Source organism: Giraffa tippelskirchi, chromosome 10, assembly GCF_054371585.1.
Source record: "Giraffa tippelskirchi isolate mGirTip1 chromosome 10, T2T-mGirTip1v1.2.pri, whole genome shotgun sequence".
Taxonomy (NCBI): Eukaryota; Metazoa; Chordata; class Mammalia; order Artiodactyla; family Giraffidae; genus Giraffa; species Giraffa tippelskirchi.
This window is the reverse complement of record NC_137284.1, coordinates 158,151,740-159,305,172: the sequence shown is the minus strand read 5'-3', so window position 1 is coordinate 159,305,172 and position 1,153,433 is coordinate 158,151,740. Positions and strand designations below refer to the sequence as shown.

Below are 1,153,433 nucleotides of genomic sequence, written 5' to 3'. Positions count from 1 at the left end.
GGCATTTCCTTCTCCAAGGGATCTTCCCCACCCAGGGATGGAACCCGTGTCTCTTGTGTGTCCTGCATTGGCAGGCAGATTATTTACCACTGTGCCACCTGGGAAGCCCAGCTCCTGGTGAAAGTGGCTGGTGTGCGCCGAAGTGGCTCTCCATGAGTTATGAGAGAATTTAAAAACATGTAATAAACATAGGAGCAAAACCAGAATCTCACTGTTTGGAAGGTCTGAGAGTTCCTTTAGTCCAATTTCCTACTGGAAGGGGGGGGGAAAGCAAAAAAAACCAAAACCTTATGCCACTGTAGGCCTAGTGTCTGCTCGCACACCTCTGAGGATGAGGAGCTCATTACCTTACAAAACCATACATTGCCCCTTAACAGCGCTATGATTTGCCAACGGGATGAAAGACAAAAGCTAAAAATGATTGCTGAATGTTGCTATGTGATCTTTTTATTAAAAGGAAGGAGAGGCCAATCAGGTAATACAAGTTGGGCTAGTGTGGTTTTGTTTTGTCTTTAGGAACCCCTAGATCTGTGCAGGGCCAGGGTGGTGGCTAAGAAAGACGTAATCCCACTCCATTAATGCTCCTGGGACCAGGCAATGGGACCAGGCTCAGGAGTCTCTGCAGCGAGACCCCAGAACATGTCTTTGCAAAACCCGGAAGCAGCTCAGCTCCTGCCCTGAGGCCCAGCGTACTTCCCTTTGGGAAGCCAGTGAGGAACGGAAATGCCTAAAAGGTCGCCTTGGGAACAGACAATCCTCTCTAGTCTCCGAGCTTCTTTTCCTGGGAGAAGAAAACTGTAACCAAGAGGGTTTGGAAATAGAGCAGTTGGGTTCACAGGGCCACGTCAGCTGTCCTCTGAGGCCAGGTGAGTTGAGGTCCCGAGGTCAAAAATCCCATCCACTTCCAGTCCTTTCCCTGCCTCTGCCTTGGGATGCCGTCCGTCCGTCCATCCGTCCATGTCCTCTGCTCTGGGGAAAAGACAACAACCCAACATAAAAGAGAGGAGCCTCTTTGTCTCAGGTCAAGGGACAGCTCCTCTCCCCAGGGGCTGAGTGCCTCTGTCCAGCTCGGGAGCACGGAGACCTGTTGCGTTCTGCAGGATTTTAAATACTTATTCAAAGAAAAAGCACCGAACTTTGGAACACTTCCTTCTGGTAAAGAAATGTGTACTTAAATTCCTTTGGTTGTTCTGTACTCATACAGGAAACATCCAAAGTGTCTTCATTATTTAAAAAAAAATGATGCCTCTGGCTACAAAGGTAGGCATGTGCACGCCGGCCTTGGAGGGAAAGACCTGAGCACCTGAGTGCCGAGGCCGGCCGCGGCAGCTCAGCCGAGCTCAGAAACACACTTAAAAAAAACCTACTCGTTCCACCTTGGACAACTGATATTTTACAATAAAGTGGTTTTTTTTTTATTTAATGTAACTTTCAAGAATTTCAACACACAAAAATGCAGGGGGAATGTTCACAATTTTGATAACCACAGTCGTAAATAGAAACATTCATTTCTTATAAGATTATAAATATTTGCTACTGGAACTGTAAAATGCACATGTGTAATAAACTAAAAAATAAAAATAAAAAAATAAAAACCCCAAAACTTTGCTTCCTGCTAAAAAGGCATATCATTTCATTGAGTTTCCTAAGCAGCAGATGGTTATTCACAGAATTTTAAATTACAACTTTTGCTTTTATAGTTTTTTTTCTTAAAAAAAAAAAGGTTTACGCTAATATGTACAAAGTGAAACTATTATCGCAGTGAAATAAAGAGGTTTAAGGCAAAGAGAGAAGTTCACCCTCAGTCCTCGGGGCAGGGCCCGGGGCACAGACGGACATTTGGACACAATTCTTTTTCCATACAATAAACAGAAGACAGTGCGGAGCTACAGATATAGATAATGTGTTTGTTTATATATATGTACTTGGTGGGGATATATTGAATATATTTCATTTACACTGTACCACACTTCAAAAAATAAAATGTATATTTAAAAAAAAAACAAGAAAAGACAAAAAGTGATAAGAAACGATTATTTACACATTTTCTTCTTTCCTCTAGATCCTGGAGAATTCTGAGTTCCTTTAAAAGTCAAGGTAGCCACATGTTCTAGAACTGTGGACTCTTACAAGTCTGCGTTTGTGTGTTTATATGAGCACACACGTAGATATATGTACACATGCACACACATATTTACCATGAAAGAATGCTCTCTATAGCAGAAGCGGCCACTTTAGAAAAAAGAAAATAAAGTGAAGAAAAAGAAAAAGGAAAGACGGGAACTGCCAGCTCCTTCTCCAGGTCTCTGCAGCCCCCGAGGCATACACAGCGGACCTCAGCTGCGTTTCTGGGGGCCCCCGGGCACCGCCTGGGCAGCTGATGGAGCCGCAGGGGAGCTTCTGGGCCCAGGTCTGGGGGGACAGGGCGGCCCCAAAGCCTGTGGGCCTCCAGCCACTGGCGCCCAGAGCCCCGGAGCAGTGCCGGAGGTGGGACACTCCGGCGCTGGAGGCAGGCGGCTGGACAGGGGACAACAACGCAGATGCAGACAGAAGGATGCAGGGAGGCACGGGCCAGGCCTTGGAGAGGAGGAGACAGGGAGGGAAGGCAGGAAGAGGGGAGGAGGGGGCTGGCGTGGGCCTGGCCGGAGCAGCCCTGGGGTGCAGGGCACCAGACGGAGGCCCAGCCACGGCCACCCACCGGGGCCCTTTCCCTGCGATGGCGGTGGCAGGCCTGGGCACGCGGACCCTCCTGCTGGCCTCACCAAGCCCACACAAACAAAGTGGCAGAAGTCATAGACCAAGTAGGAGCTATTTATTCGGTTCACAGTCGTGTGAAATGCAGCAATAAAAATCTTTGGACTTCAGCAAGTTGTTTTAATTTTTTCATCTTTTGAAATTAAAAAAAAAAGTGTCCGATGTCCCATAATGGAACTTAGGGGATTAAAAAAGATGAAACCCTAAGTAGCCCCCTTTGCAAAAAACAAAAAAAAAATTACCAACATAAAATTAGCATAATCTCATAAACATAAAAAAATCAAAAAATATTTTATAGTCAGATATTTTGGATTTTACACCTCCTGTAAATTATATATACATAGAATATTGCAGAACCATAGCTAATACACGATATCTTCACTATTAATGCTGGTATAATCTTTACGCACTGGCCCTTGATTTCTGATTTTAAATTATTGCATCGTTTAGCCTGGGCGGGCCGGGACGTGGCGCCCGCCCACCCTACTCGCTGTCCGACTTGCCCTCCTTGGCGGTGGTGGAGTGGTTGTACAGGCCCTGCGCCATGAGGTGCACGGCCAGCGTGTTCTTGCTGCCCGTGGCCTTCTTGATCTTGGCACGCTTGTTCTGGAACCAGATCTTGATCTGCGACTCGTTGAGGCTGAGCTCCTGCGCCAGGCTCTGGCGCCGCTGCTCCGTCAGGTACCTGTTGGTCTGGAACTCGGCCTTGAGCCGCTGCAGCTGCTCCGCCGTGAAGGCCGTGCGGGGCCTCTTGTCCTCCTTGTTGGGGTTCTTCTTCTTTGGTTTGCGAGACCTGGGACCTGGGCAGGCGCGGTGGACACAGAGAGCGCGGTTAGGAGGGCTTCCGGGCGGCCTGCTCGCTGGGGGGCGGGGGTCACCACCCCGCACGGGAGGCTGCCCTGGCCCGGTGGCGGACCCAGAGGAAAGCAGGGCTGCGTTTGAGGTGGGACTGGGCAGAGCTCTCATGGAGGGGGTGGGCGGGGAGGGGGCCGGGAAGTCTGCCGGAGCAGTGAGCTTGGGGGTAAAGGGCAGGCTTAGCGGAAAGATCAGGACAGCAAAACCCCAAACTCTGAGGCCAGGCCTTTTTGAGTCCTTTCTGAGGTTCTGTCCATGAATGGGGACAGGATGGGGTGGCTGTGGGGAGACAGATGAGAGGGACAGACTGGAGGAGGGGGTGGGGCAGTCAGAGTAGCAGGGAGAGACCCCCGGTGCAGGGGGGACTCCCCACAGGTCCGGGGGCTGTGGGAGCCAGCGTCAGGTGGGCGCTGAGAACAGGAGGGGTCTGCCTCCCCCAGCCGGCCCTGTGGGCGCACCGTCACCCTTTCCTTTAAGGGGAAGGAGCAGGAGCTTCCCACCCTTCACCCCACCAGGTGTCCCGCGGTCCCCTGTTCGGCAGAGGGGACACGCTGCCAGCCCAGGAGCTGAGGAGGCCTCAGGGGACCCCGCTGACCTTGGGCAGAAGGTTCACACGTCTCACCCCCACGCTCTCCCCGGATGGACCGCCCCACAGGACGTGAGGTTGGTGCGGCACACTGGCACTGCGGGGTCCTAGGACCCCCGCGTCGGAAAGGGCCTGAGAAAGTGTCTTTTTCCGGGTTTCCGAAGGTCAGAGGGGGCGAGGGGTTCAGGGAGGGAAGAGGCCTTTGCAGGAAGGGGTGGTGGCTGCAGGTCTGGGGGTCTTAATCTGTGAAGTGTGTGAAGTCATGCTGGGGGCTGGCTCCTGCTTCTTCCGAGGAGCCCTGACTGAGAGACTGGAGAAGGCTAGACCTCGGGCAGCCGGAGCACCCAGGTCCCCGCCCCTCGCCCAACCGGACTCTGCCGGGTGAGGCCCCGGGGGGCACTCGGACCAGGAAGGTGGATCATCACCTGGGCCTTCCCTAGCTAGGGATCTGGGGCCCTCCGAAGATCCAGGAGGCCCCAGGAACCCCCTCCTCCGCCCACGGGGAAACGAGGGCCGGGCCGATGGAGAGGAGGCACCAGACTGTTGGGCTCAAGCCCCGGGCCTTCAAGATTGGAAGCACACTCACGCGCACACCCACCCAGGCTCACTGCGCCCCCCGCCCCCACCGCACACACACTCGCTCACACGCCGAGGTCGCCGGCTCCTCGGCTGCCCAGCCTGGCTTTTTCCCGGAGGGTGCGGATTCGGGGCGGCTGCCCACGGCCCGGGAGTGCCGCGCGAGGCGGGCAGGGGGCGGCCCTGCGAGGCCTCGACAGGCCCGGCGGAGGCCCCCACCGCGGCCTCGCCTGGTGCCGCCGGCCCGCCGTCCCCACCCTCAAACTCCCCCGGTCCCGGGGCGCTCGCACACGCCAATCAGCCCACAAAAGCCCCGGGCCACTTTATGGAAAGGAAATCTCCCTAAAATCAGAGATTTCACTTCCTTTTCCTTCTTGACTTTCGTTCAAAATGCAAATACTTAAGGAGTCTCAGAAAGACCAAACCTCCGCAAAAAAACAAAACAAAACAAACTCTGCGTCGCTGGTTTCTTAAACGTCCGGAAACACACATCTTATCTTACGAGGATTTTTTTTTTTTTTTTTTAATCCAGGAAGACCAGCCACTGAGCCAGGCCCGACTTCGGGCTTCCTCTGGCCTCTGGGGCCTGGCGCGGCCGCGACTCCCGCGCCGCACAAAGCCGGGCAGGCTCCTCGCCGGCCGCATTGTGAGCCTATATGTTAATTAAATATTAACAAAGGAGAGAGGCGAGAACAATGGAGCAAATTTCAGATCTAGCTGGAGAAATTGGGGTTTCATCAGAGATACACACAGATCGTTTCTGCGGGCAGGCAACGAGGGGGTGACTTAGTTGCGCTGTGAACTGTGTAAACGACCCCCGCAAAAACAGTTGAGGGTTCGGGGGACAGGGGAGTCCGGTCTGCGCGGCCAGCTCGGGGACAAACGGAGTCTGCGCCTAATGGCGGTTCGCAGCCGCAGACCCGCATTTACTGCAGCTCATGCTTCTCTGGGGACGGGGACTCAGCTTTTAAAAATCCCGGGTCTATGAAAAAGACGCCCAGAAGCTCTGCACACCCTCGCCGGCTCCCCCGCGCACTTCCTCTGAAATCTGCTCCTTTCCTACCCAGGAAAGCTCGGTAAAAGTCCAGTCTATCTGGGGACAGCAGGCCTCCCTCCTCCAAGCTGTGTGCGCACCTCTTGGCAAATAAAACGAGGCACAGGGCGAAGGGCCCCTCCACCTCCTATCCTTCCCTCTGCGGATCCCTCCACCGGCCCCTGGTCAACCCCAGCTGAGGACGAGCAGCGAGCCTCGCTTTCTTCCCCGGACACCTCTGGGAAACTGGGGCGGAAGCATGAGTCTAGGTCTCCGGGCGGGCTGGGTGTGGGTCCGGGTCTGGACCGAGTTGGAAGAACAAGCGAGGGTGTGCGCTTCCTGGCCTGTTTTCCAGCTATCCCCGTTCCCACCAAATAAACTCCGGCCAGGGCAGGGATGGGCTAGGGGCTAGGAGAGGCCCCCAAAGGCAAGGGAGAACGGAGGTCCTGGTACTTTTCGCCGTTCTAGAAAGTCTGTAGCCCCGAGTGAATCAACCCTGCCCATCTCCGCCCGGCCGCGGCCCAGGTCAGCGTCGGCCGCACACAATGTCGCTGTGTGCGCGTCTTTGTGTTGGGAGCGAGGGATGCTCGTGTCTTTTTCCTCCCGGTAAGTTCCCGCCCCAGCGCTGCCCCCGCAACCCCGCGGGCCTCCCCACAGCGGGCCGGGGCACGGGTCCCAGGTCCCCAGGGCTCACCTGAAGAAGGTCGGTCCGAGTAGCGCGTGCAGTAGACCCAAGCCGGCCAGAGCATGGGCTGGGCGCCCAGATTGGCGCTGGCCTGTGAACTGTCCGAGTCTGAGCTCACCGACAGGTCGCCGCCGCCCAAGCCGCGGGCCTTGAGCGCCCCGTCCAGGGGAACCCCGGGGTCTCCGCCTTTCTTGGCGCCGCTGTGCAGTGAGAGCGCCTTGGAGCCGCCTTCGCCGTCACCCGGAGAGTCGCTACCGCCACCGCCGGGCAGCGGCCCGCCCGACCCGGGCGCCCCGGGCGCGTTCTGCCGGGGCTCCCGGCCCGACCCCAGGAGCTGCTCCGCGCCGCCGCCTCCCTCCACGCCGCCTTCGCCGCCTGCCCCAGCGCCTCTGCCTCCTCCGGCGCCGGGACAGCAAGTCCCCGCGTCCTTTCTCCGGCCAAACTCGGGCCGCAGGATGTTGTCGATGAAGAAGTTGGTGATGCGGTGTGGGTGCTGGTGGTTTCCCGGCGCCTGCAGGACCGCAGGCAGCATCAGAGCCCGCCGGCGGCCAGTGTCCGCGTCGCCCGTGCTGCCGGCGCCGCCGCTGGGGCTGCATTCCGGCGGCCGCTGCCCCTCCGCCGCCGCCGCCGCCGCCGCTTCGCTAGGCTTGGGGTCATTCTCCTCCATGCTGCTCGCAACAAATCCCGAGTCGGCTCTCCGGGGAGAACCTCCAGTCAGCCTTCCGCTCCTCCGCTCCGCACGCGGAGACTCCCGCAGCCAGCCGGTGTCCCTTCCCCGCCGACTCTCCCGAGGGCAAGCGCGGCGGTCGCAGCCAGGGCTGGGGTCCTACACGTCGCCAGCCGCGCTCAGAGCCGAAGCCACGTTCTGATCCACGAGTTGAGTTAGAAAATACCAAGAGTCGCCCCGCGCCCAGACGCCGGGAGATTCAACACAGTCTGGTCCGAGTCTTCGCAGCGCACCCAGGCGCTAGACGGTCACAAGGGTCCGGCGCGGACCCGGGGCGCCTCGGGGCTCCGCGCGCCTCTCCACGTCCGGCTGCCTCCGGCTGCCTCCGGCTCCGGCGCCGTCGCCGCCCGGCCGCCCGGGGCTGGAGCTCCGCGCATGCAGGCAGCGCGCTCGCCCGCGCTCACGCCCGCCGGGGCCCGCTCGGGCCAACGCCGCCGCCGCCGCCGCCGCCCGGCCGCCCCCGCCCGCGCGCCCCAGCCGGCCCTCTAGGGTGCGGGGCGCGAGCGGTCAGCGCGCCCGCCGCCGCCAGCACGCACATGGAAGCCCGCGGGCCCGCGCTGCTCTCGGCCGGCCTCCGGGCCCCTGCGCGCGGCCGCCGCCCCGCAGCGGGCCGGGGCGCCCCCGCCGAGCCCCGCCGAGCCCCGCGGCCCGAGTCGCATGGGTGAGCGGCGGGCCGGGCCGGGCCGGGCCGGACCGGGCTGGGCCGCCCGCGTTTCCTCGCCGTCCGCGCGCCCTCGCGCCTCGGCTCCGCGCGGCCAGGAAATTTCCAGGCCACTCGGCGCAACCCGAGACACTCGGACTCTGGATTTTTGTTCTTATTTTTAACCGAGACCCCTCGAGTGACGTCGCGGGCCGGTCTCCTGGACACGTGCCTCGAGCCAATGGTCGCGGCACCGCGCGCCCACGTGACCGGTTCAGTGACAGCGGCCGCCCGCCGCCCCGCCCCCCCGTTAAAGGGGCCGCGTCCCTGCGCTCCGGGAGCGGAGCCCGGACCCGCGAGACCGCCGCCGCGTCCTCTGCGCGCGCGCGCGCGCGCGCTCGCGTTTTCCCCGCCGCTTCTCGGCGATCTGAGAAACGCCCGTGATAGTCCCGCCGGGTTGCCCACATGCGAACGGGGACAAGCGCTGGAAGGGTGCTTTTTTTTTTTTTTTTTAACATTTCCATATTGTTTACCGTGGGGGGAAAATCCCACAATTCCTTGCACAAAATGCATAAATAACATTAAATGAGCTGCCGAGATACAAAGGGACTTCTGGAAGTCCACCTTGCTGGAGAGGGGAATTGTCACTTACATTTGACTTTGGTAAACCGGGCAGCTTCCCGTCTTTAACGCAGAGCTGACGCGCAGGCCCCTCTTCCTGCAGACGCTCACTGTAAGTCTGCGCGCGAGTGTGCGCGCGAGTGCAGGGAGCCGCGTGCATGCAGTCGGATCCCACCCTGGCCACCAGTCCTCCTGAAACGTGCATGCAGACCCGGAAGAGCTCAGGAACGCGAGGTGGAACTCCGTGTTGGGGAAAGAGAATAAAGGAGCACTGCGCATTATAACCGAATCTTCTTTCTGGAAGGAGAAGGGAATCGGATGGTTCAGCCAAGCCTTCAAAACCACGTGGAACAAACTACTCCCCAGAGGCTGCCTCCTCCCAAGTCCCCACTCTCATCTCCCACCCCCAGTTTTTACCCCACCGAAGGTCCGAGGGACTATAGGACATCCACCTCTTTTTCTTGTCTTAAAATTTTTCAAATTAGTTTTTTCTGGAGGGCCCATATGAAAGGGAAATTATAAATCAAATGGTGGGGTGGGGGCCCCAACTTGTTTCCCCTCTCCCCTCCCCTCCTTCCAAGATCCCTTTCTAAGCTTCCTTTCCAGAGGCTGTCAGAAAGTCCAACTGGAATTTCTGTTTCCTCTTCTCCCGCCTCCTACTGTGGCTCCTTCCTGGTCACTCTTCTGTCCTTGCCCCCAGCTGCAGACACCCCCCCAAACACCATTGTGACCCGAGGCACACCTGTCCATCATTTAAAAGGTACTTTCATGGATATTTTTGAAGTTCGAGAAACATCCAAAAGGGCAACTCACCGCAGGGTGCTGGAGCATTGGCACGATAAAAGTACACCGGAGGGGGTATGGGAAAGATGGGGAGAAAGGGAGAGCCCACGTGGCTTCAGGGTGCCCAGCAACAGAGGCCTGTTTTCGGTGACCCTGGGCCTGGGCAGCCAGCAGGAGGCTGTCAGGCTGGGAGGATGGAGCAGGTATGGCCCAGCAGCCCTCCTGGCAATGTGACCGCCAGGCCACCTTGAGGCTTGAAGGCTTGACTTGCTTAACTTTTCCTTTGGTCCGCACCCGGGTCCCATCGTCTCTCCACCCCAGACCGGTCCACCCACTGCGGGCTCCAGGGTGAGTCCTGGGTTGAACTAGAAGCAACAGTTACAAGGTGCTTCTGGGGGAATTTAACCCACGGAAGAGAGGCATGAAGTGGGTAGAAGAAAGTACTGGGCTGGGTCACCTGGCTGTTAAATGCAGGTAGTGGCTGGGTGTGGGCAGGCTCTGGAGGCAGGTGGGGAGGTTCATTGGTCCTCGGTGAGACTCTGTCAGGATGGGGAAACCCTTTTCACTGGGGTGACTCACATCTCTCTCCCCTTCCCCCTCCAGTGGAGGGATCTTCACCAAATTACCTGGCTAGGCACATTCCTGCCAGCAGCTCTCCCTGGGTCTCAAAAAATGAAACCCATAGTCTGCCTGCTCCTGGAAAAAACGAGACTGAGGAGGTTATGGCAACACTCTATTTACACACGTTTAGGGGTGCAGGGGAGTTTTCCTGCAACTCTGGGGATGCTTAATCATCAGGGAATGTCCAATTATTTGGGGTCTCCTGATCACAGAATGGGTAGGGAGAGGGCCCAGGGCTCGCTGGTTCCTGCAAAGCCACCCCAGGTTAATTTCTCCACCTGTCCCCTGAGAAGCACTGAGGCTGGCTCCTGAGAAATACTCCCTAATGCCATGGGCACTTTTGCCTCTGATTGCCGTGGCATTAACTGAGCTGTGGTCCAGATCCAAACTTCTGGCTGCAGCATGAACTCTGCAAACGCAGCACGGTCACCTCCAGGTCGACTCTGCTTATTGGGGGCGGGGAGAGGGGGGCAGCAACCTGCGGACACTGGTCTCCAGGCCGCAGGTGAGGCTGGTCTGAGGAAGCAGGACAGTTCCTGAGTGATGGCCTGCTGCTCGCCTCCAGTGATTAGAGGGGAGGCCTGCAGGAGAAGGAAAGAGGAGGGGAGGAAGAAATTTTTAGAGGGTATCGGGCCACACAAGCCAACCCAAACCACACCATAATTCTGCAAAAGAGCTCCCCTGGAGCGTGGGCACCATCCAAAGGTACAGCATGGAAGATGGGAGATTCTGGGTGGAAGCTGCAGAAAGTTAATTTGCTCCCGGCGGAGGAAATCCTAAATCTTATAAAAATCTCACAAGCCGTTTCTGAAAGCTCTAAAACATGCTTTAGGCCCGACAGGCCCTGCCGGATGTGGGACCCCTCCTGGCTGTGCTTTCTGTTGGGGGGGGGCGCTGAGGCGGGGCGGAGGGGGAAGGCACATTTCCAAGTGTCTGCTCTGGAGGTGCGGGCCCGCGCCCAGCCCGCCACGCCACTGGGCTTCTCCACCCACACGGCGGCCGCCCCGCAGTGGGAAGCTTCTCCGTGTGACCAGGCGACCCGGCGCTGGACATCTGCTTCTTCCCAACCTGGTGAGGCCGCGATCGCCCGGGATCCCCAATCCTATCTCCTCCCACCAGGCCAAGAAGACTGTCGGCAGCCCCCCCCCCTCCCGCTTCCGGAGACCCGTCCCCCTGCCCTCCCCAGGCGGGCTGCACAAAGGCGGACCTCCAAGCACAACAAGGGGAGACGCGGCTCCCGGACCTGTGTGTCCCCAGCTCCGACGCGAGTCCGACGAAATCTGCGGCTGCAGCAGGTCCTGGGGACGCTGGCTGAGGATCCGAGCCTCCCGGTTTTTTCTCAAAGCGAGGCCAGAAGAGGCTGACTTTTCCGGCCGCTGTCCTGTGCCCTCACTCCCACACTTCTCTGGGTGGGCGTGGGGACACTGGAAAAAAATAACCAATGTAATATGAGCGGTGTTGGTTCTCAGGGTCCCTGTCACTCGGTTGGTAGAGGTGCCCAACAATTCCGGAGAGTGAAATCTCACCCCCGCCCCCCGCAGAATCAGGCCGGGGAGCCGCGCGCCCGTGGCTGAGAGCCAGCTTCGCGCGGCCGGTCCTGGGTGCCTGGCCGGGAATTGGGGCCGATCCAGGAGAAAGGGCTCGACCTGGCGGAGAGCCCCCCTCGGCCCTCAGCTCCCGGAGCTGCAGCCGAGACCCCGGCCTGCAGACAAAGGCCTAAATGATGGGGCAGGCGGAGGAAGGGGCTGGTCAGGCGGGGCCGGGGGAGGGGAGGCGCAGAGGAAGGGCGGGTGTCTTACCTCCCAGCCACGCGCTGGCCTGCAGACGCACTGGGCGAACTTGGGGGCCTGGGTCAGGGACCTCGCTGAGTAGCCCTGGAAAGGGTTAAGCATAGCAGTCGGAGGGCCTGGAAGGGGCCTGCAGAGTGGTGAGGGATGGGACGCACCCACCCTTGCGCTCCGGGCCCCGCGTCTCTCCCTGCCTGGGGTGGCAAGGCACCCGGGAGAGCCTGGTGGCTGGGTCGGTGCCCGTGGAGGCTTGGCTCAGGAAGGGGGTGGGCAGCAAGCCGCACTGCTTGTCTGGACCCTGCCGCCAGAGCTGGAGAAGAAGCGGCTTGTGCTCAGCTAAAGCCCCCTGGGAGCTGGGGGCGAGAAGTGGGTGCCCTCCTGTCCAGGCCATGGGGAGAGGGCCTACTTCCGATGCTTAGCCTCAGTGCCAGCCTGCGAGAGCTGAGGGGACAGGCAGAGGGCTGGGGTGAGGGGCAGAGGGCTGGAGTGATGCGTGGAGGGCTGGGGAGATGGGTGGAGGGCTGGGGAGAGGGGCAGAGGGCTGGGGTGATGGGCAGAGGGCTGGGGTGGTGCGTGAAGGGCTGGGGCGATGGGCGGAGGGCTGGGGAGACAGGCGGAGGGTTGGGGAGATGCCTGGAGGGCTGGGAAGAAGGGCGGAGGGCTGGGGAGAGGGGCAGAGGGCTGGGGAGAGGGGTGGAGGGCTGGGGTGATGCGTGGAGGGCTGAGGAGATGCCTGGAGGCCTGGGGAAATGGGCAGAGGGCTGGGAGACAGGAGGAGGGTAGGCAGTTCTGAGCTGGAGACTAAGGTGCAGAAATCTTCCCTAACCTGACTTCTCAGGAATAAAAGAGGCTTCTAAAGGGAAATCGTAGGATCGCCCCACTTGTGCTAGGAAACCCTCACCCCGACTCATTCCTCTGCCTTGGCACACCCTCCACTGGCTTTCTCCAGGGCCAGGCGACTCTCTTCTCAAACGACCTGCCCTAGGATTGCTTGGGAATCACCGTGCACCCTGGGGGCCCCTTTCACTGCTGTTCTATATCCCAGTAAAACACAGATGCCTCTGGAAGCTGGGCCCACTTCCACTCACTGTCCTCACCAAGCTGACGGAGGCGTCTGTGCAGGGTCATGGCTGGGAGTCACACAGACTGCTCCTTGACCTCACGCCTCCATGGTAAAGAAATGTCCCCTCGGAATTGCGGCAACCCAGAAGAAAGTGACACAGTCCAAATAATCCAGAGGTGAATAAGTGGACTTGGTTGGGATTTGAAGAGCAGGGTAAGCACACAAAAGAGAGAAGAAAAGATACGTAAACGGATAATGAGTTGTGAAGATAATCAGCCACCCTCTCCAACCTTACAATTATGTACAAACTGTGGAAGAAATTATAGTATCTACCCACTGTCTTCCTTTTGATCTTTGCAAGGAAAATGAGACCTTCAGAAGGAACTCTGGGAGTAGCTGCCTCCTTCACAGAGCGAAAGAGGTTTCTTTTCTTCTTGTTCTTGCCCTAAAAGCCACAGAAAGTCACAGAGAGGGTAAACTCACATATGCTGACTTCACACTATTTTTGGAAGCAAGATTTGAGTGGCTAGAGAGTTCCAGAATTTTACACAAATTTAGATTTAACTTAAATGACCTGGATCTAGTCCAGCCAACCTACTAATAGCTAGGGAGACAAATAACTCATGAGTCCAGGTTTTATATCAGCAAGAAAATATCTAAACCATCATCCCCAAATGTCAGCAACTGAATAGAGCTTCGGGGGGAACCCTCCACACGGAGAGTTATATACATGTTGGTTAAGTTGGGGAGAGAGGTCTTTTTAAACCTATGTTCAAGTTAGTCATGAAATTAATTTTTTCCTTTATCAAACAGAAATACTAAAATTTATAATTTCATGTAAAAGAGTGAAACTAAAGTGTGAACGAGCTGAAAACATTCCCTACATTGGATTCAATTACTGATCAATTCCACTGAGTTGAGCAAAGCTGGTCCTTTCTCCTCACGGGGCCTGGGTCTTTCAAGGCTCTGCATTTGGGGGCCTCAGTCATGAAGTGAAGGCTTTCACTTCAGCAGAAATTGCGTCTAGTATGGAGGGTGTGTCCCCTTTACATTCCAGGACAGGAGAACACTCTTGGGGGATTGGTGGCCTTTGAGGAGCTCGAGGGCGTGGTCACCACCTGGTGGGTGCTTGCTCTTGGTGGCTGGTACTCGCCGGCTCCCTCCCGGGCAGCTCCAACTGTTCCGGTCAGGACCCAGGGCCAGGGAATTGCCCTCAGCGGTACCCTCAGCCTTTGTTTCTGCTTCTGTGCCTCATTCCAGCCCACCTCACCCACTCAAGGAAAAGCCCACCAAAGCAGCATTTCAAAGTCAAGACACAGTAAGGAAGCGCTCTTTCTCCTCCCCCGCAAAACTCTTCTCTCCTCAATCCCTCTTTAAAAATCTCCTAGTTTTCTGCAGGCAGTTCTTCGTTGCATCTTCTGTTACGGAGTTTCAGGGTTTTGTGTATCTCCTATCAGTTAATCCCCTAAGACACAAGCAGCCTCTGTGAAGGCGGCAAAGTTCAGGAACTCGGTCCCAGCTGGAGCATAAACACAGGCTGGTCGGAGAGGCGGACATGCAGGCGAATTTCCCATGTGTGTAGCTAATGCCCCTACATTCCTGGGGATTTTCACCTCCCCAGCTGCTGGGAGCCAGAGAGGCGAGCTGTCCTAATTAACTACCCGGCTCAGCTCTCGCTTAGCAGGGCCAAGGCTAACTTTGGCGGCCAGGGGCAGCCTCTGGGTTTCAGATGTTGGGGGCCCCGGGGGCGAGGATCTGAGGCGCCAGTGGGGATTGAAGGTTTGGTGGCAAGGTGGGTCAAGCGCGGACTCCCCCGAACAAACGACACCTTCAGGGCGACGCTTTTCTCTTTTTTCCAGATGCAAGTTCGGCTGCAGCTCGTGCAAAGCAGCCGGGCAAAGCTCAGCCTTGAAGGTAGAATGTGAAAGCAAGACTCGACTGCCAGGAAGCCTCGATTCGGGGACATTCGCCGAAGTCGGAGGCCAGAATGGATTTCGGATGGAGAAGCAACCCAGAGGCCAGGCTCCATGAGACTAGGCCGAACGCCGGCTAGAGCCTTTCCGCTCGGGCGGAAATCTATCCTCGGGGCAAACCAACTCCTAGAAAGCACGAAATCGAGCCAAGAGAAAGCGGCACGCCCGTCACAGCCCGGGCGCGAGCAGAGCCGCCTCCCCGGGAGCCCAGGCGCCGCGCGCATCCGGGCCGGCGGGCGGCGTGGGGCCCCGCCACCTGGCTGGGCTTCCGGGTGGCGGGGCAGGAGCGCCCTAGCACCCGCTGCGGTCCTCGCTGCTCCCCACAGCGGGCCGGGGGAGAGGCTCCGCGCTCCCCGCCCCACCCGGAATCGCCTAGATGGGTCTCGGCCAGCACCCAGCTTCTCCGCCCAGGGGGCCGTGGTTCCCCTCGCAAGCAGGGACGGGGCGCCCCACGCCGGACTTTTCCCTTCGTGCGCGCACGCGGGGCGGTAGTTGACTGTGCGGGTCGGGGCGCGGGTGTGGCCTTTGCTCGCTCGGGGGTGACCCGGTCTCCGGCTTCCAGAACTGGCAGCCTCTGCTGGGGGCTTGGTTCCACTCGCTTCCAACTCGCTTCCCTGTCTCACTGCGCCTTCTGGTTGGGTGAGGGGATTCCTCGCTGGAGTTTGAAGTGAGAGAGCCCCCGGGGGGGGGGCCCTAGGGCGGTTTCCTCAGAGGGTCTCCCTCCCCCTGTACATCTGAGTAAGCTGCGAATCCGATGAGTTTTAGGAGGGATTCCTAGAGACCAGCCGGGTGCCCCGCTGCACCTCGAGAGGGAGGGAGGCGGCGCTGTGGCTCCGGCGCCAGGCCTGCCCGGGAACCTGGAAGGCTCTACACGCGCCCCTCGGGCTCCGAGCGGGCCCCTGGGGATGATGGATGCCCCCGAGCCAGGATCCAGCCTTCTGGCCAGGAGGGGACCCCGGCCCAGTCGGGACTCGAGGCTCCACCACCCAGCATCGAGGTCCCAGGGGTCCGAGCCCGGGCCCACGAAGAGGAATCCTAGGCCACGAACTTTCCACCGAGGTGACAGCTTGTGCCTCCAGACCCCCAATTCCGAGCCTTGCGAGACCGAGCGCCCGCGAGGAGGCGAAGGGCGCGCGGCTGGAGCGCGGCACCCTCCGCGGCGCCCCGCTCGCCCGGAGCTCCGGGCCCCGGATTGGGGCACCGCGAGGGCCGGCCCAGCGCGGATTTGTGAATGAACCGCAGAGCGCTTCGCAGCTCACAGATCAGAGGGCTGCGGTCGCCCCACCGACGTGGTCCAGTGAGCCGCTGCAATAGCGCTTAGCGACAAAGCCAGCACGGCCCGGACTAGGCGGTCCCGCGCGACGCCCGGCGGGGACGCGGGAGGGGCGAGCCAGGCAGCGACTTCAAAGCCGCTCTTCCGGACTGAGTGAAAGGGTGGCGCTCCAGGGTGGCAGGGTCTGAAACTGCGTTCCCCCCACCCCGCCCACAGGCAGCTCTGACCCGGGTGACCCGAGCTTCCGGCCGTCTCCAGCCCTCCCCGCGCGTGCCCTTGCCGGGGCCCCTGGGCGTCGTCTCGTCCCCGTACGGCCTCGCAGGTCTCGCCGCACCCGCTTCCCTAAGCAGCTGTGTGGTTCGGAAGGTTTCCTCACTGCCTTCTCCCACCCAAAGTCTTTGGATGCCTCCCTCCGGTTTCAGCTGTTGGGGGGCGGGGCAACACCCGCGCGCGCGCCGGTGCCCTTCGGAGAGGCCGGACCTCTCCGCTCGCGGGTGGAGGCTCCAGGAGGGCCACCCGGAGAGGAAGCGGAGGGTAAAGCCGCTCGCCCCGCGCGCCCTTTCCCAGCTGGCGGGCCCGGCTGCTCCAGGTGCGCGCGCCTTAAAGACGCGCGATCTCCGCGTGCGCTGCCGGCCTCGAGGGTCCCAAATGTGCGCGCTCTTTTTTTCTGGAGAGCAGTGGAGAAGGGGGAAGGGAGGCTGGGGCACGGGTGGGGGTGGGGATGGCAGGGAAGTTTGCTTAAAGGGAGGGAGAGGTCAGAGGTTAGGAGGGATTAAGGCTGGCGGCCCCTCTCACCCAGAGAGGGACTGGCGGAAGCAGGGAGTCCAGATATCTAAGAAAACGGGATCGGGGAGGAGGGCGTGGTAGCAATGAAGACCGAAAGGTCCGAAAAGGAAGCGCGCAGAGGAGCCGGGATGTCGGGCTGCACAGCCCAGGAGGAAGAGAACCGGGAGACGAGAGGGCTGGGCTCACTCTCAGGACTGCGCCCCCCACCCCCACCCTGACAAGGCCCCCTGGGGAGTCTCTGCACCTTGTCCACCCTGTCGGCTTCCACCTGGGGAATGCGCACTCCTCTTGTCAGGCCTGCCCCCGCCTGGCCCCTCTCCATTATCTGCTTGGGAGGACCTCCAGAAGGCCCCCGTCTGCTTCTACCCGCCTCCCCAGATTCTCCAGAATAAATTCGCCCTGGGGTGAACTGCCCCCAGCCACCAAAGGGCCTTGACATTTGGGAACTTCCCAAAGCTACCGGAGCCAAGTGTAAAGGGATATTTCCTTCCCCACTTAACCCTCTTCCAACCCCACACCAGCCCTCTTCCCACCAGCCCAGCCGGGGAGGGACCGGGCCTGAGCTGTGTAGCATCACTGCCTGAGGACACTGGAGATTCCTCTCCAGCTCTGAGCAGGAGACCCAGGCACCTGACTGCCCCTGGCCACCTCCACCCCAGGTCTAATGGGCATTTCGGACTCAACCGTCCTCCCTGGTCCTCAGTTTGCTCCTTCCCAATTTTCCCATCCCCCGACCGCTCTGGCCAAGACCCTGGAAGGTGGTCCAGGTTCCTGGTCCCTCACAGGCCACACCCTGGTCTTCAGCTGGGCTGCGGGCTCTGCCCACGCGTCCACCCCACAATTACCCGCCTCCACCTCTCTCTCTCCCTTGGCGGCCATTTCCTCCCCACCTGGAGGGCTGGTTGGTCTTCCAACTTCCCTTGGCCCCTCAGTCTCTTCTCTCTTCACACTTCATCCACACCAGTGGTTTCCAAGAATGCTGAGAATTAGACAGGATCCTGAACCACACCCCGGGGCCCCGTGTGACCTGCCCTGGCCTCCTCCCTCGCCTGAGGTGAGAAGGCTGGCCTCACTCAGCAAGCTCAGGCACCCTGACTCTGCCGCCAAGCCCTTCCTGCCTCAGGGGGTCCCTGCCCCACCCCCCCATCCTTGCTCTCCCCTCTGTGGAATTCCTTCCCAGACCCCTGGATACAGATGTCCTCAGCCTGAAACCACGTCTCTACAGCAGCTCCTGCCGCAGGTGTATTTTCCACAGCACTCATGGCTACTTCGGGCTGTGAGACCTTAGGAGCTGTATGTATTTGGGATATGCCTGTTGGTGATTGATTCATGGATAATGACAATAAAAACCCACTTTATGTATACTTAAATCATATATTTTAATGCTGCTTACTATATGTCCCCAATGACTCCCCTATATCTCAGACGGTAAAGAATCTGCCTGCAATGCAGGAGACAGGGTTTGAACCCTGGGTCGGGAAGATTCTCTGCAGAAGGGCATGGCAACCCACTCCAGTATTCTTGCCTGGAGAATCCCATGGACAGAGGAGCCTGGCGGGCTATGCGAAGAGTTGCGCATGTTGCGAAGAGTCGGATATAACTGAGTGACTAACAATACAGTACAATCTATTTCCCCAAACAAAGCAAAATTAATCAGGAGAGTCGTGTTTCACGTTTTTACACACTTCTTTAACCTCTGGCTTAAAGGTTAAAGGTGGCTGGACCCTCATTTCTTCCATGTAATCCATTATTTTGGTTCAAGTATATGAAGAAATTCTCTAAGCCAGGCTTCAACAATACGTGAACCATGAACTTCCAGATGTTCAAGCTGGTTTTAGAAAAGGCAGAGGAACCAGAGATCAAATTGCCAACATCCGGTGGATCATCGAAAAAACAAGAGAGTTCCAGAAAAACATCTATTTCTGCTTTATTGACTATGCCAAAGCCTCTGACTGTGTGGATCACAATAAACTGTGGAAAATTCTAAAAGACATGGGCATACCAGACCACCTGACCTGTCTCTTGAGAAACCTGTATGCAGGTCAGGAAGCAACAGTTAGAACTGGACATGGAACAACAGACTGGTTCCAAATAGGAAAAGGAGTACGTCAAGGCTGTATATTGTCACCCTGCTTATTTAACTTATATGCAGAGTACATCATGAGAAACGCTGGGCTGGAAGAAACACAAGCTGGAATCAAGATTGCCAGGAGAAATATCAATAACCTCAGATATGCAGATGACACCACCCTCATGGCAGAAAGTGAAGAAGAACTCAAGAGCCTCTTGATGAAAGTGAAAGAGGAGAGTGAAAATGTTGGCTTAAAGCTCAACATTGAGAAAACTAAGATCATGGCATCTGGTCCCATCACTTCATGGAGAATAGATGGGGAAACAGTGGAAACAGTGTCAGACTTTATTTTTGGGGGCTCCAAAATCACTGCAGATGGTGATTGCAGCCATGAAATTAAAAGACGCTTACTCCTTGGAAACAAGGTTATGACCAACCTAGATAGCATATTGAAAAGCAGAGACGTTATTCTGCCAACAAAGGTCCGTCTAGTCGAGGCTATGGTTTTTCCAGTGTTCATGTATGGATGTGAGAGTTGGACGGTGAAGAAAGCTGAGCACCGCAGAATTGATGCTTTTGAACTGTGGTGTGGGAGAAGACTCTTGAGAGTCCCTTGGACTGCAAGGAGATCCAACCAGTCCATCCTAAAGGAGATCGGTCCTGGGTGTTCATTGGAAGGACTGATGTTGAAGCTGAAACTCCAATACTTTGGCCACCTGATGCGACGAGCTGACTCATTGGAAAAGACCCTAATGCTGGGAAGGATTGGGGGCAGGAGGAGAAGGAGACGACAGAGGATGAGATGGCTGGATGGCATCACCGACTCGATGGACATGGGTTTGGGTAGACTCCGGGAGTTGGTGATGGACAGGGAGGCCTGGCGTGCTGCGATTCATGGGGTCGCAAAGAGTCAGACATGACTGAGCGACTGAACTGAACTGATATGAAGAAAATGCCTCTCACAGATATGTAGTTGGGAATGGAGGAATGTTTTATTACCCTTGTCATATGGCTGTGGATCTTCTTTCTGAATATTAGACAAAATTCAACAGGTAGAAGTTTCTGGAAGATTAGTTTCAATATGGAAGCTGAAACCGTATCAACAATTGCTTCATACTCTGTTCCGTTACAATCCATTGAGCTATCTTACATGTTGAATGGATCTCTTACCCACGTCATTCGTTGGTCATTTGGAAAATAGTGCTTCTTGGGGTTGTGCCATTCTCCCAAGAGTTGACAGATTTTCTTAAACAATATCACAAAATCACATTTGTTAATGTCACCTCCGAGTTCATCAGAAAGGTCTTTAAATTCTGGGAAGTTGTCTGGCTTACAGTATTAGACACACGTTTTCCAGAATTTTACTTTTCACTTGAAAACTCAAATTTTATCACTGGCCACAACTACTCTTTTACTTGACGTGACAGGCTCATTTCATTTACTTTCGAGAAAACGTCTGAACAGCTATGGCATGTCTGCCAGGCGTGTTTTGTGTAGGATGGAATTCCACGGCAGAGGGCTGGTTGGTCATAGCTCACCCACAGGAGCTCCCCTTAGCTCCCACCCTTGCGAAGGCAGCGCTGTGAACACGAGCCCCCGCTTCCTTCCCCGGAACAGTCAAAGGATAGGTACTCAGGGGCCGAGCTTTAACAACACTCATACCCTCTACTGCTTTTTCGGGGACATTGTTCATTGAAACTGGCCTCTTTTAAGCAAAGCTCTGGGTCCATGGCTGCTGGGGCTGTGGCCTCCATCGGGGTCGAGGGGCCTCAGCCTTCTGCGCGCCTGTGTCTCTGTACCTTGCACCAATGTCCAGGCGGTGATGAAGATAAGCGATGACTCAGCACAGCTGTACCATGGCTGTGTGTGGACCCTCTGCCCGGGTCATGAGGATCCGCAGACCACACTCTGAGAACTGCTGTGTGCCCAGGGGGTTTAGTGAACGAGTGCTTTCGACTGGGGCTTCCAGAGCTGGATATACGGTCCTGACCCAGAACTCCATTGACTTTGGAAGGTGACAGGGTGTGCGCAGCGTGTGTGACCTAGGCCCGTGGGTCCGACTCCCATACTCGGACACATGACTGTCTTCGCAGTGAGAGCGTCTCAGGAGTCATGGCCGTGGGAAAGCAGCCGTGGGAAAGCAGCCGTGAGAAACCGCACGTCCGTTCAGATTGCGTTTTGCTACCAAATAAGTTGCACAAGTGACTTTCAGCTCTGGTTTTGGAGTTGGTGACCTCTGTCACTCTCTGCACTCACAGAGGGGCAGCCGGCGCACAGAGGCTGGCCTGAGGTCCAGCCTGGGGTCCGGTCCCCTGGGACGGAGGTGCAGCCCCCACGCAGGGCTCATCACGGACATCCAGGCCGGGGGGCACTCCAGCCCCCTCTCCGCCCGGCCCTGGGCCTCTCCCACCCGCTCAGGCGTGTGTCCTGCACGTGCTGCTCTGTAGCCGCTCAAGGCTGTCGGATTCCTGAACACCCCAGCCCCCTCCAGCCTCTAGACTTGTCTTCTTGCAGCCTCACCCTTGAGAATCCAAGTTCCTCTAGGTCCTCAGCGGTGGACGGGGAGGTCAAGGTGACGAGAGGGGTGGCGGGGGTGGGAGGCAGGGGGCTGGAGGCTGTCCCCACCCTCTCCTCGGGGTCTGTTCGCCCTGTGCTCCAGCCCCCTGGGACCTCCGACTTCTCACCCACGCTCACGGTCACTCACCTTTAGAGACACCCCCTTGGTGTCTGCGTTGGGCCCACAGACCTCGCTGTGGTTGCAAGAGTGTGGACCATCTCGGGGAGACGTCCCCAAGGACAGAGACCTTGGCGGCTTGTCCCCAGCACATGGCAGCGGTGACAGATCATGACTGTGGAGTGATTGCTGTGTCCTTGGGACTGTTTTAGAACCTTCCTGTGGAACGATCTGTTGAAATGCCCAGTAGCCCCTGGGCTTCTGTACCCGTCAGCCCTCTCCAAAGAGAACTCACTAAGAGACTGGTTTGCAGACTGAGGCTGCCTCGTCCAGAATCCTGGGGGCCGCTGCAGGCTGGACGCTCCGGCGGGACCAGAGGCCGTGGTCTCCAGGTAGCTTCCTTCTCCTCTGGGAGACCTCGGCCTTTGCTCTCAAGGCCTTGAGCTGGCCAGGTGAGGCCCACCTGCGTTATGGAGGGTCATCTTCTTCACTTAAAGTCACCTGATTGTAGGTGGTGATCACCTTTACAAAATGCCCCACCCTGGCCTCCTAGGGGCTGGTGTTTCCAGACCGGGTCCTGGAGCCTCATGAAGTGACCCTGAAAATCCAGCATTCAGGCTCAGGGTGGTGTGATCAGATCTGCAGGAAGGGAATTGAAATGCAGGCTCCTGGACCCCAGCCTGGGCCCGATTTTCTGGGTGAGAGACCTGGAAACCTTTGTTTTTTTTAAAAAATAATATTTATTTACTTTTGGCCATGTTGGGTTTCCATTGCTGTGAGGGCTTTTCCTCTAGTTGTGGCGAGCGGGGACTGCTCTCTAGCTGCCGCGTGCAGGCTTCTTGCAGTGGCTCCTCTCGTTGGGGGGCTCCCAGGCTCTAGAGCATGCAGGCTTCATGGTTGGGGCTCCCAGGTTCTAGAGCACACAGGCTTCATGGTTGGGGCTCCCAGGCTCTAGAGCACGCAGGCTCCATGGTTGGGGCTCCCAGGTTCTAGAGCGCGCGGGCTTCACGGTTGGAGCTCCCAGGCTCTAGAGCGCGCAGGCTTCACGGTTGGGGCTCCCAGGCTCTAGAGCATGCAGGCTCCATGGTTGGGGCTCCCAGGTTCTAGAGTGCGCGGGCTTCATGGTTGGGTCCTCCAGGCTCTAGAGAGCGCAGGCTTCATGGTTGGGTCTTCCAGGCTCTAGAGCGCGCAGGCTTCACGGTTGGGGCTCCCAGGCTCTAGAGCACGCAGGCTCCATGGTTGGGGCTCCCAGGCTCTAGAGCGCGCAGGCTTCACGGTTGGGGCTCCCAGGCTCTAGAGCGTGCAGGCTTCATGGTTGGGTCTTCCAGGCTCTAGAGCGCGCAGGCTTCACGGTTGGGGCTCCCAGGCTCTAGAGAGCGCAGGCTTCACGGTTGGGGCTCCCAGGCTCTAGAGCGCTGGCGCAGTAGTTCTGGCGCATGGCCTCAGTTGCTCCATGCCGTGTGGGATCTTCCTGGAACAGCAACTCATAGTCCCCTGCCCTGGCAGGCGGATTCTTTACCCCTGAGCCTCCAGGAAAGGCTGGAAACCTTCATTTCAACCAAGGTGCCCGATGACAGAGGCCCCCCGGGGTTCGGCTCCCCTGGCAGGGGTGAAGCTTCGGAAGGGTGGGCTGGGCGGTCTCTCCCTTGCAGTGTGCCACATCGTCCGCCGCGGGCCCTCTGGTGCGTGACATGGACCGTGGCCCCGCACTGGGCAGAATGAGTGAACGAGAACCAGCCGGCGAGTCCTCCGGGGCGACCCCGTGGGTGTGTGACGAAGAAAACAGAAGCATACCCTGTGCGGCCCGCAGGGTCCCAGACGGGATGACCCAGTCTACCCACTGGGGTGCTGGCCCGCCTGCCCGAGACGAAACCGAGTGTCGGTGTTCACGCTGGGGGTGCACAGCCTTCCCCTCCCAGTGCCCCTGCCCTTGGGACTCCGGGTCCCGTGGGCACCTCCCTGCCCCTCTCATCCTGGGCTAAGATGGTCTCCGCTTGGTCAGTGCCTGCCTGCTCCCCCCATCCCATGGCCTCACGATTTCACAGGGGAAGAGCTAACAGCTCCACGCAAAGGGCTGACTCACAGACACAAGGGTCCTAGGAAGAGGACAGACCGGGGCTTGTGAATCTGGGGACCTTGGACGGGTCCTCCAGCTCTGTCCCCATCTGCCTGAAGCCTGCTGCTCGGCCCTAAGGGGACAGGGGGCTGACCGCCTAGGAGGTCGGGTCAGTGAACTGTCCTAAGTCCAATTTGGCTGCTGTAATAAAACACCAAACACAGAGCAGCTGAACCACTGTTTATCCTTCAGTCTGGAGGCTGGGAGTGTGAGATCCAGGGCCCGGCAGATTTCGGGTCTGGTGGGAATCTGCTTTCGGGCTCACAGACGGCCGCTTCTCACCATGTCCTCACTTGGGGAAGTGGCAGGGAGTTTCTGGGCTCTCCTATGAGGGCGCTGATCCCGACATGAAGGCCCCACCTCCTGACACCAGCACATTGGCGGTTAGATTCCAACATGTGAATCTGGGGGCTGGAGGGACAAACGTTCAGTCTGTGACTGTAACACGTTCTCAGCTCCTGGGGATTGGGGGTGGACATCTCTGGGGGCTGTGCTGTCTAACACAGCCAGTCTGAGGGGTCCAGCAGGGGTGTTCCAAGAACCACACGTCCTACCACGCGTCAGAGTGACGGGCTAGTATCTCGGAGCCACGCTGGCGTCTCTGGATATTAGACTGGATTCTCTCTGGACTGGGGGGTTCCTGCAATGCGAGATCGCCTGGGAGGTTGTCCACTGAGCAGAGCCTTGGTCTCATCGAGTCCTCCTGAGTCAGGAGCAGCTCTCTGCAGCCCAGGCTGTGACTCTGGAAGCTGCATTTGCAACCAGCAGGGCGGCTCCCCCACACTCACTAGGATTTGACTCTGTCCAGACCAAATGAGGCGTGGACCAGTCAACCAGGGAGCAGCGATGCCCAGGCCTCCCCTCCCCTCTGCATTCACCTCAGGGGCATCAGTGGGCACCCTGTTTCCCTGGCCCCACGCCCCGTGTGTGTTTGCCTGCCCAACTGGACCGTGGGTTTCAGGAGGGCAGAGTCCGTCCACAGTGCCCACTGCCACAGTGCCTGCAGATACCCGGTGGAGGAGCCCAAGCCCCTGGCTGCCCTCTGCAATGTTGATCAGCCAGGGGGCATCCTCAATGCCCACAGCCCAGTCACCCGAGGGATTCAGAAAACAAAAACTGATCGTGATGCGTATTCAGAACCTCCTGAAGATCGGAGTGCAAAGTAGAAGTCATTTTTCTCAAGTGGCACTTACTAATCGTACATACTCCGCGTGTAAGCTCTTGGTCTCTGTGCCTCCCAGGGACTAGGGCCTGGCCGGGCACTAGAAGGGCTGCCATTCTGACCGCCAGTCAGTGACTGCGCAGTCTGGGCGAATCCCCACGCCCCTGTGTGCCCCCGAGACAAAGTTTGGGAAGAGTCCCTCTGCGACCGTGGTTCTGCCTGAGACAGCTCCCGTCCACAGGTGGCTGGGCAGAAGGGATATTTTCTAGGCTAATTGAGCATTGCCCCCAATTCCACTCTCTCCAAGAAAAAGCCTCTTGATTATTCACGTATGAGAACGTGGCTTTAAATAGCACCTCAATTTGCTTCCTCACCCATCCAGGGGTCTCTGTGGAGAGTGGGTGCCCAGGGGAACAGGTCTGCCTCCTAGAAGATCTGGGGGGGGGGCGCCGTCTCCCCCACCAGGGAGGGGACCTGCTCCCATCTCATTTCCATGGGGTAGAGCTTCTCCTGCTATGACAATTAAAAAGATGGAGAAACCATTTGCATTTTTCCTGGGTGTTAATGACCTTCCAAACCAGCGTTCAATTGTCTAGTTTAAAACAGCATGGCTCACGTTGCATGAATAATTCAACTGCTGCTGCGTTCTCCCATGCACAGGGCAAAACCCTCATTTTTGACCTAGTTCCTAAAGTTGAATCCATTCACGTAATCTTTCACACATACTTGGTTTCCTTTTTTTTTTTTTAAGGTATATGTTATTTTACTCACATCCGAAGTAAACTTAGTGCCAAGTTTTGGGGGCTTACACTGACGAAGTGGAGACCTAATTTGTTTTATATCACCTGAAGCCTTGAATTTAATTAATTTTCAGTCTTAGGCACAGAGGCACCCACCGCCTCGCTGTGATCTGACTCAAGTAGGTGCTGTAGGGATGGAGACAGAAGGAGGCATAGGAAAACTTGGCGTTCAGAGAGGCCTCGAGGTGGTCAAAGGTACTCGGGCCGAGGGCTGGGGTCCAGGCTGGGGGGTCAGGGAGATTGAGACCAGGGTGAGGCCGCAGCTCACTCTGGGGCACTGCCTCCCTCCCCAGGAGCCTTCCATCGCAGAGGGTCGTCTTACTGAGCACACGGCCTGCCAGAGTGCTTCCCCCCAAAGCGGAACTCCGCTGCAGAATCGTGAAAACATAGGGTCCTGGCCTCACCCCAAAGCTGGGAAAGCCGCATTTCTGGGCTGCGCCTTGGGCTTCAAAGTTGCTCCCTGGCTGTTCTTAATAGTGTCCTGGGACACAGGGCCACAGCTTGTGGCTGTTGTTCTGTAGCTCAGTCGTGCCCAGTTCTCCGTGACCCCGTGGACTGTAGCTCGCCAGGCTCCCCTGTCCTCCACCACCTCCCAGAGCTTGCTCAAACTCAGGTCCATTGAGTCGGTGATGCCATCCAGCCATCTCATCCTCTGTCGTCCCCTTCTCCTCCTGCCTTCAGTCCTTCCCAGCATCAGGGTCTTTTCCAATGAGTCGGTTCTTCGCACCAGGTGGCCAAAGTATTAGAGCTTCAGCTTCAGCATCAGTCCTTCCAATGAATATTCAGGACTGATTTCCTTTAGGATGCACTGGTTTGATCATCAGACTCTGTAGCTTAGAACAACAGAAATGCACTGTCTGACGGTTCTGAGGGCCACAGTTCTGAGTTCCACAATAATGGAACGGTCATAATGGCTGTTCTAACCATGCTCATTGAGCATTTAGTTGTGCTAGACAACAGCATCATCTTATGTAAAATGTTTAAGCCTTATGGCCACTCTGCAGACGGGGAAATGTAAATGACTCAACTACCGTTACACAACCAGGGTGGTGCTTAGCCGGTCAGTCGTGTCTGACTCTGTGCGACTCCCTGGACCGTAGCCCGCCAGGGTCTGCCGTCCATGGGATTTTCCAGGCAAGAGTACTGAAGTGGTAGCCATTCCCTTCACCAGGGGATCTTCCCAACCCAGGGATCAAACCCAGGTCTCCTGCATTGATTGCAGATTCTTTACCACCTGAGCCACCAGGGAACCGGGGAGTAGAAGTCAACATAGGTCCTTCTCGCTCCGGAGCTCTGGGTCCCCATCCGTCCGTCTCCTCAAAGCCCCCTGAACCCTGAGTGCAGCACAGATCCCCCTGCATCAGGAGAAGCACACCCGCTTCAGTCTTCATCCTCCGCTTTACAGTCTGACGCCTCCCTGGGTCCTGAAGTGACCTGAGATGCTAGGGGCGCGTGGTGGGCGGTGGGTTGGAGAAGGTCTGGCTGAGAAATGTTAGGACAAACCCCACAGGCCGGGTGGCTTCCACACAACACAGGTTTCTCTCTCACGGTTCTGGAGGCTGGAGGCGTGAGATCGGGGTGTCACATGGCAGGGTCTGGGGAGGACCCTCTTCCGGGCTTCTCACCGTGTCCTCTCCTGGCGGGAGGGGTGAAGGATCGGGGTCCGTTTTACGGAAACAGGTTCAGTTCCTGTGGGCTCCATCCTCACAGCCTGGTCACCTCCCTAGGGCCCTCCCGGCCTAGCGCCGTCATCCTGGGGGTCAGGCTTCCCAGCTAGAGTACTGGTTTGGAACACAGTCAGTACTGTGTTACACAGTATGCAGCATCCACATACACAGATGTAGCATCTCAGACCAGAGCTGATGGGCTCGGGGATCCGCGGAGAGGAGGCATGGAGAATGCCGTGGTTTCTAGGGTGGGCGAAGTCCTGGGCAGAATGGGGATGAGGACCTGGGGCAGAGACACGGCGCGGTGGCCCCTGGCCAGCTGAGGGGCTGCAGGAGGACGGGGGAGGGAGGCCCCATGTCAGGGACCTGAGCTGAGCCCGCGCCCCTTGCTGTGCCCAACGTGAGACGCGCCCTGAGAGCGCGCCAGAGAGGCCCACACGGGCGGCTGTGTGTGACCACAGACGTCCCTGTCCTTAGTGAGGATGCCGGCAGCGGGCGTCCCTGTGATCAGGGGTCCGCTCCTCCTCCCCTGGGAAGCCCATGGCCTCCTGCACCTTCTCTATAACTGGAGGCACCCTCCATCCAGGATGCTTTGCTTCTAAACCCCTCCGTGGCCTGTCTTCCCATGGCTAATCCTCCCAAGCCTCTCCCGGCTTCTTGGAGCTCCCGTCTGCCCCCGGGAGCCCCAGAGCCCGGCGGCGATGACTCCATCCATCAAGCTCTCACAGCCGGGATTTCGGCCCCTTCTCAGAGGAAGAGCAAGTCTGTCACAAAGCCCTCTGCTCTGAGCCTGCTGCGTTTAAGGTAAGCCCTGGATATGTATCAAACTGGAGGCCTTATAGAAAAAAAATATCTTTTAAAAAAATCCAGTAGCATTCGCTGTGAAACATCCCCTGTCCTGGTTTGCTGAGCTCCTAGAGACCCCACTCAGGCGGCTGAGGCCATCAATCCGTCTTGGCTTTCAGACTCCCTGCCGACCCCGGGCGTGAACCTTGGTCTCTCTAGAAAGCTCGCGTGTTGAGTTGCTTTGCTTGTTTGGGTCTTGAGGATCTGGGCGTGTGTGTGCCCGTGGGTGTGTATGTGTGTGCATGTGGGTGAGCATATACCCACAGGCACAGGAGCAAGGGCCCCTCGTGAGCCCCCTCACGATGGTGGGGGCGGGGACCGGCTCCTGCAGGTCTATCAACCCCAACGGGTTTGGGAGACGCGTCTCCTGGGGAACCACGAGGGCACAGACTGACCGCCCCCCCCACCGCTCACGGAGCCGAGGCTGGCCTTTCACCAGGACGGGCCTGCAGGCAGCGTCCGAGCAGGGACTGTCCTGGAGCCCAAGCTCACGAGGCCCCCGGGAGGGCCTGGGGTGCTGGTAGAGGGGTGGCCACTTCAGATGGCCCCGGGGGTCTTACCCACGTCCTCCCAGGTACAGAACACCTGGGACGGTCCCGAGGTGATTCGGGCTTAGGCAGATAAGCCTGTCCTCCTCCCCAGCAGGCCAGATGGCAGTGACCCTTGAGGACCACTGAGCAGACCCTGCCTGTTCAGAGGAGGAAACACCCAAACCCTGACAGGTCAGAGGACTGGCCCCGCGGCTCATGGGCAGAGCTTGGAGAACAAAGCCTCGTGCCGTTAGGTACTGGTTTTTAACATAGACCACGTTCAACCTAAAATTCAGAGAAGTGAAAGGGAAGTCGCTCAGTCGTGTCCGACTCTTTGCGACCCCATGGACTGTAGCCCACCAGGCTCCTCCCTCCGTGGAATTTTCCAGGCAAGAGTACTGGAGTGGGTTGCCATTTCCTTCTCCAGGGGATCTTCCCAACCCAGGGATGGAACCCACGTCTCCCGCATCGTAGGCAGACGCCTTACCGTCTGAGCCACCAAGGAAGCTCAATTCAGAGCGGGTTGCAAATCCTGGTGAAGACTAGGTGCTTACTACACATCTTCCAGGGCGGGGTGGGAGAAGGCGGCCTGCAGGCCTCAAAGGGGCCCTTGGGCGCCCACTGACTCACCTCCTCTGGGGTCAGCCTCACTGCACGCCCTTCCCAAGGGGGCTGCTTGTGGCACCAAAGCCCACTTGTGCACCTCTCACAGGCCACACAGTCCCAGAGTCCCCTGTGGGACGGCCAGGCTCGGTCAGGCTGTGTCCAAGCTCTGCCTCTTTGTCCACCCCCTTCCCTGGGCTGGACGCTAAGAGGTGTCCAGCACTGCAAGCTTCATCTCCACACAGCCAGGGGCCAGGGCTGGGGCCGTAAGGATGAGGTCAGAACACAGGGGCAAGGACTGGGGGCTGAGTGCAAAGGCAGAGGGGAACACGCCCAGGGGTGGGGGAAAGGGGGGAGTTCTTGGGAGCAGCGGGGGGTTGGGTGGGTAGGTCAGGCATGGGGGCCTAGGCAGATGGAGGCGCTGATTTCTAAGCAGAATAATGACAAGCAGGGGCTGGGATAGGGGTTAAGGGAGGCTCCCTGGTGGCTCAGATGGTCAAGAACCTGCCTGCAATGCAGGAGACCTGAGTTTGATCCCTGGGTGGGGAAGATCCCCTGGAGAAGGGGATGGCTACACTCTGGTATTCTTGCCTGGAGAATCCCATGGACAGAGGAGCCTGGCGGGCTACAGTCCACAGGGTTGCAAAGAGTTGGACATGACTGAGCAGTAACACTTAAGCTTTCCAGAGGCAGTGGGAGCAATTCTAACGGTGATCCCCAGGCAGCAGAGAGGGGACCTGGTGCTGGGCACCCGTCAGCCTCCCCAGAGGACTTTCTGACTCTGAGAAAAGTAATGAGACGCGGTTTTTGGCCCAGCAGACTGACTGGCATCAGCTGAGAAGAGCCATTCTACACTCGCTGGTAGGAAGGAACTCACTTTAGTTCGTTAGAGGTGATGACGAGATAGTCGTTATGTTGCTGAGCTGTCTTTGCCCATTAGACATTCATATGGATGTATCTGGGTACGATGCCTTGATGACTGAAATTTGTCCTAACTGTATTCCAACCACAAACATGGGAGGGAAATGGACAGAATACAACCAGTGAAGACTGGAGGGTTGCTCAAGTTTTGTTGTTTTTCAGTTGTTAAGTCATATCCAACTCTTTGCAACCCCATGGACTGCAGCACACCAGGCTCCCTGTCCTTCACCATCTCCTAGAGTTTGCCCAAGTTCATGTCCATTGAATCGGCGATGCCATCCAACCATCTCATCCTCCTATGGCGTGGCTCAGAGCTTCATACGCAAGCCCCTTTGACATGACAAAGCAGTGATCCATGAAGGGGTCGTTAAAGCTGGGGGTGGGGTGAGCATATTTTGATTCATTGTTCTATTCTCTGGACTTTGCCATGTGTTTGAGATTTTCCTTAATGAGAATTTAAAAAGGGTAGGGCAGAACCTCAAGCATGTCTGGTGAGAATGTGGGGACCGGGTTCTCTCGTACAATCTAGGGCAGGTGACTCGAGGTTTGGGGCAAGCGATCTGGCACCTTTAACAAGAGAAGTGAAAACAGGCGTACCTGTGGAGGCAGGTCACTTCTGCGTGAACAGGCGCCTGAGGGCTCGCACACAAGGAGGTGGGCCGGGTGCTGCGGCCACGCGGCCCGTCCCGGGGTGGACACGGGTGAACTGGTGGGAGGTGTGGGCTGGGGTCCGGTCGGAGGGCCAGCTGCTGTGGCCCCAAGCCAGACGTCTGACCCCCAGAACCTCAGAACGTGACCGTGCTTGGAAGGAAGGCCTTTAAAGGCATAACTAAGTTACAGTGAGGTCTTTAGGATAGGCCCAAATCCACGATGACTGGGGTCTTTGTGCCAAGAGATCAGGACACAGGCACGCACGGAGGGACGGTGTGAGGACGTGGGGAGGACCACGTCCCCGGGCCAAGGACAGAGGCCTCAGGAGGACACAGCCCTGCTGACACTGAGCTCTTGGACTTCCAGCTCCCGAGACTGGGAGATGGCCCAGTACCTCGCCAGCCCTAGCAAACTGATCCACTAACCCCATTTGTATAAAAATACATAACAGCAGAAGCCCTGCTACATGTCTGTGCTAGTGGAGAGTGGGTCGCAGGCCACAAGCCAGGCTCCTAAAGCCGATATCCTGGGTGTGTGGGGGTCAGGGAAAGTCAGCTTACTTTTGCATTTTCTGCATTTCCTCACATCAACCACACATTACCTTTGCCATTGAAAAAACAATGTATCTTCTGTATTGTCAGAGAATTAAAAAAAAGAGAGAGAGAGCCATACAGAAAAAAGTTTCTGAACCATGTATCAGGAGACTGGATTCAATTGAGATTGTGAATTTCCAGAAATTCTGCATAAAACTGAATTTTAAAAAAGCCAGTTTAGTTGGGTATGGGAAGTAGAAATTTGGAGAAAAAGGTCAGACGTCCCATTTCTTTTGTTGATGCTTCTTTCAGACCGAGTAAATCTGTGCTCGTCGCGCTAGGATGGTGACACTGTGTATTTATAAGGTGGTCATAAAATTAACATATTTTGTCTTTCAGTAAAAGGACACTTCCCGGCAGATCCTCCGAGAATCTCAAGGTCGCAGGCTTGAGAGGAAGGCCGTTCTTGCCCCAAACCCTGGGACTGTTCTCATCCCCTTGGCCTTGACGCCCCGTGGACGTCTGGCTTCCTCTCCCACTGGAGTGACCCTAGCGCCCCTGCCTGGCCTGTCCAGAGGCAGCCCCCAGGCAGGGCGTGGCGGGCACCTCCCTCACGTGGAGGAGTGGCAGTGCCCAGGGCAGACACGCCGGCTGGCCGGACGCCTGCCCCTCCTTCCTTCTTTGCTCACATACTGTAATAGCACATGGACTCTTCATTACAAAGAGCATAATTTTGGAGATCACCTTAAGGCAGTTAAAGGCCCAGACACAGGGTTTCCTTGGTGGGCTCAGTGGTAAAAAATCCACCTGCCCATGCAGGAGACATGGGTTCGATCCCTGAGTCAGGAAGATCCCACACGCCGTGGAACAACTGGGCCCGTGCGCCACAATCACCGAGTCTGTGCCCCAGAGCCTGGAAACCACGACTGCTGAAACCCACGTGCCCTAGCGCCGGTGGTCCACAAGCGAGGCCACCGCAGTGAGAAACCCGCGCATCGCAGCTAGGGAGTAGCCCCCGCCTGCAGTAACGAAAGTAAGTGAAATGTTTCCATGTCTTCAGAAACACAAAGATTTTAGGTGGGAGAGGGGTAAGGAGGGGGAGAGAGGCTACATTTTTGTTTATTTCTAAGTGTTCATCCCGGAGAAGGCAATGGCACCCCACTCCAGTACTCTTGCCTGGAGAATCCCAGGGACGGGGGAGCCTGGTGGGCTGCTGTCTATGGGGTCGCACAGAGTCGGACACGACTAAAGCGACTTAGCAGCAGCAGCAAGTGTTCATCCCCAGTTTTGGACTCAGCCTCACCTGTGGTTGGTTGTACCCTCCAGAACTAATCAGGCAGTTAAGTTGGTCCCGGGTTTTTCATGTCCCCCTCAGGCACCGATGAACCGTGGCTGGGGTGGAAAGGCCTCTGCAGAATGAATGAACCTCGTAAGTTAAAGCCACAATCCCCAAGCTCAGCCGGCTCCTACCCGGGGGACGTCCCCTGCGTCCTGAGAAAGACACAGAGGTCCGAGGTGCCCAGGTCACTCCTGGGGCTTCCTTCACAGCCTTGCCTGCAGGTGAGGCTGCTCTGGAAGGTGGACCAGCTCCGGAGCACCCGCAGCCACACCTGCTGTGACTTCTCCTGGGAATCACCCTCCATCCCAAAGTCCTGCCTCACCTTCTCCGACTCCCTTCCCCTCCGGGCACTTCCTGTGCCTGCAAACAGCTCATCAGGACCTTCCATCCCCGGACAGGCGTCTGCTGGGAGCTTCTCCAGCCCGAGGACCGTGCCTGGGGCAATCAGGTCCAATCTGGGTGCAGGCGCCTCCTCCTGAGCCGGCCCTCCTGGGAGCCGGGTGTCTTCCAGGGTGACCCAGTGATGCGAGGCTCCTGCCCTGCGTGCAGCCCCCTGCGGAAGTACCCACCCTGCCCACATGTCCCCAGTCTCCGGCAGCTGCGATGGGTGATTCTAGGTGTCCAAGGAAGGGAGCTTCCAGCTGGGGAGGACCTGAGAGGGGTTCTGTTGGCCTTGGCTCAGAGGCCCGCCCTGTCCCGGGCTGTTCACAGGGCTCACAGCTTTTCAAATCTTGTCTGGCCCGGCATGGCTGGTTCTCCCCCTCCTGTGACACAGGCGGGCACTGTCACCCCGCGTGGCGGGTGCAGAGTACACAGAGGGACAAGTAACTTGGTCAAGCCCCATCCAGACCCATCTAGACCCCAGGTCCCTGCCAGGGCAGAGCCTCGCGTGCTACAGACAGAGGGAGATGTGACCTTGGAGGAAGGTCACAGCGAGCCAGCGCTGCTGGCTTTGAAGACAGAGGAAGGGTCATGGTGCTGCAGGGCGTGGGGCCCTGTGGTTGTTCAGTAGCTCAGTCGTGTCCGACTCCCTGCGACCCCACAGACCGCAGCACAGCAGGCCTCCCTGTCCGTCACCAACTCCCGGAGCTTGCTCAAACTCATGTCTGTTGACTCAGTGATGCCATCCAACCATCTCGTCCTCTGTCAACCCCTTCTCCTCCTGCCTTCAGTCTTTCCCAGCATCAGGGTCATTTCCAGTGAGTTGGCTCTTCACATCAAGTGGCCAGCGTAGTGGAGCTTCAGCTTCAACATCAGTCCTGTAAAAGGCAGGACTCGGCTTCTCCCCAGAGCCTTCAGGAAGAACGAGATGGGTCCCACTGACCATCCCAGTGAGACCCAGAGTTGAACGTGACCTGCAGAACTGTAAGATGAGCAATCTGTTGCTTCAGGCCATGAAGTCTGTGGTAAGTCGTTTGTTAGAGCAGGAACGAATACAACGCAGAACCAGGCATAAAGCCTGGAATTGCCTCCTTCCTTCCTCCTGGTGGCCGAGGCCTGGAGGAGGAGGGGCTGCGTCACTGTTGATGGCAGTCGGGATAGGATGCAGATCAGGTGAGAAATTTCACCTCTCTCCAGCCAATGCAGCTTAGTGAGTGACGAGCCCCCGTCCAGAACACGGCACCAGTGGGTGGGCTGCCCAGGCCAGTGGCTCCAACCTCAGTTCCAGGCACAGGTTAGAGGGGAGGTGCTGGTGCTGGCTGAGCAATCTCCTCTGCACTCGCCCTGCTGGCACTCCTTGGGCAGGTGACGGGGCAGGGAAGGGTAGGAGCTCGGGGCCTTCCGGCAGTTCTCCCTGGGCCCCTGGAATGGGAAGCAGCATCCCGAGTTCACGGGGCTGTAAGGAGGCCCCAGTGTGGCCGAGGGCAGCTGCTGGGCCTGGGAGCTCCGCAGGGCGTGTGGGGTGGAGCTCGGACGGCGGAGCCTTTCGTCTCCAAGGGCACCCGTGTGCAGTCACGGCTGAACAGACGCAGGTGAGGGGTGACTGAAAGTGCGGCAAATCAAACGGGCCTCATCCAGGCCGAGATTTAGAGAGATCCGGGGTCCTGGAGACCAGCCGAGCAGAGCAAATCTCAGTGGCCAATTTCTCAGAAAGACCAGCTCTGCAGACCATCGGGCTTATGAGATTCACCTGGGGGATAGGAAATCCTTGTTAGAGGAGGCTGGTCTGCGAGGCAAGGACTCACCCACATGCAGACAGGCTCACGAGTGCTCCCATGCACCCTGAAACCATCTAGAACTGCCAAGCTGCTGGGACCCACGCTCAAGAGCTGTGACCCAAAGGCTGCAAACGGCAGAGCCAGCCTGGGTTTCTTTCTTGATCTTTTCAAATCCAGCATCTGCACTGTTAGGACTCTGATTTCCCTGAGGCTCCTGGCACCCTGGGTCAGGTGTGAGCACACCCACCTGGGGCAGAGTCCAGGGCGAGGCTGGTGGGGGAGGAGGGACGGGACGCAACAGCCCGCACAAACCCAAGTGCACAACCGCAGGACTCTGCATTTGTTGCTGTTCAGTAGTCAAGGCATGTTTGACTTTGTGACCTCGTGGACTGCAGCACACCAGGCTTCCCTGTCCTTCCCTATTTCCCCGAGTTTGCTCAAACTCATGTCCACTGAGTGGGTGATGTCATCCAACCACCTCATCCTCTGTCGCCCCTTCTCCTCCTGCCCTCAGTCTTTCCCAATATCAGGGGCTTTTCCGATGAGTTGGTGCTTTGCATCAGGGACTTTGCACACGAGCGCATTCAGATACCGTGGGCAAGGTGCGGTTTCCTCCAGCAGGACACAGGCCCCGCGGTCTTCATGGTCGTGCTGACCCAATGTACCCAGGCCATTTGGGGCTTGGCTGTCCTCAGATGCAGCCAGGAGCAGCCTGCTCGGGCTCCGAGGGTGGAGAAGTGGGAAAGTCCTTCTCCTGCGCCACTGCCTCTCCTGGTGCCCCAGGGCCTGGAGTTTTGTGGCTGGAGGCTCAGTCCTTCAGGACGGACATTCCTCTACCCCCAGGAGCTGCAGCTGATCCACAGCACCTCTGCTGAGGGCTGAGGGCTTTGGGACCCTGAGGAGAGCTGTGTCCAGGCTGCGGGGGGGTGAGAGGAGACGGGAAGCCCAAAGTCAACAGTCCAGCTCCAGACCGCCCCCACCCCGCCCCCGCCATGGAGCGGACCTTGAGTCGTTCGCCTCAGGCTGGTGGGAGCTCTCCTCAAAAGCAAAACACAGGCCCTGTGGTAACGCGTTCCTGTACAGGTATTTACAACTGTGCATTAGTCGCTCAGTCGTGTCCAACTCTGTACGACCCCATGGACTGTAGCCTGCCAGGCTCCTTTGTCCACAGAATTCTCCAGGCAAGAATACTGGAGTGGGTAGCCTTTCCCTTCTCCAGGGGATCCTCCCAACTCAGGGATCGAGCCCAGGCCTCCTGCATTGTGGGCAGATTCTTTACCCTCTGAGCCACCAGGGAAGCACAGTTAAAAATGTTTTTAAAAATGAAGAATTATTTCTGTAGCAAAGAACGTCAAGCTAAAGTGAGAGATTCTGTATCCAGACTGCTTGGATTTTAATCCACCTCCACCGGCTATCAGCTATGGGACCTCAAGAGTCTTCACCTCTCTGTGCCTCACTTTCAAATGGGGATGGTAGTAGTATGTGACTCTCAGGGTTATTGGGAGGAGTCAATAAAATGAGTTAGTATTTGTAAATCACCTAGCATAGCGCCTGGCACATGGTAAATGCTACATACATATTTGTTAAACAAGATACGCCAGTATCTGGACATACTCAACCTGATGCATCCCGCTCCGATCTTTGTTTTCTGGTCCTGAGTGAGACGGGGTGGGAACGCCAGGCCGGAGCCCAGTACCTGCTGAGGACAAAGCTGGGGAGGGGAGGGGACAGAGGTAGACTAGGGGTGTGCACGCTGGTAGGCGGTGTGAACACCCGCAAATCGCACAGAAGAGCCCTGGCAGGACGCGGCTGTCGAGGCGCTGGGGGACACACACCTGACCCAGCCCCCCGCCTTCAGTCCTGCGTTTACCCTGACGGGCGGCCCCTGGCCCAGCTCCCAGGCCAGCGGTCCCCGCTCCCAGGGTGGGCGGGCACATAGCCACGTTCCGGGTCCGGGCCCTCCCCGGGGGAGTTCTGGGCCTGTCTTCTCAGCTGCCCTCTCCCTAGTGCTGGGGGGACCCTGGAGGAGCAGGACGCGCTGACAGGTGATGCTGCTGCAGTGTCTCAGCCGACGCTGGGCGCCCCGGGGAGGGACGTGCCAGGTGACCCCCCAGCTGTCACGCCTGCCGTCCTATACGGGGCCCAGGCGCCCCCACCCCTCCGTCCTCCCCTTCCTCCCCCCTCCCCTCCTCCCCTTCCTCCCCCCTCCCTTCCTCCCCTTCCTCCTCCCCACCCTTCCGTTCCCCTTCTCCCTCCCCTCCTCCCCTCCCCACCCCTCTCCCTCCTCCCCTCCTTCCTCCCCTTCCATCCTCCCACCCCACCTCCCCATCCCTCCTCCCCTCCCCTCCCTCCTGCCCTCCCTCCTGCCTTCCTCCCCTCCCCCTCCCTCCTCCTCTCCCTCCTCCCCTCCCCCTCCCTCCCCATCCCTCTTCCCCTCCCTCCAAGCTGCCCTGCCTCCCCTCCCTCCTCCCCTCCCCTCCCTCCTCCCCTCTCTCCTCTCCTCCCTCCTCCCCTCCCCTCCCTCCTCCCTTCCCTCCTCTCATCCCTCTTCCCCTCCCCCTCCCTCCCCCTCCCCTCCCCCTCCCCTCCCCCTCCCTCCCCATCCCTCTTCCCCTCCCTCCAAGCTGCCCTGCCTCCCCTCCCTCCTCCCCTCCCCTCCCTCCCCTCCCTCCTCCCTTCCCTCCTCTAGTCCCTCTTCCCCTCCCTCTAAGCCGCCCTGCCTCCCTGTCCTCCTCTGCTGTGGGCCCTGTGCCTCGGTCTCAGGAACTGTATGAAGTTATGTGCTTGAGGAGCTGACAGCAGCCTCCGGGCTCAACTTTTGATCCACCGGGATGCTGACATCTTCAAAACGGAGCAGGCTTCTGGCTTCCTGTTCCCTTAGTTGGTGGTGGCAGCTGTCCTGCAGGGGTGTGGCCGGGCGCGTCAAGGCCGGGTGTGAGTGCACGAGGAACCAGGACGGGCTGTCCCAGGGCAGGGAGGTTCAGGGGCCTCCGAAGGTGGAGACAGGCCCCCGCCCCTCCTCTGAGCTGCTCTTCCCCAGGCCCCTGCCTTTCCGGGTGCCAGAGTCTTGGCCTCAGGACGGGGGTGCCTGTGGGCACGAGGGATGCTCGGGGCTCCTGAGGGACCCGCGTGTCTGGAGAGGGCCAGGCCCGTCACTCTGGGCAGGGGTCAGGGTGTACCACTGTCAGGGCCCTCTCCCGCGTCCCTGACAGTCCAGAGGAGGATGAGGACGGCCTCCCACAGGGAAGGCCCGCGGGGACAGACGTCAAGGTCCAGGCGTGGGCAGGACCGGGTCCTCCTGAGGCCTCTCTCCTCCCCATGTAGATGCTGCCTCCTCCCCGTGTCCTCACGTGGCCGTCCCTCTGTGTGTCTCTGTCCTGACCTCCTTTTCCTATAAGGACACCAGTCACATTGGATCAAGGCCGACCTTAATGACCTCAGTTTACCTTAATCACCTCTTTAAAGGTCCACTCCAAACACAGCCACAGCCTGAGGTGCTGGGACTGTGGGTTTAGCATAGGAATTGGGGGACACAACTTAACCCCTAACACATCTGTCTTATGTGCTTTGTCCCACCTGTAAGGGGCTTCCCAGGGGAATCAGTGGTAAAGAATTCACCTGCCCATGCAGGAGATGCGGGTTTGATCCCTGGGTCAGGAAGAGCCTCTGGAGGAGGAAATGGCAGCCCGCTCCCGTATTGTTGCCTAGAGAATCCCATGGACAGAGGGGCCTGATGGGCCACAGTCCATGGGGTCGCAAAGAGTTGCACACGACTGAGGGACTAAACAACGACAACCCACCTGTAAAGACGATTGGGTCACGTCCACGCACAAGTCAGAGGAGACACAGAGGCGACCAACACGTGATCTTTCTCCTTCAGGGACTTACAGTCTATTAGACAATAACACATTCCCAGGAGACGGACAGGAAGCCCCAGGAGAGGTAAAAGCAGGCTGTCTTTGGCTGTGCCCGGGGGAAGGGGGCAGCAAACTGGGTTTTGTGGCTGTGGGAGCAGGAGGGCTTCTCGGAAGCGGGGGCACTGGTTCTGGACCCTGAAGGCAGCAGGGTTGTGCAGGTGGGGGCTCAGCAGGGATGGGAGAGGATGTTGTGGCTAAAGGGCATCGCTTGTGTGAGGGCGCAAGGTTTGCGTACCCTCAGGTTGAGGGCAGGGAGCTGAGGGCAAGGAGAGCTGGGTGGGGGTGGGGGTCTTAGAGGACTCTGGGTGCCAGAGCAGAACTGTATTTTTAGGCCGTGGGGGCCCACTCAGAGAAACTCAGGATTTAGCCACTTGCCATGTTGGGGCCTTAACAGCAGATCTGGGTCTCTTAGAGAACGTGTCTGCTAAGTCGCTTCAGTCGTGTCCAACTCTTTGTGACCCCATGGACTGTAGCCCGCCAGGCTCCTCTGTCCATGGGATTCTCCAGGCAAGAATACTGGAGTGGGGTGCCATTCCTTCTCTGGGGGATCTTCCTGACCCAAGGATTGAACCCGGGTCTCCCGTCTTGCAGGCAGACTCTTTACCAGCTGAGCCACCAGGGAAGCCCCAGTGATCAATTGTCCTTCAAGGAACCTGGCCAGGCCCGGGCAGCAGGCTGGTGTCCCTGCCAACGGATGGGCCCCAGCTGAGGCCCCAGTGGCTGGCCAGGGGGTGGAAATGGCACAGAAGCAGGCTGGGATGGCCATAGCCATCACCGTCAGTTTTAAAAGTGTTTTGTATTTGAGGAAGAAAAGAAGGACGGATCAAGTCAAGGTGTCTGGACTCGATTCTGCCTGCAAAGAGGAAGAGCCGGACTCTTCTGAGCAGGAGGATGTATCACGAGATTGTAGGGGAACCCCTCTGCAGGCCTGCAGGCTGGACAGGGTATGGGGGGCAGGGGGCTGGGGAGGCCGGGGCAGGGAGCAAACGGAGGCAGAAACCCTGGTCGCAGATTTTATTTCTCTTAAATTCAGTTGCATCCCATTTCTCCAAAGAATTTCCCTCTTTGGTTTCAATACTGTGCTTAAATACCAAGTTGAATAATCCTCCTGCCCTGCAAAGCTGTCATTTTCATCCAGGAGGGGCTGGGGTCCTGGGGAAGGCTGCAGAACCTCCCCCGCCCCCCACCCCGTCTTGGGGTGCCTTGATCTGGCTCCCAGAGTGGGGCTGGCTTTTGTCATCCCCGCCTCCTCTCCCTCCGGGGAAAGCAAGGCTGGGTTTAGACTTCTGGAGTCAGGCAAAGAATTTCTGAGTGTGGGAGGCTACTCCAGGCTGGATTAAAAACCCACTTTCATGCCAGCTAGATTTCTGACAGAAATGCCACAAGCTGGCACCTGGCAGCATAGCCAAGCTGGCAGAGTCGGGGAACTTTGATTTCTTGCAGCGCGCTCAGCGCCTTCAGCATCTCACCGGCCCTCCCGTGACCTGCATTTCTGAGCGGGGCTGCTGTGGAAGCCGGGCTCTGGGGATGAAGAACCGACCGGGCGAAGTGCATTTCCAGGGACGTTTGGAGTGCCCATCACTGCTCCTTCTAAAGGTCTCAGCTCAAGTCCGGTCGAATCAGGCTGGTTTTCTGTAAATCGGTGAGTTGTGGTTATGTTGATTCTTACGTACAAAGCAGAGTCGAGGGAGGCGGGAGCCAGGGAACTGGCTTGGGGCCTGGGTTCAAACCCTGACTCTGAGGGATGCAAATTGTGTGACTGTGAACGAACACCACTCCACTGCAAGACTCACCAGGAAAATGGGAGGCGCTCAGCCTCCCTGGCGTCTGTGAGCCAGACGAGACGTGACGGCCATGCATCCGCTGATGAGATGGATCTAAACGGGAAATGGGAAGTCCTCAGGGTGTGGGCTCGACTTCCCTGGTGGCTCAGACGGTAAAGCGTCTGCCTACAATGTGGGAGACCTGGGTTCAATCCCTGGGTTAGGAAGATCCCCTGGAGAAGGAAATGGCAGCCCACTCCCGTACTCTTGCCTGGAAAATCCCACGGACGGAGGAGCCTGGTAGGCTACAGTCCATGGGGTTGCAAAGAGTTGGACACAACTGAGGGACTTCCCTTTCTTTTCTTTCTTTCAGGGTGGGGGGCACACCGAACCCCACCCCACCCATTCCCCTCAGTCCTGCATTACCCCCAACCCGAAGCTCACTTGCTTTCCAAATGACTTTCCCACGCTGGACACCCTGGGGCCAAGTCCCCGGACCGTGCTCCAGTGCTCAGTCTCCGTTTCCTCCTTTTGGTATCAGAAGCTCGCCAGCGAGTGTCTGCTGGACACCCGGCGAGAGAGAGGCCGTGGCCAGGTGGCCCAGGAAGGGGCACCGGGCCGCGGGAAGGGCAGGCGCCGTCACCTCCAGAGCTTGTCCGCACAGAGACTGCACCTAGACCAGGACCGTCCTGTCCCCGTCCCCCTCCTGGAGGACATGTGCCACCAGGTGCGGACGAGACGCCAGCACATGGCACTCGCAGCCTCAGGGCAGACGGGCCTGGACCCTGCTCAGCCCGCGGGGTGGACGCAGCTGCTGCTCCCGAGGACCCCCTTCCCCGGGTGGGGGCATTTGGGGGGGGAGTGGGCAGGCCTCGCCGGGGTGCCCAGCCCTGGACGAGCCTGCGTCCTCCGGGAGCCCCACTTGTCCTGCATTCCCCTGCCCCATGAACGCGTGGTGCCCTGGCGCTTCCAGCCTCCTAGGCCCTTTGCAAACGTTAACCCTCTCCCGTCACAGCAGCTGTTTGAAGCCAGTACTATCGCCGCCCCTTATGCACGAGGCAACGGAGGCGCACGTGGGGGACACAGTGAAGGTCGCAGCAGGCACGTGGCAGAACAGACGGGAGCCCTGAGCATGAGGCTGATCTTCATGAAGCTTCCATGTGGGCTCAGGCTCCGTGTGAGACGAAAAGCTATGACCAACCTAGACAGCATGTTAAAAAGCAGAGACATTACTTTACTAACAAAGGTCCGTCTAGTCAAGGCTATGGTTTTTCCAGTGGTCATGTATGGACTATAAAGAAAGCTGAGTGCAGAAGAATTGATGCTTTTGAACTGTGGTGTTGGAGAAGACTCTTGAGAGTCCCTTGGATTGCAAGGAGATCCAACCAGTCCATCATAAAGGGGACCAGTTCTGGGTGTTCATTGGAAGGACTGATTTCGAAGCTGAAACTCCAATACTTTGGCCACCTCATGTGAAGAGCTGACTCATTTGAAAAGACCCTGATGCTGGGAAGGATTGAGGGCAGGAGGAGAAAGGGATGACAGAGGTGAGGTGGTTGGATGGCATCACCGACTCAACGGACATGAGTTTGGGTCGGCTCCGGGAGTTAGTGAAGAACAGGGAGGCCTGGCGTGCTGCAGTCCATAGGGTCGCAGAGAGTCGGACACGACTGAACTGACTGACTGACTGCAGCCCCCCGTTCCAAGCTGCCCAGCCGCTGGGTGTGGCCAGTGTCAGACCTGGGGGAACGTGCCCAGGGTGGGGGTGGGGTGGGAATCTCCGAGGGAGAGGAAGGTGCTTGCCAGGGGTGTGGGTGCCCCTCTGGGTCTTCGACCGTAGGGTGTGTCTCAGCCCTCAGTCTGCCCCACCTGAGCCTTCTCGGGTGGCCGCCTGGACTCTCCTGAGTCAAAGGGAGAGTGTCGGATGTCAGGAGGCAGGTAAAATCCAGTCTTCTTCCCGGTGGACAGAGAACAGAGAACGGACTGGAGAGAGTTGTGGGGAGGAAGATGGTCACAGAGTGGAGAAAGCATCCTGTTTATTTCTTCTTGGAGAACCCTAGAGCCTTCAGACCCACCTGCAGGGGGGCGGAGGGCTCAGGGGTGCTGGGCCTGCAGAGTGGGGGATGGGGAGGGAGGAACAGATGGCATCCGGCAGGCTTCTCCAGGCTGGAGGCGCTTGGCTTCCTCGGCTCGTAGATGCACCGATCCAGTCTCTGCCGTCATCATCACACAGCCTTCTCCCTGGGCATCTGGGTCCAAATTTCCCTCTTTTGAAAAGCACAGCCGCCATTTTGGATTAAGAGTCCAGCACCGCCAGGATGGCCCGGTCTCAATCTCACCCACAGTGACCGTTTCTACACAAGGTTGCATTCTTGGGTGCTGGTGGTTAGGACGGCAGTGTATCTTTGGAGACACAATTCAGCTCGTAAGACTCAGTGTCCTCAAATCTACGGTGAGAAAAATACTACCGACCTCATAGGGTTTTGAAGCGGATGAAATAGTTAGGGGACGTGCAGTCTTCTGGCACAGGGCTTGTGTTGGGTGTAAATAAACACCACCTATTGGTGCATGCCAAGTCACTTCAGTCACGTCCGACTCTCTGCGACCCCACAGACTGCAGCCCAGCAGGCTCCTCTGTCCGTGGGATTCTTCAGGCAAAAACCCTGGAGCAGGTTGCCATTTCCTCCTCCAGAAATCTCCGCAACCCAGGGATCGAACCTGCGTCTCCTGCTCTGGCAGGTGGATTCTTTACTGCTGAGCCACTGGGGAAGCCCCGATGTGTGTATATATATATATGTATAACTGAGTCACTTTGCTGCATACCTGAAACACGACATTGTAAATCAACTACACTCTGGGATGAACTAAAAAATTTTTAATAAAAATAAGTAAGTTAAAAAAGACGGAAGACCGAACAAGGAGCGACAGAGAGATGCAGAGAAGAAAGCATCACCTCTGGGGTACCTCCCCGCGCCTACGCCCGCCTGGCTCCTGGCCCCGCAGCAGAGGGCACCACAGCGTCTGTGTCCAGCCCCTCCCTGTCTGGGGCGTCCGCCGGAGGCTGAGGGTGTGGGTGGAAAGAACTGCCCCGGTGATTCTGAGGCAGCTCCGCCCTCCCTCCCCAGGTGAGACCTCCTCAGCGTGGACCACGGCTCTGAGGCACAGGACCCGGGGCTGTGGGGACAGAGAAGACAGCATCCAGGGCTCCGTCCCGCTCAGGGGACCAGCCCCCGGCAGGTACGGCAGGTGGTCACGGGGAGTCAAGTGAGAAGAGCTGAGAAGGGGCAGCCGGTCCAGCTCCGGAGCCACGGCCGAGAGTCTCCATCCTCTCATCATCCCACCCCCTTTAAAAACACCTCCCCAGCAGTTCCCAGACTGCGTTCACTAAGTATAGAAACAGCTTCTCCCAGCTTCCTTGAGAGCCTCTGAGCAACACCGGGATGACCCGCATCCCTCTCACGAGTGGACGTTCCTTTCACCAACAGCCAGGGTGCCGGCTGCTTGCGGGCCAAGCAAGCCTGTGGGGACCCTGGACGGGGGGCCCCAGCGGAGGGGCTCTGTGTGTGCAGGGTAGAGCCAGCCCCACGGCAGTCCTGATGGAGGCCCCACCGTGTCTCCGAGGGACAGAGGAACAGGTCCCAGAGGGAGTGGGTCAAGACACACCCCTTACACCACTGTTTTCAAATCCTTGGAAGCAAACCTGGAGGACTCTGCACAGTACCAGGCTGGGAGCAGGAAGCTGCCTTCTGCCTTCTGCCCTTCTTCACGACAGGCTCCTAGACAGAGGGCTACGTTTGTCCAAGCCTCCGCAGTCACATCTCTAAAATGGGTATAAAACACCCAACACCCAGCCAATCCCACAGGGCTGCTCAGATGAGACCAGGCGAAGTCCTTGGGACACACCTGACCCTAACAGAAGTAGAAGCACTGCCTTGGCCCACGGTGCCCGCCCACGGTGCCCGCCCCCGGAGCCCCCGCAGCTGGGCCAGGCGCCAGCATCCCCTCTCCCACGCCCTCCCCCCCAGCCCCCAGGTCTGCCCTTCCTCCGGATCCTTCCCACCCTCTGGGTGATTTGGTCTCCACCTCCGTCCACGCAGACACTCCTGGCAGAATTACCGTCCTCAGACAAAATGCTGACACTATCACTTCCCTGATGGGAAGCCTGTCTGGTGTCCTGCTGCTCACAGAGATCCGGCCATGGTCCCCCATCCCATCTCCCCCTCAAGCCCTGCCCACCCTCTGACCTCCCAGCTATTCCTTCTGACCAAGCGCCCCGCCTCACCGCATCCACACCACCAAGCTTGGCTCACTCCTGAACATGCAGCTGGAAGGTCAGCTCCTCTCCAGCGCTCCCTCCTGCCTCACCGTCCCCTCGGGCATCACTGGCTAAGCCAGCACTTGTCACCCTGCCTTGTCACCTGTCTGTCCTGACATCCCTCTCGGCTCTGTGAGCTCCTCCAGGGAGGAGTTCTCCGCGCACGGCCACCAGCACCTAGCAGGTGCTCAGTAAAGATGCAGAAAGATGCTGAAACTTGCTCTAGGAATGATCAGAGGGGCAGCAGGTAAAACCACATGTGCTGAGCGTGACTGTGAACTTGAGGGAGAGCCAGCGTCTCGTCTAATCGTTACCGCCGACTCTTGGGTTTAACCTGATGGCACAGATAAGGACGGGGGAGCTCGGAAAGATTTAAGTTGCTGTGTCACAGCCAGTAAGCAGAGGACCCAGACGCAGTCTGGCTGATGCGAAGCCCATACATATTCATCTGCCCTGGGCTGGTTTCACCTTGCCCGTGGCTCTCCTAGACACTGCTGGGTCCCACCACAGAGCAGCCTCCCTAGCTCAAAGAAAGCCCAAGCATGAAGCATCACGGCCGACGTCGCTGTCCCCAGTATCAAGACTGCCTTGAAATATAAATGGTGAGGACAATGGTAGGGGTGTGTGTCGGAAGAGCAGCCTAAGGGGTCCATTTCTCCCCTGCTCCTGCACTGGAGTAGTGTTGCTAAGAGACTCACGGAGGCCCTTGCTTGGGGAAGGTGTGTGGTGATAACCACCCCCCACCCCGGCCCTTTGGCAGCTGGATGGCCTGCAGCTGTGGATGAAGCCGAGGAAGCCGTCGGGGTGTACCCCCAGCACTCGTCTCCGTGTTAAGACATATATTAAAAGCATAACCGTGTTAAGACGGATATTAAAAGCACAGCCGAGCGGGACTCCCTTCCAGGAGGGTTTTCGTCAAGCGCGTGGGCCCCCAGGACCGCGGGGACCCTGAGCCGCTGCCCCAGGCCCTCCACCCGGCCGCAGTCACCCCGGTCCCCTTGCTGCTCAATTACTGCCATTGAGAGGCGCTCCTCAAGCAGGGGTCATTTCTCCCGTCAAGCTAAAATCAAACATCGTAGGTTCGAAACAGCAGTCAGAGAAGCAAAGCATTCAGAGAGGTGGCCGTGAGGTGTCTGAGGGGAAAGGAGAGACCAGGTGAGCAGCTACGTCCTCGGAGGGGCTACGGGACCATCCCTGGGGTCCACACGGGCGGACAAGCGCTCCTCGGGGCTGGCTTGCGGGGGTGGGAGCAGCAAGCCCTCATGGCCCGATTCGCTGGAGCAAAATACTTGCGATAGAAAAGAACGTTTGCTGGGGGCGACGCCCGCTCCAGAACCCACCCATCTCCCCAGGCCTCCATCCCTGTCCACCGTGCCCGGAAGATGACTTGAGAAGGAACAGCAGTGTGAGGACCGCGAGGATGGGCTTCCAGGCTTTGGGGAGACACAGGGCCCACCGGTCCGGACTCCCTGGGCCTCGGTGGCCGCTGACCAGTCTCCATCACTGGGGCAGGGAGAGCCAGGCAGCCCCCTCCGGTCCTGCCGGGGAGTCCAGCACAGAAAGAGCCACCTGGGGTCCCTTTAGGGCCGCAGTCTCGGGTCAGCCTGAGAACTTCTGGAGGTGAATCCGGGTCTTTCCAAAAGCAAGCCTGGAGCATGCATTTCAAACCCAGTCTGCACAAAATCGCGGGTCCCCCCCTTGTCCCAGGTACACGGCGGGCTGGCTGCCCCCAGCGGTCGCTGGTATACGTGGAGAAGGCAGCCCTGAACTCTCCAAGGGTGATTCCTGACTTCTGAGTAAAGCGGTTACCTTGACATGGAAAGAAAACACGCTCTCTCGCAGCTAGAGCAATGGGCTCAGAATGGAGATTCTACAGACAGCATCACTCGTTTAAAATCTAATTTTCATTTTTTTTTTTTTTTACATCTTTCAAAGTCCAGCCTAATTCCTGAAGCTCAGTTCCTGAAGCCCAACCAAACAAAACCAAAAAACCCAAAGCTGGTTTTTTGTTTTCCTACTTTCTACAGAAAACAAATGCGTCTACTCTAAGTAGTGGGGGATCACTCTTTTTTTTTTTTAAACATTTGTTGATTTTTTTTGCATATTTCTATATTTTTACAACTTCTTTTCAACATTTAGGATACAAATGCCCAAAACCTCGACAAACTCCGCAGCGCTCCTATTTCCTGTTTCCGAAGCCTGCGACGCACCAGCATTCTGCTCTGAGGTTCTCTTCGCCCTCAGGACCCGTCCCCTCCGTCCCCTGGAGGACCCCGCCCTCTGTCCCCTGTCTTCACCTGCACCACCCGGGCGCACGCCAACGACCACACGGAGAAAGCACCCCCCTCCCCAGGGGATGGGGTCCCAGTGGGACCAACTCAGCCACGATGGGGAAGGGTTTGGAGACAGGCCCCGGGGACTCCTAGACCTCCCAGACATTTCAGTCCCGCAGCCGTCCGCCCCCAGGCCTGATGCGGAGATGGAGGCGCAGACACCCGGGTTCCTGGGAGACTCACAGATCCCCGTCCCGTCTGGTCTGTAAACGCCGACCCCAGGCTGCGGGCAGGCTGCTTCCTCGGGCCTCACCGGCTGCTTTTCTCTGAATACCGCGGGCAGCTTTGGAACCTGTGGCCGTGAGGCCGTGCATTATTAATCCCGCAGCATCCGTCTCGGGCCCTGCGTACTGAAAGTGGTTGACTGACATCCTAAAGGCTCCGGCGGCCGTGGGTCCTCCCCGCTGGGGACGGGGAGCTCACAAGCCCGGCCAGCCCGCAGGTCGGCCCTCTGCCCCACATTCAGGGGCTGTCACAGCTGCTTTTTTTTTTTTTTTAATAAAACTGCAAAATACCTGCTTTCCTCTTTTCAATTCCGCCATGTTTTCCAAGAGCCACCATCCCGTGAGTTTGTATGGCTAAGGCTTTTCCCAACTCACACAGGCACAATTTGGGAAGAGACTCTCCCTGTTCGCAAGAAACGTTGGGTGTGTTTTGGTTCGGAGTTCACTCCCGTGGAGAGGGATCCCTGGCCCCACCGGCTCGGTGCTGGGTCCCAGAGTGGACTCCTGACCCGAGGGAGGCGGCCTGGCGTCTGTCCATCCATCCGTCCATCCATCGTCCTCGGCCTCTCTGTCCACATCACAGAACCGGTAAACGCCGAGCGCCATGGGCTCCAGGACCAGATTCCTGAGCGTAAGCCAAGCATGTCTGTAAGACTCCCCTTCTCATTCTGCAGGAGAAACACACAGAAGGAGCTTCCCAGGCAGGATTGGAGTCCGGGTCTCCCTCACTTGGCTCAGAGCATCAGGTCCCTTTGCAGGCTGATGGTGGGGCAGGGGGGTGATGACTTCAGTGTGACGACCCTGGGACACGCGTGCTCCCTCCACTGAACACGGGGAGTCCGCACCCCAAGTGCCGAGCAAGACGCTGAGCACGCCTCTGAGCTTCCCCATGCTGGGGGCAGGGACCCGCTAGCCTGCCTGTCCACCAGCACCAGGGGTGACGGGGGGAGGAGCACGGTACCACGTATAGGGGAGGGAGGGGGAACGTGGTGGACGAGCGCCCCTGCAGGGGGCCCGGCTCTGGACTGTTAATCTTCGCATGAGTCACTGAAGGACTGGTTTGGCAGAACGGTCACTCCCAGAGCCAGTGAGTAAGTGACCCAGGGCTTTTCTCCCTTCCCCATCACGGGGGCAGGGGTCAGGGGCTGAGCATCGCGGCTCACCCTGCCCTGAGCCCTCCTCCACCTGCTCTCAGCCCAGGATGGACATTCTGGGCAACCAGTGAGCTCCTTGCCCTGGGCTCCAGGCGGGCTCGGGCAGCTGGAGGAGAGTGAGGAGGTGTCTGCAGGGCCACCGCCTGCTCCCCCGCCCCTCCCTCGAGGTTCGGGCTGCTGGTGGTGACGGCTCCCTGTCACACCGTCTACACTGTCACCTGGGCTCCCCACACCGAACCCACGTCTCAACATGTCTCTGTTTTCCCCCGTAGGAACCGGCTGGCACTTCCTGCCATCTGATGATAAAGTCAAAGTCGTTCACAGACAACGTGTTATCTTTAGGGTGAAGCCCACCCTTTCACAGCTTCCCAGGTGGTGTAGTGGTCAAGAACCTGCCTGCCAATGCAGGAGACATAAGAGACGTGGGTTCAATCCCTGGGTCGGGAAGATCCCCTGGAGGAGGTCATGGCAATCCACTCCAGTATTCTGGCCTGGAGAATCCCACGGACAGACAGGCCTGGCGGGCTACAGTCCATGGGGTCACAGAGAGTAGGACACGACTGAGCGACTTGGCGCTCACGTGCATCCCCCTTTCACAGGCCCTCTCCACGGGTGCCTCCCAAGCCACCAGTCCACGCTGACCTCAGCCAGGGTGCACCTCCTCCACAAGCGCCCACAGGCCACATCCACCTCCTCTCGGCCTCCCTGACGCTGCTCCTTGGCCAGAACTGGCCCGTCTTGGCCTGGTCACCCCGGTAGCACCTTTAATGACCCGGCACCTGGTTCTCATGTCCCTTCTTGCCAGAATCCTTCCCTGATCTCAGACCAGGTACTAAGGCAAGCGTCACGTTCACATTCCTGGAAGCAGCCCCCTTCCCAGCCCCCCGAGCACAGACAGCTCAAGGTCCCCCTGCTGGGTGGGGGGACAGCGCTGACTGGCCTCTGGACCCTCCTGCGTATGAGGGCTGGCTCCTTCTATTCAGGAGAAGGGCATCACCACAAGCCTCCTATGCCGGGGGCTGCAACTGGATCGAAGGTCGAGTCAGCAGAATCACGGAGCGTTCACAGACTTTGGCCTCAAAAAATCAGGTTGAAATTCTGCCTCCACACCTTGCTGGCTGGGCATCTCGACCTGGACCTGACCTTCGGGTCTGGGATTCCTCGCATTGCCTTGGAGGGTTGTAAGGGCGACCCCCACCCCACTCTCACCTGACCCAGGGAGGAGGTGGCCTGGCTTGAGGCCCTTGCACTGGCCCTGTGACCTGGGCGGCCTCTGGGGCTCCAGCCTCAGTAAGAACTGCGGAACTTCCTGCCCCGTGGAAGGAGCGGCAGCACCTGCTAGACCACTGCCCACCCCCCGCCGCCCCCAACAAGAGCACACACCTCAGTTCACAGCTCTGCATCAGCCCTGCCCCCGCCCTCCTTGTTTCCTGTGGGTTGGCTTTATTTTCCTAACAAGACTATCAAATGTGTGAGCTGGGCACATGGCACAAACACGACGGGATGGTGGCATCCGTAAGAGTGAAAAAGACGCTGAAAGGAATAGTCTGAGGTATCATGGGACCACTCAGAACTTCGGTTTCTTCTTTGAGAAACCATGGCATTGGAGGAGTGTCTGACCTTTTATCAGAGGGGGCACCCCCCGGGGCTGGACCTTATGTTTCCCTCCGATCTGAATTTCTCCCTCCTAGAGCTAATCGTCCTTTTCATCTTGTTCTGGCTCACAGTTCAGATTGCCTCCTCCCAACACTCCTTCATCCAACGGTCCTGTGGCCCCAGGAATCTTAGGCCAAAGGCTTTTTCCATGACCACGACTGCATCCCCAGGAAGAATGCATCGCCAGGACTTCCCTGCTGGCCAGTGGTTAAGACCACATGCTTCCAATGCAGGGGCGAGGGTTTGATTCCTGGTCAGGGAACTCAGATCCCTCATGCTTTGCAGCAAAAAAAGAAAAGAAAAGAATGTATTGCTTTTTAGACACAGGGGAACTGAAGGAAAGAGAACAGATGAAATGGAGTTTAATTGACCACTTTTAGCACAACAGCCCCAAGGCACTCAAGCTCTGATGAGGGTATATCCACAGCCCCATCTCCAAATTAAAAATGCCAAACAGTTTTCCTACAAGAGACCTTGTGCTGTGCACTAAGTCACTTCAGTTGTGTGACCCCATGTATGACTCTGTGATCCCATGGAGTATAGCCCGCCAGGCTCCCCTGTCCATGGGATTCTCCAGGCAAGAATACTGGAGTGGGTTACCGTGTCCTCCTCCAGGGGATCTTCCCCACCCGGGGAGCAAACCCAAGTCTCTTATGTCTTCTGCACTGGCAGGCGGGTTCTTTACCACTAGTGCCACCTGGGAAGCCCAAAAGAACCCTTAAAGTAAGCTAACTTAAAACGCCCATGGACAGGCCAGAAAACTCAAAAGGCTTCGACAGGCTGAAACCCCGTGGTGTGACCCACAGACCAGCTCTGTCTTCCCCGCGCCGGGGTGGAAGGCCAAGAGCTCTGGTCCAAGAAACCAGAACCCCAACCCCAGGTCATCCGCTCTCTCATGAGGACGCCTCCGTGATGACACGCAGTAACGATGGCAAACAGCTGCCTTTGGACACCGCTGAACACCCTTCAAAGTCCCTTCCATTTTCCTGCTGAGGCATCTCACAACCCAGGGAGCTGGCTTTCGTAGCCTTGTTCTGCGATGACAGAACAGCCTGCCTGAGAGGCCACGTGAAGAGAGGAAATGCCCCTTCCATACCTGGATGCAGGCAGAGCAGCCCAGCCCTGGCCCCTTCTGGCATATTTCCCGAGCTCTGCAGAACGCCCTGTGCTGGCCGGGTGGATCCGCCCTGACCCACACACTCTGTGCAGACACTCCCCCAGAGGAACGCCAGTGTCCAGTCTCAGAGACCCGAGGAGGGGGCCGGGGTGGCCCCTGAGTCCGGCTGAGAGGTCTGCCCAGGCATCAAAGCCTTAGCAGTGGCTTGTGAGAACCCTACACTCCCATCAGCAGAGCTGACGCTCCTGTAGGAGCTGGCCTGGTGGCGTTTAACCCCCACACACCTGCCTCCTGCTCTAGAAAGCGGGGAGTGATGAAAACGCCACCGTCACAGACTTGCCACGAGGACCGTGTGAGCTGATCCACGAAGTGTGCGTGGGACACCGCTGGTCCCCGGTACCTGCTGCCTGAGTGTCTGAATGATGGTGGCAGCGTCTCAGCTCCGGACAAGCACGCACTCAGAATTCTGCTGTGCGTGCACAAGCCTTGCTGTCCCTACAATTCCACCCGTGCGCGAGGTTGGGGAATTGATGAGCTGTCAGGGAAGAGCAGGCTCTTTGGGAGGTGAAGATGCTCCATCTGAGATCAGAACACTTCCTCCGCCTGAGGCATCAACCCGTAGTTGGGGGCCAAGTCTCACATTCACTCCAGCCACTGATCTCATGTGTTGTTTACCAGGGGTGCAGAAATCCTGGCTACAGAGCCACCACAGCCATCTGGTCTACCTGCTTGCCATCGGCAACACCACCCTGCTCAGGCAGGATATGAACTCCAGCACACGCAGGCTGGAATCCTGAATTTTCTGGGTTGGGGACCTCTTGTCCAGGTTTTAATCCGCGTCCTCTCCTTCCATATGGGAACAAGACTTAATTTTCCCTGTATACCAGAGCTTAGGGTAGAAAAAGAGATGTTTGAATTGATGCTACCATAAGTCCTGTCTTCTTGGGACACAATTTCCAGGCAAAGGGGCTTACATCAATAAAAGGCCCCTTCTATCCCCATGGAGAAAGAGGTAGTAGAGATGCTTGCCAAAGTGAAAAAGTTGCTCAGTCGTGTCCGACTCTTTGCGACCCCATGGACTATACAGTCCGTGGAATTCTCCAGGCCAGAATACTGGAGTGGGTAGCCTTTCCCTTCTCCAGGGGATCTTCCCAACCCAGGGATCGAACCCAGGTCTCGGGCACTGCAGGCAGATTCTCTACCAGCTGAGCCACCAGGGAAGCCCAGAGATGCTTGTACCTGCATTCATTAGACAGCTACGCATGCATGCCTATGAAAGGCCCTGTCAACCTGGGGATACAGGAGCGAGGGTCGGTGTCAGGACAGGCCGGGAACCACAGTGCCACGGCACCCTGGTGTGCCCGCCATGACAGACCGTGGTCCTGGTGCTATGGAAGCCCACCCAGGGGCGGGGCCCGTCCCAGCCTGGATGGGAAGCGGGTTGGGGAACAGTACCAGGAGGAGGCCTTCTTGGGGAGGCATCTAGCTTTGGTTTATGACACAGATTCCCAGAATCTGAACTGAACGGGACCTTTGTGCTCAGGACGTTTGGATAGTTAAGAAAAACAAAAACTGACTCTAGAAGAAGTGAGAGGCGTGGCTCACAGGTGGCTCCCCCCTCCTGGGCCCACCAGGCGTACTCACGCTCCCAGGGCTTTGAGGGAAGGTGGCTACCCAGGTCCTCCTGCCAGGGACTAGCTAGCAGGGGCAGGCTTAGGGGGCAGAGACCCCAAAGGTAAGCCAGAGGGTCTCCACCTTGGTGCTGCTTAGAATCACCGGAAGGGCTTTAACATGCTCCCTGGGGGCTCCATGTGCAGCCAGAAGGTGCTGGAACCCAGAGGCCCTGAGCCTGGTGCACAAAACCAGATATCCCGTGTCCGGGTTTATTTTCAGTTTTAACATTTTTTTTTATTGAAGTCTAGTTGATTTACGATGCTGTGTTAATTTCCCCTGTACAGCCGTGATTCAGTTATGGGAATATATACATTCACTTGTTTTATATTCTTTCCCACCATGCTTTATCACAGGATATTGAACATAGTCGCCTGTGCTCTACAGGAAGACCTTGTTGCTCACTCCCGTGTCTTGTTTGGTGTGTGCAGCCTGCTGGGTGTTTGGGACAGAGGATGGCTTTCCTGTTTCAGAGAGGAGGCCGATTCCCGGAGGCCAAGTGGCCTGTCAAGCATCACAGATATGACGAGAGGCGTGGAGTAGAGTCCACGAGCCCAGTGCCTGCCCACCCCCGCCGGCCGGAGGTCCTGGCTGAGTCTCCGGACTCAGTGGAGCCGCTGTCGAGGGCACTGTCGTGAGTTCCCAGGGAGCCCCTGCGTCCGAGGGGCCCACAGGGCCCGCGCCTCCCTGGGATGAGCTGTTGCGTCACAGACACCTCGTGGGAGCCGCAAGCCTGGCCTGCCATGCTTAGTCTTGGCCTCCCCCAAACTCCAGCTCTCAAGGGGCGAGGGGCTGGGGTGATGGCACCAAGGGCAAAGCCGGCGGGAGCATCCTGGGTCTCCTGGAGGAAAGGGGGCCGCTAGGACTCACGGTCGTCTCTCAGGGGCCCCCAGGGCCACCCTCAGGCCCGAGAGGACCAGAGCACAGATGGGAAATGATTCTCAGAGGCTCCCTGGGAGAAGGCGGTTGGTCTGGAGGTGCTGTGCTCACAGGCCGAGCAGCGCTGGGGCCAGCGGCCACCCCCAGGCCCTGGAAGAGGCTCTCAGACGCCCAGCTCCAGAACTTCTTGTCTGTGGTCTCAAGTCATCCGGTTTGCGGGGCTTTGTCACGGTCGCCCCAGGAAGCTAACAGACATGGGTAAAGTGCCGCTGGATGGAACCGTGAGGAGGCCAGGGAAGACTGTCCAGGCCACCTCCAGCAACCCCAACACTTGTGGGGAGGCTGTGCAGGGAGACGGACGGAGGCGGGGGACCCTTTAGAGGTGCCCAAGCCCATAACCCCGTGTGACTGCCGGGCACAGCTCAGCAAGGGCACCAGGGTAGAGAGGGCTGAGGCCAGAGCCCCCACCTGGGGGTCCCTCCTGGGAAGCAGGGCAGGTGTGAGCCCCCGGAAGATGACCCTTGCACTCTTGGCCTCCCTAGCCCCCAGTGGGTGTCTGGACGACAAAAGAGGATCAGAGCAAGTCGAAGCCCGTTTGTGGCCCCTGGACTGGCCGGCACCCACGTGACCCCCAGCCCCTTCCCATCCCACCCTGGAAACCCTGAAGCCTGCGAGATTTGAGAACAGCGCCAGGGTACTCCCTCCCGAAATGAAACCAGCCGCTCAGCCAGACAGTGAGAGGGGCTCAGCCTCTGGGGTGGGACAGGAGGAGCTTGAGACAAAGTATATCTTTATTTCCATGCGGCCTTACGACTTGCCTGCCCAGTCCGGCCCAGCCAGGACCACTCCATGGAGGGGATGGCCCCGGACCCCCCTGGCCCTCTCGCCTCCCCTCCAGCCTGTGCACCACTCTCCCTGATTTGTTTTGCTTGGAGAAACACTTTTGTTTTGATTTAGCTTCACTCCGTCATCTCTTACACGAGCCCCTCCCCCACCCCAGGTCACGCTAGGTGGTCCATCCCCCACGTGGGTATCTAAGGCCTCTGGGAACATTCCGGGACCACACCCCCCACCCCCCCACCCCCGCGCAATGGGGTTTAAGCAAAATGTTTGCACTAATCTTTCCTGGCGGGTTGACTTTGCACAGAAAACAAAATGTTCCCACCAAAAGCAACTTGAGAAATGGCCAGGCACTCAGGGTTTTTCCGGATGAGACCGGCTCAAGGTCACACCAAGAGTCACAGGTCACCCTCAGGGTCACCAGGTGGTTGGTGACAGCCAGGCGCCCCCAGGAGCGGGTCCCTCCCGCCTGCTCATCCTCCCCTTTCTCTCTCCAGCTCCTTCACGGCCACCCCGCCCCCTCCCACCAGGTCTCCAGCCCATCCTCCCACCCGCCCCCACCTCCGGCCTGGGCCCCTCCACCTGCCAGCGCCGCCGCTCCTCGGCGCGGCCTCCAGGAAGCCCGCCCGCCTCTCTCTCCCAGACCTACTGACGCGGCTTTGGGACGTGAGCCTGAATCCAAGTAGGGCTGCAGGTGGGGGCGGATGGTCTTAGCTCACGCCTCTCGCTCCGCTCCCTGCATCCCGCCCCCGGCCCATCACACAAACTCAAGGCCCGGGTGGAGGAGGGGGGAAGACGGCCAGGCCCTGCCTCCTTACCGCCCGGGACACGGACTGACCAGCCCTGAGCCTCCCGCCCGCCGCCTGCGCTTCCCGCCGGCTCACCCGCGCTCAAAGGCGCCGGAGTGGTGGGCTGCGGGCTCCCGGGGCGCGCCCCAGTCGCGACCCTAGCTCGGGTCGGTCCCGTACACTCGCCTCGGCGGCCTTGGACATCCGACCTCGAGCCGGGACCAAGCAGTGTCCGGCGGGTGGTCCCTGGGCGCGCTCGGGGCTGGGGCAGGGTGTCGGCCCCCACCCACCGCCCGCCCGGGACCCGCCAGCAGGGGCGGCCACGGGCCTGGGCCGGAAAAGGAGGGTCGCCCCCACACTCACCGCAGGCGCTCCTTCTGGAACCGGGGGCTTCCTTCCCCTCTGAGAGCTGGTGTCTGAGTCAGCCTTCCGCCCGGCTCGCCACCCGCCCCTCGCACACACGCACACGTGCACACACACGCGCGCAGACACACAGGCACACTGGCCCACTTGCATACACGCCCCGCGCATCACGCTGGCTCCTAGAGGCTGGGTTCAGGGTGGGGGGGACCGCAGGCACTGCCCTTGGAGTGCGGAGGGTCCACGGGCCTCCCTGCGCAGGGCTCCAGGAAGGGAGGGGACTCCGAGGCCGGAGGGGCCGCGGCCACAGAGAGCTCAGCCGGTCCACCTCCAATCACACGAGCGGGCGGAAGGCAGGCACCGGAGTTGGGACCCCGGAGCCTCGGGCAGGGGACGCAGAAAGTCGGCGCTCGAGGAGCCGAGGGGTGGTAGGACTGACGGAGTCTGGCCTCCGCCCGCGGGCGCAGGGCGGGGGTGGGGGCGCTGGGGCCTGAGCGCCGACGCCCCCTCCCTGCCTTGCCCCGGGCAACACAGTCCTGTCCGCCTGGCTTTGCCCAGATCCCCTGGAGGCGGAAGATGGAAGCTGGCTTTTGTCTGACCTGGTCAGACAGCCGTTTTGTGGGATAAAGGCTTAACGCTCGGTGAACACGCAGAAAAAGCTCAGCGCTGGCCCTCTGACAATCCCATTGTCTGGGGCCTGAGCGCAGCGGTTTGGTCTGAAAGCGCCAAGTTCATGACATTTCAAAGAGAAACGATATTGGGAGTGGGGGGTGGGCAGGAGGAGGGCGGGGTTGGCAGGAGAAACAAAATCCTAAAAGGAGATAACAAAATTTGCCTCCTGGACCGGGTCCTCCTCCGCCCTCCGCGGCCCCCTTCAGAGCCCTGCAGACCAAGTCCCTTTCTCAAGACACAACTGCGCTGGGAGCCGGGCTGATGGAGTCGGAGTCGCCAGGGGCTGCCATTTGCAAGGTGAAGGTGTGAAAAGATGCTCAAATAAGCACCGTGGAAGTTTCCAGGACTATTAGCAAAGCCCCGCAGCCATTAGCACAAGCTCCCATTGTCTGCACTGCCCAGCAAGACAAGATTTTTGTCAAGGTCTAGGTGACATTTGTTACTTTAGGTGACAAAATGAGTTTATTTTAAAGTGCTAGAGTGCTATTGTTTTCCTCTCATTTTTATTATTATTATTACTATATCCTTTTAAAAACACACACACTTTTCTGAGCCAGGGAGCAAAGGAGCTTCCATTTTTAGTGTTTAATTTGTTTAATGTGCCTCTGCAAAAGCAAATAATTCGGGAGAGAAAGCGGAGGAGTCAGGAAATTGAATGTGTTTTGTCTCCAGTCAAGTTGCCCTTGAGTGATTTCGTTTGCTTTCTGTCTCGCCGAGCAGGCTCCGCTTTTGGACATCCAGCGGGCTGGGCCTCCGCGCGGCCCTCCGCCCTCTGTCCGGGGAAGCTGTCCTCTGGAAGAACAAAACAGGCCTTCCAGAATCATGCTAACGTGAGGAGAAAATAGGATTAGGCAAAAGTATCAGCAAGGTAAGTCGGATTAACAGCAAGGTTCAATACATTTTGGCGGTCCTGTGCAGGTTTTAATTCTACAAAGGTATATGTTTCCCTTCCCCGGTTTTATTTAAAGAGGCTGTTTGTTTGTGCCCAAGAGGTGGACGATGAGCGATAAGGCTCTGTGTGGAACTGGAAACGTATAACCTTGCAAAATGACATTTCGCCCTGTAGAGTGTGACACGCTCGGGCAGATAAAGGCAGAGTGCCGACGACCGCTCTTTGTTAACGCCTCTTGCCCCCTGGCGTCGCTTTGATGGAAGGACACCCCCTCGCGCTGCAGCAGAGCGTCTGCCTGCCGGCTCCGTTCCCGTCCCCGCAGGCAACCGGGGAGATGCCTGCTGGCCCAGCCGTTTTTTAAATACCCCAAGTTGGGTGTTTAAACACTTATGAACAGGGGCTGGCGATCGCGAAGCCAGGGGAGCAAAGAGTTTGGTGGCAAAGACTGGTTGTTTGTACTACTGGAAAGGCAGAGCTCTGCCCTGCATTGATGCAGATTTAGTCTTAATTTGTTAATCAGGGTCCTCCTTCTGTCATAAATTAATGCAATTCTTTGGGGCTAGGCAAGGGGGCATTTATCACTGTTTCAGTTTACAGATCGTTTAGCAATAAACTTGGCAGGGGGCTTCAGTTCCCTGGGTAGTCCCCCCAAGGAAGTCGCTGCCTCTGCCACTGTCTGGGGCATTTCTGAAGGTCCTTTCCAAGACAACCGCAGACAGAAAGCCAAAGGGGAAAGAGTCCACCCCAAAGGCTTTCGAGGTTCTGGCTGAGAGGGAAACGTGTTTGAGAAAGCTCAAGGCCAAAGGAAAAGAAAGTTCTGCTTGATGAGCGTTTCCCCTTTGGAGGAGGCCAGGATAGTCACAGGATTTCTGCCTCCATTTCAGACTTGTCATAGGCGGTAGGGCATGGTTTGGAAACATGAATCTCCAGAGACAGAGCAGGGTCCCCAGGAGAACTGGGCAGGGCCAGAACTCTGGGCTCCCATCAGCTCTGCAGAAGCGACAGAGAAGTTTGTTCCGTCTGAGCGCTGGCTCTGACCTGCCTTGTTACCTGCGGGCCTCCCGCAGTGAAGCTGGAGAATTCCTGATTGTGTGTTTCTATAGTGTTCTCTGGGTGATGCGTTTAGTAAACCCAACAAGTCTACAATTCCATTTTGATTAGTGAAAAGAGAGTCCGGGTTTGTTTTGTTCAGTTTTTTTTTTTTTAAATTTCTGCCTCTTTTTCGGGTTGAATGCAGATATGTGTGTGTATGAGAAGGAATGAACTTTTGTAAGGCCAGATCTCGCTGATTCCTTGTTTTAGTGGCTCGGTCTGCGGATTCATTCACGAATGCCTCTTTTACAACTGATCAATAATTAGCTCATTGCGGAGGCCGCAGAGCTCCAGGACCTGTAATTTTCTCTTAGGTGGGAATAAGACTCACCACCTTTTGAGTCCAAACTCCGCTCTGGTTACCCAGTACCTACACTTTTAAAGTTATGTATTTCCGTTCGATGGCAGACGGTTCTAAAGGCCTGGAGAGTCTGGACCTTTTTGCCTCCTCCTCTCTCTCTCATTATCTTTAGGCTGTAACATCTTTCAAGGGTTTTCCTTTCCCAGAGTCCATACCTGTAAGTGAGGTTTCCGTTTTCCCAGATGTCAGTTCCAGTACCCCAGCCCAGATGCAGCGGGAGGAGGCGTGGTCCACTCCCCTCCTCCCCACCCTCCTCCTCTGCCTCGTGGTGCTGGAGCCTTGAGCTTATGGTCCCCAGACTGGAGCACGTTGCACACATGTCCCCGTAGAAGAGGACTGAAGGAGAGTTCTAGAGCCGCTGTGTGCTGACGGATATGCAGGAAGTATCAACGCGCACACTCGGTCGCACACCCAGCTTTGAGCTTGGGATTCAGACCCCTCTGCTGGTTTTCGGTTCCCCGAGCTGGTTTGTAACCAGCGGATGTACTTATTAGGGGGATATTGTCCTCCTTCCTACTAGCAGCATTGTTCCTTTACCTAGAAATTAAAAGGAAAGATGGAGCATCCTCCAGGGAGAAAGAGGACAGCCCAAACTCCCTGAACGGAAACCGCCGGCCCCCACTCGCTCCTGGGAGTGGTGTGTCTTGTAGAAAATCCTGGGCCAGGACGAGCAGCAGGCCTTTCCCTTCAGGACCTTCGGTCTGCACCCCCTGCCTCTCCATCTCCAGCCCACAGATACTGCAGATAGTAACACCCCTCCCACCAGCACTGGAGAGGTGGGCAGGCCCTTGGCTACTGCCTGTGTGCCTTTGTTGGCACTGCTTCCGGGCTCTGGGCGCTTGCTGTTGACTGCAGGGCTGGGGGTGCTAGGTGTCACAGCAGCTCTCCTTGGCAAAGGCCCTCGAGGAGCATGGCTTCCCCAAACCATGGTTCAGGCCTGAGCCTGAGCTCCGAGGGGTTTTGTTTTTGTTCAGAGAGGGGTTTTGGAGACATGACATGCTTGCAAAGCCTAGGAGAATGCTGGCAAGAATCCAGCCCCAGCGCCAAGGAGGTCAGCGAAGCCAGGCTTTAGGAAGCCCCGGTTAGGTTTGTGGGTGCTAGAGAGACACCACATTGGGCCTGCAGGATTGACACTTTGGGGTGGACCCCCACATCAGGAACCCCCTTCCTCTGCAAGCCTGGAGGATGGGCACTGAGCACAGAGAGGCTCAGGCAGTCCAGCGAGCCCTGCTTCCCGCTGCAGGTCCGCTTAGAGGAAATGAGATCAAGGCCCTGCACAACTACAGACCCCTGTATCAGGTGGGGAACCCCAATCTGAAAGGGAGAGATGGGGAGCTTTGGAAACCTGCCACTCCAGTGATGAAGGATGGGGAAGGCAAATTCATTTCCACTGGACTGCTGTAAAGTAGGTTTGAAGAGAACAAAGCAAAAACTATTAATGTGTGTAAGTATATATACTTACTTCATATTAGTCTTCTCTAAATATAGCTCCATTGGGTGTCTTAACCCCCTGAATTGAGCAGAGTCCAAAAGCTGTCTCTTGGCCAAGTTCACACACATCAGCTTTCTCCCCGGGTGTCTCCATGCATTTTATTTACCCTTCAGTTTATTCAAACTTATTTTTGAAGGCAGTTTTATTCGGCTTGTAAAGACTTTAACTCATCAGGTATGCACTGTAAAAGTTTCACAGCCAAATGCCAGCCCAAATTCCAAATTGAGAAGTTAAATATTTGTTTTTAATTTTCTGGCTCAAACATGTTAACTAACAGAAATGATTCTTTCTGCTCTAATGTGCATGCAAAAATGGACTTCTTATTAGAACCTTCCCTTAAAACAGCATTTGCTTCCTGCCCTGACACATTGTGCTTGAAAACTCCATTCTTAGAAGAAATTTTAATATGTACAAATAAAGAGCAAGTGCTTGACCTCAGGGTACTTTGGTCCAGGAGGCAGGACACAGAGAACACAGCATTCATATTATTATTTGAGGAGCTTGATTATCGAGCAGTTTAAATAAAAGAATGTATTTTGTGGGAAATTGTAAAAGGGCTTACTTCACAGAAAATATTGGCACCAAAGTCCTCTTAACAGTTGTCCTTTTCAATATTATAAGAGAAGATTGGATAATTAAATTTGGCATTTTGTAAAGAATTTCAGGGTTTAATTTGCCAAACATTTTAGCTGTGTTGCATTTTTTTCATTTACCTATTTATACACGTCACCTTCTTGAATTAGCAAATCGCTCTTCACTGAGGGTAACTGAGTAACAGAGAAAATGAATAGGTTTGGAAATAACCTCACACCTGACCTAGACATCGTTGGGAATGGAACCACGGAGAACTGTCTTCTCTGCGGAGGGGTGTTTCCAGGCTAATCAAATTGCAAACAGTTTAAAAATCCTGCTCAAACTAACATCCGCGTCTGATGGAAGAGGTGCCGTCTGACCATAAACCAAGGCAGGATCCATCATAAAGAATCAGTGTTCCCACATCTTCATATCTGATTTTTTTTAAAGGGCCCTTTTGGGAAACAGATGCATCTAATGCTTGGGGAGATGTTGTGTTAGGCACACAACAGTCATGTAATAACAGTCTTAACTGGCGAGCTATTTACTTGGTCTCTGCTTTATCCTCCAATTCTTAAGGAAACAAAGATGCCGCCTGCCTGCCTCTTCAAGGGGAAGCTCGTTTCCCTTTCTTGTGGAACGCACACTAAGGATGCTCTCTTCCCCTAGACCAGGTGTTAACTGTCCTGATTAACGCCCCCTGCACCTCCTAGAGTGACCTGAACTGCCTACCTCTCTTTTCGGTCAAGCAGGGTTCACGTGGAGTCTGCCCTTTATGGCATCCACGTGTCCCCTGCATGACGCACAGGTGGAGAAGGTGGCCATGTATAACCAGAGCTACGTAGCTTCTAGCGGGTCGAATACAACCATCTGTGGTCCCCCCCGGCAGCTTGAGTCCACGAAGCCCTCTCCACCCCAGGGCGGAAAGGAAAGGGAGACACAGCTTTCAGGTTTCCGAGGTGCGCAGGGATGGCAGGGCTTCTAGGGGTCATTTCTTTTCACCAAACTCTGGGATTTAGCAAGTCATCAGGTAATTCGTTCAACAACGTACTCTGTAGCCAACACCATTTTAAATGTACCAAGAGAAGCTTCCCTCTCTCTCTGAGATCTAGGACGGCCTTGGGGAAGCCCTCGCTGGCACACAGCAAAGTAGGCAGACTTCCCTTTCCGGCACCATTGTGAATCTCCTCCCCGTGATTTTACTGGAGACTCATCAAGTCCTGTGCGCTCCCACTCCTGGCTCGCTCCTGTCCTGGTGGGGCTGGTGATGGAAAGGGGTGGGAAAGGAAGGGACAAGGGGGTACCTCCCTTTCACTTTTGCTTGATGCTGCCTGTTAAAGACCGCAGGGCGGGGGGTAGACAGAGAGCTCCCCTATTAGCGTTCCATCCCCGCTGCCTTTGCCTCAGCTAAGAGCTGCCCCGTACTGTAAAAAGCGACCCCGTTCCCTCCACTGCTTGAAAGGCGTCTGTGAGATTAGGCTGAATCGAGCTGCACTGGCTGCCAGCACGTGGGTCCGGGCGTGGGCGCGTTGTGCGTGCACGGGGACGCGTGTGCACGGGGACGCGTGTGCACGGGCACCGTGCGAGGCGTCCGCGGTCCAGACTGGCTCCTCCAGGCGCAGCAGCCGGGGGCTGCGTTTGAAAGGCAGGCGAGGGTGCAAGAGGTCGAAGGGGCAGCGGGTCCAGGGGAAAGAAGAGAGACAATTAGGACCTGTCGGGGTGCCTGCACTTTCCCGCCTTCCCTAAGTGACCTTTACGCCCGTGGCGGCGAGGAAGTAAACAATATTGATCAGGTTCTTCCTTGGGTTCCACGGGGCCGCGCTCCGCTGTGCAAAATGAACCATTAGCGGACGCTATTGACCGAGCGCGCTGGCGGCCTCTCCCCCATTCACCCGTCCTCGCGTAATGAATTCGTCCATTTAGAAACATTACAAGGAATATTGGAGATTGACTGCCAGAGGAAGTGACACTTGACCCTTGCATCCTGCGCCCTGGAGGGGACAGCAGCCAGGTTTCAAAATAGCAGTCCCCGAGCAGCGCGGCGCGGGGGCGACCGGCCGCCGCCCTCCGGGGCCGCTCGGGCCCCTCGCCCGCCCCTCCCGCCGGCAACCCGCGTTCCCCGCTCGACGAACCTTCTCGCAGCCGCGTTTCAATCAAACTCACTGGGATGGCACCGAGCAGGCGCCAGGGACAAGAAACACGGCGCGGGCGACAACGCGCGAACATGCCGAGCCGCGCGCTCCAGCGCCCTCGACCACGCGCGCTCTGCTCGCCGGGACCCCACCTGGCCCGCGCCGATCGCCGAAAGAGCTGGGGCCCGCGGGGTCGCCCCCGGACGCACGGATGGCCCCTGAGTCCCGCCCCGCGCTCCCGCGCCCTTCGCTTCAGTCTCCGTAGCAAACCCGGCGGGCGCTTGTCCTTGGCGAGTCCGGAGCTGGAGTGCCGGGGAGGTGGGGGAAAGGACGTCGCCCCCCAACAGCCGCGCTCCCAGTTCGCTTCCTGTGGGGACCCAAGCGAAGAACAGACCAAGACGCAGAGGGAAAGGGAAAGAGAGAGGCGACGAGGGAGGGGAGAGGGGCCTTGGCGTGCGTCCCGCCCTTGGGCCTCCGCACCCCAAAAGCCCCGCGCTTAGTGCGAGGCTGGGGACGCTCTGAGACCGCGGGGTCGCGGATTTGAGACGCGTAGGCTATTCACAAACACAGTCGGGTGCCGAATTTGGCTTCTTCATTTCGAACGCGGGGAGGACCGGTGTGCCTGGGAGCGCGCGAGCCCCGCGCCCCGAGCGCTCCGCTCTGTCTGCCGCAGGCCGCGCGGATCCGCCGAGGTTGCTCCGCCCGAAAGTCCGGCCGCGCCTTTTGTTCTGGCCGGTGGCCGTAATTTAACATAAAATGCCTATCAGAATTACTGCTGCTGCTACACGACTTCCCCCTTGTTTTGCCACCAACTAACAGGATTAGCCAACAAGAGCGAGATTTCAAATTAACCATAAAAATTACAAATTGCAATTCATTTAGCTGCCCATTTACTACATTAAAAAACATAAATAAATGAATCTGTGTTCAGAGGGTTGAAAAGGCTGCAAGGAAGCCCGAGCAGCTGGACTCGGGCCTCGAGTCAGGTCTCCGCGCGGGGAGGCCGGCGGAGGCGCGATTTTCAGCGACCTCCGAGACCAGACAGAGGCCATGTGCGCCCCAGGGGTCTTCCAGGGGACTTAGGACCCGGAAGGAGGCCCCTGAATGCAAGCATTCCAAGCAGATTATTCCCTGGGAAGGGGCTGGGAGGGCGGGGGTGTGGGCACAGAGGAGAGGTCTCCGGGACAGACTCTCCAGAAGAAACACCAGGGAATGCAGCAAACATGATTTGCAAAACTCCGCGTGGTGGCGATTCTCCTTTGGTGCCTAGAGTGTAAGGAGTGAGATGATGGTGAAATCTTTGCTGCCTTGGGCTGTGGACGGGTCCCAGCCAAGTTACAGATTCTGGTCGGTTTGCTTGAGCAGCCTGGCCCTTTTTAGGGGGCAGGCCAGTGGTGTGGCCGATGTTTGGAGGCGAGGTGGCCTTTGAAACCCAGTTTCTGCTTTCTAATTTATTGAAATTTCACACTTCACAGATGCCCCGAGTCCTAAAGTTTTGTCTGAGCGGTAGACTCAGTGGGAGGCCCGATTAATGGGGGACGCCGATGGGTGGGGTAGACAGGCAAAGGAGGATTCCAGCTCTGCTGGGGGAGGTGGGCTGGGCAGGAGTTCTGTCCCCCACCCCACCCCCGCCCTGGCCACACATTTTCCCCGTGGCCGATGGACACAAGGGGAAACACTGAGTGTGCTTCCCTCCCTCCTGGTTGGTTTTTTGTTTTTCTTAGTTTGGGAGATTTTGTTCCAAAACCAAATAAATAGTCTTTGGTAACGGAAGTGCTTTCCTCCTCTCTGCAGCTGGAACCAGGCCTCCCCAGGGCAGGTGGCGATGCCCCCACTGTGTGCCATCGGCCTCCAGCCCCGCTGGCCACCCTTGGGGTAGGGAGCCTCCAGCTTCTCTCCAGCAAGTTGGCCCAGTCTGGGCAGGCGGGGTGGGGGTGGGGGTGGGGCGCGTGCTTCTACTGAACCGCAAGGGCATCTGTCCTGTGGGGTCACTTCCTGTAGATTTGGGGGAGGGAGTGCTTGCCCCAGTGGGGAAAGTAGGCTGGCTGGAGTAGTGGGCAGGACCAGGGAGTTGGCACCGAGCTGGTGATGCATGAAGGGCAGCCCGGCTCCGTTGCCCTGCTGTCCCAGGATGGGAAGAAAAGGTGCTAGGTCTAGGGCTCCACCAGGACACGCACCCTGGATCTTTCCAGACTCACATTCTGTGGCACTCACGCATCCCTACCGCCATTCCTTACTAAACTCTTGGGCCAAATCTAGAGGAGGATCTGCCGCCTCTCTAGAGAATAAATCCCAATCGAACAGCTAGTCCGATTCCCCTCGAGCTGGAGGAAGGAAGGCGGGGGGGGGGCACCCAGAGGCTCCTCCGTGGCCTGGTGCCGCTGTCCCACCGAGCTTGACCTTTCTTGTCCTCCTGAACCTGCTCAAACGTTGGGCGGGCCCCACAGAGAGGGCGCCTCCAGCTTGGGGAGGCTGGAAAGCAGGGGTGCAGATTTTCCAGAACCTCTAGGGGAACCACGGAGCCTTTGGCATCGTGCTGGAAGAGGCCTTGGCGCCTTTGATGGCTCCCCAAAAAGGGTGGACTGGGTGCCCAGGTGGTGCTCCCTGCACTTGGGGCGTGACACGCCCCGACCCAGGGCCCTGGCTGCTGTGACACCCTTAGCCCCACCTCGGTGCCCCAGGGGCACGGAGCACACGCAGCGCCTTCTGAGAAAAAGGGGCGAGGGGACGGGGTGGGGGGGGTGGTTTTCCTGTTCTCCCGTCTGGCTCTATCATCTACGATCACGGAGCCAGAAGACGCCAAGGGGAGTTTGTTCAACTCTCGGACAACAACCGCAGCTCGGGTTACGATTCATTTACTCCTCGAAACTCCACATTCCCGGGCGCACAAAGCGGAGAAGCCTTTGTTCGGCTGACAAAGACCTGGACGCTCACCCGCCAGGAGCGTCCGGGTCGGGTGGGGTCCTCGCGCCCCTCTGCAGGTTTCAGGGCTGCTGGGTTAGGGGCACCTCTGCGGATCCTGACCATGTTCGTTTGGGGCCCCAAACTGTTCCCTTGAGCCTGCCAGAGCTTTTGCAGAACCCTGGCAAAAAGTACCTAGCCCACCCAAAACAGAGCCATCCGCGGGGCTGGCGGTGTGTGCGTCCTTCCGGGACTGTGGGGAAAGGGGAGCCGATTTATTTTATTAAACTTTTCCAGACACTCACTGAGGTGGGTACGTGACTGTCTCTCCTGCACCTCTGAGGAACCCGGGCCGCACAGCTAGGCATGGCTGAATTTGAGCAAGACTTGGCCTCTGAACTGCTCCTCCCCTGACGCCCTCAGGGACCCTTCACAATGGGGCCTGCTCCGGCCCGGGGTCTCAGGCTGCCGGCCTGGGACATGACGATGACCCGTCCACCCTGCTGACTTCATCGTGGAGTGAAGCCCAGACTCTGCGGAAGTAGAACTGTCTTAGCCTATGAGGTTCGCCCCGGGGTGGGTCAGACAGGATGTGGGTGAGTGTGGTGGTCCTGACCGGCCCCCTTGGAGCAGTGGGGGCCCCACCCTGCAGACAGCACTTTGCACCTTGATAGCTTTCAATTATTGACGTCATCAGAGAATCTCAGCTGGGGAGTCTCACAGCTGGGATGGCTAGAGGGAGGGTGAGCTGGGGTCTTGTGGGCGACGCCATCTCGACCCCCAGGTTTTTGGTGTCTGCGACCAACAGGTTTTATTAAGTTCCCTTGGGTCCGATTCTGCACTTGGCACACTGCGGGGGGGGGCGGTACAGGGTGGTGGTGGGGTGCAGGGTGATGGGGGCAGCCCCCATGCTTGTTCCAGCCTCTGTGTTCCCAGAAGAGGTGCCTTCCCGCCCCACCAGCCTCCTAGTCACAGCTGGACACGAATTGCCCCCACCGCCCATCCGGAACCTCCCTAACAGGCCTGCCTGCGTTTCACATCAGCGGCTTCTTCTCCCACCTTCGCGGCTGGTCCAGAGAAGGGGCAGCTGTCTGGCTGCAGTATTTCCTGTGTGTACTGTGAGTGAAGGACGAGTGAGGGGCCGGTCTTTCTGGGAGATGTGTAAGCTGTGTGCACAAAGCAATCACTCTGCCATCTTCCCGGGAGCACAGAGCCTCTCCATCCCCACGGGGTCTGAGCGCAGCACTGCCTGGAGCATCTCCCTAGGGACTGAGTCCCGCCTCTCTAGGTAGAGGGCCCCAGGGCAGACTTACCTTCCGCCTCCCCCACCCAGCCCGCGTGTAAGTCCTGACCCCGGGGACCGCGTCCCTGGACCTGCAGAGGCTGTGTCCGGCCTGGGAGACAAGCGTGTCCCCACGACACCACTCCAGGTACGCAGGCTCACCCTCTGTGGACGGAGAACACTGGCAGGGCGGACGCTGGGGAGAAGCCCGGAGATGGCCGTGGAGAATGGGGCAGCGGAGCGGAGGTGGAGGCCCGGCGCTGCCAGGGCTTTGCCTTGGGCAGAAGCGGTCTGTCCACCCATCTCCGTCTTACAGAGGGAGAGACGGGGTCCTGGAAAGAGGAAGCAAGTGACTCTTAGGAGGCCAGCAAGGGCCTGGAGGGGTGGAGCCCAGCCGTAACGCTGACTTGTGGCAGGATGGCTCCCTTACACACCTCACCCTCTTTGCATTTATGGGTGCAGCCCCCAGCGAGCCCGGGAGACTGTGCCTGTGCTCATTCTTCCCATTTTACAAGCAAGGAAACCAAGGCACTACAAGGTCTGGTGACTTGCCCAAGAGCCCACCAAGAGCCTGGTAAGTGGTGGAGCCTTGGTTTGTGCCCAGCTTGGCCCTGTGTGGCGCCCCCGTTGGCAAGGCCACCCCTGTCCCCAGGAGGAGCCCCACCACCGGGGAGTCCATCGGGGAGTGGGGGCAGGAGAAGTGGGCAGAAGTCCACCCACCCACCTGGCCGCCGGGAGCCGGCCTGTTGTCCTCAGAGCCTCCCAATCCTGTCCAGGAGGGTGGATGCCTCGAATCTTCCCAGACAAAGGGACACAGCTGGCCCCACATGCCTGGTCCCCCCTGCTGGGAGGGGTTCCACACGCTGACCCCGGCTCCCTCTTTGATCTGATGAGTCTTAATCCCCGCTGATGACCCGGCCTCTGTCCATCTGTTTCCGTCCACTCTCCAGGCAGCAGCGCTGGCCTCTTTGGGATTCTCTGGCCCGAACACCTGTTCCCACCGGCAACTCTTGTTCCCCAAACCTCCCGCCTTCCCCCAGGGTGGCCCAGACCCTGCCTCCCCAAGTAAATGTCCCTTAAACAGTCAAGAAAAAATCAAGCATATTTAATACACAGCAGAGAGGAGCCAGGCGGTGTGTTTAATAACAGATTAGATCATTTCCTCCGAAGTGGGTAAAATAGCATTAAAAGTTAGGCACTTTCTTATGAGACTCTTGGAGAAGGAAATGGCAACCCACTCCAGTATCCTTGCCTGGCAAATCCCGTGGACGGAGGAACCTGGCAGGCTACAGTCCATAGGGTCGCAAAGAGTCGGACACGCCTGAGTGACTTCAGTCACTCACTCACTCTAGAAAACTTAGGTCCCCGCGAAAACAAAGCGTTTTGCTCTAGTTCATTTCAAGGCTTTCAACCCCAAAGTTGAAAATACCAGTGAAGACTTAGGAGGCTTCCGGGACAGTGGCTCCCTGCATGGCTCTGGGGCCCAGCTGATGTGCTTTAGAGACCCGCCCTGCTCCTCACTCGCTGTGTGGCCTTGCCTGAGTCTCCCACCCTCTCTGAGTCTCGTCTCCTGCAGTGAAATGGGGCAGGAGCAGTAATCGGGTTGCTGTGAAATGCTTGGGGCTCGATACCTGTCGTCACCACTCTCCTCTTGGCCACTCTGTTTTTAAAAAAACGTTATTTTTACTTATTTGGCTGCACCAGGTCTTAGTTGCGGCACGTGGGATCTAGTTCCCTGAGCAGGGATCAAACCTGGGACCCCGCTGTGGGAGCACAGAGTCTCAGCCACTGGACCACCAGGGAAGTCCTCTGCCAGCCCTCATGCTCCAGCAGGACCTGGGCCCAGCAGGCCCGGATGCCAGGGCCAGGCGCAGGCAGGGGAGGAGAGGTTGGAGAGAGAGGTGGGCCTGGGAGGAGCAGGGGCAGGCAGAGGACGCAGGAGGGTCCCCCTTACCTGCTGGCTGGACAGCTGCACCCTAGTTGCCTGGAAAACAAAACCGCGCTTCTGTTCAGATTCCAGGTTTCAAAGTCAGAGGCCGCCTGAGATGGAAAGAACCTTGGTGAGTCTTGGGGAGAGGACCTATTTCTAGCGAGTTCTCCTTCAGCCCGGTCCACGAAGGTGGACGAGCCTTCCTGTGTCTGAAAACGCAGGAGGGATGTGGCCAGGCCGGAATCCGGACCTCTGATTGGAGGGGAATCTGGCCGGCTCGGATTTCCCCTTCGTGGCCTTTTTCTGGAAGCCCAAGAGGAGGCGCTGGTGAGCAGCACAGCGTGTGGGGTGCAGGCCAGGCTGGGGGCCCCCAAGGAACAGCTTCCACGCCCCTGCTCCCGCCTCTGGAGCCTGTGTCGTCTCACTTTGGTGTAAAAGAAACGGAAATCCTCGGTCTTGTTCACCCAGCCTCCAACGACCACCCAGCCTCCCACGACCTTTCCTGGAAACGGAAAACCCTGCCGACAGCAACTGCACCCAGATGGGAAATTACAGTTAAATTAAAAGGGGCCCGGCTCTCGCTGTGCCGGGGAGGCTGTGCGGGGCTGGGGGCTGGGACAGGGTGCGGGGGGAGCCTTTGAAGTTGGGGGCTGAGCACTCGTGCACCTTGCAGGTGGACAAATGGATTTTCATTCAGACAAAATCAGATCCCTCGAGAGGGTGCCCAGATGAGAAGCTGGGCACACGCTGACGTCTGGCTGTCGGGGGGCAGAGGGACTGCTTCCGGGGGGCAGTGTTGCCCTGCCCCATGCCCCCAGCCTGAGCCCCGAAGTGCCCTGCCTCTCCGCCCTCTTCCCAGAGACGTCCCCGGAGCAGGAGCCCCGGGGTGGGGGGGGCGGGAACTTGACGGCCCCACCTCTGCTTCAGCATCCCACGAGGGTGTTGAAACCCAAACACGGTCTATTCATGCAGAGTCTCTCCTGAGGTCTCAGAGGTGCCCCTGGGGGTCCCCACGGCACCTGGGGAGCTCCAATACGTAGCCGCTACACTTCCAACGACTCCTGGGAAATTGTGCTTCCTGAGGGCAGGGTCCCCCTCAGTCTCGTCCGACAACGGGCCGAAGAGGCGTGAAGCTCCCACATCCCTGGAGAAGCTCCGGTGACCTGTCACTCCCTGTGCCGTCCGCACGGGGAGCGCTTGGCTGTAACCAGTGGCGACAGCTCGCCTAGATCGAACCCATTCCCAGGCGCTTGGAGTAAACAGACCATGAGGATGAACCGAAAAGGCCAAAGAGAGACGGGCGGCGGAGAAATGGGCGGTGTGCTGGCCTCCCTGGTTCCGGAAGCCGGTGGCCTCTTTCTCCTGCGACGATGCTCTGGGCATCGGGGTGGGTGCTGCAGGCTGTGGGGTAATTCCGTCCTGTCGGGAGACCAGTGAGTGGATGCCAGGCAGCTTTGCCTCGGTGTCCGTGGACAGTTGTGACCCAGTGGGGCCCTGGCCCCTGGAGGTTGGGAGGTGCCGGGGGAGGACCACCAGCCTCCCTGCAGTGGCCGCTTCACTCCTCTCCCGCTGTGTCTTCATTCTGCAAACACCCACTGGCAGGAGCTGAACTGCCGGCCACACCCAGAGACTAGAAATGCATCCGAGGTGGAGGATCACAGAGGAGGGGTGAGCACTGGGAGGGGAAAGGCTCGGGGGTGCTGGGGACAGGCTCGGGGTGCTGGGGACAGACTCAGGGGTGCTGGGGACGGGCTCAGGGGTGCTGGGGACAGGCTCGGGGTGCTGGGGACGGGCCTGGGGTGCTGGGGACGGTCTTAGGGGTGCTGGGGACGGGCTCGGGGGTGCTGGGGACGGGCTCAGGGTGCTGGGGACGGGCTCGGGGGTGCTGGGGACGGGCTCGGGGTGCTGGGGACGGGCTCGGGGTGCTGGGGACGGGCTCGGGGGTGCTGGGGACAGATGCGGGGGTGCTGGGGACAGGCCTGGGGTGCTGGACATAGGCCCAGGGTGCTGGGGACAGGCTCGGGGGTGCTGGGGACGGGCTCGGGGTGCTGGGGACGGGCTCGGGGGTGCTGGGGACGGGCTCGGGGTGCTGGGGCCGGGCTCGGGGTGCTGGGGACGGGCTCGGGGGTGCTGGGGACGGGCTCGGGGTGCTGGGGACGGGCTCGGGGTGCTGGGGATGGGCTTGGGGGTGCTGGGGACAGATGCGGGGGTGCTGGGGACAGGCCTGGGGTGCTGGACAGAGGCCCAGGGTGCTGGGGACAGGCTCGGGGTGCCAGGAGGGGAGGCGGCCCACGCCATGAGCCTACACTGGCCCAGGGCCATGCCCTGTCACGGCCGACCATGTGACCTCGGGCAGGCCGGTCGCATCCGTGGCCCGGCCGCCCACCTCCCTCAGGGGGTGCAGTGGGAGCCTGGGGCCTGGGGGAGTGCAGAGACTCTCTCTCCCTGCAGCTGTTCGTTTTCCAGAGGCCCGAGGGCGGAGCCGGCCCTGCTCTGGCCCCACTTTGTGCTTTTAACCGTCCCTCCGGTGGAGGAGCCGCCAAGGACTCCTGGAGGGGTGGGGGCTTGACATGAACGTGCCCTTCCTGGGGCGAGTGGTATCCCCCCCCCAAGTCACGTCCTGCCCCGAACCTCAGAGGTGACCTCGCTTGGAACTAGGGCATTTGCAGATGCCACTAGGTAGGTGGGCCCTAAATACACTGACTGGTGTCCTTACAAGAAGGACAGAGGACGCAAGGAGACCCCCAGAGGACGCAGCCTGTGGGCACTGTGGGGGCAGAGACTGGGATGGCTCATCCAAGCTAAGGAATCTGACGACGTGACACCCCCAGGAGCTGAAGCGGGCCTGACAGCTTTCAGGGGCACGTGGCCCTCCCACACCTTGACCCTGGACTTCTAGCCTGCAGCCGTGGAGAGCACATTATTGCTGTTTCAGGCGCCCGGCCGGTGGGGCTTTGCTACAGGAAACCCCGTGCGAGGCTGAAATGCCCTGCAGGAGAGCACGAGGCATGTGGCTGGCAGGTGGCCGCGAGGCCAGGGGCTCAGGCACTGTGGTCTGGTGCCCACTGATGCCCTGTGCACCCGTGACGGGTGAGCTGGATGTGCTCTGAGCACCCTGAAAGCCTTCTGCCTTTTCCTTTCGGCCACCCCCGTCCCCACCTAAAGCTCCTGCCCGGCCTACCTTGGTGTCCCCAGCGGTGGCGTGGCGTGGCGGAGCCCACAGGAGGAGTGTGAGGACGTGACATTGCTGCCCATCTGCCCGCTGCTCACCACCCCCTCAGCATTCTGTGGGCTTTTGCTTAGAGCAGGCAGGAGCTGGGGCCATGTGACCCTGAAAGGGGGACACAGCTTTGGAACATGCCAGGCGCCCTTCTCGGGGGCAGACAGGGTCTGGCTGCAAGTCTGTTAGGAAATATGTGGACGAGACAAGGTGCCGTCTGGGCAGGGAAGAGGGCGCGGTCCCCCCCACTGCTGTGATGCGGGGGGCCGGGACCGAGGGCCGGGGACGGGTGGGCCCGTGTGCATGCCCAGGACGCGTCCAGGATGGCCCACGGCTCCGGCCGCGCCCCTCAGCCCCCTTCCTTGCTCCCCCGCGTCACGACTCGCTGCCGGCTTCGTTTGGTTTTTCAAAGCTTGCATGTCTCTGTCTGCCGTGGGGCTCCGGCCTGCAGTGTCTCCATCAGAATGACTGAAACTGTCACTGAGCTGATGTTCACTTAGGCCTCCCTGCGCCCAATTACCCTCACGGAGAGGCGCCTCCTCGGGATCCCTGGGAACTTCCTGCAGAGAACGAACCTCTGTGTCAGTGTTTCCCAAACAGCGTCCCTCGGAACCCCAGTTTCTCTAGGTGTTGATGTTGTTTGTCCTGCAGAAGGGAGGGGGGAGGTTTCTGAGGAAGACGCGGTCAGGGTCTCCTCCTGTACGCACAGTAAAGGCTCTGAGAAGGCTGGAGGTGAACACGCCCGTGTGGTTTTATGTAAACAGACAGGCATCTTCCCTGGGACCTTTCCCCAGGGAGCAATACTGAAACCTCCGCGTCTGGAACTGTCTGGGAGAATCCTGTTTGGCAACGTGGATGGGAAATGGTCTGAGAGCAAATCAGACGGGCATATCATCTCTGTTTTGTGACCTTGTAGCCGAGCAGCTCTGGCCACCGAGAGATTTGGAGGGCTGTCGTCTGGGCCGATCCCAGGGGAAGTAATGGAGTAGAGTCAGTCTGTCCCCACTGCCTATGGGCTTCCCTCTTTGTCCACTTCTTCCCTGTCGGTGTCCCGTCTCCTCGACCTGCTCATCGCCCCCGTGCTGTGATTCTGCCCGTCCTTCTGCTCCCTGAAATCACCTTTCATGACCACAATGGAAAGCTTGCTTATACTAGTGTGTAAATGACTAGCCCACTGATAGTGCTTAAATTTGGTGTGGGCAGGAGGCTTTCTGCACACCACCCAGAGGCCCTGGGTTGTTTGCTTTGCAACAGAGGACCACCTGCTATTTTCCGCTTCCCTGCCCCCCTGTGCCTTGGGGCCACCGAAGGTTGTCTGGCCCAGCCCAGCAGTACAATCTGGGTCTCAGCCACGTGCCACAGCCGTCAGAGGAGGGGTGAGGGGGTGGAGCTCCAGTGTGTCCACCTACAAGCTTCCCTCCCTCTCCCCAGCTGCCCTTGGGGTCTCCAAGGCAGCTCCCCGAACCCACCATCTGGTGTTTGGGAGCAGGAGGGCTTTTCCTTTCTGAGTCACAAGTTCAAGTACAGATGGGCCTTCGTCTTTCTTTTCTCCACTGTGTCCGTGGTGTGGCGATCACCCAGAGGCCCGTGCACGTTCTTACTCAGTGTGGCAGAGACAGGGACTGTCTCCGTGGACACAGCGTCTCTCCCTGGACGGTGGACTCCCTCTTGTTTGTCGGGGGCTCAGCTGTTCACAGGGGCCTGGTTCTGATCCCCTCTCAGCTGGATGAGCCTAGGAGGCCGTGTGGCAGGTGGGCAGCAGGTGTGCCCTACCCTCTTTCCACCCTCCTGGCTGGCGTGTGCCACATGCACTGGGGGTGGCGGTGACCCTAGGACCCAGTAGGGCGGCCCCTGCAGTAGGCACCTCAAGGGGCAGAACCACCAGCGCCCCCTTACCCCTGCATCCCACCACCACACTTGGGAGACAAACAGTCTCCAACTAATCCCTCAGGAGAGCATCCAGGGAATGCTCCCCTGAATCAGTATGGCCGACATCCTGGGTATCTGTCCTGGGTGTCTGTCACACTTTGGTGGGGGTTCAGGGTTGCCAGCTGGGGGAAAAATGAGGTCTGAACAGTGGTGTTTGCAGGGGGAGGGCAATGGTGCAGGAAGAGCCCGTCAGGAAAGGTGGGGACAGGAGGGGTGCCCACCACAGATGTCCCCAAATTCCAGTGGCGTGTCTGCGTCTGTGCCTCTGTGGCCAAGGATGGTGGATAAAGGGGGTGTCAGAGGCCTGCCTGCCCAGTGGGAGAGGAAGCTGGAGCGGGGGGCCCTGGGTTCCAGCCTGGACACCCAGACAGGAGCAAGTGACCCTTTGTGGTTCCTGCCCTTCTGTCCTGCTCTTGTTACCGACCCTCCCGAGCTGGTCCCCAGCCCAGGGTCTCCCACCTGGTGTCCTTAGAGGCGGTAGAACGAGACAGAGCTCAGTCAGCAGCAGAGGAGAGCTCCGTCCTCCGATGGAAGGGCAGGAGGTGCCAGTCAGGCACCAGGGCCCTTGCTCTCCCGCCAGGCGGCGGCCAGGTGGCCTTATTGGGTCTGCTGAGGGCTTCCCTGGGGGCTCAGACGGTAAAGAATCTCCTTGTAATGCAGGAGACCTGAGTTCGATCGCTGAGTCAGGAAGATCCCATGGAAAAGGAAGTGGCAACCCACTCCAGCTTTCTTGCCTGAAGAATCCCGGGGACAGAGGGGCCTGGTGGGCTACAGTCCAGGGGGTCACAGAGTCGGATAGAACTGAGCGACTAACACTTTCACTTTCAGGAGCAGGGGGCGGGGCTCTCGGGGGGCGGGGCTCCTACTCCAGATGGCATTGCCGTGCCCAGCGCCTCTGCACACGGCCCTCCGCCGCTGCCATCTTGAACCGTGGTGCCGTGCGCCGTGTGTCTGCACACGGCCCTGAGTGAGGTGCCCCACGCGGCCATTTCTGAGCAGGAACTCTGAAGGGTGGGGCGAGGCCTGAGCACGCGGCCGGCTGTGAGCAGGTGGAATCACAGGAAACACCAGGAAGAAAATTGTGTTTCTGTATAAACACGCATATATGTAAAAAAAAGATTTCTTTTTATTACCCAGATTCTGTGTTTATCTCTCAGGCATTGATAATGGGCTCTGCTGGTGACGAAGCTTCACGGGTGCAAGACGAAGCCTGTGAGGGGAGGCTGTGTGTGCAGGCCCGTGAGTGTTCACGTGCACGTGTTCATGTGGGCACACGCGTGTGTGTGGGTACACGTGCATGTGTTCTGATTGGGCCTTCCTGTGTCAGCAGAGAGAATCTTTAGTTCCCCGAGAGAAGCCGTGGGTTTGGCGGGGCTGCAAAGAGGCCCTCTTACAGTCTGGGTTGGTTTGTGGATGTTGGCAGAGCTGGGTGGGCGGATGGACGGGGCGGAGGGACGGGAGTAATTGGCCACGTGAAAGACGCTAGTCATTGACTCTCCCTGTGCGGAGCAGCCGCGAACGCCCCGTGGATTATTATATGGAGGGAATGAATTTTAAAAATTTATGCTTCCCGTGTTCTTCTCTTCATCACGTAGTCCTTTAAAAATATCCTCAGCAGGCAATCTGAAATATTTAAGAGGATCGTTCTTGATTAAAATCTAATAAAAGGTGGGGGTCGCCTTCCACATACAACAGGCACTGCAGCACCCGAGGAGTGGGGGCTCCCACGTGGGCCTCCCTTCTGCTCTTCTCCTGGGAGCAGCCCACCCCCCAGGTCCATCCCTTGAGTCAGGGCGCCCGGCACATCCCTTCATTGCGAGGTCTGTACTGGGTCCCAGGATGGGGCCCCGTTTTCGGGGTCCCCCTCTGTCTGTCCTGTGAGCAGCTGGCGAGATCTGGCTAGCAGACGGTTTGGGTGGTGGTCTCTGGGGTCCACTGTGCCCCGCCCAGCTGCGGTCTACTGCCTGGACCCAATGCAGAGGCAGAGCCTTTCCGAAGGTCAGCACTCAGACCTGCTCCTGGACGTCTAGCATCTGTAGGCGAGACTGCCTGTGCGCCGGGGAAAATTGTTTTTGTCGCTTCCTTTGAGACGGGACCTGCGTTTGTGTCTACATGAAGCGCTCTTTTAAGTAACATCCTGTACTGTCTTGTCCAGCGGCTTCACGTGCTGATGTCTTGGTGGTGGGAGGCTCTGTTATTTCGCTGCTTTGAAATTGTGAAAAGCACTTGAACTGACTGGTACCTCCCAGGGCCCAGGAGAGCCCTTGCAGCCTGAAAAATGGAATAGAGACAAATTAAATGATAATATCGCACCTGCTCCTATCTGTAATTTAGACTCTTAATGAGAAAACAGTGAATGGCTTCGCCTTTCTGCTGTGTTGGAAGTTCTCATCACAGTTGTTCAGGTTAGAGAGAAAACCCCTCTCCTTCCCCAGCCTTTGCAGTGTGGGCCCCGTGTAGATGGTTCCCCCGAGCCCACGGTCAGGGTGCTGACACCCTGCTCCCCAGGTCTGGAGGGGTGTCTGAGTCCCTGCAGAAGATAGCAGAGGAGCCTCCTCCTGGAAATCCTGGCCCAGAAGCTCGATGTCCACCCGCTAGCCCCGGGGAGCTCTCAGCATGTGCTTGGCTGCAGGCGGGGTGGAGAGTGAGGCTGTTTGCGGTGTGCCCCAGGGGCGGCCCATGTTCTAGAAGGTTCTAAGAGGAGAAAAGTTCTCTAGGGATGAGGACTGATCTCTGCCACAGCCCCTAAGGAGCCTCTCCTGTCCAACAGCCGCTCCTGAGGGGACATTCCCCCTGCTCAGTCACACCCCAACACCAGGATTCGCTGAGCTTCCCTCGGACCAGGGTCCCATCGGAAAGGGCTGGAGGGAGCTCATCCCTGCCCACGGGCAGCTGACCCTTTGCCGGCAGGAGGAGAGGCACCCAGCATAGGCTCCTGGGACCTGTAGACAGCATCTGGGGACCCTGTGCCTTTTGCCAGAGAGGTCTCTCTGTGTTCTCAGGCTTCCGTGGACCCTGGTGACTGAGAGCCACCGTTACCCGTCAGGCTTGGCCAGGTTTCGTCATCCGCCTGGTCCGGGTCTGTCCTTGGCTGCAGAGGGCAAAGCTGTGCAGTGACATGGCCGCGACGTGAGCAGAAAGCCAAGCTGGAGTCTGGGGGGCCGGGCAGGAGTCACAACCCCCTCCCCTCCGGCACTGCGGGACCCCCTCCCTGGTCGGTGGTGTGTGGGAAGAATTCCCAGCCTTTTCTCTGTGTTTTCCCCTTACTAATATGCTCTCCGGCTGTTTGCCTCCATGAATGAAAAACAAGTCCATTTTCCTTCATTAATGTGCCTGCTTCCAGAGCGACTCATTTAGGATTCATTCTGGCAGAGGCTGCAGCATCTGTTGCCGCTTCTACCTGGGCCCCACGGGCAAAGGTTCTTACCTTGCCGGCTTCAGAGGGTCGTGCACAAGCGTCTACTCTCCCTTCCCGGGTGTCGACAGCAGGCAGGAGCCGCTGGGAAGTCACGGAGGCCCCCTTCCCCCGCCAGGTCAAACAGCCGGATTTGGCAGCCAGGGACACCTGGAGGCAGGTGTGCACGCCTGGCGGGGGCCCAGGGACACCTGGGCAGGTGTGCACGCCTGGCGGGGGCCCAGGGACACCTGGGCAGGTGTGCACGCCTGGCGGGGGCCCAGGGACACCTGGGCAGGTGTGCACGCCTGGCGGAGGCCCAGGGACACCTGGGCAGGTGTGCACGCCTGGCGGGGGCCCTGGTGCCCCTTCCCTTTGTTCGTTACTGATTCCTCCTGATTGAGTCCTCAACGTGGGGCTTAGGTGAGAATCCACTTTCCTCCTGGGACCCTGCGGTGCCCGGGGGCTCCCTGCGGGGATCCTGCAGACCCTGGTAACCCGCTGAAGGGAGTCAGTCTGCAGCGTGGTGCGGCAGCTGCTTAAAACCCGGCAGACTGTGAGGTGGCGGGATTGTGGTCTGGGTGGATCCGGTAGTTCTTTCCGCTGCATTAAGAACTTGGCTTTCTGCGGGTTTACGTTTTGGCCGCTGACATGTCATCCCTTTGTCAAACTTTCATTTTCAACAATCTGGCAAGCCAAGCCCCAAGCCCCAGCCCCAGCCCCAGCCCTTGTAACCTCAGTGAATAAATTGCCAAAAGCTCCATCCAATTTGCGTGCAGCTTAAGAAATAGAATAGGATATATACCACATTTTTTTTTTCAGCATCAAATTCCCATTGAGATTTGCCTTTAAAAAAGTACCTCTAAGCCTCCAGTTGGTTTTTGATGAGGAGTGGGCTGGGTGGAGGGTGTGGGGGAGGACGCAGGTGCCGCAGTGGCCACTAGGGGGCCCCACCGCCGTCAGCGGGAATCTCGGCGTTATCCGTTATCCGGGATGAGCCCCGCGCGTCCACCTGGGGGCCTTCCCGCCGGCGCCCCGGGGTCAGCCGGGATCCTGGGGGCTGTGTCTGTGGGGGCGGCCGGGTTCCAGGGGGGGTGAAGGGGTGTGAGTGATGGAGGCGGTCTTGGACAGGAACCCCTTTCCCCTCAAATGCGGCCGCCCGGGTGTCCAGGAGAGCCCAAGCTGCACGGAGAGCGCTGACCGCGGACGAAGCGGGGACACTCCTGGGGGCAGCCACGGGCAGGTCTGAGAAGCAGAGGCAGGCCTGGCCCGGACGGGCCCGCAGTAGCGGGAAGTAGTTTCCGGGGAGGTGGGTCCCGGGTCATCAGAAATCCACGTGGGCTTGGTAGGAGAGGGGGGGAAGGGGGGGTCTTTCTGGAGCAAGGTCCCCTTCGGTTCCGCAGGTGTGTACAGGGGGGCGGGGAGGGGAGGCCTAGGGTTCGGGCGCTGGTGTGGGGTCGGCCCTGCCAGGCACACAGGTGGCAGATCTGTGCTTCCGTCCCTGAGACTGTACCCCCAGGGACATTGGGCACATCTGGGGACATTCTTCATTGGAAAGGGGGAGCTGGGCAGAGGCCTGAGATGCCTGTCAATAACCGGCAGGGCCCAGGGCAGCCCACGGCTAACGGGTCCCCGGTCCACGTGTCCAGCGCTGAGGCCGGGGAGCCCCGATCTAGGGCGGGTGTCCTGACGTTGGGTCCCCAGGGCTGGGCAGGCACCGGGGCTGCGTTCCAGGCACCCCTTGTCTGGGCAGGGGGCACAGCGCCCTCACCCCTCGGCTCTGGGCACTGGATTTGCCCCTTTCTAGCACCACCTGGACTCTTCCCACCTTCGCTCCTGTGGGCACCTGCTCTGTGCCAGGCTGGGCGAGAGGAGTGCCCACTGGGTCCCTGTCAGGAAACGAGGCATTCTGCACAGTTGGGCTTTTGGACGCAGACCTCTGGAGGGAAGGTCCCTCCATCTCGGAGACTCTCTGGTTCTGTGCTCCCAGGCTCTATGCAGGACCCGGGACGAAGCTGGTCAAACAGATCAGCTGCAGGCCCCTCTGGGTGGCCGCTGGGCTGGGGGAGCTGGCCTGAGGTGCCCTGGGCTGGCGTCTCTGCCTTGGCGCTCTCCAGGAAGTGGACCAGGTTCCAAGTTGGAGCCCAAGGAGTAGGTTTGAGACAGGGTCTGGCTGAGCATCTGTCCCCACGGCCTGGAAACCGGGGTCAGAACCTCGTGGTCACCGTGCCTGTCTCTCCACTTCCCCCGCTCACTAGGCCCTGTCTTGCCCTCACCTGCAGCAGAAAGGGCTACAGGCGGTCCCCTGTCTGGGGAGGAGCACTCCCAGCAGACTCCACGTCTTTGGGACAGCCCCTCTCTGGCCCACCATGTGGCCCCTGAACTGGTTGAAGTCATTGGGCCTAAAGCAAAGAACTAAAGAGCCTCTTGATGAAAGTGAGTGAGGAGAGTGAAAAAGCTGGCTTAAAACTCAACATTCAGAAAACTGAGATCATGGCACCCGGTTCCATCACTTTATGGGAAATAGATGGGGAAACTGTGGAAACACTGACAGACTTTATTTTGGGGGGCTCTCAAATCACTGCAGATGGTGACTGCAGCCATGAAATTAAAAGACACTTGCTTCTTGGAATAAAAGCTATGACCAACCTAAACAGCACATTAAAAAGCAGAGACGTTATTTTACCAACAAAGGTCCGTCTAGTCAAAGCTATGGTTTTTCCAGTAGTCATGTATGGATGCGGAGAAGGTGATGGCACCCCACTCCAGTACTCTTGCCTGGAAAATCCCATGGACGGAGGAGCCTGGTGGGCTGCAGTCCATGGGGTCGCTAAGAGTTGGACACGACTGAGCGACTTCACTTTCACTTTTCACTTTCATGCACTGGAGAAGGAAATGGCAACCCACTCCAGTGTTCTTGCCTGGAGAATCCCAGGGACAGCGGAGCCTGGTGGGCTGCCGTTTGTGGGGTCACACAGAGTCGGACACAACTGAAGCGACTTAGCAGCAGCAGCAGCAGCATGTATGGATGTGAGAGTTGAACTATAAAGAAAACTGAGCACTGAAGAATTGATGCTTTTGAACCACGGTGGAAAAGACTCTTGAGAGTTCCTTGGACAGGAAGGAGATCCAACCAGTCCATCCTAAAGGAAATCAGTCCTGAATGTTCATTGGAAGAACTGATGCTGAAGCTGAAATTCCAATACTTTGACCACCTGATGCGAAGAACTGACTCATTGGAAAAGACCCTGATGCTGGGAAAGACTGAAGGCAGGAGGAGAAGGGGACGACAGAGGATGAGATGGTTGGATGGCATCACTGATGCGATGGACATGAGTTTGAGTAAACTCCAGGAGTTGGTGATGGACAGGGAGGCCTGGTGTGCTGCAGTCCATGGGGTCGCAAAGAGTCAGACATGACTGAACAATTGAATTGAACCGCTGGTGCAGTGACCAGGACTGGGAGGTCTGCGTGTGAGCTTTAGGGCAGTGTTGGGAGCCTGGTTGTATGGGGTCTCAGCTGTAGGTCCTGAATGGCGGGTGGGGCTCTCTCGATCACCCAGGCTGGCCGGCCCCACTGCCAGCCCTGCTCTGTGGGATGGAGCCGGGCCAGCGGCAGTGGGGGCTGGAGAGGGCCTCCTGGGTCAGTGGGCAAAGGGGGTCTCGCTCTAGAGCTCCCGCTCTGGAAGAAGCCCCCCTTTTTTGGCCTGAAGCCCGTTGAAACCCACACATGTCCGCTGCTTCAGGAGAGAGCAGTCCTCTCCCCTCCCAAAGAGCTCGGCCCCTCCTCCCCTGCACTGGGGAGGCTGGGGCTCTCTCTAGAGGGCATCTCCATAAAGCACGGTCCACTCAGGGGAGGACACAGAACTGGCTTCCAGGTCTACCTCTATCACAATTTGTTTCAAAACCATAGTGAAAATCGCATGCCGAAATATGATCAAAGTGACTTTTTTCATTTAACTTATGTGGAGCCCAAACCTCAGAGCGATTAACAACCAGGCTGATGCAAGTGATTTTCAGCGCTTGATCTGGATAGTTTTGAGTATGTCGGCTATCTCCTGCGTGGCATAACGTTGATTGTTCTCAGTCAGTGTCTTGATTTGATTGCTATCACTTCAGCTGGTTTACCCGATCCTGGAGCAGTGGCCAACGAGAAGTCTCCAGCACAAAGCTTTGCAAACTGCCGTTGACGTGTTCCACCAGTCACAAACACTGCACAGAGCTTCCTTTTCTGCATTTCAGTTGTGTTTTTACCTTTAGTGAAATAATAAAGCATAATATGCTGAAAATGTTGCTTTCTTCCTTCCATCTTTAATTAAAATGGCCACACAAAAATTCACCACTTCTGATATGTTTTTTTAAGTGCGGATACAACAGCTGTCACAATACAATCTAACAAAACTGTTCCGGACGAAGTTAAAGATAACTAAGTGCTACCTTAGGGAAAAAACCAAATGAACTTTTGGCCAAACCCCAGCACCTTAGAAAACACAGCAAAAAAGACCCCAAACCGCTCCTGGATATAATCCTGAATGAACCAAGGATTACGTGGTTGACTTCAGGTCACTGACTGTGGTCCACTGGAGAAGGGCATAGCACACCACTTCAGTATTCTTGCCTTGAGAACCCCATGAACAGTATGAAAAGGCAAAAAGATAGGACACTGAAAGATGAACTCCCCAGGTTGGTAGGTGCCCAATATGCTAATGGAGATCAGTGGAAAAATAACTCCAGAAAGAATGATGGGATGGAGCCAAAGCAAAAACAATACCCAGCTGTGGATGTGACTGGTGATAGAAGCAAAGTCCGATGCTGTAAAGAGCAATATTGCGTAGGAACCTGGAATGTTAGGTCCCTGAATCAAGGCAAATTGGAAGTGGTCAAACAGGAGATGGCAAGAGTGAACGTCAACATTATAGGAATCAGCTAACTAAGGTGGACTGGAATGGGTGAATTTAACTCAGATGACCATTATGTGTACTACTGTGGGCAAGAATCCCTTAGAAGAAATGGAGTAGCCATCATGGTCAACAAAAGAGTCTGAAAGGCAGTACTTGGATGCAATCTCAAAAACAACAGAATGATCTCTGTTCGTTTCCAAGGCAAACCATTCAATATCACGGTAATCCAAGTCTATGCCCCGACCAGTAACACCGAAGAAGCTGAAGTTGAACAGTACTATGAAGACCTACAAGACCTTTTAGAACTAACACCCAAAAAAGATGTCCTTTATATTATAGGGGACTGGAATGCAAAAGTAGGAAATCAAGAAACACGTGGCGTAACAGGCAAGTTTGGCCTTGGAGTACAGAATGAAGCAGGGCAAAGGCTAATAGAGTTTTGCCACGAGAACGCACTGGTCATAGCAAACACCCTCTTCCAACAACACAAGAGAAGACTCTACTCGTGGACATCACCAGATGGTCAACACCAAAATCAGACTGATTATATTCTTTGTGGCCAAAGATGGAGAAGCTCTATAAAGTCAGCAAAAACAAGACCGGGAGCAGACTGTGGCTCAGATCATGAACTGTTTATTGCCAAATTCAGACTTAAATTGAAGAAAGTAGGGAAAACCACTAGTCCATTCAGGTATGACCTAGATCAAATCCCCAATGAGTATACAGTAGAAGTGACAAATAGATTTAAGGGACTAGATCTGATAGACAGAGTGCCTGATGAACTATGGACAGAGGTTCATGACATTGTACAGGAGACAGGGATCAAGACAATCCCCATGGAAAAGAAATGCAAAAAAACAAAATGGCTGTCTGAGGAGGGCTTACAGATAGCTGGGAAGAGAAGAGAAGCGAAAAGCAAAGGAGAAAAGGAAAGACATTCCTATCTGAATGCAGAGTTCCAAAGAATAGCAAGGAGAGATAAGAAAGCCTTCCTCAGCGATCAGTGCAAAGAAATAGAGGAAAACAACAGATTGGGAAAGACTAGAGATCTCGTCAAGAAAATTAGAGATACCAAAGGAACATTTCATGCAAAGATAGGCTCGATAAAGGACAGAAATGGTATGGACCTAACAGAAGCAGAAGATATTAAGAAAAGGTGGCAAGAATACACAGAAGAACTGTACAAAAAAGATCTTCATGATCCACATAATCATGATGGTGTGATCACTCACCTAGAGCCAGACATCCTGGAATGTGAAGTCAAGTGGGCCTTAGAAAGCATCACTACGAACAAAGCTAGCGGAGGTGATGGAATTCCAGTTGAGCTATTTCAAATCCTGAAAGATGATGCTGTGAAAGTGCTGCACTCGATATGCCAGCAAATTTGGAAAACTCAGCAGTGGCCACAGGACTGGAAGAGGTCAGTTTTCGTTCCAATCCCAAAGAAAGGCAATGCCAAAGAATGCTCAAACTACTGCACAATTGCACTCATCTCACATGCTAGTAAAGTAATGCTCAAAATTCTCCAAGCCAGGCTTCAGCAATACGTGAACCGTGAACTTCCAGATGTTCAAGCTGGTTTTAGAAAAGGCAGAGGAACCGGAGATCAAATTGCCAATATCCGCTGGATCATCGAAAAACAAGAGAGTTCCAGAAAAACATCTATTTCTGCTTTATTGACTATGCCAAAGCCTTTGACTGTGTGGATCACAATAAACTGTGGAAAATTCTGAAAGAGATGGAAATACCGGACCATCTGACCTGTCTCTTGAGAAACCTGCATGCAGTTCAGGAAGCAACAGTTAGAACTGGACATGGAACAACAGACTGGTTCCAAATAGGAAAAGGAGTACGTCAAGGCTGTATATTGTCACCCTGCTTATTTAAGTTATATGCAGAGTACATCATGAGAAACACTGGGCTGGAAGAAACACAAGCTGGAATCAAGATTGCTGGGAGAAATATCAATAACCTCAGATATGCAGATGACACCACCCTTATGGCAGAAAGTGAAGAAGAACTAAAGAGCCTCTTGATGAAAGTGAAAGAGGAGAGTGAAAAAGTTGGCTTAAAGCTCAACGTTCAGAAAACTAAGATCATGGCATCTGGTCCCATCACTTCATGGGAAATAGATGGGGAAACAGTGGAAACAGTGTCAGACTTTATTTTTTTGGGCTCCAAAATCACTGCTGATGGTGATTGCAGCCATGAAATTAAAAGACGCTTACTCCTTGGAAGGAAGATTATGGCCAACCTAGATAGCATATTTAAAAGCAGAGACATTACTTTGCCAACAAAAGTCCTTCTAGTCAAGGCTATGGTTTTTCCAGTGGTCATGTATGGATGTGAGAGTTGGACGGTGAAGAAAGCTGAGTGCCGAAGAATTGATGCTTTTGAACTGTGGTGTTGGAGAAGACTCTTGAGAGTCCCTTGGACTGCAAGGAGATCCAATCAATCCATCCTAAAGGAGATAAATCCTGGGTGTTCATTGGAAGGACTGATGTTGAAGCTGAAACTCCAACACTTTGGCCACCTGATGCAAAGAGCTGACTCATTGGAAAAGACCCCAATGCTGGGTAGGATTGGGGGCAGGAGGAGAAGGGGACGACAGAGGATGAGATGGTTGTATGGCATCACTGACTCGATGGACATGGGTTTGGGTGGACTCCGGGAGTTGGTGATGGACTGAGAGGCCTGGCGTGCTGCGGTTCATGGGGTCAGAAAGAGTCGGACACGACTGAGCGACTGAACTGACCCCGGACGGCCAGAGGGCACGCCTTGAGCAGCTGACGAGCGTTTGTTCTTGAGTCTTACGCACTTTTTCTCCCTTAATGTAAGTGGTTAAGTTGGCCAGGCATTCGATCTTGATTACTGGTGCCTGAGCTCTAGGGCTTAAGGATTCCTTGACTTATGTTGGCCTGGGTTCTGCAGGCTGTTTTTAAAGTTAATATGACTTAGAAGACGCCATCTGAAGAGCCATTTCCATGAAACTGGGCCATGAGTCAGTCCTTTGTGAAGCTTTTAGTGCAGGCACTCACTTGTCTTCTTTGTTCTGCTTTTGCCCAGGTTTTCATCTACGCTCACAATCTGTTTAAGCGCTCTAACTACCCTTCTCTGGACCTGTGCTTACGACTTAGACTGTCTGGATTCTAACCCCGGCCCTGACGGTTGCTGCGTTTCCTTAGGCAAGTTACGTGACCGCCCTGTGCCCTGTTTCCTGATCTTGAAATGGGACCAGGCTCCACTTGATAGGGTGCTGTTGTTGTTCAGTCGCTCAGGCGTGTCCGACTCTCTGCGACCCCGTGGACTGCACACGCCAGGCCTCCCTGTCCATCACCAACTCCCGGACCTTACTCAAACTCATGTCCATCGAGTCAGTGATGCCATCCAGCCATCTCATCCTCTGTCGTCCCCTTCTCCTCCTGCCCCCAATCCTTCCCAGCATCAGGGTCTTTTCCAATGAGTCAGCTCTTCGCATCATGTGGCCAAAGTGTTGGAGTCTCAGCTTCAGCATCAATCCTTCCAATGTATATTCAGGACTGATCTCCTTTAGGATGGACTGGTTTGACCTCCTTGCAGCCCAACGGTCTCTCTAGAGTCTTCTTCAGCACCATAATTGAGAAGCATCAGGTTATTGGGAGGGTTAAACGAGATGATACGGACCAGGTGCTAACAGTCGCCAGCACACATCTAGGTCCCAGTAGATCCTCCGTGAGCGTGCTGGTCAATATCACCTCTGTGCTGGCCACTCCATGGTCACTTGGAGTGACCCATGGCTTTAGGTAAGGCCTTCATCACCAGCCTGTTCAGCATGCATATCTGTCAGGCTCCAGAGCAAATGCCACTGTGTCCCTGGGCACTCGGTGATGAGGAGGCCCTGACTCCCCACCCATCAAGCTTTTCATGCACTTCATGGCTTCTCCGCTTTCTCTGAGATTGTTGATTGCATAACACAGTGTATGGCTGGCAGCACGGTCCCGGGCAGGCTCTGTTCTTCAGAACACTTAGGAGGAGGGGAGGTTAGAGGTGCTTCCTTCTGCTTAGTCTGGAGCCCTTGGTTTAGATCTGATTTTAATTTGGTCTGTTCCCACTGTTTCACCTTCAGCTAAAGACGTAATAGAAACACCCTAATTCTCGATTCCTCCATCTATTTGGTCATTGATTCTACAGACGTAGACTGATTATCTGTGCTAAGTACTGTAATAGTGTATTGTGTTTATATCACTGAAGGGTCTGTCCTGGTGATTTTTCTTAAAACTAAGAGCTGCTCCAAAGAAGAACTGAAATGTTTACCTCCAGCGACAGAGAGCTTCATCAGTTTATAGACAATCTACTGTGTATTAATACTCGGCCTTTGTAAATAAGACTCGGGAACCCAGAGAGAGACATACAGAACAAGGGTGCTAGGTTAGATATTGTTTCTCCCTTCAACTCAGACGCTTCAGGGCATGAAGGGAGAGATACTAGCAATTATGCTAAGAAAACAGGCAGGAGCTGGGACTGTCCCAGGAAGCAGAACATACAGTCCCCTGAACAGAAAGACAGAGTGAGCATCTTAATACACAAGCAGGCCCTACGAGTGAGAAATAGTAACATTTAAAGAACAAACGAAGATCCCCTGGAGGAGGGCATGGCAACCCACTCTAGTAGTCTTGCCTGGAGAATCCCCGTGGACAGAGGAGCCTGGTGGGCTACAGTCCATGGGGTCGCAAAGCGTCGACGTGACTGAGCGACTGAGCACGAAGACCAAACAACCGGGGAAAGCGCTGGTGGCACGGTGGTAAAGAACCCGCCTGCCAGCGCGGGAGACCCAGGAGACTCGGGTTCAGTCCCTGGGTTGAGAAGGTCCCAGGGACCTTGGCTAGACAGGCTCGGCTCGCCCAGTCTCCTGTTGGGCGGTCAGCTCCTCGGCTGTGATGTGGAAGTGGGGATGGGGAGGGTGTGGACGGTTCCTGAGATAGTCCCCTCTACCGTGATCATGTACCCAATAATAAAGGAGCATTCCAGCCCTGTGTCGCCACGGTCGGGCGGCACGTCTGTGAGCCCCTGGGCAGCTGCAGGGCAGGAGGAGAGGGATTGGCTGCCAGGTCTGGACTGAGCCTGGGGTGAGGGCCCCAAGGGGAGGTCAACCTGGCCCCTGTTTTCCCCGTTTTACTTTTTCAAGTCAGCTGCCCTAAGGGCCAATTGCACAGAGGAGATTAACTGAGCTTCTCGGCAGGGGAATCTGGCCCTGGGTGTTGAAATCCTACCTGGTTAGTGCTGGCTTTAGTTTAAACCAATTATGTTTTCAGAGACCAGCAAACTCTTCCTTGTTGACTAAGTAGAGCCTCTTAGTTCCACTTGATTTACTGGGCAGCCTTCTCCCACCTGTCTCTCTTCCCTCCCTGAGAAATAAAGTGGGCCCACACAAGAGAGACTTCCAAAAAGGAAATCTGGCACAGTCAATTCTGTGGCAGACACTTCTGTCGTTTTCAGCCATCTGTAGTGCAGCCTGGATAGCCCACCTTAGGACCCTGTGGATAATTCAGATCAGATTTCAACATGGTAGGGGTTGGTGGTTTAGTCGCTCAGTCGTGTCCGACTCTTTGTGACCTAAGGACCGTCGCCTGCCAGGCTCCTCTGTCCATGGGATTCTCCAGGCAAGGATACTGGAGTGGGTTGCCTTTTCCTTCTCCAGGGGATCTTCCTGACCCAGGACTGAACCTGTGTCTCCTGTATTGCAGGCAGATTCTTCACCACTGAGCCACAAGAGACTCCCAGATTTCAACATACTGTACAGAAAAAGAAGCTCTCCAAGTTCAGATGAAATGATTGAACACATAGAACATCCATTTATGCTCCTGGAGAAGGAAGAGCTGCAGGAAATAAGAGAAAACGGCAGGGATTTGTTGTTTCTGGTTCTGGAGGCCAGAAATCTCAAGTCCAGGTGTAGGACCACCTTCCCACCCTCCCTCCGAAGGCCCCAGGCTCCTGTGCTCGGGATAGCCTCCGGCGTTCCTTGGGGCCAATCCACTGTCCTCAGCGGAGTCCTCCCTGCCGCCCCCACTTGGTCTGTGTCCACCGTCCCCAACCAGGGCTTGGACCTGGGGCCCCAGCCGTGAGAGCATTCAGTCCCAGCCACTGAACCAGCAGGGAACTCCCCCACGGCTCCCCTTTTGACTAGAGCCCTCCTCCCGCTGGGTCAGCTTAAATCCTCAAAGGCTCTTCCCAAGTAAGGTCCCATCCGAGGTTGGGGGTAGGCCTTCCACATAGCTTCTCTTGGGGGACACAATGCTGTCAATGCCGTCCACGACACACAGGGTGAAGGATGGCGAGATCCCTGGGGTCTGTGAGGAGATAGCCTTTGGGTTGAAAACAGGAGGCAACACTGTTTCAAAAAAGAAAGCTTTTGCTGACTTTTCTTCTTGCTCAGCAGAGAGCCAAGGTCCTCCAGTGCCTTTATCCAACAGCTAAGAGCTAGGTCCAGGTGCTGGATTTAAAACTTTAGGCTATTTTAACTTAAAAGTTGGTTTCATGATGACCGGCAGCTGAGTGTTTGACACCCTATCTACCTACCCATCTTCCTCCTTCTTAGATTCCTTTTGAAAACCTGTTACTGAGAAGGATTAGGGTTGCTAAGCAGAAACAGGGTCCCCAAAGAGCTTTGTGTCTCTGGAAGCGTAAACGGAACCTCCTGGGTGAACAGGTGGACCCCGACATCAGGGCAGGAATCTGATCTGCCCCCGGCGCACACGCTGTATTTGCTGGTACACATTGACTGAGTGTTTGGGAACATTTTTCTGTTTCTCGACAACCATTTAAACCAGTGCAAAGAGCTGTCTGTGGATGTCGGGAAACAAGGGTTTCCTTTATGAGAAGCCCCCGGACAGGGCTTCCCCATGTCCCCAGGTTTCCGAGAGGACCCGAGGGCTCTTTCTGATCCCGTGAGGGGAGTGAAGTGCAGACTCCCGCCTCGGACCTGGGGAGCTTGGGATGATCTTTCCGGGCATCTGTTGGCATGTTGACCTTTCGTCGGCGGGCTCCCCCGGAACCGGCTGACAGTCGGTCACGTGGCGGGCTGGAGGTCTGCCCGCACACGCTGGGGCCACAGAGCAGATCGTTAGGGGTAGACTGGAGGGGCTCCTGTCAAGCCGCCCCCTCATCTTAGACTCCCTCAGAGCTTCTCTGCTCGCGCCCACCACCCCCCCACCGCCCCCCGACCTAGTTGGGTCCTTTTGCAACTAACAAGATTGAGTTAGGGGAAAGGGTGATACCATGGTCCCCACTGGCACGGTCACAGGGCCCCTGGGCGGGAAGGCAGGTCACGATGGGCCTGGGAGCCATCGGACGGCAAAAGACGCGGTCTGGAGGGCGGCAGGACGCCAGCCACGGGTCCCAGCACGCGCAGAGGACAGCAAGCAGCCGGGGGCGCCCCGGGCCCAGGGACAGTGTCCACACACCCTTCACGGCCCAGGCAGCGTCACGACGATTCCTAAAGCAAACATGGAGATTGAACCTCTTGACTGGCATGATTTCGTGGGGTTTTCTGGGTCGAGTGAATAGCAAACCGTTTTTAGAGGCCTCGAAATTAAAAAACGCTTGCTCCTTGGAAGAAAAGTTATGACCAACCTAGACAGCATATTAAAAAGCAGAGAGATTACTTTGCCAAGATCCATCTAGTCAAGGCTATGGTTTTTCCAGTGGTCATGTATGGATGTGAGAGTTGGACTCTAAAGAAAGCTGAGAGCCGAAGAATTAATGCTTTTGAACTGTGGTGTTGGAGAAGACTCTTGAGAGTCCCTTGGACTGCAAGGAGATCCAACCAGCCCATCCTAAAGATCAGTCCTGGGTGTTCATTGGAAGGACTGATGTTGAAGCTGAAACTCCAATACTTTGGCCACCTGATGCGAAGAACTCATTTGAAAAGACCCTGATGCTGGAAAGATTGAAGGTGGGAGGAGAAGGGGACGACAGAGGATGAGATGGTTGGATGGCATCACCGACTCAGTGGACATGAGTTTGAGTAAGTTCCAGGAGTTGGTGATGGTCAAGGAGGCCTGGCGTGCTGCCGTCCATGGGGTCGAAAAGAGTTGGACACGACTGAGTGACTGAACTGAACTGAACTGAACTGAGGCCACTTTCCACCAAAGCTAAACTCTAAAATTTTCAATAGAGAACCTACCTGAAAGAAGACAGAAAAAACACAAGGGGCCAGATTCTTATGAGAAAATGAGTGAACTTTCAACTCATTGTCCTTGCCTGTCTACACCCTGAACTGGGGGAGGCATATCACAGGGGACAACATGGTCTCTCTTACATAGAGAACTCGTAAGACTGAGCCGAAGCACTGGAAAAACGGTGGCTGATGAATGAAAATGTGGTAACTGCTTTTCACATGCCACCGTCTTTAAGTCACAGACTAGGCAAGAACCCCCACACCCAAGACACCGTCTCAGCAGCTCTGTTCTTCCCAGAGCCAGCAGCCTTGAGCCAGACACTCGCTGTTAACAATAGTTCAGGACGAGATTCTTCACACTTGCGTCTCTGAAGATTGATACAGAAAACCCACAGAGGACCAAGTGGGTACTAGGACTTGGAGGCACATCTCACATCTCTTTCTTTGCATAGTTGGGCTGTGTTCTGGGATCAAATTCCCCCTGTGGCTAGTTTATTGTTGGTTCGTCTGCTGCCTCTTCAGGAGCAAGTGTGATGGTAGGTAACTGGGTAGTTGGCCAGCTTCTGTGTGAGATATGATGTGTTAGAGCTGAGTTTGAATATCTTTATTAATACTTTATGATATTGGCCACATGGTACAAAGAGCCAGCCCATTGGAAAAGACCGTGATGCTGGGAAAGATTGAGGGCAGGAGGAGAAGTGGGCGACAGAGGATGAAACGGTTGGATGGCATCACTGACTCAATGGACATGTATTTGAGCAAACTCTGGAGATAGTGAAGGACAGGGAAGGCTGGTGTGCTACAGTCTGGGTCACAAAGAGTTGGACATGACTTAGTGACTGAACAACAATATTAATACTTTTCAAAGGTATATTCCAACTCTAAGACTTTATCTGCTAGTTATAGTATTACAAAGAGATCATCTGAAACTCTCAGAAGGTGAACCTTCTTAGCAAAAGGTCTATTTTAAAACATGAAGTAGAAAAGGCAAGCTTAGATTTAAATTGGCGTTCGCACCAGGCGGCATGTGTGCACACAGCGGGTCCGCGACACCTTTGTCACCTGGGGTGACCCTGTCCAGCAGGCGCCAGGGACAGTGGACCTCTGCCACATGGGCCCTCACTCGGGGCCCCTGGACGCACTGGCTGTTAACGGCCTGGGCGCTCCCTCTGCCCTTTTCCTGGGTGCCCAGACACCCCGTGTCCTAGCACGGGGAGAAGGACCCTCTCACTTCAAGATGAGGACAGCATTCCTGGGGGAGGGCAGGCCAGAGAAGACGTCCCACTCCCCAGCATCAGTGGGCGGGGCGGGAGGTTAAACACCCCCATTTCCACCACGAGGAAAAAATATTTTTCCCAAGAGATGTGTTGAAAATTAGTAAATTTTGGAAAGCTATAAAATATTCTTCCATTCCAAATCTGATATCCTACAGAGGGAATTCCCCTCCTCCCTTTAAAAGAAAAACCCATAAATGCAATGGTTGGTTTTGAACCTTTAATAAAAATAAAAAAATGAATGCAAAAGAACACAATGCTGAAAACTTAGTATGAATGTGAATCTCACTAGATGTTCCAATCTGGTATAGTGCAAATTCTGCTCATACTATTTAACATTTTCACAAACTCAAATGACTTTGGTTCATATACTTGCTATAAAATATTGGCAATGAAATCCTTCAGATTCACATCTTTTGGCTACACTGCTTCTAACGGACATAGATTTATTTCCAGTTTAAGAGAAAAATCCTCATTGTACATCAAGTATATCAGAAAGATTCAACGACAGCTTTCATCTAATAACTTCTGATTTTTTCACAAAAACGCTGACATCCTCACTGAAAAATCTTCTCACATAGCTGATGGTTTTCGTTTTCAGAAGATGTCGTAAAGGGGGTCATTGCAAAGTTCAGAGTGGTCCTATTTTCTTTTAAACGAAATTCCTCTAAAACAAAGTCGCTACAGTAACCTAAAATTTACTCCAGGATATTCTCCTTAAAACAAAAGCAAACTGAAACGGGGACCATCGGGTGAGAGGAGCCGGGAACGCGCAGTCCACGGCTGCCGGCAGGGGCTCCCATGTCCCCAGGCCCCGGACTGCTGGCTGCCAGAGGAATCTTATCATCAAGCCATATTCACAGGATTCAAAACAACCAAAATGTTTTAAATTGCAAAATACAAAAAGGGTGAATTTGTAAGTAAAAATGACAAGTTTACTAAACCCACAAAACTGGGAGTATTTCAAAGGACTGGGGCTCAGCGAGAGGGCACGACAACAAAGTAACTTCATAACTGGAAAGAAATTATTGCTGAATTTTGCCTCCATGCAGCACTGAAATGGAGAACCCTCTTTAACATCTCATATGTTTAAAAAAAATAATAAATATTTAAAGAGAATACAAGGCTCAGATTGGTTTTCCTATACATTGCACTTGAAGTTGAAGACCCAGGACTTGCAAACTGGGTCCAACGTGGTCTATGCCATTAAATGAATACATTGTGCTCACCACGTCTTTTGAGTATTTAGAAACACCGAATGTTTAATGCAGTGACGTACGCACTCTTCTTTTTACAAGGCAATCACAGATTGCAAATCCCATAGGGCTGTGGGGAAAAAGCTGTCTCTTCTTGCCGAGTATCAAAGAAAACACAAGGTTTGGGCCAAGACAGAGACGTGTGGCCGGCAGCTGCCCCCTTCGAGATGACGCGGATTCCAGGCAAACTGTGAATACCGGGATGGAAATTCCAACCCATCGCAGCACAGAGCCTCCACCTCCCACTCACTGCCTCCTCTCTGCAAGACTGTCTGCGTGGCAACCCACGTGGGCGCCGAGGGCATGCCGGGACCGCCTGCCCGGCACGGCCACCCTGCGCTTGCTGCCACCACTGCCTTCTCTTCTTTCACACACAGCCCTATTTTTAAAATCTTTTGGATGAGTAATATTCCTATTTTACCACACTTCATCTTTGTAAGCACCATCGAGCCATCCCTGGGGCGCTGATACGAAACCAGAGCTGGTAGTTAGGCTTTAGTTCGAGGCTAGGAAATATGGCAACTTGGCATTTAATAACACGGGAAACTGAGTCCTCGGGACCCTGTGCCCGGCCAGCCTGCTTGTGGTGCCTCCGGGCGGACGCGGGCCCGGACACCATCCCCCAAGGTGCCGTCTCAACACCAGCGGCCATCCACCCGCGCTGAAACAGGGGAAGTGTTTTCCAGGAGTCCCTGGTACAGTCAGCCCCATCTGAAAAGATTACTGAGCAAAAGAGATAGTCTTCGTCACTATCCAGTATCACGGATTTTCTTCCCAAACCTCGCCACTCTTCAGGATCCATGGGTCTGAAGATTCAGTCGCTGTGCGGCTTTTCGGGGACACCCTATGTGGAGAAAGAGAAAAAGGCAAGGACGTGAGCGCTGGACGTGTGCATGTTTTAATCAGCAATTTAAGCGGACCCTACAAACTGAGAGATGAAGAATTCCTCTGCGCCGGAGGCGAGGATGGGGACCAGAACCGCGGAGTGGCAGGCGGGCTCCCCCGGCCCCACGGCGACGCCCTCGGAGCCCTGAGCTGGGAGCCGCCGGCTCAGCAGACACGGTCAGTCCCGCTCAGGCAGGGCGGGGGTGTAGCAGGCAAGAGGGGAGGTGGCATTGCCACCCAGAAGCCGTGTCTACACACGCCTCCTCACCGACCGGCGCGGATACTCAGGGAGGGCACCCGCACCGGCGGCCGCCATCTGCACCTGGCCTGGTGGGCTCTCACCCGAGGACGGACACCCCACTGGAGGAGCAGGGCCGAGACCAGAGGGTGACCTTCCTGAGGTCACGGGGCTGTGTGAGGAGAGCCCCCTGCCTCCTGCCAGAGCCGGGGCTCCAGCGTGTCCACCCTGACCCCTGCTGAGAGGCCGAGCGAGCCACACGGGGCAGCCCTGCTCTGCACCACGATGCCAGGCGCTCAGCCTCCTGGGCTCCGACCCCCGTCTCCAAAGCGGGCTTATGACAGTCCTGCCCCCACACCACCGCTACAGGACGCGGCCAAGTGCCAATGGACGTCAGCCCCTGACAACACCACCGTCATGACGGCCAGGAGCTGCCGCATCGCAGACGGGAGAGGCACACTGCGCCCCACTGGCCGGGGAAGTGCACTGGAGACCCGGCGTCTGGGGCCTAGGCTCTGGGAACAGGGCCGTGCTTCTCACGCGGCAGTGGGAAGCCTTACTTTTTCTGAGAAGAGACTTTCATCTGCAAACAGGTACGAACTCAATAAAATGGTGCTACAGACTTCCATTTAAACATACAGGCGGACAACAAATATCACACAGAAAAAGCAATGTGAACCACTGAACACTCGAGCAAAGCCAGCCTGTAGCTCTGGGGCACGCCTGCCCCTGCCAGGGAGCACGTTTAAGGGCAGAACTGCGCGGATGGGAGGGGGCGGGCTGCAGGCACGTCACACTGGCCTCGGGCACCCTGGCCCCGTGCTGACCGGCGCCCACCTCGGGCCGACGCCTTCAGCTCTTTGTCTTCTGCACGCACATCAGGTTCCACTACAAAGCCTCACTTGGGAGAAGATGAAGCCAAACTTCACCCTGACGCGCTGCTGCAGGAATATGCCTCAGAAGCGCCCTCTGTCCGGGGGCTGCAGGGAAGCTGCTCTGAATGCAAGGACGGTGGCCACAGACGCGCGAACAGGACCTTCACTGAGGTGCCGACCCACCCCATTTCTAAGGCACCGCGTCATTTTCTGGGTTGGAAGTGAGTTTTCAAATTCTAAACGAAGAGTAAGCTCACTTTCACATAGCACGTGTTAGTTTTTTCCCCTTTCTTTGAAGAAAGAAAATAAAAACCTGGCTAAAGTATTCGAACTCTTTCTTTAAAAAAAAGTTTAACGTGCTCTTTTTAAAGACTTGGGCAAGAAAGAGTCTAGTGAGGTGCCGCTCTGTCCAGGCTAAGCTCTGAGACTCCAGAGACACAAACCCAAGCTGTGCAGGGCACAGACCCCAGGGCGCTGGGGGCACAAGCCTCCGTGTGCAGCCCTGGGCACTTCTCCGGAGGACCCGCACTGGGCAGTGGGTGGTCAGGCAGGGGCAGAGGGCAGAGGCCATGCCCCTGGTCCAGCCCATCACAGCCGTTGTCACGGGCAGTCATAGATTTCTAAGACAAACCTTGTTATAAATATATTTTTCGTTCTTCAGCCCTGATGCAATTTGAAGCAAATATAATTTCCTACACTTTCAATTCTAGTCTCATGAAAAATACAATTTTGGTTCCACACACTTATCTTTTTGCTCCTGCAACAGGACATTGCAGAAAGGCAGTCTGCCATCCCACAGAGATGGCAGGAAAGGCTGAAATGGATGGAGGGTTTGTGAAGAGGAGGGGTCGGTGTCAGGTTCAAATAGGCTGTGAAGGCTGTGTAATTCCTGCCGGACAAAGCGGGGCTTTTTAAGATTCCCTACTGCTTTCAGGGGAGATTCATTTACAGAGGGCTTCCCTGATAGCTCGGTTGGTAAAAAATCGGCCTGCTATGCAGGAGACCCTGGTTCAATTCCTGGGTCAGGAAGATCCGCTGGAGAAGGGATAGGCTACCCACTCCAGTCTTCTTGGGCTCAGCTGGTAAAGAATCCACCTGAGATGCGGGAGACCTGGGCTCAATCCCTGAGTTGGGAAGATCCCCTGGAGAAGGAAAAGGCTACCCACTCCAGTATTCTGGCCTGGAGAATTCCATGGACTGTATAGTCCATGGAGTCACAAAGAGTCGGACACGACTGAGCGACTTTCACTTCACTTCACTTCATTTATGACGCCTTGAAGGATGGAAGAGACAAACAGAAAGAAGGGGACCAGGCTGGACAGACTGGGGGAGGGGAGGCCAGGGTGCAGATGAGGGTCTGGGGGCTCTGCAAGGGGTAGGGGGACCGATTCTCTGCCTTCCTGTCACCCACAACCCAGGACCAAGGATCTGCTCCCAAAGGCAGAGGGCCACAGTCCTGCGGTGACCGCCCCGTGGACAACCTCCACAGGACACAGCCGACCGGCCTGCCCCGCTCCTGACACAGGTCTGCCCGCTGCAGAGACCACGGCCAGTGCTGTGGTTGCCAAGGACAGCTGGCCCTCGAACAGTGAGGATTTGAGAGCAAGGCTTTACTTAGGCGCATCTTTTTAACACAGTCCCTGGTTGGCTGTATCCGTCAATATAGGATTCATCCAGTACACCCAGGTTTTCAGCTTCTCGGAGGGTTGGTGCCCCTAACTCACCTGTTCTTCAAGGGTCAACTGCAGAACAATGGTAAACTTTAAAGTTGCAAAAGAGAAGAGAACAACCCCAACCACCTGCTTGTCAGAAGTGGCCACTTCGTTCCTGCAGAGCGCTCCCCCCACCCGCCCCCACCAACCCAGCTCCTCACTACTGCCCGCCCCTGCCAGTCCGACCAGCCGACCCTTTAAAACCATCTGAACCCCGAGCCTCACTCTTGGGCCCCGAGTAGCTGTAACAGAAGTAACCCTTCCTCATCCTCTCCCCGACTCTACCAGAAACATGGCTGCGACCCGAGCCGTGACCACCTGGGCTGTGATCGTGCAGACTGTGTCCCCTGCTGGGCTCTGGGGACTCGGGGAAAGGGGCTTCGCTCTTGCCCTCCCTGAAGCGACTGGCAGCGGAGGGGGCATCTATAAAACCAGCTGTGACTGCCCCTCCGGCTTCACATGCCTGACGTGTCTACCAGTCTCCCCGTCGGCAGCTCGCCCTGCTGGGGCCGGGGTCCAGGCCATGTTGGGGACTAACATACAACAAGCCGTGAGGTGCGGCCAAGTAGACTTATAAATAAATGTGCACGGATGGAAAGACAGCAGAGCTGGACTCAGAGACCGTGGGGGCGGGGGCTCTTTCCCTTTGATGACTGTGATGCTCACCAGCCTCTTCCAATTTCAAAACACAACAGTAACATCCAAAGATAAGACTGTCCCCAATTTTGAAGAGTAAAAAAGAAACACCTTAAGAAAGAGGAGTTACCATTATGCCAGTTATCTTAAGTTCTGTTTAAAGCTTTCACTCATCTTTTAAAAAAAAAAGAAAATCTCTACGACAAACCAGTCCATCCTAAAGGAAATCAACCCTGGATATTCATTAGAAGCATTGATGCTGAAGCTCCAATACTCTGGCCACATGATGCAAAGAGCCAACTCAGTGGAGAAGACCCTGATGCTGGGAAAGACTGAGGGCAGGAGGAGAAGGGGACGACAGAGGATGAGACGGTTGGATGGCATCAGCGACTCAATGGACGTGAGTTTGAGCAAGCTCTGGGAGTTGGTGATGGACAGGGAGGCATGGCGTGCTGCGGTTCATGGGGTCACAAAGAGTCGGACACGCCTGAGCGAGCGAACCAAGCAGCAAGACGAGGATGGCCGGCCGGCCGGTAAAACCTCCTTCACCAAGTGCTGTCGCCAAGGGTGGCAGTGCCCCTCTTGTGAGTCTCCTCCGACCATCTCTGCTGTTCCGAACCTGAGCGTGGTGTGCAGGGTCTACCTCTATCGAAAGGACGCTTGTTTACAAAATTTGTTCAAAAACCCTTCATCATAAACACATGACAGCATCCGCGCCTCCTCCTGAAGTAATACCCAGTTGGCTGAATGTTGTCAATTTTAACTCCATGAAGAGTCACAGGAGCTGAAGACAACCTCATCTCAAAAGCCTTATCAAGAATCCTAACTAAACAGCACTGAAGTGAACATCTCAAGGCAGACGGTGAGCACGCAGCTGCCTCCCTCTCCCCGGAGCCACCAGGGGCCGCGGGGATCAGCACGGGGGTGTCGCGAGGCTGTGGTTGCAGGGCAGGGCCACGCGCGCTCACAGGGGGCCGGAGACAACCCTTCGTCAGTGTTTGTCCGGACCACCACAAGGGCGGCTGCGGGGGGAAGGACGGACGGACTCAGGAGCCAGGGGGGCACATCCCAAATTCTCGTTTTTAAGGTACTTCCATTCTTCTCAAACAGCCCAGCAGGCGGCTCCCAAGCCAGGCTCAGTGGGCACAAATAAACGTCCTCTTTTTAAGAAAAACAAGCGTCAGGGACCAAGACAAGCTTCTAAGGAAGTCCCGGAGCGTGTCTCTGAGACAAATGGCCCTTACGAGACTCTGGTTTCCTTTTCTTTTTAAAATTCATTTTATTTAAGCCTTCGAGTTGAAGTCCATTCAAAACAGTTGAATGTCCATGTTTTATGCTCCTTCATCAAACTGCTCAAGGGTCGCGATCTTTCGCTCCCAAACAGAACTGCCAAGTTACCCTGACTGTGTGTGCCCTTCTGGCTTTTGGGAAATGGCTCCATTCGGGACTCAGTGTCTCTCCCGTTAGTCCTTAGACAGGGTCCAGGCCGGAGTCCACCTACCCAACCACCCACCCCGTCCATGCTCTCATGGGCCTGGCGTTGCGCCCTTTCCCTAGCACGGCGTCATCTGTACCTGTGCCGTGAACCAAATTCATCATAAATCATTCAGCCATTTCTGTAACTCGTCTATGCCAGTTATTACAGGAGCGGCAGTTCAGAAAAGCCGCTGAAAGCATCTGTCATGTGAGGGGAACTCTGGTTCCTCTGCAGCTCTCACTGTGAGCTTACAAATCCCTGAACCTTTACAATTTAGCAAAGAATGACCTGGGGATGTGCCTTTTTTTAAACTGTATGCTTACCTGAATAACTGTTGTTCCTGAGTAGACATTTATTGACACAAATCATAACGTCTTATGTAAACCAAGCTGATCAGGCTGAAAGCTACCGTCGGGTGCAAATGTGACAACTTTACGTACCATGGCCAGCTGTCGCCCTATGTTTCCCACGGTCACGCCTCCCGAAAAGAATATGCAGGGGAGCCAGGAGCGGATGTAGAGAAAGTCTGGGGACGTGTACCTGGAGGGAAAGAAAGACATGAGCCCTGGGCAGTGGCTCCCCTGGCGCGGTGGGCAGGCACACAGCACACCAGCCACGTTAACATGTGACACCTACGCTCACCACCCACTGTGGCCACCTGATGCCAAGAGCCAACTCCTTGGAAAAGACCCTGATGCTGGGAAAGACTGAGGGCAGGAGGAGAAGGGGGCAGCAGAGGATGAGATGGTTGGATGGCATCACCGACTCGATGGACACGGGTTTGAGGAAGCTCTGGGAGATGGTGAAGGACAAGGAAGCCTGGTGTGCTACAGTCCAGCATGGGTCACAAAGACTTGGACACAGCTGAAGAGACTGAAGAACAATGCAATGCTCTCCACCATGGCCTGGTTTTCCTTAAATTACAGACTGTGTATTTTTATGGGAATCAACACTAAGCAGCACTTTTCAAGATTTCACGTCTAAGCTCATGCGTGTAATTACAAACAGAACACGGCATCTCAGCTCCGTGGGTGTTCTGAGTAAAAGTGTAGTGACAGCTTCCAACAGAGGGGACACTCGAGAGGGCGTGCTTACTGATAGACTCCGTTGTACACCAACAGCTGCGTGATCAGGGTGGCCAGGAAGGCGATGGTGATGCCCAGCCCCAGGCCACTTCTTGAACGGTCAAATGTCCACCAGAGGCCCAGCGACAGGGCTGCTAACGTCAAGGAGAGCTGAACGTTATTGGCAAAATCCAGTTTCTGGCAATGCAAAGTTAAGGAAAAATGTAACAATTTTTAATACGGTCAAAAACACACAAGCCAACCCTGGGGCCTACACGTGTGCACCACCTAATTCTCCACCCACAGAAGCTGCAGGGTGAGCTGCAGAGAGCATGTGCTGGATACAAGGTTACTTGCTTGATCAGGATGACCTGGGGCGTCTCTGGGATCCTTGCATCAAAAACTTGACTTTACCAGTCAGTGTCCTAAAAACTATGCATAAAACCCTGCTTGGGTTTATTTCAACCACAAAACAACTATATTCTAGTAAGTCATCCACAGTCCCACTTTTACTTCTTGTTCTTGTTAGCAGTTTGAACTGAGCAGGCACAGTCTTTCCTCCGTGTCTGCAAGGAGACATCTCATCGGAATGGCATTCAACGTGACCCGGTTACAGCTGATGGAGACACAGCTGGCCTCCTTCACAACACTGCTGAATCAACTGGGGACAAAACAAATTCGTCCGAGCCAGGCTCTCTTGTAATACCTTTTCCTGACATTCTTATCATTAAAATCAGGGTAGAGAAGATTTAAGCAGCAAAAACTCTAGAAACAGCTTTCTCTAGAATTTAAAAATATAATCTCGCTGTGATAAAGAAACCATAAATCTCTTGAGACCTGGTAAACCATGGCCCATCTTCCTGAAAACTGCACTGTTTTGCCAAGCAGCCCACTGGTGGATGCCAGAACCTGACCTTGAAGTTAACCTCCACTGGGAACTCTATTCCTGAGGCCACCTCCTCTGATCAGCCCTGGGCCTTCCCTGGTCATGACCGGGGAGGGTGGAGAAGCAGATGGGCTTCTGCTCTGCCTTCTGGAAGAGTCAGCCATGAACAGTGAAGCTCTCGCCACTTCTCACTGCACCACAGGAACCAGGTCTGCACCGTGGAAGGATGGGAGGCAGAAACGTACAGGGAATTTACCAAACGACCTCCGAGGATCCAACAGGTAGTGACCGAGAAAGGGACAGAATATAAAGACATCCATTCTGTTCCCAGGGTCCTTTTAACTGTTTCCTGAAATGAACTGAAAGGACTTCTCCGCACTATTTTGAAAGGTCTGCCGAGAGGAAACTGAACAATGTGGTTTGAAATCATACTTGTAAGAGGACAGTCAGCTGACCCAGGACGTGATAGACACCCATTAACAGTAACGTGAGCAGCTGCTCTGGAAGGATACAGCACTAGCATGGTTGATGCCAACGAAGACGGCCACGCAGCGCATCACGCTGGCCCACTCTCGCTTGAACTTGTGTGGCTCTCCCAGGTGACTGTCGATGCAGGGGTACAGCAGGCCGACCACCGCTGCGGAGAAGACAAGACGGCCGCACCTGAGCAGAGTCCACGCGACTGCTAGTGGCGATCATTAATGCACTATTCAAACCATTCCCTTTCCTGGATTTACCAGCCATCACATATTTAAACTAACTTTACATCTTTTGTATTTAAACTAATATTACATCTTTGTTCTCCTTGAATACAAACCAAAAAAATCCACATCATTTTGTACAATTTTAAATAAAATTGAGGTTGTCTGGCTTGCCCTATAGAAGGAATGGAGCCGGGGGGTTTAATTATCCACATGGGAAGCACCCTCACACCTCTGGGGGGGGCGCCTCCCTGGGGGCCTCAGTGCTCCTTCCCGGCCCAGTGAGAGGGGAGCACCCACAGGGCCAGAAGGCCATGGCACCAGTCCTGACACCACCCAGGCCCGGCACCCTCGTGTTGACCCGACTGTGCCGTCTGGGTCACGCAGGCCACGCTCCCAGAGGGCGGCCCTGCCCCTGATGGTTAAGGGGCTGCAGCGTTTTCTGTAGGAGACCCGTGCAGGCACCGTGCGCCCTCGCTGTGGGTCAGTGCACAAGACAACCTCGCCCCACCGTCCCTGCATCCAGGCCCTGAACCAGGGGCAGAGCACAGGAAACATGGCCTCAGCCCCCGCTCGCCTTGCTGGAACCTGGCGCTCGTATTTGTCCCCTCATGTGTAAAACGATGAGGATTATGTAACCAGAGGGCGCAGGAGGAAGGGCTTACTGTGGTCTGGAACCGTTTTCACAGATACAGGACTTTAAAGCCTGAGAGTTCCCAGAGAATTTAGATGGGGGAAGGCTCGGTGTTCCCGAGCAAAGTAAGGTGGAAAAAGCCAAAGCAAGAGGGACCAGGGGGCATGGTGACTGGCCGGGAGGCAGGCCAGGTGAAGCCAGCCAGGTACTGAGGCTTGAGAGACAGGCACGGTACACCTGTGTCCCAGTTCAGGTCCCGAACAGAGAAACAAGGAACACAGCTTCAGCCCAAGAGTCAATGAAACAGTTTCAATTCCATACTACATTTTATCAAGTTCTGATTTTGGACTGTTTGGGGGTAGAGGGGGTGGGGACCCACATGGCATACATAACTTGTGGGATCTTAGTTCCCCGACCAGGGACTGAACCTGGGCCACCGTGAAAGCACCGAGTGCTAACCACCAGACCGCCAGGGAATCCCCATAATTCTGGAGTCTTGAAAGACAGAACCCAAACAGTTCTATCACTTAAGTCACTATACCTTCATCTTAGCTTTTCAGACTCAAGTAAGTGAAAATGTACTATGGAATTTTCCCTTTATGCTCTTGACTGATGGCTTGAAAAAAGGAGCTGGGGTACCAGACATTGTGTATCAGATATCCCTGGAATTCCTTGAAGCTTCTGTTACAAATAAAGCCTAAACCAAATGGTTCAGTGGTTTTGAGATCAACTGCTTTGAGTCAAAGAAACTACTGTATCACATGAGAATGAAAAAATGGAAGTGCGCACCCAGATCTAGTGCCCAAAAAGGAGTCTTAATAGTAAAAAGGCACACTGACGGGGCTCAGAAAGCAGGGCAGGAGCCTGGCTTCCCGAGAATGACGGGAACCTTCTCCCCACAGCACCCCTCCCCTGAGGGTCCCCGCTGCGCTAAGGGAGGCTGCTGACAAGGCGCCGCGTCCTCAGAGCAGGGGACACACCCTGCTGCGGGGCAGCAGGCCCAGCTCTGGACGGTGGGCCCGCCACTCGGTGTGTCCCCTTGGGTTTCCACGTCTGTGAAACGGAGCTGCAGCAGAGTCTTGTAAAGACCAAGGGAAGCAAAGCATATAAAACAGTCCATAATGCCGGCCACGGAGCAGACAGGAGCCGGCCTGGACACCCAGGTTCACACCTGTCCTGCCCACCAGCCCAGGATGCCCGCCAGGGGCAGGCTGCTCACTCTGGACTTCAACCACCGGCAGACCTGAGGCCACAGCGAATGCTGGGTGACCAGAGAAGTCCTAAGTGCCCTACTGGGCTGAAATCAATTTAGCGTTTTTTCATAAAACCAGCCAGACGACCAAGAAATTTTACTCAAAGATACAGTCCATCTGTCTAGTCTGTAAAGACTGCAGACTCTGGGCAGGTTTTGTGGTTGGCCAGGTACACTAAAATCTAAACTCTGAACAAAACATTTGTTTCCCTTCATCCAGGGACCCCGGCGGCTTTTTTTTTTTTTTGCGGGAGGGGGAGGGGAGGCCTGGCATTGGCACGTTCACGGGGCCATCCTGAAAAAGGAAGTGCGGGAGGCCACTGGGGCAGCTCTGCCCACTCGCCCACGTGACGGTTTGTTTTCGGTTGCCCGGCGGGTAGCGTGTTCCCAGGGCCAGCCAATCGCGCGGCAGCTCCTCGGCTCACCAGTTTCGCCGCTGGCCAATGGCGCGGCTCGCTCGGGGTGACAGCTGCGGGCCCCTCAACACTGTCCTCAGGGCCAGGTCAGAGAGAGGGAAGGACCTCGGTCAGCCTGGCATGGGCGAACAGCAGCCAGTCACCGCCCACCTCGTCCCCATCACCGGCGTCCTCCGGCGTCCAGAGTCCTGGCATTTGGGCTCCTTCCTCTCGCCCCTTCTCCCCTAGATACGCTCACTGGAGATGCACACCGCCCCTCTGTGGATGGTTCCATTCTCAAATAAACAGTTCTCAGAGGCTGAACACACTTGCTAACCCGACAGACATCTCCGGTGTCTACTCACCCGCTGCCGTCCCGCAGCACGGAGGAACCCACCAAGCGGAGGAGAAGATGGTGGCGATGACCTCATCCGGGAACAGGGTGACGTTCCTCTGGACCTGCAGGAGGTTGAGCACCAAGGCCAGGACCACCCCCACCGAGAACAGCACCAGGCTCCTCTGTACCAAGTGGTGATGCCAGCTGTTGACGTGGCCGCGGCTGCCCTGGCCCCCCACACCAGTGCTCGGAGGCCTGTGAGCGGGGTCAGTGCCCCAGGTGCCGTGGGCCACCAGCAGAGAAGGGCCTGACCCCGAGGAGTTGATCATCTCTCCCGCTTTGGCCACCAGCCTTCTGGCACTGGCCCTCGAGTGGCTTCTGTGCTTTGTGCCCTTGGCACAGGAACCTCTCCAGAGGTGGTCGTCCAGCCTGGGCATGAGCTACCCGTCTGCAGGCTTTCCTAGAACGAAAAGGGGGCGTGGACGTGGAACCCTGATCAAGTTCACTTCCTAAGGACCTCTGGTCCAGGGAGGCCCACTCAAGGAGGGCTTTGCTCTGGTTCACCACCAGCAGGTCCAGGAAAACCCTCAAGGCCCTCCGGGAGTTAGTCACACCAGGCAGGTGCCCCCGGGTGGGGAGCGGCTGCAAGGACCCTGCCCACAGCCCCGGCCAGGCAGATGCACCCACTGCTTTCCGCGGCAGGTAGGGAGGTTGGGTGCACCTGAGCGTTGCGCTCCCGCCACAACGCCCCTCCACAGAAGCCCTGAAGTTCTGGCCCTTCCAGTCCAGAAGTTTTCCAGCCCCGTCCGTCTGCAGGAGGCGGGCTCAGCCAGGCAGGACCTGGGGCACGTTGCCCCAGGACAAGTTGCTGGGGTCCTCCCTGTCCGGGAGGCGCACCGGCAGAGCGCACCTGGGGGTCGGGAGTGCTGGCCCCCCGCGCAGGGACCGGGGCTGGGGTCAGGGCTGGCGCCCAGGCCAGAGGGACCCCCAAAGGAAGGCGGCCGAGAGGGGCGGCTGCCGGGAGCGGAGGGGTCGGCACTCGGACACCCCAGCCCGGCCCGCCCCGGAGCCCCCACCCCGCCGCCCTCGCCGCGCCCCGCGTACCTGGCCGAGGGGCGCCCGCCCGCGGGCTAGCTGAGGGAGGAGGGACGCAGAGGAGGGTACCAGCCCAGACCGCCTGGAGTCGGGCCCGCGGCGGTCCGCGCGCCGCGCCACTTATAAGGCGAGCGGCGGGGCCCCGGGTCACGTGTCCGCACCCGGCCCGCCGCCCGGCCCGCCGCTCGGGGGCGTGGCTTCCGCGCGCCCCGCCCCGCCCGCGCGCCCGTCCGCTCGGGGTCTGGTGAGGCGGCCGCGGCCAATCGCGGGCGGGCGGCCCATATGACGTCATCACACGCCACCGCCGCCCCGCGCCCGGCGCGCTGGCTCGGGAGCGCGGACGGACGGACGGCGGGTTGAGCGCGCCCGGGGGCCGGACGCTAGCTGCGGGTAGGGGGCGGGGGTGACGGGGGACGGCCTGACCGACGGGCTCGCGGGGAGGGGACGGGTTGCCGACGGACAGAGCTGCGAGAGGACGGCAGACGGGGGGACCGACGGACTGACCAGAGGATGGAGCGGGGGAGGGGAACTGGGTAACGGACGGACCGCTGGACGGACCGAGGGAGGGAGGACTGACTGACTGACCGATGGGCCGGCCGAGGGGGGGAGCACTGGCGGACGGACGGACGGACGGGGTTGGCCTAGAGCGCCCGGGGCCTCGGGTGGACGCCGGCCGCGGGAGGGCTGTTTCCCAGCAATTGGCAGCCGCGGGCCTGGCGTCCGGTGGTGGAAGACCTTAGTCTCCGGACCCTGTCCCAGGCATGACCCGTTCAAAAGCCCCCCCTCCAGATGGTCACTCTCTGCCCCGGCGTGTCACATGATGATGCTCTGACCTCCCTTCCATGCCCTGCTGTCGGAGTCTCCTGACCGGTCACCACACCTGCTGATATATAAAGTGGGTGAGTGCCTGCAGTGACTAGAAGCTGCTGGCACGTCTAAGGGCTCATCCGTGTTTCCCAGCCACCAGAGTGGTTCCGAAACCCTTTCTGACAGGAGCCCCTTTACGAAAACGTAAATGATGAAATCTTCACTCATAAAATAGTTTCTTCTAGTTTCCAACTGTCTCTCAGTGGACAACAAGCCATCAGAACCACTCGGGATAAAAATAAGATATTATTTTATCTTGTTGATGTCATGTATTTATATCCTATTTGCCACAGAAGTCTGGCCGTCTAAATAGGAGGGCAGGCCCCATGCCAACTGAAAACCCACATCTTGTTGAGCAAGATTGTATTATTTAAGATGTCCTTGAACAACAGTAGAAAAACCCTAGTCTTTTCCCACTGTCTGCGGGTGAGCAGAAATTGAGAGGAAGTTTGTGCTCTAAATAGCAAATCCGCTCTCAGCCAAGAGACCCTACAGGCTTAGACAGTGTGAAATGCCATATTGTGTGATCTCTTCAACACTGGGGTTTCTGACTTAATGCCAGAAGATTAAAAAAGCCTTCCTGAGGTACCAACATTTCTCAAACTTCGTTTTGGGGGTGGAGGTGAGGATGGGATTCACATGAATTGAATGATAATCCAGAGACTTCAAGGAAAAGGAATGCTTTCAGGGGGTGTGTTTACTCTCCTGGACCATAAGGATGTTTCACTAGGTAACTTGAGAAGTGCTGAGGAGACATTTCCTGTTACTCCAGGGTCAGAACTGGTTTCGCTAAATCTCCTCCGCCTGACTGGCTAGACACAGCCTGGTTGTGTGGATGTCATACACCCCCACCTCTCCCCTTACCCCCTCCCCCACCCAAGTCGAAGGTGCCAACCTGGCATGAACTTCACCTAATCTACTTCTATAAATGCGTAAAAGACTGTTGACACTGGATCATAACCAAAGTTTCTTTTGAATGGTTGTGTTCAATCAGGACAGCATTTGCAAATAATGTGACTTATTTTCATCTCTTGAGCCTGACCCAGCCAAAGCGGGAGTGTGTGCAGAGGGGTCTTCAGTCTTCTGCTCTGCCTGTGGGTGGGCAGGACAGCTTTCCCATCTCTGCCCTGGTCACCACTATGTACTTTGTTCCCAAAAGTTCAAAGCTCTTTTGACTTAAGGGAATTGGGATCCTGGCCATTCTTTCCATTTCCTGCCTAAGTCCATGGAGATACAGTTTTCTCTGTAGGTATATATACATATGTTAATACATGTTTTATATATATATATATATATATATACATATATACACACTCGGTCAATTCAGTCATGTCTGACTCTTTGCGACCCCGTGGACTGTAATGCGTCAGGCCCCTCATTCATGGGATTCTTCAGGCAAGAATACTGGAGTGGGTTGCCATGCCCTCCTCCAGGGGGTCGTCCCAACCGAGGCGTTGAACTTGTGTCTCTTGCATTGAAGGAGGATTTTTTACTGCTGAGCCTGTATACACATGTAATATATTATCATATGACAGATAGATGGGGGAAAAAGTGGAAACAGTGACAGATTTTATTTTCTTGGGCTCCAAAATCACTGTGGACAGTGACTGCAGGCACGAAATTAGAAGATGCGCCTTGGAAGGAAAGCTATGACAAATGTAGACAGCATGTTAAAAGGCAGAGACGTCACTTTGCCAACAAAGGGATGTATAGTCAAAGCTATGGTTTTTCCAGTAGTTGTGTATGGGTATGAGAATTGGACTGTAGAGAAGGCTGAGCATCAAAGAACTGATGCTTTTGAAGTGTGGTGTTGGAGAAGATTCTTGAGAGTCTCTTGGACAGCAAGGAGGTCAAACCAGTCAATCCTAAAGGAAATCAACCCTGAATATTCATTGGAAGGACTGATGCTGAAGCTCCAATACTTTAGCCACCTGATGCAAAGAGCTGACTCATTGGAAAAGACCCTGATGCTGGGAAAGATTGAAGGCAGGAGGAGGATGAGGTGAAAGAGGATGCGGTGGTTGGCTGGCATCATCGACTCAATGGACATGAGTTTGAGCAAGCTCTAGGAGATAGTGAAGGACAGGGAAGCTTGGCATGCTACAGTCCATGTGGTTGCAAAGAGTCAGACACAGCTTAGTGACTGGACAACAACAACAACAAGGATGTCTGTGGGCTTCCCAGGTGGCTCAGTGGTCAAGAATCCTCCTGCTAATGCAGGAGACTCGAGTTTGATCCCTGGGTCAGGAAGATCCCCTGGAAAATGCAACAGCCACCCACTGCAGTATTCTTGCCTGGGAAATCCCATGGGCAGAGGATCCTGGTGGGCTACAGTCCATGGGGTCGCAAAGAGTACATGTATATATACATACATGTGCACGTATATATACATACATACCATCGCAGTATCATTGGGACCCACAAAGTTCCAAAAAGCTGGCCCAGTTATCAACCGACAGGAAACTGGCTCGATAAATGATGGCACACTGATATGCTGGGGTGCTGTGTGACTGAGTCATTCCATTCAACCCTCAGAAGCCTATGCTGGGTCTGCCCTGCTCCATCCTCAGGCTCAGCCCCATGCACATGGGTTAGGAAGCACTGAGAGATCAAGCTCTTAACCTTAGGGAGATGAATGTGCTTCACGGCCATGACTCTGAAATGTAGGCGTGCCATGGATTCAACTGGAAAACACCAGAAAATGCAGAAAGCTTCTCTTTCACACATCTGCTTTCAAAACCTGGTATTTTCAGATGTCTGAGGTTTAAGACAACGAGGTGACAGGTCAGTGTTTACTTACCAAGTTGCTGTTCACAGGAATTCCCGGCAGCGTAGACTGCAGTGTACCTGTCTTGTGGGATCTGAGATTGTTTTCTTTATCTTTTTTTCCTCGGCCATTCTGCCTGGCTATCCAGACTATCCCAATATCTTTGTTTAATACCAAGTACGTAACTTATAAAAATGGTATGGGCTCCTGCGTTGTCTCTGCTGTTTGGGAAAGTGCTATCAATTCTGCTAGCTAATTGGTGTATCAAGGTCTGTTCACTCAGTTACCTTCCTCTCTCCACCCAAGCCGAGGTTAATACAGCCCTGCCTCTGCCTCTCCATCCCCTCTCTTGTGTGGTACTCTGAACCAGGGGCCTCTTGGAGTCACACAGAGACCCCGCGGGTCCGGGGGAAGGCAGGAGGGATGCCCGTGGGCTGCATTCTGCCAGATCCTACTAGGGTTGTCAGTGTGGCCTTGCCTTCACCTGGCATTCATCACTGCACCCCCAGGTGTGTGGTTTGCCTAAATGCCTGTGGAGTCTGGGCCCATGAATGAAGTCAGTCCAGGGAAATGGCAATGGATAGAGCTGAGTTTACTGCCTTGGAGACCATAGCCTCGCTACCAGAAACCATATCTAGGCATTTCAGTGGTTTGAAATGCCATCATCTACAGTGAGGCTGTTATTGATGGAGCCTCTCTGTTGAGTGTAATGGGATCTGTTCTCTCCAGCCCCAGTCAGTGACTCGGAGTTGAGTATCTGAGGAAATGTGCTCATGAGGGTAGCACTTATTACAGTTCTCAATTATAGATGTGCTGTTACGCAAGGGGAGTTTACCGTCTTTATGAACTGAGCCCAGTGCTGTGCTGTCTCCCCAGACCAGTCACTGACGGCACAATGCTGAGTAGGTCTTCTGGACGCAGACAAATGTGGGATCATGGGTGTGGGGGGGGGCGGGTAGTGGGACATGTTCTAAGGACTTTGAGATGTGTATGTAGTGAGCAATCTATGGACTTTAGTCTGTATTCCTGATATACTTTTAATAATATCATTAATAGCCATTTAAAAAGTAACCTATTTAAATAATCTATTTTTAAAAATAGGGTAGATGATTAAGTGTATTTTTTTTAATAGAGATTATGTGCTTATTGTAAAACATACAGAAAGTATGTGAAAATATATATTTAAATCCATAATGCCATCACCTGGCGATACTCACTGTAACTTCTTGGGGTATTTCCAGATATTTTTCCTATGCATGTATGTGTGTTTCAAACAAAACACAAGTAGGATCATACTTCATATACAGTGGAATTAGTCCTTTGGACCTTGTGAGTATCTTTCAGTATGCATAGACTACATCATCACTCTTTAACAGCTTTATTGAAATAAAATTCACAAGTCATGCAATTCACCCATTTAAAGTGTACAATTCTGTAGCTTTTAGTACATCCACAGAATTGTGAAACCATCACCACAGTCAGTTTGAGAAGAAAGTGAAAGTCATTCAGTTGTGTCCAACTTTTTGTGACCCCATAAACTGTAGCCCACAAGACTCCTCTGTCCTTGGAATTCTCCAGGCAAGAATACTGGAGTGGGTAGCCATTCCCTTCTCCAGGGGATCTTCCTGACCCAGGGATCAAACCTAGGTCTCTTGCACTGCAGGCAGATTCTTTACCATCTGAGCCACCAGGGAAGCCCCAGTCGATTTGAGAACATTTCATCAACCTGAAAAGAAACTACCTAGACATCATTCCCTTTATCCTTCACCCCACCCTCCCAGCCTTCAGTCAGTCAGCTCAGTCGCTCAGTCATGTCCGACTCTTTGCGACCCCATGGACCGCAGCACGCCAGGCTTCCCTGTCCATCACCAACTCCCGGAGCTTGCTCAAACTCATGTCCATCGAGTCGATGATGCCATCCAACCATCTCATCCTCTGTCGTCCCCTTCTCCTCCTGCCTTCAGTCTTTCCCAGCATCAGGGTCTTTTCCAATGAGTCAGTTCTTCGCATCAGGTGGCCAAAGTATTGGAGCTTCAGCTTCAGCATCAGTCCTTCCAATGAACATTCAGGACTGATTTCCTTTAGGACGGACTGGTTGGATCTTGCAGTCCAAGGGCCTCTCAAGAGTCTTCTCCAACACCACAGTTTAAATCAGTTCTTCAGTGCTCAGCTTTCTTTATAATCCGACTCTCATATCCATACTTTACTACTGGAAAAGCCATAGCTTTGACTAGACAGACCTTCATCGGTAAAGTGATGTCTCTGCTTGTTAATGTGCTGTCTAGGTTTGTTACGGCTTCTCTTCCAAGGAGCAAGCATCTTTTATTTTCATGGCTGCAGTCACCATCTGCAGTGATTTTTCGAGCCCTAGAAAAGCCCAGCCCTGGGCAACTGCTAACCTCTTTTCTGTCTCTACAGATTTTCCTGTTCTGGAGTTTCATATGAGTAGAATTATATAATATGCGGCCTTTGGTCTTTTTGTGTTTAGCTTCCGCCACTTTAGCACAATGTTTTCAAGGTTCATCCTCATTGTACAGATACCCGTACCTCCTTCCTTTTTATGGCTGAGTAGTATCCCATTTTATGGAAGCACCACATTTTGTATATTCACCAGTGTCGGATTGTGTCGGATTTTTTCCCAGGTGGTGCTAGTGGTAAAAAACCAGCCTGCCAGTGGATGGACACTGTTTGGCTCCGATGAATAATGCTGCTGCAAACATTTGTGTGTGAGTTTCCGTGTGGACATCTTTTTCCTTCTCTTGAGTAGACCTGCTGGCATCTGGCAACTGTCTTTAACTGTGGAACTGTGGACTCTCTTCCAAAGCAGCCATACCATTTACATCCCCACCAGCTGCGTGGGAAGGTTCTGGTTTCTCCACATCCTCACCAGTTCTGGTCATTAGCTGACTCTTTGATTCTAGCTGTCCCCATGGGTGTGAAGTGCATGCATTGTTTCGATAGCAGGGTGGTATTCTGGGGTGTTGGGGAGCGTCTCAGCTTGCTCGCTGAGACTTTCCTGTCAGTGTCACCCCGGGAGAGTGAGGGAATGAGGTGAGTGAGCCGGCGAGGGGGGAGACGCAGGGCCGAGCCTTACCAACATGGCTGCCGCCGTCGAGGAAACCCAACCCCTGGGCTGGTCACGCCAACGAAGTCGCCCATATGGGTTATGGAGAAACATGTTTTGTAAAAAAGGAACATGTTTTTGGAGAAAAGAAAGAGTATCTTTTAGCCTTCTGACTCCCTCCTCTGGCTGGTCACATCTTCCTCGCAGTCACTGTGTCCTCTGCTGTCCTGACTGGTACTCAGCTCCTCTGTGTATCCACTGGGCAGCCAGGGTCCATGCCGACAGTGAGCGCAGCTCAGATTCTGCAGTGGTGGGAGGTGGCCAGGGCTGCTGCTGTAGGTCCAGGTGGGTCAGAGTCACTCAGAAAGGGAACAGAAGAACCTAGAGAGAATCCCTTTACCTCAGACTGGGCCTTGACTGGGCCTTGACTGGGCCAAGACTGGGCCTTGAACCCATGAGCATGTGTGCTGAGTCGCGCAGTCGTGTCCAACTCTGCAATCCTACGGACCACAGCCCCCCAGGCTCCTCTGTCCATGGGATTCTCCAGGCAAGAATACTGGAGGGGGTTGCCATGTCCTTCTCCAGGGGATCTTCCCAACCCAGGGATCAAACCTGAATCTCTTAGTCTCCTTCACTGACAGGCTGTTCTTTACCACTAGTCCACCTGGGAAACCCTGAACCCATGTTCTGGGACTCAAGCTGGGCCAAAACCATGGTCTTCTGCCTGAGATCACAGCCGTGGTTCAGGTTTTGGATGTCTCATTGCAGAGAGAATTCAGTGAGAGACACAGTGAGAGGTAAGAAGTGGGTTTATTCGGAGAGAAACACACTCCACACACATAGTGTGGGCCATCGCAGAGGGCGAGGGCTTCTCAAAATGTAGTATAGTTAGTTTTTATGGGTTGGGTGATTTCATAGGCTAATGAGTGGGAGGATTATTCCAACTATTAATAATTTGGGCATGGGGTCACAAAGAGTTAGATGTGACTTGGCAACTGAACAACAGCAACAATATTTTGGGAAAGGGGTGGAGATTTCCAGGAATTGGGCCACCGCCCCCCTTTCGATCGTAGATGGTTGACCTTGGAACTGTCATGGCGTTCCAACGACTGGGTATGTCGTTTAGCTTGCTGATGTGTTCAGTTCAGTTCAGTCACTCAGTCGTGTCCGACTCTTTGAGACCCCATGATTCGCAGCACGCCAGGCCTCCCTGTCCATCACCAACTACCGGAGTTTACCCAAACTCATGTCCATCGAGTCGGTGATGCCATCCAGCCATCTCATCCTCTGTCGTCCTCTTCTCCTCCTGCCCCCAATCCTTCCCAGCATCAGGGTCTTTTCAGATGAGTCAGCTCTTCGCATGAGGGGGCCAAACTGTAGTTTCAGCTTCAACATCAGTCCTTCCAATGAACACCCAGGACTGATCTTACACTGAGGATCAAGGTCCAGTCGACTTGCCTGCCATCTTGGACCAACACAACAGTTTCTGTTGTGTCCTCGGGCCGTGTCGTTCCTTCAAAAGTTGTGCCCTGCCCCCTTCCCCCCTGTTTCAAATGCTTTGAGGTGGAAGCTGTTGGTGAGTCTCACTGAGACCACTGCCTACGGTGACCGCAGCCACTGGGAAGGCCGGGCCAAGGCAGAGTGTGTGGGACGCAGGATGAAGACACGACGGCCTGGGGGTGGAGAGGAGGCCGAGAGGCGGCAGAGGGCACTGGGGTGGAAGGTCCCACAGCAGGAAGAAAGGTTGGTTGAGAAAGCCAGGGAGGCGCTCCCTTGGCAGCATGCACACTAACCTGGGAGGATGCAGAGATCAGCGTGGTCCCTGAGCAAGGGTTACACACAAACTTGTAGACATCTGTTCCATGTTACAAAAAGAAGAAGAAATCCAGGGAGGTGTGTTCCAGGAAGGGGGGTTGGCAGAGACAAAGGCCTGCTCCTGGAGGAAGGGCGCAGTGTTGTGGGCTGGGGGGACGGCGAAGAGTCATGCTGGTGCTTCATGAGGAGGCAGGCGTGGACGAGGAGGGGAGAAGAGGCTGGAGCAGAGCGTGGTGTGGAGAGAGACACGCTTTTCAGCGCTGATGGAAGATTCCAGGAGACTAAGAGAAAGTGTGGGCAATTCCCCCAAGGAGCCTGCTGTTGGGTGACATGTTTGCTGTGCCCAGGAGGGTGCCCTCAGGGAGTCCTGGGGCCAGGCAATGGGCCTGGTGGGTAGGCCTGCCCTCAAGGGTTTCAGGCAGGTGAGAGGTGTTGGGGGAGGAGGGAGGAGCTGCCCGACTGAGAGCAGTCTGTGTTTCAGCCTGGGGGCCTCCTCGGCCTTTTGAGATGTGATTGCACAAGGTCTGCAGGGTGGCAAGGTGAGTCCTTTATGCCACTATCCCTGGCATGAGAAGCTGGGCTTTTCCGGGTGGAACCAAGGAAGAACCCCAGGGCTGGAAGGGTCATATTGAGGAGTGGTTTGTGGCGGTCTCAGAGTCCAAACAGGGCCAGGAGGAAGCCGAGAGTGGGCTTGGGAAGGGACAGTGACACCCCCTGCCCTCCCAGGACGGGGTGTCAGGCAGAGAACTCGGTGCTCCCTTCTCCGTGCGGGCATCTGTGCTCTGTCCACTGGCGTGACCCGGCACCTACACACACGTTACTGCATACAGTCTGGAGGAGGAGAGTCTCCAGCCAGACAGGAGGATTCAGACGGACAGCAGCTGCAGATGGTAACAAGTCATGGAGTGGCCCTGGGGCTGGGCAGCAGCCGTGGTGCAGAGGATTCACAAGGTCAGGGGTCAGAGAGGCGGAGGCCAGGCGGGTCGGCTCCTCTGAGATGGAGTTGCTTAGGCCAGAGGGACTGTGCAGGAGGCCTGGGTCCGCCCTCAAGGCCCCGTGGCTCGGCTCGGCGTTGGGGTGGGCTTGGAGCTGAGAGGGTGCCCCGGGCCAGAGTGTTCTGCCATGTTCATGTCCTTCCTGGGACTTCAGAAGACAAATACAGGATTTGTTTGGAAATTGGGTCACTGCAGCTGTGATTAGTCATGATGAGGTCATCCCAGAGCAGGGCTGGCCCTTAACCCAGCATGATGGTGTCCTCACAAGAAGAGGGGAAGAGCCACAGAGACAGGAGACGCCCGCGAAGGCCAGGCCGTGATGGAAGAGAGCCGAGGGAGGGTGTGGCTGTGAGCCCAGGAAGCCGAGGGCGGCCCCGGGCCCCTGCCGCTGGAAGGTGCAGGAGGGACCCTCCCCTAGGGCCTCCAGAGGGAGCACGGACCGGTGTACCTCAAGTTCAGACTTCTGGCCTCCAGAACTGTGAGAGGATAGGTGTCTGTTGCTCAGTCGCTCAGTCGTGTCCGACTCTCTGCGACTCCCGTGGACTGCAGCATGCCAGGCCTCCCTGCCCTTCACTATCTCCTGGAGTTTCCTCAAACTCATGTCCATCGAGTCAGTGATGCCATCCAACCACCTCATCTTCTGTCGTCCCCTTCTCCTCCTGCCCTCAGTCTTTCCCAGCATCAGGGTCTTTTCCAATGAGTTGGCATTTTGCATCAGGTGGCCAAAGTATTGGAATTTCAGCTTCAGCATCAATCCTTCCAATGAATATTCAGGACCAATCTCCTTTAGGATGGACTGGTTGGATCTCCTTGCAGTCCAAGGGACTCTCAAGAGTCTTCTCCAGCACCACGGTTCAAAAGAATCAATCCTTTGGCTTTCTTTATGGTCCAACTCACATCTATACGTGACTACTGGAAAGAACATAGCTTTGACTATACGGACCTTTGTCAGCAAAGTGATGTCTCTAGTTTTTAATATGCTGTCTAGGTTTGTCTTTGTTCCAGAGGCCCCAGGAAACCAACAGCACACAGGCACACCTCTAAGCAGGGCCTGTGGTGCTCTGGACTGGATACACACTGGTGATGCTACTGTCACGCTCCTCACGGTGGTGTGACCACATGTGCCTGGACACGTCACATCAGATGTGGCCTGCACCTGATGGTCTGGCTGAGCGGAGGTGCCCCTGTCAACCTGTTTGTAAATGTTAGCAGAACTGAATTTCTGTTTGGAAACACTTGGTGCAGCCCTAGGGTGCCTGCTGCTCCAGATGTGGGGTGTCCCATGATCTCGGGGCCATGGGGGGGGTCACACTCACACTGTTTGCTCCAGGAGACGATCAGACTGGAGACCTGGATGGGCCCAGACCAGGTGCAGCAGTAGCTGTGTGGGGAGAACGGCACGGCAACAAAATCTTTAAACAAAAAAAAGGGGGCATCCATATGCGCCCTTGTTCAAGATGAACAAGAAAGAGAAAAAGTAAAAAAGTTACATCGTGTTTTCCAGCCAGGCTTGGGGTGAGCTGGGAGGACAGGAGACATGGGCCTCAGGGGACAAAGTGGGTGATGGTAGGAACACAGGGAGGACAGAGGCTGCCCGGGTGCCTAACGGGAAAGGTTCCTGGAATTTCCTGGGGAGGCAGAGGAAGGGGTGAGGCTCCCCGTGGGCCCAGGTGGCGGCGCCTCCACCCGGCTCGTGCCCCTGGGTCCTGGAGAAGAAGGAGCTCGGGCTGTGGGGTCGGGGGTGGGGAGAGGAGTGGGTTTACTGTAAACATGAACGTCTAGCGGGCCATGGGCAGCAAGTGGCTGATGGTGGGAAGGCAGTTGGATACGTAGGGGTCTGGACCCAAGCAGATTTCAACAGGAATGTGTATACAAGATGGAGGAAGCAAAGGAGACATACCATTGGCCAACGAGCACACGAACACAGGCTCAACATCACTAATCACCAGGGAAACGCAAATCAACCCCATCATGACATGCCACCTCACACCCATGAGGTTGGTTATCATTAAAAACAACAACAGAGGTCCGGTGTGGGCGAGGATGTCAGTCAGTCATTTCAGTCGCTCAGTCGTGTCCGACTCCACGACCCCATGAACCGCAGCACGCCAGGCCTCCCTGTCCATCACCAACTCCCTGAGTCCACCCAAACCCATGGCCATCGAGTCGATGATGCCATCCAGCCATCTCATCCTCTGTCGCCCCCTTCTCCTCCTGCCCTCAATCTTTCCCAGCATCAAGGTCTTTTCCAGTGAGTTAGCTCTTCACATGAGGTGGCCAAAGTATTGGAATTTCAGCTTCAACATCAGTCCTTCCAATCAACACCCAGGACTGATCTCCTTTAGGATGGACTGGTTGGATCTCCTTGCAGTCCAAGGGACTCTCAAGAGTCTTCTCCAGCACCACAGTTCAAAAGCATCAATTCTTCGGAGCTCAGCTTTCTTCACCGTCCAACTCTCACATCCATACATGACCACTGGAAAAACCACAGTCTTGACTAGACGGACCTTTGTTGGCAAAGTGATGTCTCTAGTTTTTAATATGCTGTCTAGGTTGGTCACAACTTTCCTTCCAAGGAATAAGCATCTTTTAATTTCATGGCTGCAATCACCATCTGCAGTGATTTTGGAGACTCTGAACCCTGCACCTTGGTGGTGGTAATGTACAGTGGTACCATTGTCATGGAAAACCTAAGAGCGACTTGTCAAAAAGTTAAACACGAAATTACCATACAATTCAGCAATTCCACTTCCAGATTTTATATGAAAAAAAGGGAAAGCAGGAATTGGAACAGGTATCTGCTAACTGTGTTCATGACAGTGCTCTTCGCAATAGCAAGAGGTGGAAGCAACATACACGCCCACTGATGGATGCTGGATAAACAAACGGTGGTCCTCAAAGGGAGCTGCGAGGATATTATGTCACCTGCTCCATCAGGGATGGACCTGGAGGACATTATGCTGATATGAAAGCCACAAGAACAGTAAGACTCTGAGATTCACTTACATGAGGCCCCAAGAGGAGGCACATTTGTGGAAAGTAGGTAGTGGTTGGGCTTCCCAGGGGGCTCAGTGGTAAAGAATCTGTCTCCCAATGCAGGAGACATGCCTGAGTCGGCAAGATCCCCTGGAGAAGGACATGGCAACCCACTCCGGTATTCTTGCCTGGGCAATCCCGTGGACAGAGGAGCCTGGCGGGATACAGCCCATGGGGTGACAAAGAGTCAGACACGACTGAGCGACTGAGCACACTTAAGATGGTGGTTACCGGGGGCTGGTGTTTAATGGGGACAGAGGTACGGTTAGGAAGGTTCTGGAGATGGATGGTGGTGATGGGTACAGAACAACACAAATGTACTTAAAACCGCTGAACAGTTCACTTAAAAGTGGTTAAAATGGTAAATTTTATGCATATTTGACCACAATCGTTTAAATGTGCAAAAAAAGAAGAAGAAGGCACACCTGCCCATGGCCTGGTTTTTCGTTCTGCGTCTGGTGACACCGGAGTCTGCCTTCCAGGGCCCCTGGGTGCACTGACGAGAGAGAGGGACCGACCGAGGGGCCCTCACCCCGGCTGCCCGGCTGCCGCGTGCTCAGCACTGCCCGTGGGGGCTGCAAGGCCCTTGCTACCAGTCACCTGCCCTTCAAGCTCCTTTTTCTGTTTTTTGTCCTTGTCGCCCTCTCCTTGCTCTCCCGGTGCCTGACTTCTGAACGTCAATGGTCTCTGCACACCGAACGCCAGCATTTGCTGAAAGGCCAGCTGGGGTGCCCTGTTCCTGCTCCCTTCTTGCTCGTGACCATGCGGGCCCCCCGGGGGCCCCTCCAGCTCCACCGGCTCTGGGGTGGGAACGGCCACCCTCAACTGCTGGTCTGTGGACCCCCACCCTCCCTCGTTTGTTCTCTTCACCCTGGCCTCCTCTCTAGGGAGTATTTTCAGCAAAGCTTCTTTCTTTAAATGACCCAGGAGACATGAGTCCTACTGGGGCTCTGTGGGACCACCAGCGCCTCTCCTCCCAGCAAGAGGCTTCCAGAAGTCTCTGCAAGACCGCTAGCCCTCACTTCAGGTTACCAGCAGCGACGCTTATGAAAACCATCCTCAAGTCTCCACCAGGGCTGCTATGGGGGTGCCGGTTTCCCAGGAGACATGAGGGACACGGCCATTTCTCCCCAGTGCCTAGTGGACTGGTCACTGAGTTCCTGAGTTAGGGGGCTTAGGATCAGAGGAGGAGAGCTATCCCATAATACCAGGAAAGCCCCAAGCAGGGTCAAATTTTTGCTTGTCTTTTTCCCAGGCTTGGTTACTAGGTCCAATAGGGTTAAGAGAGTAGGTTATATTCCTGTAGAAAACTCAGAAGTAAAAACCGGAACACAGAAGTCACCCATAATCCCCAGACCCAGGAATGTGTTATGGATAGCATCTTATATGCACAAGTACACCTGTAAGTTTACGGACAAGATCTTATTATTATGGTACTTCCTGGTGGTCCAGTGGTTAAGACTCTGCGCTCCTAACGGAGGGGGCCCCGATTTGATCCTGGATCAGGGAACTAGATCCCACATGCCGAACAGCACGGCCTAAAAGAAAAAGATTTTACTATGAGAACGCTACAGGATGTGATATTCTGTCTTGTTTCTCAACTTACCCCCACCTCCAACAATCCAGGGTAAACATCATTCAGGGTAAGAAATACACATTTTTCAGCAATAAGTTTCCTGCTGCAGAGATGTGTGTGTGTGTGAGCGTGAGTATGTGTGAGTGTGTATGTTTGTGTGTGTGATTTCTTAGCATGTCTTATCACTGGACATTTATAGAGAGCCTCATATATTTTAGTATCATAAACAAAGCTTCAACGGTATCTTCATGGCGGTGGTGGTTTAGTCTCTAAGTCGTGTCCGACTCTTGCGACCCCATGGACTGTAGCCCGTCAGGCTCCTCCACCCATGGCATTTCCCCAGACAAGAATACCAGACTGGGTTGCCATTTCTTTCTCCAGGGGATCTTCCTGAGCCAGGGGTTCAACCTGAGTCCCCTGCATCGCAGGTGGGTTCTTTACTGACTGAGCCTCCAGGGAAGCCCGGTATCTTCATAGCTAAATACCTAGGTGCATCGTTACCTTTGTTTCCTCGGGATGCGTTCCAACACTCACCCATAAAATAATTGGACCACACATCCCGCCGGATGTGTGCCGCTCCTGATGGCGTGTTCCCAGCCCGTCTGATTTCCGACCGTGGGATTACTGCTCCTCTCCGCTCTCCTCTCTGCTGAGGGCCTGCTCCGGCCCCTCAGATGTGAGCAAGGAGTATGAGTGATAATCTCACCGCTCCTCTTCACCTTCCATCAGTCCCTCCCGGGACAGATGGTTCTTGTTCTGCTTTTCATTTGCAATGACTTCCTGGTTCCCTATTTTTTTATTTTTTTTTAATCAGAGCTGACCTGTGGTTTAATAGGAACTTCTTCCACTGCTTATACTTTTAGACATTGGGTTGCTGTTTTAAAATGAGTGTATAAAACTTGTGGCTATCCATGAACAGGGCAGGCACACTTCATTGGGGCCAGATTTAGTTTGTTCTCCTTACATATTTAATTTTGCTGGAAAGCAATTTAATCTGCTAGTGGACCTCTTCCCTTTGCAATAAGTAAACTTTGAGTGAATGAGTGAAAGTCGCTCAGTTGTGTCCAACTCTTTGTGACCCCATGGACTATACAGTCTGTGGAATTCTCTAGGCCAGAATACTGGAGTGGGTTGCTGTTCCCTTCTCTAGGGGATCTTCCCATCCCAGGGATCGAACCCAGGTCTCCTGAACTGCAGGTGGATTCTTTACTAGCTGAGCCACAAGGGAAGCCCAAGAATAGTGGAGTGTGTAGCCTATCCCTTCTCCAGGAGATCTTCCCGACCCAGAAATCAAACCGGGGTCTCCCGCATTGCAGGCAGATTCTTTCCTAGCTGAGCTACCAGGGAATCCCAGGTAAAGTTTGGGGAGTTGTAATTCAGTGATTATCACTGAGTATTGGACTCGTTTCCTGGGTGTAAACTTTCTCTGTATTAAGAGCTGAGAAAAGAGGTGAGTCCCTGCCTTCCCACACTCAGGGTCATTGCTATGCTCTAATCAGAGGGTCGCCCCAAGGGGGACCAGCCACAAGGAGTCTGGGTGTGCGGACGCCCTGTGACCTCACCTAGGGAGCAGATGACTTCCACCTCTGAGGGAGATGGGACCACCTCCAGAGCGAACCCCTGACACGCCCAGTGTCGGTGTCAGCTTACCTAGCAACCCATCAGCAGCTGAAAACAACACGCCTCTTGCAGCCAAACTCACCACCAAGAACCCCCCTGCAAGCGGTGAGGAGCAGGGGACTTCCCCAGCTGGCCGCGTTCACCTGATCGCATTGGGAGCTCTCGTCTCCAGAGGGGAAGGGTTTTTCTCCTGAGCTGTAGGCGGTCTGTGCAGAATGCGCCCGGGGCGGCTGTCCTGGGGCCCTGTGTCTGTGCTGACCAGCAGTACGCAGGCTCCCTGGGCCTCTGTCCACCTCTCCCTTCCTTCTGTCCAGTCTTGCCGCACGTAGCTTGAAGCTCTGTCATGAAGCGCATACACCTTTGTGTCTGTTAGGACTTTGTGACAAATTGACCCTTTTGTTATCGTGAGATGCCCCTCTTTATCCCTAGGGACACTCTGTCTTCGAGTGTCTCTGATCTGATGTTGACATAGTAACTGACGGTACGCGCCTTTCCCACCCTGAACTTTCAGCTTATCTGTGTATTAAAAAGTGCGTCTCCTGTAGACAGCGTATCAACTGGGTCTCACTTCTTAAAATGCACTCTGAATATCTCTGTCTTTTCTTTGCAGAGTCTGATCCTCTCCGTTTATTGTAATTATTGATGTGATATGAAGTCCGTCATTTTGCTATTTGTAGCCTGATAGTCCTTGTTTAAAAGTTGGTTGATTTTTAGAATTTCCTTTAAATGTATCCTTTGGCGCTGTATCTTTTTTGCATTTTCTTAGTGGTTGCTCAGCTGATAGCTCAGTGTTAAAAGAATCCACCTGCCAATGCAGGAGACCTGGGTTCGATCCCTGATCCAGGAGGATCTCCTGGAGAAGGAAATAGCAACCCACTCCAGTATTCTTGCCTGGAGAATCCCATGGACAGAAGAGCCTGGCGGGCTACAGTTCATGGGGTCAAAGAGTCACAAAGCAACTGAACAAGGGGTTACAATGTACATTCCCGGTGGTCTCTGTCTCTTTAGAGTTATTTCACATAAATAACACGTATTATTATATATATTATATGAATTATACATATTATTATATGTATTACATGAAATAACATGTATTATTTCACATAAATGTAAAGATTTGCAACTGTAAGCAAAGCCTGTTTACCCCACCCTACTTATACTACAGTTGTACGTGTTACGTATGCACTGGTATAAACCCCACAGCGCTGAGGTTGTTTATTTGCACACATGATAAAGAGGAAGTGCCAGGATCTGGGAGCCGCACAAAGCCCTTTTCTGGGTCGTGTCGGCTCCTGGTGCCCTGGTCTGCCCCTCACATATTTACTCGGTTACAGGGGGCACAGTGGTAAAGAATCCTCCAGCCAGTGCAGGAGACGCAAGACACTTGGGTTTGATCCCTGGATCAAGAGATCCCCTGGAGGAGGACATGGCAACCCACTCCAGTATTCTTGTCTGGGAAATCCCATGTGCAGAGGAGCCTGGTGGGCTACAGTCCGTGGGGTCTCATAGAGTCGGACACAACTGGGCAGGCACGCAGAGTCTTTGTAATGGGCACCCTGCAAGTGTAGGCAGGGCTGGGGGGTTCTCTTACAGACCTGTGATGACCACATGGCTGAGCACGATCCAGAGCAGAGGGGGTCTGGTGAAACTTGTCTCCACAAGTCATGTGGTTGATCCAAACTGGTTCTGAAGGGTGTGTGGTAAGAAAGGCATTTGAGATGGAGCCTTGTATATAAGGATTTTATTATATTCCTGCAGTCAGTACATGTTATCCTTAAACCAGGGCTACTCACACCTTTGATGGACCAGCAACATGCTGAGGGTGCAGCACACGTGTCCCAGGACTTCTGCCAGAAAACAAAACCCAGCAAGCTGCAAGCAAATGAAAAGATGAAACTATTAAAGGCATCCAAATAGTAGGCCAGGCCCGGGGAAGGCCATCAATAATGCAGCAGATGGCGAGGGCATTTTTCTCACTAAAGAGAATATCATAGCTGCGTTTACTCTGAGCAGGGAGCAACCCTCCCAGCAAAGGGGGACCCCCGGGTCGCTCAGCAGGGCTGCTTTGAGGCCCTGCTGCATAAAACATGGGTTTTCATCGCGGGGCAAAGCTGCCTGCTCTCCCGGCTCTCATCTCCGGGAGGCAGAGCAGTGCTGGGAGAAGCTTGCCCCACGGAGGGGCTCCCCGCTTCCCTCAGCCCCACTGCTGGGCCGTGCTCCCGCCCACACCCTCCACCCCCAGCCTGGTACAGTCTGAAATTAACCGCGATGGCAGCCGCGTCCGGTTTCCTGGGCAGACGATCTCAGCCTCGACTTGATCTCACGGAGGCCGCCTGACGCCCAGGCTGGCCTGTTTTCTTACTTCCCTACTCAGCTCTGTCCACAGCCCTGCTCTGCGCTCAGAGGCCCCCAGTCACCCCTCTCTCCCGGCTGCTTTCTAAATTTCAGTTTTCCCTTAAATAAATTTGGTGTAGGCTTCTGTCTTCAAAACAGATGGCAACCCGCTCCAGTATTCTTGCCTGGAAAATCCCATGGACAGAGGAGCCTTGCAGGCTACAGTCCATGGGGTCGCAGAGTCGGACACGGCTGAGCGACCTCACTTTCACTTCACTTTTCTGTCTTCAAGGGGTTCCCTGGTGGCTCAGACAGTAAAGAATCTGCCTGCAAATCTGGGAGACCAGGGTTCAATCCCTGGGTCAGGAAGATCCCCTGGAGAAGGAAATGGCAACCCACTCCAGCATTCTTGCCTGGAGAATCCCATGGACAGAGGAGCCTGGTGGGCTACAGTCCACGGGGTCGCAAAGAGTCGAATACGAGTGAGTGACTCGTCTTCTGTCTTCAAGAGACTTTTCAAAATTTCTTTCCCATGATGTGACAAAGTGGCCAGGTGTCATTTTAATTTAAATCAGTCTATTTAGAAAGGGTAAATCAAGTTCCTCTTTTGTTTTCAAATGCCTACTACAGTGTCATACTGACAGAAAGCATTTAAGAATTGTGCACTATTGCTGCTGTGGATAATAGTATACCTCTTTTGACAGCAGTTGGTTTTTCATTGCAGAAGGAGGTGCAAGACTAGGAAATCCAGCCTGTCACCACTTCTCATCGAACGTGTTGTTCTCAGTCTAATGTGAATGCAAATTCACCAGGGAGATCCTGTTAAAATGCAGATTCTGGTGCCGGGGTGGGGTGGGGGCCTGAGACTCTGCATTCCTTGCAGACCCCAGGACATGTGGACGCGGGAGTACCTTGCTGCAACCTGGGGGCAGGCATCCAGTTACTGGAGCATTAAACCACTCCCTGTCTGCTTGGGAACACAGAATTTTCCAAGTGTTGTTTTTTTTAGGATTTATGTATTTCTTTCTGGCCGTGCTGGGTCTCCGTTGCTTTGTGTGGCTCGCTCTAGTTGTGGTGAGCAGGGCCACTCTTCACTGCAGTGTGCAGGCTTCTCGTTGCGGTGACTTCTCTTGGTGTAGAGCACGGGCTTTAGGCGTTCGGGCTTCAGAAGCTGCGGCTCGCTGGCTTAGCGACTCCGAGGCACGGAGGATCTTCCCAGACTAGGGATCGAACCCATGTACCCTGACTGGCAGGCAGATGCTTAACCACTAGGCCACCAGGGAAGCCCCAGTGGTTTTTGTTATGGTTTTTTTTTTTTATTTGAGTCTTAATTTTCAGCTCTTGATATGGAGTGAGGCAACAGTTCATGACTGTTTTTGTTGTTTATTTGTTTTTCAATACATAATACTGATGCTAGTGGAGCATGTTAGCAGAAAATTATTTCTGGCTGATGCCGTTATTAACAATTCAATCACTGACCCGGGTAACAAAAATCTTAACCAGAGAGAAGCCTGTGGTATTTGTGGGAGTAAAAATAGTTGATTATAAGCGCCAATGAAGGACACCATCAGACCACAGGGAACATAAATAGGTGTCTGGTAGGAGCTACGCTTATCTCAGACCTATCTTACACAGAAACCTCATTTGTATCAGGCCAGAGGTTCTCAAAGCCTGTATGGGAACACTGATCGAGGAAGTGGGGGACTTGTGAAAATGCAGGTATCTGGGTCCCTCTCACCTTCAACCAGCCCCGTGGTAGGGTGGGGCCCTGGCACTTGCATTTCTGAAAATCCCCAGAAGAAGCTGACATGCTCGCCTGGGACCTGGGACCTCACTCTGAGAACCATTCATTCAGGATGTTATTTGCACAGCGCTTGGCACGAGTCTTCTGTCATCTCCCACCCTAGGCTATGTTTTCAACAGTAAACATTGTTTTCCGGTTTTTATTGCTAGTTTATTTAAAATATTCCTATTTCCAAAACATTTCTTGGAGAACTCTAAATATTTTTGTTAATGGGCTTCAGACATCAGATTCTTGCCGAGGAAATAGAATAATGTTTAATTTAGACTACCTCCCCTTCCCCCTTTACCAGAGAAGGACAGAGGAAGAGCAGCACTCCTCCCTGCTCAGCGCTTCCTGCGAACGTGTCCAGGGGTCATTGCTAGGGTGTCGCTTTATTACTAGAACTCTCTGTAGGTCCATAACAACAGATGTGTGTGTGTGGTGTGATGTGTGGTGTGTGTGTGTGAGTGTGTGTGTATGTGTGATGTATGTGTGTGTGGTGTGTGTATGTGTGTATGTGGTGTGTGTATGTGTGTGTGTGGTGTGTGTGTGTAGTGTATGTGTGTATGTGATGTATGTGTGTGTGTGGTGTGTGTATATGTGTGTGTGTGCGGTGTATGTGAGTGTGTGTGTGGTGTGTGTATATGTGTGTGTGTGTGGTGTGTGTGTGTGTGTGGTGTGTGTGTGTAGTGTATGTGAGTGTGTGATGTATGTGTGTGTGTGGTATGTGTATGTGTGTGGTGTATGTGTGTGTGTGGTGTGGTGTGGGGTGTGTGTGTGGGTGTGTGTGTGTTCTATGTGTGGTATGTGTGTGTGTAGTGTATGTGAGTGTGTGATGTATGTGTGTGTGGTGTGTGTGTGTGTGGGGTGTGTGTGTGGGGTGTGTGTGTGTGTTCTATGTGTGGTGTATGTGTGTGTGGTGTGTGGTGTGTGTGGTGTGTGTATGGTGTGGGGTGTGTGTGTGGGGTGTGTGTGTGTGTGTTCTATGTGTGGTGTGTGTGTGTGTGTGTGGTGTGTGTGTGGTGTGCACAGTGTGTGGTGTCTGTGTGTGTGTTCTATGTGTGGTGTGTGTGTGTGTGTGGTGTGTGTGTGTGGGTGTGTGTGTGTAGTGTATGTGAGTGTGTGATGTATGTGTGTGTGGGGTGTGTGTGTGGGGTGTGTGTGTGTGTTCTATGTGTGGTGTATGTGTGTGTGGTGTGTGGTGTGTGTGGTGTGTGTATGGTGTGGGGTGTGTGTGTGGGGTGTGTGTGTGTGTGTTCTATGTGTGGTGTGTGTGTGTGTGTGTGTGGTGTGTGTGTGGTGTGCACAGTGTGTGGTGTCTGTGTGTGTGTTCTATGTGTGGTGTGTGTGTGTGTGTGGCGTGTGTGTGTAGTGTATGTGAGTGTGTGATGTATGTGTGTGTGGTATGTGTATCTGTGTGGTGTATGTGTGTGTGTGGTGTGGTGTGGGGTGTGTGTGTGGGGGTGTGTGTGTGTGTTCTATGTGTGGTGTGTGTGTGTGTGTGGTGTGTGTGTGTGTGTGTGGTGTGTGTGTGGTGTGCACAGTGTGTGGTGTATGTGTGTGTGTTCTATGTGTGGTGTGTGTGTGTAGTGTATGTGAGTGTGTGATGTATGTGTGTGTGTGGTATGTGTATGTGTGTGGTGTATGTGTGTGTGTGGTGTTTGGTGTGTGTGGTGTGTGTATGGTGTGGGGGGTGTGTGTGGGGGGTGTGTGTGTGTTTTCTATGTGTGGTGTGTGTGTGTGTGTGTGGTGTGTGTGTGGTGTGCACAGTGTGTGGTGTATGTGTGTGTGTTCTATGTGTGGTGTGTGTGTGTGGTGTGCGCAGTGTGTGGTGTGTCTTTAATCTGAAAGGCCGTGGGTGTGGGGGAAGCCCAGCCTGTGAATCAGAGGTCCTGAGTTCTGGCTGTGACTCAGCCACACACCATGTGATGACCTGGAATAAGTTACAGGCTTCTTTGAACTTCAGTTTCCTCAAACATCAGGAGACGACCCAGAAATCACCAGATGAGACTGCAGCCATTTCCAGCTCTAAGAGTCTGATCATTCTCCCCTCTCGGTTTTGGAGATTTTAGGCCTTTTTTTCTTTTTAAATAAACTCCCAGAAAGAAGAGAGAAGAATACGTGTGTCTGTGTTTATAATTAAAACACTGAAAAATTCTCAGTCGGGTTAGAAGGGCTCTTCTCCTGCGCCCCGGGCCCCTCAGCCCCTCCCCGCCCGCACGCCTTTCACCCCGTGATACAGACGCACCTGCGCCGCCCGGCTCCCACGCTCTCCAGCGTGTACCGTCTGGCGGCCTCGGGCTTCTTGTGAGAGTCCGTCCCTAACGGTCCTGTGCCCACGGAGGGTGTTCAGAATGTGCATTTGCTTGGGGGGGTTGCTGGTAACAGCTCAGGACACCCCCCAAGCCCCTGCGGGCCTGCTGCAGCCCCCACCCCGACTCAGAGTAAAAACATGGCTGCAAAAACCAAACCTCCTCTAAAGCAACGAAGCAGATGCACTATATGAAACGCAACTGCTCTGGGGCACTCGACGGTTGGAGCGAAACTGGAGGATGGGCGTCCCCTGGAGCGTGTCTGGCAGGCGGTTTGCTTCCTGCCCTCCCCTGTGATGACCTCCGGGGCTTGTGTCAGAGCGTTTGTTTGGCTCAGCGTTATTGACTGAACCTGTGGTGGCCCTTCCTCAAGCTGGGAGGTGTCAACACAGCAAATTCAAGGGAGGGTGCCTTCCAGGACGTGGCCAGGAGGTCCCCTTCCTGGTGAGGCCAGCGTGCTGCTGGGGGTGAATGAAGAGGGGCCACGCAGGTGTCTGCACTTGTCCCAGCTGCTGCTTTTTTAAAACAGTGCTGTCCTGACTTCGGGGTTCTTTCACATCCCCCGGGCACCTTGTCAGCCTGCAAGTGGGCACTGTTCAGGGCTGGGCGGGCTCAGATTCTCCATCCTAAGCCAGTCCCAGGCGGCACTGCTGGTGCTGGTCCGTGGACTGCACTTTGAGGAGCAAGGCTTCAGCAGAAACCTCGTGATAATCCATTGTGATTTCTTTTGAATTGTCTTCTGGTGTGTGAACTTGAGCACTCTCGGTAAGCATACATTCCTGAATAAAAATATTCATCCAAAAATACGCGTTATGCTGTTTTCCCTCAGCCTTATCTTTTCCTGGATTTTTTCCCCTTCAGATCCTAGCAAACCAAGTTGGGAGAGAATTAAAAAAAAAAATCCTCCTCTCTCATGTATTTCCTTGTGAATTAGGAAGTCAAGATTGCCCATGAGTTTATATATTGCATGTAACGCTTACATAGTGAATGTCATCGGATAATCAATCAACAGATTATTGGGGACCCCTCCTGGCTACATTCTGTGCTAGGTGTTCAGGCCCCACCCTTAATGGGCTACCTTGGTGGGATCACGGTAGGAAACAGATAGTTCTCACTAGGTGTTAAATAATTAGGACAGACATATACGCCCAGTTTGCTCCATGCTATAACATCTTACAAGGCAAACATGAAGATTTAATTTGTAATTATTGACATTGTGCTCCCAGAACTGGCAGAATGTTTCAAGGCTCTGCTCGGCTTCCCGCCGGGACCCCCTCTGGAGGAGAGGACACCCCTCCTCGCTGTCTGAGCACACTTGTCTGACTCTGAAGCACTCACTAATCAGCGCTGGTGGCATGTGGGTGCTTCTGTTAAACCATAAACCCTGTGAACCTGAGGTTTGTGTCTGAGCCTCTGTGGTTCCCCGCAGTACTTGTCACAAAGAGATGCTCAGAAAGCCCTGTTGGATGGTGCCCACTGCGCCCTGCAGCTTGGCGTTTCCCTGCTCTGGACCAGAGTTAGAGGGGACCAGCTGGACAACAGGAAAGGGGAGAAGGGTTCCCCCCTTCCCTTGCCCTGTGGTCTCAGACCCAGGGTTGTGCGACTAGAAAGACGCCTCCCAACTAAACGCCTCCTGGTGGAGAGGTTTGTGGCTTAGGGGGTGTGGCAGACCGGGAAGTGTTGGCCGATTCTCAGGGTGGAAGCACGTAGGGGCTGCTGGGTGATGTTTGATGTCAATGACTGAGCTGCCACACGGATGTTATTGACATCTGAAAGACGTACACTGTGTTCCTAAACTTAATTGAGAAAAACAAAATATCGATTGCTTTCCGGAAGCTTTGGCTGTTTCACCACATGCTTATTGGCATGGGGTCAGCTGCTGTAGTCCTGATTCTGCACGAACATCCACACATTTAAAAGCCTGTTTTCTCTTAGAAGAGAGGAGAGAAAACCAGAGGGGAAACACCCACTGTTAAACTTGAATGAAGCCCTTTCGGGAGGGAAATTTTTAAAAGTGCTCTCAAACTTCACAGTGCTTTTATTTCTTCCTCTCCCAGTTGACTTAAGGTTCTTCCCAGGGCTGAATCCACTCATTGCCTTGGAGAAATACCTTAACCAAGGGTTTTGACTTTTGTAAAAGTACATTTTGGAAACCTTCTTTTCAGTGACATACTACACCATGCCCATGATCCAAGGAACCCAAATATCCACAGCTTCTCCAGCCTGTGGCATCAATTTCCTTACTTGGCAAAATGACATAGTAAATGCAGAGCCTTTACGACAGCAGCGGTAAAGCATCCGCCTGCCAACGCAGGAGACGCAGAAGACGTGGGTTCCATCCCTGGATTGGGAAGATCCTTTGGAAAAGAAAATGGCAGCCCACTCCAGTATTCTTTTTTTTTTTTTATTTTATCTGTTTCTGAGTGTGCTGGGTCCTTGTTGCTGGGCAGGCTTTTCTCCCAGTTACGGTGAGTGGGGGCTACTCTCTAGTTACGGTGCACGTCGGTGTCTCACTGCAGTGCTGTTTCTTCGTGCGGACCGCAGGCTCTAGGGTGCACGGGCTTCAGGAGTCATGCGTCTGAACTCAGTAGTTGCGGCTCCCCGGCTCCAGAGCACGTGCTCGATAGCTGTGGCACACGGGCTTTGTTGCTCCAGGGCAGGTAGGATCCTGCTGGACCAGGGATCAAACCGATGTCCCCTGCATTGGCAGGCAGATTCTTTACCACTGAGCCACCAGGGAAGCCCCCCACTCCATCTCCTTGCCTGAAGAATCCCATGGACAGAGGAGCCTGCTGGGCTACAGTCCGTGCGATTGCAGAGAGTCAGTGTGTGTGTGGGTGTGTGTGGGTGTGTGGAGAGCTGCACAACTGCTGGCACCATGTGACCCCTTGGGCAACAGCAGCAGGACATCTGTCCCCAACTGTCCCCATCCGTCCCTCTGTCTCCAGCACAGATGTGAAGCTGCTCTGCATTGACGTAGGAAAGGAAAATCAAACGGCGGCCTGGAAAATAGAAGCTTGCAATAGTTTCCTTATTGTAATTATGCATGCACGTGTGCTACGTTGCTTCAGGCCTGTCTGACTCTTTGCAACCCCAAGGACTGTAGCCCACCAGGCTCCTCTGTCCTTGGGATTCTCCAGGCAAGAATGCTGGTTCTCCAGGGGATCTTCCCGACCCAAGTATTGAACCCAGATCTCCTGCATTGCAAGCGATTCTTTACCGCCGAACCCCGGGGGGGCTCTATTGCAATTATACATTATATACATTACATAACTGTATATTCCTCTGTCTCTGTGTGATCTATAAATGTGTGTGTGCATATGTGTGTATGCACACAGCTATGCAGGCAAAGAGCTAGAAGGATACTGATGTAAACTTAGGCTGTATTTCTTGAAGGTGATTTTTTTTCTTGGTTGTGCCACTCGGTATGTGGGATCTTAGAACAACAGCCCCTGCATTGGAAGCTCAGAGTCTTAACCACTGGACCACCAAGGAGGTCCCTCTTAGAGGTGAATTTAAACACTTCCAGAAAAAAGGTTTTGAACAATGCTATTGCATTACTTTTGTAATCAGTAAAAAGTAATTATGATACAAACAGTTTAAGGGGAAATATTCCATGAAAGTGACATGAACATTTCTCAACATGAATTATCCAAAGTCTTTACTCAACTGTACTCTAGGCAGGGCCAGTCTTAAACTGTGGCTTACAAGAACCCAAGGAGCCTCCTCATTCTCAGAGAGCCTCTTCCGCTGGGCCTGTTACATGTCTGAAACGCACAGCATTAGGGACCACCCTCTGGATTAAAGAGTAGCGTCTCTGAAAGATCCCCATGAGAAAGCGCGACTCCTGTCTCCCAGGAAGGACGGCTCCTGAGGGAGTATTTAGGTACAAGGCAGAGGGATGAGGTTGGACCCTGGGGCAGGTGGAGTGGGAGGAAAGGCCTGGGGAGAGCCCGGAAGCCCCGAAAGGCCATGAGTCCTCAGACGGAGAGAGGCCGCCTCCGAAGGAGACTTAGGAAGAAGGGGAGCGGGGTAGCTGGACACGCTCCCTGCGCTACGGGGATCGGCCGGTCCCAGGGCCCTGAGCAAGCGTCGGGTCACGGAGCTGGACCTCTGGGCCGAGTCTATGCAGTTGGCTGGATCGCTGCTGGATGGACCTTTGGGGGCAGGCGGTCCATCCTGACCTGCTTTTCTTGAACGGCACTGTTCCATGACCATGCGGCCTCCAGAGACCTGGACTTTCTCCTCTAGCCTCACCCTGACCCTGTGGCCAGATTATTTTTCTGTGGTTTAGCCTCTTGGCAGCTGTTCCTGACTGGCTCTCAGATCAACAGGGCTGTCCCTTGCTTCACAGTTGGCTATTTCTCCAGGAGACCTTTCCCACAGTTCGTAATGTTTTTTTCTCTCCTAAACTTACTCTTGTCTACTCTGTTCAGAGAGGCTTATGCGCGCTCCCCCCAAAGACTCAGAGTCGGTTTAAGTCTTATCAGGGTGTTAGGGGTGAGCCCGGTTGCACGTTTCACTCCGATGCTATTGCCAAGTTCACCATCTCCCGTGCCAGCTGTGAGTGTTAGATATTTCAGATTGTGCTCGGACTAATCCCAGTGTCCTTTTTACCTAAGGACTTTTCCTGGTACCTTGACCTTGCCAGGCATTTCTAATCCTTTTGGCTAATCATTTTCTAATGTTTTTATGGCTCTGAAGCATGGGAGTCCCTTGATGTGCCTTAACTTGACCCATAGGAACCACCTGTGTGATGGCTGATAACTTGAGGCAATTTTTTTTCTTTTCTTCCTTTAATTCTATAGATTTCCCCTTGTACTCTCAAAATCCTGACCCTGTGGAAATTTCGAACTTTTCTGTCACTTAGGTTTGTTAAATTGTTGTTCAGTCGCTCAGTTGTGTCCGACTCTTTGCGACCCCATGGACTGCAGCACTCCAGGCCTCCCTGTCCTTCACCATCTGCCTGAGTTTACTCAAACTCATGTCCATCGCGTCAGTGATGCCATCCAACCATCTCACCCTCTGTCGTCCCCTTCTCCTCCTGCCTTCAATCTTTCCCAGCATCAGGGTCTTTTCCAGAGAGTTTGCTCTTCACATCAGGTGGCCACTGTATTGGAGTTTCAGCTTCAGCGTCAGTCCTTCCAACAAATATTCAGGGTTGCTTTCCTTTAGGATGGACTGGTTAGATCTCTTAGATCTCTGGTCACTGAGGTTAGAACTGAGCAATTAGTTTTAAACACGATTCCAAGACCTTGCACCTTTATTTTTTTTCTTTATTCTTTTATGTTTTACCAGTAGGAAAAGGTAGTATATGGAAACACATGGAACAAACCAATATGGGGACCTAGGCACAACTTGAAACAGCTGGGGGAGGAGAAGTCCCCCTAGTACAGCCTCAGACACCAGGACAATCTTCACCTTGGCTGTGGTTCTTGTTTGTGTCAGCTGATGATCTTTCAACAGCAAAACCATCTACCAGTGGGCAGCGGTGGGCACGGCAGAACTGGGAAGGGCAGGTGGGGTGCTGTGGACCTGCTGCTGCAGCTCCGAAACAAACGTAGTCCTTTTAGGCACAGAACTCTCTGTCAGTGAATGGAAGCTTCCTGTATACACAGTACGGCGGAAATGCAGGAAGGAGGTGGAGGTCAAAGTGACAAGTGTGACCAGTCCTGGGTTTGTGCTCATGCTGTGGACTGCCAGACTCTCGTCCAGCTGTCTCTGAGCCTTCGCTGTGGCCACCTTGTACACACAGGCTGCAGAAAATTCCACCAGGGTCTGGAGCCTGGGGCCCAGGGGAAGGGTCTGGAAGTGAAACTGTCTGTTGAATCAGTTTTGTTACCTTTGTGTCAGAGGGAAGGCAGACAGTTCCAGAGCTCCTTGCTCCGCCCAGCTCCTCCCCCTCCTCTTCCTCCTCCTCCCCTGCCTCCTCCTAGATGAAAGGTGAGGGTGAAGTCGCTCAGTCCTGTCCGACTCTTTGCGACCCCATGGACTGTAGCCCAACAGGCTCCTCCATCCACGGGATTTTCCAGGCAAGAGCATTTCCTTCTCCGGGGGCTCTTTCTGAACCAAGGATCCAACCCGAGTCTCCCACACTGCAGGCAGACGCTTTACCATCTGAGCCACCAGGGAGAAGTTCAGGAAGGTGAGAAAAGGAATGAAAGGTGGTTAGGCAGAGCGAATTCCAAATAGAAATGAGATGGTATGGAAAACACTCTTACAATTCTTATTCCATCTGAGCACCCACATAAGCTCAGATTCAGTTTAATAAATGAGGCGGAGATAAAAACCGTTTGAGGCATTATTTCTCACGGATTGAACACAACAACTCACAAAACAAAACACATCCTCGGCCAGAGTTCTTCATCCCCTGCCTTTGGAGTGGAAGAGGAGCCCACAGGGCTGAGGACCTGCCGGGTGCGGCCAGCGCAGGGAGCTCGGGGCCAGGGCACAGACCGGGGGATGGTCGCTGTCCTTAGGTCAGGAGGAGGAACGCAGAGTGGGAGGAATCCGCAGCCTCCTAAGGCCCTGCTGGGGGAGGGCAAGATTCCTCCCAGCTCTGCCTCCTGTCCAGACCTCCGTCTTGCCTGTCAGCTGCCTGGGAGCTGCTGTTTTGCTCTTGCCATAGGTTGCAACATAATTGCAAATAAACAGAAACGGAGGGGTAAATAAGCCAAGCACAAGCTGCAGGCTGCTCCCCACCCGGGAGGCCGAGACAGACTCCAACTCCATGTGGGTCTGCAGCTAGGACTGGGTGGGGAGGTGAGGGGCCTCGGGATGGGGCAGGAAAGGAGGTGCAGGCAGGAAGCAGCAGGCATGACCAGAGTCATGTGGTGGCTGCAGGGGCCGTGGCCGTGCAATCAGGGCAGCTTGCAAGCACCTGGAGGCGGTGTGTAGGAGGCAGTGGGGAGCCCGCGACGGCCTAGGGGATGGTGGTGAATACGAACGGAGCAGGCAGGTTGGGGATTAAGTCAGGACGCAGTGTGTGGACCCCAAGGATCAGCTGACCCGACCCCCACAAGCCTCCAGCAGAGAAACCCAGAGGTGAAATGGTCGCTCGAGGTCACACGGCCAGGAAGGGCCGAGGGCTCCAAGCTGCCTCGTTGCTAGAGAAGGAGCATCTTTTCCGGCCCGTCGGGTGCAGCAGCCACTGCTGCTGCTGCTAAGTCGCTTCAGTCGTGTCTGACTCTGTGCGACCCCATAGACGGCAGCCCGCCAGGCTCCTTCATCTCTGGATTCTCCAGGCAAGAATATTGGAGTGGGTTGCCATTTCCTTCTCCAGTGCAGAAAGTGAAAAGTGAAAGTGAAGTCGCTCAGTCGTGTCTGACTCTTCGAGACCCCATGGGCTGCAGCCCACCAGGCCCCTCCGTCCATGGGGTTTCCCAGGCAAGAGGACTGGAGTGGGCTGCCATGTTAACTAAATGAACTGAAACGGATGATCCAGCTCCCGAGTCACCCCGGCCAAACTTCAGGTGCTCGAGCTGCATGTGGCCGGGGGCTTCCGTGCTGGGCCTTGAAGATCTAGAACATTCCCCATCATTTCCAGAAGTTCCATTGGATGGGCCCCCCTCCCCCGTGGCTCCCTCCACTTCACCGTCTGCACCCAGGACCCAGCACTGGGCTCCTGGCCCCGTGTCCAGCTTGGGGGCCACGTCCAGTGAAGGGTCTGGCCAGTCATCGTGGACAGAGGCCCTTCTAGGTCCAAGGCCATTTCAGGTTCTCCTTGACTCCCTTCCTGTCTGCTGCCTGAGGTCTCCTGTGCCCTTAGCAACTGCCCCGCCCCCAGTTCTGGGCGTAAATCATGGAGGCTGGCGGCTGGAGGAGGACTCAGATCTGAGCTGATGGTGGCACCACTTGGCCTGGAATGTTCCTCCCGGTGCGGGCAGGGCAAGGCACAGACAGAGCTCGGAGCAGGCAGGAGTGGCCTTGTCCACAATGACTGAAGTTGTCTCGCGGTGACTCGCCGGAGGCTCGTCCCTTCAAGCAAGGGTCTGGGATGCTTGTCTCTGGCTCCCTCCCCCATTGTCCCAACAAGGGTGATGTTGCGTTTCGGATGCTGTTGGGAGGAGAGGCCATGCCTCCTGCTCACTTGGCTGTGTCGCGTCCCTTATTTGTCTGATTCTTTTTGCTCAGCGGGTGGCATTTTCATTCAGCTGTTTTGTCGTCGCCTGCGTTTATTAACGATGACATATTAATCATGCAAATTAGAATATTATTAATGAAGAGCAGTTCATGCCGTTCCTGTGTCTGGGTCTGCTGCAGCAGCTTAGCTAGCTCCCTGTAGCCTCTGCAGAGTGAAGGACTGCATTCCGGGTGGAGGCTGGGGACACGGCTGGGGGCCCTTCCACTGTGGGGTTGGTGTGGAAAGAGTGTGTTTATGTGAAAGTGCATGTTTTTAGGAGTTTCAGACCCCTGGCACCCCCCGCCCCATGTTAACATGTGTCATGGGTTGGGGGGGGGATCGGCTGTCTCTCGCCGTCTCTCACGGAATTCGAGCAGCGAATTCCAGCCCACAGACTGTCTAGGGTCCCTGAGTCGCAGCGTCTTGATTTCCGGACGCTACTTGCAGACCTGGCGTGGTGACCCCTTCACTCCCTGCAAGCGCTCTTCGGCCTCAGCACGCTTGACCCCGCGGGGCAGGGCCAGGTTTCCGGCCGAGAGCGTTTGCCCTCGTGATGCTGGAGCCCTCAGGGAAGCCGGGGTGCCTGATGCCCGTTTCCCCTGCCCCCTGGTGTCCGCCCTGGTTTCCCGCAGTGGCCTGGGTCCCAGGAGCCATTGGCATGCCCCTCTCCTCCCAGTTGTGCAACCTTCCCTGGCCCAACTGATCCAAGTGTGGAAACTGTTCTCGGAAACTTGCCATCGCCCAGCGTGGCGGGGGTGGTGGTGCCAGTCTGGAACACTTACCAAGTCACGCCACCTTGGGTCATGAGACGTGGTCGGCTGGGGGCTGGAGGTGGTTGGCTCTGCCCTCTCCCCACCCTGCCCCACGATCCTGATTCCACTGTGAGCCCAGAACCCAGAACCGGAGTGGGCGTGGCAGGGGAGGTGCCTTCTCGGAGCCCAGGTGTCAGCTGGCAGGGGCTGGCTGCCAGCTGGCGCACAAGATTACTGTGCAGGCTTCTCTGCACCACCCCCGGGGCGCAGTCCCGGTGGCTCTGCCTCGAGGCCCCGCAAGGCAGGGGTCCTAGATCTGCACCTGCTCTGACAGCTCCTCTGCTGGCCGCGACCCCGCCCTCTCCCCCCTCCTGCATGGCTCATCGCCGCTATTGCCGTCCTTCCCCCCAGGGTGTCCAGAGCCCTGGTCTTCACCTGGTGACATCCCACCTGCGCAGATTCTCACGATCCTTTCTGCCCCACCCGCCCAGCCTTCAAACCTGGACCCCAGTGGGGAGGGTGGTGGGGAGCGAGATTTCTCCAGCCTCTTTGATCTTGTCACAAATGAGACCCCTGACCCCAGGCCTGGGAAGCTTGCCATGGGAGCTGGAAGAGGTGCTAGGGCCACCGAGACACGAAGCACCGTGAAGGCGCGGCTTAAACCCCGCCGACGCTCGTCTCCCGGCCCTGGGGCTAGGGGTGTCGGTGGGGACTCCTTCTGAGTCTGAGTGGGGGAACCTCTCCCAGGCCTCCCTCCTGGCTCCTGGCTCCTGGGACATCATGGGGGTCCCTTGGCTGGTGGACGGCCCGTTCCCCGCGTCCTCACACTGTCTTCCCTCGTGTGCACCTCCCTCTTCACAGGATACAGGCTTTCTATAAGCGATAACCACAGTGGGCTAGGAGCCACCCTCCTCCAGTATAACCCTGTCTTGACTAATCACATCTTCAATGACTCTATTTCTGAGGTTCTGGGAGTTTGGACTTCACCATATGAATGTTGTGGGGGTGGGGTGGGGGGAGGCAGGGACAGAATTCAACCCATAACTTGAGCAAAAACCACACTTGAGTGAGAGAAGCCTGCTGCTGGGAGCTCAGAGTCTAACCATGACTGCCCACGACCTAGCCCATAGCAGACAGCCTGGAAACTGTGTAACAGCTTAGCTCAAAAGAACTTGAAGACCCTTAGTCCACCTCTGGCCACGGCTGGTTGGCTAAGTTCCAGACGGCCAGTTGGGAGAACCTCATGTCAAGTCTAACCCCAACCCCTGGATATGGGTCGTGTGCCCGGATCCCACACTTCTCAAGACAACCCTGTTCCTGCTGGAGAACCTCATGGTCATCAGGGTCCTGGGAGACCTTGGAGGCCTCTGCCCTTCTGCACCTTGGCTGAGCTGTGCCAGGGGTGGCCCTAGGGCTTCCCTGCCCAGGAGGACTTTGAGGAACGCCAGAGACCCCGAAGGATGCGGTGAGCTATCACATCATGATGAAAAGTCGTGCCACAGTCATTTTACTTACGACTGGACCTGGGAGCCCTCCTTTGGCGTGAATAAAAGAAAAGTCAACTCAAATAATGTTGATAGGAGGGGAAATTCCGTGCAACAGTCGTGTGATACCAGGAGACGCAGGGGGACGACCGTCTTCTGGGGCCACAAGAGCTCCCCTCGCCTGCATCTCTGCCTCTGTCTATGTGTTGCCCTGTCTGGGCCGGGTCTCCCACCTGCCTTCTCTACAGGGAGGAGTCAGGGCCACTTACCGTCCTTGCGTCGCCATGACAGAGGGGCCTGGACTGGCTCTCAGAGTTCTGAGACTTGAGGGGAGGCTCTCTTTGGTCCAGCTGTGTCCCACCAACCCTGGACCAGTGCCCGGTTCCCAGGGGGGTGAGGTTCTACAGCTGGCTGACTGGGCCTGAGATGACGCCCAGCCTGGGCCAAGCAGCACGGCCAGAGGTGGACTGGTGGTCCTTGAGGTCTTTTGAGCCAAAAGCAGAGGCTGTGCTTCGGGAGAGGGGCTGGCACCTGCCGCTGTGCATCCTTCCTCCCCCCAGACGCAAGCCCCAGGTGCTGTTTCAGCACCATCTCCGCGCCCGGTACCCCTCCTGCCTCTGGACCGGTTTCTTCCCATCCCGCCATCCTCGCTCAGAGGATGCTCATCCTTCCTCTGAGAGGCTCCTCCCCCATCTCTACTCACTCACCTGGCTTTATTTTTTTTAATGTTGATGTGTGTTTCTTTATTTATTTGGCTGTGCCCAGTCTTAGTTGCGGCATTTAGTTGCAGGATTTTTAGTTGCAGCATGCAAACTCTTAGTTGTGGCATTTATTTTTTTTTTTTTCTAACAAGATCTTTACAGTCCACTTTTATACTGTTCATTAGTAATAATTAACAATCTTTAATGTTCATAATTATCTTTTCCCCTTGAGGAACAACACAAAACTGTTTGAGAGTATCTGTTTTCAAAATAAGAATCGGCACACTTAACATGGATTGAATCAAGAACACAGTAGAAATTTTGTTAGTTTTGTTTTCACAGTTATCTGTAAAATGGTGAGTTTAGACACTTGAGAAAAACAGATCTAAAGTAAAAATAATGTTTTTAAGTAAGTTGGGCTTCCCTAGTAGCTCACGTGGTAAAGAATCTACCTGCAATGTGGGAGACCTGGGTTTGATCCTTGGGTCGGGAAGATCCCATGGAGAAGGGAACAGCTACCCACTCCAGTATTGTGGCCTGGAGAATTCCATGGACTGTGTAGTCCATGGGGTTGCAAAGAGCTGGACATGACTGAGTGACTTTCACTTTTAAATACGTTAGTATTTTTATATCAAATTAGAAATAAATTCTGTGATGACCTGTTATCTGAAAACAATCGGTTCACCATCAGTATAGAATAAATTTCAGATTATGTATATACTGGATATGATACAGTTTACAAGCCAAGGGCTTGTTGTTTTTACTATCAAGATGTATTTTAGAATGTTGCTGTTTAGTCATTAAGTCGTGTCTGACTGTTTTGTGACACCATGGGCTTTAGCCCACCAGCCTCCTCTGTCCATGGGATTCTCCAGGCAAGAATACTGGAGTGGGTTGCCATTTCCTCCTCCAGGGGATCTTCCCGACCCAGAGATTGAACCTGGGTCTCCCTCAGCTCCTCCACTGCAGGCAGATTCTCCACCACTGCACCACCCGGGAAGCCCAGGCTGGCTTTTACTGTGGATTCCAAATGAAAAGCTCTTCTCTTCCAGCAGTTCCCAAATGCCTAAAATTGCCCCAAGTGGGTTGCCTCTCACCCCGACAGATTGCTACATATTTTACACGTGTCCTCAGGAAGACGCCTTCTCAGTGTTCTGAATGTTCCATAAATGTTCCCTGTCAGGTAACACAGGAAGGGCACAATGTACTGGACACTTGGGAGGAGCCTCTCAAAGCTGGCAGAGCTCCACCAGACCAGACACCTGAGCGGCACCACAGCCCCTCCCAGGTCTCCCTGAAGCCTTTGGGACTCTCCCTCCCTCGGTCTCCCTCCAGCCTCACACCCCCTTCTCCCCCTGTTCCTCAGTCCAGACTACTCCTTCCCCTGCCTCCAGTTGGTCCTCCTCCCTGCAGCCAGAGGGGGCTTCCTGGAATGTGAAGGTCCCTGGAACACCATCCAGCATGAATGCTTAGGGCTCCCAGTCGTGTTAGCACACAAGGTTACCCTGAGCCTGGCGGGTAAGCCCTTGGTGATTTAACCCCGCGATGCTCAGCTCTGGGTGTGTGCTGAGCACCTGGGGCTACACTGAGGTGCAGGGCAGGCTCTGGGCATCAGGTGACTCTAACATGGAGCCAGGGCAGAGGAGCCCCTCACTCCAGCCCCCTGCTTCCGTGCTCCAGGTATAACCCTCCAGACCTCAGGATCCAGGAGAGCACAGGTCCTTGGGTGTGGAGCTGTGTACAGGTCTCTGCTAGCCAGGCACACTCCGCTCCCTCCCTGCTAATCTCTCTGAACATGTGAACAGGTGGACATGCGCACAGGCTCGCCTTCCTCTTTGGAAAAGGCCAAGTCTTTCAGATGCCCAAGCCCCAGACTGTTTCACAGAATGTACCAGCTGTGCTAACACAGTGCTGGACAGGGGGCCATTTCCTTTACAAACTTCTTGGGCACATTCAATGCCTCTGAAGTGAGATTTCATTATAACAGTTAATTTAAGTTGAACCAGATGTAACCTTCAGATATTTTTGACATATAAAAACTGCAATTTCATGTGGCTCGACCCAACGCATTGCAAAAGATGACAGAAGACACTCAAGAAAATTAAAAAAACAAAAACAAAGCAACACAAACTTGGAGCAGATTTAATTTCCCTGAGGTCATATTATAAACAAACAGCATCCATCAAGCTGGTGGTGGTTTTCAAACTTTACTGTGCAAACAAAGCAGCTGGGTGTCTTATGTAAATGACTCCCACAGGTGTGGGGTGGGCCAATGTCTGCATGTCCGAGGAGCTCCAGGGACGGGATGTGGCTTGTCCCCGGCCCACACTTCGAGTAGCAACATGTTAGACTATCTAATATAAAGATCTGAAAAAAATCACGCGAACAAAACACTAAAATTTGTAGTAGTAGAGAATAACAGAAGTGTGTCTCTGCTCTCCACACTGAGATCAATTTTTAGGGTTCTCAGTATTTCTATGTCTCTAGTTCATTATAAAACCTCATTAAGTTTACAGGCTTTTATTTAACTTCAAAAATAAAGTGCTGCAGTTTAAAAAAATAGACACACGGCTAGATTTAAGAGCTTCTCAGAAACCTATTTCAGAAAGTGAAGAAAAGACAATCTTTAGAGAAATTCTTTTGAAATTCTCCTTCATTGCATAAACCCTTGACTATATATTGTTCCTTTAAGTCTAATCTCTGTGAACACTTGGTACATTCACTCAGAGTGAGGCCATTTTAAGTCACAGTTTGGTTTCCTCAAAAGCACCGGTACAAAAGTTCACACTTAATAAGAAGCTAACATTTTTCTTGTAGCTAAACAGGAACAAGGACAATCTTCAAATTTGCAGTTGATTCTTCATTATAAATATTTGAGCTTACCCAACACATAACGTCTACAGCTGCAGAACAATTCTTCCTGCTTTGCCAATAGCAAGTATTAAAGTTATAACAAATTAGTGTATTAAAGCATCATTTATAATTACACATATCAAGTAGAAGATTGGATACAATCCTAGCAGACTGATTTAAAGGACCGAAAGGAATGTGAGCTCTGGGGGTCTGTGTGGAGAGAGGGGGCCCTTAAACCATTTGTACCAGTAACTGACATCACCTTGGAGAGTCAGCGAGTGCTTGCACAGTCTCCTGGGCATCTGTGCTCACCCTGCTCGGGGCCCCTGGAGGCACCCAGAACATTTCCCTGTAGGTCAACACAGTGCTTCTGTGCCCGGGTGTGATGTCAACATGAAAGTGAGGAATGATTTTCAACAAAGATACTGCAGCACCCGTGACAGGGCCTGATGCCAGCCTCTCTCTTATCCTGAAGAAGACGTTCATCTGAAAAGCATTCAAGTGGTTTGGTTTCTCCACCGGGTTCTTTCCCCTCTTCCAGGAGTTTCAGCACCATCTCCGCGCCCGATACCCCTCCCGCCTCTGGACCAGTTTCTTCCCATCCCGCCATCCTCGCTCAGAGGATGCTCATCCTTCCTCCGAGAGGCTCCTCCCCCATCTCTACTCACTCGCCTGGCTTTATTTTTTTTAATGTTGATGTGTGTTTCTTTATTTATTTGGCTGTGCCCAGTCTTAGTTGCGGCATTTAGTTGCAGGATTTTTAGTTGCAGCATGCAAACTCTTAGTTGTGGCATTTAGAATCTAGCTCCCTGACCAGGGCTGGAACCCGGCCCCCCTGCATTGGGAACACAGTGTCTTAACCACTGGAGCACCAGGGAAGCCCCCTCACCTGGCTTTATCTTCCTTTCACGTCCCTGGCTACCACCTGCAACTGTCCTGTGTGATTTAACTACCCTCGAGCTAATTGTCTCCCTGCCTCCGTGGACGCAAACTCTGGGAAGACAAGGCCACTGTCTCCACCGCCGCGGTTCCTACAAGGATGCTTGGGACATGGATGCACGCGGCAGACCCTTCAGGAGAAACGAGGGCCGTCTCCCTTCACAGAGGCACCCCCAACCCCACAAGTCGGGAGGCTGCCCTCTGCGCTCTCAGCCCCTGCACGGACTGAGGGCTCAACAAGTGCTTGTTCCATGCAGTGAACACGTCAATGACGTCTTTCACGTTTAAAGTTTCTCAGAAGAGCGCTGCCCAGAGATCTTCTCAGTTAGATTCTTCTGTCCAAGCTACCACCTTTGGCTTTGTAAATTAATGTGCTTTCTTAACACTCATGATCAGGGTTGCTTTTAAGTTTTAAGAGCACATTGGGTCTCTGAAGCTAATGAATTTCTTTGGAGCCATCTGAGAAAGATCCATACTTCTGAGAAAGTGCCCACGTGGCTCCCCTCGGCCCCGAGGTTTGCCGTGCTGGTCTGGAACTCACCCGGCAGGAGGACAGGAAGGCTGGAGAGTGGCCGTCAGAATTCCTCCAACACCTCAGAGCTTTAACCGGTGGGTGTTGGGGCCACTGCGTCCTTTCCAGGTGCTAAGGGGACCGAGGAAGCTGGGGCCTGGGCCAGGCTGGCTTACTCACCTCGGGGAGGATGGCGGGGCACTCTGGGGGTGCTTTGGGGACTGATGCTGAGCAGGTGCTGGACGCGGGAGTGGGGGCAGCAAGGTGCCCTGGGGGTGCAGACAGTGGCGAGTGGGCAGGCAGGCTGGAAGCAGGAAATCACAGACGACTGTGCGGCTAATGGACCCAGGGCAGCCGATGGGGCTCCAGAGAGCGGCTTGGAGGCTCCAAGTGGCCTGGGCGAGGGGAGATGCAGACCGCGTCACGGGCGGAGGGTGCGGCCCCCGGGGACCTGCTGGGTGTGCGTGAGGCTTGCATCCCCGACCCCTGGCTGGAGCAAGCAGGAGCACAGTGGTGCCATCCAGTGGGTCAGAAATGTAGGCGGGGAGCAAGGCTGGGGGAAGAGATGAGCTTAGGGTTTTGTTTCCAGTGGTGATAGGACACACACACCATGTGGCACCTGCCAGCCCAGCCACTGTCCGGTGCAGGGCTCTGTGGCTGGACCTGCAGATTCTCACCACCGCCCGTCTCCAGACTTGGTCAGTTTCCTCACCTGAAGCTGTCCCCGTCCAACTCTAGCTCCCCCTCCCCCAGGCCGTGGCTCCACCGTCTGTTTTCTGTCTCCGTGAATCTGACGGCACTGCGGACCTCATATACCTGGGACCACACGGTGTCAGTCCTCCTACGACTGGCTTGTTTCACTCAACATCCTGTCCTCTAGTCCATCCATACTGTGTGTGCATGTGCGTGCTAAGTCACTTCAGTCGTGTCTGGCTTTGCAATCCCATGGACGGTAGCCCGCCGGGCTCCTCTCTCCACGGGATTCTCCAGGCAAGAATAGTGGAGTGGGTTGCCATGCCCTCCTCCAGGGGACCTTTTCGACCCAGGGATCGAACCCAGGTCTCTTACATTTTCCTTCACTGGTAGGCGGTAGCAGGTGTCAGAATGTCCTTCCTTTTACAGACTGCATAAGCATTCCACTGTCTGGATGGGCCACATCTCACCTACCCATTCATTCATCTGTGGACACTGGTTGTTTCTCTCTCTTGGCTGTTGTGAATAAAGAAAATGGCTCACAGATATCTCCTTGAGACCCTGCTTTCAGCTCCTTTAGGCGTAAACCCACACATGGGATGCTGGACCATTATTTGTTGAGAAACGCTATGGAGTGAGATGTCGGGGTGGAGGCACTAAGCTGGGAGGTGGGATGGAGGCTGCAGGACTGCTGGGACCCTGTAAACAGAGAGGTTGCTCTGTGGAGGTGGAAGTCAGAATTGATGGCTTCAGGGATGGGGCAGTTCGTGGAGATGACAGGCCTGGGTGGACCACAGAAGCCAGGCCTGTCACAGACCCGGCCATAGTCTTGCATCTCTGGAGGGGGTAGAAGTAGATGCTGGAGATTGTTCGCTTTGCTAGTGAGGCCTCTCGTGCTCCCCACAATGGCGGGGTGATGCAGAAGGTGCGGGAGCCCCGCGAGGAGCACAGGCCGCTTTCTGGGCTCTGGTTTCCTTACCCATTGTGGGTTCAAAGCAACAGCCGCGTCCCCTGCACAGACCCACTGGCAGAATCAAATGAGACACCTTTGTAAAAGCTTTCTGTTCGTTAAGTGCTTTTATCTCAAGTTATCACACTTACATTAAAGACACCTAGTAAGTGTTCAATCGAGTCAAAAGGAAATAAAGAAGGGGTTCTAAGGGATGCCACCTGCAGATCGTCCCCCCTCACCACCCCTGTGTGTCCGGGTACCCTCAGCATTAGAGAACCTCAATTTTCAAGAATCTGCCTGCAATTCAGGGGCCTCAGGAGACGTGGGTTCAATTCCTGGGTCAGAAAGATCCCCTGGAGGAGGGAATAGCAACCCACTCCTGTATTCTTGCCTGGGGAATCCCATGGACAGAGGAGCCTGGCGGGCTACAGTCCATGGGGTCACAAAGACTGAAGCGACTTAGTACACCCCAACATTGATTGAGACAGGAGGAAAAGGGCAAAATTCTAAATCTGTTAGAATTAGCTATGCAGTTGGAGAAGGCAATGGCACCCCACTCCAGTACTCTTGCCTGGAAAATCCCATGGGTGGAGGAGCCTGGTAGGCTATAGTCCATGGGGTCGCTACGAGTCTGACACGACTGAGCGACTTCACTTTCACTTTTTACTTTCATGCATTGGAGAAAAAAATGGCAACCCACTCCAGTGTTCTTGCCTGGAGAATCCCAGGGACGGGGGAGCCTGGTGGGCTTGCGTCTATGGGGTCGCACAGAGTCGGACACGACTAAAGTGACTTAGCAGCAGCAGCAAGTAAAGGAGAACTCTAACTAATAACAGCATGAAAAAGATAGAAGATTCTCTCATAGTCAAGAAGCCTGGAAACACAGGGTCCACGGCTAGAAGAGTGCCTCTCGGTTTAGGGAACGCCATTCCTTCTAACCCTACTAGTCCAGTCCCAAGTTTATTTGATGGCCCGGTAGAGCTGCCAGAGCACCAGCTATTAGGTTTATGTTCCAGCCAGAAGGAAGAGAGGGCGAGGAAGATGTTACCTATAAGTACATTTCCTGGAAGATCTGCAGGGCAAGTCTATCTTCATCTCACTGACCTGACCTTGGACACGAACACAATTCATGCTTGAGAACCTGAGAGATGGACTCTTTCTTCTGCTGCTGCTACTGCTGCTAAGTCGCTTCAGTCGTGTCCAACTCTGTGCGACCCCATAAATGGTAGCCCACCAGGCTCCCCCGTCCCTGGGATTCTCCAGGCAAGAACACTGGAGTGGGTTGCCATTTCCTTCTCCAGTGCATGAAAGTGAAACGTGAAAGTGAAGTCGCTCAGTCATGTCCGACCCTTAGCGACCCCATGGACTGCAGCCCACCAGGCTCCTATGTCCATGGGAGTTTCCAGGCAAGAGGACTGGAGTGGGGTGCCACTGCCTTCTCCGCTCTTTCTTCTAGGTGGCCCCAGATAGGGCCAAGAATCGAGTGTTCCCTTACGGAGGCAGACAGACAATGCATACTGTGGCCCAACAGAGACTGGAAGAATGGTGTCTTAGAATGATAAGAGATGATTAAAATTTGCTGTTGCTTCAGATGCTTTTTGGAAACAGAGTGGGTGATAATTATAATAATAAAAAAAGATGCTGATGAACCTTGACCCTTGAAAGAATGAGTCTATCTGAGCCAGCCGATGTACTAGAAAATAATTCCCAGGCATGGGATAGAAGGACGGCACTCTGATGTCCGGTCTCTGTTTCTATCCACGGCGGACCATGAACCCTTCTGATGTTTATAATGGGCATGAGTCAGAATCCAGTTGGGGCAGCCAGTGCCGTCTCTCCAGTGATGCTCCAGAGGACTCGTCCCTGAGTGTGGGCCACCTCCGTGTGACCTCACAGCCCGCTGGCTAACCCCATAAGCTGCTCTCCCAGCGTGGTTACTAAGCACATCACTTTTGCTCTCCAGAGAGTGCTGGTGTGGACAGTGACCATCTGGGAGTCTTACAGGAAATGAAGGTTTCTGGGTTCCAGCTCAGATCCGGGCTTCCCCTGGTTCAGATAGTAAAGAATCTGCCTGCAATGCAGGCAGGGGGGCTTCCCTGGTGGCTCAGCTGGTAAAGAATCCACCCGTAATGCGGGAGACCTGGGTTCAATCCCTGGGTTGGGAAGATCCCCCGGAGAAGCGAAAGGCTACTCGCTCCAGTATTCTTGCCTGGAGAACTGCATGGACTGAGGAGTCTGGTGGGCTACAGTCCACGGGGTCACAAAGAGCCGGACACGACTGACTGTCACTTCACTGCAGTACAGGAGACAGGGGTTCAATCCCTGGGTCAGGAAGATCCCCTGGAGGAGGGCATGGCAACCCGCTCCAGTGTTCTTGCCTGGAGAATCCCACAGACAGAGGAGCCTGGTGGGCTATAGTCCGTGGGGTTTCAAAGAATGGGACACAACTTAGCAACTACACAACAAAACTGGCGATGACGACCGCTCAGATCCAGCCAGCAGAACCTCTGGGTGCAGGGTCTGGAATGTCATATTTTAAACAAGCAGGCAGTAAAGTCTGAGAAAGTACTGTGTCCCACAGCCACATCTGCTGTAGACAGGGATCTGATGACCAGAAGTGGAGTCCAGAGGTTGAGACCGAACTGATGCTTCCTGCTGGTTTCTCGAGGTTTCCTCCTTACACTTACGTGGCTGGGAAGGTGCAGGGTTGAGCCCACATCCCTGGCCCACAGGTGCCCTCAGGTGGAGCACGGGGTGTCCATGCTACAGCGACCTCAGGGGTCACCGCAGAAGTCAGACGAAGCGCCGGTTGCCCAAGTCCACACTTTGCTCAGACGCAGTGCAGGCGAGGGCTCATTTTCCATGATTATCGTTTCAGTGTTTTTGAGTGTGGCTATGCTTGCTCGTGTCTGCATTTTCTTGGATGATCTAGTTTTCGACAAGGAGGTAACGAGGTGCCCCGGTAGGAGCGTGGAGGCGCTGCATTGGGCTGAAGGTGCAATTCTCTGATGAGTAAGAGGTTGAGCACCTGACCCAGGTTGAGGCCTGTCACTCCAAGTAAACAACAGGCAGAGAAGTCACGGAGGCCGAGAAACCAGTTCCCCAACACCTTGCCTTTGGCCTCATTCCTGGGTGGGTAGTGCCCACCAACTCCCTCTGACCCAGCACCGCCCACATTCCTCGAGGAAGCCCATCCCACATGACAGGGCCTGTTGTTTGGTAAACTTGATCTGGGGTTCTGCCTGTAGGCCCTGCCTTCCTTGCCTGACCCAAGACCCTGGCTGACATCTCTATTTTCTTGGTCCTTGGTAAGAGCATAAATACCATCGGTGGGTAAGTCACTGAAAGGCAGTACCAGTCACCGGCCCAGAGACTGAAGCAACAGAAGCCAGCAAGCTCGGGTCTGACCAGTGTCAAGTCCACAGTTACCTGAAGAAAGCTTTGTGTATTTTTGCGTTTGTGAACTATCAGACAAGTATTCGCTTAACAGGCTAAAACATTCTAGTAGGAGGGAACTTGCCTTAGATTGCTGCAAAGTCCTTCTGGCCAGAACATCCCAGACAAGTCTTCCAGAAACACAGCTGGAATGATTTTTATTACACTGGGCCAGGTTCAGAATTTATGATAATTCAGTTACCAATACCTCTGGCTTCCCAGGTGGCACTAGCGGTAAAGAACCTACCTGCCAAGCAGGAGACACTGGAGACATGGGTTCAACTCCTGGGTTGGGAAGATTTCCCTGGAGAAGGAAATAGCAACCCACTCCAGTGTTCTTGCCTGGAAAATTCCATGGACCGAAGAGCCTGGGGACTACTGTCCATGGGGTCGAAAAGAGTCAGACAGGACGGAAGTGACATAGGATGAAATACCAGTTGGTCTGAATTGACTTCATCACTGTCGATGGTATAAGATTTGCCAGCAAATATCTAAATTATTCGGCAATGTGTTTTCAAGTCCTTTATAAGCAATCTTTGAATGTCTGACCTGAAATGCTAGTTGATTAGAGGTGCAAGGGCGCAGCTAAGGCACAACCGAGTGTGGTAATTGAGTCCGGGAGCTGTCTCCTGCTGACCCTCTGGCCTTGATTCCTCGGAGCTGTTTACTCACCTGTCACATGGGAGGGTAGTCACTTCAAAGGCGCTATCAGCCCTGAACAGCATAAAGGCTCCGTAATAAACTTTTCAAGCTACCGCCTCTGCTTTGATTCCACCACCCAGAGCTCTGTCTGTCTGCTTTGGGGAAACATGCAAAGGGCATTGCCAATTTCTGCTGTCAGTGATATTAATGGTGTTATTGCGCTGTGTTGATATAAAACCAGCAAGAAACAAATAAATGGCCAAGCATAGGGATGAACAGAAAACAGCCCAACATGAGGCAGGAAAGTGGGACGGACCCACCGGGTACAGCCTCCTGTCCCTGCCAGCACTCCTCTGAACCTCAGTAACACACTCCTGGGGCGGGCAAGGGGGGTCTGGGGGTTTTGCTGCCTTAACAAATTATCACAGATCTCCGGCTTCAAACAACGTAAACGAATTATCTCACAGTTCTGTCGTTCACAAGTCCAGTGAGGTCCCCGTTGGGCTGAAAGGAAGGCATCGGAGAGCTGGCTGCTGGTGGAAACTTTGGTGGAGAACTGCCTCCTGGCCTTCTCCAGCCTCTAGCGGCCACCCACATTCCTTGGCTCGTGGTCCCCTCCATCTTCAGAGCAGCAGCAGCTGCTGCCCCGGCTCCTGCCACAGGGTGTCTCTCTGACTTCCCTTCTGCTTCCCTTTTCCCCTCCTCAGGGCCCTGGAGACTCTCCCTACTTAAGATCATCTGACTGGCACCCTGAATTAAACTGCATCGTTAGTTTTCTTTTCCCATGCAACCTCAGATACAGGTTCTGGGGAGCAGGACGTGGACCCTTTGAGGGTCGTTATTCAGCCAACCACTGGACCAGACTCGGGTGGCGCCATTTCACTTTCTGCTGGTTAAGATGGAAAGACCACGTGGCTTTGCCAAAGCAGCTGCGGTGGCCAGCCAGGAATGACCATGTCTGTCCCTCACTTCGGGGCTCTGGTCAAGCAGTTAATTCCTCGCTCTGGACTTGTCCCCATGACTTACTGTGTGTTGTGTTGGGCTCAGTCACTCAGAGATGTCTGACTCTTTGTGACCGCATGGACTGTAGCCTGCCAGGCTCCTCTGTCCGTGGAATTTTCCAGGCAAGAATATTGGAGTTGGTTGTCGTTTTCTACTCCAGAGGAATCTTCCCAACCCAGGGATCAAACCTGAGTCTCCTGCATCTCCTGTACTGACAGGCGGATTCTTTACCACTGCGCCGCCTGGTAAGCGCTGTCCCCATGGCTTGCTTCTTGTTAAATCTTGAGGAATCCTGTGCTTTGCAGTGGCTGAGGCCCGTTCATCTTTGCTCTGGCCCTCACTGGAGCCAATACCCTCAGTCTCCGTGGTGGAGACCCAGAGCCAGGGTGTTATTCCTCCAGAAGACAGACTCCGGTTGCTGAAACACACGCAGACGGAGTGGCATCCAGACTGCAGTCTGGGGCATCCTGTTACATCTTCTGCAGTGCCCTGGGGTGTGCACACGCCCCAGTGTCTGAATCCCCAGGGTGCTGGGTTAACAGGCAGAGCCCTGCCCACTAACCCCACCCCAGCCCTGCAGAGTCAAGGTCTCTGCTCCATGGGGCTGGGAAGACTCAGTCTGCCACCATTCTGTGTGATTCTTATGCACAAGGGAGTTTAGGAGCCTTAGCATATGGACAGAGCCCCCAGGCAAGTTAGCCAGGGGCCTGGCACAGTCGAACATGAGCAGAGGAAGCCCAGGGGGCTGTACTGGGCCATGTCCTCCAAAAGAGATGTTCAACGTGCTATTTCATCCATTTCTGCTAGCATAACAGGGATCAAGGGGAGGGTTTTTGTCATGCAGTTGCTAAGTCGTGTCTGACTCTGCGACCCCACAGACTGCAGCACACCAGGCCTCCCTGTCCTTCACCATCTCTTGGAATTTGCTCAAACTCATGTCCATTGAGTTGGTGATGCCAGCCAATCATCTCATGCTCTGCCATCTCCTTCTCCTGCCCTCAATCTTTCCCAGCACCAGGGTCTTTTCCAATGAGTCAGCTTTTCACATCGGGTGGCCAAAGGGTTGGAGCTTTGGCTTCAGCATCCGTCATTCCAATGAATATTCAGTGTGGATTTCCTTTGGAATTGACAGGTTTGATCTCCTTGCTGTCCAGGGGACTCTCAAGAGTCTTCTCTAGCACCACAGATTGAAAGCATCAATTCTTCAGCGCTCAGCCTTCTTTATGGTCCAACTCTCACATCCATACTTGACCACTGGGAAAACCATAGCTTTGACTAGATGGACCTTTATCAGAAAAGGGTGAGGGTGACACCTCACAAATTCCTGAACCTTGGATTGAGGTTAATCTGGAGCCAGTTTAAAAGCAAGGGTGTGTGGTGATCCATGGTGTGTTGCAGAAAATGGACCGTCCATGTGGCTTTATCATGAGGGTTTGGGGTGGAATTAGTCATTTTTGGAGTCATGAAGAAATTGGCCACAAGCAAGAACTTCCTCCTTCCTAAATATTTTTGTGGTGTCAATGTGTTTCTTTCTTTTGTTTGTAGAGACAATCTTTTCTAATCTTTTTCACATTAAGATTCATGGGCATTGCCTGTGCCAACCCGTCCTGAACATAATTCATAAGGACTGCAGACTATGCCGTTGTATGAGTGAGTCATCATTGACCTAAACATCCCTTTTGTTGGGTCTTTAGTTGAGTGACATATTCTTCTTGACCAAGGCTTTGTTGACGCACGTGGACATGACAGTCTGTGGTAGATCTTGCTCGGTTACCTAACAGGGAATTCGTTCCCTTTTGTCTAGACCGATGTTGTTTAGGGTGTGTCATGTAGAATTGCCAAGCTAACCAGAATTTAGACGTTTTCATGAACATCAATCACGTTGACCCTACAAAGGATGCCTCTGTGGGTACAGGATCAGGCAGCTCATGGGCCAGACAGCCCCCACCTCACTCCAGCCCATCACCACGCGGTGAGCTGGGGAAGTTGGTGAGTGGACAGACGGAGCATTGGTCCTGGGGAGATGGCATTCCGGATCTGACAGTCGCACAACAGGAGGCGGGGCGGGGGCACCAGACGGCCAGTATTTTAGGCTTTTCTCTGCTTTTTCGTCCAGCCGGGATCAGAGCTCAGGGCCAGCTGGCACCTTGAGGTTCAGCCCGGCTTCACTTCCCCAGGAGATCAGTGTTTGAGTGTGTGATGCTCACTATTCCTCTTCTTCTTCTTCAAATTTTAAAAATTTAAATTGAGATACAGTTGACATACGATGTCGCGTCCGTCTCCGGTGTACAGGGTGAGTTGAGATTTGTCTGTTTTGTGAAATGATCACCAGGATAAGTCAAGTTGACACCATCTCCTCACCCAGATACCGACTGTTTCCCTGGTGATGAGGCCTTTAAGACCTACTCTCTTAGCAGCTTTTGAATATGCAGCTCCGTGTCTGAACTGCTGTCGCCACGCTGTACACACATCTCAGGACGTGTCCACCTTAAAACCGGCCCCTAGACACCCTCCCCAGCTATGTCCCTGCTGTCTCGGATGAGGCGCGCCTGGCGCTGGGCCAGAGGCTCCTGGGGCCGAGGTGAGAGACGCACACCCTGGCTCCCACTCGAGTGCCTCCCCTTCCCTGGGTCTTATCCACCACGCCCCCACCCCCACACACAGAGTGCCCACCTGCCTGTACCCAGAACGGGCTCCCTTCGTTTCAACGCGAACAGTTTCTGCAGTTTGACCTTTCACCTTGAACCAGGACCTGTGGCTAAAATGAAACCAGCCCCTTCCCGAGAGCTTGGGCGACTCTGTGCCAGGGAAAGGGCCTCAGGGATGGGGGCGGTAGGCACCGCCGTGCCCGGGGGCCTGGGAACCACAGAAGCCAGAGCAGCCCCCATGCCCCGCCTCCCCCCAGTTCCCACCCCTCCCCTCCTCCTCTCCCTGCCTCAGGCGCTCCTTGTCTCTCTCTCTCTCTGTCTCTGTCTCTCCCGGTCTCTCTGTCTCTGCTTCCCTCGGCTTCTCTGACTCCTTTGGCTCTCTGCACGCCTGCTTCCTCTGGTCAGCGGCCCCCTGTCCCCTGGGGATTGCCCCATGGGGTCTTCACAGCCTGAACCTGCCGTGACCTCCCTGCCCCATACCCCAGGATGGTCTCCAGGAGGTGCCTGGCCCGCCCAGGTGTCTGCCCCGGGCCGCTCAGTGGCCTGGCTGGTGTGGCTCCTGGACCCACTCAGCAGAGGCTGAGGTCATCTTCTGCGGCCCTTGGTGATGGTCCGAGCCCTCCCCTGCTTCTGTGTGCCTGCACCTTCCTCTTCCTCCCCTGGTCTGGCCACTCGCAGGGCCTTAGTGCCTCGTGCATTAAAAGGTGTGGAGATTCTCCAACCGTGTTCGCTCACCCAGCGCTCACGCTCTCCTGTGCAGGACAGGACTGGGGGGTCTTTGTAGCCCGCCAGCCTCCCCTGTCCGTGGAATTTTCCAGGCATGAATATTGGAGTGGGTTGCCATTTCCTACTCCAGATTTTTCTGACCCAGGAATCAAACCTGAGTCTCTTATGTCCCTGGCATTAGCAGGCAGATTCTTTACCGCCACCTGGGAAGCCCCTTATGTATATAAAACCCCAACTAAACACAGGGTGGGCCCCAGAGGCCCCTCTGCTGGTGCGTTCAGTTTATTGCTGCAGGAAAGCAGACAGTAGCGCCTCTCACTGGATTTGGACAGCAGACCAGGTGTGTCCCGAGCTTTCAAGGGTTCACTTCTCCCAGGTATCATGTGCCCCACGACTTGAGCAAGGCACAGGCAAGCGAGGAGGGGCTTCTGCCTTCCCTCCCGGCCGGCCCTCCCCTCCCCCGAGACACTTCTGCTTCTGCCTTCCGGAGTTCTTCCAGAGGCGGGATGAGGGCGTCCTAACTCTCCAGTGATGGTTATTCATGGCACGATTGATTCCCCCCGCCCCCCTACCCCCACCCCCTGGGCTCATCTCTGCAAACCTTTCCAGGGTTGTTACGGAGCATCTCAAAGGCTGCGGCCCTCAGCTTTGATCTGCCTGCTTGATTGCCTTTACTAATCACACCGACATCAGGTTGATAAAAATAGCCTCCAGGGTCAGGGGTGAGTCCTCCTCATGTGGGGTTGGGGGGCGGCCAGGCTGAGATCTCACGTTCTCCTGGTGGCCAGCCGCCTGAAATCATGGCTCTGATTAAGTAAGCCATCCATGACCACTAGAGCTGTACTAACATCCTGACCTCGGGTTTTGGAGTATTTACTTACGGAGAAGCAGAGTGAAAGTGGGGAGGTGTTTCCTGGAAAAGATTTCTAGATTATTTTCCTGGGCTCCAAAATCACTGCCGATGATGACTGCAGCCATGAAATTAAAAGATGCTTGCTCCGTGGAAGAAAGTTGTGACCAACCTAGACAGCATATTAAAAAGCAGAGACATCACTTTGCCAACAAAGGTCTGTCTAATCAAAGCTATGGTTTTTCCAGTGGTCATGTACAGATGTGAGAGTTGGACTATAAAGAAAGCTGAGCGCCAAAGAATTGATACTTTTTGAACTGTGGTGTTGGAGAAGACTCTTGAGAGCCCCTTGGACTGCAAGGAGATCCGACCAGTCCATCCTAAAGGAGATCAGTCCTGCATATTCATTGGAAGGACTGATGCTGAAGCTGAAACTCCAATACTTTGGCCACCTGATGCGAAGAACTGACTCATTTGAAAAGACCCTGATGCTGGGAAAGATTGAGGGCGGGAGGAGAAGGGGACGACAGAGGAGAGATGGTTAGATGGCATCACGGACTCAATGAACATGAGTCTGAGTAATCTCTGGGAGTTGGTGACGGACAGGGAAGCCTGACGTGCTGCAGTCCTTAGGGTGTCAGAGAGTCGGACACGACTGAGCGACTGAGCTGAGCTGAACTTACGGAGAAGCAGAGTGAAAGCGGCGAGCTGCTTCCTGGGAGAGATTTCTAGCCGTTTTCCTACGTGCTCCCCTCCCAGAGTGGGAAGGCCCGCGGGCCCCGCCCCCGCCGCTCCCATCTCTGTCTTGTCTCTCCCCCCGCACCTCCCCCTCCTAGGATGTCTCAGGGTTTCCTGGTAAAGCGAAACTTCTGAATCACAGGCGTCCGGTTCTGAGACCGGCCAGTGCTTTTGCTCGCCTGGGGGTGTTCATCCCCACCGCCTCATCTGAGCAGCGGCCCCTGCCTGTGGCTCTAACCAGCTAACCCAGAAAGTCTGCTGGCCACTCACACAGATGACCCTGCAGAGGGAAAGATGCTGGACCAAGAAAGAGAGGCAAGTGCCTGGAGACCGGCTGCGTCTGTTTCCCCAGGAGGCAAAAAAGGGCTCAGCACCACCACCCCCCACCGCCAGGACAAGCATCAGACAACCATCTGAGGTTTTGAAAGTCAAGTATCAAGTGCCTCGGGATGTGGCTTCAAGAGGTGATCAAGGTAAATGTGGTCTTATGGGTGGGCCCCAATCAGAAGAGTCACACAGAGGGACGGCCACGTGAGGACTCGGAGGAGACGGCGTCTACACAGCAAGGAGGGACGCCTTGGGAGGAATCAGCTCTGCCCACACCTTGTTCTTGGACTTCTCACCTCTAGAAATGTGAGAAAACACGTTTCTGTGAGTAAGCCACTCAGTCATGGTGTGTTACAGCAGCCTAGCAAACTCACACACACACACGCACGTACACACACATACACACTCACATACACACACTCACATTCACACATACGCACTCACTCACGTACACACATTCACACACACGCATACACACTTACGTACACGCACGCTCACTCACACACACATACACACGCATGTACACACACATACGCACTCACTCACATACACAGTCACATACACACATACGCAGTCACTCACATACACACCCTCACATACACACATACGTACTCACTCACATACACACACTCATACACACACATATGCACTCACATACACACACTCACACATACATACACACACACAACCCCCCCACACTCACACACATACACACTCACATACACACACGCTCACTCATATACACAACTCACATACACACACATACACACATACGCACTCACTCACATACACTCACACACACATACACACACTCACTTATACACACAAACACACTCACATACACTCACACACACACATACACACTCACTCATATACACATACACACTCACACACACATACACACAACCCCCCCCACACACTCACATACACACACACTCACTCACACACACACTCACTCACACACACACACATGCCAGGCATCTTTAAGCCACGGGAGACAGTAACATCTGTGACTGGAAACCCCTGGGCCAGGACATCACAGACTATTCTTAAACGACAAGTGTGGTTCAGAGCAGATGTGGGTCCGGGAGGTCGTAGCAGTCACTCTGGCACTTTTGTTGTGTGAGCAGCACAGCCCATAGGCTGAGCCTGGACTCTGCAGCCAGCCTGCCTGGACTGGACCCTCACTCTGTCCCTTGCCTGCTGCGTGTCCAGCAGCAAGTGTCCTGAACTCCTCTGTAAGCAGGGTTGATAATAACGCTTGCCTCTTGGCATTATAAAAAGTCAGTTAATATTTGCAAAGGACTTAGAAGAGCGCTTGGAGAATGGGAAGCGGGCTATGTTTACTGTCCTCACCTCACCTGAGGGGCTCAGTGACAAGGAGCACAGGACGCTGGTTTGCTGGCGGGGCGGGGGGGGGTGCGTGCAGAACAGGGTTCCTCAGCTCGGTCCTCAAGTGCTTGGTCTCGGGACCTCTTCACACTCAGAAGTGCCCGAGGGCCCCAGAGGACATCTGTGTATGTGAGTGGTATCCCGTGATATTTATCATATTAGAAACTACCAATCAGAGTTTTACCATATTACAAAATTAAACAGAGCATTTTAAAACTCTTATTCATTTATTTAAAAATAACAATCATAAACCCTTTATATTTTAACATAAATATTTTATGACAAACAGCAATAGTTGCAATTTTGTAAGTCTCTTTCCTGTTGGCTTAACAAAAGATACTGGGTTTTTTCCTGTCTGCTCTGCAGTCCATCCACCTTGACACGTTGCTTTGGTTGGAGAAGGTGCAGATCTTGAGGGCTGCAGACATCCTGCGGGGCTGGGAAGGGCTGCGGGCCCCCTGGAGGCTGCCGGGCCCCAGGGTCGAGGTTCCAAGGTGCCCCGCAGAGCCTGAGGGGGTGAGGTGGCGGGTGGGGGGGGCTCCCCGCCCTTCAGTCAGAACAGCTCTGTTGCCGACAAGCTCCCCCCTTAGTCTCCTGAGTCATCTGATCTGGAGCCTGGGGCTGTTTGGGGAGGTTCCACCAGGGAACCACTGGGGCCCCGGGAGGGGAGGGCTAGAGGCCTCCAGGTGCTCCCAGGAGAGGGAGGTGGGGCAGCTGTGTGTGTTGGCAGAGCCCCGCGCCGCCTGGGGCGCCTCCGTCCGGCCATGGGCAGCATTGCAGAGGACAGTGGGGCAAAGGTGGTGGCTGCGGGCTCACACAGGGCCACAGCGCGCCTGCTCCAGGGTGGCCCAGGAACCCTCAGCACACCCTCCCCTGGGCCTCAACACCACCCAGAGCTCACCCTCCCTGAGCCCCCGTGTCCCCAGAGCTCACCCTCCCTGTAGCTGGCCCCACACCCACCGTCTCAGCTGTCCAGAGTGAACACCGATTCAATCTCTATGACCTGACTCCACACCTGGCTCCCCGCCGGGGACCTGCCCCCTTAGGCAGGTCCCTTAGTGCCCCCAGCAGCGGCAGCTTGCTGAGACCCCACTGACATGTGTGAGCGGGTCCTGGGCTGGGATGGCCTTGCAGGCCGCTTCCAGGCCCGGGGGCTCAGTCCATGCTGAGGCTGAGACCCGCTGTGTCAAGCCTGCTGTCCATACTGGCTTCCTGGAGGCGGCCAGTGTCCCAGGGCCCTGGGCTCATGCTGACCGGTCCCTTCGGTGACCAGGAGGTCATTGTCGCATCCTTGCTGAGCGGGGTCAGGAGGCCGTGGAAGCTGCGGGCTTCATAGCAGAGCCCAGCAGGGAGCTGGATTCTCCCGAGAGGACCAGTAGCAGAGATCACCGCGCAAGTTCATGCCTTCGTAGTAAGGAACTGGCTCTCGTGACTGTGGGGGCTGTCGGCTCCCCCGATCGGCCACCTGCAAGGGCCATGCGGGTGTGAGACGCAGTCTGGGTGCAGAGTGGAACCCAGGTTCCCGCTGCAAATAGAGGCAGGGAGGGGGGCCCCCCTCACCCTGCTTTTGTTCTGTCCCGGCCTCCAGCAGGTTGGACGAGGTCCCCCCACGTGGGGAGGACTGTCTGCTGTAGTCAGGTACAGATTCAGTGTTCACCCGGGAACACCCTCCCCGACACACCGAGCATACCCTCTAAGTGTCTGGGCACCCGCGGTCCAGCCCAGCTCAAGTGTGGGATCGACCACCTCTTGCGGTGGAGGCGGTCCCAGGCTCAGTGAGCGGCGGGGCCTGGGCCGGTCCACCTGCCTGCCCCCTTCCTGACCCGCGAGCAGGATGGCGCCGCCCTGACCACCAGTTCCTTCCAGCCGAGAGGCAGGCCCTCGCACCCCGTTGGTACCGCCCGCGGCAGCCAGAATCCTTCCATCCTCGGTCCCAGTTCCCAGGCATCTGCTTGTTCTGGTAACCTTCCCCAGAAATTTGCTTCCAAGAAGCCCCAGCTGAAATCAGTGCAGACATCTGTTTAGTCCATCCAAACGGAGAACTGGGCTTCCGTTCCCAGGCTTTGCCACTCACAGGCCTCGGGAAACAGCCTACTAACTCCAGCGAGGCACCTAAGTGCCAGGGGAAGGGCACCCCCAGCCGCCAGGGGACGGGGCCCGGAGAAGTGAAGGCAGAGGCCTGGGTCCTTCCGTCCAAGCCGCCCCCCTCTCCCCTGGCTGTTCGATAAAAGGTCGGGAAGCAGAACAAACTCTCAGCAGATATCAACGTCAATTGAGATAAACATCAAGTTTATTGACCTAAGAGGTAAATATCGACAGCGCTTAAATACCACATCAATCTTCCCCTCTAGGGACGACCCAGGCTGAAAGTGCACTTGCGATTCATGTGCTTAAACCCAGCCACAAATTCCCCATGTCCACAGGTAGGGTGCGGGCCATTCCAGCAGCCCTGGAAAACCCGAAGATGCGGTGCTGGTCCATTTCTGCAGGCAGCAGACCCTAGTGCCAGCGGGAGCCCTAAGTTGCGAGGGAGCACTGACCGCTGATTCCACGGGGCTGGGGTCTGAGGGGGCACACCCGGAGCAAAGCAGAGACCAACCGGCACGTTTTGGGGGGGATTCACCCGAGAGGAGATGACGCTTCCCACCAGAAACGCACCAAGGACCCGCCCGCCAGCCTGGCCTTGTCGCCGGCAGCCGCTTGGCATGTCATCGCTGGGCGTCCCCCTGTCTCCAGGCTTCTCCGCTCCGGGGGACAGTCTCTGCCGTGGCGTGGACTGTTGGCTTTGAAAGAAAAGCCACGGCAGGTGCAGACGAGGAAGGAAAGATTATCCGGGGAAAGAGGCCAAGCGTTCAGGTTGGGTGACTCTACCTGTTAATGACCCCTGCCCCCAGCTGTGGTTTGGGGGAAAGGTTGACATTGGTCCATTCTGAAGGGCGGTGGTCCTGAGCCCGCCTGTCCACGCCGCCCGTCCTGGAAGTGTGTCTGCCCACCCTGCTCCATCTCCCCACCCTTCACCAGACAGACAACCATCCAGAGAGCCAGAAGTTCCCTGTCCTCAAGGTCACAGTTTCCTGCTCCAAGTCCAGCAGGTTCTCACCCAGGGCCGCCACCCCTAGGCTACACGTCAGCTGCTGACCGCTTGCCACCAAGGCCCTTGTCCCAGGAGGGGCCCTGCCCCCCGAGATCATGCCCCTCCTGAGGGCAGCCTGGTGCTGCTTGTCCACTGGAGCCCCTGGCTGGGCCCTTGTCCTCCCCGGGGCGCCCCCAGCGTCTGTCTGAGCCCAGGCTTCCTCCTCGGTGAGAGAGTTCTGCACAGTCTGCCTTCAGGAGTTCATTATATACAGGCAGAAAGTGAAAGTGAAGTCCCTCAGTCATGTCCCAGTCTGTGCGACCCCATGGACTGTAGCCCACCAGGTTCCTCCATCCACGGGATTCTCCAGGCAAGAGTACAGGAGTGGGGTGCCATGCCCTCCTCCAGGGGATCTTCCCGGCCCAGGGTTGGAAACCGGGTCTCCCGCGTTGCAGGCAGACGCTTTTACCATCTGAGCCACCAGGGAAGTCAAAAGAGGCAGAAGACACTGTATCAATAACCGAGGCACGAGGCTTGTTCAGAGCGGCTGCCCCGTAGACGGATGGTGGAAGGACGCGGTCGCTATGGCCATCCCGGCACATCGCCGGCGTCCCCCAGGACTGGCTCGCGCCCCCAGACTCCAGCCGGGCCCGGGGCTCGGGCGTGACCGCACAGCGAAGGCCCCTGGAGCTGCCGCGTCCAGACGCCTGCCCCCTGCCCACCCTGCCCGCTTCTCAAGCTGCAGCTCGGCTTCTGAGCTACCCATGAGCGTCGACTGTCAGGCCCCCAGGTGGGAGGCCTCCCGAGCTCCTGGTGGCCGACCCCACAGCCCCAGACTCCCTTCTGTCTGTATGGCCTCCCGCATCCCTGTGAGGCTCCTTCTGCTCACCAGCCCAGCCTCTCCAGGCTGCTTCTTCCCTCCATTCTCTAATCTAAAAAGTGTGTGTAGTAAATGAACAAACATCACTGTACAGAAATGCATAAAATACATGTAAGAAAAAGTAAAAGCCCTTCTTCCATGCCTTCCATCTGCTCTCCTCCCCAACGTGGCCAGCATGAAGTATGACCAGTTTTCCCACCACACATTTTGCTGTGAAGATACCTGCATGTATCATTACAGCTAAACAAACCACGACGATGGTTTTTCTGACTTTATATAACTGATGTCAGGCCATAGACAGAGGGGTCTATAGTTCAGTTCAGTTCAGTTGCTCAGTCGTGTCTGACTCTTTGCGACCCCATGGACTGCAGCACGCCAGGCCTCCCTGTCCGTCACCAACTCCTGGAGTTTACCCAAACTCATGTCCATCGAGTCGATGATACCATCCAACCATCTCATCCTCTGTCGTCCCCTTCTCCTCCTGCCCCCAATCCTACCCAGCATCAGGGTCTTTTCCAATGAGTCAACTCTTCACATGACATGGCCAAAGTATTGGAGTTTCAGCTTCAACATCAGTCCTTCCAATGAACACCCAGGACTGATCTCCTTTAGGATGGACTGGTTTGATCTCCTTGCAGTCCAAGGGCCTCTCAAGAGTCTTCTCCAACACCACAGTTCAAAAGCATCAATTCTTCGGCGCTCAGCTTTCTTCACCGTCCAACTCTCACATCCATACATGACCACTGGAAAAACCATAGCCTTGACCAGGGGTCTGTAATCTCATCTCGTGTAACGAGATGACACGAGAGCTTTCAGATTAATGAAGCAGAGCAATCTACCCAATCCCGCCGTTGCTACAGAAGATTCCACGGCAGCACTTCTCAAACTTTTCGTGTCGGGACCTTGGCTCACTCTTAAACACCACTGGGGACCCAGAAAGACATTGTTGACATGGATGACACCTACTGCTATTTATCATAATGGAAGATAAAGCTGGGAAACCAAAATATATTCATCCATTTAAAAATAAAAACAGACACATGACCCATTCATGTAAATAACACATTTGTAGGAAAATGAACTGTATTCCAAAACAAACTCAGCAAGGCGAGTGGTATTGTCTCATATTGTTGCAAATCACCTTCGTGTCTGCGTTCTCCCATCTGCCCTGTGTCCATCTGCAGGGACTTCGCAGACCGTGGAGGTGCTGGGAAGCTCCGCTGACACTCAAGAGCAAAGGAGGATGGAGAGGACATGTAACATCTTTGTCTCACGACAGTGGCTTTGACCTCACGGGTTCCGAGGAGACCTGGAAGCCCCTGGGTCCCAACCGCACAGTAAGGATGTCACAGGCATTGAGTGAGAATTCTCTGTGTCAGTTCCGTGTCGTTTGGCTCTTAAGGAACCTACCTGACCTGCAATTTTGAGCTCCGGCTTCGTCCCTGGCATCAGGGCCCAGGGCTGACGGCAGTGTGCACCCAGCGCTTGCCTCTGGGAGCGGGTGACGACGCGGACCTGCAGTGTGACTTCAGGAGCTGACAGAGCCGGTAGAGAACAACACAGGGCAGCAGGAGAAAGACTTCAGGTTCAGTGGTGAAGAGGGGCTGTGTGCGGGGACGGTGGGAGGCCAGACGCGGGGAGAGGCTGCGGGCAGAGGGCGGAGCAGGGGGCAGGAATGAGCTTGCTGGCGTGAGGACCACAAGGACCATCCTGGAATACAGGATGGGAGCTGGGGAGGCAACTGCGGAACAGCCTGTGGATCCTCTCCAGGCGAGATGGACGCTGTCTCAGCTCTGGCCATGGAGCAAAATATCCTAGACCGGTGGTTTGAGGGCTTCCCCAGTGGTTCAGTGGATGAGGAATCCGTCTGCAGTGCAGGAGATCCAGGTTCGATCCCTGGGTCGGGAAGATCCCCCGGAGGAGGCCATGACTACCCACTCCAGGATTCTCGCCTGGAGAATCTCATGGACAGAGGAGGAGCCTGGCGGGCTACAGTCCATGGGGTCGCAAAGAGTCAGACGCAACTGAAGCGACTGAGCAAGCCTGCATGGGCCATTTGAACAACAGAAGTTCATCTTCCTCCAGTCCTGCAGTCTGGAGTTCAAGATTGGGGTCCTGACTGGTTCGGTTTCTGGTGAGGACCCTCCCCCTGGCTTGCAGATTGGCACCTTCTCACGACTTCCCATCTAAGGGTTCTGAAAGGTGGTCTGGAGTCTCTGCTTTGGAGTAATGCACCCACCGGGCTGGTTACCCTAAGTTCAGAAGGAGTGACTGAACAGCATCACCAACAATGGTGCTGGTTACCAGCGGTGCAGCCTCCTGGACCATAACTCATGTCTGCAGCCTGCGATTCACTGGCCTGCTGGGATCCCCCAGGGCAGCCAGAGAGCTGAGCAGGGGAGGTTATGCCTAAATGCTTGAGCTGTTTCCTCCTGTTGCATTTTCGGGTCTTTGGGGATGGTGTGAGCTGAGCTGTGTGAATAGCTGAGGCTCACACACCTGGATGCCAGTCTGGAAGCATAAGGACCATGGAGCCAGCCAGGAGGACAGAAAGCCTCCCTGAGCAGTACAGACAGAGGTGATCATTGGTTGCCAGAGCTCTGCGTAATCACCCCTGACGGTGGGGAAGATCCGGAGGCCGCTCTTGGGGACCATCCCAGATCCAGAAATGCAGGTCTCTCCAGGCTGCAGGGAGACCCGGGGCAAGGCGCCCTGGAGGTCCTTGGCTCAGAGCGGGTTTCTGCAACCTCAGCCCTCACAACAGGGCTGCGGGGTCAGGGTTCTCATCTCACCCTGTTGCAGACACCAGTACTCGAGAAACCCAGCACCACAGTCGGAGAGTCAGAGAGCTCAGGTCTGTTACGCCGGCTGGTCCGGAGGGGTTAACACACCAAGCTCTGAGCTCTGAATAAAGGGGTGACAGGGTGTTTATTACACGGACAGTCATGATGAAGCGGGTTTGTGGGTTTGCAGGGGCTGGGCGATTGCAAGGAGCAGGACAAGGGTGACTGAGGTAAGCTCCAGTTCCTAGTATTGTGAGTCCCCGCTTTCTGAGACCTGTGTGATGCAGACTTGGCAAGGAGCAAGCTGAGTTACAGAGGCTGGAGGAGCAGGAGGTGATGTGAAATTTTAGCTTTTCCTCTTCAATACTTGGTGGATGGGAAAACCGACATGGCTCTTCCCTTGAAAGTGTGTTTATCCGTGTGAGTCTCCCCGGAGCCCGAGAATCTGAGCTTGTGGGCCTGGCAGGTGGACGCGTGGCCCCAACCTCAGCACTGTTGGAAGTCCGCACCGGGCGGTTCTGTCCTGGGCCGGCCTGTGCACAGCTGGACGCGAGCAGCTGGCCTCTGCCCAGGTAGCAAACTGCCCTGCAGCAGTCACAAAGAAATACCTCCCCAGGATTGTGGAATGTCCCCGGGGGCATGTTCACCCCGGGTCAAGAAGTCTCCTCCTGGGACCGGACCAAGGCGTAAGGGTCAGGCAGCCCCCTGTAACTCCCCCGCCCCACACTGTCCTACCTGGAGGCCCAGCCACAGCCGGGCTGAGGTCAAAGCCATTCCCGGTCCCGTAACAGCTTTTGGGGGAGGCGGAGGGGGGGTGGTGGGGAATTTCAAGGGCTCCCCGGGCCCTCGCTGGAAAGGACTTGGGCAGGGGCGGGCTTTGGGAAGAGAAGTGACTTCAGCTCACTTCCACGGTCCACTGCCCTGCTCTGAGCACAGCTGGAGCGCAACCAGCTTCCCGCACTCATGAGAGGAGATAAACAGGTAACTGGCATGTTCGGGGCAGCCTTATCTGACAAAAAAGTTACCGGGTTCAGCCTGGAAAGACAACCTGGAAATAGCGATTTGAAGGAAAACTATGGAGCAGAGAACCACTGCCCAGCCACCCGCGGTCTGCGCATCCTTGTGGGAGTGAAGGGCCTCTATGTCCTCTTCTGCGAAGTGGGGGGGTTGATGGAGGCCTGCCCCTCCGTGTCTGTTGTCTTCCTGATGCCTTCCCCTGGGAGGGGTGTGGGCCTGGAGCCTCAAGCGGCTCTGAGTCAGGATCACCATTGGCATTGAGGGGACTCGAAGGGGCAGGAAGGGCTGTCAGTCAGGCTGACGCCCTGCCACAGTCTCCTCGGGTGACTGGCAACAAAGATCAAAGGGCATTCGTGTATTCATGTTTTTTTCTAACCCACAGTTTCCTGTTCTCTAGCTCAGTCCAGTAAGAGAAACATGGAATATTGGGTATCATGTCCTCCTTTTCAGCTTCCTTCTTGCAAACCACTTTCCTGCCTAAGAAAGAGGCAGGTGTTTGGGACCTTGAAAGATCAGTACCTGTCTTCCTCCTGATGCAGTGAGCACTCTCAGGTCAAAGTGGTCCAGTCCCAAAGAGGGAGTTGCCGCGGTGACCTCAAGGAGAGGCGGGCCGATGCCGGAATTGTCCGAATCTGCTCCTATGCCCAACCCATCAGCATCATCAGGACCAGAGGCCAGCATCCCGGCGCCAGTGGGGGCGGGGTTCCGGCCCCACCCAGTGAGTCACAGGGCCTCGTAGGGCCTCAGGGTCTCACCGGTAAATGGGGAGAAATATAATAATAGTGATGCTAACAGCTGCTATGATGGGGCTGTTGTTAGAGTCAGCTCAGCAGCCTGTGGCGAGCACTTAGCTCAGTGCCTGGGGGTCACCCGACCTGTGTTGCTCCTCCCTTTGTGGTTCTACATTTTCTCCTTTTTTCTTGGATTAGGAAGTAACCAGCTTTTCACATTGATTCATAAATTCATCTGTTATTCTATCTATAACTCATTTTTTTCTGTTGTCCTTACTGAGTCTTTTTCTGCTTTGCTTCAGTTTATTTTATTCTTCTTCCAACTTTCTAAGTGAGATGATGGATTTACTCAGAAAGAAGGAGTACTTTCTTTTTACCGATGTAAATATTCAAGTCGATGGATGTGCTCTATTTACGGTCCATACACTCCGTCTAGTATTATCTTTGTTGTCCCAGAAGTTCTGCATGTGCTCTATTTACGGTCCATACACTCCGTCTAGTTTTATCTTTGTTGTCCCCAGAAGTTCTGCATTTTCGCTTTGTATTTCCCTCTGACTCAAACATTGATTAATAGAGATTTTTAAAATTTCTGGGTGAAGGCCTGTTTCGGTTTTGTGATTTTTGTCAGCCTCTAGTTTTATTTCACTAAACTTCAAAACATTTTCTGCATTATTTCTCCCTTTTGAAATTAATTAAAATTATATTGTGGTTTATAACTTTCCCAATTCTTGTGAATAATAAAACCTGGGACACTATGATAGGCCCTTTCCCTCCTCTTAAATTCTTTAAAATGTGTGTGACTGTTGAAGGCAAGATTATGACATCTTCCGGGTTTATTAACTCTGGAGACGGGATACACATGGCACCTGAAATGTAGCGGGGGAGGGGAAGGAAACAGTCTGGTCGGGAGGCTTCTGCGGTTAGCTGGAGGTGACAGCCAGTACCTGAAAGCAGGCGTGAGATGTTAGGTAAGCGTATTGTAATCCCCGGAGCAACTGCTGATAGAATAACACAAAAAGAGGCGAGAAGACGTTAGAGCACTTGAAACACTAAAAAAACTTTCAGAGAACTCAGAGGAGGCAGGAAAAGGGGAGCACGGCCAGGAGAAACAAGCAGCAGCTTCTACAAATCCTGTGTTTCTGCCTATTTTCCTTGCGTCTTCGGCAACGGCTGCTCTTGGAAAGCTTTACAGTATTTAGGGTAAGAATATTCACAACCGCTACATCTTTACTATAAATTATGATGCTCACAAGCTCAAAGTGCCTTTGCTTGACCTCACTGCACGTGTTTTGGCTGAAAAACTACCTTGTCCCGTATTGAGACTGAGACTGCAGCCCTTTGGGTGGAGGTGGGGTATGCCTTTGCCTAAAGACCTGGGTGAACTTTGGGTGAATCTCTCGATGGCAACTGCAGAGGCGGACCCGCTTCCTGACCCACCTGCAAGGCCAGCCTCCGCCAGGGCTCCCGGGCCCCTCCCCCGGCGGTCTTGCTCCCTTGGGGGATCTCCTCCAGCACCGGCAGGAGCTGCCCTGTGACCAGCAGATGGTGGTGGGGGCCGTGGCGCGTGTGCAAAGCGGGGACATGCACTGAAGTGAGGAAGCCTGGCTTTCCTTCGCTTGCCTTCTGTCTGGATGTCTACAGCACTTTCCCTTGGCGTGAAATTCCACAGGGCAAATTATCCACGCGGGGGCCAGCCTGGCCGTGGGGCAGCTCCTTCTAACCCCCAGCCGGGCGTGTCCTGTCCCTCCTGGGACTCCAGCCAAAGCGAGAGGAATTCGGGATTTGGGGGGAAAACACCTGGGTTCCCACCCCAGGTCTGCTAGTACTGGGCAGTCAGGTGGGCTCTCTGAGCTGCATCTGTAGAGTGAGTTCAATAACCTCTCTGTCCGCCTCGTCCTGGTTTTAGGCTTGATCAGACCGGCTGGTGCAGGTGACACGTGGGGTAAAGTCCACGCCATGTCAGAGAGCGCGGGTGTGTGAGACAGCCCCGCCTGCACCCCGGCTTGGCTTTCTGCTAAATAGGCCAGTTTATAGGTGAGAGGTCAGGAAAGTGATCCCAGGAGCTTTGTTGAGGCAAGTCTGGAGGGGTTCTGCACCCACGCAGAGAACTCGCCTTTGTCCCTGCACATCTCCACCTTCGGGGTCTCCAACTAGTTGAGGCTTCTCTCCAAGCTTTGTTCAACTTGACAGTTTCATTAACTTTGCTACCGAATCTTTGTCCAGCTTACCAATGAGATTCTGGCCACGTCAGGGCCCAGGACATAGTCCCGAGTGACAGGGCCTTCCATCTGGGCTGACAGCCGTCGCTTTCCTGAGCTAGTTATTCTTCCCCTCCTGGGCTGCAAGGACCCAACCCATTGCGAGGAGCCTGGTTGACCCTGGTGCTGTCTGCGCCGGCCTGCTGGCCCGTCTTCCCAGTTCACTTCCATTAATGAGACGCTAAGTGTGCGGCCCAGAGGTTAATTAAGGTCTGACTGTGGTGTCTGCTCCCAGGGGCGTGTGTGTGATCAACTATGTTAATAGCAGGTGAGCACCTGCCGCCGGCTTTCTCAGAGGACGTGCCTCCCACCTTGTCTTGTCGCTGAGCCCAGATCCTCAGTCATCCGGGGCTGCACCCGCATCTGCCTTGCTCTGACTACGGCTTGGGGCCTCAGACTCTGTGACATTACTTGTTAAGTTGTGGATTTTTTAAATCAGTAGAGAGGCAAATGATATCTAGCTACCTACCTGTCTCTCCAGAGAGAAAGAGATGGAGAAAGAGAGACAGTCAACCAGAAGGTGCTCACCCGCAGCCTGAGGCGATGAGTGTTGGCTCTTGATTTCCTGGATGTCAGGGTGATTTGATGGTGAATTCCATGTGTCAGCTTGGCTCAGCCACTGTGCCAGATAATTGGTTAAACACCAGTTCAGATGTTGCTGTGAAAGTGTACTTTGGATGTGGTCGTTGTTCAGTCTCTGAGTCGTGTCTGACTCTTTTGTGATCCCGTGGAGTGTAGCCCACCAGGCTCCTGTCTGCATGGGGTTCTCCAGGCAAGAATACTGGAGTCAGTTGCCATTTTCTTCTCCAGGGGATCTTCCCAACCCAGGGATCAAATCCACCCCTTCTGCACTGGCAGGTGGATTCTTTACCACTGAACCACCTGGGAAGCCCATTTTAGATGAGGTTAACATTTAAATCAATAGATTTTTGAGTAAAGCAGGTTGCCCTCCATAATGTGGATGGGCTTCATCCAATCAGCTCAAGGTCTTAAAAGGAAAAGGGTGAGGTTCCCTAAGAGGGGGAAGTTCTGCCTCCAGACAGCCTTCAGACTCAAGCTGCAGTATCAGCTCTTTCCTGGATTTCCAGCCTCCAGATTTCAGAATTGCCAACTCCACAATCGTGTGAGCCAATTCCTTAAGATAAATCTCTCTGCCTCTCTCTCTTTCCATCTGTGTGTGTGTGTATATATATATATATACATACATACATATATACATATATATATACATATATACGTATGTATATACATATATATGTGTGTGTATATATAATCTATAGATATTTAGAGACAGGGTTGGGCAAAAAGTTCATCTGGGTTTTTCTATAACATCCTACAGAATATATGATTTCCCAGACAGGGCATATCACCCCAAGTTTAGTCTCCACCTGGGGATCGGGCCTTTGCTGCTACCCACAGCCCGCTCCCCAGGGTCCCGGGCAGCCCCAGGTCTGGCTCCTACAGAAACGCGCTGTGGGCTGCACGTGTAATTTGAACGAGCTGGTAACCGTACGGAAGGAATCACAAGAAACGGGAAATAACCAGCATCTTGTGTAATCCAGGTCTTCCCTGGCGGTTCAGTGGGTGAAGAATCTGCCTGCAATGCAGGACATCTGGGTTCAATCCCTGGACCGGGAAGATCCCCTGGAGGAAGAAATGGCAACCCACTCCAACATTCTTGCTTAGAGGATTCTATGGCCAGAGGAGACTGGCACGCTCCTCTGTTCATAGGGTCGTGAAGAGTCGTACATGACCGAGCAACTAACACTTTCACTTTCTCTCGCTGTGTAATCCAGTGTAACCAATCATCCTTTAGTCAGTATAAAGATAAACCAACGCTAGTTCACATATTTTGGGTGTTAAGTCTTCGAACCGGGTATGTGTTTTACAACTACAGTGCATCTCAGTTCAGATACTAAATTTTCAACCATTAAAGAGAAATGCAGTTCTACCAGAATAATAGAGGTGCATTAAATAAAAAATAACTCGCGCCGTTTCCATCTTTCAGGCTGAACTGATGGAAAGGAAGAACTGGCTTCCGCCTTGCTGGCCTCGGTCCAGGCTGACTCTCGAGAGCCGCGAACCGCGTGTGGGGTGCCCCCTAGTGGCCACGCCTGGGATTGGACGCCAGCCTGAGAGCCGGCTGTGACTGTGCGCCTGAATTTCTACACACACTTCTGAGAGTGGGAGGAGGGTGTGTGGAGAAGTTTGAGGAAAAGTAGTGATGTGTGTCCACGGGACTTTCGAGGCAACAGTGCTGGAGTGGGTCGCCATTTCCTCCTCCAGGGCATCTTCCTGGATCACTTCTGATTCCCAGATCACCGTGGTGACTGCAGGCCACGTGTGCAGTCACATCTGGGTCCTTAAGCACCTGCTGTGCTGACTGTGATGAGCTGAGCTCCTAGAAGGCGGTGAAGCCGTCCAAGCTGGACAGCAGGACTGCAGAGTCCGTGGCTTCTCAGTCAGCTCAGGAGGCCAGCACAAAGGACCTTGGACCAGGCTGCGCACAGCTCTGAGGCTGGCAGCTCAAGATGCTGTCAGGGTGGGTCCAGGTGAACCCTGTCCTTCTGTCTTGCACAGAGTGTTTCCTCATGGTCTGTGCCCACGGCCTTTCCTCCGTGTGCATTCAGAGAATGTTGCCTTCGTTTAGTCGCTATGCCATGTCCAACTCTTTGTGACTGTGTGGACTGTAGCCCGCCAGGCTCCTCTGTCCATGGGATTTTCTAGGCAAGAATATTGGAGTGGGTTGCCATTTCTTCCTCTAGGGGATCTTCCCAACCCAGAGATCAAACCAGGGTCTCCTGCATTGCTGGCAGATTCTTTACTGTCTGAACTACCAGGGAAGTCCTTAAGTTGCCTAAACATTATTAATTCTATCTGAGGCTCAGTCACATATTTGGTAATGCAAGAAATGTAAAACAGACTTCAAATAATACAGCTAGTAACACTAATAAGGTGATGTATAGCATTTATGCTGAAAACCTCCATGAGGTGTGGCCCAGAGTCTCCCCAGGTCACCTGACCAGTCTGTTCTCTTTCAGGGAAGCGATGTATTGACTTTGCACATAAACTTCACCAAAGCTGTCTGTGTGTTCAAGGTGAGCGGTGGGTCATTATGACCCCTTACAGGACTGAGAAAGGAATGTTACCTTCTGGTGCCAGAAGAAGATAAATTGGTCTTTATGGTTAGGCAGGTATTTCTGGTTAAAGTGTAAGGTAGATGCTCAGTGCATCGTGGGGGAATGGAGGTAGGGAAAGGAGGCACAGGCAAGCAGAAAAAAAATTTGCATTTAAATTTTCCTTGTCTTGTCCTAATATATGAATTTTTATTTCATCACCCCCACACCTGTTTCTCCAAATCAGTACCCCCCCTCTCCTTTCAAGCTTGGGTTTCTTGTCCCTCAGATTAGGGAGCAGAACATCAAGTTCAATATTGACTTTTTTTTAACCGGTATGCTATTTTATTAACATTTAAATTTCACCGAGAGTGCAAGTATATGCTAGCCTCATATTTTTTTTTCTTTGTGTTTTTGATTTTTGAAATGAAGATGAAATAGACAAACAGCTTTAAGGGTTCAGTGTGTGTAACGCTGCACACTATATTCACCAGCTGGACTATCTAGGGGGTGGGGTAACTGTACACTTTGGAGCACAAGTATGGGGCCAAGCTCTGGAACTGGGAGGAAAATCTGCCATTCAGGACTGGGCAGAGGTCATTGGTTGCTGACTTGACTTCAGGATTGAGATGAACCGAGGGAGTCTGTCAGTGTACCAGAAACCCACTGAATTCAGGACAAACAGTAACAGGATAGATTGGCCCACGTCAGTTCGGACTGTGGGGCCCAGACAGAAGAGAACAGGGTTGGTGGGAGGCTGGAACTGTTACAGCGGAAATCGCGGAATCTGTAGACGAGAACAGCCATCTTCTGAAAATTCACTGACTTCCAAAAAAAGTCCCTAAGATGCTTTTCCCAAACAGGGCATTCATGACTTTTATTAGTCCTGCCTTTTACAAACCCAGTTTGTGTCCACAGTTAGATTACACAGGAAGGCAACAGTAAGTGGCTTACATACCACTTATAATTACCTGCCTTGAAGGAGTCCTAGAAGAGTCAGAGCAAAACTCATTCAAAATGCAAATATTCAGACTCCACCCACCCTGGAACTGCCGAGTCAGAACCCCGAGGCAGGGCAGCAATCATATCTGAACAAGCCCGGCCAGGGACCGACCCTGGGGAACACTCAAGTTTGCAACCTGGCTCCCCAGAGGTCAGACCCATCCTTGAGGCTGAACTTCCCTGCGGTCTTTACCTTCAGTGGGGCCTCTGGTGGGGAGGGTTAGCTGGATACTCACACATAGGTGAGGAAAGTCCTGTGGCTCCTGTTTCAGGCTGCAGGGCTGCAAAGTCAGGACAGCGTGGAACCAGTGGGGGTCCTCCTGGCAAGCCCTTGACTCCTTGGGAAACTGGGCAGACCCGGAGCCTGGCATGTCCAGAAACACGGGTAGTGGGGCTCCGTCCCTAGGACACAACTCACATTAGCCAAACATCAGAGACTGATGTATAAAACCAAATGCCAGTGGTTGTATTACGTTAAAGTGAGAAGCAAGTCTCTATAAAAACCAGCCCGCCCTCAAAGCAGGCCCAAATTATCAAAGTTGTCGAGGGCAGTTGGAGTCAGAACTTGGGAATTCTGAGACCCGACAATCTAGTGGCATCAAGCATTCATGCTCAGGGTGGGGGCCCCCTCCCGGCAGGTGGAGGCTGGTGAGCAGAGACTTACCTGGCACAGAGAGGGAGTGTCTCGCTCAGGGTCACACACAGCAGGGGGCAGGTCCAGGTCAGACCCTGGCTGTGCCCCCCAGAACTTGGGTTGTCAGCCACCATCCTGAACCCTGAGCTCAGGTCACACGGAGCCCTGCTGTGACACACCTCTGTACTTCTCTGCTTCCCGTGTGTGTGTGTGCCTTTGCACCTGCTTGTGTATTCATGAGCCTCCCTGTCCCGCCGGCCTGGACTTCAGCCCTCCTAACGAGTGTTTCCAGCCTCTGAGCCCCTCCCCATCCCCCGCCCCATCCCCCAAAGCAGAGACAGGGCCTTCTTTACCTTCCAAGCCCAGGCCTCTCCTCAGTGCCCGCTGCAAAGGAGGGAGAAGGAGGAAACCACCCCAGACCTGCAGGAAGCAGTCGCTTATGCTGTTTAATTGCTTAATGTTCGGTACCACACAGAGCACTTCCTAATAAACCTGCTAGAACAATCTGGTACCTTGCTGCTCATCCATGAACACTCATCCCACCCCCCTGGAGCACATGACTGTCGTTCTCATCTATCTGATTAAAAATCTACAAGCCCTGGAAGTGCTAAGACTTTACAGGCCTGTGGGGTTAGGTTAACCTGCATGCACTGGTGAGTCGCTATTTCCTAGCTCTGGACAGAAGGCCACCACAGAGCATCCTTAGGCCCTGCAGGACGTTACCCGGTCAGACCCTCTGGAGCTTCTCTCCAGGCATCCCTTTCTGGGATGACTGTGAATCTCTGGTCCTTAAGTACCACCTGGACCAGCTCTTCTGCCTTCCTGCTTGTTCTCTCTTGACAGTGGGAAACTTTTTTTTTTTGACTCATGCTAACAAAACTTATTTGAGAATTTTGAATTAACTGTTGTTCAGTCACTAAGTCATCTGACTCTTTGCCACCTGACCCTTTGCAACCCCACAGACTGCAGCATGCCAGGCCTCCCTGTCCTTCACTATCTCCCAGAGCTTGCTCAAACTCGTGCCCATTGAGTCGGTGACACCATCCAATCATCTCGTCCTCTGTTGTCCCCTTCTCCTCCTGCCCTCAATCTTTCCCAGCATCAGGGTCTTTTCCAATGAGTCAGCTTCTTCGCATCAGGTAGCCAAAGGATTGGAGCTTCACAGCAATTCTCTAGTTCATGTTTGTTAGATGTATCACTGAAACGAGAATGAACATGCTCTTTTTGGGCGGCTTGGTTATCACTAGCCTCCAGGAAAACCTAAAATAGTGACGAGGCTGCAGCGTCTAGAACATCACTAGGCTGAGTCACTCTGTGATGTCCAAGGGGACCTCTCTGCATTGCAGAAAACCATGACAGCCAGTTTCCTTCCTAAATCCCGGACAGAAGATGCAGCTGCTGAAAACAGGGGTGACTGTCACGAGATGCCATGAGCCTAGGCTTTCCAAGGGGACCCCTGCCTCCCTCAGCCTTGCCTGCCACAGTGCTGGGGGGCGTGGGGCTTTGAGTGTGTCGGGGCACAGGTAGGACCTCATCCCATTTTCACATCAGCATCCTTGGCAGACATTGGACAGTCAGGCCCTCTGCCTTCACCAGGGAGGCTAGCCTTGCATCAGGACCCCACATCCATAACCCCCGACTTGCTTCTTAGTCCCCAGCTTCCAGACTGACCCATCCTGGGGTTCCTCTCCCTAAGAGGGAAGAGAAGTCTTACTGACACACCTTCCCACCAGGTCCCCCCTCCTGCCTGGCTCCTGGGGGATCACTAACTGAATAAACACACACGTCTCCCAAGAGCAAAGCATAAATTTCAGGGACAAGGTGCTATAAATGCAGTTTTTTTTTTAATAAAGAAACATTTTCCAGAAGGAAAGAAGCATTTTCCCAAATGAAACGGTCTTCAGAGATGTGAATAGGCCCATAGCACAGACCTGAATAGTTACAGAGCCATTTGGCAATTCCTTCATAGGACCTTTATTTCTGGAAGGGAAAAAAAGGATCAGTAAAGTTGTTTTCCCAAATGAGAAGTCTAGACACAAAGAGAAATTAAAGAATCCATGTCTGGATTGGAAAAAACAGTACTTGTCCCTATGTAACATGGCGATATTCAACCAGCTCACCTGCCGTTCACTGTCAAGATACTCACAGCAGTTCTGGTTGGACCGGCCTCAGTCAGCCCACGACCTGCCATAGCTTTAATGAATATAATCAGTATGTCTCCACCCATGTTTGAGTGCTGAAAAGCCACAGCCCTTTCCTTGGCAGAGCAAATACAAAACACAATAATTAAAGTAAGGGAGGGCCCAGCCTAGGACGAGCTGGGTTCTCACAGCAGCAGGTGAAGCAGAGATTACATGCATGTTAAAAAATTAAGAAAAGAAAAGAAATAGAATCTATAACTCACTAAATGGTTAAAGGAAACAGAGGAAATAAGGAAAACATGGTTCTCCCCTTCCCCCCCCTCAAAAAAAGGGAAGGAAAAGAAAAATGGAAATATCAGCCCTGCCAAGGGGATGTCTGTGCCTCCCCAGAATCCATGTGCTGAAACGTTATGGCCAGTGTGACAGGGCTAGGAGGCGGGGCCTGTGGAAGGTGATGGGTCACAGGGGTGGAGCCCCCTGAGCAGAAGGGTGTTGCATGAAAGAACCCCCAGACAGCTCCCGGGCCCCTTCTGTCTTGTGTTTTTGTTGCTGCTGTTGTTGTTCAGTCACTCAGTCTTGTCCGACTCTTTGCGACCCCATGGACTTCAGCACGCCAGGCTTCCCTGTCCATCACCATCTCCCGGAGCTTGCTCAAACTCATGTCCATTGAGTCGGTGATGCCACCCAACCATCTCATCCTCTATCGTCCCCTTCTCCTCCCGCCCTCAATCTTTCCCAGCATCAGGGTCTTTTCCAATGAGTCGGCTCTTCACATCAGGTGGCCAAAGTATTGGAGCTTCAGCGTCAGCATCAGTCCTTCCAATGAATAGTCAGGGTTGATTTTCTCTAGGGTTGACTAGTTTGATCTCCTTGCAGCCCAAGGGACTCTCACTCTGTCCTATGAAGCAAAAGACAGCCATCTGGGAAGTGAGCTCTCATCACACACGGAATCTGCCAGCACCATCATCTTGGACATCCCAACCTCCAGAAGAGTGAGAAAGAAATTTCTGTTCTTTATAGCCCACCAAGTCTCTGGTACTTCATGATAGCAGCCTGGACAGACTACAACCCCCTAGAAAACTTGTCCTAATTTGTCCAAGAAGTGGAGTGTCTCCTTTAGGTCCACCCAAGCTGTGTTTATTGCCCTGCCGTGACCACGTGGTATTTAAACAGCCCCTGCTGATGACCATGAATGTTGTTTTTTTCTCAGAATTTAGCCAAGGTTTCCCTTAGAATGGGCATGAACAGAAGACTTTTCGTGTGTTCTCCAGCGATTCCTACTAGAAAGCCAGTGTCACATATGGAGAAGAGACTCGGGTTAGCAGAGCGTTCATTCACTGATTTGCACAGATGGCAATTCCCTGTGAGTCAGTTTAAATGGATCTGCTACAGGCCGGGACTCGAACACGCATTTTTAGCTCATCTACAGCATCATTCTTCAGCTCCGAGGGCCCTGGTGGCCCGTGTGACAGGGGGCCCGCCTTGTGTGACAATGGCGCTTTAGCAGCATCTTACTGGCTCCCCAGGTGACAGCTGGCACGTGTCCCCCGGGGCTGAGGCCTCTGAACCCGCGGCCATGTGCGCATCTCCGAGCCCATCCCCGGGTCTGGGGGCCAGCACCCTCCCCCAGGACTGGATCGGGGAGTGGCACCCCTCTGACACTCCGACCCACTCCCATCCTTCGTCCATCCCTGACACCACCCTGGCACCTCACCCGCCATGCGGCTGGGCCCCGAGGGGCAACAGAGAACCTCGTTGAGTGTATCCGGAGAAGGAGAGGATCCAGCATCTGTGCCAGCTGAGGGTGGTGGCACCGGAGGGCATCTGGTGGTCCTTCCCGGGGCCAGCGGTCCCTGAAGTCCCCTGACAGTGCAACCTGCAGCTGCTCTGACAAAGGACCACGAACGGGGCGGGGGGGCTTCAAGCACAACACTTATTCTCCCTCACTTCCAGGTCCAGAAGTTCAGGGTCAAGGTGTTGGCAGGGCCAGCTCCTCCGGAGGCTGGAGTGGCGGCAGGGAGTCTGTCCAGGCCCCGCTCCTGCTTTCTGGTGGAGCTGGCAGGCTTGGCACTCGCTGGCCTGGAGACGCGCTGCCCTGGGCCCTGCCTCCACAGTCACAAGATCGTCTTTACCGAGCATGTGTGCCCTCTTCTCTCCTCGGTCAGGACACCCCCTCCCCTCCACGCCAGGATGATCTCATCTCCAGAGCCTTAACTGAATGACATCGGCCAAGACCTTTCTTCCGATTAGGGCCCCGTTTGCAGATTCCCAGCAGACGTACATTCTGGGAGGCCCCTCTCCACCCACAGCACTCGGTCAGCCCAAGCGATGGGGCGGTGAACCCCCTGCCTGGGGCTCCAGTGTCCTTAAACACCGTGCTGCAACGACAGAGCTTCATTTCTCCTGCTTCCAGGCCTGAAGTTGCTGTGGCAGGACTGGCCCCGCAACCCCTCCGGGCTGTGGGTTGGGCTCAGGTCTGCCCCACGTGTCTCTGTCCTCCCCTTGGACCAGGGTCCACCCAGGGCAGGCTCTTCTGATGGTGGACGGTTGGAGCTCAAGAGGTGAAGACAAAAGACTCAGGCACATTTGAGGTCTCTGCTGTCATCCTGTCCCTCAAAGCCGTCACCTGGACAAGCCAGTATGGATGGAGCGGGGTATGCACGCCTCCGCTCTGGCGGGGAGTGCCGAGGTGACAGGCTGTGGAGACACAATCCCACTGAAGGGGGAGGAATGGGACCGGGCCCCCCGCTTTCCAGAGGGTACACTCAGGAGTGTCACGGCTGGGTCACAGGGTGTGCAGACCCCGCTTGACCAAGCAATGCCAGGTGACCCCCAGCCCCGCGGCCACCAGTGCTGCGGGGGGCCCTACAGTGCCATGGGCTGGGCGATGCTTGGCACCTCCAAGTCTCCAGCTTGTGCCAGTCAAATGGGTATGAGATGGTATCACTATGTTTTAATCTGTGTCTATCTGATAAGTTGTGGCAAGAACGTTTCTTTATTTGCTTAACGTCTCTTTGGATTTCCTTTCTGTAAATTAGCCTAAGACTCTTTCCCCATCTTTCTGTTGTCATCCTTTTCTAGTTGGTGCAAGAATGCTTTTTAATTGTTTGTCACTTTTGGACATTACACTGTCTTCCTCCATCCCTGCTGTCTATTCCTCACAGTTTTTTTCTTTTTTTTCCGCATTTTATTTTTAATTTATATGTAATTTCCTTTTATCGTGCCTCATAGATTTTTATTTAGAAGTTTCATTTAAAAAGTCCTTCCCTACTTTCAAGGTCACAGAGACATTCATCTAAATTTTCTACCATGAACATTATAGTTTCATGTCTCACATTGAGGTTTTTCTTTTACCTAAGTCCATCTTCTCGTGTAGGGTCTGGTAGGGTCCGATCCAGTTTTAATTTTCTTTTCTTCAGGAGAATCAATTTTAATTCATGAAGTTACTTACACTGTAATTTCTCAATTTATTCCTAAGGAAAGTCTTTTTTTTTTTTTCCCCCTTCTAATAGATGCAGTTATCATTTTTCTCCTGGAAAAAGATTGGTACAATTTGTACAGAAAATCAGAGCTCTCATAGCTGGTAGCTGCAATTTCTTGTGAAAATACTGATTGTCTACTGGTGACCTAGCTGTGGGCACCATAAATGAGTTTTAAAAATTGATTTCTAGCTTAGCAGTTGGAGGAATCATTAAACTTGACATTTTGTTTGAAGTTGGAGCCCTTATAAGAACTAAAAATAATTCCAATGTATCCTGTGTCCTGGAAGGGTGATTTCATGGCCTATATAAGAAACATAATGAGAGTGAGACATTTCCAACTCTAATTGCGAAAGCTTAATTTCGTCACAATGGTGACTGGGGATGCAGTCACTATTTTCCTTTTATGTCTTGGTTTTGCTGCTTTCAGTAAAAATGCTGATTTCTCATTTTTTCTCCTTTCTCTGTTTTCTTTTGGATTCACACACCAACTTCCTCCTTTTCTCTCTTCGAATTTGTAGTTTATTGTGAAAATGAAGAAATGTGAGTAAGCAAATATCTGAGTAAATTCAACTTTCTCCTTTTTCTTTACTGACTTTAGTTGAAATATAACACATATACAGAAAAATGCATGAGCCATAAGTGTACAGTACCATGAATTTCACAAAGTGCACACATTACATAACCACCTCCTGGATCAAGAAACAAAAATTACTGCTCAAGACCTGTTTTGGTCCCTTTCAGTAGTTACCTGTCCCCGCCAGGGGTGGCGCTGTTCTGACTTGTGTGTGTGTGTGTGTGTGTGTGTGTGTGTGTGTGTGTGTGTGCACGCGCGCACACTCAGTCGTTTCTGACTCTTTGCAAACCCAAAGACTGTAGCCCACCAGGCTCCTCTATCCATGCAGATTCTCCAGGCAAGAATACTGGAGTGGGTAGCCATGCCCTCCTCCAGGGCATCTTCCCAATCCAGGGATTGAACCCAGGTCTCCTGCACGGCAGGTAGGTTCTTTCCCACCATGCCAACTTCAGCAGAAAGGTTTTGTGAAATTCACCCACACTGTGTTGCATGTCAGGCCTTCACCCATTTGCATTCCTGTGTGGTAGTCCATCGCACAGATGTACCACAATTTATTTATCTATGTAATGCCTGTGATGTCTGCTACTGTTACAGACATTCATTTATTTATGCTTGGGCTTATGGGGGATGCTGCTGCTGTGACATTTTTGTGTCTTTTGGTGCATAAGAGTGAACTTCCCTGTTGGGTATACACTTGGGAGTAAAACTTGTGGGAGAGAGGATATGTGTGTATATCCTGCCAGACAATTTTCTGAAGTGATCGTACCAGTTCACACCCACTAATGTGCGTGCGTGCCTGCTAAGTCGCTTCAGTCATGTACGACTCTTTGCGACCCTATGGACTGTAGCCCTCGGGGCTCCTCTGTCCATGGACTTCTCCAGGCAAAAATACTGCAGTGGGTTGCCATGCGTGCATATTCCAAAGTCTTCACATTGGTGCTAATGCTTGTGCTGTCTGTTTTCATTCTGTCACCCTTTTGGGCGGAAATTTAATTGTTGTGGTTTTCATTTGTTCCTCTTTGATGACTAACAAAGTTGAGCACTTTTTCATGTGTGTTGGCCATCCACCCTCTTCTGTAAAGTTTCTATTTTTCTATTAGTTATTGGTTTGGCTGTCATTTCTTTATTGATTTACAAATTGCTAAAAAATGTATTTTCAATATCAGTTCTTTACGCATTACAAATATCTGCCTCACTTTGTGGCTTTCCTTTTTCTTCTCTCTTAATAGTACCTTTTTATGACTATTACAGAAGTTCCTAGTTTTAATATAGTTCCATTTACCATCTTTCTTCTTTATGATTAGTACTTTGTGGGTCTTGTTTAAGAAAAATGTGCCTGTTTCAAAAGCTTGAAGGTATCCTCCTAGGTTTTCTTCTGAAAACCTTACTTTTTTTCATATTTAGATCCACAGCAGTCCTAGAATTGATTTCTCTGAGTCTTTTGTAACATAGGTATCAAGATGCATTTTGTTTTGTATTTGGATATTTGTCAATATTTAACTAGCATCATTTATTTAAAAGACTATCCTTTTGGTTAGATAGCATCACTGACTCAATGGATGTGAATTTGAGCAAACTCCAGGAGACAGTGGAGAACAGAGGAGCCTGGCGTGCTGCCGTCGATGGGGTCACAAAGCGCTGGACATGACGTAACGACTGAGCAACAACAACAATCCTCTCACCGCTGTGTCGTGGGGTCGCTTTGGCTCAAAGAGGTGACCACTTATACACGTGTCAGCGGCAGACACTTCATCCAGCAAGGAGTGGAGGCTATGGCCCTGTTTCCCTCCCTTGACTCCGAGCAGGCCTTGTGACCCATCTTGACCAGAGAATATGGTGGGCCCAGCTGTGCCAGTTGCGGGCTCAGCCCCGAGACACCTGGCACATCTACCCTCATGCCAGGGGAGGCCAGCTGCTGTGTAAAGAGTCTGAGTGCTGAGACACCATGCTGGAAGAGCTCTCAAGTGAGCCACTCGGAGACGGCAGTGGGGAATGGATGCCACAGCCAAGGGCAAGAGCTCAGGCCTGGGTAGATGGCCGGAGCCAGCTGTTCCAGCCAGTTCCACGGAGTCTGGGTCACTCCAGCTGAGGCCCAGTTGTTGTGGGGCAAAGTGAGCTGCCCACTGTGCTCTGGCTGAAATTCCTGACCAATGACCACTGGGGAAATTTGTCACTCAGTGACGGACCACTGAAATAGCTCTGTGTCCTGGTCTGTGGGCCTAGTTTCCATCCTTGTGTCAGCACCACAGCATCTTAATTACTGCCGTTGTACATCAGGTCCTAGAATCTGGTTACATAAGTCCTCCAGCGTTCTTCTTCAGGATTGCCTCGGCCATTTCTGGTCTTCTACATTCTACAATATATTTTAGAATTAGTTTGTCAACTTTATGAAACCCACTGCTAGGGTTTTATTGACACTTCATTGAATTTAAATCCATATTGGGAGCTATTTGTAATATTGAATCTTCCATTCTATGAACATGGAGTATGTCTCTAGTCATTAGGTCTTATTTCACTTCAGTGATGTCGGACAGTTTTCAGAGCAGATAGTTAGATTTATTCACAGGTATTTGAAGTTTTTGATGCATGTGTGTGTGTGTTTTACATTTATTCACTACTTTTTGCTGTATATAAAAATACAATTAATTTTAGTACATTAGCCTTGTATTTAGTGACCTTGAAAAATTTTATTGTTGATTCTAATAGATGAGATTCTTTTGAATCCTCTGCATATAAAATCATGTTATTTGTGAATAATAATATTGTATTTCTTGTGTTCCATTTGTGTGATTTTTATTACCTCTTCTTGCCTTATTGTGCTGGTAAGAACCTCTAGCACAACGTTAATAGGAATGGTGATGGTGAGCTGTGAATATCTTTATCTAGTCTCTGATTTCTGAAGGAAAGCTCTCATACTTTTTCATAAGTATTTTGTAGCTATTCTTTATCAGATTAAAGACATTCTGTTTTTTTTTAATTATAAGAGGTTTTATTTTTAATCATGAAAGGATATTGAATTGGACATTTTGCCATGTTCAAACAGCTTTTGATTAGGGTAAGGCTATATGAGAGAGATATAAGCCAGTAATTATCATTAAAAGTAGGTTTTGGGGACCAACAGAAAAGTTGGGGATCAGGAAAGCCCAACAGGCTGGGACTAACAGGATGTCCCATGATTTCAACAAGTGTGTGTCATTTACTCATCCACTCAAAAAGTGTGATTGAAGGTCTACTGGCTGCTAGTTACTGGGATGGGCTTCCCTGGTGGCTCGATGGTAAAGAACCCGCCTGCCAATGCAGGAGACACAGGAGACATGGGTTCGATCCCTGGGTCAGGCAGATCCCCTAGAAGAGGGCATGGCAACCCACTCCAGTATTCTTGCCTAGAGAATCGCATGGACAGAGGAGCCTGGTGAACTATAGTTTATGGGGTCACAAAAGATTCAGACATGACTTAGAGACTAAACAACAACAAACCAAGTTACTGGGATACAATAGTGCGTGGTAAGGAGTTGACACTCGCCGGAAAAGAGGTCCCTGGGTTCCCTGGCGGTTCAGTCAGGTCATTGCTCTGGGCTCCTGGGGTGCAGTCTCAGAGCCCTTAGAGTGTCCTGCCTGATAGGAGTGCCTGTTGGCCTGGGACCTTGGTCACACTGGACAGTCTGACAACGTCCTCGGAATGGGGGTTTGGCCGAGGAGTGGCAGCAGATCCCCAGGGAGACTGGTGACCGAAACCAGCCATGTGGCCAATGAAGTGATGCACGCGGTTCAGCCAGCAAAGAACCCGCCTGCCAGTGCAGGAGGGGCAGCTCCCACCCCTGGGTCGGGAATGGCAACCCACTCCAGTATTCTTGTCTGGAAAATTCTGTGGACAGAGGAGACCCTGCCAGGCTACAGTCTGTGGGGTCATAAGGGCCGGACACCACGCGACGGAGCCCCGTGAAAGCTCTGAAGGCTGGGCGCGCCTGTGTTCCCTGAGCCATGCTGCCCGCTGATGCTGTGAGGGCCGCCCTGTCCTGACTGCATCAGGACAGGACGGCGGATGCTCCGTGTTGGGGCCCCTCCCGGACTTTTCCTTGGTTGATTTTATCTGCAGCTTCTCCCTGTAACACATGGTATCTGTGGGTGTAACAGATTTTATGAGTTCTCTGAGTCCTTCTAGTGAGTTATTACATTTGTGGGTGATTTGGGGAACCTCAAAATTTACAGCTGACATCAGCAGTGAGGCGTCCTCTGTGGACTGTTCTCTCTAACTGATCAGCTGGCTGACTCTTCACCGACTGTGAGAGTATGAGAGTCTGCCCTCAGCAGCAGATGGTCCAGGGGGACGCTTACCCTTCAGGGCCACACTCCCCAAACAGCGTCCAGACGAGGGCCGACAAAACAAGATCCGAAGGTCAGGTAAACTGCCACATCCCTTGTCTTCCACTTGGAGAATCACACCAGTGGTTTCAAACCAAAGCCCCTGAAAAATAGGTGTTAGAGAAGCTGGTTGATATTTTCAGCTAGCTTTCCCAAACGTGTCTTTATTTCACAACATTCTTTCTTTATCTTTCTTGATCTGATACCTGGTAATTTATTGGGGAACAATGTGCTTTGGAAAACGCTGTCCCAGGAGATGATGACAGGTAGTGACTATTGGAAGCTTCCCAGGTGGCTCAGTGGTAAAGCATCTGCCTGCAAATGTGGGAGACCCAGTTCCATCCCTGGGTTGGGAAGACTCCTGGAGGAGGGTATGGCAACCCACTCCAGTATCCTTGCCTGGAGAATCCCATGGACAGAGGAGCCTGGTGGGCTACACTCTGTGGGGTCGCACAGAGTCGGACGCGACCGAAGCGGGTAAGCAGCAGCTGCAGCGATGTGTATCGGAGCTCTTCCCATGTGCTGGGTGCCTTGCAGAATGACCTCATTTAATCTTTACTACGGCCCTGAAAGCGAGTTGCATCCCTGTTTGACAAATAAGGAAGCCAAGCTGCAGCAAGAGTAAGTATTTCCTACAGAACGGCAGTTTGAAAGGTGGGGCTCAGGTCGGCCTGCCCCTGGAGCCCTCTCTTCCACACAGAAGGACGGCGGCTCTCCAGGTGTCCTCAGGGGTGGAGAGGAGGGGAGTTTGTAGGTGGAGGGTCCACGGCTTTGTGCAGACATCCTAAATCTTCCTTCCCAAGAATCTTGTAGGATGGAAAGCTACAGCCATCAGGGTGTGAGGTGCCCTTCTGCAAACATGAAAAGCTAACCTGACATTTTAGGATTGGGGGCAGTACTTTTCCCACTGATAGGATGCTTCCTTTTCAGGGACACTTCTAAAGAGGAGCCATAAGTTTTACTCCCTTCCTTCCCCCCGAGCACAGAGCAAACGGTCAGCCTGTACGTCGTCCAGGGCTGAGCAGTGTGGACCCGGTCCTGGGCGTGGGAGGATGAGGAGGTCAGGGTTTGGGGTGGACAGTCCCCAAGGACTGTCCTTGTCAGCAAGGGCTCGAGAGGGAGCTTGGAGAGCAGTGCAGGGGCGTGTGCACGGGCGGATGCAGGGCAAGAGGCCTTGCGGGGGATTTTCCGTGTGTCTGCTTCACGCACAGCTTTTGGAGATTCAGTCCTTTGTCCCCACTGGAGCCCACTCCAAGGGAGGATCCCTGAGCCCTGCAGCGAGCGTGGCTGCTCTGGTACCCACACCTTAAGCTCTTCTCTCATTTATCCTCTCAACCGCCTTCTGAAGAAAAAACTGCTGTTGCTAATATTTTACAGGTGAAGACCCAGCCTCGGAGGGGACAAGCAGCTTGCTCAAGGTCACCCAGACGGTGAGGGGACGTCCACGATTGGAAGCAGGCTGCCTCCGGTCTGCTGATGAATGAGCCAGAGGCCCCAGGGCCCCTGGAGGGTCGCGTCATTCTCTGGAATCCCTGGAGTCAGGTTCTATTTTCCCTTTTTCCATCTGTTGGCTCCAGCAGCTTTGGCCATATGGTGACGTCAACTCCCGGGCAGGTTCATTTTCTTCTCAGGAAGGGGTGCTAAGATGCCGGGTGTTGCAAACCGCAGAGGCAAAGGGGAGGGAGCCACCTGAGGCGATGCTGCGTGGACACGGAAGCTCAGAGGAGGGGCATGCTGGGGATCTTGGCGGGCACGTGCGTGCCAAAAAGAAGGGACATCCAAGCACTTCCCTCGTGGTCCAGTGGCTAAGACTCTGCGCGTCCACTGCAGGGGCAGGGGTTCGATCCTGCATGCCGTGTGGCATGACCAAAAAAAATAAAACCCTGTTGATTCAGAGACATCTAGGATGGGGTGGTGAAGCAGGACTCTGATGGAAGTAAGGTCTGAGGCTCACGAATCTTTATCCAGAGCTCTTTTCACTAGGCACTGGTGCAGTCTGCAGGACCAGGACTCAGAGAAGCCCAAGTACCCGTGTAGAGTGAGCACCCCTTGCCTGCAAAGGAGCAGTACGCTGGTCAGCCATGCTCTTGATCGAATAGGAAGCCGGGGCCCTTCTAGCTGCCCAGCGCTGGCAGCCCCAGGGGTGCCATCAGCCCGAGTACATTTTTCATACCTTTGAATCCACCTTCCAGGACTCTGGAAGCTGGGAATCCAAAGGTCCGGGATGTCCTTACTTGGAAAATTGCCGTTTTTCATGATTTGTTTAAAACTTATGAAATGGCCATTTTGTAGGTCAAACGGCCGCATATCAGAAACTTCACTTGGGTCCAGTGAATAATGAGAGCGTGAATGGTGGAAGGGCGTCTGTGACGTGCGAGAGGGCTGATGGAGAGTGCACGAGCAGGGGGATGGACGGGCAGTTGGTCCCCGCAGGCTGGGGGCTGCTGGAGAGGGTGCACCCAGGCAGGGAGGCAGGAAGGATGAAGGCAGGGCTCAGAGCAGAGGAGCTGCCGCTGGGGCTTCAGAGAGCGGGCGCCGGGCACGGAGGACGGGGGCCTGGCCGAGTGGGGAGGAGCTGGGACGGCAGAGGTGGGTCAGAGCACGTGTGGTCCTTGCCCTCAGGGCTGGGGCTCTGGCGGTTCTTAAACGGGCACGAGGCGGATGCCATTAGCACTCTCGTGTTCCTGAGGCCAGAAGCGTTTACGGATGTTTAAGGCACTTGTGTATGTGGACAAGTGTGTGTGTGTGTATGCTAAGTTGCTTCAGTCGTTTCCGACTCTTTGTGATCCTATGAGCTGTGAGCCTCCAGGCCCCCTCTGTCCATGGGATTCTCCAGGCAAGAATACTGGAGTGGGTTGCCTTTTCCTTCTCCAGGGGATTTTCTGGACCCAGGGATCGAACATGCATATCTTTTGTCTCCTGCATAGGTAGGCAGGTTCTTTACCACTAGAACCACCTGGGAAGCCCCAAGTAGACAAGTCCAGATGTTCAATCAGGCCCATTGGTCTCAAAAGTCGATGCTTTCCCCACTGTGTTCTATTGTGAGGAGAGCTTGAAGAGTTCATACAAGGATGTGTGCGTGCCTGCTAAGTCGCTTCAGTCGTGTCTGACTCTTTTTGACCCTATGTGCTGTAGCCCGCCAGGCTCCTCTGTTCATGGGATTCTCCAGGCAATAATACTGGAATGGATTGCCATTTCTTTCTCCAGGGGACCTTCCCGATCTAGGCATTGAACCCACGTCCTTACATCTCCTGCACTGGCATGTGGATTCTTTACCACTAGCGCCACCTGGGAAGTTCCCATACAAGCATACGTGCTCAGTCCCTTCAGTCGTGTCCGACTCTTTGCGACCCCATGGACTGTAGTCCACCAGGCTCTTCTGTCCATGGGATTCTCCAGGCAAAATTACTCGAGTGGGTTGCCATGTCCTCCTCCAGGGGATCTTCCCAACCCAGGGATTGAACCCGTATTTCTTATGTCTCCTGCATTGGCAGGTGGGTTCTTTACCACTAGTGCCACCTGGGAAGCCCTCATACAAGCATGCTGCTGCTGCTGCTGCTAAGTCACTTCAGTTGTGTCCGACTCTGTGCGACCCCATAGACAGCAGCCCACCAGGCTCCCCCATCCCTGGGATTCTCCAGGTAAGAACACTGGAGTAGGTTGCCATTTCCTTCTCCAATGCATGAAAGTGAAAAGTGAAAGTGAAGTCGCTCAGTCGTGTCCGACTCTTCTCAACCCCACGGACTTCAGCCTACCAGGCTCCTCCGTCCATGGGATTTTCCAGGCAAGAGTACTGGAGTGGGGTGCCATTGCCTTCTCCACATACAAACATGAGCTAATGTTATTTTAAAACTGCTGTCAGCAAGTCATTTCTACCTTTCCACATTCTATGTTTCCTTCACATTCTGACTCTTTCAACAAGACTCGCCCCCTGAGAGTGCTCTGGCACTGACCCTTCCTTGACTCGAACTGTAAACATGAGGCAAATAGAGAACTTTCTATTGTCTGCTTCAGCCTCTCTCTAGGGTCGCTGAAGACGCTGGCTTGTTCTCATCTCCTCATTTCCCACCATAGTCAGGGCAGGACCGAGCTCCCGCTAAGTGCAGCGTTAAACTAGGACATCACTGGCACTGAGAACATGAGGCCAACTTGACCCAGAGGAACGAGCCAGATTCAGGTCAGAGTGGGGTCTGCCCAGACCTTGGGGGTCCTGAGTAAAGACAGGAAGGAGCTAGGAGCATCCCAGCACGGAGGAAGTGATGCTGGAGGTCTCCTTAGACGAGGGGAGACCTGCGTGCGATGGGGCGCTGGTCCCCGCTGCGTGAACCCAAGAGAACCTCCGTGTCTCTACTGGGCAGGGACGGGGCAGGGCGGGGGCCGGGGGTTGGGGTACGGACTTGAAAAGAGACATCTTCATCGTCACCAACGGCCGCCTCCAGGTCGGCCGGCACGTCCCCTCCTGAGTCTCTGGTACATGCTGACCCTTTCAGGAGCCTTGGTTCTGAGGGACCTCAGCATCCCGTGGGTATCAGGATCTTTGGGGGGCAAGCGTGTGCGTCTCATGATATTTTTACTTCAAGCTGCAGGTCAGGGAGCAGACAGGATGAGTTTAGGGAAAATGAAGCGTGGGAAGGTGGCAGCGTAAACTTGACTCCACTCCGGGAAAGGGGTCCTCGCAGGGACCCCCTCCTCGGTTTCCATGGCTACGCGGCATCCTGAAGGAGGCCCTTTCTCTGTAAAGAACTCTTGTTCAACAGTGCCATTTTGTGTAAAAACGTCCCAGAATGCCAGTTTGAAAGTCAGCTGCTAGAATCACACAGTCTGGGATCCCAACTAGTTTCCCTGACCTGCCCGTCGCCCCTCCCAGGGACCCTCTGCCCCTGTGACATATTGAGATGCTATCCACACTGGTCCCACTCCACCGTCCTTCCCGCCTCCTCCCAGCGAACCCTGAACCGACCCCGGGTGTAAGCTCAGCTCTGCATCACCTGGCTTCCCTGCAGAGGCCGCCACTCCTCCCAAAGTAAGGTTTGGCAAACTTGTATTTTACAGAATGATGGATCTGGATCTCAAATTCTTCCTTTCTGTAACATAAAACATCATGTTGTTATACTTTGAGGATAAATGTTATGTTTATTCAACTGTTTGAAAAGATATGTATGTATATGTGTGTGCGTGGGTGCTAAGTTGCCTCAGTCGTATCCAACTCTCTGCAACCCCATGGACTGTAGCCCACCAGGCTCCTCTGTCCATGGAATTCTCCAGGCAAAAATACTGGAGTGGGTTGCCATGCCCTCCTCCAGAGGGTCTTCCCGACCCAGGGATCAAATGCGTGCCTCTTCCATCTCCTGCCTTGGCAGGCTGGTTCTTTATCATTAGTGCCACCTGGGAAACCCATGCATGTATATACTAAATATCAATGTAAGTTGCCATTAAAGTATAAAAATCAATGATTTATCAGTTACTCATTATATTTTGTAAAGAGAACATATTTAGAATCTTTAATAGAACTTTGTTAATTTCCATCTTCAAAATACCCATACAGTTTTCACAGTTTTAAAAATAAAATGGTACCCGAATTTACATAGAGGCTACAGTCCACTCCCCTCCCCTCTCCGCCTCCCCACCTCCCAGCCAGTGCCAGTCCACTGATTTTTCCCTTCTGGTTTTCTTCATGAGTCTCCTTGGTGCGGACCTTCTGGTCTTTGTTAATAAAGTTTTATTGGAACACAGGCGGCCCACCTGTTCACATTTGTCCTGCAGTCCACAGAATTCCAGCCTCGGCCACCGGCCGGCTGGCTGACTTCTCGCCTGTATTAGTTTTGCTGGTGATACTTTAGGTCTTTTGAAGCTGCTCTTGTTCATCTTTGTTTTATTCAACATTTTATTTATTTATTTTTGAGATTTTGTGGTTTTCTCAAGAATGTATTTTTAAACTTTTTCTTTTTTTTTTAATGACTGGTGTGATTTGACCTCTGCTCTGCATTCTGCTATATGAGCCGTTTAGGGGAAAGCATCTATCTGACTAAGGCAAGCAGGGATTGAGGGTTCCGCCTTGTGTGACGTGAGGTCCGCCCACCTTTCTGGCTAACTGGCCGTCTGCACCACCTTCTCTTACTTGGTCCTTCTATGTGACAGCTGGTGTTGATTTGCCCTCCCCCTGGCTACTTCTCACCTTTTCTGGGGGTGACTCACAGTTTCTTGGGTGTATTTCCTGCTTAAACAGATGGAAACAAGTAGACATTCATGCTTCATAAGCTGACAGATAATATTAATAGAAGAGACAAAACATTGGAACGAGCAAATGTGTTCCGCTCACTAGTATCAATAAAGACTTGCGACCTACGCCCCAAGGCAGCTCCGCTTCCGTAGCTCTGCACCACTTCATGGGGTGCGTCTCTAAGTCACTATGACCAACCGACGTTTCTGTCTGTCCTCTCATTTGCCGTGTGCTTTCCCTGAGCTAGATGGCAGCTCGCCCCTGTCTCCCGAGGGCCAGGGGCGGTAAGCGGCACAGCACTAGGGTCTGTAAGTATTTCTTGCACGAGTCAGTGAAGGGGAGAGTCTCGGTGGGCCCCTGGGGAGGTCTGACTGTGTTCTAGGGAGCGTGTGGGCGGAGGGGCTGAGCCTGGAGGTGCATGAACTTGGGAGCCCGCGGGGATGGCTCTCTAGGTTCGCAGGTTAACCGTGTGCCTTGGGACCTTCAGGAGACCCTTGCCTAGGCAGGGCCCCAGATACAGAGCAAGGGGAGAGTGGGCGGGACAAGGGAAGGCATACGGGGGTGGGGGGTAAGTCTCAGGCCGGGGAGGTGGCTCTCCCGCCACGTGGAAATTCTGAGTCCCTGAAAATGAGGGAAATGTGCACGATCCGCTCCCCCAAAGGGTGTTCAGGTTAAGGTCTACTGTGGCCCTGGCAAGCCAGGCGGGCTCTTCCTGACCTCTGCCCTCCCTCTTTCTGGGCTGAAGCCAGCCCAAGCCCTGCTGGGCCCCATGGGCCCGGCTTTGCCCTCAGCCTTGTCTGTTTCACCTGGGCCTGCCTGGGACTCTGGGACCGCTGCCCAGGAGCCAGACCTCTGCTGTCTCCTCCGTGACATGCCTCTAGGGGAGTCCAGTGGGCACCTATGCTTATAATCACCTGCCTTAACTACGGAGGGCCTCTACCTGCACCAGCGGCTGCCGCCTGCACGAAGCAACAGAGTTGAAAGCACAGGGTAAGGAGAGGTCTTACGGGTGGGAGGGGGAGTCCAGACGGGGCTGCAAGCGTCCGTCACCCGCCCGTCGTCCACCCTCTGCGGCCGCCTGGAAGTGGGTGTAATTATTGTGCATCAGATTATAACCTGCAGGGATTTGTGGGCAGTTCAGAGAGAAGCACCCCAAATGACACCCCGTCTAATCAATTCTTTGAGTTTTTGTTATTTCAAATTGGGTTCTGGTTCCAAATCTTGATATGACCCACGGGCAGGAATTACAACTCCGCACCCCTTCACGGCGGCCAAGCCCGATGTCAACACATAATTGCCTGCCTTTGGCCCATTATTTCCAACAGTCAGTCGAGGGCCTGTGGCTCTCCAGCCTGGACATGTTTTGATGATGTCAGGGCTGCCTGGGAGTTGATGACTTAATTTTCTCTGAAACTGCGACATCATCTGTCACTGCCCAAGACAATGAACATCACAGCAGCAGCGCAGTCACTTCTGATTTGGGGAAGGCGGGTGAGGATGGACACGTCCAGCTCAGCTCGGTCTGGATCAGCGGGAGGGGAGGGGAGAGAGGCGAGACAGCTCCCGGGCCAGGAGCTGTTTAACATCCTGGTGAAAATTCTCCTGGTTGGAACGTGGCAAAAAAAAAACAAACAAACCCACAGTAGCTGCCCCAGGAGGAGTAAGAGCCCTTCTGACCTCTGCTTTAGGAAGACAATGCAGATCCTGTCCCGTCTATTTCTCTCCCTGCAACACGCACCCTGGAGAGCTGGGTCACAAAGGCTTGGGACCAGGGAGGACGAATCCTCGCAGGACTGTGCTGCAGCTGCTGAATCAGGAGGGAGAAATCCCAGGGGACCGCAAGGCCTCGACCAGGAGAGCCGCAAGCTCGGCTCCAGGCGGCCGTGACGGGGGGCTGGCGTTCGGCAGGTGTGGGGACACATGCTTACACGATGTCACAGACGCTTCTCGTCGTCTCTGGGCCCTCCTCGTCACAGCTTCACTCTCAGGCGGACTTGCTCCACAGGGTGGAGAAGCAGACCACTGGCAGAGCCAGTGGACTCCCACCAGGAGACACTTCGGAATCCCACCAGGAGACAGTCCCTCTTCCTACGAGAAGCATGCCCAGACTGCAGGCAAGACTCTGCTGGCCCTGGTGGGGTCGCTTGCCACCCCAGAGCCAGTCACACGCTGGGGTGTGGGGGCGCTGGGCTGGGTCGCATGGGTGGAGGGCACCATGATGGTGTTCTCCCAGGACCGACTTGGGTGGAAAAGCAGTGACACGCGTGTCCCTGAGGTCGCAGTTAGAGCAACAGCACAGAAGAAAACGTGACGCATGCACTCCACAAAAATGAGAGCCAAAGGGGAGGGTGAAATTCCCCCAGGATGGACAACAGCAGGAAGCGGTTCCACCTGCAGGCCTCCAAGGGGATGGAGTGGCGTCCGAACCCCCCAGGATCGAGGCCAGCCCGGCCCAGCCCAGGTGCCGACAGCACTGCCCGCTGACGGCAGCCCACAGCGATGCACAGGGGAAGCAGCCAGATTACCAGCCACTCCCCCGCCGTGGGGTACGGTCAGCCTGTGTGGTGTGGGGAGCAGAGGGCGGAGGATGGACTGGGGTAGGTGGAGACGAGTCCACAGAGCACCCCAAGAGGGGCGGTGCTGGGAGGACGAGCTCTGCCCCACGGCTGCAGAGAGGCCGTCTGCAAGGCTGCGGTCATCTCATCACACCGAGCTCCTCACTTGATCATCATCCCTATCTGATCTAACTGACAGAACGTGGATTGTGCCAAGATAACCAGGCGAGTATGAAAGACCCATGAAGACTGGGGAATGGCAAGACAAGAGACTACAGGGGCACCCTTGCCCTGCAGCCCAGGGCAGCCCCAGTGGACAGAGAGTGGGAAATCCCGCACGGAGTCCAGGCATTGGGGGTTCCCGCAGTGTCAGCTGTCTGAACACAGTTGCAGCTGTGTTCAATCCCCCCCGCCGGCTGCCCCCGCAGCCAGCACAGCATCGCCGCAGCCTCTCATCACTGGTGACTTTAGGTGCTGTGTGCTCCTCGGTGGACGCTGCGTGCCCCGGCCTCGGCCTGACCCTGTGTGCCCTTCCATCCTGCACTAACTGATTAGCAGGACTGAGCAGACTTAAGAGCTGAACGGCAATCACATAAGAGCTTCCTGGAGGCGAGCAGGGGGCAGGAGGTTCCCAGTCCCTGGAGTAAAGCCTCCCCTCAGTTCCCCGCACCCATCCCTCCCTCCTCGGGGCACGCAGGGCCTTACTGCCTTAGCTGAGACAGACCTCTGTACAAGGATGAACACTGCATGGGCCAAGCCTTTTACCTGTTTCCAGTTAACTTTCAACTTATCTGCTCCTTTCCTCTGACATTAGACCCTAAGAGAGGGCATGCTTCTGAGATGGCCCTGCACCCAGCCATTGTGCAGTCAGAGATTTTTTAATTAACATTGATTGAGTCCTTCGTATCAGGCTGTGGGCTAGGCACCCAGCATGAAGATGAATGAAACGCTGCTATGCCTCCGGGTGGGGACCCGGACGGACAAAGAGCAACTGCAACATTAGGGCACAGCTCTGTGCAGGGGAACTGCGCACGTGTGAAGGTGTACAGATATGTCAACAGGTGCAAGCATGTGCACATTGGTGAGCATGTGTGAGTGCGTGCATGTGTGTGAACAGGTGTGACTGTGTCTATGTGTGTGAATAGGTGTGAGTGTGTACACGTGTGAAGAGGTGTGAGCGTGTGCATGTTTGTGAGCGTGTGTGAGTGCACATGTGTGAGCAGGTGTGAGTGTGTGCATGTATGAACAGGTACAAGCGTGCACACGTGTGAACAGGTGTGTGCACACACGAACAGGTGTGTGCCTATGTGAATAGATGTAAGCATGCACGTCTGAACAGGTGTGAGCCTGTACACGTTTGTGAGCATGCGTGAGCACGTGCACATGTGTGAACAGGTTTGTGTGCACACATGTGAACAGGTGTGAGCGTGTGCACTGTGTGAAGAGGTGTGAGCGTGTAAACGTGTGTGAGTGTGTACGTGTGAACAGATGTGAGCGTATACACTTGTGTGAAGAGGCACGAGCCTATACACGTTTGTGAACGAGTGCACATGTGTGTGAGCCAGGAGCCCACCCGAGGGCATTACGTCTGCGCTGAGCTCTCAAGGAGAACTAAGGCTTACAAGCACAGGAAGGGGTATTACAGGGACGTGCAGCAGGGCTGTGAAGGCCTGACGAGCGAAAGGAAACGGCGCTGTGGTGGGAGTCACCCTGAGCCCCGCAAATCTGGAGATTTGCCTTGACACGGAGGGCAGCCCACTTACCCTGTGGACCTGGGACTTGCTTCATCAATACTGAGCTGTAACCCGCCTTCACCCACCAAGCTCGCTTTAATTATCTTTACAAACACGTGCCTGCCCTCGAAGCCTTAAGAAGTCCAGACAGACGCATGTCTGTCCTGCCATTTCTCAGCACCTTAGGATCAGCTGAGTGCACCAGGAGGTCTGACTTGTTGAGACAGGTTGGGACCCCCACCCTCCCCCGACCCTCTCACTGGGCATGCGCGGCCCTGCTCCCTGCCGTCACGGCCGGAAGTTCCCCCGGAAGGCCAGGGCACCGCCATTTCCGAAGACGCCTGCTAAGGACCTGGAGCTCAGGGGCGCCAGCGGAGAACGACGATTCCCTGGGCTCGTTTCTCTTTCCGGTAACGTTTCGCGGCTCCCCAGCCTCCCGCCACCCTGCTGTGTCCCTCCCGAAAACATCCCGGCCCCTGGCCTTCCCCAGGCGGCCTATTCTCCCGGCTTCCTTCCTCGGGCAAACCTGGGTCTCAAAAGGGGGCTCACCGCGTGTGGGGCAGAAGGGTCGGTCACATCTGTGCTGTGCCGCCGGGGGACGCACAGGCCCCACCAGGTAGGGGGCAGGCCCGCCGCGCATGGATGGAGCTGCGAGTCCAGAGAGACGGAAGCTGAGGCCCTGGTGAGGCAGTGTTGTGGGGGAGAGCGATGCGCTGGGGTCTGGAGAGGAGGCGCGGGAGCCAGTGTGTGTGCGTGTGTGTGTGTGTGGGGGGGGGTGGGGGTTGGTGGGGACGCTCGCCTGGACTCTCACGGGGGTGTGTGTTTGATGGGGACGCTCGCCTGGACTCTCACGGGGGTGTGTGTTTGATGGGGACGCTCGCCTGGACTCTCACGGGGGTGTGTGTTTGTGTGGTGGGGACGCTCGCCTGGACTCTCACGGGGGTGTGTGTTTGATGGGGACGCTCACCTGGACTCTCACGGGGGTGTGTGTGGTGGGGCGCCTGGACACTCACGGGGGTGTGTGTGGTGGGGACGCTCGCCTGGACTCTCACGGGGGTGTGTGTGGTGGGGACGTTCGCCTGGACACTCACGGGGGTGTGTGTGGTGGGGACGCTCGCCTGGACTCTCACGGGGGTGTGTGTGTGTGTGGTGGGGATGCTTGCATGCTGGCCTGGACGTGGTGCGGTGGGAGGAGGAAAGGCCCAGGGGGAGTGAACCTCAGGGAAGCAGGAGGAGGGGTGGCCGTAAGGAGAGGGCGAAGGTGGGAGAGGGATCTGGAGCCGCTCCCGCGGGAACCCAGGACGGATTCCGCGCTTGGGGAGGCCCTCTGTGCACCTGTCCCCACCATCCACCGGGCCCTCAGCTTCCTCTCGCGTTCACTGGCATCTCTGTTCTCTGCAGCTTCCCCTGCACTTGCTAGAGGGAGGCTGGCTTCCTACCACCCATTGATGCGGAGCTCCTAAAGCACAGAATGCTTTAGGCTTTTTTTTTTTTTTTTTTCCGCTTAGCAGGACTTTTCTGTTGAAACGAGGTGTTCCTTTGTTTGTTCTCTCTTTGGCTGCGATCAGGCAGGGCTACTGTCAAAATCCTTTTAACCAGTGGCGGGCATGTGGCCCAAGTAGGCCAACAGGATGCTTGTCCTGCAGTTTGCAGCGGGAGCACAATGAGAACAGAGTGACCAAAACACAGTTGGTGTTGATGTGTACCCTGCAGCATGGAGGCCCTAGGAAAGCTTCTATTCACCCACTGCGCCCGGGGGGCTTTCCTCCTCCCCACCTGTTTCTCTGGAATTGCTCTCAATTCCACACCTTCTCTAGGCCCCTCTCCAGGCCCCTCTCCAGGCCCCTCTTCAGGCCCCTCTTCAGGCCCCTCTCCAGGCCCCTGCCATAAGTGTCTTCCTGCCTGATGTGCCCGGTTTCACTGTTTTATTTTGTTGGCTTCGCTGTGAGGCTTGCAGGATTTTCGTTCCCTGACCAGGCCTTGAACCCAGGCCACATCTGTGAAGCCAGAATCCTAACCACTAGACCTCTGGGGAACTCCCAGGGACCCACTGTTCATTGCTGAAGGGGCAACAGGAACCCCGACTGAGTCCTGACCAGTTCTGGAACACCGTCCCACCCCTTCCATCTCTTTCTCTTTGCTCCCCTTCACCTTCTCTCTTGCATTTCTGACTGTAAACTTGTTCTGAAATGAAGAGAGTCCTTTGAGAGCAGGCCCAAGAGTTTGTTCTGGGTCATGTGGGGACCCCTCTCCAAAGTGGGGACTTGTCTCACTCCCCCAGCAGGAAGAGCTGCACGGGGTCAGACACTGGGCCACGCTCCAGGCCTGGGCGTGCAACTGTCATGGACCCTGAGCCCAGGCCTTGGGGTGCCGCAAGCCTCTACCTCTAGGGCAGGCACCTCCAGCCCCTGCTGCCTGGCATCTTGATGTGCTTCCCGTGGACAGAGCTGCCTTCTCATGCTTGCCCCGCACAGAGGTCACCAGCAGGAGCGGTGCTCCTCTTCTGCCACCGGCACCTGACTTGGGGCCCGGCAGAACCCCACCCAGCACACCGTTCTTGGGGAGCACAGGGAAGGAGGAGGCCGTTGCCGACAGTCTTTGGTTTTCGCTTTCCCGGTGAAGATTAATTCCTCACGCTATTCTGTAAGACACACTGGAGTTCACTCTGAAGACCGAGGCTTCACCACCCTTGTTTTCAGATGCTGTTCCAGCATTGTTCTTGCTGTTCTTTGTCTTAAAAGTGTCTTGGTTTGGACAGTAAATTACAGTCACTCCACTCAGACAGGGCACAACACAGATGAGACAGAATGCCCTGCTGGAATTCCCTCATGGTTCCCAGTGCAAACGTGCTGTCTTAAAGCTCATCTGTGTGCGTGAGTCCAGTGCTAACTTAACAGTTACCTCTAAAAATTTAGCAGTGATAGCAGTTTTGTTGAGTTAGACATGTGAGAACGTCAGTTCTAAAAAAAGGTGCTGCCTGCCATCTGGACTTGAGCGTTCACAGAAGTGAAATCACCCTGCAGCATTTGTGTCATGGTAGAAGGCTGTGATTGTGATCGGGTGCCCCAACCTTGTATGTTGAGGGTGGCAGCTTATCTCACTTCTCCCCACACCTACAAGCAGGGTAGGAAGGGGGTGAATATTGTACTTGCTTTTAAAGGGAACTAGGGAAACACTGAAGACTGTCCTCCACCGAAGGGCGAAGGGAATAGTCAACAGAGTGAAAATACAGCCTGCTGAGTGGGAGAAAATATCTGTGCATCATATGTCTGTTAAGGGGTCACTTTCCAAAACACAAAAGGAACTCCTACAGCTCAACACTAGAGAAACTGACAGCCTGATTTTAAAAAGGAGAAGATTTGAGGAGACATTTCTCCAAAGAAGACATGAAAAAGGCCAACTGGTAATATGGAAAAGGGCAGGATGTCACTAGGCATCAGAGAAGTGCAAATCAAAGCCATAATGAGATACCACCTCGTACCTGTCAGGATACCTGTTATCAAAAAAGTAAAAGACAAGTGTCAGCAAGGATGTGGAGAAATTGAAACCGTTAGACACTGTTGGTGGGAATGTAAAATGGTGTCACTACTATGAAAAACAGTATGGAGATTCCACAAGAAGTTAAAAATGAAACTGCCATATGATACAGCAATTCCACTTCTGGGTATTCATTCAAAAGAATCAAAACCAGGATATCAACGAGACACTTGTACATTCATGTTCGTGGAGGCACCATTCCCAATAGCGCCAAAGTGGAAGCACCCAAATGTCATGGGGAATTTCTGCATCAGTGCAAACCAGTGAGTGAACACAGTGCTGACCCAGCGGAATTCCCCCATAGCACAAACCAGTGAGTGAACACGTTGCTGACCCAGGGCTCTTCTCCAGAGGGCACGCTGAACCCACTGACTTTCTAGGTAGATATCACTTGATAACAAAGATTTCTGTTCATGCCCGTCCTAAGGGAAACATTGGCTAAACTCTGTGGATAAAAAACACCGTTTATGTTCATCAGTAGGTGCTGTTCAAATACCGTGTGGTCACAGCAGGTCTGTAAAAGCTGCAGCCTTGGAACTTCTACAGTGTTAGTGATCACCTTTTGCTTCCTAGTGGAAGCACTTCATACTTTGAAAGTATATTCTGGCCTTTCTCACTAATCAAGGAGTGAAGAAAGGATCAATGATGGTTGGCTGGGTTGGTGGACATCCCCAGCATCTGCACCTTTTTCACACAGTTGGGGCCTGTCTCTGAACAAGGAGTTACTTGCCACCTCCACAGAGATGGCTGAAGCCACGTCTCCTTCCCTTCACCAGGAAGGCCCTGTGCCACAGTGGCAGAACCAGAATGAGAACCTAGTTGTCAGGTCCCATTTATCTCCTACATTGTATTGTTTTGAGATGATCGCTGGTGCAGTTAATCAGAAGAAGTCCTGAATTAAAAATCAGTTATGATTATCTTTGAGAAGTTTTAGGGTAAGGCTGGAAAAGCAGTCAAACACAGTTCTGGATATATTTTCTAAGAAGTTATCAAGGGATTTTTTCTTTAACCTATTTTTTTTAACAAAAATAGGTGCATCTCAACCCCAGAACCAGTATAAAATTGGTTAATATTTTAGGTTATGTACCTGAAAAATCCAAGACAACAATCCAAGCCCAAAAGCAAACAATAAGAGAAGTTAGTAAGGCATAAGGGTACAAAACTATAATGCAACAATCAATAGCTTTCACATTTCAAAGATAATAAATGATTGGAAGAAATGATCCTATTTACATTGACAGCACAAAACCGTGAGAAATAAGCTTAAAGAATTGACAAAATCCTGCAAGGGGTGTTTTTAAATACTCCCGAGGGATACAAAAGACACTTCAGCGAACTGAAAGTTGTGCCGTGGTCCTGGGTAGGAAGACCCAGTGTCTGGTGCATCCAGCCTAGATCTCCCTCTCAGGACTAAGGCACTTACTTCCTGAGCTACTAGGAGTGTTGTCCTCAGAAGCTGCCCTTGGCCTCACCCGAGAGTAGCTCTCTCCACGAGGACAGCTCTCCTCACCAGTGAGTGGCTGATCTCGGGTATAAGGGCCGAGCCCCGCTTGCCTCATTCGAGCGTGTCTCTGAAGGGCTATCCCAGCTTCAGAGCTCGCCGTGGGATGGCTGAGCTCTCTGCCGCAGTCAGCTCCCTTTGTCCAGTCTGTTCTGTCCGTTGATCTGAGAGGAGTCCATCACTCTCTCAAAGATGCTGATCCCGAGAGCACACCCTGAAGTTTTTTCGGGATTCAGATCTTCATCTCAGAATGTTCCCGGGGGAAACTGGATTACACAGTGTCATCAGATTTTATGTAATTCCTCCCTAACAATTTATAAAGTTAAAGTAATTACAATAATCATAATTTTGAGATTAATGAAAGTTGGTTGGCAAGAATTGTCCTATACCAAACTTAAAGCCTTTTATGGTTAAATTAGACCAATGGAATAGATCAATAGAACATAAGGGAAAATCCAGACTAGACCCACGTTCATTCATATAGAAACTTAGTGTAAAAAAAGTGCCATCTCAAATTAGCAGGGAGAGTAGATTGTTCAATAAATGGCGTGTTGTGTGTGTTAGCTCTCTGTTGCTGCAGAGCAGCTCATCCCCCAAGTTTGTGTCTTAAAATGCCACAGTACATGGGCAGTGCGCATCTCGCATGGTTTGTAGCGGGTCAAGAATTTACTGGTGACCCAGCTGAGCGGTTCTGGCTTAATGTCTCCTCTGAGGCTCAGTGCAGCTCTTGGCTGGGGCTTCAGCTGAAGGCTGGGGCTGGGGCACTTCTTTCCATGGTGCTTGTCCACATGTGTGTGTTGATTGCTGGCCATTGACTGGAGACCTCAGTTCCTCCCCGTGTGACTTCTTCTTGGGGCTGCTTGAGTGTCCTCACAGCGTGGCAGCTGGTGCCCGCAGAGCAATGACCCAAGAGAGAGCTATACAGAAGCTGCAGTCTCCTCCATGACCTGGTCTCAGAGGCTATAAACTTTCACTTCTGCCATGTTCTCTTACTTAAAAGTGAGTCTCTTTTAAGTTTGACCTTCACTCAAGGTGAAAGAAATTAGCCTCACCCTTTGAAGGGAGGAGGGTCAAAGAATTTAAAACAACCACAGTGGGAAAACGGTTCAACAGCTGTCGAGCAATTGACACCAGGATGAATTCCAAACGGGTTAGAAACCTAGAGGCAAAAACGATAGAACCTGAAGGACCGGGAGAGTCAATGGAGAGCTCTTCCCTGGTCTGAAGCTGCAGGGCCTAAGACCATAAAACCCAGAAGCCATGAAATTAATCTGACTGCTCATGGTGCTTTTGCCATACAGAAATTTGCATCTTTGTATACAGTCAAAAGATCAAGTGGGAAGAACACTTGGCTAATAACATCCTAGAAAGGGGGTTGATTTTTGTAGTATATGAAGAGTGTCCACAAGTTGCTATAAAGACTCATGTCTCAACAGGAAAGTGAGAAAATGAGGAAATGAAGGCTCATAAACTTGGAAAACATGCTCAACTTTAGACAACAAATGCAAATAGAACTATTTTCCAATTCCATTTTTTACCCTCTGATACTAGCACAGATTTGAATGCTTGATAACGTTGGCTAAAGTAGGGAAAGAGGTGCCTGCCTGCAGTCTGTAAATAGATGCAGCTGTGGAAGTCAAGGTAGTAATGCTTACTAAAACTCTACTCATACTCCTTGACCAAATAATTCCTCTCCTAGGAATTGTAGATGACTTATTGTATAAATGGGCTTTCCTGGTGGCACAGGCGGTAAAGAATCTGCCTGCAATGTGAGAGACTTGGGTTCGATCCCTGGGTTGGGAAGAGCCTCTGGAGAAGGGAATGGCAATCCACTCCAGTATTCTTGCCTGGAGAATTCCATGAACTATACAGTCCATGGGGTCACAAAGAGTTGGACATGACTGAGCGACTTGCACTATTGTATAATTATCCACCAGTAGAATGAATGACGTGCAGTACAGAGCCCCTGCCTCCCCCCCCCAGTGCGCGCGCGCGCGCACACACACACACACACACACACACACACACAAAGATGGAATTCCTCATATGCTGATGTGGAAAGAACACCACAGTATATTAAGAAAAAAGGGGGGGGGTACATGTCAGTATAAATTGACCTTTTTTGTTGTGTATATGTAAAGGTTATTTATACCTGCTGATGATGGTATATGATGCTGAGTGTGAAACCCTAGGTATATGTTCATTTACAAAGTCAGCTTGATTATATTGAGATGTATCCCTGTCCACTTCTCGTGTGTAAATCACCATTCATGTTCTATGTCACCTCTATTTCTGGACAAGAAGATTGTCATAAGAATTGTTTTAAGAGGCATTACCCCTCCCTCTTGAGGCCCACAAAACTCACTTCAGGACAAAGGGTTAATTAAGAAATGTGTTTATATCTGTATCTCTAATGTTCAGACGTTGCTACAATGCCAGATGCAGCAGTGGGCTCCATAGAAGCCAGCTAGATGCTATTTTCAGAGAGCAGATGCTCCTGAACAGAGGAAAGGGCAAAAAATGAAAAAAACAGTGATGCAGAGAAACAGGTGGCTCCTGAATTGTGCTTGGGGAGTTTGCATCAGCCATCGGACAAAAACAAACAAAAGCCCCAGCAGGTGCTGCTGTCTGCACGAGCCTGGGCTCCTGGAACCTGGACAGATGTGTGCAAACCGCACAGATGCTGGAACAGGAGCCATGCTCTCCCCCTCGTTTTCCTGGCAAGGCTAAGATTCAGCCTTACGTCGTCATTGGACCCAGATAAAACATCTCTCCTCTGAACCCTGAGAACGGGGGCCCAGGTTCAGAACTGTCCTGAAAGGTGGGAAGAGGCATTTGCTCTGGAGCCTGCCATTGGAGACTGATGTTGGTTAGTCCTGAAAAGCTGGCCTGGGGCTTTCTCTCCCCTGTGCTCTGATGGAGCACAGGTTGATTCAGAGAAAGGCCTGAGACTCAGTAGAGGACAGCAGAGGACGAGGGGAGTCCCTGGTGCCGCAGCTGGAGTTCTCTGGGGACAGACTCTGTGATGGAGGTGAGTGTGCAGGGCAGTCCCTGGGATGTGCCCTTGGGTGCATCCTTGCAGGTGAGCAAGGGAAGCAGTGTTGGGCAGAGGGACAAGGGGACTTAAAGGCAGTCCCCACAGAGGTTCAGCAAAAAAAAAAAAAAAGGCCTTGCCCTGGAGTTGGTAGCTTTTCCACAGAGTGCACACTCACAAAGTTGGAGAATTGTCAGTGAAGTCTGTTGAATTGAGTCACCGGAGCAGGTCCCGAGGCATGTACGTCCTCCTTGCCCTCACTGTGATGGAGGATGGCACCATTTCTTAAGAGAACGGGAGCCAACCTGTGTCAGTTTTGCCAGCATCAGGAGGATGCCCCTCTGGAATTTTAATTGCTCCCTCAAGAGTGAGCAGCAGCTCCCAGAAATGTCACTGAGTCCTGAATGGCCACAGGAATAACTGATATTGTCAGTTCCCCTTCCAGTGATGAGAGGAGCCCTTTATTTTTTAGGAGAAAGCAAAAATAGACTGGTTTCACAGAGTAAGTGGGCCCAGAGAGAAGGCAGACCGAAGACTGAATCAATGCAGTCGACAGTCCCTCACTAAACGTGGCACTGGATTAAGAATTTGTACCATGAATCCAGAACTCTGGTTACTGTGTAGTATAAATGCCAGCAGACTGATCTGGGTGATGCTTGCATTTAATTGGGCATCAGGTCATGCATGATTAGAGGACGAGGTGGTCAGTGACGGAATCTCACAGCTACAAACAAGCAGAGCCTTCTAGATTGAGTCTCTGTATGCACGCAGAAATAAGGTGGTCACTCCATGAACAGGTCACAGTCAAAGATAACCTGAGGTACCAGGCGCTGCCCACCTGTCCCCTCTCCCACCCTGGTTTTGCAGGGCGCAGATTCCTGGGTGTGGAGATGTGCTCCCACTCTTTCAGCCTGATGTCCAGATGCTCACCTTCCTCCACACCTAGCTGCTGCTTAGATCAGTGGGTCCTCTGGCTCCAACGCTATTTCCCAGCTTCCTCTGTGTCCCCACGGTCACAGAGCAGGAGGAGCCCAGCTCAGATCTCCCGTGCCCACCGCCCCGTTTCCCTTCTGCAGGGTGGAGCCAGCACTTGCCATGCCTGCCTCATAATTCTGAAATGAGAGCGTGCAGGAGGACTGTAATGTATTTTGGAACTGTAAAACAATGTTAATGTCATGTCATTGTCTTATCGGAGAAGGCAATGGCACCCCACTCCAGTACTCTTGCCTGGAAAATCCCATGGATGGAGGAGCCGGGTAGGCTACAGTCCGTGGGGTCGCTAAGAGTCGGACATGACTGAGCAACTTCACTTTCACTTTGCCCTTTCATGCACTGGAGAAGGAAATGGCAACCCACTCCAGTATTCTTGCCTGGAGAATCCCAGGGACAGCGGAGCCTGATGGGCTGCCGTCTGTGGGGTCTCACAGAGTCGGACACGACTGAAGCGACTTAGCAGCAGCAGCAGCAGCATTGTCTTATAAATCAGTTCTTCGCAAATTCAGGCTGGGGACTTGGAGCCTGGGCAGCGAACTTGTTTGTAGGGAATTGGAAGAAACCCATCTGGATGGCCCCAACTCACATACTGTGACCAGAGAACATAGTGAGTGATGCTAGACGGTGGCCCAGGTCAGTAGCCATGCCCTCGGGTCTAATGAAGAGGTTCAGTGAATGACAACCTCAGAACCTGCAGGAGCCCGAGCTAAACCCATGCTCACTGCCTCAAGGGAAGAACGAGTTTGTACTTGCTGAAGGCAGACAGCACTCCTGAGCCTCCGTGCGCGACTCCAAAGGCTCGGCTCCACAGGCGCTGGGTGTGGACAGGTTGTCTCTGCCAGAACCTTAGCACGAAACTGTCCCACCCCGAGACTAGAAAAATTTTTCCATGATGGGGATGGGGTGGGGGGAGACTACGAATGTATGGGGTAGAAATGGAAGGAATTTACCTGTCAGGTTCCTGCTAAACCCTATGAGTGGGGACACGCAGCAGACCTGTTAGTGGTCAGCGATGCGTTGTCTGGCTGCATGTAAGAACTTCCTGGGAGGAGCTTTAGAAGAATGAGTATACAAGCTGTTGGGACGATGGCATGTCCATATGCAAAAATAAGCTCAATGGTACCTCATATGATATAAAAAAAACTTAACTAAAAATGGATCAAAAACCTAAATATAAGAGCTGAAATTATGAAAAACAGAATAAAACACTGGGTTATATCTTTATGTCCTTAAATTTCTCAATGGATTCTTAGATGTGACGCAGAAGAACAAATGATGGAAGCAGAAGTAGATAAATCGGACTTCATTAACATCAGAAACGTTTGTGTAGCAAAGGCCGTTATCAAGGAAGTGAAAGACAACCAGCAGACTGGGAGGAAATATTTGCAGATCATGTGTCTGAAAAGGGTCAAGTGTATAGAATTTATAAACAACTCTTACATCTCACAATAAAAAGACAACCCTATCTGAAGTTGGCAAAGGACTTGAACAGACATTTCTCCAAAGAAGATGTGCAGGTGGCCAATAAGCATGTGAAAGGACGCTCCATGTCCCAAGGCATTAGAGAAACGTCAGTCAAAACCACAGTGGGGTGTGAGGTACCACTTTGCACCTTCTGGGTTGGCGAGAATAAAATAACAAGAAACAGAACAGAAAGCAAGTACTGGTAAGGATGTGGAGAAACAGGAACCCTTACACGTGGCTACCGAGACTGTAAACTAGTCCATCCTTATAGAAACGGTTTAGCTGTTTCTCAGAAAGTTAAACAAGATTATCGTATGGTTCAGCGGTTCCACTGCCATGTATATACCCCAAAGAACTGGAAATGGGGACTCCGAGAAATACTTGTTATTGAATGTTCAAAGCAACACTATTCACAATGGCCAAAAGATGGAAACAACCCAAATGGCCGTTAGCAGACAAATGGATGAACAAATTGTGTCTACAGATGTTGGAATATTATTCAGCCATATGAAGAATGACGTATGGATACGTGGTCCAACGGGGATGAACCTCAAAAACCTTATGCTGAAAGTGAAAGAAGCTAGGCAGAAGAGTCAAAGTCACATATTGTATAATTCCGCTTATAAGGAATGTCAGTTCCGTTCAGTCGCTTAGTCGTGTCTGACTCTTTGCGACCCCATGAATTGCAGCACACCAGGCCTCTCTGTCTATCAGTAACTCCCGGAGTCTACCCAAACCCATGTCCATCGAGTCGGTGATGCCATCCAACCGTCTCATCCTCTGTCGTCCCCTTCTCCTCCCGCCCCCAATCCTACCCAGCATTAGGGTCTTTTCCAGTGAGTCAGCTCTTTGCATCAGGTGGCCAAAGTATTGGAGTTTCAGCTTCAACATCAGTCCTTCCGATGAACACCCAGGATTGATCTCCTTTAGGATGGATTGATTGGATCTCCTTGCAGTCCAAGGGACTCTCAAGAGTCTTCTCCAACACCACAGTTCAAAAGCATCAATTCTTTGGCACTCAGCTTTCTTCACCGTCCAACTCTCACATCCATACATGACCACTGGAAAAACCATAGCCTTGACTAGACGGACTTTTGTTGGCAAAGTAATGTCTCTGCTTTTAAATATGCTATCTAGGTTGGCCATAACCTTCCTTCCAAGGAGTAAGCGTCTTTTAATTTCATGGCTGCAGTCACCATCAGCAGTGATTTTGGAGCCCAAAAAATAAAGTCTGACACTGTTTCCACTGTTTCCTCATCTGTTTCCCATAAGGAATGTGCAGAACAGGTAAATCTATAGAAGCAGAAAGCAGGTTGGTTGCTGTGGGGAGGGAAATGGCAGTTCATCACTTCATGGGTACGGGGTTTTATTTTGGGGAGATGAAAATGTTTTGAAATTCTATGAGGGTGATCTTACACCGGATGTTGCTGAGTTGTTTGCTTTAGCTAATTTTGTGTTATGTGAATTTCACCTCAATAAAAACAAGTTCACCCTCAAGACCAGTTGAACTCAGAGGAACGGGGTCAGGCATCAGTATTTTTTTCTTTAAGTCCTCCATGCTATAAGAACTTGAAGTTGTGGCTGAGACCTGCAGATCAAATGGAAAGAAATGTGGCTGTCCGTGTTCAGGCATGTCACCGGAGGGGGAAGGGCTGCCGCACCCCCAGGGCACGATGTCTCACTGATCACCATGGGGACCCTGGCTGCGGCCACCCTGGCAGGCTCTTTCCCCTTCTTTTCGTGCTGGCTAAGATGCTAGAGTCGCACTGAAGCTTGGCAGTCGAAGGGAGCCACCCACCTAGAGGAAAGAGGGTTTGAACTGTAATAAAAGTGATAATTTGAGCAAGCTCAAGTTTGTGGGTTGACCTTAAGTGCTGTATGTCCTTGTATGTTTTATTTCTACACGTGATTCCTTACACTATAAGTTCTGCAGGGTGTTGCTGAGAGGAATCGAACTCCGGCTGCCATTCAGTTAACACGTGTATTGAGCATCTACTGAATGCTGGACAGACACTGTTCCAAGCACTGGAGTTAAAACAGCTCGCAGATGATCGCCTTTTTACACTCTAGTGGGCACACGCCTGGAACCCTTGTCCGTATTCTGATTGCCTGCCGCCCACGTGGCCACTGTGTCTGTGTTTAGTTGAAGGAGTCTCTGTCCTACCTTTGGTTTCCCTCTGGTAGATGAGACAACCCCAAGGTTACGGTTTAATTGCCCTGTCAGCCTTTAACCAGCTTGTGACACTTCTGTGTAATAATCTCTAAAACAGCCCTCCTGAGTAAGGTTGGCAAACTTTTTCTAAAGGGCCAGATAGTAAATATTAAAGCCTTCATGGATAAAGAGGCAAAACTGAGGCTATTGGGCTGGTACTTACAGAATCCTGTAAGATGTGAGCATTTCCAAATGTAAAAGTCGTTGGCTCATAGCCCTGTGACAAGCAGTGGGCTTTGGAGGGTCCCCGTGCCAGAAAGTGGATGTGGCAGCTTAAATAACGGCCTCCAGTCCTTCTCTAACCTTTTGTCATAGAACACACTGGGCTCCTTGTAGCGGGCCTGGCTGCCGCAGGAGAGCAGTTAACAATAATTCCTTGTTGGGGCGGGGTAGGGGGGCAGTCCTGCACATTGAGGGGTGTTAGCCTCCCTGGGCTCCACCCACTAGATGTCAGTAGAGCGCCCCTTCCCCCCATCAGCCCCCATTTTTAACAACAACAGAAACCTATCTCCTGGCACCACACAGATTCCCTAGGGCAGAAGTCCCTGATGGAATCTTAAGAGATTCAGAGTGAAGGCTTCTGTAGGTTTTTTCCAGAAACTGAAAAATACTATTTTACTCAATATTTCTTAAAACTTATTTGGCTGTAGATACAGAACACATATGTTCACATAGTAGCTATTAACATTCCTTGGAATTAGGGTTTTATGAAACACCTTGAAAAGGGCTTCTTGGGCTTCCCTGATGGTGCAGTTGGTAAAGAGTCTTTCTGAAATGCAGGAGACCTGGGTTCAGTCCCTGGGTTGGGAAGATCCTCTGGAGAAGGAAATGGCAACCCACTCCAGTATTCTTGCCTGGAAAATCCTATGGACAGGAGCTTGGTGGGCTACAGCCCATGGGGTCGCAAGAGTCGGACACGACTGAGCAACTAAACCTACCTACCTATCCCCATCCATAAAGATTATGGTGGAGGGTCGTATGGCTGGGGCACAATACTGCCAAGTGTTACTTGGAGGGTGGGCAACCGAGGACTTTGTTGAAGCAGATGTAGTAAGGGGAATGGCTCATCTCCCCAGGCTTGCTTTCCTTCAGACCTGGGAACCCCCTACTCCTGGGGGTGAGTGTGAAAGAGTAGGTGTGCCCAGAGACTGGGCACATTGATGTTGGGACAATTTTCATTCTCTTCCCAAGGTGGAAGACTGTAGGAGGAAGTCATCCTGTCTGTGTCCTCCTGGGACCTCCATCCCCCACGCAGCACCCAGATGCTCTCCTCTAACTGCAACCCCCTTGGGGACACTTTTCTTCTCCTTTTTCTACTTCTGAGGCTTCAACTGGTGTCTTAGAGGCCATATTTTACTGTAGAAAAATGTGGGGTGGTTCCCCTTACCATTCAAAACGCCAAGAACAGCCTCGAATCTGCTAAGGGGAACACGGCTGAAGGTGTGTGTTAGCAGCATCTTATCCGGGTGAAAGCCTGCACATGGACTCACATGCCCACATGTCTCAGCTATGGATTTCATGTGAGGTGTCAGAAGCTGCTTTTCTGCTGTAGATCTTGGGCCCAGGCAGGAAGAGTTTTGGGGTTGACAAGTTGTTTTACTCCGTACAAATGTACTGTTTCTGCCCTACACAGGGCATCAGAGAAACCAGATGTATCCCCTTGAATATTTATGGTCGCACAGCTTCTTCCATGAATAATTCATCCTGCACAGCACTGTCTACCCATCAGCAAGGCTGCCCAGGCGAGGAGCAGGAACAGAAAGGCTTGTTCCTCCCCTCCCTGGAAGTCCCAGCGCCCGAAGCAGACAGATGGGGAGCCACACGCCTTGCTTGGATCACCCTGTGACAGATAATAAAACACACTTTGTTGGAATTTTCTACAACAAGCCTTTATTACTTTAATAAGTCACGGGGTGTGATCATCAGGAAAAGAGCTGTGCTTTTCCAGCCAGACTTCTAAGAGGAACATTTGGCTGCTTTTGTTACTATTGGGCCAAATGCTGTTGCTAAATTACTATTTTTGAATACTAAGGAAGCTTTCTCCCTTCTAGAAGTGAGCTCTGTCTCTAGCTGAAAAGCTCTCAAAATTACACCTTTGTTTTTGATTGTGAATATAATCACTGCCAGAGTGTTAGAAGCTATTTTAAAAATTAAGAAAAAGTCACTGGTAATCCTAACACGTGGAGGAAAATGTCCTTTATGTCTTGCTCTGTTACTTTCTAGGATGTACAGCCTTACATATATAAATGTGTATTTAAAAACAAAAAATAGTGTTAATATTATACTCTTGGTTCTTATAAATATCATTCAGTAGAAATACATTGTCCTCACTTCCTATAATTTACACAGACACAGTATAGTGACTCCATGGGCTTCCATTGTATATATTTTTCTGTGAGGTTTTGTCAGATTCCCTGCTGATTAATAGTCATGTTGCACCTCCGTTTTCCTACTGTTAAAATGTTGCCATGTCTTGTGAGGACTTCCTTTTGTCCCTGTACCCCATCGTGATAGGGGAATGTCTGTGTCCACAGATGTAACCTTGTCCCGCTTCACTCCAGTGAATGTGGACCAGCAGGTTATGGTGCTTTGATCACTATACCTAAACTTTATAGTTTTCCTCCCACTGTGAGACCCAGAAGCAGTAAGAAGGGACTGCAGGATAACCATGCCCAGGCCAACTCCCTGTGGCTTTGGTGTCCTGCTCAAAGAAGTGGTTGGGAAATTAGTCACATGATCACTCTGGGGAGCTCAGCCTTTGTGATGGGATTTTCTTGAATTGAGGATGTGAGCACTTTGGATCCTAACCCACGAACACTGGATTTTGATGCTGTAATACATTTTTCTGGTGTTGATGGCTATCCAGATTGTCTTCTCAGTGACTTACAACAAAGAGTGTCAGAGCTTTCAGTAACAGACGTGAACAGAACAGGGTCACCCAGGCCAGGAAAGGCCTCTGACCGTGGGCTCCGCTGGCAGTCCTGCTGCCCTGCACTGCTGCTTCCTGCTGCTGCTGCTGCTGCTCTGTGTCCACCTGCTGTCCCCCAGCAAAGCTGTAATTTTTCCTGGTGCAGACAAACCCCGACTCATTTTCACACTTCGGGGGCTTGATCTTCATAAAATAGGCCTCTCAGCAAGTCTTGTCCACTCCTTCCATTCTTTCCCAAAGACTCAACCAAAGACTCGTTCCAAAGAAAAGATCCCCTCTCCCGAAGAAGAATTCATTTTCATCTTCCAGCAATACTGCAGGCAATGAACAGGGAAACCAAGAAATAAGTTCCTGACGATGTCAGTACTTCTGGGTCAGATTCGCGGCTGGACTTAAGAGCAAGGTACTCAAGCACAAGCACCACCTTCTCAGAAATGTCTTCTTCTCTGAACAGAAAGCTTTTCATAGCTTCCTGGGGACTCATCTTCAGTGTGGCAGTGCGAAGAACAAGTAGAATATACACATTTTCAAACATTTGTTAAATAGAATATTCAAGCTTTTGTTAAATAAAACCAAACGGACCTTCAAAAATACTGAGGCAATTTTTCACCCTCACCAACTGGGAATGAGGGTGCTCGTAACCATCCTAGCACTGGCCATGGCTCATTTATGCCAAGGTGTTACAATTTTTTCAACTTTCTGATTCTTTTACTGGAGTTTCCCTGGTGGCTCAGATGGTAAAGAATCTGCCTGCAATTCAAGAGATCCAGGTTCAATCCCTGGGTCAGGAAGATCCCCTGGAGGAAGGCATGGCTACCCATTCCAGTATTCTTGCCTGAATAATTCCATGGACAGAGAAGTTTAGCATATTGAATAGTATTTTACAATATATTATATTTAATATATAACAGTATTGGTGATACGTATCTTTTTTGAGTTGCCTCCTGATATTCTCAGTTTTCTATTCAGATGTTTTTCTGGTATAAGACACTTAGCTAATGGAAAACAATGACAATCTAATGTCATTATATATAATGTAATTATATATAATTAAGTGAGAAAATAAGGTCACCATGAGTCAAAAACTCAAACTCAACAAAAACAAAATAGTAGGGCATGAAGTGAGCACTGATCAAATGCAAAAAAGCTACAGAAGAAAAAGACAAAGTTAATTCAAAAGTGAATACTAAACTACAGAAATGAACAATGGAAATGATATATAACCAAAAGCACAATAAGAAACATAATGGAGAAACGTAAGAAATGCCAAGGAGAAAAAAATGATCAGAGAGTTCATGGTACAGAATACTAGCAAAAAGCATCCAACATACAAATAAGTTGAGTCCCTTAGAAAAATAAAACAATGGAAAACATTATTTAGAATTTAATTCAAAGAAGTTCTTCTGAAAAAAAAAAGATGAACTGAATATACACATTGAAAGGTCCTACTACTGTATAGCTGGGAAAATTGAAATATAACCTAGTAAAACAAATGTTGAAGATGAAAAGATCCCTAGGCCTCCTGGCCAAAAGGAGAATAAGGAAAATTAGTTTGGCATCAGACTCCCAACAGCAGCATACATAGAAAGGAAGAGTAGTGTAACATTTCATGAAAGTTAAGGACAAAATGCAAGCTTTTATTAAAAGGTTACAATGAAACAGGTGAGATGATTATTCTTCAGGAAGCAAGACATTTAAAGACTTTAAAGATTAATAGTTTAGAAAGTTAATCTGTGGGCCAAATTTTCCACCTACTCTTGTGTGATATACTGGTTAACTGTTCTTTTTTTTTTTTAGCATGGTTGGAAAAATATGAAAATAATACTTTATGACACGTGAGAACTATATGAAATCCAGAGTTTAATGTCTAAGTAAAGTTTTGTTAGAACACAGCCGCTCTTACCGACCTCCGTGTTGAGTATGCCTGCCCTGGTGCCACAGTGGCAGAGTTAATAGTTACGGCAGGACTGTATGATCTGCAGAGCCTGAAACGTGTACTCTCTGGCTCTTTATAGAGAAAGTTTACCAGCACTTGATTTAGAATGAGGATGGTTTAGTCTAAGTCCAGTGTTGTTCTGAGATTATTCGCTGTACCACCTTTCAGAAGGTCTGCAGAAGCTGAGAGTCATGGACAGAAAGCTTGGAGTCACTGTTTGGAACCATTGTTGGGACTGTTTGGACTTAGAGGAATAGGGAGGAGCAACATGCCTCATGGATTGGGGAGCCATCTAGTCCTTGGCATGTTTTGAAGTGTGCAGTCCGCTTAAACTTAACGTGTCTTCCGCAGTATATTGAGTACTTGTTTGGGTGACTCAACCTCTTGAGATACATGCCCATGGTCTCAACATGTGTTCCTCTCACTCCCTACTCCCCCTGAAAGAAGGCATTCCTGGTGAGGGATGAGCTCACAGTCTAGGATGTATCCTCTGGATCCACAGTTGTCTTGGTTCTGAAATAGCTAGTCAGGCTTTCTTCCTGGATCATTGACCTCTGACTTGAGATGGTCCCTTCTTTCCTTCGAGATTATGTGCTGAAACCTGGTGCTAACCCCTTGGGCCTGCCATCTCAGCTGCTTACGTTTTAGTTTACAATCCCCACCTCTGGCCTCTGTCAGTTCATCATCTTTCTGGACAGCTGTGTGTTGTCTCAAAACAGCGCAAAAGGCTGTCCCACCCATCCAGCCACAACTCTGTCACCCATCACTAGTGTCACTGTGGAAGAGAATTCATCATACGCATCTGTTCTCTGTGGGCACCAAGTCTCTGTCACTGTGGCTCCATGTGGGACCTAAGGCTGAGCTCATACCTGATGCTCCAGTGCAAAGATACCAAGGACATTGCTTCCTCAGTCTCCCACATGTTAGCTGAATCTTCCTAAAGCATCTCAGAAAGGGCTGAGAACCGAGGGCTGTGGTGCTTCACCTCACTGCATTACGTCCAAGTCCACTTTTCATAATTCCTCCAGTGGGGAAGGCAGGGTTTATACTTCCTGCTTTCATTCAAAAAACATTTGAGAGCTCACTGTTGTTCCAGCACTGATACATCATTAATATTGTTATGGAAGAGAATCCGTAATAATGCATTTCTCCTCTGTGGGCACCAAGTCTCATAGCTTAGCAGCTGTAGACAGGAGAGTTATCCTCTGGGCTCATGAATTTTATGCACCATCTGGTCCCTGATATTTGGCTAAACATTCTAGGGGTTTCTGAAGTTTCTTTTAAAAATTAAATTTTTTAAAATTAATTTTTATTTGAGTATAGTTGATTTGCAATGTTGTATCAGTTTCTGCTGTACAGCAAACAGAATCAACTATACATATACCACTATTTTTTAGATTATTTTCCCATGTAGATTATTACAGAGTATTGAATAGAGTCCCCTGTGTTATAAGTAGGTTATTATCTGTTTTATATACAGTAGTGTGTTTTTGTCAGTCCCAATCTCCTAACTTATCCCTTCCACCTCCCCTGCTTGGTAGCCGTAAGTTTGTTTTCTACATCTGTGACTCTGTTTCTGTGTTGTATATAAGTTCATTTCTACCATTTTTTTCAGGTTCTACATATATGCACTATCATATGATATTTGTCTTTCTCTGTCTGACTGACTTCCCTCAGTATGACAGTTTGGGTCCATCTGTGTCACTCCAAATGGCAGTATTGCCTTCTTTTTTATGGCCAAGTAATATTCCACTATATGTATGTACCACACCTTCTTTATGCATTCATCTGTCGACGGACATTTAGTTTGTTTTCATGTCCTGGCTATTGTGAAGGTATTTTTTAGATGAGAGTAACATTTGAATCAGTAGACTTGGCATAAAGCAGATTACCCTCCATAATATCGGTAGGCTTCATGCAGTCAGTTTAGGGGCTTGGGATGGAAAGACTGAGATCCCATGAAGTCAGAAGGTCCTTGAATCCCAGCTGCAACATCAGCTGTTTCCTGGGTCTCCAGTCTGCCAGTCGATGCTGCGGACACCTCCTAGCCTCCACAGTCACCTGAGCAACTCCTTCAACACCCTTTCCCTCTCTACCTCCCCCTCTTCCTCCCTCTTCCTCTCTGTTCCTACACATGTATACACTCTTCTGTGGATTTCATTTCTCTGGGGAACTCTAACTGACATAAACTCTCTACACAAACCTAATTCTAATACCTAGAAAATAAGTGCCTCTCAGCGTTTTCAAGGCTGATGTCATCTTCTCAGAATGCCTATACAAAGCTGGATGGATCTTCCCAGTCTTCTGTAACAGCTTTAACTTGCAGTCCTGGTGGATTGGATACAAATCTGTTTGCCTAGAAATGTATGAGAACAAGGCATATGAATACTTCCTTTAAAAAGCATACCAGTTCCTCCTGACTCTTCATTTTAAGCAAGTGACACACTCGTTGAATTAGCTTGGCTACCATAGCAAATACCATAGACTGAGTGGCTCATACAGCAGAAATGTGTTTTCTCACAGTCCTGGAGGCTGGTGGAGGGGGTGGGGGCGAAGTCCAAGGTCAGGGTTCCAGCCGGTTGGGTGTCTGGTAAGAGCTGTCTTCCTGGCTTGCAGATGGTCGCCTTCCCACTGTGTTCACATGGTCTCTTCTTTGTGTGCGTGGCGAGCGAGGGCCAGCTGTCCGCCGTGTCTTCTGATGAGGGCACAAATCCCTTCGTGGGCCCTACCCTCATGACCTCATCTAAACCTAATCGCCTCCTGTCTCCCAGAACTATCTGGGGTCAGAGCTTCACTGTTTGAATTTATGTGTGTTTGGGGGACATTCAGTCCATAATGGGTTTACGCCTTAGGAGAAAAGTTTGAAAACAAACTTTGCATAGAATAGAAGTTATAAATAATAGATGAAATCGAGGGAAAGGTTTAGTTGGGTGAAGTTGGATTTTGTCTTTCCTTGGAACCAGCTCCAGTGACCACTATAGAAACTGGTTTTCAATTTGTTGTTGAAATATCAGAGATTGGTTTTTTTCCTTCAGTTTTTAAAAAGGCATTTTACCTTGTTTCAAAGACCCATGTGCAAATGTGACTAGTTGAAAACAACAAACCCATCATTTCTAAAGCAAAGATTCTGTGTGGCTGAGTCCCATTATTTCTGCAAGCTCTGTGAATAGGGCCATTGGTAAGCTGTTTGTTCAAACCATAGATCTGTAAACTGAATTCTCTCATTAGGGCCTCAGCTAGCAAGGGCACCTTCCATTTTTGGAGACACTTGTCTAAGTCTGTGCTTTGGGCATAAACATGACTTCCTGTCCATTGACCGTTGCCCACGTCGCTGCAGGAGGACCCTCAGAACGCAGGAGAGCGCTGGCTCTGGCGGCTTCCGAGGAGGAGGAGGTTAGCTCGTTTATCTGCCCCAGGGCTAGGGACGCCATTATCTGCCCCAGGGCTAGAGACTGGCGTCCGTAGTCACAAGGAATATAGAGTCAGAGTTCGTTAGGACCAAAATTGATGCCTCAGAGGCGTTCACACCAGCGTGGGCTCAGCCTGGGTGCCAACATGTCCGTGTTATTAACAATGTAAAGGGCAGCACCCACAAAACAACGAGGTCAGAGGGCTTTGGGCTGTGTATGGGGTTTGCTTTATGCCCCTGACTTTATTCTCTTTGTGCTTGGTGGGCTGGGGGTGAGTTATCAGGCTTCTTGGAATTTATGGAGAGAAGTAATTGAAGGTGAACTCTATACTTCCAGAAAACCAGTTTTTCCCCATTGGCATTCTGCTAAGTCTTCTGAAGAGCTTACAGATTTTATTAGGACAATTACTTTATTGTCTGGTTTTCTTATAAGCTGCCTCAGAATGTTCCAGGGACCAAGGAGGGAAATGGTGATTTTTTTTTTTTTGGTAACTTAACACTTCAATTAAAGCACAGAAGCATAGCTAGGAAGTGGTGAATGAAATATGTGTATTATTTACGTTGTTGGTTTTCACCAGGGAGAAGATACCAATTCAGGCTAGTTCTTCTCTTCCCAAGGTGTTCATATCCGAAACCTACTCTATTTTGTATCTAGAGAGAGGAAATATGTGATTTTTAGAATCCTGTCGCCTCAGAGAAGTCTCCGTTGGGATTTCAGCCACACAGACCAGGGAACAAGTGCATTGTTAGTGAGGCAGTAACTGGACCAGCCTGCTGTGCGGCTCCTTGCCATCCAGTGGAGGGAGAAAGAACAAACCTGGCTGAACCACACAGCGTCTGGTTTCTTCTGTGAGGGGGTCTCCCAGAGAATGCGTGCACTTGATGAAGGGGTCCTGTTGCTAAATCAGCTTGAAAGCCGGCCGCTTGAGCATCTCTGCTCCGCAGCATCACAAAGAGTCATCCGGGAAATAGAAGCCACCTGCCCTGGGAGGGGAGCCCCCTGCCCCCTGATCCTCCCCTCCACGTCTCACCCAGCCTGGGCTTTAAGGAAAAACGGGGATGGAGCGCTGTGGTCAGACAGAACTTAATTATAATCATCACTTCTTGCTCCTTTCTGACCATAGGGTACAACTGTAGAGGGTCTTCTTTTAAATGGCTTTTCCTTTCCATGTATGTAAACAGGCACCGCTCCGCTCCCGTTCCCAGCCTGAGCCTCCCTGCGCGTCAGGGCTCATGTATCTTCTGAGGCCAGGCTCCAGATGCTCCCCGCTGATCCCGCGAGAGTGAAGTCTCGACACCCCTTGCTTCTCCTCCCCCGCCAGGGACCTCAGGCCCAGCGTCCCAGGCATGGTCCCTGTAGAGTGGCCCTGATCGGTGGGGGCGGGGCGTGCACAGGGTGGTGCTGTGGGTATCGTCACCCATGCGGTGGGAGATGCAGTGCCCAGATCTCCCTACAGGAAGTGCCCTCATGATTTCTAAATAAATTTAGTCCTACTGTCTACTGCTTCCGTGGAACTTAGTGCTGACTGAGGTGTCAGAGCCATCTTTGCAGGGAATGCAAGACCGAACTTCAGACCAAGACCACCAGTGAACATCAGTTCAGTCGCTCAGTCGTGTCCGACTCTTTGTGACCGCATGGACTGCAGCATGCCAGGCCTCCCTACCCTTCACCATCTCCTGGAGCCTACTCAAACTCATGTTCATCATGTTGGTGATGCCATCCAACCGTCTCATCCTCTGTCATCCCCTTCTCCTTCCACCTTCAATCTTTCCCAGCATCAGGGTCTTTTCTAGTGAGTCAGTTCTTCGCATCAGGTGGCCAAAGTATTGGAGTTTCAGCTTCAGCATCAGTCCTTCCAGTGAATATTCAGGACTGATTTCCTTTAGGATTGACTGGTTGGATCTCCTTGCAGTCCAAGGGCCTCTAAAGAGTCTTCTCCAGTACCACAGTTCAAAGCATCAATACTTTGGCACTCAGCTTTCTTTATAGTCCAACTCTCACATCCATACATGACCACTGGAAAAACCATAGCTTTGACTAGACGGACCTTTGTTGGCAAAGTAATGTCTCTGCTTTTTAATATGGTGTCTAGATTGGTCATAGCTTTCCTTCCAAGGAGCAAGCATTTAAACAAATGGACATAGATTTCCTATTTTTAATATGTTAATTAATATAATTTAGTATGTACAAAATAAAACATATAACATATCTGTATTGTAATAATTCAAAGACATAATATATAATGTTTAAATTCATGCATTCAGAGAATCAGGGATATATTAAACCACAGGCAGTTTTATTGTCCAGGACCTTTTTAAAGTTTTTTATGATCACATAAACACTACATCATCACTTAATTGTCTTGCCTCACCAGTTACACTAAGTACTCATTCAAGTGTTGCCACTTTGCTGCTCTCATCATTGCCAGCATCGGTCTCACAGCGGGCATTTATATACTAGAGAACAGCAGCAGCGAGCAGATCAATCAGCCATCACCTTCAAGTGCCCCTGTTTGGTGAATAAGCCTTCAGAGCCCTTAGTGATGAAAGTATATTTAAGAAGTCAACAACTTTATGACAGTTGTGTTATTCTAATCTCATGATCTGAGGCTTTGTTTGGCAACGTTTGAATAAATTCTATACAAATGGAACCCATAGCAAATAAGCAAGTTTGACAGATTCTGTGGAGCCAGTAGATATCTCAGTGTTGTGGACAGTTGCTTCAAAATAGAAGGCGGTATTTGATTTGAGTTTTAGTTCCAGTTCCAAGCTCTTGGGTTGCATTTTAGAATAAACTGGCCAATGGGAACATTTGCCGCCTCCATAGGTTCAGTGTGCACGTGTGTGGGGCCATACTGACTGGTCTTGCAGATGTGTCTGTGTACTTTGATATGTTCAGAGAGAATGTTTCGTGGGCAAATATTGGGACATAGTCAGTACTAGGGTGAACTTTCTGGAACCATGGAATGGAGCCCTGGAAGTGGGGACTATTCCAGGAAACTTGCAGTTATGGTTTCCTTCCCCCTAGATGTCCCCGTTGTGACTCCTTACTCATCGCTTCCTGTCTGTTCTCATCCTGCCTGGACTGATCTGTTTCCTCCCTCCCCTCTGGCTGGTTTGACTTTTCTGGCCTGAGGACGATAAATCATGCTGCGGTGGACTTTGGAGAGGAAAGGGCACTTGGTGGGCCAAGTCCGTGGCTGTTCAGTGCAGAGTGAGGAGGAGCAGATAAATGGGAGAAAATGAGGTCCCTGGACCTGCCTGTGGAGACGCACGTTCCTGCCGGGTGTGTGGCAGTGACCTAGTCGGCTCTGGGGGCCACCTTGGGGACCTCGAAGGCCTGTCTCTGGCAGGCGGTTGCCGGATGGGGATGGGGAGATGGGCGAGTACCCCCTGCCTTGCCAGCCTCGTGCTCAACGGTGCCTCGAGAAGAAGTTCTTGAAGGCGCTGTTGTAGTTCTTGTTGAAGGCCGTGTAGATGAGGGGGTTGAAGAAGGAGTTGGAGTAGCCAAGCCACAGGAAGACGCTCTTCCAGGTGGTGGGGACGTCGCAGGCGCACAGGGGGCTGAGGAGTTCCGTGGTGAAGAATGGGATCCAGCAGAGCACGAACACCCCAATGAGGATGCCCACCATGAGGGCGGCACGCTGCTCCTTCTGCTCGCGCCACGCGTCCCCATCGGCCTGGAAGGTGACCGTGGCGCGGCGCACGCTGAGGACCATCTCAGGCTGCTGAGCCGCGCCCTTCACCTGGAGAAGGCAAACAGAAGCGTCAGGAGGAGCTGCCCCCTCCTCACGCCCGCCGGGTCTAGGTGGGCTGACCCGAGACACGGGTGGGCCTGGTTTCCCGCACGTGCACTTCAAGAGAAAGTTCTTAATTGTCTGAAGCAGGGACCCTATGGGGTCCCCACCGGGCCAACAGAGCTGGGTGTTTGCTCACATTCTGGCATCTTACATCTTGTTGATCTCCTTCTAGTTTACCCCCTGCCCCGACTTTTATAGAAAACAAGAGATGCTAAACTCAGATTCCCTCCACCTAGGTTCTCCCAAGTTCCTTGGAAGGCAGGTTCCCACTGAACCAGGTTCTCCAGCTTCACGGCCCTTCTCTAAGGAGGTGGAATTCCTGGGAAAGGAGGCTCTTGCCTCCATTCCAGCTTTTTAATTTTTTTTCTCCAGATCTTTGGGGAACTGCAATAAGGTGTGTCTGATGACGAGGCCCCTGAAACAGGAGGAAATAACAGTGGGCTGATGTGCTAAATGAGCAAATTAGTTGACCCAGTCACAATGTGGGGCAGTTTCTGGGTCGATCCATCATTCACTAGTGGAGAGACTACCCTGACATCAAACTCGGTTCTCTGCAACTCCAGCTTTCTATGACCCCAGTACACTTGACTAGGAGAGGTGCCCCTCACGCCCTAGTAGCGCACAACCTTCTAGGCAGGGGGCTAGGTCACAAGGTCTGTCTCTCTAACCCACGAAACCAGTTCATGGCTGCATCTACAAATTGCAGTCAAGAGGAACATTCATAACTTATCATATAGAATAATGGAGCTGAAAATAGGAACGCTGTAGTTAAGGGAATGTTAGTTCATGTGTGAATTACTATTTATATGATAACCTTCCTGTCATCTATTTGAAAGATAGCGAAACCCCAAACATTATACAGTTAAACAGAAGATTCATAAATATTGAAACAAGTAGTTCATTATTCTTCAGCAGGTGAAATTGACACTTTCACTTGTCTCTTTCCAAAGCCTCACCCCTGGGTGGAACCACAGTTAACTTTCGTAGTGTCTATCTTGGAATGCATTTCAGGGAGTTAATTTATAGAAATGCAAGCACAGTATTTAGTTTCATTTTTCAGCATAAAGAAAAGAGGAAAACCCACTAATTCCCTTAGTAAAACTCAACCTCAGAATGTCATCAAGGAAGCCACTTTCCCCCATTTCCCGAAGGTGGCAATGGAAGAGTAATTGCAGTCCAGACTCTTAAGTCCTTGAGAAGTTCTCTTTCCTTTCAGACTTTTTCATGGGCAACGCTGGCCGCTCAGGGTTTTGAGGCCATCGTGACCACCCCTTAATTCTCTGTGGCACACTAGGTGTAGAGGTGGAGCATGTAAACCAGACTCCAGGCTCTGTGGTAATGACAGAAATGAATGCAGCAACACACGGCTAGATACTGTGGCTTCTGAACCATGGCCCGCTCTAGGGAGCCTCTCCACCCCCACCCCATCCCCACCCACTGCCTGCCCGCCCCGTGGTGGTCAGTGCCACTTCAGGTCACCTCCAGAAGACCGCCTTAGCCCTTCAGATACTCAGAGTCCAGTTGAGAGACGCTGTGAGCCCCACAGTGAGACTGCCTCTGTGAGGGATGAGATACACCCCCAGTGCTGTGCTTTCTGTCTGAAGTTTCCTACTGCATAATGGGAAGGTTACAAGGTTTCCATTCTGAGGGGCCACCTTCTCTCCTCCTATTGACTGAGACTGCTGGGATATTCAGACCCAGTCCTGACCTGTATCCAAAGGGACAGCACAGTACCTCATTGTTCGTCTGAGAGACGAGGGATCACAGAGCTATTTGTTATCCAGGTGTGTGCCGTACATTCAAGTGTAGGATATGAGTATTCCTATAAAGGTGAGCATTAGGGAAGGAAGCCCAAGTGTCATAAGACAGTTTTATGGAAACCTGTCCCTTCAGGTCATGGTCCTCGTAGAGAAATATTAAATGCCCTACACATGGGCCTGTTTGTGTAGGTGTTTGGCAGTTGCACTACGAAATCCCGAATGCTTTTTCCACCTGATACAAAGAGCCGACTCGTTACAAAAGACCCTGATGCTGGGAAAGATTGGAAGCAGGAGGAGAAGGGGGTGACAGAGGATGAGATGGTTGGATGGCATCACCGACTTAATGGACATGAGTTTGAGCAAGGTCTGGGAGTTGGTGATGGACAGGGAAGCCTGGCGTGCTGCAGTCCATGGGGTTGCAAAGAGACACTACTGAGGAACTGAACAACAAGTGTGAAGTCCTAGATTCTTCCAGTATGTGTACCTGGGTTCTTTTGAATTTGAACTGTCCCCATGCACAGCATGTGTTCATTGTATTTGTGAGAACTCCCCACTGTATGAGAGTTGACGTGTAAGTCTTCTCTTAAAGGTTTCCCAGTTTTTCATTCCTAAGCTTGTCTTCAGGGACCCACAGGGGGTCTATCCATGATCACCTTCTCTGAGTTCTTAGCACAGCAGGCGGGCAGCACATTCATGGGGCCCCTGTGCAGCAGAGAACCTACATTCATTTTCAACAATTCTTTCCATATTCCATGGGGTCGTCTCCCACTTCTTAGAATTCTAGTTTGAATTCAAGTTAAACTTTTTTCCTAAATACATTGTTTTTATGGTTTGCTTTGAGTCAGGAATTTTTATAGGTTAGAGAACTCCTTGTTTCTCAGAAAAGCACACTCTCTACGACTTTGATGAGAGATGTTGACCATTTTGGGAGTCATCCAACACCAGCTCATCTGGTGAGAGTGTCATTGGTCTAGAGGGGCTCTGCTGGGAGGAGGGGCTTTGCTGTGGAGGAGTTTCAGCTCCCGACGTTAGCAGATGGTTGGCTTTGTGGCTTACCCTGTGGCTTTCTGACTAAAGGACTCCTTAGTTCTGCTTGTCAACGATCGCAATAAAGTCCTTAATCAGGTCTGGTGTGTAGACTCGATTGATTACTCTGTCAGTTACTCAGCATGGTTGTTAGTAGATTCACAGAGAGGTAATGGGGTAAAAATAAGTGAAAGCATTCAAGCCAAGGTTCACTTTTCCCTTTATCTTTGTAGTGTTGTATCATTTCTAAAGCACAAGCCTCACAATTTAAGACTCCCATGGAAAAAATTTTCTAAGTGAACAGTTGGCCTTGTATCTCCAAACAAATGAATTATTTGGGGGATGTGTGCCTATGAGTTAGACTTCCCATTCTTCCAGAATGGTTATGTGTTCAATAGCGACCTACTGTATAGCGCATGGAACTCTGCTCAATGTTATGTCGCAGCCTGGATGTGTGTGTGCAGGGGAGAGTTTGGGGGAGAATGGATACATGTACATATGTATGACTAAGTCCCTCATTGTTCACCTGAACTATCACAACATCACTAATCGACTATACCCCAATACAAAATTAAAAGTTTTTTAAAAAGTGAAACTTTAAAAAAAAACTGAAGATGGTTATATGTTAGATAACTTGTTGCTATCTAAACCAGTCAATCCTAAAGGAAATCAGTCCTGAATATTCATTGGAAGGATTGATGCTGAAGCTGAAACTCGAATACTTTGGCCACCTGATACGAAGAACCGACTCGTTGGAAAAGACACTGATGCTGGGAAAGGTTGAATGCAGGAAGAGAAGGGGACGACAGAGGATGAGATGGTTGGATGGCTTCAGTGACTCGATGGACATGAGTTTGAGCAAGCTCCAGGAGTTGGTGATGGACAGGGAAGCCTGGCGTGCTGCAGTCCATGGGGTTGCAAAGAGTCGGACACGGCAGAGCGACTGGCTGAATTGAACTTGTTGTTTAGGCACTAAGTTGTGTCCAACTCTATTGCAACCCCATGGACTGTAGCCCACCAGGCTGCTCTGTCCATGGGGTTTCCCAGGCTCAAATAATAGAGTAGGTTGTCATTTCCTTCTCCAGGGGATCTTTCTGACCCAGGGATCAAACCCACATCTCCTGCATTGCAGGTGGATTCTTTACCACTGAGCCACCTGGGAAGCCTAGTTAAATAACTATTCACTAGTTAATCAGAAATCTAGCATGTTCTTTTATTTCCTCAAACTATTGTTTCACCTCCCTATTAATATCACAGATAATCAATAGACTATAATCAATAGTGGATATTGAAATTAAGGGTGAAGGGTCTCACCTGGAAAGTGTGGCTTCAGGTGATTGCAGGTGAGACCAGACCATTGTCACATACAGTATGTACCAATGAGTCAGGATGTTTAATCTGGGAATGATCCTACCCACTTAGGGAGGGCTTTACAAGGGGGCAGAATAACATTTCCACAAGCTTAGGAAAAGACCATCTGTCCTGTAGTTGTGGTAACACAGAGCCTTGCTGCTTGTTTAAACTCCTCCGGTGAATCCAGGACAGTCCAGCTCTGTGGATATGCACCTGCAGACCACCAGTCGGTGTCAGCCCTCCCTTCTGAAAGTCAGCCAGTTAGGGCAAGGTGTGCCCCAGTGCACGCGCCCCTGAGCAGCAGTGAGCCAACAGTCGTCTCACTGAGTCACCCCTGTGTGGGGATGCCTGCTCAGTGCTCCTCTCAACGCCCTCCCGTCCCCAAGCTCAGCGCTGTCCCCATAGGTGACGGGTGTGCTGCTCTGCTCTGGGAGATGGTGCCAGACAGGTGTAGCTTTCTCTCAATCTGTAGCAAGCCGTGTTTTTATTTCAGGTGCTATGTGGTGGTTGTGTCATCCTCGGCAGTTCTAGAGGGCCCATGGAGGTCATTTTGAGGACCCTCGATAGAATACTTGGACCACAGGTGCATTCACTGAGCCCCAGAGCCCAGCAGCCTTTGGACCTGCAGACACACATCGGTCTCGGTGAGCTAAGTGCAGCTCGCTCCACCGGGCTCTTCTCACTCTCTGGGTTTCATTATCCAAGGATTTGCAACCAAGTGTGTCTTTGAATGGGCTTCCCTGATGGCTGAGAGGGTAAAGCATCTGCCTGCGATGCAGGAGACACAGGTGATGCGGGTTCGATTCTTGGGTCGGGAAGATCCCCTGGAGAAGGGAATGGCAACCCACTCCAGTATTCTTTCTGAAAAATCCCACGGACAGAGGAGCCTGGCAGGCTACAGTCCATGGGGTCACAAAGAGTCAGACATGACCAAGTGACTAAGCATGCACACACACATGTGTCTTTGAATAAGATCATTCAGCTTAGCTGTTCGTATCAAATAACTGGACCTTTGTTAGAAAGGTGCACTGTTTGGAAGTTGACTTACATCTTATAAAGCTACTAGGTCTCTTGCTGGAGGTATACCATTTAGCAAAAATGTTATGCCATAACCTACTTATTATATTGCTGTTTTCTTTGTTCTGGCTGTTGTTTGTCTAAATATGCAAACTCTTATTTTCATAGATTTTTTTTTGGCTTATTTTTTGTCCTGGATTTATTTTTCTGTTGAATATAAAAAGGATTGTTCTATAAGGTGCTGGCTTTATAAGCTTCTAATCTTTTCCAAGCCAGACCTGAAGGCTAATGATTTGCAGACTGTTAGACTTAATAACCAATTTGTCAAAAAGCAATTGCTCAAACTTTGCTTCTACTTTTTCACAAAACTTAAGTGCAAGCATTCCTTATCTTGTTCGTTTATGGAATAAATGTCACCTTGTCTAGTTGGCATCCCAGCTCATTGATTATTGGTTTGGTCATCATATGGCCCCTTCTTGGCCTCTTGTCAAGGATCTGAGAAACCATTCACTAGCACAGACTGTTGGCCAACCCTGGTGGCATTTTTCTTGTGTGTCGTGGTTTGCCTTAAGTCAATGTCTCAACCTTCTTCTTTGTGAACTTCTATTTTAAATTGCACTATAATCCTAACTCTCACACTTTTCTTGTTAAATGTGAAAAAATTTTTTACTTAATAATCTCTGAAAGTCAAAATCAGTAAACTAACATATATAAGATCAGCTTTAGAAAAATTAGAAGACAAACACTGAAAGGCTGAGAGTCAGCTTTTTTAGTTGTTCTGCTAAGGCCTTAAAGTCTAACTCTTGCTGCTGCTGCTGCTGCTAAGTTGCTTCAGTCGTGTCTGACTCTGTGCGACCCCACAGACGGCAGCCCACCAGGCTCCACCATCCCTGGGATTCTCTAGGCAAGAACACTGGAGTGGGGTGCCATTGCCTTCTCCGCTAACTCTTGAGTGGTCTCAAAGATTTTGTAACTTTCCAAAACCTCCCCTTGATGGGAGAATGTTGGATCCCACCAAAAAAAGATACTCCACATCCAAGGGCAAAGGAGAAGCCTGAGCAAGATAGATAGGAGGGGGGAGATCGCATTTAGAATCAAACCCCATACCTACCAGAGATACTTGAAGGGCTCAAACAAAACCTTGTGTACACCAGGACCCAGGGACCCCACAGAGACTGAGCCAGACCTGCCTTTGAGTGTTTGAGTGTCTCCTGCAGAGGCACGGGTCAGCAGTGGCCTGCCGTGGGGACAGGGGCTCTGGCTGCAGCAGACCTGGGGAGGCATAGCGTGTGGCATAGTCCTCCTGGAGGAGGTCGCCATTAGCCCCACCATAGAGCCACCAAGGGGACAACCCACAAACAGGAGAACAATTACACCAAAGAAATTCTTGCACTGTTGCAAAAATTCTAGGGTCCGCAACAGATTTCCCAACCTGGGAATCTGGCAAAGGGACTGAGAACCCAGGGAATTTGACTTTGAAGTCCAGTGGGATTTGCACAGAACTTCCACAGGGAACAGGCACTTGGAGGGCACAAACAAATCCTTGTGCGCACCAGGACCCAGGAGAGAGGGCAGTGACCCCACAAGAGACTGAGCCAGACTTGCCAGTGAGCGTTTGGGAGTCTCTGGTGGAGGCGTGGGCCGACAGTGGCCTGCCACAGGGTCAGGGGCACTGAAGACAGCAGTCCTGGCACAAGTCCTTTTGAGGGAGATGCCATTACCCCCACCATAGTTTGGCCTCAGGCCAAACTACAGAGAGGGAACACAGCCCCACCCAAAAACAGAAAATTGGATGAAAGATTTACTGAGTATGGCCCCACCCATCAGAGCAAGGCCCAGATTCCCCCACAGCCAGTTCCTCTGATAGGACGCTTCCACAAGCCTCTTATCCTTATCCATCAGAGGACAGACAGAATGAAAACCACAATTGCAGAGAACTAACAAAACTGATCACATGGATCACAACCTTGTCCAACTCAGTGAAACTCTGAGTCATGCTGTGTAGAGCCACACAAGACAAAGGGGTCATGGTGGAGAGTTCTGACAAAATGTGGTCCACTAGAGAAGGGAACAGCAAACCACTTCAGTATTCTTGCCTTGAGAACCCCTTGAACAGTCAGTTCAGTCACTCAGTCGTGTCCGACTCTTTGTACAGGAGGCAGTGATCAAAACCATCCCCAAGAAGAAGAAATGCAAAAAGGCAAAATGGTTGTCTGAGGAGGCCTTACAGATAGCTGAGAAAAAAAGAGAAGCTAAAGGCAAAGGAGAAAAGGAAAGATATAGCCATCTGAACGCAGAGTTCCAAAGAAAAGCAAGGAGAGATAAAGCCTTCCTAAGTGATCAGTGCAAAGAAATAGAGGAAAACAGTAGAATGGGAAAGACTAGAGATCTCTTCAAGAAAATTAGAGATACCAAGAGGACATTTCATGCAAAGATGAGCACAGTAAAGGTCAGAAATGGTATGGACCTAACAGAAGCAGAAGATATTAAGAAGAGGTGGCAAGAATACACAGGCGAACTATACAAAAGAGATTTTAATGACCCAGATAACCACGATGGTGTGATCACTCACCTAGAGCCAGACATCCTGGGGTGGGCCTTAGGAAGCATCACTACGAACAAAGCTATTGGAGGTGATGGAATTCCAGCTGAGCTATTTCAAATCCTGAAGGATGATGCTGTGAAAGTGCTGAACTCAATATGCCAGCAAATTTGGAAAATTCAGCAGTGGCCACAGAACTGGAAAAGGTCAGTTTTAATTCCAATCCCAAAGAAAGGCAATGCCAAAGAATGTTCCAATTACTGCACAATTGCACTCATCCCACACGCTAGCAAAGTAATGCTCAAAATTCTCCAAGCCAGGCTTCAAGAGCATGTGAACCGAGAACTTCCAGATGTGCAAGCTGGATTTAGAAAAGGCAGAGGAACCAGAGATCAAATTGCCAACATCCATTGGATCATAGAAAAAGCAAGAGAATTCCAGGCAAACATCTGCTTTATTGACTATGCCAAAGCCTTTGACTGTGTGGATCAAAATTCAGTTTAGTTCAGTTCAGTCGCTCAGTTGTGTCTGACTCTTTGCAACCCCATGAACTGCAGCATGCCAGCCTCCCTGTCCATCACCAAAATAAACAGTGGAAAATTCTTAAAGATATGGGAATACCAGACCACCTTACCTGCCTCCTGAGAAATCTGTATGAAGGGCAAGAAACAACAGTTAGAACCGGACATGGAACAATGGACTGGTTCCAAATTGAGAAAGGAGTATGTCAAGGCTGTATATTGTCACCCTGCTTATTTAACTTCTCTGCAGAATACATCCTGCGAAATGTCAGGCTGGATGAAGCACAAGCTGGAATCAAGATTGCCAGGAGAAATATCACAACCTCAGATATTCAGATGACACCACCCTTATGGCAGAAAACGAAGAGGAACTAAAGAGCCTCTTGATGAAGGTGAAAGAGGAAAGGGAAAAAGCTGTCTTAAAACTCAGCATTCAAAACATGAAGACCATGGCACCTGGTCCCATCACTTCATGGCAAATAGATGAGGAAACAATGGAAACAGTGACAGACTTTATTTTCTTGGGTTTCAAAATCACTGCAGATGGTGACTGCAGCCATGAAATTAAAAGACGCTTGCTCCTTGGAATAAATGCTATGAACAACCCAGACAGCGTATTAAAAAGCAGAGAGATTACTTTGCTGACAAATGTCCATCTAGTCAAAGCTATGGTTTTTCCAGTAGTCATGTATGGATGTGAGAGCTGGACTACAAAGACAGCTGAGCGCCAAAGTACTGATGCTTTTGAACTGTGGTGTTGGATAAGACTCTTGAGAGTCCCTTGGACTGCAAGAAGATCAAACCAGTCAATCCTAAAGGAAATCAACCCTGAATATCCATTGGAAGGACTGATGCTGAAGCTGAAACTCCAATACTTTGGCCACTTGATGCAAAGAACTGACTCATTTGAAAAGACCCTGATGCTGGGAAAGATTGAGGGCAGGAGAAGAAGGGGACGACAGAGGATGAGATGGTTGGGTGGCATCACCAACTGAACGGACATGAGTTTGAGCAAGCTCTGGGAGTTGCTGATGGAATGAAAAGCCTGGTGTGCTGCAGTCCATGGGGTCACAAAGAGTTGGACACGACTGAGCAACTGACCTGAACTGAACTGAAAACCTCCCCACCTTACATATCTACACCCCCCATATTTCTACTCAGCTTTACCTAACCTCCTAAATGAACTATCTTTTCCTTAGGACTTTGCTTGGTAAAACAAAATCACATTGTAAAATTGCCAGGCAAGAAAGTCAGTTAAAACCTTGATCGAGAGCTGAGATACACGCTATAAGTAAGAATTTTTCTAAAGTGAAAGCCAGTCAGTCTTGTCTGACTCTTTGTGATCCCATGGACTGTAGCCTAGCAGGCCCCTCTGTCCATGCAGTTCTGTAGGCAAGAATACTGGCGTGGGTAGCCGTTCTCTTTTCCAAGGGACCTTCCCAACCCAGGGATCGAATCCAGGTCTCGCACGTTGCCTGTGGTTTCTTTACCATCTGAGCCACCAGGGAAGCCCCTAAACTTCAGGGAGAAGGGCAAAAAACTGTTGTAGAATTTAGAATTTTTAAAGAGTACTGAACAAAATCCTTATTGTCCTAGACTGCAGATCAGCAGCACCTAGTGAAATTAGTTAAAATTTCCCTTAGATGAGGAAAAATATTTAAAACTAGAAGGATAGAAGAGAGAAGAGCTATATAACCTGGCTATGAAAATTTAAAATGTAAACTAAAGCAATTTCAGAAGCCATTTTTTTTTAGAGAAGATTGAATGAAGATTCAAAATTGTAAACTATATAGAAAATTCAAAAGCAGTATTCTGATATAAACCCAACAACTGACATGTGGTCTTGTCCTAAATGGGCTCAAACCCGAATTGGGGACCTTAATAAGAAAAAAATAAAGTTAAATGTGAAATTGCCAATTTAGAAAATATCCAGTATGGGGCTAGACATTTGCTGATACCCTTGGAAAGTATGTAATCAGGGGTAGGAGGGAGTGGGAGGTAGGAGAGGGGTTCAGGATGGGGTGGACGTGTGTAAACCTATGGCTGATTCATGTTGATGCAGGTAGAAACCAAGCAAACATTGTAAAACAATTGTCCTCAGTTAAAAATCAGTTAAAAAAGAAAGCAGATAATCAATACAAGATATGGCTCTCTAGATAAAACATCGAGAAGCACCTGTTTTCAAAGATTTGGGTGCCTAGATAAGGCCTGCAGTAAATGTAGACAGCAGAAGTAACCTTGAAAGCAGAAATATCCCCTTTTGGCTAAAAATCAAAATGACAACCATCTAAAATTTGCCCAGTGAAGTCACCCCAAGGGAGATATTATCACCCAACAGCTTCCTGTCCTTCCAAATGTCTAGGGGAATTGCCTTTAATTATGGATGTACAGAAGTACAGCTTTCTTGTTTATGGTGTGGCTATTGAAAAGGCTCGAGGGAAAAAACCTAAGTTAATGGAAGAATTCAGTGAGAATCTTGAATAATCCTGTGTGCCAACTTGTAGCTGGTATTTCAGGATCCTTATGAGAATCCTCTCATTTCAGTAACAAGCACACATTTAGTGAGTGGAATCTGCTTCCAGATAAAACGTACTGCCGTCCTTCAACATTATCAGATTATAACTGGTCTGTTTGTGAGAGTATCTGCGCTGCGTGTAATTCAGGATATCACTGGAGAAAGCAGTGATCCTAGAGTCCCTGTGGACAAGAGACAGCACAGACGGACGGATGAGAGCGGAGCGTGTGAGAGTCCGACGGACTCGCCCTCGTCTGTCATGGATTTGCCATTTTGTCCTGATGTGAACGTGCTGGGGCGCACTCCAGGTGGGTTAATCCAACCACATGACACCTAAGGACTATTGCCTGTTGAAGCCCACCCCTCGATTCAGTGATCAAGGCTTTGCCTCCATGCCTCAGAGACATTACTCGCATCAATTAAACTAGTCAACACATCTTCAGAAGCTGCTTTTTTACATTAAGCCTTTAAACCTTATGTTACCACACACAGTAAATCCCCATTGCTAACTGAAACCACCCAGCGTTTTTCTATGAGTTGGTTAATCATGGTTTAGTGTCCGTTATCCAGAGCTTTGAATGCTTCTACCCAGCACTGTCCTGACAAGTGACTGAGCATGTTGATCGATGTGCGTCTGAACATCAGCTCTCCAAGGATGAAATTTGAAGGAGAACTGGCACAGAGGTGAGGATCTGAACAGTCTTGACGGTCTCTCCGGAGTGAGGACCAAGAGACGGGGAATGAGAACCACATGTTCCTCAAACTTAGGGCGAGTCTGCCTGTTCCGCAGCCCGGAACCAGCCCTAGATTCCTGTCAGTCAAGGACAGTTCGCTTCCATGGGCTCCATGGGGCTCAGTTTTACAAGCCCCCCGTGCCGTGTCAGCCCCTCACTTCTGGAAGTTAGGCAGCCAGGCCTGGATTCACTCCAGTAACGCCCAACCAAGAGAGCTGCTCACACAACTGATGTCAACCCGCTCAGAACCTGGAAAGTCCCCCAGGCCCTTACACTAGCAGGCGGTAAATTCAGCTTTGTCTTCACGTCAGATCTTCAGTAGTTGTTTCATCAGACTGTGTCAAGGGCAGGGCCTCTCGTGTGTTTCCTGCTCTCAGCTCCGTGCCTGACAGAGGTTAAGCTTTCAGTGTGTATCTGAGTAAAACTCAGAAGGTAAAGAAGCAGAGAAGAAATGTTGTGTTTCCCTAGGCAACAGGGCCCGTTGGTGGTAGAACCGTATTTAGAAACTTTGGCACCTTCTACCACCAAGAAATCAGGAAGCCTGGCTTTTAATCCACCCTCCCCAGTAACGTGAGAACAAGGGCAGCTCCACGTTTTAGGTGGGGCCCTGGATCGCTTAGAAGCCTTGCAAAGCCTTGGGACCCATTTTTGAAAGTTACCTGGCAGAGAAAGAGCATGAAGCAGTGCTTTACTTCTGCTGTCTCCAGACCTGAGCAGTGAAAGCCCCTTTTCCTTCTGTACTAAGCCCTCCAGGACACAAGGATAGTTGCCTTTCCTTTTTAAAGCTGTTTGGTGTCGATCACAAATTGTGTTTGCCTGGGTGAGCATCCTGGCAGAAGAGGATCCATATAAGGAGGACTGTGGTGGGCCGTCTGCCAGCACCCTTGTTCCTGACCTGGAACTGCGGGGGTGCACACACATGGACACTCCAGGCAGTTTGGAGGCACTCCCACTTGTCAGCACTCCTTGTCTAGTTTAGAAATCTCAAGGGTCAGAGTTTCTCAAACTTGTCACTGTTGACATTAACTTGTCCCTAATTCTTTGCTGTTCAGATTGTCCTCCGTGCCGTACCGCACTTAGCAGCATCCCAGTCTCTACATGCCGGGTGCAATAGCACCCTGTCCCACGTGTTGATAATCAGAAACATTATCAGATAACCACACATTCTGAATATTTCCTGGGGTAGGGGAGGGTCATTTGGGTGAGACTGTTGTTGTAGATAAAAGGACAGATAGCCTCTCACCCCCTTTTCCTTCTTTCTTCTAGAATGATGCCCTTCCCCTTCTCCCCTGCCTTCACCTCTGGTTCCTCTAAGCTTGATTGACTGGTTGTGCTTGGAATTAGCTGCCGACTCTCGAAAAACACAATCATATCACAGTGCTCACAACACACGCCTCTCTCCCTGTGTCGGACTCTTCATAGGCAAAGATGATGTCTTTATCATCCTCTTAGCCCTAGCAGCCAGCCGGTGGTACTCACTCAGTGTGCTCATTGAATTGACTTCGTTGTCCCAGAGCCAGTAACAGAGATGGGTGCTGCGTGGATTTCTGATCTAACTTACACATGTGAATTAGGTTCAAGGGGTCACCCTTGGCAATGAGTGGGAGGAGTTGAACTTCCGTGGTTCCTGAATCTTGCATCATAGGGTCAGGTTACTAAGAGCTAACAAAAAGGAAAGTGCGGTTGGAGAGAAGATAGGGACTGAGCTCTCATGGGTGCTGGAGCAGTTGCTGGACTTTAAATGCTCCCTGCACAGAGCTGAGGGCTTGTCTGCCTTAGGTTTTAATTTCCTCCTTCAGCTTTCCCCTGTGCCAGGAGGCAAGCCAGTGGTCCTCAGCATGTGCGGTCTGACAGGGTGGGGCTGGGACAGGGATAGCCCCAGAAAGAACCACGGCCCGCGGGAGCAGATCACAGATGCAGGCCCCGAGACGGGTGTGTGAGCACCATCTCTGATCTTGCATCAGGAGAGGAGGACACTGAGAATGACGGTAATCCACAAGATACCACATTTTTGCAAAATTAATTGCTATAATTTGCAAAGAAAAAAATAGATGGGGTTGAAACAGTAACGTGCTTTGCCTGGTATATTCCTGAGAAGTCTTCCTGCTAAGTCAGATCACCGCCCCCCTTCCCACCCCCTCAAACATCCTTTCTTAAGCACAGGAGTCTGCACGTTTATCTGGTGTAGCCCTGGACACCAGCTTCTTCAGACGTTCTAAAGGCAGTTATAGATCCACAGAATTTTCAAGCCTAGTGGAACCCGTAGAATTCTATAGTTCAGACCCTCATACATATGAGGAAATTAATAATGCATGAGCGATGGCATGCTCTGTGAGCAGAGCAAATCAGAGCAGAGTGGGTGATGCTTTCTCTCTCCCACTTGACCCCCTTCCCTTCCTCCTCTCCCTTGCCCCAAAATACTAAAAATTTCCACTTCCCACAAATGTGGGGGAAGGTGTGCCAGAGAAGAGGCCTGTGCAAATGCAAGCAAAGTGTTTTTTAAGGCTCCCTTTAACACCCACCTGCACGGTTTCAGATATGGGTGAGACGCTGTTGGTCTTCCGGGGGCCCACGCGGAACTTGGCGGCCTTGTAGATCTTCCAGTACACGAATAGCACCACGCAGAGCGGCAGGTAGAAGGCGCCCACGGTGGAGAACACGGTGTAGGAGGGCTCGCGGCTCACCTGGCACTCCTCGCTGCCCTCCGAGTAGGTCTCCCCCCAGCCGAAGAGCAGCGGGGCCAAGGAGATGACTGCGGAGAGCGCCCAGGTGAGCGCGATCATGACGTTGGAGACGCGCCTGCGGGCGCGGAGCGTGTATTCCAGGTGACGGGTGATGGACCAGTAGCGGTCCAGCGCGATGGCCGTCACGTTCCAGATGCTGGCCGTGCAGCAGAGCACGTCGCACGCGATCCACAGCTGGCACAGCCGCCGGCCCAGCTGCCAGCGGCGCCCGGACAGCTCGTGCACTAGGCTCAGCGGCATGACTAGAGCAGCCACCAGCACGTCTGAGACGGCCATGGACGCCACCAGGTTGTGCGGAACGCGGTGGAACGTGCGCACGCGGAGAATGGTCGCCAGCACCAGCAGGTTCCAGGCGAACGTGGCCGCCACCAGGAAGCCCAGCAAGGTCAGGACAAGCACCCCGAAGACGGAGAGCAGGGGCAGGCTGGGGCGCGAGTCTGCTGCGTCGAAGCTGCTGCGGTTGGTTTCCCCAGGGGCGGGGGTGGAGAGGGTGAAGTAGGTGAGGTTCGCAGGCGGGTCCATCTCTGGGTCAGGAGGCCGGCTCCGTGGCGTGTAGGAAAGGGGCGCTCAGGAGGACGCACGGTGGCCACTGTATCGGAAGCCACTCCGGAGGCTTGTCCCCTCTGGCCAGCGGCAGTGTTTCTGGGGAGCGCCTATGAAACGGGCCGATCTCCTGCATCCGTGGGAGACGATGTGGCGGAGGGGTGGGCGCTGGGCTGCAAGCCGGCGGCAGATCTGAAGTCCTCGGAGACTGGGGGCTGCGTCTCTCAGCCAGGGCCCGCCTAAGGGTCGCACGCCCAGGGCGCTCGCCTCGGCGGAGACACAGCAGTCTGTTTGCCTAGGGTCGAGCGTCCCCCAAATGTCGGGGACAAGCTGCGCGGCCCCGGGGCGTGTGGCCGCCGAGAGGGCTGGTGCGTCAGCGCAGTAGTTCTCGCCGCGTGGCCTCCCCGCCCGCCCCTCTCTCCCCGCAGCGGCCGCGGGCTGCAGCCGCAACTCAGTGCTGAGGGAAGCCCGGCAGGGACCTGCCTCCTGCTCGGCCCCGGCCCCTTCCCACCCCGTGTGGGGCCGCAGCCCGAGTGCTGGCGCGCCCACCCGGACCCGCCTCATCAAACTGGGGAGCCAGCCTACGTAAAGCATCAGCTGATGAGGGCGCATCTCGGCCCAGAGCGTGCCGCGCTGGCGCTGTCCCGGGTGCTGCCGGCTGTCCCCGCCCGGCCCGCGCCGCGCTGGCGCTGTCCCGGGTGCTGCCGGCTGTCCCCGCCTGGCCCGCGCCGCGCTGGTGCTGTCCCGGGTGCTGCCCGCTGTTCCCTTCCGACCCGCGCCGCGCTGGCGCTGTACTGGGTGCTGCCGGCTGTGTCCCGCCCCCCAACCCCGGCCCGCGCGCGGGGCGTGTTGCTGTCCATGGTTCTGCCGGCTTCCCTCCGAAACGAGCGCCCCTCGTGGAACGAGCTTACCCAAGAACTTTCCTTGAAACATTCCCCTAAGCACTCCACACTCATGGCCTTTCTAGGGGTGGTCTTGATACCTTGAGAGGGTTCTTCCCTTTCCACGGGTCTTACGTTTAATACCTGTCTTCCGAGTTAAGCTTCGGAATAAAAAGCTTCCCTGGCGGCTCGGATGGTAAAGCGTCTACTTGCAATGAGGGAGACCCGGGTTCAATCCCTGGGTCGGGAAGATCCGCTGGAGAAGGAAATGGCAACCCACTCCAGTACTCTTGGAAAATTTCATGGGCGGGGGAACCTGGCGGGCTGGAGTCCATGGGGTTGCAAGGAGTCCGACACGACTGAGCGACTTCACTTTCCGAGTTAAGGGTCTGATATGATTTCACTGGCTTTTCGGCTCTGAAAGATTTCAGTACTTGAGGGCACGTTTCTTACACAACACCTGGCGCTTCCCTTAGAGGGTTGTTTTCCTTTAAGGAGGAAGGGCAGGATAGCAGTTGGCTGCTGTCCTAGAGGTGCTGAGGTATTGGAGCTAGAATGTTTAGGCCATTTTCTCCAAGTCATAGAGAAGTTGCACAGTCTCCAGTGAGCTCTACCACATTTGCTTCTTGTGAAGGGAAAAAATGGATGCAAGTTGTTATAAAAGCTCCATCTCACTCACAAAAAGGAGGAGGGCACATTTAACTCTTTCCCCCCAACGCACTCACATAGCCACACACACAAACCCACAGTAACTGAGAAAACATTGAAGTTCCTACACGGAAGTCATGATTTAAAGCATTCACAAATTGACACATGATATAGCAAGATAAAATAACTTAAAATCAGGAAAGTGAGATGACAGAAAAGTAAGATGGTATTAAGCTTTCTTTTTTTAAAGTGCATACCATGGACATCATGGAATCCTATTCATTCACAAGTGGTTGTCCACAAATTTGGTTGGAAACTTTTTAGCTATTTGAAAATGAGAAAAACATGGGCTTCCCAGGTGGCACTACTGGTAAAGAACTTGCCGGCTAATGCAGGAGACATGAGAGATGCAGTTTTGATCCCTGGGTAGGGAAGATTCCCCTGGAGGAGGACATGGGACTGCACTCCAGTATTCTTGCCTGGAGAATCCCATGGACAGAGGAGCCTGGTGGGCTCTAGTCCATAGGGTCGCAGAGAGTCAGACACGACTGAAGTGACTGAGCACACACACACCAGATTCTGCTTCTAAAGGAGTGAAACAAGCCCCAGAAGACTGCTCTGACAAGAGAGAAGTCCCCCCCCCCCCCCCGAGCTCAGAGGAGAGGACACAGCTAGGGAATGTTGATGAGAACGTTGCTCATTAAATAAAGGTTATTTGCAGAGCTGCTTTCCCAAATGTCTCCTAAAAACAGCTGATGGTGCCTGCCTTGTGCACTGCTACTCCGTGTGGCTCTAGTCAAGGGGCAGACATGGTTGTTTAGAGAACGTCACCTTTTTGGAGTCACAGAGCTAATTAGAATGAGATGTAGACAGTCTCTTTGGGGAAAAAAAGTGCTCTGAACAGTTCTGCCTTCTGTTTCGGGGGTCCATGGCTGGGTGGAATGGCTGAGCTGTACTTACGGTAAGGAAGGCCTGGATAATGACATCTGTCAGAACAGATGTGGAAGACACCGTGTGTGCTCAGCCACTGCAGTCCTGTCCAGCTCTTTGTGACCCTGTAGCCCACCAGGCTCCTCTGTCCATGGGATTCTCCAGGTAAGAATACTGGAGTGGGTTGCCATGCCCTCCTCCAGGGCATCTTCCCAAGCCATATCTCCTGCATTTACAGGCAGGTTCTTTAGCGTTAGTGCTACCTGGGAAGCCCTTGGAAGACATCATGGGCTTGAAATGATATCCCACCCCCCACCCCCCAGCACTGCCTGGCACAGCTGTCTGTACGGACCATTAAGTGAGCAGCTGTCCAATAAGGGACCAAGCCAGGGATAACTGAGGATGTTTTGTGTAAACAGGAGCATCATGAACTTGTGAATTGATGGGAATGCTCCAACAAAGAGGGGAGCCAATGGAATGTTTCCAGAAGAGCCAATTTCTGTTGAGAAATCCTGTTTTATTTTCTTACACAGACACAAAGGAAAGATCAGAACATTTCAGCTTTTTAATCTTAAAGCATGGCCACAGGCTTAGCTTGAAAAAATGCAAACAGGTGTAAAGCTCCCATCAGCCATAAAGCACTTCAGAAATGCCAGTTTTGAGGAATAGGATTTTCTTGTTTACTGCCTGTAGTCTGTATTCCCTCTCTTCTAAACCCTTGTTTTGAAGTTCTGATCTCTAGTACCTCAGAATGTGACTGTATTTGGAAATACAGTCTTGAGTCTTGAGAGATAAGATTAAGTTAGAATGAGGCTATTAGAGTGGGCCCTCATTGAATCTGACTGGTGTTCTTATAGGAAGAGGAAGCTGGACACATAGCAACACCAGTGATGTCGGTGCACCAAGGAAAGACAGCAAAGACAGAGCAAAGAGGTGGCCATCAAAGGCCAGGGAGAGGCCTCAGGAGAAGCCACACCCAGTGACGCCTTGCTCTGGGGCTTCCAGCCTGCAGAACTGTAAAACATAAAGTAAATTTCTGTATTTTGATACGGCCCTTTGGCAAGTGAATAGAGCATCAACAAAAGCTACTTGCTAAAAAGATGCAGCCAGACAACTAACTAGGGTGATAGGCTGTGTGGTGATTTTATAGACACATTAACAAATTGTAGGGCAGCTACCAAAACATGTCTTTATAAAATGTAATTTGTGGCCATTCTAGCAATAATTAGATTGCAGGCTCAGTTGTCTATTGAAGTTACTTATCGTTTGTGATTAAGCCAAAGAAGCATATAGAAGACTGCTCATTTTACATTTTCTTATTTTCTTAGTGGGAAAGTATGCATCTCTTTCATTCACATAGGAGCTGATTCTTAACTGAAAGTTTGAAAGTAAGAAAAAAAATTAGAAACGCAGAATAGAACCTAATTCTGCTCCACTTGGAAGGATCTGATGGGTAAGATTTTTTGCTACCCACCCTAACCGCCACAATTTTATGAAATCAACGATTCATTAACAGATAATCCTTCTTACAGAAAATCTGTATTATATACCAGATATTAAATGATATCCCTGTGTGATCGTACCTGAGAAATTTCTATCAGGAATTCCCTCAATGGTTATTTTTCCAGTTCCCAAGTTCATGATCGGAATACACTTAATGGCAGCGGGCAGACCCCCACACCGGTTCCTTGACCTGGGCGGGTAGAAGCTGTTGTAATCAGGAAGGCCAAGAGAAAGTCTCCAAAACATCTCCTCCGACCTGGCAGGCAAGACAGCAGACAGCAGAAAGAGCAGCACAGGGCTGAGGGGAGTCCACGTGTGCTTCAGTCCTTGGTCCTGGCAGCCCCAGTTGGGTCCTGGCGGGGGTGGGGTGGTGGTGGTGGGTGGGGGGACAGGGATCACACCCGAGCTTGGTTGTGCAGGACTGCTGGATCGCGTCTTGGCCAGCGTGGGTGAGCACAGCCTTCAGTACCTGGCGGGCAGCCACTGATCCGGCTCCATTCCTATCACTCTGGAGAATCAGAGCAGCTCCGACTCCCTTGGAACAGCCAATGGCAACCAGGACGAGGTTCCTGCACCAGGGCGAGGTTAGCTTTCCCTCCCTCTGCCTTCAACTGGTCTGAAGGGCCCTGGGTCGTCTAGATCAGTGGTTTTCAAAGTGTGGCTCCTCATCCCTTTCAGCGGGTCTGCAAGGTCCAAACTGTTTTCACAATAACCGGAAGATATCGCTGGCTTTTCTCCCGGTGATGACGTTTCATTGAGGGTGCGGGTGGATGGGGAGGAGACCTGCCCAGCGCATGCGCAGAGCGGCCGTGTGATACCGCAGCAGTGGTCACGGGCCTTTCTCACTGCTGTGCGCTCACAGGAAGAGGGGGCTCCACAGGGCTCACTGACAGCGACCTAGGGAAGCGGAGACATCACTTTACCAACGCAGGTCCGTCTAGTCAAAGCTGTGGCTTTTCCAGTAGTCATGTATGGATGTGAGAGTTGGACCATAAAGAAGGCTGAGCACCGAAGAACTGATATGCTTTTGAACTGTGGTGCTGGAGAAGACTCTTGAGAGTCCCTTGGACTGCGAGGAGCTCCAACCAGGCCATCCTAAAGGAGACCAGTCCTGAATAATCATTGGAAGGACCGATGCTGAAGCTAAAACTCCAATACTTTGGCCACTTGATGTGAAGAGCTGACTCATTTGAAAAGACCCTGATGCTGGGAAGGATTGGGGGCAGGAGGAGAAGGGGACGACAGAGGATGAGATGGTTAGATGCCATCACCGACTCGATGGACATGAATTTGGGTAAGCTCTGGGAGTTGGTGAAGGACAGGGAAGCTGACGTGCTGCCATCCATGGGGTCACAAAGAGTTGGACACAACTGAGCAACTGAACAGCAACAACAACGCTGTTAACCACTATCAGAGGGCTTGGTGAGTGCAAATGCTTAGGGGAGCAGAAGCCCCAGAGAGCCAGTTTTCCGAAGAAGAAAAATCTTGGTACTTACTATTTTTTATTCTGCTGGCTGAAGTTACTCACTAGCCTGAAACTAATGAACTACTGACGGTGAGACACTTTTGAACTAGTGTATGCCAGAAGAAGAGGACAATTCTTACGTGTTTCAGCCTTGAAATTTCTTATGTTCTGACTGGACTGTTCATGAGTGCTCAAATTACCATTACATCGTTAAAGTTAAATTACCACCTTGGGAAGTCTCTAATGGGATGAGTAACTTCATCTCCTGTAAATGAGCAAGTATGTTTTACTCCTGGAACAGGTGCAGAGAACATAGATATTCCTAGGTTGCCTCCCCCAGCCCCCTGTTTTTTCCCTCAAGTGTCTGAATGAAAGCGAAAGAAAACAGTACCACTCGGGGAGAGGGAGGAACAGGCGGCGTCCTGCTCCCCTGGCTGACCAGGCATATTTGAGGAAGCTGGCATTTTCTCTGCCTGGCAGTGGGGCAAGCAGCAGTGACCATGGCATTTGGTGAGGTCAAGTCTGTTTTCAGTTACTGGAGCCGTCTGGCTTTTTGAAGAATGGCTGAGTGCACTGTTGGGGGAAATCTATGCCTCCTTTGCACATAAAAGGTTGTTGGGGGCTTCCCTGGTGGTCCAGTGGTTAAGACTCTGCACTTCCAATGCAAGGAGTGTGGCTTCAATCCCTGAGCGGGGAACTAAGATCACAGGTGGTGAAGAACGCGGCCAAAAAAGAGAGAAGAAAAGGACATGGGTTCTTGAGAATCCCTGAAGCCCTGAGCTCACAGACGGGCCCTTCTCAAGCCAGTCTCTGAATTGTCCGCACCCCCCTCCCTGACGTGGGCGGCGGGGGGGGGGGGCAGTTGCACAGACCTTGGCTTTTCTCTTGCTTCTCATCCTGATTTTACTTCCTGGGTCAGGGAGTCAATGTGGATATTCTGCAGCCTGTAGGTTTTCCGTTCTGACTGAGCACTCAGGAACTGTCTGCATGCTCACTGGACACCCCAGCCCCCATGCACTGGGGCTCAGTTCTCTCATCTGGCCTCTGTAACCCTCTGGCTGGGGGACCACGATGGAACGCGGACACCCGAGAGATTCACATCAACGAGGATACAGTTTCTTATCCAAGTCGCTCCCCATCAAGGCTGAGATGGAGACCTGGGTACAAGTAATTTTGGGGGAGTCGATCTCAGAGAGCAGGAGTGGAGGAGCAGGAAGAGGGGACAGTAAGCCAGAGAGAGTGGTCCAGAGCTCGTTACAGAGTTGACGGCCCAGACATCCACCTTCCACTCACCTGGAGATGAGGAGTGCCCTTCAAGGTGGACTCACCTTAGGACCGGAGTCAAACATTCATCCACCGACTCTCTCAGTGCATTGGTGGAATTGCCCTGGGGCTGTCAGCTTCACCACCTTCCTCATTCTTTCGCATGCAGGCCAGCTCAGTCCCCCTAGCAGTAAAAAAAGCCCCAGAACAGTATTGTCCGGCACACAGAGCTCCATTCAAGAGTGGCAGCCTGGATGGGAGGGGGGTTTGAGGGAGCATGGGTACCTGTATATGTGTGGCTGAGTCCATTTGATGTTGCACCTAAAAGCTACCACAACATTGTTCTTTGGCTATACCCCAATACAAAATAAAAAAGTTAAAGTTGAAAAAAAAAAAAGCCCCCCAGAGAGGAGAGTGGGGAGCCCAAAGTACCGTGCCATCAGTGGTCCTTGTGTGCAGGCTTTGTCCACCTGTCCACAGCTGAGATCAGAGCTGGAGCCAGCCAGGACCAGCACTTCCTGTAAAGTCACAGGTCCTTCTGAAGAGGCCTGAAGATTGTTTATAGAATACATGCGTGGCCACGCTGCAGAGATTCCCCAAAGGGGCCCAGCCTGCTCCGTGGTCAGGAGGCACTGGTCTGTGATCAGACCTAGGTCTGGGAACTGGCTCAGGGAGTCTGCAGCATCACCACGGCAGCTGGAGCTGGATCTCTGCCTACCAGACCTGGACTTTTGTCTGATGAAAGTAGCTTCTTATTGGGTTGCCCTTGTGGTTATTCCTAGGGACCTTACGCTTGGTTAGCTACCACATGGGATCCCGTGGGTCAGGAAACTTTGATGAGCTTTCTGTCCTCAAGGTCTGTTAGACAAATGTCAACCGTGTCTCTGACAAGTGTTTCCATTCTGGGATCCCAATTTTTCAGTTCGAAGCAGGGAGCTTATTTCAATATCCCGTTTTCCTTTCGTCCTCTCTCTCTCAGAACTTCTCAAGGATGTCTGTGTTTCCTTTGACAGTGTACTTCTGAGAAGTTATTCTATTATGGAAAATTTCAAGCATACATAAAGCAGGCTGAAGCGCTTAGAATAACGACCTCCCACATCCCCTCAGCCTACTTCAGCACACAGTTCGTGGCCAGTCCTGCTGTAACCTGGGTGCTTTCTCTCCTGAGTTGTTTTGAAGCAAACCTCATCATATTATTACATCTGTAATTATGTGAGCATATATCTCTATGACAAAGACTGTGTTAAACAACATAATCATGTGCATTATCACACATAAAAAGATTAACACCAGTTCCTTAGTATAAAATCTCCAGGTGGTGTTCAAATTTGGAAGCTTTTTAAAGTTGTTGAAATCAGGATCCAAACAGGGTCCACACTTTATATTTGGGGTATATGTCTGAAATCTTTTAAACCTATATCTCTTTAAACCTATCACCTTTTTAAAATTCTTACAATACATTTATTGAAAAGGCTTGATCATTTGTTCTATACATCGGTGCATCTCAAAATTTAAAGTTTAAGCAAATCACCTAGGGATCTTTTGAAAACACAGTTTCTGGGTTTACTTGGTGGCTCAGTGATAAAGAATCTGCCTGCCAGTGCAGGAGATGCGGGTTCAATGCCTGATCCAGAAGATTCCATGTGCCACAGAGCAGCTAAGCATGTGTGCTGTACCAGAACTATTGAGCCTGTGCTCTAGAGCCTGGGAGCCACAGCTGATGTGCCCTCACGCTGCACCTACCAACGCCCACACTCCCTAGAGCCTGAGCTCCCCAGCAGGAGACACCTCCGCAAGCAGCAGCCCACACACTGCAACCAGAGAAAAGCCCGCACAGCAACGGAGACCCAGCACAGCCAAAAGGAAATCAACATAATTTGAAAAGTGCAGTTTCTGATGGAGTAGGTCTGGGGGTGGACCTAAACACTAGCATTTCTGGCAAGCTCCCTTGGGATGTCCCAGCTACTAGTCCACTGGTCAAACTTTCCTACTCTTTTTTCCTCCAGCTTCACTGACATGTAGTTAACAGGTTTAAAATGTACAGCATAATGATTTGACTTAACATATGTCATAGAATGGTGTCCTCAATAAGTTTAGCGAGCATCCATCATCTCATATAGGTACCAAAGAGAAGAAAAAGGAAAAACTTCTTTCCTGGTGATGAGAACTCTTAGGATTTACGCCCTGAAGGACTTTGAAATGTAACACACGGCAGTGTTAGTTGGCTTTATCTCATTGTACATTATATTCCTAGTATGCATGTACTTTGTAATGGAAGTTTATACCTTTTGATCTCTTTCGTCCAGCTCCCTTCCCCCTATGCCCACCTCTCATAACCGCAAATATGATCTCCTTTTCTTTCTTTCTCCCCCCCCCCCCTTTTTTTTTGCTGCACCATGAGGTGTGTGAAATCTTAGTTCCCCAGCCAGGGATTGAACCCCAAGCCCACAGCAGTGAATGTGTCTAGTTCTAACCGTTGGACTGCGAGAGAATTCCCTAATCTCTTTTTCTATGAGTTTGTTATTGAAGTATTATTGACCTACATCACTATGTTAGTTCCTGGTGTACAACATAGAGACTCGGGTTTTTCATACATTTCAAAGTGATCACCACAGTAAGTAAAGTTACCATCTATCACCATGTAAATATGTATATTTATACAGCACACCAGTATCCACTTATCTATCAACGGGCACTCCCACATCCTGGCTACTGTAAGCAATGCTGCAGTGAGCGTCGGAGTGCGTATACCTTTTTAATTAGTACTTTCAGTTTCTTCGAATAAATGCCCAGGAGTGGCGTCGCTGGGCCGTATGGTAGTTCTCCTGTTAACTCTTTAAGGCTCCTCCACACTGTTTTCCACAGTGGCTGCACTGATTTACCTTCCCATCAGCATGAGGGTTCTCTTTTCTCCACATCCTCAGTAACATTTGTTATTTGTTGGCTTTTTGATAATACCTATTCTGGCATGTGTGAGGCATTATCATGCTGTGGTTTTGGATTGCCTTTCTCTGATGGTGAGTGATGTTTATCTTTTCATGTGCTTGTTGGCAGTCTGTATGTCTTCTTTGAAAAACATTTATTCAGGCGTTCTGCCAAGTTTTTAAAAATTGTGTTGTTTGTTCTTTGATGTTGAGTTGTATGAGTATGATATATACAAGTATATTCTTTGTGTATTAACCTGGATTGGATATATTATTTACAAATACCTTCCCCCATTCAGTAGGCAGCCTTTTTATTTTGTCGGTAGTTTCCTTCATTGTGCAAAAGCTTTTTAGTTTGATGTAGAACTATTTGTTATTTTTGCTCTTATTTTCCTTGCCTGATGAGACATATCCAAAAAATTTACTAAGGTCAATGTCAAAGGGCATACTGCCTGGGACTTCCCTAGTGGTCCAGTGGCTAAGAGTCCGAACTCCCAATGCAGGCAGCCCGGGTTCAATTGTTGGCCAGGGAACTAGATCCCACAAGCCACAACTAAACAGTCTGCATGCTGCAATGAAGATCAAACATCTTGCGTGCCACAACTAAGAGCCTGCACAGCCAAATAAATTAAAAAAGAGAACATACTGCCTATGTTTTCTTCTAGAAGTTTTATGAGACTTGCATTTCAGTCTTTTATCCATTTTGAATTCATTTTTGTTCATGGTGTGAGAAAGTAGTCCGGTTTGATTCTTTTGCATGTTGCTGTCCAGCTTCCCCACCACCATTTATTGAAGAGACTGTCTTTTCCTCCTTGTATATTCTTGCCTCTTTTGTCGTAGGTTAATTGCCCAGGTAAATGTAGGTTCATTTTTGGGCTCTCTACTCTGTTCATTGGTCTATGATCCTGTTTTTGAGTCAGTACCATACTGTTTTGATTACTGTAGATTTGAAGTCAGAGAACATGATACCTCCAGCATTTTTCTTCTTTCTTAAGGTTGTTTTGGCTATTCAGCATCTTTTGTGCTTTCTTACAAACTTTAGAATTATTTGTTCTAGTTTTTTGAAAACTCTCATGATCTTTTGATAGAGATTGTACAGAACCTGTAGATTGTCTTAGGTGGTATGATCATTTTAATAATATTAATTCTTCCAATCCATGAACTAGCTATATCGTTTCCTCTGTGTCATCTTCCGTTTCTTTCATCAGAGTCTGCTATTTTACTGAGTGCAGGCCTTTTATGTTCTTAGTTAGATTTATTCCTAGGCATTTTGTTCTTTCTGATGCAATCATAAATGGAGTTGTTTTCTTAATTTTTCTTTCTGATAGTTCATTGTTGTATATAGAAATGCAACAGATTTCTGCCTATTAATTTTGTATTCTGAACTTTACTGAATTCACTGATGAGCTCTAGTTTTTTGGTGGCATATTGAGGGTTTTTTATGCATCATGTCATCTACAAATAGTGACAGTTTTACTTCTTTCTTTCCAGTTTGAGCTCCTTTTACTTCTTTTTCTTGTCTGATTGCTGTGACTAGGACTGCCAATACTATGTTGAATAAAAGTGGCAAGAGTGGGCATTCACTTGTTCCTAATCTTAGAGGAAATGCTTTCATCTTTTCACTATTGAGAATGATCTTAGCTGTGGGCTGGTTGTATATCACCTTTATTATGTTGAGGTATATTCCCTCTGTACCCACTTTGTTAAGAATTTTTCATAAATGGATGTTAAGTTTTGTCACAAGCTTTCTCTGCATGTATTGAGATGAGCATAGGCTCTTTACTCTTAGATTTGTTAATGTGGTGTATCACATTCATTGATTTGTTGATACTGAGCCATCCTTGCATCCCTGGGATAAATCCCATTTGATCACTCTCTTTTTTTCTTGATGAGGCTGGCTCAGGGTTTATCAATTTATCTCCTTTCGAAAAACCAGCTCTTGGTTTCATTCATCTCTTCTGTTGTTTTTTAAGCCTCTATTTATTTCTGCTCTGACCTTTATTGTTTCCTTTTACTATTAATAATTTGGGGTTTCGCTTGTTCTTTTTCTACTTCCTTTAGGTGTAAGGTTAGGTTGCTTGTGTGAGATTCTTCTCGTTTCCAGAGGTAGGCTTGTATTGCTATAAAATTCCCTCTTGGGACTATTTTTGCTGCGTCCCATAGATTTTGGATCGTTGTGTTTTTATCTTACCTCCAGATATTTTTTTAAATTTATTCTTTGATATCTTCAGTGATTCATTGGTTGTTTAGTAGCATATTGTTTAGCCTACGTGTATATGTGGGGTTTGGTGAGAGTACTTTCTGGATTGTGTTATAAGAGACACATAATAAACTGTGATAAGATTAATCAGGGTTCAGGTGACGTCAAGCAGATCAATCCATTATAATTGTCCCCTTCGGCTTTTCACTTATCAGTTTTTTCCATTTATCTCACTTTAGGTTGCAACGTGGTGATATTCTATAATTTCTTCTTCAATTAGTAGCTGGAATATTTGTACAAAAAATGTTTATGAACAGTTAGTTTATTGAATACCCTGAAGTACAGTTGGCATAGGTAGAATAAGTGATCCATTCTTCCTCTCTATTTCTGGCTTTTGAACACTTGAAGTGTGGCTAGCCCTAATCAGGATGTGCTACCAAGTGTAAAGTGCACACCAGATTTCAGACTTACTGTGAAAAAAGAATTCAGAATATCCCATTATCTTTTATGCTGACTAGAAGTTGAAGTAATAGTATTTTGGATATATTAGTTTAATTTTACCTCTTTCTTTGTACTTTTCTAAAAAATGTAGCTACTAGAAAAAAATTTTAATTCCATAGTGGCTTACATTGGTGTTCACATACTATTTCAGTTGAACATCTCAGTGCCAGGGTAAGACAGGGAATGTCCAGTATCTCCACCTCACTGACGCTGGCTGAGGGATCCAGGACCAGGAGCCATTCCCTGTGGCTCTGTGAGTCCTGAGTCCCGGGAGAGGATGCTTGCATCAACGAAGTCACCCCAACCCAATCATGTATTTTATCTTTCTTGGTCTGGCACCTGGAGTGCATTTCCACAAAGCTTGTCTTGAAAAGTGAAAGTTAAAGTCACTTAGTCATGTCCGCCTTTTTGCGACCCCATGTACTGTAGCCTGTCAGGCTCCTCTGTCTGTGGAATTCTCCAGGCCATAGTACTGGAGTGGGTAGCCTTTCTCTTCTCTAGGGGATCTTCCCAAGCCAGGGATCGAGCCCAGGTTTCTGCATTGCAAGTGGATTCTTTACCGTCTGAGCCACCATGGAAGCCCAAGAACACTGGAGTGGGTAGTCTATCCCTTCTCCAGGGGATTTTCCCAACCCAGGAATCGAATCAGGGTCTCCTGCATTGCAGGTGGATTCTTTACCAGGTGAGCTACCAGGGAATCCCAAATCTTGTCTTGGTTTCCACCAATTCAAATTATTTAGATCTTGAAATTCTTCCCCATAAGAGTGTTTTCTCCAAGAGCCAAATTGGAGTTCTATATAAGACCTTGTTTTAAAAATAATTGAACCTCAGGGGATTTCCCTGGCAGTTCAGTGGTTAAGACTCTGAGCTTCCACTGAAGTGGCATGGGGTTGATTCCTGGTCTGGAAACTAAGATCCCTGATGCCACATGGTGTGGCCAAAAAAAAAAAAGTATTAAAAAAAAACTATAAAAAAAATTGAACACCATTTTCTTTGATAATCTCTTGGGTCCCTCCCTGACTCCCAAGTCCTCCAGTTCTCTTAAGTTCACCTCATTAGTGCCAACCATTCCACACCATGCTTGCTGGCAGGGACCACAGTTGGTTGAGGGCTGACAAGCTCGGGAAGATGGTTCTGCGACACGGAAGACCAAGCCACAGCCATGGGCACAGTTTCCTCCGCAGAAATAAGCATTTGCTGCACATGCCAAATACAGGTGCTACTAGTACCTGCTCTTTTGAATTGGTTGGAAAATCTAATTAAAACCAGAAAGAAAATAAACACAGTCAGTGTCACGGCCGCCCCAGGCAGTGTCTGAAATGTTCGCCCCTCCAGGACTTGGCCCACACGCGGGCAGGAGGGTCGCTGGACCTTGTCTAGTGGAGGGTTTCTTGACAGGTGACCCGTACCCTTGTCTGCTGAAAAGCCTCATGTCCGTGTCTCTCATCCTCACCTGCGCCCAGGCGCCTGCCGCCTTCCTCAGTAAATGGACGGTGCGGGAGCTCCTGGCTCCCTCTGGGTCTGTGTTGAGTGACCGGGTGTTAATTTCGTCTCTTTCAATCTTGCGCCGTCTTCTCCCTGCCCCATGGAGGCTCCCACCCTCTGATTCAGAACAAGAGCTGCACACACTCCTAATGCTGCCTTGTTTTCAGCCCCGAAAGGTCCCCTTTCCTTCCAGCTCTTGCAGGAGGAAGAGAGCTCTGAGTACATTCTTTGAGGGGCTGATGCTCATCTGAGTAGAAAATGAAGTGAAACTGTGAAAATGGGTCAAGATCTTACATGCTATGCATGCGCCTTACTAGAATGCCCCCAAGGTTAAGCTCAGCCATTCCAAGAAAGGATCTATTGGTACAGCTAAGTAAATGGTGTGTATGTGTTGAATATATCCATATATATACATAGCATCTGTAAATATGCATAAAATATTTAAGAAATTACACTTTGAAGTGTTTGAGTTCAGGTTCCCCAAAGCCGACAAAACCAATGTATGTCTCGCTGACATTAGTATTCCAAAAATCACTTTTCGCAGAGAAAACATTTGAGGTTTCCATAGTTCAGAATTTCATGTATTCAGTACTTCACTTGGAAAAAGAAATCTGTATAAATCAAAGAGATGGTTCTAACCATTTAGAACATGATGTCTCAATGTTTTCAATTCCAAATGCTGTATGTTTTCCTTACCAGTTTTATACTGCATTTAAGTGTAAAAGGGGGAAATACTTTGCATACAAAATATAAATTTTCAGCAAAACACTTTTATTTGATCAGAAATCAGTAAAGAGAAATCTGAAACTAACTTTTAACAACTTTAACCAAAATTATGTGTTGGGGATAATAGTTCTGAAACAACTACTGGTATATTTGCCTTCTATGTAATTGAGGCTAAGCATCCCCGAGTCCCAGAGGAGACGGGAGCATTCGGAGAGAACCTGTCGGCTGTGGTAAGGATTCCGCAGAAGCTGGGGAGCCTGGGACTGCGGCGGCCATGGACGGGACTCGCAGGGACGTGGCAGGTTGGAAGCAAGAGAGGACGGGGCTCATCCCTGTGCTCGGAAGCTATAGGAGGAGGAGTTTTAAACATGAGTCAAAATACAGCAGACATTGAATGGACCTCACTGATGGTCCAGGGGTGGGTAAGATTCCACGCTACGAACGCAGGAGCTATGGAAACTAAGATCCTACATGCCCTGTGGTGAGGGCAAAAGGCTAAAAACAAACAAACAAACCAGATACTTCATATGTGAAAATAGCCAAATGCCAGTAAGTATTAAACAAAGTCCTCAACCTCATTAATCAAAGAAATGAAAATCATATTGCACCACCACCACTCACCCAGCAGGACGGCCAGAATGAAAAAGCCACGCCACCTCTGGCGGGGATGAAACGGTGCGGCCACTGGGGAAAACCGTTCGGCAGCATCTGTTAAACTGAACACGTGCCTTTCCTCCAACCCAGCCATTCCATGGCCAGACCACGTGTATCCAACATAACACGTGCATCTATCCACCAAATGGCATGTATGGAAATGCTCGTTCCAGTAACGAAAACTGAAAACTGCCCGGATCCCACAGATCATTGTGTGGATGGAGAGCCTGTAGTGATGCAGGAATATGAATGGCTGTCGCAGACTACAATTTTGAGCCAAAGACAAGACGCAAAATATGTGAATCCATTTATACAAACTTAATAACAGGAAAATGGCTCTAGGGTATCAGAAGTCAGGACAGGGAGCTGTGGTTTGTGGTGGAGTGTAATACAGGCCGTACCGTGTCTCTGGCTGGTTACACAGGTGTATCCACCTCCTCAGGGTCTTTGAGCTCTCCGAGCAGGGCTTGTGCACATTACTGTATGCACAGTAATGTAATATGTATAATGTAATGTTATATATATATAATGTAATATTATATATGTATAATGCTCTATATTATGCTTTAATAAAAAAACTTCAACAGTAGGAGCAGCTCATATCTTCCAGTTTAAAATGATCTTTTTCAGGTGAATTACCTGCCTCCACCTGAAGCAGGATGGAGCCCCCATGACTGTTATGAACTGATTTACTTTAAAATATTAAGAATGTTACACATTGCCCTCCTCATAGCAATATTGTTTTATCCTACTTCACTAGTCTTAATAGCCAAATTTTAAAGTCATAATGCCGTGTGCCTACCACAACCACCTGCTGCTTTATATTACTTTGCAGTCATTTCTTAGAGCCGCTGTAAATAACCAAGAGTGCCATTGGAGGTTAGACAGAGCCAAGGACAGAAGGATGGAGGAAGGGAGAAAAGGGGAACCTTCACTGGCTTCCCTGGTGGCTCAGACCGTGAGGAATCCGCCTGCAATGTGGGGGACCCGGGTTTAATCCCTGGGTCAGGAAGATCCCCTGGAGAAAGGCATGGCAGCCCACTCCAGCGTTCTTGCCTGGAGAATCCTATGGACAGAGGGGCCTGGAGGGCTACAGCCCATGGGGCCGCTAAGAGTCAGACGTAACTGAGTGACTAACACAGCGAAAGCATCCATGAAGCTTCTTTCTCGGACGCTAGTGAGCGTGTTGTAGACAAGCGGGATAAAATGCATCAAGCACAAAGGCCAAAACAAAATGGAGAGCTTCCACTTATGATCATACTATACACATACTCTCCAATATATTGAAATTTTTCTATAGGAGTGGAACATGGGACTCAACTCTGTCTGCAAAGCCCTCTGCTTTTTTAAAAAATATACTTTTATGAAAGTTCTCAGAGCTGCCAGACATAGGCAAATAGATTGAATAAATCCTCCCACTTAGAAACCTATTAGAATTATCCAGGACTCGTATGAAATCGTTTAATCCTTGAAATGGCTGGCCGGGCAAAGGGTTGTAAATATAAATGGCTTCTGTACTCAGTGAGGTGGTTCTTTCCTCTCCATAGTCTGATTTTTCTTTCTCTGCACAGGTTTGGAGCAGATTCTTTGTTCTACATGAGCAGGTGAGTAACAGAAGCAGAAGGATCACCAATATCCCTGACGTCCACCTGTTGGATTTTTCTTACACGACACCTGAAATGGCAGACACTCTGGCATCAGTGAGAGCACTCTGGGGCTTTCTCTCCTCTGCTTTTCTGTTCAACTCATCCTGTGGCCGCCTGTCCCTGACCATTAACACCCTAAGCCTTGTCTTCGTCTTTCTACGGAATAGTGTGTTTTAAGTGAGAAAAATGACTTGTTTACAAAACGAAGGAATTACTTTGAGCCCAAGTCAGGAAATAGAGTGCGATATTAGAATTGCTGTGTAGCTAGGTTTTAATATCTCTAAAAATTATCTTCAGACTTGGCTGGGAATCGAACGTTAATAAACAAAGAATGACACTTTTAATTCACAGCCTTAAATTATATCAGCAACCTCAGATACGCAGATGACACCACACTCTTAATGGCAGAAAGTGAAGAGGAACTAAAGGGCCTCTTGATGAAAGCGAAAGAGGAGAGTGAAAAAGCTGGCTTGAAACTCAACGTTCAGAAAACTAAGAGCATGGCATCCGGTCCCATCACTTCATGACAAATAGAAGGGGAAAAAGTGGAAGCAGTGACAGATTTTATTTTCTTGGGCTCCAAAATCATTGCGGATGGTGACTGTAGCCATGAAATTCAAAGACGCTTGCTCCTTGGAAGGAAAGCTATGAGTAACCTAGGCAGTGTATTAAAAAGTGAAGACATTACTTTGCCGACAAAGGTCCGTATAGTCAAAGCTATGGTTTTTCCAGTAGTTACGTAGAGATGTGAGAATTAGACCATAAAGAAGGCTGAGTGCCGAAGAATTGATGCCTTTGTATTGTGCTGAAGAAGGCTCTTGAGAGTCCCTTGGACTGCGAGGGGATCAAACCAGTCAATCTTAAAAGAAACCAACCCTGAATATTCATTGAGAGGGCTGATGGTGAAGCTGAAGCTCCAATACTTTGGCCACCTGATGAGAAGAGCTGACTCATTGGAAAAGACCCCGATGCTGGGAAAGATTGAAGGCTGGAGGAGAAGGGGACAACAGAGGAGGAGATGGCTGGATGGCATCACTAATTCAGTGGACATAAATTTGAGAAAACTCCAGGAGATAGTGAAGGACAGGGAAGCCTGGCTTTCTGTAGTCCATGGGGTTGGACACGACTTAGTGACTGAACAACAAAAATGTGTTACAAGCTTAAAGTTGAGGATTCTTGGTCATGTTATTTTGTGATTATTTTCTTTTTGTGAATAAATGTTCATAAGAATGGTTGTCTCATGTTGAAATGTCTGCCTTTATTACAGTAAAATGATTATTATCATCTTTGGACGATGTTCCTAAAATCCCTGAATTTATCTTGATAGACACTGCAGTATCTTAATTTTAGATTCATATTATTTCTTTTCCCCATGAACGTCACTACACAATAGGCATCTACACTGGGTACATTCTGAATAAATTTCACTGTCTTTATTCATTTTCACCTGTGCTGTGCTAGTAAGTCTCAAATTAAACAGCTCCATCAAGTCTCAGCAGCTGGCACTGTGCCCCGCTGTGGATCGCAAACTGAGAAAGGACTATTTGGGGAGGCTTCATAATTATCCTAAGATGAAAATGTTGGCAGCCAGGAGATACAGATTTTTCAAGATTTGAGAGAAAATTTAATGAAAGTGCCACACGTATATATATTACTTAGGATGATCATTTGCAGTTAATATGAGGCCCTTTCCTCTCTGGACTTCAAAGTCTGGACTAATTAATTAGCCCTAATTCCCCTGTCTTCCTGATGGTCAAGCACTCAGACAGACCCCGGAGACCACAGACCTGGCACAGCCAAGTGGAGGAAGTGCCGGCTGGGGCTCCAGGGACCCGTGAGTTAGTTCACACCTGTTGAGTGCTGGTCTTTGGGATGGAGTCTGTGAGCCTGTGACCTTGGATGCCCCTGAGTCGGTGAGCTGGGGCCCACGGGCTCATTCTGGCCGGCTGTCCGCCTTCGAGGAAGGGGTGCCTTGAGCCAGCCCCGCCCATCGGTCCCCGTGTTCCTCTACAGCTGCTGTCACGCTGCAGAGGCGGGGTTAAGAAGTCAGAACGGGTGTCCTGGACCACAATGCCTGCAGTGTCTTCTATCTCGTCCATCACAGGACAAGCTGGCTGACCCCTGACCTAATCTCTCTGGACTTGTCTCTCCATCTGTAAAGCAAAGTGCGGTCGTCAGTCACAGTGGAGCGACGTCCAGTCGAAGAGGGAAGTTTCAGTTTTGCACAGCTGTGACTGTGTTTGGTGGTGCCTTAAAGCCAAGGTGGAAGATCCCTAGCGGTGATGTTAGCTCGTTCGAAACGCACCCACCTACTCTTTCAGTATGTATCCATCATCCACTTGGCATCAGGCACCATCCTGAGCAGCTGGGGATATACTTCTTCAGAGCAGTAAGACCTATTTCAGTTAGCAGTGGCGGGATTATGTGGGAGTTGGGTGGGGGTACTGTGTGAGATGGGCAAGTATTTTAAAATCAAGTCTTTTGGAATTTTAAATAGAAGCATTGGGAGGAAGGCAAGCGCCCACACTTTAGGTCCCCTGTCTTGAAAACAGATGCATCGAGCAGCCATGCCACAGAGCGGAGATGAACTGTCTCACAACTTGGTTGGCTTTAGTCAGCCTCGGTCTGTCCAGAGAACCCCCACTCTATGACTTCTTTACCATCACCAAGAGAAGGGACCTTGAGACAGTTCTGTTGCAAGGCATCAGAGACGTTTCACGAAAGGGGACATTTGTGCCTGGACACAGGAAAGGTGTGGTCAGCTCAGGTGTGCACATGGAGGGCCGTTTCAGGCAGGGGGGAGCAGAGTCTGTATGAAGCGGGGGGGTGGTGCGTGGTGGATGTGTTTGAGGGGGTTCGGGCAGCTGGTTGGTGGGAAGAGGTATGTATGCAGCGGGGTGGAGGAGACAGGCTAGGGTGCTGGGTTCTGGAGTGTGTAGCAGGCGTATGGAGGAGGTCACAGGAGGTCATGGGGGCACGGACGGCAGGCTGGTGGGGTTGGACCTCCTCCGCCAGCCGTGGGAGCTGCTGGAGAGTTGGGGCAAGGGCAGGAAGTGCTGTCTGGCTGGTGCTGTTCTGAGTGCTGCCCTGCTCCACACTGAACACGAGCAGGTATTTTCCAAACGGGAACGAACGAGAGACGCTTCCTCTGCCTCCATTTCAGCCTCTCCATCTTCGGATGAGGGTTTGTGATCGATTCTACACTGTGAGCCATGTGGGCGGTATTGTGTCCTCCTGCGGTTTCTTCCTGAAGGTCTTCAGCCTGCTTCTTTGTAGTGGCTCCCCGGTGACGTCCTCTGCTCCGAGGTCTGGCCTGGTCCTGCCGCTCCACCTTCCCTCCAGGCCCAGGCCTCTGCTCAGGCTGCTTCTCCAAGTGGCCGATGATCCCCTCCTTCCATTCCCTCCTCCTGTCATCCTTCAGAGCCCTCTCAAGACTCACCTCCTCCGAGAAGCCCTCTGTGTTCCTCCCAGTCCCCATGGTAGCTCCCTGCTTTGACTTCACCTTACTATTCATGTTGGCACGGAACACGCTGCTTCTAGACCGGAGCTCGGTCCTCCCATGGGTGCATGTTGCTGGGCCTTGCTTCATAAGCCCATCTGCAAGGCTCCTAAGTGCCCTGTGCTTGTTCAGCTGAAGTGAGCGTCCGAGAACCAGACCGCTTCACTTTACTACTACGTTAGGTCTGGGTTCGCCCCCGCCCAAGCCTTCTCATGGGGTTCTCAGCGGAGCTGGGGAACGGCGGTGTTGCAGACCTGCGGGGGGACGTGGCTTGGTGCAGAGCCCGTGTGCCCAGCGGCTCAGACCCTGGGAGGTGCTTCTTGGTGGGAAAAAGAACAACTCAGACGTATTGTGGATACAGCCTCATTTTCTCTAAAAAGCAGTTATTTCATCTTTTTGGGGTATCACTGCATTAAAACATAGTTATCCACAAATTGTTTATATTTATGCATCTATAAACATGAAAGAACAAGGCCTATTTGATTTCCATAAGTCATGCAGATGTTAGGCTTAAGATTTTACTGTGACTTACCAAAATGTTTTCCATTTAGCCCCCTGACAAGTCTGAGGAAAAATGATCTTTTAATATGCTGCTAGACCGGGTGGTGATTTCAGACTCTCCTTTTCATCAGCATTACTTAGCAGTATTCGGTGATTCATGGCTGTCTTACGTCTATAACTAACATCACGTGGTTGGGCTATTTCTCATCGAATCCTATGTTCTAGGATATTTTAACCTTACAGAGAGGATATATCCGTTGAGTTCTAATTTGGCAGAAATTATTGAATCCCAGCTCATGTTTTTACCTGTACCATGTTTCAGAACAAGTGAGAAGTAGTAGCCTTTGCAAGTATCTGGTATCTCACCTAAAATTCCCTCCAATCTGGCCTGTCTTGCCACTGATCGTAAAGCAATAAGTATAGAACTTGGCAGTATTCCCTCTTGACATAGCTTTCCAATTATTGAAAATGAAGTAACTCCCTATAGAGGAGAAATCATTAAATATATAGTAAATAATGAGGTTAATTAATTTAACCCCTTCTAATTAGGAAACTAATTAAATCAGAAAATTAAAACTGACACAAGACATTAAAAGAGGGAAATTCTGAACTTAGAGCTAACAATCATCTCTTCATTTTCCATCAATTCCAAGAGAGGATTGAATATGTATTGCTGCTGCTGCGTCGCTTCAGTCGTGTCCGACTCTGTGCGACCCCATAGACGGAAGCCCACCAGGCTCCGCTGTCCCTGGGATTCTCGAGGCAAGAACACTGGAGTGGGTTGCCATTTCCTTCTCCAGTGCATGAAAGTGAAAAGTGAAAGTGAAGTCGCTCAGTCGTGTCTGACTCTTCGCGACCCCATGGACTGCAGCCTACCAGGCTCTTCTGTCCATGGGATTTTCCAGGCAAGAGTACTGGAGTGGGGTGCCATTGCCTTCTCCCTATCACATGAGAAATGGGTAAATAAAATGTGGTAGAGTCACATAATGGCAATCTACCTAACAATTACAAAGGATGAACTGCTTCTACATTTAGCAACATGCATAGATCTCAAAAATATAGCTAAGCAAAGAAAGAAAACCGCAGAATGAGTCAATATATCATCTGCATAAAACACAATATATTCAATGAATTCACATGTAAAAGTCTTAAAGTTAAGATGGATGTACAACAGACATTACAGCAATTAAGATGGGACGGGGGAATGGTAGTTGAATGACTACCATTATTTGCAACAATCTAATTTCTTAAAAAGAAAATTCACTCGTTACTTGGGTAATTACAATTGATTAAACTTTTAAAAAACAAAAATGTAGTATATAGGTAAGGACAAGGTGATGGTCTGATGGTATATGTGAAGAAACAAAGACTGATCTCATGGCAGCACACTGAGCTGCCTCTGCAACTAACATGTATTAGCTGCAAAAATATAAGTCAATGGACTATTTTCAACTTCTATCAAGTTATATCTTCCATACCACTTAGTTTTCTTCTACTTCTATTATATGTGAAATTAAATCTTGTTTCTGTTTTTTAAAAGAATGAATTCTAGTAAATATAGAAAGATGGATTTAGCCTCAAATCTGCTAGCAATTCTCATCATCAACAAGTCAATTAAACTCTCTGGGCCTGTTTTCTCATCCTCGGTGTATTTACTAAAAAGTGAGACTGACTCACAACATCTTGCAGATGGAAGCACATCTAAGACGGAAATACATCTAAATAGGAGGAATGGGTTCAGAAGCTTGAGTCAGAGAAGACTGTCAAAATCTTTGTCAGTGTTTTATAATACAGAACCAGGTCCTAGACTAGGATCTTCATTAATCAGTTGGTGAACAATCTGAGATGAAACTAAGGATACATTTTTCAAAGAAGCTCGCTCTCCATGGCAGGAGACCGTCACGCCCCTCAGCGTTACCTTTGGGAATAGTTTCTAACGGCCAGGAAACGCCTCAGAGCCACCACAGAACTAGATTAAGGTCGTGCTCAGGGCCACTGGCAGCGGTGTTTCTCGGGTGAAGGGTATCTGAGCGGGTTCCCTGCTGGACGCCTTTGGACTCCCCGCCCTTTTTACGTTGCTCTCACTCCACACGCAGCTGACAAGGACAGGGAACACTGTGGTCCAGGGCCTTTCTGGGGCTCCACTCTGGGGGCGGTGAGTCCGCGTGGATGCCCCAAAGCTGTAACGAACGTGTTCTGATTCCTTGGCATGTCAGTGCTACTGGGTGTTTCCCATCAGATGGCCGGTACATTATTTTCATAATGAAATTTGTCTTTATACACTTTAAAGGCTGTAAATGAAGCAAGACTTGATTCTATAGCCAGCCTGCCACGAAGTAGTTCACCTTCAATAGCTAGTAAGCTGTTCTCTTTTTCTCCTGTTAACACAGCTACAGGTTTATACTACACCTCAAACTCAACAGCCTGCTCTGGTGGGACTTAAGGACCTTCATATACTTGGCATTTATTTCGTATTATTTCCTATTTACGCCTTATATCAAATAACCAATTACTTAATATCTAAAACGTGCACCTTTTCATTCAGCGATACGAGCATTCTGCCCTCATCCCCCTTATCCGTGGCTTCCGCTTCTTACCCACTCCACCCGAGGTTTGTCCCATCGATCCTGGCCCACGGAAGGGAGCGCTTCTTGAAAGCTCTGCTGCGTTCGTTAATTCCACCACTGTCAGGCTTGTGTACCCAAGTATTTGCTAGCTTTTCGAGGGCAGGCATAACATTTATTTGCAAGAAAAGACTTCTCAATGTTCCATCAGGTCTCCATGTCCGTTATGTAACTAGGGTCACGGCTGAAGCAGCCTACTCACATTAGCATCACCCGAGAAAGCTGATTTATGAAGGGATGGCTACAAAGGTGTAGGCTGACGTGTAGGTGGTGGGGGAACCAAGGCCCAAAGGAATGAGAGGAAGGAAAGGTGACCGGGGCCTCGGAGGAGGCAGCTGTATAGGTCAGGTGACCTTGCCAGCTCCAGGAAGCCTGCCCAGAGGTCCAAGAAATAAACACAGCAGTCCCTCCCTGCTGCCCTCTCAGCTGTGCTGGGTTCCTTGTTCAGCAGATTCAACTGGGGGCCTGTTATCGTCACTTGGTGAGGTCGGCATCCTGGGCAGGGAACATGGCCGAGGACGGGATGCAGGCCTGAGGGAGAAGGGGGCTGGAGGCCGCTGCAGGCCTCCGACCCAGGCCTCCAACCAACGCCTGAGGCTAAGAGGACATCCATTGCTCACCCTTTCCACACAGAGCCACTGACTTCCCAACTCATGTCTACCAAGTGGCTAGGTGCAAGCCTGGTTTTTTAAAATTATCTTTAACAAATTTTTTAAATGTTTTATTGTAGTCTATTAGTATGATCTTAGTTTGTTAGAATTGTTTTGAAACTAAAGACGGCAGAAATTGGCGGAGTGCCATCAATCCCATCTCCTTTTCCTGGACACCAGGAAGACCACGTTTCCCAGCCTCCCCTGCAGGGTAGGCTGGGGCTACAAGACCCGGTTCTGGCCAGTGGAAGTGGGTGGACTGGGCGGTCGGCGGCTCTCTGCAGGCCTGGCGGCCGGGGAGCCTCCCAAGCGATGTTCTGCTTGACTCCTCCCCTCTGGAGAGCAGGCAGGAAATGGCTCCCAGACAGCAACACCGCAGCCCCCAGGAACGCCAACTGAGCAAGCCCCGAAGCCGCTCAGAAGCGCCCTGCACGCGCTGCCTGTCCTCCAGCCACGCCCCCCCAGCGGCACGCTGGGCCCTGTGCACGGGGCGGTGGCCGTGCGGGCTGCCCTGGGCTTCCTCGGTGCTGGGCAGCTTCCCGGCCTCTGCCCCTGGAGGCCGGTTGTTTCCCTAACCCTCCAGTCAAGATGCCTCCGGGGGGCGCCACCGCCAGAGCCGGAACCAGCGACAGAGTCCTGGTGATGAACACTCTGTGCTCCGCACGCGGCCCACGGGGGGGAGAGGGGTGTTGCTAGGCCGTGACGTCAGAGCACGGAAGGAAGAGTGTAAGATCACACGCGTGGGCTAACTGTATGATGGCTTTACAGCCCTGAAACTGCCCAACTGAAAACAACGAAAGCATGATACAGAGTTGGTTATGTAAGTTAAGGTACATTTAAAAACGGGGCATTATGTATCCATTAAATGATGTAGATCTTTTATCTATCGACCTGGAAGGACCTTTTTGTTTTTGTTTTTAGGCCAGCAACAGAACAGTAGCATTTTTTTTCAAGGAAAAATGTATTTGTGTGAGACAGTGTCAGGAAGGATTCATAAACGCTGCTTCCAGGATAAGATTTGAGATAATTTATTTTTTTCCCTTACTCGTGTTCCCTAGTTTCTCTACAATGAATGCGTGACTTTTGGTGGCAACTGTGCCCTGTGGGTCGACTGACTGACCACTCCCATAAAGAAGCACATGTTTTTTGGCTCCCAGGTTCTCCTGCAAGTAAATGCTGGCTTTCTGATGCCTCTAACTTAAGTACTCCCTTGCAAAAAAAGGTCAAATGTTGTAGTCTATAAACCCCAACTAAAGGTTTACTAAACATTGATAGTACCTAACTTTAAGGGGTATGTGACTAGCTGAACTGAACATGAGAACAAGACTGAGACTGTTGCAGAGAACAGAAAGACATGCATTAAAAAAAATTTGTAAATACTAATAATGGCCTCAAGTTCCTGCCAGTAAGTACAATTTGAATTGTTCTCAACTTTCCTTTTCCATTTTCTAATTTCACACTTTTTCCCTCTAGCACAAGATACCTAATTTTGCAAAATAAAAAATGAGAAGTGTGTTACCCTATTTATCAAATTAGTATGAAACAGGCTGTTTGTTCTCTGAAGGTTGATTACCAACAAAATGACCATGCTTTGAACTTAGTTGGGAGAAGCTGTAAATATATTAATCCTCAATGTCGCGTTTGGGGTCATACATGTACCGAAGTTAAAGAAGTACAAAGCTTTCGTTAAATGAACTGATACTTCCTCAGAACATGCCTTACCCAGGTGAAGTTAGATTTCATCTAAAGAAGTTTCTTTTATTACTGGCAAAGCAGCAATGTGTTAGATACACTCTACTGAATGTTTTCTGTGTGGGCCACTGAGCGAGACCCTCCTGATGTTGGTGAGATAAGGCCCACACACGTGTACAACACTGACCTTGCACAGTTTAATGTTTAACTATCTCAACAGGTCGATGAGATTTTAAATAACAGATTTCTTAGTTCCATAATTTGCCTTCTTGACTATCAGAAATCACAGTAAAGCTGCCCTGCTGTTACAAGTTCTTTTTTTAACTTACAAAATAAAATACCTGGTTGAGATATGCTTTAAGTCTTTTATTATAAAAGTACACACTTAGTTCCTATTTAACCAAGCAAGAAAAAAGCTAGTAAGTTCTCTCACACAGGTCAATAAAAGGGGATGCTAATTTTGATTTGATATTTAGAAGGAATTTATCACTCCTACATTTTCTTCACATAGAAGGTAAAATGTTACAATGACCAATACCCAACTTATGCTTGGGTAGTCAGAGGAGGACAGTATATTCTATTCATTCAGCCAAGTACCCAATGTTTTTATTATTTGTAAAAAAAAAAAAATTGTTAGCATTAGAACAGGGTTGTTTCAGACTATTCAAAAGACAAATGAAAAAAGAGAAAACATCAGAATGATTAAACATAAGGATATTTAAAAGACTAAATAGGTGCTTGGACTTCCCAGGTGGTGCAGTGGGGAAGAATCCGCCTGCCTATGCACGAGATGCAGATTCCATCCCTGGGTCGGGAAGATCCTCTGAAGGAGGCAATGGCAACCCACTCCAGTTTCCTTGTCTGGAGAATTCCATGGACAGAGGAGCCTGGCGGGCTACAGTCCATGGGGTGGCAAAGTCGGACACGACTGAGCCACTAACACACAATGTGCTCACTTTCTGCCCATACAAAAACCACTTATTACACAGATAACGAGTGCACAGACAATCTGTTCGCTGATTCAACACAGCCAGTGTCCCCGGTACTGCGCCCTGGTCGATGAACCAACCACAACTCACTTTCAGAACTTAAGTATGATCGCAGACTAAAAAGTGCCACGGCAAAGGCCTCAGAAATGAGTGAAGGTTACAGGAGGCTGCCACAGTCATTCTTAAAGGTTTTTTTCCCCCCGACCACTTCCATTAACATTTACTTCACGACAGAGCATGAGATGGTTGGATGGCATCACCCCCTCGACGAACATGAGTTTGAGCAAGCTCCGGGAGGTGGTGATGGACAGGGAAGCCTGGCGTGCTGCGGTCCATGGGGTCGCGGAGTCGGACACGACCAAGCGACTGAACCGAACGGCTTTCCGCTTAGCAAGGAGCAGCAGCGGGCCTCCCTCACGTGCCTTTCCATCCCCAGGCCCCGGCCGCGGCGTGAGGCCCGGGGGACGCGGGGGTCCCGCCGGCTGCTCGGCTCCGCTCCCCACCAGCGCAGGTGAGCGCCCAGCGCGGCTCTCCGGGCGCCGCCCGATTACGTCACAGCGCGGGCGCGCGTCGCGGCCAGGTGTCGTCAGCGGCGCCCCGAGTGAGGAGACCGAGGCTACTTCCGACGGCTCGGGGTCCCCGGGCAGGAGCCGGCTCGGGCGATGGGGAGAAGCCCAGTGGCCGCGCCCCCGGGGCCGGAGCGCCTCCAGGAGCCCGCGGCGCTCGGCCTCGGCCCTCCAGTCCGGGCCTCCCGCTCCCACACCCTCACCCTACTCCTGACCGTCTCCTCAGGTTCCCTCTGGGCGGTCCCCAGCGGCGCTCTGCTCGCCTGGGCCCCGCCCCCCGGCGTGCGCATGCGCAGCGCGTGCTGCCGCGCGGGCCGACGGGAGGGCCCGCCGCGAGGCCGTCCTCCCCGGGGCCGGCCCACTGCAGCCCCGCAGGGGGGGCGCGTCTCCCCGAGACCCCCGCGCTCCCCCGGGGGCGGCGGCTGCCCCGCGCCCCGCGCTCCGCGGCGGGCGGCCCGCTGTGCTGAGCGCCCCCCGACCCCGGGGCGGCGGCGGAGGGCTCCGGGCGGCGCCGGCCGGGCGGCCCCCGGCCCTCGGCTCCCCCTCGGCGGCCGGCGCGATGGTGCGGCCCGCGGGACGCGCGCGGCTCCCGCGCTCCAGCGGCGCCGAGGGCGGGGGCGCCGAGGGTCCTACTCGCAGCGCCGGAGCCGGGGCCGCGCGCCGGCCGCGGCGTTGGGGAGCGGGCCCCGCGGGGCCGGGCGGGAGCCGCCGCTGCGGAGCCTCGGGGTCGCCGCGACCATGTCGGGCCAGGCGCCCCGCGTCCCCGAGGAGATGTTCAAGGAGGTCAAGTACTACGCGGTGGGCGACCTCGACCCGCAGGTACCCCGCCTCCACCCCGCCGCGTCCCCGCGGCCCCGGCCCGCGCCCCCCGCGCGCGCGTCCGGGTCCCGGGGAGCCCGCGAGTCCGGCTGCGCGGAGGCCCGGCCGCCCGGCGCCGAGCAAGGCCGGAGGGGACGGAGCGGGCACCAGGGTCTGCAGCCCCCGCGGGAGCGCACCCCGGGGCTGGGGGGGACCCTAAGAGGGGACCTGGGGCGCATCTACGGGGTCCGCGGCGGGTGCTGTGCCCAGACTCGGGGGAAGGCGGGCACGTGGAGGGGGTCTGCGCGGAGAGCCCAGCGCCGGGTGTCCCCGTCCCTACCCCGTGGGGGGACCCGCCTGCGGGTGGCGCGGCGCCTCGCCGGCTTCCCTCCACCCGACCCCCTCTCTCCGTTCCTTCGTGGGCGGAGTCCGGACGGGGACACCCTCCCGCGGCAGCCCCGGCGGTCCGGGGGCCCCCGGGCGACGGGTGGGTCCGGGGTGGAAGCTTCGGCAGGGTGGAGCCAGTAGGGACGCGGGCCCTGGGTTGCTCAGGGGACAGTTAGCGGCCCCCGGGGTGGCAGCCCCCCTCCCCGGACCCAGCTCGCAGGTCTGCAGCTCGATCCTCTCCTGTGCGCGCCCCCCACCCCGGGAACGCTCGGTTTGTTGCCAGCAGATTGGTGGTCTTTTATTTTCCAAGTTGGGTGAATTATGCAAGAAGTGTGGAAGAAGACGCTGGTAAAACAGTCACCGTACACATTTGAATTTTTGTCGTTTGGGCTCATGCTAAAAGATATCCTGGTTTTTCCTAAGCTTTTTGAAGTAGTGCATCTGTTTGAACGTCAGAATTTGATGCTTCCATTGTGGGAATGACCTGGGTTGGGTTTCCAGGTGTTCTCCTCCGTAAAGTTTATCTGACAGTTACAGCGCCTGGGTGTCCCCTTGGCTGTGAGTGCTGAGCTTGGAGAACTGAGGCCTGGGCCTCCCGAGTAGAGGTGGGGACTTAATAGATAAACTTGGAGACAGAAGAGCTGCGGCAGGCTGGTGGGTCTTGGCCTTCTAGAGGCTTGTGTGCTGGTGTCCTAGTAACTAAACGCTTGGCAGCCCCCAAGTAGTAGAGGCTTTGACTTGAAGCATAAACAGGTGGTGAACTCAGGTGAAAGTGCGCGCCTGTAGCAGCGTGGGTTCCCTTTCTTCACTGCCCGCTGTTCCTCTGCCCTCTGCTTCCTACCCTCTGGCTCATTTTAAGACTTTGGCTCTAAACAGAGAACTGAGGCAAATGTTACTTAAAACCTGGAGGAAGCTGGAGCTGGAGCCATGTTTACTCAATGGTGAATCAAGTCTAAGGGCTTAAAAATGTCCTTGCAAACCACTTAGGTCTGAAACTATATTTTCTGAAAGATAGTTGACTCTCTGAATCTTAAAATGTGGATTCCAGGAGTTCACGTGTGTCGGATGGACTTCTCGTTCACCTCCACACGTGGACGCTCTCGCGGCCTGAGCTTGCGATGTGTTCCCCAGACCCAGCCCGAGGCCTCCAGCGCCCTCCGTTTCCGCCCTCCTGTGCTCTGGGGCCTCGTTCGCTCAGAGCTTTGCCCCATCTCTGTCATGCACTCATGGCTCTGCTCGGGGGGGACCCAGGTCTCCTCCTCAATGCGCCGCGTGTCCTCCTAGGTCGTACAGTGGCACCAGAGAAAGCCATGCCCTAAACTAAAACTTTCTTTCCCTGTCGGCTCTTGGTGGTGCTTGGGAGCCGTGCTGTGGGTCACAGTTTCTGTCACACGCCCCCCTCCGTCACCAGGTCTTGCTGAGTCCCTTGCCTCATCTTCTTGTCCAGCTCAGTGACCTGCTTCTTTCACCTGAGTCATCGCAGGTGTTTCTTAACGCCTGTCCTGCCTCCGCTCCCGCCGCGTAAACCTGTCCTTCTTCCACTGGCGGTGATCTTCCTGTCGTGTCTGATCATGGTCTTCCCTGCTGACTGCCTGGCCCTCAGCCTCTCTTTCAGAAGACACTCTGTATTTTATTTTGGGGTAAAATACAAAGCATAGCGTCTATGCAACACTGCCGATGGTCTGATCTGTGTTCTGCCCAGCGTGTCAGATGCTGCCCTCTCTGCACAATGACTGTGTTTCTGCGTGGCTGACGCCTTTGCGTTCCTCGGGATTCGGCTCCTGGAGCATCTCTTGCAGAACTTCTCCGTGTACCAGAAGTGCCTGTCCCCGTGCCTTTCTGTTGAGACACTGTGTGTCCAGTGCTCGCCTTGACTGTCAGTCCTTCTGTCTTCAAGAGGGACACTGTCCAGTACCTCGGTCACAGGAGCTCGGTGCTTCCCTGTCGGTGAATCAAGACTTGCTGCATTTTGTTGTCCCCATAGGTTTCCTTGCAAATGACTCGGTGGCAGGTTATTAATCCTGTGTGGGGAACGTGGTGGATGTTTATTACAATTTTCACGTTTGGTAAGCACTTGTATGCATTGAAATGTAGCGTGTTCTGTTGTAACTTGTATGCTTTTTTGTAGGTTATTCAGCTTCTGAAAGCTGGGAAAGCGAAGGAAGTGTCGTACAACGCGCTCGCCTCGCACATCATCTCGGAAGATGGGGACAATCCGGAGGTGGGAGAGGCCCGCGAAGTCTTTGATTTGCCTGTCGTCAAGGTTGGTGGTACATCTACCCAGTTTTACACCCTTGGTCGTGTTTCTTGAAAGGGGTGTGTTTGAAGTTTCTGTGCGGCTCTTCTCAGGCTGTTGGCTCGGGTCTCGGTGGGAAGCACTTTTAGCACTTTGACACTTCCGAGACCAGCCAGCAGAAGCCTGGTCCTGCACGTTACAGCTTACGCACCTGCTACCGTGACCCCGTTTGCCACGGGCTGTGACCCCGTTTGCCACGGGCTGGAAGTTCTCTAAGCCAGGAAAACATGTCGCAGGCAGTGGATGTGCTATCTTGATGGAGACGACGCTGGTGAATTCTGCTCGGAAACTGGATTGACTCCCCGAGATGCTCCAGCAGGGCTCCCTCGCACCCGTGCTGGCCAGGGGCCCTGATTTCCAGGCAGGCAGGTCAGGTGGAGCCCCGTGCCGTCTGGCTGCTCACTGCCCTCCAACAAGGGTCCCAGTGACCGCTGGTCTCGCTGTCCCCATGGTAGCTCTCGCCTCCACTGTCCCGACTGAGAGCTGTGGGTCGTTCATTCTGGAGAGGGGAGTGCCTGCTGGTGGCCGATTGCTGGTCTGGGTCCTGTTGCTGCCCTGTTGCTGCTGAGGGTCGAACTGACTGCTGTTAAATGTGGGCTTTTGAATTTAGGTTTGTAATTTGGATCTTTCAGTTTCATATTATGCATTTGTTTTAAAATGGTTTTATTCCAGTTTTTTTCCTTCTTTTTCTCTTTTTCATGCTGTTCCATGTATTACCTTAAAAAAAATCAGTATGAAAGTTACCCTGGCTTAATAATGAGAGCCTGGCAGTTAGGGGCGAAGGCTGCAGCAGGCAGCCTGCAGGCTGGCTTGCTGCTGTGGTTGTCCGCCTCACTGGCGTGCAGGCTCTGAAACGCTGCCTTGCAGGCGCAGAAGCCCGGCTGGTGAGGGAGCCTGCGGGCAGGTCTGTCTCGCAGGAAGGTCCTCGCCCGTCAGGCCCTCCCGCAGCCGCTGTGCGTCAGAACCACGCGCGGTTGCTTTGCAGAGTTGAAGCGCAGTGGTCGCGGTTCTGGCTGGCCGCTTCTTTCTGCCTGGCCAGCGGGCTTACTCCACCTGGTCCTTCGTGAAGCCTGATGTCAGCAGGTGTCTTGCCTGCCTCCCCTGTGCCACCTTGGAAGAGAGTGGACCTGCCTCAGGCACCAGGCTCCTTGGGGCCCTGGTTGGCTTCCATCCTTCGTGGCTGTGGGGACCAAACCTCATCTCTCCCCCACATGGTATCCTGCAGCCTGTGGTCACAGTGACTCCAGGCAGACCGTGTGGACTCTTCATGAGCCATCAAAGGGCGACCCCTTGGTAACAAATTTGGGGTGCCAGGGTCCTTGACCCCCGCCCAGTTACAGCAGTGCTGCTTAAGTCTGGCCCCTCCTCACGCCCCTTTTTGTAGCAAATGTTTTGTAGTACCCCCTTTATTACCCTGAAATGAAATTGTTATGTAAGATAACATCATATATCATAAATACGTATTAGTATTTATGTACAAATTGCCCAAACTGGAATGCAAAAAAAGAGAAGGGAGGCAGATGGCAGAAGTCGGCATTTCAGTGGAGATACCCTAGGGGTGGGGGTGGGTCCCGGGGGACCTGGTCCTCTGTCCTGCCCCCCAGCACCAGCTCTGAGGGGAGTGCAGGCTGGTGACTGGGCGCTGCTGAAGTTCCGAGCCCATCAGCACATCCCTCCCAGAGGCAGCATTCCCAGGAAGGCCGTCCACCACGCAGCTGCCCAGAAGTAGCCATCAGCCAGTGGGCTGACCACGGCCCCGACTCGTCTCCCACTGCTCCTGGGCACGCTGCTCACTCTCCCTCTCAGCGCGAGGCCTGCGCCCTGTGCTGTCCAGGGCCGCGGTGTGGGGACGGGATGGAGCAGTCTCCAGAGCAGTGCAGCAGTCTGCGCTCACTGCGGGACAGCGCGAGAGACTCAGGCCTCGTCTGGCACGCTTGGTGTGCGCTCAGCTGAAGGCGGGGCCTGGCGCTCTCGGGGCCCGGGGCTCTAGAGCAGAGGCTCAGGAGCTGGAGTGGAGAGGCTTAGTTGCTCTGCAACATGCGGGATTGTCCTGGACCAGCAATCGAACCTGTGTCTCCTGTGTTGACTGGCAGATTTTTCACCACTGAGCCACCAGGGAAGCCTGGCACCAAGACTTTTTAATTGTTTTTTTTGGTACAAACGCTTTCCCCAGTGGCCTTGGAGGCCTCGTTAGAAGTGTTAATTATGCTGACTTGCAGTGGCTTTATTTTATGTATTGTTACTTGCTTTGGGGATAAATGGCTCCCTATTACTGTGCTTTTCTGGTTCTCCATTTCTGCGTTATTACGAGCGTTGTTCTTCTTAGCTGCAGTATCTTATCTAGACTTACCTGGGTGAGGGGCTCAGGGCGAGTCTGTTTATGATTTGGCGACTTTGCAGCGGCCAGCCCAGCACTCTCTTCAGTGCGCCCATACTCACCCCTCCTGCAGCCCCCAGGGGCAGCTTTCGGGGAGACTGCTGCAGGCAGAGGGGTAAGGGTGCCTGTCCACGATGTCAGCTCCTCTGGTCCAGCCCACCCATCTGAGTCCGTTTCAGGGTGTTGACCTGGCTTTCTGCCATATCCTCCTGACGCGGACCAAGGGTGGCTGGGGAACTGGTCTCAGGAAAGCCACGTGGTGCTCCACACACGGTGGGCCCTGAGGGCTTTGGTGTTGCGGCTGAGAGGGTGTCCGAGTGGAGTGGGAGGCAGAGCCCGTGGGAGGCTCCTGGGGGGCCAGTTCCCTCCCCTGTCACTGGAGTCTTCCCAGGACAGAGTCATGGACGACGTTACAGACTCCTTCCTGCTTAGTGGCTGAGCCACAAAGCTACAGCTTTGATAAAATAGTGAAATCAGTGTGAAGTAACTCTTCACAGATGTCATATGTATATAGACTTATGCTGAGGAATTGTTGATGTTACCTGGCATATAAGGAGAGGACACTTTGATTTCTGAGGTTCTTTCAAGGTGTACGTGATATATTAGAAGTGAGTGTCATACAAGCAGCTGAGGTTTCTGAAGTCAGCTGCCTACTGTGTGGTCTTACACAGTAATTCGGTAAAGCAGACCTACCAGGATAATGGTTAATGTGATTTTCAAAATTAAATGTCAAAGTAAGATGATTTTTCAAAAATATAATTTACCCAAAAAGGTAGTAAATAATGTGTTTTGCAGTTCATAAAAGGATCACCAGAGAGAAAGGCGTCATGTGATTTACAAACGTTTTATGTACTTGGCCTCCTGAAGAAAAACCCCAAAACTCCCACCTTTAGACCAGCCAGGACTCAGGACTCCAGAGGAGAGTTGGAGGGGTTTGTGTGTACCTGGGACGTGGGTAGGGAAAGCCTCCGGTTGTGAAGACAGCTTCTAGCTGGACTAGAGGCTTACGCAGTAGCCCAGAGACTGGGACACAACTGGAGCAGCTGAGCAAGTGTGGAAACCTAGAATTTAAGTTTCTATATATAATAAGCCTTCAAAGAGCTGGTAGTGTTTCACTCCACAGTTGGGCTTTCCCCTTGGGGACTAATAGCTAACACTTGACGCTAATGCTTGAAGACTGGTGACTAATCTGGATGCTGTATCATTGGTTGTGACAGAGCCTTTCATTTCCAGGAGCAGCACTGGTCACCTGGTGCCGTTTTGAGTGTGAACTGGAGCTGTGTTTTGATCTGCGCTTCTGTTTTCTCTTCCAGCCTTCCTGGGTGATCCTGTCCGTCCAGTGTGGAGCTCTCCTCCCGTATCCTTTCTGGGGAAGGAGGGAGGGAGAGGGTGACTCTGGGTCTAAGACTCAAGTGAGCCTCACTTCCTGCGCTTACGCGTGAGTCGGGAGGTGGTGTGTGTCCTGCTCTGGCCCTCCGGGACCCAGTCGTTGGTCCCTGATCCTTGGCGGTCCCCCTGGGGGCGGGGGCCAGCTGGGTGGAAGCAGCTGTACCCTGGGCCCGAGGCCGGAGTTCTCGTTCCACAGATTGGCTTTGGGACCCAGGCAGTCTGGACCTCAGTTCTGTTGTTTTTGGAACAGATGGCTTCTGTGGTGTCTGGTTGGATGGACTGATTCTAAAATTCTCAGGCTATGAACCCAGTCACGAAGTATTTGAAGGATAGATTGGGGAAGAGGACATTTTTAGTTTGATGTCATGCACTGTTACTCTTTTCATTAGGTTGGATGGAAGTGTATTAATCTGTTTCTGCACTGATTCCACCCTTAATGTGGAGCGCCTGCTTGGGGCCTAATTCTGCAGACAGGGTCACCAGGATTGCCTTCCTGCCCCGGGGAGCTGCCCCGCACCGCGTGTTGGTTCATTTGACGTTTCCCGAGGGTGACTGTGGAACACACACCCCGTCCCCCACTCACGCACAGCAGCAGTGGGTCACCAGGACCACATTTCTGCCCCCAGGAAGCTGCCCCTGCATGGTGTGTTGGCTCAGCGTGCAGAAGTAACGCTGTAACCGATTCGAGGTCCAGACACTCCAGATTCCTTAAAAAGTCACGCTTGCTGTGAACAGACTGAAGTTCAGGCCCCCGGAGGTCACGTGTGCTGACAGAGAACCCTATGCCCGGGCTGCATGCTGTGAGTGCTCAAAGAAGATGTTGATTGAGTTTTAAGAGCCAGAGCTTCAGAACTGGGGCAGACCTTGGGAATTACATACATATTCTAACCCTTGTTTTAATGAAGGGAAAGCTGAAGCTCAGAGTTGTCTCGCCCAAATTCACATAGTATGATGGGGCTAAAACTAGAGCTTGGGTTCTTTTATGAAAAATTCCTCTAGGCAACAGAAGTAATCATGCTAAAGTAAACTCCAGACTTCCAGTGTTTTAGGATAATGCGGGCCGTGTGTGGCTGTGTGTGTGTGTGTGTCCATACGTGTGTGCAGTTAGCCGTGTGTGGCTGTGTGTATGTGTGTGCAGTTAGCCATGTGTGGCTGTGTGTGTGTGTCCATATGTGTGTGCAGTTAGCCGTGTGTGGCTGTGTGTGTGTTCATGTGTGTGTGCAGTTAGCCGTGTGTGGCTGTGTGTGTGTGTCCATATGTGTGTGCAGTTAGCCGTGTGTGGCTGGGTGTATGTGTGTGCAGTTAGCCGTGTGTGGCTGTGTGTGTGTTCATGTGTGTGTGCAGTTAGCCGTGTGTGGCTGTGTGTATGTGTGTGCAGTTAGCCGTGTGTGGCTGGGTGTATGTGTGTGCAGTTAGCCATGTGTGGCTGTGTGTGTGTCCATACGTGTGTGCAGTTAGCCGTGTGTGGCTGTGTGTGTGTGTGTCCATATGTGTGTGCAGTTAGCCGTGTGTGGCTGTGTGTGTGTGTTCGTGTGTGCAGTTAGCTGTGTGTGGCTGTGTGTGTGTTCATGTGTGTGTGCAGTTAGCCGTGTGTGGCTCTGTGTGTGTGTCCATACGTGTGTGCAGTTAGCCGTGTGTGGCTGTGTATACATGTGTGTGCTCATGTGTGTGTGCAGTTGGGTGCTTTTCCCACGTGCGTGTGACGCCCATCTTGTGGATCCCAGTGGAGAGATTGGCTTTGAGAGTGTGCTCTCCCGAGCCCCTCGGTTCTTTCTGCGCTGTCAGTGTCTCTCTTTCCCACCTGCCTGCACGCTTCTCTGGTCAGCGGAAGTCTGCCTGTTCGCCGAGTGGATTGAGCGGGAAGCAGAGGGGGTGTCTGCACGGGCAGGTCGGGGCTGCCTCCCGGTGGAGGAGGGGCTGCACTGCTCTCGTTTCATTGGACTCTTAATACGTGCACAACAGAGTGACCGGCTTCTCCCCAGAGGCGGGCCAGATTTTTTTTGGAATCACAGCCTGCCTCTCTCAGGTAAGGGTGCGCGGTTCCTCTCGTCTTATTTAGGTAACAGTGCTGAGTTTTTATATGGTTGGACATATGCTGTGTGTGTAAACCAGTGTTGCTTAACTAAACTGCATATTCAGTGTGACCTTACAACAATTATTTAAATATTCATACCCAGTCTTAAGATTCAAAGCCTTAATGGGAAAAAATGGTCTTTCTAATCTAAAGAATTACCGAGATTTAAAACTTGAATATGAAAACACGTTAAAAATGAAATTAAAAGATGACAAAGAAACTTCTTTCCGAAGTAAAAGCAGAGAATTTTTTGTAGTAAATAGGAGGCTCATGCAGATCAGTAAAAATTTTTTATGAAGAGGAGTTTCACGTAAGAGTAGCAAAGCATTTGATACCCTTTGTGTGCCTGTGAATAGCGCTGAGATGAGATTGCTTCTCAAAGGTGTGACAGTGGATTCAGGGCTGGCTGAGCTGTAGACGGGCTTCCCCGCGCCCACAGGAGTGCAGATCGGTGAGCAGTTTTCCAGAAAAGTTAAGCCATGTCAGAGCTGTAGAAGACTCAGTTGATTTCCTTGCAGGTCTCGTGGGTTTAGACGTTTATCCCAAATTGATAGAAATAATGGCAGATTGATGCATAAAGGCAGCATTATTTATGAGAGGGTAAAATTGGAAACAATCAGATATCCACAATTTGGAAATGTTTAAGGAACTATCCTGGTCTATTATTAATACACAGTAACCTAGCTACTAGCCAATTTTGAATTTTGTTTTATAAACGTATGTACAGACATGGGTAATTTTTTAAATGGGGGACAAAGCAGGATATAACAGTTACGTACAGTATTATTACATCAACCAAATAAAATATGTGAGAAATATCCGGGAAGAAAAGAAACATCTGAAAGAGGGACCAAGACCTTAGCAGTGATAGGTTTTGGGAGCAGCGCATGTTCAGTGTTGTTCTGTCCTAGTCTCTCAGTCCCCAGCTGGAAAACCCTCAGGCTGTGAACAGCTTTTGTGAAAAATCAGGCTGATGGTGGTCGAGCTCACTCTCAGCTTACTCGGAGTCAGGCGTAGCCACTGGGCAGAAGGAGGCTCAGTTAGCCCGATCTGGTTTCTGTAGCCCGGGGACCTCGTTCCGTCTGAGGCTCTTATGATGACACTCTGGGTCTCCCCGTCACTGCGGAGGCCTTCAGGAACGGGGTGTCCAGGATGTTAGGTGAGATGAGAAGGGATTCGATTAGAATCCTGCCGCCTTCTTACACCTCTGTGACAGGATTATGGATCCAGGTAATGTTAGTTTAATACTGTTGGATTATCAGCCAGACTGAGTGTTTTGTACAAATAGCGTCACCATGACCCCTTCTCTGCCCAGACAGTACGTTGAGTGATTTTGTGTTTCTTGTAAATTCTGGAATTTCTTTAAAATTATAAAATCCTCTCTTTTTTGTTTTTGCTACATCGATTTAATAGAGATCCTTGAAAAGTTGGCTTTTTTCCCTTAAGAATAGGGATTTTGTTGATAGCTGTATTTTTCAGTGTTTTTCACACCTTTGTTATAAATGTATATTTATATGATGATGGTTTTTAAAATTGGCTAAAATGAAAACCTTTTATTATGAGTACTGTGGTTACATGTAATTTTTATTGTTTTCTTTATACTTCTCTGTATGTTCCAAATTTATAAGCAGCATTGGAAAAATTTTTTAAATGAAAACATTTTATTACTATAATTCCTTATGCATAAACACAATATACTGTGGCTAAAATGTAAAATTTGCGTTTAATTATATTTGTACTGATTGGGATCTCTGGGTTCATGATTCAGAGCCAGACAAGAGAGGAAGAGGCCAAGGCGGGGAGTCCTATGGCTGCTTTCAAGGATCAGGGTCATAGTGACATGGTATTTAGCAGACCTGACTTGGAAAAATAAACAAGATTATTCATTGATTAGAGTATGTAAATATGAGGCGATTACAGGGTTTTAAATTAGGGATCTGAGTTTGGTACTGGAGAGCCTTCTAGTCTTGGAGAAACAGAACTGCAGTTACATTTGACAAAGGTTTTGGCGTATGTAGCGGGTTATACGTAGTCAGTACCCTTGGTGTGTGAGGGTAAGTGCGCGTGGTTGAGCCGCAAATGGTCACCTGTGAGCTTGGAGAAGGCGGGCCGGGTAGACGGCAGGGTCCGGACGGCCTTGGTGCAGGTGGGGAGATCTGAGAGGAGCGGGAGGAGCTGGAGGGGAGAGGACGCGGAGGGGAGGGGAGGGCGCAGAGCGCTGTGAGGGCCCCGGGCTCCGAGCAGGGCTGCCTGCTTGCATGGAGAGGAGGAGAGCTGGGAGACACAGGAGGCCCGAAGCCTGGGCACAGGAGTGAGCTCGACGGGGTAGCCGGCCGCTCTCCTTCGCCTCTTACATACTTAGTCTTGATTGCAGATGTTTACGTCAGGGCATTTGGAAAACACAGGAAAAAAGCAAACAAGTTAAAATCACTTGCATTCCTGTAGGTGAAACTGATCTGAGAGCCCTGAGCAGGAATAGCAGGTGGGGTAGGAATGAGGGTGCGGGCTTGAGACGGGGGCTTGGACCCAGGTTAGCACTGTGTCCGTGAAGACAACGCAGACCTGAGGAGCAGGCGGACGGGAGTCGGAGGGTCTGGGTGACGCGGGGGTGCAAAGGAAGAGGAGCCGACACTCACCGTGGGCCTCTGGTGGGTGCTCCACAGAAGGGCATGGCCAGGTGATTTCCAAATTAGGAGCATCGCTGGATGTGGGCCGCAGAGGGGAAGAGACGAAGTCAGACTGAAGCCCAGTACTGTCCAAGCTCAGGGACCTGGGACACGCGTGACGGGCTGAGAAGCGCGTCCTTGCAGAGGAGGGTGGAGGGAGGCACAGGGTCAGGAAGAGAGCCTTGAGTGGGAAGACAGGAGGCTTCAGAGTGAGCAGAGATGATAGCGGAGGCGGGCGGGGGCAGCTCTAGGAGCCAGGGGGGTCAGATGCCGCGTGGCTTCCTCGCCAGGGCCAGCAGAGGGACACGTGGGGTGTCAGCTTGAGCCCCTCTGTCCGGCTCAGTGCTGCGGGCAGGGTGCTGGCTCTGCGGCCGCACTCGGGCTTGGGGGTCTGCGTGGACCTCTGGCTCTGGGTTGAGAAAGCTACAGGTGAGGTCAGCAGAGGGGAGAGCGGGGACCCCGGGAAAGACCTGAGAGGCAGCTGGGGTCGATGTGCGGGTGTCTGGGAGGTGGCCTGGCCGGGGGCTTGTCCAGGTGCGCACTTCACGGCTGGGGTGGCTGGGGCCGTGGTGGACAAAATGGTGGATTTAGCGAGATCTTGGATAGTTTTATGTCCCTGACGCAGATTCATTAGGAATACCGTTCAGACCCCAGAACATCCGTGCGGTCTTCACTGAGGTGGAAGTACGCTTTTTCTGGGCCCATCGCTCACTGCACTTACTGTCACTGTTCGGCACTCGTGGTGAAGGAAGCTCTGCTTCATCGGAGTCGATGGCTCAGCTGAGAGCGAGGAAGGCTCAGAGCACGCTGGGGACACTAACGCTCTGTGGCTGCGAAAACTTGCTCTTTCAGTTGTGAGATATATTAACAAGCGTCCGTCCAGCGTGCAGCTGAAGGACCCGTCCACCGCGCCTGTGGTGGTGCTTTGTGAAGCGGGAGACAGTTGCCCTCAGGGGGGGCGCAGGGTGTGGGCAGCACTGGGGTGGGGGGTCCGCACGGGTAACCTGCCCCAAGCAGCCTCTGGACCACGGGCACACGCGCACGCGTGCACCCGGCAGGCAGGCAGGCAGGCAGGCGGGGCTCCACCGCCGTGGAGGGACTGTTGTTGGCGGTTCTCAGTGACCTTCTGTCTTTTCCCGTCAGGGTGTTGAGACGCTGGAGCTCTTGTTGGAGTCTTCCAGAGCGCTCCAGGGAGAGGTAGGGAAGGGCGCTTGTGCCGGCAGAAGTTGGGAAGCACAGCCGTCACCCGCCTTCTCCCGAGCCGGTGTTGACGCAGGCTGAGGCTGCGCTTGTCATGTGCTGGGTAGGTGGTGGGGAGGTCCCCGGTGTGTGAGAGCCTGCCAGGGGCCTGACTGCGCTCTGGGAGGCCCTTTCCATCTATCTCAATCAACAAAGAATTTCTTGACTGCCTACCCTGTGCCTCGCACTGTACTAGGTCCCAGCTGAGGCTCCGAGGTCAGGACAGGACTCGCACCCCAGGCGCTCCTCCCTGGTCGGCAGGCTGAGAGCTCATGCGCAGGAGGGACAAGGAGGGGCTCACGGAGCTGCACCCCAGGAGTGCTGGGCGGGCGACCTGGAGAGGGGGCCGTCCTGGTGCAGAGCGAGGTCCTTCCCCGCCTCTGCTCGGTGCCCCTCGGGGGCAGCTTGCTGTGGGAGTGCAGGGTCATGGGCACCGAGCTGAGGCGGGCGGGGGCGCAGCGAGGGGGCAGCTGCGCACAGGTCGGGGGCGCCCGAGACCCTCCGGAAGCGCTCAGGTCTGAGCCCTACGGGTCGAGGAGGGTCCAGGCTTGTTTAGCTGAGCTGATAGATTAGCTTAGGAAGATTGCTTTTTTAAAAAAAGAACAGCATTTTTTCCCAGTTATAAAATTAATGCTTTTGAAAATTTGGAAAATACAGAAAAGTATAAAAATGAAAATTAAAATGTCCCCATAACCCTGTCCTCACTAGGTAGCTGTTGTTAACAGTTTGGTGTGGAAAGAGCATTCTCCATCACACTGTTAGAGATTCATTGGATGAGCTGGTGCAGATATGTTCACGGCACTTAATGCAAACGCAGGTCGATGAAGACTGATTCCAGGAAGTTTTCCAAGTTGATACAAGCTAGAGTGTGGGGGCTCTGTCCCTGCCAGGGCCTCGCCTCCCCCGTACGACGTTCTTTCCACAGCAGCTTGCTGTGCTCTGCTGAAACCCAGCCAGGGTCCAGGCCCTAGGGCGGAGGACTAGTCAGTGAAATAAAAATAATAAAGCCATGTCTAGATTGTGGGTTTTATTTCATTTGGAATAAAGATTATATAATGATTTATTGGAGTCATTTATATTATCATGTAATTAAATCTCACCACCAAATGCTGCAGGGTATGTTTTTGTGGAAGTCACTATTAAAAATAACACCTTCTGATCAAGTCTCCTGAGATGTGTCACTGACTAAATTAAAGAGATACAAAAGAATGATTTTAAGGTGACTTTGTAAAATTAATGTGTTCTTGTTAGTATTCACAGAGTAGTGTGGAATGCAAAATAATTTGTAAAATGGAGAGTAGATACAGGATGTTAGATTTTCGGCAATCTGAATAATGACAGTTAAAAAGAAAAAATTTTGTCAAACTTAAAAAAAATTAGCTTGAGACAAAGTTCAGAATTCTTAACCGTAACTCACAATTTATAGTATGTTATCTAGCAAAAAATTGACTTCAATGATTATCTTAGAATTAACACCTTTGTTTTCCTTATGTTTCTTTTGACTTTCAGATGATCAAGTTTTATTTTTTAGAAATTGTTTTTAGTAGGACCTGCCCTTAGCAAAGCAGTCTAGAGCAGTGAGAAGCACAGTTTGGAGTTAGGCCTGGGCTTAGGCAGACGTAGGTTTTACGATGATCAGCTCTGACTTTTGTGAGTTCGTGCGTCCCCCACCGGGTCGCAGGGACGAGGAGCCCTTGGCACAGTTCCTGGCACATAGTAGGCAGGCAATAAATGGAGCTGTTGGTTCTGTAGTGAAAGCCTCTGTCACAGCATAAGCCATCACGTCTGAGTCTCAACTTCATCACTTGCGCAAGCATAGGAATTACGCCTTTCATGCTTGCCTCATTTTCATGTGCTTGGTAATGACGTTTTCCCCTGAGCTTATACACCACTGTATTTTTGTCTTTTATTTTTTAATCATTTCATAATAAGCATTTATTTGCTATCCATTAATTCTTAAGGAATCCCTTGAATATGATTGTTATACTACTGTCTTTAAACATTTAAAAAATGACAGAGTTGGAAGACGGAGTGTGGTGTACCTGTTCTTTTTTTCCCTGTCATTTTGTTATGTAATGAAGTAATCCTCCACTCAGCCCCTAGCGTGTGGACATAAGTATTTTTTAATTTATTTGGTGACAAGGCAAAAAAAGATGTTTACAAAACTTACGATAGGAGTAGAAGTTACTATAACAAGCACATAGCTGAAAGCTCATCTATTTTTCCCACTAATACGCTTAGGTTAATGTCATTTAAGAAGGAAGAAAGTGGATAAGCAAAGTGGTTACGATGTCACATAAAGTGGGCAAGCAAGTAGGTGAGTGTGATGGAAGCTTGATTTCTGGTTCCTGCCAGGTGTCACCTGAGGACAGAAGCGCCCTGTGGGCGATGCTTACCTTCCACGGGGGCGGCTGCCAGCTGAACCTCAACAAGAAGTGCACACACCTGGTTGTTCCTGAGCCAAAGGGGGTAAGCGACCCATGTACGTTCTCTTTTTAAATGTCTTCTAAGCATTTCCAGTAATCGCATGTCTTCTTTGAACTTCTTTTAAATTAACTGGATTCTGTTTGCAAAAGTTGATGATGTGAGTTTATGTTAATTATAAAACAGCTTCATTCCACAAAGGATGGGAGATGACGAATTTTACTTTGAACCGGATGTGACTTTTAAATACAAAGAAATTTGGGTTTATTTCCTGTTGAAGATTGGACAGATTTTTGAATTTTTAGGTTTCCTTTCACATCGACTAAAACGTCAATTTTGTGAAAATTGTATTAGTGCTCTTTGCAGTTTTTATAGAGGCTCGTATTGAGTATAATTATAACCACGCACTTGGAGCAGTGGGCAGTGTACTGTCCTTCCTGATGATCTGGAGGATTTCAGCGGTGTTTGTCTGCTGAAGCCCAGGGCTCGTCTCTAAGCACGGGGGGGGCCGTGGGGATTGGGGTCCCCGAGTGGGGTGCGGGTCAGCAGCGCAGCCCCCCAGGACGTGTTAGGGCCGCAGGCTGGCCGCCCGCCTGCCCAGACCGAGGGAAACGGGACCCGCTGGGGTGGGGAGCCCGGGGCTTCTGCTGCGCCCCCACACGAAGTACGAGAACTGCTGTCGTGTGGAGGCCAAGCTTTTTTCCTCCCGTGGACAGTTATTCAGAGCTTTGAGAGTTAAGTGCAGTGTATTTACAGTAGGAAGGTCTTCTGACAAGGTTCCCGTCGGTCGTTCCCTCCGTGTTTTTGTTGCCTGCAGTCTGGATCAGCACTACGCATGTCTCGCCTCGGTGCACTGCCCCGCTGAGTGGGGGGGCGTGCGGCCAGGTCTGGGTGAAGGGGGTGCGGGAGCTGACAGGTCCGCCCGCCGTGGGGTCCCTTCCCGTGGGGCCCTGGACGCAGGGGCAGCCCGTGGGGTCCCTTCCCGTGGGGCCCTGGACGCAGGGGCAGCCCGTGGGGGTCCCTTCCCGTGGGGCCCTGGACGCAGGGGCAGCCCGTGGGGGTCCCTTCCCGTGGGGCCCTGGACGCAGGGGCAGCCCGTGGGGTCCCTTCCCGTGGGGCCCTGGACGCAGGGGCAGCCCGTGGGGTCCCTTCCCGTGGGGCCCTGGACGCAGGGGCAGCCCGTGGGGTCCCTTCCCGTGGGGCCCTGGACGCAGGGGCAGCCCGTGGGGGTCCCTTCCCGTGGGGCCCTGGACGCAGGGGCAGCCCGTGGGGGGCCCTGGACGCAGGGGCAGCCCGTGGGGGGCCCTGGACGCAGGGGCAGCCCGTGGGGGGCCCTGGACGCAGGGGCAGCCCGTGGGGGGCCCTTCCCGTGGGGCCCTGGACGCAGGGGCAGCCCGTGGATGCTGCCGTCCATAGTCCTCGTTCTCTGACAAGAAAGTGAGCGTGGGCTGGTGAGTGTGCTTGTAACTTAGTAAGCCACACAATCCGAGGAGAAACTGAAAATGTGGGGCGAATCTGAAAGTCTACTTAAGTAAAAAGTTGTATCTTAAGTGACATTTTGAGAGATAAGTAGTATGCTATGGTTAAAGAATGTCGGGGTTTTTTTTTTTCTTTTTATCAACATTGGTTTATGGCTGAAAATAAATCCTTTGATTTTTGGTAGCTAGTTTAAGGGGAATGAAATGTTTATAAGTTTTAAAACTATGAGAGAATACTTCTAAAGGGTCAAATTACAGTTGGAGGCAGTATATGAATCAAGTGGATTTGGCAGACTAGCTGAAAGTGAAAGTCGCTCAGTCGTGTCCGACTCTTTGTGGCGCCATGGACTGTACAATCCATGGAATTCTCCAGGCCAGAATACTGGAGTGGGTAGCCTTTCGCTTCTCCAGGGGATCTTCTCAACTCAGGGACCAAACCCAGGTCTCCCGTGTTGCAGGCGGATTCTTTACCAGCTGAGCCACAAGGGAAGCCCAAGAATACTGGAGTGGGTAGCCTATCCCTTCCCCAGGGGATCTTCCTGACCCAGGAATTGAACCTGGGTCTCCTGCATTGCAGGCGGATTCTTTACCAACTGAGCTAGCTGACTATATACACAAAAATAAATGGCACTTTATAAAGTAATTTTTTTCATTTTTGATAAATTTATGGAGAAAATATATAAATGGCATGATGAAACTGTCTTTTTTGATTGTTGAATTTTTAAAATGTTTTAAATTGAGAAGAATGGAGGAATTTAATAACAGCCAAAAAACAGGGTCTGTTGCTTAGTATTTGGAGGAGGGAGCTGGTTTCTGGGTGTTAGTGCTTGCACCTCCACTGGAGGCTGAAGGCAGAGCTGGGGCGGGTCCTTGGGTCCTCCAGCCCGCCCCTGGCCCTGGCCCGCAGCAGGAAGGGGGTGTAGGTTAGGGCCCAAAGTCTGTGTTTTCCGGAGAATGGCTGTTAGCCGAGGTCAGACTCGGTCGGTTAACCGAGCCATGTTTATGCACGGGTCTCCGTAAAGCTGCTTTATCACACTGCACTCACGTAGGGTTTCCTTCATCTCTCTCCCCTCGGGCGTGCCTTCCGGTCCGCCCTGTCCCCTAGGAGCGTCCGCCTGTCCGCCTGCCGGGCGCCCCCGCCCACTGCCCACAGACCCTGCCCGGGCCCACGCGGCTTAGCGCTGGCCTCCGCCGTCGTCCGGTCGCCTGTCTGACCTCTGTGCAGAGCTCCGTCGGAGGCCGCGTGGGGTCAGAGTCACTGAGCCTTTGGTCTTCAGTAGAGCGGGCTTGGTGCCTGTCGGCTGCCTGACGGAGCACGGTCCTCATGCCCCTCCGACTGCCTGTGGGCCTGGGGGCTCCGTCCACCGCAACACAGCTCTGAGCGGTGGTCAGCGCTCACCACGCTGGACGGCAGATACGCCTTTCGCTCCTGAGAGTCTCATAGGAGCCCTAGCTTTGTGTGTTGTGTTTGTAGTTGCGTTTGTAAACGAGAGTTGAAGCACAGTCCTTTCAGACTGCTGTCGGCACATGCGAGGCGTCCTGTGACCCCTGATGGGCGGTTCTTGTCCGCTGTCTGAAGGGGTTGGAGTGGTCCCTGTGGGAGAAGTGGCCACAGCAGGAGCTGACACACCTCTTACTAAAGTTCTCGCTTCGAGCGCGCAGTTCTAGGAAATCGGGTAAAGCCTGTAGCTTTGTTTCTGTTTGTGTCTGTGCTCCACCCACAGGAAAAGTACGAGTGTGCTCTGAAGAGAGCCAGCATTAAGATCGTGACCCCCGACTGGGTCCTGGACTGCATCTCCGAGAAGACCAGAAAGGACGAAGCCCTTTACCATCCCCGCCTCATCGTCTACGAGGAGGAAGAGGAGGAGGAGGAGGAGGGGGCGGGCAACGAGGAGCCGGGCTCCCCGAACGAGGGCAGCACGGACGAGAAGTCCAGCCCGGCCAGCTCTCAGGAGGGCTCCCCCTCCGGCGAGCCGCCGTTATCACCCAGATCGAGCGCCGAGAAGTCCAGAGGGGAGCTGATGTTCGACGATTCCTCAGACTCCTCACCCGAGAAGCAAGAGAGGAACTTAAACTGGACCCCCGCGGAGGTCCCCCAGCTGGCAGTGGCGAAGCGCCGGCTGCCCCCTGGCAAGGAGCCCGGGCTGATTAACCTGTGTGCCAATGTGCCGCCCGTCCCCGGGGGCATCCTGCCCCCCGAGGTCCGCGGGAGCTTACTGGTGCCAGGACAGAGCCTGCAGGGCTCCGAGAGGCCCGAGGTGATGGCCGCGTGGAGTCCGGCCGTGCGGACGCTGAGGAACATTACGAACAATGCCGACATCCAGCAGATCAGCCGCCCCTCCAACGTGGCACATGTAAGTCACTCTTGTAGAGACAGAAATGTAAATGTCTGATTTCAGTCTTTTTTAAATATTCGATTATTTTCTGCTGTTTCAGAACAGTTAACTTAACGAGCAGTGTTGCTTTGCGCGAGGGCGTGTTCTGCAGTCTCCGTCTTCGTGTGCACACACGCGTGTGTTCAGTGTCGCTGACTCCAGACTAGAGCGGTAACAGGCCCTGACCCTGCTGAGCGGCACACGCCCCGTGGCCAGGCTGCCCGGACAGTGGCGGCAGAGGGAACCCCGAGGCTGCCAGCTGTGCCTTGGTGTTTACGATGAGCTGTGGGTCGATAAAGGGCATGTTCGTTCATTGAAGAAGCCTCAGTTTTAATTTACGGTTTTGTGATGGGAGCTTGCTGTACAGAATGGGCCTTAAACTCTTCAGTAGCTGTTTTTCCACTCAGGACAAAAAGAAGGCAGTTGAGGGGTGTGTGTGTGTCCCTGTGTGTGTGTGTCCCCGTGTGTGTGTGTGTCCCTATGTGTGTGTGTCCTTGTGTGTGTGTGTATCCCCGTGTGTGTGTGTATGTGTCCCCGTGTGTGTGTGTGGGTCCCCGTGTGTGTGTGTGTCCCTATGTGTGTGTGTCCTTGTGTGTGTGTGTATCCCCGTGTGTGTGTGTATGTGTCCCCGTGTGTGTGTGTGGGTCCCCGTGTGTGTGTGTCCCTATGTGTGTGTGTCCTTGTGTGTGTGTGTGTGTATCCCCGTGTGTGTGTGTGTGTCCCCGTGTGTGTGTGTGGGTCCCCGTGTGTGTGTGGGTCCCCGTGTGTGTCCCTGTGTGTGTGGGTCCTTGTGTGTGTGTGTGTGTCCCCGTGTGTGTGTGTCCCCGTGTGTGTGCGTCCCCGTGTATGTGTGTGCGTCCCCGTGTGTGTGTGCGTCCCCGTGTGTGTGTGTGCGTCCCCGTGTGTGTGTGTGCGTCCCCGTGTGTGTGTGTCCCCGTGTGTGTGCGTCCCCGTGTGTGTGCGTCCCCGTGTGTGTGTCCCCGTGTGTGTGTGTGTCCCCGTGTGTGTGTGTGTCCCCGTGTGTGTGCGTCCCCGTGTGTGTGTGTGTGTGTCCCCGTGTGTGTGTGTGTCCCCGTGTGTGTGTGTGTCCCCGTGTGTGTGTGTCCCCGTGTGTGTGCGTCCCCGTGTGTGTGTGTGTGTGTCCCCGTGTGTATGTGTGTCCCCGTGTGTGCGTCCCCGTGTGTGCGCGTCCCCGTGTGTGTGTGTGTCCCCGTGTGTGTGTATGTGTGTCCCCGTGTGTGTGTCCCCGTGTGTGTGTGTGTCCCTGTGTGTGTGTGTGTCCCCGTGTGTGTGCGTCCCCGTGTGTGTATGTGTGTCCCCGTGTGTGTGTCCGCGTGTGTGTGTGTGTGTGTCCCCGTGTGTGTGTCCGCGTGTGTGTGTGTGTGTCCCCGTGTGTGTCCCCATGTGTGTGTGTCCCCGTGTGTGTGTGTCCCCGTGTGTGTGTATGTGTGTCCCCGTGTGTGTGTGTCCCCATGTGTGTGTCCCCGTGTGTGTGTGTCCCCGTGTGTGTGTGGGTCCCCGTGTGTGTGTCCCCGTGTGTGTGTGTGTCCCCGTGTGTGTGTGTCCCCGTGTGTGTGTGTCCCCGTGTGTGTGTGTGTCCCCGTGTGTGTGTGTCCCCGTGTGTGTGTCCCCGTGTGTGTGTGTGTCCCCGTGTGTGTGTGTCCCCGTGTGTGTGTCCGCGTGTGTGTGTGTGTGTCCCCGTGTGTGTGTGTCCCCGTGTGTGTGTGTCCCCGTGTGTGTATGTGTGTCCCCGTGTGTGTGTGTGTCCCCGTGTGTGTGTGTGGGTCCCCGTGTGTGTGTGGGTCCCCGTGTGTGTGTCCCCGTGTGTGTGTGTCCCCGTGTGTGTGTGTCCCCGTATGTGTATGTGTGTCCCCGTGTGTGTGTGTGTCCCCGTGTGTGTGTCCCCGTGTGTGTGTGTCCCCGTGTGTGTGTGTCCCCGTGTGTGTGTGTGTCCCCGTGTGTGTGTGTCCCCGTGTGTGTGTGTCCCCGTGTGTGTGTCCCCGTGTGTGTGTCCCCGTGTGTGTGTGTCCCCGTGTGTGTGTGTGTCCCCGTGTGTGTGCGTCCCCGTGTGTGTGCGTCCCCGTGTGTGTGCGTCCCCGTGTGTGTGTGTGTCCCCGTGTGTGTGTGTGTGTCCCCGTGTGTGTGCGTCCCCGTGTGTGTGCGTCCCCGTGTGTGTGCGTCCCCGTGTGTGTGTGTGTCCCCGTGTGTGTGTGTGTCCCCGTGTGTGTCCCCGTGTGTGTATGTGTGTCCCCGTGTGTGTGTGTGTCCCCGTGTGTGTGCGTCCCCGTGTGTGTGCGTCCCCGTGTGTGTGGGTCCCCGTGTGTGTGTGTGTCCCCGTGTGTGTGTGTGTGTCCCCGTGTGTGTGTGTGTCCCCGTGTGTGTGTCCCCGTGTGTGTGTGTCCCCGTGTGTGTGTGTCCCCGTGTGTGTGTCCCCGTGTGTGAGTCCCCGTGTGTGTGTGTCCCCGTGTGTGTCCCCGTGTGTGTGTCCCCGTGTGTGTGTGTCCCCGTGTGTGTGTGTGTCCCCGTGTGTGTGTGTCCCCGTGTGTGTCCCCGTGTGTGTGTGTCCCCGTGTGTGTGTGTCCCCGTGTGTGTGTGTGTCCCCGTGTGTGTGCGTCCCCGTGTGTGTGCGTCCCCGTGTGTGTGTGTCCCCGTGTGTGTGTGTGTGTCCCCGTGTGTGTGTGTGTCCCCGTGTGTGTGTCCCCGTGTGCGTGTGTCCCCGTGTGTGTGTGTCCCCGTGTGTGTGTGTCCCCGTGTGTGTGTCCCCGTGTGTGTGTCCCCGTGTGTGTGTGTCCCCGTGTGTGTGTGTGTGTCCCTGTGTGTGTGTGTGTGTGTCCCCGTGTGTGTGTGTGTGTCCCTGTGTGTGTGTGTGTGTGTCCCCGTGTGCGTGTGTCCCCGTGTGCGTGTGTCCCCGTGTGTGTGTCCCCGTGTGTGTGTCCCCGTGTGTGTGTGTGTGTCCCCGTGTGTGTGTGTGTGTCCCCGTGTGTGTGTGTGTGTGTGTGTGTGGGTCCGGCTCTGTGTGGGGGCCCTGGAGACAAGGTGCTGAGTGAGGAAGAGGAGCCGGGCCCGTCTCAGGTGCAGAAGCTGGGCAGGGAGCGGACAGACGTGAGCAGAAGGGCTCCTCGCGGCGTGGGTGTCCGGATGGCGATGACCGGTCATGTAACCGCCGCCGGGGGAGGAGGCTGCTTAGTTGGGGACTTAACTCCAGGCGGCCCTGGCAGAGCTGAAGGCGAGTTCCGGGTGGGGGGCAGCACTCAGACCCCGAGCAGGCTGACTCGGCTGTGTCCTGAGGACTGAAGGGGCCTGGCAGGCCGGGCCTCGGCTTCCATGGTAGGGAGACTGCGGGGGGCCCTCGTCCAGGTGACCAACAGCAGCTACTTTTCACGAATCAGTCACGCGGGGATAGTTTAAGAGAGTCCCGATTGGTTAAAAGTATGTAAGAAGTGTCCCTTCCTGCCTCCCTGCCTCGGGGTAAACAGTGATCAGTTGATAGTACTTGGTCCTTGGGACGCTGGAGGGGCGGCACCTGGGACCTGGGGGGCGAGTGTCCCGACGTGGACGCAAGGTTCTGGATGTGTGCTGGAGCGGGTGCGGAGGCGGGGTGAGTGGGCACCCCTGCCTTGGGGTGTTGGCAGAGGGAGTGCAGTGGGGTCTGCCCGTAGGGGGAGGGCTGGGGGCTGGGGCTGGCACCTGCAGCCTGCAGGGGAAGCCCGAGTGGGCAGAGCCAGCGTGTTCGGACAGGCGATTTCGGGAGCGTGGCTGCCTCGGAGGGGGCAGGTGGGGGCGAGGTCAGCACCGCAGCTGCTGAGGCGTCTGGTTTGCTCAGAGGACCTGCATTTCGTGTGCGGGCCTGGCTGTGAGCGGGGCGTGGCGGGGGGAGCAAGGAGGCAGCCAGAGAACGGCAGGGCCAGGCCTGGCCAGGTGGTGTCCCTGAGACTCAGGGAGAAGCTGGAGCCCAGAAGGGCGGGCGCCCCTGTGGGCGGCGGGTCCCCGGGTCAGCACCCAACCCCGCCTCGGCCACGGGGAGGGCGGGGTGCGGATGCCGGGCCAGAGGCAGAGACGGGGAGGAAGTCAGAAATCGGGGTGGGGGAGGCTGGGGGGACCTGCCCTGCGGGCCGGCGGACACCTCCGAGGGCTCTGTTCCTGGGACTGCCTGGGGGGGTGATGCCAGCCTCCTCCTCCTCAGCCATGGACACAGGACAGGCGTGCTCGGTGCCCACTCGCCAGCAGGGCAGAGGGCCCTGCTCATCAGTGACAGGGCATTTCCAGTGGGTTCTGTGTCTTGAGTACAGTGGAGGGTGATTTAAATCCCAGGTTCCCTGTATGTTGGAATCTGTCTCACTGGACCTGGAAACGCGCAGTCCGTGGCGGGGCGCGCGCCTGCCTTCCCGTCTGTCGTTCGGCAGGTATGACTCCAGGGAAGACAGCCTCGCTCTGCCTGCGGTGTGGGTGGCGTGGGGTCCGTCCTCGCCAGGCCGGGGTTGCGATACTGACGGGAAGCCTGCGAAGCAGGAGACCCTCGGGAACTCCTCGGCAGTGTCGGCACACGGGGCCGCCTCGCTGCTAGATTGGGGGGTCTGAGCGTTAGAAGTGGACCCTCGGGAGCCCCTCGGCAGTGTCGGCACACGGGGCCGCCTCGCTGCTAGATGGGGGGGTCTGAGCGTTAGAAGTGGAACCTCGGGAGCCCCTCGGCAGTGTCGGCACACGGGGCCGCCTCGCTGCTAGATGGGGGTGTCTGAGCGTTAGAAGTGGACCCTCGGGAGCCCCTCGGCAGTGTCGGCACACGGGGCCGCCTCGCTGCTAGATGGGGGGGTCTGAGCGTTAGAAGTGGACCCTCGGGAGCCCCTCGGCAGTGTCGGCACACGGGGCCGCCTCGCTGCTAGATGGGGGGGTCTGAGCGTTAGAAGTGGACCCTCGGGAGCCCCTCGGCAGTGTCGGCACACGGGGCCGCCTCGCTGCTAGATGGGGGGGTCTGAGCGTTAGAAGTGGACCCTCGGGAGCCCCTCGGCAGTGTCGGCACACGGGGCCGCCTCGCTGCTAGATGGGGGGGTCTGAGCGTTAGAAGTGGACCCTCGGGAGCCCCTCGGCAGTGTCAGCACACGGGGCCGCCTCGCTGCTAGATGGGGGGCTCTGAGCGTTAGAAGTGGACCCTCGGGAGCCCCTCGGCAGTGTCGGAACACGGGGCCGCCTCGCTGCTAGATGGGGGGTCTGAGCGTTAGAAGTGGACCCTCGGGAGCTCTTCAGCAGTGTCGGCACATGGGGCCGCTTCACTGCTAGATGGGGGGGTCTGAGCGTTAGAAGTGGACCCTCGGGAGCCCCTCGGCAGTGTCGGCACACGGGGCCGCTTCACTGCTAGATGGGGGTGTCTGAGCGTTAGAAGTGGACCCTCGGGAACTCCTCGGCAGTGTCGGCACACGGGGCCGCTTCACTGCTAGATGGGGGTGTCTGAGCGTTAGAAGTGGACCCTCGGGAGCCCCTCGGCAGTGTCGGCACACGGGGCCGCCTCGCTGCTAGATGGGGGGTCTGAGCGTTAGAAGTGGACCCTCGGGAGCTCTTCAGCAGTGTCGGCACATGGGGCCGCTTCACTGCTAGATGGGGGGGTCTGAGCGTTAGAAGTGGACCCTCGGGAGCCCCTCGGCAGTGTCGGCACACGGGGCCGCCTCGCTGCTAGATGGGGGTGTCTGAGCGTTAGAAGTGGACCCTCGGGAGCCCCTCGGCAGTGTCGGCACACGGGGCCGCCTCGCTGCTAGATGGGGGGGTCTGAGCGTTAGAAGTGGACCCTCGGGAGCCCCTCGGCAGTGTCGGCACACGGGGCCGCCTCGCTGCTAGATGGGGGGGTCTGAGCGTTAGAAGTGGACCCTCGGGAGCCCCTCGGCAGTGTCGGCACACGGGGCCGCCTCGCTGCTAGATGGGGGGGTCTGAGCGTTAGAAGTGGACCCTCGGGAGCCCCTCGGCAGTGTCGGCACACGGGGCCGCCTCGCTGCTAGATGGGGGGGTCTGAGCGTTAGAAGTGGACCCTCGGGAGCCCCTCGGCAGTGTCGGCACACGGGGCCGCCTCGCTGCTAGATGGGGGGTCTGAGCGTTAGAAGTGGACCCTCGGGAGCTCTTCAGCAGTGTCGGCACATGGGGCCGCTTCACTGCTAGATGGGGGGGTCTGAGCGTTAGAAGTGGACCCTCGGGAGCCCCTCGGCAGTGTCGGCACACGGGGCCGCCTCGCTGCTAGATGGGGGTGTCTGAGCGTTAGAAGTGGACCCTCGGGAGCCCCTCGGCAGTGTCGGCACACGGGGCCGCCTCGCTGCTAGATGGGGGGGTCTGAGCGTTAGAAGTGGACCCTCGGGAGCCCCTCGGCAGTGTCGGCACACGGGGCCGCCTCGCTGCTAGATGGGGGGGTCTGAGCGTTAGAAGTGGACCCTCGGGAGCCCCTCGGCAGTGTCGGCACACGGGGCCGCCTCGCTGCTAGATGGGGGGGTCTGAGCGTTAGAAGTGGACCCTCGGGAGCCCCTCGGCAGTGTCGGAACACGGGGCCGTTTCACTGCTAGATGGGGAGAAGAGGAATCTTTGAACGTTAGAAGTGGAAGGGTTAGTTTGAAATTGGATCAGGAGGTTGGGGAAACAGCATCCGTCAGACTCCTGTTGAAGTTGCATGTTCCTGGCGGTCAGGAGCTGTGCGGGTGTGTGTCAGATGCGGCGCTCAGCATCGAGGGACTTAAATAAGGACTGTGGCTGCGCGGAGAGGCAAACTTGACGGCCCCTGAAAACTGTAGTTTGCAGTGTGCACGTCACAGCTCGTGCAGGTAGGAACGGTTGGTTCTTCAGGACTCACGCGGGTTTCCAGCCAGAGGCAGAGGAGGAAGCTGGACCTGGCGTCTGATGGCCGTGGAGGGTGCTCTCGGGGCCTCGCGGTGGCTGGCAGGCAGGTGCAGGCCCTCCAGGCGGACGCCCACCTCCAGCCCGGCTGGGCCCTAGTCTTGCCTCTCCGCCCGCCCAGGTGCCCCGTGTGCCGGCCGGGCCTCCTCCAGCCCTGTCAGGGGTGGGCGGTCAGCCGTCCAAGGCCCGTGTAGCTGCCCCCCTGCCACCCTCGGGAGCCCCCTGGGTTCACCTGGTTGCTGATGGCACACAGGCAGGCTCTGTCAGGTTTACACGGGCTGGTACTTCTGAGGGGGAAAAAGTAACTCGTATACACAGTTTTACATTCTAATGGTGGTGGTGGTTTAGTCGCTAAGTCGTGTCCAACTCTTGCGGCCCCATGAACAGAAGAGCGTGGCAGGCTACAGTCCATGGGCTTCTTCAGGCAAGAACACTGGAGTGGGTAGCCTATCCCTTCTCCAGGGGATCTTCCTGACCAAGGAATCCAGCCTGGGTCTCCTGCATTGCAGGCGGATTCTTTACCAACTGAGCTACAAGGGAAGTGCATTCTAATGGTCCCCAAGGCTATAAAGTGGTAATAACCTCCCTGACACCCCCCCCCAGCTCCGGAACCAGCGTGTGTCCTCTGCGCGGGCTCCTGGCCCCCCCATTCCTGCCTGCCTCTCTGTGGAGGGTCAGCATCCCAAGTACTGTTCTCTGCTCGGCTGGGTCTGTGGTGGGCTCCATTTCTCCTCCACTTGACTGGGTATTTTTTAATACTTGCATAGAGAAAAGAGAGTTATCCTCTTACTTGCAAATGTATTTAAAGCTGCTTTTTTGTTCAGAGCTCAACTGTGAAGTTTTCAGAGTACCCAGAGAATCTCCTCTTACCTGTAGGGTGTTTGCTAAGACGGATGGACTCAAACTCTTGAGTTTAACTTATTTCAGTTTTAGTTTGTTTCATCACTGAATGCAAGGCCTGTTACTCTTGCAAATTATATATATAATGTTTATGTTTTGGAGTCTATTTAAGTGAAAAATGTATGTTGAAAAACATATTTGAGATTTTTGTATAGCTTTGGTTTATGTGAAAGTTGAATTTCCAGAGTTTCATTCAAATGACAGGGATACAAAAATAGCGATTAGTTGTATTGGTTGACTTTTCAGTTCAGTTCAGTTGCTCAATCATGTCCGACTTTTTGAGACCCTGTGGTCTGCAGCACGCCAGGCTTCCCTGTCCATCACCTACTCCTGGAGCTTGCTCAAATTCATGTCCACTGAGTTAGTAAAGCTACCTAACCATCTCATCCTCTGTTGGCCCCTTCTCCTCTCGCCTTCAATCTTTTCCAGCATCAGGGTCTTTTCCAATGAGTCAGTTCTTCAATCAGGTGGCCAAAGTATTGGAGCTTCAGCTTCAGCATCAGTCCCTCCAATGAACACCCAGAACTGATCTCCTTTAGGATGGACTGGTTGGATCTCCTTGCAGTCCAAAGGACTCTCGAGAGTCTTTTCCAACACCACAGTTCGAAAGCATCAATTCTTAGGCACTCAGCTTTCTTTATAGTCCAACTCTCACATCCATACATGACTATTGGAAAAACCATAGCTTTGACTATACGGACCTTTGTTGGTAAAATAGTTTTTCTGCTTTTTAATATGCTGTCTAGGTTTGTTGTAGCTTTTCTTCCAAGGAGCAAGCGTCTTTTAAATTCATGGCTGCAGTCACCATCTGCAGTGATTTTGGAGCCCAAGAAAACAGTCTGTCAATGTTTCCACTGTTTCCCCATCTATTTGCCATGAAGTGAAGGGACCGGATGCCATGATCTTAGTTTTCTGAACGTTGAGCTTTAAACCAGCTTTTTCACTCTCCTCTTTCACTTGCATCAAGAGGCTCTTTAGTTCTTCTTTGCTTTCTGCCATAAGGGTGGTGTTATCTGCATATCTCCTGGCAGTCTTGATTCCAGCTTGTGCTTCATCCAGCCCAGCATTTCGCATGATATACTTGGTAAATAAGTTAAATAAGCAGGGTGACAATATACAGCCTTGACGTACTCCTTTCCCAATTTGGAACCAGTCTGTTGTTCCATGTCCAGTTGTAACTGTTGCTTTCTGACCTGCATACAGGTTTCTCAGGAGGCAGGTCAGGTGGTCTGGTATTCCCATCTCCTTAAGAATTTTCCAGTTTGTTGCGATCCACACAGAGGTTTTGGCGTAGTCAATAAAGCAGAAGTAGATGTTTTTCTGGAATTCTCTTGCTTTTTCTATGATCCAGCGGATGTTGGCAATTTGATGTCTGGTTCCTCTGCCTTCAGCTTGAACATCTGGAAGTTCACGGTTCATGTACTGTTGAAGCCTGGCTTGGAGAATTTTGAGCACTACTTTGCTAGCATGTGAGATGCGTGCAAGTGTGTAGTAGTTGGAACATTCTTTGGCATTGCCTTTTAGTAAAATCTGTTTGTTACTGTTTTCCTTGATCATAGGAAGTTGGCTTCCAATTTTGGGGGCATGTTGGGAACATTCATCGTAAGATGGGTTTCTTTTGTTGCATCCACCGCTGTGCAGGGCAGTAAAGTCACATGGGGTGCGACGCTCTGCGAGGTGATGCCCTTGGCTCCTGAAGCTTGTCGGGCACTTGGCTGACGCCTGTCCCGAGGCAGGGTGAGCTCGGGGGACGCCGTGGCCGGCGGGGACTCCAGCCTGAGGCCTTCTGTCCAGGGTGTGCAGGGCCCTGCGTCACCCTGAGGACGGGGAATGGACAGCTGTGCCCGGCCGCCGGGCTTGGGGGGGGGGCCGCCCGCACGCACACGGCTGGGGCTGGGGCTCTCCTGTCTCTTGTACGTGGCGGAGCTGGGCGGCTGCAGACCGGAAGGGCTGGCGGCTGCCGGCTGGGACCGCGCTGTCCGTGCCTTCATGCGGTGGGGTCTTGGCGGCCTCTGGACCCTTTGTTTGTTGGGAACTGGCAGCTGTGGAGGGAGGCTTGGTCAGGCTCTATGGCCCGGGAGAGGTGGGGGGTGGCGGGGCGTTGTGCTTGCAGCAGGACTGTGGGGTCAGCGGGGCAGAGCAGCCCCCACCCCCAGTCCTTCTGCTCTGGAGCGGGTCAGTGTATCTGCCCACGTCTGTTCATTAGCTTCTTCCATTTTACTTACTCCCTTTCACGTTTTGGTGAAGAGGTCTCAAGTACGCGTATGTCCATCTCACTGAGCTGGCAGTGCGTATGCACGGGGGAGAGCGCAGGTGTGTTTGAAGCCTCCCGCTGGTGAGGGTTAGCCCGCGGCGTGTAGGGCGTGCAGCTCCGCTCTCTGAGGGGCCTGTAGGGGCCTGTGAGTTGAGGGCAGCAGCGGTTGACGTGCCCTTGCCTGATCTCTGCTTCCAGATCCTGCAGTCCCTCTCGGCGCCAACAAAGACGCTGGAGCAGCAGGTGAACCACAGCCAGCAGGGCCCCGCGAGCGCGGTGCTGCTCGGCCAGGTGAAGGTGGCCCCGGAGCCGGCCCCGGCCCCGCACCCCGTCCTGCACCTGCAGCCTCAGCAGCTCCTGCAGCTCCAGCAGCAGCACCTGGCACAGCAGCCCTACCCCCCGCCCCCGCCGCACCCATTCCCACCGCCGCAGGCCCACCCGCACCAGTTCCCCCAGCAGCCCCTGCAGCGGCCCCAGCTGCCCCTGCAGCAGCAGCAGCTTGCCCACCTGCAGCAGCAGCACCTCCAGCACCTCCAGCGCCTGCAGCAGATGCAGCAGGTGCAGCCGACGCCAACAGTGCAGCCGCCCGGCCCGACAGCCCAGGCCCTGCAGCCCCCGCCGCCCCAGGCACAGGCGCAGCCCCAGCTGTTTGGACACGACCCGGCGGTGGAGAGTTAGTAATGTGCATCCTTCCTTCCCTCTCCCGAAACCCTTACACCTGCTCTGAGAGCGTTTGAGGGCAGGCTGAGGATTCGCCTCAGAGAAACACTTAGACCTTGGGGACCACAGTTAGGAATCGTTAGGTTTCTCCGGTGGTTTGGGCCTCTGTCCCTACCCTGAGGTGAACACCGCTGTCCTTGGAATGGTGGGCTGCTTCAAGGACCACTCGAAGCGCTCGCCGCCCAGACATAAGCCACAGTGGTTCCCTGTTTTGAATCACGTAATACCGGTGATCGAGTAGCTCCCTTTGTAGCAGCTGTTTTTGTAGGACCTTTTGCAGAGGTCCTCAGATTACTGGTGGAGACATCATGGGCAAGCGTGACTAACTTCATAAATTCACATTGAACTCTGCAAAACAAGCTTTTTCATGTTTTGTGCACACGTTCATAGAGTGCGGGTTCTAATTCATTTTCCTTATATAATTCTATTCTAGTCCCAGAAGAAGGCTTCTTACTGGGATGTGTGTTTGCAATCGCGGATTATCCAGAGCAGATGTCTGACAAGCAGCTGCTGGCCACTTGGAAAAGGGTGAGGTCACTGAGATACACATACCTGCACACACACATAGATGTGTACCTACACCTATACACACACTGGGTTGGCCAAGAAGCTTGTTTGTTTTTTCCATAAGACGGCTCTGATAGTGCTTAATTGACTTTAACTTCATGCAAAACAGTTTTGTTAGATTGTTCTGTGACATCTGTCTTATCAGCGTGCATTTTTTTAAAAAGTTATCAAAATTGGTGAATTTCTGTGTAGCCATTTTAATATTGAAGATGAGAGAAACAAAGGAATATTTTTGGCATATTATGCTTAATTATTTCAAGAAAGGTAAAAACACAACTGAAAAGAAAAAAGAGAGCTTTGTACAGTGTGTGGAGAAGGTGCTGTGACTGATCAAACGTGCCAGAAGTGGTTTGCAAAGTTCCCTGCCGGAGGTTTCTGCTGGACGGTACCCCATGGCTGGGTAGACCAGTTGAAGTTGATAGCGATCAAATCGAGACGTTAGCTGAGCACATTCAACATTATACCGCGTGTGAGGTAGCGGACATACTCAGAACGTCCAGATCCAGCACTGGGAATGAGTTGTACCAGCTTGGCTATGTTCGTTACTTTGATGTTTGGGTTCCACACAAGTGAAGCAAAAAAAGCCTTCTTGACCTTTTTTCCACATGCAGTTCTCTACTGAAACATAACAAAAAGCGTTTTGTTTTTAAAACAAATTGTGACCAGCGATGAAAAGATAACTGTACGATAATGAACAGAAGAGATTTGGGGGCAAGTGAAATGAACTACTTACCACCAACCACATCAAAGAAGGTGATGTTGTGTGTATGGAGGGGGTGGAAGGGAGTCCTCTGTTGTGAGCTCCATCTGAAAGACCAAACGGTTAATTCTAACAGGTCCTCTTCCCGATTAGACCATCTGAAAGCAGCACGTTATGAAGAGCACCCGGAATTAAATCAACAGAAAACTCACACTCTCTCATCCAGATAACTCACAACTGCATGCTTCTGTGATGTTTGATGACCAGGCAAAAGCTGTTAGAGCTTGTCTGGGAAGTTCTGATTCATCCACCGTGTTCACCAAACATTGCAGCTTCGAATTTCCATTTATTTCGGTCTTTACAAAATTCTCGTATTGGAAAAAAATTTTAATTGCCTAGAAGACTGTAAAAGGCACCTGGAACAGTTCTTTGCTCAAAATGATAAAAAGTCTTGGGAAAATGGAATTATGAAGTTGCCTGAAAAATGGCAGAAGGTAGTGGAACAAAACGGTGAACACATTGTTCAGTAAAGTTCTTGGGGCACAATAAAAATATGTCTTTTAGTTAAAAAATCAAAGGAGCTTTTTGGCCAGCCCAGGAAAGTTCCCGCCCTTTTGGTAATGGCGCCCCCCTCAGTGCCACACGACCGTGTAACCGCTGCGGCTGGGATACAGGACGGTGTGAAAACATTCAGGATTCAGAAACTGAATTGAACTTCATCTTGCTTTGCTTTCTTTTTTTCTCTTCAGAATAAAGTTTCTTAAAGGCAGCGCTTCTGGCCCCAGGGACCAGTTGGCGATGTCTGAAACCTTTCTCCCTGTCCCAGCGGGGGAAGTGCACTTGGCATCTGGGTTGGGGGTCGCGGTGCAGCCGGCCCCGTGAGACGTGGGACGCCCCACAGCGCAGAACAGCTGGTTTATCTGAAACGTCCGTAGCACCCTGTCTTAGAAAGAGAGCATCCCACTCTTCCTCCGAAAGTTCAGATGAAATGGGGCTTAGAGTTCATTTTTGCTGTGTAGTGCTGGGTGGGAAAGCCCGTGAATATAACTGGTGGTTCGTTCACGCTTTGGGAGATACTGTGAACATACGTGGTGGGTCTCGTGAACTGCTGCCCCATTGGAGATCACAAGGCCCTCTTCCCCGGGCGCGGGACCTGACTGACCCTGGGCCTCGTGTGTGCACAGATCATCCAGGCGCATGGAGGAGCCGTGGACCCCACATTCTCGAGCCGCTGCACCCACCTGCTCTGCGAGAGTCAGGTCAGCGGGCTGTTCGCACAGGTGAGCGCTGGGCTCTGCTGGGACCGCGGTGGGGGGTTCTGAGCGACGCAGCGATAGTCGTGCTTGGAAAGGACTCTCTCCCACCTCTGAAGACAGAAACCCGCTTCTCGCTGATTTCCACCCGCCTTTGGTGTGTGGACACCTCTGTGGCCCGCGGCTTCTCTGTCCGTGAGGAGGGGAGGAAGGGCATGTTCCCAGTGAGGGGGAGGTGGACACTGTCCGCCCCAGCAGGGCCGTCCGAGCGCGGGGCGGCGGGAGCAGGGCCGCCGGAGCTGCCTGCGCTCGTCCCCTCCGGGCTCGTTGCTTCTCTGAGAGGTTCTTGTTTGTAGACTGCGTGCTGTTAGGGGTGTGTGTCCTTGGCCTCCGGGAAACGCCTGGTGCGGAGCACGTAGGGGCCGCCCTGCAGTTCAGCTTCAGGGGCAGTTAAGCGCTTTCGTAACGTGCTGCGTTCTCACGGGGCAGTTCTAATTCTGATGATCGGGAGTGTCATCTCCTTCCGTGACCGCAGTCATCTCCTGGGCTGTCAGCTTTCCTCCCCGCGGTCGGCTCTTGTTCCTGTGTGAACAGTAACAGTTTCAGGTTGTGTTCAAGTTGACCAGTGACACTGCTGTGGTTGATTAGTTTAGTCAACTGAGTGCTAAGCTCCTGAAATTCCTGTATTTATAGGACTTCCAATAACAGTGACCTTGTGGTTACACAGCCTTAGTTCTGTGTGTCCTTGCAGTACAGCCCCCAGCGAGCGGCCCGTGCTCTTGTGTTCACAGGCGATAAAGGAGAGGAAGAGGTGCATCACGGCTCACTGGCTGAACACGGTCCTGAAGAAGAAGCAGCTGGTGCCGCCCCACCGGGCCCTGCACTTCCCCGTGGCCTTCCCCCCGGGGGGCAAGCCGTGCTCCCAGCACGTAAGGCTCCCCCCGCCTCCCTGAACGGAATAAGCATCTTGTTTCCTTCTCTGTCCCCCTGTAACAGTCACACCTTCCTGACATTTAACGGGTTCTCCCAAGTCTTTGACGCTGTTTAATAAATGCCTGCTCCCTGGTGGCTCAGATGGCAAAGCGTCTGCCTACAGTGCGGGAGACCCGGGTTCCATCCCTGGGTTGGGAAGATCCCCTGGAGAAGGAAATGGCAAGCCGCTCCAGTACTCTTTTCTGGAAGATCCCATGGACAGAGGAGCCTGGAGGGCTACAGTCCACGGGGCCGCAAAGAGTCAGACACGGCTGAGCGACTTCACTGTCACTTGACAGTTAACCGTGTGACACCAGCAGTGGCCGCAGCTGGCCAGACGTCATCTCCCGTCGGTTCTCTTGGTCAGATGAGTCCAAAACTGGGATCAGTAAGAACTGACCAATATTCACATGCTTAATAACGTGACTTCGTCACCGTGATCGGAACAGTGTCGAGCTGACACAGGAAGGCGCTTTCCCTCCCCCCTGCTGGCTCACGTGCAGCACTGTAGCCAGTAACTGTTCTCACAGGTGACGTCGCCAAGTGCCCCTCAACGCCAGAGGGAGAACGGAAGCATGTGTGTCTGTAGCACAACTAACGGAGAAGAGTCATGTTAACCGGGTTAAACCGTCGTTACATCTTGATCTCACTGGGCCTTTTCTCCCCCAGATCATCTCTGTGACTGGCTTCATCGACAACGACAGGGATGACCTGAAGCTGATGGCGTACCTGGCAGGCGCCAAGTACACGGGTTACCTGTGCCGCAGCAACACCGTCCTCATCTGCAGAGAGTAAGCGTGGCCGCCGCCCCGGCTCCCTCGGTCAGCAGGGGTTCCGTCTGGGCCCACACGGGGCTGCCCCGGGTCAGTCAGCCGGGGTTCCGTCTGGGCCCACGCGGGGCCGCCCCGGGTCCCTCGGTCAGCCGGGGTTCCGTCTGGGCCCGCGCGGGGCCGCCCCGGGTCCCTCGGTCAGCCGGGGTTCCGTCTGGGCCCGCGCGGGGCCGCCCCGGGTCCCTCGGTCAGCCGGGGTTCCGTCTGGGCCCGCGCGGGGCCGCCCCGGGTCCCTCGGTCAGCCGGGGTTCCGTCTGGGCCCACACGGGGCTGCCCCGGGTCCCTGGGTCAGCCGGGGTTCCGTCTGGGCCCACACGGGGCTGCCCCGGATCTCTTAGCTGTCAGAGTTCTGTGGTGGACGTCAGAGTCTGTTGGAAGAATGGCAGAGATGTCCGCAGTAACGCTAGCAGAAGAATGAAGTGGGATGATTAAGGAGGCTGCAGACAAATTAGGTGGCAGTGGTGAGGTGAAAGCAGGCCGGGTGATGACCTCACAGTCGAGAGGACACCTCCTTACAGCCCGGTCAGCTCTGCAGAACCGTCCCTGCCACGTCCAGTGTGGGCCGGTTTGTGTTAACAGAAGTGCAGATTTGAACACCAGTAGCTCTAATGAATGTGTTTTCTCTCCTCTTCCCCCCCCGCCCCCCACACCAAAAAAGACCGACCGGTTTAAAGTACGAGAAGGCCAAAGAGTGGCGGATCCCGTGTGTGAACGCCCAGTGGCTGGGGGACATCCTGCTGGGGAACTTCGAGGCCCTGCGGCAGACGCAGTACAGCCGCTACACCGCCTTCGGCCTGCAGGACCCCTTCGCCCCGACCCCGCACCTGGTGTTGAACCTTCTGGGTAAGCCTGCGGCTCCCGCGGCCGCGGGCTGGTGCTCCAGGCGCTGCTCTCTCGTTTCCTGCTTCCTCTCCATGCTGTCTCCCTCTGCGCTGGGCTCAGGAGTTTTGTTGGCTTGTATTTTTGGTTACTTTTTTTAATGGACTCTCAGAGGTGGAAGGAACACTCGAAAGCCTTTTGATCTTGTCTCTTGAGCCAGCTCTCCTTTAACTTGCTCTCTGAGACGGGGCACCTCCCCCTGCTTTCTACTGCACAAAACCCGAGGAAGGCCCACCGCCCCGACTGGACTCCAGATGGCGCTTAACCCCGTTTACCCACCTGAGCGTCGCTCCAGGCGGTGGTCATTCGGACGCTGCTTTAACACGCGCTCTCTTGGAGGAGCCCGTCCGGTTCTGGTCCTAATGGCCTCAGTCGCAAGAAAGCCCTCCCTGGTCTTGATCCTCTCTGCCTGCTTCCCTGGGGTAGACCGGCCGTGATGTCGCTCTGAAGCCGTGGTACAGGCTCCAGGCCCTTCCTCGGTGGACGCGTGTCCTCGAGGGCCCAGCCGGGATGCCAGCCCGCGGGGCTCCCAGAACTGTCTGGGGTTCAGCGCTGCCTGCCCTGGGCCACGGGCGGGTGGTTTGCTCGGCTCTGTCTCACACGGAACGCTAGGCCCCTGCCAGGCTTCCCTGTGACTCAGGAAGAGTCCTCACGGCCCCCTTACTGGAGGCCGTCACCCGAGCCACTGCGTGTCCGGGGTGACCCACACCTGGAGAGGCCTCTCATTTCTGTTGTCACTGATACACCTCCATTTTGATTGTTTTTCTATTGGACTACGGTTGATTTAGTGTTGTGCTAGTTTCAGCTGTGCAGAGTGAATCAGTCATACTTGTGCATATATCTTTTTTTTTTTAGATTCTTTTCCTATATAGCTATTACAGAGTATAGAGTCGAGTTCCCTGTGCTATATAGCAGGTCCTTATTGTTAACCTGTTTTATATGTAATAGTGTGTACATGTCCTGAAAAGGCTTTTTATATTGATTATGGGTCCTTTATTTACATAGTGTTTCGGAAAAGTAACCTGTTTTCTCTCTTCAGATGCTTGGCGAGTTCCGTTGAAAGTGTCAGCAGAGTTGCTGATGGTATGTCAAGTTAGTCACCTTCCTTTGGCATTACTGTGGTGTGAAGCAGTAGGGGTAGGCTTGTGTCTGTGACTGATTCTGTCAGTAATTGGCCGTCATGACCAGCGAGGGCTGAACCTTCTCACCGGTCATAAGCTGTTCCGTGCACCCTTGTTCCTCTTCGTTGATGGTATCGGGAGTTCGTCATTCACACGACACACGTCAGCCCCATGACTTGTTCAGAGAGCTGCGTGACTGCTTCCAGAGGCGCAGAGCAGCACGGGGGGGCCGTGTGTTTCCGTGGGGTTCGGGAGGCGGGAACTGGGGCGCCAGAGTGTCAGCCCTGACCACAGCTCCTCGCTAGTCGGGTGGGCTTCCAGCCCGCTGGCTGGGGTCTCTGATGGGCTGCCTTCGGGGGGGCCATTCTGCACTGGAGTGCCAGGGGTTGGTTGGTACCAAACGAGTAAGGGCTGCCTTTCACTTGGGGCAGCGGGGTCATCTCCATCTCAGATGGAGAGGTGGTTGCTTCCGATAGTAGAACATAAATGAGTGTGCCTGTGGAAGAGGGTCTGTGTTAGAGGCCGGGACGGGGTGAGGGGGCAGCAGGCGCAGTGCGAGGCTGGCTGAGGGGCCTCAGGCACCGGCTCCCCACCGGGCCCGGCGTCTCCGCAGGTCAGGGCCTCCAGCTGGTGGTAGGAGCCTGGGCGAAGTTCAAGGTTGAGGATTACATCTGTCACCAGAGCTGAGGGGTGAAGACATCTTAAAGCACTGTTGGCTCAGGTGGATAGAGGGTGGCCGGCGCCAGGGCCTCCCTGGACAGCTCGCGGGCGCTGTGGTCTCTGCTGGTTGTGCAGTGGGGAGCGTTTCTAGTGTGAGTCGAGGTGGGTGGAAGGTGCTCGGAAGCGGACGTGTTACTGGGGAGGCTGACTGAGCTAAATCATCCTTTAATTACAGGGTGTGAGACTCCCTCCCAAACCGAAGCAGAGTGAAGTAACTGGCATCCAGCCTTCTTCCAAAAGAGCCAGGTAGGAGGGGTCGCCTTGCTCTCTGTGGTCGGCGATCTTTACCCTGTGCTCTGGGAATGGTGGCAGCTGGGGAGGTTTCTCAGATCCCCACTGGAAGGGCTTCCCCAGTGACGCTGGTGGCAAGGAAGCCGCCTGCTTACGGAGGCGACAGCAGTCCAGAACCCCCGCTGTGTGGAAGGAGCTGCTTGGGGGGGCGGGGGCAGGGGCGCCGGAGCCCAGCGCCAGGCGGCATCAGTGTGGGCCCGGGAGCCCGCGTCCGACCCCTGGCCCGGGTCGGGAGGGGGTGGAGCCCCTCTGCGGGGCCGGCGCGGGTGAGCTCCGACGTGTCCTGGTCTCACCTGGTGACGTAAGCCGGCGGTTTATCTAGAACCGGGAGACCCTCTGGGCTGCGTTGAGCAAGGTCTTCTCTTCCCTGCTCTTCAGTCCCCTCCTTCCGGTCCCCACAGCCACCCAGTCTGGAGGTTGTTGAATTCTTTAGTAAAAGCCTTATTATGTGACTATATACGTCATTAAAATGCTACGGGTTTTTTTATTTAATAGACTGTCTCAAATATAAGCTAAAAATAGGATTTGAAAAAAGGAAAGGGAAAAAAGAAGTTTAATATAAAGTGTGTGCTTGAGTCAGCCAGCTTTGTCCTGCATCAGAGCTTCTGGGGTGAGATGGGGGCTGTGGGAGACGGTGGGGGGCCGGGACCACAGGGGGCCCTGGAGCCGCCCCTGCCTCCCTCAGAGACCCCCAGGGCCAGCGCAGGGTGGGGGTGGGGCCTGATTGGCCCCCTCCCCTGGGGGTGCCAGGCGAGAGTCCTTTGGGGTGACTGTGTAAATGGTGGGAAAGAAAGGGCAGGTGAGTCACTGCACTTACCTTTAAGGAAAGAAAACCACACACAGGGAAAGCTCTCAGAGCTGTTAAAGCTGCTAAAGTCCCTTGTTTGGTAAAGAACATACTAGGGAAGTAATAACCGTTCTCTTCCATGTGTGTTTGATAGAATCGAAGATATTCCACCTCCCACCAAGAAGCTGACCCCAGAGCTGACCCCTTTTGTGCTTTTCACTGGATTTGAGCCTGTTCAAGTTCAGCAGTACATAAAGGTGAAATTTCCTTCTGTTCTGCATAAGGACTTTTAGGAATGTTCCCTTTGTTTATATTTGCCTTAGGCTAGCTGTTTTATTAAGTTGATATGTAATCAGGAATATTGTGTGTTCCTCTGTGTGTGTTTATAAACTGCCTCATCCTTACCTTGCCTTCCCGCCTCGTCTTGCTGCTGCTTCCTCCTCAGACGCTTGCTTTCTTGTTAGGACGACTCAGGTGAGGAGACCAGGGCAGCCTTGTAGTCACACGTTAGCAAAGCCGCGCAAATACCATTTTCATAAGGACATTAGCTTACGAACGTAGCTGTGCCCCTTACGGTTTCCGGAATGAACCCGTCTTCTCAACACTTGTTCTGCCTGGTGGGGCAGGCCCAGGGCTCAGTGATGTATTTATATTTATTTCGGTTCAGTCGCTCAGTCGTGTCCGACTCTTTGCGACTCCATGAACTGCAGCACGCCAGGCCTCCCTGTCCATCACCAACTCCTGGAGTCTACCGAAATCCATGTCCATTGAGTCGGTGATGCCATCCAGCCATCTCATCCTGTCGTCCCCTTCTCCTCCTGCCCCCAATCCTAACCAGCATTAGGGTCTTTTCCAATGAGTCAGCTCTTCACATGAGGTGGCCAAAGTATTGGAGTTTCAGCTTCAACATCAGTCCTTCCAATGAACACCCAGGATTGATCTCCTTTAGGATGGATTGATTGGATCTCCTTGCAGTCCAAGGGACTCTCAAGAGTCTTCTCCAACACCACAGTTCAAAAGCATCAATTCTGCAGCGCTCAGCTTTCTTCACTGTCCAACAACTCTCACATCCATACATGACCACTGGAAAAACCATAGCCTTGACTAGATGGACTTTTGTTGGCAAAGTAATGTCTCTGCTTTTAAACATGCTATCTAGGTTGGTCATAACCTTCCTTCCAAGGAGTAAGCGTCTTTTAATTTCATGGCTGCAATCACCATCAGCAGTGATTCTGGAGCCCAAAAAAATAAAGTCTGACACTGTTTCCACTGTTTCCCCATCTATTTCCCATGGAGTGATGGGACCAGATGCCATGATCTTAGTTTTCTGAACGTTGAGCTTTAAGCCAACTTTTTCACTTTCCTCTTTCACTTTCATCAAGAGGCTCTTCTTTAGTTGTTCTTCACTTTCTGCCATAAGGGTGGTGTCATCTGCATATCTGAGGTTACTGATATTTCTCCCGGCAACCTTGATTCCAGCTTGTGTTTCTTCCAGCCCAGCGTTTCTCATGATGTACTCTGCATATAAGTTAAATAAGCAGGGTGACAGTATACAGCCTTGACGGACTCCTTTTCCTATTTGGAACCAGTCTGTTGTTCTATGTCCAGTTCTAACTGTTGCTTCCTGACCTGCATACAGGTTTCTCAAGAGACAGGTCAGATGGTCTGGTATTCCCATCTCTTTCAGAATTTTCCAGTTTATTGTGATCCACACAGTCAAAGCCTTTGGCATAGTCAATAAAGCAGAAATAGATGTTTTTCTGGAACTCTCTTGCTTTTTCGATGATCCAGCGGATATTGGCAATTTGATCTCTGGTTCCTCTGCCTTTTCTAAAACCAGCTTGAACATCTGGAAGTTCACGATTCACGTATTGCTGAAGCCTGGCTTGGAGAATTTTGAGCATTACTTTACTAGCGTGTGAGACGAGTGCAATTGTGCGGTAGTTTGAGCATTCTTTGGCATTGCCTTTCTTTGGGATTGGAACGAAAACTGACCTTTCCAGTCCTGTGGCCACTGCTGAGTTTCCCAAATTTGCTGGCATATCGAGTGCAGCACTTTCACAGCATCATCTTTCAGGATTTGAAATAGCTCAGCTGGAATTCCATCACCTCCGCTAGCTTTGTTCATAGTGATGCTTTCTAAGGCCCACTTGACTTCACATTCCAGGATGTCTGGCTCTAGGTGAGTGATCACACCATCATGATTATCTGGGTCATGAAGATCTTTTTTGTACAGTTCTTCTGTGTATTCTTGCCACCTCTTCTTAATATCTTCTGCTTCTGTTAGGTCCATACCATTTCTGTCCTTTATCGAGCCTATCTTTGCGTGAAATTTTCCTTTGGTATCTCTAATTTTCTTGACAAGATCTCTAGTCTTTCCCAATGTGTTGTTTTCCTCTATTTCTTTGCATTGATCGCTTAGGAAGGCTTTCTTATCTCTCCTTGCTATTCTTTGGAACTCTGCATTCAGATGGGAATATCTTTCCTTTTCTCCTTTGCTTTTCGCTTCTCTTCTCTTCCCAGCAATCTGTAAGGCCTCCTCAGACAGCCATTTTGCTTTTTTGCATTTCTTTTCCATGGGGATTTTCTTGATCCCTGTCTCCTGTACAATGTCACGAACCTCTGTCCATAGTTCATCAGGCACTCTGTCTATCAGATCTAGTCCCTTAAGTCTATTTATCACTTCTACTGTATACTCATAAGGGATTTGATCTAGGTCATACCTGAATGGACTAGTGGTTTTCCCTACTTTCTTCAAGTTAAGTCTGAATTTGGCAATAAGCAGTTCATGATCTGAGCCATAGTCTGCTCCCGGTCTTGTTTTTGCTGACTGTATAGAGCTTCTCCATCTTTGGCTGCAAAGAATATAATCATTCTGATTTCGGTGTTGACCATCTGGTGATGTCCATGTGTAGAGTCTTCTCTTGTGTGGTTGGAAGAGGGTGTTTGCTATGACCAGTGCGTTCTCTTGGCAAAACTCTGTTAGCCTTTGCCCTGCTTCATTCTGTACTCCAAGGCCAAATTTGCCTGTTACGCCAGGTGTTTCTTGACTTCCTACTTTTGCATTCCAGTCCTCTATAATGAAAAGGACATCTTTTTTGGGTGTTAGTTCTAGAAGGTCTTGCATTGTTTTTGAGATTGCATCCAAGTACTGCCTTTCAGACTCTTTTGTTGACCATGATGGCTACTCCATTTCTTCTAAGGGATTCTTGCCCACAGTAGTAGATATAATGGTCATCTGAGTTAAATTCACCCATTCCAGTCCATCTTAGTTCGCTGATTCCTAGAATGGTGATGTTCACTCTTGCCATCTCCTGTTTGAACACTTCCAATTTGCCTTGATTCAAGGACCTAACATTCCAGGTTCCTATGCAGTATTGCTCTTTACAGCATCAGACTTTGCTTCTATCACCAGTCACATCCACAGCTGGGTATTGTTTTTGCTTTGGCTCCATCCCATCATTCTTTGTGGAGTTATTTCTCCACTGATCTCCAGTAGCATATTGGGCACTTACTGACCTGGGGAGTTCATCTTTCAGTGTCCAATCTTTTTGCCTTTTCATACTGTTCATGGGGTTCTCAAGGCAAGAATACTGAAGTGGTTTGCCATGCCCTTCTCCAGTGGACCACATTGTGTCAGACCTCTCCACCATGACCCATCCGTCTTGGGTCATGTATTTATTTACATAAATGTAAATTGTGGATTGTGGGCTTGTGTCTGGGGAGGGGATGGTTAAAGCATAGTTGACCTGTATCACAGGGATTCAAACATTTCCCTTTATTTTTTTATGGAAGAGAAATAATTATAAATGCTACTATAAAATTTTTTTACTTTTAAAATTGGGTATAAAGAGATCATCTTTTACATGTCTATCTCTTAAATCGATTTTTATGTCATCATTTCTTAGAAACTGTCTTAACGTGCCTTATCAACGCTCACTTCGGCGTAGACAGGCTGGGAGGTTCGCTCCTTAGGTAGCGAGCTGCCGTGTTCTCAGAGCTTTCTGCTTCTTCAGAGGGGTGTCCTCTGGGTGTCCAGGGGAAGTCCTGCGTTACTCTTGACTCGGGTGGCATGGATTAGGGAAATGTACGTCGTCACTTGCAGTTTCCACTTTGCTCGCACGGTGGCGTAGGTCTGCTGTCACCACTTTCAGCATTTTGTGTGGCTGAGAGCCCCCTTCATGGTGTAGACAAGTCCCAGGCCGCGGGCAGGCGGCTCTGCAGACAAGATGGCCTCACTTCTGCTCTGTGTTCCCGGCCCCCAGAAGCTCTACATCCTGGGCGGCGAGGTCGCCGAGTCTGCACCGAAGTGCACCCACCTCATCGCCAGCAAGGTGACGCGGACGGTCAAGTTCCTGACGGCCATCTCCGTGGTGAAGCACATCGTCACCCCCGAGTGGCTGGAGGAGTGCTTCAAGTGCCAGAAGTTCGTCGGTAAGTGGCCCGGCCGCACCCTGGGGACTGGCTGCCCAGGTAGGAGCGGTTTGCCTTGAAATTTGTCTCCGTTTTCATCCTAGCAAACACCGAGTTCATTTTTTAAGTCTGTGAATTTAAATGGATAAATAACAGGTTATTTCATGTCCCAGTGAGTTATTTGATACCTTTGCATTTTGCTGTGAAATAGGAAGGTTGTGGTGATTGGGGAAGTCCTGGGGAAGAGCTCTGTGGCCCTGCCTTGCCGTTTCCTGGTGATTTGTCCTGTCACACTGGCTGTCGAACGGGGTTCCAGGCGTGGGACGGTGGACGGCGCAGGGCCAGGGAGCCCAGGAGTGTCCTGGGAACACGGGGCGGGCGGCCTGGGGGTCAGTGTGGGACACCCACCCCAGGACAGGCAGGGCATCTGTGGGGGGACCTCACTCTGCTGCTGTGTCCCCCCCGCACGCCTCCTGCCGGGGGCTGCGCGGGGCGGACCTGGGCTTGGGTGGTGTGCACCCCGGCCCCCTCTCCGCCCCGCCTGCTCTCATCTGCGGGAAGCACCCTGAAGTCTGTAGTTATCCCTTGGCCGACTCTCGTTTCTCCCGCTTCCTCACACGTCTCCTCTGTCTCGTCAACGTCCCCACGTTGCCCCGCTGTGACCAGTGACCGCCGGCCATGCTGGCTTCCATGTCCCCTCCGCTCTTCCTGTCCGTCGTGACCACCTGGTAGCTTTTGGCAAAACAAGAGCGTCCTGGGCTCGTCTTAGTCGTTTCTGCCCTGACCCCGGCACCAGCACGTCCCAGGGACCCCCACCACCCCCGGATCCTCAGGGCAGACCCGGGGAGCTGATGGCACTCAGGCCCGTGGGCTCTGGCTACGCCAGGCCGACTCCCACGGTGCATCTCGTGTCCGTCTGTCCGGCTCCAGTCCCATAGCACAGGGCTCACGCTCGTCTCTCCCTTCCCGCGTCTGTACTCCAGCAGCGAGACGCCTGCTCCCGATGTCGTAAATGCACTAGCTTCCTGGATGAGTCCCCTGTGTGTAGGCAGCCCCCGTCGGCCACCCCTGCGACCCCCAGCCCTGCAGCGCGGCCCCCGCCTGGGCTCTGACAGCTTTAAGACTGGGCGCTTCCAGTCATGGGGGAGGAGGGGCATTGTGACCTTTTGTATTTGTATTTACATAGTTTGAGACACCAATTGTATAGGTTCTTTCTTTCTGTAATACACATGCCCTTTGCACTGCTGTGGGAAGTTTGATTTTTAAGTTGACTCTTGCCACAACTCCAAGTTAATGCAACTCGGCTGCTCCTCCTGGAAGCCCAGGGTGGTTGGACCTCCTGCGTTCCTTTCAGGGCCCTCTCTCCGCTTACACGCGGACGGCTGCCCCTCCGTCACAGCTCTGCGGCAGGCCAGCAACCTTCATTCTGCTGTAGACACTAGCATGTCAGATATACCACTTCATGCATGACAGTACTTCTTTGTTCATTTTTAACTTCATTTTTTAGACATTCTTCTCTTCTTTCACCGAGTGTAGTGCCTTTTTTTCCTGCTGGTGGCTGATGGACTTGCATTTCTAGCTGTTGTTAAATCTCAGTGTCTCCTGAGTGACGTGGAGTCAGTGACTGGGGTCCCTGAGAACGGTTTTCTCGTTTTTAAGGCGTTGTTTTAAAAAGAGAAGGGCGAGTGACAGACCCAGCGTGTGGCCGTCAGCCTTACAGCCTGTCGTCCAACTCAGCCCGACCCTGGACTGCTAGTTTGGTTACGACGGTGAAAGGAAACGCTTTTCTGAATGAGATGTATTCATAAGACAATTAAAACATTTTGTGATCTTTACTTTTTGCCAAATTAGGTATTTAAAAATTCTTAGATTCTCAAAATCTGGTAAAACCATTCTTTCTAAATCGCTGTACGTGTTCGTGTGTAAAAGGAACTTGTTTTTGGTGCATCTGTAAACTGCGGCTGATCGACTCTCAGCCGGAGTCCAGTGGCTCTGAAGTCACTGGTCCCTGCGAGCACACGCTGGCTGTGAAGCTGGTTCCTGGGCTGTCCCTCCGCACAGGCGCTCTTCACGTGGGTCTGGGTTGGGGCGCTGTGGCCCCCCAACACTGTGAAGTTACAGCTGAGGGGGACGGGGGGCCGCCCAGGGGTGAGAGGAGGGTCCACGGCTTTCAGGACATTTGTTCCCAAAAGCTGAGAAACCCTGATCCCCAGGAGGAAGAGTGTCTTTGGCCTGGCTGTTTTCGGGAGGAAAGTAACTGAAATACAGTCGAGGAGGCTTACTCGTTCACAGGTGGATGCCTGCACCCGGCTCCCGGGGGCGCCTGGGCCCGGTCGCCCACGGAGCACCCCAGTGCCGGGCACGTTCTGAGGCTGTGCTGTCTTCCTTCCCAGACGAGCAGAGCTACCTTCTCCGAGACGCGGAGGCCGAGGTGCTTTTCTCCTTCAGCCTGGAGGAGTCCTTGAGGAGGGCCCACGCCTCTCCGCTCTTCAAGGTACGCCTGGACGGGAGCTCCGGTCAGCTGCTGCAGCTGGGCGGGCGTTATGGAGCGGGCGGCTCGCACCCCGAGAACCGGGCGCACCCCACTCCCCCTGCACAGTCGGGCCTCCTCCAGGGTGTGTTCTGGGTCTAAGAGACTCAATACGGAGAGAGATGCAGTACGAGTAACCCGGGTGCAAAGAGTATGTTATGAATAATTTGTAAGAGATTTAATTTTTTTTTTTTGCTTTTAACAACTCTATTCTCATAAAACGTATATTCAGCTGGAAAATGGAGACCATTCTTGAGAACATGTTAACTGAATATGTGTCTAATAATTCTAGACTACAGTGTTTAAATGTTTCTAAGATAGAACAGTTTAGAAAAATTTTTTGTATCAAACTGTGGCTTAGTAGATTAATAGAGGTAATCACTTTTTTTTTACTCTTAAGGAGCCAACTTAGGAATCAAAAGAGATTTGCAGTACTGAGTTAAGAGTACATTACCTAAAATAGTCTGTGTTTTTCTAAATATTTGAGGAGTTTAAAACAAAATGGTATTTTTGGTACATTTAAGAGTAAGGGTGTTAGGAAATTTTAACCATCAAAATCATTTTGTACTCCATCTGAGCTTTAGAAATTGTGAAAAATATTCTTATTCTTGCTCTTATCACAGAATACTTCATGTCTTACAGGAATTAAAGTTGTAGTCGCTTTTTAATAATTATAGGTCACACCGAGCATATGAGGGTGCTTATTTCTGAAATTCCATGTCTGGGCTCTGCCAGGCCCACTTCATGTGGGGGACTGGGGGGTCTAGCACCGTGTAGCTCCATGAAATTAGGCATTTAGTCAAAATTCTTGGATAGAATGAGAAGTTACACACGCTGAAAATTCAGTTTGAAACCAGTACACGTATTTTCATTTTTAGGCGAAATACTTTTACATCACTCCTGGGATCTGCCCAAGTCTGTCAACCATGAAAGCGATTGTGGAATGTGCAGGAGGCAAAGTGTTGTCTAAACAGCCGTCTTTCCGGAAACTCATGGAACATAAGCAGAATAAGGTGCACAGACGTGAAACACTGTTGAATGCTTCACTGTCGTGTATGAGGCTCAGTAACCAAGAAGCTGCTTTTCTTTTCCTTAGAGTTTGTCAGAAATCATTTTAATATCCTGTGAAAATGACCTTCACTTGTGTCGAGAATACTTTGCCCGAGGAATTGGTACGTTCACTGCCCTGCGTGCCGGTGTGCGTGGGTGCACGCAGGCGCGTGTTTGACGGGGTCTGTCTCTGTTCCTTGCAGATGTTCACAATGCGGAGTTTGTTCTCACTGGGGTGCTCACTCAGACACTGGACTACGAGTCATATCCTTTGGGACGGCAGTGAGTGGGCCCCTCTCTGCGCTCCGGGAGCCCCCAGGCTAGGGCGCCACTGCCAGGGCTGGTGGTAGAGCCGCCGAGAGGCCTGCTGAGTCTCGCAGGCCGTTCCTCCAGAGGAGGTGCTCTCCGCTCTCCAGGCTCTCTCCTGCTCTCCATGTTTAGAGCCGAAAGCCCGGTCTGCGCCGCCTTTCCTTGTGGAAGGAAGACGTGGCGTAAAGCTCCCCCGAGCCGTCAGCGGGTGACCCCTCGGGCCTCTCCTCGCGTCTGCAGCCTGAAGGCAGGCGGAGGCCTGGGCTGCAGGGCCTGGCGCGTGCCCTGCAGGGGGAGGGAGGGGCTTCGAGCTGGGCTGGGTGTCGGCACTGCTGTGGGGAGTTGTTTTCCTCAACACGCCTACATATAAATTCAACTGACAGCCCCTGCGCTGGTGCCAGGAGCCGCGCAGCCTGCCCTCGGCCCCGCGCCCACAGACGCCCTTGTTTTCCAGCTGCTTTCTCCGGGACAAGCATTTTTAAAGCAGGAAGACAAATATATTAAATATGTTGCATCTTATTAAGATGTGTAATTTTATTCTGAGGAAACATAAATTATGTTTTGTATTATACGACTTTTAAGAGCCCACATTAGGTTTTATGATTCATTTGCGGGTTTTTAAATGTTTTCACAACACTGTTAATGGAACTCTAGCTGCAAATAGAAATGATGTAAATAAAGACCTTGCTATCTCTAAATTATGGATGTTAAAGATTTCAAATGTTTTGTACTTTTATTTTTATTTCTTATACTCTTTTTCTTTTATATTGAAATCTTGCCCACATTTTAAATAAATGTACTTTTGAACTTAGAATTGAGTGATCCTTTCTTATGACACTTTTTTTTGTATAGTTTATAGGATTTGCATGAAGCTGGATCACATTTTAAGTAATTTCAAGGCAAAATATTTTCTGGTAGAATTTTCTCTCGTGGAAGTAATTTTCTATCGAGGTGAGACATAAACTCCTGAACAGACATACGTTCAGAACATTAGCAGTTACTACAGCACACGCACCAACCGGCCAGACTCGTTAATACCACAGGAACCCGCATCTCCTTCTGTTCCAGATACGGTTCTAACACACTTCCTGTCGGGTTGTAGGTACAAAAATGTAAGCGGAGACCATCCTCTCACCAGTGACCACTGACGTATGCGCGTGTCTAACATACCACAGGTATCAGTATGCCCCAGACCAGTGCTTCCACAGAGGTTCAGCCCTGCCCCGACCTCACCGCCCACCAGCGCGCTCCTCAGACACTGAACTTGCCTCCACAGCAGTTGCTGAGGTGTCTTCCTAGAAGGAGCTGGAATTGGCTCCAGTCTGTTCTCCAGTTGTGTGATGCCTACAGTTTAATTCCTGAACACAGTTTAGGTGGAGCACGTGCATTAAACACCTTAGGACTTCCACGGCACAGGAGCTGTCAGCCCTGCCGTGAGGCTCGGGCGTCGCTTAGCTCCGTGGGATGTCCCCCCGGCTCTGACGTGGAGCCACGTGGTCAGTCCTGCAGGTCACCACTCGGTGTCACAGTTGTGAAGTGAGGCTCTGCACCTGCGACCTCACCTGTGCCCTAGGCCCTGACCTGTGGCAACCTCCCCGTGACCCGTCTCTTAGCACTCAGGGATGACACGCTGATGGTCTCCTGGAAACATGAATCTGTCAGGCTCTTTAAAACACACCCTGTTGGCACTTACTTGCATCTTTAACAGACTGTCTCACAATGTGTGTCCATTTTAGTTCCTACTTGTGTACCTAAGCAAACAAACTTACCTATAGAACTGACTCTTCTCATCAACCACAGGTGGAATGAATGTTGATGTGAAAGAATTGAGAATCTGTAAGGTCCTGGAAGTACACAGGAGTTTCATGAGTTGGCACGAAATGTTGATTGCTCAGTATTCAGAGTGTGGGCCTGCTGCTTATACCCTTGAAGAAAAGTGAACCTGATGATGGCATGGAAGCCTCTGGGTAGAGTCTATGCATCTGTTCAGTCTTCAGTGAAGACGGGGGTTTGTTTAAGCAACATGCAAGTCTGACTGATTTGATTAACCTTTCAATGAGTGTTTTCTCAAAAGCTGCCAAGAAATACTCCGTACAAGCTCCGGGAGCTGTCTACAGCCAACTGGCCTGCAGAGCTGCTGCGCACTGACTTGGAGGCTCAGAGGAAATCACATATGAAGAGTTAAGAAAAAGATAAATCAACATGTTGGGCTGATTAGGTTATAAAATTATTTCTCATAAGAAAGGAAGTCTTTCAGTTGGTCCTGTTGTTTGGTCTGACTCAAGATTTAGTAGAAGTATAATGCAGACCATGTATGTAATTTTAAAGTTTCTAGTAGCCACAGTGAAAAAGCTCTTAGATTTTAGTTTCTACAGTTTAATAGATCCGAAGTGTTATTTCATTTATAAGTAATATTTTTTAGATTTTTAAAAATACTTTAGATTTCACACCACTTAACAGTTCATGAAGTAGATTTACATATCCAAGTAATTCTAAGTGTAGGTTTTTTAAAGTTAGCATTGAGATTGTCAGCTGAGCCCTCCTCTCCCGCCAGGCCTATGTCCCGCACATGGTGAGCTGGTGTGGCTGGTCTCCACTGTCTCCCTTTGCAAACTGGGGTGGGAGACACGTGGATGCCCCTGAGGACGGCACACTCAGTATCCGAACAAGTCCAGGATCACATCATACCTCTGCGCAGACAAGTACGAGACTGTGAATCCAGATAGCAGAACAGGACGTGGAACTCACCTCCTCCCACAAATATGTCTACACACGGAACAGTTCTCACAATACCCCCTGGTGGGAAAGCTCAGGCACCAAGGAGCACAAGAAAGATCTCCCCGTAACCCAGGACGATAAAGGGAAAAAAATGGAAGAAGGACTGGCCCTGCGCCCTGGGAGGAAGCTCTGATAGCGGACAGGTTCTGGCCCCCTGGAAAGGCCCTCACCCACGGAAGGACCAGCTGGGACAGACGGGGGGTCTTCAGAGACTCGGAGGAGCATGCAGCAGGCAGAGCGGCTCTGCACTACCTGCACGCGGTCTCCAGCCTGAGATACGTGCCGGCTGGTGCGTGCAGGACAGGCCCCGGGAGAGGACCGTGGCTGGCTGCGTGAACAGCCTGATGGGCTGGAGTGTGGCGTGGCCGCAGCTGGGGTGGCGTGGAAGACGCCTTGGCTGTCGTAGAAGCAAAGCACTGATGTTCAGGGGCGTGCGAAGGGCAGAGGGGGCCCCCAGCGCAGCCCCACCCCCCTGAGCTCCGGGAGTGCTGGGACAGGGCCCTCACCCGCGGAGGCGGGGCTGGAGTCAGCTTCCCCGCGGCTGAGCCACCGGCTGGTCTCTGGCTCCGTCCACTCGGTGCCTGCAGGACATGCTTGTGGACAGCGGTGGCTCCCTGGCTGGGACAGGTCGGGCCCGGGCAGCCGTGGGCTTTGTGGGTGCACCTGGGGGCCGGGCCGGGCCTGAGCTGCTCCCCAGCTCCCACGGCAGGTCTGGGTGCACAGCTACTGATTTCCGAGGATCTGCACTGGTGGCTGTGTGAACACAGCACCCGAGGGCCGCCTGCCTGCACCCCACAGAGGGTGGGGTCCCAACAGACCCACACCAAGACAGAGGGGACAAAAATGTCAAACGTGAAAGAGGTATCTAAAGCATTCATTACAAGAGAGCCCCCACAAGGCTGCTGGCAGGCTCCTCTCCAGAAACACTGCAGGTTAGAAGGGAGCGGCCAGATAAATTCAGAGTCCTGAACGGGAGCACCCTGCAGCCCAGGACACTCTACCCAGGATGACTGTCAGAATGGAAGGAGAGGAAACGTCTCAAGACCTGATGCCACGAGATGAGCCCCCCAGGTCTGAAGGTGTCCAGTACTCCACTGGGGAAGAGCAGAGGGCAATTACTAATAACGCCAGAGAAATGCAGCGACTGGGCCCAAGCGGAAACGACGCTCCAGTGACGGTGTGTCCGGTGGTGACAGTGAAGTCCGACGCTGCAGAGAACAACAGAGCACAGAGCCTGGACTGTCGGGTCCCTGACCCGAGGGGGGCTGGGTGGTCAAGAAGGAGACGGCAAGAGTGAACACTGACATCTTAGGAATCAGTGAACTAAAATGGACGGGAATGGGTGAAATTTAACTCAGATGACCATCATATCTACTACTGTGGGCAAGAATCCCTTAGAAGAAATGGAGTAGCCATCATGGTCAACAAAAGAGTCCAAAATGCAGCACTTGGACGCAATCTCAAAAATAACAGAATGATCTCTGTTTCCAAAGCACACCATTCAATATCACAGTAATCCAAGTCTATGACCCGACCACTAATGCCGAAGAAGCTGAAGTTGAATGGTTTTATGAAGACCTACAGACCTTCTAGAAGTAACACCCCAAAAAGATGTCATTTTCATCATAGGGGACTGGAATGCAAAAGTAGGAAGTCGAGATACCTGGAGTAACAGGCAAACTTGGCCTTGGAGTACAAATGAAGCAGGTCAAAGGCTAACAGAGTTTTCCCAAAAGAACACACTTGTGATAGCAAACACCCTCTTCCAACGATACAGAGATGACTCTACACATGGGCATCACCAGATGGTCAACACCGAAATCAGATTGATTATATTCTTTGCAGCCAAAGATGGAGAAGCTCTATACAGTCAGTAAAAACAACTGTAGCTCATTTCATGAACTCCTTATTGCCGAATTCAGACATCAGTTGAAGAAAGTAGGGAAAAATGACTAGACCATTCAGTTCAGTTCAGTTCAGTCGCTCAGTCGTGTCCGACTCTCTGCGACCCCATGAATTGCAGCACGCCAGGCCTCCCTGTCCATCACCAACTCCCGGAGTCCACCCAAACCCATGTTCATCGAGTCGGTGATGCCATCCAACCATCTCATCCTCTGTCGTCCCCTTCTCCTCCCGCCCCCAATCCTACCCAGCATTAGGGTCTTTTCCAATGAGTCAACTCTTCGCATGAGGTGGCCAAAGTATTGGAGTTTCAGCTTCAACATCAGACCTTCCAATGAACACCCAGGATTGATCTCTTTTAGGATGGATTGATTGGATGTCCTTGCAGTCCAAGGGACTCTCAAGAGTCTTCTCCAACACCACAGTTCAAAAGCATCAATTCTGCGGCGCTCAGCTTTCTTCACCGTCCAACTCTCACATCCATACATGACCACTGGAAAAACCATAGCCTTGACTAGATGGACTTTTGTTGGCAAAGTAATGTCTTTGCTTTTAAATATGCTATCTAGGTTGGCCATAACCTTCCTTCCTAGGAGTAAGCGTCATTTAATTTCATGGCTGCAGTCACCATCAGCAGTGATTCTGGAGCCCAAAAAAATAAAGTCTGACACTGTTTCCACTGTTTCCCCATCTATTTCCCATGGAGTGATGGGACCAGATGCCATGATCTTAGTTTTCTGAACGTTGAGCTTTAAGCCAACTTTTTCACTTTCCTCTTTTTCACTTTCATCAAGAGGCTCTTCTTTAGTTCTTCTTCACTTTCTACCATAAGGGTGGTGTCATCTGCATATCTGAGGTTATTGATATTTCTCCCGGCAATCTTGAGTCCAGCTTGTGTTTCTTCCAGCCCAGTGTTTCTCATGATGTACTCTGCATATAAGTTAAATAAGCAGGGTGACAATATACAGCCTCGACATACTCCCTTTCCTATTTGGAACCAGTCTGTTGTTCCATGTCCAGTTCTAACTGTTGCTTCCTGACCTGCATACAGGTTTCTCAAGAGACAGGTCAGATGGTCTGGTATTCCCATCTCTTTCAGAATTTTCCACAGTTTATTGTGATCCACACAGTCAAAGCCTTTGGCATAGTCAATAAAGCAGAAATAGATGTTTTTCTGGAACTCTCTTGCTTTTTCGATGATCCAGCGGATATTGGCAATTTGATCTCTGGTTCCTCTGCCTTTTCTAAAACCAGCTTGAACATCTGGAAGTTCACGGTTCACGTATTGCTGAAGCCTGGCTTGGAGAATTTTGAGCATTACTTTACTAGCATGTGAGATGAGTGCAATTGTGCGGTAGTTTGAGCATTCTTTGGCATTGCCTTTCTTTGGGATTGGAACGAAGACTGACCTCTTCCAGTCCTGTGGCCACTGCTGAGTTTTCCAAATTTGCTATGACCTAAATCAAATCCTTTACCATTATACGGTAGAAGTAACAAATAGATTCAAGGGATTAGATCTGATAGACAGAGTGCCTGAAGAACTGTGGACAGAGGTTCATGACATTGTACAGGAGGTGGTGATCAAGACGATCCCCTAGAAAAATGCAAAAAAGCAAAATGGTTGTCTGAGGAAGCCTTACAAATAGCTGAGAAAAGAGAAGTGAAAGGCAAAGGAGAACAGGAAAGCTATGCCCATCTGAATGCAGAGTTCCAAGGAAAAGCAAGGAGAAATAAGAAAGCCTTCCTCAGCGATCAATGCAAAGAAATAGAGGAAAACAATAGAATGGGAGAGACTAGAGATCTCTTCAAGAAAACCAGAGATACCAAGGGAACATTTCATGCTAAGATGGGCTCAATAAAGGACAGAAATGGTATGGACCTAACAGAAGCAGAAGATATTAGGAAGAGGGGGCAAAAATACACAGAAGAACTATACAGAAAAGATCTTCACGACCCAGATAATCACGATGGTGTGATCACTCACCTAGAGCCAGACATCCTGGAATGTGAAGTCAAGTGGGCCTTAGGAAGCATCACTATGAACAAAGCTAGTGGAGGTGATGGAATTCCAGCTGAGCTATTTCAAATCCTGAAAGATGACGCTGTGAAAGTGCTGCACTCAATATGCCAACAAATTTGGAAAACTCAGCAGTGGCCACAAGACTGGAAAAGGTCAGTTTTCATTCCAATCCCAAAGAAAGGCATTGCCAAAGAATGCTCAAACTACCGCCCAATTGCACTCATCTCACATGCTAGCAAAGTAATGCTCAAAATTCTCCAAGCCAGGCTTCAACAGTATGTGAACCGAGAACTTCCAGATGTTCAATCTGGACTTAGAAAAGGCAGAGGAACCAGAGATCAAATTGCCAACATCCACTGGATCATAGAAAAACCAAGAGAGTTTCAGAAAAACATCTGCTTCTGCTTCATTGACTACGCCAAAGCTTTTGACTGTGTGGATCACAACAAACTGTGGAAAATTCTGAAAGAGATGGGAATACCAGACCACCTTACCTGCCTCCTGAGAAATCTGTGTGAAGGTCAAGAAGCAACAGTTAGAACCAGACATGGAACAATGGACTGGTTCCAAATTGGAAAGGAGCACATCAAGGCTGTCTATTGTCACCCTGCTTATTTAACTTATATGCAGAGTACATCATGAGAAACTCTGGGCTGGAAGAAAAACAAGCTGGAATCAAGACTGCCAGGAGAAATGTCAATAACCTCAGATATGCAGATGACATCACCTTTATGGCAGAAAGTGAAAAGGAACTAAAGAGCCTCTCTCTTGATAAAAGTGAAAGAAGGAGAGTGAAAAAGCTGTCTTAAAACTCAACATTAAAAAAACTAAGATCATGGCAGCTAGTCCCATCATTTCATGGCAAATAGATGGGGAAACAATGGAAACAATGAGAGACTTCATTTTTTTAGGCTCCAAGATCACTGCAGATGGTGACTGCAGCCATGAAATTAAAAGACGCTTGCTCCTTGGAAGAAAAGCTATGAGCAACCTAGATGGCATATTAAAAAGCAGAGAGATTACTTTACCAACAAAGGTCCGTCTAGTCAAAGCTATGGTTTTTCCAGTAGTTATGTATGAATGTGACAGTTGGACCATAAAGAAAGCTGAGCACCGAAGAATTGATGCTTTTGAACTGTGGTGTTGGAGAAGACTCTTTAGAGGCCCTTGGACTGCAAGGAGATCCAACCAGTCCATCCTAAAGGAGACCAGTCCTGCATATTCACTGGAAGGACTGATGCTGAAGCTGAAACTCCAGTACTTTGGCCACCTGATGTGAAGAACTGACTCACTGCAAAAAACCCTGATGCTGAGAAAGATAAAAGGCAGGAGGAGAAGGGAATGACAGAGAATGAGATGGTTGGATGGCATCACCAACTTGATGGACATGAGTTTGAGCAACCTCTGGGAGCTGGTGATGGACAACGAAGTCCATGTGGTTGCAAAGAGTAGGACACGACTGAGCAACTGAACTGATCTGACAAGTGAAGTGCGTGTGTGCGCTCAGTCATGTCTATGACTCTCTGCAACCACACGGACTGTAGCCCACCAGGCTCCTCTGTTCATGGGATTTCCCAGGCAAGAATACTGGATTGGGGTGCCATTTCCTATTCCAGGGCATCTTCCTGACCCAGGGATCATACCCACATCTCGTCTCTTTTGCATTGGCACGTGGATTCTTTACCACTGAACCACCAGGGAAGCCCAGAAGTGAAATAGAATCTGCAAATTAAAAAACAAAAGACTCCCTGCAAACTGAAGTCCAGGACCTGATGGCTTCACATGGAAATTCTAACAAACATGCAAAGAACGTATACCAATTCTACTCAAACTCTTCCAAAAGACTGAAGTGGAGGGAACACTCCTAAAGACACTCTGTGAAGCCACTGTGACCCTGATAGCAAAATCAAAGACACGACAGAGGAAATCGTAGGCCAGTATCTTTGGTGAATACGTTGTTGTTGTTTGAGTCATCTTTGACGAATATAGATGCAAACATTCTCAACAAATTATCAAGCCAAATCCAACAAGACATAAAAAGGATCATACACAATGACCAAGTCATATAAACCCCAGTATTGCAAGGATGATTCAACATACACAAAGTTAATGTCATACACCACATCAACAAAAGACAAGACAAAAACCAAGATCACATGATTCTCTCAGTAGATTCAAAAACTGCCTTTGCAAAAATTCAGCATCCATTCATGATTTTAACAAAACTTACAAAAGTGGGTATAGAGGGACTGCATTTCAACATAATAAAAAACTATTTATGGCAAATGCACAGACAGTATAATACTCAACAGTGAAAAGCTGAAAGTCTTCCCCCTAAAAATTTATAACAAAGATAGAACTCACCGCTTCTATTCAACACAGTATTGCAAGTCCTAGCCACAAAAGACAAGAAATAAGGGGATCTCAATTGGAGGGAAGCGGTGAAATTGTCATGATGTGCAGAGGACATGATACTATATATAGAAAACCCTAAAGACTCCACACAAAAACTACTAGAATTGAGAAGTGAATTCAGTGAGGTAGCAGGATATAAGATTAACCTACAGAAATTGGTTGCATTTCTTTACACTAAAAATGAAATATCAAAAAGGGAATGTTAAAAATAAAACACTCCCTTTTTAAATTGCATCCCCTACCCCAAATAAAATACTTAGGAATAAACCTGATCAAGGAGGTGAAAGAATTATACACTGAGAATATCAAATATTAATAAAGGATCCCTTTGTTGTTCACCTCAAACTATCATCAATGTTGTTAATTGGCCATATCCAAATATAAACTAGAAGGTTTAAAACAATAAAAGGACTAAAAAATATTAATAAAGAAAACTGAAGATGGCTGAAAGAAAGTGGGAAGATAGCCCACGCTCTTGGATTGAAAGAGCGAATGTTGTTAAAATAGCCATACCACTCAAAGCAACCTATAGATTTAACGTAATCAGTAGCAAATTATGCATGACATTTTTCACAGCTAGAATAATCCTAAAATCTATATAGAAACATAAAGACCCAGAACTGCCAAACAATCTTGAAGAAAAAGATCAAAGCAGGAGACCTAACCCTCCCAGATGTCGGATAATACTACAAAGCTACAGCAATCAAAACAGCTTGGTATTGGCAGAAAAACAGACATATGGATCAATGGAACAGAGCAGAGAGCCCAGAAGTAAACCCACACACCTACAATCTACAAAAAAATACAATGAGAAGAAAACAGTTTCTTCAGCAAGTGGTGTTGGGAAAGCTGGACAGCTGCATGTAAATCAATGAAGTTAAAACATACCCTCTCACCGTACACCACACAAAGCCAGTCTCCAAATGCCTTAAGGACTTAAAACACATGACCCCATAAAACTCTGGGAAGAAAACACTGGCAAACAGTCTCTGACATCAGTCATACCAAGGTTTTCAGACAGTAGAAATAAAAACAAAAATAAACAAATGGGACCCGTTCAAACCTGTGCGTTGTTGGTGGAAACGTAAGGAAGGTTCAAGAGGGAGGGGACTTATGTATAGCTATGGCTGATTCGTGTCGATGTGTGGCAGAAACCAACACAGTATTGTAAAGTAATTATTCTCCAATTTAGAAAATAAAAGAAAAAATGGTACAACCACTGTAGAAAATATTATAGTACTTCCTCAAAAAATTTTTAACTAGCATTACCATATGATCCAGCAATTCTACTGGATATATACCCCAAAGACCTGGAAGCAAGGTCTCTGTGAGACATGTATGCACCCCTGTTCATAGAGGCATTATTCACAATAAATAAAAATTGGAAGCAAAGCAAGTGTACACCCACTGACAGGCAAACAGATGTAGTCCATACACACACCAGAATATGGTTCAGCCTTAAAAAGGAAGGAAATTCTGACACCTGCTACACTGTGGGCGAACCTCCAGAATGTAAGGCTAAGTGAAATACGCCGGTCACAGGAGGGCAAAGGCTGGAAGACTCTGCTCACGTGAGGGGCCTGGAGTGGTCAGTTCCGCAGAGGCAGGAAGTGCGCGGTGAGGCCAGGGGCTGGGGAGGACGAAGGGGAACCAGTGTTGAATGGTGGCAGAGTTTGGACGATGGAAAGTTCTGGAGATGGGGGTGGGGAAGACCACCGGACAACCCGGATGGGCCTGATGCAGCTTAAGCACACACTTCCAAGAGGTTAATGTGGGCCACTGTATGTGTGTTTCACGACTTTTGAAAAAGAGATAAAGGAGACCACACTAGTTAAGCCAGCAAGCGGGGAAGAGGAGATCGGGAAGGAAGATTCTATCGTGAGTTCCTTCTTCTTCCTCAAGAGGGTCACTGAATGCTCTGAAACCAAGTTTTCAAAACCTCAAATTCACACACAGAATTAAATTATAACCAAGTCTGTCTAGTCAAAGTTACGGTTTTCCCAGTAGTCGTGTATGGATGTGAGAGTTGGACTATAAAGAAAGCTGAGAACCGAAGAATTGATGCTTTTGAACTGTGGTGTTGGAGAAGGCTCTTGCGAGTCCCTTGGACTGCAAGGAGATCCAACCAGTCCATCCTAAAGGAAATCAGCCCTGAATATTCACTGGAAGGACTGATGCTGAAGCTGAAACTCCAATATTTTGGCCACCTGATGCAAAGAACTGACTCACTAGAAAAGACCCTGATGCTGGCAAAGAGTGAGGGTGGGAGGAGAAGGGGACGACAGAGGACGAGATGGTTGGATGGTATCACTGACTCAATGGACATGAGTTTGAGTAGGCTCTGGGAGTCAGCGATGGACAGGGAGGCCTGGCGTGATGCAGTCCATGGGGTCACAGAGTTGGACATGACTGAGCGACTGAACTGACTACTATTTCAATTTATGATTTTCAGATTTTTTTCCTAATACAGAAATGACATATGATGGTTGTCATCACTACCACCTGGTATCATTAGACAATAAAACGAAGATGACCCAAGCCTTGGATTGTGGGCAGTAATATTTATCTTTCTTAGAATAGTGTCCTTTCCTAAGGAAAGTTTTCTATAAAGGGTAGTTTGTTGTTGTTTAGTTGCTAAGTCGTGTCTGACTCCTCGAAACCCTATGGACTGTAGCCCATCAGGCTCCTCTGTCCATGGAATTCTCCAGGCATGTGGAGCGAGTCGCCATTTCCTTCTCCAGGGGACCTTCCTGACCCAGGGATGGAACCCGTGTCTCCGGCTTGGCAGGCGGATTCTTGATCACCGAGCCATCGGGGAAGGCTTACTCTTTAAACGCCTCTGTGGCAGGGTGCTGGCACTGCACGCTGGAGCCTGGGAGGCCGGGTAAGTGCCTCTGAGACAAAACCTGTGTGATGCTTCTCCTCTCCAATCAACTGCTGCGGTTTCTCAAGGGACAGCGTCCCATGGTAGCTGCTTATGAAAACCGAATGAGGGTGTGTTCATCCTTTTCAGATGGGGCAGCTCGGATAAATGTTTATTTTACTTCAGGAAAATATTTATTAGAACCCACGTCAAAGAACCTTTTATCGTCCACTGTGAAAGAAGTCCAAGCTAATCACCCTGTCACCTTTACACACTCACACACAATTTGTCCAGAAAAAGGCTTGAACTTTTGAAAGCCTGTGTATAATAAGAAACAAGCTTACTAAGTTTGGATACAGGAGTATCAAGAGTTTAAGAACTGGTGAGGAAAGGGTACAATTTCCAACCAAACTGTAAAACGCTCATTTTAAAAGCCCAGGAAAACCAGCAACAGAGCGGCTCTGGGGTCAGTGAAGCACGGGAAACAAAAGCAGCCTCTGAGATGATACCCTCAGACGCGCTGAGGAGAGGGCCCGCCGCTCACCCGGAAGACAATTACAGCAGCAAGTCTCAGCGCAGACTGACAAGTTCACAGCCCGGTCAGCTGCTCCGGCGGCCCAGGTGGCACAGCGGTAAAGAATCCGCCTGCTAATGCAGGAGACGTGGGAGATGCGGGTTCCATCCCTGGGTGGGAAAGATCCCCTGGAGAAGGAAATGGCCACCCACGGCAGTATTCTTGCCTGGGGAATCCCATGGGCAGAGAGGAGCCTGGTGGGCTACAGTCCACGGGGTCACAGAGAGTCCGACACGACTCAATCGACCAAACAACAAGAGTCCACCGCTCAGTCTCCCTAAGAAGCGCCTGTAAGAACACAACCCGTCCAGAAAGAAGAACCAGACACACGGCAGCAACCAGGTGTGCCAAGGGCCGGCCGGAGCAGCAGCGAGGCCTGGGGGAGGACACAGCCCTCAGGAAGGGCTGCAGGGGCCCCCCGGACACCCCCAAGGCCTGGGAATGCAGGTGGCACTCGCCGAGAGGCCCAAACGAGTCAAGTCTGCCCGGAGCCGACCTTACCTGATGTCTCCAAAATGGCAAGCCTGGGGAGACAGCGGGAGTCAGTGGGCCTGAGCACCGGGCCCCGGCCGGTTCCTCCTGGCGGACGCTCAGCCAAACGCAGAGACGCCGGGCTTGCTCACAAGGCTGCTGAGCAGGAGACGGGGAACAAATCAAGTCTGCCTCCCAGAAGGCCTGGGGCTGGGGCATTTACAAGATAAGGAATTAGGAAGCCGAGCACGCGGGGAGCGCGGGAGAGGTGATTGGGAAAAGGTGCGGATGGGTCCTTCTGCGCAGGCTCAAGGGGCTTCAGGCTGCCCCAGGCGCCGAAGGCCCGGGCGCTCGTGCAGGCCCAGCTGGAACGGCCCTGGTCCCATCCGGCCGCAACCAGCTCAGCGCCAACTGGGCACAGCTGACCATTTCCCCCAGTTCCTAGGAAACAGCTGGGCAAAGGCAAACGCCTTCCTGTGGAGGCGCCAAGCTGCCTGCCGGACACATGGGTCCTCACCGCCCTGAGGGGTGCGGTTTCAGAGTTGGGTGGCTGAGCCGCAGGGTCCTGGTGGCAGCCGTGCGGCCTTGGGGGGCCTGGGGGCGGCAGGTGGGTGTTCCCTGGGCAGTGGGGGGGCGGCTCTGACTCAGGCCTGGTGGGGGGCCCTCCCCCGGGGCGCAGGATCTGTGCGCCACTCACCCGGCATCTGGAAGGCCCGGGGCAGCCCCTCTGTGACCCCGGCCCTCAGTCCCCCGCGGAGTCCCGCCTCCCTGCCCAGCTTCTCAGACTGTACCCCGGGGACCCTTGGGCCACCCAGCACTTCCCCATGGGCTGGAGCCCGCCCACCTCCTGCGCCCAGAAACCTGTTTCCCAGAGGTTCTTTGGGTTGCAGTTTAAGAAACTCAGAATGCAAACTGTCAGGCACCCTTCCAGCTCTTTGGGTGAGACGAAGATCCCAGGCATCCTGAATCACATGCTGCCCACATCCTCATTCCCTCTGAGCTGGCCTCTGCCTCCTGAGGGGGGATGGGGGCCCAGAGAGGCCAGGACACCTGCCCAGGACAAACAGCAGCTGGCAGGCAGGCGGACGGTGGCCCTCTGACTGCAGAGCCTGTGGTTGGCAGCCTCCACCCGGCCCGTCTGCCCTCACAGCCTCTCAGGGAGGCCAGGGGACCGGACACTGCTCAGGGGCCAGCCCATTCTTGCTGCATGGGTTTATACCCTGCTGCTCGCTGACCATCAGAAGGGCCTCTGTCCACTCCATCCTGGGAGGTGGGACAGGGTGTCCAGTGAGTGACGGGTCCCCATGAGCAGCGAGCTCGCCCCTCTCCCTGGTATCTGCCTAGGAAATCTCCCCCTGCGCCCGGCGGGGTATTCTGGTAGAAATCACAATGTCAGGGGCAAAGATGGATCCCTCAGGACAAACTGCCATGGGACCCAGGTTCCCAGGCCACGCCTGACGTCCAGTGAGGCTGGACAGAACCTGGAGCAGAGAGAGGTTTCCAGCCCGGGCCAGGAAGGAGGGTGGGTGGGCAGTCCCGCTCAGGAAGCCCGAAGCCCTGGTGGGAAGGCGTCTATAGGCAAAACTGGCGGCGGGGGGCGGCTACACCTCCCGAGGGTCAGTAAGCTGCTTTTTGTTATTTCTAGAATTAAAAGAAAGGACTTCGGTTGCCCGTGGGAAGCCCTGAAAGACTCAGGAGCACCTGCCTGGGGTTGGAGGCAGGCAGGCCCCTCAGCCCCGCTCCTGCGGGCCTTCCCGCTCGGGTGTGGGCCGCGGGCCCCACAGCCTTTCCCTGAGCGGCGAGCCGCTGGCAGGGCCGCGGATGCTTCCCGGCTCCACCGAGGTGCACACTGGGAGAATCCCGACGGGAGCCCGGAGGGAGTGGGGAGCCTGCAGGGTCCGGGGGGCTATGGCCGCCCCTTCCCAGAGCGCATAGATCCCTCCAGGGGCAGCCTGGGTGCTGGAGCGGCCTCTCCCTGCCCGGGTCCGGGTGGGAGGACAGGCCGGCTCACGGACCGCCAGGCCTGCCGCCCCCTCGGCCCCGGTCACCCCTTCCTCCCCCACACCCAAGCTGTCCTTGGCAGGAAACCCCGCGTTAGGGGCTCAGTTGCGTCGCTGCCCCCGCCAACCCCCACCCTAACTCCCCCGCAGGGCCTCCGAATGGGACCTTCTCCGGAGGTCTTTGCTCCACCATCACAGGTGATCAAGCGTAGATGCGGCCGGCAGGGGGGCCCCTGACCAGGGGGGAGGCGTCCTCACGGAAGGGGGAAACGTGGACGCGGACAGACAGGCCAGGCGAGGCCGTCGGAAGGTCGGAGGTCTTCCAGCCCAACAGGGGGGCCCCCCTCCCCGCCCCAACACCTCTGTTAGGGGAAGCAGGCTGACTGAAACCGCCCACCCGGGCCAGGCACCACGGTAACCGTTTGCATGAGTTGTTTTACGACAGGAGGTCCTGGTAAGGAACACGGAACTAATAAGCCACCCCCCACCGGAAGAGCGCGGGAAAGGTCAAAAGGAGACACCACAGGTCCGACCGCCTCCCAGAATCCCCCCTCTGGCATCCATCTTGGCTGAATAAGGCGTGCACCACCAGGAAGGACTCTGAGTCAGAATGATAGACTAAAGACAACCCGGAAACTAACCCCCTCATCATAAAACTCAGACTGCGAGCCATGAGGCAGAGCTGTTCTCCTGGGTTCCCTTACCCTCCTGCTCTCCGCCCGGGCGCCCCTTCCCAATAAACTCGCTTGCTTTGTCAGACATGTGTCTCCTCGGGCAATTCATTTCCGAGTGTTGGACAAGAGAGCCCAGTTTCCGGCCCTGGAAGGGGTCCCCCTTCCTGCAACACCTCCATCCTAGACTTTGACCTCGAGAGTCCCGAGAGCGAGTATTTCTGCCACTTAAGCTGCCCGGTTTGGGGCGCTTTGTTAGGGCAGCCCTGGGCAGCTAGGACCCCTGCCAGATTCATCTTGATGAATGATGGACCCGAGTGCAGGAAGACCAGTCAAGCTCCTGGTCCCGCCGCCAGGGCACAGGGGAGGCAAGCTGACCCCGGCCCAGAAAGGCCGCCCACGGAGCCCGCCCGCTCCCCTGTGCCCGCCCACCCCCGTTCCAGCCGGGCTGTGGATGAAGCAGGGCCGTTCTGGGGGGAGGGTAAACCGGGGAGAGAGGGGCAGAGAGAGGCTGTCACTTCTCCAGGGGCAGGAGCTCAGCCCAGAAACTCCCCTGCAACTGACGCGTGTCACACCAGCTCTGAAGCCGCTGCTTGGTCCCCAAGCCTGGTGCTTGAATCATTGAAGAGGGACTTGCGGTTTGCACTGAAGTGCCCAGGGCCGTGTGTTGTGATGTTGATGAGGCCTGATGAGTTATGCAGGAGTGCGAGCCGCGGGGGTCTGGGGGCTGTTACCCACCCACCGCTCCCGGCCTGTGACTGGCAGGAGGCTCCCCAGGCGCTCAATACAGCTCTGTCCCCGCATACTGCAGCGGGTTCCCCCTGTGGGTTGGGATTCCCCAGGGAACAGGCCAAGTGGGGGGTCCCACCTCCTGGAGCAACGCCCCCACCAGCTCTTCCCATGGGAAGTGGAGAAGCCCAAGGAGAGCGGGACCGGGCCAGGGTGGGGGGGTGCCGGGGCTGGGGTGCATCCACACTCCCGGACCCCAGGCGTGTTCCTCCGTCTGCCTCTCCCAGCGTGAAGCTCCCGCCTCGTGACCGGAGGGTCTGCTTGAGCTCCAGGGGCCAGAGAGGAGGAAGGAGAAGGCAGATGGGGCCTCTTGAGGGTGTCGCGGGTGCTGGCTGCCCTGTGGCAGCTCCACATATCTTCCAGCGGTGGAGTCCGGCCCGCGGCGCTGGCTCCTGGGGGCTGTTCCTGTGATCACAGATGGTCATCCAGCATGTTGAATATTTGGGGCCAAAGCCTACGCCTTGGGGACACCTGCTCAGGTCCTGTGGGGCCATATCATTCAGTGCAGTGCTTCTCAAACGTGTGTGTTTGCCTGTGTCCCACTGTATATCACCATCCTGGGGCTGGGGGGTCTACGTTACAGAGAGCCACAATGGAGGCTGACGTGTGACCCACTTAGGGTGCTCTGCTTCCAAACGTTACTCCCAAACTCTCAGGGGCTTCAGATCCTTGTTTGGGACACAGATACAGTGTATACCACTTCCTAGGCTGATCCACTGAGATCCCAGGAAAGAGGGCTGAACAGAAGGGGACTGGAGGCATCCACACGGATTGGTTGCTCAGAACCGAGATCATGACACCCATTTCCAGAAAACCTGGCTCCCGACTGGGGGCTGGGCTTGTCGCCCCCCACCGGACTCCTCCCCCCTGCCACACCCAGAGAATTGTGCTAGACCCTGGAGGGAGGCCTGGGGGTCACTCCTCAAGAAAGAAACGGTGAATGCGCTGCCTTAGGGCTGCGGCTGCCTTGCTGTGTGACTTTGGGCAACTCCCTTGCCTTCTCTGGTCTTCTGAGCCCCTACCTATGTAGTGAGTCACGGGATTCAGATGGTGGTTGGCTTCTTTGAGCCTGTGGTTTGCAGAAGGGAGCCCAGGCATCTCAGGGCCAGCACCCGGTGGCCCGCCCATCCTGACCCTCTGAGAAGCTCCCTCCGGGAGGCCGTGTCCCCGAGGCTGGCTCCTCCTCCAGCCTCAGCGTCCCTGCTTCTGCTCAGCAGCTCTGCTGAAACCTTTCAGGGATGCCAGGTAAAGATGAGAACTCAGGCTTTGGATGGAACGTGTGTGTCTCCCTCCCGCCCCACGTTCACCTGTTGAAGCCCTAATGCTAACAGGATGGTTCTTGGAGACGGGCCTTCGGGAGGTGGCTGGGTTTGGATGAGGCCCCATGATGGGACTGGTGGTGGTGGTTTAGTCTCTCAGTCGTGTCCGACTCTTGGGACCCCATGGACTGTGGCCTGCCAGGCTCCTCTGTCCATGGGGATTCTTCAGGCAAGAACACTGGAGCGGGTGCCACTTCCTCCTCCAGTATGATGGGGTTAGGGGCTTTATCAGATGAGGAAGTCCCGAGCTCTCCCTGTCTCTCTCGGCACAGACACAGCCAGAGGATTCATCTATGAACCGGGGAGAGGGTTCTCCCCAGGAACCTGACTTGCCAGCACCCTGATTGTCAGCTTCCAGCCTCCAGAGCTCTGAGAACTGGATTTCTGTTGTCCAAATCGCTAGCGGACTGATACCCACCCACATCAGATCCAGCAGAGGCAGCTTCCTCAGGGCTCCCGGAGCTGGGGGTCGGCTGCCCTAGCGTTTGCTCGGTGGATGCTGGAGGCGGGTGGGGAGCAGATAGCTCCGTCGTGGGAGGGGGGCTTAGGGGTGCCGCGGCGGGGGCTGGGGCAAGGCTGCGGTTGGGGCTCCCACGTGACCGCCGAGGGGAACGTGTTAGGCTCTCCCCAGCCGGTCCTACGTTGGAAGTGGGGGCAGAATTTGGTCTATACACACGGTCTGGACGTTCTCAGCGTCCACACCGGGTGCTAACAGGCTTCCTGCTCTTTCCCCCCGTGACTGGCCCGAGAGCACACAGCCATGTGCTGCTGGAGGAGGACCGAGGGCCTCTCTGGGATGCCCCTCCAGCCTCTCCTGGGACCCTGAGGTTCCCAACGGCTTTGGGGGAGGTGACCGATCCTCCGTGAGCTCATTTTTCTGGGACTGCCAGGTCAGGCAAGAGAGGAAGGGGATAAGGGGCCTGCTTCCAGGCCAGGGGTACACATGGCCCCCTGCCCACCTCCATGGCACCTCTTTGGATGGGGCGGCCTTGTCCCAGGAGACGCCGTGGAGGAGAAATGACCCGGGTCAGGGCTGTGCTCCCTGCACTGGGGGCTGGGGGGCCGCAGCTTTGTGGTCTTTATTACAACATTTTAAAGCTAATTTACACCTGACGTGGGCTTCCCTGGTGGCTCAGATGGTAAAGCGTCTGCCTACAATGCGGGAGACCCGGGTTCCATCCCTGGGTCGGGAAGATCTCCTGGAGAGAGAAACGGCAACCCACTCCAGCATTCTTGCCTGGAAAATCCCATGGACAGAGGAGCCTGGTAGGTTACAGTCCATGGGGTCGCTAGGGGTCGGACACGACTGAGCGACTTCACTTGCTGCTGCTGCTGCTGCTGCTAAGTCGCGTCAGTCATGTCCGACTCTGTGCGACCCCATAGACGGCAGCCCACCAGGCTCCCCCGTCCCTGGGATTCTCCAGGCAAGAACACTGGAGTGGGTTGCCATTTCCTTCTCCAATGCACGAAAGTGAAAAGTGAAAGTGAAGTCGCTCAGTCGTGTCTGACTCTTTGCGACTCCATAGACTACAGCCTACCAGGCTTCTCTGTCCATGGGATTTTCCAGGCAAGAGTACTGGAGTGGGTTGCCATTGCCTTCTCCGGAGCGACTTCACTTACTAAACCTGAAATAAGCTGCCACACTCAGGTGCGTCGCACATGCCATCTCAAACACACAGGGCAGGCGCCGGGTCCAGGCCTCCCCCGAGGCCTTCTCCTCCATCCTTGGGGGGGAAAAGGGCAGCTGAGTGGAACCGGGGTGGTCCCACCCAGGGGTCAAGGCCAGTGTCTGCTTTCAGGGCCCGTCTTATCACCTTACACCCAGTGTTTCCAAAAGTGGGGAGCATGCGATCTTGTGCAAAACCATCAACTCCCGCCTGACAAGGCGGTGGTGTCCTTTCTGGGAAGGGGGCAGAGGAGGGGCTGCAAGCGTGACTGTGGGCGCCAGGGTGAGCATGCCCGGCTGGGGTGCGCCCAGCTGCGTCCTGCCTCTTGATCGGGCAGGGTGCCGGCATTCAGCTGGGGTGACCAGACTGATGGCCGGTTTCTCTGAGCAGCTGCTCGATGGTTTGGAAGGTTTATTTAATCGAGCTCTCTGCTTCCAGGCTGGGCTTCATCAGACTTACTGACTCAACAACAAAGCGAATGACTTTCTAGCAGATGCAGGTTTCCTAACGCCTTCGAGCGAGCAATGCAGTGGCCTCAACGGAGAGCTGGTTTACTCCTAGTGCTGAGGAGTGCCTCTACGGCTTCACTTTGAAACTTCAGGCATGAAACTCAAATTCACTTCTCTGGTTGATCTGGCACTTTGATGGACTTACCCGGTCCCGCCCTTTCTACCATTGGTGCCAATGCTACCGTGGATGCAGGTTTTAGGAGCTGCAAACGAACCCTTGAGGATACTTCAGACCTGGTCAGGGCCCAGTGAGGACCTCGAAGACTCCTTAAGCATCGGAACGCTTTCTGAGGTGAAGCGGGGTGGAGGCTAAGCAAGAAAAGAGCTCTCGAGTGGTAAAATAATGTTTTATTCCATGGATGAACAAACACTACCATGCCACACCTCACTCCCTCCTGCCAGACCTCGTGGCCAGAGCCGGCCTCCCCTTTCAGACTGAGCTGGCTGTGCAGTCGGTCAGGCCCACTGACAAGACAAAAAGCATGGCCAGGTAGCACTCGGAGCAGTCCTGCGGGCGGCACCTTCATCCTTTTCCCAAATGGCGATGCATCGCCTGAAACAAAATGTCCCGTGACGGAGATCTTCAAGTCGAACCAAGTGCAACTGACATTCAAAGCTCGTGGAGATGAAACTCAAACCCCTGAACACCAAAGAGCGACACGGACCTGTCTTCTCTGCAGACGAGGATGTCAGGGGCCCCCCGCTCCCCAGCAGGAGCGGGACTGGGAGACATCGGAACTCACGTTCAGGCTGTCAACAAGCTCCAGAGGCGATGACGGTCTTCGGTGCATTTCCAACTGCACTTGTAGAGACAGCAGCTTGGCCAGGCTGTGGGCATGCAGGCGAAACACGACGCGGACTCGGCGGAGGGCAGGGGGCAGCGGCGAGATGACTGACCGCAGTCCTGTCTCTATATACAACGAAGTGAAATACACATGGATGCTGGCTGCGCCGCTGAGCAGAGGACGCCTCACAAGGCCGGGCTGGAACGTCGCCGAGGCTGCTTGCGTGCAGGAGGTGGGGGGGACATGGCCACCCCCCGAGGCGGGGGGAGCGATGCTGGCGCGGGCCCCCGCTTTCCTCCAGGGTTCTTGTCACCCGAGCACACGTGACGGGCCTGGAGGTGGAGTCAATGCTTGGTCTTTTCATGTTTTTTAACCAAATGTCATCTGAAAAGACAACCCATCCAGGAGGAGAAGGATGGACTTCAGAACACATGGAAATGAACGCTGTGAATCTGAGCCAGATCCTAACGCACTTGGTGGGAGACGGGTTTTTATTTACGACCTTTTAGTGAACAGTGCCGGATGTCATTTGCAGTATTTTGAAAGGTCCCCACAAAGTCTAGACACGACCTTGAGGGGAGAGACGTTACTTCTGATCTGTTTTTTTTTTTCATCCAAACAAGTGCAAAGCCTACATACTGACTGAACAAAACCAAGCAAAACAAAGCAAAAGCAAAAAAAAAAAGCGCACAGCAAAACAATCCTGTGACCAGAGACAGTGCCAGGTAAAAACCATAGAAAAATACAAATTAATTCCAGAAGGTTAACCATTAGCATTAGCTACAGTGACACTTTGTACAGCCCCTTAAAATGCAGAATCTCCTAATTACAGAAGAAGGGAGTGGGCCAATCTAGGGACAGGTACTGTGAAAATAATTGTGCTCTGGTTGGTCCATGGCGCGTGACGTCACGGGGGGGTGATGCTCCCGAGTGGGTGCGGGACTCGGGGGGAGGCCGGGTCTCACGCTGCCGCTCGCCAGCTCCAGTTCCAGGGCCAGCTTCTGCACTGCCGTCCAGGCTCCGCTTCGTTCCTTGGGGAGGGTCGTGGGGCGGCCCCGGTCACGCTGGAGTGGGGGGAGGAGGCGGTGGTTCCAGGCTCCGAGGAAGCCCCTCGTGGGCGGTGACGCACCTCCACCCTGGCAAGGAGCTTGTTTCTGGAGCAGAAATGCCTTCGGACCCGAGACACGCATGCGATGAAGGTGGCGCCCCGGCCTCCGCGGGACAGGCCGCAGGGTGCCCGGGGCCGCGCGCCGGGTCCCAGGATGGGCCGGGCGGTGCGTCGGGGCTCAGTCCTCCTCCTCCTCCTCTCTCGCTGTGGCTGCGGGGAGCTTGTCCTGGATCCTGAAGCACTCTACGAAGAAGCCGAGGAGGGAGCGGTACAGGTGCTGCTGGAGGGCGGCGCTGCGGAAGTAGTGGCCCTCGTCCGGGTAGATCTGCAAGGGGGCAGAGGACTTACCCACGGGGCCACCGCCGCGCGTGTGGGCCGGGCGCCCGGGAGACGCGGGGCCCCCACCGCCCGCGTGGCCAGACTCTTCGCTCCGACGGCAGAGGGTGTCCTCAGAGCACCAGGGAAGAAATCGGGCGACACTCTGTTTAGTCGACTGGGCGCATCTGGCTCTGCTCGTTTGAATTCGCAACGCGGATCCAGGCTCGGGGGCCACAGAGGCAGCAGCCAGGCCTGCAGGGGTCAGGGCTCCCAGAGGACTGGGAAGAGCCGTGCCTCGGTGACCCCAGTGTGTGCAGAAAGCTCCCGGCTCGCCATGTGCTGAGCACAGGGGCTTTCCCGGACCTCAGTGTCCAGAGATGTCCAATGGAGACGATCATCATCGTCAAATCTAGCTCATTAAGCTTTGTGAGGATTAAACGGCATAAAGGTCCCCTGAAAGGCTCCGAACAAGGCCTGGATCACAAAACGTTGTGCTCAGTCGCGTCCAACGCTTTGTGACCGCGTGGACCGTAGCCCACCAGGCTGCTCCGTCCATGGGATTCCCCAGACAAGAGTACTGGAGTGGGTTGACATTTCCTTCTCCAGAGGGCCTTCCCGACCCAGGGATGGACCCCGGGTCCATCCAGGCATGGCAGGTGGATTCTTTACTGCTGCACCATCAGGGAAGCCCTGGGACACCACGGGGCTGAAAAGATGGCAGCTGATCATTCCCCAAGTGCGATGACACCGGGCACCCTGGACACCGCCCCACTTCCACACGAAGGGCCGGTCCCAGCAGAGATGCAAAGCCAAGTCTCACTGGCCCCAAAGTCTGTGATCTTGCCAGGGTACCAGGCTGCCTCCTGCATGTGAACCCTGTCCTTCTCACGGAGGGTGACACCCACCTTGGTCTCAGTATTTAGGAAGGTGGTCCTTGAGCGAGTGCCTGTGCCTTAAACCTCAAACAGCTTAGAGGGGTACAGAGCAGGAAGCATGTCTCCTCCTCGCCGGGACCTGGGCCCTGGAGTCCTCAGCTGGCCTTGTCACTGTTACAGGCTTGAGCATCTCAGCCGCTCTGTGCCTGCAGCGGTATCCCGGGGGCCTGGGCTGGGCCCCACCTGTATGTGGGGCGTGGCCCACTCCGGCACTCAGAGCTCTGCCGCTGGACCTAGTGGGGCTGCGACGTGTCATACGATACACTCAGCCTTGTAGTGTGAGCTGAGCTCTCTCAGCGGAGCTCAGATGACGCGGGAGCTCTGTGACTCTGTCCTGTGGGGCAGCGCCCCCCCGGGGGCGGGGGGCAGGGCGGGGGCAGTGCTGTTCTAAAGGGCATGAAAGCGGCCCCAGAGCAGAACCGCGCTGCCATTTGTTGTGCTCAGCCGCTCGGTCGTGTCCAGCTCCGCGAGCCCACGGGCTGCAGCACGCCGGGTTTCCCTGCCCTGCACTATCTTCGGAGTTTGCGCAAATTAACACCCACTGAGTCAGCGATGCCATCCAACCATCTCGTCCCCCGTCGTCCCCTCAAGTCCAGCTCATCCCACCCGACGTGTCCCCGACCGCCTCCCAGGACCAGGCCCAGCAGCGAGGCCCTGCGGAGTGGGAGGACCGGGCGCTGTGGCTTCCTCCCTCGGGGGTGGGGAGGGGCTGTGTCTCGGGCCAGCCCTTTACCTGTAAGCTGTAATTAGCCTTTCCCTTAATGAGCTGTGTGATGAGTTCTGCCGTGTGCTGGAAATGGATTTTTTCTGTTAAAAGAAAGAGAACAGGGTCTGTCAGAGCCCGTGACAGCACGGAGGGCGCTGTTCCCCGCGGACCCCGGTCAGGCGCTCACCGTCCGCGGTTGCGTGGATGACCAGGAACTGCTGCCCTTCCAGCGCGGACACCCGGTGTGCCACTTTGGCCATCTGTACGCGGGGAGGGGGGTCAGCACGGGGCCTGGCCGGGTGCTGCAGCGGGCGCTCTCTCCCTGGCCTCCCGGCCTCACCCATTCAGGAAGAGGACGGGGCAGGAGATGACGGGAGGGAGGGATATGGGGGGGGCAGGGAGACAGGGTCCCCTCCCACCCTGGCCGGACCGATGTCCGTGTGCGGCTTTCAGCCCTGAAGCCTCAGCGGCCTCCGGGGCCCCAGGTGAGGAGAGGCCTGGGTGACCTCTGCTCTGAGCCGCTGCGCGGGGACTGGGGGTCAGAGGAGCATCCTGCCCGCCCCCTCCCATCCAGGGCCCTCCCGCTCCCGCAGCAGAAGCGGCCTTGGGGGGCGGAGCCCGTGCATACGCCAGCCTATGGACTCCAGGACAGACTCCACCACCCAAGCCTTCCCTGCTTCCTCCTCTGCCCTCCGGCTCCAGATGGACAGACGTACCTGGGAGAGGGCTCGGTCACCCCGGTTCTCAGGGGTAGGCCCAGGGGCTTTCTCAGAGGGAGCTCTGCTGGGACGTGGGCGGGCAGGGGGCTGAGAGGGGCCGGGGGGAGAAGAGGCTGCCGTCCCAAGCGGCGGCCGTGCCCAGACGTACCTCGTATGCTCGGTTGTCAAGCCCGTGGAGGCCCAGGTACCTCTCAGAAAACGCGGACGCTGCACGGAAGCAGAGGGGAGCGTTAGCCCTTGGCCTCGGCCCCTCGGACTGTGAAATAGCTGGATTAAAGCCCCCAGAAAGCCTTGCTGAATTTGAAAAACACAGAGTATGTCACATGTATTTCACGGGGCGATCATTCTAGGTTATTAAAATCTGGAATTGGGCGAGTTCCTGTATGGTTTTCAGCTGAAATGTGTATTAATTACTTCCCAAAGATGAACGCATCTGCCATGAGCCTCCGGGCGCCAGCCCCTGCTGCTGTGTCCCTGGGCCATCCCCTGAGGTCTGTGGGTGCTGAGCCGGGGCGGGGGAGGCTGCAGCCGTGGGAGCGACGCTGGTCCCTCTGCCCTGAATGGACCTCAGGCCCCAGCAGGGCTCCGCAGACCAGCGAGCAGAGGACCCGGGCCCCCGTCAGCCTGGCTCAGCGCTGGGCAGTTGGGGCTGACAGCTGACCTCCCTGCGGCCCTGACCCGAGTGCCGGCTCTCCGAGCCCACAGAGAAGGCCTGTCCCACACTCAACCCAGCGGTGATGTCACAGAACCACTTGCGTTCGGGAAAAGAGGGTGGCTGACCAAAGGGTGGGGGCGCCGGGAGCCTCGGGCAGGATCAGTGACCACAGAGCCAGGTCCGTGCAGGCAGGGGGCCGGCTCCCACACCTGGGGTCGGATGGTGTAGGGGGGCCCAGGTGTGGGGAGGAGAGAGGGGCGAACACCCCCCGGCTGAGAGAGACACGGCATGGGGCCCCCGCCAGCTGACCCTGGGGCGCAAGCAGAAGGCTGGCGCTGGGGGTGGCATGCAGGGAGCCCCCTTCCGTCCGCTCCCATGACGCCCACGCTGCAGGCAGAACTGCTGGTGGGGTTTCAGCTCCTGGTCTCATGTCGGGGAGGACGGTTCAGGGACAGGGGTGGGTCAACCACTGTCAGAATGAGCGGCTTGGAAACCCCCCGTCCTCCCCTCCAGACCCAGGCTCTGTCTGCCAAGCATCACTGCTGCCCACACCTCCCCAAGGGGTATCAGACCGAGTGCCAGGTGAGGGGGCCCTGCGAAGCGCGTGGGGAGGGCGTGTGCCTGCCTCGTCAGGACCCTCACCGTAGAGCTTGAAATCCGTGATGGGGGAGAGTGCGGAGCCGCAGCTGAAGACTGGAGCCTGGCCGTCGCCCTTGGCCGGGAGGATGTAGGTGCTCAGGTACCCGCCGTAGTCCTGTGGGGGGGGGGGAGACAGACGGGGCGGGGGCGGGGGTCAGCGAGCGAGCCGGAAGACAACGGGGGCTCAGCAGTGCTGCCACGGGGCCCTTTCTTTAAAAAGGTCGACATTAAACATCTCCAAGGGGCGTAAAAAGAGGGAAAGCAAACGCTCCCCAACTAACCACGACATGAGGCGAGTACCCTTCCGGGGCCTCGCGTTCACGAGCCATGAAGGCGGAATATGATGGTCACGGTGGAGTGTGTCCATGGACTAGAGAACCCTGTGTGAGTGTGGGCGACTGTCAAGTCCTTTCAGTCCAGCGTCTCCAGCATACCACTGTTTCCTGCCGTCCCTGTCTACAGACGGGGTCAACCCATTTTCTTTGACTTTTTTTGGCTGTACCAGGTCTTAGCTGTGACCTGTGGGATCTAGCGCCCCGACAAAGGATCAAGCCCAGGCCCCCTGCATTGGGAGTGCGGAGTCTTAGCCACTGGACCGCCAGGGAGATCCCCGCTTTCTGCGATTCTGAGGGAGGGCCCATGAGGAGTCAGCATCAAAGGGCTCGGGCAGAGCTGCCACGATGCCCTGCTCCGGGGCATGCATGGGACAGATGTCCACACGTGTCCTGTACATGGTCAGTCCTTCATTTCCTGTGTCGCCCTTGTTCTGGGGTTGAGACAAAAGACCGCAGCGTGAGCCTCCTGGAGAGAGCAAGCGTGACAGCAGGCCTGCCGTGGGTGCTGGTTGGCCCAGATGTCTTCCTGTTTCTCGAAAGACCCAGAGGGAAGGGGGCACAGATGGGATGCTTGGATGAGCAAAGGTGGGCAGGTGTTAAAGGTGTGGATGTGTGTGCAGGGGTGTGTGTGCTGGGGCGGGAGGGTGGCCTGATATCTATGCCAAACTCACTGTAGAATTAATGGTTTTTGATCAATAACTTTAAGTGTGTTATAACAATGCTCCTTCAGTAAAACAGGACTATCTTTCTGTTAATGATATGAGTCTTCCTGGTTTCTTGCAAATACTATTCATGGTCAATGAAATCGCCAAGCCTTACAGGTCATTTTGCAGCTTGTTTTTTTTTTACCGTTGACTGCCAACAGCAGATGCGGGTGAGCACGTGTTGCATAGGAACGCTGGTGGGAACGCCAAGTGTTACAAACACTGTGGAAGGCAGCTTCGTGGATTCCTTCAAAACCGAACACTCCCTTTTCATACGGTCATACACTCCTTGGTATTTAAGAAGCTGAAAACTTAGATGTCCACAAAAACATGCACATGGATGGTTACAGCCGTTTTATTCGTCTCTGCCACAGAGACTCAGAAGCCACCAAGATGCCCTTCAGTAGGTGAGTGGATAAAGTATGGTGCATTCAGACAGTGATTGTTTGGTACTAGAAAGAAATGAGCTGTGAAGCTACAAAGAGACATGGAGGAACCCTGAATGCACATCGCCAAGTGAGAGAAGCCAATCTGACAAGGGCCCACTCTGTGCGGTCCCAGCGCTGTGACGCGCTGGAGAAAGTGAGCTGCTGTTCAGTCGCTCTGTCGTGTCTGACTCTCTGTGACCCCATGGACTGCACCACGCCAGGCCTCCCTGTCCATCACCAACTCCCGGAGTTCACCCAAACTCATGTCCATCGAGTCGGTGATGCCATCCAGCCATCTCATCCTCTCTCGTCCCTTTCTCCTCCCACCTTCAATCTTTCCCAGAATCAGGGTCTTTTCCATTGAGTCAGCTCTTCCCATCTGGTGGCCAAAGTACTGGTTTCAGCTTCAACATCAGTCCTTCCAATGAATACTCAGAACTGATTTTCTTTCGGATGGACTGACTGGATCTCCTTGCAGTCCACGGGACTCTCAAGAGTCTTCTCCAACACCACAGTTCAAAAGCATCAATGCTTCTGCGCTCAGCCTTCTTTATAGTCCAACTCTCACATCCATACATGACAACTGGAAAAACCATAACTTTGACTACACGGACCTTTGCTGGCAAAATGATGTCTGCTTTTTAATATGCTAGAGAAGGAAATGGCAACCCACTCCAGTATTCTTGCCTGGGAAATCCCATGGACAGAGGAGCCTGGTGGGCTGCAGTCCATGGGGCTGCCAAGCGTCGGACACGACTGAGTGACAGTCCCCAGTACAGCTTTGTCACAGCTTCTCTCCCGAGGAGCAGGCGTCAGGGAAGGGGAGAGGCATGAGCAGCTGGAGCACAGGGACCCTCGGGGCAGTGAGGCTGCCTCGGGCAGCCCTGCAGTCATGGACACATGTCATCGTATTATGTCTGAACCTGCAGAAGGTGCAGCCCCGGGAGTGAGCCCTGGTGTGAACGACGGGTTCTGGGTGATCGTGGCCCGTCAGTGCAGGTTCACCGAGTGTAAAAAGAAAGGGACCACATGGTGGTGATGGCGATGGTGGAGGAGGCTGTGACGCTTGGGAGGAAACCTCTCCAATTTGCTGTGGACCTAAGACCGTGTTAAACAAAGTCTTCTGGAAAAAAAAAAGCGTGGAACACATTTTTCCCGGAGGCCCTCAGGGCCTTCTAGGATCTCAGCGAGCACGTTCTGGGCCCCGGCCCTGTGCTGTCTTTCGGGGTGAGGAGCAGTCCACAGGCAGAGCTGCAGGACACAGCCAGTCTAGGACACCTGCGGCTCCGCTGGGCCCTCCCCGGCTTCATGATGAGCGGGACATGGAGCCTGGGTGAGGCCCAGACTCACTTAGGTGGGCCCGAGAAGGGAATCAGGGGATTTCCCTGGTGCGCCAGCAGTTAAGAAATTGCCTTGCAAATGCAGGGGTGGAGGGTTCCAGCCCTAGTTGGGAGACTAAGATCCCACCTGCCTTGGAGCAACTAAAGCCCAAACTGCAAGTCCCAAGCCTTAGAGCCGTAACTAGAGTCCATGGGCCACGACACAAGATCCCACACACTGTAACTAAGACCTGATGCAGCCAAATTAAAACATACATAAAAAAGGGAGCAAGAGGATAGCATGCCCACCAGCCACAAGGATCAACGGTTTGCTCCTCTGAAGAGACGCGGCCACTGAGTCCATGAGCCTCTATTTGAGGCACTATCCAGAGAGGCCAGGGACCCACTGGGCAGAGTGGCCGAGGAAGGTGACCGGGGGTGGCCTGGAGGGCCAGTGGTCAGCACGCAGTGCGCTCACTGCTGAGGGCACGGGTTCAATCCCTGGTCGGGGAACTAACGTCCCACAAGCCTGCGCAGCGCAGCCATCAATCAACCGAGGAGGGTCCTCGCCCATCTCAGGGTTAGGGTAAGAGCTGCATCCTGAGGGGTGTGCGGGCTCCTGATCGCACAGGCAGGGTCTGCACACAGCCGGCGGGGTCGCCCGCGTGTCCAGGAAGCCTCTCCATGGCTCTGCGACCCTCCACCCGTGCCCGGAGTGGACTCGGGAAGGGGCAGGTGCCCGCCATGGGAAGGGGCCAGCGGGCGGAGGCCAGGCTCCCAGCAGCAGGGGGCACGCTGGAGGGAAATTCCCAGACTGGACAGAGGCTGAGCCGCGCCCAGAGCCTGGTCTTGAGCCATGGTTAGTCTGCTGGGCAGGAACATCTCTGTGGGGTGGGTGGTAGGGCCATCACGGCGAGGTCTGCTGTGGGTCATCCAGCCTCCTCGGAGCCCAGGCTCGGGTGTGGCCCCGGGGCGGGCCCTTTACCACTGCCCCTCCTGGGGTGGGGGGTGCGGCGCTAGGACAGACTGACCTGGGGACTCTGTCCAGGCTCGGGTCCAGCCCCGGGGCGGGCCCTTCACCACTGCCCCTCCTGGGGTGGGGGGTGCGGCGCTAGGACAGACTGACCTGGGGACTCTGTCCAGGCTCGGGTGCGGCCCCGGGGCAGGCCCTTCACCACTGCCCCTCCTGGGGTGGGGGGTGCGGCGCTAGGACAGACTGACCTGGGGACTCTGTCCAGGCTTGGGTCCAGCCCCGGGGCGGGCCCTTCACCACTGCCCCTCCTGGGGTGGGGGGCGCAGGATACATGGCATGCATTCTGGGACCCTCCACGGGGCGGTGTTGCATCTCAGATGCGTGCGGCTCCCGGGCAGCGCTGGGCTCAGAGGTGATGACCCAAGAAGTAGCCCTCTGGTTGGTTACCTGTTCAAACCCCCACCTGCCGTGAGGCCACCCCCAGGCCCCTCTGCAGGGGCTGTTCTCTCAGAGGGAGGACAGTTCTGTGTCTGTCCCTCTGTGCTCTTGCAGTGAGACCAAGAGCCCATGGTCCACGCAGCCTAACCATGGTGGGAAGGGGGCCACGGCAATAGGAGGTGGTCCTCCGGGGACCTGAGGCCCAGTCATGGGCCCCACACCCGGTTCCGGCCCGCAGATGTGGGCCACCCGGGAAGCTTCTCTGGTTTGACAGCTCAGGGTGTGAGTCGCCCCACCCCCTCCCTTCCATGTAAGGGAACCTAGTAAATGAACATGAAAGAAGAAAAGTGAAAATGAAGTCGCTCAGTTGTGTCTGACTCTTTGCAACTTCATGGACGGTAGCCCGCCAGGCTCCTCCATTCATGAAATCTTCCAGGCAAGGATACTGGAGTGGGTTGCCATTTCCTTCTCCAGGGGATGTTCCAGACCCAGGGATCAAACCCGGGTCTCCCGCATTGCAGGTAGACTCTTTATCGTGTGAGCCACCAGGGAAGCCCTTTCAAAATGAGCATGACCCCTGCACATAATGACTTCCCAGGGGGCGGTAGTGGTGAAGAATCTGCCTGCTAATGCAGGAGACAAAAGAGACTGGGTTTGGTCCCTGGGTTGAGAAGATCCCCTGGAGGAGGGCATGTCTACCCACTCCAGTACTCTTGCCTGGAGAATCCCATGGAGAGAGGAGCCTGGGGGGGCTACAGTCCATGGGGTCGCAAAGAATCGGACACGACTGAGCATGCACGCAGATTCAGTACTGCACGTTGCAGGTGGAATCTTTACCAGCCGAGCCATCAGGGAAGCCAGTACTGCTCATGAAGACACAGAAATAGAGACCCCTGCCTCCCCTTGGTTCCTGGCACCACCCTGAGAACCCAGCAGGCTGGTCCTGAAAGCAGTCAGGAGCCTCACGGAGCATGCCCAAGGGATCTGCTTCTTACTGCCTTTCCTTCCAGATGATGTGAGAAGCTCCCGAGGCTGCTCAGATGAAGACCCCCCACACCCCCACACCCCCTGCGCCGGGATGAACATCCAAACTCTCTTTAAACAAGAACCGCTCGCCCGCGGCGGGACCAGAGATGCTCCCTACACATCAGGGTTTGGCCGGGTGATGCAGGCAGGGGCCTGAGCAGGGGTTGCAGACACGAGCCGGCAGCTCACCTTCCCAAACACAGCCACGCGCGTCTTGTCGATGTACGGCTCCTTCAGCATCACCCTGCAAGGCCAGGCAGAGAGGGAGGGGTCAGTGCGGCCTGGACCCCAACCCTGGGGGCTGGAGCCGGGCTTTCCCGCCCTTTTCAAAGATGAAAGCCCCCTCTTAGAGGAAGTACTGAGACTCTAGCGGTTGGCCACGCCTATGCAGTGCATCAGACGCCCACGTGAAGAACTCGAGGCTCCTGTGCGTCGCCGTGGGGCGGCTGGGCGTGTAGGTTGAGAACCAGGAACTCGCAGCAGCGCAGACCATGCTGGAGACTCGTGGGCCCGGCTGGGTCCCGTCTCCGCCACAGTCACCCCTCGCTTGGACCACGTGAGCCTTAGGCTCAGGGAGGAGCTCTGAGGTCCGTGGGGAAGGGCTCTCCGGGGTGACTTGGCTTGAGTCGGGGCACTGGGCCCTCCACCTGGGCGCCCTCGTCCCCAGATCCTGGGAGGGTCCTTGTCATGGGCCTGTCAGGGGCAGCATTTTCCCACCTTGAGCCTCCTGGCAGGGCTCTGCCTTGGACGTGCCCAGCTTGGTGCCTGGGGGTGCTGCCCGGATCCTGCCTCGTCCCTACCCGCATCTCTCTGCTGTCCCCCAGGGCCCCTCATTTCCCCCACGAAGTGGCTGGAATCGTCCTGGTTTCTGGACCCTCATTCAGCAGCAGGAGTCCTTCCAGGAGTCTATCTGCTGCTTCTGTCCACTTGTTGCCACTGTGAAGCCTCCCTCCCCTGCTTCCCATCACCCCTTTCCAGGGATTGCCCGTGGCTATTTTCTTGTGTCTGCTTGCTGGAGCCGCCCCGTCACTTCTGACTGCCCTTCTCAGTCTGGGGGTCTCTAAAGCTCCCGAGCCTGGGCCCCAAGAGTGCACGGTCCTTCTCCAGTTGACTCTCCAAGGGCCCCCACGCCCTGGACCCGGCCAGCCCTTCATGGTTAGAGCAGCGCTTCTACGGTGATGTGGGAAGCCCACGGACCCCCGTTCCTGGGGTGGGCGGGAGAGTCCAGAGAGCAGCAGCAGCTGCTCTGACTTGTTGCCGTGATACGGATTCGGGTGACTTCTGTGCCCTCGGTACAGTCAGCCTTCTGCAGTCACGGGCTTCACATGCACAGATTCAACCAAATGCTTGTTGAAAATATTAAGGAAGAAACCCAGGGAGTTCCAAAAAGCAAAACTTGGATTTGCCACACTCTGACAACTATCTATACAGCATTTACATTGTATTGACAACCCCTCCCCCCAAAAAAGATACCCAGAAAAATTCAGGAATCCAGAAGGAACAGAGATAAGACAGTAAACAGAAGAAAACCATCACTAACATATCTAGAAAGAGAAGAAATACTGAACCAATAAGACAAGAAGACTTTGCTCCTGGGTGAAGAGAGAAGGTTATGGAGTTTGAAGTGTCATGCCTGACAATAAACATTAAGGGAAAGGCTGGAAAATAGGAGATAAAGGGATGTTGAGAATAAACCCAGAAGCACCAAAACCAGCACAATAAAAGCTCCAGAAAGAAACAGCAGAGAAAGGAGAAGTCAGCGGCTCACTACAGGGAAAACTGTCCGCGGACAAAGAACAATTAGTCTCCGGGCTGAAAAGTCCCACACCGAGAGCTGACGTCTCAGCATGCCAGGAGTGAAGAGGCCCTTCTCCTGGAAGGGAGCAATAGGCCGTCTCTGAGGGTCAGCAAACAGGAAGATCAGCAAACGTTTCTCACTAGCAATACTGGATGGTGGACGATTCCAGGGCCTTCTAGATAGAGGTTAGTTTCTATGTAGATTTGACATCTAGATAAACAATAACCTCAAATGTGGGAATAGAATAAAGACATTTTGTGATGTTTTCTAGATTCACGAAGGATAAAGTAAATAAAAAGGGGGGTATATATCTGTCGTTCTTTGGCACGAGACCTGGGGTGCGTGCAAAGCACCCAACAAAGGGAAATTGTTACAGGGCAACAAGGGTAACCCTGCAGACACTTGGTCCAGATGGAGCAGGAGAAAGGGGGCTGCACCTTGAGAAAAGAGCGTTGGAATCGACGGGTTATTAGCAGGTGGGATGAACTGATGCTCTCAAACTGTGGTCCCAGCGAAGACTCTAGAGGGTCCCTTGGACGTCAAGGAGATCCAACCAGTCCATCCTAAAGGAAACCAACCCTGAATATTCACTGGAGGGACCGATGCTGAAGCTCCAATACTCTGGCCATCTGATGCCAAGAACTGACTCATTGGAAAAGACGCTGATGCTGGGAAAGACTGAGGGCGGGAGAAGGGGACGACAGAGGGTGAGATGGTTGGATGGCATCTCCGACTCAATGGACATGAGTTTGAGCAAGCTCCAGGAGACGGTGAAGGTATCCAAGTGAAAGACAAAGCTACACTCCAGGAAAAACTAAATGATGTGACAGAAAGCAGGGTATGAGACCCCACGGGGTCTGCAGTCAGCACCATTGACACAGTGATCCTGCACCTCTGATGGCTCTGACTCACATCTGTACACGACTGCTGGAAAGACCATTTGACCTTTGTCGGCAACATGATGTCTTTGCTTTTTAATACACCGTCTGGGTTTGTCATAGCTTTCTGTTATTCCTCTCTCCTTAAATCACCCTGTTTGAATGTCTCCTGCCAGGACTCTCACCTGCAAAACTCGCTACACCGCTACCAGGATCTCGGTTCTGAAGATGAACGTGACTTTGCCGTCTCCTGGCTGAAAACCCTCTGTGGGGACGCTGCTGCTTGGAGAGCAGGTGGCAGCTCGGAGGACGGGAGGGGAGGCGCCCAGTCCAGCCGCTCACCTCTCCCCGCACCCCCGGCCTACACGCCACGTGGTGCTCACGGGCGCTGAGCGGGCTGCACCCCTGCGTCACCTCGACCTTCGCTCACAGTGTTTTTCGTGTGGAACGTGCACCTCTCATTTCCTGCGGACACGTCCTTATTTATTAATCCTCTGAGGTGAGGTCCTGGCCGGAAGCCATCTCCTTGCAGGAGCGCCCCCGGGCAAGGCTGTGCTCCCACTGGTGCCCGGAGCACCCGTTCACATGCCCAGCTCCTCCTCCGTGGAAGGGGAGACCCGCTGGGCTCCAGGACAGATGCAGGGGTGGAGGAGGTCGGGAGAGCCCCCAGGGATGGGATCCCTGGGAAGTCAGTGTCAGGGACTGGCCTTATGGTTCCTTAAACTGAGAAAACTGGGCTATGTCTTTCTAATGAGAATACAGACCCAGATCCTAAGAGAGCTGAGTAAGTTTCCCACGGCTCCAGGCACATGGGGAGCAGCCTCCCGAGGTCCATTTGGCTGGTGTGGTTTGTACTCCTGACCCCCGAAGCCTCAGTGGCTTAAGAATTGGCCATTTTTTTTCTATTTTACTATTATTTTCCTGGAACCGGTTCTGCCTTGTTTTTGAACAGATGGCCAATCAGTCCCTTATTTTTGGAAACACCGTGGGTGTGAAACAGCCGTGCGCCCTCTGTCTCTGCTCAGAGGGGGGCGGCCAGGCTAGCCAAGCCAGCCGGCGGGGTGCCTGAAGGACGCTGCGTCCTCCGCCGAGGCCTCTGGGCTTTGGGGGGGGTCAGACCAGGGGAGGTGAGGACAGGAGGCAGGTGGGGAAGGACAGGAAGAGGGGGCTCAGGGGAAGAGGGCTCCGCCGTCGCCCTGTCACAGCCGTCCTCCCCCGGAGCCCAGCCCGGGCCCTCACACTTCTCCCCTGGAGACACTGCGGCACCAGTGCCGACCGGGCGCCAACTGCTCCTCCTCCTCCCAGGCTGGCTGAGCTGTCACTCGCCTTTCCTTCCTCTGCCCAGCTCTCTGGGTCTCGGGAGTCGGGGGTGCTGCCCTACTGCTCTGGTGGGTGATGGTTCTGGGCTCCTGGGGAGGCTTCTCCCTTCCCTTCTGAAAGTTTCTGTAGGTGGATCAATGTACTGAAGGCAGGTGCTCTGGCAGCCATCCTGTGAGCATGAGGAGCAGAGTTTCAGCAGTGCTCAGTGCTTGGCTGAGATGAGAACTGGAGTGAGCCAGGCCTGAGGCAGACCCTCATCACCGGGTCTCCAACCAATGGACTTGATGCCTGATGTCCATCTGGACTCCAGAGCCAATACAGTGCTGTGTCAGTAAAGCACGTTTGATGCTGTGTGTATTTGATGATGTGTGTGTTTGTGTGTGCTGTTGATTTTCAGGCAAAAGTATGGTGATGGATGCACCTTCCCAGACTCTTGGGTCCTCAGCCATCTCTCCTGCCCCTATTTTCTGCCTGTAGCATGTGTAGGTCTGGCTGCATGGCCTGTCTCTCTTCACCAGCTCACAACTCCCTTGAGGAGAGGATGCCATTCACCCACTCACTCATGGTTTCATCCACTTAATACTTACTTACTGACTACATATCACATGTACATACACATCATACGTATGCACACATCACATGCCATCAATCTTTCTAAAAACAAGAGAGAAAATGTTCTGAAAAGTGAGGAGAGTGAAATCCTTTAAACCTTCAAAGTGCAGTCGTGATGACAGATGGGCTGGGATGTCATGCTGTCTTACAGCCCTTCAGTCAGCAAACACTGATCCACCTGGGCGCTATGTCACACTCTCCGAGGCCCAGGGTCCAACACTGCACACCTGGATCTCAAGGAGGATGACCGCCGTGCCCACGCCCTTCCTGTCCCTGCAGCACCTGAGTCTGTGCATCTAACGCCTCTCCCAGGTGAAGTCTGCCGCGTGTGCGGTAAACTGGGAAAACCCCACCTTGACCGACGTGCCCGCAGGCCAGTGAGCGGCACAGGTCCCTGACGGCTCTCACTCCGGGCCGACAATAACATCCAGTCAACACCTTTGAGCCTCAGCCCCTCTGTCCCCAGATACTCTACCAGCCCTGCCTCTGCGAGCAGGACGTGGCAGAGCCAAGGGACAAAACGTGCGGAGCGGGGCTGCCAACCTGCCTGCTGCAGTCAGAGAGGTCCCTTCTCAGGAAGGAGGTGACTGACTACATGGCTCACCTTCTCTCTCCCCCTCCCTGCCCTTCCCCCATGACCAGTAGCCAAGGTCTGTGACCACAGCACTGGGAACCCACAAAGACCCACATCACGGTCTCTGCACCTTGCTGCAATCTGCAAAGCGGACAGGCCACCAGCCATGCAATGACTAGGATCCTGGCCTTTGGGAGCATACTGCTAGCAGGAATTCACTGGGGAATCACCAGAGACTTCTGGGGGTACCAGCAAAGCGCAGGCAGAACGTGTGCACCCACAGGAAACAGGACCACGACGCATCCCAGGAAGAGATGCGATGCTCCCCCGCCCCGTTCCAACGGCGCCGCCGGGGTGCTCACCGCACGGCCTCCATCTGGTCCTTCTCCTCCAGGGAGCCCAGCCTCCGCCTCACCTCGTGCAGCAGCCTGGTGCCCTGGAAGCCGCTGCCGCGGCCGTCGCACTTCACCACCACGGCCCCATGGCTGCTCACCATCACCGTCTCCCAGCTCACCGCAAACTTCTCGGCCACGCTCTGGCTCCCCGGGGTGCCGTCCCTGGAAGAGACAGGCCATGCCTGGGCACGCGGCCGGGGGGCGGGGGTGCGGCGACAGGTCCTGCAGACTCGGGAGCCCGGGGATGCTCTCCTGGAGCGGGGCTTGCCCCCACGCCTGGCTCCACACGTCTGCACCCCCCAGCATGAGGGTGCTGAAGGGCCCGTTCTTGAGGCGAGACCCTGAACATCCCTCCCCTTCCCCTCCTGCTTGGGCCCCCACTACGGCCTGCCTCTCCCGTCCTTTCTGGGCGGGTTCCCACGCTGCCCGCTTGGCCCCCATCACGTGAGTGACCACGCTGTGGTGCTCCTTCTGGTGGCCCCTGGTTTGAGGGAATTAGGGGGCCAACTTGGTGGCTCAGACAGTAAAGAACCTGCCTACAATGCAGGAGATCCAGGTTCCATTCCTGCGTCGGGAAGATCCCCTAGAGAAGAAAATGGCAACCCACTCCAGGATTTTTGCCTGGAGAATTCCATGTGTGTGCATGTGCTGTGTGTGTGTGTGCTATGTGTACTGGCGTGTGTATGTGAACATGTGGGTGTGTATGTGCTGTTGTGTGTTATGTCCATTTGTGTGGTGTGTATGTGTATCTGTGTGTATGTGTATGTGTGTATGTCCGTATGTATGTGTATGTGTGTGTCTGTGTACACGTGCATGTGTGTATGTCTGTGTCTCTGTGTATGTGTGTCTGTATATACGTGTATGAGTGTATGTCTGTATATATGTGTCTCTGTGTCTGTGTATATGTGTATGTCTGTATATATATGTGTATGTGTGTGTCTGTATACATGTGTATGTTTGTATATATGTGTTGTGTCTGTGTATATGTGTATGTATGTCTGTATATATGTGTTGTGTCTGTGTATATGTGTATGTATGTCTGTATATATGTGTTGTGTCTGTGTATATGTGTGTGTATGTATGTTTGTATATATGTGTCTATGTGTTGTTGTGTCTGTGTATATGTGTATGTATGTCTGTGTGTGTGTGTGTGTGTCCATATATATGTGTATGTGTGTCTGCTTGCTGGTGAAGTGTCCAGACAGTGAGGAGCATGTGTTAGTGACAAGCTGGGCAGGACCGTGTGTCTAGCTGGGCGTCTTCGGGTGCAGCCTTGTCACTGAGGGCCTGGCTGGATGCCAGGGGTGATGCACAGGGCTGGCAGGCTCTGGGCGCCTTCCTGGGTGGTGACGTCACTGAGGTTCCTGGCGAAGCCCCAGTGCAGGCCCTCCCCTGGCCCTTTCTTCCCAGAGCCTCCCTCGCCCCACGGCCCCGTGCACACCGGAGCCCGTGTCAAGACGCACACCGTCAGAGGGGCTTGCAAGGCTCTGGAAAGGGGTTCTCGAAATCTGAACCAGAGGCTTGCCAGTTAGCAGGGGGCAGATCTGAAATCGTCCTGTGGGTGAACACTTGGTGTTCAAGGCTCCTGGGGCAGGAGGGGCTACTGGCCCCTGCGAGCCCCTGCCAGGCCCACCTCGTTTCCTGGGGGCCCCGGGCCCTGCCCTGTGAGGTCAGACTCCCAGTCAGCTTTCCCGCCGTCCCTGGGCCGCTGAGCCGCCACGGCACCTCAGCCGTGGGACGTGACTCAGCACCGTGTTCAGTATCGTGAGCCCCCCGAGGCTGACGGGGCCCTGCTTTCCTTTAACAGCCAGGGTCACCGGTAGTGACAGACAGGGGGCTCAAATTGCTACTGAGTTGAGTTTGCAGCGGGACCGGGCCCCCCTTCCCACCTTCTTGAGAGTTTGGCCCTCTCCCCGGGATACTTACAGCACCAGGAGCAAGGGGTAGTGGGTGGTGTCGGTGAAGGTCGCCGGCTTGAGGATCTGAACGGGCAGCTCTAGGCAGAAACAGAACGCAGGGCCGCACCTTAGGGGCCAGGAAGTGTGGCCGGGAAGGGAGGGGCGGGATGGGCCCCCAAGGGCCTGGGAGACAGGCCCTCGGAGGGGCAAGGCCGGTCCTCCACAGACAGGGCGACTCCAGCTCCCTCTGGACTTGGACAAAGCACCCAGTCAGTCTCCTTGAGGCGGAGTTTCTTCTACTGAGGGCTTCCCTGTGGCTCAGACGGTAAAAAATCTGCTTGCAATGCAGGAGATCTGGGTTTGATCCCTGGGTGGGGAAGATCCCCTGGAGAAGAGAATGGCAACCCACTCCAGTCTTTTTGCCCTGAGAATCCCATGGACAGAGGAGCCTGGCCGGCTACAGTCTATGGGGTTGCCAAGAGTTGGACATGACTGAGCGATGTACACTTTTCTCCACCTGAGGCTTAATGGAAATCTTGTGCAGAGGAACATGTGGACAGACAGAAATGCCTGGACCACCGTGAGCTGAGTGCTTGCTAACAGCAGAATTCCAGCCCCAGGGGGAGCTTGCGCTCTCTGTCACGAGGGACTGTGGCAACAAACAGGGAAGTGGGGAAGGACGCTGGGGAGTGGTGGTGGGGATGCCGGGAGGCAGAGACTCGGTGGGGAGCGGGTGGTGAGGCGGGGCAGAGCCCAGAGGGAGAGCTGGAGGTGGGGGGGCCCTCAGTGTTCACGGGCTGGAGCTGGGCGGGCCCGGGTACCCGTGGAGCCAGCAGGAGGGAGCCGGTGTGGCCGTGGGTCCTGTGGCCAAAGCCCTTCGGACGTCGCCCCTGGCCACCAGGATGCGGTCAGGGAGGGAGACGGGCGTGTCCCTCACTGCTGTCTGTGTCTTTCCCAGAAACGAACCTTCCTGCCCCAGTTAGAAGTTGTTCATTGACATTAACTACAGCCCAGATCACAACTAAACTGGAATGGGTGTCTTTCCCCGCGCACAGTCATTATACCAATAGATACATCCTAGGCTGGAGGGTTGGCTTAGCAGCAGGCTCTGACCCGGGTCTCATTACTGATTCCGGCTGAATGTTAATGGCTTGCAAATTAGATCAATGGCCCAGGGACCTGGGGACTTTATCACTGAAATATCCATAAAACATGGTCTGGGCTGCTTTCTGCCGCTGATAAGGCCACGGGCAGGCTTTGGCCACCAGGGGCCGGAATTCATTCGGAGAGCGTTCCCAGAGGTGGGCGGCTTCCCCAAGGACGGCCTTAGCCTCCAGTAGCATTCAACGACAGACAAAATAAAAACAGGCAGCAGGGCGACCGCGTTCGGGTTTGCTAGGACCCCCAAGGGGTGCTGTGTGGAGCCGGCCCGCACACGCTGTGCCCTGTCTCCCTGAGCAGCTGCAAGGAAAGACCTCACCCTGAGGAAACCTCGGGCGCTGGCGGAGGAGGCAGGGGTCGGCTCTTTGATTCTCAAGCCCCTTCTCTGCGTTTTTTGGAGGAGGGGATGGCAAGCACCACTCTGGGCTCTGGGGTGTGGGAACCGTTCCTGTGAGAGCCCGTGAGCCCGCACGGATGGAGGAGCAGGAGGAGGGCCTGGGCTAGGAGATGAGGGGGGTCTAGACAAGAAGGGGATCTGGCCTCCAGGTAACCAACTTGGAGAAAACTGGCTGAGAGGAGGGGCGGGCGGGGCAGGAGGCTGAGGTCTGAGCAGGGAGGCTGGCCGGCCTCAGAGGGCGCGGCCTGTGCTGTCCTGGGGCCCCTGAGAGGCCCCAGATGGACTGGAAGGCCTGCCATCACCCTAAGCCTCCCATTTTCATTCTGCTCGGGCCCTGCACATGACGGGGCCTGCCTGAGGTCTGCGTGGAGAGAGAGAGGCAGCGGGGAGGGGCAGACCTGTGGAGGTCGCCTGCTCGCTTATCCATCCACCCTTCCATCCCTCCATCAATCTAAGGTCATCTTGTGTGTTTGCCTTGGTTCTTCCTTACAAAAGGAAAGCAGGAAGATGAATACCCAGTTAATGAGAGGGTGCTTGTGAACATAGCTCTGTCCTGAGTGACAGACGCTGCATGACAGTTTGGGCCGGTCACGGCCGCCCTCCCTGGGGGCAGCCTAGACTTCCCTTCCCCCCTTCCTGGAGATATGGAGGCTCCACCCTGAGCTGTCAGACTCAGGCAGGGCAGGGGTGGGACCCGAGGCAGATAGGACCTGCGTACAGGCTTCAGGGCAATGGGGGCAGGTTTCAGGCCCGTCCCACGTAGGGGTGCCTGCCCCGTCCCTGTGAACCGCACACAGACCCTGCAGGGGGCTGCCTGCGTCTCTTCTCCTTCTGTTAAGAGCCTCGACTCCTGGGGTCTCAGGAGCCTCATTTTTGGCCCGGACTCCCGCCCTTCCTGCCACTTGCTTTCTGTTCTGTGGTTCCCCACACCCTGATGACAGCATCTGTGGGCTGCCCTGCTCTCCCGTCCCCTTTCTGACTGATGGCCTCTCTCCCGCTTGGGATTGGATGTGTCCCCTGGACACACAAGGCTGCCTGCGCTTCCAGGGCCGAGCGTGTCCTGCCGGGATCCGCAAACATTTCAGAGACGTTGAGGGAAATCCAGATGCAGAGAGACAGTGGCGTGGCCCTGGCCCCGTGGGCAGAGATGTCCCTGCCGGGCGTGACCACAGCTTCCACTCACATTCCTCCTGGGTTGGTTTCTTTTCCATCAGCCCCTGACAGAGTGAGCACTCACGGGGCCAGAGCAACCGAGCTGCCCATGGGCCTGGGGAGAGGTCACTGCCGCCGCTCAGTCTCTCCCCCTGCACACTTCTCCTCCCTGCACCCCTCCCCCCTGCACCTCTCCCCCCCGTATCTCTCCCCCCTGTACCTCTCCCCCGTATCTCTCCCCCCTGTACCTCTCCCCCGTATCTCTCCCCCCTGCACCTCTCCCCCCTGCACCTCTCCCCCCGTGCCTCTCCCCCATATCTCTCCCCCCTGCACCTCTCCCCCCCGTATCTCTCCCCCCTGCACCTCTCCCCCTGCACCTCTCCCCCCGTATCTCTCCCCCCTGCACCTCTCCCCCTGCACCTCTCCCCCCGTATCTCTTCCCCCTGCACCTCTCCCCCTGCACCTCTCCCCCCGTATCTCTCCCCCCTGCACCTCTCCCCCCCGTGCCTCTCCCCCATATCTCTCCTCCCTGCACCTCTCCCCCATCTCTCCCCCCTGCACCTCTCCCCCCCGCACCTCTCCCCCCTGCACCTCTCCCCCCGTATCTCTCCCCCCTGCATCTCCTCCCATATCTCTCCCCCTGCACCTCCCCCCCATATCTCTCCCCCTTGCACCTCTCCCCCATGTCTCTCCCCCCTGCACCTTTCTCCCCCTTGCACCTCTCCCCCATGTCTCTCCCCCCTGCACCTTTCTCCCCCTTGCACCTCTCCCCCATGTCTCTCCCCCCTGCACCTCCCCCCCATCTCTCCCCCCTGCACCTCTCCCCCCTGCACCTCTCCCCCCTGTATCTCTCCCCCCTGCACCTCTCCCCCCGTATCTCTCCCCCCTGCACCTCTCCCCCCCTGTGCCTCTCCCCCATATCTCTCCTCCCTGCACCTCTCCCCCATCTCTCCCCCCTGCACCTCTCCCCCCCGCACCTCTCCCCCCTGCACCTCTCCCCCCTGCATCTCCTCCCATATCTCTCCCCCTGCACCTCCCCCCCATATCTCTCCCCCTTGCACCTCTCCCCCATGTCTCTCCCCCCTGCACCTTTCTCCCCCTTGCACCTCTCCCCCATGTCTCTCCCCCCTGCACCTTTCTCCCCCTTGCACCTCTCCCCCATGTCTCTCCCCCCTGCACCTCCCCCCCATCTCTCCCCCCTGCACCTCTCCCCCCTGCACCTCTCCCCCCCGTATCTCTCCCCCCTGCATCTCCTCCCATATCTCTCCCCCTGCACCTCCCCCCATATCTCTCCCCCCTGCACCTCTCCCCCCCGTATCTCTCCCCCCTGCACCTCTCCCCCCTGCATCTCCTCCCATATCTCTCCCCCTGCACCTCCCCCCATATCTCTCCCCCCTGCACCTCTCCCCCCCGTATCTCTCCCCCCTGCACCTCTCCCCCCTGCATCTCCTCCCATATCTCTCCCCCTGCACCTCCCCCCATATCTCTCCCCCCTGCACCTCTCCCCCCCGTATCTCTCCCCCCTGCACCTCTCCCCCATGTCTCTCCCCCCTGCACCTCTCCCCCCTGCACCTCTCCCCCATCTCTCCCCCCTGCACCTCCCCCCCCGCACCTCTCCCCCCTGCACCTCTCCCCCCCGTATCTCTCCCCCCGCACCTCTCCCCCCTGCACCTCTCCCCCCCATATCTCTCCCCCTGCACCTCTCCCCCCTGCACCTCCCCCCCATATCTCTCCCCCCTGCACCTCTCCCCCTGCACCTCTCCCCCCTGCACCTCCCCCCCATATCTCTCCCCCCTGCACCTCCCCCCATATCTCTCCCCCTTGCACCTCTCCCCCCATATCTCTCCCCCTGCACCTCCCCCCATATCTCTCCCCCTGCACCTCTCCCCCCGTATCTCTCTCCCCTGCACCTCCCCCCCCATATCTCTCCCCCCTGCACCTCCCCCCCCCCGCACCTCTAGCAGTGATTAGGAAGCTTCCAGTACCATGTGACTCGGTGCGCCCAACAACAGGACGCGGGTGAAGGAGATGACGGGTGAGGTCCCCACGTGGGGACAGCCCTGAGGCTGGAACCACCGGTCAGCCTCCTCACTCTGCCACACCCTGGATGGACGCCCCCTCTGTCTCTGCCCACCGAAAGCGACGCCAGGAGCCCCTTCACAGCCCGCCTTCCTGAGATGTTCCACGGGACCCCAGTCCCCTTCCCGGCTCTCCCTGGAGCCCCTGGGCCCTGCCTTCCTGCTCTGAAGGACTTGGCTTCATGGGATGTGCAGTCTGGGCGGGAGATGGATTGTGCTCCGTGGGCAAAGCCTTGGTTCCTGCCCTCAGGGGCTCACAGGCCGGCAGGCGGCCAGGTCCCACCTGACAGATGCTTAACAAGACTCCAGGGCTCACGGGCCCCAGTGACGAGCCACTGCCCCACTGAAGGGAAAGGGCAGATGACAAGGAGCTCCCAGACGCCATCTGGGTAGACAGACACAGGCTCCGGCTACCCAGCCTCCACCACTCCAGGGCCTGCATTCAGGCATCACTCCCTCCATCCATCCCTGGCGACCTTCGGAGATGAAGTCTGTTCCCTGACCACAGAGACGATGGGCAGATGGTACCCCGATGGGTGACTCAAAGATGACTTCGAGCTTTGGGGTCTAAATGACCTGAAACCAGTCCACACACTAAGGATGTCATCCCCAACGCAGGACAGCATGGAGGGACACAGTGCTGAGGGGAGTGGAGGTTCCCCAGGGCGGATGCCCAGCGGGCGGTGGGGCCCGGGGCCGGGTGAGCGGGGGACCGTGTGCAGAGGTGATGAAGCTGCTAGGACCCCGCTTCCCACCTGTAGCTTGGGTCCCATCCAGCTGGGGCCCCGGGGCTCTCGGGGGTGCCCGCCGCAGAACAGGCTCTCACAGAAGCCCACTGAAGGACTGAATGGAAAGTTCAGAGGGAGGAGGACACGGGCCAAGGAAGGGCGCTGATGGTCTCCGGCCGCCCCGGACACCAACCCCTCGCTGTGGGTCTCCAGCTGCGAGGATGCCCCTCAGCCCGTGAACGACTCGGAGAGGTGAGATGACAAAGCAGTAAGGGCAGCGATGGCACAGAAAGGCAACGTCCAGGGGGAGCCTCTGCCCTGGGTGGTGTCCAGGCCTGCTCTCCGCCAGGGAGAGAGTTTCCATCCGGGACCACGTCTAAACTGTCGGCCTCCGGGGGACAGAAATCAGCACTCCTGTTTATTTCTGTCTGGCCCAGAGCGAGCGGCTTGGCTGGGCCCCCCGGCTGGTGAAGGGCAGCCTCTCCCCTTCCCCCACCCCCCCAGCGGCACAGCAATCGCGGGGGAGCAGAGGCTGGTCCTCCCGAAGCACTCACTGTAGTCATCGGTCTCGATTTCCCTGTACTCCACCTTCGGCATCTGCCGCTCGCTTACGGCTTTCTGTACATGCTCGTTTCTCTCTAGATCAAACATTTCTGAAACAGAGAGAAAGATGACGCGTTCAGATTCAGTCCCCGCTCACGGACGCCCTGGGTTTCACATGCCTCCTGACTCCTGTGTTGGAGGGCAGGATCATGCTTCCATGGTGGGAGCCAAGAGCCGCAGATGTTAGATCCCAAGCTCAGGTCACAGGACAGGGGCGAGTCCAGGTCAGCCCGGGGTCTCCGGGCGGGTGGCGGGTTCCTCCACCGTGCCCGGCGCCCCTGCCCGCGACACTCACGCTCCACGGTATTTCTCACATACAGGGATCATTTCGGGGGTGTGGCTGGTCTCAGGACTGCTGGTTTTGGGGGGAATTGACATCATGTCTGTCAAGGCAAGTGGTTTCCAAACAGAGTGGCCACAATGACACACTGGAACAGAGGACAGGAGCTGGAGGTGACTTTTGCCACTTAGTCCAGGAAAGGAGGATGGACTGGGCTTTCTTGCCTTAGCTGTAGGTGGCCTGGCTCTGGAGACCTTCATTCGAGGTGGCTGCGTGGCCGTGTGAGTCCCGGTGCAGGGGGACCGGCCTGTCTCCCTCCAGGTCAGAGAGGTGCCCACACCCTTACCTGCACCTCAGGGGCTGCTCTGAGACCCTTACATTGCACCAGCTCACGAAGGCCTTGGCAGTGACCCCTGTCCCTGCAAAAGCCCCCTTCTTCCATCCCCTGCAGAACTGGCCCTCCCCTCGACTTCTCCATCTGACACGTGACTTCTTTCCTCCCCCTCCCCACAACCCTACCTGGGGACAACTTGTGGTTCATTCGAGAGGAAGTTTTATCTCCAAGGGGCTTGATCTTTGGGTAGACAAGTCACTTGGAAATGGGTGTGAACCTTTTAAAGAAGAACCTAATCTCACAAGCGTGCTGATAACTGCTTTTAAGAACAGGCCAGGCAGGTGAGCCAGCACTTGGGACCCCCAGCACTCAGTGTTCTGTCTGTGGGGCCACGGGGACCACTCTGAGCAGGACCTCCACACTTCCTTGGGGGCAGAGGCGACCGAAGGTTCCCAGGGCTGGTGACAAGCCAAGAAACAAGACAGAAGGTGCTTCACGAGTTTGCCGAGCACATATTTGGATATTTAGCTTTGGTGACAAGGTGAGGGGAGAAATGGTGAGACTACCTCTCAAATACATGGAGCTTTAAAAACTGTGAAGTTGGACCCCACCACCCGGCAGGCAAGAAGTCCGGTCCTCTGTAGAAAGTGAGAGAGGAAAGGTGTGTCCACAAGGGCTGTGTTGACACACGGAGGTCCAAACAGTGCGTGTGTGCATGCTTAGTCGCTCAGTCGCATCCAACTCTTTGTGACCCTATGGACTGTAGCCCGCCAGGCTCCTCTGTCCATGGGATTCTCCAGGCAAGAATAGTGGAGTGGGTTGCCATTTCCTCCTCCAGATGATCTTCCTGACCCAGGGGTCAAACCCACATCTCTGAGGTCTCCTGCACTGGCAGGTGGGTTCTTTACCACTAGCACCGCCTGTGAAGCCTGGAAGTCCTGGCAGACCTGACCTCAGCTCGGAGACCTGGAGACCCAGCCCGGAGGGGGCACCCTCCCGACCTTGCAGTCTTGCAGACACACGAGGGATGGGACGCCTGACCCCAGTGTGGCGTGATCGCCCCACGGTCCGCTCGTGCTCCTAACAGAGCAGAGAGCAGTTGTTTTCCCTGAGTCCGCACAGCCCTGGCCCTTTAACACAGCGTCCCAGGCACACAGGGGAGCCCGTTTATGAGCTATTAACTACTTCCTCTCCACGCTCTCCCCACACTCTCAGGGCAGGAAGAGCGGGCGGGAGCCCCACCAGACGACGGAACTATTATTTCCCACATTCTCTGCTGCCTCTGAGCCTTTGCACTTGCTGTTCTGTGTTCTGGCTCCTCCCCACCATCAGGTCAAAGGTCACCTCCTCCAAAAGAAGCCCTCACCATCAATCTCAGGTCCCCCTCCAGGTCCACGCTACACCAGCTCTCAGAGACTCGGTCACTGGCCTGGCTGCCCCATCCCATGCTGGGCATCGGGGCTCAGTCCCATCCCGGGGACAAAACATACCAGTTTCCAGTAACAAGAGTCGACCTGCCTGTGGAAATATGACTCACGCCCGGGACATGATGCATCTTCACAGTAGCCGAGCCTGGGTTTTTGCCCAAGTCTTTCTTTCTTCTCCCACATGGAAAGGACTGAGTGGTCCCCCTGGGGGTTTCCGAAACCCCATGGGGCTCTGAGGATCCTGGTGTTCAGACCTCTTGCTGGTAAGAGTCGAAGCAATCAAGGCTTATTAACCCCTGCTTCTCACACCAAGCAAAACAAAACAAAAGCACATTTTAATCCAACTGATTTAAAAGTTGACAGTGCTTGAAGGGCTAATGAACACCCAAGTTACTATTTAATTTTGGGAATTGAGGAAATTCACTGTTGTTGTTCAGTCACTCTGTTGTGTCGGACTCTTTGCAACCCCATGGATTACAGCATGTCAGGCTTCTCTGTCCATCACTATCTCCCAGAGTTTGCTCAAACTCATGTCCATGGAGTCGGTGATGCCATCCAACCATCTCATCCTCTGTCGTCCCCTTCCCCTCCTGCCTTCAATCTTTCCCAGCATCAGGGTCAGCTCTTCACATCAGGTGGCCAAAGTATTGGAGCTTCAGCGTCAGTCCTTCTAGTGAATATTCAGGGTTGATTTCATTTAAAATTGACTGGTTTGATCTTCTTGCTGTCCATGGAACTCCAAGAGTCTTCTCCAGCACCACAGTTTGAAAGCATCAGTTCTTTGGCACTCAGCCTTCTTTGCGGTCCCACTCTCCCATCCATACGTGACTAGTGGAAAAACCATAGCTTTGACGATACGGACCTTTGTTGGCAAAGTGATGTCTCTGCTTTTTAATATGCTATCTAGGTTTGTCACAGCTTTTTTCCCAAGGAACAAGCGTCTTCTAATTTCACTGATGCTACCCAAACCCAAGCTTATGGTAGGAGCCAGAGCACAGACCTCACAGGGTCTTCTAGAAGCCTCAGCCCTCCAGCCTGTGATCTGGACCTCTGTGTCTGCTCAAGAGAAGCCCGGGGGGAGGCAGCTAAGGGGTTCAGTGGGGTGGGACCATGGGTCAGACCAGAGAAGCCCGGGGGGAGGCAGCTAAGGGGTTCAGTGGGGGTGGGACCGTGGGTCAGACCGGAGGGATGGAGACGCACGAGGGTGGGGGCTCAGCGGGAACACAGAAGGAGTGTCCTTGGGGACGGGTTCTTTGCCGTCAGAGAAACAGCTCCGAGCTCCCACTTCCTGGGGCTGGATGGAGCTCCGGGGGGTGGGGTGGGGCAACCTGGATGGGCAAACAGCGCCAGGCAGGAGACCTGGAGCAGCCGCTCAAGGCTGGCTGTCACCTTCTCTCCACGCGTCTGCATGGGGATTCGACACTGCAGACACCAGCTAAGCTTGAAGGAGCTTTGTGCTCAGGCTGACGTGCAGCCTACAAGCGAGGCTCGTGTGGAGCTGAGGAGCACGCAGACTTGCCACCAAAACACAGAGCTTCTGGTTGGTTCCAGGACCTGGGAGCCGTGGCTTCGCGAGGGGGAGCCCTGGGTGCTCTAACTGCACACAGCGTTCTGCCGGCACACGGCCTCGGCAGACCGCGTGTGAATAGCTAGTCCCTCTGTACAAAATCCCACCCTTCACAGAAAGGCACCACGGCAACAGACTATTAAATTTAGTTAAATATTAGATTTCTCATTTAATGATTACCCACACAACTGGTTTTATCAGCAGAGAGCTGGCTGTCCCACCAGGGAGCTGAGTTAAGCCATTTTATTTGTTCCCATAATTGCATTCAAAGAGGGCAGGGGCTTGGTGGAGGAAATAAGAAAAGATGGGCTTGTTCCCCAAGGAGTCTCTTTTGACGTGGGGGCCGTGGGGAACTGCCGTCAGGAGCAGACAAATGGCCGCGCCTTAATTAAATGTGAGCCCCTCTAATATTTGACGGAATTAGCTATTATCAGATCTGGACACGGTGAGCCTGCAGGAAGCCGGATGGCTCACGAGGGCTGCCTCCCAGCTGGGCCCCTGTGTGCAGGCGCTGTGTGGCCGTGGCTGTTCCGAGACCCAGGTGGCTCAGGTCTGTGGTGGAACTGCCCCTTAGCTGCATTTGGGGGCCTGAGCGTCAAATGGAAGCCAGTGAGCTGCTGGGCTGGTGGAGAGAAGCACCGCCCACCCTGTCTTGGGGTTGCTGCTGGCATGGAGGGCACTTGGTCTGGGCAGCGCCACCCCGTCACCGGGGTCTGGGCACCTGCCTGGATTCCAGGCCCCCTGCAGCCCGGGCCTTCCCTGGTGTGTGTCAGGCCGCTGTCCCCATAGCGTCAGTGAGCACGGCATCGCAGAAGCGGCCTGCCCCCCGGGGATGTGCGGCTCAAGCCCAGTGCGGTACGGACGCCATCCTAAAGGTGGTCACACGGTTTGGGGGTCACTGTTCTGTTTGCCATGTCTGTTTCTCTCCAGTCGGATTATAAGCAACCTGGAGGCATGATGATGGAGTGTGTTTACAGTACTGGCACCAGTGAGGGGCCACGTGTGGCCCCCACCCAGGCAACTCCATTCTCGCTCAGGAAGCGGTAGCGGTGGACACGGAGCCTCCAACCCACCGCCCTCCAGAGTCCTGCGGACGACCTTGGGCTTGACGGGGCCAGGCGTACTCGTGCTGACCCCTCCTTCATCTCCCGGCCGGTCGTCCTGGCTCCTGATATGCCTGATGGCACAGCTGCCGCCCCTGCGTGCTCACTCGGAGGAAGGTGGGGAGGGCGGGCCGGTCACCAGGCAGAGGACCAAGAGAGTAAGTGGACTGGCACCAGACAGCCGCTGGCTGGGACAGTCTCAAACGAGAGCTGCTGTGACCCCACCCGCCATGCGAGCTGGTTTTGCTTCTTTGTAAAGAGCCGACTGAAGGGAGCGGAGGGAGAGACGCTGGCCAGGATCTTGGGGAGGAGCGGCGCCGGGCAGCCCAGGAACGCGAGTCCGGGAGCAGCGGTCACGACGCCATGGGCGCCGTTGGGGGCAGACCACGGTGGACCCGCCTGCAGGCGCTCTGGACCCAGGCTGGGCTGTGTTGGGGGGACCAGGGAGCTGGTGGTCCTCTGCACCTGGATCACACCCCCTCCCCGAGCTCACACCCCTCACGCTCCCCTCAAAGCGTCTATTTACACGGCTGTGTCGCCTCCGCCACCCTAGTGCCTGAGCGGCCCGAACACCCAGCACCTAACGAGTACACCTCGGCCCCGACCACAATTACGCTCTTCAGGAAACAGCTTCTAAATAATTCAGTCATATCTGTGACGCCGCATGCTCTGTTTGTAAAGAAGATTTTCTAGAGGGAGAGAAATCAGATAGTCCCAGGGTGGCCCTGGGGTCAAGGGGCAGAGGAGGGGGAAGGCGAAGAATTCCGAACAGTAATTTCAAGTTCCAGAGCGCGGCAGGAATCCGGGAAATGGCTGCTGCCTTCAGAGACGGATGGGACCTTCCAGGGCCCTGCCTGACATGGCCCCTCTGCCTGGGGCTGTCGCATAGTGCAGGCCACAGGCTGGTTGTCCAGGCTCCCCACAGCGTCTCCAAAGGCCAATCCCCAGGGCCTGCTCGCCCTTGGGCTGCTGGGCTGCAGGCAGGTGGCCCCCACGCCCCGTCTCCCATCTGCACGCCAGTCGGAACTGCCTTCTAGACGAGTGGGGTGGCCCTGGCTCTGCTTGGGGCTCAAACACCAGCAGGGACTCAATGCTGCGTCAGGTTAACCGGGGCGGTTTCTGGAGGGACCGCTGGGGAGGCTGTGGTTGTGAGCAGGTCACTCAGGTGACAGCAGAACAAAGGCCTCAGCCCCTGGCAACCGAAGCAAGCCCCAAGGTCACGACCTTGTGCTTGGGCTCACATGAACCAAGGTCTGGCCCGGCCAGGCTGTGTGACCTCGGGTAAGCTGCTGCGAGGCGGGTGCCCAGGACTGTCCTGGAAGCCGTAGGCAGGCCAGCCCTTGATATTAGCTGGTCACTCGATCATGTAAAAAATGGTGAGCGTGGTGCCAACGGGGATTAGGCATTTGGGGTACAGTTCAAGGGCTCAGTCCTGCTGACTGCAGAACCCTCCCCCAGAATCTCCCCCCTTCTCAGAGCTCCCTCCCCAGCTGCACACCGAGGCTGAGCGGGGTTCACTGCAGGGCAGGGATCTCTGGAGCAGGGAGAGGACGAGGCTGTGGTCACCCAGCCAGCTTGGAGGCCGGGGTGTGCGGGGGGGCGGCCTGCCTGCCCTGGCCTGTCTCGGGGCGGATGCAGGACAGAGCCACTGGGCCTGAGTAGCCCCCCAGCCATGCTGGCCACAAGGCTGTGGTGGTCAGTGCTGTGCTTCGAGGTGGGGGCCGGGCTGTGCCCCTGCTGCCTGCTGGAGGTGGGACCAGCGCTCTCCGGCTGGGCGCACGTCAGGTGTGCCCCTCTGCCTCGGGTTTCCTTATCGATTCTGGGGTAACGGGAGCGCCTGCCTCCCGGGTGGCTGGGGGAGAGGATGGGATAAAACACAGAGAATCTGCAGCAGTGGCTCCGGCTTGCGGCTGGCTCTGTGACACCGGCCCAGGTCACTGTCACCATCACCTAAACTCCTAAGGTCTCTGGGCCCCAGACCCGCCCTGGTTCTGGAAGATGGTTACAGTGCAGCCTTGGGCAGGGCAGGCATATTGTGTGGGCTTCGGTAGAGGCGCCAGGAGGCTTTGATGGGCCCCCCAAGCACCTCGCCTGAGTCTCCGGCCGGGAGTGACTCGGGAAGCAGGGCATCAGCCCTACCCCTGCCTGGGGGCAGCCCACCCAGTTCAACAGACAGACCCAAACCCGGGGGCACTGTGTTCTGTGCCGACGCAGCGAGGGACAAGACTGGTCGGGAGGCTCTGGAGCCGACCTGAGACCCGTCAGGAGTTAGTTCAGTTCAGTTCAGATGCTCAGTCATGTCCGACTGTTTGCGACCCCATGGACTGCAGCACGCCAGGCTTCCCTGTCCATCACCAGCTCCTGGAGCCTGCTCAAATTCATGTCCATTGAGTCAGTGATGCCATCCAACCATCTCGTCCTCTGTTGTCCCCTTCTCCTGCCCTCAATCCTTCCCAGCATCAGGGTCTTTTCAAATGAGTCAGGAGTTAAACACCCAGGAAAACCCACGCCCCAGACTCCCCACCGCGGTGCCTGGAGGCTGGACTCCACGCTCCAGCTCTGATGCGCTATTGGGAGCCTCTGCCTCTGGGTCTTATCTTCCAGACCGGCCCCCAGCTCTTCCTGTGGTGTCAGCGTCTGGCGCGGAGCACGCTAACGAATATATATAAGGAATGGACTCTGTATCCATCCCCTCTCACATCCGCTTTCTGGCTTTTTTTCTTTGCATTTAAATGACTTAATTATATGCTTTTGATTTCATTATTGATCTTTGATTCTGGATTTCTGTCTAAATGTGCTGCTGGCCATCTCCTTTTCGAAACTTTCCCCCTAACCAGCTCTCCCTGGTGCCTGAAACCCTGCCATCGAGAGAGCAGCAGTCCCTTGCCGAGAGAATTAAAGGAACTGCCGTGAGTTGGCGCTGTATGAGGGAGGGTGCTGAGCAGGGTCCCACCAGGGCTGCTGCAACAGGGGTGCTGGCACCCAGGAAGGGGGGCAGATCGGGGAGAATGGAGGCTCAGACTCCTGAGGGATTAGGGCAGAGGAAGGCCGAGACAGGGAGCAACCAAGACATCGAGGGCTCCTTACTTCTGAGCTCTCCCGCCTGTCTGCCTGCACCCACTGTTTCCACCTTTTCGTGTGAACATACATGTGCACATGTCACCCCAAGCTGTGTGGGTCCTTGAGAGTCTCTGGAAAGCTCCACCCCTGCAGTGGCCTGGACGTGAAGACCCCTGTGGCAGGGAGGTGCTCTCAGACCCACAGAGGCAGATGGGCTGGAGGCGTCCATGGAGCCTTGGCCTGTGGTGGGGGGCTCTCAGAGCCAGGAGGGCTCGGCAGGCCCGGTTGGAGAGCCCGGCACTGGAGGTGCATGTCCATGCAGCCCAGGGCTCCACCTCGGGCGGGGCTCTGCCTAGGGGGTCACAGATAAGGCTGGCTCACCCCAGGCGGCCTCCAGGCCTCAGACCTGTGGGCCTGCGGGCCCTCACTGGCTGGGAGATCTTCACGTCCATCACATCTAACCAGTACTGGGGACGCGGGTTCATCTGGAGCTGCTAGGACATGACCATCACGGTCTCCAAACAGAAACTGCGCCTGGATCATCTCTTAAAGCCTTTCCGCTTCCCCCTCACACATCGCAGGGAGATTTAAGACAAGACCAAAGAGCACTTACTTTTCTTATCGGTCGTGTTGTGCACGGTCACCGTGGGGACCCCAGGACCTGCAGTGGGGAGAGAGACAAGGAGGCCGTGAGTTTAGCTGAGAACGAAAGAGAACCAAGCCTTGGTTACCACGCGCTCGTCGGGGCTCTGGGCGCCTGGCTCCATGGAGGGGTCATCAGTGTGGACGGCAGAGGCCAGGTCCCTGGGGGTTAAGGGCACATCTTCCTAAGTTTGTGTCTGTGTCAGTTACAAGGAACCCAAGTAGAAGTGCATGATTTTAGGTGGTCATAACGACATAAATCATCGACGCTCTTAGAACCTCACTGTGACCCTCTAGGCCGTCCTACGGGGTCTTCCCTGAGTTCTGGTCGATCTGCAGCCTCTGTCCTGAGTCCCCCGTCGAGGCCACCGTGCTGGCTCCTCCCGGGGAGGCCCTCCCCTCGCCGTCCCCTGTAGTGCCTGGTAACACTTCTAGGGTGATACAATCACTGTGCAGGTGTTCAGCCCTGTTTCCGTGCTCCCTGAGGCAGCTTCCAGCTCTTAGATTGTCCCACAGCTGCAGGCCTGGAGCGAGGAGGGGGCCTGGCCAGCTGTGGGTCGTCTGTAGGCCAACTGTGTTACCCTCTTTAGCAAAAGGAGAGTCCGGTAAGAGAAAACAGCTTCCAAACTTTCTTTTTAGATATTCTGAAGGCATACTGAGAGGCAGGCGTGGATTTTTCCAGCCTCATCTCTGCACCTTCTCTGCACTCCTGTTTCACTGCGGGGTAGTGTGGTGGTGGGGGGCCTTCCCGCGGGATGTGAAGGATGCCAGGCTTGTTCCCCAGCCCCACCCCAGCCTACTGTCCTCTCTGCCTGAAGTCTCTCCTCCCAGACACAGGCTCTGTCTTCATGAAGTCTCTGCTCACACACCTCCTCCAACCCTCCCCACCAATGCAAGAGAAACTCCCATCCCCCACCCGGCCCTCCGCCCGGCCCCCCTTCCCGTCTTCTTTACAGAGCGCTGCCTCCTGCCATGACATCAGGACCCCAGAGTATGAATTTTCAGCATATGTGTCCACTGTCCATTTCAATTGCACTAGAACAGAAGCCCTAGAATTTATATGAAATTCTGAAACTTGGTCTTATTTACTGCCATTATCTCCACCATCTAGAATGGTGTTTGGAACATAGTCGGGGCTTGATCACATATCCGTGGATTGAACGCTGAGCAAAGGACCCCAGACCACACAGGAAGGAGCCGGGGAGGCTGCCCCTCGGCCCTGGTGGTCTGGGGAGATGGCAGGGAGAGAGGGCGTGAAGGCAGGTGGGAGGCAGTGGGCAGAGAGGGATGGCTGTGTCCTGGGGGCTGGCGGGTGGGGGCTGGCGTTCCTCTGCCTCAGTCAGGGGACTCAGGGATGCTCGGAGCTCATGGGGAGGCCGCATCTAAGCTGGGAGTTCACATTATTTGGGCAGCTTCCCCGGGATCACCGTCAGAACTCCCTGCCCACTTCCAAGGGGCCTGGTGACAAGGGGCTGAGTCCCCAGCCTGGGACTGGACCCAGACACTGTCCAAAGCCCAGGAGGTCCGGGGCCTCGTCTGGCCCACCGGGTGCCCCTCCCCCATTTCCCCATAGGTAGGACTGCGCAGATATAAATGCAGGTTATCCAGTTAGACTTGAATTCCAGATAAACAATATGTATTTTCAGTATAAATATGTCCCAGGCAGTATTAGGATTTATGACTAAAAATGCATTTGTTGTTTACCTGAAATCAAGTGGTACTGGGTGTCCTGCCTTTTTATCTGCTGAACCAGGCACCTTTGACCCAGGGTGGGGAGGGAGCAGCAGGGTTGTGAGACTGCATTTAGCCTAAAGGGACGGCGCTCACTGAAGGGGGGCTAAGCGCTGGCGGTGGGTTTAAATTATTGAGTCAAACTAAGTTTTCTGGCTGGAAGATCCGTTTCCCCACAAGGCGCGCGTGTGGAAGAACAGAGCAGTTCCTGGGAGACAAGCTGCGTGTCCTTCCTCCGCACATTGTGGGGCGAGTAAACTTGCAAACAGAGCACATCCTCCATTCATATTAATAATGTAAACAGTGATCATTTATTTAGTGCCTACCATGTCAAAGGCACGCTGCTAGGTGTTCGTATGAATAATTCCTAGTCCTCCCAGCGGCTCTACAAAGCAGGGGCTTCCAACCGTATTTTAAAGATGAGAAAACACAGGCTTGGAGAGCTTTAAGTCTTCTGTCCCAGCAGTGCAGAGGGAAGGTTGCTGAGCCTGGATGGGGCCCTTCTTATTCTCAAATGCATGAACTTGATGCGTGCGTGCGTGCTAAGTTCCTTCAGGCATGTCTGACTCTGTGCGACCCCGTGGACTGTAGGCCGCCAGACTCCTCTGTCCCTGGGATTCCCCAGGCAAGAATACTGGAGTGCGTTGCCATGCCCTCCTCCAGGGGATCTTCCCGACCTGGGGATCGAGCCCGAGTCTCTATGTCTCCTGCACTGGCAGGCGGGCTCTTTACCGCTGACCCCCGGGGAAGCCCAGTAACCTGGGTACACATTTCAAAAAAAATCCAAACACCAAGGAAAGGATAAAGTGACAGGTGAAACGTCCTCACCCCACCTTCCAGAAGCAACCTAAATGATTCTCAAAGGTCCTAAAATGTTTTCTGCATGTTGGGCTTCCCTGGTGGCTCAGCTGGTGAAGAATCTGCCTGCAATGCGGGAGACCTGGGTTCAATCCCTGTGATGGGAAGATCTCCTGGAGAAGGGAAAGGCCACCCACTCCAGTATTCTCTGTGTGTAGGTGGTCAAATTCACAAATAAGCAATTATTTCAAACATAAAAATAAAAAAACCATAAAAACCTTTCATGTAAATATGCAGCTTTACCAAGTCTTTAAGTTATGCCACATTGCCTCACTTTTTATTGCCTCACTTTTTATTGCCTCACTTTTTAAAGATAAAACTTAACACACAGATTTGAGGTCACCTGTGTCCCCTAATCTCAGTCTGCTCCCTTCTAAGAGGTTGACTTACCTTGGAGTTAGCGTTTATCATTTCCATGCATATTTAAAAGATATTATTGCCACATGACAGGTGTTAATAAAACAATACATATCATGTGGCAAAAATATGGTTTTTCTAGTAGTCACACATGGATGTGAGAGCTGGACCATAATGAAGGCTGAGAGCCAAAGAACTGATGATCTCAAACTGTGGTGTTAGAGAAGACTCTTGAGAGTCCCCTGGACTGCAAGAAGATCCAACCAGTCCATCCTAAAGGAAATCAGTCCTGAATATTCATTGGAAGGACTGATGCTGAAGCTGAAGCTCCAATACTTTGGCCACATGATGCGAAGAAATGACTCATTGGAAAAGACCCTGATGCTGGGAAAGATTGAAGGCGGGAGGAGAAGGGGACGACAGAGGATGAGATGGTTGGACGGCATCACCGACTCAACAGACATGGGTCTGAGCAAACTCCAGGAGTTGGTGATGGACAGGGAAGCCTAGCATGCTGCAGTCCATGGGGTCACAAAGAGTCGGACATGACTGAGCGACTGAACAACAAAACTGTGTTAATAATAATACATATGCCACACGGGGTGTAACACAGCACACCTCAGTGGTTCGAACTGCCTTGATATCTAGCTTGACAACAGCAGGACGACGAAGCCCGACGCCCAGCAGGTGAGTGGGCACAGCCACCTGGGAGGACAACTCAGCCACAGTGTGCAACCTGACGACGCCCGACCCGCGACCAGAGGGTCCCACCAGTGCGCCCCGTCTCAGAGCGGGCCCTGCGCACGGACCCACGGAGGCATGGAGACGGCCCTTAACCGCCACTGCATCTGAGCAACAGCTGCTGGGCTAGCCGTGGGCAGGGGAGGGGACGGTGTGACCGCAGTCTGTCCACCCAGTGGAGGCCGCAGCGTGCAGGAGATGAGCAGAGGACACCTGTGCACACGGGCGAGTCTGGAAAATGCTTCCCCTACATTCGAACGAGTTACACCCCGAGGGCACGTCCGTAAGTCTAGTTTGTTTGTAAGTCCAACAAAGTTAGCCGGCACAATTGGCTACATAATTCTGCACTGCAACAGGTTTATAATTCTTTTCACACAAATAATACATAAACACACACACACAAAATAAAGAAAACACTTTAAATCTCACAGGACAGTACCTTGAAAAGCACAGCAGTCCAGCACAACAGCCGGCACTCAGGGGCTGGCATCCGCGAACAGGCAGGAAGAGTGACTGACTGGGGGGTGGGGGTGGGAGACGGTGGAGCCGAAGGATGGTCAGCGACGGGAGACGGAGGGCCAGCTGCAGGGTCTCTCACGCCCGAGGCTGATGGATGCACGTTCGCATCTTTGAAAGTTCGCAGCTTGAAGGTTCGTATGTAGGGGACTTACTGCACCATGTTACATGAAAACATCAGGCTGCAGAATGGTAGATGCTGCAATACCACGATGACAGAAATGATTTCCACAAGAGGTAAGCCTTCATTTTAAACAGGTCTACAGGATTCTGTTATGTGGACACATCATATTTCTTTGGTCTACTCCCTACTGATGGATATTCACACTGTTTCTTTGGTTTTTTTTTTGTTTTTTTGTTGTTGTTGCTAAAAACGCTGTCACAGAAATCCTCTAACATGTGTCTTCACACACAGGTAAGACTGGGCTGGTTAAGCTCATTAATGGCATTGCAACTGCTGTGTTAAAAAGGCCGTACAGTCAGTTTTCACTAAATAGGCTCGTGGTTTCAAACACAAACCCTCAAATCTCGGTGCTTTAATACAGGAGGAGTTCAAGCCTGACGGCTGTGATGCCCTGGGGAACTGGTCAGCTGCGGCCGTGCTGGCCCCCCTCCGGGATCCAGGCTGAGAGGGCAGCTTTCATCTGGAAGCTACGAACACACGGCCACAGGAAACCAGAGGGAGCTGCAGAAAAAGGCCCGGGGCCTAGTTCACGCGCACTCTGGTGCCCTCGACGATGGAGCTGGAAAACCTCTCCAGAGGAGGGGCCGTGAGTCACACGTGATGGGAGGGTGAACAGCAGGGCGTTACCACACTGAGCAGAGACCAGGAAGCCAGCCCACATGGTCTCGTCAGCCTGTGGCTAAAGGCGGACGGAGGTCTACGCTATAAGTTAAAAAAGGTACGTGTGGGTTTTTTTGTTTTGTTTGCTTTTACCATCCTTACAGGCACGTATTTATCTTGGTGTTGCTTTGATCTACCTTCTTCAAATCTTGAGTGGGTTGATGCCGGACAACTGCCTGTGCAATTCATGTGTGTGGACTGCAAACTGCCTGTCTCATGCGTGGCCCACTTCAATCACATTGCTGTTGCGTTCATGTTATTTAGTAATTAGGCGTTTTCTAGGAATATTCATAGCAGCTTTATTTGTTACAGATAGATACTATAAACAATACAGACATCTACCAGCAAGGTGAATGAACTGGGACAATGTTACAGGGCAGTTACACCAGATGCAAACAAACGAGCTCGCTGATTTCCACTTTTAAAAACCATAACTGCGCCTATCAAGTTCCCACTACTACACACACACACACACACAACACAACTGCTCCTACCAAGTTCCCACTACTCCCCAGACACACACACACGAATCTTCAGGCCAGGGATCTGAGTCATCCCAGAGCCTGTTCTGAACCTGGGAGTCAATGTCGTGAACAAAACATTTGCTGAGTGCATTAGCAGCTCATGAAGGACGACTTCCTAAGCATATACTTGGCTGTCGTGTATCAGCAAATTTAAACGCAGCCAAAGAAGGACCCCTAAGACCGCCTTCCGGGTCCTGTGTTTCATTCTGGTCATGGTTTCCTTCCTGATACTCAGCAAACCCTCTGCCCTCAACCCTTTTCTCTAAGCACCAAGGGTAGCTATCTCTACTTACAGGATCTGAGAGCCCCATCACAACCAAGTCATCTTTCCTGTTATTTTAATATAGAATATTTTTTAGAATGGGCTTCCCAGGTAGCGCAGTAGTAAAGAATCTGCCTGCCAATGCAGGAGATGCAAGAGACCTGGGTTTGACCCCTGGATTGGAAGATCCCCTGGAGGAGGAAATGGCAACCCACTCCAGTATTCTTGCCTGGAGAACCCTATGGACAGGGGAGCCTGCTACAGTCCATGGCGTCACAGAGAGCTGGACATGACTGAGTATACATGTCAGGTCACGTTCTTCAGAATAGCCAAACAGGACAATACAAATAAAAACTACATCTAAAGTGAAAGTCGCTCAGTCATGTCCGACTCTTTCTGACCCCATGGACTATACAATCCATGGAAATCTCCAGGCCAGAATACTGGAGTGGGTAGCCTTTCCCTTCTTCAGGGGATCTTCCCAACCCAAGGATCAAACCCAGGTCTCCAGCATTGCAGGCGGATTCCTTACCAGCTGAGCCACAAGGGAAGCCCAAGGATATTGGAGTGGGTAGCCTATCCCTTCTCCAGCAGATCTTCCCCATCCAGGAATCAAACCGGGGTCTCCTGCATTGTGGGCGGACACCAAAGTTAAAAAGCAGCCTGTACGTATAACTTAAACAGATTAATTATAACCCAATCCCGTCCAACTCCCCAGACCTCCTTGGGCGGCCCCGCCCCCCGGGTCCATGGGCGTCGTGGTCGAGGTGCTGGGTCCTCCTCCTCTCGTGCCATCCCGCACGCTCCTCTGGCCCAGGTGGCCTCAACCCACTGCTCTGTGTGAATTTTAAGATCACCCATCGTTTTGAGATTTCTATGATGCTTGGGCTCCTGAAAATTGGCAGATAATTTAGGAAAACACTTAAACTCACAAGAAATGGAGAAAAAAACAGGAGATTCCCAATTTGGAGTGAGATATTTGGGCTTTGTGATCCTTTGACCAGACCTGGGTTAGTGTTGCCGAGGATTTCTGTAAGAAGAGAAGCAACATGCTAAACCCAGAAGGCCCCCACACATGAGCTCGCGGAGCTTGCAACACTTCAAGGGCAGCCTGCTAAACTCATTTTAAACAGTTAAGGACACGCTTACTAAACAGCCTTCGGAGGGGCTTCACCACCGAAGCTTTGAGTCGGTTTTCCTTACTGTTCTTCCTCTTCTTCCAAGCGATCTCACTCGCATCCAACCAACAGCCAACATTTACCTGATTAAATGTGTTGTTTTGAACAGCAGGAAGCTTTCACGTGTTCGTCACTGCTGCCTGCAATCCCTCCCTTCCGCCTGTCTCTGCACAGACTACTGTGGCCCAAATCTCTCTAGATGGTCAGAATCCGACAGCACTCTGTTTAACTGCCATCCTTCCAACACCTCCTATTTGCAGTTTCTTCTTTCTTTGCATGTGATTCAACCCAACAAACGTATACTGAGACTCTACCACGTTCAGGGAGCAGGGCCAGGTACCGGGGATAGGGGCAGAAGAAGACAGAAGTATTTGCCACCAGGAGCTCAGAGGCTAGCGGAGGAAGGCAGCCAGGCACAGAAGCAGTCCCCGTTCCGAGGTCTGCACACGGCCCCAGAAGTCAGGACGTGTTCCCCAGTCCTGTCTGGTTCAGCTCGGCCACCAGCTACTTGTGGTTCCAGCCAAGCGGTGTTTCTCACCTGGGTCCCAACTGTGGAATACGGGCTGGCTAAGGTCTATTCTTAATAAGAGGAACAGCAAAAACGATGACACCACCACTCGGGTGCCTGTCAGGTGCGGGGCTGGGTGCTGCCTCACCTCACTGGCTCCGGGAGGCCGGGGCAGCCTGTCTGCACAGACGTTAGGATGCTGTGATCGACTGTGGCCTCCCCATGAGATACAAACACGGACCCTGGGGAGGGGAGATGCTCCACACCTGTGCCCGGAAGGAGGCGCTGTTCTCAGCCTGACGCGGAGGGCGGGGAGGGGCGGGGGGGGACAGTGGAGAAGCAGGACCACCGTCTGCTCCCTCTTAGCGTCCCTTCCGTGTCACCCCTTTCGGCTAGGCCTAGGACACGGGACACGCTTTGAAATGAGAGCAGATAATCGTGTCCCACTGTAAATGCCTCTGTCAATCAGGTCATTTACTAAACACCTGATTCCCCATGTGTTCACCTATGGACACACTCACGCACACACACTGAGACTCACGTGAGCAGGCACCTGTGAACACACATGTGCAGTCACAAAAATATTTATTAATATTATGAGTCTGTTTGCCCCTTCCTGAGATTTCTTACGTCCTTGGTAGGTTAAGTGTGTCTCAGCTGCTGCCGCTTTGCTCAAACTGAAATTACACAAAAACAGTTCTGTTTGCTCAGCCTTTGCTTACAAAGACACAACTGCCATAAGAACAACATTTGGTCTTTTAAAAACTCTGGGTAGCGACAGAGACCATTTTGGCTCAAGTTAAAAAAAATCTCAGTTCCAAGTTTATATTGTTTCTGAGTGGGAAAATAACCACACTGAAGCAAGAAAATTCACAACCAGCCCATAAGGTAGTTCTGGTCAATAAAGATCCTGCTGCCAGACGGGGAGAAATTCAAATTATAAACGGAAAAGCTTTGAAGTACATCACAGACTTGCAAACAGACAATACTTATTTTTTTCTCAGTTTCCAGTCCCATTCATTTCAGAACATGAGTTTATACCTGCTTGACTGGATGGAGACATGCAACAATTACAGATGAGAATAAAGTAATGAAAAATGATACAGGCCGGAAAAGAATAAAATCGTCAGACTAAAAGGAAACCACAGAGACAGTGCTTGTCCTCATTGCTCTCATCTGTGCCTCAGAGGAATTTGTGTGATGGATAATTCCCACCAGAAGCTAAACTCATGGTATATGAACAACAGAGACTCAGGCAGACTGGTGATCACCACCTGAATATCTCTTGAGCACGGATGAATGGTTCAAAGGCCAGCGGCCAGCCGGGTGAGTGCAGGAAGGCTCCGGCCAGCACAGAAGATGGGCCCTGCTGGGCGCAGCATCCGGATCTCTTTATTTGCCAGTTCATGAATTATGTATGCTTGAAGCACAAGGTTTATACGTTGAGATGATATTATCAGACTAATAAGCAGGGGGCTAGCCAAGCTTCACAGAACTACTGCAGAGAATGAAAATGTTTGTTTCCAAAGACGTGACTTCCTCACCCACACTGCAGATGGATACTGTTGTGTTTGACTTCGATACCTTGTTACAGCTGACATTGAGCATGGGATTTGGGGATTCCCCTGCCATGCCTCACAGCACTGAGTTTTGCTGCAATCCAGGCTCATGGGGCCACTTGAAAGTGACCATACATCCCATGCAGCAGGGTAAGGAGCATCCCTCAGAGGGCTTCACGGAAACCAGGGGTGGTTTCACCTGCTCACAAATAGTGGTGAAAAGTGTCACATTAGCTTTTCACAGTCACATGTGACCTCTTGCTCGAGAAATTACATGTCACATTTCAGGCACATGACAGGCATGTTTAGTAGGAGAAACCATCCCAGTAATAAAATGGGAGGGGCCTCTGTATGCTCCCCAAAGTCAGCCAGTATCTTTGGGAAATCGATCCACAGAAGTGTGAGGTTTTAGGAACTATCTGCCTTTTGTTGTCGTTCAGTTGCTCAGTCATGTCCAACTCTTTGCAGCCCCATGGACTGCAGCACTCCAGCCTTCCCTGTACTTCACCATCTTCTGGAGTTTGCTCAAACTCATTCATGTCCACTGAGTCGGTAATGCCATCCAACCATCTCATCCTCTGTCGTCCCCTTCTCCTCCCGCCCTTAATCTTTCCCAGCATCAGGGTCTTTTCCAATGAGTCAGCTCTTCACATCAGGCGGCCAAAGTATTGGAGATTCAGCTTCAGCATCAGTCCTTCCAATGAATATTCAGGGCTGATTCCCTTCAGGATGGACTGGTCAGATCTCCTTGCAGTCCAAGGGACTCTCAAGAGTCTTCTCCAGCACCACAGTTCAAAACCATCAATTCTTCGGTGCTCAGCTTTCTTTATAGTCCAACTCTCACATCCATACATGACTACTGGAAAAACCATAGCTTTGACTATATGTACCTTTGTTGGCAAAGTAATGTCTTTGCTTTTTAACAGGCTGTCTAGGTTTGTCATAGCTTTTCTTCCAAGGAGCAAGCATCTTTTAATTTCTTGGCTGCAGTCACCATCTGCAATGATTTTGGAGCCCAAGAAAATAAAATCTTTCACTGTTTCCATTGTTTCCCCATCTATATGCCATGTAGTGATGGGACTGGATGTCATGATCTTAGTTTTTTTGAATGTTGAGTTTTAAGCCAACTTTTTCACTCTCCTTTTTCACTTTCATCAAGAGGCTCTTTAGTTCCTCTTCGCTTTCTGCCATAAGGGTGGTGTCATCTGCATATCTGAGGGTATTGATATTTCTCCCAGCAATCTTGATTCCAGCTTGTGCTTCACCCAGCCTGGTATTTTGCATGATGTACTCTGCATATAAGTTAAATAAGCACGGTGACAATATACAGCCTTGATGTACTCCTTTTCCAATTTGGAACCAGTCTGTTGTTCCATGTTCAGTTCTAATTGTTGCTTCTTGACCTGCATACAGATTTTTCAGGAGGCAGGTCAGGTGGTCTGGTATTCTCATCTCTTTAAGAATTTCCCACAGTTAGTTGTGATCCACACAAAGGTTTTATTGTAGTCAATGAAGCAGATGTTTTTATGGAATTTTCTTGCTTTTTCTATGAAAAATTTTCCAACGGATGTTGGCAAATTGATCTCTGGTTCCTCTGCCTTTTCTAAATCCAGCTTGAACATCTGAAAGTTCTTGGTTCATGTACTGTTGAAGCCTTGCTTGTATAATTTTGAGCATGACCTTGCTAGCATGTGAAATGAGTACAATCGTGCAGTAGTTTGAACATTCTTTGGCATTGCCTTGGGATTGAAATGAAAACTGACCTTTTCCAGTCCTGTGGCCACTGCTGAGTTTTCCAAATTTGCTGGCATATTGAATACAGCATTTTAACAGCATCATCTTTTAGGATTTGAAATAGCTCAACTGAAATTCCATCACCTCCACTAGCTTTGTTTGTAGTGATGTTTTCTAAGGCCTGTTTGACTTAGCACTCCAGGATGTCTGGCTTTAGCTGAGTGATCACACCATCGTGGTTATCTGGGTCGTTAAGATCTTTTTTGTATAGTTATTCTGTGTATTCTTGCCACCTCTTCTTAATATCTTCTGCTTCTGTTATGCCTAAACCATTTCTGTCCTTTATTGTACCCATCTTTGCATGAAATGTTCCCTTGATATCTCTAATTTTCTTGAAAAAATCTCTAGTCTTTCCCATTCTATTGTTTTCCTCTATTTCTTTGCATTGTTCTCCTAGGAAGGCTTTCTCATCTCTCCTTGCTATTCTTTGGAACTCTGCACTCAGATGGGTACATCTTTCCTTTTTGCCTTTGCCTTTCACTTCTCTTCTGCCTGTGAGCTATAGCAGAACTTTTATGCCCCATATGCATCACCCTGGGTGAAGTTTTTAGATGTTTAGCATAATTCACAGAATACAAAGTATGAATGTGAAGGAAGGAGCTTAGTTTGATCAGTTTTGTGAAGTTAGGCAAACTACAAGAGAAATAGTGAAACTGGCTGTTGCATTCATCCCTGTGCGTGTTCGAGCTGGATCTGGACCAGGGCGGGGTCAAGGCTCTTATGAGCACACTTCCCACAGCTCCTGCATTGTCCTGTCTCTCACACTTGTGATAATACTTCTTATTTTCTGCTGGTATTGTGATCTGATAGTTCTGGGATGAATTTCAACCAATGTGATTAAGTTCTGATTGGAGCTCTAATGATACGTTCATGTCTTATCTTTCCAACTATTTGTGGAGCTTAGGAACCCATTTTATACAACTCTGTATCCCACAAAGGAAAATGTATAGTGTCTTATTCAGAGTAAGTGGTCAATGGGTATTTGCTGAATAAATGAAGGACAAAGTATTCATGGACAGGATGTATGCCTTGGGAAACTGTGAGGTCCAGAGGCTGTGGCCTGTTCTCTTGAACAACCTCAAAGTTGCCAATTACCTTTTTTAGGTGTTAGCTCTGGTTTTTAAAAAGTGCAAAAGATCACCTAGAGCTAAATTATGTAAGAAAGGTATTTTAAGTTTGATGATTACAATAACTGTCAACAATCAAGTCTATTATTAAGGGAAGAACTACAGACCCCTTGGGAGTCTGGTCCAAGAAGGTCGTACTGCAAGGAACACCCTAAACCCTTCTGAGCAGTACCCTCTTGTCAGAAGAAGTTGTGCAGCCTCCTGAGAAGGACGATCTTTGTTTGGCTGCGCACGTCCCAGAACGCAAAGAAAGGAGACTTCTATCATAATCCCAGCGAGGACAGGCTACGCTTTAAGTCTTCTTGTTTTTTGAACTCGATCAAGTCTTGACTCAGACTGGAGGACTCTGGCTGGTGGGACTCTTGACGCATCCCTCGGTGTGCCTGCTTCTGCCCCCCGCTGGCCCCCGGCCTGTGTCGCCTCCCCTCGCCCCCATGGTCAGTGCCCTGAACGTGAGCAGGAGTGACTCGCCAAACGCGGCGTGTGCATCCCGGGGGCAGGGGCCTCAGTTCTTGGTGCAGGATCTGTGAGGTGGGGGTGCCACCTGACTGTGGGGTATCGGGGCCCCTGACACTTGGCGGATACAGAGCTGCCTGCTCTTCCTTTTGGACTCAAGATGGAGAATAAGCAGATCGGTTCTTTCAAAGGGAAGTAAACCCACACTCGCCTCACACTGATTCCTCAGCAGGTCTCCTCAACCGCACCCGCTTAAGCATCTCCCACCACCTCCCATTGCCATGGTAACACTTTCAGCGCTGCCCTCCTCACCTCCGCCCAAGGATTCCCACACAGTTTTGACCTTGGCACTCTTCTGATTAATACCCTCGAGTCGCTCTCCAATCCCCACGTGACAAAGTTGAAACCCTTGGCACGAAATCAAAGACCTGTTCAGACAATCTCTTATCACCCAACACACACCTCCCAACGCCTTGTCCTTTAGAAGAGAAGCTGTGTTGTTTCACATCTCTGTGCCTGCTCACCCCCCTCCCCCGATGCCCTGCCCACCTCGTCTCCTCTAATCTCCGCATTGCCTGCAAGGCTCAGTTCCAGCGTCTTCTCTGTGATGCTTCCTCTGACTATTCTGGCTTTGGAGGTATTAGTGTGATAACAATAATAAGAATAGCAACAATGTCATAATTACACCATGATCACCACATCAGGCATTGTTCTAAGTGTTTTACATGCAGTGACTCCTTTAGTCTTTAAAATAATCCTGTGAAGTAGGCACTATATTCCCATTTCACAGACGAGTAACTGAGGTACAGAATTGCCTGTGGTATTGCCAGGACCGACAGCAGGCACAGTCCATCCATGTGGCTGCTCATGTATATATATTTCTTAGTTATAAAGGGCAGTGAACCTCAGCGTTCATCTTAGCAGCAACACTGGCTAGCTGAGTGGAGTTATGCAGGTTACCTTTATTAGCTGGCCCTTGGCATCTTCCTCTTAAAGAGTTGTTCTGGAACCAAACGGTGATACAAACAAAAAGCCTAAAATATGTTACGTGCCTCATATATAGGGGATTCCCAAGTGGCGCTAATGGTAAAGAGTCTGCCTGCAATGCAGGAGAGTTAAGAGACATGGGTTCGATCCCTGGGTTGGGAAGATCCCCTGGAGGAGGGCATGGCAACGCACTCCAGTATTCTTGCCTGGAGAATTCCGTGGACAGAGGAGCCTGGTGGGCTACAGTCCATGGGGTCGCAGAGTCGGACAGGACTGAGCAACTGACACTTGACTTCATCCAGGTTCCAGGCTCCACAAATGATGACCCTTTCTCCTATTAACAGATCAGATTTTACCTCTTAGCCCTGGACATCACCATCCCATGTTTGCAGCATAGACAGGGGTTAGTTAAGAGCGGAGACTCAAGTCTTGTTGGAGCTCTCCCACCTACAGACAGGCAAACATAGCTTCTGAAGGTCCAGACCCCAGCCCAGACCATCCACACCCACTTCAGCCAGTCCTGAAGGCCACCTGGACTGTTATTGCACCCATAAAGTCAAGTCCTTTTTCCACAGGTATGTTCAGTGATAACCTTTGGTCATTTGAGCCTATTTTTTGCTCAGTTTGGAAACTTCACAGCCGTCATTCACTGACCACAACACACACTGCTGCTGCCCGTCATCAGAAGCCCGAGTGCAGGCAGCCCACCCCCAGCGGAGGTGCTTGACAAGCCGGTTCCCCTCCATGTTCCTTTGCCCCCTTGGCCAGCTGGTAATTTTGCAGACACTGGGCTACTTGAGGGCAGCCTTTGCCTTGCTCACGTCTGCATGCCCAGCAATCAGCCCAAGTCTGGCACTTCAGTTCAGTTCAGTCGCTCAGTCGTGTCCGACTCTCTGCGACCCCATGAATTGCAGCACGCCAGGCCTCCCTGTCCATCACCAACTCCCGGAGTCCACCCAAACCCATGTTCATCGAGTCGGTGATGCCATCCAACCATCTCATCCTCTGTCGTCCCCTTCTCCTCCCGCCCCCAATCCTACCCAGCATTAGGGTCTTTTCCAATGAGTCAACTCTTCGCATGAGGTGGCCAAAGTATTGGAGCTTCAGCTTCAACATCAGACCTTCCAATGAACACCCAGGATTGATCTCTTTTAGGATGGATTGATTGGATCTCCTGGCAGTCCAAGGGACTCTCAAGAGTCTTCTCCAACACCACAGTTCAAAAGCATCAATTCTGCGGCGCTCAGCTTTCTTCACCGTCCAACTCTCACATCCATACATGACCACTGGAAAAACCATAGCCTTGACTAGACGGACTTTTGTTGGCAAAGTAATGTCTCTGCTTTTAAACATGCTATCTAGGTTGGCCATAACCTTCCTTCCAAGGAGTAAGTGTCTTTTAATTTCATGGCTGCAGTCACCATCAGCAGTGATTCTGGAGCCCAAAAAAGTAAAGTCTGACACTGTTTCCACTGTTTCCCCATCTATTTCCCATGGAGTGATGGGACCAGATGCCATGATCTTAGTTTTCTGAACGTTGAGCTTTAAGCCAACTTTTTCACTCTCCTCCTTCACCTTCATCAAGAGGCTCTTTAGTTCTTCTTCACTTTCTGCCATGAGGGTGGTGTCATCCGCATATCTGAGGTTATTGATTCTCCCGGCAATCTTGATTCCAGCCTGTGTTTCTTCCAGCCCAGCGTTTCTCATGATGTACTCTGCATATAAGTTAAATAAGCAGGGTGACAATATACAGCCTTGACATACTCCTTTTCCTATTTGGAACCAGTCTGTTGTTCCATGTCCAGTTCTAACTGTTGCTTCCTGACCTGCATACAGGTTTCTCAAGAGACAGGTCAGATGGTCTGGTATTCCCATCTCTTTCAGAATTTTCCACAGTTTATTGTGATCCACACAGTCAAAGGCTTTGGCATAGTCAATAAAGCAGAAATAGATGTTTTTCTGGAACTCTCTTGCTTTTTCGATGATCCAGCGGATATTGGCAATTTCATCTCTGGTTCCTCTGCCTTTTCTAAAACCAGCTTGAACATCTGGAAGTTCCTGGTTCACGTATTGCTGAAGCCTGGCTTGGAGAATTTTGAGCATTACTTTACTAGCATGTGAGATGAGTGCAATTGTGCGATAGTTTGAGCATTCTTTGGCATTGCCTTTCTTTGGGATTGGAACGAAAACTGACCTTTTCCAGTCCTGTGGCCACTGCTGAGTTTTCCAAATTTGCTGGCATATCGAGTGCAGCACTTTCACAGCATCACCTTTGAGGATTTGAAATAGCTCAACTGGAATTCCATCACCTCCACTAGCTTTGTTCGTAGTGATGCTTTCTAAGGCTCACTTGACTTCACATTCCAGGATGTCTGGCTCTAGGTGAGTGATCACCTAGATCACTCTTTTGGAATGCAAAAGTAGGAAGTCAAGAAACACCTGGCGTAACAGGCAAGTTTGGCCTTGGAGTACAGAATGAAGCAGGGCAAAGGCTAATAGAGTTTTGCCACGAGAACGCACTGGTAATAGCAAACACCCTATTCCAACAACACAAGAGAAGACTCTACACGTGGACATCACCAGATGGTCAACACCGAAATCAGATTGATTATATTCTTTGCAGCCAAAGATGGAGAAGCTCTATACAGTCAGCAAAAACAAGACCAGGAGCAGACTGTGGCTCAGATCATGAACTGCTTATTGCCAAATTCAGACTTAACTTGAAGAAAGTAGGGAAAACCACTAGACCATTCAGGTATGACCTAGATCAAATCCCTTATGAGTATACAGTGGAAGTGACAAATAGATTTAAGGGACTAGACCTGATGGACAGAGTGCCTGATGAACTATGGACAGAGGTTCGTGACATTGTACAGGAGACAGGGATCAAGACAATCCCCATGGAAAAGAAATGCAAAAAAGCAAAATGGCTGTCTGAGGAGGCCTTACAGATAGCTGGGAAGAGAAGAGAAGCGAAAAGCAAAGGAGAAAAGGAAAGATATTCTCATCTGAATGCAGAGTTCCAAAGAATAGCAAGGAGAGATAGGAAAGCCTTCCTCAGCGATCAGTGCAAACAAATAGAGGAAAACAACAGATTGGGAAAGACTAGAGACCTCTTCAAGAAAATTAGAGATACCAAAGGAACATTTCATGCAAAGATAGGCTCGATAAAGGACAGAAATGGTATGGACCTAACAGAAGCAGAAGATATTAAGAAGAGGTGGCAAGAATACACAGAAGAACTGTACAAAAAACAAAAGTCTGGCACTTAGCAGGCATCAAAGAAAGACTTTCTGTCCGCAGTGGACGGGTCGGTCCCCTGTGGCCCACTCGGTGGTCTGACATATTCAGACGAGGCAGTTTGGACACTGGTTTCAGCGGAGACACGAGGCTGCGCCCGGTGAATCACCAGAAACCTGACCCCGCAGCGGTTCTAGGAAGAGGCGCTAAAGCGCGGGGCTGCAGTGCCCTCTTGTGTCTGGGGCTTCACCGGGGCTCAGTGCACTCAGGTCTGCAGAGGAGCTTCTCGTGGAAAGCGATCAGCAATGAGATCAGGGTTCCGCAGCACACGAGATGGGCACCTGGACTTCGCGGGCATGGATGAAAGGCAGACTCTGCTCCTGGCTCTGCCCTACGGGCCACACGCCTGTGGGGGAGGGACTGGGTGTCTGGGTGTCCTCGGCTGTCACACGGGCGGTGGCTCTGCTGGTGGGAAGGGACAGGGTGAACAACTGACTTTTAGAGTAGCATCCGGGTTCTGAATCCAGGCACTTTGGTCAGGGGGAGCCTCCAGAGTCTGTAGCTGCCCCGAGGTCAGTAGCAGCGTCTCATTCCAGTGTTGGTTCCAGCAACGTCCCAGGCACAGAGTTGGGGAATCCCTCCAGCTTCTCCCGGCCCTGCGCACAGAGTGGTACAGCTCTGACTCTGGGAGGGACCTTTCCATTCAGGTGTCTTCCTGCAAACACGAGTCCTGCAGGCGGGGACCCTCTTGTGCTCTTAGCGTTCCCTGTAGCTGCTCATAACTGAGCTGCGTGGACCCATGAGGAGAAGGTCAGAAAGCATCTGGGGGGGGCTCAGGGTGGGGCGTGAGGGTGCCGTGACTCTCCTGGGAGGGAGACCAGCCAGGTTTGGCTTTTCCAGTCAGACGGTTTGCATTCTACTTTGCAAGGACTCCTAATCAATTATTCCACATGAGTTTCATTTGTGATAAAGGACAGACAAACTGCGTTATTTTTTGTAAAGAAACGCCAAAACCTCCTGCCAGTAGCTTATGCTGCACAGCTAAGGCTCTGGAGCTGGAAGGCAGGGGTCAGCCCCCTGAAGGCAGCCGCAGAGGGGAGGGGACCCGGCTGTGGGTTCGAACCTGCAAGGAAATGAGCTGCAGTGACAAGAGGCTCCCAGTCTCTGCGAGCTTCCTTGTCGTGAAAAGGAAAACTGATAAAATGCGCCCAGTCGCACCAAGTGGGAAAGTCTCAACTGAACCTGTGAGAAGCCTCATTTCAAGAGACTGTTTAGAAAGAGCATGTTTTGCAACTTTCTAAGTGATCACTACCTGCTGAAATGAGGATATAAATTCAACAGAGATCAGCACCGAAATGCAGAGAGGACACTCAGAAGGCGTTTTCTTAAACAGAACCAACAACAACCCTTCAGCAGGCTTTTCTTGTTGCTTTGTTCCTTCAAGAGATTTTTTTTCCCTTTTACAACGTCTACTGGGCTCTGCCCGTGTTCTCAGTAACTAAATCAGGGGCGTCTGGATTTCAGAGGCTTTATTCCAGAGCATAGAGGCCTGTATGTCAACCAGTGATTGAAGGAAGCTTCAAAGTTGTCCACGGAGAGCACTCTGAGTCTCAGGACCCGCTCTGGGCTGTGATGTGACGGCGTGTGATCCAGAACCTTCAGGAACATTCTCTTCAGTGGACGGCACAGCCTTCTCTCGTTCTCAGCGTGTCCTTTTCTTTCTGGATGGACAGTCCCGGGGTCCCTGCTGTACGCTGAGAGCCACGGGCCGGCAGCAAGGACGCTGCAGGAGCTACAGGAGGCCCCAGCGGGTCGGGCGGGAGCCGCGGAGGGAAGGTCCTCCCGCCACGCACCCTCCTACAGAGCCCGGAGCAAGCGCCCGGTCCCCGGCCCAGGGGCAGCGAGGCTGCTCACAAACGCGGGGCCTCCGCCCGAGCCGGGAAGCGGGCGCCGGCCTCCCGGGTTCCACGGCGGCGGTGCCGCGTGGTGTGCACATGCCTCTGAAATGTGCATGGATGCATCCTGCGGACTCACGAGGGCAGAGGCCTCGCCCGGGCACCGAGGAGAACTCAACGTGATGACGTGTGGGCGCACAACCCCGTGACCCAGAGCTGGCGAAGAGGTGGGGTGAGGGGCGGGGCGAGGGCGGGGCGAGGGGGCGGGGCGAGGGCCTCCAGCCCTGGGGGCGGAACGGAAGCTGGTGCAGCCCCCGTGCAGGAGTCCGGAGGCTCCTCAGAACACTGAAAAGAGAGTTTCCACGTGGATCCCGCAGCCGCACTCCTGGCGTATACCCAGAAAAAACTTTACTTTGAAAAGACACGCCCCTGTGTTCACAGCAGCACCATTTACAACAGCCAAGACATGGAAACAACTTAAGTGTCCATCCACAAATGAATGATAAGATGTTTTATATATATATATATATATACATACAATGAAATATGATTCATCCATAAAGATAATGAAATAATGCCATTTGCAGCAACATGGATGGACCTAGGGATTATCCTACTAAGTGAAGTAAGTCAGAAAGATACACATCATATGATATCACATATGTGGAAACTAAAATACCGCACAAATGAACCTATCTACAAAACAGAAACAAGACTCCGGGAACAGACTTGCAGTTGCTGAAGGAGAGAAGGTGGGGGAGGGAAGGATTGGGAGGTTGGGATGAGCAGATGGATGCAAACTATTATATACAGAATGGATAAACAACAAGGTCCTACTGTTATAGCACAGGGAACTATATGCAACATTCTGCAATAAACCATAAAGAATATGAAAAATAATTATATGAGTGTAACTGAATCACTGCTCACTGAATAGCAGAAAGTAACACAACACTGTAAATCAACTAGATTTCAATTTAAAAAATCACATGACTGGCTTTCTAAACTGGCACAGAGAATTCTGGAGTTGATGAGAAATGAGAACCAATCTAGGTCAAGAATTTCTCTGTCTCTCTATTTTTGTCTGAGAAATGACCTGCTTGAGGTAAAACAAAAGATTACTTTTAACTTATTGGAGCACCTCAAAGTTTCTGCTGGGACTGTGAAGCTGGATGTTGGCTTAACTAACTGGCTAGACAAGCATGAAGGTGCTCCCTGCGGACTTTGGACATTGGCGTGGCTGTGGTCACTTGTCCAAGAACTAATGGGGGCGAAGCTGCACTTCATAGGCTCCGGGAGATGCTACTTAAATGGAAACACAACCCATAAAACAAGCCATTTCACAGATGTGGAGACCGAGGCTCACAAAGGCTGGATGCCTGGGCTGGGGGGCGTGGCGCTGGAGCTGCCCTCACGCATGTGATCCTGTCCTTAGGCTGTGACAACAAGAACAACCAGGGGAGGGGGGCACGTCCAGGCCCACCCTCGCACGCTCACATCCGGCTGTCCTTTCCCTGACTCACACACCTGCTGAAGCCACCTCATAACTGGCTCCCTGTTATACCAACAGCGGACTTTCAATGTCTCAGCAGCGGAACCCTGTTTAAAACAGAAGGTAACGCTGAACTCCATGCGTTAAATCGCCAACAGCTGTATTTTGTTAGAATAAACTCTTTCTAAATTTACAGTGTAGTTTATAACTTCCCAATATACAGTCTATAAAAAAAACTAGACTATAAATGAATGAGAGAGTAGAGTTAAAGAAGTTTTATTTCAGTCTCAACACCATTTCTCTATTTTCATTTGCACAGCTGGAGACTCTGTAAACACCGCCCGCAGTCACATTGTTGCAGCTGAATCAAGGATTCTCGAGGTGGCCTGGCCACCTCAGACCTGCCTCCGTTCACATGAGGCTTTCTCACTAGATACACGTGGTTAAACACCAGAAACCTGCTTGGTATCTATCTTAAAATGTTTATGACACCATTACACATTGGTGTAATGCATTATACATTGCATGCATGCTAACTCACTTCAGTTGTGTCCAACACTTTATGACCCTATGGACTGTAGCCCGCCAGGTTCCTCTGTCCATGGATTTCCCAGGTAAGAATACTGGAATGGATTGCCATTTCATCCTCCAGGGGATCTTCCTGACCCAGGGATCAAACCCAGGTCTCCTTCAGCTCCTGCGTGCAGGCGATTTTTTTACTGCTGAGCCACCAGGGAAGCCCATTAAGTGACTTATATGAGAAATGAAGGTCAGTGCAAACATTAACCTACAGGCTGAAGTCTAAATTCCTGAGCAGGGCGTGCGAGGTTCCAGAAACCCGGCCCCTCCGTGTCCTGCCTGGGGGCAACCCCACCTTATATGCCGTTTCCCCACCTTGTATTTCCACGAACCTGTGAGTCTCTTTCATGCTTCCAAATCTTGGTTAGACTCTTCCCTTTGTTCGGAATGCTCTCCTTTTTCTCATGGCAAACTTCTTCTTCCTCAAGAAGCCAGCCTGCTGGTGAAGCGCTCCCACTAGACACTCTTCCAGGTGTGTGCTCGTGAAATCATGTGACGTTATTCAGGGTTACCTTACGCTGCAGTGTTTACAGGGATCCATGGATCCGTTCCCCTCAATCTGTCTTTCCAAAAAGTTTCCACTATTCTCCTCATTAGACCGAAGTGAACTCCTCCCCCCCTGTATTCCCACCCTGCCCTGCCCTGCTCACCCCTCTTCTCTGAGTTAGAGGCTTTCACCTCTGGGAGGAGGACACCCGAGTGACAGTGTCACGGGTGAGCTCGCAGGGGAGGACGCAGGACGGGGCACCGAGCGGGAGTCAGAGGCAAGAAGCGCTCGGTGTCGATTTCCAAGATGGAAAAGAGAAAGAAGAGGGGGTTTCAAGGCACAGCGGGAAGAGGTTTTTAAAAGAATTGTCAAGAATCTTAACAACTGCTCAGGAAACTTCCACCGGCCTGCTGGTGTGAATCAGAGCCTCCTTCAGGGAGGGGACAGCTGTGGCAGCTTCAAAGATTGGGAAGGACCGTCAGGTGGCAAAGATGGGAGCAAGAATAGAACACAGATGAGGGAAGGGTCCAGGCAGCTTTAAAACTTGGATTGGGACGTGCTCTGGGGTCTTTATAGAGAGTCGTGGGCGATGCTCCTGGAAGGTGAGTCCAGATGCCACCTCAGGAGCAGAGACAGCATCAGCAGGGCGGGGGAGGGTCATGGGCAGGATGGAGCAAGCCTCTTGCCCCCTCAAGTGCCGTGTGTGGCTCCTGCTAGAATCGCAGGCAAATACAGCTCGGAGTTTCACCCGCTGCTGCTGCTGCTGCTCTCAGTGCGACGTCAGCCTGGCTCAGGACCGCGAGAGTGGCCGGGGTTGCTGTCATGGCCTCCGAGCCCGTACTGCTCATGGCCCAGCTCCCAACGTGCTCAGCACCCAGTCGCCTTCCTGCCAATATCTCCCACTGCTTTTCCTACCACAGAGCTTGTGGCAAATATTAATATACTGGGTTGATCCATAAAGAAGGCTGAGAGCTAAAGAACTGATGCTTTCAAACTGCAGTGCTGGAGAAGACTCTTGAGAGTCCCTTGGACAGTGAGGAGATCAAACCAGTCCATCCTAAAGGAAATCAGTCCTGAATATTCATTGGAAGGACTGATGCTGAAGTTGAAGCTCCAATACTTTGGCCATCTGATGCAAAGAACTGACTCACTGGAAAAGACCCTGATGCTGGAAAAGATTGAGGGCAGGAGGAGAAGGGGATGACAGAGGAGGAGAAGGGGATGACAGAGGATGAGATGGTTGGATGGCATCACCAACTCGATGGACATGAGTTTGAGTAAGCTCCTGGAGTTGGTGGTGGACAGGAAGGCCTGGTGTGCTGCAGTCCACGGGGTTGCAAAGAGTTAGACATGACTTAGCAACTAAATAACACATCTAAATCTAGAGGCAGACATCCTGGAATGTGAAGTCAAGTGGGCCTTAGAAAGCATCACTACGAACAAAGCTAGTGGAGGTGATGGAATTCCAGTTGAGCTATTTCAAATCCTCAAAGATGATGCTGTGAAAGGGCTGTACTCGATATGCCAGCAAATCTGGAGGACTCAGCAGTGGCCACAGGACTGGAAAAGGTCAGTTTTCGTTCCAATCCCAAAGAAAGGCAATGCCAAAGAATGTTCAAACTACTGCACAATTGTACTCATCTCACACGCTAGTAAAGTAATGCTCAAAATTCTCCAAGCCAGGCTTCAGCAATACGTGAACCAGGAACTTCCAGATGTTCAAGCTGGTTTTAGAAAAGGCAGAGGAACCAGAGATGAAATTGCCAACATCTGCTGGATCGTCGAAAAAGCAAGAGAGTTCTAGAAAAACATCTATTTCTGCTTTATTGACTATGCCAAAGCCCTTGACAGTGTGGACCACAATAAACTGTGGAAAATTCTGAAAGAGATGGGAATACCAGACCATCTGACCTGTCTCTTGAGAAACCTGCATGCAGGTCAGGAAGCAACAGTTAGAACTGGACATGGAACAACAGACTGGTTCCAAATAGGAAAAAGAGTCCGTCAAGGCTGTATATTGTCACCCTGCTTATTTACCTTATATGCAGAGTACATCATGAGAAACGCTGGGCTGGAGGAAGCACAAGCTGGAATCAAGATTGCCAGAAGAAATATCAATAACCTTAGATATGCAGATAACACCACCCTTATGGCAGAAAGTAAAGAAGAACTAAAGAGCCTCTTGATGAAAGTGAAAAAGGAGAGTGAAAAAGTTGGCTTATAGCTCAACACTCAGAATACTAAGATCATGTCATCCAGTCCCATCACTTCATGGCAGATAGATGGGGAAACAGTGGCTGACTTTATTTTTCTGGGCTCCAAAATCACTGCAGATGGTGACTGCAGCCATGAAATTAAAAGACACTTACTCCTTGGAAGGAAAGTTATGACCAACCTAGATAGCATATTAAAAAGCAGAGACATTACTTTGCCAACAAAGGTCCGTCTAGTCAAGGCTATGGTTTTTCCGGTGGTCATGTATGGATGTGAGAGTTGGACTATAAAGAAAGCTGAGCGCCTAAGAATTGATGCTTTTGAACTGTGGTGTTGGAGAAGACTCTTGAGAGTCCTTTAGACTGCAAGGAGATCCAACCAGTCCATCCTAAAGGAAATCAGTCCTGGGTGTTCATTGGAAGGACTGATGTTGAAGCTGAAACTCCAATACTTTGGCCGCCTTATGTGAAGAGCTGACTCACTGGAAAAGACTCTGATGCTGGGAAGGATTGGGGGCAGGAGGAGAAGGGGACGACAGAGGATGAGATGGTTGGATGCCATCACCGACTCAACGGACATGGGTTTGGGTGGACTCTGGGAGTTGGTGATGGACAGGGAGGCCTGGCATGCTGTGGTTCATGAGGTCGCAAAGAGTCAGACACGACTGAGCGACTGAACTGAACTGAAGAGATCTGGAAAGGAACCTAATCCCTACATTAAATATGCAAGTGAGTTTCCACAAAGTTCTACTGAACTCGGTTGACACATGTACCTCATGGAAGTATTCCATGATGGCCTCAAACCCTTGCCGTTTAGATATAAATACTTACACTGATAGATGGGATCCAGCCATATAACGGGTGGATAAATGCATTACAAACATTCCCAAGTCTTTACTTACTTATATTCTATTTTAGCCTATGTTTAATCTAACAGTGTGCAAAGGTATAAAAATAATGTACATATTTTAAAGTGGTCACATTATAAAAATTAAAAATTTAAAAATTATAAAGAAATATAAAAGTGGCAATCTTTGAGAAACCACAGAGGAAATGTTAATGAAAAATTAGAGGAGAAAGTACATGATGCTAAGACGAGATGAAACTCTACAATGAGGAAGATGGAAAAAATCTACTATAGCAGCAAGGAGATCCAACCAGTCCATCCTAAAGGAAATCAACCCTGAATATTCACTGGAAGGACTGATGCTGAAGCTGGAGCTCCAATACTTTGGCCACCTGATGTGAAGAACTGACTCCTTGGAAAAGACCCTGATGCTGGGAAAGATTGAGGGCAGGAGGGGAAGGGGGAGGCAGAGGATGAGATGGTTGGATGGCATCACCAGTGCAATGGACGTGAGTGTGAGTAAATTCCGGGAGACTGTGGAGGACAGAGGATTCTGGCGTGCTGCAGTCCACGGGGTCACAAAAAGTCGGCCATGACTCAGCAGCTGAACAACAACAACAAGGAGAAGAACTATATGCCAGAGGGCTGATGAAGCAGAAGTTCTGACTGCAAGCTACTGATGAGCTACTGATGACTGATGAGCTGTGATCAGTCATCATGGGCTCACACCGCTGGGCACTGCAGTGTAAGCAAAGGTGACAGACCCATAGCAGGTCAGCTTACCAGAAACCATCATAATGGAAGAAACCATCATAATGGAAAAAACCATCATAATGGAAACCACAAAAAGGAAGAAGGACAGGTTTACATGGGGCTCACACCGTTTCACAGTGGCTATCACACCCAGCCCTTACGTACGGATGTGCGGTGAGCTTGCATCTGCTCCGACTGGGCCTCTATTTCAGTGGCTAGGGCCCACCTTGAACTAGTGAGTAAATCCTCTGACCACAATCTCTGACCAAGACAAACATCCATGGTTCCTGACACGATGGGCTGGACACTTCTGAGCCTGGGAGCATCCACAGACTTTCCTTTCCCAATTCACCTACGAGAATCGTCCAGCTGCCCTTACATTTCCCCTCAGCCTTAAAAGGAGAGATTTTAGTTGCAGTTCTGCTTGCATCTGAGAAGCTAAGTTTACCTACATAGTAGAGTCCTGCAGGGCGGGAGGAGCAGTAAAATGCTGCTCGGAGGTTTACAAAAGTGGTCCAGCGGTTAAAAGTCTGCCATGCAGTGCAGGGGACATAGGTTAGATGCCCGGTTGGGGAACTAAGATCCCACATGCCATGCGGAGCAACAGAGCCAGCATGCCACAACTAGCGTCTGTGCACCACAACCGAAGATCCTGCAGGACACGACGGAGATCCCAGGTGTCTCAACCGAGACCCGACGCAGCCAGAGAAATAAATAAAAAGTCTATCAGAGTGGCTTTGGAGTGTGGAAGAAGCAAACAGGAGAGGGCATGGGGTTTAATAAACGCTGTTGTGGGCTACACATTGGGGTCTACTTTTATATCTACTGGGCTTCCCTGGTGGCTCAGATGGTAAGGAATCTGCCTGCAGTGCAGGAGGCCTGGGTTCAGTCTCTGGGTTGGGAAGATCCCCTGGAGAAGGGAATGGCAACTCACTCCAGTACTCTTGCCTGGAGAATTCCATGGACAGAGGAGACTGGCGGGCTAAAATCCATGGGGGTCGCAAAGCATCAGACACGACTGAGCAACTAACACTACTTTTCCATGATTCAAAGAATCCTGAGATGACAACTCCACGATCAGTTAAGAGTTAAGTTTCTTAATAAGACACAGCAGGGGGTGGAGACCAGGTCAGATGGTCTCTGAGGTCTCCTGTCTTCAAACTCTACAAATCAGTTCTGTCACTAGTGGGTCCAGGCATGTGTGTTGGGAGGGACGCCTGTCCTTCTGAAGCTGAGATCACGGGGCGGTCAGGGGCCGAGTCGTGTCTGTGACCTGGGACAGCCCTATTGGCTCTCCGCTTCTGTTTTCCTTCACAGTGACCACTGAGGAGCCATCTCCTCACCCAGAATACGCACAGACCACCATATAGGCAGCTTTATAAAGAAAAGAAGTCCCCGGGCTGGCTGCAGCGTAAACATAAAAAGAAACGTTATTCCCCACTCAGGACGGATGCCAGCAGAAGGACAGGAAATCTGCACACAAGTGACCATCCAGTGACCTCCACGCTCTGTCCAAGGGGCCTCCCAACGCGGGCACCATTTTTACACCCACCACCTGCACACAGGAGCTTCCGTGCCCAAACCCAGGGCCACAGACATCCTGGGAGAGCTGTTCAGTTTCAACCCTGGGTGGGAGTCCGCGAGAGGCTGCCATCCTCACACGAGACCCTTCCCACTGAGCTCTGGTGCGAGAAGACCCCACGGAACCGAGCAGGAGCAAACGTTGGTGAACATTCAGTTCAGTCACTCAGCCGTGTCCGACTCTCTGCGACCCTATGGACTGCAGCACACCGGGCCTCCCTGTCCATCACCAACTCCTGGAGCTTGCTCAAACTCCTGTCCATTGAGTCGGTGATGCCATCCAACCACCTCATCCTCTGGGGAACGTTAGCAAGAACCCAAGAACGAGACCCAAACCATGACCACCTCGGCCAGTGACAACACAGAGCCTGAAGCCCCCGGCTCACTGTCTGCCTTGAATTTAAACCTATTTCTGGAAAACGACATCTGCCTTCTTTTCTAGACCTTCCTTGAGGGAGGCTCTGTCACATTTCCCATCCAGCCATTATTTCTGGGACTTCCTCTTTAGGTTGACTTCCATTTCCCTTCTGTATTTCATCACGACCTTCCACACTGTAAGGCCACATCCTCCCCTAGAGGTAAGGAGTCAGATCTCTGGTCCTGCAGCTCTGGTCCTTGTCTTCCGCTCCTGGTGGGTCTGCTGACCACACACCCCAGTCTCTGTGCACCTCTGCATGTTCCCAACACGTAATTTCACAAAGGTCCTGCCCTGGGGCGACAGGTCTTGATGGGAAAAGAGGAGTCTGGTAGGATGCTTCAAGGGGATTGGGGCCTAGAGTTGCATTTCAGATTCCCTACCACCACCAAAATGCCATTTTCTCCCATCACATTATCCAAGGACAGTGTCTGGGACTGAGCTTGGGTGGTGAAGGGGCTGAGATTTCAGATGATGACGCTGATAAAGAGAGGATGAGGTCTCAAGGTACTGAGTGGCCATCAAGGCTATCACAGCCTGAAGAAGGCTCTTCAGGCCTCACCTGAGACCCTGGGATCGAATTGCTCCTGGAGTCAGTCTGTTCCTGCCCCCAGTGTAGCTTCCTCCCATGAGGTGATCTCAGTAGATCAAGCTCTTCCTTGAGACGTAGTTTGTTACAACTGTATTTATTATCTCTCACCTTTCTATGGGTTCCTATCTTATCTTTCCAAGACATGAGGACAAGATGCCAAGATATTTCTTTTTGTCCATGATGGGACTTGCCTGCTGTTTTGTATATGCTGACTGCTGTGATCAAGAACTTTTTGAAGTGTGGGGTAAATTATCCATGCACTGGGTCCTAGGAAAATAAGTTTTTTTTCCAGGCTCTTTTATATCTCAATCTTTACATATACTTAATAATTTTTTGAAACTGTTTTACCACCTTTTTAGATGACCTGCCTCCATCCATGTGTAAGATAAATATTTTTTTTTAAAGGAAAATGTTGGTGAATTTTAGGATTAACCGGCATAGCATGTAGAGAAGATTCTGATAAGCTGTGACCCTCTATAAGATGTAAAACATCAGGAATGCTCCAGACAGAGGTGATCCAGGAACACTGCTCTGCGAGCCGACGTCCTCAGCAGGCAGCCCTTCCTGTCCCGGGGGTCCCGGAGCTCCTTGGGGGGAGGTACCTGCTAGGTCCCCGAAGGCTAAGAACGACGCACGCCCCGGTGGCTGGGACTCACCTTCGCACTTGAGCAGGAAGAAGTCGGCACCGGGGCTGAAGGAGGCGCTGAAGTAGGTGCAGTTGTCCACCAGGTCACAGGACAGGCACTGCCGGTTAAAGCTGCCCACTGTGCTGGCACTGTGGGGAGGGGAAGGTGTGAGCGGTCACCGCAGGCAAGACCCTCACTCCCAGCCCTGCGAGTGGCCCGCCGGCTTCTCCTACAGGGGAGGTCTGGGGCGCTGTTCCCCTGCCCGTCTCCCTGCTGGGACCCCCTGGGTGCCGGGCTCGGCTGTCACGAGCCCCCCCAGCACAGCTGCTTCTGGGGGTCACCCTGGTGGGGTGAGTCCTGGTGGGAGAGTGTGGGGTGTTGTCTCCAGCGCTGTGTCCCTCTGAGCAGACGACCAGCGCTCTGGGAGCAGGATCTATGCGCTGTGGGGTCTTGCAGCCCCCTCGGAGAGCCTGCCACCGGGGCAGGGCAAGACAGGGGCTCCCGAAGCTGCAGGGCTTGGTCTCTGGGCTCCTCCACGACCAGCGAGTGGGCGGGAGGGGGCTGCTCGCTCAGTGGCCGAGAACAGGAGGGGGCGACCCACAGCTGTCACTCGGGGCCTCGCTGATCAAGCACGATTTCACGCCCTGAAGGCTTAGCCAACAGGTGTTCTCAGAGGCTACAGACACCGAGGTGCCTTCCAGAAGCCTGGACGAAGTCCCGGTCTGAGTTGCTGGCACAGGAAGGGTCTGGACGTGAAAATCGTCCACCGGACGGAAGACCTTTTGGTGGGAAGGGGACAGCGTCCTGACGGGACAAGTCAGAGGCAGGTGGGCAGCCAGCCTCCATCATGCTTTGCGAATTTGGGGGCAGGATGGATGGGATTATCCGGGTGGACAAGCAGAGGTGACCCGTCCACGGAGAAAAGCGGCCTGTGACCGCAGGGATGTGCCCAAGTTTTCTCTGCCTCTGAAAGGACCCCCCTGTGCAGTCCTTACTCTGCAGCTGTGGGGGGCGGCCATCACCTGACGGGGCCGGGGGGCAGGCACCACCCAGGCCACGGGGGCCTCACACCCCGGAGTCCCCTTAGGTGGCCCTGAGCCTGCAGCAGGAACCAGCCGCCGCCTCCTTCCCATCTGGAAAGCGTGGCGGGGGGTGGTAACAGTGCCCCACGGTTGGGGGAGAGGGTGGGCGGGTGGGCGGGTTTGGGGGAGAGGGTGGGCGGGTGGCCGGGGTTGGGGGTCGGGGTGCGGCATGGGGAATGGGGTGGGGACGCACCTGTAGAGCTGGCGCCGCCTTGGCAGGTCCTCCGTGCTGAGGAAGTAGCTGTGAAGACCGGTGGGGGCATGGCGGTTAGCTGGCTTTGGGGCAGGTTTGTACTTGGCATGCCAGGCCCGGCCTCTGCAGACCCGCCCCCACCCGGCCCCGGGGATCGTGCACTGTTCAGGGCCCACAGTTGGCAAGTTCCTGCCCGGGGCCAGCTCCCCGTGGGCGGGAGGGGACGGCTACACTCCCACGGGCTGAAGGCGCTGTGCCCGGGAAGACCTCCGCTGGCCCGGGTGTGCCCGCACCGCCCAGGGCTCGGCCGCAGGGCGCACAGCTGGGTCCGGATGTGGGAATCCCTTCACAGGACTAACCCTCTGGAGGGCCAGGGCCAGGAGTCCAGACACGCAGCCCGACTCCATGACTCCTCGGCCGATGCCCGCCCGGGGCCCCACGCGGGAACCCAGGCTCTGGTCCAGGAGCAGGCAGGGTGATGGCGTCCCGCCTGGCCCCCCTGACGGCCTGAGTGGAGCCCTAGCTCCTGATGTTACCGGCCCGACAGTCCCATAACCTCTTTCTGTCTCGGCCCGTCTCTCTCAGAAGCGGGGGAAGCAGTGAGCCTGCACTGGGGAGGCACTTGGCCCCCGACCCCCAGCTCCGGGAGCCAGCAGAGGCTCAGCGACCCCACACGGCTGCAGGCCCGGCATCGTCTGTCACTAGGACCTGGCGACTCAGAACGTGGCGTGGTGGGAACGGGGGCCTTGAGACGCCGTCCAGGCGGGACGGGGCCAAGGGCCGTGCAAGCAGAGAAGGACGCAGGGCGGCCGGGTGGATGCTCACTCACATCTTACTCCGCTTCTCGTCGTAGGACAGGATCTTGGTCACGTCCCAGTCCCCGGAGGTGATGGACTGGATGTTGTCGTTGCTGCTGTTGGGCTGCAACACAGGCGGGGGCAGGGTGGGGGGTGTGGGTTGGGGAGGGGGCTGGATCGCAGCCTCCCTTCTCAGCCCTGGGGCCTTAGACAGGAGGTGGTGAGCAGGGCCTCCCTGGGGTGACCCCTCGTCTGCCCCCACCCTGCCATCCCCGATTCTCTGAGTGCTGCTGTGACGGGCAGGACCCATGGCATGGTGCTGGCCAACCAGGGACTACATGGCCAGCGACTCCAGTCGCGAGCTCTGCGTCTTAACCGCCAGTGTCTCATAGGCTGGGGACAGTGTGCCTTCACAGCTTAATCTAGTTAGTGGGTCATCACTACAGGGGGACGAGGAGAGAGGAGAGAGCGATGCAGGGAAGTGGACAGGACAGGGCGGGGAAAGAGAGAAAGAACAAAGCCAGGAAGGCAGGGGGCGGGAGGCCGGGAAGGGCGCCCTGGCCCTTGGTCCTCATCACTGTTCGTCACAGGGACAGTCTGAAGGCGTTTTCCTGCGTGTTGCACATTTGCACACACTGTCTGTCCCCAAGGGCCTCCCAGAGCAGAACGACTGTGACAGTTTAAACCATAACACGTGGAGAAAGACGTGGCCGTCCCCACAGGGCCGGGGTGCGAGATGTGAGGCATGAGCCGCGGGTGCCCCAGGAGCGGGGACCCCAGGGGTGGTCTCGGGACCAGGGACCGCCAGTGGGGGCAGGGCCCGTCGGGAGAAGCGGGGGGTCAGGGGACCCACAGGGCAGTGGGGACCGAGGGCCCCGGGGAGGAGCCCTCCTGGGGGGACATGCTTCCTGCTGGGTGACCAGCGGGCACCCAGCCCTGGAGCCTGTCCCATCAAGGCTACTCCATCTAGGACATTCTTAGTTTTCCTTGGAGGTTACCTTTAGGGTCATACCATGAATAGGAAACTACTTTACACTCATGGGATGTTTTTGATAACTTTTTAAAAAACAATTTCATTCACATGTCCTGATCCTGAACAGCTCTGGACCTGGTTCAATGCAGACCCACCTGCCGAGGGTGGTGCAGGTGGGAGGCCAGTGCCACCTCCTAAGAGCGGGGCCTTCCTCCTAAGAGCGGGGCCCCTGAAGGGCAGCCCTGAGGAGCACCCTGCGGGGAGGGGGCAGGCCTCCGGGTGCCCCCCCCTGCAGGGGGCAGACTCGCTGGCGGCCTGCTCTGTCTAAACGCACTGTATTCAGCTCCCACGTTCAATGATCGGTGACCGTCTGCCCTTTGCCCGCAGCTCCAGTGCAGGCTACAGCAGTGCCTCTGGCTGACCGTGGAGGTGGGACGCCCTGGGGGCCGCGACGGCATGGGGCCAGCCCCCAAGACCCAGAGGAGGGAGGCCAGGCTGACCAGGCAGACTAGCAAACACAGCGGTCTACGTGTCCTGGGCTCAGACCCAGCAAAGTGCCTGGGGTCTCCCCTGACATCCCCAGAAGCATCACTCGTGTTGTGTTCCTGAGCAGCAACAGGAGGGGGAACACCACCTCCACCCGCTCAGAACGGCTGGCTCATCAGGGCCCTCTTTGGCCCCACGGGGGAGCCACCTGCCAGTTTGGGGGCCCTGCTCCCCTGTGCAGACCTTGAAGGTGACATGTGCACTCAGCCCTGGCCCCTGGGGGCCAATTCCACTCGCTGAGCAAAAACTAGGGAGGCTCACCTGGGGGTGTCTCACCAGGGAGGGGGGCTCGCCTGACCGGGGGGCTCACCTGCGAGGAGGAGACGGTGATGTGGTAGAACTTCCCCTGCCCACCCTGCGGGATCGCTCGGACAAAGAAGAACTTCCGGCCGTCCTTGGAGAACACCGGCTCTTCATTCTGCCGACAGAAGCCATTGATTAAGTCTATAAACTGCTTCATTTGGTTTCAAAAGGTTGAACTAGGATAAAGCACATCTTGAAATACACTTCCTGTGTCATTTCCAACGAGAGATACAGTGGAAGGGATAAAGTCTGTGTGGGGCCTTCTCTTTCCTTGGGAATCACGCGTCAACCCTCCAGCTTCCTAAAAGGAAGTGAGGATTTCAGAGACGATAGCTCAGCAGTCGGGAAGCGCAGGCTCGGGCTCCCCACTTACCTGGGGCCACGAGATCCAGGGTGCCCTGAAAAATTCTCCAGGGGCGTTTGCTAAACCATTTAAAAAACTGAAGTATAGTTTTACAATGTGTTGATTTACAATATTGTGTTAGCTTCAGGGGTATGCAAAGTGATTCAGTTATGTATGTGTGTGTATCTGTACATATATATATATATATATTTCAGATTCTTTTCTGTTATAGGTTATTATAAGACACTGAACACAGTTCCCTCTGCTGTACAGGTCAGTTCAGTTCAGTTGCTCAGTCGTGTCCGCTCTTTGCGACCCCATGGACTGCAGCACGCCAGGCCTCCCTGTCCATTGCCAACTCCCGGAGTTTACTCAAGCTCATGCCCATTGAGTCAGTGATGACATCCAACCATCTCATCCTCTGTCATCCCCTTCTCCTCCGGCCTTCAATCTTTCCCAGCACCAGGGTCTTTTCAAATGAGTCAATTCTTTGCATCAGGTGGCCAACTTATCAGAGGTCCTTGTTATTTTATATACAGAAGGATGTATGTGTGATTAACATATATCCCAAACTCCTAACTTATCCCCACCCCTTCGGTAAACATAAGTTTGTTTTCTATGCCTGTGAGTCTATTTCTATTTTCTAAAGAAGTTTGTCTCTATCATCCAGGGAGTTAACTATCATAATTCTGAAGAAGCACAAACCTGATCTTGCCTAAAAATGGATTCTATTCTTTCCATCCTTTGACCTTTTATTCAATAAAGTCCACCTCATACTGAATAGCCCACCACGGAGACAACAAAAAAGAAAGGGAAAAAGCCCAGCAAACAAGGACAGACTCTGTGTGTGGTACGACGTGGGTGGGAGCACAGTGTTCTCTGGGCCTCACTGTGCTTCTCAGCCGCTGTCTGAGGAGCGGGGCGTCCCCCACGCCCATTCGATAGGTGGCACGCGTTCGCCTGGATCCTCTGTCACTGTTGGCTTCCCAGGGAGCTCAGAGGTATAGAATCCGCCTGCTAATTCAGAAGGTTCGGGTTCCAGCCCTGGGTCGGGAAGATCCTGGGAAATCCCACGGACAGAGGAGCCTGGAGAGCCATAGTCCACAGGGTTGCAAACACTCAGACACAACTATGCACGCACACACGGTCTCTTTCCCCTGGAGACAAACCCAGCATCCCCAGTTTTCCCTGGGGGAGAGAATTCCAGGCTGGACTCGAAGCCGGCGCCTGGGCCGTGTGCCTGCATCTTGGTTTGCCCCCCCCAAAGCTGAGGAGTTCCTGCTCGGTGCCCAGCCACTGCCCCTCAGGTTGGCGGTCGCCTGGATGGGCAGAAAGGGATTTCGCTTTGGGGGGCGACACCCCAGCCTCTGCGAAGCCGCAGATTGAAAGTGTCCAATTAGTTGGCCACAACATACATTTTCTGATTCGAGGAGCTCCACGCTAAGGCGGAGGGGAACAAATGGTAAATAAACCCCAGCTGGCAGGAGGAGAACTCATTTCCCCGCGGTGAGTGAACACATGCAAATGTGATATGCCCAGAGAAATAAACCAACATGTGATTAAAGTGACATTTAATCTTCATGAATATTTGCAGTAAAATGAAACCTCTAATCTGCAAATATTTATTTTTCTATTTAGAGTTGGAAGCATGGTATTTAAAAATAGAGGCGATGGAAAAACCCAGCAGTAAATCTGGCTTTTTACAGGCACTTTTATTTGCCAACTGCAGGATGGATACCACAATACTGCATCTGTTTTCTGGGGGGAAATGTCTGCACTTTGGGCAGAGAAAAAATACTATGAGTAAATGTAATAAATAATTAGTCCTGGCCCGAAGCCTTGCTTTTACACTGAGAAGGCCCCACACATCGCCATGTCATCATTACATCCATCCTGGGAACGGTTCTCGGCGGGAAGGGGGCAGACCAGCCTTTGAACCTCGCTGAGACCTCACGGAGCAGATGGATCTTTAGTGGAAAAGTGCAATGACTTTTGACGAGGAGTGTGTGTGTGTGCTCAGTTGCTTCAGTCCGACTCTGGGACTCCACGGACTACGGATCTTCCCGACCCGGGGATGGAACTGGGAAGGCAGGGGCGAGGAGGGGACCCTCTGACCCCGGCTTCCCTACAGCGCTCTGCCCATGAGGAGACAAACTGCACCCCGCTTCAGTTAAGTCCATCCCCCCTCCTCTGGCTCAGACACGAATTGCCCGTGGTGGGAGGCCTGGCCCCCCACAACCCTGCTCCCCGCCTGTGATGGCCGAGCCCTTTCACGCCCCAGGCACAGAGTCTAAGACTCCACCACGTTCCCCGCTTTGGGACCCAGGCACCCTCTCCCTGTCTTCACTGAGACATCCAGGAGACTGCTGCTCCAGCAGATTCATTTCTTACAAAGTCGAGGACGACACAAACGAAAACACGTTCATAAAAGCGACCGCCCCTCCCCGCGGCTTCAGGCACGTTCGTGGTGTGGCACACCCCTCAGCTGGTTTAGATCTCCCGGGGGAGCCCAGAATCCACTACCTGCCCCCCCCGCCTCCAGCTTGCCAACCGCTGCAGCCCCCACGCTGCCTCTGCTTCTTGACTCTGTTATCCCTGGCATCTCAGGGATGTGGAGTCGCACGGCGGGCGGCCCCGGTCACTCGGCGCTGTGCCCTTGGCAGCGTGACCCCCACCAGCCGCAGGGCAGGAACAGCCCAGACGCTGTCACCAAAGAGCAAACTGCGCTATGTCCACCCGGGGCACGTTGTTCAGCCGCGAAGCAAGTGGACGTGGTGGACGTGAATTCTTGAGATCCACAAAGCATGCCGTCTGGCATGATCTCATTAGTTGAACAAATGACTTTACGCAGACAGTGAATTTTTCCAGACTCTTTCACTTCAACCACTTGGGCATTTTGTGTGATTTCAAGATGCACGTCATAACATTATGTCTGGTGCTTGTGCTCGTATCATTGGTCCAGGTGGTACTCAAGAACTCCCCAGCTCCCCAGCAAATACCTGATGATGCCCAAGCACAGTCTCATGATGGGTATTTCCTAGCAGGGACTTGGCATTCAAAGTTGGACACAGGAAAAAAGCGGCCACATGAGTGTTCCTCTTCTGCATCAGGCGGGCCCAGGGCAGGACACGGATGTATCTAAAGCATCGCTCCTTTGATGAGGCTGCCGTCCTCCCGAGATGACTGACGGAAGGCGAGGCCAGACCGCTGACTCCGCAGGTAACATGGGTGCGCACGGAGCTTCTAGGATGTCCTTGAGGAGCCACTGTGGACAGTCCAGCTTCAGGGATTCTCCATGAATGGACTCTATCCTGTCAATAAAGAAGAGTGCCTCTGCCATCCCCACCATCATTCTGAGACTCACATCCAGTTTGATTTTTCCCACAGGATTTTCAGACGATTTTCGTCCCATTCGGTAGGATGAGAAGTGAGCTTCCAAAACCTTCCCCTTGTGTTTTCTAAGTCAGGCTGTGCGATGAGAAAAAAGTAACCGAAGAAAGAAAGTAGCAGTGCTGAGGGCTTTATTTCTTGTGGGAGTTGAACTTTTTTGTCGGGGTGATTGACTGCAGGACTCATCCGATCGCTTCCAGTTCCTCAAGCCTGGTTCAGGTGCATCTCTTAGCCGAGTCGGGGACGGAAATCCAGGGAAGACTCAGTGGACCCGTCTGGAGTCCCCCCTCGAAGGAGGCTTCCTTTAACCAGGCTGAGAAAGTTAGGAACACCAGCCACGCGTCGCCTTCTTTCGCCAAACTGGGCCTCCCAGGTTGTGCTAGTGGTAAAGGACCCGCCTGCCAGTGCAGGAGACGCAGGTTCGATCCCTGGGTCGGGAAGATCCCCTGAAGGAGGGGATGACATCCCACTGCAGGATGCTTGCCCGGAGAATCCCAGGGACAGAGGAGCCTGGCGGGCTACAGTGAATGGGGCCGCAGAGAGTTGGACATGACCGAGCGACCGAGCACAGGTTAAATCCAGGCGACTTGCGGGAGCCCACAGCTCTCTGGCCCTGCAGGGCCCCGGGGCACGGCTCCTGCAGCCCCTTCCACGGAGCCCACGGCCCTCCGGCCCTGCAGGGCCCCGGGGCACGGCTCCTGCAGCCCCTTCCACGGAGCTCACGGCCCTCCGGCCCTGCAGGGCCCCGGGGCACGGCTCCTGCAGCCCCTTCCACGGAGCCGGCCCTGCTGGGCCTCGTGGGGCAGGGGACGAGAGGGTGCTGAGCGGCCCTACCGCCCCATGGAACCTTGCACGTGTGTGTGTGTGTGTGCACGTGCATGGACGCGCGTTCCTGGAGCTTCCTGTAGGATTTAACGTGAGAAGCCATGTTGTAAAACCTGGGGAAGGAGGACCTGGTGACTGTGGAGACAGTGACCGTGGGATTTACACACGGAATAGTTACCTGTCTGTGCAGCCAGGCTTCACTTTCATCCTCGTGTTTCTGAAACGAAATAAAGAGTGTTAGAGGAAGGCGTCTGTGCACGTCTTGGGTCTGTGATCCGTGGGGCAGAAGCAGTCTGGCTCCCTCTGTGGGGGCCGCATGGGCTCCGGGAGGAGGCTGCCTGCTCTCTGCCTCATCTGGCGCTGCGGCTCAGAGCTGAGCACATGGCCTCGAGCAGGAAAGACGCCCCTCTCCCGGCCACGAGGACAAACACCTGGGGTGAGACTCCTCTGCCAGACTGCCCTTCGGCGGCCACCCCTGAGCAGGCACAGGCCCATTTAAAGGCAAATCTCCTGATGCGTTGTGTGTGTGTGTGTGTGGACATGTGTCAAATTTCCAGTTCACAACTCTGAGTAACCCTCCTGGCAGAGCAAAACGTTAAAGGGACTTAGAACACAGGTGAAAAGCCAATCTGAGAACTGTGTGGAAAAACATATAAAGGGAGACGAACACATCAGCTGCACCAGGAACAGCTGCGTAGCGGCACGTGCCGTGGCCTGTCTGCTCTTCATCCGTGGACTCTGACCACGGGCAGGAGGACTGTCACCGTGGACCCCACAAGGCCAGGGCACAGACCCCAGGACCCCGGGGCATGAGCCGCTCCAGCCTCCCAGCTGCGCTGCACCCCCTCCTCCCTTCCTTCCCCTCAGGACAACCCGGAACCTGCTCCAGACTGTATCACAGACAAAGTAAATCAGCAGCCTGTGGAGGACGCCAGTCCCAGCCGCAGCTCCCTGGGACGTTCTTGCGCTGCGGGATCAGACTGTTTTGGGGGGGCATCTCCCAAGTCACAACACAGCTGCTTTGCAAGCCTGTAGCCTCCCCAGTGAGGAAATAAAAATTTAGGGCCCCCCAAAATAAAAATAAAAGTTTAGGACCAAAAAAGGGTTTCCAAGAGACGAGCCTGGGTTGAGTGGACGTTTCTCGGGGCTCCAGAGCGTGGAGGACGTGGCCCAGGGGCAGGGGAAGTCTGGCTGCCGGTCACTCCCTCCATCTGCAGGGGAGCCAGGCCTCCTTATTTACATTTTCATTGCTCCTTGGGTCCCTTCCTTCGCCTCCTCCAATCTCCCACTGAGCCAGCTTTGGGCCACAGGAACACAGAGGTGACTTGCAGACAGCAGGCTGACTGCCCAGGGGACCGGCTGGCTCTGGCTGGGCTGGGGGCGCTGACTCTGAAATGACCAGGCCTGGCTGCGGTGCTGGGCCCTGGGAACGCAGGTCGGGCCACTCCCCCCTCCAGCGCCAAGTGGAGGACGGGGACCAGCGCCTGTGTGGAGTGGCCGGGGCGAGGGGAAGGGAAGGGACACTTCTGGGACCTGGCGGCTGCGCCGATGAACCCTGAGTCTGTAGCAGTTCTCAAGCCAGCCACCAGCCGGCGCTCAGCGTGCGTGTGTGTGTGTGTGTGTGTGTGTGTGTGTGTGTGTGTGTGTGTGTGTGTGTGTGTGTGTGTGTGTGTGTGTGTGTGTGTGTGTGTGTGTGTGTGTGTGTGTGTGTCCCTCTGTGTGTGTGTCTGTGTGTCTCTCCCTCTCTCACGTCACCCAGACCCCCTGGGACGTGCCCGCCCCCTGGGACGCCCCCGCCCCCTACCTTGGTGCAGAGCCCCGTGGTGGCGTCGCAGAGGGTGAGGATGGACACGTTCTGGGCCCGGCTCAGCCAGTTCACGGCGACCTTGGTGCTGGTGGCCCACTTGACCATGGTGACGTAGTGCTCCCTGCAACAGAGGGCGCGGCGAGGGCACGGTGAGGGCCCTGGGGTGAGGGTGCGGTGAGGGCACGGCAAGGGCCCCGGGGTGAGGCCCCCGCAGTGAGGGCGTGGTGAGGGCCCCGGGCGGCGCTGGGCGGCGCTGGGCGGCGCGGTGCTGGGATGGAGAGAGCCCCAGAGGCGGCCCAGCCAGACCCCCAGGGGGACCCAGCAGCAAGGGACGGGTGCATTTCTCTCCGAGCTGCCCCGAGAGCTGTGCACTGCTGCGCTGGCACCTCCCAGCTGCCCACCCACCCAGGTTCTGTAAGTGGGCGGGTGGTGCTGCCTGCTGCCCAGGCTTTCCTGCCGTGGGGACAGCAGCCAGGACGTCTCCTGAGCCGGGAAGGGCTCCGGGGGGGGGACACCTGCCCCCCTCCCCTCCCCCTGGACCCTGAGGGAGGGAGCCGTGGGGCTCCAGTCCCAAATCCCCAGGGCCATTCTCGCGCTAACTGGGGAAACGGGTGCACGGCTCTGGGCACGTGGTGGACTTGATCTGACATCTGAGCTGTCACGCACCTGCTTTTACCCAAACCTGAAAACCCCAGAGTCTTCTGGGCCACTCTGTACTCAGCCCCTGGGTACTGGGGCTTCCGGTATTTAATTCAATTACCCAGAGCACCCCCCCACCCCCAAACAGGACTTTTAGGAAAAAAATGTACATTGATGAGTTAGAAGCACGTGAAAAAAAAACAACAAACAAGCAACTTCACAAAAACACGTCCCTCTGCCCGCCCGAATATCTGTAGTGAGATCTCGTGTTCAGAGTGATGACTTCACGTCTGACAAGATCCCTTATCGCTAAGATGCTGTGCATTTGCTGGACGATGCGGGGCGAGCAGAGGGAGACCGGTATGTTCAGTAATTACTGTCAGCAGAAGGATCTAAACAGCCCGGCACACTGAAACAGGCTTCAGCTAATCAGGGGATTAAATCACTGTGTCCCCCATTTCTCACGGCCGTTAATCACAGTTGTTAATTCAACCAAAGCCGCGAGCACACGACTACCACGGCAGGGTGGCCCCTGAGCCAGGCCACCAGCTCCCGCGGGGCTGGAGCTGGAACGGGCCCTGAAGCCCCCGACACAGTCCCCGGAGGTTCGCTGAGGACACGGAGGAGAGTTGTTCAGCACAGCCCAGCCCATGCTTTTCCACTGCCTCGGTTTCTGCGATTTTCTGAAATATGGCTGTTCCTGTTCTCACCACCCACTCCGCAAGCCCTCGGGCTCCGGGGACCTGGGCTTGCGTGTTTGTTTACGGGACCCACTTTCCCACCCTGCCCTCTGGTGGTTCCAGCTCTGAGAGGCACTGTCCTTCTGGCAGCTTCTATGGCTGCCGCTTTGCTGTCATGTCACCGCTGCGAGGCTGGGAGCTGCGTTTGTAACGATAGCTGGTGACCGTCTGCCTGGGTGTTTGCAGCCAGGAAACGTGTACTCAGCTTTGCTCTTTAAAAAGCCATGTAGGTCTGTGTGTGTCTGCAGCCCATGCTGCACACAGAACACAATGAATTTCCAGTTACACCATAAATGAGCTCTGGTCCCTGTTGGACAGCCATTGTGGCGAGCCGTGCAGCTGAAGGGCTTCATCTTTGGACCTGTTTGATGCAGGTGTTCCGGTCAAGGTGTGATGGAAGGTCACAGAGACAGGCTGCAGAGGTTTGTTATTTAGAAGTGCAACGAAAGAGGTAAGATGAGGAGACTGTAAAGAAACTGGAATTGAAAATGAGAGAAATTTGATCCAGACAAATGGAAGAAAACTTGGGAAGCTCCCCCAGAAGGCAGAGGAAGGGGTCCTGGCGGGGGAGAGATGGAAGACAGCAGATGGTCCTCACATTTGAGAATCTAAGTGCTTCTCATGGAGGAACTGGAGTGATGGGAAGAGATGCAATTGCTAAAGGCACCACAAGACGCCTACATAGTACAGAAGTGAACATACGGATTAAAGGGTTTTACAATTCCAGGGAAATTAACAAAACGCCTAAAAATATTCTTACAGAATCTTAGAAGTCTATAGGAAAAGAAATGCCACAACAATCCAGTAACAAGGAAATAAGTTTTGAGAAAAGATACAGATTTATGCTGATCTCAGATTTCTCAGCTGTTTTAAGTCTATTGTTGTTCAGTCGCTCAGCCGTGTCTGACTCTTTGTGACCCCATGGACTGCAGCACGCCAGGCTTCCCTGTCCATCACCAACTCCCGGAGCTTACCCAAACTCATGTCCATCGAGTCGGTAATGCCATCCAGCCATCTCATCCTCTAACATCCCCTTCTCCTCCCACCTTCAATCTTTCCCACCATCAGGGTCTTTTCTAATGAGTCAGTTCTTCCCATCAGGTGGCCAAAGTATTGGAGCTTCAGCTTCAGCATCAGTCCTTCCAACGAACACCCAGGACTCATTTCCTTTAGGATGGACTGGTTGGATTTCCTTGCAGTCCAAGGGACTCTCAAGAGTCTTCTCCAACACCACAGTTCAAAAGCATCAATTCTTCGGCGCTCAGCTTTCTTCACTGTCCAACTCTCACATCCATATGTGATTACTGGAAAAACCATAGCTTTGACTAGATGGACCTTTGTTGGCAAAGTAATGTCTCTGCTTTTTAATATGCTGTCTAGGTTGCTCATAGCTTTTCTTCCAAGGGCCAAGCATCTTTTAATTTCACGGCCGCAGTCACTGTCTGTATCTTTGACTGTGCATCTTTGACTGCATCTTTGACTGTGTGGATCACAACAAATTGTGCAAAATTCTTCAAAAGATGGGAATACCAGACCATCTGACCTGCCTCCTGAGAAAGCTGTATGCAGGTCAAGAAGCAACTATTAGAATTGGACACAGAACAACAGACTGGTTCCAAATTGGGAAAGGAATATGTCAATATTGTCACTCTGCTTATTTAACTTGTATGCAGAGTACATCATGTGAAACGCTGGGCTGGATGACGCACAAGCTGGAATCAAGATTGCCAGGAGAAATATCAACAACCTCAGATATGCAGGTGATACCACCCTTCTGGCAGAAAGTGAAGAGGAATTAAAGAGGCTTTTGATGAAAGTGAAAGAGGAGAGTGAAAAAGCTGGCTTGAAACTCAACATTCAAAAAATGAAGATCATGGCATCTGGTCCCATCACTTCATGGCAAAGAGATGGGGAAACAATGGAAACAGTGACAGACTTTATTTTCTTGGGCTCCAAAATCACTGCAGATGGTGACTGCAGCCATGGATGTGAGAGTTGGACCATAAAGAAGGCTGAGCACCAAATAATTGATGCTTTTGAACTGTGGTGTTGGAGAAGACTCTTGAGAGTCCCTTGGACTGCAAGGAGATCAAAACAGTCGATCCTAAAGGAAGTCAGTTCTGAATATTCATAGGAAGGACTGACGCTGAAGCTGAAACTCCAATACTTTGGCCACCTGATGCGAAGAACTGACTCATTGGAAAAGACCCTGATGCTGGGAAAGATTGAAGGCAGGAGAAGGGGATGACAGAGGATGAGGCAGTTGGATGGCATCACCGACTCGATGGACATGGGTTTGCATAAGCTCTGGGGTTGGTGAGGGACAAGGAAGCCTGGCGTGCTGCAGTCCATGGGGTCGCAAAGACTTGGACACACCTGAGTGACTGAACTGAACTGAACTCTCACATCCATACGTGACTACTGAAAAAACTATAGCTTTGACTAGATGGACCTTTGTTGGCAAAGGTGTTTTAAGTCTAATGGTATTTAATATCTCAATGAGCTTTTAATAACCAGTATCTTCTTGTTTAAAGCATGTCTTCTACTTGAATATACCCTTTATTAAAAGCAATTCAAAATTAAAGGCTTAAAATGAAAAGCTTCACATGTAAGAAAATGACCTCTGAAACCAATCCATTCATAGCCAGTCCTCAACTACTATCAATCTGATTATAAATTTGAATCCAAATATCAAAAGTAATTATCAAGTGATAAAATGATATAAAATAAAATAAACACTGGGTGGCTATTTCATAGCATTATAAACATTTAGTAAATCTTTTAAACAAAGATTAAAAACAAAGGTAGCAGCCATCACAGATGATGAATCTTATATTGAAGACACAAACATGCTACATCCCTGGAATAGGAAACTAAACATGAGAAACTTTCAAAACAATTATCAGTCTGGAGACACTTGAACTGATAGTATTCAAGCTCCATGAGGGCAGTGCTTCACCTATGGTCAATACTTAATATTTTTTAAAGAAATGAATTTATTTCTAACAGAAAGACCAATGAGTTTCTTTTCTGGGGGGGGCAGCTAATAAAATAATACTAAAGTTCACATATAAGAAGAAATGGATGAAAATGACAAGATAGTTTAAAGAGGAAGATTGATGAGAAGGGATTTATTGCTAATGATACAGAGCAGCTATAGACTTTGTAATTCACATAACACTCAGTAGATCCATCAGTGATGGGGAGCCTTAAGTCACAAGAGTTTATATTAGAACAGAATAGTTTATCTAAGAATTTAATATTTAATAATATTAAAGTGTCATCCCAAATCACCGGGGAAAGGAAGACTGATACAATAAATAGTGCTGGGAAAATGATTATTTAAAAAAAAGAGCAAATAAAGAACAAGTGTGCATTTCTAGATAAAAATATCAGGAAAATTTATCAAAATACTCAGAACAGTTACCTGTGGGTAGTGGAATGGCAAGTGATTATTATTCTCTATAATGCAGAGATGATTTTTTAAATAAGAAAAAGGTTATTAACGATAACTGGAAGTTTCCAATTTAAGTGGTGGATCTATCACATTTATTTCTGTCTTCTCTCCCCATAAATGCAATCATGATGATAATGAAGGAATAAAGCAGGTATATACCCACATAAAGATTACAGGAATGGTTTCACCACATTTCAGATGTAAGAGTCTTGAGGGATGAGGCTGGTTGAAAAAGCAGCAGATTAAAACACCTGCAGAGTTAACCCCAGAGGGAATTTTGGGGACCTGGAGGTTGAGGTGCAGTCAGTATGGGGTTGGGAGATGTGGTTGAACAGGAGTGCCATCTGAGAGTGTCTGGATGAGACAGATGGTGCAAGGAAAAACAGACAAACCCGACCCACATTTAGACACGTTAGTTCATCCAAATATCTTTCAGGGAAAAAAAAAGATATAATTCACAGAGGAATGAGTGTCAGACTGACTTCAGGTTTGTCATCAGCAACACTGGACACGAGATGGAATTATATTCCCAAATTTGAGGGACAGTGGTTTTCAAACTGCAATTCTACATACAACTAAGATTTTCAACAGATGTGAGAGAGACATTTTTAAATATTCAAGAACTCAGAAAGTTTACCTCCCATAGTTCTTTCTTAGGAAAGCATCTGGAGGGTGTACTCCAGACGAAAGTGGAAGCAAATCAAGAAAGAAGACAATGTGAGATCTGAGGAACATTGGCTCCAATGTGGAGAGCAGGAAGGGGGTCTCCCCAAGTGGCACCGTGCCAAGGTTAAAAAGAATAACCAGTCCAGACTAGAGCTGGGGTAGTGGAGCGGTCTTACAGAGACGCAAGTGGGGAAGGAGGCAAAGCAACAGGGTACCTGATAGAGCCTGGGGGAAAATGGTGAGGCTGTGATAAAATAAAATAAAATAGCTCAAATAAAAATAAAGGCAACTTAAAACTTGGGGAAAAACAAAAAGCTGAACAAAAAAGAGACAGAGTCATAGGATGCTACTTAGCACTACGAAGACAGACAGTTACTTATGATAAAGTTATGCTATCTATTGATTGCAGTCTTTCAGAACCAACCTATAGATAAATAAGGAAAGTTTAGTTATGGGTTCGGGGAAGAACGCAAATGGCATCAACTTCAGGGATATAAAAATATTAAAAAGACAGAATTTTCTAGGTGGGAGCAGCAGAGAATGGACCTGTAGGAAAGGGCAGGACTTTCAGATCCATTTTATCAAATGGGTTGTTAAAAATTCTTGCCTGTAGTTAATGTGATACAAGAGAAGGTTGTATGAGTATTGTTTCAGTTTATAAAGGTAACCAGTAGAGAAAATAAAATGCATATATACATGTATATAGGGCTTCCCTGATAGCTCAGTTGGTAAAGAATCCACCTGCAATGCAGGAGACCCTGGTTTGATTCCTGGGTCGGGAAGATCCACTGGAGAAGGGAAAGGCTACCCACTCCAGGATTCTTGGGCTTCCCTTGTGGCTCAGCTGGTAAAGAATTCGCCTGCAATGCAGGAGACCTGGGTTCGATCCCTGGGTTGGGAAGATCCCCTGGAGAAGGGAAAGGCTACCCACTCCAGTCTTCTGGCCTGGAGAATTCCATGGACTGTATAGTCCACGGGGTCACAACGAGTTGGACACGACTGAGTGACTTTCACTTTTACACATACATATTCACACACACACACACACACACATACAGATTAGTTTCCAGGTGGTAAAGAATTTGCCTGCCAATGCAGGAGATGCAAGAGTTGCAGGTCTGACCCCCTGGGTCGGGAAGGTCCCCTGGAGGAGGAAATGGCACCCCACTGCAGTATTCTTGCCTGGAGAATCCCACGGACAGAGGAGCCTGGCTGGATACAGTCCATGGGGTTGCAAAGAGTTGAGACACGACTGAGCATGCACATGCACACACACACTGCCAGCTGCGAGAAGCGTGGGTCGGGGTGGAGAGGAGGCAGCCATCTCCCGGGCCCCGAGGGTGGCCTGGGCACACCTGGGCAGCAGGCACCCCTGCTGTCACCCGCACTCGGGGAGGCGGGGTCTTCCCAGAGAGCGATGACCAGAGCGGAAGTGCTGACCCCGGGCCCTGGAAGAGAAACCTTCTCGGCCCCCCACGTTCAATGACCAGAGTCAGGGGTCCTCAGGTGGGCGCCCCCGACCAGCAGCACCTGGGAAGTGTTGGAAACACAAACTGAATCTGAGACTCTGGGTGAGCGAGGCACCTAACTGGGCTCACTGGTGCCCCAGTTTGAGAACCACCAGACTGAGTGAGCCGAGCGACTCTGGTGGGCGGACCAGGCGGTGACACATCCGTGCCCCGTGTGGTCATGTCTGCCTCCGTCCCCCTCTCCCTAGATCCGTGCCCCGTGTGACCGTGTCTGCCTCCATCCCCCTCTCCCTAGAGGCTCTCTGAGTTAGTAAGCGAACGGGTAGGCAGACAAAGCTCTAAAGAATAAAGAGAAACCTGGTCACTGGTAAAGGAGAGGAGAAAACAGGATTTGAACTGTGGAAAATTCTGAAAGAGATGGGAATACCAGACCACCTGACCTGCCTCCTGAGAAACCTGTAGGCAGGTCAGGAAGCAATAGTTAGAAATGGACATGGAACAACTGACTGCTTCCAAATCGGGAAAGGAGTACATCAAGGCTGCATATTGTCACCCTGCTTATTTAACTTATATGCAGAGTACATCATGTGAAACGCTGGGCTGGAGGAAGCACAAGCTGGAATCAAGATTGCGGGGAGAAGTGTCAATAACCTCAGATATGCAGATGACACCACCCTTATGGCAGAAAGTGAAGAATTAAAGAGCCTCTTGATGAAAGTGAAAGAGGAGAGTGAAAAAGTTGGCTTAAAGCTCAACATTCAGAAAACTAAGATCTGCTCCCATCACTTCATGGCAAATAGATGGGGAAACAATGGAAACAGTGACAGACTTTATTCTTTTGGGCTCCAAAATCACTGCAGATGGTGATTGCAGCCATGAAATTAAAAGACACTTACTCCTTGGAAGGAAAGTTATGACCAACCTAGACAGCATATTAAAAAGCAGAGACATTACTTTGCCAACAAAGGTCCATCTAGTCAAAGCTATGGTTTTTCCAGTGGTCACGTATGGATGTGAGAGTTGGACTATAAAGAAAGCTGAGCACCAAAGAATCGATGCTTTTGAACTGTGGTGCTGGAGAAGACTCTTGAGAGTCCCTTGGACTGCAAGGATATCCAACCAGTCCATCCTAAAGGAGATCAGTCCTGAATATTCACTGGAAGGCATGATGCTGAAGCTGAAACTCCAATACTTTGGCCACCTGATGTGAAGAACTGACTTAATGGAAAAGATCTTGATGTTGGGAAAGATTGAAGGCAGGAGGAGAAGGGGATTACAGAGAATGACTTGGTTGGATGGCATCACTGACTCAGTGGACATGAATCTGAGTACTCTCCGGGAGTTGGTGATGGACAGGGAAACCTGGAGTGCTGCAATCCGTAAAGAGTCAGACACGAGTGAGTGACTGAACTGAACTGAATCTAAGAACACGAGGAGCTGGGCTGTGAGAGACACCAGAGTTGATCCAATGTCGAGATGCACTAAGACACAGAAGCATTTTGATAATCACAGAAAATAGAAAATCATGCTTCGAGGGCTGGACAAATTGTGTTTTACAAAAAACGTGAAACCAAATGATTAACAGGATTCAAAGGTTCTTGGAAGAAATGCCACCTATTTTCTTTATCCTAAAGCGCTTTATCTGCCTAAAATACTTCCATTTATTCAAAGAACATTTACTTAGTCAGGGCTCAGCGTGGACATGGTTCCAGGTTCTGGCATGCAGAGGCCCAAACTCTGGTTGTAGGGGAGCTCCCGGTTTGTGGGGAGACAGAGAATCCCCAAATTTCAGTACAGGGTGAGGACTGCCCTGATAGGAGGAGCCATGTGGGAGCTGCAGTTGCTGAAACAGCACAGCTTGGCTGAGAAAATACCACAGCCTCCTCACGAATCTCCAGCCAAACGGGCCTTCAAGTCAAAACACAGCGACTCCTCCTGACGAGCAGCGTATGAATTTTTTATTTGTCCATTTGTTTCCCGTGAAATATTAATAGAGCAGAGTCTCCTGCGCAGGGATTAATGCGCCGTGTCACTTCTCGGCTTTCCAAGTTCTGGCAGAGGTTCTGACAGTCATGCAGCCGTGAAGGGCAGGGGAGCAAAAGGCCTGATGATCCAGCGCAACCAAGGGCCTACGACTGATGCTGGTGTTTCCAGTTAGGTTCAGCCTCTGCGTGGAGCTGGAGCGAAAAATACTTTGAGAGGACAATTTTAAAACAAGGATGATGGTAACAGAAAGCATCACTGAAGTGAAACGACATCAAATGGCAAATGCTGCTGTGATCAAGTGTATGGCTCCACACCTGAGCCCTGGGAGCAGCCACTTAATTGTACAAAAATATCTGCAGGCAGATTGCACTTTGCAAAATATAAGGACGATGTGACTGTAAGACAAGTTACTATCTGATGAAGAGTTCCATAATTTCACTTTCTTTTTTTAGAAACAGGTTTTTGTATGATTTTTGTCTGTGCTGAGTCTCTGTTATGCATGGTTTTCTTCAGCTGTCGCGCGTGGGGGCTCCTCTCTAGTTGTGATCCACGGCCTTCTCACTGCGGCGTCTTCTCTTGTTGCAGAGCACGGGCTCAGGGCCTTGGACTCCAGAGCCCAGGCTCCAGGAGCTGCAGCTCACACACTCATAGTTGTGACTCACAGGCTCTCGAGCACAGGCTCCACACCTGTGGCTCTGATGCTCCCCGGCATGTGGGATCTTCCCGGACCAGGCATCGAACCCGTGTCCCCAGCACTGGCAGGCGGATTCTCTACCACAAAGCCACCAGGGATGCCCCAGAATCTCACTTTCAACATAGGAAGAGATCACATGACCTTTCCTTTCCAGCTGAGGGGCTGGCTGCACTGCAGGGCTGGCTGCTGAGATGAGGAGGAGAGCACAGGTTATTCTGCTCCGCGTAAGTCTGCCAAATATGACTCAGTCCCTGCATATCTAGGGACGCGGTCTTCAGAATGATCTCGCTTCCCTTTAAACACAAACCACAACCATGGAGAACACGTGTTCTTCACCAGAAGTTTATCTTTCTGGACATCCACGACCAGATTCCCAGGATTCTAAAGCATGAGACATTTTGACGGATGAGAACATGGAAACCTGTGATCAACAGTAATGTTGAGAACCCCCTTTCCGAAGCATCAGTGGAATAAAGAAGCAGCACTTCTCCAGACTGGACCTTCCATATTTCTGCAGTCACTATGAAGAGCTTCTTGCCCTCGTGGATAACAAAAAGCACACGCCAATCTGATACCACAAACACAACAGCTGTCCGGCTGAGCCAAGCCCCTTGAACGGCTCCCTGAGATGAAGTCATGTGAATGCTTTGGTGCCAGGTCACTACTTAATATATGAGGTGGAAACGGAGTGAGTTCTAACTCTGTGGGCATTAGAGAGCATTATGCATTTCTAATCAATCTCCCAAACGCCTTCAAATAAATTTGGAAATAAAATTCAGAAGAAACACGTATCTTCCCACAGTCATTCGTATAAAGACAAAAGATTAGAAATGTTAGTAGGATGGCAGGTTCAGGGATGGAGGTGGGGGGCAGCATCTTTGATTTGAAAATGACACGGGGCTTTCCTGGCAGCTCAGCGGTAAAGAATCCACTTGCCAATGCAGGGGACGCGGGTTCGACCCCAGGTCCGGGAAGATCCCCCGTGCCTCGGAGCAACTAAGCCCGGGCACTTTGATTCCTGAGCCTGTGCTCCAGAGCCTGGGAATCGCAACTCCTGAGCTGACATGCTGCAGCTCCCGAAGCCCCTTTGCCTGGAGCCCGTGCTCTGTAACAAGAGAAGCGCCCGCAATGAGAAGCCCACACTCTGCAGCTAGAGAGTAGCCTCCCCTCGCGACAGCTAGAGAAAGCCTGTGCGGCAATGAAGACCCAGCACGGCCAAAATAAAGAGAGAAATGAAGTTATTAAAAAAAATAGAAAATGACACGGACCTTCCATTCCAGGTGAAAAACTACCGCTCCCAAGAAGGGCCTTGCTGCCTTGCTCACACTTCCGAATCACCTGAGGAGCTTCAAAAACCCCCAAACGCAGGCCACACCCCCCGTGGAGTGGGGAGAAAACCAGGAAGGGGAGAGTTACAGAAACGGTCCTCTGTGTGCCGCCTGAGAGGTCAGCACCACGTGAAACACGGCAGATGTGAGAGCTCTGGGACAAGGACACGCGCGCTGGGTCAGGTGTCAGGAATCTTGTGTTCCAGCCTCGGTTCTACCCCTAATTAAAAGCAACAACTGGCACGTCAGTGGTGGTGATGATGGTGGTAGAGGTGGTGGTTGGTGTTGATGGCAAAAGTGGAGGTGTTGGTGGAGGAGATGGAGGTGATGATGGTGACGACAGAGGTGGAGGTACTGGTGGGGGTGTTGGTGGTGGGGGTGGGGGTGGTTGTGAAAATGGAAAGAAAGTGAAAGTCGCTCAGTCATGTCCGACTCTTTGTGACCCCATGGACTATACAGTCCAGGGAATTCTCCAGGCCAGAATACTGGAGTGGGTAGCTGTTCCCTTCTCCAGGGGATCTCCCCAACCCAGGGATCTAACCCAGGTCTCCCGCATTGCGGGTGGATTCTTTACCAGCCGAGCCCCCAGGGAGGAGGTGGTGGTTAATTGTTGATTGGGGTGGTGCTCGGGTCCTCAGGAACAAAGGCCCTGTTTTTCCGTGATGTTTCCATTGCTCTGATGACCTCTGATCCTGAATAAAGGCTTGCTCCGGATCCACTGTGCCGGTCTCCCAGGCAGCCCACACTTCCTACTGACCGGGCAGATGAAGCGGCAATTCCTCTCGAGATTGGAAGGGGGCGCATCACGGGTGGAGAGGGTGCAGCAGGAGCCTGGAGGCAGCGGGTGAGGGTGAGGGGGGGTGCCCTGAGAGTGCCAGCCTCCGGGAAAGTGCACAGCTGGAAGCAGTGAGGCGCACACACACCCGTGTGCTAGGTCTTTACAGAGGCCCCAGCAGAGAAAGAGGCAGGCCCCCACACGTGTGCACGTGCGCGTCTGTATCTACATCCCAGCGTGTGTGTGAGGCAAGCACACACCCCGCCGTTTGCTTTACCAGCACTGACGGGGAGAGGCTGCTCAAAGCACATTTTCGGCATTTTAAAGGCCTAAGGGGTGGGGGCTGGGCAGGGGGCAGAGAGTGAGCCGGACAAGGACAAATAAACGAGAGCTCCTGCCCTTGACCGAGGATGGTTAGCCCCCCGCCAGGCAGATCTAGGTCTCGGTGCTGGACCGTAAGGTGAACAAACGGACGAGAAACAGAACAGAAGTGAGAGGTGGGGGGGTGGGGAGAGCCCGCCTGGCCCAGGAGCGTGGGCACGGGGCACCAGCCTTCCTTCTCAGCCTCTGTGATCAGCCCCGCGACAGCCAGATGCCGACGGGAGCCCTGGCCAGCGGCTGGCCGGGATCTGACCGAGTGTTTGCAGGAGGACACACACACACATAGACACACAGACACACAGACAGACACAGACACAGACACAGACGCATACACACAGACGCACACACACAGACACACACACACACAGAACACACACACACACAGACAGACACAGACACACACACACAGACACACACATAGACACACAGACACACACACACACACATCAGCACACTTCGCCGCCAGTTCAGAATGACCCTGTCAGGGCTCTGCTACGTCTCCATTCAACACCCAGCTCGACAGACCCGCAAAGGAAACCAGCAAAAGGCAACCGCGCTTGTTTCATCAGTGCAGCCGGGCTTCCCCGTGAAGCTGCAGAAACCACAGGCCCTGCCGCAGGCGCTCTTGCTGGAGAGGCGGGGATTGCTGCGCCCGGAGTAACAGCACGCGCCCCATCCCTGGGCGCAGTGCCCCCCACTCTCAGTTCTCTGTGGGGCACCCTTTCCCACGGAGGCCCCGGCTCTGCTCCGGCTCTGCGAGCGCGGGGCTGCCTCGCCCTCCCCAGCACTCACCACCTGTGCCCCCTGCCACCCTGCACGTGGCCACAGGTCCAGAGCTGCCACGGCGCCTGGACCCCGGTCACCTGCTGGAGGGGCCGTCACGGGCCCCCCAGAGCCCCTGGCACATGCAGAAGGCAGTAGGTGCCTGCCAGGGCAAGGGCTGGGGAGCCCGGATGTCAGCCGCCCCCCGAGAACCCTGCAGGGGAGTCGGGCTGGCTGAGGAGCCACAGCAGAGGGTGGGGAGTGCGCGGGGTGAAGGGGAGATGGCTGACACAGTAAACGTTTGCTTTCTCCTCTCGAAGGGCCCTGACCTGTCTGCAGCAAGTGGCCCCTGGCCTTTTGGGACTTGCTGCATCTCCCTGTGGAGAGACGCATGGCCCTGCCCGGCTTGAGTCCCAGGGCACCTTTCAGGCTCTGCGTGGATTCAGCTGTGTGCTGTCATGTCCGACTCTTTGCGACCCCATGGGCTGCAGCCCGCCAGGCTCCTCTGTCCACGGGATTCTCCAGGCAAGAATCCTGCATTGGGTGCCAGTCCCTTCTCCAGGGGACCTCCCCGACCCAGGGATGGAACCCGCGTCTCCTGCATTGGTAGGCAGATTCTTTATCACAGCGCCACCAGGGAAGCTGCAGACCCTGCCCTTAACCTCTGGGTTCTGGGCCCTGCCTCTGTGGAACAGCACAGGGGGGCTCACGGCGGGGCTGTGTGAGGCCCCAGGGGTACAGCCGCGTCTGTGAGACACATACCCTGGCTCCTGAGAGAAGGGCAGAGGGAAGGACAAGCGTGAAAACAACACACAACCAGACCGGGCCCACACTGATCCAGGAGCCACCCTGCACGCTCCTCCTGGATCCGGAATAGCTCTGTGTCCCAAAGCGGCCAAATCTCGCCTGCTTATGCCCCTCTTCCTACCTGGATTTCTCGGTCTTTCAGCAAAATTCTGAACAGAACTGATGCCTATCTTGCGGTGCTTAGCGTTTGACTATTACATATTTCCTTGTCAGTCAATCCTTGCCTAGATTGTTGAGGGCATTTCGTAGGTTCCCGTCCTTTTTTCATCCCTCCACAAAGTAAGTGTCTTCCTTTTACGTTTTCTAGATTTACTTCCTCTAGTGTTGAAGGAAACCAGACTAGGTCGCCCCATAATATGCCTTTTTGACAAGACAATTATTTTGAGCTGAAGGCAATTAGGAAGGAGCAAACCCAGCAAAGCTCCCGTTTCTGCCTCAAGGCAGGAAATAGTATCCTCTTCCTGGAGACAGACTCTCATTGGCCCAGAGATGCACCAGGGAACCTGTAGGCCCATCGTCCCCACTGGGCCCTCTGGTTTATGTACCACCAGCAGCTGCCACCCTGGGAACCCTAAACCTGCTTCCTCATCTCTACGAGTTTATTGCTCCTGGTAGATGATGCTGCAAAAGCTGCACTTGTAAATCGATGCTTTGAGCTGCTTTGGGTTGAGATGTTTTCCCACGCTATGTGCACGGCACGTGTGAATAAACTGTGCTTCCCTCTTGTTAATGTGTCTTGCTGTGAGGGTCCCAGCTGCAAGCCCAGGACGGGTAAAGGGTGGTCTCCTCTACAGCATCCTATACTGAGACGGCAGAACGTCAGCAAGGGCCAAGTATCTGTCAAGTTTGCTTCCAGGACAACCAAAGAAATCCATATCTACAAGGATCCTATTGAAACAGGACTTTATCGGTTAATTTTAAACTTAATTTGCCCATTCAGCAAACCCAGCTCATACCACGTGCCTGGCCCAGCTCAGAACTGGAGCTTGAGCTTCACATGTGCATGCACGCTCAGTCACTTCAGTTGTGTCTGACTCTCTGCAACCCCCTGGACTGTACCCCACCAGGCTCCTCTGTCCATGGGATTCTCCAGGCAAGAATACTGGAGTGGGTTGCCATGCCCTCCTCCAGGGGATCTTCGTAACCCAGGGATCGAACCTGTATCTCCTGCATTGGCAGGTAGATTCTTCACTTCTGGGCCACCGGGAAAGCCCAGTTTAGGGTATCACTAGAGACAGTTAGAGGATTTATATGAAACCTGCAAAGAGCAAGCAAGGTCACCGAGTATCTTCCTGTGCAACGCCCGGCTTGCCTTGCGATGGCCTGGGCAGCCCTGCTGGGGTGGACATCTCACATGGATTTTTGTCCAGTGGGTCGGATAGCCCCAAGGTTACAGTCAGGGCCCTGGGGGATCTATAACCTTCAAGCTTGTCCTTATATTTCTTGTCAGACTGTCCACACACACCGAGCTTCTCAACTTTCCTTGGGCTGGTTCTAATGCCCCACTGGTTAATTAGTCAGTTAAATAAAATCTCTGACACCTGCTCATTTACCTTCTCTGAGAATCACAACCTGACCAGTTGAAGGGGAGCTGTTGGACCGGCAGTTAGAAATGGACCTGAAATTCTGCGGGCAGGGCTGAGTGCCAACGGCCGGCAGGCAGGCTTCCCGGGCACGAGAAGGGAGGACCAGCCTGTGCTGTGTGCACTGTCTAATCTTCACGACACCTACAGGATGAACCTTGATTGCTAACATGCATCCCCGTCTTGCAGATGAGGAATCGGAACGAGGCAGGAGAAGGGGAACTTGCCCCAGAGCATGGAACTGGGATCTGGACCCAGGCAGCGGCTTGCGAACCTTTACTCGTAACCAGTGGTTCTCAGTCTGGTTCTGGGGCGTCTTCGATGGTCACGCTGGCATCCAGTGGGGAGGGGTGGGGATGTGCCTGAAGTCTCTGCGATGCAGAATGCAGCCCCCACCGCAAAGGGTCCCCAGGCCCTGAATGCCGGGGAGAGAAAGCCTCAGACTTGGTGGGGGGCAGGGGGCTCCTCATCCAGGCCCTGCTCTCAGCACAGACCCTCTCACGCCTGCAGCCCTCCACGTGCTTGTAATGCTTCCTTCAAGGCCAATCCCTCCTCTACATAATAACCTCCATATTTCATTCACACTAAATTCTCAGCCTAATGGACGCAAATAATAAACGCTTGCTAAACAGCTGCTCACGTTTACTGCGTGATTTCTGACAGATCTGCGCCCACTTGAAAAATCCGAAGACTGTGACGGGGAAGGAGACGAGAAAGTGTGCCATTAACACACCTCAGGTTACAGGGCGCCGGAAAAGCATCGCCGTGTTGAGCTCGGGAAACTGCAGAGCAGAGGGCCCGAGGCCTGAATCCCGGCAGCCCTGACAGAGGCTAATTTTTCACTGTCCTTGAAGCTAATCAAGCCTGCGGAAACAGCATCACCAAATGGACTAAACGAGATTTTCAATTAACTCAAACAGACGGCTTAAATTTTCCAGGTGACTTTCCATATTAATTCAGAGAGAGTGCTGGGCCAGGCCCCAGGCAGCCTGACGGATGGCGCTGGAGGAAGACGGCAAAATGCCCGGATCTTCAGGAGAGAAGATGAAGCAATGATCGCAGAGTTTCTTCTATCCCAGCAAGAATGCGTGCATGAGTGCTAAGCCGCTTCAGTCGTGTCCGACTCTCTGTGACCCCACGGACTGTAGCCCGCCAGGCTCCTCTGTCCAGAGGCTTCTCCAGGCAAGAATACCGGAGTGGGTCCTGGCAAGAAGAGCATCGCCCAAGTTGATTCCACTGGGACACACCCAGGGCCCGATCACCCAGGAGGGGCCATCCGAGAGGGAGGCCTTGGGATCCGCTGCACGAGTGGGGCGGCCACTCCAGGGCCAGGACGGACAGACAGCTGGGAGGGACAGGCAGCAGGGAGCCCTGGGCTGGGTCTGTCCTCTTGAGAACCAGTGATTTTACACACCTCTGGAGACAGGAGAGCTGAAAGAACCTCAGCGTGTCTTGCAGAGGCCACGGGCAGATGGGTTCTACCAGGGACAGCAATGAAGCCCCCACAGGAGAAGCCCACGTCGTTACAGACCAGCGGCTCCTAGCGTCCGTGTGTCCAGCCCTGAGCCAGGCCTTTGGAGAAGCCAGAGTGGTTGAGGCCACTGCACCTGCCCTTCTGGAAGTTGCCAGAAGCTACTAGTAATGCAGAACTCCGTAAGTGAACATTGAAGACCCAAGCTACCGTTACAGCAAAATGTGGGCTGGGTATTTGCTGAGCCTCCGGATGGATCATTCTCGGCTTAACTGGGCTCGTGCACAGGCTTGCAGAATCGATGAGTGAGTGGAAGCTGGGCCCAGCCCAGTCCCCTTCCCTTTTTGCGTCTCCCAGCAATACTCTCAACAGAGTGGGGTTTAATGTTGCTATGAGTAAACTCAGGAAGTATAACCAGTCCCCAGGCCGCTTGGACTCTGAATGAAAATGAAACTGAAATCCAGACCCCTTCATTTAGATTCCACTCAGCTTTCTTGATTGGAAAATGAAATCCACCTGAACCAGTCATTACCAACAACAGGACGGTTGCCTTTGTCTATATGTTCCACCAACTATGTGGTTGTTACGCCAACTGGGAGATTTGGCTGAACGGGGACAGGACTTAGCACTTGGTCCCTAGACCTGGCAAAGGACAGTAATGCTCTAATGCAGCGCCCCCCAACCTTTCTTGGCACCAGGGGCCAGTTTCGCGGTAGACAGTATTTCCACGGACGGAGTGGGGGGATGGTTTTGGAATGATTCGAGTGCATTTACTGAGTTCATTGGGGAGGCAGAGCTCAGGTGGTCATGCGAGTGATGGAGAGCGGGTATAAATGTAGACAGAGGTTCTCTCGACCGCCTGCCACTCACCTCCCGCTGTGCAGCCCAGTTCCTAACTGGAGCCTTATGGCTCTGTGGCCTGGGGGTTGGGGACCCCTGCTCTAAAGTGAGGCTCTGAAAATGGGGTCCTGTGCACAGTAGGTCCGATTACCTGGACTTTCTTGGAAAGGTGCATCTGTTCATCTGATGGGTGCCCCCCAAAGTCCTCCACGTGCAGGCCAGGTGCCCCCACTGGACACGTGTGGTTGACCATCCCTTCTGCCCCCCTGAAGCCCAGCCTCTGGGGAGCAGGACTTGAGTATGACATAAGGCAAGACATCGTACTCCTTTCCCAGAATACCAAGTCATAAAGCAGTCAGGAAAACGTTACAAAATGTGCCTTTTCCTTGGATGTTTAAATTGGCAGTCTGAGCCCACAGAGACCACATAAGTGGACATGGATCTCACGGTTATTGTGGTTGCATAACTGAAGGAAGGATGCAAACCTCATCCTTGGGTCATCGGGCGGCGTCATCTCCAGGTCATGCGTGGGTCCGTTCAGGCCAATGACGTGCAGGGAGATGCTGGGGTTTTCACAGCCGGCCTGGGAGGAAAGGGGACAAGGGTGTGAGAGCCGCCTCCTGCCTGGACCGGTCTGGGTGCTGAGTCTGCCAGGAGACCTGAGAGGCTCAGCATAGGAAGGATGAAGCCCTTCAAGGGGAGTGTCAGTAGACGGCGGGGAGATGCCACTCTCCTCTGTCCCCTCTGTGGACAAGCGCTGGCCGGCAGGGCAGAAGACTAGGCTGCTGGTGTGACTCCTGGCTCCTCTGCCCCTGCAGATGGCATGTCAGTGTGAGGAGGGAAGCAGACCCACACAGGGCAGGGCTCAGACAGGTCACCAGCTCTTGTCTCCAATCTGGAAATGGGCATCTGAATTCTGTTGGTCAGAACATGCTGACTTTCTACTACAACAGGAACCCCCCGTCCTGAGCCATCTGGGATGTCATAATTCCAATTACACAGACCTGTCCCAGAGTTCACGGTAAAATCAGGGCGCTGCACTTTTCTAGGTTTCAGGTCATCTCGTCACTCCTAGGTTGTGGAGACCCTCGTGAAAGGGTTCACCAGGGAAACTGTTCCGTTTCTAGGCAATCTCTGGCTCCCAGCCCCCTGAACCATGAGAAACAAATGTCCACTGTTTAAGCGGCACAGTCTATGGTGCTTGTTACGGAGCCCAAGCTGACTGATACACCTGGCGCTTCCTTCCTCTGGCTTGGGACCCTGGGAACCTTGCTTGGGCACCACTGCCCCCTGTGGGCTGTGCGTCCTGTATCTCTGGATGACGGCAGGAGGCGTGAGCTCCCATAGCCCTCCGGTGGCTGGGGATCCAGGCCCAGGGCGGGTCAGCAGAGGCTGGACGGGCCTTCTGGGGAAGCCCCGGAGGGACACGGGGACCCTGTCACCAGGCAGGGCCCCGGCCTCTGTCCAGCTGAGTGAGTGGCAGGCCCTCCCCCCACACTGGCAGGATGCGGTTTGCTACACAGCCATGTGTGGCCGTCTGTGCCGCCCGTCCTCACCCCCTGCTGCCCACCTGCAGCCTTGCTGTTCTGCTGGCTTTTTGTGCCAACACACTGGTCTGGGGAGCAATTAGAAACAGGACGGGTCAGCACACAGCCAGGCACAGAACAGCCCGGAGCCACAGGGCTGGGGGCAGACAGGGGGACCCTCGGACCTTCCAGAACCTGAAAACAGAGTGCTCCAGGGTGGGCAGTGTGTGTTTTTTTCACCCTGGAATCACAAGGGAGGTGATGTATTTTGGTTGCAACTGAAGCTTAGACAAATGGCTAACGGTAGGTCCATAATTTAAAAGAAAGTAAACCTGCCGACAAATCCAACTCCGCAAAGATGGAATTTAATGCAGTTTAATGGGACGTAATTAATCCTGCCTCTGTTTACTGCCTTGCTCACAGCACAGGGGAGAGCCACAGCTCCACGAGGGGGTGGGGAGCCGAGGAATACATGCGCGGCTTCCTGCCTACCTTGGGGTAGTGGTAGGGCTTCGTGGTGGGGTAGACAGAGCCGGTGTAGGTGGGCAGCTCCATGACCGGCACGCGCGAGTCGTTGATGGTGGCGTAGGCGAGCCGCGTGCCGTCCGGAGACCACCAGTGGGCGATGTGGGTCTTTAGGATCTCCTCTAAGGGAACAGACAAAGCAGAGACGCGTGAAGGCACAGGTGGGGGCGCCCGGGAGCCCCCCGGGGACATCGCCCTCCTCACAGCCTCTGAGGAAGCCTCCCCGCACCCGGGTGCACCTTTATTCCGGACGTGCCCGGGCTGACCACTGAACCCCAGTGCAGCAAACCCAATCAGTCCACCCCAGGCTATCAAGGACTGACCAAACAGAGGCGAACCATCTAAAAACCACTCCCTTGTTTTGCACAAATTTGACCACGATGAGCCCATGAGGTCCTTTCTGAGCTGCCTTCCTATTGTTCTGTTGTGGGTTATTGCTTTAAAGGGATCAGAAAACCACAACTAGAGGCGATCCATTCGTCTGAAGCAGGGAGCACCCGGCAGCACCCAGTGAGGACATAACTGGAGCTTGAATCCCAGGAAATCAGTGAGCAGGAGACGCCGAGGGCTCAGGCCTGCACACAGGCCCCCGGCGCACTGCCGTGTGGGGGGCGATGCTCAGAGCCCGGCGGGCCCCTCACTCTGACGGAAGGAGGGGATCGCATTCCCTGTGGCAGAAACTCAGAACGGCCCCTCCTTCAGGGAGACCGAGGTGGAAACAGTGCTCCCACCGCTCCTCCCCGTCACGGCGTCTTGGTTAACTAGAGCTCTGACTGGGGATGAGTCCTGTAGGATCTGATGTCCATTCCGGAAAGAATGATCCCACCCGGCCTTCTGAACAAGCCGAGAGAGGGCACCTCCCTGGTGCCACTCATCAGAACGCTGGGGTTGGAGAAGCACCTCAGGGCCGAACAGCTCTGAGGTTGGGGTCCTCCTTGGACACTGTGTATGTGTTTTATTAACGAATTCCCCTGGATTTGTTTTTAAAATGACGGTCAGCACAGCTCTACAACCACACAATGCAAGTCCCATTCACCGGTCATTATTTGGGGTAGACCATAAACCAGCTCTGAGAGCTCGCAGCGACAGAAAGGCAGTAGGAACACCTGAAATCACATGGAGGAAACAAAATTGAGGGCATTAGACCCACAGGAGACGGGAGACGGCGAGAATGAGAATAAGGGCGAGGGAGGTGGCGCTGGAGGCGGGGTCACAGAGGAGCCAGGCGGCAAGGCGGGGGCCTGGGCCAGCCGAGCGGCCCGACCCAGGGGTGGGGGACCCGCCGACTGCAGGATGGATATGGAGTGGGGGGTGCTGGGGGGTTAAGTCTTCCGGTGCCCCCGGCCCCCCACCCCGGGGGCTTCCCCCTTGGTCTCCAGCAGCCTGCTGAGACCCCAACCCCTGTGACCCAGGAGCAGTGCCAGACAGCAGAGTTTCGTCCCCCAGGAAGCGCCCAGCACATCTGACTCCCATCACGAGACGCACCCCAGGCCTGGGGCGCGGTGGGTCCGTGAAGGATGCCGAAGGGGCCCCGGTCCTGGGCTCTGCCCCCGTCCTGCCACCTACCGGGGGCCCCCCTGAATGAGCCCCCCACTGTCACCCGAGGGGCACAGCACTGCCTCTAACACCCCCACCCTGCCAGCCCTCTGTGACCTCAAGGCACCCCAGGAAACGACTCAGAAGTGTTGGCAGAGCCGATAAAAAACCCAAAGGTCTGCTGAGGCAAAAGAAAAAGCAAGCCAGCCAGCTCTCCAGGGGTTGTAATTTTCCAGTGTCTTTGGCAGCCGGCAAAGTGACTTTCAGGTGTGGGTTTGGGAAGAGGTGACGCAGAGATGACTCTCTGCAGAACCACCTGACTTGTCTGGCTGGCGTGTGGGGACAGGGAGTGATGGACTCAGCAGACGGGCTGCTGGAGAAAACGGGCTCCACTTGCAGTGCAGTTTGTGGGAGACCCTGCTCCACGGCGCCTGTGCTGGGGGCTGGGGGCATGGGCACGTTGTGGGGGGCGGGGAGTGGGGGGAGGTCACCAGGAACAAGCGGAACACATGGGCCAGGGCGAGGACACGCGTGCAGCGTCCACCTGAAATCAGGGGCCTGAGCCTGACCGCGGTGCTCACAGCCTGTTCCTTCAGGGCAGAAAATCCCAGCAGAACAGCGGTGGGTGCAACTAAGGCGCCTAGACAGAAGCGTCACCCAGGAGCAGACCAACAGCACAGCCCTGCAGACATGCAACTCGTCCGCGGCTTCTCTGACCCCAAGCGATCCCCTGAGAGGGAAGGGACAGAATCAGCAGCCTGCGGGGCCCGCCCCCCACCACCTTCACCCCCAGACGGGTCCGGGGCTTGGTGAGGGGCACCGAGCGTGGGAGGGCACACTGCAAGCTTCTCATCCGTCCGTCATGCGTCCACCCCGTTTCCAGAACTTGTCTTCGGATGCAAAGGAAACACTGCTGCTGCGGTCTGGCCAGCATGGGGCAGGGGGTCCCATGTGTGGGGATGCGAGCCGGATCGGGGAGAAAGGAGCCCCCAGGTTGGGCTGAGAAGCACTATTTCTGCCCCGTCCGTTAGCAGACACTGAGTCCGTGGCTGAGCTCAATGCACTGCTCGGAGGGCATGGATGCAGAGGACTGCAGGCTTCAGAAGAGAGACGTGCTGGCCAGAGGGCAACTCGGGAACCAGAGCGCCCCGGGGTGACAAGGGTCTGGTGTCTGTTGGCAAATACTCAATGTCCCACAGCGAGACGATCGCTAACGAGAGAGAAATGCCTCCATGCCAAAGGCAGGCCATACACAAAGGTGGCTTCGGTTTATTCTCTCCAAGTGCTCTTAAACACATTGTTCCTCAGCGTTTTTATTTTCCTGTGAGTGAGTTACTCATTAAAGAGATAATTAAGTATAAGGAACTACAGGGAAAAGGACCAGGCAGATGAAACCGTGACATTTCCCCGTTCATTATGAACATCCCCATTCCGCAAACGTTTTCTTCAGGCTTCTAGCTTAATGATGCAGTTGGTTTAAATGCTGTGAACCAAATGTAGTTTATGGGCAGAGTTTTGCAGGGGCAAAAAAAACCTCAGTTCATCAACTAAATTAGTTGCATGAGCCCCTGCCTTGGAACAACAGGAGAAACTTGCCTTCTGAACAAAGACAGACCACTCGCGAGAACGAGAGGGTACAGTTTTCCTTCACCTTCCCTGACCCGTCCCGGGACCTTCTCGGAATCAAGCAAGAAGGACACCTCTTGGGACATTCACTTGAACAGGAAGAAATTTCCATCCATGCAGCTTCAGCTCACAGCAGGATCCGGGCCCACTTCCCTAGGTCTTGTCACCACATCTTAAAGAAGCGGGCATTGTCACTCAGGTCGCATATATATGGGCAGGTCCAAGAGGACAAAGCCTTTGACTGTGTGGATCACAATAAACTGTGGAAAATTCTGAAAGAGATGGGCATACCAGACCATCTGACCTGTCTCTTGAGAAACCTGTATGCAGGTCAGGAAGCAACAGTAAGAACTGGACATGGAGCAACAGACTGGTTCCAAATAGGAAAAGGAGTACGTCAAGGCTGTATATTGTCACCCTGCTTATTTAACTTATGTGCAGAGTACATCATGAGAAACGCTGGGCTGGAGGAAGCACAAGCTGGAATCAAGATTGCCGGGAGAAATATCAATAACCTCAGATATGCAGATGACACCACCCTTATGGCAGAAAGTGAAGAAGAACTAAAGAGCCTCTTGATGAAAGTGAAAGAGGAGAGTGAAAAAGTTGGCTTAAAGCTCAACATTCAGAAAACTAAGATCAGGGCATCCGGTCCCATCACTTCATGGCAGATGGATGGGGAAACAATGGAAACAGTGGCTGACTTTATTTTTCTGGGCTCCAAAATCACTGCAGATGGTGACTGCAGCCATGAAATTAAAAGACGCTTACTCCTTGGAAGGAAAGTTATGACCAACCTAGACAGCATATTAAAAAGCAGAGACATTACTTTGCCAACAAAGGTCCGTCTAGTCAAGGCTATGGTTTTTCCAGTGGTCATGTATGGATGTGAGAGTTGGACTATAAAGAAAGCTGAGCACTGAAGAACTGATGCTTTTGAACTGTGGTGTTGGAGAAGACTCTTGAGAGTCCCTTGGACTGCAAGGAGATCCAACCAGTCCATCCTAAAGGAGATCAGTCCTGGGTGTTCATTGGAAGGACTGATGTTGAAGCTGAAACTCCAATACTTTGGCCACCTGATGTGAAGAGCTGACTCACTGGAAAAGACTCGGATGCTGGGAAAGATGGAGGGAAGGAGGTTGAAGGAAAAAGGAGGAGGGGGTGACAGAGGATGAGATGGTTGGACGGCATCACCGATTCAATGCACATGAGTTTGAGCAAGTTCCGGGAGTTGGAGATGGACAGGGAGGCCTGGCGTGCTGCAGTCCATCGGGTCGCAAATAGTCGGACACAACTGAGCGACTGAACAGCAACAACGATCCCTTAGGGAGGTTCTCAGGGAAGCACGTGGGAACGGCGTGTGCTTTTGTTACAGACACCCGGGTCCCACTCTAGGCAGAACGGTCGGTGTTTAGTGGGTGGGGGAAGGGCACAAACTCCTTTCCTGCACAAGCTCGCAGGCTGGTTGATACGTGACATCTGATCAAACAGGCCCTGCATTCTGGAGATGCATGTCTATGGTCTGTGGCAAAAAATGTCGCCCCCCCATGGCAGTAAACAGAGGATGTGGCAGCTGTGAGGCCAGAAGCAGGGCAGCTGGCCTGATGGTGCCGCCCGAGGGGATTCAGGGTGGAGGAGGACAGGACGCTGCCCCTAGATAGTGAGGACACCTATCTGAGAATGGCTTCAGCGAGTCCAGACTCCTGCCTCGTCTGCACAGAGAGACGCACTATGATCACTGTCTCAAGAGGTCTGGTCTTTGCGATGAGCGTTATTCTTCTGACACTTGATTACATTATTTTCCAGCAAAAACTCCTACATATCCTGGCTCCTTCCTTCCCTCCTTGGAACAGTCCCTCAGAGCCACTGAGAGGCTGTCTCCCAGGCTATTGTCCTCAGTAAGGTCCCTGAATAAGACACAACTGGTGGTGCAGCGGTAAAGACCCTGCCTGCCAATGCAGCAGATGCAGGTTTGATCCCTGGTTTGGGAAGATCCCCTGGAGGAGGAAACTCACTCCAGTATTCTTGCTGGGGAAATGCCATGGACAGAGGAGCCTGGCGGGCTACAGTTCATGGAGTGGCAGAGAGTCAGCCACGACTCAGGACTGAGTACCACCCAGGCGCCTTTCAGGCTGTGCTCTCTTTTAGCTGACGGGTCCATCAGTACATAAGAAACAGGCTTCCAGATTTTTGGGGGAGCATACCATCTTGAACAGAAGAACAGTAGGTTCCACTTAAAGGTGTGTCGTGGGTGAAACTGTGCCCCCAAAAGGTTTGACATCCTGACCCCTGGTACCTGTCAAGGTGACCTTGTTCAGAAAGGGGTCACTGCAGATGTAAGTAAGGTGTGTATCAAGACGGGGTCGCACTGGAGGAGGGTGGGGGCCCCAATCCAACGTGACTGGCACTTCCTAAGGAGAAGGAAAGAGACACAAAGCAGGACAGTGCCCTCTGGGGGCAAAGGCAGAGCCTGGAGCGACGCGTCTTCAAGCTGAGGAACAGCAAGGATGCCCCACCAGAAGCTGGAAGAGACACCTCAGCCTCAGACCTTCAGCTCCTGGAGCTGGAACAATAAATCCCTGCAGTTTAAAACCATGCGGTTTGTGGTCTTCTGTTACAGCAGCTGCAGGAACCCGCACAAGGTCATGCCCTCCAGGGAGCCAGCTCCTCACCAGGAAGATGATGTAGGAGAGAGTCAGCCGAATTCAGCCCTGAAACTCAACGGGGTGACCTTCCACACCAGACCGGACCAGGATGGGGGTGCACTCTGGCCTCAGCCCTAAACACAAGTTGGGCTCGACCCAGCATCCCCCTCCCTGGTGCTCACACATGCACACAGGTGCTCACATGCATGCACACACACACACGATGCTGAGTCTGCTGGGCAGCGTCCCCAGGCCCTGACCTGCAACGTTCCAGCCTCCAGGTTGATCAGGTTGGCTGCCTCAGCTTCCACCCAACATGCCGGGGACCCACTCTGGCTGGGACCCTTGCTGAACCCCGATCAGATTCAGGTACATCTTTTGGTCGAACAAACATTTAATGTGCACCAGACACTGTTCTGCGCACATTTCAGGTAACAGCTCATTTACTCCTCCTGACGGCCCTCACGGCACCAGATAAATTGCTCCCCTTCAGATTTAACCACCTGCAATGACAGGCTGAGGAGGTCCACCCATCCTCTGGGGCTGGCGTGTCACTGCCGAGCTCGCCCCGGCGGTCTTCGACCAGGAGAGTCCCAGGCAATCAGGGCAGGGAACCAACACGCTGAGGCGGCCTCGATCCATGGACGGCCGTCCTCCTGGCCCAGGGTCCTCTCTCACCCTGTGGTCCTGAGGCCCCGCGGGCCTCACGTGGGTCTGCTCACGATTTGGCACGGGAACCTCCACCAGCCCTTCCTGGGCCTGGAGATCAACCAGTGAGTGTGTGCTTACTGCTGTCATCTCTAATCCTACAGCACTCAGCCTCACCACGTACTTCACTTGTCTTTCCTTTTTTTAGATACTCATGAGAACCCTGGATTAAGACTCGGGTTACAGCCGAGAAACTGAAGGCTGAGAGACATTAATTTGACTGAATGAAGACCGAGGACTCAATACGTCCTAAACCCGATGCCAGAGCACAGTAGAGACGGGCTCAGACATCTGAAATGTGGTAAATGAAATACGACCGCCACCCTCACCCCTCGTGCAGGTGAGCAGAGGCCTCAGGACTGGAGGGGCTGGAGACACAGAAGGTCTTCTCTGGGGGGAAATTAGAGAAGGCGCTTGGGGAGGTGGCATGCTAGCTGTTCTCCAGGATCCCATCCCTTCTTTTAGGAAAAGAAGCGATGCATCAAGGCTGGGCACACGGCCTTCAAGAAGACAGACCCTTCTCAGCGTCCCATGAACTCAGGGGTGGTGGGAGAACTCTTGTCCGTAGGCCAAGACAGATCTCAATGACTCTATGCATGGTAAGTTGCTTCAGCCGTGTCCGACTCTTTGCAACCCTCTGGGCCATAGCCCACCAGGCTCCTCTGTCCATGGGATTTCCCAGGCAAGAATACTGTTGTGGGATGCCTAGCCCTCCTTCAGGAGATCTTTCTGACCCAGGGATTGAAATCATGTCTCTGCACTGGCAGGTGAGTTCTTTACCACTGATGGCACCTGGTGTGGCCACCTCCTTCCTGTCCCGCTGCCTGGAGACACAAGCTGACACCATGGACCAGGCAGATGACGAACAGCAGGGTGGACCCAGGAGGTCCAGATAAGCCACAAAGTTCTTGAGGACAACGTCAGACAAGCTCACTGGGTCTGAGCTGTAGGTCAACATCAGCCATAAGAAAAAGACAGAGCGCCAGCCACTTTATGGGTCTGCAAAGGACCCGCACCCAGAAAAGGACTCCCCCCATCTGTCTTCTGACAGCGCTTTAAGAGGGAAGAGAGATGTTTATTTCTACACATGAGCGGAGGCCAGACCTGCCATCCCCAGGGAGTGGGCTCTGCACCAGGTGTCCACGCTGGTGGCAAGGATCCACAGAGGTGATGGAGGGTCGTGTGGATGTGGATGGGTGTGGGCAGAGGGCAGTGGGGAGGGTCCCCGGAGGCTAGGAACTGAGGCTGTCCTGCCGCCTCCCTGATGTTGCAGCCAGTCTTCCCCAGGCCAGCAGGCCACGGGGCACTGAGTCTGGCTGAAAAGAAACCACGAGGCAGACATGAGACATGACCTGAGGGGCCTGAAGACACGAAGCAGAAGGGAAATGAGAGCCTCAGCGTGCTCGGCGAACCTGTTGCCATGTCCTCCCAGGACTCCTCCACGCATGGGCTCCTGTAGCCTCACCCTCTGGGTGGGGGGCGAGACTCACTCTTATTAGTATCGGGGCATGGGGCAAAAGTGAGAGCGAAAGTTGCTCAGTCGTGTCCAGCTCCTTCCAGCTCCTCCTATATAGTCCATGGAATTCTCCAGGCCAGAAGACTGGAGTGAGTAGCCTTTCCCTTCTCCAGGGGATCTTCCCAACCCAGGGGTCGAACCCAGGTCTCCCACATTGCAGGCGGATTCTTTAGCAGCTGAGTCACTAGGGAAGCCCAAGAATACTGGAGTGTGTAGCCTATCCCTTCTGCAGCGGATCTTCCTGACCCAGGGATCGAACCGGGGTCTCCTGCATTGCAGGTGGATTCTTTATCAACTGAGCTGTCAGGGAAGCCTTGCCTCTAAACCCGACCAGGCACACACATCTAGGAGCTGTGCAGCTCACCTCATCTCTGCATTTCTGAATGGCCAGGGGTCACAGACAGCCCGACGCCAGCCCAGCAAGACTAAAAATCCTCGTCCTCCCGCTTTCAGCCCAGCCATCTGTCGTTTCTACAGGGCACTGACTTCTCTGTGTCTGAGGCTGCAGCTCAGCGCCGGGGGTGAGTCACACCGTGGACTCCCCGTGAACGTGGTATTTTGGGAGCAGCTGTGTTTCCTTAGAGACACAATGTGATGTCATAGACGGCTTCCAAAGGCAGAAGATGAGATATTCCTGAGAGCAGAACTGCCGCAGAAGCTGTTCGACCCTCACTTAAAGCAGGAGGTTCAGAGGACTGTGAGTCCCAAAGCTCCAGGCTCACGGTCCTATGATGGCTCGAGAACAGGAGCTGCCCTTGCTGACACAGACCCCTGGGGAAGCGCTTTAGAACAGCGCTGACAGTCCGGATCCAAGTTCACTTTTGAAGTAGGGGGTCCCCGGCCAAGACTCAAACGAGTGAGGAAGGCAGGAGATGCTGCTAAGAGCTGGACTTCCAGAGGTCTGGGGGAGGTGGTGGGCAGGGCCAGGCGCTCTCTGGTCTCTGCGCTGTCCTGTGTCCAGCCCTGGGGTCAGAGCTGTGTCTCCCGTGGCCTCCTGTCCCCACGTGCTGGGCAAGAAGGCAGCCACCCCTGGACAGAGGTCCCATGCCCTCGAGCCATGGGCCTCATTTGTAAGAAAAAACCCTCCCTGATTCCCGCTCCTCATCCCTCCCTTGGTCTCCATCCCCGTTGATGAAACTGAAAGACACAAGCAGGTTCTCGTCAGGAAGATCATTGAGTGATGATGAAACACACACCAGGACAAGGGAGCCCTGAGCTGGAGGCTGGCTTTCTGGGGGGAGGAGGCCGCGGCTGGAGAACTCGCGGGAAGACGAGCCGGGGGGATGCAGGCCAGAGGAGGAGCGGACCCCAGGACCCCTCCTCAGGCCCAGTCTTACGTTCAGTATCAGAGTCTTTATTTCCAAAGGGGGTCCCCCAGAGCATGTAAGTGTTGGGCCCCACAAAGCCCCACAAAGTTAAGACATGTCCTAGTAGAAAGAAAAGTGACTTGGGGAGAAAAACCTACACAAAAATAGCATCGCCCAGAAAAACTGTTTCCACCTGCTACTCCACAGGCCAGAAGTTACTCGGGGAGACCTTGACCCACCTCTGGTACCCCCACCCCCATCGGGGCCTCTCCTCCTCACCTGTGAAACCGGGGGTGCTAACGTCACTTTTTCTCAACCTTTTTTTACATAAGCACCCCTTCTTAAAGGAAAACACTGCGGACACCACATTTTAGTTCAGCTGGAAATAGTCCACGGGTCTTGGCACAGACAGTAAAGAATCTGCCTGCAATGCGAGAGACCAGGGTTCGATCCCGGGGTTGAGAAGATCCACTGGGGGAGGCAACGGCAACCCACTCCACTACTCTTGCCTAGAGAATCCCAAGGACAGAGGAGCCTGGTGGGCTACAGTCCATGAGGCTGCAGTCGGACACGACTGAGCTGCTAATACAACTTCTAAAATAATTTTTGTTGTGTTCATCACGACAGCATCTGCACAGACTGCACCAACGTTTAAGTGTACATCGACACATAGTTCATTTGGTCCCATGTATGACGAGTCGTGGGCATGGGTCCTCAGATGCCCTGACCTTGTGCCACGGCCTGTTCTCACTCCCTGGCTTAGATATGGACCAGCTACCTTTGAGCAGGTTCTAGGACGTACACCACCAGAGCCAATAACATCCTGTTTCCTGAGTTCCTGGCAAAGTACCCGCCGGCCACGAGCAGAGGGTTGCCAAGGCCGTGTCCACTGGAAAATGGTGAGCTTGGACCAGCCTGGCCGCAGCGGGCACAGTCGGGAGGTGGCAGGAGGCACAGAGCACAGCAGGTGCCTGGGGAGGACATGCGTTCAGGCCTTTCCTCCCGGGCTCGCGGCCTCTCTGAGCATCTCCTGACCTTCCCCCTGACCCGCCCTCGAAGACCTGGAGGACCTGGAGGCGGCCTTCAAACGACCCATGGCCTCCGGTGAGCTCTGCAGCTCCCAGCGTGCTGGCATCAGCGAGTGGGGTCACGGGCCCATGTTCAAGGTCGATGTTCCCGTGTGTGTGCCCAGGACCTTCCCCCGGAGACCACCCTGAGCACCAGCTACTCAGGCACTGGGGTGCAAGCTCTGGGGGCAGAAGAAGCTTGGGAAGTTGGCTTCTGCCTTGAGGATCTCACACAAGAGGGGAAACCATACAAGGGACCAGGAAAAATGCGCCCTGAACACAAGCGTCTGCTCTCCCTCAGCCTCGGGGCAGGTGGCCAAGGGAAGGGGGGCTCTTGCTGCAGGATCTTGGCCTGCATTTAAAAATTGTTCAAGGGACTTCCCTGGTGGTCCAGTGGTTAAGAATCTGCATGCCAACGCGGGGGACGTGGGTTTGACCCCTGGTCCGGGAAGATCCCACATTCCAACAGAGTGGCTGAGTCATGCTCCAAAACCGCTGAGCCCACACTCTGGAGCCTGTGAGCTGCAACTGTTGAAGCCCACGTGCCCTGGAGCCCGCGGTCCGCAACTCGAGAAGCCGGAGCACTGCAACTGGAGAGGAGCCCGCGCAGCAGCAATGAGGACTCTGTGCTACAGAAAAGTCACGCAAGACCCCAAGCCCGTCAGTCCAGTGCCAGCTGTGCACTGTCTTTGGGTGTGGAGGGCGGGGGTGTGGGAGAGAAGGGGGAGCCCGTGGGAACCGAGCAGGGCTTTCTGCTGCCACCAGCGGCTTCCCAGCAGGGCAGTCCCCTTCCCAGTCGTGGGGGGTTGGGGAGGGGGAGAGGCTGTCTCCGATCCTTGAAGGGACCACAGGTTGGGTAGGGAGGACGGGGCTGCCCGAGGTGCCAGACCTCGTTCTCCTCTGCTCTGATGTTCTCAGCGCAGCAGGCGTGCGGAGTCAGCTATCACATAGGGCTGACACCCGGGCGGAGGTGGGGACGGGAGAGCCACCCTGGCCACCCTAGAAGACATCCTGGAGAGGGACCTGGAGGGAGCCGTGTGCACGGCATGCACCCGCCCTACAGACGTGTGACGCTCAGGAGGAGGGACCCCCGAGCCAGCCTCTCCAGGGTCACTCGCCGACTGTGTGACCTTGGGGAAGTCCCTGCCTCAGTTTTCTCATCTGCAAAATCCATCTCTACCTCGTGGGTGGTTGTGAGAGTGATGTTAGTTCTTATACATAAATGCACTAGCAAGTCTGCCACAACATCTATTATGATCATGGAACGCGTGTCAGCCTGGGGTGCTGGAGTCAGGGACCCACTGAGGAAACAGAACAAGCTGGAAGATGAGCTTGGACTGGACTGATGTGGCCGCCAACCGTGGGCCACTGCGGCATGGCCTCACGCCTGGCAAGCCCGGGCACCTGGGGACAGAACCACTAAGCCATCAGGGAACCCTCACTGTTGAACCCTTGCTCTGGCTCCTACCAGGAGGCTCCTACCAGGAGGAGAGAAAGAGCACACGGCTCAGGCTTCCTGGAGGCCCTGGCGGGTTGTCTCTGCCCCGCTGGGAACAGCAAGGGCAGTGGACACACCGGACGCTCAGGGCAGGGAGGGTGGCTGCTTTTCCAGTGCTCATTTTGTAAAGCGCCCGTGGAGCTGACCCTGCCTGCCACAGGACAACCCTCAGACCACCCCCCATGCAAGTCCCCCCACTTCTCTATTTTATAATTAACAGGACCTAGGAAAGCGGGGCTGATCCAGGCAAAATGGAGAAGAAAGCGGAGGTTACCTCGTCTGGCAGCCCCAACGCAGAAAGCACTTCACTGTGACCCTTAACCCCCAGCCTGGCAGCCTGGGTCAATCGTCCTTCTTTCCTTCTTCCCATCAAAACGTATAGGCCAGATGTTCATGCGTGTGTGCATTTGCACATATGCATGTGTGTGTGTGCATGCGTATCTGTGCATATGTAGGTGCACGTGTGGGTGCATGTATGCATGTGCACATGTGAGCACATGCATGTGTGTATGCGTGTATGTGTGTGTGTGTGCATGTGTGTGCTTCAGTGTTCATTTACTCCTTCAAACAACCACTTTGAGCAGGTGTTACTATCTTTACCTTTCTCTTAAGGAAATTAAAGGGATAAAAGTGTAAATAACTGGCCCACATCACAGAGCGAGGCCTTGAGAAAAGCCTGTCTGTGGGCAGCGCTGAGAGAGACGACCTGACATCGTCTCTGGCATCTTCCCATCTCCTTCTGCTCCGTCTCTCCCTCACCTGTGGTTTTGGATGGGGTCTGAGCTCCTGATCGGGCTCCCCAGGTGGCGCCAGTGGTAGAGAACCTGCCTGCCGATGCCAGAGATGCAAGAGACACGAGTTCGATCCCTGGATTGGCAAGATCCCCTGGAGAAGGAAATGGCAACCCACTCCAGTATTCTTGCCCAGAAAATCCTGTAGACAGAGGAGCCTGGTGGGCTACAGTCTATGGGGTCGCAAAGGGTCGGAGATTTCAGACACTGTCTGAGCCACTGAAGGTGAAATGAATGAGCTGGGCCAGTGGGGGCTTCAGGCAGATCTCAGACCTTCCCCACCCTGTGCCATTCCACCTGCCAGGCGGGCAGGCAGCCCTGCAGACAGCCTGCCACCTGTGCCCGGGTGCTGACCAAAAATGGTTTTAAATTCAGCTCCTAAAACTGTTCCATTTAAAAGAGAATGCTCCGCCATAATACTCTTTGATATTAACTTAATAATCTATAATAGTGATTGGTTGAGGTAGAATGTTATCACCCAACTCTACGATGATTTTTAATTCTCTTAGACAGTTTTATTTTTCTTCCTGATATTTTGCTGAAGCTGATCATCTTGTTAATAATATTCACAAGGAAGTTAAAAATGATTGAGATTCTGAAATTGGAATTTTAATGAGACAGTGACTTAACTACCAACCGTTAAACCAAAACTGTTTGTATTTATGAAGGGTTTCTTAAAAGTGCTGACTTGATTGTGTCCTCTTCTGAAAGTTAGAATTTTTCATCACAAAGCAAAATTATTGCCTTAAAATTATATGTAACATTTCTTCTATACACTGGCTTCAGCTTTAAAATTAGATGACAGGAATGTTTTCTTGTAGGATGCACTGCACAAAAGCTCATTATAATACATATTTTCAAAGAAAATTCTAACAGAGCAACAGTCACCTTAATCAGTCTGAGAGTCTGCATAATTATTCCTTAATATCAGTGGAACATATTTTAAAAATAATGGATATCAAAAACAATGTGTATCAAGAAATTAGGTCTCAAGTTTTTGTACTTATTTTTGAAGAGGAAGGTTAATTAACTGTGAATTATAAACAGCACTCAGAACAGTTTCTATACCCAAATGCATTGAATTATTAAATATTCTTGGTTCTACTGTTCAAAGAACAAGAGTCTGCCTTTTGACTTGTACAAATAGATCCTGACTCTGGAGACATAGCTCAGGGGTTCAGTGTGATTGAGGGGAGGGAAATCCTGGTCACCACGGGTACACACATTCCAGGTAGGGTCACCACGAGTACACACATCCCAGGTAGAGTCACCACGGGTACAGACATCACAAGTACGGTCACCACGGGTACAGACATCTCAGGTACGGTCACCACGGGTACACACATCACAGGTAGGGTCACCACGGGTACCGACATCACAGGTACGGTCACCATGGGTATAGACATCACAGGTATGGTCACCATGGGTACAGACATCACAGGTACGGTCACCATGGGTATAGACATCACAGGTATGGTCACCATGGATAGAGTCATCACAGGTATGGTCACCACAGGTACTGACATCACAGGTAGGGTCACCACGGGTCCAGTCATCACAGGTAGGGTCACCACGGGTACAGAAATCACAGGTAGGGTCACTACGGGCACAGTCATCACAGGTACCGTCACCACGGGTCCAGTCGCAGGTGCCGTGGTGATGCCATCAGGATGGACAGGAGATGGCAGAGCCACAGCCCCCAGCCCGCCCTGGTCCCCACCCGATCTCACCCCCAGGATGTCCCAGGGCTGCGTGTGGCCTCGACCTGAAGCTGCTCACAGCCATCCTGAGGCTGGGAGTCATGGAAACGGGTCCGTCCATGCAGGGCGCCGGCCAGCTGGCCTTGACCAAGCCCTTCCGGTCCTGCTCCCCACTCCTCACCTGGGAGAAGGGAGAGCTCAGCACGGCCCCACTGTGAGCCACGCGAGGAGGGAGAGTGTCCCCCCAGCCTGGGGCCCCTCCCCGCCCCCAGGCACAGTGGCTCCAGGGGGTGCTCACTGCTGAGAATGTCAGGGACATTCAGGCCCCTTCACGTTCTGGCCACAAGGAGCATGGTGTGGGCAGGACAGGCGGGAACACTGAGGAGGCGAGGACGGGGCTCTGGGCTGCGCCTGCCCTGGGGGACCCCAACCTGCCTGTGCTTCACGTGAGTCACGGGCTCCCCCCCAACCCACTTCCACGGCTTTCCACACCTGCCCACACCTCCAGAAAGTGGCAGGGGGAGGCTTTGGGTTCCAGGCGCCTCCCCTTCACAGAAGACCCCTTAGGCCAGCAAACGACTGCTGACTGAGGGCCCCCTGCGTGCTCACACTCATCGCGGCACTGGATCGATGACGGGGGTGTTGGGCAGCACCGACCGGACTAGAGCGGCAGCATTGGCACTGCCTGCAGCCATGAGGTCTCCCCACAGGGTGTGACAGCTGCCCCCTGCCCCCGCCACCCCCACCCCTCGGGCCTTGAGCACCCTGGTCCCTTCCGTGGTGGCCGTGCTAACAGGCCTGCTTCCGGGAGGGTCTCGGACACCCGGTGTCAGACAGGTGAAATGGAAACCCTTCTCTTTGTTACAGCTATGGTGTTTTCCGGGAGCCAGGGGATGAGTACTAACAGCCGTAACTCAGCCAGAGCCTGACCCGTGCCTGGGAGCTGGCGCTGCGCGCTCGCTCTGCTCTTGGCCGCAGTTACCTCCCAGAGGAGGCGGCTGAGGCTCCTGCACGGGGTTAATTCGCGCCAGCTCGGGCAGCGGCTAACCGGGGAAGGCAGTCTTCCCACGACACCCGTCTCACTGGATAGTCGGCTCCACCTTGACAACTGCAGGTCCGCAGCCTTCGGAGAGCCTGTGATCTGAGGGCCAAGTGATGGAGTGAAATGCAAATATCCATGGAAGGCAGACAGCCCCTGAAGGCAAATGCAGATGAAGTGACTCGAGGCCAGTTAAAGAGCAGCTCTTCCGCAGGCTGAGGTTGGCATCTGCCTCCCCCGGGCCCCTGGGCCAGGCGGGTGATGTGGACAGGTGAGGTGGCGATGGCTCTGGGGTACCCTGCCTGCTGCCTTCTTCCAGCGCGCTCGTCCCCGGCCAACCTCCTGCACGGCTCTAAACGCAGCAGGAAGCGTGAGGTCCTGTGGGCCCTGGGAATAATCGGGGCCAGGAGACAGAACTCCAGTGACGAGGCACTTCCCCCGAGTCAGAGAAGTGCTCCCAAGGGACACCCCATCCTCCAACGGAGTGCGCTTCTGAGATACGGTATATTTTAGTGCTCTTTTGTGGGGTCAGCGGTTCTTCAAATGAATCTTCTCAAACTTGCTCAGTAGCTGGCAAAAAATGCCAATTTCTCTTTAGAGTGAAAAGCAAGTCATCATGAGTTAATTCTCCCATTGCCAAAATCCAAAGAGCATCCGGAGTCAAAAATCAAGTGAGTTCTGCCTTGTTTTCTCTAGCCCTCTTTGGCCAAGAGTGGTTCAAAGCGAGGGACTGCCAGAGTCTCTCTGGGAATACAATGACCATGGGGAGAAGTTTCCAGAAGCCTGAGATGAGTGTGCTAGTACTTCTGGGGTTGGGAGGATCTACACAGGAGAGGTTTTGTCAACAGGCCCCCACTGGACGGGGCGTCAAATGATGTGAAGAGAAGGCAGAATCCACTGGGGCTGCATCCTCACTGCAGCAAGGGGCTCCTCTTTCTCCCAGGGGCCGGGGGGGGGGCGGCTTCTCTCCTGATCGAGGGACAGGGCATCGGGCGTCCCAACCCTACAGAGCGGATCGCCATCCTCCAGGTGCCTTTCCCACGCGGTGCCCTTGGAGCCTGGAGGGGAGGTGCCTCCCCGTGAAGAGAGGTCCCAGCTCCGCACGTCGCCCTGGTCCTCCTCAGGGTCCGACCCGCCTTAGGTTCCCTGTGTCTCACGGCCACGCTTATATGGGTCTGAGCTCACCTTCTCCCAGTCGGGCTGCAGCTCCTCGCCTTGAGGAATGCTGCAGGAAGGACTACATTCACAACCAGCCAGCACCCAGGCTCTGGGACCAACGGGCCTGCGTGTGCTGAGCCGTGCGTGACCTGGTGGGATGCACAGGGCAGGTATGTCATCTGTCCCACTAGGAACCCAATGCTCACCATGACCACCCTACTGCCAAGCTTGCAACCATGCTTCTGTGACTCCACATCATGGAGGAGAAAGCTGAGACCCACAGGCAGAGGCGGCTCACCCAAAGGGCCTGCCAGAGCCTTGAGTGGATTCTGGTCTTGGGGTGTGTGGAGTGGGCAGTACCATGAGAAGGAGGTGAGGCTGTTTAGCAGGCTCACAGAAGGGCAGAGGGTGGGGCTGGCTCTGGTCCTGACTCCTGGTCCACAGCTCATCCCAACGCTGCCGGCGCCCTGCCAACCAGGCGCTATGCTTCCGGCCCGTCTCCCCTGCCCACGCTGCGCTGTCCGGCAGCTCAAGCTGTCTCTGCCTTGAAGGCTCCATCTGCCTGAGTCACGTCAGCATTACGACTGTCACCTCTGGATGGGATGACAAGCAGCAGATCAAAACAGTGCGGGCAGTTGAGACAGGGTTTGGGATCACTCCTAAAACACAGGCCTGTGTGTTCTCACTGTTAATAAGTGCCTGCCGCCTGCACCCCCACTGCTGTGCCGACTGGGAAAAAATCAAAGCGTCTGGAGAAATCTGGGTCCTGGAAAATTGCAAAAGACATAAATACCATGCCTGATAGATCTGCACTCGGAAATAAATGGCCTCGTTCTAAATACAAGCCATCTTATTTATTCCCGCCTGCATCTGCAGCCTTTTTCCTGCCACTAAATATTTTATCTGAGGTGCCGAGAGCGGAATTAAATGGGGGGTTAAAGAAGAAATTGGCAAACGTCAAGCCAGGAGGCGGAAGGAGCTTTTCCCTTGCCGCCCACAGCCTCCCTGGCTAATCAGCGCCGTGTGACTTGCATATTACTCACTGCACACACCTCATCACCATCCCGGTGGTCTGACAACCCCCACAATTCAGCACCCGAGCCCGGGGACAGTGGACCCACCATGCCTGTGCTGACCACCAGGGGGAAGCATCCACCCCTCCACGTCCTCACGTCTGAGACAGGCAGGAGTCTGGGCTTGATTTTTATTCCACGGCCGCGATCGCTCAGATGTTCATTATAACCTTGCTGGCTGCTAATCTGCAGCTTCTCCAAACACTGATAGATTGCCTCAGTTCTCCCGTCCTCCTTTTTCTCATTCCAGGGGAAAAAGACAACAAATGCATTTCCAGGGGCTGGGGACTTTTGAGGAGGAAACTGTCAAGAAGCTGCTCCCGTGGGGTGGAGGCCCAAGGCCCCTGATGGGCCCTGTGATGACCACCTGCAAACCGGTCTGTCGCATAAAAGCATCCCAGCAGCTCCTCTTGTCACTGTCCCGCATGAAGGGCAGTGTTTCGGGACTCCAGCCGTGCCGAAAGGAGACAGACGTGCCGAGGGCAAGGAAAGTCCTCCAACTTTTGTTAAATCTTTTTTCTTTTGGTAAAGTCTCTCTTTCTCATGAGTTTGAGCAAGCTCTGGGAGTCAGTGATGGACAGGGAGCCTGGCGTGCTGCAGTCCACGGGGTCGCAGAGTCGGACGCGACTGAGTGACTGAACTGAACTGGAAGTCTCTGTCTCTGCTTTACTCTGTCTCTCTCCTCTCTCACACACACTCTGCATCTCTGGCTGAGCCTCATCTGTTTTAGCATCCTCTGCTTTGGGAGATCGCAGTGTGGGAGAAACGAGTTCCATTTCCCTGTTCCTACATCGTCAGGGTCAATAAAGGCCCATTACCCCAGAAGGCCATCTCCCTGGCAGCCTGAAAGGTCTCTTTTACACAGTTTTCCATTCCTCCTTCAGCTTTATGTCCCCTTAACGATGACTTTCCAGACTCAGTTAAATGTTGCAATGAAACAAAATTATTTTTACAAAGCTCGAGCGCATAGGGACTTGCATGGCTCAGCCGGAGTAGAGAGCAGCTGGACATCACGGCAGGTGGCAAGCCCCTCTGCCCCACCTGGTCTTCCGCAAACCTCAGCTGTGACCACTCAGGACTGGTTTTCATTTCGGGCTTTCATCCTCTCAACCTGCATGGCCACCAAGGCATGCTGTTCTGTGCTTTATGAAGAGTCCTGTGAACCTTCCTTTGGCCCAGGAACACGGGGGGCCGTCTGGGGGCTTCCGGAAGAGTCCCCAGGCATTGAGGTCTGTGCCTCTGTCCTTCAGTTCTGGGGCTTTGACCGCAACACCTGTAGGGCCCAGAGCCTCCTCCATGCGAGGCAGGTGGAGAGGCCAGAGGCCAGAAGCGCTGAATGTCCAAGTGGAAGTGGCCACGGTTCCTGGATGGGAGGGCACTGCCTGCCCCGCCCGCCATCCATGCCTGGCTCACGGGAGTGAGCACTTCCCTCGCCAGAGCTGGGAGGAAGGGCCCAGAACACCCCCCGACTTTACCAGCTGGTGTCACGATGCGGAGGGGTGGCCGTGGATTTTCTACCCATCAGCGTTCCCCAGCTATTTCAAAAATCTCCCCTTTAGGGCAAGCTTACGTGGGCTCACATCTTGCAGGATCTCAAGTCAGCAGTAGATCACAAAAGACAGAAACTGGAAAAGGGATTGGGGGCGAGGCACTGATAATGTCCTGAGAGAAGGAAACGGGACAAATGTTTAAGGAATCAGCTCTGGGTTCCGTAAGTCACCTAAGGGCTTAGCGATTGCTTGGTGTTCTGCTTTTCATGGGCCTGCGGTCTTCAACCAGAACGAGTCACTCTGCCAGTGTCTGAATGGCGCTGGAGATGAGCACCCCGTGGCGAGGGTGTGATTCAGCTCCGTCCTGAAGCCAAGTCTGGGGCACAATGCAGCCTCGTGCCACGGGGGCCTGTGGAGCCTGGTGCAGAATGAACGGGTGTGTCCCTGGAGCCCGCTTCCAATGGTGCGTCCTGGCTTCCCGGTGGGGTTGCTCCGTGCTGGCTCCCGAGGGAGGCCCACGTCCACCCCGTCACACTGCGGGTCACCAGCCCGGGTTCTCTGGAGACTGATGGGTTCTGGGTCCACGGGACAGGTGGGGCTTATCGTTCTAGAACCAGTGGGCTGGGTAGGCCGGGCTAGGTGTCCACGCAGCCTCCTTGTGGAATGGACTTCGTTACCTGTGGATTCTTCATATGCCTCACACTCAGGTAGGCACACGGGCACAGGGACTGGCGGAGATTCAACCCTCAATAGAAGCTGTGCGACGGGGAACGGTCATTTGGATGCTTAGAAGAACCAAAAACATACGGTGTCGTGCGGATCTAGAACCTTGTGGCCCGGTGGTTTGGTCCTGAGGGCTGGGCAGACGTGACCCAGTGACCTCCTAGAAGGCTGGGCTCCTTCCCGGGAACATCTATTTAAAATCCCAACACTTTCTGGGCTCGTGTTCCCACAGCTGTTGGTTTTGCTATTAATAAAGCAAGTGCCATATGCACGAACTCCTGCGGCAACAACAAGGTGCTGGACGGGAGTTCTCCATCAGGACCTGCAAGGTCATCTGCTCTCTGGGGATGGCTGGCACCTGGGGGCTCCCAGGCCTGGTGCCCATCTTCAGTGAATGGACAAGTCATGGCCTTGGGAGGAAGGCGCTGTGTCCCGGGGAGGGGCCCACCGAGGGGCCCACCCATCCGCAGGAGCCAGGGTGGAGGGGGGCAGACGCTGGGGACACCGGGCCCTGGGCTCCGGGACCTGCTCACGGGCTCGGAGCCATAGTGTGTGCGGTAGAGACACGGGCCTGCGTGTCTGCCCTCTGCCCAGTGCAGGAGTCACTTTGGGGCACCCTGACCCCACGAAGGTGACCTCCCTAGGATGGTCTCTCCTTTTGCTGGGAGACTGAGCAGGAAGGTGCGACTCACCTGAGACCTACGCCCTGGATCTCTTTCCAGGCACCAGTCCTCATTCATAGGATCTGTAACAAGGAAATGGCAACCCACTGCAGTATTCTTGCCTGGAGAATCCCATGAACAGAGGAGCCTGGTGGGCTACAGTCCATGGGGTTGCAAAGAGTTGGACACGACTGAGCGACTTAACAGTAACAAGGGCGCATCTCCACGTCCAGGGGGCTCTGACGTGGAGAAGCTGAGCTGCCATCTCACCCCCATCCTGCCCCCCAAAGCTTCCCCAAGGCAGCCCTGAGCAAAGAGAAAGTGACACTGAAAACGCAAGTCGCACAGCAAGAACGGAAAAGGGGGTCCCAGGAAGGGGGGCAGGCCCCTCCCCAGGGGCCGGGAGAAGGCAGGTGAGCACCCGATGGACTTCCCAGCGCACGCGTGTCCGGGGGGGGGGCAGAATGGGGCAGACGACGGGGGCGCCCTGTGCTGCTCGTCCCCCGTCTATAATCGGGGCGTTTTCTTCCTGACGCCCACCCGGGAAAGCCGAGGACAGGTAGAGAGCGCACCACAAAGTCACCTCGTGCGCATACAAACTTCACGCCGTCATACTGAGCGTTCCCCCCTGACATTCAAGTATGAAAACACCGCTGAGGGAGGCGGGCCGCGTTACCCGGTCGGTCCGTGATGTTTGCAGAGCTGAGAGACAGAAAGGAAGCGCAGAGCGGTGAGGACGCGTCCGGGGGGGAAGGGGCGGGGGCGGGACCCCGGCCTCTGGGGCCCAGGCCAGCAGGGGGCCTGACACGTTTTCCTTCGAGCATCTGCTGTCTGCCTTCGGTGGGACGCGAACATTAACAAAACTCTCGACACTGGGGCAAAGGGTCTCAAGTCCTTACGAGATTTTAGGAAACAGAAAAGACTAAAAGGAACTGGGGTGTCCAGGAGCGTCAAGATTTCAGCCAGCGATACCCGAGTTTCATTAAAACTCCACAACCAAAAGATGGAGATGTGTCAGTCATAATCTCACCATCGATGCATAATTAAAGAGCTTTAAAAGCATAACCACTGAGCATTGTATGTTATTTATCAGAGTCTCTCAGGATTAGGTAATTAATTGTGAGAAACATTTCTCAAGACCAGTGGGAATTTTTCCCACACGTGGAGAGAACGTTTTCCGTTCTCCTTTTCCTGATGTTTGCTTCGCGCTGAATTAGAACCATTGGGGACCAACAAGGCCCGCGCGGGGCTATCAAGGGCAGACTCGGCTTCTGACTCTGTGAGCCCAGGGCTTGCAGCAAACCCGACGGCGTCACACGATGGCCAGCTCCAGCGGTCTCTCCCCTGCTGTCGGGGGCTGTTCAGTGGGAACCACAGCTGTTCATTTAAGGACTCCAAGGAGACACGAGAAGAGTGCTGATCACAAGGCACGTGGGTCACTGATCAACCTTTCACGGGAGAGGGAGACCTACCAGCTAGTGATTCCGACGACGCCCCTCAGCTATCAGCCGTTAAGTGTGAAATAAGGTGAGTTTGCTTCCCAGGTGGCACTAGTGGTAAAGAACCCGCCTGCCGAGGCAGGAGATGCAGGAGATGCCGGTTCGATCCCCGGGTCAGGAAGATCCCCTGGAGGAGGAAATGGCCGCCCACTCCGGTATTTTTGCCTGGAGAATCCCATGGACAGAGGAGCCTACAGTTCATAGGGTCACAAAGGGTCAGACACAACTGAACCGAGTGACCACGCATTCTAGGTGAGTTTGCAACGACAAAAAGTTACACCCGTAGCTGTCTCTTGAGTGGTCCAATGGGGGGACACAGCATTGCTACCTGCAGCGACTCCTTAATGTCTTCGTGAGTGCTCTGGGCAGGCCGAGCCGCCCTCACCCAGAGTCCGCCCCCCCCAACCCCCCCACGCCTGGCATCTGGGGGGATGGCTGCTGCAGCAGTCTTGCAACCACTACCCGCACCCGCTGGGTGCCGCTAAACCTGTTGCTCGGTCTTCTCACTGACCCTCAGGCCCCCCCCAGCCCTGCGAGAGTTCCTCTCCTGCTGATTCCAGATCTGAGGCCTCTCCGGCGTCTGGCCGGCTGCTGGCATTGCATCCTGGGCCCTGTTCCTCGCTACAGCAGGGCCGCCTAGCAGACTCACTTCCGTTCTGAGCACCGCGCTGGGCTGGGCGGGGCCTGCTGCCAGAGGGCGGGGCCCGCAGCCTGCGCCCCTGGGTGAGCTCGGGGGAGTAGACCCGCCCACCTCTGCCCAGATGCTGGGCAAGAGCGATTTTCCTGCTGTGAGTCCCGGAGGTGGTGTCTGGTTTGCTTTGCTGGCTTGTTTTCTGTTTTTTTAAATTAATTCTTTATTTGTTTGCTCAGAGGGTGGGGGATCCAAGGAGCAAGACGAGGCAGATGATGGGCAAGGACGCCTCTGCGGGCTTCTCTCGGGAGAAATCCAGACCACTTTCCAGACCCTTCCCCTGCACTCGCTGTGCGCTCTGGGGGTGCTGCGCTCTGGGGGCTCCGGGTCTGACCTTCGCCTTACAAACACCTCTGCCGCTCTGTGGAAGACACTCGTCCGACCCTGGACACACGGCCATCTGAGACCCTGCCATGTCCGCCAGCAGCCGGGAGGGAGGTGGATTCTCACGGGACATTTCACAGTCCCGTGATGACACCGGATGACATGTCCCGCCACGCCCACGTGGTTCTGCCTCGCTGGCACGGATATGCTGTCATCCAGCCTCACACTTTGGGGAAAGTATCTGATGATGATGATGATGAACCTGAAGGTCAGACGAGGTACGTGACTTCCTCAAGGTCACCGGTGGCTGTGTGGCAGCTCAGGGATGCACCCGCCGGCCCCTGGGCCCTCACGCCCATGCTGAGAAGCACCTGGCACAGAGCTGGGGGTGTTGGAGGTGCGAGTGGACCTTGCTGAGGTGATGGGTGGTCCGCTCATCCCTCGGGCATCAATCAGGCCTATTTTTATCTGCAGGAAGTTCATGCAGCTTTTTACACCTGATGGGCGTGTGGTGAGGAGGCCAAGTTGAACCATTTACTGGCCGTGTGGCTGCAGAGAAGTCACGCAACGCTTCTGAGCCCAAGTTTCCGTGGCTGCGGCAGGAATTTCGTTGCTGTTTAGTCGTGTCGGGCAAGCCATGGAAGAGACAGTGGGTGAGAGTGAGACACAACCGCAGCGGGCCGGCCCCGACCGGCGGTGTTATCAGCAGGCGGTCTGGAGTGATGCTCCCTCATCGCCCTCGGTCCTGAGTAAGGGGATTGTCTGCATTCCCAACACCTCTCCTGCCTCCTTTGGGGATAAAAAATAGTGAAGCTCATAGTTACAGTGAGATTAACCGTTCCTGGGGCTCTTCAGTGATCAGCCTGCTATTTTTGCTGAAGGAAGTGTGTGGAGGTTCTGATGGCAGTGGGAAAAGGAGGCCAGCTGAGTTTCCTGGGGGGCGTCTGGGATCCTGCACCTGAACCCTGGAGCCCAGGCCGCACGGCGAGGAGGGGGCAGCACGGTCATGTGTCGGGACCATCCCGGTGGGAGGCGTGCGGGCAGGGGTGGGTGTGACGGGACTCGAAGGCGGAGAAGGAAGCGAGGATCCAGATGAGGCTGGACCTGCCTGCAGGGCGAGGGGACCCTTGGGGGCCAGCTGGATGCGGCCTGGCCGGCGGCTTCTCCCCACAGGCCTGACAGTTTCACTCCCTGCCTTGGACCACTGTCCTTGGGCTGACGTGCAGAGGCCTAGGAACAGGAGGGTGTCTCGCTGGGGGTCAGAGAGAGCATAGAAGGAGTGAACCAACACCGACGCATCTCGTCCAGCCCCGTGTCAGACCTGAGAGGGTCGCCACTCAACAGCCGTGGCCTCTCCTGTGTCTTTCTACAAGGTAAGACCCCCTGCTGCCCAAGCCAAGGTTGCTGCTACTTCATGGAGCGGGAGAAGGGGCTACCCAGGAAGAACGTTCATTTCACTTCAAATCCTCAAAGTGCTGCCTTACTGGACTAGAGGGTCTACTGCCTGCCACCGGGTGCCGCCGCTGGTCCAGGCAGTACCTCCCGGGTCGAGGGCTTTCCCAGAGGCTGATTAAACTCTGGTATTCTCATCATCACTTTCATGTCCGTCCCCTCTTTAGAAGCCACAGGCGAATTGGAATATGAATTTTTAAGTATGTAATGTCTACAAGCCACCCTGAAGCACACTCTTTACCGAGTGACACGACCGTGGTGCTCACGGGTGAACGGCTGTCAGGCTTCCAGCTCAGGGACGCTGAGGTAGAGAGAAGGTTCCAGGGTGACGTTCGTATCTGCACAGACATCCTCACCAGGGGGAGCAGGAAGCCTGCGCTTCCTGCACAGACATATGGAGATGGTAACTCACGAGTGAATAGTTCAGTAGTTCTCAACACTGATGCTGGAGGAGAATGGACCACACATTCGCGCTTCTGGTTGCTGTCAATGCCAGACGAGAAAGAGAGGGGTGTGCCTGCTATGTGACTAGTTTTTGAAAAGTGAAAGTGTCAGACACTCAGTCGTGTCCGACTCTTTGTGACCCCATGGGCTGTAGCCCGCCAGGCTCCTCTGTCCAAGGGATTCTCCAGGCCAGAATACTAGAGGGGTTTGCTGAGCCCCCTCCAGGGGATCTTTCCGACCCGGGGATCGAACCTGGGTCTCCTGCATTGCAGGCGGATTCTTTACCATCTAAGCCAGCAGGGAAGCCACTGGTTTTTTAACATGACAAGATAAAGAATAACAGTAGTTTCAACAGCAACAGCTGCGGTTCACTAGTCCCAGGCGCTGTTCTACGAATTGTAAGTGTATCAGTCCATTTAATTTCCAAGATGACCTGAGGAAACTTAGATGGTCTTCATGCTTGTCTTGCAGATAAGAAAACAGACTCAAAGAGTTCAAATCTCATTCTGGTTCACAGTGCTTTTACGTGGTGAAGCTATGATTCAAAGGCAGGCACGGCGGCTGCAAAGACCCTGCCCTTCCCCCACAGCTCTGCCGCCCGCACATGAAAGGGCTTTGTGAAGCCCACCACAAGCTGCGGGCAATTTTCTGGGAGATCTCCTGGTCTGACCAAGATTTCCCATCAGGTAAATCGGAGAAGGAACCAACAACCACATCCAAAGAACTACAAATCCGAGGTCTGAATAAGAGCATACAGAAGCGAACATGCCTCTAAGTCCACCGAACTCCAGGCCATGCAACTGTCTCTAAAACCATCAGTCCAGCCAGAGTGAGGTTCCACGGGCGTGTCTACCACCGGGATGCAGGATCCAGGTACTTCAGAGACATCAGCATTTGAAGAACTCAATCAAGAATGCACACTCAGAGTGGCTCCATGAACTTTGCAAAATAGCAGGATGAAAATGTGTATGTGGAGGGGGGAGTTTTAATAACAGTGCGAGAGGCATCAGAGATATTTTCTTGCTGATAAACACCCGGCGTGCAGTATGTCCTCGACCTGCACCGACAGCCCCGGGCGAGGGCTGTGCCCTGGAAGCTGTGGCCATGGTGGACCCCTCAGGCTTAGATCCACTGACGGCAAGGGCAGAGCTCGGGCAGGGGACATGGGAGCTCAGGTATGCAGGTCAGCACACACACACTGCCCACCAAGCATGGAAGAAACCACGAGTTTAGTCAAAGACAAAGGCATGTCCCATGGAATCTATGACTTAGAATTTCATTTTAGGGAATCTGGAAAGACTGGGGTGACCAGATGATCTGGAAAGAATTCTTCTTTATGGGAACACATTTCCCATTGGAAAATAGACATATTCAAAACCACCCCATGGAGCTCTACAATTTGGTCATGACAATATTTCTTCCCATGTGAGCCAATTCCCCAGTCAACCCCCTGTCTCCTTGAGAATCCACTTGCCAATGCAGGAGATGCAGGAGGCATGGGTTGGACCCCTGGGTTGGGAAGGTCCCCTGGAGGAGGGCACGGCAAGCCACTCTGGTATTCTGGTCTGGGAAATCCCGTGGACAGAGAGGCCTGGTGGGCTCTAGTCCTTGGGGTCACAAAGAGACACGACCGGGCGACTAAACGACACACACACATGCATCTGACTGCCTTGGCAACAGAGGTACGGATGTCTCATGAGATGGCAAAACAGGTAGTTTCATTACTGAAAAATTATTGGCCAAAAAAGTCTGTGCTGTACCACTATAGTAGTAGTAGTGTTAGTCGCTCAGTCGTGTCTGACTCTTTGTGACCCCCTGGACTGTAGCCCACCAGGCTCCTCTGTCCACGGGATTCTCCAGGCAAGAATACTGCAGTGGTTGCCATTTCCTCCTCCAGGGGATCTTCCCAACCCAGGTATCTTACATCTTCTCTTACACATCTCTTACATCTTCTGCATTGGCAGACAACTTCTTTACCACTAGTGCCACCTGGGAAGCCCACTATACCTCGTGTATATGATGGCAATGATCAAAATGGAAATAATATAAACAGTAGCAACTGGAAAATACAACCATCTCTGTAACACTGGTAACCATGAACCTTTCACAAAAATTTGGACAATCCAGCCCTTTGCTCATAAGCTTACATATTAGGAGTTTTGAAAAATCACTAAGATGTGCATGAAAGTACAAATTCTTAACAAAATCTCCCTTTCTCAGTTCCCAAAAAACAAATACACCTTTAGTTTACGGGTAACCAACTTTGAAGTGAAAGTGTTAGTCATTCAGTAATGTCCAACTCTTTGCCAACTCGTGGACTGTAGGCTGCCAGGCTCCTCTGTCCATGGGATTCTCCAGGCAAGAACACTGGAGTGGGTTGCCATTCTCCTCTCCAGGGGATCTTCTGTCGACCCAGGGATCAAACCCAGGTCACCCCCATTGCAGGCAGATTCTTTACCATCTGAATCACCAGGGAAGCCCAACTTGACCTTAGTAAACCTTAAAAGAGTTGTGGGACACTTTTAAGTCATCTTTAACCTCATATTAAAATAAAGTACATATACACAATGGAATATTACTCAGCCATTAAAAAAATACATTTGAATCGGTTCTACTGAGATGGATGAAACTGGAGCCCATTATACAGAGTGAAGTAAGCCAGAAAGAAAAACAACAATACAGTATACTAATGCATATATATGGAATTTGAAAGATGGTAACGATAACCCTATATGCGAGACAGAATAAGAGACACAGATGCATAGAACAGTCTTATGGACTCTGAGGGAGAAGGTGAGGGTGGTACGTTCTGGGAGAATAGCATTGAAACATGTATATTATCATATGTGAAACAGAACACCATTCCATGTTCGATGCATGAGACAAAGGCTCAGGGCCGGGGCAATGGGATGACCCAGAGGGATGGGATGGGGAGGGAGGTGGGTGGGGGGTCCAGGAAGGGGAACACATGTAAACTCATGGCTGATTCATGTCAATGTATGGCAAAAACTATTACAATATTGTAAAGTAATTAGCCCCCAACTTAAATAAATAAATTTATTAAAAAATAAAATAAAATAAACTACACCATTAAGAAAAAAATAAAAAAATAAAATAAAATAAAATAAAAATGCTATGTAACTGCATGACATTTGCCCAGAAGAATATGCACTTCGCTCATTCGCTCATCAAGATAAGTGCGTGGCTGCTGTGAGGGCAGGAGTCTGCAGTCAGTGAGGCTCGTGGTCTGAAGTCGCAGCTGGCCTTGAGGGCACATTTCCCGGTGTGGGGGCTGCTTCACTAAATTAGGGGGTTCCTACAGAGTGAGTATAAACCTCGGCTCAAGGGTTGGGGGCTCCCGGCAGCCCCCATGTCTCCTTCTCTTCCTCAGCCCTTGATATTCTGAAATGTTCAATATGTTCAGAAGATCCTTTCTGGGAAACAAAGCACATCCGTGTGGCATCTGACTGCCAGCAAACACATCAGTGTGGCATCTGACTGCCAGCAGGCCTATGGGCTGTGGGGTGGCTTAGAATTCATGTAAGCTTTGCTTCTTCCCAGAACTAACGTCTCCGAGTGAGTCAGGCACCCTGCAAACGCTTTCAGGGTATTTTTTCCTCCTAATCTTGCCCCCTACCAGTTTTTAAAAGGAGCACTTGGAGGTGAAGCAGTTAAGTCACAGATTAGAAAAAGGTAGCCTTCAGAGTTTACCTTCCCATTGTTAACAAGGAGCCGAGATTCCTCGCGGGTTCCAGGAGTCTAAGCATCAGCGTATATAACCTTCCAGGGAACAGCACTCAGCAGACGGAGCTGTACATCAACCATGATCGATTTAGAATATTGGGGCCCTGTTATCACACCAACACAATTCCCTGTAAATGCCCTAAAGAAACATTCTTTTCAACCAGTTTGCTCAAGCAAAAGCTTACCTTGAATTGCAAGGCAATGAGTTTTTTTTTTTTTTATTAGGAAGATACTAAAAAAGATATTCTCAATCTCCTGGTGATGGATTTTTAAAAAAGATTATTCCTAGAGCGGGTCGAGGCTCTTCCTGCTGGGACCTCAGTCCCCCCCCCTCTGGGGGCCGTGGGGTTATTGCCCTGACCCCTCTGCCACTCACAGGGCTGTCTGCCGCAGGACAGCAGAAGCATGGTGGACACTGCTGTTTCGTCCAGTGACACCCTCGTGTGAGCCCAGTGAAACCTCAAGGTCGATTCTCCCAGGGGCCCGGAATGCAGCTCAGAACCACACTCGTGGGTGCTCTGAGCAGTGGTGGCCATGATGGAATAAGCATGGGGCTTCTGGGGAGACCACACGGACACGGACGGTCATGATGGGCGTTCCAGCATTCAGCCAGGAAGTCAGCTGCACAGGATCAGGGCCGTGGTGGCCTCTGGGAAGGGGCTTGGCGGAGGGAGGACCTTCTGAGATGAGGGAATGTTTTGTGTCTTTTAAAGGATTTCCTTTCAGAAATTATTTTATTATTCTTACCATTTATTTTTATTTTTTGGCCATGCCACGTGGCACGCGGGATCTCAGTTCTCCAGCCAGGGACAGAACGTGCACCCCGCAGGGCAGTGTGGGTCCTTAACCACTGGAGCCCAGGGGAGTCCCACGCTCTGCGTCTTGATGGGGGTGCACAGTGCACGGGAGTAAGCCCATCAGACCGCGGCCTTGCAACTGTGCATTTAACTGTCGGTGACTTCCGTCTCGATTAAAACAAAGAAAGGAAACCAAGTCACAGAACCTTGAGCCTCAGTGGCTTCAGTGAGATCACAGCAGGAAGTGGAGCTGAGCATACGTGTCTCTGTGCTTTATCCTTCAGGATATAAAAGCCCCTGCAACGCAGAGCCCAGATTAAGGAACGCACCGCCCCAACAAAATGACATCTTCTGGGCTTGGTCACGCCCCGGTATCCCAGAACCCCCGGTCCAGCCCAGCACGGCGGACTCCTGCTGTGATCATGGGTTCTCAGGCGGGAAGGATGAGACGGTGGAAGAAGCGCGTCCACACCTGCATTTCCAGGGAGGGCAGTCCTGTAGCTGAACAGTGACATCCCCCAGGGCATCTCCCCTGACCTCGTGCCAACTCGGACAGCTGACCTACCCTCACCACCGCCTCCGCGGTGAAACGTCTGCGACATGCTCATCTTAGAATGCATTTGCGAGGGCGCCCTGGACGGGATGTCCGTGACCTCACAAAATTCACATGGAACCTCAATCCCCGCGGTACCGGTGTCTGCGGGCAGGGCCTTCGGAGCCTCTGTGATGGGATGGTGCTCCACCAGCAGGATGAAGGGGCCAGAGCTTGCTCCCTCCTTCTCCCCCCGCACCCCCATCCCGTGAGGACACAGGGAGAAGGCGGCCGTCTGCAAGCCAGGAAGAGAGCCCTCACCAGACATCAGCACCGCCGGAGCCCTCATTTGGACATCTAGCCTCCAAAACCAAGTGAAATAGATAGAAGGTGCTCAAGCCACCCAGACTTGGTGTGCTACTGGTATCACAGCAGCCTGGACTATTGCAGCGGACATGAGGTGCTAGGAGGCACCAAAGCACTTTGCGTAGAGGTCGATCAGGCCGCCCAGACTGTGGTGTTCTACTAGTATCACAGTAGCCTGGACTACGGCAGCGGACATGAGGTGCTGACTGCACTTAGCATGGCTCCTGGCAGCAAGCAGCAATCGGTACATGACCGTTACCGTCCTAGCAAAGTTCTCATTAGCATGGAGATGGATGACAAGTGCTTCAGAAGAGAGCAGCTCACTCAGATTTCAGAGATTCAGTAATGCCCACCGCCGGAGTCCTCTGGCACCCAGTGGCAGGAAACGTCCAGGGAGGTGGACGGATGCACGCAGGCCAGCACGTCACCCTGACCCGGGGGGTCACCCTCTGACGTCTTCCCCAGGCAGAAGCAGGCGCTCCGCCTCTCGGAAAGGGAGCGGGGGACCTGGGAGTCTGGACCCTGCCTGTTCCGGAGTGACCCCCTGCACAGCACAGGCTGGCGGGGGCCCAGCACACCTGGCCATCAGGTGAGAGGCCGACACTGCAGGCTCCCGCCAGCTGCCTGCTGCTGCCTGGGGCCCCATAGTCCCTCTGGAATTTAGCCGAAGCTCTAGAAACTGGAGCTTAATTGACACAGAGTCCACATCACCACCACGAACCACCATGAAGCAGCGGCAGCGCGACCACAGGAACCATGCCCCCGCCCCCCGCGTACCTTCGTACAGCCAGTCGCTGAGGCCGTTGTAAATCACACCTTCCTTCCCAGTGGAGACCACGCGGATGGCCTGCTTCCCGACGTGCGCACAGTAGTAGATATTGTTTTCAAAGATAAATATCTAATTGGAAAGAGAAAAAAACACAGCATTAATCAAGGAAGCGGTTACAAACAGGCTGTTCTTAAAACCTCAAACCAGCCATTTGGTCTGCATTTTCCTGGTGCCTTTATTTGACAGAACAAGAGTCTCAAGATCCCTTGGGGTTCACCCACCTCCAGCACCATCTACACTGAGGGTCAGTCAGAGCCTCAAACTACACACAGTTCACCCAATGCTGTCATTTACCACAACTGGACAATTGGTCGGATACCCTTGGGGGTGTTAACATCAAGTTGCATTGACTGTCTTAGCAATTGCATTTTCCCAGCAGTTATGAATGGGGGGGGGCTGGGAAACTGGAAACCTGAGACTTAGTCACTCAACGTTTACTAAAAACTACTTAATGGGCTTCCCTGGAAGCTCAGTCGATAAAGAATCTGCCTGCAGTGCAGGAGACCCAGGGTCCATCCCTGGGTCGGGAAGATCCCCTGGAGAAGGGAACGGCAACCCACTCCAGTACTCTTGCCTGGAGAATCCCATGGACAGAGGAGCCTGGGGGGCTGCAGTCCATGGGGTCGTGAAGAGTAGGGCATGACTGAGCGACTGACAGTGGGAGAAGCGGGCAGCAGAGGATGAGATGTTTAGCGAGCATCACTGACTCAATGGGCAGGAATCTGAGCAAACTCTGGGAGACAGTGAAGGACAGGGGAGCCTGATGTGCTGCAGTCCATAGGGTTGCGAAGAGTCGGACACGACTTAGTGACCGAACAAGACCACCACCACTTAGTGGGCACCTACTCTGTGCCAATCCTGGGACAGCGCATTGATGAATGAGGTGGGACGCAGCATGTGCTTTTACTCTACTTACAGCCTGGCAAAGAAGACAAACTTTAACAGGAGAATGCTCTGACGGGGACAAGTGGAGACGCGGGGACATGTGACGGTACCACTAGCTTAGGCCAAAGGACAGGCCTGAGAAAGCGACTGAAAAATATCAATTTTTTAATTGTGGTAAAACACACTTGACATGAAATCTGCCACCTTGGCTACTTTTAAGTGCATAGTTTGATGGCGTTAAATGCACTCACACTGTCGTGCAACTGTCAGCACCATCATCTCCTGGACTCTTTGTCATCCTGCAAAATTAAAGCCCTGCCCCCATAAAACACTAACTGCACTCCCTGCCCCCAGCATCCACCATTCTACTGTCTGCGTCTTACGCACCTGACGACTCCAGGGACCTCGTAGAATAGAAAAGTGCAGTGTGTGTGCTTCTGTGTCTGGCTTATTTTACAGAGCACGATGTCCTCAAGGTTCACCTGGGTTGGAGTAGGAGTTAATATTCTGAGAAAGTGGGTTTTAGGCTGTGATCTGAACAGGGAGCAGGATGAGGAAAGGGGGCTGAGAAATGAGATGACACGGAGCAAACAGCTTGCGAGAAACCAGAGGCAGGCGTGGGCTTGGGGGACTGGGGGAACAGGGCGCGAGCTCCCAGTGACCAGAATCCTGCCAGGCACAGGACCCCAGGGGCAGCGGGAAGTCTTGGCTGAGGCTTGAGGAGGGAGCACCAGGGCTAGAGGTGAGTCTTCTGCAGGTGAGCCCCAGGCCGTGAGGATGCAGAGAGGATGGGCAGGCGTCAGCCTGTCACTGCGGGAGTGAGGATGGAGGTGGACAGAGGCGGACCGGCAGGGACAGCGGGGAGGACACCCTGAGTGTGGCCAGTGCAGTCGTGGAGGAGGTAGAGAGGTCCTCCGGCTGCTGGCTGGGTGACCCGTGTGCAGCACTGGGGTGCCCTGGAGGATGTTACAGCTCTGACCTTGGGTCAGCCCCAAATTCTCTGGGCGGTCTAGGTCAGTGGCTCTAAAACTCGGCTCTGTATTAGAGTGATCTGAGGGGCTCTGAAAACCCTACTGCCAGGTCCAGGAGCCCAGCCCAAGGATCAGAATCTAGGGGTGGGACCCTGGCATCAGTTTTTTAAAGAAACACTCCAGGTGATTCCAAAGTGCAGCCAAATCTATGAAACAGCGGCCCAGGAAAAAACCCAGCGTCTCCCGGAGCCCTTCAAGCACGAATCAGCCTGTTCTCAAGGCCCTGGTCAGTTCTGCCTGTGCTTCTGGGTCTGAATGCTCTGCCTCCCACCCCCACGGGGAAGCAAATCTCCAACGTCTATAGAAGCGGAGCTACGTGGACCAAGAACAGGACTCAATCTTTTTAAAAGAAATTCTAAAAAATATATTGTCAGTGTCATTGACGAGACCAGTGAGAGGGTATTTTGCAAGCATGGGAAACAGTGCAAATATTGACATTTTAAACAGAATTATGCCAAAAGGGCATTTCCCACAGACGGTTCTCACGGAAGGATGGAGCTGAAAACTCGTCAAGTATCAGCTTCCTGCTCAGGCCTCCTGCCTCTTAAACATTCACTTCAACCAGAAATGAGCTGGAGAACTTCCAGACACAAGTACACATCCTCGTTTAATTTCTGCAGCTGTTCTTACGAGTTTGCCGAAGGGTAAAGATGTATTATGAAATTTTAACTTCTTTTTATGAGTTCTAAGCCTAACAATGCAGTTTTGAATCAAGTCAGACCATAGCCAATTAATATTCTGAATAAGTAAAATCTGCTATGATAGACATTAAATCCATTTTCACGTTGGCTGCATTTTTAATGGAAGGAAAACAAAAGGGAACAAGTTGTAGGGAACGTGTTTTGCTTTGAAGATGTTCACGTTTACAATGCGAGTCTGGTTTCTACACGGCTCAGTCCTCTCCAGGCCCTGCAAGAGTGTCTGCACCCTGTGCTCCGGGAGCACCACAGACCTGCTGCAGGACTGGGCCAGGGCTGGACTCCCAGGGGTCCCTTTATCCGTCACTGGAGATAAAGGCATGGGCTTCCCAGGTGGCTCAGTGGTAAGGAATCCACCTGCCAATGCAGGAGACACAGGTTCAATCCCTGGGTCGGGACGATGCCCTGGAGGAGGACATGGCAACCCACTCCAGTCTTCTTGCCTGGGAAATTCTGTGGACGGAGGAGCCTGGCAGGCTACTGTCCATGGGGTTACAAAGAGTTGGACACGACTGAAGCGACTAAACAATAACGGGATAAATGCAGAGCCCAGTCTTAGGGTGGGCGTGAGGCTGAGTGAGCTGACAACTGCAAAGCACTGAGGACAGTGCCTGGCACAAAGGAAGGGCTCAGTAACACACCTGCTAGTCTTGTTGTGGTTACTCTCATCAGACAAAGTTTTATTCTGCCTGGAGGGATTAGGAGAGGATTCCTGGAGGAAGTGACCAGGAAGAACAGCCACGTGTTCGCAGGGTGGTTACCAGAAAGCCCAGAAACACATGGAGCCAAAAGGGGAGCTTGTCACCTCAGGACACCGGGGCTGGGATAGTCACCGTGACTGGGTACAGCTTAGCCATCGGTTCTGGAAAATCAAGGCCCAAAGGGAGCCGTACTGCACAGCTCAGGGCTTGACTAAAAGGCAGCGGCACAGCTCCAGTGGAATGATAAAACAGAAGGGACGCTGCACTTGAAATAGAAGCTTAAATTCTAGTTGAGACTACCGGACATCCAGTTCTGGGTCTGTTACTTAACCTTGTCTTTATAACTTAACCTCATGTCCTTCACTACAAAACACAAGGTTGACTGGATGATCCTAAGATTTCCTCCATATTTAACCCCACTGAGTCCAAAGGTATCTGACATCTGGAGAAGACATTCAGCAAACTAATTAGTGATGCCACTACCAAACTCATAATTGAAAGGAGACTATTTATCTTGAAGGGGAAATTCAACATTAACGGTGAACCCAACACGTTACTATTAAGGGGAAGACAGAGTCTCTGGATTCCAGCTGAAGCCCCCAAATATCACTCATCCTGGGTTCCTTTAATTGACACGGCACAGCAGCTGCCCCTCTCGAGACACATTCCCGGGAGTGGTCACGACCTACTGATCGCTTTTCCCCTTCTTTCCTGCTTCTTCTCTTGAGTTCCCCCACTTTCTGACCGAGCACAATTTTACTAACATTTCCACAATAAAGGAGGATGAAAGATCCTGTTACATAGGACGTTAGGTTTACTTTACAGGTTGAGATGGAATAGTTTGGCTGGTCATGGGGTGCCCACTGGTTCAGCAGTGACGATACACTGCATTCCTACAGCAAACGGGATCGTCCCTGTTGTGTTCACTCTGTTCCCGCTGGAAACTCTACACAGTTGACCCACATCACTGGAACACTGCACATGGACAAAACAAGACACCAGAACATGGAAATTCTGCCTCTTGAAACCTGGTCAACACATCCCTCAGCAGACTGTGGAGGAGAAGCAAATGGCTGACGGAGGCCGGCTGACCTGGGGAGGCTGGCGCCCATCAGGTTCCTGTGTCCACCTGGCTTTAGTTTCTGGGTGTATTACAGATGTCACCTCTGGTCCCCTGAAGGGCTTTGTCCACGGGCCACAGAACAGCAAGTCAGAAGCACCAACCGTGACTAAGGGACTGGACAGCCCTCCTGTTTTCAGAGCTGAATGGCGTCTGCACAGAACTTGGCTTTCTGGCAACTTTCTGTTTGTTGCCCTGGACACTGGTCAGGGTGGGTGCAGGCTGGAAGGGGGGCAGACCGCTGCTGACACGCTGCAGCTGGCCGAGGAGGACGGCACACACCGGGAGGAAGCTGTCGCCGTGGCCTGTCCGAGTACACGATTCCGGTCACCAGGCACATCCCTCCGGGCACCCAGGGGCTCGGGAGAGGAGTCAGGAGGGATTCCACAGCCCCCCACGGGGGTCCTGAGTGCTGTGCTGCCACCTGGCAGTGGGTACGCAGAGGAGAAGCCCCAGGGCTGCTGGAGTCCCGTGGGGGGGCTACACCCAGGAGCGCCTGCTGACAAACGGCCGCTGTCCACACCCTGCTGAGCCGAGCAGGTGCCAGGCGTGAGTCGACCCGTCTGCTTGGCGGATGCAAGAGTCCCTGTGGGTGTTTCCGAGCCGCCATCAGGCTCCTGGGACAGCCCATGTTCCCTGGGTTCAGGTCAGCAGACACCGGGATGGTGGGGCTCCTGGGTCTCCACTGGAGCGATGTTATTACGCAACAGTGACAAGAGGGATGTCCACCAACACCCACGGGAAGGCGAATGAAACACTGCTGGGACTTGTTTTTGAAAAGCAGACTGGCTGGTGGGAAATCACACATCAGCCTGGCCGACCATGAGGTGGGAACTGGGACGATGCACAGTCACCATTGTCACGGTGTGTGCGGGACAAGTTAAGAGTCACAGCCCTGCAAGACACGCAGATAGACGGTACACGACTATCTTCAGTAAAACAGACTGTCTGCTATTTTATTCCCGTCTAGATGAGAGAGAACGTGAGAGGGTTGGTGGGTGGGTATAAAATTTAGTTTTAATAAAACTAAGGTTACATAACATATGGTTTTGCACAATGTTTGAGAATCTATATCAGAAGTGCTTTTCCGTGTCATTAAGCATGCTCTGAGATGTGCCTTTTAGGAGATACACCGTAGCTTATTTAATTATGCCCCTGCTGTTTGACATCTATTCTGGTTTTTATCACAATAAAAATGCTCTTGTGTGCGTCTTAGGACTTGGTGGGATCTCTGCCATTTCCCAAGGATAAATTCCTATGAGTAGAAACTATGAATCATGCTCCTTGCGCAAAAAAAAAAAAGGGTGGAGGAGAGGAACAGGTGGGTCAGAGAACCACACAAAGACTAACCATACAGAAGTGTTTATACCAAGAACAGCAAGAAATCTTATATCAATGAGAATATTTTGTTTATCAGATTTTCAGACTGAACAGCGATACCCAAGTTACTCAGGAGGCCCTGTGCTCTCCTGGCGGGGGCAGAGGGTGGCTGCACACGCAGTCAGAAAACCACGTTGAAAAGGACTTTTCTTGGGTAGATTACGTGAGAAAGATGCTGGACAGAACACATGGCCTTCTCAAACCGCGTCTACAGAACCTGACGGCAGTGGGAAGCTGTAGCCTCTGACCTAAAGGGGAACAACAGACGTATTTGTGTGTAGACGCGCACCGTCTCCCAGGTCAACAAGTGAAGGTGCTGAGAATCGCTGATTACTCAAGCTCATTTCGGGAGCTGAGCAATTCTTTCCTTACTCTGTTTTGCTCTCCGAGCCCCTGCTTTGGCCATTCTACTGCTCAGCTGGGCAGGGAAGTGACTGTCTGTTCCTCTAGTTGGTGTCTGAGTCTGCAAATGCACTGATGGTGGGGGTGGGGGTGGGGTGGTTGGTGGTGGCAACACTGTTGAATAAGCTAGGGTTTTCCAGACTCTCAGTGGCTCCTGTACAATTCGGGAGCATCCATCAACCCCACAGACGCACGTGTGGGCGCCTCCAAAGAGCCGGCAGGGCACTGGGCACTGGCTCTGCAAGCTCTCGTCTGAGTGGTGCTGGGGCCACAACTGTGCTGTGTGAACGGCTCACGTTCCAGTCTGCCCATCGCCCCAGATTCAGCACACTTGGCTCTCACATTGGTTCCTGCCCAGGCAGCGGTGGGACCTGGCAAAATTCACACAATTGTCCTGCCTTTAGGCTTTCACACCCGTGAAATACAGATAATCACACATGCCGTGTCTACCTTATGATGCTATCGGGAGGATAAAAGGAGAGACAATTGTGCTGCAGAAAAACTTGAGGGTCGCGTCACATTTCACTGCAGCAAAATAACACGGGATTTAATGCCAAAGAGCAGAGTTCAGTGCCAAGAAGGAGAAACTCTTGCACACCATCTAAAACCATCCTTCTTACTAGAAAGTACTCACATTGCTCATCCTTTCAAATATCAACCACAATCTAGGAGAAGCATCTGAAACATCACCACACAGACCCTTTCCTTGGCGCAAACGGAGGAAAAGCGTCCTTTTCAGAGTCGGGCCCCCGGGAAGAGCCCTCAGGATCTCTTCCACTGCTGAACTGGAACTGTAACCTGCAGAGCTCAGAGGCGCTGCTTTTCCAAAGCTGAGGGAAAAGCCTCAGAATGAAATTATGCTCCTGTCCACCTGGTGGCCACGTTCAGTCCCCGGGAGCATGGGAGCTGAGCAAATTCACAGCGGCCACGGGGATGAGCCCCGACCGCACCCAGGACCTCGGGCGGGTCTGCCCAGCGGAGCGTGGGGCTGGGGCGGGGGGAACATGCCAAGCTCCCTCCCCTCCCCGTGGGCCTCCAAGTCTCGGGGCTGCCTATGGATGGGCTGGTCGGCCTCCCCAAACGCCAGGCTGGGGAGTGCTGGGAGGAAGTGAGCGAAGGGCTGCGAGGCCAGGGACAGGGCGCCTGGGCGCAGGGTCATGCAGGGCTTCCGAGCTGGGACGTGGAGGGAGGGCGGGTGGGCAGCGGCTCGTCAACCTCGAGTGCGCCAAGCCCACCGTGGGATCCGCCTCCGCAGGCCTCCTACCCTCTGCTGCCTGTGGCCCGCAGCTTGGCCTCTGCCGGAGAGCCGGTGCTGCCCATGGCCGCACCTGGACAGGGCCACCCTGTCCCTGGGGCACCCCAGTTCCCAGGGGCGGGAACTCTCGGTACCCCCAGGAAAAGCCCCCAGAATCACTCACCGTCTGGGGTCAGCATCTACCACTGAGCAAGTCACCTTTCTTTAGAGGATTTGGGTGGGAGGGACCTTCAAAGCCACACGAGGGCCTCTCTCAGGGGCTTCAGGGCTGCTGGCAGCTCCTGGAGGGGCCCCCAATCTCCCTGGGGGGACCGCCTCTTGGGCCGAGCTGCATGGCCCTCAGTGGCGCTGTGGTCATGGTCATGAGTGCGGCTGCCCCGCAGCGACGGTGCTCACCCTTCCAACAAAAGGAGGATTTCCCGGGTCACCAGTCTTGGGAGCACATTTGCTTTTTTTTATAGAGGAAGAACAGTATTTGTCAGTCCTTTGTGGTGGGGACACATATAAAGATGGGCTTTTAACTTTTCAAAATCTAATATGCACAAATTATTCACATTTCAATCTCACCAAAATTCAAATGTTTTAAAACTGATGGTGTGTCAACGTTAAAATCGTAGTGTATTATGCTTTCTTGGAGGTAAGTGAAAAAGTGTTGATTTTACGGTAGATATTCATTTATATTTGATGAATTTGGGGGAGCAGCATTTGATATGTCATCCTACGCACTGTTCAAAGTGCTTTATATATATTAACTTTTTTGAGGGAATTCTTTTGGTGGTAACCCCTCTGATTCCTGGGTCAGGAAGATCCGCTGGAGAAGGGAAAGGCTACCCACTCCAGTATTCTGGCCTGGAGAATTCCACGGACTCTATAGTCCATGGGGTCGCAAAGAGTCGGACACAAATGAGCAACTTTCACTTTACACCTCTCCTTCCAGCATTTCTTTTTTAAGTTTTTAATTGGAGGGAATACTTGCTTCTGTCTTACTCCAGGATGTTCTTGCTGGGCACTTAGCAGAGATCTCTGTGCTCCGTTGGCCCAGTTCGAAGCTCTCCCTTCCCCATGATCTGTGGCTCTGGCCTGCCTCTGAGCACCACCTTTGCCCTGGATGCCAGCTCGGACATGCAGTGCAGGCCTGTGCACCCCGAGAGCCTCCCCCTCCCGCCCCACCCTGGCCTTGGCGATCCTCAGTGTGGGTTCAGTCCAGGTCATCCCTCAGCGTCTCCCTGATACAGTTATGAAGTTAATGGTTTCCTGCCCCTGGGTTCTGGTGCTGGAAGGCCCAGGGATTACTGATCTACCTGGTCCCATAGAATATGTCTTTTCACGGTGAGAGAGTGAAACAAATACCCAGAGAGAAGTGGAGCTAAAGAGAAGTGAAGGCAAAGGCAACGCAGAAAAGGCAGGTAGAGGGAAAACATGCGTGCTCTGAGGATTTACTCTGGCACCTGGATACAGCTGTGCCTGATGCCAAACCTGCGTCTGCCCATCCTGTGCAAGTAAGAGAGTCTCTCTTTTGTTTATTCCATTTCAAGTGGGAATTCTGTCCCTTGTGACTGAAAAACCCTAGTGAACGTACACTCTTGTTTCACTAGTTACCGCATTTCTGTGGTCTGCCTTCTCCCTCCGTCTGAACCCTCTCCTGTGTCAGGTGTTATGAATAATGATGAGGTCTTTGCCCTCAAGGAGCTCCAGGTTCAGGCACATCCGTATCTACGCCTAAAGAGATGCACAAAATTACAGCAGATAATGAACACTAGTTCCTGTGCCGCACCCAGTGATCAGCCCTTTGTTTTCTGGAGGAGATCTCATCCTTACACTTTCTAAGTGATAGCTCTGAGAGAGTAACTTTTTCTGGCTCACTCAAGGAGACCGCTGATGCAATCCAGAGATCCACAGACCTCTCAGAGGCTGGCAGGCATAGGGGTGAGGATAAATCAACAGAAGCAAAGAGGAGAGGGCGGGTGGTCTGGGGGGGATAGAGCAGTGATGTGGTCATCAGAGGTCACCCCGGACACTCCCCACACAGCCAGCCCCAGGCTGGAGTCCAGACGGGTCACACCCTCCCGGGTGAGTGATGAAGTGCGTGCTGCTCTCAAATTCCCAAAATGCCCACTGAAGAAACAGCAAGTTCCACAATCAAGGCACACGGGAAACTCAAGGGGAACCAGACTGGGTAGCACTAGACGGTGCCCAGGGAAAGGCCGGGGTTCCAAGCTGACCAGAGCACTAGACTCAGCCTCTGGTTAGCAGCACTGGGGCCGCTCCGCTGGTGGGAGGCAGGAAGGCAGAGATTGGAAGCCCACCCTGGGGACAAACCTGCAAAGTCAGACAGGAAGAAGACACTGGGAGGTGACCTTCAGCGCAAGTGAATTCACCCAGCCCCACAGCCGCTTAGAGGATCAGAGACGACTGTGCTGAGGAGGAAAGAGCCAGGACCTCTGGGTCATGTGGGGGAGGGGGAGGCAAACGCACAGGGCTGGGAAGGTTTCCGAGGACAGGTGATGCTGAGCGGCTGGGGGCGGGGGTAAATGGTCAAGGATGCATCTGAGCTCCTGGGTAGGGGCTGGAGCTGCTCCCCCAGTGGGGGGCCCCTGAGCTCCTGTTCACCTGGAGAACCCGAGGGGGCCGAGGGGACGTGAAGACGTGGTGGGGTGCCCTCCTGCCCCAACGAAGTGGCCTCGCTCACCCTGCTCGAGGGCAGCGTGTCTACATATCAAGGCAGAACCATCCCCTTGATGTTTCACTTCGAGAACTGAACTGTGCTTTGGAACTGGACTTTGAACAAGCCTGCATCAGCCCAAGCCATCCACACACGACCACAAGGATCTCCCAAAGCACCATGCTTTCTCTCCCTGTCGGCCTCAAGAATGCTTGGCTCAGTCTGAGTCTCAGACCCTGACACCCTCTCTGGTCACTCTGCTGCATGTGGCGTTTTCCTTCAGAAAGACCTCGCTGGCCCATCGCTCTCTGAGCTGTGTGTGGAGCGTTTATTAGAACTGCCTGTCACTAAATTCAGTGTATGCTGTCTCCCCACACAATCATAATCTCCAAGAAGAGGGAGACTGAGCTTGTGCTTGGTTTTATGTCCACATCAACGCCTGCAGAGAGCTGATACTAAATATTTGCTGATTAATGGGCTTCCCTGTCTCTGCTGGTAAAGGATCTGCCCTCAATGTGGGAGACCTGGGTTTGATTCTTGGATTGGGAATATCCCCTGGAGAAGGGAAAGGCTACCCACTCCAGTATACTGGCCTGGAGAACTCCATGGACTGTATAGACCATAGGGTCGCAAAGAGTCAGACACAACGGAGTGACTTTCACTTTCACTAGCTGAGGGCTCTTTGTGTGCTTGGCACTGACAGATGCTCACCCACATTTGGTTTATTTCATTCTTGCCAACAAAGGGCTTCCCTTGTAGCTCAGTCAGTAAAGAATCTGCCTGCAGTGCAGGAGATCCGGGTTCAATCCCTGGCTCGGGAAGATCCCCTTGAGAAAGAAATGGCAACCCACTCCAGTATCCTTGCCTGGAAAATCTCATGGACAGAAGAGCCTGGGGGGCTGCAGTCCATGGGGTCGCAAAGAGTCGGGCACGACTGGGCGACTAACACTAACAAAGGTCTGTACAGTCAAAGTTTTGGTTTTTCCAGCAGTCATGTATGGATGTTGGACCATAAGGAAGGCTGAGCACTGAAGAATTGATGCTTTGAACTGTGGTGCTGGACAAGACTCTTGAGAGTCCCGTGGACTGCAAGGAGATCAAACCAGTGAATCCTAAAGGAAATCAACCTTAAATATTCATTGGAAAGATTGATGCTGAAGCTGAAGCTCCAATACTTTGGCCACCTGATGCAAAGAACTGACTTAGAACTGGAAAAGACCCTGATGCTGGGAAAGATTGAAGGCAAAAGGAGAAGATGGCGGCAGAGGATGAGATGGTTGGATGGCATCACCGACTCAATGGACACGAACCCTTGGGCAAGCTCCAGGAGATGGTGAAGGACAGGGAAGGCTGGTGTGCTGCCGTCCATGGGGTCACAGAGTCGGACACGACTGAAGGACTGAAGACCAACACAGAGCCCATGATCTGTGGCCTCTCATTGTCCAGACACCTTGGCAAGGACAATGTTATTCCAGATTGTTAGAAATGAGATGCAGGCTCAGAGAGGTTACTCTTTGACCTGAGGTCATGGTGCTCATGACAGAGTTAGAAACGGACTGCTTAACCCACATGCCTGTGACTCTGGGGCCAGCGGTGCCAGCAGCCTGCAGAACCAGCTGGAACCGCGAATTCAGGCCAGCTGGGTTTCAGCGGGCTCTCCGGTTGGTGACCTATATCAATGAAAAATAACAAATGATTTCCAGCAGCTCTGCTGGTGAGGACGGTCTGCTGGTGAGGATGGCTGCACCCCTTCATGGGAGGGGTCTGAACAAAAACACAAAGATTGCGAACTGAAAACTCTCTAAAAGCACCGAGACAGGGGACAAGTGTACTGACTGGTAGAAAACAGGCAGCCTCTCAATCTCTTTCTGTGCAGTTACATTCAAGCCTCGTCAGTTGCCAGACACAGGCTTCTGACTCTGAAGAAGTGGAAGGATTCTGCAGTACTTTCCTAAGGGGATGGCAAAGGACACTTTTTTTTCTTGGTAACTTTCCGGGCCTTTCTGTGTACAGTCCAAACATGAGGCCGGCAATGCTGCCCCTGAAACGTCATTCAGACCTTGCTAGTGGGATCACCGGGTGGTGCCAGCTGTGTGAGGTGTGCAGGGTCTGCTCTGAGGGGACACTGAGGCCTCTAACACCTTCCCAGACCCGCCAGCTCACTCCCATCAGACATGTCCCCTCTGATTCCCGGGGTGACGGGTCTTAGAACTTTCTTCTTCTCCAAGGCAATGAAATAAACAGCCAGCCTTCTCTTCAGCCACTAGGGGCTCATTATCTGGTCTGTAGATTGCTGGAGGTCTTTGAAGCTCTTCTTTTCTCTGGCTGTTCACCTCCTAGCCTGTTACTGCTCATCAGCATCGTGGGGGTCAGGGCCCGGCTCAGAAGCCCACCATCCTTGGCACTGATGCTAGAGACGTCGGCCGCGGTTCTGCTGGGACCAGCTTGGGCTGTCCTGTCGGGTGCTGAAGGCCGACTTCTGCGACCTGTGGAGCTCTCATCAGTGACCTTTTCTATTATTCACACACCAAGACAATAAAAGATCAACGGCCCCAGAGTCAAACCAGAAAATTCACAAGAAAGATGCCATGGGTGTTAATTTATGGAAAATAATCAATCAACTAGTAAATACATACTAATTTATCAACTATGGTATGTAAATACATACATGCTGATTTAAGTAGGTATGCAATTGAATTATATTAGCAAAGATTTTTGAAAATTCATAGACTCAACAATGTTTTTAATGATAAAGCCTGCTGCTTTATGCAGTAAATATATGACTGATTAAGCACATAGTAAACAATTTGTAGATATGTATCAAGAGCCTTAAAAAAGTGTGTAATACTTCAGTTAAAAAAATCAATTGGCAAAAAAACCACACAAAACGCTCATTGTTTCGACTCAGTAATTCCTCGTTAGGAATATTCTAGGCCTAAAGATACTCCACGGTATCAACTGTAATACTATGTGCTGTGCTGTGTTTAGTCACTCAGTCGTGTCTGACTCTGTGACCCCATGGACTGTAGCCCACCAGGCTCCTCTGTCCATGGGATTCTCCAGGCAAGAAAACTGGAGTGGGTAGCCTATCCCTTCTTCAGGGGATCTTCCCGACCCTGGGACTGAACCAGGGTCTCCTGCATTGCAGGCGGATTCTTTACCAGCTGAGCTACCAGGGAAGCCCCGGTGTAATATTATATACATCGTAAATAGTCTAGATGTCCACAGGGAAATGATTTAATTTTTGTAAATCCATTCTATGAACTGTTATGTAACTATTAAAAATTATGTTTAGGACAAGTATTTAATTGTAGAAAATGCTAACTGAATCATAGTAGGCACAAGTTGAGATATATACAACTAATTATTATAACTATAAAATACTAATAATTATTATAACTATATTATTATTACAACTAAAAGGTTTCTACTCTGGGAAACAAGATTAAGAGAACACACTAAAATATTAACAGTAACTATCTATGAACACTGGATCTACTGGTCCTTTTATAAGACTTTTCCCCCTGCTTTCCACATTTTTTTACTTTCTATATTTTGTACTATTTTTACAGTCGGGAAATAAATAATAAAAATCAACCAACTACCTAAAATGGCCCGGGCACCAGCCCTGGGAAGCGGGGCTAAAACACGGGACATGAAGCATCCTGACGGCCACGGGGTGTCAGGCGGCGGTTGCTCAGTCGCTCAGTCGTGTCTGACTCTGCGACCCCAAGGGCTGCAGCACCCCAGGCTTTCCTGTCCTTCCCCATCTCCCGGAGCTTGCTCAAACTCACGTCCATCGAGTTGGTGATGCTATCTAACAGTCTCATCCTCTGCATCATGCGTGATGGGAAAGGATCTGGAAACAAGCATTCAGCACACGAGGTGGGTACCGGCAGATTCGGGGGGGGGTAGGGGGAGCCAGCGGGGCATGGAATCCTAGCCTGGGGTGCAAGGACCCCAGAGAGGACCCCTGCTCACCTCAACGCTCCCTGTCTTTCACGGCTGCCTGTCTGAAAAGAGCCCCTGTGTCCATGGACAACTCGCTCTAGAGTCAGCAAGCATTCCAGAGACGGAGGACGCAGTGAGCCCTCCAGTCCTGGGCGTGGGCTTTGCCTTCCAGGCCCAGAGCGAAGCTGGTATCTGTGTCACTGCTGCCAGAGAGACCTGTGTCTTCCCACCCCCACGGCAGGCTGGGTCATTGTGTCTGCAGGCTCTGTCCTGCGACGACCCCAGCTGAGGCTGGAGCAGCCAGACGGGGCGGCTCCGAGTCTGTGCTGGGCAGTCCGGCCCGCCCTTCATGGTGGGCGCAGCTCCGGTGCACACTCTGACCACCGGAGGCCACGAGCATCTCTGCAGGCACCTGGCTGGGGGGAGGCTGAGCCAGGGCCATGGGGGGTGGCAAGCTTCCGGGGGGCATGTGTAGGTGTTTGGGGCAGGGGGCAAGGGGGTAGTTACGGCTCTCAAGGAGGGCAGCCTGGACGCAGAGCTGCTCCGCCACCCGCCTGGAACTCAGCCTCGGGTGACCCGCCAGACGTCCCCAGACTAACTTTCTTGCCTGTCAGATGACCTTGGGTGCCTGGCAGGGTCCTCGGCTCATGGTGGACAGCCGTGTTCACGTCCCCTCTGGTTCTTGAATACTGGGCTGGAAGCCCTCGGTGGGGCTGCTCATTCCAGCACCACGTGAGGCCCAGCGACCAGAGCAGGACTCGGGGACCTTCTGGAAGCCAGCACCATGTCCCCTGCCCTCTCCCCATCAGGGCAGGGCTCTGCCGTCCTGATGGAGCCCTCAGGCCTGCCTCAGTCCGTCGCCCGCCCCTGGCTCCCCACAGCTCTTCCAGGAAACAAATATCACTGTGGAGGCACAGAGACTTTCAGGTACATCCTCCTGTAAGCTGTGGGGAGGCGTGGCTTTGATCCCCAGCTGGAGGAAGATGAGATGCAGGGAGGTGAAGCAATCGGCCCGACGTGGCAGGCGGGGGTGGCCAAGCTGAGGTCCGGCCCAGGCTGTGGCTCCATGATCCGCCTCTGTGCCCTCTCTGCACCGGGCCACCCACTCCGACACTCACGGGGCAATCCTCCGTAATTGGTGTTAAAGACGTGTGTGCAGGCGCCCATCCACCAAGGCCACACGTCCCAGGGTCAGTGGCGTAGAGCCAGGCTGACAACCTCGTGCCTGGAGACGCCCCATCCCCTTAGCGCCCCGCTGATAACACCTTGTGTCACGCCGCTCCAGCTTCCTCCTCACTAAGGCCTGTCTCAGTGGCTCGGGCTGCCATAACAGAATAGCACAGATGGGGCCACTTAAACAGCAAGCGTGTATAGCTCACAGTTCTGGACGCTGGAAGTCCAAGATCAGGCTGCCGTCAGGGTCGGGTTCTAATGACAACCTTCCTCTAGGTTCCCAGACGGTGCTCAGGCTGTGTCCTCACATTAATGAAAACCTTCCTCTAGGTTCCCAGACGGTGCTTGGGCGGTGTCCTCACGTGGCAGAGAGAGACCATCTCTCATGTCTCTTCTTATAAAGGCACTAATCCCATTTGTGGGGGCTCCACCCTCATGACCTAATCACCCCAATGCCTGCTCACCTTCCTGACACCATCCCACTGGAGATAAGGGTTTCCATGCATGAATTTGGGGGACACAAACCTTCAGTCCCATAGCAGTGCCTTCCAACCCTGCTCTGCAAAGCCCGAGTCTGTTCTGCCTCTTTCAGGAAGCCTTCCATGACTACCTCCATCTCCCTCCCTCTAATGCATGAGCACCAATCACTATTATGTGATAAAGGGCATCATTTAATCTCTGAACTGCAGCGATCACCCAGCACAGTTCCCTGTCTTGAAAAAACCGGGGAGTTAAGACTCTTTAGCTTCTCAAAGTCTGTAATAACTTTCCTAGATTATGTCGTGTGTGTGCGTCTTGTCCAAATATTAATCTCCTTCAGGCCACGCTTTTTCCTTTATCTCGTATAAACACTGGCACAGCTCTGGGCAAACACAGGGCTTATGCTCTGAATCTGAGCTGTCAGAGTTCTCTGCTCTTGGCCTGGGGTCCCAGCAGCCCCCTCAGCTCCTGGAGAACCAGCAGCAGGCTCTGCACCAGGGTTGAGCCTCACACAGCCTCAATTAATCCCCTAATGGGACACCAGCATCTCAGGACCACGGCGCCACATCTCTTGTCACTCGCCAGCCATAGATTCAGGGCACATTTTAATGACAAAACAGAAAATGTCTTTTGAAATGTTGTCTCAGGAGGCAAATCTCACTTTTCCAGGCATGCTGGGAACAGGTAGGGAACAGGCAAATTAGTACTAACTGACCTGATTGGTGAGGTGAGGTCACTGGGCAGGATCTTGTGCAGGCAGGTGCGTGGGGAAAGGGAGGAGGAGATGAGCTGGGGGTTGAGGATGAGAGGGTGGGCTACGAACGCCCCCCGGGGGTCGTGAGCAGGTGGGCTGGCTGCCTGTGCATCTGAGACTGTCCTGTGTTAACACTGAACACTCAGAAAAACTTGGGTGGCCTGTCCCCCCAGTTCAGGTGACTTGTAGATGGTGGGGAGGGCTTAGCTGGTCTTTATTATCTGTATCATGGGTTGAAAATTCCCTGGATGATCAATGAGAAAAATTATGAAAATAAAACCCCAACTCCCACGTCTTCCTATATGGTTACACACATCCACACACGAGCCTTCACACATGTCTGTGTCCAGTTAATACAATGACACCAGGAAGGATGCTTTAGGGCATCTCTAAGAGACAAGGGTTTGATCCCTGCATCAGGAAGATCCCCTGGAGGAGGGCGTGGCAGCCCACTTCAGTATCCTTGCCTGGAGAATCCCATGGACAGAGGAGGCTGGCAGGCTACGTACAGTCCACAGGGTCACAAGGAGTCAGACACGACTGAATTGACTTCACACACATGCTCTGTTTCTGCTCAGACTCAGCCAGAACCTTCCAGGCCTCCTAGACCCACCAGGAGCTGCAGGACCATGGCATGCCGCCTGTTGGGAGCTGGGCCTGCAGCTGAGGGCGGGGAAGGGCAGCAGAGAGGCTGCGGCTCTCTGAGGTCACAAGGCAGGTTTGGCACCCAAGGACACACGTGGCTTAAAGACAGATGTGGTGGTCACGGCCTTGGGAGCCCAGCCTAAGGCACTCCGTGCTCTGCCTGGCTCCGAAGGGGCTGCACCAGCCAGGGCCTCCTACCCGTCCGGGAGGCTGGCTCTGCTGAACTGGGACACGGCTGAGCCCAGTGGGGAGGGTGTGGTGGGACAGTTTAATATGCAGCCAGTCTTCTGTGCTGAGCTTGGTAATTAGCACTTCTGGAAAATCAGTGCACTGTACAATGTTAGCAAAATGAAACTGCTAATTAATAAAGCAAAATTTCAAGCTCCTTAGAATTTCAGGAGACATTTAAGCTGCCAACTCTCACTTGGAATTATGGAGATGTGACTTGGAGAAGACTTAAGGGAACCATTGTCAGGAGGCTCCTCCTTGAGGGTGCTCCGCGCTTGCTTTCCCTTGATGGGAACCAGTGCGCCGTCGTAACTGCAAGGGGACTGCGGTGCAGATGGCCCCTGACTCACGATGCTGTGACTGCAGTAGAAGCTGCCCGTGGAAGCTGAAATCTGCTCTTTTCTGGGCAGTGCTGTGTGGTCCGATCCTCTCTCGTGATGCTGGGCAGGGCAGCGCCTGGTCAGCCTCATGACCCCAGGGGAAGCGACAATACCCAGACGGCCATTCTGCGTTTCACCTTCACTACAGTGTCCAGTAAATTTCACGAGATAGCCAGCACTTGATTATAAAACAGGCTTGGCGCTAGAGGAGTTTGCCCAAAGCACCAAAGGCGGTTCCAAACGAGGAAGGGAAGCAGTGGTCATCCCCTAGGCTGGACCACAACAGGAGCCGTCACTTAGTGCCTGCTGCACACCCCGTGTGGTCACTACTATGTGATTTGAACATCTAGAGTACCCGGGTTCTAATAAACATGCAAATTAGGCATCTTAATCACCCCTACTTTATGGATGAGGAAACTGACTCAGAAGTTTCAAGGTCGAGAAAGCTAACAGGGTCGCCTGGCTCCAGAGTCTACATTTTTCCATTTTCTAATTTTCTCTTCATTTGGGCAAAAATCATGTCTTTGGCTCAGATTCAAGATACTGTTAGGTTTCTCCTCCCACTCAGTGGCCAACAAAGGGAACTAACAGTGACCATATCAAAGAAGGCTGCTCGTGAGTAGTTCCAGTAACCTCCACGGCATGCCTGGAGGTCTTTCTACCCTGTTTACAGATGAGGAAACTGAGGCTCTGAGGGGTCTCTAAATTCATACAGTCCTGTGAGTGGCAGGGCTGGGTTTCAGTCCAGCTCAGCTGTTGTTGTTATTAAGTTGCTAAGTTGTGTCTGACTATTTTTGCGACCCCCATGGACTGCAGCATGCCAGGCCTCCCTGTCCTTCACTGTCTCCTGGAGTTTGCCCAAGTTCATGTCAATCCAGTTCCGGCTGCTTCTAACATCTATTCTTTCCCCCGGGGGAGTGCTTCTCAAAGTCTGGTTCACCACCAACCACCTCCATGGTTTTTGGATTTTGATTTGAGTAGCACTTAGTACTATTATTTGGGGCTTCCCAGGTGGCTTAGTGGTAAAGAATCCACCTGCCAACCAGGAGATGTGGGTTTGATCCCTGCATCAGGAAGATTCCCCTGGAGGAGGAAATGGCAACCCACTCCAGTATTCTTGCCTGGAGAATTCCTTGGACAGAGAAGCCTGGTGGGCTACAGTCCATGGGGTCACAAAGAGTCAGACATGACTGAGCAACTCAGCACAGTACTATTATTTACTAGTTATTTTTTAATCATTTCCCTTTTAAGTTTCATTTAAAAGGGATATTTTGCCTCACTACTGTGAAGGGAACACCAGTATTCTCAGGAGTGAAGAGGTGGTAGGCAAAAACAAACAGCAACAAAACCAAACATGAATTCTAATTCTGTCCAGGTCTACCTAAAGACCTGTTTAAGATCTACTTAAAGGTCTCTTTGTTAAAAAGCAGTGTTAGCAGGCATCAGGGCCTGCCAAAGACTTTCTCCTCATCTATATGCCGAAGTCTGGAAGAGAACTGTAATAATGGAATAACATGTAACATGGAATAATTTGCCACGTTGCCACCTTCCCCACCTCTCCACATCGTACCTAGAGTCGAGCCCCAGACCATCCAGCACACACTTGCCACTTTGTTCCATAACATTAAGGACCGCCACCTGGGAGTGTGGGGGAAAACAGCCTTCGGAAAACGTCTGGTTGCATCAAAACCCTTTAAAGCTGCTTCTCACGGGTTGTTTCCGCCTAAGATGGTGTATTAGGAAGCAGAACTCTGGAAGATGCTCCCGGCTTTACCAGCCTTGTGTAAATAAATACCGGCCTATTTGTTGGGTACGAGGAACACACAGCAGCTGGTGGTCCTCAAGGCTATGGGATTCCTGGCAAACAGAAGGTGCTCAAACACTGCTGAATGAACAGGACTTACAGCCACTGTCACGAGAGGAGAGGGACCAGAGCAAAGGAAACCAGGTCTGTTTTTTCCATGTCCTCGACATTCCCACTTACTGCAGATCAGGCTAACGTGAGAACACGGGCAGCTGTGAGGGGGAGTCACAGTGGCATGTGTGTAAGGGACGAGCTGGAGCTGGTGGGGAGGAACCAGCCCCTTCTGGTGCCTTGGGATGGGGGCCTGGCGGAAGTAACTGGTCCCGGAAGGCTGGACCATTTCTCCTCTTCCCTTAGGCTGAGACGGCTGCGTGTGGGAAGAGCATGGCGGGTCCGCGGACACAGCTCACTTTCCTTTGCCGTTCACGAAGGAGAAGCTACTGAAAGTCGGCATGAAAGCTGTGGGGTCTACATGTCAGGTCTTGGAGGAGGCCCCACCCCACCCTCCCCAGGGTACGAGGATTCATCTACAGCCCTGCTCACGGTTCAGGGAGGTTCCATCGCCGTGTTGACCTGCGCTGTTTCCAGCTGAACGCAATCTAGGGATGGTGATTCCTTCTGGATGGAGTGGCAATAACCTAGGAATCTGAGCTCACAGATGCTGTTAAAAGACTTCTCAGCCTCACATGTTCATTTTGGGCATCCCAGGTGGTGCAGTGGTAAAGAATCCGCCTGCCAGTGTAGGAGGTGCGAGAGATGTGGGTTCGATCCCTGGGTGGGGAAGAGTCCCTGGAGCAGGATGTGGAAACCCACTCCAGTATTCCTGTCTGGAAAATTCCATGGACAGCAGAGCCTGGTGGGTTACAGTCCATGGGGTCGCAAAGAGCTGGACACAACCAAGCGCACAAACACATGACATGTTCATTTTGACGAGAATCTCAATCGAATGAACCTGACGTGTTCTAGACCTCCAAGATGACTATCTAGTAACCAAGCCCCACCACGTAATTTTAGTTCCTGACTTAATATTCACAAGCACAAAAGTGCCCGTGACACTACTGGAGTTGTTGTGAGCCAATGAGAAAAGAATTCAAGTGAATTTGACGGGTAAATAATACATCTCCGATGGGAAAAGCAGAAATAATATCATGCTCTGTTGCTCCAAAGAAGGTTTCTTGGCAGGTCAAATAAAGAAAGTGAAAGCGTTACCAGTCGCTCGGCCGTGCCTGACTCTGGGCGACCCCGCGCCCTGTGGGCCGCCAGGCTCCTCTGTCCATGGGGTTCTCCAGGGAAGAACACTGGAGTGGGTGGCCTATCCCTGCTGCAGGGGATCTGCCCCACCCAGGGACTGAACCTGCGTCTCCCACACTGCAGGCAGAGTCTTTACCATCTGAGCCACCAGGGAAGCCAGAGAAAGAAAAGTCATGGGAAACTGAGCTACAACATGGCTAACACAGGCGTGAGGGCGACACGGGCATGAAAAAGGAGAGGCAGGAGCAGTCAGCGCTATGATTACCAGGCGCTGCTGTTTTTAAATCTGTTGACTTTGTAGATTTGCTGAGGCTCATTGGTAAATTTTACTTGGCTTTATAAGTTGTGTAAGTATATACCAAGCTTTGTGTTTGTACCCAAGTACCATTTTAATAAAGTGATTTAAGTCTAATTCAATAATATATTTACCACATTAGCAGACAATGTTACTCATGAACATAGATGCAAAAACCATAGAGAAACTACTAGTTTAAAAAACCAGCAAAATATGTATGCATATAAGAAAAAGCTAGATTTATCTAATTGGATTTATCCTAGTCACTACTAGTTCATTCTGATTAAAATCTTCAGTAAGGTTGGTTTTCTATTGATCAGTACAATATTACACTGACAAATTAAGGGAGAAATGCCACATGGATCATCTTAGTAGATGCAGAAAACACATTCCAAAACTTCAAAACACAATTTAAGACAATGAATCATAGAACACAAACCACAAGAGCAACAACAAAAATAAAACAAAGAAATAAATAAAACCACAGAGCAAACCGGAAATGGAAATGACCCTCCTTAACCTGGTCGAGGGCATGTACCTAATAAGCCTGCAGCAACTTCACACTGAAAGGTGAGAACTTGAAAGCAGCTCCTTTATGATCAGATACAAGACAAGGATTGAATCCCCACAATCATCCCTCTGTCCCATGTGGTAGTGGTGGGACGGCACAGCAAGACAGAAAAAGGAAGAACTAAATTCACCATTTGGAGAGGCCAGGATTGCCTAAATCCCTAATCCAAACAAAGCACAGATAAAGTATCGGAATTAAGTGAGTTTAGCAAGGCTGAGGGATATGAAATCAACATAAAAAGTCAACTGCAGTTCTATTCACCAGCATATATAAATTAGGAAAATTATATTTAAAAAATTAAATATATGCAATAGTTCCAAAAATATTCTAATACCTAGGAATAATTTTAAGTCAAATATTTGCGAGAAATTTACGGAGAAAATACTTTAGTGGAAGACATTTTTTTGAAAAGTAAATAAACTGGCAACTATGCCATGTATTAGGAAGTTCAATGTGCTTGCGTGCTCAGTTGCTTCAGTCCAACTCTTTGTGACCCTGTGGACTGTAGCCCACCAGGCTCCTCTGTCCATGGGATTCTCCAAGCAAGTATACTGGAGTGGACTGCCATGCCCTCCTCCAGGGGATCTTCCCAACCCAGGGATCGAACCCATGTCTTCTGCATTGCAGGCAGGTTTTTTTTTATCGCTAGTGTCACTGGGAAAGTTCAATAGCTGAAGTTATAAATTCTCTCATAATGGTATGTAAATTCAGTGCAACTCCCATTAATCTCCCAAAAGTGTTTTTAAAAGCACACACAAACACAGTACCCACGGCAGCCAAGAACAACATGGCCATCTAGTAAAACATGTAAAACAGTACCTACTGATAACGGTTATGCCGCCATACCGCTTGTAAAGCTATGGTAGTTAAGAACGTGTGTGGTTCCGTCACACTGACAGACGAAAGACCAGTGGGACGTAGCAGGGAGTCGGAAACCACACCTACACATACACAAAGGTTGATGATGGTAGAGGAAGCCATAAAGGTCAGTGAGGGAGGGAGGCTGCTTTGTTTCAACAAATAACCTGGTACAATGGTTATTCCTCTGGAAAATAACTGTAAGGCTTCTTCACTTCTACACTCAAATCAATTTTAAGTTGATTAAAGACCTGTTTTGAAAGATGAAATTAGAAAAACTGTTACAAGATATAAGATAGGAGGGTATGATCTCAGGGTAGGAAACATTTCTTTAAAAAGACATAAAAAATGCAAACTGTAAATGAATAAATAAATTTGATTTCACTGAAGTTAATATCTTTTCCTATTAAAAATATCAAAATGAAAGTGAAAAGAAAAGCTATAAAATGCAAGGAAATATTGACAATAATAAAATGGACAAATAATTACGATTTGGCATATATAAGGACAAGGATGCACAGGGAACTATACTCGATATCCTGTGATAAACCAAAATGTAAAATAATCTGAAATATATATATATATATGTATAACCGAATCACTTGCTGTACAGAAGAAATTAACACAACATTGTAAATCAACCATACTTCAATAAAAAAGAAATGCACCAGATTTCTGTACATTAGTTTTGTTTAAAAGAGACTGTACAAAGAAATTGTACATAATAATGTCAATAAAAAGGGACACACTACCCAAAAGAAAAAAAAGGCATGAATAAGCATTTTTACAGAAGATGTAAATATGAATAATTAGGCCTGTGAAAAAGTTCAACCTCATTAGTAATCAATTATATGCAAATTAAAACCCACTGAAACTTTGACACATTTGTACCAGGAAATGAGTGACATACATGTACTTAACACTGAAAATATTTTAAACTAACTAGAAAAGGACCTGCATATTGATGGACTGGAGACTGAATAAACTCCTTGGGACCTATTTGTACAACAGATGACAACACAGCATTGAAAAATGTTCAATTAAAGCTACACGTATCACAAATATCCACAAATATCACAAACAGTGTTGAGTGCAGAAAGTGAGGAACAAGAGTACCTACAAGATTTCAGTAACAGTTAAGGGCTTCCCTGGTGGCTCAGTCAGTAAAAGAATCTGTCTGCCAATGCAGGAGACACTGGTTTGACCCTTGGGTCAGGAATATACCCTGGAGAAGGGAATGGCAACCCACTCCAGTATTCTTGCATGAGAAATGCCACGGATAGAGGAGCCTGGCAGGCCACAGTCCATGGGGTCACGAAGAGTCGGACATGACTGAGCACACAGGTACACTTCATATATATTCTTTCGCTTTTACAGCATATTTCATAAGATATAAAAATGCATCTGAAACACAAAATAGTTAAAGGTAGAAAACTAAAAAAAAAAGTGTTACCCCTACTCCCTGCCACCGGGAAGGGAACATTCAGGGTTGTCTTTGTTTAACCCTCTACAAAGGCTTTCTGAGAGGACGTCATACTAGGCTGACGATCCTTTCTTACGGGAGGGACATTGTACTCCAGGTGGGGCTCACTGCTTGCTCTGGGGCCCTGGCAGCTCATTTATGGAAGCTGCAGAGATTTCAGATGAAAATATCACAGTTAGGTCAATGTTTCCTTTCCTTTAAGGAGCGAGGCAGGAGAAAGATAAGGGTGTTAGATTAATTACGCCAGAGGCTGTATCAGGAGACAGACAGCTTCTTGATACTGCATAAATGGTTCACATGGGTGGCCTTGAATACAAATGCCATCACTCACGGCAATAATAACACTTTGTACTTTCAGGGCATTTAGGAGATTTTCAAAGACTTTTCACAGAGGCAAACTCATTTGTTCTCAAGATAAGTCCTTCTGGTTTTTCAGCTGAGACGCTGAGTCCAGACATATAATTTGGTGCATAGGAGGAAGCAGCCCCCGGGCTTCCGTTCTGATACCATCATGAATACATGGTCTTGGACAAATACCTTACATTTTCTGAACTTCAACTTTCTCATTGCTAAATGGAGATACAGTGAACAAAAAAGGCCGTCTATGTGGAATGCCTGTCTTGCAGATTGGTGCCTTGGCAGCCCTAAATAGATGGAATACTGGAGTGGGCAGCCATTCCCTTCTCCAGGAGATGACCCAGGGATCGAACCTGGATCCCCTGCATTGCAGGCGGTTCTTCACCGTCTGAGCCAACAGGGAAGCCTCTGCTTTATATTATCAGCTATTATGTCCCAAACTGAGCAGCCATGTGGTTACAACTCGCTGTCTGCATGGCTGTCTTTTTGGTAGACTTGTTTTGCTTATAGATCTGATTGGAGAAAATCACAAAAAAAATTAACACTGCATAAAACATCTAGCAATGTGGGCAATGATTCCTCACTCAGGGTTAGAAGAAAAAGACAACACAATACTTTTGAAACATCCTGATCTTAACTTTGAATTGAACTGACTGATCAAGGTAATCTGCAGCGCAGGCAGCATCTGCCTGGATGCCCACGTGCCCATGGGCCTGACCAGGGCCACTGCCTTTGGGAAGTGACGGTTGCTTTGACCAGGAATGTTCTGGCTGGCGATTTTATATGCAACATACTCCTTTGCTACCGGCCTGATGATTAAAAACATAATCTCACAGATTCTTTGCTTCTTCATGAAGTGAGAATGGTGATCATGAGGCTTCAGAGTTTATTACAGAGGCCACGCAGTCCCCACCCTGCCTGCTGGCATCTGAACCCGCGATGATCAAATTTGGCTGCGAGCGAGAAGCTCCTGGGAGCTTTAACATAGTGCTTAGTGGCGCCCGAGCTGTGTCTGGTCCAAACACACCAGAATCCCTGGGCATGGAGCCCAGGCGCTGGTCTTTATAAACGTCAACGCGTAGTTCAGAACCACTAGCTCAAGCAAACACCGACCGCCATATCCTTTGTTTTCACTACATGTGTACTAGGCTGTTGAACTCTTGGCCACTAAAATTTGAGGGTTGTTGGAAGGAAGTATGTACAGACTCTGCATGGGGAAATCACTAAAACACTGACACATTTCCTCACAACGCAGGAGGCGAAAGGCAGGCCCACCAGCTGCCCGACAGGCTGCTTTGTTACGGCACTGATTTACTGCTCGGATGCGAGTCAACAGGGACGCAGGGAGATGGCTGAGGTGCAGAACAGCGAGATATGCTGTGGCGACGTTCTGTTACGTTTCATCAGCCAGACACGAGAGTTTACTTTTCCACTGACTGATGAATTTATGCTTTTATTATTCTGTGCCTTTTGATAGGAAGGTTGTGGAGTCAGTTAATCTTGTAAGGCAGTAACACAGGAAATTTAAAAGACAGAATTCATTAAGCAAGTCCACCGTGAACCTTGTCCTGGGGTGATCAGAGCCATAGGAAATATTTAATAGAGAGCAGTGATTTCAGAGCACATTTCAATGACTCAGATTCCATTAAACATTCTCAAATTCGATTAAATGTTCACATTTTCAGCGAACTTAAAAAAAATGTGAGCTTGTATGGCCACGGATAAAATTAGTTTAATTAAATAAATATGTGTATATGTAATTAAAATTCTTTTTAATCTGGAAACTTGCTGGAATTTCACTGAGTCCAGGCTTCAACTTCATGTCGGGGTAATTATAACTCATCTGGAGGCTGACAAGGTTAAGATTTAAGGGAGGTGTGTCACAAGTGATGGCCTAAGACGGAAGGCCTGCTGCAGTAGATGAAAATAAAGGAAAAATAAGAAAAATGCACCTCGGGTTTATGCTTATATCAGAAAAGGCTGTGTCCGATTTTTTGCAACCCCATGAACTGGGAAGCCCCTGGTGGGTTCCCTGGTGGCTCAGATGGTAAAGAGTCTGCCGGCAGTGTGGGAGATCTGGGTTCAATCCCTGGGTCCGGAAGATCCCCTGGAGAAGGAAATGGCAACCCACTCCAATATTCTTGCCTGGAAAATCCCATGGATGGAGGAGCCTGGCGGGCTACTTGGGGTAGGCAGGCAGTTCACGGAGTTGCAAAGAATTGGACACGACTGGCTTCATTCTCTTACTCTCAGAAAAGGTAGTTGACTTTCACCTTGGGTAAACAATATGCCTTAATTAGCAAAAATGAACAAATAAGACCTAATCAAGGGAAACCATAAACAAAAACCAAAAGACAACCCACAGACTGGGGAGAAAATATTTGCAAATGATGCAACCAATAAGGACTTAATTTCCAAATACACAAATAGCTCATACAACCCAATAACAAAAAACCAAACAATCCAATCAAGAAATGGGCAGAAGACCTATAGACATTTCTCCAAAGAAGACATACAGATGGCTGAGAGGCACATGGAAAGATGCTCAACATTGCTAATGATTAGAGAAATGCAAATCAAAATTTCAATGAGATGCCATCTCGCATCAGTCAGAATGGCCATCATCAAAAAGTCTACAAATGATAAATGCTAGAGAAGGCGTAGAGAAAAGGAAACCCTCCTACCCGGTTGGTGGGACTGTAAATTGGGGAAGCCATTGTGGAAAACATATGGAGGTTTCCTAAGAAACTAAAAATAGAGTTACCGTGTGAGCCAGCAATCCTACTCCTGGGCATATACCCAGAAAAGGTGAAAACTATAATACACGCACCCCTATTTTCACAGCAGCGCTACTCACAACAGCCAAGACCTGGAAGCGACCTAAATGTCCATCGATAGATGAATGGATAAAGATGTGGTACCTATATACAATGGAATATTACTCAGCTATAAAAGAGAATGAAATAACGCCATTTGCAGCAACATGGATGCAACAAGAGATTATCATACTAAGTGACGTAAATCAGAAAGACCATTTGATATCACTTATATGTGGAACCTAAAATATGACACAAATTAACTTATTTATGAAATAGACTCAGACACAGAAAACAAACTTATGGTTCCCAAAGGGGAAAAGGGTGAGGGAGAGAGAAATTAGCACTTTGGGATTAACATATACACACTACCATATATTAAACAGGTAAACAAGGACCCACTGTATAACACAGGGAACTATATTCAGTGAAAGAAAGAAAAGTGAAGTGAAGCTGCTCAGTCGTGTCCGACTCTTTGCAACCCCATGGACTGTAGCCCACCAGGCTTCTCCATCCATGGAATTTTCCAGGCAAGAATACTGGAGTGGATTGCCATTTCCTTCTCCAGAGTATCTTCCTGACCCAGGGATCGAACCCGGGTCTCCCAAACTGCAGGCAGACGCTTTACCATCTGAGCCACTAGGGAAGCCCTATCCTAGGATAAACCATCATGGAGAAGAATATGAAAGTGTGGCTTCCCAGGTGACACAAATGGAAAAGAACCTGCCTGCTAATGCAAGAGACCTAAGAGACGCTGGTTTGATCCGTAGCTCAGAAAGATCCCCTGGAATAGGAAATGGCAATCCAAACCTGTATTATTGCCTGGGGAATCTCATGGACAGAGGAGCCTGGTGGGCAGGCTACAGTCCATGGGGTCGCAAAGAGTCAGGCATGACTGAGTGCATGCACACACACACACACACACAGACACACACACGTGTTACATACCATACATACACTATACAGAAGACTCTAACACACTGGTGTAAATCAACTATACTTTAATTAAAAAAAATGCTTTAATGGATCACGTCCTTCATTTAGCCTTTGAATACTCATTGCGTGTTTATGAACTGTCAAGTCTGTATTTCAGGGCTGAGCACACATTAGGGAAAAGGAGAAGGTACTCCCTCTTAAGGAGCTTACAGTGGCCTGGAACCTGACACACGGGCTGCTGAGTGTGGGAGGCAGGGGTGCAGGGGGACGGAGAAGGAGCCGAGGGGCTCCAGTCCAGTCGTGTTTGTGGCTACGGATCTGGGAAGGTTTCCTGAGGGCAGAAGGTGGCTTTAACAGGGCACCCGAGGTGGGGTGGGGCCTGTGTCCTGGACCAGGGGGACTCAGGTGCAGAGGGGAGAGGCTCTGGGATAGCCGGGCAGTTGTAGAGCCTTCATCAGGGCGGACGCTCAGCCTGGGGGTGGGGAGACCAGCGTCGGGGGCAGCAGGGTTACGGGGTCAGGGTTGGGCTTCCCCTACAGGTGATGCAGCCGGGGGGAGGATCTACACGGGAGGCGACACAGCCCCTCCGTTCCAGAAGGTTCTGGAGCAGGGCAGACTCGGGCTGGGAGGCCACGCCAGCGGCTCTCAAAGGGCCCAGTGGGCAGTGATGGTGGGAACGCGGAGGATGGGATGGGGTCCAACCATACCAGGAAAGCAGGAGGCGCAGGACCTGTTGCCGGATGGGTCAGGGCAGGGATGAGGAGGAGAGCGGAGTCTGGGACGCCAGGTTTCTGACCTGGGCAGCGGAAGAGATGCGGTCCCTTCACTGAGGGGCGGTTACTGCAGGAGGAGCACAGAGGTCTGGGGGAAACCACAGTGGGTCCAAGTTCTGAGTCTGGGTCAGTTCACGGCAGGCACGGCTCACGTGGGCAAGGACCACAGTGAGACCGGGGCCAGGGAGACGGCAAATTAAAGTATCTCCTGGATTTGGCTTACCAACATGAGTGACCTACACTCATTAAATCAGGCCCACCTGAGGACGTGAAAACATAATTCCAGCTGTTACTGGCCGTCAGAACCATTATGGTAAAAACAAACCATTCAGACAAATGATTAGGTTTCCAAATTGAAGAACAAACAGAAAAATCGATCACAAATTTGCTAATTGTCCTTTACAAGTGGAAAGGGCTGAACTGAAATGGATTTTAGCCATGATATACATAAAATAAACACAGTGTAAAGTACATAAAACTGAGTGTTTTTTTTTTAAACTGACTCATGGATTAATTATGCTTACTCACATCTTTGTTCTGTCTTAAGGAGATGCCTGCATCCGCTAGGTGTCAGATGAGTAAAATAAAACCTCATGGACTGTGGGAATAACTATGTCATAGGGCAGAAAGAAGACAGTGGTATTAAGAAAAGTTCTTTAGAAAAGTGAAGCACTGTCCCTTTTCAGAATTTATAATTGATTTCAATAATCAATAAGGGCTGACATGATGTTACAAAGGAGGAGTCCTGGGAAGTCTGTTTTGAAGACAAGGCAGGAAGAATCAATTATTTGCACATAATTGACAGAGATATTGCTAAATTGCCTCCAAACATTCTTAGAAGCATCTTGTTTCACGTGAGCTAACTGTTTCCTGTCTGGTGCGCTGCCTTCTCCGTGTTGTTCACCGACCCAGACGCAGTACCCAGAGGACCAGTGAGGACACACAGCAGTGAGTCTGGCCGTCCCCTCTGACACCCACGCCTGGTGGGACAAGAAGGGGGTGCTTCTGTAGTCTGACGCGCCTGGGGAAAACCACGGGGTTCCAACCCTTTGGTCAGGACACTCAGGCCAGCCTGTCCTTCCTGACCTTGTTTTTAATAGTGAAGTTCACTGCTTTGTATTGAGATCTTTTGTAGCATAACAACCTATTAGGAGTTTCCCAGGTGCCTCCACAGTAAAGAATCTGCCTGCCAATGCAGGAGACGTGGGTTCGATCCCTGGGTCAGGAAGACGCCCTGGAGAAGGAAGTAACAACCCACTCCAGTATTCTTGCCCAGAAAATTCCATGGACAGACGAGCCTGGCGGGCTACAGTCCATGGGGTCACAAAGAGTCGGACATGATTTATCGACTAAAAAACAACAACAACATAGCATAACAACCATTTTAAGAAAAAAAATGTGACTCAAAACTCCAGAATTCCTTCCAAGTGTTGCTCACGGTCTGAGCTACTCAGTTAATGAAGCAACAAACTCGTTAAATCTTAAATTTCTTTAGTTTGTAACATAAAGTTTCTCTAATTTCCATGAATTTTGGACCATGCGTCCGTACATCTGACATCTAGCTTCACTTTCCCTTCTGGATCCCATTCATTTACCAGGTATTTGGTGACAACCTGATTCTGCTTGGTGGAGCCGTGGGCCGGGGAAGATCAAAGTGAGATGAAAAACACTCTGTCCTTGAACAGCTTATGTTTGGTCTGGGAAATAAAGTTACTCAAAAGTGAAACAGATGAACAATAAAAGGAGGAGGCTGATTAACTGCCACACTAAGTGGGGCTGACAATATCACAGCAGTTTAGAGAAAGAAAAAGTCATGGTTATTCCATGGAGACGGGGAGAGGAACCATTACCTTGATATTTTCCAATTGTGAAACATTTTAGGAATTATGATAAAGAGGTGTTCCCTCCACCCAAGTGGGAGAAGTCCACAAAGTAGCCTATAAAAGCCCATTACGGACACTAAAGAGAATTCTTAGCAGCACAAATACTGTAGATCACTCCCAAGGCCACTGAAAAAGAAATCTCCAAATGTCCACAGCCAGATCTGCACATAATGGGGACTGATGGGTTTGCCCATGGCTGCAACTGCAACCATACCTTCCAGCCCCACATCCTCATATCTAAAAAGGTTATTTTAATTTATAACCGCCTAGTTATATTATCTGAGGAATCTATCACTAAATGCACTCTTTCTTAATGCAGAACTCTGGTCCTGCTTCTAAATTCTATTTGATAGATCATCCTGAACTTCTCTAACCTAATATTTCCAAGGCTGATGTGGGCACCCTTCGAAATTAGATTCTTCATAAAAAATAATACACTGCTTCCATCACAATTGCATTAGGGAAGCTGTGATGAGGAAGAGAACATGGTTTATCTCCACAGACCTAAGTGCACAACTAGGTCAGGCCGGTTTTCAACCCCATATCCACCTTCTTCTTAATTGCTTTGGCTTACAAGTAAATTCTGGGAAATCTCTCCTGAGGGTTTGCAGCCGAGTCCAGGAGAAAAGGCATGTGCACAGTGCTCGGAAACCAGCGGGACAGGGGCAACGTCGTCCTGAGGGCCAGCTTATTCTCATGTGTGCCCCGCAAAGAGCACCCCTTGGCTGGAACACATGTCTACTGAATGGAATTCCTAAGCCTTGCATTTGACAATCATTTTCTTTTCAATTTTTAACGAATATGTAATGAGGCTTATCCAACAAACTTTTAGAAGTGGGTAAGATGCCCATTGCCTGGCCAGATTCAAACACGTATCCTTCCCCATATACATGTCCAACAGCACATTTTTAGTTGTTATCTTATTTAATAGACGGTGTATTTCCCATGTTCCTGTACGGTCTACCTACTATTTTTGATGGCTGTATAATTGCTCCTCCTGTCAATGGACCATACCTCACCAAATTGCTCTTCTATTGACACTGATTTTCCAGTCTTTAAAGCTGTCATTATAGATAACAGCATTATGAATGTCTGTTTGTAATGCAGCTTTTGGCTTCTCTTTAAAAGGGTTTTGTGGCTTAGCTGGTAAAGAATCCGCCTGCGATGTGGGAGACCCAGGTTCAATCCCTGGGTTGGGAAGATCCCCTGGAGAAGGGAAAGGCTACCCACTCCAGTATTCTGGCCTGGAGAATTCCATGGACTGTATCGTCCATGGGGTCGCAAAGAGTGGGACACGACTGAGCACCTTTCACTTTCTGTGCTAAAGGGCAGGAATGTCTTTATGACTGTTACTACATATTCTCATATTGTTTGGGAATGAATTTTCTCTTCGGCTCCCCCCCACCCCGAATTCATACAGCATGACATAAGTTAAAAATCTGCACCAATCATAACTTACTAATGTGAAACGGAGTATTTCCTGCCTTATCAGTAAACAAGGATGTCACAAAACCATCAGTGATTTCCGGCTGCCAAATGTAAACTTCTGAGCCTGGAGGGCGCCCAACAGGGAGAAGAACAAAGCCTGGGATTCGTAGGTGTCAGCTGTCACCATTCCCTAAGGATGCAATAAAATCAAGAAGCAGGATGCTGGCCCCAGACAGGTGAGGTGAAATGAAAGAAATGATTTCGGTGAACCCAGACTCTTGCAACTTTCCACATTTAGAAGAGCACTACATTCCTTAATTTGAGATATCTGGTTTTCCTTAATTAACAATAATCTTTGACATCCTGACTGCCTCTCCCCTCTTTATTACAGAGTTCTATATAATCTGCCTCCCATGCCCCCTCCTCGGAGGAGTTCTCTCAGGGCTACTGGAGACGCAGCCTCCCAGGCCTGAAGTCCTAAGAATACCTACCGAACAAGCAGAACTCTCAACTTTGAGGTTGCATGTATTTTTTTTCAGTCAATACTAATTACACTGCTCTCTCCACTTTGTCTATAATCCTATGGTGATAAAGTTGCCTTTATGTTTTCTTTTTTTAAATATTTTTTTAATTGGAGGATAATTGCTTTAAATATTGTGTTGCTTTCTGCCATAGATCAAGACGAAGCAGCCACAGTACACACACGTCCCCTCCCTCTTGAACCCAGCTCCTACCCTAACCCACCCCTCTGGGTTGTCACAGAGCACTGGTTTGAGCTCCCCGCATCCATATAGCAAACTCCCACTTCTATCTTTTTTACATATGGTCGTGTATATGTTTCCATGCTACTTTCTCAGTTTTTCCCACCCTCTCCCTCCCACGCTGTGTCCACAAGTCTATTCTCTACGTTGCCTGCAGATAGGTTCATCAGTACCATCTTGATTCAAACACTATGGAGAACAGTATGCTACTGCTAAGTCACCTCAGTCGTGTCCGACTCTGTGCGACCCCATAGGCAGCAGCCCAGCAGGCTCTGCCGTCCCTGGGATTCTCCAGGCAAGAACACTGGAGTGGGTTGCCATTTCCTTCTCCAATGCATGAAAGTGAAAAGTGAAAGTGAAGTCGCTCAGTCGTGTCCGAGTCTTAGCAACCCCATGGACTGCAGCCTATCAGGCTCCTCCGTCCATGGGATTTTCCAGGCAAGAGTATTGGAGTGGGGTGCCATTGCCTTCTCCGATGGAGAACAGTATGGAGAGTCCTTGAAAAACTAGGAATAGAACTGCCATATGACCCAGAAATCCCACTACTGGGATATAGCATACACCACGCCTTTGTGTTCTGAAATCCCGTGGGTTCAGGGACCCTGCGGGTCAAAGGGAAAGGCCGTGGAACCACTTCCTAACCATCTCCTTTCACCGACGGTGACCTCTGGGGAGCTCTGCTTACCACGCCATCCATTCGGGTTAATTGCCGGAAACAGCTTATTTACTTGAGTGCAAGTGAATATTAAAGTGACGGAGTCCCTCAGAGCCGTGAAGTGATAACTGCTGCTGCTGCTGCTGCTAAGTCGCTTCAGTCCTGTTCGACTCTGTGCGACCCTATAGACGGCAGCCCACCAGGCTCCGCCGTCCCTAGGATTCTCCAGGCAAGAATACTGGAATGGGTTGCCATTTCCTTCTCCTGTGTATGAAAGGGAAAAGTGAAAGTGAAGTCGCTCAGTCGTGTCCGACTCTTAGCGATCCCATGGACTGCAGCCCACCAGGCTCCTCCGTCCATGGGATTTTCCAGGCAAGAGTACTGGAGTGGGGTGCCATTGCCTTCTCCGAAGTGATAACATATTGCGTTAAATCTGAAGGGTACCCTTGGTGGAGCTGGTAAATCACTCACTAAACCGGCTCCATCCATTATTTGAGGACACGTCAGGCAATTTCCATCCCTGTGAATTAATTTCTTGGCTACTGTCATGGGCTTCAGTGGCCATGATGAATGTTTTTACAATGAATACCAAATTAACCCAAACTGATTAGAGGCTTTTATAAGTTATTAATGGGATGTCACTCCAGCCTGGTCCTCTCCACGTCTACGACGGTTTCATTAAATAATCTCCGCTTGCTGGAAAGATCCATCTTCTCCCCTCGTGCGACTTGTCAGCATCGACAGACGCTCCCTGCCACCTGGGTTCCCAGAGCCGGGGGAGCAGTGATGCCCTTGGGGGGCTGTGACCTGGGGGAGGGAGCTGTCCTGTTTCTGCTCAGTTTCTGGGCATGGTTAGGGTAGAGAACCGTCAGCCAGCTGGAGGTCCCAGGGCGGGGGCTCTGGTTTCCCAAAGGGAGAGGAGGCAGGAAGTCTCACGCACTTTTTAGTTTTCAAGTTTTTTTTAGTTTTTGATTCCCTGCTCTGCCCCCGCCCCCCCCCGCCACTTCACTGACACATGAATTGTGCAAGTTTAAGGTGTGCAGTGTGTGGACCTGACACGCCTCTCTACTGCAGAACGACCACCACCGTGGCGTGGTGGACGCCTCCACGCCCATCCAGTCACTTAGCTTTTCCCAAGTCAGACAGACAAATACCGTGTGACCTCACTTACTCGTGGGGTCTGAAAAATCTGAACTTGCGGAAACGGAAAGCAGAAAGGTGGCCACCAGGGGCCGGGCCGGGGGGGGGTGGGAGCTGACGGTCACAGGGAACAAGCTTCCAGGTGAACACTGTGTCCAGATGAACACACTGGGGAACCACTGCCCGGGCTTCCTGTAAGGAACGTATTCTCTCTGTCTCTCCAGGGATCATCCTGGCGGGGCGTCAGGGCAGGGGAACTGTCCCTGGGAATAGGCTTCTCTAAAGACACAGACATCTGGAAACATAGGTGGAGCCACAAGTCTAGTGAGGTGATGGTGTGTCTTGTGAACAGCAGCCCTTCCCCGAGAAGAGCTGGCGGAGTGTCGGGGAGGAGACAGCCTTAGACGCCCACCTGGACTCTTGGTTGTAGCCGGCATCTCTCTGTTCTATCAAACGCAGACTCACTCACCTTCCTACACAGACCAGAGCCTCAGCTGATAATATTCTTATTTATTTTCTCATTCTTTACATTTGGTTAAGCCAAGTAATAATTCTAATAACTACAGCAACAAGAAAGCCATCATTCAAAGAGCACTTTCTTCATACGAGGTTCCATAACACGTACTTTAAACAGATTAACTTAGCCCACACGGTGACCCCTACAAGATACACATTGTTGTCCCCACTTTACAGATAAGGAAAACTGAGGCTTTGAGAGGTTAAGCATTTTAATCTAGATCGTGGCTTTAAAGTGTCAGAAGCAACATCTGAACGTGACCCTGTGACACCAATGTTTTTGTTATGACTGGTCCTTGATAACCAGACAGACTGAAGAAAACTCCCTTATCCTTCTGCGGCCTCAGATGAGGAACTTCAGGTTCTGAGATGGATGAGGTGGTTGTGACGGTAGATCGGGGCTTCTAGGTTCCAATCGGAGTTGGTTCCTGGGGTCCTGGTGGGGTGACGGGTGTCCTGACCGCACCGCTCACGATCTGAGCTCACGGCTGCAGGGCGAGCCCCACCCACCGGCCCTTCTATGTGAACTTGGCCGCCACCCCGAGAGCTGAGGGTCCCCCTGAGGCTGCCAAGCTCTCTGCAGGCGCCCGCCCCTGCGATTCCTCAGTCTGCCCTTCATTCATCTCCATTCATCTCTCTGCCCTTCATTCCATGCAACCACGTGCTTTCCAGAACAATCTCTTCATCGAGCCTCTCATGTTGAATTACTGATATTTTGGTAGCATGAATTTTTACAAGGTTAACGAGTTGTTTTAAAAAAATTCACTTTCTTTCAACTGAAGACCCGAATGACCCAGCGTGAGTGCAAATGCCTTCAGCTTGGATCTTCCTGAATCCTTCACTAACTCACAGAAACGAGTCAAGATGCCATCCCGGGGGGAGGAGGCATGAGCCAGCGCCAATGAATGGGCGAAGTAAGACCCTTGCTTTTCCTGTCTTTTTTTTTATTGTTGACATTTTAGAAAGAAAAATAACCTCTGTTGATAAAGCAGTACTGTTAAGTAGGTGGGAAAATAGCAGTGAGACAAAAGGGCTCCTAAGAAGTCGATTTTTTTAAGGCTTAGTTTCGTTGGAAAGGACTTCAGAGTTGCAGCTGCTACACTCCGGACAGGCATAGTCATGGCTGAGGTAGAGGGCGGCCCAGGTCCCTGCAAAGGGGTCCCCACGAGGCACCTAGGAGAACAGGGATGCACCCGGGCGTGCCGTCAGCTGTAAGTGCAGAGCAGGCCCCTGAGGCTGCCCTTGGCGTCTGTGTTTTTGTTAGACGTTTCTAGCAGAGATGACATACGAGGAAATCAAAGGATAATTTAATCATATTCTAGATCAGCAGAGACAAAGCCTCACATAAACAGATGAACGTGCAGGGAGGGGTGGGCAGGACGTCATGAAATGATCACAGAAAACGGAAATCCTCCACTAGGCAGACCTTCCTCTGCTAGAGGATAAATGGAGAAAGATACAGTTTGGAGAGAAATTTTGATACGGTTTATATTTCAGTGTAAATCACTACGTATACTGACTGAAAAAGAGGGAGCAGGGACTTCCCTGGTGGTCCAGTGGTTAAGAATCTGCCTTGCAACGCAGGGGACTCAGGTTCGATCTCTGGTCAGGGAACCAAGATCCCACATGCCATAGAGCAACTAAGCTTGCACGCCACCGCTCCTGGGCTTCCGCCACAACTAGAGAATCGTGAGCTGCACCAAAAGATCCCTCGTGCTGCAACTAAGACTTGACACAGCCAGATAAATAAGGGAATAAATATATATTTAACAAATGGATTTATTTTTTAATTGAAGGATAATTGCTTTACAGGATCTTGTTGTTTTCTGTCAAACCTCAACAAATACTTAAAAAAGAAGAAGAATGGGAGGAAGAGGAAGCTGGGGAGGCAGCTGTTCAGTGTGGAGCGTCTTTTCTCACTTAATCCCGCGTAATCCAGCCAAATCCATTTTCCCATCTGAGGCTTTCGGTAGATAATGCCGGGTTCTGGGAACCACCTGGTTATCCCTCAGGAAGAACAAAGACCACAGGCCAGCACCACTTCAGCAGCGACTTTCTGGCAGAATGGACGCCTCCCCGCGGTCAAGGTTCTCCCTGTCCCCTCTCTAGCAGGGGCCGGTCAGGCCATGCTTACCACCTATGATGCGATCTGAAGGTCAAATGAAATTTACCCTAAAAGGCAAGAACCACTAATCGAAGGCCACGTGGAGGCGTGGGAGAAAATGCCTTGCAGCCCCTCCTGGTGGCCCGGGTAGCCTTCCTGTGGTTCAGGGGGTCCCCAGCCCAGAGGCATCGCTGGGATCTCGCCACAAGGGGAGGAGGCGGTGCCCGGAAAGGCCTTGGTGGACTTTAACTGCAGCTGTGTTCTCTGCTCCCAGAGGAGAAGTACTCATTTCATTCTGACTCATTATAATTAGAGTCGATTTCCTTTGAGGAGCAATATTTACTTTTAAAAATAAAACAGCAATGAGAGATCTGTTAGTGTTTGCAAGGCCTGCTTGTGGCTTTTGAACTCTCTCTGCCAAGAGCGCCCACTGGGAGCACCTGGCCCGGGGGTCAGGCTTTCCCACGTGAGCACAGCCAAGAGGGCATGTGGTCCCCTAAACATTCATGCACTGTTGCCTTCTGGGGAAAGGCTGATGACTCCTGCTCCAACATACAGGATGTTTTCTCAGCGCTGAGAGGTATTGCCTTCTAGACTCAGTACAAGAAAAACAGCAAAGTTAAAAAAGTTTAAAGTCTCAGATTTCAGGAGCACATGAATACTCCTGGTACTAAGGCCAAGTATCAGCAATTGTACTTGACTGAACCTTCATTTCCGCGAAGCAGAAAGGATGCTGAACTTCCTTCACTGTCAGTCACATCCTAAATATACACGAAGATGTAGATGCATAGCGCTTCCCTGGTGGCTCAGTGGTAAAGAATCTGCTTGCAATGCAGGAGACCCGGGTTCAAGCCCTGGGTTGGGAAGATCCCCTAGAGGAAGAAATGGCAACCCACTCCACTATTCTTGCCCGGAGAATCTCATGGACAGAGAAGCCTGGCGGGCTACAGTCCATGGGGTCGAGAAGAGTCGGACGTGATGGAGTGACTACACTTTATTTTCTTGCACACACAGATGCTAGCTATTTGCCTCCGTCTAATTATTTTATATTTAAGTGGCTGAGAACCACAAGAATGTCAGCTGATTATTCATCTGTCCACACTCACGCATTCACTTTTGACCTCAGCAGTTATTTCCCGAGTGCCAGGCGTGGAGCTAGATGCTCAGAATTCACAGATGGAAAACACTCGGGGCTTACACCAAGGACCCCCCACCGGGGAGAGACGTATGGGCAGGAACTCGTGTGTGAAAGGAGTTTGTGTGCTGACACTGGGGTTCCCAGAGAGGGGGCCTGGCCACGTGGGCAGAGGGGCCAGGGGAGCTTTCTCAGAGAAGCTGACGCCTAGTTCTGCTGCTGGTTATTCTTTAGGAAATGAAGGTAATAACTTCCACAATCACCTAACCCAGCCCTGACCACTGTGCAACCTGGCATGAGTCTTAAGCACTTCATCCTTCTACAATCTCCTGTGGAATTGTGATATTTTTCCTTGCACAAGCATCAGCGGCTTTGAGCAAAGATGACTCTTCTCTTCTGGCTGTGACTGACTGATGGACAGGTGTCACTCTGCGAGTCAGCTCGTGGCACCCTCCTGCCCTCTCGTCACTGGTTTAGATCCATTAAATGTGCCTTTGGAAACCTCCGCTCAGTAAGTGTGCAGCACAAGGAACACCTGGGTGACAGCAAACACAGCCGGGTGGCCTACACCCTCCTGCTTCTTCAAACCAATTCGAGGCAATGGAATTAACACGCAACCGAGAAAAAATAATTGTACTATTGGGGAAAGGAAGAAAATTTTCATTCCTAAGACAGTAAGCAGCCTATTCAACAGAATCTCACCCCAAGGTTTTTAAAACGATCATTTTCTGTGCTATTTTAGGAAGAGTTTTTAAAAATGCAGCTTTATTAATTGGCTCAAAGATGTAGAAGAAAATGGTCAGCCACCATGCCACCTGATCTTCAAGCTGCAGGCTCTTTCAGGAAAGGGTGATGCAACCTTTTTAATGGGACTGACGAGTATCACCCGGTTTTAGACAGAAGTAATGCTAGCATTGGGATGAACCCGAGTGGTCACCTCACCCAGATCTTTCATGCAGGAGCTGTGCTAGCCGACAGCAGCGTGGCATCTAGTTCGTGAACTTCCAGGATTAGAACCCACGTCTTTTAACCACTTGTTCAGACCCCTTTTTGCTACACTGTCTTGGCCATTGGGTTTCTCAAAACGTCTTAGTTTTGCCAATTTGAGTGGGAATCCATGGAGCTTTCTGGCATAAAGCAGAGATGGCCCCACCAGTTCTGGGCATTCTGCAGACACTTCACGCTGGGAGCCCAGGTCCATAGCAACTGCAAATTAACTTTTCTCTTGAAACCCTCCCGAGGAAAGAACCAGAGTTCCACGAGCAGAACCAAAGAGCATTTCATGACTCCACTGTTCTGACCATTCCCATCTGCTGTCCTCTGATGAGGTCCATCTCAGATTCACGTTAAGTCTACAGTCAACACACACGGCCCAGTCAGGGACTGCTTTAAGGATAGCAGGGACCAGAACCAAGGCATACGCTCTTCCAATTTCAGCAGAGTTCTCTAGCAAAAGGGACGGCCATTTACATATGCAGATGTCCTGGGGTACTTTTCCAAAATGTAATTCACACAAACATAGATTCTGAGTCTAGTGAGATACATTCAGTTTGTAAAACATAAACTTCATCAACGTGGAAACTTGGTCACTGAGCGTGACGTGCTTACCAGCTGCTGACCCTTGGGACCCCATCCTGCATACTGAAGTTTTGCGTTGCTGACTTCCGGTGGATCCAGGCTCTGAGGGTCCCTGAAAGAAAAAAGCAAAGAAAAAGGTGGGAAATAAGTTACGATGATGTAATATTATCTTCCACCTGTAGCTCACTCGTTTTTCTTCCACAAAATCATTTTCAGGAGCTTGTGTTATTCAATTAAAACATCTCATTCAGCCTCCACTAGATTTTTTCAGATATATATATAATTTACATGAAACTGAAATAGGCTGGTCATTGCTTAACTTCCATAGTAAATATTCATCAAGAGAGAACATGCAGAGAGGTGTGGAGACCAAGTTCTAAAATATCTCTAGCAGTCAAAAATGGAAATGCGCAGCTCTGCAGGGATAAATCCCCTTAACTTCCATCTCCATCTTTGGCTTTCCTGGCAGACAGGTTTCCCCCTGAGCACAATGCTGGGTCATTCTGACCTTCCCAAACAGCAGCCTCCGGACAGAGTCCACCCTTTAGTTTGTGCTGATACAGAAGAAGGGTGGGGTGGGGGAAGAAGGAAGTGGTGAAGGAGGGAATGAGGAAGAGAGAGACAGAGACCTGAGGAGAGAAGGGGGGAAAGCACAGGAGGAGGATTTTTTTTTCTTTTAAGCATCACATTTTTCATTTTTAATTTATTGATATGCAAAATGCCACACTAAACAAATCCTGTCTACGTATTTAAATAAAGGTCCTAGTAAATAAGTCACAGTAATAAAAGGAAAAAACCTAACACTTTTATAAATGATAACTATTTCGGTATATTTTGTAGCTACCACCGTGTACCCATGTGGGAAAGACTGAAGTCTGAGTTTCTTTCAGACATATCTGTTGAACAGGCCAGGCTCTGCAGAGGAGCACCTGTCACTCAAATATAACGTTTCTTGTGCAGAAGACACAGCTGTGAAGGTGCACATTCGTCTAGAGAGACCAGAGTTGAGTGGTCTTAGGAAAAGACAGATGCTGAATTTTAGGAGCTGCCGGAACCAAGATGAAGCAAGAAGGGAAGGGAGGTGAATGAAATGGGTAAGAATGTGGTGATTCAGAGCTTCAATCGGTAGAAAATTCTAAAGTATTAATAAATGCTTAATAAAACTATAAGGGCAGAGCAGAGTACATTGCAGACTAAAAAGTGTTAAGGGAGACAGGATAGTCTGCAAAGCGCCCAGGGGTTTTAGGTATTGTGGAGCCAGGCCTGGAGAAACCAGGGACGTCTGAAGGTGGGTGATAAGGAGCCAAGTAGGAGTGACAACGAGAACAGTGATCGGCCGAGAGGCGACACCCAGGCAGGTGGGAGGGTCTTAACATTCTGGCTTCCAGGTGACTGTTAACCAACCCTACCTCTGTATGCTTTTAATATTTCAAAGTATTTTCATAGACATAAGTGTTTTCCTCTCTAACATGCTGTAGGGAAAGGCTTTCTAAGGTTGACTGAAAACCCAGAAGTGATAAAAGTGAGGTAAATTTACATAACAGTACATTTTTTTGCATGACAAAAACCACAAACAAAAGATAATTGGCAAACTGGGAGACAATATTCATAACAAATGAATGGCTAATATCACTATTGTATAAAGAACTCTAAACTATCAAGGTTGTAAAAGAACAAACAAAAAGAACATGAGAAAAAGACATGAAAAGATAATTCACAAAAATACAGAAAAATGTATTAAAAAAGGACTCAAATGCATTTGAAATTAGAGAAATATAAACTGAAACTACACTGACACCATTTCTCACCTACACACACACACTCACACATATTCAAATAGATCCAAAATCCAGATATGTGTGTATCTACAGGTTAGTACACATACCTACATGCCCTTGCTCTGTTCATGGAGAAGCCTAGACCCAGTGACACCCAGGAGCAAATGAACCCACCCAGTACCCTCATCTTGGTCTCTGAGCACCATCTTCCCATTAAAAAAGAATAGGGCTCCCAGGAGAAGAAACTATAAGCAGGCTAGAACAGCAAAAATACAGGATGAGTATGGAACATCTTATGGACCAGAAAGTAGGGAAAGACTTAAAAAAGATAGCACTTGTTAACAGAAGGCAGAAGCTAAAGCTTGCATGGCCAAAGTTGGAATAATCTGAGCAACAAAATCATTAACAATAACATTGACTTGACCCACAGAATAAATATTCATGATACTTACTAATATAAAGAATGAAATACATAACTAAGTGGGGGGGGGGAGAGCAGCTCTTCCTCATAACAGAATTCCAATCAATAAATGCAGAAGAAGGAAAGAGCATCACCCTTGGGGGAACAGCAGAGCGATGACTGCTGCAGACAAGATCCATGATGGATGCTAAAATTAGCAGTGAAAGTATGAAGAGAAACGATTTGCATAGTCTCAAAGTACCCCCTGCAAGATACTTATCACCACAAAGGAGAAGATAGCAGCTTTACAAAGAGAAACCTGGCAGACAGCAACTTAACCAAGAGATCAAGGTCAGCATCACCAGAAGTAAAACATGTCAACATCAGGACCATCCGGCAAGATGCACTGAGAAAACCAAACGTCATATATATGGTATCGTCAACTGGCAAAAGTCGCTCCGTTGTGTCTGACTCTTACTGGAATGGGTAGCCTTCCCCTTCTCCAGGGGATCTTCCCAACCCAGGGATCGAACCCAGGTCTCCCGCATTGCAGGCGGATTCTTTACTAGCTGAGCCACCAGGGAAGCCCAAGAATACTGGAGTGGGTAGCCTATCCCCTCGCCAGCGGATCTTCCCGACCCAGGAATCGAACCGGGGCCTCCTGCCTTGCAGGCGGATTCTTTACCAGCTGAGCTATCAGGGAAGCTCACCACTGGCAAAGCCCATTATCACTTCCCAGGGAATAAACATAGAATCTGGGTAATAAAAGAAACCTAATCTTTTTTTCCCCTTGTGCTGCATGTAATTCCACTTGCTCACAGGGCACCAGATGTACAGGCCTCGCCCCTGGCCCTTCAGACCACCAGTTTCTGGTGTGAAATCGCTGCTCCACCACCTCGCCTCAGGGGCGTGTGCAGAGATGCTGCACACATCTCTGTGATTCAAGATGGTGGCACCTGCAGGCCGTGTGCAAAAGCGCTGAGTCAGGCACTGCGATCTGGAGCGAGAGCCCGGCCCCCGAGAGCCCCGCCCCGAGCCTCGCCCCCGAGAGCCCGGCCCCCGAGAGCCCCGCCCCCTGCCCCAACCACACTTGATAAAGCAGCCCTGTCCCGACCGGCAGAGCCCGTGTTCTGAAGGCCGACCTCCCACCTCAGCGTCCTTCCAGTCCTTACATGGAGGACAAAGCGCCCCTTCGCTGCTGAGCTCAGACCCTTCTCGTTCTATAGGCTCCACACGGCATGAGGACCGCTGTTGGGAACCAACTGCGGTGGGTCGGTAACAGCACCTCTGCTAAGAATGCATCGCCTCACTCCAGTCATGAAAAAACTTCAGACAAATCCAAATGGAGGCGCTCAGCCAAACAGCTGACCAGTGATCTTCAAAAGTGACCTTTCTTTCCACAAAAGAGAAGGGAAGTCAGAGGACATGTCACAGCCTGGAGGGGACTGAGGGGAATTACTACCTGCAAGAACGTGGGATTCTGATACAGAGAAAAAGCATTGATGGAAAAGCTGGTCAAGTGCAAATGAGGTCAGCCGTTGAGGGCATAAATTGTACCAGTGTTAATCTTCTGTTCCTGATAATAACACCATGGGTATGAAACACTGATCCATTAACAGCAGGGGAAGCGGAGTGGGGCATAGAAGAGAACTCTGTACTATTTTTGCAACTTTTGTTCATCTAAAATTACGTCCAAATAGAAAGCTAAGACTATTCTGAAGAATTTTAGTAGCTTATAGCTCACTGGTTATGAAAATTATTACAGTACGTAATGAAAAGTTAGAGAATTTCCCCAACCCTGACATACTGTGATACTGATACTGAATTGAAAAACCATGACTTCTGTATCTAACACAGCATCAGCACTCAATACACGCATGTGAATAAACAAACAAGATGGATGGACTACAGATGGATGGATGGCACTAAGGAAAATAACTTTAGCAGGTTTAAAGGTCTAATGAATTCACCTGTCCTGGGTTTATTTAGAATTTTCGAAGCACAGACGACAGGGTAGGAGATCAGAAAGAAGTAGCCTTACTTATTACTGAAAATTAGTTTGTTCGATTATGATTTCTAGCAGGTGTCTAGGATACTCACAATAGCTGATTATCTTCTGATCTAACAACTGTAAATTCCTGTAAAAATTTCCATAAATGCTGCCCAGAAATCATATCTCCAGTAGATAAAATGTCTCAGAAGGCTGGGTGAGCACCAGGCCACTGCACCCTCCCACACCCACGTGTCCAGCTTCATCACCTCCGCTCCCCTGTGCTCAGGAGACCGTTCCTCCCTCTAGAGACAACAGACAAGTGTCCACAGCCTGGAGGCAACAAAGGTATAGGAAGAACCTCAGGCTAACGAGCAGAAGTCTAGCGCCCAGGTTCCAGCTTCCTGATGCACAGATCATGCGTCCGGGCTGATCACACGTGACCACAGATCACGTGTTTCAACAGGATAGGATATTGTATATACTGACAGCAGGCAACACAGCACTTGAAAGTGAAAGTGTTACTCGCTCGGTTGTGTCTGACTCTCTGTGACCCCATGGACTGTAGCCTGCCAGGCTCCTCTGTCCGTGGAATCCTCCAGGCAAGAATACTGGAGTGAGTTGCTATTCCCTTCTTCAGGGGATCTTCCCAACCCAGGGATTAAACCTGCATCTGCTGCATTGCAGGCAGATCTCTACCACTGAGCCACCAGGGAAACCCATTATCTAGTACATACTTGATAAATGCCCATTTACTCACTGGCATGACCTAGATCAGATCCCTTATGATTATAAAGTAGAAGTGACAAATAGATTTAAGGGAATAGATCTGATAGAGTGCCTGATGAACTATGGACAGAGGTTCGTGACATTGTACAGAAGACAGGGATCAAGACCATCCCCGTGGAAAAGAAATGCAAAAAAGCAAAATGGCTGTCTGAGGAGGCCTTACAGATGGCTGGGAAGAGAAGAGAAGTGAAAAGCAAAGGAGAAAGGGAAAGATATTCCCATCTGAATGCAGAGTTCCAAAGAATAGCAAGGAGAGATAAGAAAGCCTTCTTCAGTGATCAATGCAAAGAAATAGAGGAAAACAACAGATTGGGAAAGACTAGAGATCTCTTCAAGAAAATTAGAGATACCAAGGAAATATTTCATGCAAAGATGGGCTCGATAAAGGACAGAAATGGTATGGACCTAACAGAAGCAAAAGATATTAAGAAGAGGTGGCAAGAATACACAGAAGAACTGTACAAAAAAGATCTTCGTGACCCAGATTATCACGATGGTGTGATCACTCACCTAGAGCCAGACATCCTGGAATGTGAAGTCAAGTGGGCCTTAGAAAGCATCACTACGAACAAGGCTAGTGGAGGTGATGGAATTCCAGTTGAGCTATTTCAAATCCTCAAAGATGATGCTGTGAAAGGGCTGTACTCGATATGCCAGCAAATCTGGAAAACTCAGCAGTGGCCACAGGACTGGAAAAGGTCAGTTTTCATTCCAATCCCAAAGAAAGGCAATGCCAAAGAATGTTCAAACTACCACACAATTGCACTCATCTCACATGCTAGTAAAGTAATGCTCAAAATTCTCCAAGCCAGGCTTCAGCAATATGTGAACCGTGAACTTCCAGACGTTCAAGCTGGTTTTAGAAAAGGCAGAGGAACCAGAGATCAAATTGCCAACCTCTGCTGGATCATCGAAAAAGCAAGAGAGTTCCAGAAAAACATCTATTTCTGCTTTATTGACTATGCCAAAGCCCTTGACTGTGTGGATCATAATAAACTGTGGAAAATTCTGAAGGAGATGGGCATACCAGACCACCTGACCTGTCTCTTGAGAAACCTGTATGCAGGTCAGGAAGCAACAGTTAGAACTGGACATGGAACAACAGACTGGTTCCAAATAGGAAAAGGAGTATGTCAAGGCTGTATATTGTCACCCTGCTTATTTAACTTATATGCAGAGTACATCATGAGAAACGCTGGGCTGGAAGAAATATAAGCTGGAATCAAGATTGCCGGGAGAAATATCAATAACCTCAGATATGCAGATGACACCACCCTTATGGCAGAAAGTGAAGAAGAACTAAAGAGCCTCTTGATGAAGGTGAAAGAGGAGAGTGAAAAAGTTGGCTTAAAGCTCAACGTTCAGAAAACTAAGATCATGGCATCTGGTTCCATCACTTCATGGCAAATAGATGGGGAAACAGTGGAAACAGTGTCAGACTTTAATATTTTGGGCTCCAAAATCACTGCTGATGGTGATTGCAGCCATGAAATTAAAAGACGCTTACTCCTTGGAACGTTGAACGTTGAGCTTTAAGCAAACTTTTTCACTCTCCTCTTTCACTTTCATCAAGAGGCTCTTTAGTTCTTCTTCACTTTCTGCCATAAAAGACGCTTACTCCTTGGAAGGAAGGTTATGGCCAACCTAGACAGCATATTTAAAAGCAGAGACATTACTTTGCCAACAAAAGTACGTCTAGTCAAGGCTATGGTTTTTCCAGTGGTCATGTATGGATGTGAGAGTTGGACGGTGAAGAAAGCTGAGCGCCGCAGAATTGATGCTTTTGAACTGTGGTGTTGGAGAAGACTCTTGAGAGTCCCTTGGACTGCAAGGAGATCCAATCAATCCATCCTAAAAGAGATCAATCCTGGGTGTTCATTGGAAGGACTGATGTTGAAGCTGAAACTCCAATACTTGGGCCACCTCATGCGAAGAGTTGACTCATTGGAAAAGACCCTAATCCTGGGAAGGATTGGGGGCAGGAGGAGAAGAGGACGACAGAGGATGAGACGGTTGGATGGCATCACTGACTCGATGGACATGGGTTTGGGTGGACTCTGGGAGTTGGTGATGGACAGAGAGGCCTGGCGTGCTGCGGTTCATGGGGTCGCAAAGAGTCGGACACGACTGAGCACACATACACACACACACACACAGTTGAGTTACAATGCTGTGTTAATTTCTCCTGTACAGCAAGGATTAAGTTACACACATAAATACATTTTTTCATATTCTTTCCCATTATGGTTTATTATAGGATATTGAATATAGTTCCCTGGGCTATACAGGAAGACCTTGTTTACTCATTCTTTATGTGATAGTTTGCGTCTGTTATTTCCAAACTCCCAATCCACATCCCCCAGCCCCTTCCCCTCTGGCAATCACAGGTCTGTTCTCTATGTCTCTGAATCTGTTTCTGTTTGGTAGATAAGTCCATTTGTGTCATATTTTAGATTTCACATATAAGAGACATATATGGTATTACTCTTTTTCTGTCTGAGCTACTTCACTTAGTATGATATTATAATCTCTAGGTCCATCTATGTTGCTGCAAAAGGCATTATTTCAGTCCTTTTATGGCTGAGTGACATTCCATTATATGTATATACACCACACACATTGTCTTTATTCCTTCATCTGCTGATGCACATTTAGCTTATTGCCATGTCGCAGCTATTGTATACGTAGTGCTGCTATGAACATAGAGGTGAATGTATCTTTTTGAATTATAACTTTTGTCCAGATATATGCCCAGGAGTGGGACTGCTGGCTTAAATGACAGCTCTATCTTTAGCTTTTTGCAGAACCTCCATACTGTTCTCCATAGTGGCTGCAGCAACTTACCCCCCACCAACAATGCAGGAGGGCTCCCTTCTCGGTGGGGTCACCCTCGTGGGGTCCCAGCTTCCCGAGGACTGGCTCCACCTGCTCTTTCTACCTCTGTCCTCTCTCTTCATTGTTACTTCTTTCCAATGCAGGAGGGCTCCCTTCTTGGTGGGGTCACCCTTGTGGGGCCCCAGCTTCCTGAGGACTGGCTCCACCTGCTCTTTCTACGTCTGTCCTCTCTCTTCATTGTTACTTCCTTCCAAGGGGCTACTTTCCCATCTATGTACAAGACAAGCCTCACAAAGGAGCAAACAAAACACCATCTCATCCATTTACGATTCACCCCCTTGTCTTTTCTCCGGAACCTCACGAAGTAGATCACATGTAGGGGTCATTTTCTGACCTTCCACCCTGTTCTCAACCTAGTGGAGTGTGGCTTCCATTCACTGTGAAGCTGGGCTGCTCCTAAGGTCCCCATCACCACCAAGTTGCCAAACTCACCTTCTGCGGGCTCTTCTGCCTCCTCCTGAGAACTGAGTGTCCTGGACTCCACTGGCCGCACCTGCTCCTCCCATTGCACTCCCACCCTGGTGATCTCCTCATGGTCATTTTTGTTGTTGTTCAGTTGTTCAGTCACGCCCGATTTTTTGCGACCCCACAGACTTCAGCATGCTAGGCTTCCCTGTCCATCACCATCTCCTGGAGCTTGCTCAAACTCATGTCCGTTGAGTCAGTGATGCCATCCAACCATCTCATCCTCTGTCATCCCCTTCTCCTCCTGCCCTCAATCTTTCCCAGCATTGGTGTCTTTTCTAATGAGTTGGCACTTTGCATCAGGTGGCCAAAGTATTGGAGCTTCAGCATTTGCCCTTCCAATAAATATTCAGGGTTGATTTTGTTTAGGATTGACTGGTTTGATCTCCTTGCTGTCAGAGGGACTCTCAAGAGCCTTCTCCAATACCACAGTTCAAAAACATCAATTCTTTGGCGCTTAGCTCTTTTTATGGTCCAACTCTCACATCTGTAAATGACTACTGGAAAAACCACTGCTTTGACTATATGGACCTTTGTTGGCAAAGTAATGTCTCTGCTTTTTAATATGCTAGGTTTTAATATCTAGGTTTGTCATAGCTTTTCTTCCAAGGAGTAAGTGTCTTTTAATTTCATGGCTGCAGTCACCATCTGCAGTGATTTCGGAGCCCAAGAAAATGGTCTCTCACTGTTTCCATTGTTTCCCCATCTATTTGCCATGATCTTTGATTTTTGAATGTTGAGTTTTAAGCCAGCCTTTTCACTCTCCTCTTTCACTTTCATCAAGAGGCTCTTTAGTTCCTCTTCGCTTTCTGCCATAAGGGTAGTGTCATTTGCATATCTGAGGTTATTGATACTTCTCCCACCAATCTTGGTTCTAGCTTGTGCTTCATCCAGCCCGATGTTTTGCATAATGTACTCCGCATAGAAGTTAAATAAGCAGGGTGACAAAACACAGCCTTGATGTACTTCTTTCCCAATATGGAACCAGTCCATTGTTTCACGTCCGGTTCTAACTGTTGCTTCTTGACCTGCATACAGGTTTCTCAGTAGGCAGGTAAGGTGGTCTGGTATTTCCATCCCTTGAAGAATTTCCCAGTTTGTTGTGGTCCACAGAGTCAAAGGCTTTAGTGTAGTCAATGAAGCAGAAATAGATGTTTTTCTGGAATTCTCTCACTTTTTCTGTGATCCAACGGATGCTGGCAATTTGATCTCCGGTTCCTCTGCTTTTTCTAAATCCAGCTTGAACATCTGGAAGTTCTCGGGTCACATACTTCTGAAACCTAACTTGGAGGATTTTCAGCATGACCTTGCTAGCATGTGAAATGAGTGCAATTGTGCCGTAGTTTGAACATTCACAGTCATGGTCAATCTCAATTCCTACTCTGAGGAGCACCAAGATCACATCCCAGCCCAGGTCTCCCCCATACCTCAGATGGCATACAGGGCATCTCCACTGGGCCATCCCCCTAGCCCTCAGCATTGACACGAGTGGACTGAGCCCTCTCTGCCTCACTTCTTAGGTGGCAGTACCACAGTCTGCCTGGTCATGCAGGCTGGAACCTGCTGAGGGCATCTTAGAGGTCAAGCAGCCAAAGCTATGCGTTGTGGGTCAAATTCTGTTCCCCCAGAGGAGATGCTGAGTCCTGACCTTATTTTTAAATAGGCTCCTGGCTGACATCATCACATTAAAATACGGTCATTCTGGAAAAGGAGAGAGGCTGATTGAACTCGGGTAGCTGGAGTCTTCATAAGATGATGAGACGCACAGAACAGACACAGAGGGAGAAGGGCACGTGATGACGGAAGCAGAGATCGGAGTGATGCGCCCGCAAGCCAAGGAGCACCAGAGACCGAGTGCACCCTCCCGAGGCCCGAGGAGGCGAGAAAGGGTCCCTCCGAGAAGTGTCAGAGGGAGCACGATCTCACTGACACCCCGATTTCGGACCACTGACTTTCAGAACTGGGAGAGAATAAATTTCCATTGTCTTGAGCCACCCGGTTAGTGGTAACTTGTTACTGCAGCCCCAAGAAACTTCATTTCTCAGAGCAACTGAAGCCCTGAGTAGTAAGTGATTTGCTCAAGGACACATAGCTGATTAACTTTTGTTTGAAGATTAATCTCCTGCTTTGGTCAAAGGGAAAAAAACAGTCTCCAACTGACTGAGGAACAACGCAGGAAGACGCTCAGAGAGGAGACCAAGGAAGCTTTGTCTGCTGAGTTCTCACTGTGCTTTCATATGGCTTCCCGTGGAGGCGGCTCCTCCATCACAGAGGCCAGGATGCCAGCTCCACACAGCTCCTCCAGCTGCGAGGACCACTGGCAGATCTCTCTGCCTTGAGCCCAAGACCTGGTTCACTGTCATCAAATGATTTTCCATCATAGACTGGGTTATTCTGAAGGATGAGTGTGTGTGTGTGTGTGTGCATGTGTGTGTGTGTGTGAGAGAGATATACAGAGAGAGAATAAGAAAGAAAATGCATGAAGCTATGGATTTATTTGGGGATTGGTTGGTGCCTTCTACCCTTTTTCTGCCTTCCTTTCTATTTACTATTTATTTTAAAGAATCCATGGTAAGCTTTGTGATGAATCATCTCCAGGATAGAGATGAACTGGTTAAAAAATGATTAAGGAAGAATAAAGTTATCTGGACTTCCTGTATCTCAAAATAATCATGCCATCCACTCTGATTTTGCTTATTTGAGCAATAAACAAAATAGGGGATAAATCATGTTGAATTTTGAAAAGTAAATTAATGTAGCCAAGTTTACTCATTTATCTTCCAAGGCGAGTTCAGGGGATTGAAAAGCTTCCCAACAAAAAGAGCATTTGGCAAAGAAAATAAAAAAATTGCTTATTTGGTTCCTAAACTTTTACGGCGAAAGACATCAAAAAATAGCATTATCAGTGTGGAATGAAGTATGTACTTTGCATGGCGGGTAATATAAAAATAAAAGATACACTCCCAGTCCTAGAATAGGGTCTGACACATTGTAGATGTCTATGTATACTCACTGAATAATGAACAAACGGATGGGTGGATGGATGAAAAATAGGGTCTAGTCTAATTACCACTGTTGATTGGTTAGGGTTTGTGATATCTTAAACTGATTCAGAACTTAAAGATTTGTGTTATCATTTTTATGTATATCTTAAATTACACAATTTAATCCTTTAGGGCAGGCATCCTTCTAGGCACAAACCCTTTCTGAATGGCCAGCACTTGAGTACATGTCTTACCATTCATTTTAAGATGCTTCTGTATCTATGCTCTATGGGAAGTTCCTTTCCTTGTGAAAGATCTGGACATAGAAGTTTCCAGGCGGAGCAGCTCTACTCACTGAGAGAGTGCCTAGGGGAGGCTTGTTCTGAAATATTTGTGACATTTCCACCCGCCCCACCTCCAGGGACGCTCTAACGTGTAAGTGTGAGCTCAGTCCCTCAGTCGTGTCTGACCCTCTGCGACCCCGTGGACTGTAACCCGCCAGGCTCCTCTGCCCACGGGGGTTCTCCAGGCAGGAATACTGGAGTGGGTAGCCGTTCCCTTCTTCAGGGGATCTTCCCAGCCCAGGGGTCGAACCCGAGTCTCTACGTCTCCTGTATCGGCAGGCGGGTTCTTTACCACTGAGACACCTCGGAAGCCCCATACTCTAATACACATGATGACAAACATAAGCATTAAATAAAACCACACAGGAAGATTAGTTTTAAATACAAGGAGAGGAGAGGAAGGAGGAAGAGGGGGAGAGGAGGAGGGGTGGAGGAGCCCTCACTGCGGCTGCTCCAGGCATCAAGCCTCACGGGCAGAGCCTAGGGCAGTGGCCTCTGTTTGGCTCATGACCTGGTGCCAAGCCTTCACGCTCTTAATACTTCCCCAGGATGCACTCCCTGAATCAGAATTGCCGTGCTTCCCCCTGGAAAGGGTGGACAGTCTCAAAGGAGATGACAGCAAACCCGAGCTCCCCGCTGCCCCCCTGGAGGGAGGGGGCGGCATCTGCACAAGGAGGGAGCCCCACCCCCGTCCTTTTCCCACCACACCCAGGGGTCAGTGTGGGCTGTGCGAGCCAACCTAAAAGGGCCCGCCTGGTCAGGGCCTGGCCCCCACGCCCTCCAGAAGGTCTGATGCTCAGAGAGGGCTCCACGAACACCCCACGGTGCCACGCGGGGCTGCTCGCTCTGCAGGGCTGGTGGGACCTGGCCTTTCCACACTCTTCTCCCCTCGTCACCACCGGCCTCCCCTTGGCCCCGCTCCTCCAGGCCCTGGTCTCTAGGAGCAGACACCCAGGCAGTGTGACAACACACTGTGCCAAGCCACGCTCTCCGGGGTGAAGTTACAGCAGGTCTGCGGAAGCAACGCCCTAACTCAGTGCCCTTCTGAGTGGGAGGGAACGTGCCTTCGGATCAGACACGGATGAAATGCCAAGAGCCCCATGCCCAGGCTGTACCGCCTTCAGGTGAGTTTCTCAGCCTTTCTGAGCTCTTCCCCTTTCTTCTCTGTGGGATGGGGTCATTCCTCAGGGGGCTACGGTGAGGTGAGCAGACCCAGCAATGGCCCTGGAAACCACGGCAGAGCTGTTACTGCTGTGATGTTTCTGCTGATGACAGTGCAGGAGCTGGGGGACAGGGACGGGGCACGGTTCACTCGTTCAGGGCTTTTCCAAAGTAAGACGGTCCCTGTGGCCCGAGGCTCTCAGACTCTCAGGCACCTTCGGGTCAGGCGATTTTCAGCAGGTGGGGTGGCGGCGTGGACGCCCTCTGTGTTCACAGCGAGTGTGCCAGCCTGGGCGTCTGAGTGAACTCCTCCTTTAGAATAAACACATTTGTTTACCTTCTCAGAGGTTCCACCTTACACCTTGCAGCAGTAAAAACAAGTTTTTGACAGCATGGTATTGGCACGAAAACAGACATATGGATAAACGGAACAAAATAGAGAGTCCAGAAATAAACCGACACACCTATGGTCAATTAACTTTCGACAAAGGAGGGAAGAATATATAGTGGGCAAAAGACAGTCTCTTTAGCAAGTAGGGTGAAGCTGGACAGCCACATGTAAATCAATGAAGTTGGAACATCACACAAAAATAAATTCAAAATGGCCTTAGGACTTAAACAGAAGACACGGTACCATAAAATCCTCAGAAGAGAACAAAGGGAAAACTGTATCTGACAGAAATCGTACCAGCGTTTCTGTAGGTCAGTAAACAGGCTTCCCTGGGGGCTCAGCCGGTAAAGAATCCGCCTGCAATGCAGGAGACCTGGGTTCAATCCCTGGGTTGGGAAGACCCCTTGGAGAAGGGAATGGAACCCACTCCAGTACTCTGGCCTGGAGAATTCCATGGACTGTATAGTCCATGGGGTCGCAGAGAGTTGGACACAACTGAGCGACTTTCACTTTCATTTTCTCCCAAGACAAGAGAAATAAAAGCAAAAATAAATAAATGGAAACTAATTAAACTTACAAACTTTTACACAGCAAAGGAAACCATTAACAAAACAAAAAGACAACACACAGACTGGGAGAAAATATTTGCAAATGATGTGACCAACAAGAGCTTAGAATGCAAAACATACAAACAGTTCATGCAACCCAACAACAGGAAAACCACCCAATCAAAAAATGGGCAGAAGACTAAATAGACAGTTCTCCAAAGAAGACCTACAGACGGCAAAAAGGCATATGACAACATGCTCATCATTGCTATTTATTAGAGAGATGCAAATCAAAGCTACAATGAGGTGCCACCTCATGCCTGTCCACATGACCATCATTAAAAAGTCTACAAATTATAAATGTTGGTGAGGATATGGAGAAAAGGGAACCTTCTTGCACTGTTGGTGGGAATGTAAATTGGTGCAGCCATTATAGAAAACAGTATGGTGATTCCTTCAGAAAATAAAAATAGAATTGCCATATGATCCAGAGAAAAACTCTAACTTGAAAAGATACACATACACTTATGTTAATAGCAGCACAATTCACAGCAGCCAAGACATGCTGCTGCTGCTGCTACGTCGCTCAGTCGTGTCTGACTCGGTGCGACCCCACAGACGGCAGCCCACCAGGCTCCGCCATCCATGGGATTTTCCAGGCAAGAGTACTGGAGTGGGTCGCCGTTGCCTTCTCTGGCCAAGACATGGAAACAACCTAAACGTCCATCAACAGATGAATGGATAAAGATGTGGTACATACACACAGTGGAATAATACTCAGCCATAAGAAGAATGAAATAATGTCATTTGCACTTATGTGGATGGACCTGGGGATTATCATCCTAAGCGAAGGAAGTCAGTAAAAGCCAAATATCACATGACAGCACTTATATGTGAAATCTAACATATGACATAAATGAACTCACCTACCACATAGAAACAGACTCACAGACATAAACAGACTAGTGGTTGCTGGGGGTGGGGTGGGGTGGAGGTAGGGAAGCACTGGAAGTTTGGGATTAGCAGATGGAAACTATTACACATAGAGTGGACAAACAACAAAGTCTTACTGTAGAGCGCAGGGAACTATATTCAGTGTCATGCAATAAACCGTAATGGAAAAGAACATGAAAAATAACATATATGTATAACTGAATCACTTTGCTGTACAGCAGAAATTAACACAGCACTGCAAATCAGCTACACTTCAATAAAATTAAAGCAAAAAAAAGTGTTTGATCATTTCAAGGGCTCTTTCGTTCCTGTTTCTAGTAAAATTCCATGACAGAACAAAGGAACTGAAGAAGGATGCCATAGAACCCATGCTTAAAGGAAGCCGGTGATTCCTCCTCGGCCTGCGTCAGGAGTGAACTGAGCTCCCCGCCGTGGGGAATGGGGAGAATGGGAGTTTTGAGGAGACAAGCCCTGTAAGGAAGTGCATGGAGTGAGCAGCCAGCTCAGAAGGGTGCTCTGTCCGTCTTCCCCATCAGAGGGCTTGCACTTCCTCCCCGTCCCTTCCTGCAGCTTCTCACCCTCTGCCTGCTCACAGGCATCAGTTCTGAGTCTGGGGAAATGCGCGATTATTGGCCCAGAGACACATTGCTCAAAACCCTTTTATCTCAGATGTGGTTTCAGTGAACCTAAATGGTGCAAAAGACAGGTGATCCAAACCTGGAAAACTCCAGAGCTATTTGCGAGTTTTCTTCGTGATTTAGAAGCAAGGTTGGCACTGGTATGAACAGCTGATGAACGAACATTGGTCACACGCAGGGCAGCAAGGCAGCGAGTGATGGCCACACTGGGGGAACTGCTCACCACTGGGTCAGCGTCTCTGGGTGGGTAAGGGAGCAGGGTGGTCCGCATCCCTTTATCAGCTCGCAGTATTTGAGGATGAAACACACGTCATGAGCAGAATTTCTCTCAAGAGCATGCAGTACTGGCGTAAGATGGTGTTCATTAATAACAAGATCCGTTCAAGTTTCTGGTATTGAGCAATTGCCAAAACATTAGCTAGACTGAAAAACTGTCAACGTGTCAATATAATAAACAATCGGATGAGCAGATTAGAGTGTTAAAAGTTGGGGACTCTGGAAGTTACTGCTTCATTATGAATTTTCACGAATCCACAGGGTCCCAAACACTCTTGTTATCAATAGCAAGTATCATCACAGATATGGCGGGAAGGTCACCTTTTCCTGTTCGTACACTTAAGACATTTGCTTCTACTATTTCTCAAAAGCTTTCAAAAAAATTTACATTTTTCTAGTCAAGCATCTCTTCCAAGAAGGGATAGGATATTCAGTAGAAATGTTAGACAGTTTGGAGATCTGCTGTGAGAAGTCATACTATTTAAATGTGGACTGGATGTACATATCTGGATGGGAGGCTATGCATCTTACCTATTAAGGAACTCACAGTACTTCTTACATCTAAGCCTGCAGAAAGCTGGGATTAGGAGGGCTACCTTTCACACAATGAGAGCAGGGCTCTGTTACATAATACACTCTGCCCACAGTCTTCAAGTAAGTCCAGATCTGAATTTTAGGACAGAGTGTGTGGATGTAGTTTAAAAATGCATATCTGATATATACTTACATATTTAAAATACAAACCATAGAAAGAAAACCCAGCAAATCTTTTCAGCCTGAGTGGCAAATGAGGTTTCCCCAACATGGCCACAACAGTATTCCTGGTCCCAAACACTTTTTCAGAAATCTAGGTGTTTTCCATCCAAAGATGGAGTTTATATCCTTGAAGCTGGGCAGGGCTTTCAACTGCATCAGAGTCAAATGCAGCAGAAGTGAGGCTCCTCGGGCTGAGTCACCGGGAATGAACACCCTGGATGGCCGGGTGGCCACGGCATCTCCATGGAGCCCTGAGGACCTGCCCACACACATGTCCTACAAGCGTGCAGGGGCACGGCTCCCCGGCTTCATGTGCGTGGTCATCAATGAACCAGACTCCTTCTGAACAAGAGCTGGGTATGTGAACCTAAGACACTGATGACGCCCTTCACAGAATTATTTTAAGCCAGTTTAACTATGTATATTTGGGCTTCCCTGGTGGCTCAGCTGGTAAAGAATCTGCCTGCAATGCGGGAGGCCTGGGTTCGATCTCTGGGTTGGGAAGATCCCCTGGAGAAGGGAAAGGCTACCCACTACAGTATTCTGGCCTGGAGAATTCCATGGACTCTATAGCCCATGGGGTCGCAAAGAGTCAGACACGAGTGAGCGACTTTTACTTTTACTTTCAAATATGTACAGGCTTCCCAGGTGGCACTAGTGGTAAAGAATCCACCTGCCAGTGCAGGAGACATAAGAGACCTGGGTTCAATCCCCAGGTTGGGAAGATCCCTGGCAGGAGGGCATGGCTACCCACTCCAGTATTCTTGCCTGGAGAATCCCACGGTCAGAGGAGCCTGGCGGGCTACAGTCTACAGGGTCTCAAAGAGTCGGACACGACTGAAGTGACTGAGCACACACACAACTGTGTATGCTGATAATAAAAACGCACAACCCGCAGAAGCTAGAGAGCAGTAAATCTCCAACAGCTCAGGTGGGCAATGAGAACCAGTAAGTTAGAAAGCAGAACACCACCAAACACTACAGAGGAAAAAAATCTTTGGAACAGAAATGACTCAGATTCTCTAGCTAATTAAGGGCCCAGGAAGACGACAAGTGCCCGTGACCCTGCGTCTCTCTCTCCCCAGCATCCCCAAGCTCAACAGAATCAATAGCACACGTGTTTGAAGCCTGCAGAGAAATCTCTTCTTGTTCTCTGAGATATCACTGCTGATCTGAGGATTCATCTCCTCTTCTGCTGATCACAGATTCACCCCTCAATCTTCTCTGCCATCCCCCTCATGTTGGAAGGCATAACTCAGACATCTTAATTAATCTGGGGGCTTCTTTTTAGAACCAGGCCTGAAATAATCTTATTATTCCAAGGCTGGTCTTGCATGAGGGGGGCTCTGGGCGGAGGTTTCAACTCTCAGATAGTCGTCCAGCCCTCGTGGGGCTTCAGGGCAGAACACAGTCAGAGGAAGCCTTCATGGGCGATCCTGGTCCAAGAGCATGGCCCACGGTCTGGGCCGGGCCAGCCCCTCTGTCCTTCACAGTGCCCTTGGGCTGCTATCCGTAGGCTGTGAAGGCCGAGCCCAGAGGCGTGCTGAGGGCGATCCCTGTTGCTGAGCTTTTTGGAGAGAAGACCCAGTCCTCCTAGAAACGGATCCAGCAGCCTGTCCACAGACAGCCCACCTGGGCAGCACCCCATCCAATGAGGACCCGGCGCCGCAGCCTGGGTTTTTCCTACTCACAAGGCTCTGGCTTGGGATCCGTGATCTGTGGTTAACAGCCAGCAGGGCTCTGGGATGCGTTTAGCCCATGGCAGGGAGAATTCCACGGACAGAGGCTACAGTCCATGGGGTCGCAAAGAGTCGGACAGGACTGAGCGGCTAACACACACAGGGTGAGATGAGACATGCTATGTGGACAGAGAGTGAGCTTCAACGGGGGGAAAGCGGGCGAGATTCTCACGTGCAGTGGATACAGGAGCTCAAAGACTGTGTTTATTTTTAAAATTTCACTGAAGTATAACTGATTCACAATGTGTGTTAGTTTCAGGTGTATAGCAAAGTGATTCAGTTGTACATACACACATATATATTCTTCTTTAGGTTATCTCCCATTACAGGTTATTACAAGGTACTGAGTGGAGTTTCCTGTGCTATGTAGTAGGACCTTGGTGTTTATCTATTTTATATACATCAGTGTGCATCTGTTAATCCCAAACTCCTGATTTATCCCTCCTCCGTTTTTTTTTAATCACTCCCCTTTGGTAATTATGTTTGTTTTCTATGTCTGTGGGTCTGTTTCTGTTTTGTAAGTAATCTCATTTGTATCATTAAAAATTATATTTAGCTAACTCCTACATGCGCTTGTAAATTTCCCAGCTGGGACTCTAAATCTTCATGTCTTCACTCTGTATGTCATCATTCCTTCCCCCTTTTCGTATCTCTTTGTCTCTGCCTTCAGGAAATGTCTTCACCTTTGTCTTTAAACCTTTCTACTGAGTTTTCATTTCTATCATATTTTTCATTTCTAAGAGTGTGGTTCTTTGAAATTCAAAAACGGTATGCGTTGTTCTGTTTTGTCTCGTGGGGTAACAAGTCATCTGAGGAATTAGGAAGAGGCTTTGGTCCAAACACTGGCTTCTCCTCTTGTGATCGCTGTTTTCTCCACAATGCCACTGCTTTTTGCTTTGGTTTCTGTCTCTCAAGACGAGAAGACGTCTGCAGTCAGATGGTGGTTCTCCCTCGGGCCCCCACATTGAGGAAGCTGGGACTGAGGAGCTGATGGGGAGTCCTGCAGAGCCTGGGAGGGCCTGCCTGGTCCCCCTGGGCCCTCCTGTCGGCTTCTTCTGGACCTGGCTCTGCCAGCGTCTTTTGGGAAGGAGCCCTTGGTGCCCACCCTGGGGGTGAGGCGTGGCTGCCACGTGTCAGGGATGATGAAAGAGCAGGAAGTCTCTCCATACCCTGCAAACGTCCCTTTATCCCTGTTCAGATGGCACACTGACCTGATGTTCCTCCATCCGAGGGCCTCTGCTCACCCTTGCCAGGAAACACACCTCCGGACTTCAGGGGAGTCAGTGAGGGGAAGCTGGGGTTCTGATGGCTTCTTAGTTTTCAAATCATCCTGTTTTTCCTCCCACAGCCCCTCCCATCAACCTTCCAAAAGCATCCTGAGGGCCCAGGCCTAAGCCTTCTTCTCATCAGAGGTGATATTCTAAAGGGCTGACCCAGCAGATTGCAGACCACAGCCAATCAGGAGCCGCCCCACGTGGTCTAGTCTGAGCGCTGTCCACGCCTGGGGTGCTGAGGACCACCCTAGGGGTGGGGAGGGGCGGGGGAAACCAGCTCGGTTCCTGGGGTGCGATTCAGCTGTCTTAGGCTTGGGCTTCATGATTTTCCCGTCTTCCTTTGCTTTACAACTTCCCCAGTTTTGCTGTTTCTGTTTCCTCTCTTCCCTCCTGTGGGTGATGTGCTCAACTGTATTTTCTGTTGTATCGCTGGGGCTTGAGAACATCTGAACATGGAGAAAGCTGGGGCGAACAGAGAGGTCAAGATGCAGACAGGAGGCACCGGGAGAGGCAGGAACCGGCTGCGTTCTGCCCTGCCAGGGACTAGCTGTGCCAGCGCACCCTCCACGCCTGGGTCTGATCTCATAGAAGCGGCTAATAGTAACCTCTACATCACAGGTATTCTGTGAGCACTCAATGAGCGGTACGCGTCAAGCACTAGGAAGACGATCTGACCTAGAAACGACTATATCAGGGCGAGCCTTTCGCTGCTGTCGTTACAACTGAATAGAATATCTGGGGTCAAGAAATAACTGTTTGAAAACACGGCTCTTTAAATAAAGTTCAACGCGTTGGTAGAAAAGAAGAGAAACATATTGAGGATGACCTGGATGAGGCTTCACAGCAGGGTTCCCAACCATCTCCCCTGTGCAGCCTGCGGGCCACTTCTGAGGACCTGTAGGAAGCGGGCTGAGTTCATGGGTTTCCCGAGCAGGTCCTGTGGGGATAATACTCTCTGCAGACCTATTTCCACATCTCTGGCTGATTTCATCTAGTGAGGAATCCTTGAAATTGCTCGGAAAAGAATCTTTTGCCGTTTCTTTATGGAAATATTTCACCTAGCGTGCTGCTGTTAGAGATGACTACATCAGGAGTAATGGCTTCTATTTTCAAAGAAATCTTTCCCTAGATCTGGGTCTCAGGACAAATTGCATAATTTAAAATTATTTTCAGATTGATTGTGCGTGCGCGCTAAGTCGCTTCAGTCGTGTCTGACTTTTTATGACCCTGTGGACGTTAGCCCACCAGGCTCCTGTCCGTGGAATTCTCCAGGCAAGAATACTGGAGTGGGCTGCCATTTCTTCCTCCAGGGGATCTTCCGGACCCCAGGGATGAAACCCACGCCTCCTGCATCTCCTGCATTGGGAGGTGGGCTCTTTACCATTAGTGCCACTTTGCTGCTAAGTCGCTTCAGTCGTGTCCGACTCTGTGCGACCCCATAGACGGCAGCCCACCAGGCTCCTGCGTCCCTGGGATTCTCCAGGCAAGAACACTGGAGTGGGTTGCCATTTCCTTCTCCAAGTGCCACTTTACTTGGGGGTAAAAGAAAGCAATGGACTTAAATCAGTAATTTTTTTTTAAAGAAGCATTTTCCCTCTCTTCCTCCTCCACACACACACACACACACACACACACACACACACACACACACAGATCATTTTTCTTCATGGACTTGGAAACATTCTTTATCCAAGACTGAATTCTCTGCTTTGTGGCAAAAAAATATTTCTTCTATTCTAATGCCACTTAGTGTTTGGGATTAATTTGGTAACAAATAAGCAACAGACAATTTGACATAACTAAAGTCAGGGTTTTGATCCATGTCAAGATAATAAGGGCTCTTGGGAACACAAGATAATAAGATCTCTTTCACCAGAGGACCTTCCTCTCCATGAGTTTAAAACTCACGCCCCCAGGAGCAGCAGATGACAAAAGGCCAAGTGGCTGGGCTGATGCTGCGATGTTGACAGCATGTGCGCCTCGCCTGCAAAGAGCTGAAAGCAGCAGAGGGCACCCCGTCTCTGAAAATAAACACTCCCACGACTGGAGCTACATCGTTAGGGATCTGAAGGTGAAAGTCAGACCTAAGACCAACCACAACCACCATCACCAACAGTAAGACCTGTTCTTAGCCATTGCCACCGAAGGGTAAGAACCAATTTTCTTAAAGGGTGTATTTCATTTTTAACTGACTTTGATTATATGAATTTTTACAGCCACATTTTTACACATATTTCAAAATCCTAAGAATCTGTACATAACCGAGAAAAGTGGTCTATTTTTTTAATGAGAAATCCAACAGGTCTGCTGGCTAGGCTCATGTGAGTGAATCACTAAGCTCAGCTGACATCAGAGGTGCCTGGGGAGCCAGACAGACTGAAGGATGAGACTTGGGGTTCAGGTGGGGACATGGCCTCTGCAGGCTGAGGACAGCGGTCGTCTGCCAGTGTGGAGACGCTGCCCGTTTCTTCCTCTCCAGGCTTCGCTCATCTGCCTGCTGACCTTCATGCCCACGTGGTCTTTCTTCAAAAGGGTTCCACACAACAGGTGGGATTTCTACTCCCTACAAAGCAAGCGTGCTTGAGCTCCCTCCCCGGACTGAGTGCTTGGAAAGGCCAGCAGGTGGTCCCGCCACGTGATTTCAGACGAATCCCTGGACTGTGCTCGCCAGGACCTTGGCAGTCAGCACTGCCAGATTTCCTCAACTCTCAAAAGACGAGCTTCCCCCTTTTCTTGGGGTCTCTGGAGGAGTTGGGGGACGGGGCTGGCACTTTGAAGTTCATGTTTGCTTAACGCAAGGAAGAAGGGGTTTTATTTTTTTAAACTTTAATTGGAGGCTAATTACTTTACAATATTGTGGTGGCTTTTGGCATACATTCACATGAATCAGCCATGGGTGTACATGTGTTTCCCCATCCTGACCCTCCCTCCCGGAAGAAGGGATTTTAATGCCAAACCAAGAAAATACAGTGACGTCTTTCCAAAGCCGTAGTAGGCTCTGACCCAGCCTTTGGAACATCTTGAGCAGTTGCCTTTAGTTCCATTTTAGGAACAAGGAGACAAAGGGCTGAGGTTACACAGGAGAAGCCCAGCTCCATGACCTTCAGTCCAGGTGCGCAAGGTCACTTCCACTGAGGTACACGCTTGCCACTTTTTGGCAGGAAACTCTCAGGGGTGTCTTTCCACCCAGAAGAAGACGACTTCACTGCTTCCAAGCCCCGGAGCCTCTCCTCCAGGTGGCACTGCTGTCCTGGTAGCCCACAGATGGGACCGTGCACAAGGGCCTGGGGCGGGCTCGCCGGCAGCCCTGCTCCCTGGCAGGCGGCCCGAGATCGCTACACACAGGGCTCGGGGGGTATCCTTCCGTCTGGCCTCTTAGCAATTCTGTACCTAATACATGATGCTGCGTAATTTTGTTTGGGTAGGGATGCCTTATTTGCTTCAGATGTCTGTTTGTCAAATCAAAACAGAAGAACAGCATCAGTGTTACCGTTACTCTCTGATATCAAACAGAATGTAGACTGTAGCTCGAGGCTGTATAGGCACCCAGGCAGAGTAGATGTACCAAGTAAATCTACCTCCGCCGACCAATAACGCCGGTCACCGTGTCATCCGCCAACCTCTCACCTGATCAATACCACCCCTACTATGCGCTTCAGAGGGCCCTCAGCCTGAGGAGGACGAGTTACTTCTGTAAGATGAAGGGTGTGGCACTCAGCTCAGAGGTTGCCTAGCAGCTCTTGTTGGACTGAAGTGCAGAGCAAGGTGATGTCACAAAGAGGAGGCTGTGCTTGGAGCCAGAGGTGCCGACAGGAATCCTGGCCGACCGCCAGCTGCACCGGGAGCAGCTCACTCCATCTGTGAGTCTCAGGGTGCTCATCCCTGAAGTGGGCTGTGACTTACACCCCATCATTCCTATGACTACAAAATATGTTGTGATACGTTCAAGTCCCAATATCAGACACATAATGTTACTCACTAAATGCCTATTCAGTTCAGTTCAGTTCAGTTGCTCAGTCGTGTCCGACTCTTTGCGAACCCATGAATCGCAGCACGCCAGGCCTCCCTGTCCATTACCAACTCCTGGAGTCCACCCAAAGCCATGTCTATCGAGTCGATGATGCCATCCAACCATCTCCTCCTCTGTCATCCCCTTCTCCTCCTGCCCTCAATCTTTCCCAGCATCAGGGTCTTTTCCAATGAGTCAGTTCTTCGCATCAGGTGGCCAAAGTATTGGAGTTTCAGCTTCAGCATCAGTCCTTCCAACGAACACCCAGAACTGATCTCCTTTAGGATGGACTGGTTGGATCTCCTTGCAGTCCAAGGGACTCTCAAGAGTCTTCTCCAACACCATTGTTCAAAAGCATCAATTCTTCGGCGCTCAGCTTTCTTTATAGTCTAACTCTTACATCCATACATGACCAGTGGAAAAACCATAGCCTTGACTAGATGGACCTTTGTTGGCAAAGTAATGTTTCTGCTTTTTAATATGCCGTCTAGGTTGGTCATAACTTTCCTTCCAAGGAGTAAGCGTCTTTTAATTCCATGGCTGCAATCACCATCTGCAGTGATTTTGGAGCCCAGAAAAATAAAGTCAGCCACTGTTTCCACTGTTTCCCCATCTATCTGCCATGAAGTGATGGGACCGGATGCCATTATCTTAGTTTTCTGAATGTTGAGCTTTAAGCCAACTTGTTCACTCTCCACTTTCACTTTCATCAAGAGGCTCTTTAAATGCGGTTAAATGTTCACTCATTCATTTATAAATGAAATAAAGAGCCATGGGAGCAGAAAGGAATATGGTAGAAACTGCACAGTAGGGTTTTAAAGACACACATAAACCATGCTTATGTGGGATCTTTCCTCGTGGCTCAGACGGTAAAGCGTCTGCCTATAATGTGGGTAGACCCAGGTTCAATACCTGGGTTGGGAAGATTCCCTGGAGAAGGAAATAGCAACCCACTCCAGTACTCTTGCCTGGAAAACTCCATGGATGGAGGAGCCTGTTAGGCCACAGTCCATGCGGTCTCAAAAAGTCAGACACAACTGAGTGACTTCAGTTAACCTTATAAACTGTGGTGCTGGATAAGACTCTTGAGAGTCCCTTGGACTGCAAGGAGCTCCAACCAGTCCATCGTAAAGGAGATCAGTCCTGGGTGTTCATTGGAAGGACTGATGCTGAAGCTGAAACTCCAATACTTCGGCCACCTGATGCGAAGAACTGACTCACTGGAAAAGACCCTGATGCTGGGAAAGACTGAGGGCAGGAGAAGGGGATGACAGAGGATGAGATGGTTGGATGGCATCATGGACCCAATGGACATGAGTTTGAGCAAACTCTGGGAGATAGTGAAGAACAGAGAAGCCTAACGTGCTAAAATCCATGGGGTCGAAAAGAATCAGAGACAACTTAGTGACTTAACGACAAAAACAAAATAGAGGAACAAGGAAAGAATTTCATTTCAGGGACCAAGGGAACAAAACTAAAGTGGCATGAGGGTGACTCCTGCGTGGGGCGAGAGAGAGCCTGGTAAGGGGCCTTTGGATGAGACGGTGAGCAGCTGAGTGGACAGAGCCCGGGAGCCGGATGGCGTTCAGACGTCCTGAGGTAAGCCGGAGGGAACTGCAGGGAGAGCAGCAGAGAAAAGACCCTGAGGGCTAACCTGTGGACATAAGGAGGGGACAGGCCCGGGGCCAGCAGCGCCCTCAGGGGCCACGCTCTCAGGTCTCAGCAGGAGGCCTGCCCTGAGCTTCAGTCCTGGCTCAGGAATTCTAGCTCTGATACCACCGATGATTACATGCGAGTCTCAGGTCAGCCCTGGGTTTGGATCTTGCTCTCTCCTTATCCTTGACGTTGGGCTGGTTGTGAAGGGGGCTGCAGAGGAAGCCGTGCTTGTTAGCGCTGCCCTGGAAGCCCCTCCAAATGCTTGGAAGGTGGATAGAAATGTATACGAGGGCGTTACGCGATGAATTAAAGATATGCAGAGAGATGGCAAAACCCCGACTTTCTGTTCATACTTGGGCGCCGGCTGCCCACAGGTCTGTGTTCACAGAGCAGGCTAACGCGACATGTCCTGGGCTCCGGTGCTCACTCCAAAGTGTGGGAACGTCCATTGTCTTGCTGGATGGAGGAGACAGAGCTACAGGGGATGCTGTTAACTTCCAGTCCAGACAGGCAGAAGCGTGAGTGGCTTCTTCATCTGGGCGCCTCAGCCCTGGCAGAGCGTCGACCTCGCCCCTGAGTGTCCAGCAGCCTGGCAGGCCATGCAGCGGGCCAAGCTGAGTCCTGGGAGCCCAAAGCCTCATGTGAGAAAAGAGTTGTGTCATCTCCACCGAAGGCTGTGCTATTCAGGCCTGGGAACCAGAGCTTCTCAATGACGAAATGCCACAGCTTTTGCTCTTTTGTCCATCGCCAGCAGCTCCAGAAATACATATTGGTCCATACACAGTCTGGCTGAGCCAGACAGTGCAAAGTCATCGCCCGCCGGGAGGGCTAACGCTGCCTGCTGTCTCCTTCACACTGCTGCAGTCAAGGTACAGCAAGAGAACAGACAGGAATGCCTGAGAAGGCCCATGATGCCCTTTGCCAGCCCAGCCGGGAACCCCAAGGTCAGAGGCATCCGGCTAGAAGGATGCTGGATGCTAGGCGTGCAGCCCCGCTCCTCCTCTCAGCCAGGAAGCAGCAGGTCGCCCCAGGGCAGGGCCATGCTCCTGGACCTGGGCCTTCCTCCAGGACTGGCGATTCTTGAAAAGAAACCCCTCCTCCTAGATCTGTTTAGAAGCGAGCGATGATGCTCGGGGCGGAGCCCTCTTAACTGCTTGCGAGGCATGTGCCGGGGCGCCCGTGAACAGCCTCTTCAGGAAGTTTCCACCCTCCCTGCCACGGACTCCCTCGAGGGCTTGTCATTACAGAGCACTGCAGAGGGGACGGCTGCGGGGAGCAGCCTGTGAGGCCCCTGAGTGCCTGCGTTCGGGGAGGAGAGGAGGCCTGACACTCTATCCTGGGCGGGAACCTGCGCAGACAAGTCAGCTGGCCTCTCTCGGGGACCAGGTAGAGGGTAGGGGGATTGAAACCCCCAGCCTGGTGGGGGGGGGTCTAAACAGTACAGCCACCTTGGATAACCATCTGGCAGTTTGTCGCCAACTGAAACATACATTCACTGTACGACCCAGTGATTCTACCTCTAGCTATTTACCCAAGAAAAATGGAAACATGTGCCTATAAGAAATTCTGTATGCAAACACTCACAGTTTTATTCATAACAGCCTCAAGCTGGAAACCACTCAAATGTCACATGGCAAAGGCATAAACAAATGACTGTCTCCACTCACTGGGCCGCTTCTCAGCAATAAAAAGAATGACCTACATGCATCGGCAACAACGTGGGTGAAACCAAAAGCAATTATGCTAACGAAGAATCCCGTCACCCAGGATTGTGTAAGTATGACTCCATCCACAAGGCAGTCTAGAAAAGGCAAAGCTAGAGGGGTGAGCGCCAGGGTAACCGGGGGGGTGGGTGGAGGACAGGCGCATGGGCTATTTTGGGGAGACAGAAATCTTCCCTGTCTTGGTCGGGGAGGTGCTTCTATGATTGGAACCATCCGTCAAAACTTAATGAAAATTTCTCACTGAAAACATAGGGGTTTTACTATGAGTAAGTTATGTTGCAGTGACAGGTATCTGCTTATCTCTCCAGGGTCTGGATGACCACCTGTCCCGCTGTCCTTGAGGCCTGCTTTTCTGGACGAGGCTACTACCCTTGATGTTTAATCTGTGCCATTGTCGCCAGCGTAAATAAGGGAACAGCCCGGAGTGAGCGCAGAGGAGGTGCTGTGAAGACAAAGCAGAAGAGACGACGTAGCCGGTGACTCACGTGGTCTGCCCGCTCTCCACCCCGGGCTAGCACAGACTGGCTCCTGGGGTGCAGCAGAGTGGAGAGGGCGCTCTGCTGCAAACACCGCGGAGCTCGGCCTCCAGGGGACTCTTTGGGAAGAGGCCTGTGGGCGGGAGCGTTGCTGACCTTAGAGATGTGGACAGAGCCTTCTCAGGTGACTGGCTCTCAGGCCCAGCTGAAAGGGTTCCACATGCTTGCCTCTCACTCTGCGTGACTGACAACGCGGCCTGTGATACTTCAGAAGAGACAGAGCAACACAGCTCCGGTCAGTCCGTTCAGTTGCTCAGTCGCTCAGTCCTGTCTGACTCTTTGCGACCCCATGGACCACAGCACGCCAGGCCTCCCTGTCCATCACCAACTCCCAGAGCTTACTCAAACTCATGTCCATTGAGTCGGTGATGCCATCCAACCATCTCATCCTCTGTCGTCCCCTTCTCCTCCTGCCCTCCATCTTTCCCAGCATCAGGGTCTTTTCCAGCGAATCAGTTCTTCGCACCAGGTGGCCAAAGTATTGCAGTTTCAGCTTCAACATCAGGCCTTCCAGTGAACATTCAGGACTGATCTCCTTTAGGATGGATTGGTTGGATCTCCTTGCAGTCCAAGGGACTTCAAGAGTCTTCTCCAGCACCACAGCTCAAAAGCACCAGTTCTTCGGCTCCAGAATGCACCAATGGGAACAGGCAACTCCAAGCTGAGACACCAGGTGGCGCTCACGTCAAGCTCCAGCCCAGACACAGGATCGATCTCATCTCCGTGGTGCGGATGCCCGTGCTCTAGAGCCTTTACTGCATATCATTAAGTAAATCTCCAAGGACACTGTCAACCGGAGACCTGCCTGCATCTCTCTGCTGAGAGGACGAGGAAATTCACGTTCGTCGCATCTTTGCAGAAACAGAAACAGAAGTTTCTCAGCTTCAAAGAGAATCCTGGGGTCACTTGGTGCTGACAGCTAGTGAAGAAGGTGGCAGGACCAGCTGACACCAGATACTGGAACTAGAAATCCAGTCACTTAAAAATGCTCTCTTGAGGTCTCATCCTCTGAGACTGTGGTCTGAGCGATTTGGGGGTGGGGCCCAGGCCTGCTTCTCCTTATACTTGACAATCTCATTTAATTCATTAATTCCCTCCACCAATCAACATCAATGCACCTCCCCCACCCCCCACCCCCGCGTTGGGAAGAGTTCAAGGACGTGAAGGTGCAAGTTTAGGTTCCACAAGGCGCCTGATGAAATGACGCATCCCCCATCTTTTCACCTCATTTCCAAATGAGGTTTGCTTGTTTGAAAATCTTTAGACATGGAGGGCGGTTTTTTAAGAGCAGAAAAGGACTCAAAGGGACAGAATGGTTGAAACAGGCCCCCTTTGCCTGTGGCTGATGGCTTTTCTCCCAACAGCTCAGCCCAGCAGGTGCAGCCTCTCCGGCAGGTATTCTTGGGCATCCCTGTTCTCACCCCAGGCAGCAGACACCTGGGACATGGACACAGCCCAAGCCCCTCCTAGCAAACCCCACTCTCTGACACCTAAGAATTCAAGAGAGAAATGGGTCAGGCAGTAACTGCATATTAAAACATTTCTAAACACATTGTTCAGAAAAAATTACATGTTGACAACAAAGGAGCAATTTAAAGCAAGGATAGATTTCAGTGTGAAATGGGAGTCAGTCCTACTCCAGGAGCGCGGGGAGGCTGGAGGGGGTTTTAGAGGAGAGGGTTTTGATGTCAGGGCTTGAAGGATCAGAAGGATTTGGACACAAGACACACGGTGAGCGGCACCTACGTTTCTGGCGTCCGAGTTGTGGGGGTGGATAAAGGATAGAGCGAGCGAAGATGAGACCACCTTCTGTCTGCACGCAGTGATAGCGCATCACTGAAGTGGTCCTTCAGGGCAGACTGCCTCCTGGCACCTGGAAGCCATCATGTGCATCCTTCTCCCTCCACCCCCAGCACTGCGGGCGAGACTCATGGATCACAGTGTCCTTCCCCACAGAGCACAGGCGCTGCTTTAAACTCAGAGCTCCAGGAAGCCATTAGAATTGATCAGAGCTGGCACCGAGTATGAAATTTACTTTCTGTCCAGAGGTAGGGGAATTGTGGGGAGAGTGATTAATTAGATTTGGCTGCATAATAGAAGGCCTTGGTTCCCCCACAAAGAAACCCTGTAGTACTTTCTGCACACCAAAACAGGCACTTACACGCACCGTTTCAATATCCTACAGAACTTCATAACCTTTCCATGAACCCCATGAGTCAGGCATTTTATTTCCATTATATAGATGGAGTAATAGTGCCCAGAGAAGCAAAGTAACTCTTCTATGATTACACAGGTAAAGAGGCTGACTGGGGATTTATTCCCACATCGATTTGATTCTAAAGCTCATTCTTTTGATAGTGCTTGCTAACTGCTTGTAATGCAGGGGGAGAAGGGGGAGAAGGGGGGGGGGCCTTGGGGGAAGGGAGCAGGAGAAGCAGCTTAACTAAGATCCAGCCCCACAGGTCTTGGAGCTGTCCACGGTGCTGAAATGCTGGTACTGCCAGTAAAGGTAGGATCCTGCCCATTCCGTGTGTTTAGTCTCTCAGTCATGTCTGACTCTTCGAGACCCCATGGACTGTAGTCCACCAGGCTCCTTTGTCCATGGGATTTCCCAGGCAAGAACACTGGCGTGGGTAGCCATTTCTTTCTCCAGGGGATCTTCCTAACCCAGGGATCGAACTTGCATCTCCTGTATTGGCAGGCAGATTCTTCACTATGGAGCCGCCTGGGAAGTCTTGCAGGCCTTGCTAGAGGCACGTAGAATGCCACTCTAAAGACTCTCTTTCTGTTATATTTTGGCCTCACGTTGGCCCTTCCTAAAGATATACAGACAATCCTGTTTACGCAACTCCTGGCAGCTCTGCAGAGTGAGTGAGTCCAGTGGCAGCATCCTGGAGAAGGAAGTGTTGGGCCACTCACACTGCTGGGGATTCTCACCGCCACCCTCACGAACTCACTACCTTGAATCTCCTCACGCATCAGGCTCAACTCACAACAGGCACAGGCTGCTGAAGATTTAATTAGAGGAGCATGGAATATTAACCCTTGGAACCCGTCTTCACTTTCTGAGCGAACACCAGACACCCACCATCACAGTCAGGTGGTTTCTGCGCTGAACCCTCCCGCATCACACGCCTGATCTGCTCCCCACCAGGCCTCCTAACTGACTCCAAGCCCTAATCACCCCTTTCCTTCCCTCTGCTCTACACACACGCACAGAACTAATCTAAGCCTGCTGTCAGCACCACGTCTCTCTTAGGCTCAGTGTTCAGCGTGTTCTTCCTGTAAAGACCCATTGCACTCACCCCAGACCCACCCAATCCCGTCTTCCCCCAGGCAGAGTCCCAGGAGAACAGCCCTGCTTGGGCCTGGTCTGGCACCCCAGTAATTCCAGGAAGAGGCTGGCTCACTGAAAAGGTCAAGCTCGTTTAATGATTCTCCCAGCCTGGAAAATCTCCTCTTAGTCTCCATCTATTAAACCAAACAAAATAAAACTTACTCGACTATAAGGCTCCCCTCAAGCCAGACTTCCTTTTTGAGATTCTTTATGGCATTTCTTCTTTTGTGTTCAGTGCTTAAAATACCCATTTGAGGCATTTAATTTTATATTGTTATATAAGCAAGGAGATCCAACCAGTCCATCCTAAAGGAAATCAGTCCTGAATATTCATCGGAAGGACTAATGCTGAAGCTGAAACTCCAATACTTTGGCCACCTGATGCGAAGAACTGACTCATTGGAAAAGACCCTGATGCTGGGAAAGATTGAAGGTGGGAAGAGAAGGGGAGGACAGCGGATGAGATGGTTGGATGGCATCACCAACTCAATGGACATGAGTTTGTGTAAACTCGGGGAGTTGGTGATAGACAGGGAGGCCTGGCATGCTGCGGTCTATCGGGTCACAAAGAGTCGGACATGACTGAGCAACTGAACTGAACTGAACTGATATGTCTATGTCCTTCCTTTTCAACAAGACTTTGAGCTCCTTAAGGATAGAGACCATGCTTTGTTGCTCAATACAGTGTTTCAGTGTTGACTTATCCTTTCTGCTTCCACTGGAAGCAAAACAAGAAAGCCTTGGAAATTAATTGCAGCAAGTCAGGTTGAGATGAGATTAAAAAAAGAACTTATTGAGCACTGAGAATTGTAGATCGTTGAGGCTATAGACATCACTTTTAAGAGAGAAATTAAAATCGCGTGGGCATTATAATCACCTGAGTGTCATGGAATGGGTCTTAGCTTTGAAAAATTTTTAAAGGGAATTTTATTATTGTAGGGGTTATATCATTCCTCTCCTTGTAACAGAAAGGATTTGAACTGGCTAGGAAGTAAAGTCTGATAAAATTTAATTATGAGACTACAAATACATATTGGGGACATATTACAATATGAAGAAATAACATTCCCAGGCAGTCACTTGGAGCAAAATTCTCTGCTGTGCACCGCACATGTATCATTCTCTTTAATTCTTACAGGGTGCCTATGAAGTGGGCACTGTTGTTAACATCTTTATAAAAACGTGAACACGAAGCTCCGTAGAAGTACAGCGGCTCTCAAGGTCACAGAGCCAGGAGTCAGCTGCCAACTGGGACTCATGTTCAGGTCTATGTGACCCCAGGGCTTCAGTCTGTAACTCCCGCATCAACCTAGGTATCTATTTTCTAAATAAATGGAATGCTCTTCTATGTCCCAGCCTATAAAGTTAGAGAGTAACCCTGGGCAGAAGGAATCGATGTCTCAGTTCATTACTTTCACAGATGTGACTTCATAAGTCAACCAGAATCCCAAAGGAATACCATTTTGTACCGTTTCGTAAAGGTGAACAAGCAAGGTTAGGGCAGCACCACCCACAGAAGACGACCTGACGTGTTCACAGAGGTCCCGTCACACACTTCTCAGTTTCTGGTCTACGTTTCTCTGTTTGCCAAACCCCCAAATGCCAACGCTACCTAATTAAGGGGCATACCAAATTTTTCTTAAAATTGATGTCTGTTACGGAAGGACTGAGTTTCTCCAGCCCATATGATTTCCAGAATGATCCTAATAGATATGAAAAATTGCAAATTACATAGAAATATAATTTTTTAAAGAAAAACACTCAAGTTGAAGGGAAAACTAACCCAAGAAAAAAACTCATGTCAGGAAAACTCCAAGAAACAGCAAATCTACCAAAAACTGCTATGAAAACATATGATGGACCCTTAACAGAGAACATCCAACTGGTTACCATTTCTATCAATCTCTATCATGAAGTGTTGCTTTATTTTGCTGCCGTTCCTATATAAATACTTAGTAAAACACTCTGTTAAAAATTAACTAGCTTTAATTCTGGCTTATTACACAAATCTGTGTAAAAGATGCATGCCCTTTGAGAACACAATTTCTGAAAATTCAGTATGTGAAAGTCAAACACTCCCACCATGAGGCTCTAGACCCTTGAACAGATGAACATTCAGCTGGCTCGGGGTTCTCGTATGACTCGAGCCATTGTATGTGCCCTGGGGTCTACCCCAGGCTCCAGCTGCGGAGGTCAGAGCTGGGGATGGAGGGAGTTAAACATGGGTCAGGGAGGCCTCCTGCTCGCTTGTGAGAGACAGAAGAGAGGGAACACCCACCCCAGAATCATCTGTCACTGGCAAAAAGGAAGGAAGCCAGAGTTTAGAGGGCGCTGAAAAATTAATTCGGTTCACCTCTGTGATTGTTTGGAAAGCCTGAAGCTAAGGGAGAAAATCTAAGTTATAAATGCCAAGTAATCCCATCCTGCAGACGGAACGGCCTTGGGCTGGAAGTGAGGGACTGCAGGGAGAGAGGGATGAGAGGAGAGGTGAGAAAAAGGGAGAAAAATACACACCTGTGTCTCCAGAAATATCAAGAGAAGCTCTCACATGTTTGGTGCTATGAGTAAATGTTAATTTAATATTTTCATAGAGATGTTTCTATTCAAAAAGACAACTGTGCCTTCCTCACCACCCCAAGCCCACCTACAGGGGTATGCTTTTGCCTGGCCATCAGGCAGGGCCCTGGCACAACTGACTGAGCTCAGCAAGTCTCTTTCAGACACTGAAGCTGCAAAAGCTCAAGGTCTAAAGGCTCACCCAGTTTGGAAACCCACCATCTCATTAATACAAAGAAGACTTTGATGATATTCAAAATTCATTCATTTATGGTTCATAAATGATCAGTCAATCATAAAGGAAATCAACCCTGAATATTCACTGGAAGGACTGACGCTGAAGCTGAAGCGCCAATATTTTGTCCACCTGATGCAAAGAACTGACTGATTGGAAAAGACCCTGACGCTGGGAAAGACTGAAGGCAGGAAGAGAAGGGGACGACGGCAGGTGAGATGTTGGATGGCATCACTGACTCGATGGACATGAGTTTGAGCAAGCTCCGGCAGATGGTGGAGGACAGGGAAGCCTGGCGTGCTGCAGTTCATGGGGTCACAAAGAGGCAAAGAGTGGGACACGACTGAGTGACTGACCACCACCAACAAATGATCTTATGATAAAGAGGAGGACTTGGGGGTGAAACAATGGATGCCATTTTTGGAGATGCTTCAGTTTACGTGATGAGACGAGCCATAGACATCCTCACCCACCAGAGCTGTTTCCCGTAAGTGCAGCAAGTATTCAGTTACATCTTTCAATCCTATGAAAGTCTTAATGCACCTGAGCAGGACCCTATGGGGCCTTCCTGGAAGAGACCCCTCCCCAACCCATGTTCTCCACCTGCCTCTTGTCTGTAGAAAAACTGTAGCCTACTTAGGTTTTCCTCAAGTTCCCAAGAGTAAATTTAATCTGAGACGTGAGAAGATGCAGAAAGAAAGGAAAAAATCCAAACAAGGCAACATAATAACAGTTGAGCCATTAACCAAACTCAAGGGCCTTTAGCTCCTCCTCAAGGGCTCCGGATCATATTCTGAGCCACACCCTCGAGCTGTCTTGCAGATACTGATGCTTCCACCAGGTGGGAGACGTTAACCATAAGCTGCACACAAGCAGGGAGACCCCAGAGCAGCTGGAACCAAAAGGATACATGGACGCTTACTTACCTCACCACCGTCAGTCAGAAGACTGTCCATGAGCTGGTCACATAACCCACAATCCCCCTCCCTCACCCTGTCTTTAAGAACCTTTTCCTGAAGCCTTTAGGGAGTTTGGGCCTTTGAAGCACCAGCTCTCTGCACTCCTTGCTTGGGGCCTGCAATCAGTGTGCACTTTCCTTCACCACAACCTGGTGTCAATAGACTGGCTTTACTGCGCTTGGGCAAGCAAATCCACATTTGGTTCGGTAACATTTAGGAAAGCAATAAATTAGCACCATTAAAAAGCCTGATATTTACAGCTCCAGTGTAACACTCCAGGGGGTTGTTTGCGGTGGACAGTGAGCCCAGGCTGTGTTGGAGTCCAGCTCTCCTGGACACCAGCCATGAGAAGACAGGACAGGGGAGGACGACGATTTCCTTGCAAGACTGACGTGCTAGGGTGAACACAGAGACTCAACCTATCCGCGAAGGCCGTGCTGATTACCGTGATTGTTTAAAAACACAGAAAGCAGCTCACTCTTTGCTGACATCCTCTATGGGGGGATTATCACCCTCATCGTGAGCCCTGAAACCAAGCCTTCAGCACAGACCACCTTGTCCTCAGGTTTGCAGTCCGCCTGGCAAACTCTCATGCCAGGAGAACATATTTCTCCTACATGTTAACTGATGCAATAAAGTATTTACACTATGTGTCAAGCACAAAATGCTTTTCGAGTTTTGAGTTTTACAAATTTATTCTTCATCTAGGATAAACTCTATTGCTCCCAGAAGGGGTAGATAAATCTCAAGGCATAATTATACCCCTGCTGGCTGTGACCTTTGAAGGTGCATTATCTGCTTGAAAAATAATAGAATACTCCCTCCTCTGTGAAAGACATTTGAGTTTCTATCTGAACTGTGCTTTGAATAAAACACGCCCATGGATACTTTATTTTCACGACAGGGGGTCATCTTTAGTTTCTTGGGGCTTGATTTTTCTAATAGTCTAACAGAAGCGATTAATCACATTTTGCCGCATATTTACACGCATCCTTTATTTATCTGAAGTCCAAAATGAAGTTATTTTCTCCATGCTTGTTTTCCAAAGATATGCCCATATTCTACCCAACATAGTTGTGAAACATCCATTCTGTGATCAATGCTCTCCTTCAGAACATTATTTTTTTTTTTATCAACTCCTGCTGTTTGTTTGCATTTGCTTAGCAAAATTAGGATGCCTCCCCCTAAGCAGTCATGGGAAACCACACAATATTGCCAGCAGCACAACCCAATGTCTTACAACGTTTCCTGAGCACATCACCTTGTCAAAAGAAAAGTGAGAGAAACCATGGAAGGTAAAGATGAGGACAAAAGAGGGGCGGGGTAGGGGTGTGGGGGAGGGAGGAGGGGGAAGAAAGAAAAAACAGAAATGGAAGCAAGGAAACACCATCCTTGCCTCCCTCTCCTTGTTCTGCAACTGGTTTCCCACGTGCCAACTCAACAAATGGCTTCATCCAACTTTAACCTCGAATCAACACCTCTGGATTCCAAAGATGAGCCCTTGATAACACACCCCACTGTGTATACCCAGAGCTGAAAACTCTGCAAAGTCACGCACTCATGTCTTTTCCTTTGCACTCACACTTCTGAGTCCCAAATCTTCCCATTTTGAGAAAAAAGATGAGCTTAGGGTGCTGCCCTTTCTATTGTGTATATAAACTGGGAACCCTCCTGGGAGTCAGAAGGTGAACCACCATGCCCTAGGGGGGCTGCAGGTGATTACAAAGCGTAGGGGTGGGGGGTTGGTGATGGGGGCGGGGCAGCATCTTACCCTGCAGGACCTGGAACCTGGGGACCAGAGCAGGAGGTGGCAGAGCTGCTCTGGGAAGGAAGCTTCACTAATGGGCGAGGAGCTGGACTCAGTGACACCCCCACCCCCACCCCGGGGCCTGGGGGCACCCCAGAGGTTCCCACAGCATCAGGACACTACACTGTCAAAAGCTAAGGTGCCATATTTCCTGCCCTAGGAATTAAGCAACTAGTCAGCGCTCCACTCTGTTCTGCAGATTTCTCGTTAGAAGAAAATGAAAGAGCCATCTTACCCATGAGGGATTTTGCTCAGGACATAATATCCAGTATAGGAGTGTTGATATATCTGAAACAGACACACAAAAAACAAGAAACAAAAAAAACAAGCATTGAGATCATGGTTGTGATTATATTTTTCAAATCACTGTGAATCCTAATAAACAAGCCTGGACCAAATGCATGTAGTCAGGAGACCAGGCATCCAAGTCTTTTATTTACTCAGGAAGTAAATTTGCATATCATGTCAGTCTTATTCCCACCATTTGCATGTGGTTTACTGGGTAGCCAGAGGCTTGGTGTCATTTCCACGACTACCTGGTTTGTGATTAAATCGGGGCAGAAATTTCCAGCTCAACTAATGTAGCTCAGAACTGACATGGACGCTGCTCATCGGAGGCTTCCTGACAGCCAGCTGGACCAGAGATGGGGAGACCCAGGCCCGGCGGGAGGTCGCTGAAATCTCCGGCAGAGTCCACTCTGAACCCTCGGTGAGCTGTAATACCGGGGCCAAGATAGGCTTACCTGGGCAAACTTGTCCCCTGGACAATTTGATGTGCGTGTTTTAGTTTCAGAGTGGCCCGTAAATTAAGAACTCATTGCAAGGGGAACGTGGCTTTCAAAACTAAGGCAGTATCAACAACAGTATAGCATTTCCAAACTCCTGTAATCCTCAGGTCTCAGATGTCCCTCTTCAACTCTTGAGCCAGGAGATTACTCCCCAACCCATAAATGCAGTGACTAGAATGCAAGGGTCGCCCCCAAAGAAGGGAGAACGTGGCCTCCGTCCTCTCCAGCTTTCTGGAGAGAGATCCTCTGGGGGTGTGGAATGTGATGGGTTGGTTACCCTGCAAGGATGAAGTGAGAACCGTATTTCACTTCCCTTTCTCTGGAAACTTCTGAGGGTTGGCACCCTGTGTGGGTGAGTGCTCGCTGACTAGCATTTTAAAACCAGCTTTCTAAAGATAATGGGCGAGGGACACGCAGGCCGAGGAAGACAGAGCTACCGCAGGGTGTGAGCAATATGGACACACCTGGTGCTGATGACGGACGTGAGCCTAGAAAGGAGAACGGGGGAGGGTCTGCTGACACTCCCGACTCCACGCCTGGTCTGGGCCCCCGGGTTAACCTCGAGGAGGTCACAGTTATTTGGTGAAAAAGGACCCAGATATAACAATAAAAAACAGCACTTAATTGCCAAAGAAGTTTCATTTCCAGTGACCCCAGGACTCCTGGACTAGATCCCCGGGACCTGGGATGGTGTACTCAAGGGCAGGGGACGGCCATCCAGCTGGGGGTCTAGTTGAAACTCTGGTCCAGGTGTGAAGAAACAGCTTCCGAGGAGCAAAATCGTGAAGAAGAATAGCATGTGGTCCTGGAGCAATTTGCGCAGGACCCCCCCCCCCAGGACCGAGCTGCTGTTCTGAAGTGCTGCAGCGCCGCTCCCCCAGGAGAAGAAGGAGGGGCTGGAGTCCCAGCCCCTGTGTCCTGAGCAGACTGAGGCTCAGAGAGCCCCTCGGAGGTCCGGGAGCTTTGACAGAGAGGTGCCTCTGTGAACAGGCCCCGGAGCAGAAGCTGGGTGGACCTGTTCCATTTCTCTACAGTTACGGCGTCTGTGCTGGGCTGTTCAGGCTCTCCAGCAGTGCCCTTTCTTACTACAAGTCTCACTTCATTTTCACAGTGACCCCAGGCAGGCAGAAGGTCGCCTCTGTTTGCTGAGATGGGAGAGTGAGGCTCAGGGAGGGAGAGGAGGATGGAGCCGTGATGGAGGCACAAGGAGAGGAGGAAGGCTGGGTCCTGACTGCACAACCCTGAGTGTGGGTGGACTCAGTGACCCCAGCAGTGTCTGAGCACAGGCTGTAAACGGTACTGAGGCCTCCCAGCTCCCTCTCGGGTCGTTTGCTCTGCGGGAGGATGGCTGTCAGATCGGGAAGACACTCGAGTAACTGTACGGGCTAGGGCCGAGGTTCTTCCTCATGAGATCACCACGAGCCAGCAACGCACTGGGAAGCTTGGAATTGATTCTTCACCCCCTAGTCAGGCCTGCAGACGACACAGCCCTGACTAACAGTCTCACAAGAGAACGTGAGCTGGGGCCACTCAGATCTGAGATGGTCCTGAATTACTGGCCCACAGCAACCGTGAGACAGAAGCCGCTAGGTTTCAGATAGCTTCTCACACAGCAGTCAGTAAATAATACATCTAGTTTAAATCCAGATGATCAAGATTAACTATTAAATCAGAAGTGGACAGACTTGAGTTTCTGGATTCCTTCCCTATAAACTTTCAGCAACTTCTAAAACACATAGACAAATTATTATCAAAGAGTGTCCATATAGAAGAGGTGAGGGGTGGGGGGCGTTATGGACCAAAGCACTTGGAAAAAGCCTCTGAGGTTACCATAGAGAACAGTCCAAAGCACGGGAGATGAGGTGGTCGTGACACTGACGGCAGAGTATTTTTGGAACACATTCTATGCACTAGGCAGAACGCCAGCTCCTTGGCATACGTGAATGCGTTCAATCTGTATGAGCTAGGTATTATTATCCTACATTTTAGATAGGAAAACTGAATCAAACCCAAGTAATACTTGAGATCCGTTTCTCTCTAAGCACATACTGGAAATTGCCTGAACAGAGGGTACAGCTCTTAATTCTCAAGTTACAGGTCCAAGTTGGTTGTTGTCAACTGAAAAATCCAGGATACCAACAGCTATAATACACATGCAAAGTAAGGACACGTGCTGTCTTGCTTGGTCGATGGCCTATTTATTTGACCCATCTGGAAGTAGTGATTTCAGTTCATTCTCTGGTTATGACATTCCCAAACCCCTAGACTTACATCTTCATACTTATTTAAATATCATGCAAATGACCCTGAAATTCAACTCTGTGGGTATATTCTGAGTGAAACCCAAGTGGAACCCAATAACCTAATAAGGACAATAGAATAAAAATGATGAGAGAGCTATCCATTTACAATTCTGCGTCTGTTCTGTCAGGCAGAAAGAAAAAAAAAAAACAAGCCTATATGGGTGGGAAATGTAACAGAATATCTAGAAAACGAAGCCACTAATTAGAAAGATTCAAACAAGATGAAAGAGAGTCAAGAAGTAGAGACAGATAAAACCTGAGATGCTGGGGTACCTCCTATGTGCCAAGTATGTATGTGAAAGAAGCATTCCAGGGTAAACCGTGCATGCAAATGAAAAGCCTTAAACATGCAAGTGCAATTATGTGACTCAAGGGCTACTCTTAAAAAACGGGGAAGTGGGAGGAAGATGAAGTGATTTTCTCAATGCTCCAAGATGAAACAATCAAATACCATTCTCCTCTGCAAAATATTCCCTCAACCTGGAGCCAAAAGAACCACAGTCACAAAGAAAACTTTGAAAGAGGACAAATTTCAAGTGTTTTCATTTGCACAATGCCTTATCTTGAAAGACATTTTTTTAAAAAGTTACATCTCACTGAAAGAATTCGAGATAAAAGCCTTCTGTGTGTGTGTGTGTGTGTGTGTGTGGACTCTATCTCTTGTATTTATGCATCTTTCTTTAAAACAGACTCGAAATACTTCTGACCATGGAAAAAAGTGCAAAGAGCTGGAAGTTAGTAAGATTGCATTGTTATTTTTGTGTGGGTGACCTTTTAGAAGTTCATGAATATCAGGTTTCTTCCCACACCATCAAATTTCTCTTGGAAAATAAATGCATGAAAATCTGTTACCTAAAACACCATTCACAAGATGGAAAAACAATTTCATCATATTCTTTTTTTTTTTTTTAATATATCATACGATATAGTTGACATCGGCATTCAATAATTTGGAAAAATAACCCAATTTTTGTCTTGGGCTAAGTTCATATTTGGTCTGCATCTAATATATCTGAGGGCTTCCCTGGTGGCTCAGCTGGTAAAGAATCCGTCTGCAATGTGGGAGACCTGGATTCGATCCCTGGGTCGGGGATCCCCTGGAGAAAGGAACGGCTACCCACTCCGGTATTCTGGCCTGGAGGATTCCATGGACTGTATAGTCCATAGGGTTGCAAAGAGCCGGACACGACTGAGCGACGTTCACTGTCGCTAATCTCTCTGAAACATCACTCTGGCCACAACTTGCTTTCTTGTCCTCCCCCACATCACTCTCTGAGAGACGCAGACTTCGATCTCCCTCTGGTCTTTCCTGCCACAGCCTCACCAGGCACGCTGACATGGCCTCACTCTGTGCCCTCTCCCGCTATGAAATCTCCCACTCTCGTCGTCTTAAACCATCATTACCTGAATATTAATTTCACGGACCTGTTTCCTCAACGGTAGGCCCCCACTGACATCTCCATCTTATGTTCACAGGCATGCCAGACTCAATATTCTCAGAAAGAAACTCTTCAACAACCCTTAAAACCTGGTTTTCCTTTCGTATTTCCTATCCTGGTTGGTGGCTCCCTCATCCCCCCAGTAAACTGAACTGAAAACCTAGTTTTTCCTAACTCCGTTCTTTGCCTCCTTCCTCCGCTGGCTCAATTCCGTATATCCCCAAATTGTGCTGAAATAATTTCTCAAGTCCTTCTCAAATCTATCACCCACCCCTCATCCCTAAGGCAAGTCCCCTGCTTCAGACCCCTGTCCATCCTGCCTCTCCTACAGAAAGAAGCTACCGTGTTCTTCTCTAAGACTAACTTCTGAGGCCTTGACTCCATTCGCTTCTGCTTCCTGTTGAACTTTATCAACTCTTCTACCAGAAATGACTCCGCCTTATATTTTTCATCAGGCTTCCCAGATGGCGCTAGTGGTAAAGAACCCGTCTGCCAAGGCAGGGTTCGATCCCTGGGTTGGGGAAGATTCCCTGAAGGAGGGTATGGCAACCCGCTCCAGTATTCTTGCCTGGAGAATCCCAAGGACAGAGGAGCCTGGCAGGTACAGTCACAGAGAGTGACTGGTTGGGGAGCATGGGGTCACAGAGAGTCGGTCATGACGGAGCGCGCGTGCGCGCACACACACACACACACACACGCACACACGCACACATATTTTTCATCACTCCCTCTGCATGGCTCTGTCTCTCAGATCTGTTGAATTAAAATCTCCCATATGAAAAAAAATCCTTGGTCGTCTCCCTGCTCCCCCACATCCCTTCTCTCTAGCTAGCAGGGCACTTTATAAGGGAAGTCTGTACTGTATCACTTTCCATCGCCTCAAGCCCACTGCATCCTCCTCCCGACGTCTCAAAGAGCCACCTCTGCGTGTCTGTCCCACTGCCGCGTACGACAGCGTCTTCCTATTCCCCAGCCCGCTGGCTCACCCTGCAGTGCGTGACAAAGGCCGCAGGAGTCCTCCCCTCTTCATTCCCAGGCAGGTCAGTGGCCTCGGTCTCCTCCCTGCCTTTCCTTTCTGCTGTGCAGACCCCTTGAGCGGATGCAGACACCAACCTGCCACCCACGCAAGTTCCCCTCGTTGGTCTGCATGCTTGGTCTGGAAGGACACTGCTTCCTTACGTGACTTCTTCCTGAGTCCATATTTTCATGCTTGATCTATCTGCTGACTTCTAAGTTCATATTTTTGGCTTGTGTTGGGCCTTTCAGCATGTTTTTGCTTCAAACTTTCATACCACGTTTGATATTTTAAAAACCAAATAAATTCTTCTCCTCCTAAAAAGTGTCCCTTTTTTTTTTTTTTGCTGCACTGTGCAGCATGTGGCTCTTAGTTTCCCCTCCAGGGATCAAACCTGCGCCTCCTGCACTGGAAGTGTGGAGTCTTAGCCACCAGACTGCCAAGGAAGTCCCCTAAAGAATTCCCTTTTATGTTCTTTCATGTATCTGGTCTCTCACTAGAAGCATCTTAGAATCAGCTCCAACCATTTCTATTCCTTCCTCCTTTCCTACTGTCCAGGTACAACTGGTTTCCAAATTTCACTGGACTTTGTGACTTTGGAATGAACCTTAAATTTACGGCACAATTTCCACCCTCAGTAACACTGCCCTAGTTTGATGCCTGAGTGATCACAATGACCTTCCAGATGACCCGCCAGCCTCTGGCCAGTACTCCACCCCTCCTCCCCAAGGCCTGGAGAAGTCCTTTTTCACAGCACAGGAGTCGGGAGCAGTGGGTGGCTGTGGTGGTTTGGAATAGTTTTGGAGTAGGATGCAGCCACTCCTGTGTATCCACTATAATTACAACACAGTTTTATACTAAGACATATGTTCAATTCTCAGCTTGCTCATCATTTGATGGGCGAACTCAGACAAGTTACTTAACCTCTGAGCCTGAGAAGTAAGAGCTGTGGGTATTTGCTTAGGAAATCTAAGCCATGAGAAAGGAATCAAGAATGCTTGTGTTTAAATTTTAAGAACTATATAGTCTAGCTACTAGCACTGTACTGAATCCATGAAATTCTTTTTTTGCCCACTCTTTTGGGCTGTAAGAAAACAGGAATTCCACAGAGAATGGCAAGGTTGGAACTGACCTCTTCCAAGGGGTGGGAGACAGGAAAACAACTGAGATTGTTGCCCTCTGGACTGGCTGCTGGTCAGCACCACCTCTCCACTCAGACTGAGGGCAGGAGGAAAAGGGGACAACAGAGGATGAGATGGCTGGATGGCATCACTGACTCAGTGGACATGAATTTCCTAAGCAAATACCCACATGAGCAAACTCCGGGAGACAGTGAAGGACAGGGAAGCCTGGTGTGCTGCAGTCCATGGGGTTGCAGAGTCAGACGTGACTTAGTGACTGAACAAGCATTTCAATAATGAGGTGGATGGTCCCCTGAAGGGGTGAGCCCCCCAGCACTGGTGGATTCAGGCAGAGGCTGGAGAGCCACTGTGAGCGATGCCCTGGAATGGGTGTGCGCATCCTTAGGCAGATGGCTCCAGTGGACATGACTCCTCTTTCTTGTCTGATCCTACATTCTATTTATTTATGGACTTCGCTAGTAGCTCAGCTGGTAAAGAATCCGCCTGCAATGGAGGAAACTCAGGTTAGATCCCTGGGTTGGGAAGATCCCCTGGAGGAGGAAATGGCCACCCACTCCAGTATTCTTGCCTGGAGAATCCCATAGACAGAGGAGCCTGGAGGGCTACAGTCCACAGGGTTAAAAAGAGTCGGACACGACTGAGCGACTAACACTTTCACTTTTCCTTCTATTTATCAAGGAAATTAAACATATCAGAGGGTACAGAGAGCTTGGAGTAAGAGTCTCCCAAGCTCGAACCAAGGACACCATGGATGGGATAATACATGGTTAAACAAATAAGATTCAGGACTGCGAAGTGAATAGAAGCTAAAGGTACCAGGAGAGATTAACACAGGAAAAAGTCAGGCCAGGCAGGGAAAGAACGTGAGATTTGGAAACCAGATGGTAAAAAAAGAAGAAGAAGGAAAATTATCCATACAAGATGCATGCTGATGAGTGAAAAAAGTAGAAATCTGAAGGGAAAAGATAAAAACTCTAAAAAAAGTAGCTGGAAAAGGTAAGATTTCTTGGTTTTAAAATTGGAGAAAATAAAGCATTTACCCAGAGGGTCTTTCTGCTCACAGTTTTGAAGGTTCTGTTACTGAAAGAGAAGGAATTCCATTAGGTTCCAGCCGGCCATACCAGTTCCACTGAGAATTAACACACAGGCAGCCCCAGGAGAAAGCAAGCAACCTTCCTCCCAAACCTAAGCCAACATTCCCTGGACCATGACGGATCCTCGTGCACTGTTCATGACCCTTTTGTGACATTCTGTATATGTCAAAACCTTTTTGAAAACAGCTTTATGGAGGAATAATTGACACATCAAATACTGCACGCAGGTGACTTCCCTGGTGGTCCAGTGGTTAAGAATCTGCCTTGGAGTGCAGGGGACTGGGGTTTGATACCTGGTTGGGGAACTAAGATCACACACACCTTCCAGCAACTAAGCCCAAGCACCACAACTACTGAGCCCAAGCACCGCAACTACTGAGCTCATGCCACGACGAGGGAGTCTGTTCACTGCAATGAAAAGATCCCACATGATGCAGCTGAGACCTGACAAAGCCAAATGAATAAATTAATTTTAAAAGTTACAAAAAAGGCACTGCATGTATGTGATTTGAGCTGATGAGTCTGGACACTGTGACACTGTTGTGGCATCGTCAGGACCAAGGCACCAGACACACTCAGCACCTTCCACGGCTGCCTTGTGTTCCCAACAACCTCTCAGGAAAGCAGCAAAGATCAGGTAATTAAGCCTGAAGCCCTCGTGCCCCCTCAGTCAGTGGGGAGAAGTGAGGCAAGGAAACCTACCCTCTGCTTTTTCAAAAGCACGTCACGAGTCTCCACACTCACCCGGTGTGTTTCTGAGACTCAGTCCGGACACATTCTTCTGAACAACCTGCCCTCCTGGCTCCGTCTACGGTCAGACCAGGGTCAGGATCAACCCTCATGGAGCAGCTGCCGTTCCTCCGAGAAGCCCTCGAAGACTCGCTCTGCAGAACGGCTGGTGATCCAGAGGGGGCTTCAGGGTCTGCCAAAGGCTCCCCAAATATTCCATCCAGGTCCTTCTCTGAGTAATGAAAATAAGCGAGCACATCTCTGATATCTGATGAGACAAGAGCTAACCAGTTCGTAGTATCTTGCTGGGAACAAATGATGAATATCCTGCCCGGAAACACTTTCACTTAATATTTGGAGAAACGGGCCCAGCTGAGCATGTCAGTCTTTTGAGGAGTGAGATCCACGGCCGAAATACTCTAGAGAAGATGCCCAGGTGAGCGGGAGTCTGGACAGAAAGCCAGGTGAGGGACACCCGGGGCAGGTGGTCTGCCCAGAAGAGACAAGACCGAGGGGAGCTGGAGGGCTGACTCATGGTTTCAAACAGCTCCAGGAGTACGTGCCAACAGGCCTCTTCTCATTTACTCCATGGGGAGGATGGTGTTGACAGGGGCACGTGACGAGGAACTCCACCTCAGCCCAACGATGCTGACGGCTGGTGATGAAAGCTTGACTGACAAGGCTTCCAGGCCCCTGTTAGTAACAGTGTGGAAGCAGAGTTTGCAGGGGCGTCCGGGAGAAGGCCGTGGTGACACTGAGCCTGGGGACTCGACATCTCCCCCCGTTCATAGAGCCCCTCGGGTCCCAGTGAGGACTGCAGCCCCTGCCCTCCCCACCTGTGTCCTGGCTGGTGCATATGTTTAACCGTGCAGGCCTGAGGCTGGGATCTGGGCTCAAGGCTCAGGGCATCACGTCTGACAAGCCCCTGCCTGTGACACAGTTGGTGATGCCCCCCGGCACGCAGAGTCCACACTGCTTCCTCTCCTAGATTCTGGAGAAATCCCAACTCGCGCCAGAGTCGGTCTCTGCTCGACTCTTAATCGCCTGTTTCGTTCACGTCTTTTATTGGGCTCCACCCCCAGTGACTCGGCATCGGGCCAGAACACCTGACCTCCTGCCTGGTCGCTGTGAATCTCAAGTCCTGATGTAGAGGCTGATGACGATGGAAAAGTTCCTGAAGACCCCAGTCCCCCCAGAGAGGCTGCTCCTTCCGCCAAGCACAAGGTCACGGTCGCCTCTGGGGTCTAGCGACTGCACTTGGTATACATCTCCTCACACTCGGCCGACTTGTTTGATATCATCTCATGAAGAACTGATGCTTCTGAACTGTGGTGCTGGAGAAGACTCCTGAGAGTCCCTTGGACTGCAAGGAGATCCAACCAGTCCATCCTAAAGGAGATCAGTCCTGGGTGTTCATTGGAAGGACTGATGCTGAAGCTGAAGCTCCAATACTTTGGCCACCTGATGTGAAGAACTGACTCCTTTGAAAAGACCCTGATGCTGGGAAAGATTGAAGGCGGGAGGAGAAGGGGACGACAGAGGATGAGATGGTTGGATGGCATCACCAACTCGATGGACATGAGTTTGAGTAAACTCTGGGAGGTGGGGATGGACAGGGAGGCCTGGCGTGCTTCAGTCCATGGGGTCGCAAAGAGTCAGATACGACTGAACAACTGAACTGATCCACTGACTGATTATGAAGTCAAACTTCATGCTGTATTGATTTAAAAGGAAACATTTTCTAGAAGGCCCCCACTAACTAGAAATAGATTGAAATATTTAGTGAAAGAAAGAAAAAGATGCTTAGGTCCTCTGATGTAAGATAAATGTTAGGAAATGACTCCGCATAAACAAAATGTCCCTTGTCCTCCCGGTTGCATATGCTATTCTTCTGTAACCATCCGGCAAGAGTAACACAGAGCAGACAGCTGCGACTACAAAAGCAATGAAAAGACCTCAGTATTCAGTACCTGTATCTCAGCTGTTTTCCTCCTGGAATCACTGTTTTTCTACCAGACTTTCTAAATGTAAGAGAGTATGCTCAGTCATACAGGCATGTCCAAACCTTTTGCAATCCTATGGACTATAGCCCACCAGGTTCCTCTGTCCATTGGATTCTTGAGGCAAGAATACTGGAGTGGGTTGCCATTTCCTTCTCCAGGGGATGTTTCCAATCCAGGGATCAAACCTGGGTCTCCTGCATTGCAGGCTCATTCTTTCCCTCTGAACCATCAGGAAGTCCATAAAATTTAAGAGAGTGGACTTTCCCTCGAACCTGTAGTCTCTGCAAACGTCTAGTACTGCTCTTGGTGTCACATCCAGCCCCAGGAAACTCTAATGCATTGTGTTTTGACCAACCCCATTCATCAAACTTCTTAATAGAGGATGTCTCATCCTCTGGGTCCTTCACTCACAAAGCTCTCCAGCGATCAGTGACTCTGAGAACATCTGAGCCTGAAAACAACAGGATTAAAACTGAGGATGCCTCTACATCAAGATCCTAAGTTTCAGAGATGAACAGCACAACTTCCAGCTGTGTGATTCCGGTCACGTTCCCAAATACCCATATCAGGAACACCTCTGACATCCAGCAATAGCTGAGTAATTTCCTTTAATCATTCCCTACATCTCCACTTGGACACTGCAATTCAAGGAGCGTGTCCATGTGCCTTAGGCTCATCTTCTGGAGACAAATGATATCAGTCGTAGGGTGCTGGGAAGACATTCGACAGAAGTGGTTCACAAGGCTTTCCTTCCTAGCTGATTTTCAAGGACACACGCCCACGTGCCCTGACTTCTCCCGGGCTCCGTCACTCCCTGTCCTCAGTGTGGCGGCCACTGAGAGACGACGCCCGACTTCCCCACTCTTCCTGGCTGCCGACTTCTCCTTCTCTGCCCTCTCTGTGCTGCCGACTCATTCCTGATCTTGCTTGAGAACACAGTGTTTTCTTTTTTCTTGCTCGCCTTTCTGTCTCTGCTCACCTGCATATACTGCCTGTAGGATCAGCCTCGTGGAGATGCAAGATAAGAATAAATAAAACCTCCTGACATTGTGGACGTCTTTAGAATTTACAAACCATTTTCTGTATCCTTTAACGTGACCCTCACAACACCTGTTTCCATGACTGGGCTAAGTTTCTCTTTGATTCTTCTTTTAAATTAAGAAAGGGAGGCTCAGAGACACAAACTGGTCGGCTCAAGGTCATGTAATGTCAAAGACACAGACGTGGGAAGTCAGGGTCTTTTTTACCACACGGCTTCACATTGCCACTGTAACATGCTGGTCAGAAAGCTTCTCCCACCCTAAGCCGCCTCCTCTTTAGTAGCCAGAAAGGATACGGACAGATCCACACTCAAGAAAGCAATATTAAGAAGAAAAGAATTGAGAAGGTCTACGCCAGAGCCGCAACTAGCTCCCCCGCTGCCCAAGGCCGGCTGTGAGCCGATGACGCCAAGGCCTCGGGGAACCGCCCAGAACCCCAGTGGTCCCGGGGGACAGAGTGAGATGTGGAGAGGAAGGAGGTCACAGAGGGGTCACTGGGGGAGGGTCGCTCCCTTTCAGCTACTCAGGCTGAGCTTCTTCTGCACCACTTCCGTGCACGGCAGCTCACCAGCTTCTCTGCCGCCTCTGAGTGTATCTCAGCACCCTGACTCCTGGTCCCTCGTGGCAGCGAACAGTGAGTGCACGGGACTCACTTCAAGGACAGAGCAGGGAGATGGAGCGCAAATGTCTGGTTCTCTCCTCTGGGAAAGGACGCTGACGGATGGAGGCCTCACTTGGCGCTTTATCAGCACAACATAAAGACCAGCAGCGGCCCGTACCCACTTTCTAAGAGGGTGCACCCAGGGCCCAGCTGTGTCCACTCCAGGCCTCCACTGAGGGGCAGGGCTGAGAAGTCCAGGCGGCCCCCCCTCTCCCTTCGCTGCTTTACTCCGTAGCATGTGCGTGTGTCACGTGATGCTAAATGGATGATTGATTTTCGGCGGGTCCGCCTCCCCCACCCACGCTCACGTCATATTTCCAGTCCTCCGTTTTCCGTCACCTGCTCACCATCATCCCACGGCTACCTTGCCCTGCTGACCCGACTCTCAGGTGACCACTCATTGCCTGTCGTCCCACCGCCTCCTGACTCTCTCGCTGCCCTGCAGCAGGAACCCTCGGTGTTCTCACGCAGGGGGGAGGTTTGGACCCGGGGCCGCCGTCTCCTCAGCTGGTCTCACTCCCTTCCTCCTGGTCCCTCTGAACCCGACCCAGACCCTCCCTCCCGCCCGCCCCTACTCGGTCAGGAACTGTCTAACACGGTGCCATCTGCCCAGCGCATCCTGACACATCCCTTCCCTCACCTCCGCTTCCACTCCAGTGGTCCCGCTCACCTCTTGCTCAGACTCTCTGAGGAGGCATCAAAACTGCCACTCCCCATGCTCAGCCGTCGGCATCAGGCCAGATGAGAAGTGAGGGCTGTGGCTTCCCGGTAGATGGCCACAGAGCCACAGCTCCTGGAAGACAGGGCCAGGGCACAGCGGTCCACGGGGGAGGCTTAGCGCTGTCCAGAACTGAGCACCAGAGGACGAATTGCGGGGTCCTGAGGGTGGTCCTCCCAGCCACATCTGATCGAGGCTTCTCTATGCCTGACAACTGCACTCCCACCTCCGAAACCCAGCATGCTGCATCCAAGGTGGATTCAGCTTCACGCCGACAGCTCTTAACCCACAGGGTCCACTGAAACAAAGCCTTTGTGGGTTAGACAGATGATAAACCAGGCGCCCGTGACCTGAGGAGATTCTGGAATCCAGTGGGTAGAAATGGGTTGAGCGCCCTCTCGCCCAGCGGCCCCAGCCGACGTGCAGTCTGCACTGCCACGCTTTCACGCAGTACTTCCTGCCCCCAAGCTCGGCTCCCACGCGGTCTGCTCTCATTTTCACGACCATCTCTGAAGGCTCCATCCTCACTCACATTACTGTGCTTCCTGTGCACGTCTTACTAGGTTCTGTGGGAGGGCGAGTCTGTGCTCCCCCTCCCACCCCACCTCTGAGACAGCTGGTATTTCCGTTTCTTGAGACCCTCCCCTCACCCATTCTCAGCCTCTCCTTTGCTAATTCTCAGAGGCCTGTGCTTTCATTTTTCAGTTGCAAAGGAGACGGTCAACGCCTCGGACACACAGGCAGCCCCTGGCCACGTGGACACTGAGGGAAGGACGAGGTCACTCTGGCAGAGGCCAAGTGTCCTGTTCTCAGTCCAGCTTGTTTTCCGTCCCCTTGGCTGCCTCTTTCTGGAAGATTTATCCCGGGTGAGCAACAGGCTACGGCTTGCGTCACAGCCCTCGGAGTGACTCCAGAGAACCCGGCGGGTCGGGTTCAGCTGCACACCACACACACATACACACACACACACACACCCCAGGGGTATTCGGGCACCACCAGGGTCCTCCCCACACTTCCAGACAACAAGATCTGGAAGATCATCCTCCTGACCAGCCTCTCTGATGTCTTCTTGATCCGGAATTACCAAACATAACGCCACTGTGACCATATAATTTGCCACTCAAACAGGCACAGAGAAAGTGGAGTGATCGGTAATCGTGTTGGAGAAACAGGCACAAACTGTTCGTCTGGAACCGCCCGTTTAAGACAAACCAAGATACACGGTTCCCCTCGTTATTGCTGCCTCGTGAGCGATCCTGTTGACGGGAGAACGAGAAATTACATCCTTAGTTTAACTATGGGAAGGCACGTATTGAAAGAAATCCAACAAGGACCTGGGGAATGAGTCTAAAAACAGACAGAGGAAGGGGGAGGGGGGACTGTGTTGAGCACGTCTCCAAGAAGGACTCACAAAGCAACCAGGCTGCTGAGGCACCATCTGTGCGCCTCAGCTCCTTACAGCACACAGTGCCTGCCTCTTCCCCAGCCTTGGGTGGACATCACACGCCACAGTCAGACGGCGCTATTTGCTGGCAGGTGTTGTGTGTCCAGCTTAAGGGCAGTGGAGAGGGTGCTGGGGCTGAGCAGGGTCATGACTCGTAGGTTCAGTGAACACAGGGCAGGAGGAGAGAACTGGAGGCCAAGAGGCTGGAAAGACGGTTTCCCATCGAGTCACAAGAGGCAGAACAAAGGCTTAGAAAGCGCATACTGAAAGAGATGTTGAACAAGCCCTGTAATCAATGGTTTTATACACGTGGGGTCACACGAACTTCTAACGACCTAGGAATGTCTCAATAATCCTATGAACACATTAGGGACCCATTCTCAGCAGTCTCCCAAATCAGGCCATAGTTACTAGGACATAGTTTCCCAGATTAGGAGGTTAAGTGGATGCAAACAATAAAAAATTCGGTATTCTGAATACAATTGTACACAAATTTGTATCCTTGAGGCAAAAAGAACTCTTGAAAATGATGGAGTGGGGTTTCAATTTTCAGATCCAAGAACAGATTTTATTTTCATCTATGAATGTCACGAGAATTTCAAAACGTAGGGCATCCTTAAAGAACAGTACAGGAGATCCTAAAACGACATTTATTTGATTTAATATAGTTTATTTGTCACTGTGGATGGGAGGAATCCACTGGACTGAGACGGGAATGAGACTGTCTGCAGGCAAGGACAAAACTGTGTCCATGAAAGCAGGGACCTCGGTGCACAGGGATGGAGGGGGGCGTTCTCTCTGGTCACTGACGGGCCAAGGGTGATCGGTTGCAGAAGATCCTGTGGGCAGCGTCGAAAGGAGAAAAACTCATTGAGGACAAAGGCAGCCTTGAGGCTGTCCTTGTAATTCAGAGGGAAAAGCTGCTGGCTGCATGCGTCATCGTGACGGTTCCCACCTACTTGGCAATTCTGCATGTAGTGAAATTCTGTGCTCTTCACAAGACAGCTCTAAATATATCTCCTGGTTTGACAATCCCGAAGACACATGAGGAATCCCAGGATGCTGTGCCTTCGATACAAGTCTTAAAGTGGGGTTAGAAGCAAAGGCGGAGGCATGCTGATGCATGGCACTCAGATGCCACATGGAGTCTATGGGGCTGACGTCGGAAACTCCTCAGTCGACACTGACTGTACATTTGCCATATGCTCAGGGTCCTCTAATGAGCAGTTACGAAAGAATCCTTCCTTGTTTGGACTGGGCTGCTGAGTTCTGCAGAGCTGTTCCCTGAGCTAAAAATACTGGAGCTAATTAGCTCGCTCCACTCTTTGGGACTTGCCAGATGGCAACTTGAGGCTGCTCTCAGAGCTCGCTGCCTTGGCGAGCGTCTCACAGTGTGGTCCACGGACCACGTACAGGCATCAGAATCATCCAGCGTGTCTGCTAAAAATGCACATTCCTGGATCCACCCTGCAGCATCATCGAGTGTGTGGGGCTTTGAATCTGCCTTTTGACAAAACCATCTGAACATGTTAACAAGCATTCCCCGGGCGAGTACGCTGACATTTGAGAACCTCTGTTCTAAGGTGCCTGGTTTGCAAACCTGGCTCCACTCAGAGTTACCAGGGACCTTTTAAAAAGTACTAAAGCTCAAGTCCCACCACCAGAGAACCCGATTTGCTACATGGTTGTCTGGTGATTCTAATGTAGGAGCAGGTACACATGACCTGGGTCTCTAAGCACACCTCTGGGTGTTACCCAACACCCACACATCTATAAACAAACACACTAAGAGAGGACTGAGCCCTGGTGGACGTGGGCTCCCTGCTGTCAACTTCACCGCTGAAGGTTCTCAGAACTGGTTCATGAGTTTCCACCCACAGCACTATAAACTGATCACTCCCCTCGTCAACCAAAAATACAAATATTCCCTCCAGCCAGTGTAGCCAGTTTCTGCGGGTGTGTTCGCACACCCCTGGTAGGCAGGTGAGCTATGGAGCAAACATTCCTTCCCTGACCCCACCTCTCAGTTTCACACAATCAAAGGGTAGAAGCAGCACCTCTAACTTGGATTTCGTTAAAGTTACTGCACAGGACAAAGTGGTGATAGGTGCTGGTATTAGGCTGAGGCGGTGGGTGACATGTTTGGACCATGAACATGGACTCAAATGCCTCGGGAATGAGAAAGACTGGGGACAACACAGGCCAGGGACAGCCCGTCGGCCGTGTCACTCTCGGCTGTGCAAACACACATGCTCCAGCCTGGGTCTCTTCCTCTGTGAAGGGGAGATGACACCCGTACTCACATGATTGAAGCTGAAGTGAGAGGGCGTATCCGAGGCCTCTTTAGGGACTGTGTTCTCAGGACACGAGGTCGCTGTGGAAACCACCCTACTGGGCTGTCTGGAGGCGGGGCTGCAGCCTTGCCTTTCAGGAATAGCGTGGCTCTCAGCGCGTCATAAACTCTGGGCTTTGGTTTTCATGTCGGCAAAATACAGTGCTTCTGAGAGCCAAGCTAGTGTGACGGCAAGAGCTCCCTCTGTACCATGATTTTGAAAATCTAAAGGAATCAATGGTGTCACAGCATAAAGGGGAGAAGCGTGCATGAGAAAGGAACATCAGGAGTTGACAGGAAGGATGCAGGACTCAGGTCCCTGCAAGGAGGCTGGTCTCCCTGGGACCTCGGTCCAAATATCTGCCTTCAGCCCCATGATGAAGTCTTTCTTCATTCCTTAGAATCTCTGCTGAGCGCCCTCAGGAATGGGACAGGGCACCCAGCCCTGGGAAAGCCCATTGGGTTTGTTTTCTGTTCCAAACACAAAACATAAGGTGTTGGGTCCTCGGCACAAGTCCCCAGGCTGGGTCAGAGGGCACTTCACGCCGTGGGATAAGTCAGGGAGTCTTCCTCCAAACCAGGCCAAACACGTTCCATCAGAGACACATGCGTCTGCAGTGGACACACAACACGTCTGTGGTGTTGGGTGTGGTGCTGTGACAGCAGTGGGCACTCGGAGATGCTTCTGAGGACCATTCCATGACCTCCAACTTGGAGTTGTTTTTTTTCTTGGCTAAAAGGTACCGACTTTGAACTTGATGAAATAATATTTTGTGGAAGATAAAATTAGGGAATCTATGTGTTTGCTTCCTTCTAACGAGGTGGAATCTTTAATTGTGTCTGTTCCAGAGCATTCTCTGTCGCCATGGTTACCACAAGGTGGCCAATTCCTACTGCTCCTCAGGTCGGTGGAGACGGACTTTCCTCTGTTTGAGCTCATTTTCTCCTCCTGCTTGTATTTACTCTGTTCACTTAAGTGAACCCAGTTTGGGATCAAAGAACCGTCTTACGTTTGGAAGGAGTGGCTCTCTGGTGCCCTCGGTGAGGGTCACTCACGCCCACGGTCACAAACCAGCAGATTTTGTCCACGCCCATCATGCTGTCTCCTTCCCTCCAAACCCTCAACCCTGCGTGTTGGCCTTTTCAGACCCCATCGAAGGACATTGGACCCCCACCTTCTTTCAGTTCAAAAATAAAGATTGCTTTGGGACTGTCCTAAACTCACAATGTGAGACAGTCGTCAGCTGTTTACAGCAGGTGGTATTCAGTTTTGTAAAGACGCTCTGAGTATCAGTCAGTTGTTTGGAAGGCAGACCTCCCAGTCTCACGCTAGACCTGCCCACTCAGAGTCTCTCTGGGCGGAGCCGAGGATCAGCTTCTTCATCGGCCAATTGGGACATTTTTGATGCTGCTAAACATTGACAGCCACAGGCTGCAGGGAGACCAAGTCCAGAGGGTTTGGTCAGAAACTCTTGGTAGAAACCCAAGGCCTTCAGGCAGAGCTACTTCTGGCAACAGGCCAGCTGTTCGACACAGGCAAGGCTCCCCAGAGCTCAGGGTCAGCTTGCCGTGTGACTGGCCCTGAGAGAGCCACACCCAGGGTCTCTGGGTGGGGCTGCGCCTAAAGCATCCCAGGGGGCTGGCAGCCTACTCCTCTCCTTACAAATCTCCTTGGGGAGAAGGTTCTTTTAGAACTGGAGGAGAAACACTATGCTTAGGTGAATTAAGCCAGACACAGGAGGATGGGCAATGAGTGATTCTTTTATATGAAGTAGTTAGAATAGGCAGATTCATGGAGACTGAAAGCAGGACAGATGCTACCAGGTCCTGGAGAAGGGGGTGGAGAGGTTACTATTTAATGGGATAGGTAGGGGTGGTGGGAAGGCAACGTTGTAAGTGTGCTTAAATGTCACTTGAATGGTATACTTATGAATGGATAAATGATAAATATTATGTTATATATATTTACCACAATCACAAAAAACTGGAGAGAGAAAATGGATTACGATACCTGAAAAATCATTGTGTAAAATCATTGTGTTATCAATAATAGTCATTTACAAAGAAACACATTTCTTCAATCAACTATTATTGATTAACAATGCAATCCTTGATGAATCATGAATCTAAGAAAAAACAGGTATGTTATCACTTGCAGGAGTATTTATAGGCAGTAAAATTTCTTGGGCTCCGAAGTTTTGTTTTATTTTTTACGGTTATCCAGTGCACATTTATTGGACATTCACAGAATATGTATAACTGCTAAAATCGTGGTGCTAGGAGGGTCATCAAGGATTATCTGCCCTCTCTTCTTATTTTACAGGTGAGGGAGCTATTTGACTCTGGTTCCAGAAATCTACTAATGGGTCAGTGACTGGCTGTCCCGACGATGCCAAGGCAGTGTACCTGCCCCCTCTCCCCCCTCCCCCTGCAAACTCTCCCGTACAGGGAACCAAAAGGCCCCGAGGACGTGCACACCGCCTGGCAATCTCCTGTCCACATGGGGCCTCCAGCTGCGGGCAGTGCCAGAGACAGGTCCCACTTCGCGAACCTTGCACCTCCAGGCAGCACCTGTGCTTGTCCGAGTGACCTCCAGGCAGCCCACCAGGGGAGTCAATTCTTATCTTCACTTTACAGACGAGGAACCTGGTCCTCAGCGGAGATGGGGACTGGCAGACAACAATGTGGGACACACTTCACCCATCCTGCGATTTCTGGTCAAGGACTCTTCCCCAGTAACAGTCTCACAGAAGTGACTTACGGTCTTCGAGGTCCTCTCCCTCTCTGTTCCCTCGGCTTTGTGAGCCAATAAAGGTGCTCAAGACTGTTAATGCTGATACCTCAGGACGTTTCAATTAAATGAAACATTAACATTTTACGTGCTCTCCCTGGAGAATTTAACTGGAAGTGTCTGACTGCTTTGCTGCTGACATTAATTTAAGTACACACAGTAAAGGAACCCCCAAATAGTCCAGAATGGCATGTTTTTCAAGGGAAGGTAGGGCAACTTTGTCAGAGAAAAGAAAGCAGAGCTATAAACCCAATAAACCATTCCAAACAAGGCACAGCGATCTGTCTATGGAGAGCAAGTGTGTTTCACCCCCACCCAGGCTCTGCCTGGAGAGAAGCCCCGTCAACGCCGGCTGGAGGAGAGAGTGCACAGACTCCACGCCCGTCAAACGCCATAGGCTGATCCTGTCATTAGATTATTAAGACTCAGCCTCCAACTCTTTCCATAATTAAACCCACTCGAAAAATACGAACATTAGGAACAGAGAAGCTGAACAGCACAAGCCAAACCTGTGTTACTGTATTTACCTGTGGGAACAACGCGGGGAGCGTGAGGGAGGAGAGGAAGGACCACGAGGCCACACAGAAGCGCTGGGTCAGGAAGGGAGGCCAGCAGACAGAAGAGATGTCAGGAGAACAGTATGGAGGGTCCTAAGAAACTAAAAACAGAGCTACCATATGGCCAGCAATCCCACTCCTGGGCACATACCCGGAGAAAACCGTGATTCCAAAAGATGCATGTACCTCAAGTTCATTGCGGCACTATTTACAACAGCCAGGACATGGAAGCAACCCTAGTGTCCATCAACAGAGGAGTGGATATGGAAGATGGGGCACATATACACAGTGGAATATTACTCAGCCATAAAAAGGCAGGAAACTGTGCCATTTGCAGAGACAGAGCTGGACCTAGAGACTGTCATACAGAATGAAGTAAATAAGGAAAACAAATATTGTACATTAACACGTATACGTGGGATCTAAAAAATGGTATAGATCATCTTTTTTGCAAAGCAGGAATAGAGACACAGATGTAGAGAACAAACCTGTGGATACCAAGGGGGGAAGGGGGATAGGATGAAATGGGAGATTGGGTTTGACTTATATACACTACTGTGCGGAAAACAGATAACTAATGAGCATCCACAGTATAGCACAGAGAACTCGACTCAATGCTCTGCAGTGACCTAAACAGGAAGGAAAAAAAGAGGGGACATACATCTATATACCTACGGTCGATTCACTTGGCTGCAGAGCAGAAACTGACAGCACTGAGAAGCAATTAAATACTATATTTAACTTTTTAATAAAAAATTAAAACTAATTTTTTAAAAAGGGAGAGAGAAGGAAGGAGAAGAGGAAAGCGGTGAAGATGGAGATGTGGGGGCAGGGGGATGCAGAAGTGGGGGATGGGATACAGAAGTAGGGGATGGGTGGGGGATGCAGAAGTGGGGGATGGGCGGGTGGGATGCAGAAGTGGGGGATGGGCGGGTGGATGCAGAAGTGGGGGATGGACAGGGTGGGATGGTGAGGGAGGCAGAAAAGGTATCTGCAGCTGGGGAATGGCTTGGAAGAATTCACACTAAAAAGAAGACTGTGAAAATAACAGAAATGTTTTGCCACCAAGTCCACTATACTTGGGGCCTGGATACGGGGGTGACTGGCCTTTTCCTTCTGCCAGTGGATATATTGCAGCCTCAGCCTGCATCTGACATTCTAGGTTAAGGCAGAAAGTTTGGGGGAGGGCTTGCCCAGTCTTCACACTTTTAGGAATAACAGCTTTTATTATCAATTAGAAGCTTAATTTGGGAGGAATAGCATAAAGCAATGAGTCAGGAATATAGGGTTCTAGACAGTTCTATCATGCTCAGCCCTGTGACCTTAAATAAGCCTCTGGTCATCAGAGCCACTTGTCCCACCCTTCAAGTATAGTTAACAACTACAGTCCTTCTGTCCTTATCCAGCTTCAAGCTTGTCAGAGAAGAGATGCCTCTGCGAACAGCAGCATCATTTATCTGAACTAACACATGTCTTCTATCAGGAAGATTCCACCTTATCTAACCACGGTGCAGGTAGAACCATTCATTGTAACGATATTTACAGGACACATGTGAGTCAGAAGTTAAGAAGTAACAAATAGTTTTGGCCCCACAGCTATCATTAGCCCTCTGCACAGTTAACTGCCTGAAACTAGCTATAATGTGATAATGAATACAAATTCAGCTCAGGCAAGTGACCAACCAGGCTGCATCAGGGTACATGAATTAACCCAGCAGCCAGCTCAGGTTTAAGACACTATTCTGATTCAGAGTTTGAAAGAACTGAAGAAAAGATGATTCAGCATCAGACTCTTACAAGGGTGAGAGGCTGGAAGTTGGAAATTACAATCCAACTGAGACAAAGCTCAGCACCACACACACTGCTGGGACCTAAACTAAGAAAGGTCATATCAGACGGTGAACCAGAGTGAACCCTGGGGACAGTTTTCCAGCACCACACACACTGCTGGGACCTAAACTAAGAAAGGTCATATCAGACGGTGAACCAGAGTGAACCCTGGGGACAATTTTCCAGCACCACACACACTGCTGGGACCTAAACTAAGAAAGGTCATATCAGACGGTGAACCAGAGTGAACCCTGGGGACAATTTTCCAGCACCACACACACTGCTGGGACCTAAACTAAGAAAGGTCATATCAGACGGTGAACCAGAGTGAACCCTGGGGACAGTTTTCCAGCACCACACACACTGCTGGGACCTAAACTAAGAAAGGTCATATCAGACGGTGAACCAGAGTGAACCCTGGGGACAGTTTTCCAGCACCACACACACTGCTGGGACCTAAACTAAGAAAGGTCATATCAGACGGTGAACCAGAGTGAACCCTGGGGACAATTTTCCAGCACCACACACACTGCTGGGACCTAAACTAAGAAAGGTCATATCAGACGGTGAACCAGAGTGAACCCTGGGGACAGTTTTCCAGCACCACACACACTGCTGGGACCTAAACTAAGAAAGGTCATATCAGACGGTGAACCAGAGTGAACCCTGGGGACAATTTTCCAGCACCACACACACTGCTGGGACCTAAACTAAGAAAGGTCATATCAGACGGTGAACCAGAGTGAACCCTGGGGACAGTTTTCCAGCACCACACACACTGCTGGGACCTAAACTAAGAAAGGTCATATCAGACGGTGAACCAGAGTGAACCCTGGGGACAATTTTCCAGCACCACACACACTGCTGGGACCTAAACTAAGAAAGGTCATATCAGACGGTGAACCAGAGTGAACCCTGGGGACAATTTTCCAGCACCACACACACTGCTGGGACCTAAACTAAGAAAGGTCATATCAGACGGTGAACCAGAGTGAACCCTGGGGACAGTTTTCCAGCACCACACACACTGCTGGGACCTAAACTAAGAAAGGTCATATCAGACGGTGAACCAGAGTGAACCCTGGGGACAATTTTCCAGCACCACACACACTGCTGGGACCTAAACTAAGAAAGGTCATATCAGACGGTGAACCAGAGTGAACCCTGGGGACAGTTTTCCAGCACCACACACACTGCTGGGACCTAAACTAAGAAAGGTCATATCAGACGGTGAACCAGAGTGAACCCTGGGGACAATTTTCCAGCACCACACACACTGCTGGGACCTAAACTAAGAAAGGTCATATCAGACGGTGAACCAGAGTGAACCCTGGGGACAATTTTCCAGCACCACACACACTGCTGGGACCTAAACTAAGAAAGGTCATATCAGACGGTGAACCAGAGTGAACCCTGGGGACAATTTTCCAGCACCACACACACTGCTGGGATCTAAACTAAGAAAGGTCATATCAGACGGTGAACCAGAGTGAACCCTGGGGACAATTTTCCAGCACCACACACACTGCTGGGACCTAAACTAAGAAAGGTCATATCAGACGGTGAACCAGAGTGAACCCTGGGGACAATTTTCCAGCACCACACACACTGCTGGGACCTAAACTAAGAAAGGTCATATCAGACGGTGAACCAGAGTGAACCCTGGGGACAATTTTCCAGCACCACACACACTGCTGGGACCTAAACTAAGAAAGGTCATATCAGACGGTGAACCAGAGTGAACCCTGGGGACAATTTTCCAGCACCACACACACTGCTGGGACCTAAACTAAGAAAGGTCATATCAGACGGTGAACCAGAGTGAACCCTGGGGACAAGTCATATCAGACGGTGAACCAGAGTGAACCCTGGGGACAATTTTCCAGCACCACACACACTGCTGGGACCTAAACTAAGAAAGGTCATATCAGACGGTGAACCAGAGTGAACCCTGGGGACAATTTTCCAGCACCACACACACTGCTGGGACCTAAACTAAGAAAGGTCATATCAGACGGTGAACCAGAGTGAACCCTGGGGACAATTTTCCAGCACCACACACACTGCTGGGACCTAAACTAAGAAAGGTCATATCAGACGGTGAACCAGAGTGAACCCTGGGGACAATTTTCCAGCACCACACACACTGCTGGGACCTAAACTAAGAAAGGTCATATCAGACGGTGAACCAGAGTGAACCCTGGGGACAATTTTCCAGCACCACACACACTGCTGGGACCTAAACTAAGAAAGGTCATATCAGACGGTGAACCAGAGTGAACCCTGGGGACAATTTTCCAGCACCACACACACTGCTGGGACCTAAACTAAGAAAGGTCATATCAGACGGTGAACCAGAGTGAACCCTGGGGACAATTTTCCAGCACCACACACACTGCTGGGACCTAAACTAAGAAAGGTCATATCAGACGGTGAACCAGAGTGAACCCTGGGGACAATTTTCCAGCACCACACACACTGCTGGGATCTAAACTAAGAAAGGTCATATCAGACGGTGAACCAGAGTGAACCCTGGGGACAATTTTCCAGAGAAGAGTTCCAAATGGAAGCACACACATCACACAACATCACAGACATGCAAATCATATAAAAACAGAAACTGGAATAGACTTTACCTGGGCTTTAACATAAAACTTGATGTATCACTAATGCAAGATCATAATATCAAAGATCAAGTATTGCCTCTAGAAGCAATATGCCGTTGCAGAACTCAAAGAAGGGATTTTCAGTTAAATAGGAGACATTTGCTGCAAGAAACGACAGAGTCATTGCCAGAAACTGGTACTTCCATGTGGCAGGGGTGTGACTTTCAGCCCAACTCCCCAGCCCTCCTCCACGAGGCTGTCCTTTCTCCAGACTCACAGAACAGTGGTCATCTTCTCACCTGAGTTGTTATTAATTTCCTCCTCCTCATCTGAAATGCCTTCCCATCTAAACTGCTGGGCTGGATAAACTCCCCTCTTGGTTCAGACTCAGTTTTGAGTTTGTTAGGTGAAGCCCTTGTTTTCTACTGCCTCTGGAGCAAGCCGTTCATAGTGACAAGTCTTCATCTCACACGCATTTAATTCACAGAAATCTCATCTCCTCAGTCAGATCAGGTGCCAGGGGAAGCTGGGACACTGCCTGCTCTCTCTTCCCGGGTGAAGAAATTGACTATTGGTTCATGAGTCAATCCCCAGCAACTCACCTTCCACCCACAGCATGGCCAGTGCTCAGGAGACAACTGTCAAGCAAAGGGATACATGAGTGAACAGACGGCCTTGAGTTCTGTATGTCTGTATCTGATGGGGAAGACAAAGGTCAAGATAAATGCTTTCGTTTTCCAAAGAGAACGCAGGAAGCTGTAATACTTTCTTGGAATAATGCCAGGGTGAAAAGGAACCAATGGATCTGTTGAAAGTAAAGATTGATTCCAGAGTGGGAATATGTAACTTCTAACAAGTTCCTTGGAGGTCTTACGAGACAGACCATCAAGGTCAAGTTGGAGCTACTTGGGAAGACAGTAAGCCCAGCAAAGAGGCCCCGGCACGCGGCTCAGGGAGCTGAGAAGGTCTGTTCTATGCTGACCGTGAACCGATCACTGCGCCGTGTCGAAGTGTGTGTGAGCATGTGTGTGAGTGTGTGTAGTGAGTGTTATAGAAACACCAGAAGGCGTACCAAAGGCACTTGAGAAAACAGGAGAACACCTCTTATCAGAAGGACAGGAGAGAAAACAGAGACGCTTGTACAAGCAAACAGAGCCCCAACTTTAAGACCAAACCCAGCATGGCTACAAAGTAAGTCCCTCAGTGAACAGACCTGCCAGCCTGCATTCCAGACATGACGCCTCTCTTGAGGAAACGCTCTGTGCAAAACGTGTGAGAGACACCCGGTGGTGGGGATAGTCACAAGGGAGTGGGGTGGTTACAGGGATGGTTCCAAGATTCAAGACGGCGCTGGGACCCTGCGGTGTGGTGGCTAAAGTGGACAGAGAACATCTCCCATTAAACACAGACATGTATACACATCATGGAACTTTCTGAAAATACATAAAGCTTGAAATAAGGAAATTTCTAGATGCCAGAAATGAAGACAGAATTTGTGGGGAGAATATAGAATTACAGCTTGGGTCTGGGCAGCTGATGGCGGTTTCAGGTATGAATATAGGCTTAGGGTCAGGGTCTGAGGTTTTAATGCCCCCATGGGGACTGGATGCCTTGGGCCTTGATATGGTCATGTGCTGAAACTGTTGCTGTTGTGGTTCAGTCGCTAAATCGTGCCCCGCTCTTTGTGACCCCGTGGACTGCAGCACACAGGCTTCTCTGTCCTTCATCATCTCCCAAAGCTTGCTCAAACTCATGTCCATTGAGTCGGTGATGCCATCCAACCATCTCATCCTCTGTCGTCCCTGTCTCCTACTGCCCTCAATCTTTCCCAACATTAGGGTCTTTTCCAGTGAATCAGTTCTTTGCATCAGGTGGTCAGAGTACTGAAGCTTCAGCTTTAGCATCAGTCCTCCAATGAATATTTAGTGTTGATTTTCTTTAGGATTTACTGGTTTGATGTCCTTGCTGTCCAAGGGACTCTCAAGAGTATTCTCCAGCACCACAGTTTGAAAGCATCAATTCTTTGGCACTCAGCCTTCCTTATGGTCCAACTCTCCCATCTGTACACGACTACTGGAAAAACCATAGCTTTGACTATATGGACCTTTGCTGGCAAAGTGGTGTTGCTGCTTTTTAATACGGTGTCTAGTTTTGTCATAGCTTTTCTTCCAAGGAGCAAGCATCTTTTAATTTCGTGGACTGAAATTGTGGACCCCTAAATTGTGGACCCCTTAATAAAGTTGAAACTGTGGACCTCCTTAATAAAGCCACTACCCACACATGGATTAATCTTCTTTGAAAATGGGACTATAAAGTTCTATCCATCAGCCTTGGAAAGGGCAATATAGTTTTCTGCCAAGTAAGGGCTCTGGGTGGGATGGGGTGGGGGATGAATTGAGGGTTTCCCTTGATGATCTGAGACCATGAGCCATTGCCCTGAGCATGGACGGGGTCTATATTTGTATCATCTGGTGGTCAGGGAATCTTCAGGGAGAAATGAACATAAACACAGTCCAAGGAAGTTAAAACTCCTGTAGTACCAGCAAAACTTTATAGGGTCACTCTGACAACGAAGGCCACATAGTCAACACTCTCACTGAAGAAGAGCTCCCAATGAAAAATTATAAATCATAAAAATAAACTACCCTGAAGGGGAGCAGAGTAAATGAAAGAATCTGCACTCCCCACCTAAAAAGTTTTGAAAGAACCAGCAGTATTTCTAGATATTACAAAACATATATCCACTGAAATAAAAAAAGTTTAATGGACCCATTATGTAACAGATTAAGCATAATTGAAACGAAATTAATGAACTGGAATATAGATTAAAGCAGAGTGTGCAGATATAGCACAGAGAGATAATGAGCTAGGAATAAACATTAAAAGATACATAAAATAAGAAGGTCCCATACATGCAGAAGACATTCTAGAAGGAAAGAAAAACACAAGGGAAGTATTTTCTATGAATACGGTAAGGATTTGTTCAGACTTAAAAACATGGTTCCTTAAAGCAAATAAGTACAACCAGTCAGGAGCAGAATATATAAAAATAAATCACTACATACATAAATCATGGTGAAAATGCAAGAAGCGCATTCAAGCAATCAGAGAAAAAAATTTCCTATAGAAGAGCACACGTTGGATTGTACCCAGAATTACTCCAAGCAACACAGAAGCTGAAAGAAAATAGATCATCGTTTTTAAAAAATGGAAGAAAAAAGACCTTAAGATTTTAGCTGAACTATTATCCAGGTGATGGCCAGACAAACAACCAAGGTAGTTTATCAGTGAGGTGACATGTGAGGAGCCTGAACCCGGAAAAAGGTGATGCCACTGTCCCTGGTGAGTAAAGAAGGGACTAAATACACAGGTCAAGCCAAAGAGGCTGTGGAAATAGTCACTGATGATTACTCTGGCTCCTGGAGGAGGGTTAAACGAGGTGTGGAGAGTATGAAACAGCAATAATGAGAAGGGTGACAAGGTGTCGGGAGAGAAGCAGAAAAGAACGCTGTCAATCCTAAAAAATGCAATAAAGGGAAACAAAGAAAAGGCGTGTTAACTAGCTAGAAATACTCTATTTTTTTTTTCGGCTCCAAAATCACTGCAGATGGTGACTGCAGTCATGAAATTAAAAGATGCTTGCTCCTTGGAAGCAAAGTTATGACCAACCTAGACAGCTTATTAAAAAGCAGAGACATTACTTTGGCAACTAAGGTCCGTCTAGTCAAAGCTATCGTTTTTGTAGTAGTCATGTATGGATGTGACAGTTGGACTATAAAGAAAGCTGAGCACCGAAGAATTGATGCTTTTGAACTGTGGGGTTGGAGAAGACTCTTGAGAGTCCCTTGGAGGAGATCCAACCAGTCAATCCCAAAAGAAATCAATCCTGAATATTCCCTGGAAGGACTGATGCTGAAGCTGAAGTTTCAATACTTTGGCCACCTGATGTGAAGAACTGACTCAGTGGAAAAGATCCTGATGCTGGGAAGGATTGAAGGTGAGAGGAGAAGGGGACGACAGAGGATGAGATGGTTGGATGGCATCGCTGACTCGATGGACATGGGTTTGGGTGGACTCCGGGAGTTGGTGATGGACAGAGAGGCCTGGTGTGCTGCAGTCCATGGGGTTGCAAAGAGTCGGACACGACTGAGCGACTGAACTGAACCGAGCCCCTGTGTAAGTGCCATTCCCGAAAGAGGGCAGAGAGACAAGGGGACAGAAGGAACGTGGGCAGGGGTAAGGGCTGACTAAAGACATCTACCGACAGATCCATAAAGTTCACAGAACCCCAAACGGGTCAAACACAAAGACAGTTACATCTATGTACATTGTATTCGGACTGCTGAATGTCAAACGTAAAGATAAAATCTTAAATGCACCCAAATATAAAGATAAAATCTTAAATGCACCCTGATAAAATCTTAAATGCATACATACAACAAAGGCAACAAAGTTCTCAGACACAGTGCAAGCCAGATGATGATGAAATGCTGTATTTAAATACTAAAAAGAAATAAACAACTTGAACTTCTTTATGCAGAAAAAAAAATGTTCTTAAAAAACAGAAGTGAAATTAAGATTTCTTTAGATAAACAAAAGCTGAGCAAACATTGCCTGAAGATCAGCATTATGATGTTAAAAGAAGTTATTTAGGCAGAAAGAAATGATGCCAGGGGAAGTCTGTATCTATTGGGGAGATTAAAGAATTAATGAATAGGTGGGAAAATCTAAAGCTGTTTTCTTATTTTAATAATTTTAAGACCAGCTGATATCCTCAATGAAAAATGATAATGCATTGGTGAGTTTTATGACAAGTAGAAATACAAACTATGACAAAACATCAGAGAAATGTATAATGAAAATAGAAGAATATTGCTTTAAGGTTTTCCCACTTTATGTAAAGTGTGAAATATCATTTGAAGATAAGCTGTAATAAGTGAAAGATGTTAACTGTAAACCCTAGGGCAACCATGAAAGAGCAAAAGGAAAAGCTTTAGTTTATAATCCAATACTGGAGATAAAGTGGAATTAAAAAAAACAGCTTAAGTAGCTAAAAGAGGACAGGAAAGACTGAACCAAAAACCACACAGGATACATTAAAGCAAGAATCAAATAATAAGATGGTAGATTTAAATCAAATCACGTTGATAATTGCATTAAATGTAAAGTTCTAAAACTGAAAACGAAAGTGTTAGTCGCTCAGTCGTGTCTGATTCTTTGCAATCCCATGGACTATAGCCCACCAGGCTCCTTTGTCCATACAATTCTCCAGCCAAGAATACTGGAGTGGATTGCAGGGCCTAAATATATTTTCTCAAAACAGACACCCTGATGCTGGGAAAGATTGAAGGCAGGAGGAGAAGGGGGCGACAGATGATGAGATGGTTGGATGGCATCATTGACTCAATCGACATGAGTTTGAGTAAACTCCTGGAGTAGTAAAAGACAGGAAATCCTGGCGTGCTGTAGTCCATGGGGTCTCAAAGAGTCTGACTGAACAATAACAAATAAATGCTTAAGGTTTGCAGGTAATGCAGTGTCTGTTGCAACTACTTTTGTAGTGCAAAAACTTAGACAATATAGAAAGAAATGCCCATGTCTGTTTTCCAATAAAACTTTATTTACAAAAACAGACAATGGTGTCTTGTCTAAACATTCTGCTTAAAAGGCAGAGACTGTTAAATAGAAAACAAACAAACAAAAAACAAGAGCAAAAAAACAAGACCTAACTCTATGTTGTCTACGAGAAACACATTTTAAATGTAAAGATACAGAAAAGTTAAATGGAAAAGAATGGGAAAAGTCAGATCATGCAAATACTAATTGAAAGAAAGCTGTACTAGCTGTGTTAATATACTAATATCAAACAAAAGAGACTGTAGAACAAGGAATATTAACAAAGATAAGGGAATAGTACCAGGGATGTTTCATAAAGATGAAAGGGTCGGTACATCAAGAAGACACAAAAGTCCTAAAGGTGTATGTATCCTAGTAAGAGCGCATCAATATTTATTAGGCAAAACCTGACAGACTTGAAAACAGAATCGGACAAACCTACAAATACAGCTTTTCCAGTAGTCATGTATGCACATGAGAGTTGGACCATAAAGAAAGCTGAGCGCTGAAGAATTGATGCTTTCAAATTGTGGTGCTGGAGAAGACTCTTGAGAGTCCCTTGGACAACAAGGAGACCAAACCAGTCCATCCTAAACGAAATTAACCTTGAATATTCATTGGAGGTACTGATGCTGAGGCTGAAGCTCCAATACTGTGGCCACCTCATGCAAAGAGCACTGCATCATTGGAAAAGACCCTGATGCTGGGAAAGATTGAGGGCAGGAGGCGAAGCGGGTGACAGAGGAAGGAACGGTTGGATGGCATCACTGAGACAGTGATCTAGCGGCATCACTAGTGGGGACAGTGAAGGGCAGGGAAGCCTGGTGTGCTGCAGTCCATGGGGCTGCAAAGGGTTGGACACACCTGGTGACTGCTGGAGATCTCAACAACAATACAGTTGGAGATTTCAATCCTCCTCACTTAGTATTTGGCTGATAAGGTAGGCTGAGCACATCAGAAGTGAACAGAAACCTTGAACCATGATACCAACTAACTGAACCTAACTGGCAAATCTTAAAGAGGCCACAAGTCACCAACAGCATCAGATCACATCTTCTTCAAGAGCCTAGGAAGATGCCACCCAGACAGACCACTGTGTTGAATCTGCATGTTTTGGATGTGAGTGTCTATCAGTAATGCTGTCTGTACTTTTCTGTACCCCGGAGATATTTCATGTTTAAACAACAACAAACCAGATGTTTGATTACTTAAAAAAGTACAAGTTTTCAAAACGGATAGACCTGGGTCTGTGACTCGGTTTCCTAAAGACCAGCTGAGCACCTGGATGTCGCACTGACTTTCTCTTATTGACCTTGCTTCATCATCTCGAAAAGGAGATAACTTGTAAACTATTACAATATTGTAAAGTAATTAGCCCCCAACTAAAATAAATAAATTTATTAAAAAATAAATAAATAAAATAAAATAAAATAAAATAAAATAAAAAAAAAGAAAAGGAGATAACTTGTAAGGGCTGCCATGGAGGTTTCTTGGAGATTAAATTAGATCATGTTCATAAAGTTTTAACGCGGTGCCTGGCACATATGAAGCACGTCAAAGCACTAATTATCATTATTTTATGAAGCTATCTTTGGAACAGGATAAGCAAATCAACCAAAAGGGAGTATGATTCCAAAAGTTCACATTTTCCCCAAAGAGCTGGCAGGTTGGAGGGAGCTGCAGGTGGCAGGACAGCTTTAGCCGGGTTGAGAGCTCCTGCATGATGCAGCTGGGCAAAGAGGATGGTTGGCCCACAGAGAAGAGCAGGGCAGAGACGCTGTCACAGCGAGGGGTGGCAGGGGCAGTCCTCTGACTCGGGAGGACGTGCTCGGATGCACGTCACCCTCGGATCCGGCAGAGTCCCTGCTCCAGGGCGGAGGTGGCTGGAAAGGATGGCAAGGCTCCTGCCGCAGCTCTGTGCCAGCCTTTACCTACTGTGGAGCCGCCCCTTCCCTCCCCGCCCCTCCCCCCATGCCTACCGCCCACCGTCCCTCCTTCTTTTCTTTCCTGCTTCCCTCTTTCTTTTGGAAACAGCTTTACTTTAGTTTTTACACAAGTTACAGGTTCACAGCGCAACTGAGTGGAAAACATAGATATTTCCCATATAGCTTCTGCCCCCAGCCTGGGTACCACTCACCCTCCATCGAGATCCCCACCCAGGTACCGCTCACCCTCCATAGAGACCCCCACCCACGTACCGCTCACCCTCCATCGAGACCCCCACCAGCATTCGCACATACATTTGTTAGAGTTGATGCACCTACACTAACACATGATAGTCACCCAGAGCCCTTAGGATCCCATATACACTCTATGGATTTAGACAGATTCATGATGACATGTATCCACCACCGTCATATCATAAAGAGTAGTCTCACTGCCTGAAATCCTGTGCTCTGCCTGTTCATCCCTCCTTCCCCCTGCCCCTGGTAACCACTGGCTTTTTTATTGTCTTCATTGTTTCGCCTTTTTCAGAATGTCAGACAATTGGAATCATACAGCATGTAGACTTTTCAGATTAGCTCCTTTCACTTGGTAATAATATGCATCTAAGCTTTCTCCTTGTCTTCTCATGGCTTAATATAGCTCATTTCTTTCTAAGGTTCAGTAACATCCCATTGTCTGGATATACCCACATTCTTCATATATAAAATGAGGATAACATCAACCTTGTCAACTTCATGTGGTTTTTTGCGCAATACAAGAGGAAACTGCTATGACAGTACTTGGTAACTCCAAGCAATAGGACGGTCCTGAGACAGACCTACCATTCCTACACACCGTGGGGTCTTCCTGCCCCTGGTTTTACAGCACGGAGTGTGCAAAGAGCTGAGTTCTCCACCAGGCATCGCTGTGCTCTTTCCCTGATTTTCAGGTTTGTGTCCAACAGCAAAGACATCAGCAGCAAAATGAACACAGGAACATTCCTGGTGGCTGCCATCACCCCTAGAATAAGGTGCAGCTACAGCCACCTCAACCCAGTCAATCCTAAAGGAAATCAACCCTGAATATTCATTGGAAGGATGGATGCTGAAGCTGAAGCTCCAATACTTTGGCCACCTGATGTGAAGAGCTGACTCACTGGAAAAGACCCTGATGCTGGGAAAGGTTGAGGGCGGGAGGAGAAGGAGACGACAGACGATGGGATGGTTGGATGGCATCACTGACTTGACGCACATGAGTTTGAGCAAACTCTGGGAGATAGTGAAGGACAGGGAAGCCTGGTGCACTGCAGTCCATGGGGTCACAAAGAGTCAGACACGACTAAGTGACTGAACGAAACAACAACAGCCAGCTCTGCCTCTCAGGAGCCCAAGTCACTGCTGCAGGGTCTCCTCTGAAAGAGATCAGTTCACAGAGCATCGACACCACTGGGGCCTCTATCCCAGGGTCCACAGTGACATTAAGTACCCCGGCGGTGGGTTCACGGTGAAGTGCCTCAAGATTGATACATCAAACGGCACTTTATACAATTAAGATGAACGGTGACACCCGGCACAAGAGAAACAGAGACTGGAATTCTCCGAGCATCCCTGTTGCTTAAAGACGCGCAGGGACGGTGCCAGTCTATTCTTGGTTACAGCACAGAGTCAAGTTCCAGAACATAAAAAAGGAAGCCACGCATCTGATCTGCTGTCGGCTTCCTCCCCTGAATGACAAAGAGGGATCTGGCACGGCTTTACACCAATTGTGTTCTACTGTTTCCAAGGGGCAACAGCAGCCTTTTGTCTGTCAGAGTTGCCATAATCTATTTATAATGCTGTTAATTTCATGCACCAGTGTTCTGCTGTTGGAATCAGTGACACCAAAAATGCACCAACTTGGGTGGCCAGTTGGAAACTCAGCGATCATCTGGGTGCCTTGCCACCATGTCCAGGATCTGAAGAGGGTGTGAATAAATATTAATAACACCAGCTGAAGAATGTTTGCCCTGTGTAGTTTACGTCTAGTAGTTTGACATGAGGCTGTTTCAATCAGCACATTTCTTTATCTCATAAAGTGATTTCTACCTTATGAAGTGTTTACTAAACTATGTTTCCTGGTATAAAATTTGAGACTTGAAATTTAAGTGTACTTGCAAAATTGTCTAGTAATAGATAATGTTAGCCTGTAATTTGGTCCTGGGCTTCCCAGGTGATGCTAGTGGTAAAGAATTCACCTACCAATACAGGAGACATGGGTTCGATCCCTGAGCCGGGAAGATCCCCTGGAGGAGGGCTTGGCAAACCACTCCAGTATTCTTGCCTGGAGAATCCCCATGGGCAGCAGAGCCTGGTGGGCTACAGTTCATGGGGTTGCAAAGAGTAGGATACGACTGAAGTGACTTATCAGCTGATTTGAGTAAATAAACATCTTGCTGTTTAGTATAATTCTAAAAATAAGATAATTCCCAACTTTGCTGTTTTTTTTTTCTTCCCTGTGGGTTATGGGTTGAATTGTGTCCCCAACCCCCCGAAAAAAAAGATGTGCTGCAGTCATGGCCCCCAGGATCCCAGAATGTGATGTTTTTTGGAGACAAGGACTTAACGGAAGTAATCAAGCTAAACGGAGATCGTTAAAGTGGGCCCTAAAACCACCTGACTGGTGTCCCTGTGGAAGCGGGTATTTGGGCCAGAGATCTGGGACACAGGAGAGCATCATGTGAAGAGGAAGGCGGAGGTGAGGGTGATGCTTCTAGAAGCCAGCCAGCCACCAGAACAGGAAGAGGCCGGACAGCTTCTCCCCCCGCCCTCGTGGGCACCAGCCCTGCCGACACCTTAACCTTGGACCTCCAGCCTCCAGAGCCGCGGGGCCGTCCGCTCCTGTCGCTTGGATCCCCAGGCTGTGGCACCGTGTTCCAGGAGCCCCAGCACACGGACCCCTGCTCAGACTGCAGCGGCCCTGGGTGCGCCGTGGGCGGGGCAGGTCCGCTCTGCTGTGCCTCCTCCTTGCTCGCCGCTTGCATCACACAGGCGCTCAGCACCTCCCATGACCCTGCTCCTGCTGGGGCAGCACCTCTGCCTCAGAGCACTACTAACACGCTCTTGGCTCCCTCTTCACTACTTTTACTTATTAAAAAAAAGTTTGTTTTGGCCCCACCACTTGGCGTGTGGGATCTTAGTTCCCTGACCTGGGATCAAACCTGGAACCCCTGTTGTGAAAGCGTGGAGTCTTAACCACTGGACTGCCAGGGAAGTCCCTTCTCTACTTTTAGAAATTAATGGTAGTGAGCAGTGATAAGACCATCACCTTCTAGAGACAGTAGCCAACTGTTAGCTCAGAACATCATGAACACTTCATTCATAGCTTTTTCCTACCCCGTAGTTTTAGTTATCCTAAAATAAAACAGAGAGACCAATAGAAATAACATTTCATGCTCTCAAAAATCCATAGAAATGGATTTCATCTTAAGTAAAGTTGGAAGCTATTATTTTCCTTAATAACAACAACCTCGGATATACAGATGATACCACTCTAGTGGCAGAAAGTGAAGAAGAACTAAAGGGCCCCTTGATAAGGGTGAAGGAGGAGAGTGAAAAAGCTGGCTTGAAACTCAACATTCAAAAAGATCATGGCATCTGGTCCCACCACTTCACAGCAAATAGAAGGGGAAAAGTGGAAACAGTTACAAACTTAAGTTTCTTGGGCTCCAAAATCACTGCGGATGGTGACTGCAGCCATGAAATTAAAAGATATTTGCTCCTTGGAAGAAAAGCTATGACAAATCGAGATAGCATATTAAAAAGCAGAGACATTACTTTGCCAACAAAGGTCCACATAGTCAAAGCAATGGTTTTTCCAGTAGTCATATATGGATGTGAGAGTTGGACCATAAAGAAGGCTGAGCACCAAAGAATTGCTGCTTTCAAACTGTGGTGCTGGAGAAGACTCTTGAGAGTCCCTTCTACTCCAAGGAGAGCAAACCAGTTAATCCTAAGGGAAAACAACTCTAAATATTCATTGGAAGGACTGATGCTGAAGTTGAAGCTCCAATACTTTGGCCACCTGATGCGAAGAGCCGACTCATTAGAAAAGACCCTGACACTGGGAAAGACAAAGGGCAGGAGGAGAAGCGGGTGACAGAGGACGAGATGGTTGGATGGCATCATCACCTCAGTGACACAAGTTTGAGCAAACTCTAGGAGATAGCGAAGGACAGTGAAGCCTGGCGTGCTGCAGTCCATGGGGCTGCAAAGAGTCGGACACAACTGAGTGACTGAACAACAACAACTTTTAGTTATCCTAAAATAAAACAGATGGGCCAACAGAAATAACTTCTCATGCTTTCAAAAATCCAGAGAAATGGATGCACTGTTTTCCTAAAGTCATACTGGCCTCACTTACCTAATTATGAAGTCTCACTTAGAGTCACTATTAGGCTGTTTTACAAAACGGCTAATTCCTAAGTATGGATGCTGTTTCTTCAATGTTGTGGCCTTTGTCTCCTCAACTCTTACTTCGAGGACCATCTCAATATCCACTTTCTTTCTAGAAGTTTCTGGCATACCAATCTATCTCATGCCAAGCTTTCTCTTGCTTTCCTTAACCCCTTCACACACAGTGGCTATAAAGACATCACGGACATCCTTCAAGGCTTTCTCAGGTACTTGCATATTGCAACAATCACTAGTCCTGACACAGCCAGACCCTGCAGGGTTCCATGCCACTGGCTAGAATGCACATTCTCTGCACACAGGGTTACCTGCCCCCTCCCCGCCCCCGGAGCACCAGGCTCAGCACTCAGTAAGCTCGAGGTGCTCAAGGCATTCCTCACTGACAGCACGAAGGAAAAATGGAACGGTTTCACTTCAATGGTTTTTGTAATTTGGGTCAAATGCCCTTCTCTTTTCCATGACTAAAATGAATACCTGATCTGGGGAAAAGTAAGTCCTGCCTCATTCTAAATGGGAGATAAGGGTTTTTATGTATAAAGAAAAGTGCTCCAAAGTGCAAACTCCACTCGGGCGTCAGAACACATTAAGCGTAATAAGGTAAAGCAAAGTGCAGAGCAGCCTCCTTTGCAAATAACCACCATTCTCCTCTGTGCTCTCTCTCCTTCCCCTTTGCTGAGGGAACTCAGAGAAGAGAAGAGCTTTTTTATTTAGCAAATGAGCAGTATTGTTTCCCAGCTCCCCTGCACTATTATGGAAAGTGCCACCTAGCAGACATTTTTGAAAACACGCTGTAACAGTGGAAAAAAAAAATATCTTTAGCCAGCACCATAACTGTTATGATTCACTTTTGTGAAAATCATGTATAGACGATAACCCTAGAATGGATGTCTTTAATAAATGATCTAGTTCACTCTCCTTACAGGTGAATCAGGGTGGGAAGGTTGTAGGAATTTCTCAAGAGAAAGCAGCAGTGCTGAGGGGTGGGGAGGCACCTGGTTTGGGGGTCCAGCACCCTGTCCTACAGCACAGTTGGGATCCGGAATGCCAGGAAGGAAGCAGGAGAGAAGAAAGGCAGGTGGAATGTAGGCGATGGAAGGAAGAGACGGGCAGAGCAGAGCGAGGGTGGGTTGGGAGGGGAGAAGCAGTGAGGGAGCTGGCGGGGCGAGAGCCAGGAATAGAGTGAAGGCACCCAACACAGGCACTCCCCTGAGTTGTTGCAATGTCCCAGATCCCACGGCCACTTTAAAAGTCATCAATACCAGCATTGAAACATGTTTATTATCATATGTGAAACAGAATGCCATTCCAGGTTCGATGCATGAGACAAATGCTCAGGGCTGGGGCAATGGGTGACCCAGAGGGATGGGATGGGGAGGGAGGTGGGAGGGGGATTCAGGATGGGGAACACATGTAAACCCATGGCTGATTCATGTCAACGTGTGGCAAAAACCACTACAATATTGTAAAGTAATTAGCCCTCAACTAAAATAAATAAATTAATAAAAAAAAACAAAACAGTGTGTGGGGGGGAAAGTCATCAACACCAAGCAAAGAACATCCATACCCCAAGGAATCAAGTTATACCACTGGGGGGTTGCAAAGACACAAAGCTCAAGAGAGCACAAACACTGTTCCCTTAGAAGCGTGACCTGCCTGAGACCTGGGTCTGGAGCCGTCTGGGAAACCCACAGGGGTCTGGGTCTCTTATTCATGTCGGCTTCTGGGGCCTGGGGCAAAGACCTGAGGTCCAGGCAAGGTCTTGGTCTGTTTGAGGTCAGACGTGGAATCCCATCTGAAACCCAAAGGGCCATCTCTCCTGATTCCCTTAGTCTGAAACCTACCAGGGGTGGTCTCCTGTATTTCAGTATTGTGGTCGGCGCTGCGGGGTGAGGGCAGAGGGGGCAGCAAGGACAATACCTCCTATTCCTTTCTGATACTTCAAGTTGGGGATCAGAGGTGCATCTTAAGGAAGTCAGACAAATGGGAATCATGACACGTCAAAGAATCGCAGGCAGCAGACGCTGTAGGGATTCACTGTCACGAACAGCATCGGCCTGAGATGAGCCAGGGTGAGAAGAACAATCATTGCTACCCAAGGGTAATTTCTCACCAACTTCTTTTCACTCAGCAATTCATTCAGTATTTACTTCGCTTGCACAGTGGGGCAGGAGGCAAGGATGCAATGATGAATAAGATACACTGCCTGCTTTCAGTCCTGAGTCTAGCAAGGGATAGAGATAGACACACACAGAGAGGAACTGGTCATGCGGTTCTGGAAACGGCATTAGCAGGTGGGCATATTACAGAAGGGCTTCCCTGGGAGCTCAGACGGTGAAGAATCTGCCCGAAATGCAGGAGACCCGAGTTTGATCCCTGGGTTGGGAAGACCCTTTGGAGAAGGGAATGGCAACCCACTCCAGTGTTCTTGCCTGGAGAATCCTGTGGACAGAGGAGCCTGGCGGGCTACAGTCCATGGGGTCTCGAAGAGTCAGACACGACTGAAGTGACTGACAATTTCACTATGTTACAGAAGGCCGAGCTTTGAGGCAGTGCTTTTATAGCATGAAAATTTCCATCCACAATTCCCTGAGCTATCTTTACTGACACATGGTTTTCCACCCAAAAGACTAGGGAACCCGAGGGAGCAAATAAGAGGACTCCAGAGTCCTGGAGTCACCCTTTGGTTAAAATAAGAAACAGAATCCGCTGTTTTTGAAAGGTTGGGGGTCCATCATCACCCCTGCGTTTTCCCCAAGGGTCTGACCAAGGAAAATGTGTTCTTGCCGAGAGCGCCTCGGTTCTCCTGTCTGCATGGAGGCAGCTTTAAGACCGCAGATCACACCCACCTTACATTAGGTTGCTACTAGCTACTAACGGTTCTCTTTGCAACCCTAGCATAGGATGCAGCAGTGAACAATGCCGCCTAACCCACTAGCCCGGTCATTGCATGGGGGACTTTGGTCCATAATTAAAGGGCAGCGGGGTGGGGGGGGGGTTGCTTTTTCTCTGCATTCTGAGGCCCCAGCCTTGCAGGACCTAGAACAGAGCTGCACACGCTGAGGGAGCCTGGGTTCTGGTTGCCTGACTCCTTAGGGGCAGCCAGGTGCACCCTTCTGCTTCAGAGCTGGGGCTCAGAGGCACAAGCCCATTCTTCTGGGCAAGGGGATCCATGTCTTATTTTCCATGTACACACACCCCAGTGGCCACCCGTGTCCAAAAAGTGATGCAGGATTTTTCTTTAATGTTCATGCCCTAAGATTCTGAACAAATACCTTGCTAGAGCTGATGATCACCTGTCCAACACCTAAAAGAGATTGATTTGTAATGCTAACAGCCCAGTGAATGAGCATAATCTAATTTTTAAAGTAAAATCTCATATATTTGAGTTTTCAAGAATTCATAGAAAAGAAAATACACCCTGTGATCTCAGGAAGGTAGCTTTCATGCACCAAGAATTATTCACAAGGCAAAACGCATCATTATTCAATCAAGATTTGCGCTGTTCTGCCAAGGAAACCAGAGTCTAGCCGGATGGGAGCTGCTCACAGCTGATGCTAACAGCGCTTGCACCACATTCACACCTGATGTGAACACAGCCCTGGGCAGAGGGATGGGGACTAACCTGCAGCGTCTCTAAACCTGTCATGTGCCCCCCAAACCATCAGCCTGCTGACAGAGCATCACACAATTAACCCAGAGGACTGGAGAAGCTGCTTCTGCAGCGCTTCCCCCCTGGCTCTTTCCCAGTCTTGTCTCTCCCCAAGCTGCATTCCCCTGGACCCTGCAGAGCATCTGTACAGTGAGAGGGACCCCTTTCCTCTCTTATTTCAGCACCTGCTCTGCTGATCAGCACCTGGTCTAAAGGCACTGACCAAGCACCTCCCAGTCCCTGGAGAATGAATGGTTTCCTCTCCTCTTTTGCTCATTTCGTGAAGCTGGGTTTAGGGTGGTTTATAGAATAGAGATCGGCTGGGGAGGCAGTAGTTATTAATGGACCATCTCTTCCCATAGGATGTAAGACTCACGGGAGCAGGGGCTCAACCTGTTTTGTTCATTGCTGTATTTATTCCCAGTGTCTAAAAACTGCCCGAGATATATTCCAGGCTCTTGAATAAGTGAATAGGTGCTGAGGAGGATTAGAAGTAAATCAAATGGGTTAACAAATTATTCTGCACTGTTACTTCTGGTAACGGTGTATGTCTTTTCTTTTCCCCTGCTTCGACTCTTCTATTCTCTTCCTGCTCGCCAAGTCGCAGCAACGGTGTCTTCAACAGGATGGGGGCACAGGTTTCTGGGGTCTCTACCCTACCTCTGCTGCACTCCTGTTGTGTGGTGAGGAGCATGGACTGGGCCGTCTGCCCCCAGAAGGCTGCTGACTGGAGCTCCCCTGATCCAGAAGGTGGTGAAATAACGCAGACCCTGTTCTCAGGTCCGCAGGTCAGTCTGCAGGTGGGGCTGCGGAAACACAGAGCCAGGCCCCTCAGGAGACATTGGGCCATCTTGGCCAGAACTCCAGCCTCCCTTGGCACAGAGTTGCCACCATCTGCAATCTTGTCAGGACCTTCCTGGACCAGCAAAGAGCATAAACGTGGGCATCCGGGCACTTTGGTTTCATCCGATTCCTCCAGACTTGCTCTGAGATTCTGAACACAGGGCGCTGGTCTCCCCACCCCTGAACTGAGAATTCCAACCTTGGGCTCACACCTCCTGGTTTTGTTCATCACAGGACAGTCTTTTTTCCCTCTAAAGAAGCTCAGCCAACCAGGGCCTGCAGCTGGTGATGGATTCGACAGCTGTGATTGCCTCCATTAGATGGGGCTGAGGCTGTTTATATTTAGAGAGTGGAAATGCTGTTGAAACAGCAAAGCCCTTTATCTCCGCAGTTTCATTCCCAGCATGCAGCAGGGCGGACAATGTGACTTGCGCACTGCCTGTGCTGCGTTCCCTCCGATCGATCTATGTCTCCTTCCAGACTTCTTATTTTACCAACTCTCTTCCCAAAGAAGAGCCCCCGAGAAAAGATGACACCAAGTCGTCCTCTGATGTTTATCATTATCACTATCATAATTATCCTTGACATTGGCACCACTGTAATTAGCAGCTGTCACCATTGTCCTTGTTGATGCTGTCTTTGTCACCATCACCACCATCATCATCACTACTATAATCATCACCATCACCACCACCATCACCAATATAATCATCACCACCATCATCACCATCATCACTACCATCACCACCATCATCACTACCATCACCCCCATCATCACCACTATAATCATCACCATCACCACCACCATCACCACCGTTACCATCATCACCATCATCACCATCATCACCACCACCATTACCATCACCATCATCATCATTACCACTATAACCATCACTATCATCATTACCACCATCATTACCATCATCACCATCACCACCATCACCACCATCATCACCATCATCACCACCATCACCACCACCATCATTACCATCACCATCATTACCACTATAATCATCACTATCATCATTACCACCATCATTACCATCATCACCACCACCACCATCATTACCATCATCACCATCATCACCACCATAATCATCACCATCGTCGTCACCACCATCATTACCATCATCACAACCACCATCACAGTCATCAACATCATTACCATCATCATCATCACCACCATCATCATGACCACCATCATTACCATCATCACCACTGCCACAACCATAATCAGCTGCTATCACTATGGCGATACCCATGATCCCACTATAAGTCTCAACCTTCATCTGCAGCAGTAGCTCTTTTCCTGCAAGTTAAGAACACATCCTGAGCATCCACGATGGTGAATGAGCATCAAAGGCAGCATGAGGCCACCTTCCAGGCTCTGCTCCTGGACCCTACTCTCTTTCCACACTGGTCTTTCAGGCAAAGTGATCTTTGCACCTCTGAGCTATCACCTCAATGCCAACAAGTGCCAAGACGCTCAGTGAAAGGCACAACTAACCACATTTCAGTTCTACTTCCTCCTCTAAGCTCATTTCCTCCCTAAGGTGCCCCAGGGCCAGCACGTTCCATGTGAACCTCTCTTGTATCACCAAGGCCATCCTTGTTTTCTAATGGGTGACACAGGCTGTGATTATCTTCCTCCCTGTGGGGGCTGTCATGATGGCCCAGGACATGGCAGTGGTCAATAAACACGTATTAACAGAATGGATTTTTTTTTTTTTCGGTTTGAGTAGAAAAAAAGATCGTGTCTGCCTTATTAGTAAATAAAGGCAGATTTGCCAAACTTGGCTTTTCCAATTCACATGAAAACAGATTATGGAATATACTCTTTTTATTTACCATAAATGTGAATGCTGCGATACTGGTAGGTTCTAAAAAGACACTAGAAAATGGTGTTCAAGCTTGCATGGGATGTAAAAACACAGATGGAGAAAGCTTTAGATGAAGACAAGGATGTAATTTTTGATCCATAAAAATAGAACCAAATCAGGAATTCTCAGGCTCACACTTCTGCAAACCTGTTTATTGCAGGACCATTTGTTTCATGTTGAATTTGCAACATCTCTACCCCACGTGCCCTCTCGGAAGAGGAACTGTGGGAGGGGCTCCACTGGACATTATGGACCATTTTGTCAGACAAGTGACCACCCCAGCTACCACTGCAGGACTATCTGCATTGCTTTGCATCTTATTTGGATAAGCCCATGGTTACTGAGAGCTGAAAAGGCTGTGTTTTACCCAGCTGTGGGGGAGGGGGAGCTGAAGGAAACATGACCCTCCTGGATTCTGTCTCCCTCCTCTGCGCACCCCTCCCACCCATGGTCACAAAACCAAAACCCTCAGTTTATACAAGAAGATGAGATGATTAGTGAGCAAGAGGCTTACATCCAGAATGAAAACCCACTTATTTGCTCACTAATTTACTCAATTAATTATTGCAATCATTACTCTGGATATTTTACAGGGTGAATCAAGGATGACTAAACTGTTAAGAGTCTGGACACTTGTTCAGCAAAGGAAAGGCTAAGGATGTATGAAAGCTGCCTTTAAATACTTGAAGGTCATCAAGTGACAATGGAGAAGAAATTGTATTTAGTGTCTCTCTGAAGCTGGAGTGTCTAAGGGTAGCAACTATCTGTTGCCAAATGCACTTAATTATAGTTATGTAAAGTCATAAATAGGCTTCCCTGGTAGTTCAGACGGTTAAGAGTCTGCCTGCAATGTGGGAGGCCCGGCTTCGATCCCTGGGTCAGGAAGATCCTCTGAAGAAGAAAAAGCAACCTACTCCAGTATTCTTGCCTGGAGAATTCCATGGACGGAGGAGCCTGGTAGGCTACAGTCCATGGGGTCACAAAGAGTTGGACACGACTGAGTGACTAACACAAAGTCATAAATGGAGCCCCTCTGTCACACCAGCCACATTTCACGGTTTCCACGGCTGTGAGTGGGCAGTGGCTGCCATGGTGGAGAGGGAAGATATAGAGCACTTCCATCACTGGGGATGGTCCTGCTCTGTCCAAAGTGGAGCAAATTCCAGCAGATGGGAACTTCTACAGAGTAGATTTAAATCAGTCTATAGAAGAACTCGGGATTCCCAGGTGACACTAGCAGTGAAGAACTTGCCTGCCAATGCAGGAGATGTAAAAGATGCGGGTTCACTCCCTGGGTTGGGAAGATCCTCTGGAGAAGGAAATGGCAACCCACTCCAGTACTCTTGCTTAAACAGAGTACTGGACACGAGAATCCCATGGACGGAGGAGCCTGGCGGGCTACAGTCCATGGGGTTGCAAAGAGTCGGACAGGACTGAGTGACTCAGCACATGTGCACAGAAGGACTCTCCCCAAAGCAGACCTGTCAGTCTGGGGAGGGGGTTCTGCACGGAAGAACTAAGTCAGGAGAGCCCAGACAGAAGCCTTCCAGAAAAGTTACAGTGACAGTGGACAGCGACCACAGCCGGGCCATGACCCAACAACACCCCTTCAGCCTCAAAACCCTATGATGCTGTTAACCGTGCATTATGCTCAAGTCAGCACAAGAATTACACACTCATCTTGAGAAAACCTAAAGGAAGGGAGCAGCTGAAGGCACCTGCACACTCACGTAGTCGCTCAGCCGTGTCCGAGTCTTTGCAGCCCCGTAGACTATAGCCCACCAGGCTCCTCTGCCCATGGGATTTTCTAGGCAAGAGTATTGAAGTGGGTTTCCAATTCCTTCTCCAGGGGATCTTCCCAACCCAGGGATCGAACCCAGCTCTCCCACATTGCAGGCAGACACTTTACTGTCTGAGCCACCAGGGAAGCACCAGGCATCAGTTGATACTCATAAATCCAAGCAGAGGAAATTTGGGGACTAGTCCGATTTCTTCAGTGAAATTCCAAACAACAAAAGCTGATACTGTTACCCCAGCCAACCCCACCAGCTGGTGAAAATAAAATAGATTAAATAAAAATAACCAGTACCCCCAGGAACAAGCACACTCAGGTGACAGATAAAGATTTGAGTAAATGAATACATATGGGCAGAGGTTTTCACCAGATCCAGCTTCTGTTTTCCTTTGATAAATGGCTTTGTGAGAACAGACTAATCCATTACAGTTTAACAAGCCTGTTTCTCCTTAATGCAGAAGATGTTCGTCCACTAAGCTTCCAGGTAACCGAGTGTGTGTCAGGTCCACAGGACTAAAAATAAGGGGTGATTACTAGCTGTGGACACAGAGCGAAAGTCTGTATGATTATTTTAATAATTACAATTTGATTTAATTTGTGAAACCACTTTTTAGGAATATGTGTATGCGTGTGTGTGTGCTCAGTCATGTCCGACTCTTCGTGACCCCATGGACTGCAGCCCGCCAGGCTCCTCTGTCCATGGGATTCTCCAGGCAAGAATATTGGAGTGGGTTGCCATTCCCTTCTCCAGGGGATCTTCCCGACCCAGGGACTGAGCCTGGGTCTCCTTCATTGCAGGCAGATTCTTTACATTCTGAGCCACCAGGGAAACCCTTTTAGGAATATATGTATTACTAATTCTGTGAGGCCCAGGGATATTTTGTTTTAACAGAAATGTTAGCTGTTTCATTTAGTTGAAGATCATTAAAAATCTGTGAGTCTAATGTAGACACTTAGGAGTAACCCGTTGGGATGAGGTCCTAGAATAAGTCACAAGCTAATAAGAAGGCAAGAAAAGTCTCGGTAATGAAAAACCCAGGGTGAGAATTATTCTCACTGTTAATAGTGACGAAAAAAGTTACTTTGCGGGCAGTGGTGACCTCAGGTGACTATTACATGTTAAAGTAACATCGCCTGCCCTTCGGAGGAACCATGAACCAGTCTCTGTCCTGTGATTAGGGTGAAAATACCCACAGGAACTCCACTGTCAGCAGCTTTTAGAGAAGAGCCATTTATTTAATTTTTTTAATTTTATGGAAGTACAGTTGATTTATAATGTGGCTAATTTTTGGTGTCCAGCAAAGTGACTCAGTTATATATATATATACACACACACACACACACATATACATTGTTTTTCATATTCTTTTCCATTATGGTTTATCACAGAACACCGAATATAGTTCCCTGTGCTGTACAGTAGGACCTTGCGGTTTATACATCCTATGTGTAATAGTTTGCATCTGCTAAGCCCAAACTCCCAGTCTATCCCTCCTCCACCCCTGACTTCTTGGCAACCGTGAGTCTGTTCTCTGTGCCTCTGAGTCTGGTTTGTAAATAAGCTCATTTGTGTCGTAATGTAGATTCCACATCGAGGGGACATCTTATAGCTCTGTTTTCAGAGAAGAGCCATTTTAACCAGGGAAAGACGCCTCCCTCCTCGGGGGACCCTTCTGGGGACGCCAGCAACCAGGGTCGGGTGAAGACAGGTGGCATCCGCAAGGCGGATGAGGCCGCCTCTGTCCTCCAGCGCTGTTTAACAACGGAGCAAGGGTGCTGGCCGCGAGCGTCCCTGGCCTGAGATCCGCCCTACCATCTGGGAGACCAGACGGGAGGAAACGACCGACCAGGCCCTGTCCCTACCGCACACGGCACGGCCAGCGAGACTGCCCGGGGCGGCAGCTGCATGCCCGCAAGGCCTGATGCCGCCTGTCTGCGATCCGTCTCCTTGGATCCTGCTTGGGCCTCCGACCAGGTCCTCGCGCGGGGACTAAAACAGATCGGTTTCTGCCCGTGCAATCAGCCCACCTCTGGCAAGTCCACAGAGCAGCGGAGAGACGGTGATGGTACAGAAAAGACAAGCGGGGCAGAAAGACGGGTCCCAGGATGCGGGGCCAGGCAATTCAGGCCTCTCCTGCGAGCTGGGGGATGGGCGGGACGCTCTTAGAAAGGTCCATTTCGGCTCCGTGGCCCCATGGCGCCTTTCTGGCTGAGGGGGCGGGATGCTGGGGAGGGAGACAGACAATCCAGCCCCCGCCCCCACGGCTGAGCATCACCTCCTCCCGGTAGGCTGGTCCGCACGGAGCAGGGCGTGACAGGAGCCCAGCTGGGTGACGTCACCCGACAGCCCGTGGGGCACGAGGGCGGGGGAGTGGAAGGGGGCTGTAGCAGTGGTCTCGGCAGGAGCCAGTGGGGGTACAGACCCGGCGGGAGAGGAACAGGGTCCAGGCGAGCAGAGCCACTCAGGCGATTCAGTTCAGTTCAGGCACAGAGTGGCCACACAACGCACTCGCCAGATGAGACCCGAGAGCCGATGGTCTGTGACTTCCAGGGAGAGGCCGCCTGCCCATGCCCATCAGGAACATCTCACCCTGAGCATACGCTCATGGGGTTCCCTTCGGGAATGCCTCTTCCCCCTCCTATTTCTTCACCTGACAACTTGGGTCAGACCCCTGCTTCAGCCCCCTGTGCTCAGCTCCGCTTCCCCTAGAAACCACCCCCCTCCAAGGACACCCCCCACCCCAACAACCCCCTGGAATCCCTGCCTAGAGACAAGGCCATGACTCGGCTCAGTTCTGTCTTGTTTCCTCTGTGGAATTCTCTCCTCATTCTCATCAGACTTTCCACAAGCAGACACCCCACCCCATGCAGAGGGTACAGCGTAGAAAGGCTTGTTGGATTTTCAACATCAAAGCGAAGGACAAGGTAGGTCACCACATCTTTCACAGCTGAACTTGGAGTCACGTGTCTCACCAAACAGCAAATAAGTTCTTTCAACTAAAACACTGCACACTTCTAGACGGTGTTGTTATTGTTCAGTCGCTAAGTCATGTCTGACTCTTGGCGACCCCGTGGACTGCAGCACGCCAGGCTTCTCTGTCCTTTACTATCTCCTGGAGTTTGGTCAAACTCATGTCCATTGAGTCGGTGATGCCATCCAACCATCTCATCCTCTGCTGCCCTCTTCTCCTTTTGCCCTCAATCTTTCCCAGCATCAGGGTCTTTTCCAGTGAGTCATTTCTTCACATCAGGTGGCCAAAGTATTGGAGCTTTAGCTTCAGCATCAGTCCTTCCAGTGAATATTCAGAGTTTATTTCCTTTAGGATTGACTGGTTGGATCTCCTTGCAGTCCAAGGGACTCGCAAGAGTTTTCTCCAGCATCACAGTTCAAAAGCATTAATTCTTCAGTGCTCAGCCTTCTTTATGGTCCAACTCTCACATCTGAACATGATTCCTGGAAAAACCATAGCTCTGACTAGACGGTGAAGGTAACAATATTCCAAAGAAGCCTCAGATATTCACCATATTTGGACATCAAAACATACTCTCCTCTTTAAAGCTGCTCTGGAAAGGTTAAATGCTGTTTGTTGCCATTTGCATGACATTCTAGAAAAGGTCAAATCATTGGGACCGAAGACAGATCCATGGTTGCCAGAGGCGAGGGTGACGGAGGGCCAGACAGCAAAGGGGCTTCAAGAGGACATTTACCGGGGGTGGAGCCATTCAGCATCCTGATCTACAGTGGTGGTTACACAGGCTTTAAAACTCAGAGAACTGTACACCCCCAGCAGCTATAAACATTAACAATGAGAAAGAAGGACCTTCCCTGATGGTGCAGTGGATAAGAATCCATCTGCCAATGCAGGGGACACGGGTTCGATCCCTTGTCTGGGAAGATCCCACATCCCAGAAGACAAGTAAGCCCGTGTGCCACAGCCACTGAGCCTGTGCTCTAGAGCCCTGGGAGGTGCAGCTACTGAGCCTGAAAACCTCAGAGCCCAGGCTCTTCCTACAGGACAAGCCACCACAATGCGAAGCCTGCAGACCACAATGAAGAGTAGCCCGCGCTTGCCACAACTGGAGAAAGGCCGCAGAAAGCAATGAAGACTCAGCACGGACAAAAAATAAACAAATAAATCAATAAAAATTTTTTTTAAATGAGAAAGAGAAACCAATTTTTCATCCTGTTCCATGTAAACTGAAATCCAGGAGATACTGCAGGTGGGTTGAGAAGCATCAAGACCGGAGTCCACCGAGGGCAGCAGTTCTGAGTTGAATAATTACAGAGTCAGCTGTGAAGGGTTCTTGAATATTTCTGACATTAAAAGCTGCCTTAGCACGAGAGGCTTTAGAAAATAATCCAGCAGAACACCTCTGGTACACGCATGGCTTAACAAAAGTGCATTTGATTTAGGAAGCTGGAATCGTGGAGGCTGATGTTGGTCACTGCCATGACCAGCTTCCTGGGTGACGTGGTTTGCCCCATGCATTCACAGCCCAGGAAGCCTGAGTGATCACAAGCTTCTGAGTGGGGGCCAAGGGGGGCTCTTCCTTTTGTGAACTGAGTCATAGTGAGGGATCCATATGGGACAGCCAGGCTGCAAGGCTCCCTGTGAGGGTCTTCAAGTCCAGTGAGGGTGGAGACCGATCAGCCTGCGTGTGACTGGAAAACTGTAAAGTGCTGTGGACCCTGTGGTCTGTGCAAGGGTCACTAATGCTCTCTTGCACACTCTTCCTAAGGGAGGAATCAGTGGGGCATGGAGGAGCTCTGGGGTGATGGGGAGGTGGTTTTGCTGGCAGGGAGAGCAAAGGCCAAAGGCAAGACGGAGGTCCAGTCACTAAGGTGCTGAAACAGGTCTGGGTGTCCCAGGTGGAGATGTGTCCAACCAAAAAGGACCCCTTCCTGAAGGCGCCATCAAGGATGTGAGCAGGAAGTGAGAGGGGAACCCAAAGGCTGTAAACCGGAGACTGGGATAAGCTGACTGGTACCTCGAAGATCACCCTGAGGGCAGGCTGCAGGACAGATTAAGGCTGCGTACAGCGGGAGGGAGGCCTGAGACAAAGATGCCCTTTGGGAGGGCAACTCAGTTCTTAGTACACAAATGAATATTAGCCCCAGGGAGCAGCAGTGGAGGAAGACTGAAGTGGACAGGCCTGGTGGTGGGGGGATAGGAGACACAAGTTCTACACTTGGGGCCCTGGACCTAGGGGCTGGTGGTGCTCGTCCCAACCCACTGACATGCAGAACACAGAAAGCGAAGCCAATTTGGGGGTGCAGTTAATGAAATCAGTTTGCACACCCTGGGTCTGAGGTCCCAGGAGGCAGCAGGACGTGTGGTCTGGAGGCCAGATGAGGGCCTGGACCAGACGTGACCGGGAGGCACTGCTGTGTAGAGCAGCGCGTCTCCAACCCCAACAGCACACGCACGGGTCACGGCGGTCTCCCCTGCAAGCGCAGGTTCCCACTCATGAAGGTGTGAGCAGGGGCCCGAGATTCAGGGTCTCTAACAAGCTTCCTGGTGACACGTCTGCTGCTAGTCTGTGGATCACATTTTGGGGGGTGCCCACAGCCTGCATAGCAATTGTGGTTTCAGACAAAACTGCCCAGGGTGAGGACGCTGCCTGAGCAGGAAGACGATCCAGGCCAGGACCCAGAGGAGAACCAGCTACATCTGTGCCCTGGACGCGCCCTAACTGAGCAGGCTTGGAGAAGCACCCACGGAAGCCTCGGGAATTCAGGACCGGGAGAGTCCACGGAGGAGAGAGCCGTGAGTAACCTCTGGTTCAGCCAAGAGGACCAGCCAGGGAGGCCAGAGGAGGGTGGCCCATGGGGCTGAATGTATGGGTCCCCAACAAGCTCATACAGGAAAACCCCAACCCCCAATGTGACTGCATTTACAGATGGGCCTTTTAGGATGCAATTAAGGTTAAATGGGGTCACAGGGGAGGCCCCTGATTTGATAAGACTGGTGTGCTCATAAGAAAAAGCACCAGTGAGTTTGCACACACACACATCCAAGAAAGGCCTGCAGCAAGATGGTGGCAGTCTACAAACCAGAAAGAGAGCCCGCGTCAGAAATCAAATCTGCCAGGACCTTGACCTTCCAGCCTCTAAAACTGAGAAGATTAACCTTTGTTGTTTGAGCCACTCTGCAGTTTTCGGTCCTAGCAGCCTGAGCTGATTAGCACTGATGTGGGCCCCATGAAGCGGGTGCTGCCCTAACCAATCCCTAAAAATGTGGAAGCAGCTTTGGAACTTGGTGACGGACCGAGACTGGAGAGTTCTACGGTGCCTGCCAGGAAAAACCTGCATTGCAGGGAGGTCAGAGGTAGAAAGGCCATTCTGACGAGGTCTCAGATGCTGTTGGAAAGGAGAAGAAAAGCACCTCTTGTTATAAAGCGGCAACTAATTTTGACTGCATTGTGTTCCAGTCTTTGCTGGAAGATGGAGCTGTGAGCCATGAAATTGGAAACTCAGCTGACGAGGCTGAATTGTTGATGTGGCAGCCCGGGTCCTCCTGGTGCTCCTAGTGAAATGCAAAAGAGGCAAGAGGAACCGAGGAAGGAAAGGTCGAGAAAAAAGGAAGCGGAACCGAAAGGCTTGGAAAATTCTCAGCCTGTCCCCATCGTGAAAAGTGAGAAGGTTCGTTCTCACCCTCCAGGTTTCTGAAGACCTACTGAGAAGGGAGCTGGTGTGGGTGGGAACCACGAGTGTAATCAGCCACATGGCAGCAGATGGAACTCAGGGCTGGGGCCACCTCTCCAGTGTGTGTGGCCAGAATGCCCCGCCTAGGGTTTCGGGGGCAGGACCCCTCCCCCTGCTGAGAGCCATGAGGGTGACGCTGCCCCTCCAGCAGGCCCAGGAGGCAGTATATGGACCCGGAGAAGATGATCCTCAAGCCCTAAGACACAAAGGAACTCGCTTTGCTAGCTTCTGGGCATCCCTGGACCCGTGACCCCTTTCTTCTCTCTGCCGTCTCTCACTCGCAATAGGAGTGTCTATCCTGTGTCCATCCTAGTCCTACTGCTGTGTTTTGGAAACACACAACCTGTCTGGTTTCACAGGTTCACAGCTGGGGAGGAATTCAGCCTCGGGGTGAATTATGCTTGGAGTCTCACCACATCTGATGGAGATGATGTTGACAAGCGCCTCTGGACTGAGACTTACAGCTGATGTTGAGATGAATTAAGACTCTGGGGGCTCTGTGAACCGGAGGAATGTATTTTGAACATGAGAAGAATATGAATTTGGGGAAACCAGGGGTTTGATGCTACAGAATAAGTTATGACCCCTCAAAATTCATACGTTGAAGCCCTAAACCAATGTGACTCTTCATTAAGGCAGTACCAATACTTCTAATTTGAGAAACTTAGCATCTGATAACGGGGCTCATCCCTGGGAAATTTTCTCTCTCCTAAGGGTCTTGTTCCAGGACACAGAGGGAGTTTATCCTTACCTGGGATGTCCCAGGTGGCCTTAGTGGTAAAGCACCCACTTGCCAATGCAGGAGACATAAGAATCGCGGGTTCAGGTTTGATCCCTGGATCAGGAAGATCCCCTGGAGGAGGGCATGGCAACCCACTCCAGTATTCTTGCCTGGAGAATCCCAGAGACAGAGGAGCCTGGCGGACTACAGTCCATGGGGTCACAAAGAGTCGGACATAACTAAAGTCACTTAGGATGCACGCACGCATGTAGGTCATGCTGATGACTCGCTCTCGTTGCTATGTCTGCCTCTCTCTGCTCCTGCTGCTGTGTACAGAGGGATACTGTGATTCAAAGCATCTCCCATGCTCTAGCCCTCCTAATCCTTCCTGGGCGATCACTCAATATCCTCTTTCCCTCACGGGTTCCGAGGGAACGTGCATTTAATACATGCCGATGCATTTAAATACTTGTGGATGGGCTGGCCCTAGGACCTGCCGGGTCCTCCTGTGAGGCTCGACCCTCATGCCTCATTCCCTGGGGCTCCCTGGTGGCAGTCAGTCTCTAGGTTGCCGAAGCTGTTGGTTAATTCAGGCCAGGGGCAATCCAGTAAAAATGACAGTTGTGACATGATGCAGATTAGACTTCTGGATGCTCTCATTAATCCTTTCTTACTGCCTCATCCAAGGACTTATGTAATCAGAGCTAAGTATCTACCAAATCTACTCGTGGGTTTCAGTCTCATTATATATTCTCATTCCCATGTTAAGCAAAGGTTTTCCTTCTTTGGATGATTAATTATCTTTGGTAGCTTTTGGAAGCAAAAAAAAAAAAAAAAAAAGAGAGAACCTTTCAAAGCTCTGGATGCCTAGTCAGGCAGGGAGCTAGATGACAGAGAGATGCTGGCTAGCGCATGTTCCCTCTGCCTCACAGGGTGACTCCCTCCCGTGTGTACCTGCTCCATCATACAGCAGACTGCAGTTCTGAAGCAAGAATAACACTGCATACTCCCTGTCCTCCGTCTCCTCTCACCTTTAGTGAAATTATTCACCCCTTCACACGCATGTATGCACAAGCACACACACTATACACACGGGAAATCCTGCAAACATCAACACTTTTTGCCTGTTAAGTTGTCACCACCATACAGTGGAGGCAAGTCACTGAAAACGCCCATGGCAGCACCCAATTTAGGATCATTCAAGCAACACCTTTCACACTGTTCACAGGTTTCTCGAGGCAAGAACACTGGTGTGGTTTGCCATTCCCTTCTCCAGTGGAAAAGATCCTGATGCTGGGAAAGATCGAGGGCAGGAGGAGAAGGGGCGGCAGAGGGTGAGGTGGTTGGTTGGCATCACCGACTCAATGGACTTGAGTTTGCGCAAACTCGGGAGATAGTGGAGGACAGGGAAGCCTGGTGTGCTGCAGTTCATGGGTCGCAGAGAATCCGGCATGACTTAGTGACTGAACAACAACAACAACAACACAAAAGCAACACACTGTTTCTGCTCGTTGATTTCTACAGATTCAAAACCCTTGGTTACTGACTTGGCTGGAAGCCCCATCTCGGCAGGTGTATCAGTAAAACCCGCCAAGTCCAGATGCTGGTGTTCACTACCACACCACAGAGTGAGCCTGGAGACTCCCTCTCTTGCTTTTGGGATTTTTGTGACAATACCACTCAGGAGTAAGCGATCTGCTAATAAGGGAAAACACTATAGAAAATTAAAACCTACTGTTCAATAAAACTCCAAATTCCCAGGGTACTTGCTGTATCATCCACAGAGGCCATCACGGAGTTTTTCCAACTATACAGCCTACTCGTTGCAGAAAACACCAAGGAAGAAGTGGAACCCAATAAACTCTTGAAAATGACATTCAAGAAAGTCTATCTATTATTATAAAAATAATAAGTTTAGTTGCCCAGAAGAAAAGCAAGAGCATGTCCTAGCTTGCTTCTAGAAATGGGCTGTCTGATTCTACCGCTGAGCTAAAATTTCCAATAGCATGTGCTATTGGAAATGCTATGAACAGCACCTTCATACCATTCTGTTAAATCATTTTCTCTGATGGCAGTTGGAGCTGAAAACCACAAATGGAACTGGTCCTAACTTACAACAAGGATGAAATTCCTTCAGTTTTTAGAAATATAAAAATGCCCTAACCACCAAGCAGAGATAATGAGTCTCTGAGCCCTAATTGTCACTGGGAAGGCCCAGTGGCTCGGTCCACAGTAATCTCTGCAGACAACTGCTGTCCATATTAATCAGCTCCGAGTCTCTGCATACAGTTGCTGTTACGCAGCTCACCCACAGTGATGGACTATTAAACTGGAACTGAAGAACAGATCTTTACCAAGAATTTGAGGCCTTCTCCCCCTCGGTACATTACAGTGACGGCCATTCACAATAAAAGCAATTAAGTGTTCTCTGTTTCACGCCGCCCTGTGTCACTCCGCAAACCCGCTCTTCTCATTTACATTCCTCCATTTCTTTCATTACTAATGACACAACTTGGCTGGTTAACTGAGATGACTCAGAGACCCTCCTCCAGCCCGCAGTCGTTGAGAACAGCCTGGATGAGGTCACCGCCGCCCGGAAGTGCAGCAGCCCCCTCCCCAACGCCCTTTCCTGCAGATGCTCAGCATCCACTGGTACCACCGAACCCTGGCCTGTGGCCTGCTTCTCAAACCCTTCCCGTGTCCTCCGAGTCGCTGGTCCTTTGACTGGCGGCTCTTCCTGAAGCTGTCCCTCCCTGCTCCCGCCCTCACTGACACTGGCTCCCAACAGATCACAACACCCTCTCTCCCCTGGAGCGTCTCTTTGTCTCTTCATTTCACCCTAACCTTCCTGGTTACCGAGGGCTGGAAGATGCAGGAGAAAAGTCCCCCCCCCACCGGTAAATCCTGCCTCCTGTCCCAGGTCACGCCCCCAGCCTCCAGCACGTCTTCCCCACACTGGTAGTGCCCTGAGCCCCCTACCTGTCTTCTCTTTCTTCCACTGGCTTAGCTATCCCGAGACATCACCTGCAGCGTCTCACATGCCCTTTCTGATGTCCACACTGCATCCATCCGCTGCCTTTGCCCACATTTCCTCCCCTCCAGACTTCTGATCAGACACTCCTCCACTTTCTACCTGTGGCTCCTCTGGGCTTCACTTCCCACCGTGAACAGGTGAGCATCCACGGTCCCTCACAATAATCACTCCTTTGAAAACAGCCTTAACTCCCAATTTCACTCACCTGCCGAATTCCAGCCCCAGAGGACCCCAAACAGTGGAGGGGGCGCTGGAGCCCTGAGTGCTCCAGGGAGAGGCACCACCTGGAGGCCCGCCTTCCCAAAACCCTCATCCACACAAGCCCTGCAGCTGGCCCCCCGCCCCCCAGCCCCTGGAGGGGAAGGGGCCAGCGGGTCCTTCTGCTCTCTTCAGATGCCCCGCTCCTCTGCCATCACCCTCATGTGTTACTGGGAAAAATAAAAGGATGCGTCAAGAGAAACTCAACAGCCCCACTGCCTCTTCACCTACAGACAAGCTTCTTCCTTCACCTGGAGGAGGTGTCCCTTCCCCGTGGGCAGAAAGTCCCAGAGACGGTGGGAAAGGGCGGAGTGGGTTCAAAGGCCCTGAGGTCAGAGGGGGCAGCAGACAGAGACAGGGCTGCAAAGAGCAAGCGGAGGCGTCTGGGGCCTCCCTGCAGAGGAGCAGGCCATCAGTCTAAGGTGAAAGCCAGGGAGAGATCTACGTGATCTTGCGTACATGTCTGAAGCTTATCTGGCTGGAGAAGGGCCAGAGAAGAAGCACAGAGACCAATTAATGTCTGTTCTTAATCGCAGGCATGCCAGGTCAAAGGGCTGGTCTGGGACACTACGGGTCAGAGGGCACGCCACAGGTCAGAGGGCATGCCATGGGTCAGAGGGTATGCCACAGGTCAGGGGGCACGCCACAGGTCACTACACACAGGCTATCACTTGTTACAGTCACTCAAGCTGCACTCCCAGAGCTGCATGCGTGGCCTCATTAGGACTTTCCTGCTGCCTGCGGATATGCCCAGAAAGCGTCTTTTTGTAAAAATAAATATTTCAAGCACCTACAGAAACTATTCTGCAAAATATCAATCAGTACCTTTGGCCCCATAGAGTGTGCAGGTCGGTTCAGCCCTCCTTCTCCTCTGTCTGGAGCATCATCTCTCTCTCTCTCACACACACACAATTGCCTTAACAATGTTTGCATTTTGTGGAGGAAAGAAGCACTGTTAGGTCCACATTTTTCCCATGTCCAATTCTGTGCTTTTCAATCTATCTCTGAAACTGGGATGGAAAGACAAACAAAAATAACAACAAAACAGAGAAACTGAAAAACTGAAATTCTGTGTGTGCGCATTTCGAACCAGTTTTGTGTTAAGACAACACCACCACAACAATCCCCCGAAATGCTAAGCAGTGTTAACTTCAAAAACAAACAAAACTCATCAACCACGACCGAACTTCAGGCACAGGAAGAATTTACTCCCTCCAGAGACAGTGAGTGGAATCAAGACGTTGGCTCAGCCTTGAGCAGAGGCTCCTGAAAACTCTGACCAGTTGCTGGACATCCACGGCCCCGTACAACCACACACAGTGCTTCACGAGCTGTGTGACAGCACACAGCGCAAAAGTCATGGGACAGTTTCCAATGACCCAACAGAGGAAGAGCCCCAGACAACCCAGCCTTCAACAGTTAAAAAGCAACATACCAGGATGCTAGCAAATCAAGGTGAGCAGTTTCCCTTGTAAATTCAGCTGCTGTAGGGAAGGTGGTTGGAATTGAGACTCCAGGTTTAATCACAGAACAAAGGGGCTCCTGAGAAGTGTTGGAGGGGGTTTGGTGCCCTTCCAGGGGTTCTGGGGCCGCGTCCACATTGAAGGCAATGAGTCCCACTGGGACCATCCCCACAGCTGCAGAAATGCCAGTGACCACAACCCACCTCCTCACAGCTGGATCTGAGGACAGCCGCAGATGGAGACAGATACCTCCCTGCAATGCTGACCTCAGCCTTGACGTATGGAAACATGTAAGGGACTCATCTGGCAAGAACCACTGGGATCGGCTGGTTCCCTGAGGAAGGTCCAGAAAAGGCTTGCAAACAACGCAGAAAGATCTAGTTCAACAGCTGAAGAGTTAACAGTTCCCTTCTCTTAGCCACTATGGGTCAAAGATTTCATCAGTTCTTCTAACTGGCTGGTGGTCAATACCGGAAGCACACAACAGTAACCACAGTGGTTGCGAATAGGAACTCACGCGCTCAGAATTACATTAATTGAGTTGCAGTAGAGTGAAGTCAGTCCATAAGTTTAGTTTTAATAATTTATAGCCAATCCCTTGTGATGATAAAGTCTCAAGTTGTTTTTAATTAATTAATTAATTTTAATTGGAGGCTAATCACTTTCCAGTATTGTGGTGGTTTTTGCCGTACATTGACATGAATCAGCCGTGCTTGTACACGTGTGCCCGTCCCGAACCCCCCTCCCACCTCCCTCCCCACCCCATCCCTCTGGGTCATCCCAGTGCACCAGCTTTGAGCGCCCTGCTTCATGCATCGAACCCGGACTGGTCATCTAGTTCACATATGTTAATGTACATGTTTCAATGCTATTCTCTCAGATCATCCCACCCTCGCCTTCTCCCACAGAGTCCAAAAGTCTGTTCTTTATATCTGTGTCTCTTTTGCTGTCTCACATATAGGGTCATTGTTACCATCTTTCTAAATTCCATATATATGTGTTAATATACTGTATTGGTGTTTTTCTTTCTGTATAATAGGCTCCAGTTTCATCCACCTCATTAGAACTGATTCAAATGCATTTTTTTAACTGCTGAGTAATATTCCATTGTGTATATGTACCACAGCTTTCTTATCCATTCATCTGCCAATGGACATCTAGGTTGCTTCCATATCCTAGCTATTGTAAACAGTGCAGCAATGTAACACTGGAGTACATGTGTCTCTTTCAATTCTGGTTTCCTCAGTGTATATGCCCAGCAGTGGGATTGCTGGGTCGTATGGCAGTTCTAGTTCCAGTTTTTTAAGGAATCTCCACATTGTTCTCCATAGTGGCTGCACTACTAGTTTGCATTCCCACCAACAGTGTAAGAGGGGTCCCTTTTCTCCACACCCTCTCCAGCATTTATTGTTTGTAGACTTTTTGATATGGCAGAAGCCAAAGAAATATTGTAAAGCAATTATCCTTCAATTAAAAATAAATTAAAAAGCTTAACTCTCTTAGACATAGGTATTGGAGATTCTAGAATTCCACTGAGGTTCACCTTAAATCAGACAGGTTTGACCAGACCAATGCGTATATGGCTGTTTTTCAAATTTCACATGAATTATAAAGTTCATGGTCCCTTAGATGGCAAAATGTGCTGCATAAACTTACCACAAGGGCAGGAAAAGGGTAGCAATTTATTAGATCTGAAAACGGCTTCAAATTCCTGTAAGAAACTCAGCATGAAACCACCTTATCTCAGGTCTGAGCAGGATGCCCGTCGGGGGAGGGGGTGGGAATCAAGAACCGTGGGGCTGTGGACCCCTCCCCCACACCGAGGAGGAAAGATGCTAGAAGCCAAGGGACCACAAGCTCCTGCGTCACCAAGTAGGTCTGTGACTTGGCTCAAAGCTTTAAGCACTAGACACCTAAAAAGTGCAAGGAAACTGCCACTTTCTGCCTCTGTAGGAAGGAAAGGTGCCCAAGGCTGATCAAGACACACATTTGGGTTTCTAGACCCTCTGTGCCATAGACCACAGGCAGGGCTGCCTGAGGATGCTGAGAGACAGAACACTTGACAAAGGGGGTGAGGGTAGGGGAGGGAGGGAGTGGGAGTTTGGGATTAGCAGGTATAAACTATGATAGACAGGATGGATAAACAAGGCCCTACTGTATACAGGAACTATGTTCAGTAACCTGTGATAAATCATAATGGAGAAGTATAGGAGAAAAAATATATATATATACACACACATATATATACACACACACACACATATATATCTCACCTAAACACTTTGCTGTGCAGCAGAAATTAACACATTATAAATCAACTCCAGTTTAATAAAATAAATTTTAAAAAAATCTGACAATAATGACACCTGGGTATGGATAGAAGCATGCTACCTCCACAAACCACCATCTGTATTTAGAATAACAGATGATTCGAGTAACTTCCCCAACTAAGTGGTATCTTCTTTAACTGCTAATACACAATCCCTAGATTCCAGGAAGAACATAACAGTTGTTCTTTGTACACTCTCCTTTTCTAGCACAAAACTTTAAAAAGCTCTTTAAGATGTATACCAGTACAGCAAGAGACATATATCCCCATTTAATGGCCTAATGATTTCTCTCTGTATTCTAATTTTATTGCTAAATTTGAGATTCCGGAAGTAGTTAGTACTAAAAAAAAAAAGTAAGCTTTCACTTGGGTGCCTAAGAGAATGGTAGCAATACTGCACTTCTCTGGATTTATATAGTGTCTTTATACCACCAATATTGAAAGTATCGTATTAAAAACAAAAAATCATAGCGAGAAGTTACATCAATAGAACCCACGATGTTCGACATCTGGATTAGGCATCTTCTTATATCATGAATTTAATCTACACAGTAACCCAGTGATCCTCCATGTTGGTTTCATAACATCCCTAACTCAGTAATGGACAGGACAGCTCCTCCACTTCTCCGGCAGGAGAACCACAGAGGTCTGGGCCACCTGAGGTCATCAGAAAGTCACTTGCAGAGGACCAATGAGAACTCATTTTCCTGCCCCAAACACAGCCCTCTATAGAGGCTATCATCACACCTCTCGGCCCATCTGATTTGGGAGCCACACAAGGAAGGAAGGAACTTATCATATTCCCTCAGCAGATGTGTCCTGTGAGTAAGAGAAGTGGGGTTCAGTTCCTGGGTGGGGAAGACCCCCTGGAGGAGGGCATGGCACCCCACTCCAGTACTCTTGCCTGAAGAACCCCTTGGACAGAGGAGCCTGGAGGGCTACAGTCCACGGGGTCGCACAGAGACAGACACGACTGAGTGCCTAAGCACAGCGCAGCATCTCCTGTGAACACTGCAGCCAAAACTCCCACAAATATTCACTGGCTCTTTTAGAAAATAATTGCTAAGAAGGAATATTTTCCAGATATAATTTCTCTTTCCTCTTTGAAAGTCACAAAATGTATTCATATTTTTAAATGATCTAAGATATCAAGGTTTAATTTTTTCCCCTCCTCCCCTAAGAGTTTTAGAAACTTTTCACATTTGCCAAATATACTTCAATATGAAGGAACATGGTTGCTCTAATTAGATAACTTTAAGGAAATTTACTCCTATTAGGACAGTTTAGTTGGTGGTGGTGGTTTAGTCGCTAAGTCGTGTCCGACTCTTGCGATTCCTGGACTGTGCCCACCAGGCTCCTTTGTCCATGGGACTCTCCAGGCAAGAGTACTGGAATGGGTTGCCATTTCCTTCTCCAGGGGATCTTCCCAACCCGGGAATCGAATCCGCGTCTCCTGCACTGTAGGCAGATGATTTACCAACTGAGCTAGTGTAGTTAATAAAACAGCTTTCAAACTAAAAATAAAAAAATTACTATCCCCCAATATCTAGCTTAGTTTCAAGAGAACCCTTTGAAGCGATACATCGAGAAATGTTATGAAGTTCTACAAGTAAAACAAACAAAATAACAGAAATACTGGCTCTTTGTGGGCAGGAGTGGTCTTTTGAGCAGAAGTGAGAGGGTGTAAATAAACATATTTTGCAAGCTTCAGGACTGGTACACATAAATAAAAACATTACACTGTTTATTACTTTTCAGTTCTATAGACATTTATGGATCTACAGGCATCTAAGGCCTGGAAAAATTGGAAAACTGTGCTTGGGTTTATCTTTCTCAAATCTAACTGCTAACTTTTTATATTTTTTAAAAAGACTAATTTTGAGACCATTTAAAAAGCCTATGGGTGACACAGTTAAAAATTATCTAATTTGTGGATGTTCAAGGCCGTTAGTTAAGCTATAAGATTAATAACATTGTAAGAGTCTAGCAGGAAAAAGAGATATGCCAATTAGCAAGATCCCCCTATTTTCAGAATAAACGTGGAATGTTACTAAAATGTTTCGCAAATAGGGGTCTCTTTCTTTCATGACATAATTTTGTTTTTCTTTTTGTGTATTTGATAGAATTTCAAGGACTTAAAAAAGTCACTTTGAATCTTGATCCAGAGCTAAGAAGTTCAGAGCGAAAGTAATGCCACAAACATATCTGTTCAGCACCAAAAATACACACATGGTCCTGGGCCACATCCCGAGGGGATGGACAGGACATAAAAGACCTCCTGCTCTATCAACATCTGACGACATTAAAAACGGGCAAATAAAACTAGCTTACGTCAAACAACTGGGAACTGACGCAACACTGCACCTAGTCCGAATGACCGAGAGAAAGAAATACACAGTTCAGGCAGGTTGTTTGGACAGCCACATGCTCAGTAACACTCAGCACTTGGAAACTATCAAGGGTTACTTCTTTGATTCAAGTTAAAAATAGCCAGTTCTACAGATTTTTTAAAATATAGCACACATTTTTTGTTACTTTGATCATTTTTACAGTTGAAAATATAGCTAAATCAGTACAATTTTTTTTTTTTTTTACATTTTCCCTCAACTGAGAAATCAAACTGAACACACTTCTACTCCAAAGGCCAACGGATGCTGTGCAGGGAGAGAGCGTTAGCTCAAGGTGTCTGTTTACAGCCTGTGTTCTATATGATGGAGACTCGGGTTTAGCAAACTATTCTTTCCCAAAATGGCATCAGCTGCAGTGTGACCCGCAGGCACTGCTCCCCGAGGAGCACCAGCAGGAAGGAGGAGGGTGGTGGAGAACTCGATGGTGGACAGAACCACGGGGTCCCAGGCACTGCAAACGAGCAGGTAGGAGAATCTCCTCTACAAGAGTCTGAAGAACAAATACAAACTCTGATTTGAAGTTTCGAGGAGCAGGACACTCATTACCAAACATGGCAACTCATCCCACTATTGAGATCCTCCTATTATTAAAAGACTTTCGAGTAAGACGACCTGAAATCTGTCTTTTGATGCTTTTCTCACTTGGGTGTTGGCTTTGTCTCCTCAGAGCAACTCATTTCCCCATTCCTACAAAAGTCCTTCAAATATCTACTGGGATTCTTCTCTTGTTCAAGGGTGGAGGTGTCATTTTTGGCAGCTTCCAAGGGTGGTAAAAGGGCCGGGAATACCATAAGCCGCGGCCATCACACTCAGAGGTGTGTAGGGTTGGGTGCAGGATGTGTGGAGTCCCAAAGCTAGTATGTCAAGTTCACTGACTTCCCTAATCAAATAGATGAAGATGACTGATTGTTCCAAAGGATTCAGATGGAGAAAATGAAGACTTTTACATAATGGACATTTTTCAAGCGAGTAAATGGAAAACTGAAGATGGAGAATTTAAAAAGATCTACTTTTGGAGGAAATAAATCTCCAATTGAAGTTTTAATTGAGACTGAAACCCAGTTGTCAAGAAATAAGAATCCAGTTGTCAAGTTACTTTGAAAAGATATTCTCAAATGTCTAGAATCAGAGTTGCTTCTCCATGCAAACCCCAGCTTCCTCACTGGTGTGTAAATCAACAAGCTTGCCCGGCTCATGCCAGGGGAAGATTCTTTCAAACTCACCAAGGAGCTACTCAGACATGAATGATGATGCAGGTTCTGTTACATCTCACAGAAGCTTCATGAAACTCTAATTAGAATAGTCTCAAAAGAACTAGAAAGCAGTGGAATTCTACATTTTATTTGGCAGAGAATAAAGTTCCACCGATGCATATTTCTAAAGCTGCTAATCTCTTGCAAGCCAAACATCTGTTTCACTTAAAGAAATACATTGCCCTCTCTCGCTCAATTTAAAGAGCCAAATGAATTCTAATATATTAGTACATTAAAAAGAAGAGAGACCCAGTTTTAGAATGCCGCCAAACACCAGGATGAGATTTTATAAAAAATTTTGGTGAAATTTTATGGGAGATTCATATAGGAAGTGCTAAAAACAAGGGTTTATACAAAGAAAGTGACAGTTCAAGTCTTCTCTAGAATACTGTGATTCCAGGAGATAATTAACACTTGATTTTAATTTAGGAGAACCTGGAAGTCATTTTTTGTTGTTAGGATAAAATGTATGGCGTGATTGAGAAAACGGCAAGAAAAATAATTTACAAAAGGGTAAAATAAATCTATAAAAAGACAACCTTTTGATACCAAAGAAATCCTATGAAATAGGCCTTTAAAGGAGTGATTTTTTTTTTCTCTGCTAAAAATATTTCCATACCTTTCCTCTCTCCTAGGTGGCAGTGTAGCATAAAAGGAGACTATCCCAGAACCCATTAACTATTATAGGATTCAAAGATCAGCAAGAATAGAATTCAAGGAAAAATACTTAATAAATAAGGTAATAGAATAAAGAAACACATTTCTATAAATAGGAAAGAAGAGTACTCACTGGTTCCACGTTATATGAAAAAAGAGCGTACTCTCTATCTGGAGATATTTCATATCTGATGGCTCTTAATGATTCCTAAAAGAAAAAAAATAACAAAGAATTTTAAAACATTACATAAAGCATAACTCAAAATCTTGCACTGAGACTGTGCCTGATGGTGCCATCCTAAAAATTTATTAATAAAATTCCTTTGCAGCAAACTTGCTAAAGTCTATTAAAAATGGCTATGTCCTTTTTTTGGCTAATGGAATAACGTTCAGTTACATAATGTTGTTTTTACACCTTATTTGTTGTTTTTCAAATTTCAACAAAACATACTGTATCTATTGAAACAAGTCGATGGAAATAAACATAGTAACAATTCTTTTCCCACAAGATTCCCAACCTCTCTGTATCTTTAAGCATGGGCTTCCCTAGTAGCTCAGACCGGTAAAGCTTACTTCTGAAATGCAGGAGACCCAGGTTGGGAAGATCCGCTGGAAAAGGGAATGGCAACCCACTCTAGTATCCTGGCCCGGAGAATCCCATGGACAGAGGAGCCTGGTGGGCTACAGTCCATGGGGTCGCAAAGAGTCGGACACGACCGAGCAACTAACACACATCTTGAAGCATACATTCCTTTGCTCATTCGTATACTTAGAAGCTTATACTAAGCAGATTTGTTCCTAAAATAGAATCACATTCCACACCTGATTTGGCAACCTGCCTTTGCACCTCCATGGACACTGAGTCACAAGTCAGTGGATAGAGGACTCATTATCGTGTTTTCTTTCAAATTCCTTCACAGCACACAGGTGATTTTACATAAATGAAATAATCAAAAATTCTGTGCTTCCCTTCAACTTGTCTGTCTGCTCTGAAGCACTCCCACTGCTATACACAGACCCTCACAGCCAGTAACGCATGCACGCACGCTAAGCTGCTTCAGTCGTGTCCGACTCTCTGCCACCCTATGGACAGCAGCCCACCAGGCTCCTCTGTCCACGGGATTCTCTAGGCAAGAATACTGGAGTGGGATGCCATTTCCTTCTCCACACACCCAGTAAGTTCAGTTCAGTTCAGTCGCTCAGTCGTGTCCGATTCTTTGCGACTCCATGAATTGCAGCACGCCAGGCCTCTCTGTCCATCACCAATTCCCAGAGTCTACCCAAACCCATGTCCATCGAGTCGGTGATGCCATCCTACCATCTCATCCTCTGTCGTCCCCTTCTCCTCCTGCCCCCAATCCTACCCAGCATTAGGGTCTTTTCCAATGAGTCAACTCTTCGCATCAGGTGGCCAAAGTATTGGAGTTTCAGCTTCAACATCAGTCCTACCAATGAACACCCAGGATTGATCTCCTTTAGGATGGATTGATTGGATCTCCTTGCAGTCCAAGGGACTCTCAAGAGTGTTCTCCAACACCACAGTTCAAAAGCATCAATTCTGCGGTGCTCAGCTTTCTTCACCATCCAACTCTCACATCCATACATGACCACTGGAAAAACCATAGCCTTGACTAGATGGACTTTTGTTGGCAAAGTAATGTCTCTGCTTTTAAATATGCTATCTAGGTTGGCCATAACCCTCCTTCCAAGGAGTAAGCGTCTTTTAATTTCATGGCTGCAATCACCATCAGCAGTGATCTTGGAGCCCAAAAAAATAAAGTCTGACACTGTTTCCCCATCTATTTGCCATGAAGTGATGGGACCAGATGCCATGATCTTAGTTTTCTGAACATTGAGCTTTAAGCCAACTTTTTCACTCTCCTCTTTCACTTTCATAAAGCGGCTCTTTAGTTCTTCACTTTCTGCCATAAGGGTGGTGTCATCTGCATATCTGAGGTTATTGATATTTCTCCTGGCAATCTTGATTCCAGCTTGTGCTTCCTCCAGCCCAGCGTTTCTCATGATGTACTCTGCATATAAGTTAAATAAGCAGGGTGACAATATACAGCCTTGACATACTTCTTTTCCTATTTGGAACCAGTCTGTTGTTCCATGTCAGTTCTAACTGTTGCTTCCTGACATGCATACAGGTTTCCCAAGAGACAGGTCAGATGGTCTGGTATTCCCATCTCTTTCAGAATTTTCCACAGTTTACTGTGATCCACACAGTCAAAGGCTTTGGCATAGTCAATAAAGCAGAAACAGATGTTTTTCTGGAACTCTCTTGCTTTTTCGATGATCTAGCGGATGTTGGCAATTTGACCTCTGGTTCCTCTGCCTTTTCTAAAACCAGCTTGAACATCTGGAAGTTCACGGTTCACGTATTGCTGAAGCCTGGCTTGGAGAATTTTGAGCATTACTTTACTAGCATGTGAGATGAGTGCAATTGTGCGGTAGTTTGAGCATTCTTTGGCATTGCCTTTCTTTGGGATTGGAACGAACTGACCTTTTCCAGTCCTGTGGCCACTGCTGAGTTTTCCAAATTTGCTGGCATATCGAGTGCAGCACTTTTACAGCATCATCTTTCAGGATCTGAAATAGCTCAACTGGAATTCCGTCACCTCCACACACCCAGTAAAAGAGCACAGTATTGTCAGCTTGGCATGCATCACTCTACAAATGATCCTATGACCACATACAAACATTAGATGTTTAACTATAGCTGAAAATCACGTCACCCTGCACAACTTTCATCTCCGTTTTCTCATGCAACAATAAAGCAAGGAAATGACTGTAAAGCAACTGGTTTCACCTGGATTAGTGATCTTTACTGTGACCAAGACTTCCAGGAACCTATTCCTGTATATCCCCTAGGAATAGTGTTTGTGGAGACTTTCTGAAATATAGTTGCCATGAATAACAGGAATCTGCTGTAAGTACCCTTAGTAACGACTGAGTGAGTGAAGATAAGTCCACACCATAGAATAGTATGCAAGCTTTTAGTCAATTCAGTCACTCAGTTGTGTTTGATTCTCCAGCCATCTCATCCTCTGCCGTCCCCTTCTCCTTCTGCCTTCAATCTTTCCCAGCATCAGGGTCTTTTCTAATGAGTCAGCGCTTCACATCAGGTGGCCAAAGTATTGGAGCTTCAGCTTCAGCATCAGTCCTTCCAGTGAATATTCAGGGTTGATTTCCTTTAGGATTGACTGGTTGGATCTCCTTGTTGTCCAAGGGACCCTCAAGAGTCTTCTCCAGCACCACAATTTGGAAGCATCAATTCTTTGGCACTCAGCTTTCTTCATGGTCCAACTATCACATCCATACACGATTACTGGAAAAACCATAACTTTGACTATATTATGTATGCTGACTAAAATATTTTATCAAATTTTCAGCACTAATTGTTTCAAAGTTCTAATTAGGGTTATGTTAAAGTTTTATATCAATTTTAAGATAATTAACATTTTAAACACTGTATTCTCACCTAAGATTACATTGCTGTTGTTATTGTTCAGTCGCTCAGTCGTGTCTGACTCTTTGCAACCCCATGGACTGCAGCGCACCAGGCTTCCCTGTCCTTCACCATCTCCTGGAGCTTGCTCAAACTCATGTCCATGGAAAGCATATGAAAGACAAGATCAACCATCTCATCCTCTGCCGTCCCCTTCTCCTCCTGCTCTCAATCTTTTCCAGCACCAGGGTCTTTTCCAGTGAGTCAGTTCTTCGCATCAGGTAGCCAAAGTATTGGAGCTTCAGCATCAGTCCTTCTAATGAATATTCAGAGTTGATATCCTTTAGAACTGACTGGTTTGATCTCCTTGCAGTCCAAGGGACTTTCAAGAGTCTTCTTAAATACCACAGTTCAAAAGCATCAATACTTTGGCACTCAGCCTTCTTTATGGTCCAACTCTCGCATCCCTACAAGACTACTGGAAAAACCATAGCTTTGACTACAGATATTTGTCAGCAAAGTAATGTCTCTGCTTTTTGATACTTTTAAGATTACATTGAATCTTTTTATTTTTTTTCAAATCTTCAACAAGATTTTATAGTTTGCTTTATTCTAACTCTTAATGCTTTTCTTAGATTTATCCTAGGTCTTTGTATAGTTTTTGTGTTATAAATGGAATATTTTCTCCATTTCTACTTCTAGATACTCATGTTAAGGAATAGAGAAGGTATTGATTTATTTATGTATTTAAGCTATGTTAATAAATTTTCTTATTAATTACAGTAGTTAAAAAAATAATGTCTTTTAGGTTTTCTGAAGTAGAATTGTATTATCAGAAAAGAGATATATTTTCCTGTACTCAGCATGTAGTTTGCTTATATACTGCATTTCCCATCATCCAAGAACATATTAAATATTAACGGTGATGTTGAGTATTCCTTCCTGACTATAATTGAAATGGTTTTATTGTTTGCCATTTAGAAAGATTTTCTTTGGTCATTGGTTATGGTAAATAGTTTTTATCATATTTAAGCAGTTTTTACTCTTATCTTACCTGGAATTTTTATCAGGAGTGGTTGATAAATTTTATCAGATGCCCTTTCAGCATCTTGTGACATAATTATAAGTATTTTCCTGTTACTGTGCAGTTGTAGTGAATTTTGTTGATTGATTTCCTGACACCTGAATACTGTTGTCATGATAACATTTTACCGTTCAGAGAACATTATGGTTCTCATACATGACAGAACTCTACTTGCCAATATTTTATTTATAATTTTTGTATTTATGCTCGCTAGTGAGATCAGTGTATAGTTTACAGTTTGCATTATTTGGGGCTATTTAGTTGTCAATGGCACAATGTTTTAGTAACACTTTTCTAACTTTTAAAAAATATTGGTCTACACAGATGATGATTCGTGTGTGTGTGTATATGGTCACGTTTCTGGTGAGATGCATATCCAAAGTGTTTTACTAGATACACATGTCTGTGATGACAAGTGCAGAGAAGGAAAGGTGGCCGTGCGGGAGAGAAGGAAATTAATTGATAGGATGCTTCAAATTACCAAGTAACAGAGGGGAGACGAAGAGCAGAAAGCATCAACATACCCACAGGCTCTTCTGTGAAAACAATCTCCTCATAAAGGAAAAAACGAATCCACAGGTAAAATACACAAGATTGGTAATGATGAAACAAAAGCCAAACAGTGACCAGATGAAATGAGTTCTAAGAGGACGCTGTCGGGCACGACTGAGCGACTGAACACACACACGGGGACGCAGTGCGCCCCTACGGAAGCGCGGACCAGACAACAGACGGACAACTGTAATGTCGCCCTCCCTGGTCAGTGAGGAAGAAGGGAACTCATGGACCAGGTAGTACAGCCTGTATCTGGGCCCCTCATTCACCTAGAAATCATTTTTTGGGGGATCAGACAGCCCTGGGTGCTGCTCCCAGCACTGCCTGTGAGAGCCGGAGAAAACCTGGAAACGTAGTTGCTAGAGAACAGGATGAAAGGATGATAAAAGCTCGACCACTGAGACAAGTCTCCAGGTGGTTTCACAAGCTGAGTTCCCTCTGACCTTGAAAATGGACCATTCTGAGCATTTAGATGCATCATCGATTTCCGCATTATGCTAAGCAGATGCACTATTTTGCATCTGTAATCTTTATTTTAGTCAACATGAGGTCGCCTTCAGGAGCAATCCTGTGACATGCCATGGGGGACCACAGATATGAAAATGCATCTGAAGCTGGGCACCCTTCTGAGTCTCACGATGCTGGCCTCGGTCCTGTCTGGATCCCTGTGGGTGCAAACGCTGCGTCTGGATCCCTTACGCAATTTAAAAATAACTTCGTTTGGAATTAGGCAAAGCTGAGTTCAGCTCTCAGGAGTCCCAGTTAACAGCTATGTTACTCAGAAAAAATTATTTTAACCTTCATAAACTTCAGCTTTCTTATTGATAAAACAAATAGTAAGTGCTTCCACTCACAAGATTCCTAAGGATTTTAGTTAAATAAGACAATATATATACCGTGTTTATGATAATTCTGGTCGCACTGTGAGCACTCAAACATCAATCATCAGTTGATTTATCCTGTGTAAACCTTGCACATCCTCTTCCTCAAAGTCTCCCTGGCCATCTGTCCACCTGGCCTGACATCTCCGGACCGAGATCTCCGACTTCCTGAGATGGCCACTCTCCCATCAACAAGGCTCAGATCCCCCAGATGACCCAGACCTCTGCTTCAGCTCTCACCTGCCTGCACACACAGCGTCTCCAAGTCTTCCCAGTCCCCCTCCACCACATGACGTAAACCCATCCCATCTCTGCTTTTCTCTCTCCATTTAGGGTGTCATTTCTCTTCATCTGGACCTGAAGCAGCCCCTGGGGGCTGCTGACCTAGAATCTTTCTCTTCTCCAAATACCCTTTCATACCGGAGTCTAGACTTACTTTCCTAAAACACACACTTGTCCTTGAAAATCCCATCCATTCCAATCTCCAACAGAGTAAAGAGGACCCACAAAGTACCACACATGAGATTTGCTCTTTTCTAGGACTTTTAAGCCACAGCCTTGCAGGCCCCTCCCGGACAAGCTCACCAGGTCTCAACTTCTCGACACGGTCTACCCAGAATCCTCCTAACTCCATCTGTTCACGCTGTGAGGATGCCACTTCCCACTGGTCTGCAGACCACAGTCACCCACCAGGGGTGGCTGGAACACTCCCTCTTCAAGACCTCATCTATTGTCAGTACCCACACCCTTTCCTTCCTTATTCCCGTCCCACATGGGACCGCAACTTGGAATATATTTCATTCAAATGCTGACTTCTTTTGTATCTGGGCTGAAAGCTTCCCAGAAGTAGACACTGTGTTTTATGAATCCATATGCCGCCACCCACCTCCTCGTGCAGCCCAGGGTCTTGCTCAGAGAAGACTCCTTAAGGGCGAATGGCGCTATGCAGGTGTGACCGCAGGGCAGCATCAGCCCACCCTCACCTACAGAGGAACGGGTCTGGGGCCACAAAGACGGAGCTGCAACTGGATGTGTTTTCAGGTCTTCAAAAAACATGAGGATTGATATAACATCTTCTACTCCCCTATGTTAAAAATATAAACAGGAGAGGCAAGGATTGGGAGTTTGGGATACACACACACACACACACACACACATAAACACACACACACACACAGTCCGTGGGGCCGCAGAGCTGGACACGACTGAGCACACACAGGGACAGAGGCATGTGTGTCTGTATATGAAAGTGAAAGTGTTAGTTGCTCAGTTGTGTCTGACTTTGTGACCCCCACGGACTGTAGCCCACCAGGCTCCTGTTCATGGGATTTCCCAGGCAAGGGAGGGGGTTGCCATTCCCTTGTCTAGGGGATCTTCCTGACCTAGGGATTGAATCTGGGTCTCTTGCATGTCAGGCAGATTCTTTACCATCTGAGCCACTAGGGAAGCCTATATATATGTGTATATATATATATATATATAACTGAATCGCTTTGAGGTATAGCAGAAACTGACAACACTGTAAATCAACTACATTTCAATAAAAAAATTTTAAATAGAAACAAAGAAAATAAACATTGGAAAATAGTTTACAAAGTTAAATTATACAATTTATAAAGTTGAATATATACAAGTATATACAATTTAAAAGGTTAAAAACAGAATGAAAATGAGAATTAAAATAAGTAAAAAATATTTTGTTTTTTGTTCTGTCTTGTCCTATGAGAGGTAGACAGAGAGAGGGGAGGAAGAGAGGGAGAGAAAGAAAAAGAGACAATCAGGAATAAAGGGAGAGGTCATCGGAGACACCAAAGGAGAAACAGAAAAGGACAGGAGGATGTGCTGAACCACGCAGGCACGGGAAGAAATACAGAACACACAGGCGCTGTGGACCACAGCCTTCCACAGGATTCGCGCAAAAGAGGCGGACTTTTCAGGCCACCCTTTTGGTTGTAGGCTAAAAGTTTTGACACCCCGAGGCCAGTCTGGTCAGAAGCCAGGGCTTGTGGTTACTCTGGGGACGGGTCAGCTGCCCGGCCCCATCAGCCAGATCTGTTATCTGTGAGAATAGTATGTCTTGCTGCTGCCAGATCTTCCAGTTTTTAGAGCAAAGCCAGAAATGTGGACATTGAGTTTGTACAAACCTACTCTGTGGGCCAAACAAAACATTTCACTGGGCACTGTTGGTGCCTGTGTTGACCATCTGAATTATGGACAAAACAAGGCTATTCTTCCTTCACGGCTCTGACTTGGTGCCAAGTTTAGTCAGCTTGGGGCGGAAATGCTTGCCAGGCATGGCCGGCGCCACCGCAGGCGCATCCTAGCAGTGGGTCTGGTGGCATCAGTGCAGGGAAGAACCTTCTGGATTTCCTTGGCCATTTCTCTCCTGGAATCTGGAATGGCTCTAAGAACACTTGTAATTATGTCCGTCCCTGTGGGGAGTTAGATTCATTCATTTTTAGAGACTGAGATAAAAATTCAAATTCTACTGCCTCGTGATTATATAAATCAAAGAGAGACATAAATCAGAGAAACAAAAAGGCTTTTCATTTAAATAAGTAAGTAAAACAAGTAGATCAGTAATTAAACAAGACATAAAAAGTTGAGAAAATCTGACATAAGCATAACAACAGGATATTTTTTCTATTTGCTTGTTTTTCTCTTCCAAGTGTTTCCAGGAACCATCTATAGTTCTTACATATTCATCAGTGGAAGAAATCTAATGTCTTTGAAAAGTGAGGTTGAATTTTTTTAAATCTGATGAAAATTACTGAGTAAATGGCATTGAAACAGCAATTATGGAAATCACCACACTGCAAAATAATGGACAAAATTTCACCAGCCAATGAGATGCGCTACTGTCAGAACTCAGTGCTGACTTCCTGGCCTCTCAGTGTACATAGCTGATGCTGACAGGTGTTAACTGAAGTGCATTATATTGCATTCTCCTGTGTTTATTTAGTAAACCATCATAAACATTTCTGCATTATTTAATACTCTGTAGCCTTCATAACTATTATTTTAATGGCAACATCATATTTAATTAATCAATCAATTAGGCTGCCTTGGTCTCAGTTGGGTCTTAGCCGTGGCATGAGGACCCTAGTTGTGGTGTGTGGGCTCGGCAGTTGTGGCATGCCGGCTTGGCTTCTCCGAGGTATGTGGGATCTTAGCTCCCCAGACGGGGATCAGACCCACGTCCCCAGCACTGCAAGGTGGATTCTGCTGGACCACCAGGGAAGTCCCTTTAATTTATTCTTACTTACCAACTGAGCTATGAGGGAAGCCTATTCTCACTCACTCACTTATCTCATTTCTCAAGTGTCACATGTTTTCACTGTTTTAAGAAACTTTTTAGAAAATTTACTTACGAAAAATTCCCTGGAATGAGTCAGAAGACATAAATATTGTTATTAACCTTGGATGTATCGCTAAGTTGCTTCCCAAATACCTGGAACAATGCAAACAATACAATGAATGACTGTATCCACCGCACCACTCCTTGCTTACCAACGGTATTATAAGTACAGAAAGCGTAGAAAGGATGAGTACCACAGGTCACACGGGGGGTTGTGCTACCAGCCTATTGGATCAACAGCTCAATAAGTGGAGGTCAAGTCACAGTTGTTTGTGGACCACCTTGGTTTCCTGACGGAAGAAAGGAAGGGTTTGAATGACACAGTCTCCAAAGACTATTTTCGCTTTAGATACTGAAATCTCAGGCAGAGGCTAACACTGCATCCTGTGGAGAATTTTTGCACTATTATGTTTTAGAAGAATCAGAGAGATGGTGGTGCATTTCTGTAAGAATTTCAGCCCCTGTGAAATTTATGTTATTAAGTCCATTTTAAATGCACTTGTACTGGAGAAAGAGTGGGATGACTGTGGCAGTTTCTTGAAATAACACAGCAATGAAGTTTTCACATTGATTGACTTCTCCCTTCATGAACAAATCCTCTGCAGCACACAATGCTGTTTGAAAGCACTTTTCCCACAGCAGAACTTTCAAACCTGGAGTCAGTGCTCTCAAACCTACTGCTGCTGCTTTATCAGCACGTTGAAAGAACGTACTAAATTCTTTGTTGTTATGGCAACCGCCTTCACAGCGTTTTCACAGGAGTAGGTTCATCTCAAGAAACCACTTGCTTTGTTCATTCGTAAGAGCAACTGCTCATCCATCCAAATTTTATCATGAGATTGCAGTCATTTAGGTGCATCCTCAGGCTCTACTTCTGATTCTAGTTTTCCCACTGTTTCCACATCTGCCATTACTTCTTCCACTCAGGTCTTGAACCCCTCAGAGTTATCCGGGAAGGTCAGACTCAACTTCTCCCAATCTCCTGTTAACACTGGTGCTTTGACCTCTTCCCATGAATCACGAATGTTCTTAACATCTAGAATGGTGAGTTCTTTCCAGAAGGTTTTCAATTGACTTTGCCCAGATCATCAGAGGAATCACTATCTATGGCAGCTATAGTCTATGAAATATTTCTTAATGGGCTTAAAATCAAAATTACTCTTTGATCCATGAGCTACAGAATGGTTGTGTTCACAGGCATAAGAACGTTAATCTTGTCGTACATCCCCATCGGGGCTTCTGGGGACCAGGTGCATTGTCAATGAGCAGTAATATTTTGAAAGGCATCTTCTTTTCTGAGCAGTAGGTCTCAACGGTGGGTTTAAAATATTCAGTAGACCATGTTGTAAACGGATGAGCCATCATCCAGGCTTTGTTGTTCTATTTATAGAGCACAGGGCAGAGTAGATTTAGCCTAATTCTTAAGGGCCCTAGGACTTTTTGGAATGGTAAATGAGCACTGGCTTCAGGTGAAAGTCATCAGTTGCATTAACCCTCAACAAGAGAGTCAGCCTGTCCCTTGAAGCTTTGAAGCCAGGTATTGACTTCTCTCTAGCTACGGAAGTCTTTGATGGTATCTTCTTCCAACATAAGACTGTTTCGTCTATCGGGCTGACCAAGAAGTTCATCTGGTCCATCTACTGGGATTTTGGCCAACCCAATATATTGAAACTGTGTGGTTTTCCGTAGCCACCTTCAGTGCTTATCTCACCTAGATCTGCTGGATGCCCTACAGCTCCTATATCAGCACGTGCCGCTTCACCCTGCACTTGATGCAAGAGAGACGGTTTCCCTCCGCAGGCTTCATGAACCAGCCTCTGCCAGTGTCAGACTTTTCTCCTGCGGCTTCCTCACCTGTCTCAGCCTTCAGAGAACCGAAGAGTTAGGGCCTTGCCTGGATTGGACTTTGGCTTAAGGCAATGCAGTGGCTGTTCAGATCTTCTGTCCAGAACATTAAAACTATCTCCATGACAGCAATGAGGTTATTTTGCTTCCTTATCATTCGTGTGGTCACTGGAGGAGCACTTTTCACCTCCTTCAAGAACTCTTCCTTTGCATTCACAACATGGGTAAATGGCCAGAGGCTTAGCTTTCGGCCTGTAGTGGCTTTGGAGAAGCCTCCCTCACTACGCTTCACTACTGACTTTTGATTTAAAGTGAGAGGCCTGGCATGTGACTCTTCCATTCACTTGAATACTTAGAGGACCTCGTAGGGTCATTAACTGGCCTAATTTCAATACTGTTGAGTCTCGGGGAACAGAGAGACTGAGAAGAGGGAGTCAGGGGAATAGCTGGGAGTGTGGAGTGGTCAGAACACACACAACATTTTCAATTAAGTTTGCTGTCTGATACGGGTGCTCCCCATGGTGCCCTGCAAACAATTACAACAGCAACATCAAAAATCACCTATCACAGTTCCTCATAACAAATAGAGTGAAAAATCTGAGATATGGTGAGAACTGCCAAAATGTGACAGAGACACATAGTGGGCAAATGCTGTTGGAAAAATGGCACCAGAAGACTTGTTTGACGATAGGTTGCCACAAACCTTCAATTTGTGGAAAAAACACAGTATCTGCAAAGCTCAGTAAAATGAGGGCTGCATGCACAGAATTCACGTGAAAGCTAGCTTAGATTTTATTTTTAGAAATTGGAGGGAATGCACCCGCCTCACTTTGGGACACAGCCTAGATGCAACTCCTACAGGGAAGGGGCTGAAAGCCAAGGATGCTCATTCTCCGTCCACCATTGCTGACCTGGCCACCCTGGGTGTCTCTATTTAGAGCCACTATCCTGCCTGAGCCCTGATCCACCGGGGCTTGTCCACAATCTTGAGCCACACTGACTGACACTCACATCCCAGTCTGTCACGTCTGTCTTCTCAAGTGGTCCAGAAAACGCTCCTGGGAGGCGGGAGAGGCTGCACGGAGCTTGCACAGCTGCCTGAGGACCTGACGCTCCCGAGCAGAGAACAACGCCGACCTGGGGAGGAGCTTGGTGAGGGGCCGCCCCCAACCTTGCCGCCCTGATGCTCCGGGAGACCAACGGCTCACTTCTGTTTTTGTGATCTTTCATGTTCATTCACACAATACACAGTCATGGAGCACCTACTGTGTGCAGGTCACCGTGCCGAGCACCGTGGAAGAGACAAAACTAAACCAGGCAGAAGCCGCCTCCGATGAGCCTCAGAGCTGAGCAGCACACGTCCCCAGTTCCGGGACGATGTGCTCGTCACTTCATTTCCCATAGAAATCTAAACGGAACACCTCCAGAGTATTCAAAAATCAGAAACTCAACCAAGATTTTTTTTTTAAAAGATTTTTTTCCGATGTGGACTAATTTTTAAGTTTCTATTGAATTTGTTACAACATTGTTTCTGCTTTTTGGGGGGAGGGGGAGGGCTGCAAGGCATGTGGGATCTTAGCTTCCCGACCAGGGATCATACCTGTACTCCCCGCATTGGAAGGCAAAGTCTTAACCACTAGGGAAGTCCCCTGGCCAAGGTACTTTGGTAAATGCTTCCTAAAGTCAATTATCATGTCACATTACATATGATACACTACCAAATAATACCCGAAAAGACCCTGATGCTGGGAAAGATTGAGGGCAGGAGGAGAAGGGGACGACAGAGGATGAGATGGTTGGATGGCATCAACGACTCAATGGACGTGGGTTTGGGTGGACTCCGGGAGTTGGTGATGGACAGGGAGGCCTGGCGTGTTGCGGTTCATGGGGTCGCAAAGAGTTGGACACGACTGAGCAACTGAACTGAACTGAACCAATTAATAAGGATCTGAAAATATCTATCAGAAAATAATATAAAAAAAACCCCAAAGAATGCAAGTAACAGCGCGAACCAGGATGGAATTACCATACAATGCTAAATGTCTCCTTGAGCTCACAGCTTAAACCATTTGTGGAATTCTGAAATAGTTCATGATCTGATTTCTACCATTTGAAGGTGTGAGAAGGGACAAATGAACTCCTTTTTGTCAAAGGAAGTTGTTTGGGGGGCAAGTGAGACCCCTCCAGGTGAGCCCAGCACGGTGCAAACTCTCATTTGCATAATCATCAATGATCTATGAAGCCCTTCTGCTGGATTGGCTAGTGTGAGTGGCGTTCAGTCTCATTCCCTTCCATTGATCCATCCCAGAAAAGAGCCAGTCACAAGAGCCAAGGAGCCAGGATGATGCTTAAGGCTAGTGGGCCGGGGTCCCCTGTGTGCCCTTGCTTGTGAGGCTGGGGAAGGAGAATGAGGTTAGGGGTCAGACTGCAGGTTAATAGTCTAAACTCCTGACCCAGGCATTCACCGCTGCATGTTCATGTCCCCACTAGTTCTGGGTTGTTTTAAGGTAAACCTAAAGATTACAAGGAGCCTCACAGGTAGCACAGTTCTCTCTCTCAGCTTACCTTTATCACTGAAACTATCTTAAGCTTCTGAGTTTCGAATAAGGAGAGACTGCTTGGTGAGCCATCATCGCAAAGGGAAGAGGGCAGATCAGACGAGAGTCACTGCCCTATGGTCCTGCTCTCTGCAGCCCATGCACCCGTCCAGGAGCAGAGGGCCCCTTGATCCCAACCCCTCAGAGTACTGTGCTTCCCTCTCCTCCTGTTTGCTCATGAAATCACATGGGGGACAGCCACCTCAAGGCTGGATCACTGCATCGGCTTTAACTTGCAGACGGAGGAACTGAAGAACAGGAAGTTTAACTGGCTCAACAGAACTTAAATCCAGAGCTTCTATGTTCTAAACGACGATGCAGGCTGCCACTGACTTTTCCTCTTAAGGTCCGTCTAGTCAAAGCTATGGTTTCTCCAGTAGTCATGTATGGAAGTGAGAGTTGGACTGTAAAGAAAGCTGAGGCCGAAGAATTGATGCTTTTGAACTGTGGTGTGGGAGAGGACTCTTGAGAGTCCCTTGGACTGCAAGGAGGTCCAACCAGTCCATCCTAAAGGAAATCAGTCCTGAATATTCATTGGAAGGACTGGTGTTGAAGCTGAAATGCCAATACTTTGGGCACCTGATGAGAAGAACTGACTCATTGGAAAAGACCCTAATGCTGGGAAAGATTGAAGGCAGGAGGAGAAGGGGATGACAGAGGATGAGATGGCTGGATGGCATCACCGACTCAATGGACATGAGTTTGAGTAAACCCTGGGAGTTGGTGATGGACAGGGAGGCCTGGTGTGCTGCAGTCCATGGGGTCGCAAAGAGTCGGACACGACTGAGTGACTGAGCTGAACTGAACTGGACTTATCTGAGGTCTGTTTATAGGAGTCTTTACATGCAGCTTTGATCCAGGAATAAACTGGACTGATCATGAACCATATTAATCAGAATGTATGTACACCTTTGGGGCTCAACCAATGTTTCTGAGGTAGTGAATAAATGACACATTAAGAAGAAATTTCATTATACAGGATACACCTTCTGATTTTCTAGAAGAGTTCTTCCTTTTTTCTTTACCTAAGGTGTTTTCTGAAGTTGCTTTATTACTTGGCTAAAACAACTTCAGCTACAGTACAGGATCTGCCACAAGGTATTGACCTGAGAAAGAGAAGGCCTTTCCTAGTCTTACGTAGCTGTACCGACAGCACCTGCTGTCAGCAAACTGACGTCCTCACAGTAAGTACCGGCACTATCCTGACACTAACACGTATTCACCCTCGGCAACAGTCCCATCACTTTCTCCTCTCGATTATTATTAGAAAACCATTTCTGTAGCTCCTGTATTTTTCAGTGAGTTGAATCAGCTTTTCTGCGGGCAGTCATTCTATCACAGATGGTTTTTTAACACAGAAAAAACGCAGGCACATTCATTCTTTCTGGGTCAGGTCCTACTTTGCCAGAATACTATTGAATTCAATAAACCTGTCATTTTGGGAATTATACCATTGTACAGCTTTTCCAGGCCTCCCTCACATGCGCAAACAGTCTCTGTAAAGGGTGGGATTCGTTTCATTCTAAACACCACTAAAATGCTTACTTTTAAAGAACAAGGTATCACTACACCGAAAAGAAATGAAGAGTGTTCAAAAGGCAAGCTTCATGTTCTGGAGAAGGTGGGGCAGCATTTGTGTGGGTGGGGGGTGGGGCGGCACAAAGATGGGGTGGTCCTCTCATCCTTTCTTGTCTGGGATGAGGGCTCCGGGGACCAGCCTGAGTCCTCACCCAGGGCACTCCGCAAGCTCACTCCCTTACTGGGCTCAGGGTCCTTAGCTGTAAAACCAGGCAGCTCTCCCACCCCCCCACCACCCCCGTGGGCTCTAACCCCCAGATCACAGAATTCCAGGATTCCTGTGTTTCTGATTCACACCAGATGCTTGTTATGACCGTCCTGACTGAGAATTCTTGGTCTGTTTCACGTCTCTCTTTTAACAGACTTGCCTTAGTTTCTTCCTGCAACTTCCTTTCAGCATATTGGACAAGAAAAGGATAGACTCCCTAAAGCTGAAGATTGATTCCTTCTAAAAATGAGCATGAACATATGTGGAAAAAAAAGAGTTGATGCTCTTTAAATTGATTTCTGGTACACAACTTCAGTCAATTCTTCAATAAATACCATTAACTGTACAAGAGCTCCGAATCTTAATGCCATTATCTTTGGGAAAACAGGTATTCCCAATGATGAAGTACTGGCATGCATATCAACTCCACCCTTGTTCCAAAGCGTAAACATCACTTAATGTCATTATAGAGTAAGTACTGTCAGTGCCTAAATTAATATTCCCTGTGCATGTGAGGATGCAGTTTTAAAAAAATGAGATTGAGCAAGCCCTCCTCAAGTATTCTCTGCATTACCCAATTGTTCTGTAAATGTGCAAAGCCTTAGGACTCGTCTCTCAATTATATACGATATGCAACACTTGTTTCCAACACCTGCAGAGAAACTTTCCGTACACTCAGAGAAACCATGCTTTCATCTTATTAAATTAGTGTGGTTTCAGTTTCACATTATCTTTAGCTGCTTGGTCTGTAGTATTACAAATTTATTGCTTCTGCTTGGCTATATTAAAAGTTGAAACCTTAAGTCATTTTCTGCTTTATTGACTCAAAGGCGGGAAAACTGAAATTATCCTGGTCATTAAAGGGAGTACTTACAATTTTTTTGCCTTCTATTAACACCGTAGAAGTATTTGTTTCAACATTCCGCAGTATCACACTTCCTTTCTGCTCTCTGTAGATGAATTCTTTATCTACAAGAGAGGAAGTAAAAAAGAAGCATGAAGCACCAAGGAACCCACTGGCTTTTGATAGACATTTAGGTAAAATGAACTGACTAGTTCCAACAAAAACATATCCTGTGTTTCATCGAAGGATCCATTAAATATGGTGAAATATATTCAGTTCCTCTCCATATAACCACACATGAGGCTTCTCTCTGAATTGTTTCTCCTACTCTACTTGCAGACATATAAAGTACAAGTACACACAATCTTTAGAACAGTCTAGAATTTTTTGGAGCAGGACACACAGATGAACAGGTTATGGAACCTGCTGCCACGAGAGTGGGAAGATGGTTGGCACTAAAGGGGTTGATGTCCTGTATCTGAAACGTGAGGGTGAAATCTGTATATGTACACATGCATAAACCTACATCTATATCCTGCAAGATTGTTTTCATTTGGTCTACAGCTCCCTTTGCTACTTCTGGAGGAATTGGCAGTTCTGCCCTTATGTGTATCTTTGACTCTATACATTGTGTCCTCAGTGACACTGGTCCTTTGTACATCAACCGAGATTCCAAATGTCTTCTTAAAAATGGAACTGATGAACTGATTTGCAGGGCAGGAACAGAGACACAGACATAGAGGACAGACTTTGGACACAGTGGGGGAGGGAAGGGGGGGTGGGACGAATTGAGAGGGTAGTATTGACACATACACACTACCAGGTGTAAAACAGATAGGGAAGCTGCTATGTGGACACAGGGAACTCAGCCTGGTGCTCTGTGACACCCTAGAGGAGTGGGATGGGATGGGGGTGGGGGCAGGTTCAGGAGGGAGGGGACATATGGGTGCTTGTGGCTGATTTACATTGCTGTGTGGCAGAAGTCAACACAATATTGTAAAGCAATTATGCTCCAATTAAACATTAAAAAAATAAAAAATTTAATGGAGCAATTCCACTGAACAGTATGCATGTAGAGGTGTGTGTGTGTGTACAGGCATGTAGGCATGAGTGTCTGTGTCTGTGTGCTGTGTACACATACTATAAATGAAAGGGTACAACCAGTCCATCCTAAAGGAGATCAGTCCTGAGTGTTCATTGGAAGGACTGATGTTGAAGCTGAAACTCCAATACTTTGGCCACCTGATGCGAAGAGCTGACTCATTCGAAAAGACCCTGATGCTGGGAAAGATGGAAGGCAGGAGGAGAAGGGGACGACAGAGGATGAGATGGTTGGATGGCATCATTGACTCGATGGACATGGGTTTGGGTGGACTCAGGGAGTTGGTGATGGACAGGGAGGCCTGGCGTGCTGCAGTCCATGGGGTTGCAAAGAGTCGGACACGACTGAGTGACTGAACTGAACTGAACCTTTCTGAAAGGATAGTAAGTGGACAGGAGGCAGAGTGCACAATGGGAAGAAGAAATAATAATTGGGATATTGGGATTAATGTATGTAAATCACTATGCATAAAATTAAGATAACTAATAAGGACCTACTGTATAGCACAAGGAACTCTACTCAATACTTCGTAATAAACTAAATGGGAAAAGAATTGAAAAAAGAGTGGATATATATGTATGTGCATAATTGATTCACTTTTCTGTACACCTGAAACTAACAATACTGTAAACCAACTAAACTCAAATAAAATTTTTTAAAAAAGAATTATACTATCTTTCTGAGTGAAGGGGGTAACACAGCCAGTATGAAGGTAAAGGCATCTCACACAGTAATTAGTTGATGAATGAAAAACACTGCAGACTGGACTAACTCCAGTGGTATTATCGGTTCTATGCCTTTAAAATTCTGCTCCACAGAACTACATTCTTTTTTTTTTAATTCCTTCCTTCTCGTTGCTTTGCCTTTAATTTTCTCTTCTTCTTCTAGTCTGTTAAGATGAAAGCTTAGAATTTTGGTTTCATTTTCCTTCCTTTTAGTAAGACTATTAAAGCTAAAACCTTTCCTTCATGCATGGTATTAGCTACATCTCACAAATTTTGACATGCTGAATTATGTTATTATTCAGTTCAAATTACTTCTAATTTTCCCTGTAAAATTTGTTTGACCCAATGATTATTGAAAAATATGTTAATTTCTAAATATGTAAAGTTATTCTGGTCTTATTTTTTACAGATTTTTAATTTAAATTCACTGGATCAAAGAATATTCTGTACATGATTTTAGCCTTTTAAAGCTCATTAAGACATTTTTGTGGCCCCAGATGTGGTCTATCCTGGTAAATGTACCAGATGTACATTTAATGAAATTATTGATATGATTGAGTTTGGTCTATAATCTTTTGGGGGGGGTGGTGTTTGTTTTCTACTTTTCTCCTCTACTTCTTGTTTCCTGATTTTCACTTTATTGTTTGAATAATTTTTACAATTCTAATTTCCCTGTTTTCAGCTGTATTTGCCATGTTTTTAGTGGTTGTCCTAGAGACTGTAACACGTACTCAACTCTGCAGCATCTACAAAGAGTTAATCATGTGCCACTTCTCATAAAACGCACTGTTGGAATCCTTCAGGGTTCAGGCACATACAGTCCCATCCTGTGCTAACTGTTACGTGTACTGCATCAATACTTTATACATTCCACAAGACAATGGTATAATTATTGTTTACAACAATATCATAGCTTATAAAGACATGAAGAAGAAAAAGCAAAAAAAAGAAACACATTGTCCCTCGCATTTATCCACTATTTATCATTACTGATGGCAATAATTTTATCAAAATTAGGAGTTTCCATCAGATATCATTTTCCTACTTCTTAAAGAATTTTCTTTAGGATTTCTGATTATATGAATTGCTGGCAACCAATTCTTTTAACTTTGTTTTATCTAAAAGTCTTTTCCTTTAGCCTTCATTCTTGAAAGATATTTCTCTTAATACAGATTTCTAGCTTAACAGTTTTTTTTTTTCCTTTTAGTGGAAGTTCTGTTCCCCTGTCTTCTGGTCACCATGGTTTCTAATGAGAAGTCAACTCTCTATTGAATTATTTCCCTGCATGTCATTTCTGTGCACTTTTGCTGCTTTTCAGATTTATTTGCTGTCTTTGGTTTTCAGCAGTTTGACTACGATGCACTTTAGAGGGAGCCTGCTTCATGTTTGTTTGATGTTTAATGAGCGTCTTGTATCTGCAAATTTATATCTTCACCAAATCTTCAGACATTTATTTGCCAGATAATTTTTCCACTCCTTTATCTGTCTCCTCTCCTTCTGGTATTCCAATTTCCCATATACTGGGCACCCTGATGTTATCTAACAGCCTCTGATGCTCTGATCATTAAAGAACTTTCTTCTCTCTGTTCACCTTGAATCATTTCTATTGATCTATCATCAAAGTCACTTTGTCTTTGCTCTGTCATGATTATTTGACTATTAAATCCACACAGTGAATTTAAAAATTTCAGAATCTGTGTTCTTCTGTTTAGCAAGGTCCATTCAGTTCTTAGTATTATTTCTATTTTTCCGCTGAGGTTTTCCTTTGGGATTTTCATTTACTAAAAACATGATCATGTTAATTCATTGAGGATAATTAAAAGAATCTTATAAAATCCTTGTCTCTCAGTTCCAAAATCAGGTTCATTTCACGATCAGATTCAATTACTTTATGTTGAGAGTCTTCCATTCTTTCTTGGTTCTTCGTATGTAAGGTAATTTTTCATCATTCCCTAGACATCATGAATTAATTTCTGGACACTCTGGGTTTTACTGTTGTTGTTCAGTTGCTCAGTCGTGTCCGACTCTTTGTGACCCATGAATCCCAGCATGCCAGGCTTCCCTGTCCATAGTCAACTCCCGGAGTTTACTCAAACTCATGTCCATTGAGTTGGTGATGCTATCCAACCATCTCATCCTCTGTCGTCCCCTTCTCCTCCTGCCTTCAATCTTTCCCAGCATCATCAGGGTCTTTTCCAATGAGTCAGTTCTTCACATCAGGTGGACAAATATTGGCATTTCAGCTTCAACACCAGTCTTTCCAATGAATATTCAGGACTGATTTCCTTTAGGATGGACTGGCTTGATCTTCTTGCAGTCCAAGGGACTCAAGACTTTTCTCCAGCACCATAGTTTGAAAGCATCAATTCTTTGGCACTCAGCCTTCTTTACAGTCCAACTTTTACTGGGTTTTGTTAATATTCTCCAGTGACCGTTGTCTCCTTTGCTATAGCAGGTAATTTCTTTGCTAAATCTGGATGGCCAACTTTGTCTTTCTGGAGAGCAGCTTCACTCTCAGTTCAGATATTTTATCTTCAGTTGATCTGCTGGGCTTCTCTTCATGCATGTGTGGTTCATGGGTCAGATGGAGATAATACTGTACCTATACTTTCAATTTCATTACTTCTAGTTCTATCTTATCTCATCACTCTCCTTTTCTTAACTTTTAAGTTTGACACTGAGCTTGCTAATTTCAGCATTTCTTCTTTTCTAATATAATCACAACTGTGTATAAATGTTCTTAATTACTTCTTTGAGTTTGTAAGTTTTAATGGGTAGAATAGTATTTTCACTGCTGCTGTTGCTGCTGCTGCTAAGTCGCTTCAGTCGTGTCCGACTCTGTGCGACCCCATAGACGGCAGCCCACCAGGCTCCGCCGTTCCTGGGATTCTCCAGGCAAGAATACTGGAGTGGGTTGCCGTTTCCTTCTCCAGTGCGTGAAAGGGAAAAGTGAAAGTGAAGTTGCTCAGTCGTCCAACTCTTAGCGACCCCATGGACTGTAGCCTACCAGGCTCCTCCGTCCATGGGATTTTCCAGGCAAGAGTACTGGAGTGGGGTGCCATTGCCTTCTCCGAGTATTTTCACTACTGCTTAGCATTATGCATTTTCAGTTTCTGTCACAATTTCTTCTTTAACCTGTTACTGAGAACTTCCAATATGCAAATGTATGCAAAACACTCTTATTCACTACCAATTGTCAGAAAAATCTGTATTACTAATTCTTTGAAATTTGTTGAGACTGGTTTATGGACTGACGCATGGCCCATTTTTGGAAGAATTTCTTGAGAGAACACACATTCTCTAATTATAAATGCAGAGCTCTATATGTGGTCATAAATGAAGCACATTACCTGTCTCATTAAATTGACTCTCACTTAGCTAATTTTTTGCGTGCTCGGTCTTTCCTTAAGTATTGAAATTTTCTACCAGAATGATGTTTTGAGTAATTCTCTCCCAGAGACCTCCCAAATAGTGTTTTATACAATTTTTGACTATTTTATTAAATTCATGCAAGTGTAGAAATTTCCTATCTTTCTGGAGACTTACAACTTTTATTTTTTAACTGCATTTTTCTCTCCCTAACAATGCTTTTAAGAGATAACTTCTCTTTTGCATAATAGGATAGGTGAGATAACAGTATGCACCTTCTATTGCTCACATGGAGTCAATGAGATGATACATGTAATACAGACAATGTTTAAAAAAACGCTGGGCTCAAGGTAAGCCCTTGGTGTATGTCAGCTGTCAACAATATTTGAGAAAAGGATTTGGAGGCATCTTTGTCTCCTTTCTTGAAAAAAATTTTCCCTGAAAGAACTGTTTACATTCCATTAATACATGTTTTTATTGGAACTTTAAATTTTTATTATTTAAAAACTTTAATACAATTTTAAAGGTTACATTCCATTTACAGTTACTACAAAGTATCAACTGTATTCCCGGTGTTGGACAACATTAATAGATCCCTAAGCCCATCTGAAACCCAACAGTTCTTACCTCCCACTGCCCCCCTCCTAGGCTGCCCCTCCCCAACCTGTGACTCCTGTTTGTCCCTCATTCCCAGTACTCTGGGCTTCCCTGGTGGCTCAGATAATAAAGAATCTGCCTGCAATGCAGGAGACATGGGTTCGATCCCCGGGTCAGGAAGATCCCCTGGGGAAGGAAATGGCAACCCACTCCAGTATTCTTCCCATGGAGAGAGGAGCCTGGGGGCTACAGTCCATGGGGTCGCAATGAACTGGACACGACTGAGCGACGAACACTTTTACTCTCCCAATACTCCCCCCTCTCCTGCTCATCCTTCCTCTCTCACGCTTCACTTCCGACGGTCCTGCCCAGGGCTGGGCAGCCGTCACCCGCACCAGGACTACTGCAGGGCCTCCCAGTGGGGCCCTCCGTCCCATTTGGACCAGGCCACATTTGCTTTTCAAACTTTTTTCCCCCGGCTCCTTGGCCAAGACTACTTTGGCCAAACTTCTTAGTCTGACACTCGATTCAAAGCCCTTCATATCCTGGCTTGGGTTTCTCTTCTCGTCTTAAGTTTCCCACCATCCCCCATTAAGCATCCGAATAAGTCCTGCCTTCCACTCCTCTCTGATGCTTCCTGCCACCGCCTTGGGCACAGCACCCTTCGCCCGGCCCTCCCAGGGACCGTCTTCCTGGGCTCAGCGTGACCATTTCCCCTTCAGGCAGAAAGTCCTCCCTCTCTGCTGACCCTCACTTCATTCATCCTGTTTTCTGCTCATCGCAGCACACTGCTTATTTGCTACTAAAACTCTGTCTCCCCCACTAGAGTCATAATTCTCAACGGCAGAGCCCATACCTATTCGATTTTCTAACTCTTAGCATAACGACTGATATGAAAGCAGGTGCTAAAAAATGTGTGATGCACTTAACAAATTCATCCATCACAACTCTGAGTCACCAGACATCTAAGTTGCTTGTGGGACAACAGGCAGGACTCCTGGTACAAGAAGGAGCACTCTGGGCCGAAAGAAAGATGGATGTGGTATGTGGTGGTTTTCTCGAATTATACCTTTTGTGCCTCTTTGTGAGATTCTGTTACAGCTATTTTACTCCCAGCCCTGCAGTGCAATACTATATTACAGAAGGCGTGCATCTGGATGCCTTGAGGGTAGGGAGGGAAAACGAAAAGCCAAGCTCAACAGGGATGCCGAGAAACATGGAGCGTGAGGTTCTTAGGAAAAGGTTTCCCACAGAAAATCTCACACATGGCCACCCACTGGCTAGCTACTTCTTCATATGCTAACCATCCAGCGCTCTGCATTTACAGTACAGCAGTAATTTAGTTGTTCTGTTGTGTTTTAGGAATTCTTCAAAGCTAAAAAAGTTAAGAAACAGAAATAAAGTTGCATTGGTAGCTAGCAGAAGATGGTTATTTTTTATTTTGTTTTCCCAAAGTGTGATACAAAAATATATAGCAATGCGATGAGTTATTTTATGTACTCTTCCAAAAATAAGATAACATTCAGTCCTTCACTTTGAGTATGTGTGTGTGTGTGTTAGTCGCTCAGTCGTGTCCGACTCTCTGAGATCCCAGACTGCAGCCCGCCAGGCTTCTCTGTCCATGGAACCCTCTAGGCAAGAATATTGGAGTGGGTTACCATTCCTTTCTCCAGGGGATCTTCCTGACCCAGGGATTGAACCCTGGTCTCCTGCACTGCAGAGAAGGCGATGGCAAACCACTCCAGTACTCTTGCCTGGAAAATCCCATGGACGGAGGAGCCTGGTAGGCTGTAGTCCATGGGGTCATGAAGAGTCGGACACAACTGAGCGACTTCACTTTCACTTTTCACGCATTGGAGAAGGAAATGGCAACCCACTTCAGTGTTCTTGCCTGGAGAATCCCAGGGACGGGGGAGCCTGGTGGGCTGCCGTCTATGGGGTCGCATAGAGTCGGACACGACTGAAGCGACTTAGCAGCAGCAGCAGCAGCAGCTCCTGCATTGCAAGCAGATTCTTTACTGCTTGAGCTACAGTATAATATATAAGCTACTTTTATGTTTTGCTTACTTTTGCCTAACAATACTACATTATTAGCAGTTTTTGAAAGTCTTATCCATGGTGAAAATGTTAAAAATGTGTGGCATTTTATGGTTCAATAGATTTCTTTAAAACTGAGATAATTTAGTTGTCTTTGCCAAGTACAATTTGTATATGCTGATTGGATTTGAGGAGCATATTAATCCTGATTATATCAATATCACAAAGAATCAATGCATAGAAATAGCTTTTAATTACTGAAACAGCATACATAATAAATGTAGTAGATTTGATTTTTCTCATGATTATCTTCTTTCAGTTTTAAACAATGCTGATAGAAACAATGTCCTTTCCATTTATTGTCTTTTTTCTCAGATATAATCTATTTCTCTTCATGTATATTCAAATCATACACAGCATGTTGTTGTGATAAGTTGTTTGAGTCATATATGACCCTATGACCCCATGGACTGTAGCCCGCTGGGCTCCTCTGTCCATGGGATTCTCCAGGCAAGAATACTGGAGTGGGTTGCTGTGCCCTCCTCCATGAGCCTCATGATTTTTATCTTTAAAATATTCTTCTTCAATAAAGTTCTTTATTTGCAAGATATGGACAACATTTCACAGATGCACTATGAAAAGAAAATCACTGAAGCACTTGAAATGTAATTTTGGCTATCAACTTGTTTAGAAATAAGCCAACTTACAGATTAAATATCACTATTTTTTTTAGAATATTAAATTGTATCAAAATATGATATCTTCAAAAGTCCTGAACCATTAACGGATTATGAAATTCACTGGTCAGTGAAAGACGTTGCTTATGTCATTCCAATGCCATAGCTTATTAGTAAATCAGCAATTACTTCTCAAAAAAGTGGTATTATTCATAGTTCTGTGGGCTATCACTTTAGTCACAATGGTGAGAGCTGAATCAATGTTAAATTGTCTGCATACTTACATCAACAGAGATTTGGTGACAATAGCTATTTTCCAGTACAAATATAGAAGACATTTGTTGAATAACCTAATTGTCAGCAGACTTTATGTTAAGGCAGAAGACTATTGCAGAAAGTAAACTCAGGTTCACCGTAAATGACTATTATGAAACAAATTAGCGAATAAAAGTACCTACAGGTTGAACTGAAATGACCACCTTTCTTTATCCAGGCATCCATGAGAAAAATCACCTTCTACTGACAAAGACTAAAGAAGGGCTGAAACACAGAAATTTGAGAGTCTTTCTTCAAAATAAAATCTGATGAAAATGCTAAGGGCAGCAAACAGATTGTTGGGAAAAGGTTGGAATAGGAGTCTGGAAGTCTGGTTTCTATTTCAGGCTTTGCCACAGGCTGGTATGCCATAAATGCAGAATGAAACTCTTGAAGCAGTGTCCTTGAGGAAATACAGCATGCTACTCTCCTCTCCTTTTTCATACCTGCCAGCAGGAAGGCTTTTATGATGGCTGGAGCTAGAGCAGCCATCCTGGACCTTTTGTGATCTTGGAAATGGAATGTAAGACTAAAACAGACAGAACATAGATCCTCCCTCTTGACTTTGATGTGAGAGAAAAGTGAATTTAACAGACAAATAAATTTCTATCTTGCTTAAACCAGCACTGCTTTCCTTTTTCTGTTGCTCAGAGATGAATCTAACTGTAATAAAGATCATATCTAATCTCTGGGTTTAGGGACAGAAGACTGGTTCTAGCCCCATGGCTGTGTTCTCCTGAGTCAGGCTACTTTATCCCCTAATCTTTCATTTTCAATATTAAAATGCCTTACTTTCCAGAAAGGGTAGCTGCTAATGAAAATTGAGATTTGTCATATGAAGATATTTTGAAAGTAAGAAAAAAATGAAAGAATAATTCAAATAAATATAGGATGCTATTTCCACCTGCAACCCTCATATCTTTGAAAAGGAGACAGGGTTGTCTTCCTACTCAACATTTGCTTATTATTTTATTTGCAAAGAAATGTTATGAATGATATCCCAGGAGAACTGGGGGTAGAATCCTATTTTAAAAAGCTTGTCTCTGCATAACTCTTGTTCTTCTGATTTTGAGCAAAAAAAAAAAAAAAACAAGTCAAAATATAAGGAGCAGGCAGGGTGATACCTATACAGAATGAAGAAAATTGTTTCAGCCTTCTGTCTATTCACTGGGGGGGAAAAGCAAGGTAACACATGATTAGTGGTTCTTTCGGTCTCACGGGGAAAGGAGGCAGGTACCTTTGAAGGAAACACTCACTCCGTCTGACCTGCTCATTTGCGACTGTCAAGCCTCAAAATGCTTGATTACACAGTGGATACTGGCGGGCTGTTTCTTTCAAGCAGACATGGCCTGTGTGACAAATATGATCTGTCAATGGCAGGTCTCTCCCAGGCTGAGTGGCTGCCTGGGTCTATCTGCTCAGGTAGACGGTGAAGCCTAATTAGATGCTCGAGGGGCTGTTGTGTCAGGAGGTTCAGCCCAGCTGCCCAGGTTTCTCTTCCAAGAGTATGCGAGCTTGCATGCTAAGTCGCTTCAGTCGTGTCCAACTCTCTGCAACTCTATGGACTATAGCCCACAAGGCTCCTCTGTCTATGGGATTCTCCAGGAAAGAATACTAGAGGGGGTTGCCATGTGCTCCTTCAAGGAGTCTTTCCCACCCAGGAATCAAACCCGTGTCTCCTGTGATTACTGCATTGTAGGCAGATTCTTTACCACCGAGCCACCAGGGAAGCCTCCTCCTCCAAGCAAGGGGCCTCCCAAGATTCCCAGATCACATCATTATTATAAATCCACCTCTTTCTTCCGACACTGCTCTGACCAAAGACCCTGTCCCTTCCAGCTCTGAACTTCAGACTTTGCTGGGATGGTTAGAGAAAATCCAGCCAATTAGAGCCAGAAGCAACCCATCTGAAAGCTGGGGATGCCTGGGTTATGCCTGAGCTTCATCAGTGGGGCAGCTGTCACAGACCAGTCATTAACGTGTCCTCGTAATTACGGTCGAGGAAGTCCCTGCATTCATCGCAGCGAAGTGAGAACACATCTCTGACAGTAGACAGTTAACCTGAAGTGCTGGAAAACTCCCACCTTTACTAGCAATTAACTGTGCAGCCTGACACAGATTATCGGACTTTTTGTGCTTCAACATTCTCATCTGAGGGACTTCCCTGGTGGTCCAACGTCTAAGACTCCAAATTTCCAATGCAGGGGGCAGGTTTGACCTCTGGTCAGGGAACTAGAGTCCACATGCCACAACTAAGATGCTGCAGTTGCAACCGAGACCCAGCACAGCCAAATAAGTAAATATCTTTAAAAAGATGACCATCTGAAAAAAAATGTGGGTATGAATATCACCTATCTTACATGACATCAGGATAATGTCCACGTTTAACTATTAACTACTACTGAGTTCTACTAACAGTATTGCACTGTGTGCTAAGTCTCTCAGTTGTGTCTGACTCTTTGCAACCCCATGGACTGTAGCCTGCCAGGCCCCTCTGTCCATGGAATTTTCCAGGCAAGAATACTGGAGTGGGTTGTCATTTTTCTCCTGCAGGGGATCTCCTGACCCAGGGATCAAACCTCTGTCTCTTTTGTGTACTGCATTGGCAGGGAGGTTCTTTACTACCAGTGCCGCCTGACAGCAAACAACCAACATCTGTGTAGTCCAGTGAACATCCCTAGGACTTCATAGGATGCTTCACATGTGGGACCTGATGTAACTGTAACCTGAAGGTCAAGGACTGCCATTGCCCTTCTGTTTCACATATCCTCAGTATGACTGGGTGCTTTATCAGCTAAAGCAGGACACTTGGAAGTGCAAGGTGGGTGGGAGTTTAATAATCGTATCAGGCCAAGTGACATAAGCTGGTATGTGAACACTGGCTTATCTCACCTTCAGCAGAGTTAACGGGTTCCTGAATTAATAAGGTCAGTGTTGGCAGAAACAAATATTCATACTTACCCAAAGTTTTTAAAAATAACAATCCTGACTTAATGGATAAAAGCTTCACTCTAGTGCATCTGAAATGAGAAGATGACTAAACTTGAATCGTCAGGATTGTAAATCCAATGATTATATTCCACGGATGCCATCGATAAAGACAACAATTTAAGAAGCTGCCAGTCAACTTGCTCAAAAGATTGATTGCACTGTAATTTAACAAACACAGAAAAAGGCTCAACTAATCTTTAGGTTGTAGTATCATAGCCATCCACAAAATCAATGAATAGTGTTCCAAGTCTTTTGCGGTGAAAGACATTGTGTTTATGAGTGGCAAAGTAGCATTTGTTTTAAAGGTGTGCATCTCAGTCACAGACAATGCAGCAATCTTTGGTCAGTAATGAGTCCTGTCCTCTGAGCTGAGGGGCACTTTCAGCTCAGTTTATAGCTATGGATAGAGCAGACATGGGGTCGCAAAGAGTCGGACAAGACTTAGCGACTAAACAACAAGAGCAGACAAAGGCCATCACTGCATCTCATTGATTAGAGCTGCCTTTATGAAGAGCAGAAGTGAATGAAGTGAAGTGAACGTCGCTCAGTCGTGTCCGACTCTTTGCAACCCCATGGACTATACAGTCCATGGAATTCTCCAGGCCAGAATACTGGAGTGGGTAGCCTTTCCCTTCTCCAGGGGATCTTCCCAACCCAGGGATCGAACCCAGGTCTCCTGCATTGCAGGCGGATTCTTTACCAGCTGAGCCACCAGGGAAGCCCCTGAAGAGCAGAGGTGCAGGGTAAATGATACTGAAAATTGTAACCTGCAGTAGAGTGTTTACTCGATTAGGGAATGGGTTTTTTAAAGCTCTATCACTTTCCCCTTTTCCTGTTTTGTTTGTTCGCGTTTGCTTTCAGCAATGCAGTTACGATTTATATGTGCACACTACCGTGTATCAAACAGGTGTGGTGCGGCAATAGGCTAGGTGTGACGAAGTGGGCAAAGCTTTCTTCCCCAACTCTCAACACTACAATATTATAAAGTAAAATTTCCTCCCCTAAACAATATTTTCAAAAATTTTTATTGGAGCATATTTGCTTTACACCGTTACATTAGTTTCTGCTGTGCAGCCAGGTGAGTCAGCTATACGCATACATACATCCCCTCTGTTTTTGATTTCCTTCCCATTTAGGTCAGCACAGAGCTCTGAGTAGAGCTCCCTCAGCTATACTGTGGGTTCTCATCAGTTATCTATTTTATGCGTAGTATCAACAGCGTGTATGTGTTAATCCCAGTCTCCCAATTCATCCCACCCCCCTCCCCCTTGGTATCCATACATTTGTTCTCTACATCTGTGTCTTTATTTCTGTTTTGCAAACAAGATCACCTGTACCATTTTTCTAGGTTCCACATATATGCATTAATATACAATATTTGTTTATACTTTATTTATTCCACAGAATGAAATAATGTCAACTAGATCAACATTAGCAACTTTCAAGTGATGTGCGCACACACACACACACACACACACACACACACCCCTACCCAACTAGTGCCAAAGCATCTCATTTTATGAAAACAATGGCTAGCCTTCCAAACTCCGTTGTGGGTTTCCTTATCTGATTCATTCACCAAATACATCTAAGGCGTCCCATGTGCTAATCTCTTCCTGTGTGCTTGTCCCTCCTCATAGCAGCTTGGTTGAACATGTGATTACAACTTAGAACATCAAATAGTTATTGACTACGGGCGAGCTTCCTTGAATTAAACGTTGCTAAACACAGACAGTGGCCTTCGTCCCCACTTTCTCTGCCACCCTCAGTTCATGCTTTTCCTTCCATGATGCCTGTATCTTCCATGATGCCTCCTCTGAGGGAGAGACCAGGTTATATTATGTTCTGATGTATTTTCACACAGCCAATGCATAGTGGATACTTCAAAAGGAAAACAAAAAAAATATTGTGATACAGAAAAGACTGAAAGCATGTGAGTGGAACTTAAAATTAGGTGACGGTTTGGTGCTCTGGAACAACCAAACACATTCTGTCATAACACAAAAATCACCAAAGTGCTAAAATGCACTACACTGCAGAGCCATCTGAGCCCTGTGTCCTTTAGAAATGCCACCGGTTACTGCTCAGATAGGAGAGCCAATTCTGTAAATCTGACGATCTGATTTCTGCTTGGGTTTCTATTTTATTTTCCATTTACTCAAACCATTGACAAATATTGCCATTTTACTTTTAAATTTCACATGTGCTATATTTCTTATAATAGTCTGGGTTGTAATTATCACTCCATGTGCTACAACAAAGTATAGGATCTTGTCAAGTGAATAAATAATTTCACTTCCCCAAAGAGATTAGCCCAGTTACTTCTCTCGCTTACAGGAATCAGTCATCCTGTTCATGACCTATGCCCTTAACGACTGTAAGCCACATTTTCTTGAATCAGTTTATGTGGTCCATTTCTCCTAGGAGACCACTGACGCCTTCCCTGGCCCTTTAATTCGTTGTTTTCCTTTTGATACAGTTTTCTCAGTGCTTCTCAGGTTGATAAACAGAGCCTGGTCCCACGTCTTTTGGGTTCTGAGCATCCTGGACGCTCCGTGTTTGTGTCTGAACCAGCTGCCACCAGAGCTTTGCGCAGGTGCTCAGGAAGGGCTTTTGGAGAAGTCTTGAGTCTTATGAAATGAAATCAAGCAAAACTGGCACCACAGCAGATTTCACTGGAGTATCAGCAGACCTGAGAAAAAGTCACTGTTTCTACAGAAAAGAGAGAAAGGAAAATGGAAAAGCTAGCAGGTTTAATGTGTGTCACGGGCCAACTTCGGTAAAATTCCCTGAGCACCAGTGATGGTGTGGGGACATCTGCACTGATGAATTTTCGAGCCAGAAGAAATACTGGCACTATCTTCACATATTTATCTTGTTTATTTAACTAATAGAGGAACTCCCGAAAGAATAAATGCCTGTGCACGGCAGAGGAACAGGACCTGGTCCTCCTGCTACTATCACACACCATCTCCTCTCTTGGTGTCCTAGTGTGGTCTGATGGCTGCGGAATGTAAGGAAGGAGGATAGGACAGAATTATCCAGTGAGGAGGCAGAACAGAAACTTCAATCACAGGGCATTCCTGGGGATAGCAGCTAACCTCTTCAAGTGCCACACGAGATTTCCCAAAAGTAAATTTTATGCCAGATCATTCTTAAAAGACTTTCTAAATTAGGTTATCTCTCCAGCCACTTCTGCATAATGTAGTCACAGGCCAACAACCAGAAGCAATTCTATTTGAAGAAAGAGAATTGTGTATGATTTGCTGTTTCATACCTATATTTTTTTCTTTAGGCTTAATTGCCTGGGTGGTGCTGTCAAAATGGCACTAAAACCGCCCTGTGTTCTTAGGTAATCTACTATTTTCAGTGATTTCTGAGACACTAAGAATTCCTGAGACACACATGGTGATATCTTAAAGCTCCAAACACAGAATTACCACTCGTTCTGGCAGTTTCACTTCAGGGCACGCACACAGGAGTGAGAGGAGAGGCTCACATGCACGGGTGCCCTCGTGTTCACACTAGCAAGGCCGACACACTCACAGCAGCCAAAAGGCAGAAGCGACCCAGGTGTCTCTTGACAGATGAATGGATTAACACAATGGGACACACATACACACACAATGAAGCATCATTCAGCCTTAAAAAGGATGCAGACTCTGACACATGCTACTACATGGCTGAAACTGAAGGACACAGTGCCAAGTAAAATAAACCAGGTGCAAAGGGACAAATCCTACACAAGCCCACTTATATGAAGCCCTAAAACAGCTATAGTCATAGAGACAGAGAGTAGGGTGGTGGGTTCGGGGGTCAGGGCGGGAGGAATGGGGAGTGGGTTCAATGGGGACAGAGATGGGAAGATGAAAAAGTCCTGAGTCCATGGTGGCGATGGTTGCACAGCAATGTGAATGTATGGAATGCCTCTCAACTGTACACTGAAAAATGGTGAAAATGGTAAATTTTATAACAATTGAAAAAAAGAATCCCTGGGACAGAAAACTGGGTTTGATGTAGAGTATGGGAAAAAGAAAGAGGGGCTGAAAAAGTGTATAGCTGTATATTTAATCTCTTCCTACTTTCATTCAGTCCCAAGGTTATGGCTCTCGAAATCAACGGTTCTGAAAAAAAATCAGCATGAAGTTACATAAGCTGATTTAAGACACATCCATGGGTCAGGCAAGCATCTATCTGACCCGCACATCAGCTCCCTGAAGCTCGCTGCTCTGAGGTGTCATACACCTCATACACCGTTATACACCGCCATACACCTCATACACTGTCATACACCTCATATACCATCATACACTGCCATACACTGCCATACACTATCATACACCACCATACACCATCATACACTGCCATACACCGCCATACACCATCATACACTGCCATACACCACCATACACCGTCATATACCGCCATACACCACCATACACCATCATACACCGTCATACACCGTCATACACCTCATACACCGTCATACACCTCATACTCTGTCATAGACCGTCATACACTGTCATACACCATCATACACTGCCATACACCGCCATACACCACCATACACCGTCATACACCGCCATACACCACCACACACCGTCATACACCACCATACACCATCATACACCATCATACACCGCCATACACCGCCACACACCATCATACACCGCCACACACCATCATACACCATCATACACCGCCATACACCGTCATACACCGTCATACACCATCATACACCATCATACACTGCCATACACCGTCATACACCATCATACACCACCATACACCGTCATACACCATCATACACCACCATACACCATCATACACCACCATACACCACCATACACCGTCATACACCATCATACACCGTCATATACCTCATACACCATCATACACCTCACACTCTGTCATAGACCGTCATACACTGTCATACACCATCTCGTCTGATGTGTGGGTGGCACAGAGTCAGCGTAGTCACTGGTTCTTGGATGACCTCGAGGCACAGACACAAAGGAAACTGTCAGGACCCACCAAGATGCTGGCGTAAGAGGCTGTGGGGCTCACCTCCCTCTGCAGCACATCAAAAATACAACTACAGGTGGAACCGCTCTTACAGCAAACCAGCTGGAAACTGGCGGGAGGACCCCTTGCGACCAAGACTGTAAGAAGATCCACACAGAATCAGGGAGGAGGGAAGAGAGGCTTTCAGGCTGGGACCTGCGGCCCTGGGAGAGGACGCGGAGGAAAAGGGAACTTTTATGGGTGGAGATCTGTCCTGGGGAGTGAGCGGTTTGAGCCCCAGATTGGGCACCCCAATCCTTGGATCCTCTGCGGGGGAGACCAGCCCCCTAGGTGGGTCGGAGGGTCACTGGGAGTCAGAGAAGGGAGGTGGGAAGCCTAGACTCTGCCCGTGGAGAGTGTGCGTGCGCTGACCTGCCCCGAGCACAGGTGGAGAGAGGGCTCGTCAAAGGGTGCTGGGTTTCCTGCAAGTACCTGGCTGTGCGCCTGGGTCTAGCGCTCACTCAACCCCACAGCTTGGTGCGGACAAAGGGAGGCAGCTACTGCCAGGGGCTGACTCCACTGTGGGGCGCCAAGGCGACTCTGTGCATCAATTAGTAACAAAGAGCAGAAGTGTGAATTAAAGGTCAGTAGCACGGAAGAGAAGGCACGGAAAATCATTCTATTTACATCAGACGTGGGGCTGGGACACTTCAAGTAACTCTGTCATTAGAAGGATACAGGGCCTTCAGGCTGAAGAGAAAGAGAAAATGATGAATGATCACTTCTTCATGCTCAGTTCTAGGGGGGTTAACACGTTGAGAGCTGGAAGGATGCTCTCAGGATATTTCTCTTAAAACCTAGCGCATTTTTGTGCTGGCTATTTAGGTAGAGTCACCCAATGCTGCAGAGCGGACAGTGGTTTTTCCTAATCCTACAGGTTGTGAATTCATCATCCGTTCTACGTCTCATATAGCTGCCAATGTATGTCTCCTCATGGAAAATCTAATGACCAATGTCTCAGCCGATGACTGTTTTTGTCCTCACGAAGTTCATCCGTCAAGAGATGAGTCTGTGTTCAATCAACAGTCAGAAAACCACTGGGCGTTCAGCGTGAGTCATTCGTTCTCTGAGAATCTGTCATTGCCAAAGATGATGACCTCAACTCCCTGCCCACCGTACACGCTTTCTGTTCTGTAATATAACAGCAGAGACCTTGTTTGTTAGACAGGCTGACTGGTGGCTCACGGTCTGAGAGTGACCATCTCCTACAGAAAGATTTATCATCTCCACCATTTTCTCCACAAAGCCGTTCCTCCTCCTCCAATGGGAATAACTCATGGCAGTGTGAACGAGAAGAGGGTTAAAATGTCTGTTAGCTTATAATTCCCTTTTCTTCACCTGAAAGCAAGGAGCTTTAACATTAAAAGCTTTAAGTGATGTGGCATCATGCTTCACACATTTGAAGGAAAAATTACTATTAGAATTATACCCTTCCATGATTCTGTCATGAAAAATAGTACTAATATAACATCTTTAAAGTACATTATGTAACAGGCACTTTGGTTACCAGGAATAGAGAGAAAAAACAAAGTCATTCCTGTGATAGGATTATCTGCAAGCCAATATAGATATCATAATGCTATTATGAAGATCTGTCTCACAGACATAAAGCTTTTTCCTTTAACTGAGCAATCAAAGTGAAAACACAATTACGTTTTAAAGTATACACAATTTAGAGAAAAATGTATAATGTTTATGAACTGGGTACCATAATTTTAGATTAAAAAATAACAGCTTTCTGTCAATGACCTCAATGACTTTTATCATTAATCACTGGACGGATTCTGTGTGAGTAGATCCCAGTTCTGTGAAGAATTGTGGAACTGACTCTGTGACAGTTACGGCGAGTGTTCATCTAGCATACATCTAGGGGATTATGTTGTGTTAATAATTTAAGTGTTTTAGCAAATTCTATTAGGATCATTTACAGCATGAGGAAAATTGCATTACCAATGAATATTTGAATAAATCAATTTAATTCGAAAATGTAAAAACAACACCACTGTAGGTGGTGTTATTAAAACAACACCACTGTAGGATCCAAATAGATTCTCCGTAAAATGTTAGGAAAATGGAATAATCAGGTGGCCTACAATTCTGTTACACCAGGATACAATATACTTTTATAAAATACTCTAGATGTTTACTAGTCTGTTCTAGAATTTTGCTAAATTTTAGATTTTTGACAATATAATAACTTGTTTTTTGCTTAGTCTTTTAGCTCCTCTCTCATTTGCTTATACATTTTTACAGATTATTTACAACAATTCTGTAATTTCCTTGACAAGTTGGTTGATGTAGGTTAGGAAAAGCATATTCGACTGCCGAACAAAGCATCAGCAATGCAAATCAGACATTCCTTTGCTGCTAAGTCTCTTCAGTCGTGCCAGACTCTGTGCAACCCCATAGACGGCAGCCCACCAGGCTCCGCCATCCCTGGGATTCTCCAGGCAAGAATATTGGAGTGGGTTGCCATTTCCTTCTCCAGTGCATGAAAGGGAAAAGTGGAAGTGAAGTCGCTCAGTCGTGTCCGACTCCTAGCGACCCCATGGACTGTAGCCCACCAGGCTCCTCCGTCCATGGGATTTTCCAGGCAAGAGTACTGGAGTGGGGTGCCATTGCCTTCTCCGACATTCCTTTAGCTGCTCTGAATTCTCAAATGCATGGTTTGGCCTTTCTACTCAACCTCCAGGACCAGAAAGAGATGTATTCAAACTAGCTTTGAACCTGACCATATGCATGATACCGAATAAGTTAATTAATCTCTTTGAATGGATGATAACAGTATTACCTACTTCACTGGGCCATTACAACAGTTCTTATATGCTCTGCAGACAAGTTCATTACCAAATTTGTGATTTGCAAATATTTTTTCTCATGCTGTGGGCTGCCTTTCACTTTCTTGATGGCATACTTTGGAGCACAAAAGCTCTCAATTTTGATTAAATTCAATCTATGTTTTTCTTTTCTTGATCATCCTTCAGCGCTGTATTTAAGAATCGTTGGCCAAATCCAATGTCACGAAGACGTACTCCTCTGTTTTCTCCCAAGTTAATAGTCTTAACTGTCACATTCAGGTCTTTGATCCATTTTGATATAGTATTTGCATATGGTGTGAGGTAAGGGTTCAAGGTCATTCTAGCATAGGTGGTGGGCTAGTTGTCTCAGAACCATTTGTTAAAAAGAAATTTCCACTCATTTTCATGCTGCTTTACCATATTTTAAGCATTTTCACAGATGTGACATTTTGTAATTTTACTCTGTAACATAGAAAATTAATACAGTCACCTACCTCTAAGGTTGACAGGCTCAGAAAGTATAGTGACTGCCTTTTCCTCCCAAACCTTCATCCAGCCTACGCTTTCCGGAGTTCTTTGAAATCAGATGGGGCTCTGTGCCTGATTTCTAGCACAGGTGAGGCAGAGGTAACGGGCCTGACCTTGTTTCACCAGCTTGGCCTTCTTTTACCTTGTCACCTGACTACACTAAATTCCTCAGCCTCTGTGGCTGTTAGATGGGGGTCATGTGACTGACTCCCAACCAGTGGGAAATGCAGGTATGAGAGATATATACCTCCTGCAGGCCCAACCCCTAAAAGCCTCCTGTAAGAAACTATTCTAGGGACCTCTCTGGTGGTCCAGTGATTAAGAATCTGCCTGTCAATGCAGGGGATGTGGGTTTGATTCCTGGTCAGGGAACTAAGACCCCACATGCCACAACTTCATCCTTGTGCTGCAACTACTGAGCCCGCAGGCTCCGGGGCCCGTATGTCACCGCTATGAGACCATGTGCTCCACAATGAAAGACCCCACGTGATGCCAAGTTACAGAGCATCCAGGGGAGGGATCTGACTCTGCAGCTGCTAGGAAAGGAACCTCAGTCCCTGAAATATCATATAGAGTAACCCACAGGCCAGACCAACCCACAGTCCCTGCACTGTGAGAAAGAAAAAAAACATCCAAGTGCTCAGACAGAGATGAGGAATCCAGGTGCAAGACGACAAGACAGAGCAGGGCTCCTGCAAGACGAGGGGGTCACACAGTGGGCGCTCACGGGGGGCATCCCGGGGTGGGAGGCAAGAGCTGGAGTCACACAGTGGGCGCTCACGGGGGGTGTCCCGGGCTGGGGGGCAAGAGCTGGAGTTGATTTTCACAGAGCCGAGTCCTGGGACGGGGGGAGCAGAGACAGGTGGACGCTGATCACACAGAGCAGCAGCCCAGACAGCTTGATGGTCCTTTCCTTACAAAACTAACAGATACTAGATAAGGGCAGGACACTCTCTCCTCAGATGTGTAATCTGCGACTAGGTTGAGCAGGGGTGTGTGTGTGTGGGTGGGTGGGTGAGTGTGTGAGTGCAGGGGGAGATAACAGCTCCACTCTCCAGGATTTGAACAAAGAGCTGTCAAAAATTAGATTGATTCTGAGTTCCCTCAAAAGCAATAATTAGACCTAAGGATAGATAATTCTAGGGATAAATTTTAGATTAATACTATGAGGAACTATCTACCAATCACTGCTGGCTTTCTAGGTAAGAGCGCTCAACCACACTGGATGGATGTGTTCAGACTCAGCTTGACTGAGCATAGGCCAGAGCTTGTAGAGAGATGTCTTTATTGTGTTTACTGCTGATGACATGAAATTAAACCCCTTCCAGTCCTGCTTCTGCATGCTGTCCCTATACATGGTTGACTGATGTAAACAGCGCAGTCTTGGTTCAGAATGCCCAAAGATGCTAAATATATGCTCATAAATTCCTTTAAGATCTGACTTAAGACTCACTGTCTCTGTGAAGCCTTGGAAGACTGACAGTTCTCTGTATGTACTACCTTCTCTTTGAGTTTAAATGTATTTTTCTTCTGAACCTCTTCACCTGATTATACATTCTAAATATGCTCCGGGTGTACAAAATTTCATTTTTTAAAAAACTTCCCTGTTATTCCATAAATACCAAGGGCCTTTAATAACCCAACCCAAAGTGTTTTTTATTATGAAGGGCATACAGTTGGTACTTAATATACTGGACGGTCATCCAAGAAAAAAATGCCTTAGGAAATTAGATATTTTGTACGCCAGAAAGTCGATTTCTGCATCTGCTACAGACTTTGGCAAACTCAAAGTGGTCTAGGCCTACAAAAGCATGGTAGAAAATTTCCAGGCTGTCAGAGCAACTTTCAAGAGACACTGTCCCCACCTCTGTGAACCAATTACTACTAGAAAGGGAAATGTATAAGTACACAGCAAGTCTCTTCCTAACTGAAAGTACAGAAAGAAATGCTTGATAATCCTTCTCCATGTTAAGCCCATGACCGCATCAAGCAATGGCCAGGTCAGAGGAACTTAGTTCTTTTATCCTAAATATGGATCTTAATTTCAAGAGAGAAAAGAAAAAGATTTTTCTCTTTCAGGTATTATGGTTTATCATCTATTATATGCTTTTAGCATTCTATACAGAGAAGAATGAAAGAAAAATTGCTTTTAAGGATGTTATTTGGAAGAATATAGCTAAATACTGAATGTCACATTAAATAAGAAAACAAGACCACATGTGCTTTATTATTCAAAGGATAGTCCCTCTCAGGGCATTAGTCATTACAGCACTGCAGAGTAAATGTGCAAATGTGATTTTTTTTCAGATAATTGTACTGTTATAAAATATATTCTTAAACACTAAAAACGTCAGAAATATAGCTTTCAATCTATTCAACTCTTACTCCCACAGAAACACACTGTTCCTAGTAGCATAGAAAACTGCTAATATTTTAGTCTGTCCTGAAAACTCTCGAAAGCATTGATGGGGAACAAAGCATCCTTTTGAGTATCATCCAATATTACATGTGTCAAATATGAGAACCAGGTCATTTTCAACACAAAGAAGAAAAGGATTACATACAAAGTCTGCTAGAAGGAGGAGCCACTTCCAGAATGGGAGATTAAGGACCTTTTGAAAATCTGCTCCTTTATATTATAAAAGCAATGAGATTGCAAAGCAATTTTCCAAAACTTTGGCAATTAACCAGTAGTTTCCAACACTCTGAGATGCATTTATTCAAGAAAAAAATGGCTGAATTTTGGTCAGAACACTGAGTTTTGTAGCCGTTTAACCTGCTCTATTCTCATATTCCTCTCCCCATCTACACGGTAGTCTTGAAAACCAGCACCTTCATAATCGGAGTTGCCACTAAAATAATCAGATTAAAAACTGCTCGAGGGGGAAGAACAGCTTTACAACCTCCAGAAGCCCCATTCCCAGAAGACTGTCGTTATTTCATCTGTCTGGCTGTTTCTTAGAAACCTGCCCTCACAGTGGTTGTTTTTATTTGATCTCACTTAGCTTGCTCACTGCAAGTTTTTTGCCTTGGGTCATTTGTCAGAAACAATCAGTGACAATTGTTTAACACAGTAGCTGCCTGAGGTGATGATACTAGCTGGAGTAAACGAGAAGTTGACCAAAAACCTAAAAGGAAAAGCTAGGGAGTGAGACGCCCATCAGTGCTTTGAAATACTCTAACATATGGTTGGGAATCTAGAAGGCTACTTTTATGTGCAGGACTATATGCATGCCCAGGAAATATCTAAGAATGCCCTAAGCTCTCACCTCTGGCTGACCTTGAGACTCTGAGAAAGCAGGAATAAAGACTGTGACACAGTTATAAATTGTCTGACTGAGTACTGAATGTGTGTCCTAACCACACACACACACACACACACACACACACACACACACAGATTTGTTAGCAAAAACTGGGAGATTTATTGTTCAAGGTATTTACGGAAATCTCTGTCCAATCATTACCTAAACACTAAGCTAATGTAGCAGAGACTTTAGTAGCCACACATGAAAAGAATGCAGACTTTATTGTATTAGTTCAGGAAAGTCATTAAATACATGAAGATCATAGATAACAAGAAATATGAATCAATAAGACCTGGGAAGAGGGGTAATTTGATTTTCAGAGTTGCCACACTGTATTATTTAAAATGTCCACTATGTGACAAAAAAAAATCATGAGACACAAAGAAATAGGAAAATTTGGCCCACACACAGAGAAAAACAGCAGTTAATAAAAACAATATTTGAGGAAGACTGGACATTAGAGACAGACACACAAAAAAAAGAAAAAGAAAACTGCTGAATTAGCTATTATAAATATGTTCAATGAACTGAAGGAAATCATGTCTGAAGAACTATAGAAAAAAATGAGAACTATGAGTCTCATCAAATAGGCAATATAAGAAGACAGAAATTATCTAAAATGAACCAAATAGAGACTCTGGAATTGAGAAGTACAAATAACTGAAATAGGAAAATTTACTAGAAGGATATAAAATAATATTTCATCTGACAGAATAAAGAAACAGTGAACTTGATGATAACTGAGATTACTTAGTCTGGGGAACAAAAAGAAAAAAGAATGTAGAAAAATCAACAACATTTCAGAAACTTGTGGGATATCATTAAGTGCTTCGATATACTCAAAATAGGAGTCTACAAGGACATGTTGATAGAGAAAGAGCAGAAATAATATCTGAAGAAACAATGGCAAAAAAAGGAGAGAAGAAAACCCTTTTCATCTCATTCTATGAGGCCACCAATACCTTGAAACAACAACAACAAAAAATGACATCACAGGAAAATTACAGACCAATATCTCTGATGGATAGAGATGCGAAACCCTCAACAAATATTAGGCAACCAAATCTAGCAAACTAAAGAGAATTATATACCGTGAGAAAGCAGAATTTACTCCCAAAATACAAGGCTGCTTCAATACAGGAAATCAGTGTAATGTCGCATGTTAGTAGAAAGAACAAACACTGTGTGATCATTGCAATAGGTACAGAAACGGTATCTGACAAAATCCATCACCCTTACATGATAAAAACACCGAACACGCCAGGAACAAAAGGGAGCTTCCTCAAGCTCATAAGGAGCATCTCTGAAAAACCTACGATAGGATCGTAAGTATTGGTGAAGGATAGTAGCTCAGGAGCAAGACAGGAAGTGCAGTCTCACTCCTTCCGGTTAACACTGTACTGGAGGTACCAGGGCAGCGAGATAAGAAAAGAGAGAAAGGAAGCCAGGCTGGAGAAGAGGAGAGGTGTGTCTAGCAGTGCCCAACAATAACCAAAATCCACTGATCTGTATACTTTAAAAAAGAGCTGTTTCAACAAATATCTTGTACATCAATGCTCACAGCAGCATTATTCACAATAGCCAACCAGTGGAAACCACCAACTCTTCCATCACCTGAGAATGGATAAACAAAATGCGATATACACACAATGGGATAACATTCAACCATAACAGGAATGAAACTATGACACAAGCTACAACATGGAAGAGTCTTGAAAACATTATGCTAAGTTAAATAAGCCAGAAGGACAGAAAGGACAAATACTGTTCAATCCCACTTATATAAGGCACCTACAATAGTCAAAGAACAGAGAGTGGAAAAGAGATGACCAGAGGCTTGGGGAGGGGAACACAGGGTTAGTATTCTAATGGGGACAGAGTTCTGTTTGGGATGATAACTAAAAAGTAATGGCTGCACAACATTTTGAATATACTTAATACCACTGAACTTACATCAAAAATAGGGAAAATGGTAAACCTACATCTATCTTGTTGTTTAGTCACTAAATCATGTCTGACTCTTTTGCAACCTCATGAACTGTAGCCCACCAGGCTCCTCTGTCCATGAGATTTCCCAGAGAAGAACAATGGAGTGGGTTGCCATTTCCTTCTCCAGGCGATCTTCCCGACCCAGGGATCGAATCCAGGTCTCCTACATTGGCAGGTGGATTCTTTACCACTGAACCATCTGGGAAGCCCCTTTGTGTATCTTACCACAATATAAAAGTGTCTAATAAAGACAACAACATCATCAGCAACAAACTTTTAAAAGGGCAAAAACATTGGGGATAAATTTTAAAATAAGAGTTTTTAAAAAATTAAAATTAGAGGGAAGGCTAATGGAAAATAAACTGTACATGAACACTATACTCAGATGGGTAAATTTGCTTCTCACTGGGGTACAGCTTAACGGTTCTGAAACTTCTTTCTATACATACATGCTGGGGTTGAACAAGTCAATCAATGGGTGGTAGATGGTGGAAGTCAAGTTTTTACTGTGAATAAGGGAAATTACAGAGAAGCAACAAGAGGTAACTAGAACATTCCACGTAGAGACCTCAATATGAACTCAGTTTAGCTTAATATAGATACAGATGGAGGTGGTAGATAGATACACAGGATAGACAAGGTATGCAGATGGATAGACAGACATGACAGAAAGACAGGATAGCTATACAGACAGACATGATAGATGATAGATAGGATAGATAAGTAGACAGACAGACATAGACAGCCAGGGTAGACGTTAATAGACAGACATGACAGATATACAAACAGACATGTGCATACACACAGGTTAGTAGACACATGTATATTTCCTCATACTGTCAGATGTCCTGGTACCAACGATCACAGATCTTGTTTCTAACACCATTATTCAATAAAAGGAACTAGGCCTCCTTGGAGAAATGACTAATTCTAGGGCTAGGGAGGGAAAATATAAGTCTGGAGCATCTTGTAGTACCAGACAGTAAGAAAGAAAGAAAAAAAGGAAGAAAGGAGAAGATAAAATCCACAGTAATGAAATGGCACATGAGTCGAATTGAAAGGGTACCCAATGGACAAAGCTGGAACTATTTGAGAAAAAAAAAGCAGTATTGAACAATAACATAAAATATAAAATAAATCTGAGTTGATATTAATATAAACAAGTGATCCAATAAGTAAGTAAATGTCAGAGAATAGACAAATCTGTCATGCAGAAGAATTACAAAGAATTGATACAGATACTCTGCTCTCAGTTGAGTAGGACACGGCCTTCCACTCCTATGAATAGTTACCTCCTTCCAAAAACTACACTATGAAAAGAGAGGGAAAAGGAAAACTTTCCAGATGCCCAGCAAGCACTGCCTCAATCAGCTGATCAAGAGTACCACTGATGGTCATCACGCATGTTGACAGCATGCACCCTTGACAAGGCATGGTAAGAACAGCATTTTTACTTCTGTCTTCTGCTCAAAACCCTGTAACCCCAGCCATGATGAAAAATCCAGATATATAGCCATTTAAGAACATTCTACAAGAGACTTGGCAAATATTCCTCGAAGTACCTAACTTTGACATTTAGACTTTTCAGATGCTATAATCCAGAATGTGGTGAAAAGAATACACTCCTGGTAGAAAAAAATCCTCCAGCTCCAATCCAGCAGAGACAAAGTGGAACGGTTTCTGAGTTCAGTTCACCAAATACTCACAGTCCTTAATACCCCAAACCAAAAGTCTCGTTCAACATGGTAACTTTGCACAGTTCCAGATATGCACGTCCATGCCCCAGGTAATGCATGATGGAGAATTTAAAACCACAAACTAGTTTCAAAAACTCATTTGATTTTAATCAATTTCCACAGCAAAAGAAGAAATTGATATTGTATATTTTCCATCTACTGTTTTGTCTTTCTAATCAAAAAGCTGCCTAGATTTCTGTAAGATAAACTTGGATATTTTTAGTGAAGAAAGGCTATTTTTAGAGGCAGTATTTAATTTTCACTCTCAGAAATATGGTAGTGAGGTTTCTGGTTGTAATGATCTGTTAGATAGAGAAAGAAGGATGAGACAAGAGTAATATTTCACAAAAATTAGGTCCCATACGTTGATCCTTTGACTTATCTATTCCTGGACTCATATCTCTTCCAAATCACACCAACCACATTTTAGAAAATAATTATCGGGGCTCTCGGCTTTGGCATAAAGCAGTGCAACTGCTCAAATGATCATCTGTCACATCACTAATATTATAAACGGCAGGCTGCTCAATTTATACTCAAGGAAATGCTATATATTAATAGGAGAATTAATAGGTCAGTGATCAAAAAATCATACACCCAGTTAACAAGTCAGATAGCATCTGTCTTCATGCTTATTTGCTACACATGTGCAATCCATGTATCTGCAGCACAACGATAAATCTCTTTAAATGCCAGCTTTACAATCAATTCTCTAGCTAGACTAAAAATAGCGCCGTTGCTGTGATTGTCATGTGTGTCCTCAGCCACTGGGGGGCACTGTTTCATAAAATGCTTTAAATGCTGTTTGGCTTTTAGAATTCTGATTAAAAATAACAGTATAGTGAGAATGAAGACATGTCTGAATTCATCAATGTTGGTAAGCTGTGACAATTCAGAACAGAACAATTACTATGCTACTGTTCATGGCATTTATCCATATTCATCTGGATCATTGGGTTTTAATCCCAGTCCTCCTGTAATATAGCTTTCCTGGTGGCTCAGATGGTAAAGCGTCTGCCTACAGTGCGGGAGACCCGGGTTCGATCCCTGGGTCAGGAAGATCCCCTGGAGAAGGAAATGGCAACCCATTCCAGTACTCTTGCCTGGAAAATCCCATGGGTGGAGGAGCCTGGCGGGCTACAGTCCATGGGGTTGCAGAGTCAGACATGACTGAGCGATTTCACTTCACTTCACTTCCACCTGTAAACTCAGCAAGTCTCAAAAATCTGCAAGCCTGTTTTCTTAGCCCCAAATCAGACATCTGTGGAAACCTTTAAATGCTGTGGCTGTGAGTCTCATGGGGTTCTTGAAATGCTCCTCTATCGAGAAGTTTTTGTTGCTGGATGTGACCAATTTAGCTGAAGTCGAACAGTCACACCGTCACTGGTTAGTGGCCAAGGCTGTGTGTTCACTGAGTGCCCTCAGGTGAGTGGTCTGCAAAAGGGGCAGGACTCTATGGTTCTCCCCCCCGCTTCCCCCACCACGTCCTTCTCCTGCCTTTTACCTGTAGAAAAACTGTAGTCGAAGAGTAAGTTTAAACAGAGAAATGAGAAAATGCAGATGCAAAGGAGAGAGTCAAACAAGACCAAATAATAGCAGTCTAGTCAGTAAGCAAAGCCAAGGACCTTCAGTTCCTCCTCAAGAGCTGCAGATAATATTCTGAGACATCTCCTGTGAGCTGATGAACCCCAGTAGGTGGGGGAAGTTAAGTATTAATACATGATGAATGGGCTTCCCAAGTGCCGCTAGTGGTAAAGAACCGCCTGTCAATGCAGGAGATGTAAGAGACGCGGGTTTGATCCCTGGGTTGGGGAGGTCCCCTGGAGGAGGGCATGGCAACCCACTCCAGTATTCTTGCCTGGAGAATCCCATGGACAGAGGAGCCTGGTGGGTACAGTCCATGGGGTCACTGAGAGTTGGACACGACTGAAGCAACGCAGCACGCATGTGTTGACCAGATGGTAGGCACGACATAAGCTGCAACAATTCCAAGAACTGGCCTTAAGGAAATGGGAAAAAAACTGACCCTAGAACTGAAGATCAGCTGTCCTTAAAACAATCGAGATGATGCTGGTCAGACCACTGATGACCGATTCAAGATGACTGTCAGAGTTGCTTGTCTGTTTCTACCCGGAGCGCCCGCCCTAGCCTATAAAAGCTGTTGCTCACTGACTGTCAAGGGGTGGGGGGAGTCGGCCTTTGGACAGGCATCTTCCCCCTCCCCTCCAGCTGCCGGCAGCCAAAGTGAAGCAAACTTCTTCCACCAACCTGGTCTCTTGACTGGCTCTGGAGTAGTGAGCAGCCAGACCCCACCTTCGGTTACAGCCTCAGCTTGTCTCAAGCTGAGGAAAGCATTATTACGGGTACATTTAATAGATGAAGACACAGATGATGAAAAAGCTGGGGTACCGAGTATGGACCCAGGAGTCTCCTGACTTCCAAGCAGGAACTCGCTCTATTTCCCTGTGATGCTTGTTTCCTCCTCATCACAGGTCCTGAAGGTGCTTGGTGAGCATCTGCTGAATAAACACATATATGCTTCCCTGGTGGCTCAGACAGTTAAGAATCCGCCCGCAGTGCAGGAGAGACAGGAGATGCAGGTTCGATTTCTGGGTCAGGAAGATCCCCTGGAGGAGGAAATGGCAACCCACCGCAGAATTTTGCCTGGAGGATCTCATGGACAGAGGAGCCTGGCGGGCTACAGTCCAAAGAGTCTCAGAGAGTCAGACGTGGCTAACCATGCACCCGTGTAAGGGAAACACACAAAGGATGCGTGTGGAGCCTCGCCTGCTTGGCTGAGGCAATGCTACAATTACAAGCAGTGCTGCGTTAAGAAAGATACTTTCAGCTCACCAATGGATTCTCAGTCTTCCCTGTTAGAGGAGAAATAGAGGAAGCAAGAATAAACGACATTCCCAGGGGGTCTGGAGTCACAGTGAGGTGGGATGAGCCATGGTAACAGTCCTTCTGCAGCCGACCAAGCAGAAACCTCAAAAGACAAGTTCAAGTTTCCTGTTGTGAGCCCTGAAGCCTTAGAGACGCTCATAACTGAAAAGACTCTAATGAAAACGTTTTGCAACCTGTGCCTTGGCGTGCCTGTTGTTTTTTTTTTCCTCTCCTGCTGCAAAGGCGGAGTCCTCAACTGCGGTCCTGACGCCATGGTTTCCAAGCTCAGGCAGCCTTGAGCACCCCCAACTGCTCCCAGAATGAGCCCCCAGGTCCTGAGTGCCCTGGATAGGGCCTTCCACACTCAGAGCACATCCTGTGTGCATGAGTGAAGCCCTGCCCTTTCCCCACTCGGGGCCTCGCTGAGTCACGCACCTGGACACAGCTCTTCCTCCCTCTGCCCAAGCCTTTGTCTGGAGCATCCTTCTCTCCTCTCTGCCTACTTCCCTGCATCTCTCACTCAAGCTCCGGTCCAAATGCAAAATCATCCCAAATCTTCTTTAGTCCAAAGGTCCTCCGAGCCCCTTTCCCGAGTCACCGTCTCCAGCACTGGGCCTGCACTGGGGTCACGCCTGCATTCACATCAGGGCACACTCAGGGTTCAGGATACCCCTGAGAGAAGACCATCCCCTCATGCTGGACATCAGGCACAGAACTTTTTACAAGGGAGCTCAGCCTATTTAAGTACCTCTGAGTTTATTGTTAGTTTGTCTTCTTAAGTAACATGACCTTCAGAATGAATTCCACAGCCCATGCTGCTGGGGGACGGGTGTGTGTGTGTGTGTGTGTGTGTGACGGGGGTGTGTGTGTGTGTGTGGTTACGATGAGATTTGTGTGAAGTGTCTCCGGACGGGTGTGTGTGTGTGTGTGTGTGTGTGTGTGTGTGTGTGTGTGTGTGTGTGTGTGTGTGTGTGTGTGTGTGTGTGTGTGTGTGTGTGTGTGTGTGTGTGTGTGTGTGGTTACGATGAGATTTGTGTGAAGTGTCTCCGGACGGGTGTGTGTGTGTGTGTGTGTGTGTGTGTGTGTGTGTGTGTGTGGTTACGATGAGATTTGTGTGAAGTGTCTCCGGACGGGTGTGTGTGTGTGTGTGTGTGTGTGTGTGTGTGTGTGGTTACGATGAGATTTGTGTGAAGTGTCTCCGGACGGGTGTGTGTGTGTGTGTGTGTGTGTGTGTGTGTGTGGTTACGATGAGATTTGTGTGAAGTGTCTCCGGACGGGTGTGTGTGTGTGTGTGTGTGTGTGTGTGTGTGTGTGTGTGTGGTTACGATGAGATTTGTGTGAAGTGTCTCCGGAGGACACCCCTGCAGCATATGGCATGAGGGCAGACCGGCATTTGCAGTATATTTCGCTTAGTTTTTGGTCGGTTTGTACTATTTCATACGTTTCAAGCTTGGAGAGTCAAAAGAGGTCAGGATGCTACGGGTGTGTGGGTTTTCATCGCTGGAAGAAAGACCCCAAGGGCCACAGGCTGGGAAGAGAATGGCTCCATTTCTGGACCCCCATCCAGCATCCTCCACTGCAGGTAGAAGTGCTCCTTTTCCCAAACCTCGGTTATGGGGTGGGGCGGGTGGCAGAAAGCACTGTTTCCACGAAGGCTGTAACAGCTTAGGAAAACCCTGAGTGTAAAGAGGGTGCATCTACAGCCGGGTTACCCTCGCCTGCGATTCTGGGGAAATGAGGCAGTTACCACCTACACAACGGGTGTCCTCGGGGGCTCTCGAGTCCAGCTTGTACTCCTGGGAAAGCTCCTGATGGTCTCTCTGTCTTCCTGCCCTTCCAGCACCATCTACATCCTATTTCAGGGCGCTCATCAGTCAGCTCGGCTTGCCCTCAGCAAAATCTCCCGAGGATGGTCTTTCTAGGAGTCACAAGACAGAATTCAGTCTCCTGACCTGACACTCAATATAATACACCTGGGTCCCCAAATCAACTCAAACATTTTATCTCCCTTGATTCCGATTCCTCCTTACAGAAATGGTGCCAGGTGGGATTCTGTTTGAAGACTAAATTTACATAACAAAAGTCACCAATGTAACCCTTTTAAAGTCTATAATTCAGAGCTTTGGAAGCATATTCACACAGCTGTTCAGCTGTTACCACTGTCTAAACCCAGAACATTTTCACCCCATTGGTGAGAAGTCTGTTTGCATCTAAGCCACTGTAGACTGTGCTTCTGCTGAATCCCTGCTGTCCCTCTGGAGTCTGGAATTTGGGGCTGTGCCGGGCACCTGCCTCAGGGCCTCGTGTGACCAGCCTGGACAGAGCCCATGGACATCCAGTCTCTAAAGGGGTTGCTCAGTTCAGTTCAATTCAGTCGCTCAGTAGTGTCCGACTCTTTGCGACCCCATGGACTGCAGCACACCAGGCTTCCCTGTCCTTCACCAACTCCCAGACTTTACTCAAACTCATGTACATCGGGTCGGTAATGACATCCAACCATCTCATCCTCTGTCCTCCCCTTCTCATCCCGCCTTCAATCTTTCCCACCATCAGTGTCTTTTCAGATGAGTCAGTTCTTCACATCAGGTGGCCAAAGTGTTGGAGTTTCAGCTTCAGTATCAGTCTTTCCAATGAATATTCAGGACTGATTTTCTTTAGGATTGACTGGTTGGATCTCCTTGCAGTCCAAGGGACTCTCAAGAGTCTTCTCCAGCACCACAGTTCAAAAGCATCAATTCTTTGTCGCTCAGCTTTCTTTATAGTCCAACTCTCACATCTATACATGACTACTGGAAAAACCATAGCTTTGACTAGATGGACCTTTGTTGGCAAAGTAATGTCTTTGCTTTTTAATATGCTGTCTAGGTTGGACATTTCTTCCAAGGAGCAAGCGTCTTTTAATTTCATGGCTGCAGTCACCATCTGCAGTGATTTTGGAGCCCCAGAAAATAGTCTGTCACTGTTTCCATTGTTTCCCCATCTATTTGCCATGAAGTGATGGAACCGGATGTCATGATCTTAGTTTTCTGAATGTTGAGTTTTAAGCCAACTTTTTCACTCTCCTCTTTCACTTTCATCAAGAGGCTCTTTAGTTCTTTTGGGACGTGATATTTCACCCATGTTGCCACAGTCTGCTTTGGGGGGAGTTAAACGTTCCCTGAGTGACCCCACTGGGTGAGGACTCTCGGAAGCTGGTGTCCGGGGTCCCCTGCACTTGGCCCCACCTGCCTTTCCCCTCTGATAACTTTGCTTTGCATCCTGTTGACGTCATAGCTGTAACTTTTAACTCTAGGCTCAGTCTAGGAGCCCTCCTGGAGGATCACCAAACCTAGGGTGGTCTTGGGGGTCCTCAGATACACATATTAACACATTTGCAGGTGGAAAGATATGGTATATGAGATATCTTTCAAAATAGTTGAGGGATGCACCCAGGATCCACTTTGCTTCCTCTTCTCTACTGCAGTGATCTCAGTCTTATCTGGGATTCAGTGTGTCCAGTTAAAAATACCCCCTCCTCTGGGGGGTGGTGAAGGGATGGACTGGGAGTTTGAGATTAGGAGATGCAAACTATTAATCGAGGTGGAGAAACAATAAGGTCCTACTGTACAGCACAGGGAACTATATTCAATATCCTGTGATAAATCGTAATGGAAAAGAAAATAAACAATATATACATATGCATAACTGAATCACTGCTGTACAGCAGAAATTAACACAACATTATAAATCAACTATACTTCAATAAAATTAAAAAAAAAAATACTCCCCTCCTGCATTTCCATGCAAGAAGACAGGGCAGTCACACAGCCAAGTTAAGGACAGAAGGCTACTGCGTATTTTGTAAAGTGGTTTGTTGTTGCTATCTAGTCGCTGAGCTGTGTCCAACTCTTGCATGACCCCCTGGACTGCAGCCCACCAGGCTCCTCTGTCCATGGGATTCTCCAGGCAAGAATCCTGGAGTGGGTTGCCGTTTCCTTCTCCAGGGGATCTTCCCACCCAGGGATGGAGTGCGGGTCTCCTGCTTGGAGGACGGATTCTTTACCACTGAGCCACCAGGGAAGCCCTGTAAAGTGGTTACCTTCCAACAGACTTAACCACCTGATTTTCTTTTTTAAAGCCTCTGAAGATAAAAGCCACACATCACAGATTGGGTACTTAAAATAGTGGTTCTCAAAGGGGGTGAGCAGGGGTGACTGCCCTCCAGAGGCAGGGTCTGGAGGCAGTTTTGGTCTCCATGCTGCAGGTGGTGGGGAGCTGCTGGCATCTGGTGGATGGAGGCCAGGCGTGCAGCTGAATACCCTACAGCACATGGGACGACCCCACACCGAGAATCACCTGGTACCGAGGCTGAGACGCCCTGCTCTGAAAGAAGCTGGGACTCTCCAAGACACAGTGACACCAGCCATACATCATCCATCTCTGGAGTCCTACTATGTGAGGACAAGTAGTCAGTGGGTTAAGCCACTCATTTGGGATTCTTTTACCTTCAGCCAAAATCAGTGATGCGCTCTCCTTTATTCTTTCTGAGTTCTCAACTCCTCCTGACCTGGAAAGCGTTCAGGCGGCTCTGTTCTGACGTTATAGCTCATGGAAGTCACTCGTCGGTTCTGAGGTTTTCTGTAACTCTGTGTAGAGAGACTGACACTATTCTCTTCCAGCTTCCATTTCATGTCTTTCCCTGACCTCAGAATGTACTTTCTCTTTTTCGTGTTACCATGAGAGAGACACAATGCACCCTCGCCCCAGCGCCCTGCTGAGCAGGAAGACTGTGTGACCTCAAGGGGCGGGCTGGCTGGTTTCTAGTGTAAAATAAGACAGGCGGGTGTCCAGTAGTCAGGGGTGCTCTAAGGAGATAAGTAACAAAAGGAAAAAAGCCCCCTGTAAGCCTAATCCCAGGAGATGTAAATTGCTGACACTTTGTTCTACTCTCTTCCAGATTTTTCCCTCTTAAGTATTTGTAGGAAATGTAAAGGCTTTTTGAGAAAAACAGACATACTTTATGTTTTTCTTTTTTCATTTTTTTCACTTCAATGCCATATTGTGCATGTCTTTCTGTGGGTGATGATCTTACGTAGACAATTCTACTTCCCTTCCTGTTCTGAGGACAGAACTCTTGACTTGTCCTTCCTGGCTCAACCCCAGGTTACAAAGTCTGTCAGCAGATCCAATTCAGACTAGAAGATGTGCCAGCTGGACAGGGTATCCTAGAGTTCTTGGCTGTTTAATCTGTAAAAGGAGAGGCCAGGCTACAAGAGCAAGAAGGTTCTTCTACGGGATCCCAGGCTTTGAGCTCCGAGAAAGACCCTGATGAAGGGACCTGGCTTCCCCTTCACCCGGGCACCTAGAACAGTGTCTGACACACAGTAGGTCCTCGACACACAGTAGGTCCCGACACACAGTAGGTCCTCGGCACACTGTTCGTTGAGTGAACGAATGCCTGAATGAACTAGAATGTGGCTTCCTTGAAGATGGGTGACACGTTTTCTTTCCAGGTGATTCAGGCTGAACAATAAAAACAGATCCCACATTCTTCAGCCCTCATCATGCAGGGGCGAGCCACATGGCACGCGGAAGGAGCATCTGGGGCAGGTTTCCAGTCTTTGATGTGATGTGGAGGCAGACTCTTCACCTCTTCCCAGCTGGCCCCCTGACTTCCTCCTGACCAGGAGGGAGGCTGGTCCAGTGCAGCAGCACTGCCTGGATGCTGATGATGGCTCGGGTCTAGGGGGCCCTCCCGGCTTCCTGTGGGAGAGGCCCCCTTACACAGTGTATAACGGAGTCCAAGCTCCCTGCCTGCCGTGGACACAAGGGAGCCTGACACTCCTCCTGGTCTCTCCACGCGTGCTTCTCCACCTCAGTGCTCGGGGAATATTTCCCAGTAGAAATGCTGGAAATGATGGGATAAATGGATGATACCTGGTAATGGGATATTCTCATCTAGTAAAAACCTTTAATCTCTGGGCTCCCAGATGCCCCTTTTGGGTCAAGTTAATTATATTAAGTGAATCCTCAAAGCTTTAATGTTCATAACATCTTCATGCTGCTTTTCAGAAATTAATTCATTCCTTCTAGACAGGAAATTTGCAGGCTCAGACTCTGAGAAAAGGATTATATTTGATGCATTTAAGAGGTCCGCTTACATCTGTATTTCTCCTGAAATAAGCTGTTTGCCAGTGTTTATTCTAGAGAGAAAAAAAATCTTAAAATACAGCATGGCCACATCATTAAAAATTAAGATATACACTATTTGTGAAATCCTCAAATCTTAAGAGATTCTTCCTTATGAAAATGCAAGACTCTTGCTCCGTGAATTGTCTCTTACAAGTATGTGCTCTGGCTTGGGTATTCCCTGTTGTTGAATTACGGTGGAGAGGTGGGGGAGGTGTACTTGACTCAGTAGGAATTTACTTAATGTTCATTAACAAGGGCCCACAGACATCAGCTCCAGTGACCCCTTGCTGAATGCTCTGCCGGACCAGTCCTCAGTGACCTGTTCTCCCCTTCCCCTCCCCGCACCCAGGTACATACCCAGCTGTCGGTGTGTAAGACTCACCGCCCCTGTCAGATTCCGAGCTTATTAAGGAGGGTGTGGGGCAGCCACCCTCCTGTCCCCGTGTACCCTGTGAAGGATTCTGAATGCAGAAAGTGATTTATAAAGGCATACACATTCACCGTCCTTTTTCTAGCCTACCCTACACTGCCCACCTGTTCTCAGGTGGGATGGCTTCTCTGTAAGATCCCATATTAAACTGTAGTGACTGCTCCCACAAACTCTGGCCATAAAAGAAACACTGTCTTCTAGAAGAATCTCAGGTGAGCTACAAATTGGGGTTGCTGGGCCTTGGTGAGCAAACAGACATGAAGCTGTGTGGATTTTAACCAGCTGCTGGAGGGCCATTTTCTGACCCTAGGCCATGTCTTATGGGGCAGTCTGCAATGAGTATCATCCTATGAGGGTTTTAGAGCTGGTCTTTTGAAAAAGCCTCCGATGCACAAGGAAAGGGGGAAATGAGAACAAGATCCCCGTCCTGCTTGGAGGACCAGCTCCCTGTTATGAGGTGTAGGGTCCACATCGAAGGTTTTGGAAAGAGACAAACCTGCGGTCACCTCCTTTGCTGTGACACTGGCCGTGGAACTCAGACGATTCATTAACCTCTCTGGGGCCCGGTGTTCTCATATGTAAAATGGAGACACCACCAGCCACAAAGAGCTGCTGTGCACATCACGGGAGCTAAGGTACACGTGACCCCAGGGGCAGCGTCTGCCAAACTGGGACCAGGTGGAGGAGAGGGACAAGCACGGCGTGAGGGCAGAGGCGGAGGCCGGGGGCGGCCCCTCCGGATGCCTCGCTCCACAGAGCACTTGGGGTTCAGTCCTTGGAAATTTCTGTAAAATCATCTCATCTTTCCCGTTATTTCCCTCTCTGTGGTCATCGCTGGGCTCTTACATTGCCACCTGAGGTTTGCACTGACCTCCTCCCAATCTCTTCTGGAACAAAACGGTATGAATTCATTTATTTCACTCTATACATTCATTCAGGTAACACTTTCCGGGCACCACACGAGGTGCAGAGGGGATACAGTCCTGATAATCAAGCAAATAAAAATAACCAATGCTTCATAAGTTAACATTTACACCATGTCTTATGTTCTACACACAAGGGACAAATCACACCTGCTGTCTCTTTATGACCCCAAGTCATCTAACTAACCAGAGATCCAGGCATCGGGCAGACACTTCACAATATTGATAAAGTGAATGGTGATGCTCTAAGCATGATGCTTTTTTTTTTTTTTTTAATGGGGTATGGGTATAGTTGTTCTACAACGCTGTGTCAGTTTCTGCTGTACAGCAAAGTGAATCAGCTGTACCGATAGGTATACCAGCCACGTATCTCCTCTTTTTTGGATTCCTTTTCCATTAGGTCACCACAGAGCGCTGAGTAGAGTTCCCTGTGCTATACAGTGGGTTCTCCTTAGTCATCTATTTTCTATATACTGTCAACAGTGCATATATGTCAACTGCCACCTCCTAATCCATCCCACGCCTCCTCGGTACCCACACGTTTGTTCTCTAAGTCTGTGTCTCTCTTTCTGCTTTGCAGATATGTTCATCTAAGTTATTCTTTTCTAGATTCCACCTATATGCATTAATATACAATATTTGTTTTTTATGGCTCCCCACTCCAGTATTCTTGCTTGGAGAATCCCATGGACAGAGGAGCCTGGTGGGCTACAGTCCATAGGGTTGCAAAGAATCAGACACGACTGAAGTGACTTAGCACACACATGCATATGCCAGTCTCTAGGTCCATCCACGTCTCTGCAAATGGCAGTTTTGTCCCATTGTATGGCTAAGTAATAGCCAAAAATGCTGCATTACCCGTTTACATTGCTTTATGGAGTTTGACCCCTGGAAACTTAGTCTCTGTTGGGTGCCATGATGGAATCCTTGAGCTAGTGCGGTTGGGAATAAATCACTTCCAGAGATTAAGTTACTACCCAGAAGGAGAGCTATGAAAAGACCCAGATTAGCAGAAGATCTGCTAAGACCATGAACAAGCAGAGAAAGGAAACTTGCCATATTTTGCTTGGGAGCTCCAAATTGCAACCCCCTTGCCTATGCCTGGGGCATTCCACAGTACCTAGAATAAACATCCAACCACCAGCGGTGTTAATTTAAATCTCGAGTGTTCATATAAAAATTAGAGAATGACCTTGCTCCATGGTCCTATTCATCTTCTCTGTTCATCAAGTAGACGAGTCAGGTGGAGGGGAAGGGGAAAGTGGAGGAGCCCTTGTTCTTTCTCTAAACTCTGTCGAGCGCGGATTCAAAGGAGGCAGGAGGCAAAGATTCTCGGTGAATCTGAAGCTCTAACAGCAGAGGAAGATGATGCAAAGAGTAAAGGAGACCACGGGTTTGCCTGAGAGTCAAGCTGAAATGCAAGGTTCTTTTTAGCCTTTAATACATTGCATCCCCTCGTAGGCACTTAAGGACTTATTCTAGTCCTGTCCATGGGATTCAGGCATCAGGAAGAAAGGATTTTATCAGCTTACAGAAGAACTCAGAGAGGCATTGATGTGGTCATTGTTTCTCATGTCCATTAGCTGATAAATGAGCAGATTCTAATTTGCAATCCATTTGTTTGTTTAACCTGACTTATTTGGGGCTCTTAACACCAAATTAAGTTTTAAAAACCCAATAATTTGGTTTAAGAGTGAACACCAACCTAGGCATTTTGTGTTTAGTAAAAACCTATTTTCATGTGAGGATTCACTGAGAAGAAAGTTGGAAAAGAAAACATCCCACAAAAGGCTGGTATTAATATTACATTATGTTGACCTTTATCCCCCAGATTTCACAAAAAAGATGCCTTCTGACAAGCTGGCCACAGCATATCCTCTGCATGTTGCTTGTATTTATTCACAGGCCGGTTGCCTGGGTCTCATTTCCGAGGCAATTTGAACAAGGTACCAAAGGGCTAAAATGACTTCTAAGATGCACTTCTGATCTCCGGCTATCGCTCTATGATCCATGTGACCAGAGGGGAGAATGGGACAGCGAACAGCAGGGTCTGTATACATTTGCCCTTCAAAAATTCCTGATGTGCAACTTATCAATCCCCAAGCAGACAGCCTGGACTCACTGCACATTTACCAGTAAACTGCCAGATTAAAAACAAAACTCGGTCCTAAAAATAATCATCCAGCAACATTATTCTTGTTAGGTTTATGTTTGTTTCTTAGGCATCTGCCTGTGCAGATCACAGCTATCTTAAGGAAAGTATCTGGTGCCAAGAGGTGTTTGAGCTGAGGCTGAGAAGCTAACAGAGAAAACAAGTCCAACAGCAAAAGGGAACAAATAACCTGGTGGAAGAAGCAGAGCTCACAGGCCACCTGGCTGCCCCGTGGAGCCTGGGGTGGGGGCGCGTGAGACTGCTGACCGCCCCCCACCCCATACCTGGGGGCGTGCGGGACTGCTGACTGCCCCCCACCCCATACCTGGGGGCGTGTGGGACTGCTGACCGCCCCCTACCACATACCTGGGGGCATGTGGGACTGCTGACTGCCCCCCCACCCATATCTGATACTTGGCATTTCTGCTGTGACCCTCAGGCTCACATGAGACCAGCAGCAAGAGGTGAGGGTGTATGAGCTTAGAGAAAACACGGGTGCTTCGCAGACACGTCCAGACTCCCACTGTCCATAAGGATTCAGCCTCACAGTGACTCAATCCATGCCCTCGTATTTAACGAACAACCTTTGCACTGAATTCTGGGCACAGTCTCAGAAGGCATTTTCAGTGTTAAGTCAGACAGAACCCTTAAAAAGACTAGTTCTGTCACTTGTAAGCTGTGTGGCCCAGGACAAGTGACCGAATCTCTCTGATCCCAGGAAGCCTTACCTGCTACACTGGTGTTACTAGGAAGCATTCTGCTACTTTGTCGTTTCTGAGGTTTGTTCTATTTCTCTCATATATTTGGTGGAGATGAAAGCCCCATCTAAGGATCTGATCTGGGAAAAACTAACAAAATGAAGTCGCTTGGCTGTTCCTTGCTTTGCAAAGGGCAAGGGTCCCAGAAATGTGTCTTTTCTTTGGAAAAACTCCTTAATTTGACTTTTTAGCTGTTGCTGAGAAAGGCTGCCTGGCACCCCAGGCAGGACCTTGGAAAGGAGGGGTGCCTAGCAGGCTAAAGTCATCTGCATAATGACCCTGAATAAACAGTTGTTTGTTTTTTCCTCTGGGAGAGGAGACTGTGCAGGAGCCCAGGATGTTCAGAGAACTAAAGGGTCTGAACACAGAAGAGAAGCCTCTGACCCAAGAAACTGTTTCCGCTGGGACCGATGGGGGTCAGTCTGAGAAGAAGTCAGAAAACAAAGCATTGAGAAGGCCAGCGGACTGTTCATAGGACCTGAGTTCATGTATATGCTTCTGGGTGATCCCACGTAGCTAAAAGACTTCCCGTGGAGGTGGTGACAGTCCATGGCCCCTCATGGGGTGGCTTTGAGTGACTCGTGGAAACAGGGCATGTTAAGGACTTAGCACATTTTGCATGTAATCAATAAATGACAAGGACAGAAATTATGTCATCATTGTTGTTCAGTTACTAAGTCGAGTCTCTCTTTGCAACCCGATGGACTGCAGCACGCCAGGCTTCCCTGCCATTCACCATCTCCTGGAATTTACTCAGATTCATGTCTGTTGAGTTGGTAATGCCATCCAACCATCTCATCCTCTGTCACCCCCTTCTCCCCCTGCCCTCAATCTTTCCCAGCAACATAAGCGAGGTGAACAAATCTAGAATCAGGAGCTTCTCTACCATCTATTAGATTCTCCCTACTAAAGCAGGAAAATAGAATCACCTACGTCATTATCATTATACACATATGTGTGATTTCTTTCAATGGCAAGAGTTACCACAGATAAAGAACCTGGTATTGTTCCATCAACCAGAAGTTTATTTACCCACAGTCCTGGGCCATGAACACTTGATTTGCCCAACTGCTGAGTCATCATTCAGTCAAGTCATATTCACAGAAACTCTATCACATGCCAGACGCTCTGCTCCAGGAGGGGAACAGGACACTCACAGCCCCAAGAAGCGTGCTTTCCAGGGTAAGGCAGCACTTGCGCTAAGTCGCTCAGTCATGTCCGACTCTTTGCGACCCCATGGACTGCAGCCCGCGAAGCTCCTCTGTCCTTGGGGATTCTCCAGACAAGCATACTGGAGTAGGTTGCCATGCCCTCCTCCAGGGGAATCTTCCCAACCCAGGAATCGAGCCCAGGGTAAGGCAGAGATGGAAACAAACAGCTAAATGCAAATTAGACGCACCGTAGGCCTAGGGTTGAAGGGCCATTGGAGATTATACTCAATCATGGACGAGATCAACTGATTCATTTTATATTAATTAAGGTGATCAATGTTTGAAAAGATGTCAGTGATAATTAATTAGCCTCTAGTAGACTGATGAGAGTAAGGACTTGGGATAATTTAATTGAGACAATAAATGATATCGTCAATGCTTGTATGAGGGTCACTGCATTCAAGGATGTAGAATCTCTAATTAATAGAACTTTCCAGTTTGCTTTAAAAAGACCATTCTAGACTCAGAGGAATATCACCTCTGGGTTCAATAGCTTCAAAAGTGGGGCTTAGGGAACTTCACAGGCCGCTTAATTTGCATGAAAGTAAAATAAAACAAGGCTGGTTAGTCCCGGTTTGTGGGCTGTGGGGGTGAAAGCACCCTTGACATTCCACTGTCAAGCAGATCGCCTGCCCTGCACCTTGGTCTGGTTTAAAGGCGGGCCATCAGCAGTGACACGTGGAACCTCAGGGCATGTCCTGAGTGATGTGGGGGGAGATGTTCAGGAGAAGCCCCCAGTCAGGCCTGGAGCCCTGGAACAGCCACAGAATATTCTGGAAACTGTCTCTCCACCTCACTGAGGATGCAACATAACATGCAAATTTCACTTGAGATCTCTTTCTCAAGAAAAAAATGTGCATCCACGTGTGTGTATTTTCATATATCCAAAAAAAGCCTGTCTCTCTGTAATGCAAAGAAACAAAGTTGAAATAGGATTTCACTCATTGCTTTTGCCAAGGGTCTTCATTCAGTTCAACAAAACAGAGGCTGTATCTAAATTTTCCAGGGAAGAGGCACTTGCCAACTGAAAAGTGAGGAAAAGATTCAGAACACGCCTCTCTCTGCTGGGAGCATGTTGGCCCGCCTAAGCCTGAAGAGATGCAACTCCTCAAAGGAATTACTACCAGCAGAAGGGCCCCCCTCAGACAGAGGACCAAAAGCAATGAGCATGATGTCCACATAGCATTCGGGGCCTCCGAAGGGAGGAACCAGGCCTGTCCCCCTCTCTGCCCCAATCACTCCTTTAGCTGCTAGTAAAGCAGGTCCAGCCTTGCAGAGTGGGGACCCCACGGCTGGGGACCCTAAGACGATAATCCAGGTGATGCTCAGATGGAACTTTTACAGAGTTCTTCAAAGAGCAACTGCGTCTCCTTGGGAAAAGTCAGAGAGAATTTATTTTGGATCAAGCCATAAAGAGTGAATGAGGGTTTCTGAAGCACAGAAGTATTGAATAAAAGCACTTTCATATACACAGAGAGAGGGAGAACAGAGAAAAAAAACTCAGTTATTGAATGTAGCTATTGTTCTCATTTGTTAAGTTGCTATTATTGCTTCTACTGCCCTGGGCACTGCTACAGCCTTTCCAAGGCTTCCTGCAGGTGTTCATAACTCCAAGGGACAGTTAGCAGACAATCGTTTTAGCGCTCACACTGGAAATGTGGGAGCTGCATTAAGAAGAAGGCAGGACGATGCCGACAGGGCTGCTGACAGCACCTTGGTCTGAGGATACATATACAGGAGTGCTGGTGGGAACAAGCTCCACGGCGCTAAGGCAGTCTGAGGTGTAGCTGGCCTCACGCCAGACAACTAGGTTTCTCTTCTCCTGAGCAAGGGGAAATCTCAAAAACTACAACAAAAACAAGAGAAAGTATTCAATAAATTGGGGCTTTACCCAAACGTGTACGCTAACCGTATTTCATCTGTTTCTCACGGGCTTTAACCAGGCACAGGGATGCTCTTCCATATGCATTCTGCGTAAGGACTTCAAATGATAACTACTCTTACGTCCATCCGAACCCAGCCATGAATGGACATTTTCACTTTTTGAGACCTGTCGTGTCTGGGCATTCCTCTGCAGTGACTGCAGGCTGATGGGTACAGGTGGCGCCAAACAACCCTTAGGGGAACTTTTTGACTCCGTAATTCTAAAGACTTAATAGTTTCAATTGAAAAATGTAGCTTTCAAAAGGCAGCAGAAATACCCAAACCATTTTAACCTGGAATCCCCTCTTCATCCAAACCCCCCTGAGCTTTAGAAAAAGAAATCCATCTGGTCTTTCAGAATAACAATAGAGAAGAGAAGAAAGTAAATATGGAAATCAGGCTGCTTTGAGCTTTGCGTACTGTCTCAATTTTATCTTCTAAAACATATACTTTTCCAGGATCAACCAGCCAGCTGATATTTCCCGACATTCAAAGGAAGTAATTTTGTCCAATTTTACAGTCTCTCTTGTGTTGCATCCGAGAGACAGAGAGGGCTCCTCCCTCACGGCGCCTGGATGAATGGAAATGAGAACCAACAAGCAGTGGAGAGACGCCAGAGCCAGCCGCCACCACGGGCTTTCGGCACGCTCCACTGAAGTCGAGAGAGAGAGCGGACGGGGAGCTCAGGCCTTGCCTGGGGCTTGCAGACAAGCCCATCCAGCCCCGGGCCCGGCTGCACCCTGAAGACTCCGGGCAGGGACAGCGGGTCCCCAACGGGTTCACGTGCCTCGGCTTGCTCAGGCCACAGCGTGCGGGCTCATCAGCCCGTTGCCAAGGTTCAGCCCAGGCCGCCTTCCTAAGAGGGAATCTGCAGCAGCAAACATGCTTCCTGAGAAGGTGTGCCATCCAGGAGTCTCTGGGGGTGCCGTGGCTTCAGGCTACCTGTGCAGAGCAGCCGACCCCACAAACACAGACGGAGATTGTTTTCCTGTTGTTGGCAAGTGTGATGAGCAGCAAGAAAACGTCGTCTGCATCACCGACTCAAAATGAACATGAAATTGAGCAAACTCTGGGAAACAGTGGGGGACAGAGGAGCCTGGTGTGCTACAGTCCATGGGGTCGCAAAGGGTCGGATGTGACTTAATGACTGGACAACAGCAGCAAATACAAATATCACACCCTGTTTTGGGAATTAGCCTTCCCTCCATTACAGTCTGAAACAGGGTTAGTAACCTCAGATATGCAGATGACACCACCCTTATGGCAGAAAGTGAAGAAGAACTAAGGAGCCTCTTGATGAAAGTGAAACAGGAGAGTGAAAAAGTTGGCTTAAAACTCAACATCCAGAAAACTAAGATCATGGCATGTGGTCCCATCACTTCATTGCAAATAGATGGGGAAACGATGGAAACAGTGACAGACTTTATTTTTCGCGGGGGGGGGGGCTCCAAAATCACTGCAGATGGTGACTGCAGCCATGAAATTAAAAGACGCTTGCTTCTTGGAAGAAAAGCTATGACCAATCTAGGCAGCACATTAAAAAGCAGAGACTTTACCAACAAAGGTCCGTCTAGTCAAGGCTATGGTTTTTCCAGTGGTCATGTATGGATGTGAGAGTTGGACCATAAAGAAAGCTGAGCACCGAAGAATTGATGCTTTTAAACTGTGGTGTTGGAGAAGACTCTTGAAAGTTTGTTCGACTGCAAGGAGATCCAACCAGTCAATCCTAAAGGAAATCAATCCTGAATATTCATTGGAAGGACTGATACTGAAGCTGAAACTCCAATACTTTGGCCACCTGATGTGAAGAACTGACTCACTGGAAAAGACCTTGACACTGGGAAAGATTGAGGGCAGGAGGAGAAGGGGAGGACAGCAGATGAGATGGTTGGATGGCATCACCGACTCAATGGACATGAGTTGGAGTAAACTCCGAGAGTTGGTGATGGACAGGCAGGCCCGGCATGCTGCGGTTCATGGGGTTGCAAAGAGTCGGACACGATTGAGTGACTGAACTGAACTGATTTACTGAGAGCCTAGTGAGACATTAACATGATCATGGAAATAGACATTTATTTACATTGAAATACGTTTATGATAATGTGTTATAACCTTTCCCCCATGTAATAAATATGGTCAGCATTGTCCCACAAATTATATCTAAAAGGATAAATATGAAAATGTAATCTTATTACAGGGGGTTTATTTTTATCCTTTAAAATGGCATTGTCTGTTTCCTACTTCAGTACAGTAAGTATGTGACTCAGGTGTGATAAAATCTTGATACGACACATACACCAAGGCTCTCATGGCGCCATCTCACTACTTCTACCCTCAGTTCCAACAGATCACACTGAACCCTCTGTTTCTCTAAACTTAACCCTTTTTCACTGGCCACCATCCTCTCCCAAGAGCCTGCATCGCCTGGCCCTACGCTGTCCCCCTCTGGGCTCATGGGTGCTCTTCCCCTGTGGCTGCACACTGTTCATGGGTATCCTAAGGAGGGTCCGGCACCGGGGCCTCTGTGGCTGCTGCTCCACACAGCATGGGACCCTCTCCCCGGAGAGCTTCCTTGCAGGGTTCCCACAGTCAGATGTCTGCTTAAACCAACTTCATCAGAAAGAACTTCCAACCACTCCACGTAAAGTAGCAGGTCCATAAGCTTCCTTATCTTGAAAGGTCAGTTGTTTACGTCGCAGACGGGACAATGTTCAAGAAGGGCCAGCAGATGGCCACAGACTGGTCGCTTTGCTCAGGACCCCAGACACCGAAAGGCCACAGACTGGGCACTTTGCTCAGGACCCCAGACACCGAAAGGCCACAGACTGGGCACTTTGCTCAGGACCCCAGACACCGAAAGGCCACAGACTGGGCACTTTGCTCAGGACCCCAGACACCGAAAGGCCACAGACTGGGCACTTTGCTCAGGACCCCAGACACCGAAAGGCCACAGACTGGGCACTTTGCTCAGGACCCCAGACACCGAAAGGCCACAGACTGGGCACTTTGCTCAGGACCCCAGACACCGAAAGGCCACAGACTGGGCACTTTGCTCAGGACCCCAGACACCGAAAGGCCACAGACTGGGCACTTTGCTCAGGACCCCAGACACCGAAAGGCCACAGACTGGGCACTTTGCTCAGGACCCCAGACACCGAAAGGCCACAGACTGGGCACTTTGCTCAGGACCCCAGACACCGAAAGGCCACAGACTGGGCACTTTGCTCAGGACCCCAGACACCGAAAGGCCACAGACTGGGCACTTTGCTCAGGACCCCAGACACCGAAAGGCCACAGACTGGGCACTTTGCTCAAGACCCCAGACACCGAAAGGCAGAGGCAAAAGCACTCCACCCGTCATGTAGTGACTCCCCCTGAACCAGAGCCATGACCTGAGGGGCCACTGAGGAGCGTGGCACCGGGTCCCGTCTGCTGCCACGCCTGTCTCCAGTCCTGCATCCTTTACATGAACTGATGACAGAAAGGCCAGTGTCAGCCAGGAGTGTCTGACTGAGGATAAGATGGACACTGCGTATTCTGAAGGCAGAGGTAGCAGAAGTTCTTGATGGATTAGATACGAAGAACAAGAAAAAGAGTGGAGTCAACGATGACTCCAGGTCTTTCAGCTTGTTCTGCCAGAAGAACAAATTTCTCATCAACTGATTTGGGAGTGGCTATGGATGGGACTTCCCAGGTGGTGCTAGTGGTAAAGAAGCCAGCTGCCAATGTAGGAGACGTAAGAGACGTGGGTTCCATCCCTGGGTCGGGAAGATCCCCTGGAGGAGGGAATGGCAACCCACTCCAGTATTCTTGCCTGGAGACATGGACAGAGGAGCCTGGCGGGCTACAATCCATGGGGTTGCAAGGAGTCAGAGAGGACTGAAGTAACTTAGCACATGTATGGTGCTTTTTTTTTTTTTTTTGGCGAGGAGGGGGTGAACTCATATTTGGTGATATTAAAGTTAGGGTTGTAAGTCTGTGAGACATTCTGAGAACCTCAGAGCAGAGGTCTGGTCTGGAGAATAAGTTAGGGGTCATCAGTAGGTGGAGACTATTTTAAGTCATGAGACTAGATGAAAACACGGAGGGAGTGAGTGTAGACACTAAAAGAGAAGGGGAAGACTGAGACCCAGGCCAACCAACATCAAAAGTCAGAGACAGCCGCTCAGGAGGTAGAGACAAAACCAAGAGAATGTGATGACAGACAGGTCAAGTGAGAAAGCTGGTGCAGGCAGAGAGAGGGATGAATTGTGCCAAACGCTGCTAACGGTCAGACTAAGAAGAGGTCTGGGATGCGACCATGGAATTTAGCAACCTGGAGGTTCCTGGTGACCTCGACAAGAGAAGAGTCAGAGAGTCTTACAGGTGAAAGCCTAGCCAGCGTGGGCTTAGCAAGAGCTGGAGAAGAGCAACTGGAGATGGTACAGGGGCGCCCGTTTCAAGCTGCAAAGAACAAGAAATCGGGCAGTGCCTGGCGGGGAAGGTGGAGCCTAACTGAGTATTTTTTGTGTTTTTGGAGACCCAAGCAGCAGCATATCTGCTTGATGATGGGCATAGTCTAACACAGAGATTAAACACTGGCATCGAGAGGAGAAAGGAGATATGTGCTGCAATTATTCCCCAAGTAGGTGAGGCACACTCACCCCTAACTTCTGGAGGCTGAGTGCAGACAGGGCACACTGCAGTTTCAGGCTGGTGAGGCGCAGAGTGCATGGCAGGTGCAGACGCTGGTGGGTAAGGAGATGAGATGGTGGGAGTGTTCTTCTTCTTTCTCCTGGTAGGTTTGGCTGGGAAGTAGAATGGGAGGAAGGTTTGGAGGGTTAAGAGAGAGGGGAAGGTCTGAAACGACTCATCATCTAGGAGCTGGAAAGAATGAGTAGACGAGGAGAGCCCAGGAAGATTGATCCGTGGAAGTAAACAGGCTTAAACGCCTGAAGTAACCTAAGACCGCATCACAGAGGCCACCTCATATCACAGCATCCCAGCACAGCACACTAAGAGGTACAAAAGGTTGAGAAGTCCAATGTGGTCACTTACAAAAGACAGAAGAGTTTATTCAACTAAGCAAATATGGGGCGAGACCACACCTTGGGTAATTTCAGGAAGCACAGGCCTCTTCCTTTGCAGGTGGGAGTGGAATGGACTCAGATGCTGCCAGTCCTACTGCTCCAGACATCCAATCGGCCACCTGCAATAAGTACCTGAGGGAAGTCTACAAGGGCTTTAGGACATGAAAGAATTTGAAGGCTGTTACACCAATCATTTTCAGAAAAGGTAGAACAAAAAAGTGTCCCCAGGATGAAAGTGGGTGAGGAGAAATTTAACTCCATTTTTTTTCCCTGATAAATATAATGTATTAGTTCTACATGATTAACTCCGATATTAAACTGAAGATAATACATTTGTTATCTTTAATGGTTAATGTTCACTAAAAAAGTCAAGTCTCTTTCTTGGGGAATTGTACCATTTTTCTTGATCACTTGTATTCTGTTAGTTCAACATAGGCATCATGGGAACAAGGAGTCCTAAAATAGAGAAATTAAGGAATGGCAATAATTCTTAAATATTCATAACCTACAGTCTTGGTTAAACACACAATGTAACCAGTGAGGTTGTGGAAATTGGCTGGAGACTTTGGTTCTATACAATGTAGCTATTTATAGAAACCAATGCAGCTGTTTATAGGTTTGAATCTGAATTTTGCTACTTATTAACTGTGTGATATTGATCAAGTCATTTAAACACCCTTGGCTCAGCTTCCTCATCCATAAAATGTGAACGTGTGTCCGACTCTTTGCGACCCCATGGACTATAGCCTGCCAGGCTCTTCCGTCCGTGGGATTCTCAAGGCAAGAATACTGGAGTGGGTTGCCATGCCCTCCTCCAAGGGACCTTCCTGACCCAGGGATTGAACCCACGTCTCTTATGTCTCCTGCATTGGCATGTGGGTTCCTTACCACTAGCATTACCTTGGAAGGCCAAGTGAATAATGGTAATTATGAGAATTAATTGATTTAAAATGTGCAAAGCATTTAGCCCAGAACTTAAGATATGGGAAGCCCCCAGTAGATGACAGCAGTGATGATGGTGGTGATGATGAGATGGTGATGGTGGTGATGACAATGGCGGTGATGATGGTAATGATGGTGATGTGATGATGATGGTGGTGATGTGATGGTGGTGATGTGATGGTGAAAGCAAGGAAGAAGGAGAGGAGGTGAAGACCGAGGAGAAAGGAGGAAGAAGAGAAGAATCAGGCTGTTGCAGTGATGACAGTGGTAGATGGTTGTGGTGGTGGTGGTGACTCCAAGTCACCCAGACGGAAACTGTTCCGTGGGCAAAATGATGCCTTTTTTGGGGTCCAGCAACTTGCCTGCTACACTGTAGACACTCAATAACAACTAATTAAATGAATTAATGTTCTGATCATTTCTAAAGCTCATCTCAGCTCCATGACAATCAACAATCCTATGAAATGTAGGATTCTTTCCCTAGGTTTTCACATTTAGACTTGTAAGGTGAAAAATGAATGAATTCTTTATGGTATTCGTAAAACTCATATTGTAAGGCACAGTTAGTCACCACAAAGTCACTTCATTCACTTTAAGCTACTGCATCTTCAAGGAGCAGGAAGAAAGGGGCTGATCAGAAAGAGGAATCAGTGAAAGGAGGAGGGGGCAGTGAGACAATAGGGTGTGTATGGGGAAACACGTATGTTCCCTTAGATTTCTGATGGTGCCTGGTCTCTGGGGAGACCTGACCACTTGGTTAACCTGCAACAAAACTTCACACTGTGCTACAATTACAAAGAAAGGCTCTGCTTATGAAAGTTCCTGGACATAAAAGGCATGTTTCTTTGAACCACAGGTCGTCTTATGAGTAGATTGAACCTGCTGGGCATTTTCTGCCGGGCACAAGGCCACTTCCTGACTGCTTGTATTAACTCCCAACTTTGAGGATAGAATGAAATTCTGGTCAGAAAGCCAGCATATCTCAGGACCAGCTCCATGCCTCTGCAGCATAAATTAGTTCATGAAAGACCAACACCTTATAACAGCAACCAACACGGGTTCCTGTAGAAACTTGGGTGCCCTTGAGCCTCCAGATCTCTGCTTACACTTTTTACATTGTCTGCATAGGGAATGCTGAGGTGGGCCAAGTCAGAGGCCATGGACACGCTAATCTAAAGGCTTGCCTATATTATCTGAGCGCTCATGGGGTCTTGGCAGGGCCCCCTCCAACTGCCTCTGAACCCTGCACCTTTGAGACCGAGCGTGTGCACCATCTTTGAAACGCCTTCTCAGGAAGAACAAGGGAATCACATCCTTCCCGCACTTTGCGTCATGACTACCATTGGTCGCTCCCTGTTTTGTCTCCCAAACGATGCTGTGCTCCTTAAGAAGACAGGAATCGTCTGTTATTCCCAAGATCTGACCCAGAGCAGGTGATCAGTGCTCAACCCTCTCTCTGCGATGGGTAAACACAAACAGGAAGCAGATGCTAAGTGCCCTCAGGACCAAAGGTAAAATTATTTCCTCAAACAACAAAGACCTTGGCTCTATCAATGATTTGGATTTCTGCGTGTGCCTCCTACTGGTATTCACAATACACTGCTCTCATTTCTCCCCCAATATAAAATACATCCCCTCTGAGATTCAGCTACTCCTTTCATTTTTAAATAAGCAAATCTAAGGACCAAAAATTAATACGGAAGCCACAGTGAAGGACAAAGGAGAAGCTACTGCCCAGTGGGAGATGGAAGGCAGAGAGTCATTGCTGGTTGCTTTTCGACAGTTTGTGAAGCATAAATGGCATCTCAGAGGAGCTTGACAGCAAGAAAATATGACACAGTGTCATTCAACAAAGTCTCAGTGCAGAGCACACAAAGTGGGAAGGAAGTTAGGAGACAGGCTTCCAGCTTCAGCTGTGTCACTAACTAGCTCTATGACCTCAGAGAAGTCACTTAACCTCTCTCGGCCTCATTTACTATAAAAGCCAGGCTGTGACCTAGACCTCTAGTATTCCACTCCAAAGGTTCTCTGCCCCGAGGATCAGTTTTCAAGAGCATCCCATGGAGGCTAAGGTGAAATGAAAGCAGTATCTGTGGAGATAACTGGAGAGGTTCTAGGACCAGGCTGTGCAAGAGGGATGCAGGGAAGCCTGCGGAGGATGGGGAGCAGTCACTTACACCTTTTTCCCCCAGGACTGCACTCTAGAATTATTTCAGACCCAACTAACGGAAATAGACTATTTTGAACTAACAAATGTATTATAAACAAACTGCCTTTCACCTCCAGTTCTATGTTGCTTTGTGGTTTAAAAAAAAAAATCCCCCAAGCAAGAAAACAAGATTTTATCTAGATTGAAATTCGAGAAGAAGATCAACTTATCCACACGTGGGCACTGGAGTCCACGGTTTCCTTCATTAGGCAGCATTCTAGAAGAACCCTTTCAGTTCCTTTCGGCGCCTGGACCTAGCTGGGAGTGAAAGCGAGAGGAGTACAAAAGGGAATAAAGAAATGTGGAGAAGGGGGGAAGGCTCAGCTGTGTCTCTCCCTGTCCTGTTGCTTAGCAACATCTCACGTCTGGTTCTGAGAAGTAATGATTCAGGGAGGCGACACCGAAGACCCATTTCTTATGAAGGAGCACCCTGATTTGACCAGATACACATTTTCTTAAATGATAATAAGATGATGATCACAGCAAGAGCTCTGTGGATCCACTTCTACAGCCAGAGAAAGAAGGTGAAAGGCAAATTACAAAACCCAAGCTCTCAGAAAGCAGCAGAGAGTAGGAGAGTGATTCCCCAAATGCACCCTGGACTCACCACTTATCCACTTAGCCTCGGGGTCGTGGATTCTGAAATCTTCACTGAAGAGGTCTTCCACAGTCACCTTCTTCTTCTGAGACAGACTGTTATCTTCCGCTGGAAAAGAGCAAGGCACAGAGACAGAAAATTTTTATTCCTTGGTTAAAAAAGAGAGGACCATAAAACATTCTGATTGCCATCCAGAAACAGTATATAGTGTTAACATAATTTCTATACACGGTGCTGAACAAAAGCCAGGCATGCTTTTTGCTTTTATCAATAGCTTAGCTACCAGGTGGCTCAATGGTAAAAAAAAAAAATCCACCTGCCAATGTGGGAGACTCCAGTTTGATCTCCAGGAGAAGGAAACGGCAGCCCCCTCTGGTATTCTTGCCTGGGAAATCCCACAGACAGAGAAGCCTGGTGGGCGGGCTATAGTCCATGGGGTCATAAAGGAGTTGGACGCGCCTGAGGGACTAAACAACCCCAGCAAAGCTATCAGAGACTGTGGTGAGGGGACCACAGCACAGGAAAACGGCATCATCACGCCCTCTCTACCTGTGAAACACAAGTAACTGTATCCCTTAGATATGAAGTAAATAACGTGAAAAACTGATGGATGAGCAATAAGGTGGAAATAGTCAAAAACAAAAAAATAAAAGGATCACAACTGTATTAGGTAACCAGTCATTCACTAAGCATTTATTGCCAAGAGCAAACAACACGTTGGGTGCCTGAAATCCAAAAACAAGTAGCACATTCCTTAGGTATTTATTCTCCATATGCCTCACTTGTTCCTGGCTGCCTTCAGCTTGGGGATTAGTCCTCCAGATAACAGACATACCCCAAATTCTGTGTGCAAACTACTAGATTCTGACCCCCCCACCCCACCCGGATCAGCAGGCTTGGGAGTAAGCACCCAGGATAAGACTTGAACATCCATCCCAAGAGGAGGTATTTAGGTAATGACACCAACGGGGAGACTTTAGGAACCTGGCAGCTTTTATCCTACTTTCTAAGGCTGAAGTTTCTGGGGTTTTAGATCTGCCTCAGAGAGGTTCTCTCATTACAGGCACAAAATTTTACTCATCTGCTTGACAAGACGATAGGCTGTCCAGCCTTCTGACCAGTGAGCCTAAGCAGATTAAAGCTGGGCAGGAACAGAGACACAAACGCAGGGAACAGAACATGTGGATGTGGTGGGGGCAGGAGATGAGATGACTGGGAGATGATGGGAGGCTGGGATTGACACAGACACACGACCATGTATAGACAGCTAGTGGGAAGCTGCTGTATTGAGCCAGGAGCTTGGCTTGGTGAGGATATCTCTCCAAGGATAGAGAGGGGTGGGCTGGGGGAGGTGGGAGGGGACGCATGTATACCTACAGCTGAGTCCCACTGCTGCACAGCAGAAACTAACACAACACTGTAAAGCAACTATGCCTCTCCCCCCAAAAGCCCCACTGGACAGGACATCAAGCCACCCTCACTTCTGTTATACTGACAGAGGCGTTACCTTCATTTTATCTGATGTCCATCATTTACGTAGAATGTTTATTTATGACCCGGCCCTCTGAAATAAAAGGTGCCTCTTTTGCTGCCCTTTTCCTGAAGATTCAGGTCCTCATTTCTTCTGTTTTGGGGTGGGCTGCTGCGTGGGGTCACCGTGAGTGTTAAGGTGTGTAGGTCTGTGTGCATCCTACGTGAGGTGTTTCAGATCACCGTAATTTTACACGGCGATGTTTGGTTGTTAGGTCTGTTTCTCTTTTCAGTTCTGGCTGTGGAGCCAGCCTTCATTTCTTGGGCTTGTCATAGTGCTTGCCCTCAACAGTACCCTTTGTTTCTTTCAACTTTGTGTTCGAAAATCTGTGGCAGGTTGGGGAAACAAAAAATTTTTATATTACATAATGAAAAAATTATAATCTCTGAATGAACTCCTCAAAGCTTCTAAGATTCTAGTGTATAGATCTTGTTATATCTCCTATGGTTTCTTTTTTGTGGCCTCCCTGGGCATGAAAGATTACTGAAATTCGCAGAAACGTTGCGCACTGACTTATATCTTGCATATCAAATAGGATTAGTGCATGTAAAAGTCTTTTGAAATGTACAGAATGATGAGGTGAGGTGGCCTTCCTATTAGATCTGACGGTATGTGGAGCTCTCCCCGGTGCTGATCAAAGCAGGTTAAAACCAAGCCTAGTTCTTCCCTCTAGGACTTTCTTATCTGCCTCTGAAGCAGTCTCGAAAAAAGATACACAGCTTCAAACATGATGCATTTCAGTATGGAAAACAGACAATAAATGAAAAATTTAAAGATTACTAGACATCAATCTAATAAAGTTATACCGTGAACTAGTAATTAAGAAGTATATTTGCAACTAGTTGATAAATAAGTTCTGGAGCTCTCATGCACATTTAGTGATTAGAGACAACAAAACTGTACTATAAACATCAAACTTGGTAAGAAACTAGATCTTAATTTTTCCCACCCCAAACAAGAAGATAATCATGTGGCCTTACAGAGGGTGTTAGCTAATCCTACAAAGGCAATCATATTGCAACATATAAATGCATCAAATCAACATGCTGTACACCTTAAACGTGTGTGTTAGTCACTCAGTCGTGTCCGACTCTTTGCGACCCCATGGACTGTAGCCTGAAAGGCTCCTCTGTCCATGGGATTCTCTACGCAAGAACACTGGAGTGGGTTGCCATGCCCTCCTCCTGGGGATCTTCCCAACCCAGGGGTCGAACCCGCCTCTTTCTCATCTCTGGCACTGGCAGGCGTGTTCTTTACCACTAATGCCACCTGGGAAGCCCTAAATTTACACAGGGTCAAATATACTTCAATTAAAATATAATACATAAAATAAGAACAAGAGTAAATATGTCAGAGACACTCAAATACATGGTCAGAAAATAACTAATCATATTAAAACTTAAATTTTATCTAAGTAAACACTTCTATTCAGGGATCGTTCTAGCTCCACATTTTGGTATCCACAGGAAGCCCAATAAGAATGAAAGACTGCCATTTAAACAAACTTTGGGTCAAATATGAAAAGTCGATCTATTCACTTTCTGAAAAATTTTCTTTTCACAAACAACTGTTCTATTCATCAAAACAAAAAGTTGGTTATTTTTTTGCCACATTGCATGGCATGCTGAACTTCCCTGACCTGCGGTCGAACTCACACCCCCTGCATGGGAAGCGTGGAGTCCTAACCACTGGGCCATCAAAAATGTGTTTTATTTTTTAAAAACTACTACTTCCTTGTTTTTTTTTTTTAATACTTTAAAATCTTATATGACTTAAATAGGGATAGCCTATGGTGGCAGCATTACTGTATACACTATAAAAAGTGCTCCGTTCAAGCCAGGACATGTGCTTCTGTCAATAATCAGCTCTGCCTCCTCACGACACTCTCCGCTGGCCCCTCTGGAGCTTGACGGCTTGTTCACATGGTCAAGTACTATCTAAGTTACTGACTTACAGCCTGATGCATTCCAAAATCCTTTGAGGTGGGGACAAGCGCAAGGGACTGCCATGTTCAGAAGTCAGGCTGAGCACCATAGAATCACAAATGAAAGACCTTGTGAACGATTCTGACTCTCAGAATCTCACAGAGAAATGGAACCAGAGCTGAGAGAATGACCGCATTGCAAGAGTGACAGGGCTGAGGGTAGCAGGGGCTGATGTGCTAATATTCAAGGAGGCTGCGGAACAAATGCAGGAGGAATGCCGGAAAGAATTCTTTGAGAAAAGAACCTGCCAGCCAAGATAAAATAACGGAAGGACATTCAAGCGAGGAGGCCTGCAAGGCCATGAAGGCACTGATGACTGCAGTATTTTCAGGAAACTGTGGGCAGGTTGGTATTAGTGCAGTAGAAAGTGTGAGTTGAAAATGTCTAGTGATGAAGGTATATTCTCTCATATTTAATATTCTGAAATTCCATTAGAAAAATGTCCAGTTGTGGCTTTTCTTTAAATATCCTGCTCACCAGTCAGTACTATTTACAGTCTAAGAACTATCTTTCTCTGTATCAGGAATGTTATTAGTAGCTGTCTACTTCAATACTGCTTCTCCACCATTCCAGGCTCCACTGGACCTCACCAGGAACCTCTAGGTCTTCTGCATTTTTATGTCTCTGGGAGGATTTGCACTATTTCTTCAGCTCAATTTTTATCTATTTTTTTTCTTTAGTGTGCCAAGCTCTTTTATTTTGCTGTTTTAAATTTCTAAATAATTAATTTTAACTCCTAATATTCCTAATTAGCTCTATCAAGATCATCTGCTCGTAGGTTACAAGCTCTTTTATCAAATTGATAATTTTGAAAAAACCTTTCCGTCATTTTCTGTTGTGCCTAATAGATTTCTATTTCTCTGGTGTCAAGGTCTCATGTATGTTAAGCTGGTATACTGCTTTTAGGGGATGGTTTCTTTGGGTGCTTGTGACGTAAAGTGACAACTCTAAAATATTTTGCAGTCTTTGGAGGACTTTGACAGTGATTACCTCTCAATCCTGCAAGGAGAAGGAAGGAAAGCCATTTTATGGAAGGTAGGCTTGAGCTCCTGAGAGGTTAAGTGGCTTCTCTAATGATGTGCAGGAGGACAGTAAAGCCAGAGTTAGCCACATTTGCAGGAGAATTTAAATATTGACGTTATTCACAGAATCTGGCTTGTTCATAACACATTCCAGAGCCAGGAAGCTAATAAAATCACAAAATGCAGGTAACATTTATGATGATCCTGATAGAACACTGCTCTCCAGGTAAAAATGTTTTCTATAATAAAGAAAAGATTGGGGAAAACATTTTAAGGCACGCATTTCCTTAACTGGGAAAAACTTAGCCATCAAATCAGATCAACAATGAATGCATCCTACAATGACTGGCACATAGCAAGTGGTCACTCTGCTATGAACAGTGTGGCTGATGTCAAGTACTAAGTGCTTTTAAAACTCAAAGGGGAAAAGGACAGTGGTGGGCAAGTCAAATGTAAATCCACACAGAGACAGACCCCAGCCTGAGACTCAGAGCAAAACCACTCTTATGCTCAGAATCAGTCACTGGGAAACGTGTGTGTTATTTCTATAGAAGTTGATAATCTGTGTGCGCGTTTCCATACAAACACCTACAGAAGAGCATGTGGAAATCAATTTTTTATTTTTCAGTGTCTGCATTGTTAATTCACAAGTTCCAATGACACAGAGTTTGCTGAGGAGCAAGTCGCTGCAGCCTTTTCCATTAACAACCATCCTAACACAGCTGTGCAGAAAAAGAAAAAGCTCAGTGCACACACAGGGAACACGTCCCTTCACTACGCCTGCACGTCAGTGCTAAAGGAGTGCTCTGTGCCAGATACGGGTAGCAGTTGGGTCCAATAATTCCAATTAAATTTCTTTTCTCTTCTCTTCTAATAGAAAAAGTACAATAAATAATGATGTCTGCTGTACATACTACTCATATTTCTTCAGTAGATTCTTGTCATAATGAAAGAATAAATTTAGTTATGCTTCACTATCAACGGCTTAGGAACAACGACATTTAAACCAGGTAACATATCAACAGCCTCAGATATGCAGATGATGCCATTCTAATGGCAGAAGGTGAAAAGGAACTAAAGAACCTCCTGATGAGGGTGCAAGAGGAGAGTGAAAAAACCTGGCTTGAAACTCAACATGCAAAAAACTAAGATCATGGCATCCAGTCCCACCACTTCTTGGCAAATAGAAGGGGATAAAATGAAAGCAGTGATACATTTTATATTCTTGGGCTCCAAAATCACTGAGAACAGTGACTGCAGCCATGAAATTAAAAGACGCTGGCTCCTTGGAAGAAAAGCTATGACAAACCTAGACAGCATAGTCAAAAGCAGAGATGTCACTTTGTTGACAAAGGTGCACATAGGCAAAGCTACGGTTTTTCAGTAGTCATGTACGGATGTGAGAGGTGGACCAAAAAGAAGGCTGAGTGCCGAAGAACTGAGGCTTTTGAATTGTGCTGGAGAAGATTCTTGAGAGTCCCTTGGAATGTGAGGAGATCAAACCAGTCAGTCCTAAAGGAAATCAACTCTGAATATTCATTGGAAGGACTGATGCTGAAGCTAAAGCTCCAATACTTTGACGACCTGATGCGAAGAGCTGACTCATTGGAAAAGATGCTGATGCTGGGAAAGGGCAGGAGGGCAGGAGGAGAATGGGGCGATAGAGGATGAGATGGTTGGATGGCATCACCGACTCAGTGGACATGAGTTTGAACAAACTCCAGGAGATGGTGAAGGAGGGGGAACCCTGGTGTGCTGCTATTCATGGGGTCACAAATAATTGGACACAACTGAGCAACTGAACAACAGCAACGACACTGTGATCTAAGTTTGGAACATTTTCATCATTCCCCTCTAAGACTCCGTAACTGTTAGCAGTCACTCCCCATTTCCACCCGTTTCTTCCCAGTCCTGAGCAATGAAAGATTTGTTTTCTGTATCTATACATTTGGTTAGTATGAGTAATTCATATGGAATCATACAGTATCTTGGTCTTTTTATTGGTATATTTCATTTTCAAGTTTCATCCATGTGATAATATGTAACAATATGTTCCAGCACTTCATTCCTTTTTATAGGTGAATAATGTTTCAAACCTAATAGTGTTGAGCATCTTTTCATGTGCTTATTGGCTATTTCTGTATTTCCTTTGGAGAATTATCTCCCCTTATCTAGACTGTAAAAAATGCGAAAGTTGAGAAATTCACTTCACTAGATGTGGCTTAACATACTTTTGCCAATATGACTGCAAGATCAAAATCTCAGGGTATTCAGTCATGCACAAAAAATCTCGTTGAAGAGCCTAACTGTGTAACTCATAATCTTCTCAGCCATCTCCGCAGAAGCCAAACACAGAGATGGGAGTATCCAGCGAACCCCTATGGAGGGGTCTCTGGTCTAATGGAATGAATCCCCATGACATACACAGGAAACCCACAGGTTCTTAAGAATTTTACATCTGCAGAAGCTCTGCCAGCTTGGACTGAAAAGGACAGAGAGACTATGAAATAAAAGAAGGCTGGAAGACTTCCAGCCTCCTCAGACAAGAAATATGCTGATAAAACTACTCAGCTACAAACTCATGCTACCTTTCATGAAGAAGAAAATGACCCCCAGAGGACAGAGTTAAAACCTGTAGACCATTCTTCCCAGTACTTTAAACATACAGGAGGAGTATGCCCAAGTGAATTTAGAAGTGCTCTGGAACTGGTGACCCCCTTTTTTTCCCTTCAAATTTCTCCTTTTTTGAACAGAAATACTTATAACTGTTAGCCTATGCCTGTCTCACCATTACTTTCAGGAGAAGACACCACTTATTTCTTTAGTTTCACAGGTTCACAGTAGTGATGAATTGTGCCCGGGGATAGAGTATACCCAGAGTCTTATCCATAACTCATTGAGATGGTTTAGATGATGACATTGGGGACTGCTGAGCTGATGAAATTTTGGACTTTGAATTGATTCTGGAATAGTTTGAGACTTCTGAGGTCTCAGAATGGAGTGGATATACTTTGTGTGTGGGATGGATGTAAATCTTTGGAGGTCAGAGGTCAGACTGTGTAGGCAAAATAATACCCAGCAAAGATGTCCATGTTGCTCAGTCGTGTCCAACTCTGTGCGACCCCATGGCCTGCAGCACACCAGGCCTCCTTGTCCATCACCAACTCCTGCAGCTTACTCAAACTCATGTCCATCGAGTTGGCGATGCCATCCAACCATCTCATCCTCTGTCGTCCCCTTCTCCTCCTGCCCCCAATCTTTCCCAGCATCAGGGTCTTTCCCAGTGAGTCAGTTCTTTGCATCAGATGTCCATATGTACTGTCCATATGTACTGGTGTCATGGACTAAACCAACTCCTCTCTCTCCAGTTCATATGTGGAAGCCTTAATCTGCAATGTGACTATATCTGGAGATAGAGCCTTGAAAGAGACAGTAAAATGAGATCATAAACGTGGGGCTCTAGTCCAACAGCACTGGTACCCTTGTAAGGAGACAGGACTGGAGACAGAGCTCTCTCTCTCTCTCCCTGCGCATTCAAGCAGAGAAAAAGCACTGTGAGACACAGTGGCAAGGTGCCATCTGCCAGCCAGGAAGAGAAGTCACACTGGAAACCAACCCTGCTGGCCCTTAACCTAGGACCTACAGACTCAAGAACCGCGAGAAAATACATTTCTGTTGTTTGAACCCACTCTGTGGCTTTATTAGGTCAGCCCAGGCAAGTAACACAACTAGCATTTTCAAAATTTCGATTTCCAGAGTTTTGCTGCTAGTGCCTGAGACATATGATTAATATTTGAATAGAGACCCTGTATTCCATGTTCTTTCTAAAACTACCCCTACATGGATTAGCATTATCTATACAACTTTTTCATTTTGTCTGCAATGAAGATAGTTTTACTTTTTAATTTCAAATAGAAACAATCCATTAGAATTGCTAAGAAAACGGGTCTGTTTATTAAAGTCAAGGTCCAAATAAGAATAAACTAGCTGCAGCTATTGAAGAGTCTATTTGACCTGAATGCCTCTAGACAAACTGTTTAGCAACAAAGGACTACAATTTTTCTCTCTCCATGGCTTTGTCTGCATTGTCAGCTTTTAAAGAGAAATACATGTCTAAGCGGGAGAAGGCAATGGCACCCCACTCCAGTACTCTTGCCTGGAAAATCCCATGGACGGAGGAGCCTGGTAGGCTTACAGTCCATGGGGTCGCTAAGAGTCAGACACGACTGGGCGACTTCACTTTCACTTTTCCCTTTCCCGCATTGGAGAAGGAAATGGCAACCCACTCCAGCGTTCTTGCCTGGAGAATCCCAGGGACGGCGGAGCCTGGTGGGCTGCCGTCTATGGGGTCGCACAGAGTCGGACACAACTGAAGCGACTTAGCAGCAGCAGCAGCACATGTCTAAGCAAAACACTGTCAATGTTTTAAATAAATTTTCCATTTTAGAAAGTTATTTATCTATTTATTTATTTGGAATAACTTCTCTCTTTTATTTTTGACAGATTTTTAGGTGATTATCCATAGACTTTGTAGTAAATGGTAAAGCTGCAACCCATTCTTGATACTTAGATGAATTCATTGTTTTCAATACAGACGTAAAAAGGTTTTGCTTTTGTTTTAAAGAGCTGTGTTCTTTTTTGTAAGGACAGTTGATTTACAGTGTTGTGTTAGAATTTTCCATTTTAAAATCCACCGTTTGGTGGGAGATTTTATTGAGTGGGACAGTGCACATGTCACCAATGAGAGCTGAGAGAAAGGGCTGGCGGGGCCGTGTCAGGATGGAGCAGAAGACCGTGCAGGCGCCAACCTCTCTCTCCTGCCTGGTGAGAAGCCAGCAGACTCCATTTAAGACCAGCAGAACAAGAAATGCATTTGCGAAGACATTTTCATAGGAACTTATGAAAGAGATCTCTAGAGCAGCGGTCCCCAACCTTTTTGGCCTCGGGGATGGGTTTCATGGAAAGGCAATTATTCCACAAATGGGGGAGGGCAAGGTGGGGGAGGATGGTTCAGGGATGATTCACATCCAGTACATTTATTGTGCACTTTATTCTAATCTAATGCTGCCGTGGATGTGACAGGAGGTACCGGTCCATGGCCTGGAGGTTGGGCACCCCTGTCGAGAGGAATTAAAAATAGCCTAATAGTTCCTACAACCCAGAATGAAGAAAAGGAAGCAGGAGGAAATGTGAGTTAAATGTTCTACTTGGACGGGAGGCAGTCTGTGAATACTGATATATGAGCATAACATTAAGAATGACAGAAATAAATACCAGAAGAATTAAAATCAGAAATGGTCCAAAGTAATGATACCTAGGGACTGGTTGTAGCATTGATAGTAAGAGAAAAGTATTATTATTTTATTTTAATTGTAATTGTTAATACCTTTTTCACTGCTTGTTTTTCTGTTTATTCATATTATTTGGGCAATAAATATTAATAAAGTTATATTCTGATCATAAAAATACACTCATACCCAAATTAATTGCCTGAGTGACCATGAGTCTTCATGATGCGCCAATGCCAAGTCAGCTAATTTGGTTTTCCGGAAGCACAGGGGTCTCTGTGAACAAAGTGTAAGGCTCCCAGCAGAGAAATGGTGAATGGGGCAACACTTGACCCAGTGAGGCAACAGCAGGAATGTCCAACGCAACATCCAACCCAAAACATCAGTGCAACAACAACAAATGCCTGAATACATTTAAGGGGTGATTTAGTTTTGGAAGCCTCATCTTCTGCCTCACAAAACGACTGTTTCTTAATTTGAATTTTATTGGCTTCATTGATTGACCTGTATTTATTTTAATTTGGATCTTGCTCTTAAGTTTATATGAATTGTTAAGTAGAGTCTGTATGTATTTAATGTACGTTTTTCTTAGGTTCCAAAATCACTGCAGGTGGTGAATGCAGCCATGAAGTTAAAAGATGCTTGCTCCTGGACAGAAAAGCTGTGACAAACCTAGACAGCGTATCAAAAAGCAGAGACATCACTTCGTCAACAAAGGTGTACACAGTCAAAAGTATGGTTTGTCCAGTAGTCATGTATGGATGTGAGAGTTGGACTATAAAGAAGGCTGAGCACTGTGGAGCTGGAGAAGACTCTTGAGAGTCCCTTGGACAGCAAGATCAAACCAGTCAATCCTAAAGGAAATCAACCCTGAATATTCATTGGAAGGACTGATACTGAGGCTGAAGCTCCAATACTTTGTGAAGAGCCAACTCACTTGGAAAAGACCCTGATGCTGGGAAAGATTGAGGGCAGGAGAAGAAGGGTGCAACAGAGGATGAGATGGTTGGATGGCATCACTGACTCAATGGACATGAGTTTGAGCAAGCTCCAGGAAACAGGGAAGGACAGGAAAGTCTGGCATGCTGCAGTCCATGGGGTTGCAAAGAGTAGGGCACGACTGAACAACAAAAATAATAAAAAGAAATACGTCAGTGTGGGAGATAGACACTGTCTTTTCCTCTCCAAAATGCAAGTGTGTACCTTAATGTGAATGAATTTCAGTTCCTTTCCTGGTGGTCGAGATGATAAAGAATCACATTTTGAAGCTGAGAGGAGTCCCCCAGGGAGGGGAGAGGACCCAGTGTGGGTGCTCAGTGGGAGTGGCTAGGGAAGCAGGGCTGACCCTCATGGCAAGGCCATCACCTGGGCCATGGTTTCCAAAGTGTCCAGTGCATCTCTTTAGTTCTGCTGGCTCCAGGGGGTCCACTTATATGCCTGCCTCCAAGATGTGGCCACCGTGAAATCACCAAAGGCATTTAGTAATATTTCCCTTTGTTATCAGCTTCTTTGGACTATTGTAGCACATTGTCACAGATCTGATCATTTAAAACAGAAATTTATTCTCCCACGGTTTGTGGAGCCCAGAAGTCTAAAATCAGCTTCAATGGGCCAAAATCAAGGTGGGCTCTTTGGGAGCTCTAGGGGACAATCTTTTCTATTTTAAAAATGCTTTAACTGGAGGAGAATTGCTTTACAGTTATGTTGGTTTCTGCCATACAATGTGAATCAGCCATAAGCATGTACACGTGTGTGTGTGTGTGTGTGTGTGTGTGTGTGTGTGTGTGTATCCCCCCTTCTGAGCCTACCCCCCTCCCCCCCATTTTTTCTTTGCCTCTTCCGGCTTCCAGCGCTCTGGGTGCTCCATGGCTTGTGGCCGAATCACTCCAGCCTCTGACTCGCGGTCACATGGCCTTCTCTCCTGTCTCTCTGTCACATCTCCCTCTGCCTCCGCTCACAAAGACACAAATAATTTCATTTATAACCCACTGGATAATCCAAGAAAACCCTGCATCTCAAGCTACTCAACATAACCGCATCTGCGAGGAAGGACTCCCCTAGGATGATGGTCCCAGGCCTTAGGATGTGGGCATCTCCTGGGACCTGCCTTTTTCCTGCCTCAATCCTCTCACTTGATAAGGAAGCCTCTGAAAATGCAACAGTCATACATTTCCTGAACTTTTAAAGGATATTGAAAAAAAAGAATCTGGATAAGGGACAGTGATGGGGAAAAAAGACTGATTACATCTGAGGTTCTGTAAATTATCACTTAACCTATTTTCTGTGATTTTATTACCTCACCTAAAAGCACAGATAATCAGGGATTTGGGGAATATGAAACACCAACCCAAGAAAGTGCATATATCTATTATTCCTCCTTAAGCGATCAATGTTGCTGAACCAGGGTTTAAGGTGAGAGTTATGTCTCAAAGAGAAGGCAGGTAATTTAACTTCATCCTCTTCAGTACCCCGAGCTGCCTAGTTCATTGTGGACAACTTCTCTCTAGTTATCTGGTTTTATTATTTCATTGATTTTTGTGCTCTGACCTATATGAGAAAACTCAGCTTAGACTCCTGAATTGCTACCTTTGGGTCCTGACCGGTCAGAGTCTTCCTTAAAATAGCACCTCCTGGATCAGTGAGTCCCTTGTAACACATGGTCTCAAAGGCTCCCAAAATCCACGTGAAATTTACCAACAGGCTCTCCTCTAAGCCAAGCAGTCGACTCCAGAGAAAACCAGAGTGCCAGGATAAGACGTACTCCTTTTCACGGCTTACAGGCAAATGTGCCTTTAAAGTAGGATGCATAATGTATCAACACTTTGAAAAGTGCCTCTTTATGGGTAAATATGTAGGCACACTTGCCTTAACTTTGAGTCTTCATGCAAGTATGAATAATAAGCATCTACTGTCATCCTTGCGATAAATGGCTCTTTAGTGTAAGGATTCAATAAGTAAGCAAGATTCACCTAACAATCTTTCTAGAACTAATGATGAAAAGTCAGAAGAGAGACCGTTAAGATTCTCCTAGGGACCCACTTCTCAAGACTCTGGAAGCTTGCAACTAACTGTAAGGTTAGTAGCAGTATAAATTAATTCTTTCTTTTATGAGAATCTGTCAGAACTCCCTCTTTTCAGATTTGTTTCAACTTAAAGAATGGTGCAAACTCACTGTTCAAGTTCAAGGAATGCAAACCTCATTCCTCAAGTATTTCATAAATCGAGGACTCTGATTCCTTACTGCAGCAGGCGCTACGCTGCCTCTCCAAGAGCCACAGCCCTCTGTCAACTCAGCAGAGGTGAATTTCCATGAAATACATGCTCTCTCAACCCTCACAGCTAAAGGTGGTCATGTAATATAGTTATATGAACAAGCTGCCCCCTGGCTAGTTTTGGAAAAAGACAGAAATACTTTAGGCAGGTTCTAATTTCCCCTTCCTTTCTGTGAGGCTATGAGATGACATGCATGGTATCATTGCAGTTACTTTGCCAACATGAAGATGATAGCAGCAGAGAAACATGGTCTTTGAGCCACTGAGTCATCCTGGGACTGGCTAGGTCTGGACTGCTTGTTTGGGAAAACATGATAAACACCTACCATTTGAATTACAGTATTTTAGTTAGGTATTTTGTTCCATATGGATAAAAGTACTCTAACGGATACCTACTAACATCTGAGCTTGGATAAATGCTCAAGATGATTCTAAGATGGTTAATAGACAGACTGACTAGATCCAGGAGCTTCCTGAAATGTATCCACATTTTTATGAGCCTCTCCCCCTTCCAATGGCAAGATCAACTGTTGTTCAGTTGCTAAGTCATGTCAGACTCTTGTGACTCCATGGACTGCAGCATACCAGGCCTCCCCATTCATCACTATCTCCCTGAGTTTGCTCAAACTCATGTCCATTGAGTCAGTGATGCCATCCAACCATCTCATCCTCTGTTGCTCCCATCTCCTTCTGCCCTCAATCTTTCCCAGCATCAGGGGAAATGATAAGATCATCTGTGGGTTTATCACAATAAAAGTATTTATGACATATAAATTATTCCAGATAGTAGGAGTCATTAGAGTACAATCTGGAATTCAGTGCGTAGCATTCCAGACCCTCCTAACACTAGTGACATCCTGCTAGTGCTTCCAGGCCAGCCATCTCCTATCCAGCAAACACGCCAGGCTCATTATGGCTCACGGTGACCTTCCTTCTTGGATTTCCTCCCATTAACACAAGGACAGGGAGGCCTGGCATGCTGGGATTCATGAGGTCGCAACCAGTTGGACACGACTGAGCAACTGAACTGACTGAACATAGGGTCCCATCACTTCATGGCAGATAGATGGGGAAACAGTGGAAACAGTGGCTGACTTTATTTTTTGAGGCTCCAAAATCACTGCAGATGGTGATTGCAGCCATGAAATTAAAAGATGCTTACTCCTTGGAAGAAAAGTTATGACCAACCTAGACAGCATATTAAAAAGCAGAGACATTACTTTGCCAACAAAGGTCCGTCTAGTCAAGGCTATGGTTTTTCCAGTGGTCATGTATGGATGTGAGAGTTGGACTATAAAGAAAGCTGAGTGCCAAAGAATCGATGCTTTTGAACTATAGTGTTGGAGAAGGCTCTCGAGAGTCCCTTGGACTGCAAGGAGATCCAACCAGTCCATCCTAAAGGAAATCAGTCCTGAATATTCACTGGAAGGACTGATACAGAAGCTGAAACTCCGATACTTTGTCCACCTGATGCGAAGAAGTGACTCATTTGAAAAGATCCTGATGCTGGGAAAGATTGAGGGCAGGAAGAGAAGGGGACGACAGAGGGTGAGATGGTTGGATGGCATCACCGACTCAATGGACATGAGTTTGGGAAACTCTGGGAGTTGGTGATGGACAGGAAGGCCTGGCGTGCTGTAGTCCATGGGGTTGCAATGAGTCAGACAGGACTGAGCGACTGAACTGAACTGAACACAAGATATGGCTTTCAAATTCTTCATCTTCCAAAAGACCTTGCACAAATGCTTCCTGTCCTCAGTGATCTCTCCCGTATTCTGGACTGTCATAACAGATACTATCTGTACCACCCGTTTATAGCACTTAGTCTTCATGAGCACCGACACATTAACTGTAATCGGAAACAACAGCAAGAAGAGGAGCAAAAATAGAGAGAGACACTATTTACTCAGTTCATCAGCTGGCTGGTGGGTGTGCAAAGAATCTACAGACACAACCACAGATGCCCAAGTGCAATGAACAACACCAGAGACCTATAAAGGACCCTGTATGTCCCATGACAGGACACCTGGTCATAGTCACTGATAATAGATGGACGATGACAAGACTGGGACATGGGGGATGAGTTTAATGTAGCAAGGAGAACAGAGAGAAAATGCCTATAAAAAGTGGGCAGGAAGCAATATTTCTACAAAAAAAAAAATAGGAAATAGTAAGGCATATATCCTTTGTTATGAAATGCACAAAACTTATTAAATTACTGGTATTGTGCAATTTCCATAGGGATGATATGAGACCTCATGAAGAGATAATCCATCATCAGTTGAAAACTACGCACAAACAGCACTTAAAATATAACATCGAAACGCATGAACACACTGAACAAAAGAATCAGGAATAAAAAATGCACATTACATGATTACATGAATAATGTAAATGTAAAAATATATACCATCACGCAAAATTACTTTATGACGTTAGAAATTAGGTTACCTTGGGGGAGGTGAATGGTGAGAGTGGGAATGGGGTGGCCCTGGGATACTGGCTGATTCTGGTATTTTTGGATTTGGGTGCAGGCTATGTAGTCTGTTCGCTTTGAAAATTCATTAAACATTAGAATATTACATGCAAATATATAATGTTTTTAAAGCTTTTGTCCCAGAATTTTAAAGAGATGGGCTTAAAACACTGAGTTACCACTTCACACCGATTAGAAAATCTGAGACACTGGCGACACCAGATGCTGGTGAGCATGTGGAGCAACAGGAGCTTGCATTTGCTGCTGGTGGGGACGCACCACGGTGCAGGCCCTCGGGAAGTCAGCCTGGGGGTTTCCTACAAAACTAAACACACTCATCAGACGAGCCAGGGATCGTGCTCCTTGGTAAGGTACTGAAGGAACTGAAAATTTATGTCCCACCCAAAACCTTCACTCAAATGTCCACAGCAGCTTTATTCATAACCATCAACACTTGGAAGCAATCAAGATATTTTTCTGTAGGTAAATGGATCAAGAAACTGAGGTACAGCCAGACAGTGGGATATTATTTGGTGCTGAAAAAGAAATAAGGCTTCCCTGGTGGCACAGTGGTAAAGAATCTGTCAGCCAATGCAGGAGAACAGGTTTGATCCCTGGTCCACAAAGATCCCCTGGAGAAGGAAATGGCAACCCACTCCAATATTGCTGCCTGGAGAAACCCACGGACAGAGGTGCCTGGTGGACTACTGTCCATTCCATGGGGGGTCTCAAAAGAGTAGGACACAACTTAGCAACCGAAAAACAACACCATAAAAAGAAATAAACTATCAATGACAGTTCCTCCATGAAGGAACGTTAAGTGTATACTGCTAAGTGAAAAGATGCCAATCTGAAAAGGGTACATTCTGTATGATCCAACTATATGACATTCTGGAAAAGACAAAACTATGGAGATGGTATCTTCCGGGTGGCACTAGTGGTAAGGAACTTGCTTGCCAATGCGGGAGACATAAGAAACGTGGGTTCAGTCCTTGGCGAGCCTGGCAGGCTACAGTACATAGGGTCGCAAAGAGTCAGACATGACTGAAGTGACTTAGCACGCACACATGGAAACAGTAAAAAAAAGAAAAAAAAAATCAGTGGTTTCCAGGCATTGCAGGGGAAGGGAGAATGAACAGACAGACCACAGAAGACTTTTAGAGCAGTGAAACTACCCCACATGATACAGTAAAGGCAGATGGATGCAATTATAAATTTGTCCAACGCCATAGACTGTGCAACACTGAGGGTGAACCTTAACGTAAACTATGGACTTTGAGTGACAATGACATATCAACATAGGTTCATAAATTGTCACAAAGGTACCACCTGGTGAGGGATGTTGATGATAGGGATGGGATGCCATGCATTTCTGGGCATACAGAGGCTATCCCCTGGATAACTCTACCTTCGTCTCAATGTTGCTGGAACCTAAAACTGCTTTTAAAAAGCAAAGTCTATTAAAATAATCCATGGAAGTTTTGTTATAGAACTTAGACAACTAGCAGTAGCAACTGTTAAGTGGAAGGATTCTCTTATATGTAATTTTAACATTTAATTTTCCCACATAAACCCATCTCATCTTATTTTGTTAGTGTTAGTCACTCAGTCGTGCCTGACTCTTTGCAACCCCATGGACTGCAGCCCACCAGGCTCCTCTGTCCATGAGATTTTCCAGGCAAGGATACTGGAGTGGGTTGCCATTTCCTCCTCCAGCGGATCTTCCCAACCCAGGTCTCCTGCACTGCAGGCAGGTTCTTTACCAACTGAGCTACAAGGGAAGCCAATCTTATTTTGACTGTGGTGTAATTTCAGAACGGTTGACTGTTTCTGACTTGGATGCACTTACATTCTCTTACAGCAGAATCTAATTTACGAGCTGTATGCCAATTTGCTAGATTTCTCTCCTTCTCAATAAAGCCTATTGGGTCCAATTGAACATTTTTTTTTAAAAAGATAAGCTGAGAGCTAGCAATGCAGTTATAGACATTAGATATAAATCAGATAGTTATAAAATTTCCATTCTGTTACAATCATCTGTACATTTTGTTCCCACCCAAAAGATTAATGAGTCTTATATTCTGATAACCTCTGCTTGGCCTTAAAAGTCTACCTTCAATAAGACTTCCAAATACCCAACGCTTTTCATTTTTATACCACCTAAAGTATCCTAATGTTTTCTGTCACAAACCACTGTCCATCTTCTCTACAGTGAAAATCCATAAAAGTCAAATGTCAGGGATATTTTAATGCAAATATGATCCTGGTGGGTTTTTAAGCTCCTACAACCATAATTGTGGTACTAAAGTTTATCAGAGTCCTTTTCATCAGAATACAAGTTATAGCTGCAAAAAAAAGGCATATGTTGTGTGTGACCTATCGCAGACATGTATTTAATATCTGAAAATAAAAAAGGTAACTTTGAGTCTATTATTCCAAAGAGAAATTTAGAAAAGAGCACAGACTAGCAAGGGAGAAATGAATGACAGAACTGAAAAGGACACATTCGAGTCTGGTTAATCCCTCTGGAACTAAGATTGCCTTAGACACTTTTAACTTGATTTTTAAAACATAAATTGTGCGTAACTGGTGATAATTAGGCTACAGTACAGAACAAAGGTACTTGTCACTCAGAAGTAAGGTATCACCACGAGGTCCTTTGAGATGCTGAGGCACCAAAGGCGCACTCCATCACGACCCTTCCCAAGGATACTTCCCAAGTAGGAAAGGGACCCACACATACTCAGAAGTGTTTTCACCAAAAGACTGAATCCAAGGAGTTTGGAATGGATTTGAGGGTAAAGTAGAAAGCGGATACTGCACTCAGAGTTTCAACAAACCAAAATACAAGACTGAAAAGGGGTAGCACTTGAAAAGATAATTGTTTAAATACATGATATGAGTCTCAAATCAATCTAGGAAACAGAAGCAAGTCTGGAAGGGGTGCACTCAAGACTGTGCATATAAGTCCAGGGTGTTATTACTAGCAGGACTCTCTACTCTTCAAACCTAAACTTCCTCCCTCATAGGGGGAAAGCCACTCCTGCCGTGGCCTTGTGGAGAGACCAGTAAGATAAAGGAGGGTGTGCGGGCACTTTGGGGACCGTGGACAAGGTGATGGCCATGCCGTGTGTTACGTCAAACATTCAGTTATTCACAACACAACAGGTCTTTAACCAAAAATGAAAGTGAAAGTGGCTCAGTCGTATCTGACTCTTTGCGACCCCATGGACTAGAGCCCACCAGGCTCCTCTGTCCATGGAATTCTCCAGGCAAGAATACTGGAGTGTGTAGCCATTCCCTTCTCCAGGGGATCTTCCTGATCCAGGGATTGAACTCAAGTCTCCTTCAATGCAGGCAGATTCTTTACCATCTGAGCCACTGGGGAAGCCCCCAAGCCTCACCTGTAACTTCTATTTTACTTTTGCCTAATGATTGTTCAGCCACTCAGGCATGTCCAACTCTTTGTGACCCCATGGACTGTAGCACACCAGGCTTCTCTGTCATTCACCATCTCCTGGAGCTTGCTCAAACTCAGGTCCATCGAGTTGGAGATGCCATCTGGGTATCTCGTCCTCTGTCATCCCCTTTTCCTCCTGCCTTCAACCTTTCCTAACATCAGGGTCTTTTCCAATGAGTTAGTTCTTTGCATCAGGTGGCCAAAGTACTGGAGTTTCAGCTTCAGCATCAGTTCTTCCAATGAATATTCAGGGTTGATTTCCTTTAGGATTGACTGGTTTGATCTCTTTGCAATCCAAGAGACTCTCAAGAGTCTATTCCAATACCACAGTTTAAAAGCATCAATTCTTTGGTGCTCGGCCTTCTTTATGGTCCAACTCTCACATCTGCACATGACTACTGTTAAAACCATAGATTTGACTGTATGGACCTTTGTTAGCAAAGTGATGTCTCTGCTTTTTAATATGCTATCTATGTTTGTCATAGCTTTTCTTCCAAGGAGCAAGCATCTTTTAATTTCACGGCTGCAGTCACCATCTGCAGTAATTTTGGAGCCCAATAAAATAAATCCTGTCACTGTTTCCATTGTTTCCCCATCTTTCACCATGAAGTGAAGGGACCGGGTGTCATGATCTGAGTTTTTGGAATGTTGAGTTTTAAGCCAGCTTTTTCACTCTCTTCTCTCACCTTCTTCAAGAAGCTCTTTAGTTTCTCTTCACTTTCTGCCATAAGGGTGGTGACATGTGCATATCTGAGGTTATTGATATTTCTCATGGCAATCTTGATTCCAGCTTGTGCTTCCTCCAGCCCAGCATTTCACATGATGTACTCTGCATGTAAGTTAAATAAGCAGGGTGACAATATTCTGCCTTGACGTACTCCTTTCCCAATTTGGAACCAGTCCATTGTTACATGTCTGGCTCTAACTGTTGCCTCTTGACCTGCATCCATGTTTCTTAGGAGGCAGGTAAGGTGGTCTGATATTCTCATCTCTGTCATGGTGGGAAATTCTCCGTGTGCACTTTCTGTCTTTCTCAGTGGATCTGTACTGTCGTGGAGAATATATGCATCTTCTCTGCACACAATGCATCCAGCACTTAGCTCAGTGGCCCCAGTCCCTTGCAGGAATCCTTCATGTTTGATCGATGGATAGGCATTATTGGTCTATGTGTTGGTCTGCATGTAGGTGAATTTGAGAAGGCTCTGAATGATCTGACATCCTCTTGTGTCTGGCGGAATTTTGATGCTGTAACAAAAGCCACTGCTGCATCCAGGGAGAGTGATTCAGAAAGCCAGTGATGGGAGGCACTTGCTATTGAACCAGCCCCTCCGACCATCCTAAACCTAGGACACACAGCCTTCCAGCAGCACAGCTCAGAGAAAGAAACACTACCTATGAAAAGTCCAATAGAACCAAAGGTTCAGGCAGGCTCAGCCACAGTTTTGTTTTTTTTAACAGACGAATAAAAGAAATCCCACTCCAAGCCTTTTCTGGAACTCAGGGATTCACTAGAGCCTCACCCTCATTGCAGTTGCCCCTGACAACTGGCCATCAGCATTCAAACAGAGAACAGTGTAGCGTGTTCTGTGCTCTCTTATTTACTGCAGAAGAGATGCTGCTGTGATAGTTCCGGCTGCACAAGAACTAAATGTAAAAAGCTTTCAGGATTAGCAGCTGCATTTGAGGGAATCGAGGTTGAGGCATGGCTCCTTGTACAGCTGGGAAGACCCAGGGTTGGCTCTCTGCCTGATGCTGAGTCGGGCATCTAGAAGGGAATGTCCTGGGACTGACTTCATGTCCCGGGCATGAAGCTGTTCAGTGTCAGATGTTTCCCACCCAGCCTGATTGCCCAGGACCGCAGGCATGAGGGGAGCCCCCCGTGGCCCTTTCATCTCCCTCTGAAGTGATGGATGCATGAGACCTCGGATCCTGAGTGACAGGAAAGCTCACATACCTTGGGTGGGGGCGGGGAGGGGGGAGTAACTGCAAACTACCTAAACCATTGCTGTTCCCTAACTCCCAAAGTGAGTGATGGACAATCATATCATCAAATCTTCAATGGTCATTGTATACAGTACACTTGTGCTCAAAGAAAATCAAAGGTAGGAACGCATGCTTCACAATTTCTGATGGAGGTCTCATTTCCTTTCTATTAATTAAAAATACTCAGTTGCCAAAGTCCACAGCTTTTATGAATTAATTTTTAATTAATATAAAGCTTCAGCAAAATTATAAAATAGAGGAGTATGTGTCTTTATCAGTTTCCTTGCTCAATCTCTCTCAAATCTACTCATTTAGATTTCAACAGCTGAATGGATGTTTTCCTGTTCAGTCAGATGCTCTGTGTTGAATCTCGAGTCCAAGTGACCCAGGAACTCTGATCTCATCATAAACCTCACTCACAGAGCAAGCAACTCTCTTTTCACAATTGCCACTGAAACCTCTTCACCGTTAGGCAAGTGTTGAAACTTCAGTATATAAACGGCCAGATTGAACCACTTTTAAAACAACTTTCCCACCACTGTTGAAACTAATACCTTGAGATAAAATTCACATATCATAAACTTAACCTTTTTAATGTATACAGTTCAGTAATTTTTTAATGAGTTAAAGAACTGTGCACTCATCACCACTACTGAATTCCAGAGTATCTGCATCATCTCCAAAAGAAATCTCATTGTGATGCACGGATGTAAGTGCATCAGCTGTATCAAATGCCCCTATGGGAGGGGACGTTGCTAATGGGTGACCCGTGCATGTGTTGTGGTGGGACATACGTGGGGAATCTCTGTACCCTAGTTTCAACTTTGCCGTGAATTTAAAACTGCCCTAAAAATATAATGTGTTTATAAAAGAAGCAATCTCATACCTGTTAGTAGAGTCAGCAGACCCTTCTTACTCTCCCCATTTCTGGTAAACACTAACCTGCTTTTTATCTCTATGGATCTGCCTGTTGTGGAATCACACAATACGTGGCCCTTTATGTCTAACTACTTTCACTTGTGGTCAAGTTTTAGCTATGCTGTAATATGTATTTGTATTTGAATTTTTATAGCTGAATAATACTCCACTGTATGCATATACCATATTGTTTATTTATTCACCTGGTGAGGGACATTTGGGTCACTTTTGGCTATTATGAATGTTTCTATGGACATCTGTCCCTGGAGAAGGAAATGGCAACCCACTCTAGTATTGTTGCCTGGAAAATCCCATGGACAAAGGAGCCTGGTGGGATATAGTCCATGGGGTCCCAAAGAGTTGGACAGAGCAACTTTCACTTTCACCACTTCACCTTGTTCAAAGAGGATACACAATTTTACATTCCTACTACTACTGCATGAGGTTCCAATTTTTCCACATCCTCACCAATACTTGCTATTTCCCATTAAAAAATACACATTTTTTGGATCTGAATTGAAGGGTATTACGTTAAGTGAATAAGTCAGACAGAGAAAGACAAACCCTTATATGTGGAATCTAAAAAGTACAACAAACTAGTGAATATAACAAAAAAGCAGACTCACAGATACAGAGAATGAACTAGTGGTTACCAGTGGGGGGGGGGGGGGGCAACGTAAGGACAAGGGTGGGACGTACAAACTGCTGAGTGTGCTACAGGCTACAAGGGTTTACTGTGCACCGTGGGCAATACATCCAATATTGTGTAATAATTGTAAATGGAGTGCAACCTTTAAAAATAGTGCAAAAATACATATAATATATATATATATATCTCCATCCTACTGAGTATGAAGTGGGAACTTATTATGTTTTGATTTGCATTTCCCTGATGATTAATGACATAGAGCATGTTTTCTTAGGCTTATTGGCCATTTGTATTTCTTTGGAGAAATGCTGTTCAAATCCTGTACCCATTTTAAAATAAACTGTTTGTCATGTGATTTGAGCTGTGAGAATTCTTCATATAATCTGAATACTAAACGTTTATTGAATATATGATTTGCAAGTATATTCTCCTATCCTGGGGGTTGTCTTTTCATCTTCATCATAGTGATATTTTATACACAAAATATTTTTATGTTGATAGAAGTGTTACCTATTTTTTCCTTTGGTTGCTTGTGCTTTTGGTGTCATATCTGATGGTTTCCTAATACAAAAGTTAAAAGATTTACCCCTGTTTGCTTCTGAGAGTTTCATAGCTCTGGCTCTTATATTTAGGCTGTTCATCCACACTGAGTTAATTTCTATACACAGTAGATGTCAGAGTTCAAATTCATTCTTTGCATGTGGACACCCAATTGTACCAGCACCATTTGTCAAAATGACTGTAAATGGTCTAAGCACCCTTGTTGAAAATGACTGTAGCCATATGGCTTTATATTTGAACTCTAAATTATAATCCATCGATCTATATATCTATACTGAAGAATAGCAAGGAGAGATAAGAAAGCCTTCCTAAGTGAACAATGCAAATAGAGGAAAACAATAGAATGGGAAAGACTAGAGATCTCTTCAAGAAAATTAGAGATACCAAGGGAACGTTCAATGCAAAAATAGGCACAATAAAGGACAGAAACAGTAGGGACCTAACAGAAGCAGGAGATATTAAGAAGAGGTGGCAAGAATACACAGAAGAACTATACAAAAAAGATCTTCATGACCCAGATAATCACTATGCTGTGATCACTCACCTAGAGCCAGAGATCTTGGAGTGCGAAGTCAAGAGGGCCTTAGGAAGCATCACTACGAACAAAGCTAGCGGAGGTGATGGAATTCCAGCTGATCTATTTCAAATCCTAAAAGATGATGCTGTGAAAGTGCTCCACTCAATATGCCAGCAAATTTGGAAAACTCAACAGTGGCCACAGGACTGGAAAAGGTCAGTTTTCATTCCAATCCCAAAGAAAGGCAATGGCAAAGAATGTTCAAACTACCACACAATTGCACTCATTTCACACGCTAGTAAAGTAATGCTCAAAATACTCCAAGCCAGGTTTCAACAGTACGTGAACCGAGAACTTTCAGATATTCAAACTGGATTTAGAAAAGGCAGAGGAACCAGAGAACAAATTGCCAACATCCGCTGGATCATTAAAAAGCAAGAGAGTTCCAGAAAAACATCTACTGCTTTATTGACTATGCCAAAGCCTTTGATTGTGTGGATCACAACAAACTGTGGAAAATTCTTAAAGAGATGGGAATACCAGACCACCTTATCTGCCTCCTGAGAAATCTGTATGCAGGTCAAGAGGCAACAGTTAGAGCCAGACATGTAACAACAGACTGGTTCCAAATTGGGAAAGGAGTACGTCAAGGCTGTATATCTTCTCCCTGCTTATTTAACTTATATGCAGAGTACATCATGTGAAATGCTGGGCTGGATGAAGCACAAGCTGGAATCAAGATTGTCAGAAGAAATATCATTAACCTCAGATATGCATATGATATCAACCTTATGGCAGAAAGCGAAGAAGAACTAAAGAGCCTCTAGATGACAGTGAAAGAGGAGAGTAAAAAAGTTGGCTTAAAGCTCAACATTCAGAAAACTAAGATCATGGCATCTGGTCCCATCACTTCATGGCAAACAGATGAGGAAAACAATGGAAACAGTGGCTGACTTTATTTTTCTGGGCTCCAAAATCACTGCAGATGGTGATTGCAGCCATGAAATTAAAAGACACTTACTCCTTGGAAGAAAAGCTATGATAAACCCTGCCAGCATATTAAAAAGCAGAGACACTACTTTACCAACAAAGGTCCATCTAGTTAAAGCTATGGTTTTCCCAGTAGTCATGTATGGATGTGAGAGTTGGACCATAAAGAAAGCTGAGTGCCGAAGAATTGATGCTTTTGAACTTGGTGTTGGAAAAGACTCTTGAGAGTCCCTTGGACTGCAAGGAGATCAAACCAGTCAATCCTAAAGGAAATCAACCCTGAATATTCATTGGAAGAACTGATGCTGAAGCTGAAGCTCCATTACTTTGGCCACCTGATGGGAAGAGCCGGCTCATTGGAAAAGAACCTGATGCTGGGAAAGATGGAGGGCAGGAGAAGAAGGGGATGACAGAGGATGAGATGGTTGGATGGCATCACCGACTCAAGGGACATGAGTTTGAGCAAACTCTGGGAGATGGTGAATGACAGGGAAGCCTGGAGTGCTTCAGTCCATGGGGTCACAAAGAGTCAGACACGACTGAGTGACTGAACAACAACAAAGATAGTATCACAAGACTTTTACTACTGTAGTTTTAGTGTAAATTTTAATATCATAGATGTATGTCCTTTAATCAATGTTTTTCAAGATTGTTTTGGCTGGTCTGAGAGCCTTGCATTTTCCTATGAAGTTTAGTATTGGCTTGTCAATTTTTTCAATAAAACCAGTTGGGATTTGACATGGAGTAGGTTGAATCTATGGATAAATTTGGGAAGTACTGTCGTGTTAACAGTAGTACATCCTCTAATCCATGAAGACAGGATATCTTTCCACTTACTAACATCTTTAATTCCTTTCAATTACGTTTCATGGTTTTCTGGGCACAAGCCTTACATCTTTATTGTTAAATTGATTCCTAAGTGTCTTATTCCCTTTGAAACTAATGTAAGTGGACTCATTTCTAAATTTCATTTTGAATTGCTCATTATTAGTGTACAGAAATATAAATAATTTTTGTATAATTCTGCATCTTCCAATGTGGCTGAACTCATTTATTAGTTACGTTTTTGTGTGTTTGTGGACTCTCTAAGATTTTCTATACACCAGTTCATGCCATCTATGAACAGACACAGTTTTACTTCTTCCTAACCTGGATGTCTTTTCTTCCCCTTGTCAAGGATAACCTGATGTTAGCAGGATCAGTGTTAACCATTTCAGTGTTAAGTATAGTATTAGCTGTGGGTTTTTTACAGATGCTCTTTTTCAGGTTGGGAAAGTTTCTTTCTACTCTTCATTTGCTCAGTGTTTCATAGAGAGGGGATTTTGAACTTTGTCAGATGCTTATTCTGTGCCTATTGAGATGATCAAGTTGTTTTTTCATCTTTATTCTATGAATCTGAGTGTACTACACTGATTTTTCCTATGCTAAACCAAATTTTATTTCCTGGGATAAATCCCATTTGGTCATGGTATATAATCCTTTTTGTATGTTGCTGGTAATTTGGTTCAATTTGTTAGTATTTTGCTATGATTTTTGCACCTATATTCATAAGATATTAGTCTGTATTTTTCTTGTGATATCTTTATTGAGTTTCGGTTTCAGAGTATTTGTTGTTGTTCAGTTGCTCAGTTGTGTCTGACTCTTTGTGACCCCTCGGACTGCAGCACGCCAGGCTTCCCTGTCCTTCACCATCTCTTAGAGCTTTCTCAAACTTAGTCAGCAAGGAAACAGCAACCTACTCCAGTATTCCCCAGAGTCGGACACAACTGAAGTGACTTAGCAGCAGCAGCAGCAGCAGCATCCAGTATTCTTGCCTGGAAAATCTCATGGATAGAAGAGATTGGCATGATATAGTCCATGGGGTTACAAAAAGTTGGACATGACTGAGTGACTCAACAACAACAGCAACAATAAATTAGAGTTAAACGTACCTAAAATTTGCCCGCAATTTTTGTACCTGTCAGAAAATGCATTTTTTCCACCATAAAGTCTAATACCTGTATAGTCTATTTATTGAGGACTGGAACATCTTTTTGTCCACACAAGTTGACACTTAATACAACAAGGAGAATGGATAGTCACACACAGTTTATATACGGCGATAATGTTTTCCTATCATGACCCCATATGTTTGTCTTATGGCCAAAGGCTTTCTTCTTGCCCTAATCTCATCACTCTCCTGCTACTAAATTCTTACCTCTCCATGAAAGCCCACTTTCACATGTGACTTTCTCCATGAACTTTCTCATAAAGGTTTTTCTCTTTCTTCTCAGCTTCTATACAACTTACATTTGAAATTCTCAATAATCCATGCCTATATTTTTTTTTCTGTAGACTTTTGCTGACAATTTTTGTGCATTTTTCTCCCCTGAGAGATTTCTGATTCTGTTTCATGCTTCCTTTATTCCATCAGTAGTATCTAGCAAGTAGCTTATCCTTAGCTCACACTTAGTATATGTTGTTTTAATAATTTTAATTCATCATTGATAGAATACCCAAGAATACCATGAGACATATAAAATTATTATATTTATAAGTGCAAAGTCTTTAAGCTGATCAAGTATAAATAAATATTTGTGAATTTTAATACATGCCAAGCATTTACCCTAGTCAAGAATTATCTAAACAAATTCATAGCATGTACAATGGATCTTTTTCATTGCATGCATATTACATCATTTTACCATATGGCACAATGAGAATTAGAATCGACGGAAAATAAATTACACAGTAGGCAGTTACTTAGAAAAAAATCGCGAGGTAAAATCATGCCCTCTCTCCTGTACAGCAACTTGCTTTTCCAGGAATAACCCTAAGTACCTGGTGTCAGCAGTATCACCGAGGTGACGATCAAGGAGCAGATGACCAGGATGACAAGCAGGGCGATGGCTATTCCTTTCCAGTTTCTTTGCGGAGGGTTACTTCCCACGAGCTCCTGAAACGACAGCACAAAAGAGAAAACCCGTGAGTTAAATAAGGAACTAAAATAATCCAAGTAATCACACTTCATTCAAATCAAGAACTCGGGTGCAGGCTTCCATGGTGGCTTAGTGGTAAAGAATCCACCTGCCAATGCAGGAGACGCAAGCGACGTGGGTACAATCCCCGGTTTGTGACTACCCCACATGCCTTGGAGCAGCTAAGCCCACGCGCCGCAGCTATTGAGCCTGCGCTCTAGAGCCCGGGACCACGACCACTGAGGCCCTCATGCCCTAGAGAGCCCGTCCTCTGCAACGAGAGAAGCCTCCGCAGTGAGAGACCCATGCACTGAAGCTGGGGAGCGGGCCTCACTCTCTGCAACTGGAGAAAAGCCTGCGCAGCAATGAGGAACCAACAAAGCAAAATTAAATAAATAGCTCCGGTATATTCTCATCCTTGAAGCGACGATCGATTCCTTTCTCTTCCTTCTGCCTCAGGGTCCAAAGGACCCAGGGCTCCCTCCTTCATCTTATGGCAAAGCTCTGTCTCAAGAAGAATCTGATATTATGTTATGTTTACAGCCTTTTCTGTAACTTAATGCTTCTCCACCCAATACACTTGATTCGACATTATAGGATGACTACAGAGTTTCTCATTATAGTCAACCTATTAAATGCCATCAAATCAAACCCAGGTATGATAAATTTTTCCAGCCTCAACCTCTCTCATCTTTCTCTTCATTGACACCCACACTGTGAACTTCTATTTCAGCTGTGAAACTCAAACATTTGTTTAGCACATACTAAGTGCCAATGTTAATCAGTGTCTCCCTACTTCTCACCATCTTGTACCTTCTTCCATCTGCAGCTCCTCAAATAAAGCTTCAAGATTTCCCAGGACTCACTTCACTAGGTAACCCATCTACCCTTTTTCTAGGTTTTTAGTTCCCCTCCACAGAGTCGTATTTGTATTATAGCAGGTATTGAGGGTGAAAGGGACGATCTGGAGACATTGCTAAGAATGATAAAGATTTACTAAATCTAGGAAATTAATCCAGCATATTGGCTCCTGAGACCAAACTTTCAGTTTCAAATGAGGATGATTATATAACTTACAGTCCAAACTAGGACCCTTGGAGAGACAAAGGGGGTAATATTAATAAATAATAATAAATACAATAGTTACATACCAATAATAATAATTATTAATTATGCAAGAGCAACTGGAACTCTCCAGGGCAAATTTAAGCATAAAGCCACACTGCAAATGAACTACTCACTACTGTCTATACATAGATCACAAAATATTCTCTCATGTAGTATCCATGACTGCAACTCATATCAACTCCAAGTCAAAATGCAGCAGAATGGAGATGGTGTCAAAAAGTAGATGATGCAATGCATAGATACACCTTTATCCAAGGCTGAAAGTTCATTAGAATGTATCAAATGGCTGTAAATCAAAATAAAGACAACACTCAACCACAGGACAGCAAATAATTAACATTCGACATCCAATTATTTAATACTATCCATCTAGGTTATAGAATTAGGAAAAAAATTGACTCGAACTAATTAACATTGGCCATCTAGGTTTGAGGACCATTACAACTTGAGCAGGAAAGAGTGCTACAGTTTTTAGAAATTTTGACCAGTATTCTTATTTGCCATCAAGAACTTAATTTGCCTATTAAAAAGTGGTTTTCAGCATTTAAAAATAAGACTAAACATAAGCATGAAATTATGACAAAAAGGTATACTGAGTCAATCTCCTTTCCTATTGGATAGAGTTTTCTATGTGAGGAAATCACTGGCTAATGATGAGAAGTGATCAGATCTCACTGATTGAGCAGCTTTTCATTTTACCCGAGTTTATAGAGGAAATAAGCCATTCTCACTAAAAATGTGAATAGCGTATATCTTGCAGTAGTACATTCCTTACACTATCATAGTGTGTGTGATCTCTCACAGACCCAAAGTGGACATTTCTCAAATACCGTTCAGATTAAATTCAGAGTAACATCCAAAACTAGAACGATTTCATACTCAAGATCAATCTTTCTCAAGACAGAGAATAATTAAATTAGTGGTATTGTCTTCATCAGTTCAAACAATGGATACCTTTTAAATCTTACTTCTAATAATAATCTCAGATTTGAAATTTTCTTTTAAACACATTTATTAATATTAGATGCACTGGTAGAAGTTTATACCAAAAAAAAAAAAAAAAAAAAAAACAACTAAAGTAGTGTACAGAGATTAAAAAAAAAAAAAAAACTAAGACTTTTATTTTGCATCATTTTTTTTTGCATCAATTTCTCGAGTGGCCAGGAGCATAACTAATTTACTTGCAAAAATGCAATTGAGTGAATGTTGCAGCAATGTTCCAGTAGACCTTTCCCTGGCCCAAATACACTCACAGTATGGTGTCCAAGTCTGGGCTGAATATTGTTAGAGATAATGATGGACAGAGTATGTCCATAAAGAGGACCAAAGACAGAGACACTGCAAAACATGTCATATGAAGTAAGGCTAAAGGAAGAGTTCAACCTCAAAAATCAAATACTTAGAGTCTCTGTCTATTTGAATTATCACATGCAAGAGAGAGAAGACTTCTGCAGAGCTCCAGGAGGCAGAGTTGCAATCAAAAGGAAATTTCACAATGACAAAATTATGTCAAACAAACAAACAAACAAAACTTCAGAATTTCTAACCATTTGCATTGCTTCATGACAGAATGGGCTGTTTCACCAGAAAGTGAGGAGGGTGGATGAACAGCTTGCAAGGATGCAGGAGGGCCAGCCCAGGAAAGAAGGTGGAGATGAGAGATCTTGAAAATTTCGAACACAGGGTACCTTCTATGGTCACACAGGGCATGGGAAAGAAAGATGCTGAGACGGCTCGGCAAGTGGGAAAATGAATCAAGGTCAAGACAGTTCAGAAAAAGGACAAAGGCTCTGCTCCTTCATGCTCACTGGGCTAAGAAAAGATTTTGCAGAGAAAACCAATTCAGTATATATTATTAGATGGAAGAATGCACAGTAATAGAACCAAACAGGTGTTGATAGCAGAGTCTACTTAAGCGAAATGATTCTGGATCATTAATGCCATTTCTTAAGCACAGATACATCACACTGTCTTTCAGGCAACACTCTTATATTTAAAAAGCAGTGTCATTTCACCTTCAGAAAAGCAGACCGTCCTTATTAAACTCCAAATTTTATTTTCAAAAGTAATTTTTTAAACTACACAAACAATATCACTACAATAACTATAGGAAACAAAGAGGAAAAATACATGAACAACTTGCTAGTTCAAAAGAACAAACGTTTTCATTTTTCCATCTTCTTCTCCAGTACTGATGTATGTGCATATGAGCAATGGCACCCCACTCCAGTACTCTTGCCTGGAAAATCCCATGGATGGAGGAGCCTGGTAGGCTACAGTCCATGGGGTTGCTAAGAGTCGGACATGACTGAGCAGCTTCACTTTCACTTTTCCCTTTCATGCACTGGAGAAGGAAATGGCAACCCACTCCAGTATTCCTGCCTGGAGAATCCCAGGGATGGCGGAGCCTGGTGGGCTGCCGTCTATGGGGTAGCACAGAGTCGGACACGACTGAGGCGACTTAGCAGCAGCAGCAGCAGCAGAACACAGATCTGGTTTTTGAGTTAGAATGCAGATTAACAGTGAACATCTAACCTGAGCATCTGATTTGGCATTCCAAATTCAGGCTTCTTCATCTTAACTTGTAGGAAGTGAATTATCAAAAATTTGAGCAAAAGTGTTCCCGTTTCTCAAGAAGGGCAACTTTCCCCTGAAATGTTGAGCTTTAGTAGTGCATTGCTCAATATAATTATGTATTTTTTGCCTAGAATGATGAGAATGAGGCTGCAATATATTCCCTGTTCTGTTTGGTACCACATGCATACCGTGGAGATCCAATAAAATTTAATTTATAATTAAACACTGGCCTAAGAAGGTGAACAAATCTCCCATCCATCCATCCATCCAGTATTTATCCAAGGCTTACTCTGCCCAGCCCTGTTCTGTGAACCTGTTATGCATTGTTAGCAACTCGACAAGTCCAACGGCTTTCATTTTTGTTCCATATTCCTTCCTTGTATCTTAGTGTAGGGATAGGGGACACACAACAAATATACAAACACACCAAGAAAGCCCACCTCCCCTCTTTCTTCACCTACATACGTAGAGGAAAGACCATGTGGGGACACAGAGAGAAGGCGGCTGTCTGCAACCCAAGGAGACAGCCCTCACCAGACACAGCAGCTGGCACCCTGACCCTGGACTTCCAGTTCCTGGAACCATGAGAGAGAAATCTGTGTTTAAGCCACCCGGTCTGTGGTGATGTGTTATAGCCACTCCGGACAGAGTAAGACACAGGCTGACACCAGGGCAAGCAACTCAGGTAGAGGAAGAGGCAGTGTGCGCTCTGGTCTGGACAGTGGCAGAGAGACAGAGGCCAGGGGGCCACGGGGATGTGGGGTGACCATGCTGAGCAAGGAGGGAAGGAGTGGGAAGCCAGGAAAGCAGAGTCTGGATGCCACAGCACAGATTCTGGCTTTTCTTCTAAGTGCAAGGCATGTGAGCACCACAGGGTGTGAACCAGACTCCCCCAAGAAGACCCCCAGGGGAGCTGCTACTCGGAGAGCAAAGAATAAGGAAACAAGGGTGTGCCCAGAAGGGACCCACCAGGAGGGGTGATGGAGGTTTGTCCCAGGAGGCAGTGGTGCAGGTTGTGAGAAGGGGTTAACCCTGGGCAGGTGATAGAAAATGCCAGTCAACAGTGCTATTCAGAGAAGAGGATATGCAATGGGGACACATTTATATGCCGCTTCTACACTTAGAGCCCTCTCTGAGGAGCTTGGCTTCTGTGCTCAAGAAAAAAGCCCTCCACACATCACTACAAAGATAGTTCCCTCTCCTTCCCTCCACCTGTGAGCTAAGCCTCCCCATTCTCTGCTCTTGGAGCCACCTCCAGCCCTGTCCCCACCCCCACCCCACCCACACCCTCTGCAGCTTTGCATATATGGTTGACTTCCCTTTCCTGACATTCCTCTCCAACCTCATTTCAACAGGCAAATCCCTTCCCGTTCTTTAGTTGTCAGCTAAAATATCATCTCTGACATTTCAGGAAGCTTTGACTGGCTTCACTGGCGCAGTCTATTATTCTTTTCAATCGGACACAAATGCAACACTTTGTAAATGCTCTTCTCTAACATTACTATGCTACTAAATGGTGCATTCCATGCTGTGTCATCTGCAGGCTGCAAGCCACTCAAGGAAGTTGTCCTGATGTTCATGATCACAATGCCTGGTACAAAACCTAGGACACCACAGCACCCAGGGACTGTGGGCAGAATGGATGGATGAGTGAATCTACAGATGCCTTTATGAGAAGGAACTTTGTAATTTGCCTGCACATCTGTCAGAGATGCAATTGTTGATTGATGCAGAAAGTAAATCATTAATATAAGTCTGATTGCATTAACTATGCCATAAATAGCAATCAGTCCTAAAAGACTAATGCAAACTGACATCTAAGGCTGGCAATTCCCTTGTACCTAGTGACGTAACTGTTGCTCATACTTATTTTTAGCTCAGACAGAAAGAAAACAAAGAACTAAAACCAAACTAAACCCTTTCCTGGGTCATTTGGTTGTTTTAAATAAAAAATTCATCTTTCCAGGGTGCTATTTTCTTAGCAGTTCCTAATTAGAGCTTGATATTTTCTTTGCCAAGTTCACAACAATAGTTACAGACCCCACCATGTCCTGTGAACTGATTCAAAAAAGACTCCATTGGATGCCGACACCCCTGCAGGGACCACCTGTGCACCTACACAAGGTCTGCCATAGAGGCCGTCTCCTCTCTGTGCGAAAATCTGACATCTCTTTATTTTACTTATTTTGACCACGCTGAGCAGCATGTAGAACCTTAGACACCTACCCAGGAACTGAACCTGTGCCCTCTGCTTTGGGACGGCAGAGTCTTAAATCACTGGATGGCCAGGGAAGTCCCAATCTGAAGTATCTTATCTTGTCCTGAGCTCCACATACCTTCACCACACCTCATGCCTTCTGATGAGGAGGAGAGAATCAAATGATAACTCAGGGGTGATTATTTAAAAAGAGACACCAAGACTGCAAGGTGGAGAAAAGACAGGAAGGGTGGGGATGAGGAATCTAGAGTGCGGCTGTCAGAGGATAAATGCACATGTGTCTGAAAGCCCGTAACCATTTATAGACATTACAGAAACCTGAATCAGTGTTGCGCTACTATTGACTGTGATCCAAACAACGTCTTGGGAACACCTGACATGAGATACGGGGAAACTCAAAAGCACACAAAACTTCCTGTACTGGATAAAGAAGGTAAAGGGTACAGAGACCTCATTTCCTTCATCCACTCTCTTCACACTGGAAGCTCCACCGAGGGGAAATGAGCACTCTAACTTCTGTTGGGTCCCCGGAGTAGGGTAATGTAGGTTGCATCTGAGAGACTCTACCACAGTGATGCAGCAATAACCACCTCGCCTCAGGCACTGCATGTGCTGTGGCTAAAGGGACAAATGGACACCCAGCAGAAGTAGGACTGGAAGGACTTCCCTGGAAGACTCCATCTTCCCATGCAGGGGGCGTGGGTTCAATCCCTGGTCAGGGACTAAGATCCCACATGGCTGGCAGCCAGAAAAACCAAAACATGAAACAGAAGCAATTCTGTAACAAAATTCAATAAAGACTTTAGAAATGGAAAGGAAAAAAAATGGTCCACATTAAAAAAATATTTAAAAAACAGAGATGAGGCTGGAGACTGACTTTTGCAGGATGCTAGGAGTTGTCCTAAAGAAGCTCCCCATCCCAGGAGAGGAGAGCACAGGAAACCGCAGGTGCAGGAGCGACGGGGGCGGTGGGAGGAGGGAGGGTCCACAGCCGAGGCCCAGGCCTCGCCGGCTGCGATGGGACAGCTGGCCGTTGCATGTTTGATTTCCCTCTGCTGAAGGCAGAGAGGTCAACCAGACGGCCCACTCACCAGGGAAGGAGGACATGAATTCAATTATTTTTCTCAGAATAATCCACCTTTGAGCTAATCAATCTCATCTTCTATCATCAAGCAGCTTTCGGAAGAAAACTAAGGCTAGAAGACTGATTCTGGCTCTCAAAATGGAAATGAAAAGTGGGATATTACTAGATCCAGGTTTAGGTCACTGATAGTTTAAACACCCCCAGAGGGTAGATGTGGGCGGGCAGCCCCATGGAGACCAGGCGCCCTTCACAAGGGGGGCTCTCCACTCCCTGAAACACCCGCTCCCATGACAGCTCACGTGTGTCTTCTGAGCACTCCGGGTGCTCTTGCTCGTTGTGAGTGTGACGGATGGGTGAGTGCTGTGGCCACGAGATCCTGATCAACACGGACGCCACTAGTGACTCTGACTACAGGGCTGGGGTGGGCTGGCAGACACTCCTGAACGACAGAAACATCCAATGATGTGAGCAGCGGGCAGGGCTCGTATTGGAGGGCGGAGTCTTACCCTTCAAAAGGCTTCTGCTGACTTCACTAATTTGAGGTTACATTTGGTTGACAGGCCCTTCTTTCTAGGACTGATGGCTCATTATGAATCGTCGTCGTCCTAGTGACAGAGAGGAGCTGTCATGCCCTGGGTATCTGACCCACAGTCAGGTGGCCCCCTTCCCTTGGACACTCTCTCTTCATCATCTTCCTTTGGACTACACGGACACGTCAATCCTTAGGCTGTTCTGCGTCCTCCCCCACGTTCTCGGTCAGCCTTATGGACTGAGCTGGGATCCACTCTCCTTTTCTCCTATGAACTTGGAAATTCTGAAGTTGACTATTTGACATAACATGACTTTACCATAGCATTGCTGTCTGAGGGCACAGCACTTTAAAGTCAAATCCACCACTATCAGAGCAGCTGTCATCCTCATCCACCCGGGCTTCCCTGGTGGCTCAGTCGGTAAAGAATCCACCTGCAATGCGGGAGACCTGGGTTCGATCCCTGGGCGGGGAAGATCCCCCGGAGGATGGCAAGGCTACCCACTCCAGTATTCTTGCCTGGAGAATCCCATGGGCAGAGGAGCCTGGCGGGCGACAGCACATGGGGCACCAAAGAACTGGACACGACTGAGCGACGAAGCGCGCACGCGCGACCTGTTCCTGCAGCTCAGCAACACTATCTGCAGAGCGAGCCCCTATCCTGCAAGTTCTCCTAGATGAAGAAGAAAAAACAGGCAAAATATTGACTGTAACTATCTGTCTCTAAAAATTTCTTCTTCATTTTTCTTACCCACAAATTCAACAACAGAGCTGAAATAATTTTATGCTCTTTAGTTTAACTGACAGTGTCTGACAGCTTCTTTATGAAATTAATTCAAAACGTTAAGTTATTCCTGTTGCGGTGAAAAGGAAAAAAAGAGGACTGAGTTTTTCTTTTTCCCTTCTCTGAGAACAAAGAAGACAAAGAAAACAGTGAGCAGGCCTAAACATTTCTAGTTTTTAAAGCCTCATGGACCATAGCCCACCAGGCTCTTCTGTCCATGGGATTCTCCAGGCAAGAATACTGGAGTGGGTTGCCATTCCCTTCTCCAGGGGATCTTCCTGACCCAGGAATCAAACCCGGGTCTACCGCATTGCAAGCAGCTTCTTTACCATCTGAGCCACCAGGGAAGTCCATTTTTTTTTTCTTTTTTAACTTTAACTGCTCCTAACTCTGCATGTCTGTAACTAAGTCTGCTTTCCTGCCCCCTAACTCTGCAGGAGCTACAATTCACATTTTCTCCTTTGACTCTATGCTAAATACATCCCTATCTAGTGTTTACCCTGACAACATGCTTCCTCTTGTAGTTACACATCAGAAAGAAGGCCGCAGAGCCACCACACTACCAGGCGCTATGACTGGGCTACTGATGCCAGTGTACCACTGTCTTTGAAACAACGCAAGAGGAAGAAATCGAGGTCCTGTCCCCTTTGTTCCTCATCACCGACTCCTGACTAGGAGCCCTTGCCATATATAAGCCCCTAGACTCCTCATGGCTGCAGGGCACAGTTCTTGAGACATAAGACCACTGTGTTCCACTCTCAGCCAGCTGAGAATAAAAGCCACCTTTCTATTTCCCCCAAACTCTCTGCTTTTTTCATTCAGCTTCGGTCGGCAGAGAAGGCCAAGATTTTGGCTGGCAACATTCCAACCTTCACAGCTCAGTCTGACTTGGACCTGTTTTGACAGACTGTTTTAAAGGTATCATGTTGCTCCATAAATCACAAAAGTAAGAGCACTATGACCCGATCAAGGTCAGAAGAAATTTCACAATATATCATGCCCAAGAGAAACCTCTTTCAGTAAAACATATGGCTATGAAATTAAGCTGCAGAATTTAAAATTGAGCATTTGTATCTCACATTGCTGTGTATGATAATGACGTCTTAAAAGCATCTTTAGATAATGTCTGCCTTTGTCTTGACTCACTGAAACCCACAGGCAATTTTGAAACAAGTTTCCTACACTGGGCAGCCTTTAAGCAAACTCAACACCTCATAGATAATGTCTGCCTTTGTCTTGACTCACTGAAACCCACAGGCAATTTTGAAACAAGTTTCCTACACTGGGCAGCCTTTAAGCAAACTCAACACCTCACTTCCTGATGTCAAAAATTCCTGCAGGCTGTCATTCACTATTAAATAACAAACAAGTCTCAAAGACAAGAATCACCAGCAGTTTAATGACAGAGATTAAAATAATTTAGCTTAATTTTTCAAAAGGGCTTGCCCACCCATACAGTCGTCTGTTGAGGTACATGGACTCCTCTTGAGAAATCATCCCAGTTGCCCTCTCCCCCACCCATGGTGCTCTCTCAACCACCCTGTACCCCACCACGCCCCGCCCCAGCCACAAGTGACTGGCCCAACCTGGGTCAGAATTCTGCTGCAGGATTTTAGGGATGGGTTTAAACTACTGGAATAGGGAAGAATCTCTGTATTCTCTTACAAGTTCATCGCTGAAAGGATGTTGCCTATAAGCTTAAACTCTACATAGTGGCCCATCTCTGGGAGCCTTGCCTTGCAGGTAATGAGCAAGATGCTTAAATGCCTCTGTTTAGCTCACAGGAAACATCCTACCAGCCCATCTGTGGATGACCACAGGAAGGAAGAGATTAACACATCCCCTCAGGAGGCTGACCAGAACCAGGAAATGTCTGACTTTACTCCCTCCCCTTTCAATGTAGAAGAATCCTGAATTCTGTCTCAGGCACGATGGTTCTTTGGAACACTAGTTCCTGATCTTCTTGATCAATTGGTTTTCCAATAAAGTCGGAATCCGCCTGCAATGCAGGAGACCCCGGTTCGATTCCTGGGTTGGGAAGATGCCCTGGAGAAGGGAAAGACTACCCACTCCAGTATTCTGGCCTGGAGAAGTCCATGAACTGTATAGTCCATGGGGTTGCAAAGAGTCAGACATGACTGAGCGACTTTCACTTTCACGCCTTTCCCCAGCAACTGGCTTCCCGAATTACTGACCTGTCCTGTGGCAAGCACTACGAGCTTGGACTCTAACAATATTCCGATTTATTCCTGCCTTTGTCATGAAACACGAGAGCGGAGGAGGCATGGGGGTGGGGAGTGTCTACTCCCATACGGCATGTGGATTCTGACGGACAGAAGCAGGCTGACAGAACACGAGGAATGAATTAGACACGAAGAGACAAGAAACCGAGAGAGAGAAGCGTCCCTCCTGGTTTTGAATTTCTTAACCTAATTTTTCTCCTGAGGCCTGAATAAATTTTTCCCTTAGACTTATCAGCACACTCCTATTTCTTCATGAAATATTTTACTTCTATTTTACTTATCTAGCCTGAGCCGATTCCTGAAACTTGGGGACAAAGAAGCTGACACACGTCATGTAAAGACCCCCCGCCCAGCAGCCCATCATCCCGTCGGCACTGGGTTTTCAGAAGACGTTCTGTGCTCATGACCCAAGTCACAGCTCCCCTGTGTGGAGTATCTTATGGCTAAACCCACACTTGAAAATGAGGTGAAAATTTTCACTACATGCTTGGTGTATAATATCAAAATATCGAATTTGCTAATTGGATGTGTAACTTTCTTTGAAAAGACCAGCTCTTCCATAAGTATGAATAGTTATTTTTTCCAGGGAAATGCTGAGTGAAATTCAGCAATTACCTTCACAGATCCCCAAGAATCCACACTTGCAATTGTCACGTGCTGGAGTGTGCCCCCTCCGTGACAGGAGGTGAGTAATTCAAGTTGAAGCAAATGCAGCCAAGACAGCTGGCACGACAGCGATCATGAGTGTCTTGAGAGGGCGGGCTGTCCCGAGGTATTGACTATGCTGTTGTTGTTGTGAAGAGCCAACTCATTGGAAAAGACCCTGATGCTGGGAATGATGGACAGCAAGAGAAGAAGGGGGCAACAGAGGATGAGATAGTTAGATAGTATCACTGGCTCAATGGACATGAACTTGAGCAAACTCCAGGAGATAGTGGAGGACAGGGAAGCCTGGTGTGCTGCCGTCCATGGGAGGTTGCAAGGAGTAGTACACAATTTAAAGACTGAACAACAACAACGGGCTTAAAATGGCTCTTTCCAGTTGCTCCACGTGCAACAGCTATTTTTATAATCAAGAATGGTCTATAAATTACAGATGTAGAAAACAAACTTATGGTTACCAAGGGGTAAGAGGGGGGAGGGATAAATTGGGAGACTGGGATTGACATATACATCCTCTTATGCATAAAACAGATAACTAATAAGGACCCACAGTAGAGCATAGAGAACTCTACCTACTCAACACTCTGTAGTATGGGGGAAAAAAAACGAACAGAAGAGTACATATGTGTATCTGTATAACTGATTCACTTGGCTGTACACCTTAAAACTAGCACAAGATTGTAAATCAACTATACGTCAGTTAAGAAAAAGAGAATGGACTACGGCAGCATTATCATGTAATTCAGTCTAACAGAAAGGCATATAGCATCAGAGAAATTGTGAACCACAGGGATACAACTGGTAAACCATTTAATTCCATCTGCCACTTTCACCCCTTTTGCTGTGTAAACTAACGCGTCTACAGGTCCGTACGTTTGGGATGAGGACATCTCTGGGGTGGGGGGAGATGATTATTTTGCCAACCACAGGGTGTATTCCACATAATGAAATGTTATACCGCAATGGAAATACCAACCTTCTACTACATGCAGTGCCCTGAGGAAGATCACAAATAGAGCTGGGAGTGAAATGGAAAAGACACTAAGGAATATACACTGAATAATTTCATTCCCTTGTGGCTCAGCAGTGAATAATCTGCCTGCCAATGCGGAAGACGCAGGTTTGGTCTCTGGGTCGGGAAGATCCCCTGGAGCAGGAAATGGCAACCCACTCCAGTATTCTTGCGTGGGAAATCCCACAGACAGAGGAGCCTGGTGGGCTACAGTCCACGGGGTCGTAAAGAGTCAGACACAACTTAGCATTGTTCAGTGGCTCAGTCCTGTCCAACTGTTTGCGACTCCATGGACTGCAGCACACCAGGCTTCCCTGTTCTTCAACATCTCCCAGAGCTTGCTCAAACTCATGTCTACTGAGTTGGTGATGCCATCCAACCATCTCATCCTCTTTCATCCCCTTCTCCTCCTGCCATCAATCTTTCCCATCATCACAGTCTTTTCCAATGAAACAGCTCTTCACATCAGGTGGCCAAAGTACTGGCGTTTCAGTTTCAGCATCAGTTCTTCAAATGAATATTCAGGATTGATTTCCTTCAGGATTGACTGGTTTGATCTCCCTGCAGTCAGGGGACTCACAAGAGTCTTCTCCAACACCACAGTTCAAAAGCATCAGTGGGAGTTGCAAAGAGTTGGACATAACTTAGCAACTCCACAACAAAAACTGTTCAATATTGGGCAAGAAAGGAATTTCCATTAAATTGAGGATGCTGTATAACTTAGGGGAGGGAGCAGAGTCACAGTGGGAGAGGGGAAGATGAAAGGCAGCAGTCTGGGGAGGCCTAGACGGACTCTCTTCTGACCCAGATGGAGGTTATAGGGCTGTTTCAGGCACACTTGTCGTTCAGCTATGCGCTTCACGTTATCTAGTTTACATTACAGTATTTCACGGTGCAAAAGGGGACCATGCACAGTGTGTGACAGCCTTGGGACAGAAGCACTGGTCACGAGTGAAGTAAGGAGATACTTCCCGGAGCTCACACCTGGTAGGAAGGGACATCAGGCCAAGGAAATGACCCTGGGGACAAAGACGATGAGCAGAAAGACAAGGGCTATGAGGGACCTAATGATGGGAGGCAGGGTGAGGTGGCAGGCAACAGCTCTCCAAGGAAGTGACATTTGAGAGTTGAAGGATGTGCAGGGACTAGTCAGGTGACTACCTGGGAAGGTTACCCACGTGGAGAAAACTCAGTGCAGAGGGTGTGAGCCTGTGCTCAGTGGGGCTCAGTTACCTGGCGTGCGGGATCTAGGATGAAGCTGAACGGAAGGTGAAGACAAAACATGGCCCGCTTTGCAGACGATGCCATGTATTTTGGGTTGAATCCAAAATGCAATGAGAAGTTAGAGAAGGATTCTATAAGCCACTTGTAATAACTTCTGGGCTTCCCTGGTGGCTCAGCTGGTAAAGAATCCGCGTGCAATGTGGGAGACCTGGGTTCGATCCCTGGGTTGGGAAGATCCCCTGGAGAAGGGAAAGGCCACCCACTCTAGTGTTCTGGCCTGGAGAATTCCATGGACTGTATAGAAGAAGTAGAAGGATAACTTAGAAGAATAACAGAACTATAGAAGAATAACTTCTAGAAGAAGGAAGGCATTAATTACTTATTTGATTTATTTATTGACATCAGAAAAAGTACACCAAGAAGGACCAGCACTGGTTACTTCCATTGTGCGTTAAAATATATCAAATACCAGGCCAAGCTGGAAACAAGTACCCACAAAAGGAAAATACCCACATAACAACTATTACAATTATTGAGAGAAAATAAACCACACAAACTCGACCACAGGACCTCTCGTTACAGGGCCCTAGTCTATTGTCTAAATGTATTTTCTTTCTAATATTTATTCACCATGAACAGCACTGACATAAATTTTCTTTTATGTACCATGGACCATTGACTATAAGTAGAAGGTAGCAACGAATTAAAGAATCAGCAGTGTGTGCATCTCAGGATGGTAAGAACAGCTTTCTAACCCTTGTATTTTTCATATTCGAGAGGACAACAGATGACTTTTAAGATGGCAAGAACAAGTTTTAAATAACATCTAGCGACTGACACATGTCCATCAATACCTGTCAAGTCGGCCTGTTGCAGACACACCCCTATTTCTGCTCTGCCGGCTCATTTCCTTATACTCCGATCTTAGTGAGTCCTTCATAGACGGCACAACAAAGGTAATAATTGGCCAATAACTGCCCAAGGAACGTGAGTGGCCCAGAGCAGAAAGCACTGCTCTGTGTGGTCCTAGGTCACTGAGCTGGCGACGGGGCTGAGAAGGGAAATCCCCACCAGTGAAGTCAGCGGAGCAGGTCCTGCCCCCCACAGTCCATGGGAGGGACTCATAGGATCGCTCAGAGGATGGCAGGACCCCCCCTCTTCCTGCCTCTGCTGCTCCCATGAGGCCCCACCACCACCTCCCTCACACAGTCAAGGCCCCCTGAATCCAGCATGGATTGAGTGATTGATCTTTTTCTTCAAAAAAAAAAATTCAACAGTTTATTCAAATGAAAAGGACATTGTGAGTTCTTCAAATATTTCTACATAAAAAGTATATCATTTATTGACACATATTTTAGTAGATGTGAGTCTTTTTTCCACTCAGATGCTAATCTTATTTTATTTTGTCCCACCTTTGACCTTGCTATTTTGAATTGGGGTATGGCCAATTAGCAACGCTGCGGTATTTTCAGGGGAACCTCGAAGGGGCTCAGCCATACAGACCCATGCATCCTTTCCCCCCAGGGCTTCCCTGGTGGCTCAGAAGGTAAAGGATGCACCTGCAATGCTGGAGACCCAGGCTCGATCCCTGATCCCGGGGTCGGGAAGATTCCCTGGAGGAGGGCATGGCTACCCACGCCAGTGTTCTTGCCTAGAGAATCCCCAATGGACGTAAGAGCCTGGCGGGCTACAGTCCATGCAGTCGCAAAGAGTCGGACTCAACTGAGCAACTAAGCACAAAGCTCACCCAAAGCCCCCTCCCATCCAGCCTGCCACGTTACACTGAGCAGTGCTCCATGCGCTGTGCAGTAGGTCCCTGAAAATGGCCAGAAGACCTGAACAGACATGTCTCCAAACAGGACATTCAGAAGGCCAATGGGCACACGAAAAGATGTTCAACACTGCCAGTTATTAGAGAAACGCAAATCAAAACTACGAGATAGCACCTCACATCAGTCGGAATGGCTATCGTCAAACAATTAACAAACAAATGATGAAGAGGCCGTGGAGAGAGGGCGCCCTCCTGCTCTCTCGGGGGGGATGGAAACGTGGAGGGAAGGGTGCACTCCTGCTCTCTCGGGGGGGGGGGATGGAAACGTGGAGGGAAGGGTGCCCTCCTGCTCTCTCGGGGGGGGGGATGGAAACGTGGAGAGAAGGGTGCACTCCTGCTCTCTCGGGGAGGATGGAAACGTGGAGGGAAGGGTGCCCTCCTGCTCTCTCGGGGGGGGGGATGGAAACGTGGAGAGAAGGGTGCACTCCTGCTCTCTCGGGGGGGATGGAAACGTGGAGAGAAGGGTGCACTCCTGCTCTCTCGGGGGGGGGGGATGGAAACGTGGAGGGAAGGGTGCACTCCTGCTCTCTCGGGGTGGGGGATGGAAACGTGGAGAGAAGGGCGCCCTCCTGCTCTCTCGGGGGGGGGGGGATGGAAACGTGGAGGGAAGGGTGCACTCCTGCTCTCTCGGGGGGGATGGAAACGTGGAGGGAAGGGTGCACTCCTGCTCTCTCGGGGGGGATGGAAACGTGGAGGGAAGGGCGCCCTCCTGCTCTCTTGGTGGGAATGTAAACCGGTGCAGCCACTATGGCGAACGGTAAGGGAATTCCTCGAAAAACTAAAAACAGAGCTACCATAGGACCCTGCAATCCCACTCCTGGGCATATATCCAGAGAAAAACACGCTACAAAAGGATATATGCACTCTAGTGTTCACTGCAGCACTATTTACAACAGTCAAGACATGGAAACAACGTAAATGTCCATTGACAGAGGAACAGATAAAAAAAAGCGTACGACATCCTTATATGTGGAAATCTAAAAAGAAATTATGCAAATGAACTTACTTATGAAACAGAAAGGGACTAACAGACTAAGAAAATAAACTTATGTTTACCAGTGGGGAAGAGATAGTTAGGGACTTTGGGAAGGTCTGGTACACACTGCTATATTTAGAATGATTTTCTTTTTTATAATTGAAGTATAGCTGACTTACCATATTCTGTTAGTTTCAGATGTACAGCAGAGTGATTCAGTTATACACACACATATATCCATACTTTTTTCAGAGTCTTTTTCCCTCATGCTGCTGCTGCTTAGTCGCTCAATCATGTCTGACTCTTTGCAAGCCAATGGACTGCAGTCCACCAGGCTCCTCTGTCCATGGGGATTCGCCAGGCAAGAATACTGGAGTGGGTTGCCATGCCCTCCTCCAGGGGATCTTCCCGACCCAGGGATTGAACCCAGGTCTCCAGCATTGCAGGTGGAGTCTTTACTGTCTGAGCCACCAGGGAAGCCAGAGAATATTGGAGTGGGTAGCCTATCCCTTCTCCAGGGTATCTTCCCAACCCAGGAATTGAACCGGGGTCTCCTGCATTGCAGGCAGATTCTTTACTAGCTGAGCCACCAGGAAAGCTCTTTCCCCTCAAAGGTTATTGCAAAATATTGAGTATAGTTCCCTGTCCTGTGCTGTACAGTAGGACCTTGTTGGTTACCTATTTTTATATATAGTAGTGTGTATTCAGTAGTCTTGGATATTCATTGGAAGGACTGATGCTGAAGCTGAAGCTCCAATACTTTGGCCACCTGATGCGAAGAGCTGACTCTTTGGAAAAGACCCCGATGCTGGGAAAGACTGAAGGCAGAAGGGGATGATAGAGGATGAGATGGTTGGATGGCATCGCTGACTCAATGGACATGAGTTTGAGCAAGCTCCAGGAGTCAGTGATGGACAGGGAAGGCTGGCGTGCTGCGGTCCATGGGGTCACAAAGTGTTGAACACGACTGAGCGACTGAACTGAACAGAACTGAGTGTGTATCTGTTAATCCCAAACTCCTAATTTATCCCTCCCCTCTTCCCCTTTGATGACCATAAATTTGTTTTGTCTGGAGTCTCTTTCTGTTTTGTAAATAAATCTATTTGTATTGAATCCAGGATTTCAATGAAATTCTCTGCCTCTGGCACAGCCAGGAGCATGAGAGCAACAACAAAGAAGAAGTTTCAGAGTCCAAGAAGCACAATTCAGACGTGCTGGAGAGAAGCAAACACCCAGAGGGGATCCACTGGGCTTGCAGAGCAGAAGATGAAGTGCCCTGATTAGAAAACGGGAATCTCAGTAACACTCAGCCCAGCACAGGGAGCAGCTCAAGCAAAAGGTCAAGAAGAAATACGAAGAAAAAAACTTAAAATGCGCCGAAGGGAAAAACAGAAGAAAACCTCAGGCCCTGGGAGGGTGAGAAGCACTTGGTGACACCAAAGACCAAAGACAGAAGAGCCAGCTGGAAGGGGCCAGTCTGGACCCGAGTGGGGCAGACAGGAGACGCATCCAACGATCTGCGGATGCCCCTGCTTCTGGGTGCAAAACTACGCCTCTGCAAGAGCAACACAGAGGGAACACAGGTTATGGTGGTTGCTTCTGTTTGCTGGGTTTTGTTTGCTTTTAATGAAGAGGAAAAGTTAAAATCTTACATCACCTCCTGCTCCTTCTGCCTCTGTAAATCAGCCTGCCCCTTGCATGAAGGTCTGGATCACGTAGGTCATGTAGTCTCAGAAAGTGGGGACTTGGAATACTAGGAAGTGGAGTTTATCTCACTCACCCTTGTCCTGCTCTTTGCACTCGCCCAGCCCCTGCAAACCTGCTTAATCATGCCTGTCCGTGTAAAGGTCAGGCAACCCCTGCCCACCTTGACCACTGTTCCCTGTGTGCCCGAGAAACCCTTTAGTTTAAACCAGCCTATTAGCAGCTACTGTTGCCCACTACAGTCTGTCTATAAAAACTCGGTAACCTCCTTGTTCGGGGCTCAGAGCTTGGAGGGTGAACTTCTCTGGCCCCGGAGTAATAAACGCGAGTCTCCAGCTCTCTGAGTGTGCTGCTTGGTTTCTCAACTACTGGTTTCTGCAACATTTCAGCAGCTATTTGCATGCTGCATCCCCAAACGATTTCTAGAAACCTCAAGCTACATGCATCAAGAACAACCCAGGTGAGCTTATAATTTAAACCAAATTCACATTGTTCATTTTTATTTTAATTTGATCAATCCATTTCAAGTCATTTTTTTACTGAAGAAGGAATTCATGGGGCCTGGACTCCATCTTAGGCCGGTTTGTGCTGATCATGTTCCTGTGCTGATCATGTTCCGCCACCTCTCTAATGGACTCTGAACTCTGTGCTTAGTGCTTGTGGAAACAACAATAGAAGGATAAGACCCCCTCCGGACAGGGGAACCTTGAAGATTGTATGCAGGTTACTCATCACCTAAAAGAAAACATACACTAATTCCCCTACCTCCCCGACAGGTCATAAATTTTTTCTGTCAGACAGGTCATAAATTTTTTCTGTCACCTCGGGCTTATTGATAATTGATTGTTTGAACACATAATGGGGTTATTGTGATTGTATTTACCTTTCCTTTGTTTATGTAAGTCACAAGGAAATTGGGGTGGTGGGTTCAGACACATGGGGTATACACATGGGGTATAAAAGATTTTCACAAATGCTGGTCGGGGTATACACATGGGGTATAAAAGATTTTCACAAATGCTGGTCGGGGTCCTTGGCTAAGAGGAGACTCTGCCTTGGGCCCGCCAGTGTAATAAACTGCACTTCACTATCTGCATCGTCCTTCTGAGTGAGCTTGTTTCCCAGAGATCGTGGCTATAACATTACGAATCAATTTTTTTAAAGTCTGCACTTAAACGTTAAGGATACCATTATTGTTGTTACAGGTAAAACTGATTTTTTCAAAAATAACCACAATTTCTGACATATTCAGGAGACCCACGAGGCCTGGGTTTAACCATGACATACACAACGTGAAAGGAAAACCAGAAATATTTGTTTTACTTTGGATGTTATGTAACAGATGAAGAGACCTTTCGGGGAGCTTACAGGGAAACAAACAGTGAACGTTTTGCTGGAAAATTGGATCTACAAGGAAATGTCAAGATAATTAGTCTACTTATCTGAAGAAAAAATGGCCTAGGCCAGAACTTAATTAGTCTCCAAATATAGCCATCCAAAGATGTTTGGACAAAAGAAATAATAATGATTTAGTCCCTAGGACAGAAACAAATGACAGAAACAAGTTGACATGATGAGAAAGACTATTTGAAACTACTGAGTGTATTTCTCAAAGTGCTGCTGCAGAACTGCTTAGCACCCCTGGATGTGATGTCAAAATGCAGATTCCTGGGCCCTCTGAACCCTCTTGAACTGAAGTCTCTGGGGTTTCGAGCAGAGAGCAGTTGTTTTACTATCCATACAGGTGATGTTTATAATGACAAAGGTATGAGAACCAGTATTCAGAAGAGCTTCGCATCATATAAATTGGTTTAGCAAGGTAAACTGGTTTAGCAAGTTTCCTTAAAACTAATCTAAGAATTCCTCAAAATTGGTATAAGAAAATTGGTTCAAGCTGCCATCAGGAGATAGGGACCAGATTTTTAAACGTTCAGCTCAGGGTCTCCAGTCCCACCAGAGGCAAGGCTACTTCATCTCCAATGTGCTTTACCCTTCTTGTCTTCCAAAGGAAGAGTTCAAGGGCCCTTTTGTCCCTTCCCAACTTCATTCTGTCCCCTTCTCCACCCTGCTCTGTGTCTTGGAAGGCTGCCCTCTGACCCTGCAAGCTTCATCCCTGCCCATCTTTGCGCATGGCTTCAGATTTGTCAACAGATTAAAAAAGAACAAACTAATGCCACTTGCACCAACATGGATGGACCTAGAGATCATTATACTAAATGAAGTCAGATAAAGACAAATTTTTACATGTGAAATAATAACGTGAAATCATTTATTACAAATCCTTTATATGTGAAATCTTTTTAAAAAATGATAAAAATGAACTTATTTACAAAACAGAAGTAGACTCACAGACATAGAAAAGAAACTTATGGTCACCAAAGGGGGAAGGGGGAGAGGGATAAATCAGCAGTTTGAGATTAATATATACACACCACTATATATAAAACAGATAACCAACAAGGGCCTCCTGTGTAGCACAGGGAACTTATACACGACATTTGGTAATAACCTATCATGGAAAAGAATCTGAAAAACAACATGTATATAACTGAACCACTCTGCTGTACACCTGAAACATAACATTGTAAATCAACTATACTTAAAAACAAAACCAAATTGGCCAAGGGTTACCTGTCTGATCTCTCCCTGCTACACCCAGGTTGCCTGGCAAGAGCAGTTTCCTCTCTGACTACATCCTATGGGGGGTAGCACATGGGGGTCCACCCTTTGCCTCTCATGCTTAGTTGAGGGTGGGTAGCAGTTTCAGGGGTGTTCTTCCCTAGGGCTCACCTCTCTGGTTGCTCCCTTAACCCAGCCCATGCCTCTGCAAAGAGTCCGGAACCAGTGAGCTGTTCTAGGTTTCCTGCGTGACCCTGAACGCCCTAGAAGTCGACCCCACCCGCAGCGAGAGGAGGCAGTGTTTCTTTCTGGCTACACTCAATGAGCTCTCGGCCTCAGCCTGGATTGAGCGGTCTCTTTTCCATTAAATGTGAAGCTCCCCCAGGGAATGCCCGGCCACAGTTCCGCATACAGTGTTTTCTATAGATCCTAAGTGAATATCTGCCTTCCAGATGGATTAGCTGGCTTCCCTGATTGGCTATTCCCTCCTTTGCACGATCTGGGCAATAGAAGCTACTTTATGGAGAGCACCTGTCTATTCTCACCTCCTGTTTCTGTCCAGGGAAGGGTGGTGAGGCCAAGGGTGTGGACTGGATGAGTCCTGCTTTCCAGCTCAGACAGCACTCGGGTCATGGCTGTGCTGGGCCCAGCGTGCACCTGCAGGGCACAGGGCTGAGGGAGCTGGAGGCGGTTCTGGACCCCGCTGGGCAGGCTCTGGGAGACACGGAGGGTCCTGCCCTTGGGGGCTGTGTGTCTTCACCTCTCATGTGGTCGCTGTTGCATGTGGCATGTGTGTCTTCTCCCCTACTGAGCACTCCTGGAATCAGCCCCTTGGGGACAAGACCTCATCAGGACCCATCATCATAGGATGCAGGGCTAGAAATGGTGATGTTCAACACACAAAACTTATTTCCCGGATGGGAAAGACTTAACTCCACTTGGGAAAGAAGCATTCAAATGACCCCGGTGGGCCTTGGAAATGCAGACACGGCTGGACTCGGCTCTGCTTCTGCTAGCTGAGTGACTGTCGTGGTCGGCTAAGGTTGCTGTAACAAAGCAGCACAGACCAGGTGGCTTATACAGTAGAAATGTATTCTTCACGGCTGGAGGCCAAAGTCCCACATCAGGTGCCACCCGGTCGGGTTCTGGGTCAAGGCCCCCTTCTTCCTGTCCAGAGGCAGGCATCTTCTCGCTGTGTTCTCTCACATGGCCAGAAGGGAGCTGTCCAGCACCCTGGCCTCTTTCCACAAGTCACTAATCCCCTCAAAGGCCCTTTCTCCAGATGCCATCACTTGGGGTTAGATTTCAACATTCCCAGACACTCCGTTCCTAACAGGGACCATGCATGGAGCTGGTGTTCAGCATGATCAGCGGTAGGGTGGGGACAACACATACCTTGTGACATTGAAGTGTGGATGACCGTGACGTGTCCAGGGCCTAGCATGGAGCAGACTCTGAGAGCAGCACCTGTTACCACGGGAACGTGACACTAACACCCCATCGTGTGGTATCCTCGTGGAAGTGACTGTGACCGTTCAGCTGGCGTTTCTACAGCCCTGGAGCCTCCTAGCTGACCTGTAGCACCAAGCTGGCCCCGGCCAGAGAGCTGTCTGCTCCCAAGAAACACATCGAGTGTGGGGCCCTTGGCCCAGCCTGGCCTAAAGGAGAGGGGCACAGCTCACTGCCCTGAGCCTGACCGCCACCCCAGGAAAAGAACTTTCCAAAATCCAAGGAGCAAGGAAGGAAGACGGAAATGAATGTCTTTTTGGTGATGGATGGTGGCTGAAGGTGCCTCCACTTCAGAGCTGTCAGAAAGGATGGCCTATGTTCCAGAAGCCAGAGAGACAGCACCGCGCTGGACTCCCTTCTGTGCTGGGGCGGGGAGGGGTACAGTGACAGACGTCAGGTCAGCTGTCATAACACCCAACCCAGCTGAACTGCTGAAAGCAGGCCCTGCTGTGGTAAGACTGGAGGAAGCCTCATACACACCTTCTCCAAAGAGCAGGAGCCTTGCCACATGGACGTCAATGCCCCTGTGCTCGCAGGAGCTGAGGGCTAGCTGGCTAGATAGGTGATCCTTATGATAATACAGATTAAGAACCCAAAGCTCAGAGAGGTTAAGGAACTTGCCCAAGGTCACACAGAGGTCAAGCAGCAGAATGTGACCCGAGGTCAGGTCCTCAATCTCAACCTTTTCCAAAACTACTTCATGAATACAAAACAATACCAAATGTACTTATCCCTAAATTTAAGGACCTTAATATAAAGACATTTAATGAACATATGCATCTCTACACACTCCATTTAGGGGAGGGAGGTGGGGAAAAAAAAAGCAGCAAGTGAAAATGGATTATAATATAAAATTGCCTACAACATTAAATAGGAATGGTCTTGGTTGCTCTTTTTATGTGCACATTTGTTTTCAACAACATAATATCTGATTAAAATAGAGTGTTGAACTATGAATAAGGAGTGTCACTAGCAGAAGTGGTAATTCTGGGGTCAGAAAACCTCACATGTTACTTTCTTCACACATATTCAGCTCCTGCTGTAGCAAACAAATGATTCTCTTAAGAGTTTTGTGTTCAATGATCTATTCATATAAACTTTTTTTTGAGTATTTATGGCCCTATTTAAAAAGAAATGAAATAACCCACTGGCTGATATTTTTCCAAAAGTCATTTCTCAGTGGTCTTAGGGTCATTTCAGCACTTCCTCATGATGACCAAGAAGCCAGAGCAGCAAGTCCTCAATCGTATGACACACTTGCTTTGTCTGCAGTGATGGCTGTCAGGGACCCTACACTGCAGAAGCCTTCCAACCACATGTCCTGACTTTCCTTCTCCAGGAGACCTTCCTGACTCAGGGATCGATCCCGCATCTCCTGCACTGCAGGCAGGTTTTTTACCACTGAGCCACCAGGGAAGCCCCAAAATACTTATATTGCTGCTGCTAAATCGCTTCAGTCATGTCCGACTCTGTGCGACCCCACAGACAGCAGCCCACCAGGCTTCCCCGTCCCTGGGATTCTCCAGGCAAGAACACTGGAGTGGGTTGCCACTTCCTTCTCCAATACATGTGTCCACAATTGTGGTGCTGGAGAAGGCTCTTGAGAGTCGCTTGGAATACAAGCAGATCAAACCAGTCAATCCTAAAGGAAATCAACCATGAATATCCACTGGAAGGACTGATGCTGAAGCTGAAGCTTCAATACGTTGGCCACCTGATGTGAAGAACTGACTCATTGGTAAAGATCCTGATGCTGGGAAAGATTGAGGGCAGGAGGAGAAGGGGACGACAGAGGATGAGATGGTTGGATGGCATCACCGACTCAAGGGACACGAATTTGAGCAAACTCCTGGAGGTAGTGGAGGACAGAGGAGCCTGGCATGCTGCAGTCCATGGGGTCAAAAAGAGTTATAGACAAGATTTAGCAACTGAACAACAACCTCATCAGTGGGAAAATGGGTGATTGCTTTCTTCCCATAAAAAGGACACTGAAAACAAAACACCATTAAGCAAACTCCATAAAGTCTCTATGGCCTCAGGCTAAGAGATCATTCACCACATTTCTTTTACACTGTTATTTCTTCGATATAACTCTTATTTTTAATTTTTTTCTATCACTGCAGGTAGTTTTGTGAAATGGGAATGTTTCATCAGCAGCTTTGAATAACCTGACTAATTTGCTTCCTAGATTTTGGAAGAGAAAATAAACCCACATGCAATTCTTTGCATTCTTGACTTTAAACAATATAACCAAAACCCTCAGCTGGGTTGCAAAATGCCACAAATTTAAAAGCCTGATTAAGGTGGGTCGGGGGCTTTCACAATTCTCCATTTCATTAATCGTCACTCAGATGCACTTCGCCAATAAAACTGTTCTCTTACGACACAGTTTTGTTGCAGTCATTTTCCCTATATTCTCTATTCAGGTATTCAGAAATACCTACGTGCTGTACCAATACAGAACGACAGGTGACAAAGACCTCCCCTCAACCAGTCAGCAGGCAGGACCCTCTTCTCCACCTGGCCTCAACCTCGGTCTATAAGTCCATGGGATTTTCCAGGCAAGAATACTGGAGCGGGTAGCCATTTCCTTCTCCAGGGGATATTCCCGACGTAGGGATCCAGGGGTCAAACCTGGGTCTCCTGCACTGCAGGCAGATTCTTTACCATCTGAACCACCAGGGAAGCCATGATAGAGGCGTGAGCAAACACTAATAGAGTTTCTGACAGCTCAAGGTCACGTCACTAGGCTGACCCCAGTCGCACACTGACATGGGCATTGTAAGGGGCACACCCTACAATCCACTTTGCTCCTTTCTCTCCCTGCTCTTCGCTCCAGAAGCCTGACCTCGAGGGCCAGTCTGGACCTGGTTTCCTTGTGCTCTAGGTTTTAGCTGGGTCTGGCCAGTGGGAAGCTCTACTGGGAGATCAGAAAGTCAGGAGGAGAGGTCAGGGTATTTATGGGCACAGTTCGTGCCCAGTGGGCGGCCTCCTCATGGGCCCACCAACTTGCTGGGGTCCAGCAGCTACTCACTGGGCCAAAGGGTGACTGTGTCCTCGCGCCCTCCCAGCCCCAGAATGTTTCACCACGTTCCACTGCTCTCTCCAGTCCTGCCTGCTGCTGTCTAACTTGTCACTTCGTTTATCTCTTCAAACGCTCCATCTGACCTTGCCCTCTACTTCCTGGAGCTGTGACTCACACAACTAGTTACTTCAAACCATTAAATAAATGTTTCCTGAGTGCCTACTATACCCCCTGGGCACTGGGGCCACTGTAATTGGCAAGATAAGCACCAGTGCTGTAATTAAATGGTCGGTTTCATTTCCTCTTTAACGGTTTGTTTGATTGAACCAAATGGGTTGGCCCAAAGCTTTGGGCACCATTTGAATGCGCTGGTTTACGGCACATACAGAACAAAGTCTTTAGACAACTGGGTGAGTAGATAATTCAGTTTAATTCCCTCCTTTTACAAAGATAGAAACTGACATTCAAAGACAAGAAATCACACGTGAAGCTAAGAGTTACACAGCCCAAAGCGTCATCAGCTGTGTGAGCTGTGAGGTTCAACCGGCTCCCAGGCTGAGCCTGCAGTTCTTCCAGCCCTGCTGAAAATCAGACCTTTTTAGGTCCAGCTTCCCCGGCGGCTCAGTGGTAAAGAATTTGCCTGCAATGCAGGAGACCCAGGTGGGATCCCTGGGTTGGGAAGAGCCCCTGGAGTAGGAAATGACAACCCACTCCAGTATTCTTGCTTGGGAAATTCCAAGGACAGAGGAGCCTGGTGGGCTAAAGTCCATGGGGTCACAAAGAGTCGAACATGACTTAGAAATAACAAAAATGTCCATTTATAGACATGGAAACTGAGGGTAAGAGATGTCAGGTAAGGTGCCTGACATTACATACTAGTAACTGGGAGAGTCACTCTTCAAATACTGGTTGGTCTAGTTTCAGATGTCATGAATTTTTACAGAAACTGTTTCAGAATTCTGAGGCTCTATCTATACTTGAACAAAACGTGTGCATTTTTTAGACTGTGGTTGCCTTTCTGCTTCTGGTTCTAACCACTTCCAAGAGGAGAAAACGAAAGGAATACAAGCTCAGAGCAGCACCAGGGGTGTGTGGGGGCCAGGGAGCCCACCAGCAGTACCTGCTCCACCTGAGACCCTACGTGGGAGCGGCAAGAACATTCTCAGCTAGGACTTGGTTTTACCCTAGGCCACCTGGCTCTTGAGCTGCCAACAGATGCGTGAAAAATGCAGACACATCAGAATGAAGCTGGGAGCTATATATTTTTTAAAAAGTGAATCAAGCGTGAATGTAAGTCCTAGAAGGGTAACTATGTGTAAATAAAGGACAGCCACTGTCTGAAATATAAATCTCAACCCTTCATTTAATACCAGCACATAGTCATTCTTACACGAATGGTGAGCAGGCATTTTGCAAAGGTTAACCTTCCAATTTATTGATCTAGACAAGCCCAACATCCCTTCAAGGAAACAGTGACAAGGCACGGCATCTCAATTTTTTTTTTTAATACTATCAGGACAAAAGTCTCTGGCTGGAAGCCATAAGCTTTTCTGAAGATTATTTTTAAAGTTTTTGAAACTTTTATTCTCACATTCCATTCCAGCAGTCACTGTTGCATAATCGCTCAGTCACGTCTGACTATACAATCCCGTGGACTGTAGCGCCCTAGGCTCCTCTGTCCATGGAATTCTCCAGGCAAGAATACTGGAGTGCGTTGCCATTTCCTTCTGCGGGGGATCTTCCCGACCCAGGGATCAAACCCGAATTTCCCGAGTCTCCTACATTCCAGCAGTCACTGTTACAACTATGCTAAAGACTGATAAATGTTTGTTGTTGCTTGCAACTACTGATGTAATTTTCATTAACTTAAAACAACATGCCTTAAACACAGCAGACATGCTGACCTCGAGGAGCTGAATTCAGAGGCTCCGCCACAGTGTACCTTCCTGGTTAGAGGTGTTTGGACACACCTGGCTTCAAACATAAGATGCTCACTTTTCTAGTGCTTTCTTGTTAATACATTGATAGAGAGCTGCGTGCCTTGCTGATTCTCAAGCTCACGTTCCTATGGAAGCTGCCTCTCAGTTATAAAGGCAATTAAAAATCACAGAAAAAATAATCTTTAATATAAAATTCCCAAGAGAGGGAGGTAGAAGTGATATAACCAGGTGGTAACGCACGAGAAGCAAGCAGCAGGGACAGGTATGGTTTCCTTATGAAGTCACGGTCGTTCCTTAAATCCTACTGACGGCTTCAAGATAAAACTGTGTTTCAGGTGTGCTTGACACCATCCCTCCCAGCTTTCCCTTTTGGTACCATTTATTATTTTGTCATGTAGTGTTCTTTAATCTTTCCCATGTTCCTTTCACAAAATCTATTCTCTAAAAGAATCCAAGAAACCCATTCATTGAATTCATAAATGGGTTAAATAATTATTAAGCACCTGTTGTAAATAGGCTCCAATGCTAGCTGATTAAGGAGACAAGAAGATGAATAAAACATAGTCTTTGTCAACCCAAACTTACAATCCAGTAAAAAGAACTACGCAAACAACAGCAACAGCAGTGAAAGATTCTCCAAATGCTAGATATTACAGCAAGTGAGCTGGGGCTGCCTGTTCTGACCTGGATCTCCACCAGCGGTGGGGCTGGGAAGCCTTCGTGCAGACAGTGGGAACTTGGGCAGAGAGTTGGGAGGCAAGCAGATTTCTGCAGACTTTGCCAAGGCATCCTAGCGAGGGAGACTGTCACTGGTACTGGCAGAGGTGTGCCCTGTTCACAACAGAGCCCGTGTTCTGATATGACAGTGATGGTGGCCACAACTGGTGACCAAACAGACCTCATGAACAAGGCTTCTGGTCACGGGAACTCCTGAAATCAGGAGTCTAAGGAGGAGGACTGACACCATCCCATCAGTGTGCTGGTAACAGCCCCCAGGCAGAGGGTGAGGAGTGAAGGAGAAAGGCAGAGAGAGCTTTCCTGCTGGCTGGGGGAGCTCAGGTGAGAGGTGATGAGGGTTTGATCCCTGGGTCGGGAAGATCCCCTGGAGAAGGGAACGGCTACCCACTCCAGTACTCTTGCCTGGAAAATTCCACGGACAGAGCAGCCTGGCAGGCTACAGCCCATGGGGTCGCAAAGAGTCAGACACAGCTGAACATCTAACACATTCACTTTCAAAGGGTTTATAAAGATGATTAGGTAGAGGAAGGCTTTGATTGATTCAAACTACATACCTTATAAAGAAAAGTTTCCATTTTATTTTTAATCAAAGAAAAAGTTTCCTTCTTGTTTTTAATCAAATTATACCACATAACCAGCCAAGGAAAGGCTTTCCTTTCCTGGGAAATGAAGCTCAAAAGAGGTTGAAAATCCTTTCTTTCTGATAGAAGGGTTCTTCCTTCTATTTTTTTCAAGTGTAGCTGAATTCTGTTAGTCTGAATAGTAACGTTCCTGAGTGAAGTACATATTAGCCCAAATTATTGACTTAAAACGCAGAAGCCAGTATTAATGATGGCATATCAAATGGTGAAGTTTTAAAATGGCTCTTTGGCCAGTCGTGAGATGCTGTACCACTATGGAGTCTGAAGAGCTCACGTCTCAGAATCATTTTCCTCTCAATGAAAATGATGGACACAATGGCTTAAAACTCTAGGCACTTTACAAATTGTATGCTTCATTGTTCTCACTGGTATCTTCTTAAGAAACTCTATACTACAGTAATGCTGAAAGAACACGTCTTCTGAGCATTTTGTGATTTTTAGATCATTACTTTTTCATGAGAAAGCAGGCTATATTTATTTGGCTCATTAGCATGCATTATTGGTGGGGGAAAAGAAAACTTGCTTTATACTCATTTTGATTTTCACTTAATTTTCAATTATTTTAAATAATTGGTTATTGAATTTTTCAAGCAGTTGCAAGGAAAGCATTTGACTCACATAACCTTATCATACTGCTAAAGTCCAATGATAAACAATGAAAAAATACTAAACAGAAGGGATTGCTTTCTGAAGCCCTTATTTATAAAACCTTCTGTGTATTTAATACAAAATAAATGCCCAGAACTAAAACTACTTGAAATGTGGCTTCAGGTGAATGAATTAAAATAATATCCTCTATTTTTTTTCTGTAGAAAATCAAAATGGTATATGAATAAAGGGTGGAGATGGTGAACAAAAATTACCATAAACCACTCACTATTAGCTACCTTACTGCCTTTGAATTTCAACCTCGCAATTCACCACATATTTCCTTACTATCAAAAAAGATTCCTGCAATATGCAACAGGCTCCATAGAAACAGACCTGTGATCTCTGAATACCTGAATAAGAATGAGTAGGTACAGAAACATTAGATTCACCGTTTAGGGAAATGCGCTCTCCAAGGAGAAGATGGTGTGGCTAGGTTTACTTAAACAAAGAACAGGCTGAAGGGGAATATACCGATAGCGCCAGTGGCTGGATGATGGGTGGGTAGCTGTTTTTTATTTATACCAAGGGCCAATCTAGAGCAGCGTTTCTCAACCTCAAATTTTCATGAGGGATATTAACATTCAGAAGGAACATTGGTATTAATATTAACGAGGAATATTAATATTCAGGAGTCTGGGTAGGGTCAGAGAGTCTGAATTTCTAATAGACTCTCAGGTGATACCGATGTTTCTCAGACTCCAGTTGGAATGTTCTAAAGCAGCGACCAGAAACTCAGATTGGGAAGGTGTTTGTCATGAGGATTTGTGAGACCCTGGACCAAGTTACATACGGTTTTAGGGCACAGAGCACATCAGGACCACCTAGTGGGATGCCCCTGTGTGGGTGCAGGACGCTTCATCAGCTTGGACGAGCACCCTGGGCAGGGCAGAAACCAGGAGCGCAACAAGGAAAGCTGCAAGTGGGGAAGTCAAGCCATCAAGTAGGCAGCACTGAGCAAGAACAGCTCAGAGATGCAGAGCTTCAAAAGATGTCGAAACTGCTGTGCCTGTTTCTCTGGAGCTGCTGGAAACTGAGAGATAAAGATGTACCGAGGTAATGGAAAAGCTATGATGGGGGACTGAATTGAGTCCCCTCGAATGCATGTTGAAGCCCTAGCCCCCAGGGCAACTGCCTTCAAAGACAGGGACTTTAGGGATGTTATTACATGTCCATCTTCATGACATTTTTGCTGAACACCCAGTGTTCTCTTTATAAAGGTTATCTAGAAGCAGCTTCACAAAAGGTAGAGGACCATTCAAGGATCTATCCAGTCCTAGAAGTGTCTGATTTGATAGGAATTTTCCCCAGGGTTGAAGCAGGAGACATTCTCAGGTCAAAAGTACTTCAGGTAATTCTTGTAGATATATATTTCTTCATTCCTAAGAGCTAACTATAAAAGCTCATATTTTATAAGGGAATCAAATGTGCACTTATTTGTTAATAAAAAGAACTGTGATAGTGGGTTTTCACTGTTTAAACAATGTTTTTAAATACTTTCTAGGCTAGCAAATGAATCAGGCTCTAAGGAAAAACACCAAAATTAATTTTTTTAAGGAAAGAAACAAAATATCTCAAGCTAAGGGACTTTAATGCTTATTAGCAGTAAAAATAAAAAATCCAAAGCAGTGATAATGCAGAATCCATTCTGCTGTTAAATCCATTGATTAAAGACCCTTAAGTGAAAAGTAACATTTGGTTGTTTAATTACAGCCAGAATGGCCTCTTAAACCTCTCTCTCCAGAGATCAACATACTAGGAAGACATAGTATTAATATATTGCAATATTGATTAACCAAAGGTAAGTACCATCAAACAAATGTGCAGAGAACAAAAAGAATTTAAGATCTTGGGTGCTTCAGTGATGGAGGGAAAGCCTTTATATCCAGTGAAATACTGAATCTGAACGTTGTAATCCAAGTAGGCATTTAAGCATCCTGCACTTGTTTATTAGCAGAGTTAGAGGAAGAGTCTATAAATCTCATTATTGCTTTCTCCAGAATCCACTAGTCTTATCTGTCAGGAAATGCACACATCTCAACTCAACCCATCAAGCCACAGCTTAAGCACATTTGCTCCTGAACTGTCATCACTAAGACGTGGTGTTAGGCAAATCTGAAATTGTGTGATCTTTGTTCACACATAACATTTTGGACAGTGCTTTATTATATCTTTTCTTTAAAGAGGCTCTCTCATCCTTTATCAAGGGATGGATATGCAGAGAGACAGGTCCTACTCATTAAATTCTAAGATTCTGAATTTATTTTACCTGAGTGATATAGCCTCCTGCCTTTGTTAGCATCACAAATGTGAACAGAGGATGAGGGTAGCTATGCTGAAATGTGATCTTCTTACATGTTTTTCCTCTCTTTCCCAGCACAAGAAGAGCCTTTCACAATCAGTACCTTGGAGAGTGACAACCTTCCAACCTGGAGAGATGGTTTGTCAGGCCTGAGTCAAGGTTGTTAAAGAACCAGCTGGTGCCACAGGTCAAGAACCAAAACGTGGTACCATAGACCTTGGTTTCTAGATGTCATTTTAAAATAAAAGGAAGCTGCATTCTTTGGGGAAATGGCTGATTGTAGGGACAGGGCAAGGAAAATACATGATAAGCCTAGACTATCTCAAAGCACCTGAATAGAAATAAGTGCTCAAATATCAAAAGTATGGGGCACACCCAAGGAACACAGGGACCAACATGAAAAAGGTCCCAGAGGCAAAGCCGGGACAATCTGAGCATCAACATAAACAACACTGAACTAGATTTTAACGAAAAGGATAAAATAAACTTATATGAGTCCATATGGTGCTAGTTCTCTCAGGCTGCCATGACAAACACCACATACTGAGCGATCTGAATACCAGAAATTCACTTCCTCAAAGTTCTGGTTGCTGGAAGTCACAGATCAAGGTGTTGATGGGGTGGTTCCTTCTGAGGCTTCTCTCCTTGGCTTATAGGTGGCTGTCTTCACATGGCTATCCCTCTATGCATATCTGTGTCCCAATCTCTTCTGATATAGACACTTGTTAGGTTGGATTAAGCACCCCACATATGACTTCCAACAACTTCCCTCGTGGCTCAGACTCCAAAGAATCTGCCTGCAATGCAGAAGACCTGGGTTCGGTCCCTGGGCTGGAAAGACCCCCTGGAGAAGAAAATGGTAACCCACTCCAGTATTCCTACCTGGAGAATCCCATGGACAGAGGAGCCTGGTGGGCTACAGTCCATGGGGTCACAAAGAGAGTTGGACATGACTGAGGGACTAATACATATGACATTATTTTAACTTAATCACCTCTTTGAAGAGCCTGTCTCCAAATACAGTCATATGCTAAGGTCCAGGGTTAGGACCCCAACCTATAAACATGGGAGGCACAATTCAGCCTGTAATAGCATTGATATAAATAAATGAGTCAAGGTCAGGAAAAACAAGAAAGAAGTGGAAGTGGCCACGGATCAGAGGACACCAGGGAGACATCACAACCACATGCAGTGTGGTTCAGGACTGGAGCCTGGGACAGAGAGGGCACCAGTGGAAAAGCTGGTGAAGTCTGAGGACAATCTGGAGTTTGGTTAATAGTTACTCACCCATCTCACCTTCTTCATTTTTGACTTAATGTGCATAGAAAAGTAAGCTGTTACCAATGTGGACACTGGGGGAAAGTATACAAGAACTTACCATGTTTGCAAATTTTCTGAAAACCTAAAATTATTCCCAAATGAAAAAATAATTATAGTATAAAAGATCAAACAAACCGAGGGCTGGCTCCAGCTCAGTGGTTCCTTCGACTGAATCACGGTTCAAGCAGCCTTTCCAGGGTGCTTCAACATCCGCGGGCACTCCCCAGTCCTTAAAAACACCCCAACCACACAAACTGAGTACTAGTATTTGGCTCAAGGAAACAAGAAACTGATCTCCTTTTCTAGCCTAAATGTAACAAAGCAGGTAGTTGGTGAAACTGACTTCTAGCCTTCTTTACACTGAATACTATACCTTGCATTAAATGTACAGGAAAATCCTTCACTTTTTAAAAAAAAATGTGCTGTGTCTCATTTTTACTGAAAGATGGGACAAAGAATGTGACTTTCTTGACCCACCTTTTGTTAGAAGAGAAACACTGGCAAATGCTATTACTATTTCTGCTGTCACTACTGGCCCTAAGAACAAGGACAATAACATCAAGCGAACACTTCTTGAGCACTCACTATGTGTCAGGCTTGTTTGAAGCACTTTAAATATATTTAATACATCGGACCTTCATGACCTATGAGCAGGGTACCACTAACATCCCCAGCTCACAGGGGGGAAACAGAGACAGAAGTTAGGTATCTTGCACCGGGTTGCTCAGACACAGCGAGCAAGGTGCACGGCCAACAGCAGATGCCAGACATTCCCTAAAGAGAACTGTCTCCAGCCTGAGACAGTCAGGGGTGCACCTGTGATGACTGGCAGGTACGCATGCCCCTGCTGGACACAGTACAGAAGGAAAGACTCCACATCTTCTTTCATCTCAAAGGAAGCCATAACTGTTACTTTCACAGGAAACTTCTCAATTTTTAAATCAAAGTTCAAAACGAAAACCAACCACGAAGCACCAGAGCAAAACGCCTCCCACGAGCCGCCTGACCGCGGCCTTGAGCTGGAGAAGCTGTGCCAGGAAAATGTGGCGAGGGGAGAGTGACCGCGAGTGAGCGCACTAGGCACGACCTGGCAAAATCACGGCGAGGAAACGCCAGATGCACACACGGGGCATCAGGGCAGACGCCACCAGTGATGATCGGTAGGCACTTGGCTGGGCACTGAAATGATATAAAATGACGCAAAGACACATTTATTATGGGTCTTCTCCGTGAAACTTTTCTCGATCAGATGGCAGTCAAGACATAACATGCATAAAATGAGTCTCCAAAAGAATGATAAGAGGAAAACCAAATAAAAAGCAGTAGAAAAGAAGAGCTACATGCCACTAGAAAAAAGAACCCTCAGAGGAATCTCAAGGGATCTTAAATTGGAAATCTAAATGTAGGGAGAAACTCCAGTTGGAGTAGAAACCATAAAAACCACAGGCCTGAGGTGGCGTCTGCTATACAGTCTGTCATCTGCTTGGAGTGAGCAGAGAAAATTAATGGTATGTATAATTCCAGATAAAGACTCAGGATTTGGGTTTATCTCAGAGATGAAGGGCTAGGATGGGAAGAGCTGGTTTGTACCAAGACCAGGAAAGGCAACGCTGGCTGAGCTGTTAGTGCGGTCGTGACAGTGATGCACTGCATGGAGGCATTTGCTGTCGTTCAGTCGCTCAGCCGTGTCCGACTCTGTGACCCCATGGACGGCAGCACGCCAGGCCTCCCTGTCCATCACCAACTCCCGGAGTCCATCCAAACCCATGTCCATTGAGTCGGTGATGCCATCCAGCCATCTCATCCTCTGTCGTCCCCTTCTCCTCCTGCCCTCAATCTTTCCCAGCATCAGGGTCTTTTCCACTGAGTCAGCTCTTCACATCAGGTGGCCAAAGTACTGGAGCTTCAGCTTCAACATCAGTCCTTCCAATGAACACCCAGGACTGATCTCCTTTAGGATGGACTGGTTGGATCTCCATGCAGTCCAAGGGACTCTCAAGAGTCTTCTCCAACACCACAGTTCAAAAGCATCAGTTCTTCAGTGTTCAGCCCTCTTTATGGTCCAACTCTCACATCCAACATGACTATTGGAAAAACCATAGCTTTGCCTATATAGACCTTTGTCGGTAAAGTAATGTCTCTGCTTTTTAATACGCACGGAGGCAGTAATGTCTCTGCTTTTTAATACGCATGGAGGCATTATGTTTGCACAGTTCCTTCTTCTTCCAAAGAACAGATTTCTCAGGGCCTAAAGAAGCCAAACCGGGTGTTCTATAAATCAATCCTGACATCCATCTTGCTCTTTCTCTGACTGCCCTGAGCTCAACAGAACCAACTTGTGAAAATGCAGTAGGGGATGACACTCCCCTGACTGACCTACATATATGGACAAGATCCCAAGTGTTGCTGATGGTGCTGGTCTGAAACCCACCGTTTGGAAACCAGTGGCCTAGAGGTCTAAGGCTGATCCATGACCCTCATGGAGCTGTCTGGTATAACAGCTAGTGATCAATATCAGGCTAAAATGTGTGAGTGAGTCTGTGTGTGTCTATGTGTGTGTGTGAGTCTGTGTGTGTCTGTGTGTGAGTCTGTGTGTCTGTGTCTGTATGTCTATGTATGTGTGTGAGTCTATATATATCTTTGTGTCTGTGTGTGTGTGTCTGTGTGTACATCTACGTGTCTGTATGTGAATCTCTGTGTGTCTGAGTTTGTGTCTGTGCACATGTCTGTGTATCCGTTTGTGTGTCTGTATATATCTGTGTGTCTGTGTGTATGTCTGTGTGTTCATCTATGTGTGTGTCTGTATGAGTTTGTATCTATGCATATGTCTATGTGTGTGTCTGTGTGTGTGTCAGTTTGTCAGTGTCAGTGTGTGTATGTGTGTGTCAACAGTCCACTCTTCCTCCCTCCCCCTCCCCCCCACAGGTTCAGGGGAAGCAGCCAGCTCTCAGAGTTTTGAAACTGAAACAGTTGAAGCAAAGACTGGCCCACAACCACAACAGAACTGGAAAGTGTGTTTAATAAAAGAAAATGTTTATCTGCCTTTAAGACCTTATGGAAATGACACTGTAGACTTACCTTTTCAAAATGTAAACATAAAGAATGACTGGTGAGCTTCTGGTTTCCTTTTTAAGAAGTGGAGAACACTTAGCGTAAGCATGTGCCATTCAGCCGGAATCTTCTCCAAGGACTTCCCCGTGCTCTGCACACTTCAGAGCACACACTCTGATTTCCCTCTCGTCAGCATTAATACAAGATTTATTGCCCTTGTTTCTTAGAAAACTCACTGTACCAGCAGCCGAGTTCACTTCACATTATGCATCAGACGCAAATACATCTTCCTTCTGCGTAGCAGTCTTCACCAAAGGCTTCCTTAGTCTACTGAGCTCCTTTGCTCCAGGAATATGAGTCCATTCACCAAGCACACATCCTCACATAGCTTCCCAGTTCTCCAGTAGGTAAAGGGAAAGCACTGTCATCTTCATTTTAGAAAGAAGGAAAGGTGAACTGAGTCATGCAAAGCCTGGGTGTGGATCCCGGAGTCACTCTCTGTCCCCTCTGTGTCCTGCCTCCTGGAGCCTGTTCAGGCTTCCTGTTCCGTCCACTCTCAGCCCGCCCAGCTCGGCTCAGACATCACGTGGTTAAACCAAGCCTGCAAAACCCAAGGGGGACCACATCCGCCTCACATCGCCCGACGCCTTTCTCAGCTTAGAAAATGTTTCTGTGTTTTAAGAGATGGCAAATAAGGGGGGAAGGCATCTCCTAAACGAGTATATACTACTTTTGTATTAACAAAGAAAACATCTTCATTTTTGTTTGTAGTTAGAAGCAAAAAAAGCAAGCAAGAACCTGTCACATTTGTTTCACAAGTGTTATTTAAAACTGAAAATCCTGGGACCTCCCTGGTGGTCCAGTGGTTGGGAGTCTGCCTTCCAATGCAGGGGACACAGGTTTGATCTCTGGTCGGGGAACTGGGATCCTACATGCCACGGGGCAACCAAGCCCACACCTCAACTACTGAGCACCCTGCCCGCCCCCACCCCCCCACCACCCACACTCTGCAATGAAGAGCCTGCATGCCCAACTAAGACCTGACACAGGCAAATGAATAAATATTACAACAAAAACAAAAACCTTACCAAGCCAAGGAAACCCTTTTCCAAAAGCAAGATATGGGGGCTTCTCCTTAATGTTTGCTTTTTCAGTGCAGCTGGAGTGAGAGCTGTGTATTTCAATGTGTACGTGACCTTCCTTGGGTGACCTACTGAATTCTCCAATTCAGTCTCTTTGTCTATAAACTGGAGAACAATCGCTCCTACTTTATAGGGTTGGTTCTGAAAATTAAATGAGAACTTGTAAACACACACACACATATACATACATATATATATATATATAAATATAGCTAACCCCTGAAGAACATGTGGGGGTTGTGGGTGCCAACCCTCACCCAGTCAAAAGTCCAAGTGCAACAATGAGTCAGTTCTCCATATCCACACATTCAATCAAGTTCAGGTCACAAAGTATTGCCGTATGTATTTGGCGGAAAAAATTCACATAAGTGGACCCACGCAGTTCAAGCTTGTGTTGGTCAACGGTCCACTTACAAATACATGCATGTGTGTGAATATGTATGTATATAAACACATACACACACATATATAAATACATGTACATATACACACACATATTTAAACACACAAACACAGTGTCTGGCACCTAAGTGCAAAATAAACATGTGCCATTACTATTAAACTTATTTTAAAATATAATTTTAATGGACTTGCTCTTGAGTTTTTATTATCTAAAAAGTGCTACCATGACCATACTGGTGCATAGTTTTACCCTACATAATATTATTTACTTGGGATAAATTTCTAGATGTGGAATTTCTGGGTCAAGGCACCTGAGCCTTTTTAAGGCAGTCTCCTGTCTGGAACACGTCCATCTAATCTGCACCTCCACCGAGTGCTGAGAGAGGGTGCCTGTTTTAGTTTTATTGCATCAGTACTCAAATTGGAAATGATCTGTTTTTAAAACATTTACTAACTTTATAAGCCAAATATCTCCTTTCTGTCTCAGAATTTCTTTGATTACTGGTATGCTGACACTTCTGACTAACCAGCAGTTCGCCACATTTTCTCTTTTGTCTGTTCATCTGTTTGTGTCCAGACTCTATATATTTGGCTTTTGTAATTTTCTTCGTATTGATTTTTCTTCTTATGAGCACACCTGTGGCTCAAAGACATGATCCTTTTTCCTATTTGCTTGTTAACATTTCCCACAGCCTTGTTCTTTCTTTTCTGATTTCCTATGTGGAACTTTACAAAGTTCATGCTTCTGCCTTTATGCAACATGCTTATGCCTTTATGGTCTTTGCCTTACAATTCCCTCCACTGATTTGAGCACAGAGTCCCCACTCACTGTGCATGGCTTCTGGCCATCATTTATATGATATGATATGTGCCATTAATATCACCCATGTTATATCTTTGATTTCCTGTCTTGTGAGCATTAGTTACTGCCTTCTGGAGGGGAGGAGTGGAACTACCATTGGAAGTGACTTTAATTCTAGTTTCTGTCTGGATCCAATGAGAGAACCACTCATCAGTTCCAAGTCCAGTGAACTATGTTATGGATGAATGTTGTTATGACAACAAAGAAAAGACAAGTTCATTTTATGATGCTCTTACTTAATCCAGAGATAGTACAAGGTGTTTTCATGTGTGTATATCACACGACGTTATAGACTCTGACAGTTGGCTATCAGTGTCACTGTTTTAGACATAATAAAACTCCAGAACTCGGCAACTATGGGCGATTCCTAAACCCTCTGAACTGAAGAACCAGAGTTGTTATTTGAACAAGATTTACATGTCTCTAAAATTTTTCTTCTTCCCACGTCTGCCCTCTCAGGTTGCTCCCTAAGCTCTGAGATAATCTGTTAGGCAGCAGTGGATGACAAATATCTAGTGGAAAACGTTTGCAGCATCTTATCAAATAGGGACTTTCAGTTTAGAACTGTCTTTTCTGGAAAAACAGTACGTTTTAGATTTCAACTCATCAGTCAAGGACAATTAGGGATTAAATGCGAAGACCTCAAGACTGGCTACTTTAATTAACCAAATGTACAAAGCTGACTTGCGATAGTCTCACTGTGTACGAATAGGAATTGTTGTTGTTGTTCAGTTGCTAAGTCATGGCTGACACTTTGTGACCCCATGGACTGCAGCATGCCAGGCCTCCCTGTTCTTCACTGTCTCCTGGAGTTTGCCTAAACTCATGTCCATGGAGTCTGCGATGCCATCCAACCATTTCATCCTCTGCCAAATACTAATTTTCAGTCTCATAATAATAGGGTTTTTTTTTGGCGGGGGGGGGGGGGGATTGGTGTTTGTTTTTGTTTTTTAAGTGATTGGTATTGGGAACTAATTGTGCATTTCTTTAGCATTCCAGCTTAATCTGCCTCTTTGTCTGTGAATACTAACAAAGAATAGTCATTACCAGGCTGCTTACATAAGAGCCCTCAGGGTGTTGGCAGGTAATGATTACTAAACATACAGTAAGACTCACAGAATATTAAAAAAGAGAATGCATGTATCCAGTCCATCTTAAAGGAAATCAGTTCCGATGATACTGAAGCTGAAGCTCCAATACTTTGGCCCCCTGATGCGAAGAGTTGACTCATTTGAAAAGACCCTGATGCTGGGAAAGATTGAGGGCAGGAGGAGAAGGGGATGACAGAGGACGGGATGGTTGAATGGTATCACTGACTTGATGGATATGAGTTTGAGTAAGCTCTGGGTGTTGGTGATAGACAGGGAAGCCCAGCATGCTGCAGTCCATGGGGTCGCAAAGAGTCGCACACGACTGAGTGACTGAACTGAACTGAATATAACTGAATCACTGCTGTACAGGAGCAATTAACGAAACACTGGAAAGATTTTTCTTTTTGGATGTGGCCATTTAAAAAGTCTTTATTGAATTTAATGGGTATCCTGGTGACTTACAATACTGCTTATGTTTTATGGGGTTTTTGGTTTTTTGGGCCACAAGGCATGTAGGATCCTAGCTCCCCAACGAGGGATCAAACCCACAGCCCCCTCATTAGAAGGCGAAGTCTTAACCACTGAACCACCAGGGAAGTCCCAACACTATAAATCAACTATACTTCAGTAAAAATATTGATAAATCAAGGCTCTCAGTCTGTGCTGAGAGCTCTATGTTTCAGGCACATCAAAGCTTTATCCTTCTGCCACCTTCCCTCACCTGGGGGGCTGTGTGCCCTCACCTGGGCACCCTGTCTTGAGTTCACAGGAACTCAGGGCTGGCAGTCACTCCCCTCTCTGAGTTGCTTTCTGATCTTTAAATTGAACATGTGTGCCAGACGACCTGTAAGTCTAAAATCCTTTCCAGTGCCAACAGTCTACAAGTCGATGAAACCTGCTTTCTGCAGATGCCTGCAGTTAAGGCGTCCTCGTTCTTTAACGCAGTTTGGTGAGGGGAGGAATTCTCCTAGTGATGCATCCTTGGAGGACTCACACACAAGCCCGCCAAGAGTGAGGACCTTCAGAGAAGTCTCTTTCCTACTTTGATTTTGTAAAACAGAGTCCACAGGATGTAAAATGAATATTTATGGGGTCACACAGATAAATCAATAAACACGAAGTAAAGCCCTTCTTTCTTCTACCACTTACCCAGCACTGGTCTCAATTTCCGTGCACCAGGCCTATTGGGGCCCACAGGGAGCCCACTCCCCGAGACATGCCGACCCCCAGCTCTCCACCTCTGCTGCCCACATCCTCAAACACACAGCCCTGGGCACGGGCTGCTAATCAGCTCAGGAGGGCGTCTCCTTCCAGCAGAGTTCTGTCAATATGTAGGAGCCAAGAGTTCAGGGAGCGCTTTGCCATGAAGAAATGCTCAGGAGGGCACAGAAGGAAATAAATGAAGCTCGAATAAATGGGAGGAATCAAAATCGAACCTCACCTCTGGAGCATCACACCTCACTGCAAATGCATCTCAATCAAACAGAAGCCCTGAGCTCCTACCTGTGAAATCTGAGGAGCTTTTCCGTTGTGGCTGTCCTGCACCTCGGGGCTGAAATGCTCACCTGTCCTGGAAGTGGGTTTGGCTGGACTGTTTCCCTGTCCTTGGCCAGCTCTGACCGTTTGTTTTCAGCCCTCTTCTCTTTCAAAGATTTCCTATGGGACCTCATTCAGGCCCATGACTTTGGCAAATTGCAAGAATCGTTGGCCCAGCACACTCCAAATTCATTTCAAACACATCCCCAAAGCGTGAATTTGCTCTTCAGTATCTATTCCAAGTGGCTGCCTCACTTGTGCTAATTAACGCACAGCCTGGAGCCATGCCCTCTTTCAAGACTCCTCCGCTCCACCCCCAGGAAGACGCCCAGCCATCAGAGCTGCGCCTCGATACTTCTTGTCATCAACCTCCCTCGCTTTGCCTCGGCTGTGGAGAACCAGGGAGACCCAGATGGCGTCTTCCCCAGCGAGGGCAGTGGGCTTTGATTCTTCAGGGCAAGAACAGCAGGATCAGAAGTGCTCCTGGCACAATCATACCACTCGCTGGTCTCCTCTACTCCCCGTGACTTCCAGATAAATTTCAGCCACACTCTCAACTCCCTGCAAGCCCCTCGCCCCCAATGTCTTTTACTAGCAAGACTCTACACTACTGCTGTATACACTCTCCCAAGCTGGACCCCTGGGCCCTATCCAAACATGTCCATGCTTCTCTGTGTGTTTGGCCTTGGCATTCTCTCTTTCCTGAAGAATCTATCCTCTTTATTATATTAATATTATAACATGCGTGCATACACGTGTGCTCAGTCATTTCACTTGTGTCCTAATCTTTGCAACTCTATGGACTGTAGCCCTCCAGGCTCCTCAGTCCATGGGATTCTCCAGGCAAGAATACTGGAGTGGGTTGCCATGCCCTCCTCCAGGGGATCTTCCCGACCCAGAATTCAAACCTTCGTCTCCTGTGTCTCCTGCATTGCAGGTGGATACTTTAACCACTGAGCCACTGCAGAAGCCTCAATATTATGACATACACACACACACACACACACACACACACACACACACTATAACTTACTAAATTATATCGAACATCCAAGGGTGCATTAAAATTTCATCTCTTCCATGAAGACTCCCACCCTCCACTTGGATAGAAGGTACATCCTTCTTTACAGCACTGGCAGTGCTCACCCCAAAGTCTGGCAGAACAGAAGGCAGGCAGCACCTGGTGATGCCCACCTTCCATCCCCTGGGCCTCCAAGAGCATCAGCCTGGCCCTCAGCACCTGTCACATGCCACTGGATTGTGTGCAAAGACAGCCTCGCTTCCTCATTTTCTATGACAGGACAAACACAGTTGTCTGCTCAGAGTAAGCCCTCCATTGAGACACTCAGAACAATCACTGCAGTATTTCAGCTGCAACAAAAATATCAACAGACCGACACCTGGCACTGAGTTTGAGCTGTTCTCAGTTCTGATACCTAAACAGTTTCATTTCATTTTTCTGACAACTCTGGGAAGTTAATAGGGAAGGTCTGATTATTCCTGTTTTACAGAAATGATAGTGGAACCTTGAAAAATGACTTGACTTAATCAGTAGAACTGTAACAAAATAAGGAGAATGACAGAGAAATAACTGGGCATCCCAGGTGACAGAGCAGTAAAGAATCTGTCTGCTAATGCAGGAGATGCAGGAGGCATGGGTTCGATCCCTGGGTTGGGAAGATCCCCTGGAGTACGAAATGACAACTCGTTCCAGTATTCTTGCCTGGGAAATCCCATGGACAGAGGAGAATGGGGGCCACAGGCCATGGGGTTGAAGACAGTTAGTTAGGACTGAGCAACTAAGCACTCACACAGAAAAATAAATGAGCGTCTCTTTCCAGTTCTGTCCTGCCATACAGTTGCATCCAAATAAGAACACTGTGTTTAAACTGAATCAATGACACACAGAAAGTACAATGGGCTTTGGTGCCTGAGAAGCAAACTTTCCTCAGGAGAGAGGATTCCTCTTCCTATTCCTATAAAGAGAAACGTGGTGACTTCGTAGAAATCACACGGCTGCTCTTGAATTTCCAGAATCCAAAGATTCGTTGTCACTGGTGTCTTGTTCTCACCCACCAAGCACACATCTGAAAGCAAGGCCATTGGCTGCAGTTTAAATATTTTGCTCACTGTGAATTCCTGAAGCTGCTACTATTCACTTAGCAAAGCCCCCATGCACAGCTCTCACCAATTCAGGGTTGTTGGGAGACAAGACCTCTCCAGGACACGGCTGAATATTTTTACTCTGGGGAAACAATACCTTCCCTTCTAAAGAGAGTGCTTTTAAGTTTCTTTCCCTAAGCAATCAAGCGTGCCATATAAAAATGACCTTCCGAGTCCCAAAGTCTTACTGTTTTCAGGAAGGGAAACTTAGGAGACAGAAGTGATGAATGAACAAGGTCTGTAAGACATAGCCCCCTCTCAAAAGTAAAAATTAAGCCTCTGTGATACCAGAATTTGATATCCCAGTAGATGCGTGACACACGGATGCACTGATGCACCTAATTTTCTGCCTGTTGTGGGTGTTTCAATTTGCAAAACGGAAGCAGCATAACCAGAATCGGGAAAGAATGAGAAAAGCGAGCTGCCCATTCACTTGAGATGGAGAAAAAATTATGATCATAAAGTGGAAAAAGAAATATGATGGAGAGAGATACTTTTTCTGCAGGATCATTTTGGTGCCTGCATATGAGGGTGATTAGATGGGTCATGAGGGCACTTGAAGTGCACATCAAAAACAAGAGATGTCACCCTGCCATCAACACACAAATGCATCTCTAGGAGCGGGCTGGCAGTGCGATGGTCTAGCGTGCCAGTTCCGGAGTCAGATCCACCTGGGACTGAATCTGGGCTCTGTTACTAATTAGTTGAAAGATCTTAGGCAAGCTGTTTAAATGACATGCACCTCAGTTTCAAAACTGAGATAATAATAATGATTACTTTATGGAGGAATTGGGAAGATTAGTAAGTTACACATAAAACATGACTTGTGCCTTACCTGGCGGGTCACAGGCACACAACACGAGTCTCGATGTTGTTGTTCTTCAGTCGCTCAGTCCTGTCCAACTCTTTGCGATCCCATGGACTGCAGCTTACTAGGGTTCCATGTCCTTCACTATCTCCGGAAGCTTGCTCAAACTCACGTCCATTGAGTCAGTGATGCTACCCAACCATCTTATCCTCTGTCATCTCCTTCTCCTCCTGCCCTTAATCTTTCCCAGCATCAAGGTCTTTTCAGGGTTTTTTCCAGATCAGAGTCTTGATACACGGTCCTTATCACTCTTACACCTCACACACATCCATGGAGATGCACCAATTGTTACTAACAATGCTGCTGTGCCCAGAATTACCATCTGTTGCATAGCATTGCAACTGTTGGATATAAATCCAGAAATGTACATTCAGGGAAAGAGTAAGTTGAAATGAATACTGCTCACCCCCTCCAAATGTTCTATATTGAAAAACTGGCTCTAAAGCCCAAAGGCACCAAGACCAAGAAATGTTTGGAGACCTGGCAGGAGAAAGAGGGCTGTTTATTAGAAAAGATGCCTTCACCGCTCTCCTCCCCCCGCCCCACCACAGCACAAAGTGGATGAACATATTGCACAACTGCCACCTAGCTTTTTCATCTGCATCTCAGGAGTGTTGGAAAGTAAACAAATATATTAGAACTCATCCCAAACCCAGCACCATCAACATTTCCATCTGAATGTGAGCAGCCTCCCCATCAGAAGAAAATTAATCTTGGTATTAGCAGCCTGCAGCCGTGGCATATGATTCATTACAGGTCATCTGCTGATAATTTCTCCTATGGAAATCACATCGCACACAACAGCGGTAATATTTTATCCAAGAATGCAGGTGCAGCTTCATGACAAAGACATTCCTTTTTAGGGGAAAAAACCCATCATTTTCATCAGTTTGTGGATTCTAGAATTCGCTCTCCTTTTTACATGAAGTTTATGAATGAGGAATTAAAACTGAAATGTGGTTCTTTCATTCCTTTCTCAGCAGACTGCCCTCCCCATCACCATGACCATAAGATAAAGGCTATGCTTGCCAGCATGCACGTTTCTCATCCTTCTGGGGACCACTGTACCACTGTTCAGTTGATGCGATGCCCACTGAGAGACAGACACGGAAAAAAAATCATCAGAAGTAGCTTCATTTTGTTCTAAAATAACTAGATTCTGAAAGTAGGTCCCTATCTCCTGCACATTTCATCATGTATTATAACGTCCTGCCTCTACTAACAAGTGGAAACTGTGTCATGATGGGAAATCAAGGTTATGTGTGCTCCAGACGCTTTGTTAGATGTCAGTTATTCGTCACTACAGTCCATCAAGGACCTTTTTTATCCTGCTTTTTTTTTAATGCATTTTTATCTCTGCTCCAATATAAGCATCAGACAGCCTCCCTTTGTGCCCAGGAAGGTGCAAGCTGGTCAACTTTTCTTCCTGAAGTTATAGGCAAAACAGGAACATTCTCATTCCTTTTCTCTGTCTCTTTCTCCCTTGCAGAACCTCCCTGGAGCGTCTGGGACAAGGCTCTCTTCCGTGGCCCTAGCACAACGGTCACCACAGCAAGCTGGGGGTCGGATGAGAGTCTGAATTCCAACTCTGCCCTTCCTGGCTTGCTGCCTTGAGCATGTCACTGGACTTCTCTGAGCCTCAGTTCCTCACTTGTAGAGGTGGGGGTACTAGTAACTCCCACACAGAAGGGGTTCTGAATATTGTGGATTGTTAGCAGGGTGCCATGCATACAGTAAGCCATTATACTTTTATTTGTGCTATTATTTCAGTGGCTGGAGAGTCAAATCAGGTCAATTTTTTAAAAATTCAGGGAAGTATACTCTCATCTAAAGGTTATGAGACTTTTAAATAAGTAATCAGTGTACAATCTAAAGCTATTGGGTCCAAAAGGAGAAACAAAAATGTGTGTGGGCCAATTCCATGGCTTCCCCACAGCCAGCTTCCCACCCCTAGCCCAAAGGACAAAAATTATAAAAGTCTGGATGACAATTACAAGCAACTCTTTATTGACTAAACATTCTCCCTGACTAACCTATAAGAGATTTTACTGAGTCATAAACAGTACTTAGTCCACATACCAACCTCAGTTTTCATCAGAATCTTCCAAGGCAAGGGTCATTAGGCAAACTCTGCTTCCACCATAGGCTTTAAGCCCCAGCATGGATCATTCACTGACTACGCTAATGCCTTTGACTGTGTGAATCACAACAAACAGTGAAAAATTCTTAAAGTGATGGGAATACCAGGCCACCTGACCTGCCTCCTGAGAAACCTGTATGCAGGTCAAGAAGCAACAGTTAGAACAGACATGGAACAACAGACTTGTTCAAAATTGGGAAAGGCGTACTCCATGGCTGTATATTGTCACCCTGTTTATTTAAGTTCTATGCAGAGTACATCATGCAAAATGCCATGCTGGAAAATCAGAAGTTGGAATCAAGATTGCTGGGAGAAATATCAACTTCAGATATGCAGATGTTACCACTCTAATGACAGAGAGCAAAGAAGAACTAAAGCACCTCTTGATGGGGGTGAAAGAGAGGAGTGAAAAAACTGGCTTAAAACTCAGCATTCAGAAAGCTAAGATCATGGCATTGGGTCCCATCACTTCATGGCAAATATTAGGGAAAAAGTGGAAACAGTAACAAATTTTCTTTCTTTGGGTTCCAAAATCACTGTGGACAGTGACTGCAGCCATGAAATTAAAAGATGCTTGGTCCTTGGAAGGAAAGCTATGACAAACCTAGATAATGTATTAAAAAGCAGAGATATCCCTTTGCCAACAAAGGTCTGTATAGTTAAAGCTATAGTTTTTCCAGTAGTCATGTATGGATGTAAGAGTGGGACCACAAAGAAGGCTGAGTGCTGAAGAATCAATGCTTTTGAATTATGGTGCTGGACAAGACTCTTGACAGCCCCTTGGACTACAAGGATATCAAACCAGTCAATCTTAAAGGAAATCAACCCTGAACATTCATTGGAAGGACTGATGCTGAAGCTGAAGCTCCAATACTTTGGCCACCTGATGTGAAGAGCCAACTCATTGGAAAAGACCATGATGCCAGGAAAGACTGAGGACAAGAGGAGAAGGTGGCAACAGAGGATGAGATGGTTGGATGGCATCGCCGACTCAATGGACATGAGTTTGAGCAAACTCTGGGAGATAGTGAAGGATGGGGAGCCTGGCGTGCTGCAGTCCATGGGGTCACAGAGTCAGACACAACTTAGTGACTTAACAATAACATGGATCATTCAGATTGTAATTTGTTTCCTGGTAAAGGTTCTCTCGTTGGGACATTTAAAACTTTATATTAAGACTGAAAACGTCCCTTCTAAATCCCTCAGCTGTTTAGTCTTTTGGCTTCTCAAGAGTCTAGACTGTTCTCCACTTTGTGTATTTCTAAACAAATCCAGTCTACATACTAGGAGACTATTCAAGATGATCCGTATTTGAGAGAAGAAAAACATTTCCATTTTAAATGCAAATTTAAAGTATTAAAATGATTCTAACTTAGGGTTAGCACTTCAGACTTCTTTTCTTCTGATGAAGAGTGGAAGGCAACACTCTCACCTCCCGAGTTCTCCTTTAAATAGCTCTGGACTCACGGCGGGTATGTCCTGGGGATTCAGACTCTGGCCCCAAGTCCCCCAAAGCAATGTTTTGGCCACAGGACTGCTGCTTTGCAACTTTGCAAACTGTCTGTAGTTCCTTCTTCCCTCCATCCTCTAATCCTATACAATTATACCTCTGTGCCTCATGGGATCGTCTCTAACCCAAATACAGTAACACATCAACTAACCAGAAAGCTCTGGGAATGAGGGTTGTGATTAATTTAATTTTCTAATTAACTGAGGACTAACAGGAAACACTAATTTCAACTCTCCATTGAAAGTTCCCTAGATATACTCATCCAGTCTTTACCTTAGTGAAGTCAAACATGGAAAATGCATCCTGGATGACAGAGGACCCCTCCGCCTCCCTGGAGCCCTCACGGAAATGGAGTCTAGCCAGAGAGAAGTGAGGAAGGGCATGAATCCACTCTCCATCCACACAAAATAGATCACAGGAGCTGCTTTATTGTCACTTGCTTCTTCTTAGAAGCAGAGTTATAAAGAAAAGTTAATCAATGAAGGCCTTTGCTCAGCTAAATTACTTACAGATATTACTTCTTAGATGCTGCTGCTAAGTCGCTTCAGTCGTGTCCAACTCTGTGCGACCCCATGGACTGCAGCCTACTAGGCTCCTCCGTCCATGGGATTTTTCAGGAAAGAGTACTGGAGTGGGGTGACTTCTTACATGAATAGCTACTGAAAAAGAACCTTTAGTGATATGGCACCTCAGGGGCTTTAACAAACAACCAGGCTTCCTTCCATGGATACTGTAACAGGAAAGAACAGATCTGACTCTATGCTGGATCTGTTATACTCCCTGTGCTGAGTCATGCCGACTAGCACTTTTTGTAACAGCCTGTTGCCTACAGCCTGAAATGGGCTTCCCTGGTGGCTCAGATGGTAAAGAATCCGCCTGCAATGTGGGAGACCTGGGTTCGATCCCTAGGTTAGGAAGATCCCCTGGAGGAGGGCATGGCAACTCACTCCAGTATTCTTGCCTGGAGAATCCCCATGGACAGAGGAGCCTGGCTGGCTGCAGTCCATGTGGTTGCAAAGAGTCAGACACGACTGAGCAATTGAGCACAGCACAGCCTGAAATACACAGGATAGTCCATTCTCAGGACACTCACAGGTAAGAGTTCATTCACACAGAGATAAAAAGTTGCAGAACAGAGAATAACACTTGTCTTGTTGGAGGTTTACAGGAACATGGTGAGCTGACCTAGGTGTGTAGTTGTTAAGAACAAGGGATTCCGACATCAACAAGTTTGCAACAACCAACCACATCCCTTCCCTCACTGTGCCTTTAAAAGTTGTGCTGAAACCCTTTGGGGAGCTCTGGGGTTTGTGGGGCACAAGCCACACATCTTGCATGGCCCTGCAATAAACCTTTCTTGGCTCCAAACATCAGTCTGTTTAGCCCCACTGTGTGCTGGGCACAAGAACTTGCATTCGGTAACAATTAAGGAGGAGCACTGTCATGGGGGAGTTGGGGGGACACTGCTGGCTCCTCCGGCCACTGAGACTCTGGTGAGACTCTAGTCACACCAAGGTGACCGTTACGTGTGCTTCACTCAGAGAGCCCCTAAATCAAGTCACTGACCTGCCCTCCACAGCACCCAGCCTTCACCCTCACCATTTTGAAGAACTACCATCTTTGCTCGTAAATATTCCCTGGCCGAGGTGTGCAAGGGGGGTGGGCAGTGAGTACCTCTAGGCTGGGTCAGGGGCTGATGAGTTTGTCCAGGTGGGACACCAGTAAAGTCTGAGGGAAAGGGAAGAATTTACAAAGCCCTCTTGACTGACTGACAGAGATTAATGGAAGTTGTGCTCCCAGAATGATGAATTCAGGAGAAATGGGCATTTAGAGGAGGCAGGTTTGAGATGCACTAAATTTGAGTCTGGGAAGACACGCATCCAGAGAAGTGCCTGCAGATAATGAGAAACACTCAGTAGGGGTGTGGAAGAGTCTGGAACAGGGCCATCATTCGGCAGGTGTGACCCTGAGGCCGTGTAGGCTGGAGGGTTCATGGAGGGGAAAGAGGGGTGGCAGGGGAGACGGCTGGTGCACAAGGAGCTGACCAGCCAGTAAAAAACTGAGGGCCACCACCGCCCACCCGATGCTCTGTGTGGAATACACGGAATTCTAAGCCCCAGCTCCTACTCGTAGAATAGAACCAATACACATGATATCATATGCAAAACAAGAGCGCATGTATGAAATAGGGTACAAACACAGGAGCGTGATGGTGGTAGCAATGCTCTCAGACCATCTCAAACAGTCAGTGTGCACCAAGTCTCATAACATCTTCTTGCTTAATCTGCCCCTTGAGGTGCATGGGCCTCTTGCCCCATTCTACTGGTGAGGACACTGAAGTCTGACGCATAAAGCAACCTGTTGAAGGCCATGTATTTAGAAAGTGGAGAACTGATCTCTGGTTGCATGAAAATCGATGACGGATTGTGTGTTAGTCTCTGGGTCCTGCAGATGAGCTGAGAGGCTGGTGGGCAGGGCAGAAAGCGTCAAGGCAGGGCCATGTTTACGGCAGATACAGAAGAGTGAGCAGGTCAGGAATAGGAGGCTCTAGCGAGAGAAGCAAAGAGGGTGGTGGGTTGACCCAGAGAGGATGAGGGCCAAGGACAGAGGAAGGCAGTCCTGGTTCCCACTTCTCCTGGTCCCACGCCCACTGGGTATCTGCTCACATGACTTCTGAGGCTCCATCCTGACCTAGACACGATTCTTTCTTATGTTGCCTGGAGGTTTATAATTTAGTGAGACAGGTATTGAGAGCATAGACAGATCTTGTTGCTTCTCTGATCCAACGCTTCCCAGCTTCATTCAAAATAAAACCCAAAGCCTTGCATCAGTGAATACACTCTGGACTCCCAGTGACCTATGGCCACCCTTCCCCCATTCAGGTGAGAGATCCTCTCCTGCCCCGATCTCCTATGGATGTTGCACTTTAACCCCATACCTTATTTTTCTTTATATCTCTACTTGATATTATACATTCACTCACTTATTATCTTCCCAGCATGGATCTAAACAACTAGAGTGAAAGTCACTCAGTCCTGTCCCACTCTTTGTGACCCCATAGACTGTATAGTCCGGGGCCAGAAGACTGGAGTGGGTAGCCTTTCCCTTCTCCAGGGGATCTTCCCAACTCAGGGATCGAACCCAAACCTCCCACATTGCAGGCAGATTCTTTACCAGCTGAGCCACCAAGGAAGCCCAAACAACTAGAGGGTAACTGGTAAATAGTAGATGCTCAATAAATTATCTGTTGAATAAATAAATAGATGAATAAAGCAGTGAAGGCTCAATATCATCTGATTAAAGATAAAAATTCTGGGATTTCCTGGTGGTCCAGTAGCTAAGAGTCTGCCTTGCAATGCAGGGGGCACTGGTTCCATCCCTAGGCTGGGAAGACACCATATGCCGCAGAGTAACCGAGCCCGTGTGCCACAACTACCGAGCCCACCTGCTGCACCTACTAAAGCCTGCATGCACTAGAGCCCATGCCTCCCCAACAAGAGAAGCCACTGCAATGAGAGGCCTGTGCACCGCAACTAGAGAGTAGCCCCCACTCGCCACAACTAGCAATGAAGACCCAGCACAGCCAAAAACAAATAAAATTATAAAAACAGGTAAAAGTTCTCATGGAAGGTATGCATTTGAACATACCTTCTGGAATACAGTAAAAAAGACTATTTTAGAACCATGCATTGTAAACTTACATATTTGCAATAAAAGCCACTCTTATAAGGCTACTTATGTTACTGTCACTGTCTTGAAATTAGGTCAAATTGTATTAATTTAGCTTTTATAATAATCACTCATCCAGCTTCAAAGCTGAGATATTTAATCCTTTCAGAGAAAATTCATTTGCTGCACATGAAAGTTATCATGAGAATTTTAATTAAATGGATTGTCTAAGAATGAACTTGCCATTTTATTTTGGGGAATGCCAGAATGCAATGAAAAGCAATATATTATATCCAATATCTTCAAGATATTATCCAGCTCAAAATTCTGAAAATAATCCCCCTCCAATTCTCTTAGTTTTCTAAATATTTAGGCAGTGAAATAAGTCATCATACAAATTCTATAAAACATATTATTGTCTGACACTAATTCCAGGACACAGAGGCTAACTGCCCACTGCAAAGAAACAATGAAATAATCAAAGGGTACATTATGAAATTACTAGAATACTGATCTCTGCAGTGAAACAGAATTTAAGTAAAACATTCTAGAAATCATAAGCCAATCTCCGGTAGATGAAATCACCTCCGTTTTATTAATTTCTAACCAATTGCTTTCACCCTGAAATGAAACATCTGAATTTCAAGGCATGATCATTGTGCAATCACGTAGCATCCATTCAACCTCCTTGTCTCATCCCTGAGTGAGCAATTATCATCGCCCTGGACTTTCACAGTCCTCCCTCTGCTTTCCCCCAGTTGCTCTGGAATTGTCAAAATCAGCAAAAATGCCCTCCTAAATAATCTATTGACATTTCTACATAAAACAGATGCTTCAGGTGAGGGTACCATGAACTCTCTGAGGTTGAGTACTCACTACAGGGATGACGATCCATCAACATGAAGACAGTTTAGAAGTCAGTGCTGAGGACTGACCTGGGCTCCTGGGATGTCACTTGTGTGTTTGAGCAGGAAACCCACCACCAAGAAATAAGAGGAAAGCCTTTAACAAATGGAAATCTGTATTAAATTATCCTGGTCTTGGGCTTCCCTGGTAGCTCAGATGGTAAAGAATCTACCTGCAATGCATGAGACCCGAGTCCAATCCCTCGGTCAGGAAGACCCCCTGGAGGAGGGAATGGCAACCCACTCCAGTATTCCTGACTGGAGAATCCCACGGACAGAGGAGCCTGGCAGGCTACAGTCCATGGGACTGCAAAGAGTCAGACATGACTGAGTGACTAACACACACACATATCCAGGTCTTAATAATCTTGCTGGTGGTTTAGTTGCTAAATGATGTCCAACTCCTGTGACTGTAGCCCACCATGGACTATAGCCCACCAGGCCCCTCTGTCCATGGATTCTCCAGGCAAGAATACTGGAGTGGGTTGCCATTCCCTTCTCCAGGGGGTCTTCCCAACCCAGGGATTGAACCCGGGTCTCCTGTGCTGCAGGAAGATTCTTTACCCACTGAGCCACCAGGGAAGAGTCAGTGAAGAGCTATGATCTTAACTCTGCTTAAATGGCACTGGATGCATTTTCTTCACTTGGAATCAACTTCCCAACATTACTACTAGTCATAAATCTACCTTTCCCTCAAGAGCCTGCTTAAACTCCACCCTGAGTCACCTCTTGGCAGGGAGACTCTCTCTAGGCTTGTGTTAGATGCAGACCAGGTTTCAGAGAAGGGAGCTGGCTGCTGTGAGGGAAGGTATTTTGTGTCTTTGAGCCTACTCTTTCCCTTGTGAAAAGGGGATGATGGACTCAGTCTGTAGTTCCCAAGCCTGGATCATCATCTGAATCAAAAACCAAAACGGCCTGGGTCCACGTCCAGGAGAAATAACTCTCTTAGGGGAGACCCAGACAAGGGCTCTGAGAAATCTGAACGATCATCTGAATGAAACTATCTAATGAAACTATTGAATCTGAAGATGATTGTCTTCAAAGGCTCAAAAGAACTATCCCGAGAACACAAATACAGTAGGACAAGGTTTAGGGGATAATCTAGCAATTACTACAATTACCTGCTCAGTTGCTTAGTCACGTCCAACTCTTTTGTGACCTCATGGACTGTAGCCCGCCAGGCTCCACTTTCCATGGGATTCTCCAGGCAAGAATTCTGGAGTGGGTTTCCATTTCCTCCTGCAGGGGATCTTTCTGACTCAGAATCGAACCCGCGCCTCCTGCATCCCCTGCACTGCAGGCGGATTCTTTACCGCTGAGCCATCGGGGAAGCCCTTATTCCAATCCATCCATTGTCAGTGAATACGTTTTGAGTGTCTGCTCCTGCCCTGCCCTCTCCTAAGGTGCTGAGTACAGAACAGTTGATATAAATGGTTCCTGCCCTGGTGGAACATCCCTGCTGGTGTCAGAGGGTGAAGAGGGTAATGAAAAAGACAGTGACAAAGACAGGAACGGTGTCCCACACTAGACGACAGGTGGTTAGTCCCAGGCTCCTGACCGGAAGGTTCCAACGCCGAGGGCCGTCTCCCCAGCACTGCGGTGTGGGTGCTGGTAGGGAGCGGAGGAGCGGGCCCGAAAGAGACATCTCCCCCCCGCTGCCGGGACGATGTGGGGCCGCAAAGGAGCTGCCCCGCGCTTGTGACAAAGTAAGCGGTGCGGGGGTCGGGGTGGAGGACAGGACATGTCTGTGCTCGCAACAAGTGTCAGCCCTGAGCGCAGGGTGGACCCCAAGTCCACGGGCCCCTGCAGCAGGTCGGAGAAGGTCGCCACGGGCCTGGCCGCCTCAGACGACTCGCTGATCCCCCCCGGGTTAGACGTTCAGGCTCTAGGAAGCCGCCGCACCTTCTCTCGGGGTTCAGTTAGAAAGCATCTCTGGATGCTTGCGGCAATGTCCTCACCGTGGGGCCGCTGGCAGGACTTAGAATCCAGGCATCTCGACGCCCTTCCCTCCGAGGCTCGCGGCTCCCCGAGGGCCGAGCTGTGTTCCTGAGGGCGGCCGGGAACCAACCGTCAGCGGACGGCCGTTAGCACTGGACCGTTAGCTCGAGACCGTTCACGCGAGACCGCTGGCACGAGACCGGAAGTGGGGTGTGCAGAGGTCGTCTCAGCAGCGGTTAACCTGGCGGTTCTCTTGAGGCCGGGAGGGCGGTGAGAGAAGAATAGGGCCTCTCCCTGGGACCCTAATTTGGGCCGGTGGGTGAGCTGGGAACCCCAGGCTAGGTTTGTCCTTAAGGCTCCAGTCCTCGCCATGGCCAGTGCCGGACGCCGGCCTTGAGGCAGGGGTGAATCTCACCCCCCCCCAACAAGGGAGCCTGAGGGTCGGCTAGGTCCTAGGCGCCTGGCTCCCTCAGTGATGATGGCTGGGCGGGGTCTGGGTGCCTGGTGCTGAGGACTCTGCCTGCTGAGATCTGCCACTTGATCGGCACCGGGAGAGGATCCAGACTGGATGCTAGATGAACACTCCAGGGCTGGGTAACCGACCCAGTGGGAACCCTCTCCTCTTAGCCAGGACCTGGACCTTGGAGGGTGAAAGCTGAGCTTTTGGATTTTGCCCTTACTTGTCACAACAGAGAATAATATTTGTTTTAGTGGAGACTTACAGGAACCTTTGCTACCTGACCGTGACCTGACCTCAAGGACAAAGGCTCTAACACCAAGACGTTTGCAACAACTGACCATGCCCCTCCCTCAACTTTACTAGAAAAGGGCTCTGCTGAAAGCTTTGGGAAGTTCAGGGTAATCTGGGCACGAGCCACCGGTCTCACTTCACAGCCCCGCAACGTTTCTCCGTTCCAAACTCTGATGTTTGAGGGTTATTCGGCCTTACCGTGCACCTGGAATGCGTGTAACACCAGCACACACCAAGTCACCCACAGACATTTGCTGAAATGAAGGGTGCCTTCCTCTGCCTCTTGATGAATGATGCGGTCACCTTCAGAAGTTGCCCAGGGTTCAAAGACCAATAACGTCCTACTTCTGGAGCTGAGGTGCTGTGCTTGAAGTTTTTCTAGGTTAATTTTCTCTTTTCTTCTCACACTTTCATCCTCTGACCATGTCCTCTCCCACATCCGCATCCTGTCCTCCTGTCCCCTCAATCTAATGTGGCCATTTCTCACTACTCTGGTTTCTGCATTCTGAATACTTGCTCACTCTGTCCAAACTCCCATTATTTTTTTTAATTAAAAATTTAAAAAATTTTTTCTGGCTGTGCCACATGGCATTTGGGATCTTAGTTCCCTGACCAGGGATCGAACCCCTGCATTGGCAGTGTGCAGTCTTAACCCCTGGACTGCCAGGAAAGTCCTCAAACTCCCATTCTTGTCTCCTCTATTTGGTCATCTGCCCCTTCCTCTGCCCTGTAATTTCCAGGGCTGGCTCACAGGAAAGGAGCTGCTTCTTTCCTCTTGGGGGTGGTTTCAGTCCTGCCCCAGCTCCATGGATGTTCCAATGAACGGCACATATTTCAACTTTGACTCTCCTCTGCTTTCTCTAATTAGGTGAGAATTTTTTGCATCTCTTCTCCTGAATAAAGCTGCTGCATATACATTAAACAGAGCGACCTGATGAAAATCTGGAGTCCCCTTTGTTTTAGAAAAGTTCCCTCCTACTTGACCTTGGTTGTCTTGGGAGGTTCCCTAACTCCCACACCCATCTATGCAAAGTCTGAAGCCTGAAATAATGCCATTACTGCCATAACGTCCAGTGAGGTCTGGATCTGGTGGCACCAATGGGCAAGTATTTCCTTGAGGAGACAGATGACTGTGATGGGGAAATACAGTAGACCGCTAACTTGACCTGTGATAGAGATGCTTCTGGGCAACGTGGGGCTTCGGAAGCACAAGGAGATCATGGATTGTTGCAATGAAAGAAATCTTATATATATAAACACAGACTCTCAGAAAATCTACCATAGAGATTAGAAGGTGATAAGCGACCCTGCCTGCCACATCAGGGAAGACACGGCAGAGACACCAACAAGATCAATCAAGGTTTGTGAGTTGATCCAGTCCGCCTCTACCTCAGAAGGACACAGAGACTGAAAAAGACACTAGTAATACTTTTCACAAATATACCCAATAATTCTGCAAGAAAGGACTGGCTTTCTGGAAGAATGATTGTCATGAAGACCAGCCCATGATCATGGGGAAAAAAGAAATGTGATTCTGTGGTACTTCCTGCTGTCTGCCCAAAAATATCCAGCGAGCTCATCAAAGCTGCTGGTGTTCACAGGCTGGGAGAGACCACCCTTCTGCCTGCCTACCACCCCCAAACCCACCCCCCCACCCCCACGCTGAGCCTCATTTATTGGGTAATTAAACACCATCCTTTTAGTTTTCTCAATGAATGATCCCCAACACCAGTTTCTGTATGAGATTCTCTTACTGTTCTAAAGAATCCATCTGTACACAGGGTGCCATCGATAGGGAATGAACCTCTACTGATGAATCACAGCTGAGCAGAGTCATAATTCTGGGCATGTCACAGCCTGTGCAGCGAGGATCTCACCATAACTTCACAACAACCCATGACATAATGCTTAGCATCTCCACTGATGGAGGAGGGAATTCTGTCTCCCCAAAATTAGATGACTTTCTCAGCAACTGAGGGCAGAACTGACCTGGAGCCTGAATCCCACTCTCATCAGCCTTGCCTCCCTCTCCTGTGGAAGCTGGTAAACACGGACCGATGGATGGGGTGGAGGAGCAGCAGAGTGATGCGGACCATGGATCCTGTGTGGAGTGGGGTCTTCATGGTAGAAGGCGTGGAGCTACATGTTTGACGAAAAATGCCTCATCTAAAAGTAACAACTCCATTTCTTGGAAATAAAACTCAGATTAATCATTTCATCAGATTCTCACTGGTTTTCCCTAAAAATAGATGATAATTTGGAGCAAGAAAGTGAGTTGACGCGATGTACAGTTGACCCTTGAACAACTTGAAGGGGTTAATCGTATAATTTAGAGTCAAACCCTGGTATCTGTGCTTCCCCAGAATCCTTGAATGTAACCAATCGTGGACCGTGCAGTCCTGTATGTAGTATTTACTACTGAAAATATCTGTGTGTAAGTGGACCCACACAGTTCAAACCCGTGCTGTTCAGGGGGTCAACTGTACTGTGAGAAGGCATTTCGTCCAGTTCTCTTTGGCCCTGAAAACTGGTCTTCCTGTCTCCTCCAGGCACTGTCCCCCACTTGTCCACCCATCCATATACAGTCCCCGCCCCCTCACCCAAATCCCCTCCAGCATTCAGGGTCTGCCCACGCTGAGGGTCCTCTGCAAGTCTTTCCTGAATGCTTCTGGAACCCTGGGACCTCCTCCCCGTAGAGGCACACGTCTGCCGTAGGTGCTATTTCTCTTAGGGAGCCTTAAGTTGGCCTCTGCTGTTAACGCCTTCAGGCCTCGTTTTCTGACATCAGTTACAACCTTCCCAAACACCAGGGGTTCCTACGGCTGCCATCCTCAGACGGCACAGTCTCTGCCTTTACAAAGCCCTGCACTGGAGTCCTAGTAACACATACTGATGCCCATGTTCAGCTCTCTGGCCTCAACTGTCAAATGAAGACAATCACATGACACACGGGAGGATCCACGCGCAAAGTTCCAGCTGAACATCTTTGTAAAACAGCTGCTCAACACTCGTGGGTTGAGAATGACTGTAAGCTCGTTGCTCGAGGATGTTGAGTGGTCCTAGGCCCTTGCCAGGGAGGTTTAAGAATCCTTTCATGACTCTAAGAGATTGGTATTATTTTAAAGAATTCACTAACATTTTTTAAGCTGTTGAGTCATGAATCAGCTAGAGACAAAACACACCACTATATTTTTCATGTGGTTATCAACAGTGCCTGTAACTTCCATATATTAAAATGTTTTACACGTAGGAATAATCAGCATGCCCTAGAAAGCAATCCACAGGAAACATTTTAGTACCAAATAATGTTGAAAAATAGACACAAAGATGTGTTTCTATTAATGGGAGGATCTAAAAGAAAACTGGGGAGTGCAGGGCTACAAAGGGAGGGGTGGGAAATTCGGGTATTTTACGAGCCTATAAGGGCTTCCCAGATGGTGCTAGTGGTAAAGAATCCACCTGCCAACGCAGGAAACATAAGAGATGCAGGTTCGATCCCTGGGTTGGGAAGATGCCCTGGAGGAGGGCACGGCAGCCCACTCCAGTGTTCTTGCCTAGAGAATCCCATGGACAGAGGAGCCTGGCGGGCTATAGTGCATTGGGTTGCAGAGCTGGGCACGACCAGATCAACTTACCTCACACACATGAATAAGCCTATAAGTATTCAGTTCAGAAAGGCGAGAGGACAGTTTGAAGACACAATATAGGAATTCCAAGCATAGGCTAATTTACCTTTTCAACTTCAGCCTGAGAATGGATGAATAGTTTTCTAATTGTTCACTCTGGGCCTTGCCAGAGAGAATCACATGTTAATACCAGGTATACCAGGTGTAGTCTGCGAATTACGTTCCATTTTGTCATCAGGTTCATTTTGATGTACTGAATCTGATGAGCTAGTAATTCTCCCTCTGATACTGGTTGGCAGGTTTGAGTTTTTCCTAGATGAATAATGAAATATATGCCACTAACCACATGTGGAAAGCAGGGAATGATGAAAGCAACAATAGTAAGTTTACTCTCTATGAATGAAAAAAAAAAAGGGCGCCTCCTCACTGGTTCAGCGGTAAAGAATCCACCTGCGATGCAAGAGCTGCAGGAGATGTGGGTTTGATTCCTGGGTCCAGAAGGTCCCCTGGAGAAGGGTGTGGCAACCCACTCCAGTATTCTTGCCTGGAGAATCCCATGCACAGAAGAGCCTGGTGGGCCACAGTCCATGGGGTTGCAAAGAGTCAGACAGGACTGAAGCTACTGAGCATGCACTCATGCAATGAATAAAGGAAAAAAATACACAAAAGCACTTAACACTGAGTTGAGCTCATAGTAGGGCTTCCCAGATGGTGCTAATGGTAAAGAAAGAGCCAGCCTGCCAATGCAGGAGACATAAGAGACCTGGGTTCGATCCCTGGGTCAAGAAGATCCCCTAGAGGAGGGCACGGCAACCCACTCCAGTATTCTCTCCTGAAGAATCCCATGGACAATGGGGCCTGGCAGGCTTTAGTCCAGAAGGGTCGAAAAGAGTCAGACACGACTGAAGCAACTTAGTACACACACATACACACACACACACAGACACGAGCCTCTAGTAAGAGTTTGTTCATTGTTATTATTGCTGCTTTTATTATTATTACTCCTACTGCTATTCTACTGATTGGAAAATTGAACAGGACAAACCCTTGAACTTGGGAGAATGAAAAGTCCTACCAAAGCAGGTACACATCTGTGAGGCTGCCTCAACAGCAATTAAAGTTCTGATGACACCTTGACCCATAACACCACCAGACAGTGATCCTCAATTCGAAAGCATGAAACTTGAAATACAGGTTGGCCGTCCTTTGCCCACGGACACCCTGCAGCACAGACCCAGACCAGGCTTGGGGGAGAGCCACCAGTGAGCACATCTGTGGTCCTGCACACGCTGCTGCTCATTCGGCAAGATTAGTGTGTGCTCAGTTCCTCGGTCGTGTCTGACTCTTCACGGCCCCGTGGACTGTAACCTGCCAGGCTCCTCTGTCCATGGGATTTCAGGGCATGACCAATGGGCCCCCCAAAGCAGAGCCCCTCGTGGGACATAAAAACCTGGTCTGCTTGTAGTTTCACTGGGATGAAGACTGTCCTCCAGGTTCCCTTCCCGGCTCACCGCACAGCCACCCCGTCCTGGGCTGTAATCACTTGACTTTAGGGAAAGAGAAAGCCGAAGCTCAGATCCCAAGGACAACACACCCAAGGCTCCGACAGGGCCTCGCCCCGAAGGAGGAGAGAAATGAATACCAAGGACTGCAGGCCAATGGCTACAGTGCATTCACTGCAAATACAAATGTAGATGTACACACAGGCTGGCACATACACACACACGAGTAGACCCACACACAGAAACACATGCAAATACACATACACACTCATCTAATGAAACACACACAGTACACAGGCAGGATTGGTTTCAGACCCCGACCCACTGTTTACTAGATTTTTTTATGTCATTCATATTACTTGATCCATTTTTCAGTCTGTAAGTTGTGAAATCGATATAGGAGGCACCAATCAGCAACATCTCTTTAAAGGAGGGAGCATATTAATAAACATCTAAGAATAAGTGTAAGGTTTGTTTGATAAAACTTTTGTATCATATATTTTAAAATACATACACATATACCTATACATACACAGCTACAGGTCCTCTGGCATACAGATAAATGTATGTGTGTGTATGTATATATATACACACACAAACGCATACACATACAAACCCACATACATGCATGGTTGTTATACAGAAACATATTTTTTGTCTGGGTTTACTGTCAAAATTTTGAGATACAACACCAACTGTTAGCTCTGTCCTCCTTTAAAACACTGATTCCTGCAAAGGAAGAGGAGGTGGGAGGAGAGACAGGCAGGGGGCAGGATGCCGGATGCCTCTGGGTGGTGTTTGAGACAGAGTGTAGAAGTATTGCATTGTGAAAGTAAGATGCAAACCCAGCAAGAAACGTCCACATCTCTGTGCCCAGGCACCCCTTGCACACATCACCTGTGACATACCCACAGCATCGCTGTTCCTCTCCCATGACCCCCTTGGGCAGACAGGTGTGGGAGAGGCTGGACACCATGAAGAGCGGGTGGGGACCACACTGCCGTCAACCCTGAGTGGCGTGTGCTTTCTGCTCACCTTCACTCTCTGTCCGTCTCTGCCTCTGAAAGGTGCTGACCACAGGACCTTCCCCACCCTCTCACCTGGGGAGAAAGCTAAGAGAAAACATACTTTCCTAGAAAACACATGGCCAGGTGTGCCCAGAAGTTAGAGATGCTGGCACCAGGCAGGGACCAACCCAGGGCGACGGCCCCAGGCCTGTGCTCCCATGCAGGACACACCTTGAGAAGATGCTGCAGGAATAGCCTGCCACGCCCCGCCAAACCCCTCCTCTGACCACTGGGGATTTACAGCTCAGAAAAAGGAATAATCACAAACTGGTGCTCCCCCTGCACCCCCAAAAGCAACGGAACACAGCCCTCACCCAAGAAGAGGGTGCTCTAGAGGAGAAGGTGATCCTATCAGGACCAGCCTGACATTCTCCCCACAGGTGACCACACCTGCTGCGCACAGACATCGCCTCCTCCCACCTGCCCCAAGCCTTCTCCCTTTGAAGAATCATGAAGCTAGGGATAAACATGAAAAAACAGTGCAATGAACATCTGCACAGACTTCACGGAGACATCACAGCTGTTAACCCACTACTGCACTGACACTCTCCTGCTCTCTCTCTATACACATACATCTATCTGTATACATACTCGTGCAGGTATATACATACACACAGACTTTCCCTGCTAAACCATCTGAAAGCCACTTACAAACAACACCCACCAAGTACTTCAGCATGAATTTCCTAAGAAGGGCATTCTCCTACACCATCACAACCAATACAAACATCTCTAAGTTACAACACCTAAAATATCTAACAATAATACTCAGCCTTATTCAGATTCCCTAGTTTTTCCAAAATGCCTTTTATATCTATCCCTTTTTACCAAGTAACGAATCCTGGCGTAATGTTTTGCACTTGTTTTTTCTACTTTATCTCTTTTAATACATCCATCCCCTCTACCTCACCAATTTTTACTTTGTTTTGTTTTCCATGATGACATTGTTTTTTGTTTAGTTTTGTTTTCATGGATCCAGGCTCGTTGTCTTCTAGAAAGTACCACAATCTGGACTCATCTGGTTATTTTCTCATGATTAGATTCACTTGAACATTCTTGGCAATAATATTACATAAGGAATGCTGTGGGCTGCTGACTGCAGCATACCAAGAAGCACATATTTTGTTCCAACGTCTTCATGACCGAGTTTGATCATTTGGTTAAGTGATGTTAATTAGAAAGGTTGTTTCATTTTTCCATTTTTCATTAACAAGAATCTATGGAATGACACTTTAAGACTTCGTGGCTATCTTAGTCCCCAGACTGTCACTGAATGATTTTAGCATTCATTGATGATTTTTGCCTGGATCAACTATGGCATTGGGAATTACAAAATCGTAATTTTCTAAATTCGTAATACTTTCTATATTTATTAGAGAATATTCATCTGAAAAAGTTTTTATCCTCTTTACACTTCTCACTTTTTTTAAAGGTGAACTCCTAAGGAAAAATTTTAGGTCTAAATATTCACTGCTGCACCCCCTGGAGCTCTCTGTTCTGGGGGTCTGCATGACCTTTGACTGGGGCGCTGCTTGGAGCCAGGAGGTCATGTCAACAAGCTTTTCCCTAGGGCCTTAAATTCATCTCTTATTTTTTGATGGTAGTTTGATAGTACATCTATTTTTACGTAACTACTTCCCATTTCTTTACTTCTCCCTCAGAAACGATACATCAGCTTATTCTGCTTTGCCCCTGTCACATGGTGAATAAAACACACAGGGAGAAATGACCGGCAATAGGTAGAAAATGATGCATAAAATCCTGCAGCTTTGAAAAATGCCTAACGTTCACTCAGATACTTGAGTGGCATCATCATTTTGCTGGGTCCTGGGAAGGAACAAGTAAAGAAGACACAGTTTCTACCCTCAAAAATACCTTACCATGCCCCATTTCTGCTTTCCTGGTGGCTCGGGGGTAAAGAATTTGCCTGCCAATGCAGGAGACACAGATTCAGTCCCTGGGTTGGGCAGACCCCCTGGAGAAGGAAATAGCAACCCACTCTGGCAATGGCACCCCACTCCAGTACTCTTGCCTGGGAAACCCCATGGACGGAGGAGCCTGGTGGGCTGCAGCCCATGAGGTCTAGAAGAGTCGGACACAACTGACCGACTTCACTTTCACTTTTCACTTGCATGCACTGGAGGAGGAAATGGCACCCCACTCCAGTGTTCTTGCCTGGAGAATCCCAGTGACAGAGGAGCCTGGTGGGCTGCCGTCTATGGGGTCGCACAGAGTCAGACACGACTGATGCGACTTAGCAGCTGCTATTCTTGCCTGGGAAATCTCATGGACAGAGGAGCCTGGTGGGCTACAGTCCATGGGGTCACAAAGAATCGGATATAACTTAGTGACCAAACAACAATGATGCCCTATTTCTATACACTAATACAAAGTTTATTCAAAATTAGTCAAGAGCATTTCTATTATGTCCAGAAGACACATCTTACGATTCCAACCTAGAATTAAGATGAAGTGCCCCCTTGTACAGCAACCAGCAGTGGGGTTGATCTCTGCACCCAGACTCTCATAGCTACTCTGCCTCACCTGGAAATTCAGCACAGGTGCCCAAGTGGCTCAGATGGTCAGGTCTACAGGTGACTCATTCAGATGCATGTCCCAGAAGCTACACTAAATGGTGATTAAGAATGGACTGTTGGGCTTTAGTCTCAGTTCTGTTACTAACTGCTCAAATGAAACTCAACCACTTAGGGTCTCCATTCTTCAAATGCAACATGTGGGTAAGAAAACATGTCCCATAAGGTTGTTATAAGAATTCTGAGTTAACACAATGAAACTGCTTATAACTTTTCTTAGCACATGATGGGCTTCCCTGGTGGCTCAGATGGTAAAGAATCCGCCTGCAATGCAGGAGACTCAGGTTTGATTTCTGGATCCGGAAGAGCCCCCTAGAGAAGGGAATGGCAACCCACTCCAGTTTTCTTGCCTGCAGAATCCCACGGACAGAGGAATCTGGCAGGTTATAGTCCATGGGGTCTCAGTGTCAGACACGACTGAGTGACTGCCATGAGCACATGATACATATTCAGTAACTATTAGTTGTGACGAGGATGATTATAATTATTCCTATTCATTTGATTTCTTTGTCTAAAACAAGGTTTGCTATCAACAGATTAAGACATCCAATACCATTGAGAAGTTCCCTCACCCCCCACGCCAGACAAGGAATACAATAGAAAATCCCTGACTTTCTGAAAAAGCAAACTGCAAGAAAACGATTCCAGCTGTGCCACACAGTGAGAGGAGAAAATCCTCCAGTTGGAGGCCAAATTACAATATCTTAATACCAGGGATTACGGCCTATTGTATGGGCTTGAGTTCTCTGAATGCATGAGGCCCAAGCTGCAAGCTATTAACCAGAGAGATTAGTTTTATGGGCCAATGGGCGGCAGACCAGCTCCAGCGAGAGCCAGGATGTTGGAAGCAGGTGGACCTCTGCGTGCAAGCCTGAAGCTACCTGTGCTGTCAGTCAACCCCGAGGGCTCACGGTATGCAAACAGAGCCAACTGAAGTTTCTTCGACTGGATGCAGAAGTATTTCTTACATGCTTCACATATTCACGAGCGTTACTACACTCAAAGCAAAATTATGCAAAATTTTAAGTCTTGTAGTGTTTAGTGTTTACCCACTGAGAAGTAACCCGTTTCACTTTAACTGCATGATGATTAATGAGAGATGATGTATATCTGAGTATTAGACATAGCTGTTAAAATGCAGGGGTGGTAAAACAGCATTTATGGACAGTCTGATATTTTATAGACTAGTGCTGCCTTGTCCATTTAAAGCCTTGCCCATTTAATCACTTTTCACTAAAAATATTTTTTAAGTAGGGCTGAAGGACAGAACAACCATCAATGGCCTCAGCCCTTCCAGCTCAATTAAGCTTGGTCACACGTTGGCACCAGTAATGACCACCATCTGCTCAAGTCCACGGCCCAGCAGCCCTCCCTGTGCATGGAAATCACCACGTGTCCAGCAAATTGCCTGATGCTGGCAGAGGCCCAAGAGCACCACGTGAGCACAGAAGCTGCCTGATGTGAGCCTACGGTGGAGCGCAAATGCACATACTTCGGGAGACTGGGGGCCAGAGGTTCTGGTCAGAGAGCACAGGGAAGGGGCAGGTCATACCTGGGCCCACCTGGCTTCTCCTTAAGCGGACAGGCAGGTGAATGTGCCAGTCCAGGCGTGGGAAGGTATTTGACTCTTCCTCTATTGAACGCAGCATCCACTTATCAAAAGGCAGGCATCTGCTTAAAAAGTTGGTGGCAATCAGAAAAAATGTGGGCCTTGGGATGTGAGCTGAGTGATTCAGGGAACAGAAGGCTCTCCTGGGCAGCTCAGATGGCTGTGACAAAACACACAGGCTGGTGGCTTAAACATCAGACATCACTTCTCACAACTCTGGAGGCTGGAAGTCTAAGGTCAAGGTGCTGGGAGATGGGGTTCCGGTGAGAGCTCTCCTCCTGGTGTGCAGACAGTGCCCAGGGAGAGAAATCTCATCCATGGACACTAATCCCCTGCTGGGGCCCCACCCTCGTGACCTCACCTGAGCCTGATTACCACCCATAGACACATCTCCAAGTCATCACGTGGGGATTAGGGCTTCAACACAGGAATCTGGGGTGGGGGGAGGACACTAACAAGGCTCATATTAAAATGGAGTAAATAAAGCTCAATGGATAGAAATCCACAGCCCATAAAGCCTTCCCTTTGAGTCTGCTCTCCCCTTGACTCGGAGCCCATCCCCCAGGACTCTTCATAATATGCCCCCCGATTTCACACCAGCCCCTGCTCAAACATCACCTCAAAGCAGCACTTCTCGGATGTCCATCCGACCCTGCACTCTCTTATTCCTGATACTTGTATTGTACTTTAATTTTCTCTAAAGCTCCCTGCCCCCACCCTGCTACCTAAACATAGGTTTATTGTCCCCAAGTCCATTCCCTTCCACGCTCACTCAGGGCCAGGTCCCTATCGGTCATGCCTGTGTCCACAGGGCCCTCAGAGTATCTGGCGTGTAACAAGTACTTAATACACGCTAGTGGAGAGAATTATTTAAAACTATAATGCTGGCCCCTCTCTCACAATATGAAGTGAGAAGACAAAAGACCAGTTTACCCTGTTTAGAACAGGGGATATGAAGCCCTCGCATGGTCTCCAAGCGCCAACATTCGTGTGGCAACTGCCGTAAAAATGTTAATAAAGAAGTCGCACATTTTTCTTAAAAGGACCCCCAAACAGTGGCAGTGACAGCCAGCACACCACAAGGGCAGCCAATACTCTAAAGCCAAGATAAGTACTTTACAAGCCTCAGCTCACGTGGGCCACGTCGCACTAGGAAGCAGTTACTATCATTAGCCTGATTTTATAAGCATGAGACTAGAGAGGTCAAGCGACTTCTCCAAGTTCACGCAGCTAGTCCTCACAGGGCCAGGATTCCGGCTACAGTCGGCCTGACTCCGAAACCTCTGGCTTCTTTGCGTGTCCTCATCAGGACTGCGACAGATTAGGCCACATTTCTGGAAGCCCAGAGAATTTCCTGCATGAAAATAAGCTGGTGTCCAGAGTTTCTGCTTATACGTTAATCAGTTAAAAATAAGCAATTACAGCTTTAAAAAGGAAGCAGATTCTTACACTCACTACAGCCTGGATGAACCTTGAAGACGTTATGAAATGACGAGTCACAAAAGGAAGAACACTGATATCACGTATATGAGAGGCGTGGAGGATTCAGATTCACAGACAGAAAGTAGGTGGTGGGACTAGGGGCCGGGGGCCGGGACGGGGAGTCAGCATATACTGACGACACAGTTCCCTTTTGCAGGAAGAAGAGCTACGGACGTGGATGTTGGGGACGGCTGTGCAACAATGAGACTGTACTTCATGCCCCCAGAATTGTACCCTTAAACATGGATATCACGGTATATTTCATGTTATGTATGTTTCATCACAATAAACATTTTTTTTAAATTGAGCACATACAGAAATACGGTTTGAACATTTACAATCTACCTCCTGATCCCACATGGCTCTCAGTGAAGCACAGACTCTGTCCCTTTACAGTGACGAGCGGATGACGGAGGAGGAGCCGGCCTTTGTGACGCGCACGTGGCGGCCAGGTGCCCCTGTTCATCTGACCCCTCGGGACAGTCTACACACTGCGACCCTCCTTCTCTTTGTATGAAGACACGGGGACCTGTCCTAGTAATTACCCATCAGACACAAGCGATCAAATCAAAGTGTTATTTTCCTGGAAGGCTGGCCGCGATGAGGGAGAGGCAGGGTACAGACACAAGTCTTTTGCTTCCAGCTCTCTGTTCTAAGTTCCCTCCCTAAAGAAGACTCTTGTTAATTTTAGAAATCACATTAATGGTCATTTCTTCTGCGCATCCTTGGAAGCCAGCACAGTGAAAGACGGAGGAGGATGGAGGAAAGGAGAGAGGGAAGGGTTAGGGTGCAGGTAAGGGAGGGCAGGGCTCGGCCGGAGATGAACAGAAGGGGGTGAGACGTGACCGCGGCTGGCATCACCCGACATGGCCTGGCCGATCTGGCGCGTCTGGTCCCGTCTGGAGCAGCAGGGGAGGGGATCTGTCACCACGTGGGGAGCACTCCTACTAGGAACCCACCTCCAAAGGGTGCATACCCATGCATCCCCATGGCGGCGGCCTCCAATTTACGTGTGCTTGCGCTCCATATCCACGGTCACCTAGCAACGCCTTCACCTAGCGGGACTCATAGGCGCTCTCAGCCCTCTCCTTCCTCCTGTAATTACTCCCTTTCTAGGCTCAGCCATCTCCTTTGGCTCTTCTCCGTAAATTAAATTTGAACCACTTCAACTAATGCGTTAATAACAACGCCTTTTTCTTCCCAGGAAGTAATTTTTTAAAAAGCACCTTTGGACCTCCGCGGCATCTCGGCTCCAGGCCCCAATAGGTAAAATCAGCAGGGCCAGCACTGTGTCTGCCCACCCCCCATGTCAGGAAAACGGGCTGGAAATCGAAAGCGTGGGCACTGTCATGCACAGGTCAGCCTGGGATTTTCTGTGCCGCTCCCTGGGGGAGCAGCCAGCGCTGGACAAGTGACAAGCGCCGGCCTTCCCTTCTCAGAAGGCTGCTCTCTATAAGGATCTCACCCGCAATGAGACATCCTGAGGTTCCTTTCCAAGTCACCCCAGGAAGCCGGGTCTAGTGGGTCTGTGTTGGGCTTTCAGGCACATCCATGATGGTGGGGGGTGGGTGGGGGGAGGTGTCAGCTTTCAAAGTCGGGACACTTGAAATGATTTCTGCCCGAAGAATAGGATCAAGCCACATAAAAGCAAACAGCAGTCTCCCCACCAGCTGACCCTGGGCCAGTCTCCAGTAAGAGGCTTTCTTCCTGGATCATCCCACACCCTCCCCGACAGCTCTCCCTGCCCGGCACGGGGGTCCTCACTTGGGCTCAGGCATCCATCACTCTGGGGTGTACCCGTCTTTCTCCCTCTACACCCTGCCCCACATGATGTCCTGTCAAGGCCTATTTTCAGGAGGAGCTTGATAAGCACATCCACACCACAAGCCAGCCACGAGGCACCCCAGCACCTCTGGCTCCTGGCAGGTCACATGCCTCCTCCCTGGACCACCACAACACACACAGCAAAGGATGCACTGGCCACCAGTGGGGGTCTCAGCTGGTCCTGGGAGAGCTCTTGATTTGGCGGATTTCTTTTGGTTCCTTTGTTTTTCTGTCCCCTTGAAGTCAGGACCTGGGTTTGAGTAAATGAACATGACTCAATGGACATGAGTCTGAGTAAACTCCGGGAGTTGGTGATGGACAGGGAGGCCTGGCGTGCTGCAGTCCAGGGGGTCGCAAAGAGTCGGACACGACTGAGTGACTGAACTGAAGTCAGGTGGCCCAGAAGTAGTCCTGGCAAACTACAGGTCCTTAAATCCCACTCACAGACCCCATTCTCAGGGTCCCCCAGAGGGAATCTGCTCGGGGCCTCCTCTGACTCACAGGCCTGTCTATCCAGGACGCCCGGACCGCCCGCCCGCACCCCACCCCGCGGCCGAGGACTCCAACAGACTCATCTGTCCCCAACTTCTCTTGGAAGCCAGAGCCCACCCCAGAGAACTGGCAGAAACACCGCTTTCGTCACAGGATGAGGTGACTCCTTTTCATTTCGGTGTTTCCCATGAAGTTAAAAGAGGATTCCTTTTGGCAGATGGTTGAAACGACCCCCGAGTTGGGAGCAGACCTTTGGCTCCGACAAGCAGAGAATCTGAAGGTGCCAGGGGAGAACGCTGGCCCGCACAGGTGAGCTCATTCAAGCTGCTTCATTATTCAAGTTTGAAAGACACTTCAGTTCTTGGCGGGAGAAGAAACTAGTCTTGCTGAAGTAATCAGATTTCTGCACTCAATTTCTTAAAGAACCACTTCCAGTGGGTTGTGTTTACCGACATTAAGAATAGATGAAGCGCTGTCAGAAAAATTCGGCCAGTGTTCTATCTGGCTCCGAGGTGAGAGTACTTGAAAGAATTGATGTCTAATATTTCTGCAAAGAAACAGACGAGTTCGGAGTCACATTCAAAAGTTTAAATGCTTCTTGCTGAGCTCTCTCCCATTTTAATTAGTTGGCTAAAGTTGCTGCGCTAACATTTTTCAAGAGATGAGGGGCACAAGAACAGGAACTCGTGCGAAGGCAGACGGACAAAGGGGTTGAATTCAGCAAAGGACTGTAACGTCGTTCCACTCCAGAGCTGACTGCTGGCTCCTCCTTGGACGAAAGCTGACCCAGCCTGAGGCCCAGCAGAGCCGGCAATTACCTGTGCAAGGTGATCTGACAAGCGTCAGAGCACCTCGTCCTCCCCTCCAGCTCCCCCCCCACTCCAAAGGAAACAAAATCCCTCCCATTAGCCTGCCCCTGTGTCTACAATTGCTGGCATGTGCCTCCAGGCATGACAGATGCTCAGACTGCAGGCACCTGCTTCATTAGGGACACTCTGTCCAGGCCGATGGACGGAATTATAGCAGCTGGGCACCAGGCTGTGTACCCGGGCATTTTTCAGAAGAGTCAGAGAAGTTGGAGACATGGACTGTGAAGGGAGGCCTGAAGAGTCAGGCAAAGTGGAGGGTCCGTGAAAGGCAGAGGCGCCTGGGGGCTCAGGGCTGGGCTGAGAGCAGAGAGGCTGAGCCGCAAACCGGGGGGACCAGGCCAGCATCAGCTCAGAACTTGCCAGTGTTGCTGAGGCTGATTCAAGTGATCGCTAGCACAAAATCAATGATAAAGATCAGCATATATACACTCTTGATACTAATATCAAATAGACAACTGATGAGAACCTTCAGAACTGCACACAGAGGACAGGACTCAACGCGCTGCAGTGACCCAGCTGGGAAGGAAACCCAAAGGGAGGGGACATGTGCAGATGACGGCTGGGTCACTTTGCTGCCAGCAGAAGCTAACACAGCACTGGAGAGCAACTGTGTGTGTGTGTGTGTGTGTGTGTGTGTGTTGTGTGTAAGTCGCTCAGTCGTGTCCGAGTCTTTGCGACCCCATGGACTATGCACTCCATGGGATTCTCCAGGACAGAATACTGGAGTGGGTAGTCTTTCCCTTCTCCAGGGGATCTTCCCAACCCAGGGATCGAACCCAGGTCTCCTGCATTGCAGGCGGATTCTTTACTAGCTGAGCCACCAGGGAAGCCCAAGGATACTGGAGTGGGTAGCCCATCCCTTCTCCAGGGGATCTTCCTGACCCAGGGATCGAACCCAGGTGCCCCACATTGCAGGTGGATTCTTTAGAATATACCCCAATAAAAATCTTAAAAAAATTAGCTACTAAAAGAAAAAGCCTTATTCCATTAAAATAATGATTAATTTGTAGACTTAAGTGCCTATTGATACTGTGTAAGGGGTGAGAGACCATCCGCACACCTGCCTGGCCAAGTGTTCCTCCTGCACCCAGGTATCTGAAGAGCATCGCCTGGACGGGCATCTGGGACAGCACCTCTGAGAACCGGCTCTTCCAGCAGGTTTCCAAGTGACGCTGATGCTGCCGGTCCGGGGACCGCACTTTGAGAACCACTTGTCCAGTTGCTCGACACGAACTGAGACGGAGTCAGGATGCCCTTCCTTCCTCCTGACCCCTGTGTTTCTCTGAACACATGAGGGAGTTGACTGATGTGATGTCTGTGGTTTGGGCAGGGAGATTATTTGAACTAATACCATGATCCAATAACATTCCAAAATTTGTTCATGTATCACAATATAAAATAAACTTTACTCAATAGCCTAATTGCATACACATACAATTGGGGCTTCCCTGGTGGCTCAGTCAGTAAAAAGTCTGCCTGTGATGCAGGAGACTTGGGTTCGATCCTTGAGTTTGAAAGATCCCCTGGAGAAGGAAATGGCAACTGACTCCAGTATGCTTCCCTGGGAAATCCCACGGCAGAAGGACCTGGTTGTCTACAGTCCATGAGGTCAAAAGAGTCGGACACGACTGAGCAACTAAACCTACCGACCTACAATTGGAGTAAACGCTTTAGGAGGCAATATTCACCCTTACTCCTGTTACGTATGCTGGTATTCTCTATTTTTCCCCCTCTTCTACTCAATTTCATTAAAATAAAATGCTGAACATGTTTCTCTTTAATGGGAATGCTAGCAATAATTTTGGAGGAAAGTCAAGAAAACAAAACTCTACCATAAAAATAACCGTGTCGCTTTTAGATCTTAGGAGAAATTAGTATTTAAGAGGCACATAATCGTGCAACCCCAGTTGGTAGTTATTTTTAAAAGTTCATGGCTTTTCAAACTGTTAGAAGTAATCAAATTAGAAATGTTGGGAATGAGAATGCAGAAATAATTTGTCAGAGTCCCTTGAAAAAGCTTGACTAACAGACTTGAGATGAGAAAGGAAGGATTTCCCAGCATGGCAAATGACACACTCCCACGTTACACTAATGATGAACACGGTGTATTTTCTTCTCGTGCCGTGGCTCAGTGTGGTGGCAATAAAGACTGGATGGTGGAGTGCTGGCTGACGCTGGGGCCGCGAGACGTGCTGTGCCCACTTTCAGTGAAGATCCCAGGTCCCTGTCCACCGACGTCACTGCCTGTCACCTGGGCAGTGCCCCTGGGCAACCACTGCTGGGCTCCGTGGCGTGATTCCGTATGTTCTTACCTCTCAGTTAGTTCCATGGACCTTGGGAAACCTCATCCTTCAGGTGACATGTCCTCCCAGGAAAGGAAGAGTCCTCTCTAGTAACAGGACAATATCGATAATGTCCTCCTATTACACAGAAGCATGTCTCAAAGGCAAAATAATAAAATCGGCAAGTTTTCCACACACGCCCACACCCCTTCTTGTCAATTAATCTGACAATCTCATCAGACAACTCTGTTACTAAAGACAGTTCAGAAGCATTTTTAAGGCTTCGCAGGGAATAAATTAATTATTAAGACTTGGCAAAGCTGAGTATCTTGATGATTAGGAAGTAATATCTGCATTTAGCTCTTTCAACACTTTTTTTTTTATCCTTTTAATTATTTCTAATGGGTTCTACCCCATCCAGTTCCTCAACCTCATACTCATGCAACTTGTTGACTTAAAAAGTTCTGATGAGGTCCTCACCCTAAGACAATGTCATATGATAATTGCTCACATGTAGAATCTAAAAAAAAAATGATACAAATGAACTCATATAAAAAACAGAAGTAGAATACAAAGAAAACAAACTTAGGTTCCCATTGGGGAAGAGGGTGGGAGACGGATAAATTAGGAGACTGGCATCAACAAATACACAGCGCTAGATGTAAAACGGATAAGCAACAAGGTCCTAGTGTACTGCACAGGGAACCATAGTCTTTTGTCATAACCTATAAGAGAAAAGAATCTGAAAAAATAAATATGCATGTATAACTGAATCACTTTGCTGTACCCTGGAAACTAACACAACACTGTAAACCAACTATAATAAAATATTCTGAAGACGTCATTCCCACTAAGCCTGCAGCCCCCATCTTGGCCGTACATTAAAATCACCAGGGGGAGTTTGCAAATGACCAATGACCAATCCTGCCCCAGGCCAATCTCTGCTGATGCGGACCAATGGGGCCCAACATCTGCATTTTGGGGAGCTCTTCCCATGACTTTACTGTGCGTGCAATGTTGACAGCCATGGCTCTGTCTGGGATGTAACCCACCCCTGTTGTAAGAGATGCTAACAAAAAATTGAAGGCACAGTCAACCTCCAGTTGCAGAAGTTGTTTCCTCCCAAGGAAGAGACGTGAGCGGGACATGTCCAGGGGTGCAGAGAATCCTTAGTATCCCCGCATCTTGTTGACTTGCACAGCGGGGTCGCGAGCTGGCCTTCGGCTCTTGCCCACCTTGCCCTTTCCCGTTCTCTTCCTACTCGGTGGTCCCCTCGGTGGGGGACACACTCACGCCCTGAGCAGCAGCATCACCATTCCCCTCCCATCTCAGCCACGTGGCTCAGAGCCAGGCCCCGTTCAGCCCGGCAGCTGCGACAGAAGAGCAGCCCCTGGAGCTAGAACGGGACCGACAGCACCTGTCGGGGGCCCAGGGCTGCAGGCTTCCCCGGAAGACAGAGCAAAGGCTCCCACTTCAAGAGGGGCAGCGAGATGAACCGCGGGGCCGGGCCAGCAATTAGGGGATCTGCGCCGTGAATTCCAGGTGAGTCAGAGACTCCCGAGCGTTAAGTGGGCCGCGCTCTGCTCGCGTTTGATCTGAACCTCACAGTTACACGCTCCCATCCCGTCAGACCCAGTTACACACAAAGGGGATTTATCTCCCCAGAAAATACCGCACAGCAGAGGGGACCCTCGGGGTTCTTTGTTTCTTAGCTTTCATCAAACGCACGTGGATCACACTTTGCCCTGTGAATTTTACATTCTCCGCTAAATCTATGATTGTGATTCTGTTCTTTAACATCAGTTCTGGTCCTGCAATGGAGAAGGAAAGGGCAGCCCACTCGGGTATTCCTGCCTGGAGAATCTCATGGGCAGAGGAGCCTGGTGGGCTACAGTTCTGGGGTCTCAAGAGTCAGACACGACTGAGCAACTAAACCACCACCACTGGTCCTGCAAAGTTTATTTTTGTTTTGTTCCTGTTTTCGTTCTGGGGGGAGCCTTACTTGGCAAAATCGAATAATGTTCTGGCCTTGGCATGCCCTCTGACTCCCGGAGGCTGGCCCAGAATCCATGCATTCCTGGATTAACCCTTTTCCTGAAAGAACAGTGAGTCACGCTGCTCTCTCTCAGCATCCCTCTGTGCCGAGGAGACAGGAGGTCCCTCAGTCCAGGTGAAGCGGTTCGGGGCTGTCAGCCCAGCAGGACTCACTGACAGACACTCTCGTTTGTGTCCTTGGGAGTGGATGGCACAGGCAGTCCCCCAACACGGCCCCTGAGTGAGGATGCCTTGCTGGGGGGAAAACGCAATAGACAGAGGCCTGTCTGGTCACCTCCTCGGTCCTTCTAGAAACAGGAATGACAGCTGATCCTCACCCTCAGGTGAAGAAGGGAGGGAAGCCCAGGCAGGGGTCTTCCAGAGCAGACTATCCCACCCATACTTCACCCGGCGGGGGCCGAGCAGCTTTAAGGAATATAGACCACACATTGCAGATCTTGTTGCACTTGCGCTCATAAATACACTGGGTAACTCAAGAAAGAAAGGGTTGATGCTGGGCTGGCAGGTCAGTGTTTAGACTTGGGCTGAAACACTGTTTCTCCACTTGGACATAAGTGCACTCTGCCCTTCACGTGAGTCTCTGCCTGTGTGTCCTGTCCCAAAGAGACTTCCAGAGAAATGGGAGGGAGCCATCATAAATATGAGGATGTGAAAGTTAAAAAGTGGAAAGAGGAGCCTGCCAGGTCCCTCTGTCCATGGGATTCTCCAGGCAAGAATACTGGAGGGGGTTGCCATTTCCTCCTCCAGGGGTATCTCTGAAACCCAGGGATTGTACCCACATCTCTGGAGTCTCCTGCACTGGCAGGCGGATTCTTTACCACTGGCGCTGCCTGGGAAGCCCATAGAAGAAGCATCATTCATATTTAATGTGAAAGAGAACGGAGGCTAAGAGATTTGCACCCAGACCACACAGAAGTAATCAAAGGCAGAAGCCAGGCTCAATCCGAAGTTATCCAACACCAAACCTGCTACATGCCATTGCCTCTACAACTCAAAGTAAAATGTCACAGGTGTCCAAAGGGAGGTATGTGCCGACTGTTATTCTTTCTTGCTGGGGAATCAGAAACGATTCCCTGGAGGTATCTGATGTGAGCCTTGAAGGATGGCAGAGTTTGACAAGGCACGACGGTCAGAGGAAATTATAAACTACAGGAACTCATTCAAAGAGAGCAAAAGATAAGAGGGCAGGAACAAAGGCACACTGAAGGAATGGTAAGTGGTTCAGCTGAGGCTGAAGCTCCAAGACTTTGGCCACCTGATCTGGAGAGCTGACTCACTGGAAAAGACCCTGATGCTGGGAAAGACTGAAGGCAAAAGGAGAAGAGGGTGGCAGAGAATGAGATGGTTAGATACCATCATGGACTTGATGGACGTGAATTTCAGCAAACTCTGGGAGATAGTGAAGGACAGGGAAGCCTGGCGTGCTGCAGTCCACGGGGTCCCAAAGAGTTGGACATGACTTAAGCGACTGAACAATAGCAGCAAATGTGGTTCAGTTCAGCTGGAGTATAAGTCATGCTAAGGAGAGCCGTGGAAGTAAGACTGGGAATTTGGGTTTGAATCAGGTCATGCCTTGTAAGTGAATCAACTCCGTCTTGGGAGTTTAGCAAAAAATGGAATGAAATGGCCATAAAAACTCCATAAACTGGAAGCCTGTGACTCCTCCTGAACCCTGAACATGTTTCCTAAGCAAACGCCTTTCTTCTCCAACTAAACCATGTGCAAAAGGCTAAACCGAGCCCAGACAATCAGCCCAAGGTCACGCCTTAGCAGGGCTGAATGCTGTGGCCGGTTTCTATGGACTGAGGACAGGCTTCTCAAACTTGGTCACAGCATAGAACCACCTGGAGAGCTCCGAACACCCTTGAGGCTGGGGGCTCACCCCAGAGCAATGCGGGAGGGGGCGGGCCCAGACCTCAGCCTTCTGAAAGCTCCCTGGGGTCTCTCATGTGCAGCCACGCTTGGGTACGCTGGTCCGAGGCTGAGGCATCAAATGCGATGTGCACTCTGAGGACTCGTAAACATCCAGTGCTGACCAGGGGACTGTCTGCCTTCCGAAGGGGCTCTGAATCCCGCGGCTGCTGCTGCTGCAGGGTGGGCTCCCCTTGGAGGGGACCGACCTCTACCGCGGTGGCTCTGACCCCCAGGGCGGGGGAGTCAGTCCGCAGGCAGTAGCCTCGTCTTTTCATCTGATACCAACCATCTCAGGGTTTCCTAATGCAGGGCACACTCCCACCTCGGGGCTCCTGCAAGGTGATGGGTGGCTTCCTCCTGAGCTGAGCCTCCGGGGCTCAGCCCACGTCTCTCAAATCGCTCTGCCTGGGACCAGATATGATGTTAGCCGTTCCCACTGGGGCAAGGGAGAACCCTGTGAGTTGGTCTCCGTGATTTAAAAAGGCCATCATTGGGATTTCCCTGGAGGTCCAGGGGTGAAGAATCCACCTGGCAATGCAGGGGACACAGGTTCAATCCCCGGTCCGGGAAGTAAGATCCCACACACCAGGTCCATGCTCTAGAGCCCGAGAGTGGTAACAACTGAAGCTCTGGTGCTCTAGATCCCCTGCTCTGCCACAAGAGAAGCCACCGCAGTGAGAAACCCGTGCACCGCACCTAGCGAGGAGCCCCGGTCTAACAATGGAGACCCAGCACAGCCATAAATAAATAATTTTAGAAACATACCACCTCTATGACTCTGCTCGCATCCTCCGTGAGGACCGCTGTGGACCCAGGGGGTTCCCCACCAGGTGACACGCTGCCAGGGCTGAGCCCACATCCCAGAGTTGGGGCCGTGGCTGCAGAGGACCTCGAGTGGGGAACCCCGGAGACGAACTGGGTTCAAGATCCAACACCGCAGGACGCGGCAAGTTACCAGGCGCCTCTGAGTTTTCTCATCTGTTGAGGCAGGATTAATAGAGCATCTACCTCAGAGGATATATGTGTGAATTAAATGAGTCAATACTGTAAGCGCCCAGCAAGGACCTGCCACGGAGTGGTCGATTAATCAGCAATAATAAGAGCCAATTAAGCAAATACTTAATATTAATTAATAATTAAACAAAATACCTATTTATTGCGGCGTCGGGCGCAGTGTCTCAGATGGGGCCCATAAGAAGCATGAGGTCAACTCAGACTCCAGGTGTTTGGTTTCGTTCTGCCGGCAAACACTCTTGAGATCTCTCTGCTCAGGTGTTATCCAAATTGCTTTCATTTTTTTAACTGACATGAAAGAATACATTTACTCCTGGGAGATTTTACCTTGTCAATTTGGATTTCCAGCCCACACCCACGTGATAATACAAACAAAGCAACAAGGTTTCATAACGTCCCCACAAACACAGGCAGGAAGAAACCTCAGAAGTCCTTTCAGCTCACCCTGACCTTCAAGGTGAGTCAGTCTAGAAAGAGTGAGGACCAAATACATGCCCTGTAAGGGCTTGGAGCACGTGGCAGGGAAGGGCGCTGTGACTCAGCTGGTTATCACTATTAAAAATAAATATTAGAGCCTCAGTGGCAGCTTGCATGCCATCAGATAACTCTGGACAAGAGGCACAATCAAAGAGCCTCCATCAGCCACCAGCCCACGGCATCCAGCATCTCATACACAGATACTCGTCAAGCTCAATAAGAATTGCATGCACAAGAGAAGGCAGACCTAGCCGAGGTCATCAAGGATGGATTCTCGCTGGTAGAAGGCAATAACTGTACAGCTTCCTGTTATTTGTGGAGCCCATATCAACTCTCTACTTATTTATGCCATATAATTGAATTTTTCTGGAATACAGTCATAAATCACACAGGCTGGTCACTTGGAAAACAGCTCATTGTTATGCCTAGTGAACTTTAAACAAGGTAATCATTCTCTCTGCGCTTTCAGCTTCCCTTTACAGAGCTGAAGCAAGTGACATGTCACAAAGAGATTTTTGCTGCAAAGCACCGAATCCAGGCGTTTTCAGAGGAATCAACACCTTGTGTGCAATATTTTATTCAGATCCATTTCGGGGTTATTCTTCTGGTCTTAAATGTCTCTGTCTTCGGCAAATCAACTTATACTGGTTTGGGGTAGCTGCTCGCTGCTGTAAACAGAGAAACCCTGAGCCTGCAAGAGGTGATGTGAAAACAAGAGACAGAGGGGAGTCACTCAGGATTTGGGGTCAAAGTCAGAGACTTGAGAGATAAAGGGAGCATGGAATCGGGATCTGGACATGGCCTCATTTCCCCCAGGGAATCCCGTGGCCGGGGGCCCCCTGAAAGCTCCCTATCCAGGGCATCCAGATAATATTCCAAGAACAAGTAAAGTCAACACACTACACTGTCCCAACTGCTAAATGGCAGCTTGCAAGCAGATTTATGCCAGCTTCCATGCTTAAGGAAATAGGAAAAAGAGGATCACTATTGACATAAAAAAATGAGCCAGGAAGAGTCCAACATCTAAATCTTCCAAGTCAGAGCCAAGCAACAATCACGGATAAAAACAATCGATTTTCCTCCATGCACAGCCCTTCTACATCCAGCCATCGGGTCATTTCCACCTGCCCCCGGAAAACGCTCCTACCTTCTGCATCTCCCACAGCTGTCCAGACGTTCCCAGTTCAAGGCTGACATCTATTACTCCAGGAAGGCTTCCTTGACTAATTGGAACATTTAGCTCGCAGGGGTGCTTTAATGCCTATTTTGGGGGTGGACTTATTTGTCAAGTGGGCTTCCCTGATAGCTCAGTTGGTAAAGAATCCGCCTGCAATGCAGGAGATCCGGGTTTGATTCCTGGGTCGGGAAAATCCCCTGGAGAAGGGCTAGGCTACCCACTCCAGTATTCTTGGGCTTCCCTTGTGGCTCAGCTGGTAAAGAATCCACCTGCAATGCGGGAGACCTGAGCTCGATCCCTGGGTTGGAAAGATCCCCTGGAGAAGGGAAAGGCTACCCACTCCAGTATTCTGGCTTGGAGAATTCCATGGACTGTATAGTCCATGGGGTCGCCAAGAGTTGGACACGACTGAGCGACTTTCAGTTAACACTTAAACTTAAAAATCTATTTGTCAAGGTGGGCATTCTGGCTCTGAAATCAGATTCCCCAGGATCAGGCCTGGGCCCTCCCACTTACTAGTTACTATCTCTGGGTTGTGTGTATGCGTGTTAAGTTGCTTCAGGTGTGTCCAACTCTGTGCAACCCTATGGACTGACTGGCTTCTCTGTCCATGGGATTCTCCAGGCAAGAATACTGGAGTGGGTTGCTGTGCCCTCCTCCAGGGGATCTTTCTGACACAGGGATTGAACCCACATCTCTTAAGTCTACCTGTATTGGCAGGTGGGCTCCTTACCACTAGCACCACCTGGGAAGCCCATCTCTGGGTTATCCTTCTGCAAAACAGTTCCTAAAAAAATGTACTCACTAAATGGTACCTGCCATCATCGTGACCAGTAAGCAAAGCAGTAGAGTCTATACATGAACAAATATGTTGGTGATTTTGAGAAACATTTCATGGTTGTGAGGATGTGGGATGGAAACATGCAGAAGGTAAAGACCCCCTGGGTAATACACTCCTGCAGGAAAAGGCACTATCTATCCTATGTTTTAGTCATCTGCCCTGGAGAAGGACATGGCAACCCACTCCGGTACTCTTGCCTGGAAAATTCCATGGACGGAGGAGCCTGGTGGGTGACAGTCCATGGGGTTGCAAAGAGTCGGACACGACTGGGCGACTTCATTTTCTTTCTTTAGTCATCTCAGTCTATCACGGTTATTTGACATCACCGTTTTTTGGAAACTTTCTTTGAATATGCCCCAGCCCACCTCTCAACAATGTCTCTGTTTATACCTCTATATTAGTATTTCATGTAGCTATTTATTCACAAGTTCATTCCATTCCATCAACAAACCCTTAGGAGGGCTTACTATCCAGGCCCTGTTCTAGGCACCTCGGGCGACAGAAAAGGGCAAAACTTCCTCCTGCTCTCAGGAGCGTGTGGGTCAGCGCGGGAGATGGTGCGCAGAGCAGTCAAATGGGTTAGAAGGCAAGAGGGCTCTGACGATCCGGGGGAGGACGGTGGAGGACGGTGGAGGGCGAGGAGCAGGGGGAGGAGGGGCAAGAGGGGGGAGGACGCAGGACCTGCTACCCACGGCTCCCCCTGCCACCCTCATGGGGCTGCAAGCTCTCAGGGCACAGGCACTGGCCTTTCTCTGCGTCTCCAGCACCGACTGCCAGTGCCAACGGCCTCAGCAAACAGGACGTGGTAACTGGACGAAAGCCAGCCCAGGTTGACACTGTTTACATCGCACGCTGAGATGGACCCTCCAGCTCCCAGCATCGCTCCAGGGCTTGTCCTGGGAGGCACCGACCACCTCATCTGCCCCCTCCCTGCCAGCCTGCCTTCCATGTCATCTGCAGTCCTCTGACCATGTCCACCGGGATGGACGGCACCCTTCCTGAGTTCACTGGCCGCCAAAGTTTGTTCTGCTCAGCTCTGCACTCAGAAACATATGGCTTCCTGAACTGCAGCATCAGTACATCACATGCCAAACATATTCTAGTTGTAACTTATGTGGAGACAAAGAAGAGAAAAAGGCCATGTCATTCTTCCCAGAGCCCCGGGTGACCATCCAACACAGCTGATCCCCTCCTGGGTCAGCCCCTGCCTTTGCCCCCTCCCCTCTGCCTCCTGTCTTCTGTGTTTCTGGCTTTCCTTGCCACATGCCCCACATATCACACACATGTGCCACTGTTACACACACACACATGCACGCTGCTGGTTTACAAACTGAGATGATGAGAAAGACACACACATTGAACACACATTGAGAGTGAAAATTTACTTAAGATTTATCTGATCAAGTCCCAAGAACTACGTCAGATGTTCAGAATGCACGAGACCCCGGTGAGATGCTGACTCCCCAGGGTTCGGGTCCCTTCCTCTTTATCCTGGGGGACCAGGCTGCCCGGCTCTCCGTGCCAGCCACTGGTACACCTCACGTGGCAAAAAGAGTGGAGCTGACTTCCAAACATGTACTGTTTGTGGCAAAGGCAGGTAGGGGAAGGGATCACATGGTCCAGACTGACTCTCCCCAGAAGTCGAAGTCCATCGTCTACATCGAGCACCCACCTCTGGGATGCTACTGTCACGCGAGGAATGAGGACATGCCTGAGGAAAGCATCCTTTCTAAAGCTTCCTTGGTAACTCTGAGTCCTCCGACCATTCTTTAAAAATGGAACGACTTCAAATCAGGTAATAAAAATCCTGATCAGGTGACAGTCCTTCTGCTATGAGTTGCCCCAAGCCTGAATGCATTACAGAGAAAAGAAGCTTATTTTCTGCCATTTTCAAGAGAAGATATAAAAAGGCAACATTTATTGACCTTACTGAAGCCTTTGGTGCAATTAACAGCAATTTGGCTCAAATAAAACTGCATGCAATTGACCTTACTTCATTAGTTTGAAGATTATTTTACAAATGGAGAGCAAAGAGCTGTGATTTAACAGATGAACTACGGTAGCTGATTAAATGGATCTTACTTCAATTCTGACAAACCTGGACTCTTTTCTAAAGATAATGCATTAATGAAAGAGGTGCTGTACTTGTTTGGTATAAGATCAAAGGGAATTAATGTGCTTTTTAAATTTTAATTTTAGATGAACTTCTTTTTATATTAACCTCATGCTTTACGTATTAAGGTCAAGATATTCATTGTTCATTTAAAATACATCATATGAGGATGGTAAATGCAGGATGAGGATTTTTTTCATTTTAGCAATGATTCTTCCATTAAATGACTGGTTTGAAAGAAACTTTTGTCCAAGAGACTTTTATTTTTTTTTATCTCTTAAAATACAAGGTAATACTGTCTATAGTGTAAAACCTGGGGCTTCATGAAATTTGCCTGCTAATGTAGCAGATATCAAATTTCAATAAAATTTTCAAATCATCTTCCAATTTTTTATCTTTTCTGCTTGTTTTTCCAATTTTATTCATTTTGTTCTTTATTTGATGCACTCTCAATTTTACAGGACCCTATGGTCCTTCAACTTCCACCCCACACTACTTCCTCCTGCCTCTTGTCTGTAAAAAGTCAAACTGAAAGTCAATCAGTCATGTCCGACTCTGCGACCCCAAGGACTATACAGCCCATGGGATTCACCAGGCCAGAATACTGGAGTGGGTAGCCTTTCCCTTCTCCAGGGGATCTTCCCAACCCAGGGATCAAACCCAGGTCTCCCGCATTGCAGGAGGATTTTTTACCAGCTGAGCCACAAGCTTTAACCAAAGAATAAGTTTAAACAGAGAAATGAGGAAATGCAGAAGTAAAGGAAAGAGTCAGACAAGACCAAATAGTCAAGTCAGATAAGCAAAGTCAAGGACCTTTAGTTCCTCCTCAAGGGCTACAGATAATATTCTGAGCTGTGTCCTATGAGCTGTTTTGTAGACACTGAACCCCCTCAAGTGGGAGAAACTAACTGCATGATGACCCAACCGTAGCCATGACATAGGCTGCCACAATCCCAAGAACTGGATTCAGAGAAATGAAAAACAAATGGACCTGGAACTGAAGGCTGACTGTACTTAAAACAACCAAGATGATGCTGATCGGACCACCAATGACCAACTGCAAGGTGACCGTCAGAGCCGAGTGTGCTGTTCTGTGTGTAGCCCCTCCCTCAGCCTGCACACCCTGAAAGCTCTTCCCACTGACTGTCAGTGGGGAGTTGGGAGCAGGAGTCCACCCTCCCTCCAGTTGCAAGCCTTCAAAATAAAGCAGACTTTCCTTTCCACCAACCTTGCCTCTCGAGCATTGGCTTTTTGAGCAGGGAGCAGCCAGATCCCACTTTCCGTAACAAAATAACCTTTAGCGAGATGAGACTTCAATACAGAAACGTCTGTAGGAATATGTGCATATCTGATTTAAGGGGAGGTTATTTATTTTAAAAACTGCAATTTATAAGATGACTGGATGCCCACAAAATTTAGTTACATTTAACTTATTAGATTTAGCTAAAACAGTCACAGCACTGAAGAATTAGTCTGATAAGTTACCACTTTCAGAGTAACCAGAAAAGACTAAAGTTCCTTCACAAATCATCAGTCAACAAGTAATGAAATATTTATTTGGTAAATATTCAGTTATGCACTGTGAGTATAAGGAATAAAAAATCCAAAATGTTCTCTTGCCATAATAAAAAATAAAATTATAAAACTGTATAAATAAAACATTGTTTTAAATGACTCAGAAATGCAAAGTCAACATAAAATTAGCCTTACTTGTATTACCATTTTACCAATATAAACAAATAAAAATGAAATAGAAAAAAAAAACAGAAAAGAAAAAGAAAAGGATAAAAATATTTATATTAGCATCAATAAGCCCCAAATATACGTAGGACTCGATCTCATAAAAGTGTGTAAGACGTCAACACAGAAAACTTGAAGATGGTATTAAGAGTAACTAAAGGTCTAAATTAAAAACAGAGGGGTATATCACAATTATGGTTTGGAAAATTTAATATTATAAGTATGTAACTTCTCATCAATTTCACCTCTATAGATTGAAAGCAATCTCAACCCAAAATGCTGTGTTTGTACCCATGTGCACAAGCCCATGTATGCAATTTGACAAGCTGATTTGAAAATTTTTATGAAAATATAAATGGCAAAGAATAGTAAAGACAACCTAATAAGGTTATTAAGACAACCTAATAAAGATAATCTTGATATCTGAAGCATGTAAATCATCAGTGCGTGCGCATAAATGCTAAGTTGCTTCAGCTGTGCCTGACTCTTTGCAATCCTACGGACTATAGTCCGCCAGGCTTCTCTGTTCATGGGATTCTCCAGGCAAGAATACTGCAGTGGGTTGCCCTACCCTCCTCCAGGGGGTCTTCCCAACCCGGGGATTGAACCTCTGTGTCCTGTATTGGCAGGCGGGTCCTTTACCACTAGCGCCATCTGGGAAGCCCCAAACCATCAGTAACAAGACTTATTTCAAGGTACAGTAACTCCAACAATGTGATTTTGGTCTAAAAGGATAAATAAGTCAACCAATAGAACAGATAGACTGTTTGGAAATACAGCCACGTGTCACCTAACTTTTAATAAAGGTGTCATAGCTCTACTGTGAAGAAAAGATGGTGTTTTTACAAAATGGTGATGAGGTAATTCAATATCAACATGGGGATGATGAATAACGACCTCCTACACCTCACACCACATTAAAAATTACATTCTGGATCAATCACAGACTGAAACGGCAAAAGTAAAATAATAAAACTTCTAGACAGAAACAAAGGAAAACTCTTCATGTCCTTGAACAGGGCAAAAATTTCATTAGATGATAACAAAAGGAAAAGATGAAACAGAAAGCAAAGGCTAACAAACTAGGCTTCACCAAAATTTTAAAATACTGTTTTTCAAGACATTATTGTGAAAACCACTGTGTGAGAAGGCAAGCTGTAAGGAAAGAGGATGTCTGTCATAATCTATCTGATGGTCTCATATCCAGAATATATAAATAGCTTTTACAAATCAACAAGTGGGAGGGGGGAGTCAGGTAACCCAGTGCAATAAAAAGTAGATCAAAATACCTGAATAGGCACTCGAGGAAAGCTATCCAAAATGGACAACAAGCACATGAGAAGGTGCTCAAGCTCATCAGCCGTCAAAAACAACCATGCCTGTAACCTAGCACAGTCTGGGCTATTCTGAATGCTAGCGAGGAGAGACAGTGGCCTCTACAATGCTGGTGGGAATATAAATTAGAATCACCGCTTCGGAAGTTTGTAGCAGAATCACTTGCAATCCTCAATATGAATGCATGCATTCATGCCCTGAAATAACATGTGATGACCACTGTGCAGAAGAGTCAAGTCAGAAAATGACACACATGTTCACAGACAGAAGAAGGACTGATACGGTGCTGTTTCAATTCCTGGTTCAGGAAGATACCCTGGAGGAGGAAACGGCAGCCCACTATAGTATTCTTGCCTCGAGAATCCTATGGACAGAGGAGCCTGGCGGGCTATGGTCCATGGGGTCGCAAAGAGTCGGACATGACTTAGCAATTGAGGACATGTTCACACAATGAAATACTTTACAAAAACGCAAGAGAGAACTTCTGCTGTGTGCCAGAAGACCCTTTCAGACATGATTTTAAGCAAATTAAATGTGACACCAAAGAATATGTGTGCATGATTCCATTCATACAAAGTTCAAAAGCAAGCAAAGCACATGGATCTGAGAGATGCCAGAATAGTGTTTGCCTTTGGGAGGAGAGGAGATGCCTGTTGCAACCGTGATTTAGGAATATTCCAGGGAGTCGATCTGCAAGCTGTGCCGGGAAGGGGCACTTTGGGATTAGGAAGGAAAGTTCGCAAATAGCTGTAGTGGTGCTGGGCCGAGAGTGTCTGGATGGCGGAGGGGACAGCGCTGTGGATTAAACATCACAGGGCTGTGGCGGTAAACGGCGACACGCATATAAAACACCTACAGTGCCTGCCACGTGACACAGTCAAGAATGTCAATCATTATCATCATTAATATCACTGTGCTGGGACCTGTGGAAATGAAAAGGCAATGCCAGTTACAGATTGGCACTTGCTATCTACCCTCTACAAGGATAAGGACACAAACTACTATAGTTGCTGACCTTCAGACGCCCCCTGAAAGGAGTTCAGGGTGGAGATCAGGAATGAGGTGGTCCGTGCTCTGGGAAACTGGCAGAACAGGTCTTCAGACAGGTATTTTCAGGAGGCTTTATGAACCCAGTTCTTGCATCTTCTCATATCTAGAAAAGTTCTGGAATCATTAACACTAACATCTGCTCCTCGAGACTAGCAGAAACCTTCTGCCAGAATGTACGCTTGACTGTAGGTACCCACCGCCCCGTTAAAATCACATATATACTGACCTCCCCCCTGGCCTCTGTGGAGCAGTTTCTCAGAGCTATCTGAAGGGCTGTCTCCCAGGCTGCAGTCCTCATTTGGCCTCAAATAAACCTTAACTCACAATTCTCATGTTGTACATTTTTTTTTCAGTGAACAGAAAGAACAATGTGGGAAGATGTTTTGATTGAAAAGCAGACGTGACTGGATCTGGAAGACGATGGGGGTGTTGGCAGCCAGGATACGTGGGGGAGGAAATGACCACAGGCATGAGCTTGGCAGTTGATTTGCTCCTGCTTTACTGCCTTCAGGGAGCCAGGGCTGCTGCACAGAGACGCACGGCCGGGACTCACTTATTGCTGCGAACCCGTGTCCCTCATCGTGCTGGACACAGGGCCAAAGCTCAGTCAACACAGGATGATGGGATAATCTCCATCCTTAGGGTCTTCAGCGGAAAGTCCCCTTGGACAATGGCGGGAAGAACAGAGCGGGAAAGAAAACTTGACACTGGAATTTATTTGCTAAAGTTTTCTCTTTGGAACGGCCTTGCCACAGAAGTATATTATGCTTGCTGTGTGAACCCCAGAGACTTGTCTGTCATTTTCATATAAAACTAGCTGTCCTCCAGCTTAATTGTAACTGCAGGCTTCCTGCCCCTAAATCATTGTGAGGTCAGGGACGGCTTTCGGGTGCAGGTTTATTGTACTTGCAGCAGACAATCATCTCTTATTTGACCAGAGCTCAAATCTAATAGGTTAGATGTCTGGCATGCTTTTGTCTTTTACATTAAAGACCCTGTAATCAGGGTTCATTAAAATGCCTCTTCATTTGCCAGAAGAAACACAGGAAAAAAAAATTTTAATTCCTGCATCACTCAATTGTCACAGAGAATTCCCCAGTCAGATTCGAATTGTGGGCTACAATTCCCCTTGACGCAGGAGAGAAACTCAGTGTGTTTAGCCCTCCAAATGCCCCTACATTTCCCAGAGGGACGTTATTCTGGTTCCTGATTCACTGGCACACCTACCGGAATGTAGGTGTATCTTTCTTTCTACACCAAATCAAAAAATTCAGAATTGGCCCAAACTCTGGTTGCAAAGTCACTTCCCTCGTGTCCGACTCTTTGCAACTCTATGGACCACAGCCCATCAGGCTCTTCTGTCCATGGGATTCTCCAGGCAAGAATATTGGAGTGGGTTTCTGTTTCCTTCTCCAGGGGATCTTCCTGACCCAAGAATCGAACACAATTCTCTTAAGTGTCCTGCACTGGCAGGTGGGTTCTTTAAAGCGCCACCTGTTAAGTGAAAGTCGCTCACGAAAGACTCCTTGTGACCCCAAGGACTATACAGTCTATGGAATTCTCCAGGCCAGCATACTGGAGTGGGTAGCCTTTCCCTTCTCCAGAGGATCTTCAGAATATAAATGTAGTTCAACCAGGAAGAAAACAGAAACTTTACTAAAAGGTTCACCAAGTATATAGTATCAGGCAAATCCACTCCTGTTTTCTTTCAACAGTGCATCTCAAGGTGGATCAAGACCACCTGGGATGGGGTTAAAATGCAGATCCTGGTTCAGTAGGTTGGGGTGGCGGGAGGGGCTGAGACCCTGCAGGTCTGAGGACCTCCAATGATGCTGACGCAAATGGTCCAGGGACGAGGGCGAGGGCTCCCATGCCAACACCTCTTTTTGGGCCTCGTGTTGCTGAAACATGTTTGTAATTTATATTTTTCTAAAGGAGGAATTAGTGGAGGAAGAAGGAGACAGTTCAGTCCTCTGGCTATTGAAACACAAACAAACAGAAGCACTGCAAGTAGCTAAATCCCTTGTCAGCCCATAAACATCCAAGTTTTTAAGGACAATCGAGAGTCGCTCACAGCAGCTGCTCTGGGAACGTTTACTTCTCCTTCACCTGAGGTCCGAGGGGTCAGACTGCGAGGGCAGCTCCCCGGGGCAGCGGGCAGTGCATCCGCCAGGGGGATGGGCAGGGAGCAAGCAGGCTGACAGCTGTCCCGCAGGCCACGTGCCCGCGCGTCTGCCACTCCTTGCATCCAGCAGGTCTGGCCAGACGGGTGGGACCCAGGCGCCCTGCCAGGCCCCGGGTGAGGCAGGGGTCCCCCAGCAACCTCTGTGCCTGAGATAACCACGCTCAGCGGGTGCAAAGACGGGAGCCCTGTGGGAAAGCACACCCGATCCTGCAGTCTCGCTGGGTTCACATCCCAGTGCTGCCACTGAATGTCTGCAGGGGCCACGTGAGCCTCTCTCCTGAACTTTCCCATTCTTCCCGTGACCCCGTTACCGTGGTCACTCCACAGCCTGGCGGGGCACAGAGCACAGGCCCAGGGCTCCCCTGCCTGGACACTGCTCCTGTCCAGGCTGCAGAGAGGGGGCAGGTGCCTCCTGGTGGAGGAGGGGGTGGACCCCGTGATCATCACCATTATTACTCCAGTCCTGTGTTTTCCTGCTGTGAGCAGGGCTCTTCTGATACACATTCATATCCAGGTGCTGATAAACAGGGGGCTTCTCCTGGGCTCTGAGCTGGAGGCCAGGCCCCCAGAGGGGAGGGGCTGCAAATGACCCACTTCTCTGTGACAACACTTGCTAAAAACGTTAATTCCCCTCTTAAATGCAGGGCCAGCCCCAGGGAGCAGATTTCCCCCGTGAGGGTCCTGGAGTGAGAGCTCAGAGACCTTGGAGATGCAGGTAAAGGAAGGCATGCAAGGTCCCTCCCCTGTGGGGTCTTGGCTTCCGGATCCCACTGCCAACTATTCACAAACTGGCAGCTGCCATCTGCTTCTACTGCTTTTGAACTGTGGTGCTGGAGAAGACTCTAGCGAGTCCCTTCAGCTGCAAGGAGACCAAACCAGTCCATCCTAAAGGAAATCAACCCTGAGTATTCATTGGGAGGACTGATATTGAAGTTAAGGCTCTACAACTTGGGGCACCTGATGGAAAGAGCCGACCCACTGGAAAAGACCCTGAAGCTGGGAAAGACTGAGGGCAGAGAGAAGGGGACGACAGAGGATGAGATGGTTGGGTGGCATCACTGACTCAATGGACATGAGTTTGAGTAAACTCCAGGAGCTGATGATGGACAGGGAGGCCTGGAGTGCTGCAGTCCATGGGGTCACAAAGGGTCAGAGATGACTTAGCGACTGAACAATAACAATCTGTCTCTCCAAGGACTAAGTCACAAGGACTAAGTCACACGCTGCTGCAACCTCTCACCTTCGACATTCCCTGAAATGAGTTTAGGGTGGAGATCAGGAATGAGGCATCCTGTGCTCTGGGAAAAAACGGGCAAAAAGGTCTTCAGATAGATATTTTCAGGAGATTTTATGAGCCAGAGTCTTACATCTCCTCACGTCTAGAGAAGCACTGAAATCATTAATGGAGACACTTGCTTTTTGTGTCAAGCAGTAACCTTCAGCCAAGAGGTGCCTGGCTGCATGCACCCCCTTCACCAAAGTCACATATATACTGACCTTCCCCCCACCTTTGGAGCAGGTCTCTCAGAGCTATCTGAGGTGCTGTCTCCCAGGCTACTGTCCTCATTTTGCCCCCAAATAAAAGTTTACTCACAATGCTCATGCTGTGTGTGAGCTAAGTCCCTTCAGTCATGTCAGACTCCTTCTGACCCCGTGGACTGTAGCCCACCAGGCTCTTCGGTCCATGGGATTCTCCAGGCAAGAATACAGGATTGGGTTGCCATTCCCTCCTCCAGGGGATCTTCCCGACCCAGGGATTGAACTCGTGTCTCTTATGTCTCCTGCATTGGCAGGCGGGTTCTTTACCACGAGTGCCACCTGGGAAGCCGTGCATCTGTTTTTTCCAGTGGATACCACTCTCTGTAGCCTGCTATGCACTGGGGTGCCCTTGCTCGGGCCTGGCTCCCCCAAACTAAAGAGCAGTGACCCCCAACCCTGAATGACTGGGGGAACCCATGCTGTATGCTCTAGGGGAAGTCACCAGGGTCTCCTCTGGAGCCTCACTTTTTTTTTTTTTAAACAAACAGTTCTTGTCAGCATTGAAAACTTTATTTTATGATTTTCTTGACAGCACTACACAGCATGTGGGATCTCGGTTCTCCAACCAGGGATCGAACCTCTGGCATTGGAAGCTCGTAATCCTAACCACTGGACTGCCAGGGAAGACCCTCTGCCTCACATTTCACTTACCCCCCGCCCACCAAGTCTGCGTGTCCTGGCACCCTCAACTCAGGGTTTTATTTCTGGTAAGTATTCAATACTTGCTTGTCAAGTGGAACTCATCAGTTCCCTGACTCCAAGGACTGGCCCCACAAAAAAGTCCATACAATGAGTCTTTAAACACTTTTTTAACCCTGCTTCAGGATAAATGGCTGAAAATCTAGTTCTGACCTTTCTCATACACATGCTTTTTTTCAGCACTTCTGTTGTGAGAGGGGGACTCTCGGCAGAGGCTTTGGAACTGTTACAGCCTTATAAGGCATAATTTGTCTGGGCACTCTGTACCCAACACAGCTCTAAGTCACACATGCTGAACACATTACGAGAGGTTTATTATTGCCTAAAACCTGTATCTTTCACAGCAATCTCCTGGAGACGATCCACAAACACGATTCCATTTTTACAGCACCGACAACCCACGGCTTAGCCTGCTAAGCCCTTATTAAGGCAAGTGTGTCCCCGAGTCGAGCGTCTGTGGGCTGAACTGAAAACGTCAGCCTCTCTTTCCTTGACATCAAAAAGGGAGCAAACATAAAACCCTTGTGGCCGGGGTTTCACAACATGCCTTCCAGAAGCTTCCGCTGGGTGTTCACGGCCTCTGTTCTCCCATCCTCTGCCAACTTAGAGGGCAGTAGTACTACTGAGTGTGTCCTCCTGAGCGGACAACCTGAGTGAAACAGCCAACACTCTCAACATCATCGAGACAGGCTGGGACCTGGGCCTGGGGCCTTTTGCTGCAGAGCCTGCACCTGGACAAACATCTCCTTGAGCAACAAAATACAAAGAAACTAAAAGGGACTAAAAATAAATACACGTATGCACTGCTGCTGCTGCTGCTGCTAAGTCACTTCAGTCGTGTCCGACTCTGCGCAACCCCATAGACGGCAGCCCACTAGGCTCCCCCGTCCCTGGGATTCTCCAGGCAAGAATACTGGAGTGGGTTGCCATTTCCTTCTCCAATGCATGAAAGTGAAAAGTGAAAGTGAAGTCGCTCAGTCGTGTCCAACTGTTAGCGACCCCATAGACTGCAGCCTACCAGGCTCCGCCGTCCATGGGATTTTTCAGGCAAGAGTACTGGAGTGGGGTGCCATTGCCTTCTCCGACATGTATGCACAGTTGGGGCTAATTATGGACAATGTGATAAAGAAAGACCAAAAACCCCCACCACTACTTCTGCATGCCGCTGCAGACAACATCACCAAAGGAGGGACTCCCTCCAGCCCAGCCCATGAACCGACCCTCTCCTTCAGTGAGCGAGCAAGGGGACCTGTTACTTGTTCCTGTTCCTTCCTGCTACGGCAGGGGGCCCAGTAAAGCCTTACTTGACTTTCTTGTCTGGTCTCTGATCGATTTCTATTGATTAAGGAGGCCAAGAACCCTGGTCAGCAACACCAAAACCTATCTTTCACTAGACAATGACATATTCCTAAAACCCTGGAGAGTACGGCAGAGAACAGGTCACCCGTGTGGTCAGTAGCATCCCAAGAACTGGTTGCATCTGCTAACTTTATCATAATCCCTTTACTCAGTGCAACCATGGGGCTACCCAATTCGCTAGCGAAATTAATGAGAGAGGATTCCAAGAAACACCACTTAACTCCTGGAGAAGAAGGAAGAGAGATGCGCCAGGTCACAGGCAAAGGGGAATGCTTCCAGAAACTGCTACTGCGATCTTTAACAAATCATTAAGAATCTCTCTCCTCTTCAAGTCTCCATTCTGCAATTTTTAGGAGTATTGTCAGAAGTAGTCATTCTGGAGAACTTCCAATTAGGGCAGACAATTCTGCATCGGAGAAGAGTGGGCATAATGAAATGAAGGGGTCCTGGCACCAAAGTGTTCATGAAAGGAAGGCTCTGAGCAAGCCTCTTTCATCTTCTCCATGCCGTTGAGTCTAAAACGATTTTTCATTTGCTTTGGGTTTGTTTCAATGATACTATCCTTTAAATAATTGGCTATTTCACCACTTATATTCTGCTTTCATCATAGGGGATGTACAGAAAAGATGAAAAATAAAATTAGAAACCTCAGGCCTAGGAAAAAGCGTTTCAGATTTAATTAAGACTTTCATTTCTTGAGGGATTTTGATTAAAACCCGCAGTGCTTTTTAAAAATAATATTTTAGTCCAATTATGTATACGCACAGAACTGAACTATTGGGAGGTCTGCCATTTAAATAAGGAAAACCTCTCAAGTTCGAGAGTAGCATCCCATGACTTTCCGATCACTTTAAAAAATTAATACGAGCTTCTTTCACAATAGCAGCTCACAAAGGAAGATGACTTCATTACACCACTTCGGGTGTGTTACATATGCCTCCTGTTCAAAGAGCATCTGCCAGGAGAACTCGGAGGCATCGGAACATGTGGGTGAGAACTGAGATACCTCCTCTGCCCTGGGCTGTAATTACTGCACAGTTCTTCACACCCTGAAAAGGCAACACCCCCAAATACCACACAGCCACGAAGTTAAAAGACGCTGCTCCCTGGAAGAAGTGCTATGATGAACCTAGACAGCTTATTAAAAAGCAGAGACATTACTTTGCCAACAAAGGTCCATATAGTCAAAGCTGTGGTTTTTCCAGTAGTCATGTATGGATATGAGGGTTGGACCATAAAGAAAGGTGAGTGTCGAAGAATTGATGCTTTTGGACTGTGGTGTTGGAGAAGACTCTTCAGAGTCCCTTGGACTGCAAAGAGATACAACCAGTCCATCCTAAAGGAGACCAGTCCTAAATATTCATTGGAAGGACTGATGCTGAAGCTCCAATACATTGGTCACCTGATGCAAAGAACTGACTCATTGGAAAAGGCCCTGATGCTGGGAAAGATCGAAGGCAGGGTGAAAAGGGGACAACAGAGGATGAGACGGTTGGATGGCATCACTGACTCAACGGACATGAGTTTGAGCAAATTCCGGGAGTTGGCGATGCACAGGGAAGCCTGGCGTGCTGCAGTCCATGGGGTCACAAAGAGTCAGGCACAACTGAGCAACTGAACTGAATTGAACTGATTCGAAGAGCCAACTCATTGGAAAAGACCCTGATGCCTGGAAAGACTGAAAGCAAAAGAAGAGGATGGCAGTGGGTGAGATGGTTAGACAGCATCACTGACTCAATGGACGTGAGTTTGAGCAAACCCTGGGAGATGGTGAAGGACAAGGAAGTCTGATACTGTAGTCCACGGGGTTGCAGAGAGTCAGACATGATTTAGCGACTGAACAACAACAGAGAACAAGTGGTACTGAAGCTCTAAAAGGAACCTCAGAGGCTGTCAGAGCCCATCTGCTGCGGGGGCTTTGCCATTTGCATAAATCTCCACGACCTGGCCAGGATTTACTGGCTGGGGTGGATCACCCACAAGTTGGCTCTCCTCTGCTGACAACTGAAGGACGAGCCACTGGGAAAAAAGAAAACGACTTAGTCATAAATACCCTATTCTCCTGCTAACAGGCTCTTCTCTATCAGGCTCATAATCTATAAACACCTGTTACCATTGTCAGTAAAAGACCCATTCTTTTTGTGTTGTTCTCGGTTTGGCAACATTTGAATGGGACAAAATAAAAATGGTAATTTATTTCTAGCAATGTTCCCGTAGAAGAGGAGATGGGCATATTTACATGTATACAGACAAAACACCAAAACACTAATTAAGTAAATTCAGTTTTCCCTTTAATCAGACTTCCAGGTAATTAGCTGTCAGTGAAGATAAATTACAGTTTATTCCATTTTTAGACCATGCTTTGGTCAAATAAAGATTATGCTTTAATGGCCAGATTTAGTTGCTAATTTTCCATGCCTATGAAAGGATTTTCACATATTATCAGTGGAATCTTTTAGTGTTCCAAAAACTAATTTCTGCCTAAAACATCACTCTTTAAACAAATTTATCCAAGGCTAGGGATTATCTGTTGGATCTTTTTGATTTCATATATAACTGTTCAGATTTTTTTTAAACACCAGATCAAGAGTTTATAGCATCTGTGAATATGTCCTCAACCCAAGTCAAGTCTGGAAGGATAACCCTAAATACGTCTTCTGTTCTCCATGAGGGAGAAGGCAATGGCACCCCACTCCAGTACTCTTGCCTGGAAAATCCCATGGACGGAGGAGCCTGGTAGGCTGGAGTCCATGGGGTCGCTAAGAGTCGGACACGACTGAGCGACTTCACTTTCACTTTTCACTTTCACGCACTGGAGAAGGAAACGGCAACCCACTCCAGTGTTCTTGCCTGGAGAATCCCATGGACGGCGGAGCCTGCTGGGCTGCCATCTATGGGGTCGCACAGAGTCGGACACGACTGAGGTGACTTAGCAGTAGCAGTTCTCTATGATCTGAACAGGAGAAATAATTCAGGTCCATTGGGTTTGGTCAAAGGCAACAATCTGACACAGAGTATCACTACAAGGGTTCCTGCTTTTTAAAGGGTGCATATGGTGGTTTAGGTGGGCTGGGCTTCAGTGAAGGGTGCTTCCTGCATTCTCTCTCTGTATCAATCTCAAGAAGAGCTCCAGGGAAGGAGAAATGAATGGAAAACCTTTTACTAGAGGTGAAAGTTCAGAGATTACTAGATTTTCAGTTAGTTGAAACCCAGAGTTAATACTGAACATGCTATTACTCAACTGTATCCCCAAGACACGAGTTGTTTTGCATTTAAGGAAATGACCACGAGGCACCCTGGTACATTTAAAGCCGTCATAGTGACTTTCCCGCAAACCTGAGCGTGAACTCAACACTCCAAGTCGGGTGAGTCATGACAAAACGGCCGAGTTGCAATGTCCCTCAGGGTCCCTCAGGGTCCCTCGGGGCACAGGGGGTTCCATTTGAGAAGAAAACCTGCAGAGTAGGTTTCACATACTTGAAAAGTCCTTCTTTTTTTTTTTTTTTGGTTTTCACTCAGTGCATGAAAATATAATTTCCTTTATCCTGGGAATCCGAGCAAATGCCTGGGAAGGAGTGAGGTATGCTTCACTTGCAAATAATCTCACCTTTAGGAAATTCAGAGGGGCTGGCAAATAGAAAATACCCGGAATTCCGATTCTGAAGGGGTGCTCTTTCCAGTGGGGAGGAAGGTTCTTATCCCTCTGGGGAGATGCCTTGCTGGCACACAATGGAAGGCAGCTCTGCCTGATCCTTGATCAAAATATTTCTCTCAGAAGCAAAAAGTATGTCTATTGTAAGGGCTTAATTTCCAGAATGGACAAATAGCTCATACAACTCAATATCAAAAAAAAAAAACAAACACATAAACAACTCCATCCAAAATGGGCAGAAAATCTAAATAAACATTTCTCCAAAGAAGATATACAGATGGTCAATAGGCCCATGAAAAGAGGCTCAACATCACTAATTATTAGAGAAATGCAAATCAAAACCACAATGAGGTATCACTTCAAACCAGTCAAAGTGGCCTTCATCAAAAATTCTACAAATAATAAATGCAGGACAGGATGTGGAGAAAGGGAACCCTCCTGCACTGTGGGTAGGAGTGTAAGTTGGTGCAGTCACAGTGAAAACAGTATGAAGGTGCCTCAGGAAAGTAAAAATAGGGTCAGTATATGATCCAGCAGTCCCACTCCTGGGCAAAAACCCAGACAAAACTCTAATTCAAAAAGACACAAGCAGCCGTATGTTCACAGCAGCACTAGTGGCAACAGCCAAGTCACGGAAGCGACCTCAGTGTCCATCAGCAGGCGGGATAAAGAAGAGCGGTGCACACGCGACAGCTTGTTACTCAGCCATGAAAAGAATGAGACGACGCCATCTGCAGCAATGGACGGGCCTGCAGATGACCATCCTAAGTGAAGTCAGTCAGAGACAACGCCATCTGCAGCAATGGACGGGCCTGCAGATGACCATCCTAAGTGAAGTCAGTCAGAGACGACGCCATCTGCAGCAATGGACGGGCCTGCAGACGACCATCCGAAGTGAAGTCAGTCAGAGACGACGCCATCTGCAGCAATGGACGGGCCTGCAGACGACCATCCGAAGTGAAGTCAGTCAGAGACAACGCCATCTGCAGCAATGGACGGGCCTGCAGATGACCATCCTAAGTGAAGTCAGTCAGAGACGACGCCATCTGCAGCAATGGACGGGCCTGCAGACGACCATCCGAAGTGAAGTCAGTCAGAGACGACGCCATCTGCAGCAATGGACGGGCCTGCAGATGACCATCCTAAGTGAAGTCAGTCAGAGACGACGCCATCTGCAGCAATGGATGGGCCTGCAGACGACCATCCTAAGTGAAGTCAGTCAGAGACAACGCCATCTGCAGCAATGGACGGGCCTGCAGATGACCATCCTAAGTGAAGTCAGTCAGAGACAACGCCATCTGCAGCAATGGACGGGCCTGCAGATGACCATCCTAAGTGAAGTCAGTCAGAGACGACGCCATCTGCAGCAATGGATGGGCCTGCAGACGACCATCCTAAGTGAAGTCAGTCAGAGACAACGCCATCTGCAGCAATGGACGGGCCTGCAGACGACCATCCTAAGTGAAGTCAGTCAGAGACAACGCCATCTGCAGCAATGGACGGGCCTGCAGATGACCATCCTAAGTGAAATAAGTCAGAGACAACACCATCTGCAGCAATGGACGGGCCTGCAGATGACCATCCGAAGTGAAGTCAGTCAGAGACAACGCCATCTGCAGCAATGGACGGGCCTGCAGATGACCATCCTAAGTGAAGTCAGTCAGAGACGACGCCATCTGCAGCAATGGACAGGCCTGCAGACGACCATCCGAAGTGAAGTCAGTCAGAGACGACGCCATCTGCAGCAATGGACGGGCCTGCAGATGACCATCCTAAGTGAAATAAGTCAGAGACAACACCATCTGCAGCAATGGACGGGCCTGCAGATGACCATCCGAAGTGAAGTCAGTCAGAGACAACGCCATCTGCAGCAATGGACGGGCCTGCAGATGACCATCCTAAGTGAAGTCAGTCAGAGACAACACCATCTGCAGCAATGGACGGGCCTGCAGACGACCATCCTAAGTGAAGTCAGTCAGAGACAACGCCATCTGCAGCAATGGACGGGCCTGCAGATGACCATCCTAAGTGAAGTCAGTCAGAGACGACGCCATCTGCAGCAATGGACGGGCCTGCAGACGACCATCCGAAGTGAAGTCAGTCAGAGACAACGCCATCTGCAGCAATGGACGGGCCTGCAGACGACCATCCTAAGTGAAGTCAGTCAGAGACAACGCCATCTGCAGCAATGGACGGGCCTGCAGACGACCATCCTAAGTGAAGTCAGTCAGAGACAACGCCATCTGCAGCAATGGACGGGCCTGCAGACGACCATCCTAAGTGAAGTCAGTCAGAGACAACGCCATCTGCAGCAATGGACGGGCCTGCAGATGACCATCCTAAGTGAAGTCAGTCAGAGACAACGCCATCTGCAGCAATGGACGGGCCTGCAGATGACCATCCTAAGTGAAGTCAGTCAGAGACAACGCCATCTGCAGCAATGGACGGGCCTGCAGATGACCATCCTAAGTGAAGTCAGTCAGAGACAACGCCATCTGCAGCAATGGACGGGCCTGCAGATGACCATCCTAAGTGAAGTCAGTCAGAGAAAGACAAATATCACATGATATCATGCATCTGTGGAATCTAAAAAAAATGATACAAATAAACATATTCCCAAAACAGAAACAGACTCACAGACATAGACATCAACCTTATGGTTACCAAGTGGGGAAAGGGGACAGGAATAAATTAAGACTTTTGGATTAACAGAGTCACACTACTATACACAAAAGAGACAGCCAAGAAGCGCCTATTGTAGAGCACAGGGAACCATACTTCATACCTTGTAATAACCTGTAATGGAAAAGAATCCAAAAAATACATGATATGTACAACACTGACTCACTGTGCCGCACCCCAGAAACTAACGCAACGTGGTAAGTCAACTACTACAACAGCGACAACATTCTGAAAGAAGTCTGTCTATTTTAACTCACGGAAATGGTGTCACCGAGCAGACAGTTTGCGTACAAAGGAATGATGTCTAGAAAGAGGGGCAGTAGGTCGTCCTGGCAACCAGAGCATCCTTTCTCCCTGAGCAGAAACTGCAGGAAAAGGACGCAGGGCAGGACACATGACCCTTGACTGAGGAACCACGACTGGTGGACCTATTAATGGGCTTCCATGGACGCACACCGTGGGGCCCACCCGGGTCTGGAGGGACAGCTGGCGAAAGAAACACCTCCAGGGAAAAAGGAGGAAGAGCCAAGTCTGAGCAAGTGGGAAACGGTGACATTCCCAGGGCGGGTCTGGGCGGATCCAGCCCTATCAGGGCAACTAAAGAGACATCATCCAAAAAAGTACCATTTGCCCAGCCCTGCTTCATAAGATTTCTCATGGACGTTTCTGTAGGTGCCAAGTATTAAACGCTTGAACTATAGTTTCTACTCAGGCCCTACAACAGCCCTTTGGGGTTATTATTCATCCTTTACAAATGAGGACAGAGTGACGCAGAGGTGACACTAATCGGCTCGCAGCTACTGGGTCGCAAAGGTGGGTATGACCTCATTGTCCTTGCCTGACTCCCAGCCCTTTACCCCTATCCCGCACTGGTCTAGCTGCTAGCAGGACTCACTGGAGATTGCGCTTTGCTGCTCAGTCGTGTCCGACTCTTTTGCAACCCCGTGGATGGTAGCCCGCCAGACTCCTCCGTTCATGGGATTTCCCAGGCAAGAATACTGGAGTGGGTTGCCATGCCCTCCTCCAGGGGAATCTTCCCAACCCAGGGATCGAACCCAGATTCCGCCTGCGATGTGGGAGACCTGGGTTCGATCCCTGAGCCAGGAAGGTCCCCTGGAGGAGGAAAAAGCAATCCACTCCAGTATTCTTGCCTGGGAAATCCCATGAACAGAAGAGTCTGGCGGGCTACAGTCCAAGGGGTTGCAAAAGAGTGGGACACGACTGAGCATCTGAGCACATACACTGGAGATTGCTGCCATTAGTCGCTCGGTCGTGTCCGACTCTTTGCGACCCCATGGACTGTAGCCTGGCAGGCTCCTCTGTCCATGGAATTCTCCAGGCAAGAATACTGGAGGCATTTCCCAATTCCACGCGTTATTGAGAGAAAGCAGGTCAAAGGTGGGAGTAGAACACTGACCTGGGGGCGAGGAGCTTGAGCAAGGAAACTGTGGGGGTGGGACCTGCAAGCAAAGTCACTTGAATGTGAATAAAAGGTCTTGGGGAAGAAGAGAAGATGCAATCAGGGCAGAGGAGCATCCTCCCACCCGCCTTCCATCAGTCCTATCTCTTCTTGCCATGATGCTTTTAAAGAGATGTTAGGAAAGTGAGGCTGAGTGACTTATTTATAACCCCTTCTTCCCCTTGGGGGACAGGAGATAAAACCTCACACGTACAGCGGTGTGACTTCAGACTTGAGGCTGAGCGGTGTGTCGTCTCAAGATCAAGATGTGATCGGCCGTCAGTTTCAGGGCTGAGGACACAAGATGCCTGTGCTGGGAGACACGCAGCCTTTGTTTGCCACTCAGCTCCGCTACTTATCAGCTCTGTGTCCTTGGGGAAGGTGCATGCTCTGTCTGACGCGACTGAGAGCACATTGGTGTAGAGACCCCTAGAAGCAATGACACGCGGCCTTGCACTCAGGCAGCTCAGAAGGCAGCTCTGTTCCCCTTTCCAGGGCACCCAAACCTGTGTCACTGTAACAACTGACCTTCCCTCTGCTCCATGCAAACACACATTAAGTCACTTTCGGGGCGCCCCACAATCCAGCTGGGTCTCTGTGAGCAGCAAAGTGAGTTTTGAACACTCCAAGGGAACCCCCTCCAATATTGTCCATACAATGCCCTCTGCTGCCCCACTACTAAGTGGATTATTGGCTGTTCTATTAGAAAGCACACTGATCATTTCAATGCCCAGCTTACCTAAGACTCCCATAGGGATGGGTTTGCCATTTCCACACCAGTAACACCACTAGGGGCTTCCCAGGTGCCTTCCCAGGTGGTAAAGAATCCGCCTGCCAATGCAGGAGACTTAAGACACACGGGTTCAATCCCTGGAATCCCTGGGTTGGGAAGATCCCCTGGAGGTGGGCCTGGTAACCCACTCCAAGATTCTTGCCTGGAGAATCCCATGGACAGAGGAGCCTGGCGGGCTGCAGTCCACGGGGCCGCAAAGAGTCAGACATGCCTGAAATGACTCAGCACGCATGCACACACGCAATATCACTAAAGCTTCCTGCCCTCAACACTTAACGGCAATTCTGCTGTCAGCTGGGTCTCACGTGTGCAAGGAAACAAGTGGTCTAATTCACTTATGTTTCCCTTAAATCAACACGGTCACAGGTGGTTCTTGATTGAAAGGTCCAGAGGCCATCAGGCGTTCACATCAATTTCCGGATAAGAAACATTGACTGGCCTGTCAACTCCCAGATCGTGTGCCTCCGGGAAAACAGTCCTTAGAGTGATGAATCTTTCAGCGGCTCCCAAAGCCCCTCCCGTGAGGGTATCTGCTAAGTAAGGGTCAGGGTCCATTTCATCCCACTTCAGCTCAGACAAAGGAGAGCTTCAGGAAGACACCGTGATGGGGCTTTTGCAACCTGGCTACTCTGCCGAGGGACAGAGCTGGAGAACACGCAGGGCAGACGGACTCCACTGACTCCACGTGCTCCCTCCTGGGTCCCCCGAACGTGTGGAGGCCCCCCTTCTGCTTGTCCATCCAGCCCCAGCCCAGGCTCAAACCCTGGGGCGTGCTCCCCTGCCCCCTCACCCGCTGCATCACAGGCCTTGCAAAGTCATGGGCTCAGCTGCCTCCCTCTCCACACCTCCTCTGTACACCATCTATGTCCTTCAGATGCTCTGGGGTTGCCAAACCCAACTGCCCAGCAGAGTCGGTCAGTCGATCTTCAAGTCCTGCTGTTTGATGGACAACTTCGCCTGTCTCCACCTGAAGAATCTCCTGTAATGCCTTTTCTTCATCAGTTTGAATGACTAACAGACAATCAACTATGCGTTTCTAGGTGATCAGAGCTACCGAGGACTCAGACTCTGAGATGATTCCAACTCCAAAGGACCCAAGCATTGCCTCCAGCTCAGACGCCCCAGTGCAGGTCAGGGTCCCCCATGTTCCACACAGCACCCCTGCTCCCGTGGACTCGCGTAAGTGTCACGCCCTGCACTGAGATGTTGTACACAGTCAGTTCTAAAGTCACTGCCTTTTTAATTCAAACACTGTTCTCGTATATCTGTATTGTATGTTTAGTCAGTCGGTAGGGTCCAACTCTTTTGCGACCCCATAGACTGTAGCCCACCAGGCTCCTCTGTCCCTGGGATGTCCCAGGGAAGAATACTGGAGTGGGTTTCCATTTCCTCCTGCAGGGGATCTTCCTGACCCAGGGATCGAGCCCGTATCTCTATGTTTCCTGCACGGGCAGGCGGATTTTCCTCATCACTGAGCCACCTGGGGAGCCCGTCTGTATTACTGGAGAAGGTAACTGAGGAACGGCCAGTCACCCTGGCGAGACGCACAATGCCCGGAATATGAAAATTCACACAATTACGTGTCATCGGGGGAAAGTGAAACACACACACCTCAAGACTAAGTATGAGGGACGAGAAAGGGAACGAGAAACGTGCTGTTCTGCCGCTTCCAGGGGAGGAGGAAGAGCTCGCATCTTCTTGGCAGGAGGGAAGAAGGCGAGAAGGCACTGCTGACCCTGGGTGAGTGGTCCCTTTCTGTCCAGCCTGCCTCCGGCTTTCTAAAATCAGATCTGCGGAAGAGACAGTGTGACAAAGGCACCTACAACTGTGGGTTTCATTTCAACAAGCTGAAGGGATGGAGACTCAAAATGATTCATTTCCCTGAATCCTATATCACTACCTGCTCCTCTGTCTGGACTGCAGCCCCCACAAGGTGAGGACGGAGCAGGAGAGCATCTCCTGAACTGATGTGTGCCTCCTGCCCCAAAGGGGAAGCTGTGTGGAGCCTCCCACCTCGGGACACCTCCACTGTGTAACCCCATCATTTAGAAACCGTGTGACCTATTTTATAAATGTGTTTTTGTGTTTTCCAAATACCAAGAGGAAGATGGTGCAATTTATTAGTATTAGATTGAATGGTATTTAAGTGTGATTTATTACTCATAACAAAATCACTGAAAAATCTGGTGTCTACACTAACAGCTGTTAACTCACTCATTAGGCAATGTGATCTATAGGTTTATATAACAATAAAATGGAAAGAAGGACAAACGTTAGAAGGAAAAGAGGCGTCAAGGAAAGCGTTCTTTGAAAAATTATACACATACCCTTGGCCACGAAGTGCAGAACCACCTCCTCGCAACAGAGATGGGCTTTGCAGTCACATTTCAGGTCTGCCACATCTGCTGAAGCATCACTTTTTCCAAGGGTGAAGTGGGTATAATAATAATAGGAGTGATGAAGATGAGTCTTGTATTAACTGACATAATACAGGTAAAACACTTTGAGAGCTAATCAGCACCTACCATGTGTTATATGTGTGTGAGTGTGTGTGTGTTTAGTTGCTCAGTTGTGTCCAACTCTTTGCAACCAGATGGACTGTAGCCCTCCAGGCTCCTCCATTTGTGGAATTCTCCAGGCAAGAATACTGGAGTGGGTTGCCATTTCCTTCTCCAGGGGATCTTCCTGACCCAGGGATCGACCCTGCGTCTCCTACACTACAGGCAGATTCTTTACCGTCTGAGCCGCCAGGGAAGCTCATGCGGTTTATTCATGTCAGCTATTGCTGCCACGATCGATTCTACTCCATTCAATACCTTGAAAATTAAAGGAAACATTTTTAAAGCACAGGTTTAAACAAAGAGATCACATGACCCAAGTTTTGGGTCTCCAATTTTAATAAACGCAAGAAAATATAAAAGTCATTTTAAAAAAACACAAGAAAATATAGACGGAATTAAAGTCCGAGGGATAAATTATCCACCATAGCCCGTGAACGGGGGAACCTGGAAGAATGTCAAGAGAACTGAGGACATTTCTGCAAGTTGGCTCTGTGATGGCTCATCACAGGACGAGGAGAGGGATAAACTGAAGAGCCCCAACAGGCATTCGGGGGCCACGCTGAGCGGGAAGTGATTCGGGGATTCTTGACTAGTTCATCGTTAAGCTGCTCATTCATTACAATTGTTCACAGAATATAAACAGCATTCGTGATTACACAGTATCAACTGCTGTCCCATCAAAGCACTAAGCCTTCCCTGCAACTCTCTGTCTAAAACAGATTGATGAATGACATTGGGTGGACCTAGAGATTGTCATACTAAATACCACATGCCATGTGGAATCTAAAGAAGTGATACAGATGAACTATCAAAAAAAAACAGACTCATGGATATAGGCAACAAATTTATGGTTACCAAACGGGAAGTGGGGGGAGATAAGTGAGGAGACTGAGGTTAACAGATACACACTACTACATAAAAAGTGAATAAATAACAAGGAGCTACTGTACAGCACAAGTAACTATACTCAGTATCTTATTATATAATAACTTATAACGGGAAAGAATCTGAAAAGGAACATACACATGAAACTGAATTGCTGTAAACCTGAAACTAATACAACACTGTGACTCAATCATACTTCAGTCAAAAATGAACTTATATCTATAGTTTGTCTTCTTATAAGCACCAACTCTAGCGTTTGAGCTTTGTGCATCAATCCTGATCAGCTAAGATGGGATTCTGTCCATGGGATCTCTGTCCATGGGATTCTCCAAGTTAACTTGATGTTTGCTTACAATGGTCAACACATTGCTGACCACCTAACAGCAAGGTGTTGTAACAGGTGCATCCCCAGGAATTTAAACCATTCCTCCTCTGCAGAAAAGACTGGCTACTTCTACTGTGACTTACCAGATGCACACTGGGCTTCCCAGGTGGCTCAGTGGTAAAGAATCTGCCTGCTAGTGTAGGAGATGCATGAGACACAGGTTCAATCCCTGGGTCGGGAAGGAGGAAATGGCAACCCACTCCAGTATTCTTGCCTGGAGAATCCCAGGGACAGAGGAGCCTGGTGGGCTACAGTCCATGGGGTCGCAAAGAGTCAGACACGAGTGCGTGACTAGCACACACCCAGAGATGCACACTTCCTAATCTACTGCAGTGAAAAATACAAAGCAGGGCGTGTCAAAGCAACCCTTCACTAGACAGGGACTGAACTTTAGATGAATATTTTAGATAATCTACTCATATTAATTGCTCGACAGATTATTGCTGAATTCAAAATGACTGTTATGCAGAACAGGCCCACTGACTGCAAGCAGCTTCCTGGGGACTCGTGGGAAGCGAGGTTTTCCTATTCTGCGGGCTCTTTAAGAAAAGCCACTGAGTAAACCTCAGTTCCACCAAGAGAGCGCTGCGAAGCCCCCTCCCCCTGGACAGGCAGCCAGCCATCGGCTCTTCCCCAATCCTCGTCCCCACCAACCGAACGACTGTATTAAAAATAAACCCGCCTGAACCCCCTGCTCGCCTGTCCTGTGATCCTGTCTGTGCTCCTTCCTTTCCCAGGAAATTCCAAATGAGTAGCATTTTCAATGCACAACACGTGCTGCTAACACCTCTCAAAGAAGAAAAAGCAGCAGCAGGCTGGATGAAATAGCATCTTCACCTTCAGCCTAGGCATGTTTGCTACGCTGGCAGTGACCACCGAGGACCGACCCCACAGCCCAACAAGCAAGTGCTTTATTTAAAAGGAAACAAATAATCTGGCCCGTTCGCATCCAGTCCAGGGCAAGTTTAGAAATCTGGGGTTGAAACAGCAATTCGGGAGGCTTAATAACCTCGGAGGGAGACGAACTGGCAGTGGTCCTTGCCTGGGGCAGGGTCCCGGGCTCAGGAAGAGAGAGGAATGGATGGACGCCGGAGGAGGGCGGAGGCTGGGCCGCTGTGGTGAAAGAGGCCCCGGGGTTTGCTTTCAGATCAGGTTCAGAAGAAGAAAGAAAAGAGGCCAGTGAAAGAGAGGGCGAGGAGCAGCCTTAGTGAGCATGAAAGAGGACATTGTGTCAGGCGCAGCGGTTCCCGCAGACTCAATGGGGCGTCTGTCCCTTCCAGGGCGCAGACATTGGCAAGACGGGGATGCTGGGTGCGGGAACCACGGCCCCGCTTTCTGAGGCTAAAGGGAGAAGCGACGCCGGGAGCCCGAGCACTCACCCAGAAGGTGCTGTTGATCGGACATCAGCACCGGCCCTGAGTGAGACAGCCCCGGCCTCACGGTTCATCTTTTCCTCCGAGCTCCTTTTCTCGTTTTGCTTTTTGGCTTGAATCCTTTGATACTGCACAGGTTGGCCGTATTCAGTCCTTCGTGTATGTTCCAGATGTTAAATTTCTCAGAATCACGGCTTTTCTGAGTTCTTTTTTCCTGATGCATTACCAAATCCCGTGACCCCGCAGACATCTGCCTTCATAAAAGGAAGGCTCTTGGGCCGCAGCACGTTCAGAAAAGGCCTTCAGACAGACTCACAGACTTGAAAATGAACTTATGGTGCTGGAGGGGGGAAGGGTCAGTTAGGGAGTTGGGGATGACATGCACACACCGCTATATTTCAAACAGATAACGGTCAAGGGCCTTCTGTACAGCACAGCGAGCTCTGCTCTGCCTGACGGGGGTGGGTCTGGTGGAGAATGGACGTGTGTGTGTCTGGCTGAGTCCCTTCGCTGTTCACCTGAAACTATCACAATGTTGTTAATCAGCTACACCCCAGTACAAAATAAGAAGTTTTTTTAAACAAGCTTTTCGGGTTATGTACCAGAGGGTTTTTGGGGACACCGAGGTTCTCAGAAACAGGCTTCTCAGGCCAGGTGGAGAGTCATGTTTGGGATGACGGTTCCCTTGGAATAAAACGATGCTTCTAGAGCCCTTTGGAAAAAAAAGTAAGCGACTTCTAACTTTGTCATCCACCTTTCTCTGTGACATCTTGGCGAACAATCTCATCTTCTGGAAGAAACGATCTGAATCTAGGCTAAAAATAAGCAAAATGCCATATGGAAAATATCTGCCGGAAGGCAAGACAACAAGTACACGCTTACTTAGAAACGTTGTCAAGGAGGAACCGCCCAGACGCCCCCACCGCGGCCAGCCTGACACCCGGGACCCAGAACAAAGAGGGCTGCGTTCAGTGAGGCACCATCTCAGGGGCACCAGGCAGGAGTCCCCCACCAGCAAATCCCTCCAGGACCCCCAAAGAGCTGCCCCGCGGCAGGCACTTCACATTCTACTCTGTCTGCCTCCTCCCTGGGCATTGCCCCGTCCCCAGTGAAATGCAAGCACTGCTCACAAGGGTGACTTTGTCCATCCTTATCTCTGGAGGGTGGTTTCACTGAACCACTTCCCGAGCACAGGGTTTGATAAGACCTGCCTGGGAAAGAAATCTGGCTGGTCCTGGGCGTCTCCCTGGGTGGGAGGTCCCAAGAGGGTGCCCTGAGCCCCATCAAGGCTCACGAATGCTGAGTTCCTTCAGAATTGGACCCCAACCTATTTAATCATTAGCCACGGAGCCTGGCAGGGATGTATCTGCTGTGCAGACAGCACCCTGCCAAGGATTCTAGATTTCAGACAATGTTTTCTGAAAGCTCCGATTCTGGGCACAGGCCATTATCATTCAAGAATTGACATTTTCTTCCCTTTTCTTAGGATACTGAAAACCACTCAGTGGTTTGACATTAAAACTTCTGGATTTAATCTGACTCTATGTTAGCAGCTGGTGGCTCAGTGGTAAAGAAGCCACACCCCTAGGGCAGGAGCTTCAGGAGACACAAGTTTTGATCCCTGGGTCGGGAAGATCCCCTGGATAGGGAAATGGCAACCCACTCCAGTATGCTTGCCTGGAGAATCCCACGGACAGAAGGGCCTGGTGGGCTACAGTCCGTGGGGTCGTAAAGAGTCGGACACGACTGAGAACGCACATATGCTGTTCACAGAAAGAACAGGAATTCTTAGGCAGAGGACTAAGGAAGTGCTGTGCTGACATGTGAAGATGACCCGAATGGACCAGGATTCTGTTTATGGGAGATGAGAGACCCAGCGACTGGGCGCCCAGAGTGACGTCATGCAGTCCAGCCTTCCTCCTCCTCCCCACCTCTGCAAGAGTTCACGCAGGTTCAACTTCGAAACGCGGAGAACTGATGAACCAGATATCGAGACTGACTTATCTTTTTATGCCTGGGATATTCTGAAGTGACCTTTGAGGTGCTCCGACATTTAAACAGCGCTTCTTTTCCACCCCAGCTCCTCCGGCCCCCACCTCACAGTGAACACCACCAGGCGCCCCCGGGAACTCCCAGCACTTTGATGCCCCTTCCAGCGGGTGACTCGCCTGGTGGAGGAAGCTACAGAGCAACCATCAGCTCAGGGGGCCAGAGCACGTCTGGCCCTCCATGGGGTGGTCCTGCCCGCGTGGACCCATGCTCCCAGCCTCCAGCTGCTTTCTGCAGTCTCCAGCTGAGGTCCTCCCCACCTCCTTTTCCATCATCAAAATCCCATATGGGCTGTCAGATGCCTCGCGTCCCGGACTCATCTGCCCACGAGGTTTTGTCCTCTCCACCGCTCTGACGATCTTGGTTTGTTGGTGAGAAAGACTGAGCTAGAGGGTGGGCAGGGGAGCTGGCGATCTTGTCCTCATCAGGAAAACGGTACGGGTCCACAGCGGGCTATGCCCTGGACAGCCGACCGCTGAGATGGAGACCACGGGCCCTGCCAGCTGGGGATTCCGCATTGGGTTTGAATCACATTTTGGAACTAACTATACACTCTGTCTTGAACGGTACTCCAAAGCGTGGGGCAGGTGTTACATTCGACAGCCCCTGGGGGGTCCCTGGTGCCCAAACAAGCCTGTGTCTGGGGGGCAGCATGGCTGAGCTTGAGAAGCCTGGAGGGTCAGCGCCCCACCACCAGGAGCAGCGTCCCCAGCCACCCCCTGCCTCTGGGGGGCCCTGTCCCTTGTCACACTCCCCTCCCTTCTCACCAAAGCAACACAGGCAAGAGCCCTTCAGGCACACCTGACGAGGCATCTAGTCCCGGCTATGCTGTTCTGTCTTCTGAGCCCAGTCACTTCATTTTCTCCAGATGCAATTCCTACTCCTATCAGGTAAGGGGCTGGGCTGTAGGTCATTTTGAGTTCCTACACGACTGCAGGGAAGCCTGGCACACTGCGGTCCCCGGGTCACACAGAGTCGGACACGACTTAGGGACTGCACAGCAACATACTACTGCAGGGTTTGATAACGTTGTCTCTCTTTTACATGGACACACAGGTACGGGCCTTCCATCTAAGCCATCTGAGAAAAGAAAAACCCACAGGATGGTTTATTACATCCTGCAGAGTGCCTAACTAAAAGCCATCAACGCTGTACACTGCATACATTTTATTAACATATTGATTGGGACTTTGCCACAAATGCCCATAGAACTGCAAATTAGAATACAAAACAGGGACACAGCTTCCGGAAGGCTGCACTCCTGAACAGCTGGCAACCTGTCAGTGTGGCCAAAGCACTGGGGCTGCAGCAACTGCTTCTACATTGTACTCGGATCACGGTGTATCAGTGGCTCAGCTGTCCCCGCCTCTTTGCAACCCCATGGACTGCAGCCCACCAGGCTCCTCTGTCCATGGGATTCTCCAGGCAAGAGTACTGAAGTGCGTTGTCATTCCCTTCTCCAGGGGATCTTCTCAACCCAGGGATTGAACCCGGGTCTTTTACTGAAGGCAGATTCTTTACTGTCTGAGCCACCAAGGAAGCCAATTCAGGAGCCTCTCGAATTGATTCTGCATTCTTAATCTACTGCAATCACTGTCTATTAAACACGTGAACTCTTCCCGCAGTGGGTATAGCTTGGAATCCTCCTGTCACGCTTTACAGGCTATATCTGCAAGTCCCGTGGACGCAAGGAGGTCCAACCAGTCCATCCTAGAGGAAATCAACCCTGAATATTCACTGGAAGGACTGATGCTGAAGCTGAAGCTCCGATACTTTGGCCACCTGATGCGAAGAGCTGACTCACTGGAAAAGACCCTGATGCTGGCAAAGACCGAGGGCAGGAGGAGAAGGGGACGACAGGGGATGAGATGACTGGGTGGCAATGTCAACTCAATGGACGTGAGTTTGAGCAAACTCTGGGAGACAGTGAAGGACAGGGAAGCCTGGCGTGCTGCAGTCCATGGGGTCACAAAGAGTTGGATGCGACTAAGCGACTGACTGACTCCACAGCCAGTGTGTGGAGTCTGGAGTCTGAACAACAACCACCTCTGCACATTATTTATAGGTTACCAATGTGTGCTATGCCCACAATTCACCTCAATGGCCATTTATACAACCCATAAGTGGCTTAGGTGGAATGATAACTACTCACAACTCAGGTGAGTGGCGTGGGGAGGTTTTTCTAAGAAATAGTCTCATTTGCTATGCTGAGCCAACAGTGCAGGGGACAGGAGAAGCACGTGTCTTGCACCTGCGTCCACGGGAAAAGCCTCAACATCAGAGTGATAATTCACACCTGTTGCTTCTTAGCCATGTGCTGAAAGTGGCCATGCGACCAGCCAGTGCGTGGAGTCCTCGTCCACCTTCACTAATTTCCCTTGAGGAAGTTTTCATTCTCCCCTCACCCATCACAGATTCTTACACATTTTCTACATTTAAGTCTTGGAAAAAAATGAAAAATCATCATTGAATCTCAAGAACAGGATTTCCTCGCACTGGAAACCTGAGCAACAAACACTCTGGAGCAGAAATAAGCTTGGAGTTGAACGTAAGGACCACTCGCAACAATAGCTGTGATTCCGCAGGGTGTTGCTGAGTTCCTACAGGCGTTTATTGAGCAGCTACTAGACTACAAACATCCTGGCTTTTCCCCCAGCCCGTGAGCATCCAAGCTGGGATTCAAGTCCGGGTCATCTATCATCTACAAATGTTCCACTGTGCACTTTGATGAGTTGGAGGTTTCAAATGACAGACACAAGGCTTCTGTTTGAAATCCAGGGGCCAAGATTAGTACCCACACCCAAAAAAAGACTCCTACAAAAAGCTGCAGAAGAGATAACTTCATAAACAAGGTCCTAATGTATAGCAAAGAGAACTATATTCAGTGTCCTATGATAAAACCAAATGGAAAAGAATATTTTACAAAAGCACATACGTATATACCTACAACTGAATCACTTTGCTGTACAGCAGAAATTAACACAATATGGTAAATCAACTATAACTCAATTTTAAAAGTCAATTTAAAAAGCTGAAAAATCTTTGTCTTAAAAATAGAAGAGGTAACTTCACTCTCCACCAGACCTCAACATCAGCTCCCAAATCCTTTGTCCTCCAAATATTTTCTAAGTCAAAGGGGTGCAGAATGACCCATGGCTTCTGTCTCCGTGAGTTTCCTCCTCTCTCCCTCGCTCCACAATGGGAACAAGTTTCTCGGGTTTACATGATAATAAAACATTCTTAACTGAGTAGTTTAACTTGCGTGGCTTCATTTATTCCTCCTGCAGCACACACTGACTGGTTTACTTCTCTGAGCCACTGCTCTATGAGATGCTATGAAATACAGAAGCGAGGCTCCTATCCCCCACATCACTTAGGGTCCAGTGGGAAGAACACGGAGCAGACAAGTGGGGACAACAGACAAGGTGTGTGCGGGTGCAGGAAGCCCACGAGGATGTAGGAATAATGCCTTCTGGATGGTCCCTAAGCAGCTTGTCCAGACATTTGTGAGCAAATGACTGTGACCCATTCTGATGGATGGTTACTTCTGCCTAGACACCGACCAGTAGCTCGTTGTCTTTTATTTCAAGATACCAACATATTTTCTTAATCTGCAGTCTTCACACTAAGGAAACCATCTGCTTCGGGCTGAGGATTACAAAGTCAGAATTCTCTCCCTCCTTGAAACTGCAAGGAGCAATTCCACCTTCGCTGGGTAGCAGTAATATGATGTAGTGTGTTGCCCCATCCCAGGCTCGAGGGGGAATCCAAGAAGGACAGTGGAGGAGCATCCAAGGCAACGTCTAACCCTCTTTCCTGGACTCATCGCCCCATGTTTCCATGAGTCACGAGAAGGCCAGACTGGGCCAGAGGAGGCTGCGGGACATGGCTTATGTTGACAAATGTAAACTGAGATTTTTAGACTTTGTAAGATCCTGTCTGCAAATGTTCTATCCAAGTTTATGAACCCAGAGAGAGTAACAGTGTGCATCAAAAAAAGAAGCATACAGTCAAAGCCTCTTCCTCCTTGAGAAAGATCACTTAGTTGTCCCCCATTTCAAAATACCCATTTGGAAAGGAAGGAAAAACTCAAAAGAAAAATTAGATAAATGCCATACATCTAGAGACAAAAACAATAAAGATGGACATATCTTTCCGGCCTTTTTTCTAGGCACTGTGTGTATGCGTTGTATTAATTTAGTAAAATAATAGGTGAGGCCACCTCCCTTTTTGGACAAAGTCAAGCTGGAGTTTGGCCCCTGGGCCAAGGTCACACTGACTGCCATGCCACCTGCTCGGTTTTTCACGGTCCCTTCTGGCTCAAAGCCCCTGTCACCACAAGCCCATCGACCATAGCTGGCCACTTCCTTCAAACATACGGTAGAACACTGCCCTCTTCCTTGACTTCCTCAAAATTATTCAACAAGGCCAATGGGGAGACAGCATGTTTCATCAAACGCTCAGGTCTTGGACAGGTTTATCCTGAAGACACAGACTTAAAACTTCACATCAGTCAGCTGTTTGCTTAAAAGGTTTTGGCTCTCTGCCCACTGGGTATTTCCCCTGGATCATGTCTCTGGCTTCTTATCACTGTTGCTTCTCATATACTCAATACTTCTTCTCTCCTACAATCTTCCAACTCGTCCTTTTGAACGTTCTCAGAAACTCAACTTGCCTTACCTCATTGTCCAGAGAAATTTCGCTCCCAAACCTGCCCAGCCCCCGGCCCACCCTGCATTTCCATTCCGCAGAGCTCCCCTTTAACAGCTCAGAGCCCTCCCCTGCCCCCCGTAAGTGGAAGGCAGCGACACAAGAATTGGGACCATAATAAGTATTATGCCACTGAACTCCTTTCTCTGCTTCACACTACAAACCTAACCCCAGCGGATGCAGGAACAGTTGGCTTAATTTTTCATTTTATTTTCAGCCCATTACACAAACACACACACACACACACGCATGCATGCACATGCACATAGAATTTGCACAATACCATCTGTATTTTTTGTAATATTTTCTTAATATAGAGGAAGTATTTCCATATATCCCTAAATACTTTTTTTCAGACATAATATGTCATGGTTGCCCAGGATATGCTACATTCTATTTTAATCATGTTTAATTCTTAAACCTTTATGTAACCTCCACCATGGATGTCCACTTCGCTCAAACAAAGGTGGAATGTTGCCCTTTCTATAGGTTCTTTATACATGTAAATGATGCTTTGATGAATACTCTTGCTTATGTATAAAAACTTGGCACACATGTGATCAATTCCAAAGCTTACATAACTAGAAACAGAATTACTAGTCAATGGAACCTCAATGTCAACAGCATCAAGAAGAATCAACTCATGCACAGATAGGTTCTGGATTGGGCTTCCCTGCTGGTTCAGTTGATAAAGGCTCCACTTGCAATGCAGGAGATGCAGATTCCATCCTTAGATCAGGAAGATCCCCTCGAGATGGAAATGGCAACCCACTCCAGTGTTCTTGCTTGGGAAATCCCAAGGACAGAAGGGCCTGGCGGGCTCCAGTCCATGGGGGTTGCAAAGAGTCGGACACGACTTAGTGACTGAGCACGCGTGCAGGATTAATTTTTTGTCTTTTGAAGACACAGAGTCACTTAGCAAGCTCTGCCATTACTACTAGATAAGAACAGTTGAGATGAAGATTCAGAAAAGATTCCCCAGTTCAGTAATATTTCACTCCAGGCTTAAGAAGACAGGTTGAAAATCATGTTAGCTAGTTAGCAACTACAGAAATGAAACTACGGAGTCTCAGAAAATAAAGCTGGAGTCATGGCCTTCATCAAGACCAAACTTGTATTCAGCATTTTTGTGACTTCCAAATTATGGATGAAAAGACCAAGGGAAACAGCAAAGATACAATCTCTGTTGTCATTATTAAATAATGTAGAATCTGGATTTGAATACGGGCTATTTTGATAATACTCCGAATTACCTGTAAGTGGTTTTCAAAGATTTCTCTCCTTTCCATTCGGACTTAATGCCGATCTACATCTCAGGACGTGTCTACAGTCAGGGATCCCTCAAACCTGGGTGAGGCCTCATCATGCTCGCATCTGTGATGAGGGGATTCACTCTCACCTCTCACAGGTCCTGCTTCCTGGACTTACCAACGATGCCCCGCCTCACTCACCGCCTGCCCAGAGAGAAGTCTGGCCTTTGTCCTTGGACCCCGGGATACAAGCTCCAAGACCTTGGAATGTCCTGCCTCATAACAACGTCTTCGCTTACCTGGTGATTTTGGGCTGCCAGACAGTCTAGGCTGACACCATTCAGGGTGGGCATTTGGGCCATATGGTAACAGCTCGAGCTCTGGAGGGGCTGGGAGGCCAAGGTCAGCACTTGGGTGTTCAACTGTGTCTACATGACCACATTCCCAACAAGAGCTCAGACACCAAGGCTCAGCTGAGCCTCCTGGTTGGCACTCTGTGTGTATTGTTGCTGGGAGCAGCTGGCATTGCCCATGAACCCACAGGGAGAGGGCGGCTGGCAGCCCCATGTCTAGAATTCTCCTTGACTTATGTGTCTCTTTCTTTCACTGACTTTAATCTACATCCTCTTGCTGTAATAAAGCATAACCATGAGTTTAAGGCTTTCTGAGTTCTGTAAGTCTTTCTGACGACTTATGGAACCTTGAACTTGCAGCTGATGGCAGAAGACAGATGGTCTTGGGGACCTCTAAATGCTTCAGTCTAGTATCAGGTGTGTTTGTTCCTGCATCACCATGAGAGGAACAGGTGACAGCTCCTATATGGGCACTGAAACATCACACCTCCGTTCCACCTTGCATCCCACAACTTCCCTCGCAAACAATCCATTCTAGCGGGTCAGGTATGAGGGAAACATCCTTAGAAGGGGAATCAGAATACAAAGGTTTGGGAAAAGCTAGCACCCACAAGAGAATCTGTGATAAGGTTTTTCTTTCCCTCCATTCTCCCTTTTAAAACAAGTGCTATATATATACTACTGATATTATGTATAAAATAGATAACTCTTGAGAACCTACTGTATAGCACCGGGAATTCTACTCAATGCTCTGTGGTGGCCTAAATGGGAAGGAAATTCAAACAAGAGGGGATATCTGTGCACGTATGGCTGATTCGGAGCTTCCCTAGTGGCTCAAACAGTAAAGAATTTTGCCTGCAATGCAGGAGACTTGGGTTTCATCCTTGGGTAGGGAAAATTGCCTGGAGAAGAGAATGGCTACCCACTCCAGTATTCTTGCCTGGAGAATTCCATGGACACAGGAGCCTGGCGGGCTACAGTCCTTGGGGTCACAAAGAGTTGGAGACAACTGAGCGACTAACATTTCACATTTCATGCAGATTCACTTTGTTGTATGGCAGAAACTAACACAACATTGTAAAGCAACTATACTCAAAAAAAAAAAAAAATAATCAAAAACAAAAGATCCCACATGCCACGTTGCACAGTCAAAAAATAAAATTTTTTAAAATTAAAATAGAAAAAATCAGTAACAAAATACAAACTATACACCAATTCAGTCAGTGCATATGTAGAATTCTCTCGGTAGATGAGGTATTAATATTATGCCTGTGACCAGAATAATTTAAATAAGTACATTATAGAATGACAAGCTGAAATTTCTCCTTCTCACTAACGTTAGTTCATACTTATTAAGTTATAAAAATGATTTGGGACTACATTATGGAAATAGTCTACTAAAATCTTATTTCTAATTACAAAGGATGATATTAAGGAATTTGAATTTGGTTACCTCCTCTTCCTGCCTCTGTTTGCCCCCAAGGGTAAGCATTTTTAAAAGCCTTGATAGAAATCATTACAGGATATAATCTAATTCTAATGACTGACCTTACTAATCAAAATTATGTAAAATCAGATGTTGAATAAATAGCCAAATATCAAACTGAATGTTGTTTTGAATCTTACATTCTTGAGCTAATGAGGAAGTTTTATTTTTCTAATTTTCACAATGATTTAAAGCATTCTTCATACCCCTGGTGCATCTTATAATAAAGAAAAACCATATGTTTCACCAACATTCTCTACTGCAAGCAACATACTAGCTATAGAGATTAACCAACCTTCCTATATTTTGGGCGTCCAATATCTTAAGAGCTGTCAGAGAAAAATCAATGCTTTGAACCTTCTAACTGCAGCATGGGAGCTCAGCTCTGAGAGTGTATAAAGCATTAATCTATATCACTAGCTGCTCACGATTCAAGCACGAGAATTACAGAAGAGGAACTACATGGCTGCACCGGCAAGGCCAGCCTCAAGGCTTTAAAATCAGGAACATTTTCCAGGAACTGGTAGAAAATAAATGTTTGTCTTTCACACTAAAGACTGCCTAGAAATCAAACATCAAAGTGAAAATGAAAGTGTTAATCACTCAGTCGTGTCCGACTCTTTGCGACCCCAAGGACTGTAACCCACCAGACTCCTATGTTGAGGAAATTGTCTAGGCAAGAACACTGGAGTGGATTGCTGTGCCCTCCTCCGAGGGATCTTCCGGGCCCAGGGATCAAACCCGAGCGAGTCTCCTGCATTACAGCAGAGATCAATGTCTCCAAAAAAAACAAACCCTGAGAAATATGTGTATTTCATCACAGAATCAGACCCGTCATTTCTCTCCAAACGGGTTATACAGTATAAGACAGAATTTTTCTCAAAGACACTAGAAAATAAGGGAAAACAAATACGCTTGAAGCAGAGGTATTAAAACAGCCCAAAGGCATCATGTGCAATCATCCTGTCGAGGCACCAGGCTCCCTTCTCTAAGAAGACAGGGGCTGGCTGCAGAAGCATCCATCCTGGGCTTTCCCCGCAGGCACTTCCTCCCGCAGGGACAGAGCGGTGTCTCCTGGGACGCAGAGCCCGCCTCCGGCCGCTCCTGCAATTCTCCAGCGCGGAGACCCAAACAAGCATCTCACTGCCAAGGCCAGAGCTTCCTACGTTTCCAACCACGGTGCTACCAACGTGCTGTCAGGGGCATTGAGGGCAACTTGAGTGGGAAAGTGCCAAACACACACTCTCAAAAATGTATTTGAAATAAATAGATTACTCGTAGACCCTGACAATGGAAGACTTCATTTGGCTTCTCTTTGGAAGAACTCCAGAATGCCCGAATGTGTGCACAGACTCGAAACCTGGGTCCACGGATAAACATCTTCACTGACTTATTTCTCAGATTCCACTGGTCCTTGAGCTTCAAACTCTTGAGTGATGAGTGAGTGATAGTCTCTCAGTCGTGTCCGACTCTTTGCGACCCCATGGACTATAGACTGCCAGGCTCCTCTGTCCATGGAATTCCCCAGGCAAGACTTAAGAGGCTTCTCCCTAAAATGGGACATACATACAAAGACCCAAAGGCTTATCCACAGGACAGCAGCAACCTCATCATGGGAAATTTTGCTAGCTGTGCAGACTCTCAGGAGTCTGCCAAACCCACTGAATCAGAATCTGCATTGTGATAGAATCTCCAGGAGATCTGTTTGCACACAAGTGTCTGCAGAGCACTAGGTGAAGACGTAATGGAAACCCAGAGCTGCCATATGACCCAGCAATCCTACTCCTGGGCATATATCCAGAGAAAACTATAATTCCAAAAGCCACATGCAGCCCTACGTTCATGGCAGCACTATGTACGACAGCCAAGACATGGAAGCAACCTAGATGACCATCCGTGGTCTACACGACCACAACGGAATGGGTAAAACAGACGTGGTACATATACACAATGGAATATTACTCAGTCATGAAAAAGAACAAAATAAATGCCATTTGCAGCAATATGGATGGACCTAAAGATCATCACACTTAGTGAAGTAAGTCAGAAAGAGAAAGACAAATGTCATATGACACAAGTTATATGTGGAATCTAAAAAAAGAGAGATAGAGATGAATTTATTTCCAAAACAGAAACAGATTCTATGGTTACCCAAAGGGAAAGTGGGAAGAAGGATAAATGAGGAGTTTGGGATTCACAGATACACACTACGGTGTGTGAAATAGATAACCAGCAAGGACCTACTGTATAGCACAGGGAATTCTACTCAACGCGCTGTAACAGCCCGAAAAGCAACAGACATACACATATGTATAATGAACCACTTTCTGCACACCTGAAACTAACGCAACATTGTAAAGGAACTATACCCCAATACAAGATAAAAATAAAAAAAATAAAGAAACAATAAACAAATTTTAAAAGACATCATGGAGAACACCTTGGTGGCTCAGAAGGTAAAGAATCTGCCTGTAATGTGGGAGACCCAAGTTTGATTTCTGGGTGGGGAAGATCCCCTGGAGAAGGACAACCCACCACAGTATTCTTGCCTGGGAAATCCCACGGACGAGAGGAGCCTGGTGGGCTACAGTCCATGCGGTAGCAGCACACAATGAAGATATTTTTGGTCCCCTCATGGGTTACTTTCTGTGATCCTTGGCCACAGACCCCATCATACAAATAGGTGAAAATAGGAAAGGTATAGATTGTTTAGCCCATTTTCAGAAAAGCATACGTGCAGGTGTGGGTACTTAGTACATACACCATCATAAAGGACCCTGGACTTTACTAGGCACGTGTATAGTCACCCTATCGGCGGAAACTTGGAGAGTGTTTTTATGGATTCTGAGGACGTGGCTCTGTTTTCAGTAGGCTGCTAATTTCACACCAGAACTCTATATTTAACCGCCCCAGCTGAGTGAATGAGCCCATCGTGTGTGATACTCTGTCCACCTTCTGAGATGACAGGTACAGAATGCGGAAGGGCTGGAATGGCAAAATCGATGGGTGTTCTCCCCCACAGACGTCTTCTAAGGCTGGGTCCTCCTCACCCACCAGCAACGCCCTCCTGCTCCACCCGGCTTCAAATCCTCTTCCCTGCAGATCAGCACAACCATCATGGATGAAGAGAGAATTCACGGGCCTCCGAATGAAAAGCCTGAGAGGTTCATTTACAAAAGGGAGCTTTCTTCTCAGCCCCTGCACGTTTGGTCAACCAGTTATCCATCTGCCTATTAGCCGCAGCTCAAGTGGCATTCCCTTGGGGTTTAGCGGAGGCCTTTTGTACCTCACCAGCAGGTAGGTCATAGAAAAATAGTGAATGTTCTGTTCTTCTCAGAAGCCACACAGACAGCCCCTGTGTACTGCGTACTGCCGACTGAGGTAATGACAGACGAGCGCTCCCCCAAATCACAGCTGAGCCTGCCATCTCCAAACACACTCGTGTAGTCTCTGCACAGGCTCCAGAGGGCATGCTCATCTCTGGGATAGGAGTACCTGGAAGGGGAGGAAACGATGCAGCTACAGAGCAAGCCCTCCAAGCACCAAAACGTGAGCAATGTGAGCTGGAAGAGACCAGCCAGCACCGACTACGGGGCAGCGCGTTCAACCCTGAGGCATCTCCTGAGTTAAACACCACCCAGCTTCAGATGACGCCAGGGTGTTTCCACACTCGCGAGGGAAGGCCATCACAGGGACTTGTGGGTGCAGGGGAGAGCAAATTATACTGAAGCTAATGATTGCTGGAGCTGGGAGGAGGCACCAAACTGCTTACTGGGCCTCCAGCTCTGAGTCCCGACCCCTCCTCCGTAAGAGGAGTCTGAGGTCCAGGCAGCAGTTGGTCTGTGTGAGGTCATGCTGCATGTCATGGTGGAACAGGGGCTAACAGTGCAGAGGACTGTAGCTGGGTTCTTAGCAGAAGTACATGCTAGTTTGCCTCCCTCCAGAGGGAGGGAAATATATACGTATATGTGTGTCTATGTGCATGTTCAGTTGCTCGGTTGTGTCCAATTCTTTTGAGACCCCATGGACGGTAGCCTGCCAGGTTCCTCTGTCTGTGGGATTTTCCAGGCAAAAATACTGGAGCGGGTTCCATTTCCTCTTCCATGGCATTTTCCCGACCCAGGGATCAAACCCAAGTCTGTTGAGACTCCTGCACTGGCAGGCAGATTCTTTACCACTGAATCAGCTGGGAGTCCCATATATATGTATATCTGTGTGTATATATAGAGAGAGACAGACAGACAGAAGGAAGTTCCAGTAATGGGGAAACGTGCACAGTTTAATAGTAATGTGAGAGGGCGGAAGAAGGGACCAGAATCACAAGATTCACTCTGGGCCCCTCTGCTCCTGCGCACACTACGAGCTTGTGCCCATTTCCCCCACTGCTGAAAATCCACTCCCCTTTTCATTCGTCTCTGGTGTCTGGAGTAGACTCCGCTTGTCCATCAAGATTCAAACACCAGATCTCTGTTGACGCCTCCCTGACATCCCCATCCCAAGGAGGTGGTGGCTCCCCTCTCTCTGCTCCCCGGACCAGAACGCGGACCCCTCTCTAGGACAACGTTTTACCCCTCTCTCCCCTCCCCCACCACTCGGGGCTGCCAGTGCCTTGCAGTCAGCGTAGTGATGATGGTGTTGAGAACTGCGCTGTGCAATAATACAGCAGCCACTAGCCACATGCAGCGATTTCCATCTTGCATAGTTAGAACTAAAATGAAGATTTCTCAGTCACAGAAACCATCCTTTAAGAAATCTACTGCAACATGCACCAGCGGCTACCATATCAGACAAGGCAGGTGCAGAACGATTCTAAGTTTCAGCAAACCATGCTGTTCTAGAAAATACTGTGTCTGGTGCACAGGAAAGATGTCTTGACATCAGGAATAAAACAAAAGTGAAAGTCGCTCAGCAGTGTCCAACTCTTTGTGACCCCATGGATTGTATAGTCCATGGAATTCTCCAGGCCACAATACTGGAGTGGGTAGCCTATCCCTTCTCCAGGGGATCTTACAAACCCAGGGATCGAACCCAGGTCTCCCACACTGCAAACGGATTCTTTACCAGCTGAGCCACAAAGGAGTATGCCAAAGCTTCAATGGGCAAGATTTAAGCTAATTAAAAAACAAACCATTAGCATTCTACCATCCTCACTTGCCTAAAAGATATCCACCTGACCTGCCTCCTGACAAATTTGTATGCAGGTCAAGAAGCAACAGTTAGAACCGGACATGGAACAGACGGGTTCCAAATTGGAAAAGGAGTACGTCAAGGCTGTATATTGTCACTCTGCTTATTTAACTTATATGCAGAGTACATCACGCAAAATGCCGGGCTGGAGGAAGCACAAGCTGGAATCAATATTGCCGGGAGAAATAGCAATAACCTCAGATATGCAGATGACACCACCCTTATGGCAGAAAGCAAAGAAGGACTAAAGAGCCTCTTGATGAAGGTCAAACAGGAGCGTGAAAAAGCTGGATTAAAGCTCAACATTCAGAAAATGAAGATCATGGCATCCGATCCCATCATTTCATGGCAAACAGATGGGGAAACAATGGAAACAGTGAGAGACTTTATTTTCTTGGGCTCCAAAATCACTGCAGATCGTGACTGCAGCCATGAAATTAAAAGATGCTTGCTCCTTGGAAGAAAAGCTATGATCAACCTAGACAGCATATTAAAATGTAGAAACATTACTTTGCCGACAAAGGTCTGCGGCTCCTGCCACTAATGAGCAAATACACTCAGGAGTTACAGAAATGCTATTCACCTGCGGGCTTGACTTTTTCTCACTCCAGAATGCACATTATGGTCACCAAGACTCCTTTCATACTTCATGGTTTCCTGAGACTAGACAGAAATCAATAGGATTGCCAAGGCTTCCCCCGCTGTTTTGACCACACCAGGCAGATCAGCAAAGAGAATTTTCAGGGCCACAAGCATATCAGGCTAATTGTTTTCTATCTGTTCTCCCTTCATTCGACTTCATCAATTAAATCCATCTTGAAAAGCACTTCAGTGAATGCTCCCTAGTTGAACAGGAGTCTCTGCCATTCTCTGCACTGCCCTGAGACTTACTGCTACTTTGGGACGTAGCATCATGACGACTCGGGTATCAGTTCTCTGAGTGCCTCATACTGCCCTGTTCCTGCCTCTCATCACCTCCCTTGGTTGCATCAGCCCTCAAGGCCTATCTCTCTGAGACCTCATGTTCTCTGAAAGCAACGCCTTGTCCCACAGATCACTTCCTGACCTTGAGCGTATCTACTACTCTGACTGAGGGCAAAGGGACATGGAGACTGAGCAAATGATCTTTTCATTTCAGCCTCTGATGATTGGCGCTTGACGGCTCCTTGAGCTCATGGATCTCATGGAGACTGTTCCACTGAATACAAATAATAACCACCTCCGTCAGAGAGGTCCCAGGAAACACACTCAAACAGCAGTCCTGTTTCAAAAGCGTTAGTGGTGGGCATTCCTCACAGTAATGCACTTTCCCACAGAAGGTGGAACAGAAACGCAATAGCCTTGGCAAATGAGATTTCTTGGGCAAATTATCACAAGGTTTATAATATCTGTGTTTTCTTCTTTGCTGTCCTGGAAAGCCAAATCACATAACCAGTGTAAGTGGTGACAGCAGAGGGGTACAGTCAAAAGTATGTATTTCTTTGCCTTTTTCCATTTCCCCCACTCAATATGCCAGCAAATCTGGAAAACTCAGCAGTGGCCACAGGACTGGAAGACATCAGTTTTCATTCCAATCCCAAAGAAAGGCAATGCCAAAGAATGTTCAAACTACCACACAATTGCACTCATCTCACACACTAGCAGAGTAATGCTCAAAATTCTCCAAGTCAGGCTTCAACAGCATGTGAACGATGAACCTTCTGATGTTCACGCTGGATTTAGAAAAGGCAGAGGAACCAGAGATCAAATTGCCAACATCCACTGGATCATCGAAAAAGCAAGAGCATTTCAGAAAAGCACTTACTTCTGCTTTATTGACTACGCCAAAGCCTTTGACTGTGTAGATCACAACAAACTGTGGAAAATTCTTAAAGAGATGGGAATACCCGAGGACCTGACCTGCCTCCTGAGAAATCTGTATGCAGGTCAGGAAGCAACAGTTAGAACTGGACATGGAACAACAGACTGGTTCCAAATTGGGAAAGGAGTACATCAAAGCTGTATATTGTCACCCTGCTTATTTAGCTTATATACAGAGTACATCATGAGAAACGCTGGGCTGGAGGAAGCACAAGCTGGAATCAATATTGCCGGGAGAAATAGCAATAACCTCAGATATGCAGATGACACCACCCTTATGGGCAGAAAGTGAAGAAGAACTCAAGAGCCTCTTGAAGAAAGTGAAAGAGGAGAGTGAAAAAGTTGGCTTAAAACTCAACATTCAGAAAATGAAGATCATGGCATCCGGTCCCATCACTCCATGGCAAATAGATGGGGAAACAACGGAAACAGTGACAGGCTTTCTTTTTTGAGGCTCCAAAATCACTGCAGATGGTGACTGCAGCCATGAAATTAAAAGACGCTTGCTCCTTGGAAGAAAAGCTATAACCAACCTAGACAGCATATTAAAAAGCAGAAACATTACTTTGCCAACAATGGTGCATCTAGTCAAAGCTATGGTTTTTCCAGTAGTCATGTATGGATGTGAGAGTTGGACTATAAAGAAAGCTGAGCGCAGAAGAATTGATGCTTTTGAACTGTGGTGTTGGAGAGGACTCTTGAGAGTCCCTTTGACTGCAAGGAGATCCAACCAGTGCATCCTAAAGGAGATCAGTCCTGAATATCCATTGGAAGGACTGATGCTGAAGCTGAAACTCCAATACTTTGGCCACTTGATGTGAAGAACTGACTAATTGGAAAAGACCCTGATGCTGGGAAAGACTGAAGGTGGGAGGAGAAGGGGACGACAGAGGATGAGATGGTTGGATGGCATCACCGACATGATGGACATGAGTTTGAGTAGGCTCCAGGAATTGGTGATGGACAGGGAATCCTGGTATGCTGCAGTCCATGGGGTAACAAAGAGTTGGACATGACTGAGCGACTGAACTTCTACCATATGGAGTGGAAATTAGTACAGGCAATGAAGTTTCTAAGTTCTGAATTCCAGTCTCAACTTAGATAATTTTGCAGCACCCTGAGAAAAGTTTTTTTTTTTTTATCTTCACTTTTCTTCTAAGAAATATCGTCAATACCAGTACTCCTATAAAAATAGAAGCTGACATAAACATCAGATCGTGGTACAGCAAAGTGTGTGTGTGTGTGTGTGTGTGTGTGTGTGTGTGTGTGTGTGTGTGTGTGTGTGTGTGTGTGTGTGTGTGTGTGTGTGTGTGTCTGAGTCTTTGCGACCTCATGGACTGTAGCCCCCCAGGCTCTCTGTCCATGGAATTTTCCAGGCAAGTATACTGGATAGGGTTGCCATTTTCTACTCCAGGGGATCTTCCTGATCCAGAGATCAAACCTCATCTCTTGTATCTCCTGCATTGGCAGGCAGATTCTTTAGCAGTGGGTCACCTGGGTATAGTAAAAGGAGACCTCAAAAATCAATTTCACCGAAGTCTTCATTTCCAATCTGTTGCTATTTTCAAATATGAAATATCTGATGAGGAAATATGTATGCCTCATCAATACATATGTTGCCCATGTAACATAACCCAAACAAGGACACCACTGAGAATAAAAAGGAATACCTTTAAAACTCAAGCCAGGACATTGGCATAAACCAGGACATGGTCACCTTACCTACAAAGCACTTTTTTAAACCCATAAACTGTTTTTTATCCTCATAATGCTAACAACTACTGATTCTTCTATTTTCTCATCATCCCAACTTTCTGCCTTTAATTCTCTCAACATTGCTTAGAGGCCAAATTATTTTTTTCCAGAAGCAACTATCTTCATACAGACTCCAGTAATGACAGGTGGTAACCAGACCTCAAGCAAAATATTAAGACAAAACAGAGACCTGGATCCATGGACTTATTATTTCTCTAAAAACACTGTGAACTCCTTGCGAACAGGAACTCTGGCACAAGTGCTTTACACGCTCTTCCAGGACTTGCTGGACACTGTCTGCAGACCGAGGACCAGTCACCTCCGTTTGTTCACTCATTCCTCACGGGAGAGCAGATTACTCTATTCACCGTCTACCCCCGGAAAAGATATAAATCGGTGCTAAACCACCAGCTCTCCAAAGAAAAACAAAATAGGAAAACAAAGTGATATTATTTCTATGCAGCAACTACACAAATTATATGGCGCTGATTATAGCAAATGCTGTAGAGTATGTCTATACTTACAGGCTAAAATTAACCATAGAATATAATGGCAGAATTATGCATTCTTCATAAACATGTCACACTGTGCACACATGAGCCACTCTAGATCTGGACAAAGTCTACTAGGATGACAAGAGATGCCACTGGTACCTGCTGGTATCAGGTGGAGTTTTCAGGCCTTTTACATTCTGTTTCTAGGGTGACAGCTTCAATGTTTATCATAATTATATGTGCATTCTTGTTTCATCAAAATACAGATTATGAGCCCTGACTTTTACCCTCCAGGGATAAAGGAGTTGGACACAACTGAATGAGCACACACACACACACACACACACACACAGTCTCCCATGTACTGTTTGTTGTTGTGTAGTTGCTAAGTTGTGTCCAACTCTTTTGCGTCCCCATGAACTGTAGCCCACCATGCTCCTCTGTCCATGGGATTTCCCAGGCAAGAATACTGGAGTGGGTTGCCATTTCATTCCCCAGGGGGTCTTCCGAAACCAGGGATCGAACCTGCGTCTCCTGCATCTTCTGCATTGGCAGGCGGATTCTTCACCTCTGAGCCACCTGGGAAGCCTCCCTCCCACGATTTATGGACCACCAGAGATTTGACCACGTCATGTTTCTGAACAGGGACCAGAGCCACACAGGGGTTACCTCACTGTGAACAGAACCCAAGTCTCGAATGCCCAGATTATCGCTGGCCCAGAGATGATATTTTGATGAGCCGAACTGGACACAGTTCAGTTTCTTTCATTCCCAACAGCCCTTTCATGATAGATTTCTGTAGAGGTAATTGATCAATTTTTGTCAAACCTCAAGGATATGAGACAGCGAGGTTTATTTTTTCCTTGGAACATGGAGGTAAGGTCATCCATATTTGAGAGAGATTTCACCAATAAAGCATAGATTTAGCAGCCTTTATGCATGAAAAACAACTTGAAATCCACTTTTTTCAATAAAAATGTCAGGCCTAAAGTTCAATTAAAATGATGCATGCAAGTAATTTGGCAGTTCCTGACAATAAAACCTCCAAACAGGTAAGATATTCAGGTAACAGACGCACAATTTATATTTGTTATTTGAATCCATTAAAAACGTGCCTTTGGCCTAAACATTTAGGGGTGTGTGTATGACAGAAAATATAAGTGTCTTTCTTCTGATTATTAATAATATTTATTGAATTCTGACAATCTCTCTACAGTTCTGAATACATCATTAAAACACCATCCAAATCTTTAACTTATAATGAAAATAAAGCAAACGGGACCAGCTGACTCTCTTTCCGAATCATTAGAGCAGATACCTAATTAAGAAATATCGCTCTGTTTCTTTGGGAATGGAATCCCCATCACGGAAGAGAGACTCCAGCTAAACTCACATCGATGTTAAAAGTGATTGTGAGGGCAACGAGCAGAGATCAACTGTAACGGAGAATTGTGAGAACCCAGAGTGCATCTGAAATGAAGCTGGAAAGTCGTCCTAGACGCGTAGGTGGGGCTGCGGAGGCTCAAGGCAATCCAAGTTCGGCATGAATTTTTTTTGTCGTTGGGAGGAGGTCTCCTGGAAAAGGCTATTTGCTGGACAGACCGTCAGTCCCTCCTAAGTGGACGGGACATGGAACCAGGGGCCCAGTCTGAGCACCGCCTCCACGAGCACCAGCCACATGGCCTCAGGCACGTTTTCACTGCTCCGTCTCCTCATGTGGCAAATGGGGATGGTAGATCCCATCCTGAGAACTTGGGAGGACCACCCCAACAGCGGCCCTTGAGAGGGGAGCAGCCTGTCAAGATCCCGTCATGTCCCTCAGCAGCACAGTGTCTCCATCTGTTAAACTCAGAACACCCCTAAAAGATCCTGACACCACCCACCGCCTGGGCGAACAAAGTGCTCTCGGACCAGAAAATATTGACAAAGCTGATGTGAAGGAGGGGGGCCTGGGGCAGTGATCGCGGTGTGGGGGTGACTACGATGGGAAGAAGGGTGACAATCAAGCTCTCCTGGTGGGACCTGGAAGGGAAGACCGCACTCTGGGATACCTGCCGTCGGGAAAGACAGAGTCGAACTTACTTCTGATGGGGAACAGCAAAAAAGCATAGGAGGGGCTTCTCTGGTGGTCCAGTGGTTAAGAATCCACCTGCCAACGCAGGGGACATGGGTTCAGCCCAGGAGGATTCCACATGCAGCGGGGCAACTGAGCCCACAGGCCAACATTACTGAAGTTCTCGCCTCTAGAGCCTGGGCTCGGAAGCAAAAGAGCCCACACAGCAGCGAAGACCCAGCACAGCCAAAGATAAATCAATAATCAGCATAAACATATGTCTTAAAAAAGTAAAGGAAGAAGACAAATGGAAATACAGCCAGTATCGAGCTGATGGGCAAAAATGAGAGAACAATTCATTAGCAAACATAATTGTTTAAAATTGAAATACAGCTCATTTACAACGTTACATTATTTTCAGGTGTATAACAGTCTTTCAAAATTTTTAGGTTACACTCCATTTAAAGTTATTATAAAATATTGACTATATTACCTATTCTGTCCAATATACCCTCATAGCTTATTTATTTTATATGCAGTAGTTTGTAGCCTTAATTCTCTACCCCAGCTAGCCCCTCCCTACCTTCTTTTTCCCCACTGATAACTACTAGTCTGTTCTCTATATCTGTGAGTCTGTTTCTGCTTTGTTATATTGACTCAAATGTTCTATTTTTTTTTAGATTCGACATATTACTGATAACATATGGTATTTTTCTTTGTCTGTCTGACTCATTTCACAAGGCATAATAGCCACCAGGTCTATCCATGTTGTTGCAAATGGGAAAATATCATTCTTTTTACGGCTGAGTAGTATTCCATGAAAACAGAATGTTTTATCACACCATATACAAAAGTTAACTCAAAATGGATTAAAGACCTAAACGTAAAACCAAAACCCATAAAACTCTAAGAAAAAAACATAGGAAGAACACTCTTTTATATAAATTGCAGCAATAATTTTTTTTGAATCTGTCTCCTAAGGCAAAGGAAACAAAAGCAAAAACAAACAAATGGAACCTGATTAAACTTGAAAGCTTTTTCATAGCAAAGGAAACCATAAAGAAAATGAAAAGATAACCTACCGAATGGGAGAAAATGTTTGCAAACGACATGACAGTGACAGGGATTAATATTCAAAATATACAAACAGCTCATACAAGTCAATATCAAAAAACAAAGAGCCATATTAAAAATGGGCAGAAAACCTAGAGACAATTTTCCAAAGAAGACATACAGATGGTCAACAGACAAATGAAAAGATGCTCAACACTGCTAGTCATCAGAGAAAGGCAAATCACAACCAAAATGAGATACCACTTCACACCTGTCACTATCATCAAAAAGACCACAAACAACAAATGTTGGAGAGGGTGTGGAGAAGAGAGAACCCTCATACACTCTCAGTGAGAATGTAAATGGATACGGCCGCTTTGGAAAACTGTAGGGATGCTCGCCAAAAACTAAAAATAGAACCACTGTATGATCCAGCAATTCTACTCTTCGGCATAAATCTGAAGACAAAAACACTAATTTGAAAAGCTATACGCACCCCTACGTTCATGGCAGCACTATTTACAACGGCCAAGAAGTGGGGCGCACCCTAAGTGCCCATCAACAGATTAATGGATGCGGAAGATGTGAAACATACAAACAATGGAATATTACTCAGCCATATAAAAGAATGAAATAATGCCATCTGCAGCAACATGGATATACACAGAGATAGATACACACACAGTAGCAAACGTAATTTTTATAAAGTATTAAAACAGAATTAAACGAGACAAGGACTGGGATGTTTAGGATGAATTGTTTCCCAAGTAACCTGAGGAAGTGGAAGGCAACTATGACTGGGAAATGAGCAGGAGTTATTAGAGTAAGCCTACCTTAATTAATCTCTAGGCCATCTCCAAACAGGAAAGAATATGTCCCTTTTTTCATGGAACTCCGCCCGCTTAACCCCGCATTCAAGGCTCTGTCCTGAATGAAGAAACGGCACATTGTGCTTAGCTTTCCCTCCTGTCCCCACTCTCCTCTTAACTGTAAATGGAAAATATGAGGACACGGGTACATACGATGCACACTTGTTATACTAAGGTTTTCGTAAACTTTTCACCTGTGGTTAATTATCTCACTTGTACTTCTCAGTAGCCTTCACAGATGGCAAACTCATCAAACTTTTGCTATAATGAACTCAAGTTCATTTTATCTATTTCAAACCTTAACTAGCTCAGACCCAAATACTATTCATGCATGAGCAGCAGCTAAAAAAGGAAATTTTAGAACTGTTATGGAAACATTACCAAACTGAAGACCGCATGCTCACATGCCGGCGTGGTAAGGGCCACAGAGACAGGCGGAGGCGAGCAGTGAGACCTGTAAACACAGCGGGCTCAGACCCTCGGGGCCGAGAGCACGGTTACTCTCGGAGCGTTCCCGCCAAGAAAGATGATCCCATCCACTTACACGAGACACGGCAAATGGGTCAATAAAATTTCACGGTTGGGGGACCAAAGGCAGCAAGAGCCAGAGAGAAGTTAGCGGATGATGAAAATGGACATGGGCCTTCTGTTGTAGAGCTTGACAAGCCATCCTTCACCAAGATCAGCACTTGTCCCAGACACAGGCCAGATGCCAGATGCCAGCTGGACCCCACACACGTGCAGTCGTCCCACTAAACCCTGTCCTCGTGGAGCCCTCATTTCCACAGGCTTTGTGCAGAAGGGCTTCCCTCCTTTCTTTCCGTTCAAAGACAAACTCTAGAGAGTTTGCTCGAGGCTAACTGTGCCAATTGAAAGAACTGTACATAAACTCCAAGAGAGGTCTTTAATGTTCGAGCCATCTTGGAAAAGTAGAATCTTGGAAAGGAAGCAATATCCTTTCAGTTTATTGTCATGCTTACAATAACCTTCCATGCTTAAACTACTTTATAAACTTCTTCAGGATGTGTATGGAATGGCATTTTATTCGGCTTTGAATTTTCTTCATTATTCCATTTATTTTTCCCAAACAGGGCCAACGGGGCCATTCTTTTCTGCAAGCAGGCTGGCTTCCACAAAGAGCTAGAAACCAGAAGGTACGATCACAGTAATACCAGCGCAGTTTGTACGGTGTGAACTCTTACACACATTACCTGGTTTGATTTCTGCACGGCATTCGACGGCAGGTTAATAACTTCACAGAAATGTGACGTAAGTCAGGCATCTGAAGTAAGCATATTTAGCGAATGTGAGTGTGGTTTATATTTCAAACATCTCCTCTGCAGCCTTCACTAATGGCAAACTCATCAAACTTTTGCTATAACAAAATCAAGTTGGTCTTATCTCTTTCAAACCTTAACTAGCTCAGATCCAAATACTACTCATTCATAGGTAGCAGCTAAAGAGGACATTTTACAACTGTTACGGAAATACTACAAAGGCCGTAATGTTTATTGCCTAAGAAGATCCCTCTCAGTATTTGATACCGAATATTTCATAATAGATACCCAATGAACACTGCTATCTTCCTGAGCACACCTGAAATTCGGAAGTCTGTTAGAGTCTAAGAAGTCTTCTGTTCTATCCTATACACTGTGGTTTCCTGAATCTACTTTAATTCTCCTGCCACAGAAAACGGAAGGTGAAGGTTAGTGTTCACGTTGTTTGCAATCTTCCATGTTGCCTAATGCAGCTAAGAAATGAATGAATAAGCACGAGACTCTTCATGACACAGAATGTCGCAGGTACAACGTTTTAGAACAAGTGAAGATTGTCTTCCTTCTGGCGCTGACCTTTCTGCTTCTACAGTTTATTGTTAAAGTGCCAGAGACGCTGAGGCTGTGGGTTAGAAATGCAAAATATTATCTGATTGTGCTGCTTCTGCCTAAAGAAGAAGAAGCACTGAGGGGAAAACCAACCGTTGTGCTCTCGGCATCTCCAATGCTTTTCCCTCCATAAACACAGCATCGTAGGCACAGCGTCATAACATCCCAGCATTTGAAGTCTACTTCATCCACGTAGAAGGGAAGGATGGATGGATGACAGGACAAACGTACATGCAGATACTCCCAGCTCCCACATCAGTGGCTGTAACTGCCAACAGAGAGGAGAGAACGTCTCTCTGGAACGATCGGGGGCACTCACGCCATTTGTTTTTTTCTCTAACATATATGCCCTTTGTGTGGCTGGAAACAATCGATACTGGATTGTTACTTAACCCGTCCAAGACGAAACAAAATAATATCTCCTGATGAACAAAGAGACAGACACAGCTCTCCATCCTCACGGTGCAGCTATTATTTCTCTGCCAGTGATTTCTGGTTTTGCTGCAACAGGCTTCACTGGGACCACCTCGACCTGCTCAACGAAAACCAACCAAGGGATTTATCTTTCTGATAAGTTTTATCAGTGTCCGAGGGCCTTCAGTGAGGCAGTCCCTAGTGTTTTGGTCCAGGGGTCAGGGCTGCACACGCTGGCAGGGGTGTAAAAAGTACAGGAGAGAGTGGTTGATACGTATGTAACTGATTCAGGGCTTACTAATTCCCCCCAACTCTCTATCATTATCCTTAAATTCACTGCACTTCTTTACAGGATCACATAGGAAGACAGCTGGCATCCCCAAACGCGGACAGAGGACGCAGAAGAAGGATGACTATCAAGTCCTGCGTCACTAAAAGTCCCCTCACACGCTTCTAAATGGAACGATGGAACACACAATCTCTGTGAATATTTTCAAATCCCACACACATATGATTTGAGGCCAAAACTGAGGATTCTCCAGCAAAAGCAAAGTTGTGAAATTTTTCTCTGTGTGCTCATGAAATTCCAGACATTGGATCAGCTCAGAAGTTCCTACAGAATTAAAAGGTATTACAAGTGTCTTTCACAAACTTAAGATCTGAGTGATAAAACACACATAATACAGTGTTTCCTTTCCTTCGTATTCATTTGAAGAGAACGTTTTCTGCAAGCTTCACAAAAGGCACAAGCCAGCGTTCTGGTGACAGTGATCTTCATATTCTTTAGCGTTTTGCTTGAATTCAATTACTGTCTTGTTACTTTAACTACAGTTTCCTCATTCAAGCAATGCCAACACAATTACATAAATCTAAAATTTTCAACAGGGATATTACAGCATAGACAAAAACTAATAGAAAATTGTAATCATACATCTGTGCATTACAAAGACCATAACTCTTCAGGAAACCAAGCTCAGTAATCTTGTAAGATCTTAGTAACTTTAAAATACAGAGTCTGCACGCAAAGCTGCATACCAGAGCTGCTAACATCTTCACGTTCACGGCAGTATCACTACTGAACTAAGTTGAACAAGCAACTAAGCTGCAAATACGTTTCTGATAACTAATAAACTACAACTAAGCTTCAAGTACCCTAATATAATTATTCAAGCCACAAGCGTAAGTGAATTTAATTGAGTCAAAAAGTGCAGACTAATTGCTTCAAGTGCAGCTTATTATCTCTGCAATTTTGAGCACAGCAGCCGTTAAGGGAAAGTAAACGACTTCATTCAATGCAACAAACATGCATCCATTTGGCGACTTTGTACTACAGCCAGACTGTTTGCGGCCACGCAGACAGTAAACACTTTGACCCAACTCACATCAGGTCATCATGTCTCTACTCCTTTATGAAAGTCACAGGGACCCCGGCCTCCCTACCGAGGCCTACCTGACCATTAGCTCTTTCATTTACAAGATATCGTAACCACTGCACTGACAATATTTATAGCTATTATCTACTGAGCTCAGCGCAGAAACTGAGGTCCTCCAAAGAGTCCAGCACTGATGAGCTGGTAAGTGACAGAACTGGAATTTAAACTCAGGCCTGTTGGAACCCAAAGCTGGTACTTCTTCTCCTCCACAACCCCCTACCTCACCACCCCTTGGCTCTAGAAACCAAAGCTTCACTGTTTCAGGCTTCCCAGGTGGCTCAGTGGTAAAGAATCACCTGCCAGTGCAGGAGATGTAGGAGATATGGGTTCAATCCCTGGGTGGGGAAGATCCCCTGGAGAGAAGGAAATGGCAACCCACTCCAGTATCTTGCCCGGAGAATCCCATGGACAGAGGAGCCTGGCGGGCTACAGTCAATGGGGTCGCAAAGAGTCGGACACAACCAAGCACACAGCACTCACTCACCCACTGTTTCATTTCTTTCTTCTTAAGAAAGCGTGCATACTGTTACCCACACTGGAAACCACTCGTGCACCCACGCTGCCTTGTGACAAAGCCCAAGAAAGTTGGCCATCCCACTAGCAAACAGGATGAACATTCCAGACCATCTCATCCTTGCCATCTTGATCTGCTTTCTTCCTTTTTCTCTGAAAGCACTCCTCCCACCTGAGTCTCAGATGACCAGCTCAAACTGGTCCTCCAGGTCAACTCTCTCTACATATAAAGGAAGCTGGTGTGATCTGGATCATACCGTCTTTTCATTTCAGGGAATCACTTCCGTGGAGGAGGAAGACTTGGTGCTTCTGCTTCAACAACAACAGAAAAGGGCTTTGGGAACACACCCTGTCCATTTTCCCACCTTTTCTCATCAACTGGCTTTCTTGTTTGTGTGTTGGTAAATGAGAGAACGTTCACTTACGTTACAGACATGAGTCATGGCAAGACTGGATGGCCATGCCTGGCCTGTAGCTGGGGCAAAGAGCTGATGCTTCCATGGTGGAGAAATGCTTCAGGCGAGTCAGGAGGGGGTGGGATTTGAGGAAAGGAAAAGCGGCAGTGATACGTCAAGCATCAGAGACAGCAGGGTAAGCCTGGCGTTCAGGAGGCTGGATTTTATTTTCCTCCAGAAATTTAATCCGTTTGCTGAATGAGTCAAACCACAGACCCCCGAGCTCTGTGACACACTCACTGGAGGGGTTTTAGAGAGGACTATGTGCTTCACCCCTTCACTGATTTCTTTTGCACACAGACTCCAGGGCAGGCATGGTGGGTGCTGCTGGAGATACAGAAGGAACAGGGCTTGTCTGTGTCTATCGGAGGCTCACAGCTGTGTGTCAGGGAAGGGAAAACACGTTCCACGTTAGAGAACTGTAAGTAGAAGAAGTCCTTTGTCACACTTGCCCCTATGGAGGCCGATGGGCATCCTGTGGTCCTGGTGATAAGATGCTCAGTAAGCCAGCCGTGACCCCCAGAGCGCGTGCTGACCCTCAGCTAAAGCTGCCACCCAGGGATCCATAGACCCCTAAACCCACAGATCCCTAGTTTTGTCTTGCAGAGTAACCCAGGAAATCAAAAGATCAAAATCCTATCACTTCTACTACTATTTATAGTAGCAGATCTTCCCAACCCAGGGATCAAATCCAGGTCTCCTGCGTTGCAGGTGGATTCTTTACCAGCTGAGCCACAAGGGAAGCCCAAGAAGACTGGAGTGGGTGGCCTATCCCTTCTCCAGCGGATCTTCCTGGCCTAGGAATCGAACTGGAGTCTCCTGCACTGCAGGCAGATTCTTGAGCAGCTGAGCTATCTAGGGAAGCCCTAGAGGTAACGTAAATTACCAAAGTCACACAGCTGACAAATTCAGGACACAAACTCCACGAAGGGAACAGAGATACTTGACTTGGAGTCCACAGATGGACACAAGAGCTTCTGCAAGCCTCATCTAATCAAGAGATTATGAGACTTTTTCTTTTTTGTTGTTTATTTTTACAGTTTTAAGTTTTTTTTTTAATTATGAAAGTAGGATAACACATTCACAGGAGACTTGAAAAATACAGAACAAAATTACATATAGCTCCACTATATATTACAAGTATTTTTAGGTACTTTTAGGTAGATAAAGTAAGATTTTTAGTTGGCATTTCAATATCAAACTCTCCAAAATTAATAGAATGAACAGATAGAAAAGTGGAAGGATATAGTAGATCTGAAAAACACTGTGAACCAGTTCAGCATAATTAAGATTAATAACAATTTTTCACACTATATCAGGATACAAATTCTAGTCAAGTTCCCATAGACTACAAACCAGGAGACACTGGAACATACCTGGGGACATAAAACAAAGGTGCAAAATTTTCATGGTAGGAGACTTTTTTCTGGTTGGCAGATCCATAGCTTTTATCAGACGCTCAGAGGGGATCTATAATCCCAGGGTAGTGATCAACACACTGCCAGTTCAGTTTAAGCTTATGAGCCGATAACATTTCCGGGGTTTCGACATCAGCCTTCCTGCTGGGCCAAGTCCCCAGGGTGTCCACGTGTTTGTCTGGGAATCCTCTGTCTCTGACTCTGATGGTCCCACACCTGTTGTAAAACTACTACCTTTGAAGCTACTCAAGTGGAAGAGGAAATTGAAAATTACCTACTGCCTACTTCCAAAGCAGGCAGAATTTATTAACTGTTGCTTACTTTTGAAATTTGGGGAGAAAAACATTTGTTATATCCTCATGTTTTCCCCCTTGTTTCAAAAGCAACTCATTAAGTAACTAATTAAATAGAAGTTGCTCTGAAAACCCTACTGCCTCCAGGGATGGCGCTGTAAAATGAAGAAACATCTCTGTCTCTCTACAAACAGGAAGACAAGGAACTGCAGGAGACCCCGGCTGCCCGCAGTACATACCCTTTCTCAGCTGATCTGCAGACAAGGGTTTTTATTGCGTCTATAACACTAAATTCTTTTATTTCCGTTTCAGTTTCCAGTCAATGTCAGTTTTGGGGTTAATCTTCTTAGTATATTATTTTTATCAGGTCTCACCCAGGATTGTCTGATTTGAAGCAAAAACTAAGGAATTGTCCTAAATCTGCAATATACTGGCTGTGTGATTCTGGTAATTTACTTAACCTCTCTGAGCCTTATTTCCTCCTGTGCAAAACCCTACTACTGAATTAGGTGTCTGGATTGTTGCTCTGGGGCTCTGGTGACCTGTCCCAGGGTCACTAGGGCAGTGCTTTCATCTATTTTACATGTTGGATTTGTCTTATTTTCTTTGCAGAATAGGTTTCTGTTACTAAAGCAGAGGTCCAAAAATCACTGGGCAAGATGGTCTATAAAATGCCATAAAAGTCAAAATTCTATGATTTCCTAGAACAACACCTCTTGGAATGGACACAAACCCTCACCAAATGCTGAAAATCAGAAGAGCCACTCAAATATCATCGTTAATGCCAACACACACAGTAAGGGCTCATTCAGCAGCAGACTGAAATCTTCATTCTAAGAATAGTGTTCTGTGCTTAAAAAATGTTTTCCTCACAGCAATGGTGTGACTGGCATTATCTCCAAATGTGGAATTGAACCAGATTTGCCCAAGATCGCTCAGCTAGGAGGGGGAAGGGCTGGGAGGTGAAGTCAGAAGCATCCATATGTTCTCCCAACTGTCAGCAAAGAGGGCTATTGGCAATGACTATTCACACTGTCAAGGTGAAACGGCCAACCCCGGCCCCCCCATCCCACCCCTGTAATGAGCAGGTAAAATTAATGAAATGCATCAAAGGAGCTTCGAGGCATGCGCTTCAAAGTAAATTAAAGCTTTATGATTCGTAATGGCTGAAGAATTGATGCTTTTGAACTGTGGTGTTGGAGAAGACTCTTAAGAGTTCCTTGGACTGCAAGGAGATCCAACCAGTCCATCCTAAAGGAAATCAGTTCTGAATATTCATTGGAGGGACTGATGCTGAAGCTGAAACTCCAATCCTTTGGCCACCTGATGCGAAGAACTGACTCATTTGAAAAGACCGTGATGCTGGGAAAGATTCAAGGCAGGAGGAGAACGGGACGACAGAGGATGAGATGGTTGGATGGCACCACTGACTCGATGGACATGAGTGTGAGCAAGCTCCAGGAGTTGGCGATGGACAGGGAGGCCTGGCGTGCTGCAGTTCATGGGGTCACAAAGAGTCACACACGACTGAGTGGCTGAACTGAACTGAACTGAACTGATTTTAATGGCACAACAGCTTCTACCTGCCAAAGTTCTCTCACTGGTAATTGCATTCTCTGACTGTGTACCATATGACTTGGTACTGGGGGAATGGAAGGTTTATTTGTTTTTTCAGAATCAGAGCCAGAAATTCTAATCATCCCAAGTCTTAGACGTTTCTCAGGTTATTTCAAGAAATAGGACATATATGCATCTATCAATCTACATCCCTATCTATCTACTCGTGTGTGTGTGTAAATCATACGGCCTTAAAACACCCTGTTGCTTGCGAACCTGAGTTTTATTTGGGACATCACACACTCCTTTTGAGCTCTCTGAAAACTAGAATCCTACAGTGCCCTTTCCAGTCCCACAAAGTCAAGCCCAGATGACATAATTCCCCCACAAAGTGTAATTTTATGTCCAAGTCGCTGTTCCAGTTTCATATATTCCCCTCACATCCTGTTCTTTTATGCAGGATTCTGTCAATGTGAAGTTCAGTCTTCTTCTCTTTCTTTGAGAATGAGACTAACCCTCTGCTGCTTCCCATCCTTCCCAGGCCATCACGGCACTGCAACCCGCTTGTGTGGTTGCTGAAGAATTGATGCCTTTGAACCATGGTGCAAGAAAAGACTCTTGAGAGTCCCTTGAACAGCAAGGAGATCAGAGCAGTCAATCCTAAAGGAAATCAGTCCTGAATATTCATGGGAAGGACTGATGCTGAAGCTGAAGCTCCAATACTTTGGTCACCTGATGTGAAGAACTTGGAAAAGACCCTGATGCTGGGGAAGACTGAAGGCAGGAGGAGAAGGGGACGACAGAGGATGAGATGGTTGGATGGCATCACCGACTCGACGGACATGAGTCTGAGCAAATGGGGAGACGGAAGGACAGGAAAGCCCGGCGTGCTCCAGTCCATGGGGTCGCAAAGAGTCGGACACGACTGAGCGACTGAACAGCAGCATGTGAGCAGGTCGTGTTTCCCCAGATCGCCCCCAAGGCCCACAAAACACTCCACCTCCCCAGGTGGACCATTCCACCCCGCCCCCTGAGAATGCAGACCACACAGCTGGGAATGCCTCTCCTCTCCTGACCTCCAGCTGGTATGTCCAGCTCTCCTTTCCTCTACTCTGCCTCTTGACTCCAACTGTAGAGATGATCATACTAAGTGAAATAAGTCAGAAAGAGAAAGACAAATACCCCACGGTATCACTTATATGTGGAATCAAAAATGCAACATAAATGAACTTATCTATGAAACAGAAAGAGACTCACAGATACAGAGGACAGACTTGCGGTTGCCCAAGGGGAATGATGGATTGGGAGGCTGGGATTAGCAGATGCAAACTGGTATAGATAGAATGGATCAACAACAAGGTCCTACTGTATCGCAAGGGAACTATATCCAGCATCCTGTGATAAACCGTAATGGAAAAGAATACTTTTTAAAATGTATATAACTGAATCACTTTGCTGTACAGCAGAAATTAACACAATATTGTAAAGCAACAATACTTTAATAAAAAAATAAACAAAAACCTTCCTCCCATCCAACAGCTGTCTAATAAGTGGATGGGGTATTAGGCAGCTATTAAAATTTAAAATATGTTTACTTGACTCTCCCATCCAGGGATCCAACTTAAGACACATAGATAGTATCATAATTTTAGAATTTCCGGTGGGAACACTGTAACAACCTCAAACATTCTGACAAGAAAAATACAAATCTCCTACTCAAAATAGAGAAGGAAAGTTCTTTCATTCATTTTAGCACCTACATCACCACTATTCGAGGACATCTCTATTGCATATTTCCAGGAGACAAAAACAGGCATACATTTCAGATTTTGTGGTTTGATGACCATCTTTCCCTGGGCAAACCTACTACTTATGGGGTGGAATCTAGCCTTCCACGGACATGGACACTCATAATCGTCAAGAGGAAGCACATGAGTGAGTCAAACGACAGACCTTGGAAAATGTTCTGAAAGAGCTCCCTGCCCAACTTGGTTTCCCATTTTAATCACCAGACCGTGCTGGTGCCTTTTAGTTCACCATGTCCACCTCCACAGGGGCGTCAGACACAAATTTTTGAAAAGCCTGTGTTCCAAATTCACGGCTTAGCAGTTTGAGAAAATGCTAAGCGTCCTGTGTAGTTTCTGAGAAGAAAGCAGTTTTTCTCAAAATCAAGTAGGAGAAGCTAAAGCTCTCTAGACATTGATCAGATGCTAGTAAGGGAAGCTACACATCTCTAAAAATTGATCAGATACGATTCCCGGGTCGGGAAGATCCCCTGGAAAAGGAAATGGCAACTCACTCCAGTATTCTTGCCTGGAGAATCCCATAGCGTGGCCGGCTACAGTCCACGGGGTTGCAAGAGTCAGACACGACTTAGCGACTAAACCACCACCACCACCAGTAAGGAAATAAAATATACACTGTCATGGAAAATCCTATTATCAAGACTATTTTATCACTGGTGTGTTTTGTAAAGTTGCTGGTGGAGGGCTGCATTCCAGATCTTACAGCATCCGAGCCACCGGTGCTAAAAGCAGGCGGCCACCACCATGGAAGCTGGCCGAGGATAGTGACTCAATGTCCATGCTTATGGCCACTTTTCTCAAGAAGGGATTAACAGCAAATTTCAATTTCATTGCCATAAGCGCAACCTGGAACTGGAAGCTGAACCCAGCAACAGTATCTGCTATTTGGTCTTTGACTGGTGCAGCACCTGCTCCAGTGAAAACACAGACTTCACAGAACTGAAGGTAAGACATACACAATCCATCAGTGGTTGAAGGGGTGCCAAGACAGTCCTCACAGTGACCTCTCCCTACTTTTCCATGAATGACTGTGACTAAACACCATATTTTGTCTTGTATCAACTCTGCCATAGCTGTGTACCAGAAATTTCAACCATTAACAATTCAATTTGGTCTGATCACCAATAGCTATTGTTAAGTTTTTGTTTTTTTTTTAATTTTTATTTTACGTTGGCATATACTTGATTAGGGCTTCCCAGGTGGAGCAAACAGTAAAGAACCCGCCTGCCAATGCAGGAAACCTACGAGATATGTCTTCAATCCCTGGGCCGGGAAGATCTCCTGGACGAGGGCATGGCAACCCACTCCAGTATTCTTGCCTGGAGGATCCCATGGAAACAGGACCCTGACGGGCTACAGTCCATGGGGTCGCAGAGTCAGACACGACTGAAGCGATTAAGCACACACACCTGATTAACAATGTTGTGTTAGTTTCAGGTGTGCTGCAAAGTGATTCGGTCACACACGTGCATGTATCCATTCTTTTTCAGATTCTTTTGCCATTTAGGTTATTACAGACTATTGAGCAGCATTCTCTGTGCTATACGGTAGGTCCTAGTTGATTATCTATTTTAAATGTACACACTGCTATTGCTAAAATCATGGATGCTCTGAAGGAGGGTGACACATTATACCAATTTTACACATTTTTCAGTAATTGGATTTGTCTCAATCTTTCAGCAAGGCCAGGTGGAATGTAGCACATAAAAAAAGAATTTGATAAGAGTCAACTATGAACAAATACCGGTCCTTTATAGGTAGTGGGGGTGACTAAAGGCCTGTCGGGGACATGACAGTGAAGGGTTCTCAAGAGTAAAAGGCAGACGGGGAGGAGCATGGAGAAGAAACTTCCTGGACTTAACCACTTTCCCTGGGCTACTTAAAAAATCCTTCCCACCCTCCCTCTTTCATTTATTTCCCCACTTAAAGGAATACAAGATCCCTAAATTAGGAAGGAAATGTCAGTCTCATGAAGAATTACAACTAGTGAGATTTAGGCTGAAATTTCACCCAGACACGTGGTTATCTCCTCCTTTTGGCTTTAAGGCCACAAGGCATCCAGACGCAAATTTGAAATAAAGACATTTCAGTTCATTTCGTGTTTCCAACGGATGTCTGAAACAAGAATACACACCCTACACCTGTCTGATATTTTGAAAGCAAGGACTTCAAGCCACCATTGATCTCTAAAATCTTTTAGAGAATTGCTTCTTTACCCAGTTAAATTCTTGTCCTCAATTTTCAGGGCTCGATCACCGGACTCATCCAGTCTTGCCTTTCTCAACGAGAGAGGGTGAAAGATGTCTATTACAAAACCAAATCAGTTAATGCCAAAGACAGGCGTGGCTCATTTCCATAAAAAATAATAAAGCTACAATTCCCGATGAGCCGGAAACATGGTGAGTGTTCATTACTGAAAGTGGTGAGCATCTTTGCATTTTCGGCAGGCACGTTGGAGCTGAAGATGTTTTGGTGAAGGTGAACGGAAAGCATTTATCCAACCCTTTATGTCCCCCAGCTCTTCTCTGTGGAACACTGGGAAGTCCTGGCGAAGCTTTCCGTGGCAACTCCACTACTAAAGAGGAAGTGCAGGACCACGTTTCATGTGATACTTGTTGATAAAGTATAACACAGCGGACTGCGTTCCATGCAGGCAGAGTATTTTTCAGGAAGGAAAGTCAGTTGGTGTCCATCTGTTTTGAATTTGGGCTGTGGATACAGCCAATCTGGGGTGGTTTGGGTTTTCATGTAGTAGATTAAGTGACCAGAATACTACAAGAGCTCATCATCATACTTGGTGAAGTTCACAGGATACAAAATTAATACAGTCCCACTAATCAATGCATTTCTATACCATAACAATGAAAATTCAGAAAGAGAAATTAAGGAAACAACCCCATTTATCATTGCATCAAGAAGGACAGAATTCCTTTTCCTTCCTCAGGTAGGAAGGAAAGTTTTGAAAGAAAAGACCTGTACTCTCAAAACTGTAACACACTGATGAAAGAGACTGAAGATATCACAGAAAGATATAGCATGTTCTTGGATTGAAAGAATCAACATTGTTAAAATGAACATATTACCCAAGCCAATCTACAGATTCAATGAAATCCCTATCAAATCATCAGTGGCACTTTTCACAGAACTAGGACCAAGAAAAAGTTTTGTATTTATACAGAAACACAAAAGACCCTGAATAGTCAACGCAATCTTGAGAAAGAAAAAGGAAGCTAGAGGAACCAGGCTCCCTGACTTCAGAGTATATTATAAACCTACATTGATCAAAACAGTGTGGTACTGTCACAAACATAGCACAGAAAGCTCAGAAATAAAGCTATGCACCTAAGGCCAATTAATCCACGACAAAGGCGGCAAGAATATACAACGGAGAAAAGACCGTCTCTTCAATAAGTGGTGCTGGAAAAACTGGACACCTACATGAAAAAGAATGAAATTAGAACATTCTCTAACATCATGTACAAAAATAAACTCAAAGTGGATGAAAGGCCTAAATGTAAAACTGGAAATCATAAAACTCCTTGGGGAAACCATAGGCAAGAATGCTCTTTGACATACATCGCAGCAATATCTTTTTGGACTTCTTTTAATACAGCATGTGACTTCCATCCCAGAAGACTGGAAGCTACCTGTGGACACCAGGACACACAGATTACGGCTTTGCGCTGGTGTTTTCTTCATTGCTACGTTGGTCTCTCCAGCAATGAGACTATATATCCTTCCTCGGAGAAGAGCATCCCTCAACCCCCCTTCCTTGCCTCAAAAAGGGCACACTGCTGTCCCTCTGCTCCTTCAGCTCCAGGACGCACCCTGGCACCCCCAGGCGCTGAGCTCTTCTTCTGAACCTGCTTCTGCTTGGACACCCATGATTTCTCAATTTTACCCCCCAAATCCTTCACACATCAACCTGTTTTGCAGCCAAAGTGCTTCTCTCTCTCTCCCTGCCCTGGAAGCTCACAAATCCTACAGGTGTTTCCAGACAAACTTAAGAGCCTGGCATCCCTATCCTTCGCCAGTCCCTTCAAGTTTCCTTTCCATCCAGGGAGTCTTAGATAAGTTAGTCCATGGGCAGAACTGTGTATTTAAAAGCAGAGACATCACTTTGTCAACAAAGGTCCGTCTAGTCAAAGTTTTTCCAGTAGTCATGTATGGATACGATAGTTGGACCATAAAGAAAGGTGAGCGCTGAAGAACTGATGCTTTCAAACTGTGGTGCTGGAGAAGACTCTTGAGAGTCTCTTGGACTGCAGGGAGATCAAACTAGTCAATCCTAAAGAAAATCAACCCTGATTATTCATGGAAGGACTGACGCTGAAGCTGAAGCTCCAATCGTTTGCCCACCTGTTGCAAAGAGTCGACTCACTGGGAAAGATCCTAATGCTGGGAAAGATTGAGGGCAGGAGGAGAAGGGCAGCAGAGGATGCAATGGCTAGATAGCATCACCAACTCAATGGACGTAAGTTTGAGCAAACTCCAGGAGTCAGTGAAGGACAGAGGAGCCTGGTGTGCTGTAGTCCATGGGGTTGCAAAGGGTCGGACACGACTTAGCAACTGAACAACAGCAGCAACATGGGCAGAACAGAATTTGATGTATACTAGTGCAATTACTGCAATCACTGACACCTTCTGAGTCATGAAAGAACCATCTCTCCTACTAAGAAACTCTTAAGTAAGTCATGTTTGCACTTCCGAGCACTGAATCTTGATTTTCTGGTTCTTCTTCCCCCTCCTTCCCCCACCTCCTCCTCTTCTTTCTCTTCCTCTTCTCTTTCCTCCTCTTTTTAGTACTACATTTGCCTTCCCTGCAGTCGCCTCACATTGCCTCTTCTTTTAAGACAGTTACACAAAAGATTTAACTGTCATGATGGTCAAAGCCAGATCCTCTGTTTAAGTATCTCGTTCAACCACTGAAAGAGGCAGCAAGACCACATACAAAGCGCACTAGACCGGCAGGCCAAGTCATCCTCTGCGTGTCCTTGGGAAGGCCGCCCTCTCAAAAAAGTCTCGGCTCCATGCACTGTGTTTTGTTGATTCTTTATAAGCTTGTTTATTTGGCTGCACTGGGCACTGGTTGCAGCACAGGAGCTCGTCAATCTTGTTTGAAGCAGGCAGGATCTAACCTGACCAGGGATCAAACCTGGGCCCCCTTTCCTGGGAGTGTGGAGTCTTAGCCACTGGACCACCAGGGAAGTCCCTGCATGCCTGTTAATGCTCACTTTATAGTTGTTTGTAAAATTCTCTTCTGAAGTCAGAAAACACTTCTACAGTGCCATTATCCTTACAAATAATTAGATAATTTTTTTTTAGGTTTCAGTTCAGTTCAGTCGCTCAGTCATCTCCGACTCTTTTCGACCCCATGAATCGCAGCACGCCAGTCCTCCCTGTCCATCACCAACTGCTGGAGTCCACCCAAACCCATGTCCATCGAGTCGGTGACGCCATCCAGCCATCTCATCCTCTGTCGTCCCCTTTTCCTCCTGCCCCCAATCCTTCCCAGCATCGGGGTCTTTTCCAATGAGTCAACTCTTCACATCAGGTGGCCAAAGTATTGGAGTTTCAGCTTCAGCAACAGTCCTTCCAATGAACACTAAGGACTGATCTCCTTTAGGATGGACTGGTTGGATCTCCTTGCAGTCCAAGGGACTCTCAAGAGTCTTCTCCAACACCACAGTTCAAAAGCATCAATTCTTTGGTGCTCAGCTTTCTTGACAGTCCAACTCTCACCTCCATACATGACCACTGGAAAAACCATAGCCTTGACTAGACAGACCTTTGTTGGCAAAGTAATGTCTCTGCTTTTTAATATGCTGTCTAGGTTGGTCATAACTTTCCTTCCAAGGAGTAAGCGTCTTTTTATTTCATGGCTGCAATCACCATCTGAGGTGATTTTGGAGCCCCAAAATAAAGTCTGACACTGTTTCCATTGTTTCCCCATCTATTTCCCATGAAGTGATGGGACCAGATGCCATGATCTTAGTTTTCTGAATGTTGAGCTTTAAGCCAACTTTTTCACTCTCCTCTCTCACTTTCATCAAGAGGCTTTTTAGTTCCTCTTCACTTTCTGCCATAAGGGTGGTGTTTTTAGGTTTAGTCTTTTAAAATTCTTTACTGAGCCGAAATCCACTTAACGTGGAATGAACTATTTCGACAAGTACATTTGGGCGGTATTTAGTACACTCACAAAGCTGTCGACCATCACCTCTATTTCTAAGATTGTCATCAACACCAAAGAAAATTCCGGTTGCACTAGTGGTCACTCTCCATTACCAGCAGCCCCTAGTAACATCCCCAATCTAATCTAACCCATCAGTCAACACCAGATCCCAGGGCCCATCATCTACTAGGAGAAGAGACACATGGGGCCTACATATTAGACTTGGGCAGCTCAGAAAAAACTGAGAAGCAACAAAAATACCTGTCAGGGGCTTCCCTGGTGGCTCAGACGGTAAAGAATCTGCCTGCAGTGCAGGAGACTCGGGGTCCATCCTTGGGTCGGGAAGATCCCCCGGAGAAGGAAACGGCAACCCACTCACCTCTGTCAGGACTATCAGACCTACCGGTTTTCAGATCTAGGGAAGTTACTGAGGTGACCTCTTTGTTAACTTAGCAAAGAGCAAAAGATTCAGGTTTGTCCACAGAACACAGAATATTTCCATATGAAAAGAGATTTTGCTGAAGATCTTTAAAGAAAAGGGATATTTGCATTTATCGGTGAGATTCCTCAGCCAAAGAAGGTGGAAGGGATCACAGGATGCACTCTTCCAGCTCTGGGATTCTGTGATGCATGAGGCCTGCCTGTGTGTGCGCACGTGCGTGCGCATGGGTACGTATCCACACACATACAAATACAGAGTCTGCATCCCTCCTCACTGTGGGAGAAACAGTGTGTCCCGGTTGACTGGAATCATGGAGACTGAAGCCTCCTGTCTCCTCTGTCTCTTGGCAGCATCTGAGATGAGCACTTTTCAACTTTAAGCCATTTGACGTGAGGATAGTACAGTTTAAAAAGGGAGAGAAAGTACCTTAATTTAGTTCTCTAAGGTAGGATCTAGTTTGTGAGAATACGCTAAATCAAATTAGCCTCTGATTTCTCTACTTCACTTACTAAGCTAAGCTCTGGGTACATGTGAAGCAAGGGTGCTGGCCAGGGTGGATTCTGTTTTCACCAACAAGCCTCAGTAATACCTGACTGGCTTCAGAGCCAAGGGGTAGATTTAATGCCTTCAGCTTAAAAGATGAATGGTTTCCAAGCATTTCTGGGTTTTTTAATGCTTCATTTAAAAATAATTTTTAGCAACTTTAGAGAGAAGGGAAAACGGTTTTCTAGAAGTCTGTTTCCCATTTCACTCCAACAGGTGCATCATGCGTGTTCACTCAGTTGTGTCCAACTCTTGGCGACCCCATAGACTGTAGCCCGCCAGGCTCCTCTGTCCATGGGATTTCTCAGGCAAGAATACTGGAGCGGGTTGCCATTTTTCTCCTTCAGGGGATCTTTCTGACCCAGGGATTGAACTCGCATCTCCTGCATTGGCAGGTGGGTACTTTACTGCTGAGCCACCTGGGAGGCCTAAAATACGTCATACAGTTTCCTTAAAAAAAAAAAAAAAAAAAAAAAAAACTCCTCCCACATATTCATCATTTTATAGTACATATTTTAGAAAACAAATTGGAAAAACTCAGCAATCTCTAATTAACAGGTAAAATCAATTGATTTCATGTTATTTCTTGGATTTTTTTTTCATTAATCTGCAGTAATCCTCAGCATAAAAAAGCTAATTCCAGCTGCCACCCATGTGCCTGGCTCCCAACTACCAAGGCAGGTAAGAAACTGTAATACGTCTGTTAGCGTGCCGAGGACAAGGGGGCCGTCTATTGCAACAGCCAAAAATGTGTAAGCATCATGCCACATTAAATCCACATCCTTGGTAATGCTAAGAGTTTCAACCAGGAAGCAATGCTTGGTGATTTGAAGGCAGTCATGAAGTTACTACAATACAACACAATCAAAAGATCTCCAACCCAACATCAAACCACAAACCGGCATCTATCTCTTTCTCTCTCCTAAAATAAATTGGATCGTATTTCTCCCAGCCTGGGGAAGGGGCCATCCCCAAAGCATCACGAATTAAAAAGAAGAAAATGATATGAAGGAGTGGAGGAATCATTAAGAGCTCAGCAGTCAAAGCACAGAAACAGCTTAAATATCTTCTGAAAATTGACAGATAATGGAGGAAGAAGAAACAGTCTTCATGAACTAAGTATTTCATTTTCCTCTTTGTTTCTGGACTAGCAGTTAAGATTTTAACCAATGTCCCCTAAAGGTATGTTTATTGCATTTCACTTTAAAAGAAACCATTTTTTAACGTGGACCGTTTTAGAAGTCTTTTATTGAATTTCTTACAATATTGCTTCAGTTTTATATTTTGGGTTTTTGGCTATGAGGCATGTGAGATCTTAGTTCCCTGACTAGGGATCGAACCCATGCTCCCTGCATTGGAAGTCTTAACCACTGGTCCACCAGAGGAAGTTAGTGGGGTATTTATTTTAGAGGCAATATCTCCATCCTGCATCCTCATTTTACTTCTCCTCCCCTAACTCTGCCGCTGACCTTTTATTTATTGGACTGTGGGCTCTGGGAATTCTTCAGGGTCAAGGCGACGCCACTCTGAGAAGAGTGGAAAGGGCCCTCCCAACTGCCTGGGGTGAGACAAACTCTTCTGGATGTCCCACCAGCTCCCAGAAGCCAGGTCATGCAAGCTGAAGTCTTCCACAATTACATCATGTTCAAGTATAAGGAATTTCCCAAGATAAAAAGTATAACATCAAACAAGGGCTTATCCGTCCTCCCAGACCCACACCCTAATGAGCCATTTCCAGGATTCTGGCATGTGAGGGTATCAAGCAGAGTGAGAACAAAACTGAACAGGAACCATGGACCTTCTTTTACGTAACAGCCTGGGCTTCTGAGGGCCTGCCCTTGGGTTTAGACCCATGAATAGCAATGCACTGCCCCCTGGTCCGAGATGCTACCCCGATCCCTGCTAGAGCTGGAAGCCCAGGGCAGGTTTATTTTACAGCTAGTGAGGAGGAGTTCGGTAATAAGAGGAAGCGCCGTCAGTCTCCAGAGGTTAATTCAGGGTGGACATGTTACTTTATTGAACATATACCCCGGAAGAAGGCTTCGTTTGCCTTGTGTGAACCTGCGTCCATGCTACACTGAGCGTTAACCCTCACACAAGCTTGCCAACTGCATAGGTTTCTGAGATTTCCATGACAAAATCTCCTTCCCAGAAGAAACGAAACTGTACTTAAGTTCTGCCAATAAGATGGTCTCATTTTTAATGGAAAACTGCGATTTGAGGAAATGACCAAAAACATGCAGTTTGCACTATATACTAAATAGATCCACTGAATAGATCCAAAGTTGCCTTCGTAAGGTCTCTGAAGAGTTGACGATTGGACTGTCACACAGTGTCCCCCCAAAGAGGCTCTTTGCCTTTTCTGAACTCTAAAGGGGTCCCCTTTCTTTGCCCCAATCCTAACAAGTGATAGCAAACAACACCCCTAAAATACACAGGGAGACTCAGTTGGTACTGTGGATTCACCAAGCCTGAGCGAGCTGCTCAGGCTACGGGTGTCTCCCAGGATCTACTTTAATGATCTGCCCGACAAGAGCTAAGCACTGATTAAAAGATAAGAACCCTCAAGATCTTCTGAGAAGAGAATTACTCTTTAAGAGTTTGCGGGCTCCCCTTTATTCCTTGAGCCTCTGCAGACGCTGGGCCTCCTCACGGCAGGGTGAGCGGCTGTCCCCTGCCACCTGGGGACCAGTGCGGTCCTGGCCTCCCCTGCCAGCCCTTTAACAACTGCCACTTCCCAGCCGGGGCCCCTCTGGTCTTAACAGGAGCATCCTCTGACTTTTCCAGCTGGGAGAGTCTGCACCCTCTAAATGCCAGGATGAATAGCAGTGATCTGCTAGTACCTTCCAAAATACCTGGGGAGGGGGCAGGAGAAGGGGACACAGGTATCCAAAAAAAAGTCCTTTAAGTAGACCTGGCATGTCTTCTCTTGATTTGTGTTAGAAACAAAGCAAAGTCCTGTTAGAGAGTCATGAGCAGCTGAATTTGGGGAGAGGGCTGCGCTAGCCACTTCCTGCAGCCCCCCTCCACCCCACCTCCCCAGATTACAAAGTAGCCTAGCCGGCACCCTTCACAACTGACAGGCTACATTTGGCAGCTCTGACAGAGGCCTTTGTCCGCGGTCCCCACACATCAAGTTTACCTCTCCAGATGCTCCCTGAGCCCATGCATTATGGATGGACTAGGGATCCTTCAAAAATAGAAGCGGGGTGGGGAGGACAAAGGCAGTCCCCGCAGGCACAGTCGGGGCTCTTGATCTCACGAGCAGCCCAGGGGCTCAGGTGGCTACAGTCGTGCAAACAATCATTCAAGAGACCACCCCCCCCAACCTCTCTCTGCCTCGCGGGCACAGGCACCGAGCCCAGCCTTACCTGCTCCTGCTGTTGCACGGATTTCCCCGAAGCGTTGGGCTCCTTGGCTGTGGTCATGGTCCCCTGCTTCAGGGTGCACGCCGGCTCAGCGGCAGATGCGGTCTGAGCGGGAGGACTTCGGGGCCCCCAGAGTCCAGCCGGCCGGAGGACTGGGGCTTAGTCCATACTTCCCAAAGCCCACGGCTGCTGCTGGGGATTGGGGAGGGGGGGGCTGGCGGGTAGGGAGGGCGAGTGGGTACGGCCGCCTAGTTCGCTCTTTTAAATGCACAGAGCAGAAGCGGGGCGATGCTGCGGCTTCGCGGGGCTTCTGCAATTAGCAACAGCCTCTGCAATCGCCACAGAAACAACGACCACTGCTTAGCAACCGGGAAAGTGGCGGCGCGGTGCAGGAAGGGGACCCGAGTGATGCGCGCCGCTCCCGCCCGCCTCCCGCGGTGCACGGCGCATGCTCGGGGCCGGCGGCGGGGCGGGGAGGGGGCTGGGGAGGGGGCGCCGGCGGGGGAGGGGAGGGGAGGGGAGGGGAGGGGAGGGGAGCGGGGAGGGGCCGCCGGCGGGGGAGGGGAGGGGAGCAGGGAGGGGGCGCCGGCCCGGCCCGGCCCTGCTCCGGGTCTTGTTGCCCGGTCTTGTGCAGGTGGCCAGACCTGCGCCCCCCGGGCACCGGGGCGCGCGCGAAGGGGCCACGCGGCGAGGGGCTGTGTTTGTCCCTCTGCCAAGCGCAGGGCCTCTTGAGGAGCAAAGATGCCCCCGGGCATCAAAGAATGGCTTCTTTTCTGTTTGCCTGGTGGGTTTTTTCCAGCCCCCCCCCCCGCCGACCCCCCCCCAGGAACAGCAGGCATGGCGATTTTGGCCTTTCTTTTCCTTAAAATTCAGAAAACTTAACTATGGTCTGTCTTTTTAACTCAAGGAATCGTCTGTTTTCTCTGTGAAAATCAACCAGGACCTCAAGGGTGTCTGATGGTTAAAAGAAGGAAAAAAAAAAGGAAAGAAGCCGATGGGTGACCTTATAGGAACTCAAGGGCTCCCTTCTCTGTCCTGAGCTCAAGGAGAGAGAGGGACAGGGGTGGCCCACCCGCTCTCGGGCCTCATGTCCTTGAGCTTGGTCCTGACCCTGGGCACACCGCACCCGCTGGGCCGCTGCCCCTGGGCGGACCCAGTGGCTGGTGGAGGAGAAACGCCCTGTGGGGACTCTGATCGCGCTGAGCTGGTGGCCTGCAGGTAGGGACACCTGTGCTTTCCAGCAACCTGGGCCACGCCGACGCCCAGAGGTTTTTGCTGCCCCCATGTGTGACGGCCCGCCTCCCAGCCTGGAGCCTCTGCTGCCTGTGGGAGGGTGGCCATCACCCCCCCAGACCTGAGGAAGTGCTTTCCCTGGGCTCCAGACGGTCCTGCCTTTGCCCCTGTGAAGCCAGTGCAGTGTCTTGCAAAGAGAAGGCAGATTAGACCCGTATCCAGTTGAAGGTTTTAATAGAAGACTCCCTTTGTCCTGCTCCTTCCCTGACCCCTGACCCCAGTGTTTCTATAGGAACAGACGCACCAGTGAGATCCAAGGCCCCGTGTCCTTCCCTGGAGTGGACGGTCGAGTCCTGATCCTGCAGGGTCGTGGGCCCACCCCTCAAGCACAGCCTGAAATTTGGCTCTAAGCGTTTACTTGGCACCGATTCCAGAAGGTCAGGATGGGCAGCTAGGAGCTTGGCTGGCTCGGCCGAGAGTACGAAAACGGAAAAGCCCCACGTGAGAGCTGTGTCTCAGCCTGGTTCCTGTTGTGTCTGTCTTTCATGTAGACATCGCTTTGCAGGGAGGGGGGGTTCCGGGTGGGGACGGCAGTGGTGAGTTCCCAGCGGGTCACACCCAGGGCGTCCGGAACCCAGGGTATCGCCGGTGTGGGCTGCGGACAGCGTGCCAGGCCACACAGACCCTCAGGGGGGTGGTTGCTCTGGAGGGAAAGGGGCGGTCACTGTGGTGTGAGGTCCCCAAGCAAACCTGCTGTCGAGGCCACAGCAGCCAAGACTCAGAAGGGAGGCCTGGGGAGCAGGGGGAGCAGCACCCCCTGCCCTAACACAGCTGGACCTCGGTGGCCCCGGGGGCACCCCGATGATGGGTGAGGCCAGCAGCCCTTGCGGCAGAATGATTCACCCCTGAGCATCTCAGAACCGGTCTGTTCTCTCGGGTTCCCTTGTATATCGGAACCCCTGGGATGGGTCACATCTTAAAACCACCAGCAGTTCACGTCTCTGAGAGCATCCACCGCTGACTCACAGGGGCCATGAACGCCACCGAGCACCACTGTCCGAGCACAGGGACGAGAGCCAGGGGAGGGAGAAGGCAGAAGGTTCCCAGGGCCCTGGGTCTAACCGAGTGGGTGGTACCCCAGGCCGCTCAGCTGTGTCTGCTGGGCAAGGGCGTGAAACCCTCAGGGCACTTCTATTTCACTCCTCAGTAAAGACCGTAAATGTGATTTTATATCTAAAATGAATATGGATATCATGCAAAGTTCACACACATTTGTAAGATTATACCTGACCCTTCAAAGGAGTCTCCTGCAGGCCCCACAGAGTCAGATCTCTTGGAGCTGCACCCCCACCAACACACACACACACACACCCCTCCTGCAACTGCTCCGTCTTCACGAGCCGATGGGAGGAAAAGCTCTCAAGTGGCTGGTGGGGACAGGCCAGGTGGTGCCGCTCAGAACCTTTCCGTGGGCTTTTCTGGTACCAGGTGCCCAGAGCCCAACTTTTCAGCATACTTGACTTGGACCGCTTTTAAGAGAGAAAGGGCAGGGCTTCCAGCCGAGCCAGATGACACGGGTGAACCCAGAGGACGTTTCGCTGAGTGAAGTGAGCCGGTCCCAGAAGTACGAATACTGCGTAACTCCACGGCTATAGAGGAGTCTAAAATAGATTCACAGAAGCAGACAGTGGAGTGGTTCTGCCAGCGGGTGGGGCGTGGGGGGCAGCAGAAGCAGGGAGTGGCCGTGCCATGTTTATAAAACTTCTATTCTCCCAGATGAAAAGGTTCTAGAGCTGCCGTAAACATCTGCTTCTGGTTAACAACCATGCATCGTATACTGACAAATCTGTTACCTGAAATACGTCAGAGAAAAACAAGCACCGTGTCATTTCAGTCATAGGTGGAGGACGGCAAACAGACAAAAATACATCAACACAAAATCACACAGTGACCACGAACAGAGAGGTGATTACCGGGCGGGAAGGGGAGGGGGGGAGATGTGTTCAAGAGGGTCGAGTGGACGGATGGAGACAGTTTCTGGTGGTGAGCACACTGCAGGGGGCACAGAAGTCCAAACACGTTGCCCACAGGAAACATGCCATATTACAAGCCCATGTCATTGCACCTCAGTAAAGATAAATCTATTGGGATTAACAGACGCACAGTACTATATTTAAAGTAGGTAGCCAATAAGGACCTACCAGACAGCACAGGGGACTCCACGTAATCTTTTGTAATACTCTGTAAGGGGAAAGATGGCATCACCGACTCGGTGGACATGCGTTTGAGCAAGCTCCAAGAGTTGGCGATGGACAGGGAGGCCTGGCGTGCTGCAGTCCATGGGGTCGCAAAGAGTCGGACGCGACTTGAGTGACTGAACTGAAGTGAACTGATAAGGGAAAAGACTGAAAAAATAGATATAGAGGTATGTGTGACTGAAATGCCATTGTTCACCTGGAACTAATACTAATGGCTCAGTGGTAAAGAATCCACCTGCCAAGCAGGAGATACGGGTTCGAATCCTGGGTTGGGAAGATCCCCTGGAGAAGGAAAGGGCTACCCACTCCAGTATTCTTGCCTGGGAAATTTCATGGACAGAGGGGTCTGGCGGGCTGCAGTCCGTGGGGTCACAGAGAGTCAGACGTGACTTAGTGACTAAACAAAAATCAACTATACTCCCAAAACCATCACAATATTGCAGTATTGTAAACTAATTATCCTTTAATCATAAAAAAAAAAGTTATGGCAAAAACCATCACAATATTGTAAAGTTAATTACCCTCTAATTAAAAAAAAAAACTACATTCCAATTAAAAAGATAACAATAAAAATATATCTAAAAAAATGTCTGCTCAAAGGGTAGATCTCTTTAAGGGAGAGAAAGGGCTGCGTTTTATCCATGTTTTAAAATTCATCAGTATCCCTCTAGAACAAAAGCACGATGCCCAAGTTTAACCTTCAAGCTAAAGTCTGTCCTACGTACTTCTTTCCAAGCCTTAGTGCCTGCCTCAACAAGCATTAAGTTTCTAGCATCCGTCCTTAGCAAAGGGACAAGGTCAAGGCTTACTTGCCTCAGAATACCTGCAGTGACAATGGCCACTTGGGGCTGCCCTGTGCTGGGCACCCAAGCCCAGCATGTCTGGGAGGCAGGCCCTGCGATTGCCACATTTTACGAAAGGAAATTGACATTTTGAGAATTTAAATATTATACCCATAGTTACCCAGCAAGGAAGTGCCCAGCCTAAACTTGAGCAGGCCAGGCCCAGGGCTACCGTACTGCACTGCCTCGAAATGCTTGCAGAGCAGGAGATGGAAGATAATTAACTAGTCTATGTCAGGAAGGACACTGAGCACTGGACACCAGTTATCCTAAGTGATCCTTAAAAGCCTCTTAGACACACATGGCATTAACTCGCTCGGGCAGCCAGGACAGAGCACCACGCGAAGCCCAGGCTCACAGCATTGGCGCCCTCTGAGGCCCCTGTCCTTGCTGGTTCTTCTGTGTGTGCCCGACCTGCTCTTCATACAGGACACCAGTCATGTGGGATTAGGGGTCCGCCCGGTGACCTCACTTTATGTTAATCAGCCTTATAAAGCCCATGTCTTCAGACACAGTCCCATTCTGAGGTCCCGGGGTTGCGATTTCAATGTATAAATAAGGAGGTACACAGTTCAGCCCCTGATGTTTATTGTGAGCCCATTTCACTGATGAGGAAACGGAGGCTTGAAACGATTCCGCAGTCTTTCCAAAGCCCACACAGTCAGTAAGAACCAGCAGAGTTACTCCAAACAAGAGTAAGGCGCCTGACCAGCCCCCGCCCCCACCCCGGTATCTGCAAAGCGGCAGGCAGCTCAAGGGTCTGCCCTAATGGCCCACTCTGGGCACGTCCCTCCTCGGGGTCCGGGGAGGATACAAGCGGTACAGACTAGCCCTTCTCAGGGGAACCTTGCCGAGGAGGGCAGAGGGCAGCCGGTGTAAGCAGAGCCTCCTCCCGCAGCACAGAGCACGGGCCACAGCGACACCTGCTTCTTGACCCGCCGCCTCTTCCCTGTGCTTGCTGGACACAGGCAGCTGAGCCTGGCAGAGCGCGGCAGCCCGCCGGCCAAGGAGGCCGCCGCCAGCTGCTCGCCCTGCCATGTTACCCACCTCCCTCTCCCACTGGCCCGGTCGCCTGGCACTACCAGAAACCTCTGAGATCCCGCAGGCAGGCTCCCCGCGTGGGCCCAGGGCCCCGCAGGCCCGAGCAGGTGCACCGGGCTGGCGGCCTGGTCACGTGGGCGCCATGCAGCCTTCAGCCTCCTCTCCCTCCAGTGTGTCCAGGAGGGGCGGCTGGCAGGGGCTCAGCTGATTAGGTCTGCATGCGCATGTGCAGCCCTGGGTCCTGATGCAGCCCCAGGCCGTTCTCACTCCGCCCATCTCCACTCACTTTGCCCCGAGCAGCCGATCGGCTGAAACGGCTTTGCCTCACGACTGGCTCCATCAGCCAGTCTTTACCAAGCACCTACTATGTGCCAACGGCAACAACACCGACAAGAAGCAGGCACGTTAGCTGCCTTGTTGCTGCTGTAAGGGGTCAAGATGGCCTTAGAGTAGGATTCCTGAAGATCTTGAATTTTTTTTTTTTTTTTTTTTTAGCATTAACCATCGGCAAGAGAAACCAATTCTAACTTACAGTTCCCTGAAAATAAAAGTGAATATGGGCAGCAAGGTAAGATTCCCTGGAGAGTCCCGTCAGGATCCAAAGAAGTAAGTTTAGAAAAAGAGCTTATATAGATACATACTGAAAATTACCACTAGGGAGGAGACGTGGATAAGTTTCCTGAAGACTGGATTTCTCCAGAGAAACAGAACCAATAGGATGTGTGTGTGTGTGTGTGTGTGTGTGTGTGTGTGTGTGTGTGTACATAAAGAAAGAAGAAACTAAAGTCGCTCAGTCGTGACCGACTCTTTGTGACCCCATGGACTATAGCCCACCAGGCTCCTCTGTCCATGGGATTTTCCAGGCAAGAGTTCTGGAGTGGGTTGCCATTCCCTTCTCCAGAGGATCTTCTGGACCCAGGGATCGAACCCGGATCTCCCTCATTGTAGGCAGACGCTTTACCATCTGAGCCACCAGGGACAGAATCCAAACATGTGTATACATATACATATGCATATACATATGCATATACACATGCATATGCATATACATATATGAGAGAGATTGGTTATGTTTTTTTGGCTGTGTTGGGTCTTAGTTTTGGCATGCTGGCTTAATTGCCCCCATGGCATTAGGATCTTAGCTCTCTGACCAGGGATTGAACCCATGTCCCTTGCATTGGAAGGCAGATTCTTAACCACCGGACAATCTGAGAAGTCCCAAGATTGGTTATTTTTAGGAATGTAGGGAATTGGCTCATTTGACTGTGGAGGCTTGCTAATCTGAAATCTGCAGGGTAGGACTGTGCAGGCCAGCAGGCTGGAAACCCAGGGAAAAGGCCATCTGGAGGTAGAATTCCATCTTCCTTTGGGGAGGTTGGTCTCTTTTCTCTTAAAGCCTTCAACTGATTGGACAGAGCCTACCCACACTACGGAGGGTAATATGCTTTACTCAGAAGTCCACTGAATTAAATGTTAATCACATTAAAAAGCACCAGTCCTCCACAGCAACATCTAGGTGACCAAAAGCTGGTACCATGGGCCAGCTGCATTGACACATAAAATCAACCATGACAGGCAGTAAATAGAAGTGACTGGTAAAACATTCGTTGAGGTGAATATCCCTAATTTACTAATACTGTTCTTCTCCTCTCCCCTTTTCCCATCTTTCTACCTGAAATGTTTGCTACAGTTTTGAATCATGAAATCCAGACCGTTCATGGGAGAAAACAGAAAAGCCATCAGATTCGGGAGCTTCTTACCTCCAAATTTTTTCTACAGGAGACAGAAAGAGACCTCTCTTACATAAGCACCATGACTTGGGTTTTCTGTCATGCACAACCAAGATGAGTGCGAACAAATACAGGACAAATCCCTCTTCTGTCTTCTCTTTTTATTACTCCTAACAGTCTTGCTAAGAGTATCCCCCTAAAATTGCAGCCAATTAGGAAGAAACAGGAGCTGATCTTATCTATTTATTTATTTGGCCACATTGTGTGGCTTGTGGGATCTTACTTCCCTGACCAGGGATCAAATCCACATCCCCTGAAGTGGAAGCATGGAGTCTTAACCCCTGGGCTGCCAGGGGAGTCTCTGATCCATCTTAAGAGACCTGATAGATGTATGTTGATTTCTAGATGTAGCAAATAAGTGAGCTTCTAAGTCAGGTCCCCCTGAGTCAAACCTGATCCACTTCTTATTTTATAAATAAAGTTTTACTGGAACACAGCTGAGCCCATTCACTCACACATTGTCTAATGAATGCTTTTGCACTTTAGTGGCAGAGTTGAACTTGTGACAAAGGCCATGTGACCTGTAAGGTATAACATTATTATCTGATGCTTTACAGAAAAAGTTTGCAGACCCCAGATCTAGAGTGACCCTGTTACTTGTCAATTACAGTTATGTGCCCTCACTCAGAATCACAAAATCAATAGAAAAAAAGTTGTATCCAAGTAGACCATTCCTCCCATTCCCTAAAAGGAAAGACCATGGGGAAAATATCCTAACAGTTTTTTGCCATCAGCCTCCTGTCTTCACAGGAGGACAAATGTTTCCACACAGTTCCTCTCTCGCACTGTTTTCAGAGTGTCTCATTTCTTGTAGGGAGACTGAGACTTGACCTGTGACCTGTCACACACCCTTGCCTGTGTACATCCTGACAGCGTCCTCTCCGAAGGCCACAGCAGACCCACGGAATGAAGTTCATTGGCCTGGAAGCAGGAATCTCCCATGGATCTGGGAATACTGAAAGCATTCAAATGGTTTGCAAAATCCATACCTCCATCACCTACAGTAAGTGCTTGATACTGTTTGTTTGGATCAATGAATAATATGGTGTATTCAAAGGAATTCAATGACAAGTTCCATTTGAATGATTTTCATCTTTCCCTAAAAGATGTTCCCCTCGCTGATCATAAACCTTTACAAGGTAAGGTAATGCTACCCACTCTCCCTGGAGATGAGGCCACAGGACCCCTGGCCTGAGCCAACGTGTCCAGCTGTTGGAGGAGCCACCGGCCCCGTGTTTACTAATATGTTACTGTGTGCCAAGTCCTTTCTATGTAAGACAGGAAATCTGCCCTCATAGCCTCAGAGCCTAATAGGAGGTGCAAACGTGTAGCATATAAATGTCTTTTGGTCCTGCCTTAGGAAGCACTCTCTGGTGGCTCAGACGATAAAGAGTCCGCCTGCAATGCGGGAGACCCAGGTTCGATCCCCGGTTTGGGAAGATCCCTGAAGAAGGGAATGGCAACCCACTCCAGTACTCTTGCCAGGAGAATTCCACAGACAGAGGAGCCTGGTGGCCTACAGTCCATGGGGTCGCAAAAAATCGGACAAGACTGAGCGACTGACACTTTCACTTTCTTTCCCTTAGGAAACACAAAGAGGTGGCGGTGGAGGTAGGGAGAGGGTTTGGAGGCAACTCGGGTGCCCATCCTCGCGGAGGGCCATGTAGGATGCTCTGTACCCATGCCAGGCAACACTAAGCAGTGATGAGCAGCAAGGTCATGTGTGTACAGAGCAGCACGGATGGGTTACAAACACAGTGCTCAGGGTGAAGACTAAGAAATATAAATGCATACTGACCCACGTACACGTATGTATATATGTATGAATACATTTACATAAATAATGTACACAAAACACATACGCATATATACATAAACCTTTTAACAAATAAAAAATGCATTGGTACAAATATACATGTTTTGCAAAAGTACAAACTGAAAGCTACCCAGTGGGCATGATATAACATTTGCTGATGGTGGGAGGGAAAGGGGGCGAGATTCTGAACTGGGAGAGAGGAGCAGGAAGGGAGGAAGAGAGGCAGGGAGGAGCGTGAGGCAAAGGAAGGAGGAGGGCAGAGCGGGGCTCGGCTCGGACCACGGATGATCATGTGACATCAGCTCTACCTCTGTAAACCTCAGCCTCCTCTCCTGCAAGTAGGGTGGAGAAAAGTCCAAATAAAATGAATGGAGAGGGATGTGCCTGGTGACCCAGTGGGTAAGAATCATCTGCCAGTGCAGGAGACATGGATTTGCTCCCTGGTCCAGGAAGATCCCATATGCCTTGGAGCAGCTAAGGCCCTGCGCCATAGCCGCTGAGCCCGCGCTCTGCAGCGAGACAGGAGCTCCTGCTCCCGCAACTAGAGAAAACCCGAGAGCAACAAGCATGTCCTAGCGCAGCCCTGAATGAATAAATATTAAAAAAAAAACAACAGCTTAAAAATGTATTGAGAGCCCTCGGCAGCCCTGCGTGGTCACTTGTACCATCTTAATTAACCCTCCCAACAGTCCTAGGAAATAACTAATTCTTAATTTATAGATAAAGAAAAGGGGGGCTCTGAGAGACCGGGTCAGTTGCCCAAGGTCACACAGGCAATGGTTTGAAGAGTGGGCCTGCGTGGGTCCACGTGTAAGTCCAACTCTTCACTCTGTGTAGACCCATCACACTCCCTAAATTAGGTGTCCCCTGGTATGAATACCTTCCAGCTGGGAAATTCTATTGGGTGAGTCCAGGTAGATATTCCAAGGTCGATAATCAAATTTATGCAAATTTCCACTGTGCAAAAAAGTCTGAAACCATCTCCCCCACACATGGTCACACCCCGAGCTGTTCAATAGCAGCCTCGTCTCAACCGTCAGGGGGACCAGATGCGATACAAACTGTGTGGCATTTTGAAAACCTCATTTAAAGATGTGTATGTTCCGTGCTGAAGTAGCTTAATTCCACTCCAATTGCTGTCTTTCGCATCTCCCCCTGACCCATCTCGTATCTTGAAGCCTGGCCAGAGAGCACGGGCAACCTGGCGCGCAGGCAGGTGGGCCACCTGAGCTGGCCGGTCACGGCTGGGCACTGCCCGCTTCTCCCCGGGTGCCTCACGCTGCCAGGATGACCTTGGCAACAGCAGCCCGACAGATGCCTTGGTGACGGTCTCTGATGGCCCGAGTTGAGATTTCCAGGGCTGTTCACAAGGCCAGCTGTGAACGAGCTCGTGCTATTCGGGTAACAGCAGCACGGAGCGGGACTCAGGTCTTCAAATGAGCTCAACTACTAAACCAGCGGACAGAGCAGGGGCTCCATCAGAGGCTCTCCTCACTGCTGGACTGATGTCACTTTAAGGACATGTCTTCTTCGGATGCCCAGCGCTCAGCACACAGAAAACAACAGAAACATGGGTGTTTGGGGAAGAGGACTTCAGGAAAACTCGAGCGTCACTGCCACTGAAATTCAGAGGACGTGAGTCTTTCTTCACACGGGCACCAGGAGAGATTGGAACCTGATCATTCATTCTACTGCTGCTGCTGCTAAGTCGCTTCAGTCGTGTCCGACTCTGTGTGACCCCATCGACGGCAGCCCACCAGGCTCCACCGTCTCTGGGATTCTCCAAGAGTACTCCAGGCAAGAGCTCCTCCTGGAGCCTTACGGGCTAGTGTGGTCACAGTGAACGGATCACTGAGAGATGGAAACATGGATGTGAGCAGCCCTGGGAGGATGGAACAGCATCCACGGGAGGAGACGTAGGCTGGGATGGCACCAAGGTGATGAGGTTGAAGCCAAGGCTTCCTGAGAACTTGGGGCTCCAGCCCACCTACCCTCATTTTAGCATCCAGCCAGGACTCTGTCCTCATGATGGGAGCTGCATATCATTGAAACAAAGGCTCCCCGGCTTAAGACACAGGATCCACCAAGGCCCTCACTGCAGATGAACACTTTGTAAAGGAGAAAGATGAAAAGGGGAAAACAATGACTACTGAAGAGCAAAAAAAAAAAAAAAAAAATCTTACATTTTCGAAATCAACGGTAAAACACACAAGGAAGATATATTTCCTCAATTCATCAGACAAGCATGTGCCTTATTATGTCTTTTTAAGTTTCTTTTGCTGAGCATTAAAAGTAAAAGTCCTTAAGAATTGGAGCTCGGCCTATCAAATAATAAGACCTGCCGTTGAGTACTGAACGTGAGTCTGACTCTCCACCAGACCCCACAGGAAACAGGAAAGATGCCTACTTGCTGGGGAATACAGAAGCCACATGAAGACAACTGCAAGGTTTGTGTGATGAAATTAATTCCATCATTTCCTGTGTCAACCAGCATCCAAAGAGAAAGACAATAATAAATCAGAAAATACAAGTGGAGGCAGTTCTTAGGACGGGTATTATTTTGTGAAGCTTTTGTGAAATGGGGTCAGTGGTGAAATATGAGGAAACCACTCTTTGAAGATCTCTAAGAGAAACTGTCCCTGTGCGTGGGCCTGTTTTCTCTTTTATTCCAAAGCTTTCTCTCCCTTCCCGAGAATTCTTGAACCCGTAACTTCTCCCAGAAGCTCTCAGGAGCACACTAGAGTCAGCTCCTTAAGCAGGCTCCAGTTCCGACACTAGTAACTTCCCCTTTTCAACATCAGTTCAGTTCAGTTCAGTCGCTCAGTCGTGTCCGACTCTTTGCGACCCCATGGACTGCAGCACGCCAGGCCTCCCTGTCCATCACCAACTCTGGGAGCTTGCTCAAACTCATGCCCATGGAGTCGGTGATACCATCCAACTGTCTCATCCTCTGTCGTCCCCTTCTCCTCCCACCTTCAACATATCCATTTATAAAATGTGCCACTGCGCCAAAGCAACTGAAGGGCCTGCATGCGATGGAGAAAAAGCACGCCTGAACGAATTAATGATGTCTCCTACATCTGAGATGCTCAGGTGAACTCTGGTATAGAAAGATAACCCTTGGGATGAATGTAGGACACCAGGAAATTAGCTGAGTTTGAGCTACATCTCAGAGAGGCTGGAAGACTGAAACCTACTAGACGATGGGTGATTTCTCACAGCCCATTCTGAGTAGGATGACAGGTAGGAAACAGCACAGCTGATACAGTAACATTCATAAGAGACCAGAAAGGCTCCAGTTTTAAAGTATTTTCCTCATCAAGACTTCAAAATCACAGTTGTGGTTTTATCTTTTGTGGTTGCTATCATTCATAAGCCTATTGATTACAGAGTCAGTTGACACAGTTGAAAGACACCCCATTTCTCTGTACCGACTGTAATTGAGAATCTGTCAATGGATCAAGTGAACAGACCCACTCCCCTCAGAATTACTAACTTGAAGAAACCCAGGAAGATCATTTCTGGATTCAGGCTACCTTCTTCCCTGACTCTTTTCATCAGCTTTCAGAAACTCTCCTCATCCTTCAAATGAAATAAGTTCTTCTGATGGGCACAGATTCTTGCCATACCTCTAAAAGGGAGTGGAGCCAACCAATATGCTCACTGATTCAGGAGAATTAAGGATGGAGTGCTTTCCTTCTCTTGGGGTTTTATGGTTTAATAGAAAATACCTGTATGTCCATGTCCATCACTGGACTCATTCAGTATAGAAATCCCCCTTTAAGCATCCCGCTTAGGATGAGACAGGAGTACCAAGGCATGGGTGACTGGCGCAGGGTCTGTGGCCTGACCCAAGGACACCAATCTATAGCCGTGTAACCCATGTTACATGTTGCAAGCCAATCCGATTCTCCCTTTCAGGAATTTGAATTCATGCAAACTCAGACACCTCCTTTTCAAGCCTAGGTTGGTTTCCAATTTAGCATTTGGTGGTAGTGATGAGCAAGGTGAAGATTCCTCATACAGAGTAATACCTAAGGATGCCCCAGGCTAGTCAACACCCCAGGGACCCTCCTCTCCTGGGGATCAGATGGAATTCACACAGGACGTTTTTTAGAGGAGGGATAACTGCAAACTGGTTCGGGGTCCCAAAGCTCAACATCATTTTTCTACTTGCTGAGAGTTTCTATTCCATTCCACACAAGAGATTATCATTGGGAAATCCTGATTGGTCACCATTTTTTGTCTCTCTCATTTAGTTCCTAGACACTTATTGAGCATCTACTATATACCAGGTCTTAGTGAGCTACATTGCTGGAGAAGACTTGAGAGTCCCTTGGACTGCAAGGAGATCAAACCAGTCAATCCTAAAGGAAATCAACCCTGAATATTCACTGGAAGGACTGATGCTGAAGCTGAAGCTCCAATACTTTGGCCACTTGATGTGAAGAGCCAACTCATCGGAAAAGACTCTGATGCTGGGAAAGATTGAGGGCAAGAGGAGAAGGGGACGACAGAGGATGAGATAGTTGGGTGGCATCACTGACTCAAAGGACATGAGTTGGAGTAAGCTCCAGGAGTCAGTGAAGGACAGGGAAGCCTATATGAATCCATGCTGCAGCCCATAGGAGTGCAAAGAGTCAGACACAGCTTAGTGACTGAACAACAACAAAGTGAGATACTGGGGAAGCACAGACACAGAAAATACAACCTCGGCTTTGAAGGCTGCCCAGTCTGGCGGGAAGGCAGACAAACGATCTGTATCTCCAGGTGAACGTGAAGGCACGTGTGTGCAGGGGTAAAGCAAAGGACCTGTGGTTCTCAAAGGCTTTTCTTGTAGGACATCTCGCTGCAATGATAGGGGGCCAGGTGGACTAGTGGGGCAGGACTGGGTGGTGGGGGGCCAGGTACAGTTGAAGGGTGACAATGTGCAAGAAGGTCCTTTGAGGGGCTGCAGGAATCTAGAGTGCTGGGGGAGGTATGGGTGAGGAGGGGGTGAGGCTTGGATTATGAGGATCCTGTTCATTAAGGGGACAAGCTCTCCCCTGCAGACAAATGAAAAAAAATGTAGGCATTAAAATGTCATGAGCATATCTGCCATTTAGAAAGGTCTCTTCACCATGTGGGAAATGAACTAGGACAGAGAGAGCAGTTTAGGAAGTTTCTGGAGTCGGCCACGTGAGAAAGAAGTGCCTGAAGTAAAACGGTGGGATGGATAGAAAAGAAAAATTAACATTGCGTATCAGGGTCAACTTGGAAGAACACGTTGACCGACGAAGAGCGGATCCACTTTCTTTGGGTAAATTTAGGTGCAGCAACACAAATAAACTTCTGCAAGGCCCAGCACAAGGTCCTGTCCACGTGAGAAACATTTGTCACTTATGTTCACCTTTTATTCGGACTTTTCCCTGGCGCTGCCCTGCGCTCACGTGGAACTTCCTAATAAGCAAGTCCGTAATGATGGGGATAAATCGTAATGATCACACCTCATTTATTTTTCAACGTCCCCTCCATCTGGTCATTCTAGCAAGCGCTGTATTTTATCCAACCATTGTATTTCAACCTGAGGGCTCTTTGGGCTCTTATTTTGATTAATCTGGTCAGGGTGGCTCTAGGAAAAAGAAAAGCTCATACATGTGGGATGGACAGTTGTGTCCCCCACAAATTCACATTGTTAAAACCTAAGTCCGACTCGGAAACTTACATTACCATGTGTAAAACAGATAGCCGACAGGAATTTGCTGTATGGCTCAGGAAACTCAAACAGGGGCTCTGTATCAACCTAGAGGGGTGGGATGGGGAGGGAGGTGGGAGGGAGGTTCAAAAGGGAGGGGATATATGTATACCTATGGCTGATTCATGCTGAAGTTTGACAGAAAGCAACAAAATTCTGTAAAGCAATTATCCTCCAATTCAAAAAATCAGGGATAAAACCAAACCAAACCAAACCAAACAAACAAAAAACCCTAAGTCCGACATGCCAGCCTTTGGAGGTGGGGCCTTTGGGAGGTGATGAGATGATGAGGTCATGAGGGTGGAGCCTCGTAAGTGGGATCAGTGCCCTCTTACAAGACTTCCTGGGGGCCCTTCCATAACCTGACGACACAGCGAGAAACCTCCATCTAGGAACCTCCAGGAAGCTGGCCGCCACCAGACAGAATCTGCCAGAGCCTTGATCTGGAACTTCCCGTTTTCAGAACTGCAAGAAATACATTCCTCTCATTTACTCATTACCCAGTCCGTGGTGTTCTTCTTACAGCAGCCTGAGTGGACTAAGAGCACAATTCACCCTGTGTCCTATGGACTCTGGACGAGGGAAGATTATTGGGCAAAATAAGGACCTACAATCTCAACATCAAGGATGCTCTCTGGAGTCACATAAGACAGGGGTCTCCGACTTCCAGGCCGCAGACCGGGACCTCCTGTCAGATCAGCGGTGGCATTGAGTCAAGTGGACGATAAATGCAATGTGCTTAAATCATCCTGAAACCATCCCCCCATCCCTGGTCCATAGAAAAACTGCCTTCCATGAAATCGGTCCCTGGGGCCAAAAAGGTTGGGGATTGCTGGCGTAGGAATGTGGTGCCCACTGGTGTAGGTGTGGAGTCTGCTGCCCGCACAGCTGTGTGCGTCTGAGTGAGTCACTGCCGCCTTCCGGCCACGTCACCCCAGCCTGGGCGCCAAGGCTGCTCACCTTGCCCACTGCCATTCTGGTGCTGCCACACCTAGTACAAGCATACGGTAGGCGCTCCCTAAATGTCGTGGCCCTTGAGACAGTGAGAGGACTGAACCAGCTCGAGGGGGCGCAGCGCCTCTGACTTGCTCTGTGAATCAGGTACGGTTGGTGTCCTGCGAGCCACTGGTCCACAGGTGGAACCCAGACTACAGGAAGGACTCTGTCATTGGCTTGGTGACCTTTTGCCTGTATGTACAACATGTTCCACATAGAGAGCTTCATCCTACAGGAGCCGGGAGCTGGGAGTCAGTGTCTAGATGATTTACGAAGTCTATGAAATATTTGCCGGCCTCGGCTGATGACAGCGTTTTGTTTTTCACCGGATGTTCTTACTGTAACCCATCTCGCACTGCTTCTTGGTCACCAGGCTCCGCTTTCCCACGTGGTGTGTTTTCCTCCTTCCATCAGCTTCCATTTAGCATCATCTTCTTCCCTGAAATGCTTTTTTTTTCCCTGCCGCTCGACAAGCCTCCCTCTTCAAATGGGTCTGCACTCTTGACACCGTGTATTCACTGAATTCCACAAGTACAAAGAGAGACAGACAAGAGCTTGTCAGTCTCAGGAGGCAGAGCCCGGGAACACTGCGCTAATTTTAAAAATCAGTCTTTCCTGAAACTTGCATCTGTATCACTCCCTGGCCCATCATTTTCATGTTTCATAACTCTCCCTGTCATTTCACTCTACCTGCAACCAGATTTCTTCGAGTGTCCATTAGAATGCCAACTCCAAAAGGGCATTCAGTTGAAATCTGCTTTATTCACCGACACATTACAAGTGCTTCAGTGTCTGCCACATAGTAGGTACTCAATAAATACCTGTTGAAACATTCATTCAGAGGCTGTTTTCCCTGCCATATGCAGGGAGTAAAACTTGGAGGGATTCATCACATAGATGAAATCGCTTTTGACAAATCATGCCTTCTGTGTAGAGAACAACTTATAATATACCTTTACACAGGATCTCATCACCATTCAAACCTGCCTTAAGAAGTGGTCAAGGCATAAACCGTCTCCTCCCTAGAGAGGAAGAGCTGCTGAAGGCTGCATGTGCCCAGGGAGGTGGCATGCCAGGTCTCAGGTCCCTCAGTGAGGTCGCCGCCACTCCCGTGTCTCTCCGAGTCCTCTGCACGTGGCTGTGATCCCTACAATGGAAACCCGGCTGGTGCACCTGGGGGAGAGGGGATACGGAATCACTGGCCTCGCCCAGCCAGGTGGGCAGAGCGGCACCGAACCCCACGCCCAGTTCACCTGCCCTGTATGTCGTGTCTTCCCAGGCCTTGTCCTCTGCCTGCCCGCCACCCCAGCTTACACCCCTTCCTCACCTCTGGGCAGAAGGCTCACCCAGCACAGCTCAGTTGCTGGGCTGCAGAGTAAGAACAATGGATGCACCACACCCCTCAATAAGTCTCCCGAATCCAGCAAACTCCCCAGGCTCCAAAGATCACGAGCTGGGGGCGGGGGTGGGGGCACACGTGGCCAGGAGCAGGACCAGCTCTTCTCAGATGCACAGTGGCCAAGGACATCTAGTGAAGACCCATCACGTTCCTATGGATGACCGTGGCTTTGCCCATTCTACCAGACTCATTTTCTAGAGGAGAAAGTCTCTAGTAGGTCGGGGGCCAAATCATCTAAAACTATTCCAATTCCTTCAAGATGGATCCCACACCTTCACCTGTAATATTCTCGGTCTCTCAGAGACAGAAAGAGCAGGAACGGCTCTGGACAAGCTTCCTTACAGAATGCAGGGCCTGACCCGCCTCTCCTGTTCACCGTGCATTTTGCTTTTCCTGCTCTGCCAGACGCTGTCGTTTCATTAGCGAAGGCGGCAAGTGACGAGAGACCCTTCTGCCAGCCCTTCAGGGGGTCTGGTTCCAGAAGCACGGCCAGGCCGCCGGTCTGAGCCAGTCACGCAGATGGACCCGGGGGGGAGCAGATGATGCCCCGGGTCCCTCTGCTCCTCCCAGCTCCTGTCTCCTCCTCAGTCCCCTGCTTATTCTTCTGTCTTCCCTTGAGGACGGAATTCTTGGAAAATAAGTGATGACAGCAGAGGATAGGTGCCCGTGATATGTGTCCAGGGGCATAACAACATCACACTGACCTAAAACAGATGACATAAACCATGAACTCGGGAGGCCTTTTATACTAAGTAGTATCAAACCAGTCCATCCGAAAGGAATATTCACTGGAGGGACTGATGTTGAAGCTGAAGCTCCAATCCTCTGGCCCCCTAAGGTGAAGAGCTGACTCACTGGAAAAGATCCTGATGCTGGGAAAGATTGAAGGTGGGAGGAAAAGGGAACGACAGACGATGAGATGCTTGGATGTCATCACCGACTGCATGGACATGAGTTTGAGCAGGGTCCAGGAGATGGCGGAGGACAGGGAGGCCTGGTGAGCTGCAGTCCGTGAGGCCGCAAAGAGTCGGACAACTGAGTGACTGAACAACAATAAGACAACAGACCCAGGCATCAGGGAGAGCAAGCAGGCAGTGGCTGCAGGGAGGCCGGGAGGCATCAGGAGAGGAGAGCTGCCTCCTGAACACTGAAGACAGATGGTCCCCACTGTCCCCAAGGCCACAGTGACTCTCCACCAGGAAGGCACAGGTGGCCTCGGTGGAGGGACAGTGCCATGGGAGAGCTGAGCTTGAAGGCCACCTGGCTGCTGATTCTGGATATTTGGGGAGCCTTGCCTTAAAATTCAGGTCTTGTCAGTAATACCCTTGCCTGGAAGAGAATGCCCTTTTCCAGGTTGAGAGATAGAGGCCAGCTCCTTGCAAGGCCATTAGATGACCCGCTGCCTACCTCTATTGTAGTGTCTGGTCTACCTTCCAGAATGGTCCAAGGCATGCATGACCTGCAAGGTCCTGAGGACCCCGAGGCTCAGTCTCTGCCCTGAATATGCAGCCAAGGGATTAAGCATCATAAACCATTTTACTCATGGCTGCTTCGAGGCATGAAGGATGAAATTTCCACAGACTGGTGATGAAGCTGGAGGTGGCCTGGGGACCTGAGCCGGGGGAACACTTCCTCTTTTCCTCATCGCTAGACAAAACTGTCTCCAATCTCAGTGACGCCTCTTCCCTATCTGTAAGATGTAAGGACTCTTTCCAGTTCCACGGTCTTGGAAAATTGAATCTATTCTTTTCTAACCTGCGGCATACAAGCTATGAAATATTTAGCACACTGATCAAGAGCAGATATATTTGAAAACCATATGGAGGAATTAGCTATATTTTCTTCGAGGGGTATTTCTGTATGACAGGGAATAACCGGTGACAAATGGCTCTTGAGAATGGAAGGATAAACGGGTTTACGGAAGTAGAGCCCACATCTTTCTTCTCACCAATATGTCAGAATGAAAAACACGCCAGAGTTTTCTTGCAAAAAGTTGAATTGTTATCTCCTTACACACTTTGCCTTTTCTATATTCTGAGCACACCAGCGCTCTGCGTATGTTTCAATAAACACACGGCAGGAATAATCAGGCTTAAAGTGGGACGAAGAGCTCCTCTGAATTGTGATACCAATGCTTTTTCTTATGAAAAATAGAAGAACCTACGAGGCATCTCAAAAATTATAATATCCACTGTGCTGCCATCTCTTCACTTTTTAAAAACATTTTCTCACAAAGAGTTACTATAGTTGTGTTTTAAACACACAGACACACACATACATGGACATATCTTGGAGATACTGTGTGTGTGGTTCCAGACTACCATAATAATGGGAATATTGCAATGAAGCAAGCTCTATGAAACTTTTGGTTTCACTGCTGCTAAGTCACTTCAGTCGTGTCCGACTCTGTGCGACCCCATAGATGGCAGCTCACCAGGCTCCGCCGTCCCTAGGATTCTCCAGGCAAGAATACTGGAGTGGGTTGCCATTTCCTTCTCCAGTGCATGAAAGGGAAAAGTGAAAGTGAAGTCGCTCAGTCGTGTCCGACTCTTAGCGACCCCATGGACTGTAACCTACCAGGCTCCTCCGTCCATGGGATTTTCCAGGCAAGAGTACTGGAGTGGGGTAGCGCACATTAAAGCTCTGTTCTATTCTACTGTAGCCTAGTGAGTGTGCAGTAGAGGGCTTCTCAGGTGGCACAGTGGTAAAGAATCCACATGACAACGCAGGAGACACAAAAGATGCTGGTTTGATCCCTGGGTCAGGAAGAGCCCCTGGAGAAGAAAATGGCAACCCACTCCAATATTCTTGCCTGGAGAATCCCATGGACAGAGGAGCCTGGTGGGCTACAGTCCGTGGGGTCGCAAAGAGCTGGACATGGCTAAGCGATTGAGCACACATACACACACACATTAAGTGTGCAACAGCATTATGTCTAAATAAACAACATACACACCTTAATTTTAAAACGCTTTATTGCTAATTTTCTGGTGGTGTTTTTAGGATTTTCTATGTATAGAATCATGTGATCTGCAAAGAGTTTTACTTCTTTTACTTTTATTCCTTTTACTTATTTTTCTTGTCTGATTGTTGTGGCTAGAACTTCAATACTAAGTTGAACAAAAGCTGTGAGAGTGAGCATCCTTGTCTTGTTCCTGATCTTAGAGGAAATGCTTTCAGCTTTTCACTGCTGAGCATGTTGTTAGCTGTGGGTCTGTCATGCATGGCCTTTATTATGTTGAGATATATTCCCTCTATGCCCACCTTTTGGAGAGTTTTGTCATAAATGATGTTGAATTTTGTCAAAAGCTTTTTCTGCATCTGTTGAGATGATTATATGGTTTGTATCCTTCAATTTGCTGATGTGGCGTATCACATTAATTTACGGATACTGAAAAACATCTTTGCATCTTTGGGACAAATCCCACTTGGTCATGGTGTATGATCCTTTTAATGTATTGTCAGATTCAGTTTGCTAATATTTTGTTGAGGATTTTTGCATCTATGTTCATCAGTGATACTGACCTGTGATTTTCTTTTTCTGTGATATCTTTGTCTGGTTTTGGTATCAAGGTGATGTCGGCCTCATGGAATGAGTATATGTTCCTTCCACTGAAATTTCTTGGAATAGTTTGAGAAGGACAGGTGTTAATGCTTCTCTAAATGTTTGATAGAATTTACCTGTGAAGCCATCTGATCCTGGACTTTTGTTTGTTGGGAATTTCTAAATTACTGATTCAGTTTCAGTACCAGTGATTGACCTGTTCACGTTATCTCTTTCTTCCTGGCTCAGTCATAGGAGATTGTACCTTTTCTAAGAATTTGTCCATTTCTTCTAGGTTGTTTATTTTATTGGCACATAGCTGTTCATGTGTGCTGTGCTAAGTCTCTTCAGTCATGTCTGACGCTGTGTGACCCTGTGGACTAGCCTGTCCGTGGGATTCTCCAGGCAAGAATACTGGAGAGGGTTGCCATGCCCTCCTCCAGGGGATCTTCCCAACCCAGGGCTCAAACCCGTGTCTCTTACATCTCCTGCACTGGCAGGCAGGCTTTTTACCACTAGTGACAGTTGTCCATAGGAGTCTCTTATTATCTTTTGTATACTTGTGGTGCTGGCTGTAACCTCTTTTTTCACTTTTGATTTTACTGATTTGGCTAACCACCATCTGAGCCTTCAGTGAGCTGAAACCTTTTTGCTAGTGGAGGGTTTGAAATATTGTGAGATTTACCAAAAAGTGACACAGAAAAACTAAGTGAGCCAATACTGTTAGAAAAATGCGCCAATAGACTTGCTCAATAAAGGGTTGCTACAAGCCTTCAATTTGTTAAAAAAAAAAAAAATGCAATATCTGTGAAGCACAATAAAATGAGGTCTGCCTCTGTGTGTACAGACACACATACTTATATATAAAATACAAAATTTCCCAGTTTAACTAGTCTTAAGCATATAAATCAGTGGCAGTAAGTACATTCACAAGGCTGTACAACCATCACTACTATCTGTGTTTAAGGTTTTCATCACTGCAACATGAAAATCCCTAACCACTAAATAATAAGTCCCTTTTTCTCTCCTGACAGCCCTTGGTAACTTCTAACACTTTCTCTCTCAATGAATTTGCCTATTCTAGGTATTTCAGATAAGCAGAATCATAAAGTATCTGTCCTTTTTGCCTGGCCTGTTTCACTAAGTGTAATGTTTCAAGTTGATCCCTGTAGGATGTATCAGAACCTCACTCTTTTTCATGTCTGAGTGGCGTCCCTTTACACTGTAGGCTATATTTTATTTACACATTCAACAACTGATGGGCACTCAAGTTGCTTCCACCTTTTGGCTCCTGTGAGTCCTGCTGCAGTGAACACTGTACTCACTCCCTGATGGGGCATACTCGGTACCCAAGGCCTTGTTTTTAATACTCTGGGATACTTCAACTGTTTTTAATTTCAGAAATACAATTAATTGGTTGAAATCTGCATGAGTTATCCACTTCTTACGTCCTGCAAATCACCTCACAGTTCTTCCAGAATTCAGTAACAATTACGCCACTGGTCTATAAACCAGCTAAGACCCACCTTTAATAGGTTCCCCTCAACCCCACAGACCACAGGGGTTCTGGGACTCAGGCCTCGTTCCCCAGTGACCAGGACAAGGTGTCTTCTCGTGACTCAGTCCCCATTTGTCAAACAGGGCAAATAACACTTGCCTTGTGTATCTAATGTGATTGTCATGAGGATCAAACGAGGCAATGTTTAGGAAACCTTTGACATGCAGAAAAGCTCTATGTAGCACAATATATTATTTTTGAATTCGAAAACAGCTGTTTTCATGCATCTGCAAAGAGGACTGAAATGATGTGGTCCAGAAACACCTGTTCCCTTGTCTTCGTGATGTTAGAACAACAAGCCAGCAGGCTTCCCTGGTGGCTCAGTGGTAAAGAATCTGCCTGTCAGTGCAGAAGACACGTTTCCCATCTGGGAAGATCTATGCCACGGAGCAACTAAGCCCATGAACCACAACTATTGAGCCTGTGTCCTAGAGTCCAGGAGCCACAGTGACTGAAGCCCGCATGCCCTGGAGCCTGGGCACCACAAGAGAATCCACCGCAGAGAGAAGCCTGCATCCTGGAACTAGAGAGTAGCCCCCGATCACCACACCTAGAGAAAGCTCGAGCAGCAGTGAAGACCCAGCACAGCCATAAATAAATGAATAAAACTGTGGGTACACACACACACACACACACACACACGCCAGCAACAAATATTGCAGGACAGCACAAGGCCCCATTTAGCCCATGTAGATGGCGGACATCTGATATCTGTCTGTCATGCCCTCATATACCCGGGGTTGCCTGGAGCTTCCTCTGAGTCCTTCCTGCTGGACCACCCGACCGTCTATCTGGAAAGATACCAGGATCATCAAGGATGCTCCAGGTCCGTCTATACAGGTCTGCCTCCCAGGCATCCCCTGTGCTCTTGGAATTCCCACAGTACACTGTGCTACATGAGCTTCCTAACAGAGATTACCCGTTTTCTGTTTTTATTACGATCACTCTTTGCTTGGAATGGAGAGTGAGTTCCTTGAGTAAAGGAGCCATGTCTGCCCCATTGCTGTATACCCCACACACGCTGCTTTGCCTCCATAAGTCCTTATTAGGTTCCTGCTGGTGATGATGGCAGTACTGTTGTTGATGATGACGATGACAGTGGCTGACGCTTGCCGGCAAATACCGAGTCCCCAGCCGTCTCACAATTCCTGGGCATTAACTCAATTATCCTTAAATGAACTTGATGAAGTAGATCATGATGGTAAGCCTAGGCAGAGAAAGTTGGAATCATTTGCTCCAGATGACAGGCACAACTGTGTCAAGTCCAGGATTCAAAGCAGGCATCTCTTGCAGATTTCAAGCATGGAACGTCTACTCCCGTCTCGTTTCAGAGGAGTGCTCTAGGGAGATGCAGGAGGGACTCTAGGGTTCAGGAGGTGTGCAGATCACATTAGTGGGGCCAGTGGGGCAGGCGGGAATGAGTCCAGTCCCGATCCAGAGAGGGCTCCAGTGAACATCACTGCCTGCTTCCTGACAGAGTTGGAGCTGGAGACTGCACGTGGGTCTCCTGACCTTCAGGTATGTACAGGTATTGCCCCTGAGGCCAGAGTGAGATTTCAGGTGTGTCCTGGCTCTGGCCTGAGCAGGGGGTCCTGGCAGGTTCTGGCATTTGGCGGGGGTGGGGGGTGTGCAAGAGTCATCACCTCTAATTTGATCACCTGTTATATAAATACTGGGTTTCCCTGGTAGTTCAGAAGGTAAAGAAAAGGCCCAAAATGCAGGAGACCCAGGTTCAATTCTTGGTTGGGAAGATCCCCTGGAGAAGGGAATGGCAACCCACTCCAGTGTTCTTGTCTGGAGAATTTCATGGACAGAGGAGCCTGGTGGGCCACAGTCTATGGGGTCTCAAAGAGTCAGACACGACTGAGCGACTAATACTATGTAAGTACCAGTCACGATTGCTTCCAACCCCCTTAGAAACCACTGAAGATTTATCTGCCCCAACATGCATTAGAGGTTTTGTTTTCTCGCAATGGTCTTCACGTCAATGTCAAGTTACGATACACAAGCCATTATGTGTGAATTCCGTCCCATAAGCATCCCACTTGATAGCAACTCCGAGGAAACTGCCCCTAAGAGGTCACAGACTGCTCACTCTAGTTCCAGCTTTGAGTCCAAAGCCAGGGCTGTGCCCAACGTCAGGGGACATGTTTCACAGCGTGCAGCTTCCTCCTGGGGTATGGTGAACAGAGGGGAGAAACAGCTCAAGAGGCAAAGACAGTGTGAAAATCAGTTCCCCTCACTGTGTAGCATGCAGGACCTTCAGTCCCCGATTGGGGGTCAACCCCGGGCCCCCTGCTACGGGAGCGGGGAATCTTAACCACTGAACCCCCAGGAAAGTTCCCCTATGCTGTTTGAAGAAGGCTTTTTGGGGGATCACTGCATGTACCTGTGCCAGGGAGTAGACCTTAAGAACCGCTTCAGTCAAGGCACAGTTACTGGACCACATGGCTGAGCAAAGGTTACCTGGTTACCTGGCAAGGCACCACCAGCAAAGGGAAATAAGCGATTCACGCCTGCCTGATGGGGTCACAGGCAGAGTGGGATTCGGAGGGCAAGCAGGCCATCTGCTTGCTGAGGACATGCCCAAAACCCTGTGCCAGGCCCCACCGATGCTCCCATCACACAGAATTCTCAAGAGGACTTGCATGGGCGGCTGACCCTTCCTTTGACAGTGAGGACAGTGAGACATGAGGTTACGCCACTGAGATCAAGTCGCAGAGACCGCGTCTTGTGACCCCAAAGCCCACACCGCGCAGTCTTTGCTGCACTGGACTCCGAGGATCACGGAAAACACTTCTTAAGCAGCAGGAGTAGGAGGGAGACTCACATTTCTCTGAGGTAACAGGGAGCAGACTGGGCATCCCAGGTGGCACCATGATAAAGAGCCCGCCTGCCAATACAGGGGACCATAAGAGATGCGGGTTTGATCTCTGGGTCGGGAAGATCCCCTGGAGGAGGGCATGGCAACCCACTCCAGCATTCTTGCCTGGAGAATCCCATGGGCAGAGGAGCCTAGTGGGCCACTGTCCATGAGGTCGCAAAGAGTCAGACACGACTGAAGTGACTTAGCAAGCATGCACAGAATGCAGACCACTGCGTCAAAGGTCAAATTCCTCAACATGCTGCATGACTGTAAACGAGAGGCCACTGATATAAACACCTTCTGGTGCTAAAATCCATCTGTGTGGCCAGTTGAAAGCAGGTCCTACCCAAAATGCATGATTATTCCAGAGATCTTACATGCGTGCCTGCTAAGTCACCTCAGTTGTGTCTGACTCTTTGTGACCCCATGGACTGTCGCCCACCAGGCTCCTCTGTCCACGGGATTCTCCAGGCAGGAATATTGGAGTGGAGTGCCATGCCCTCCTCCAGAGGATCTTCCTGACCCAGGAATTGAACCTGTGCCTCATGTGTCTCCTGCGTTGGCAGGATGGTTCTTTACCACTAGCGCCACCTGGGAAGCCCAAGAGATCTTACACCCAGGCGCAAAATGCATTTGAAATACCACTTAGCCTGATATCCTAAGATCTCCTGGATACACAACAGTGGTGTATCTTTGGACTGTGTGACTCCTTTGATTTTCAAAAATTTCATCACAAGCTATGTGATTTACAATGAACAATGCTTGTGTCAAGTCAGATAATACCGTTTGGATCTATCACTCGGTTATGACAGTGAAGACAGAGATCCAAGACTGACTCGTATGATTCAGAACACAGTTCCCTGGGGAAGGAGAGCCTGACACAGGCCAGGTGTGGTGCCAGACGCGGCATCTTATTTAGAGTATAAACCCTGGCATTTAAACTGCATTCTTATTACATGACAGTCACCTGTCTCCCATTGACCAGCTGTGTGTCTTTTGTCCAGGTTCTTACCTTCCTCAGTTTCCCCCCTATAAAAATGAAGTGGTGACTGGCCCAAACTCAGGGGACGGATGATATGTTAATACATACAAAGCGGCTAAAACAGGGGTGGACGCAGAGTGAATGGTCAACTCAGGTCGGCTCTTACATTGCATTATCAGAACAAGGAGATGTAAGGAAATAGAAAAGCGTCAACACTGGGATTTTTCCTAGGAATGATTTTTAACCTACAAATACAGTAAGTCTCCCACAAATGAATGCGTTCCATTCTGAGAGTGCATTTGTAAGTCTGATTTGTTCGTAAATCCAACAAAGATAGCTTAGGCACCCAACTCACACACTTGGCTATATATAGTGCAGTCCTGTAATACGTTTGCAATACTCTTCATGTAAATAATACATAAAGACAAACAGCAGAAAAAAATAAAGAAAACACTTTTAGTCTCACAGGACAGTACCTTGAAAAGCACAGCAGTCCAGCACAACAGCTGGCACTCAGGGGCTGGCATCTGTGAACAGGCAGGAAGAGTGACTGACGGCGGGGGGGCGGAGATGGTGGAGCCAGAGGATGGTCAGCGATGGGAGACGGAGGGCCAGCTGCAGCGTCTCTCACGCCTGACGCTGATGGATGCACGTTCGCCTCTTTGAAAGTTTGAAACTTGAAGGTTCGTATGTAGGGAACTTCCTGTATATGGTTATTGGAGTGATAACGAACTCACTGGTTACCATTATTAATTAAATCCCAACATCAGTTGAATTAGGAGCTAAGTAACAAATAGGCATAACCATGGCGATCATTTACCAAACAGCTCCAGGAGTCCATGCCCTGTCCTGGGTACATCGTGCCCAGTCCCCACAGCAACCTGCCGTGGTGACGCTGCTTCCTGGATAAAGGAACTGAGACTTGGCACAGACGGGCTGTGTCTAAGGTCACAGACGGAGTAAGTAGAGGGCGGCTCCAGCCCGGGGCCTGCTGCCCCAAAGCCAGGGGCTTCCTGAACTCATGCCACAGGCATGGGTGTGCCTCAAAATTGGGGTGGGTCTTAGAGATGCTTCCCCAGAAACAGTCCCTTAATGAAGCCTGAGCTCAAGTTCATGAAGCTCAAAGGGATATGTTTATAATGCATATTTGCATTTTGTCTAACTCTCACGAGCTCTACAATACAAACTTTAAAAAAACCCCACTAATGTGGAAGCAAAAGTTTTCTTGGGCTCCAAAATCACCGTGGATGGTGACTGCAGCTATGAAATTAAAAGACACTTGCTCCTTAGAAGAAAACCTATGACAAACCTAGACAGCATATTAAAAAGCAGACATAACACTTTGCCGACAAAGGTCCACATAGTCAAAGCTATGGTTTTTCCAGTAGTTCTGTATGGATTTGAGAGTTGGACCATTAAGAAGGCTGAGCACTGAAGAACTGGTGCTTTCAAAACAATTGTTTATGGTGTTGAAGAAGACTCTCGAGAGTCCCTTGGACTGCAAGAAGATCCAACCAGTCCATCCTAAAGGAAATCAACCCTGAATACTCATGGAAAGGAATGAGGCTGAAGCTGAAGCTCCAATACTTTGGCCACCTGATGCAAAGAGCCGACTCACTGGCAAAGCCTCTGATGCTGGGAAAGATTGAAGGCAGGAGGAGAAGGGGACCACAGAGGATGAGATGGTTGGGTGGAGTCATTGACTCAACGCACATGAGTTTGAGCATGCTCCGGGAGACGGTAAAGGACAGGGAAGCCTGGCGTGCTGCAGTCCATGGGGGGTCGAGCGTGACTGAGCGACTGAAGCACAGCAACAAGAAGTACTGCTGTGTCGTTTCAGCGATGACAGGCCAGCCACACTCCCCTGACTTCAGAGCTATTTCTCCTGCTGCTGGCCCACTGGCATGCAGTGATGGGGTATAAACAATTATTTTACTTTTCTCTATGCTAAATACAACTTTTCTTTCAAAATATCCTGCTGGTTATTCTCAACATCGATTGAGAGTTATAAAATGTTCTAGGCTTTGAATAGGACATGCGCATCATTATTCTAAACAGTGGCCTAACATGCTTATTATCTCACTAGGAAAAAGCAGGGTATCTCCCAGAGGTCTTTAGAACTGTTGTTTTTTTTTTTTTTTGAAAGGATCATCTGCTGTGCAGTGAGTGCATGAGGCTTTTTAATCTAAAGTTAAATCCATCTGCAGACAAATGGTCTAAGAGTCAAACCAAACCCTAGGAGGAGCCAACACGTTCCTCAACATGCAATGCCCTTAAGTAGATGTTCTGACCCCCTCCAGGTTCCCCACGTGGCTAGGCAGGTAAAGGATCTGCCTGCAATGCCAGAGACCTGGGTCCATCCCTGGGTCGGGAAGATCCTCTGGAGGAGGGAATGGCAACCCACTCCAATATTCTTGCCTGGAGAATCCCATGGACAGAGGAGCCTGGCGGGTCGCAAAGAATCCAACTCAACTGAGCGACTAATGCATGTCTCACCCCCAATGTAATTAAATGTTATGTTTCATTCAGGTCTTCACAGTCCTCAGTGGATATATGAATACCCTTTTCTAAGAGTTTATCTGGTTTCAAAAATCAGACCAATGAGACTCTGCATTCTAAACACAATCATCATCAGTACCACAGTAAAAAAGGCTCATGCGAACACAACACTGGTTTGTTTGTTTTTTTAATCCACACACAAGCATGGTGCGTTACTCTAAATATTACTGTATTTACATGTCTGTCCCAATAAGTAATACCCTTCAAAGCTGCCACCTCAGAAAGCCAGAGTCTCATCCCCATGACCCTGCCACTGACAGTAACCTAGGAACATCCTGACCAGGGTCAGTCTGGGGACCACAGATTAAAATCAATCACAAAATTTCATGACTATTTTTTAACTCTACGTAAAACAAACTTTTGAACTGTGGTGTTGGAGGAGACTCTTGAGAGTCCCTTGGACTGCAAGGAGATCCAGTCAGTCCATCCTAAAGGAGATCAGTCCTGGGTGTTCATTGGAAAGACTGGTGTTGAAGCTGAAACTCCAATACTTTGGCCACCTGATGTGAAGAACTGACTTACTGGAAAAGACCCTGATGCTGGGAAAAATTGAAGGCAGGAGAAGGGGATGACAGAGGATGAGATGGTTGGATGGCATCACTGGCTCAGTGGACATGAGTTTGAGTAAACTCTGGGAGTTGGTGATGGACAGGGAGGCCTGGTGTGCTGCAGTCCATGGGGTCGCAAAGAGCTGGACACCACTGAGCGACTGTACTGAACTGAACTGAAAAGTATCTAGACTGATCAACCGTGGTATTCTCTGTACTTGCCTCTGAATGATTAGATCTACACATGCAAATCTCATATATGTACTTGATACACATACCACACACATACTACAAATACACATTCACACATACCACATACACACACACTGGACACACATACACAGACATGCACACAGACACAGGGGCACTCACAGGTCTTTCCCTAAATGTCTATGATTTAATGGCATCATCAAACATTTTCAAAAAATGTGGTGAAGGTGTTCAAACACTTCTAGATACGTGTGGAACAAGAACACCCTTCATCAAATGAGCCTCTGACTTCACAGGGGCTGCTCTGGATGGATACATTTTTTAAAAATTAATTAATTTATTTTAATTGGAGGCTAATTACTTTACAATATTGTGGTGGTTTGTGCCATACATTGACATCAACCAGCCATGGGTGTACATGTGTCCCCCGACCTGAACCCCCCTCCCACCTCCCTCCACACCCCATCCCTCTGGGTCATCCCAGTGCACCGGCTTTGAGCGCCCTGTCTCATGCATCAAACCAGGACTGGCGATCTGTTTCACATATGGTAATATACATGTTTCAATGCTATTGTCTCAAATCATCTCACCCTCACCTTCTCCCACAGAGTCCAAAAATCTGTTCTTTACATCTGTATCTCTTTTGCTGTCTCGAATATAGAGTCCTCTTACCATCTTTCTAAACTGGATGGATACATTTTATCACAACAGCTCCAAACTCACAACTGAACAATACATATAAGAAGACTGTGTACCGTTCAGTTAATGAAGATGTTGGGACCTGAGGTCCACAGGAACCAACCCTGTGTTTCCATCAGGAGCCAGGGTTCCGTGTTCTTGGCAACTTCACAGCAGGGAAGCACCATGAACACGGGATGAGGCTGTGTCCAGGGCTCCTCAGGTCCATCTTTCTCCTGACCTGAAGCTGAGTGGGGGTTCCTCTGCACCCCAAGATCAGAACACTCTCACGTCCAATCTAATTCTTGACCTTGTCCACACCATTTCCTGATCAGTACTTTCCTGGCTGTCATCTGAAGTGAACTAAGTCAAAAAGAAAAACAAATATCATATATTAATGCACCTATGTGGAATCTGAAAAAAAAAAAACCAGTATAGACGATCTTATTTACAAAGCAGAAACAGAGACACAGACGTAGAGAACAAATGAATGGACACCAGAGGGGGACGGGGGAGTGGGGTGGATTGGGAGACTGGGACTGATATAGATATACAATGGATACCATGGCTAAAATACATAACTCCTGAGAACCTACTGTACAGTACACGGAACTCTACTCAATGCTCTGCGGCGGCCTAAATGAGGAGGAAATCGAAAACAAGAGCGGATCCACGTTCACTTTGCCATACAGTAGAAACTCACACAACCCTGTAAAACAACTATGCTCCCAAACATTAAAAAAGCAAAACCAACTGTCAAAGATACAAGAAAAGCAGTGACTTCAGAACTCGCTTGTAGTTGCTGTTTAGTCACTAAGTCGTGTCCAACTCTTTGTGACCCCATGGACTGTAGCCCGCCAGGCTCCTCTGTTCATGGGATTTCCCAGGTAAGAATATAGGACTGGGTTGCCATTTCCTTCTCCATCAGAACTCGTTAGGTTTAAAATTAGAGTCATGGTTTGTCAGAGCCAGCTTTGGAATCTAATGTATATGTAGGCACTGTGATGCTTTCACAATGAAGGTAAGTGAAAAATCCGGACAGATTTGCAGATTTTAGAAACTAGTGTCTGAGGACAGGCAAAGGAAATCTTAGTTGGCATGTCTGCAGTTGACTCATTGAAGACTTAGACCATCTTCTTATGTGTACAGAAGAATCCCAGTTCAGTACACACTGCAGTTCAGGGCTTCACGCTTCTGGGCGTCAAGAGGTCAAGGCCTTTGCTTGGCCGCAGGCTAGCGCTGTCCGCAGCCCTGCAGATGGTCAAGGGCCGAGCAGATGCATCTCCACTCGCAGAGCAGCTGCCGGCACACGAGACTGGCTCTGCTTGGATGCAGCTCCTGCAGCCCTGCCCTGGAGAGCTGGCTGCCCTGCCTGGGTGTGATCTTACTGGTGCTGCCAGGCCTGGAACAGGGGTTCCCATCTGAGGAACCAGAGAATCCCACGGAAACGCTGATCGGAACTTAGGAACCTGGCAATGAGGCTTCCATCTCACAAAGAGGACTTTGGGTGGAGGGAAGGGCCTGGGCCATGAATGCAGGATTCTGCGGCTGTAAAGATCCTGGGAGATCATAAAGCAGCCTGTGTGATCCCTGCTGGGACCCTGAGTTCTCAGGGCTTTGGGGCATCAGAAGGGAAACAGCACCTTGACAGAGATGGTTTCCAACATCATGTGCCTCCCTGCTCACCCTTAAAAACCCTCTGGTTATCCAGCTTCCTCACTTTCTGAAATAGGCAGAATAAAGGCAGGGAGAGGCATTCATAGGGAATCACCTGGAATCGTTCCACAGGACTGCCGTGTTTCTCCTGATTGTTGGCGCTGCTGTAACGATGTCTTTCTACTTGTGCCAACTGACTCTACTGTCCTCATTGCATCTTGAGAAAAATCCTTCCAAAGAACCATCCCCCCTGCTGGTCTCTTCTACATTAAAAAGCCCAGAGTTTATACTTTATTTTTAAATTGCAGTTTAAAACTTGCTGCTCATCAATAAAAGTGGATGTGATCACAGATCCCACGAAAGGTGAAGACCAATAATTTTTTCTCTGTTCTTTTTATAATCTTCTGTAACGAAACACATTGTTACACAGGTCATTATTCACTGATAAGGCTGTATTTTCCTTCCATATAAAAGGTGCACTGCCCTTGGGTGTGGGTAAACGGCCACTTGACAATTGTAAAGTTAATGGTCATCATAGCGGGGGACGGCCTTCCCAGGTGGCTCAGTGGTAAAGAATCCACCTGCCAATGCAGGAAATGCAGGAGATGCTGGTTTGACCCCTGGGTTGGGAAGATCCCCTGGAGAAGGAAATGGCAACCCACTCCACTATTCTCGCCTGTAAAATTTCATGGACAGAGGAGCCTGGCGGGCTACAGTCCATGAGTGGCAAAAGAACTGGCCATGACTGGGCGATGGAGCAACACACATCATAAGGGGTAGAGCAGGTTTTGCCCGGCCGCACAGCCTGGCAGAGACACAAGCCGTGTCTCGTCATTAACTGCCGCTGTCTTGTAGGGGGCGGGTGGCTCCTCTGGCCGTGGTCCCCCACCTGCAGCGGTTCCCCATGCGTCTGGTGCCCCTCTTTCTCCTCTCTGCTTCCTTCACTGTGCTGCTGAACATCACACAGCTAGCGGCAGAGAGGCTGAGCTGAACATGGAGGACTCTACAGGACTGAAAACAATACAGACCAAAAGATCCTTGGGACAAAGGATGAGACGAGAAAGAGCCCCTGACCTCTGTTGTGTCCACTGATCGGTGGACCTCCTCTATATCCTAGAAAAGTGAGGTTATATACATGTGAAATCCTTGGGGAGAGAAATGGTAACAGAGCCTCGGTGGGGACACTATTAAAAGGGTGCATTTGCTTGTTGAGCTTATCACCTCACACTGGTCAGAATGTCCATCATCACAAAGACTATAAACAATAAATGCTGGAGAGGATGTGGAGAAAAGGGAATGCCCTTGCACTGTTGGTGGGAATGTGAATTGCTGCAGCCACTATGGAGAACAGTGTGGAGATTCCTTAAAAAATTAAAAATAGAGTTACCAGTGATCTGCAATCCCACTCCTGGGCATATAAAACCATAATCCCTATGGTCACAGCAGCACTATGTATAGTAGCCATGACATGGAAACAACCTAAGCATCCATCACCAGAGAGACAGATAAGTAAGATGTGGTACACACATACAATGGAATATTACTCAGCTATAAAAATGAACAAAATAGTGCCATTTGCAGCAACATGGATGGACCTAGAGATTATCATACTAAGTGAGTTAAGTCAGACAGAGAAAGACAGCTGTCACATGCATCACTCATACAACAACAACAAATCACTTGTGTGTGGAATCTAATTTTAAAAAAGAGATACAGATGAATTTATTTACAAAACAGAAACAGACCTACAGACATGGAAGACAAACTTATGGCTATCAAAGGGGAAATGTGGTGGGGAAGGATAAATCAAGAGTTTGGGATTGACACATACCCACTGCTATATACAAAATAGATAACCAACAAGGACCTACTTACTGTGTAGCACCAGGAACTCTACTCAGTATTCTACGATAAGCTATGTGAGAAAAGGATCTAAAAAGGAATGAATACATATATAACTGAATCACTTCATTGTACACCAGAAACGAACACAAGATTGTAAATTAACTATACTCCAATAAATTAAAAAAAAAAAATTTTTTAATTTTAAAAATTAAAAATTTTTTTCTTAAAAAAAAAGAATAGCCCCCCACAAAAAGAAGAGAAGGGTGCATTTTCTTGGGAGCATGTGACACTTCAGGTTTGGGGAGAAAAGTCCTGCAAGGCAAAGGTCTTGGGGGCTCCAGGGACAGAAATATTCACAGACCTCAGGGCGGGTGGGTCTCAGGACCAGGCATGGGGCCAGCAGAGGCTTGTGATGGGAACAGCTCGGGTGCAGCATCAGGACACCACGGGAACACCCACTACTTCCTCATTCTTGACCAACACGGGTCCAGGGGAGGTCACTCTTAAGGTCACTTCTCACCCTTCTGCAGCCCTCCTCCCACCCTCTTGCCTGAGCACTGCGTTATTTTTTTTAAAGAGCTTTTTCTTTTTTTGATGTGGGCCATTTTTAAAGTCTTTATTAAATTTGTTACAATATCATTCCTGTTTAATGTTTTGTTTTTTCCGGACCTGAGGCATGTGGGAATCTCTGTTCTCAGACCAGGCATGGAAGCCCCACCCCCTGCATTGGAAGGCGGAGTCCTAACCACTGCACCTCCTGGGAAAGTCCCTCCTATGCACTTTAAACACCTTTGTATGTTTTCCCTCAATAACACTCCCCATGCCCGCCTCCCGTGCTCTGCTCACCTGCAATAGGAGTTTTGAAATGAAATTCTGGAGATCCCCAAATTTCTCAAACCCAGTTCCAAAGAAAAGGGGAACATGGCTGAGTGCTCAGCCATGACTCTTCAGGTGCAAACGAAGTAGCCAGCGCACTGCTGGGCAGACCACCTCCACGGAGTTTTTACCCAGGCAGCGTTCAAAATGCTTCCCCTTGGATTAATGTCCGTTTCAATTATGCTAATAAAGTACATGGAACTAAAGCCCCAGCTGTCCCAAAAGGGCCCTAAGGAGTAACAGAGGTGTGTCCTCTGTGGTCCCAGGTAATGCGCTAAGTGAAGCATGTTTTGCACTTTGATGAACACTCCATTTAATTAAAAGTAAATATTAGGAGAGAGCCTGTTGAAAATGGACGGACCGTGCAGGCCTATTTCAGCAGAGGATAGGGAACACTCGGGTAGAGCTCTAGTTCAGTCCAAGGCCCTGTGCTTGCAACTGGGGACCCACAGATGAATAAATCATCTTCTTCTTGTGCAGAAGCTACTCATGTCTCCAGGGAGAGAGACACACAGAGAACATCAAGACTCTAGACGTAGAGGGATTCTCAAGACCGTCCTACTTCGGACCAGGAAACTCACTATCGAAGGTGGTCCTTCACTATCACCTAAGGGCTTTGGTTACAGACCTTATGCAGAGCATCATGTTTATGGAGCCCTATACCAAGGTCACAGGTGAAAAGCCTTGTGCCAAGGCCAAAGATGTGGAGCCCTGGTACCAAGGTCATCTGCAGAACTGACCAAGCCCCATAGCAATCGTTGGCATGAGCCCCTCTGACTTAAACCAGCAGGCGCCCTGACCCCACATGAGGTAAAAATACCCAACCTATAGCACCCTAACCAATCACCTAATGCCACTCTTCCAGGGGAGTTTTCTCTGTCTCGAGGCTCCCAAGCCCACAAAAGACGTCAGCTTCCTTTGCTGGCCCACTGTCCTCACAGTGTCTTCTGCTCTAACAAACTCTATTCTCCTCTCATTCTGCCTCACGTCTGGAAATTCTTTCCCAGCCTGCGCCCAGGTCACAATGTCCATCTTTCAGGAAGGCAAGTCTATGCAGTGATCCCGGACACAGATACGTACTCAGGCCCCACCGAATCATATCGTCTGCCTTCAACCGACTCTGCTTTTAACAGGGAAGGCTGACTTTACTTTCAGGTCCAACGTCTGAGCCGGTTTTGTGTCATCTTATGGGACAGCAGACTGACGCCCAGTGCTGGCCCTCTTATAATTGCCAAGGAAGGGAGGTTCCCTTTCGCAGGGGTGGCCACGGCACTCACCGGCCCCGCTGAGCTGGCATGTCCCCTGAAAACAGGAGCACCTGTCTGATGGGTCCCCAGCACCAAAGTGAGTGGAAGAAGCTGGACTGTGGAAATGAACAGGGTCTCCTGTCCACCAGGGCCTCCTCTCGAGTCCGCCTGGTCTCCGCTGGCCTCCTGGGTCCTGATTCTCGCTCTTCTAGCTTGCTCTGCATCCTGACTCCAGGGAAGCCCCACTCCAACTCCCACCCACTCCAGCTTCACTACATTTCCTGCTTGTCATGATCAGCAGCGCCATTCCCAGTCTGCGACCCCAGAAAGAGGCAGTCCTGGGCCCTCCCTCACTGGATTGACAAACAGGTGGGGTGTCATTGAATCCTTAAACTCAGTAGGCACAAAATAGATGGACAGGAGTTTGCCATTTCCTTCTCCAGGGGATCTTCCCAACCCAGGGATTGAAACTGCATCTCTTGTGTCTCCTGCACTAGCAGACAGGTTCTTTACCACTGAACCCCCTGGGGAGCCCCAGCATACAGAGACCCGTTCTTAAGTCTTTGAGTCCCAAGGCGCCCCTCTGATGGGCAGAGACACACCTTCTGAGTTGGAAAACAGAAACAGACATCATGGGGCCCAGGAATCTTCCCAGGGAAGTGCTTACAAGGTTGACCATGAACCCAGTCCTTAATCACAGTTCATTACCACAATATACCTTTACCTTTTCCTTTTCATTTTAGGGGACTGGAATGCAAAAGTAGGAAGTCAAGAGATAACTGGAGTAACAGGCAAATTTGGCCTTGGAGCACAAAATGAAGCAGGGCAAAGCCTGACAGAGTTTTGCCAAGAGAATGCACTGGTCATAGCAAACACCCTCTTCCAACAACACAAGAGAAGACTCTACACATGGACATCACCAGATGGTCAACACTGAAATCAGATAAATTATATACTTTGCAGCCAAAGATGGAGAAGCTCTATACAGTCAGCAAAAACAAGACTGGGAGCTGACTGTGGCTCAGATCATGAACTCCTTATTTCCAAATTCAGACTTAAATTGAAGAAAGTGGGGAAAACCACTAGACCATTCAGGTATGACCTAAATCAAATCCCTTACAATTATATAGTGGAAGTGACAAATAGATTCAAGGGATTAGAGCTGATAGACAGAGTGCCTGATGAACTAGGGACAGAGGTTCATGACATTGTACAGGAGGCAGAGATCAAGACCATCCCCAAAAAAAGAAATTCAAAAAGGCAAAATGGTTGTCTGAGGAGGGCTTACAAATAGCTGAGAAAAGAAGAGATGTGAAAGGCAAAGGAGAAGAAAAGGAATGATATACCCATTTGAATGCAGAGTTCCAAAGAATAGCAAGGAGAGATCCCAAGGGAACATTTCATGCAAAGAAGGGCACGATGAAGGACAGAAATCATATGGACTTAACAGATGCAGAAGATATTAAGAAGAGGTGGCAAGAATACACAGAAGAATTATACAAAAAAGATCTTTGTGACCCAGATAACCGTGATTGTGTGATCACTCACGTAGAGCCAGACATCCTGGAATGCAAAGTCAAGTAAGCCTTAGGAAGCATCACTACGAACAAAGCTAGTGGAGGTGAGGGAATTCCAGTTGAGCTATTTCAAATCCTAAAAGATGATGCTGTGAAAGTGCTGCACTCAATATGCCAGCAAATTTGGAAAACTCCGCAGTGGCCACAGGAATGGAAAAGGTCACTTTTCATTCCAATCCCAAAGAAAGGCAATGCCAAAGTATGCTCGAACTACCACAAAATTGCACTCATCTCACACGCTAATAAAGTAATGCACAAAATTCTCCAAGCCAGGCTACAACAGTACATGAACTGTGAACTTTCAGATGTTCACAGTGGATTTAGAAAAGGCAGAAGAACCAGAGATCAAATTGCCAACATCCGTTGGGTCATCAAAAAAGCAAGAGAGTTCCAGAGGACATCTATTTCTGCTTTATTGGCTATGCCAAAGCCTTTGACTGTGTGGATCACAACAAACTGTGGAAGATTCTTCAAGAGATGGGAATACCAGACCACCTGATCTGCCTTCTGAGAAATCTGTATGCAGGTCAAGAAGTAACACTTAGAACTGGACATGGAACAACAGACTGTTTCCAAATTGGGAAAGAAGTACATCAAGGCTGTATATTGTAACCCTGCTTATTTAACTTATATGCAGAGTACATCATGAGAAATGTCAGGCTGGATGAAGCGCAAGCTGGAATCAAGATTGCTGGGAGAAATACCAATAACCTCAGATATGCAGATGATACCACTTTTATGGCAGAAAGCAAAGAAGAACTAAAGAACCTCTTAATGAAAACGAAAGAGGAGAGTAAAAAAGTTGGTTTAAAAGTCAACATTCAGAAAACTAAGATCATGGCATCTGGTCTCATCACTTCATGGCAAATAGATAGGGAAACAATGGAAAGAGTGAGACTTTATTTCCTTGCTTTCCAAAATCACTGCAGATGGTGACTGCAGCCATGAAATTAAAAGACGTTTACTTCTTGGAAGAAAAGTTATGACCAACCTAGACAGCATATTAAAAGGCAGAGACATTACTTTGCCAACAAAGGTCCATCTAGCCAAAGCTATGGTTTTTCCGGTAGTCATGTATAGCCATGAGAGTTGGACTATAACGAAAGCTGAGCACCGAAGAATTGATGCTTTTGAACAGTGGTGTTGGAGAAGACTCTTGAGAGTCCCTTGGACTGCAAGGAGATCTAACAGTCAATCATAAAGGAAATCAGCCCTGGATATTCATTGGAAGGACTGATGCTGAAGCTGAAACTCCAATGGCCACCTTATGTGAAGAACTGACTCATTTGAAAAGACCCTGATGCTGGGCAAGATTGAAGGCGGGAGGAGAAGGGGACGACAGAGGATGAGATGGTTGAATGGTATCACTGACTCAATGGACATGAGTTTGAGTAAGCTGTGGGAGTTGGTCATGGACAAGGAGGCCTGGTGTGCTGCAGTCCATGGGGTCGCAAAGAGTCGGACATGACTGAGTAACTGAACTGAACTGAACTGATATCTTGTCCATTTAATAAACCCCTTTCCTTTGGAAATGGAGGTGTTCAATAAAAATAAAGTTGGTCCAGAAGAGTGGGGCCGTGTAGAGGGTGAAAAAGGAAATCAACATGCACACATACTCTCCCGGGCTGTGTGCATCAGGACTGGGGCTGATCTCTGGAGCCAGGGTAGGAATCACTCAACAGATGCACCAAGAGTGGCAATACCAGCACCCTTGTTTCCATGGAGGCAAAAGCACCCCCGGGCTTCCCTGGTCACTCAGCAGTAAAGAATCCGCCTGTTAATGCAGGAGACACTTCAGTCCCTGGGTGGGGAAGTTCCCCTGGAGAAGGGAATGGTAACCCACTTCAATATTCTTGCCCAGAGAATCCCAAGGACAGAGGAGCCTGGCGGACTACAGTCCATGGGGTTGCAAAAGAGTCCATCACAACGTAGCAACTAAACAACAGAAACAAAAAAACACCCTTTTCCCAGCATCAGCACACCTTGACTCAAGTCCCCTTTGGGCGTCTTACTGTAAACTTTGCCACTTCAAGGCTGGGCCTCAGCTTCTTCTGATCCCAGGAGAAACCTCATGAGCCTCTGGCCCTGAACACACTGGATATTCCAGTCTAACCTGTGAGAGGTGGGGTTTGGGGGGTGGACGGGTGGACCAGCCATCCCCTTCCCCTCCAGGTCATTGGAAGACATGCACGGATGGTCCTCAGGCCTCCCCAAGCTTCTAGATTCCATGCTTCTGAGTTCTTACTTCACTGCCTATATATATAAAAGGGAAATGCAATATATATATATATATATATTGCATTTCCCTTTTCTTTAGGAAAGCAATTTTTTATTTCCATCCATTAAAAAGGGTTCTCCTGTATTATCAGTTCAAAAACAGTAATGATCAGATTTTCTAAGTTGGTAGAAAATATTATTTCTGGATAGAAATGTGGCCTGAGCAGACTGACAACAATAGCACCGGCTGCAAAACTGGATGACAACGCTTTGTCCTTAACTCAATAACAACACGACGAAACACATTTAATGGTTACATAACATGGTGAATACAGAAAACAGACAATGTAGGAGCAAAGTCATGTTCTTCTTTCAGCAAGAATTTAATCTTCCCTCTTTAATTCGAAGGGAAGATGAGAATTAGATAATCATGAAAAGAAGCATGAAATGAAAAGTCTTTGTGGTTAGCCCAGAGTTGAAAATATACCCAAATAAAGGCTGTTAGGAAAGTCATTCTTTCTATTTACTAATAGGAAACATATTTCCTTTGCATTTTTCTCATTATTTAGGGTTTGATACAAGAAGAAGGAAGTCATTTTTATAGCATCAATTTTTTTCTCTCAAATGCCAGGAATTGTGAAAGAGCAGATATATCTTACTACTTTTCTTACACGTCACCTTCCCTTAATTGCAACGCAGGTTTCTCATTTTACCTCTGGGATTTGGAGAATGCATTCAAATACTAAAACACCATTATTTCTGGGAACTTCTAAGTTTGTTTAAAAACACTGCACGATATACACTTCTCTGGATGGTATAGATCTGTATAGATCTTAAAGTAAGCTTGTTCAAATTCACACTTATAAAGAAAAGAAAATCAAAGCCCAGAGAAATTAGGAAGTTGTCCCTGACCGTGACCACAGGATGCTGCAGCTTCATCAGCAAACATGTATGCAGCACTGCCGAGAGCTAGAACCCACTGCATCCACACAAGCCTGATCTCCTGGGTTCTACGTGGCTAAACATACTCAGTGGTACCATGTGATTCTACAAAGCGGTGTGATCCTAGAGAAGGGCAGGGAGTGGGGAACTAAGACTGACTGAGCACCTCGGAAACCACATGCGAGACCCTGGGCCCCAGTCCTTGGAAGGAAAAGCTTGTTGCTTTAGTCTTCCATGCCTTCCTGAATCTTAAAAGGCTGATTCAGGAAACAATGAGGAATGTGGGAATGCAGAGACAAAGCATAGCTGTTGGGCTGGAGAACTGGTAACTATTTAGACTATAACCAGCCACAGAACAGAATCACCGAACTCACAATTCCCTGAAATAAATGGATTAAAGGACCAATACACATTCCTAGGTTGTTTTTACAGGAAGCAGAGCCCCACCAGATGAAAACCGCTGATGGCAGGAACACACACCCTAGACTGGATGAAACCCCAGAAGGTTAAAGATGCTTGAAGCGTTACCCTGATGCCAATCCATCTGAGGATTCTGCAAGAGCTGGTCATGCCCCCAGCAGCCCCTCTTCCCCTTGCCATTAAAGTCCCTCCCCTGAAAGCTATCAGGGAGTTTGGGTCTACTGAGTGTGAGCTGCCCGTTCTCCTTGCTTGGTGTCTGCACCATAAATGCTGCACTCTCCCTCACCATGACCCGCTGTCAGTAGATTGGCCTTTCTGTGTGTGGGTGAGTGGACCCAAGTTAGGTTCTGTAACACCCACTGTGAGCTTGGCATTGTACTGGGATCTTTGCAAGCTTTGCTATATCCAGTTATCCCAAGAGCTCTCAAAGGTGACCATTAGAATGAGTGCAATGTAGGGAAGAAAATCACAAGTTTTAGGATCAAAGAGCTCAGACTGAAATGCGAGCCTGTCCACTTACCAATTGTGTGGTTTTAGCCCTTAATTCTCTCATCTTCAGATTCCCCAACTGTAGGATGAGGGTCATAGTGTTGCCTTCAGTTCAGTTCAGTTCAGCCACTCAGTCATGTCCAACTCTTTGTGACCCCATGAGCCACAGCCAGGATTCCCTGTCCATTACCAACTCCAGGAGTCCGCCCATACCCATGTCCATTGAGTCGGTGATGCCATCCAACCATCTCATCCTTTGTCACCCCCTTCTCCTCCTGCCCTCAATCTTTCCCAGCATTAGGGTCTTTTCCAATGAGTCAGCTCTTCAAATCAGGTGGCCAAAGTATTGGAGTTTCAGCTTCAACATCAGTCCTTCCAATGAACACCCAGGACTGATCTCCTTTAGGATGGACTGGCTGGATCTCCTTGCAGTCCAAGGGACTCTCAAGAGTCTTCTCCAACACCACTGTTCAAAAGCATCAATTCTGTGGTGCTCAGCTTTCTTTATAGTCCAACTCTCATGGCTATACATGACTACTGGAAAAACCATAGCTTTGACTAGATGGACCTTTGTTGGCAAAGTAATGTCTCTGCTTTTTAATATGCTGTCTAGGTTGGTCATAACTTTCCTTCCAAGGAGTAAGCGTCTTTTAATTTCATGGCTGCAATCACCATCTGCAGTGATTTTCGAGCCCCCAAAAATAAAGTCTGCCACTGTTTCCACTGTTTCCCCATCTATTTCCCATGAAGTGATGGGACCAGATGCCATGATCTTAGTTTTCTGAATGTTGAGCTTTAAGCCAAGTTTTTCACTCTCCTCTCTCACTTTCATCAAATTATCTGTTAGAGCAGAAGGAATATTGCAGGGGATTTTAAAATGGAAGTTTGGATCCCCAAGTTACAGATTTTTAAAAAAAGTTTCATGGAATAGAAGACTTGCTGAGAAACCTGTAGGTAGAGAGGCTGACTCGGCTGTGACCCCAGGTCTGACTGCCTCTAAGGCTCACCTTTTCACCTGCCAATCTGCTTCATCTTGTGCTCTGACCCAGTCTTGTGTCAAAATAATCAACAAACAAGGCAATTTCAGAAGTTCTAATAGAGCTGGTTCAAGTTACCAGGTCTAGCATTTGAATTTACATAAGATTGAAAGTGAAAGTTGCTCAGTCATGTCCGACTCTTTGCAATCCCATGGACTATAGAGTCCATGGAATCCTCCTGGCCAGAATACTGGAGGAGGCAGCCTTTCCCTTCTCCAGGGGATCTTCCCAACCCAGGGATCGAACCCAGGTTCCCACAGAGCAGGCAGATTCATTACTGTCTGAGCCACCAGAGACGCCCTACATAAGATGATTGAGATGATAATTGGCATCAGTGGAAAGTCTCTTAATAAAATACAGGTGCAGTCGGTGGAGCACACACTGTTCAGAGGACGGTGTGTCATCACAGAGAGAACCGTTCAGATAAGGGGAGAAGCCCTCTCCCCACCCTCTGCTGGTGGGTCCCTTAGTCTGAACCACACAGTCCAGTCCTTGATGCTGGGCTGTCTAAGTTCAGCACCTTTGTGTGGATAGTCACCTCCCTAACAGTGTCAAGGCAACACCATGGGCCGAGACAGTACTTTCACTCTCATAGACCACAAGATGGGCTGGGCATGGAAAAGGGTTATAGATAAAGGTGGAAGGGGGGATGAGTTAGGAGTTTGGGATTAACATATATACACTATTATATATAAAATAACCAACAAGGACCTCCTGTAGAGCACAGGGAACTCTGCTCAATATTCTGTAGTAACTTATATGGGGAAAGAATCTGAAAAAGAATGGTTATATATGTATATAACTGAATCATTGTGCTGGACATTTGAATTGAACACAACATTGAAAATCAGGTATACCCCAATATGAAATAAAACTTACGATTAAAAAAAATATCAAAAACTTTCAGGCTTGAAAAGAATTAAAGAGTTAGAGATCTCTTCAAGAAAATTAGAGATACCAAAGGAACATTTCATGCAAAGATAGGCTCGATAAAGGACAGAAATGGTATGGACCTAACAGAAGCAGAAGATATTAAGAAGAGGTGGCAAGAATACACAGAAGAACTGTACAAAAAAGATCTTCACGACCCAGATAATCACGATGGTGTGATCACTCACCTAGAGCCAGACATCCTGGAATGTGAAGTCAAGTGGGCCTTAGAAAGCATCACTACGAACAAAGCTAGTGGAGGTGATGGATTCCAGTTGAGCTATTTCAAATCCTCAAAGGTGATGCTGTGAAAGTGCTGCAGTCAATATGCCAGCAAATCTGGAAAACTCAGCAGTGGCCACAGGACTGGAAAAGGTTAGTTTTCGTTCCAATCCCAAAGAAAGGCAATGCCAAAGAATGCTCAAACTACCGCACAATTGCACTCATCTCACATGCTAGTAAAGTATTGCTCAAAATTCTCCAAGCCAGGCTTCAGCAATACGTGAACCATGAACTTCCAGATGTTCAAGCTGGTTTTAGAAAAGGCAGAGGAACCAGAGATCAAATTGCCAATATCCGCTGGATCATCGAAAAAGCAAGAGAGTTCCAGAAAAACATCTATTTCTGCTTTATTGACTATGCCAAAGCCTTTGACTGTGTGGATCACAATAAACTGTGGAAAATTCTGAAAGAGATGGGAATACCAGACCATCTGACTTGTCTCTTGGGAAACCTGTATGCAGGTCAGGAAGCAACAGTTCAAACTGGACGTGGAACAACAGACTGGTTCCCAATAGGAAAAGGAGTACATCAAGGCTGTATATTGTCACCCTGCTTATTTAACTTATATGCAGAGTACATAATGAGAAACGCTGGGCTGGAAGAAACACAAGCTGGAATCAAGATTGCTGGGAGAAATATCAATAACCTCAGATATGCAGATGACACCACCCTTATGGCAGAAAGTGAAGAAGAACTAAAGAGCCTCTTGATGAAGGTGAAAGAGGAGAGAGAAAAAGTTGGCTTAAAGCTCAACGTTCAGAAAACAAAGATCATGGCATCTGGTCCCATCACTTCATGGGAAATAGATGGGGAAACAGTGGAAACAATGGCAGACTTTATTTTTTTGGGCTCCAAAATCACTGCAGATGGTGATTGCAGCCATGAAATTAAAAGACGCTTACTCCTTGGAAGGAAGGTTATGGCCAACCTAGATAGCATATTTAAAAGCAGAGACATTACTTTGCCAACAAAAGTCTGTCTAGTCAAGGCTATGGTTTTTCCAGTGGTCACGTATGGATGTGAGAGTTGGATGGTGAAGAAAGCTGAGCGCCGCAGAATTGATGCTTTTGAACTGTGGTGTTGGAGAAGACTCTTGAGAGTCCCTTGGACTGCAAGGAGATTCAATCAATCCATCCTAAAGGAGATCAATCCTGGGTGTTCATTGGAAGGACTGATGTTGAAGCTGAAACTCCAATACTTTGGCCACCTGATGCAAAGAGTTGACTCATTGGAAAAGACCCTAATGCTGGGTAGGATTGGGGGCGGGAGGAGAAGGGGACGACAGAGGATGAGATGGTTGGATGGCATCACCAACTCGATGGACATGGGTTTGGGTAGACTGTGGGAGTTGGTGATGGACAGAGAGGCCTGGCATGCTGCAATTCATGGGGTCACAAAGTGTCGGACACGACTGAGCGACTGAGCTGAACCGAACTGAACTGAATCTAATCCAGTGGTTTTCAAAAAATTTTCTTCTCAGAACCTTTTTACACTTTTAGAAGTTACTGAGAACCTCAAAGCGCTTTAGTTTATGTGTTTATATTCTATTTATATATATATTCTCTCTACATATATATATATGTATATGTATATATATTATATACATATATACATACATTATATACGTAATATATATTATATATATACATATATAATATATATGTATATATATATAAATGGGCTTCCCTGATGGCTCAGTGGTAAAGAATATACCTGCCAATGCAGGAGATAAGATGTGGGTTCAATCCCTGGGTCAGGAAGATCCCCTGGAGAAGGAAATGGCAACCCACTCCACTATTCTTGCCTGGGAAATCTCATGGATGACAGAGCCTGATGGGCTACCGTCCATTGGGTTGCAAAAGAATCAGACATGACTTAGTGACTAAAACAATTATATATCTATTAAATTAAAATTTAAATTATCGTTATTTATTTAAAATGAAAACTTATTATGTGTTAATATAATTTAAAGATTTTATGAAAGATAACCGTGTGTTCCAAGACAAAAAAATTATTAGAATGGTATTGTTTTAAACTTTTGCAAAACTCAATTAATATCTGCTTTTATTAAAGAAAACAGGCTGGATTCTGACACCTGCTTTTGCCTTCAATTTGTTATAATGTCTTGGTTTAGTTATATGAAGGTAATCTGGCTTCATGAATATATACATAGTTAGAAAGGTGAACCATATTTTAACTGCCTTTTTCAATAATTGTAGACACTTTTCTTTGATACTACATCAAAATTTGACAACATTATTTGCAACGTTGACTCAAAAACTAAATTGGTGGATTTTTCATATGCATGAAAGAATGAAAGTGTAAAAGTCAAACAAAATCTTGGTATTATTCCAAAAGTATATTTGGCATTCCAGATCTCCTTAAAAAGGTCAGGGGTGCCCACAGGGTCCTGAGGAACACGTTGAGGACTTTTTGTTGAATTCACTCATTCAACACATGTGAAATCACTCAGACATCCTGAATGACTTCTGCAGACTCTCAGGGTGACTTAATTCTGAATATAAAGCCTAGTAAGTACTGTTGACTAACCAATGGTCTTGCACAAAGACAACTCTGGTCAAGAGTACAGAAAGGACAAAGAATGTTCCATGCTGCTTCTTTCAGAGCCTGGGCCATGGGGAACAAGGCCTTGACTGGTTCAAGCTCCTTCAAAGGACACATCAATGTCAAGGACCTCTCCACACTGAAGGCACCCCCATGACTGTCTATGGTTCTTTTATATGTTCCTTCCTGCAAGTGGCCTGCACTGAGCTCCAAGTCAGGTCTGCTTCAGCGCATCACTCACAGATGCCCAAGGAGGACCACGGTTATCATCTCTCCTGCAACCTCAGCCCAGCCGGCTCCCTGCAGGCACAGGGCGGGCAGGGAGCACAAGTCTGTGGCCCCTCTTCGTGGTTTGGCCATTAACAAAGACATGCCTCACACGTGGTCACCCAGGTTACCTCTAGGCCACGCCACTGGGTACGCTGCCCTTTTAGGGAACAGGCTTTGTTTTTGCCCTTTATCTTTCCTCATCTCTTGTTAAACATAGGACCAAATGAAGACCAAACAAAGTCATGATGAGACGCTTGAGTGAAAAAATTTTAGCCTTGGGAGAATATTCACTTGAATATATTTTTTAAAAGAAATACACACAAGAAAAAGAAAACTCTAAGGAATACACTATAATAGAATTGAATATTTTTCTTATCTTGCTTTTCTGATCCAAGAAAGTCTCCTGGGCAAAGCACTAATTTTAAGTTTATTTTCTGTAAGTGGGCTACATGATTGCTTAAAGTTTTGTTGATCTTGCTAACACAGTCTATGGTACAGTAGTCATGAATATTATGATTGAATGAATTTACTAAAAGTTATGACACAATTGTCCTCATCTCAATTTCTTGGCCTTATGTAAAAGAATATGAGATGGTGCATTTCTGTAAAATGAATTTAAGTAATTTCTCTTTCTGATTAGAAAGCAAATCAAGAACAAGCCACAGCAGGGGCATGTCCAAAGAGGGCCTTCTATTTGCCCAATGATATTATAAGGCAGGTATATTTCATTTCAGAGAAACTTCATTAAGTTAAACATGCTCATAAGCTGCTGAAGCTGAAGCTCCAATACTTTGGCCACCTGATGTGAAGAACTGACTCATTGGAAAAGACTGATGCTGGGAAAGATTGAAGGCAGAAGGAGAAGGGGACGACAGAGGACAAGATGGTTGGATGGCATCACCGACTCGATGGACATGAGTTTGAGTAAGCTCTGGGAGTCGGTGATGGATAGGGAAGCCTGGCATGCTGAAGTCCATGGGGCCGCAAAGAGTCGGACACGACTGAGTGACTGAACTGAACTGATCATAAGCACCATTATCAACACCATCTTCATCTTCATCATCATCACCATCATCATTATAACCATCATCACAGTCATCAACATCACGTCATCACAATTAACATCACATCATCATATTATTATTATTTCCATCATTATCACCACCACCCATAATCTTCATCATCATCAGTCTCATCACAGCATCTGTATCATCACCACAATGACCATCACCATGATCATCTTCATCAATCTCCCATAATCATCAACGCTACCCTTATCTCATTACCATTGCTGTCTTTGTGTCATCATTACAATCATCATTACATTACCATCCACATAACCACCATCATCACATCACTTTATCACCGCCAGCATCATAACCCTAATCAGGTCAGCACCATCAGATCACGACAATCCACATTACTGTCCACACAGAATTTTCCTCATTATTACCACCACCCATAACCACCACCATCATCATCTTTCATCATGACCACCAGCATCACAGAAACCAATTTGGACCCTCTCCACTCTGTGCCAGGACGCATGCTGAGCTTTTCATAATACAGCTTGCATCTTCACAATAACCCTACTAGACAAATCTGGTTATTTTCCATTTTTCAAATGAAAATAGGGAGATAGATAACATGTCCAAAGTAACAGCTAATGAGAGGTTGGATAAGCATTAAACCCAGATTTTCATAACTTTGAGGTTAATCTGCTTAACCACCATGTGACACCAAAGAACTCTGTGTTCTGACTTAAAGGATGCTTCTCTGCCTAACCACAAAATAAGATTTCAGAGTTTGAAATCTATGTTATAAATTTTTATGCATGGCCTGTTTTTACCTCTGCATTAGTAAATACATTATACATTACTAGACTTGGGGATACCAGTACTCCATGCAAATACATGTAGAGGCAGACCGCATTTTCTTGTGCTTTGCTTTCTTGCATTTCACAGATACTGCATTTTTTCCCCACAAATTAAAGATTTGTGGCAACTTGTGTTGAGCAAGTCTATTAGTGCCTTTTGCCCCAAGATTTCCTCACTTCATGTTTCTGTGTCACATTTTGGTCAGTCTTGCAATATTTCAATCTTTTTCATTATTATTATATTTGTTATGGGGATCTGTGATCAGTGATCTTTGATGTTACTGTTGTGGCTCACTGAAGGCTCAGATGACGGTTAGCATTTTTTAACACTAATGTATCAATATTTTAAATTAAGGTATGTATATTGCTTTTTCAGACATAATGCTATTCCACACTTTCCAGACTACAAGATAGTGTAAACATAATTTTTATATGCACTGAGAAACAACAACAACAAAAAATCCATGTGACTAGTGTTTTTTGTGATATTCTCTTTATTGGGGTGGTCTGGAACCAAACTCATTGTATCTCTGAGATGTACGCACATCTCACAGTCCTTGCAGAGGCCACTTTTCAGCACAACACAACCTCAGTGAGCCTTAATTGTGACAGAGAGGAGGGCCTCCTGGGAGCTCTAGTCCATCATGCAAGTTATTCTCTTTCTTTTTATAGCACTGGGTCCCCACAGACCTCCAGGAACAGAACATAACAGGACGGTTCGGAAAGCCCTAAGTACCTGGTCTGAGGCCAGCACAGGGGAGGCAGAGTAGCAGAAGGGGCAGAGACGCGTGTGTAGACAGGAATTAATGACGCACACTTGCAGTGGAAACCTACAGTCCACGCGTCAGATGACCTCACATCTCAGGGTCCGTTTCCTTCCAGACCACCTTCCAAAGCTGCAAGCTTGTGGAAGTTCACCTAGCTTCTATCATTAGATGACAATTACTCAAATTCTTTCCCCAAACAGCTATGGGATTAAAAATTACTCATGTATAAGAAGAACGGAATCTGTTCTACCAGCTTCCTAATCTGATCTTGAAGGTGTAGACTTTATCCTGGTAAGAGGAAAACACGCTGATTGACTCCCGAGTTGACCTGCTTCATTCCCAGGAGTTGACCCCCTCTGTGTCGCATGACTATGTCTATGGAGTCCTTTTCCTCTTGATCTTCCAGTCATGGTTCTTCTTCAATCACCTTTCTCCTGTAACAGACAATACCTGATGGAAAGGCAGAGGGGTGGGGTTCTTATCCTAGACTCTCCACTGGTTATCAACATCGGGACTCTTTTCCTTTAACAGGTTTCTAGGTTTTCCTGACTCCTTCCCCAACTGGAAAGAGACCTTACAGAATTGAAGTGCAGTGGAGTCAACAAGATTATAGTTTCCATCTGTGCTTTCTTGCTAAGGAAGCAGGTTCTTGGACCAGACTATTCAAGGGTGAATTTTTCCCACTGTTGTAACCAAACAAGACAGAAACTTTCATAATTCACTATTTCATTTTTGCTACACTGACCTTGGCTTGTGTCAACAGGTGAAAAACACAGTTAAGCCACAAGGATAAACTGAGAAGTTAAGTAGGGCTCCAAGAAAATAATTGAAAATATTTAGTCTCAAATCAGAGAAACTGCATTCTTGCCTATAAATATGACTTTTGATCCCCAATAAAATGACTTGCTCTGATTATGTCTTATGTCAGCTTAATTCCCTGATGTCTCAGTGGTAAAGAATCTGCTTGCCAATGCAGGAGACATGGGTTCTATCCCTGGGTCGGAAAGATCCCCTGGAGAAGGAAATGGCAACCCACCCCAGTATTGTTGCCTGGGAAATCCTATGGATGCAGGAGCCTGGCAAACTACATACAGTCCACGGAGTCTCAAAGAGCTGGACACGACTTATCGACTGAACCATAATAAACAACAGCTTAACCTATAGTTTATTTTTTTTTCTTTTCACTTCACTTGTTACTCTAAACATATTTAAAACAGAGCCCTGAATTTCCCTCTTCTTGTCCCCAAACTACTATCACTTTGCTCAGGCTGCCATGAAAACCTACCTCAGACTGGCTGGCTAAAGCAAAATAAATGTATTTCCCCATGGCTATCGGAGGTGGAAGTCCAAGACCAAAGTGCTGGCAGGTCTGGTTTCTCCTGAGGCTCCTCTCCCCATTTTGCAGGCAGCCACCTCCTCACTGGCCTTCACGCGGTCTTTTTTCTGTACGTGTGCAATCCTGGGGTCTCAGTGGGTGCATAATTTCTTCTCTGTATGAGACCATCATTCTCCTTGGATTATGGCCCACTTCAATAGCCTTATTTTACCTGAGTGCTGAGTCACTTCAGTAGTGTCAGAGTCTTTGCAACCCCACGGACTGCAGCCAACCAGGCTCCTCTGTCTGGGATTCTCCAGGCAAGAATCCTGGAGTGGGTTGCCACTGCCTTCTCCAGCGGATCTTCCCGACCCAGGGATCGAAACTGCTTCTCCTGCGTCTACTGCACTGCAGACAGATTCCTTACCACTGAGTCACTGGGGAAGCCCTATTTTACCTGAATCACCTCATTAAAGGGTCTATGTGCAAATACAGCCACATTCTGAGATACTGGGGTTCGGGCTTCCGTTCTGAGGAGACACAACCGAGCCTGTAACACCATTTCTCTCACAATCACCGACACTGAAGGAAACTGGACTCCATGGGGTTCGGGCTTCCGTTCTGAGGAGACACAACCGAGCCTGTAACACCATTTCTCTCACAGTCACCGACACTGAAGGAAACTGGACTCCATGCACTTGGCCGCTGGAGGGAGAGGGAGCTTACGTGATCCTCGATGCACACTCTCTTTCGTATCTCACATGCAGTCTGTGAGTACACTCTGTGTGCATGCTGAGACGCTTCAGTCATGCCTGACTCTTTGAGACCCCGTGGACTGTAGCCCGCCAGCCTCCTCTGGCCATGGGATTCTCCAGGAAAGAACACTGGAGTCCGTAGCCACTGCCTTCTCCTGGGGATCTTTCCGACCCAGGGATCAAACCTGCGTCTCTTATGCCTCCTGCACTGGAGGCGGGTTCTTTACCTCTAGTGCCACCTGGGAAACGAGTATATTCTGAAGGCTTTAGTTTCTAAACATCCTCTGATTTCAATTCTACTTCTCTCCTTCCCTGCTCCCTCCTTAGCCTCACTTATATCTACTTCCCTGGTCCCATCACCTCTCCCCTACTTGCTCCTTGCGATTCCACTTTTAACCCCTGGAGACTGTTCTCCACATACAATAAAATGACCTTTCAACAATATGAATCCGATTCTGACCAACTCCTGCTTAAAAGGATCCATGAAACTTAGAATGAACCCTAACTTCTTCCCATGAACTTCAGGCCCCTCCAGGGCGTGGCCGCTACTGCTCCAACAACCTCTCACCCTGTTTCCGACCCCGTCCCACACCCCGTTCCACTGTCGGCCTGCAGTGTCTCAGGATCCTTACTTCCGAGGTCTCCTCCACCTGCACCAACGTGTCCAGACCTGTTCCCCACTCCACACGGGCCACTTCACTATTCAAATGTCTAATCCTTAGAGAAGAGGTCTCTGGCCGTCCACTCTGAAATAGTCACCCGCCCGTGCAGACCATCATTCCCTCTCACCTTACTCGGCTTCCCTGACTCGCAAGCCCTTATTTCTACTGGACGTTATGTTGTTTATTTCCTTGCTTTGTGTCGCTTTTCTCCTCCACCAGCATCTAAGCTCCTTAGGGCAGGGTTTTGACTTCCATGTTCACAACCGGATCCTCAGCTGTGAACGGTGTCTGGCACTTAGCAGGAACCCACCACATATTGTTGAATGAGAAATGAACAGTATGGTCCAGAAGAGACAGAATGATGGCATGAATCCTGCAAAATACGTGCGCCCTCAGTCTGTGCGGCCGACTCCATGCATGCCCACATCCTTAAACCTGCCTCCTTTGTCACACTGCTCCTCCAGGTCGCCGTGGCCCTGCCAGCCCCACCCAAATCCACCCATCTGACCTCATTTGCAGTTTGTCCCCAGCAGGTCCCTCTTCTGACCCTCGCTCTTCCCCACTGCATTTATCTCCATTCCTATGGCTTCTCAGAGCATTTATTCAAGAACAGACTCCTGCAAAAAAACTCCCCAGACAGACCCTTCCCTGGTCCCTCCCTGGCTGAGACACCTGTGCTGTTCAGCTTGGCACTCTGTAATTCAGCCTTGTTTCTTTATCCACCTTTTATTCTGAACAGGATCATAAAATCCTTAGTCAGAGGACCTAGGTGCAATTACTTCTGTTAAAAAGTTTTGAAAATGTGACTTTGTTTCAATGCAGTTGAAGTATTAAGGGAACAACCTGTGGATGACACTCATTTCATGTTTGCATATGTGTCCTTTGCTTTTAAGAGACACTAGGTGAATGTAGAAAACTGCGTCGAGGCTGCAGGAACACACAGAACGCATGCACACTTCCAAACAGTGCTCACCCCGGTCGGCCGCCTGGTGGAGCCACAGCCACCATGACCAGGGTCAGCCTTTCCCTCGGATTTCAGACAATGCCCTCCCATCTCCACTGTGCCTCCCGCGCTACCCTCTTTGAGTGCCACTTCCTCAAGCAAGCTCCTGGTCTTTCTCAAGTTCAAATACCATATAAACTATAGTTCGCATGTCCTTCTTAACCATTTAACACATGGAAAACTGTGCTCCCACTTTTACTAGGTTCCTGCCCCTTCTTTATGTGTTACTGGCAGAACATTTGAATGTTCGGTCCACAACCCTATTTCCCCCATAAACCCTGTGGCTTTTATGGTGTAATTTTGCATAAGGCACTGATTTCTAAGAATTATTGCTAGAAAAGACTCTTGAGAGTCCTTTGGACTGAAAGGACATCCAACCAGTCCATCCTAAAGGAAATCAGTCCTGAATATACATTGGAAGGACTGATGCTGAAGCTGAAGCTCTACTACTTTGGCCACCTGATGCAAAGAGCCAACTCATTGGAAAAGACCCTAATGTGGGAAAAGACTGAAGGCGGGAGGAGAAGCGGATGACAGAGGATGAGAAGGTTGGATGGCATCACCGACTTGATGGACATGAGTTTGAGCAAACTCCAGGGGACAGTGAAGGACAGGGAAGCCTGGCATGCTGCAGTCCATGGGGTAACAAAGAGTTGGACATGACTAGCGAATGAACAACAACATTATTATTTGCCACAGCAAAACATTTGCACGTTCTATGTACTTTGAGAGAATGGGCATCATCAAACACTTATTGAGCATTTGACACAAATGAAAAAGAAACAAACTCACAGACATAGAAACAGATTGAGGTTGCCAAGGGGGAGGTGGGTAGGGGCGGGACAGACTGGGAGCTGTGATCAGCAGATGCTGACTATTATATACAAGATGGGTAAATGACAGGGTCCTACTATAGAGCACAGGGAACTATATTCAATATCCTGGGATAAACCATCATGGGAAAGAATACGAAAAAGAATGTGTATATACATGTATAACTAAATCCCTTTGCTGTAAAACAGAAACTAACACAACATTGTAAATCAACTATATTTCAATTAAATGCATTTAAAAGAAAGAAACTGGAAAACATACACTTGATAATTCTATTCATTTGCATTGTCCTATGGCATATATTTGTAAAGCATGATACAATAAAACTTGAGGTAATAGGCAAAGCGCACGTAGTCCTATAACCAAACCTCCCTTATCAGCTCTCTTTCTGCTGGACCTCAGTTACCATTCAAGTTCTATGATGACTCAAGTTTTCTCAGTGATTTTTCATGGGCAGAGTAAATCTTGCTCAGTCTCTTGTTCTCTCATGGGAATAATAAAACAGAAACTGTGTTGTTAGAAAAGTAAAACAAGATATATATTAAATGATTTACCATCTAATTTATTGTTTCATTGCATTTTCCTACAACACAACCAGAGTTTCCTTCAAAGCTGGAGAAGTCATCTGGATAGATGCCAAGAGTGAGGCAGTTCTTGACCACAATTTACCCTTGCTCTTTACCTCTTTCCAACCTGTTCTTGTTCTAAGTTCCATTTCTGTCCAATAATGTGTGTAATTTCCAGTGATGTTGCGGCTTCTCAGCCTTTAAAACGGCTACATTAGGAAATGACAGCCAGACATGCTGTCAAGTGGTTTGCCCTTTAGTATTTGTTCTGGGGAACAAAGGAGAGAGAAAAGCTAAGATTCAAGAAAACAAATGGATTGCGTTGATGTCAAACGTCTCTTCTCATGAAAGGCAGCCAAACAAGGTCATTATAGCTTTGCCGTTCGTTCCTTTAAACTCCAAAAGCCATTCACCCATGCCTCACTCCCTTACTCAAAGCACAGAAATTACGACTTGCACCTGATTTGACTTCTTCCCCATTTGTGCTGGGTGTTGAACTTGAGTGTTCTGTATGGGAGATCTGCCTTCTGAGGACACAGTGACTGCGAGCCAGCACAGGCAGGTAACCCTGGACTGATGAAAAGGGGCTACTTGGGAGAGTGTGGCTGGAGGGGGTGATCTGGCCAAACGCCAGCAAAGAAGATGCATGAGCAAGGCTGAGAATATCTTCAGATATCTTCAGTCAAAGGAATAAGAGAAATACTTCACACTCTCACTCTGAAGCCTGGTATCTTCTAAAAACACTTGCCCTCCCTAAAGTGAGGCTGAGAAGGAAATATGGTGGCAATTCTAGGCTAGTACCCTTCCTAACCTCCCACCAGAACCCCACAAGACCTTGTGACATGAAAGGACTGATTGGGGGTGAGCAGGTGTTAATCAAGGGTAACCCAGTGAGAACCTAGATTCTAATTTTCTTTTCTTTCCACAGTGATGACACTAACAGTGGTCTTACCACCATGCAATAGACTCAGCTTCCTTGCTGTTAATTGGAAATGGCCTGAACTGATAGCTCAGGCGATAAAGAATCTGCCTGCAATGCAGGAGACCCAGGTTCAATCCCTGGGTTAGGAAGATCCCCTGGAGGAGGGAATGGCAACCCACTCCAGTATTCTTGCCTGGAGAAATCCCATGGACAAAGGAGCCTGGCAGGCTGCAGTCTATGGGGTCGCAAAGAGTCAGACACGACTGAGTGACTAACACTTTAACTGAACTGACAGAAAAGTAAATGCAGGAGCAAGAAGAGGCAAAGTCCCTGGGGACCAAACCCCAACCCTGTACTGACAGCCTTTGCAATCTGGAGGGTTTAGATATGTGGGTGACTCTGGTTCAAGAGGCTTTTGAGATCTTGGGAGGAAACATGTCTTCAAATGTCACATTTCACTTCCTTGCACCAAGTCCTGCAGACTGATCGTCTTCCATCATACCACCCATCTCCCATTCATCCCAAGACTGTCATGTAACACATCAGGCAGAGGAGCCACTCTCTGCAGAATGAAGGATGCTTGGCTTGTGTTGAGCATCCGGCTCAGGGCCCTTAGGGAGCAGATCAGTGTTTCGCATGCTATAGTTTGTGAAAACTTTAGGTTAATCAAGATAAGTGATTACCATTAATGGATTTTTAAAAAAACTAGTCCAATAATTTATCCCATAAATTGGGTCTTGAAATTTATCAGGAAGTGGTTTCTCTTCTCCTAGTCAGACTTTAATTATACGATGTCAGAGTGCACCGCAGAACACATCTTTCCTTTATCAATCTGTAGATCTCAGACACAATTACAGTTTTGCTTGAGACTTATGAAAATAACACCATAGGTTATAAAGCATTTCACGCTTTTCACAATATATTTTCATGTATTTATCTCACCGTGCCTTAGGGAAACTGGTAAAGAGAGCAGATAATACCATTCTGATTTTGTAGATTGGTATTTGTGATTTTGCAGGTGGTAAAACAAACATGGATGAATTAAGAGGAATAAAATAATACTGCAAGCTTTCGTCAGGTATAGAAACCAGTTGTTCTAATTCATGAGACAATATTTTTTCTGTATTATTTTAAGTGTTAAGTGGGAACACATTGTTAAACCAAGAATTTTCAAGCACTCTACCAGAAAAATTCTGGAAACATCTAGTTTCGGTTCTGGAGACTATGATGGGACTGAACAAGTATGCTCTAGTCAGAGAGGGCAGACAAAAGATGAAAAGAAAGGAAAGATGAGTGGGCCAGTGTTCTCCCTGAAAGACATGAGAAAGTAGGTGATGAGGCCCCCATGGAGGTCCCGTCCCTTCCTGACTCAGGGCGCAGGGCTGTCCCCAGCACTCAAACTGCTCTGCCTTCTGCTGGGGATTGGCTCCACCTTCTGAATTTACATTTCACTGCCTCTTTCTCTCCCCACTTCTGTGACAGAATTTATCCAAGCCTGTAGACTGATCAACCTTCCAATATTGCTAATCGTCTAACTATCTGCTCTGGAATAATCACAAGACCTTTCAGCAGTTCGCATGCCCGCCCCTCCCTCACACCTGAAAATGAATTTCATTTTTGGTCTGTGACCTTCAGCTCCTCCTGTCTGATGTGGAGGCAGGAGGTCATCTGGGCCCCAGCTGCTCCTCAGGTCCCCCTGCCCTGATTTCCAATCTCTTCCCACTCTTGCTCAGAACAGACCAGTTGCCCTGGGCAAATGGCACGATTAGATCTTCACTGGAATTTCATACATCTTTTACTTCATTAGGAATTTTCATACATCTTTCTGTCTGTGGTCCATATGGCTCTCTGAATCACTCTTAATGCATTCCTCCCACACATATCACTCTCTCATTAGCTTTCAATATGCTCATTTTCCTACCTTTGAATCTTTTTGTACAACCTCAGGCCCTCTCTAGCCCTCATACTCAGTAAAACATGTGATTTGCACAGGGAACTCTGCTCAGCGTTATGTGGCATCCTAGATGGGAGGGGAGTTTAGTGTGTGAGTGGGGGGCAGGGATGGATACATGTGCATGTATGGCTGAGTACCTTTGCTAACAACCTGAAACTATCACAACATTGCTAACTGGCTATACTCCAATATGAAATAAAGTTTTTTTTTAAATAAATAAATGAAAATAAATAATAAAATAAAATGTGTGATTTATGTGCTTTCATTCCTCAAAGCTTTAGTTGTGTGTGTGTGTGTGTGTGTGTGTGTGTGTTTAGCATGTATTTTTCCTTTATTTTCATGGCTTATCTCTAACCTTTATTCCAATAACAAATGGGTCCTCCCATTCCCTTCACGACTTCCCTGGTGGCTCAGACGGTAAAAGCATCTGTCTACAATGTGGGAGACCCGGGTTCGATCCCTGGGTCATGAAGATCCTCTGGAGAAGGAAATGGCAACCCACTCCAGTACCCTTGCCTTGAAAATCCCATGGATGGAGGAGCCTGGTAGGCTACAGTCCATGGGGTCGCAAAGAATCGGATACAACTGAGCAACTTCACTTTCACTTTCATTCCCTTCATAGAAGAGTTACGTTCTTCTGCAGTGGCTCAAGCATTTGGTATTTTAGGTGCAATAGTTGTGTTTTAATTCCTACCCAGTGAAAACATGATGACTATTCCCCTCCTCCCCACTGTTCTTAGGTCTCCGAATCATACCCTTAGTACTAACATCCACCAAGGCAAGCCCTGTGTCTGTCCTTGGACTCATTCGTTAAACTCAGAGTGTACCCCCACCCTCACATACACGGCCAAGGGAGCAGCATCTGCATTAAGACAGTGGCTCTGCATCCACAGAACTCACGCCCCCCTCTCGGATTTCTCTTAGAACCTCAGTATGCTGTGCTGTGCTCAGTCGCTCAGTCGTGTCTAACTCTGCAACCCCATTGACTGTAGCTCCTCTGTCCCAGGCTCCTCTGGGCTCCTCTGTCCACCACCAGGCTCCTCTGTCCATGGGATTCTCCAGGCAAGAATACTTGAGTGGGTTGCCATGCCCTCCTCCAGGGGATCTTCTTGACTGAGCTATCGAAACCAGGTCTCCCCCATTGCAGGCATATTCTTTACCATCTGAGCCACCAGGGAAGCCTAAGAATACTGGAGTAGTTAGCCTATCCATTCTCTAGAGGATCTTCCCAACCCAGGAATCAAATCAGGGTCTCCTGCATTGCAGGCAGATTCTTTACCCACGGAGCTACCAGGGAAGCCGGAACCTCAGTGTAGCCATGGTTTATTCCACCAAAATTAATGATGGGCTGTGACAGCAGCCATCACTTCACAAATGTTAACTTGTAAATTAAACCTATAAATAAACACATGAAATAAACCCATCTTTCACCACACCTACAAAACCGATAGCTGTACTGAGATTCTTTAGATTTGGGTCTATGACAGCCAAAAAGCAAACAAAAATTTCAAAGAAATCTTCAGCTTCAGGAGAGGTCAGGGAACAGATAATGGCCAAGAGGGCACGAGGGTTAGACTGGGCTGAGTGAAGGGTAAAAACAGTGTCCTCTCGGGCCACTTTCTCAACCTCTCCAAACCAGAGAAGGAAGATAATAATAGCTTCCATGAAGCACTGCTGCAAGGAATAAATTAGATGATATATTAAAATACCTGGAACACTGCTCCTCTTTACAAAGACAGCATCATCATTACTGTTGCCATCATCACTTTGATTATCAATAAGGCTCATAGTGTCTATTTTAGTATATGAACAATATTTTTAAAATAAGGATAGACATCAAATAATTTTTTCAAATGATGATAAACATCAAATCATTTCTAAATTTAAAAGTGTGAAAGTAAAAGTCGCTCAGTCGTGTCCACATGGACTTTGTGACCACATGGACTACACAGTCCACAGAATACTCCAGGCCAGAATACTGGAGTGGGTACCTTTCCCAGTAGATCTTCCCAACCCAGGTCTCCTGCACTGCAGGCAGATTCTTTACCAGCTGAGCCACCAGGGATGCCCTCAAACAGTGTACTAAGGCAAGATTTAAATCAAATTACCATTTCAGGGTAGGTTGTAGGTAGACAGCATTAAGCGTTATTTGATCAACTCACATCACCTTCTTGCTTCCTGGCCTGTCCTCACTTGCTCTCCCCTGCAGCTGGGAAGCGCCCTCCTGCTGATCTACACCATCTCTGCTCACTTGTGTGTATTTCGCTCCACTCGGTTATCAGAGCAGAGGCCTGAGTTCATGAGTCACCCCCACACCCCAGACACTCTCTTCAAGGAAACCCTGATATGCTGCTTTCATTTCTCTTCACAGTCAACTAGCTCATCTGCAAAGAAAAACCAGACTAGTACTTTTTTTCTACCAGACTAGTACTTTTTTTCTTGGCAGAGAGTGGTTGTTCTGAAAGTACGCTGGCTCCTCTCTGTCACTCCCATCTTCCCTGAAATGGGCGGGTGGGTTTACTTTGCACAAAATGCTTGAGATTATTTGTCAATGGCTCCTGGAAGCCCCTTCACCCCATGTCTCCCCACTCCCCACCCTCACTTTCTCTGCATCATCTTTCAATCTGGCTTCTTGCCAGACTTTCTAAATGTTTGCTTTATTGTCATGTTATTTTGATTCCGGCAGATTAAAATATGACCAAAAGGGAAAGCTTTTGAATGAGCTTTGAGTGGCCTTTCCCCAGCAATTAAGGTTTTATGACTACATCTGGGGGCAGACAGGACTCGAGAGAAGCTTTGATAGTAGTTGCTGTTGACTAGGCCCAACTCATCAGCGGAATTGGCATAGTGATCGCTCTGGTTTCAGACGGGTTAGTCTGACCTTTCCAACTAGTTTGCACATTCTCAGGGCATACATCTAAGTTTTTCTTTCATGTAATTTTGTTTTTTAAAAAATCTTTTCTAATCCCTCAATGCTAAAACATCATTTCCTGCTTTGATGAGACAGCAACAGTTGGTCAGGAGCAGTTTCAGTGAAATTTGCTCATATGCCATTCACAGGAACTGTGGTGTGTGTGTGTGAGAGACAATGTGTGTGTGAGTGTGTGAGAGAGAGAAACAGTGTGTGTGAGTGTGTGTGAGAGAGACAGTGTGTGTGTGAGTGTGAGAGAGAGACAGTGTGTGTGTGAGAGAGAGAGAGTGTGTGTGTGTGAGAGAGAGAGACAGTGTGTGTGTGTATGAGAGTGTGTGTGAGTGTGTGAGAGAGATAGTGTGTGAGAGAGAGAGACAGTGTGTGTGTGAGTGTGTGTGAGAGAGAGAGACAGTGTGTGTGTGTGAGAGACTGTGTGTGTGTGTGAGTGTGTGTGAGTGTGTGAGAGAGAGATAGGGTGTGTGAGTGTGTGAGAGAGAGACAGTGTGTGTGTGAGTGTGAGAGAGAGACAGTGTGTGTGTGAGAGAGAGACAGTGTGTGTGTGTGAGAGAGAGACAGTGTGTGTGAGTGTGAGAGAGAGACAGTGTGTGTGTGAGAGAGAGACAGTGTGTGTGTGTGTGTGTGAGAGAGAGACAGTGTGTGTGTGAGTGTGAGAGAGAGACAGTGTGTGTGTGTGAGAGAGAGACAGTGTGTGTGTGTGAGAGAGAGAGAGTGTGTGTGTGTGAGAGAGAGAGACAGTGTGTGTGTGTGTGAGAGTGTGTGTGAGTGTGTGAGAGAGATAGTGTGTGAGAGAGAGACAGTGTGTGTGTGTGTGTGTGTGTGAGAGTGTGTGTGAGTGTGTGAGAGAGATAGTGTGTGTGAGAGAGAGACAGTGTGTGTGTGAGAGAGAGAGAGAGTGTGTGTGTGAGAGAGAGAGAGACAGTGTGTGTGTGTGAGAGTGTGTGTGAGTGTGTGAGAGAGATAGTGTGTGAGAGAGAGAGACAGTGTGTGTGTGAGTGTGTGTGAGAGAGAGAGACAGTGTGTGTGAGAGACTGTGTGTGTGTGTGAGTGTGTGTGAGTGTGTGAGAGAGAGATAGGGTGTGTGAGTGTGTGAGAGAGAGACAGGGTGTGTGAGTGTGTGAGAGAGAGACAGTGTGTGTGAGTGTGTGAGAGAGAGAGATAGGGTGTGTGAGTGTGTGAGAGAGAGACAGGGTGTGTGAGTGTGTGAGAGAGAGACAGTGTGTGTGAGTGTGTGAGAGAGAGAGAGAGAGACAGTGTGTGTGTGTGAGAGAGAGAGACAGTGTGTGTGTGTGAGTGTGTGTGAGTGTGTGAGAGAGATAGTGTGTGAGAGAGAGAGACAGTGTGTGTGTGAGTGTGTGTGAGAGAGAGAGACAGTATGTGTGTGTGAGAGACTGTGTGTGTGAGTGTGTGTGAGTGTGTGAGAGAGAGAGATAGGGTGTGTGAGTGTGTGAGAGAGAGACAGGGTGTGTGAGTGTGTGAGAGAGAGAGAGACAGTGTGTGTGTGAGTGTGTGTGAGTGTGTGAGAGAGAGATAGTGTATGTGAGTGTGTGAGAGAGAGACAGTGTATGTGAGTGTGTGAGAGAGATACAGTGTGTGAGTGTGTGTGAGAGACAGTATGTGTGAGTGTGTGAGAGAGAGACAGTGTGTGTGTGTGTAAGAGAAAGAGACAATGTGTGTGAGTGTGTATGAGAGAGAGACAGTGTGTGTGAGTGTGTGAGAGACAGTGTGTGTGTGAGAGAGACAGTGTGTGTGTGAGAGAGAGAGAGAGACAGTGTGTGTGTGCGTGTGAGAGAGAGACGATGTGTCTGAGTGTGTGTGTGAGAGAGAGACAGTGTGTGTGTGTGAGTGTGTGAGAGAGAGACAGTGTGAGTGTGTTCGTGTGTGAGTGTGTGTGAATGTGTGTGTGAGAGAGAGACAGTGTGTGTGTGTGTGAGTGTGTGAGAGAGAGACAGTGTGTGTGAGTATGTGCTGGGTTGTCAGTAGGATGGGATTTGGGAGAAAGAAGTCTGACCGGGTATAGGAAATAAGAAATACATGGTCAGCAGATGAACTTATCTACCAAACAGAAATAGACTCATAGACACAGAGAATAGACTTGTGGCTGTAAGTGGGTATAATCACAGATCCCACAAAAGGTGAAGACAATATTTTTTTCTGTTCTTTTTATAATCCTCTGTAATGAAACGCGTTGTTACACATATCATTATCCACTGATAAGAGTGTATTTTGCTTCCATATAAAAGGTGCACTGCCGTTGGGTGTGGGTAATGGCCACTTGACAGTTGTAAAGCTAACGGTCATCATAGTGGGGGTGGTCTTCCCAGGTCGTAAAGAATCCACCTGCCAATGCAGCAGACGCAGGAGATGCTGGTTTGACCTCTGGGTTGGGAAGATCCCCTGGAGAAGGAAACAGCAACCCACTCCCAGACTCTTGCCTGGGAAATCCCACGGACAGAGGAGCCTGGTGGGCTATAGTCCATGGGGCTGCAAAGGCTTAGCGACTAAAACAACAATATGTATATATAACTGAATCACTTTACTGTACAGCAGAAATTAACATGATGCTACAAATCAACAGTAAAAGTTTTAAAAAGTGCATTGTCTTTAGAGAATTTAAAGCTTAACAGATCTGAGTAATTAGGGTTGGTAGGATTTGTTTAAGACCAGAAACCAGCGTGAGGGCTCAGACACCCCTCCCTGCCTGGACAGAGGACTCTTCCCACTTCCATCCTCAGTCCTGCTTCACTGCTAAATGGAAGGAATTTTATCAAAGCTTAACTTGATCTCAAACATCCTTATTGTATTTCACACACACACACACACAGACGAATGTGAAATACAAGGGCCTTGATTTTCAATTTAACTGAAGTAGATAAATCTTCTTACCCTGTTATGAATATAGATATAGATCCAATAAAACCTACTAGCTGACATTTCCATTTTTACCCAAGAAGAAATCCCCTCTGAAGAACCCCTGTAGTGATGGTCCCGTGCCAGGCTGAACCCTGCAAGCCTTGACAACAAATATGCTACTTCGGAAGCATTCCTGTTCCTATTCAGGCCTCACCACCTCCACCTCGTGTCCCTAGGAAACCTGCAGACCTCCCCACCTGACGGGCGATCAGGTCTGTAAGCCCCGGGCCTTGCTCTTCCCTAGCCTGCCTTTTCTTCCACCCTTCCCAAGGCATCAGCCTCCAACCACCTGCAGATTTCCCTATGAAATACACAGCTCTTTTGGAACAGCCATCCGCTAGTTGGGGCAGAAACCTATCTTTTCTCTGGGTCTTTCTCCTCTGCAGCCAGGAGGCTTTCTGAGGTTCAACATGATCTTAAAGTGAGGCACTAACAAGAAACAGCCTTTTTGCAGTCAGCCAGATTCTTGGGAATATTTTCACATTGACTCTGATAAACACTCCATGTAGGGCTTCCCTGGTGGTCCAGTGGTTAAGAAGCCGCTTGCTAATGCAGGGAACACGGGTTCAACCCCTGGCCTGGGAAGATCCCACACGCTGCAGAGCAACTAACCCCCATGCCACAACTGCTGAACCCACACACCCGACAACCTGGGCTGTACAGAGAACCACCGCAACGAGAGCCCGTACACCGCAGCTAGACAGCAGCCCAGCCCTCCGTCTCTGCAACTAGAGAGAAGCCTGCGCAGCAACAAAGACCCTGCACAGCTAAAAATAATAAATGAATAAAGAAAAATTCAAGAAAGAACGTTGAGAAGTTAAAAAAAAAAAAACCTTGTGTAATTAACCTACAAACGGAGAAACTGAGGCTCAGACAGCTAGTGTGCATTCATGAATCCACCCAGCTCGTGAGTCTCATCTTTTTGAGTCTCAGCTTCTCCCACGTGGCCTCTGAACACTCCAAGAGCGAGTTCTTCCAAGTCCCAGCTTCAAGTTTCCAGGATCCTGGAGCCCCAGGCAAAAACCGCCCGTGGTGCAGGCTGCCTGTCCCTATATTTCCCCTCCTTCCCCTTCCTCCCTCTTGACAAAGACCTCTTTCAGGCAAGAGACTAATTTTTCTTTTCGCCAGGTAGAAGCCACCAGGGAAGACTGCATTTAGAGGCAGACATTTTCCCCATTAAATAAAGCTGTCTGAATTCATCTTTGGGAAAGGCATTTCTTTCTAACTAGCTGGAGACACCCGTTTTTCTTGAGCTCCCACACAGGCTCAGAACGAGGGGAGAAAGCCATTTGTCTCCTACTCGAATTCACGGGCAGAGATTGAAGTCAACAGAGCTTTTTTCACAGGCTGGTGAGATAACCTCTGCAGACAAGCCTCGCGAGCCTGCCAGGCGCCGAGCCATGGAGCACACCCACACACCCTCCTCAACGGAGACCTCACTCCAGACGCCAGCGAGGTAGCCGGGCTGGGTTTCTCAGAGGCAACTGTATGAGAAACGAGAATGAGAGCTCTTCCACCAGATTACAGCAAATCCTCCGATACCAGACACATTTCTGGGGGTCCACGAACCTTCTGAAACCACACGCAAAAGTCTGTGTATGTGTGAATGCATAACAGTGGCCAGCACCTTGACATTCATGGAGCTGCGACCCAGAGGAACTCTGAAGCAGAGATCCAATGTCTGGACCACACAGACGCTTCCCCTCGTCCACGGCTAAGACAAACACACAACAGAATCTGTGAACCACAGGCACACAATCTTCTACAAGTGGAAGGAAATATTCAGGGAAGAATCAGCATTCTCTGATGTTTAAAATTTCCCAAATATCTCAGAGGGAAAAAGGAGGAACACTGGATGCTGGCAAAAGGAATTATTTGTGCGGTTTCTCTGCTGTCAGGTCATCTTTTCAAATGCAATTTGATGATCTCCCTGGCTAATAGTTTCTCTGGGTTAATTAATAGGTTAATTGATATTTTTCATTCTCTAGCCAATGAATGCTGCTGTCCTAAAGAAAGTCTGATGTGGTTTTCAAAATGAACAGCATGCTTGTCTCTGACACACAAAATCAGAAAATGGCCTCTTTTAACATGTTTGAAGAAAGAAAGCCTCCTTTCTCATTAAGCTACCGATCGGTACTCATGTGCTGTTCCACCAACACTGTCTGTAAGAATCCAACGATAGCAACCGACAACAGCTAACGATCACTAGGACCATGGGTCTTCAACATCCACAGGCATCCTATGAATCTCAGGGTGACCTTATACGTGGCTATGCCCTAGGATCTGAGAAGCCCAGTCTTATCACCGATGTGCCTGAATAACAGAGGAACATATTATCAAGACAGGTCTCCTTTGAAATTCCCTGGTGGTCCAGTGGTTAGGGCTCTGCGCTTCCACTGCAGGGGGCAAGGGTTGGAATCCTGGTCAGGGAACTAACATCCCATAGCCTTGCAGCCAAAAAAAAAAAAAAAGACATGCTCTTTTTTTTGTTGTTTGAGATAAAATTTAGATACACACAGATCTAAAGTATACATTTCACTGGTTTTGACAAATGCATATAAAGTCAAATGAATACGATCAAATCAAGATAGAGGGCATTCCAATTCCATCCAGAATCTCCTACAGGCAACCCCTGTTTTGATGTATTTCACTGTCCCTGAGTTTTTTATACACAGAATTATGAGCATGTTATCTCTTTGTCTGGCTTCCTCTAGGCCAAATATGAGGTTCGTGTTGAGATTCACCCTCAGTGCAGTTTGCATGGAACGCTGCTCACAAATAGTTCACTATATGAATACAGCACAATTTCTGTTTCCATTATCTGCTTGAAGGATATTTGGGTCTTTTCCAGTTTGGGTATACTATGAATAAGACTTGTTATGAACATTACAAGTTTTTTTTAAAGGACTCATGTTTTCACTACTGCTGGAGAAACACCTAGGAGTGTAATAGATGTCAGCTGGGAGTTACACATTGAGCTTTATAAGAAACTTTCAAACTGTTCCCCAAAGTGGTCATGTGTACTGTACACTCATCAATAGTGTTAGGAATTTATGTCACTTCACATTCCTGTTAACATTTGTTGTTGTCAGTGGGTTGAGAAATGGCATCTCAACACGGTTTTGACTGCCATTTCCTTATGACTGACAATATGGAGCACCATCTCATGTGCTTATTAACCATTTATACATCTTCTTTTGTACAGCACATATCCAAATATCTTGTCCATTTTAAATCATTGATATGTAGGCATTTTTATATATTAGGGATGCAAGTCCATTTGTCAGATATATGGAATTGAATATAATTTTCCCAATCTATGATCAGACTATTCATCTTCTTAACATTATCTTTAGCTGAACAGAAATTTTTACTTTGGTGAAATCCAACTGATCGATTTTTTATGATTTTTTCTTATCCCTACCTATGAGGTTTTGAGGGGCTTGCCAGATGGCTCAATAGTCAAGAATCTGCCTGCCAAGCAGGAGACAAGGGTTCGATCCGTGGGTAAGGAAGATTCCCTGGAGAAGGAAATGGCAACCCACTGTAATATTTTTGCCTTGGAAATCCCATGGACAGAAGAGCCTGACAGGCTGCAGTCCACAGGACTGCAGTGTCGGACACGACTGACACGAAGCCTGTACTAACTCCAAAGTTAGGGTATTTCCATGACTATTGATATCTGCATCATCATTTTAGATTTTATGGTTAGGCATATGATCCACCGAAAATTGACTATTGTTTATGATGAGAGGTAGGGTTTAAATTTCCTCTCTCCCCATAACTTCATCCAGATCTTTCCACCTTATCAAAAATGTATTGGTTGTGTATGTGTGTGTCTAATTCTGGATTCTTCACAGATAAGTTTCATTGATTATTCATCTTTCCTTATGCCAGTATTAGTACCACAAAGGCCCGTACAGTCAAAGCTGTGGTTTTTCCAGTAATCACATACAGATGTGAGAGTTGTACCATAAAGAAGGCTGAGCATCAGAGAACTGATGCTTTTGAACTGTGGTGTTGGAGAAGACTCTTGAGAGTCCCTTGGACTGCAAGGAGATCAAACCAGTCAATTCTAAAGGAGATCAACCCTGAATATTCATTGGAAGGACTGATGCTAAAGCTGAAGCTACAATCGTTTGGCCACCTGATGCAAAGAGCCGACTCACTAGAAAAGACGCTGATGCTGGGAAAGATTGAGGGCAAGAGGAGAAGGGGGCGCCAGAGGATAAAATGGTTAGATAGCATCATTGACTCAATGGACATGAATTTGAGCAAACTTTGGGAGATAGTAAAGGACAAGGAAGCCTGGCATGGGGTCGCAAAGAACTGGACGTGATTTAGCGACTGAAGGACAACAACTAATACGAATCTTGAAAACGGATAATAGGGATTCTTAAAACACGAACTTCCTTTTCAAATTTATTTTAGCTGTTCTAAGTCCTTGGAAAAAGTACAGAGTTCAGGGGAAAACTTGCTTGTAACTTTCTGGATTCCTGGAGTTTTTTTTTTTTTTTTTCTCACTTTTTCTTAACTTTCACTCAGGGTTATTGTAGTCTGATGTGCCCTTCCCAAGGCTACAACATTGGACAAGCTGCACTTCCTTCTTATACTCAGTGATATCTGCTCTAAACCAAAGGACTGCCTATAATTTCATTAAGAATGTCTTCTAATTCGGATACTGGGGATTTACAAGAATCTCTAAAGCATGGACTGACACCCATTGGTAAGTAGGAGTTGCTCTATTTATCATCTGTTTATTATCCTGCTATGACACTAATACATGTAATTCAATGCTATTGATGTATTTACTATTATAAATCACTGCTTTTCCAGTTGTGTTTATTAAAAGCACGTAAGTCCACGTATATATCACACACCCCACGCCCGAGGTCAGGGGCGGCGGCCAAGAGGAGCTACCCCGTGCCCAAGGTCAGGGGCGGCGGCTGTGCTTTGCTGGAGCAGCTGTGAAGAGAGACCCCGCGTCTAAGGTAAGAGAAACCCAGGTAAGACGGTAGGCACTGAGAGAGGATTAGAGGGCAGACAGACTGAAACTACAGTCACGGACAACTAGCCAATCTGATCACATGGACCACAGCCTTGTCTAACTCAACGAAACTAAGCCATGCCGTGTGGGGCCACCCAAGACGGATGGGTCATGGTGGAGAGGTCGGACAGAATGTGGTCCACTGGAGAAGGGCATGGCAAACCACTTCAGTATTCTTGCCTGGAGAACCCCATGAACAGTATGAAAACGCAAAAAGATAGGACACTGAAAGATGAACTCCCCAGGTCGGTAGGTGCCCAATATGCTACTGGAGATCAGTGGAGAAATAACTCCAGAAAGAATGATGGGATGGAGCCAAAGCAAAAACAATACCCAGTTGTGGATGGGACTGGTGATAGAAGCAAGATTCGATGCTGTAAAGAGCAATATTGCATAGGAACCTGTAATGTTAGGTCCATGAATCAGGGCAAATTGGCAGTGGTCAAACAGGAGATGATGAGAGTGAACATTGACATTCTAGGAATCAGTGAACTAAGATGGACTAGAATGGGTGAATTTAACTCAGATGACCATTATATTTACTACTGTGGGCAGGAATCCCTTAGAAGAAATGGAGTACCCATCATAGTCAACAAAAGAGTCCGAAATGCAGTACTTGGATGCAATCTCAAAAATGACAGAATGATCTCTGTTCGTTTCCAAGGCAAACCATTCAATATCATGGTAATTCAAGTCTATGCCCTGACCAGTAAGGCTGAAGAAGCTAAAGTTGAAGAGTTCTATGAAGACCTACAAGACCTTCTAGAACTAACACCCAAAAAAGATGTCCTTTTCATTATAGGGGACTGGAATGCAAAAGTAGGAAGTCAAGAAACACCTGGCGTAACAGGGAAATTTGGCCTTGGAGTACAGAATGAAGCAGGGCAAAGGCTAACAGAGTTTTGCCAAGAGAACGCACTGGTCATAGCAAACACCCTCTTCCAATAACACAAGAGAAGACTCTACACACGGACATCACCAGATGGTCGACATCGAAATCAGATTGATTATATTCTTTGCAGCCAAAGATGGAGAGGCTCTATAGAGTCAGCAAAAACAAGACCAGGAGCTGACAGTGGCTCAGATCATGAACTCCTTATTGCCAAATTCAGACTTAAATTGAAGAAAGTGGAGAATGCCACTAGACCATGCAGGTATGACCTAAATCAAAGTGAGAAATAGATTTAAAGGAGTAGATCTGATAGACAGAATGCCTGATGAACTATGGATGGAGGTTCATGACATTGTACAGAACACAGGAATCAAGACCATCCCCTACAAAAAGAAATGCCAAAAAGCAAAATGGCTGTCTGAGGAGGCCTTACAAATAGCTATGAAAAGGTGGGAAGCAAAAAGCAAAGGAGAAAAGGAAAGATATACCCATTTGAATGCAGAGTTCCAAAGAATAGCAAAGAGAGATAAGAAAGCCTTCCTCAGCAATCAATGCAAAGAAATAGAGGAAAACAATAGAATGGGAAAGACTAGAGATCTCTTCAAGAAAATCAGAGATACCAAGGGAACATTTCATGCAAAGATGGGCTCAATAAAGGACAGAAATGGTAGGGACCTAACAGAAGCAGAAGATATAAGGAAGAGGTGGCAAGAACACACAGAAGAACTGTACAAAAAAGATCTTCACGACCCAGATAATCATGATGGTGTGATCACTCACCTAGAGCCAGACATCCTGGAATGTGAAGTCAAGTGGGCCTTAGGAAGCATCACTACGAACAAAGCTAGTGGAGGTGATGGATTCCAGTTGAGCTATTTCAAATCCTGAAAGATGACACTGTGAAAGTGCTGCACTCAATATGCCAGCAAATCTGGAAAACTCCACAGTGGCCACAGGACTGGAAAAGGCTAGTTTTCATTCCAATCCCAAAGAAAGGCAATGCCAAAGAATGCTCAAACTACCACACAATTGCACTCATCTCACACGCTAGTAAAGTAATGCTCAAAATTCTCCAAGCCAGGCTTCAGCAATACGTGAACCATGAATTTCCAGATGTTCAAGCTGGTTTTAGAAAAGGCAGAGGAACCAGAGATCAAATTGCCAACATCGGCTGGATCATTGAAAAAGCAAGAGAGTTCCAGAAAAACATCTATTTCTGCTTTATTGACTATGCCAAAGCCTTTGACTGTGTGGATCACAATAAACTGTGGAAAATTCTGAAAGAGATGGGTATACCAGACCACCTGACCTGCCTCTTGAGAAACCTGTATGCAGGTCAGGAAGCAACAGTTAGAACTGACATGGAACAGCAGACTGGTTCCAAACAGGAAAAGGACTACATCAAGGCTGTATATTGTCACCCTGCTTATTTAACTTATATGCAGAGTACATCATGAGAAACGCTGGGCTGGAGGAAGCACAAGCTGGAATCAAGATTGCCGGGAGAAATATCAATAACCTCAGATATGCAGATGACACTACCCTTATGGCAGAAAGTGAAGAGGAACTAAAAAGCCTCTTGATGAAAGTGAGAGAGGAGAGTGAAAAAGTTGGCTTAAAGCTCAGCATTCAGAAAACTAAGATCATGGCATCCAGTCCCATCACTTCATGGCAGATAGATGGGGAAACAGTGGAAACAGTGGCTGGTTTTGTTTTTCTGGGGTCCAAAATCACTGCAGATGGTGACTGCAGCCATGAAATTAAAAGACGCTTACTCCTTGGAAGGAAAGTTATGACCAACATAGACAGCATATTAAAAAGCAGAGACATTACTTTGCCAATAAAGGTCCATCTAGTCAAGGCTATAGTTTTTCCAGTGGTCATATATGGATGTGAGAGTTGGATGGTGAAGAAAGCTGAGTGCCGAAGAATTGATGCTTTTGAACTGTGGTGTTGGAGAAGACGCTTGAGAGTCCCTTGGACTGCAAGGAGATCCAACCAGTCCATCCTAAAGGAGATCAGCCCTGGGTGTTCATTGGAAGGATTGATGTTGAAGCTGAAACTCCAATACTTTGGCCACCTGATGTGAAGAGCTGACTCATTTGAAAAGACCCTGATGCTGGGAAAGATTGAGGGCAGAAGGAGAAGGGGACGACAGAGGATGAGATGGCTGGATGGCATCAATGACTTGATGGACATGGGTTTGGGTAGACTCAAGGAGTTGGTGATGGACAGGGAGGCCTGGCGTGCTGCGGTTCATGGGGTCACAAAGAGTCTGAGGGACTGAACTGAAATGAAGTCCTTGGAATTCTTATACTTCTCAATTTCTACTATCTATTTGAAATTTTCATTGAGCTTTTATTAAACCTATAGGTCAATCTGGGATCACTGACATTTAATATTACTGATTCTTCTCATTTATGTAACTTTTCTCTATTATCTGTCAGTTTTCCATTTTATTTTTTCCTGTATAATTTCCAACTTTTACTTACTTGAGGTTCATTTTCATTTTTTTCTGATTCAGATTATTTATTTTTCTTTTCTTTTTTTTCTAATATAAGCCTTTAAAGCTACAAATTTCCCACCAAGCACTACTTTAGCTACATACCACAAGCTTCGATATGTATATTTTTATTGTCATTTAGCTTAAAATATTTATTAACCTAGCCCTATAACTTAGTTTTTATCTCACTTGGGATTTCTTGAACCTCTTAAATACTTGTTTTTATTTGTTTTCACAAAATATTGGCAAATTTAAATCACCATTTTAAAAAAAATTTTAATGTATTTTTGAGACTCAAATTACGTGTGTTTATGACCACTTGGGTGTCATCCTACTTATCACTGAGATATATTTTATTATACTTTCCCATGTCTATATCTCTTCTTCAAGTTGGATAACGTTGTTGAACTGCCTTCAAATTGATTAGCTCCTCTGTTGTTCTCAATGCATTATTAAGTCTTCCCAGTGAATTTTTATTTCACATACTATATTTTCAGTTCTAGAAATGTTTTTCTACTTTTATTTTCTCTGTTGCAATTCTCCTTTTGTTCCCTCATTATGACCATGTTTTCCTCTAATTTCTTGACTATATTTACGATACCTGTTGTAAAGTCCTTGTCTGAAAAATGCAACATCAAGGTCATCTCAGGGTTCATTTCCATTGACTTCTATTATCCTTGATCATGGGTCACCTATTTGTATTTCTCTACCAACCTAGTAATTGTTTAAAATTTTTTACACTATTTGCAGGGCAGCAATGGAGACACAGACATAGAAAACAGACATAGGAGGTGTTGAGGAAGGAGAGGGTGGGACAAATGGAGCGAGTAGCATGGAAACATATAACCTACCGTATGTAAAATAGATAGTCATGGAAATTTGCTGTACGTCTCAGGGAACTCAAACCAGGGCTCCGTGCCAACCTAGGTGTGTGGGAAGGGGTGGGAGGTTGGAGGGAGGTTCAAGAGGGAGGGGATATATGTGTACCTATGACTGACCCACATTAACGTATGGCAGAAACCAATGCAATACTGTAAAGCAATTATCTTTCAATTAAGAATGTATAAATTAAAAAAAAAAGTTTTACACTAGACAATACAGATGACATATTTCAGGAATTCTAGATAGTGTCTCCTTAAATTATAGTTTGTTGAGTTTTCTTTTGACAGCTGAAAAATTACCAATCACTGCAGATGGTGACTGCAGCCATGAAATTAAAAGATGCTTACTCCTTGGAAGAACAGCTATGACCAACCTAGATAGCATATTAAAAATCAGAAACATTACTTTGCCAACAAATGTCCATCTAGTGAAAGCTATGGTTTTTCCAGTAGTCATGTATGGATATGAGAGCTGGGCCATAAAGAAAGCTGAGTGCCGAAGAATTGAGACTTTTGAACTATGGTGTTGGAGAAGACTCTTGAGAGTCCCTTGGACTGCAAGGAGATCCAACTAGTCCAGCCTAAAGGAAATGAGTTTTGAATATTCATTGGAAGGACTGATGCTGAAGCTGGAACTCCAATACTTTGGTCACCTGATGTGAAGAACTGACTCATTGGAAAAGACCCTGATGCTGGCAAAGACTGAAGGCAGGAGAAGGGGACGACAGAGGATGAGATGGTTGGATGGCATCACCGACTCGATGGACATGAGTTTCAGCAAGCTCCAGGAGTTGGTGATTGACAGGGAGGCCTGGCGTGCTGCAGTGGATGGGCTCACAAAGGGTTGGACACGACTGAGTGACTGAACTAAACTGAACTATTTTGGTCATATCAGGTTTATTAATCTTTGTTAGACATGAACCTCGTCCATGGGAAGGCCTTATTCTCTAAGGTATAACTTTTACTTTTAAGTCATAGACTTCCTGCGGCTTCAGCTGAAGTCTGAGATGCTCAGGGAGGGCTCCTCACTGAGGCTGGGCTGCAGGCCCAACTTCCCCAGCAGTGCATGACCTCTTCCACCTTCACTCACGCTCCCAGTCCTGCAGCAGCTAATCACTGCCGGGTCATGTGCATATGCCGCCCAGCTGCAGCCAAGAGCCTGTGGTCGGTCCCCACCACCCTGGCAACCCCTGGAGAAAGTGGCCCAGACAGACAGCTCAGGCAGCCGTTGGTCTCCCCACCAGTTCCTTTCTCTCAAGGGTTGTGACTCTGTGATGCTGTGTTCAATTCCTTAGAACAGTTGCCCTACACATTTTATGAATCTGAAAGTTATTTGTGCCAAGAAAGACTGTTTGGCACTAGCTACTCCATTGTAGCTAGAAGTAAAGTTCACTGGCTGCTTTTATGCAATAGCCCAAGTCAACATGCAAAGGCACACATGCTTCTTGAAGCCAATGTCATCAGAGCCTAAGAACTACAAAGTCGATAGTCAACTTGGTCTCTGCTTCACACCATTAGTTATTTATGGAGCACCACGGAGGCACGTAGAACTTCACAAAGCCCAAGTGAGATCAAGATGCCTGCTCCAGGGTGCTTACGTGTGGATGTCACATTAGTCAGAAAGAGGAGGTGGCAAGACTGGATGCTATTTCAAAGGTTTCAGTGTGGGGATACGCAGAAAGGACAAACCCCTTTGTTGATGCTGAGAACTTCTCCAAGAGGGAGATGGTAGTGGATTCTAAGGGATGAAACACAGATACTGAAAAGTCAAGACTGACTTCTAAGTCTCTGAGTAGCTCTTTCCTTTGTTCAAGGATTGCCTAGCCCTTTTCAAGATAAAAAGCTAAGGAATCAAGCACAAAGAATTTAATGAGTATCCATCAGAAACTCGGTTTGGGAATAATAGAGCAGAATGTGTGTGTGTTTGGGGTGGGCAGTCAGGGGATTGTCCACTGTCCACTACTATGTTACAGAAAAATGGGACAAGTGGCTCCTTTCTTTAGTTCTGAGACAGACTTTTTTAACCATCAGATTTTTTAAAACCTTAGAATGAGGCAGGTTAAGCATAATGCTTTCTTTGGGGGAAAATCAAGTACAATATATGATAATCAAGGGCCAGGACTGTTATACTGAATCAAAAGTAATAGAATGCTGAGGAGTGAATTAATGGATATAAGGATGACTGAGGAAGGCTTTTTGGTGTCGACAGGAGTGAAGGGGGATATTTAAAAATATGGATGCTTTGAATAAAATAGGGAAAGGAAAGAAGGCACTTATTAAATACACTTTAAGGGAAACGTTTGTTTTTGCCAATGGATGGTGTGTACATACACGAGCTCACTGAGTCACCTGCTATTTTGTGACGCATTTTCTTTGTGCCACACCAATGGTGCAAAACAGTAAAAAGCAGTGCAGTAAGGAAAAAAGAAAAATTTAACCCATAACTTTATCGGTGAAACTTCCTAGTATTCTACCAATAAATAAAGGAGTGACCTGAAAATGAGAGGACCTGTTGGTCTGAGGTTGAATTGGCTAAATTCACAGCTTTTTACCCAAAGGTGCATTGGTCCAGGCCAAACACAACATGGAAATACCAAATGTATGACACCATTTCAAATGGAAATATGGCCCATTTCAAATTAACCAAATGAACAACCCAGTCAAAAAATGGGCAGAAGACCTGAACGGACATTTCTCCAAAGAAGACATACAGATGGCCAGTAGGCACATGAAAAGATGCCCAACATCACTAACTATTAGAGAAATGCAAATTAAAACTACAATGAGGTTATCACTTCACACCAGTCAGAACAGCCATCATTAAAAAGTCTACAAATAACAAAAGCTGGAGAGGGTGTGGAGAAAAGGGAACCCTCCTCCTCCTACACTGTAAGTTTGTACAGCCACAATGGAAAACAGTATGAAGGTTCCTAAGAAAACTGAAAACAGAGTTCCATATGATCCAGTAGTCCCACTCCTTGGTTTATTCTCAGACAAAACTATAATTCAAAAAGATACACGGACCTCTATGTTCATAGCAGCACTATTTACAACGGTCAAGACATGGAAACAAAATAAATGTCCACTGACGAACGAATAAAGAAGATGTGGCATATATACATAGTAGTATTCCATTGTGTGTATGTATGTATGCAACACACACACATACACACAATGGAATGCTACTCAGTCTTGAAAAAAAACAAAATAATGCCATTTCAGCAACATGGATGCAACTAGAGATGATCATACTAAATGAAGTAAGTCAGAAAGAGAAAAACAAATATCATATGATGTAACTTAAATGTGGAACCTTTAATATGGCAAAAAATGATTTTATCTTCAAAACAGAAACAGACTCACAGACATAGAGAACAGACTTGTGGTTGCTGGTGGGGGGTGAGGGAGGGATGGAGAGGGAGTTTGGGATTAGCAGACGCAAACTATTATTCACAGGATGGATAAACAACAAGGTCCTGCTGCAGAGCACAGGGAACTAGATCCAATCTCCTAGGATAAACCATAATGGAATAGAATATAAAAATAGAGTGTGTGTGTGTGTGTGTAACTGAGTCATTTTTTTGCACGGCAGAAATTAGCACAACATTGAAAATTAACTATACTTCAATAAAAAAAAATTGAATCAAGTAAATTGAATGTTTGAAACACTGTCCATCATGCATAAAATCCATTGGCAGCAATTAAACAACTGTCACTGTTGATTTGCTAATAAGAAAATATTGGAATAATCATTAGCCAAATTAGAAACACTTGATGAAACAGAGTTAGTCCCTCAAGAAATCAGGTGGAAAATTGAACATGAATATAAGGTCAGACGCTTTGCCCATGCAGCTATAGCATGAATCTTGGAACAAAGAGGGAATATTCACAGGTAACTACATCAACCAATAATCCATAGAGAACACAGGATCTGAACACCTCTAACTGATCGGGAACTTACATTCTCCTTTTGTTTTTGTTTTTTTACAGGAGACAGAAGCTTCTAATATTCTAGTGTGTATTTCCTTCTCGGCCATCTTGCCTTGGCGGAGCATGGAATGGACACAGGACTGCTTACTGGTCATTTTCTATTCCTGTTCTCAGTATAGAAGGAAAGCTCAGCCAAAGGCAGATGTCTGAGGATTGTATGCAGATGAAATCAGCACGCAGCATCAGGAGGTCTGCCCAATTAAAGGAAGTGTAGGTTATCTCACCCTCGGTACTTGATGTATGGAGTAATGGCCTTCTAAAAAGTGGCATTCAGTGATAATAATGAGAATCTATGCAGGGGGTGTCTTAAAATATTACTAGAATTACATCACTGGCGATAAACTCAGCTAAATATAGAGATGAAAACATCATAGTCGATCTTTTTTCTTTTAAAATCTATGAAATAAATTAATACTAAATGGAGTTCTGGAATATTTTTCTCTATAGCAGAAGATATAACTATATTCTAGTTAGATATAAATAGTTCCAATTACATATATTCCATATATAACTAGATTATATATATTCCATATATGACTAACTATATTCCTAGTTATACAGATTCCATATATAACTAGGAAATTAAGAGCTATAACACTAGAAATGCCGGAGTAGGGGTGGCTTTGTCATTTCTCTTGAAAATACAGAGCCCCAGTTCCATCTGAGGCATCGGATACTCTCTAGGGGGATAAAATTGCTCTTTGGGAACAGAGCTCAAACTCAATGCCATGAGAGGATGTCTGAGCATCCTTCTTGGAAACAGGTAGAGAAATGGGTTCCAGTGAGTCCCCCCCCACACCCCTCCTCCTGCTAAGAAACTCAATTGGAACATTCATCCAGAACCTGTAACAGAGACCTGGCTAGACGTCCGGCACGTCTGCCCTTCACCGGTCCCGTCATCCAAAGAAACGCACAGCTTAGCTTATCTTCTAATCATAACCAGACAATGGTAATAATTTTGCGTTGCTCAAATCACAGAGACACAGCAGTTTGAGTGAGTTAATCTGCTGTGAACTACAAGATGGCATTGGCGAAATCCTTGACTATCTCTGGGCCTCAGGTTTTTAACTTGCAAGATGGAGATAATAATATTTGTTCTGTGCATGTCAAGGGATTTTTGTAAAAATCAAGGGAAAGACAATAAAAGCCAATGTGTGAAATGCTGGAGACACTGAAAGCATAATATTAAAAGTGTCTATGCACAGACTCAAGGCTGTAGAGTGGTTTGCCATTTTTCTTTCTTCTGGGATTGAACCTGAGACTCCTGAGTCTCCTGCATTGGCAGGCAGATTTTTTTTTTTTTAACCACTGAGCCACCTGGGAAGCTCAAATGTGAAGTCAAAGAAAGTGTTAGTTGCTCAGTTGTGGCCAACTCTTTGTGAACCCATGGACTGTAGCCCGCCAGGCTCCTCTGTCCATAGAATTCTCCATGAATACTAGAGTGGGTAGCCATTCCCTTCTCCAAGTTATCTTCCTGACCCAGGGATTGAACTGGGTCTCTGCATTGCAGGCAGATTCTTTACTGTCTGAGCCACCAGGGATAAATGTCAGCCAGTGTTGCTATGGTCAGCTCACAGTTTCCTCTGTTTAATTCAAAAAGGAATTTAATTTAAAAATTCTTCTGTTTAATATGCAGATGAAACCACCCTTATGGCAGAAAGCAAAGAAAAACTAAAGAGCCTTTTGGTGAAAGTGAAAAGTGAAAAAGCTGTCTTAAAACTCAACGTTCAAAAAACTAATATCATGGCATCCGGTCCCATCACTTCGTGGATAATAGATTGGGAAACAGTGGAAACAGTGACAGACTTTATTTTCCTGGACTCCAAAATCACTGCAGATGGTGACTGAAGCCATGAAATTAAAAGATACTTGCTCCTTGGAAGAAAAGCTATGGCAAAGCTAGACAGCATATTAAAAAGCAGAGACATTACTTTACCAACAAAGGTCCATCTAGTCAAAGCTATGGTTTTTCCAGTAGTCATGTATGGATGTGAGAGTTAGATCATAAAGAAGGCTGAGTGCCAAAGAATTGATGCTTTTGAACTGTAGTGCTGGAGAAGACTCTCGAAAGTCCCTTGGACTGCAAGGAGATCCAACCAGTCCATCCTAAAGGAGATCAGTCCTGAATATTCATTGGAAGGATTGATGCTGAAGTTGAAGCTCCAATACTTTGGCCACCTGATGCAAAGAACTGACTCCTTGGAAAAGCCCCTGATGCTGGGAAAGAGTGAAGGCAGGAGGAGAAGGGGACAACAGAGGATGAGATGGTTGGATGGCATCACCAACTCAATGGATGAGTTTGAGTAAGCTCTGGGAGTTGGTGATGGACAGGGAGGCCTGGCGTGCTGCAGTGGATGGGGTCACAAACAGTTGAATACGACTGAGCGATTGAACTGAACTAAATTCAAAAAGAAAAGCTTGACATTATGTTCAAATTGTTAAGGTTTCCTAGTAAACCACTCCCTCTAACACACATCAATAGTATTTCAGGCTTCAAACTTCAAGAAAAGTACACATTGTCATATTTGATAAGAAATTATATTCCCGGGCTCCGCCAGCAAACACAGCCTGGACGTGATAACACAGCGAATGGAAATGTTATTTATAATCCCAAAGATCAACCTGTTTCCAGAAGTGACAAGATCAATTCTGCAGCTAGAGCTTCCTCCTCGGTGACAGATGGTGCTATTAAAAATGACCAACTCGCACATCTCTTCAGTGAGGAAAAGCTGCCCTAGACTGCGAAAGGGAGCTCGTGAAGTCTGCTCTCCTGCTTAGAGCGCGAAAGGCCCTCAGGAGGCCCTGGGATTCTCAGACAGGAGCTTCTCAAGGGGCGGTGGCCCCTGGCCCTCAGTCCCCGGCCCCCCGGCAGAGGACCTCAGACAAGCCCCTCCTCTGTTGCTGCAGTTCCATCTCTGACGAGCTCCCCTGCCTTCCCGAGCCTGGACAGGACACTCTCTGCTACGAAGCACTCTTCTAGGGCCTGCAGAGGGTCCTCGGCCATGGACCCAGTGCTTTTATCTCTCTCGAGATTCCTTCCTGGGAGCTCAGAGCCTTGAGCTGGGTCAGGACCACACTGACCCCTATCATACAGGAGAGGTTAGTCCGGAGCCACTTGGTGTCCAGAAGAAAGAACTGAGCACAGAAGGATGAAAATGGGGGAGTTGGGAGGGGGGAGTCGGGATGTCTGACTCCCTGGTGACCACGGAGCAGCAGAGACCTCAGAGCCCAGATGACTCGGCAGCAAAGGGGGTCCCAGAGGTGAGGCCAGAGGGTGGCCGGGCACCTGCTGTCATCAACATGGCCCTTTCCAAGCCCAGGGGCGCACAGGGGGCGGCAGCATGCACACATGTGACCCTGGGGAGACAGACGCGGTGAGGGGGACCCCACCCCCTACATTTGGAATTTCATGTCAAGGGCTTTCCTATCAAGGGTTGAATTGGCCACTAAAAGCTGTCCACCATGCATCCTGAAGTGGTTTGGCTAACTGCCCCCTGCACTCCACCCTCGGATGAATGTGATTCTGTTACACCATGTAAATGAGGATGCTGTTGTCGCTCAGTGGTGTCCGACTCTTTGCGACCCCATGGACCGCAGCCCACCAGGTTCCTCTGTGGGATTTCCCAGGCAAGAATACTGGAGTGGGTTGCCATTTTCTTCTCTAGGTTATCTTCCCAGACTAGAGATCTAAACCATGTCTCCTGCATTGGCAGGTGGGTTCTTTACCATTCAGTAACCAGGGAAGTCTGTAAACTAGGATACAAGGAAGCAGTCAAGATGTCCTGGAAAATGGCCAGGCATGGGCCCTCAAAGCCAGCCGTGTGAAGGGCAGGTGACACAGGAAACTCTGCTCCAAACCCGACCCCTCCCAACTCCTGGCTGCCATCTGAAATCCACCACCAGCATCAACCGCAGCTCTGAGCCGAGGTGCACAGCCCTGCCACCCCTTCCTCCCAGCTGCGATACCTTAAGTCACCAGCAGTGACTTGAACGTCAGTGGGAATGAATCGGGGGATCTGCAGGTACCGGTTGGAAGGAGAGGAAAGTGGATGAGACCCGCAGGGCTGGGAGCTCTGTGAGATGCAGCAGAGACCGCATACTGGGCTGGGGCGAGGAGGTCTCCAGGGAAGATTGTGGTCCTGTACTGGCTTCCTGCTTCCCCACCTAAGGGCCTTTGTGCGAGTTTAAGAATGTGACCACAGAAGAGACACAAGCGTCAGTGATGCCAATCACACCAAGAGCGTCCACCAGTGCAGGCGTCAGGGAGACGCAGCTGGCCGCACGACTCCGTCCTTCTGGGAGACCCTGAGGTCCTCCTGAACCCACGTGAGGATGGATCAGCCGGACAAGCAGGCTAATCGTGAACTCCCTCCCCATTCAGATAATGCCTTACTGAGAAAAAAGGCTGTACCTCCCCTCAGACTCCTCTGATCTTTTAAAAGAGGAAAGTGAGTCTTTTATTCAAGACTAAGAAATTATTCTAGGAATTGAAATTACCTAGAAGTCATTGGTACAAACTCAATTGTTCTGCATGAAATTATGAGGGAGATTGTTTATTTCCTCATAATCCAAATAGCTATTTGGATTTATAGTACATTGAAATATATCAGGGGCCTTGAGGGGACCCCCCTGCTGCCTTAGGGATGGTCAGTTGGTCCATGGGGACCTCAAACTCCTTGTCTGCAAAACAAAGAGAAGGATTAGATATTCTCTGGAGTGCTGTGAGGTTCCAAATGACTGGTTTCTCTAGGCTTGAGTGTGTCATTTAGTTTGACTCTAGCAGGCTTCTGAAATGATCCTCTCAATAAACTGTGTATAATTTCATCCTCCAGAAAATGAAAGAGGAAAGGCGATGCTGCCTTTAATTGCTCCCAGGGAAGGAGAGCTCTTCACAGAACTGACCTTTAGCACGTGGCAGGGGGATGGGGATGGAATTGAAGACTGGTCCATTTAAGTAATATCATTTGAGCCCCTCAAGAGCACGCCCAGAGGTGGGGTCAGGAAGAAAGGTCCTGAGAGATGGCCTGGCTGCTGGACCCGAAGGACAGGCTGGCCTGGGTGTTCCAGCGCAAGTGCGCTGAGAATTAAACACAGGAAGATGTTACAGGTCCGCACTGTCAGGGGCACTTCCTGTGAAGCACCCAGCTCAACACTGGACATTTTTTTTAAATTTTTTTTCACATGATAGCAATTTCACCAATGCTGAGATCTGACTCCCTCCCACAGCAAATCCTGCAGGAGGCGGCTGCCCAGGAAGCCCCATCTAGCAAGTGGCCGGAGAACCCACATGACCTTCCTAGAATGTGGGGTGGGGGGTGGGGGTTCCTTTCCAAATCCTCATCTTTGTTCCTGCCGTTCCCCCTGTCTGAATGCTGTTCCCCCTGTCGAGTGCTGTTCCCTCTGTCTGAAAGCTCCTTATATTGCAAGGCTACAGCTCTGGGTGTCCAAGTATGACTCACTGTTCCATCGCCTGGCTGGGAACCAGCACCGCCACCTCCTGAACGAGGCTCTGATGGAGGCTAAGTGGCTTCCCTGGCGGCTCAGTGGTGAAGAATCTGCCTGCCAAGGAGGAGAGGCAGCTTCCATCGCTGGGTCGGGAAGATCCCCTGGAGGAGGAAATGGCAACCCACTCCAGTATTCTTGCCTGGAGCATCCCATGGACAGGGGAGCCTGGTGGGCTCCAGTCCAGGGGGTCGCAGAGAGTCGGACACGACTGAGCACACACACGCATATGCATAACTAATAAGTGCTGAAAGAATTTCTCCTTTTTTCTTCCTTTAATCCTCCCAGACCCGTCCCACACGCCCTTAAAAATTCAGTTCAATTTTTCTAGGAGGCTTTTCAGAGTATTCCCCAGCCACCACCTTCCTCACTCTATAGATTATGAACATTGTACTGTTTGTTCTCTACACAATTTCTGCCTTGTGTTGCGTTTTTCAGTTTTTTCTCAAGCACCGACTTCCTTTTTTTCAGATCTGTCGTAACAAAGGACCACAAACTGGGTGCTTTAAACAACAGGAAGTGATTTTCTTAGTTCTGGAGACGGGAAGTCCCAAATCAAGGAGTCAGCAGGGTCGGGCCCTTCTGAGGCTGGAGTGGGGCTCAGGCCTCCCTCCCAGGGTTGGGTGGTTCTCTGCCTGTCTTGCGCATCCTTGGCTCATCCACACATCGCCCTGGTCTCTGCCTTCATCTTCACATGCTGATGGCCTCCCTACATGTGTGGGTGCTGGAATTTCTTCCCCTTTTTATAAGGTTGAGAAACTAAAAGGTTGCTGCCATCTCAGTAAACAAAGGACGTCGCAGTCATCAAGCCATCCCATTATAGCCAACCAGACGCTAAGCCCCGAGGGAGCTCAGGACGGAGCCAGAGGGCTGCCCGCTGTCAAGCCCATCAAGCCCTCAGCCACCCCGTAAGGGCCCCCTGAGGACACCCGGGGCAAGAAAGCACAGGATGCTGGCCCCAGAGAGCTGAGGTCAAAGGAAGGATTTCAGGGAGCCCAGACTCCCGTGTCTTCCCATACATAGAAAAGCCCTGAAGTCCTTAACTTTTGAGATGTCTGGTTTTCTTTTATTAACAGTAACCGTTTGATGTTCCAACTACTGGGTCTTTTGTTGCAAAAACGCCTTTATATCCTTACTTCTTCCTTGCCTCTTCTGAACAGTTTTCTCAGCATCATCTGAGATGCTGTGTCCTGCATTTGAAATCTGCGGGAAGTCTGCTGAATAAAACATAAGTCACAACTTTTTAAGTTGTGTATTTTTTTTTTTTTCAGTCTGCAACATAAAAGTCCTATAGGATCAGGGGCCTGCATGTCCTCCAGGGTGACCTCATCTTCACTAAGTATGTCTGCAATGACCCTCTTCTCAAGTAAGACCAAACTCAGATACTGGGGGCTTAGGACTCCAACCTATAAATTTTCAGTGGACGCAGTTCAACCATTCAACAAAAATGGTAAACGTTTCATTAGCATAGAAGCTCCTTAGCCACACAGGTGTCGAGTTATCTAAATATTTTGTATCACTGCCATGATGAATAAATTATCATTGAATCAACAAAAAAATTGACACTAGCAGAAGCCTCCTCTCCCCAACTACCTATAATTCATAACTACATCCCACTGGTATGCTTGCCAGCAAAAGGGTTTCCCTCTCTAGCCCAGTTTTTCTCCAGAAAATAATTCCTGAATTCAAGCTCTGAGAGATTATTCCAGTTCACACAGGTAGGATCCATTCTCTAGACAGATTCACTCCCTGTATTCAACAGTTTCATTATCGGGCTTCTACGTGAAGCCATTTTAACCACGTTTCTTTCTTTCGAACACATAAAGCGGCAGTGACTTATTTTTGACACCCGCAGGAAACTTGGTACTCTGTAACATAAACAGTGGGATGAGTCGGACAGCATCCTTGCAAATTTTAGCACATCGTGGGTTCTCGATTCTCAAACCTTTACGCCATCTCTTTCCATCTGCATTCCTCCTGCGTCGTTTCTAATTCATCTCAGCTGTTTTCTGCTGACTTCTGGCTTCTCCCTGCCTGCCCTACTCTTGGCAGATCAAGATACAAACACAGATAGAGTTGGAGAAACAGATATAAATACCCTGATCCGAGCTGGGCAGGGACACCCAGTGAAGACTGTTACATGACTGGACAAAAGGACTTTCACTAAATATGAAAGAACCAAAGCAGTGATGAGTGTCGAGTCCCCGTTAACACTGGTCCAACCTGGGCATAACGCGCCTGTTCCGATGGTGCTCATCTTCCTCCCAGGGATTGGGACCCCGACCCCAAACCCCTGCTCCGTGTCTGGGGCTTTGCTGTTGGTGGATAATCCACATCAGGACACAACCCGCCTGCATGCCCAGGTGTGTCAGCTTCAGACTCTGCGTTCTGGGCTCTGGCATCTTTGCTAGTTACCCTTGATCGCTGAGCTTCCCAGGTGGTGCTAGTGGTAGAGAACCCGCCTGCCAATGCAGGAGAACATAAGAATCGTGGGTTTGATCCCTGAGTCGGGAAGATCCCCTGGAGGAGGGCATGGAAACCCACCCCAGTGTTCTCGCCTGGAGAATCCCATGGACAGAGGAGCCTGGCGGCCCACATAGGGTTGCAAAAAGTTGGACACAACTGAAGCGACTTAACACAACAACAACAACCCTTGATAGCTGGTTTTCTGCATGCCCTTGACTGGATATATTCTGACCCAGTGAAAAGCATCCTTCCTGGAGAGTTAATTTCAGTACCTGCCCCACCTCAATTTACTTGACCCCATCCACCTCATCATCCTACACTACCTGTTGGGTCCCTCCCAGCTCCTGATCATTTCCATTGGTCCTGAGGTAAGTGCTTGCCCTGGGACACCATATTCTGAAAGACCACACTGTTTAGGTAATTTTTATTGTGAAGCAAGCCTGTGGATTCATCTATCTTTGTAAGAAAAATGGAAATCATGATGTTGGTCTCTGCCATGTTCCTTCCTGGTGGGAAGAACAGGAGGATGGCTATCTTCATGGATGTCCACTGACCTCTAAGGCCATGAGTATGCTCCAATATTCAAAATTCCTAAAGAAGCTACTGACAACCTTTCGGTGGGGGAAGACATACGGGTCACTGTCAGTAAGCGTGATTATTCAGTACCTTTTAGGTTGTGACAAGTCACGGATACATCATCTCGCATCAGTGACCGGAAAATGATCTAGAAGGAACGGAAGCAGGTAAAGGAGAGAGCAGCAGAGAGGTGCAGAAAGGATCCGGGGTAGAGGTGGGATGGGGGAGGACCAGACAGTCAGCCTGGAGTAGGGGTACAGGGACTCATCACGTCACGGGCAGGAGTCAAGGAGGCCACGGGATTCAGAAGGGCCACTGGCATCGTTCTCTTGGAAAGTCACTTATCACAGGTCAGCATCTGGCCTTGTCCCCCCCACACCCTGCTGTCAGGATGGACAGACTGAGTCCACCTAGTTCCCTGCCCCTCTCCCAGCAGATCTCAGCCCATCTCCTTCCTAAAGCTGGCTCTTGCTTTTTGCATGGAGGCAGAAGTCACCTCTTCCAAGGTCATGAGTGGCTCATGTAGGCTTTTTGGTTCACGGCATGGCCTGTACTTCTAGAGGGCTAAGTTGAAACATTACAGAAGCCAAAGCAAAGTAACTAATATATGAAACATTCAGGAAAATCACTGTAAAAATCTCATTGTCTATTAATACAAGACAAAGCATGAACTTTCCCTCAGGTCACTTATTAACAACAGTGACAATACTTCTGGAATACAGAGGGCAAGCCCTCTGTCTTGGGGGAGGTTCCATGTAGAAAGAGGTTGGTGGGTAGGTGGGAGGGGAAGGGGCTTCTTGAGGTTATACAGCCATTCCTCTCATGGGTAAAGGGATGGAGCGGGAGAGATCAGTGAGAGAAAAGGGGAGGTAACTCAGGAGAACCACTGGACCCTGGAGGTCTCTGCATCCTTCCCCTCCTAGTGCTATGAACTTAGGCGTTTCTCCTGAGCCTCAGTTTACTCATCTGTAAAATAGGTATCCTGCGGGTGTACTGTGAGGTTAAAGGCAATAATAATGCACAGGAAAGGCTCTGTGCAGAGAAAGTTTTCAGTTGACTGTTAAAGAAAAGTTTCATTCCATCTGGGATGCTGGCAGGGCGGCAAGACACCCCAGCATGTTGCTGAAGCGGTCAGAGACGACCCAGCAAATCTGAATGATCCAGAAAGATCTGGAAGCACACTCTTCCTCCCGACTCCCACAGAACACTGTCTACCCGCTATGGAGAAAACCCTCCATGAACAGCTCTGTTGCAGGAAGGCTAATAGATATAACTTGGTACTGTAAGGAAAAGGAATCTTCTTTACACGCATGCATGCATAGTTGCTTCAGTCCTGTCTGACACTGTGAGACCCTATGGACTGTAGCCTGCCAGGCTTCCCTGTCCACAGCAAACCCCTAAGTGTACAATACTTCGTGTTAATTAACTCATTAATAAACTCTCTCCTGCCTTTTACTCTTCAGAGCACCAAGATCCCACCCTTTGAGACCCACCCATGATAATACAAAGTTACAGTTAACAGGGACCTAAGAGCGTGAAGAATTTCATGGTGCTTTGTCACATGCACAGTCTTGTCTCGAGGTCTCCACGAGCCTGCGATACCATCAGGGCCAAGTCCTACTTGCTCCAGCCCTTGTGAACCGAGGACCATATCTGAGGGTTTTTAAATTAAGGGAAAGAGATCCTCCTCTAATTTCCACCTCTCTCTCTGCTGAACTATCTTCTGGCACTATTTACACCAAGGAGGCATCTCTTCCATTTAACTATCAACATAAAGGAATGGCTTATTTGAAACAGAAGTTGTGACTTCTCCTTTTATCCCTGACTTAAGTGGAGGACACAGCATCTTTTTACATGTCTTTGTAGTGGAAATTTTATAAATATGCACTTCAGTGTGGTTTGATGGGCTGAGGACCCCTGTGAAACGCAGAAAAAGAATCCACTCTGAAGGCTTGTACATTGCTTCTTCAGTCAGGGTTTAAACTGTCAATTTTCTAAACTTTCAATTTGGCATCTTTCATGGGAGTAAAAGTCACTCCAATTTTTTTTTTAAAATAAGACTGTCAGATTCAGTCTGAAGGATTCACTGGGAATTACTGGACTACACAGAACCATTTGAGAATTATTGATCTGAAGATCCCATTTGATTATCAATTCTATTAAGCTTGAGTATTGAGTTTCTAATGATATCTTTTAAATTTGCTGCTACTAGTGGGATAAGGAAAAAGAATCCCTAGTGATATTTCTGAACGGGACATTATTCATTCTTATTGATTTCTCATCCACTTATTGTCTTCCTGAAATTTCTAAGCAGGTTAAATATCGTAGCTACAATGAGTGAGAATGTTGAGAGTCCCTTGGACAGCAAGGAGATCAACCAGTCAATCCTAAAGGAAATCAACCCTGAATATTCATTGGAAGGACTGATGCTGAAGCTTCAATACTTTGGCCATCTGATGCGAAGAGATGGCTCATTGGAAAAGACCCTGATGCTGGGAAAGATTTGAGGGCAGGAGGAGAAGGGATGACGGAGGATGAGATGGTTGGATGGCATCAGTGACTTGACGGACATGAGTTTGAGCAGGCTCTGGGAGATAGTGAAGGACAGGGGAGCCTGGCGTGCTGCAGACCATGGCGTGCAGAGTTGGACACGACTGAGCGATTGAATGGCAACAACAGTGAATAAGAGAGAGCTGGAAACATGGGCCAAAAGCCAGATGTTGAACAATACTCAGGACATCCTAGTTCTGTGTGACGGTCCATTCAGACATACGATGATCACAATGGTGATAGTACCAGGCACTTACTCCTGATGTGGCTTTGAATGACTACCCCGCCCACACTCAGCCCCACACACTGCAGACCTCTCCTAGGATGGTGAGTTGAGAAAAGTCCCAGAGGATGCTGAGCCATGTGGGGAGCACAGTGGGATGAAGGGGTCAGTGAGGAGGAAGGTTGCCTCTTAGGTACATCTGGGGTGGCGCTTTAAATGTTTTTACTATGGTAAAATCAAGTAACACAAGAGCTACCCTCAACACAGTTTCAGGTGCTCAGTACAATTTGCTAGCTATAAGCACAGTAGTGTAGGGCAGACTTCTAAAATTTATTCACCATGCAGGGATAAAGAACAAGGTCCTATTGAAAAGCACAGGGAACTATAGTCAATATCCCATGATAAACCATAATGGGAAAGTAAATGAAAAAGAACATATGTATATGTATAACTGAGTCACCCTGCTATATAGCAGAGATCGGCACAACATTGTAAATCAACAATATATTTCGATAAAAATAATAAAATTTAAAATAAACCCACCATAGATCCAGCAAGGACCTACTATGTAGAAAACAGGGAACTACACTTAATATTTTGTAATAAGCTATAAGGGAAGAGAAGTCGAAATATATATATATATTTGTATAACTGAAGCACTTTGCTGTATTCCTGAAACTAACACAAAATTGTAAATCAATTATACATCAATAGAAAATAAAGATTAGGGACTTCGCTGGCAGCCCAGTGGTTGAGACTCTGCTTCCACTACACCGGATGCAGGTTTGATACCTGATCGGGAAAATAAGGCCCTGCACGCTGTGCAACTTGGCCAAGGAAAAGTTAAAAAAGAAAACTTACTCAACTTGCTAAGTGAAGCTTTACACACATTGAACCGCAACCCTCATTTTCCCTCTCACAGTCCCCGACAACTACCATTCTATTTTCTAATTCAACCAGTTTGCCTATTTCAGATTCCTCATACAAACTGTCCTGTGATTGACTTATCTCACTAAGCTTATAAGATATCCTCCAGGTTCCTCCATATTGTAGCATAATCATAATTCCTTTCATGTTTTAAGGCTGAAGAATATTCCCCTGTATGGAGGGACCACATTTTCTTTACCTATTCTTCCATCAAGGGACACACAGATTGCTTCCATCTCTCGGTCACTGTGAATAACGCTGCTACGACTATGAGTGTAAATATCTCTTTGTGATCCTGTCTTCAATTCTTTGGGATAAACCCTCAGAGAAATAGGATGACTGAATCATACGGCAGATCTATTTTTCATTTTCAAAGGAGGCTCCATATTGCTTTGCACAGCAGTGATGCCGTTACGTGCTGAACTAACGGTGCCCAAGGGTTTGCTTTTTCATCTGTCCTCTTTTGGGGCCTTGAAATCATCTAAAGGCATTGTTACCTCATGCTTCGGGTGCCAAAAGGAGACCCAGGGAGATGGAGTGACCTTCTAAAAGTCAAGGGCAGACTGTGGAGAGCTGACAGCTAAAATCAAGTCTTCCACATTCTCTGGCTCCAGAGATCACACACCACGAATAAACAAAGGAGTCTGACTGTTGTTCCTCTCTACAAATGGCCATATGTGCCTCGATACATGACAAAACAACATTAACTGTGGGTTTTTGTGAGCAGAGGTTCCTGAGGAATTCCATGTAAGATCCATCCCATGACTAATTGGAAATAGGAACCTGCATTTACTGGTGTATAGTCGGGAACTAAGCCAGGTCTCTATGCCCCATGGGATGAAACACGTGAGAGATGCTTACATTTTTAACACCTGTGAAGTCATTGATAAGCCCCTGCAGCCAGATCCCTGTGTCTCTGCAGTAAGTTATCAGCAGAACAAACACAGGGATCCCTCCCTTGCTGGTGTCTTTCTCCACCTGTGAACTGAGATGCACCTTCCCTTTCTCGATTTTCCATGATCGTCTGCAACCCCGATGCTTAATCCTTGGATCATCATTGTATATCCCTCAACTCAGGTTCTCCACAAGACAGGGTTTCTCGTTTCAATATTTCAAATAACTTCTAGTTTCACTGGCAAGACACCTCTGGGTCTTAGGAGGGCTTCTCAAAGAGCATCTCTCAGCATGAATGCAGTTTGGTACCAGGTCCTGTCTCCCACTGGCCCTCTCCTGCCCCTAGTGCCAGGCAGCCCACGGCTCCCGCTGCTCCTCCTCCCGAATTCCGTGTCGTCCCACCTCCAGGGAAAGTCTCAGGTGCAGCCCTGTGCAACTGGGAAATACTCCGAATAGAAGACACAGTGCCAGTCGCGTCTATGCACCTCAACAGCTGGGGCTTAATCGTTTCATTTGCTTATTCATGAAAAGTGGATATTAACAACTGTCTTCCAAATCTAAGGGCTAATGGGACCAAAATTGAAAGGTTGCTTACAAACACTGCTTGCTAATCAAAGTTGAAGTGTGACTGGCTCCCCTGAGACAGGGTGGGCGAGGTCTGCTGGGAAATGAGGAAATCCAACGGCCTGGGGAAAGAGATTTGTCTCTGAAGGCAGACGAACCTGTGTTTAAATCCTGACATGAGTAACATCAGAGGAGTGATTCCTTGTATATCAGTGTATTATTCATAGATTGGGCAAAATGAAACCTTCCATGGAGAGATGGTACAGATGCTATGATTACTAATGAGATTTTTACATAAAGTGACACACACACTCACACACACTCATGCACACATAAACACACACACACTCACACACACACTCATGCACACATAAACTCACACACACTCACACACATAAACACACACTCATGCACACACACACACAGCCCGTCACATAGTAATTCTAAACCAGTATGAATTTCCTTTCCTTCCCCAGCTTGTCTTACAGCAAAGGAGAAAATGTCAATCAACATTTTTCTATTTTATCACTGGTTAGAAGTGATGACATTTAAATGGTGGAATTAAAACATCTGGAAGGCTGAAGAAAATTTAGATAACATACAATCTAAATACTCCATCATGAAAGAAGGTGAGGTTAAGCGGTCATGTGATTGCTCAGAATCAGGTTCCTAACATACACGCATATATATATATATATATATGTATATATATATATATATATATAACATGAACATTATCTATACAGATGTATAATATATGTTGTATATATTCTCTGGAAGGAAATTCTTACTTTCTTAATTTTTTGCAGATTCTTTTCAGAAAACTGCACATACGAATACATTTTTCTAAAAACCAGAAAGAGGATGAAAGGTTTGAGTCATTTCTTGTTCATGATATGCTTATTCTGAAATCAAATTCTTTGTAAAAATGCTAACAATTAAGGAGCTGATCATACATTGCAAAAGGCCTCTTATGTCATCAAACTGTTAGGCTGATGTTAATTTCCTCTGGCTATTGCTAGGAATCTTTTTTGTAGTTGAATAATTTTCGTAAATTCTGAAATCTAATTCAGTACACTGAGGACAGCTGAGATTTCCATTTGGAGGAAGAACTATTGAAGTTGTCAGAGTTAAACAAGGAATCTGGGAATGTACTGATAATGTTGTTCAACGTACAAAGCAAAATTTAAAAGTTAGGTCTTAATTTAATGTCATGTTTTATGGAAGATGAAGCTTTGCAGTCGATTGGAGTAGCCTGGGGACCAATTCAGGAACATTTAAAGTACAGTTTCATCAAAGTTTGGTTATATTGTTACCTGGGGGCACAGAACTCAGCAGTCACCCTGGATGCCTCGCTTTTTCTAACTCCCAGCGCCTTGTCGCGTGAATGTGACACCTCAGTACCTCTTAGCACTGCCTGCTTCTCCCCACATTAACTATCAGCATCGTGGTCCAAGCTGTCCACGGCCTGGGTACCAAGGTGACTGCTGAGCTCCTCCATCACCTCCACGCTGTCCCTCCTCCTGACTGTTCTCCACTCTGCAGAGAAAGGATCTTTTTCTACTTGCAGACCTGACGTCACCCAAACCCGATTATTCTCCCAAGCCCTTGTCACGGGTTCCCACTGCTCTTAGAATGAGGTCAAGGTCTGTAATGTGGCTCATGGGACCTGGCCCCTCCAGTCCACCCTTTCCCCCTCCAGCACTCAACCTGATCCCACCCCACGCAGGGCTTTACTGCTTCTTTCTGCCTAGAACATTCCTCCCACCCCCCTCCCCTATCTCAGTCACCCTTTAGGTCCCTGTTCTAGCTTGGCTCCTCAAGGAAGCCGGGTTAAATTTGTGATCACAGGGCCTGACCCACGTCTCACAGCTCTCAGGACACTGGTCAAGGTTACAGTCTTATGAACACGTTTTTTAATGCAGTTACAGTCCCTTCTTACCTCTCTCTGACTCTACATCATTGGTTCTATTTGTGCTCTGGTGCTTAGCACCAGTGGAGGCAGTGTACAAATGGATGAACGGATGGGCAGGACACGCATCTGTTTATCATCTGCAGTCAGGGCACGGTGCCCTGGTGAACTGTGCTTCTGCTTGTCCTTGGTCAGTCTCCTCTCACTGACCAAGAGAAGTATCTCTTTAAAGCTCAGCTTGAGACTGGGGGTCTCTGATGGGAGGAGGAACAGACTCTGATTATGCAAATATGTACAAAGCCTACAGGAGTGGAAACCAAAACTCTTCTCATCAGCACTCAACTCTGTTGTTGCTCAGTCACTCAGTTGTGTCTGAATCTTTGTGACCCCATGGACTGCAGCACATCAGGCTTCCCTGTCCTTCACCATGGCCCGGAATTTGCTCAAACTCACATCCATTGAGTCGGTGATGCCATCCAACCATCGCGTCCTCTGTCATCCACTTCTCCTCCTGCCCTCAATCTTTCCCAGAATCAGGTTCAATTCTAGCTCTCCAGTTTTCACCATGGGCTCCACAGCCTCACCTAATTACTTCCAGTTTTCTCACAGATTATCATTTGATGAATAATTATACAGTATGATTTAATATTTACAGAAGGGGTATAAAGTCCCAGATGATGAAAAACAACAATAAACAAAACCTTTCCCAAGGCCTGCAAGGTCAGGCCATCGTGTCTCTTGTCAAACAAGCCATCGAAGGTTCCTATTGAGCCCATCCATATGCCTTTAACCCTAGCCTAGATCGTGTCACGGAGAAGGCAATGGCACCCCACTCCAGTACTCTTGCCTGGAAAATCCCATGGATGGAGGAGCCTGGTGGGCTGCAGTCCATGGGGTCGCTAAGAGTCGGACATGACTGAGTGACTTCACTTTCACTTTTCACTTCCATGCACTGGAGAAGGAAATGGCAACCCACTCCAGTATTCTTGCCTGGAGAATCCCAGGGACGGCGGAGCCTGGTAGGCTGCCGTCTATGGGGTCGCACAGAGTCGGACACGACTGAAGCGACTTAGCAGCAGCAGCAGCAGCAGCAGACCTTGTCAACAAACAGCCAGAGGTACGTGAGGCAAATGATGACATGGCAGATTTAAAACACAAGGAATGGGACTTCCCTGGTGGTCCAGTGGCTAAGATTTCATGCTCCCAATGCAGGGGCTCAGGTTCAATCCTTGGTGAGGGAACCAGATCCCACATGATGCAACTAAGCGTTCGTATGCTGCAAATAAAGATCCTGAACACAGCAATGAAGATTGAAGATCTGGTGTGCAGAAACTGGGACCCAGCAGAGCCAAATAAATAATTTTTTTTTAAGTGGGAAACGGTCCTCCTGACGGGGAAAAACCCACTGAGACCCACTGAGAGAGTCCCCTCTACTGCAGGGTGGTGCTCAGTCGCTCGGTCGTGTCCGACTCTTTGCGACCCCAGGAACCATAGCCCGCCAGGCTCCTCTGTCCATGAGATTTCCCAGGCAGGAACACCGGAGTGGATGGTCATTCCCTTCTCCAGGGGCTCTTCCCCACCCAGGGCTCGAACCTGCGTCTCCTGTGTTGGCAGGTGGCTTCTTTACCACTGAGCCACCTGGGAAGCCCCCGTTGCTGGGTACATTGTTGCACGTTATTTTGGGTTTCTTGGTCTTTTTCTGCCCAACTCAGCAGTGAAGAGCAGGGGAAACACAGGAGACAGGATGGATGTTGGCCTGTAAGCAGGAGAAGGTGGGGCTTGAGTTGTCCTCTGGAATTGAGCATGATTTGGTTTGTGGGAGGAAGGGAAGGGTCCACAGTCATAGGTCAGGAGCGGGGACTGAGAGATGAAAATTCGTAGAGAGCGATTGCTTGTCTGAGAAAAGACCGAGCTGTGCAAACGCTGGGGTTGGGATTCAAGGGGACGAGAAGGAGGGGGTCACGTGACATGTGGTAGAGACTCTCCCACAAAGATTTTCTGTCCCAGGGGCACCTCATCAAGCATAGTAAAGATGCTTTCTCTTTTTTTCCTAACTCATTTAGGGAAAATTAAATTAAATTCTCAGTTTATCATGAATTCATATGCCTTTTATTTTAATAATACAAACTAGGGATGCTACAATATGACCATTATCTCTGAAAAGGGCTTGGCCAGCTTCCAACCTTCTTCATCCACCTCTATTTCTAATTCTGTGGAGGCTGACAGCAATCCACAGATGTCTTTGCATGGCCGGCTCCCCCGGAATGAAGAGAGGATCTGGAAATCTCAGAGAGTAATGAAGTCATTATCATAATGATTTTAATAAAATTTTCAATAGTTAAGCCACCTTTCTGTGATTTACTGTTCAAAAAAAGCTCAGCCACTGAGTCAGAGGCTTAAAAAGGTCGGGGAACGGGCTGTTGAACAAAAGTAATAAAGAAAGAAAGAGCAGATGAGAGAAGAAGGCTGGGGTGATAGCAGGAACCGTTGTGTCCATGCTGGGCGTCTAGCCAATGCTCTTCAAAGCCAAGCTTCAACAGAGACCGGCACGTGCCGTCTATATCTAAGCTGAGATCCTACAGACCCAGAGACCACAAATTCAAGACCAACCACAGTAAGGAGAGAGCGCCCATCCCACCCCAACAGAGAATCCCTGGGGTCTCAAGGAGCCAAGGGAAGACTTGTGCATGGAAGCCTTCACACTAGACTCTGCAAGGACTTGGGCACTTTTTTTTTTAGGGCTTACCAGCTCTGACTGTATAAATCAAGCCTGGCAAACTAGGGCTTGAAACATATCCCCTAGAAGATCCAGATATAAGGCCAGGTGAGTTTCAACACAAGTACCTGACAGCCTACAGTGAGACCCACATAATAATTCCCAGCAGAACCAAAGAAGGAAACAGATCTGTGTTGGGTGCCCTTTGCTTAAGAAAGTAGCCAAGAAAATAATAGTAAATAATAGTTCCAAAGACTCCAGTAAAATAGCTGAAATGTGGAACAAAGACTGTTCAATGGGTAAGCACCAGTTACCTTGAAAGCTCTCCCATCCTTGAGAGTGCCAGACAAAGGAAGTGCTCACGTGCATGTGTGTACGAGCAAGTTGACGTGCAATCCACAGTCTCAGTGAAATCAGATGGTACCAAAGTTGCAGGGAGTGGGGTGCCATGATTAGGTGTGTTTGCTGAGCAAAGAAGCAGCAGCTGGTGAACATCCTTCTGAAATGCCTAAATCCCATTCCTTAGCAGTAAGTGGGTTTGGTGAACTGAATTTTATCTTTGTTAGAGATGAAGAGCGCTGCCAAGTCTGGGGGCACCGTTCTGAATTAGTGGCTTCACTGTCCTGGGGAGGAAGGTCAAGGAGACGGACAACAGCTGGCATTACAGCGCAGCTAAGATCAGAATTTAAGCAGATATTTTCCTGCCATCCCGCGGCCTTCTAACACTGCCTGAGTGAAATCTTACTTAGGAAGTAAGATTTCAAAACAATAAAGATTTAATGTACCAAGAATTCTGCAAAGGACATATCCCCAAGTATAGACCCAGCTGGGAAATTGACATATGTACATCTCTTCAATATGTGTTGTTGTTGTTGTAGTTGCTAAGTCCTGTCTGACTCTTCTGTGACCCCATGGACTGTAGTTTGACAGGCTCCTCTATCCGTGGGATTTCCCAGGCAAGATCACTGGGGTGGGCTGCAATTTCCCTCTCCAGGGGGTCTTCCTGACCTGGGGATTGAACCTCCGTCTCCTGCATTGGCAGGTGGATTCTCTGTGGCTGAGCCACCAGGGAAGCCCTTCAATATGTGTGAAAGTGAAAGTGAAGTCGCTCAGTTGTGTCCGACTTTTTGCGACCCCATGGGCTGTAGTCTACCAGGCTCCTCTGTTCATGGGATTTTCCAGGCAAGAGTACTGGAGTGGGGTGCCATTTCTCTCTCCAGGGGTTCTTCCCAACCCAGGAATCGAACCCAGGTCTCCCGCATTGCAGGCAGATGCTTTACTGTCTGAACCACCAGGAAAACCCCTCAATATGTGTATAGAGATACAAATTTCTGATGCCCTTAAGTCAAAGAATTCATTCACTCAATTCTGGCACCTCTTTTGGGGGGGAAATCCTCTAGTTTTGGTTCATCTGCTGGGAATTTGAGATGGCTACCTATATTTAAAGTACATATGTTTGCATTTTTGGCCCTGCTGTTTAATAGAAAAGTGATTTATAACAGTGGATTGGCCGTGACAGATTCTGTGGCGGTACCGGGGACTGCTTCCAGATGAGTTGAAAGATGGTTTCTGAGCATGAATTATATTTCCGCATGTAAACAGGAAGACAAGGAAGATGATGAATCATCTCCTACCATCTCTTAGTGCAGAACTGCAGACTATATAATTTAAAATTTACTGCCAGCAATACCCATATAATGCGATCAGGCACAGAGAACCTACCAAATATTAATACATTAGGAAACAAAAGCTGTATTAAGGTTTCCTGTAACTGAGTGAAAGCCCGTGAGTAATCCACACTTCCACACATTAGGTCACCTAGAGGTGAATACGTATGCTGTGACCTTAACCCTCAAGGAAACCAATGAATTGGCTGAAAAATCTGGTTTAATATTAATATGATATGTCAATTACTTTGGAAGATAAAGTTGACGTGTCATAGCTCTTTGAAGGTAATCTCTAAGTCTGGGCAGTTTAGCTGCAATCATAATTGTTCTAAGGCTGTTTGACTTGGGTGGGTACTCAGGGAGGGCACCCAGTGTGTGAATTAGGAAACTAGCATCCTAGGGATAAATGTGCTTTCTGCATCTCTTCTGCTTCCTTTGATAAAAACAAGCGCCTGGCCTGCCCAGGATCCCAACTGACCCTCCACCCCAAAGGTAGTAGAAATGCAAAATCCATCTCAGCACACGGTCTGGGGTAATTTGTTTTCTGTTGAAAAGACGAGAAAGCCAACGATGGATGGATTTTAAATGTGAAGTGCTTCACCATTCCTTGATTTATTTTGCTTCTTTTTTTTTTTTAATATTAATTACATTCTGGGTGCTCAGAGAAATAAACTTGAATACCCAGTAAGCTACTGCAGAGAATGTGCATTGAATCACAACGAATTCCTTTCCACCAGGCCTCGCCCGGTTCCCTCTGAACCCACGTGCCTTCTGTTCATCAGCCCTGGACCTTGAGACTGAAGATCCAATGGGCAGTTTGTGGATGATCTGTGCCCTCGATCCTGTCTGCTTCCTCTGTGGTCACATTGGTGCTCTTTAGCTTCTTCTCCCAAGCTGGCAGGGGACAATGTAAACCATCAAGGACTTCCCGGGCCCTATGGTCCATGTAAGGGAGAGATGAGGTGGGAACTCAGGCCCCCTGAAGGTCTGGGCATCCACCACCTCTGTGTTTCCCTAACAGATCTTTTTCAGCTCATGCAAGCCTCGGGGAGTAGAAATTGGTTATAGATACACTCGTTTTCGGAGAAGGCAATGGCACCCCACTCCAGTACTCTTGCCTGGAAAATCCCATGGATGGAGGAGCCTGGTAGGCTGCAGTCCATGGGGTCGCTAAGAGTCGGACACGACTGAGTGACTTCACTTTCACTTTTCCCTTTCATGCACTGGAGAAGGAAATGGCAACCCACTCCAGTATTCTTGCCTGGAGAATCCCAGGGACGGCAGAGCCTGGTGGGCTGCCGTCTATGGGGTCGCACAGAGTTGGACCCGACTGAAGCGACTTAGCAGCAGCAGCACACTCGTTTTGGGGGCTTCCCCGGTTGCTCAAGTGGTAAAGAATTTGCCTGCAATGCAGGAGACAGGAGTTCGATCCTGGGGTCCACAAGATCCCCTAGAGAAGGACATGGCAACCCACTCCAGTATTCCTGCCTGGAAAACCCCATGGACAGAGGAGCCTGACGGGCTGCAGTCCATGGGGTCACGAAGAGTCAGACACGACTTAGTCACTAAAAACAACAACATTCATTTTTAAGAACTATGTATCTGTTTACAGCTTATAGGCGGCTTTTATTTCTTTTCAGAAAATGCAACCTTCTGAAAGTAATTTCCTAAAAAAAAATTGAGGGTAATTCTAGTGGTCAAAATGGAATCTTATTGGCCCATGTATACATTAACATTTCAGAGAGATTGCTTGCTCTTGGCAAAAGATCTTAACGCTTTAAATTTGAGCTTCTCTTCCAGCCAGTTCTACCCTTTTTATGTAAATGAGGGTCAAATACTTTGCAGTTGCAAGAAAACCAATGTTTGGAAGCTCCCAGGACCCAGCTCACTTAAACGTGCTGACATGGTTTTAGAGCCGGAAATTGTTTATTGGATGGAATAACTCAGAAGTCAAGGGCTGATGCTATAGCTGCAAACCTCAAACAGTTATTCCTGGGGACATCACAATCTCCTTTATCTGTTTATGTCTGTGCTTCTGCCAAAAGGAATCTACCTGGAATACTGATCAAATGATAATTTGAGAGCTTTTGTTTGTTTGTTTTAAATTCAATTTCCTTAAGGTGAAGCTGGTGTTTCAGTCTTTACAAGGTAAGTGTTTTTATTTCCATTTTCTGGGAAGGGAGACTTCCTAAATATGGAACATGGATCAGACTTAGTACAGGTCTCATGGGATTTCTTTGTGGCTCAGACAGTAAAGAATCTGCCTTCAAGGCAGGAGACCTGGGTTTGATCCCTGGGTCAGGAAGATCCCCCAGAGAAGGGAATGGCAACCCACTCCAGTATTCCTGCCTGGAGAATCCCACGGACAGAGGAGCCTGGCGGGCTCCAGTCCACGGGGTTGCAAAGAGTGACTAACACTTTCATCTATGCCCAAATACTTCCTTGGGCCTTTTTTCTGTTTCTCTTTCTGAGAGGGTTTTCGCTTCCACGGTTAAATCACTAAGTCAGATTGAATTTAGCTGAAGTGTGAAGTCTTAACGTGTGAAGTCTGTAATTTGGCAAAAACAACAATGTCACAAAAACTTGAACTCTGCTGAAACATCGTCATAGTCACGTTATGCAGGGAACGACAGGGTGTATGGGGGGCCGTTTGTGAGAGTGAGGACACACTTCTGGCAGCCGTGCCCCTGGGGGCCGGTGCTGCTTTCCTGGGTGCCAGGAGGAGAGAACGGCCCTCACTAGTTTATAACGTGAAAAGGACCCTCCTTTTAAAAAAGGAGTCATGATAGCCCCTTCCTCCGGATGAAGACAGATTGGTCAGACTCTGGGCCTTTGACACAGGTTCCCCTCAACTCTCACCGAAGTCAAGGGCTTCTGCAGCCCCTCCCCTGGACCCAAGCATGATCTCTGTCCCTAGAAGCTGGCCCTTCCGTATACCCCAGACCTTCCAAAAAACTATCTTAGGATCTTCACATGGCAACAAATCTGATTTTGCATTCTCAAATGAGAGTCACAATCCATTGTGAGTGCGAGCGTGTGTGTGTGTGTGTGTGTGTGTGTTCAGTCACTCAGCTGTGTCTAACATTTTTGTGACCCCCATGAACTGTAATCCGCCAGGCTCCTCTGTCCGTGGGATTCTCCAGGCAAGAATACTGGAGTGGGTCACCATTTCTTCCTCCAGGGGACCTTCCCGACCCAGGGAATGGACCTGAGTCTCCTGTGTCTCCTGCATTGGCAGGCGAGTTCTTTACCACTGTGCCGTCTGGGAAACTGTCCGGGTGCTCAGAGATGAACTGGCTGCCGAGTGGACATGTCCCGAGAGGCACTCGGCACTGTGAGCATTTCCAGCAGGAAGAGGGAAAAAGGAGGACTGGGCAAGTGCATCTGTCTAAGGGGCCCAGGACCAGTTCTGTTGTTGCCCCTTTATATTAAAAGCAGTAGGTGCCATTAGTGTAAGGTAGATCTGCCCGGTTGTTTTATTGGAAGTCTGAACAGTGCAGTCTCATATTCAGAAAACTCTCCAGAACCTCCCGCCCTCATCACATGGCTCAGCTGTAATCAATCAAGGAACTCAGGAAACCAGACAGGGCTGAAGCGTGTCGGCCAGCATCTCCTTTCAACGTGCAAATGAATCACTTGGGATCTCGTTAAATGTAGATCCAGAGTCAGCCTGCCTGGGGTTGGAGCTGGATGCAGCACTTCTAAAAGGCTCTCAGGTGATGCCCAAACACTGGTCCATGGGGCTCTTGGCAAAGGCAGTGGGGCTGCTCCCCTCCTGCCAAGACAAACTGATGAGGGAGACAGGACCTTGACAGTGAGGAGCACACCTCAGCTGGCTTCCCAGAAAGGGGCTCTGGTTATGACTATTCTTTATTCTTTTTCTTTTTAATTGAAGTATAGTTGATTTACAGTTTCCTGTTAGTTTCAGTTGTACAGCACAATGACTCAGATTCTTTTTCCTTATCAGTTCAGTCGCTCAGTAGTGTCCAACTCTTTGCGACCCCGTGGACTGCAGCACACCAGGCCTCCCTGTCCATCACCAACTCCCTGAGTCCACCCAAACCCATGTCCACTGAGTTGGTGATGCCATCCAACCATCTCATCCTCTGTCGTCCCCTTCTCCTCCCACCTTCAATTTTTCTCAGCATCAGGGTCTTTTCAAATGAGTCAGCTCTTCACATTAGGTGGCCAAAGTATTGGAGTTTCAGCTTCAACATCAGTCCTTCCAATGAACACCCAGGACTGATCTCCCCTAGGATGGACTGGCCGGATCCCCTTGCAGTCCAAGAGACTCTCAAGAGTCTTCTCCAACACCACAGTTCAAAAGCAGCAATTCTTTGGTGCTCAGCTTTCTTTATAGTCCAACTCTCACATCCATACATGACTATTGGAAAAACCATAGCCTTGACTAGACAGACCTTTGTTGGCAAAGTAATGTCTCTGCTTTTTAATATGCTGTCTAGGCTGGTCATAACTTTCCTTCCAAGGAGTACGTGTCTTTTAATTTCGTGGCTGCAGTCACCATCTGCAGTGATTTTGGACAAGTTACAATAAAACATTGAGTGTAGTCCCCTGTGCTACATAGCAGGTCCTTGTTGGATTTCTATTTTATGTGGGTGCATGCTCAGTCCTCAGTCATGCCAGACTCTTTGCCACTCCGTGGGCTGTACCCCACCAGGCTCCTCTGTCCATGGGATTTTCCAGGCAAGAATACTGGAGTGGGTTGCCATTTTCTTCTCCAGGAGATCTTCCTGACCCGGGGATCAAACCAGAGTCTCCTGTATCTCCTGCATTGGCTGGTGGATTCTTTACCAGGGAGCCACCTGTAAATCTGTAAATCCCATATTCCTAATTGATCCCTCCCCCTTTGGGAACTATATGTTTATTTTCTATGTCTGTGGGTCTATTTCTGTTTTGTCAATAAGTTCATTTGCATCTTTTTTTCCAGCTTCCACATATAAGTGATATCACATATTCGTCACTCCCCTGTCTGACTTATTTCACTTAGTATGGTCATCTTTGGTTCAAACTATGTTGCTAATTGAAACAGATATGTGCACTCCAGTGTTCGTGGCAGCAGTATGTGCAATAGCCAGCGCAGGGCAGCAACGTCAACAGACATAAGAGTCCGCTGACAGATGAACGAAGAAAGAAGATATGGTACATATACACACAATGGAATATCACTCAGCTATACTATTGTAGGAGCATCCGCACACCAGACTGTCTCATTTCTACAAGTCTCCTTAAAACTACCCGAGTCTCCTTGCCCCCACTTCAAATGTAGAAGTACTGACAAGGCTAATGCTTATTAAACTGCTCCATAGACCAGCAAAGAGCCTCATCACAACACTTGTGGTAGTTGATGTTTAGTTACTAACTCATCTCCAACTCTTTGTGACCCCATGGACTCAAGCTTCCCAGGCTCCTCTGTCCAGGGGATTTCCCAGGCAAGAATACTAGAGTAGGTTGTCATTTCCTCCAGGGGATCTTCCAGACCCATGGATCAAACCTGAGTTTCCTGCATTGGAAGGCCGATTCTTTTCCACTGAGCCACCAGGGAAGCCCCATAAGAACACTACAAGATGCGTATTTTGTCCTGAGCTAATGGACAAGGAAATGGAGCCTCTGGATTTAAGTGATTTGCTAACAAAGTCAGAAGTGGACATGACATCTAAACCAGGCTGTGACATCTGACTCAAAGGCCTGCACTCTTTCCTCTACCCATCTATTCCAGGATGCAAATTTTTTTTTTTCCATCCGCTTGTCTAGTGAGTACCTGCGATGTGCCAGGCATGGACTAAGGCTGGTTAATACTCTACAGAAAGGTCATAAGGATCCTCGAGCACAGAAAGTCTTTTTCTGGAGGCCCTCCAGCAAAAGCACACTTCTTAAATCTCCATTTCAAACACTCTGATGTAAAATAGATGCTGGCTTAAGGCTTTGGTGGATAAATTGGGTTGCTGGAATTTTCAGAAAGCCTTTGGTCTTGAAATCTCTGTCTTTTAGAACCTAAACACTTACTTGAAATGTGTCAAGGGTGCCGACAGCTTCCGGGGCCATGACACCATTTCAAATAAGCAGCGGCTTTGTTCCTCATTAGCGGCGGTGCCTGCAAAGCTTAGAGTGTTTGCAGACACCTGTCCTCAGGGGCTTCAGCTGGTTACCAGCTGCCCCTTAGAGGCACAATTTAGTTGCAGCAAAAGGAAGAAGTCAATGACCCTCAAAGACTATCATCAGGAAGAGAGCTGCTTCTGCCTGGAAATGCAGAGAATTCCCTGGAAAGCTGAGGCCGTTGGTCTGCCTCTCGGGTCTTGCAGAGGGCCTGCACCTGAGCTGGTGGTCACACTGACAGGTGTCATCAAGGACCCATGGCCTTGGTTTCGTCAGAGGGTCTGGAGGGGCCCTGGCAGCCACACTGATGACTTGACACATTCACCGGACTGGAGAGGAGGACGGGGATTGAGCCAGTGGTGTAGTAGTGGGAGTGTAGTGTTGGTCCCTCAGTTGCGACCGACTCTTTGTGACCCCATGGACTGCAGCCCGCCAGGCTCCTCTGTCCATGGGATTCTCCAGGCCAGAATACTGGAGTGGGTTGCGAAGTCTTTTCTCTAGGGGATCTTCCCCACCCAGGGATCAAACCCGCGTCTCCTGCATTGTCAGGCAGATTCTTTACTGTCTGAGCCACCAGGAAAGCTGGATATGAGCCAGAGGGAGTTTCAGTTCCTAACTTCTGACAGTGCCACATGGAACACGGATGATGGAGACAGAGTGGTCGCCCCTGGTGGGCAGGGCGGTCAGAGGCAGGCAGCCACCTCCCTTGAGTTTTGGCAACAGTCCCTGCGTTCGCAGGCTGGTGGCGCCATCTTATTCCTCTCTGCCTGCGAGCTGGGCACAGTCCTGAGGGAGAGACACGAGGGTCTCACAAGTGGGAAAGGAGGACAGCCTCAGGCAGGCAGCACTGAGCATCGGGAAATCTGAGGCCAGAGGGCAGGGCCTCCGGGGTCCCTTCCAGCCCCCCCTTGGGGTGCTTTGCTGGAACGTTTCCAGGGGCTCGGGGCGGGGGCGGGGGGAGCTGGGTTATTGGACTCCTCTGTGCCCCTGTTGCACGTGGCTCCATCACTTCCTGCAGAAATTCCTCACTGAACACTGACATCGGAGACAGAAGCGGAAAAGGAGGCGCATGGACTTGGAGACAGAGGCCAGGCTCCGGGACAGAGGAGCAACGGTGTGCAGCCATCATCGCCAGAGACACCTCCAGGAATTCTGTGGTTCCACCCAGCCCGTCCTCTCCCAGCCTTTAGGCCCCGCTCACCCCATCCCCTCCGCAGATGTTTTTCCCCAAAGCCACAGTCCAGAAACTTAGAGGCACAAGTCCCTGGGAGCTGTGTTTGGCTGTGTTTTCCAGTTGTTAGGCTGGGCTTCTCTTGTGGCTCAGCTGGTAAAGAATCTGCCTGCAATGCGGGAGACCTGGGTTCAACTCCTGGGTTGGGAAGATCCCCTGGAGCAGGGAAAAGCTACCCACTCCAGTATTCTGGCCTGGAGAATAATTCCATGGACTGTATAGTCCATTGGGTTGCAAAGAGTCAGACACAAATGAGCGACTTTCACTTTCTAGTTGCTAAGGTGCTGAGGTCACACGGTAAAAAATAGCTAATTTCACTGCATGTTTATACCAGGTCAGGCATTATATCAAGGTCTTTACTGGCACTAACTCACACCATCCTCTCAATGCCATCAGGAAGTAGGCACTATTGTCATCACTATTTTACACTTTCCTCTAAGTCATTTGGTTTTTAAGAAGTAGTCTCAGTAATTCCCAAAATATACAAACAGCTCATACAACTCCAACAACAATAACAAAACAATCCAAAAATGGGCATAAGACCTAAACAGACATAACTCCAACTGGACATAGAGATGGTCAACAGGCACATGAAAAGATATTCAACATTGCTAATTATTAGATAAACGCAAATCGAAACTACAGTGAGTGCCCACCTCACACTGGTCAGAATGGCCATGATTAAAAGTCTACAAGCAATCAGTGCTGGAGAAGATGAGGAGAAAAGAGAACTCTGTCTGATATGCCAGTGGGAATGTAAGTTGGTGCAGCAACTATAGAGAACAGTATGGAAGCTCCTTTAAAAACTAAAAACAGAGCTACCGTATGATCCAGCAATCCCACTCCTGGGCACATATCTGAAGAAAACTATAAAAGATTCACGTGCTCCTAAGTTTACTGCAGTACTATTTACAATAGCCAAGACATGGGAACAATCTAAATGCCCAACATAGATGAATAAAGAAGATGTGACCCATATATACTGGAATGGCCCGTAATGGAATATGACTCAGTCATAAAAAAGAATGAAATAATGTCATGTGCAAGCAACTTGGATGGACCTAGAGATTGTCATACTAAGTGAAATAAGTCAGGAAGAGAAAGACAAATACCGTATGACATCACTTATATGTGGAATCTAAAATATAACACAAATGAGCTTATTTATGAAACAGAAACCAACTCACAGGCCGAGACAACAGAACTGCGGTTTCCATGGGGGAGGGGAGCCAGGGAAAGGCTGTAGTGAGAGGTGGGGGCTAGCAGAAGCAAGCTGTGATATGTAGGATGGACAGACAATGAGGCTCCACTGTAGAGCACAGGGGACTATATTCACTATCTCGTGATAAAGCATCATGGAAAAGAATATGAAAATGAGGACTGAGCTCTGCAGCCTCATCCAGGGCTCAAGCTCTTCACCAGCAGTGACAGCTGACAGGTGTTCAGGCACCCTGGCAGGCCACAGACAGAGGAGGATTTACTCAGGGAAGACCCCTGCAGCACCCCAGGGCATGACGTCCACTGCAGTTATCCTTAGGCCGCATCTTAGATGACAGGACGTCCATGTGGACATGGAAGGCTTGAGGGAGGGCAGGGTCTTGAGCAGCCAGGCTGGGCCAATGAGACACTTGTTAGTATTGACCCTTCTCAAGTTCATCTCCCTGTTACGATGACCTTTCTTCCAGCCCCTGGGGAGCTGGAGGGTTACAGGAACAGAGAATGAAAGGTCACTATTGATCTCTTCAATTCCTCTTCACCATCATTTGGTTCAAAAATTGGGAACAAGTTTCTTGCTGTGAGTTTTCTCAACCCAACCAAAGAGAGTAAAATCTGAAGCTATGGATATTTTCCAGGCAGAATTCTATAGCTCCTTGAAAAGTCCCATTGCATTAGAGATGTGTATGCTGAGTCTAAATGCACACACTATAATACCTGCAATCAATAGCCAAAGGTCAATACCATCTACTGCCCAGCTCCACCCTTTGACAAGAAAGAAATGGGAAGTACAATCTTAATTTTTTCACCTTGGAACCAACAGCAACAGTTAGCATCTCAACAGCACCTGATGCCTCTGGTGGAGTCCTGAGCTGGCTTTCACAGCGAGCTAGAGGCAAGAATCCCTTTTTGTACTTACGGTGAGAAGCTACGATCTTAATTCACGGTAGCTTCTACTGGGCTTCTCTGTACTCTCTACCTGCGTGCCTGTGCGCTCAGTTGCTTCAGCCGTGTCTGACTCTTTGCAACCCTAAGGACTGTAGCCCGCCGGGCTCCTCTGTCCATGGGATTCTCCAGGCAAGAATACTGGAGCGGGTGGCCATGCCCTTCTCCAGGGGGTCTTCCCGACCCAGGGATCAAACCAAGTCTCTTACATCTCCTGCATTGGCAGGTGGGTTCTTTACCACTAGTGCCACCTGAGAAGCCCCATACTTTCTATCTATGAGGATAGAAAACTAAATACAGTTTGTATCACTGGATCCTTTCCAACTAGATATGAAGAAGGGTTTTCTGGTTTCAAAGCACTCCCAGCATCTGGGAATTACTAGGGGAGTTGAATTTCACACCAGAGGCACCACTACTCATTTTGTAAACTGGCAGATGGTGGTCAGAGACAAAAAAGAAAGTCACAGAAAGTCACACCCACTGGGACTTCTCTGGTGGTCCAGTGGTTAAGACTTCAGCTTCCACTGCAGAGGGCCTGGTTTCCATCCCAGGTTGGGGAGCTAAGATCCCGTAGGCCTTGTGGCCAAGAAAACAAAACATAAATCGAAAGCAATATTGTAACAAATTCAATAAAGACTTTAAAAATGGTCCACGTTAAAAAAAAACCTTGAAAAAAAAATCATGGCCACTGAGGTTGAATTCTGCAGACAAGAAGGGTCTCGATGGAACCTCGGGCAACCTTTGGTAAAGGTAGGCACCTAATGGAGAGATGCTGCCTTCCCAGGTGGCACAATTAATAAAGAGTCCACCTGCCAATGCAGGAGACGCAGGTTTGATCCCTGGGTCGGGATGATCCCCTGGAGGAGGAATAAAGAGGATGAACATTTCGGAGGTAGTACACTGGCCGGAGTTCACTACTGGGGCCACCTCTGCCAGAGATGGAACAAACCTCCCAAACCTGACAGTTCTTTTTGGGAACCAGATTTTTCAAGACTGCTTCCCACTGCTTGAAGCTCACAATTCATCTCTCACTAGAACACGTGTCTGACTCTTCGCAACCCTATGAACTGCAGCCCTCCAAGCTCCTCTGCCCATGGGATTTTCTGGGCAAGAATAAAGGGTTGCCATTTCCTTCTCCAGGGGATGTTTCCAACCCAGGGATCAAACCCATGTCTCTTTATGTCTCCTGCACGCAGGTGGGTTCTTCACCACTGAGCCACCTGGGAAGCCTCATCATTTACTTTTTATTCGAGGGGATGCGGCAGTCTTAATTTCTTGCTAGGAATTCTCTAAATATTTGGGAGAAATCTCTGTTACAAAATGCTCTTATTCAGTCCAAATTAATTTCATAAGGCTTTGTTAGATTTCCATTTCCTTCAACTTAAATGGTATATACCCAACCTAACCAAGATCATGTGTGTGTGTGTGTGTGTGTGTGTGTGTGTGTGTGTGTGTATTTCTCTGAAATTTAACAATTCACTAGATTTGCATAAATTATTTAGGCAAGGAAAGAATCTTTCAAATCTGCATACTTAACAGGTTCTAAATTCTGAGTTAGGAGGTAAAGTGTAGGAGGGAGAAAATTACATTCTGGTGAGGCACTTATCCAGACTGAGGCTGTCCCATTTTTTTTTCACTCCAGTTTCAGGAGCTGATTTTTTAATGGCCAAAAATGAAAACTTATTTCCCTGACTGTGCTATCTGGACCATCCCCTCCAACTGTAATCGCTTTACAATAGGTTTCTAATGCACAATTGCCAATTAAACTGTGCATTTAACCTTTGTACAAAGCACTCAATTTTCTTTTGTTAGGGAATCAAGCTTTTAAGTCAGCCGATCAATTCTGCAAATTATGTAAGTACATAGTGCTTGCTTAATATTTATTATGCTGGGCAGAGTGGAGTATGACTACAGCAGTGACAAATAGCCCCTCACACCTTCCAGATGGGGTGAATTAGCCGGGGTGATCTGAATACTGCAGGGTGTGGGACATCTTTGGTTTTCTGGGGCTCTTCAAATACTGAGGAGAGACATAAACATGCAGTGAGATCTCGGTGACTATAAGGGGCACAGTTCAGCTCTATTTTTGTCCAGGGAATGTTTCACTTTCTCCAGCCAACTCTGACCTCAGAAGCAGCTTTCAGCCTCCATTTCTGGTCCCTGTAAATGCCACGAGGAGTTCCACAGCACACGGTTTTGATATTCTGAGCACACTAAGTCACCTCCAGAAACAGAGGCGTGATTAGATATAGTATTGTTGTTCAGGTGCTCAGTCGTGTCCGACTCTTCTCGACCCCATGGACTGCATCACGCCAGGCTTCCCTGTCCTTCACCATCTCCCAGAGTTTGCTCAAACTCATCTTCATTGAGTTGGTGATGTTATATAACCATTTCATCCTCTGTCACCCCCTTCTCCTTTTGCCTTCATTCTCTCCCAGCATCAGGGACTTTTCCAATGAATGAGTTAACTCTTTGCATCAGATGGCCAAAGTATTGGAGTTTCAGCTTTAGCATCAGTCCTTCCAATGAATATTCTGGGTTGATTTCCTTTAGGAGTGACTGGTTTGATCTCCTTGCTGTCCAAGGGTCTCTCAGATATACCATTAGTAACCACTGTGGGAGGTGAATCATTTATTTTTCTGTCCATTTTAAAATGAGAAACTATTCACCCATGCTTATTTTCTGTGTCATGGAAGTGAATGAAAGTGTTAGCTGCTCAGTCATGTCCGACTCTTTGTGACCCCATAGACTGTAGCCCACCAGGCCCCTGTGTCCATGGGATTTCCCAGGCAAGAATACTGAAGTGGGTTGCCATTTCCTTCTCCAGTGTATCTTCCTGACCCAGGGATTGAAGGCTGACCTCTTGCATTACAGGTGGATTTTTACCATCTGAGCCACCAGAGAAGCCCTTTCTGTGTCATGCTACTGCTGCTGCTAAGTCGCTTCAGTCGTGTCCGACTCTGTGCGACCCCATAGATGGCAGCCCACCAGGCTCCGCCATCCCTGGGATTCTCCAGGCAAGAGTACTGGAGTGGGGTGCCATTGCCTTCTCCGTTCTGTGTCATACCACTGGATAAAAAGGATCAAAATGATTTGTAATAGAAGAATTCAATTACATATAAAAATCAGAATACAAAGGTTCTTCAAAATAGATGATACTTTTAAAAAAGTATTTTATCTTCAAAATTCCTAGTCAATAGAAGATTCTCTGGGTTCTGCTTCTTCATTTATAAACTGAGAGGCTGAACTGAAAGGCAGGTTCTGAGTCTTACTCTATACTTGGCTCTGGGTTTGTTTAAAAGCAAACTTGTTTCATAGTGTGAAATAAAATTCCTATTTTCATGGCAAGACAAGAAAAATTTGAACAAAAATTCTCTTGTGCCCTTTGGCTGAATAATTGGTGCTTTTGTACTGTGGTGTTGGATAAGACTCTTGAGAGTCCCTTGGACTGCAAGGAGATCCAACCAGTCCATTCTAAAGGAGATCAGTCTTGGGTGTTCATTGGAAGGACTGATGTTGAAGCTGAAACTCCAATACTTTGGCCACCTCGTGCGAAGAGCTGACTCATTTGAAAAGACCCTGATGCTGGGAAAGATTGGGGGCAGGAGGAGAAGGGGACAAGAGAGGATGAGATGGTTGGATGGCATCACCGACTCAATGGACATGGGTTTGGGTAAACTCTGGGAGTTGGTGATGGACAGGGAGGCCTGGCGTGCTGCGGTTCATGGGGTCGCAAAGAGTCAGACACGACTGAGCGACTGAACTGAACCGAACTTTGGCCTCCTCTCCCTCTGCTATGCATGTGTATCAGTGTCATGTATGGACCACACCTCCCCCATCAGCAGGAATGCCTGCTTAGCCATAAATAGCAAGGTTCTCCCAGCATCAGCAAGACAAATCCTTAAAGATAACTTTTCTCCTTGATCTTATATGGGGTCACATTTTGCTGCCTAGATTTGGATTATGTAAACTGTCAGTGACACATCATTTGATGCATGGGGCCTCTATCTCAAAAAACTTACATAACTGCCTTGACTTTTAATGGTCAGAACAGGTTTTCAGAGCTTTCTGAGACACTCTCCCGTGGGTGATAACCTCACATCTGGCTTGAATAAAATTTTCCATTTCTTTCTTGGATTGATCGATTAATTCTTCGTTGACGGTGGTTGGAAATCATCTTACTCCACAGTCAAAACTGATTAACTGCAAATTACAAATCACTGTGATCCAGAGTTTTGGGCTTCTGCTCTTGGGAGGGGCCTTCTGATCCTAACGTGTCTGGATTCAATTGTGAACAGGCAGTGGAAAGCGGAGCAGGGAGCCCATCGGATTCAGCAGCTTCAGCATAATTGCATTTGTATATATTTGGTGTTAATGTTATACATTGTTTTTTCAAAATCATGCAAATTGATAAATATGCTATACAAAAATCTAAAAGTAAAATGTACATCCTCAACACTGCATCTCTTTCAGAAACAAATGACATTACACTTGCAAATTCAGAAGGTCAGGAAATGCATATGATTAGGTTTTCACGGTTAGAATGATTAACTGGAGTTGCTTGTATCGACATTAAGCCCTGGATCTTAAAGGATCAGATCGTCACCGGCAAGTTTTACACGTGTGCCCTGTGGGTGTGTTAATGCTCCTTTACCAACAACACACTTCACACTTTCATCTTGGTATTTCCCCACAAAATGCTTCCACTCTGAACACACAAAGGCCCCATGTCCCAAGTCTTTAATCTTACACCATTTTAAGGAGCTGACACAGAAGAAGAGCATCTTTGAGTCCCCTTCTCCTTTATCACTCTTTGGCTCCCCGTAGCTTTTGCTTGAATGTATTCAAGGATGTTTTATCTACTCCCCTGTAGATATGACGAGTGTTTGTCTACTGAGGGAAGACTGGGGACTTCACCTCTGAAGGGACATCATATACATTTAAAAGAATAATTGACCCAAGCAAAATTCTTATATCATAAAGTCAACCATTTTAAAGTAAACAGTTCAGTGGAATTCAGTACATTCACACGTCGTACAATGACCACCTCTATTTCTAAAAGATTTCCACCACTCTAAAATAAAACCCTTCTCCCATGTATTATTCGAGGACATTTCAATGGTTTCTGACACATGGAGAAGAAAAGAATGAATTGGACTAACAGTTAGTCTTATAAATGTTCCCTACTATGGCTTGGAAGGATTGGTCGGTCTATGGGGTGTGTGAGGATCATGGCTAAGAAAGAGGTCAATGGACTTTGTCACCTGAGTTTAAACACATCCGGAATGTTTCCAATGTATATTAAAAGGTAACTTTGTTATATGTTAATCCCAAACATATAATTTACCCTCTCCCTTTCCTGGTTGGTAACAAGTATGTTTTCTATGTCTGTGGGTCTATTTCTGTTTTGCATATAAGTTCATCTAACCCTAACAAATACATATTACTATATATAAAATAGGGCTTCCCAGGTGGAGCTAGAGGTAAAGAATCCGCCTGCCAATGCAGGAGACGTAGGAGACGCAGGTTCAATCCCTGGGTCAGGAAGATCCCCTGGAGGAGGGCGTGGCAACTCGCTCCAATATTCTTGCCTGGAGAATCCCACGGATGGAGGAGCCTGGTGGGCTACAGTCCATGGGGATGCAGAGTAGGAGACTCAACAGAGCATGCATACACACCAGCATTCTTGCCTATGGGGTCGCAAAGAGTCAGACGTGACTGAGCGCACACATATGTATATAAAATAGAGAACCAACAAGGACCTGCTGTACAGCACAGGGAACTATGCTCTATTTTGTAATGACCTATAAAGGGAGAAGTTATATATGTATATCACTGAATCACTTTGCTGTACGCCTGAAACTAGCACAGCATTATAAGTCAGCTATACTTCAACTAAAAAGTCAGTAAATAAATTAATTTATTTTAAAAAGATGACTTTGTGAGCTGTTAAGACCTCCAAATTAGCAGCGTATCTGGGACAGGAAGACACTCAAGGATACGGATTCACGGCTTCTCACTCCCTCCCTTTCTCTTGCAGAGTTCAACCTCTGTGCTGCTTTGGCTACCAAACCAGGGGCAGGGGTGCGGGGGTGGCAGACAGGCTAGGAGCCCAGGGAAGGCTGAGGATTCCAATCAGAAAGAGCACACAAGTGCTCAGAGAACAGAGCAGAGAGAGATAGGGGTGGTGAGAGGCCCCCTCCTCTTTTATTTTTTTAACCAGCAAAATGGATTTATTCAGGAAGAGCAAAGTTCCTAAACTGCAATTTAGGATATGTAGGCTCTGGAGAATCACATGCAAGTCTGGAGAAGAAAGGAGAAGGCTTCTTTCATACAGGAGAACAGGGAACTGGGGGAACATCTTCTGACGCTATCAACAGAGCTCAGCGGAGGAAAGAGGGAGCTCAGAGAGTGGAGGCTTTTCACTGGATGAGCCGTGACAGACGGTGTGGTTGCTAGGCAAGAAGAAGGTCTTCCCTCCTCCTGCTAAGTTTGTCCCCCTGGGAAACACAAAGGTCCCCTTTTTCCTATAGGGCTGCAGTTAACATGGAGTGATGGGGGTGAGAGGTCCCCAGTGCGAGGCCTTGGGGGTCCTGGTCTGAAATGGTCAAGGAATAGAATGTTCCTGGAGAGGAAATTGGAGAGCAAGGCAAGAGGTGGAACAACCCACCGGGGGAGTGCGAAGCCTTCAGCCAGAGGAAAGGCAAGGAAGACATCTTGATCTTGTGGAAGGTCATGGCCTTTTCCCGCTTCTTTAAGGATCTTCCTTCCATTTGAAGCGTTTAAGTCAAACTTGATGAAGCATTAGGGGAGATGCATGTCTTTTGACGGCGGTCATGGAGCTGGGGGGAGGAGACCCAGGATGGTCTGGATGATGCCAGCACAAGGTCTACAGCTGTGCACCAGAGGCCACGGCCGTGCTGGGGGCCGGGAAGGCGGGGTGGTCAAGAACCCCCAGTCAGGGAGCCGTAACGGGGCTTCCTCTCACAATTCCAGTTTTGGCAAGTCAAGAGCTTTGCACTCAGCTGTCAATAATCTCTCCTTGACAGACAGCCTCTCTGAGCCTCTGTCACTTGGGGGTGGGGGTAGGGGTGGATAGGGGGGTGGGGGTGAGTGGGGAGATGTCCTACATCTCTGGGGTCCTTGGATCCTAACTCTAGGATTTCAGACTCGGGATTCTTTCAAGATGAAGCCATAGGAGTGGATGGATATAAATCCTCTCCAGAGAAATACGCTGAGTGGAAAAAGGCACCTCTTAAGGTTACATAGTGTGTAGTGAAAGTGAAGTCGCTCAGTCGTGTCTGACTCTTTGCAACCCCATGGACAGTAGCCTACAAGGCTCCACCGTCCATGGGATTTTCCAGGCAAGAGTACTGGAGTGGGTTCCCATTTCCTTCTCCAGGGAATCTTCCCGACTCAGGGATAGAACCTGGGTCTCTCACATTGCAGACAGATGCTTTACTGTCTGAGCCACCAGGGAAGTCACTACCACATACTGTGTGGTTCCATTTATATCACAGTTTGGGCTTTCCTCATAGCTCAGGTGGTAAAGAATCCGCCTGCAATGCAGGAGACCCTGGTTCAATTCCTGGATCGGGAATATCCGTTGGAGAAGGGATAGGCTACCCACCCCAGTATTCTTGGGCTTCCCTTGTGGCTCAGCTGCTAAAGAATCTAACTGCCATGTGGAAGACCTGGGTTCGATCCCTGGGTTGGGAAGATCCCCTGGAGAAGGGAAAGGCTACTCACTCCAGGATTCTGGCCTGGAGAATTCCACGGACTTGCAAAGAGTCGGACACGACTGAGTGACTTTCACTTTCACTGGGAATGAAAACGTTACCAAGCTAGGGAACAGATGAGTGGCCAAGCTAGGGAACAGATGAGTGGATGCCAGGGTTAAGGAGGGGCGGGGGCGGCAGGGTACAGAACCGGCCATAAGAGGGGCCCCAGGAGGGCCCCTGTGGGGACAGAATGCCCTGCATCCTGTCTGCACCAGGTCTGTGTCCTGGTGTGGTGTTTGCCTCTGGTCCCCGCGGCGGGGTACCACGGGGGGAACCTGGCTGAAGGGCACTGGAGGTCGTGCTGTGTTATTTCGCATCCGCGCACGAGAATCTACTATTTCTTCAAAATAAAAAGCTTAATTCAAAGGACAAAGCCAGTGAGCCCTGAGGTTGTTCTTCATAAAGGAAAGGAAGCACTTGGAGAAAAAAAAAATAGCAGCGATGATTAGTGAAGGATGGTGTGTTGTCTCAAGGTGGCGTTGCAAAGGCGTGCTGATTAAAATATACTAGAACAGGCACCTGACCTGAGTCATCATCTAATGCCTGCGACAGAGAAAGTGGGGTTCAGCATAGGAGAGAGTTAATCAACTTCAGTTCGTGACGAAACATTGTTTATATAAGCATGCACGTATATTTATTATATATATTCATTCCATATATATGTGTGTATGTGTGTGTCTACACACTAAAGAATCCCAGGGAATGAACGTGCTCAGTCGCTTCAGTTGTGTACGACTCTTTGCAACTCCATGGACTGTAGCCCGCCAGGCTCCTCTGTCCATGGAATTTTACAGGTGAGAATACTGAAGTGGGTTGCCATTTCCTTCTCCAGGGGATCTTCCTGACCCAGGATTGAACCTGCATCTCTTAAGTCTCCTGCACTGCAGATGGATTCTTTACCACTAGCGCCACCTGAGAATGAATGAATATATAATATCAAACACACACTGACATGCACACACACACACATGCATATGCATGTACAAGGTCACTAACCCAGTTAGTAACAGAAGTAAAAATCACAGAAAAAGACCCAGGTTATTGCTGCTTCCAGCCGAAGCTTTCCTATACAATCAATCAGGCCACAGAAACCAAACACACTTCTCCCTACTTAACCTTGACAGTGACCTGCCACCACAAGGGTGTCCTGAGCCATGTGATTTCCGTTCATCCTGTGAGATCAGAACTGCACGTGTAAGGATCCAGATGCACGTGTAAGCAGCACCCTTTCAAATGAGATTCATCAGAGTCTATCATTCGTCCCCATGGGGAAGGGAAAGGCTAATGATGCAATTACCTCTCCTTCATTTAAAGCACCCCGAGGTCATTGGAGAATCTGTCCTCTCAATGACACCCTGGGCAGGGCCAGAGCCTCCCTGTGCTGTCGCAGGCTGGATGGAGAAGCCAGGATCTCGAGTGAGAAACAGGATACAAGTTCCCAGGACTCCCTCAGGGGCATCTCACCAAGGAGCTGCCCGCCCCCAGAAAGCAGTTTAGCTCCCGGGTGATGCATGTTTGGGCTTCCCAGTGGCACCAGTGATAAAGAACCTGCCTGCCAATGCAGGCGACGCAGGTTTCATCCCTCTGTTGGGAAGATCCCCTGCAGAAGGTGATGGAAACCCACTCCAATATTCTTGCCTGGGAAATCCCACAGACAGAGGAGCCTGGCGGGCTACAGTTCACAGGGTGCAAAGAGTCGGACACGACTGAAGTGACTTAGCGTGCACATGATGCATGTCTGGCCCACAGAAAGCAGTCTCTCTGAACGGGGCACAGAAGGGTGATGACGGCCATGCCTTTCCATGCTGCTCCTGGAGATCCAGGTGGAGATCCCCGCGGGGCCGTCAGACAGGAACTGCACACAAAAGGGCCCGCAGCTCTACTGTTAGAGAAGAGAGGATCATTAGATGAAGGGAACATCATCCAGGGCTCCCTTTGGGGACACAGGCTCCACAATCAATCACTTCCCTTGGACACACTCACAGCCCCTCTACAGCCGCTAACCACAGTCAGAGCGAGCACTCAGCCACACTTCTGTTTAACAGGCCCCTTCCGTACGGTGTCACTTTTTGAAGAGCACACTCAGGTGGCTATGATGGCCTCTATTTCCTAGTGATACAGGAAACTGCGCTGCTCAAGGAGGGGCCACATGGGCACAGCTGTGGGGCAGTGGCTTGAGCGGAGGCTGGCCTTCCTGCCTCTGGGCAGGTGCTGCCATCACAGCACGAACCCGATGGCTTAGAAGGCAGGGGGTCTATGTCTGCCCTTCTCATGTCCTCTCAGCAGCCTCCTCCTGGTCTCCCCTGAACAGCAGCCTCTACAGTGCACAGATATACCTGGGCTTGTCACTGTTCATGACTCACCCAGCTGCCTCTGTCCTTGTTATACCTTGTTCCTGCTGTGGTTTTTGCAAATCCCCCAGAGGAGGCGATGTTATTGTGACAGCTACACAGAGCCCAGGCCATGTGTACCAGCAAGCTTCTGACCAGGGGTCAGGAAGTCAAGGGAGGACGTCTGATGGCCAGGCCACCGCGAACCACTGAAAATGGTCTCAGCACTGCGCGGTGGTCCTGCCCGTGGTGTGTGGAGGAAAGTATTCCTCCAGGGCTGGGGTTTGGGCCCCACCTTATCTGGATAATTATTGCCATATTGCACTAACTCCTTGTATTTGTACAACTTCAATGCCAAAACAGCAGCCAAAACATATACTCTAAATGCTAAGTACAAATTTTATATACTAGGCATGAGCTAACATTATCTCATTTCCATATTGGATGCTCTCAATAACTATTGTGAATATATACTATTATTTCTATTTTTTAAGAAGAAAGAAAAATATTTTAAGTAATTTAGTCAAGTTTGTTAGCTAATAAATGATAAAATCAGAACCTAAAGCCAGGCTTATTGAACTTTAATGTCCTTATTGCCAATCCATATGCTCTACTGTTAAAGTCAAAACCTGCCCTGAGTCCACAGGAATCAAGAAAGAAATGGTGATTTGTGTGTCCGTGTGTCTGTATTACTTGATACTTGTGAATAGTTCGAAAGCCTGATAAAGGGTTCTGAGCTAAGCTCAGGAATCCAGAGGTAAAATCAGATCTGTTACCTGCTTTCAGGAAGCTCACTGCACAGAAGGGGGAAATGTTCAAAAAAAGAAGAACACCTCTGTGGGACGGGGGGGTCTATGATGGAGGAAGATTCCAGGGAACAGAGAGAGGGGCTGGGGTTGCAACATGAGAGGCTACCTGAGCATGGGACCACGGCGCTGAGCTCAGAGGGGGAGGCTTCCTGGAGGGACTGGCTACCTGAGCATGGGACCACGGTGCTGAGCTCAGATGGGGAGGCTTCCTGGAGGGACCGGCTACCTGAAGATGGGACCACGGCGCTGAGCTCAGACGGGGAGGCTTCCTGGAGGGACCGGCTACCTGAAGATGGGACCACGGCGCTGAGCTCAGACGGGGAGGCTTCCTGGAGGGACCGGCTACCTGAAGATGGGACCACGGCGCTGAGCTCAGACGGGGAGGCTTCCTGGAGGGACCGGCTACCTGAAGATGGGACCACGGCGCTGAGCTCAGACGGGGAGGCTTCCTGGAGGGACCGGCTACCTGAAGATGGGACCACGGCGCTGAGCTCAGACGGGGAGGCTTCCTGGAGGGACCGGCATGAAAAGTGTGGGGGATGGGAAAGGAGGGGGCGCTGGTTTGGGGTGTGAGGGTCAAGGGTAGGGTGGGAGGGGATGGAGGAGGGGAGCTGAGTGACCACAGCAGGATTCAAATGCTGGGAGAAAACCCACACGCACGAAACAGGGGAACGCGTTCACAGTGATTATCAGAGTTCCAGCAAAGCTCACATGCGCTGTTTCTTCTACATCCCCCACATCATCGCTGTAATTAAAACGTTTTCCCTAACGTTATTGAAATATATTTGACAACACTGTGTAAGTTTAAGGTGCATATGATGATTTGATATCAGTTCAGTTCAGTTCAGTCGCTCAGTGGTGTCAGACTCTTTGCGACCCCATGGACTGCAGCACACCAGGCCCCCCTGTCCATCAACAACTCCCGGAGTTGACTCAAACTCATGTCCATGGAGTCGGTGATGCCATCCAACCATCTCATCCTCTGTCGTCCCCTTCTCCTACCTCCTTCAATCTTTCCTAGTAACAGGAACTGATATACATATACATATACATATATATATATATATATATATAAGATGATTACCACAATACAGTTACTTAACACAGTGACACCTTCCAGAGTTCCGTGTATGTGTGTGTGTGTTTGTGTGTGCGCACATGTTGAGACCATGCTGCCCTCGCACTTATGCAGTTAAGTTTTTTCCCTTCAATAGAACCATGACACATGGATTTCCTAATTCCTATTCCTAAAGTCACCATGAGCAACAGACTCGTCTACAGTATATCTTACACAGAGCCTAGTGAGGCAGAAATGATGAATGATTGTTGCATGGATCCAGCCTCAAACTTCCCCATTGTGACCTGCTGGTGCCTTCCTACTTATACGAGTGTCCCTGAAAAGCATCTGAAGGGTTTCAGAATCTAAACATGGATGAGGTCCTCATGGCAATACATGTTTTCAGTAGGCATACGCCTACACCATCACAGACTTTGACTGCCTGGAAAAACCCATTTTTAAAATGGAAATCCTCTCTTTACTACCTGAAGCTATGACTCAAGTTTCTCTTTTTACTGCTGATTATGAAAGCTGAACACGTCAGAAGAGCCAGCTAGAGCTGTGGGGCCATATCGATGGGGGTTCCCTCGCTAATCTCAGAGGGATACTCACTGTTGGGGAAGGGAAGCTGACAAACTCTGAAAAGGAAGTCAGTTCTCAGAAGAGCCCACTAACGTCCCTCCGGGACTGTCCACAAGCACGTGGAGTTTCCTACCTCGAACAGCACTCGTTCAACTAACACAGAGGTTCGCAGTCTGTGCCAGAGCAGGACTAATGTTTCAAGCGATAAAAATTCGCAACCTTGTGTTTTCCAGCTACTAAAGTTATAATAGCACTGTTTCGATTTTCTTTTACTCTCTTACCATTCTTCTGAAGAAAACTCAGGAGAAAAAATTATACTCGCAACCTAACTCAGGAGATGGTGAGTTTCTCTTAAGAGTTCTTACAGGAGACAGAGACCATTAGGTTTTACTTGTCTTAAAATTTTCTGAGATGAAAATCCTCCAGAACGACTTCAATAGTTTTGGGCCCTGACCTTTAGCACTGGCATTATCAAAGGCTCCCAGACTTTTTTCTCGGTGGCTCAAGAGATTTTTAAAGACCCAGGTGTCTTCCAAGTTCCACCCCAGTAGTTCTCATCCCCGGCCACACATCAGAACCAGCTGAAAAGCGAACGTGTCAGTCCCTCAGTCGTGTCTGACTCTTTACGACCCCATGGACTGTAGCCCGCCAGGCTCCTCTGTCCATGGGATTCTCCGGGCAAGAATACAGGGGTGAGTTGCCATTTCCTTCTCCAGGGGGTCTTCCCGACCCGGGGATGGAAGCTCTTTCTATCTCCTGCACTGGCAGGCGGATTTTTTATCATGTGAGGCACAAAGAAGACTGCTGGGGGACCTTTCATAAAACCACAGCTTTAACGTGATTACATCAGAACCCCGGCATGTGACCTGTAAGGCAATTCCTATTTGCAAAGGTCCCCCAGCAGCGGCCCAGGTAGAGAAGACCGTCCAACAGTCTGAGGGGTGCCAGATGTCACAGATGGGGCCCTTCCAGTTCCTCAAAAACTGCTGCTGAGGGCAGAGATGCCCCATGATTTGTCTTTCCATCACTAACACAGTGCTAGGCTCACATGCAAAGCCTTCATAGATAACCAGTAAAGGGATAAACAAATGAATGAAACAGATAATTCTAACTCAGCTACCAATTAGCTTTGTCCAATATCTGTTGTTCATCAAAAAAAGAAAATGCCCTGCCTAATTAATAAAGGATGCTGGAAAGGTTACAAATAATCAACAAGCCTTCTCTAAAGGCGGCTGAACATTTGAAACCACTAAGGAGTCAGAATGTGGGGGGGTGAGGGGATAGTAGAAGGAGGGAGAGGAGGTTGTGACATAGGAGACAGGAACCAGCTTCAGATGCACCCCGGCTGGCGTCTCCAGCCAGGCCTCCCGACACTGGGGTAAACCCTGTAAAACTCCCCTGCACATTAGTGGCCCAGGTGAGCAGTTGTGACAAGGATCTAGGAGGACCGTGGTGATGATGAACAGAAAGTGAGGTTGTGTTCACCAGGGGCTTTACCAGGGAAAGTCAGGAAAGATGCGATGTATTGAGAGGCACAGGAAAACAACAAACGCCAAGTGTCACCCACTTACTCCATCCTCATCAGACCCTCATCTACGCCAAGACTCACTCCTGAACTTAGAGGCTGAAGGCCAAGTTACACAACGGAGGACAGAAGAGAGGGCTTGGAACCTTCTGATGCCCTGTGCACTGCGATGCCTGATTTTACATCAAGGCGCTGGGCCATGGGGCATGTAGATACTCGGTCCGACATTGTCCTGGGTGCGTCTGTGACAGTGCTTCTGGATGAGGCTAACATTTGAATCCTTACACCGAGGAACGCAGTTTGCTTTTCCTGATGTGGGTCAGCCTTGTTGAAGAATAGACCAAAAAAGGTGACTGCTCCCTAAGTAAGTGAGAACTCATCCTGGCTGATTGCCTTTAGCTGGGACATCAGTCTTTCCTGATCTTTGGACAAGAACTTACATCATCAGTGTTCCTGGTTCTCAGGCCTTCGGATTCAGACTGGAGCTACCCGTCAGCTCTCTTGGGTCCCCAGCCTGCCAGCTCATCTGCAGATCTTGGGACTTGACAGTCTCCATAAACATGTGAGCTGACTCCTCATAATAAATATATATCTATGTCCCATATACGTTCTCTTGGTTTTGTTCTTGTGAAGCACTCTGCCTAATACACACGTGCATCTGACATCTGCACATCTACAGGTGATGTCCTTAAGATCTGCAACCATTTGGATGTAGACTTATCTTTGTTATAGAATCAAAGTTGTATAATGCTTAGGCTGCTGGAGTAATTTTAAAATACACAAAGTGAAAATTACACTGAAAGCCCATTTGTCCACTCTCTCACTCTCTGCGTGAGTCAGAGAGAACAAGCAAAAGATGGCCTTAGACCACAAAACAACTCTGTCTATGGAAAGAAAAAGAAAGCACTCAAAAAGAATGGCAGTGCAGGACTTCCCTGATGGTCCCGTGGTTAAGAATCTGCTTTGCAATGCAGGGGACACATGTTCAATCCCTGGTCAGGGAAGCAAGATTCCTCCATGGGGCAGAGCAGCTGAGCCCACGTGCTGCTACTACCTGAAGTCCGAGGGCCACAACACCGAAGCCTGGGCACCATAGCTAGAGAGTCCCTGTGTCTCAATGCAACACCCCACCCGACACGGTCTGGGTCCCACGGGCCACAGCTAAGACCCAATGTGGCCAAATAAAGAAATAAACACTTGACCAATTAAATAAAGAGATGACAGTGCAACGTGCAGACACAAGGCGTAGCCAACATTACACGGGTGAGTGCTGACTCCAGCTCTAAAACCCCAAATGACTCTGCTCTCTGCCCAGGGTGCCAAGGAAGGCATCGGAGAGAATGATTCATCTCTCTAGGGCTCCTGCGGAGGGAGGCCAAAGGCTGGCTGCACTGCTCCTGTTGGAGAGCAAGTCTAGGTCTGGGAGGAGGAGAGGTTAGTTTCTCTGCCCTTTTCCAGCCTGGTGGGGCTGCCTTCTAGGCAGATGTCATCGGGCCCGGTTAGGTCAGGATACGAGCTGCAAAGCAATGACACTCTAAATTAACTGCTTGGTGACATAATCTATAATGTTAACTGAACATTATTGATTCTTATCCAGAACACTGTGGCGCAGACACACTGGGTTGTCAGAAGGGCTTCAGTACAGGGCCTCAGTGTCCGTAGATAAAGCTGGCTGAACTGGGTCTGTGGGTACTGCTACCAAAGTCCTCAGTCAGGACATCGTGGAGCCAAGCGTGGGGAGTAAGAGGCAGATTTCAGACAATGCCCTCAGGGAGGCAGCGCAGAAAGCTGTGTGAACGCTTTTTGTCCAAAGGGAAGCTATGGTCTGCTTATCCCCTGCGGCTTCTCTTATTTCTGCCAGTAAATCATCACTGTCTACAGTGCTTCCCTGGTGGCCCAGACGGTAAAGAATCCGCCTGCAATGAGGGAGACCTGGGTTTGAACCCTGGGTTGGAAGATCACCTGGAGAAGGGAAAGGCTACCCACTCCAGTATTCTTGCCTGGAGAATCCCCAGGACAGAGGAGCCTGGCGGGCTACATTCCATGGGGTCACAAAGAGTCGGACACAACTGAGTGACTGTCACTTTCACTCTAGAGTCACAGCTTTCCCTCTGTTGTCCTTGCTGACCCTCCATAAACTCTTTGCTCAGACCCAAGTCCACCACCATCGCCATATCAAGGACGAAGAATCGCCCTGTACCATGTTAAACTCTGCCAGGGGTTAGGGAAGGATGCACCATCGACTCACACTGCCAAGCTTGATAACAGCACCAAGCAGGGTCCGGTTAGAGGCTGAACCGGCAGCATAGGCCACAAATAAGTTCAGAACGGGGGCCCTCATGGAGGAGGAGACTCAAACAGGGCCCCCAAACACAGCAACTTGGAGGTGAGTGAGGAAAATAGAGGTTTTTCTTGAATCTCATGGAATTTCCAGGCAGGACAAGGAGGCAGGAAGCTCCAGGATTATTCGGGGAGCAAGCTGGATTTCAGTGAAGAGCTGGGGTCCAGCAGACGATGGGACAGCAGACCACTGTGAGAGGACTCTTGCAGCCTGCCGGGAAGGCGGGCCAGGTCCCGACAGAGCCAGGCATCCTGCTGCTCTCGGACGGGCTGGGGCGTGCTGAAAGCCACGTTGTCAGATGAATCCAAGTCAAAGGCCTTGGGTAGGCTTGGCGCTTGGCCATAAAGCCCAGGTGCTCCTTGAAAGCACGCAGCTGAAAGGTAATTATCTTCCTGAAAACCGACTTTCAACAGAGATGCAAAGGCGCTCCAAGAAATTCAGATGAGTCTCAATAACATAGAAATGTGCTAACTTCATTTATTCATTCATTAAATGAACAAGAAGAAGGAACACGAGGATACGCTGAGGGGTGACGGTCTGCTCATTTTACATCTTGATTGCGGGGTTGGTTTCTGGATGTAAACATGTGCCAAAGCTTATTAAATTACACACTGCAAAGGTGTGCAGTGGATTGTATGTCCTTTAGGTCAATAAAGCTGTTCAAAAACATCATCAGAGTTATATGCATATGATCCATGCCTTTCCAGCTTGATTTTTATGATAATCCCCTTTTATTTCACCCCCTTGTGACATCTTCATTTCCCCATCTCTTTACCTCGTACCTACAAGAACTCATAAGCTGCCTCTATCATAAGAAAATGATACACTGGTTTTTTAACACTGACAGAACCTGGAAATGGGCTGGCTTTCTACGTGTCATAATAAAAAAATGCTTAAGAAAAATGGATCTCATCAAGTGAAAAGATACAGTGAGGCTACACTGTGCTCCTCTCTGCAGTTCAGCAGCTTCTCTGATGAGTGACCCTTCGTTCTAGACCCCATCAGAGGGAACTCGACCCCCGCCCCGCCAGGCTGGGTCCTTTTCCAGAGGGAAGTTGCTCTTTTACTATTGACAGCAACCACACTTCAGAGGCTGGAAGGCTTCTGTTTGTCTTTTGCCCTGGAGTCCGGTTCTGCCCTCTGTGATGCATCCGGACTCAACGGGGTGAGCTGGGAGGCTGCAATTTTCCTAGCCCTCCTAGCAGGGAGAAATAAATAGCTCTGCTTTCCTCCTATGTTAATACTTCTGCTTGAATGTGAGGATGTGACCACAGTGAAGTACTTCTCTCGCCCTTCTTTCACAGGTTAACCCTGCCAGCTACCAACTGGCACTTGCCATCTGCCTCTAGAAGGATGGAATCACAAGCTTCTGTGACCTCTGACTTTCAATATCAAATGACAAATGTACAAAAACGGTACGAAAATTAGGGGTCTATTTATCACACATATGAATGCTAATTTTCCCATTTCTTAAATCACCCCCAAGATTTTTAGCACATGCAGGTCATACTCAATAGCAGACCTGAATGGAATCTCAAAGTAACATGTATTTTTTTATTTATAGCAAAATCATTCCAATATTTTCACCTTATAATATGGAAATTTGCATGTAAATAGCATGGCAGCCCACTCTGGTGTTTTTGCTTAGAGAACCCCATGGACAGGGGAGCCTGGCAGGCTACAGTCTGTGGGGTCACAAAGAGTCAGACTCAACTGAGCGACTTAGCACAGCCACAAACAACAACCCCTGCAATCCATATGCAGAGTTGGTTAGCTGTTCCACAGAAAGAAAAGGTGAAAATGCCTTCAGTTCAATTCAGTTGCTCAGTCATGTCAGACTCTGCAACCCCATGGACTGCAGCATGCAAGGCTTCCCTGTCCATCACCAACTTCTAGAGCTTGCTCAAACTCACGCCCATCAAGTTGGTGATGCATCCAACCACCTCATCCTCTGTCGTCTCCTTCTCCACCTGCCTTCAATCTTTCCCAGAATCAGGGTCTTTTCCAAGGAGTCAGTTCTTCGCATCAGGTGGCCAAAGGATTGGAGCTTCAGCTTCAGCATCAGTCCTTCCAATGAATATTCAGAACTAATTTCCTTTAGGATGTACTGGTTTGATCCCTTTGCAGTCCAAGAGACTCTCAAGAGTCTTCTCCAACACCACAGTTCAAAAGCATCAATCCTTTGGCACTCAGCTTTCTTTATGGTCCAACTCTCACATCCATACACGACTCCTGGAAAAACCATAGCTTTGACTAGATGGACCTTTGTTGCCAAAGTAATGTCTCTGCTTTTTAATATGCTGTCTAGGTTCATCATAGCTTTTCTTCCAAGGAGCAACCGTCTTTTAATTTCATGGCTGCAGTCACCATTTGCTGTGATTTTGGAGCCCCCCAAAATAGAGTCTGCCACTGTTTCAATTGTTTCCCCATCTATTTGCCATGAAGTGATGGGACCAGATGCCATGATCTTAGTTTTCTGAATGTTGAATTTTAAGCCAACTTTTTCACTCTCTTCTTTCACTTTCATCAAGAGGTTCTTTAGTTCTTCACTTTCTGCCATAAGGGTGGTGTCACGTGCATATCTGAGTTTACTGATATTTCTCCTGGCAATATTGATTCTAGCTTGTGCTTCTTCCAGCCCAGCGTTTCTCATGATGTACTCTGCATATAAGTTAAATAAGCAGGGTGACAATATACAGCCTTGACGTACTCCTTTCCCAATTTGGAACCAGTCCATTGTTTCACGTTCGGTTCATGCTGCTTCTTGACCTGCACAGCAGATTTCTCAGGAGGTAGGTAAGGTGGTCTGGTATTAGCATCTTTTTAAGAATTTTCCACAGTTTGTTGTGATCCACACAGTCAAAGGCTTTGGCATAGTCAATAAAGCAGAAGTAGATGTTTTTCTGGAACTCTCTTGCTTTTTCGATGATCCAACGGATGCTGGGAAATTAATCTCTGGTTCGATCTACTTTGCTCACTTAAACACATGTAAATATAGGAGGAACTGCCTCCAAGTGTTCTTCAGTGAACACTCAGAAACAAAAACGCACTAACTTCTATTTACTACTAATTTACTATTTGAAGTAATTCCTGGGCCTCAGCTCAATGCCTCTCCACTTCCTCAGGCTCCCTCATTCAGATGCATCCCCACCTGGCCCCAGGTCATCTCGGGCACCCCTGCTCCGCAGTCCCCGCCGCAGACACCGACCTCACCTCTCAGAAGGGGGCAGTCTTGTTTGCACGTGTGCTCAGTCGTGTCCAACTCTTTTGTGACCTCGTGGACTGTACCCCACCAGACTCCACCTATCCATGGATTTCCCAAGCAAGAGTACTAGAGTGGGTAGCCATTCCCTTCTCCAGGGGATTTCCCAACCCAGGGATCGAACCTGTGTCTCTTGCATTGGCAGGCAGATTCTTTTATCATTGAGCCACCTGGGAAACCCTGTTGTTTGTGTAAGTTTCCATAAAGGTTCATGGTTCCATGCCTTGGATCACACTGTCTTCTCTGCTTGGACTCCATTCGGTCCACATGGGAATTTTTTCTTTACTTATTTTTAAACATGTGGTTGGAATACCTCCTCTCTGTGGTCTTCCTCCACGCTCCCTGTCTTCCAAATCAAATGAATTGCCCTGTTTGTCTCTTTCAAGGGCACTTTATCCCTTCCTCTCTCTGGCAAGTCTCACTCTCCGTGTTCTTATGCTAAATTTCTGAATTCGCCCTGGAGAGCTGATATGATGCCTCCATACCTAGAAACAGTCAAGGGACTGAAATGTCTATCTGACTGATTAACAGGTAACTAGGTATTAGCCAACTTTTGCAGGAATCAAATTTGGGCATCTTATAGGCAGGAGAAGTTTGTTGTTTGTAGGTGAGGTCCTCAAACAAGAATTGAGTTGTAGTAAAGGAATAGATGATGCTATTAAACAGTTGAACAAAAAGAGAAAAAAAAAATTCAATGTTAAAAAGAAATTTGATACTTACTGCCTGCTCAGTTGAAGACTTTATTTTTAAAATCTTTGCAGGACTTTCCTGGTGGTCCTGTGGTTAAGAATTTGCCTTCCAATTCAGGGGACATGTTTTCAGTCCCTGGTCAGGGAATTAAAATCCCACATGCCCAGGGGCAGCTAAGTCTGTGTGGTACAACTACCAAGACTGCATGCCCCAAATAGAGAGAAGCTTGCACGCAATGAAAGATCCCACATGCCACAAGTAAGGGCCAACACAGCCAAAAATAAATAAATGAATAAAATATTTAAAAATAAAATCTTTGCAAAGACAAGGACTCATGATCTAAAAGGCTGCTCCTTTCAATGTGTCTTCACCTCCCCTCATCATTCCTGCAGCTTAAAACAGAAGAGGATAATCAAGCACAAAGAGATAGAAATCCACCAACATTTGCCCCCAAAAGGCTTAGGTTATATGGTATGGCTTTTCCTGCATCCTTTTCCTAACTAATAAACATAGAGTAGAAATACTCTACTTCCTAAAGCAAAGGGCTATCTTAAATTCTCAGGTGAACACTGAACAATGCATAGATAATGTCTTTGGATAAAGGCTAATAGCTGGACTACCTAACAATGTTAATAATTCTAAAGAAGGGCCAGGCAAGAACAAAAACAACAGAGAAAAGGAATCTTTTCTGGTGTTTTCAGGTCACATGGTAATGTTAACATCAGCATTACAGCTGAAGTTCATGCTAACTGATTAAAAATAGACTTGGTGAATTCCTAGGTGATTCATACTACATCATAAATTTTCATGTAGACATAAATTGGATGTAAGCTAGTTCCATCCACCCATCCACCCATCCATCTACCCATTCTCCCTTCCATTCAAGGGTACTCACTCAGTACACCCACCCTCAGCCTACGAGCTGTAGTTAAAGATTAATCAAACAAGAGCCTGAATGCACAGGAGGGAAAGAGGAACCAGTGTTTGTGAATGAGACGGGTCTCAGGTTCGATCATGACGTTTGTGATCTCAAGCATCTCTCACAGAATCTTACAGGATAACTAATCTCATTACATTTTACCAATAAGGCAACTGAGGGAAAGGGTTTAAGGAACCCTTTAAGTTACCCTAAATAAGTCCATTTGCCTCCTAAAGTGGGTTCTTCTACATACTCATTGTCAAGGATAATTATCAGTCTTCATTAAGATGCTGGTAATCATGTTTACATGGTAATACTTCAAAATCTTACAAGTGTTGTGTGTATCTCTAACGGCTCAGATGGTGGAGAATCTGCCTGCAATGCAGGGGACCTGGGTTCAAACCCTGGGTCTGGAAGATCCCCTGGAGAAGGGAATAGCTACCCATTCCAGCATTCTTGCCTGGAGAATACCATGGAGAGAGGAGCCTGGCAGGCTACAGTCCATGGGGTCGCAAAGAGTTGGACACGACTGAGCGACTAACACTAACATATGTGTATCTCATACACTTGTCTTTCCAATCAGTAACTTGACTCAGATGTGTGCAGAAAATACCACCAGCGGTCAAAGCAGAGGATCTCCACCCAGCAAACTACTGCCTAAAAATGAAACATCAACAGACACTCCAGTCCCTAAGTTTGTTTGCTGGGTTTCTCTGCGACCATATCATCTGCTTTTGGTTATTAACTATCAAACAAATTATCAACAATTGACATACATGAACTCCTCCATTGCAGATATTCAGCATACTTTATTTCAAAAACATCTGATAATAGGAACTTTCTAGATTCCTACATGAGCACAAGGCAGTGTAGGCTTCTTAAAGATTTCATTGGCTAGGAATAGTTCTTTGAACGACTATCCCATGAAAAAACTATTTGATGCTCTTTTTTCCTTCACAAAGTAACAGATCTTTCCAGGACACAAGATGAATGTGTGGGCTTTTTAGAACTTCGGAGGAAAAAAATGGCCCTATTTATCCTAGTTCCATTCCTTTGGACTATCAGAAAGGTCCATCCATATGTTTAATCAATAGCAAATGCAAAGGATCTGTTCTGGTTCACTAGGGGTAGGGAGAAAAGTCTTTACAGAAAATCAACACCTCAGCTGAGTTCCTGAGCACATTTGCAGAAGTGACACAGCATGAACTAAATGTACACTCAAGCCCTTCTTACACTGGCAATGAATACAAAGGTAGAAAGAATCACCTGTTTATTATTTCAAGATTAACATCTGATTTGCAAAACTACATTCTAACCCAGGAACCCATCATCTTTTGAGAAGGAAGAGTTGTGATAACGTTTCTTCTAAATCTTGACATTACTGGATTCACTGATGCTACTGCTATCAACTCTATTTGCCTCCCGTGGGAATTCCAGCCACCCTCACCTGGAAGAGCGGGCAGAGGTGTGATACTGCAACCACCTGGAGGCTCCCAGGGGCCACGCCAGGATCTGCAGGCAGCACGGTTCCACCAGGCCTCCTGCTCCAGCCAGCGTTAGTTAGTTCGGTAGGTTAGAGAAAGCCCACTCTGCATTGATTTTGCAGGTTCAGGCAAGAGGAGGGCTTTTTCCTGTCCTCCATTCTTCATCCCTCAATACCAATCGGATATGCATTTTAGCTTCGGGATCATAAAATATTTATTAACTTCCAGCTTTTATGTTCACGAATAAAGAGCCAAATTAATAATTTTTGAGTGTTGGTTAACAAGAAGCAAAGAACTTTCTTTCTATAAAGGGACAGGATTCAAGGCCAGTAAAGAGCAGTGATTAGGTCTACCTGATGTCCAAATGCCTGGCTGCACAACCTCACTGGTGAATGGAACCCTAGAGAACTGTTCATGTGTTCTAGCTTGCTTTCCTTCAAGAGCTGAGAGCAGTTGCTCTGGTCTGCAAGGAAGAGACACACTAAAATAAAAGGCAGGCCACAAAGAGAAATTCAAATACAGGGAGAGTCTCATAGGTCTCAACCCAGAGATACAAGAAAGCGGGGAGAGGGGGAGTGGCTGATGGAAACCCGTGTCACGACATCACTTGTTCCACACTCTCGGGGGGGCTATGAGGTATTGGGCTGGCAGAAGTTTGTTTGGGTTTTTCCATAAGAGCTTACAGAAACCAAACTTTCTGGCCAAACCAATCATATTTTCCTTCTTCAACACATCTGCAACCCCAGGACCTCTGCTATGTCCTGAAGCAAACATTCCATTGGGATGAGTGCAGTCAGTTCAGTTCAGTTCAGTTCAGTCGCTCAGTCGTGTCCTACTCTCTGCGACCCCATGAATTGCAGCACGCCAGGCCTCCCTGTCCATCACCAACTCCCGGAGTCTACCCAAACCCATGTTCATCGAGTCGGTGATGCCATCCAACCATCTCATCCTCTGTCGTCCCCTTCTCCTCCCGCCCCCAATCCTACCCAGCATTAGGGTCTTTTCCAATGAGTCAACCCTTCGCATGAGGTGGCCAAAGTATTGGAGCTTCAGCTTCAACATCAGACCTTCCAATGAACACCCAGGATTGATCTCTTTTAGGATGGATTGATTGGATCTCCTTGCAGTCCAAGGGACTCTCAAGAGTCTTCTCCAACACCACAGTTCAAAAGAATCAATTCTGCGGCGCTCAGCTTTCTTCACCGTCCAACTCTCACATGCATACATGACCACTGGAAAAACCATAGCCTTGACTAGACGGACTTTTGTTGGCAAAGTAATGTCTCTGCTTTTAAACATGCTATCTAGGTTGGCCATAACCTTCCTTCCAAGGAGTAAGCGTCTTTTAATTTCACGGCTGCAGTCACCACCAGCAGTGATTCTGGAGCCCAAAAAAGTAAGTGAGTGGAGCCAAAAAAAGTGGTTGAGTGCAGTCAGCCCCCCTCAAACAAGTGAGGGTGTCCTGGACATCACTAACTGAGCACTTACCATGTTCTAGTACTTTCAAAGATGCTGTATCGCGCTCAGTCGCTCAGTTGTGTCCAATTCTGTGACCCCATGGGCTGTAGCCCACCAGACTCCTCCGTCCATGGGACTTCCCAGGCCATAATACTGGGGTGAGCTGCCATTTCCTCCTCCAGGGGATCTTTCTGACCTAGGGATCAAACCTATGTCTCCTGTATCTCTTGCCATTGGAAGGTGGATTCTTTACCACTGAGCCACCTGGGAAGCTCCATAGATACTGTGTGTGTGTGTGTGTGTGTGTGTGTATTCCAATTTAATCTTCACCCCAAAACATTCAGAGTATAACTAATATTACCAGCTTCATCTTACACTGGAGGAAATTTGGGTTCAGAGAGCTTAACATCTGCCTCCTCTTACCCAGAGAGGTGATGGGAGAATCTGGATTTAAATTCTGATTTGTCTGCAATACTGATGCCCTTTCAACTAAATTACCCAGGTAGGTTGGTGGATGGGTTGCTTTCTGGAGGAGAAGGAATCCCTATCCTGTCTGACTTCTTCTTTGGATGACCAGCTTTAAAATAGTCTTTCTGGTTTCCTAGCAACCTGAAGAAAATGGTTTGGAGGTAGAATCATAGGACGTTAGGAGAAAATCTACGGACACCTGGTCTAACCTCACCCCATCACAGACAAGATGCAGTTTCACAGAGCGGAAAGGGCTTCCCTACTAAACCCAACTCCCGGGGACAAAGACACAATTAGATTCCAAGGACTCAGACTATTTTTCCTCTGAGACCTGAAGAAAGCTTGACTGAGAGTCAGACAGTGAGCCAACCAGGCACTGGAAGACTCAGTATCATGACCCGGGAGCCGCCTTGAACGGTCCAGGGAAAGAACCAAACGTTAGCAAGCGCTTGAAACTGGTTTTCACGTTTGTGTCATGACTTAGGCAATATCCCACTGTAGTTTCTTTGCTTCTTTTCTTTTCTGGTTTTTTTTCTTTTTTTTTTTTTGGCCACACGGCTTGCAGGATCTTAGTTCCTGGATCAGGGTTCAAACCTTGGCACTGAGCAGTCAAAGTGCAGAGTACTAACCACTGGACTGCCAGGGAAGCCCCCATATTTTCTTCTTTTATTGAAATGCATAAATATGGGATTGCATATTTAAATGCATAAATGTTAGTTGAACATCAGTATAAATGCTTTGTGCTTTCCGAGTATCTATGGGTATAGGTGTGGGAGTGGGTGCTTGTTAGACATCTTTTTGTCCCAAAGAAATGTGGACAGAAGAATGAAATGTTTACCCCTCAAACTCAACTACCTTTAAATGTACAAAAGATAGAGGTGGGGTTCTTCTGTCTAGTTCTGAATGCATCAGCCAAGTTTTTGAGACTGGAAAATTGCACAAACAGCATCAGAGTTAGATACCCTGAAACCACAATCCACTATTTATTTTTCTCTCACCTCTACTGGATTATAAATTAATTAAAGCAAGGACTGTGTCTTCTTAATTTTTGTATACTTAAACACCGGCTTAGACCTCAGTGACAACAAAGACAAGCCTGTATTTGAGAGAAGCTGTATTATTTTCACTGGTTTTATTCCCTTGAAACTAGAGTTCACTGCTCTTAGGACCGAAAATATCCCATTAGGGAATTAAAAATTCAGATGGCCATTAGATGCTTTGTCCACACTAAGGATATTCGAAGTCTTTAGCCTGAAACGCCACTCTGAGGGGTTGAAGGCCTTCGTAAGTTTCACTGTACCACTTTCATCTCATCCTCTCTTGAAATGAACAGAATATTAAGAGCCACCACAACCACAATACAAACCGTGTAGTGCTTTTACCTCGAGAAATAACCATTAGAATCCTAGTCTACAGAATGTGAGCGCTCGGGAAGGACCTTCAGATAATACAATTGTTCTTGATTCTGGCTGCCCAGTAGAATGACCTGGGGAGCTTGGAAAAAATATGTTGACATCAGAGGCTCCATCTACAGTGACTCTGAGTTAATTGGAGTGGGGCAGAGTCTGGGCATAGTTGAAAAAAAAAAGCTTTCTGGGAGATGATCTTCTCCTACCCAGACAGAGAATCATGTTAATTTGATCTATACTCTTCTCCCCAGTTTTACAGGTGAGAAAACCAATACCCTGGGAGGTAAAATGACCCTTTGGACAAAACCCTGGGAAAGACGGGCTTGCAGCAGAATTCCCTGCATCCTGCTCACTGCTCTAGGAGACCTCACAGCCTCTCACGAGGGTGGCTGTGCTTAAGTGCTCAGGGTTGGCTTCTTTGCTGTCACTGTTGTCAATAATAGAGAGTCCATGGGGGACAAAACAAACAACCTGTTTTGCCTTCTGGGGTAAACTGGACCAGCTTTTCCGGTGCACAGATGTCTGTCGTTAAACATGTGTTGAATCGAATGCCTTCGGTTGGCTTTCGATAACTGGATTCACAGATTTTCTGGTGAAAACAAATCGTCACTTGGCTACGGCATGCATGCAGTCTAAACAGCAGGGCCATTTAAAGCAGCCATTCCAAAAGTGTTCTACTTCTGATTATTGCAGGTGGACCAGTCCTGGGTTTGTTTAAACAATCCCCCTCTTATTTCCCCTTGCTACCAATACCCAGTCGACCCTAAAGGAAATCTACCCTGAATATTCATTGGAAGGACTGATGCTAAAGCTGAAGCTCCAATATTTCAGCCACTAGGTGCTAAGAGCTGCCTCACTGGAAAAGACCGTGATGCTGGGAAAGACTGAGGGTAGGAGGAGAAGGAGATGACAGTGGATGAGATGGTTGGATGGCATCACCGACTCCATGGATGTGAGTCTGAGCAAGCTCCAGGAGATAGTGAAGGACAGGGAAGCCTGGTGTGCTGCCACCCATGGGGTCCCAAAGAGTTGGACACGACTTAATGACTGCACGACTACTGCCAATAACAAAATATAAAATTACAGAAGCTACCCAAATCATGAGTGGACTGCCATTGATGCTGATGGCAGACCACCAGGACATATTCCCTTCAAAATTGCCAGGATCCTTGGAGGAGTCTTCACCGGAGTATGTGGTGGCACTGGGCTGGGGGAGATGGGAGGTGGTCCATCCAGCCCACCTTGAGAGGCTGGCAAGTTGGAAGAAACTAGACAGTTAGCCTTGCTGTTTGCCTGTGATGCTACAAGGCCACTCACCATTCAGAGGCTTCTCCATCCTTTCTTTGAAACTGTTTTTGAATCTATCTCTGATTTTTAAAAATTTTATTAACAATAGGCTGAGTTATTAGCATAAAATGACCATGAAAAGGGGGATGAATAATTCAGAATTGAGACTACAGAGTAATTACATCACCCATTTAAATCCCCATCTCTAAATAATGGAGGAAGTCCTCAGATTATTTAGAATGTGCTTCCTTGTCTGCACTGTACTGCTGGCTCCTGAAACCCTGGATGTCTTTTTACATCGATCCGAGGCCTCCTTCCAGTGAAGGGCCAATGTACTGCTGTTAGTTTCTGAGTCTGTGCATCAGAGGACGCTAAGGGGCCCCGAGGGCTCCCTTCCAGACGCAGCTTCCTGAGGGGTTCATCCGAAGCTCTGGGGTGTCAGATACAATGTTTTTAGATCACTGGAGGTGTTAATAGCAAAAATGAAACACTCTGTGAAAGAGGAAATGACACTCAAGTGTGAACCTTTCTGAGACACATCCAGAGAGTCACTGGGTGAATCGGGGGCACAGAGTAATCAGTCTTCCATGTGCTCAGATTAACTCTCAGGGCTGGAGGGAACCACTCCCTCTTCAGACGGAAAATGAAGGGCCTTAAGCACTTTTACCCAAGACCAAGATCAAGAGACTAATCCCAGAAAATGGTTGGACCTTCAGCCCAAGGCTATGGAGGGAGCAAATGGTGCTTCTCTAGTTTCATCACTGAAATATTTTCAACATGCTCTTCTTTGCTCACATGAAACACCTACACACACATACGTATGCATGCACATATATACATTACATATTACACATATTCTTCCATTTGAGGAGGAATTGTTTTGGCTCCACCCAAGTGAATGCAGACTCTTGCTGAAGAAGTAATTCTACAACTCCTGGCAAACTCACATTATCCGATCATTCCAAGTTCAGATAAAGAGATATCCTGACTTGCTAAGTGATTGGCTAAGCACATCTATCACCCCAGGCCCTTCTCCAATGACTCAGAGCTTCACACAAGAGGAAGAGCAGTTCACTCACAGTCAGAGATGCATTCCATGCGCGACTCCCTGTCGTTTATTCATCTAAGGAAGTGGTTACTATCAGGGCACCGGTACACACTCAAAAACCAGAGTCAAATAATAGCAGGCGAGATGGAAACTCACCCACGTTTTCTGCATTTCGTATTAAGGACTGAAAATCACCTTCAGGGTCATTTGTTCCTTCCCAGGTGCTAAACACTCGAGGGTTTTGACTGATTGCTGGAAGGCGTGGACATGTCCCGTCTCCCCGAATCCCACCGTAACTACTCAGGAAGGAATACTTGTTGCTCTGAATCCAGATTCTGACAACCGAAAAAGAGCCATGATCACCAGAGATGTTTCATCCTTCCATGAGGAGGGGCGAAAGCTGAAATTCCAGGAGCCGGCTGTTATGAGGCTGGCTTGACACCGATCCCCACACGACAGAGGATTATGGTAACCGTCTATAACACATATCTCATGTTTGAATGCTTGGTGATTACAATTGCCTTTGACTCTCTAATACTTTAATAGTGCCACACAAAGCTTGAACATTCCTTGGCTTTTTCCTTTCTAGTCACCCAGGGCTTCTGATAAATTCTATAGTTGGAAAGAAAACACACAGAGACCTCACTTCCACAGGATTTAACTGTTAACCATCACTTTCGACACTCTTCCCAGAGGCTAAGACCAGAACATGCCGGCTGATACACTGCCGGGAGGGAGCGGAGGGGGGGAAGCAGTAAATACACTCCACCATCACGCAGCAGCTCAGATTCTAGACTGCCATTTCTAGAAAACTTTTGCTGGGAGTAAACACCCCAAGCTGAACTGACTGCTGATTGCATCTGCTGCAGATTAGTAAAAATTAAATCCGAAACCTTGGGCAAGACATCAAATACTACGCACAGTGGAATTTCCCCACGTGAGTTTTGGAAGATAATGCAAATACCTCACGGCACCCCCACACACACCGAGCAGCTTAGCTTTTTAATTTTCCTTTCAGGAATTAAACTCCCTCTCCCCCTCCAGTAAGGTGATTTGTGTCCTTTTACTCACCCTCCAAACCTGCTTTAATCTGCTCACTCCGGGCAGCCTGGAAGTGCTCATCTCTGTGGGTCGATGGTCAGAGCTGCACCGGCCAGGAAGACGGAGGGACTCCCTGGGCTGACGTGAAGCGGAGTGCGGGCTCATGCCTGGGGAGTCTTGCAACCAGAGACACTCCCTGGCTTTTAATACCGCTTTCCAACAACCACAGAGTCCTCCGCTCAGCACAAAGCAGCCAATAGCTGCACAGGACAGTCTCAGCCTCTGAGGATCACAGGGGAGTGGAGAGACCCCTCGACTGGCTGATGGTGGGCAGAGGGAAGACCTGGGTGTTGGCAGATGCCCCAGAGCAGCCTTCCCTGGTGCAGAACCGGAGGTGTTCTTCCCACGGCCCTATTTTCTGCGTCCTGCATCACCTGGGCTAAATCAGAGATCACATTCTGCTCTGGGAAAGCCAGACACTAATGATTGTCTCAGCTCAAAATGCTCAGCCTGCCTGAGGCAGATGGTCCCCACGCTGGCCCCGCTGGTCCTGCCTTCTTGTTCTGGGTTCTGACCAGGGGCAGGTCCAGAATATGGGGCGACAGGGCTTTCTATCCCTAATTCCTGATAAAGGGTAAATGCTGATGCTAGGTTGGCTGCACCTACTCAGGAAAAGAGAGATTTGGTCCTTATCCACTTGATTGTATGCAGAGAGAACAGGTATTGCAGAGCTGTACTAAGTAGTGTTCTGCATATAGAGGAAGGTATCTACAGAAGCACCCCCCCCACCCCGCACCACATCTCAGGGCCCCCAGCAGAGAGGAGCCACAGGCAGGGGGAGGGACAGACCCAGAGTTCATCGTGCTCACTCCTACTCCCATCCCAGACACGTTCTGTGAACACCAGCTCCATGCTGGGCACTCCGTGTGAGCACACAGAAGCCAGCTCTGTGCTTGCGACGTTTGCAGTCAGTCCGGTGTTGTAGTGATTTAACGACCTGCCATTTCCTCCTGAACAGACCGGCTCCCCTCTGAGACCAACAGCTCCTCAAGGGCAGAGGCCGGGCCACTGTCGCTTCGTATACCACCTGGCACTCAGCTCAGCGTGAGGACCCTGAGAATAGTCAGTGATGGAGGCGGGGAGGAGGTGGGGGAGGGAGGAATGTAGTCAGGGAGCCCCAGGACGGTCTGGGCTGCCCTCAGGTGTCCCCAGGACCAACCTGCAAGAGAGACTCCTGCAAGGTGATTCTACCCTGATAGAAATTTAGCCTGAAGGACTGAACACAGTTAAATGATTCACACCCAGATGCCTTTTCCAAGGTGAGGAGCCTCATCTGAACAGTCACTTCCACTCCCCACCACCACCTCTTGTGTTTCATCATCATGTAGGATACAATGAACTCATTTCTGGGGGATTTTCTTGTTATAGGACATTAGTACTGTGAAACTAACACGTTTAGAGGGTGGTTTAGAGCCTGGGATAAAAGGAATGAGCCAAAGATCTCAAGAAAATCAGCTTCACTAAACCACAAAGGGCAAGGGAAGGGAGGAGGAAGAAGAGAGAAGAGTGAGGAAGGCCAGGAGAAACGGAGACTGGGGATTCCAGTGGGCAGATGGAAACATGCTAACACAGTGCATAGGCGTCTGTGCTGGAGAAGTGAATTCCATCGCTGGGAGCATCCGTCTTTAGACCAGCCTCACCTCGACCCCAAAGAGCAACTGCCAGGAAGAGCACCATCTCTGAACTCAAGAAAAGGGCTCGAGGGCACAGAAGGAAAGAGCAGAGAGGAAGGAAGATTCTGGAGACAGAGGAATAGAACAGGAAATCTGTTTCTGAGATAACACCACGAGACCAGGTTGCATGGGCAGGAGAAAGCTAGAAATGCCTCCATCTGTGCTCCTCCTCTTCATCCCTCAGCTGCTGGATGAGCATTTATCTTCCCGGAGAGGCAGCATTGGGCTGGTGATACGGGAAATACACTGGATCAGACAGCACTGGGAGACACGGGGTAAAGCCTCCTGTCATCACAGGGTACCAGGAGTGCCTCCTTTCTGGAAGTTGCCTGAAGATTCGTCTCTCCATTAAACATCATACGATGATCCACTGTGTGGGAGTAGTGCTGGTTGCCAAATATTTTTGGCTCAGCATCCCTGGGCACACATTACGGGATCCTTCCTGGCCCCTTTTGATTGGCAGGAAGCACGTTAACAGGTCTGGTCGGTGAGCTCTGGAAAGAAGCAAGGTGCCACTTCCACACCAGGCTTGACACTGTCAGTGCAAAACGCTCCGGTGTGGCAACGGGCCGAGGAAGTGGAGACCTGCAACAGACATGCGGCTTTTCTTCTTTGAGCCATGGAGCTCTTAGGTGTGTCTGTTACTGAAGCATGACCTAGCCTATACTGACTGTTACGACTTGTCAATCATTTCCTTAGTCTGTCTTCTCCCAAAGCAACCAGCAATTACCCCAGAACGAAACTGTTGAGGTTTTGGTGTGTGGCGGTACTCTGCAGTTTTTGAAGTCAGAAGATCAGGTTGTTCACCCTCCTGAACCCAGGCAGGATCCCCCCTCAACAGCCTGAGAGTCACGAGGCTGACCCCAGAGATCATGATCGGATACTCCATGAACGCACCAGCCCTCAAGAAAAGAATGAAATAATGCCACCTGTAGCAACAGGGATGGCCCTCGAGACGATCATAGGAAGTGAAGTAAGTCAGAGAAGACAGACACTTTAAGATATCACTTATCTGTGGGATCTAAAAAAAAGACACAAATGAATGACTCACAGAACAGAAATGAGCTCACAACCACAGACAACACAATTACAGCTACCAGGTGGGAAGGGGAGGAGGGATAACCAGGAGTTTGGGATTAACAGATACATACTAGTATATATAAAAGAGATAACCCACGAGGACCTACTGTATAGCACAGCGAACTATACTCAGTATCTTGTAGTAAACTATAACGGAAAATACATACACACGCACACACACACACATACATATATAGTTGTTGTTTAGTTGCTAAGTCGTGTCCGACTCTTTGGCGACCCCACTGACTGTAGCTTGCCAGGCTCCTCTATCCACGGGATTTTCCTGGCAAGAATATTGGAGTGTGTAGCCATCCCCTTCTCCAGGGGATCTTTCCAACCCAGGTATTGAACTCATGTCTCCTGCATTAGCAGGTGGATTCTTTACCACTGAGTCACCAGGAAAGCTCATATATATATATATATATATATGCTTTATTGTACACCTGAAACTAACACAATACTGTAAATCAACTGTACTTCAAAAAAAATTAAAATTAAAAAAATAAAATGGCAAGAGGCACGATTTAAGTCCATATACAGATGTAAGGGATCCAAGTGAGGGCTTATAAGCTAAGGTGCTTATAAGCACCTTCATTGGAAAAGACCCTGATGCTGGGAAAGATTGAAGGCAGGAGGAGAAGGGGATGACAGAGGATGAGATGGTTGGACGTCTTCACCAACTCGATGGACATGAGTTTGAGCAAGCTCTGGGAGTTGGTGATGGACAGGGAAGACTGGCGTGCTGCAGTCTATGGGGTCGCAAAGAGTCAGACACAACTGAGCGACTGAACCGATAGCACCTTCTATACTGAATATATTTGTAAACAAAGCTGTACATTGGCTGCCACTGGTGTCCAGAAGAAGCCTAATTGTGGTGAGCTTGGCTTCTTCCCCACCATTGGATGGAGGAAGAGAGGGCTCAGGACATTAACTTTCAGCCACCACTGATGGGCCAGTGATATTTAGGTCATTCATATTCAAGACCCTGATGTTTCACTCTAAACCAACACTGGGAAATTCCTGGCACCAGAGCAAGCGAGGGCAAAGAGTTACCGTTGGAAAGTAGTGGGGTGGGGAGACTGAATGCCTCTCAAATTATGCGCAGTCACCACCGGCCGGACAGCAGTATCCCCTTCCCATTTGAAACACAGTAGGACATTATTTTAATTGGAGGAAAAAAACCGAGATAAAGAAGTGGTCATAATCTTACGAGTGTAAATGTTTTACTGGAATTAGGAAGCTGTCACAAGCCATTTTGAAGGACTGTGTGCCTATATTTGGGAGTCAAAATGCATCGGGTCTGTATGTCATTTATAGATCATGTCAATATGGAAACAGAGCAAATTAATACATTTAGGGCTCTTCAACATTTCATTTAAGTCGTAAGTTAAGCAACACGGAGAGCTACAGGAACCGGTACTGCTGACAAAATGATTCCAAGCCAGGGGGCGTGACTTCTAGTGTTTCCCCTTTAAAAAGTCTTTGAAGTAAGACCTGTGGGCTAAGGACCAAGAGAAGCTGATTAATATTTAATTCCTGGCTGATAAAAATAACGTGAGCTTGAGTTTATATGATTTTGGAAAGGTAGGTATGATGGATCTATAACCCTGGAAACAGACCATAGAGAACCTTCCCATCAGAAGAACTTTAAGTCATTGGAAAATCTGGGGAAGAAAACATAGGTCTCATTCTTCACCATATAAATCTTTACAAAATGATATTCTGCCATGGTTATCATATATTTTTCAAGTCATTTGTAGTTTTGCAATCTGGGTGACTTCTCAGTAAAGGATATTCATGAACTTCAGTATTTGACATAAAAAGGACAGTTGCTGAAGTCTTTTAAAAACTGACATTAAAATTTCACATATTTTGTTAATAAGCCATATTTTCAAAAGTACCTTAGACTTCCCTATATTTCTACAAAGAAAGGGTTTTTCAATGTTTTAAATCAGAATCGTCTTGTGAGATGCCAAGTCTTTGTGACATTACAGGCAAACCAAGAACTGCAATGTCATTTTTAGCTTAAATGTTCTCAAACATAACATGAATAATTTATTGATTTTTAAATAAATGTCTATCTTCACTTAAATTTTCACCTTATTAAAATGGTCTAAAGTGAATATCCTCAAAGCGATCACAAAATAGTGTGCAATACTGCTGAATGAGAGATGACAGAAAATTAACAACTAAAAATGTCGTTTTACATTTACAAAAGATGAACGTGACATAGAATCAGGTCAGCTTCCCAGGGCAAGTCAGTGATTACTAGCATGCATAAAACACGATAAGCCTTACAACCAAACTAGGGTTTTGATTTTGGGCGGGAGAGGAGGTGACAGCTGTGACTGATTCTGGTTTGATAGGAGAGGGAGCTGGAGGTCACGGGTAACCAAAGCTGTATAGTCTCCCCTGAGTTATAGATAACTATAGATTACTTATTATTTGATTTTCAGAGCAGTCATGAAGTAAGCACTTGTATTCAGAAGGACTGAATATTAGGTAGCCAAGAATTTGCCTCCAGAATGTCAACACCCAGGTCTATGGTGTCCAACGTAAATAACCATTTCAAGACACACACTGTTGAATCAGACTCCACTGGCCACTTAAATATTCTTTACTCAAGCTTTACATAAACACACTGCACTACCATCTTGAACCCTCATTTTAGCCTCTCTTTGCTCTCCAGTAATCTACAGATTCAGGTGTGCAAGAATACCTCATTCCTTATTTTCTTTATGATATCTGATGTTCTGTCCGACGGAATGAGAGGCACCTCAGTCTCGGCCACCACCAGGGATCCCCCCACGACTGGTCCAGGTGTGCGGGTTTCTGCAGCGCTGAAGCCCAGGGAGGGGCCTTCAGACCATTTGTCATGGGTTACAGGACGTTATTTCATTCCGCACCATTCCTTTAAGTGTGGTAACCCTGCTGCTTTGGGGCTGCCTGGGGACACAGAACACTTTGGAGGGGCTAGGGGCCAAACAGCCCAAGACTCGGTCGCCAAAAGGGCACCATCAAGCCTCCCCCTCGGGGTCTTGCCTCTTCCCTTGGGCTCCCTCTTGAATCAGCACACAGACCCTGCTCCAGGCAGTCATGCCAACTTCTCTTTTTGGTCTGGGGCGATTTCTTCTCTTACTGCTTCCAAAGGCTCTCCAACCTCCCCGCCCAGAATGGGACCCTTAGAAATAAACTGAAAAGGGCTGACACAGAATGAGACATGGGTCTTTTCATCACATCACTATTTACAATAGCCAAGACACAGACACAACCTAAATGTCCATCAACAGATAAAAGGGTAAAGAAGATGTCGTATATAATAGAATACTATTTCGCCATAAAAAGGAACAAAATTTGGTTATTTGCAGAGATGTGGACAGACCTAGAGACTGTCATACAGAATGAAGTAAGTCAGAAAGAGAAAGACAAATATTGTATAATAACACATATATGTGGAATCTGAAAAAAATTGTATAGATAACCTTTTTACAGAGCAGAAATAGAGACCCAGATGTAGACAGCAAACATATGGATATCAAGGAGGAAAATGGTGGTGGGATGAATTGGGAGACTGAGATTGACTACGCTGACTATACACACACTACTGTGTACAAAATAGATAACTAACGGCGACTGACTGTATAGCCCAGGGAACTCTGCCCAATGCTCTGTGGTGACAATGAGGGAATATATGTATATATGTGGCTGCTTCACTTTGATTTACAGCAGAAACTAACCCGACACTGTAAAGAAACTAGACTCCAATAATTTGTTTTAATTGTGGAATTCTATGTGAATGTTAGCTATACCTTGCAGGACAGAGTCATAGCTGACGACTTCCTTCTCATCTACAGAGACCTGTGATTGAGGTCCTGCCTTTAGAAGAGCACCGAAACAGAGGCTTTACCTAGAGTCAGTGTCTTCCAGAGAGTTCTTTCTCTAAGTAGCTCTGACTGACTAAAACTACAGCATGTCCGCTAGGGATGGGTAGAGAAAGTCCATTTGTTGTCCATTTTCTGCCTTCCTGTGGCTTTTGGCTCTGTGGTCAGAGACTGAGGAGGTGAGCCAAAGAAAACAATAATATAATGATGGTCAGCATGAAAGCACTTTAAAAAGGGTGTGGGGATCCTTGAGGCCTCCGGTATTTCAGAGTTTGCTCAACAATGACTTCTTTGCTTCCTGATCAAACGGTGAAGGTTAACCTCCCGGTAGTAATTGCAGGATGTTGTCTCTGCAAAGGTTTTGTCTCCAAATTGGCAATGACCTTTTGTTCTTCAAAGCTCATTGACCAGAAATGTGCCAATTCTCCCTTCTGTGGGCATGAAGTCCCAGCAAGACTTGAAATTGACTCTCACGATCTGGGTGTGCTCAGCTCTTGGTGTTCCCGGAGGGGCCCTGGCTGCTCAGAGGGCTGGATGCTCGGATGCAGGCCGTGTGGTTTCCTGGAAAGAGCCCCGGACAGGGAGTCAGGGCCTCGGTGTTGCTGCCTCAGCTCCCACAGTTAGGATTAGGGTGTGTTCACCTCACCTCTCCGAGCCTCATTTTTCTTTACTGCCAAAGATACGATTTTCTGTGTGTCTGTGTGTTACTCTAGGCACTACAAATACTTCAGCGAGGACTGGAGTCCCATTGCTATCACCATCATGGCTAGCAAGGCAGGCACAGCTGGGTAAGGGGAGGGCTCTTCATTTCAAAGTGTTGGTCTCTCAATCGTGTCTGATCCTTTGCAACCCCATGGACTGTAGCCCGCCAGGCTCTTCTGTCCATAGGGTTCTCCAGGCAAGAATACTGGAGTGGGTAGCCACGCCTTTCTCCAGGAGATCTCCCAGACCCAGGGATCAAATTCAGGTCTCCTGCATTGCAGACAGATTCTTTATCATCTGAGCCACCAGGGAAGCACTTCTCTTTAAAATCAATCTCAATTATTCATACCAGAGATGATTCTTTTAAAAAAGATAAGGAGATTTCCTGGGTGATCCAGTGGTTAAGACTTGGCTTTCCAATGCAGGGGTGTGAGTGCGATCCCCGGTCGCGGAACTAAGGTCCCACATGCAGCGGGGCATGGCCAAAAAGTACAGATAAACAAATGTCCCCCTTTCTAGGGAAAATCATCAGCAAATGCACCCAGTGACTCCGAACCATGCTCACTCGTGGGCAGGGTGCTCGGGAAGGACCCTCTGCAAACACCCTTCAGCTCTAGTCCCACCCTAGGTTTCCTCAGCATCCCTTCATCCTTCCTATTCCTTTATCACCACTTCCAGTTTTTAAGACTACATGGGGCCTCTCTGGTGATCCAGTGGTTAAGGATCCTCGTGCCAATCCTCGGGACACAGGTTTGATCTCCAGTCCAGGAAGATCCCACATGGAGTGGGGTGACTAAACCTACACGCCCTTAACTATTGAGTCTGTGCTCTTGAGCTGGGGGACTGCAACCACTGAAGCCCACATGCCCAGGGCCCACGCTCTGCAAGAGGAGACGCCACCGCAATGAGAAGCCCTCACACCTCGGTGCAGAGCAGCGCCCTGCTCACTGCAACTAGAGAAACTCTGCCTGCAGCAACGAAAACCCAACACTGCCAAAAATAAATCAATCAAGCAGTCTTAAAAAAAAAAAAAAAAACCACTACATAGGCATTTTGGCTTTTCTCATTGCCTTTCTCTGAAGCCTATATTGAAGACAGCATATTGCTTTAACTCCCATTGTTTAAACTTCCTTTCTCACCATGTCTCACTGTTGAAGATAATACTGAAGACAATTTTCTTACACGGCATGATTGCTCTGTATCATTCACTACCTTATCCTATAAGCAAGACATCCATTTCTATACCCTGCTTCCTATATTTGGTATATATTTATCTCTGGGAAATGTTCAAAAGAAATTTATTCTCTGCTGAACACAGTAAATGTCTCCTGTGGCATACTGAACAGGTCCCCAGATGGAAAGAAGAGTGTCACTGAGAGTCTCTTCCATGGCTGGTGAAGTCTCCTCTGTGCCCTGTCTGCACCACTGTTTACAGCATCACCTGGTAACCGGCATGCCAGGCAAGCAGACAGGAAGTACTCATAGGGGAGTCCCAGTTAATCGGAGAGTACCAAAGGTTTGCAATTCACAGGGTCACATTAGAGCAGTGTTTCTCAAATGTCTGTGATCTTTGTGATCCTTTTACATGATGATCCTATATGCACACCTGTGAGAATGCACACACACACACACAACTTTCACTAAACATACTTATCTTTTCCATTTACTTCTATTTTTTTGAAAAGATGATCTCATTAAATTGATCCACTGGGTCTCAACCTGCTGTTTAGATCACTGAGTACAGCACTGGTTTTCAGATGTTGGTGCAGAAGAAGTGGCTGAGTATTCATCAGAAGACCACACCCCCTGCCCATGTCTGTGGAGATTCTGAGTCAATAAATGTAAGGTGATCCACAGAACTCTACACTTTAAACTTATTTCCTGGAAATGCAGTTGGTTTCCAAAGAGTCTTTTGCTGGTAGTAGCACTGAATTAAAACTTACACTTTCACTCAATTCACTTGGTGAGGGCAGATTTCTAAGACGGAACTCTGCCATATATTCCCGAAATGCCAATTAACTTCATCTTATTCCATGGAAACCGAATATATATTCCTCTCTTAGCTCAGCTGGTAAAGAATCCACCTGCAACGTGGGACAGAGAAGGCAATGGCAACCCACTCCAGTAGTCTTGCCTGGAAAATCCCATGGATGGAGGAGCCTGGTAGGCTGTAGTCCATGGAGTCACGAAGAGTCGGACACGACTGAGCAACTTCGCTTTCCCTTTTCACTTTCCCTTTTCACTTGCATGCATTGGAGAAGGAAATGGCAACCCACTCCAGTGTTCTTGCCTGGAGAATCCCAGGGACAGCAGAGCCTGATGGGCTGCCGTTTATGGGGTCACACAGAGTCAGGCACGACTGAAGCGACTTAGCAGCAGCAGCAGCAGCAATGCGGGGGACTTGGGTTCCATCCCTGGGTTGGCAACATCCCCTGGAGAAGGGAAAGGCTACCCACTCCAGTATTCTTGGACTTGCCTTGTGGCTCAGGTGGTAAAGAATCTGCCTGCAATGCGGGAGACCTGAGTTCCATCCCTGGGTTGGGAATATCCCCTGGAGGAGGGAAACGCTACCCACTCCAGTATTCTGGCCTGGAGAATTCCATGGACTGTATAGTCCATGGGGTTGCAAAGAGTCGGACACGACTGAGTGACCTTCACTTTCACTTTTCAGCTAGGGACTCTGTCCATGGACCATGTACCGTGTTGGTCAGAAAGAGGGTGAGGCAAAAACTTGTGATGAGATCAAAAACAGCCACAACTATAAGCTAATGACCTGACAGTGAACAGGGTGTGTATTAGTCTTCTGTTGCTGCTGTAACAAGTTGCCACAAACGTAGTGGCTTAAAGCTGAACTCATTTATCATCATGTAGTTCTGTAGGGCAGAAGTCCAGCACAGTGTGGCTAGATTCTCTGTTTAGATTCTGACAAGATGGAAACCTGATTCAAAGAGCTGACTCATTGGAAAAGACCCTAATGCTGAGAAAGGCTGAGGGCAGGAGGAGAAGGGATAACAGAGGATGAGATGGTTGGATGGCATCACTGACTCAAAGGACATGAGTTTGAGTAAGCTCTGGGAGTTGGTGATGGACAGGGAGGCCTGGTGTGCTGTGGTCCATGGGGTCGCAAAGAGTCAGACATGACTAAGTAACTGAACAAGGTAGAAATCAAAATATCAGCAGGACTAGGTTTCTTTCGGGGGCCCTGGGGAAGAATGTGCTCCCAAGCTCATTCTGTTGGCAGGATCCTCTTTTGTTTTTAAGAGCTCATGTGATTACACTGTGCCCACCCAGATAATTCAAGATAACCTCCTGTTCTTAAGGTCCACTGGCCAGTAAACTTAATTCCACCTGCAAAGTCCCTTTGCCATGCACTGAAACACAACCATGGGTGTGACACCAGAGGACAAACCTTGTGGGAACCAAAATTCTGGCTACTACGGTGGGCCAGTAACATCATTCTTTTGTGTGGCAGGCAGTGTTAAATATCAAGAATAAATCAAGCATAAGAAATTACAACCGGGAGATAACTCCATATGGTGTGATATTTAAAATAAATAAAAAATTTAAAACTAAAATAAATAAAAATCAAATTAATGACGTTTTGCCCTATTGAACATCAGTTCATCCAGAAGTCTTTCCACAGGCAAATAAGTGATTCAAACAGTGTTTGGTTAAAGTTTCAGTGGTTGGGAGCCAACAATATTATTCTTGAATAATATTATTTCCACAGTTGGTTTTCCTAATGAGTGGCTCAGAAAGGTAATTATGTGGATAATAACACTCCTTGGCCATGAACGTCAATTTCCTTTGTTGCTCAGCTACCACTACTAGTCATCGCCCCTGGCTTTGCCATGGCTTGATACTGGCTTTGCTTGAAAACCAAGTTCTCAACATGTCCAACTGGCTGAATCGCTATCAGTTCCAACCTTACTGAATTAAACATGAAGCAGCAGGTTGAAGAGGGCAGGAGGAGAAGAGGGAAACAGAGAATAAGATGGGAAGATAGTATCACCGACTGAATGGACGTGAGTTTGAGCTCCAGGAGACAGCAAGGGACAGGGAAGCCTGGTGCGCTGCAGTCCATGGAGCCACAAAGAGTCAGACACAACCTAGTGAATGAACAACAAGAGTGGATTCCAGAAGGGACTCTAGAAGAAATAAGAGGAGAAAGGAGGAGAGAGAACAAAAAAACACATGAGAGAAATGAAGGGCAAGAAGTTACAATGAGATAACAGAGATAGGAGGAAGGAAGAAGGGGAGAATGAGGGGTGGAAGGGAAGGATGGGAAGGGGAAGACAGATCTTGAGAAGCTGAAAATTAACAACCTGTATTCATCATAGAGATCTAAATCTCCACTTTAATATATAAAAGTAAGTTATTTAAACCCGGGGGTGTTGATTCATCTACAAAGAGCCAGGTTTATGGTAATCAAGAAATGGTGATAAAAGCAAATTCTAAACAAAACAAAACATTTCTAGGGAGGTCTGTGAACGTGGCAGGCAAAATCTGAGATGCTAACATGTCTTGGTCTTAATATCACCATTAGTGGTAACAGACTGTTTCTCAACATGTCTAAATAGCGAAGGTTAATTTCTAACATTTGTCGTTCAGTCGTTCAGTTGTGTCTGACTCTCTGTGACCCCATGGGCTGCAGCCCGCCAGGCTCCCCTGTCCTTCACTATCTCCCAGAGCGTGCTCAAACTCCTGTCCATCGAGTCAATGATGCCATCCAACCATCTCATCCTCTGTCACCCCCTTCTCCTCTAGCCCTCAATCTTTCTAACACAGGCATCTGCATTATAAAAATTTATAATGCACCAGATATCTGCTTCATGACAAGGTGAATAAACCCAACACTACTGAGTCGTAGGCACACTTACAACGGCTAAGATGGCTTATGTGTTTGTGCTTTTCACCAGAATTTTTGAAAAACGGTGCCATCCCCTATAAATGGATCAACTCACCTAATTCTCCCCAACCATATAAGACAGGTACTCTTACTATTTCCTTTTTCCAGAGGGAAAACTAAAACTTTAGGGAAGTAAGAGACTTGTCCAAACTCATGCAGCTTATGGGAGCGGAACTGCAATCCAAAACAAAACAGTGTGATCCAAGTCCCTTCGTCTTAATCATTTTACTCTTCTCTCACTCAAAAACCAATTTAAATAAAGAAGGAAAATAAATATGTATTTTAAAAAATAATCTATGACTAGAAGGATGATAGAGAGACATGTGCAGCAAATAGCATTTTAGACAACAAACCCACATCTCTAGGAAAACAAAACAGTGAAGGTCATCATACAAATGGATGCGTCTCTGGAGTTCTAACAGATTTGCACACGATACACAGAACAGGGGTTTCCCAGACTAGTGGTAAAGAACCTGCCTGCCAGTACAGTGAGACATAAGAAACATGGGTTCAATCCCTGGGTCAGGAAGATCCCCTGGAGGAGGGAATGGTAACCCACTCCAGTATTCTTGCCTGGAGAATTCCATGGACAGAGGAGCCTGGCGGGCTACAGTCCACGGGGTCGCAAAGAGTTGGACACGCCTGAAGCAACTTAGCACGCACACACATAGAACAACGTTTCACAGCTGCTGGGGGTGGAAGAGCTCTTACACTCCGAAGCCGCCTCACTCGACCTGGGCAGGCATCCCTCAGTGAGCCCAAAGGAAGAGTGAGCCTGCATTCACTAAAATATAAACTCTGTCTCTGTTCCCTCCAAGGATGCAGACATAAAAATTGAAGCACAAAATTCCTGTCTGCCTATTTCACTTAGAATTTTCACTCATTCTTCTAAACCTTCATTCTGTGAAACTAATTATGATGGCTTTCATTTCATCCATGCTGGCACAGTCAGAAACAATTTTTGTTATACAAATACCCATAATGTCACTGTTGTTGGTATAAATTAACCAGGACTTCAGTTAGGCCAAGAAACAAACTCTATTTGCCAAAATTCCTCCAAAAGAAATGGAAGTAGTTAGGATTTAACATTCATTCTCACATAACCCACCAGGAAGTCTATTTACTCCAAGCACTGTTTTTTAAATGCAAAAAAATAGCCTGTTATTTGCTACCGTTTCTTTCCCATTATGGATTTTTAACAAACAAAATAGATTTTTGATGAAGACACACTTGTAAATAACATTCTCTCTTAAAGCCTACAACAACCATGGTCTCAAAACTTGGGGAAAGCCAATCACAGTTGCTTATTCTAACTTTCTAAGCTGTGGTCTAAGGTGCTTTAAGGCAAGAAGGTCAAGAGTGAGAGTTATGGTTAAATACTCTGGTGTGGAGATCTATGAAGCTGATAACAGCATGCAAAGATTCACGCAGTACAATTCTGTCTACCTGGAATCCTCTTTATCTATTTCTCCACATAGTAAGCTGTGTAAAAAAACACTTGTCTAATTAATCTCCCTCTCATGAGGTCATTTGCAATGTTACCATTAAAAAAATTTTTAATCGGGGTTGTTGCCACTCCTTGATATTTTCTTATTTATGTTATTTGTTTATTTACTCTTTCCTTATATTACTTTGCCAACAAAGGTCCATCTAGTCAAGGCTATGGTTTTTCCAGTAGTCATGTATGGATGTGAGAGTTGGACAGTGAAGAAAGCTGAGCGCCGAAGAATTGGTGCTTTTAAACTGTGGTGTTGGAGAAGACTCTTGAGAGTCCCTTGGACAGCAAGGAGATCCAACCAGTCCATCCTAAAGGAGATCGGTCCTGGGTGTTCATTGGAAGGACTGATGTTGAAGCTGAAACTCCAATACTTTGGCCACCTGATGCAAAGAGTTGACTCGTTGGAAAAGACCCTGATGCTGGGAAGGATTGGGGGCAGGAGGAGAAGGGGCCGACAGAGGATGAGATGGCTGGATGGCATCACCGACTCGATGGACATGGGTTTGGGTAGACTCTGGGAGTTGGTGATGGACAGGGAGGCCTGGCGTGCTGCGATTCATGGGGTCGCAAAGAGTCGGACACGACTGAGTGACTGAACTGAACTGAACTATATTACTTCCAAAATATTCCAGAGTCCTCGGCACATGTTTGAAAGTGAAAGTGATAGTCTCTCAGTTGTGTCCCACTCTGCAAACCCATTAACTGTAGCCCACCAGGCTCTTCTGTTCATGGGATTTTCCAGGCAAGAAAACTGGAGTGGGGAGCCATTCCTTTCTCCAGGGGATGTTCCTGCTCAGGGATCGAACCTGGGTCTCCTGCATTGTAGGCGTATTCTCTACTGTCTGAGCCACCGGAGAAGCCCTGGCATGTATCTGGTGCTCATTAACTGTCGGTGGCATAAATGAGTGAAGGGAAGGAAGGAGGAGGAAGCAGCATGGTGCCATAGAGCCTGTACAGAATACTGGAATGTGGCCCGTTCAGAGGGAGGCATATTCTTTTTCATGGGAGACAGAAACCAAAGGAGACTTGACCTTGGGCTCTCTTTGGGTAATAGAACCTTTTTGAATCCCACTGTGTGCATTTATCAAATGGGAATAATAGTGCTCACCCCGTTTCACTCATTATACTAGTGAGGAAAATAGAAAATAATTCATCAATGTAAGGGAAAAAAATTACCATCCTAGAGGCTCTGCATTTTAAGTAACTAGGGACAATATTTCTTTTCAATTCTGTATATGAATATATAGTCAGACTAGGATGGGAAGTAGAGGGAATAGCAGAGTTGTTCTGGATGTCACAGGTTTTGGTGGGGACATTCGGACACTTTTGAGGGATTATAAAGGTCAAACTGACATTGGAAAATGTTCCACTTGGATCTGGGCTGTCGCTCAGTTCTCAGTGAAGGCCTGCCTTTGTTCTACTTGGATCTTATGTGCCCCCTAGGACTGGGTGTGGAGTGGGGTGGAGTTGGAAGATGGTAACAAGCTTGCCAACAAAAGTCACCTAGTCAAAGCTAGGGTTTTTCCACTAGTCATGTACAGATGGTGACAGATGCTGGGAAAGATTGAGGGCAGGAGGAGAAGGGGCAACAGAGAATGAGATGGTTGGATGGTATCACTGACTCAATGGACATGAGTTTGAGCAAGCTCCAGGAGATAGTGAAGGACAAGGAAGTCTGGCGTGCTGCAGTCCATGAGGCTGCAAACAGTCAGACACAACTGAGCAACTGAACTGAACTGAACTGAACTGAGTAACAATGAGGGCTTCCCAGGTGGCACTAGTGGTAAATAACTCACCTGTCAATGCAGGAGATGTAAGACATGCGGGTTCGATCCCTGGGTCAGGAAGATCCCCTGGAGAAGGAAATGGCTCCCCATTCCCGTATTCTTGCTTGGAGGATCCCATGGACAGAGGAGCCTGGGGAGGGCAGGTACAGTCCCTGGAGTCACGAAGAGTCGGACACTACAGAAGCAACTGATCACCAGCGCAGCGGCAGCGATGATGATATTAGCTGACATTAACGACGATGTGCTTTGTACTAATCACTGCTCCGATGTACTAATCCATTTAAGTCACCCAAGAACCCAGCGGCTTCCCTGGTGACTCAATGGTAAATAATCCGCCTGCCAATGTAGGAGATACAGGGATTAATCCCTGGGTCAGGAAGATCTCCTGGAGCAGGAAACCCACTCCCCATGGACAGAGGAGGCTGGCAGGCTACAGTCCGTGAGGTCACTAGAGAGCTGGGTGTGACTTAGCAACTAAACGACAAACAAAAATAACAAATAACCCTGCGAGGTAGATCTTGTCCTCATCATTTTAAAGGTCACTGAGACACAGAGAAAAAACCACAGTCTTTCTACAGCCACACAGCTAAAAGGTATTGGTATCAGGATTTGAACTCAGGTGCCCTGAATCAGGCTTAACAACTATGCAGTTCTGTCTCACACAGAAGTGGAGACCAGAGTGACTGATGATTCCCACCAGCTCCCTCTGTGTTCATGGGCCCCGTTTTGTCTCTTCTGCTGATGGACTGCACCCCTGCGACAGCGTGGTCCCGTTACTCGGGATGCATCCAGTACTTCATTGACTTACTACAGGTCTGTTTCAGGGGTGGGCATAGGATCTATGCCAGGCCAATAGGATGCTTGCCTAAGAACCTCCAAATATTGGGACTGGAGAAGGGAAGCCTTCTTTCCTCTTTACACAGAGACCAAGGGGAAGACTCTGGGATAGTCGGTGGTCATTTCCTCTCGTTCCCTAAGAGGAGAAGCCAGCAGATGAAGCAGGGGTGCGTGGAGGGGGTTTTAGCTGCGCCTGAGGCCCTGTTAAGCCAAGCCCGACCAGCCCCACTCTTGCCCGAGCTAGAGCTTCTTCTTTTTCTCAGTTGAGATGCATCATTTGCTACACAAATATACCTCCACTCACATATCTAAGGGGCCTCCCTCGTGGCTCAGACGGTAAAGAATCTGCGTGCAATGTGGGAGACCTGGCTTTAATCCCTGGGTTGAGACGATGCACTGGAGGAGGAAATGGTGGCCCACTCTAGTATTCTTGTCTGGGAAATCCCATGGACAGAGGAGCCTGTAGGGCTACAGTCCATAGGGTCACACAAGGCTTCACTATTAGGGCTTCCCTGGTGGCTCAGATGGTAAAGAATCTGTGTGCAGTGCAGGAGACCTGGGTTCAGTCCCTGGGTCAGGAAGATCCCCTGGAGAACGGAATGGCTACCCACTCCAGTATTCTTGGCTGAAGAATTCCACGGACAGAAGAGCTTGGTGGGCTACAGTCCATGGGGTCACAAAGGGTCAGATGTTTATTTTTAGAGAAATACATGTCACACTCCTCCACAAGTCATTATAGACGCCGAGCATCTGACCAGTCCTGATGTCAATTGAACATGCATCGAGTTAGATTCAGTGACTGAGAAACCACTGACTCTGAGGACCTGCACAAAGGCCCGTGTCAAATGTCTTATTCCGGAAGCCAGAGCTGCAGCCTTGGCCTGGAGACCTGCCATCTGCTGGTAATCCACTGGCCTTAGTTCCAATTAATGCCTCCACCCGGGTCGAGAAAGACGGGTCACGGTGCACACAGCTCTGCCTCAGAGCCAAGCAGGCAAAGGGTGGCCCAGAACTATACTCAGTGTATTTTCTTCACCGCCCACGTTTTCCACAGGGTGGACCAGCAGGTTCTACCAGGGTGATCAATGTGTTTACCTGTCCCTGGGACAGAGTGGCTGGCTTGGATAAAACAGCTCATTTATTTTATTGATCTTGTGTATCTACCTAGAGTGGGAATAATAGGGCCTTCTGGGCTCTTCCGTCCCCCCTCTGTCTGGGCTGTCACCATCTCAGACCCTGAGCTGATGTTCTGTGGACTCCACAGCCTCGAGGGAGAGTGAGAGTTTTCATTGCAGTGGCTCTTTCCTTCCTTGGAAGCTGGTGTTATCTTCAGCCGTCCATCTGTCTCCAGTGCCTGCCTCTGCCTCAACTGAATCTAATAGAAAGAAACAGATTTGCTCGCTGATAAAGGCTCCAAATGAGATTGGATGGGGGCCCAGAGAGCAGTAGCATCAGGAGGAAAGTTGCCTGACAGGTGCGAGATGGGCCAGTCTGTCCTGGAGAAGAACAGCAGCAACGGCTCCAAGTGGACCCCGAGCCCTCAGCCCCGGGAGACTGACAAGCTTAGCAAAGTCAAGGCCGCCTACCACGGGCACTGGTCCATCTATTCTGCTTCCAGGCTCTCTGACTTCAAGCCTCACATTTCATCTCACTTAAACTTCGCTTACACCCATAAAAATAGGCATAATAATAACTGTCCTCCAGGCATTTTGTAGAGATTAAAGGGTTCCACTTCTGCTGAGCAGTTCACAAACAGGAGTGCTGTTTAGCAAAATGACAAAGTCATCAAATCCATGGAAATATCTGAATTCATGCTGAATCAAAACAGAGCTGATGCAGTAGGACCCAGAGCTCAAATGCCCCTTGAAAATAGCTACCAGAGACTTCCCTGACAGTCCAGTGGTTAAGACTCTGAGCTTCCAGTGCAGGGGTCACAGGTTCGATCCCTGGCTGGGAAACTAAGTTCCCATATGCTGCTGGGCATGGCCAAAAAAGAGAAAAAGAAAACATCTACTAAGTGCCCTGGGAATCCCAGCCTCAGAAAGGGTCTGCATTTAATGGGAGGTACAGATCCACTAGACCATTCAGGTATGACCTAGAGCAAATCCCTTATGAGTATACCGTGGAAGTGACAAATAGATTTAAGGGTCTATACCTGATAGACAGAGTGCCTGATGAACTATGGACAGAGGTTCGTGACATTGTACAGGAGACAGGGATCACGAAAATCCCCATGGAAAAGAAACGCAAAAAAGCAAAATGGCTGTCTGAGGAGGCCTTACAGATAGCTGGGAAGAGAAGAGAAGTGAAAAGCAAAGGAGAAAAGGAAAGATATTCCCATCTGAATGCAGAGTTCCAAAGAATAGCAAGGAGAGATAAGAAAGCCTTCCTCAGTGATCAGTGCAAAGAAATAGAGGAAAACAACAGATTGGGAAAGACTAGAGATCTCTTCAAGAAAATTAGAGATACCAAAGGAACATTTCATGCAAAGATGGGCTCAATAAAGGACAGAAATGGTGTGGACCTAACAGAAGCAGAAGATATTAAGAAGAGGTGGCAAAAATACACAGAAGAACTGTACAAAAAAGATCTTCACAACCCAGATAATCACGATGGTGTGATCATTCACCTAGAGCCAGACATCCTGGAATGTGAAGTCAAGTGGGCCTTAGAAAGCATCACTACGAACAAAGCTAGTGGAGGTGATGGAATTCCAGTTGAGCTATTTCAAATCCTCAAAGGTGATGCTGTGAAAGTGCTGCACTCGATATGCCAGCAAATTTGGAAAACTCAGCAGTGGCCACAGGACTGGAAGAGGTCAGTCTTCGTTCCAATCCCAAAGAAAGGCAATGCCAAAGAATGCTCAAACTACCGCACAATTGCACTCATCTCACACGCTAGTAAAGTAATGCTCAAAATTCTCCAAGCCAGGCTTCAGCAATACGTGAACCGTGAACTTCCAGATGTTCAAGCTGGTTTTAGAAAAGGCAGAGGAACCAGAGATCAAATTGCCAATATCCGCTGGATCATCGAAAAAGCAAGAGAGTTCCAGAAAAACATCTATTTCTGCTTTATTGACTATGCCAAAGCCTTTGACTGTGTGGATCACAATAAACTGTGGAAAATTCTTAAAGAGATGGGCATACCAGACCACCTGACCTGTCTCTTGAGAAACCTGTATGCAGGTCAGGAAGCAACAGTTAGAACTGGACATGGAACAACAGACTGGTACCAAATAGGAAAAGGAGTACGTCAAGGCTGTATATTGTCACCCTGCTTATTTAACTTCTATGCAGAGTACATCATGAGAAACCCTGGGCTGGAAGAAACACAAGCTAGAATCAAGATTGCAGGGAGAAATATCAATAACCTCAGATATGCAGATGGCACCACCCTTATGGCAGAAAGTGAAGAAGAACTAAAGAGCCTCTTGATGAAGGTGAAAGAGGAGAGTGAAAAAGTTGGCTTAAAGCTCAACGTTCAGAAAACTAAGATCATGGCATCTGGTCCCATCACTCCATGGGAAATAGATGGGGAAACAGTGGAAACAGTGTCAGACTTTATTTTTTTGGGCTCCAGAATCACTGCTGATGGTGATTGCAGCCATGAAATTAAAAGACGCTTACTCCTTGGAAGGAAGGTTATGGCCAACCTAGATAGCATATTTAAAAGCAGAGACATTACTTTGCCAACAAAAGTCCATCTAGTCAAGGCTATGGTTTTTCCAGTGGTCATGTATGCATGTGAGAACTGGATGGTGAAGAAAGCTGAGTGCCGAAGAATTGATGCTTTTGAACTGTGGTGTTGGAGAAGATTCTTGAGAGTACCTTGGACTGCAAGGAGATCCAATCAATCCATCCTAAAAGAGATCAATCCTGGGTGTTCATTGGAAGGTCTGATGTTGAAGCTGAACTCCAATACTTTGGCCACCTCATGCGAAGGGTTGACTCATTGGAAAAGACCCTAATGCTGGGTAGGATTGGGGGCAGGAGGAGAAGGGGACGACAGAGGATGAGATGGTTGGATGGCATCACCGACTCGATGAACATGGGTTTGGGTGGACTCCGGGAGTTGGTGATGGACAGGGAGGCCTGGCGTGCTGCGATTCGTGGTGTCACAAAGAGTCGGACACGACTGAGCGACTGAACTGAACTGAACAGATCCAGTTAAGACAGCCAGCCTGGGAAGCAGCAAGCTCCATGAGCTCGTGTGGCCCTTCTGGACAGCAGTTAGTGTTGGAACCTGTAAAACGCTTATGCAAAGGAGTTTAGCTCCTCCAATCTCAAGATGTGGCTGAAAATATGAAAGCCTTTCCAAGGGATCATTCACCTTGGGGAAAATGCATCACCTCAGCGAGTGAGCTCACGTTCAGAAGTGGAAATGTCAGCTGAAAATATTCTCAACATGGCTTTGCTCAGAACTCACCTGCATTCATGCAGGAGGTTCCTGTTCATTTGAGAAGCTCCTTAGAAAATGTGAGTCGCTAAGCATTAGTTTTTCTATGCGCCTCAGCCCCGAGGTTGTGGGTGATTTCTTCTCTAGTACTTACTTTTAATTTAACTGAACCCTCTCCCCTCAATGTCTTAGACTGCTCCTCTTCCCATCAAACGACCGTGTGGCTTCCGACTGATCGGAAGGCAATACTGACACAAGATAAACCGGGGCAAAGGGTGGTCTCCCAGTGGTGGTTTTCCTGAAGACCATACCCACAGTTTGGATAGAGGAAGAGATTACCAGGCACAAATCTGCACATGGGCACACATATGCTTGCAATTTAATTTTAATCTTTTGCATGAAGAATACATCCCTCTTTGCTTTTATGCCCCAAACATCCAAAACAGGCCTAGATTTTTTTTTCCACCGTGCTCTGTGCGGCATGTGGGATGCTGGCTCCCCGACCAGGGATCAAACCCGTGTCCCCTGCACTGAAAGTTCAGAGTCCCAACCACTGGACCACCAGGGAAGTCCTCAGGTTGGATTTTGAGCAGATACTTACTAGATCCTTGCTGACCCGTGGAGGAAAAGGCAAGGATGCCTTTGAAGACAAACAGGTGAGTAACTCATTCTCAGTAAATAAAGAAGTATCTATTTTATCTTATGCAAATCTGGGGACTTGAGAATGTAGGCATCAATCTCACATATTTGCATTTATTTGCATGCGTGTCCTGACCAGCTGATCTGGTGGGAGTGAATCTAGAGAAATATCACAGACTCTCCCCTGACTGTACCCCTTCCAGAAGCCCAGCATCCTCCCCCTAAGGCCCACGTGTTAGAATCGACAGCAGAACGACCTGGCCATGCTCCTGGTACCTGGTATCTGAGAGAATCTCGAATTTCAGTGGCTCCTAGCAGGGGAAGAAGTGATGCTGAGAAAAAACTCAGACCACGCCTCTTCCTGGAGACTAGAAACATGCCATTGTCTTTACAGTGGCCAGAGATCATGCTTGCCTGTGGAGCACCTTCCGGCTTTCTCCAAGCAGAACGACACACAGATTACTTCCGGCTTACATTTTTTTTCTTTTGAAGTCATCCATTGTTGGTCCCACTCAGAGTGATGGTGAGAAACATGGAAGAAAGGAGGCGAGACACACAGGATGGACAGGAACTGACACAGGGAAAGGGCTAGACAAGCCGGGGAACCAGAAAGGGGGCTGGCAAGAGAAGAAGGAAGAAAGAGAGAAATCAGAAAGGCAAAGCTCTCGGTAATCCAGGAAATGCCTGCACTTTGTTCAAATCCACACGGGAAATACGAGCCTTCGCTGGGGAAGCTGGTAGATGATCCTTCCTTCAGACACACATGGCGCTCTGTTGCGACACCTGTGACAGCAAAATAAACAAGGAAAGCGACAGAACACGCATCCGTGTCTCCGTCAGACTGTGGGCACACTGAGGAGATCAGGTATAGCTGGGACCCAATACGGCGGCTGGCAAACAGGCGTTGTAAACAGCGGCCCATCTCCATTGACTTGTTGAGTAAATGGATGAGTAAACTGGACATGAAAGAGGAAGATGTAGGGAAGAAATGGGAGGATGCTCAGGATTTAGTATCAGAACAATCCTTCACGTGCAAGATCACAGCCAAACCTTCACACCAAGACCTCTTGATGCTGGACCTCCAGACAGTCCTTTCCTTCCCATAATCACCTACAGAACTCAATGTGTGTCCTGTCCTTTGACACTTTCCTTGTATAGCCTCATGTCTCTAACTGGTATACGCTCTTCCCCCACCAACAAGACTGCACGCAATGGGAAGACAGGTACTAAATGCCAAAATGCTTGCTCTTTTTCACATAAAGCCTCATCTTTGACTCATTGAGGGGTGGACATGCCAAGGCTTGTGTCAACTGGTAGATTCTTAACCTGCAGACTCAGGTTCCTAAACAATGCCCACTGTTAAGAACAGAGGCTCCCAGCCAACCCTGGCAACCTGCAAAGCTTCTTATAAACCCACATCCCTATGATCCACTATCGAGACTCTGGAGTCTGTAGATCAAGGAAGGTGTCCTAGGTCTGTACTCTCAAAAGTTCTTCTGATGGGGACTGGTGCTACCTTGCATTCCTTGGTATACCAGAACCTCCTGCCACTTGCACGTGTTTAATTGCTTCTCTCCTCCCCTAGGATGCCTGGATGCTCCCTCCTAGTTTGTGAGCTCCCGCTCCACTCTCCTGGCTCCCCACCCCGCTAATCCTCCTGTGATGCCATCCGGGGGCGGCCCCTCCCAGGGGACCTCGCACACACCCCTCCCGCCCCAGCACACTGCAGTCCTAGGGAAGATGTGAGGGGTGATGCAACGATTCAGATGCAGCTTTGCATTTCCCTCAGCCCCTAGCAGGGGCCTCGCACCGAGCTGCAGCTTAGCAGAGCTCCTCTGACAAACCCAAAACCTATAATGCAAAAATTTCCAACTGGAGGAGTTTAATAAGGCTGTAGACTTAAGCTGTAATTAAAAGTGGAAAGCAGGGACCAAGTTCCAGTTAGGAAACAAAGCTTCTTTAAAATCCTGTAGAATCTATGGCTCTGGGGATGCCAAGGGCAGGAGAAATTCAAGACACAAGAAATAAACTGACCAAAAAAGAAAGAAATAAAAAAAACTAGAGGGAAGGCATCAGTTAGAGAAAAAGCAAGTATTTTGAAATGGCTTCTTCTGAGTGTTTGATGCCTGAAGGAGGCGGCGCCAATATTTTCAAACACAATCTACTTTTAGAATTTTAGAAAAGTTCTCTCCCGGAGAAATCAAATGCCTTAGAACTTTAAAAAAGTTCTCTCCCGGAGAAATAAAATGCCTAACTTCATTAAAAATATAAAAATGGCTAATTAAGCATTACCCAGTCTAAGAAAGTGCCTGAAAAATTGTGCTCCCTGCTTACTGGCTGAGTAGACGAATGGATGAGATGGACAAGAAGATGGAGAGGAAATAGGATGCTTCATAGCATATTTAATAGAGACAACAGTCCTTCAAGTGCAAGTTCAATATCCACTTCTCTAACCAAGGCTTCTTGATTTCTGGATCTCCAGACTGCCCATTATAAAATGTAACGGTCATGTCCTCATAAAGACTTGTAAATGCTTACTCATGGCAGCCTTATTCATCATAGACAAAATAGGGAAACCACCCGAACATCCACCAAATGATGAGAGGATAAACAAAACGTGCTGTTACATCCATACAAAAGGATACATTTGAGCCACAAAGAGGAATGAAGTTCTGGTAGGCACGACAACATGGATGAATCTTTATGGAACATTATCCTCAGTGCAAGAAACCATATACACCAGAGAACGTTATATAATTCCATGTATATGACATGAATAGAATAGGCAAATACAGACCAAAAAAAAAAAAATTAGAGGTTGCTGGAAGCTGGGCCAGGGACAGATGAGAAATGACTGCTAATGGATAGAGGGTGTCTCTTTTGGGTGATGAAAATGCTGTAAAATTGCACTAACATTATTGTTGCACAATTCTGTGAATATACTAAAACCCACTGAATTGTACTCTTTAAAAGGGTAGATTTTATGGTATGTAAATGATGCCTCAGTGAAGCTGTAAAACAAATATCATGGTCCATGCAAAGTAGCATATTTAAGTCAAACACAACGGTGACGTTTTAAACAGGATTGTGGAGATAATTGCACAGTCATTTGTTGGGTTTCTGGCAGTTTTAGGAAAATCATGGATGTGAAACAGAATGTCTATTGTATTAATTTCTAGAGGAAAAGAGAGAACGTCTTAAAAAGCCTTCTATTAGAAAACAGTCAGGAAAACCTAGGGACCTAGAACTTGTACTGGAAACTCCATGGATGGTGCCAGCCCATCTGTCTGAATGGTAACAGAGGCCAGGAAGATGCTGGACTCGGCCGGTGAGAAAACGATGCTAAGCGGTGGGAGCCAAGCCAGGCAGGTGGGTCAGAAGGGCGATGAGAAACCTTGGGGCTATTCCCAGCTGGAAGTCCACAGAGAAGTGTCAGCTCCAAGCCCCGGGCTGGAGCCCAGGAAGACAGCTGTCTCTGAGGACAGCTGGCAGGAGGGAGAAACCAGCAGAAGCTGGGTGGGGGCCAGGGAACCGGCTTCCTCACCACACTTCTGCAGTCAGCTGCCTCGCACCTGCATACCCTGAAGCTCCACTGAGTCCTCTGAAACCCACAGTTCCTCCCAGTAGCTGATAAATCTTTCAGACCACAGCTCTCATAACACAAATTACTTCCCAGCCCACGTACTACCCAGTCCCATTGGAAAAAGAGCAGTTTAGTCGCTCAGTTGTGTCCGACTCTTTGCGACCCCATGGACCGCAGCACGCCAGGCCTCCCTGTCCATCACCAGCTCCCGAGTTTACTCAAACTCATGTCCATGGAGTCGGTGATGCCATCCACCCATCTCATCCTCTGTCGTCCCCTTCTCCTGCAAACTTCAATCTTTCCCAGCAGGTTCACTGAAATCAGAAAGCCACAATGTCCTAGCACATCTGGCGATCTCAAGAATACATCCTGACTCACTAACCAGGACCCTGAGGATTTACACTGGAACTATAGGGAAGACAAGTCTTGTGAATTAGTTCTGGGAAAACTAAAGATTTAAAGAAATTTTGAGAACTGATCTGGATCTCTAAAACATGTTGCGGGTTATTTGATTCAGCTAAAGAGAGAAAGGGTGATTTCAAATGGAAATGAAACAAAGATAAAAGCAAAAATAACTGCAACAAAAACCCGACCGGCTCAAAACATTGGCAGCCCAGGAAGCCGAGCTGTCGAGCCTGACTCCCCTGGTGGGCGGGGAGCAGAAGCTCTGTGGCCTCTCCAGGCACTCAGTGGGAGGCAGGCTTGGCAGACCAGAGATGGGTCCTCGGCGAACTGCAGCAGCCTGCTAAATTTAGCCTAAGTACTCAAGAGTTCAGTTGCCTTTAACAACTCACTTAGTTACCCTTCTGTATGCGCTTAGGTGCTCAGTCTTGTCCAACTCTTTGTGAGCCATTGGACTGTGGCCCTCCAGGCTCCTCTGTTCATGGGACTTTTCAAGCAAGAATACTAAAGTGGTTGCCATTTCCTTCTCCAGGGACTCTTTCCGACCCAGGGATCAAACTGGCATTTCCTGTGTTCCTAAACTGCAGGCTAATTCTTTACCCGTGGAGCCACTGGACAAGCCCCTTTAGTTACCCTTACATGTATGTAAAAGTAAGTCTCTATGGACTTGTAGGTCATTCATTCCATAAAGACCAAAGAGAGGGACTTTATCTTTGGTTGAACTTGTCACCCATCCACAGGACACTCAAGAGTCTACAGGCAGACTGAGGAGCCCATTTCGCGAATCTCCGCTCTTGACCAAACTCTCCCTGTACACCAGTGAGGCCCAGTGAGGCCCGACCAACCCAGGACTCTCACCTTTTCTGCGCTTGACAACACTGGCTCTGAGTTTTGAGGTTAATCCCAGCATATTTTTGGAAGAGAGAGAGAACAAAAACAGATCTGTATTTATCATTAAATGGAACCTTCTTGAGAATATATTTTAAATCGGAGCACATTTGCTAATACTCAGGATAAATATGCAGAGATAAAATCAACTACTTTTAATTCTCAGATTATTTTGTCAACCGAGATTTGAATGCATTCGTTCAGTTCTCTCTTCTCAGGGACCAACCTATAGTCTCTAATAACTCTGTTCTTTGGCTTTTCAGAGGCGACAAAGAGGGCAGACAACCTCCCCATCACCTGAATTCTCTGGGAAGGTTTGTGTCAACTCTGGCTGTGGCTCTGGACTAGAAAATCGAGGAAAATGTGCCATTCCTAGGAAGAAGGAAATCTGAGCCCTAAAGATCTGGCCTCTGTTTCTACCTCTCTCGGTAGCAAAATGTGTGACTGGGAGCTCCTGGGTCTCCAGCCCCTCAGTGTCACATGGAGAAGGGGTGCTCTTTCCAAACCCACTGATCTGGGCCATGTGTGCATTTGTGTGCATGTGTGTGTGTGTGTGGATCAGGCATACCTGCTCTACAAGCATGCTGTATTCCTTTCAGCAGCAATGATTTTTAACCTAAACATTAACAACCAACACTAAAGCAACAGAATGAACTCAAGAAGGATGTGGCTTCATCTACTGCTATTGTTTATCTCCTTTGAACTTTTAGGGTGTGCCAATTATAATAATAATAAAAAAAACATTCCTTCCAGGGGAAAAATAAATATTATGGAGATTCTAGTTAGCAGTAGGGCTGGTCTCATCCGTGTCCTCTAAGGCTCACAATCGCAGGTCACAGTCACCAGAGACCCGCTGACAGGGGATTCTCAGTGGCATCTGATTCCCACTCAGGGAAGAAAGCTCTGCATTTGCTGGGCAGTGGTTTTAAGAAGAGCCATCAAATGTGCCTTGTGTTTTGGTGAATAAGAACGTGCTTTTTGTGAAATTTAAAAAGAAATGATACAAATGAACTTACAAAACAGAAAGAGACTCGCAGACAGAGGAGGGATAGTTAGGGAGTTTGAGATGGATATGTGCACACTGCTATATTTAAAATAGACAGACGACAAGAACCTCTGTACAGCACAGGGAACTCTGCTCAATGCTATGTGGCAGCCTCGATGAAAGGGGGGTGTGGGGGAGATTGGATACATGTATATGTATGGCTGATTCCCTTTGTTGTCCCCCTGAAACTGTCACAACGTTGTTAATCAGTTGTACCCCAATACAAAATAAACAAATTGAAAAGAAAAGAATATGCCTCTTAGAGTTCATAGGAAACCAGCTTGTGGGCAATTACATCATTTTATGTTTTTAGAAAGAGAGGTAAAGGAAATGGGGCCTGGGAGCTGCTGGCTGACTCAAGGCTTCCTGAGCCCGGGGCTGGCCCTGAGCAAACGCCGCCATCAGGACCACGGGTGTCCCCAGGGAAGCCTGCTGTTAAGTTCACCAGCACCAGGACCTCCCTCTGTTGGGACGTGAGCGCCTCCATTTCTTCTCTTAGGCTCCCGTTTCCCAAGAACCTACCCTCTGTGATTTATCCTTGGACCGTAACTGACAGAACTGGGGAAGACGTGGGAGCAGAGACCATAAATCCCAGCTTGATCTCCTCTTCCAGGTACTCAGAGATCCCAGCACACCCAGGATGGCCTGGGAAGGGGAGGTGGAGTGCCCTGGATTGCAGAGTCAAGTACATAGGCAAAGGCATCTTCGAGAAAAACCAAGATCACATACTATGTAAAGAGCAAAGAACGCCAAGGTCTGGACAGAAAAGAAAACTCGAGTTAAAGGATCGCCCAAAGAAGCTCTGGTCTCAAAAATGCCGAGAAAAGAAACAGGAGGAACAGTTGATCCATTGAAAGATATGGTGCAGCACTGGGCTCCGGCCTTTCAAGGTGGCTCTTGACTGTCCCCTGGCAGATTGGCCATTGGTTTTAAAGCAATAAACACTTAGTTTTGGGAATTGTAGGTACTTAACTATTTATGATAATTTTCAAAAGAACAGGAACTTCTTGAGGTCAGATGACTCACATGTTCTCTCCTGTCCCCTGCCCCCACCATCTGGGACTAAGCAGAGTGTTATCAAGTCCTCTACTGAATGGTATTAGGACAGTAATTTCATTGCCAAGATGATAAAGAGAGGTGGGCTTAGGATTAATTAACTATCTGCCTTGAAGCTATTTTCCAATCATCTCTCTCTACCTTCTGGAAATCAGTCTAACTCATTCACATCAGAAATGCCAGTGCCTTGATCGACACCAGAGCTCGGTGTACAATGGATTTGGAGAAGGAGCTCCACACACATTCCCGCATTCTCCATCACCATCTCTCAGCCCAGAGATAGATGGCTTGTCTAGAAGACAGGTCCCTTCTTGGCTCTTTGTCCTCCCAATAACCCATGGCATCTGCTAAGGTGATGTTTCCATGACAGCATATACGGTGGAGATCAGAGGAGCTCCTTACTTCTTTAAAGATAGGTGGTCAAAGGAAAATCAATAACTTTTCACTCTGAATTTAGAAAGCCTAAAATCAGGAAAAGCACATAGAAATAGGTTGCCTGTTTTAGCATAACAAAATAAGGCACTAAAGAACACATAATGACCTAAAAGAAGTTAAAGTATGTCACTGAGGATGTGGTATCATTTATCATTTATCAAAACATAGGTGGTCATTCGGAGTCTGACACAGGATGGATTAAAGCACACTGAACGTGGAGTTAGACGATCCAGGCTGAAGACCTGTGCTGTTATGTAGATCTCTGGATTGGGGAACCTCTTAACCTCCCCACATGCAATTTCAGTTCAGTCGCTCAGTCGTGTCCGACTTTTTGCGACCCCATGGACTGCAGCATGCCAGGCCTCCCTGTCCATCCCCAACTCCCAGAGTTTGCTCAAACTCATGTCCATCGAGTCAGTGATGCCATCCAACCATCTCATCCTCTGTCGTCCCCTTCTCCTCCTGCCCTCAATCTTTCCCAGCATCAGGGTCTTTTCTAAGGAGTCAGTTCTTCGCATCAGGTGGCCAAAGTATTGGAGTTTCAGCTTCAGCATCAGTCCTTCCAATGAATATTCAGGACTGATCTCTTTTAGGATGGACTGGTTGGATCTCCTTGCAGTCCAAGGGCCTCTCAAGAGTCCCTGACTTCTGTGTGGCCAAGTTCATGTTTGTTAGTGGATTGAATAAGGTAAGGAGTAGAGGTTTTATTTTTGTTGGGGGAAAGGGTAGGTCTTAGTATCTTATAAATATTGCCCTTTGATTGAAGTCATCATATTCATTTGATCTGAAAAATCAGAAAGATCAAAAACTGCCACAGAAATATTCTGGATTTTGTTTCTAACACAGAAAAAAAGGCAAAGATACACCCAGGCTAATGGTGAGGATGATGCCCCAGCTAGAAGCTATGCACCTGGCTCATAGAGCACTAGTCAGCTTGGAATTAGAGATGGAAGGCTCCAGGGACCTTGTCTCCAGGAGGAAAATCCATCTATTTAAATACTGATAATGCAGGGGGGAAAGTTACATTAAAAAGGACATGTAGGACACGACTGAGTGACTGAACAACAACAACAAAAGTGACTATACCTCTTGTTTGGCAACAATGCAATCATCACATCATGGTTTTATGAAAAGTGTGAAATAAGTAAATGGGAGTATGGTGAAAGGTGAAATCTGGTGAAAGTAATACAGAAGAGTTGATCTTCACTTATTTTAATAGGAAAGTAATAGGTAGTGCCTAAATGAATAAATATTTAAGTGCATTGTTGAAAAATATTAAAGTAGATGCTGGAAAAACATCAAAAAGAAAATGTTGGCCATTAGGAATCAAGACCTGGAATGAGGATGAGGAACAGAGAACTGTGTTTTCAGTCAATATGAGCCTCAATGTGTTTACTACACAGCTTTACAAACTCTGTGTGCAAATTACTTTGAAAAAGATAAAAAAGAAAAGTGGTTTCAAAAGCAGAACAAACACAAAGCAGAAAGCAATTAGAGAATCAATTCCCATTCACAGAGAGCTTCTCTTCTCAGATGTTTTCAGTCTCTCTTAGGCTCTGTCGAAAAAGAAACTAGAAATTCTGCATAGGGTACTGGCTCTAAAGTCATCCAAGCTTTCTCTCACAAGCTGGGTAGAGAGAATGCACGTCAGCTTAAATCACTGAGTTAGTATTTTCTGAATCCTTCTTATCTTTAGGCTCAGAAAATTCCGATGAGGGTATTTCATATACATAAAAAAATACATAGGCCCTGAAGTCTTGCAACTCTGTGTGTATTAAATAAAAATGTTCAGAAGAACCAAAATATGAATACCTAAAATAGGTCTTCTTCTACTCAAGAAACAGAGAGAACCACACATATCAAGACTTCATTATCCCAATGAAGGTATACTCTTAAACGTCTCTCCATATATCACAAAGGTAACTTGTTCTTTGCCAAGAGTAAAACAACGGAGAGCTATATAAAGATCAGCACCAATGCACAGCTCCCCCCTCTCCACCATGCTTTTAAAAAGAGTGTCCCCTTTAAGAACAAATTTAGGAGGTCATTTTGGTGTTTTTGGCTAAATTTGATACAGATAGACCTCTTTGATATTCAAGGGTCATCTGTATCTTTAAGCCCTATTAAGTTCAAGGTCTAAGTTTCATCAAGAAACCAAACGATGCATGGTTTTGTCAACTTGCTAAAAGATGCTGATCAGGAAGGAGGTTTTATTAAACAAGAGAGAAACTGTATGTGAGTTTCCAGTGAAATGTATGTGTATATTTATTTATGAAATTTACTTTCAATAAAGATCACCTCGTAGCCTCTGCCTCAATTTCTCTTCTTACCCAGTACCACCAAAGAGGGCCAGCTCTACCCAATGAAGATCAGCGGTCCTCTCACTTGTCTGAATGTCTAGTACTGATGGTTTCTCAATGCCACTGAGAACAGTACGTTGTTGCTGCTCAATTGCTAAGTTGTACCCGACTCTTTGTGACCCCATGGACTGCATGCAGCACATCAGGCTTCCATGTCGTTCACTCCCGGAGTTTGCTCAAACTCAAGTCCAAAGAGTTGGTGATGCCACCCAACCATCTCATCCTCTGTTGTCCCCTTCTCCTCCTGCCCTCAACCTTGCCCAGCATCAGGGTCTTTTCCAGTGAGTCGGCTCTTTCCATCAGGTGGCCAAAGTATTGGAGCTTCAGCGTCAGCATCAGTCCTTCCAATGAATATTCAGGCTTGATTTTCTTTAGGATTAACTGGTTTGATCTCCTTGAACTCCCCTAGAACACTTGGAAATACTGGCCCTGCAGTTTAAAAAGAAATAGCTTTTCCATTTTTCTATAATATTTTTCTATTTCTTCCCCCATCTGTTTCCTTCCAAACGCCTAAAGCACCATCCAGACGAAAATAAGCCTTTTTTTTTTATAATCCTGTTCTGTAAAAGGCTGAAACGTTCCCCATGGTGCCTCCAAGAAGAATAGCTGAAGATCTGCTGTCGTGTTTGTAAACCATCAGCCCTGCCCATTGTTACATCCCAAGGTCTCATTCATCACCCCACACACGTGCTCCTGGAGACCACCTCCAGATGTTTCATCAGATGGAACTTCAGAGGCACAAACCTCACTGCAACTCCCCATCCAGCAGCCAGAAGGCAGGGAAGGCTTGTGAGGGCTCGCGTCACACCAAGCTGCCAGGTGGGCTTCTGCCAGGGGTCCTCTAGCAGCCCCCGAGAGCCAGGCTGGACGCTCTGCATGGGGCCAGGAGGGCTGCAGGCAGTGACGGGATCTGCACCTCTAGACAGAAGTGACAGCAGAATTCACGTTGCCTTACTATTAAAGGCACAACAAATGATCTACTGAGACAGTGCTCCTGCCCTGGCTCATTTCCAGGCAGCAGACAATGGCCAGAGGAAGGACTGGAGGCCAGCGGAACGCTGGGGTGGGCCACCGAGCCATCGACCTGCCATTGGACAGCATCGTGGTTTTTCTGCTGGCTGGACTGCTGGAGATGCTCCATTTCCTCCATAGCCCACTTTCTAAATTCACGTTGCAATGCCTCTGGCTTTCCAGCTAAACCCCCCAGCCTGTGGCTGCTTTCTGTCTCCTCATAGCAATTTGATGTCCATGTGAGCACGCACAGAGGCTGGGATAACCATGCAAGCCCAGGACATCACAGACAGAATCATGACGGACTTCCCAATCTTGTCCCACCCGTGGCTCTGCTCCTCTGGAGCCCAGAGCAGGTCAGGGGGCCCCAGAGTCAGCCGGGGACTCTGTGGGCAGAGCCTCAAAAAGTCCTGAGAGCCACCAGCACACACTCTGGATATAGAGGAAGAGGGGGAGGTATGTTGGAAGCATTTAAAATGCATGTCATAAAAATAGCACGTCTCCTTTAATGGCATTTGAGATTTCAAAATAAATTAAATATCACTGCTTCAAAAACTTAAAGCTGTTATAGTGATGAGCGAGCGTTTACCATCATCAGTGACTGATACATTGAAGCCTGAACAGCATCTGCTACAGGAACCGGTGCGCGTGAGCTCTCACTGTTTTAATGCACTGAATTCTCATCACTTCTACTGTTGCTAATATGCTGCTGCACTTTCAAGATGTGTCCGGTAAGGAGAGAGCCTGGCCCCAAAACCTGGTGCTTAAAGCCAGGGCACTATTCCCTCACATCCCTCTCCCCCATCCCCTCCTGAGGACAGTCTGCCTTCCCACCCCTACTGCACTTGCCACTCCAGGACACTGGCTGGGGGCAGTATGGTCAGCAGACATCAACAGCGAGATAGAATTGAGTTCCTTAGTCCAGTCGAAGTGAGTAAGTCACTGCTGGTGGCCAGAGTTGGGGCAGCCCCAGCGAGCAGGGCGTCACAGACTAAATGTGTGTGTCCCTCCAAAACACACATAGTGAAGCCCTAATCCCCAAAGGGATCGGACCTGGAGACAGGCCTTTGGGGAATAACTAGGTTTAGATGAGGTCATGGGGGTGGGGCCCCCAGGTTTGGATTAGTGTCCTTATAAGAAGAGGAAGGGACCAGTGTCCCTCCCTCTATCCTATGAGGGCAAGGGGAGAAGGTGGCCATCTGCAAACTAGGAGGAGAGTCATCACCAGACACAGACCCTCTGGAATTCCCCACCTCCAAAGTTGTGAGAAACAACTGTTGATGTTGAAGCCACTCAGACTGTGGTCCTCGGTTTTAGCAGTGCCGAAAGGACCAAGACACAGGAGGAAGTCAGGCAGGGGACCTCCCACTGTTCACCAGAGTCCATCTACTGTCATGTGAAGAAGCAGCTTTCTGCTGAGCCCTGCATGGAATGGCCAGAGGACTTGGGCTGTCAGGACACCTCTGGGACTTTTCTGGCTCAGAGGAAACTTGGGGAGCTAGTCTCAAATATGGTCTATGGGGGAAGAGAGTCCAATGTGGGAGGAGGCATAATAACTCCGAGGCTTGGGTTCATTTAGGAAAGAGGAGGCTGAGGTACAGACAACACTGCAATTGTCTTTCCTTTTTTAAAATATTAATTTAAGAGAATTTCATGTTTGTTGTGAAAAAAACCAAATACAGAAATTAATAAAGTAAGAAACCCGTGTATATGTGGCTGAGTCCCTTCGCTGCTCATCTGAAGCAATCAGACCATTGCTAATTGGCTACATACCCCAATACAAAATGTTTCTGGTGTTACATAAAAATAAAATTTTTAAAAATACATTAAAAAAAAAATCAAAGCTCTCACATCCAACGTACAGTTAAGTAGAACAGCAACAGTTTGACAGATTTCCCTCCAAACTTTTGCTTTATTCTTATGCTGATGAGTGTTTAGAAAAGTGTGAGGAAGAGGGAGGCAGGGAGAGAGACAGATGGATGAGAGATCCCTTTGGGTTACCCCCAAAGTTATGCATTTTCTGGCTATGTTAGACAGTCACCGGGCTTTCTAGGTGGTGCTAGTGGTAAAGAACCTGCCTGCCAATGCATGAGATGTAAGAGATGCAGTTTCATCCTTGGGTCAGGAAGATCCCCTAGAGGAGGGCATGGCAACCCACTCCAGTATTTGTGCCTGGAGAATCCCATGGACGGAGGAGCCTGGCGGGCTACAGTCTATGGGATCTCAAAGAGTCGGACACGACGGAAGCGACTTAGCAAACTGACAGTCACCAATTTAATCAATCTTTCTCTGATACAAGCCCATCTGGGCCAGTCTACCCAGCATATTTATATGAATAATGGGGGCCAGATAGAGAGGTGGTATGAAGTTCTTAGATATGGATATTCAGTTATGACCATGGGTTTCCACAAACCATACTGAGTACCTCCTGTGCAAAAGCCAGCGCCAGCAGGTGGTGTGGGTATGGAGAGTGGACGAATAAGATGTGAACTTCTTTGGGGGCTGGGAGCACTCATCTTCTGTGGTTGCAGGACTGAGGTTGCCCAGGGAGGCTCTCAGGTCCTAGGGGCACCCATATTACCTTACCATGTGGCCCCCATAGGCAGCTCATGACAAGGATATGTGCTTTCTTCAGGCCATCCAGATCACCTAACTCTTCTTCTGCAACCAGTCACAGAAAACTCTGCTTTTAAAGGGCTCATATATTAGATCAGCCTACCCAGATGATCTCCCTATCTGAAGGTCAACTAACTGGGGACCTTAACTACATCAGCAAATCCCTTCACAGCACCACACAGATTAGCACTTCACTGAACCACTGGGTTCCCTGGATCATCGAAAAAGCAAGAGAGTTACAGAAAAACATCTATTTCTGCTTTACCAACTATGCCAAAGCCTTTGACTGTGTGGATCACAATAAATTGTGGAAAATTCTGAAAGAGATGGGAATACCAGACCACCTGACCTGTCTCTTGAGAAACCTGTAAGCAGGTCAGGAAGCAACAGTTAGAACTGGACGTGGAACAACAGACTGGTTCCAAATAGGAAAAGGAGTAAGTCAAGGCTGTATATTGTCACCCTGCTTATTTAACTTATATACAAAGTACATCATGAGAAATGCTGGACTGGAAGAAGCACAAGCTGGAATCAAGATTGCCGGGAGGAATATCAATAACCTCAAATATGCAGATGACACCACCCTTATGGCGGAAAGTGAAGAAGAACTAAAGAGCCTCTTGATGAAAGTGAGAGAGGAGAGTGAAAAAGTTGGCTTAAAGCTCAACGTTCAGAAAACTAAGATCATGGCATCTGGTCCCATAACTTCTTGGCAAATAGATGGGGAAACAGTGGCTGACTATTTTTGGGGGGCTCCAAAATCACTGCAGATGGTGATTGCAGCCAAGAAATTAAAAGACACTTACTCTTTGGAAGGAAGGTTATGACCAACCTAGACAGCATATTAAAAAGCAGAGACATTACTTTGCCAACAAAGGTCCGTCTAGTCAAGGCTATGGTTTTTCCAGTAGTCATGTATGGATGTGAGAGTTGGACTATAAAGAAAGCTGAGTGCCGAAGAATTGATGCTTTTGAACTGTGGTGTTGGAGAAGACTCTTGAGAGTCCCTTGGACTGCAAGGAGATCCAACCAGTCCATCCTAAAGGAGATAAGTCCTGGGTGTTCATTGGAAGGACTGATGTTGAAGCTGAAACTCCAATACTTTGGCCACCTGATGCGAAGAGCTGACTCATTTGAAAAGACCCTGATGCTGGGAAAGATTGAGGGCAGGAGGAGAAGGGGCCGACGGAGGATGAGATGGTTGGATGGCATCACCGACTCAATGGACATGAGTTTGGGTAAACTCCGGGAGTTGGTGATGGACAGGGAGGCCTGGTGTGCTGAAGTTCATGGGGTCAAAAAGAGTCGGAAATGACTGAATAACTGAACTGAACCACTGGGAGAACAGGTGGGTGCAACAGGGACCAGAAACCATAGTTGGGGGTTGTCTTGGAATTCCACTTCCAACTATTGGTACCATATCACCGGATGGGTCTCAACTTTGCCTTCCTTATAAAATATCTCACTTTTGAATATCAAAAGAATCTATACCCATATTTCACTGACTCTTCCCACAAATGAAATCATCATGGAATTAGGAGGGGCAATGTCAAACCCATCGCTGTGCTTTAGCTTAGGCATCCCAGTAAACAAGCGAATTCACAAAGCTTCCAAATATTTAAGGTTAGGAATCATAATGCAAAAGAATGGTGAATTTGGCTACATAAAAATAAAAACTTTTCTAATGTTGTAAAATATAAATACAATTAGAGACATATAATAAACTAAAGATAGGGGTGGGATGTGACTGCTACATCTGTGGAAAAAAAGATACAACACAGTAGATAAACAAATACACGAACAAATAGCAGAGAAATAGGGAAAATATCACATCCAATTGTAGGAATAACGACGTGAAGAGGCAAGAATAAACAGTGGCCAGTAAACAAGAACAAATTCAACCTTACTTATTGATCAATAAAATGCAAATTAATAGTCACCACCTATCAGACTGGTAACAATTACGAAGCATAACACCTTATGTTGAGGAGGGTCTGATTAAAAAGGCTCTTTTATATATAGCTGGTGAGACTATAAATCAAAGATACTTTTCTAAAAGAAAAATTTCCAGCACACATCAAATGTATGAAAAACATAACGCTGACCTACCATTTCCTCTTCCAAAAATCTTTTCCTAAAGTATAAGTGTGCAGAGATGTGTGCACTAGAAGGCTGGGCGCACTGCAACGAACAGGAGGAACCTGCCAGGTGCTGAAATCTACCAAGGTCTAGCCCAAGACACGACTGCTAAGCAGCCATTAAAAATGACAGATGTTTCCTTAGTGACATGAAAAGCTGTTCCTGATTAGTTTCTATGCAAACAGAGAGGTGACAGAACAAACTGATACCATTTTTGTCAAGTAAACGTATTTATATGCATAAATAGCGGTAGTATAGATAGATGTAGATCTAAACAGAACCATAGATGCCTAGCAAATTGCAGAAGGAATATTTGCTGAACTGTTTATAGTGTTATCTTTGAGTGATTAGATTATGGGTCACTTTCATATTTCTTTTCCAACTTGTTTTTAATTTACTTGATATGACAAACCTACAGCTAACATTATACTCAACGGTGAAAAGCTGAAATCACTCCCTCTAAGATCAGATACAAGACAAGGAGTTGTCTTGTTCAGCATATTTTTGGAAGTCCTAGTCACAGCAATCAGAAGAAAAAGGAATCTAAATTGGAAAAGAAGAAGTAAAACTGTCAATGTCTGCATATGACATAATGATATACATAGAAAAATCTAAAGAAACCACCAGAAAACTACTAGAGCTCATCAATGAATTCAGTAAAGTTGCAGGATATAAAATTAATACACAGAAATCTTTTGCATATCTGTACAATAACAATGAAATATCAGAAAGAGAAATTAAGGAAACAACCACACTTATCATCATATCAAAAAGAACAAAATACCTAAGAATAAACATACCTAAAGAAGCAAAAGATCTGTACTCAGAAAACTGTAAGACTCTTATGAAAGCAATTAAAAATGACATAGTTGGAAAGATATACTGTGTTCATGGATTGGAAGAATCAATATTGCTAAAATGACCACACTACCCAAGGCACTCTACATATTCAATGCAATCCTATCAAATTACCAATAGCATTTTTCACAGAACTAGGTCAAAAAATTTTATTTGCTTTTTGTTTTTCTTTCTTAGAGTTGAATGGTGAAGAAAGCTGAGCGCCGAAGAATTGATGCTTTTGAACTGTGGTGTTGGAGAAGACTCTTGAGAGTCCCTTGGACTGCAAGGAGATCCAATCAATCCATCCTAAAAGAGATCAGTCCTGGGTGTTCATTGGAAGGTCTGATGTTGAAGCTGAAACTCCAATACTTTGGCCACCTCATGCGAAGGGTTGACTCATTGGAAAAGACCCTGATGCTGGGTAGGATTGGGGGCAGGAGGAGAAGGGGATGACAGAGGATGAGACGGTTGGATGGCATCACCGACTCGATGAACATGGGTTTGGGTAGACTCCGGGAGTTGGTGATGGACAGAGAGGCCTGGCGTGCTGCAATTCATGGGGTCGCAGAGAGTCGGACACGACTGAGCGACTGAACTGAACTGAACTGAACTTTCTTTCTTAAACATACATTGCTTATTCAAAAAAATAAAATAAAATAAAGTTAAACTGCTTTGAAGCTTATCTGAGACCTAAACTTATCTTCCCAGTTACATCAAAGACTTTGAAATCTACTGTGCAAGCATGCTAAGTTGCTTCAGTCATGTGCAACTCTTTGCCACCTTTTGGAGCCTGCCAGGCTCCTCTGTCCATAGGATTTTCCAGGCAAGAATACTGGAGTGGGTTGCGATGCCCTCTGCCAGGGGATCTTCCCGACCCAGGTTTTACATCTCCTGCATTGGCAGACAGGTTCCTTGCCACCTGGGAAGTCTACTAATGGCACTGCAATTTGTATTGGTTCAACGTGCTACATCACCTCAAAGACGTAATACCAAGGAGTCTTGATTTAGAATTTTCAACAACTGTGATCAACAGGGAAGACCCACCTGGGACCCCCTGTATCGTGTGCCTGTTGACTTCCGGGTGTAGCCGACTCTGCTTCTGCTGGCTCCTTTCCTGAGCACGACACAGAGTTCCACACACAAAGCAACCATCAAGCCTACAGAAGCAGCACCGCAGATGACCACGAAATCCTAGACAACTTTGCAAAGCTTGCTTAAACTCTTAGGTGTCTTACCACTGCTATTTAGCACAGGATACTAGAAAAGAATACATTTTGTAGGGTCATTTGACCTTGGAACAATCTGCTCTCTGAGCCTTATGTGCTGGCATATGGAAGGCTGTTTAGGTGTCAGTTTGGAACTGTGTTCACTGCTGGCAAATTAACATTTGCTGTGATGCTGTTTGCCTGCAAGCAGGTCAGTTTTTGGCATCATTTATGTTTTTCCTCCCCCACATAAGTGTTTGTGTGATTTTTATTTTCATATTCCGCTCTTTGTTTTGTAAAAATGAGTAGAAAATGCAAAAATGATAGTAGTGATTCCAATGATATGAGGCTCAAATCATATTAACTTAATTTCCATAGTTTTCTCAATTATACAAATAGAATTTCTCACAATGAAAGTTCAACCAAATTCAGTTAACTGTATAAAGAATAAAACTAAATAATGTGTAAATACTATAAATATACATTTTATCTTAAAGATGAGAAGCAATAAGGGATATTTTAATACTTTGTAGCTTTCAGAACTACCCCCAATCTCATAACATAGGATGTTATTATTTATCATTTTCACATGCCATTTTTGTACAGATTTTGGGGAACATTATAAATAATAAACATGTGACTGTCTTTATATCTGTGTTCACTGTTTATCTGCCCATTGATTTATGCATTCAGTTTATAAAAACAAATCTAAAACCAAGTAAATTATCTAGTGCCAACCAAATAACTATTTCTTATCCTTTATTCAGCACAGTGTGTTAATATCACTTAAACTCAAATATTCTACTAACATGCTTATAAATGACAACCTCTACCACTACTTAAACCACTTAACTGAGAATATGTAGAATGAATGAAGGATGAGGTCACTATCAGTTTATCTGATGGTAATCTCTGTACCTTTCTCAGGAGTGTGGTGTCTCTCAATTCTAAGCCATGAATGAGAAGAGTACACTGAACGCATGATGCTTAATTGTGTGGACTTCAGCCAATGTCTCTTTCTGGGTCTCAGCTTTAGGTCCTTTGGATTTATTTTGTGGCAAGCAGGCTTCCCTGGTGGCTCAGTGGTAAAGAATCCACCTGCCAAGCAGGAGACTCAGGTTTGATCCCTGAGTTGGGAAGATCCCCTGGAGAATGAAATGGCTGCCCACTCCAGTATTCTTGCCTGGAGAATCCCATGGACAGAGGAGCCTGGTGGGGTAGAGTTCATCCGGCCACAAAGCGTTGGATATGACTTAGTGACTAAACAGCAACTGCTGTGAGCAAGCAGCTGGCATTACCTGCAGGGCAACATCCGACATCCAAATCCATCTTCAACATGAGCCCACTGACAACTTAAACCCGCGGTTACTAATTTCTCCGATCCCTTCCTCATCTCTTTTCTCAGGATTGCCACGACATTCCATCTATTGCTTATTCTGGGACCACTGAGAAATATTTTCTTGAGGGTTTCTTTTTATAAAGGAAAGGCATCTACGTTACAGGAGCCCGGACAGAGACACTAGTTTGGTGCAAATGCAATTGTTCTCAGGGGCTGAGAGGGGCTATGAAGGTCATTCTGGCAATCAGTTTACAAAGAAGCAGAAGCAACAGAGGGTTGCAAAACACATCCAGGACTCAGAACGGGGCTTAAGAACATGCACCAAATTTATTCATTCATTTGTTTACATATTCATTTATTCATTTAAATAATATCCAGGGAGCAGCTACAGCATCCAAAGCACAGTGGATGGTCAGAAAATTCTGACATTTCCAGAAACTCAGGTAAGCAAGGCAGAACTCTCTGTGTCTCCATCTGTAAAACCAGGGGATTCACTGTGGAGGGTCAAGGGAAAGAAGAGTCATGAAGCACATTTAATGCCTCTACCTTCTTCAGTAGAGAAAGAAAATAAACTATCCGTGACAGCTTTCTAAAATTGAACAACACTGTCTCCATACACAAGCGTTATAGCCAACAACAGCCCACACATCCATACTCTCCCAAATCTGAGGGTTTGTCTGTAGATAACCCCAGAGCCCTTTAACACTAGGACATGAACTTGACAGGAGAGTGGACTCTACATTTACAAAAGACGATCAACAAAGTCAAAAGCCAAATGGCCTTCAACTTAACCTGGGATTCACAGAAAACCCATAGAATTCTACATTCAGGGAACTTCAGGGATAACTTAATGAGCTTGATCTCATACATGATAATAGAAACCTGAGAACCGGAAGGTCACAAAGCTTCAAACATCTTATTTATGTATCAGGTAATTTATTTATACTCTGCCTACTTCCCAAAAGGTTTTGAGGCAATTCTCCAATCACTGTGGTTCATCACTGTGCTATGATTAGAAGTGTAGCTCCAATACTCTGGCCACCTGATGCGAAAAGCCAACTCATTAGAAAAGACCCTGATGCTGGGAACGATTGAAGGCAGGAGGAGAAGCGGGCGACAGAGGATCAGACGGTTGGATGACATCGCCAACTCAACTGACATGAGTTTGAGCAAACTCTGGGAGACAGTTGAGGATAGAGGAGCCTGGCAGCCTGCAGTCCATGGTGTCACAAAGAGTCAGACATGACTTAGCGACTGAACAACAAAATTATTAGAAGCGATCCTTTCTTTTTAAACTATATTTCTAAAATTCCATGGATTTAGAGAGTGCTAGGTAAATAATTCAGATTATTGTGTATATGCTGGCATTTTAATAAAGATGCTAGCAAGCTGAATCCTCTTGGCATTTCAAAGGATTCCTAAAATCAGCTCCTTGGGCTTGTACAGGGCAAGTGGTGTGAATTATAATACAGTGAAGAGTTACCCACATTTACATGATTATCTTATGAAATTTACAGAGCAAACTTGGTGTGAATAAGATTAACCACTTTGGGATATTTGGCCTCTCTTTCTGTAATATGTGGATTCATATGTGCTAACAGAGTGTTGGTGGTTTAATCAGATCTGGACTTTTCTTAAAAATGCATATAAATGAGATCTCTGATTGGAGTACATGAAGCATAAACGTGAACTCTGGAGTGGGTTCCTTGGGTGCCCGTTTAAGGTTAAAGAAGAGAGGTGTAGGAGACAGGGTAAGAAGCATAACGTGCAAGATGGGGCAGCGAGTCGCTGGACCGCTCCCAGCAGCCCTCTGATGGGCCTCTTCCCATGAGATAGCCGTGACACGTTCACTCGGCAGGGCTCTCTGTCACTGCTCACCCCCGGGACTCAAGAACACCCGGAACCAGTGGTGGAAACGGGAAGCCAAGGCAGGCATTTTGGGCGAACCTGGTCTGTACGCAGAGAAAGCTGTGCCTTGAAGGTCATGTAGCTGGGAGAGCAGTGGAGCGCTTCGATCTGACTCCTTTGTGCCCCATGTGCTAAGTTGCTTCAGTTGCGTCTGACTCTTTGTGACCCAATGGACCATAGCCCCCCAGGCTCCTCTGTCCATGGGATTCTCCAGGTAAGACTACTACAGTGAGTCGCCATGCCCTCCTCCAGGGGATCTTCCCGACCCAAGCATTGAACGCGCATCTCTTATGTCTCCTGCATTGGCAGACGGGTTCTTTGCCACTAGCACCACCCGGGAAGCCCCCTTGTGCCCAAGGGCAATGCCATTTCTCTCTCTCAGGCCACTGGCTGTGGGCATAACCTAGAGCATCATGTACTGGAACCAAGAAAGGGATGCAAAGGAGACCTCTGCGTGGCTGTGGTCCAGCACAACCTATGGACAGAATGAGGGGAGGAAGTGGGGAAGGCTGGTGGGCCGTCGATGGAGCAGCTGCGTCTCTCTGGGCCCCTTACGACACGCAGGGCCCAAGAATCACTCAGGGAGCAGTGCTGCTCCCACCCTGTCCACTGCCTGAGAACCTCCTCTGAGGCTCTTGGGAGAAAGGAGAGGCTCTTTCTGTTACACGTGGATGGGATGGGGGCTGCAGGAATTCAGGCTGCCCCTGCTGTGGCAGATGTTTCGGGCTCAGGTGTTTCTCGGGTCACTGATGTGTTCCCTTGTGGGGTCTGAGCTGCTAAGGTTAAGTGATGCTGTTCATTCACTTCAGTCCCTTGATAGGCCTGGATGCTCCTCGTGTTGAACTGGCTTCACATCAATGGCTGCTTTGTTCAATTAATATTTTAAAAAACCAATCAATTTAGAAAAACCGTTGCTCAGACTGTTTGGCAGCAGGTGTCGCCTCCTCCAAACCAAACACATGGTGGCATATTTTGGCATTTTTTGGGCATTTTTCTTTCCAGCCTTTGTCATTTCACCTGTGCGTTCGCAGGCCTAGGATGTGACAATATTGGTTTCATAGCTGAACCAATATCATGGCTGATCCTACTGTTCATTGTGACAATTAAGGTCCATGGTTGACAAGTTCAAGGGATTTGCTTGGTGTCTCACCTGTGCATCTGTACCTTGCAGGTGGGCTGGGCGGATACAGGAGGAGTGTCTCTATCTGTGTCTATTATAGGGAGTTACCTGCGTGATCCAAGCTTCTCACCAAGTATCTTGTGCTGTGCTGTGCTTAATTGCTCACTCTTGTGTGACTCTTTGCAACCCCATAGATTGTAGCCCACCAGGCTCCATGGATTGTAGCCTTCCAGGCTCCTCTGTCCATAGAGATTCTCCAGGTAAGAATACTGGAGTGGAATGCCATGCCCTCCTCCAGGGGAATCTTCCCAACCCAGGGATCGAACCCAGGTCTCCTGCACTACAGGCAGATTCTTTATCAGCTGAGCCACCAAGTATCTTGAAGTTTGCCAAATATCTTCATCCCAAAAAAGCACCTTCAAAGCCACAGTCCAGCACTCTCTAATTTGCTATTTGATGAGAGTGAAAAAGCTGGCTTAAAACTCAACATTCAAAAAACTAAGATCATGGTATCTGGTCCCATCACTTTATGGCAAAGAGATGGGGAGAAAGTGAAAACAGTGACAAATTTTATTTCCTTTGGCTCCAAAATCACTGTGGATGGTGACCAGCCACAAAATAAAGTGACACTTGCTCCTTGGAAGAAAACCTATGACAAACTTAGACAGTATATTAAAAAGCAGAGACATTACTTTACTGACAAAGGTCCATTTAGTCAAAGTTATGGTTTTTCCAGTAGTCGTGTACAGATGTGAGAGTTGGACCAAAAAGAAGGCTGAGCACCGAAGAATTGAGGTTTTTGAATTGTGATGCTGGAGAAGGCTCCTGAGAGTCCCTTGAATAGCAAGAATATCAAACCAGTCAATCCAAAAGGAAATCTACCTTGAATATACATTGGGAGGACTGATGCTGAAGCTGAAGCTCCAATACTTTGGTCACCTGCTGTGAAGAGCCAACTCATTGGAAAAGACCCTGATGCTGGGAAAGACCGAAGGCAAGAGGAGAAGAGGGTGGCAGAGGACGAGATGGTTCGATGGCATCACTGACTCGATGCACATGAATTTAAGCAAACTCCAAAGACAGTGAAGGATGGAGGAACCTGGCAGGCTATGGTCCATGGGATCGCAAAGAGTCAGACATGATTGAGTGACTGAACGACAGTTCACTGGAACTAAGTGTCTTCTTTACATAAACAGTGCCAGTTCCTTCTGGGAGAAGTGTGTTTATTGGCACCCTACACATGAAACATCTTGACTGTGTCTCATAAAAACCTGTGACTGGCGTGTAGGCAAGCTTTTAATGAACTTCCAAGGGAGTAAGCCGAGCAGTAAAGTCCACACATGTTCTGTTCATAAAAACACCTTGTTTGCAAAGGAGGGGTATGGGTTCCCAGGAAACAGACGGAGCAGAAGCTGGGCTGGCGATTTATGGAAATTGACCTCCTTCTTTTCCAGAGACCTTGCGCTTAGACAGACTTATCCTGGATCCTGGGAATTACATCAGCTAAAGCTTGGGGGTGAGGGGAGCAACAGAGGACACAGCGCGTTTGAAATGGGGGCAGGGAGGCAGGAAAGGCCCAGGCCTTCTGGAGGTAGAAGCTGCATGGGTCCCACCCCTGCAGACTACAGTCACCTTCAATTTCAATCACAGAAGACATTTCCCGTGGTGTGTGTTGGCTCTGTGCCTGGGGAGAGGGGAAATGAAGGTCATGGCACTCCTCGAGCACCTTCTTCAACAGGGAAGGTGTGTGTCGACCCAAGGGGCTTGGGCTCTTTCCAACACAATGATTACATCCCCCACCCAGCCCGCAGCTGCCCTCCCCAGGCACCATGCTCCTGGGTCAAAGCACCACGGACCCTTGGCAGAGATGCTGACACCAGCCAACCGGTTCTTCCCTGCTCTGTGAGCTAAGACTTTCTCTGCATCGCCACCCTTCAGAGGCTTCACTATGTAGAAATACCATATTTCATCACTGGACTGAGGCCCTGAAGGAGCTGTTGACTGGACGCCCACATCCCTGGGATCCCTCCTGGTCTCCTTTTGTGTGATGGACGCAGAACAGGGGACTCGGAGGGGCTGAGTGCACCGGGAAGAGGAAGGCTGCAGAGGCCGTGAGACAGACGGGGTCCGATGGGCAGAGCGCTGGTTTCCAGCACGGACTTCACTCCTCCAATGACTATTCAGGGGCAGGCGATGAGAGAATCCCTAAACTGGACAGGCCAGAGGCCAATGCAGCTGAGTTCAGAGTCGGCCTGAAAGAAGGCTTGAGAAGCATCCTACATAGACACACAGAACGAACGTAGGGACAGCGAGGGGGGAAGGGGGTTGACATATTTACACTGCTGCCGCTGCTGCTTAGTCGCTAAGTCGTGTCCGGCTCTTTTGCGACCCCACGGACTGCAGCCCACCAGGCTCCTCTGTCCATGGGATTCTCCAGACAAGGGTACTGGAGTGGGTTGCCATTTCCTCCTCCAGGGGATCTTCCCAAACCAGGGATCGAATCCACATCTCCTGCATTGGCAGGCGCATTCTTTACCACTGAGCCACCTGGGGAGCCCATAGGGTTTACACCACTATGTAAACAACAGGTAACTAATGAGAACAGGGGACCTACTCGATGTTCTGTGGTGACAAGGAGGGGACATATGTACACGTGTGGCTGATTCACTTTGACGTACAGCAGAAACTAACACAACATTGTAAAGCAACTAAACTCCAATAAAAATTAATTAAAAAAAAGTAGAAGCAGCCCTCGAGGGGTGGAAACAAAGCAGTTGTCTGGTCATTTCCCTAACCCAGCAGATCACTTAGAGGACTGTTACCAGGAAGGTCTAAGGTGACACCTGGGTTCCTAAACCTGTCTCTCACGGTTCTCCTTCCGGGTTCCTGTAGGGTCCCGAGTCGATTTACACTGAGATACGACAGAGCAGTTCCAGCTCCTCTGTCTCCAGGTCAACTGCAGTTTCACCAAGCACAGTTCTGCAGGGGATGGATGGCGCTGTGATTTTTAGGGGGTGGATTTTTGCGGATCATGCTCACCAGCGGGAATAACGTTATGTTTTTGTCATCTTTGTAAATCTTGTTGTTTAGTTGCTAAGTCATGCCTGACTCTTTGTGACCCCATGGATAGCCCACCAGGTAGCCCTGGTAGCCCACCAGGCTCCTCTGTCTGTGGGATTCCCCAGGCAAGAATTCTGGAGCGGATTGCCATTCCCTTCTCCAGGGTATTTTCTTGACCCAGGGATCGAACCCGTGTCTCCTGCAATGCAAGCAGATTCTTTACTGCTGAGTCACCATTAGGTACCAATTAGTAGTGTTTTTTCAGAGTCCTGCCTAAATGATCATCTTCTTTTCATCAAGTTCCATGGTTTTGGTGATAACATTTTACCTTTCTCAAGAAGACTGTCTTAGAGGAATTATGAGTTGAGGTTTCTAAACGCCATCCTCCATGACTCCAGTTGTGAGGAAGAAGGTGTTGAAGAGCTTGTGGGAGCATTTTAGGAGTCGGGAGATTCACAAGTGACGTGTGTCAGAAAATGTATTGAGAAAAGGGCACAAGCACTGCCACCTGTCTAAATGAAACTCAATGAAACCTCAGTTCAGTTCAGTTCAGTTGCTCAGTCGTGTCCGATTCTTTGCGACCTCATGGACTGCAGCACGCCAGGCTTCCCTGCCCAACACCAACTACTGAAGTTGACTCAAACTCATGTCCATTGAGTCGGTGATGCCATCCAACCATCTCATCCTCTGTCGTCCCTTTCTCCTGCCACCTACAACCTTTCCCAGCATCAGGGTCTTTTCAAATGAGTCAGTTCTTCACATCAGGTGGCCAAAGTACTGGACGTTCAGCTTCAGCATCAGTCCTTCCAATGAATATTCAGGGTTTATTTCCTTTAGGATGGACTGGTTGGATCTTCTTGCAGTCCAAGGGACTCTCAAGAGTCTTCTCCAACACCACAGTTCAAAAGCATCAATTCTTCGGCACTCAGCTTTCTTTATGGTCCAACTCTCACCTCCATACATGACTACTACTCTCCACCTTTCCAAAAACCTGGAATAAAGATTCTGTAACCTGCTTAGGAGTGTGTCAGATAGCAGAGAAATCAATGGGTCCTGTGTGTTAACACAAACTTCCCTTGTGTAAGACGCACCCTAAAAAAAACCCAAGACAATGATATAAATTTAATTATGTCTCCTAAGGAGAGAAATCCCAGCTATAATATATCCATTCAGATAAGAAACATTTGGTAAAGTCAGGAATTGCTGACCCTGGAGATTCTGCAAAGAACAATGCCGACTTAGTTCTGTCATCCTGGAATTGTAGTTCCAGCCAGGGGTAATGTCAACTGTCATTAAATAATGATCCCTCTCAATAAATATCACCAAGAAAAAAATGCAGGTCTCAACAAAAGCACATCACAGGGGGACCGACAATACTTAATGAGAGAAATGGGGGATGAACTGGCATTGGGAGAACAAGAGAGGTGCAAGCCTGGGAGAGCAATGTGTCCCAAGGATGGAAAGGGATCCTGTGTGTCTGGAGTGAGTGTGCAGTAAGTGTGCACACAGGAAGTGCAAACAAAAGTATATGCTCATGGGAAGTGTGTGCACACAGGAAATGAAGTGAACACCTGCTCCTTGGTAGGGGAAGCCGGCGATACCAGCAGGGATCAGACAACACGAGACAACTGGGGGAAGAGAAACAACCTCAGATTCACGCACCACTTGGGTTCTGTATGTAACTGACCCCATGAAGTGTGGGAGTGGAGGAGCCCGGGATGGATGCAAGAAGGGAGCCTGTGGGAACCAGCAGAACTGGGGACCTGGCCTTTTTCTCAAAGCATCTCGCTCCTTCTCCCCAGACCACATGTGGAGGGTCCCCGCACCATCACTTCTCCATGAAAGCATCTGTGGAGAAATGTAATAACCTCACTATGAAGAGGACAAGGCAGTGGGCAAGAGATCAGAGTTCCAGAGACTTCCATCCCCCAATTGTGACTCCTCCCTGGGGTTCTCTGCTAGAAACACTATCTCAGCCCCAAGGGGGAGGAGACACACAGCCAGGGAAGAATTTGCCTTGTTGACTTGCATCCTTGAGGTTCCCCTGGGCGATACCTGGAAACTACACGTCTCAGGATTCAGAGCCAAACTGCCTCCGGAGGGAGGAAACATGTCCAAGTCAGAGACTGACTGCGTTGCAGCCCTGCTCAACTCCAAGCCCTGCTCAAGTCCAAGAAGACCCTGGATTAGACGTCTGGGACTTCCAGGCATGAGTTCTCACCCCTCTGGTTCTGGAAGCTGTCCAGTGTGGGGTGTGTCTCATCTCCTCCCATCAACCGGCTCCCAAGCAGGGTGTGGACCTGATCCGCAGAGGCTGAGGGAGGTGGAAGGAGCCTGAGAAAGGCTTGCAGGGTCCTGCGGGTGCCATTGAGTTGGTTCTCTGCCTCCAGGGATGAGGCCAAGTCAGTGCCACGAGGATGAGTCACAGCTTGCAGAAGCGAGCAGTCAGGTGCGTCCCCACGATTCAAGGGCCACCACTGAAAAGAACTTCTGTCCCAGATAGGGCGGGGAACCTGCCACCCCAGACTTAGAACAGCCCCCCTCCTTGTCATTTTCCCTCTTGAAGACTCACACTTCTCTCATTTGATCTTTTCTTCAATGGACCCCAGCCTGTATCAAAGCTGTGAAGTTAGGACGTTGGAGGAGGAGAACTTACCTGGGTTTCCCCAGCAACGTCCTGCTGCACGCTCGAGGGCTGTCATCACGCGCTGCTTCTAAATATCCTCCTCACTGATCTCCTCTCTCTGGCCTGGGAGCCCCCTGAGGATGAGCATCCTGTCTGCCTCTTCCTTGGAGCACCTCCCCGTCCTGACAGAAGACACCGCTCCTGACAGAAAGCTCTGATGAGCTGCGTCACAGCTGTGCCTGTGGAACTGTGAAGGATGAGGCCAACCATGAGGGCAGGCTCTCTGTCCTTGACCCAGCAGCAGACTTTATCATAAAGGCCATAGAAATCCACTGAAGACATGAAAAATCCCTTTTTTTTTTTCCTGAAAAGTACTGAATGCATTGGCAGAAGGAGTAGACAGATGCCTCTTACAAGATTACGGAATGGAGAGAGGGGATGAGGCAGAGGGGTGTGTGTGTGTGTGTGTGTGTGTGTGTGTGTGTTAGTCACTCAGTCGTGTCCAGTTCTTTGAGAGTCTATGGACTATAGCTCACCAGGCTACTCTGTCTATGGAATTTTCCAGGCAAGAATACTAGACTGGGTTGCCATTCCCTTCTCCAGGGGATCTTCCCAGCCCAGGGATTGAACCCAGGTCTCCTGCATTGCAGGCGGATTCTTTATGGTCTGAGCCACCAGGGAAGAGGTGTGGCCACAGAAAGGAGGAATAAGAATGGGATGAATGGGGGTCCTGTGGAGGTGGGGGTGGTGGGAGGGCAGACCTGTGGAAAGGGAGGAATGCAGAGGGTGGGGCACATTGCCTGTCTGTAGTCCGAGAGGTGGAGAGGATGGGGACCCTCTGCCGTATCTCCTCAGTGGGCTAAGCCCAACTGAGTACTGGATCTCAGGCAATGACTATAGTCTCATCTCCTTTTAAGACATCAAACACCTCACTTGCTGGAAGAGGAATACTTAGGTCAATGATGAGCCAACAGTATGACCAGCAAATCAATCAACTGCCCGACTCATATTTATGATAATTAGAATTTATATAAACTTTGATAAGATGGTTTATTCTTTTCTCCTCGAATATCTCTCCATTAGCCATACCCAAGCCAGAATCCAAAGGGCATCTTTTCAAAATATTTTCTCCCTTAAGTTACCTTCATTTACATAATGAACAAAGCTTCCCCTTTTATCCCCACAGACAGCATTAGTTCTTCTCAATGTAATTAGTACGAGAAAAGTCCTCTACCATTCCAAATATTGATTTAATCAAACATTCTGCTAAACCAATACTCTCCAAATAGGTTTTGATAACTTGCCTGATGCACATTATAATTACAGAAAACAGCTGAAGATGACCTATTTCCAAAATGGGCCTTTCTCATTGCAGAGCTCTGCTCGAGATAGCAATGTGGACCCTTGAATTGAAATTCTCATTTCAACTTGTCTATGCAGCCATAACCAGAGAACATCATAAGGAAAAAACCCTTCCAGATCATCCACTCAGTTTTCCCAACATGGTCTAGATATCATCAGTCACAATGGATACTCCTTGAAAAAAGAATGTCGGGGCCATTAAGTCAGGACTGTGGGCTTCCCGGGCTTCCCTGGTGGCTCAGAGAATCCGGCTCCAATGCAGGAGACACGGGTTCGATCCCTGGGTCAGGAAGATCCCTGGAGAAGGGAATAGCTACCCACTCCAGTCTTCTTGCCTGGAGAATCCCATGGACAGAGGAGTCTGGGGGGTTTTGGCCCCTGGGGTCACAAAGAGTCAGACACAACAGAGCGACTAACACTTTCACTTTTCACCGTGAGCTTCCCAGGTGGCGCAAAGTGGTAAAGAATAGACCTGCCAATGCAGGAGACTCAGAGAGGCACAGGTTCAATCCCTGGCTAAAGTCCAAAGAATCAGACATGACTTGGCGTGCACACACGCACATGCATACACACGCATACACACATATGCTGCTTGCTACCCTCCCTTCCGGGGGCTTCACAGCAGCCTAAAATAGGTTCAGTCTTACCATAAAGAAGTAAGTGTCATGGCATACAATCTAGAACACTTATGTGAGAATCTTCTCCCCTCAAAACACCTTTGACCATCCTGCAGGATTGATAGTAAATACAGATCTAACCCACACCTCCTCCTAACGCAAAGGTAAGACCCAGGAGTTGAGCTGTTTGCCCAAGCTCCCTCACTTAAGACACCGGTTCCTGATTCTGAATCTGACACCAGCTGACTCCCAGCTCATTCACCTGTTTATTAAAGCATGCTGCCTCATTTATGTTCATATGGATTCTCACTGCACTCGACAAAAAATCATTTCTCTGCTGGCGAGGTGCTCCAGAAAGACCTGAACACATCCATCCCAGGCTTCCATGGTGATTTGTCCAGCAGCTGTCTTTGCCACATTTTGGATAGCCGATTCTGGCTTTATCTCTGTATCTTATTTAATATCTATACTTATGTTTATACTGACACGTAACCTTATCCTTACATTAATATAGGCAGACCTTGAAATATTATGGGCTTCCCTTGTGACTCAGCTAGTAAAGAATCCACTTGCAATGCGGGAGACCTGAGTAGGGAAGATCCCCTGGAGAAGGGAACGGCTACCCACCCCAGTACTCTGGCCTGGAGAATTCCATGGACTGTATAGCCCTCGGGGTCGCAAAGAGTTGAACACGACTGAGTGACTTTTACTCACCCACTCACTGGAGATATTACGGTTTCAATTCCAGATCACTGCAATAAAGTAAATATTGCAATAAAGTGAGTCACACAAATTTTTAAGTTCCTCAGTGTATATAAAGAGTTTCCCTGGTGGCTCAGATGGTAAAGAATCTGCCTGCAACACAGGAGACCCGGGTTCAATCTCTGGGTTGGGAAGATCCCCTGGAGAAGGGAATGGCAGCCCTCTCCAGTATTCTTACCTGGAAAATTCCACAGACAAAGGAGTCTGATGGGCTACAGTCCATGAGGTCACAAAGAGTTGGACATGACCGAGAGACTAACAGTTAGTGCATATAAAAGCAATGTTTACATTCTACTGTAGTCTATTAAGTGTGCAATAGCATTACACCTAAGAAAACAATACACATAGTTTAAAATATAAGTTATTGCTGGACTTCCCTTTTGGTACAGTGGTTGGGAATCTGCTTGCCAATGCAGAGGACACGGGTTCAATCACTGGTCCAGGAAGATTTCAAATGAGGTGGAGCAGCTAAGCCTGTGCACCACAACGGTTGAGCCTGTGCTCTAGAGCCCATGAGCCACAGCCTCTGAGCCCCGGTGCTGTACCTACTGCAGCCCGTGTGCCCAGGGCCTGTGCTCCACACCAGGAGGAGCCACCACAATGAGAAGTCTGCACACTGCAATGAGAGGCAGCCCCTGCTCGCTGCAGCTAGAGAAAGCCCACGGGCAGCAAGGAAGACCCAGTGCAACCAAAGATAAATAAATTAAAAGATATTTTTTTTAAATATATAGAATATTTTTAAAAATTTCCTTGTGCTTAGTCGCTCAGTTGTGTCCAACTCTTTGTGACTCCATGGGCTGCAGCCCGCCAGCCTCCTCTGTCCATGGGATTCTCCAGGCAAGAAGACTGGAGTGGGTTGCCATGTCCTCCTCCAGGGGATCTTCCCGACCCAGGGATCAAACCCAGGTCTCCCTCACTGCAGGTGGATTTTTTACCAACTGAGCCACCAGGGAAGAATTTTTAAAAAATTGTTAAAAAATGCTAGCCATCCACCTAGAGGGGTGGACTGGGGAGGGAGACGGGAGGGAGGTTCAAAAAGGGGGGGGGCATATGTATACCTATGGCTGATTCATGTTGAGGTTTGATAGAAAACAGCGAAATTCTGTAAGGCAATTATCCTTCAATAAAAAAATAATTTAAAAAAATGCTAGCCATCATCTGAGCCTTCAGTGAGTTGTAGCAGTGACATCAAAGATCACAGTTCACCATTACAAACGGTGGCAGTGCATCCTGGCCACCCCCAAGGCTGACCAAGATGATGTCTGTTGTCTTGACATAAAAGCTAAGAGCTCCCCTTTCCCCTCTCTGACTCAGCTTCCCCACTTGGATGATAAATGACATGGTCCCCTTACTTATAGGTCAATTTCCCCCTTACATCAATTCAGCTTAACTATTTCCCTGTTGGATATTCAGTCGACTAAAATGTAAATTCTGTTTACACGTTTGTAAATTGACAGTTGCTAGATTTATCACCTCTCCTGGAGCCAAAAAGGAATTTCAAAGAAGTTGCAAATTCCTAGCTAACTGACTTAATGCCTCCCCTTCAAGTTCAATGACGCTTGCACCAAATATTTATCTAGATTACAAAATAGCCCTTTCTCTAACAAATTCCTGCTTTATTTTCCAAGGAGGTATGTATGGTCACTTAATGTGAACAGTTAATGAAAAATGGATTCAAGAATCAGAAAGTGTGTGTTGTCTCCATATAAAAATCACAATTTGGTTCTTCCACACAGAAAGTTGCCTTGAATTCCTGAAGCAACTGCATAACAAGACCCTAACAATCAAGTCCTACAAGCCAGTGCACACTTATATCAAAGTGGAAAAGAAATATGCAAGAAGACAATTTATGATTCTGCTAAGGAGTCTCGAGGATGATTTCTTGGTGGCCTGTTAATTCTAGGCTTTTTCCAACAGAATACAGATCATCTATGTTTTCATCTCTGTACCGTAAGCTCATTATCCTTACCCTGGTCTCTAGCCCTGGGCATCGCTCCTGGACCCAGGGATCTGCCACACCTGACGGGTACCAGCAGAAGGAAGTATAACACGGCAACCTCATTTTTGTCCCCTGGTAAAATAACCACAGCATGTGCCCTCCTGATGGTGGGTCAGAATGACTGCATTACTATAAAAGGCTGTGCTACATGCATAGACTGACCATCCACATTTATATTTTTCTCTAGACCCACCAGTGTGTTTCGTGCATCCACACCAAAGCACGTGGTCCTTTCACAGTCACACTGGGATTACTACACCTCACTGCATTAGGTGTCACAGTCATGTTTCTTTATAACGCGACTATATCTTACTTAACAGAAGTAAAGCTAAGAGAGTAATAGAATTCCACACATTTGTTTCTTGCTTTGCCGCACAATGTTTAGAAATGCAGGCAGTACATAAAGCAAAGCAAGGAGAATTCTGAAAGGACTTCAGAGAATTTGAGTTCATGTCTTCACTCAGTCCTGGTAAAGCCTCTGCCTCATTCCGGGCTCAGAGTCACGTCTACACCATATCGTCTCTCCTCCTCACCTCCCGTTCACCCTTCAGTGACCTCTGCTCTGGATTTGCCTTCCACCACTCCTGGTAAAGTGGCAGTAAACTGTCCCTCTCAGTGTCTCCAAAGACCTCTGTGCTGCGTAACCAACGGGCACGTTCCTGTCCTCATGCTAGCTTCTGTAACATAACATTTATTTCCCTCTGCCCTCCAACCTCACCTGAATACCTCCTTGGTCTCTAACTAAGATCATGGCATCCGGTGCCATCACTTCATGGGAAATAGATGGGGAAACAGTGGAAATAGTGGCTGACTAAATTTTTCTGGGCTCCAAAATCACTGCAGATGGTGACTGCAGCCATGAAATTAAAAGACACTTACTCCTTGGAAGGAAAGTTATAACCAACCTAGACAGCATATTAAAAAGCAGAGACATTACTTTGCCAACAAAGGTCCATCTAGTCAAGGCTATGGTTTTTCCAGTAGTCATGTATGGGTGTGAGAGTTGGACTATAAAGAAAGCTGAGCACAGAAGAATTGATGCTTTTGAATGTGGTGTTGGAGAAAACTCTTGAGAGCCCCTTGGACTGCGAGGAAATCCAACCAGTCCATCCTAAAGGAGATCAGTCCTGGGTGTTCATTGGAAGGACTGATGTTGAAGCTGAAACTCCAATACTTTGGCCACCTGATGGGAAGAGCTGACTCATTAGAAAAGACCCTGATGCTGGGAAAGATTGAGGGCAGGAGGAGAAGGGGACAACAGAGTATGAGATGGTTGGATGGCATCACCGACTCAATGGACATGGGTATGGGTGGACTCTGGCAGTTGGTGATGGACAGGGAGGCCTGGCAAGCTGCGGTTCACGGGGTCGCAAAGAGTCGGACACGACTGAGTGACTGAACTGAACTGAGCTCTCTTTTTGTCTGCCTTTTCTTTCTAGTTGTGATCAGTCACTACTTGGCTCCACATCCTATCTGTTGCTAACTATGCCCACACTTTATTTCTGCCCGATCTTTTCCCCAAGGAAAAGAGAGCGGACATTGCCAACCGGCCATCTCAGGGGTGTCCCAGCTCCACGGCCACTGGTCTCCTGCATCGAGGACACTGTCCCTGTCTCTGTTTTCTCAGCTGGAGAAAAGGGTGTCAATATTAAACTGATTGCTTGAAAAAGGAAAAAAGAAGCAACACAGATAGCATCATAGTTTTTTCCCACCCCCCTGCCTGCAAGTCAAATCCGTTAGCACCTTGTGTGTTTACCTGTTTGCTTTCAGTGTGTTTGCGAGCCATCCACTCCTCCCTGCCTGCCCAGCCAGCACCCTTCCCGTTCACAGGAGAGTGCTAACTCCGTGCCTGGTCTGGAGCTGGTCACCTCTTCAGCGCCACTGTCGCCTGCCTCTCCTGCTCCAGCCACACTGGCCTTCCTGTGTGTCCCCTCACCAGCCGTGCATCTGCCCACCTCAGGCTCCTTCAAACACACTTTGAAGGAAGAAGCCACTCTGGCCATGGGGAGCACCAGGAGCAGGCAGGTGTTCGCTGATGCAATTCCTTGATGTGGGTCAAACACAGAAGGCTTCGGGGAGGGCTGACGGCAGGTCGGTCCATGGAGGTTCATGTTCTTTGTTAACAACTGGTTTCCCCCAGAGACTCCCTTTCCCTGTAATAAACCACCCCAGTGTGTCTGTCAGCTCAACTGTAGGCATTTGGATGCAATGCTGATTGTTTCAAAAAACAGCCTAAGGGTCTGGCCCTGAGAGCTGCGGGCTGCATGCTTCAGACTCCCGCAGAGGCTGCTGGGGGGAGCAAGCAAGGGGGCCTGCAGGTCAGAGGGAAGAGAGTCTTCTGGTCAGAGGGAGGGGGACCCAAGGTTCAGAGGGAGGAGGATCTGAGGGTCAGAGGGAAGAGGACTGAGGGTCAGAGGGAAGGAGGGTCTGCTGGTCAGAGGGAGGAGGACCCGAGGGTCAGAGGGAGGAGGACCCGAGGTTGAGAGAGAGGAGGACCTGAGGGTCAGAGGAGGGAGGGCCTAAGGGTCATAGAGGGGAGGGTCTGCTGGTCAGAGGGAGGAGGCTCTGCTGGTCAGAGGGAGGAGGCTCTGCTGGTCAGAGAGAGGAAAGTCTGATGGCCAGATATTTAAGATATTGCTGCTAATGATTACAGCAAATCACTTGAGTGGGTGTAACTATCCCTGCTACTGCATAGATGAAGGCACGAGCCTCCTAGAGTCTAATAAACATGCCTGACATCATTCAGCTAGAACTTTAATCCCACATCTCTTTCCAATAATCTACATTTATTTCATATAATACATGGGGAGGCATATATGTTAAAAGCGGTATTTCGAGATCACATCACACATATGTTGGTCATCTCTTGATTTATCTTCCTTGGTTTTATGTGGTTTCTGACGCAGTTTGCACTTTAATAGGCTCTGGATCTTAAGTTCATAGAATGTTGTATGTTTTCATGCCATGCTCCCATTTTCCACACCCCACCACCCGGGTCAGTAAACAAACAGGCAAATGTGAGCCCCTCTCACCACTTCAGGGATGGTGTGGTAAACGGTCCTGGGATGGGAATAATCATTCCTAATCATTATATCTCTGGGCTCCCAGAATTTATTTACCTATGAGTCAACATACACAGACATCCTGAGAGAACTGAGTCCAGTGTTTCCTGCAGCTGTGTCCTTCCTTAGTTTTATGTGCAAATTTATAAAGTGTATTAAATGGAAAATAAGGCAAAATGATATTTCAGCTGAAGAGAATACTATTTTCAGAAATTACTAAAATTGTGAGAAATACAATTGAATGGTCTCTGGGACAACAGCTCATTTTAGATACAGACAGCCCAAAGAATACATGTTTATATTTAAACTTGGAATTGACAATGTGGTTTTACAGACAGAAAAAGAACTGGTAAAAAAGAAAATAAAAAGAGGAATTGAATTCTGTGTGTGTATTGTGTTGAGTTGACGCACTGGCATGTTCTGGTTGGAACGCCTATGTTAGAAATCGAAGTACATGATGAATTATTACAAACTTCTATTGAGCTCTCCACCCAACAGCAGCAGAATACACATTCCCCTTCAGTGCACAGGGAACATTATCCAGGATAGACCATATGTTAGGCCACAAAACAAGTCTTAAATTTTAATATGTGAAAAACATACGAAGTAACCTTTCTGATCACAATGGGATGAATCTAGAAACCAGTAACAGATGAAAAACTGGAAAATTCATGCAAATATGTGGAAATTAAACAACACACTCAAAAGCAACCAATGGATTAAAGAAGAAACCACAAGAGAAATTTAAAAAAATACTCTGAGCTGAATTAAAATGAAAACACAACATATCAAAATTTATGGGATGCAGTGAAAACAGTGCTTGGAGGGAAAATCATAGCTGGAAAGTATATTAAGAAAAAGCTTCTCAATCAATACCCTAACATTCCACCCTAAAAAGCTCACAAAAGAAGAGCAAACTAAATCCAAAGCAAGCAGAAGGAAAAAAAGAACAGAGCAGGATAAATTAAATAGAGAACTGAAAAATAATAAATTAATGAAATCAAGTGAATTCTTTGAACATCAACAAAGTGACAAACCTTTAGATAGACAGATGATTATGAATTGTTCAGGGTGAATTTTTAATACCAGATGACTTCCTATAACCTTCCCTCAAGTTAGTATTTCTCATGCATATTGATTCTAATCAACAATAGTCTTTCAGAAATCTATTTTGTAAGGAGTTACTTCTGTTATTCTTGTAAAGCACAAATCTTTCAATAGAAGATGATTTACCACCATTACAACCAACTCTTCAATTTTCAGTTCAAGTCATAAGTTTTAGAAAAATTCCCTTAAAAATGAACATGTATAATGTTCAAGAAAGGATGTGAAAAAAGGAGGAATTTTAACACAGTAGAATGCAAAGACAGAATGGAAAAAATCAAAAGGTTATGTAGCATAAAAACAGCAAAAAACTTCTAACCTGGTTGGCTATAGGTAAATATATCAGTCAGAATTCGAGTTTGGGAGTGAAACTCTGAGTATTAGAGAGTAATATCTATTACAGGAATTAGATCTTACACATTTGTGGGGCAGACAGGGAAGCGAAGGTCTGTAGGATGGACTTGCAAGCATCTGGTGGGGACCCTGGGGTCTGGTAATTGGGAAAGAGAGCTGGGCACTGGACAGCAAAGAGCAGACAGACCAAAGCCTCCTGCTAGTTCCTTGTCTGCATCTTGGCATCCCTAACCACTGCTTCACTTTACTCCCCAAAGCTCTCACAACTTCATTTCCGGCCAAATCTAACTCAGAAATACATACATACAGAAAGAGATCTGGGAAATTCCCAACATTGTAGGTTGATGCTAGAACAACCCATCACAGGTAAATTACCTAATACTTCTGCCTTTCCATCTCCTCCCCTGTTAAAAGGCTACAAATCTATCTCATAGCTCTGTTGTGTCACAGGAGATAGTATAAAACTGTAAGTGTTCACAGCTGGTTTTTATTTTAGAGGGGCTAAATCAGAACCCGTGTGTGTATGTTTGGTGATGGGTGTGTTATAAGATCAGAGGAGGAACTGAGCAGACCCGACTCTACGCTCCTGCCTGGTGTGGGGTCTGTCTGAGGTGCACACATTGCCCACACCTTGACGAGCTCTGTCTTCCTTGCCAGCGTCCGAAAGCCCCTCCCACCAGGCCTCTCCATCACTGACTCACGTGTTTGCTTGGTCTGTGTGAATATCACTGGAGGGGACCAAGTCTCGGCTGGCTGGCCACTACCCATCCTGATGACCACTAACAGGGGTCTCTCCCTTCACCTTTCATGTCAGGCATTCATGGTGTGTCCATATATCTATTAAATTCTCGGAGGCACAGGACCCCTTTCCATAAAAGGTTCACAACCTGCACAAGTCTATTGCTCCTCCCTATTAGTGTGGACTGCTAACCTTTAGGAAAGCATTCATGTTCTATAAAAATGCCAGTGATCCTCTGGAAACAAGACACCCAGATTTCACAGCGTTTCTGGAGACCGTCCATCCTCTGTCAAAAATCAACGCATTGTCATCTTCCTGCCGTCTCAGATGTGGAGTTGAAGACAGTTCATAGAGATGCCATCTCAGTTGTGAAGAAAGAGAGATTTACAGCTGCTTGAATAAACGACTTGTATTTCCTTGTTGCTTATTCTGAACCTGCTGAATCTTGAAGAAGGGCTGTATATCTCTGACACAGTTGACACTAGACTCATTCATCCTATAATCACTCGAAGGTTTTGTTTTGTTTTTCTTCCTGCCTCTCAACTTTCATACAACACAACTTGACATTTAGACACAAGCATCTCCTCTTTTGTCCCATTACCTGTCCCATTACAACTTCAGTCTCATCCAGACTGCTATTTTGTCTTTCATACGCATGACTCCGGCAGGCTTAGCTCCTACAGTAGACTGGCAGAGCTATGGATGTCACCTCCAGGTCTCAATTTCAGAACCCAGTGCTGGGCTCTACTAGGATGGCAAACTGTCCATCAGGGGAGCTTCTGGGCCACACCATGTTCCATGCTCGGAAACACTGTTTGTGGCTCCGCTAGTTGGGTGTCTGCTCACCTGTGCCTCCTCCATCTCATCCAGCCTTCTCCCGTCCCACTGGGCAGATCAGATTTAGCAAATGCTCAATTAAGTTAAGCTCATTAGCAGCAGTCTCTAGTAGGAATCCCTCCTATGCTCAGGGCACTTGCCATTCATTTGGCAAAAGTCACTACGTCTCAGTGTAGTGAGCCGGCAGCTTCCAAGTTACAGCAAACAATGAAAAAACAAAGGTTTGCAAGAGAAGCGAGAGGAAGGAACAAAAGGAATCTGACTCTCCTTTTCAGGACCGTTCTTGAAAGAAACTAGCACTGAGGGACTTCCCTGGTGGTCCAGTGGTTAAGAGTCTACCCCCCCCACCCCAGTGCAGGGGGCCTAGATTCAATCCCTGGTCAAGGAGCTGGATCCCAAATGTTGCGACTAAGAGTTTGCATGCTGCAGCTAAGCATTTGCATGCCACAGCTAAAAGATCCTGCAGACTGCAAAGAAGACTGGAGATCCTACATGCTGGAACTAAGACCCAGCACAGCAAAATAAATAAATAAATGTTAAATTAATTTAAAAAACAATGCTGCTGCTAAGTCGCTTCAGTCGTGCCTGCCTCTGTGCGACCCCATAGACGGCAGCCCATCAGGCTCCCCCGTCCCTGGGATTCTCCAGGCAAGAACACTGGAGTGGGTTGCCATTTCCTCCTCCAATGCAGGAAAGTGAAGTTGCTCAGTCGTGTCCGACTCTTGGCGACCCCATGGACTGCAGCCTACCAGGCTCCTTCTTCCATGAGATTTTCCAGGCAAGAGTACTGGAGTGGGGTGCCATTGCCTTCTCCCCTAGCATTGTAGTAACAAAGGTTTTTGTCCTACTTTAGTCCAAAACCTAGATGTCCTTCTCCTAAAGGACAGACAAAGACACCAAGGTACTGAGTGAGAAGAAAAAGACAGGAGCTATGGTACTCAGTCCTGGAGAAGGAGATGGCAGCCCACTCCAGGGCTCCCGCCTGGAGGATCCCGTGGACGGAGGAGCCTGGTGGGCTACAGTTCGTGAGGCCACAAGGGTCAGACATGACTTAGTGACTAAACCAGCATGGTACTTAGTCCTTAAAAAGGATGTATTAAAAACAGGTAAAAAATAATTCCTTCAAGGTAATATACATATCTCAGAGGTAAAAAGCAGGGTACATAGTACATAGATTCGTCCAATAAACTATTTTGAGTGACTATTTTGTGACTCTCATGTGAAATGGTAATATTTATAAATTTGTTATCTTTTATGCAATAACAGACTGTTTTAATGCAGTAACAGACTGAATAGATCTAGCAGATAAAGTGCTTGGGAAATGAGTAGGACAAATTAAATTTCTGACAGTCTGAGCAAGAAATCCCTTTAATGTATGTTTTAGGTTAAGCATGCATTAATTCTCATGGGTCCACCTTGCTGCTACAGAAAGCAAAAACTCATGAAAATAGATCTTTTGATGCCTTACGAACCCTTGAGGTCCTCATTCTGAGAAAGTCACTTCACCAACTTAAACTGAGCTGAAGATTCAAGGACTGCATTTGCCCCAGGCTCAATCAGAGTCTGGGATTTGCTTATATATATATATATTTCAAATCCTACTATCTTATTTTCATAGAATTGCTCTCCAAGTTCACCTTGGAGAAAAAAGGCAGGTCTTGAATAATTGTGATACCTGGTTAAACAAAAGTTTGGCTGGATTAATAAGTAAAGAAAGGGTTAAAAGAGATGGATGAGAAATGATGCAAGAAACCAGCACTTTATAAAGGCGGCTCATCCAGCAGTTCAAGGGAGGCTGAGATGAAGGAATGTTTGAATCTCAAACAGACCCTGAGAAGATAATTCTCAGACATCTGCTTAATAACAAATGTCTCAGGTTTTGCTTTATTGGTCAAAGTACAAGTTGAATCAGTCATTTCTTAGTGACTTTTTGGAGAAGTACCAAATCTAACCATAAATGAATTGCTTCAGGTCAAATTTACCTTAGAAGCCCTTGTGGAATAGCAGAGGCCAAAACATAGATGCTTACTGCCTCTTTGACTAGGGGATATTCAAGAGGAACCCTGATTTCTAAAGGACAACCAGAAATAAGTAGTTTGAATCAAGTATTTTATGTATTCTTTTGCAAAAAAAATAGATGAATATAAAGGTTTTATTCAAGAGAGTAAAATCTATCCATTCCTGTCCATCCACTCACCCATCCTTCCATCTACCCACCCAACCATCCATCCATCCATCCACCAATCCTTCCATCTACCCACCCACCCATCCATCCACCCATCCATCCACCCACCCATCCATCCATCCACCCACCCATCCATCCATCTACCCACCCATTCATTCATCTACCCACCCATTTATCCACACACCCATCCATCCATCCATCCACCCATCCTTCCATCTACCCACCCACCCATCCATCCATCCATCCACTCATCCTTCCATCTACCCACCCACCCATCCATCCACCCATCCATCCACCCATCCATCCATCCATCCACCAATCCATCCATCCATCCACCCACCCACCCATCCATCCACCCACCCACCCATCCCACCCACCCACCTATCCATCCACCCACCCACCTATCCATCCACCCACCCATCCATCCATCCATCCACCCACCCATCCATCCATCCACCCATCCATCCATTCACCCAGCCACCCATCCACCCACCCATCCACCCACCCACCCACCCATCCATCCACCCACCCACACATTCATCCACACACCCATCCATCCATCCATTCATTCAACCATTATTTATTCAATTCTTATTTGATGAGAAATTTTTGAACTATAGTTGATTTTCAATATCATGTTAGTTTCAGATGTACAGCTTCAGATTATTTTCCACTAAAGGTTATCACAAGATACTAAATAGAGTTCCCTGTGCTGTACAGTAAATCCTTGTTATATATTTTATATACAGAGGTATGTATCTGTTAATCCCATACTCCTAATTAATCCCTCCCCTTCCCCTTTCTTCACGGTAATCAGAAGTTTGTTTTTCTGTCTGGGAGTCTGTTTTATAAATAAGTTGATTTGCATCTCTTTTTAAAAATTCTACATGGAAGTGATATCATATTAATATTTGTCTGACTTACTTCACTTAGTATGATCGTCTCTAAGTCCAGCCATTTTGTTGCAAATGGCATTATTTCATTCTCTTTTAAACTGAGTAGTATTCCACCAACTATATGTACCACATCTTCTTTACCCATTCATCTGTCAGTGGACATTTAGGTTGCCTCCATGTCCTGGCTATTATAAACAGTGCTATGAACATAGGGGTGCATATATCTTTCTGAATTGTCACTTTGTTTGGATATATGCCCAGGAGTGGGACTGCTGGGTTATATGGCAAATCTATTTTTAGTTTTTTGAGGAACCTCCATATTGTTCCCCATAGTGGCTGCACCAAGTTATATCCCCATCAACCATGTAGGAGGGTTCCCTCTTCTGGAGAAAAAAAAATTAAATGAAGCAAAAGACAGCTCCAGATTTTAAAAGTTTATTTAGCTACCTGAGTAACTAACTAAAGTAAGCCCTAGCTAGCACACCCACCACGGGCCCGTAAGAGTGGATGTGTGAGGAATGGTGGCCACTGAATGTTTTGTAAAAGGTAAGAATTTGACCATTTGTCACACAAACACACATTCAGCTTTATATTTGACTTTATAACTAAGTTGTTAATGACTGGAGTGAGAGCCTTCCCTTCTGCTTAGAATCTGAACTCTCACATAAAGTCACCTTTGCCTGGAGGACCAAATTCTGGTTTGAACCACATCCTAAACCATCTCAGCACACCTGTGAGCCCTGAGGGTGGGGGGTGGAAGCCAATAGTGCAGGACCAGGAGTGAGGAGTAATTTCTCTTCTCTCTCTGCACCGACCACACCTTCCTCAGCCCTGGTATTTCCAAGCAAGCCCGGGTCAGAATCAGACCCGCGGCTTCAGAATAGCACTCAGCACAAACCTAAACACCTAGCGTCACAGAAAGTGCGTGGAGCTCAGGGCAGACATTCCGGTAGCAGCAAAGACTGCAGAAGCCTCCTGGGCATGGGTGGAAACATCAGGAGAAGCAGAAGTCCAGGGGAGGGTTCACTGAGGTGAAAGATTAATTGTATCATTCATATTGAGCGTACCGTCCCCGACTTGCCTCCATTTCTGCCGCGGACGCCTGGGACTTCGGCAGTGAAATTGGATGTGTCTTGGCCCTCTGAATGCCCTGGGAGGGGGTGTGAGACACTGCAGTTACCGTCCTTTTGCTTAGGAAGATCAAACTCATGGAGAATTTTTAAAGCTCACTGGGAAATAACCTCTAGGCTATGGTCCTCCACGTATTTCTCCTTCATCAACCTCAATAACCGAATAAAAGTTAACTTTTATTATTACGCTCAGACTCTTGAACTCATTTGATCTTCCTAATACCCCGGTGGCGTAGGTACTGTTATTGCCATTTTGCAGACAACTAAACTGAGACTCAGAGTTTAAGTAGCTCGCTCAAGGGGGCTCAGCCAGTACCTGATAGGGCCGGGATCATCTAAAAGGGATGGCCCTGTCACGGATAACCGAGACTTTGTCATGGAAGTGGAAACGGTGTGGCATCTGTTGAGACCCGGTAGTGCGTCCAGGGCTGTGATAAATGGGGCCCCGTGAGGAGCACCTCATTACTGCCCAGAGAGAGAGAGATGATCCAAGCTTCTCTCCCAGGAACTCAAATCTTGCAAAATATTCTTGTAAAGTAGTCTGTGAAGATCAGAAAGTTTACAGCAACTTTCCCCAATGCTTACTGAAGAATTCATCTACTGTTAATGCATTCCTTGTTAAACAGCTTCATAGATTTCTTCATTCTTCCTTTGTTGACAATGTCATATTTGATTTAAATTCATCAGCTGGTTAGTCTCTCTTTGACAGCAAGTTCCTTGGTGTCTGATAGGAATCGTGATGCAAATGTTTGTGACCATTTCTTCAAGACACTTGAGAGATGCCTACTGTCCACATCGTGTGCAACCCACATGCTTTCTACTTCAAGGATTCAGGACATTTCCAATTATCCCATCTTTGAGCAGCTATCCCAGCCTCTGTGATGCATTATGGCCAATATGCAAGGAAAATTTTTAGGAGTAGAGGAGGGTAAATTGGAAAACATGGGTTCTTTCACCCAATCCCTGCCTATTTGGTCCTTAATGAAATTCAACAAAATTTTTGTTTTAATTTAGAAATATGTGTGCTTCCCCATTTTTCTGTTAAGGAAAAAGATCCTGACTTAATGTTTAAACATATTTTAATGATGTGGGAAAATATCCCTTAATTACACAGCCAGCCTCCCATCAATACCGTACCCATGTAGGGTCAGTCACATGCCCTCATCTTCACACCCCTAGAGAGGTTCTTTAGTTATTAACATATTTGGTGGTTCAGATGGTAAAGAATCCGCCTGCCAATGCAGGAGACCCGGATTCAATCGCTGGGTTGTGGAGATCCCCTGGAAAGGAAATGGCAACCCACTCCTGTATTCTTGACTGGGAAATGCCATGGACAGAGGAGCCTGGTGGGCTACAGTCCATGAGGTCACAAAGAGTCAGACACGACTGAGCAACTAAAACAACAGCAACCGGATGAAATGTCATGGTCCAGGATGAGGACAAAGAAAAACAGGTCAGAAGAGACCTCTCATTTCATCAACTAAACCACACTTGCAAACAAAGAAAAAAAAAAAATACCTGCTTGTTTTTATTTCTATTGCCCCCTCTGGCATTACTCAGACAAGAAAATAACTGAAATAAGTATTTCCCATTAGCCTCTGGCATAAAGCATGATTCACTCTGGCAGGTGCCCCAGCAGCATAAGCACCTCTGATAATAGTCACGGCTGGTGCTCCTTGAGTGGGTGTTGTGTCCAGGCACGGTTACAATAGCCTGGTGTAGGTTCTCTTGTTTGGGGCTCACCCCGTGGTTGTGAGGAAGATATAACTCTTAGCCTGTGTTACAGCTGAGGACTCCACGTCATAGCAGGGTGAGTCAGCTGGGGCAATGACTTCTCCTTCAACTCACTCAAGTCCCCTGGTTTTGGGGATGGCCCGCTCACTGCTCCCCAGAATGCTGCAAGTCTGATGGGAGAGCCTGGCTCAAAAAATACGCTCAGGCTCCATTGGGAACAGAGTTGAGGATAATCACACAGCACGACAAACCCCAGTGTCCGGCCCTCCAATCAACCTAGTGCATTGTCCAGTCCGGTCTTCTGAACCTATTCGAGTTCTGTTTTTATATTTGAACTTGGAACCCCCATTCTGGATTTCCTTCTATCCCCAGACAGCAGCGGCTCCCTCAAATGGCCCCTCCTATTTACCCCTCCTCTCTCTTCTCTCCTTACCCTTTATCCTAAAATTGTTTTCACCAAGCCCTCCAGATCCCAGTGATCTCCACTTTCTCCTCTATCCAGACCATCAGATGCCCCAGACCCTGAAAGCTTTTCTAACTTTGAATTAGAAAGCAATTTCCAAATCCTGGGGCCGAGGTCTGCTCCACAACCTGCAGACTATGGACATCTCCCTATTCTTTCCTTCGGCTGGGTTGAGATTAAAAGTGGAACCTTCTGAGAAACTCTTATGTACAAGTGAAGGCCGGCTCTTCCTGCGGAAGATCCACTCAACACCACCAAAGCCCCCCACTCTTCGGCCCACCCCATTTCCGACGGACACACACCGTCTGTCTTCTGTTGCTCTCATCCCATATATTATGAACGCACGTCACCTCTCCCCCGTCAGGCTGAGCACATGGATGACAAAGGCCTGATGTCCCTTTGTGGTTTCCTCTCCCGTCTGTCCTTGCCTATCTGCTCGGCTCTGGCTATTACTGTACACCCACGTGGTAACCAACGCCAGGTTCAGGGGACAGCAGAGGTTCTCCCCTGACTGCGAAGAGACTCACCCATAGAGCTTTCCATCCCAGGAAACTCAACCCCTTAGTGAAGTACGAGGAAGGCACCACCGGTCCCTGCTTCCTGCAGCCACACAGGACGAGCCGAGCTGGCGCCCAGCAGCACCACCGCGTGAGTTGGACTGAACTGAACAAACTCACTGAATTGAATATTTCTGCATCTGAAACCCCAATGGGAGAGGCCCCAGGTTCAGATCTGATCTCCTCCCACACACATCTCCCCACTCATCTGTTGACTGAAAACCACACTTGATAGATAAATGGCTGTAAAGTCAGCAAAACATGGCTCCCATCTCTCCTACTTCGACTTCTCTGATTACCTCTGTACTCGTCTTTAGAGACATATGAAATGCTCTGGTCAATTATTTGAAAAGTATCGATCAATATGAAGTCAGAGTATTAAGTGCTGTGTTTTACCTCTTTTAGCTCCCCTTCTCCTCCCCATTACAGTGTCAGTTCACTGTCCCTCACTCCCCTCGGTGTGGACCCTCCACATATCTGAGGTGGCTGGTCTTGCAGACCCCCCAACCCCCATTCCCACGAGGACCCGGAGCTCTGAAGGGTCCCCTCTCCATGTTCTGCCATCAAAACAAGGCCATCAGGGCTTCCTCTGTCAGGGGTTCAGTGTCCTGGTGGGTGACAATGGGCGTTTAATGGATTGTTAATCGAATCAATCAATTCCCACCATCTTTACCCCCGAAGAAGAAAAACATCCTACCAGAGATAAAATGCACAGACCAGCAATTCATATTTGCAGGCAACTTTAAAATAATTATGTCAGTTAGAAACATTTAGAAAAGTAGGCAGCACAGATGAGTATAGTGAATTTTTCTATCCCCACCATCCAGACTCTGACCATTGTTCCCCTTTTTGCACATTTACTCCTCATCTACTTTAAAAATTACTTCAAGCGAACATATACATTAAGACATTTTTTTCCTGTAAACAATTTAGTATGCATCTTTAAAAAATCTGTGTGGGCCAACCTTAAAAATGGAGACCCTGTTCCCTAGATATTTTCCTACGTAACTATTGATAATTTAAAACATTTTGCTGTTGCTGTTTAGTCACTAAGTCATGTATAACTGTTTACAACCCCGTGGACTGTAGCCCACCAGGCTCCTCTGTCCATGGGATTTCCCAGACAAGGATATTGGAGTGGGTTGCCATTCCCTTCTTCAGAGGATCTTCCTGACCCAGGGATTGAACCCACGTCTCCTGCATTGGCAGATGGATTCTTTACCACTGGGCCATCAAGAAATTTTATTTTACACTTTTTAAAAAAAGGGATTTCCCTGGTGGTCTAGTGGTTAAGACTCTGTCCTTCTAATGCAGGAGGTGTGGGTTCGATTTCTGGTTGGGGAACTAAGATCCTGCATGCCCCAGTGTGTCATCAAAATAAATGATTTTTTTAAAGTTAAAAAAACTGGAAGGGGAAAACATGTACACCCATGGTGGATTCGTGTCACTGTATGGCAAAACAAATACAATATTGTAAAGTTAAAAAAATAGAAAATAAACTAATTTAAAGCACATAAAAAAAGAAAAAACTGCTCAGGATGGGGGACACATGTACAACTGTGGCTGATTCATGTCAATGTACGGCAAAAACCACTACAATACTGTAAAGTAATTAGCCTCCAATTAAAATAAATAATTAAAAAAAAAATGAATAGAATTTCTGAAAGTCATCTAGCTCTCATCCAAGAACTTCTCTAATTATTCAAGAATGGCTTATGGAGCTGGTCTGTATCAATAAGGATTTACCCAAGGCTCCCGTGTTGCCCTTGGGGGCTGCGGGGCTGTCAAAAAGGACGGGCCAGTCATCTACCGCAGCTCCTTCTCTTTGTCCGCTCCCGGTGTCCGTACTGATACTCCACATCTCTATCTCCTGAGAGCTGAAAGTGAGACCTAAAAGCTTGGTTACATTCAGCTTAAACTCGCTCACTTCCTGGCATGTGAAGCTGGCCCCTCATCCTGCATCACGGGATGTGTTTTTCCTGCTGGTGGGAACACGAAGACGGATAACTGGGTTAAAGTGGTGACGGCCAGCTCTCTCCAGTATAAAGGCACCTTTCTGACCCCGTAACCAGCCAGTGATCCCTAGGTGGGTGCTACAGCACCATGTAAATACACTGATCTAATCTTTCTAACCACACATTGTCCTTATGGTTCAGCCTTCTTTGGTGGCTTGGACGGTAAAGAGTCTGCCTGTAATATGGGAGACCTAGGTTTGACCCCTGGGTTGGGAAGATCCCCTGGAGAAGGAAATGGCAACTCACTCCAGTATTCTTGCCTGGAGGATCCCATGTTGCTGTTCACTCGCTCAGTTGTGTCCGACTCTCTGTGACCCCATGGACTGCAATGCATCAGGCTTCCCTGTCCATCACCATCTCCCGGAGCTTGTTCAAACTCATGTCCATTGGGTCAGTGATGCCATCCAGCCATCTCGTCCTCTGTCATCCCCTTCTCCTCCTGCCCTCGATCTTTCCCAGCATCAGGGTCTTTTTCAAAGAGGCAGCTCTTCCCATCAGGTGGCGTACATGACACTCATCTACAATGATTGGTTTGGTAAGGGCTCCAATGTGGCACATTCGAGGAAATAAACCCTCGGAGAGGACGGTCGGGCCACTTGGAGAGCTGGTGGCTGGGAGTAGGGTGGGGTGGGCAGGCGGGCCTGCGGGTGGGGAGGGAGAAACACAAACCCATCTTTGGCTCCATCCTGGGCCCCCAGAAGTCCTGGAGTGTCTGTTCTGAGAGTCCTGAAGGAGTGGAGGCACCTCCCTGGGGTCTCACACATCTGCCTAGAAGCGAGCTGGCCGGCTGATCACAGAGCTAGGGTTGAGGTACAAGGTGCCCTTTTATATGTTTGGGTGAATACATTTCTTTATTTTCCTTTTTCTTTCATTCCCCAGCCCTCATGAATTATTTATTTGTTATTAAATTCAACCAAATGAGATTTCAAAGGCAAGGAAAACTGCTCAAGTTCAAATGAAATCAAATTATCACGATGAGCTCAGCAGTGGCTGGGGGTGGCACAGAGAAACTCAGTCTGCTCTTGCGAAGGGCCTTCAGGTGGGTTTTCTGGGCCTGGCTCTGGGATGTCCCCCAGTCAGGGTCAGCATCACACAGCCCCAGAGCCAGAGCACCTGATCCAGGCACTAGGTCATCCTGGCCCTACGTCAAGCTTCCTGCAGCCAGGCCCGAATGCCACCCGGAAAGCACAGCCCTGAATTCCTCAGACACGCTGCCAAGGGGGCTGTCCCCAATCTCTACCTCTGCTCTTGCAGGAGGTCCGCCTTCAGGGCTCCCCTTAGTCTGTGCTCACAGACTCTCCCCTCCAGGCCCCTCCAACCCCTTCACCCGCACCCTCTCCTGCACCCACTCCACCCAGCCACACTAGTCTCATATCCCTGCCATCAGTGACCCAGTGGTCCAGGTCCCTTCCCCTATGTAGGTAAAGCACTCACATATCCCCACATGACAGGCTGGTTTCATCTCACCCTCTGGTCTCAGCTCATGGGGCATCTTCTCATAGAACAGACCTCCCAAGCTCCCCACCCAACACAGGGCTCCCTCACCCAACAACTCACTCTTCACATGCCTCCTCAGAGTCACCGTCACCTGACTACTGTCTGTTTCTCCTTCATCAACCACCTCTTACCTCCACTCAAACACAAACTGAATGAACGATGAGGGAATCGCCAGCACACAGCCCAGTACAGGGAGCATGGCAGGACCCCTCCACGATTGTATGTTGTATAAAAAAATGCAAAGAAAAGGACCCTGCAGGGCATCAGAGCTCCACGTCGGTGCCCTCCAACGCCAGTCGGGGCTTGATGTTCAAGCCCGACACCGTGAGGTGGGAAGAGCAAGCATTCATGACGCTGGGGTTCTGTTCCTCCCTTTGCGACAATGACCACAATGTGTAATATGTCTCATGGTCTTTATTTGACCCTTTGGCCAGAATATAAATCACACCTGTTCTGCTCACCCCTGGAAAGGCACCGCCCAGCAGCACGTTCAATAAATGCACACGGAGGAGGCGCTGCCTCTCGGGCCCTCGGAAGCGACTTGCGACAGACGGAGCAGACCCATTTCCTGTTCCTATCCCGAAGGCATGGAGCCCCCAGAAGGGAAGACGGACCAGCATGAAAACACGACCTTTACAACAGAAACAGCCTTGAGGGTGATGCTCTGGGAGCAAAGAAGGAAGTGAGTGAGTGAGCCTGGGTCACTCACGATGTTTTCGAAAAGAAATGATCTCTGCCTGAGTCCCAGGGATGGCCAGACACGCTTCTGTCTCCTTCATGGTGCAGCAGAAATGGAACGAGCAAAGGCGCAGATGTTCGGGGATTTATGTGACTGATGTGCTATAGGTGGATCTCAAGGTGCCTGTGGGGGATGGGGGAAGGCAGACCTGGAAAGCGCGTGGTCCACGTGCCAAAGAGCCACCGACGGGCGATGAGCAATGAGGACTCATCCTGAAGATTCTGGAAACCATGAGTTCAAAGGACTGAAACCTGAACACTTCTGGTTTCCTTGATGGCTCAGTGGTAAAGAATCTGCCTGCCGAGGCAGGAGATGCGGGCTTGATCCTTGGGTCAGGAAGATCCCCTGGAGAAGGAAATGGCAACCCACTCCAGTATTCTTCCCATGGGCAGAGGAGCCTAGTGAGCTACAGTCCATGGGGTTGCAAAGAGTCAGACGTGACAGCTACTAAACAACAAACAATGTGAACAGGGCTGGGTGGTGCTCACAGCCACACCTCTGTCGCGCTGAATCAGAACTGAGGTTTGGCTATGGATGGGCTGGACGGACTGGCCAGGACTAGGAAGCCCAGAGGCAGATGCTCTTTTGATTAACTCTGATTAGATCAGATCTCACTTTGGAGATTCAGGCCAACATTCTCCATGTTAATGATCAAATAAGGAGGGGGCAGTAACCCATCACCTGGCCTCACCCCCCACCCATCTGGCTTCTTTTATATGAGCACTTCTGATTATTCATCAGAAAAGCAAGGCAGACTAGCATTTGATCTTTCTTTGAGTATTTATCCCTATTCTGGTTATATTTGGGGATCCATCATTGCGTGCGTGCTCAGTCATGTCCAACCCTTTGCGACCCCATGGACTGTAGCCCACCAGGCTTCTCTGTCCATGGGATTCTCCAGGCAAGAATATCTTTGGGTTGCCATTTCCTCCTCCAGGGGATCTTTCCAACCCAGGGATCGAACCTAGGTCTCCTGCATTGCAGGCAGTTTCTTTACCATCTGAGCCGCCAGGGAAGCCATGTGCCTGGGATGCATTATTCATACGCTAAAAGCTACAACATGGAGAAGCAGATAAATGCCCAGCAGAAGAAACCCAGAGATGTCTGTAATAGCAGAAGGATCCCTGAAGAAAGTCCCAAATGGGTCCCCTGTCTAGGCCGTCAAATAAATTCATGGTCGCAGCCTGTTTCAGAAGTCACAGGAGCTTGGATATATGAATAGCTTGCCTTCTGAGTCATCAGAATACATGCGCTGGTGTCAGTAAGCGGGTTCCACTCTGGGCACTGCACCTGACTTTGACAGAGTGTAGAAGGAAGAGCTCATTAGTCCTCCCTGCTCATTCATCATGCGTGTCCAATTTTCCAGCCACTGACAAACGATCTTCATAAAATATGACTAAATCGTCCACGAAGCAACATTTCTCAAGGTCTAGCCAACAAATATCAAGAAATCACAGCACCCCTCGCTTACCCTTTCAGCCAGGTGCCTTTATGAACCGTCATCCATCAGCGGGAGCTATGGGTCGACATGCGGAGGGGCGGACCCAGTATGAGGAGACTGGGGTTCCAGGAAGGCAAGGTAACATGGGACCCCTAAGGCCATGTGGTCATTAAAGGACCAACTGAGGGACAAACAGGATGGTCAATACCCTGGGTAATGAATGTCCCCAAACTCAGAGAGATGAAGGAGCTGGGGCAGCGGGTCTGCAAACCCAAGGATAGAGGGGGTATCTCCTGCATTAGCAGGCAGATTCTTTACCATGCCACCTGGGAACTCATGACTGGGGGCAAGATGTTTGAACTTCTGGCATCATAAATTCTTTCCCCAAATGGCCGACTAGGTCTTCATGCAGATGTTTACTGAGTAAATAAGGGAAGGGATGAATGAATGAATAAGAGCAGGGTGAGAAACAAAAGCATTCAAATTCTGTACACACAGCTCCCAAGCAGTGTTCCAATTATGAACTCTAATGACATTTTGACCACATGTTTCTGGCTTTTGCAATACAGTAACCATCGCTCATCACTGTCTTATCTGCTTTGCCTTCCCCTCCCTTCTAAGCATCTGGCTGTGTTTAATTCTTCTCCTTTCATTGTTTCCCTGGTGGCTCAGACAGTAAAGAATCTGCCTGCAATGTTAGAGACCCGGGGTTGATCCCTAGGTGGGGAAGATCCCCTGGAGAAGGGAATGGCAACCCACTCCAGTATTCTTGCCTGGAGAATCCCATGGACAGAGGAGCCTGGCGGGCTACAGTCCATGGGGTTGCAAAGAATCTGATATGACTGAGAAACTAACATTTTTCATTGTTTGGGATTATACCTATGTGTGTTGAAAGAAATAAGAAGGAAAGAAGGAAGGAATGGAGGATGGTGGAGGGGGAAGAGGGAAGAAGAAAAAGGGTGAAATCACTACTATTTACTGAAAGGATCCCCAGATGGCTCAATGGTAATAGAACCTGCCTGCCAATGCAGGAACCACTGGGGACACGGGTTCAATCCCTGGGCCGGGAAGATCCCCTGGAAGAGGAAATGGCAACTCACTCTAGTATTCTTGCCTGGAGAATTCCATGGACAGAGGAGCCTGGTGGGCTACAGTCCACGGGGTCGCAAAGAGTCGGACACGACTGAGTGACCAAGCACACGGTATTAACTGAGCACCAGCTGGTATGAACACAAGGCAGTTAATTCTCATTTGATCTTTCTGGACTACGTAGGAAACTGTGCAGACAAGTCTCGATACAGAGTGATGCTTTGTGGTAGAAATAAGCACAGGATGGCAATGGAACTCACAGGATGAGCAATTAATCTGAATTCAAAGTACCAGAGGAAGTTTTTCAGAAAAGTATATCCTGAGGGATACACAGGATATGCCTGTAATGTGGGACATGGGGGAGGATTCAGCAGTCAGAGGGAACAAAGACCCAGCAACACGAGATGGCTGAAGGTGTGCAAGGCAGAGGGATGTACACACACAGTCCACCACAACACAACCAGATGGACTCTCACCAGGATGAACGCAATGCTGCGGAGCCACACAAGCGCAGACCTGTTGTGGGTCCTGATGGAAGGTCAAGCACAGGATGGAAAGGTCCTTAGGGCATGGTGGGCTTCAAGATTGGAGAGCATGTGCCTTGAAGATTCAGCAGGCTTTTTGCCAACCAGTGACAGGAGGGAAGGTCTGTGTCAGTGAAAGGAGATAATCGTCAGAAAGAAACAAAGCCTCCTCCTGCCTGCTCTGCCTTGGGGTCCCTCTGAGCGGCTCTCAGGTTAACTGCTGGGTGTGGTGAGTGCTGAGGCCATAGCAGGGACATTGGGAGCAGAGAATGGCCACCAAACCACTCTAGGGAATGGAAGGCCATCCTGTCAAGGAGCCACCTCTAAAAGTCTAGTCTAATTTAAACATTCCCCTGAGATCTATAGACTCATCTGCTGACAAGAACACTCAAGCGTATCTCAAACTTTACAAAATCCAAAATGTATCCCCAACGCTGGCCTTCCTACAGTGTCCCCATCTCAAACAAAAATGGCAACTCCACACTTCCTTGCTTCTGTCTCCTCCTGGATTCCCCCAATGGACTCTGTCAGCAAATCCTGGCAAGTTCACTTACAGAATTTATCCTCAGTATGTTCACTTCTGGAACCCTGGCAAGGTCACCACCAAATCTTGCCTGGATTCCTAACCATCATCCTTATCCCTGGGGACCAGAGAGATCCTAGTAACACTTGTCAGATTACATGCCTCTTCCCTCCCACCCTCCAACAGCTGCCAGTTCACTCTGGTTAAAACCAAATTTCTTAAGTAATGGCCAACAAGACTCGACCTGATCAGGCTCCTCATTGGGCCCTGGGCCTTCCTAGAACTATGATGGCCTCCTTGATGTCTTTGTAACAGCACCCCCCACCCCCACCCCAGGGCCTTCACACTTGCTCTGGTCTGTTGTTACTACCGGGAGCCCATGGTTCATTCCCCTGCTTTAGTCCACCCTTTGGGCAAATGTCAGCTTCTCAGTCGGAGAAGGCAGTGGCACCCTACTCCAGTGTTCTTGCCTGGAAAATCCCATGGACGGAGGAGCCTGGTGGGCTGCAGCCCATGGGGTCGCTAAGAGTTGGACATGACTGAGTGACTTCACTTTCACTTTTCACTTTCATGCACTGGAGAAGGAAATGGCAACCCACTCCAGTGTTCTTGCCTGAAAAATCCCAGGGACGGGGGAGGCTGGTGGGCTACAGTCCATGGGGTTGCAAAGAGTTGGACACGACTGAAGTGACTTAGCAGCAGCAGCAGCAGCTTCTCAGTGCAACTCCATTGGCTAAACTTTTCATAATTTTAAGCCATTTCCTCCAACCCCCCCCCCATATATACGTTCCTTAGTCTTTTTTCCTTAGAATTCATCACTAGATAGTATATAATAATTTTTACTGATTTTTTTCTTTTTTTGGTTTCTACCCATTAGACTATAAGTCCAGGAAGGAGATCAAACCAGTCAATACTAAAGGAAATCAACCCTGAATACTTATTGGAGGGACTGTTGTTGAAGTTGAAGCTTCAACACTTTGGCCACCTGATGAGAAGAGGCAACTCACTGAAGGAGACCCTGAGGCTGGGAAAGATTGAAGCCAGGAGGAGAAGGGGATGACAGAGGATGAGATGGTTGGATGGCATCACCGACTCAATGGACATGAGTTTGAGCAAACTCCAGGAGATAGTGAAGGACAGGGAAGCCTGGTGTGCTTGGGGTCCATGGGGTCACAGAGAGTCAGACATGACTTAGCGACTGAACAACCACCAGTGAAAGACAAGATTTCTGATTGCTCACTGCTGTGCCCAAAGTGGTTAACATTGTGTCTGAAGCTGGGCACATATTTGGGACTCAGTGTCCACTGATGAACGGACGGCTTATTTTGCGCCTAACGTAAGTTGGTGCTGCCGGAATCCACTGAAAGGCAGGGTAATGGAGTAGATTACCTTCCAGTCTCCTCTGAGTCAAATGAGCCCCTTTCTTCCGTGGAAAAAACTTCTACTTTACTTCCCTGGATTACACTTCTACTCTGTGCAAAATAAGTGTTTCTGTTTTGCCGTTCTCCCTAATCACCGTAGCTCTTTCATCTAGATCAGTACATTAGAGCAAGTGCTAATGTGATGGTTTGCAAAGCGAACCTATAGGCTGTTTACAGTTTGTCTGCGCAAGCAGCCTGGCATGACTTACTTTCTAAGTACAGAAATCGCATGGGGCAAGAATGACTTTAGGCGCATGTTTTGTTTACACACATGCTGAGAAGTGGAAGTTTGCTGGTGCAAGTGTTGTTACAGATTCTCTGAGAGGAGAAGCTAAGGAACTCTGTACATCACAAACCAACAACGCAGCCTACCAGTGGTTCCCCTAACAGGGACAACCTTCTCCTTCTCGAGCTGGATGGTGAGATGCAGGTGGACAATGGACATCTGTGGTCCTTCTACCCTCAGCATCACAGAGAGAGGAAGTACCTGCTGTGGCAAATTGAGCCAAAACTTCCAGAGCCAAAACCCTCAGCGAGAGCAGAAGGCCGAGAAGTCCATCTCCAGAACTTGGTGCTTTAACAAGGACATGTATGTGTTACTGCTCAGAACTCCACCAGGTACCAGCAGCTCTGACTTGAGGATGACCCCATCGTAACCAGTAAAGGCAGCTACAAGCAGCATCTCAAGTCAGCCAGGGCTCCGCCTGCCTGAACTCACCCTAACCCTAATCTGGGAATCAGCGGATGGGTCCAGGGATGCACTGCTGGGGTCAATCACTCACCGACACCCCCAGTCTCCCTTGTAAATCTGCTTCCATGTGCTGCTATCTAACCACCTCTCATCTCTGCTGCTCAGCACAGACCTGCTACTACAGCAGGCCTTTCAGGTGGAGCCAGACACAGTCCGAGAAAAACAGAGCATCAGAACCACACCTCAACTGAGGGGCTTGGGGACAGCTGAGGGCTGCCTTCCAGGAAAAGACTTTCTGTCTGGTCGAGAGAGGCGAGGGAGTGCTCTCTGAGGGAGGAGGGACACCCTATGAACAGAGAAGGTTCCCGTGGGTGAGGCTGTGAGGGCGTCACCCTCATGGGTCCTGCCACCCACACACTCTCAACCGCAAGGCCACCTACGAGAAGGCCACGGGCTTGCTCACGTGGCACCTCCCCGCCTGGTAGCACGGTCAGATCAACCGCACGGGGCCACTGCTGACCCGAGAAGATGCCCCTGACGGAGACCCACCCACAAAGCTCGCCTGCATCTCCCAGGGGATGGTGCGGCCCCAGGATGTCCCACGCCCTCCAACTCTGCAAAGTCCTTTCAGCCACCCCCTCCTCTATTCCTCTGAGATCATTACAAAAGCAATTCACGCATAGAGCCCAAGCCCTTATTTCCAGAGGACATGAGCGGAAGTGCTCAGTTTTTCTGAGAACTGCGCTGAGCGCCCCTTGACTGTGCAACACGACAGCAAGTTAGAGGAAAGCACACAGGAGCAGGAAACTCTGCAGGGGCTGATGGCTCCTCCAGAAGTCACCTGCCCGTGCAGCGACTGTCCGGCCAGCTGCGTATAGATGGGAATGTCCCTCCCCCACCTGAAATCAATGTTTATGGGTTTATATCTAAAGCATCCCAGGAAAAGGCTCACTAAGAGTCTGGAGAATGATGAGGCACTTTTTAGAATGCAAACAGCTCACTCCTCAAGGAAGACTCCTCTAAGGGGATTAGGAAAAGGCAACCCACTCTAGTATTCTTGCCTGGAGAATCCCATGGACAGAGAAGCCTGGTGGGCTTTTCACTTTCACTTTCATTAGTATATTCATCCCTGGAATCTCACTTTCCAGACTTAGAAATTGCTTGGGAAAAACTCATTCTTTCATGCCAAGAGGGATTAAAGGAAATGACTTTGGCCAAACCATGAAGGTCACTTTAATATCAAACACAATGAAATGAGGAAAATTGAGCTAGGAGTTAGGAGCGTCTTAAGCTACCCTGATGTGTTGAACTTAGACAAACGGCATAAACAATCTGAGCTTCAATTTCCTCATTTCTGAAAAAAAGGAGATTAAACTTTGTGCCTCAGTTTCTCCATTTGTAAAACAATAATAGCTGTATCTAATTCATAGGGTTGTCATTAAAGCCTGAGTAATCCATACAGAGCCCCTAGAACAATACTTGCTGTTGTTGTAAGTAATGTCCAACTCTTGTGCGACCCCACGGACAGTAGTCTGCCAGGCTCCTCTGTCCATGGGATTTCTCAGGCAAGAATCAAGTGGGTTGCCATTTCATTCTCCAGGGGATCTTCCTGACCCAGGGACTGAACCCGCATCTCCTGCATTGACAGGTGAGTTCTTTACCACTTAGCCACCAGCCATGCCCAGAACAATCTCTGAAACTGTAAAAACTCAGTTAACAGAATCCTCAGTTGAAGTGGGGAGATCAGTTGGGGACAGGCTAGCACCCTTTGACAGTCAGTCAGTCAGTTCAGTGGCTCAGTCCTGTCCGACTCTTTGCGACCCCATGGACTGCAGCCCACCAGGCCTCCCTGTCCATCACCAACTCCCGGAATTTATTCAAACTCATGTCCATCGAGTCAGTGATGCCATCCAACCATCTCATCCTCTGTCCTCCCCTTCTCCTCCCACCTACAATCTTTCCCAGCATCAGGGTCTTTTCAAATGAGTCAGTTCTTCACATCAGGTGGCCAAATTATTGGAGTTTCAGCTTCAGCATCAGTCCTTCCAATGAATATTCAAGACTGATCTCCTTTAGGATTGACTGGTTGGATCTCCTTGCTGTCCAAGGGACTCTCAAGAGTCTTCTCCAGCACCACAGTTCAAAAGCATCAATTCTTCGGCGCTCAGCTTCCTTTATAGTCCAACTCTCACATCCATACATGACTACTGGAAAAACCATAGCTGAGCCCAAATGGAGTGAAGACTGCCGAGGCCTGAGCCAATGAGAAGCCATGGATTTTTTGGTTACTACATCCTCCCCACTTCCTCTTCCCTTGTATAAAAGCATCCTTCTTCCCCTGCCCTGCAGGGACTTGCATGTGACTCACCATGCAAGACCCCAAACTGCAGTTCTCTGCTGATCCTGAATAAATCCATTTTTGCTGGAGAAATACCTGCAATCTGTCGATTTCAGGTCAGCAGTAGGAAGCTGTGAATAATCATGAAGAAGAAGATGACAACCGCAAGCCTGCTATGGCTGCTATGAAATATACTGAAAGTGATGCTACTTGTGTATTAAGAGAATGATAGTCCTTCCCAGGTGGTGCCAGTGGTCGAGAATCCGCCTGTCAATGCAGGGGACACAAGAGGCAAGAGTTCAATCCCTGGGTCGGGAAGATTTCCTGGAATAGGAAATCCAACCCACTCCAGTATCCTTGCCTGAAGAATTCCATGGACAGAGGAGCTTGGCGGGCTACAGTCCATGGAGCCCCAAAGAGTCAGACACACCTGAATGACTAAGCACAAAAGATCCATCTTTGGCAAAACTGCAAGAGCAAGCCCCACGTCCCCCTTTCCACACACCTCACTGTGCTCTGCCATGACCACCCCCCCCCCAACTTGCCTGGGAGTTAACCAGAGCGGGGTCAGAGGAGGAAACCAGTATCTGCTGAGCTCATTCATTCTATCCTATGAATCTGAGAGAGAGAATGTGGTCCCCAATGTGGGATCTGAAACACCAGGAACAGGACTTTCTTTCCAGCACTAACATCAGTGCAGTGCCCTCCATCTCAACAAAAGAATCATTGCCCTCTTTACTGATCCCGAGTAAGGGGTTTGAAAATACTGCCTGTATTCTGAAGGGACAGAGACAGTGGTTCCTCTGAAATCAAGTGGGAAGCCCTGCATGTGCTTCTGGAAGAGTCTGTCAGGAGCCATGGTCACAGCTGAGATTTCATGAAGCTAAGAAGCAGGATCCACACTAACGTCAGTATAGAATAAGCCACCACCATGTACAGAGTGGGCAGCCAGCCTGCCAAATGTCTGGTTTCAGCAGAAACTGAGTGACTATAATGTGAGCAAGGAGATCAAACCAGTCAATCTTAAAGGAAATCTACCCTGAATATTCATTGGAAGGACTGATGCTGAAGCTGAAGCTCCAATACTTTGGCCCGCTGAAGTGAAGAGCTGACTCACTGGAAAAGATCCTGATGCTGGGAAAGATTGAAGGTGGGAGAAAAAGGGGGTGGAAGAGGATGAGATGGTTGGATGGCATCACTGATGCAATGCACATGAACTTGGGCAAACTCCGGGAGATGGTGAGGAACAGGGAAGCCTGGCGTGCTGCAGCCCATGGGGTGCCGAAGAACCGGACACGACTTGGTGACTGAACAACAACAAGGTGAGAAGAGATGGGCAGGAGCAGGAGATCTGTGCAGCACACACATCCCCCTGAGGAGACTATCTGGCCGAAGTTCTAATCATGAGACACTAGGAAAATCCCACTGGCAGGCATGCTACAGAAAAACTGGAAATGTGAAGGTCATGAATGAAAGACAGACGGAGGAAATGTTCCAGCTGAAAAGAGATTAAAGAGACAGAACAACTAAATGCACCCTGATCCTGATTGGATCCAGGAACAGGGGAACCACAGTGACCAGTAACAACACCGCCGCTGGAACAATTGAAATCACCACACTGATGCTAAATTAGATACCGCTGTATTGATTGTGAATATTCTCACTGGAGGAGTTGCACTGTGTCGCTGCGGCTTTTCTTACGGCATTTACAGCTGAACACTGTGCTCTCAGTTACGTCCGCAATGACCACACACATGGAACCTTAGGCGCATGCACCGGCTGGAAGCCCTGTTATGCCTCCAGCCTGGACAGGCATGGGATCCAAGCTGCACGGTGGTTCTCAGCTTCTGGGTCACAGGATTTGGTAACTGTGCAGAGCCCTGTGAGTAATCTCCCACGAATGAAGATTAAAGTCTTCGAATGGTTTATTTTAAAAACACATCAGAAAGGATTAAGGGCTTTCCCTGTAATGCTTGTAATAGCATCACCCTCATTTCCTTACATTCCCATTCCATTTCTTGAGTGGGGTCATGAAGCACATGACAGCGTGTCTGTACAAGGCAGCCAGGACCAGCTGATGGGAGGTGGGGGCAGCAGGCGGCGTGAACTGACTGCCCACCATGGGACACCCCCTGCCTTTGAGGCTCTATATTTGTTGGTTTTTTTAATATTAATATTTTTTTTGATGTGGACCATTTTTAAAATATTTACTGAATTCATTACAATATTGCTTCTGTCTTACCTTTTGGTTTTTTGGCTGCAAGGCATGTGGGATCTTAGTTCCCCTACCAGAGATTGAACCCATATCTCCTGCATTGGAAGGTGAAGTCTCAACCATTGAACCTCCAGGGTAGTTCCAATGCTCTCTATCTGCTGTCTCAATGAATATCCCAAAATGGCATTTGAAGACAATTATCATCTTGAAATATCATCTTATCATATAACACATCTGGAGTGGGCTGCCATTTCCTTCCCCAGGGGATTTTCCCAGCCAGGGATCGAACCCGGGTCTCCTGTACTGCAGGCAGATTCTTTACTGACTGAGTTACAAGGGAAGCCCTCATATTATACAAGTCTCCCTTAAAAAGGGGATCTCCTAGAACTGGACATAGCACTCCAGATGGGGTGGGCAGTCGCTACATTTTACCCATTCAGATGTCGCCTTGTCACCAGATGGCTTGTCTTGCACTGAGTATCAGCTAAAACCTGTAAGACAGCATGAAGTCCAATCAGCTAAAACCTGTAAGACAGCATGAAGTCCAATCATCTCTTCCAACCTTACTGGATTTCCCCAGACAGCATCTTCAGGGCTTCCAAACAGGCTGTAGATGAAGGAAGTGTGTAGGCTTGGGAGGGGGTTGCCTGAATTCTATGGACCTTGCTGACTTAACCTCAGTGAGCAGGGAAGGGGATGACCACACATCACACTGTTTAAGCCAATAATCCTTGAAGGAAGGGGTTTGCTGAGCAGTAGTTACGGGAATTGTCTCAGAAGAAATGGCACGTGACATGTCAGGGGAGACAGCATCCATCATGGCTGCGTCACCAGGCATCAGGTCAGGGTGCATCGCAGCTGCAGCCGCCCCAGGCCAAGGAGCAAGTACTCTGGACCCACAGGGCGGGCGGTGGGAGGGCGGGGGCACAGGCTTCCCCAGCGCAAAGGCCTGAGGCAGAGCCAGGAGCTCTGCTGAGCCAAGCAAGCGGCTGCTTCGGGTTTGACCAACGGGGCTGGCCCAGCTCTGGGCACCGGGGGGCCTCCTGCCACCCCAGACGTGCAGTCACGGGGCTGGCCAAGAAGCCAGGTCCCAGCAAAGGGGACAGGACACTGACTGTGGGCACAGCAACCTAAGGAGACTAACAGGGGCAGGGGCCAGGCTTCCCAGCAGGACTGTGCCGTCGTGAACACCTGGGGAATTCTCCAACACTGTGCTGAGTGAACTAGAAGATCCCTGTTCTCGGGTAAGGATGTTAATTCAGCCACATTACGCATATGTGTGTGTATGTGATTGTTCAGTTGCTACGTCATGTCCAGCTCTTTGTGACCCCATTACTACAGTCTTTCAGGCTTCTCTGTCCTTCACTATCTCTCAGAATTTGCTCAAACTCATGTCCATTGAGTTGGTGATGCCATCCAACCATCTCATCCTCTGTCATCCCCTTCTCCTCCTGCCCTCAATCTTTCCCAGCATCAGGGTTTTTTCCAATGAGTCAGCACTTTGCATCAGGTGGCCAAAGTGTAGGAGCTTTAGCTTAAGCATCAGTCCTTCCAGTGAATACTCATAAGGTTGATTTCCTTTAGGATTGACCGGTTTAGTAATCGCCAAATGTAGTATCTTTGAGTCACAGACATCATCTATCTTTTTGGTTGAAGATCTGTACTTAAACCACTGAGTTCCAAAATTCCCTGAATGCCAACAAGTTATGTTCAGAGAACCAACACCTGGTGACAAAAGCAGCGAAAGGCAGCAGAAGCCCAAGGAGCCTCACAAACAAGAGCGCCGTCCCGCTCTCGGGTCTGCCCTCAGGACGGACAGCAGAGAAACACCAAAGGCAAATGACTGTTCGCCTTGAAGAAGGCAGCTGGGCGCCACCTGTGGCCAGGAGTCTCCCTCCTCTGCCCACGTCTCTCTGTGTTCACACCCGAGTTCTACCCTTGCTCTCACGTGGACAAGAGTCCTCTTTCGTAGGGGAGACAGTATCCAGATTCATCTCGTAAAAGCACATTCCCCATCTTTCCTGTTTAAACTCTTCAGCACGTGCGTGCATACTAAGTCACCTCAGTCGCGTCTGACTCTTTGTGACCCCATGGACCGTAGCCCGCCAGGCTCCTCTGTCCATGGGATTCTCCAGGCAAGAATCCTGGAGTGGGTTGCCATTTCCTTCTTCAGGGGATCTTCCCGACCCAGGGATCGAACTCGCGTCTCTTATGTCTCCTGCACTGGCAGGCGGGTTCTTTACCACTAGCGCTATCCAGGAAGCCCTAACTTATGTAACTAAACAATATCATTAAATCTCATTAAAAAACAGACTCCAGAGAACAGGAAGTACATCACATTAGTATCCTATTCATTCAGCAAAATCTCAAAGCTTGCTTAGGAGGCAGCATAGGATAAAAATAATAGAATTTAAAGAGGATGTAAAATGTTTATTATTTAGTTGGCAAGACATAGTGAAGATTAATCATTATGTAGGAGATGCCATGAAGGTCATTTGGATCAAGCAGACAAGAAGAACTCTGGGCTCCGAAGAGGTGAACCCTGTGAAATGTCTGTGAAGGCTCCAAGTGAGGCTTGGGGAAGGGAAGGAATGTTAGAATTTGGATAAAATGAAATATAAAAGAACCTTCCAGATGGAGAAATACTATCAACCCAGTGTGAACTGAGTCAGTGACTCCTAAATACCTGTCCCTGGATAACTGATCCTTAATGATGATGTCTCAATTGCTGGTATATTTTTTTAAAAACTGAGAGAGAGAGAGAATGAGTGTTTTGTAAGGTAACGTTTTTTTTTAAAACCATGGTATTTATTCAGAAAAATATGTTCTCCCTGCATGTTAAAATGTCCTTTCTTTAGGGCTTCCCTGGTGGCTCAGACAGTAAAGAATCTGGCCGCAATGTGGAGACCTGGGTTCGATCCCTGGGTCAGGAAGATCCCCTGGAGAAGAAAATGGCAACCCACTCCAGTATTCTTGCCTGTAGAATACCAAGGACAGAGGAGCCTGGCGGGCTACAGTCCAGGGGGTCGCAGAGAGTCAGACATGACTGCACACACATGCACATGTCCTTTCTTTTAAAAATTACTGTGGTAACAGAAAGCAGTTTAATTTCCTTTCAAGTCAGCTCACTAGGAACAAGCTGGCAATGCCAAGTGAGGTCTGCTCCTCCATGGAGTCTGGAAGGCACTCCAGGAGCCCCACGGCCGGGGGTGGAGGGCATTCCGGGGGTGGAGGGCATTCGTGGGGCTGGACCTTCGGATGAGCAAGCTGGAAAGGCAGAGTGGGAGGAAGCCTGGTGCCACATCTGAAGATCTGCACCGAGATCCCCCTGCACTCTGGGGTTATAGACGCGCTCCTGCAAAGGGGGTCACGTGATGAAAGCAGAGTCCAGGAGGAGCACACCGCCTCCTTGGAAGACATCCCTTTCATATAAACCTTGGTGATGACCCACATAAGTCAAACCAATGGCCTGTGTTTTGTCTGCTCCGTGTCATCTTTACCATTTTCCTCCTGTGAAATGGAAAGCAGCCTCACTCTCCGGCCTCATCAAAGGACCAAACACAAGCTCTTTCTCCTTTTGGCAGATCCCCAGATGCCTCCAAGAGCCTTGAACTTTGTTACAAGGTTAAAAATCCAACTCCACCATGTGTTTTAGCTGCACAGATAAGCTGCAGTTCCTCCAGCTTCAAATGGGAGAGAATCAGATGATGCACCTTTTACAAGGCACAGAAAAGCACATGATGAACTAACTCTAAAGCACCCTGTTAATTACAGCATTTCTCTTCCACAGAACTCAGGGGTCCAGGTAAACCACACAGTATATGAGCTGCATGTCTCCCAACCCCTCCCCAGCCCTCCAAACCTTTGACTAAAGAATGTCATAGAAATACCCAGGCCAGTCTGCATGGAGGAAGCTAACTGCGCCGGGATAGGAAGGACAGAAGGGGGTGGACTGGTGGACTGGCACCTGGATGGTCAGCAGCAGAAAGATGCTCATGTGGCTAGAGAAAAAAGACTAGGCACGTTCCATCCGTCCTTCACCGAAAACTTCCCAAGTCAAGTCCTTGGGATGTTCCTATATCCATTGACGCCTGGATCTTAGAAAATGTGAAGACAAACAGTGCTTAAAATTTTGAGCTGTAGCTTCGAGTATTAGAAATAAAGCAAGAGCAAGGAAGAGGGGGTGATGAAGGCCTGGGTGATTGAAGCCAAAGACTAAGGGGCTGGGAACAGTGTCTCCTCCAGACGCCGGGTGTTCACAGGCCTCTGTCTCCATTCCCTGGAACCTAAAGATAGAGGAACAGGAGGGAGCGGTTCTCCAGAGCCGGCCCACCCAAGCGGCTGGGCTGCATCTCCTGCAAGGAGGGCATCCTGGGCCCATCACTCAGAGCAGGTGATGAGTCAGACCAATGCATCAGCGGAGGACACGCGAGAAGCACCAAGCTGGCTGGCCCTTTGCTGCTGAAATGAGCCGGTCCTGAATACACACACGGTGGAGTCCTTGACGGACAGCGGTTTTCATTCGGTGCTCATCCTCCCCAGGTGTGTGGGTGCTAATCCTCATGAAGGAGGACTTCAGGTGGCAGCAGGCCTGGGCCTGAGCAAGTTGGCTTAGATCAGCCTTTGACGGTGAGCTGATGGGGGGGGGACCTCCAGTAACCTAGGTGGGCCGGGGACATCCTACCCCTCTCGCCACCTGAAGGGGCAGAGCAAGTTATCATCCCATCCCCCATATGCCTCCTACCGAGACGGTGAGCTTCCCAACTCTCCTCTCTGGATTAACCAGGATTTGAACCCCCTGCTGGATGACCCCGACAGCCACTTTCTCTCTACCCCAAGAACCTGGGATGCAACGTGGGACCAACTGCCCAAACTTCTTGGGATTCAATTTTCTGCTCTATCAGTTTGGAAGCACTGAGAATATCAAACTAGCCCTGCAATAAAACCACAGTGGAGATGAAGCGATAAAAAAGAACTGTTGGGAGAGTTCTACAATCCAAGTCACGCCGTGCTCAATAGCTCAGTTGTGTCCAACGTTTTGCGATCCCATGGACTGTAGCCTGCCAGGCCCCTTTATCCAGGAGATTCTCCAGGCATGAATACTAGAGCAGGTTGCCATTTCCTCCTCCAGGGGATCTTTCTGACCCAGGCATCGAACCTGCGCCTCCTGCATCTGATGTGTTAGCAGGCGGATTCTAGTCTCTTTACCACTGAACCAACTGGCAAGCCCACAGTCCAAGCAGGTGCTAAGGTTTGTTCACTCATCAGCTAAGCTTTGTTCATTCACACATTCATTCAGTACAAGTCCAGGGCCAGAGGCTATGGAGCTATTTGGGGGTTTGGGTTCCCATCCTGACCAGCACCCTCCCCCGGAGACAATCAATCAGTTATCATCTGTGCTGCTCCATCCACACCTGCAGAGGAAGCTCTGTGCTGTGTGGACAGGCTCCAAGGGGCAGACACTGCTGGAACCCACTGGACATGGGGGATCGTCTCTAATGTGTTTCATGGAAAGGCCACACCTCGAGCTGATTTCTAATATGAAGCAGTGGGGAGCCCTGTCCAGGAAAGGTGACCCCAGGAAGCCTTTAGGAACCATCTTGAAAGCAAACATCCATTTTGCACTGCATTACTATAGGATACAAGACATGCAAGCTTATTTGCTCACATCCAGAGCTGTCATTCTCTACCGCAAACTGGAGCCACAGAAATTTGCATACTTCATTCCCTCCGATAATTAGCAGGCACTGAAAGGCGCTTTCTGAAGGTTTGGGGGTGATTTTCAACTTAGCAGATCTGTTTGCTTCTCTCCAGGTAGGAGGAAGTTAGTATTTGCTCTGGGCACAGCCCAATTGTCACTCTTGCCTCACCGAATCTGACCACGTATGATGCCAAAGCACACCTTTTCTAGCAGGTTCTCTGACCAGCCTATCACTGCCACATCCACTGCGCCCTCTTCCAGCTTCTGCCAGCACGCATGGTAGGGGTGCTGTGAGTATGGAAGGGGGAGGGAGGCAGAGGTCAGGATGACCCAACATGCCCACCTGGCTCATCACAGTCGAGCTTATGCTGCTTGTTGTGGTATAAAGACTAACCGCACATCCACCCTCAAAAGCATCCCACTCAGGACAAGTCACAGCACTTTCCTGGGCACCGGGCAAAGGGTGAGCAAAGGTTCAGACCTTTGCACATGTGTGTGCGCTGTTGTCCTACGTAGGAAAAGAGGGACGATGAGCTGGCTGCCAGGTTCCGTGTGTCCTCAGCGTGGGGACCTCACCATGACAGTGGGGACCCATGACAGTCATGGGTCCTCCCACTCCCAGCCCCAGAGGATGGTGCCCATGGGCTGTACCTGCTGCCCACCTCATGCCCCAGCTTCCAGAGGAGGCCATGTGACATTGGGAGCCAAGGGCTGGAGGCAAGAGACTGACAGTGAAGGCAGATGCTCATGCCCAGCCCCTCCCGGCAGCCCGCCACCCAGCAGTCTGCATCCCTTCTCCCTCCCTCGGCCTGACGACAGCCCCCTCCCTGCTCCCACCCACCTGGTCCTGCTCCCTCCTGTGGCTCCCCCGCACCCTCCTCCCTCTCTGGGCCTTTTATGGTCCCACTGTGGGTGCTCTGTCTGTTTCCCCAGGACCCTGACTGATGCACCCCCTCACAGGTGGTTCCCTGCACATGGCACCTTCTCCAGATCTTAAGTCAGTGGCACAATTGTCAACTCCCAGGAAGCCAGGCGCCTCGATTGATACTGGCTGTGACTGTGGTCTCAACAGGGGTGGAGTGGAAGGTGCGGGGGACAGGGGGGCAGCACAGGATGGTTGGGGTCACAGGAGCCAGCTCACAGGGACGGGGGGCTCCTGACACCCCCCTCCCTCGGAGCTGCGGCACTGATCCCTGGAGCCAGTCTCCCGACCCTGAAATCCTGCATCTCACCCTCGAGTCTCTGCCCACGTTTTCCCGGCCCCCACGCTCCAGCCCTCCTCCTCCTCCAGCCCACACGGGCCCTGCTCACGCCTCTGACTGGGTGATGCCCTGCTTACTGGGTGTCACCCTGGCCCCTTCCTCGAATCACCCAGGCTACCTTTTCCACAGTCCCGTCAATGGAGAATTCGCCTCCACCAGCCTCCACCTCCCCTCCTCATTGTGAGCCTTCTTTTCTAAGCCACATCCTTTCTGCCTTGAATAACCCCTACTCTCACTTGCTGACTACTTGAATTTTCTCCAAGGTCTCCCAGTGCTGTCGATATGTAGTCAACTAGACAGTAACCCCCGGAAAGCAAGGCCACGTGACGCATCTTCTTTAAAAGCAACTGCTGACTAGATAACAGGTGCTTAATGAAAACCTGCTAGTAGGCCTTTAAGGGCAGCTACCAGGTGGTACTAGCGGTAAAGAACCCCCCTGCTAATGAAGGAGATGGAAGAGACGTGGGTTTGATCCCTGGGTCAGGAAGACCCCCTGGAGGAGGACACAGCAGCTCACTCCAGTATTGTTGCCTGGAGAATCCCATGGACAGAGGAGCCTGGCGGGCTACAGTCCATGGGGTCAGAGAGTTGGACACGACTGAAGCAACTCAGCACGCGCGCACCCTCAGAACAGCTCCAGGGCCAACTTCGTGGTGCGGTGGGGGCCCGACTTCCTGGGAGGTGTGGGGGGAAGACAGGGCACTCTGAGTTGGAGACAAGCTGCCTTCACTTCCTTTTTGGATTCCCAGTTTGTATTCTGAATTTTAAAAGAGAAAGAAAATTCTTTCTCCCACCCCCTATAATCATGTTGAAAGGAAAAATAAAATAGTTTGTTTTATAAATCATTTTGAGTGAATTTCTTCCTCCAAAATTAAAGAAGAAAACCAGGTGGCTTCCTTTGATTCCAATCCTTTTCATGTTCTTCCGTGTGTCGTGTGAAAGCACGGTTGCTATGGCAACCACTCATTATTTTTCAGGAGTTGGCTAGATATTTTAACAACAACCCCCCCAAAAAGCCCCAAATCTTTCTAGCCTCCAGATAGTCTTAATTTATATCCTACACGGATTTCTAATTTTTACAATTCCTTAACTAAGCACTTTGCTGCAGCTTTAACAAGCCTAACCAACCTACAACTTTGTCACTAAATGAGCTTTGGGGAATAATTCAGCGGCTTGACTTTCCCCCTATATTGCTCAGAATCTAAGAGAATTTTAAATATTTCTTACATTTTGGAGTCTTGCTCTGTCTTCAGGGTAGAAGATGTATGTAGGTTTAATGAAGCCTAGAAAGTCTGGAGTGTGTGTGTCTGTGTGTGTGTGTATCTACAAGTACCCTTCAGTTGGAGAGAACTGGAATGTAATTAAGGAAGAAAGAATTTCTTGAATCATTCTATCTACATACTCTTTTTCAGAGCATTTATCATCTCTCAGCATGGTGTTAGAATCTCTCAAGGCTTCAGAGAAACAAGTGACATCATTCTTATCTTCAGCATAATTAATATCTGCCTGGACAAGGATATCAGAATATTCCTTCATAATAGAGAGGGGCATGGTAGGCAGGAAGACCAGGAACCATTCATATGTAAATTACAGAAGGAGCAGCGATAACTAAGGAAGTGATTGCTGTCAGGGTCTGGAAAGGAGTTACCAGGAGGAGATCCCTGGCCTATCTGAGGCCTCACGGGGGGCAGTCTACACCCTCAGCAAATGTTTCCTGAGGCCCTGCTCTCTGCTGAGTAGCTGCTTTCAAAGGAGATACAGCACCTGACCTTTGCTCTCACCTGGTTACTGCCCAGTTGATGAAATCTAAACAACTCCTGGAGAGAAATTAAATCCTCAGCAAAGGAAAAGGCCTTTTGGAAACACAGAGCATTTTCAGTGGTCCCAAGGAGGACAAGACTCAGGTTGGCATTTTGAGCGGAGCCTCAGAGGCTGCCACCCCCTGTACCGTGAGAGCCGTGCGGCTCCCGAGGTCAGCCCGTGGAAGGATAAATCAGCGGGACCTCAGTGCATAATGACACTGAGAGATTTTACTAGAGAATAAACAAAGGGCCTAGGGACCAAACATGCTAGTTATGGAGACAGAAGCTGGTTTCCTGGCCCCGTACACCCTGTCTGGTTAATACATTCCTTAGTGGCAGATCCCACTACAAAACGGGGTGGTTTCAGCTCAGAGACCCAGTCACCACACAGTGAAACCATCCTCAGGGATTTTAAATTGCATTGGTTACCCGTGAACATCCTTAGACCCAAACATTACCCTCGACAGAAGCACATGCACTGTAGAGGCTGCAATACATTTTGTTAAGAAGGTTGTTTAAAAATATTTTATCGTGTTTCCCACACGTTTGAAAACTGCAGCACAATGATAAATTTACTTTGTAAACATTACATAGTGACATTATTTCTTGTAGAGGGCAAGATGGCTCTTGTTTTCCAGTCTTTCTCTGTTAGGGTCCACTGGGTTGATCACATGACTTCTCTATTTCTGATTCTTTTTCCAATGCATGCTGTGTTCCCCAATGGGTAGCAAAGGATGCTGTCTCCAAGGTCTTATTAAGTACCACAGACAGAACGTACGCCCTGACGGGTGGTGGAACCCCAAGGAGACAGCGTCCTCACCCATCCATGCCACACCCACAGGAGACACGGGTTGGACACCACACTGAAGAAAAAGCTGTGATCACAACTTCCCTGGTGGTTCAGTGGCTCAGACTCTTGAGTACCCAGGGCAGGGGGCCAGGTTCCATCTCTACTCAGGGAACTAGATACCACACGCTGCGACTAAGAATCCACCTGCCACAACTAAAGATCCTGCACCCCGCAACTAAGACCTGGCACAGTCAAATAAATTAAAAAAAAAAAAAGACATGATCCTGGCTGAGATTTTCACAGGCCCCACTTTCTCTGATGACCTGTAACCCATTTTTGGGTGCAGCCCTTACTTCAACAGATGACGTTGAAAATACAAACAATACAAGTCTATCGTTACTTATCCTGACACCTTTTTTAATTCTAGGGTTCATCTGTACTATCTTCTCTTTCCTTCCCCTGATTTCTTACGGTTTCCAATCTTCTTCTTTCTTTTCAACCCAGACTGATTATTTCTTCAGTATTTATTTTTAATCGATTGGTGATTGCTTTACAATATCGGTTTGATTTCTGCCATATATCAACATGAATTAGCCAGAGGGATACACATGTGTCCTCCCTCTTGAATCTCCCTCCCACCTCCCGCCCAATCCCATTCCTCTAGGTTATTACAGAGCCCAGTTTGAGTTCCCTGAGTCATACAGCAAATTCCTGTGGGCTGTCCATTTGCATACGTTAGTGTATACGCTTCCATGCTGCGGTCTCCATTCATTTCGATATGCAGGGGTAGACGGTGACCTCCTCACCACAGCCGTTAGTGCTGCTAGCAGGACACTGCTGGCATTTGGTGCCTGTACACTTACATGTTGAAGCATGTATTACTGATACTTCACTATAAATTATTTTATTTCATCTATATTAAATTTTTTTAAAATTGTGTATGCACACAAGCTTTATTATAGATGCACTTAATTTACGCCAGGAAAAGGGCATTAAAATGTTTGCCATAGCATATGGGGAGTATGGGCTCATTCTAACACAAGCATCTCTAGGTTTGCACTTTTTTTTTTTAAATAGACCTATTTGTTCAAGGCCACCCTCTAATTATAGAAAGAGAGGGAAACAGCCCAGGTTCCTAGTTCTCAACCTTCCCCTCCCTGCTTGGCTGGTTTCTTTTAAGCATTAGGCCCTTAGGGGAGCCCCTATATGAGGTCCCGATACATACAACAAGCTTGTCCCCCAATACCAAAAGGGGGAAATGATGTGCTGGCAGAGTGCCAGAACTGAGAGGTTTAGTCAGTGTTTCAAGCACTGAAGCTGGTCCAGGAAGGCCCCTGCTGGTCAAGGGGAGCCTCCTCACCATGCATCCACTCTTGGCACACACATCACCCTGCTCAAGGGACACTTCCCTCTTCCCACTAAAACCAACAGTATCTAGCATGAACATTACTGTATTTCTTTTAAAATTCCTCTTCACGGTCTAAAATTATGAAACAGAAAATTATATTTCCTATGTGTAACAATACGACACACAACATGCTTTAACCTGCTATCACCTGGTTGTAGTAACAATCATATTTTTTTTAAATAAAGCTCGATGAAACAGTTGAAGCTCAATACCAGGAGCCACAGTGCTCTTCCCTGTCTGTCTCCAGTAACCCGTAGCCTGGAGATGCTGTGCATATTTCCATCCTGTGTTTTCACACTTTACTTTCATATGTCAGCAACGATAAACACTAACTGTTTTGTATGAGTCAAGTCTGACCTAGACGGTATCACACCATGCCTATAATCTTTATTGTGATGCAAAGGGTTGTCTCTCAGATTTCTCGAAATACCTAGATCATTCATTTGATTGCTCTGTTGCATTCCATTTTGTGAACATACTACTACGACTTACACATTCCATATTTACAAACATTAAATTGTTTTGTCTTCTGTTACTGCAAATGAATATTTCTTGCTTGTATATGTCAGTTTACTCTAGGGACTATATATTCAGGGAGAACTGCCAGATGTAGTAATAAACAACTTCAACACTTATTAGACAGAGGTCTACTTGGGGAGAATTCTAAATTGCTTTCAAGAGTAGCTGCACCAACGTCTTCTGAAACCATCAATATGTGTAAATTCATTTTTCTCCCTATTATCAAAATTTGAGATGCTCTACATTTTTGAAATACCATCTGTGTCTCATTATTTTTTATTTGCATTTTTTTCTGACTGCCAGTGAGACTGAGGCTCTTTTGGGAAGTTTATTGGCCATTCTGATTTCCAAATCTGGAGTGTGCTCACTGATAACCTTCCCTTTTCCTGTTAGGTTATTTATCTATTATATAATGATTCCTAAGAATTTATATATTATAAATGCAATTCTGTATCAGTTATATGTACAGCTATAGTTTCACCTGGTCTGGGGTTTGTATTACCAATCTTCTGCCCACAGCAAAGTGTTCATTTTTTTTCCCTTTATTATTTGTACATTTGTATGCTAAGAAATGGGCTTCCCCGTTGGCTCAACAGTAAAGAATCTGCCTGCAGTGCAGGAGACACAGGTGACATGGGTTCAATCCCTGGGTTTGGAAGATCTCATGGAGGAGGACATGGCAGCCCACTCCAGTATTCTAGCCTAGAGAATCCCATGGACAGAGGAGCGGGTGGGCTACAGTCCAAAGGGTTGCAAAGAGCCAAACACAACTGAAGTGACTGAGCACGCACGTGTTAAGAAATACTTTCATGCCCCAGGTCTATAAAGATGTTCCATATTTTCTCATTAAGTTAAAAAAATTTCGCCTTTAATCCCTATGAACTGTTTTCTAGCATAGAATGAGGAAGGGAGGTAATTTTATATTTTTCTATATTGATAACAATTTATATTTATTAAATAACAATTTTTCCTACCAATATACAACTACTCTCTTTGTCAATTACTCATATGTAAGTCGGCCTTTTAACTGTTCTTTCCCTAGTTTTCCTAGAGCATTCCCGGGTGGTTGTAAGGATTAAGTGAATTTATGTTTGAAAATTGTTTAAAATAGTTCCTTAAGAGCCAGCTGTGTTGCCATTTATGTCCTGTCCATTGATCTGGGCATCTGTCCCCAAATCACAATGACGTTGTTGTTGGCGTTTAGTCACTACGTCATGTCCAACTCTTTGTGACCCCATGAACTACAGCACGCCAGGCTTCCCTGTCCTTCTCTATCTCTGGGAGTTTGCTCAAACTCATTTCCGCTAACTCACAATGGCTAAGGCCTTAGAGTGAGTCTAGGCATCGAGTTAGACAGAAATGTGCTTCATGACTGTCTTGCTAAGTCTGGTTTTTTTAATGCTTCCACAGTATTTGCTCTTATTTCACTCACTTGTTAATATGTGCAAAAACTCACGGCTCATATAGTACAGATCATACAAAATATAACCTTCATCCTTCTCATCCTATTTCCCTGAAGTTTACCACTGGTTGCTGTTAGGTCTATTTATATGCATTTTTATTAAAATATAAGCACATATATGCCTTTCCTGTTTACTCATATAATCTGCCCCTCCCCAGCCAAGGACTTGCTACTTTGATTTAGAATCAGCTGAAGCTCTGTGAGAAAAAAATATCAATTGAAATTTTTATTGAGAAAATTTAACTTGGTCACGTTGGCATAGAACTCGCATAGTTTTTTTAAAAAACATATTGTAATAAATTAAATAATAACACACTTTCCCATCTGTGATTGCCAGTTTCTCCTTAGGATCCCTGTCTAATACAAAGATCTAACAGATGTTGGGAAATTTGAAGCCAAGAGGTAAAGGTCTCATTCCTCATACTGGGCTTCCCGCGTCAGGGCCTCCACTGAAGCCCACTCATTTATTCATCACGAGGTGTGCTGGGCACCAGTTCTGTGCAAAAATAAATAGGAAACAGTCTTCACCCTTGAGATTCTAAAGGGCTGGTGGGCTTGGCTGGTGTTTAAGAAAATAGTTGTCCACACATAAAAAGGTTATCAAGAAACAACCCAGAGACTGGGAGCCAAGAGAGGAGGCACAGGTTTTGAAAATACTCGGTAGGGGATCCAAACTGGGGGGAGCAGGACGTGGGCCAGCAGGAGCTCACCAAAGGGAAGGGGGCAGGAAACGGGGAGACGTGGGGACACGGCTGGGAGCCCGGGAGCGTCGGGAAGAATATACCGGCCATACTTAACACTTCCACGTCCGAGTTCTTCCTTGTACGGAACTGTGGGGCTGGGCAGAGAGAAGGAAGGTGAGGGGCGGCCATGCCACGGTCTCAGCAGATACGGGCCGGCCATGGTCACGAACTGCAGGCAGGAGGATTATCAGGAGGGAGGCAGACACTCCACGTGTCCTCGTGGTCATCAGGCCTGTCCCTGGCAGGGCTGTGTGAGCAAGGGGGCCTGGGGCTTCCCTCCAAACCTAGGGTCCCCCGAGATTGGCCATGAACACAGCGCAGACCAGGGTCAGGGCTGGTCTGGCTTCAGACAGATGCGCTTATCCGTCTGCACTGATCAGCCACCACGCCCTTGAGCTCATGAGCCTGGCACTGCGGCTAGTCCCCTGGTAAGAAAGGGCAGGCGGCAGGCCATTCCTCTTTAGGGTGGACTCAGTACAGCCTCATAACCCTAGGTGGACAGTGGAAACAAAACACTATACTTGCCAGGAAGAGCCTACTGATAACCAATAACACAGGGCTAGGCAACCACCCGCCCTCTTCCAATGCTTGCTGTTAGATTTCAAGAACGTTTTGGAAGTAAGAACCCACCTCTGCGATGGAAGCCTGGAAGCAGGGTAGACCCGCACATCACAAACACACAGCCACGGAGCGTTCTCAAGACTTAACAGAGTCAAATCCTGCCTGTTATCCACGACTTTTGTGGCAAGTCTGCAACGAAGCCTGGGGGGTTTCTCCAAGTACCTCGCTCATCTCAGCAGAGCATCCACCCCAGGCCCCTGATGCTGTGAGCACAGTCAGGGGCCAGCCTTCTGGACAGGGTTTTTTGTTTATCATGAAATAAACCACCACCAGTGAGAAGCATTTGATTCTCTAAAGAAGAGCCCCTCTCATGAAAACCCTGAAACGATGTGCAGAATTTAAGGGGAGCTAGCAGAAATGCAGCCTGCTATAAGCCCTGCCACTTTCCAGGTTTCCTGACATCATAATGTCTCTCTCTTGGTCTAGGGAACAGTTTCTCATCCACTATTGTTTCTTCTTCTCAAGGCCCCGGGCACCACTGAAACAGAATCTAGTCAGTAAACTCTGCCCTCTGCCGTCCACACTTACAAGTACACGCACAACCTTATTCACTTACAAAGTACACTCACACCCTTATTCACTTACAAGTACACTCACACCCTTATTCACTTACAAAGTACACTCACATCCTTATTCACTTACAAGTACACTCACACCCTTATTCACTTACAAGTACACTCACACCCTTATTCACTTACAAAGTACACTCGCATCCTTATTCACTTACAAGGACACTCACACCCTTATTCACTTACAAGTACACTCACACCCTTATTCACTTACAAGGACACTCACACCCTTATTCACTTACAAGGACACTCACACCCTTATTCACTTACAAAGTACATTCACATCCTTATTCACTTACAAAGTACACGCACAACCTTATTTTGTTCCTTCAAGATTAGCATGCGTATCAGGCAAATGGGAAGCTACCACGGGGATGATCTGTGTTTCCTTAACACTGCTCATTTTTCTGTTTTCAAGGAATTGAGAGTTTTAGGCTAATTTCACTGGCTGGGTTTTTCCTTGCAGTACCTGTGCTGTGCTTAGGCATGCAGTTGTGTCCTATTCTTTGTGACCCCATGGACTGTAGCCCACCAGGCTCCTCTGTCCATATGATTCTCCAGGCGAGAATACTGGAGTGGGTTGCCAGTCCCTTCTCCAGGGGATCTTCCCAACCCAGGGATCAAAGACTAGGGAAGTTTAAGAAAGAGGACTCCACCCCCTGTCATCCACCCACCCCTTTTCTCCATAATCTGTTTTTCGTTAACATGAAGACATTCCAGAACATAGTTTGTGTCAAGGCTTAACATAAACAGGGACACAAACAGGACCAGAGTCGTCGCTGTAATAAAACATTTTCAGTGGAAACTACATGATATCTTGGATTTGCCTTAAGATATTCGTGGTAGTGAAATGGAGGAAGCATAACTGACTAAGAGTTGCTTGTTAAAAAGCTGGATAATGAATGTGATGAGTTTATCATATTGAAGTGAAGTTGCTCAGTCGTGTCCGACTCTTTGCGACCCCGTGGACTGTAGCCTGCCAGGCTCCTCAATCTATGGAATTTTCCAGGCAAGGATATTGGAGTGGGTTGCCATTTCCTTCTCCAGGGGATCTTCCCAACCCAGGGATCGAACCCGAGTCTCCTGCATGGCAGGCAGGCTCTACCGTCTGAGCCACGATGTGTGTAAGCTTCGTGCCCCCATCTTACTTTTAAAAATGTTTGTAAATTTTTTGGCTGCATGTGGAATCTCATTCCCCAAGAAAGAAAGTGAAAGTGAAGTTGCTCAGTTGTGTCTGACTCTGTGCGACCCCATGGACTGTAGCCTGCCAGGCTCCTCCGTCCATGGCATTTTCCAGACAGGAGTACTGGAGTGGGTGCCATTTAGTTCCCCAACCAGTGATCAGGCCTGCACTCCTGCAGAGTGTGAACCACTGGACCAGGGCAAGTCCCGCCCCTTCTTACTTTGAAGAAGACTCAGCAGCTGGACTGACAGATGAAGATGTGACAGTCTGATGTAGGAACCAGGGAGGTGGGAGAAACATGGGTTTTAAAATCAGAAAGTTCTGGGTTCTCATTGCGCTTCTGCCTTTTGCTGACTGGGAGGCCTCAAGCAGGTCATTTAATCTGAGATTCAGTTTCCATATTTGTAAAATGAGAGCAATAAACCCTACCACATGCGGTTATTATGAACAAAGAGCAACAGAATGTATTAAACTACAGTTCACTCACCAATTTCCAGAGACTGGTCCATTGGTAATCCTCTGCATTAGAAATGGTTTGAGTGAACATTACAAACACACTTTTCCATATCCTCAATTAACCAAACTATTTGAAGAATATATCATGCTACCAATTTTAATATTCTATTAAACAGAGGGCCATTCTTTTTTAAAATGAATTTCAATGAAGAAAATTGACCTGATTATTTTCTGTAACAGTTTTGCATGACCTCAATAATTAAATATGTCATTCAGGAAAAATGTTAGAGAGGCAAAGGTAAAAGTTGAAGGAAAAATTGAAACCATGTGTATTAGATCTAAGACCTCTACCTACCAGTATGCCATAGAACTGATCACATAAAACACTGAAAGGTCTCCTGGTCAGTCACCTAAGACAATCGAAGTAAAAGCAAACATAAACAAATGGGACCTAATCAAACTTAAAAACTTTGCCCAACGAAGGAAACCGTAGGCAAAATGACAATCAGTTCAGTTGCTCAGTTGTGTCCCACTCTTTGTGACCCCATGGACTGCGGCACGCCAGGCTTCCCTGTCCATAACCAATTCCCAGAGTTTGCTCAAACTCATGTCCATTGAGTCGGTGATGCCATCCAACCATCTCATCCTCTGTCATCTCCTTCTCCTCCTGCCTTCAATCTTTCCCAGCATCAGGGTCTGTTCCAATGAGTCAATTCTTCGCATCAGCGGGCCAAAGTACTAGAGTCTCAGCTTCATCATCAGTCCTTCCAATGAATATTCAGGACTGATTTCCTTTAGGATTGACTGGTTTGATCTCTTGCAATACAAGGGACTCTCAAGAGTCTTCTCCAACACCACAGTTCAAAAGCATCAATTCTACCTACTGAATGCAAGCCATGCAACTGACAAAGACTTAGTTTCCAATATATTCAAACAGCTCATACAACTCAACAAAAAACAAACAAACCAATCAAAAAATGGGCAGAAGAACCATATAGACCTTTCTCCAAAGAAGACATACAAATGGCCCACAGGCACGTGAAAAGATGCTCAACATTGCTAATTATTAGAGAAAAGCAAATCAAAACTACAATGAGGGACCACCTCACACCTGTCAGAATGGCCATCATTGAAAAGACTATAAATAACAAATGCTGGAGAGGGTGTGGAGTAAAGGAAACCGTCCTATACTGTTGGTGGGAATATAAATCGGTGCAGACATTATGGAGAACAGTATGGAGGGTCTTCTTTTTTAAGTTTAAGAAAACCTAAAAAAAGATAGACTTTCCATGTAATCCAGCAATACCACTCCTGGGCATATACCCAGATTAAAATATAACTGAAAAAGATACATGTACCCCACTATATTCACAGCAGCACTATTTACAACAGCCCAGACATAGACACAGCCTAAATGTCCGTTGACAGATGAACCGATAAAGAAGATATGGTACACACATATAGGATGTAATATTACTCGGTCGTAAAAATGAAATAATGCCATTTGCAGCCACATGGATGCAACTAGACATGACCCTACTCAGTGGAGGAAGTCAGAAAGACGAATATCATGTGATATCCCTCATATGTGAAATCCAAGATGTGACACACACGGACTTATCTACGAAACAGAGACAGACTCACAGGGCACAGACTTGTGGTTGCCAAGGGGGAGGGGTGGTGGAGGGAAGGACCGGGAGTTTGGGATTAGTAGATGCAAACTATTCTATAAATGGATAAACATCAAGATCCTACTGTACAGCACAGGGAACTATATTCAACATTCCATGATAAACCATCATGGAAAAGAATACAAAAAAAATAATGCATGTATATGTATCACTGAATCACTTTGCTGTACAGCAAGAATTAACACAACATTGTACATCAACTGTGCTTCCATAAAAATAATAATAAAAGTACATTTTGAAAAAGAGAAAGCTCATAAATTAATAGATATATCATGACTTTCCTCTGAGGAATGCATATATTTAACTATGTTAGGGCTTCCCTGGTGGCTCAGATAGTAAAGAACCCCCCTGCCAGTGCGGGAGACCCAGGTTTGATCCCTGGCTCGGGAAGATCCCCTGAAGAAGGAAATGGCAACCACTCCAGTATTCCTGCCTAGGAAATCCCGTGGACAGAGGAGGGGTCTGGCAAGGCTACAGCTCATGGGGTCCCAAAGAGTCGGACTAATCTCATTTTATATAAGGAGAGGAGTGAACTGAGGTGCAAAGATTTTCTTCCTTACAGTAAATTCATAGTAGAGCCAGGGTCTGAACCCGGGATTGGTCTTGTCTGACCAGCTCTCTTCCCCCTTCACCTGCTGACCTGTGCAGAGTGACAAGGCTCATAGGGGTCCTGGGGGCACTTTTTCTTCATTTTTGCTTCCTCAATTAAATTCCTGGTATCAGCTTACTTAAATATTATTGGAACCTACAGATGAACTGCATTAGAAAAAAACCAAGTATTTTTTTAAGCCCTCCAAATTATTAGGCATTTTGCGAAGCTATTCCTTTTTCTTAAAGCCCTCTTTAAGGAAGAAGAAAGTAAATGATTACTTGATTAATTCATTTGAATCTACTAAACATAGAACAATTTGCATATTAATAAATAAAATATTATTCAAACAAAAGAAAATAACCAGTGGTCTGTGACCATTCAGCTGTCAACCAGGTTTAAATGATTTTAAAACAAAATACCACCCTGAGTTCCTAGTAAGTATTTAACATATAAACAATGGGCTGATTACTTTCATGAATACCATTTGAGTGTTTCCAAAAACTGTACTTTTTCCCTCAGACTCTGGGGTCTTAATAATTAATGCTTAAAAAGTGTCCCTCCCTGGTGGCTCAGATGGTAAAGCGTCTGCCTGCAATGAGGAGGACCCAGGTTCAATCCCTGGGTGGGGAAGATCCTCTGGAGAAGGAAATGGTGACCCACTCCAGTATTCTTGCCTGGAAAATTCCATGGACGGAGGAGCCTGGTGGGCTACACAGTCCATGGGGTTGCAAAGAGTTGGACACGACTGAGCGACTTCAACAGAGAAAAATCCAAGTGAGTTAGTAATGTCCTTTGAGTTCTCTGTTTTTATAGTTTTATTTCTATTTCAAGATATGTCATAAATAAACTACACATGTTTTCAATGGAGAATATTCTAGAAATAATCTAGAATTGGATTTTAGGTAACCATCTTGTAAATATGGCCCCTACCCTTCACTATTTTGCAATCTGATTCTTCACTCTGGCACATGGACCATTGCCCAGAGCCTTACTCATAAAATTCTTTGTTATTTGACAATTCTCATTGGTTAATTTTCAATAAAAAGACTGTAAAGCAGTGAACTGTGGTGTTGGAGAAGACTCTCAAGAGTCCCTTGGACTGCAAGGAGATCCAACCAGTCAATCCTAAAGGAAATCAACCCTGAATACTCACTGGGAGGACTGATGCTGAAGCTGAAGCTCCAATACTTTGGGTACTTGATGTGAAGCGCCAACTCACTGGAAAAGACCCTGATGCTGGGAAAGATTGAGGGCAAAAGGAGAAGTGGGTGGCAGAAGATGGGATGGTCAGATAGCATCACTGACTCAATGGACATGAATTTGAGTGAACTCTGGGAGATGGTGAAGGACAGGGAAGCCTGGCATGCTGTAGTTCATGGGGCCGAAAAGAGTCGGACACAACTTAGTGACTGGATGACAACAATAAAAGGGTGAATTAAGCCTCTGGTGACCTAATTTGCTAAATTTCCCACTGTCAACAGTCTGGTCTCAGAGTGCATCCCTCGGACCAAGGAGGTCCTTTGCCCCACCCAGGTGAACGCGTCCTCAAGTCCTGCCTTTATTAGTGGCATCTTCCTGGCTTCTGCAGGTGCTCACCAGGAGCTGCTGTTGGTGCATCAGCACGGCTCTTCCAGTTTATGGCAAGAAACTCCAGAGTACAAGCCTATCTCTCCAGCTTTGGTTCACCCCACACCTCAGGTTTTTATCAATCCCCTCCGTTTTCCGGTTAGTGATGTCCCCTCCTGGACATTTCCCCACCCCGTGCTCCTGAAACCAGTCTGGTGGATGACGGATGACGGCCATATGCTGAAAGGAGCCAGCTTCTCTAAGAAGCTCTTCCCCCTTGGGCTCCATGACAACAGTCGCTCCTTCTTTCCTCCTCAGCTGGTCCTGCTCAATGCCCTTGCACACCTTCTAGCAACCCTGCCTGGTCATCTGCCATCTTTTGTACCCATTTCTCCTGGGCAGTGCCCTCAAGCCCCACAGCTTCAGACACCCTCAACAGAGTATTGACTTCAACATGCAAACGTCTCAGGGAACTCTACTCAGTTCTCTGCAATGACCTGTATGGGGAAAGGATATAAAGAAACAAGGATGGATACATGCCCATGCACACCTGAAACGCAGCCCTGGGAATCCACTGCGCTCTGGTAAAAATCTTAGAAAAAGAATAGTCCCTTCCCTGGTCAGCGCTATAAAAGATTAAGAGGCCTTGCCTAATTATCACAAATAATATTTTGATGCCAAGGACAAGTGAGCAAATGGACAAATGGTAGCTCTTACAGAATATTAACAGGGACCATTTCCAATCAGCTACTGGGCTTCCTGAGTTGCTCAGATGGTAAAGCTTACGCCTGAAATGCAGGAGACCCAGGTTCAATCCCTGGGTTGGGAAGATCGCCTGGAGAAGGAAATGGCAACCTACTCCAGTATCTTTGCCTGGAAAATCCCATGGACAGAGGAGCCTGGCAGGCTACAGTCTATGGGGTTGCAAAGAGTCAGACACGACTGAGCAACTAACACACACATTTCCAGTCAAGTGTGTTATACATTACATCTGAACCATTTTTTTTTTTTTTTACAGAATATAAGAATATTAAATATGCTGATACCAATTTTTGTTTTTTAAATGCAAGCTTGACCACATCAGGTCTCATGCATCGTCAGGCTGGTTATACCCCAAGCCCATTCCTCTTGTCTCTTCCATTGCCTCCACTCCACACCCCTCTTCCAGCACAGATGCCACACCCCTGAAGCCACTCTGTGTGTGTTAGTCGTTCAGTCACGTCCGACTCTCTGGGACCCCGTGGACTGTAGCCCACGAAGCTCCTTTGTCCATGGGATTCTCCAGGCAAGAGTACTGGAGTGGGTTGCCATTTCCTTCTCCAGGGGATCTTCCTGACCCAGGGATCGAACCCGAGTCTCTCGCATTGCAGGCAGACGCTTTACCCTCTGAGCCACCAGGGAAGCCCTATTAGTCCACTGAGGGCACTACAACAAAACACCGCAGACTGGGCAGCTTAAACAACAGAGATTCATTTCCCCACACTTCTAGAGGCTAGAAGTCCAAGATCAGGGTGCCCAGGGTTGGGTTTGTGGCTGGCAGAAGGCCCCCTTCATGCTATTTCCTCACAAGACAGGAACACAAGCTCCCTGCTGTCTCCTCTTACGAGGACGCTAATCTCATCCCAAGGGCCTCACCCTCATGGCCTCATCCGACCCTGCTCACCTCCCAAGGGCTCATCTCCACACACCATCACATGGAGGGGGGCAGGGTTTCCACATATGAGTTTGGGGGGAAACACACATTCAGCCCTGAGCGCTGACCCACCCCACCTCCACCCCTAACCTACGGCCAAATTCCATCCGTTCCACTCATCCTCTTAGCAGTCTCTTACACTTGCCCCTGTTCTGTCCAGGGTTCCTCCTGCTGTTTGGAAAATACTGAAATGGAGACAGGAAAACAGAAACCCACACAGCATCACAAGCACAGGTAACCCACACATGTAGTACAAGTCACGCGTTTCACCTGCTGCAGTTTTGTAGGTGGTGACCATAACCATCTTAGTGATATCTCCTGGCCAACTCTCCCAAAACCTCCTCTCTCCCTCAACCAAACACCCCTGGTCCATTCTCCAGGCTGAACTCAGAATGTCTGTTTTTTTTGTTTGTTTGTTTAAAAAAAAACCTCAGGAGGACTTCGCCACATGTCTACTTCCAATTTCCCCATAGCTTCCCATCATCTTGTTTAGTACCTAAGTCATGTCCGACTCTTTGCGAACCCATGGACTGGAGCACACACCAGCTTTCCCTGAAGTTCACCATCTCCCGGAGTTTGTTCAAACTCATCTCCATTGAATCGGTGATGCCATCCAACCATCTCATCCTCTGTCATCCCCTTCTCCTCCTGCCTTCAATCTTGCCCAGCATCAGGGTCTTTTCTAATGAGTCAGTTCTTCGCATCAGGTGGCCAAAGGATTGGAGTTTCAGCTTCAGCATCAGTCCTTCCAATGAATATTCAGGGTTGATTTCCTTTAGGATGGACTGGTTTGATCTCCGTGCTGTCCAAGGGGCCCCCAAGCATCTTCTCCAACACCACAGTTCAAAAGCATCAATTCTTCAGTGCTCAGCTTTCTTTATGGTCCAACTCCCACATCTGTACCTGACTACTGGGAAAACCATAGCTTTGACTATACAGATCTTTGTCCCATCACCTTGAGAAGGGTCATCTAAGGTCTGAACTCCATGGGGGAGCCCCGTGACCCCTTCCCACCCCAGGGCTCACTGCCCATCACTGTGCCCTGTGGGCACTGTTCTTCAGGCTCACCGAGGTACTGGGATGCTCTGAGCTCACTTGCATGTCTTTGGATCTTTGAACAGGCTGTTATCTTACCTGGAATATCTGTCTCCTTCCCACATTGTCTCCTATTAACCTGCCAAGAATCATCACGAGCACTCATCTCTCCCAGGAAACTGTGCCTGACACCCCGGAGAGGAAGCTAAGTGTCTCTCCTCTGGTCCCATAGGGCCTCTGCCTACTCTATCAGAGAATAATAAGGTGATGTGTTCAACTTGAGGGCAAAGGACTGTTTTATTGATGAAGTGCCACATACTGAACTCCTTGTACTGGTAAAGAGATTAATATAGGGGATTTCAGATGAATGAATAAATCAACACATCTTCGGTTACTTGAATACAAATTTCTTACCTTGACCCCTCAGGCCTGTGCTTCCCCAAAATGGTAGCCCTTACCATGGGGTTGTTGAAATGTACGTAGGTTAAGATTCAATAAAACTTAAGACTCAGTGGCCCAAGCCACATCCCCAGTGCTCCACAGCCATGGCTGGCTCTCAGCTATGGGACTGGAGGGCACAGATGTTGACTATCTCCATCATCATGGAGAGTTCCATCAGTGGTGTTGCTGCTGCTGCTGGAGACTCTTCCTAGGATGTGCCCAAGCCGCTAGTTTGCACGTCTGTCCCTCCCACCAGAATGAGATGCTCAAGCCCTTCTGTATCCCATGGCACCAGCTTTGCACTGGGCTGAAGCTGGTGTTCAGGAACTTTGCTATGTGAATACATGATCTGTCCTCCACCATCTCTGCTGTGTATCATCCGGTCAGGGAGACTTCCTCACCCCCCCAGCACGTGATGCTCACTCTCCTCTTCTTGGACAGGCAAGGATGCCCATTTGCTCCTCTTCTGGCTTCTACTGGGGCTTCCCTGGTGGTTCAGGAGTAAAGAACCCGCCTGCCAAGGCAGAAGATACGGGTTGGATCCCTGGGTCAGGAAGATCCCCTGGAGAAGAGAATGGCAACCCACTCCAGTATTCTTGCCTGGAGAATGCCATGGACAGAGGAGCTTGGCGGACTACAGTCCATAGGGTCACCAAGAGTTGGACATGACTGAGCGCACCCACATGTAAGTGTGTGCACGCACACATACACACACACACACACTGGCATCTGCTGACCCCAACTCTACCACCCCAGGGACATGCTCAAGGACCCCTTTCTCGAGCTCTCCCACCTTTTTCCAGCTGATCAGCATCACCCGGTCAGCAGGCTCCATGGCTTCAAGCACAAATGTGCCGACCTGGCCTGAGGGCGGACCAGCAGTGGGCGCTGCTCCAGGGACCAGTCCATTGTAAACCAAACCAGTCCATGTAAATAAGCCCACTGTGGCGGGATCCTGAGGAAGCTGGAACCGGGTCAGAGCTTCACCAATTACAGAAATATTAACAGGAGGCTTGGAAACAGATGAGGGCTCCCAGCATTGAAAATACCAATATTCTGGGTCTGCGTGAGGTCCCTGGGAGACAGAAGGACACAAGGGGACACCAGGGGGCTGCAGGGGAGGCTGAAACACAGCCCCCCACTCTGCAGCCCCCACGCAGGCTTCAGAGGAAGAGATCCTCACCCTGGGATTGACTGACTAACCCCCGCCCCCAGCAGAACCTGGCCTGACTCGGGACTCAGCCTCACTGATGTCCACCGGTCAGCAGGGGCCTCTGAGCAGCTCTGGGATGGAGGGGTGTCAGTTCTGGGATGGAGGGGTGGCAGGCAGACACAGTGCCACCTTGAGAGCAGATATCCTTACAAGGATTAGTCTGCGGAGGGACACGGGGCTTAGAGCATCACTGTGCAATCCGGGGTTCACAGTGGGGCCGGTCTGTGCTTCCCGAGGTCCAGGACCGGCTGTGTTTACTGCTGGGCATGTGTCCCTCAGGCCTGCCCTCGTTTTTCTCACTCCAGGAATATAACGAGCACGGGACCCTGGGGACCTCATATTTACTGTTCATCCTGTGCCATGAGCGGGGGTGTCTTCTGGTGAAGTCTCAGCCTTCCCCCCATCTTTATTGTAACTCATTTCTGCCTGATGTGGGTTTGTCGTTAAATCGCAGTTGGGTTTGTCGTTAAATCGCAGTTGGGGTTGCCCTCAGAGCTGTCATTCACACAAGGAGCTACGGTTCAAGGCAAAGTGGTAAGAAAACACAGTGATGGTCCTAGCAGAGCTGTGGGAAGCCGTCACACCTTCGGGAGGCAGGCCAGGCCAGTGAGGTCATCCTTTGGGAGCTGACAGCATCAGAACAGGACCTGAGAGGGTTGGGTGATTTTGGGGGGGAGATGCTGCCAGCACACGGGATTCAAGGAGCTGGTGAGGTCTGAGAATAGTCTGTCCTGATGGAGCCCCCTATACGGCGCCGTGTCACAATGCACGCTTGACAATGTGACCGACCCCTATGGGTCCTACAGCACGTGACCCATGTTGACTCCATCAGAAACCCGAAAAGAGATTTCATCTGTGGTCATCAGGAAAGAGGGCTGCCCAGGTGGCTCAGCAGTAAAGAATCCGCCTGCCAATGCAGGAGACACGAGTTTAATCCCTGGATCGGGAAGATCCCCTGCAGAAGGAAATGGCAACCCACTCCCGTATTCTTGCCTGGAGAATTCCAAGGACAGAGGAGCCTGATGGGCTACAGTCCATGGGGTCGCAAAAAGTTGGGCATGACTGAGCGTCTAACACTTTATGGGCTTCCTTGGTGACTCAGTTGGTAAAGAATTTGCCTGCAGTGCAGGAGACTGGGTTCAATCCCCAGGTTGGGAAGATCCCCTGGAGAAGGAAATGGCAACCCACTCCAGTATTCTTGCCTGGAGAATCCCATGGACACAGGAATGGGGCAGGCTGCAGTCCATGGGATTGCAAAGAGTCGGACACGACTGCGCAACTTTCACTTTCACTTTTGGTGGCTCAAATGGTAAAGAATCTGCCCACAATACAGCAGACCTGGGTTCGATCCCTAGGTTGGGAAGGTCCCCTGGAAAATGGAATGGCAACCCACTCCAGTATTCTTGCCTGGGAAATCCCATGGACAGGGGAGTCTGGCAGGCCACAGTCCATGGGGTCACAAAGAGTCAGATACGACTGAGAGCATCAGGAAAGAGCAAAGCTTTCTCAGTCCCTGGACTAGTCTGATGATCTGGATGTCAGTTTTCTCTAGATCTCTCCCAGTTCTATTGATGAGTTCCTGCTTCAGAAAACAGAGGGGTGCTGACATTTTAGAAATGATGTGAAGAAAGCTGTATCTTTCACCAGTTCACACATGCTGCTCCCACTCAGACAAGAATCTGGCTCATGCCCTGTGTCAAGCGCTAGGTATTCCAGAACGGAAAGACAGGCGCTTGCCTTTACAGAGCTGGCAACTCATGGCCACGCTCAGTGCGTGCAGGAATGCTCTCAGTGGGGAGACTCTCTGTCCCGCGCTCTGTATGGAGTGGGGTGCTGGGGGGCAGCAGGAGGGGGCCTCTGCCTGTCCCACCTCCACACACAGCTGAGAAGGTGACCCCCACGCCATCCTGAAGGATGTCGGGGCTTTGTCTAGAGATGGACGAGGGACAGGTGGCCATGGACAAGCCCGCGTCCCGAGGCACAGAGCCGACACAGAGCCTCCATGGGCTGCTGGATGTCAGAGCAGGCGTCAGGCGTCGGGCAGGTGAGAGGCACCCCCAGAGTGGGAGGCGTCAGGCCAGAGGCTGCAAGGCAGAGGGGCCAAGCTGGGAGTCGGGGCACAGAGACGGACCCCAGTCCCCACCAAGGGCAGAAATGGGTCATCCTGGAAAGCTGACTTGTGGCAACAAAACGTCCCTCGAGGTGGACCCTGAGTCACTCGACAGACGGCCCAGAATGAGCAGCAGGGGCTGCTTTTAATAGCTTGTGACATTTGCGCGGCTTTCTTTCCAGCCAAACCCTCCCTTTCATCACGCATCCCCGGGAAGGATTTCAGCCACTGCCTGGGGAGGAGCTGGGAACCCCGAGCGAGAGGTGGAGCCCTTGCTTTTTTTGGAAAGGACACATCTGAAAACATGACCTCCTTTCTTTCCGGTTGGGCACAGCATGTGAGGAGGTGTCCGGGAAGGAAAGAATGAATAATGGAGAAATGTCAGCGGCGGGGTGCCGGGGACCTGGCTGCCGCCAAGCATCCTGCCGCCGCCTCTGCTTCTGCCTCGTCCCGTGCGGCCCCGGGAATCTGTCTCTTCTTAGGTTCCTCATTTCCCACCCCGGACGGTACTGATGACCGTACAGCCTGGCAGGCAGCACAGACAACACAAATTCCGAGTTACCACCACATCGCCAGCACACGGCCGGTCCCTGGAGGGGCCTGGGATGCGGAGGCATGCTCCCTGGCCCCCCAGAAGCTCAGATTCCAGAGGAAAAGCAAGGAAAAAAAAGTGGGCAATTTCCTGTGTGGTGTGACACGTGCTCCCACCGCTGCATGCAGGAAGACCTTCTGGGAGCCTATCACAGTGACTCAGAGGGGGACCAGGGGGACTTTGGAGGAAGATGGACCATAAAGCGGGAGTCCCTTCACTACAGAGTCTACCAGAGCGGAGTGTCAGCTATAACCCAGCGAGCGCCTGGAGGGGGGCAAAGTGCCCTCGATGACCACGTATCTGGAGCACCAGGAACTCCGTGGACCAGCCGTTGCTTGCACAGGATCAGCAATGATGTATGGCCAGATCCATGGAGAGAGGAGAGGGTGAAAGCAAACAGAAACATTTCCCTCTCACCCTAAGAAACTTTCCTCTCCGTGGTTCTAACTGGAGCTCCCAGTGCTTCAGCCCTAACCCTAACCATGACCCTGACCCCGATCCTAAGCTTGACCCTATAAAAAATGTTAGTTGCTCAGTCATGTCTGACTCTTTGCAGCCCCATGGACTGTAGCCGGCCAGGCTCCTCTGTCCATGGAGTTCTTCAGGCAAGACTATTGGAGTGGGTAGCCATTCCCTTCTCCAGGGGATCTTCCCGACTCAGGGATCGAACCTGAGTCTTCTGCATTGGCAGGTGGGTTCTTTCCCATCTGAGCCACCAGGGAAACTCCAGCTATGACCCTGACCCTAATCCCACATGGCATCACCAGCCACTCGTCTGAATGTACGTTGGAACAGGTAGGTTAAGAATGGCTTCCTAGGAACCTCCACTGCTCACGTGACTGCTCAGGACACACCTGTCTCCTGCCCTGCCCTGATCCAGGGAGCCTATACCCCGGGAGGGGCAGTGGGGGAAATAATGAGGCCAAAGACTTGGCCCCCAAGGATGCCAGCCCTGGTTCTAGGCATCAATAAGGTGTCTGTATACCTTCAGAGCACCAGATTCTAGACATCTTCCTGTTCTGACAGCACAGGACACACCTAGGTTTTCTACCTGCAGTCTGGCCACTCTCTTATTTTCTAATTTCCTCACTACTCATGTGCATAGTCTATCGGGAGAAGGAAGAAAGAAATAAGGAAAATAAATAAAGCCATGTGTCCTCCACCGACAATGATCCTGCCAGAGGCTGGCTTGTCGGTTTTTGGAACAGGACCACAGAAACAGGTGTGTACATCCAGGGGCTGCACTGTCACGTAATTAGCTGCCCCTTGGTTTCCATGCCAACAGGACATTGCAGCATCCTAGAAGAGGACCAATCAGGAGTCCTTGTGGAGTGACATCCTAGAAGAGGACCAATCAGGAGTCCTTGTGGAGTGACATCCTACAAGAGGACCAATCAGGAGTCCTTGTGGAGTGACATCCTAGAAGAGGACCAATCAGGAGTCCTTGTGGAGTGACATCCTAGAAGAGGACCAATCAGGAGTCTTTGTGGAGTGAGTTGTCTGCAGAAGACAGGATGGTTTCCACACTTTTGGGCTTGGACCTTCCCTGGAGTCCAGTGACTCTCACCTTTCTGTGACGGTCCCTTTCCTGTTTAATTTATCCAGCTCAAAGCACAATGCATGACACTGCAGTATCTCATCATTTTGACTTTCCTAACTATTCACATCAGAATCTGTTTCCTTCTTTCCTCTCTGAATTGCTTTCCCCAGAGGAAAATCACCAAGGGCAGCAAGCACCGATACACTGTCAATAATGACTGAATGATGGAGCAGAGCAAACTTAGTGACAATACATTGTTCCTTAAAATTCCAGCGACATAGGCAGTGACCCTCTAAATGCTCTAAAATAACAAAAAAGCTACTTGTTTTCAGAAAATCGTCAGGAAGTCAGTGTTGAGTTGAATTGGGTTCTCCCCAAAAGATATGCTGTCTTAACCCCAGCATCTCACACTGTGACTCTATTTAAAAACCGGATTGTTGCAGATATGATTAGTTAGGACAAGGTCACAGGGGGGTAGGTATGGTAGTTCTACATCCAATATACATGATGTCCTTAGGAGGAGATGGGAAGGGACACAGAGAGAAGAGGGTCCTGAGACGACCAGGTAGACAGGACAGTAATGTAGCCACCAGCCAAGGAACTCCTGGGCCGCCAGCAGCTGGAAGGGATCAGGAAGGACCCACCTCCATCAGTTTCAGAGGAGGGGGGCCCTGACAACACCTTGATTTTGAACTTCTGGCCTCCAGAACTGTGATTCAATATGTCTCTGTTGGTCTGAGCCACCTGATTGGAGGTGTTTTGTCACAGCAGCCCTGGGAAATGAACAGGATCAGATGAAAAGAAACCAGGGTAATCTGAAGATTTCCTCCTCCTGCTGAAGAGGGGGGAGATGTGAGACCTTCCCCTCAAATACTGCCATTCCACACACTGGTGTACAGAGGGAGAGAGCCTGCCATAACTGCGTCTACTCAGTGCGCTCATAGTCACTGTGAAGCTCTTATTTAAAGCAAATATGACCTTTAGGATTCAATGTCTTACTGATGGCCAATAGTCCATGAAAACATGCTCATCATTGCTAATTATTAGAGAATGTAAATCAAAACTACAGTGAAGTACCATCTCACACCAGTCACAATGGGCATCATTAAAGAGTCTACAATTAACAAATGCTGGGGAGAATGTGGAGAAAAGGGAACCTTCTACATTGTTGGTGGGAACGTAATTTGCTGCAGCTGCTATGGAAAATAGTATGGAGCATCCTCAAAAATAATAAAAACAGCTACCATATGATCCAGGAATCCCAGTCCTGGGAATATATCCAGAGAAAACTCAAATTTGAAAAGATACACGCACCCCTAGTAGTCATGTGAGATGACTATCATGTGAGATGTAAGAGTTGGACCATAAAGAAGGCAGAGCACCAAAGAATGGATGCTTTTGAACTCTGCTACTGGAGAAGACTCTTGAGAGTCCCTTGGACAGCAAAAAGATCAAACCAGTCTATTCTAAAGAAAATCAACCCTGAATATTCACTGAAAGGACTGATGCAGAAGCTGAAGCTCCAATACTTTGGCCACCTGATGCAAAGAACTGACTCACTGGAAAAGACCCTGATGCTGGGAAAGATTGAAGGCAGGAGGAGAAGGGGACGACAGAGGATGAGATGGTTGGATGGCATCACTGATTTAATGGACATGAACTTGGGCAAACTCTGGGAGATGTTGAGGGACAGGGAGGACTTGCATGCTGCAGTCCATGGGGGTCACTAGAGTTGAACACAACTTGGCAACTGAACACACACACACACAAACATGCACACACAAACATACACACACATACACACATGCACCCCTATGTTTGCAGCAGCACTAATTTCAATGCCCAAGAGATGCAAGCAAGCTACATGTCTGTAGTCATATGAGTAGACAGAGAAGATGTGGTGTATATATATGCCATGGAGTACTACTCAACCAGAAGAAAAGAATGAAATACTGCCATTCAGCAGTATGTTTTTGCTATGCAGCAACATGGATGAACCTAGAGATTATCGTACTAAGTGAGATAAGTCAGACAAATATTATATGCTATCACTTATAGGTTGAACAAAAAATACAAAAGAACTTATTTACAAAACAGAAACAGACTCACAGACATAGAGAACAATCTTATGGTTATCAAAGAGGAAAGTAGGGTAGGGATAAATTGGGAGTTTGGGATTAACAAATACACACTCAGTCAGTTCAGTTGCTCAGTCATGTCCAACTCTTTGTGACCCCATGGACTGCAGCACGCCAGGCTTCCTTGTCCATCACCAACTCCTGGAACTTGCTCAAACTCATGGCCATCAAGCCTGTGATGCCATCCAGCCATTTCATCCTCTGTCGTCCCCTTCTCTTCCTGCCTTCAATCTTTCCCAGCATCAGGGTTTTTTCCAATGAGTCAGTTCTTCCCATCAGTTGGCCAAAGTATATTAGAGTTTCAGCTTCAGCATCAGTCCTTCCAATGAATATTCAGGACTGATTTCCTTTAGGATGGACTGGTTGGATCTCCTTGCAGTCCAAGGGACTCTCAAGAGTCTTCTGCAACACCACAGTTCAAAAGTATCAATTGCTTGGTGCTCAGCTTTCTTTTTAGTCCAACTTTCACATCCATACACGACTACTGGAAAAACCATAGCTTTGACTAGATGGACCTTTGTCGGCAAAGTAAAATAGATAAACAACAATGACCTATTGTATAGCATGAGGAACCATATTCAGTATCTTGTAATAAACCATAATGGAAAAGAATCTGAAAAGAATATATAGATATATATACATAACTGAATCACTTTGCTGCACACCTAAAACTAACACAATGCTATAAATCAACTACACTCCAATAAAAAATTTGAAATAAATTTAAAAAAAGAATTCAATGCTTCCCAAACTTTTTGACGAAAACCTCTTTTCCACACAAACAGACATTTAAAAAGGGAAGCGTGGATAATGCCTTGCATAGGTTCCCCCAGCTCTGTAACAAGAGCCCAATCTTATTTCAAAGGAACTGCAAAGCTGACAGTTTTATACACACTTACTGATGTGAAATGAATTAGATTAAATTAGGTTCTTCATAATTGTCTTTTTAAGTGAAATTTTATATTTTACTAGTCAACAGATTTTATTTGAACTCAATGAATGTGAGTGCCGGCCAGTCCTGGAGCCATAAAAACCAGGAAAAATGCCAAAGGCTGTGGATTATTCAGAATAAGCAAACGTGGTCCCACTTTCAACACTGAACCAGAATCATGTCATTAAAAAAATATGGAATATGCTCTTCCCCAAAGGCGTTCAGAGTTATTGGGAACTTTTCCAAGATTGGACACAGATTTTTTCCCTTCTCATTCTGGCCTGGCTTCACTGAAATTTGCATCTTGCTTCTCAGCTGAGCTGGGTTAATTATAGACATTTCCTTCTGTATTTCCCTAGTCATGTTCCTGCTTTTAAAGTGTTTTGATGTGTGCCTCCTTGGGAAGACCTTTCTTTGGAAACATTAGCACTGGGAAGGCAATGAGCTTTGAGAAACACTGACCCAGACAGCAAGTCGGGTGCCCAGAGATGTTACTAGCTCCTCCTGACTTTCTAGGTTACACCGATTGCATGCTGACCCCTGTAAGATGTATATGGTCATGGAACCATTGATGCCCACAAGCCAACTTCAAGATGTTTTAACGATCAGGTATTTCAGATACACGATACCTTTCCAAGGCTTTCAATGATTCACTGAGTCTATTTCAGAGTTTTTTCTTTCATCTTGAAGGCTTTTGAGTTTGTGGAAAATGCTCCAAGCTCTCCTTGAACACAGCACTGGCTCTGTTTCATTTTGGGGAAACCTTGTATCCTCCTTGCCCCTCTCTCCCCTCTATCCACATCGATGTTGCATTTTCTGGCTCATCTCCTGATGAGCCAGCTGAGATCAGCCAGCTCATGGGGACGCTGCCCACATCCAAGAGAGACTCAGCACCTTGACATTCAGTGCACAGTCTGTCTTCACACCATGGGTTGAGTCCTGGGAAATCAGGCAGGTATCATGTGCTTCGGGCCACAGTGAGGACCAACCAGACTGGGTGAGCAAACACAGCCTCCCCCACCTCCGAGAAGAACCCTTCAGATGAAGGTCTTCACGAGCCCTGGTTTAGAGGGAAACACATCTACTGCTTTAGGTTAGTCACTGCAGTGGACATTCCTCTGTGCTTTTCCTGTGTGTGTGTGTAAGAGACACACAGAGAGAAACAGAGACGGGAAACCTGAAATTGACTACATAAGCCCAACGTGGTGGAAGAAATGCATTGACTTCCTTGGTTTGTTCCTGAGAAGAAATGTCATCATAGTGCCACCGGCTGTCTAAACCCCCTTCCAGCTGCTCATGCTGTGATGCTCGCCCTGCTGGGGGTTATGGAGGTGCTTCTCCAACCACAGAAAGCTGCAGAAACCGCTTCAAAGGCGTGCACACCTTCTCTTCTGACAATTGGATGATACAGCCAGGTTCCCATCCAGCCACTCCTGAAGCTGGAGTGAAGAAACTTCTGGAAGGTTTAAACTGAAAATTTCCTGACTAAATTGCTAATAGAGAGGCAGCTAAAAGGCAGGGATTTTGTTAAAGTGAAATTTTATGAGGATCAGGAAGAGAAGTGGGTTCAGTATTTTTGTTCACAGTTAGAACACTTTTTAAATTTCAATTGCTATAGTCAAATCCATATCTGGCCAGTTTTCCATTATTTTTCTAAGTGGCTCCACTGAGTCCATATTTTTTTTTCACTCTGTTTTATACACTCACATTTGCCATCTGGTCCTTTTATAATAAATCGTCAAGCAGAATCCCCCATTTGGATGCTCTTCTTCCCCAGCAGGCAGTGCCTCCGCAATATTTCCCATGTCTTCTAGTTGGACCTATTCTGATCACTGCTGGGGAAACGTTATTTATTGAGCACTGACCGTGCATAATATTTCAAATTCTCCATCACAGGATGGACTCCAATAGAAGCCATGTTTTTCAGCCACTGTTTTCTCATTTAGTTTTGAGGTCTCAGGCTCCAGAGGGTCTCCATGAACATCCTTGGCAGATGTCTGGTCTTTGTGGAGATGACAGAGTCCTGGGAATTAATCTGGGGTCAGCCTACACTTCCTCATTTGTCCTCCTCACAGGAGGGGAGCTTGGCCTTGAACCTATGGCTCCAGCCACCACGTTTCCTTCACGAAAGTTGGGGCAGGATGGGGAGGGCGCAAACCCACCCCAAGGGGGATTCTGATTAACCCTGATGAACCCAGACATCACCAGCCCTTCCTAAAACCATGGAACCCAGCGGCCCAGCCCTCTCATAACCAACCACTCAACCTGCATATCGGGATAATGGTTAAGTTATAAATGCAAGGGATTACGATTAAATAATCAATACCTGTGTGATCACTGGGGGTTTATCACATTCCCTTCCTTTCCACAGTTGTAACCCCAAGACACTCTGCCAAAGGGCACACCAGAGTCCTCCACCCTTTCTTCCCCAAATAATTAGATCTGGTAACAAGGACTTTATGATTATGGCATGTAGGATCCTCTTCTAAGTGTTTGACATGCACGGACTCGAACCGGACTTCCTTGGTGGCTCAGCTGGTAAAGAATCCGCCTGCAATGCGGGATACCTGGGTTCGATCCCTAGGTTGGGAAGATCCCCTGGAGAAGTGAATGGCTACCCACTCTAGTATTCTTGCCTGGAGAATTCCATGGGCAGAGGAGCCTGGCAGGCCCCAGTCCATGGAATTGAAAAGAGTTGGACACGACTGAGTGACTTTCACTTTCACAATACACCAATAAGAAAAATACCATAGATGTCCCCCTTAATTTTACAAATGAGGAAATTAAAGTCCAAAAAGAGTTAAGTGACTTTTTAAGGCTACATAATGACTAAATGGTGAGCAGTTGGCCTTCACGCTTAGGTGGTCCGAGTCCAGGGCACACATCACCCACTGCAGCACCCTGCCCACACCACGAACCACCAAACAACTTCCCAGCCCTGTGTCATGCAATCACGCTGCGGGGTGGACACAGGATCAATTCTATGTGTGGCGCGTCATAAACTGCAGCAGGAAGAGATCATGGCGAAATCCTGCCAGTGTCTGTGAGTTTATTGGATAACTGGGCTGTTACTCAAGAGCTCAGTAATACCCACTTCTCATGTGAAACTGTACGTACGAGTAAAATATTTTAAAAGCACAGCTGCTTTAAGGAGGAGATGAAGTTCTGCTGGCTATGTCCCCCCACTTTGGTGGCTGCCATCACAAGCCCAGAACTCGGGGGAGCAGAGACTGAAAACCAACAAATCTAAGCTGAAGCCTGGGGTCTGGCTGCTCTGATCCAGTGAAGGTGGATGCTCCCTGGCTGACACACTGAAATGATGCTTTTCCACGGAGACCTCTGACCTTCCTGGCTGCACCCCATTCGCCCCAAGCTCCCAGAACCCTGGGTCTGCGGGCAGGGCTGGGTTCCACTCTCTCCTCTGAGGCTTCCCTCCGTAGGCCAGTGCCCACCTGCCCAGTGGCCGCTTTCCTCCTCCGTGGGCGCTGCTGTGTCCTGAACTAACAGCCCATGACCATGCTCTGACAGCGACAGTCTGGTGTGCTGGGTCCAGGACCGTCCCCGCCCCCTGCTCTCGCTCACCTGACGCTCTGAGAGAGAAAGGGGGATGTGGACCTGCAGGGTGGAGCTGCTGCCAGGGTTGCTCTGCCAGGCGGGGTGGCCTGCAGGGGGCCAGGTCCTTGGGTCCTCTCTCAGGCGCAGAGAGACAGGTGGAGCGTGTGCGAGGAGGCTTTTCACATGCACCACGGCAGTATAGAATCCACCTGCAATGCAGGAGCTACAGACTTGATCCCTGGGTCAGGAAGAGCCCCTGGAGGAGGAAATGGCAACCCACTCCAGTATCCTTGCCTAGAGAATCCCATGGATGGAGGAGCCTGGCGGGCTAGAGTCCAGAGGGCCTCAAAGATTTGGACACGACTGAGTAAGCAGCACGCAAACACCTCTCTCTCTCCCTGGACTTGACCACGGTGCTGAGCTGGGAAACGGTGTCACATTAATGCATATTCTTATCCCTTATGTAACGATGGCAGAAAACATGTTTCTGTGCATCTTTGGGTCTTAAGTGTTCGGAGGCACTTCGACTATTAAGTCCAGTGGTCAGAGAGCTGACTGTCCAGCTATGCATCTCCTTATTATCACTGCACTGTCTTTATCTAACGTCTGCACTTTGGCACCATGTGACAAATCAGGAAGCACACACGCTTATTAGCACGTCTTTAGAGGAGGGACCAGGACTGCCTGCAGGTCCCTGATCACCCGATCAGAGTGCTGCCTGTCCCACAGACCGTGTTCTAAATGGAGGGTCTGGTGTGATTCCTCGGTGCTGTTAAACAGCTCAGCACAGGGTGATGTGGGCACAAGAGCCCTCATCATGGAATACATTTGCATTCCAACCCTGTCTGGCCACAGCAAATGCAACTGCAAATCTTGATTTCGCATCATCGAGATTTAACGAGTCTTGAATCAAAGTCTTACTGCAGCTTCGAGACAGCCTCTAGGGGCCAGCGGCGCCAGGCCAGGCTGGAGGTGGGCAGAAAGGTCAGGGTCACACCTGCAGACTTCCTTTCCTGTTCCACCTCCATCCGAAGCGCCAGGTAGCTCTGACTGCATCATCATAAAAATGGATGCTGCAAGCAGCAAACGTGCCTCTGGCAGTTTTGAATAGATTACAGAATCCAGGAAGAGGTTTTTTTTGTGTGTGCATCAAAATCTATGCATTTTGGTTTGGGAACTTTAGTTTTCCTCTAATGACACAGAGTTCAAAAACACTCTGATTTGCCTTTGTACCTGCCCAATGAAATGCAGATCACAGGACCACGGAAAAAGAAGCTGTGATCTTCTTCTCTCATTTAAATTGAGAATCAGGTAATGCAAATTTCTAATCAAGAAACAACTGATAGCAATGCCGTATTTATAGGAATCTCCTCTTCTTAAAGGTTTGCATTTCCCTAATGGGACTCCTTCCTCTGATAACCAGAAAAAGAGAGAAAAAAGTCAGCAGAAGCAGTTATATATAGAAAATGTATCTTGTACATTTTTACTGAATGAAAGATTCTTTAAATCCTGCAGTGCTTTACAATTTTCAAGTTTCATACACATGATTTCACATAATCCCGTAATGACCCCTTCTTAAAGTCCCCTCCTCTCTTTTCTCTCCCCAGTGGGTAACCACCAGCTTGTTCTCTGTGTCTGTGGGTCTGCTTTTGGTTTTGTATTCACTGCTTCATTGTATTTTTTGGATTGCACATATAAGTGATAACATACAATGTTTGTTTCTGCCTGACTTATCCTTTGTGTTCTTGTAAGTCGTGTCTGACTCTTTTCAACCCCGTGGACTGCAGCACGTCAGGCTCCTATGTCCTTCACTAGCTCCCCGGGGTTTGCTCAAATTCCTGTCCGTTGAGTCAGTATTGCTATCTAACCACTCATCCTCTGCCGCCCCCTTCTCCTTTCGCCTTCCATCTTTCCTAGTATCAGGGTCTTTTCTAATGAGTCAACTCTTCCCCTCAGGTGGCCAAAGTATTAGACTTCTTCTTTTTTTTTATTAATTTATTTATTTTAGTTGGGGGCTAATTACTTTACAATATTGTAGTGGTTTTTGCCATACATTGACATGAATCAGCCATGGGCTTACATGTGTTCCCCATCCTGAACTCCCCTCCCACCTCCCTCCCCATCCCATCCCTCTGGGTCATCCCATTGCCCCAGCCCTGAGCATTTGTCTCATGCATCGAACCTGGACTGGCGTTCTGTTTCACATATGATAATATACATGTTTCAATGCTATTCTCTCTTCTTTTTAACTCATGCTTATTTCTAAACTCAGACAAAGTATTACTAATGTGAGCTGTCACCCATCTTAAGCACGTCCTACAAAAGTAACTCCTACTGTTTCCCTAATAACTGTTTTGTCTTCTCAGCTGTGGTCTTAAGTCAGGCCATCGGGCAGAAACTGCTCAGAATCAAACAAAGGATGAAAATCTGAAGAGAAAAGAATCCATTTGTAGCCACTTGTAAGCAGCCACATAGGAGGTTCAGAGTTCTAATTTCAGAACTCCTTTAATTTCGAAAAAAAGGTCTGGAGAACTGGGTTAAGGGCACTGTGCTTATTCAAATAGAAGTGAGCAGAGATAGGGTCAGGCAGGATGCCAGTCCTTCACGCATTCCTGCAACAAAGGCATGTTGAGCACGTTGGCCATGACAGATACTATACCAGGAACCTGGACACGCCAGAGAATAAGACAGCCAGAGATCCTGACACTAGTCAGCTGATATTCTAAGAGTGTGAGTGTGTGTGTGGGGGGGAGACAAAAATAAAACAGGCATGATAAGAAAATCATAACAACATATTGGAAGGTGATAAATGGCCATGGGAAAAGAAGAGCAAAGCAGGGCAGGGTGGGGAAGACCAGGAGGGCTGGGTGGGGGAACTGCAACTTTAAGGATGGCCAGCGTGGACTCCTGAGGAAGCGATGGGGAAGCAGAGATGTGAAGGGCAGGAAGGAAGGATGTGCAGGCAGAGGGAACACACAATGCATGCCTTCCGGCCATGACACGGACCTTGACATTTACCGAGGGAAGTGAGGAGCCGCGCGGGCAGCTCTGACCTGGGGCAGGGTCACCCCGGGGAGCGATGTTCTGCAGTGAGTTCAGGACACGGGGGAATGGACTGTCAGTGTGGTCAGGATGGATCTGAGAGGGGTGAGAGGAAGGGAAGTTTGGAGGATGGTGTGAAAACTTCTGAGAGTCCATCCAAGGAGGAAAATGGCTCTCAACTGTGTGAAGAGGGAGTGACAGATACCGGGGGGGGGGGGGCGGGTAGAAACGACCCCTCAAGTCCGCCTCTATTTCAGAGACATTGTGATGAACCCCAGAAGTCGAGAACAAGACTGTTTTCCCTATGGCTATGAAGAAATAAAAGATGCGCTGGAGCAGGAGAAGCAGGATCAAAGATCTCAGGGAGACAGGACATTACGATTCTGCTCCGGGCACCTGGGGAGACAAAAAGCTTCTGGTTGATATGATCTCGGTGCTGCAAGACAGCCATGAGGAGGGGTATCAGTGATTGCATGTCCAGTAAGGCCAGCGCCCGACAAGGAAACCAGATATCCCCGCTCATCACAGCCAGCTCCTGTTTCCATAGAAACAGTGCCCCATCTTTAACAGCATCTCCCCTCTCCCTGTAACAGATAACCAGTCATTTAGGGGCTGAATTTTCTGTCCATTTAGAGGAACGAAAAATCTAGGAAAAAGGAAGAGAAACTGGTGATACCTTTCTACATGTGAAATAAAGAACTGGCCAGGACAGGCAATGGGGGAGAAAGAGCATCTGCTAGATCTGGGCGTGTCTGACGACATCGCCTATTGTTTAGATGAAGACATATCCTCTTCCCTGGTGGCTCAGGTAGTCAAGAATCTGCCTGCAATGCAGGAGATGCAGGTTCAATCCCCGGGTTGGGAAGAGCCCCTGGAGAAGGGAATGGCAACCCACTCCAGTATTCTTGCCTGGGAAATCCCATGGACAGAAGAGCCTGGTGAGCTACAGTTCATGGTGTTGCAAAGAGTCGGACACAACTGAGCGACTTACACTACACACACACGTGTCCTCTTTAATCCTACACTGCAAATATAGATTCTGAGTAAAATGGATTCCACATGATGGGAAAAAAAGTGAAATCCACGCAAAATGAAGAGCATAGCACACAGTATCAGGACACAGGCTCGAAGCCTCCAGGCTTCCTTCTGTGAACTTCAGAGTCTCTTCATTTCTGACTTGAAAGGTCTAAAGCCCAGAAGGCTCATTTCTAAGACTGAGCCTTTGCAACATCCAGAAGGCCGTTTGCTTCCATCATTATTATCTAGGAACCTGTACGTCCACTCCTGCTACCCAGTCTCTCCCTTGCCCCGCCCCCCATGAACACCCACACTTGTCTCTTCTCACCCTTTCCCCCTCACCCAACAAGCATGCTCCCGAAAGACAGGAAATGAGGGAACTGGTTAAAACTCATCATCCCAACGTTGGTTGCCCTCCCAGGGAAATTTCCGTTTCCATCCCTTTGAGAACTGAAAAGTTTTAAGCACGATGCAGGAAGGTAGAATGAAACTTCGCATTGCGGTTGAGAAAGCGCCAGATCTGCCCACAGACGAGGATGCAATCAAGGTGCAGACACAGTGCCCAGTGGCTGATCCACAGGACACGTATCCCCCCACGTCTGTCAGCTCAGGCCCAGTGACACTGTCCGGGTGTAATCTAGGTGGTTTACAAACCTAACTTTCTATCTTTCCCGCTGAATGTCCTCTACCCGAAATACCGCCAGCGTCCACGGCAGAAGGAAGGAGAGCAGGGCAAACCATGGGCTGGCTCACAAAGCATCCACTTAGGAGAGCTCTTCTCACTTCCAGTCCATTCCACCTGCCAAGGTCAACCACGTGACCACACGCAATGCTAAGAGGGAGGGCATAAGCCCACGGGTGCTCGTGAGACCCACAATAGCGCGCAGAGAGGCAGTGACCCTGTGCCAAACCATGGGAACACTCAACGTGAGGTCCAGTTTGGAAACTCAGCCCAACTTGACTTCTGGCTCCGTTTCTCCAAGTGCCATGCCTACTCATTCCTCTAGCGAACTAACCATGGCCCCCATTAAGTTTCAGCGGCGCCTCTGTTTCCTCAAAGTGCTATTTTCAGCAGCAATGCACTCTGGGGTGGACCTGCGAACAGATGGGTTCACTCTGGACTCAAAGAGTTTCACCTGCAGCCCACTGCTCTCAAACCTGGCACGGAGAACACACATTTGCAAGTCGGAAAAGATGAAATGGACGTAACAACAGAGAAGACCTCGAAGTTCGCCTGGGAAAGGAGCTAGGTGTTCCATTAATATAACGCAGCCAAGTGTTCCAGAAAATGACAACCGTCCCCTCTGTGAATATTCCCAAGACGATGTGGCGAGGTAGGCGGGGATGAAAGTCTAATCTCCAGGCAGCCTGAGGACTAAGAGGTCAGAGCATGGGACCACTTGTCTCTGTTGGCTTCACATGCCGGAAGGCAGCGGTCCCTCCGCAGAGTGGTGGAGATGCTGAGGAGGGACGCGCAGGAACCACAAAGAGACCAGAACCAGCCATGCGTCTCCAGGACTTGGAGCCATTCACAAGGCAGGCGGGGTTTCACTACCTTGTTGGGTTGCAACCCGCTTGCAACTCTGAGAGCTTTCACAAACTGATGAGATAGTGTCACCTCTCAGGACTTTCAAAGAGATTTCTTATTTTTGCTTTTGATTTTTAAATTGCTGGATGGCATACTGCATGAAGCATAGGAAGGATCTGAATACAGTTTAGGAAATTAAATATTTTGGGGCAAATGGTTAGGGAGCCTGGAGGCCTGTGATCTTCTCATGCATTTCTCCACCTCTAGTTTCTGCTTTACCCTACCCCTCTTCACTTGTATTGCATAAAACCTCTTTTTTTCCTGTTCCTATTCTTCAATGCTCCCTTCTTCCACTCCTGGTCCACTTCTGGCTGATGCCATCTTAAAACATACTAGGTGCACAATATATAAAATAGAAGGGATATAAACAATCATATAAATATATTACAGATGATATAACAAAGAGACTGTTGCTGTGTGAAACAGCTGTATTAATTCCAGTAGTTCTGTCTTTAAACTAAATCTTCCCAAACAGTAAACGACAGGAGACAGAAGGATTCTTTGGTCTTCTCAATCCCAAACTGGGGAACATGCCATGAAAACCTGCTCCACATTGTTTTAAACAGAGGCACATTAAAACTGACCCCAAATCATCTAAGGTAAAAGCTGATAGCAAATAAAATCTGAACATTAGAGAAAGTTAAGTTTTGACAATGACTGTGATACCCTGGAAAATCTTGAAGTTCCTTTTTAATTAAAAACTAGGTGGAGGTATGTTTTGGGTTTTTTTGTTTGTTTGTTTTTTTAATTTTCATTGGGCATGGTACTAGTACGATTTTACTGTATTCTAAATGCCTTCAAGCTGTTTATCTACATACCACAGGAATGAGTTAAAGTTAGGTTTGTCTGTCTATTTTAAAGGGAACGACTGTTCTACAACCTGAGAACCATTCCGTTTGTAGCAACAGGAGTCCCCCTCTTTCCTGCATCCGGGCAAGACTCCAGTCCCTGCCAGGCACCCGGCTATGGTGCCTACCCACCTCCCCGCCAGTGCCTGCTGCTGTCGGCGGAGATGTTCTGACTCTGGGAAGCAGGATGCTCACCACCTGGAAGTCTACCATCTGGACCTCGTGGGCCTTCCTGGCTTCAGACTCTCTGTAAAGGTGCCCATGTATGTTCCCGGATTATGGGACAAAACTGGACACTTCCTGTGCTTCCAGTGGAGCTGGATGCCGTTAGGAAACACAGAAAGCATTGTACGGAGGCAAAAAGAGTAAGACCATTGGGGAAACCCATTCGGGGCAAAAGTCTCATACTACTGTGGCGAAATTGTTATTTCCTTTGGCAATTAGCATATCCATTTAGAATCAAAATAATTTAGACTGCTAAGATTTCATAACGTTCATACGTTTGAAATCCAGTGATATAATTAAGTTAATTCTCCCACTCAATCACAGTTCCATAGTGGATACTGAGAAGAGCACAGGAGAGAAGGGAAGACTGAGTCTCTCTGAGGCCCAGAGAACACAGTGATTCACAGAATATTATTCACATAACTACCTACAGTCTTCTCATTTGTAAGATGAGATGTTATCCGGTTTTTAAATATTTTATTTCAGAAAATTTCAAGATGCAGATCCTTCTAAAGATAAGTGTTCCAAAAGTCATTAACCAGAAAGGCTGAGTGCTTTTCTTTTTGTACATGTACATAAAATCAAATGGATGTGTTTAAAATGAAGCAAAGCATAGCATAGCACATGGGTACTGACTGCCCTTAACACTGTATTTATTAGGCAGAATTTAACTTTGAAAGGCTTACTGTACATATTACTTTATAGGCAACACTCCATGAAAGGGATCACTAATGTATATTGCAGAGAAGCATTCCATATGCACATGATAAATTCATTATTATCATCAGAGTAATTAAAAGGAACAGGGTTATATACAATCAGCTTGTACATCTTACTCAGCAACTCCTGCCAGTTGCTTCCAAAAATTAAACTCATTAATCATTCTGACTCCAAAGGAGAAAAAGCCTGGAGTATGAAATAAAAAGCTCTATTTTTATGAACAAAAGATGTCCAAAGTCAACATCTAGAGCAATTCCTGTCTACATAGTGATACTAGAATATTAATCTCATGTGGGAATATGAGCTGATTCCATTGTCAAAAATATAAATTGATACTATGTTATCTAATACTCCAGACCTCCTCATATCTACAGGTAACAGATACAAGTAAATTACTTAAAAGTGTGGACTAGCAGGAATAAAAGGAAGCACGCCATATGAAGTAGGCTGCCGTGCTCACTTCAAAAGATCTTACTGCTACACAGAACTCAATTCCACCGAGAAGGCACAACGCTCATTTTTCACAAACAGATTCGGCCTTAAGCAAAGACGTACTTTTTTTGGCCGACTCTACAGAGCAAAGGCTTGTCAACTCATTGAAATTTATTTGCGATAACTCACAGTGGACAATTGACTCATCCAAATGAAAAAAATCAGGCTTACCCTGACTAATTTTTCAAGCCAACAGATTAGCTGTTTGTTGTGGTTCTCCCCAGGCCTAGGTAACAGGGAAGGTGGAATGAGGTACACACAGCGGTGCTTTGGAAAACACAGTGTGCAGAGCGGAGGCAAGACGGTTCTGATGCTATATTTGGCTTCACCCATCAGTCAGCACCAAATCTTTGTTTACACCAGCATTCGTACTTCCTTGTAACAGACAATTTCCCAATGATGACTCTGCTCTGCATTGAGACAATAAGCAAAATTTTGTATAATTTTGTTATAGCTACTTTACCAAAACATTCACAGAGAGACTGTTTTAGATAGTAAGCACATGAAATTAAAAGACGCTTGCTCCTTGGAAGAAAAGTTATGACCAAACTATACAGCATATTAAAAAGCAGAGACATTACTTTGCCAACAAAGGTCCATCTTAGTCAAAGCTATGGTTTTTCCAGCGGTCATGTATGGATGTGATTGTTGGATTATAAAGAAAGCTGAGCACCGAAGAATTGACGCTTTTGAACTGTGGTGTTGGAGAAGACTCTTGAGAGTCCCTTGGACTGCAAGGAGATCAAACCAGTCCATCCTAAAGGAAATCAGTCCTTAATATTCATTGGAAGGACTGATGCTGAAGCTGAAACTCCAATACTTTGGCCACCTGATGCAAAGAACTGACTCCTTGGAAAAGTCCCTGATGCTGGGAAAGACTGAAGGTGGGAGGAGAAGGGGACGACAGAGGATGAGATGGTTGGATGACATCACCGACTCGATGGACATGAGTTTGAGTAAGCTCCAGGAGTTGGTGATAGACCGGAGGCCTGGCGTGCTGCAGTCCATGGGGTTGCAAAGAGTCGGACATGACTGAGACTGGATGAACCGACTGACTTGTAGTGTGTTTAACACTGTTCTGAAATCCAGAAAATAGACTTTTCAGGAGGACAGCTGTGGTAGGGCACTTTGATATAGTGTTACCCAGCATTGAACCCATTAGGGCACCTCAAAGCTTATCTAGTGAGATATTTCATATTACAAGAAAGAAATCAAGATATTGAGAGAAATGTAACTGTACAAGCTTATGTATATTGCATGCCACGCTTGGGGGTGGAAGAAATAGTAGCACTAGAAGTAGAAATAAAGAGGTTAGGCAGAAAGTCATTTAGAATAACGAGATGTAAAGAGAGGGAAGTGGTGGCTCAGCGGTAAAGAATCTGCCTGCCAGTGCAGGAGACACGGAGACGTGAGTTCCGCCCCTGGGTCGGGAAGATCCCCGGAGAAGGAAATGGCAACCCACTCCAGTAATTTTGCCCAGAAAATCTCATGGATGGGCTGGAGGAGCCTGTTGGGCTACAGCCCATGGGATCACAAAAGAGTTGGACATGACTGAGCGACTAAACAACCACACGAAAAAGAGAGGGAAGTGACAAAGTCAGGGATATAGTTTACGTGGATGTCTTGTCACCACCACTGAAACTGATCTGTGGAACAGAAGGTGGGGGAAGAGATCCACGTGGGGACCTCCAAGGTCCTTCCAGTCCTACAGGTCTCCAGTTCTGCAAATTAGAAAAGCAAATACTCTTCAGAAGAGATGCTAGGAGGTTTATACCAGAGGAATTTAGCTACTTCGGCCGTTTGCTATTACAGAAGCTGTGAAATATACTCAGCTCCCTTTATCTTCATTTTAATTTTCCCAATATTTAATTTATCTTAAGAAGAAAGCATGGCAGGGAAAGAATAGAATAGTGGAGACCAAAATCTTGGAGTATAGGTTCTCCCAACCCCCTACATGAGGAAGAGGAGGGGAAGAAAAGGACTTACTGAAGAATACAAAGGTCAGAGAGAGAGGACATGAACTCATGTAGCATCATGAAAGACACATGATACAGAAGTCTGAAGTGTAGGGTGGCAGTGATCAGGAGCAAAAGAGGAGACAACAAGGACTAAGGCCATTATATCAAGTAATTAAGAGGATGCTTAAGATATTTTGTGTGCAGTTTTCTGCAATGAAGACAGTAAGAATGTGAGTGTGCCACCAACCTAAATGAGGAAAAAGGAATTCTCGTAATGAATTAGTGAATCCACTTTAGATCACTTGATTGAGAATTTGAAAGCTCCAAGCAACACTGGGACATCCCATAACTCTTCTATAGATGAGTTACACTAAGCATTATCAAATTTGACATGAAAATAATGAGATCAAGCTGGTGGCTGAAAGTTTTAACCTTTTCCTCAATATGTTAGGAAGATAATATGAGATTTTAAATACATTTGAAATTGCAGAAGAAAGTCAGAAGGTATACAAATATTTCTGTGGAGTCAAGCTGCTTGAAAAGTTAAAGTTGATAAACTCCAAGGAGAAATTAACAGGATGTTGACAGCATATCAGTGAAAAGTCAAGGTGGAGAGGAAGAAGGGCTGTGGTTGCAGACAAACAGGAAGATGAAATACATCAGAAGGATGACATCATAAGCTAGACAGCAGTGACATCATAAGATAGACTGCATAAGCAATGAGTTTTGCTCAATCTTTGCTCTGGCCAAATTGCTGTTTTAAAATCCTGTCATCACATTTGTACTGTTAGGAAATCATGTGTCATCAAAAATTAAAATACAGGAGCATGCTGATGTGGCCCCAACAAGCCTGCTGCCCTGACAGTCACCGTGGCCTCCAAAGTCCTTTCAGAAATTAAAAGGAAATGCTCGAGGGAGGGCACAACAAGGTTCAGTATTTTTAAATTCACTGAAGTTAACTCCTATCAGAAGTGAGTAAACTCCCTTAAAGTCACTTCTAGCAACAGTCCCTTTAAGAGTCAACTTATTTTTAGCCTATGAAATGAATTTTAAATCAACATGCTATTGATTCCTCAGAGGGTTCTCCCAAGTCATTGACTTTAAATAAATATAAGATTGATATCTTATATTTATTTATTTAAATAAATATAAGATTGAAACTCTGGTAGAAAACACTCTGACTTTCTTTCTTCTTCAAAGTTAAACTTCACACCTTAAAACTGGCCCACTCCAAACAGACTTTTACACAGCAGAGAGGTCCCTACACGTAGTTGGTGCAGATTGGCAATGCACTCCTAGTCACTAACCATGCAACTGCAGCATTTGACTTCTCTCTTCCAGGCCTGGTAACTACCTTCAACTTTATTTTGCAAAGAACTGTTCGTTCTCGGTCCTATTCAGACACGTGTGCATACACACAGACACAGATCAAGAGCTACATTTTATTTCCTCATTTCTAGATGGCAGGACAGTGAGACACAAAGCTCATTGGATTTTAAAGGTAATGCTGTTTACCATCATGTGAGTGACCAAGGTGGGAAGGCTGTTTCTTTTCCACGGAACAGACAAGCCACAAGAGAGCAATGACACCAGCAGCCTTAGTGCTGGGGCTCCAGAGGAAGGTGCTGCAGATTTCCTGGGTGCTAACAGAGAGGATGCTTCAGCACCTTGGACAGCTCCCAGCATCCCCTGGGGCCCGAGGTACAGAGAAGAATATGCAACGTATCCCTAATCAGTTGTACATCTTAAGGGTTAAATGTAGGTAGCAGGGTGATTACTTAAGATTCTTTAATCTTAACAAGGGCTGATATCAGAAAAGTAGTTTTTGTACCTACTTTCTTTAACTAGTACTAACTCGTAGCAAATGGCATTCCCTGTGACTGGAGGGTAATTAATCTGTTTAATGTGTACACCTATGTAGTGTATTTTTAGACATAATTTTTCCAATTCTGAATATTTTTTTCTGAGACAAGCACATAAAAGTTTTCAAGAAATTGATGCTACATTTAGCCATGTGTAATTTTTTAATAATACATTTTAAACATGATATATATATATATTTCATAAGGATACTGCATACACTATATTTATACCTACATTTACACACACAGACATACACACACCCTTTTTTTTCATTTTCCATGAAATAAAAAACATTGATATCAGGAGTTAATGAATTTAAAGTAGATATACTCTTCAGAGTCATCTCAGCAGAAACCATTTGCAAATGTTAAATTAATAATTTGCTCCTCAGTGCAACCCTTTTGCTTATCTGAGGAACAGTTCTAGACATATGTCAAATTGAAAGGAGGAGTACATGCTCAAAGCTAAGATGAGGGGGAAATGGGCGGAGACCGGCTACAACAAAATTCAGAAACTCTCCCCTCTCTGTTCCCCTAGCGACACCTAGAGCCTGTGAGAAGGAAACTGCTCGTAGTTCTCACTTCAAGCATAACAAATTCCAAGTTTTATGTCAAAAGATTTAAGGCAAAACGTGCATCGTTTTTGTCTGCATTGCAGCGCGGTGGTCTTCCCCCAAATCTCTGGAGTTTAATCTTCCATAATTTTTCAATTGCCCCAATGAAACCCCTCCTCAAAGATTCTGGTTCCTTGAATCTGAGAATTCATGCATTTCCCTTAGGACCTGACCCACTGGAGTGAGGGCCATCTTTCTGATAGGTCTTTGTGTAACCAGGGGAGTCTGGAAATGAAACAAAATAAAATCTCGTGCAAGCGCTAATACAGGGTGTGTGTGTGTGTGTGTGTGTAACCACATCTTCCACAAACTTTTGCCACCTCTCCAGATCCTTCATTCACAAAACAAAACAACCAATGACCCAAGGCAGGACATGTTGAAAGACCACAGCCTCCTGCTCAGGGCAGAGACAGGAACCGCCCTGGGTCTGTCAGGGGTGGTCATCTGTGAGGCTTGCGAGAGGACCTGCGTCCAGGTGCCCCCGGGGGGACACTGAAAGCTACACACAGTAAACTCTAGGACCCAACACACCCAGCGGGGGCTGGACCAGTTGAGCCAGTCCTGTCTGCCTGTCTGAGAGCTTGTCTGGGATTTTTTTCTCTGTTTTTTTCTGGAAACACAGGGTATCAGAAGCATCAGTTGGCCCTCCCTGGCCCTTGGAATAGCTGGAAGAGATCAATAGAGGTGGTTGAACTCATCCATCTTGGGCAGCCTGCGGGTGTCCTGCCTGAGTCATCGGTTACTAAGGTGATATGCAAATCCAACCTTTGAAACCCCCAGCTACCAGCCCTGACAAGAGTAGAAAGCGTGCTCCTGGAGAAGTTTTCCCACTAACACAGTCCAAGGTCGTGGCTAGTCCAAGGCTAGGTGTGGGCACAGGCAGGGCCTGACTCCCACCAGCAAAAACTGCTGGGCCTGGGAAAGAGGGATGGGCCTCAGAGGCAGGCGGTTCTATCTTATGGTTCGGGAAAGAGGGTCACCACCAGCCCCACCACCAGTGAGGGGGGGGGGGGTTGGGGGAGAGGGTGGAGAGCGGAGAAGTGAGACAAGTGACAGCCCGGGAGGTAAGGGCTCCAGTGACAGGTGGGAGGGGGCGAAAAGGAGCCTGGGACAGTCTCTTCCTGGAGTCTTAAAGCAGACAAAAGAAAACAGAAAGAAAGAACAGAGAAACCAACTCGTAATCACACACAGATCGAATTCTCTCCTTAGGATCCATAGCAGCATGCGGGTAACAACAAGCGTCCCCAGGGCCGCCGTGAACCCTCAGCCAATTCCACAGCCCAGCAGCGCAGCTCCGCCAACGCCGCCCTCAAAGCCACCAACTCCTGGCCCGCCGCCGCTGCAGACAGGGACCCGCTCCAGGACGGCGGTGACCGAGATCCGCGCAAGGAGTGGATTTGTGGGCGCGCTTCCGGGAGGAGTGGGGGAGGGGAGGGAGCCCCGAGACCCTCGCAGGCGCGGCGCGGGCGCGTCTCCCCTGGGTTCGCCTGGAGCCCCGCGTCCGCCCCCAACCCTCCCACCCACCCCCAAGATGCTCTTACGTCCTCGTCGTCACAGTCGCTCCGCGCCTGGTACTGGAACCGAGGCCGGCCACCCGCGCCGCCGCCGCCGCCGCCGCGCTCCCGGGGCGCCGCCACGGGCGCCTGGGCTCCGAGGGGTTTGGGCCCCGCGCCGTCCTCCTCGGGCCCCTGGCCGCCCAGGAGGCGGCTCGCCTCCGGGGGCGCCGGGAAGGACCGCGAGGTGTTGATCTTGCCCGTGAACCTCTGGTACAGCGAAGCCATCGGTCTGCGCGCGCTCTCGCCGGCTGTCTTTGGGGCGTTCCTATATCGGCTTTCTCCCTCCCGGGCTCCCGCTCCCCCGCGCCCTACGGGGGGAGAGGGGAAGAAGAGGAGGAGGAGGAGGCGGAGGCGGAGGGAAGGACGGCGGCAGCGCGCCGCTCCTCCCGCGCGCCACTCTCGAGTCGCCGCCGAGCGGCCGCCTGGCTCAGCCTCCTCCAACCCCTCCCCGGCGGCTCGGCGGAGCCGGGGTCTGGGGGGGGTGTTCGCTTTCCTTGGCTTTTCTGTTTTCAACTCCTCGCCACGGCCGCGTACGGCCTAATCAAAGCCACTGAGGGGAAGAAAAACAACAGAAAACCATAAAGGGAGGGAAAATGCCCAGGCCCCGGAATTTGGCACCACCTAGAGCCCGGCGAGCCTCCGGAGCGCATCTCCGCGCTGCCCCCGCCCCGGGTCCCCGCGCAGCTCCTCCTCCCCGCCTTCTCCCCGCGCGGCCGTTCACCCCTGGGAGCGGCGCCCGGGGGGCCCGGGGCTGGCAGCGGGGAGGCCGCGGGGCCACGCAGCTCGTGGGTGCGGGAGCGCGCTGCGGGGCTCTGGGCCACCGGGAGAGCGCACCCAGCCGTCTTCCGGGAGGGCGCAGCGAGAAAAGGCCCGCGATGGGGAGGGGGCGTCGGGGGCACGGAGGCAGGGGGCGGCACCCCCAGACGCTGGTCCTCGGTTCCGCGCGGGGGTGAGCTCCGCGTCCACGCGCTCGCATCGCTCGCGGCTGCAACCCCGGCGCCCTGCGGGGCGCTCCCCCTCGTGTTTCCCTCGCAGCTTTCCCTGCCTAACGTGAAACGGCAACAGCCGAGACCCCGGGGGGTCGGGGGTGAGCACAGGGGGTGATGGGAAGCCAACCGCGGGGCTGCAAGGGAGGGGGCTCGGGGTCGCGGCCTCCGATGAGCCTCCTTCCTTCCCAAACCAAGCTCTGCTCCAAAAACAGGTCTCAAGAACAAGAGAAGGAGAAGGTCACGGAAGGCAGGCAAGGGCCGACCGGGGTGCGGTGGGGTGCGGTGGGGTGCTGTGGGGGGGTGATTTCCGAGCAACTCAGTTCAGCGCTCTTCCCGGCACACCCCACTTATCTGTGTGTATCGCGAACTTCATTTTCGTTTTCGACAAACGCGTAAATGCCAAAGGAGGCTGAAGCATTTGAGATGCCCGCAACTTTTCCGAAGCCTACTCTGCGCCCGCCCCCAACCCCTGCACTGAGAGGAAGTGGGGAGCCCGGGGCGTGTGGGGGCGACACCTACTGGGATGCTCAGGTCGGGGTGCACATTCGCTCTTCCTCTGCAGGAAAACGTGCTCCAGCGCCCCTGTGTGGAAAGACACCCACTGCGCCCGGGCGCTGGGCTCGGGCTCAGACCGCAGGCTGGCGTCTGGCTGTCCCCTGCCTTTCCGGGGGTGGATTCCTCCCTCCGGTCCTGCTGGAGTCCGCCCCGTCGTCCTGCCTGAGGATCTAGGGCTCTCCCTGCTGGTCTCGGCCCCGCCGCCACCCCACCCCACACCCGCCCGCACCCCACCCCACCCCCGCCCCCCTCACGCAGCCCTTTCCCACTTGTCGGCAGCGCTTGGGCTGGGATGGATCCTCCTGTCCTGAGCGGACTAGGACCCCACACTCCAGGCGGAGGGGCCCTGCGGGGAGCTTGCACCTGCCCCGGCACTTCCCCGGTCCTCCCACTCCACGCGGAGTGGGCATCTTCACCCTCACCTTCCATCGGGACTCCGCTCTGCCCTGGCTTCCGTGACCACTTGAGAAAATGGCCAGGACCGGGCCACTCGGCGGCCCCTACCGCAGGCTGCCAGCGCTTGTTGGATCTGAGTCCAAGGCCACTTCCTGGCACCACTGTCCAAGCACAGAAATCCCAGAGGGAAAGAGACCTTGCCATCCCCTGACCTACAAAACTGCGGCCTCCTGTGATGATCCAAGGACGAAAGATCAGATAAAACCAAGGAGGGTCTTGGAATGCAGGAACAGAAAAAGCAGACCCTTATGGTCCTTCCCTACCCCACGTTGTAACTATTAATGGATTTCGGGTCCTCCTGAGCAATATAACCTGTCTCCCTTCCTACCCCATAGGGAGAAGGTATTTGCCCTACTCTCCGCCCCCAACCCAGTATACGTGACTCATCCAATCAGCAAACGACCTGCAAGACCCCTATCTCACTCCTTGTACCCTGGGTATAAAAGTGGACTAAGGACCCCTGTTTTACGTCAGTTCTCCCTTGAGCTGGCCCGCTGTTCTAACAGTGTCTCCCATTCTAATAAACTTTATTTCCCTCTCATTCTGTCTCATGTCTGGAAATTCTTTTCCAACCCGCACCCGGACCAGGACACCTCCCTCAGCGTCCTTAACTTGGGTGGAGACACAGGACGTCCCCTGGGAGAGGACCCCTTCCAATCCTTTCCACATCCCTCCCAAGCTCTCAACCTAGTAGCTAGTCTTGTTTGAATTAAAATATACACCACAGCCATCTTCTGTTTAATCCACTGTGGTTTTCTTCCACTAAGAAACAGAATTGCACCTTAACGTAGTTGGAAAACATGCTTCCTTTCCAGAAACCATGAAAACAAGTAGAATCAGAATCTGGACAGCCGGGGGCCTCCCGCACTACCAAAAGGCAGATGTGCCTCCCACAGATCTGGGGGTGCCAGAGCATCCTGCCCCACTTGACTTTGAAGACAGCAACCACAATCACAAGAACCATCCAGCTAAACCTTAAGAGTCATCACATTCAGATAAATAGGAAACCTTGCTTTTGTCTCCCCTCCCCCACCCAGCTGTGCTTCAGATCCATGAAACTGCTTTCCCAAACCGACTTGAAGAGAAAGCCCCCCACTGCTGCTCACTGTGGCATCTAGATCTGACATCCACTAAATATAGAGGCTGTGAGGGTCCCACTGATGTAATGCATACGCATATATATATATTTATGAAATGTCCGTGTATATATTTACACGAACTGTAAGAAGCACGATGAATATTTCTTGTAGCAATATAGTTCATACAAGATATTTATATGGAAATAGTTTAGCTATTGCACACTTTATAGATGTGTGTGTATCAACGGGAATAGATTGAAAGGGAGATAAGGAAGACACACAGGGTCTCTCACACTTGAAATTCTATTTTCAAGTGAGCATGTAGGTCTTCAAATTACAGTCTGGCCAAAGCGACAGAGGATGGGATGGTTCGATGGCATCACTGACTCAATGGACGTGAGTCTGAACAAACTCCAGGACACCGTGAAGGACAGGGCAGCCTGGTGTCCTGCAGTCCATGGGGTCACAAAGAGTCGGACACAACTTAGTGACTGAACAACACACAGCGACAAGAATCTCAACTAAAGGGTTCAGATGAAATGATCAGCCATTAATTTACAGTTATTTGTCAAAGGAAAAAAGCTATAAGACCCATAAACAACCAGGGGAAGAGCTGAGGACAGATTGGTGTCAAAAGAAGTATATCTGAAAATTAAACAGGACACATGGAGGGCAAGGAGCTGCTGAGATGAGCAGAGGCCAGTGCGATGGGAGGAGACAGAACTAAGGAGGAACCATCACAAGCTGCAAAGCTTCCTGGGTGCCATCTAGATCCAGGGTCCGTCAACCAACTTAAAAAGCACTGGGCTACCTTCCTCCACCTACACACTGAATACAACTCATTCTAAAGCATGTTCTAGACTTTGAATGTGAGTCTGTGCACACGTGTTGGCAAGCATGTACGCACTCACACGTCCAAGTCTGCCTTAAACACTGATACGTACATTGCAGGGTCTCTTTGGATAGACTGTCAGAACTCTGAAGTCCCAAATGCAAAGAGGAAACTGGCTAATATTTTAAGATGAATGAAGCCTCAGTGGCACTTCATGATGCCATGAATTCACTCACTTACTGCCTTCAATAACCTTTTCAGAACCCCAACTTTAAATAAGGAAAAAGATTCGGAAGAGTAGCAAAGCTTCCCAGGGCGCGTGTAAACAGAGGGGCGGCACTACAGAAGGGAACTTGTCGGTAACAGCCTCCACTCAACACTGAGCATCTTGACTACTCAGTCTGTAAAAGTAGATTTCTGTTCCTGCTCATTGGCTAGGTATGGGAATCTGTTTTCAAAAGTGTTCTGTGGATTATCTCATATCAGGATTTTAATTCCTCACTATGGCTTAAAACTCTGATCACCAACCCATTTTTTTTCCCATCTAGTTTCATATGATTATTTCTTCCCTGTTTATTAAAAAGGTGGGAGTGTGTGTTTATTTTCCCTGGAACCAATTTACAAAACAAATACGGTAAATCATTGGAATTAGGCAGATGCTGCAAGATAGGATGGGTAGTTATTTTTTTTTTTTAGTGACAATAAAGGGAACTTTTTGGTCTACAGGTAAGCTAAGCATTGTAAAAATAGCAAACGTGTATTGAGTCCAGCAGCCTAGGCATGCTTTTTATTACCTAAGAGGTTTTCTTCTTTCTAGGAGAGAATTACGTCCTGCAGTTTGCTTCCCCTTTCTGTTGGAGGAGAGCGAGGAGGACAGAATCTTGCTTAAGATTTTTATTCTTTTCCAAACGCCGATATTTTGGAAAATGAAATGGCCAACTTAGCACACTCGGACAGAAAGGCTTCCCTAAAACACTGGGCATCAGTGGTTTTAAATATTATCACATTCTACTCATACAAACGGAAAGAAATAAAACAAGTATTTTGGTAGCTTGAGAAAATACAGTACCAACTACATGAATACAGAGCACACACTCTCTCACACCCTCTCTCTCTCTAAAATGATTATTTCTTTGCAAGATGACTGCCAAGAGGGATCCGGATGCTAAGGCTTCTTTTCAAACTTCACAAATAGGAAACATCCAGCACAAGAAAAAGGAAATGCCAGTCCTAGCTTTGGGCTTCCCTGGTGGCTCAGTGCTAAAGAATCTGCCTGCCAATGCGGGAGACTTGGGTTGGATCCCTGGGTCAGGAAGATCCCCTAGAGAAGGAAACGGCAACCCACCCCAGTATTCTTGCCGGGAAAATTCTATGGACAGAAGAGCCCGGTGGGCTACAGTCCATGGGGTTGCAAAGATTCAGACACAACTGAGCAACTAAACAACAGCAAAAACAACTCCCGGCTTTAACACAAAGTTAAAGTACGAATTGAATTAACCTTGAGCTTTTTGAATTGATTCTTCAAGATTAATGTTTTAAAGAAAAACATTTATTTTAAGCCTAGCGGGCTACAGTCCATGGGGTTGCAAAGAGCCGGACAGGACTGAGTGACTCGCACTTTCATTTCACTTTCAACTGAAAGGCTTAGGCTAAAATGAATATAGTTAAATGTTAATTTCCAGCAGCACATGTCCCTGCATTTTAGTACTGATTCTGCATTTGCTTGGTTTTCTCATACGGCCTGAAATATACATACAATTCTTTGCCCTGGACAGTACCTGCTCACGTGGACGTGGTCACTAATACACGTGGTAAAGCCGATCACCAAGTAAGTAAAACAATCACTGATTCAACTAAGCCTGTATTTTCCTCTGAGCCTGGTGGGGCTGTGGGAGCCCACCCTTCCTTCCTTTAGGGGGTCACTCTCTTCTGTCACCTCCACCCCTGGACACTGGACCATGGCCCACTTCCTCTTTCCTCCCAGCTCTCACCCTCCTATCTTCCCATCCTCTTTCTGCTCCTCCATGGTCCCTGCTCTGGATCAATATCAGTAGACTGCATTTTTTATTTTTCTTTAAAAATTCCTTGCTGTGCTCTGAATACTTATAAGAATTTGACTTTTACTAGCAACGCTGCCTCAGAAAGTATCTAAATAATCACGTTAGCCCCTAGCAGACCTCTGTCCGCTCCCATTTTCTGATGGCTCAGTGAGAGCTCCACCATGCTTCCCAAGGCTCCTAAGATTTTTAGAGCAGGAGATCCAGAAGAGAGCCTGCTGTTTCTGTCTGTCCCTGGCGATCGCTGGAGAGCAGCCATGTCGTCTAAAATGTCTTCATTCATACACCTCGCACCATTAGATTAAAAGGAAGGCGACTTCTGCTCTGAAATGCCCCCAAAGCTCCTTGCCTTTCAAACCATGCACTTCCCCGAGTCCAGTGAATTAAGTTGAATCGGCTTTCCTTTAATGCTAAAGTGACATTAACGAGCCTCTGCAATTCAGCGCTTCCCCGTTTAAACCAACAGAGGTGATGGTTGAGTTCTGGGAGGAGAAAAAGTTTCTATCTGCTCTCTCTCATGACCGATGGCTGGCATTTCGAAGGACCAGGTCTGATGTGGCTCTAATGGGAAATGAGAAACCGGCCTGAAAGGACAGGGCTCAGACCCTCACTCGTTTATGTGTTTTTCTGTTGCTGTTGTTACTCTTCATCATGTCACCCAAAGGGATTCTTAGGTTTCCAATGGAAAGGAGCAATGGAATAGAAAAGAAGAGACAGAAACAGGATCATTCAAATGCCAAGTCTTCTTCAGAGAGTAGAAAACAGAGCTGATTCATTCATCCTGCCATGTAAATTCCACTCAACTGCAGGCCAGTGGAACTGCAGAATATGGAAAATCATCTATTGGGGGTTTCCCATATCTTAAGTTCTCGGCTAAGTGCTTCACACACATTAAATCATTTAATTCTCACGATTACCATTTTTCACTTGGACTTCCCAGGTGGTGCTACTGGTAAAGAAGCCACCTGCCAATGCAGGAGACATAAGAGACATGAGTTCGATCCCTGGGTCAGGAAGATCCCCTGGAGGAGGTCATGACAACCCATTCCAGTCTGCTTGCCTGGAGAATCCCTTGGACGGAGGAGCCTGGCAGGCTACAGTCCATGGAGTCACAAAGAATCAGACCCAACTGAGCAACTAAGGAATGGGAGGGAATATGATGTAGCCCTTAAATGCGTTGCAGAGCTAAGTTATTGGGACGCCCAGGTGTGAGGCTGCTGGAGTCTACGAGCCAGAAATACCACAAGAAGGTGAGTTAAGCCCAGGGAACTGGCGTCCAGGTACAGGCACTATGTGTTTCACGCACCCTGGCATCCACCTTCCAGACACCGAGGGGGAGAGAAGGGGGTTCCTCTGATCAGAGAACAGTGACAACGAGGTGCCCTAGAGAGTCAGGGCCAGAAGCCATCCCTGAGGCTGACCAGGGATGGGGCGGGGCCACCTGCCTCTTGGACATCCATTTGGTCGAATCTGCAGAAGTTGCTTTACAGTCCCTGTCCTGTCCATCTTACCCTGCCTCAGACGCTGCCAGGATTAACTGTTCCCTTGAGTTCGGGCATTGTCTGGAATAGCATCAAGAAGAAATCGTTAGACATAACTGAGGTCTTATGGTACAGCCCAGGGAACTCTGCTCAGTGTTACGTGGCAGCTGGGATGTGAGGGGAGTTTGGGGGAGAATGGGTACGTGTATGTGTACGCTGAGTCTGAAACTATCACAGTCTTGTTAATCGGCCATACTCTGACACAAAACAAAAAGTTCAGAAAAAAGGAACAGGCAGTAAAAGCTAACTAGCATTTAGAAAAATAAATAAATCACACAAGTGTCACTCATTAAAAAAAAAGAATGAGGTCTGAGTGAAAAGAAAAACAAACAAGCCTCAGCTAATGGCACAAGCACCAGAGGACACACCAGCCTTTCAAATGTGCAATGGGGATCCCCCGGCAACACCAGCCCCTTCCCGGGGCACGACACAGCTGGATGCATGACCGCGTTTCCAAGCCTTGAGTTTCTGGGTCCTGATGATTCATCTTCAGGGTAAGCCATTGCTTCCATATTCACAACTGTGGTGGACTGGAATGTTTTTCGGAAAACATCCACCAACCCTGGACGCCTTTGTAGCTCGACTTCCAGCAGGACCCTATGGCTTGTTCTGGCCAATGGACTGTGAATGGACCTGATGCAGGCAGAGACCTTCAAGGTATTTCCATAACCTGGCCGACCCCTTGCACCCACATAGCCCACCCTCTAAGAACACAGCCTGGGTAGTTGTAGCCACTTCAGCTTGGCCTCCACAACTAACACACTTGGGAGAGACTTGAATCCAACCCCTGGTTTGGAGTTACGCTCAGGGATCAGGGAACACAATGCAGAGCCTCCCAGCTGAGCCCAGGGCAGACCAGCCATATCACGACTGACCAGCAGAAATGGGAACCTTGATCTTATGTAAGCCATGGCATTTTGGATTAGTTCTCATACCTGCATCATGCTACATGCCATGTTCTAGCTCACTAAAACTAAAATCAAATCCTTGCATGAACAATGGAACAGCTAATGTCAGTGCTTATTGTAAGCATTTAACTTCTTTATCCACCAGTTATTTAAATGTCCACCATGTCCCAGTTATCATTCTGTTTTATGTTCTAGGGAAAAGGTGAATAACTAAAATGAACATAGTTCTTGCCTTCATGCAGATTATAGTCAGCCCTCCTCTCAGTGGAGATGGACTGATGCTCTAAACTACATGGCTGGATTGATAAGGCCGTTCTTTCATGAAATGTAACTTTCTCTATTTATTCCTCCTTTTGGTACATTTACAGCCCTGGCAGTCTTATTAGAAAAAGACTGTTAGAAACCTAGACCACAAATGTGTTCCTAATAATGGTCTAGTTATTGACTGTAGAAGCACAAAGACCATCAGTTCAGTTCAGTTCAGTTGCTCAGTTGTGTCCAACTCTTTGCGACTCCATGGACCACAGCACACCAGGCCTCCCTGTCCATCATGAAGAGCATGTTCAGCCCTGAATCACAGAGGCTCTCAAAGAATCACACCTGGACTAGGCATGAAAGGAACATCTAGAAATCTGTTAGGATGTGAATTCTGGGTGCCATCCCAAACCTACTGAATCAGAAATTCAGGTTGGGCCCAGTCATCTGTAATTTTAATAAGCCCACTAGGTAGTTCTGATGAGCACTCGAGTTTGAAAAACAAACTGCACTAGAATAACCCCTAGAGCATTTTTCTAAACGGCACCCAGGTGAGCTGAACGATTCTCAGAATGTTTGTTGATTTTCGGGAAACAGCTTACCCATTTAAAGCACAGAACAGGCACCCTCCAGAGGGAAAGAATTCTTCCAGAATGAACAAAGGCCAGTCTTTCTCACTTAAAGGGGGGTTATCTTGACAGCTCATTCAAAGCCAAAATATGCAGTTGGCCAAAAAGTGTCTCTGTGGCCAAAAGCAGACACCAATCATATGGTCGAAGCTAGGGTACATTCCTCTTGGGGCTCATCTCAGAGAGACTTTGATTCTGTACCTGAGCCGACAGCCTCTCCCATCTCGCCAGAATCTATCAGTTTGGCAGACAAGCTCTGCAGAATTTCAAGAAACAAAACACCTTACTTTCAAAAATTGATTTCATTAAAAATCCTCAGTGCCTCTGGTTTAGACTCATTGCTTTTTTAGTGCAATAAAAAAAAATCTTGAATTAACAATCAATGAAGTTAATAAACACGTTCAAGTTGAAAACCAACTTTTTATGAACTTACTTTTCCTGAATCTGCTCCTTTAGGACACATTAAGGTGTTCAATATAAAACCCATTTTTTTCCCCATCACTTAAATTTCCTCCAAATTTCCATGCAACATACTTAAAATTTTAAAATAGTCTGATGCAACTTTAGGTGGTTCATTTTTATTAAATTGTAACACATTCTCTGGCCCACGTGCACATGGTTAATATTTGTGGCCAATCATTCATGTACACACACTAGATCCTATGAAGTAGGGGAACTAACCCAGAGGAATGAAATAAACGTCAAGCCTGGCTCTGTATCTTCACAGAGCCTTGAGCAAATACAAGCAATATCAATGCAAAACCCTGGTTCCTGCATATATGATATGTCAGATATGAGTGCAGAGGACTCTTATTAATGAAAACAGATTATATTAGGGCAATAAAACTAAAATAAAGCCACTCATTTGCTTCACATGGGTAATTCAATTCACTCTGCACTGTAACTCTATCAACTCTGCTATACCCATCTCTGACCAATTTCCTTCTCATAAAAGGGAGAAATAGGCTTGTCTATACTACTAATTGCATTTCAGATCATTTTAATTTGGAACTCAAAAACAGTAACTCTCCTAACAATTGCTTATATTTATATTCTGCTTGACAGGTAAACAGAAATTGCCTGTTGGCTAAATAAACCCGTGAGTCACAAAAGCCTGCAATTTGAACAGATTTTTCCTCGCAGAAAAACCAATGCTGACTCTCTGCTCTAAATAGTATGAGGTGGGTCCTACTCATTCCTAGATTGAGCTTGAAGTCTCTGATGGGTCTCATTACCTCATTGTCCACATTGCACCCATAATCCCCACCATGACTTTCTTTATAAGTCAACAATATCCAGATCGCATCATTGACACAGGACATTGTCAGTCTTCATGAGAAAGGATGAATAAATTGATGCTTTCAAGGGACTCTGATTCTGAGCTATCTTATGGTAAAGAAGCTATCCACAGAGCTATGCATAGAGCACATATGGATATCTGTGTTCTAGCATTCCTTTATTCCTCTCTCTCTAAGACCTCTAACATACACAACCTCAGCTCAGCTCTAAATGAGATGTAAATGGTTGGTTGTGATCTAAATGAATTCTGAGTTTCCAAAATGAGCTATTCAAATTCATAAGAGAAATATCTTCCCTGAGTACTTAATAGACTCGAAGAAAAATATTTTATGATTATTAAATCCAAATATACGGTGGTGGAATAGAATACAAAATTCATGACCGTGCTAAGACAGAGAGTAAGACTTCAAATAAGTTAACGGCTTACATCAGAACCTCAAGGTGGGATCCTTGGGGCATGATGGGCACTCCAGTGGAAAAACTTGGACCAAGAGCTGGTCTAACCTTATACCTGCTGATTACATCTGCATTTTACTGTTTTCCCATCAAATAACATGAACAACTTCACAGACAGCCACTGATTCCCTGGCAAAGCAGGCGGTCTGTTTGGATTTCTCCACACGACAAAAACAGTCCCTTGACGTGATGGCGCTTCAGAGCACAGACCAACTCAGTGGATAAGCCACTGGCCCTTGGTCTGCACGCATGCGTGCTCAGTCACGCAGTCCTGTCTGACTCTGTGTGACCCCATGGACTGGAGCCCACCAGGCTCCTCCATCCATGGGATTTTCCAGGCAAGAGTACTGGAGTGGGTTGCCATTGCCTTCTCCTGATGATAAGAGAGGCTACTCCTATCACCTTTATCTACAACACAGGGCTCCTGAGAGGTTCCAATCCTTTGCTTTTATAAGGGAAAACAAAAACTTCTTATGTATACCTAATCTTTGGGAGAACAGGGGCTGCCTATAGTTCATACTCTACAAGACACATCATTGAGCTTTTTCATCTGATTCTTCCTTGTTGCTGTCCATGACTCTGCATTTGGACTTCTTGTTGATTTTGACAGCTTCTTCCACCTAGAGTACTTGATGGAAGATATTTTTCAATTATCAAAAGCCTGAGTGAGCTTCCTTGGTTAGCAACTCTGTGTATTATCACATATATGTTTGATGCTTCCTCATTCCACAAGGAGAAGACAACAGAGGATTCGTGATTGGAATCCTCCTAGAGTTTGCTCTATGCGTCTCTCTCTTTGTGAAAGAAAGTGAAAAGTGTTAATCGCTCAGTCATGATTCTCCAGGCAAGAATACTGGGTTGGGTGGCCATTCCCTTCCCCAGGGGCTCTTGCTGACCCAGGGATCCCACCTAGGTCTCCTGCCCGCAGGCAGATTCTTTATCGTCTGAGCCACCAGGAAGCCCAACAAGAGAAGGTGCTATTGTGGGTTTTTGGTTTTGGTTTTTGTTTTCTTTTAGCTGCAACGCACAGCATGTGGGATCTTAGTTCCCCAACTAGGCATCAAACTTGCCACCACTGCAATGGAAGTGCAGAGTCGTAATCACTGGACTGACAGGGAACTGCAGTGAAGAAAAGCTATGACCTACCGAGGACAGCGTATTAAAAAGCAGAGACATTACTTTGCCAACAAAGGTCCATCTAGTCAAGGCTATGGTTTTTCCAGTGGTCATGTATGGATGTGAGAGTTGGACTATAAAGAAGGCTGAATGTCGAAGAATTGATGCTTTTGAACTGTCATGTGGAGAAGAATCTTGAGAGTCCCTTGGACTGCAAGAAGATGCAACCAGTCCATCCTAAAGGAAATCAGTCCTGAGTATTCATTGGAAGGACTGATGTTGAAGCTGAAACTCCAATACTTTGGCCACCTGATGCAAAGAACTGAATTATTGGAAAAGACTCTGATGCTGGGAACGATTGAAGGTGGGAGGAGAAGGGGAGACAGAGAATGAGATGTTTGGATGGCAACACTGACTCAATGGACATGAATTTGAGCAAGCTCTGGCAGATGGTGAAGGACAGAGAGGCGAGGCATGCTGCAGCCCATGGGGTTGCAGAGGTGGACATGACTGAGCAACTGAACTGATTAAAAAGCCTTTTATTCACATGGCATGAAGAAATGTGTTCTGTGAGATAGTCTCTATCTAGGGTTGATAAAGCCAGAGAGAAGTAGTGTGGATCCAAAACAGGGAGGGGAGAAGGGAGGAGAGAGTCATTGCTTTACCAAATGAAATTATAATATTATAAGTTTTGTGTAGATCTGCAGTCTATACTCAAAATATGCTCCAATATGCAGTTTCTTTGCCTCAAAGAGGCTCCTAAGAAGCAAAATTTGACTTGGCATCAGAAGAACCCATTTAGAACCCACGCAACCAGGGCTGCTGTAAGCTGAAAGATAGCGGGCTTGGAATCCTCTAGCCCACAGGAGGAGGAGGGCAGGCTGGGCCCCATGCAGGCAGGGCACGTGTCCTGGGCACTAGGAACCAGTGAAGGTGAAAGTGCAAGTTGCTCAGTCGTGTCCCACTCTTTGCAACCCCACGGACTATACAGTCCATGGGATTCTCCAGGCCAGAGTACTGGAGTGGGTAGCCTTTCCCTTCCCCAGGGGACTAGGAACCAGAGTAATAGTCAAAAATACAAGGAAAGATATTCCAGCTCCAATGGACATATAGAACTTTGCATTCAGAATATCTGGGAAGAAACTTATTTTAGTGCACATACATGTTGTTAATACCTTACAAAATTAGGCCCTGGAGTTGCCTTTTGGAATTGCACGTGGGAGGGGAATGCCTTTGCATAGTAATCAAGCCATAGAGGCAGTGCTAAAAGGGAGTTGGCTATACATTTTGCTACAGGTTGATCAGCCTCCTGTTTATCAAAGGCAAGGACCAGTAATATTTCAGATATTTCTTTTTTTTTTTTTTTTACAGAACTTGGAGTTGAGGGAAGAAAGCAGGAAAAACAGGCTCATAAAGTACATTCATTCCCTCTGTCTTGCAGCCTGTTTTGATTGTTTGGATCTTGTGCAATGTTTGTTCTGTGTTTCGATCCAGGGGACAGAAAGAACACAAGGGAAATAAATACGCTTCTCACAGTCTCATGGGTCTCTCTTTTACTTTCATTTCTTCTCACAACTTCTCCTCCCAGTCCTTCCACACCAAAAGCACCCTCGTGACAGCATCCTTACCATTTCAAAACAACTCGGCACATCCTGTTCACCTACAGCTGTTTATTTCAATAACCCTTTGATGAATTCAATCAACTGAAAAAATGAAAGCAACACAACAAACAACAAAAAAGACAAAGCAAAACTAGACAGGCTTTTGATCCTGCTGATTTTGAGCACGCAGAGAGCAACTCTGAGCTTGACACTGCCACTTGAGGGTGCTATGGGAGTTCAGAAAGGCAAGCTGTGCTCAGCCATGGATGGCTGGGGCAGCCCTTCATTCTGATCACACCATTTCTGCATTTAGCTGATCACACAGGAAACAAGGCAGCCTCTTAGAAGACTTTTGTTTCCTAGGAAAAGGAAGACTGCTGTTCTGTTTTCATGCTTTAAATGCTTTCAGAAAACTAAAATCAGGTCAAAATGAACCACAACTCTGTCTTCATTTGTTGAAGATTCAGATATTCTGGGGAGGGGACGGTGGGCACAATAATGAGCTGAATTCCCACTTATCATGGAGGACAGACAGACTGATGGGTTTGTGTGCCAAGAATTTCATGGCTCAGGAGGGGTCCTGGATCCCCTGTGGTCTTTTTTATCCCCCGGGCCCTCAGTATATGGGATACCGAATTGGCATGAGTGATGTCAGAGCAGCAATGGAGCTATTGAGAGGCAGTGATGGACTGGATTATAAATAAGCATTATTTGGCCTAGATTGGCTTATTCCATCTATCACTTTCTCCTTCTGCTCTCCTCCTCCCTCCTCCCTCCAGATAAAAAGAAACCCAGAGAGCAGAAGCTATGCTGTGATAGCTGACATCCTTTCCAAAAAATATGTGAAATAAATTCAGCACCTCGGAGAGCAGCCTGGCAACAGGTCTGCACAAGTCTTTGTGGAAACATGAATTTCATGATCTGTGAAAAATTATTCATTAATTTAGAAAATACTGCTTTACAATTTATTTTCAGTCAGGTTTTAAAACATGCATGTCTTCATACACACAGTGGATCTCAGAAGCTAAAACATCGGTAGGTCCATTGATACCTGCAAATGAACTCAATTTATTTGTAAACTTTCCATTCTTGAAGAGTTTTGTTCATGAATGATAATAGATTCAATTGAGGGCAAGCTTTATAACCATATGTTTTACATGCATCATCAGCTCAGTTCAGTTGCTCAGGCGTGTCCGACTCTTTGGGACCCCATGAATCGCAGCACACCAGGCCTCCCTGTCCTGCATACATGCATCATAGTATTTAATAATTTTATAAGTCCTGTGATGTAGCTATTACCCAGATGGGATTCCAACTGACGGTGACACTCTACAGGAACATCCCCACTACATTTATGTCTACTTCTCTCACTTTGATGGGTCGTGTACTAAAGCACATCTCAGGAAGATGTCAAATTGAATTTCCAGATGGCATAATCATAGCCTTACTTCAAAGTCCAGCTCAACCGTCCATCCAGTGATTTTTCAGAAGTTACTAACTGTCCTGCTGGACTGTCATGACATCTCTAAGTACTTGCCTTACAAAGTACCTCACTCTCAGTCTTGTGCTATTCGTTCGTTCATTCACCCAGCACATCACAGAGCCGTAACATGGCTGACCATGTCTCATCTCCCCCATCAGATATTCCTTAAGATAAGTGCCTAATTGAGGTTCAAGCGAGGAACTCTGTTGTATACAGAGAAGGTGCTCAAATTAGACGAAAGTTCATTTAAGCCCCAATGATCTACAGTCTTCACAGAGGTGGTCTTCTGGAAGATACTGCGTTGGAGTCAGTTGGGAGATGCTCTGTCTGGTGACTGCTGAGACCCCAGTGATGTAAAGATGCTATCTTGTTCACAAGATCACCTTTCAGAAATGACGGACCATAGTCCACAGGTAGGCCATGCTAGTCATGAAATCAGTGTATGATTTTAAAGAAGAATGTGAAAACCTGCCACTCCGTATGTTCTCTTCCTGAAGGCATGCTGGGCTTCTCCCAACGTCAGGTACCTGCCTTGGGTCTCCTACCTCAGAGTTCAAGCTCCTTGAGAGGAGAAACTGCTTCCATTTCCTTTACTGTTCATACCAGTGTCTATTTCAGTGCTTGGAACACTGGACATGAGCAATTAACATTGGTCAAAGGAATGGAATGGTCTAAAACAACAATAAAGGCATGGCAGACAGGTCTTTGTTGCCTATCATATCAAAGATCCACTGGCGCAAGTTTAGATACTGTTTCCCTGAATTTATCAATATGTACTAGGGGATGGCTGCTAACACCCTAGATTCCCAAGGCAATAGAGAAAGACAAATAATTTGATATCCACCAAGCAAATTGCCAACATCCGTTGGATCATCGAAAAAGCAAGAGAATATGAGAAAAACATCTACTTTTGCTTTATTGATTATGCTAAAGCCTTTGACTGTGTAGATCACATAAAACTATTGAAAATTCTTTAAGAGATGGGAATAACATACCACTTTACCTGCTTCCTGAGAAATCTGTATGCAGGTCAAGAAGCAACAGTTAGAACTGGACATGGAACAAAGACTGGTTCCAAATTGGGAAAGGAGTATATCAAGCCTGTATATTGTCACCTTGCTTATTTAACTTATATGCAGAGTACATCATGCAAAATTCCGGGCTGGATGAAACACAAGCTAGAATCAAGATTGCTGGGAGAAATATCAAATAAACTCAGATATGCAGATGACACTACCCTTACAGCAGAAAGTGAAAAAGAACTAAAGAGCCACTTGATGAAAGTGAAAAAGCTGGCTTAAAACTCAACATTCAAAAACTAAGATCATGGCATCCAGTCCCATCAGTTCATGGCAAATAGATGGGGAAACAATGGAAACAGTGAGAAACTTTATTTTGGGGGGCTCCAAAATCACTGCAGATGGTGACTGCAGTCATGAAATTAAAAGACGCTTGCTCCTTGGAAGAAAAGCTATGACAAACATAGACAGCATATTAAAAGGCAGAGACATAACTTTGCCGACAAAGGTCTGTCTAGTCAAAGCTTTGTTTTTTCCAGTAGTCAAGTATGGATGTGAGAGTTGGACTGTAAAGAAAGCTGAGCACTGAAGAATTGATGCTTTTGAACTGTGGTGTTGGAGAAGACTCTTGAGAGTCCCTTGGACTGCAAGGAGATCTAACTAGTCCATCCTAAAGGAGATCAGTCCTGGGTAGGACTGATTTTGAAGCTGAAACTCCAATACTTTGGCCACCTGATGCGAAGAACTGACTCAGTGTAAAAGAGCTTGATGCTGGAACCACTGAAGGCAGGAGGAGAAGGGGATGACAGAGGATGAGATGGTTGGATGGCATCACCAACTCGATGGACATGAGTTTCAGCAAGCTCATGAGTTGGTGATGGACAGGGAAGCCTGGCGTGCTGCAGTCCATGGGGTCACAAAGAGTCAGACAAGACTGAGTGACTGAACTGAACTGAACTGAAGCAAAACATCTGGGTATATCTGTTATCAAAATAGGTTTTCTCATAATTCACTAAGGAAATTCACTCATTGCACCAGGGCTGGGCAGTCACTTTACCTCCTCGTCAGTGTTGTTTAGTCATTCAGTCGTGTCCAACTCTGCGACCCCATGGACTGTAGCCCATCAGGCTACTCTGTCCATGGGATTTCCCAGGCAAGAATACTGGAGTGGGTTGCCTCCAAATAGCCTTCAGGAAGGAACACATATTTCATCCAGAGAAGGTTTAATAGCATGAAGAGGGAAAAGCCTTTTCTTTGAGATTTTTGTTTGTTTTAATGGCAAATCATTTATCTTTAATAGCTAAAGAAAATGTACCCTAGGGAAACTAATATTGCACAATGCCACTTAAAACAGGTATTCTATAAATCTCTCCAGTGTGGTTTATCTATCCAAAATGGAGTTCTTACCATTGATAAGAAGCCAATGTAATGTTTCCATATTATGATATTAATTGATTTCTTATATATACTATTGGTGTTTTCTTATATATATTAGTGTTGTCAAATGCTTAGTTATTCACTTACATATTCATCTATTGCTGTTGTTTATCCCCTAAGTCATGTCTGACTCTTTGTGACCCCATGGACTGCAGCACGTCAGGCTGCCCTATCTTTCACCATGTCCCAGACCTTGCTCAAATTCACATCCATTGTATCAGTAATGCTATCCAACCATCTCATCGTCTGTCGTCCCCTTCTCCTCCTGCCTTCAATCTTTCCCAGCATCAGAGTCTTTTCCAATGAGTCGGTTCTTCACCTCAGGTGGCCAAAGTACTGGAGCTTCAGCATCAGTCATTACGTCATTTTAAAAGATTAAATATTGACAATTATAGCAACAGTGATTCGTTTTTGAAAACTCTATAAAGATTTGCTTGAAGGGCTACCTGTGAACCTTGGAAAAATACATGTAGCTCCAGGCCAGAGCCTCTGGATGAGCCTGCTCTGTGGTCCTGGGAGGCTCTGACTATTGGTCTCAAACAACGATCCTGTCTCAGTGAACATTTGAGAATACTAGCAGGGAAAATGAATTTGTAGAATGTAAACCAACTGAAATCTTTCCTCCAAGGTACCTGTCAGGGTCATTACTGGTCACAGCCAACTATCTCTCTCCTCTCTGGTGCCTGTCATCCCACCAACTTCAAAGTGGCTCAAACACAGTTTACTTCTGATATTGTCATTAACATGATTTTTCACTGAGCCTAGAGATCCCCAAATGTTTGCATTAAGATGCACAGATCTAAATCAACTGTGGACTGGAAAGACTAAGAAAGATGCAACAAATAACATTACAGTTTTGAAAAGTTAGTCACTCAGTCATGTCTGACTCTTTGTGATCCTATGGACTATAGCCTCTCAGACTCCTCTGTCTATGGAATTCTTCAGGCAAGAATACTGGAGTGGGTTACCATTTCCTTCTCCAGAGTATCTTCCCAACCCAGGGGTTGAACCCGGGTCTCCTGCATTACAGGCAGATTCTTTACCATTTGAGCCACCAGGGAAGCTTAATAGTTTTGAATGTTATTCTCTAATCAATTGTTTCTTGCCTTCCATTTGCACTGGAATATCATTTCTGCTGAGATTTCTGATGAGCAGATATGTTCACCAAAGACGTGCCTGTTGGGTTCTAGATCCCGAGGAATGTCACCTCCTCACTGGAACATACACCATGGATGAATAGTGCAAACAATGATGCAAAGTTGGTCATGCCTTTCACAGTGCAGTCTCACTGCACATAATAAGTCTTCCATGGAACTGAAGTATAGCAAGAGACAAGCAGAAATTTTAACATTTGGAAAAATACCTCCTTGCTTGAATGAGTAGAATGTTTGCCATATAGGGAAGTCGGGTGTGTCTGTGGCCCTGCTTCCTGAGGAGGTGTAAAAATGGGGGTACAACCGGGCTCTTCCCACATCTCACCGGCCCATGAATAATGGGAGCCACCACCAGATGACTCTACAAATGTCAGAATAAAAACCCTAACTCAGGGTCTCCAATGTGCTGTAAACAAGACATTTGAAACTCAGTTCCTCCAAGTTTCTCACTGGAGAAAGGAGAGATTAACAGGTTTTTCAGAGGATTATTAAAACTGTTAAGTAAACTTCTTATATGATGTTTAACACACACACACACACGGGTCTTCATTAGTCTCCCTAGTGCTATACCGTGACTATTCTTTCACTGGGTTGTTCAGCCAATGGGTTCACATTTATAAGACAGTCTATTCATTTTTTTTTATAGACTTTATGTTTGCCAAGGTCTCCAACATCAAGGAGAGCTGCTCTCCTACTTTCAGCAATATAGCTAATAAATATATTGTACCGAGGATGTAAAAAAGGGCAAATGGTGCCAAGACTATCTATGGGAATCATCTTGGTGGATATCTGTGGATGAGACAAGATTAAAAAACATTCAGTCTGTGCCTCTGCTATAAGCTTGAGCTTCTTGACGCTTTTATGTCTTCCATATAGCCTTCCTAGGTGTGTTTAAGTTGATCAATGTCTCTCTGGATAAAAGCATCATGCTAGAATATCAGTGCCTACTGATGGAATTTGTACATCAGAAAGCTGGGTGCCTCAATCCCCTGGTTTTACTGCCACCATCGCAAAGAATTCCTGCAAGGAAAATAAAATATTTTCTGTACTTGGATGAGGGGCAAAAAGGAAATAAAATACATTAGTAGTGTACTGGAGACATCACTTCAGGCTTGTGTTACTGGTTCATTATCCATAATGAATGAAATGATTTACATAATTTAACATTGAAAGCCTAAGTGATTACCATCATTGTATCACTGCTACATTCGAAAAGCGATGAATTCTAGAGTGTACCTTATTCACTTTGCTTACTTAAGTCTTAAAGTAAATCCATTATTTGACCACACCATGAGTCTTTTCTAATGGAGCCCCTTCACTCTCCCACTCAAAGATGGCTTAGAAGAGAACAGTGTCCACAGAAGCTGAGCAATGAGCTAGTGAGCAATTGCTCCACAAAGGAAGGGTATAGACTGTACCCCCAAAATGTGAACCTCAGGAAATATCCTTAAGGCTGAAAATCTTAGAGCACAAAGTGTTTTCTGGTCCAAGAGCCTCAGGATTAGGTGGGGAGGGTACTCTTGAAGGAAACCAAGACACAGAAATAGGCCAAGTAGAAGGTGTGGACTCTGGTCATTTTGTCTATGTTTTAGCTTCAGAAAAGTCTCAGTTTGAATTGGATGGGTGTGGGACTTTGAATTCAATCGGTGAATAGAACTGACCAAATAAACTGACGGTTTAATCTTCTCAACTTTCTATTGGTTGAGTTTTTATGAGATAAACGTAGCCTTCAAATAAGTTGGTGAGAAAAGAGAAAGGAGAATAAAAACATAAGTGAAATTGAAGTGAATCACAAATGCCAAGATGAGTTAAGGGAGACACAAACAATGCTCAGACATTTGCAAGGATAACTTATTTGTCCTTGGCTGGTTTCACACCTTTACACCATTGGAAGATAGCACTACGTGTACTGATGACTGCTGTAAGAATGGATTCATAATTTGTACTAATAAAAAGGGAAGAGAGGTATTGGATAGTTGAGCGATGTATATCAAGCTCAAAAAACATGTGGCTTAAGTCAAAAGTAGGGTAAAAGAAGAACCATTAATCTCAACACATGCATAAGGAAGAAAGGAGAGAGGGAAGGAGAGAGAGAAAAAGGAAGGAAGACCCATAAATTTGGGGACCTTGGCCATGGAGAAGGGACTTGTGGCAGCAGCAATGGGGTGCAGAAGTGGCATAAAGGCACGGTGGGGCCTGGAGCAGTAAGTGTGGTAGACGCTTCACGTCCTCATCAGCATGACCTCAGACAATTCACATGTCTTTCCCAGAATCTCAGTTGCCTCAACTACAAGTGCACAAGGTTAGAACAAGGGGCATTCTTGAAGTTCTTTCATGCTGAAAGCTTTATATAATATACTGTTAGCAACAGAAACACCTTTCTTGCTTTGAAAGGATCTGAGCAGGTAACTTCTGGTTTTAGATAAAAGAATAGATTGCACAGTTTCTGGGAAGGAATAAGAGTTATATAGGAAAAAATGGTGCATTTAGTTGGGCCCACACTTACTAGTCATATTTTTATATAGCTATTAACACTATTACTACTGCTGCAGAGTTCACATCGTTCATAGCAATGAGGTCATCTCAGTGACTCCTCTACCAGTATCACTGTGCAGAAACCAGCCACTGAGGGTGTCTATAAACATGTGCTACTATTGGAGAGAGAAAGACAAATATCGTAAGATATAAATTATATGTGGAATAGAAAAAAATGATACAAATGAACCTACTTATCAATACAAAACAGACTCACAGACACAGAAAATAAACTGATGGTTACCAAAGAGAATAAACTTATGGCTACCAAAGAGAATAACCATAAGTTTATTTTCTGTGTCTGTGAGTCTGTTTGTTTTGTATTGATAAGTAGGTGGGGGACACCTGTGACCTGTGGCTAATTCATGTCGATGTATGGCAAAAACCACCACAATATTGTAAAGGAATTATCCTCCAATTAAATTAATTTTAAAAAAGAATAGCAGGGGTTGGGGAGAGATAAATCAGGAGTTTGGGATTAACAGATACACACTACTGTGTATAAAATAGGTAAACAAGGACGTACTGTGTAGCACAAGGATTTACATTCAATAACTTGTGATAGCCTGTAGTAGAAAAGAACTTGAAAAAAGAATATACATACACATACATATATATGTATAAATGAATCATTTTGCTGTACACTTGAAACTAACACAACATTGTAAATTAACTATATTTCAATAAAAATAGAAAAGCAATTCACTGGTGTGTATAAATGAACTCCAATTAATCAGTTACATTCAAATTGCAAAGGGGTCTAGAAAAAATAGCTTACTAGAGTAAATTGAAAAAGCAGCCATTTGTAATAAATATTGCTTGCTCTTGTTTTCACAGAAAGGGGCTCCAAGTAAAAAGAGGGACTGTGAACCTGTGTGTAGAATATATGTTAAAATCCTGTTGGTTTCCAAAAAAGAACCATGATCATGAATGGCTTTCATTTTTTCCCTAGAAAATTAATCAACCAAGAACCATGGCAACTGCTGGTTTAGCTTATGGACTCACTCACGGTGACAAATACAACTGCACCAAAGGCATGTGGAGATGAAGGAGCTGTAGGTACAAGGTCACCTCTTTGTGGGAAAGATTTAGAGCCTTGCAGGAAATCCTCTGACCCTGTGGTCAGTATAAAGAACCATCACTCCTCAACCAGCTGTGAGCCCACTGCAGTCAGGAGTCCTTTCTCACACTGAAGTTAAAAAGGCATGATGGTGCTGGAAGGGACTTTGGAGATGACTCAGGTTGACCTTCTTTGTTTGGACACAGGGAAACTGCCTCAAAATGAAAGAGACTTCTCTGCAGAGTCAAATATCATTGCAGAGGGACAAACAAGAAAAGAAAGAAATAGCGAGGACTTCCCTCGTGGTCCACTGGTTAAGAATCTGCCTGCCAATGCAGGGGACACGGGTTCAGTCCCTGGTCAGGAAAGATCCCACATGCCACGGAGCAGCTAAGCCCGTGAGCCACAACTACAGAAGCCCGCGTGCCCTAAAGCACAAGCTCTGCAACGAGAGAAGCCACTGCAGTGAGAAGCCCACACACCACGGCCGAAGAAAAGCCACTGCTCACGGCAACACTGCAACGGAGACCCAGTGCAGCCAAAACCAAAAAAAATTTAAATGAAACATACTAAGACATTGAAGCAAAATAGTTTTTAAAAAATTAAATAGGGAAAGAGAAAAGAGACAGAGGTAAAGAGAAAACAATTTCTCTTTTTCATCACTAAAGATATGTATGTATTCTAGGGGCAAAGCAGGAGGCAGACAACTATGCCCTGTGTATTTACTCAGAAAGAAATTCAAATGAGTCCATAACAACACAGTAGTTAAAAACCAAACTCCCCAGACTCCTAGCCCAGAATCCCTAGATCCAGATACTGTCTCCCTCACTTACAGTCTCGAGAGAGTGACTTAATGACTTGGGGAGATAACCCAGGGGAGTCACTTCCCCACAGGAGCCCTCTCCAGGCAGCTGTGATCAGCACTATTGTTAGTTAGCCTGCGGCAGCTCCAGAGACACAGAAGTGCATATGGCAAAAAAAGAGGTAATTGTTCCACACGGTAAAGTAACCATTTGGCAAGAGGGTGGTGATAAATTTTGAGGACAAAAGGGATTGAGGCCCTACGTATACCTTGAGGAAACCACAACTGAAAAAGACACATGTACCCCAGTGTTCATCACAGCACTATTTACATTAGCCAGGATATGGAAGCAACCTAGATGTCCATCAACAGATGAATGCATAAAGAAGCCGTGGTGTTAATACATATATGCAATGGAATATTACTCAGCCATAAAAAAGGAACGCATTTGAGTCAGTTCTAATGAGGTGGATGAACCTAGAGCCTGTTATACAGAGTGAAGTAAGTGAGAAAGAAAAAGACAAATACAGTATATCAACACATATATATGGCTTCCCTGGTAGCTCAGCTGGTAAAGAATCTGCCTGCAATGCAAGAGACCTGGGTTCAATCCCTGGGTTGGGAAGATCCCCTGGAGGAGGGTATGGCAAATCACTCCTGTATTCTTGCCTGGAGAACACCCATGGACAAAGGAGCCTGGTGGGCTACAGTCCATGGAGTCGCAAAGAGTTGGACACAACTGAGTGACTAAGCACTAATTTGGTGGGATCTAGAAAGATGGTACTGATGAACCTATTCGCAGGGCAGCAGCGGAGATGCAGACACAGAGAACAGACTTATGGATACAGAGGGGAAGGAGAACGTGGGACTAATGGAGGGAGTAGCATATGTAGAATTGATAGCCAGTGGGAATCTGCTGTATGATGCCAGGAGCTCAGATGGGTACTCTGAGACCATTTGGGGGGGGGGGATGGGGTGAGAGGTGAGAGGGAGGTTCAAAAGGGAAAGGACATATGTATATCTGTGGCTGATTTATGCTGATGTATGGCAGAAACCAATACAATATTGTAAAGCAATTATCCTTCAATTAAAAATATATAATTTTTTTAAAAAGGATTGAGACCCTAAAATTTAGTGAAGAGAGAAGATAAGGAAAGTGTCTCTTTAGCAGAAAGATTCTAGATCTTTTGTCTCTTTAGACATAAATGAGACCAAAAAGTGAACCCCTAGGACAATGTGGTAAGGCTTATGTTTCTTTTCTCGAAACGTAATATTTTTAAATACATAAAATAAACTATACCAAGTCATAGAGAAAACCCATTATTTGGAGACACAGTTTTAAAAATAAATAATAAAACATACTTATCCCGGTTTATTAATGAGTCACAACATAATACATGAAAAATACAGACAGCTAAAGTAAATGTTTATGTTTAATGACGTATTAGTATAATGACTGTTTTGGCTTAGATAAATTAATGATATTTTCCTGTGGGATGTCTTTGACAAGGAAACATCCCCATCAGGACTGGATGTACATATCTGACTTTTTTATTTTGATGATTATAGTGATGGGACCTCTGTTTTGCAAGTGACATAGTTACGAATAGGATGAAAGTTTTCAGAACTTGCTTCACAAGGAAAAGATATTCTGGGCTCCAGAAGCATTAGGTTGTCCAGAGAATCTTTGAGTTAAATGTCAACCATGAGGGCAGCTGTTGGAAGTTTCCTGGCTGAAAGGTCACTGGGCTGAGAGGTCCCGAGCCTGACCAGTGATGCTGCCTGGAGGTTCGCTCTCATTCCTGAAGCTCAGGAAGCAGAGACAAGGCAGGAGACAGACAGGCCCCAGGCTGGGCAGCTGTGACCACTCTCCTGCTGACACTTCGAGATGACTGGCCAGAGACAACCCAGAAAACTGACCCCATATAAGCAACCTAAGCTGCCCACTATTGCAACTTATTCTGAGCTCATGCGTGAGCTCTTCTACACGTACTCTGCTACTAATAAACCCTAACACTATTGCACAAGCTTTGCTGAATTCTTTCTTCAAAAAGGACAAGGACCGAGGTCCTTCTCCAGCTGTTCTACCACCAAAATCAGGGGCGGGGCTGAAGCAACTATGATTTTCAGTAAATGGTGACAGCGTGTATTTTGGCATGACTTCAAATGTCCTTGTGATATGAAAATACCCGTGATTTCTACTGGTCACAGATAATGACAAACCTACCATGGTTTTCTGTCAACAGACTCATGGGAGGGAATCTCGGCTACAGTCAAACGTTATGAAATTAATCATAACCTTTTCTTTCGTCCGAGTTCATGGACCCCTGAGACTCAATACTGAGAAATCTCGTTTTACCCTTGAGATGAGAAGGAGAGGTCCAGGCCTACGATTTAAGAGGATTCCCAGGGATGAGGAAGGAGACTTGGGCACCGAGAAGCCTGGTACACAAGTGGGGATTTTCTCATCAAAATTCTCTCTTGAAAGTTTCAGTTGGCAAAACCTCGCACACGTGTTGCTCGTGAGCTGCTGGTGCCTTGGGGGTGAAGGGGAAGCAAGTGTATTCACTCTGGGGCAGGAGCAAGCGGGGACAGACAGCAAGAGCTCTGCTGGGCTGGGAGGGGACGGCTCCCAGTGGTCAGCCTCAGGCTCTGGGCAGGCCTGGAGGGGGCGTGAATGACACTGCTTCTGTATAAACAGCTCAGGGACACTGAGATCCTCTGACATGTCTCAGGGCTGAGAAAGGGTTAACAGGCCAGGCTGTGGCTGGCAGGTCACCAGCCAGGGACCTCTCTGCAGGGAGTTTCCAGAAAGAAATGCAGAAGGGGAAATCCTGCTGCTAAAGCAGAGAATTCCCCCAGGCGTTCAGAGGGAGCAGTGGCTGGGAAGAGAGAACCAGACCCAGAGGGGACTCTGACAATGGAGCCGGACACTGAGAAGAATTAAGGTCTACAGGGTGGTACAGAGGCCAAGATTCCCCACCCAGCCCACGAGCTTCCAGAGGTGTCAATTATACAACCTCTGAGCCATGGAAACATCTTTTAAAATACTGGCTCTGCCCAAGGCCTTGCTGGGGTGACTCCCCAAAGTGTGTGCGCCTGCATCATCCTGAGGGGGACCTTCAGCGTTGGCTCCAGTACCTCCACAGCCAGGACCAGGCTGCAGTCCCCACGGAAGGACCCAGGCCCATGGTCTGTCGAGGCTGTGTGTGTGTGAAGGGAACAAAGGGAGCAAGCCTGACGCTGGTTGATTCTGTTGGGAAGACATCACCTGGCTGAGGGGCAGAGAAAGAGCCAGCGGCCCTTTTTAACGATGCAGACAATGGCTAATCCAGCCATGCTCTGTGCCAAGGGAGAAATGGAGATGGAGTTGATAAAAACGGCCATGCCTCTCACTTAAATCCGACTTGGAAAATGTGGCAGAAAATCAATATTTGGAGCATTTTAGAGGTAAACTCCTAGATTAGCATGGGTGCAACGGTGCACCCTGTGAAGTCTCCCCAGAGTCAGACCCTCCCCCAGACACACCAGGCTTCGGGGCTGGGTGGGACTGCGGGATAGACGTGGGGTGTGCGTATGGAGGGGCTGTGTTTGTCTGTGACCAGTGTGTGTGCACGTGTATGCCTGCATGCGGGGGCATGCGGTGTGTGTGTGTGCATATGTGTGGACGCATGTGTGTGTGCATGTATGGGGGGTTGGCAGGGGCTGAGTTCAGAGGCTGAGAAGAAGGAAAAGCACCCCCACAAGGCCAGTGCAGCGGTGTTTGGTGGACATGCTGGATACGGCCTGTGTTCTCCTCAGTCGTCGAGTCCAGAGATGGATGAGAGAGTCACAGAAGAGACAGAAGAGGCTGCAGGACGGAGGGACAGAGAGAAAGAGGGGCTCGGGAGGGCAGAGACTCAGAGCAGCTGTTCCCCTCGTCCCCAGCCTCAGGAGAGGGCCCAAGAGCAGGCAGAAGATTCACTGCAGCTCCCGGGAGGAGGGTGGCTTGGTCCTGAGGAGCCTCTGCAGACAAGATGCATTCAGGGTACAGACCCTGCTGCTGAATTCTGCTGGGGTGAGTTCAGGGGGGAAATATATATGGACGTGCATGTGTGTATATATGTGTGCAGGGGTTGGACATGCACGTGTGTATATATGTGTGTGGGGTGAGATATATATATATATAACCCAGGAAATGGGGCGTTTGTTGAGCCCCTCACAGAGAAGGGTCACTGGAATTACTTTGAGAAAGAGCGTCACTCGCAGAAGAGCCGGGAGCTCCGGGTGGGCAGGAGAGACACCCCGTCCACTCAGGAGGAAGACGGCTCCTGGGGTGGAGGGTGGCCTTGCTGAGACACTGACGTGAGTGCAGGAAGAAGTTCCATGAATTCACATGAACTTATCCACAAAACAGGCTCACAGACAGAGAGCACGGACTTGTGGTTGCCCAGGCGGAGGGGTGGGGTGGGTGCACTGGGAGTTTGGGGTTAGCAGATACTAACTCTCATCCCAAGGATGGGTAAACAGCCAGGTCCTATGGCACAGCACAGGGAAAGAGACTCAATAGCCTGTGACAAACCATAATGGAAAGAATATGGAAAAGACGACGCATATATGTACATATACACATATCTATATATCTATGTATCTGAAATACTTTGCTGCACACAGAAATTAACACAACATTGCAAACCAACTATACTTCAATAAAGAAAGAGTTTCAGTAAGTAAGGCAGACACTTGGGGGAGAACTGTGGTGAAATCAATCTCTACGGTGTGATGGAGAGAAAGAGGGGCCCAGCAGGGCAGAGACTCACAGCAGCCGGGCCTGCTGCCCTTGTCCCCAGCCTCAGGGGAGACAGAGAATGAGATGACCTTGACAACTGGGAGCCTCCTGCTCAACAAATTACAAGCAAACATGTGTCACGCCTGACCCAGGGACCACATGGACCTGCGAGGTGGGGCCCCAGACTCCAGGGCACTTGGGCACAGCACCGGAGCCCCGGGTGTGGGGAAGGAGGAGAGATGCTGGCTGATGGATCGCACAGCCCTGCCCCAGCGGGTAAAACCAAAGGTTCCATGCAGCCCAGAGGGGGCCATGCCAGGCAGTAGGCGCCCCCTCGCCCCAGGGTCCAGAGGAGAAAGACTTCAGCTGCATCTTCAGTTCAAGAGATGCGGATATGTTTCCTGGAGCTTGATGGAGAAGGAGGCTGAGAGTGGAGCTTCTGGTGGAGGAGAAGGATAAACAGGAATTCAGCATCCTGTTAAAAGAAGGGAAAAGCCATCTTCCCAGGGCCAGGGGGGACCAGCGGGAAGAGAGAGTCAGAGAGAGCGCCAAGTGCAGAGTTTGAGGGATGCCAGGGCGGGTGGCATCTCCATCTGGGAAATTACACAGACAAACTAGGAGAAAGAGTCAGACAGACAGGGACTGGAAAGGTGGGAGCCCTTTGAGGGTTAAATCACGCTGTGGGCAAGTGGAGCACAGCTGAATCAGAAGCACGGGTTTACGTGGCATGGAGCACAGGCAGCTGAGAAGGTTGTCTATGGACTCTGGTGGAAACAGAGACTGATGCAACCTCTGAACAGGAGGAAGGGCCAGAGAGGAAAGAGGAGGTGCTGAGTATAAGGTCAGGAGCCTGAGTGTCTTGACACTGACAAGAGGAAAATACTGTCAACATGGATGGGGTTTGTGTTTAATAAATGAAATGCAGGAGTTATATGTCCTCAAATTTGAAAGGTACATGGTTTGGAGGATGCAAGATCGTATGTATAAAACCCTTTGTGCTCTGGATAGATGATGAAGAGACAAGATCATTGAGAAGACACGGCTTTCACAAGAAGACTCACAAACATGGAAAATGAAGTGGTCGCCACCAGCGGGGAAAGTGGGAGGGAGAGCGAAATCAGGAGCTGGGGATTAACAGGCACACCCTAGTACATATAAAATAGTTACACAAAGGGAATCCCCTGGTGGCCCAGTGGTGAAGACTCTGTTCTTCCACTGCAAGGCATGGGTCCGATTCCTGGTGGGGGGAATTAAGATGCCCACGTGCTGTGAGACATGGCCAAAAAATAAACAAACAGGCCTTTAAAAACATAGATATAAACAAAGCCCTACTGTATAGCACAGGGAAATATATTCATTATCCTGTAATAGCCTCTGATGGGAAAGAATCTGAAAAGAAAGACACATATTCACAACTGAATCCATCTGAGGTACACTGGAAATGTTGCAAATCAGCGATACTTCAATTTTAAAAAGTATATAGCTTTCCAGTAGGAAGGGTGTGCTCAGAAAGAAATTTAATGAAGGGTGAAGAATGCACGAAAACTGACTCATGGGACCCAATACTGAGATTCAGAATTCTGACCTGTCAGAATTCAGGAGGGAGAGACATCCATTTAGGCTCAGGAGGAAACAGTGGGATGTGCATTTAGAGAAGGGAAGCGGGTGGCTGACAGCAGTGATGACCAAGAAAGAACAGAGCGTGCGGACTCTCGGAGGGGGGCGGGCCCTCCTTACTGGGCCAAAAGAAACTGCTCAAAGCCTAAGGAAGGTGGCTGTGGAACAGAAGAGAAATGCCCACTGGCCCGGAAAAACGGTGAGAAGTCCAGTGAGAAGGAGAAAAACCCAAGCCCGCTGAGAGCAGTAGAGACGCTCCATGGAGGTCTGAGGTCCGGCCATGCCCATCTCAGGTCTCCCCCCCAACGCCCATGGCCTCCCACATTTTCATGACTGTGGGGCGGTGGGAGGACCCAGTCTTGACCATCTGCCGTCTCCTCGTCTTCCTCCCCTAGGACCTTCTCAGCCCAGACCTTCCACCAAAACCCAGGGCTCTTAGGATGCAAAAAATGGGGTTGAACAGTAGTTCTCCAACAAGGCGCTGTTTGAAAATGATTGCAAAGACTAGTGAAACCTGGGCAAATCAAGTAAGTTAACGATGCAAGAAAATATTTAGATAAAGTAAAAGTGTCATAAAAATTCAGGCACCATTATTCGCTAATAAGAGCTCTCACATATCCTCTTCCACCTCCTGATGGGAAATGAGCTTGCTGAACGGGGAGGATTATTTTCTCAGATGTTCTATTTAATTTGTATTTTTAAAAAAGTAATCATGCTATGTTTAATTTCCTTTGGAACTCTCTCATCATAATTAGATCTCAAAGCTTTTACTACTAATCTCTTTGGTTCTTTTCCCCGACACAACAGGGAAACACAAGAACAAGCTCAGCCAACAATCAGAGAATGAAGCTGCCATTGCTAACCTCTGTGTGCCCCGGATTCAAACGTTACACTGATTTTAATCCACGCGGAGTCTGAAGAGACAGCTCTGTGGTTTGCAATATTGCATGGTTAAAAAAATAATTTTGAAAATTAAAATCGCTGAGGTCACAGTGGATAGAATAGGCCCGTATGGAAGATCTCAGAAGAGCCAGGATTATCTTTGGAGATAAAGCTCATGATAACCCCTGGTATTTATGTGCACCAGGCACACGCCCTCCATGGAGGCTGAAATGGAGTAAGATATTTATTCCTACCCAACGACACTTGAACAAGTGGTGTCTGGGAGCCACCGTTGTCACAAACGAGAAAAGCTGCTGCCGTCCCACCTGCCCACCGTGAAAGCAGTCATCTCCTGCGGCCCCTCCAGTAAGGTCGGCCGCGGTCCAAGCTCAGACTTGGTTCAGTCCGATGCCTGCATCCGGGTCAGGGGTCCCCACACCACACAAGGTTAGATAATTCACCGGGACTCAGAAAAACGCTTATGCTCAGTTATGAGTTATGACAGCAAAAGGATAGAGATTAAAAACAGGAAGAGGAACAGGTACCTGAGGCTGAACCCAGGAGGAGCCAGGGGTAAGCTGCCTGGTGTTCTTTGCTAGTGGGATCTCAGGAACACACTTGATTCTCCAGAAACCGCGCTACTAACCAAGGAAGCTCCCCGGAGGCTTGGTGCCCAGGGCTGTTATTGGGGGTTGGTCACTGGGCACCCACACAGCTGACTTCAGCCACACAGGCCACCTCACAGCAAAACTAGGCTTCACTCTATACCACACTTTGCTGTCATTGTTCAGTCGCTAAGTCCTGTCTGACTCTTTGTGACCCCATGGCCTGCAGCACACCAGCCTTCCCTGTCCTTCACTATCTCCCTGAGTTTGCTCAAAATCATGTCCACTGAGTCAGTGATATTATCCAACCATCTCATCCTCTGCCGCCCTCTTCTCCTCCTGCCCTCAATCTTTTCCAGCATTGGTGTCTTTTCCAATGAGTTGGCTTTTCATATCAGGTGGCCAAAGCATTGGAGCTTCAGCATCAGTCCTTCCAAAGAATATTTGGGGTTGATGTCCTTTAGGATGGACTGGTTTGATCTCCTTGCTGCCCAAGGGATTCTTAAGAGTCTTCTCCAGCACCACAGTTTGAAAGCATCAATTTTTCAAGGCTCAGTGTTCTTTATGGTCCAACTCTCACATTCATATATGACTACTGGAAAAACCAGTATGTTTTTTGACTGTATGAATCTTTGTCAGCAAAGTGATGGTGCTGCTTTTTAATACATTGTGTAGCTTTGTCACAGCTTTCCTTCCAAGGAGCAAATCCCTTTTAATTTCATGGCTGCAGTTACCATCTGCAGCCTATTTTGGAGCCCAAGAAAATAAAGTTTGTCACGGCTTACACTTTTCTCCATCACATTTTAGGACAGACTGTAAGGTCAAACCCATACTAGGTGGCCCATGGCCTCAGGCCAACGACTAGACTCTCACCGGGTGGGGACGGAATGTTCCAAGGGATGGGAGCTAACTTCCCAGGAGCAGCCAAGGGCCAGCCCTGAAGACAGGCCTTTCCCAGGGATGTTCCGTGTCTGAACAACCCAGGCCTACACAGTCAGTCCCTTCCAGGACTTCTCTGGTGGTCCAATGCTTTCAATGTAGGGGACACAGGTTTGATCCCTGGATGGAGAATGAAGATCCTACATGCCATGGGGCAACCAAGCCTGAGAGCTGCAGCTGAGACCTGACCCAGTCAAGTAAATAACAAACATTTTTTTTTTTAAAGTCAGCCCTTTCCTGCTCAGCATCCCTCTTCTTTTCCATGGTCCAAAAAGGGGGTTCTGAGCTTTTCAAACTTTTGTGACTACCATCTATTATGAGAGCTATTTTATATAGCAGCACAGTAAACACTTACTAAATCCATATATAATACACAAAATTCCACAAAATAATAGGTCATTCTACTATCTAGGATGCACAGGGTATTGCTTTTTTATTGCATTTTATTCACTTTAAGCTGATCAGGATCCACAAAATTCATTTCATGACCTTCAAATGTGTCACAACTTACATCTGTAAAAAATGAATGGGCAGGAGAATTGAAACCGTTAAAGTCATAAGGAGCCAGAAGCCTTTATTTGAAGAAAAGGCAGCCTCATTCATAACCGTGTAGGGCTTGGCATCATTCGTTTGACAGTTGATGGGGAGATGGTTGCATGGATAAAATGTCACAAAGGATGAAAGAGTTGGTGAAACAGGGTAAAGGCGGTCCATGCTGTGCCAGTTTTAGTGAACGTCATCACTTTTTTCCAGAAACTTCCAAACTCTGCTTCTCTACTTCTTTGTTGTGGCTGTTTAGTTGCTCAGTCCCGTCTGATTCTTTGTGACCTCAAGGACTGTAGCCTGCCAGGCTTCATGGGATTCTCCAGGCAAGAATACTGGAGTGGGTTGCCATTTCCTTCTCCAGAGGATCCTTCTGACTCAGGAATGGAACCCGAGTCTCCTGCATCGGCAGGCAGATTCTTCCCCACCGCACCGCCAGGAAAGACGCCTCTACTTCCTACCTTCTTTTTAACTTTTTCCTTCTCTACTCTCCTCCCAGCTCCCCAAAAGATGAGTCCTTGACATGGCCCTTTCTTGTTTTCTGAGCTAAATTTATTCTTCACCTTAAGACTTACGTTCCCACATCCCTTCTCAGGGAGAAAATAATCAGGTGATCTGATTAGTACAAAGTGTTAAACACTTGAGGTGTATAAATAGTTAAAGGAGGTTTCCTGGGAATACCAGTGTTTTAATGTCTGCCCCCTCCCTCGCCATGAATCATGACCCTTGGAGTCTGGCAGCCTGTGGGTGATAGTTTTAGAGAATATGGAACACGCAAGCTTCCCCAAAACCTGCCATGTGGCTCAGTCCACAAAGAGCCCTCGGGTGGTGGTCTGACCCTGGAGAACCCCAGTTCATGTCCATGGAACTACAAGTTTGAGAACCTCAGTACATTTCTCTAGTTCCCCTTATTTGGAATGAAGTGTTTTGATGAGCACTGGCATATAAGAAAAAAAAAAAATTAAATGTAACATCTAATAAATCTGTTCTGTCTTCAACAAGTCCAGCCTTTAAGTACACACAGCCATTTATTCAATTACCATCAGTCTTTCTGGACGTGATTTGTAGGTGACAAGAAAAATAATACACATGAAAGTGGTTTTGAGGCTTACGATGCACACATATAAATATATCAACTAGTCAAATTCTCTGAATTGGGCACCTAACAACAGACACGATGTGTGGATTGATAACTTGATGATTGGCCAGGTTCAGTCTTTTAATTCAAATGATAAATACCATATTTGCTCCCATAATTCCTTCTCCTCCACACTTTTTTAAAGGAAATATTTTACTGCTGAGAAGGAAATTATGCAGCCTGGTAGTATAACTTCCTCTCTTGGCAGATTGAGTGAATCTAAGTGCCAGAAATCCCAGAAAAAAATCAGAACATCAAAGGTCACAGGTAAGCATTTAAAAGTAGTAAAAACTCAACCTGAAATTGCTGTGGGTGAGATGTTTCAACAGCCCCCACTTCTAAGAACCATTTGGATGTATATTTAATAGGAACTGACCAATCTTTTAGAATCCTCTTCTCCATTCTGGAGTCATTTGACAAAACCATCTGAAGTCTTTTGGGACAAGTATAGTCTTTGTAATACCACAATCTGTTCTTTAAGAAGTACAAAGACAGTGCTTCAAATGTCCCAATTCTATTAAACCAAATGGCAAAGTCCTCTAAGGTTCTGTGATGTAGATGGCCGTGGAAACACAGGTCCTTGATGATTTGGGGAATGAAGACTTCAGAAATGCGTGTGTGAGCATGTGTGCATGTGTATGGGCATATGCATCTAGGTGTGTGTGTCTGTGTGTGCAGAAGAATTCCCAGACCCAACTCGAGGACCCCTTTCCCTCTGTTACATCACACAACTCCCTGAGAACTCTGGATAAAGCTTCTAATGACACCCTGGGTAGCTATGTGCCTTGGCCATCTCAGAGGCAGGATTGCTAAGACCCTATCAGAGACCCTGGAATCTCTGGGCAGCCCAGAGGTTAGCATGTGGTGCGGTGGGACCAGAGAGGATCCCAGCTGATGCTCAGGACAGCCACTGGTGTCTCTGCTTTAGGAGGGTCCCGCCCTGGGACAGCAAGGGAATTGGTCAAGCACTGACTTGGGCTAGGAGTTAAGAAGGAGACAGTCCGAACCACAAACCACGTGGAAACCAGACAGCAGCTGGGTCCTCCCTGCCCTCTGAGTTCTAAGACAAGCTCCAGCCTCCTCTCTTTCCTGAAAGGAAGCCCAGAGTCTTCACCAAGATTTCTCTGAACACCTGGGAGGGTACACATGCCACCACTGCGACGCGTGTTGGCTCAGGTGAGAGATCTCTCTCCAGCTTCTCTCTCACATCTTTCATTTTTATTTTCTCATCTCTCTTTTCCCCTCAAAGGCAAAGGCAAGTAGCTCCCACTTTCCACTCGGCCTGGCACAACCAGCTCTGTGTGGCTTGGGTTCCCAGTGTTCCACTTTCCATGTAGAAGTGACTCTTCAAATTATTTTTTCTACAGAAAGGTTAGGTTCCCACTAAGAAAAGGTCAGGTGGCAACTGCAATTATATTTCATTATTTTTGTTTCCATACAAAAACCGTAAGTGGAATTAGCCGCATCATGCAGTCTCCTTCCACAACTACGCCCCAAGCCCATCCTTATCCTGCTCACCAGGTAAGCAAACCAGCAGGGGACTGTCAGTCGCTCCGCATCTCCTCCCACTGACAAGTGCACCATGATGGCCCTTCCCTGAAGTCTGGGCTGCACTCCACACCATCCTGGGACTCCCAAGGCTGGACCAGGAGGAGCCTTGCAGCTTCTGCCTTAGACTCCAGGAAGACGGCATCAGAGAGCCCTGAGCCACCAGGGTGAGGACCCGAGACTGCTTGGGGGCGGAACCCACACAAGCCCAGCTTGCAGCCACCAGATCTCTGAGTGAGAATGCTTAGGATCCTGTAGACCAGCGCTGCCAAGGGGTAGAAAGGACGTGGAGCCCAAGCATTGCCCAGCCATGCCCTGCCTGAGATACTAGCCCCAAAATTACATGTCAAAAAAAGTTGTTTGAAACCACTACGCATGAGACATAGAAAACAAATCTATGGATACCAAAGTGGAAAGGGGCTCAGTTCAGTTTAGTCGCTCAGCTGTGTCCAACCCTTTGTGACCCCATGGACTGCAGCACGCCAGGCTTCCCTGTCCATCACCGACTCCCGGAGTTTGCTCAAACTCATGTCCATTGAGTCGGTGATGCCATCCAACCATCTCATCCTCTGTCGTCCCCTTCTCCTCCTGCCTTCAATCTTTCCCAGCATCAGGGTCTTTTCCAATGAGTCAGTTTTTGCATCAGGGGGCCAAAGTATTGGAGTTTCAGCATCAGTCCTTCCAATGAACACTCAGGACTGATTTCCTTTAGGATTGACTGGTTGTATCTCCTTGGTGTCCAAGGGGCTCTCAAGAGTCTTCTCCAACACCATAGTTCAAAAGCATCAATTCTTTGACACACAGCCTTCTTAATGGTCCAATTCTCATACCCATACATGATTACTGGAAAAATTACTGGAAAAACCATAGCTTTGACTAGATGGACCTTTGTCAGCAAAGTAATGTCTCTGCTTTTTAATATGCTGTCTAGGTTTGTCATAGCTTTTCTTCCGAGGAGCAAGCACCTTTTAATTTCATGGCTGTAGTCATCATCTGCAGTGACTTTGGAGCCCAAGAAAATGAAGTCTCTCACCGTTCCCATTGTTTCCCCATCTATTTGCCTTGAAGTGATGGGACCAGATACCATGATCTTAGTTTTTTGAATGTTGAGTCTTAAGCCAGCTTTTTCACGCTCCTCTTTCACCTTCAAGAGACTCTTTAGTTCCTCTTTGCTTTCTGCCATAAGGGTGATATCATCTGAGTATCTGAGGTTATTGATATTTCTCCCAGCAATCTTGGTTCCAGCTTGTGCTCCATCCAGTTCCAGCATTTCACATGATGTACTCTGCATATAAGTTAAATAAGCAGCGTGACAATATACTGCCTTGACATACTCCTTTCCCAATTTGGAACCAGTCCGTTGTTCTATGTCCAGTTCTAACTGTTGCTTCTTGACCTACATACAGATTTGTCAGGAGGCAGGTAAGGTGGTCTGGTATTCCCATCTCTTGAAGAATTTTCCAGTTTCTGTGATCCACACAGTCAAAGGTTTTAAAGCAGTCAGTGAAGGAAAGGGGTGGGGAGGGATAAATCAGGAATCTGGGATTAACATGTACACACTACTATATATGGAAAAGGGAATGGCTACCCACACCAGTATTCTGGTCTGGAGAATTCCATGGACTGGAGAAGTCCATGGGATCACAAAGAGTCAGACACAACTGAGCAATTTTCACTTTCACTACTATATATAAAATAGATAAACAATAAGAACCTATTGTATAGCACAGGGAACTATACTCAATATCTTATAATAATCTATAATGAAATGGAATGAAAAAAAAAGAAAGAATATATATAGGCTCCTCAGCTGGCCTAGTGGTCAAGAACCTGCTTCACAATGCAGGAAACATAAGAGATGCGGGTCCGATCCCTGGGTCAGGAAGATCCCCTGGAGGAGGGAATGGCAATCTACTCCAATATTCTTGCCTGGAGAATCCCATGGACAGAGGACCCTGAGAGGCTACAGCCCATAGGGTCACAAAGAGTTGGACACGACTGAAGCAACTTAGCGTGCACCCACACATGCATGGTGGCTCAGATGGTAAAAATTCTGCTTGCAATGCAGGAGACTCAGGTTCAATCCCTGGGTCAGGAAGAGCCCCTGGAGAAGGGAATGGCAACCCACTCCAGTATTCTTGCCTGGAGAATCCCATGGACAGAGGAGCCTGGCGGATTACAGTCCACGTGGTCGCCGAGTCAGACATGACTGAGCGACTAACACTTTCAGTTTCACATATGGTGTATGAGTGTGTACAGTGTGTGTGTGTGTGTGTGTGTGTGTGTGTAAAATGTCATGGGGCTTCATCTAGAACCTGGGTGTGTCAGGTCAGCTGCCTGCCCTGAGTGTGGTCAGCAAGAGACATGAAGATGCATTCTATGGACAGACAGACATGGGCTTTCCATCATCACCCAGACTCACAGTTGAAAGTGGTCCCCATGGGAACCAAAGTGAATGAAGGCTCTCTGGACCTGTCTGTGAGCTCCCTGAATCCAGGTAGCAGTAGTAAGAAGAGAAAACCATAAGCTCAGAAGAACTAATTTTTGGTTATTATTTGTAAGCCATTACTAAATCAATACGAATGCCATCCTCAGAATGCAGAGACAGACACATTATACAAGTGTTTCTTCCTGATACAATTCGTTAATGACTGTGTTCCCTGAAGAGAGAATCTGAAAAACAATGCAACTACTTTGCATGCTCCTTGTCTTGTAATAAAACATCTCTGGAGGAAGAACGATTGGCTACTGAAGCTAGTTACACCGTGTGTGTTAAAAATGCAGCCTAGTGTTGAAAATTAAGTAAAAAAAAAAGGAAAATGTCAGAGGCAGATAAATATTTGATAGAGGTGGGAGGGAATGCAGAAAGTCGGCTTTAGACAGGATATTGGTTTTCCTCTGATAAACATCACCTTGTTCACAAAATTAAATTTTAAAAAAAGTAAGAAACTCTTAATAAGATGGGACGTTATTAGGTTTGTATCCAGAACAAATGGTGAGTTGTTAACAAACAGTGACAGCCATTTTTCTTTGCAAATTATTAATACTGAATGTTTGCCCCCTCCATAAACATGATGGAGGTTTGCATTATTCATCTGCATTAGAACCTTTTGAAATTGTTTTCCCTGTCGATGGCATTTGTTTTGCATTCAGCTGTATTCCCCCCAACCCTTCACTCTTGCTTTAAGGTGGATGAGAAGCTCTAAAGATATGGGGGAAGGCGATTTCTGAGCAGCTGCAAGACGGTGGTGGAAATGCCACTATGAACCCTTTCTTATCCTCAAAGCTCCACCTTCATGAAGAACCACAGGCAACGGGGAGGGTGTTCTCTCTGCCTGTCATGCAGGACAGAAGCCACCAGTAACATATATCCTGTTTCTGCAAATGTGCTCAGCCTGATTTGAGTATTAGGTTCACCTTGATTTCCTTTGCGTATAAAGAGCAACGGATGCCTCTTTTAATACACGGTCACCCTGTGCCCTTAGCCTGGGGACAGCCTGGAAGGTTCTCCTGGAGCTTGGGTTATATAATGTCTTGGTATCCACTCTACTGAAAAGCCCAAACAAGCCTGGTTGTGAGCTCAGACAGCTCATGAAACTGTTCTTTCTTCCCCAGGCAGGGGAGGCTTGACTGCACCTGGATCCCACGAGCAGTCGGCTGCTGCTTATTCAGGAGGAAAATCAAGCTGCAACTTGGAGAGCCGTCACAGATCGAAGGAGAGATGCTACCCAGTGGGCAGAAATGGCCTTGGACGTCCCATCTCTTTCAGGGCCATTTCTCACCTCAGCAGCCACTCACCCTCCCTTATGGAACTTGATTTTCATTGAAGTCTAGTTAATTTACAATGTTGTGTTAATTTCTGCTATACAGAAACACACACACACTTGTATGTATATACACATTCTTTTTCATATTCTTTTCCACTATGGTTTATCACAGGATATTGAACAGAGTTCCCTGTGCTGCACAGTAGGGCCTTGTTGCTTACCCATTCTCTATATAATAGTTCGCATCCACTATCCCCAAACTCCCAGTCCATCCGTCTCCCTCCCCTTCCCCCTTGGCAGCCACAAGCCTGTTCTCTATGTCTGGGAGTCTGTTTCTGTTTCATAGACAGGCTCACATATGTCATATTTTAGATTCCCATAAACATGATACCATATGGTATTTGTCTCTGTCTTTCTGATTTACTTCACCTAGTATGCTAATCTCTAGGTCCATCCATGTTGCTGCAAATAGCATTATTTCATTCGTTTTGTGCCTGAGTAATAGTCCATCGTACATATGCACCATGTCTGCTTTAAGCCTTCATCTGTTGGTGGACATTTGCTTTTAATAACTGAGCGTCTAGCCTGAACCAGAGACTGTGCTGGGCTCTTTGGGGCTGCAATGGATGGCTGAGCCAGGTGTTCATGATCAATGCCAAAGGGAAGCGATCTCTAGTGAGACAGGGACAGCCAGAAAGGGAAGATCTCAGTGATGGGTACAGGAGAGGTGCCTGCCCTGGTCACCACCACCCAACACTGGCTGTCCGGTGGTCCTGAGGGTGTATGAATGCCAGGGACTTGATCAGACGTGTCTATGCCTGTGAATTCTACCTTGTTGCACACACAAAGAAAACTTCTCAGGTGGTTATCTGAATGTAACAGAAACAAAATCTACCATCTATGTAGTGTTGTACGATTCTCTTCATATCTGCCAAGGCCTTATAGTGTCTGCTCTCCTTACTAACCCTCTAATGAGACCAGGAGGTACCAGAGAGTCCAGCAGAGAAGCAAATGGAAGCTCAGGGTCCCCCCAGGGAATGTCAGTGCTGGCTAGGTTTCAAGACTCCCGGTTCTGAATTCAGACGTCTTATTACTATGCACACCAGTTACATGTCATCGCTGAGAAAATCAAACACATTTAAAACTGACTGCTACCATTTCTATAAGTTGTACATATTGACTTCACAAATATTTCTTGAGCACATTATAAATAGAACAAAAGTAGACAAGGTCCTTCTCTACTTTTATAAGCAAACTTATACTCTATAATTGTTTCCCTGTTTAACGTCTAATAGGGATACCTGTTTAGGGGAAAACAAAATAGAATTGGGAGGTGATGTGACCGAGGGGTGGGCGAAGACTGTAGGCAGAGTGGCTGGGGAAAGCCTCTCTGAGGAGGTGAAGTTTGGGTTGACTTGAATGACGGAAGAACGCAGCCACACGACTCCTGTGACCGAGATGAGGGCTCTGATGCAGAAAGAGCTGGGATATCTGAGGAATAGAAAGTGGACCAGTATGTCCAGAGCATGGGGACAGAGCTCTCAGTAAGCCACAGAAACAGGATGTGTGCACCTGAACATCTGGTCAAGGGCTTCTGTTCTGACGTGCAGGAGAGTGGCCGGATTCGATTACCGTTTTTACAGGATCTCTCTGGCTTCCTTACGGAGAATGGCTTACAGGAGGGCAGCACGGGAGCAGGGGGATCTTTTGAGGCTGACTTTAGTGATCCGGGCGAGAGATGACGGTGGTAGTGAGGGTGGAGCGTAACTAACTGATCGGGGATGCACTCTGACCTTAAGATGGACAGGAGATGCTGAGTGGGTTAGAATGGCCATGAGAAAAAAATAAGGAACGAATTATAGCTTTAAGGTTTTTGATTTGAGCAACAGGGTGGTTGTTGGTGCCACTTACTGAGGTGGAAACTATGCTAAAGAAACAATTCTGATACGCTACAGGGATGAGGAGTCATATTTTGACTGAGTGAGGACTTTACGTGGAGTGGTCCGACGGGCATTCTGAAAACTGAGTTTGGAGTTCAAATGTGAGGACAAGGCTAGAGACAGAACATTGGAAATAATCACCATATACGTAGTACCTGAGACTGCGGACCTGGATGGGCTCATCCAGAAATTAGATACATTAGAAAAGAGAAGACAGCCCAGACTTGGGCTCTACGGTATTTCAACATTAAGAGGTCAAGCCAAAGAGATGGAGCCAATTAAGGAAATCAAAGAGGAGTGTCCAGTGCTGTAAAAGGGGGACTCCCCAGAGAGTGTTTAAGATGGGAGGTCAGCCATGTCAGACATCGCTGAGATGGAAAATAAAAGGAAGACAGAAAAGACGTTGAGGGCAGAGGAGACTGTGGGTCTCCAGAAACCCTGCAACCTGCTGGGCTTGAGAAAAATAACCAGCACTCAGGTGTGTCTTACTTTCTCACTCCACCGAGGCAAGCAGTCAGCAGGGAAACAGTTTCCAGGTTTTCCAAAATTTCGTTTAGTAAAGTTCAAATGTCTGAATGAAAAATTGGACCATTCCAAAAGCATATCCTCAGCCCCATAGGGATAGTTTAATAAATATCCATTGTTATCAAGCAGGCATCCTGAGATGATGTCCTGGGTGGTTTGACCTTTGATGGGATCATTAGTAAGGACTTTATCCTGGTACTTTCAGGACCAGAATCAATCCCTGCTTCATTATGCTTCGGAGACACGTGAGAAGTCTGAAGGGGGGTTTCATTTTCAGTTTATTGAGCGATGTACAGGAAGAGGATGTACAGGAAGAGGATGTGAGGAATTGGAAAATGGAAGCAGAATCACCAGTTTTATGACAAGAATGGCGAGGGAGTAAAAGGACTAAGCCAGCTTCCGTCATTAACACCTTACTGGAATTAAAGTATGAGTTCTAGGACCTGAGGGTGAGACGCACAGGACAAGAGCAAGAAAAATGATGGTGCGAGATCAGAAAAGTGAAGGGAACTCAATGGCAAAGAAGAGCTCAGAGAAAGACAGGGGTGGATGGCCCTAAATCTCTCCTCCCTCACCGCCTGACAATAATCAGACAGCAATCTGACGATAATCAGATTATGACTTCCATTGTTTAAAGTCAAAGGAGAGTGGAGCTATTTGAAGGGGCCTGGGGAAGAGCTCATATCCTGTCCCTTTTACAGTCCCAGAGAATATTCTCAATGAATGCAAGTGTGAGGAAGAAGAGCAAATGCCACGCCAATGAAGACGTGAAACTGAAATTAAAAACATAGAGTGTATTCCAGAAATGAGAAGATGAAGACCACCCGATATGCTACAAATTATTTCCCAACGTGATCCTATTATACACAGGGGCTGACTTCTAAATTTTTGCAGCTGTACAATGAGAATTTTATAGTACTTTTCTGAACATTACCATCTGATTTAGTAGAATGGTGTGAAGTCAACTCAAAATACCTATCCCTTGTTTAACCATATTTGGTTTTACCTAATGTTTAACTTTTCAAAAAAATACAAACACCTAAAATGGTTTAAATAAACCTGAGGTTTCCCTAAGGAATACACAGTACACAAAAATTTTGTTAATCTTATAATCTCTCTTGAACTTCTCCCCATAAGAGAATTTAAACATTGCAAACCAATTGGTGGTGGTTTAGTCGCTAATTCATGTCTGTCTCTTGAGACCCCATGGACTATAGCCCTCCAGGCTTCTCTGTCCACGAGATTTTCCAGGCAAGAATACTGGAGTGGGTTGCCATTTCCTTGTCCAGGGGATCTTTCTGACTCAGGGATTGAACCCAGGTCTCCTGTACTGCAGGCAGATTCTTTACCGACTGAGCTACCAGGTAACTACTTAAATATTAATATATCTAAAACAGAATGATTTAAAATAAGTCAGGAGAGACCTATGGTTCAGGTCATGGTGGAGTTACAAGTTACCAGACTTATCCTCCCACTATAAGCAATTAATAACTCTGGACAAAACACATAAAGCAAATTCAGGTATTAGATTTCAGACAGTGCAGGGCTGTGACCCTTGAGAGCAGGGTGAGCCCAAGACAAGTTCCATGTCCACACCAGCTGTCTGCTTAGGGTTACGTTCAACCCACAGCACAAAGAAGTGGAGACCACAGAGGAACAGTGGCCTCACCGGAAGAGGACAGGAATCAGAGCTTGAATCTGCTAAAGCAGCTGGCACACCGGGGTGATCACCAGCCTCTGATGTAGACTCCCTGTGACCAGCCAGGAAACCACATGCTTCCTAGAACAAAACTCAAACTCTTCACAGAAATTTAAAAAATTCGGATTCCCAACAACATAGAACCCACAGTGTGCTACACTCAGTGAAAAGCTATTAGACATCCAGAGGACCAGGAAACTAACCCATAGCCCAGGAGAAATAATTCCACAGGAATAGACTGCAGGACATTGGATAGAACGACAGCACAAGACCGTTGGAACAGTTGTTATAAACTGTTCAAAGATATTTTTAAAAAGATGTACATAATTTGTTGTTTAGTCACTAAGTCATGTCCAACTCTTTCCAACCCCATGGACTGCAGCATGCCAGGCTTCCCTATCCTTCACTATCTCTTAGAGTTTGCTCAAATTCATGTCCCCTGAGTTGGTCATGCCATCTAACCATCTCATCCCCTGCCACCCTCTTCTCCTCTCCTTTCAGTCTCTCCTAGCATCAGGGTCTTTTCCAATACCTGCTCCCTTTTAATTGGGCTATTTTTATAGTTTCATATGTGCTAGGAGAAATCTCTTGTCAGACACAGGATGCGGAAAAATATTCTCCCATTCTGCAAACTATCTTTTCACCTCCTTGATGGTGTTCATTGATAAAGAAAGTTTTTTAATTTTGAATAACTCCAATGTATTTATTTTTGTCTGTTGTTTGACTTTTGGTGTCATATCTTAGAAAGTATTTCTTAATCCAAGGTGACATTTGATAATTCTTTTCTTTCAGATGTTATATTTTTCAGTTCTAGAATTTCTATTTTGTTCTATTTTCAGAGGCGATCATGCCTGTGCTTTTTTCCTAGGAGTTAAAATATTTTAGCTCTTATATAAGCACTTGCTCCTTGGAAGAAAAGTTATGACCAACCTAGACAGCATATTAAAAAGCAGAGACATTACTTTGCCAACAAAGGTCCCTCTAGTCAAAGCTATGGTTTTTCCAGTAGTCATGTATGGATGTGAGAGTTGGACAGTGAAGAAAGCTGAGCGCCAAAGAATTGATGATTTTGAACTGTGGTGTTGGAGAAGAATCTTGAGAGTCCCTTTGACTGCGGTCCATCCTAAAGGAGATCAGTCCTGGGTGTTCATTGGAAGGACTGATGTTGAAGCTGAAACCCCAATACTTTGGCCACCTGATGTGAAGAGCTGACTCATTTGTAAAGACTCTGATGCTGGGAAAGATTGAGCACAGGAGGAGAAGGGGATGACAGAGGATGAGGTAGTTGGATGGCATCACCAACTCAATGGACAAGAGTTTGAGTAAACTCCGGGAGTTGGTGATGGACAGGGAGGCCTGGCATGCTGCAGTCCATGGGGTCGCGAAGAGTCAGACACGACTGAGCAACTGAACTGAACTGAAGGCTCTTTAATCATTAATTTCTTTGGAAGGAAATTTTCTGTCTAAAAAAAAAAAGATAACCAAAAGGCACTCTCATACAATGGGAAGACAACAAACTGACTATCTGACTAGACCTGCCCAGGTACTAAATCCTGCTCTGACATTCTTCCCTCTCTGACCCCAGGAAGGTTAGTTAATGTTTGCGAGCTTGAGTTTTACCATCTAGTAAATGGAGATAATAACAACACATTGTCTGCAGATACTTTTATCACTATTATAATCCTTTTCATCATGTTGTAGTTTCATCACAAGAATGTTAACGCAAGAATCAGCGTTCATGGGTTTTAAGCCCAGGTTTCCCACGGACTAGTTCTGTGGCATAGGAGGGTCTGCCTCTCTGAACCTCAGTTTCTTCAACTGTGAAACAGGGTGAGTAAGAAGACCCATCACTCAGGTCCTTTCTAACATTAAACTTTCTGTTACTAATCTCAAGTATGTACTTAGCAACTTACTTAAGACGCACCCTCAGGAAACTACATTCTGTTTAAAAACCTGCTTTGTGGTTTGATGGATCAACACCTACCTCTGCCTCCAAACAAATATGTCCCTTTTCTTCAAGTTAAATCATAACAGTGATATTTATGTATTGATTTGCCTGTGGCTGTGCATCAAGTGGGATCTTAGTTCCCTGACCAGGGATCAAACCCGTGCCCCCTGCACTGGGAGTGCAGAGTCTTAACCATTGGGCCACCACGGAAGCCCCCAAATACTTGTCTTAAGTCAGAGAGAATACTTTGGGTAGAAATAACAATATATAAAATCAGCATCTCTTGCCTTGGATGCTATTTTCATAGAGAAAAGATAAATACAATTTTGATCATTCCTGAGTCTTTTAAGTTCATGAACCGAGGTTTATTTCGTAGGTCTCCAGCCCACTGCAAAACGATTCATTTTCTGCCTCCCTATTGACATCAGCCTATATTTCAGCTGCCTACTGTGCCAAAGACAGAGCCCAGATTATGAGCACAAAACACCACAGATCAAGCAGTGGGGTCTCCCGGTGGAAACACCAGCGACAGAGAAGCATTCCCATCAGTACTGGGAGGCGAGGCATCACGTGATCACGCTTAGTTGCTGGAAGGCAGGGCAGCTCGGGACCACTGTGACCCCCCCCCCACGTGGAAATTCTGTGATGCAGTTTGCAAGTCCCGGGGACCTGTGCTGGATGAGAGGGGTCTGTCAGGTCCTTCTTCCCTGCAGGCTGGAGGCTGTCTGTGGCCCGAGGGAAGATGATCAGGTCGGCCAGCTAGGAGACAGGAGGGCACACAGGGTCCCCTGTGCCCAGCAGCCTCCCCCACACATCGAGGGAACCGTCCATGTGCTGTTCTGTCCACACGACTCCACTCTGCTGCCAAGGACGTGCCCGCTTCCAGCTCTGCCTCGTTCTGACCGGGATGGAGCCAGATGCACCAGCATCTGAAATGCCAAGTATACAAACTCAAATACCATCCTTCAGGGGTCGAGGGCCAGGAACCACACGGACCTGAGCACAAGTCTGGAGTGGAGGCTTGTTCTGAGCAGCATTTCAACTGAGCCCTGCGGTCAGCTTTTATAAAACTTCCAAACTCGGGGCCACTTTGATGCCTTCAAGTTCCATCTCCGGAAGTCATGTTCGCTTCATTCATCACTGATGAAAATAAAAACCCATTTGAAAAATGAACTGAAGAGAGAACCCATTCTGAGGTTCGATCTGTAGTTGCCACCTGGATCAATAGCATAGAAAAATAGACATTGAGAACAAAACCTAATCCTGCCTTTCATTTTCTGGTTTGAAATGAAACAAGATATTGATATGCAAGTGCAGAGGCTCACTGATTCCTGAGAAACCATCGGAGGCAGCAGGCAGGAGATACCATGATAAATACACGGTTCTGGTTGAATTGATGACTCTGGCCCTGACCGTTATTACTCCAGGATCTCTGAGTCGTGGTATCGACACTCGCCTCTCTTTGCTGTGAGCTTTCTGGACTCTGGGGTGCACCACGCCAGGCCCTCTGAGCTTCTACAGTTAACAGTCTATAAGCTGCCTTCCTGAGTGCTCAGATGAAAGCAACACGTGAAGGTTTTCTGAGATGGATTTGCAGCCTTCTGTTTCTATTGTCATTGTTGTTCAGTCACTCGGTTGTGCCTGACTCTGCGACCCCATGGACCGCAGCACGCCAGGCTACCCTGTCCATCACCAACTCCTGGAGCTTGCTCAAACTCATGTGCATTGAGTCAGCGACGCCATCCAACCATCTCACCCTCTGTCGTCCCCTTCTCCTCCTGCTCTGCTTACTTAAATCTTTTCTTGGTTGAGGGGTCAATTCCAGGCTAAGAAAGTGGCAGTCACCTCTGGGGTGAGGTGGGATTGCTCCTTCGTGCTGAGAGGGCTCAGAGCCCAGAAGAGTGGGAAAGACTCACAGTGCCCTTGCCCATCTGAAGGAGTGAATGAGCTGGCACGGAGCTACCGACAGTGACCCGGGGCTGGGGCAGTGAGGAGACCATGATGACGGATGCAGAGTGGTCAGGACCCCTGCTGTCCATCTCAGCAGGGGACGAGCCAGGCAGGGCTCTGTGTCTGTCCCACAGAGACTGGCTAAGGGTCAGGGATGGCTCAGGTGGGCCTGGAAGCCTGTTGAACCCTCCTAGAACCTGTTTCCGAAAGTCTACAGGCTGAGTGCTAGCTGTACCCCATCTGTCTTCCAAAGAGGCTGAGCTGACAGTGGGGGACCCGGGCTGACGGGTCAGGCTGGAGCTGCTTGAGAGGCCCTCAGACCATATGCCGTGGGCAGGTGGTGGCCTCTGAGGGCACTAGGGGGTTCCTCCCAGAGGAAACAGCTTCAGCTGGACTCAAGCAAACATGAGCATCGTGGCGAGGCGGCTATAGGTAAAACGAGAAGAAATGTTGTCAGACGGCCTCTACTTGGGCCGTTGGTGTCCAACAGAGCTCTTGTTGGGAAACCACCTGAGGTCTGTCAAACAGGAAACAGCCCTGGAGGCCAAAGGCAGAAGGCCTCCTGGGCGTTATAAGCGACACCCCTCATCACGGACTGTCCCACAGCGGTTCTTCCAGGAAGCACGGGGTCTTCTGCGGGGCTTTCAGAGAGAAGGCCCTCGGGAGGGGTTATGAGCAGATTTCAGGAAGTAGGGAAATTATGTATTTCCATGTGATAACAGGAAACCATTCCAGAAACTTTAAACTTCAGTTGTTTCCCACCCCACCCCACCCCCACCCCCGGTCAGTGAAGACTTGCTTCAGCCTGAGTCCTCAGTCCACGTGATCACACAGCTCAGAATATGTGGTGGGAAATAGCCTGGAATCTAAGTCCTGGCCCGGCTCTGTTTTGGCCCCCAGGCTGTGGACAGCAATGGTGGTCCCATCAAACTGCCCTAGACTGAGAGATGGGAGACCAGTGCGACCCATCCGTTCCCCTGCTCCCTCCCTCAAGGGGTGGCCTCTTCCAAGGCACTGAGGGTTTCTGAATCTCAGGTTTTCACCCTTAAAAAGTGGGGTGATAACTACCTCTTTGGATTGTTGCGATGATGAAAAACAGTATCAGTGGTAACACAGTTTTAACATAAAGAAGATTCTTGCGACTTAGATTTCACTGCCTTACGTTATCAGTAGTGGTGGAAACTACGCTATACGTTTACCAAACTGGGTTGTTTCTCCTGGACACACAAGACTACATTTCCCAGAATCCCCTACATCTAGGTGGGCCTCACACCTGAGTTCTGGCCAATGGAATGTGGACCAAGGACACGGCCATCACCACCAGGCTGGCCATAAACACAGCCAAGCTCTACCTTCTGCACACACACCTGGGAGCGAGTCACCGGGAGGCAGGCAACCGTGGAGAAGAGGAAACAGCCTGGACAGACGGATGGACAGACCCCAAGACCCTCCTCAAATGGGGGAGCTGGAAGCCACCTGTCAGCATTAATGGTGCTGTAAGAAATAGATGTTCCCTGGTTAAGCCATTGAGATTTGGGAAGTGTTGGCTAAGGAACAGAACTGTATTATCCTGAGCAACACGTGAATGAATTATGCGACTGCAGACACATCTTACTCTCTAAGAGCAGGATTTCTCATCTATAAAAGGGCACCGTGACATCTCTCCAGTTCTCTCAGGGTTGGCATGAGGGTAAGAACAAGACAATCAGTCGGAAGCTATTATCCTGGGCTGCTCATCTGAGGATTTTTTTTAACTGAGCTGGAACTGATGAACAATATCATATAAACTTCAGGTGTACAACAGAGTAATTCACAATTTTAAAGGTTGTATCCTATTTATAGTTATTACCAAATATTGGCTACAGTCTATGTGCTGTACCATATACCCTTACAGCTTACTTATTTTATACATAGCAGTGTGTACCTGCTAACCCACTACCCCATCTTGCCCCTCCCCCTTTCCTCTCCCCACTGATAACCACTAGTTTATTTTCTATATGTGTGAGTCTGTTTCTTTTTTGTTATAGTTGCTAGTTTGCTGTATTTTTTAGATTTCCATATATAGGTGGTAATACAGAATGTGTCTTTCTCTATCTGATTTATTTCCCTAAGCATAATGCCCTCCAAGTCAATCTGTGTTGTTGCAAGTGGCAGAATATCTTTCTTTTCATGGCTGAGTAGTATTCCAGCGTGTGTGTGTGTGTGTGTGTGTGTGTGTGTGTGTGTGTGTGTGTGTATCACATCTTCTTTATTTATATGTTGATGGACACTTAGGTTGCTTCTATATCTTGGCAACTGTACAACACTGGGCTACATGTATTTTTTTTGAATTAGCATTTTCCTTTTTCTGATATATACCCAAGAGTGGAATGGCTGGGTCATATGGTAGGTTTATTTTTAGTCTTTTTGAGAAATCTCCAAGTTGTTTTCCACAGCGGCTTCACCAGTTTACACCCCCACCAACGGTGCAGGAGGGTGCCAGTTTCTCCACAGCCTCACCGACATTTATTATTTGTATCCTTTTTGATGATGGCCCTTCTAACAGGTGCGAGGTATCTTATCCTAACAGTTTTAGTTTGAATTTGCCTTATAATTAATGATGCTGAGCATCTTTGCGTATGCCTGTTGGCCATCTGTACGTGTACGTCTTCTTTGGAAAAATGTCTGTTCAGAACTTCTGTCCATGTTTAAACTGGGGTGTTTGTTTTTTGACATTGGGTTGCACGAGCTGTTTATGTATTTTGGATATTAGCCCCTTATAGGGTCACTTATAGCCCCGTATCACTTGTGAATATTTCCCCCACTCAGTAGGTTGTCTTCTCGGTCCGTTGACGCCTGCCTTTGCTGTGGAAAAGTTTCTGTGTTTAATTAAGTCCCGTTTGTTTACTTTTGGTTTTGTTTCCTTTGCGTCAGGAGACAAATCCAAAAAGACGTGATTTATGTCACAGAATGTTCTGTCTACATCCTCTTCTAGGAGTTTTATGGTTTCAGATTGTAAATTCAGGTTTTAATCCATTTTGAGTTTACTGTTGTATATGGTATGAGGAAAATGTTCTAATTTCCTTCTTTTGCTGTAGCTTCCCAGTTTTCCCAGCACCACTTATTGAAGGGACTGTCTTTTCTCCATTACATATACTTGCCTCATTTATCATAGATTAACTATGGGTTTATTTTCTGGCCTCTCTATGCTGCCCATTGATTAGGTGTCTGTTTTTGTGCCAGTAGCATACTGTTTTGAATACTATAGCTTTGCAGCTGAGAAATTTTTAAGAACACAGACACCTGAGTTTTCCCGGAAGCCCCGTCTCCTGGTTGATACCATCTCCTGGTTGGTACCTCAATGTGTACAATTTAAATGCTCCTTGGGTGTCACGGCAGCAAGCAAGCACTGAAAACCAACATCATACATATGAAACCACTCTAATAAATGAAAGGAACAAATGCAAATTCTTATCCTCAGAAGTATAAGATCGTTTCGCAAGAAGACCAAACATTCGTCAAGCTGAGTGGAAAGCGAAACGTTTGGGCAAATGCATACAAGTCACATGGTTTTCCCTCTGAGTCACCACAGCTCACGACTCCAGGGAGCACCCCTCACATCCTCTCTGAGGGGGTTCACACAAAACGGTGCTGTCCAGACTGTGCTTTGTGACTCCCAGGATGACCAGACTCTGCTCAGAGTCACTTCCGGAACCTAAACAGTAGTTTAGGAAGAGCTGGCCACCTTCTCGGTGAACAGCAGCAGTAAAAGTGCAAACCCAGGCCCCTTTCGGGAGCGGGAAAGTCACCCACTGCTGCGCATGTCAGATGTGGCTGCTGCTGTTCAGTCGCTCTGTCACGTCCAACTCTCTGCGGCCCCCTGGACTGCAGCGTGCCAGGCCTCCCTGTCCTTTATTATCTCCTGGAGTTGTACCAAATATCTGGCCACGCCAACCAGGGTAACTGGAGATCCCTGGCTCTGCTGGGGCAGCTGTCAGTAATCACAGCCAACAATGGCTGAGGGCATCCACGTGCCAGACGCCCTGTGAGGCACTCTTGTGGACTCATTTCATTTTCACCAGAGCCCTACCATGTGAGACGTATAAGGCTCAGCCAAGGCTTCCGTTTTCCAGGGAGGGATTAAAGCGCAGAGAGGTTCGTGAACTTGGGCACCGTGCCACCAGCTGTAAGAGGTGGAACGGAGGCTTCAGCTCAGGCCATGTGGCTGCAGAGCCTGCCCTCGAGACTGCTTTATGTAATCCTTGGCTTTGCTGGTGGGAGAGACCATCCCTGGTGGAGCCTTTTTTTAGGGACTTCAAAGGTGGCTGAATTTAGCACCTGAGCCCACCTGTGGACATTCGGAAAGAACCACAGATAACAGAGCCCATAATAACACCTATGGCTGCCTCCAGCCCTTGAAATCCATCTCCTGCTACAACGAAGGCCAGCCTGAGGTCTACAGAGAAGACAGATTTTGACTTTGACTTGACAGAATAGAAACCTGGAACCCCAACCTGCTGAGGTCTACCCGGCCTCAAGGGAAAAGCACCCGAGGTGGAAGCCCACTGTTGGTTACGGTCTGTTCTCAACAACGTGTGTGTTCTTATAAAACTGATGACGGTGCAGACCCTCTGCCCTGCTGTGAGCCGCGTTCCCCATCACCGGGCCTCAGCCCCCAACCCCTTGGCACTAACTCCTGGGCAGGTCCCCGAGGTCTGGCTTCCTCCAGCCCTGCAGCTTCTCATGTCCCCCCAGGGCCAGCCCCACCCAGGCGCCCAAGCCTCCAGGCCTGCCCACTGCATAGGGATACGGCGGGGGCGGAGGGGGTGAGCATGGTGCCCGCCCCACGCTGCAGGGCGCTCAAGAGTCAGGAGCCAGCGCCGGCCACGTCCCCACGGCTGCAGAGGGAACTCACTCCTCTTGGAAAACACATCGCATGGCTGTTCAGGGTGAAGGTCAAGAGGGAGCAGAAGGAAAGCTTCACCGCCTGGGTCCTCTCGGGCTCCCCTCCGGGGAAGAGGCAGGCCACACCTCACCCCGAAACCGCCCCGCCTGCAGGTCCAGCCTCCTGGACAACAGCTGCCCCATCTAAGCCCCCAGCCCCACTCTGGCCCCACTGAACTTTCTCTCCTGTCTTCCATCCTTCTAGCCTCTTTCCAGCATCTCCCAGACCCCAAACCAAACAACTTCCTATGTTTACTTCCGCAGGCCATGCATTTTCACTTTAAAACCATCAGAAATTGGATCTCAGGCTCTGACCACAAGGACCAACCACCAAACCTTTATCTCCCGTGGCCCCTGTGAAACCAGCCAGAGTGAGGTCCCTCTGTGTAGACCCAGGTAAGTTGCTGGAGCCCCTGGACAGAGCTGGCCTCATGCTCCGATGGCCCAGAAGCTGTTCCAGCCGATTCCACAGAGGAGAGCAGAATTCCACCAGGATCTAATCAAACGAGGTATCTCCGAGGGGTGAGAATTGTGACAAAAAACCTCCAAGATACGATCTGAAAAAGAGGCCTTTACATGTAATCGCAACCACTTTTTGCAACATATACATTTGCAGAATAAGAATTTGTATCATGCCTGACAATGCTTTCTGTAGGTCATGAAATAAAGTTTGTTTTTTTTTTTCTTCAGGTCTGATTATACCCCATTTTTGAAAACAATGAAAACAGAAAAAGGCAGAAGGAAATTATATCTTTGACGTAATAGACCATAAGGACCATTATGTTTTAATTACAAAAGAAGACAAAGGTGCAGAGAGCCTGTATTAAGAGAAATGCCCCGTATTCAGGCTTCTATGCAGGCATTCGTGCCAAGTCGCTTCAGTCCTGTCTGACTCTCTGCGACGCCATGGACTGTAGCCCACCAGGCTCCTCTGTCCATGGGATTCTCCAGACAAGAATACTGCAGTGGGTTGCCATTCCCTTCTCCAGGGAATCTTCCTGACCCAGGGATTGAACCCATGTCTCCTGCATTGCAGATGGGTTCTTTACCACTAGCGCCACCTGGGAAACCCATTAGCTCCATATGCATATCTAATAAGAAGAAAAATTACAACATCTTTAAGAAGTAAAAAGTTCTCCAAAGTTCTCCATATAAACTGCAGTCACTAATCCTCATGAAGTTGGTGGCAAAATTCCAGATCGTCTTATAGAGAAGCTTCAGCTCTGAAGGCAATCT

The 1,153,433-nt window shown here is 48.9% G+C and overlaps 5 protein-coding genes and 10 long non-coding RNA genes across 24 annotated transcripts; 7 read left to right on the top strand and 8 right to left on the bottom strand.

The window, feature by feature from the left end:
• Positions 1–1,391: 1,391 nt before the first annotated feature.
• On the bottom strand, positions 1,392–7,627 carry EN2 (engrailed homeobox 2). The gene is made up of 2 exons (XM_081533206.1): positions 6,499–7,627; positions 1,392–3,554 (listed from the first exon to the last, which is right to left on the bottom strand). Exons 1-2 carry the CDS (start codon positions 7,154–7,156, stop codon positions 3,238–3,240), a joined length of 975 nt encoding a protein of 324 aa, XP_081389332.1. The 5' UTR covers positions 7,157–7,627; the 3' UTR covers positions 1,392–3,237.
• An 18,875-nt stretch (positions 7,628–26,502) lies between these two features.
• Positions 26,503–36,373, top strand: LOC145524830 (uncharacterized). Of its 2 annotated transcripts, XR_014067871.1 has the most exons (8): positions 26,503–26,720; positions 26,809–28,057; positions 28,742–28,883; positions 29,920–30,093; positions 30,393–30,537; positions 31,737–32,370; positions 32,713–32,766; positions 32,886–36,373. It is a non-coding gene; the product is annotated as an uncharacterized LOC145524830 (long non-coding RNA). The 2 variants fall into 2 exon arrangements; XR_014067872.1 differs by lacking the exons at positions 28,742–28,883; positions 29,920–30,093; positions 30,393–30,537 and having other exon boundaries at positions 26,660–26,720.
• Positions 31,407–55,956, bottom strand: LOC145524831 (uncharacterized). Its single transcript, XR_014067873.1, has 3 exons — positions 55,856–55,956; positions 32,999–34,807; positions 31,407–32,746 (listed from the first exon to the last, which is right to left on the bottom strand). It is a non-coding gene; the product is annotated as an uncharacterized LOC145524831 (long non-coding RNA).
• Positions 55,957–75,432: 19,476 nt separating this feature from the next.
• LOC145524833 (uncharacterized) lies at positions 75,433–79,048 on the bottom strand. The gene is made up of 3 exons (XR_014067875.1): positions 78,583–79,048; positions 76,133–76,599; positions 75,433–75,951 (listed from the first exon to the last, which is right to left on the bottom strand). It is a non-coding gene; the product is annotated as an uncharacterized LOC145524833 (long non-coding RNA).
• Positions 78,702–89,136, top strand: LOC145524834 (uncharacterized). Its single transcript, XR_014067876.1, has 3 exons — positions 78,702–78,965; positions 85,689–85,807; positions 88,346–89,136. It is a non-coding gene; the product is annotated as an uncharacterized LOC145524834 (long non-coding RNA).
• Positions 89,137–92,257: 3,121 nt separating this feature from the next.
• Positions 92,258–105,590, bottom strand: INSIG1 (insulin induced gene 1). Of its 3 annotated transcripts, none has more exons than XR_014067874.1 (6): positions 105,504–105,590; positions 104,428–104,859; positions 101,593–101,717; positions 100,197–100,392; positions 99,571–99,695; positions 92,258–94,151 (listed from the first exon to the last, which is right to left on the bottom strand). XR_014067874.1 is itself a non-coding variant. In XM_081537836.1 (6 exons), the coding sequence occupies exons 2-6, from the start codon at positions 104,834–104,836 to the stop codon at positions 94,122–94,124; spliced, it is 831 nt and encodes a 276-aa protein (XP_081393962.1). In that variant the 5' UTR covers positions 104,837–104,859; positions 105,121–105,590; the 3' UTR covers positions 92,258–94,121. The 3 variants fall into 3 exon arrangements, 2 of the variants coding, with proteins under 2 accessions (XP_081393962.1, XP_081393961.1); XM_081537836.1 differs by having other exon boundaries at positions 99,571–99,670; positions 100,226–100,392; positions 105,121–105,590; XM_081537835.1 differs by having other exon boundaries at positions 99,571–99,670; positions 100,226–100,392.
• A 110,692-nt stretch (positions 105,591–216,282) lies between these two features.
• HTR5A (5-hydroxytryptamine receptor 5A) lies at positions 216,283–232,540 on the bottom strand. Its single transcript, XM_081537949.1, has 2 exons — positions 231,797–232,540; positions 216,283–217,752 (listed from the first exon to the last, which is right to left on the bottom strand). Exons 1-2 carry the CDS (start codon positions 232,538–232,540, stop codon positions 217,420–217,422), a joined length of 1,077 nt encoding a protein of 358 aa, XP_081394075.1. The 3' UTR covers positions 216,283–217,419.
• A 24,828-nt stretch (positions 232,541–257,368) lies between these two features.
• On the top strand, positions 257,369–307,382 carry PAXIP1 (PAX interacting protein 1). Of its 5 annotated transcripts, none has more exons than XM_081537945.1 (22): positions 260,516–260,727; positions 263,222–263,356; positions 267,080–267,123; positions 269,118–269,181; positions 273,039–273,092; positions 275,490–275,603; positions 278,761–279,390; positions 289,628–290,102; positions 290,583–290,677; positions 292,601–292,696; positions 293,461–293,598; positions 294,311–294,432; positions 295,130–295,314; positions 296,390–296,433; positions 297,367–297,437; positions 298,424–298,526; positions 302,535–302,703; positions 305,076–305,176; positions 306,091–306,225; positions 306,309–306,384; positions 306,466–306,526; positions 306,936–307,382. In XM_081537945.1, exons 1-22 carry the CDS (start codon positions 260,647–260,649, stop codon positions 306,949–306,951), a joined length of 3,009 nt encoding a protein of 1,002 aa, XP_081394071.1. In that variant the 5' UTR covers positions 260,516–260,646; the 3' UTR covers positions 306,952–307,382. The 5 variants fall into 5 exon arrangements, with proteins under 5 accessions (XP_081394074.1, XP_081394071.1, XP_081394073.1 ...); XM_081537947.1 differs by having other exon boundaries at positions 273,039–273,198; XM_081537948.1 differs by lacking the exons at positions 260,516–260,727; positions 273,039–273,092 and adding an exon at positions 257,369–257,481.
• Positions 307,383–326,877: 19,495 nt separating this feature from the next.
• On the bottom strand, positions 326,878–1,101,173 carry DPP6 (dipeptidyl peptidase like 6). Of its 3 annotated transcripts, XM_081537115.1 has the most exons (27): positions 1,100,977–1,101,173; positions 1,100,128–1,100,692; positions 685,081–685,195; positions 657,618–657,716; positions 605,131–605,225; positions 588,833–588,907; positions 525,457–525,509; positions 489,051–489,132; positions 448,880–449,000; positions 417,682–417,836; positions 416,149–416,246; positions 398,063–398,186; positions 396,437–396,475; positions 391,708–391,815; positions 389,911–390,002; positions 389,082–389,129; positions 387,837–387,955; positions 359,616–359,663; positions 351,183–351,281; positions 345,141–345,210; positions 343,182–343,376; positions 337,827–337,881; positions 332,418–332,529; positions 331,269–331,327; positions 330,589–330,661; positions 330,429–330,502; positions 326,878–328,767 (listed from the first exon to the last, which is right to left on the bottom strand). In XM_081537115.1, the coding sequence occupies exons 2-27, from the start codon at positions 1,100,365–1,100,367 to the stop codon at positions 328,621–328,623; spliced, it is 2,595 nt and encodes an 864-aa protein (XP_081393241.1). In that variant the 5' UTR covers positions 1,100,368–1,100,692; positions 1,100,977–1,101,173; the 3' UTR covers positions 326,878–328,620. The 3 variants fall into 3 exon arrangements, with proteins under 3 accessions (XP_081393241.1, XP_081393242.1, XP_081393243.1); XM_081537116.1 differs by lacking the exons at positions 1,100,128–1,100,692; positions 1,100,977–1,101,173 and adding an exon at positions 834,014–834,464; XM_081537117.1 differs by lacking the exons at positions 489,051–489,132; positions 525,457–525,509; positions 1,100,128–1,100,692; positions 1,100,977–1,101,173 and adding an exon at positions 834,014–834,464.
• Positions 511,212–512,157, bottom strand: LOC145524569 (uncharacterized). Its single transcript, XR_014067674.1, has 2 exons — positions 512,030–512,157; positions 511,212–511,851 (listed from the first exon to the last, which is right to left on the bottom strand). It is a non-coding gene; the product is annotated as an uncharacterized LOC145524569 (long non-coding RNA).
• LOC145524567 (uncharacterized) lies at positions 512,202–519,833 on the top strand. Its single transcript, XR_014067672.1, has 3 exons — positions 512,202–512,262; positions 513,869–514,010; positions 516,100–519,833. It is a non-coding gene; the product is annotated as an uncharacterized LOC145524567 (long non-coding RNA).
• Positions 738,467–742,178, top strand: LOC145524565 (uncharacterized). The gene is made up of 3 exons (XR_014067670.1): positions 738,467–738,977; positions 739,921–740,318; positions 740,829–742,178. It is a non-coding gene; the product is annotated as an uncharacterized LOC145524565 (long non-coding RNA).
• On the bottom strand, positions 800,580–809,893 carry LOC145524570 (uncharacterized). Its single transcript, XR_014067675.1, has 2 exons — positions 809,770–809,893; positions 800,580–803,938 (listed from the first exon to the last, which is right to left on the bottom strand). It is a non-coding gene; the product is annotated as an uncharacterized LOC145524570 (long non-coding RNA).
• Positions 1,100,160–1,102,683, top strand: LOC145524568 (uncharacterized). Its single transcript, XR_014067673.1, has 3 exons — positions 1,100,160–1,100,369; positions 1,101,344–1,101,382; positions 1,101,694–1,102,683. It is a non-coding gene; the product is annotated as an uncharacterized LOC145524568 (long non-coding RNA).
• Positions 1,102,684–1,134,693: 32,010 nt separating this feature from the next.
• Positions 1,134,694–1,139,290, top strand: LOC145524566 (uncharacterized). The gene is made up of 2 exons (XR_014067671.1): positions 1,134,694–1,135,073; positions 1,139,061–1,139,290. It is a non-coding gene; the product is annotated as an uncharacterized LOC145524566 (long non-coding RNA).
• The last annotated feature ends 14,143 nt before the right edge of the window (positions 1,139,291–1,153,433 follow it).

Excerpts from the sequence above, each read along its gene's own strand:
- EN2 (XM_081533206.1), bottom strand. The coding sequence starts at position 7,156 with ATGGAGGAGAATGACCCCAAGCCTAGCGAAGCGGCGGCGGCGGCGGCG. Across the intron at positions 3,555-6,498 it reads CTCGGACCGACCTTCTTCAG|GTCCCAGGTCTCGCAAACCA; the intron begins GTGAGCCCTGGG and ends GCGCCTGCCCAG.
- INSIG1 (XM_081537836.1), bottom strand. The coding sequence starts at position 104,836 with ATGCCCAGGCTGGACGACCACCTCTGGAGAGGTTCCTGTGCCAAGGGC. Across the intron at positions 100,393-101,592 it reads GCATCAACCATGCTAGTGCT|AAACTGGATTTTGCCAATAA; the intron begins GTATCCTTCCAG and ends TTGCATTGCCAG. Across the intron at positions 94,152-99,570 it reads TAGGGCGACAGCTGGCCATG|GGTGTCCCCGAAAAGCCGCA; the intron begins GTACGTAAAGTT and ends TTCTCCACATAG.
- HTR5A (XM_081537949.1), bottom strand. The coding sequence starts at position 232,540 with ATGGACCCGCCTGCGAACCTCACCTACTTCACCCTCTCCACCCCCGCC. Across the intron at positions 217,753-231,796 it reads CCATATCTGAAACCGTGCAG|GTGAAGGGCGCGGCTCAGCA; the intron begins GTGGGTGTTAAA and ends TGCCTTCTCCAG.
- PAXIP1 (XM_081537944.1), top strand. The coding sequence starts at position 260,647 with ATGTCGGGCCAGGCGCCCCGCGTCCCCGAGGAGATGTTCAAGGAGGTC. Across the intron at positions 260,728-263,221 it reads TGGGCGACCTCGACCCGCAG|GTTATTCAGCTTCTGAAAGC; the intron begins GTACCCCGCCTC and ends GCTTTTTTGTAG. Across the intron at positions 306,545-306,954 it reads TCATATCCTTTGGGACGGCA|CCCCTGCGCTGGTGCCAGGA; the intron begins GTGAGTGGGCCC and ends TTCAACTGACAG.
- DPP6 (XM_081537115.1), bottom strand. The coding sequence starts at position 1,100,367 with ATGGCTTCGCTGTACCAGAGGTTCACGGGCAAGATCAACACCTCGCGG. Across the intron at positions 396,476-398,062 it reads CCACGGGGCTCTGCACCAAG|AAACACGAGGATGAAAGTGA; the intron begins GTAGGGGGCGGG and ends ATTTCGTTTCAG. Across the intron at positions 391,816-396,436 it reads AAGCCTGGCTGCACAGACAG|AATGAAGAGCCGGTGTTCTC; the intron begins GTAACTATTCCG and ends TTCTGTCGGCAG.